The sequence below is a fragment of the Sus scrofa genome, chromosome 12 (genome assembly GCF_000003025.6).
Source record: "Sus scrofa isolate TJ Tabasco breed Duroc chromosome 12, Sscrofa11.1, whole genome shotgun sequence".
In the NCBI taxonomy this organism is placed as follows: domain Eukaryota; kingdom Metazoa; phylum Chordata; class Mammalia; order Artiodactyla; family Suidae; genus Sus; species Sus scrofa.
The window spans coordinates 34,342,609-35,496,041 of record NC_010454.4 but is presented as its reverse complement, the minus strand read 5'-3'; the positions used below and the strand labels follow the sequence as shown (position 1 = coordinate 35,496,041).

The 1,153,433-nt window shown below is 43.9% G+C and overlaps 26 protein-coding genes, 1 non-coding gene and 1 pseudogene across 53 annotated transcripts in view; 13 read left to right on the top strand and 15 right to left on the bottom strand.

Annotated features, from left to right (window-relative positions):
• GDPD1 (glycerophosphodiester phosphodiesterase domain containing 1) overlaps nt 1–14,848 on the bottom strand; it is a 46,395-nt gene extending 31,547 nt beyond the window's left edge. The window contains exon 1 of the mRNA XM_003358124.5: nt 14,558–14,848. Coding sequence (XP_003358172.4) covers nt 14,558–14,699 — 142 coding nt within the window. The 5' untranslated portion in view covers nt 14,700–14,848. The remainder of the gene's footprint in view (nt 1–14,557) is intronic.
• On the bottom strand, nt 21,388–27,094 carry SMG8 (SMG8, nonsense mediated mRNA decay factor). Its single transcript, XM_003358119.4, has 4 exons — nt 25,280–27,094; nt 24,539–24,684; nt 23,432–24,304; nt 21,388–21,887 (listed from the first exon to the last, which is right to left on the bottom strand). The coding sequence occupies exons 1-4, from the start codon at nt 27,042–27,044 to the stop codon at nt 21,690–21,692; spliced, it is 2,982 nt and encodes a 993-aa protein (XP_003358167.2). The 5' UTR covers nt 27,045–27,094; the 3' UTR covers nt 21,388–21,689.
• Nucleotides 33,084–62,348, bottom strand: PRR11 (proline rich 11). The gene is given in 11 exon segments (XM_005668999.3): nt 33,084–33,325; nt 38,534–38,630; nt 38,717–38,776; nt 39,926–39,962; nt 39,965–40,037; nt 40,655–40,753; nt 43,350–43,604; nt 47,150–47,272; nt 47,768–47,918; nt 50,396–50,528; nt 62,215–62,348. Coding segments are annotated over 10 exon segments (1,089 nt in total). The 5' UTR covers nt 50,524–50,528; nt 62,215–62,348; the 3' UTR covers nt 33,084–33,259.
• SKA2 (spindle and kinetochore associated complex subunit 2) lies at nt 62,748–99,477 on the top strand. Of its 4 annotated transcripts, none has more exons than XR_002337200.1 (6): nt 62,874–63,029; nt 64,010–64,245; nt 66,072–66,182; nt 82,277–82,363; nt 90,114–90,290; nt 96,687–99,477. XR_002337200.1 is itself a non-coding variant. In XM_003131674.5 (4 exons), the coding sequence occupies exons 1-4, from the start codon at nt 62,997–62,999 to the stop codon at nt 96,753–96,755; spliced, it is 366 nt and encodes a 121-aa protein (XP_003131722.2). In that variant the 5' UTR covers nt 62,748–62,996; the 3' UTR covers nt 96,756–99,477. The 4 variants fall into 4 exon arrangements, 1 of the variants encoding a protein (XP_003131722.2); XR_002337201.1 differs by having other exon boundaries at nt 62,875–63,029; nt 64,010–64,093; XR_001299902.2 differs by lacking the exon at nt 66,072–66,182 and having other exon boundaries at nt 62,875–63,029.
• On the top strand, nt 102,578–236,750 carry TRIM37 (tripartite motif containing 37). 9 transcript variants are annotated; one of them, XM_021067287.1, is made up of 25 exons: nt 102,624–103,062; nt 105,506–105,607; nt 114,982–115,022; nt 116,613–116,729; nt 120,310–120,397; nt 123,274–123,396; nt 125,237–125,360; nt 126,542–126,597; nt 134,241–134,365; nt 139,468–139,518; nt 140,637–140,718; nt 150,790–150,866; nt 165,251–165,430; nt 168,673–168,787; nt 170,250–170,468; nt 171,787–171,923; nt 179,112–179,197; nt 194,212–194,406; nt 197,882–198,190; nt 204,716–204,844; nt 205,493–205,682; nt 208,655–208,773; nt 218,758–218,868; nt 220,230–220,308; nt 235,628–236,750. In XM_021067287.1, exons 1-25 carry the CDS (start codon nt 103,042–103,044, stop codon nt 235,629–235,631), a joined length of 2,880 nt encoding a protein of 959 aa, XP_020922946.1. In that variant the 5' UTR covers nt 102,624–103,041; the 3' UTR covers nt 235,632–236,750. The 9 variants fall into 9 exon arrangements, with proteins under 9 accessions (XP_020922944.1, XP_020922947.1, XP_020922946.1 ...); XM_013981116.2 differs by having other exon boundaries at nt 126,542–126,609; XM_021067283.1 differs by lacking the exon at nt 235,628–236,750 and adding an exon at nt 231,736–233,191.
• Nucleotides 233,344–444,106, bottom strand: PPM1E (protein phosphatase, Mg2+/Mn2+ dependent 1E). The gene is made up of 7 exons (XM_021067290.1): nt 443,490–444,106; nt 261,093–261,211; nt 254,441–254,640; nt 247,217–247,405; nt 243,701–243,844; nt 243,390–243,483; nt 233,344–238,492 (listed from the first exon to the last, which is right to left on the bottom strand). Exons 1-7 carry the CDS (start codon nt 443,936–443,938, stop codon nt 237,435–237,437), a joined length of 2,253 nt encoding a protein of 750 aa, XP_020922949.1. The 5' UTR covers nt 443,939–444,106; the 3' UTR covers nt 233,344–237,434.
• On the bottom strand, nt 477,930–520,093 carry RAD51C (RAD51 paralog C). 6 transcript variants are annotated; one of them, XM_021067279.1, is made up of 9 exons: nt 519,856–520,093; nt 516,439–516,697; nt 514,973–515,139; nt 512,065–512,198; nt 497,103–497,234; nt 488,930–488,996; nt 487,551–487,611; nt 480,946–481,006; nt 477,930–479,066 (listed from the first exon to the last, which is right to left on the bottom strand). In XM_021067279.1, exons 1-9 carry the CDS (start codon nt 519,971–519,973, stop codon nt 478,950–478,952), a joined length of 1,116 nt encoding a protein of 371 aa, XP_020922938.1. In that variant the 5' UTR covers nt 519,974–520,093; the 3' UTR covers nt 477,930–478,949. The 6 variants fall into 6 exon arrangements, with proteins under 6 accessions (XP_020922938.1, XP_020922940.1, XP_005669031.1 ...); XM_021067281.1 differs by lacking the exon at nt 488,930–488,996 and having other exon boundaries at nt 478,760–479,066; nt 519,856–520,086; XM_005668974.3 differs by lacking the exons at nt 477,930–479,066; nt 480,946–481,006 and adding an exon at nt 483,383–483,429 and having other exon boundaries at nt 519,856–520,086.
• TEX14 (testis expressed 14, intercellular bridge forming factor) lies at nt 520,141–680,570 on the top strand. Its single transcript, XM_021067278.1, is given in 34 exon segments — nt 520,141–520,697; nt 584,968–585,104; nt 612,228–612,342; nt 616,112–616,277; nt 617,369–617,505; nt 619,772–619,853; nt 621,349–621,479; nt 622,489–622,602; nt 623,761–623,884; nt 625,151–625,329; nt 630,783–630,934; nt 632,091–632,303; nt 632,963–633,091; nt 634,705–635,627; nt 639,466–639,572; nt 643,193–643,309; nt 643,510–643,598; nt 645,241–645,522; nt 646,815–646,915; nt 649,852–649,971; nt 652,674–652,740; nt 655,871–655,952; nt 659,194–659,256; nt 660,124–660,251; nt 661,085–661,290; nt 662,748–662,844; nt 664,511–664,585; nt 668,641–668,718; nt 669,476–669,575; nt 674,775–674,830; nt 674,833–674,866; nt 677,393–677,502; nt 679,295–679,346; nt 680,200–680,570. Coding segments are annotated over 33 exon segments (4,602 nt in total). The 5' UTR covers nt 520,141–520,697; nt 584,968; the 3' UTR covers nt 680,237–680,570.
• On the top strand, nt 692,829–695,713 carry C12H17orf47 (chromosome 12 C17orf47 homolog). Its single transcript, XM_021066325.1, is given in 2 exon segments — nt 692,829–694,604; nt 694,607–695,713. Coding segments are annotated over 2 exon segments (1,626 nt in total). The 5' UTR covers nt 692,829–693,910; the 3' UTR covers nt 695,539–695,713.
• Nucleotides 710,866–723,266, top strand: SEPT4 (septin 4). 5 transcript variants are annotated; one of them, XM_003358117.4, is made up of 12 exons: nt 710,873–710,994; nt 715,988–716,281; nt 716,676–716,769; nt 717,227–717,313; nt 717,811–717,934; nt 721,408–721,542; nt 721,656–721,773; nt 721,863–721,964; nt 722,163–722,259; nt 722,350–722,512; nt 722,676–722,775; nt 723,046–723,266. In XM_003358117.4, the coding sequence occupies exons 1-12, from the start codon at nt 710,992–710,994 to the stop codon at nt 723,103–723,105; spliced, it is 1,377 nt and encodes a 458-aa protein (XP_003358165.1). In that variant the 5' UTR covers nt 710,873–710,991; the 3' UTR covers nt 723,106–723,266. The 5 variants fall into 5 exon arrangements, with proteins under 5 accessions (XP_005669039.1, XP_003358165.1, XP_020922936.1 ...); XM_021067277.1 differs by having other exon boundaries at nt 710,883–710,994; nt 715,988–716,031; XM_003131649.5 differs by lacking the exon at nt 710,873–710,994 and adding an exon at nt 711,275–713,855.
• MTMR4 (myotubularin related protein 4) lies at nt 724,727–750,810 on the top strand. 2 transcript variants are annotated; one of them, XM_005668984.3, is made up of 20 exons: nt 724,727–724,938; nt 725,928–725,987; nt 726,099–726,135; nt 729,849–729,938; nt 730,294–730,410; nt 730,917–730,999; nt 733,646–733,806; nt 733,918–734,014; nt 734,185–734,298; nt 735,094–735,290; nt 735,543–735,671; nt 736,718–736,829; nt 737,305–737,500; nt 737,740–737,925; nt 738,003–738,173; nt 738,325–738,479; nt 744,360–745,746; nt 747,869–747,979; nt 748,196–748,284; nt 748,498–750,810. In XM_005668984.3, exons 3-20 carry the CDS (start codon nt 726,133–726,135, stop codon nt 748,673–748,675), a joined length of 3,576 nt encoding a protein of 1,191 aa, XP_005669041.2. In that variant the 5' UTR covers nt 724,727–724,938; nt 725,928–725,987; nt 726,099–726,132; the 3' UTR covers nt 748,676–750,810. The 2 variants fall into 2 exon arrangements, with proteins under 2 accessions (XP_005669041.2, XP_020922934.1); XM_021067275.1 differs by lacking the exons at nt 724,727–724,938; nt 725,928–725,987; nt 726,099–726,135 and adding an exon at nt 728,174–728,393.
• HSF5 (heat shock transcription factor 5) lies at nt 751,506–799,811 on the top strand. The gene is made up of 6 exons (XM_003131648.3): nt 751,506–752,293; nt 758,224–758,598; nt 768,466–768,563; nt 771,164–771,685; nt 774,899–775,076; nt 796,474–799,811. The coding sequence occupies exons 1-6, from the start codon at nt 751,684–751,686 to the stop codon at nt 796,542–796,544; spliced, it is 1,854 nt and encodes a 617-aa protein (XP_003131696.1). The 5' UTR covers nt 751,506–751,683; the 3' UTR covers nt 796,545–799,811.
• Nucleotides 801,021–864,468, top strand: RNF43 (ring finger protein 43). Its single transcript, XM_021067274.1, is given in 13 exon segments — nt 801,021–802,159; nt 803,305–803,936; nt 847,159–847,281; nt 854,231–854,305; nt 854,418–854,549; nt 855,408–855,512; nt 857,474–857,635; nt 858,142–858,244; nt 858,958–859,896; nt 859,899–860,078; nt 860,081–860,122; nt 860,125–860,310; nt 863,001–864,468. Coding segments are annotated over 12 exon segments (2,340 nt in total). The 5' UTR covers nt 801,021–802,159; nt 803,305–803,687; the 3' UTR covers nt 863,045–864,468.
• On the top strand, nt 866,361–873,267 carry SUPT4H1 (SPT4 homolog, DSIF elongation factor subunit). Its single transcript, XM_003131646.4, has 5 exons — nt 866,361–866,518; nt 867,054–867,160; nt 871,467–871,522; nt 871,792–871,845; nt 872,278–873,267. The coding sequence occupies exons 1-5, from the start codon at nt 866,450–866,452 to the stop codon at nt 872,343–872,345; spliced, it is 354 nt and encodes a 117-aa protein (XP_003131694.1). The 5' UTR covers nt 866,361–866,449; the 3' UTR covers nt 872,346–873,267.
• On the top strand, nt 886,585–886,664 carry MIR142 (microRNA 142). The gene has a single exon (NR_038555.1). It is a non-coding gene; the product is annotated as a microRNA 142 (primary transcript).
• TSPOAP1 (TSPO associated protein 1) lies at nt 889,419–917,344 on the top strand. Of its 5 annotated transcripts, XM_021067273.1 has the most exons (32): nt 889,421–890,682; nt 891,495–891,602; nt 891,886–892,014; nt 892,621–892,800; nt 893,359–893,544; nt 894,731–894,808; nt 894,891–894,974; nt 895,201–895,290; nt 895,486–895,608; nt 895,870–895,974; nt 897,593–897,643; nt 898,063–898,083; nt 898,875–899,079; nt 899,674–899,846; nt 901,079–901,197; nt 901,462–901,571; nt 905,287–906,129; nt 906,293–906,444; nt 906,791–907,168; nt 907,252–907,491; nt 907,837–908,016; nt 908,601–909,479; nt 910,124–910,223; nt 910,314–910,468; nt 911,641–911,809; nt 912,188–912,259; nt 912,661–912,698; nt 912,859–912,960; nt 913,049–913,120; nt 913,323–913,433; nt 914,356–914,417; nt 916,134–917,344. In XM_021067273.1, exons 1-31 carry the CDS (start codon nt 890,353–890,355, stop codon nt 914,383–914,385), a joined length of 5,613 nt encoding a protein of 1,870 aa, XP_020922932.1. In that variant the 5' UTR covers nt 889,421–890,352; the 3' UTR covers nt 914,386–914,417; nt 916,134–917,344. The 5 variants fall into 5 exon arrangements, 1 of the variants encoding a protein (XP_020922932.1); XR_002337199.1 differs by lacking the exon at nt 912,661–912,698 and having other exon boundaries at nt 889,419–890,682; nt 908,601–909,589; XR_002337196.1 differs by lacking the exon at nt 912,661–912,698 and having other exon boundaries at nt 889,422–890,682.
• MPO (myeloperoxidase) lies at nt 925,951–939,011 on the top strand. The gene is given in 16 exon segments (XM_003131655.3): nt 925,951–925,971; nt 928,028–928,056; nt 928,214–928,291; nt 928,444–928,536; nt 928,862–929,037; nt 929,257–929,380; nt 929,479–929,608; nt 929,682–929,888; nt 930,911–930,980; nt 930,983–931,207; nt 931,210–931,227; nt 934,043–934,203; nt 935,436–935,691; nt 936,412–936,582; nt 937,315–937,552; nt 938,576–939,011. Coding segments are annotated over 16 exon segments (2,205 nt in total). The 3' UTR covers nt 938,784–939,011.
• LPO (lactoperoxidase) lies at nt 942,011–970,929 on the bottom strand. Its single transcript, XM_021067272.1, has 14 exons — nt 970,833–970,929; nt 969,519–969,608; nt 965,152–965,229; nt 963,280–963,367; nt 960,840–961,000; nt 959,297–959,414; nt 958,739–958,868; nt 957,797–958,003; nt 955,194–955,518; nt 952,708–952,868; nt 945,453–945,705; nt 944,427–944,600; nt 942,838–943,075; nt 942,011–942,640 (listed from the first exon to the last, which is right to left on the bottom strand). The coding sequence occupies exons 3-14, from the start codon at nt 965,225–965,227 to the stop codon at nt 942,433–942,435; spliced, it is 2,139 nt and encodes a 712-aa protein (XP_020922931.1). The 5' UTR covers nt 965,228–965,229; nt 969,519–969,608; nt 970,833–970,929; the 3' UTR covers nt 942,011–942,432.
• MKS1 (Meckel syndrome, type 1) lies at nt 983,851–996,903 on the top strand. The gene is given in 20 exon segments (XM_003131643.6): nt 983,851–983,963; nt 984,364–984,473; nt 985,590–985,660; nt 986,379–986,394; nt 986,397–986,533; nt 987,669–987,766; nt 987,965–988,093; nt 988,365–988,469; nt 988,908–989,016; nt 989,534–989,590; nt 991,429–991,471; nt 991,714–991,779; nt 993,823–993,893; nt 994,242–994,311; nt 994,409–994,516; nt 995,210–995,254; nt 995,257–995,342; nt 995,850–995,932; nt 996,015–996,112; nt 996,216–996,903. Coding segments are annotated over 20 exon segments (1,674 nt in total). The 5' UTR covers nt 983,851–983,883; the 3' UTR covers nt 996,308–996,903.
• On the bottom strand, nt 997,163–1,009,903 carry EPX (eosinophil peroxidase). Its single transcript, XM_003131642.3, is given in 14 exon segments — nt 997,163–997,600; nt 997,918–998,130; nt 998,697–998,934; nt 1,001,641–1,001,811; nt 1,002,259–1,002,514; nt 1,003,338–1,003,498; nt 1,005,525–1,005,767; nt 1,005,770–1,005,842; nt 1,006,977–1,007,183; nt 1,008,578–1,008,707; nt 1,008,802–1,008,919; nt 1,009,097–1,009,272; nt 1,009,522–1,009,615; nt 1,009,723–1,009,903. Coding segments are annotated over 13 exon segments (2,145 nt in total). The 5' UTR covers nt 1,009,799–1,009,903; the 3' UTR covers nt 997,163–997,600; nt 997,918–997,928.
• LOC100516933 (olfactory receptor 4D2-like) lies at nt 1,025,056–1,025,991 on the bottom strand. Its single transcript, XM_003131654.1, has one exon. The coding sequence runs from the start codon at nt 1,025,989–1,025,991 to the stop codon at nt 1,025,056–1,025,058; it is 936 nt and encodes a 311-aa protein (XP_003131702.1).
• Nucleotides 1,034,276–1,035,203, bottom strand: LOC100516756 (annotated as a pseudogene).
• LOC100625111 (olfactory receptor 4D2-like) lies at nt 1,040,550–1,041,485 on the bottom strand. The gene has a single exon (XM_003358121.2). It carries the CDS (start codon nt 1,041,483–1,041,485, stop codon nt 1,040,550–1,040,552), a length of 936 nt encoding a protein of 311 aa, XP_003358169.2.
• Nucleotides 1,052,097–1,053,032, bottom strand: LOC100516575 (olfactory receptor 4D2-like). The gene has a single exon (XM_021066324.1). It carries the CDS (start codon nt 1,053,030–1,053,032, stop codon nt 1,052,097–1,052,099), a length of 936 nt encoding a protein of 311 aa, XP_020921983.1.
• On the bottom strand, nt 1,064,049–1,064,984 carry LOC100738790 (olfactory receptor 4D2). The gene has a single exon (XM_003483042.2). It carries the CDS (start codon nt 1,064,982–1,064,984, stop codon nt 1,064,049–1,064,051), a length of 936 nt encoding a protein of 311 aa, XP_003483090.2.
• LOC100738832 (olfactory receptor 4D1) lies at nt 1,074,801–1,075,736 on the bottom strand. Its single transcript, XM_013981105.2, has one exon. It carries the CDS (start codon nt 1,075,734–1,075,736, stop codon nt 1,074,801–1,074,803), a length of 936 nt encoding a protein of 311 aa, XP_013836559.2.
• On the bottom strand, nt 1,087,375–1,088,310 carry LOC100513817 (olfactory receptor 4D2). Its single transcript, XM_021066323.1, has one exon. The coding sequence runs from the start codon at nt 1,088,308–1,088,310 to the stop codon at nt 1,087,375–1,087,377; it is 936 nt and encodes a 311-aa protein (XP_020921982.1).
• Nucleotides 1,139,564–1,147,706, bottom strand: DYNLL2 (dynein light chain LC8-type 2). Of its 2 annotated transcripts, none has more exons than XM_021067271.1 (3): nt 1,147,584–1,147,706; nt 1,143,566–1,143,704; nt 1,139,564–1,141,653 (listed from the first exon to the last, which is right to left on the bottom strand). In XM_021067271.1, the coding sequence occupies exons 2-3, from the start codon at nt 1,143,695–1,143,697 to the stop codon at nt 1,141,516–1,141,518; spliced, it is 270 nt and encodes an 89-aa protein (XP_020922930.1). In that variant the 5' UTR covers nt 1,143,698–1,143,704; nt 1,147,584–1,147,706; the 3' UTR covers nt 1,139,564–1,141,515. The 2 variants fall into 2 exon arrangements, with proteins under 2 accessions (XP_020922930.1, XP_003131683.1); XM_003131635.5 differs by lacking the exon at nt 1,147,584–1,147,706 and adding an exon at nt 1,146,488–1,146,753.

Sequence of the window (1,153,433 nt, the reverse complement as noted above, 5' to 3'; positions counted from 1 at the left end):
AATGACTTTTTTTTTTTGCCATTTCTTGGGCCGCTCCCGCGGCATATGGAGGTTCCCGGGCTAGGGGTCGAATCGGAGCTGTAGCCACTGGCCTACGCCAGAGCCACAGCAAATCGGGATCCGAGCCGCGTCTGCAACCTACACCACAGCTCACGGCAACGCCGGATCGTTAACCCACTGAGCAAGGGCAGGGACCAAACCCGCAACCTCATGGTTCCTAGTCGGATTCGTTAACCACTGCGCCACGACGGGATCTCCTTAAATGACCTTTAAAAGTCCAGTCAGTGTTTGTTTGAGTAAAAAACTATGGAAATATATTATATACAAATAATCAATATTCAAGATCACAGCATCCTAGAATATTACCAAAAAGAAAATAGTGTTAATATGGTTATTTCTAGGTTAGGATAAACTACTGACTGCCTGTTATCCCAAAAAGCAAGGAAGTTAATAGAACACAGAAGCCAGTTTGAAGGAGCTCTCACTGGCCAGACCTGAGATAAAGTTAATATCAAATGATGATAATAACAAACTTTAAACCATTGAACAAAATAGGATATTCTGGATCCACTTTAATAAATGGACTGAAAGTTTGATAAGGAATGGGGTGTTTAATTTCAAAGTAATTTCCTACAGAATACTTACTAATTACCAAGAGAAAAAGAGTAACTTCACCACTTTCACCAAGTAATCGAAGTCAACATCATTAGCTCCTCCCTGTGTCCTTTTACTTTCCTTGCTTTCTGGTACAATAAATCATCAGTAGTTTATAACTTAACAAATCAGTTAATAGCAGTTATCTCCGGGTGATTAGAATACATATGATTTTTCTTTCTTTCTTTTTTTCTTTTTTTTTTTTTTTTGCTTTTTAGGGCCACACCCGCGGCATATGGAGGTTCCCAGTCTAGAGGTCTAATCGGAGCTACAGCTGCCAGCAATGCAGGATCCAAGCCACATCCGTGACCTACACCACAGCTCACTGCAATGCCAGATCCCCGACCCACTGAGCGAGGCCAGGGATCGAACTCGCAACCTCATGGTTCCTGGTCAGATTCGTTTCTGCTGTGCATGATGGGAATGCCACAAATGATTTAACTGCATTCTTCTATACCTTACAAACCCTCTGTAATGACTATGCATTACTTTTAAAACAGAATCAAATTCTTAGGCCATATGCCTTGAATATTCTCTTCACAGCATCCCAATCTTCATCCCAGAATGAATTCCTGCACTCCTCCATGAAGCACTTTTCTTTGTCATCACTTCAAATTACAATGATTCTTTTTTGGTCATTTTTAAGGCCGCACCCGCAGCATATGGAGGTTTCCAGGCTAGCGGTCGAATCGGAGCTGTAGCTGCCAGCCTACACCACAGCCACAGAACTCCAGATCTGAGCCACGTCTACACCACAGCTCACGGCAACGCAAGATCCTTAACCCACTACATGAGGCCCGGGATTGAACCCGCTTCCTCATGGATGCTAGTTGGGTTTGTTAACAGCTGAGCCACAATGGGAACTCCTACAATGATTCTTATTACAGTCAAGAGTTAATGCCTTGGAGTTCCCATCATGGCTCAGCAGTAATAAACCCAACTAGTATCCATGAGGACTCGGGTTCGATCCCTGGCCTCACTCCGTGTGTTAAGGATTAGGTGATGCCATGAGCTGTGATGTAGGTCACAGATATGGGTCAGATCCCGAGTTGATGTGGCTGTGGCTTAGGTTGGCAGCTCCATTCAACGCTTAGCGTAGGAACTTCCATATACCATGGGTGTGACCCTAAAAAGCAAAAAATTACTTATTTGAAATTGACTTCTAAATTTAAAAAAATTATCTATATGAAGATGACAGCAGTAAATCCACTACATGTTAACATAACATTTTATGAAAAATAACTACCTACCAAAAACCTTAACGCTAAGCATGGCATTGTTTTACATTTTTGCAAATCTCTTTAATGCCTGGCTTAATAAAAGGCAGCTAGATTCTCATATCTGCTTCATACATACATATTAACCCTCACACAGATAGTTTGAAAAAAAATTCTTTTTTGAGGAGTTCCCCTCGTGGCGCAGTGGTTAAGGAATCCAACTAGGAACCATGAGGTTTTGGGTTCATGAGGTTTCGGGTTCGATACCTGGCCTTCGATACCAGTGTTGCCGTGAGCTGTGGTGTAGGTTGCAGACGTGGCTTGGATCCCTCATTGTTGTGGCTGTGGTGTAGGCCGGTGGCTACAGCTCCGATTCGACCCCTAGCCTGGGAACCTCCATGTGCCGCAGGAGGAGCCCAAGAAATGGCAAAAAGACAAATAAATAAATAAATAAATAAAGATTCTTCTTTGAAACTGCACCAAAATTCAATAAATGGCAGATTCTTAAAAGTTAGTCGCAATGTGGAGTTTGAACCATGTCAATGACTGTTTCACACATAAACACTGATTGGTCCACCTTGAAGTTTGACTGGACCTTTCACTCATGCATAGTTTTATAATATAATGAATTGGTTTTCAGAAAATATTGACTCACTGAATTATGCTGATCTTCTAAGTATCAACACATTTCATTATAAAATATTTTTTGTATAAAATATTTTTTTAAAATCACATTCATTAATACCTGATATCATCAGGAAAATCTTTAAGAACTGGAAAGCTACCAAGCTCACAGTGGGTGGTACAAGTTTTTCAAAAGTCTAATTCTTGCTTGAAAGCTCAAATTTAATCATTGGAACTGCTTTATTAGAAGGCAGCTAGATTATATTCCTTCTAATGACAGACTCACTTTATTAATTTTCACGAACATATCTGCCTAATACTTAAGTCTGAACAAGCAGTTTTTCACTCCATTTTTCAAGTAAAAATGGTGTTCTTTGGAAAAAATAAAGGTTAATTCAGCTCAGAATTCAAGCAATTGCATAAGTGCTTTTCCTCAAGACAACCATAATCATACTTTGGTATGCAGCAAAAGTGCTTTTTGTGTACTCCCAATTTTGTTACATAAATATTACAAGTTACCTGTATTCAAGGATTGAACTTTAATAAAATTATCAATTTTTACTAATACATCAAAGATTTTCTTTTTTCTTTTTCTTTTTTATTTTGGCCATGCCCATGACATTCATAAGTTCCTGGGGCCAGGGATCCAATCCACACCGCAGCAGTGACCTGAGCCACATCAGAGACAATGTCAGATCCTTAACCTCTAGGCCACCAGGAAACCCCCATCAAAGTTATTATGTGAAACCGGCTTGAAAAAAAAAAAAAAAAGTGAGTGCATGACTGTGAAAAATACAATGGCAACAAATACATTTGGTACCAGTATTTTCTTTTTTTTTTTCCCCTCTTTTTACAGCTGCACCCTAGGCATCTAGCAGTTCCCGGGCTAGGGATCTAATCAGAGCTGCAGCTGCCAGCCTACACCAGAGCCATAGCAATGCAGGAATGCAGAATCCAAGCCATGTCTGTGCCTAACCACAGCTCATGGCAACACCGGATCCTTAACCCACTGAGTGAGGCCAGGGATCGAACCCACATCCTCATGGATACTAGACGATTTGTTTCCTCTGAGCCACAATGGGAACTCCCCCTACCAGTATTTTTATTCATGCTAAAGCAACACTACTTTTACCCACTACTGCTTCTGAACCATCAGCACAAATGTTAACAAGGTAAAAATGTAGGTAATGTCTTATGAAATTTTTTTTTTTTTTTTTGTCTCTTTGTTGTTGTTGTTGTTGCTATTTCTTGGGCCGCTCCCTCGGCATATGGAGGTTCCCAGGCTAGGGGTCCAATCGGAGCTGTAGCCACCGGCCTATGCCAGAGCCACAGCAACACGGGATCCGAGCCGCGTCTGCAACCTACACCACAGCTCACGGCAACGCCGGATCGTTAACCCACTGAGCAAGGGCAGGGACCAAACCCGCAACCTCATGGTTCCTAGTCGGATTCGTTAACCACTGCGCCACGACGGGAACTCCTGAAAATTTTTTTGACCTTTTAGAACCATGAAAGGTCTCAGGGACTCCCAGGAGTCCACAGACCACACTTTGAAAACCACGGTCTTAAATCATCAATGATGACAAAAGTCAGAGAGGTGGTCACCTATGGGAATGGAGGAGGACAGACTGGGAAGGGAACCAAGGGAATCTTATGGGATTCTAGAAGTGTTCCATATCTTGATCTAAGTAATGACTACTTGGATGTATGCACACATTTTTTTTTTTTTTTGATTAAGAGTATCCAGGGAGTTCCCATCATGGCTCAGTGGTTAATGAATCCGACTAGGAACCATGAGGTTTCAGGTTTGATCTCTGGCCTTGCTCAGTGGGTTAAGGACCCCCCGTTGCAGTGGCTGTGGTGTAGGCCAGCGGCAATAGCTCTGATTAGACCCCTAGCCTGGGAACCTCCATATGCTGCAGGTGCGGCCCTAAAAGGACAAAAGACCAAATAAATAAATAAATAATAAAATTAGGAGTTTCCTGGTGGCCTAGTAGGTTAAGGATCTGGCATTGTCACTGCTGTGGCTTGGGTCACTGCTCTGGCTGGGGTTTGATCACTGGCCCAGGAATTTCTGCATGCCATAGTCAAAGCCAAAAAAAAAAAAAAATTAAGCTGTACACTTAAGGTCAGTGTTACTTCATGTATGCTATCCCTAAACTAAAAAACACTCTTAACCCTTCTTTATTCCCTCATATAGTCCTCACAATGGGAGCAGAAATGACATAGGAGAAAGAGCTGTTTGTCTGTAACTCAATCCTTCACAGTCCTCTTAATTTGGACTGCCCACCCTCAGAAGGAACAAAATTTCTGCTCATTTATGCAGAAAGTTTGCCAGGGCAGGCCCTGCCAATGCAAAGAAAAGGCCTCTGGTTTTAGTGTTAATTCAGAGGGGGCATTACAGAGTCCAAATTCAGCTCTATTAGTAATAAAGTAAATACTTTTATCTTTACTTTCTGATGCATACATTTTATTTCTAAGTTGGTTCCCAACTTGGGAAGAAAAAGTAAGCAGCATTATTTATTAGCTATCTCAAATTCCAATAACAAGGGCTTTGTAATACACATGTATTAGAATCTTCCACAAAAGTGTCAATAAATATTTATTAAGTTTGAAATGATATGAAATCCGTTTGAAAATACTCCAAGTGAGAAGAATGGGCAGGGATACAGATGAAACAAGACTGGGTATGAGTTGACAATTTTATCTGGGTAATAGGAGTCTTTTTTTTTTTTTCTTTTTTTTTTTCCTTAGGGCCGCACCCTCAGCATATGGAGGTTCCCAGGATAGGGGGGTCCAATTGGAGCTACAGCTGCCAGCCTACACCACAGCCACAGCAATGTCAGAGGCTTAACCCACCAAGTGAGGCCAGGGATCGAACCCCCAACCTCATGGTTCCTAGTTGGATTCATTTCTGCTGCACCATGATGGGAATTCCCGGGTAATGGAGTCTTTCCACTTTGGTAGATGCTTGAAATGTGCCGCATTATAAAGTTCAAAAGAGGAGTTCCGGTTGTGGCTCAGTGGTAATGAACCTGACTAGTATCCGTGAGGACCTGGGTTCCATCCTTGGCCTTGCTCAGTGGGTTAAGGATCCAGTGTTGCCACGAGCTGTGGTGTAGGTTGCAGATCCAGCTTGGATCCCAAGTTGCTTTGACTGTGGTGTACGCCGGCAGCTGCAGCTCTGATTCAACCTCTTGCCTGGGAACTTCTATATGCCATGAGTGTGGCCCTAAAAAGACCAAAAAAAAAAAAAGTTCAAAGATACTTACTGCTTAATCTTTTTGTTTTGAGGGAAAGGAGTTAGGAAAAATATAAACTAGAGATTCAGAACCCTGAAAAAACATTTCCCCATAGTTAATATAATTTTTGTTACTAATATTTACACTAAAGTTCTGTTGTCTTTTATGTCTGCTTTCCACATTTTTTTTTAGGGCCACACCTGCGGTGTATGAAGTTCTCAGGCTAGGGGTCAAATTGGAGCTACAGCTACCGGCTCTGCCACAGCCACAGCAACACCAGATCCGAGCCTCGTCTGTGGGCTACATCACCGCTCAAGGTAACACTGGATCCTTAAACCGCTGAGCAAGGCTAGGGATTGAACCCATGTCCTCATGAATACTAGTTGGGTTCATTACCACTGAGCCACAACGGGAACTCCCCACAATCATTTTAATTCATTTTAAACCTAATGGCTTAAGCATGCAAATATTATTACTTAAGATCTTTGATCTACTTTATAAGTTTATAAAATTAATAGCCAGTACAAAATAAGACATGAGAATTCCCTGGTGGCTCAGGAAGTTAAGGATCCAACTGTGGCTTGAGCTGCTGTTGTGGCATGGGTTTGACCCCAGCCAGGGAGCTTCTGTCTGCATGCCACAGGCACAGCCAAAAATTAATCAATCAATTAATTAAATCAAATGCTTAAAAGGTAGTCAAGATATTAATAATTAATAGAAGCTAGGAGTTCCTGTCGTGGCGCAGTGGTTAACGAATCCGACTAGGAACCATGAGGTTTCGGGTTCGATCCCTGGCCTTGCTCAGTGGGTTAAGGATTTGGCGTTGCCGTGAACTGTGGTGTATGTTGCAGATGTAGCTTGGATCCCAAGTTGCTGTGGCTCTGGTGTAGGCCAGTGGCTACAGCTCCGATTGGACCCCTAGCCTGGGAACCTCCATATGCCTCAGGAGCGGCCCTAGGAAAGGCAAAGAGACAAAAAATAATAAATAAATAAATAAATATATAAATAAAATTAATAGAAGCTAGATACTGTGCTTAGTATTTTATATATTATTTCATTAAAGTGTCCAGAACCACGGCAAGTACTACCATCTCCAGAAAAAAAATTGGGGTAAAGTCACGTAACCAACAAGGGGAACTAGTTCAAGCATAAGCAGTATGACTTCAGATCCTACCCTTTTTACCACAATATGCTGCAGTTTCTATGCTGCCATTCCTACGGCACTTTATTTCAATTTAACGGAGTCATAAGTTACTTGTTAGATTCATATGGTAAAAACCTGGAGAGTAACTAAGGGACTAATTTAAAAGCATGCCATTCCTCTCCAAGGATTTCTTTGGTGATAGCTCTTCTTTCATGAAATGATTTGAATTTCTTCTCTTTCCAATTATCATCATCTCATTCATAGAGCATGTTTGCCATTAAATTTTTCTTTTCCCTCAATAAGCAGCTTAAGGCCTGGCTTTGCAAATAACATTCTACATGTAAACAAGTTTAATTTTAGTTATGAAATGAATTATGAAATGTGGAAGAGAATGAGTATCATAGATTTTACATGCTGTCCTAACACAATTTGTTCATAATTTCTCTTCTTATGTCCCCCCGCCTCTCTCTTCACTAGTTTACATTTTTCACTTCTTTGAGAAAGCTTCACTTCCCAATACTACACAAAACTACACTTCCCAAATTTTTATTCTATGTTAATGTTTCCTCTTACATAGTGCTTCATAATTACTCTGTGATTGGTTAAATTCTGTTAGGATAGGAAAAGTAAAGGAAACATTCCTTTGCATCTTTAGATTTAAATGCTGTAAAGGAAAGAAATATCTCTTTAGTTGGCTTTTTACCCCCCAAATACTTTTGTAATTTTCTTTTTAGGGCCACACCTGTGGCACATGGAAGTTCTCAGGCTAGGGGTCAAATTAGAGCTGCAGCTGCCAGCATATACCACAGCCACAGCAACACAGGATCCTTAACCTACTGAGTGCAGCCAGGGATGGAGCCCACATCCTCTCAGACACTCTGGTGGGTTCTTAACCTGCTGAGCCACCACAGGAGCTCCCCAAATGTTTTATATACCAATAAACGTTCAATAAAATTGTAGAGTTGTTTTACAGTTATGCTCCAACCACCATTAACATCTTTTGTTTACATGCTATATGTATGCCTATGTGTGATGTTTACAAAACCAATGACAAAAATGACAACGTCCACCAGCCACAAAAGAACAACTTTCAGAGTTCCCGTTGTAGCGAAACAGGATTGGTAGTGTCTTGGGGGCGCTGGGACAAAGGTTCGATCCCTGGCCCGGCACAGCGGATTAGGGATCCCATTTTGCCACAGCTGTGGCTTGAAATGACAACTGCTACTTGGATCTGATCCCTGGCCCAGGAATTCCATGTGCCATTGGGTAGCCAAAAAAGAAGAAGAAAAAAAGAACAACTTTCAAAATTAGATATTTTCTGATATTGGAAAGATCGTTTATTGCAAATAAAATGTACCTTTTTTAGGGCCATACCTGCATCATATGGAAGTTCCCAGGCTAGGGATTGAATGTGACCACAGCCACAGCCACAGCAACTCGGGATCTGAACCATGTCTGCAACCCACACCACAGCTCTTGGGAATGCCAGATCCTTAACTCACACTGAGTGAGGCCATGGATTGAACCCAAGCCCTCATGGATACTAGTTGGGTTTGTTACCACTGAGCCACAATGGAAACTCCAATTAAAAAAAATTTTTTTAGTATTTGAAGATATAATCCTCTCTCAAAATGGAGTTATTCAGTAAATAAAGCAATAAAGTTCCTTCTTCATTTCTAAATCCATTCATTCAACATTTATACTGCAACTTGACAACAGTATATATGATTTCTATAAGAGCATAAAGAGCTTAGGAGTTGCCCTTGTGGCTCAGCAGGTTAAGAACCCAACTAGGATCCATGAAGAATAGGGTTTGATCCCTGGCCTTGTTTGGTAGGTTAAGGTTCTGGCACTGCCATGAGTTGTGATGTAGGTCACAGAGGAGGCTTGGATCCTTTGTTACTGTGGCTGTGGCTGTGGTGTAGGCCAGCAGCTGCAGTTCTGATTTGACCCCTAGCCTGGGTGCTTCCATATACCTCGGGTGTGGCCCAAAAAAGAAAAAAAAAAAAAAAGAGCATGAAGAGCTTATAAGGACTAGAGATGGTATATACAAAAGGACATTTCTCAGTATGGGACCCCAGGAATGCTGCAGAATTATTTCTATATTTCAAATATTAATGAAATGCTAGGACTGAATCCAAGCCACAGCTGTGAATTATGCCACAGCTGCTGCAGTGGATCTTTTGACCCACTGCACTGGGCAGTAATCAAACCTGTGCCTCCACAGCGACCTGAGCCACTGCAGTTTTGGAATTCTTAACCCAGCAGGAACCCCATAAAAATGATATTCAAAGTGTATATTAATACAAAGACAGCCTTTACCAATTAATCACCACATGTATACTCTTTTCAATGATAAGTGGGTTTTTATATATCTTGCCATAATTTCAAATTTTTCGGTAATGAAATTTAGTTTTTCAAACTTTGCATACAGTTTAAGTTACATGTATAGTTATTGCTGAAAATAAGTATGTACATTTTATTTTGCTTTATTAAGCAGGAAAATACTATTAATTAAATGACAAGTTACTCTCTTTTTTTTTTTTTTTTTTTGTCTTTTTAGGGCTGCCCCAGTGTCATATGGACGTTCCCAGGCTAGGGGTCAAATCAGAGATGTAGTTGCCAACCTAACCACAGCTCATGGCAACACCCAATCCTTAACCCACTGAGCGAGGCCAAGGTTTGAACCTTTGACCTCATGGATACTAGTCAGGTTCGTTACCACTGAGCCACGACAGCAACTCCCTAAATTACTCCAATGTTAATAAGATATCAGTAGGAATTAGCACGCCAGTTGGAAAAAAAAAAGTCTTCATTGACAAGTAAAGAAGACTTCCCTGAAAATATGAATGAGAAAGAAAGAAGAAAAGCTGAAGAGAAAGAATTAATACCCTGATGTGGAGCACAGGTTTCAGGGTGAAACTGCAAAATGGTATTCCCAGTGACACTCTTGAGACTCAAATTGATGCCTCAATTTCCTCCTTGAACAACCAATTCAATTATAAGACCAAGAAGTAGCCATTATGCATGAGCAACACTTATCCTCAAACTTATCACTTGCCAAACTGATCTGTGGCAGGATGCCTTGAGACCAAGGGAGAAAGATAAGGAGGGAAGGTGAGGGTCTGTTTGTTTGTTTTGTATTTTTAGGGCCATACCCACAGCATATGGAGGTTCCCAGCCTAGGGGTTGAATTGGAGCTGTAGCCGCTGGCCTATGCCACGGCCACAGCAACATCAGATCCAAGCTGCATCTGCTACCTGATACACCATAGCTCATCACAAGGCCAGATCCTTAACCCACTGAGCGAAGCTAGGGATCAAACCTGCATCCTCATGGATGCTAGTTGGGTTCGTTTCCACTGAGCCATGATGGGAACTCCAAGGTGAGGATTTTTTTTTTTTTTTTTTTTGTCTTTTTTTGCCATTTCTTGGGCTGCAACTGCAGCATATGGAGGTTCCCAGGCTAGGGGTTGAATTGGAGCTGTAGCCACCAGCCTATGCCAGAGCCACAGCAATGGCAGATCGAGCCACATCTGCAACCTACACCACAGCTCACGGCAATACCAGATCCTTAACACACTGAGCAAGGCCAGGGATCGAAACCCCATCCTCATGGTTCCTAGTTGGATTCGTTAACCGCTGTGCCATGACAGGAACTCCCAAGGTGAGGATTTTATCCGTTGGTGATTTTATAAAATTCTTCGACCACTGAAGCATAACAAACACATCTCTTTTTTGAAAAGCCTATTACTTAACTCAATTGGCCCACAGAGATAGATTAGGGAGTATTAAAGTAATTTCCCTGCTATCCTATCCCTAGTTAGTTCAGTGGGCATCTGAAATTAGTGTATTTACAGTATGACTCCAAATGTAGTAAAACATGTACTTAAAGGACATACTTCAAAATGTTAACAGACTTTATATCTGGATGGTGAGTTCTAGGAACTATTTTTTTTCTTTTTTTCTTTCCGAGTGAAACAAATCAACTTTTCTACAATGAACATGAGTCATTTATGAACACTGGAAGAATATTAATAAAGTTCATAATTTCATAGAGAAATTACAAAAAATAGCCTTTTGAGAGTATTGCTTGCTCTTGATCTAATCCAAAAGATCTAACTTTGGTCCTATTGGTATTTCATCAATATACTGTAGGTACCAAAAGCGTTGTTTGGTCAAAAAGATAAGGAAACCCCAGGGAAAGTATCTAGCACACAGTAGATAATTAGTTAGACAATAAGTTATTATTTTAAATGGATATTGGGATCTGTACTAGAGGCTAGAGAACCAAGCATTAATAATATCTGAAATCTGCCCTGGAGGAACCCACAGTCTAGTAAGGGAAGCAGGTATATTAATATATCCTATTACAATATAATGTAATACAATGTATGCTTTAAACAGGTAAGAACAAAGCAGGCCTACAGAATTTAATTTTTGAAACATGGAGAGTATTTTCTACTTTGAAGGACAATCAGTCTTAGCAAAAGGCACCAATGTTCATTGAAACTTTGAGTTTGTGGCGTGGTAAACTGGGGATCTGGCTTCTCTCTAGTGTAAGGAAAATAAAATGTAGAAACTTTTATGGTAAAGACGTTCCTTCTTGGAGTTCCCACTGTGCTACAGTGGGTTAATGATCTGACTTGTCTCTGTGGAGCCACCAGTTCAAGGTGGTGTTGTCACTGCTGCAGCTCAGGTTGCTCCTGCCTCGGGTGCAGCAAAAAACAAACAAATAAAAACTTTGAAAACATTAAGTGTAGGGTGATCTCATTTCTTCTTACTCAACTCAAAGTTTTCATTGCAAAATATGAACGTGACTCCCTGTATCCATGCTTATATTTCTAAACAATTTCCAAAGTCCTTTCTGTATACCTAATCCTCATAACAACCCAACAAAGAGCACAAGGTAAAAGGCCTTCATCTCGAGATAAGGAAACTAAAACTGAGGCTTAGTCCCAAGATTAGCTAATGGTAGGTCCAGAATCTGACTCAGGTGATAATGTTTTTATAGCAGATATAATATAGCACACACATTAAGAGTTTCAAGTTATAGCTCTTCCTCTCTTTCTCTGTCTTTTTTTTTTTTTTTTTTTTTTTTTGGGCTTTTTGCCTTTTCTAGGGCCGCTTCCCGCAGCATATGTAGGTTCCCAGGCTAGGGGTTGAATCGGAGCTGTAGCTGCCTGCTGTAGCTGCCTGCCTACGCCAGAGCCACAGCAAGGCGGGATCCGAGCCATGTCTGCAAACTACACCACAGCTCAGGGCAACGCCGGATCCTTAACCCACTGAGCAAGGCCAGGCAGGGATCGAACCCAAAACCTCATGGTTACTAGTCGGATTCGTTAACCACTGCGCCCTGCCGGGAACTTCTTACTGTCTGTGTCTTTATCTCTCCCTTTCCACTCCCAACCCCTCCTGTTTTCTGTATTTTCTCTGCACTTCTCTTCTCTCTTTAAATAATCACCTAATTGCCTCACTAAAAAAAAAAAAAAAATTCAAGTTACAGCCATTCAAGTGTGTATATACTTTATACACATATGATGATCAATATTTCAATCTTGGAAAGGTCATATATCTGGTTTACCTGAATGAATGTGGAGTTAGGGAAAAAAAGAATTAGCCTAAATGTCAGTGATATGCATGGAGAGATATGCACAAATAAGACAGATTGCTGTTATCAGTGCCCTAGAGAAAAAAGTAAGCAATGAGCTGACTTCTTGCTACTCTATTATTTTCCAGAAACTTCGTATCTTGAGCTACAAAGTGTTTTTTAGTAAACACATCCTCTATCACTCTGGATTCAACTGTATTACTTGGTGGCATCCTCAACAAAAGCTATTAAACCAACACAGGAACTTACTACAGGTAAACGGATTTCAAGTCTGCAGAGTTAACAAGATTATTTCTTCTAAAATAAAATCTAGATTACCCCTAAGGGTGGTTTAGATAGGTTTTTAGAGGATCTAGTTTTGTTTTTGTTTTCCTTCCTATCTCAAGAATAGGACTACAACCACTGAAAATCATTTCTATGGCAACAACTCAAACACTAAAATTTGGTTTTCGGCTTTAGCAGTTGAAGGCACATTAGTTGTCATACTCATCCTACAGTTTAATTTTGAATCTATTAAAATACAGATAAACCAAGTAAGAAATAGCATGGCATTTAGCTGGTGATAGATCCATTAAAACCACTGATGCTTTTCAAGAGTGGTAAACAGTGGAGTTCCCGTTGTGGTAGAGTGGAAACAATCCTACCAGGAACCATGAAGTTGCAGGTTCGATCCCTGGCCTCACTCAGTGGGTTAAGGATCCAGCACTGCCGTGAGCTGTGGTGTAGGCTGCAGACGTGCTTGGATCCCATGTTGCTGTGGCTGTGGTATAGGCCAGCGGCTACAGCTCCGATTTGACCCCTAGCCTAACCTCCACATGCCGTGGGTGTGGCCCTAAAAAGCTAAAAAAAAAAAAAAAAAAAAAAAAAAGTGGGAGACAGCATACAGCATACTCAAGTCATTCTTTAGTACTGTGTCTGATAAAACTAAACAGATTATAAAGAAAAATGCTAATGTACTTATATGATACGTAAAACCTTATTCTGACCAATTCTTATTAGAAAAGGAGTCATGTAACTAAATCAAGTTGTAGCCTGTAAACTAGAATTTACCATTTCAAGTATTAGACTGTAAATTCTAAGCAATTTTAACCTAGTAAGTCATCTTGAAAGAACAGCTAAAACTGATTGAAATAATTCAATTTCACAACATTTTATACAGCATGCTTAAAATGAAATAAAGACACATTATTACACAATAATGAAGAGGCAAAGATTTGGCCTACTGCTTGGGAAATTAGAGGGTACACTATCTAGGCTCCTTTTGGCAAGACACAGTTCCAAAAGAAACTTCTTTGTTTTCTTCAAACAATACTGTCCTGTCATAAACTAATTTTTCTTTTTCTTTTGAAAATCCAGGTGTCACTGCCGGGGTGCAAGGTAGGGTTGGGGAAAAAAAGAAAATAAAAACAGGTACGAGGTTCGGAGCCTGGGGAATCAGGACTTTCCAGTTCCTATCCCTGTCCAGCCCGAGCTCTAATTGTGACCTTGGGAAGTGACCCCGGATCAGGGACTCAGTTTCCCCTCTTCTCAACTACCATGCTTGGGGCGGAGGGGTGGAATTGAGACCGGCCCCCCCAAGGACTGCAGATGCCTGGGCAGCAGCAAGCTCCAGGTTCACGCAGTTCTCAGCCCTGGAAGCAGTTCGCCCCATCACTGGCTGTCTGGAAGCTATCTGCTCCCGGTTTCCCCCGGCGGGGTACCCCCGGCTCGGCCCGACGCTCCCACCTTTGTGCCTCGCTACTAGGAAGAGACCTTGTGATCATCTTCCATCCGCTCCATCTACCCTTCATTTTCACCCTGGTCCTTCCTCTTTGTGAGAACCCCTGACATCGCGGCACTCGAGAGATCCCTCTATTGGCTCTGTCTCAAGACTCCTTGCTTCCTTCAGACGTCTTCCCCTTCGCAGTGCCTTCACCTCCGGCGGAGCCCTCTACCCACACACGCCCATCCTTCCTCGAACTCTCACGTATCTCCACGCGCCTGCCTTTTGCGGAGGACCCTCAGCTCCAGCCTGAAAAAGAAGCCTCCCCCCACCTCCGCCATCGGGTTTTGGGGACCCCTCTCACCTCCGCGGTGAGAGATGTGTTTACTGAGGAATCGCTGCTTCTTTCTCTGGTGCAGCAAGGTCGGGTATTTGAGCAACAAGAAGGAGGTGACCAAGTACCCTCCCAGGGTAGAGAGAAGATAAAAAGCCGCGGAGGACGACATCTCAGCCACCGTGTGGGAAGTCTCCCACCTCCTGGCCCTCTGAACTCGGCTGAGACCGTCGCAACGGCTGCGGCGGCGGCGGTAGCTGCTCGAGGTCTGCTCGCCCCCAGCCGGTGCCGGTGGTGCAGCGCACTTGTCGGCGCCGGCTCACTACGCAGGCGCATCCGACCCCGGCAGCCGAGCAACAAAGGGGCTCCGGCACGCAAGCGCGCTCCGCTGCTGGGTAAGAGCCTGCGGAGGTCCCGAAGCGAGCGATTGTCATAGGACTCAGCATTGTGATAGGACTCTCAGCGCTCCAAAAGGAGGGGAAAGCTTGGAAACCTGCCGGTACCTCCGCTGTCACTCCGACAGGAAAGGCTATTCAAGGATCGCCTTCAGGAAGGCCTGACATAATTAGAAAGTCCAAATCAGAAAGGGAAGATACCAGGGCCCATCTTTAGCCCCTACTCGAGAAATTGCAAAGAACTGTTACCGATGGAGGACTTGGAGCTTACTAAAACATGTACCCATTCATTTGTTCAGCCAGGCGAGAACTTTCCCTTCTGTCACATATACCATAAAAGGTCCTAGTTTATCAGTCAGGTCTTTGAGGGACAGCTCCTTTCCTCTCTCATTTCACTGTGAAAATGCAAACCTCATGCCTTGTATAGGTACGCAGTCAAATATTTGTTGACTTACAGGTCCCTTTAAAATAAGGAAACGAGGGAGTTCCCGTCGTGGCGCAGAGGTTAGCGAGTCCGACTAGGAACCATGAGGTTGTGGGTTCGATCCCTGCCCTTGCTCAGTGAGTTAACAATCCGGTGAGCTGTGGCGTAGGTCGCAGACGCGGCTCAGATCCTGCGTTGCTGGGGCCCTGGCGTAGGCTGGCGGCTACAGCTCCGATTAGACCTCTAGCTTGGGAACCTCCATATGCCGCGGGAGCGGCCCAGGAAATGGCAAAAAGACAAAATAAATAAATAAATAAAATTAAAAAAAAAAAAAAAAAAAAGGAAACGTTAACAGACTTACAGGCTATCACGTAAAAGTCTTGCTAAGACTGGAAACTCATCCCTCACAAACCAAACTACTACAATTTAAGAGCCACATTTAAGTGCAAACGAATTATAGCCACAGGCTGAGGGTGAACATTTGACCAGAACTACGGGTCTCCTACAGAAATATAATGCAGAGTGACTGTTTAAATATCATATGATTCTAGGGAATTCCTGTCGTGGGTCACAGAACGGAATCTGACTAGAAACCATGAGGTTGGCAGGTTCGATTCCTGGTTCGTTAAGGATCCTGCGTTTCTGTGAGCTCTGTATAGGTCACACACTTGGCTCCGATCCTGCATTGCTGTGGCTGTGGTGTAGGCTGGCAGCTATAGCTCGGATTCGACCCCTAGCCTGGGAACCTCCATATGCCCTAGGTGTGGCCCTAAAAAGCTGGAAAAAAGAAAAAAAGAAGGAAAATCATGCAATTCTTGATTCTGGCCTAAAGCGAATTTCTTTCTTTTTTCCTCATCTGTAAAATTTATTTATTAATTTATTTTTTTACTAAGTGAGAGCTTCCAACTCTCACATTCTGTTAATGACTTATCAAAGATTCTCTAGGAGGATTAAATAAAATTTTGAGGATTCTTGAAAACAAGGGCCTTCATTAGATTTTAAAAGTAGCAGAAAGGAATTCCTGTCGTGGCTCAGTGGTAACGAACTCTGCTACTGTCCATGAGGATTCGGGTTTGATCCCTGGCCTTGCTCAGTGGGTTAATGATCCAGCATTGCTGTGGCTGTGGTGTAGGCCAGCAGCTGCAGCTCTGATTTGACTCCTAGCCTGGGAATTTTTTATTTTATTTTATTTTTTTGTCTTTTTGCTGTTTCTTGGGCCACTCCTGCAGCATATAGAGGTTCCCCGGCTAGGGGTCAAATCGGAGCTGTAGCTGCCAGCCTACGCCAGAGCCACAGCAACTCGGGATCTGAGCCACGTCTGCAACCTACACCACAGCTTACAGCAACACCAGATCCCTAACCCACTGAGCAAGGCCAGGGATCGAACCCACAACCTCATGGTTCCCAGTTGGATTCGTTAACCACTGAGCCATAATGGGAACTCCTAGCCTGGGAATTTTTTAAAAATTGCATCAATGTGATGAGAGATATCTTCCAAGATGAAGGCCATATTTTGAGGGAAATTTACAAGAGACCTCTAAATTTAATAGACATTATTTAAACTAAAAAAGGAAGTCAGCATAAGCAATCAATTATCGTAGGGGGAAAATGTTGAAAGAGTATCAGAAATCACTGGCCTGTTTCACTGTAAAGAGAAAACTGATATCCAAAGAGGTTAAGTAGTTTCCTCAAGCCTATGCACAATGTCACCAATTTTTATTCAAGGAATTGGAGAAGACAGTATTGATCTTCTGAAAAATGAAAGATTGGAAAATAGTCTTGCCCCCCCCCCCTTTTTGCTTTTTAGAGCTCATGGCAACAGTGGATCCTTAACCCACTGAGTGAGGCCAGGGAGTAAACCAGCATCCTCATGGATACTAGTCGGGCTCATTAACAAATTAATACACAGTGTTAAGACATAAAACAAATTATCTCCAGACATCAACCTAATGAGCTGCTGTGCCAACTTAGGCCAATAAACATTATTAAGAGTATTAAATTAGGAGTTTCTGTCATTGCTCAGTGGAAAACGAATCTGACTAGTAAACATGAGGACACATGCTTGATCCCTGGCCTCACTCAGTAAGTTAAGGATCTGGCATTGCTATGGCTGTGCTGCAGGCCAGCAGCTGCAGCTCCAATTAGACCCCTAGCCTGGGAACCTCTATATGCTGCAGGTGCATTCCTAAAAAAGCAAAAAAGAGTATTAAATTTAAAAACAATCAAACTATTAGCTGGCATTTGTGCAAAATTGTGCTGTTTTATATAAAGCATAGACTAAATAACAAAAACTAAACCCAGTTTTAAAAAGACCACAGAAAGATGCAAGAGGAAAGATACAAACCAAGTTAACAAACATGCTGTATGTCATAGTGCTTACCCACAGATACGTGTACAAGGCACTGTTTACCTGAGTATAAAAGGTAGGACTAAAACGAACAAAGACTCCTGAGCTATAAGATTTACAGGATACTTTAAAAAGTAAACTTAAGGAGTTCTCGTTATAGCCGCAGTGGTTAACGAATCCGACTAGGAAGCATGAGGTTTCAGGTTTGATCCCTGGCCTTGCTTAGTGGGTTAAGGATCCGGTGTTGCCATGAGCTGTGGTGTAGGTCACAGATGCTGCTCAGATCTCACGTTGCTGTGGCTGTGTATAGGCCAGCAGCTACAGCTCTGATTAGACCCCTAGCCTAGGATCCTCCATATGCCTCGAGTGCGGCCCTAGAAAAGACAAAAAAAAAAAAAAGTAAATTTAAGATAAATTGTAATTATTATCAAGAATTTATCTATGTGTCCCTCTAGTGGGAGATTTATGTATTCTCCTCAATCCTCATAACCACCCTTTGTGAGAAATAATACTTATTACCATTTTCAGGAAAATAACACTCAAGGATTAAATAAATTGTCAGGTTTCCTAAGTGGTGGAGTCAATTCTTTTTGGCTTGAATCTACTGGTATAGTACAATTTTATACATGAAAAAATATGTAACAAGAGAGGGAATAAAAATATATGATTCAGAAGCTCCCACTGTGGTGCAGTGGGATCGGCAGCATCTTGACAGCGCTGGGACCTGGGTACAATCCCTAGTGGGTTAAGGACCTGGTGTTGCCACAGCTGCAGCTTAGGTCATGACTACAGGTCCAATCTGATCCCTGGCCTGGGAGCTCCACATGCCACGGGGTGGCCAAAAAAGAAACACACACACATATATCTATCTATATCTGTATCTCTGTCTGTCTGTCTATCTATCTATCTATCTAGTTTCAATAGTTTTAGAAAGAATCAAGATTTATACTCTTGGAGTTCCCACTGTGGCACAATGGGATCGGTGCCATCTCTGCAGTGCCAGGATGAAGGTTTGATCCTTGGCCTGGCACAGTATATCCAGCAGTGCTACAGCTGCCTCATAGGTTAGTGCAGGGGAAAGTGACTCTAAATAAACCAACATGCAAAGTCATCTTAAAAAATTAGATACGGGTTAAGGACCCAGTGTTGTCCTGAGCTGTGGTGTAGGTTGAAGACGAGGCTTGGATCCTGAGTTGCTGAGGTTGTGGTGTAGGCCAGCAACTACAGCTCTGATTTGACCCCTAGCCTGGGAACCTCCATATGCCGCGGGTGTGGCACTAAAATAATCTTTTTGGGGCTGCACCTGCAGCATATGGAGGTTCCCAGGCTAGGGGTCTAATCAGAGCTACAGCTGCTGGCCTATACCACAGCCACAGCAATGACAGGTTTGAGCCACATCTGTAACCTACACCACAGTTCACAGCAAAACCAGATCCTTAACCCACTGAGTGAGGCCAGGGATCGAACCCACAACCTTAGGGTTCCTAATTGGATTTGTTTCCACTGTGTCACAACAGGAACTCCTAAAAAAAATTTTTTTTAATAAAAATAAAAAAATAGATACTTCATAAGATTTACCATACTAGTCCTATGAATAGTAGGCATGGAGTTCTCACTGTGGCGCAACAGGATTGGTGGCATCTTGAGAATGCTGGGAAGCAGGTTCAATCCCCAGCCCAGCACAGTGGGTCAAGGACCTGGCATTGCCACAATTGCAGCTTAGGTCAGGACTGTGGCTTGATCCAAGCTCTGGCTGGGAACTCCATGTGCTGTGAGTTGGCTAAAGAAGAAAAAAAAAGCACTCAAAAATAAAATATTATTTACTTCCTACAATTTTTATTTTATTTTATTTTGTCTTTTTAGGGTGGCACCCATGCAGCATATGGAAGTTCCCAGGCTAGGGGTCAAATCAGAGCTGTAGCCGCCAGCCTAGGCCAAAGCCACAGCAACTCAGGATCTGAGCTGCGTCTGCGACCTACACCACAGCTCATGGCAATGCTGGATCTTTAACCCACCGAGCAAGGCCAGAGATTGAACCAGCAACCTCATGGTTCCTAGTCGGATTTGTTAACCACTGAGTCACAATGGGAACTCCAAAACAAAACTATTAATACATGTCCTACAGAACAATCTAGCTATGTTTCCCAAATGCAACAGACAAGAACCACGCCTAATACAAAAGTAATTGTGATTTTTAAAACTAATATAAAGGAATAATAGATAAAAAGGAAAAGGATAAAAAAAAGGATGGAATGAAAGAAGAATATAATAATAATGTTCATATTGGTTCAGATTCTCCTCCTAATTAAACTACAATGGAATAGGTATAAAAATACACCTAATTAGAAGTTCCTGTTGTGGCTCATCAGGTTAAGAACCCAACTAAAAGAAGAAAAAAACACACCTAATTTATAGTTTTAAATTGGTTTCCAATTATGTGTTTCTCTCTATAGATTTTATTTCATTTTATTTTGGCCACAGCATATGGAGTTCCCAGGCCAGGGAACAGATCTAAGCTGTAATTGCTACTTACACTGCAGCTGTGGCAATGCTGGATCCTTTAATTCACTGTGCCTGGCTGGGGTTCAAATCTGCATCTTGGTGCTGCAGAAACACTTTGATCCCATTGCTCCACAACAGGAACTCCTCTCTTTAGATTTTATTTTTTTCTTTTTAAGGCCATACCTGTGGCATATGGAAGTCCCCAGGCTAGGGGTCAAATCGGAGCTGTGGCTGCTGACCTACACCACAGCCATAGCGTGCAGGATCCACGCTGTGTTTGTGATCTACCCCCAGCTTGCAGCAACTCTGGATTCTTAACCCATGGAGCAAGGCCTTGGATTGAACCTGGGTCCTCATGGATACTAGTTGGGTTCTTAACACTCTGAGCCACAATGGGACCTCCAAGAACTCCTGTCTATATATTTTAAAATTGAAACCTAAGTAACTGTTTTAAGCTGGCAGCAAGATGTGTTAAATAGATATTACATTTCATATACACTAAGACAAAAATCTCAATTTCTATTTGCTTAGCATTTCAAAACCAATGTGTCTAGGAAACTATAATCAATTACACTAGAATTTTGGTATATTAACTTATTCTGCATACTTAATTAGTAATATATCAGTGCCATCATGTTGATGCTGGTGAAAGTTAAAATGGATATGAATTGATAAAATTGGAATCACTTAGGAGTTCATATATATGGTATTTCAACAGTCCAAGAATAAAATGGTAAGAAGAAAACAATCTAACTCAGGTAGCAGAACTGTAAACCAAACAACGGACATTTTTTTTGCCATTACCAGATAACCTACTGGATCATCTTTTTTTTGTTTGTTTTAATGGCCACATCTGTCTAGGAAGTTCCCAGACTAGGGGTTAAATTGGAGCTGCAGCTGCCAGCCTACACCACAGCTGCAGCAACACCGATCCGGGCACAGTGGCACTGATTCCATTGTGTCACAGTGGAAACTCCAATGCCAGATCCTTTAACCCACTGAGTGAGGCCAGGGATGGAACCTGCATCCTCATGGCTACTACTCAGATTCTTAACCCCCTGAGGCACAACAGGAACTCCTGGATCATCTTGATTTCAAGATAATTTCAGGAGCACTATCTTAAGGAAAATCCCAGCTAAGACATCATATTAGCAAAAACAAAGCTCTGGCTCAACATCATATGACATTCGGCTATACCAGAAATACATTTTATTACGGACAATGAAACAGAAACAAGAGAAAACAGAGGTGTCAATCACATATTTTATGTCCTTTTCTAGAAGAAGTAATGTTTATTAGGAAGTTGTACCCCTATTTACAATAAATATCAACAATATCATGAAATAGTGGAACAATGACTGTCCAAATACTGAACTCCTGTAACAAAAACACATTTGGGGTTCAAGAAAACACAGTATCACGTACCAAAAAATATCCCTACACACCAAAACCAAAAACCAGCTCAAGTTTAGGACTGTATTAGCTGGAAAGCATTCATTGTGTTATTGCTTTAAGAACCCCACGGAGCACCTTGTAACTCATCAATTGCACGTTCTCCTTTGGAGGGAAACAAGGTCCTCTCTCAGTCACATAGGCATAAGGAAATCTCAAAACCCAGAGGCCATCAGATGGGAGAGTGATTTCTTGTTTTTCCGGGTAGAATACTGGACATGGTGGTGGGCCTGGTTGAACCTGGAAAACACAGGTTATGTAATCATTTTAACATTTTTTTTTTCCAGTAAGAAACACCTGAACGATAAATGCCTAAGCAAAGGATAAGTTCAAAGAGCACAAAACCACTCCAATCATATTTGATATTACATTAAGTAATCTCAAATATCATCCTGATTTACTACAGTTTTTTGGTTTTTTGTTCGTTTTTGTTTTTGTCTTTTTGAGGGCTGCACCTGTGGCATATGGAGATATGGAGGTTCCCAGGCTAGGGGGTCAAATCAGAGCTGCAGCTGCTGGCCTACACCACAGCCATAGCAATGTGGGATATGAAACGAATCTGTGACCCACACCACAGCTCACGGCAACACTGGATCCTTAACCCACTGAGCGAAGCCAGGGATTGAACCTGCATCCTCATGGATGCCAGTCAGATTTGGTTCCACTAAGCCATGATGAAACTCCCTCTACAGATTGTGTTTTTCTTTTTCTTTTTGGCTGCACCCCTGGCATGTGAAAGTTCCTGGGCCAGGGACTGAACCTGCACCACGGCAGAGACCCAAACCACTGCAGTCACAATGCTGGATCCTTAATCCACTGAGCCACTCTACAGATTTTGAACTTCAGGTTCTTCCTCTAACCAAATGATGTGAATTGATAATGTGACCTGATTAACACACCTCCAATTTATTTTTCAAGAAATAGAATATTAGGTATAAGAGGTAGTTAAAATTAAGAGTTCCCATTGTGGGTCACCAATGAACCCAGTTAGTATCCATGAGGATGTGGGTTCAATCCCTGGCCTTGTTCAGGGTCTCAACACTGGGTTAAGGATCCAGTGTTGGAGTTCCCGTCGTGGCGCAGTGGTTAACGAATCCGACTAGGAACCATGAGGTTGCGGGTTTGATCCCTGCCCTTGCTCAGTGGGTTAACGATCCGGCGTTGCCGTGAGCTGTGGTGTAGGTTGCAGGCGAGGCTCGGATCCCGCATTGCTGTGGCTCTGGCGTAGGCCAGTGGCTACAGCTCCGATTCAACCCCTAGCCTGGGAACCTCCATATGCTGCGGAGCGGCCCAAGAAATAGCAACAATAACAACAACAACAACAACAACAACAAAAAAAGACAAAAGGATCCAGTGTTGCCATGAGCCGAGGTGTGAGTCATAGATGTGGCTCAGATCCCGAGTTGCTGTGGCTGTGGCATAGGCCAGCAGCTGCAGCTTCAATTTGACCCCTAGCTTGGGAACTTCCATATGCCATGGGTGTGGCCCTAAAAAAAAAAAAAGACAAATAATAAAATAAAATAAAATTAAGATCTTTTTTTTTCTTTGGCCACACCCAAGGAAGTCCCCAGGCTAGTTCGTTTTTGTTTTTGTCAAAAACAAAACCCATGTCACAGTGGCAACCAAAGCCACTGCTGTGACCACACTGGATCCTAAACTAGCTGCACTACGAGGGAACTCCAAGACCCATTTAATTAGTTTGATACCCTGTTCTTTTTTCAAATAATCAAAACAAGCATCAGCACTTTTGTTTGTGTGAGGCCAAAAAGGGTTGTATTTCTTACCTGAGGCATGAGTATTATCTGCAAAGGAGCATCAGGAACCACAACAAAAAGCCTCATAAGTTGAGCATAATGTGGTTTTAGCCCTCTGCCCTGAGATGATGACAGGATATATAAGGGCATATCACTATTCAGGGCTTTTAAAGCTGATTCCTTGGGCCCACTTCCCATAACTTTCATTACTTTGTCAGGTCCCGAGCACATAAACCTCCGACCTCGAGAGTCTTCATATTCAAAGCCCACAAATGCTCGAGCTATGTCATCTCGCCGTCTCCCTCTTCCCATTACAACTGCACTTCTCTTTCCAGGAATAGCTTTATTTGGAGCAGGCCAAGAATTTGTGTCTAAGTCTCCTTCGTCTTCAGCTCTAGTCCTGATGACAATGTCCCAAGGCATAAGATAGTTTGTTCCTGGAATGAAGCCCTGTTGGTCCAAACCAGTATGAAAATTATAAGATTTAGCGGGACCTAGTTTAACCAAAGACCAGCTGGAGAATTTGGGTAGGAGACCTTTGGGGCAATTTGAATGTAACATGCCTGGGAGATATTCAACTGTGGATGCCTGTCGATCAACCAAGTTTGGTCTCTTCTCAGTTTTTACTTCTCCTGGACCATGAACTTCTGGATTGTCTCCTCCAGCTTGTGGATCAGCTGGATAAGTACCTAAACTATCTGTGGATTGGCCTAAACTCAAAGCTAAACTCAAGCTTGTGCTCTCGCCTTGGGTTTGAGGCTCCTTTTCTTTAAGTTTATCGGCATCTGCATCTGGAGGGGCAGGAGATGACTCGTTTTTGGCAGGAGCAGGATCTGGAGTACTTGGTTCAAATACTGGGAAATTGATATGATCCAGTTTTCCACAACATTTTTCTTCCAGAAGCTATGAAGGAAGGAAAAAAAAAAAAATCCTATGACCTTTTCATGGAAAACAACACATTTTTCACTCTAAAAAGCAAGCTCAACAGCTAATGGGTAAGCAAATAGATACATATAAAGAACACTGTAAGTCACATTTACTTTTCTAGATATTTTGCTTCTGAAAATATATTTTTTTACTCAGATGGTAGTTAGCAAAAGAGAGGGAAGAGAAAGAAGAAAAAAATGTGGAGCGTACCTGATAAAAGTCATAGTTAGCTGCCTTGATATCAAAGGGATCATCTCGAGGTGCTTGTTTCCTTCCACAGTTACACGCACCAGTGGATCGAGCTCGACTGTTGTGATATAGCACAGGAGGATTTCTATCAGCCTCTGGCTTTTCTCCTGGAAAATATAAGTCACTATTAATTTTAAACACACAATTCAGAGACAAATACTTGGCATACAACTGTATCTTACCCCCAAATTTCTCCAAATAGTTCTTTGGAAATGAAAGAAGAAGAAGAAGAAAAAAAAAAAAAAAACAACCCAAAACACCAAAAACACAAAAACTTGACCAAACACACCTAATAGAAGAAGCAGGCAAAAATACAGGAAATCATACACATTTCTTAATCTAAAGCTTTAGGGTTTCTAAGGAGATTTTATCATCATAGTGACTATATTCATTTTAGTTAAACAAAAACTCCAAGATAAAAATGTTAATATGAAATTCCTGAAACTTTGTTATTTATTTGATATTTAGTAGTCCTCATTTACTAACTCCCTAGGGCTCATTCTTAAAACACAAGAAAACAACTAGTAGTCATAAATGATTTTTCTTTTCACAGCAGCAGAACAAACTCAAATCTGATGTACCTAAATTTCTGTAGGGTTCTCTTTTTAAAATGTCAATACAGAGTGAACAAACTCTCTTAAAACAAGAATAAACACACAGTTCCAAGTTTTGCTCTCAAAATGCTGAGAAAATTTTAGCTACCTGATTTAGGTAGTGAATGAAATTTATGCACACAGTGTTGATCAGTTAAACTCCTCTCCTCACAGAGCTGATGGCCATTGCTCCAAAACTTGTAGCAGTCCTCATGCAACTGCATGGCATATTTGTGAAAGGCTGGACCCCTAGCATGTTGACTATACACTCGAAGAGCCTGGGCAAGCTGGTTCTTATGGACAGTCATTGTGTAGTTATGAGGCAAATTTGACTGGTAAGCACTATGGGCCATGGGTAAAGCTTTTTGGCACCGGTTCTCTGAGAATTTTGTGTCAATATCCAAAAACCCTTCCAAGACTTTAATACTGCTTAAAATTTTAGATGTTAGCTCCCCAGTGGGAGATCCCAGGTCCTCCTCTTTCCCATCAATAGCTACTTCATATAGTTTTGAAGCTGCTGAGATCCACTTCTGATAAGTAGGAAGTTCAAAATGGGAAGGCTGTGGGTTTCTGCCCACACTGTCATCAAAACCTTTCTTGCTTAGGACGAGCTCTACATGCTGCCATAGGAATTCCCGAAGAGTGAAATCCACTAGCTGCCCTGAAGAACTGGAACTGCTGGTGTCAATGTGGAAAGAAAGCTGTTGTCGGCTCTGCTGCCTCATCACCTGGTATCGCCTGGACCCAGAAAGGGGTGCAGGGACCAGCAAAGATTCAGGGTCCTTCACAGTACAATGACTTCTAAGTTGGTCCAGCAACATGCCTACTGGGTCCTCCTCCTGGCTTCCAGGCACTATATACACAAACGCTTGATTGGCAGGCACAGTAAAGAGACAGTTGATACTCTGATTAGTCAAGACACGACTCTTCCGGAAGATTCTATAGATCTGGTCCTCCAAGGCATGCTGCAGTCTCCTTTTGGGAGAATGCTTCTTGGGCTTGTCTGGATGAGCTGGGTCTTGGTTCCGAGGGGGTTCCACCTTGAGTGCTCCATTGAGTTGAAAGAGGAAAAGGAGTCTAGGTGGGCAAGGTCGGCAGTTTAGCTTCCAGTCTTTGCCAACTGGACAATCCTTAATGGCTGTTTTGAGGAGGGGCAGTACTTTCTGTCGCAGTCCATCTAGGGCTCTGAATACTCGATCATAAGTGATGTCAAAGGAACAAGTGGGATGGACCAGAAGCAGGATATGACAGACGGAGAAAAGGTAAAGTAGACTGAGGCACTGCAATTTCTCTTGATGCTTCCAGAACTCGTGCGCTTCTGCATGAGGTAAAGAGAGGCCGCCTCCCGCTTCTCCGCTCTGAAGGGCCCGGCAAGCCCGCAGAAGCTGGGAATTGTCACAGATGGAAGTAAGAAGAAGATACAGAACTTTGCTTTCCTGGTTGTAATAGGCTTGCAGGAGGCTGTAGTCTTGGGAACCTGGCTCAGTTCGATTCCCTTCCGCGGCAGCTACACCTCCCCGAACTGGATCCCCGGAACCGGCACCTGCCCCAGGGTCCCCGGCTCCACCAGCCTCCCCGACGGCCCCAGCCTCGGTCCTGATTCCAGGTCCCGAGTCTCCAGGATCTTCCTGGCGAAAGAGGGGAAAGACTTGTCGGTCGCAAACCGTGTTCACAAGTGAAAACTTCTCGGAATTCAGGCGCAGAGCCGTCTTGCCGAAGATTCCCACCACGCAGATCTCATCCTCCCGCCAAGGAGGCTCTGGTCCGCCAGCTGCGCTGCTACCGCCCTCGGTAGGGGACCCCTCGGGACTTTCAGCGCCTGTCCAGGCTGAAGCGCCCATCAGAAGCTCTCGCAAGCTGACAGGACCCGCCATGGTGCGGAGACTACTCTAGAGTTCTTCCGGTCCGCACCGTAAACGCAACCGGCTCTCGTCCGCGTTTGAAATCCGTCCTCTGCTTCTTCAGTTCTGCTTTCTACTTTCACTTTAGGTTCCGCCTGGCGCTTCAGCTGTCCTAGTTTTTCACCTAGGTTTTACCTAATCCTGCACCTCAGCTGGTTTAAAGTTTCCTTAACCATAAACTATAGGAGTTGAGATATCAGAAAAACATTTGGAAGCAGTTAGTTTTTGTTTGTTCTGGAAAAACAACACGTTTAATGAGCATTGAAAGTTACAAAATCATCTTAGTGAAAAGGAGAGAGTGTGTGACAATTCTAAAATGACAATAATTACGCGAAAGATAAGGCAGAAGTATGTTGTTTGGAAGAGGAATTATATTCATCTTACGCTAGATTTAATATTGTCAAAAACTTATAGAGCATCTGCAACAGGCCTCATTAACTGTCCTTCCTCAAAAGAGGAAGGTGAATGTTGACCGTATTTTACCAGGGTGTTTTGTTGTTGTTTGTTTTTTTCTTGCTTTAATCTTTTCCCTTTCCCCCCTCTTTTTGGCCGCACCCATGGCATATGGAAATTCCTGGGCCAGAGATGGAACCCAAACCAAAACTGTGGCAGTGGAGCTACCAGATCCTTAACCTACTGTGCCACTGTGGGATCTCCCCTGTTGTACACCTTAATCTTTTTCTATATCCTATTTTCTTTTTAACATACCACTACTCACCCACCCACTCATCTCACCTCTTTTTCTTCACTATAAGTAATGATTTATTTAAATATAGCGATTTACAATATTGTGTTAATTTCAGGTGTACAGCAAATGACTCAGGTATACATGTTTTTTTTTTCTGATTATTTTCCATTATTGGTTATTACAAGATACTGAATATAGTTCCCTGTGCTATACAGTAAATCCTTGTTATCTATCTTATATATGGTGGTGTGTATCGCTTAATCCCCATACTCCTAATTTATTCCTCCCCCTTTTTTCCCTTTGGTAATCGTAAGTTTGATTTATGTGTCTGTTTCTATTTTGTAAATAAATTCATTTTTGTTATGTTTTAGATTCCACATATAAGTGATACGGTATGTTTGTCTTCACTCAGTAGGATAGTCCATGTTGCTTTGAATGGCAATATTTCATTCTTCCTTTTTTTGATATACCCTCTTTTTTTCTATACCCTCTCCAACATGTATTATTTGTAGACTTTTTTTTTTTTCTTTTTTGTCTACCCTGCCTCATATGGAGTTCCTGGTCCAGGGATCATGTCCAAGTTGCAGCTGCAGGAACACTGGATCCTTTGACCCACTGTGCCAGGCTCAGGATTGAACCCTTACCTCCACAGTGACCTGAGCCAGTACAGTCAGGTTCTTAATGTGCTGTGCCACAGGGGGAACCCCTAGGCATACTTAATAACCTAGCAGTTCTATCCTAGATATACACACTAAAGTAACTCTTGCAAATGTACATGTTCAAGGAGTTCCCATGATGGCTCAGTGGAAATGAATCTGACTAGCATCCACGAGGACACAGGTTTGATCCCTGGCCTCCCTCAGTGGGTTAAGGATCCGGCGTTGCTGTGAACTGTGGTGTAGGTGCAGACGCAGCCTGAACCTGACATTGCTGTGGCTGTAGCTGTGGCTTAGGCCAGCAGCTGTAGCTCCGATTCGATCCCTAGGCCAGGAACCTCTATATGCTGTGGGTGCAGCCCTAAAAAGATAAAAAGAAAAACCAAAAAAACAAAAAAAAAAAACAAGCACATGTTCAAGAATGTTCATAATGGCATGCATGGGTCATAATAGCTCCAAAATAGAAACAATGCTAATGTCCATTGACAATAGTGAATTATTAACTATATTCATAAGTCAAAAATGTACTATCTAGGCCCTCATGGCCTAGTGAGTTAAGGCTCCACCACTGTCACTGCTGTGGCTCTGGTTACACTTGTAGAGCAGGTTGGATCCCTGGCTTGGGAACTCCTTCATGCTGTAAGTATAGCCCCCCCCCCAAAAAAAATTATCTGCAGCATTGCATAATAACATGGTTAAATCTTAAGTATAATGTAGATGGAAGCCAAAAACAAAAGAATATATAATGTATGATCCTATTTACAGAGTTCAAAAGCAAACAAAATAAACTATAGTATTTAAGGATGCATATTTAGAGGGGAAAAGCAAGCAGATCAGTAGTTATTTTTTTATTTATTTATTTTTTGTCTTTTGAGGGCCACACCTGAGGCATATGGAGATTCCCAGGCTAGGGGTCTAATCAGAGCTACAGCTGCCAGCCTACACCACAGCCACAGCAACTCCAGATCTGAGCCACATCTGCAAACTACACCACGGCTCATGGCAACGCCAGATCCTTAACCCACTGAATGAGGCCAGGGATCAAACCCGAAACCTCTTGTTTCCTAGTTGGATTCGTTTCCGCTGCGCCATGACAGGTACACCAGTAGTTACTTCTTGAGGAAAGAGATTATGATGAGGGGAAAAGGCAGGGCTTCTAAAGTCACAGAAATGTCCCTTTCTTGGTGGTTACATGAGTGTTTTATGATTTGTTAATTTATATATTTATATGTCTTATGTATTTTCCTGTATGTGCTATATTTCTAGTAAAAAGATATTAAAAAAGATAAAGACCAGAAGTTTTGTACTATTCTTTATTTGAAAACATAACCAGATGTACCCCAGATGTTTGTATTCTGTGGGTGACATTCAGTCTCAAACACTGGAAGCATACGATCAGCAACAATTTCATGAAACCACAGCAGTTACAACAATTTAATGAAACCATAGCAGTTGCAGGTACAATATAAAGCCTGTTATAAAAATTAGCAAAAGATGTAAGAGAGAACACATTTCAATACTGGTACAATGGTAATAGCAGCTTTACAAATGTTTATTTGATTTTTTACAGCTTTTTTTTTTTTTTCTTTTTACAGCCTACTGCATATATGGAGACTCTCAGGCTAGGAGTTGAATCAGAGCTGCAGCTGCAAACCTACAACACAGCCACAGCAACTCGGGATCCGAGCCATATCTGTGACCCACTCACTCTATAGCTTGCAGCAACACTAACCCACTGAGAGGCCAGAGATCAAACCCACATCCTCACAGAGACATTGTCAGGTCCTTAACCTGCTGATCCACAACAGGAACTCCTATTATGGAGTTCCTATAGCTTATTCATTTATTTATTTTTAGGTCCACACCTGAGGCATATACAAGTTCCCAGGCTAGGGGTCAGATTGGAGCTATAGCCGATGGCCTACACCACAGTCACAGCAACGCCTGATCCAAGCAGGGTCTGAAACCTACACCACAGCTCGCACCAACGCTGGATCCTTAATCCACTGAGCAAAGCTAGGAATCGAACCTGTGTCCCCATGGATGCTAGTCAGATTCGTTTCCGCTGAGCCATGACAGGAACTCCCCTTCTATAGCATTACAAAAAAAAAAAAAAAAAAAAAAGAACCTTTATCTCACGAGAATGATCAAATTGTTTAAATTATTTTTATTTATTTAAAAAATTTTTATGGCCAAGCCTGTGGCATATGGAAGTTCCTGGGCCAGGGATGAATCCAAGCTGCAGCTGCAACTTGCAGCTGCAGCAGTACAGGATCCTTTAACGAGCTATGCCAGGCTGGGGATAGAAACTAACACCTCCACAATGATCAGAGTCACTGCAGTCACTGCAGCTGCTGCAGTCAAATTCTTAACCCACTGCACCACAGTGGGAACGCCTCAAATCGTTTAAATTAAATTGATATAACACAGCAGTTTATTAATACTATAAACATTACAAATGTCCTTATAAAATATTTTGTTACAAGTACTTGCTTTAATCTGTGATCATTCTCTTTAATTTACATAATATAAACATAGCGGCAGGTTAAAAATTTTACTAGAAGCAGATATATTTCTTAACTTCATTATCTGTTTCATTTTCATCCATAAGTGTAATTATAAATGTGAGTCTCATAAAAACAAAACACTGTTCCCAGGTCTGTTTTTCGTTCTGGTGATTTGGCACAAGACTCTATTTTGGGTGAAAGAGAAGCCTGCCTGAAGCCATAGTAGTGTCTACTGATAAGCAGACATGATTGACAAACTAGAGGCTTCCAGAAATACCTGGCAACTTCGTAGGAGACTAACTGATAGGGTTGCCAAATAAAATATACCATGACCAGTTAAATTTTAATTTCAGATAAATAATTTTTTTAGTATAAATATGTCCCATGCAATATTTGATATATATTTATACTTTAAAAATTATTCATTGGAGTTCCCATTGTGGCGTATTGGAAATGAATCCGACTAATAACCATGAGGTTGAGGGTGCGATCCCTGGCCTTGCTCCGTGGGTTAAGGATCCGGCATTGCCATGAGCTGTGGTGTAGGTCACAGACGAGGCTCAGATCCTGTGTTGCTGTGGCTGTGATGTAGGCCAGCAGCTATAGCCCTGATTCAACCCCTAGTATGGGAACGTCCGTATGCCTCGGGTACAGCCCTAAAAAGCAAAAAAAAAAAAAAAAAAAAAAAAAATTCATTGTTTAGGAGTTCCCTTGTGAGACAGCAGGTTAAGGATTCTGTTGTCACTGCTATGGCTTAGGTCACTGCTGGGAAATGGGTTCAATCCCAGGCTTGGGAACTTCCACATGTCACAGGCACTGCCAAAAAAAAAAAAAAAAAAAAAAAAAAAAAAAATCATTGCGTAATGGGACATATTTATACCTAAAAGCTATTTGTTGTTTATCTGAAATTCAAATTTGATGGGGTGTCATATATTTATATTTGCTAAATCTGGCAACCCTGTACTAGCAGGAAAAAGCAAAATCCAGTGAGGTGTGCATGATAACTGCTATTGAATTGACAGGCTGCTGAGGACAGGAAGTCAGATCTTACAATGAAGCTGCCCTGGATTTCAGAGAAGCCTTGGTGGGCCACTGTGGAAAATACAAGGTTCATGTTGAGGTTGTCATGAAATATATATCAACTAACATGCAACTAACATGAATGTGGATAACAGATACCAAAGCAAGGAAGATCTCAGACTTCAGTAAGCCAGATATAACTACCTACCTAAGATGCTAGAAATGATATTCTAATTTTTAAGGTCACATTGGAGCTCTTGCTTCAAATCCTTCTGGAATAGTTAGATTTGGTTGGAGGATGATCTTCTTCTTCTTCTTGTTTGCTTTTTAGAGCCACACCTGGGGCATATGGAGGTTCCTAGGCTAGAGGTCAAATCAGAGCTACAGCTGTTGGCCTACACCACAGCCACAGCAACATAGGACCCGAGCCATGTCTGCAACCTACACCACAGCTCACGGCAACACCAGATCCTTAACCCACTGAGGGAGGCCAGGGATCGAACCCGAAACCTCATGGTTCCTAGTTGGATTCATTTCTGCTCTGCCATGATGGGAACTCCTGATCTTCCTTCTTAACTGCTTATCCTGAACAGAAATAAAACCTAGAGAGTCTTTCTTTTTGGGGGGGGGTTTTAAGGTTGTAGCGTTTAATGAGTGCATGAGCTTTACAAGCTGAGATGCTTCGCTTTTCAATTGCATGAGAATACCCAAGATGAATGGGCACTAAGTTATTTTCATAATGTCATAAGTGCACTTAGAGATTACAAATTAGGGTTATCTAGTTAAACTTGAACAACCTCCCCAACCTAAATTGAGTAATTCCAGGATAAACATAGCTTTTAGGATTGCGTTCTCTTAATGATCATGAAAACTAGAAAATATCCAAAATACTCACTTTGTACTACAGTATGTGTGGGCTCTATACATATTTTATTTTATGTTTGTCTTTTTGCTATTTCTTGGGCCGCTCCTGCGGCATGTGGAGATTCCCAGGCTAGGGGTCCAATCGGAGCTGTAGCCACTGGCCTATGCCAGAGCCACAGCAACGCAGGATCTGAGCCGTGTCTGCAACCTATACCACAGCTCACGGCAACGCCAGATCGTTAACCCACTGAGCAAGGGCAGGGACCGAACCCGCAACCTCATGGTTCCTAGTCGGATTCGTAACCACTGCGCCACAATGGGAACCCTATACATATTTTAATTCTTCAAATGAATTATATATTAATATAACTGTTTATATATACTACATAAGGATTGGGGTAATTTTATCTGTATGTTTTATGGATCATCACATGCAGTCAGGAAGAGGTGGCATCAGTTTTGTTCATCAGAGCTGCTTGAAAGTGGCAGAGTTTGAGTTGGGCTTCTAGGGTGAGCCAGCTATGAAAAAAAAACAAAAAACAACAAAGTCCCAATTATAACATGAATTATGTTCCTGTGACACTCAGCTTTCCTTCTTATTCACTAATAGGACCCAGATTTTATGTTTTTGTTTGTTTGTTTGTTTTGTTTTTTGTCTTTTTGCTATTTCTTGGGCCGCTCCGCGGCATATGGAGGTTCCAAGGCTAGGGGTCGAATTGGAGCTGTAGCTGCTGGCCTACGCCAGAGCCACAGCAACATGGGATCCGAGCCGTGTCTGCAACCTACACCACAGCTCACGGCAATGCTGGATCGTTAACTCACTGAGCAAGGGCAGGGACCGAACCCGCAACCTCATGGTTCCTAGTCGGATTCGTTACCACTGTGCCACCACGGGAACTCCAGGACCCAGATTTTATGAAAAGCAGCAATGCATCCAGATTCTAAGAACTACCTTTTCCAGATTCCCTGAAATAATAAGTTCCTGGATATCATCTGTTTAAAGAAATAAAGAAATGAAGGGTGTAATAACCTATATGGGAAAAGAACATGAAAAAGAATGGATATATGTTTGTGTATAACTGAATCACTTTGCTGTACACCTGAAAGTAACACAACACTGTAAATCAATTATACTTCAATATAAAGTAAAAATTAGGAGTTCCCCGGTGGCCTAGCAGTTAGGGATCTGGCATTGTCAATGCTGTGGCACAGGTTTGATCCCTCGATTGGGAACTTCTACATGTTTCAGGCTTATCAAAAAAACAAAATAAGGAGTTCCAGCTGTAGCATATTGGGATCAGCAGTGTCTTGGAAGCACTGAGATGCAGGTTCAATCCACAGCCTGGCACAGTGGGTTAAGGATCTGCTGTTGCTGCAGCTGTGGCTTAGGTTGCAATGCAGCTCGGATCTGATCCCTGGCCTGGGAACTCCATACACCATGGAGCAGCAAAAAAGGAAATAAATAGGGAGTTCCTGTCCTGGGTCAGTGGTAATGAACCTGATTAGCACCCATGAGGACTTAGGTTCGATCCCTGGCCTCGCTCAGTGGGATAAGGATCTGGCATTGCTGTGAGCTGTGGTGTAGGTCGAAGATAAGGCTTGGATCCCACATTGCTGTGGCTGTGGCATAGGCCAGCAGCTGTAGCGCCAATTTGACCCCAGCCTGGGAACTTCCATATACTGCGGCTCTAAAAGGATAAATAAATAAATAAATAACACAATTTAATTAAATAAGACATGAAGGGTAGCTTAGCTGGCACACTTTTTTGCCCTTTGCCCTTCTTATCTTGCCTACAATGTAGACGTGAGGCTTCAGGAGGTGTAAACATACTGTACCATAAGGATAAAAGTCACCCATAGAAGAACAGCGATGACATTTTGAAGTTGCTGTACCTGTTATGCACTGCCTATGCCCCAAGGCAATATGCAGTAAAGAAAAATAAGCTCCTACGTGCTTAACCCTCAGTGGTAGGATTTCTGTTACCTGTAGCCAAATGCAAAACCTAGTTAATATGGGCATTTCAGAGTTAATGGAAAAAAGGAAGCCAAAGGACTGGGAAAAGCTATTCCACGTCTAACCACAGTTTTATTAGAGATATCCTCCAGTAAGTGGATTTTGGGAAACACAACATATGGCAGAGGTTTCATCTGCGATTTTTGATGTTGTTGCTCAATACGTGAGTTTACTGTTCATCATATTTTTCTTTGTTTCATATTACCCACCCTACTATAGTAGTTTTGGGGTGTGGCAAGGACCAAAAGGATTCTAGAGCTCAACAGAGGAAAGGAAGGGGGACTAGTCCTTCACTGAGGTCTCTGCCCTCTGCCCCTGCCCTTCACAATTTCTGGTGTCACCAAGGAATGTGATCTGGGGGTAGACTCCCATCAGATGCTCCAAAAAGGAATCTGGCTACACTTCCAGAGAAGGCCACATAGTACCCAGGAGGACCAAGTTGATTGGTAAGGGGGAAACCTAGCTGTCCTGAAAAAGGCAGGGATTTTTTTTTTTTAACATAAAAAAAACTGTTTCATAATACTGTGTTTTGGGTGCAGAGCTTCAGATTCTTTCCCATTGGAGTTTCTGCTGTGGTCTAGTGGGTTAATGATCTGGCTTGTCTCTGCAGTATTAGTGCTTTGATCCCTGGCCTGGCACAGTGGGTTAAAGATCCAGCATAGTTGCAGCTGTGGCATAGGTTGAAAATGCGGCATGGACTCTATCCTTGGCCAGGGAACTTCCACATGCCACAGGGGCAGCCAAAAGTGGGGTGGGGTGGGATGGGGGTGTTCTTTTCCATCTTAGGTTAATACAGGGTATTGAGTATTAGTTCCATGTGCTATACAATAAATCCTTATTGTTTATCTCCTTTATATACAGTGGTGTGTATCTGATAATCCCCTCTCCCCGCTCTTCCCCTTTGATAACCATGTTTGTGGTCTATGCCTGAGTCTGCTTTGGTTTTTTAAATAAGTTGGTTTATATAATTTTTTAGTTTCCACATATAAGTGATATATAATATTTGTCTTCCTTGGCCTGACTTTGCTTAGTATGATAATCTCTAAGTCCTTCCATATTGCTGCAAATGGCATCATTTCATTCTTTCTCATAGCTTAGCAATATTCCATTGTGTGTGTGTGTGTGTGTGTGTGTGTGTGTGTGTGTGTGTGTACTACATCTTCTTTATCCAACGGTCTGTCTTTTTTTTTTTTTTTTTCTTCTCCTTTTTTTAGGGTGCGGCATATGGAAGCTCCCAGGCTAGGATAGAATGGGAGCTGCAGCTCCAGCCCTAAGCCACAGCTCATTGTAATGCCAGATCATGAACCCACTGAACAAGGCCAGGGATCGAACCCAAATCTTCAGGCATAGTAGTTGGGTTTGTTACTGCTGAGCCAGAATGGGCACTAAGGCACTAATTCTTAATGAGGGAATGAAAGGCGGAGTGTTAGGGTGGGAACAGTGTCTGCAGTGGAGTTTGTGGTGTGTCTCTTGGGCCAGAGGGACATGGAAATATAAGCTTCATAGCCAAAGAGGCCCACAGCCCTGTGCCCCAACACTCTAGCAGGGGTGGTAGAAGGATGGCTACCCCTCACAGATCTGAGGATAGAGGTGATTAGGAAGATAAGACATATAGGGTTTGGAAGAAACCACACAAGAGTCAGAGTTCCTACTGTGGTGAAATGGGGCAGGGGGTGTCTCTGGAGTGCTGGGATGCAAGTTCAATCCCTGGCCCAGCACAGTTGGGATTTGGGATCCAGTGCTGCTGCAGCTGGGGCATGGCTCACAGCTGTGGCTCGCATCTGATCCCTGGCCTAGGAACTCCATGTGCTGTGGGATGGCAAAAAAAAAAAAAGAAAGAAAGCAAAAAATAACCCCATCATCTCTCGAGAGTTCCATTGTGGATTAAGAATCCGACTAGTATCCACAAGGATGCGAGTTTAATCTCTGGCCTCCATCAGTGAGTTAAAGGATCCAGCATTTGCATGAACAGTGGTGTAGGTGGCAGACACGCTCGCATCTGGCGTTGCTGTGGCTGTGGCGTAGGCCAGGAGCTGCAGCTGCAATTGAACCCCTAGCTTGGGAACTTCTGTATGCTGCATGTGCGGCCTTAAGAAAAGCAATAGGGAAAAAAAAAAAAAAGAAATAACACAAGGGTAGCTGATGCACAGGATTTTGGTGTGTGGGTCATAAATGTAGGTGACAAAAAGGAAAGTTGCCAAAACTTTTTCCTATCAGCTCTGCATGATTTGACTTCTAGCTCCATTTTCCATCTCTTGTCTCTTGATTACAGCCACACTGGCTACTTTTCCTTTCTTTCTTTCTTTCTTTCTTTTTTTTTTTTTTTTGTCTTTTTGCCTTTTCTAGGGCTGCTTCCCACGGCATATGGAAGTTTCCAGGCTAGGGGTCGAATCGGAGCTGTGGACACTGGCCTACGCCAGAGCCACAGAAACACAGGATCCGAGCCGAGTCTGCAACCTACACCACAGCTCACGGCAACGCCAGATCCTTAACCCACTGAGCAAGGCCAAGGATGGAACCTGCAACCTCATGGTTCCTCGTCGGATTCGTTAACCACTGCGCCATGAAGGGAACTCAACACTGGCTACTTCTCAATTCCTCAGATAGGCCGTGGTCCTTCCCACCATAAGACCCTTGCAACGTGCTATTCTTTTTGGCTGGAGCTCTCCTCCCTGACATTGACGATGGTCTCACCCCATAGGTATCTTTCCTAGTTAATGCCTATTCATCCTTCAGGTCTTACCTCATCACTTCCAAACGGAATCCTTCTTGGACCATTCAGGATAGATCAAGTTCCTGAAAGGTTCCCATAGAACCTTGTCTCTTTCCTTCACAGAATGGACTTCAGTACAAAACTATACACATTTTGATCTATTTCCCCCACTAGACTGAAAACTCTAAGACAGTAGGTTGTGTCTGATTTGTTTGTTTGTTTTCTATTTTGGCTGCCCACAGCATATGGAGTTCCTGGGCCAGGAATCAGATCCAAGCCATAGATGCAACCTACACCACAGCTGTGGCAACACCTGATCCTTTAACCCATTGTGTCAGGCTGGGGATTGAACCTGAGTCCTGGTGCTACCGATCCCATTGAGCCACAGCGGGAACTCCTTGTGTCTGTTTTTACTTATCACTATATCACTGGTACTCCAGCACAACGCTTGGCGTGTAGGAGATATTTAATAATTACTTACTAATGAAATTAATAAAGCCAGACCTTCATTGCTAAAATGGGGATGATAATCGTAGCTATCTCATAGAATTCCAAATAAAATCAAATAAGTAAATAATCTAAATAAGAATGTGCTTCATAACGCATAAGGTGTCATTTTAAAATTACAATCATATTTCGGAGTTCCCGTCATGGTGCAGTGGAAACGAATCCAACTAGGAACCATAAGGTTGAGGATTCGATTCCTGGCCTCAATCAGTGGGTTAAGGATCTGGTGTTGCCGTGAGCTGTGGTGTAGGCTGCAGACGTGGCTTGGATCTGGCATTGCTGTGGCTCTGGCATAGGCTGGCAGCTGTAGCTGCGATTAGACCCCTAGCCTGGGAACCTCCATATGTTGCGGGTGCGGCCCTAAAAAGACAAAAGACAAAAAAAAATTAAAAATTACTATATATTTTAAGAAAAATGGTTTAGATTATAATTCTAAATAAATTAATTTGAGGAAAAGAAAGTACATTCTTTTTTTTTTTTCCTAAAGGCTTACCTGAAACTTTCTCTTCAAAGCCCGGGTCATTACTGGGGTCAGCCCAGTTCCTGTTTCCATATTTTCTTTATTGGTAAGTGGCGTTCCACCTGGGCTCCTGGAAAAGTATGGAAAATATTAAGAGCTGTGTTTTATGCCAAGTTTTAAATGGATTTAGTATATAAAGTTAGAAAAGTGGATTACCTCTCTACATCGACTTTTCTAAGTAGTTTCCGGAGATCTAACTGGCTTTTACCAGGAGTACTGATAAAATAAAGGCCAAAAAGTTAAAGCCTGCCACATGATTTCTATAGGCAGCATCCTAGAAAGCAGTTTGTTATATTTGTTACTATTTGTTATAACTGAATCACTCGTACAGTAGAAATTATCATATTGTAAATGAACTATACTTCGATAAAACAAAAAACAATAGAGGTAGATGCTGAAAGAAGCATAAGGTTATAAAATGATTCTAATAAGTAATAGTTTTTGACTTAGTAATCACACAAAGAATCCGTCTTAGGGAAAAATTCAACCATGCATACACCTGATAGACAAGGATGTTTATTAAGAGTTATAGAAATAGGAGTTCCCATTGTGGCTCAAGGGTAACAAACCCCACTAATATCCATGAGGATGAGGGTCTGATCCCTGACCTCCACCAGTGTGTTAAGGATCTGGTGGTGCAGGGAGCTGTGATGCAGGTTGCAGATGCAGCTTGGATCTTGCATTGCTGTGGCTGGCAGCTGCAGCTCCGATTTGACCCTTAGCCTGGGAACTTCCATGTGCTGCACATGCTGCCCTAAAAAGCAAAACAATAACAACAACAAAGAGAGTTATAAAAGTAAAAAATCATAAACAACCTAAATGTCTTAAAACAGGTTTTTATCTTTGACATTCACATATAAAAAATGTGTCTACTGAAGTCAAAATGATTCTTTAATTTTAAGTGAAATCGGGGAAAGTTTATAACATGTTTAAACGGGAAAAGCCACATCTGTATGTATGATATGATTGTACACAGGCACAGGTACACACACATCATTTCTTTTATTCAAAGACACACTAGTTTTCATATTGCATTATTTCCAAAATTGTGCTGCTTTGAAAATCCTTGATAATATTTTTCTCCAAAGCTGTTATTAAATCAATGGTGTATCTTATAACAAAGTCTCATGAAATGGAAATAGTAAAAAAAGCCTAGAATGATAAACCACCGTATGTTAAGTATTTACCACCAGTGATAGGATTATTTTGGATGAATTGTTTTCTTCTTTAAACAATTCTATAGATTTCAATTCTTTTACATGATCATATATAACTTTCATATGTAAGTTAGAAATAAAGTTAGAAATAAGCAAAAAAATCATTATTTTTAGCAGCAGTAGAGTATAATACTGTGCAGTTCCTTACATTAAGACATTTGTAACTCGAGTTGATAAAACTTTGACTTGGGTTTCAGGGTAACTCGTTGCAGGTCAGAGACAGTAACTAGCGGGTTCCGTGCCTTTGGTGATGGTACAAGCTTTAATCATAAAATGAGACATTAAAAACATTAAAAAATATCATCCAAAATGTAAACATCCTAAAACAATGAATATTTGAGGGCTGAATATATATAAGACATATTCACTCCATTTTTATTCTAAAGCTTCAAAGTATCTACCTCTTCATTCTAATGGTTGGTAGATAAAACTACCTAATTAAATAATTTTGGAATTTATACATTTTGCTAAGGAGATTCAAAACTACTCAAATAAAAATATCAAGTACTTAATTCAAAATGGCTTCTATATAAAAGACTTATGCTTATTTTCCATAAAGGGAAAACCAGGTCAAAAAAGACCGAGTTCCCATTGTGGCCCAGCAGAAAGTGAGTCCGACTAGTATCCATGAAGATGCAGGTTCAATCCCTGGCCTCACTCAGTGGGTTAAGGATCACTGCCATGAACTGTGGTGTAGGTTGCAGACACAGATTGGATCCCCTGTTGCTGTGGCTGTGGCACAGGCCAGCAGGTATAGCTCTGATTCAACCCCTAGCCCGGGAACTTCCATAGGCCACAGGTACGGCCCTAAAAGGCAAAAAACAAAATAAAATAAAATAAAAGCCAAAAGACCATAAATATGGTCAATGACAACTACCTTTCTATTTTCATCAAAACTCTGTGTCTTCTTTAATTTCACAGTCAGTAGGTCTTTAACTGTTATCTGCATGGGTCCATCTTTTCTTAATGCCCTAGCCTTAAAATACATGGAGAGGTTAGGATTCAAATTGGAACCAGGATATCTACTCAAATGCAAGTGAAAATCTAGTTTTTAAAAGACTCAAGAGTTAGGAGTTCCCGTCGTGGAACAGTGGTTAACGAATCTGACTAGGAACCGTGAGCTGCAGGTTCGATCCCTGGTCTTGCTCAGTGGGTTAAGGATCCGGCATTGCAGTGAGCTGTGGTGTCGGTCGCAGATACGGCTCAGATCCTGCATTGCTGTGGCTCTGGCGTAGGCCAGCGGCTATGGCTGATTTTCCCCTAGCCTGGGAACCTCCATATGCCTTGGGAGAAACCCAAGATATGTCAAAAAGGCAAAATAAATAAACAAATAAATAAATAAAATAAAAGACTCAAGAGTTAAAAATTAACTTTTATTTGCCCTAGGAGCCTGTCAAATTCTTTCTACTCAACCAAGAATGATCCTGTTTTCAATACACAAGGATCCTAAGGTTATTGAAAACTCCACTCTTGAGGAACAGTGGCTTAAGGATCTGGTGTTGTCACTGCTGTGGCAGGATTTGATCCCAGGTGTGGGAACTTACATATGCTCTGGGCGCCTCCCTCCCCATATTCTTCAAAATATAAGGCTTCGACAGGAGTTCCCCAATGGCCTAGTGGTAAAAGATCCCACGTTGTCACTGCTATGGCATGTTTTCCATCCTTGGTCACGGAAATTCCACATACTGTGGGTGAAGGGGAAAAAAAAAAAAAAAAAAGGGAATAGAGTTCCCCCCACTGTGGCATAATGAGATCAGTGGTGTCTATGGAGTGCCAGGACGCAGGTTTAATCCCCAGCCCAGCACAGTGGGTTAAGGATCCGGGGTTGTCACAGCTGAGGTGTAGATCATAACTGCAGCTTGGATCTGACCCCTGGCTGGAGTACTCCGTATGATGTGGGGCAGCCAAAAAAAAAAAGAAAAAAAAAAAAAAAGGAAAAAGAAGAAAAAAATATATGGCTTTGATAATAAGTAAGAAAGAGATAAGTTACTTCCTGCAACTATGTATTAGGAGTCAACATAAGACAGGGGTTGAAAGAGTACCTTAAATCAAAGTGGTTTTGTGAGTTCCCGCTGTGGCTCAGTGGTTAACGAACCCGACTAGTATCCATGAGGTTGTGGGTTTGATCCCTGGCCTTGCTCAGTGGGTTAAGGATCCAGCGTTGCCATGACCTGTGGTGTAGATCACAGACACGGCTCAGACCCCGCATTGCTGTAGCTCCGATTTGACCCTAACCTGGGAACTTCCATATGCCGCACATGTGGCCCTAAAAAGATCAAAAAAAAAAGTGAGGTTTTGCCCGAACTACCTAAAAACATGACTTGGTTCCTGTAGAGCAAGAATATATATTTGAAGGGTTACCCATTAGGGCAAATATAATCATAGACTCTGGATTTAATTCAGCCATTTTAAACTATATCTATCTGTAGTGAAAATTCAGCAGAGTTTAAATAGGGTCCTGCCTATCTTAGTGATTCACAAATATTCTGGTCCCCTTGGCAGATATGTGACTCTAATGGAGAATGATTTTCCAGCCTAATAGCATTATACTTTAGGATCTACCAGTTTTTTTTTTTTTTTTTTTTATTTCTGACTTCACTCATTAAGCCATCTTTGTTTTCCATTTGGTAAAAGTTTTACTGAGAAGTCAGCTGGAATCTCACACCCTGCTGGGTCTCACTCATTCATCCTTGGGGAAAAAAAAATCACTTTCATTTCCTTTTTTTTCGTCTTTTTAGGGTTGCACCTGCGGCATATGGAGATCTCCAGGCTATGGAGGGGTCCAGTCGGAGCTGTAGCCAGTAGCCTAAGCCAGAGCCACAGCAGCAAGGGATCCAAGCTGCGTCTGTGACCTACACCACAGCTCACGGCAAAGCCAGATCTTTAACCCACTGAGAGAAACCAGGGATCAAACCTGTGTCCTCATGGATACTAGTCGGGTTCGTTAACCACTGAGCCACAATGGGAACTCCCCCTTTCATTTCTAAATCCAACATTCGAAAAGTTCCCTTCTGGCACAGTGAGTTAAGTATCCAGTTTTGTCACTGCAGTGGCACGGGTTTGATCCCTGGTCTGAGAACTTCCACATGCTACAGGTATGGCCAAAAAAAAAATTCAACACTCATGAACTCCTAGGGACTGAGTTTTTTAAAATAATAAGTGACATAATTCAGATAAGGAATCAGAACAAAATGTATCCCTTCCTGTCAAAGACTTCAGCCCAGCTTTTTTTTTTTTTTTTTTTTTTTTTGATCTTTTTGTCTTTTCTAGGCCTGCATCTGTGGCATAGGGAGGTTCCCAGGCTAGGGGCCTCATCAGAGCTGTAGCCACCGGCCTACACCACAGACACAGCAACGCGAGATCCGAGCCGTCCTACACCTCAGCTCACGGCAACGCCGGATCCTTAACCCACCGAGCAAGGTCAGGGATCGAACTGCAACCTCACACTTCCTAGTCGGATTCGTTACCACCGAGCCACAACGGGAACTCCTCAGCCCAGCTTTAAACTGCCACTGGCTTTACACCTCCACCACATACTGACCAAAACACACCTCTTTTAGATTGTTTTTTACCTGAAGTGCTTTAGTGAGATCAGATTTTCTGAGCGGCAATGGTGCTCTCAGTGCAGGAGGCGGTGGCAAAGGAGGCGGCGGCGGTGGAGGCGGTGGAGGAGGGGGCAGATGGCTGGCTGGCTGTGGCGGTGAGGGAGGAAATTCAGCTCCGGAGTCTCCAGGGGTGTTTAGAGCACAGGCAGGCACATTTTTAAGTTTACCACGCATGGGACACATTTGACCACAGTTTGGAGAGGAAGAATTTTCTGAGATGGCCTAGAAGGAATCATCACATTTGGGAATGGAATAAGAGATTCATTCTGTTCTTATAGCTGAGAGTCATCAAAATCATAGCTACCATGCCTTGAATGCCTTCCCAGTATACCATGTGTGCCATAGTATTTTCTCACTTATCACAAGCTCATTCATTCATTCAATCAATCACTCATTCATGTTTGTTTTGTGCGTATTATATGTCAGGCACTCTGGGTGCAATGTCAGCCCCGTCTGTCACCTCAAGGAGCTGATGGTCTGGTGAAAAGATAAGACAGTAAACATACACAAATGCACTTAAAACGAAACAAAATAATATTTCCATGAAAGCCATGGGATGGAGGAGTTCCTGCTGTGGCTCAGCAATAACAAATCTGACTAGTATCCATGAGGATGCAGGTTCGATCCCTGGCCTTGCTCAGTGGGAGAAGGATCCGCGTTGCTGTGGCTGTGGTGTAGGTTGCAGATGCAGCTCTGCTTTGACCCCTAGTCTGAGAACTTTCATATGCCTAGAGTGCAGCCCTAAAAAACAACAACAAAGCCATGAAGTGTGCTGTGAGCATGAATAGCTAGAGGTCTGAGGAGTGATATTTAGCTATGATCTCAAGGATGAATTTAGGCTAACCAGATGAAGAAGGGAGATAAAGCTCAGGGAAGACAGTTCCTGGCAGAGGCAAAAATACTTAATGCAGCCAAGAATACAGTATATTTGCGGAAATGATAAAAGGCTCAAGGGACTGGAACATGACTTTTTTACTTTTTTTATTTTTTAGGGCTGCACCCGTGGCACATGGAGGTTCCCAGGCTAGGAGCTGAATTGGAGCTACAGTTGCCAGCGTACACCAGACACAGCAATGCGGGATCCGATCTGTGTCTGCGATCTACACACAGCTCACGGCAACACGGGATTCTTAACCCACTGAGTAGGCCAGGGATCAAACCTGCAACCTCATGGTTCCTAGTCAGATTCATTTCTGCTGCGCCAGACGGGAATTCCTGGAACATGACTGTTAATGGGCTGAATCGTATCCATTCCCACCACAACTCATTACGTTGAAGCTCTAAACCCCCCAGTACCTCAGAATGTGACTGTATTTGGAGATTAGGCCTTTAAAGAAGTGATTAAGTTAAAAGGAGCCATTATGGTAAGTTCCAATTCCAATCTGACTGGCGACCTTATAAAAGGAGGAAATTGAATAGCACAGAAGAGACACCAGGAATGTATGTGTGCAGAGGAAAGACCCTATGAGGACACAGGCAAGTTGAGGAGTTCCCTGGTGGCTCAGCAGGCTAAGGATTCAGTGTCATTGCTTTGGCTCAGGGTGCTGCTGTGGTAAGGGTTTTTTTTTGTTTTGTTTTGTTTTGTTTTTAATTTTCCCACTGTACAGCAAGGGGGTCAGGTTATCCTTACATGTATACATTGCAATTACAGTTTTTTCCCCCACCCTTTCTTCTGTTTGTGGCAAGGGTTTGATCCCTGGCCTTGGCCTGGGAACTCAACACAGGCCATGAGTAGAGCCCAAAAAAAAAAAAAAAAAAAAAAAAAAAAAAGAAGGCGAATGGAAGAGAGAGGCGAGAGGCTTTAGAATAAGCCAACCCCACGAATAAATTTCGGTTAGCCGCTGCAGTGACAAAATATCAGCTTAGTGGCTTAGAAGATGGAGTTTCCGCTGTGGGGCAATGGGATCACTGGCATCTTGGGAATACTTGGACTTGGATTCGATCCCTGGCCTGGCACAGTGGGTTAAGGATCCAGCATTGCCACAGCTGCAGCTTAGGTGGCAACTGCAGCTCCTATCTGATCCCTGGCTAGGGAACTCCCTATGCCGAGGGGTGGCCCAAAAAGAAAGAAAAAAGGAAGTTGGTGGCTTAGAAGAAACAAAATCGAGGAGTTCTCTTGTGGCCTAGTGGTTAAGGATTCAGCATTGTCACTGCTGTAGCAAGGGTTGGATCCCTGGCCCTGGAACTTCTGCATGCCTTGGGTGTGGCTGAAAACAACAACAAAAAACCCAAAATTCATTCTCTCACAGTCCTGAAGGTTAGAGGGCTGAAATCAAGGTGTCAGCAGGGCTGTACTTCCTCTCCAAGGCTCTAGGTAAGAAATCTGTTCCAGCTTCTAAACTCAACTGGCATTCCTTGGTTTAAGGCCCCATGACTCCAGCCTCTGCCTCTGTGGTCCCATTGCTCCTCCTCTTCTGTGTGCGTGTTCTGCTATGTGTCTTTTATAAGGACACTCATCACTGGATTGAGGGTCCACCCAGATAATGCAGCATGATCTCATCTCAAAATTCTTAACTTGATTATGTATCTGCCAAGACTCATTTTCCCGAATAAGGTAATATTTCCAGGGTCCAGGGATTAGGACTTGGACATATCTTTTTTTGGGGGGGAGGGTGAGCATAATTTAGCCCATTATAGATGGTATCTTTCTCATTTTGTAGATGAAGACACTGAGGTCCAGGTTGTGAGGTGACTTCCCTCTCCTCCTCTGGCTAGTTCATCTTGAGGTTCAAATTCTGGGAGGAGGGATATAATCCCAGAAGCATGTCTCCAAATCAATGAACGCAATGTTTCTTCTTTGGATTTTAGACACTGAGAATAGGGGTCTTGCTTAGTGAAGTCTGGAGAGGGTGGACATTTATATTTTTTCTCTGCTTGTATCAGATAAAAAGATATAAATCACTCTGTGTATTTAAAAGAGGGAACGTATGGGAGTTCCCATTGTGGCTCAGTGGTAATGAATCTGACTAGTATCCATGAGGACCCAGGTGCGATCCCTGGCCTCACTCAGTGGGTTAAGGATCCGGTATTGCCATGAACTGTGGTGTAGATTGCAGAATTGGCTCGGATCTGGTGTCGCTGAGCCTATGGTGTAGGCAGCAGCTATGGCTCTGATTTGACCCCTAGCCTGGGAACTTTCATATGCGTAGAGTGCGGCCCTAAAAAAAAAAAAAAGAAAAGCCAATCAATCAATTAATCAATCAATAAAAGAGGGAACACATGTAATAAGGGAAATTGGCTATACTGCTGATGGCAGAGCTGGAAAGCACACCAGGGACAGTGAGGCAGCCCAGAGATCAGCAGCAGCATAAAGCCATGAACATCGTGAGGCTGAAGGGACAAAGAGAAGGGTGGTGTAACCAGATCTCTGGAGTTGGGTTAAACCAGAGCATCAAGAAACATGGTGGATTTACCTAGGTGAGCTGGAGTTAGGAAGCCAACAACCATCACTGGAGGAATTGCCCAACACAGAGAATAAAGGGGAAAAATACCAATCTCCCTCCCTCTCATCTCTTTTTAGTGTTTCCCATTCATCAGCACACTGGGGGCCAGGTGACATGGAGCCCAGGAAAAGTAGCCTGCAGGGGTCAGCCCATCTGCAGCATAAAAGCTGCTGAAGTTTAAGGACTAGACCTGAGGGCAAACATGCCCAGGACTGGTACCAGCCTGCAGCCACTCCTAGTAAAAGCGCACTGGGATTCTGATGATGGATAATCCTTTCCTTCCTTATCTAATCCTGGGTTTGTTTTTCATTTGATAATACTAACCTTGAGGGCTTCCTGGAGCTTGCATAATTCACTTTCCAAAGTGCAAAACCGTTGTTTTAGACCATGAAGTTCTCGGTGGTAGGAACGGGAAGGAAAAATGGTATTTTTCAATACTTCTAAACTCTGAAATTGGAAATAAACAAGCCTGAATCCAAAGCGCAATATATGATAAGGACAAGAAAGTGGTTTGGTGTATGTTTTATAGATGTGAAGACAGACATGCTCACCTGATTTCATCTTATCTGAGCTTAGCCTGAGTGATGTGCTGACTTGGAGCACACACCCATGAATGCATAACCAAGTGTATAGAAAAAAAATGTAATGCTGGGAGTTCCCATCGTGGCACAGCAGAAATGAATCTGACTAGGAACCATGAAGTTGAGGGTTCAAAGCCTGGTCTCACTCAGTAGGTTACGGATCCAGTGTTGCTATGAACTATAGTGTAGGCTACAGACGCAGCTTGGATCTGGCATTGCTATGGCTGTGGTGTAGGCTGGCAGCTGTAGCTTCAATTAGACCACTAGCCTGGGAACCCCCATATGCCGAGAGTGCGGCCCTAAAAAGCGGAAAAACAAAAAAAACCACGTAATGCTGAAAACACATATGTCAAACTCATACCTGGGTCATGCAGTTCTGGCACCAGTTGTATATAGACCATACTCTATTTGTCCAAAGATTTATCACATCTTTGATATTGGGAAATCTGAAGTTCCAGGACAGTCTTAGCCAGTTTCTGCTAGCAGGTGTATCTGTTGAAGGAATAACCACTCTGTAGGAAAAACAAAATCAAACAAAGCAAAAACTCCTGAGTTGGAATAATAGCCTCTAATTAAATAAGAGGCGAGTTTGTTTTTTGAAATACAGTTGATTTACAATGTTGTGTTAATTTCTGATGTACAGCAAAGTGATCCAGTTATCATATATATGTGTGTATAACTTTAAATATTCTTTTCCATTGTGGTTTAATCACAGGATACCGACTATAGTTCTCTCTGCTATAAAGGAGGATCTTGTTTATCCAATTACATATAGTAGTTTGCATCTGAACAAGCTAGTTTTATAGCATGACTCAGGAACAGAGAGTCAGGAACTTGGAGTTCCCGTTGCACTGCAAAACGAATCTGACTAGGAACCATGAGGTTGAAGTTCCGATCCCTGGCCTTGCTCAGTGGGTTAAGGATCCAGTGTGCATGAGCTGTGGTGTAGGTCACAGATGTGGCTCAGATCTGGCGTTGCTGTGGCTCTGACGTAGGGCGGCAGCTGTAGCTCTGATTCAACCCCTAGCCTGGGAACCTCCATATGCCGCAGGTACAGCCCTAAAAGGACAAAAGACAAATAAATAAATAAAATAAGGAAAGAGACTTCTTAGAGTCAAATTCTTCATTAAATTCCAGAATTTTTGGATTCACATATGCAACAAATATTTTTTATTTTTAGTTTTTTTTTTGTCTTTTTTTCAGATTTTTTTTTTTTTTTTTTTTGGTCTTTTCTTTTTTAGAGCCACTCCTGTGACATATGGAGGTTCCCAGGCTTGGGGTCGAATCAGAGCTGTAGCCGCTGGCCTACGCCAGAGCCACAGCAACACGGGATCCAAGCTGCGTCTGCAACCTACACCATAGCTCATAGCAATGCTGGATCCTTAACCCACTGAGCGAGGCCAGGGATCGAACTCGCAACCTTATGGTTCCTAGTCAGATTTGTTAACCACTGAGCCACAACGGGAACTCCGACACTGGATAATTTTAAGCAGAGGAGCAATATGACAGGATTTCAGCATGCTCACTCTGGGTGTTGTGTTGAAGTACACTGCAGAGGGGGCAAGGACAGAGCAGAGAGACCACTTGGGGGCTTCTGGAGAAAGAGAAGTGTTAAGAATGATGGAGATCATGGTTACTCTGTTACTGCTTTTTTGGGGGGAGGGGGACACACCCATGGCAAGTAGAAGTTCCTGGGCTAGGATTTAACCCACGCCTCTGCAATGAAAACACCAGATCCTTCACCTGCTGAGCCACCAGGGAACTCCATGTTTACTGCTTTTGAGAGTCTGTTTGTTTTAAAACTGGTTTGTCCGTAAAGAGAGCTCTAACGGCGAAGTGCATCAAGTATGTTATTGTGAAACCTACTACCCTAGAGTTCTTGGAATTTTAGAGTCTTTTTTTTTCTTTTTCATGGCTATACCTGAGGCATACGGAAGTTCCCAGGCTAGGAGGTGAATTGGAGCTGCAGCTGTGGCCTATGGCACAGCCACAGCAACTTGGGGTACAAGCTGATTCTGTGAACTCTGCCTGTAGCAAGGCAGATCCAGGGATGGAACTCACATCCTCAGGACACTATGTCAGGTTTTTAACCCACTGAGCCACAATAGGAACTCCCTGGAGTCTCTTTTAATAACATTTAAATTCTGAGTCCCAGAGAATAAATGATGAAACTTTACCAAAACAATGTTTACTTTTTTTTTTTTCCTTTTTAGGGCTGCACTTGAGGTATATGGAGGTTCCCAGACTAGGGGTCCAATTGGAGCTACAGCTGCCAGCCTACACCAAAGCTACAGCAATGCCAGATCTGAGCCATGTCTGTGACTGACACCACACCTCACGGCAATGCTGGATCCTTAACCCACAGAGCAAGGCCAGGGATTGAACCCGCAACCTCATGGTTCCTAGTTGAATTCTCTTCCGCTGCGCCACAACAGGAACTCCCTAAAACAATGATTTAAGTTTTACCCATACCCTTCTTTCATCACTTAGTTGCCAAATTTATACAACTGAATTGACTAGGAAAGTAGAAAATAGTTACTGTGTACCTCCAGAAAAGTTCCTTGTGATTTTTACTTCATTTGAACTCTAAAACTATGGTGGCCACATAAAAATCAGGATGTTCAATTAAAATGTAATTTCAGATAAAGAATGAATAAATTTTTAGTATATTTCAAATGTTGCATAGGACAAAACAAAACAAAATCATTCTTTACCTGAAATTCAAATGTAACTGGGCATTCTGTATTTTTATTTGCTAAATCTGGTAACTTGTTCCTAAACTGATCAGAGAAGTCTCTTGTGGTGCAGAGGGTTAAGCCTCCAGTGTTGTCAGTGTAGTGGCTCAAGTTGCTGCTGTGGCACGGGTTCTGTCCCTGGCCTGGGAACTTCCACAGGCCATGAGTGCAGCCAAAAAAAAAAAAAAAAAAAAGTATAAACTGATCAGGATTTTAATATTAGTATATTTGGTATGTTGCACATTATGCCTTACCTTTCTGGTGAGGGTGGTGGAGGGGGAGGTGTAATTAGCTTAGACTGAACCCAAGAGGCTTCTTTTCTTTTGAATAATCTTTTTGCTTTGGCTTTTAGCTTTCTTCTTCGTTGCTTGAACTTGGGCATGATTTCTGTAAAAAAAAAAGTTTGTTTTATGTTTTTTATTGAAGAAAAATACGCATAGAAAATACATAAATTTTGACTGTATGTGAGTTCCCGTCATGGCTCAGTGGTTAACGAATCTGACTAGGAACCATGAGGTTGTGGGTTCGATCCCTGGCCTTGCTCAGTGGGTTAAGGATCCAGCGTTGCCCTGAGCTGTGGTGTAGGTTGCAGACGCAGCTCGGATCCCGCGTTGCAGTGGCTGTGGTGTAGGCTGGCGGCTGCAGCTCCGATTCAACCCCTAGCCTGGGAACCTCCATATGCCGCAGAAGCAGCCCTAGAAATGGAAAAAAAAAAAAAAAATTTTTTTTTGACTGTATATTTCAATGAATTATCAAAAAGTGAACACAATCTTGTCTCCACTACCTTGGTTAGGAAATAGGTCACCACCAGTGAAACTGAGCAGGACCCTGTGGGGCTCCTGGGCACAAGCCTTGCTCCCGCATTTCTTGTTTGTAGGAAATAGGCCTCAGTCAGCCTCCCTGACCTTCCTTTTGTTCCAAAGGGCAGGTTCAAACAGTTGCTAAACAGGGAAGAGAGAAGATGTAGAGACTAGGGAAGAGCAGTCAAGAAACAATAGCACAGGAGTTCCTGTCCTGGTTTAGAGGTTAATGAATCCGACTAGTATCCCTGAGGTCAAGGGTTTGATCCTTGGCCTCGTTCAGTGGGTTAAAGATCTGGCATTGCCGTGAGCTGTGGGTGGTGTAGGTCATAGAATGCGGCTTGGATCGCACATTGCTGTGGCTATGGTGTAGGCTGGCAACTACAGTTTCTATTTGACCCTTAGCCTGAGAACCTCCATATGCCACAGGTACAGCTCTAAAAAGACCAAAAAAAAAAAAAAAAAAAAAAAAAAGAAAAAGAAAAAGAAACAATAGTGCAGCCTTGGGGGAGTTTTTGCTGTGGTGCAACAGGATAGCTGGCGTCTCTGCAGCATCAGGACACAGGTTCGATCCCTGGCCCAGCACAGTGGGTTAAAGGACCCAGTGTTGCCTCCACTGCAGTGTAGGCTGCAATTGCGGCTAGGATCTGATCCCTGGCTCAGGGGAACTCCATACATAAGAGTTCACTGTGGGGCAGTGAAAAAAGAAAAAACAACCAACAAACAAAATAGTGCAGCCTTGGGGAGGGTACTGGTTCTTCCTCAAGGAATATACATAACAATATCTCTGAGTTCTTTTGCAGAACTAAAACCCACAACAAATACGAAACATTTTTCATTCCACAAAGGAGGACCACCAGAACCAGTCCTGGGCATGCTAAATGCCAGCTCTGAAGAAGAATGAAAGCTTGCATCTACCCTGATCCTTATCTGTGGCCCTATTTTCCCATCTCAAACTATAAAACCACTTCCTATGCTCTTTCAAGGGAGGGCACAGTCTTCAGGGCATTAGCCTGCTGTGGCCTCCTTTTCCTGGCGAAGCAATACAGCTATTTTTTTTTCTCCTTCACCCAAATCTTTGTCTCTGAGTTTCTATTCGGCACTGGGCGACAGAGGCCAAGTTTCGGTGACACCAGCTACCTAGAAGTCCCCTGAACTGGGGGAAACTTAAACTCGGATTTAAAGCATCTCTCTAGAGATCTCCACACTTTGGCTTTTGGCGTTATATTACTCTCTAATTTTGTTTTTGTTTTGCTTGTCTTTGCTTTTCTTCATTAAATCAAAGGAATTTCCCTTTCTTCTAAAGAAATCAAACAGGACCTTACAGGGCCTTCCCAGTACAGAAGCTCTTCCTGGTCCGCTTTCTCTTGTTTGTAGAAAAAAGACTTTAGTCTCCTAAGTCTTCTTCAAGTTCCAAAAAGCAGACTCAAGCAGTTACTAATTACAGAAGTGAGAGAATGCAGAAACAAAGGAAAAGCAGTCAAGCAAGAAAAGCAATGAGAGCTTAAACAATAGTCACAGGACTCCTAGTTTCTCCTCAAGGGATATGCCTAATGATCTGAGGCATCTCTTTGAGCTGTTCTGCAGAAGCTAAGAACCCCCAGCCATACACCCACCCAGGTGAAAGATGGTGACTATATGCTGACTACAAGCACTTGGACCCCCAGAATGGTTAGAACCGTAATCATAAGATTACGGTTAATCATAAGATTCAGATTCGCAACAGATCACCTTGTTACCTTAACACCAACCAAACAGAAGAAAGTCTACCGGCTGATTAAGCGTCCTGTGACCCTCACCCATTAATGTTGCCTTTAAAAACACTTGACTGGGAGTTCCCTTCGTAGCTCAGCAGTTAATGAACCCAACTAGGATTTATGAGGATTTGGGTTCAATTCCTGGCCTCACTTAGTGGGTTAAGGATCTGGCATTGCCGTGAGCTGTGGTATAGACCAGCAGCGGTAGCTCCAATTCAGCCCCTAGCTGGGGGAACTTCCATATGCCAGGGGTGTGGCCCTAAAAAGACCAAAAGAAAAAAAAAAAAAAAAAAAAAAGATACTCTCGCCTGGAGGTCCCGCTGTGGCTCAATGGTTAATGAATCCAACTAGCATCCATGAGGATGCAGGTTCAATCCCTGGCTTTGCTCAATGGGTTAAGGATCCAGCGTTGCTGTGAGCTATGCAGGCTGGGGCAAGCTGGGGCTTAGGTCACAGAGGCGGCCCAGATCTGATGTTGCCATGGCTGTGGCGTAGGCCGGCAGCTGCAGCTCCAATTCAACCCCTAGCCTGGGAATTGCCATATGCCGCAGGTGTGGCCCTAAAAAGAAGAAAAGAAAAAAAAAAACAAAACACCTTTGCCTGAAAGCCACTAAGAATTTTCTGTCTTGGGGTTCCCGTCGTGGTGCAGTGGTTAACGAATCCAATTAGGAACCATGAGGTTGCAGGTTTGATCCCTGGCCTTGCTCAGTGGGTTAAGGATCTGGCGATGCCGTGAGCTGTGATGTAGGTTGCAGACGCGGTTCGGATCACGAGTTGCTGTGGCCCTGGCGTAGGCCTGCGGCTACAGCTCCAATTCGACCCCTAGCCTGGAAACCTCCATATGCCACAGGTGGCCCTAGAAAAGGCAAAAAGACAAAAAAAAAGTTTCTGTCTTTTGAGCACCAGCTGCCCTTTCCCTTGGTTGATGCGCTACAATAAATGTACTTTCCTTCACCAGTGTCAGTTGATCTGTCTTGCTCTGAGTTGGGCAAGTGAACCTGAATTTGGCTAGAGTTGGGTTATGTCAGTTATTAAAAGGAAGTAAGTTTCTTTGCTGGTAACTTTTACTGAGCATCCATTATACAAGGTAGAGTTGGTAGTGAAAGAAACAAAACTAATTGCTCATTGAATGCTCATTTACTTTCAGGCACTTTCACATATAATTTTCAGTGAATCTTTATTACCATGCAAGATATTTTCCCTGAGGAAGAGGATTTTTATCACCCCACTACCACCTTTTTTGTGTGGGTGGGAGGCACACCTATGGCATACGGAAGTTCCCAGGTTTGGGGTCGAATAGCTGCCAGCCTACATGCCATAGCAACGAGGGATCTAAGCTGTGTCTGTGACCTACACTAAAGCACACGGCAATGCCAGATCCTTAACCCACTAATCAAGGCCAAGGATCGAACCGAAGTCCACATGGATACTAGTCAGGTTTGTTACTGCTGAGCCACAACAGGTACTCCTATTTGAGAGAATTTTAAACCTAACTAGTAGCGTTCCTGTTGTGGTGCAATGCTTGGTGTCTCTGCAGCACCAGGGCGCAGGTTCTGTCTCCAGCCAGCACAGTGGGTTGAAGGATCCAGCATTGCCACAGCTGGTTGCAACTGGCACTCTGATCTGATCCCTGGTGCTGGAACTCCATATGCTGTAGGGCAGCCAAACAACAACAACAAAAACACCTCATATATTTAGACTTTTTTTTTTTTTTGTCTTTTTGCTATTTCTTGGGCTGCTCCCGCAGCACATGGAGGTTCCCAGGCTAGGGGTCGAATCAGAGGGTAGCCACCGGCCTACACCAGAGCCACAGCAACTCGGGATCCGAGCCACGTCTGCAACCTACACCACAGCTCACGGCAACGCCGGATCGTTAACCCACTGAGCAAGGGCAAGGACCGAACCCGCCACCTCATGGTTCCTAGTCAGATTCGTTAACCACTGCGCCACGACGAGAACTCCTATATTTAGATTTTAATCCAGATCCTTTTCTGAAGAAAATTAAGTCAGAGCTGGTTTGATTGGAAGAAGGGCTTTGCTAGTTTTAGTTGTTGCCCCCTGAGGAACAAAGAGGTCCTTATTCAAGTAGCAGAACAAAAAAAATGGAGGCTGGGCCTCCTTCTCTTCAAACTTAAATTTGAATAGGAACCATCGGCCTTGAAAATACACTTTCATTCCACTTTTGTCCACCCAGTAACCTCGCAGCACTTGGTATGCAGCTCTAAGCTTGCTCAGCTCTCAGATTCCAAGGATTGAAGAACCTCCCTCAACCCCACCAAGGGTAGTAAAAAACTAAGAAATGTTTTAGTTCCCAGAGCGCTGGATTTACAGAGGGCACTCTTCCTGGCAATGGGTGACCCTTCTAGGAATAAGGGTTCTTGACAGCATCCAATTTAACTATTTGTCAGGTCTCAAATTAACAGTGTTTTTGAAATTGTTCTTAGAAGTTCTGGGAGCCATACCTCCAAATAGCTGCTTTCACATTTATTATATCATTTTTCCTTTCGGCTGAAATTATGATGGAAGGCTAAGCAGCGACTATGAAACACAAGGGATGTCTAAAGGATTGATTGCTTTTTTTTTTTTTTCTTTTTTAAAGCAAAACAAGCTTTTCTGCTGTGTCACAGTGGGCTAAGGATCCTGCGCTGTCACAGGTGTGGCATAGGTTGCAGCTGTGGCTCAGATTCCATCCCTGGCTAAGGAACTTCTCTTTGCTGGAGGCGGGGGCGCAGTGGGAGGTGAGGGTGGTGGTGGGGGGGGAAGGGTAGAGGCGGAGGCAAAACAAAAGTACTCTGAATGAAGATAACAAACTTGTAGTTGCCTTGAAAACAAGTTAAACTTCCTCAAATCCATGACCAAGACTATCTATCCAAGGCCCAGAGTTCACTGGTTGGGATCCCCAGAATCTGAGGTTTCCATGGTAAACTTCCCTTCCATGTCTGTCCCTTTACAGCCTCCCCCGCTTCCGTTCCTGTTCCCTCTCTCCCCTTGATGTCTTTTGTTAGGGAATCAAACTGACACAAACTCCTGCATCCCTTTTCCCTGTATTTACCAATCTCTCAGTTATGAAAGTAGACATTAGAAAGGAGCTGGACAGGAGTTCCCGTCGTGGCTCATTGGTTAATGAACTTGACTAGCATCCATAAAGATGCAGGTTCCATCCCTTGCCTTGCTCAGTGGGTTAAGGATCCAGAGTTGCCGTGAACTGTGGTGTAGGTTGCAGATGTGGCTCGGATCCTGTGTTGCTGTGGCTCTGGCGTAGGCCAGTGGCATTGGCTCCAATTCGACCCCTAGCCTGGGAACCTCCATATGCCGCAGGAGTGGCCCTAGAAAAGGCAAAAAGACCAAAACAAAAACAAAAACCAAAAAAGGGTAATGAATACACAAAACTTATCACTTCCTAAAGATTATGCTATTATGTATGCTTTTAAGGTTTTTGTTTTTATCTTATAGTGTTTTCTAATGAAAATGCTGTAGAATGGTGTATTACTGCTCACTGCTTCCTAGCTCCACATCTAGTGACTTCACATTGGAAACTTGAAATTAGTCACAATGGGACTACAATTATTATAAAACACTACAGGAAGCCCAAGTGGCCCAGGGTGTTAAGGCTCTGGTGTTGCTGCAGTTGTGGCATAGGCTGCACCTGCAGCAAGGGGTCAATCCCTGGTCCAGGATCTTCCAGATGCTGCAGGTGCAGCCAAAACAAAGAAAACAAAACAAACTACAAATTATGGCTTGATCTACTATTTTGGTGATTGTTTAGAAAATGATGTAAAAAATGTTAATAGTGCAGATTAAACTTTTTTTTTTTTTCCGGTCTTTTTCTAGGGCCGCTCCTGCGGCGTATAGAGGTTCCCAGGCTAAGGGTCAAATCAGAGCTGTAGCCGCCAGCCTAAGCTAGAGCCACAGCAGTGAGGGATCCCAGCCTCATCTGCAACCCACACCACAGGTCCCGGCAACGCCAGATCCTTAACCCACTGAGCAAGGCCAGGGATGGAACCCACAACCACATGGTTCCTGGTCAAGATTTGCTAACCACTGCGCCATGAAGGGAACTCCAGTGCAAATTAAACTTAAAAGTCTATTTTGTTTGTAGTCATTACATGAACAGCACAAAAAAATTGAGGAATATAGTATTCGACTATTTTTTTTTTTCTTTTTACGGCTGCTTTTTCTTTTTACCTTTGGTATATGGAAGTTCCCAGGCTAGGTGTCAAATAGGAGCTTCAGCTGCAGACCTGCAACACATTTGTAACTGAGGATCTAAGCCACATCTGTGACCTACCTACAGTGTAGCTTGTGGCAATACCAGATCTGTAACCCACTAAGCGAGGCCAGGGACTGAACCACATCCTCACAGAGACTACACTATGTCAGGTTCCTAACCCAAGGAGCCACAACAGGAAGTCCAATATTCCAGTATTTGAAAACTATTATTGGATCCATCAAAGAAGTTGCTTACTGAAGTCAAGTTCCAACATATATCTTCGTGTTTCACTTTTGTCTTACTCCACAGAGAAATGAAAACATCAACCAACATTCATATCAAGACTAAGCTTACACAGGAGTTCCCGTCGTGGCGCAGTGGTTAACAATCCAACTAGGAACCATGAGGTTGTGGGTTCGATCCCCAGCTTTGCTCAGTGGGTTAAGGATCCGGTGTTGCTGGAAGCTGTGATGTGGGTCGCAGACACAGGCCGGATCCCGAGTTGCTGTGGCTCTGACCTAAGCCAGCGTCTACAGTTTGGATTCGACCCCTAGCCTGGGAACCTCCATATGCCACAGGTGCGGCCCTAGAAAAGGGAAAAAAAAAGGAAAAAAAAAAAGGCTAAGCTTGCACATAAATTGCAACTACAGGTTGGTTACAAATATAAGAAGTCTATAAAAATCAATAGCATTCTGTGAGAATCAATTTGCTATGAAATTTATAGGAAAGAATATTGTATATTTATTGTTTATTATAATTTTATACCATTTTAGTATGTAGTATGAGTAAATTTGAGATAAAATTATGTATTTGTAATTATTAAACATTTATTACCACACTACTGCTCCGTTCCCTTCTGAAATATCATGAAAAAGGCAATAAAGCAATAAAAAAGGGCATAAATCCATAGGACAAAGAATAGAAATAGGAGTTCCCACTGTAGCACAGTGGGTTAAGAACCGACTGCAGGAGTTCCCGTCATGGATCAGCGGAAACGAAACTGACTATCATCCCTAGCCTGGGAACTTCCATATGCTGTGGGCTCCTCCCTAAAAAGAAAAACAAAACAAAACAAAAAACAAGGAATCTGACTGCAGCAGCTCAGGTGACTGCAGAGGCTGGAGTTCTAACCCCAGACCAGGCCAGTGGGCTAGAAGAGCAGGCGTTGCCACAGCTGCAGCACAGGTTACAGCTGCAGTTTGGATTCAATCCCTGGCCCCAGAACTTCCACCCACAGCCACTAAAAAAAGAGAGAGAGGAGTTCCCGTCGTGGCTCAGTGGTTAACAAATCCAACAAGGAACCATGAGGCTGTGGGTTCGATTCCTGGCCTCGCTCAGTGAGTTAAGGGTCTGGTGTTGCCATGAGCTGTGGTGTAGGTCGCAGACATGGCTCGGATCCCGAGTTGCTGTGGCTCTGGCGTAGGCCAGTGGCTACAGCTCCAATTAGACTCCTGGCCTGGGAACCTCCATATGCCTTAGGAGCGGCCCTAGAAAAAGGCAAAAAGAAAAAAAAAAAGAGAGAGAGTGGGAGTAGATACTAGATACTATCATAGATGATAGATATCAATTAAATAATGGAAAGCAGAAAGCAGTGATAACTGACTTGGCAGAGCAGACAAAAGCTGAGGCTTGATGACCTGGTGGTAGGGAAGCCAATAGGAAGCAAGACAATCCCAGAACTCTGAGAACATTTGGGACTTGGAAGCACCTAGTGCCTTTGAAGGATTGGAGTAGGATTTAATTGGATTTATTAAGTCTTTATAAGGTTTGGGCAGGCTGTTGACATCTGCCCTCCAGTCTTTGCAGCCTGGCAGTGGCCTGGCCTTCATTTCATGGACAGGTTTATTCGCTGGAGAAGTAGAACCTCAATGTGCTGAAGTCTGGTCCACCAAGCATGGCAGGGTCCTATCTGTGTCACTACGTAAAAGATAGGGGATGACCCTGAATTGAAAAGTGTGACTTGGAGTTCTCACTGTGGCGCAGTGGAAATGAATCCAACTAGGAAACATGAGGTTGCGGGTTCGATCCCTGGCCTCGCTCATTGGGTTAAGGATCTGGCATTGCCATGAGCTGTGATGTAGGTCCCAGACTCACTTGAACCCCGAGTTGCTGTAGCTGTGGCCTAGGCATGCTTATGCAGCTCAGGTTTCGACCCCTAGCCTGGGAACTTCTGTATGCCACAGGCATGGCTTTAAAAAGACCCCCCAAAAAAGTCTAAGAAAAATTTTGTATAAGAAATGAAATTATAGTAACACTGTATGTTCAGTGTACAGTAACATAAAACATTGTTTAACTAATAATTATGATACAGGTATACTGGGAAGATAGAAAGTGGAAATCAGCAGTTGTCTAAATTTATACAGTATTTAAGGTTGAAGGGAAATACAGAAATAGTATTATAAATTTTACTTAGAAACATGGAGGTAAATACCAGAAGCAGTTACAAAAGTGGATAATGTTACCTTTGCAAGTGGGAGTTGGAGTATGGAGAGATGATTCAGAGAACTACAATTTTTTGTTTGTTTCTTTTAAGTGTAATAAGTCTTGTAGTAGTATTTGAGAGTCTGCCTTTGGCATGTACCATTCGCTAGAAAAATAAGAGTACCACCATTCTGACACTGGGCCATCCCTTTCTAGCTCTTTCCTAGTGGCTGTTCCAGTGCCCATGCATTCAAATTCAACTTTCTAAAGAGTTACAGAAGTTCTCTGGTGGTCTAGTGGTCAGGATCTGGTGCTTTCACCACTGCAGCCTGGATTCAGTTGAACTCTGGTCTGGGAACTGAGATCCCACATCAAGGTGATGCAAGCTGAAGCCAAAAAAAAAAAAAAGAAAAAGAAAAGAAAAAAAATCTATTTTTTTATTTTTAATTTTTGCTTTTTAGGTCTATACCTGCAGTACATGGAAGCTCCCAGGCTAGGGGTCAAATCAGAGCTTCAGCTGCCAGCTCATGCCACAGCCACAGCAATGCCAGATCAGAGCTACATCTGTGATCTGTGCTGTAGCTTGTGGCAACGCTGGATCCTTAACCCACTGAGTGAGGCCAGGGATCGAACACATATCCTCATGGATGTTAGTTGGGTTCTTAACCTGCTGAGTCACCATGGGAACTCCTGAAAATTATTATTATTATATTATTTGCTTTTTAGGGCCGTGCATAATGTACATAAATATATAAAATACATATACATGAATAAAAGTTTTTAGTTTTTGGCTGAGCATTGTTGCAGACATCATACTTCACTCCTGAATATTTTATCTTTTGCTTTTTATTGTTGTATCTAAGGCACATGGAAGTTCTCAGTCTAGGGGTCGAGTGGAGCTATAGCTGCTGGCCACACCAGATCTGAGCCACGTCTGTGACCCATATCACAGTTCATGGCAGTGTGAGCAAGGCCAGGGATCAAACCCGAATCCTCATGGATACTAGTCAGCTTCTTATCATGCTGAGCCACAACAGGAACTCCCCCTCGATATTTTAAATTCATAGTCCGAACATGAACATGGACATTATTCCACAAAACCACAATCAGGAAATTTTACCTTTGAATATAGTTTCATATTCAAATTACATCAATAGTCTCAACAATATCCTTTAGAGCTGCTCCCTTTCCCTCTACACCTTGCATTTAACTGTAATGTCTCTTTGGTCTTTATAACTGTTCCCCAGCCTTTTTATACAAGTATTGGCCTTTTTTCATATTATTTATATTTTGGAAGAAATCCGGGTAGTTGTTTCTCAGTTTGGGTTGGTCTAAGTGTTCCTCCAATTATCTTCCTGCCTTCAGTCCAACTCCTTGCCAGTTCATTTTCTACCTTCACTGGATTCAGTCTCTCCTTTTTTTTTTTCGTTTTTGGCTGATCTGCAGGCATATGGGGCTAGGGATTGAATCTCAGCATAAGTTGCAATCTATGTAACAGCTGCAGCAACACCAGATCTTTAACTCACTGTGCCAGGCTGAGGATGGAGCCTGGGTCCCTGCCTCTGTGCCAGAGCAGGAACTCCTGGAGTCAGTCTTTTGTTTTGTTGTTTTTTTAGGGCCACACCCGCAGCATAAGGAAGTTCCCCAGGCAAGGGGTCCAATTGGAGCTACAGCTACTGGTCTATGCCACAGGCCACAGCCACAGCGACTACACAACAGTTTAAGGCAGCGCTGGATCCTTAACCTGCTGAGCAAGGCCAGGGATCCAATCCACCTCCTTATGGATACTAATGGGGGTCTGTTAGCTGCAGAGTCACGACGGGAACTCCCTGGAGATAGTCTTTTTTTTTTTTTTTTGGTCTTTTTGCTATTTCTTGGGCCGCTCCCGCGGCATATGGAGGTTCCCAGGCTAGGGGTCGAATTGGAGCTGTAGCCACCGGCCTACGCCAGAGCCACAGCAACGCGGGATCCGAGCCGCGTCTGCAACCTACACCACAGCTCACGGCAACGCCGGATCGTTAACCCACTGAGCAATGGCAGGGATCGAACCCGCAACCTCATCGTTCCTAGTCGGATTCGTTAACCACTGCGCCACCACGGGAACTCCAAGTCTTTTTTGTTGTTGTTGCTTTTTAGGGCTGCACCTGTGGCATATGGAGGTTCCCAGGCTAGGGGTCGAATCCGAGCTCCAGCTACCGGCCTACACCACAGCCACAACCACGAAGGATTCGATCTGCGCCTGCGACCTACATCACAGCTCAGGGCAATGCCGGATCCCTAACCCACTAACTGAGGCCAGGGATCGAACCTCTAACCTCATGGTTCCTAAGTCGGATTCGTTTCCGCTGCACTATAATGGGAACTCCCCATAGGGCTATTTCTGATATTTGCTTATATTTAATTTTACACTTTATGTTGTGCAGCATTGCTTTTTTAGTTCCCGTCTTGTTTCTCTAAAGAGATTGCAGCTCCCTAAAGCTTAGTCCAGCGCAGTACTAGGCACAAAGCAAACAGGGCATAATTTTAAAATTGCCACTCTCATAGAAACTCGAAAGATATTAAGACTATATCAAGGAACACAGTAGTTGGTTGGCTCTTCATCCCTGTCAAGAAATGTACTTTCTCAAACTTAAAGTGCAAAATAATCACAGGGGTTATTAAAAATTCATATTCTGATTCAGTAGGTCTGGGTGGAGCCAGATAATCTACATTTCTAACAAGCGCCCAAGTCATGCAGGTACTTTTGGGTTTGCAAACCACGTTTTGAACCGCAAGTAAAGGAATGGGCAAAAGGAAGGCAGATGCTTTACTCCAAAATATATTTTTGCAGAGCGTTAATTAAAAAGAAGTACGATTAGAGTGGACCCAGGCGGAGTACTTCTTACCCAAACTCAGAACACCTCCATCTCCCCTCCGAGTCCAGCCAAAGTCCCCACCTTAGTAAACCGTAAGAACACAAGCAGCAACAGGCCCAGCTATGGCAGATGCGAGCCCAGGTAACAAAAGAAGATCTCCCTGCACTTACTAGTCTAAGAGGCCAGGGGTTCGATGACGTCCCGGGAGTAGCCGCTCCCTCGCCATAAAGAAAAATTCAAAATTAAGACCTTATCGTGGAGGGACCAATCATAGCCTTTGTCTCTTCACCATTTGCTCTCTGCGTAGTGCAGGAGCGCAGCCTAGCTTCTGACTGGCTGAGGTTGCACCACGTTCTGGCCAATCAGAGCTGAGGCGCTTCTAGTATGAATAGGGGGAAGGCGGGAGCGAAGTGGAGGGGAAGCAGCCGAGGAAAGGTGTGTCACGTCCCCGTTGTCGCTTGTGGAAGCTTTTGTGTAATTGGTTGGCTCTTCTTCCAATTGCACCAATCGGAAGCTCTTCTCTGAGGAACTCTAACTGTGAAATTGAAAGTAGAGATGAGGATGCAGCCAATGGAAGAAAAAAAATGTATAGCAGCCAATCCTCCTGCGGCGTTTTGTGTCCTCGCCCAACAAGAAAATGTGTTTCATGCGTAGGGGCGTCTCCCAATCGCCAATGGGCGGGCACTGGTGAAGCGGAGGAACCAATGAGTGCGAGGTGTTGAGTGACAGCTGTCCAATAGGGACCCTCAGTGCTAGTACGGTTTACGGCTTAAGCGCCGCCGCCGTGGTCTGAGGAATGTCAACTATTCAACATGGAGGCGGAGGTCGATAAGCTTGAACTGATGGTGAGTGTAAAGTGAAGGAGATCTGCTGGGTAGTTCATTTTTCCCGGATGGCCTCCAAGGTGGAACGCAATTAGGAGTCGCCGGAAATCCTGGGTGGTGGAGGCTGGACTAGACTAGCTCCCTCCTCCTGCACCGAAGGGAGTCGCCACCGCCTGGTTTCTTTTAACCGCCACGGGGAAAGGCGTTACATCCGGGAAACTCGTGAGGGAAATGGCGGGAGATGCTGAGGGTGCGGGGCCTTTGGAATTCCTTGTTCCTTGACCTCATCTTTCCGCCTCTTAAGGAGCTGTGGCTGGTGCAGACAGCCTTCTGTGTATTTCCACCAAAAAGGCGTGATTGGAATGGTTCCTTTACACCCTAAGAAGGGGCGAGGTCGTTTGCACTCCGAGAAACGGGCATGGAGGGTGGGGTGGGAGTAAACCGAGAGGGGCGGAGAGAAATCCCTTTAGGACTGAACCGTCACATTCTCGGCAAGCTGAAAAAGTCTGAGATAGGATTCTAGACTTGTGTGCATAACTTCCTATCGGCCAAGGAAGCTCCTCGTTTCTCTTTGGCCCTTCGGTGAGGGAGAGAAGGGAATCTGAACCAGGAGCTCCTTTCCTGGAGCGCGGGCGGGACTGGGACGTGGACGGCACCCCTGCTCTGGAGTTGCCTAGTTTCATTCATTGTGAAAGTAGGGGGCGGGGGCGAGTAACTGGAAAGGACTCCTGCTGCTGCTTGGCCTGCAGGAGCGCGCCAAATTGCAGGCCGTCCTAGTTTCTCCTTTGGATCCTTGCCTTACTTGTTCTCTTTATTCTCTCCCTTCCATCCCTAAATTACCCACTTGGTCGCCCGCGCTTTTTTTCTTTTTAGTTCCCTTGTTCTGTCTTCAGTCTTTTCCCCTCCTGTATTACATGTGTTTGGATTGGGCTGACTTCCTTTAAAATGTGGAATTTGGAGGGCTCATCCATTATTGAATTCCTGTCCTTTTTTTGTTAAAGGAAAATAACAAGATTAAGTAAAGAAGCCATCTCCATCGCAGTCCTTTCCTCCTACCACTGCCATTCCCTGGCATTACTGCTCAGGTATCATTGTGCCTTTGCTGCTTCCTTCAAGATGAACCTTGGGTCTCTTAAATACCTGCAACACTTAAATACCTGCAACGTGTAGTGATCTTGGAAGAAACAGTATCATCGTCACACCCCATTCCCACCCCCAGAAAGTTTGAGACCTTGATGTATGTTAGTATTTTTTTTTCTAAGATATTAAATGAATTGTAGTGTTTTAGTGTCTCGCATATACAGAATCAACTTTCATTTGCTTTCAGTTGTTTCTGAAATTTTAATTTTCTTTTGCGGGGAGTGTGTGTGGAAATTGGAAAGGTAAGAAATGGCTGCAAAGAAGGCAGCTTTTCTGTTTCTTTTTTTTTTTTTTTTTTTTCTTGCCATTTCTTGAGCCGCACCCGCGGCATATGGAGATTCCTAGGCTAGGGGTCGAATCGGAGCTGTAGCCACCAGCCTACGCCAGAGCCACAGCAACTCGGAATCTGAGCTGCGTCTGCAACCTACACCACAGGTCCCGGCAACACCGGATCCCTAACCCACTGAGAAAAGCCAGGGATTGAACCCGCAACCTCATGGTTCCTAGTCAGATTCCTTAACCACTGAGCCACGACGGGAACTCCAGAAGGCAGCTTTTCAAACCTAACTTTTAGTTCAAAATTTTGTTATTCTTACCATTAACTGTCTTTCAGAAATGCAAACATGTTAAGTATTGTAGTTCGATTCTATCAACAGGCAAAGATGTTAATATGGTCTTGCCTTCTCCATTATTATTCCTCACTCCAGATGGGTATCTCTGACTAATTATAGGATGCTAAGTGATACTAATTATGCTCTTAACAGTATTTTTCCCCTTCAGGTTTTAATTTTGAGGTACTACTTAACCCTTTTCCGAATTTTGCATTAGAGTCAATATTCTCCCAGGATATTTTTTATGGCTTTTTTTTTCCCCCTGCTTTTTTTAGGGCCATACCTGCAGCATAAGGAGGTTCCCAGGCTAGGGGTCTAATCCGAGCTACAGCTAAGGGCCTAGGCCACAGCCACAGCCACAGCCACAGCCACTCCAGAACGGAGCTGCCTCTGCGACCTTCACCACAGCTCACAGCAATGCCGGCTTCTTATCTCATTGAGCAAGGCCAGGGATCAAACCTTCAACCTCATGGTTCTTAGTCGGATTCGTTTCTGCTGTGCCACAGTGGGAACCCTCCAGGATATTTTTTAGATTGAACACATTTTAAGGGGAAAACAAGTACATGTACCTCTTGGGAAAAAGTGGGTTTTAGAAAATTTTGAGGTAGCTAGTCTTAAACTTTTAGATAGTTGAATGATGGAGTAGTTTGGAAAAATGCTTTTCATGGAAGAAAGAATAAAGCAGGTTTTTCTTCACAAATTGCTTTTAAGTAACTTAGTCATAGCCTTTTTTTTTTTCTTCTTTTCCCTGTTCAAACTATGAGCTTATTATTAGTTTGTTTCCATAATCATTAGGGTTTAAAAATTGTGTTTGAACTGTTATTATAGTTTTATTATTACCATTTTATATTGATTGGATAGTATAAAGGACTGCATCTCTTCTTTAGATTTGCCATGTGAAAAAAATGTTATGTCTGTGAACTGGTTTATTTGCTAATATTCTAAAGGTAAATGATTTCCTGTGCATTCCTCTGATATATGGCTTTATATTACTTAAATAAAGGATTTGTTGAGGAACCAATGTTGAATATTTAATAAGTGAAATAGAATGCCTATTGTTTAACTTTGAAAAGAAAGTACTTATCTTAATTTTTAGACAAATATCCTGATCCTCTTATATTAAAAAATTTAATATTTTTTGCTTGTTTTAACTTCTGATTCAGGAAATTAAATATAGATTTTTAAATACTTGTCTTTAAACATGATCCTTGACTAGCAGAGTTGAAATATTCTAATATCTGAGTTATGTGGTCTAGTATTTGAGGTCAAGACATTTATGTTTCAGCTCTCTGAATTTGAGTTCATTTCTTAGTAGGGTCAATCCTACCAAGTAGCTGAAGTGGACATTTAAAGGAAGATTGGTGAAAATAATGGAAAGTGTTTTCGCATCAATCAACATTATTAATGGAGGAATAAGCTCATTGTAAGATAATCTTTGTTCTCTAACTTTTTTCCCTCCACTTATTGAGTGGTATTTGTCTAGTATCCTTCTTTTGTGATACCACTAGTGTCTGTGCACAAAAGGTAGTGCAATGTGATATATGATACTTCACTCTTTCTGAGCTGATATCTGACTTTAGAATGGTTTCTTACCAGTTTTAAGGTTACAATGTTAATTGGCTTGTATCCAAGGAAACCTGATTCTTAAATCTCAGAGTCTTCTCCTCCCATTAGTATTTTCTCCTTGATTTTTCTGCACTTGAAGGAAATGGAGATATTTCCTCCTGCATTTAAGATGTTTTAGGGGTTAACTGAAGTTTTTAAATCCCCTTTCATAGTATTCAGCTAGGTAGGACTAATGATGTCCTGTTGAAGCTACATTGATTTCATGGAAATCTGTAATCTCATGGGATAAGGTGGATGGTAAGTGCTTTTGGGATTGTGGTTTGGATTCCAGGGAGATAGACTGGGTTTATAAAAACTGGAAAACGTGGCGTTCCCGCTGCGATGCATTGGGTTAGATATCCTGCCTCTCTCTCTGGAGGTGCTGGTTCCATCCCTGGCCTGGCGCAGTGGGTTATGGATCCAGCCTTGCTCTGCTGTGCTGTAGGTCTCAGCTCCTACTTGGATTCAGTCCCTAGCCTGGGAACTTGGATATGCCATGGGTGTGGCTGAGGGAAAAAATAAAAAGGGAAATTCATTATTTTACTTTTCTTTTGTTTTCTTTGGTCATCTTACTCAAAAGCTTGTTTTATATGGCAGTTAATCAATTCGTTGTTATGGAGGAGCTAACCAACACATCGAGCAGAACAGAAATATTTTCACAACTTTGCCTTACTAGTAATTATAACCAATTTTGTTAATACCAGTCCTAAGGTATTAACGGTACCCGTTAATAACTTCTACAGCTTATGACGTATTTACAGAATTCCTTTTTATATCTATGCGTGTTTCAGTTTGAATGTTAATCATAGGTTAGTCATCAGAAAACAATACCACTTTGATCTTTAAAATCCTTTTTTTTTAACATCGATATTAATGTTCTTAGGTTTCAGATGTCTTCTGTCCAAAGTGACAACCCTTCTTTATATTCTTTGCACACTGAAGCTTCAACTGATGCAAGATGCATTTGTGCGTCTTTCCAAATACTGCTAACAAATGCTCTGACTTTATTGCACTACTGTACTTTACAGCTAGCAGTGCAATAGTATTGTCAAAGCATCTGAGAGCAGAATGTACACCAGAATTTTGATTCTTGCCTTACATCTTTCTTCAGTGTCTATGAGTAATTTACCACAATCTTTGTTGCTGAAAACGATATCATTTTATTACCAAAAGTGTATGTTTTTAGAAAGTAATAACTTGAAAAGAAGTTTTTAACTAATTAAGAATTCACTACTGTAATGCATTTTGAAACACACTGAGAGAATACATTTTATAAAGTTGTTATGGCTGGTATAAACAAGTAATACTTTGCAATTTGCTCCTTTCTGTTATAGATTTGGATAGATTCTGGCAGATCTTGGGTTTTATTTAATTGAGTTTGAAAATGAATTAGTAAGTGATGAAAGCAATCTGCTGTTTATTTCCTGTGGTAACCTGCCTCAAATCTTAATTAGTGTTAATTTTGTGATTATATAGTAAATGCTTGAATTTAAAAGTTAAGGATGTGTTTTTAGTTTATTTTTGTAATTGGGAGATACAATAAAATGTGAATGTATTACCTGTTTGTTTTTTGGCTATGCCCATGGCATATGGAAATTTCCAGGCCAGGGATCAAACTGGAGCCTTAGCAGCAACCTAAGCCACTGCAGTGACAGTGCCAGATTCTTAACCTGCTGCTTAACCAGGGAACACCTATCACTTGTCTTTTTGTAATCAGTTCGAGATATAATTTACATACAGTAAAATTCAACAATTCAAATTTTGTACAGTTTCATGTTTTGACACATTTGTGTCTGATAACTTAAAAAGTTCCCTTATGACCCTTTGTAGTAAACTTCCCAAACTCCCTCACAACCACTGATTTCTAGTTTTCCATTTTCTAGAATTTCATAAAAATGGAATCGTATACACAGTGCTTCCAGTCTTTTGTGTCTGACTTCTTGCACTTAGCATAATGCTTTTAAAATTCTCCTATGTTGGAGTTCCCATCGTGACTTAGTGGAAACTAATCTGACTAGTATCCATGAGGACACAGGTTTGATCCCTGGCCTCACTCAGTGGGTTAAGGATCTGGCATTGCTGTGAGCTGTAGCAGAGGTCAAAGATGCGGCTTGGATCTGGCATTGCTGTGGCTTTGTCACAGGCCGGCAGCTGTAGCTCTGATTTGACTCCTAGCATGGGAACTTCCATATGCTGTGGGTGCAGCCCTAAAAAGACAAAAAAAAAAAAAAAAAAAAAAAAAATTAAACTATGTTGTCGTAGGTATAAGTAAGTAGTTGGACCATTTTTATTGGTGAGTAGTAGTCCATTGTATAGAATATCAACAAATTGTTTATTCACCACATTGTGAGGTGTGGTGAATAACATTTCTGGAGTTAAGTAAATAAGTAAAGTTGTTATAAACATTGTAGTACAAGTCTTTATGTGGACTTTTTGTTTCTTTTGGGTAGTGTAATAAAAGTATGCTTGGCCATATAAAAAACTGCTAAAATCTTTTTCAAAGCTCTATGTTGGGGTTCTAGTTTTTCTAGATCCTCACCAACATTTGGTATTATTGTCACTCTCCTTCATTTTTGCTATCCTAATAGGTGTGTAGTGTATCTCATTATAGTTTCAATTTGCATTTCCTTAACAGCTAGTGATATTGAACATCTTTTCATGTGCTTATTCGAAAATTGGTATATCTTCTCTTTTTTTTTGTGTTTTTAGGGCCGCACCTGAGGCATGTGGAGGTTCCCAGGCTAGGGGTCTAATTGGAGCCGTAGCCACCATCCTACACCACAGCTCATGGCAATGCTGGATCCTTAACCCACTGATCAAGGCCAGGGATCAAACCCGCAATCTCATGGTTCCTAGTCGGATTTGTTAACCACTGAGCCATGATGAGAACTCCAAAAAATTGGTATATCTTCTTTAGTGAATATCTTTTGCCTATTTTCAAATTGAATCATTTGTCTTTTTATTGTTGCAACAGTCCTTTAATTTTATCTATTTCAGAGTGCTCTGGTTGCTTAGCATGTTAAGGCTCCTGCATTTTCACCACTGACTTGGGTAGCTGTTGTGATACACTTTCAGTCTGTGGCCAGGGAACTTCCACATACCACGGGTGTGGCAAAGAAAGAGCAAGAGAGAGAACATGAAACAAATGTGTGACTCTCATTTTTTTTTAAACAATTATCAATTTGCCTTCTCACTTTTTTTTTTTTTTTTTTGTCTTTTTAGGACCGCAGCCACAGCATATGGAAGTTCCCAGGCTAGGGGTTAAATAGGAGCTATGGCTGCCAGCCTACTACAGCCATAGCAACACCATATACAAGCCTCATCTGTAACCTACACCACATCTTGGGGAAAAGCCAGATCTGTTACCCACTGAGCAAAGCCAGGCATCAAACCTGCATCCTCATAGCCAGGGGTACTAGTTGGCTTTGTTACCACTGAGCCACGATGGGAACTCCTTACAATTTTTTGGTGAAGTCCAGTTTATACATTTTATTCTCCTATGGTTTATGCTTTCCATGTTCTATATCAAAAAAAAGATCTTTGCTTAATTCAAGGTCACAAATGTTTTCTTCCAGAAGAGTTATTATTTTAGTTTTTACATTTAGATTTCGGTCTGTTTTGAGCTAAATTTTGGTTAGTAGGCTTTGAAAGCATCTAGTGTAAGGCCTCACCCATTGCTCTTCTTTTTTTTTTTTTTTAAAGGGCCTCACCTGAGGCATATGGAGGTCCCCAGGTTAGGGGTCTAATCGGAGCTACAGCTGCCAGCCTACGCCACAGCCACAGCAACAGAGGATCTGAGCCTCATCTGTGACCTACACCACAGCTCAAGACAATGCCAGATCCTTAACCCAATGAGCAAGGCCAGGGATTAAACCTGCAACCTCATGTCTCCTAGTTGGATTCATTTCTGCTGTGCCACGACAGGAACTCCATTTTTAAAAATTTTTAAATTATTTTGCATTTCCAAAAATGTTTGTGTCAATTTCTACCAAAAAAAGTCCATTGGAATTTGATTGGGTTATGTTGAAAAAAACAGTTTGGGGAGAATCTCTATCTTTACAATATTGAGTCTTCTGATGCATGAACATTGTTTCCACTTAATAAGCCTTGTAAAATTTCTCTCAACAGTGTTTTGCCGTTTTCAGTTTATTAGGTCTTACTTAAAATTTTTTTATAACCTACTTAATATGGTTTCTGTTGGTGCTCTGTATCTTAAAAGTAGAGCAAGAACTGTTACAATATGTGTTCTAAATGCAGAAAAAAGTCAGCTATTTGTTAAGCAAATGTCCTGAAAAGATGGCTGGAAGGATAGATACCAGAGGGAAGAAAGATACCTGAGATGTTAGGAATGGATTCAAGGACATCTTTCGTGGGAATGAAGAACGTGCTTACTCATCATAAAACCGCTTTATTCCAGATTTTATATATACAGTCTCTTTCTGAGTTACCTCACCTGGCCTTAAGTGCGGCTGTTTTCCACCTCTTTGTCTTTTAATTTCTTACCATTCACTAGTGGGCTGTTAGTGCAGTGGATAGAATTTCCTGGATTTTTTTTTTTTTTGGCCACATGTGGAAGTTCCTGGGCCAGGGATCACACCTGCTCTGCAGTTGTAGCCTGTACCATAGCTGCAGAACACCAGATCCTTAACCTGATGCACTGCAGAGGAGCTTCCAAGAATTTTGTGTTTTTTAATAACAGAGGATATTACATGCGGAGAGACAAAGAGACAAAACTGCTTAATTTAAGTACCTCATTTCTTTTCTCTGAAGTTGTAAATTTATAATAATGTAACATTTCTTATGAGACTGACACTTACCCACTGTTCTAAGAGGGCTGCTGTAATATTTCCTTTAGGATATCACTGGAATGTCTATCCAGAGCTTGTACAACTATGAAGTTTTTTGGGTAGAAGATTATGTACTAATAAAGAAATGCATCGGTTGGTGAGGAGAGGGAATGTTTGTTCTGTCTTGAACTATGTTTTAGTGTGAGCACATCTTCAATTTTACTTTATTTTATTTTTCTTTTTAAGGCTACACTCATGGCATATGGAAGTTCGCAGGCTAGGTGTCAAATTGGAACTGCAGGTGCCAGACTACACCACAGCCACAGCAAGGTGGGATCCAAGCAAAGTCTGTGACCTACACCAGAGCTCACAGCATTGCCAGATCCTTAATCCCCTGAGTGAGGCCAGGGATCGAACCTACATCTTCATGGATACTAGTCGGGTTTGTTTCCAATGAGCCACAATGGAAACCCCACATCTTCATTTTTAGGAATAGGGTATAAAAAGCTATCTGTGGGTTCATTTAAAATCTGGGGGGGGGGGTAGAAGATAACTTTAAAAATGATTTCTCTCGTGTTTTTCTTCTTTTTATGGCTGCACCTGTGGCATATGGAAGTTCCCAGGCTAGGGGTTGAATCAGAGCTGCAGCTGAGACCTGTGCCATAGCCATGGCAACACCAGGTCTGAGCTGCATCTGTGACCTACGCCACATCCTGAGGCAAGCAGATCCTTAATCCAATGAGCAAAGCAAGGGATTGAACTCGCATCCTCAAGGAGACAACATTGGGTTCTTAATGCACTGATCCACAGTGGGAATTCAGGATTCCTCTCATTATAATAGCCTATTTATTATGAAGACTTTCAGAAGTCAAGATTAATAGAAGAAAATTATATCCTACTTTTCAGAACTAAATTTTGAGGAAAACAGATATCTTTAGTGACTTTAATCGCCTAGACTAGATTCAGGCTGACAGCACTACTGGCTTTACTAATTAGAAATCTTTCTTAGATATTTCTTTTATTTTTTTCTTTTTCTTTTTCTTTTTTTTCCTTTCCCTTCCTTCCTTCCTTCCTTCCTTCCTTCCTTCCTTCCTTCCTTCCTTCCTTCCTTTCTTTCTTTACTTTTTAGGGCCACACCCACAGCATATGGAAGTTCCCAGGCTAGGGGTCGAATTGAAGCCACAGCTGATGGCCTACACCACAGCCACAGCAACGAGGGATCTGAGCTGCGTCTTCAACCTGCGCCACATCTCACAGCAATGGTGGATCCTTAAACCACTGAGCGAGGCCGGGGATTGAACCCACGTCCTCATAGATCCTAGTTGAGTTCCTTAACTGTTGAGCCTTGAAAGGAGCTCCTTTTTTTCTTTTTTTTAAATTGGCCACACCTGCAGCACATAGAATGTCCTGGGGTAGATGCCACCTGCATCTTCACAGAGATAACGTCAGGTCCTTAACCCTCTGAGCCACAATGGGGACTCCTTTCCTAGATATTTCTGCTGAGAAATTTAATCTTCATTTTATTCCCTGAAGCTTAACTTCCAATTTTTTTTCATGAAGTCAAAAAAGCTTTAAAAGGGAAGGGAGAGTATCTACTGTTTGTGTACTCAGGCAATATGCTTAGCATTTGGGTCTCAAAAGCAATCACTTTTTTTTTGAATGACAGATTGTCTCTTGGAACTCACTGTACTTTCCAGTTTTCCTGCTCTATCTTTATGTGATCAGAGGTGCAGTTTCTTTTGTAATCTACTTTGCTACCTGTTGTTGATAGAAGCTACAATTCTCTTACAGGACATTAAAAATTTTTTTCATTAGCTAGTGGATCCTTGAGTTCTATCTTGTCAGAATAACATACACAGATACTTAGAATTGCCAAATATTAAGTGGGGATTAGTAGAACCTTGCCCTAATAATATCAGATATGCAGAGGTTGAAGTGATTTGAAATTAAATGATGAAACATCATTAATCTTATATGCTTTCTAGTATCTGTATAAGCAAGAATTATCAGACATATTCCTTCAAAGTATATTTTTTGTTTCAATTATGTGCATTCTTTTTTTGGGGAGGAATCTTTTTTTTTTTTTTGCTTTTTAGGGCCTCACCAGCGGCATATGGAGGTTCCTAGGCTAGGGGTTCAATTGGAGCTACAGCTGCCAGCCTACCCCACAGCCATGCCGGATCCAAGCCATGCCTGTGGCTACACCACAGCTCTCGGCAACGCCAGAGCCCTAATCCACTGAGGAAAGCCAGGGATCAAACAGGCAACCTCATGGTTCCTAGTCGGATTTGTTTGCTGCGATATGATGGGAACTCCTATGTGCATTATTTTAATTGTGTTCTGTAGCTTAGGAATGTAGCTGTTTTGTCATATTTGATGACATTCTAACTTTATACTCTGAAGACAGTTTATCATGAATATTTTATGTACAAATACAATATTATAACCCATTACACAATGTTATATATATAAAACGACATGGTATTTGAGAGTATGCTGTTTGCCAGGTACTATTAGAGATTAGTGATTTTTTTAAAAAATCAATTAAAAAAAGTATGGCTGAGGTGTAAAATGTGAAGCTTCAAGTGCAGAAAATGTTAATATCATTTTGTGAAGAATCATAGTAAGACACTAACATACTAATTGTAACTCCATACAATTAATTGGAATGAATTCTACAGGTTTTAGGAAACCCTATCTTTAAGTGAGGAGTAGCAGTACCCAGTGCAAGTATACTTTTTAAAAAAATGCTTCAAGTAGTTATTCTACATGTAATATGTATCCATTGTAATTTAATTAAAAGATATGCAAAATGAGAAAAAACCCTACAATTCCATGACTATTAGGACTGTTGTATATTTAATTTTTTTTTTTTTTTTTTTTTTTTTTTTTTTTTTTGTCTTTTTAGGACCACACCCACGGCATATGGAAGTTCCCAGGCTAGAAGTTGAATTGGAGCTGTAGCTGCTGGCCTACACCACAGCCATAGCAACTCAGAATTCGAGCTGAGTCTGTGACCTATATCACAGCTCACAAGAATGCTGGATCCTTGACCCACCGAATGAGGCGAGGAATCAAATCCACATCCTCATGCACACTATTCATTGCCACTTACCCATGACGGGAACACCTAGATTTTTTTTTTTTTTTTGGTAAGTATATCTTTAACTATTTTTTCTAAGCCAGGTTTATTCTATGTATTATGAAAGTCTGTTTCTATAGTCCATTATGTATCCATAGCACAGTTACCATAAATAGCCTAGGATCATGAAAATATATAAAAAAGTTAAATAAACTACATTAACTGATCAAATCAGTCTTTCATAGGCAGGTCTCATGTGTGCTACCCTCATAATTGTTCCATAAAACCCTGTAGATTAGGAAGTGATGAACCCGAAACTTCACTTTCTTCTGCTTTGATGTTATTTGCCTGAGATAACATGTCCAAAACCAGGTGTTGCTGCTTATTTGTTTCAGACAAGCATAGACATGTGTTTGTTTTATCTGGAAGAGATTGGATAATAGTCATCTCTAGCAGAAACACAAAAAAAAATTGTATGGAATTAGAGGTTGCCCTCAGTTTGTTAAGGGCTTGAAATATTTCTTCTTAATACAGGCTTTACAGGGTGGTTGGGTTCCCAGGCTGTTTGTTCTTCCAAATGAATGACTGTTCTTTAATGTTTCCTTTGTTCACTGAGCCTTAGGCTGTATATTAAAAACTAGGAATATGAAAGTGAAAAGACTAAAAAGATTTCAGCAAGAAACTTGAAATCAAGTGGGACATTACCATGCAAACAAATGATTATAAGACGAGAATGAAATAGTAAGCGGTAACTATGAACAAAATGAAATGAGAGTAGATAAAAGTGTTTGTAAATCTGGGAGTTTCTGTTGTGGCTGAGTGGTAATGGACCCAGCTAGTATCCATGAGGACAGGTTCCATCCCTGGCCTTGCTCTGTGGGTTAAGGATCTGGCCATGAGCTGAGTTGCCATGAGCTGTGGTATAGGTAGCAGGGAGGGCGCAGATCCCACATTGCTGTGGCTGTGGCATAGGCCGGCAGCTGCAGCTCCAATTCAACCCCCTAGCCTGGGAACTTACATATGCTGCAGGTGTGGGCCTAAAAAGGAAAAAAAAACAAAAAAACAAACAAAAAAAACTAGTGGTTAATGAACCTGACTAGTATCCATGAGGATGCAGTTTTGATCCCTGGCCTGGCTTGGTGGGTTAAGGATCTGGCATCGCTGTGGCTCCGGTGTAGGCCAGCAGCTACAGCTCTGATTCAACCCATACGCTGGCAAATTCCATATGTGTGGCCTAAAAAAGCCATGCCCCTCCCCCCAAAACAAAAAAAACCTAGTATGTCAGGATGTTATGTATTTATGAAATAATGTTTGTAGCATGCACTCTAAAACTCAAAAGTATTTCCTGAAGTCTTCTTTTTCCCATTTATATGGTATCTTAATTACAATTCCAGCGTGCTTCCACTGATGTCCAATTGACATAATGTAATTTGACTATCTTTGTTTCCCTTGGACTTTTTCCAACTAAGTTGTGTATTTACCACTAAGGATTGATATAAACCTTTTCCCTTTTATTTTATTACTGATTTAGAAGAAAACTGTGAATATAAGAATTTCTTCGGCTTTAAAAAAATGACTAGTTTCATTTTAATATTCTTTTTTTTTTTTTTTTTTTTTGTCTTTTTAGTGCTGCACCTGTGGCATATGGAAGTTACCAGGTTAGGGGTCTAATTTGGAGCTGTAGCTGCTGGCCTACACCATTGCCACAGCAATTCGGGATCCAGGCCACATCTGCGACCTACACTGTAGCTCCCAGCAATGCTGGATCCTTAACCCACTGATCGAGGCCAGGGATAGAACCCAGGTCCTCATGGATACCAGTCAGGTTTGTTACTGATGAGCCACGAGGGGAACTCCCTCATTTTAAATATTCTAATGTGCCTAAAAGTAAGATGTGTAGGTAAATTTAAACAGCAGCCTCACTGTTTACAAGGCTTCCAAGAAGCTAATTTATAACTGAGGATTGTGAATGAAGTTTATCAATATCATTTTGCTCTGTTTGTTAATCAGACATTAATGAGTTTTGGAGATTGTCATATTGGTCAGTGAGTTTTGTCCGTGAGTTTCCTACCGTGTAACTAAAAAGTTTCCTGTTTATCACCAGATCCTAGAACCCTATCGATATTGTCTCTGCTGTGTAAATAGCTCTGAGTAGTGCAATATTGCTTATAGGGTTTTGGTGTTTGGGAAGAACTATGGGCAAGTTGCAGATACTATGTAGCTGGAACTGAAGCAACAGTCATCTTTGGGAAGAATACAAACTGTAGAAGCTAGTTTTCCTCCCCCCCACCCCCCGTTTTATTTATTTTTTTCTGGCTGTGTCTGCAGCAAACAAAAATTCCCAGGCCAGGGATCGAACCCATGCCACAACAACTACCCAAGCCACAGCAGTGACAGTGTTCAAAGAAAGCTAGTTTTCAATATTAACATTCAGATCTGAAACTGAAATGTCAAATTTTGTCATATTAGAAAAAGGAAACACTTATCTTTTCTGAACTTCAACATCTTGGTAAATTAATCTTTGGCTTTTTTGTAGTATAATTAAATAATAGAATTTTAGTGTGGAAAGGGACTTAAGATTTCCAACTCTCTTGTTTACTAGGAGAGACTCAGAGAGATGGAAGATACTGGAGGCCACATAGCTAGTTAGTGATAGCAGCGCTAAAACTCCCACCCTGTATCTCAATCCTCTTATTTTCTTTTTTCTGTACCATACTATCAGGTTGTATTCAGAGGGAATTCTTTCATGGACTAACTGCAGAGGTATTAGATTTAAAGCTTACAAAAAATGTTCAAATTCAGTGTTAGGTAAAATTTCTATGTTTTCCCCCATCTATGGAATTCTTATTGGCTTTAAGGTCATGTATAACTATAGCCTAACTATATGAAAACAGAGTAATGAGAACAGAACTAGGGGGAAGTTGGAGCTCTCCTGTAACCCAGCGGGTTTAGGATCCAGCATTGTCACTGCAGCATCTTGAGCTGCTGTTGTGGCTGGTTTGATTTCTGGCCCAAGAACTTCCACATGCTGTGGGCACAGCCAACAAACAACAAATAAAATAACAACTAGAGGGAAGTCACTTGGACTGTTTCTTCATCTATAAAGTGAAAGGTTTAGATCAGAGGATCTTGATTGTTTTTCTGTTTGTCGACGATTGCATTGGCATCCTTTTTCCTTTTTTGTCCCCTGCTTATTCCATAGCCCAGTGACCTCACTAATAAGTAATTCTACCCCTGTGTATTATCACAAAATAGTCTGTTCATTTCTTCAAAGAGGATAACATACTATTCTCAAGCTGTTTTTCCTATCTTTTTTTTTTTTTTTTGTCTTTTGTCTTTTGTCTTTTGTCCTTTTTAGGGCCACACCCACAGCATATGGAGGTTCCCAGTCTAGGGGTCGAATTGGAGCTGTAGCTGTGGGCCTGCACCAGAGCCACAGCAACGCCAGATCCAAGCGGTGTCTGCGACCTACACAACAGCTCATGATAACGCCAGATCCTTAACCCACTGAGCGAGGCCAGGGATCGAACCTGAAACGTCGTGGTTCCTAGTGAGATTCGTTTCTGCTGCGCCACGACGGGAACTCCTGTTTTTCCTATCCTTTAAGAAAGTTTTAAAGTTGTGGTTAAATACACATAACAAAATTTACCCTTTTAACCATTTTAAATGTATGGAAGTATTAAGTACTTTCTCATCATTGTGCAGACATCAGCACATCTGTCTCCAGAAATTTATCTTTCAAACTGAAATGGCATACATTAGACAATAACTTCCTATTCCTTCCACCCCTTGTCTTTTAAAGTCTGTTTAAAATTCTTTTTGTGGGAGTTCCCATTGTGGCGCAGTGGAAACGAATCCAATTAGCATCCATAAGGATATGGGTTCGATCCCTAGCCTTGCTCAGTGGGTCAGGGATCCAGCATTGCTGTGGCTGTGGTGTAGGCTGGCAGCTGTAGCTCCAATTTGACCCCTAGCCTGGGAACTTCCATATGTTGAGGGTGTGGCCCTGAAAAGCAAAAAATAAAATTCTCTTCTAAATATTTTCCAAATAGGAGTGTGGGCATAATACTTAAAGGGGGGATGAAAATGAAAAAAATGCACAATTTGAAAGCATATAAATGTAGCTGTGGGGAGAAAGTGGTAAGTCCTGAATTTTATTTTTATTTATTTTTTTGCCTATACCCACAGCATACAGAAGTTCCCAGGCCAGGGATCGAAACCACCTATCAGCAGTGACCCCAGCTGCTACAGAGATAATGATGGATCCTTAACCTGTACTGCCATAGCATGAATTCCCTGAATTCTAGCATTTGCCAATTTTCCTGGTATATATATTTCTGTCCTAGCCAATTTCAAGCTACCAGCATGTTGTCATTGAAAATGGAGTTGGAAAGACATGCGATATAAGCACGTGATACATTTCTCCTATATAGGTATGATAGACCTCAAGAGCATAGATAAGAGTAAAATAATAGAAAGTTAAGGTTTTTGTGTATATACTTGTTTTTAACTATTTAATTGGAGTTCCTGTCGTGGCGCAGTGGTTAATGAATCTGACTAGGAACCATGAGGTTTCGGGTTCCATCCCTGGCTTTGCTCAGTGGGTTAAGGATCCGGCGTTGCCCTGAGCTGTGGTGTAGGTCGAAGAGGTGGCTTGGATCCCGAGTTGCTGTGGCTCTGGGGTAGGCCAGCGGCTACAGCTCCGATTAGACCCCGAGCCTGGGAACCTCCATATGCTGCAGGTGTGGCCCTAGAAAAGGCAAAAAAAAAAAAAAAAAAGTTAAAAAAAACCCAAAACAATTTATTTAATTGTAAATTTAATTAATTTTTAGCAATGCCCATGTTTAACAACTGGCTTGGAAAAATTCCTGAAAATGTAGCTGGCTCCACCGTACCATTGGTGGGAAACACTCGGTAGTCTTATTAAAATATAAATTAAAAGCTGGAACCACTTTTTTTGGGGTGTTGTTAGCACATTGTGGACTCCTGGGTATTTCATGAAGCAATAGCTGAAACCATTCTCTTGAGAAGACAGGTTTTTTTTTTTTTTCCTCTTTTGGCTGCCTTATGGCATGTGGAGTTCCCAGGGCAGGGATCAGATCCAAACCACAGTTGTGACCTTTACCACACTTGCAGCAGCGTTGGATTCTTCAACCCACTGTGCTGGGTCAAGAATCGAACCTGTCTCCAGGCTTCACAGATGCTGCCAATCCTGTTGAACCACAACGTGAACATTGTTAAATGGACTATTGGATTTTGTTCATTACATTTAAGGAGAATATCAAGTTCAAAAACATATAAGTTTAATGGAGTTCCTTCCCATTGTGGCTCAGTGGGTTAAGAACCCGACATAGTGTCCATGAGGATTTGGGTTCAATCCCTGGCCTCACTCAGTGGGTTAAGGATCCACTGTTGCCACAGGCTGTAGAGTAGGTCACAGATTTGGCTTGGATCTGGTGTTGACATGGCTGTGGCATTGGCCAGCAGCTGCAGTTCTAATTTGACCCCTAAGCCCTGGAACTTCCATATGCTGCAGCTGTGGCCCTATAAATAAGAATAAAAAATATATAAACTTAAGAATATCTGTTTCAGGAGTTCCCTGGTGGCACAGTGGGTTAAGGGTCTGGCATTGTCACTACTGTGGCAAAGGTTCAATCCCTGGCCCAGGAACTTCTGCAGGCTGTGGGTATGGCCAAAGGAAAAAAAAATCTGTTTCATAAACAAGTTAAGGACTGGAATAGAGACTATTTTAAGGTAATCCTTGAGCAAGAAAGCTCACAATCCTAAGAATTTTGTGCTTAAGTTGTAAAACTTACTTAAAATTATGCTTTTGAATGTTATGCAAGGCCTTGAATTATATATAAAGCTACCGGGAGTTCCTGTCTTGGCCCAGTGGTTAACAAACCCGATTAGTATCCATAAGGATGCAGGTTTGATCCCTGGCCTTGCTCAGTGGGTTAAGGATCTGGCGTTGCTACGAGCTGATGCAACTCAGATCCGAGTTGCCGTGGAACTTCCATGTGCCACGGGTGTGGCCCTAAAAAGCAAAATAAATAAATAAATACATAAATACATACATAGATACATAAATAGGGAGTTCCATTGTGATTCAGCAGGTTAGGAAGCTGACATAGCAACCATAAGGATGCAGGTTTGATTCCTGGCCTCATACAATAGATCAAGGATCTGGTGGTGTCGCAGCTGCAGTTCGGATTCAGTCCCTAGCTTGGGAACTTGCATATGCTATGGATGCAGCTATTAAAAAAAGCTTTTGTTGTTGTTGAAAATGTATTTAAAATGTTTTCCTAAAATGGAGGCATTTCATTTGTCTTAGACACTGGTTAGATTAGCTGCCTGATTAAATTTAATTAATAATTAGACCTCTTTAAACATACTAATAATGACTATAAAAGTACGTGTATATATTAATAAGTTCCTGTTGGCATGATTTCCCATATTAGAATATGCTCAGGGATTATCTTTTCCTTTATATAAAAAAAGTACACTAACCTATGTATCATGTGAATGGAGAGTATGGCAAGAGGGTAGGGAGAGGACAAATCAAACTAAGCAAAAACTTAAGCATTCAAGACCTGATTTGTTTTAACTATTGAAATGGGCTATAATTCTGCAGCTTTTTTTTTTTTTTGTCTTTTTAGGACCATACCCTTGGCACATGGAGGTTCCAAGGCTAGGGGTCCAATTGGAGCTACACCTGCCAGCCTACACCAGAGCCATAGCAACATCAGATCTGAGCCATGTCTTTGACCTACACCACAGCTCACAGCAATGCCAGATCCTTAACCCACTGAGCGAGGCCAGGGAGGCTAGGGATCAAACTGCAACCTCATGGTTCCTAGTCGGACTTGTTTCCACTGTGCCACAGCAGGGACTCCCAGGCTTCAAATTTTCAAGAACCAGTCTTCATCCATAGTTTAAGTTGATAGAAAGCGCCACCCTCCTCCCCAAAGCAGTCTCCTCAGTTGTGGGCTAAGAATGGGAGACCAACCCTGGGGAAGTCATATTTTGCCTTTCATCTTAAACTCAAAGGACCATGGTTGTTTTCCCTGATAAATTCAGGACAGTACATGCTTTAAGATCATGTAAAAGACGTAGAGGTCCCTCAAATTAAGAATAATTTATAGGAGTTCCCGTCGTGGCGCAGTGGTTAACGAATCCGACTAGGAACCATGAAGTTGCGGGTTCGATCCCTGCCCTTGCTTAGCGGATTAACGATCCGGCGTTGCTGTGATCTGTGGTGTAGGTTGCAGGCGTGGCTCAGATCCCACGTTGCTGTGGCCCTGGCGTAGGCTGGCGGCTACAGCTCCGATTAGACCCCTAGCCTGGGAACCTCCATATGCCGCGGGAGCGGCCCAAGAAATGGCAAAAAAAAAGAATGATTTATAGATTATATCCCATTCAGAGTTAAACCAATTTTAACTTTTCTGATTGATATCCTTTCAAACTTTTCTATGTTTTCTATACGTAAAAACATATTTTGCAGCCTGTGGCAGTTTTGCCCTTTATCTCCCTTAGGTGTTTCCTGCAAATAAAGGTCCCATGCAAGAACCTAGGTTAAATGAATTGGAGTTGAAATTCAGGCTTGTTATTCCTCCACCGTATGTGGCTTTTCTTGTATAATTTATGACTCTTTAAGCCCTCTAATTTTGTCGGTGTGGAACATATTTGTAGTTCTTTGGTCAATGGGATTGGAGATAATGGTAATAGAGTGAGTATCCCTGAAAATAGATATATTCTGCGTTTTAACTTGAAACCACATCTCCTACCAGAGGTAGAAAAACACTGGCTAACGTTAGTAACCTTAGGGAATTCTTGAAGTCATTGTTAGTTCTTAATAGAGCATGGGCATTCTAGATGTTGGAGGTTTTATATTTAATGGTACTACTCACATGTTTTCAAAATGAGTATATAAATGTCATTAAAATATTAAAAATATAAAGAAAATGAAGAATAGTTATAGTATCATGTTTACTGATACCGTTTTTTTTTTTTCGCAAAATAATCATTTTTGCTGATTTTTAGTTCCAGAAAGCTGACTCTGATCTGGATTACATTCAGTACAGGCTGGAATATGAAATCAAGACAAATTATCCTGATTCAGCAGGCAAGGTAATCTGCAAAATAAATGTCTTCTTAACAGAATATTTTATTAAGATTTTGATAGTATTTTTAATAGTAGTGGGTTATAATGATTACATTATTATTATTATTATTATTATTATTATTATGGTGGGGGGAGCTGCACTCGCCGCAAATGGAGGTTCCCAGGCTAGGGGTCTAATCGGAGCTGTAGCTGCTGGCCTACACCACGGCCACAGCAATGCCAGATCTGAGCCGTGTTTGTGACCTATACCACAGCTCACAGTAACGCCAGATCCTTAACCCACTCAGTGAGGCCAGGAATTGAATCTGCAACCTCATGGTTTCTAGTCGGATTTGTTTCCACTGTGCCACAAAGGGAACTCCAATGATTACATTATTAAATATTAAATTTATAGAATCTTTTTGCTTTGGAAGCTTTGTTGCAGGCTACTGGAGAGATTATACCCACAGTCAAGGAAATTTGTGTTTCCTCTTTTTTTTTAATTAAAAAAAAAAGGGATAATTAAGATTTATTGAGGAGTTCCCGTCTTGGCACAGCAGAAATGAATCTGATTAGGAACCATGAGGTTGCGGGTTCGATCCCTGGCCTTGCTCAGTAGGTTAAGGATCCAGCGTTATCATGAGCTGTTGTGTAGGTCACAGACATGGCTTGGATCTGGCATGGCTGTGGCGTAGGCTGACAGCAACAGCTCTGATTAGACCCCCTAGCCTGGGAACCTCCTTATGCCTGGGATGCGGCCCTAAAAAGAAAAAAGACAAAAAAAAAGAATTATTGAGATCAGGTTGTGATGATCATTGTTCAACTATAAATGTAAAAAAATTCATTGAGTAATTAAAAAAACATAAATAAATTTAATGTTAATTAAAAAAAAAAAAGAATTCTTGAGTCCAGAGATATAAACCACAGTGGAAGCCTCTGAAATTCTGAGAGAGAATATAGATACCTATAAATAAAAGGGGAGGAATCCTAGCAGTCATGATATTCTCAGCGGAAGATAATGGCATACTCTTAAATTTGTTTGTTTTGGCTGCACCTGTGGCATGCTTAAGTTCCTGGGCCAGGGATCGAACCTGCACCATAGCAGCAACCCAAGCTGCTTCAGTGACAACACTCACTGCACCAGAAGAGGACTCCTAAATTTGATTTTTGAACTGTGATTTTTGCATAAAATTCGGTACTTCATTATTCAAAGTTTAGGTTGATTAGGAAGATCGTCTGTTTATATGTCGTAAAATTACAACTACATGTATCCATGCTTATAGAGAGAAAAGCAAGCAATTTTTAGGCATTGTCTCATAACATTAACTTACCACTTAAATCATTAATGTTTATCCTTGCAGACAAGAAATATTGTACTGTTTCCCAAAAAATATACAATTAAAATTTGGGGGAGGTGACTCAGCGGTAAGGAACCTGGCTAGTATCCATGAGGCTGTGGCTTCAATCCCTGGCCCCGCTCAGTGGGTTAAGGATCCAGTGTTGCCATGAGCAGTGGTGTAAGCCACAGACACCGCTCTCATCCTGCTTGGCTGTGGCTGTGACATGCTTGGGCAGCTGTAGCTCTGATTTGACCTCTAGCCTGGAAATCTCCATAAGCCAAGGGTGCAGCCCTGAAAAGCAAAAATAAAAGGGGGGTGGTTGACATTACCATGAGCTGAGTTGTGGCTTGCAGATGTGGCTTGGATCTGACATTGCTGTGGCTGTGGCTGCCAGCTGCAGCTCCAATTGGACCCCTGGCCTGAGAGCTTCCATATGCCAAAGGATTGGCCCTAAAAAAAAAAAACAACAAAGAAAACTAGGGGGTGAGATTGGATGGAAGTGTAAATTAAAATAGCTTTTTTAATATAAAACTGGGAAAGCATTGTGAATGTTCAGTTTTTACTGTTTATTTTGTGGAATGTCAGGATTCTGTGAGATTGTAGTTTTAACTGTTTTAGCTCCTTAATTGACTTTGTCTTTGTCTTTCCCTTTTTTCTCTCTGACTGAAGACCAACCAACCAATTCTCTTCCAATTATATCACCTAATGACTGACCAAAGCTCTCTTCTGAGTCAATATCTTTTGATTACCTTGTGGAAGACATTTCATGTGGGGCATCCCCCATTCTTGACCTTACATCTCTCATCTTTGTTCTATTTCTAGTTGTTTTTCTCTCCTACATTTTTTTTTAATTTTTTTGTTTTAATTTAGTGTAATTTAATTTTTAAAATTGAAGTATAGTTGATTTACAGTGTCATGTTAGTTTCTGGTATACAGTATGGTGATTTAGTTATAAATTCTTTTTCCTTCTTTTTTTCTGTCTTTTTGCCTTTTCTAGGGCCGCTCCCACAGCATATGGAGGTTCCCAGGCTAGGGGTCTAATCGGAGCTGTAGCCACCTGCCTACACCACAGCCACAGCAACGCGAGATCCGAGCCACGTCTGCAATCTACACCACAGCTCATGGCAACGCTGGATCCTTAACCCACTGAGCAAGGTCAGGGATCGAACCCATAACCTCATAGTTCCTAGTCGGATTCGTTAACCACTGAGCCACGACGGGAACTCCCCTTATAGGTTATTGCAAAATATTAATATACTTTCTTGTGCTATACAGCAGGTCCTTGTTAATTATCAATTTTATATAAAGGAGTGTGAATATTAATCAAAAATTTCTAATTTATCCCTTTTCCTCCCGTTCCCCTTTGGTAACCATTAGTTTATGTTTGTATGTTTGTTTGTTTTTGCTCTTTAGGGCTGCACCTGTGGCATATGGCAGTTCCAAGGCTAGGGGTTGAATCAGAGTTACAACTGCTGACCTATGCCACAGACATAGCAACGCTGGATCCTAGCTGTGTCTAGACCTACACCACAGCTTATGGCAACAGCAGATCTTTAACCCACTGAGTAAGGCCAGGGATCGAACCTGCATCCTCGTGGATAGTAGTTGGATTTGTTTCCACTGTGCCATGATGGAAACTCCCCATAAATTTGTTTTCTATGTCTATGGGTCTATTCCTGTTTTATGAGTTCTTTTTTTTTTTTTTAAATTCCATATATTAGCGATATATGACATTTCTTTTACTCTGACTTAGTATGATAGTCTCTAGATCCGTCCATGTTGCTGCACGTGGCATTCTTTCATTCTTTTTATAGCTGAGTAATCCATTTGTATGTACATACCAAAACTTCCTTATCCATTCCTCTATTGATGGACATTTACGTTACTGTGATGTCTTGGCTATTGTGAGTAGTACTGCTATGAACATTAGGGTGCATGTATCTTTTCTCCAGATATATGCCCAGGAATGGGATTGCTAAATTATATGGCATTTCTATTTCAGTTTTTTTTTTTTTTTTTTTTTTTTTTTGTCTTTTTTAGGACCACACACATTGCATATGGAGGTTCCCAAGCTAGGGGTCGAATCGGAGCTGTAGCTGCTGGCCTACACCACAGCCATAGCAATGTCAGATCTGAGCCTTGTCTGTGACCTATACCACAGCTCAAGGCAAAGCCCGATCCTTAACCCACTGATCCAGGCCAGGGATTAAACCTGCCTCCTTATGGATACTAGTCGGGTTCGCTAACCACTGAGCCATGTCGGGAACTCCCTATTTCTAGTTTTTTAAAGATCCTCTATACTGTTTACCATAGTGGCCCGCACCAGATTACATTCCCGCCAACAGTGTAGGAGGGTTTCCTTTTCTCCACACCCTCTCCAGTGTTTATTTGTAGACTTTTTGATTACGGCCATTTTGACCTGGGTGAGGCGATGCCTCATTGCAGTTTTTTTTGTTTTGTTTTTTTTTTGTCTTTTGTCTTTGTTGTTGTTGTTGTTATTGTTGCTATTTCTTGGGCCGCTCCTGCGGCATATGGAGGTTCCCAGGCCAGGGGTTGAATCGGAGCTGTAGCCACCGGCCTACGCCAGAGCCACAGCAACGAGGGATCCGAGCCGCGTCTGCAGCCTACACCACAGCTCACGGCAACGCCGGATCGTTAACCCACTGAGCAAGGGCAGGGACTGAACTCGCAACCTCATGGTTCCTAGTCGGATTCGTTAACCACTGCGCCACGACGGGAACTCTCTCATTGCAGTTTTGATTTGCATTTCTTTAATAATTAGTGATGCGGTGCATCTTTGAATGTTAGCCATCTATTTGTCCTCTTTGGAAAAATGTCTAAGTCTCCTGCCCTTTTTTTATTTGTTGTTGTTGTTATTGAGTTATATGAGCTGTTTTTAGTTCTGGCTCCTGGAAATCCTAGATCAAGGTGCCAGTGTTGTCAGCTTGGGGCCCTCTCTGGGGTGCAGACTTTTGGTTGTATCCTCACATGGCAGAAGGAGAAGATCTCTGGGGCCTCTTTCTAAGCACTAATCCCATTCCTAATGGCTTTGCCTTCATCATCACATCTCAAAGGTCTCACTTCCTAATCCTATCACCTTGAGAGTTTAGGTTTCAAAAAATGAATTTTACCAGAACACATTAAGACTCTGGATTATAATTATATTATACTATGCAAATATTGCTTTAATCTAAGTTATATAATAAACTATGTTTGCTTTTCCTTTCTTACGTAATTTTTTTTTGGAGCTAAGTATTATTTTCTTTTTTTCCCTTCAATTTGCTTAGTTTTTCTATGTGTTTATTACTAGTCAGCTTTAGATTTTTCTTTTTCCCTTTGATTCTTTTTTTTTTTTTTTTTTTTTTAAGGGCTGCAGGTGCAGTCTTTGGAAGTTCCCACTCTAGGGGTCGAATGAGAGCTACAGCTGCCGGCCTACACCACAGCCACAGGAACATAAGATCTGACCTTCATCTGTGACCTAGATCACAGCTCATGGCAGTGCCGGATCCTTAACCCACTGAACTGGGCCAGGAATTGAACCCACATCATTGTGGATACTAGTTAAGTTCATTTCCACTGAGCCACAAAAGGAACTCTGTTCCTTAGACTTTTCTAACAGCACCATAAAACTCTTATCAACATTACCATACATGTCACATGATCCCTAAATTTCGTGTTCTTCCACATCCTTTTTTTTTTTTTTTTTGCTTTTTTATGGCTGCAGGTATGGCATATGGAAGTTACCAGGCTAGGGGTTGAATTGGCGCTACAGCTGCCAGCCTGCACCACAGCCATAGCAACATGGGATCCAAGGCACATCTTCGACCTACATCACAGCTCACGACAACACTGGATCCCCAACCCACTGAGCAAGGCCAGGGATCGAACCAAAGTCCTCATGGTAATGTGCGATCCAAGCTGTGTCAGCAAACTACACCATAGCTCATGGCAACGCTAGATCCTTAACCCACTTAGCAATGCCAGGTATCAAACCTGTATCCTCATGGATACTATTGAATTCATTTCTGTTGTGTTACTATGGGAACTCCACAAAGAAATCCTCTTGTGTGTCATTTCCCATTAGTGTGATGTTGGACCTCCTGGATCTATCCTCTATTTTTCTTACCTTGTCTTTCCTATTATCAGTTTTGTCTATTTTCCCCCTACTTTTTTTTCTTGTTTCTTTTTGTCTGGGCCTGGGACATGCAGAAATTCCCAGGCCAGGAATCAAACCTGTGTCACAGCTGTAACTAAAGCTACAGTAGTGAGAACACTGGATCCTTAACCCACTGAGCTACAAGGGAACTACTCCCTTTACATTTTGGGAACTTTTTAGGACTGTATTTTCCAATTTTTCTACTTACAATCTCTGAGAACATCTGGAAACATTATGAAAAATGAAGGGTTAGGTGTCATTGTTGTGTTTACTGAGTAGATATCCCAAAATGCACCTTAAAATGTACTCTTCCTCTATTTACCAGACTATACATTTGATGTCATCTATTATATTTCTTTGCGCCTATCAAACATACCACTAAGTTTTCTTAACTTTTTTCATGATGTCTCTCTTCTGTTCTTTTCCTACTTCTAATGTTCATGCCATAGGTCTTGATCACTCTCTGCAGAATTATTTTAAGTCTTTAAGTTAGATTTTCTGTTCGAATTCATTATAAAAAATTTAGGAAAAAGGAGTTCCCGTCGTCGCTCAGTGGTTAACAAATCCAACTAGGAACCATGAGGTTGCTGGTTCGATCCCTGACCTTGCTCAGTGGGTTAAGGATCTGGCGTTGCCACTGAGCTGTGGTGTAGGTCGAAGACGTGGCTCAGATCCCGCGTTGCTGTGGCTCTAGCCTAGGCTGGTGGCTACAGCTTTGATTCAACCCCCAGCCTGGGAACCTCCATATGCCACGGGAGTGGCCTTAGAAAAGACAAAAAAAGACAAATTAAAAAAAAAAATTTTTTTAGGAAAAAAATCTCGAAGGAAGAGGGAGAGTAGGGGGCCATGGACCCAGCCTCTGCCTATAGCCATGAGTTAGGTTCCTTGAAGAAGATATTTGAAGAGTGGAAAAATAACTAAGATAGTATAGTTTTATGGAAATCAACAGTTCATTTTAGGGGAGTTCCTGTTGTGGTTCAGCAGGCTAAGAATTCGACATAATGTTCATGAGGATGCAGGTTTGATCCCTGGCCTCAGTTAGTAGGTTAAGGATCCGGTGTTGCTGCAAGTTGGGTGCAGGTCACAGATGTGACTGGGATCAGGTGTTGCAATGGCTGTGGTGTGAGCTGCAGTTCTCATTCGACCTGGGAACTTCCATATGCTGCAGGTGTCGCCATAAAAAGAAAAACAAAACAAAACTCATTTTAGAAATAATAGAATAGGAAGGAAATAAGGAGAGGCAAGAAGAGGGGTATCAAAATTATATACCGTAGGGCAAGTATGCCTTTTTTTTTTTTTTTTTTAGGGTCGCACCTGTGGCATAGGGAGGTTCGCAGGCTAGGAGTCCAATCAGAGCTATAGCCAGAGCCACAGCAACTCGGAATCCCAGCCACATCTGTGATCTATACCACAGCTCACGGCAACTCCAGATCCTTAACCCAATGAGTGAGGCCAGGGATTGAACCCACCTCCTCGTGGATGCTAGCTGGGTTCGTTAACCACTGAGCCATGAAGGGAACTCCAAGTTTGACTTTTTTTTTAGTGCTGCAGGTGTATGGAAGTTCCCAGGCTAGAGGTCGAATTGGAACTACAGCTGCCAGCCTACATCACAGCCTCCAGCATCTTCAGCATCTGAGCCCCATCTTTGGACTATACTGCAGCTCATGGCAACACCAGATCCTTAACCCACCGGACTGAACCCATGTCCTCATGGATACTAGTTGTGTTCATTATTGCTGAGCCACAATGGGAACTCCTATATTTAAGAATTTCATGATAAATGATTTCAAGTTGTGTTGTTTTTCTTTTTTTTTTCTTGGTGGAAGTGCTGGGATTAAAGTTGTCTTCCTCTTTAAGAAGAAATCAAAGTAGTTCCTTTAATCACCTTCTGAATAACATTTAGAATTGTATTTTAGAAATGCTACATAATTAATTATTGTGAATATGGCATGTAATATTATGTATCTAATGTGACCTTATTTGCTATTTAATATTGCTATTGTGTGTGTATGCGTGTGTGTGTGTGTGTGTGTGTGTGTGTGTGTTCGTGTGTTGAGGAGGAGTTATTTCTGTTCCTTGCCTTTAAATTCCTTGATGATAGGATCTAGGTCTTTTCTCTTCTCCTCCCATCCTCTGTCACATAGTTGCATAATTAAATAAATTATACTCACAGTGTTCTATTAAATGGATCACAGAATGTGTTGTATACATTTTAAGTCTTAAAAGAAGCTTCATTTTTCCTTTCCACAATTTAATATCTATTTTTTTTTTCTGATATAGAAAAATCCAGTTACACTCTTAAAAGAATTGTCAGCAATAAAGTCTCGATATCACGGTTTGCATACACGCTTTAAACCAATTGCTGCTGAGCAGAAAGAGACCAAGAGCCGCATTTGTGCTACTTTCAATAAGACTATGACCTTGATACGAGAACTACAAAAGCAAACGGACCTGGAGGTAATGTTTCACTTGACCAATTAGATTTGTAGAATTTTAATTATGAATTTCACTTTGAAAGATAAATTGCCAGTAACTCTCATTTTGAAATTCAGTGGTCAGTTGGTAGGAGTGATATTTTCTTGATTTCCTGAAGTATAATAGCTCTTATTTCCTTTTTATTTTATTTTATTTTTCATCTTCTTAGGGCTGCACCTGCAGCAAATGGAAGTTCCCAGGCTAGCAGTCAAATTGGAGCTGCATCTGCTGGCCTATGCCACAGCAGTGCCAGATCCAAGCTTTGTCTGGGACCTATGCCATAGTTCATGGCATCGATGGATCCTTAAAACCACTGAGCAGGGCCAGGGATTGAACCCACATCCTCATGGATACTAGTCGGGTTCTTAACCCGATGAGCCACAAAAGGAACTTTTTTTTTTTTTTTTACGTTTTCCTTTCATTAAGTTGGGTTGATGAGCTTAGGTAAGTCCTACCTTTACTCTCTTCCTCCATTCTGCATTCCCTTCTCACTTCATGCAAGAATCCTTATAAGTGGGATCCTCTATCACTGATGTATAAAACTCGTTAGATGTGTTGGTGTAGAAAAAAGAATCTGACCTTCTGACCTAGGCACTGAGATCTTGAACAGCTAATTGAAGTGTTTTTTTGTTTGTTTGTTTTTTCTTTCTTTCTTTTTTTTTTTTTTTTTTTTTTTTTTGTTTTTTTATTTTCCCACTGTACAGCAAGGGGGTCAGGTTATCCTTACATGTATACATTACAATTACATTTTTCCCCCAGCCTTTCTTCTGTTGCAACATGAGTATCTAGACTAAGTTCTCAATGCTATTCAGCAGGATCTCCTTGTAATAATTGAAGTGTTTTATTTACTGTTAAGCTAAAGTCGGGGACTTTTGTAAGAAAAGATAGCCTAATGTAGATTGAATGATAAAGTAGAACTTAACTTATCTGGACGGATGTCTAATAGGTATGGTGCTAACTCCAATCAGTTAACTATTAAAAGCTGCTTAGAATGTTGTATTAAAGAGCTGTGTGTGGGTTTGGCAGAAAAGATAACTGCTATGAGATGCTGCTGTGGGCAGCATACATGGTATTTATGTGCAAAGTCTGAACTAAATTATGCCTTAAGATACTTGAATTATGGGTTTGTAAAAAGAGTAAATCTCAAAGGTTAAGGTTAATTTGATTATGAATGCTTTATTTTACCAATGGAGGAAAAGAGTATAAAGCCTAGTTACAATCATATAATGACATCTTAAATGTATCTCATATGCCACGGGAAAAGGAATAGTGGAGGAGGTGAGAGCAATTAAAAAGGGCACAGACGGTGTAGGGAGTAGGAATTTAAACAGTATCGGTGGTGTCACGTGCTAATAAATAAAATGGAAAAAAAGTTATGTATGTGATAAACATTTTATAAATAAAATCGTCACATGTGCTTCTATTGTATGTGATCAGAGCCTGACTATAGAAGCACATAAGGGGAGTTCCCGTCGTGGCGCAGTGGTTAACGAATCCGACTAGGAACCATGAGGTTGTGGGTTCGGTCCCTGCCCTTGCTCAGTGGGTTAATGATCCGGCGTTGCCGTGAGCTGTGGTGTAGGTCGCAGCACAGCTCGGATCCTGCGTTGCTGTGGCTCTGGCGTAGGCCGGCAGCTACAGTTCCAATTCAACCCCTAGCCTGGGAACCTCCATATGCCGCGGGAGCAGCCCAAGAAATAGCAACAACAACAACAACCAAAAAGGAAGCACATAAACTTGTTCCAAAGAAACAAAACTTTTTTAAAATTGTAATTGATTTACAATGTTGTACCAATTTCTGCTGTATAGCAAAGTGACTCAGTTATACATATATACACTTTTTTTAATATTACTTTCCATCAAGGTGTATTCCAGGATTGGATGTTATTCCCTGTGCTATACAATAGAAACTTATTGTCTATCCATTCTAAATATAATAGTTTGTATCTATTAACCCCAAACTCCCAGTCTGTCCCACTCCCTCCTCCTTGGAAACCACAAATCTGTTCTCTGTGTTTGTGACTCTGTATCTGCTTTGTAATTAGGTTCATTTCTGCCATATTTTAGATTCCACATATCAGTGATATCATATGCTATTTGTCCTCCTCTGACTTTCATCACTTAGTATGACTTTTTTTTTTTTGTCTTTTTAGGAACACACCTGCGGCACATGGAGGTTCCCAGGCTAGGGGTCCAATAGGAGCTACAGCTGACAGCGAACGCCAGAGCCACAGCAACGTGGGATCCGAGCCACGTCTGCGACCTACACCACAGCTCTCGGCAACACCAAATCCTTAACTCACTGAACAAGGCCAGGGATCAAACCCACAACCTCATGGTTCCTAGTTGGATTCGTTTCCGCTGCGCCACACTGGGAACTCCGAGAAAAACGATTTTTTGAACATTAGCTAAAAATTGTCTTCATTGGATACAATAAATAGATGTCATATTTCTCAGATTAAAAACTGGTACAGGAGTTCCTGTCATGGCACAGGGGAAACGAATCTGACTAGGAACCATGAGGTTGCAGGTTTGATCCCTGGCCTCAATCAGTGGGTTAAGGATCCGGCGTAGCCGTGAGCTGTGGTATAGGTCACAGACGTGGCTCAGAGCTGGTGTTGCTGTGGCGTAGGCCAGCAGCTGTAGCTCCAATTCGACCTATATCCTGGGAATCTACATATGCCATGGGTGTGGGGCCCCCCCCCAAAAAAAAAAAAATTGAAAACTGGTACAGAAAGAAGTTCTCGTCATGGCTCAGCAGGGGAACCAGACTAGTATCCATGAGGACGCAGGTTCCAACCCTGGCTTTGCTCAGTGTGTTAAAGGATTCCATGTTGCCAGGAGCTGCAGTATAGATAATAGACGTGGCTCAGATCTGGTGTTGCTGTGGCCATGCGGTAGGCTGGCAGCTGCAGCTCCAGTTAAACCCCTAGCCCAGGAACTTCCATGTGCCGCAGGTGTGGCCATAAAAAAAAAAGTGGTACAGAAAAATAGTTATGATGGTGATGGGGAAGTTAAAGCATTTGAATATCTATAAAGTTCTTCAATTTGTTAAAAGAAGTATCTGAAATGAGCAATAATTATATCAAAGGTTAAAAGCCTTAGCTTTTGCCTTAGGCACTTTCTCACTTTGGGTCAAGGAGACATGACAAACAAGGAGAAATGACTGAAAGATAGGTTATAAATCTTGAAAAAGGTGATCATATTTTAGGGTCAATGATGGTCAAGTTGGGAAATGTTGGATATAGAGGGTCTTGTACCTATTCTTCTAAAAGTGAGATAGTAGTAGAAAGTTCAGAGAAAATTTTTATGATTGAAATGTGAAAGAAAACAAAATGCCATCACAGAAAAACAGTTTTATGAGAGCAGAGTTTAAAGATTGTGTAAAGAAATTTCAAGTATAAAAAGAAGTATTTTATTTTGTTTTATTTTGTCTTTTTAGGGCTTCATCCACAGCATATGGAGGTTCCCAGGCTAGGGGTCTAATCGGAGCTGTAGCTACCAGCCTACAGCAATGCGGGATCCTTAACCCATTGATCGAGGCCAGGGATTGAACTCACAACCTCATGGATGCTAGTCAGATTGGTTTCCACTGAGCCATGACAGGAACTCCTAAGAAGATGTATTTTAGTTATAGGGAAAGAACTGTGAGGGTAGTTAAGAAAAGCCAAGGTCAATATTGAGTTGAGGATTCTGAAATTTTCTTTCTTTCTTCTTTTTTTGGCTGCACATGCAGCATATGGAAGTTTCTGGTCCAATGACTGAAACCTCACCACAGCACCCACCCAAGCTCCTCAAATGACAACACTGGATCCTTAATCCCCTGCAACACAGGAGAACACCTGAAATTTCCCAAAATGACTAAAGGGGCTTTTAAAATTATTTTGGAAACATGAAGAACAAGAAAGGGATGTCTGCTTAGGGCAAATGGTATTTTGTTTATAAACATCAGAAAATAAAACTGTTCAGTTATTACCTTGCTTTAATTTTTATCAAAGTAAGTTGTTTTTCATCTGGAAGGGTAGAAATACATATTTGAACTGCTAATATTAAAAAAGTCCTTGAATTGATAAAATTAAAAAGTAAGGCGATGAGAACAGAAAGGAGGTAGAAGGAAGGGAATACACATTACTTTCTTTATCTTTTTAGTTGCTATTGAGATATTGAGGTTTAGGGAGTTCCCATTGTGATTTAGAGGCTTAAGAACCTGACTAGTCTCTGTGAGGTGGGTGTTCGATCCTTTGCCCACTCAGTGGGTCAGGGATCTGGCATTGCTGCAGGCTGCAGCATAGTTTACAGATGTGGCTTGGATCCGAAGCTGCAGCTCTAATTAGACCCCTAACCCTGAAACTTACATATGTCATGGGTGTGGCCGTAAGCAAAAAAAAAAGAGAAGATATTGAGGTTTAAATATACTTAATTATAAAGGTGACTATCAAAAGGAAAAAAAATGACTAAACATTTTCCAAATAGAAAACAGCAACACAAACCCCCAAAACAAAAATGTAGCAATAAATAGAAAACTTAAGAGGTATTAAAGATGCAATGTGCAGTATTCCATCAATGCTCTGAAATATTTGTGTTAAAGAAGATACTTTTCTATACATTTTAGCCTAGTTAATTACTGGAAAAACTCTTTGAAGTTTTATTAAACAGATGGTCTGAAATCTCTTTAACAGTGGTCACAATGAGAACCATGGATTCATGGAGAACAGTCTTGCCAGAATAATACCTGTTTTTGATATGGAAGAGGGAAGTTCTGTAACTATTCAGGTTGCAGAAAGGCACGTGATTGATTTTCACTGTATTCCTGTGAACATTTTGTGCAAATGCTGGCTTGATTAGTCAAACTAGCTGGGCTGTCCCTTAGTCACATATGGCTATATAAAATAAAAGTAATTAAATAAAATTAAAAATTCACTTCTGTATCTGATGATTGGACAATGCCTATACAGAATATGTCCAGCATCATAGAAAGTTCAATTGGACATTGCCCTAGAGATTCTGATTCTGTAGCTGAGGTGTTCCAGATTTGACAGTCTCTCTAGAGATGACCTATATAGTTAGGCAGATTTGTAACTATTTGAGTGATGCTTCATGTCCTACCTCCTATTATTTCCCCATTAACCCTTTGTTTCAGCTAGCTCGTTGGCAAAAGTCACTTAAAACTTCCTTTTGTCTTCTCTGCTTTCCTTTGGTTTTGCTCCTACCTGCTTTTGTGGATTCAGTTTGCTGGCTGTTTTCTGGTTATCTGTTCTCCCTCCCTGCCTAACAGATAACTGACTTCCTTGAGATGTGTGCCATTACTCACAACCTCACGTCTGAGGTAAGGTTGGTCCTATCCTCAGCTTCAGGGGTGTGCCCGATTGGCAAGGGGAATGGATTTTCCTTAAACTAATATTGTTCAGGAATGGGTTTGTAACCCAAATGACACATGAGGAAGGAATGGCTGGAAGTCAGAAATTATGAAGAGTTTCCTCACTGCTGAGAGACCCCTGGGAAGAAGCTTTGTTTCTTCTAAACATTGTGTATAGATGTGATAGCTATCACTGCTAGAGCTACTTTCCTGTCAGCTTGAGGATAAAGCCACCATCAAAGATATGAGCTGTTAGATGGAAAAAACTGAGTAATTACATTGTCGAACTATTGCATAAACCAGCCCTGAGGTCTGCCCTTCTCTATTTATTTTCTGTTTTTTTTTTTTTTTTTTTTTTTAGGGTCACATCCGTGAGATATAAAAGTTCCCAGGCTAGGGGTCAAATTGGAGCTGCAGCTGCCAGCTTAGGCCACAGCCACAGTCACGCCAGATCCGAACTGTGTCTGCGACCTACACCACAGCTCACAGCAACGCCAGATCCTTAACCCATTGAGCGAGGCCAGGGATCAGACCCGCATCCTCATGTATACTAGTTGGGTTCATTACCACTGAGCCACAATGGGAACGCCTCTATTTATTGTTTAATGATAGTAAATTTCTTATTTATCCATTTTCAAATGTCTCTATTACTTGCAGACTGAAAAAAAGCATCTTAACTATCATTCAAAATGTAGCCTTATTCTTTACTTGTGTAGAAATTTTCGGACTATTTTTGTTTACAGTTCTTTTTCAAAAAACTTTTGGAATATGGTGTTCCAGTGTGACGTCTTTGCTTCTGTTAATTTACAGTCCTTAAATTGTTTGATTTCTTGGCCTTGTTTCTTCAGTTTAATTGTATCATATATATAGATAGTCAATATGTTTTTTCCCTTGCCTTCCTAAATTTGTGATGACATACTTAGTATGAACTTATGGAAACACTGGTATAACAAAGCAAAAGTTCATGAACTTAACAATCTTTAAAGCTTTTTGAAATAAAGATTTTGTCATTTGTTTTCTAGCTATTACCACTGACGGAAGAAGAGAAAACTGCGGCAGAGCAATTAAAAGCGCACATGTCAGATTTATGAAGAAATGGACTTGCAAAAGGAAACTCTAATGGTGAAGAGATCCCTTCCAGAGGGATCTAGGAAGATGTCTTGTTAGCATTTGATGACTACTGGTGGGGGGATGACAAAGAAGATTTGGCTTGGGTGATTGGTTAGTGATGCCTTCTGCAAAAAACAGGAATATAGGAAGGGCAGATACTATCAAAGTTCAGCCAAAAGGATGGGATGAAAATAAAAAGATTAAAAAATATATGCACACACACACACACACTTGTTATTTCAGGAAAGGAAGTCTCAACACCATTTTGTATTTATTTTTGTATAATCAGGATAACATAGATGTCCTAGCCTATTATAAAAGTATATTCATGTACTGTCAGTCAGTCAAATGAGACTGAACATGCTTTGGAAATTAAAGGATAGAAAAAATATTTGTATCATATATATGTATAGAATTTTATAATTAAAAATTCTGATTACAGAGGTGGTCACATTATTGATGAGATTGCTAATAAACAGTCTCCTGCCATACCTAACTTACATAATAAGCTGGCTTTTCTGTGACAGTTTCACCTTGTTTAATGTTTTTGCTTTTTTCTTTTTTTGCCTTTTTAGGGCCACACCGCAGCACAGGGAAGTTCCCAGGCTAGGGGTCAAATCAGTGTTGTAGCTGCCAGCCTACCCCACAGCCACAGCAGCAAGGGATCTGAGCCTCACCCGAGACCTACACCACTGCTCACAGCAACACCCATCCCTGACCCACTGAGCAAGGCCAGGGATTGAACCTACATCCTTATGGATACTAGTTGGGTTCATTACCACTGAGCTACAAGGGGAACTATTTGCCTGCTAATGTTGAGCAACATAAGCTCTGCTTTCAAATGCTGTTTTAGACTATCTATATTGTATTTCAACACTACTTTTGTTCTCTAGCCTGTATTACTTTGTTTATTCTATGTGAAAGCTAAGAAACTGAAATGAGGGCATTCCCACTGTGGCACAGTAGGTTAATGATTTGGCTTGTCTCTGTGGAGGTGACGCTTCGATCCCTAGTCTGGGCCAGGGGGTTAAGGATCCAGTGTTGCTGCAGGTGTGACATAGGTCACACCCCCTGCTTGGATTTGATCCCTGGCCTGGTAACTTTCATATGCTATGGGGGCAGCTGAAAAAGAAAAAATAAAAAAGGAACTGAAATGAGAGGACCACTGGCAACTACTACTTGCCAGGTGTCTGTGTGTGTGTGTATGTTTCCCTATTTATTAAAAAAAAAAAAAAAAAACTAACAGCAAGTAATAGGAAAGTAAATTATGGTTTAGCTTTAAACTAAGAGGTCAAGTTACCAGTAAATTATTACTATAAATGCTGAAGCTATGCTAAATAGGGAAGCAGATATTGCAGTTTTGTAGTTAAGATTGGGCTTTGGACTCATACCTGCGATGTAAATGCAGGCTTTAAATTCTAGCTGTATGACCCTGAGCAAATCACTTAACATGTGAGTGTCAGGATGGTTAGAAGCACAATGAGATGGTAGAGTATTAGGGTTTGATATTAGGTAATCCTTCAATAGATATTTCCATTTGTGTAATTAAAAACAGGGCATTGAAAAAATGATGAAAAGTCTATCTAATGTTAGGTTATAGAATTATACTTTTATTTTTTATTTTTTGCTTTTCAGGGCTACACCCATGGCATATGGAGGTTCCTAGGCTAGGGGGCGAATCGCAGCTACAGCTGCTGGCCATGGCCACAGCCACAGCAACCCTGGATCTGAGTCACATCTGCGAACTACATGGCTCATGGCATTGCTGGATCTCCAATCCACTGAGTGAGGCCAGGTATCCTCATGGATATTAGTTAGGTTCGTTTCTGCTTCGCCACAGTGGGAACTCTAGAATTATACTTTTCTATAATTAATAATTTTTATTATGTTATTAACAATCTTAAATAAATAGCTGACAAACAGTGTTGAGAGAACAGCTTTAGTTAAAATTAAGTTCTGGAATTCCTTTTGTGGCTCAGTGGATTAAGAATCCCATTAGTATCCATGAGGATGCAGGTTGGTTTTTTTTTCTGGTTTTTTTGTTTTTTAGGTCCTCACCCGCCGCATATGGGGGTTCCCAGGCTAGGGGTCCAATTGAAGCCACAGCTGCCTGCACACGCCACAGCCACCTGCACATGCCACAGCAACATGCGATCCCTAACCCACCGAGCAGGCCAGGGATCGAACCCACAATGTCACAGTTCCTAGTTGGATTCGTTTCCGCTGTGCCACAACAGGAACTCTGAGGATGCAGGTTTGATCCCTGGCCTCACTGGGTTAAGGATCCAGTGTTGCTGAGAGCCATGGCTAGGTCACAAATGCAGCCTGGATCTGGCATTGTAGCTCTGATTCGACCCCTACCCTGGGAACTTCCATATGACGTGGGTGTGGCCATTAAAAAAAAAAAAAAGAAAGAAAATTAAGAAGTCCTAACTCATCCCTGGTGTTAAAGTTGTTTTTCTTTCAATCGGGAAAACACTGAAATTGTACTGTTTGTTCTCTACGACTTCCTTCACAAGTTATCTTCTAAATGTTGGTTCTTCCTTTCACTCCTCTTAGGATTGTTTTCTTTGCACTCTTTTATATACTAATTTGTCTCCAAAGTTTGATTTATTGCCTTTTGGGGGATGATCCCCAAGTATAACTTACTCCAATAGACCTAGATCCATATTTCCAATAAAAACCTCTACCTGAATATTCCAACTGAACGTGTCCAGAATACTTACTGGTTTTGTTATTTTGTTAACAGCCACTATTCTGTTAGCTGGAAGTAAAATTTGCATCTTTTTTTTTTTTTGGCTGCACCAGTGGCATGCAGAAGTTCCCAGACTAGGGATCAAACCTGTGTCACAACAGTGGCAACACCAGTCCTTTTTTTTTTCTTTTAACATGCGGCATATTAATTAATTCAACTGGGCTAGCAGTTGAATTGGAGCTGTAGCTGAGGCCTATACCACAGCCATAGAAACATCAGAACTGAGCTGCAACTGTGATTTACCTATGCCTCACCTATAGCAATGTGGCATCCTTAACTCACTGAGTGAGGCCAGTGATTGAAACCCACATCCTCCCAGACAATGGCTGGTCCTTAGCACAGTGAGACACAGCTGTAACTCTGTAACACCAGATCCTTAATCCCTAGGCCACCAGGGAACTCCTAGACCTTTTTAAATTTCTCATCTGGATAACCATTTTCTCCTTTGTGACTAATAGTATTTTTATGTCTTAAGTTGTGACTGATACAAGTTAATTTTAATTATGTTGTGTTTTAAAGTACACCCTTAATTTTAAGAAATTAAAAATTAGGATTTCTTTGGTGGCCTAGCATTTAAGGACTTGGCATTGGCACTGTTGTGTCTCAGGTTCGATCCCTGGTCTGGGAACTTACGCATGCTCTGGGCTCAGACAAAAAAAAAATGTTTTTTAATTAAAAATCTAAGTATGCATATCTTCCAAGTAATTGCAATTTTCTTCAGCTGTTTCCACATATATACAAATTTTAAAACTTTTTTTTTTTTTTTTGCTTTTTAGGGCAGCACCCACAGCATACAAAAGTTCCCAGGCTAGGGATCAAATCAGAGCTACAGCTGCTGGCCTACACCATAGCTATAGCAACACCAGATCCAAACTGCTTCTGTGACCTATACCACAGCTTACCCCAACGCTGGATTCTTTAACCCACTGAGCAGGGCCAGGGATAGAACCTGAGTCCTCATGGATATTAGTTGGGTTCATTGCCACTGAGCCACAATGAGAAATCCAAATTTTAAAACATTTTTAAACAAAAATAGGGAGTTCCCATCATGGCACAGTGGAAACGAATCCAACTAGGAACCATGAGATTGCTGGTTTGATCCTTGGCCTTGCTCAGAGGGTTAAGAATCTGGTGTTGCTGTGGCTGTGGTGCAGGCCAGCAGCTGTAGCTCCAATTGGACCCTAGCCTGGGAACCTCCATATGCTGAGGGTGCAGCCCTTAAAAAAAAAATAGGCTAATACCATACATTATACTCTAGCTATAGTTTTTCTATTTTAAGTATATTTTCAATATCTTCATGGCATACATCTGCCACTGTTTTGAATAGCTATGTGTATGAATTTACTATAATATTTAACGGTTCCTCATTGACAAGCATTTAAGTTGTGTAATAGACATGTTGGGAGATTTTGGTGGGGGGCATAGGGCGAGGGCAAAAAAGGTCAGTCTTTCCTTAAGGAATTCCGATGGGGCAGACCACAGGTTTCCCCACTACACAGGGTGGTTTAGCATCCTGCCAACTAACTTCTTTTTTGTTCAAGTTAGCCAGAATCCGACTATCCTTGTAAGCAATGACCCCTAATTAATTGTGCAGGTTTTCCAATTTTTTTTCACTATTATGAACTATTGTGATCGTTAAAAATTTGGGGGCTCTTGGGCGAATATATGTAGTAAACAGGAACATATTTTAATATTTATCATACATTGTAATTTGTCTTGCTCCTTTTCTGCTTTACTGGGTTATAAAGACCATGTCTCATTACTCTTTGAAACCCAAGTTAGACAATTTTTTAAATTGAAGTTCACTCATCATAACATTAGCCATTATTAAGGAATTCTGGCCCACTGCATGCAGCGGCTATACATAGCATCTCAATTCCCAAGCCAGGGATTGAACCCCAGGTGCAAGCGGTGAAAGCCTGGCTATCTATCCACTAGACCACCAGGGAACTTCCCCATTAGCCATTATTAAAATGTATAATTGAGGTCATTTTAATTTTTTTTTATTTTTTGTCATTTCTAGGGCCACTCCTGCAGCATATGGAGGTTCCCAGGCTAGGGGTCTAATCAGAGCTGTAGCTGCCGGCTTATGCCAGAGCCACAGCAACGTGGGATCCGAGTCCCGTCTGCAACCTACACAACTCACTACAACGCCGGATCCTTAACTCACTGAGCAAGGCCAGGGATTGAACCCGCAACCTCATGGTTCCTAGTCGGGTTCATTAACCACTGAGCCACGACGGGAACTCCTAAGAAAATTGTTATTGCCCACTTGAAGGTCCAAATGCCTTGGTATTTTAAGAACTTCTTCCTAGATTATTGTTGATTCTCTTCAGGTGCATTCTAGTTGGGTTTAAGGGTAACAGGTGTTTGCAACAAACCGGAACGGAAAATTAAGAATTTCATGTAAACCTTCAATCCTTCTGCAATCTTTCAACACTTTTTACGGTAGAAAATAGTATAAAGCAGATGCTCTGGCACTTTCTGTAGTCTCGTGTCGACAGCTCACCTCAAGCCGAAAGCAATGCAGGGCGGGTGTGGTGTGGTGTGGGTCTGACAGCTACAGAGTCCGTGGTCCCGTCCCCCCACCCCAACAATGACTAGCACTAGGCTTCACAATATGGAGCTTTGCGTCGGTAGGTGGGACGGAAGTCTTAAAAATCTGAGAATCTGGGCTTGCTCCGGGAGAAAGAACCAGCAGTCCCGGTTTCCCAAAGTGCGGGCCACAGGCCACCTACAGCCAATCTCTGAGAGTAAGTTGATTTCGTGGAGCCCCACCTTAGGCTCACCGAATCTGAATACGTAGGGGTGTGGCTCCAGAGTCCGCCTTTTCCATAAACCCTCCAGGTGCTCCTGCTTTTGGCGCGCAAAAGTTTGCGTCCGGTAGAGCGCAGCCCCTCCCCTAAGGGGGGGCGGGCGCGGTCAAACGCCTTCCTCACCGCCGCCTGCTTTAGCTCCGGCCGCAGGCACCCAACCCTGCGGCAGCGAACGGCCAAATCTCGTGTGCGCCCCGCACCGCGGGAACTAGGCGCCCGCCTCTGGCCCGCTGCCTCAGTGCGGCGGCCTGCGCGCATGCGTAATGCGCGCGCCGCGCCTTTCCTCACACCGCGCCTTCCGCTACCCTGGTTACCGTTGGTGTTTGCGAATTCCCTGCAGCACCTTCTTCGCAGGAGACTAGCGCCGTTTCGATACGCGCGCGCCCGCGTCACGTGGGCCGAGGCTCCCTCGCGGTCGCTAGCGGGCTGCTGAGCCGGGAGGAAAGGAGCTGCAGCTACCACTCACCCTCCCGCTGCGTCCTAGGACGGGCGCGCGGATAAAAATGGCGAAGTGGGGGTAGCTGGAGCCGAACCCGAAGCGATGGGGCGCGCGAGTGGGGCGGTCGTCGGAGCCCCCTGACGTGGGCGCTTGGCTGTTCTCCGCGGCGATTTGACCTGGCGACCTCCGGCCGGCGCCTCATAGGTCAGACCACGGACTCCGCGGCTCGCCGAGGGCCCCGCCGAGAGCTGGAGGCAATGGATGAACAGAGCGTTGAGGTGAGGGCTTGGAGGAGGTGGTGGCTGGCTTTCTTCGCCACCCGCTGAGCGCTCTTTATTTGGGGCCCCTTGTCGTAGGGCACCCCCCACCCCGCCGCTGCCGCTGTGGAGAGGGCTGGCCCAGTGCGAAAGACACCGGGTTCGCTCTGCAGCCTCCAGGTGCCCTGTGCTCTGACCGTTCCCGCAGTCAGTCAGGTGGTGCCTATTCGGGCAATTTCAGGATGTCTTGGCACCGGAACTCATCCCCACAGGGTCCTTGTAAACTACAGCCTGTTCAGAGCAAAACTGCAAATTCATTGGATGAACGTGCCCTGGGACTCACCTCCAGTTCTTAAGAGTTTATGCGCGGATCCAAATCTCCCTCCGAGTGAATAATCATTCTCTCCCAGAGTTACAGCTGCCCTTCTTAGATTAGATGAGGATATACTCTTACTCTCCTGTTTGTAGTTTTCCAGTGCAATATACTTTTTATATCTGACTCTTGTATACTGTGATTTCAAATGCTTGGGATATTTACGTCAAGGCTAGGAGCATAAAAAGATGGCTTATTAGACATAATTATATAATTTCAAATTTTGAACATTCCAATTATTAAGATACTAAATCTTGGCTTCTTAGTAAGGGGCAACTATATTTCTGAGCACTCCAGTTCAAACTACTTCATCCAGTAGTCTTACTGTCCACCGCCCAGGGTCTGCATCTCAGTTTCTTTCTGGTCCTGCAGAGTCATGATTAGATTAATTTGCTCCATAATTCCTCATGTGAAAGTATTGTAAAGGTTTTGTTACCTTACCTTGGTTTTAGGAGAGTTTAATTCCTCTAGAATGGAGTGAAAATAAATGTGAATACTGGAGAAATAAACTTAAAATACGTAAAATAATCTACATCTAATTAAATCTGTTTTCTTGTCAGATACTTTCTAGATTGATTCACCTGAAGCTAGTAAAGATAATGCTGTTTCTTCTATTTATGTATTTTTTTTCTTTGCAAAGCCTTCTTAGAGCTAGCGCCAAAATTCTCAATGTGGGGCAGAATTTTAGGCTCAAATAAATAGCTAGTTGGTTGCAGCATTATGGCCTAAATTCAGATTTCTGGATTCTGAATTACATGGTTTCTCTCTCTCTCTCTCTCTCTCTCTTTTTTTTTTTTTTTTTTGTCTTTTTGCCTTTTCTGGGGCCGCTCCCACGGCATATGGAGGTTCCCAGGCTAGGGGTCTAATCGGAGCTGTAGCTGCTGGCCTGTGCCACAGCCACAGCAATGCCAGATCCTTAATCCACTGAGCAAGGCCAGGGATGGAACCCGAAACCTCATGATTCCTAGTTGGTTTCATTAACCACTGAGCCATGACAGGAATTCCTGGTTTCTCTTTGTATCAAAGTACACTGCCATTAATTATCTTTTTATACTTAAAAAATTTATAAAAGCAATCCATTCCCTTTGGGAAATTGCAAAGAAAATTCATAGTGTTCATTCAGTCATATAGTTTGCCCTTTTTTCCTCACTATTATGTATCATAAGGATTTTTTTTCTTTTTATGGCTGCACCTGCAGCATATGGAAATTCCCAGGCTAGGGGTCGAATCAGAGCTGCAGCTGAGGCCTAAACCACAGCCATGGCAACACCAGATCCAAGCTGCATCTGTGACCTGCACCGCAGCTTATGGCAACGCCGGATCCTTAACCCACTGGGTGAGGTCAGGGATTGAACCCTCACCCTCATGGAGACTACTTCAGTTCCTTAACCGACTGAGCCACAATGGGAACTCCATAAGGTTTTTTTTATCATTAAATAATTCAAAAATATTTCTAATGAATGTCACAATCTATGTTAACTGCTGTAATTTTAATATTTCAACATTTGGGCAGTAGCTAGATTCTTATAATTAATGTATCAGTGAAAATATTTGTGCATAAGTCTATGTTTGCATTTCATAATTTTTTTTTTTTTTTTTTGTCCTTTTTGCCATTTCTCCCATGGCACATGGACGTTCCCAGGCTAGGGGTCTAATCGGAGCTGTAACCACCAGCCTATACCAGAGCTACAGCAACACAGTATCCGAGCTGCATCTGCAACCTACACCACAGCTCAGGGCAACACCGGATCCTTAACCCACTGAGCGAGGCCAGGGATTGAACCCGCAACCTCATGATTCCTAATTGGATTCGTTAATCACTGAGCCAAGACAGGAACTCCTGCATTTCATAATTTTTTTCTTAGACTAGAACCATTGTGAAGCTTAGAAAAAAAGGAAGCATCTTTTCCCAAGAGATGTTCTAAAGTATCCTGGACCTTGACTAAACAAGTCCTGATATGGAATATAGTTAAAACTGAGATATTATCAACCCAAAATAAATGTAAATGTCTATTGAATTATTGCAAGCATGCTTTTACTCTTGATTCAGTAGCCTAATCTGATGATCCTTACATCTTACACTATTTACAGAGCATTGCTGAGGTTTTCCGATGTTTCATTTGTATGGAGAAATTGCGGGATGCACGCCTGTGTCCTCATTGCTCCAAGCTTTGTTGTTTCAGCTGTATCAGGGTAAGTTGTATCTCCTTTTATATGTATGCATTTAATATATGTGGGGTATATTGTAAAAATTAACCATTTGTGTTTTTAAAATTTTGCATTTTTATGCCCCTTTTGAAATATGTCTTAAATGAATGTTCCTTAATAGGGAGACCATTGACATATTGCTTAGTACTGTGGAAATGAATTATCATCAAGTGATAATTGCTATGAAGTGTCTGGAAACCAAAGCCCAGTGTGATTTTAGTCTATTTATGTTATTAAACCACTGCACATTTAATAAGTACTTAAAAAGTGCTTGCCTGCCTTATGTTTGGGGTTGAGGATACCAAGATAAATGATAGAAGTGCTTACCCTGCAGGAGCTTAAATCTAATTGAGCAAAAGGACTTAGTGTTTCTATTGAAGAATGTGTAGTGTCATAAAGGGGCACTGATAAATGCTGTGAGACTCAGGAGGAAGTGTTTATGCTTCTTTGTTAGGCTAGAGAAAAAGCTAGTAATGGGTTCAAAGGCAAAGAATAAAATATAGAATCTTTTAGTTAGAAGAGACCTTAGAGATGAATTGAATCTACTGGCTTTACAAATTGAATGTAGGTGAACCTCCAAAACAAAATTATGAGGAAGCCTAAGATGCAAAGCAGAAGAACTTATTTTGGTGGTATGTGGGGATTCTGTAGCATATCTGTGGGCCGCCATTGAAAACTGTCCTGCCACATTACTCTTAGTAGATTAGGTTCTTTACTGAGAGAGTCAAAGTCATCTAACACACTCTTTCTTTACCTCAGAATTTCTCTGTGGTTCCTTCTTCCTGCCTGAGGAAGATAAATATCCCTTTGTCACTATGACTATCTGTAATACTTTAATCATTTGCTTCCATTCACACAGTTAGCAAATGGTGGAGCTGGATTTGAACCCAGGAAGTCTGGTTCTAGATCCTGTGTTCTTTGTCACTATACCATGTGCAGAAGATCAGAATAAATTGAGAGCATTGTTTTCAAACAGTAGAATGTGGATAATAAGATCTGTTTCACAGGATGGTTATGGCATTAAATGAGATAAACTAAAAGTTAATTTAGAAGCTAAAATGGGAGTTACTGTCATGGCTCAGTGGTTAATGAACCTGAGTAGTATTCATGAAGACGCAGGTTTGATCCCTGGCCTCGCTCAGTTGGTTCAGGATTCGGCATTGCCGTGAGCTGTGGTGTAGGTCACAGACTCAGGTCAAATCTGGTGTGGCTATGGCCAGCAGTTGTAGCTCCGATTCAACTTCTAGCCTGGGAACCTCCATATGCCTCGAGTGCAGCCCTAAAAAGAGCAAAATAGAGAAGTTCCCAGGCTAGGGGTTGAATAGAGCTGTAACTGCTGGCCTACACCATAGTCACAGCAACTCGAGATTTAAGCTGTGTCTGCGATATGTACCATAGCTCATGGCAACGCCAGGTCTTTAACCCACTGAGCAGGGCTAGAGATTGAACCCTCATCCTCATGAATATTAGTTGGGTTCATTACCACTGAGCCACAATAGGAACTCCCTAGACTCAGTTTTTTGTTTTGTTTTAGTTTGGTTTTTTTGCTTTTGTTTGTATTTTGTCTAGACTTAGCTCTTTGGATGAAGGTCCAGTATACATATGAACTCTGGTTATTACCTTATATCTCATCGATTCTTCATTTCTTCACTTTTACCTCTTCCTCCTCCTGTTCCTTAAAAGCATTTCTTTCTTCTTTCTTTCTTTCCTTCCATTTTTCCTTTCTTTTTCCATGCCTGTGGCATGCAGACATTCCCAGGCCAGGGATCAAACCTATGCCACAGCAGTGACAACACCGAATCTGTAACCACTAGGCCACCAGGGAACTCCTAAAGCATTTATTTCTTAAATAGTGCTGCTTGCATTCTCTATTATGAAGTTTCTGGGAAATTTTCATTGACTTTGAGAAATTTGACTTATTTTGCAGTTTAGCTATCATCTATATGTGCATGGCTCCCAAACTGTTCCTTTAGCATTGACCTATAAATGTCTTATCTGATCGTCCAGATAAAATTCTTCCTATTATTTTTTTCAAATTGACTTTTTGAGTTTTTTTAAATTCTTTTTTGCCAGTCACTCAAACTTGAAACCTCTGGCACCAATGATTTTTAAGTCTTGTCAGTTATCTCCTAGTATCGGTTATAACTGTCCAACCTTTCTGTTCTTATTGTTATGATCCTAATAAATACAGACATTTATTATCTCATGCTTAATTAGAATTACCATCTAACTGATCTCCCTGTTTTGAGTTTATCTCTAGTCCATTTTGTATCCTGTTGCTTTGATGTTTTCCAGTAATGGCATTCTTTTTTCCTCCCAGAAGCTTCAGAGATTTATTGATTTTTATTTTAAAATTTTATTTATTTATTTATTTGGCTATACCTGAGGCATGCAGATGTTCTGAGGCCAGAGATTGAACTCATGCCACAGAGGTGACCCAGGCCACAGCATTGACACCAGGTCTTAACCCATTAAGTTACCAGGGAACTCCAGAAGCCTCAGAGATTTATTGCCTGAAGGATAGAGTACAAGAACATTAGTCTTATATTCAGATCATCTGGATGATCTGTTTTGTTTCTCCCCCTCCCCATTTTTCTTTTTGGCTGTGGCATGCAGCAGCTTGATGTGGGATCTCTAGTTCCCAGACTAGGGACTGAACCTGGCCTGTAGCAGTGAAAGAGCTGAGTCCTATCCAGTAGACCACCAGGGAACTCCCTGTATAGTTTGGTTCTAACATTTCTTTTTAGAGTTGTTTTGGTTCCTGAATGCATCATTTATTTGCTTGTTCATTCAATAAGTTTTAATTGTATGCCTACTTGAAGTTAGGTAGTAATTTCTGAAGGAATTGACTTATTTACTTGTTGGGATATAGGCAAGAAAGTAAATAGCTGTAAGATATTCTTCATAGCATAAAGAAAAATGAACCTAATTAAGAGTACAGAGTGGAGACTTTGCGAGGGCACAGGTGGGTTGGATTTAGATAGGATCCTCTGGGAAGGTCTCTGTAAGTAGATGACATTGGAGCAAATATCTAGGGAAAGAAAGTCCTAGGCAGAGACATCAAAAGGGGCAGAGGCCCTGAGAGAGAAATATGTTTAGTGTGTTGAGAAGTAACAAAGAAACCAATGTTGCTGGAGCAAAGTAGACAGAGAGGGAAAGGAAATGAGTTTGAAGATGCCGCTAGGAGCCTTGGATTTTATTTTAAGTGTGATAGTAGCCATTGAAAGCTTTTGAGTGACTTAAAGTAATTTTTGGAAAGCTCTCAGTCTGGATCCTGTGTGGAAAGTAGACTGCAGGGAGTTGGGGGAGAGAATGAAGAGAATGGTTACGATGTGCTTTATTGGTGAAAGATGAATGGTGTTTTAGACCAGAATGGTAACGGTGGAGGTGGTGGAAAATAGGGCAATTCTGGATGTATTTTGAAAGTAGAACCAGTGGATTTTCATACAGATGGGATGTGAAGAAAGTTTTTTTTGTTTTGTTTTGTTTTTTTTAATAGCATTTGGAGAGTTCCCATTGTGGCTCAGCAGAAACAAATCCGACTGTTATCCATGAGGACATGGGTTTTATCCTGGCCAAGGATCAGTGGGTTAAAGATTCAGTGTTGCCACGAGCTGTGGTGTAGGTCGCAGATGCAGCTCGGATCTCATGTTGCTGTGGTGTAGGCTGTCAGCTGCAGCTCCAATTTGACCAATCCCCTAGACCCAGAACTTCCATGTGTCGCAGGAGCGGCCCTAAAAAAAAAAAAAAGAAAAGGTTTTTTTTTTTTTTAATCTCAGATTTACATGTTTATTATACATCTAATTGGAGATGTTGACAGTTGGAAATAGAATCTGGATTTGTGGACGGGAACATTAGAGAGATTGAATTATTAGCATATAGATAGTATTCAAAGTCTGGGGACTAGATAAGATCACCAGCTTACCTCCTATGGGAAGAGATTTTGAGGTCTGAACGCTGGACCACTCAAAGGTTTAGATGTTAGGAAAAGCTATGAGTGAGGCATGACAGAATTCAAATGAAAAATGTTTCAGAAAGGAGTAGTTTAGCTATGTCATGTGGTTCTTAGCCTGGGAAGTGACCATTTGGATTTGAGAATGTAAGTTGTTGGCGACCATGATAAGTAGTCTAGTGGAACAGTGGGGGCAAAAACTTGATGTCAGAGAGTGGGAAGAGAAGGAGATAGCAAGTATGAGAACTGTCACAGGACTTCGTTGTAAAGGGAAGAAGTAGGGCATTGGGTTTAAGGGAGATGTTGAGAGTCATTTAGGAAAGGTTTATATCTTGCTGAACTGAACCAGCAGGGAGGGAATAATGAGACTGGAGAGATAGGGGATAATTAATAGAAGTAAAGTCTCTGAGAAGCTGAGCACTCCACCCAACCAAACTGTAGTATTTGAATGCCTTATTTGAGTGCCTCTTCTCTTCCATCCCTTTTCTGTTCATTTGTCCATAAAAACTGAACTGTCTTTGACAGTCCAGATACTTGTGTCATTTTAACCAACTAAGGACCAGACCCATGAAAAGGCTTATTTCCAAAGTCACCTAGTTGTTGGTAGCAGACTTACTGGACTCACTCCCAGGCTAGTGCTCTACCCATGACTCTGGTGCCTTAACACACCAAAAGGCAGGAATATTGGCTGTGTTTTCAGACCATCTTGTTGTTGTTTTTTTTTTCCTCAATGCCCGTTCCTGTTCTGTATTTTCTCCCCCTTTTTTTTTCCCCACAATTTTCTCATCACCCTCCTTTTTTTTTTTTTTTTTTTTTACTCTTGATTTTCAGCATTGGTAGTACGTTATGTTTGCCTATAGTTACTGACTTTGTTTTGTTTTTAATATTGCAGCCTTTTAAGATTAGGTATATTTGCCTAGCCACTTATGATGGAACATGATGGAGGATAATGTGAGAAAGAGTGTGTGTGTGTGTGTGCATGGTTGGATCACTTTATTGCACAGCAGAAATTGACAGAACATTGAAAATCAACCATAATAAAAAAAGTAAAATTAGGCATATTTGACATACAGTGAACTGCACATATTTGAAGTATACAGTTTGGTAAGTTTTTTTTGTTTGTTTGTTTTTGTTTTTTTTTGTCTTTTTTTGCTATTTCTTGGGCCGCTCCCTCGGCATATGGAGGTTCCCAGGCTAGGGGTCAAATCGGAGCTGCAGCCACCGGCCTACGCCAGAGCCACAGCAACGAGGGATCCGAGCCTCGTCTGCAACCTACACCACAGCTCACGGCAACGCTGGATCATTAACCCACTGAGCAAGGGCAGGGATCGAACCCGCAACCTCATGGTTCCTAGTCGGATTCGTTAACCACTGCGCCACGACGGGAACTCCCAGTTTGGTAAGTGTTGACAAAGGCATACACCCTGCAGTCAAGATAATACTAATCTCCCCAAAATTTCTTTGTGTCTCTCGGTAATCCCTTCCTCCACTTGTCTTGTTCCCAGGCAACCGAGGATCTGCTTCCTATCACTACGGATAAGTTTATGTTTTCTAGAATTGTATATTAGTGAAATCTTAGACGATGTACTCTTGGGTTAAGGATCCGTTGTTGCCCTGAGCTGTGGTGTAGGTCGCAGACGCGGCTTGGATCCTGCGTTGCTGTGGCTGTGGCATAGGCCTGTGGCTACAGCTCCGATTAGACCCCTAGCCTGGGAACCTCCATATACCCCAGGTGTGGCCGTAGAATAAAGGCAAAAAGACAAAAAAAAAAAAGAGTGTGTACTCTTAAGGGTCTGGCTTTTTTCACTCAGCAAAATTAATTTTGAGATTCATCTTTGTTGTATGTATCAATAGGATTCCCTTTTATTATTCCCTAATAGCATTCCATTGCATGCATATGCCGTAATTTATTTATCCATTTTCTTGTTGATTGCTTCTAGTTTTTGGCATTTACATAGAAAACTGCTATGAACATTGGTATACATGTCTTTGATGCACTTAAGCTTTCCTTTCTCTTGGGATTTTCTTTTATCTTTTATCTAGGAATGGAATGGCTAGATCATATGGTAGGTGTATGTTTAACAAATTGTCAAACTGTTCTCTAAAATAGTTGTATCATTTTACATTCTCACCAGCAAAGCATAAGAGAATTTCAGTTCTTCCATGTCAATGTTAACACTTAGTATGTCAGTCTTGGATTTTAGCTATTCTCATAGATAGTAGTAGCTCAGTTTTTCCCTTAAGATCATGAAAAAGACAAGGATATATACTTCTATTACTTTTGTGCATTATTATCTCCAACTGTGGTAACTACTGTTCCTTCTTTATGAATTTGACCCAAATTCTAAGTACCTCATATAAATGAAATCATGGAATATTTGTCCCTTTCTGTTTATTTCTGGGCGCTCTATTCTATTTTGTTGTCCTTATGCCAGTACCAAACTGTTTCGATTTACTGTGGTCTTGTAGTAAATTTTGAAATCAGGAAATGTGAGTCCTCTAACTTGATGAAAAGTTTTCAGTCCTTCACCATTGAGTGTGATGTTTGCTCTGGGTTTTTTCTTTTTTTGCTTTTTTTGCTTTTTAGGTCTGCACCTGTGGCATATGAAAATTCCCAGGCTAGGGGTCGAATCAGAGCTATAGCTGCTGGCCTACACCACAGCATCATGGGATCTGAGCTGCGTCTGTGACCTGCACCACAGCTCACGGCAACACCAGATCCTTAACCCACTCAGTGAGGCCAGGGATCAAACCCATGTCCTCATGGATACTAGTCAGTTTCGTTACCACTGAGCCTTAATGGAAACTCTGGAAATTTATGTTGAATGTGAGGGACTTGCTGCAAGGGTGTTTCTTTAATACTACTTGTGTATTAACAGTATCACTGGTTCTTAGTTTGATTTGGTTTGGTAGAAACATTGTTTTTTTCCTCAGAGTGTTAATAAAATTACCATATTGTTTTGTGATTAGATTAGACTATAGAATAAAAGGTAAAAATGCCACAAATATTAAGAGAAAGGAAAGACCACAAGGAAAGTTTTGTGAACATAATCAGTGGACATTGCCATGGAGGGACAGTATAAGCAAATACACAGATAAGATGCCAGGAGTGGTATATACTGCAGCCATAATCTGTTTTGACTGGAAGGGAGGGGCATATTAAAAAATACAGACTGGAGTTCCCGTCATGGCTCAGTGGAAACAAATCTGACTAGCATCTGTAAGGACACAGGTTCAATCCCTGGCCTCAATCAGTGGGTTAGGGATTTGTCGTGATGAGCTGTGGTGTAGGTTGCAGACACGGCTTGGATCTGGCATGGCTGTGGCGTAGGCCGGCAGCTACAGCTCCGATTCGACCCCTAGCCTGGGAACCTCCACATGTCAGGTGTGTGGCCCTAAAAAGACAAAAAATGCATACACACACATACATGTCACTCCTTATCATGGTGTCAGTCTTTGTAGAGTTTATAATTTAGCAGGGCAGGGGAGACCAACAAATAAGTCAGTACAATAAAATGTTATAGGTAAAATGAAAGGAGAAGTATAGGTTGCTGTATAGAGCATGGCAGTAGTACTTTAAATAGTCTGTAGGAGTTCCCTTGTGGCACAATGGGTGAAGGATCCAGTGTTGTCACTGCAGTGGCTCAAGTCTCTGCTGTGTGGCACGAGTCTGATCCCTGGCCCAAGAATTTCCACATGCCACGAGCGCTGCCAAAAAAAAGGTTTGTAGATAGGGAGAGCTTTTTGGAGGAAGTGATATGTAATCTGAAATTGAAAGGATGAGCCAGAATAACCTGGTTGAAGAGAGGTGTTGAAGAATATCCTGGGCAGAGAGGGGAAACATATTTAAAGACTTAATCTTTCTGGATTCCCTAGGGTGATGTAGAAGATAAAGCTAGAGAGGTGTGGGCTGAGTCCAGCCCTGGAGGAGTGCTGTGACTAGCAGAGCATTGTTTGAAGGAAGGAAACCTGACCTAAATCTTGCTTTGCCTGGGGACCAAAGAAATAATGTTCAAGGTTGTTAAGAATGGAATCTTTATCTATTTTCTTTCTCTTCCAGCTTTATTTTCTGTGCTATGAAGTACATTTCCCTCTGTTTAGTCTTCTATTGTTCTTTAAGCTTACCTTGAGAATTTTACTTATTTATTTATTTTTATTGTATGAGTGGTCTTCATTGTTTGCAGTGGAGGTGGGAGATGAAGGTCAGGTTTGGCTGCTTGGGTGGCTCCACAGACTTAGTCCCAGCCCTCCAAGAATTTTATTTTTGAGTTAAAAATTTGACTTTGGGTAAAAGTGTAAGTTCTTTTTTAGAAGTAGGAAGGGATGAACAAATAACATATTAGGAGTATGTAGCTTTTGGATTATATTCTTTTTTACCTCAGAACCTATTTAGAAGGCAGTTGAAACAAAATAGTTAATTGTGGAGCTATTGTTTTTGGAAAGGTATTCAGAAAATCTTAGCATCTCCCTGTATTCAGTATAAAACTGCTTCCTATCCAGTAATAATTGAAATGCTTTAATTGATAGAATTTGTGGTTTAGTAGACATGTTATTCTATTGTAAAAGCCTTTTTATAATTATGAGTAAACGAGGTTATATAGATGTTTATTGAACTGTGGAACTATTTAAGACAAAGTTTTGCTGTACTCCTTTTATTTATATCTTTAGGTGTATTTTTTTACTTTTTATTTTTTGCTTTTTAGGGCCGCACATGTGGCATACGGAAGTTCCCAGGCTAGGGGTCAAATCAGAGCTGCAGCTGTTGACTTACACCACAGCCATAGCAGCAGAGGATCTCAACCAAGTCTGCAATCTGCACTGCAGCTCATGGCAATGATAGGTCATTTAACTCCCTGAGAGGCTGGGGATTGAACCCATATCCTCATGGTTACTGGTTGGGTTCGTTATTGCTGAGCCACAACGGAAACTCTCAGGCATAATTTATATACCCATAATGTATATGCTTTACAGTTAGTTTGCTTTTCAAAATGGAATTTAGTGAACCTTAAGATTCCGCAGAGATTTTATGGTGTGTAGTTTAGAAGTAAATCATCATAGTGGCTTATTTTGGGGGGTGGGTGGCAGTGACAGTATCTTTATTAGTTTTGTGAAGGTCATTGACATCTTCCCTGTGAAGTAGTTCTAAGATCTAAGATCATTTTCTTTTCCTATGAGAGAATAGCTTCTTATAATTATTTTGGAATGAGTTCTGTCCCTTTGAAAATTTACCCCTGTCACAGTGATAATGAGAAGAAGAGAGATTGCTTGCTATTTCCATAAGTGTCTTTGTAATTAGTGTAGGCACTAGAGAGTTAAACTCATTAAATTTGGTATATAAGTATCCAGTATGTACAAATGAAAGTAATGGCGTTTTTGCAATCAAAATCTAATTTTCTTGCTTCCTTAGCGCTGGCTGACAGAGCAGAGAGCTCAGTGTCCTCATTGCCGGTAAGTGTTTTATCATGACTATTAATATTTTTTACTGTGATTATTTGCAAATTTGAAATAGAGTAAGGTGATGGGGTTAGAGTGTGCCCTAATATAAAGTTCTTTCTGCAATCTGTTAACATTTCTCCTCTTGTGAATACAGTTGAAAAGAAAATAAGCAGACTATCTAGATTTAAAAAATGCTGGAAGTTCCCTTGTGGTGCAGTGGGTCAAGGATCTGGCATTGTCACTGCAGTGGCTTGGGTTACTGCTGTGGCATGGGTTCAGTCCCTGGTCCAGGAACTTCCACATGCTGCAAGTGCAGCCAAAAGAAAAAAAAAAATTTTTAAGTTTTCTGTTTAAATAAAAAAAAAAAAAAAGATAGTAATAAAAAAAGCCTTCTGATCTTGATATTCCCCACCTGATCTTTTCATGAATTAACATTTTCAGAAGATATTGTTAGATTTTAGTATCTGTTCTAGACATTTTTCTATTTGTGTACTGATAGGTATTCATAAATAAATTTTTTCTTTTCACAAGCAAATGTTAATACTGTTTTGCTGTTTGCTTTTTTTCCCATGTGGTGCCTTTCTTGATGGTATGTACACATGACATTTAAAATCAATGTTGAATAATCTGTCAGACTATCCATTGATTTACTTATGCTCTAATTAAGAGATAGTTCTGTTGTTTCCATTTTTGGTTATTTCAAATAATGATGCCAGACTGTATTGAAGGAAAAATTTATTTTTTTATCATTTTACATTCCTAATAATAGATATTGAAAATACCTTTTCCTTCACATTCTTGCCAGCACTGGATATTACTAATCATTTTTTTGTCATATTGTTAGGTCAAAAATGCTATCTTGTTTTTAATATGATTTTTTAAAAAAATTTTTGAAACTGAGCATCTTTTGAAACATTTTTAGCTATTTATAATTTTTTTCTTAAACTACCTCTTAATACCTTATGCCCATTTTTCATGTATTCTCATTTTTCATATATATATGTGTGTATATATATATATATATTTTTTTTTTTTTTTTTTTTTGCTTTTTAGGGCTGCACTCACAGCATATGGAAATTCCCAGGCTAGGGGTCCAATAGGAGCTACACCTGCTGGCCTACGCCACAGCCACAGCAGTGCCGGGTCCGAGCTACATCTGTGACCTACACTATAGCTCACGAAATCCCAGATCCTTAACCCACTGAGCGAGGCCAGGGATTGAACCCGTGTCCTCATGGATTCTAGTCAGATTCTTTTCCAATGAGCCAAGACGAGAACTCCTGTTACTGTTTCGATAGTAATATGGTGTGCATATGGTTGTAAGCTCTATTTTGAGAAATGTGTGTTTTTTTTTTCTTGATGGATTAGTCACCCCCCTCCTTTTTTTTTTTTTTTTTACAGCTTTGAGATAGAATTTAAGAAATTGTAAGATATTTAAAATGTGTAACATGATTATTTGATGTATGTGTACGTTGTGAAAGGATTCTCCTCATTGAGTTAATTAATGTGTCCATCACCTCAATATTTACTTTTGAAATTTGTTTTTAGAAAATGATCTCAAATTCCTGAATGCAAATATTTGTATATATGTTTTCTCTCCAGTGCTCCACTCCAGCTACGAGAACTAGTAAACTGTCGCTGGGCAGAGGAAGTAACACAGCAGCTTGATACTCTTCAGCTCTGCAGTCTGACCAAACATGAAGAAAATGAAAAGGACAAGTATGTTGTCAGTTTCTTTGTTCAAGTGTTTCATAAATTTTGCCGCATGCTTTTTTGTTTTTCCTTTTTTAGGGCCACACTTTGGGCATATGGAAGTTCCAGGCTAGGGGGTGAATCAGAGCTACAGCTGCTGGCCTACACCACAGCCACAACAACATGGGATCCGAGCCACATCTGCAACCTACACCACAGCTCAGGGCATCACCAATTCTTAACCCACTGTGCAAGGCCAGGGGTCAAACCCACATCTCATGAATACTAATCAGGTTTGTTACTGCTGAGCCACAAGTGGAACTCCTTATCCATTTTTTTTTTTTTTTTTTTTTCTTCAGTTGATGGATTGTTGCCCCTGAGGCATATAGAAGTTTCCAGGCCAAGGATTGAATCCTAGCTACAGCTATGACGTAGGTAGGCAAAGCTGGATCTTGTGCCACAGCAGAAATTCCCTCATCCATGTTTTAGCATGTGTTAGAATTTGCTTCTTTTTTAAGGCTGATTAATATTTCATCATGTGTATGTATCATATTTTGTTTATCCATTCATCTGTTGATAGATATTTGGATTGATTCCACTTCTTGGCTGTTGTGAATAAAGCTTCTATGACCATGAGTGTTCATCTCTTCTAAACTTTGTTTCAGTTTTTGGGTGTTTATACTGAGAAGTGGTTTAGCTAGATTATATGGTAATTCTACTTTTAATATTTTGAGGACCCTCCATACTGTTTTCCATGGTGGTTTTACTGTTTACTAGCAGCAGTAATCAAGGGTTCCAGTTTCTCCACATTCTTGCCAACATTTGATGTTTTCTGGTTGTTATCATGACGGCCGTGCTAATCAGTGTGAGGTAATATTGTGGTTTTGATTTGCACTTAATCTGATGATGAGGATGTTGAGCATCTTTTCATATGCATGTTGGCCATTTGTGTATATTTGGAGAAATGTCTTATTGTATTTTGCCCACGTTTTAATTGTTTTTGTTTCAAAAGGTTTGTATTTATTTTTTGTTTGTTTGTTTTTGTCTTTTCCTAGGGCTGCACCCACTGCATTTGGAAGTTCCCAGGCTAGGGGTTTAATTGGAGTTGTAGCCGCCAGCCTACACCAGAGCCACAGCAGCTCGGGATCCAAGGTGCGTCTGTGACGTCCACCACAGCTCATGACAACACCAGATCCTTAACCCACTGAGCGAGGCCAGGGATTGAACCCTCAACCTCATGGTTCCTTGTTGGATTCGTTAACCACTGCACCACGACGGGAACTCCATGTACCACATCTTTATCCACTCCTGTCGATAGATATTTAGGTTGCTTCCATGTCTTGGCTATTGTAGGTGGTGCTGCATTGAACACTGGAGTACATGTATCTTTTTGAGTCATGGTTTTCTCTGGATAGATACCCAGGAGTGGGATTGATGGATTAAATGGTAATTGTACTTTTAGTTTTTTGAGGAATCTCCATAATGTTTTCCATGATGGTTGCACCATTTTACATTCCCACCAACAGTGTAATATGGTTGCCTTTTCTCCATACCCTCTCCAGCATTTCTTTGTAGACTTTTTGATGATGGCCATTCTGGCTGGTGTAAGGTGGTACCTCATAGTAGTTTCGATTTGTGTTTCTCTAATAATATGTGATATTGAACATCTTTTCATGTGTTTTTTGGCTATCTGTATGTCTTCTTTGGAGAATTATCTGTTTATACTTTCTGCCCATTTTTTGATGTTTTTTTTTTGGTCAGGATTTTTTTTAGTTGTAAGAGTTCTTTATTTTGGATATTAACTCATCAGATAGGATTTGCAACTATTTTTTTCCATTCCATAGATTGCCCTTTTACTCTGTTTATTGTGTCCTTTGACATATGGGAGTTTTTGTTTGTTTGTTTGTTTGTTTTTGGCTGCACCTGCTCCTGAGCCTGGGATTGAAATCTCACCACAGCAATGATAGCACTGGATCATTAACCTGCTGTGCCTTAGAAGTTGTTAAATTTTTTTTTTTTTTTTGTCTTTTTGCCATTTCTTGGGCCACTCCCGAGGCATATGGAGGTTCCCAGGCTAGGGGTCCAATCGGAGCTGTAGCTGCCAGCCTACGCCAGAGCCACAGCAACGCGGGATCCGAGCCGCGTCTGTGACCTATACCACAGCTCGTGGCAACGCCGGATCGTTAACCCACTGAGCAAGGGCAGGGATCGAACCTGCAACCTCATGGTTCCTAGTCAGATTCGTTAACCACTGCGCCACGACGGGAACTCCAGAAGTTGTTAATTTTGATGTAGTCCACTTTATGTGTTTTCAGTTTTGTTTGTGCTTTTGGTGTCATAACCAAGAAATCATTACCAAATCGAGTATCATGAAGCTTTTCCCCTGTATTTTAAGTGTTTTATAGTTTTAAGTTTTAGGTCTTATGTTTAGGTCTTTGATCCATTTTCAGTTAATTTTTGACTATGGGATAAATTAAAGATATCTGTTTACTTGGGCTGTTATAACAGGATATCATAGACTGGGTGGCATAAACAACAAAAATTTATTTTCTCACAGTTTTGGAGGCTGGTAGTATCAAGGTCAGAGTATTGTCAGGGTGGTTTCTAGTGAGGGCTCTCTCCTTGACTTAGGTGTGGCTTCTTTTCACTGTGTCATGTGGCCTTTTCTCTGGGTGTGCATACTCCTGCTGGCTCTTTCTCTTCTTATAAGGACACCAGTCCTGTTGGGTTAGGGCTCCACCCTTGTGATCTTACTTAATCTTCGTTATCTCCTTAAAGGCCTGAACTCGAAGTAGTTACATTATGGCTTCAACCTGGGAGTTTGGGGACACAGAGTTCAGTTCATACCCATGTCCAACTTAATCCTTTTGCAAGTGAATACTCAGTTTAAGGGAAAACTTAATTTGTAGTTGTTTAGGGAGTTCCCATGAACTGGCCTAGCTTGGTGGGTTAAGGACCTGGTGTTGACGTGAACTGTGGTGTAGGTCACAGACGCAGCTTGGATCCTGCGTTAACTGTGGTTGTGGCCCAGATCAGCAGCTGGAGCTCCAATTTGACCCCTAGCCCAGGAACTTAGATATGCTGCAGATGTGGGCCTAAAAATGGAAAAACAATAAAATAAAATAGAGTTTTTCATTTCTCATGAGGGTCTGGTATTAATATTGTGCAGTTAATCACATGGGTCTTAGTTATTGTTAACTTTGGCCACATGTAAAAAAGAGAATTTGTGTATGCATAGATGCTCACATGTAGGCATGGACATGTAGTCTGATTTGCCTAAAATGTAGTAATAGGATAGAATTTATCATCTATACAGATGCTCTGAAATGATGTTGTATTTATCCTTTAAAATGAAAGCAGTATGCATTTTCCATGGAATTGTATAGTCCTTATGGGTTAATGAAAACAATATTTTAAAAAAAATGTGTCCACATGCAGTTGTGCAACTTAATTCACAGAATCCATGGAAAACATTTTATATTTCCTGAGATATAGTCATGTAAAATTGGCTGACCTGTTTGCCAAAACTTAGCAGTTTGTTGTGGTAACTATATTCCAATTTTAATTTATTTAATTTATAACTGTACTTTTTTTCCATAATACATAGATGTGAAAATCACCATGAAAAACTTAGTGTATTTTGCTGGACTTGTAAGAAGTGTATTTGCCATCAGTGTGCGCTTTGGGGAGGAATGGTAAGCAGAATTAATTCAGCATATTTTTAGAGTCTAGAAAGCACTGGAATATTTGCTTTAGATAGAAAATAATGTCATTTTGCTCTGTTTATAGAATGAAAATTAAATGCATTTGCTTTGTAGCAGAAACTCTTATATTACACATTTTGTTATTCCAGAAAAACTTATGGGAGATTTTGATGTATCATGTATATCCCTTACATAAATACTTTAATTGAAAACCTGTAAAATGTATATTCATTTGTGAATCTTCTCTTTAGGCTCAAAGTCTTCTTTGATCTGATGTGCTGGTCATTTGGTCTGATATCCTGGTCATGATTTCCAATTTTGGTTTCTTGAAAGTGTGGTAATAAGTAGATATTTGTGAAACAGTACAGACATTTAGATCTTAAGATTTTTTTTTTAATCTAATCCAAAAATAGTTTTTTAAGGTAATTTAACTTTATCAAGTCTAAAACATTTAGTTTTTCTAGGGACAGCTTTTTATTTTATAGTTGTGTTTATTATTTAAGTAATAATTTGGGGTTTTTTGTTTTGTTTTTTGTTTTTGTTTTTGTTTTTGTTTTGTTTTTTTGCTTTTTTTATGGCCACACCCACGGCATATGGAAGTTCCCAGGCTGGGGTCAAATAGGAGCTGCAGCTGCTGGCTTACAGCAACACGGGATCCGAGCCATGTCTGCGACCAACATCACAGCTCATGGCAATGCCAGATCCTTAACCCACTGAGTGAGGCCAAGGATTGAACCTACGTTCTCATGGGTCCTTGTCGGTTTTGTTAAACGCTGAGCCATGAAGGGAACTCCTGTTTAATAATAATTAAATTCTTATAGTAATACAATTAGCATAAATGGATTTGAGAATAAATACAATAGATTTCTGGTAGGAAAGATTAGTTACAGTGCGAACAGAAGTGGGTAGACAAACAGAGGTTGCCTGTTAGCACTGAAAATTGATCATTCTTTGAGTGTTAGCATGTTTTAGGGAGAGGATGGCAGGCAAGTTGCTTGAGTAGAGCTCAATTCAGAGAGCTTTCTGTTAGAATTTGATTACTAATACACTGATTAGAAAAAATTAAGTTCTCACAATTTTCTACTTGAGTGGGTTTTGTAAAAGCAATGGAAATATTCTTTTCCATACTGCACGTGAACATATAAAAATCCATATCTTTTTTCTCTTAGAGACCATGGCTCAGTGCTTTGGTTGAACAAGACAGTTCTAATAAGAACTTACCTGTTAGAGGAATTTTCTTTTTCGTTCTTTTTTTTTTTAAGAGCTGCACCTGCAGCATATGGAAATTCCCAGGCTATGGAGTTCCCGTCGTGGCGCAGTGGTTAACGAATCCGACTAGGAACCATGAGGTTGCGGGTTCGGTCCCTGCCCTTGCTCAGTGGGTTAACGATCCGGCGTTGCCGTGAGCTGTGGTGTAGGTTGCAGACGCGGCTCGGATCCCGCGTTGCTGTGGCTCTGGCGTAGGCCGGTGGCTACAGCTCTGATTCAACCCCTAGCCTGGGAACCTCCATATGCCGCGGGAGCGGCCCAAGAAATAGCAACAACAACGACAAAAGACAAAAAGACAAAAAAAAAAAAAAAAAAAAAAAAGCCCAGGCTAGGGTTGATTGGAGCTCCAGCTGTTGGCCTACACCACAACCATAGCAATGCAGGATCTGAGCTGCATCTACCACCTACACTGCAGTTTTGGGGCAAAGCCAGATCCTTAACCCACTGAGTGAGGCAAGGGATCAAACCCACATCCTCATGGATATTGGGTTCTTAACCCACTGAGCCACAATGGGAACTCCCAGAACTTACTTATAATAGAAATTTAAGTTTTATTTACCAATCAAGAGTTGTGAATTTGTTTTTGGTTGGTAAATCCAAAAAATAGTTCTTTGAAAACAGCTGGATTTGTGAGGTTAATTGCATGGGTCATGTCTTCACAGAACTCTCTGTGGCATGAGGAATGGATGCATTGATTTTGCTAACATACTGTTGGTCTTTTCCTGAAGTACCTTTCTAATTTATTTATTTGTGCTAGAGACTGGGGGTTCAGTAATGAACAAGACAGGTATCAAAGAACTAGTTCCGTGTTTAATTGCTATTGTGATAAATACTAAGAATAAGTAGATAGTGTTTTTGTTTGTTTATTTTGCTTTAGGGCTGCAGGTATGGCATATGGAAGTTCCCAGGCTAGGGGTCCAGTTGGAGCTACAGTTGCCAGCCTACACCATAGCCACAGCAACGTGGGATCTGAGCTACCTCTGCGACCTACACCACAGCTCACAGCAACACCGATCCCCACCCACTGAGGGAGGCCAGGGATTGAACCTGAATCCTCATGCATACTAGTTGGATTCATTTCTACTGTGCCACAATGGGAACTCCAGTATATAATGTTGATAAGAGTGAATAACCATGAGACCTGACCCTGTAAGCCTGAGTTAAGCTCCAAAGGATGAGGAGTCAAGTGGGTGGAGAATTTGGAGAGAGTATATGGAAGAATTATTTTTGAATATTGAGTTGCTTTTGCAAAGGGCTGGTGAAAAGAAGTTTGAGGACATGGAAGAAGGCTAGTGCTGACCAAGAGAATAATGACAGATTTGGTTGTGTCCGATGGTTTGGGCCAGGGTTAAGGATTTTGGTTCTGTCTAATGAGTGAAGATTTCTTGGCAAGTAAACATTTTGCTAAAGTTTATTATCTGAAATCTTGAAGGATTTCCTACATGGGCCAAGCTCTGGCCTGTTGTAACAAAGACAGCCAAAAGATAAAATTTATTTGAAATTATTTACCAGTTTATTAGTATCCATTGTGTTAAGAAAGGATTGCAAATGCAGATGAGATACGAAAGTGTTCTAATACTGCTCATTAATTTAAATAGCATGGCGGACACACCTTTAAACCTTTGGCAGAAATTTACGAGCAGCATGTTACTAAAGTGAATGAAGAGGTAGCCAAACTTCGTCGGCGACTCATGGAACTGATCAGCTTAGTTCAAGAAGTGGTAAGACTGCTGCAAAAAGATCATTATCCCTTTTAGAGTCTATAATATATATTTTTTATAATGTAAATGAATCAGATGTTGAATTCAAGATTTGTATTTATAGTCATTCTCACCAACTTCAAACTAGCTGAGGAATTTGCATCTAACTCCCTTACCTGTTCTGAAGTAGGATTGCTTCTTCTTATGCTGAAATAGAGAATCAATGAGTTAATTAAGCCTGTTTGTTATAGAGTCAGTAATTGACTCTTAAACAGAATCAGTATTGACATTTGCACTCATCAAGTCAGGCATTCTTTAGACCCCCAGCTTTTGGGAGAGTTTTTGCTACCAAGGAATGGATTATTTTTAATGTCCTGAATTAAAACTACTCTGCAGAATTAAGAGAATAACACTATTCCTTAGCAACTGTATGGGTCAAATAGCTTTGGGGAGCTATTTACCACATTGAAGTACTAAATATATTTTTAGAATATATTTAAAGTTACCAGAATTGCAGTTATTAGTGAGGTTTGCAGACCATTCCTAACTTAAAATGTCTTTATTTTACTTCTATAGGAATCAGGATCAAAATCACCATTTAAAACATTCTTTTTTTTTAATTATTAAAAAAATTTTGGCTGCGCATGTGGCACATGAAACTTCCTGGACCAGGGAATTGAACCTGAGCTGCAGCTGCAACCTGCGCCACAGCTTCAGCAACACCAGATTCTTTAACCCACTATGCCTAGCTGGCGATGAAATTCTCATCTCTGTAGCGACCTAAGTTGCCACAGTTGGATTCTTTTTCTTTCTTTCTTTTTTTTTTTTTGCTTTTTAGGGCCACACCCATGGCATATGGAGGTTCTTAAGCTAGGGGACAAATCAGAGCTGCAGCCTCTGGCCTACACCACAGCCACAGCAGCTCACAGCAAGGCCAGATCCTTAACCCACTGAGTGAGGCCAGGGATTTAACCCGCAACATTATGGTTCCTCATGAGATTAGTTTCCACTTCGCCACAATGGGAACTCCAGCAATCGGATTCTTATCCCAGTGAGTCACAGTGGAAACATCCTGTAACATTCTTTATACAGGAAATAATGCTTTCCAGTTGCATATATGCTACACAAAATCATTTTGTAATATAAACAAGTTGGATGGCTTCTCTTTGGCCATTACTTTACTACTTTTCTTTCTATTATTTTCTTTTGGCAGCATTTAAATTTGGTCATGAGGGTGTTCTAGTTTGCGATTCTCAATCCTTTTGCTTATCATAATAGTAAGTATAGGAAAGATGGCTTTTTTTTTTTTTTTTTTCCCTAGGGCCACACCTGAAACATATGGAAGTTTTTAGTCCAGGGGTCGAATTGGAGCTGCACTGCCAACCTACACCACAGCCACAGCAATAGCAGATCCAAGCTACATCAGCCACCTAAGCTGCAGCTTGTGGCAATGTGGCAACCTTTTGATCAAGGCCAGGGATCAAACCTGCATCCTCATGGATACTAGTTGAATTCTTAACCTGCTGAGCCACCATGGGAACTCCTACTTTGTTAATTTTAAATAATTTTTTTCTGAGTGTCCTATGATATATGAGTAATTAAAAAGCATTATTGACTTAACAGTGCTTTTTTTTTTTTTTTTTCTTTGCCACACCCAAGACATATGGAATTTCCCAGGCCAGGGCTCAGACCCAAACCACAGCAGTGACGATGCCTGATCCTTAACCAGGGAACTTTGGCTTACAGTTTTTAAAGAGGAAAGCAACTGATTTTAAAATAATTGCGATGATTGCATTAACATGTATTTACTTCTGTTTTAAAAATTCCTCAATTACAACTTTTTTACCTGTTTTTTGTCTAGGAAAGAAATGTAGAAGCTGTAAGAAATGCAAAAGATGAGCGTGTTCGGGAAATCAGAAATGCAGTGGAGATGATGATTGCACGGTTAGACACACAGCTGAAGAATAAGCTTATAACATTGATGGGTGAGTGTGCTTCTATATACAGGGTGCTTTGAACCTCCTTGATGTTCAATCTTTGAAGAGTATAATAACTTTGGTGAGTTACTATAGGCTAGGAAAATACTGCTTTAGGAGTTCCCTAGTGGCTTAGCAGGTTAAGGATCTAGTGTGGTTACTGCTGTGGTGTGTTTGATCCCTGACCCAGGAATTTCTTCATGCTGAGAGTGCAGCCAAAAACAAACAAAAAAACAAAATTTATACCTGTTAAATATCCCTCTGTATTAATTAACATTACACCAAGTTGCTATCAGAGGATTTTCTTCCAGCTCTTTAAACTTTGTGATTTACGAAGAAAATTGTCTGATTTGGCATGCATGCCTATGTTGTTATTGCACTTTTTTTTTTTTTTTAAGACATGTAAAGCAGTTTCTTTTCTATGATAATTCCTTTATCCCCATGTGTTACCACCATCTTGAGACTGTTTTCGTCTTTGGTCACTCTCTCTTTTTTTTTGTTTTTTTTCATTTGCCTTTTTTTTTAGGGCAGCCCCTGTGGCATATGGAAGTTCCCAGGCTAGGGGTTGATTTGGAGCTGCAGCTGCTGGCCACAGCAACGCCAGATTCAAGCTGCATCTGTGATCTACACCACAGTTCAAAGCAACTCCAGATCCTTTAATCCACTGAGCAGGGCCAGGGATTGAACCCGAGTCCTCATGGATATCAGTCGGGTCCATTAGTGCTCAGCCACAATGGAAACTCCAAGAATATGCCTCTTGCTGACATTTAATATAAACATTTGGCCCACTTAATACATTCTTTTTAGGCTGCAGTTAAATTTTGGGGAGGAATTATTTCAGAATAGTTGAATGATTAAAAAATTTACTTTTCTACATCTTTATATTCCTTTAGATGAAGGAATGACATCAATTACATTACAAAATATGTTGTCATTGTGTATTTCTTAGAAGAATTTAATAGACCTACACTGCATTTTATCTAACAGTATAGTTAGGATTGGTTCTGAAATACTCTTGTCAAAGTTAATGTGATATATTCAACCTCTTCTGGCAGAATGTTTTAGGTAGCTGTAATGAAGAAGTATTGCATACTTGAAATTCCCTGTTAGTGCATGTGTTTAATGAAAGTTAATACCATTCTTGAACCAATAACAAACCTGAGTGTTGGACTTTTGCTGTTTTTAAATAGGTCAGAAGACATCTCTGACACAAGAAACAGAGCTGTTGGAATCCTTACTTCAGGAGGTAGAGCATCAGGTGATGAAATATTAAAAGAAATGAGATAAAAGTCTTTATCCATTTTTTTGTGGTGATGCTTTGAAAGTTTTTTGGGATTTCCTTCTTTGGCACAGTGAGTTAATGATCAACCTTGTCTCTGTGGAGGTGCTGGTTTGATTCCCAGTCCTGTGCAGTGGATTAAGGATCTGGAGTTGCTGTAGCTGTGGCATAGGTTGCAGCTACAGCTCATATTTGATCCCTGGCTGGGGAACTTCCGTATGCTACAGGGGCAGACAAAAAAGAAAAAAAAAAGTTTTTCTTTTTTCCCCCACAGAATATATTAGATCAAAAGATCAGGAGATCTTGTGTTATATTGGGTTTTTTATGAAATAGGAGTCAGCTGATTCTGTTCAAGGTTTCTCCATTATGTTCGGGATCTAGATACATTTAATAAGATTGCTTTTATGAAAATGGAATTATTTTTACTGAGAATAATAGCAATTTAAATCTATAAAAGATTAAAATCTTTTATCGTGACTTAAGTGGTGATTGTAAGATAGAATGTGATTGCTAATTGTTAAAGTGAGTCTTAGGATAAAATTAACATCTTTATTAAGGTTTTTTTTTTGGGTTTTTTTTTTGTTTGTTTTTTTTGTTTTGTTTTTTTGCTTTTTAGGGCCACACCTGCGGCATGTGGAAGTTCCCAGGCTAAGGATGGAATCGTGCATCCCTATGGATACTAGTGGGGTTTATACCCCACTGAGTCACAACCCGAACTCCGAAGGAAATTTTTATTACATATTAAATATCATTTATTGCTTTAGATGTTTGGAACACAGAGGTGGATAAAATAGCAAAAAAAAAAATCTGTCCGAAAAGAGTTTATAATTTAGATTGGGAGTAGCTTAGGGATAAAGTACATACTGGATGAAGAGATAAGATATGTAGTGTTTCATTTATTTGGTATGTTTATCTGTCTTGAATTTGGTGATTGGAATTCTCAAATTCCTTCATGATAGACACTGTCTTCTGTGATTGTTCTCTAAATTATCATCCTGAGAATTCCCTTCATTTCTTCTTAGTTTGAATTTCATGTTTCCTGATTGCCCCTTTCTGGCTCTTTATTGACATGTTTGTTTTGGTGTCATACTTCCTCAGTGGCTTTCATGAAAAGGTAATGAGAACAAATTTTTTATTTTTGTATGGTCACACCCACAGCATATAGATGTTCCTGGTCTAGGGATCGAATCAGAGCTACAGCTGCCAGCCTACATCATAGCCACAACAAAACCAGATCCAAGTTGCATTTGCGACCTGGGATGCGGCTTACAGCAACCCTGGATCTTTAACCCACTGAGTGAGGCCAGAAATCGAACCCGAATTCTCATGGATACTATTCATGTTCCTAACCCTCTGAGCCATAGCGGAAACTCCAGAATAAAATTTTTTTTATTTTTAGGGCCACACCTGCAGCATATGGAGGTTCCCAGGCTAGGGGTTGAATCAGAGCTGTAACCTCTGGCCTACGCCACAGCCATAGCAATGCCAGATCTTTAACCCACTGAACGAGGCCAAGGATTGAACCTGCAACCTCATGGTTGCTAGTCAGATTCGTTTCCGCTGCACCATGACGGGAACTCCTGATTAGCTTTTTAATAAATGCCAGCTGGTTTCCTGAAGAGATTGTACCATTTGTATTTCCGTCACTAGTCTGAGAATTCCAGGTTTTCCACATCCTTGCTAATAAGTGACATAGTCTACTTTTTATTTTAGCTGTTCTCATATAGGAGTTTGATAATTGATTATGGCTTTAATTTGCATTTTCCTTATAACTAAAGACACTAAGCATCCTTTCAACCTATTTGCCATCCATATATCTTCTTTTTTGTGGTGTCTGTTCATATCTTTTGCCCATCATATTGTTACCTTATCGAGTTTTCAGAGTTCTCTACATGAATACTGGATGTAAGTCCTTTATTAGGTGCTTTTGCAAAGATTGTCTTCACGTCTGTGGCTTGTCTTTTCATTCATTTAAAAGTATCTTTTGCAAGGACATTTGATGAAGGAGTTCCCATTGTGGTGCAGCGGAAACGAATCCCACTGGGAACCATGAGGTTGCGGGTTCGATCCCTGACCTCGCTCATTGGGTTAAGGATCCGGCATTGCCGTGAGCTGTGGTGTAGGTCACAGACACGGCTCAGATCCCGAGTTGCTGTGGCTCTGGCATAGGCTGGTGGCAACAGCTCCGATTAGACCCCTAGCCTGGGAACCTCCGTGTGCCTCGGGGTGCGGCCCTCAAAGGACAAAAAAAAATTTTTTTTTGATGAAGTCTAAGTTAACAATTTGTTCTTTTGGTGACACAGCGAAGAAATCTTGACCTACCTAAGGTGAAATCACAAAGATTTTCTTCTGTGTTTCCTTTCAGAAGGTTTGTAGTTTAGCTTTTATATTTAGGACTACTAACTACTTTGATCCATTTTTGTATGTGAGATATGTGGATCAAGGTAGTTTGTTTTGTTTTTGTTTTTTGCATGTGGCTATCCAGTTGTTCCAGCACCATTCATTGAAGACCAGTCTTTCTCCACTGAATTGTCTTTGTATCTTTTTCAAAAATTAATTGTCCTTTTGTACATTGTTCTATTGATTTATTTTATGCCACTACTGCATTTTTTTCTTTTTTTGTTGTTTTTGTTTTGGGCATGGGGGCACAGTCATGGCATATGGCAAGTTCCTGGGCCAGGGATTGAATATGAGCTGCAGCTGCAACTTATGCTGCAGCAGTGCCAGATCCTTAACCAGCTGTGCTGGGCTGGGGATCAAACCTGCATCTCTGCAGCAACCACAGCCACTGCAGTTGGATTCATAACCCATGGCACCACAGTGGGAACTCCTGCTCTTCCTTTTTTTAGAGTAATTTTTGGTTATTCTAGGTCCTTTGCATCTTGATATGAACTTCAGGGTTTTTTTTTTTGTTTTTTTTTTTTTTTTTTTTTTTGGTCTTTTGTCTTTTTAAGGCCACATTTGCGGCATATGGAGGTTCCCAGGCTAGGGTTCTAATCAGAGCTGTTACCACCAGCCTATGCCAAAGCCACAGCAATGCCAGATCCGAGCCTCATCTGCGACCTACACCACAGCTCACAGCAACGCTGGATCCTTAACTCACTGAGCGAGGCCAGGGATCAAACCCACAACCTCATGGTTCCTAGTCAGATTCGTTTCCGATGCGCCATGACGGGAACTCCCATATGAACTTTAGAATCAACTTGTTAGTTTCTACCAAAAGAAAATTTTGGGGGTTTGATTGGAAATGCTTTGGATCTATAGATCAATATTGAGTCTTCGTTTCACAAAGACTCCATTTATTTCAGTAGTGTTTTGTAAGCTTTCAGTGTATAAATTTTTCATATCTTTTTTCAGGTTTATTCAGTATTTCAGAATGTTATAAATGGTGTTTTTTAAAAATTTCCAATTTCTAACTTGTCTAGACAATTGATTTTTGCATTGATCTCTTATCCCGCAGTCTTGCTAAATTTATGTTTTAGTTCTAGGAGGTATTTTGTAGATTCCGTAGCTTGCCTAAAGATAATCACTATCTCTGACTAAGACAAATTTCTCGCTGATCTGGCTGCCTTTTATTTCTTTTTCTTGTCAGGTGTTAACTCCACAGATTTCCTGTGTAATGTTGATTTAAGATGGTGTAGCCCTGAGTGTATTGTAGATGGCCTTCATCAGGTTTGGGAATTCCTTTCTATTCCCATTAGATGGCGTTTTCATTAGGATTGAATGTTGGATTTTTTCAAGTGCTTTTCCTACATGTATTGAGATGATTATATATCATTTTCTTTTTTAGTTCTTAAATAAATTAACTTATTCTTTTTTTTTTTTTGGCCGCATTTGTGGCATGCAGAAGTTCTGGGGCCAAGAATCGAATCTGTGCCACAGCTGTGAGCAGAACCACAATGCTAGATCCTTAATCTACTGTGCCACCAAGTGAATTCCTATTAAACCAACTCATATCCTGGTATAAAAGCCTTGATTTCAACATTATTGCATCTAATTAATTAAAACTTTTAACATTTTCTTACATTTGTGCATCAGGGACATTAGACCGTAGTTTTCTTTTCTCAAAGTGTTTCTCTCTGACTTTGTTATCAGGATAGTGCTGGCTTTAAAGAATGGGTTTTTTTTGTTTGTTTGTTTGTTTGGTCTTTTTGCCTTTTCTAGGGCTGCTCCCAGGGCATATGGAGGTTCCCAGGCCAGGGGTCCAATCGGAGCTGTAGCTGCTGGGCCTGTGCCACAGCCACAGCAATGTGGGATCCAAGCCATGTCTGCGACCTATACCACAGGTCATGGCAATGCTGGATCTTTAACCCACTGAATGAGGCCAGAGATCGAACCTGCGTCCTCATGGATACTAATCAGATTCATTTCCACTGAGCCATAATAGGAGCTCCAACGTATGAGTTTTTTTTGTTTGTTTGTTTTTGTTTTTGCCTTTTTCCAGGGCCACACCTGCGGCATATGGAGGTTCCCAGGATAGGGGTCTAATCGGAGCTGTAGCTGCCAGTCTATGCCAGAGCCACAGCAATGCAGGATTTGAGCCGCATCTGCAGTTTATACCACAGCTCATGGCAACGCCGGATCTTTAACCCACTGAGCAAGGCCAGGGATCATACCTGCAACCTCATGGTTCCTAGTCGGATTCGGTAACCACTGAGCCACGATGGAAACTCCCATATGGGTTTTATTTATTTATTTATTTATTGTCTTTTTGCCATTTCTTGGGCCGCTTCCGCAGCATATGGAGGTTCCCAGGCTAGGGGTCCAATCGGAGCTGTAGCCGCCAGCTTACGCCAGAGCCACAGCAATGCAGGATCCGAGCCGCGTCTGCAACCTACACCACAGCTCACGGCAACGCCGGATCGTTAACCCACTGAGCAAGGGCAGGGATCGAACCCGCAACCTCATGGTTCCTAGTCGATTCGTTAGCCACTGCACCACGATGGGAACTCCCCATATGGGTTTTAAATTAATGTTCTCTTCAATTTTTTTGGAAGAAGTCATGTAGAACTGGTAATGCTTCTTCCTTAGATGTTTGATAGAATACACCAGTGAAACTATGGACCTTATTTTCTTTATGGAGTGTCTTTCAATTTTATTAATAGATTTAGGGCAGTTCATATCATCTATTCTTTTGTTTTTTGTTTTTTGTTTTTTTTTTGCTTTTTAGGATTGCATTTGGAGGTTACCAGGCTAGGGGTCGAATTGGAGCTATGGCTACTAACCTACACCACAGCCACAGCAACCCCAGATCTGAGCTGCATCTGTGGCCCACACCACAGCTTGTGGCAATGCCGGATCCTTAACCCACTGAACAAGGCCAGGGATCTAATGAGCATTCTCATGGATGTTAGTTTGGTTCTTAACCCCCCCCCCCCCACCAGCCAAAACGGGAATGAGATTAATGTAATGTGAATAACCAATCAGCATAAGAACAATATAAGAAAATAAAATTAAAGCCTCATCTTATTGGAAACATAAATGTAAAAATCTTAAAATGCTGGAAAGTCAAAATCAGTAGGATACTTAGTAAAACAAAAAAAGAAAGCAAGAGTTAATCAAAGGAATAAAAGCAATGTTTCATCATCAGAAGAATCTTTTGATTGTGATTAATAACCTTATAAATACTAGTGTTATGTATGATAATGATCATAAGGTATATAGAATTTAGTATATCCAATATCATACATCTAATTTTTTTTTGTCTTTTTTTTTTTTTTAGGTTCACACCTATGGCATATGGTGGTTCCCAGGCCAGGGGTTGAATCAGAGCTGTAGCTGCCCGCCTACACCACAGTCACAGCAACGCAGGGTCTGAGCCACATCTGTGACCTAGACCACAGCTCATGACAGTGCCAGATTTTTAACTCACTGAGTAAGGCCAGGGATTGAACTTGCATCCTCATGGATACTAGTCTGGTTCATTAACCACTGAGCCACAGCAGGAGCTCCTAGTGTTTTTTGTTTTCTTTTTTTTTTTTATTTTTGATTGCACCCAAGGCATGTAGAATTTACTGGGCCATGGATGGAACACAGCAATGACAACTCAGAATCCTTAACTGCTAGGCCACCAGGAAACTCCCATTATTGTGTATCTAATAAATGATATAGTTGAATTTTCAGTTTCAGGCAGCTATTTAGTTGCTGTTAAAAGATAAAGATTTAGTATATCATAAATGAGTGAGAATAAACTTAGGGAGTTTCTGTTAAGGACCCAGTGATGTCTCTCTGAGGATATGGGTTTCATCCCTATCCTCATTCAGTGGGTTAAGGATCCAGCATGGTCTCAAGCTGCAGTGTAGGTCTCACATTTGGCTTGGGTCTGGTGTGACTGTGCCTTAGGCCTCAGCTATAGCTCTGATTTGACCCCTGGCCTGGGAACTTCCATATCCCACAGGTGAGTCTGTTAAAAAAAACAGGGAGGGAGTAAATTTAGAAACCAACCCCCAACACAAAGTTTTCTTTTGGAGGAAATAAGGTCAAGGATGGATACACATAATATTCATTCAACAAATATTTGAATATAAGCTGTAAAATTTGATATTTATCCTATGCAAGTCATGTCATATATTATTCTTGGTGAGCTATAAGCAACTGTCTCTTAAAAGACATAAACACAGTTGTAGTGGGTTTTATGCATATCATTCATGTGTCAATAAATAGTGTATTAGTTTGGTAGGGCTTCCATAACAAAACACCACAGACAAGGAGGCTTAAACACGAGATATTTATTTTCTCATTGTTCTAGAGGCTAGTAAACCAAGATCAAGGCTTTGGTAGGTTGGTTTTCCCTGAGATCTCTGTCTCTGGCTTGCAGATGGCTGCCTTCTTTCTGTGTCCTCTGAAGGCCTTATCTTCAAATGTATTTACACTCTGAGATGCTGGGGGTTGGGACTGCAACATAGGAGTTTGGGATGGGAACATATTTCAGCCTGTAGTAGTTGTTTGCAAAGGTATGTTCCATACATCTTCATGATTGATAAAAGAAACCCAGCAAAGCAAGCAGCAGTAGATATTATTCCACTTTTACACTTTAATAGATTCTGGGCCATGTAATTAGTTTGTGACAGGACTAGGACTTCAAAGTGGTTGTCTTGAGTTCAAAAGTGACATGCTTTTAACTACCCTTTATTTTGCTCAAGTTGGATTTTTTTACTTTTTACCTTTCATATTACTTTATGTTTCCTAGATTAATACAGAGTAAGACCTTTTTCTGTTACATCTAAACATTCCTCTGTTTCCTGGAGTGCAATTTGAGAACGTTATTTGAAGGCTATTGATCTCTAGGGGTTTGTTCATTTATATACATAGTGGCTTCACTGTACCTGTCTAAAATATATTTGTAGTTGTTTAGAACTGGATTTATGCTAATATACAAGGAGAGAGAAATATGTTAAAATCTAATGTACTTACTCAATGACTTTACTGTTATAATGGAAATAAACCTAGATTATAGATTCATAACTCCCAAATCCACTTTGAAAGAATCATTCCCTTTTCATCTCTTTTTTTTCTATATATAACCAGAGTAATTTCCATTTTTCTTCTTTATTAAGGATTTTGAGGGCATAGTAATTTTGTTTATTCAGACAACTTTTTTCCTCACACAGTTGCGGTCTTGTAGTAAGAGTGAGTTGATATCTAAGAGCTCAGAGATCCTCATGATGTTTCAGCAAGTTCATCGAAAGCCCATGGCATCCTTCGTTACCACTCCTGTTCCACCAGACTTTACCAGGTATGGCACATTTTTCCCCCCTCATCTTCTTTTGAATATGTTGTGCAAATGCATGTACTTGTTTAAAAAGAATGCTATTGCTGACAACTAGAACTCAGGTAGTTCTTCCTGACCAATAAGATACAAGTCTTTCTTTGTGAATGAACAAACCAAATACAATATTCATGTTTGATTCAGGCATTGAATATTATTAAAAGGAGTGGGTAACTGCTGCTGTTAAGTAGATTTGAGTCAACTAAGGATGTTCATTAATACCCTTAGGCTGCCTCTTTGATAGCATGGTCAACCATTTCAGTTCTGAGGATACCTTTTCTGAATTCGATTTTTTTTCACCAGTGGAATGAAACATAAGTTGCTGGTTGTTTTTGTTTTGTAGGAATCAGGTTTTCCATGGCCTTTTAAAAAATATTTTTATTTTTTTACAATTTTATTGGAATATAGTTGGTTTACAATGTTGTGTTAGTTTCAGGTGTACAGTTACACATATATGTGTATTCCCATGTAGGTTATTATAGAATATTGAGTAGAGTTCCCTGTGCTTTTTTGGTTTTCTATTTTTTTGGGGCAGGGGGATCTGTGTAGGGCTGCACCCACAGCGTATGGAGGTTCCCAGGCTGGGGGTCAAATTGGAGCTTAGCCACTGGTCTACGCCACAGTAACTCCAGATCCAAACTGCATGTGCCACTTATACTACATAGCTCGTGGCAACACCGGATCCTTAACCCATGGAGTGAGGCTAGGGATTGAACCTGCATCCTCATGGATACTAGTCTCATTTGTTCCACTGTGCCATGACAGGAACTCCACGTGTTTTATATATAGTAGTATATATGTTAATCCCAAACTTCTAATTTATCCCTCCTCCAACATTTCCCCTTTGAGTAACCATGAGTTTGGTTTGTTTTTGAAATCTATGTCTGTTTCTGTTTTGTAAATAAGAAAATTGTATCATTTTTAAAAATTAGATTCCAAGTGATATTGTATGGTATATGTCTTTCTCTGTTTTACTTCACCTAATATGATATTCTCTCAGTATATCCATGTTGCTGCAAATGGCATTATTTCATTTTTATGGCTCAGTAATATTCCATTGTATATATGTACCACATCTTTTTTTTTTTTTTTTTTTTTGTCTTTTTGCCTTTTCTAGGGCCGCTCCCGCGGCATATGGAGGTTCCCAGGCTAGGGGTCCAATTAGAGCTGTAGCCACCAGCCTACACCAGAACCACGGCAACACAGGATCCGAGCTGTGTCTGCAACCTACGCCACAGCTCATGGCAATGCCGGATCCTTAACCCACTGAGCAAGACCAGGGATTGAACCCGAAACCTCATGGTTCCTAGTTGGGTTCGTTGACCACTGCGCCACAACGGGAACTCCAACCACATCTTCTTTATCCATTGCTCTGTTGGTGGACATTGAGGTTGTTTCCATGTTTTGGCTGTTGTGAGTAGTGCTATGATGAACATAGGGATGCATATATCTTTTGAATCATATATATGCCCAGGAGTGGGATTGCTAGATCATATGGTAGTTCTGTTTTTAGTTTTTTAAGGGATCTCCATACTGTTCTCTAGTGGTTGCACTAATCTACATTCCCACAAACAGTGTAGAAGGGTTCCATTTCTCCACACCCTCTGTAGCATTTATTGTTTCTAGACTTTTTGATGATGGCCATTCTCACCAGTGTGAGGTGATGCCACATGATAGTTTTTTTTTTTTTGTCTTTTTGCTATTTCTTTGGGCCGCTCCCGCGGCATATGGAGGTTCCCAGGCTAGGGGTCGAATCGGAGCTGTAGCCACTGGCCTATGCCACAGCCACAGCAACGTGGGATCTGAGCCGCGTCTGCAACCTACACCACAGCTCACGGCAACGCCGGATCGTTAACCCACTGAGCAAGGGCGGGGACCGAACCCGCAACCTCATGGTTCCTAGTCAGATTCGTTAACCACTGCGCCACAATGGGAACTACAACATTCTAGTTTTGATTTGCATTTCTCTAATAATTAGTGATGTTGACCATCTTTTCATGTGTTTTTTTGGTCATCTGTCTGTCGTCTTTGGAGAAATGTCTACTTAGATATTCTGCCCATTATTTGATATATGTATATATATATATATTTTTTTTTATGTTAGAGCTTCATGAGCTGATTTTATATTTTGGAGACTAATCCTTTGTCATCACTTCATTTACAAATATTTTCTCCCATTCTGTGGGTTGTCTTTTTGTTTTGTTTAGGATTTCCTTTGCTGTGCAAATCTTAAAGGTTTAATTATGTCCCATTTGTTTATTTTTGCTTTTATTTTCACAACTCTAGGAGGTGGATCTGAGAAGATACTGCTATGGTTTATGTCATAGTGTTGTGCCTATGTTTTCCTCTAAGAGTTTTATTGAATCCAGTGTTGTTGTTGCGTGTTTTTTTTTGTTTGTTTGTTTTTCCCCCGTCTTTTTGCATTTGCTAGGGCCGCTTCCCACAGCATATGGAGGTTCCCAGGCTAGGGGTTCACTTGGAGCTGTAGCCACTGGCCTTTGCCAGAGCCACAGCAACTCGGGATCCGAGCCACGTCTGTGGCCTACACCACAGTTCACGGCAACGCCAGATCCTTAACCCACTGAACAAGGCCAGGGATTGAACCCGCAACCCCATGGTTCCTAGTCGGATTCGTTAACCACTGCGCCACGACGGGTACCCCAATATCCAGTCTTATACTTAGGTCTTTAATCCATTTTGAGTTCATTTTTGTGTATGTTGTTAGGGAGTGTTCCCAGGCATTACTTGGCATTCATCCTGCAAATTGGAGTTTATGCGTATTGAGAACTAGGAGAGCATATCACAGGGAGAAGTTAGAGTAGACCTCAAAAGGCATGAGACTTCTTATCTGTTATCTGAAGGAATAGTAAGAATTAATCTACACAAAAATATCTAGGAATGAGGAAAGTAATAACCATCTAGAGGTATGATTGGGGTGCCTGACAATTGAACAATAGTTATACAGTTTACAGTTGTAAGGCAGATTATATCTACTTGTAAAAAAGATGAGAACTACGAGTTCCCGTTGTGGCTCAGTGGTTAATGAATCTAACTAGGAACCATGAGGTTGCAGGTTCGATCCCTGGCCTTGCTCAGTGAGTTAATGATCTGATGTTGCCATGAGCTGTGGTATAGGTTGCAGACGAGGCTCGGATCTGCTGTTGCTGTGGCTCTGGCGTAGGCCGGCAGCTACAGCTTCGATTCGACCCCTAGCCTGGGAGCCTCCATATGCTGCAGTTGCAGCCCAAGAAATGGCAAAAAAGACAAAAAAAAAAAAAAAAAAAAAGAAAGAAAAAGACATGAACTATGTAGCTGCCCATACTTACCATAACATAGAGACTGGTGGGAGTTCCCATCGTGGCTCAGTGGTTTAAGAACCTGACTGGTATCCATGAGGATGTGGGTTTGATCCATAGTTGCTGATGTGGCTTAGATCTGGTGTTGCCATGGCTGAGGTATAGGCTAGCAACTGCAGCTCTGATTTGACCTGTATCTTGGGAACTTCCATATGCCACAGGTATGGCCCTGAAAAGGAAAAAAAAATAAGACTGGTAGAGACTGCTGTATTTTTAATAATGCAAAGTGTACTGGCAAATTTTCTTCAGGTATGATCATGAAAATGCTATAGATGTATCTTTTTTTTTTTTTTTGAGCCATACCCACTGCATGTGAAAGCTCCTGGGCCAGGGATGAAACCCATGCCCAGGATAATGCCAGATCCTCAACCCATTTTACCACAAGGGAACTTTGCTGTAGATGAATCTTATACCTTATTTTTGTAATAACATGTTTTCATGAATTGAACTTTAGAAAAGATATCTGAAATGGCTTGCAGTTTATCTTGGTAAATTTATAATTTTATGTATTAGATGTATAACACTATTAACACACTGACTGTCTTTATCATAAATGTTTTTACTGTCTTTGACTTTTGAGGTGTTCTAGTGACAGTGCTAGAGACTATTCACATGATCTAAGTATAGTTAGCAGTACCATGGGCTGTCCCTTTACCTTTCTCCTATAATTGTAGTTTAGTTCTCTTGTGGAGCAAGCAAAGTTCCCTGAGGTAATCTTGGTTTATCAGGAAACTGTTAATAATGTTCATCCTATTTGAACCCTGTGTGATTAGGTATTCTTATCCTATAAAATTGTATAGATTTATTTGCTAGTAGATAGTCTCAAAATATTTAGAGTCTCTCAATATTCTTCATAATTTGTTCTGGAGAAGAAAGTTTTGGGATTTATTGTAATGTCTTTTCCTTTTGTTCTTTCTTATGATTTTTTAAAAACCTGTTTATGTACTTCATAGTTCAGCTTTCCAGCCTAAGCACCAATTTCTTTTCCTAATTCCATGTTTACTTTTAAATATCTCTTATGCTTATTTTTAATTAATTAATTTTTTGTCATACCTGCCATATGTGGAAGTTCCCAAGTTGTTGTACCAAAGCAGTGACCCAGGCCACACACTGACAGTGTTGGATCCTTAACCACTAGGCCACCAGGGAATTCCCTCTCATACTTATTTTGATAGTTATGCCTATATTGCCTTTTTTTTTTGTCTCTTTTTTTTTTGCCATTTTCTTGGGCTGCTCTTGCAGCACATGGAGATTCCCAGGCTAGGAGTCCAATTGGAGCTGTAGCCACCAGCCTACACCAGAGCCACAGCAACGCGGGATCCGAGCCGCATCTGCAACTTACACCACAGCTCACGGCAACGCCAGATCCTTAACCCACTGAGCAAGGGCAGGGACCGAACCCGCAACCTCATGGTTCCCAGTCAGATTCTTTAACCACTGCACCACGATGGGAACTCCTATATTGCCTTTTTTTTTAGAAAACCTAATAAATATTTGTTGAGTCTCCAGTTTAATTGCAAAGCTTTGATATCTGCTTTTGATGGTATTAGGAATTGATTTGACTTAATGTTTAATAAACTTTTAAAAATATTTCTTAGGGACTTAGTTTAATAAAATTTTCAAGATATTTCTGAGGGACTTTGCTTTTTAACTAAATGAAATGTTAAACCTGTATAATTTTGCCTTTTTCTTTCTTTCTTTTTTTTTTCCTAGTGAATTGGTACCATCTTATGATTCAGCTACTTTTGTTTTAGAGAATTTCAGGTAAGTTTTTGACAACTTTCAGGGTTTTTTTGTCTATGTACATAAAAGCCAGGAAGGTGCTGTTCCTGGGTAGGATACAGACTTAATGAACTTTGTCACTCAGTGTGTAGTCTTAGAAGAAACAAGTTTCTCATTAGAAACATAGAATTTATTTGTCTGGATTGTGTTATATCCTGAGGACAGATTGCTTCTCTAGTGTGGGGAATGGGAACGTGTGTTGGTTTTTTTGTTTGTTTTGTTTTTTTAAGAAGAGGATCCACTTAGCCTTTGCTAATATAATAAGGTGAGGTGATTGGGATGATAGAGATCGATGAGCTCTACTACACATTCTCACAAATAAGAGTGGTGGGAAGTCCATTTGGGTCTTTTTATCTCAGTGCAAAGTAAAAAATTGGATGAGAGGACATTATTGTAAGAAATTTGTAAGCTTTGTAACTTGCATGCTAATTTTGTTAGCTCCTACTGCTTTTTGTCCGAGATTTAAAGCTGAGATCTTAAAAGACAAAGGTCTGATGTGACTTGTCTTAAAAAGCAGCATGGGAATTGGGAACCAAGAATTTAAAATCTTGTCTTGGGAAGAGAAACTCCCAAGAGGTGATAACCATCAGACTGAGGCCAAACTGTAAGAATTTATACCACTCTACATTTAATTTGTTTTTTTCTTGTTGGATAATTTTGTGGCTAAAATATAAACTTTCTGATGATTTTCCCACATTTTGTTTTTTCCATATTAAAAAAGGCTAATTCTATAGGGATGTGAGGAAGAAACACGTTCTTTTTTTTTTTTTCCTTTAATGGTGCAAGATTGCTTGTTGTAATAAAATTCAAGAAATGTTTTTGTTTTTCTTAAATGAAAAAATTTTGGTGTTTTTTTTTTTAGCCTGAAACTGGAAAGATACTGCAGAATATTTCTGTATCATTAAAGTGTCTTTTTTAACTCTGAACATAATAAGTATATATAAATTTATACAATGGAATCTTGACTTCTTCAGTCACCTCCATTTACTGGTCCAGGACTTCAAATAAGTAACATGAATAAAGTGGTTGGGTTTTGGTTTTGCCTGTTGCTATTTCACAAGTTTTGATCTTAGGATTTGTTTGGTTTCCTTTTACTTTAGTACTTTGCGCCAGAGAGCAGATCCTGTTTATAGTCCACCTCTTCAAGTTTCAGGACTTTGTTGGAGGTTAAAAGTTTACCCAGTAAGTTTTTCAGTATTTTTTTTTTAACTCAGTGAATTTTATTGTATTTATAGTTGTATAGCCATCATCACAACCTACTTTTACAACACTTCATCCAAACCCCCAGCTCATCCCTCCCCCGAAAACTGTCTCCTTTGGAAACCAGTTTTTCAAAGTCTATGAGTCAGTTTCTGTTCTGCAAAGTAGTTCATTGTATCCTTTTTTCAGATTCCACATATAAGTAATAGCATATGACATTTGTGTCTGTCTACTTCACTTAGCGTGGTACTTTCTAGATCCATCCATGTTGCTGCAAGTGCCATTATTTCATTGCTTTTTATGGCTGAGTAATATTCCATTATGTATATGTACCACATCTTCTTTATCCACTCCTCTGTTTAGCTTGCTTCCATGTCTTGACTATTGTAGATAGTACTGAGATGAACATTGGAGTACATGTATCTTTTTGAGTCAGTTTTTTCTGGATAGATGCCCAGGAGTGGTATTGATCGATCATATGGTATTTCTGTTTTTAGTTTTTTGAGGAACCTCCATACCATTTTCCATAGTGCTTGCAACAGTGTACATTCTCACCAACAGTGTAAGAGGATTCCCTTTTCTCCACACCCTCTCCAGCATTTATTGTTTGTAGATTTTGATGATGGCTATTCCGGCTGGTATAAGGTACCTCATAGTAATTTTGATATGCATTTCTGTAATAATTACTGATGTTGAACATCTTTTCATGTGTTTTTGGCCATCTGTATGTCTTCTTTGGAGAATTGTCTCTTTAGATCTTCTGCCCATTTTTGATGGGGTTGTTTGTTTTTTTGGTATTGAGCTGTAGGAAGTGTTTATAAATTTTAGAGATTAATCCCTTGTCAGTTGCTTCATTTGCAAATATTTTCTCCCATTCTGTGGGTTGTCTTTTCATTTTGTTTAGGGTTTCCTTTGCTGTGCAAAAACTTTTAAGTTTAATTAGGTCCCATTTGTTTGTTTTTGTTTTTATTGTCATTGCTCTAGGAGGTGGATCTGAGAAGATACTGCTATGTTTATGTCAGAGTGTTGTGCCTATGTTTTCCTCTAAGAGTTTCATAGTATCCAGTCTTTTTGTTTGTTTGTTTTGTTTTTGGTCTTTCTAGGGCTACACCCATGGCATATGGAGGTTCCCAGGCTAGGGGTTGAATCAGTGCTATAGCTGCGGGCCTGTGCCACAGCCACAACCACACTGGATCCAACCCGCATCTATGTCCTACTCCACAACTCACAGCAGAGCTGGGATCCTAAACCCACTTAGTGAGGCCAGGGATCGAACCTATGTCCTCGTGGATACTAGTCAGATTCATTTCTCATGAGCCACAACAGGAACTCCAGTGTCCAGTCTTATATTTAGATCTTTAAAACATTTTGAGTTTATTTTTATGTACAGTGTTAGGGAATGTTCTAATTTCATTCTTTTACAAGTAGCTGTCTAGTTTTCCCAGTACCACTTACTGAAGGGACTGTCTTTTCTCCATTGTATTTTCTTGCCTCCTTTGTCATAGATTAGTTGACTATAGGAGTGTGGGTTTAATTCTGGACTTTCTATCCTGTTCCACTCATCAATATTTCTGCTTTTGTGGCAGTACCATACGGTTTAGGTGAATGTTGCTTTGTAGTATAGTCTAAAGTCAGGGAGCCTGATTGCTCCAGCTCATTTTTTCTTTCTCAGGATGGCTTTGGCTATTCTGAGTCTTTTGTGCTTCCAGACAAACTTTAAAATACTTTGTTTTAGGAGTTCCATCGTGGCTCAGTGGTTAACGAACCTGACTAGTATCCATGAGGACCCGAGTTTGATCCCTGGCCTCGCTCAGTGGGTTAGAGATCAGCGTTGCCATGGACTGTGGTGTAGGTTGCAGACTTGGCTTGGATCTGGCATTGCCATGGCTGTAGTGTAGGCCAGCAGCTACAGCTCTGATTAGACCCCTAGCCTGGGATTCCCTCCATATGCCAAAAAAGAAAAAGAAAAGATGTCTTTAAAAAAATTTTTTTTAAATAAAATATTTTGTTCTAGTTCTGTGAAAAATGCCATTTGTAATTTGACAGGGATTATGTTGAATCTGTAGATTGCCTTTGGTAGTATAGTCATCTTGACAATATTTGATGCTTCCAATCCAAGAGCATGGTATATCTTTTCATCTGTTCATGTCATTCTTTATTTCTTTCATCAGTATCTTACAGTTTTCAGAGTATAGGTCTTTTGTCTCTTTAGGTAGGTTTATTCCTAGTTATTGTTTCCCTAATTATTCTTTATGATTTTTCATTGTTAGTATATAGAAATGCAGTCGATTTCTATATATTAATTTTATATCCTGCAAGTTTACCAAATTCATTGATGAGCTCTAACAGTTATCTGGTGGCATCTTTAGGATTTTCCAGGTATAGTACCATGTATTATGCAATGATAATTTTACTTCTTCTTTTCCAGTTTGGATTCCTTTTTTTCTTTTTCTTCTCTGATTGCTATGGCTAGGACTTCCAAAACTATGTTGAATAATAGTGGCAGGAGCAGACATCCCTGTTTTATTCTTGATCTTGATGGGAATTCTTTTAGCTTTTCACCATTGAGAATGATGTTAGCTGTGGGTTTTGTCATGTGTGGCTTTTATTATGCTGAGGTAGGTTCCCCCTATGCCCACTTTGTGGAGGGTTTTACCAGAAAGGGGTGTTGGATTTTGTCAAAAAGTTTTTCTGAATCTATTGAGAGGATCTTAGGGTTTTTATTCTTCAGTGTGTTGATGTGGTGTATCACAGTGATTAGTTTTCGGATATAGAAAAATCTTTGCATCCCTGAGATAAATCCCACTTGATCATGGTTTACAGTGCTTTTAATGTACTGCTGGATTTGTTTGCTAGTATTTTTTTGAGGATATCTGCATCTATGTTCATCAGTGATATTGGCCTGTAATTTTCTTTTTGGGGGGTATCTTTGGTTTGGGTATGAGGGTGATGGTGGCCTCGTAGAATGAGTTTGGGAGTGTTCCTTCCTCTGTAATTTTTTTGGAATAATTTCATAAGGATAACTGTTAACTCTTCTCTAAATGTTTAATAGAATTTGCCTGTGAACCCATCTGGTCTTGGACTTCTGTTTGTTGGACATTTTTTTAAATCACCGTTTTAATTTTAGTATTTGTGATTGGTCTGTTCATCTTTTCTATTTCATCTTGGTTTAGCTTGGAAGATTGTACTTTTCTAAGAATTTGTCCATTTCTTCTAGGTTGTCTGTTTTATTGGCATATATAGTTCCTTGTAGTAGTCTCTTAGGATCCTTTGTATTTCTGTGATGTCCATTGTAACTTCTCCTGTTTCATTTCTAATTTTATTGATTTGAGTCCTCTCTCTTTTTTTCTTAATGAGTCTGGCTAAGGTTTTGTTTTTTTTTTTAATTTTATTTATTTTTGCTTTTTAGGGCCACACCTATGGCACATGGAGGTTCCTAGGCTAGGGGTAGAATTGGAGCTGCAGCTCTCAGCCTATACCACAGCCACAGCAATGCAGGATCCAAGCCACGTCTGTGACCTATACCACAGCTCACAGCAACACTGGATCCTTAACCCACTGAGCAAGGCCAGGGATCAAACCTGCGTCTTCATGGATGCTAGTCGGGTATGTCAACCTCTGAGCCACGACGGGGGCTCCTTGATATTTCTGTGATTTTCTTCATTTCTATTTCATTTATTTCTGCTCTGATCTTTATGATTTCCTGCCTTTTGCTAACTTTTGGTTTTTATCTGTTCTTCTTTCTCTAGTTGCTTTAGGTATGAAATTATGGTGTTTTTTTTTTTTTTTTGTTTGTGTGTTTTTTCTGTTTCTTGAGGTAGGCTTCTGTTGCTGTAAAGTTCCCTCTTGAAACTGAAACTGCTTTTTTGCTGCATCCCATAGGTTGTTGAGTCTTTGTTATTATTTACTTCTAGGTATTTTTATCTTTTTTTTTTTTTTCTTTTTCTAGGGCCACACCCATGGCACATGGAGGTTGCCAGGCTAGGGGTCCAATCAGAGCTGTAGCTGCCGGCCTATGCCAGAGCCACAGCACTGCGGGATCCAAGCCATGTCTGCAACCTACACCACAGCTCGTGGCAATGCCAGATCCTCAACCCACTGAGCAAGGTTAGGGATCAAACTTGTGTCCTCATGGATGCTGTTCAAATTTGTTTCCACTGAGTCGTGATGGTAACTCCTGATGTCAATTTTCTTAAATTTACTGAGGCTTGCTTTCTGGCCCAGAATGTGATCTATCCTAGAGGATGTTCTGTGTGCACTTGAGAAGAATGTTTATTCTGCTGCTTTTGGATGGAATGTTCTCTAGATATCTATCAAGTCCATCTAGTCTAGTGCATCATTTAAGGCCTAGTGTTTCCTTGTTGATTTTTGTCTGGATGATCTGTTCATTGCTGTAAGTGGGGTGTTAAAGTCCCCTGTTATTATTGTGTTATTGTCAGTTTCTCCTTTTAATGTTGTTAGCAGTTGCCTTATATATTGAGGTGATCCTGTGTTGGGTGCATATATATTTACAATTGTTATATCTTCTTGGATTGATCCGTTGATCCTTCTATAATATCCTTCTTTGTCTCTTAAAATATTTTTTATTTTAAGGTCTGTTCTGTCTGATATGAGTATTGCTACTCTACCTTTCTTTTGATTTCCGTTTGCATGGAATATTTGCTTCCATCCTCTCACTTTGAATTTGTTTGTGTCCCTAGAACTGAAGTTGACAGCATATGTACGAATCTTGTTTTCTATCCTTTCAGCCAGTCTGTGTCTTTTGGTTGGGGCATTTACATGTGAGGTAATTATTGATATGTATGTTCTTAACTGCCATTTTATTAACTGTTTCGGGTTTGTTTTTGTTGGCTTTTTTTCTTCCTCTCTCTTCTTTTGTGATTTGATGACTATCTTTAGTGTTGTAGCTGGATTCCTTTTTCTTATTTGTGTGTGTATCGTAGATTTTTGGTTTGCAGTTACAATGAAGTTTTTTTTTTTTTTTTTTTTTTTTTGTCTTTTGTCTTTTTTGTTGTTGTTGTTGTTGCTATTTCTTGGGCTGCTCCCGCGGCATATGGAGGTTCCCAGGCTAGGGGTTGAATCAGAGCTGTAGCCACCGGCCTACGCCAGAGCCACAGCAACGCGGGATCCGAGCCGCGTCTGCAACCTACACCACAGCTCACGGCAACGCCGGATCGTTAACCCACTGAGCAAGGGCAGGGACCGAACCCGCAACCTCATGGTTCCTAGTCGGATTCGTTAACCACTGCGCCACGACGGGAACTCCACAATGAAGTTTTGATATAGGAGTCTATATATATACATATATATATACACACAGGATTGTTTTAAGTTATTGATCTCTTAACTGTAAGTACATCCACAATATCCTGCATTTGTACCCTCTTCTCACGATTTCTGATTTTGGTAGCATATTTGTGTGTGGATGATTTTCTGCCTTTACTATATGTATGCCTTTACTGGAGAGCCTTGTCATTTGTAGTATTTTTGTTTCTAATTGTGGCTGTTTCTTTTCTGCCTAGAGAAGTTACTTTGGTATTTGTTGTAAAGCTTCTTTAGTGGTGCTGAACTCTTTTAGCTTTTGCTTGTCAATAAAGCTTTTGATTTCTCCTTCAGATCTGAATGAGAGTCTTGCTGGGTAGAGTAATCTTGGTTGGAGGTTTTCTTCCTTTCATCACCTTGAGTATATCATGCCACTCCCTTCTGTCCTGCAGAATTTCTGCTAAAAAATTAATCGGTAACCTTATTGAGGTTCTCTTGTATGCTATTTGTTTCTTTTCCCTAGCTGCTTTCAGTATTTTCTTTGTCTTTAATTTTGGTCTATTTGATTAATGTGTGTCTCTGGGTGTTCCTCCTTGAGTTTATTTTAAATGGTACTCGTGCTTCCTGGATTTGAGTGAGTGTTTCCTTTTCCATGTTAGGGAAGTTTTTGGCTATTATCTCTTGAAATATTTTCTCTGGCCCTTTCTCTTTTCTCCTTCTGGCACTCCTGTAATACTGATGTTGGTGCACTTAACATTGTCCCAGAGTTCTCTTAGACTGTCTTTATTCCTTTTCAATCTTTTTTCTCTTTTCTGTCCCACATCAGTGATTTCCACCAGTCTGTCTTCCACTTTGCTTATTTGTTGTTTGGCCTCCTGTATTCTGCTATTGGTTCCTTCTAGCAAATTTTTTATTTCAATTATTGTATTTTGCATCTCTGCTTGCTTACTCTTTAAATCTTCTATTTCATTGCTCAGCGTTTCTTTTAATTTATCAACCTTTGCCTCCAGTGTATTTCCAAAATCTTTAACCACTTTTACTATCATTAGTCTAAAGTCTGTTTCATGGAGGTTGGTAATCTACAGATCATTTAGCTGTTTTCTAGGTTTTTTTTTTAAATTCCCTTATCTGAGTCGTAATTCTCTGCCTTTTCATTTTGTATAGATTATTGGTGTGGTCTCCTTTTTGAATTGGCTACAGCTTCAATTTAGCCAGTGGTCTGGGAAATTACATATGCCGTGGGTGCGGCCCTAGAAACAAACAAACACAAATATCTCTTCAAGATCCTACTTCTGATTCTTTTGGATATATACCCAGAAATGGTATTGCTGCACCATATGGTAATCCTATTTTTAACTTTTTGAGGAGCCGTCTTGTTAACTACAATGGTTGGCACCATTTTACATTCCCCTAACAGTGCACAGTGGTTCCAGTTTCTCCATATCTCTGTCAATACTTTCTGTTTTGTTTCTTTGATAGTAGCCATCCTGATGAGTGTGAGGTAATTCATTGAGGTTTCTATTTGCATTTCTTTAGTGGTTAGTGTTGTTGAGTGTCTTTTCATATGATTTCTGACCATTGTGTATCTTGTTTAGACAAATGTATATTCAAGTCCTCTGCACTTCTTTTTTTTTTTTTTTTTGGTCATACTTGCAGCATGTGGAGATTCCTGTGCCAGGGATCAAACCTTTGTCAAAGCAATGACAACACTGTATTTTCAACTCACTGAGCCAGCAGGGAACTCCATCTCCCCCCCCACTTTTAAGCTTTTTACAGCCTCACCCATGGCATATGGAAGTTCCCAGGCTAGGGGTCGAATCGGAGCTACAGCTGCCGGCCTACACCACAGCCACAGCAATGCCAGAGCCAAGCTGCATCTTCAATCTATACCACAGCTCATGGCATTGCTGGATCCTTAACCCAGTGAGTGAGGCCAGGGATCAAACTTGCATCCTCATGGATCCTAGATGGGTTTGTTAACCACTGAGCCATGCAGGGAACTCCATTTTTCCCATTTTTTTCATCAAGCTTTTTGTTGTTGAGTTGTAGGAATTTATGTATTCTGGATATTGACCCATTATTATATATATGATTTACACATAATTTCTCCCGTTCTGTAAAATTTCTTTTTACTCTTTTGATTGTGTCCTTGTAATGCACAGAATTTTTAAATTTTGTTGTAGTCTAGTTTGTTTTTGCTTTTGGTTTCATTTCCAGGGAGTCCTTACTAATTCTGTGTCATGGAGTTATTTCACTGTTTTCTTTCTATGAGTTTTATGGTTTCAGACTTAGGTTTAGATGTTTTTGATATATTTTGAGGTTTGTTTGTTTATTTAGTTAGTTAGTTTTGGTCTTTTTAGGACTGCACCCACGGCATATGGAGGTTCCCAGGCTAGGGGTCAAATCGGAGCTACAGCTGCTGGCCTGCACCACAACCATAGCAACATCAGATTGAAGCTGCATCTGCAGTCTACACCACAGCTCACAGCAACACCAGATCCTTAACCCACCAAGTGAGGCCAGGGATCAAACCTGCAACCTTATAGTTCCTAGTGGAATTCGCTTCCACTGCATCACAATGGAAACTCCTTGAGTTAATTTTTGTATGATGTAGGGGTACAGCTTCATTTTTTTGCATGTGGATAGTGTGATATGGCAGTCAAAAATCTGGTACCTTGCTTCCTAAGATATTTCCTGTCTCTTGTCCCCTTCTCATCTGGATTTTTTCCTTCAGTTGTCTGTATTATTTCATTGCTGTTTATCTTTTATTTTCCTCCTAGCAGTTTCTTTGGACCTATTATAAAAGGACCTAGCTATTCACTTTTAAGCGTTTAGAGTAACTAGATTGCATTTATTTTTCAGACTTTTTTATATTAGGCCACCTCGTACTTAGTTGGTATTACATTGAGCAGCTCTTTCCAGTTTCAGCTGTCATATGTGACTCATGATGCTTTTCATTAACTAATTCTTACCCATTTTGCAGTTTTCCTTTTTTCTGGCCCATCAGCTATCCCATTGCTGCTTTCTCCTTTCTCCTGTACTGTTGCTATCATGTGGGTGTTTGTGGTCATAACTGTCATATCTTTACCTGTTTGTATTTTAGGGGTTGTGGTGATAACCTCTCATGTAGTATGGTTGTAAATGTTGTTTGTGAGCTTTTGGTTTTGCTGTTTTGTCTTTTTATTGTGTTTCATGTTTGGATTTAGAGAGTTGTAGAAACTATGCTGCCATTGGGGGTAGTCTTTCCAGAATCCTCTGCCTTTTGAAAATTCTTAAAGCTAGTATTTTGTTAAAGGTACAGCTGGCATGTAAATAATAGTAAAAAATTTTGTTCCTTAAAATTATGATAAAAATTAGGAAATTTCCAATAAAGTTCAAGAGTAAAAAAAGTTTATACCTTTTCATTAATTGATTTTATTCCAGGGAAATCATTTTAGGAACATAATTCAGAAAAAGGAAAAAAAAACCCCAGCTCTTTGAACAAGGATGTTGGTTGATTTTTTTTTTTTTTTTTTTTTTTTTGGTCTTTTTGCTGTTTCTTGGGCCGCTCTCGTGGCATATGGAGGTTCCCAGGCTAGGGGTCCAATCGGAGCTGTAGCCACCGGCCTACGCCAGAGCCACAGCAACGAGGAATCCGAGCCGTGTCTACAACCTACACCACAGCTCACGGCAACGCCAGATCGTTAACCCACTGAGCAAGGGCAGGGACCGAATCCGCAACCTCATGGTTCCTAGTCGGATTCGTTAACCACTGCGCCACGACGGGAACTCCCGTGTTGGTTGATTTTTAAAAATCAGTATACTTTATAATTTTTGTTCAGTAACACTCACTAATTTTAGCAAGTTTTGTACTGCATTATATATAGTTGTATAATCATCACAGTCATGACTTTCATCACCTCCAGAAGTTACTTAATTTACCCTTTTCAGGTAATCCTTTTTTCTCCCTTTCTCTGCAACGACTCATCTGTTTTTGTCACTGTATTTGTGCTTTTCAGAATTTCACATGCTGGGATCATACAACATGTCATCTTTTGTGTCTAGCTTTTTTGCTTAACTGATGATTTGTTTATTCATAGTATTCATTGAGTGATTACCATGTAAGCCTTGAAAACTGCATCAGGACCTTTTGGAATAAAGTTGCTTAGAAATGAAGGGATTGAAAAGTACATGTATCCACATGTAGACGGATCCCTCCCCTCAGCTGTCTCAGTCTACTTAGGGCAACGGATATTTATACATGTAGTTACAAGAGTTCTGTATGTGTTAAAATTCTTAACTTTTTTCATAGTTGTTGATATTTTCCTTAGTTTGCTTTCATATTTTCCTTGTAATTTTTTAACATTAGTGTAAATTGTTACAGATTCAAATATCTTGATCTTTTTATTATTTCTCATTGCTTTTAAGCTTAAAACTATATCCCAATCCAAATATCAGATAGTAATCTATTTTTTTGGTTTCATTGTGGCTTAAATTTTTATATTTAAATTGACCTGGAGTTTGTATGACTTTTTGCTTTTTAGGGCTGCACCTAAAAAGCTGCATATGGAGGTTCCCAGGCTAGGGGTGGAATCAGAGCTGTGGCTGCTGGCCTACACCACAGTCACAGCAACATGGGATCCAAGCCAAGTCTGCAACCTACACCACAGATCACGGCAACACCCGATCATTAATCCGCTGAGCGAGGCTAGGAATCGAACCTGCCACCTCATGGTTCCTAGTTGGATTCGTTTCCACTGCGCCACAATGGGAACTCCTGTATAACATTTTTTTCTTTTTTTTTTTTTTAAGGATGGAAATGGAGTTGTTCGTGGTTACTACTTATCTGTGTTTCTGGAACTCTCAGCTGGCTTGCCAGAAACTTCCAAGTAAGAAATGCAGTTAACTAACAAATGTTAATGTGTGTTTATATACATTTTAGCTTTTTCATTAACTCCTTTTGTTAATTACTATGTCTTTTTAAGATATATGCTAGTATGGAGTACATGGCATAGACTGCTGTTCTAAAATTATATGGTCTCGGGACTTTTTTATACTCTTAAATTTTATTGGGAACCCCAAAGAATGTTGAATATTTCGTTATGTGGTTGTTATCTATTGATATTTCCTTTTCTTTTTCTATTTTTTTTTTTTTTTTTTTTTTAAATCTTTCTAGGGCTGCACCCGTGGCATATGGAGGTTCCCAGGCTAGGGGTCAAATTGGAGCTGTAGCCACCAGCCTATGCCACAGCCACAGCAATGCCAGATCCAAGCTGTGTCTGCAACCTACACCACAGCTCACGGCAATGCTGGATCCTTAACACACTGAGCGAGGGCAGGGATCAAACCAGCAACCTCATGGTTCCTAGTTGAATTCCACAACGACGGGAACTCCATCTATTGATATTTTCTGAATTTAAAATTTTTATTAATTCACATTAAAGGATTAGTAAACCAGGAGTTCCAGTCATGGCTCAGTGGAAATGAATCTGACTAGGGACCACGAGGAGGCAGGTTCAATCCCCGGCCTCACTCAGTGGATTAAGGATCTGGCATTGCTGTGGCTGTGGTATAGGCCAGCAGCTACTGTAGCTCTGATTGGACCCCTCGCCTAGGAACCTCCATATGCCGCGGGTGTGGTCATAAAAAGCAAATAAAATAAAACTGTTTTGGTTGAAGTATATGTATAAAATCTGGCATCAGAGATTTTAGATTTCATATGTATGTGGTTGGGAAAAGTTTTTTTTGTTTGTTTGGTTTTTGTTTTTTTCCCTTTCATGTGGCATGCAGATGTTCCCAGGCTAGGGATTGAACGAACCTGTGCTGCAGTAGTAACCACGTTGGATCCTTAACCCACTAGGCCACCAGGGAACTCTGGGAAAAGATTTTTTAATGAGATACAATTCACATACTATAAAATATACCTTATAAGTAAATGTATAAATCAGTATATTTTAATGTATTCACTGAGTTCTCAACTATCACCAGTGTCTAATTTCAGAACATTTTCGTCACCCCATGTAGAAACCAAATACTCATTAGTAGTCACTGCCTCTTTCCCTCCCTACTTAGTCCCCAGCAGTCTCCCTGCTAGCAATCACTAATTTATCACTAATTTATTTTCTACTTTGAGAAACACCTCAAAAATCAGTTTTAGATAATTGCACATCATCTTTAATACGACACGAAAATTGAGAAAGTGATTGTTAAATATAATTTGCAATAAGATATCTGGAACCATATCAGTGAATTTTTTTTTTTTTTTTTTGTCTTTTTTTTGCTATTTCTTTGGGCCGCTTCCGTGGCATATGGAGGTTCCCAGGCTAGGGGTCTAATCAGAGCTGTAGTCACCGGCCTACGCCAGAGCCACGCAACGCAGGATCCACGCCGCGTCTGCAGCCTACACCACAGCTTACGGCAACGCCAGATTGTTAACCCACTGAGCAAGGGCAGGGACCGAACCTGCAACCTCACGGTTCCTAGTCGGATTCGTTAACTACTGCGCCACGACGGGAACTCACCATATCAGTGAATTTTATTTTACTTTGTTACATTAAAATCTGTTGGTTTGGTATGAGAAGTCTACTTCCAATTATGATGGAATAATGGGAAGACACTTTCTTCTGCAACAAAGAAAAAACAGTATTTCCTAGCCATTGGATATGAGGCAACAAATGAAAGCAGTTCCTGAGATACAAGACCCAGACAAATAAGCTCTACAATTGCCTCAGCTTACAATATTGAGAGAGTTTTCAGGCTATAACACAGGGAAACAGAACTGTAATAGAATCTGGCTGATCCCACCCTGCCTTGAGTTGAAGACATAATGCTGAGTGTTGAGAAAGCACAGCATACCTGGAGTGCAGTGGACAAAACCCTGGAGAAACACTGCACAAAGAACTCCAGAGATTTGTGGAGAGTTACCTTCAAGTATTTAATTTAATTTAATTCAATTTCAAGATGTGATGCATGTGAAGAAACATACCTAAGGTTGGGAAAGAGCCATTTGAAAGGATTAAAGGGAGTGATGCCTGCTGCTCATATAGGGCCAGTAACTGTGTCTGTTGCCAGCACTGTAATGGGAGAAATTTATAATCCATGGGGCACTGGGTTAAGTACTCAAGACATTTTTGCTTCAGTAATGGGAAACAGTTAGTCCTAGACTGGACATTGCCCCAGACCCATCTAACTAACGAAAGCATGACCTCAAAGGATCAAATTTTTCCCCAGTAACCTAAGTGCATCCCAGAGCAGAGCTCAAGAAAATTTACAAGATTATAAAAATAGGAGTTCCCATCATGGCTCAGTGGTTGACGAATCCGACTAGGAACCGTGAGGTTGCAGGTTCCATCCCTGGCCTTGCTTAGTGGGTTAAGGATCTGCCGTTGCCGTGAGCTGTGGTGTAGGTTGCAGACACGGCTCAGATCCTGAATTGCTGTGGCTCTGGCGTAGGCCAGTGGCTGCAGCTCTGATTGGACCCCTAGCCTGAGAACCTCCATGTGCTGTGGGAGCGGCCCTAGAAAAGGCAAAAAGACACACACACCAAAAAAAAAAAAAAAAAAGTTTACAAAAATATCCAGCATCCCACAAAGTTAACTTTACATTATCCGTTGTTCAGTCAAAAATTAATTGGCATTTAAAGAGGCAGGAAGATATAAAAAATGATGAGGGAGTTCCTGTCGGGGCGCAGCGGAATCAAATCCAACTAGGAACTGTGAGGTTGCGGATTTGATCCCTGGCCTCAGTGGGTTAAGGATCCGGTGTTGTCATGAGCTGTGGTGTAGGTCCCAGACGTGGCTCAGATCTGGCGTTGCTGTTGCTGTTGCTGTGGCGAAGGCCAGGGGCTCCAGCTCCAATTAGATCTCTAGCCTGGGAACCTTCATATGCTGCGGGTGCAGCCCTATAAAGACAAAAGACAAAGACAATAATAATAATGAGAAATTCCCATCATGGCTCAGTGGAAGTGAATCTGACAAGTATCCATGAGGACGCAGGATCGGATCCCTGGCCATCGCTCGGAGAAAAAGAAAAAAGACAAAAAGAAAAAAAATAAGAGTAATTAATTTGAATTCGAGCAAGAACTTTTTAAAAATTTTTATTTTATTGTTTTAAAATTTTAAAAACAAAAAATATGAGTTAGATCTGATAATTTCTGAATTAGAAATTAAATTTTAAAAATGCCCTAAAAATAGTCAACCTATTGCATATTAGCAAATAACATTTCTATGAATAATTACTTTCTCTAAAGCAAAGTAATGTTTGATGAGAAAACTTAAGTATTACATTTTTGGAAACCTTTGTGTGGTTTTAACAAAAGGCAACTGGATTTTCTGTTTTATCTTTTGCTTTTTGCTTTTTAGGGCTGCTCCTGTGGCATATGGAGTTTCCCAGGCTAGGGGTCAAATAGGAGCTACAGCTGCCGGCCTGCACCGTAGCAACATGGGACCCAAGCCGCGTCTACGACCTATACCACAGCTCATGGCAACGCTTGATCCTTAACCCACTGAACAAGGCCAGGGATCAAACATGCATCCTCATGGATACTAGTCGGGCTTGTTGAGCCACAATGGGAGCTTCCTGTGTGAATCTTTTAAGTGTGATTTTATAATAACATGCATTGGTCATCAGGAAAAGAATGGTTTACTAAATATGCAGTTGATACATTTCATTATGCAATATCAAATAATCACATTCATTGATATCATTTTCATAATAAAAAGGTTGCAGTATTTTTTTTCTTAAAGTATAGTTCACTTACAGTGTTTCATCAATTTCTGTTGTACAGCAAAGTGACCCAGTCACACCAGTTCCATGTGTTGTTCAGGAGGGCCGTGTTGCCCATCCATTCCAAATATAACAGTTTGCTTCCAAACTGCCCATCCATCCCACTCCCTTCCCTCTCCCCACTGGGAACCACTAGTCTGCTCTCCTTGGCCATGATCTGTTTCTGTTCTGTAGGTAGGATCATGTGTGTCATATTTTAGATTTCACAAATAAGTGATGCATGGTCTTTTTCTTTCTGGCTTACTTCACTTAGTATGAGAATCTCTCATTCAGTCCAATTGCTACAGATGGCATTAGTTTATCTTTTTATGGCTGAGTAGTATTCCGTTGTATGTATGTTACCACATCTTCCTAATCCATTCATCAGTCAGTGGACATTTAGGTTGTTTACATCTTTGGCCATTGTGAATAGCTCTGTGATGAACACAGGGGTGCATGTATCTTTTTCAATGAAAGTTTTGTCCAAATATATATGTCCAGGAGTAGGATTCCTCAATTATATGGTAGTTCTATATTTAGTTTTCTGAGGCACCTCCATACTGTTTTCCATAGAGGTTGAAAAGCTTGAAGTATTGAAAAGCTTTGAAACTCTTGTGGGCATATAAGTTTTCCAAAGTTAAGGTTTTTTTGCTTGAAAGTGTGTTTTATTATTGGCAACAAATACAGTCCTTTTCCTTAGTTGTTTTGGCCCAGAAAATGTCTACAACTAAATAACCATTGTTTGTCAGTTCTTTTTTTTTTTTTTTTTTTTTTGGTCTTTTTAGGGCTGCACCTATGTGGAAGTTCTCAGGCTAGGGGTCAAATCAGAGCTACAGCTGCCAGTCTTTGCCACAGCCACAGCAACGCAGGATCCAAGCTGCGTCTGAGACCTACACCACAGCTCACAGCAGTGCTGGATCTTTAACCCACTGAGTGAGGCCAGGAATCAAACCCGCTCCTCATGGTTAGTCGTCAGGTTTGTTACCGCTGAGCCACGAGGGGAATTCCTGTCGGTTGTTCTTTCAATTTGATGTTTCACAAAAAAGTGACTAATGAGCTTGGAACTCAGTTGAAAAAAGTGATTTTTCCAAGACAGCTATTTCAGTTACACATCACTATGCAATACATGTGCTGTTTGTGTATTTATCTCTCTCTCTTTTTTTTTCTCAGGGCTGCAGGTGCAGCATATGGAAGTTCCTAGGCTAGGAGTTGAATCGGAGCTACAGCTGCTGGCTTGCACCACAGCCACAGCAAGCCATGTCTGAACCATGTCTATGACCTACACCATAGTCCATGGCAGCGCCAGATCTTTAACTCACTGAGCAATGCCAGGGATCAGACCTGCATCCTCATAGATAGTAGTCAGGTTTGTTTTGGCTGAGCCGTGACTGGAACTCCTATGTTTCTCACTTGTGACGCCAAGAGTTGAAGTTTAATAACAGCACTTTTATTACTTCTTTTGATATTCTTGAGAGACATTGAAAAAAAATTTTTTCCCCATCTGAAAGTATGTGGCAGTGAATAATATAATAACTGGTACTCTTTAACTACCGTTGCTTTTGCATGATTAGTGCAAATGTCAAACACAGCGAAAAGGGCAAATAACAGCTTAGCATTATTATGAAGATGGTTTCAACATTTTGGATTACTGAAAGAATCATAGGGACTGACCCCAGTGGCATACAGCCTGCAATTTAACAGCCTTTGACATAGTCTTAAAAAAAAAAAAAAAAAAAAGACTTTGACATAGCCCAACCTCAATGCAGAATGTTCTTGCCACCACTGTTAAGTCAAACTATGAATAATGTTAGTTGTACAGAAAGGATTCTAGCCTTTGAATTGTAAATATGTTTTAATCATAGTTCTGTTCCAAATCTCCTGTGTGATCTGAAACAGTGGTCTCACTTGTATTGTTACTGTCTGCTGAACATGTACTCTGTGCTATGCACTGTGCCTTATATAACTCATTTTGCTTTATTACCACCTTGTGAGCTGTAAGTTCTATTATCGCTCCCATTCCACAGTTGGGAATACAATAGCTTAGTTAAGTTATTCACTCAAACTTAATCATTGTTAAACTGCAGTCTGTTTAACATAGATTTTCCTTTCTCTGGATTCTTTGTTCTTAACCATCGAGCTCTGTTTGATTTCCTGAAATCAGCCCTTGTAATTGGAAGGTGGTTATCTTGGGCAGAATTGTGAGAAGTTTAGTGATTAAAGATTTTGTTTCAAACCCTGTTGCTACCATTAATCTTTGTTCTTTTCTTGTCTCTTTCCTTCCTTCCTTCCTTCCTTCCTTCCTTCCTTCCTTCCTTCTTCTTCCTTTCTTCCTTCCTTTCTCCCCTCCTTTCTTTCTTCCTTTCTTCTTCTTTCTTCCTTCCTTCCTTCCTTTCTTTCTTCCTTTCTTTCTTCCTTCTTCCTTTCTTCCTTTTCTTTCTTCCTTCCTTCCATCCTTCCTTTCTTTCGTTTTTTGTTTTTAAGGCTGTGTCTGTGGCGCATGGAAGTTCCCAGGCTAGGGGTCAAATTGGAGCTACAGCTGCCAGGCACAGCCACAGCAACATGGCATCTGAGCCCCGTCTGCAACCTACACCACAGCTCACTGGATCCTTAACCCTGAGCGAGGCCACAGATCAAACCCTCATCCTCATGGATGACTAGTATCCATGAGGATACATTTCAGCTCCACCATGACAGGAACTCCCTTTTCTTATCTCTTACTTGATTTATTTCCTGACCTACAAACATACCTCAGAGATATTGCAGGTTTGGTTCCAGATCATTGCAGTAAAGTGAGTCACATGATTTTTTTTTTTTTTTTTTTTTTTTGCTTGCTTGATGCATATAAAAAGTTAGGTTTAGGGAGTTCCTGTCCTGGCGCAGTGGTTAACGAATCCGACTAGGAACCATGAGGTTGCGGGTTTGGTCCCTGCCCTTGCTCAGTGGGTTAACGATCCGGCGTTGCTGTGAGCCGTGGTGTAGGTTGCAGACGCAGCTTGGATCCCGAGTTGCTGTGGCTCTGGCGTAGGCTGGTGGCTACAGCTCCGGATTCGACCCCTAGCCTGGGAACCTCCATATGCCGTGGGAGCGGCCCAAGAAATAGCAAAAAGCCAAAAAGCCAAAAAAAAAAAAGGCTTATGCTATAATCTCTTAAGTGTGCAATAGCACTGTATCTAAAAAACAATGTATATGTCTTAATTAAAAAATACTTTATTGCTATAAAATGCTAACCATAACTGAGCCATCAGCCAGTTGTAATCTTTTTGCTGGTAGAGGGTCTTTCTTTATTTATTTATTTTTTTTTTTTTTTTTTTTTTTTGTTTTTTGTTATTGTTGCTATTTTGGCCTCCCGCATATGGAGTCAGCTGTGATACGAGAGCCACAGCAACGGGATCGAGCGGTTGCAACCTCGGCAAGGACATAACTGAGCGGGGAGGCACTCATGTTTGTCGATTGTAACGCCAGAATGTCTTCTTATGTGATGTACTTAGCGAGCCAAGTTTTTAGACAGCAGCAGTTGGACTTGTTCTTTCATGCATGATTTCTCTGTAGTGTGCAGTGCCATTTGATTGCATTTTACCCACAGTAGAACATTTCAAATTTGAAGTCAATCCTCTCAAACTCTGACTCTGCTTTATCAACTAAGTTTATCTAATATTTTAAATCTTTTGTTACCATTTCAATAGTCTTCACAGCATCTGTGAAGTAGATTCCATCTCAAGAATGGAAAAGATTCCATCTCATCTTTTTTTTTTCTTTCTCTTTTTTGCTTATCTGTAAGAAGCAGCAACTCCCCTTCTATTAAAGTTTTATCATGAGATTGCAGTAATTCAGTCACATCTTCAGACTCTACTTCTGATTCTAGAGCCTGAATCAGAAGTACTTTTGCTCTTTCTACTATATCTGCAGTTACTTCCTCCACTCAAGTCTCAAACCCCTCAAAGTCATCCATGAAAGTTGGAGTCAAGTTCTTCCAAAGTTCCTTTAAATGTTGATATTTTGACCTCTTTGCATAAATCGTAAATGGTCTTAATGGCATCTAGAAAGGTGAATCCTAGAGTTCATGCTGTAGCTCAGTGGGTTAAGAACCTGATGCAGTGTCAGGATGTGGGTTTAATCCCTGGCCTCGCCCAATGGGTTAAGGATCCTGGTGTTGTCACAAGCTGCAGTGTAGGTCGTAGACGCGGCTCTGATCCAGGGCTGGTGTGGCTGTGGCGTAGGCAGATAGAGCTGCAGCTTTGATTTGACCCCTAGCCTAGGAACTGCCATATGCTACAGGTGCAGCTATTAAAAAAAAAGTGAATCCTTTTCAGAAGGTTTTCAGTTTGCCCAGATCCATTAGAGGAATCACTGTCTATGGTACCTATAGCCTTATAAAATGTATTTCTTAAATAGTAGGACCTGAAAGTCAGGCTTACTCCTTGATCTGTGGACTGTAGAACAGATGTGTGTTAGTAGGCCTAAAATAGCATTAATGTTGTACATTTCCATCAGAGCTCTTGGGTGACTAGGTGCATTGTTGATCGGCAGTAAAAGTATTTTGCAAAAAACCTTTTTTTCCTGAGTAGTAAGTCTTAATAGTGGGCTTAAAATATTCAGTTAAGGAGTGGTCCAACAGGGTCAGTGGCATCTCTGCAGTGCCAGAATGCATGCTTGATCCTTGGCCAGGCACAGTGGATTAAAGGTTCTGGTGTCGCCACAGCTCTGGTGTAGGTCACAACTGCGGTTCTGATCTGATCCACGGCTGAGGAAGCTCATATCTCTTGGGGCAACCAAAAAAGAAAAAAAAATTCGCTTAATTGTAAGTAAAAAGATATGCTGTCATCAGGCCTTGTTCTCTTTATAGAGCACAGGCAGAGTAAATGTAACATGATTCTTAAGGGCCCTAGAATTTTCAGAAGAGTAGATGAGCGTTACCTTCAACTTAAAGTCACCAGCTGCGTTAGCTCCTGACAAGTGTCAGCCTGTCCGTTGACACTTTAAAGCCAGGCATTTATTTCTCCTAGATAACTTGCTGCAGCTTCTTTATCAGCATTTGCTTCTTCCCCTTGCACTTATATACTGTGGAGATGGTTTCTTTCTTTCAGTCTCAGGAACCAGCTGCTGCTAGCTTCGAATTTTTCTTCTGCTGCTTCCTCACCTCTCTCAGAATTCATAGCATTGAGAATTAGGGCCTTTCTATGGGTTCGGCTTTGGCTTAAGGGAATGTTGTAGCTGTTTTGGTCTTCTTTCTGGACCACCGAACTTTGTCTGTATCAGTAATAGCACTACTTAGCTTTCTTAATCGTGTGTTCACGATTTAATTTCCTTTAAGGGAGTTTTCCATTGTGGCACAGCGGAAACGGATCTAACTAGGAACTGTGAGGTTGTGGGTTTGAGCTCTGACCTCACTCAGTGGGTTAAGGATCCCACGTTGCCATGAGCTGTGGTGTGGGTGCAGATATGGCTCAGATCCGGCGTTGCTGTGTCTGTGGTGTAGTCCGGCAGCTGTAGCTCTGATTTGACACCTAGTCTGAGAACCTCCATTTGCCACAGGTGCGGCCCTAAAAAGCAAAAAAAATTTACACTAATTTCCTTTAAAGATTTTTTTCTTTGCATTCACAACTTCATTTACTGTTTGGCACAAGATGCCTAGCTTCTCGCCTCTTGGCTTTTGACATGCCTTACTCACTAACCTTAATCATTTCTGGCTTTGATTTAAAGTAAGAGATGTGCAACTCTTCCTTTCACTTGAATACTTAGAGGCCATTTTAGGGTTATTAATTGGCTTAATTTCAATATTATGTCTCAGGGAATATAGAGGCCTAATGAGAGGGGTAGAGATGTAAGGGAGGAGAGTATGGTGGAGCTGATGGTGAAGCAGTCAGAACACACAGAACATTCATCAGTTAAATTTACATCGCTTGTGGATGTGGTTTGTGGCACCCCAAAACAATTCCTTTTTTTTGTCTTTTTAGGCCACACCTGCAGTATTTGGGAGGTTCCCGGGTCAGGTGTCCAATTGGAGCTGTAGCTACCAGCATATACCACAGCCACAGCAATGTGAGATTAGAGATAAGTCTTCGACCTGCACCACAGCTCACGGCAACGACGGATCCTTAACCCACTGAGCGAGGCCAGGAATCAAAACCACATCCTCATGGATGCTAGTTGGGTTTGTTAACTGCTGAGCCGTGACGGGAACTCCATGAGACTTAAATTTTAAATTAATAATTATTAAATTTATTCAGGCTTTATTTTAGTTAAAATAAAAGAAAGGACTTTAAGTTGGAATGTTCGAATTTAAGGTTTTATTTTTGTTCATGATTAGGATTGAGAGGCTATGTAAATGAAATTGAATTAAATACTGTATTTAATAGAATCATAGGTGTTTATCTGTCATGATCTTAACTAATGCAGACGAAAGAATGATCTTTTTTCGAACATATGCTTTTTCATACAAAAAACTTTTTCCAAAACTTTTATATATTGATTTAAAATTTTTACCGCTCTTGACCCTGGATGTATTTAACCATCTACATTGATGTTTTTCTTCCCAGATTTTCGATATTCTTGGTTGTTTCCTCTATGAATTTTGAGTTTTAAACACTTTTTTTTTTTTACTTCTTTTTTTTTTTTTTTTTTTTTGTCTTTTTGTTGTTGTTGCTGCTATTTCTTGGGCCGCTCCCGCGGCATATGGAGGTTCCCAGGCTAGGGGTTGAATCCGGAGCTGTAGCCACCGGCCTACGCCAGAGCCACAGCAACACCAGATCCGAGCCTCGTCTGCAACCCACACCACAGCTCACGGCAACGCCGGATCGTTAACCCACTGAGCAAGGGCAGGGACCGAACCCGCAACCTCATGGTTCCTAGTCGGATTCGTTAACCACTTCGCCACGACGGGAACTCCACTTTTTTTTTTTTTTTTTTTTTAATTTTCTTTTTAGAGCTACACCTTCAGCATATATATGGAAGCTCCCAGGAGAGGAGTCAACTAAAGGAGTGAAGGGGGTGTTCCTGCTGTGCTGCAGTGGGTTAAGAATCCAACTGCAGCAGATCTGGTTGTTGCAGGAGGTGTGGGTTCAGTCCCTGGCCCGGGAACTTCTATATGCCTCGGGTGTGGCCAATTAAAAAATATAATAGGAGTTCCCGTCGTGGCGCAGTGGTTAACGAATCCGACTAGGAACCATGAGGTCGCGGGTTCGGTCCCTGCCCTTGCTCAGTGGGTTAACGATCCGGCGTTGCCGTGAGCTGTGGTGTAGGTTGCAGACGCGGCTCGGATCCTGCATTGCTGTGGCTCTGGCGTAGGCCGGTGGCTACAGCTCCGGATTCAACCCCTAGCCTGGGAACCTCCATATGCCACGGGAGCGGCCCAAGAAATAGCAAAAAGACAAAATAAAATAAAATAGAAGTAAAATTTGGGGTTTTTTTTTTAGATGAAACTCATATAGAATATAATTAACATTTTTTGGGGGACATACCTGCAGCATGTGGAAGTTCCCAGGCCAGGGATCAACCTGACCCACTGTAGTGACAGCACTGGATCCTTAACTTGCTGCACCATAAGAGAACTCCATAATTAACTATTTTAAAATACGCAATTCAGTGGAACTTAGTGCATTTCCAGTGTTATGCAATCAGTACCTCTCTCTTGTTTCATCACCCCAAAACACCTTGTACCCATTAGGTAAACACTCCTCACTTCTTCATTTCCCCCAGTCCTAGACACCTACAATGCTGCTTTCTCTGTGTATTCTGCTTTCTCTGCCTATTCTGGATATTTCATTGAAAGTTCTTACAATTTGGGATCTTTTGTATTTGGCTTCTGTTTACTTAATATATTGTTTTCAGGGTTCACCCACTATTGAATCTTACATCAGAACTTCATTCCTTTATATGACTGAATAGTATTTCATTGTCTGTATATATTTCAACATGTTTATCCACTCATCTGTTGGTGGACATATGGGTAGTTTCCATCTTTTAGCTATTATGAATAATCCTGCTATAAATATACAAGTTTCTCTATGGGCAAATGTTTTCTTTCCTTTTTTTTTTTTAAATGGCTGCACCTGTGACGTACAGACCTTTCCGGGCATATGAGGCACAGCTGTGACCTATGCTACAGCTATAGCAACGCCAGATCCTTTAACCCACTGCTGTGGGCTAGGGATCAAACCTGCACCCAAGCCATGGCAGTTGGATTCTTAACCCACTGTGCCACAGCAGGAACTCTGTGGGCATATATTTTCATTTCCTTTAAATATATACCTAGATGTGGAATTGCTATGTTTAATGTTTTGAGGAACTGTCAACCTGTTTTCCACAGTGGCTACACCATTCTGTGTTCCTACCAGCAAGAAGTGTTTTTCCACAGCCTTACCGACACCTAATTATTTCTCATATTTAGATTATATTTTATAGCCATCTTAGGGTGAGTATGAAGTGGGTATCTCATTGTGGTTTTGACCTAAAGTTCTTTAATGGCCAGTGAAATTGAACATCTTTTCATGTGTTTTTTGGCCATTTATATATCTTCTTAGAAGAAATGTCTATTCAAGTCATTTGCTCATATTTGAATTAAATTGCTGTCTTTTAGTTGTCAATTTAGAAGAATTCTTATTTTTTTCATTTTTGGCTGCCCTGTGGCATATGGAGTTCGCAGGCTAGGGATCACATCCAAGCTACAGTTGCGACGTAAGCCAGAGCTGCAGCAATGCCAGATCCTTAACCCACTGTACTGGGTTAAGGATGAAACCTGCATCTCAGCACTCCCGAGATGCTGCTGATCCCATTGCACCACCCTGGGAACTCCATTCTCTCTCTATTTTTTTGTAGTTAGCATTTTTATCAGATACATGATTTGAAAACTTTCTGCTATTGTGTGGGTTGTCTTTTTGCTTTCTCAATAATGTCCTCTAATGCACAAAATTTTTATTTTTATTTTTGTCTTTTTAGGGCGGCACCCGCAGCATATGGGAGTTCCCAGGCTAGGGATCTAATTTGGAGCTACAGCTGCCAACCTACACCACAGCCATAGCAGTGCTAGATCTGAGCACGTCTTCGACCTATACCACAGCTCACGGCATTGTGGGATCCTTAACCCACTGAGCGAGGCCAGGAATTGAACCAATGTCCTCATGGATACCAGTCAGATTTGTTTCCACTGAGCCACAACAGGAGCTCCAAAAATTATTAACTTTTATGAATTCCAAGTTACATATTTTTTCTTTTCTTTCTCATGCTTTTGGGTTCAGATCTGTGAGGTCATTGCCAAATTCAAATTCATGAATATTTATACCTAGTTTTAGCCCTTATGTTTGGGTCATTGATCCATTTTGAATTTTTGTATGTGAAATTTAAATTTATGTGAAATACATACATGAAATTTGCATGTAGCAGTCATTTTCTTAGCACTGTTTGTTGAAGAAAATTTTTTACCCTATTGAATCATCTTAAGACCCTTGTCAAAAATCAATTGCACATAGATTCTGGGGTTTATTTCTGGATGTTTAGTGGCACCGTTTGTACTATAGAGCTGTCCTACAACTGCCATGATACCTAAGACAGAATATTACAACTTTTGCATTAGTTCTTTGTGCCATCAATTCTGATAATTCACTGTGAGAGATACTAATATAACAATCATCTGGGAGTTCTCTGGTGGTTCAGTGGGTTAAGGACCTGGCATTGTCACTGCTGTGGTGCAGGTTCTGTTCCCGGCCCAGGAACTTCTGTATGCTGCAGAAGCAGTCAAAAAGAAAAAGAGAAAAAAAAAATCGTTTGATGTACTTAAATACAGTTGGTTCTTCAAACACAGGGGTTGGGAGCACCAACCCTGTGCACAGTTGTAAATGTGGTTATCTTTATTTTTGCAATTTTCCTTCTTCTTTCAATAACGGTCCTTTCTTAATAAAATGAGTTTGAAGATTTGAAAGTTTTATACTACATAAGATATGGAAATCTGAATATATTCGCTTTCCCATTGTATAGAAAATTTTATAGGCTTGAATTTCTGAATATGTAATTTATGATAACTTGAAAAAATATAGTAGGGCAGTCAAAATTTAGTATTTGTTTTATAAATGCATGGTGATATACCTCAAAAAATGTGGCAAGAGTATTTACATGTGAGGAAATACAACTAACGAATAAATGGAAAAATATATAGCGTTGCTAAAATGTATAGCTTAGAAAGTAGTATTTCATACAAAATTTTTTCACTTTTTAGGTGGTATTTTATACCTGGTATATTGGTAAACATTTTTTCCTTCTTTTTTTTAAAGTTTTATTGAACTATAGTAGATTTACAGTGTTGCAATAAGGAAAACATTTTTAAGAGGAAGAAAGGACCTAGTGCCAATCATGTTGTGGTAGACCTTTCATGATATTATTGTCACATTCCTTTCTGAAAGAAGTATAACTGTGCATATCTTTAAGTTTTTTTTTTAAGTTACTTAATGACCATAATGTTTTGATGTCTTTCATTCTCACTTTACTAACTGTAATATTAATAGTCTGTTTTCAATTTTAGGTATGAGTATCGTGTAGAGATGGTTCATCAGTCTTGCAATGATCCTACCAAAAATATTATTCGAGAATTTGCATCTGACTTTGAAGTTGGAGAATGCTGGGGTTATAATAGATTTTTCCGTTTGGACTTACTTGCAAATGAAGGTTACTTGAATCGACAAAATGATACAGTGATTTTAAGGTAAGAGGAAACATATTGGGGCTTCTATCACAGGGAATAATGTCATCGGAACTTTATAAAAGTCTTTTAACAAAGATGAATATTGAAATTCATACTATAACCTTGCCATGTTCACAACCATTTAATTCAGAAGTCCTGGGTAGTCAGTGAATAAGTTAATCAGATGCGTATTTGACATCTAGTTAGTAATCCCATAAAAAGTAAACTACTACTTCCAGTAAATGTGGTAATGTCTTATTTATCTGTTGACTTCCTAACAACCTCACTCACCGTTTGGAAATTGAAGAATAGTGAGGGATCACGTTTTTTTTTTTTTTTCTCACTATATATTTTATTTGGACGACTGCTTTTGCAAATATAATTTCACAAAAAGATTTTTAGTTTCTTTTAGATGGCAGCAAATTAAGAGAATAGAGAGGAAAGAAAACTAAGTGATGGCTGTTGGTGTGTTTTTTGCAAGAAAGGATAACATAAACAGTGATTATAAAACTACAATAGCCATATTTAATGTTGTGACCTTTATAACTCAGTTTTGGGGCATAATTGCATGAAGTTTTAATTTGATGATCAAAATGAGAGCTTGGAGTTCCTGTCGTGGCTCAGCAGAAATAAATCCAACTAGTATCTTGCTCAGTGGGTTAAGGATCCAGTGTTGTAAGCTGTGGTGTCGGTCACAGACGTGGCTCACATCTCCTCCCATTGCTGTGGTTATGGTGTAGGCCAGCAACTACAGCTCTGATTCAACCCCTGGCCTAGGACCCTCCATATGCCATGGGTGTGGCCATAAAAAGACAAAAAAAAAAAAAAAAAAAGCTTAAGCGTTTAAAAGACATAAATTCAAATATGTTTCGAACTGCATAGTTTCAGAGTTTTAGCAGTTTAGTAAGTTTCCATCAAATAATTTAAAAGCTTTTTTCCTTAAAAGATTTGTTACACTCCTAAATTTCACTTACTATGATCTCTTTGTTCTTGAGCATGCTGGATGAGTTACTGTTACATCATCCTTTACTATTATGTGTTTTTCATAAATTTTCTGTAAGAATAAAGTAAAAAATTGTTGCATTTTAAATGTAGAAAAACAATTCATGTTTTTGTCACCTCTTCTTTTTGGGGATTATTTTAGTATCATTTTATAACCATTTAGGTTTTCTTAGATTATTCACCAAAAGCAATAATTTGTGGCTGTTTCACTCTTTAACCAGAGAGGATTGCAGAATTATTCAAATACCAATTTTATTACCAGTCTACAAAACCATTTTTTATGGCCTTGGTCATCGAAGTCATAGTAATGTAGAATGTTTTTGGTGGCAGTTTGTGTGAGAGAGTTTCTTTTCTTTAATGCCGCTTAACCTCTATTTCTTTATTTTGACCATTCCTGTTTATAACAAAACTTTTACTTAGAGCCTTGACTATTAACAGAAACAAATTCTTGTGATATTTAATTATCATTAACTCAGTAACATTTTCTGAGTCTGCCTGGCACTGGGCCAATGTTAAGAAAGGAGAAGCCATGGTTTTTGTCTTCAGGAAACTCAAGATGAAATGGACAGATTAAAACCAGTTTATTATTGTACAAGGTAGTGCTGTAATAGTATAAATGAATCATCGTGGGATTCATGGAGAAGGGGCTTTTAATTATCTTATTATTCCTAGTATTTATTTAATGAGAGGTTGCTCAAAATTTAAACCTTAAGATTCTGATTGAAGTTTATATTTGTTTATTGGAAAGTTACTTAAGTCTTTTCTATAACTACATGTGAATAGATATTCTTCTTTCCTTAAAAGAGATAATTAAATAATTTTACCTGCTGATTGCCTTTGTTTTAATGGCACACATACTAAAAGTAATGTGCAGACTTGGCGAGTTTCAGTAGTGACTTAAACATACTTTTTAGAAAGGTTTCCTGATACCAATGTATGCTGTCTGGAAGTATCTGCTTAGAATGGTGGTTGAGTGAATCTTCTTAACCCTTTGATGCATGAGTATCCTTGACTAAAAATAGTTAACTTCTGCAGAGAGTTCTTAGATGGTCAGTAGATTCCTAGACTAGCTATAAAATTTCACGTAAGAGTGGCAAGACTAGAGGAGGGATTTGCAGGCCTCTTTTGCTAAGGCTGGACCTATGCAAGAAAGAAGGAAAGCACTAGCCATTTCCTTCCTGCATAGTATTTTATTTCCAGCTAATGATCAACATTATAGCTGAGCTAAATATCACAACAAGAATTTGTTTCTGTTAATATTCAAAGCTCTAAGTAAAAGTTTTGTTATAAACAGGAATGGTCAAGATTAGTGTGGCCTCCTGTGACTCTTTTTCTTTAGAAACATCTTTACACATTACTGTAATTTTTTTTCTCTGTAAGTGGAGTCATGTTTAGCTGTCTAACAAAGGTAGATTTTGTGTGTGTTTGCTTTAATAAATACTAGTTTTTGAATCTTGAGATCAAGATTTTATCTAGATCCATGTATATGCTTTAATATATATAAATACTTACTTTAATATATATGTTTTAATATATATAAATACTTGCTTTTTTTCCTAACTCTAGTTGAAATATGCCATATTGTTGTGTATGGAGACTTTTGATTATAAACTGCTCATCTGGAGAGGTTGGGAGTATAGGTTATTTAGAACATGTAACTCTCAGAGAGGCAGTAGAGCAATACTGGGTAGTTGGCCCTTTAAGTGAATTTTTTTTTTAACTGAGGAGTATGAAATAGGGGATCATGAGATGGAAGAGGGATTGAAAAAGAACAGTCCCTAAAACAAACTTTGACTCTTTTGCTAAGGTTGGACCTATGCAAGAAAGAAGGAAAACACTAGCCATTTCCTTCCTGTATAGTATGATTCTTTTATTCCCAGCTAATGATCAACATTATAGTTGAGCTAGATATACTGAATATGTTTTTTTCCTTTTTAATGATTTTTACTTCTTTCCATTATAGCTGGTTTACAGTGTTATATGTTTTAGTAGATTAGTTTGGGAGTTTAACCATGATGTATAGTGCTATTTTTTTTTTAAAGTACACTTTGAGTTTAGACAGCTGACTTATAAATGACTTTTCAGAACCATGTGTCATTATAATTTGTGGACTGCACATATAAGTGGAAAATACCAGGAGCTCTGAGTTTGTTTTGAATTTTGGCCTTATAGCAAACTCATATAAATTTATATTTGTAGATTTATCATAATAGATTTAAGGCTTATCTTACTGTTTGAATTACTTTTCATGTGCTTTTAAGGTTTCAGGTTCGTTCACCAACTTTCTTTCAAAAATGCCGGGACCAGCATTGGTATATTACTCAGTTGGAAGCTGCACAGACTAGCTATATCCAACAAATAAATAACCTTAAAGAGGTAAGCAAAAAACATATATTTTAGGTTTACTGTTTTATATTGTCTACATTTGTAATTAGATTTTGGATATTATTGCTATTTTTGATTTTGTAGAATAATCCAGTTGTCTCATTCTTTTTTTTTTTCTTTTTTTTCTTTTTTGTTTTTGGGCACAGCCTCAGCATACAGAAGTTCCTGGGCCAGAGGGTGAATCTGAGCCGTATCTGTGACCTACGATGCCAGATCTTTAACCTACTGTGCCACAGCAGAAACACCTTAGTTGTCTTGTTCTTTATTCTTATAACCTTTTGAGTCTCCAATTCCAGACTGTCTGTTCAGTAGCCACGTATGGCCGTTTAGACTTAATCAAATTAAAATTTTAGTTCCTTTCTGTTCCGGCCATGTTTCAGGTATTGGGAACTGCAGATATAGACCATTTCCATCATTGTATAAAATTGTATGTACTATGCTGCTTTACTTTGAGGTAAACTTTTTCTCTCAGTGACGTGGGTATTTCTCTTCGCCATGCTGTCTCAAATTGAGAGGATTCTAAGCTATAGAACAATTGAAAATTGCCCCATATTCAGTTCTCAGTATTGTTGAATTGAGTGCTGGGGATGATCACTTAATGACTTGTTTGTTTGTTGTTTGTTTGTTTGGCTTGTTAGGGCCACCCTTGCATATGGAAGTTCCCAGGCTGGGGGTTGAATTGGAACTACAGCTGCCAGCCCATAGCACAGCACATCTGTGTCTGCAACCTACATCACAGCTCATGACAATACCAGATCCCCCCACTGGCAAGGCCAGAGATTGAACCTGCATCTTCATGGATACTAGTCGGATTTGTTTCCACTGCACCACAGCAAGAACTCCCTGACTTTTTATTTTACAATGGTAAACTAAATTGCATAAGGAATATTTCTTCCTACCAATGGATATTGGAATTGGATGAGGATTTTGAAGGGTTGAGGTGGTTAATACATGAGGAAGGAAAAATTTCATATTAAGTGTACTATTACCAGAAATTTTCATGTTAAGAATACTATTTAAAACTGCCTTATTTATTCCACAGTTTGCTAATTGTGTATATAGCTTGGGCTAGAAAAGAAAAGATGAGAATACATTGTGCAATTTTTCTTTGTCATAGATTTTTCCATAAGCAAAAGTCAGAAAGATATGAGATGGTTCAAGAAATGGTTTTGGAGTTCTCATTGTAGACCAGCAGGTTAAGGACCTGACATAGTCTCTGTGAGGATTCAGGTTCAATCCCTGGTCTTGCTCAGTGGGTTGGGGATCTGGTGTTGCTGCAAGGTGTGGTGTAGGTGCAGCTGAACTTTGATAAGCCACAGATGCAGCCATAATGAGAGAAAAACAATGGTTTTATGACCATTTGGATACATGTAGTTATTTTCATTTGAAATAATTTACTGTACTAGTGAAGCACTGCTTAATACTCACATTTGTATAATTCTTGTTTTAATAGAGACTTACTATTGAGTTGTCTCGAACTCAGAAATCGAGAGATTTGTCACCACCAGATAATCATCTTAGTCCCCAAAATGATGAAACTCCTGAGACACGAGCTAAGAAGTCTGGATCATGTGCTGACATGCTTCTCCAGGATTGTTCTACTACAGCTTCTGTAAGAGAGGTCAAAGAGGATGAAGAAGATGAGGAGAAGATTCAAAATGAAGATTATCATGTAATAATTAGACCCGTTCTAGATTTGTTTTATGTTTGAAAAGAAAAATGATACAGTGATTTCTAACATAGACTATAGGGGGAATCAATGTGCTGAAAATCTTGTTCATTTATATTTTCATTGTTAGTGTATACCCTCTGTAAGTCAGAAGTTGTAGAATCAAAAGTGTTTCTAGATTCCAATAATTTATAGAAAACTGTATATTCTACAAAACAAACTTTGGTGTATATTCTAGAAACTGTACAAATTGTGGCTTTTAAAAAGATGTCCAGTTTCCATTCATTGAATCTAAAAGCACCTTGTCATTGCATATGTAGGTAGAATGATTTAGGATTTGGGAGATAGCCAGATTTTGTTCCAGCTAAACAGCTAGAATGAGAATTCAGAAAGTGGTTGTTACTGTTTAAGGTAAGAGGGTGATGGAGAAATAAGCCTTTTTTGTTACAGCTGTTATTTGTAAGATGGGAGGCTTGGGGTATATGTTAGGAGCCATGAGGGAGAGAGATTGAAGATGAGTTCCAGGGTTTTGATAAAACAAAGTGTTTAAGGAGATAATAGAGGTTTGAATGGAGCACTCAGGTGAAGCAGTTAACCTTTAATAGAGTTAAAAGAACGGAGGAGTTTGCAGCTAGAGCAGCTAAAAGTCGGGGGCATTTGTGCTTAATAGCCAATATATTTTTCTGAGTAGATAGGTGATGGGGTTTTATAATTACCTGGAGGATTATAAAGGTTAGGCAGCCTTGAGGAGTGGTGGTTTGAAATGTTACTCTTTGAAGAGCCTTACTGGAAGCTGATATGGACGGTATGAAACATTTCCATTCACATCGAGGGCCCAGCTGAAACTGGCAGAAGTTAATTACTAGTGGTTACTAGGCAATGTGGTTGAGTGATTTATCTCTGCAGGGCTCAGCAATCCAGGCACAGGAGCAGAGTTTCTGATGATTATATTATTCTTTGGTGCTTGGTCCATGGGCTGGCTGGGACAAACTGAGTGAAAACATTTGAAATAGAAATCTTGTTTCTGGAGTTTCCGTTGTGGCACAGTGGTTAACGAATCCAACTAGGAACCATGAGGTTGCGGGTTCGGTCCTTGCCCTTGCTCAGTGGGTTAACGATCTGGCATTGCCATGAGCGGTGGTGTAGGTTGCAGACGCGGCTCGGATCCTGTGTTGCTGTGGCTTTGGTGTAGGCCAGAGGCTACAGCTCCCATCTGACCCCTAGCCTGGGAACCTCCATATGCCACGGGAGTGGCCCAAGAAATAGCAAAAAGACAAAAGAAAAGAAAAGAAAGAAATCTTGTTTCTTTGCCTTAACCTAGCATGAGCTTTCGGATGGAGATCTGGATCTGGATCTTGTTGGTGAAGATGAAGTAAATCACCTTGATGGCAGCAGTTCCTCTGCCAGTTCCACAGCAACAAGTAACACAGAAGAAAATGATATTGATGAAGAAACTATGTGAGTGTCTTACATTTACTACTGCTATAAATCATCTAAGTGGGAATTATTAGAAGCATATTAATTAAGTTGGGCTTAAAAGTGAGGATATTGAGGTTTTTTGATCAACACTATCTTACCTAAACAAACGAACTTGAAGGAAAGAGTGAATTAGTTTCTTTCCTCTCATCTCTGAGTTCCAAACCGAGTTACAGTTTTAACTTTTTTTTGGCTGCATCCACGGCATAGGGAAGTTCCCAGGCCAGGGATTGAACCCAAGCCAATGCAGCAACAGTGCTGGATCCTTAACCTGCTCCACCACAAGGAAATTCCTAGTTTTAACTTTTAATTTTGTAGTTATTTCATATTTAAGAAAAGTTGGAAAATTATAACAGACAATTCCTATACTTCCTTTGCCCAGATTAATTCCCTAAATGTTAATGTTTTGCTTTGTTATATTTCTCTCTTTTTTCTCTCTATGTATAATTTTTTGAGTTTTTGGGTTTTTTGTCTTTTTAGAGCCACACCCACGGCATATGGAAGTTCCCAGGCTAGCGGTCGAATCAGAGCTGTGGCCACCAGCGTACACCACAGCCATAGTAAAGCATGATCTGAGCCAAGTCTGCAGCTGCCACGACTTCCGGATCCTTAACCTACTGAGTGAGGCCAGGGATCAAACCCTCATCCTCATGGATACTAGCCAGGTTCGTTACCACTGAGCCACAACAGGAACTCCTGAGATTTTGAGAGTGAATCCACTTCTCATTCTATACTTCATAGAATCAAGTGTTTCTTATGTAATGCTATGATCTGCGGCCTTGTAGTAATTTTGCCAGAGATATCCTTTGGTTTAGGATCCAATTCAGGATTACATGTTGTTTTTTAAGACTTTAGTTTGCTTCAGACTGGGTCATATAGTCTTTTTTTCTTTTTCTTTTTCTTTTTTTCATGACTTGCAACACTTTGGAGAAATACAGAGCAGTTATTTTGTAGGAAATCCCTCAATTTGAAATAGTCTGATGTTTCCTTACAATTAGATGGAGGTTGTATACTGTTGGGATAAGAGATAATACAGAAATGATTGTATAGGGAGTTCCTTTGTGGCTCAGCGGAAACGAATCTGACTAGTATCCATGAGGATGCAGGTTTGAACCCTGGCCTCGCTCAGTGGGTTAAGGATCCAGTGTTGCTGTGAGCTATGGTGTAGGTCAAAGATGAGGCTTGGATCTGGTGTTACATAGGCCAGCAGCTACAGCTCCAATTCGACCCCTGTCCTGGGAACTTCCACGTGCCGAGGGTGCAGCCCTAAAAAAAAATAAAATTAAAAAAGGAGGGAGTTCCCGTCATGGTGCAGTGGTTAACGAATCCGACTAGGAACCATGAGGTTGCGCGTTCGGTCCCTGCCCTTGCTCAGTGGGTTAACGATCCGGCGTTGCCGTGAGCTGTGGTGTAGGTCGCAGACGCGGCTCGGATCCTGCGTTGCTGTGGCTCTGGCGTAGGCCGGTGGCTACAGCTCCGATTCGACCCCTAGCCTGGGAACCTCCATATGCCGCGGGAGCGGCCGAAGAAATAGCTAAAAAGACCAAAAAAATAAATAAATAAAAATAAAAAATAAAAAAAGGAAATGATAATGTCGCCTTTTCAGTGCATCATATATGAAGAGAAGGTTGAGAACACATCTTGCATCTGTCCCATTACGGTCGATTGATTTAGATCACATGGTTAAGACGATGTCTGCCCGATCTCTAAAATGACTACTATTCCCTTTTGTAATAAGTATCTCATGGGACATATTTGGAGACTGTAAATAATCTTATTTCTCATTGTGCTTTTGTCCCCTAGTTTTACCTTCCATTGATGATCCTGCATGAAAAGGATTATAGTGTTGATTGCCAAACTGATTTTCTAATGCTGTTATTCCTTCTACATTTATTAATTGGAATTCTTCTCTAAGGAAGAGCTTTTCCATCTATGCCATTCTTTAATTAACTAATTGATTTCATTAGTGTAGGCTCCATGGAGTTTTGTATTTTTAAATAGTTTACTCCATTTACTATCATAAAATGTTGCTCAGATTTTCCTGGATTTGGCCAGTGGGAGCCTGTTAAAAACCCCTATGTCCTTTTGAGATGTGTTCATCATTTTTTAAGCCGTTTCTTATTTTCTGGTGGTACAAACCATTCTTTTTCTATCCCAGCCTTGGCACCAGCCATTTCACAAGAGTAAGGCAAGAGTTTTAAACCCCCTATTTGACTTAACCTTCATTAACCACAAATGAGCTCTTCCAAATAGACCTTTTTCAATTAATGTTTCCCCTTTAGCATTCATGGCAAACTGTCTAAAAGGGTTAGTTAAAATGTGAAGCATTTAAGTCAACAAATCAGAAATCATTATTGGTGATATTTTTAGATATATAAAATATAACTGATTGATTTGAATCGACATGGAAAAGTCTTTTAGATGGTGATTCTATATAGTGGACTCCTTGCTAATAGCTTAAATATCTGTTCTATCTGAATTAATAAGTCTTTTGACTGTTAGGTCTCTTGACGTTTTTCAAGGTAGTTTTTTACATAAAATTTGATTCACAGCCTTTCATTAGATTGACCTTTTAAAGCTTTTTCTGCTAGAAGGTATTTGATTATGCTCCCTTTATAAACATACATCTACAGTAATATCTTGATTCAAACTGTTGTATAATTCATAGAAACAGCACAATTAATACTGAGCTAATTTGAGCATTTAGGGAATTATAAATTGTTAGCTCTTACAAATTAAAATCAGTACTTCCTTTTTTATCTGGGTAATAAATAGGTATATGGTTGATTTGGATAATGATTAATAAACAGCTTTTAGTTAGCTGGAACACATTTATCAAATGGGCCTTTGTTTTCTCTTCCTCCACCTCAGTCTTTTCTATATTAGTAGTATATATTTTGTTGCTGTTTTTTTCTTTTTATTTTGAAGTAATTGTAAGTTCATTTGCAGTTATAAGAAAAAAATCCAAGATCCCATATACCCTTTACCCAGTTTTCCCCAGTAGTAACATCTTGTAAAAATTCAGCCATGTCTGCAACCTACACCATAGCTCACAGCAACGCCAGATTACCAACCCACCCACTGAGCGAGGCCCGAGGTCGAACCCACATCCTCATAGGATACTAGTTGGGTTCGTTATCACTGAGCCACAATGGGAACGCTGTAAACCAAATTTTTTTTATTAAAGTATAGTTGATTTATAATGTTGTGACAGTGTCTACTGTACAGCAAAGTGACCCAGTCATTCACATATGTATATATGCACACGCATTCTTTTTCTCATTATTTTCTGTTTTGTTTTATCATAGGAAATTGGATATAGTTTCCTGTACTGTACAGTAGGGCCTTATTGCTTATCCATTCTAAATATGATAATTTGCATCTACTAACCTCATACTCCCAGTAATTCCCACTCTCTCCTCCTCCCCCTTGGCAACCACATGTATGCCCCCCATGTCTGTGAGTCTGTTTCTGTTCTATAGATAAGATCATTTGTGCCATCTTTTAGATTCCACATATAGGTGATATCTTATGTGTTTGTATTTCTCTTTCTGACTTAGTATGATAAGCTCTAGTTGCTGCAAATGGTGTTTCGTTCTTTTTTATGGCTGAGTAGTATTCCATCGTGTGTATGTACCACATCTTCTTAATCTGTTCATCTGTCGGTGGGCAGTTAGGTTGTTTCCATGTCTTAGCTATTGTGAATAGTGCTGATGTGAACATACAAGTGCATATATTTTTTTGAAGTGTAGTTTTCTCTGGATGTATGCCCAGGAGTGGGATTGCTAGATCATATGGTAGTTCTATATTTAGTCTTCTGAGGAACCTCCATACTGTTTTCCATAGTGATTGTACCAGTTTACATTCCCACTAACAGTGTGGAAGTGTTCCCTTTCCTTGACACCCTCTCCAGTATTTATTATTTGTAGACTTATTAATGATAGCCATTCTGACCCATGTGGGGTGTTATCTCTTCGTAGTTTCGATTCACATTTCTCTAATAATTAGTGATGTTGAGAATTTTTTCATGTGCCTGCTGGCCATCTCTATGTCTTCTTTGGAGAAATGTCCATTTAGGTCTTGTCTCCATTTTTCGATTGGGTTGTTTGTTTTGTTTTTGGGTTATATGAGTTGTTTATGTATTTTGGAGATTAAGCTCTTGTCAGTTGCATCATTGGCAACTGTTTTCTCCCATTCTGTAGGGTGTTGTGTTTGTGGTTTCCTTTGATGTGCAAAAGCTTGTAAGTTTGATTAGGTCCCACTGGTTTATTTTTGTTTTTATTTCTATTGCTTTTGGAGACTGATCCAAGAAAACATTTGTACATGTTGGAGAACATATTGCCTATGTTCACTTCTAGGAGGTTTGAGTTTATTTTTGTTCATGGTGTGAAGGTGTATTCTAGTTTCATTGATTTAGATGCAGCTGTCCAGTTTTGCCCCCACCACCTGCTGAAGAGACTTTTTTTCCATTTAATATTCTTGCCTCCTTGTTGAAAATTAATTGATTGTAGGTGTCTGTGGACTTTTTTTTAACTGTTGAGCTTTTTAATTAATAGTAAAATAACATTTCTAAGGGCAGTTCAGTGGCATTAAGTATTCATATTGTTGTGGAGCCATTAATCACCACCATCTATTTCCAGAGCTTTTTTTTATCTTCCCAAACTAAACTCTGTACCCACTAAGCAATAAAGTCCCCATTCACCCTGGCAACTAGAGAGTTCTTTATATATTAGATACTAGTCCTTTGTTGGATTTGGATACTTGCTTTGCAAATACATTTTGTCTCTCTCTCTAGCTTGTCTTCTTTTTTTTTTTTTGATGTTTAATATAAAATTTATTCTTTAGCTTGTATGAAATTAAAATTTATTGATATATATGAATTCAATTGAATATTTTCCTCTATATATTTCAAATAGATATGCATGTTATAAATTAGCTTGTCTTCTTAATAAGATCTTTTTGCCAAGCAGAAGTTTTTAATCTTCCAACAGTGTTTTATAATTTTCGTAATATATGTCTTACATGCTCTTTGCTAAATTCGTTCCTGGGTATCTTATTCTTTTGCATGCTATTGTAAATGGAATTGAATTTTCTTTTTAATTTCTGTTGTAGATTGTTCTTTGCATGTATGTGAAAATAGTTGATTTTTGTACCCTGTAACCTTGCCAACTCATTTATTCTAATAGTTTTTTGATGGATTCTTTAGGTTTTTCATTTCTTCTACAAAAACACTTTTTTTCCAGTCTGATCCCTTACTTGCCTGAGTTCACTTTCTGGAATGTGGGAGTGGATATTCTTTCTTGTCTTGTTCCTGATCTTAGAGGGAAAGCACACCATTAAGTGTGATGTTAGTGGTGGTTTTCCATAGATGTTCCTTATCAACTTTGAGGATGTTCCCATCTCGTCCTAGTTTATTGAGTGTTTTTATTATGAAAGGGAATTGGATTTTGTCAAATCTCTTGCTGCATCTATTCAGATGATCATGTAGTTCCCCCCCCCACATTGGTATGTTGTATCACAGTTGATTTTCAGATTTTAAACCAACTTCGCATTCCTTGGATGAATTCTACTCTGCCATGGTGTGTAATTCTTTGTTTTGGTGGATTCCATTTTAGAGTATTTTCGTATGCTGTGTTTTGCACCATTTGCTGTGACTTTTTTTATAGCCTGTTTATTCCTCCAGGCAAAATCTCTGAGCTAGAGTTCTGAAGCTGGAGTGAGGGCAAAGGTGTGATTATTTCTCTCCCTTTAGAAGCTGAGCCAGTGGGGGTTGGCAGGTTGGGGGCTCTAGCCTCTGATCTTTTCAGCTTGTCTTCTCAGGTCTGGGACTTCTGCTTCATGAGTGAATTGGGGCAAGGGTGATCTTGGCCCCGGTATTCTCAGCATGCTGTGTCCAAGGTAGAGCCTTGGGACAGGGGAGAACAAGGGAATTCCTACCTCTTGGCCACATATATCTGATCTTAGCCTTAGCCCACACGTAGCTAGGAATGGGATGAGAAATGCTACGTCTTGCCCCTCCTGGTATATTCCTAGGTATATAGCCCTTCTATTGGGAGCTGTTGGAAATGGGGGCCCTATGTTCTTTGCTACGCCAGTTTGAAGTGGAATTTCTCTGTCATTGAAATGGAAGGGGGAGAAGTGGTCTTGGTTCAAGTACTATAGACTCACTCTTGTTGTAGATTTTAGTACATCTTCTGAGGAGGTGTTGTCATTGTTTGCTGTATGCGTTTAGAACCATCTCTATAGAGTCTTTATTTTCCTTTATAAAGCTGCACCTACGGTATATAGAATGGAACCACATCCTCATGGATACTAGTGGATTAAGGATCTGGCATTGCCCCAAGCTACGACATAGGTCTCAGATGCCGCTCGGATCCTGTGGTAGCTGTGGCTGTGACATCGGCTGGCAGCTGTAGCTCTGATTTCACCCTTAGCCTGGGAACTCGAATATGCCACAGGTGCAGGCTTAAAAAAGTAATTGTGTTTTGATAGATAACACCTTCTTTTCTGAAATAATATTTTAAGAAAATAGTCACATACAGTAATTTGAATATCTTTCTTAACCTTAAAATGTAGTGTTTTAAGCCTAATTTACTACCATTAAATTATGTATTCTTTGAAGCTATCATCTGTTTTGTTTATAATGGTTCTCAGATTTTCAGTTTTAGAAATTAAATGTGGCTAACCCCTTTTGGTATTTTAAAAAGACAGATTGCACATTAACACTACCCATACAGGAGTTTCTGTCGTGGCGCAGTGGTTAACGAATCCAGCTAGGAACCATGAGGTTGCGGGTTTGATCCCTGGCCTCGCTTAGTGGGTTAAGGATCCGGTGTTGCTGTGAACTGTGGTGTGGGTTGCAGACGTGGCTCAGATCCCGAGTTGCCGTGGCTGTGGTATAGGCCAGCAGCTACAGCTCTGATTAGACCCCTAGCCTGGGAACCTCCATATACTGCAGGTGCAGCCCTAAAAAAGGCAAAAAAAAAAAAAAAAGAAACTACCCATACATGTGATAATGACAAAAGTCTTTTCCCTCATTTTTGTATTTAGAAATATCTGATTAGATCACAGGAGAAAGCTCTGCACTGTTGTTATTAAAATTCATTAAGATGTGACAGATAATGTTATTTGTACTTTCTGTGTGGAATGATGAATTTTGTATATTCTTAGGTCTGGAGAAAATGATGTGGAATACAATAACATGGAATTGGAAGAGGGAGAACTCATGGAAGATGCAGCTGCAGCAGGACCTCCAGGTACAAAGGCCAACCCCTACAAGCCATTCTGCTTCTCTTTGTTCTTCACCAAATGTGTCATATTTTAATATGTGGCAGCCCTTGCTCTACATGGTTCATGGTGTAGGAGGGGCTATATTTTTATGGATGGATTAGGAGTATATCACTAATAGTATTTAAACTTTAATGATAGATAAGTGTTATTGTACTAGGCATTGTTCAGAAGCACTTTGTGTGTACTTTATCTCATTTACCTATAAAATCTTGGAGAAAGCTTTTAATATCTGTTTTTTATGCCTATAGAAACTTAAGTGTAAAGAAATTGAGCAACTTACTTTCTTATCCCTATAAATAAAGAAAAGGAATTAGAGTTTTAGGTTTAGTTGAATCCAAAGCTCATGGTCTTATCCACCGTTATATACTTACTATTTTTTTTTTTTTTTTATCTTTTGTCTTTTGTCTTTTCAAGGCCACACCCACGGCATACAGAGGTTCCCAGGCTAGGGGTCTAATCGGAGCTGCAGCCACTGGCCTACGCCAGAGCCACAGCAACACGGAATCTGAGCCACATCTGCGACCCACACCACAGCTCATGGCAATGCTGGATCCTTAACCCACTGAGCAAGGCCAGGGATCGAACCCACAACCTCATGGTTCCCATTCGGATTCGTTAACCACTGAGCCACGATGGGAACTCCTACTTACTATCTTTTTATCATATTTGTATATGTACCTTGACTATAATATAATCTGAAGAGAATCATTGAATCTTTGACTTATAAAAGGCTTTCTGAGAGCTCAATTTATATATGGAAAAAACCCAGATTTAGTCACCGAGATCACATAGGTGGTATAGCCAGACTAGAATGTTGCTTTATTTTTTTGGGCCCAGTTTTCTTGCCAGATTTCACTCTTTCTCCTAGGATGACCTTGCTTAAATAGTGAGTGTTTCTTTTGTGGTTTATTTATTTATTTATTTTTGTCTTTTTGCCTTTTTTAGGTCCACTTCCTGTAGCATATGAAGGTTCCCAGGCTAGGGGTCGAATTGGAGCTGTAGCCCCCAGCCTACGCCAGAGCCACAGCAACTCGGGATCCGAGCCATGTCTGCGACCTACACCACAGCTCACGGCAATGCCAGATCCTTAACCCACTGAGCGAGGCCAGGGATCGAACCCGCAACCTCATGGTTCCTAGTCGGATTCATTAACACTGCACCATGACGGGAACTCCTCTTTTGTGTTCTTAAAGCTGATTAACTAAGATTAATTAAGAAACTTGGCTAGAACAATTATCAGCTAGTTTTGTACTGCTTCTGCTTTACTGGTGCTGCCTTTGGTGTGAATGTTGGCATGTCCTGTAGCATTCATGGATAACTAAATCCTCTTAAATAGTGCTCCTCAGCGTTTCAGCTTCTACCTGTGCACTCTACTCCTATCTCTCACCTTTTTCCTAGGTGATCTGAATCATACCTGTATTTCAGTTCTGTGTATATATGATTACTCTTCAAATTCTATCTCTAGCCTTTATTTTTCTAACGACTTCCAGACCAATGTAGCATTCTGGTTTTGATGTCTCAGGCTTAGCATCTCCCAGACAGAAATCAGTATCTTTTCATCTGCAGGCCTGTTTGTAAGTAATGGCCACCATCTTGGTGATGATAGTGCTATACCTTCCTAACCTTTTCCTCTCCCTCAAACTCTGCCTTTAATATGTTAGGAAAATCTGTTGGTTCTACTTCCTAAATAGTGTGTGAATTCATTTGTTATTTCACATTCTATTGGCATTTCTGGTCCAGGCCACTGTCTTTCAAAACAGCCTCTCATGTGGGTTCCTTGTATCCATTATTATTCCCCTCCATTCTGTTTCCCTTCAAAATGAGGTGAGTATTTTCCCTTCAAAATAGTATCTGATCGTATCACGTCTCAAAACCCTTTAGTGGGAGTTCCCCAGTGGCTCAGCAGGTTAAGAACCTGGCATTGCCACTGCTGTGACTTGGGTCACTGATGTGAGTTATTGAATGTTAATTAGCTTGATTGTGGTGACCATTTCACAGTGTAGATTTGGAGTTCTCATGTGTAGCGGGTTAAGAGTCCAGCAATGCCACTGCTATGACTTGGGTCACTTCTGGCCTGGGAACTTCTGAAAGCCCCCCAAAAAAAACCCTTATTGCATTCCATTTACTTATAGGATGAAGTTCATACTCGTTAATATGGTACACAAGGCCCTTCATGTGCTGGCTTCTGTTCATTTTTTTTTTCTTCCAGCTTTACTGAGGTATATATTTTACCAATATGATGGTTTCATATAAATCTACATTGTGTTTTTGTTGTTATTTTTTTGGTTTTGGGGTTTTTTTTGGCTGCAGCTGTGATATGGACATTCTTGAGCCATGGTTTGAATTCATACCACATCAGCCACCCAAGCTGCTGCGATGACAATGCCAGATCCTTAACCCGCTGCACCACGAGAGAACTCTAAATCTGCATTGTGAAATGGTCACCACAATCAAGCTAATTAACATTCATTAACTCTCATAGTTACCTGTCTTTTTCTTTCCTCCTCCCCGCCTTACTCTCCCCTCTGACAACTACCTGTTTGTTTTCTGTACGTATGACTTTGTTTCTGTTTTGTTGTATTCATTCGTTTTGTTTTTTAGATTATTTGTGTAAGTGAAAATCATATGGTATTTGTCTTTCTGTTTTATTTCACTTAGCATAATACCTTCCAAGTCCATAATGTTGCAAATGACAGGATTTTATTCTTTTTTATGGCTGGGTAATGTGTGTGTGTGTATGTGTGTGTGTGTATCTCCCACATTTTCTTTATCCATTCATGTATCAGTGGATACTTAGGTTGCTTTCTCATCTTAGCTATTGAAAATAATGCTGTAATGAATGTTGGAGTGCATGTCCCTTTTCTTTTTTTTTTTTGTCTTTTTGCCTTTTCTAGGGCCGCTCCCTCAGCATATGGAGTTCCCAGGCTAGGGGTCTAATCAGAGCTGTAGCCACCGGCCTACACCAGAGCCACAGCAACTTGGGATCCCAACCACGTCTTCGAGCTACACCACAGCTCACGGCAACGCCGGATCCTTAACCCACCGAGCAAGGCCAGGGATCGAACCCACAACCTCATGGTTCCTAGTCGGATTCGTTAACCACTGAGCCATGACGGGAACTCTGCATGTACCTTTTCAAGTTAATGTATTTAATTTTTGGAAAAATACTCAGAATTGATTTGCTGGGTCGCTATGGTAGTTCTGTTTTTAATTTTTTGAGGAACCACTATACTGTTTTACGTAATGGCTTTACCAGTTTACTTTCCCACCAGTAGTGCATGGGGGTTATCTTTTCTCCACATCCTCACCCACACTTATTTATTCTTCCCTTTCTTCTAGAGGTTTACTTTCTTTTTCTTTTGTTTGTTTGTTTGTTTTGGCCATGTCTCTAGCATGCAGAAGTTCCCAGGTCAGGGATTGAACTCATGCCCATTGTCTAATCAAGTTGTTTGTTTTTACAATATTGAGTTATGCGAATTCTTTCTTTTTTTTCTTTCTTTTTTTTGCTATTTTAGGGCCACACTTGTGGCATATGGAAGTTCCCAGGCTAGGGGTTGAATCAGAGCTATAGCTGCAGCCCTACGCCACAGCCACAGCAACGTGGGATCTGAGCCGAGTGTGTGACCTACACCACAGCTCAAAGCAATGCCGGATCCCTGACCCACTGAATGAAGCCAGGGATTGAACCCTCATCCTCATGGGATCCTAGTTGGGTTTGTTAACTGTTGAGCCACAAAGGGAACTCCCAAGTTATATGAATTCTTTATATGTTTGACTGTTAGCCTCTCATCAGGTATATTGATGCAAATATCTAATATTAAGAGGCAAATATCTTCTCCCGCTCAGTAGCCCGCCTTGTCATTTTGTTTATAGTTCCCTTTGCTCTGCAAAAGCCTTTTGGTTTTATATAGCCCATTTTGTTTATTTTTGCTTCTGTTTCCCTTGCCTAGGGAGACATAGCCAAAAAAATATCCCTAAGACTGATGTCAAAGCGCATATTGCCTATTTTCTAAGAGTTTTATGGTTTTGGATCTTACATTTAAATCTTTAATCCATTTTTTATTTATTTTGGGGTATGTGACGGGAAAGTTGTCTGGTTTGATTCTTTTTGCATGTAACTGTCTAGTTTTACCCAATACCATTTATTGACGAGGCTGTCTTTTCCCCATTGTATCTTCTTGCCTCCTTTGTCATAGATGATTGACCATGTAAGCATGGGTTTATTTCTGGGCTCTCTGTTATGTTCCACTGATCAATGTGCCTGTTTTTGTGCCAGTATCATACTATTTTGATGACTGTAGCTTTGTAGAATAGTTTGAAATCAAGGAGCATGATACCTCCAACTATGTTCTTTCTAAGGATTGCTGTGGCTATTTTTTTCTGGGTGTTTCTATACAAATACTAGGATTCTTTGTTCTAGTTCTGTGAAAAATGCTCTTGGTGTTTTGATAGGGATTGCATTGAATCTGTAGATTACCTTGGGTAGTATAGTCATTTTAACAATATTAATTCTGCCATGAGCACAATATACCTCTCCATTTGTTTGTGTTGCTTTCAGTTTCTTTCATCAGTCTTAGAGTTTTCAGGGTATAAATTTTTTACCTCCTTGGTTAGATTTTTTTTTCCCCCCCAGCTACTTTATTCTTTTTGATGAAATTGTAAATGAGATTATTTTCTAATTTCTCCTTCTGATAGTTATTAGACCATAGAAATGTACTAGATTTTTGTTTTGTCCTGCAGCTTTACCACATTGATTGATGTGTTCTAGTAGTTTGATGGCACCTTTAGGATTTTCTATAAATAGTATCATGTAATCTGTAAACAGTGACAGATTTGCTTCTTCCTTCCCAATTTGGTTTCTTTTAATGGAGTTCCCTGTCGTGGTTCAGCAGAAATGAATTTGACTAGCATCCATGAGGACAAAGGTTGGCCTTCGTCCCTGGCCTCACTCAGTGGGTTAAGGATCAGGCGTTGTCCAGAGCTGTGGTGTAGGTTTCCGATGTGACTTAGATCCTGCATTGCTATGGCTGTGGTTTAGGCTGGTGGCTACAGCTCCAATTCGACCCTAGCCTGGGAACCGCCATGTGCCGCAGGTGCATCCCTACAAAGATAAAAAATAAAGTTTTTTCTTGTCTGATTGCCATCGCTAAGACTTCCAGTATTATGTTGAATGAAAGTGATGAGAGTATATTTGTCTTGTTCCTGATCATAAAGGAAATTCTTTCATTTTTTAAGTGTTGAGTATGATGTTAGCTGTGAGCTTTTTATTTTTGGCTTTATTATGTTGGGATATGTTTTATTTGATTATTTATTTATTATTTTTGGCCACACATGTGAAAGTTCCCAGGCCTGGGATTGAACCCAAGCCATAGCAATGCCAAATCCTTAACTGCTAGGCCACCAGGGAACACCAGTATGTTCCCTTTATACCCATTTTGTTTATAGTTTTTATTATAAATGGGTGTTGAAATTTGTCAGACGCTTTTTTTGCGTTTATTGAGATGATCAAAAGATTTTTATTCTGTAATTTGTTAATGTGTTTCACATCATTTTGCAGGTATTGAACCATCCTTTCATCCCTATGATAAATCCCACTTCATCATGGTGTATGATCCTTGTGATGTAATGTTGAATTCAGTTTTCTAATAGGTTGTTGAGAATTTTTGCTTCTGTGTCCATCAATGATATTGGTCTGTATTTTTTTTTTTTCTTCTGGTGTTTTTATCTGGTTTTGGTGTCAGGGTGATACTAGCCCTGTACAGTGAGTTTGGAAACATTCCTTCCTCTTCAATTTTTTTGAAATAGTTTGAGAAAGATAAGTGTTAGCTCTTTTTTAAATATTTGCCTGTGAAGCCCTATGGTCTTGGAGTTTTATTTGTTGGGAATTAAGTGTTTTTAATTACTGATTCAATTTCATTTACTAGTAATTGGCCTGTTCATAAGTTTCCTGTTTCTTCCTAGTTCAGTCTTGGGAGATTGTACATTTCCGATAGTTTATCCATTTCTTCTAGGTTGTCCATTTTATTGGACACAATTGTCTGTAGTCATTTCTTACAATTCTTTATATTTCTGTGGTGTCAGTTGTAACTGTTTCTTTCCTTCTACCAACTTTGGCTTTTGTTTTTTCTTTTCTTCCTCTCATTCTTTAGGTGGAAGATTATGTTGTTTATTTGCGCTATTTCTTGTTTCATGAGGTAGGCTTGTAATTGCTACTTTTGTCTTAGAATTGTTTTTGCTACATTCCATAAATTTTTGGATTATTCTGTTTCTGTTTTCATTTGTTTCCAGATTTTTTTTTTAATTTCCTCTTAGATTTCTTCACTTGTTTAGTAGCATGTTGTTTAGCCTCCATATGTTTGTATTTTTTGCAGTTTTTTTCTTGTAGTTGATTCTAGTCTCATATAATGTTGTGGTCAGAAAAGATGATTGATATAATTTCAGTCTTAAATTTATGGCTTGTTTTGTGACGTAGCATGTGATTTATCCTGGACAATAATATTCCCTATGCACTTGAAAAGAATGTGAACTCTGCTGCTTTTGGATAGAATACTCTATGTATTTAGATGCCCATGCCTATATCTAGATATCTCTATTAAATCCATCTGGTCTAATGAGTTGTTTAGAGCCAGTGTTTATTGATTTTCTGTCTGGATGATCTATCCATTGATGTAAGTGGGGTGTTAAAGTGCCCCACTATTATTGTGTTATTGTCAATTTTCTCTCTTTATGTATGTTAATATTTGTGTTATGTATTTCGGTGCTCCTATGTTGGGTGCATATTTATTTACAATTGTTATATCTTCTTGTTGAATTGATCTATTATGTGATGACTTTTGTCTGTCAAGATCTTTGTTTTAAAGCTTAATTTGTCTGATATGAGTACTGCTACCCCAGGTTTCTTTTCTTTTCCACTTCCATGTAATACCTTTTTCTATCCTCTTAACTTTGTGGGTGTCATTAGACCTGAAGTGAGTCTTACAGGTGCATACATATGAGTCTTGTTTTTGTATCCTTCAGCCACCCTTTGTCTTTTAATTGGTGCATTTAGTCTACTTACATTTAAAGTAATGATTGATAGTATGTACTTATTGCCATTTTGTTAATAGTTTACTGGTTTTTTAATTTCTTCTGTGTTCCTTTCTTTTTTCACTCTCTTCCCTTGTGATTTGATGACTGTCTTTAGTGTTAAGAGTTTGGATTTCTGGAGTTCCCGTCGTGGCGCAGTGGTTAACAAATCTGACTAGGAACCATGAAGGTTGCAGGTTCGGTCCCTGCCCTTGCTCAGTGGGTTAACGATCCGGTAGGTTGCAGACGCGGCTCGGATCCTGTGTTGCTGTGGCTCTGGTGTAGGCCGGTGGCTACAACTCCGATTCGACCCCTAGCCTGGGAACACCTCCATATGCCACGGGAGCGGCCCAAGAAATAGCAAAAAGACCAAAAAAAAAAAAAAAAAAAAGAGTTTGGATTTCTTTCTCCTTTTTGTGTCTGTATCTATTATGGCCTTTTAGTTTTTGGATATCATGAGTTGTGTGTGTATAAATACATATATATATATACACACACACACACATACACAATTATTTTAAGTTGCTGGTTTCTTAAGTTTGAACTTATTCTAAAACTATACATTTTTATTCCCCACTGCTCCATATTTATTGTTTTTATGTTACATTTTACATCTCTTGTTTTGTATATCTCTTAACTGCATATTTTGGACATAGGTGATTTTACTTTCCTCTTTTATCCTTCCTACTAGTTTCATAAGTGGTCAGTCTATTGCAGTTAAGATGTTAGTTTGTCCATTAAATAGGAGAAGAACTTTTCTTAGAAGCCTAGGTATATAGTAAAACAGTATTTATTAAATTTAAATTTTTAGACAGTTTTAAATAACAATATAGTGTAAAACAAATATTTAATGACTCCGGTGGCCTCATTCTTATTAGATTTGCTTTCAGTTTTTTCTCTTATTTATTTTTTTTAGTTGCAAGAGAATATAGGCTCAATAATATGTGCTGAAAAGTGTTTTAAATATCCTTCTAATATATAACATTAGCTAGTTGAATCAGCTGAATGCAAAAATCAATTCTATAATTGCCTGCCAGTGTGTGTGACTTAGGAAACATTGTAACAATACCTCTTTGAGAATTAAAAGGTTCGGGCAGTATGATAACCTTTGTAAAATGAAGGTTTGTTATTTATTTCAGTTTAAAGACTTTTAAGATTACTTTTTCAGCAAATGTTTAATGAATACCCACTGCCAGCCATTTTGTTGTTCACTGGGATTATAAAATGAATGAGCATCACTATTCCTAAATGAGAGTCCAGCACTAGTCATTGCAAAACTTTGTGATCATAAGTATAGACATAAGGTGACACCAAAATGGAAAGAACAGGTAATTAGAAATGGCTGGAAAAAAGCTTCAGAAAGAGAGTGGTGTGTGATTTTGCTCTTGAAAGATGACCTAAGAGTTCATTAGGCAAATAAGGAAATATGAGATTAAAGAGCAAAGGTGTTCTAGGCAGAGGTTACAGAATTGTCCTTTGTGAGAATTTCAGATAACTGAGAGTTGAGTTTATATGGAGGCAGGCCAATGTGAGCTTGGTAAGCAGATCAGGTAACAGAAAGTCGTATTTGCCAGGCTGAGTTTGGGCTTTATTCTGTGGAACCACTAAAAGGTGTTAAAAAAAGAATGTGATCAAATTTATCTATATAGTGGAAAATGAATTAAAGATGGATAGGTAAGATTAGTTAGAAAACAACCTCTATATTCCAGGAGGGAAATTTGGGGGACCTAAAAGTAAGGCAGTAGCAATATGCGTAGAGCAGAAACCTTTTGAATGATGTTAAATAGTTATAGCATATATAGCACTTGGGAGTCTTGCTGAATGGGTTGGAGTTGGTGGAGAGGTGGGAGTGATTCCTTAAGATTTCTAGGTTAGGGAGTTCTCATCGTGGCGCAGCAGAAATAAATCCGACTAGGAACCATGAGGTTGCGGGTTCAATCTCTGGCCTTGCTCAGAGGGTTAAGGATCCCGTGTTGCTATAGCTGTGGCTTAGGCCGGCAGCTGTAGCTCCTACTAGACCCCTAACCTGGGAACCTCCATATGCTGCAGGTTTGGCCCTAAAAAGGGGGGAAAAAAAAAAAAAAAGATTTCTAGGTTAGGCTGTGCCATTGCATAAGATAACAAGTTTAGAAACAGGAGATAATGTATTAAGTTTGCTCTGTGTTGATTTTGAGAGACCCATGGGATCCCCATGTATTGTTTTCAACTCATATCTAGCTGCTTAGAAGATCACAGGTGTGTGCAGTCTTGTCTAGTAATGTATATCGCTTTTTATTACAAGCATTATACTTTTTATTCATTAGGGTAAGTGAAGTAATTAAAAATAGTGTTCAAAAGATTCATCCATAATATATAAAGAACTTGTACAAATCAATAAGAAAAAGAAACCAGCATCCTTGGAAAAAAAGGCAAAAGGTGAGACTAGACACTTCACCAAGGAGGCTATCTAGATGACCAATACACATTTTTAAGTGTGCACAGACTCTTTCATCGGAGACATGCAAATTGTGATATGTATCAGTGTGGATCTCTTGAGTTTATTTACGCTACATGAAGTGTATTGAACTGAGTTTTTTGGATGTATAGATTAATGGATTTCATTACATATGGGAAAGTTTTATCCCACTTTTCTTTGAATAATATTCTTCCTCTCTAATTCCCATTATGTGTATGTTGGTATACTTGGTGGGGTTCCAAAGGTCTCTGAGACTGTTCATTTTTCTTCATTCTTTTTTCAGGAAATGACAGATAAAAACTACAGTATGATATCATTGCATACCCATTATAATGGCTAATACTTTTTAAACTGGCAATACTAAATGTTGAATGCATGTGGAGAGATGGAAACTCTCATACCCTGATGGTAGGAATGAAAGTTGATACCACTACTTTGGAAAATTGTTGGGCAATATGGGCTAAAGCTGAACATAGACATTCTATAGCTTTCCCAATTCCAAAAGAATGGGAGCTGGTGTTTGCCAGTAGAGTTTTGCAAGAATATTTAGAGCAGCATTGTTCTTTTTCACATTGTTTGGAGTTTTTTTCTGTATGTTTTTTTTTTTTTTTGTCTTTTTGCTATTTCTTGGGCTGCTCCCGCGGCATATGGAGTTTCCCAGGCTAGGGGTCTAATCGGAGCTGTAGCTGCCAGCCTATGCCAGAGCCACAGCAACGTGGGATCCGAGCCGCGTCTGCAACCTACACCACAGCTCATGGCAACGCCGGATCGTTAACCCACTGAGCAAGGGCAGGGACCGAACCCGCAACCTCATGGTTCCTAGTCGGATTCGTTAACCACTGCGCCACGACGGGAACTCCTGTATGTTTTTAATTTAAGAAAAATAATTGTAGTTTATAGTTAAAGGGTGTGAAAAACTGGAGAAAGTAGTTTGGGATTGGACTGTATAGGACCTTGAGTGTCATGCTAATGCATGCAGGCACTGTGACGAAGTCAAGAGCTCATATAGATCACTGTGACATTTTAGCAGGATTGATCTAGCTTGGCTCAAGAGAGGATCCATTTGCTTTTTTTGAGGGTTCCCCTCCCCATGTGAACTTCAAGAGCAGTTACCTGCTTATAAGTTCAGTAGGTTTTTTCCTAGTAGCCAAAAGCTAAAAGCAACCCAAATCCTTTCCTAATAGAATAAAGAAATAAATTGGACATATTCGTGTTTTGGGGTACTGCACAGGAATAATGAAAAATGAATAAACTATATATATAGAAATACAGATGAATCTCATGAATATAATGCTGAGAAAAAAACGAGATATAAAAGTTCAACTCTATCGTTACATTTATATAAAGTTCAAAAACAGGCAAAACTAATCTATGGTGTTTAACTCTGGATCAGAGTTACCTTTAGGGAGGAAGATTAGTGAGCAATTTTAGGAGACATGGAATTTTGGGCTGCTGTTAATTTCTAAACATTCACTAGGCTGTATACTTACATATGAGACAAACAGACACACGGAGATAGACACACACATACCCAGACAGATGGCAGTGTTACCTCTGAGAGAGGGGAACTGAACTAGTTGTTAAAATCTTTTTATATATATAATGATTTTTTTTTTTTTTTTTCTTTTTGCCGTTTCTAGGGCCACTCCCACAGCATATGGAGGTTCCCAGGCTAGAGGTCAAATCAGAGCTGTAGCCGCCAACCTACGCCAGAGCCACAGCAATGCAGGATCCGAGTCGGGTCTGCAACCTACACCACAGCTCACGGCAACACCGGATCCTTAACCCACTGAGCAAGGGCAGGGATCGAACCTGCAACCTCATGGTTCCTAGTTGGATTTGTTAACCACTGAGCCACGACAGGAACTCCCTATAATGTTTTTTTAATTTTTTTTCATTATAGCTGGTTTACAATGTTGTCAGTTTTCTGCTATACAGCATGGTGACGCAGTTACACATACATGTATAGACTCTTTTTTCTCACATTATCATGCTCCATCATAAGTGACTAGATATAGTTCCCAGTGCTACACAGCAAGATCTCATTGCTTATCCATCCCAAAGGCAATAGTCTGAGATGCTGAAACCTTTAATGCCTGTGAATGAATGTGATAGTGAATAGAAAATTCGGGAACTTGGTCGAGAGGAAGGAGCTGAGGGCGTGAAGCACAAAAGAAAGGAGTTTTTGCTCGTTGGTGAGAGTAGTGACCTGAGAGAGTGGTCAGAAAACAGGAGACAGTTAACAGTACTTTAATTACTGGGAGTCCATTTAACATGGGAGAAAGAGCATCTTCTACTTTCAAAGAAGAATCAAATATTGAGCCAGTAGGTACTCTCTGGGCTTACTGAGCTTACTGTACAGTCAGAACCACAGGGATCGGACTCCAGTAGTCTCATTCCGTACATCTGGAGGAGAGCCTGGAATCTGTTCTTTTTTTTTTTTTCTTTTTTTCTTTTTTTCTTTTTTTCTTTTTCTCTTTTTTGTCTTTTTAGGGCTGGCTTGTACCTTCATCATTTGGAGGTTCCCAGGCTAGGGGTCAAATCAGAGCTGTAGCTGCCAGTCTATGCCATAGTCACAACAATGCCAGATCTGAGCTGCGTCTGCAACCTGCTCCACAGCTCATGGCAACACCGGATCCCTAAACCACTGAGCGAGGCCAGGGATTGAACCCACATCCTCATGGATACTAGCCAGATTCATTAACCCCTGCGGCACAACAGGAACCCCTGGAGTCTGTAATGTTTTTTGTTTTGTTTGTTTGTTTGTTTTGGTCTGATGATACATATTTATTGTTTTGTGACCTGATTACAGTGTTTGTAAATGGAATCTGTAATTTTAAAAGTTCCTCCAACTGACTCATTAGCAGCCTGATTTGAGGACTCCTTAGTAAAGAAAAAGAGCTAAGAAATAGTTTCAAGGTAGAGGAGGAGTAGTTTTTCCCTTCTTATTTTTATTTTATTTTTTCTTTTTAGGGCCACATCTGTGGCATATGGAATTTCCCAGGCCGGGGGTTAAATCAGAGCTGCAGCTGCCAGCCTACAGGGCAACACCAGATCCTTAACCCACTGAGCAAGGCCAGGGATGGAACCCACATCTTCATGGATGCTAACAGGTTTTTTGGTTTTATTTATTTATTTATTTACATACTTATATTTTAGGGCCACACCTGCGGCATGTGGAGGTTCCTAGGCTAGGGGTGGAATTGGAGCTGTGGCCGCTGGCCTATGCCACAGCCACAGCAACATGAGATCCGAGCCGCTCCTGTGACCTTATACCACAGCTCATGGCAATGCTGGATCCTTAACCTACTGAGCAAGGCCAGGGATCGAACCATATCCTCACAGATGCTAGTTAGATTTGTTCCTGCTGAGCCACATTAGGAACGCCCAGGTTTGTTTGTTTGTTTTTCTTTTCTTCTCTAAGTGCCACATGTGCCAGGCTAGAGGTCAAATCGGAGCTACAGCTGCCCACTTACACCACAGCCACAGCAACGCCAAATCCCAGCCTTGTCTATGATCTACAGCACAGCTCACAGCAATGCCGGATCTTCAACCCACTGAGCAAGGCCAGGGATCGAACCTGCATCCTCATGGATACTAGTTGGATTCGTTTCCATTGCACCACAACTGGAACTCCAGTTTCTGCCTTTCTAAGTGGGAGTTGCAGTGGGGTTAAAAAGAAAAATTGGCAATGAGAGAGAATTCTTTGAAGAAGAAGAGAGTGAAGAAGTAAGAGAAGGTTACTTCAGACATGAAGATGTAAATATATATGAAAAGCAATAATTACATAATTGGCCTGAAGCTTTTGAATAACTAAACTGAGTTTTTTTAATTTATTTTTCTTTTCTGGATCTCTTTGGAAACACTCATGAATAGTCAGAATCTGATTATTTCATGATATTTTTATATTACCCACTTTAAAACTTTGCTGCATGTAACATCTTTTGATGTTGTGTTTCTTTAGAGTATATTTAAATAGCTTTATTTAAGAAGGTCATTTTAACACATTTCCACAACTAATACTTGTTAGGCATTGCACTATGCAGTAGAGGTAAGTCAGTGGTGTCCCTTGGCTTATGGAGCTTATTAGTGCAATATAGGTAATATAGATATTACATGGTTTACATTATGCATTAACCATGAACAAGTTCAGAGTAAAATCTTCAAATTGCACTTCAGTATTTAATGAAACTAGAAAAAAAGTCTGCCAAACCCTTATGACTTGAGCATTTTGCTGCCCAGAGACCTGGAGAAGGTTCTTATTTTGGTGTCTAATTTCTTGGGCTCTGTTTTCCTAGGGGATTTGACTTTCATCTAAGACCACTAGTTTATGAGTATATTCTCCTTTTCTTCACGCTCACCTTCCCTAATTTTTTTTTTTTTTTAGGGCTGCACTCGTGGTATATGGAGGTTCTCAGGCTAGGGGTTCAATCAGAGTTCCAGCTACTGGCCTACACCACAGCCACAGCAACACAGGATCTGAGCCTCGTCTGCGACCTACATCACAGCTCACGGCAACACCAGATCCTTAACCCATTGAGCAAGGCCAGGGATTGAACCTGCAACTTCATTGTTCCTAGTCAGATTCATTTCCGCTCTGCAACGACGGGAACTCCTCATCCTCCCTGATTTTATATTTTACCCGTCATCACCTTTTTTTTTTTTTTTTTTTTTTTTTTTTTTTTTTTTTTTTTTGTAGGGTTTGGGATGGGGTTGAAGATTGCTCCTGAATTTTGGGTGGTAAGATAGTAATGAGGCCAGTTCTCAGTCACTTGTTCTTTTTGTTTTGTTTTGTTTTTTGTCTTTTTGCCTTTTTTAGGGCCGCTCCCGCCGCATATGGAGGTTCCCAGGCTAGGAGTCAAATCAGAGCTGTAGCCGCAGCTATGGCAATACCAGATCCCTTAACCCACTGCCCTGGGCTGGGGATCGAACCTGCATCTCTAGTGACCCCAGCTACTGCAGTTGGATTCTTTTTGTTTGTTTTTGGCGTTTTAGGGCCATACCCGAGGCATATGGAGGTTCACAGGCTAGGGGTTGAATCAGAGCTGTAGCCACCAGCCTGCAGCACAGCAACGCAGGATCTGAGCCATGTCTGTGACCTACACCACAGCTCATGGCAGCGCCGGATCCTTAAACCACTGAGTGAGGCCAGGAATCGAACCTGCATTCTTATGGATACTAGTCAGATTCATTTCTGCTAAGCCATGACAGGGACTCTTGCTGTAGGATTCTTAAACCAGCTGCGCCACAGCAGGAACTCCACTCAGTCACTGTTCTTTGTACGCCTTTCTGGCACCATGGTTTCTTCTTTGTGCTTCTCATTGTAAACACCGGATCCTAAGAGATTGATCCATAGACAAGTATTCAAACAACACTGACAAGTTTACTTTTTCTTTTTAGTATACTTATTTTAGACCAATTACTTGTCTTTCATTTTCTACATCTCTTTCTCTTTTGCAGGTAGTAACCATGGCTATGTGGGTGCCAGTAGCAGAATGTCAAGAAGAGCACACTTATGCTCTGCTGCTACCAGTAGTTTATTAGACATTGATCCTTTAATTTTAATACACTTATTGGACCTTAAGGACCGGAGCAGTATGGAAAATCTGTGGGGCTTACAGCCTCGCCCACCTGCTTCACTTTTGCAGCCTGCAGGTAAAATATTATCAATAATTTACCTTTTTTTCTGTGGTTTTCCCGAAGAACTCTTAAATTTGAATCTAAATGTCTAAGTGGTAGAACATGGTATATTTTGGTAGCAAATTGATTTTTCGTTGTATTTTATAAAAATTTATCAAACTAATTTTTGGTTATTGTTCAAAGGTGTTTTGTGCAAAACTAATGTCAGCATGCCTGTAAGAAGGTTTTTGTGTAATTTGCCTTTTATTTTTATTTTTTTGTCTTTTTAGGGCCATACCCACGGCATATGGAAGTTCCCAGGATAAGGGTCCAGTCAGAGCTATAGCTGCTGGTTTACTCCACAGCCACAGCAATGTGGGATCTGAGCCATGTCTGCGACATACATCACAACACAAAAGCACTTGAACTCCACATAAGTCTTTAATACAGGAAAGCAAATATCTCCCAGCACAGACACTGGGATGGGGAGGAAGAGCCCCCCCTTTCAGTTGTTCTAATGGAGGTTTTTATTGCTTTAAGACAGGAGTACCAGTGTGGAGGTCCAGATAGTAGTTCTTTTTCGCACTGGCCTTGCCCAGTTTACTTGTATCATTCCTTGTCCAATACGGGTCTTAGAGGTGGATATGCTCAGTGAGTTTTAAGGTTGGTTTGTTCTTTTCCCTAGACTGGGAGTTGCCATTCCTCTCATTCCTTTCCTGTCCATTGAGGGATGGGTTAGAGATTGACAGATACACTCCCTGTAGTAAACAAGGCCAGTGGGGATGTTTTTCACTGGAACCCTTAAGTTACAGATATTAATTAATGACCATATCAAAGGAGATATCAAAGCCCATGTTCCTATACTAACTACCTGAATTATTATTCTGCCTCAGAGGCAGAAGATAAAGCCACTGAGAACTAAGGTGGAATCAGATAACGTAGGGTCTTGGGTGCCATGCTGATGCTTTTCCTCAGTGATTCTAAGCAGAATAATAACATCCGATTTGGATTTTAGAAAACTGCCCTGTCATCTTGGTGGACAGTGGGTTGGAGGGAAGCTATGGTGCAAAGTGCTTTCACAGACATTGACTTGTTTGAGGGTCACAACAGCCCTGTTATGTGTATATTATTGTCTTCGTTTTACAACTAAATAAATGGACTCAGAAGTTGGAAGACTTAAAGTTACAGCAGCTAAGTGTTAGATCTCAAAACAAATCCTGGATTTCTAAAATCTGTCCTAATATTCTATTGTGAATGCTCTCAGCTACAAGCAATAAATTGTTGCTACTGGTAATGGCTTAACTAATAATAGCAAAAGCACTTTGTTATGCATATTAAGTCTAGAGGTAAGTGATCCAGGTTCCTCAGGTATTTAAAGTAGGGCACAGAATGGTCTCCCTGTGATTCTTCTGGCTCATCTCTCATGGCAATAAGATGAAACCACAGCTTCAGGCATCATTTACTCACAGGAATGTGTCACTAGCAGGAAAGAAGGGACTGGGTGGGAAAAAGATCTAATCCTGTGACCCTGGAGATCAAAGTTATTAAGAGGACTGACTCTGGAGTGATTTCTCAGTTTGAATTCAAGCCCTTTTACTTATCAGCTATATTACCCAATGTAATAAAATCTCCTTATCAAGATAGAAAACCCCACACACCCTTAACTTTTGGCTGAAACTGTTGAGTCATGTGACACTCTAAATGGTCAAAGAAGAATGAGCTTAGACCAGTCCTGGACTCATACCTAGGGCCGAACAAAGGACAGACCCAGCTGTCTCTAGCACACTGCTGCTCATCTGGTACCTGGGACAATCTGGGTTCTTTTGAGCAGAAGTGAAGAGGGCTGTTGGATACACTGCAGCTCCTGCCTTTTCCCTCTTAGGGTAGTAGATTGTTGCAGTGCCTAAGCAGTTGACATTCCTGCTAGTAAAAACTTGTTCTTTGTCTAGTTAGGGTACCTGTGGCCCCCTCATAGGGGGTGAGGTTTGGGTAGGGAACTTGGTTTCTTTTGCTTTGAGTCAGTTATAATAATCTTTCCACAATACCTATTTCCTTTTCCCTTTCTCCAAAAGAAAGTGTATATTTTCCTTGCTCATTCCTCTCTTTTTAATATATGGGTGGGGGAAAGAAATGAAAAACAACTTTAACCACCTTCTCTTGAAAGAGAGAAAACATTTGTTAGTTTAATGGCTGCAAAATTCAGTTACAGGGAACTCCTTTTTTTTTTTTTTTTTTTTTTTGTCTTTTTTGTTGTTGTTGCTATTTCTTGGGCCGCTCCCGCGGCATATGGAGGTTCCCAGGCTAGGGGTCTAATCGGAGCTGTAGCCACCGGCCTACGCCAGAGCCACAGCAACACCAGATCCGAGCCGTGTCTGCAACCTACACCACAGCTCACGGCAACGCTGGATCGTTAACCCACTGAGCAAGGGCAGGGACCGAACCCGCAACCTCATGGTTCCTAGTCAGATTCGTTAACAATTCGTTAGCAACAGGAACTACTTTTTAAATGATACTCCATGGCACTTAATAGCTGTATCTACGTTGGATAGTAGTTTAGTAAATCAAGTTTTAAAATTGAGTTAGGAGTTCCCGTTGTGGTGCAGTGGTTAACGAATCTGACTAGGAACCATGAGGTTGCGGGTTCGATCCCTGGCCTTGCTCAGTGGGTTAACAATCCGGCGTTGCTGTGAGCTGTGGTGTAGGTTGCAGATGCGGCTCGGATCCTGCATTGCTGTGGCTCTGGCGTAGGCCGGGGGCTATAGCTCCGATTCGACCCCTAGCCTGGGAACCTCCATATGCCGCGGGAGCAGCCCAAAGAAATAGCAAAAAGACAAAAAAAAAAAAAAAAAAAGAAAAAGAAAATTGAGTTAGAATAGTATATATTTTTATACACTATGTATAGCATACTTGATTAACTATTTGGCTTCTAGGCTTATTTATGTTTTTTATGTGTTTTTTTCTTTTCAGTTGTGAACATAATGGAAATTTTGAGAAAAGTGGAGAAGTAAAAAGAAAGTGCAGTCAGGGCAGCTTTTAAAAATTTTAGAATTAGGAATTTCCATCGTGGCTCAGTGTTTAACAAACCCAACTAGGAACCATGAGGTTGCGGGTTTGATCCCTGGCCTTGCTCAGTGGATTAAGGGTCTGGCATTGCCGTGAACTGTGGTGTAGGTCACAGACACGGCTCGGATCCCGAGTTGCTGTGGCTGTGGTGTAGGCCGGCAGCTGCAGCTCCTATTCAACCCCTAGCCTGGGAACTTTCATATGCTGCAGGTGTGGCCCTGAAAAAAAAAGAAATAATAACTCATATTTAAGTGATTATAATGAGACTCAGACTTTATTCAACCTACAGTTAAAATCTATATTTTCATCAATGGAATTATTAAGGCATGCTTCTATTGTTGATAACCACTTAAAGCACCTTAGGTTATTTATATCTTAAACTTACAGTATAGAATGATTTCTTGAATGTTAGTGTATATTAACATGACTTGTCACTTTCTCTCTGAAGCATCATATTCTCGAAAAGATAAAGACCAAAGAAAGCAGCAGGCAATGTGGCGAGTTCCCTCTGATTTAAAGATGTTAAAAAGACTCAAAACTCAAATGGCTGAAGTTCGATGTATGAAAAGTGATGTAAAGAATACACTTTCAGAAATAAAAGGCAACAGTGCTGCTTCTGGAGACATGCCGGCAAGTCTTCTTTCTGCTGACCAGGCAGCTCTGGCTGCGTGTGGAACCGAAAACTCTAGCAGATTACAGGATTTGGGAATGGAGCTCTTGGCAAAGTCTTCAGTTGCCAATTGTTACATACGAAATTGTAAGTGAAAAAGATCTCATTAGTTTTGTTTCTCCACGTGTCGTTTGGGAAGCTAGAGGACAGAGTAAAAATATTTTAACATTTACCTTATAGTGAGTTAAGACTACAAATACATATAACCTTTTTCTCCCATCCAATACTGATTCTGTATTTTTTTACTATGTAATAGACCTAACATTTCTTTTTTTTTTTTTTTAACCTTTTTCTAGGGCCACTCCCACAGCATATGGAGGTTCCTAGGCTAGGGGTCTAATCAGAGCTGTAACCACCGGCCTACACCAGAGCCACAGCAACTCAAGATCAGAGCCGCTTCTGCAACCTACAGCTCACAGCAACGCCGGATCCCCAACCCACTGAGCATGGCCAGGGATTGAACCCGCAACCTCATGGTTCCTAGTCAGATTCATTAACCACTGTGCCACGACAGTAACTCCGACCTAACATTTCTTGATTGCTTATTCCATACTAGGCAACAAACAAGACAAAATCCTTAACCTCATGGATCTTGCATTTATGTATTCATGTTCATGTAATAGGAATCAGACATTAAAATACATAGACAAGTAAAGATAATTTCACTTGGTAAAAAGTACTGTGAAGGAAACCACAGAGGAGTGATGTGGGCAGAGCAGATGAGTGTGCTCTTCTACTGGGGTAGTCAGGGAAGCTCTGAGGAGGCAACATTTTAACTGAGGTTGAGAAGGTGGCAGCCATGCAGGGGGAACAGAACAGCAAATGTGAAGTCACGTATACAGGATTGGCTCTGCATGTTTGAAGGCTCAAAGGAAGACCAGTGTGGCCGAACATGGTGAACTAAGTATACGGGAGAATAAGTCAGAGAGGTATGCAGGCTCTGGATCAGGTAGAGTCTTAGACTTCAGTGAGGAGTTTGAATTTTATTCCGATTTTAGGAGGAAGTCTCTAGAGAATAAAAATCAGGGGGGTGTTTATGATCTAATTCGTCTTTTACAAAGGTTACTTTGCTTATTGTATGGAGAAGGATCTGAAAAGGGTTGAAAAGTGGGAGTTGTGAGACAGTTAACAACCTCTAACAATAGTTTACGTGAAATACGGTGACTTATTCTGGAGTTACTATACTGGGTAGGGGAACTTGCTCATAGTCTAGAAGCCTTTCTTGACAGAGGTTCCCACCTTTCTTAATTCTCCCAAAGATGGTATATAACTAGTACTATTGTAGATACAAAGGAAAGAAGTTAATCTATTATATACTGTGGATATTTTAGACCAGTAGGGCTCAGTTCTTTCCACAGCCCTTGTAACAAAGGTTTAGGGGAATTAAGAAACCAAGAATGATGCTTAAGTTTTTGGCCCAAGCAACTCAGTGACTGGTGATGTCATTAATTGAGATGCAGATCAAATAAGAAGCAGGTGTGGGGATTGTTGGGCCATATGGGTAGGAAGGCAAGAATTCTTTTTTTAAACTTGTTAGGTTTGAGATGCCTAGTAAAGTATCTCATAGGCAGTTGAATGCTGCTTAAATTTGAAGATTATGAAGTTAAAGCTGGGTATAAACGTTCAGGAGTCAACAGTATCATATGGTGTTTAAAGACAGGGTTCAAGGATGGAGGGAGTTTCGTGGAGAAGAGAAATTTTGACTCTGGGGCACTTAAGCATTTAAGGGCCTGGTAATGGAGAAGCCAGGAAAGGAAACTGAAAAGAGCAATCATTAAGATAGGAGGAAAAAATAGAGGGAATGAGATCTCAAGAAATTTTTTAAATGCGTCTCAAAAAGAAGTGGAGTGGTAATACCACTGAGAGGTGTCAAGATGAAGAGTGAGTGGCTCTTTTAAGAACCATTCCCCTGGAGGGGTATAGCAGAAGTGAATGTGGTGAGAATCTAGAGCATGTTTGCTCAGCTTCAAGAAATTTCACAATAAATTGGATGGTAACTAGAGGGGGTCAACACCCTCTTCAGTCAAGAAAGAGTTTATTTTCGTTTGCATTTTTTTCTGCCTTTTTTTTTTTTTTTTTTTTTAGGGCCGCACCTACAACATTATGGAAATTCCCAGGCTAGAGGTTGAATCAGAACTGTAGCTGCCGCCCTACACCACAGTCACAGCATCTCGAGATCCAAACCACATCTTCGACCTACACCACAGCTCATGGCAACGCCAGATCTTAATCCACTGAGTGGGGCCAGGGATTGAACCCTCATCCTCGTGGATTCTGGTCGGGTTCATTACTGCTGAGCCACAACGGGAACTCCCGTTTTCATTTTCTTAAACATATATTCTCTTTTCACCTGTGTTTGTGTGCGAGGGTGTGTGTGTGTGTGTGTGTGTGTGTGTTAAAATATACGTAACATAAATTTACCATTTTAACTATTTTTAACTGTGCAATTCAGTGGCATTTAAGTACATTCACACTGTTGTGCAGCCATCACCACTATTCATCTCTAGAACTTTTTCATCATCCCAAACTGAAATTTTATATTCATTGGACAGTAACTTGCCATCTCCCTCCCCCCGCCCCCCGGTAACCACTATTCTACTTTCTGTTTTCTATAAACTTGACTATTCTAAGTATCTTATATAAGTGGAATCATAAAATATTTGTCTTGTGTTTGACTTACTTCACTTTAGCACAATTTCTTCAAAGTTCACCCGTATGTAGCAAGTGTCAGAATCTCATTTCTTTTTAAGGGCTGAGTAAAATTCCCATGTATATGTGTATATATATATCACATAATTTTTATCCATTATGTGTTGATGGACATTTGGGTTGTTTCTACCTTTTTGCTGTGAATAATACGACTATGAACATGGATGTGCAAATATCTGTTAAAGTCTTTAATTTTGGGGGGCATACACCTAGAATGGGATTGCTGGTTCATATGGTAATTCTATGTTTTAAAGGTTTTTTTGTTGTTGTTGTTGCCTTGAGCTGTAGTGTAGGTCACAGACACAGCTCAGATCCCATGCTGTGGCTGTGGCGTAGGCCTGCAGCTGCAGCTTTGATTCAGCTCCTAGCCTGGGAACTTCCATATGCTACAGGTGCAGCCCTAAAAAAATTTAAAAAATAAATAAATAAAATATTAATGCTTGGTACTGATGGCAGTAATACCACAGAGATGAATAAGAGAGGGGATAATTGCCAAATACGTAGGATTCTCTTAAATAAAGATGACAATTTAATAGAAAAATGAGTGAAGATTGTGATTAGGCTGTTAATGTAAGAAGAAATACAAGGACAATAAATGTCTGAAAAGATACTCAACCATATCCAGTTGTCAAGGAAATGACTTTGGGGGGAGGGGCATCTTTTTAAAGCTGTACCTGGGGCATATGGAGGTTCCCAGGCTAGGGGTCGAATTGGAGCTATAGCTGCCAGCCTACACCATGGCTACAGTAGCGTGGGATCCCAGCTGCATCTTTGATCTACACTGTAGCTTGCAGCAAGCTCAGATCCTTAACCCACTGAGCAAGGTCGGGGATCAAACCCGCATCCTCATGGATACTAGTGGGATTTGTTACCACTGAGCCACAACGAGATCTCCTGGAAAATGACAATTTAAAACCAAAAGAAATAATGCTTTTTGGATGGACTTTTATAAAAAGCTTTTGTTACGTATTTCTGTTGTCACTTTTTTTTTTTCTGCTGAACATGAAGTTTTAAATATTTTATTTTTGACAACTGTATCGTATTCGGTTTGGGGGTTTAATATTATTTGGAAGGCCTTTTCAACTCCAAGTTTATAAAAGCAGCAATTTTCTTCTAGTTCTGTTTCTGTTTTTAAACGTTTTTTACATTTAGGTCATTATTCCATATATAATTTGATTTCTGTGATGGTGTATGAGGTAAGTTCAGTGATTTATCCTTTCATCCCACTCCCTCCACCCAAATGAAACATGTTTTTTAAAGGATTCAGTCTGTCCAATATTATGAAATTCGTCCTGTATTTTATAGGCCACATTCCTATATTTACACTGTTGTGTTTTAAAATTCTTTGATAGAGGTTGAACCAGGTGAAATTTGCCAATATGTGACCTTTTTTAACATAAAAAAACAAGTTTGGCATTGTTCAACCAAGTAGTTGAGCCATTGTAGTTTTATAGTTTATAAGACTGTGATATGTTTGCCTTCACTTTATTTTTGTTTTGAAAAATACACATGTACTCTTCCAGAAAAAAATTTGACTGGAATTGTGTTACATTTTAATGCATTAGTTAATCTTTTTACTTTATTTTTACAATTAAGACCTTTATTAACAGGTGCTTGGTGCTTGCAGTTTGTTGACTTTTTTGGAGAAATCAAGCTGTAAATTTTTATTACAATAATTAACATTTAGTTTGGGGAATTGACATCTTTTCAGTACCAAAGCATTCATGTGTATGAATGTGGTATTTCCATGTATTCAAATTATTTGTTATATACATATACTTTTTCAGAGCTTTAGTTTTCTTCATGTAAGTTCTGTATGTCTTGTTATATTTATTTTTAGATATATTGTAACTTAAGTTGCTGTGTGATGAGATCTTTTTTCCCCCTACAATATTTTTAAATTATTTGTCACTGACATACAGGAAGACTTTTTATATGTTTATTTTGTATTCAGCCCACTTACTGACTTTTTTTTTTTCCTTTGTCTTTTTAGGGCCGCACCTGTGGCACATGGAGGTTCCCAGGCTAGGGGTTGAATCGGAGCTGTAGCCACCGGCCTACGCCAGAGCCACAGCAACGCAGGATCTGAGCTGCGTCTGCAAACTACACCACAACTCATGGTAACACCGGTTCCTTAACCCAGTGAGCAAGGCCAGGGGTTGAACCCACAACCTCATGGTTCCTACCTAGTCAGATTCATTTCTGCCGTGCCATGATGGGAACTCCCTGACTTTCTTAATTCTAGGTTTTTTACTCAATTGTATTGAATTTTCTAAGTAGATATATCTGTCATCAGCAAATAACCTTAGGTTATCCACTCCTTTCTTGCTTATTTACTTTTCATATTGCTTTGTCTAGGCAGGGACCTCAGAACAATGTTAACTAGTAGCAATAATAGAATTTTTGTAAAGTTTTCAGCTCTATTTAGGAATTCTTCTCGTTTTATCTCATTAAGTTCAAATTTTGCTGTGTGTTTCAAAAGGTAGTTTTTATCAAGTTAAAGGTTCTGTTTCTAACAATAATGGTTAACATTTACTGTTTATAGTGTACCAGATATCCTGACTGTTCTAAGTCACTATGTAGGCATAAGTAAAATTGAGTTATAGTTTCATTATAATATTCTTCATCCATTTGAGTCTGATTTTATGCCAGTTTCATGGCATAAAATCAGAAGCTTTTGTCCCTTTTTGTGCTGTAAAATTATTTTAACACGTTATCTGCTCCTTAAAAGTTGAATGAAATTCACCCATAAAACTAGGAGTTCCCGTCATGACTCAGCAGTTACTGAACCTGACTAGCATCCGTGAGTACACAAGTTCAATTCCTGGCCTCGCTCAGTGGGTTAAGGATCTGGCGTTGCTGTGAGCTGTGGTGTAGGTTGCAGATGCAGCTTAGATCTGGTGATGCTGTGGCTGTGGTATATGCCCGCAGCTACAGCTCTGATTCGACCCCTAGCCTGGAAACCTCCATACGCCTCACGTTTGGCCCTAAAAGACACACACACGCAAACTATCTAGTAGTTCTTTCAGGCATGGAACCTTAACAGCTTTTTTCATTTTTATATATTTATTGGTCTCATATTTCTACTACCTTTTTTTTTGGTTGGGGGGCGGCACACCTGCAGCACGTGGAGGTTCCAGGCTTGGGGTCAAACTGGAGCAGTAATCACCAGCCTACACCACAGCTCATAGCAAGGCCAGGTCCTTAACTCACCGAGCAAGGCCAGGGGTCAAGCCCAAAACCTCATGGTTACTAGTCAGATTCGTTTCTGTTGCGCCAAAACAGGAACTCCTGATTTTCTTTTTAATCCAATAATATTTCATAGTTTATAAGTGTTTGAGTGGTTTTTGTTTTTTGTTGGATTTTTAGGGCTGTACCTGTGGCATATGGACGTTCCTAAGCTAGTGGCTGAATCGGAGTTGTAGCCATGGGCCTCTGCCACAGCCAGAGCCATACCAGATCTGAGTGGCGTCTGCAACCTACACCACAGCTCACGGCAACGCCAGATCCTTAACCCACTGAGTGAGGCCAGAGATCAAACCTGTGACCTCATGGATGTTAGTCTTGTTCATTACTGCTGACCCACAATAGGAACTCCAGGGTGGTTATTTTTTTGTTAATAATTTAATTTCATTGAAATTGGGTTTTGTGTCTGGTATGATTTTTATTTTGGAGTTCATTGTAAGTTAAAACTGCTCCACAAGCAGCAAAGTGGAAATGCTTTTGGCATTAACCCCCCCCCCAAAAAAAAAAACAGTTGGGGCCAGAGTGTTCTATTTGTTTTTGGACACAGTAGATGGAATTCCTTCCATGTATAAGATTAAACCTTTCTCTGACTGCCTAGATAATAAGTTTTGTGCTATTTTTTACCATAATCAGAAGTGTTTTAAAATGTCTTTTCAGCTGCAAATAAGAAGAGTAATTCACCCAAGCCAGCTCGGTCCAGTATAGCAGGTAGTCTATCACTTCGAAGAGCAGTAGACTCTGGGGAAAATAGCCGTTCTAAGGGAGACTGTCAAACTCTATCTGAAGGTAATTTTGGAGAGTTTAGAATATAATTTTAGTAGGTGGATGTCTGGTATTCTTGTAAGACAGCTTTAGAACTCTAAAAGCACCAAAAGCTGAAACTCAATTTGAAGCTCTTTCATCACACAATAGAACAGACCCATCAATAAGAAAATGCCATCATTAGATACCATATTCTGGACTCCTGAATTTTATTTCATTTCATTTCATTTATTTATTTATTTTTATTTATTTATTTTGTCTTTTTAGGGCTGTGCCCACAGCATTTGGAAATTCCCAGGCTAGGGGTTGAATTGGAGCTGCAGCTGCCAGCCTACACCACAACCCCAGCCATGCGGGATCCAAGCTATGTCTGCAAACTACACCACAGCTCATGACAATGCCAGATCCCTAACCCACTGAGCGAGGCCAGGGATCAAACCCGAATCTTTATGGTTACTAGTTGGGTTCATTAACTGCTGAGCCACAATAGGAACTCCAAGGACCGCTGAATTTTAAATAGCTGGCATCAAAAAGATGGGGATATATTTTAAAATTGTTTTTGAGTTTTCCTGCAGTTTAAAAATCTTTGTGTAATGAGATCTCCTAAAGTGGAAGCTAGAAAACTTTTTGTTTGTTTGCCTTCTTTCTGACTATCCCCTTCCTTTTCTGAAGGATCCCCAGTAAGCTCTCATTCTGGGAGCCGGCACAGTCCTCCCCGCGCTTTGACACATGGCAGTGTCAATGACATTCTGCCAAAATCTGAAGACCGGCAGTGTCAAGCTTTGGATTCGGATGCTATTGTGGTTGCAGTTTTCAATGGCTTACCTACTGTTGAGAAAAGGAGAAAAATGGTCACCTTGGGGTAAATTAAGTTCTTTTGTTTATGTAGTAGAATAATAGCTAAAAAGCTTTGTTTGGCACTTTATAAGACTGCTACCTAATGAGCAAAATAAATTTGCACTTTGTTAAGTTTTTAGCAGACAATTTGTTGTATTAAAAATGTAACCTTTGGAGTTCCCATTGTGGCTTGTGGTTAACAAACCCGACTAGCATCCATGAAGGCTCGGGTTCGATCCCTGGCCTTGCTCAGTGGGTTAAGTATCTGGCATTGCTGTGAGCTGTGGTGTAGGTCACAGGCATGGTGAGGATCCCACATTGCTGTGCCTGCAGTGTAGGCTGGTAGCTACAGTTCCAATTCAACAACTAGCCTTGAAACCTCCATATGGACTTAAAAAGACAAAAGACAAAAAATATGTAACTTTTAAGGAGTTCCCGTTGTGGCTCAGCAGATTAAGTACCCGACTAGTGTCCATGAGGACGTAGGTTCAATCCCTGGCTTTGCTCAATGGGTTAAGGATCCAGTGTTGTTGCAAGCTGTGGCATAGGTTGCAGATGTGGCTTGGATGTGGCTGTGGTATAGGCCAGCAGCTGCAGCTCTGGTTCTACCCTAGCCTGGGAATTTCCATGTGCTGCAGGTTTGGCCCTAAAAAAAAAAAAGTAACCTTAAAGTATCAGAGACCTTACTTTTTTTTTTTCTTAACAGAATGAGATAGTCCTGGTAGTTGTTTAAATATGTTAGAGCTCATTTTCACCGAATTAGGATAATAATATTGTATAACCTTGTGTGAACTATGCCTTTTGAGATTTTTGTTTTTTGTCAACTTTTTTTCCATTTCTCCCACGCTTTTCAAAGACATTCATGCTGGGTTGTATTATGTCCCTTAGGTCTTTTACATGAATTTCATGTGGAACAAAGCATTTCTAGCAATTTTAACACTGCTTTTCTGCTTTCATCTCATTTTTTTTTTTTCCTCTGTGAAGGTGTCCTCCAAAACTCTCATTTGGAATCTTCCCAAAAGATTTGCATATATGGTCATCGGTACCTTTATCTCTCTCCCAGGAAAGAAACTCAAATCCCAGCCACGTCAGTTAAACTTGCATCTATTCAAAAGAGAGTGATTGTGGAAAGTATTGTCTGTGAATGTGCTCAATTAATTAATATCCTTCTGATCTAGGTTACGGATATTAAATACATTTCTAATTTTAAACAATGGAATAGTTCTACCTTGGAGACTGAAAAGAACTTTCAATTAAATTTAGAGAAAGATTAATATCCCTTAAGTTTTTACTTAAAATTTTATAGAATTTTAAGATCTGGATAATTACCAAATCTACAAGGACAGATGGTGGCTTAGTTTTCTGTTTCAATTCAAGCTTGAGCAGTGGAAAGGTGTTATAATCATTAAAGATTGTCTTGTCCTCCCCGTTACCCAACCTGTTTGTTTGTTTGGTTGGTTTTTGCTTTTTAGGGCCGAATCTACAGCATATGGAAGTTCCCAGTCTAAGGGTTGAATTGAAGCTACAGCTGCTGGCCACAGTCACATCTGCAACCTACACCACAGCTCATTGCAACGCCGGATCATTAACCCACTGAGCAAGGCCAGGGATCGAACTTGTGTTTTCATGGGTTCTAGTCAGATTCATTACTACTGAGCCACAATGGGAACTCCCCAACCTGGATTTATACATGTTCCTTTCAAGGTGAAGCTGCAACTCACTTTTATGTTTTATTTTGGAGACTTAAATCTGCCGTTAGTCATAATGTTTAAATGTGTATGAATGTACACTTTGGTCTAAACTGTAAAATCCTTTATAAATGTGTAAAGCTCTTAGCTAAAACCCTCATTTTTAATAATGGTTAATTATATCATTAGTCTGGCTTATGTGATGTTTTCCAGCTGTGTCTTTTTTCCTTGCCTGATTTAAGTTAGTGTAAACAAAAATTTTAAATACTAACAACAAATCATTCAAAAAATAGAAGTTAAAAAAGAATATTAAGTTAAAATTCTCCATTTTGATTCCCATCTGCTTTTATTTCCAATCCCCTGCCCACATACATTCCTGCTGTTCTTAATTATTCTTCTTCTGGCCACAGCCATGGCATGTGACAGTTCCCAGGCCAGGGATTGAACCCACACCGTAGCAGTGACCTGAGCTGCCACAGGGCCAAGGCCATATCCTTAACCCATTGCACAACAAGGGAAATCGCTGTTCTTAATATTTTATACATGCTGTATCTCCTCAGTTTTTATGCATATTTTAAGTAACTGTGACCATATAGGTTTTTTAATACAAAAGGTGCACCTTGTTTTTTCACTTAGTGTATCTCAAGTCTTTCCATATTGATGAGAATATATTATTTAGGCCTTCTATTTACATTTTTTTTTTTTTTGTCTTTTTGTCTTTTTTGTTGTTGCTATTTCTTGGGCCGCTCCCGCGGCATATGGAGGTTCCCAGGCTAGGGGTTGAATCCGAGCTGTAGCCACCGGCCTACGCCAGAGCCACAGCAATGCAGGATCCGAGCCGCGTCTGCAACCTACACCACAGCTCACGGCAACACCGGATCGTTAACCCACTGAGCAAGGGCAGGGACCGAACCCGCAACCACTGCGGATTCGTTAACCACTGCGCCACGACGGGAACTCCTACATTTATTTTTAAACAGGAACTTTTACTGGGATGATTGTAGATTCATAAGCAGTTATAGGAAATAATAACTGTGTACCTTACCTAGTTTCCCCTAATGGGAGCATTTTGCAAAATGCTGATCCATCGTCATAACCAGGATATTGACATTTATGCAGTCTACCACTTTATAACCTTTCATTGTGAGTCTTCTAGTGAAAATTTTAAGAATTAAACTTGAATTTAGCATTAAACACCAGTGCCCTATACCTACTTAGTTTCCTTAGTTTCTGGACAAGAAGACAATCTAGATTATTATATCCCTGACTAGTTATACAAAAATATCAGGTTATTTTCTTTCTCTTTGAGGACTAATGCTAAAGGAGGTCGTCTGGAAGGAATGCAAATGACTGACTTGGAAAATAATTCTGAAACTGGGGAATTACAGCCTATACTACCCGAAGGAGCTTCATCTGCCCCAGAGGAAGGTAAGGAATGATAAAGCCATAATTGGGTGGGAGGCAGAATAATGATTTTTTTTTATTTTTTTTTTTTTTTTGGTGGTGGTGGGGAGTAGTGGGTATAATAAAAAATTACTGAGATATCTGTCTGACATGCTTGATCTGAAAACAGCCTTCAGTGTTCCACTAAGTTTGATTTACTAAGATGTTGAGCATGGGGGAAGGCAAAACGGGTAACTGACTACATAAAGGGACACTTATTAGAAGGGGCACTTGCAGGGGGAAAGATCTGTAGATACTTCATTTGCTCATTCATTAAATGTGTTATGCCACCTACAGGTAGACATTGCTTTTTGGCTATATATGAAAAGACAAAATTGGATATGTGCACTGTCTTATGGGAAAACCATACCCCCAAACAACTAATTAGAGTAGTAAATGTTAAGTACCTCATCTTTTAAAGATTAACTCATCTTTAATTAGTTGTGATTAATGTTCATGGATTGCTTGCTCTTAGAGAAGTATTCCAAAATTTAACTACTTAAAAAAAATCCTTTGTGTGGTAATCAACTTCTCTCTGCTAGTTTATTCTCAGTTACATTTCTGGTATTCTTCTACATGTTCTTCCAGGTTCATTATGCTTTATCTAAAAGCATAGAACACATTTTGTAATTTTGAGTTAATGGAAGCTGCTTGAAACAAGGCTGTGTATGTTGTCCTTGCTTGTCCTTTATTTGTTAGAAAAATACATCAACTTTATTAATGATATTTGACATTGAAGTTTTTTTCATTTCTCAGTGGAACTGTGCCACCTACCACCTCTGCACTCATTTAAATTTTCAACAATTGATGAATTGTAGCTCAGAGCATATATAACAGGTGCCAGCATCTACCTCTGGCTGCCCTGAGAATATGTGTGGGTGGTGGTGTGTTCAGGTTCTTTAGTTAAAGAACACTAAACATTTTGATCTTTCCTCTTTGTTGGTGCTCCTGTGGCAGGCATCATTATCTCGGTAGATGAGATTTAATGGAAAAGATATTTAAAATGAAATGTTGTTTTGTTGTTTTTTTAATTTTATTTTTTTGTCCACACCGTGGTCCACAGACATTCCTAGGCCAGGGATAAAACCTGAACTGCAGCATTGACCTGAGCTGCAACATTGACAACTCTGGGTCCTTACACACTGAGCCACAGAGGAACTGCTAAAGTGAAGTGTTGATTATTATAACATTAGGGGGAAAATATCATGATTGTTGATCTTTATAGAACTGACCTGTAGGGATTAGCTAGTTTCCATGTATTTGTACATGCTGATTATAAATTTTAGTGCCTTAAATTTTTGTAGCAAGTGCTGTAATTATAGGATCCTTTTATTTATGCAGCGTTTGTGTACTGCTTCTAATTTGCCTGGCATTGTTTTGATGCTGGTGATAAAGTAATTCCTGGACCTACTGCTTAATTTAGTGTTTTCTGCTTGACACCATTGACATTTTAGGTGAGGTGATTCTTTGTATTAGAGGGCTGCCCTGTGTATGGTAGAATGTTTAGAAGCATTCTTGGTTTTTAACCACTACCTACCAGTAGTACCACCTCTGAATTACAGTAACCAAAAATATTTCCAGATATTGCCAAATGTCCTCTGAGAGGCAAAATCATCCCCAGTTGAGAACCACTGGTTGAGTTGAATAACTCAGCTAGGGGTGCCAACTCCTTAAGGGTCAGGTGCCAGAGTTACAGATGGGACCAGGTTGTAGTTCTTGGGTACACTGGATATGCGTAGGCGATGGTGGGAGCTGGGCCGGGAGAGCAGTTGAAAAACCAGCCATCAGGGGAGTTCCCTTGTGTTGTAGTGGTTAGGACTTGGCACTTTAATTATGTAGCCTGGGTTCAGTTCCTGATCTGGGAACTGGGATCCCACATCAAGCCACTGGATGCTGCAGCCAAATGAAAAAATAAAGGAATTCCCTAATGGCTTATGGGATTAAGGATCTGGTATTGTCAGCTCATAGCAGTGGCTCAGATTCTGTCCTTGGCCTGTGAACTTCTGTGTGCCATGCGTGTGGCCAAAAATAAAAAGTAAAAGCAAGAAAGGAGAAAAAATAAACCACTGCTTAGGTATCAGAGGCCAGTTAATAGCCAATTTTAACTCATTCTATGAGACCACCATCACTCTGATACCAAAACCAAAGATGCCACAGAAAAACTTACAGACCAATTTCACTGATGAACATAGATGCAAAAATCCTCAACAAAATGCTAACAAACCAAATCCAACAATACATTAAAAGGATCGTACATCATGATCAAGTGGAATTTATCCCAGTAATGCAAGGATTCTTCAATAACTGCCTTCACCTCAAAAATTCACAACATGTCAGCAATTTTTTAGGTAAATAGCTAGTTAGCACTGCAAAAAGTTTTGACATTCGTTCCATTTCTTTTTCAAAGCTAATCATTAACAGCTTATTCTCAACTGGAAAAAGGCATTTTCCTGACTACATTTAGGACCGCTTATGCACTTTCAAGTGCGTGAACCTGAGATGTAGTACTAAGTGGTCAGTCTTTTCCTTATTTAAGGAGTGTTATGGTGATATAAAGACCTACATACAGGCCAATTTCACTGATGAACATAGATGAAAAATCCTCAACAAAATACTAGCAAACCAAATCCAACAGTACTTTAAAAGGATTGTACATCATGACCAAGTGGGATTTATCCCAGGTATTCAAGGATTCTTCAATATCCGCAAATCAATCACTGTGATATACCACATAACAAACTGAAGAATAAAAACCATATGATCCTCTCAATAGATGCAGAAAAAGCCTTTGACAAAATCCAACACTCATTTCTGATAAAAACACTTCAGAAAGTGGGCAAAGAGGGAACCTACCTCAACATTACCAGAAAACTAACAGCTCATCAATGAATTTGGCACAGTCACGGGATACAAAATTAATACACAGAGATAGACTGCATTTCTGTATACTAACAATGAAAGGTCAGAAAGAGAAATTAAATAAGCAATTCTGTTTACCATCACATCCAGAAGAACAAAATACCTAGGAGTAAGCCTACCTAAAGAGACAAAAGACCTGTATCCTGAAAACTATAAGACACTGATGAAAGAAATCAAAGATGACACAAATAGATGGAAAAACATACCATGCTGCTGGATTGGAAGAATCAGTATTGTCAAAATGACTGTGCTACCCAAGGCAATCTACAGATTGAATGCAACCCCTATCACATTACCAAGGACATTTTTCAAAAAACTAGAACAAAATATTTTAAAGTTTGGAAGCACAAAAGACCCAGAATAGCCAAAGACATCCTGAAAAAGAAAAATGGAGCTGGAGGAATCAGGCTCCCAGACTTAAGACTATACTACAAAGCAGCAGTCATCAAAACCGTATGGTACTGGCACAGAGACAGAAATATAGATCAGTGGGACAGATAGAAAGTCCAGAATTCAACCCATGCACCTACAGCTAACTAATCTATGACAAAGGAGGCAAGAATATACAATGAAGAAAAGACAGTCCATTCGATAAATGGTGCTGAGAAAACTGGACAGCCACATATAAAAGAATGAAATTAGAACACCCCGTAACACCATACACAAAAATAAACTCCAAATGGATTAAAGACTTAGATATAAGACCAGATACTATAAAACTCTTAGAGGAAAACATAGGCCAAACACTCTCCAACCTAAATTAGCAACATCTTCTCAGATCTACCTCCTAGAGTAATAACAGTAAAAACAAAAATAAACAAATGGGACTTAACTAAACTTGAAAGTTTCTGCACAGCAAAGGAAACCCTAAACAAAACAAAAAGACAACCCACAGAATGGGAGGAAATACTTGCAAATGAATCGACTGACAAGGAATTAATCTCCAAAATTCATAAACACCTTCTGCAGCTCAATACCAAAAAAACAACCCCATCAAAAAAAATGGGCAGAAGATCTAAGAAGACATACGGATGGCCAAAAAACACATGAAAAGATGTTCAACATCACTCATCATTAGAGAAATACAAATCAAAACCACCATGAGGTACCACCTTACACCAGCCAGAATGGCCATCATCAAAAAGTCTACAAACAATAAGTGCTGGAGAGGGCCTGGAGAAAAGGGAACCCTATTACACTGTTGGTGGGAATGTAAATTGGTGTGGAAAACAATATGGAGATTACTCAGAAAACTAAAAATAGCACTACCATTTGATCCAGCAATCCCACTCCTGGGCATCTACCCAGAGAAAACCGTGACTTGAAAAGACACATGTACTCCAATGTTCATTGCAGCACTATTTTCAATAGCCAAGACATGGAAACACTCTAAATGTCCATCGACAGAGGAGTGTCTAAAGAAGATATGGTACATATACACAGTGGAGTATTACTCAGCCATCAAAAGGAACAAAGTAACGGCATTTTTAGCAACATGGATGGACCTAGAAATTACCATGCTAAGTGAAGTCAGTCAGACAATGAGACACCAACATCAAATGCTATCACTGACATGTGGAATCTGAAAAAAGGACACAATGAACTTCTTTGCAGAACAGATACTCACAGACTTTGAAAAACTTAGGGTTTCCAAAGGAGACAGTTTGGGGGGTGGGGGGATGCCTTGGGGGTGTGGGATGGAAGTCCTATAAAATTGGGTCGTGATGATCATTGTACAACTATAAATGTAATAAATTCATTTAGTAATAAAATTATTTTAAAAAAACACCCAAACCTGCAACTCTGTAAGTTACAGTAAACAGGCTAATCAGTAGTGCTACCGAAGCCCATCCTTGGAATTTGTTGCTATCTAAACAACTTGTTTACCACTAGAGGCTGGGCACTGAGGAGACTAACTGATAAGGCTGAAAGAAGGGCGGAGATGGGCTGAAGGAGCTCTGTGCCTTTTGGAATTTGCTTTGATCATGAGAGGAAAATGGGGCCTTCCTTACTGCTGTGGGTATTATTCTGTTATCAGCAGGAGCAGATTCTCAAGAAACCTTTATTTTTTAGACCAGTAAGCCTTGGGAAAAAAGTTGAGCAGGGTCATGTTAGACCTATGCTTAGGACAAACAAGCCTCTTTATTCTTGTCTGTTTTTTTTTTGTTTGGATTTTTTTTTAGGGCTGCACCTGTGGCATATGAAAGTTCCCAGGCTAGGGGTCGAATTGGAGCCGTAGCTACCAGCCTACACCACAGCCACATCAACGCCAGATCCAAGCCAAGTCTGTGACCTACACAGCAGCTCACAGCAACGCTGGATCCTTAACCCATGAGAGGACAGGGATTGAACCCAAGTCCTCATGGTTACTAGTCCGGTTTGTTACCACTGAGCTACAACAGGAACTCAAGGCTCTTTATTCTTGAGCAGAGTGCCTAAAAGAAAATTTTCTGGGCGTTCCCATTGTCGCTTAGCAGGTTATGAATCTGACTAGTATCCATGAGGACACGAGTTCAGTCCCTGTCCTCGCTTACTGGGTTAGAGGATCCAGTGTTGCCATGAGCTGTGGTGTAGGTCACAGACTTGGCATGAATCTCACATTGCTGTGGCTGTGGCCTACGCCGGCAGCTGATTCGACCCCTATCCTGGGAACCTCCGTATGCTGCAAGTGTGGCCCTAAAAAGACAAAAAAATTAAAAAAAAATTTTTTTAATTTTCTCTGCTAGATCACTGTAAATTGGTGTCTCTCTCCTCTTGCTCCCTCACCACTGGCAATCTGTTTGAAGAAACTTTAAAATAAGACATTCTTTGGAGTTCCTGTTGTGGCTCAGTGGAAACAAATCTGACTAGTATCCATGAGGACGCAGGTTTGATCCCTGACCTTGCTCAGTGGGTTAAGGATCTGGCGTTGCCATGAACTGTGGTGTAGGTTGCAGACGCAGCTCAGATTGGACCCCTAACCTGGGAACCTCCATATTCCGTGCTTGTGGCCCTAAGAAGACTAAATAAATAAAATAAGACATTCTTTGTATTACAAGTTGGGAATGTGGGACAACTCAGGTGGTCCTTAACTGCAGTATAAGCCTTGGTAAGAGTTTTAAGTGTAACACATTATTCAATAATTACCCAACAATGTTCACAGCATTTTCCAGCATTTGAATATTCACTGTAGGGTACAATTCTTGTAAATACCAGAAACTAAACAAAAATTTTAAAAGATATATACTGAATAAAGAGCTTGAAAAATATGATAAGTATTTAAAGAATAACTTAAAATTTGGGGAATTTCTGGGAATTCCAGTCTTGTTTGTGAATCCTGGAGGTTAGTATATGTCAGGAATTCAGAAACACTAAGCACCAATAGTCAAATTTGTGCTATAATTTCAGTAACTCATGTGGGTTTTAGAATTTTTAGCAGCAATTCCATGAAAAGGCCACAAGGTGGAGGTGGAGCTTCATGTAAGAAGCTGGTTTAGGCTCTAAACTATGTCATAGCAGGAAAGTTTTTTTCACTCTTCAGAGGAAAGAGATTTCAGAAGCATCCATACATGTAGACTACATCTTCAAAGCATTTAAGGTAGAAATAATACTATTCAAACTCTCCTTGAAAAATAGAAAAGGAATAAGCCATCTGGTTCTACAGTTTTCTTTGTTGGTAGTTTATTAAAATATCTATTCGGGTTATCTATTTTTATCTGAATGAATCTGGGTAATTTGAAAAAAAATCAAAGAATTTGTCCATTTCGTCGGCGTTCTTGGTTTCATGAGCATAATTTTTATACTGTTCCTTATTATCCTTTTAATGTCTGTAGAATCTGTAGTAGTGTCCCCACTTTTATTACTGATACTGCTGTTTTTGTTTGCTCTTCTTTTTTTCTTGGTCTGCCTAGAAGCTTTTCAATTTTATTGACCTTTTCAAAGAACTGTTTCACTGATGTCTCTTTCTATTGTTTTCCTGCTAATTATATTTCTGCTCTTTATTTCCTTCCTTTTACTTGTTTATTCTTCTAGAAAGAAGAAAGTTTCTACTTTCTACTCTTCTAGAAAGTTTCTTAAAATAGACAATCAGATCGTTACTTTGAGGCCTTTTTTCTTCTAATATAAGCCTTTAATGCTATAAATTTCTTCTTAAGCACTGCTCTAGCCATATCTCAAAACCTTTTTTGGTGGGGGGTTCTTTTTAGGGCCCCACCCATGGCATATGGAGGTTCCCAGGCTAGGGGTCGAATCAGAGCTGTAGCCAATGGCCTACACCACAACTCACAGCAACGCCAGATCCTTAACCCACTGAGCAAGGCCAAGGATCAAATCCTAGTCCTCATGGATGCTAGTCAGGTTCGTTAACCGCTGAGCCATGACAGGAACTCCACATCGCAAAACTTTTAATATGTTGTATTTTCATTCAATGCAAAATGTTTTCCATTAATTCTGGAAAATTCTCAGCCATTTTCTCTTAATATATTGTCTCTCCTTTTCTATTTCTGTAGCTGTTTAGGTGACACAAGTTGAACCATTTCCTTTTATCCTCTTGTTTCTTAACCTCTTTTTTATAATGGTCATCTCATTTTTATTTAATACTCTGGTTAGTTTCCTTAGTTCTGTCTTAAGTTTTTTAGCCTTGCTTAAATTCATCTGTTAATAGTTTGAGCTATATCTTTCATTTCTAAAAAGTCTATTTAGTAATTTTTAAGAAATCTTTTTTGTTTACACATTAAACAGAATTATGTAGTCTCTTTCAAGTTTTTTTGTTTGTTTTGTTTTTTTTGTTTGTTTTTGACCGTGTCTGTGGCAAGTGAATGTTCCCGGGTCAGGGATTGAACCCACACCACGTTAGAGACCTGAGCTGCTATGGTGGCAATGCTGGATCCTTAACCCGCTGTCCCTCGAGGGAACCTTCTTCAAATTCATTTATTTTATTAAGAATTCATGATATTAGAGTTCCTGTCATGACTCAGTGGTAACAAACCCGACCAGTATCCATGAGGACACAGGTTCAATCCCTGGCCTTACTCAGTGGGTTTAGGATCTGGTATTGCTGTGAAGGTCACAGGTGAGGCTCAGATCTGGCATTGGTGTGCTGTGGCATCGGCTGGCAGCTGCAGCTCTGATTTGACCCCTAGCCTGGGAACCTCCATATGCTGCAGGTGAGGACCTAAAAAGACCAAAAAAAAAAAAAGAGTTCGTGATATCATCCTTCTGTTTGTATGTCTGCTGATTCTTACTTCAGGTGGGCTGGTTGCCTTGTTTATAAATTTTGATCAGAACATACTTTTTTGAGACTTCCTCTCCCCCTTGTGAGAATTCTTTTTTTTCCCTCCCTGTGATAATTCTTGCAACCTGGATTGTAGAAGCTTCCCCACCAGAGAGGTCATTGAGATATGTTTCAGGAGTGTTCATGAGCATTTTTATATCTGCTTAGTCTGTGGCAGATAATTTCATCATCTCTTTCCTCTTAGCATTGATGTTTGTTTCTTGTCTTTACCTGGTTTTTCGTATACTAAAGCAATTTTGGATTGTATCATGGACATTTTCAATATGATTTTTTGAGACTCTGGGTCTTATTTAAATCTGCCAATTTGTTGATGCTTTAGATTCTCGCTTACACCAATATGCTTTCCCTCTTTACTTTTCATAGTTCAAAGGGCTGCTTCATGCATTCTGTCCAGGTTTTATAGCTGCTTTCAGTGGGAAAGATATAGTGGAATGTGCTTACTCTGTCTTACCTAGAACCTACCCTCCAGAGGATTTTATGTTGGCGTTATTCCAATAACACTACCTTCTGACCAGTTTTACATTGCTTTCCTATAACTTGAACCTCAACTCTAAATCCCAATCCTGAATTAACCACACAGGCCTTAATTTGAATTCTGAGCTGAGCTGAGCTCAGAGACGAGATGGAATTCCTTGTTGTCTTCTTCCTGTACGGTAGATGGGATTTTTTAGTTTAATCTTTCAGCAAAAATTTTAGTTGTATGCAAGGAGTGCAATTTTAGTCTCAATTTCACTCCCCCACTAGTTTTCTTTATCCTTTTTTGTCTCTATTCCCTCTTTTAACAATCAACTGCACAGGAGTTCCTGTTGCAGCACAGTGGAAACGAATCTAACTAGGAACCATGAGGTTCTGGGTTTGATCCTTGGCCTTGCTCAGTGGGTTAAGGATCTGGCATTGCCATGAGCTGTGGTGTAGGTCACAGATGCGGCTCGGATCTGGTATTGCCGTAAGCTGTGGTCTAGGTCACAGACACGGCTTGGATCCCAAGTTGTTGTGGTGTAGGCTGGCGGCTAGAGCTCCGATTTGACCCCTAGCCTGGGAACCTCCATAGGCGGTGGGTGCAGCCCTAAAAAAGCAAAAAAAAAAGAAAATTAACTGCAGAAAACCAAAATTGGAGGCCCAAACAGGTTAATAACTCATTTGTCGCTAGAATTACTGAATTTTTATACACACATAGATATAAGTGTAAATGTGAATTTGTGTTTATGCATGTTTATATTTGTATGTGTCTTAGGCTAGAAACTATCTGCTTTGAATCAGAATTAAAAGAACTCCTGTTATAGAATTCCCGCTATGGCACATTGGGTTAAGAATCCAATTGCAGTGGCTTGGGTCACTGTGGAGGCATGTGTTCAGTCTCTGGCCAGGAAACTTCCATATGCTGTGGGTACAGCCATTAAAAAAAAAAAAAAAAAAAGAGGAAAGAAAGGAAAAAAAGAGCTCCTGTTATCTCTTATGACTCTAGAAAAAACCCTGTGTCCCTGTGTTTTCTTTGGAAAAAATATTCTAAATATAATGAAATTAAGAGTGGTTTCAAATTGTAACTTTTAAGGTACTGTGGAAGGGGCGCTTTTAATTTTTGAGAACAAAAAATAAACATTGCTCTAAATAAAGAAGACTGGGGTTTGTGTCGTTACTTTTTCTTTAGTTTTCATGGTGTCTTCTGTTATCTTGGCATCCAGTGTAAAATTCAGTAGGAGTCTCAGTTTAGGATGGGATCACCTTTTTCTTGCAGTGGTTTCTTGTCAGAAACATGCTCTCCCCTTCTTTCCTGCCAGGAATGAGTAGCGACAGTGATATTGAATGTGACACCGAGAATGAGGAGCAGGAAGAGCACACCAGCATGGGCGGATTTAGCGACTCTTTCATGGCACAGCCCCCAGATGAAGGTACAACACATGGTGTCATTTCACAGGGATTAATAAAACCATCTCTTCTGCTGTGGCTGCTTCCTTTGCTTCTGTTTCTGCTTCTGCTTTAGCTTTTTCTGCTTTGCTGCTTCTGCCTCTTTTTCTTTTTTAAATTATTGTCATTTGTGAGGTATCTTCTATGGGGTAAACCAAATGGCGAGTCCTGAAAAGATAACTTTTTCTGACCTCTTCGAAATGCATGCGGATTTTGGAATCATCAATTTTTATTCCCTCATTCTCCCAAAAAAAGTCTTAAGAAAAAACTCACTAAGAGGAACCCATTGTTACTGGGTTTTTTTTGTTTGTTTCAGATGTACAACAGGATATAATATACGTATCCCTTACAAATGATCACCACGATAAGCTAACATTCATCACCCATCACCCATTGTTAACATTTTATCCAGAGACCTTGACGATCAACCTGAGCGTTCCTCTATAAGAGTTCCTGGAATGACAGCATTGTCAGGCTTGGGTTAATTGTCAGCTTTATATTTTACATACTTCCCTGATATTCTAGTGTCTTTTTCATTATAGATCCAGGCATTTGATGATTGTTAGGAATTAAGATACTCTTAGTAATTTCCTCTGCTTGTAAATGAAGGAACCAGATTTGGAGCAAGATATTTTGAGTGCTGATATGTTTTACATTTGTAGTGATAGTTTCATGTGCAGTTTAATTGACTTTGAAATACATTTTATATTTACAAAATCAGTCTTCAGAGTGTACAGCATTGTCACTTCCTGTTCCCTTCTTCAGCTGCTCCCACAGTGTCCCCAGGAGGATAAAGTGAGGCAGTGCATTTCATCTTTTAATTGTGGGCACCTAGAACACATTTTGGTTTTTTCTCCATCATTTTCTCTTTTTTTTTTTCCCTTTTTATGTCTTTTGTGTCCATTGCAAAATGATCACCACAGTAAGTTAACATTCATCACCCATTGTTAATATTTTATCCAGAGACCTTAATGATCAATCATAAGGATTATATGGAGGTTCTGAGGCTAAGGGTTGAATCGGAGCTCTAGCCGCCGGCCTACACCACAGCCACAGCAACCCCGGATCCTTAACCCACAGAGCAAGGCCAGGGATTGAACCCACATCTCATAGATACCAGTCAGGTTTGTTAACCACTGACTCACGATGGGAACATCTCTCCTTCATTTCCCATTTGTGTTTGCTTACACTCGATTCAGATCAAAAATTCTCTCAAACAGATTTGTTCACAACCTACCACGTGTTTATCATTTAAGTAACGTACTTCGTGAGATCATTCAGAGATGTGGAAAAGCAAATACTGGTCTTTTAAAAATGTTATCTTTTAAAAATGTTTTTATCCTAGATACACATTCCAGTTTTCCTGATGGTGAACAAATAGGCCCTGAAGATCTCAGCTTCAATGCTGATGAAACCAGTGGAAGGTAATTTTCAAATCAAGAGAACTGACTTGGCAAGCTATCTTGACCCTGAAAGTTGCTGTAGTTGGTGCTCAGACTTGTCATCAGTCAGATAATCAGATTTGGTCTTCTTTTTTCCATCACCTTTTCTTGAAATAGTAATTCTGAAACTTTAGAAAGTAGCACAGTTCTAATATAAGAAATTAGTACACAGGAAAAAATTAACAGCGTGGGAAGAATTCTATGTAATGTAATGAAATAACAGTGTAGTCCTCAGTTAATTTAGTAAATTAGTATATTCATAAAAGGCAGTCTGTCCGCTACAACAGAAGGTCAGTTAACTGCCAGAAAATGTACGTAGAGACAGTGCATGCGCTCAGTAACCTTCTCAGCATCGGTGCCCTTCTGTCCTTGGCTAGACCTCAGTTGTGTTTAAATGACTGCCTTTATTTTTGGGTTTTAGTTGTAGTTTATAGTTTCCTTAGTGCTTGTAGGTTAGTAGGCAGAAATGTTAATTATGTGTAGATTTTGCCCTGTAGATACTTTATGTGAATAACTGAAGTAACACTAGACTGAATCTCCTCTTTGGAAAATGTTGACTGACTGAGGTTAATTTATTTATCTTGTTTGTCCAAGTGCAGGCACACTGATTATGGCACATCATCTCTCTTTTGTGTGACTTCTACGAATGTAGTTTTAAATGAATTAAGCTAATGTGGATTGGTTATGTTCCTAGTCACATGAACACATGTAAGATCATCTAAAATTATTTCATTTTTTCTGCTTCTTACTAAACAACACAGTGCAACAAGTATTTTAAAACCTCTTTTCTCCTTTATTTTCATTAGTTGGACAATGATTTCAGTGTCAGTACATTTAAGGATTCATGCCTATTGCACAGTGGCTTATACCAAACTGTGGTGTAAAGTTTATTTTCATACTCAGAATTAGTCCAAAATAATTGCCAAACGTTACCGTTGTGCTCCTGCATTTGTTTTTGAGCTGCTATACCGTTTGTGAAAATTACACTGAAAGTTGACTAAGAGACTGTTGAAAAGCATGAATACATGTGAGAGGCAGCTCATCTGCTTATCTTATACTTAATATTTTTCCCTTTTCCATGTCTAGTGTCTTGCCGAATGCTGTGATTCATGGTTTGCTTTTGTTCAAAACAGTTTGCACTTTTTGTTAATAAAATGAACTTGAGAAAATGTTATGCCTCTGCAATTTATTAAAAGTGAGACAGGAAGCCCTTATTTTGCTGTTCATATTGCCTGTTCTTGAGCTTCTAGTAAATGCACAGGGAAGTTAGAAGACTTATTTATAATCTCCATAATGGTTGCTTTTTCTTCTTTTTTTTTTTTTTTTTTTTTTTGTCTTTTTGACTTTTCCAGGTCACTCCCACAGCACATGGAGGTTCCCAGGCTAGGGGTCTAATCAGAGGTGTAGCCGCCGGCCTACGCTACAGCCATAGCAATGCGGGATCCGAGACACGTCTGTAACCTACACCACAGCTCACGGCAACGCTGGATCCTTAACCCACTGAGCAAGGCAGGGACCAAACCCGCAACCTCATGGTTCCTAGTCAGATTCGTTAACCACTGCGCCATGACGGGAACTCCCTGCTTTTTCTTCTTAAATTAGTTGGAAATATCTAAACAATATATGAGAAGTAAAAGTTAAGCATTTGTTTACTACCGTAATAGCATTTGCATGCTGTTGTATGGTGTAGGTGTTAGGTAGTTTATTGTACGTAGTCTAAGATGTCACTATTAAGTTCTTGTACACATTTCATTTTCTGTTAGATGGAAATGTATTCATGTACATTACATTTTGATGAGATATTTTAAATCCAGCTTTTTTTTTTTTTTTTTTTTTTTTTAGGGTGGCATATGGAGGTTCCCAGGCCTTGGAGTCTAGTTGGAGCTACAGCTGCCGGCCTACGCCACAGTTACAGCCACGCAGGATCTGAGCTGCATCTGCGACCTACACCACAGCTCACAGCAATGTCGGATCCTTAACCCACTGATCGAGGCCAGGGATGGAACTTGCAACCTCATGGTTCCCAGTCAGATTCGTTTCCACTGTGCCACGACAGGAACTCCCTAAATCCAGCTTTCTTTTATTTCTGTACCTACCTTTTAATAGGTAAAGCTAAAATATAAGGATTTTGCACCTTTAGTGTTGAGAGCAAGCCATTACAAGGATTGATTTTGTAGATTTTTTTTTTTTACAGTGAGGCTTATCAGTGTGATTGACTCTACTTTTGCCTAGCTGCTTCTTCCACTGTATTTGATATAGAACTGAGTGCTTTCTTATGTACCTTCGTAATTCTTATTTTCAAAATGGAAAACCACATGTGTTTAAAAACTACGAGAAGCTTGAGAATAGATTATTGATTTGGGGAAATTGTATGAGCTTTTAGCACAAGTGACTTAATCATGAGATTCTCTTGGGTCATTACTCAATACAAGTAGCATTTTGAAGTATCCTTCTGTCCTCTATGGGGGAGGGGAGGTAGCTGTTTTTCCTTTTAATCACAAATGTTCTTAACCTTTACTCTTATTTTTTGTGACCTTGGGTTTTTTTCTGTCAGTGAACTACCCAGACCCGGCATGGCATAGTGATGATGGTGCATTTTGGATCTCTCAAGTATTTTTCAGTCTTACACTCTCAAGTTATGTATAAAAGCAATTAGGAGTGCTGCCCTCATTTTAAATGAATTGAGAACTAGTTGAGACCCTTTTATATTGGAGGAATTTCAGATCACTATGTCCACAAAACTATTTTCTCTTTTTTTTTGGCCTCATCCTTGGCATGCAGAAGTTCCCAGGCCAGGGATCGAACCTGCACCACAGCAGAGCTGACGCTGGATCCTTAAGGATCCTGCTAGGCCACCAGGGAACTCAAGACATTGATTTCTTTATGCTTACACAAAAAATTGCAGGGAAAATTTATTTGAACTTAATTGGTATATTCTCATGCATTTTAGGAACTCAAGCCATGTGTACATATTCTGATTCCACATTGAGAATAAAGTCTATGGAGTTCATTGGTGGCCTAGTGGTTAAGGACTCAGTGTTGTCACAGTTGTGGCTTGGGTTGATCCCTGGCCCAGGAACTTCAGCATGGCCAAAAAAAAAAAAAAGGGAAGAAAGTCTCTCTCTTGAAAAGCAAAAATGTAAGGTTCTACAGAAACGTAACTGCCCTCCTGGCATAAAATTCTCTATTTTTATAATTGCGCTTGACAGCAGTTTTTATGAAAACAAAAACAAATGTATGTAGCTAAAGGATGTACTCAAAAGCAGTTCTCTGATGAAGAAAATGTCATGGCTGTTTTGTTGGGCTCCAGTTCACCTCAGGTATTATTGTTTGTGAATTATAAACTTGTTAGAAATATGTAGCAGATCTGGGAGTTCCCGTCGTGGCTCAGTGGTTAACAAATCTGACTAGGAACCATGAGGTTGCAGGTTCGATCCCTGGCCTTGCTCAGTGGGTTAAGGATCTGGTGTTGCCATGAGCTGTGGTGTAGGTTGAAGACGCAGCTTGGATCTGGCATTGCTGTGGCTCTGGTGTAGCTGTGGCTGTGGCTCCAATTCAGTCCCTAGCCTGGTAACCTCCATATGCCGTGGGAGCGGCCCAAGAAATAGCAAAAAGACCAAAAAAAAAAAAAAGAAAAGAAAAGAAAGAAATATGTAGCAGATATACACAGTCCACTGAGGAAAACCTCTGGGTTTCAGTTAATATCTGTCTACTGGTAGACAAACTTCTATTCTTGGGCTAAATCCCCACCACTGTTTGTTTTTGTAAATAAAGATTTATCAGAAAATAGCCCCATCCATGGGTCTTCCTTGGTGGCTCAGCAGGTTAAGGATCCAGTGTTGTCACTGCCATGGCTCTGATTCAATCCCTGGCCTGTAAACTTCTGCATGCTCCAGGTGTGGCCGAAAAAAAGAACATAGTTCCATTCACTCACTTACAGATGCTACAAAGGCAGAGTTGATTAGCTGTCAAAGAATCCTAATGGCACAGAGCCTCAAATATTTACTCTTAATCCTTTGCAGATAAAGTTTGTTGACTTCTGCTCTAACACTGATAGTAAATAGGAACTTTACTCTTTTTTTTTTTTTTAGATTTGAGAAAAGCCATGATTTTTAACGATTTTTTTTTTCTTTTTTTTGTCTTTTTGCTATTTCTTTGGGCTGCTCCCTCGGCATATGGAGGTTCCCAGGCTAGGGGTCCAATCGGAGCTGTAGCCACGGGCCTACGCCAGAGCCACAGCAACGTGGGGTCTGAGCCACGTCTGCAACCTACACCACAGCTCACGGCAACGCCGGATCGTTAACCCACTGAGCAAGGGCAGGGACCGAACCCCCGCAACCTCATGGTTCCTAGTCGGATTCGTTAACCACTGCTCCACGACGGGAACTCCTGAGAAAAGCCATGATTTCTAAATCAAAAAGATCAAATAGTTGGAGTTCCAGTTGTGGCGCAGCAGAAACAAATCTGACTAGGAACCATGAGGTTGCGGGTTTGATCCCTGGCCTCATTCAGTGGGCCAGAGATCCAGCATTGCTCTGAGCTATGGTGTATGTAGACCGAAGGCACGGCTTGGATCCTGTGTTGTGGCTGTGGCTATGGCTGGCAACTGTAGCTCCAGTTTGATACCCAGCCTGGGAACCTCCACATGCCTCAAGTGTGGCCCTAAAAAGCAAAAAAAAAAAAAAAAAAGATCAAATATTTGATTAGTTGTTTTGAGCTTAGTTTTGTGATGTGGGGTGTTAGGTAGATTCTATTTTATTCATTCCAGAATCACAGTAAGACTGAAAGACCAAAAGATTTCTTCGAAAGTGGAAGGACCTGTTAGCTTTTTTTTTTTCTCTCTCTCTCTTCCTTTTTATAGCAACATCTGTAGTATGTGGAAGTTCCTGGGCCAGGCATCAAATTGGAATTGCATCTGCTGGCATACGCCACAACCATGGCAACACCAGATCTGAGCTGCATCTGCAACCTACACCGCAGCTTGCAGCAATACAGGATCCCCAACCCACTGAGCGAGGCCAGGAATCCAACTCGCATCCTCAGAGACACAATATTGGGTTCCCAACCCCCTGAGCCACAATAGGAACTCCCCTATTAGCTTTCAATAGTGGGATCTTTGGAAAACACAATTCCTTCCGCAGTTTTCAGCCATGTTACATACTGAGTTTGCACCTGATTCCACAGTGCTGCCCGGAACCTTCATGTTTTCCCTCTTCCTTTAGGTAGTCTAATGCCAGGCCCTGGGCTCTGCTAGATTTTACGTAGCAGTGAGGGAGGAGAGGAGAAGATACCAGTTTTTTTTCCCTCTCCTCCTTGGTGGTTCATGATCTGGTCTGGAAGAGAGCTCTCCCCCGTTCTCCCAGTTGTGACTGAAACCACACAGTCTGTATAAGTCATGACTAGTGGACCCAGATTTCTACTTGGACTACTTTCTGGTACTTTCTATACCCTAACAGAGCCCCAATCATTTTTTCCCCCTTTAAACTTTTCCTCATTTTGCTGAAGTGCATAGTTTCTTTTAGTTTCATTATTTAGTGTTTTTGTTTGTTTTTGTCTTTCTAGGGCTGAACCTCTAGTGTATGGAGATTCGCAGGCTAGGGGTCCAGTCGGAGCTGTAGCTGCCAGCATACACCACAGCCACAGCCACAGCCACTGCAATGCAGGATCCAAGCCTCATCTGCGACCTACACTGCAGCTGAGGACAACGTGGGATCCTTAGCCCACTGAGCAAGGCCAGGGATCGAACCCGCAACCTCATGGTTCCTAGTCGGATTCGTTAATAACTGAACCACGATGGGAACTCCTACTTACTGTTTTTATCTCAAGTTAGGTGCTGGAAAATTCTCCATAATAACGTTTTCTCCTGGGCCTGGGGATGTAGTAGTAAGGCATCCATAAGGCCCAAGCATATTGTTTCTGGACAACTTGGACTATGTCGTTGAATCCTAAGTAAGCTTTGAAGTAGATGAACTATGTGTCATACTCGTTTGGCAGAGAAACATGAGGTTCAGGGAGTGAATTGCTCGTTAGGTAACTTTTTCCAGTTTGTCCCACTTGAGTCAAATCCAGCATTTTGATACCTACTAATTAAGAACCTAATTATTGTCTTATTTTTAAACTTATTTTGAAATTGTTTTAAAATGTATTTAACTGATGGCCATACCCATGGCATGCGAAAATTCCTGGGCCAGGGATTGAACCCAAGCCACAGCAGTGTTAACATTGAGCCTTACTACCAGGCCATCAGGGAACTCCATCGAAATGATTTTAGATTTATGAAAGAGGTGCAAAAATCTTGAGACCGTTCCCACACACCTTTCACCCAACTTCTACTTTTGTTAACATCTTACGTTGTAACCATAGAATTGTGACTAAGAAACTAGTCTTGTTTCAGAACAGTTAACTACAGAATTCATTCAGATTATCCCAGTTAATTTTACTCACATCCATTTTCTGTTCCAGGAGCCCGAGTTGCACTTAATTATCATGTTCCTTTAGTATTCCCCAGGCTGCGACAGCTCTCGGTCTCCCCTCATCATGAAACTGTCATGAACATGACCTCGACATGTTTGAAGAAGAGCATTTATCTTCTAGAATGTTCCTGTCTTTGGGGTTGTCTCATGTTTCCTCATAGCCGGTTGAAACTGCAGTGTTAGGAAGGTTTCCGCAGAGCTGATGTGCCCTTCTCGGTTCATCGTATCAGGGGCTCTATGATGCAGATAGTACTTGGTTAAGGCAGTGTCTGCCAGGATTCCCACTACTTACCATTTTTTCCATCTGTAATTACTGAGTATTGGAGGCAAATACTTTAGGATATGCAAATACTCTGTTTCTGCTTAAACTCTCAGGCACAAATTTTAGCACCCACTAGTGCATCTTGCCTATAGCAATTGTTACTATGGTGTTTTATGGTGACTTTCCATTTCCCTAATTTCTTCTACATTTATTACATTTCTGTAAGAAAGAAAGAGTTGCCTTTTCTTCCCCATTTAGCTTTTTTTTTTCTTTTTTTTTTTTCTTTTTTATTGTCACAGCATGCAGAAATTCCCAGGCCAGCGACTGAACCAGTGTGCCACAGTTATAACCAGAGCCACTGCGGTGACAATGCCAGATCTTCAACCTGCTGAGCCATGAGGGGACCTCCCCATTTAGCTTTTTTTTTTTTTTTTTTTTTTTAATTTTTAAATCAAATGTTCTGTCAATTTCTGCTATACAACAAAGTGGCCCAGGTCATACGCACACACACACACATTCCTTTTCCATTTCTTTTTATTCAGCTGCTTATTTGTATCTTTGGGTACTCGTGGATATTTATTGAATTATGATTCAGTACTGTCATTGTTTTTACAGTTGATTTTGATCCAGTTTTGGCTTTTGGAAGGTCTTTCAGGTTGGGTTCAATATCCTTTTGATATATTCTGTCCTCCTTTCTCCCACAAGATGCTCCAGGCTTCTCATATATTTTCCTTGCTTCTTGAGGGGGTGATGGTATTTAGAAACAAAGATTTGGGTGCTAATTTGCTATTACTAGAGTGTCACTGCTTCTGGTCCCTTTTTGTGGGTAGAATAGGAAATATATATATATTTACTCATGCATCATACATATTTAAATGTATCTCTGTGCATGTATATGTAAATACATAGTTTAAGGAGAAGAACCATGAGTCACGTCAAAGCACTTTTCCAAACTTATTTAGGTCCTAGGATTCAGAGGCATGTTAGTTTTTCTCTCCCCCGTTCTCTTCAGTGTAATTTTTTTTTTTTTTTTTTTTTTTTTTGTCTTGTCTTTTTAGGGCCAAACCCAAGGCATATGGAGGTTCCCAGGCTAGAGGGCCAATCAGAGCTACAAGTGCAGGCCTATACCACAGCCACAACAACACAGGATCCAAGCTGCGTCTGCGACCTACACCGCAGCAGACAACAACGCAGGATCCTTAACCCACTGAGCGAGGCCAGGGATCGAACCCCCAGCCTCATGGTTACTAGTTGGGTTAACCACTGAGCCATGACAGGAACTCCTTCTTCAGTGTGATTATGATTCATTTGTAATACAGTGAGATTCATCTGCTACAGTCTGCATTCTACCCTCCTCCATTCATCCTAGTTGATTTTTAAATTTACATATATTAAAATTTGGTCTTTGTGGTATATGCAGTTCTGTGGATTTTGACATATGTAGAGGCATTTATTCGCCACCATAATACTATACAGAACAGTTCAGTCACCCCCCAAGTTCCCTTGTGCTGGTCCTTTATAGGTAAATCCCCTACTCCCACCCACTACCCCTGGCAACCATGATCTGTTTTCTCCGTCCATTTAGTTTTTCCTTTTCCAGAGTGTCATGTAAATAGAATCACACAATATGTCACCTTTCACTTAGCAAAATGCAATCATGTTTTATCCACCTTGTGCAAATCAGAGCATTATTCCTCTTTACTGCTGAGTAGTATTTCACTGGGTGTTTTTGATTTATTCATTTGCTCATTGAAGGACATTTGGGTTATTTTTAGTTTCGGGTGATTATGAACCTTATAAACTTTGTGTGTAGTTTTGTGTGAACATAAGTTTTCATTCTCTAAGGTGATATGTGCCTTGGAGTGGATTGCTGGGTACATAATAAAGAATTTGGCTGGCCTTTATCCCTGGTTCCTGGTATGGAGCCCCTTTGGTCCTTGGGATTCCTGAGACAGAAGTGTCTCTGTTACTTAGGGGGGATATCCTGATAGTTTACGTTAATGACTCAGGCTAGGGACATGATAGCCTAAATAGTTCAGCCTCATTGCCAGTGAGTAAATCAGTGCTTATATAGTGAAACCTCACTAAAAACTCTGGACACGGAAGCTCAGCTGAGTTCCCTGGTTGTGTCATATATTGATGTTTTGGGACGGTGACATGCCCTGGTCACAAGGAAGCTTCGCATTGGAACCCTTATCTTCGTTAACAGTATTTTTCATTTCTAGCATATCATTTATTATAGTTTCCCTTTCTTTGCTGAAATCACCTATGTAATCTTACACATTGTCCATCATTTCTTCAATGTATTAAATTCTCTTAGCTCCAGAATCTTTGTCATATTAGACTCTGGTTCTGATGGTTACTGCACTCTGAACATTTTTTCATGTTTTCAGATGCCTCTCTATATTTTTTTGAAAGTGACACATTTTGTGTAGGCTAGTAGATAGTTCGATGAAGAGTTTTTAAGCCTAAAAATAGGCAGGGTTTTCCTGCTGCTTAGACCTTTAATACAGAGTTTAAAAAATCTAGTTAGGAGTTGTGGGGTGAGGGCGGGGTTTTATGTTTGTTTTGGGGGCTCTAACCACAGCATGTGGATGTTCCCAGCCCAGGAATCAAACCCGTGCCACAGTTGTGACCTGCGCCACTGCTGTAGCAACGCCTGATCTTTAACCTACTGCTCGAGTCGGGAACTTGCTCACTTGTGTTTGGTTTGAGGTTCCTCGTTGCTATGATTAACCTTAGTGGTTTTGAGTCCTTATAGCAATCCATTGCATTTCTGATTGGGGTCGGATTGCCGGAGCACTATCTCTTCTGACCCCTGAATTCAGGGCTTCTCTTTGTACTCTGTCTCAGAGAGTTGTTAAGTCTCTGCATGCTTTTGTTGCTTTCCTGTCCTCCTCCCAAAAGTGTCGTGTTATTTGAAGCAGGAGGCTGGGAAGGGACTGACTGACATTCTTGGATTCAGCTGTAGCTTTAGGCACTGTGTGTTTGAGTTTACTGTGTCTCCACTCGCTTGGAGGCCCAGTGATAATGTCTCCTTCCCAGGAGTTTCCTTCTCTATTCCCTTCCATCAGCCACAGTGACTTTTCACCAGTGCCATAAGGGTGGCAGCATTTGTGGCCTTTTCCCCCGTAGAATACTGCTTCTGTAGAGGAAATGGGGGGAAAGGGTCAGAGTTTCTTGACCGTTGTACATCCTACTGCTTGGTCTGCACCACATTCACCTTTTGTAGGGCTCTTATTAATCTTTTTTGTGAGCACCTGGTAGAGTTTGCAAGAGAGTGCAGACTCCACTAATTCTGCTGCCCCCAGCATTTCATGCTGTCCTGCCAGCTCACACTCTGCCTGCATCAATTCATTACTAACTCAAGCTAAACTATTTGTTCCAGTGTCTGCTTACAAGTACCCTATGAAAACTAGCGCTGATGGCTCCTCTCTCCAGGCAGGCACCTGCCCCTCTTTAGGTTTGGGCCAGTGGCAACCTCAGTTCTCTAATGGGTTTGAAGAAAGTCATAATTCGAAGTTAATCTGGCTTTTTTTTTTTTTTTTTTTGTCTTTTCTAGGGCCATACCCGCGGTGGCATACGGAGGTTCCCAGGCTAGGGGTCTAATCGGAGCTGTAGCCGCTGGCCTACACCCGAGCCACAGCAACTTGGGATCCGAACCGAGTCTGCGACCTACACCACAACTCACAGCAATGCCAGAATCTTAACCCACTGAGCGAGGCCAGGGATCGAACACACAACCTCATGGGTCCTAGTCCTAATCGGATTCAATTCCGCTGCACCAGACAGGAACTGCTCGCTTTTTTTTTCTTTTTTTTTTTTTTTTTTGGTAAGGGTGGAAGCTATTTCTCTCAGCTTTTACATTTCAGAGTTGGAGGCTGGCAAGTGCTTTGGTTTTAAAATATGTCTGTGTAAATGTTTTTTAATTAAAAACATAAGCACCATTGGCGTTCCCGTCAGGGCACAGAGGAAACGAATCCAACTAGGAATCATGAGGGTGCAGGTTCAATCTCTGGCCTCGCTCAGTGGGTTAAGATTCTGGCATTGCTGTGAGCTGTGGTGTAGGTCACAGACGTGGCTCGGATCCCTAGTTGCTGTGGCTGGGGTTGTAGGCCAGCGGCTACAGCTCCAATTAGACCCCCAGTCTGGGCATCTCCATATGTGGCAACTGTGGGCACCCCCCACAATAATAATAATAATGTAATCATTATAACCCACTACTATTAAAAATACTATCAAAATCTTAGACAAAAAGACCCTAAAAATGCACTATTAATTTTGGATTCACCATTCAGAAAGTAATGAGTCATTAAAATTTTCTATCCAAAAGAATTTTTATGTTTAATTATAAGGGTGATAAGATTATAAAGAGTTTGGAAAATAGGAAACTGAAAGAGCTGTGTGTGTATTCCATTTAGTCTCTTTAATAATAATTTTAGGTTTCCCTTCATTTATCTCTAGTTCTTACATTAACCAACACATGGCTTCAGTCTTACAGAAGTTTCATGTAAGTGTTAAAGAGCTGTGTCAGCAGGCTTGAGAACAAATGGTAACATCAGTCATTAGAGGGTTCTACGTAATATATCATGCCCATATACTTTATATGGGCTGCTCTGTTTCTAAAAACCCTTTTCTCCACTTGGTACATTTATGTGTTTTTTCCTGTTACAGAAAGTCTTCTCCTCCATTCCTGTTCTGCAGAGCCTCTGCCCAGCCAGAGCCCTTGCCTGAGTCCTGCAGGGCAGTTAAGTGTGTCCCCTTATGTGCATCTAGGAAAGCCGCCTCCGTAGGCCTCCCTCACGTTAGTTTCATTTGACTTGGTGACCCCACAGCCAATCGTATTTGGTTTAATTGTCCACCCTGAGTGCCCTCGTTCTAGGATCTCCCAGTTTAACAACTGGTAGGAACAACTTTTTCATCTTTGGTCAAATTTCAGTTACGTAGAAGGTGGTTTCTCCAGTTACGTATCATTCCTGACAATTTTTCACATTAATTTTTTCCCCTGGTCCTAAAGCAGGATAGAAACATCAGAACCTTGCACCATGAATCAAGGCACATCTCATCTGGAGGTTTCACAACTTAGGAGTCTGGGCAACACCTTGCAGACAAGGTGTCCTCAGCTGCCCCGGACAGAGCACTTTCCTGCTCATCACCCCTTAACAACTGTTTTGGTCTAGAGAAGAACTAGATTTGTTTGAAATGTAAATTTAAAAGGATCTTCCATAAGATTAATTCCTTGGTCAAGCAAAACTAGGTCTTCCTAAAGTACAACAGAAAAGTGTTCTTTACTAATTGCTGTCAAAATTACAGAGGACAAACGTGTAATGAAAAGAGGAAATGAACAATTAAACACCTTATTTCAGGTGATTATACTTGATAACTTGGTACTCTAGGTAAATTCCTGTTATGTTCAGTAAGTTCACTGTACTTAATGGCTCGCTTAATATGTTGCTGTGTGATGCCGCTTCAGAGAAATGTTCTTTTGAACTAAGAATACTATAGGGTTTTTTACTTATCAAAACCCTTTCATTTCCTGCTTTAGCAAACTCTTGCCAGTATGATTTTTCAGACCCTCACTTTTTTTCTCAATTATTTCCTTGGGTTCTGTATAAATCATACTAGGTACTGAATGAATTCAGGAGTTTTTGTTCTGTGAGATTTTCTCAGACTTAATGGTTGGTAGGGAGAGGAGAGTAACAGTGCAGTGTATTGGCTAGATTTACTTCATTTTCAGATTTAATGCCATTATTTCCTTAGATACAGATGTCTGGCTTTAACAGCTTCATTTCTTTCCCCACATTAACCTTTCTCCCTTTTTATCTCCTGGTACTCTCTTAAAAGCATACGTCCTGACAGAGTTTCAGCTACAACTTACCTGATTATCGTTATTTCCCTTCTTTCTTCCAGTTTGAAACTAAGAGGGGATAGACTAAGGGAAAGGGAAAAACTTAGGTTAGATACAGAGAACAAAGCAGTTGGGAGATTGAAGGGGTCAAGTACTTAGCCATTGGCAGGTCCTGTGCCTCTTCTATTTTAGAATAATAATTCCCTGCCCCGATATTAAACTTACGGAGAAAACATGTATGAGATGTGTCTCTTCTGGTTTTTCTGGGGAGGAAATAAGTTATAGCAGCACTTAGCAAACTTTCTTTTTAAAATAGTCTCACTTTATAGAAGGCTACCACCTTAGGATTTTATTTTCATTTCTGAGGGAATCTGCCTGAATCCCAGCACTAAATAACTTTCCTTTGAATAAAAAGACAGATGACGTGTAGTTTTAAATTGCTGGGTTTTATTAAGATATTGGCAAAATTTCAACATACTTCTTACCTGAATGAACAGTTTTAATTAATAAAATATGAAGGATCGCTATTACAACTGAACTCAAAAGTGAGCTGTAAAGAAGGTTTTTGTAAATTGATAAATTTACTTGGTAAGAAATGATTCATTTCATTCGCTCCACTCCATAGAGAATTCTTTGCAGAGAAATGTCATGAACAAGAGAACAAAGCCTGTCTCTCACCAAAGAGCACCTAGAGTGAGAATTAACAATGATGTACTTGTGGATTATTTTAATACATCAAAGTTTATTAGAGTATTTCCTTCTCCAGGACAATTGCTGTGTCAGTCTGGAGTTTCTTATTTCATATTTTCTAATAATACAATAAATAGTCTTCAAAATAGAAGATAAAATGCTGCTAGAGGAATTATATTTTAACACAGTACCTTTTTCTGGGAAGTAGTTATGTGGTAACACTGGTAGTACCTTATTTTGAAAAAAACAAAACATTTAATCTATTCACAGATCTGAAGAGTGGGTTTTTGTCCTTTAATATCACATGGATTTTAAAAGCTGAAAAAAGTAGGTTCTTGCTTTTGCTCTTTATGATCTAAAGAAAAACTGTCCTAAATTATGATATGACTAAAACTATAGTATCCCCTTTTATGGCCTTGCTTAGGTGAGAATGATCAATGAGTGAACAAGTTATATTTAAACATTAAAATAATAATTTAGGTCACTTTCTCGCAAAGTCTCAGTAAGCCTTTGATGGGGAAGGAAGTACTTGAACCACAGCAGTTGTATCTGTAAACACTGGACTTCTTTATGCATCATTTCATCTGCCCATTGATGTTGCACTTGTTACTGGCACAGTGTTCCAACAAAGGAGTGTGGTTGTCATGAAGATGCAATGACACTTTACTGCCACGTTGACATTGTACCACTATGAATGTGGTCAGAATCAGACTCAGTGTTGACATCGACATTGTTGACATTGTCCTTGGAAAAAGTGTTACTTTCAAGGATCCTCCTAGTTAAATGTAACAGTAACTTTATTCTCATTAATTCAAGGACAATGGATGGCACTTCTAGGTTAAAAAAAAGATATATACATGTATTTCCACCATCATTTTTAGTACAGACCTAAATGGGATTAATAGCCCCAGTGTTTGGTGCTGTAATGTTGCTTAACCTCATATATCCTTCAAAAGTACACATCCAGAAAGTGAACAAAGGAAACCTTTAAGTTAGGGACTGATTCTCTTTGAAACTCAGTGAATGTACAAGGAGTTTTTTGTATTGACTTCAGTTAGGGACTTGAAGTCTGTTTCCCTATCCAGTACTACCTTTCTTTTTTATATTTGTTTTACTATTTCCTATTCTAACAAAACTTTAGCAGGCAAACAAAATGATGCAGGTCATGTTAAATTGTAAAAGGGATACTGCCACTCTTAAGGACTGAGTGTAAAACTTCCACCACCACTAAATTACACAATGAATAAAAGTACAAAACACATAATTCACAGACTATACCTCAGCATTAACAGTTAATATATATTATATACTTTTATATCTGTCTAATATTTTTACAATCACCAGATACACCATCATTTTTAAATACAAGCTACAGAAATGTGTAGATACCATTAGTTAGAGGGGTACTTATTGCTTACGTCAGCAAGCAGCAAATAAGGGCACAGGATTTAAACTGAAGGGAACTACTTTCTATCACCAGTGGCATTAAGATATAACACTGCATTTCACAAAGCACTGCTTTTTTATCTAGTTTATAGAACCAAGAGCAGCATATATCAGACCAATAACCGCTACTTTAATATGTATTATAGAATTTTAAAGGACTTACCTTACAATTGGTACTTAACTACTCTATAAATATGCATGTTGTGAACAAATGAATAGCTGCTATTTTTTTTTTTTTTACAATATTGGCTTATAACTTGACCACACTAGAACTACTTTGCTTTATTTTCTAGAGGGCTACCAGTATGAGAAATGGAGTTAACACTGCTTATGTAGTCACACCTACAAAGTTCAGACCCTTAAAGATGGGGTCTGTGTTTGTCCCAATTTCACTCAACCATTTTTCCCCACTGAAAAAACCTATCAATCACTTTTACCTTCTTTCCTTTCACCCTCTTTATTCTGATCAAAATCATTAGCAATAGACAACTATAGAAAAATCTTAAAACTTTTTTAACTTGGCTAAGTGCTTTTTGGACTATATACCGATGTTCTGCTGCTTCTGTTTTCTTGTTTCCTTAGATAATCTGATTTGAAACTCACACTACACCTGATGGGTTGTTAACAAGATCTAGGCTTCGGAACATGACAGATGTGAGTGAGTCCATGGAATGAGGGTAAAGCAGCAGGATGGTGAAGAGGTTCTGGTACTATAGTCGGAGCCGTTTCCTCTTCCCTTTCAGCCATGTGTCCCAAGAAAAAAGAAGTGACTTCAGAATAAGGGAAAACATACTAAAAAATCTCTACTTATATCCCAATTTTAAAAAATAAAATCTGTAGATTAACAATCTGTTGCTAAAGTGAAGCTGTTTTTATTTATTTGATATAGCTACACTGGCAGACAAAAATATGTTACAGTCCTGTTTTTAAGAGTCCAAGAATTTTAATCCTTCATTATGAGTCTGGGAAACAAAGTAACTTGTATTAGTATTATGTAAAAACACGATAGGTCAGTGGACATTTCTCAGCAAGAGCATTTAGTGCCTCCTGGCAGGATGAGCATTGGCGTGGCTGCTCGGTGGCTGACGGGGGAGGGCAAAATGTCATGTGGAGACAGTCCTGATTCTCAGAGAAATCAGGCTGCTTCACTAAATGAATCTGTTTATTAGTTTATCTGCTGCCTTATTTGCAGATATGCTTCTGACTTGAAACTGCAGAAATGGCAAAAAGCAGACAATTTCAAAATATCAAATGTAAATAAATATTGAAATGAGAAATACATGTCTATTTCTGTGGTCTGAAGCTGTATGTAGTAAACAGACCTCAGTCTCAGTAATCTGCATTCTCCTTTGCACTTGGCCTCTGGGCTTACTTTTAGGCAGTACTTTAAGCCTCTCCCAGTTATTTCATTCCCTTGAGGGAAACAATCTTACAGAAGTTAAAACTAGTATTTTTTATTCTCCAAAACCACTTTTTTACTGTAGTATATGCCTTTGCTGTCTGTGAACTTAAAAAAAAAAAGGCAGAAAAAAATAGAAATACTACTTGATTTTTTTTCAAATGGCAACCTGATTATAGTGTATTTGTACCTGAAATCATCTCTGTTAAACAAGTTTTATTCCTGAGATGAAGGTACAGTGAAAAACACATTAGCATCATAGATTAAAACCAACTGACAGCGGTCTTCTAAAAAAGCAAATAATTCCATCAAAAGCACCATAACAGGTTATGAAACTCCCGAATAGCTACAGCCCTAGGAAATACTTTTTAATTCAAAAATTTATCAGTCTTTTATGTTACAGAAAAAATTAGTGGATTTGTTTGACTATATATACTGCCTCACAAGCTTGAGAATATGACATTTTTACACTAGTTTTCCACTTTCATTGTTACCATTTAAATCCCATATGGCTTTTAGTCTTTTACCCACCAAAAAGGGGGGGAGGGGTTTTCCCTCACAGTCCCCAGTCTTTTGAGAACATTCCTCAACTAGATCTAATTCTGCATTGTTTTCCAGAGATATATTAGGCACATCAGACCAGATTTCACCTGCACGGAGACTTCAACACTATATATCCTGACTGAAATAACTCACGAGCTTCCACTAGTGATGTGAAAGGGTGATGGGGTGGGGGTTGTATGTAGGTATGGAGACACATCACAGGGACCAGTTGTATAATTTTGCTAGTGAAACCGCCAATACTTTTTTTTATTAAATTGAAAACACAATTGTATTGAGTTTCCTAGAGATCTATTTACATTTAAGAATTGAGCCATCCATGGTTTCATAATGAAGCACACATATTTCAGAAATGTCTACCTTGTTTCTACTCTGATAATGATATTTTTATTGGGGGAGAGCTAGCTAGCCTACTTTAAAGAGAAAGTATTATATTTTAAAGCTCCAGGGAAGATCTGGATATGGAATATCATTCTTTTTGAGTTTCCTCATCATGTTTTCATTGTACCCTTTCCAACTACTTTGCCTCCATGGCAGAGAACTTCTTAACATCCTATTCCTCTTCCCACTTCGAATAAGTGAGGACAGGCTAGTGCCTGCTTTGTGGGAAGGCTCTCGAGCAGAAAGAAAAGAATGAAACTTTGGATTAAACCTGAATCCATGCCGCCTCTTTGAGTAGTGGTAGCGTAAATGAGACAATCTAGAAACTCTCTTTCCCAGGAATCTGAACTGTTCATTTTCCAATCTAGAACAAACAGGAGACAAACTCTCCATTCTGCATATCTGCTGCCCTGTTGAACCCAAATTAAAAGAAGAGAGAAACTCTCCAGCACCACTCCGTTCAGGCAATGATGATTGAACTGATTTTTTCTCCATTATTAGCTCATTAATAAGATTTGCTTTCTTTGGTGCACCAGGACCAAACATCTCAACTGGTGGCAAAAACTGGGCACTGTGAGGTTTGCTTGCTTCTATCTGTGTGAGATCTAGGTAGCCTGGGTCTTCCAGCACGTTGATTTGGGACCCTGGGCTCAGGCTAGTTCTATCAGTGAATGAATCCACGCGCCCATCATAGCCTAGATCGGCTGGTGCTGAACACTGGTGCTGAGGCCAAGGGCGTTTGCACTCTCCATGATTCTCCTTATCATCCCCACCATCTTCTTGCCCTCCTTGAAAAGAGTTCTCTGTCCAATCTGATTCCTCACTAACATTTACAGCTTTGTTCATGTCCCTCAGGAATACCACAATAACAGTGATGTTATCACTTGACCCAGCATCACGAGCTGATGCCACTAATTTGTGGGCAACCATGCTGCTGTCTCCATTATTCTCCTTCAAGTGGTCAGACACAACTTTCACTGCCTCATCAGGGTTCACGGTATCATAGAAGCCATCACAGGCCAGAATGAGGTAGTCTTCAGTTCCATCCAGAACAGTAGAAGCAGAATCTGCATCCCCACAGATATATGGCTTATGTTCAGCATCTCCTGTGAGAATTATAAAATAGGTCAGATGTAGGGTTATTTTGCATTAAGAATGTTTATGGCCAGCTCAAATGTCCTAGGCAAAGAAGGGCCTTTTAGTTGAAGGGAAAATGTCAGCAAAAACTCAGAGGCAACTGTTAGGAAGTAATTTGTAGTTGAATATTGAGTGCTTGGAGTGGCAGTACACTGGAGACCCTCGGGCCCAGCTACATACTGAGATAATTGATCATCTACAGTGCACTTTGGAACTTTCAGATCTAAACCACTTCCAGATCCACTGGTTGTTTACATTCACTGTTTTCTTAGTACCTGGAGAAAACCTTAGCAAAAGGATCCTACTCCTACTGAGTAACCTTTTACTGCTACAGTGGATATTCATTGAGTTCTTTACATTAAAAAAAAAAGGATGTTTCTGGATTAGGGTATCATAATTCATGCATACACAGTAGTTTAAAAAGATTTTTACAAGGTGCTTTAACATTCTTGAAGTAGTCATAGCTTTAGTGGTTAATGATGTGAGCAATGGAGTCACACTGCCTGGCTCTAGATTGCAGTACTTGTTACTTACAAACTCTCCTCAATTACTACCCTTTTTATTGTATTAAAACTGAACTTTTTGACTAGGGGAAGATGAAATGAACATAAGTATACTTAAATGATGTGGCCATGTTATCACTGTTTCTGGTATCTGTTATAGGTTCTACTAGGTAAGGTTCTCTCCAGCACTTTACATCCCTGTTTAATCCTCAAATAGGCCCTCTGCTTGAACCACTGTGGGCCATATGCCCTATCCAGCAGGTTGCATGATGGGATTCCCTGAACAGCAGTTACTTAATATTTAATTACCTGGGTTAGTTTATCTATAAGGTAGAAAACCAGTCTTTTTTTTGGGGGGGGGGCACACTGTGGCATATGGAGGTTCCCAGGCTAGGGGGTGAATTGGAGCTCTAGCCGCTGGCTTTTGCCACAGCCACAGCCACACAGGATCCAAGCCATGTCTGCAACCTATACCACAGCTCACAGTGATGCTGGATCCTTAACCCACAGAGCGAGGCCAGGGATCGAACCCGCATCCTCATGGATCCTAGTCAGGTTCGTTAACCACTGAGCCATGAAGGGAACTCCCGGAAACTAGTCTTTTTCATGTATTAGCCAGAACCACCTTCCTCAAGTAAGGGTTTTTGATTTCATCAACTTCACTTCTATACCATGACACCTCCCAATAGCCTATTAGAGCTAATTATAACAATCATGGGGATTGAGTGTATTCCACCAATCCACTTTACTGAATTTCTCATCCCTTATTCCACCTGACTGTATTATTATCATCATTATTTTCTGAATTCCAGCTCTAAAAATAAATGTGATCTGAGTCATACTGTTCCCAAAAACCTTGTTTTAGTGTTTCAATTAAAAGGCTACTGCAACTGTTAGTTTGGAACAGAACATACAAAGATTTTCATAGAGAAAATGCTGCCAAAATTCTGGCTTTTCACCTGCTCTACTGTTGGATGTCAAATTCATGACATTTCACCCCCAAATTTGGTAGGAGGGCATGATTATCCATTTCATAGTAGAAAAAGCAATATCCTTTTGTCTTCAATCTCCTTGCTCCATATGCTAGAAACATCATGTCACTGTCAGCTTTGGATCATAAATCTGGAGGGCTCATGGGGGGAAAACTGTTGAAAAGTTTTTTATTTTTAAAGTGTTAAGTGTCATTTCTAAGTAGAGTTGAACTCTGCTCAGGAGTCCTTTTTCTTGTCCCTATTTAGTCTCCTATTTAGTCCCCTATTTTATTCCATGAGCTTTCCAAATATTTATCACATTTTTCAATTCCTTCCAATGAAGTTATTGGTTGATAGTAGATAGCCTACTTTCCTACTGCAAAGAAAATTAAAATTATCAGGCCTGAATTCCCTCAATTCCTACCCACCCCCCTGATTTAAAAAAAAAAAACAAAAAACAAAAACAAAAAAAAACTTAAGTGAATCACCTGTATCCACAACTATTTTCTCAGAGCAAGATGTGCTCTTTTCCTTCTGAAAGCTAACCTGTGCTGCTGAACCTAGCCCTCTAGGGCTCTGGCTTCTCTGTCATCTTCAATTTATCTTCCACTTGCTTTCTTTTTCAATCCTAAAAACATGCTCATATCTAAAATCTCCTAAAAGCAAAAATAATAAAAAACAACCCTTTCCCAAATCAGCTTTTCCCTCGAGCTACATTATTTCCCTTCACCACCAAACTGCCCAGGAACCTAAATCTATACATGTTCCTTTGTTATTGCTCACTTTTCCTCACCGGAATGTTTTCTGGTTTTTCCATCTACTAGTCCTACATTCCTTTCAAATGTTACCAATTATTTTCCACTTTCAAAATTCTGTGACTTTTTTTTTAACCCAAATCTTACCTGACTTCTGCAGCACCTGACCCTGTTGACTACTTATTCCTAGAAACCCTCTTCCCCTAGCATCTGTGATACCCCATTTCTATGTCTCTGATCCATTCCTGACTTTCTTCACTGCCTCCTCCATTTAATAATAGCACCAAGGCAGGGTTCTAAGTGTGGTGCATGTATTATACCATTTAATACAAAAACACCCTGTGAGTTAGGTACTGTTACTACTCCTGCTTTACAAAGGAACAGATACAAAGAAGTCAATTTCCCAAGGCCCATAGCTGATAAAGTGGCAGAGCCAAGATGGGAATCCAGAAAGGACTTCATGTTATTCCACCGTAAGTAATGAGTCTCATCCTCGGTCTCTCTTCACACTACATATTCCCAGCAGTGTCATCCATGCTTATAGTTTCCATTTTTATATATACTTTATGTATCACTTTATATATATATATGTATACATGCCACTGCACAGGTTGCTAGTATTATTGCCAATGTGAGATGAATTCCCAAATCTCTACCTTCAACTCAGAACTCTCTGCTAAGCTCTAGATCTATATTTCCAACTGCTTGGAAATGATCTCTTCCAAGACATCCCACAGGTACCTAGACTATAAAACATGTCCAAAATGAACTCATTATCTGCCCTCCTCCCCACCCCCCAAACTGCTGCTGCTTTATTACCAGTGTTTTATCATCTTCTCAATCACACAGGTCAGAAACCTGGAAGTTAACTTTCCTCTTCCCCCATAAACTGTCATTTCTGTCTCATCAATTTTACTCTCTCCTCTGTATCCCTTTTTAGCTGTCCTTACCACTGTAACATTGTATCGACAGCCTCCTAAATGATCTCTCATCTGGGATTTCTACTCTAGGTCATCTAACATAATCATTATAATATTTATAAATACAAACCTGACCCATGTGCCCTCTGCTTAGTCACCTGGTAAAGTCCAGACTATCTAGCCTGGCATGTCAGCCCCTTTGCAATCTGGTGCCAATACGTATCTTTTGCCACTCCTACCCTCTGCCCTGGCCCCCTCTACTTGTCACTGTTCCCTTCTAGAGCACGTGTGTTTCCACTCCCCTTATACGTGGGCCTCTCTAAATTCTGTCCTGTGTCCAACTGAGCAGCACTTCCTCTCTGAAGTCAGCCTTGTTTTCTCGTAGATTGTCTCCTCTTCAAGGACATGCTTTCCCTGCTTTTCCCCTTGTGTCATATTTTTAGAAGCAAGAAAAGGCAAGTGTCCTCTAGTAAGCTGGTTCTATAACAAGCATTAAAGATACGGCTCAATACTCTGACAAAGACAGTAAGGTCAAAAGAAGCAGACTTTCGTTGGAGTTGTCAAAAATAATTCTGTATGAGGGTGTGTTTTAGCAATCAAAAATTTCCCCCTTTTGGCCTTATTCCAGAGTTCCTAATAACACCCTCAGACTAAGTTAAGGCCAACTCTCAATTTTTTAAGAGGTATTTGCAGAATCTTTGAGCTTCCTCTTTCTCTCTCAGGCTCCACTGTTCACATTTGGGCCACTTCACAGCTTGCCAGCACCTTCCCAAAGAGTGGGAGGGAAATCATATCAATGGTGAGACTGAATCAGTCCTTTGCGATTTTGTTAATGTTCTGGAATTTTCTGGCAATGATAAGCAAAATTTGGGGATGAGACGTCAATTCTATGTATCCACGTTATTCCTATGTCAAACTACTTCATTTATTTAGGAAACGGTGGCTGAGAACTGCACTATTAATGCACATCGCCCATGGAGACACAAACATTGATTTGTTCTTTTTTAAAAAAACAGAAAATGAAGCTAAGCCATGAAGCCTAAAACAATAAACCCAGGCACCAAAGTGAAACCAACAGAAATAGGACTACAGCTCAATTTTACTCTCTAAATTTTAGACAGTTTCACTGACTTTCCCCTTTTAAGAATTTAGGTCCCAGGGAAGCAAATCCTTTGAAACCCCAGGGTTATCTGACAAGTTACTATATACCACATATAATAATAAGTTATGTGTTCTGATTTTAATATAGTAAGAATTGTTTTCATCTAAAACACATTTTTCCTATGAATTTATTCTTTTATGTCATTTTATTTCAATTTATTGAAAAAATATGGATATAATAAGCAAGGTAAAATATTGGGCAGGGGGCTTCCATTTTGGAAAATACTGATTTAAGCTAAGTGCGACCCAAAATGGAATGAAAAAATGAGGATCACTGTGGTTTTAAGCAGATTTCTGTGCCAAAGATTAAAGGCTTCCGTTAAAAAAAAAAAAAAAATGGAAACCAGTAAGTTCTGCACTTCTTAATATAGCTTAATATAGTTCTCTTTTAATAATGGAATTTATGTAAATGAGTAGGGGAAGTAATTTAAAAAGAGGCATTATCCAAATGTTATTTTAAATATTAAGTTTTCTGAAAATCTTATTGTATCAGATTAATATAAGACAGTGTGCTGGAAGAGGACAGTTTGGAGAAACAAAAATTGGTTTTTCCTACCAATAGCTCTGGAGACCGACAGACTTCCGTTCACCCTCCAGGCACCAAACCAGACTACACAACCTCCAAGGGCTTCAATTCGCTGCTTTTCATCCTACACAGCAATACAATAGAAAAAAGCAAATAATTGGATTCAGGATTTATTCATCTACCTTAACAGTAAACAAAAGATATAATACTCATCAGCTTCCTGGAAAAGGTTCTCATTATTTTTCCTTTGGAAGATGAGTGTGGTTGCTGAGATAAATGAAAATTAATAATTAGAAAACTGCCTTTGTGGCATGTGTCCTAACAGAACAGACCATACTTACCTCTCTGTCAGGTTTGTGTGGCTTCATTAGTTCAACAGCTTGGCCCTTTCTCACAAGCATAACCTGGGAATCACCTACCCAGGCCACATGTAGCATGTTGCCTCTGATAAAAGTCACCACTCCTGTGGTCCCACATCGTAAGCTCTGAAAACAATTTAAATAAAACAAGAGTCAGTAAAAAACAAGTAGACATCAAATTCTCGTTGAGAAGCAATTTATAGGTTATACAGACTTTTCAGTTGGAAGCTAGACTACTAATAACTCTATTTCACAAACAGCAATTCCTCTTTTCTCAATGCATTTTTATGTGCATATATATATATTTTTTGTCTTTGCCATTTTAGGGCTGTACCCATGGCATATGGAGGTTTCCATGCTAGGGAGCCAATAGGAGCTGTAGCTGCCAGCCTACACCACAGCCACATCTGCGACCTACACCACAGCTCAAGGCAATACCGATCCTTGACCCGCTGAGTGAGGCCAGGGATCAAACCCGCAACCTCATGGTTCCTAGTTGGATTCGTTTCCACTGCGCCACGATGGGAACTCCACAAATATAGATCCATTTTATCTGTGACATACAAGGCAGGGATGATTATCAACTCCATTTTATACACCGGTAAGAAAACTAAGGCAGGTTATGTGACCTGCCCAAGGGCAGGTAACTGATTAGTACAGAACTGAAATTTTTTCCTCCTAGTCCAGGGCTAAACCACTATATCAAACCTTAGAATAAAGATTTCTATATTTTGATCTCTGTTTTGTTACTGACCTGCTGTATATTCAAGGAGAGAGTCCTAGCTCTACAAAATAACACACATAGCATCTGGATGCGACTCAACAAATGCTCCCATACTTTGGATTGTGAGAGAGGAACCAAAAGATGACATACATTCTCTGGAGTGCTATACTGCTTCTACCTTTAAAAAACAAAACCAGGAGTTCCCGTCGTGGCGCAGTGGTTAACGAATCTGACTAGGAACCATGAGGTTGCGGGTTCGGTCCCTGCCCTTGCTCAGTGGGTTAACGATCCGGCGTTGCCGTGAGCTGTGGTGTAGGTTGCAGACGCGGCTCGGATCCCGCGTTGCTGTGGCTCTGGCGTAGGCCGGTGGCTACAGCTCGGATTCGACCCCTAGCCTGGGAACCTCCATATGCCTCGGGAGCGGCCCAAGAAATGGCAAAAAGACAAAAAAAAAACCAAAACAAACAAACAAAAAAAAAACAAGTAGTTCTCATCGTGGCTCAGTGGTAATGAACCCAACTAGTATCCATGAGGACACGGGTTCAAACCCTGGCCCTGCTCAGTGGGTTAAGGATCCAGCATTGCTGTAAGCTATGGTGTAGGTCGAAGACATAACTTGGATCTGGTGTTGCTGTGGCTGTGGTGTAGGTTGGCAGCTGCAGCTCTGATTTGACCCCTAGCCTGGAAAGTTCCATCTTCTACAGGTGTGGCCAAAAAAGCCAAAACAAAACAAAAATATCCTACAATAATTTTCAGTGTCTTTGTTTTTGGAACATTGCATAAAAAACTAACAGCCTGGAGTTTCCCACAGCAACTCAGTACCACTGTACTTAATGCTCTCGAATCTCCTATACCAAAAAAATGACATCTCCGTTTGACATGAGTCACCACTAAATGAGCAGGACTTTCTGTTACTAAGGACTTGGCCTAAATTAGAACCAGTGCGTCAAGGGTGGTAGAAGGCCCCTTACATCCAATGAGAAAACAACTTCTCATTTTTCCTATATAGGGAAAGTTTGTTATAAATCCTCACCCACCAATAAAATGTCTTCCCACACAGAATGTTCAAAAACTCAGCCCCCTAGAACACATGATAAAGACACTTCAGTGCATATGCCCTGGAGAGAACAGGAGGCAGGGATGCTTCACAACAGGAATAGCTGCTGTCTTCCCAGCAGTTAGCAGCACATGGAAGCACAAGAAGGAGACTGCTGAGACAAACCTAAATTATTCAAGAGAATTGTTGGCAAGACTGAGAGACACTGGGATCACTGGCAAAGCAAATGAGGTGAATATGGTCAGAAAAAAAAGCCATGATTTTGAGGACACAGGAAAAGGGATAGAACAGCGGATAAAAAGACAAGGTGATTCTATTTAGTTTCATGTTGATTACAGATCACCTCTCAGGGGCCAGGTCTTGTCCTCAGTCAGAATGATGACAAGCAGCAGCTCCAAGCAGTGCCTACCCTCAAGAGACTGCCAAGGTCTGAAGTCAACGATTGCATTTTGTTTTCTAGCCCCACCTGCACTTGCAGACCTTAGTGGTTACTGTGGATTTGCGTATTAATCTAAACCTGGGGTGCAGGTGAGGAGACACAGAATATTTTCCTTGTTTAACACCAAATAGTTTGAATTACTGCTTCATTCACTCCAAACCACACTGCTGCACAGCATAACTATGAGATCAAAGAAAGGGATTAAATGATTACCCTGTTCTCTCCAAGTCCATTTCAGAAAGAATGTTTAAATCATAGGGCAGGAGTCTTACTTTCTGTGTACATATAATTCTTCAGTTACTTTTATTTTTATCTTTTTGCTTTTTAGGGCTGTACCTGCAGCATATTGGAGGTTCTCAGGCTAAGGGTCAAATCGGAGCTGAAGCCGCCACCCTACACCACAGCCACAGCAATGCAGGATCCAAGCCGCGTCTGCGACCTACACCACAGCTCATGGCAACACCGGATCCTTAACCCACTGAGCGAGGCCAGGGATTGAACCTGCATCTTCATGGCTACTAGTTGGGTTTGTTACCACTGAGCCACAATGGGAACTCCCTGCAATTACTTTTAAAAATTAAAAATTATTCTCTGTTGGTCCCTAGCTAGAAAGGAATATAAAGTAGCATAGTTAATTATGTACCAATGCCCAGAATGATAATTAGATGACAATTTTTACTCTTAGATCTTAATATAGAGCCCCTGCATTCATTCAGAGTAAAACCTTAGGTCTGCTTAACCTTAAGAAATTAGGATATGAGCTCTGACTTTTCTTCCTGTTAAAAGAAAATTAGTTCAAGGATCATCTAAGGATTCACTCTATCCAAACAAAATTTTCCTCAAGAGATATACAGCAAAATACTGCCAACCCATTTAGAACCAAATGTATGGGAGAAATCCCAGCTTCTGTTTCTTTTTTAGACCATTGTTTTAATCATCATATCCAGATTTTGTCAGCAGAAGTCTGCTGAGAGAGATGGTCCTGGTGTGAACCTGACAAGCAATGAGGGGTCAGATAAAACTCACCTGCCAAATCCAGCAATGGACTGGCTTTCTGGAAAATTATAGCTTGGGAGTTTCTATACAGTACATCATAGCATCCCACTATATGTACTCCTAAAGAGAGAATTAGAACTACAACAGAATCCAACACTGTGTGTCAAGAATATAGTTTAGTGGCTACCCCAAAAGAGAAAGTCCTAAATAACCCTTTAACCACAGAACAAGTTGACCTCAGACAGTGCACTGATGGCTGGAATTAATGAGAAAATGGCATACCTCCCTGGCCGCTTTCTGTACAAACCGCTCGTCAGTGACCCGGAAAGCCCGGCACAGGGCCTCAGCAGGATCATGGGGGAACATCTCCTGGCGTACTAAGTTAACGTGCAGGTGAACGGAGGCATAAATGGCAGCATCCACTCCCCCATGGCCATCAAACACTGCAAAATAAGCTTGTTCTTCCTGGTCCTGTCAATAGAAGCACAGGAACTGTTAAGGGAGAGTAGTATATCCTGACTCAAAGGAGCCAATCCCTTGAACTGTTGTCCATCCATCTCCACTGCATTTGTCACCCAGATAATGAGACTAAATGTCTCCCTTTTCTGTCATGCCTGATCAAGTGCTAAAATACCTGCAATATTAGGGCATCTGTGTTTACACACCAGAACACTGGAACACATCATGCCCAATTAGCTCAGGCTGAAGTGCCCTCTCTCACTGTGAAAGCTGTTGTCTTGTACCATGGAAACCACCCACATACATTTGCTTCAAAGTTGCTGTTACAAGTTGTGGGGAGAGGGAGGAAAGAGAAGATATGAGAAGAACTGAGCAAAAGGCCTTTTTGGACTGAGGATTTTTTTTCAAAAAAATAAAATTAGAAACTGAGAACAATAGGAAATAATTGGCCTTCCAAGCACAAGGCCAAATATGTTATATCGTTTAAAATACACAGCCAAAATGAAAGCATACACATACTTTTAAACTACAATATCTCCTTTATAAATCGTTCATGGTCGCATTGTATTCCCATCATAAACAGCACAAAGAGAAAGACATTAAGAATCTTGTCGCATAGGAGTTCCTACAGTGGCTCAGTGGAAATGAATCCGACTAGTATACATGAAGATGCACGTTAGATCCCTGACCCTGTACAGTAGGTTAAGGATCCGGCGTTGCCATGAGCTATGGTATAGGTTGCAGATGCGGCTTGGATCTAGTGATGCTGTGGCTGTGGTGTAGTGCGGCAGATGCAGCTCTGATTCGACCCCTAGATTGGGAACTTCCATATGCCATGGGTGTAGTCCTGAAAAGAAGAAAAGAAAAAAAAAAAAAAGAATCTTTTAGTATAGAGTGAGTTTCAGAATCCCAAAATCACAATCAGATTTTCAGAGGGACATAATGACCCTAACCCTAATGAAAAAGAGGCAATATTCAAAATGAAATTAGCTAGGAATTTCAATTTTATAGAATGGATTTTTTGGGTGGGTGGTAAAGACACTGATTAATTTTAAATGCTACGTTTACATTCACATTAAAAATTTCTAAGTTAACCATTAAAAGCATACAATGCATATACTCCACAATTCTACTTCTAGAAATTTGTAAGAATAGCTCCAAATTGGAAACATTACAAATGACTATTAGAAGAGATGGTTAAAATAATGATAAAAGAACACTACAAACAGAATTCAGAAAATACCACACAGCTGTTTAAAAAATGTAATCGATATATATGTTTTTCTTTGAAATAATCTCCAAGGTAAAAGCAAAAATGGTGCATGTGTTACTATTTATTGTTTAAAAAAAGGAGGAACAAAAAAAAAAGAATATGTACTTATATTGCATTTGTGTTTCCATATGATATCTCTGAAAGATATATAGGAAATTGCCAGTAGTAATTGTCTCTAAGTTAACTTTTGTAACTCTAGAGCATATGTATTCAAAGAAGAAGACTTACAGGAAACAAACAAACAAACAAAATAAATAAATAACCTCTAAATTGGTTACCCAAACTTGAACCACTTCAGATATCTATATGCCCTGTAACCACTTTACCTTGTCCCCTAATTCAAGATGTAGCTTCACATTTCCTTGCCCACCCACTGCTTGAAGCCCTAAGGCAACTGCCAGAGGAGAGTCTTCCAAACCTGTGATGTGTCTTGACAAAGGAAGCCTAATCACAGGATTACATTTAACCCATTAAGTATTTAGTTTTTCCTTTCTCTTCACCTCAAGTGTTTAAATTCTCAGCTCTAGCTCACTTAGGAGATCTGTAACTTAGTCCAGGCTCCTTTTAGGCAATACTGTGTAATGATTTTCATTTGAAAGCTTTGGATTCTTCCTTGGACTCTTTGAGAACTCAGTTGAGTCTAGGCTCTGTCATTCCAAGTAAATAAATATAAGTTAAATCATATAATTTTCTTGTGCTTGTTTTCTCATCTATTAGGTAGGAACCGAGTTGCTATCTCAGGGGGATTTGGAAGGACTACAAAAATACACTAAAACAACAAGTATACTTATGCTTTGAGAAAGTTCTTTTTAAAGGATATGCTACATTTACAAAGTGCCAAATATAAATGTCCATAGAGTAATGATAACACCTGAATATTATGAAACCTATATCTAATACAAATACTACAGCTCATTAATTTAGAAATTTAATCAACACCATCTATAATGCCATTGAAGATGACACTGATAAACAGAACCCTTTAAAAAATTTAATTGTAGAATTTCTACCTTGTACTAAAGAAGTACTCATTTTTCAATGAAGGGTCAAAATATATCCAAAGTATATAAATAACTCATACAACTCAATATATCTTAAAAAATAAACAGATATCCCAATCAGAAAATGAGCATAAGGCCTGAAGATGGTTTTCCAAAGAAGACATACAGATGACTAACAGGCATGTGGAAATAAGCTCAATATCACTAATTATTAGAGAAATGCAAATCAAAACAATGAGATGTCACTTCATACCTGTCAGAATGTTTGTCATCAGAAGGAACACAAATAACAAAAGTTGGGGAGAATGTGGAAAAAAGGGAACCCTAGCACACTGTCGATGGGAATATAAATTATTGGTGCAGCCACTATGGAAAACAATATGGAGGTTCCTCAAAAAACTACAAACAGAACTACCACATGATCCAGCAATTTCACTCCTGTGTAAATATCCAAAAAACAAAAACAAAAACACTAATTCAAGAAGATACATGCAGCCCGATGTTCATAGCAGCATTATTTACAACAGCCAAGACACAGAAACAGCCCAGTGTCCATCAATAAATGAAGGGATAAATATGTGATGTGTGTGTGTGTACAAGAAGACAATGGAATATTACTCAGCCAAAAAAAAAGAAATTCTGCCATTTACAGTATGGACCTAGAGAATATTATGCTTAGTGAAATAAGTCAGGGAAAGACAATTACTGTCTGATATCACTTATATGTGGAATCTAAAAAATAAAACAAACATGTATATAGCAAAATAGAAACAGACTCACAGATATAGAAAACAAACTATAGTCATCAGTAGGAAGGGACAAGGGATAAAATAGGGGTAGGGGCTGAAGAGATACAAATAACTATGTATAAAATAAATAATTAACAAGGATATATTGTATAGCACAGGGAATTATAACCATTATCTTATAATAACTTTTCATGGAATATAATCGATAAAAATACTGAATTGCTATGCTGTATATTTGAAACTAGTATTATAAATCAACTGTACTTCAATTTTTTAAAAAATGGGTAAAGAGATGCAGTGTACACACACACACACATACAGAGGATACTACTAAGCCATAAGAAAGAATTAAATTTCATTATTTACAACATGGATGGACCTGGAGGGTATTGAGCTTAGTGAAAAACTTAGAGAAAGAATAAATACCATGTGTTATCTCCTACAGGTAGAATCTAAAAAATAAAACAAATGAATGTAACAAATTGGAAACAGGCTCACAGATATAGAGAACTAGTGGTTACCAGCAGGGAGGGCGAAGGTGAGGGTAGAGGACTAAGAGACACAAATCAGTATGTAATAAAGTAAATAAGCTACTAGGATATACTGCAGAGCACAGGCAATACAGCCAGTATTTTTAAAATTTTAAATGGAGTATAATCTATAGAAATTTGAATCACTATGTTGTATATATACCTCAAACCAATATTGTAAATCAATATACCTCAGTAAAATTTATTTTAAATGAATAAATAGCAGTAAAATTTTTTAAAATGTGCTCATTTTTAAACAACCCATTTGGCAGGATAAGGGTAAAACTGAAAAATAGCATATCCAAGCAGTTTTGGTTTTTAGGGGCTGTTTTTGGCTGTACCCATGGCATATAGAAGTTCCCAGACCAGGGAGTGGTGAATCCAAGCTGCAGGTGCAGTAATGCCAGATTCTTAACCCACCACGCTGGGCCCAGGGATCAAACCTGTTGGCTCAACAATCTGAGCCACTGCAGAGACAACGCTGGGTCTTTAACCCATTGTGCCACAGTGGGAACTCCTCCAAGCAGTTTTTAAAAGATGAGTGAGGTGATATGGGATCATCACAAAGAGGAAGGGGACAATAATAGCTTTACAGAGGCATGAGAATATAACTTTAAACAGCGTGAGATTGATGAGATTCTTTGTTTTATTTTTTGCGTTTTTTTGGAGGAGATTCTTTTGTTTTATTTTTTGCATTTTTTTGGAGGAGATTCTTAACATCAGAGGAAACAAAGGAGCCAAGTGGATCTCTTTAAAAAAAATACTGATGTCTCCTCTATTATAATGATAACATATGTTTATGGAAGCACCCTAAATGTACATCAACAGAAGAATGGATAAAGAAGATGTGGTATATATATATATGCAATGGAATACATAAAAAAGAATGAAATAATGCCATGTGCAGCAACATGGATGGACCTAGAAATTATACTAAGTGAAGTAAGTCAGAAAGAGAAAGACAAATACCATAAGATATCACTCATACATGGAATCTAAAATATGACACAAATGAACTGATATTTATAAAACAGAACAGGGAGTTCCCATTGTGCCATAGCAGGTTAAGCACACTGTGCAGATGCAGGTTCGATCCCTGGCTTCGCTTAATGAGTTAAGGATCTGGAATTGCTGTAAACTGTGGCTTAGGTCGCAGATGAGGCTTGGATGCTGTGTTGCCATGGCTGTGGCGTAGGCCTCAGGGACAGCTCTGATTCGACCCCTAGCCTGGGAACTTCCATATGCTGCAAATGCGACAGTAAAAACAAAACAAACAAAACCAGAAACAGTCTTGCAGACATCAAAAACAAACTTATGGTTACCAAAGGGTAAGCGGGTGAGAAAAGGATCAATTAGGAGTTTGGGATTAGCAGATGGAAAAGAGATAAACAACAAGGTCCTACTGTACAACACAGGTAGCTGTATTGTGTATCACTTTGCTGTACGCCAGAAACTAACACAACACTGCACCATCACATACAATTTAAAAAAAGATAACGTATGTTTATTTGGACTAAGAAGTGTACAGAAGGAAACAGATATCTCCAAACCTATCACCCAGATAACCAGTCTTTTTTCTATACATATACATTTTTAATAAAATAAAATTAGTCAAAATGCACATAAAATCTTAAATCCTTTTTGTCATTTTCCATATTTTTAATTATTACTCAAAGACTATTTATTTATTTATTTATTGTCTTTAGGGCCGCACCCACGGCATATGGAGGTTCCCAGGCTAGGGGTCCAACTGGAGCTGTATCTGCCAGCCTATGCCACAGCCATAGCGACGCTAGATTTGAGCCACCTCTACAACCTATACCACAGCTCACAGCAACACCTGATCCTCAACCCATTGAGTGAGGCCAGGGATTGAACCCGCCTCCTTAGTCCTTATGGGTATTAGTCAGGTTCATTGCCACTGAGACACAAGGGAAACTCCTCGAAGACATTATTTTAAATGGATATGTACTATACATCTTATGAGCATATCATAGTTAGCTGCTACATACAATAACTTAGATCATCTCCAAGTTTTTATTATTGACAATGTTATATAAAACATTTATGTCAAGCAAAACATAAGGAATTTTCCACATTTGTTTCGTTATAAAAAATGAAATTATCAAACCAAAGGGATTGAAAAGACATAAAGGTCTAACTATGTGTTACCAAATTGCCCTCAAAGTCTGTTTCACTGTAGCAATGTGCTCCTTTCTGAGTTAGGTCTTTGGGTTGATTTCTGAGGCAAAATGAAATCTGAAAAAACAACCAGGGCTACAAACAGCAACGATGCCCTCAAACCTGAGCATAATCTCCAAGCTGGTGGAGTGATTTAAGGATTCTTTACCACACTAGGGCCCTTAGGGGTTACATTTGCATAGGTGTGGATTAGCTGATCTATCTTGTAACATAAGCACCAATTACCAGCCCACCACCACTGCTTATTAGACCTTGACAGTCAGCTAAAATTTAAAATTAGCTTTTAAATGAAGGAAATACTGTGCTTTGTATAAATCACTACATTGTAATTTTTAAGTTATGGACTTGAGCAAAGAAAAGAGGCAAGTGACAGGCATAGGAAACAAACCTACCTCTGTTTGCATTAACATCATAGAAAAAGAAGAGGAAGATAACAAGAAAATGGTTATTAAGTTGACAAGGCTCATATGATCCAATTTGTCAGTCACAGAGATTCATGAAAATTCCAGCTACTTTCTCAGAAATCAAGATTTAAAAAATAAAATCACACGAAATCAGAAAACTGTCTCAAGTCTCAAATTCATTCTTTAATGTTTGTGTTTTGTGTTTCTTCAGCAACACAGCAATGCAAGAACTTAAAACATTTGATGATTATACTATAGAAATAGCTTCCTTTAAAAAACAGCTTTATGGAGATACAACATTTTTCTTTTTTTTGTCTTTCTAGGGCCGCACTCGCGGCATATGGAGATTCCCAGGCTAGGGGTCTAATCGGAGCTGTAGCCACCAGTCTACGCCAGAGCCATAGCAAGGTGGGATCCCAGCTGAGTCTGCGACCTACACCACAGCTTATGGCAACACTGAGTGTGGCCAGGGATCGAACCTGCAACTCATGGTTCCTACTCAGATTCATTAACCACTGCGCCACGATGGGAACTGCCCAACACTTTTCTTTTTTGCATGTTTACTGAATGTCTCTGGAAGGTTACACAAGGGCTGGTAACTTTGTATGCCTCTGCGGAAGGGAACTGAAGTGTTTGAGACAGAAGGATAAGAGAGGGATTTTTATTTTCCAATTCCAAACCATGTGAGTGCATTACCTATTCAAAGTAACATAAATAGTTCCTTTCCTTTTATCTAATGGAAGCAAATTTGTGTCACTTTGCCCTTAGTCCTATTTCAACCTATCAGAGGTATTATTACAGTATATTAGAACTTCTCTTGTTAGAAAACAGGTCCGTGATGGTATTTTGTTTTTTAAATCTCATTGACACTGAAGAAGTGCCTTTTACCTCTAGGTTGAAGAGCATATTGAAGTCAGGAATGCAGACATGTTTGTCCTCCATCTTCCTGCGCATGTTTTTGATGGCATGGATTGATGTCTCATAGTAAAGCTGGGGTCTCCTGTGGAGAGGGAAGTCTTTCACCCAGCTGCAGCAAATCTCATGTAGCTTGCTGAAGACAGAACGGGCCAATTTCACTGTCTCAATCTCTGTGGAAGAAACAGAAACCCCCAATGAAGAGCCTTGTAAAACTGCTTTTCACTTGCCTGCTTGATAAAGACAGAAGTAGGTCACCTTAGTCAGGCTCCTCCTTAATAGAAGAAATTTCTCCTTCTTAAGAGAAATGAAATGTTGCTTCTGAAGAGAGGAAATGACAACCTATCTGGTAGAAAATCATCAGCCAGAAGCTGCCACTAAGATATCCTATACCATGAAGAGAAAACCTCTGACCAGGGCTGGATCTATTCCTAGGCTGGATTTCTTCCAGCCTGTGAAGTGCTTTGGCCACTGCTTGTTCAGAGCACTTTTGTTTGGCTGTCATGGTTATCATCTGGAGACTCGCACCTCCTATGCTTAAAAGAATGACTGAAATATGAACAGAGGTTATCCAACTAATTGGAATATGATAGGCTTATGAAAACAGATCATTTATTTACAAACTACAAGAATGAGATGAGTTTACTTTACCATCTGCCTTAGTCTCTTTCTTCCTAACCTCTTCCTTTACTTCCCTCCACTCCCCGATTTTTCTTTCCTGTAATTGATCATAATTCAGAATTAAATTATATATTTTTGTTACTTGTATCTTTTAATTAAAGTTTTAGCCAGTAATTTAAATAGTTTAGCCAAGAGCTTAACAAGTGAGTCTAAAAGGATTATATTTCTCTAAGGAAAAGTATTTAAATTCTAAGTGTGTAACCCTATATAAAAAAGGGGGATTCTTCACCCTAGCCTACTAAGTCGACTACTTGACCTATTGAGTGGAGTAAACTAGCTGGGTTCTGAGGCTCCCCCGCATCCCTCAATGGATGGAGAGATGTGTAAGCCTTTTAAGCAGCATTGAATGGTATTAAAGAGACTGTATCTTACATCATCTCCACTCAAATTGTCCTCTACTCAAGTTGCAGCTGTTGAAATAACCAAGGCAAGATAAGGTTTTCTCAGGCCAGTATGTTAGATGTTCCTCCTACATTCCAAGTTAAAAAATTAGAATTCTCCAAAAAAAAATTTTTTTTTACTTTACTAAATCAGATGTAGCTTGATAGCCTGAGAAAATGTGTGCCAGATGGGCAATGGCTGTGCATGCCTCTTCCAATCTAGAATACAAATCTCAAAGAAGTGAGACTATGTGTTCTAGAATGGCCTGGGAATTCAGATTCACATTTTTTTTATTCCTTTCCCTGCTGTTGCCTTAATCTGTAAATACAATTGCCTGTTTTCTTTCTTTCTTTACATTTATCTGTCTCCTTATTCAAAATTCTTTTTTAAATGACTATATTCATAAAGCTTATCTCAAGGTTTTTGTTGCCTTTTCTTTCTCATTAATATAGTACAGGGTGGCAGGGTTCCCCCTGTGGCACAACAGGATCAGTGGCATCTCTGGAGGCTGAGATGCTGGTTGAACCTCTAGCCGGCACAGTGGGTTAAAGGATCCGGCGTTGCCACAGCTGCAGTTCAGATCAGATCCCTGGTCCAGGAATTCCATATGCCGTAAGGCAGCCGAAAAAAGGAAGAAAAGAAATTAAGAGCACTGACATTAAAAAAAAAAAAAAAGTACAGGGTGGCAAACCATGTTTATGACTTTGTCCCCTTTGATAGTTTTATGTAACTGAAAATTAAAGTTACGACTGAAAGAAAAAAGAAGTTCAAAGAGCAAATACAACCTGAGGAAGTGTGTAAGAGGAAAAACTGAGGCCAGTAGACAACTCAATATTTTGATTGTGTTACTCTTATTACATAGACCTGTACTGTCCAATAAGGGAGCTTACTAGCTACACATGACTTTAATTAAAATTACACAAAATTTAAAATTCAGTTTTTGGTTACATTAACTATATTTCAAGTATTCAATAACTACATATGACCACTGGCTACCATATTGGACAATGAAGCCAGAGAACACTTCCATCACTGTGCTGTCTATAGGACAGCACAGGTGTAGACAGATTAAATTCGTCAAGGGAAACAATACCAGCTTCCTCTAATATTTAGTAAACCACTAGATCTGTCCCTACCCCTTCCCAGTAGTTTCTTCCCTTATGTTCCCATTACACTTTGTTCACACCATCTATTACAGCTCTCATCACATTTTGTAACAATGGATAACATTTATTGGGTATTTGCTACATTCTATTTGCTCTATTCCCTGTCTCTGGAACATTTCACAAACAGGTAATGCTATTCTCAATCCCAGGTCTATCTGACATACACTCATGCTCTACTTTTCCCAAATTAGACTGCAGATAGAGACTATGTCTTAGTTGTCCTTGGTTTGTCATGCATAGTACAGTACTTGGCACACAGCAGGAGCTCATTAGATATTTACTGAATAAATGAATATGCAAACTTACATAAATTAAATAACCACTAAAATATTAAAATATTTGTATGCTTCTTGACTGTTCATTCTGCTTCATTGATCTCTCCAACGGTTTCTACAATGGTGCCATTCTTTTAAAATTACTATAACTTTATAACATGCTTTAATATAAGGAAGACTAATTTCTTTATTATTATCTTTAAAGGATATCACTTGGGTAGGTTGACATGTTTATTATTCCAGATGAATTAATTACTTTGCCAAGTTTGAGGAGGGAAATCTGTTGTCATTGTGTTTGGTATCACTTTGAATTTACAGAGTAATTTGGGGAAAAATTGACTTCTTTTTCATATTAAGTCTTATCCAGGAAGAAGTTATATTGTTTCATTAATTTAAATCCTTTTTATGTTGCTCAACAGAGTTTGAACATAGGTCCTTCTTATTTCTTACTGAATTTATTCCTAGTTATTTTATTTATTTGCTATTCTGAGTCAGAACTTTGTTTATGTGTTATTTGCACCTAGCAAACATTCCTCTTTCTACCAGGAACATTTCCTTCTCTACCCTCAGTCCATGTACATCAAGGGGTAAAACACGTGATTCAGGTCTAGCCAATTAGAGATCACATCCCGCTGGGCATATTTATTGGTTCAGGAAAGAGAACCCAAGGTGACTAGAGTGAATCCTGTGATTTATGTAGAGCAACTGGGTTGAACATGGGCAGAAGAAGATCCGGTGCTCCTAGCAGTCATTTTGCCATCACATGGAGCCTGAAAATAAAATCAAAATGAAAGAGTACAGCTGAGAGTGGGAGAAATGTCAGGTCCTAATGACATCATGTGAATCTATCTGTGTAGCCCTTATCTTGAAGGGTAGCCAATAAATTCTTTTTGCTAAAGCTGGCAGTCACTTGCAACCAAAACATTCTTGAGTATATACCTTAAGCATACATGCTAGATTTTTGGTATGAGCTAAAAATTTTGCCCTACAATGCCCAAGGTGTTTATAACCGGCTCTACTTTAAGTATATTTTAAAAATTAGGAATGAATATTGAATTTAATAAAGTGCTTCTTTGGGCATCTTTAGCGATTATTCTTTTTTTCTTTTGACCTATGAATAAATAAATTATGCTAACAAAGCCCCAACAGTTTTGGTTTTTTTCACTGCTATTTCCCCAACACAGTGCTAAGCATATAGTAGGCCCGTAATACTCATCAAATGAATTAATTGTTGTACTCAATATACAAATATTTCACTTAAGATTTTTTACATTGATTACTAAGACTGACCTCTCATTTCTTATTTTGTCTTAGACAAATTTTAGCATCAGTGTTATGCCATGCAAATTTTCCTTCTTTCCTTTTATGCAATTGGATAATTCATTTTTTCTATGGGGTTTTTTTTTTTTTTTTTTGGCTGCACTTGTGGTATGAATCAAAACTGTGCCGCAATTGCAGCCCACATCACATCTGTGGAAACAGTGGATCCTTAACCTACTGAACCATGAGGGAACTTTTTTTTTTTTTTTGACAATTCATTTTAACAAGCAGTGGAATTACCTGTCTTGGACGGTTTGAAAATGTTCACCTGCGGAGTCATCTACTCCTTTTGTCCTTTTTGGCAATCTTCTCAATCTCTTTCTTCTGAGGTAATGGTTCGTTAATTTGAGTATTTATAGAAAGTACCCAAGTTATCAAATTCATTTACATAATATTTTCATAATTCTTTTAATTTCCTCTGTATTGGTGATCATTTTCACTTTGTTTTTAATTTTTACATTGGGAGGAGTTCCTGCTGTGGCACAGCAGGTTAAGGATCTGGCATTAACTCCAGCAGTCCGGGTTGCTGCTGTGGTGCAGGTTCAATACCTGGCCTGGGGAGCTTTCATATGGCATGGGCACAGCCAAAAAAAAGCAATCAACTTTTTACATTGGGATATTTCAAAGTGATTTTAGGTTGTCTGAACAGGAGTGGTATCTGCCAAAAGATAGGCAAGACTATAACAAACATTCTATTAGAGATGACATAAACATAAAAAGAACTTTAAGGATTTTTTTTCTTTAAGTCTGTTTTTAGAAACACCTAAGAGAGACAAAAGGCATTTCAATGGGGACTTCAGTGCCTTTAGGAAAATGACAGCAGGCCTATTCAGTATGCTCATTTTCCCCTCTGATGTATGGATGCACACAATATGCCCTGTAGAGATTCTCCTCAGTGTAGTTCACACTGAGTGATTTGGGTTAAATAGATTAAGGACTTGCAAATAGTTTAGAATTACAATATGTCATTCTGAATCACAGCAATGCCATGGAGACATTACTGGGTAATCTCTTGAAAGTATAAAATCAGAATGACCAATGATATCTACCAAAAGAAAAACCCTTCATTTCACTTTTTCCATCCTATGGGGGTTCAGAAAATTCTTCCAAAGCAGGCACATAGGGCAACACTTCAATCCTGCTACATTAGTGTTTTCCTTCTGCAGGAAGTGGTGTAAGAAAATCAATATATACATAATTGTTGCTTGAAATGGAAAAATAAAAAAGTGTGAAGAAAATCATCCAAAGTAGCAGTCCACCCCCTCACAGCTGTAAATTACTCATCAGTCGTTAATGTCACTGTACTGAACTGGAGCTGAGTCAGCCATCACCCAGGCTGCAGTGAAGCACAATTTAATCTCATCTCTTCATTACAGGGATTTTACTTTGTCAGTACAAGAGGGAAGACCAATGCTTTGTAGCGGGAATTCCATCCAACTTGACTCTGGAACAATTTGGTTCTGAGTGAATCAACTACTCTCAGTAAAAACAGCAGAGGAATTCCTTCCTTGCCAATTTTCTGTCAAAAATTATCTAAAGAGATAAAGGAAGAACAGGAATGTTTACTTTTATATCTGAAACCCAGCTACCCTTTTCATTAATATATGCTTTGCTCGCTGTTCACCATGTTTAAAGGTAAATGCTTAAAATAGAACAAATATAATGAAATATATTCCTCATCAGAGTTCCCATTGTGGCTCAGCAGAAATGAACCTGACTAGCATCCATGAGGATATGGGTTTGATCCCTGGCCTTGTTCAGCGGGTTAAGGATCTGCTGTTGCTGTGAGCTGTGGTATGGGTCGCAGATGCAGCTCAGATCTGGTGTTGCTGTGGCTGTGGTGTAGGCCAGAGGCTACAGCTCTGATTTGACCCCTAGCCTGGGATCTCCATATGCTTCAGGTGCGGCCCTAAAAAGATAAAACAAATTAAAAAATAAAATAAAATTCCTCAACAATTTTGAGTAGTCATTCCCTAATTTTTACAAAAATCAATATTTTTTAAGAGTCTGTCAAATAGGTATAATCCTAATACATTAATAAATATGTCTTCATTAATGAGTAAAGCCTGGAAAAAAGATGTACAACGATCCATGCAATTAAATCATGCTACATAGTTGTCATAAGGAGCTCTATTTATTTATTGCTAGATATAAAATTTATTATAATTAATGAGACATTTTCTTACAATGACTTCTTGAATTTTTTTGTATCTGATTTCTTACTTCTTAAGATAATATATATATATATATTTTTTTTTTTTGGCTACCCCACAGCATATGGAGTTCCCAAGCAAGGGATCAACTCTGAGCCTCAGAGTTGACATACCCCGGCACCTGTGGCAACACCAGATCCTTTAACCCACTGTGCCAGCCCAGGATTGAACCTGCATCCTAGTACTCTAGAGATATCCCTAATCCCGTTGTGCCACAGCGGGAACTCCAAAGAGAAGCTAAAATTTTTAAATAAGTTTTGCTCAAACTGTCCTTCCCCTCACTTATCTTCTGTTGTGTCTTTACATTTCTCACTTACTCTTTTCATTTATCTAGATATTATTTATGATAACATATTGTTATGATAATCTCTTGTTCCAATTACCTTCAGTTTCAAAATATGCCTGTATTTTTCCTTCTTTCATTGATTAGTTTGAAAAATATATTTTTTGCATTTTTTTTCTCTTGCTATCGCTATAGTATCAACCAGTGGGTAAACATAATTAGACACAGTATTCTGCAGACATTTTCTGTGGACCACTACATACAAGAAGATTTTAATATTTTAAAACAATGTATAAAAGTACTCACCCACAGTCCCTTCAGTGCCATCCATTTCCTTTGGAATATAATGTGCAGAGAGATCGCTCTGTAGGACTTCATCTGATGTAGCTCTGGCTAAAGCAGCAGCCAAAAAGGAAGGGCAGTTACTGCAAGAAAAAAATAAAAAGCTATTTCAGTAAGAATTGGGGAACATTAACTTTTTTTTTTTTTTATTGCATCCATAGCATGTGGAAATTCCCGGGCCAGAGGTGGAACCTGAACCACAGCTATGACAACCTGAACCACACCAGATCCTTAACCCACTGTACCCCAAGAGAATTTCCAGGAACATCACATTTAACATTATTAATAATTACTTATTATTAACATGTCTCAAAACAAAATTGTACCTTTAAACAATATTCAGTGCTTATTTGTTGAGAGTATATTATGTGCTAGGCACTCTGCCTTGGCATTGGATATATATTGGTAAATAACATAGACATGGCCCCTGGTCTGGTGGGGCTTACCATCTGATTAGGAGACAGATGGTAAACATAAGCAAACAAATAGGACATAAAGTTGGGATAAGTTTTATAAAGGAAACAAACAGGATAGAGAATAGTAAAGGAAAGTACCTACTTAGAATAGTCAGGAATACCATACCTTGAAGGATGAGAGAGACTTAATTATGTGGGTGTGGGAAGTTGGGAGAGAATATTCCAGGCAGAGAAAATAGCATGGGTACAGACCCTTTATGAGAGCATGGTATGTTTGAAGAATTAAAAGAAGCCCAGAGAAGATTAAGTAACAGGGGAAGTGGTGGGGAATAAGATCAGAGGAACAGGAAAAGGCCATTTACATGGATCTTTTAGACCATGGTAAGGAATCTGGATTTTACTCAAAGTGCAGTGGGAAGTCACTGAAGATCGTAAGCAAGAGTGTCATAACCGGGAGTTCCCGTCGTGGCTCAGTGGTTAAGGAATCCAACTAGGAACCATGGGGTTGCAGGTTCGATCCCTGGCCTTGCTCAGTGGGTTAAGGATCCGGCGTTGCTGTGAGCTGTGGTGTAGGTTGCAGACGCGGCTCGGATCCCAAGTTGCTGTGGCTCTGGCGTAGGCTCGTGCTACAGCTCCGATTAGACCCCTAGCCTGGGAACGTCCATATGCCATGGGAGAAATGGCAAAAAGGACAAAAAAAAAAAAAAAACAGTGTCATAACCAGATATATTAATGAAAATATTACTTTGACTGCTGTGTCAAAAGGAAATTGGAAGGGAGCAAGAAAGAAGGAGGGTGACCAGTAGGGAGATTGCTGTAATCCAGATAAGATGAAAATACGAAAGAAAATACAGAACTTGCTGATTATTGGATGCGAAGGTGAGAAAGAGAAAGAATTAAGGCTGAGTCCTGGGTTTTGGTCTGAGCAATTAGATGAATGGTGGTGTCATTCATCTAGACGGAAAAACCAGGAAAAGACAGGTTTGTGGAGAGAAAGGGTAAAGTAGAAAACAAGAGTTCATTTTAGCCATGTTAAGTTGGAAAAATCTGTGAGATATCCTAGTGAAAGTGTCAAATGGTTAATTAGATGTTTCAGAGTAGAGCTCAAAAGATGTTAGGACATTTGGAAGTCATGAATGTATGGATGGTATTTAAAACAATGGAAACAGAATAGATCACATAGAGAAAACAAAAAAGAAAATGGCTATGGACCAATGACTTCTATGAGCCTCGTTTTCCTGCTGCAGGGACAGGAAGATTACTTTACGCCTTACTATTGTATGCTGGGTAGTGCTGGGGAAGGGGGCAGATAATATGCCTCTTTAGTCCCCAAGTTTTCAAATACAATCAAATTATATTCAAGGAGTGGTCATCAAGGAATCTCAGCTGGACCTGAACTCACTGATATCCTGAACCTAAGCCTGGGCCTGATGCCATTAAGGGATGAAACTTTGAGGAGAGGTGATAAGTGTATTTTGCACGTAGGAAGGATGTAGATCGTGTGGCCAGAACAGACTGTGTTCACAGCAATATTTCTGGACCCACATGCTTCCCCCCCTCCCCGCTTTTTTTTTTTTTGCCACATCTGCACCATGTGAAAACTTTCCAGGCCAGGGATCAAACCTTCACCATGGCAGCGACCTGGCCCACTGCAGTGACAGTGCCAGATCCTTAACCCACTGTGACATAAGGGAACTCCTAGTCCACATCCTCTTTTTTTTTTTTTTTTTTTTTTTTTTAGGGCTGCACCTGCAGCATATGGAGGTTCTCCGGCTAGGGGTCGAATCAGAGCTACAGCTGCCAGCCTACACCACAGCCAAGCAACACCAGATCTGAGCCACGTCTGCCACCTACACCACAGCTCACGGCAACGCCGGATCCTTAACCCACTGAGTGAGGCCAGGGATCCAACCCGCAACTTCATGGTTCCTAGTTGGATTCGTTTCCATTGCGCCACAATGGGAACTCCCCACATGCTCTTTAAGAACCTTACCATTCCATATGCAGAGACAGAATCCATTTGCCATTTTTTAAATGTAAATGAGACTTTGACGGAAAAATAATGGCAAAAATGAGGCTTTGTGACTTGTGAGATTTGGTGATAAAAATACACACATGCAGTTCCCGTCGTGGCGCAGTGGTTAACGAATCCGACTAGGAACCATGAGGTTGCGGGTTCGATCCCTGCCCTTGCTCAGTGGGTTAACGATCCGGCGTTGCTGTGAGCTGTGGTGTAGGTCGCGGACGTGGCTTGGATCCTGCGTTGCGGTGGCTCTGGCGTAGGCTGGCGGCTACAGCTCCGATTAGACCCCTAGCCTGGGAACTTCCATATGCCGCGGGAGCGGCCCAAGAAATGGCAAAAAGACAAAAAAAAAAAAAAAAAAAAGACTACATACATGACTTCCCCCTGGCTTTTTCTCCTCTCTTCCTCCCCTTTCTCCTTTTCCTCCCCTTCCTCCTCATTCCCTTCCTGCTGGGACATGGACAGGCTCATGTGGGTGTCAGGTTAGGCTCCCAGTCAGTAAATATTAACAGGCCTTCAGATGATACCAGTACCAGAGTCTTTCAGCTGAGGCCTGAGACATCATGGAACAGAAGGTAAGCTGACCATGCTTTGCCCAGTCTGAATTCCTGGCCCAAACGAACTGTGAGCAAATATGTGACTATTTTATGCCACCAACTTCTGTGCTAATTTGTTATAATAATCAAAAACCCAACATTCTAAAGCTTGGTAGTAGTTAGGAAACCTATAAATACTGAAAAGAAATAGCAATATAGGAGTTCCCGTCGTGGCGCAGTGGTTAACGAATCCGACTAGGAACCATGAGGTTGCGGGTTCGGTCCCTGCCCTTGCTCAGTGGGTTAACGATCCGGCGTTGCCATGAGCTGTGGTGTAGGTTGCAGACGCGGCTCGGATCCCGTGTTGCTGTGGCTCTGGCGTAGGCTGGCAGCTACAGCTCCGATTCGACCCCTAGCCTGGGAACCTCCATATGCCGCAGGAGCGGCCCAAGAAATAGCAACAACAACAACAAAATACAAAAGACCAAAAAAAAAAAAAAAAAAAGAAAGAAATAGCAAGATAAGTGAAAGGAGAACCAAGAGAGTACAACATTTGAAGGAGGGAATGGTCAACTATGTTGATACTGCTGAGACGTGAAAGAAGATAAGGAGGAAATTTGATATTGAATTTAATATGTAAATCATCACTGACTGGATGCCAAGACATGTAACTATATAGGCCTTCAGATGATATCAGTACCAGTACTGGGTAAACATTTTGGGCAAACTGGGTAAACAGTTTTTTCTGCAAATAGTGCTGGAACAATTGATACCACACACAAAATAATCAAGAGAGCCTCTTACACCACACACAAATATGTACTCAAAATGGATCACAGAGCTAAATATAAGAACTAAAATTGGAGCTTCTGCTGTGGTACAATGGGATTGGCAGCATCTTGGAAGCACTGGGATGAAAGTTCAATCCCTAGCCCAACACAGTGGGTGAAGGATCCGGCGTTGCCACAGCTACAGTTTAGGTCGCCACTGTGGCTCAGATCTGATCCCTGGCTCGGGAACGCCATATGCCACAGGGCAGCCATAAATAAATAATGTTTAAAAAATAGAACTAAAACTATAAAAATCTTAAAACATAGGAGTAAAATCTCATGACCTTGGATTGTCTTTCTAAATATGACACCAAAAATACAAGCAACAACAAAAGAGAGTTAAATTGGACTCCATCAAAATTTAAAACTTTCATGCCACAAATCAAGAAACTGAAAACTCACAGAACAGTAGAAATATTTACAAATCGTGTATCTAACGAGGAGCTGCTATCCAGAATATATAAAGAACTTGTAATAATAATAAAAAGACAACCCGATTTTAAAATGGGCAAAGGATGTGAATAGGTCTTTCTCCAAATAAGAAATGCAAATGGCCAATAAGTACATGAAAAGTTTTCAACATCATTATTCATTAGGAAAAGGCCAATTAAAACCACATAGATATCATTTCAAACCCACAGGATGACTATAATAAAAAAGACAGATATTCTAGTCACTTATGATGGAGCATGATAATGTGAGAAAAAAGAATGTATACATGTATGTGTAACTGGGTCACTATGCTATAAAGTAGAAAAAAAATAATGTATTGGGAAAATTTTTTTAAGTTTTTAATTTTTAAAAATGACAAAAAGATATTAAAACAAGTGTTGGCAACTATGTGGAAACACTGGGAACTCATATATTTCTGACGGGAATGTAAAATGGAGCACTGCTCTGGCAGTCCTTAAAATTAGTTACTATATGGCCCTACAATTCCACTCAAAGGTATATATCCAAGAGAAATAAAAATATGCAACCACATGAAAACTTGTATATGAATGTTCATAACAATAGTATTCATAAGAGCTGAAAAGCAGAAACAACCAGATGTTCACAACTGATTATGGATAAATAAAAAGGCTGTATGGTCATATTCATACAATGGAATATTATTCAAAGCCAAAAAGAATAAAAGCACCAAGGTATGCTATAACATGGATGACACTTGAAAACATTATAGTAAGTGACATAAGCTGTTCACAAAATACCACGTATCATATGATTCCATTTATATAAAAATTTCCAAAACTGGCAAATCTACAGAAACAGTAAGAGTAGTGGTAGACTAGAGCTGAGACGTGGGGTGAGCAGGAACTTAACTGCTAATGCATAGGGGTTTCTTTTGGGGGTGATAAAAATGTTCTAAATCTTAGATTACAGTGATGGTTAAACAATTATGAATATACTAAAACCACTGAACTGTACACTTTAAATGGCTGTTTCATGGTATGTGATATATACCACAATAAATTTTTAAAAAATCATTGACTTTGTTAAGAACACTGAATAGTGGAAGTGAAAATCAGATTAGAATGGGTTAGTAAATGGGAGGCAAGGAGGTGTGGCAGTGAAAGGAAACAGGGTAGTAACTGAAAAGGGATGTGGGGGCAGGGGAAGTTTGTTATTTTAGAATGCTATAGAATCTGACTGTATGCTAAATGAAATAATCCAACAGAGAAAGACTGATAGATAACATGGGAGAGAGGGGATGACAAATGGATCAATGTTCTTGTGAAGGGAAGGAGGAGAGCCAATCTATGGAATTACTGACCTCTGACAGGATATGACATATTTCCTTAGTGGAAAAGGAAGAAAATGGGCACAGATCCAAGCAGGTTTCCAGATTTCTTAGTAGGAAAATAAGAGAATTCCCATCTAATGGGTTTTTTTTTCTTTTTTTTTTTTGTCTTTTTTGTCTTTTGTCTTTTTGTCTTTTGTTGTTGTTGTTGCTATTTCTTGGGCCGCTCCCGCGGCATATGGAGGTTCCCAGGCTAGGGGTTGAATCGGAGCTGTAGCCACCGGCCTACTCCAGAGCCACAGCAACGCAGGATCCAAGCTGCGTCTGCAACCTACACCACAGCTCACGGCAACGCCAGATCGTTAACCCACTGAGCAAGGGCAGGGACCGAACCCGCAACCTCATGGTTCCTAGTCGATTCGTTAACCACTGCGCCACGACGGGAACTCCCCATCTAATGGTTTGATTCAACAATAACTTATTGAGACTTTACAGTGTTGCACAGGCACTGTTCTAGTGCTTAGGATGTATACAACCAAAAAAGACAGAAAGCCTCCGTCTTTGGAGCTGACATTCTAGAGAATGGCTTCTCAGTGAAATATGAGATCATTGATAGATCAGTAGTTCTCAAGCATCAGAATCAACTAAACACAGATTTCTGGGCTCCATCCTCAGTTTCTGATTATTAAGCCTGAAGTACGGCCTAAGAATTTTCATTTCTAACATGTTTCCAAGTGATGGTTATGCTGCTAATCTAGGGACCATACTTTGAGAATAACAAGGTTAGATTATCAACTGAGTGGTGAGGATAGAAAGCATGTGGGGAGAAGGGATGAATAGAAAATAGATATGGGAGTTCCCATTGTGGCTCAGTGGAAATGAATCTGACTAGTATTCATGAGGACGCGGGTTTGATCCCTGGCCTTGCTCAGTGGGTTAATGATCTAGCATTGCCTTGGACTGTGGTGTAGGTCGCAGATGCAGCTAGGATCCCACGTTGCTGTGGCTGTGGCATAGGCCAGCAGCTACATCGAGGATTCAACCCCTAGCCTGGGAACCTCCATATGCTGCAGGTGCGATCCTAAGAAGACAAAAGAAAAAGAAAATAGATATGAAATAGTCATATCAGAGAGTGGTAAGAGTCAGATAGTGGTAAGAGAGTATTCAAAGTTTGAGACAATTTTTAAACTAATCCAGTCTTTCTGCTTGTATGATTTTTCTCTATGTTCACATGCTATAAAGAGAATTGTCTAGTTCAACAAGATGTGAAGTTCTGCAAGGTGAGTACTACAAAGGAGAGACATGGAAGTGAGCATCTTTTAAAGGATATGATCACAATGTTAGACCATGGACTCTAAATTGGCTAAAAAAAGAAAGAATAAGAGTTCCCGTCGTGGTGCAGTGCAAACGAATCCGACTAGGAACCATGAGGTTGCTGTTCGATCCCTGGCCTTGCTCAGTGGGTTAAGGATCTGGCGTTGCCGTGAGCTGTGGTGTGGGTCGCAGATGTGGCTCAGATCTGGCATTGCTGTGGCTGTGGTGTAGGCCAGCAGCAACAGCTTCGATTCGACCCCTAGCCTGGGAACCCCCATATGCTGCAGGTGTAGCTCTAAAAAGACAAAAGACAGAAAAGAAAAAAAAAAAAAGAAAGAATACATATGAGCTGCAAATCAATGTGGTATAAATGTAATTAAAGAATTGTAGTGGGAGAACTTGGGCATAACCTAAAAGGTCAAAATGTAATCTGAAAACAGGATACTTGCGTGTATGATTTTGGAGCTGGTGCAATTTCTATGATAACAAGGTTTATTTAGGTGGAACCAAGAAAGTGAGTTTAAAAATGATAATGTTTACACTCTAAGTCCTCAAGATAAAAAACAAATTCTCTTTATCATTCATCATTACTTTTCAAATTATAGATTATGATACATTAGTAATTAAATCAATTTATGAATTATGACCAGCATTTTTTAAAAAAAGGAAATAGAATAGGGTACATGCGGTAAGGCTAAGTATTTCAGATACATATGTAAGTATATACTGAAACTGATTATGAAAAAATTTTGAAAATTTTTTAACAATTATGAACAAAATAGCATTTCTTAAAATATAAATGCTTTATAAACAGTATGTACCATTTCTCTTTCATGCTAAGTTAACTGAATTGTTTGTTTTTTTTTTTGATGAGTCAAAAATCTTCCTTCATAGACCTAAACTCTTTGTCAACACTGCTTGTTTTTAACCTTTCTATCACACCTTACTTACTTTGATTAACTGGACACATCCAGATTATTTTGCCTAAGTGGACTTTTAGTACATAGTTATAACATTTGCTTGCTTCCTTTGCTGTTTTAAAATCTGAAAACCTTTATTGCAATCTTGTTCCCTAGAGTTCCTCCCAAAGAGGATGTCTTTGAGGTAATTATTAAACTATCTGGATCTAGGTTTACCAAAGGTAAGAATATGAAACCTTTAGCAAGAATCAGTAGTCTCATTAATGTGTCATCTGCAATACATTTTTAGTCACAGTTAATGTAATTTTTTACTTTTTGTCAGACAGAGTGAAAATATTTTAGTGAAGTAGGGAAGAGGATTAGCTGACTAATAGCTAGATATAAAACATCAAGCAAGACATCTCACCCACATCAGCTATTCCTACATGTCAAAAAGCTATAACACTTAACATGAATAAGTTCTTATCATTTTGACTCTGAAAGTGATTATTTCTGGAAAAAATCATAATTGCAAATATATTTTAAAACATAGTCACATTAGAGAATATCTGATCAACTCAAATAAAAGCTTATCATTAAAGCTTGTCATCCTTAAGAGAATTACCAAGAGTGACTAATATAATAATAAGGTAGCAAACTGCTTTCTTTCATTATTTCTCATACAATGCTTGAAAAAACTTGATACAGAAGGTTTCAAAGTTTTAAAGTTTGGCAAATGTATTACATTGCAAATATCAGAGAAGGGGCAAATAATCAAGGCAATCTGGAGAGCTGGAGTTAAAAATGTTATTATGTTGAGAACACTGCTGAAGTAGAAATTTTTTAACTTTTACAGTGTGTTTCATTTTGGGGAACTAGCTCTTTTAAAATCAAATTAATCTTGTTAGGCCCTTCAAATAGAGTCCAGAAGGCTCCTTTACTGTGTACATATATTAATAGATATTTCTGAAGTGCTTATCACTGTCTTACTATTGTCAAGCAGTTCACTTCCTGAGAACAAAAGGAAACGTGTTTTCATACATATCAATTTGTTATCTTGTTTGTTTTGGGAACCAAAGTATAGACTTTATATATTCAGAAATAAAAATAAAATCCTTGTCTAACTTATGTCCAAGTCATATATGAACTATAGGCATAAACACCTTTTGAATAATGTTGAAGTATCATTAATTAGGGTCTGGTTAGTACTGAGTTTTAAATCTAGTCACAAAAATAAAAAAAATTCCACTTCATTACAGCTATTTGTTAATGAGTATATGAATGCACATCTGGATTTCTATGTATACTGACTTTCTCAATATTATACATTTTGAAGCAGAAATCCAGCTCTATTAAGCTTCATAAACCGAACTCTATAAACAAAGCACAGGGTCTCTCTTTAAGCTAACAATAGAAGTTATTCAAACACACAAAATAAAACTCAGATTCATGAATGTTCTGACTGTTCTTCCCTGCTGCTCATATTAGGCTAGTACCATCTTTATACTCAGAATATTTATCTGGGTAGATCAATCTTGATACTTCAATTCTATTCCAGAAATAACCACAATCCACAACAAGCTTGGAGGAAGATTAAAAATTTTTTTTCTCTCTCTCTTTTTTTTTAGGGCTGTAACTGTAGCATATGGAAGTTACCGGGCTAGAGGTCAAATTGGAGCTGTAGCCGCTGGCCTATATCACAGCCACAGCAATGCAGGATCTGAACTGTGTCTGTGACCTACACCTCAGCTTACGGCAATGCCAGATCCTTAACCCACTGAGCAAGGTCAGGGATCGAACCCACGTCCTCATGGATACCAGTCCGACTGTTACCCCTGAGCCACAATGGGAACACACACAAGCTTGGAGGAAGATTTTGAATCACAAAAATACAACTGTATTCTAGTGACTTTCAACAGCTCAGTACCTATCAATGTTTATGCACATTATTTTATTTTAAATAAGGCTTTCCTCCAATTAGTCCTTTAAAAAGCCATACAGAGTATATAGAAGCAGTATTTAAGGATGAGGCAGATGTTAAACTATTGTTATGGACTAAGAGTTTAGGCTCCCCTGCCCCAATTCATATGCTGAAATTATAACCCCCAATGTAATGGTATTTGGAGGTGGAACTTTTGGGAGGTGATTAGGTTATGAGGGTGGAGCCCTCAGGAATGGGATTAGTGCCCTTATGAAAAAGAGACCCCAGAGAGCTCTCTTGCCCCATCTACCAGGTGAGCACACAAGGATAAGGGAATTATCTATAAGCCAGAAAGCATGCCCTCACTAGACACCAAATCTGCCAGTGCTTTGATCTTGGATTTCCTAGCCTCCAGAACTCTGAGAAATAAATTTGTTATTTATAAGCCTTCTAGTCTATGGTAATTGTTAAAGCAGCCCAAGCTGACTAAGATAATCATTTTGGAACTACCCAAATCATTATCATAATTAATAGATCAGCAAAGAGAAGCAAAACTTCAGTACCAAGTATGTTCATTTCTATACTCTAGATGAGCAATGATCTCTTTAGATTTCATAATGGGGCAAAGTCACAGGAGAATTTCTAGCACTACTTTCACCTACAGTGTTTTCAAGAATTTTGGGGGGAGTTCCGTCGTGGTGCAGTGGTTAACGAATCCGACTAGGAACGATGAGCTTGTAGGTTTGGCCCCTGGCCTTGCTCAGTGGGTTAAGGATCTGGCGTTGCCATGAGCTGTGGTGTAGGTTGCAGACGTGGCTCGGATCCTGAGTTGCTGTGGCTCTGGCGTAGGCCGGTGGCTACGCTCCAATGAAGAATAATTAGGGATTACTATTGACTATGAAGCCTGGACATAAACAGTTGCATACAAGGAAGACCTAAAATTTCTGCCAACTTATTTAACTGCTATTTGACTAATTTGTTGGAGACAGGCTATAGCAGAATTTATGAGGTTATAAAGCTGGGTTCTAAGTCCAGCTGGGTAACCTTAGAAAAAATGCTTACTCTGCATTTTAGTTCCTCAATGGAAAAATTAAGAAACTGAAATATAACTCTAAAGTCACTTGCAGATTTAAAATTTTATGATTCTATTCCAATAAGATTTTGAATTTCAAAAATTGGATAAGAGCAGTTTAAAGGTATAAATTAACACACTTCGGATCCAAACAAATGTTTTTACATACATCAACACAATGGAAAAAAAATTTATATATTTCTTTTTGTAAGCAGTTATAGGGATACCCTGCTTTATGTACTGTCTTCTCAAAAGTTAAATGCATATTTATTTTGATAAATGTGATCAATTCTTTTTTTTTTTTTCTTTTTGCCTTTTCTAGGGCCGCTCCCGTGGCATATGGAGGTTCCCAGGCTGGGGGTCTAATCAGAGCCATAGCCACCGGCCCACGCCAGAACCACAGCAACGCGGGATCTGAGCCTGAGCCTCATCTGCAACCTACACCACAGCTCACGGCAACGCCGGATCCACTGAGCAAGCCCAGGAATCGAACCCGCAACCTCATCGTTCCTAATCAGATTCGTTAACCACTGTACCATGATGGGAACTCCAAATGTGATCAATTCTTGCAGTGAATCTACCAGTTAAGAAAGAATCCTTCAGATTTTATACTCTTTGTTTTCTTAGAGAGACATATCTATACCATAAACATCATATAAAACAATACAATATGAAGCTTTACATTTCAAACAAGAGAATACTATTTCCTACTTCTTTAAAAATATTTATTTACAAGAGCTCCTTTCTCCACTATATAGGCTGATATGAGTCCAATCCAATTTTTCCATTAGAGAAAAGGAAAGGACCTAAGTTTGGAATTCAACATGAAAGCTGGCTTTCTCTAACACTATACATTGCCATCTTGGTATAAAGCAGAAACCAATAGATAAATAGATTATTCTAGCATAAAACATTTAATATGCATTCATTTTCAAATATCATGGGTGGATAGGTTTTGTTAGATGGACAGGTTAGTATTTTACTCAGCTCTTTTCCCTACATTCCTATGTCAGTATCTTCTACATGCATATTAAGACAACGCACATTTTAAGACTGCAAACTGAATTCTTGTTATAAACCAAGCCAGGAAGCATTTTCCTCACAATGCCAAACCTACACAAATCACTAAAGACATTATTAGATAAATTAGAGGTTTAAAAGTACATCCTTCCTGACACTGACAATGTGGGCGTCAGCAGAGCACCCACAGCTGTGTTTCAGCAGTCTTGGCATAGCATGCCTAAGGTAATAAAAATTCTTGAAGGTGGGAAGTTTCCATCAATTAACTCAGAAAGACTCGTCTGGAGCAGCCTCATCTCAGCCCACGTACTCTGATGATGCTATCTACTCAGAATGCCCTTGCTGGGGTGACAACATATAAATGTTAAATTTCTGATCATTCCCTCCCCTCAAATTAATCATATGTATTCTAAATCTAGAATAACACATTAAATTAAAATAAAGAAAGTAAATTATTCCATAGACTTGGTATTCTTTTTCTTAGTGGAACAAATGGAGTTAAAATCAGGGTTGAATGTTTTCCTCCTTAGGTTATTTTCTTCCTTTCTATAGCAACCTCTAGGAATACCACCTGGAGTCAGCTGACTGTAATGCCCACACATCACTGATTCTCTTAGTTAGCGTTTCCAAATATAAATAATGTTATCAAATGACTGGTTCCTGAAGTTCTGGGCTTAGGGTTCTTACAGCAGAAATCTCATTCCCTACAGTTGCTATCAGTATAATCTAAACAATTATTTGATTTTTCAGGTTGATATTCAAGCAAAACCAACAGTATCCGAAGTTTTCTGTGAATAGCAATCTAGATGTTACACATTTACCCAGGATAAAACTACCATTAGTGCTATAACACAACAAAAAGAAGAGAGCTTAGTAGCAAGTCTTTTTTGTCATTCCTCCATGACCAAAAGGAATTAAACTGCACAAGTTTACTGAAACTTGTCAACATCACCAATGAACCATCCTGTTGCTAACTCCTACAGTCTATTTTCAGGTCTGACTCGCTTAGGAGCATCTGACTGCAGCTATTCCCTCTACTTTGATAGACTTCCTTCTCCAGGTTTCCAGAACATCACAATCTCCCTATGTTATTCACAGGATTCTGTCTTCTCAATCTCCTTTGATGGTTCTTCCTGTACTTGGAATTCCTCTTACCATGTTCAAAGTAATTTCTTTTCCTTTTTGCATAGCCTTTACCAATTCTAGTATGCTATATACATTTCTTATTTATTATATTTATCATTTACTTTATAACTCCATTCTTCCTCCCACTAGACTGAAGATGTTTTTGTCTGCTTTTTGTCACTGATACCGAATGCTCAGACCAGTGCCTGGCACACACTGACCAGTAAATAATTAAATAAATAATTTGCTGAATAAATAAACGTATCTTTCTGATTTATATATGTTTAAGCCATTCCCAAACTCCTTAGAATAAATGATCCTTTAGAGGAGAAAATTAATACATTTATGAAAGAGTATTCCACATAACATGATGTTGGGTTCTTACAGGAAAGCTATAAAACTTGGGCTAACATTAGTAAATGGGTGATAACCACTGACAAACAGAAAGTATGGTCATATTTACACTTTTGTTGTCAACTCAAATAATTGGTTTATGCTGACACCTCATTTATAGGTGTCTTTAGTTCCTTTTACTATCGGATAACGTATTCAAAAATTTTAAACGTGGGAGTTCTAGAGTTCCTGCTGCAGTGCAGTGAGTAAAGAATCAGACCACAGCGGCTTGAGCTGTTGTGGAGGCATAGGTTCAATCCCCGGCCTGGCACAATGGGTTAAAGGATTTGATGTTGCCACACTGTGGTGTAAGTCGTAAGCAGTGGCCTAAGTTGTTGCTGCTGTGATGTGGGTTTGATCCCTGGCCTAGGAACTTCCATATGCTGTGGGCACTGTCCCCCCAAAATTAAATATGGCTTTTTTTTGGAGTGTTTTTTTTTTTTTTAGGGCTACACATGCAGCATATGGAAATTTGCAAGCTAGGGGTTGAATCAGAGCTGTAGCCATCAGCCTACGCCATGCCATAGCAATGCAGGATCCAAGCCGTATACATACACACACATACATATATGTATGTATGTATGTATATATGTATATACGCACACTTTAAAAAATATATTATTTTCCATTACGGTTTATTATAGAACTTTTTTTTTGGCCACATCTATGGCTTACAAAAGTTCCTGGGCCAGGGATCAAACTTGTGCCACAGCTGTAACCTGAGTCATAGCAGTGACAACAGATCCTTAACTCGCTAAGCCAAGAGGGAACTCCTCGATCACAGGATGTTAAATATAGTTCTCTGTGCTATGCAGTAGGATCTTGTTATTCAACCAATATTTTTAATCAACTGACTAGTTTTTTAAAGTAGGGGGTAGTTCCCATCGTGGCACAGCGGGAATGAACCCAACTAGTATCCACAAGAATGCAGGTTTGATCCCTGGCCTCACTCTGAGTTAAGCTCCAACATTGCTATGAGCTGAGGTGTAGGTCACAGTTCGCAGCTCAGATCCCATGCTGCTGTTATTGTGGCATAGCCTGGCAGCTACAGCTCCAATTCAACCTCTAGCCTGGGAACTTCTGTATGCCATGGGTGTGGCCCTCACATGACCAAAAAAAAAAACCCCACAGGTTTCCAAGTCCCACCTAGGCCACTCAGACAGTCATGCAGGGCCCCAGTCCCACGGACAAGTAGGCCAGCAACAGCCCAATGTGCCTCCCAGGCTGCACAGCCAACCACAGAGGAAGCCTACCCCACCCTTCAGTGGACTCACAGCCACTGCACCTGGCACAGCCTCACAGCCACCCAGGCTAAGGACCAACTCTGCCTTCCAGTACACCCATAGTAGTCAGCTCATCACAACAGAAGGGCCCATGTTGCCCACACAGGGAACACACTAGAGCATATAATTCTGGTGACCAGAGGGGCCCCAGAGGGCATCTCCTAAAAAAGGCTACTTCTCTAAGATCAGGAAATTTAATCGACCTGAAAATTGGGCAAAATGAGAAGACAGAGGAATATGTTGCAAACAAGGGAATAAGACAAAACCTCAGAAAACCAACTAAACATAGAGATAAGTCATCTACCCAATAAAGAGTTCAAGGTAATGATCATAAGGATGTTTACCAAATGTGAAAGAAGAGTGGATGAACACAGTAAGAATTTCAACAAAGAGTTAGAAAATATACAGAAGAACCAATTAGAGCTGAAGAATACAGTAACTGAAATTTTTAACTATACTGGTATATTATGATAATACAGAGGAATGGATGAACAATCTGGAAAACCGAGTAGCAGAAGTAACCTAAACTGTATAGAAGCAAGAAAAATGGATTTTTTAAAAAGCAGGATAGTTAAAGAAACCTCTGAGACAACATCAAGCTTAATACTAACATTCACATTACAGGGATCCCAGAAGGAAAGGGACAGAGAAATTATTTGAAGAAATGATAGCTGAAAACCTCCCTGACCTGAGAAAAGAAACAGACATCCAGGTCCAGGAAGCACAGAGAGTCCCAAACAGGAGGAACCCTAAGAGATTTACACCAAAACACATTACAGTGAAAATGGCAAAATTTAAAGGTAAAGAATCTTAAAAGCAGTAAGTGGAAGTTCCCATGTGCTGTAGCAGGTTAAGGATCTGGCATTGCCACAACTGGGTGCAGGCCACAACTGTGGTGCAGGTTCAATACCTGGCCCAGGAACTTCTAACACGCCATGCAGCCAAAAAAAAAAAAAAAAGAAAAGAAAGAAAACAAAAACAGTAAGAGAAAAGCAAATAGTGAGGTACAAGGGAATTCCATAAGACTATCAGCTGATTTTTCAGCAGACACATTACAAGCCAGAAAACAGTGACATGATATATTTGAAGTTATAAAAGGAAAGAACCTACAACCAAGAATACTCTACATAGCAAGGTTGTCATTCAGATGTGAAGAAGAAATACAAGGTTTTACAAAGGCTAAAAGAGTTCAGCACCATTAAACCAATTTTAAAAGAAATGTTAGAGACTTCTCTAAGTGCAAAAGAAGAAACCACAGATAGAAATATCAAAATTATGAAAAGGAAAACCTCACTGGTAAAGGCAAAAATACAGTTAAGGGAGATCTACCACTTATATAGCTAGCAGAAAGGTTAAAAGACAAAAATAGTAAAATCATCTATGTATACAATAAATGGTTAAGGGATATACAAAACAAAAAGATGTAAAATATTACATCAAATACATTAAATGTGGTGGGGGGAAGTAAAAATGCAGGGTGATTAGAATGCATCTGAATTCATTATCAACTCAAAATAATCACTCATACATGCACACACACATACTATTATACATGAACCTCATGATAACTATAAACCAAAACCCTGCAATACATACATATGAAAAAAACAGAAAGGAATCTAAACAAAAGTCATAAATCACAAGGGAAGAGAACAAAAGAATAAAAGAACAAAAAGGAACTACAGAAACAACCAGAAAACAATTAATAAAAGGGCAATAAGTACATGACTATCAATAATTATTTTAAATGTAAATTTAAAAAACCACTAAATGCTCCAATCAAAAGACAGAGAGTGGCTGAATGGATAACAAAACAAGATCCATTTATATATGCTGTATACAAGAGACTCACTTCAGGTCTAAAGAACACAAAGACAGGCCTAGGGCTATCTGGCCAAGTGGCAGGCAGCTGGGTGTTGCCATCTTGCCAAACAATGGGAGCCATGTGCCGGGTTCCCACCTCTTGCAGCCATGTTGCTCTGCACCCTCCCCTCGGGGTGGTCCTGTCTGGGATGGGCTCAGTGAAGCAAGGGCTTGAGCTTAGAAGTGGTCGAGCAGCCCAAGGCCCAAGATGGTGATCTGTGGTGCAGCTGCAAATTATTCCAAATGACAGGGCAAGGAGGGACAATGGTCTCCTTCTACAGGTTCTCCATAAAGGATTCAAAATGTCTGATCCAGTGATTAAAGGCTGTTCAAAAGAAAAACTGGTTCCCCACTAAGTATTCTTTTCTTAGTGAACATTTCACCAAAGACGGCTTCTCCAAGAGGCTGGAGATTGGGACTGAGTGTTCAAACTCACGGCCATGTCTTCCATCTTCCACCTGACTGACAATAGCCGAGCTAGCAACCATGGCTGCACCAGGAGAAAGCATACAAGAAAGGTCTTAGGGAGCCTGAGGTGACATGTGAGTGAAGCAGACAGGAACAGAGCTGCAGGGTCATCAATGTTTCCATGTGAAAACCCAACAGCCAAACCAGAGTCCTGCAAGTTGAAGCAACCTGAACCGTAGGGTATAATTGTACTGCGCTCCACTCAGGAAGCCATCAGTCAGAAACTCATGCAGCAGTCTCTGGAAGAACTCTAGAAGACCATCTGTCCATCTCAGCATTAGACTGCCAGGGAGAAGCAAGCACATCTGCTGTAGATGCTGGCAATATGAATATAACCTCCTGGGAGGCGGAGCAAGATGGCAGAGGAGTAAGAGGTCGCGCTCACCTTCTCCCACAAACACATCAAAAAAACACATCTCATGTAAAACTACTCGCACAGAACATCAACTGAATGCTGGCAGAAGAACTTAAACCTCCAAAAAGGGTAAGAAACTCTTGACATAACTGGGTAGAACAAAAGAAAAAAAGAGAGAGAAAAGGAATCAGGATGGGACTAGCATTCCTGAGAGGGAGCTGTGAAGGAGAAAAGGAACCCACATCCTGGGAAGCCACCTAACTGACGGAAAGATCAGCCGAGTTGGAGGGATCTCAAAGTTGCCGAGAAAAGCACAGCAGTTAGACTGAGAACAGCAATGCAGAGCGAGAGCCGCACAGATCATCTGAATGACACCTGGACACCACAGCCTGAGCCGCTCGGGTGGGGGCTGGGTGCCAAGACTTAGGCTCCAGTGGTCAGTCCCTGGGAGAGGGCTGGGTTGGCAGTGTGGAGACAGCCTAAGGGGCTAAGGTGCAATGTGCCACAGGTGTGGGAGCTGTATGTCATGGGCTGAGGAGGGGAACACCATGGCAGAGGGAACCCAGGAGAAGGTCCAGAACTGTAGGAGAGGCAAGGCGCCATTGTAGGGGAGGGCAAAAGGAGGAGGGGCGGACCACCATAGGAAACTCCCTGTGCCCTGGTGTGCGCGTGTGCCCGTGGGTTCCCAGAGAGTGGGGCAGCTCTGACACAGGCCATGAGTGGCAAGAAGCCACTTGCTATGCTATGAGGCGGGGGGAAACCAGGTGGCTCTGGCACAGGCTGCGTGGGGCGAGAAGCTCGTTTATGGGAGATTGGGCACTTCTTGCACAGGCTACCAGTGGCCAGGTACCTCTTGTGTGGGCTAAGGGCATCAGGGGGCTAAGTGTGATGTGATGCCTACCAAGCACCATATGCTTTCGCTCTCACTCCCCTGGGAACACACCCGCCCTATAGCTGATACTGCCAAATTCTCTAGGGCGTGCCCAGACACTTGGTCACTGTCCCTTCCCAAGACCCTACAACTAGGAGCAGCTGGTGCAGCACCTCCTGCATGGGCTAAGTGGGACAGAGTGCTTCCTGCATGGTCTGCAGGTGGCGGGGGCAAACCTCCACAGTTACCCCTGACTTCAGAGGTGGGCGTGGCCTGCTGCCACTGAGGATACCTGAACAAAAACAATCACCTGCAGTCCCAACCACCTCAGAGGGCACCAAGGAGAAGGACATTGTGATGGAACACCTCCTGTTGTTGCTCTCACTCCCCTGGGAGCATACCTGCCCTGCTGCTGCCACTGCCAAACACTCTGGGCAGTCCCCAGAAGATTGATCACTGTCCCTTCCCAGGAACCTACAACTAGGAGCAGCTTGTGCAGCACATCCTGAGGGGACTAAGTAGGATGAGGTGCTTCTTGCATGGTCTACCAGAGGCAGGAGCAAACCACTGCCGTTATCTATGGCTCCAGAGGTAGGAGTGGACCACGACCACTAGGGGTCTGTGAACAGGCACCACATGCAGCCCCAGTCACCTCAAGAGCACCATAGAGAAGGGCACTGTTGCACCCCCTTGGAACACACCAGCCCTGCTGCTGCCACTGGTGAATGCTCCAGGCAGTACCCACATGCCTGATCTCTGTCACTTCCCAGTATCCTGCAACTAGGAGCAGCCTGTGCAGCACCTCCTATGTGGGCTAAGTGAGACAGGTTGCTTCATGCATGGTCTACAGGTGGTGGGGGCAAACCACCACAATTATCACTGACTCCAGAGATGGGCATGGCCTGCTACCACCAGGGGTCCCTGAACAGGTACCACCTGCAGTTCCAATCACCTCAGAGGAGGGCACTGCAACCGAACACTAACTGTTGTTGCTCTCACTCCCCTGGGAACTCATGCACCCTGCTGCTACCATTGCCAAATGCTCTGGTCACCTTGTAGATCTGCCTAGAGCTCATTACCACTTCCCAGGGCCCTGCAACTAGGAGTAGCCTGTGCCACCTTCCTGCAGGTCCTTGCTGCTGTTGAGAGCCCAGCAACCACAGACTGTCTGCTGGCCCTACCCATTGCCTCCTTACTGAAAGCACACTGAGCATCCTGAAGATAATAGCCTGGTCACACCAAAGAAAGAGACAGCAAATATTCAAACTCCCACACGAAAAATAAATCGTAACCCACCCCCCCTCCAAAAAAAAATACAAAGGGGTGCTTTGGCATAGAAATAGCCTTAAAAGAATACAGTTTGGTTTCCCCAAACTCATAGAAAAAGAAAAACATAAGCAAGAGGAAGAAGTTCAGAAACCATTCCCAGTTAAAGGAATGGGAGAATTCACCTAAAGCAGTCAATAATGAAACAGACCTCTACAGTCTGACAGACATTGAGTTCAAAAGGGAGATAGTGAAAATACTGAAGGAATTAAGGCTCAATATCAAGGAATTAAGACAAGATACAAACAGTAATGCAGATTCCCTTAGAAAGGAACTAGAAAATATGAGGAAGAGCCAAGAAAAATTAGAAAATTCATTTGCAGAGATGCAAACTGAGCTCTTAAAGGCAATAAAGAGCAGAATGAATACTGCAGAGAGGAACGAATAGTGATGTGGAAGATAGAATAAAAGAAATCACCCAATCAGGACAGCAGACATATAACCAAATGAAAAAAACATGAAATATAAGAGATCTATGGGATAATATAAAGTGGGCCAATCTACGCATAATAAGAATTCCAGAAGGAAAAGAAAAAGAAAAGGGGATTGAAAATATATTTGAAGAAATTATCTCTGGAAACTTTCCAAATTAGAAGGATACTGGTTTCAAGATATGGGAAACACAGAGGGCCCCAAACAAGTTGAACCCAAAGAGACCCACATCAAGACATATTATAATAAAAATGGCAAAAGTTAATGATAAAGAGAGGATCCTAAAGGCAGCAAGAGAAAAGCAAAGTGTCACTTATAAGGGAACCCCCATAAGGCTATCAGCTGATTTCTCTACAGAAACTCTACAGGCCAGGAGGGAATGGCAAGAGATATTTAAAGCACTGAAAGGAAAAAATATGCAACCTAGAATACTCTATCCAGCAAGAATATCATTTAGAATAGAAGGGGAAATAAAAAATTTCTCCAACAACAAAAAAAGCTAAAAGAATACAGCAATACAAAACCCATTCTAAAAGAAATACTGAAAGGGCTTCTCTAAATTAAAAAAAAAAAAAAAAAGAGGAAGAACTAGGATGGAGGAAACCACAATCATAGAGCAGTCACTTAAATAAGCCAGCATACAGATCTAATCACGAAGATGTTTAAAATAAAACAACATTTTTAAAAGACATAAAAATCATAAAATGTGGTAAGGGAAGTAAGGAAATGAATATTCTTTTTTTTCTTTTTTAAAATTTTATTATGGTAATGAAGTGCTTGAACCTACAGGACTATCAGGCTAAAACACACAATAATAGGAAAGGGTTAACATACTTAAAAAACAGGGAAACCACAAATCAAAACTGAACATTACATTCACAAAAAAATGAAAAGTACTCAAGCAGAAAATAAATGGAAACCATCCCACCAAAAAAAAAAAAGGAAGAAAAGAGAAACATACAATCCACTGGAAAACAAGGTTTAAAATGGTAATAAATACATATCTATCAATAATCACCTTAAATGTCAATGGTCTGAATGCTCCAATCAAAAGACACAGAGTGGCAGATTGGATAAAAAAGCAAAAACCTTCAATCTGCTGTCTACAAGAGACTCACCTTAGAGCAAAGCTCACAGATAGACTGAAAGTGAGGGGATGCGAAAAGATATTCCATGTCAATGGACAAGACAGGAAAGCAGGAGTTGTGATACTCCTATTATACAAAATAGACTTTTAAAATGAAGGCCATAATGAAAGACAAAGGACACTAATTAATGGTTAAAGGATCCATTCAAAAAGAGGATATTACAATTGTCAACATATATGCCCTTAATATAGGAGCACCCAGATACCTACAACAAATACTAAAAGACATAAAAGGAGAAATTGACAGGAATGCAATCATAGTAGGGACTTTAACACCCCACTCACATCAATGGACAGATCCTCTAGACAGAAAATCAATAAGGCAACAGAGATCCTAAATGACACAATAGAAAAGTTAGACTTAATCGACATTTTAAGGACATTACATCCAAAAAAAAATCAGAATATACATTCTTCTCAAGTGCACATGGAACATTCTCAAGGATTGATCATATAGTGGGGCACAAAGCTAACCTCAACAAATTTAAGAGTACAGAAATTATTTTAAGTATCTTCTCTGGCCTCAATGGCATGAAACTAGAAATCACAGGAAAAGAAATGAGAAAAAACTTACTAGATGGAGACTAAACAACATGCTACTAAAAAAACCAACGGGTCAATGAGGAAATTAAGAAGGAAATTTAAAAAATACCTCGAGACAAATGATAATGAAGACACAACTACTCAAAATCTATGGGATGCCACAAAAGCAGTGCTCAGAGGGAAATTCATAGCAATATGGGCTTTCCTCAAAAAAGAAGAAAAATCTCAAGTTGACAACTTAACCCACCACCTAAATGAATTAGAAAAGAACAAACAAAACCTAAAATCAGCAGAAGGAAGGTAATCATAAAGATCAGAGAGGAAATCAATAAAACAGAGATTCAAAAAAACAGTAGAAAAAAAATCTTAAAACCAAGAGCTGGTTCTTTGAAAAGGTAAACAAAAATGACAAACCTCTGGCCAGACTCACCAAGAAGAGGAGAGAAAAAACCCAAATAAACAAAATAAGAAATGAAAAGGAGAAGTCACAACAGATACCACAGAAATACAAAAAACCATGAGAGAATACTGTGAACAATTGTATGCCAAAAAATTAGACAACCTAGAAGAAATGGACAACTTTTAGAGACTTACAGCCTGCCAAAACTGAATCAAGAAGAAATAGATCAAATGAACAGACTGATCACTAGAAATGAAATTGAATATGTCATAAAAATACTCCTGACAAATAAAAGTCCAGGACCCGATAGCTTCACAGGCAAATTCTATCAACCATTGAAAGAGGAACTTATACCCATCCTCCTTAAACTTTTTCAAAAGGTTGAAGAAGAAGGAACACTCCCAGAGACAGTCTATGATGCCACCATCATCCTAATTCCAAAACCAGACAAAGATATTACCAAAAAAGAAAACTATAGGCCAATATCTTTGATGAATATAGATGCAAGAATTCGCAATAAAATTTTAGCCAACCAAATCCAACAACATATAAAAGAGATCATATACCACAACCAGGATTCATTCCAGGTCCACAAGGATGGTTCAACATACACAAATCAATCAACATCATACACCACATTAACAAAAGAAAAGTAAAAAAACACATAATCATCTCAATAGATGCAGAAAAAGCATTTGACAAAGTCCAGCGTCCATTCATGATCAAAACTCTTACCAAAGTGGATATAGAGGGAACATACCTTAACATAATCAAAGCCATTTATGACAAGCCCACAGCAGATATAATACTCATGGACAAAAGCTGAAAGCCTTCACACTAAAATCTGGAATAAGACAAGGATGCCCACTCTCACCATTGTTATTCAACATAGTATTGGAAGTCCTAGACACAGCAATCAGACAAACAGAAGAAATAAAAGGCATCCAAAGAGGAAGAGAAGAGGTAAAATTGTCACTGTATGCAGATAACATGATACTATATATAGAAAATACTTATAGTATAGTATGAACTGATCAACAAATTCAGCAACATAGCAGTATTCAGAAATCAGTCCCATTTCTGTATACTAACAATGAAATATTAGAAAAGGAATACAAAAATACAATACCTTTTAAAATTGCACCCCAAAAAATCAAATACCTGGGAATAAACCTGACCAAGAAGGTGAAAGATTTATATGCCGAAAACTATAAAACATTAATCAAGGAAATTAAAGAAGATGCAAAGAAATGGAAAAATATTCCATGCTCCTGAGCTGGAAGAATTCAAATCGTAAAAATGGCCATACTAACGAAAGCAATCTACATATTCAATGAAATCCCTATCAAATTACCCTTGACATTTTTCACAGAACTACAACAAACAATCCAGAAATTTATATGGAACTGTAAAAGACCCACAAAGCAATCCTGAGGGAGAAAAAACAAGCAGGAGGCATAACTCTCCCAGACTTCAGGCAATATTACAAAGCCACAGTCATCAAGACAGTGTGGTACTGGTACCAAAACAGACATACAGACCAATGGAACAGAATAGAGAACCCAGAAATAAACCCTGACACTTAGTCAATTAATCTTTGACAAAGGAGGCAAGAACACAAAATGGAAAAAAAGACAGTCTTTTCAGCAAGTATTGCTGGGAAACCTTGACAACTGCAGGCAAATCAATGAAATTAGAACACACCCTTACACCATGCACAAAAATAAACTCAAAATGGCTGAAAGACTTAAATATAAGACAAGACACCATCAAACTCCTGGAAGAGAACATAGGCAAAACATTCTCTGACATCAACCTCATGAATATTTTCTCAGATCAGTCTCCCAAAGCAACAGAAACAAAAGCAAAAATAAACCAATGGAACCTAATCAAACTGACAAGCTTTTGCACAGCAAAGGAAACCAAAAAGAAAAACAAAAAGATAACTTACAGAATGGGAGAAAATAGTTTCAAATGATGCAACTGACAAGGGCTTAAACTCTAATACATACAAACAACTTATACCAATTCAACAGCAAAAAAGCCAACCACCCAACTGAAAAATGGGCAAAAGACCTGAATAGACATTTCTCCAAAGAAGATATACAGATGACCAACAAACACATCAAAAATGCTCAACATCCCTGATTATTAGAGAAATGCAAATCAAAACTACCATGAGATACCACATCACACCAGTCAGAATAGCCATCATTAATAAGTCTACAAATAACAAATGCTGGAGAGGGTGTGGAGAGAAGGGAACCCTCCTGCACTGCTGGTGGGAATGTAAATGGTACAACCACTATGGAAAACAGTATGGAGGTACCTTAGAAAATTATACATAGAACCACCATATGACCCAGAAATCCCACTCTTGGGCATATATCCTGACAAAACTTTCCTTGAAAAAGACACATGCACCTGCATGTTCACTGCAGCACTATTCACAGTAGTCAAGACATGGAATCAACCTAAATGTCCATCGACAGATGATTGGATTAGGAAGATGTGGTATATATACAGAATGGAATACTACTCAGCCATAAAAAAGAACAAAATAATGCCATGTGCAGCAACATGGATGGCACTAGAGACTCTCATACTAAGTGAAGTAAGTCAGAAAAAGACAAATACCATATGATATCACTTATATCTGGAATCTAATATAGAGCACAAATGAACCTTTCCACAGAAAAGAAACTCATGGACTTGGAGAAAAGACTTGTGGTTGCTAAGGGGGAAGGAGAGGGAGTGGGAGGGACAGGGAACTTGGGGTTAATATATGCAGACTACTGCCTTTGGAATGGATAGGCAATAAGATCCTGCTGTATAGCACTGGGAACTATGTCTAGTCACTTATGATGAAGCATGATAATGAGGAAAAAAAAGAATGTATACTTGTATGTGTAACTGGGTCACCATGCTATCAGTAGAAAATTGACAGAACACTGTAAACCAGCTATAATGAAAAAAAATCAAAAAATCAATAAATAAAATTTTTCTTAAAAAAAAAAAAATAGGAGTTCCCGTTGTGGCGCAGTGGTTAACGAGTCTGACTAGGAACCATGAGGTTGCGGGTTCGATCCCTGCCCTTGCTCAGTGGGTTAACGATCCGGCGTTGCCGTGAGCTGTGGTGTAGGTTGCAGACGTGGCTTGGATCCCACGTTGCTGTGGCTCTGGTGTAGGCTGGCAGCTACAGCTCCGATTCAACCCCTAGCCTGGGAACCTCCATATGCCATGGGAGCGGCCCAAGAAATAGCAAAAAAATAAAAATAAAAAATAAATAAAAAATAAAATAAAATAAAATAAAAAGAATATAACCTCCCCTGAGAGCAGCCTGGTAGAGAAGAGTGGCATTTCCATGGATAATCTCACCACCTGCCCCAGGATCTGAGGCATACAAATTTATTAGCTCATTCACTATTACAATTTCTTTTCCAAGCACCCTAGAAAGAGGTTGTCTGTTCCCTGAGAGCCTGTTGACCAAAAAAGGCTTAAGAGAGACACAGAGCCTGGCTGCAGCAGGACCAGCCTGGGGGTTGACAAAGGCTTGGCACAGAGCTCCCCCCCCCAAGTTTGTTATTTACAATAACACCTTAGCAGTATTCCCAGAGCCACTCTACCCATCTAACAGATGTCACCCTAAAGCCAGGCCTGGAAGCTGTGCTAAGTGAGCACATAACACCAGCCCCATGTTCATCAAAGAGATTATCCTGTGAGCTTTGGGGACCTGCAAACTCATCAATTCACTGCACTCCTACTATCTCTCCTCCTGGCAGAATAAGAACCAAGTGTGCTGTGGGAGAAGGTGGAGAAAAACAGGAAGCTGAAGACCCCGCAATGGCAGGTCAGCTGGTCAAAGAACAAGGTGTGCAAGCTATCAAAGTTGGAAAGGCTTCTCCTACCTGAGCAGCCTGCTGTCCCTTACTCCCAACCATACAGTCAATACCAGAGCTTTGAGGCTCCTACACTCCCTGGTTATTATGAGGTGGGGTTCTTGCTCTACGCTGATGGCCTTAGAGCACTTCTGTGGGTCGCATGCTTCCTGCTGTCTCTGCAGAGGCTCTGATAATATCTGTACCTTGTAAAAGACGAGCCCAGGTTGGCAAGCTTACTTCACTTACTCCAGGGTAAGAGCCACATGTGGCAATAGGGTTTAGCTAGTGAGAAAGTAGGCATTTCTATGCCATCTGGAAAAGCCCAAACTACTCAATGAATGGCTGACAGCTGGTTTTCCACTTAGATGTGGAAAGTCTCTTTGTATGGCATACCTCACACAAACATTAAGTTCTAATGAGTTATAATCCAAATATAAAATAAAAGACATAGTAAACTATTAAAAAATTATAGAAGACTTAAAATCATGGAGAGGTTTTCTTCATTCATGATCTAAAGAATATCCCTGAAGTTAAATCATTTTGAACAATAATAATTTCTTTTTAAAAACACACATAGACTGAAAGTGAGGGGACAGAAAAAATTATTCCATGCAAATGGAAACAAAAAGAAAGCTAGAGTGCAAATACTTACATTAAAAAATACTATAAAATAGGGAGTTCCCATTATGGCACAGTGGTTAACAAATCTGACTAGGAACGATGAATTTGCGGGTTCGATCCCTGGCCTTGCTCAGTGCGTTAAGGATGCGGCGTTGCTACGAGCTGTGGTGTAGGTTGAAGACGCGGCTTGGATCTGGCATTGCTGTGGCCCTTGTGTAGGCCGGCAGCTACAGCTCCGATTAGACCCCTAGCCTGGGAACCTCTATGTGTGGCCTAGAGAAAGACAAAAAAACAAAACAAAAAAAAAACCAACTATAAAATAGGAGTTCCCATTGTGGCTTAGCAAGTTAATAAAGTGACTAGTATCCATGAGGATGCAGGTTTGATCCCTGGCCTCACCAGTGGGTTAAAGATCCAGTGTTGCTGCAAGCTGCAGCATAGGCCGAAGATTCAGCTCAGATCTCGCACTGCTGTGTCTGTGGTGTAGGCTGGCAGCTGTGGCTCCAATTCAACCACTAGCCTGGAAACTTCCATATGCTGCAGGTGGGGCCCAAAAAAGAAAAAAAAAGAAGAAAAAATACTTTAAAACAAACAATAACAAAGACAGGAGTTCCTGTTGTGGCGCAGTGGTTAACGAATCCGACTAGGAACCATGAGGTTGCGGGTTCGGTCCCTGCCCTTGCTCAGTGGGTTAATGATCCGGCGTTGCCGTGAGCTGTGGTGTAGGTTGCAGACGCGGCTCGGATCCTGCGTTGCTGTGGCTCTGGCGTAGGCCGGTGGCTACAGCTCCGATTAGACCCCTAGCCTGGGAACCTCCATATGCCGCTGGAGCGGCCCAAGAAATAGCAACATCAACAACAAAGAAAAAAGACAAAAAAAAAAAAAAAAAACAAAGACAAAGAAGGACATTACATGATGATAAAGAGATCAATCTGACAAGAAGATATAGCAAGCATAAATATATATTCACCCAACATAGAAGCACCTAAACACATAAAGCAAAACTTAAAAACACTTAGGGAGAAACTAATGGAAATACAGTAATAGTAGTAAGCTTTAATACTCAACTTACATCAGTGGACATCCAGATGAAAATGAATAAGGAAACACTGGCCTTAAATGACACATCAGATCTAATGTATCTATTAGGAATTAATACACATAAACAGAACGTTTCAGACAAAAAGAGCAGAATACATATTCTTTATAAGTGTACATGAAACATTCTCCAGGATATATCACATTTTAGTCCACAAAACAAGTCTTAGTAAATTTAAGAAAAGTGAAATCATATCAAGCATCTTTTCTGACCACTCTGTGAGACTAGATATCAACTATAAGAAAAAAACTGCAAAAAATACCAATTTCTAGAATCTAAACAACATGCTATTAAACAACAAATAAGTCAATGGAGAAATCAGAGAGGAAAATTTTAAATACCTGGAAACAAATGAAAATGGAAACACAAACGATCCAAAATCTATGGGATACAACAAAAACAGTTCTAAGGGGGAAGTCTACCTTAGGAAAAAAGAAAAATCTCAAATAAGCAATCTAAATTTACATCTAAAGAAACAAGAAGAACAAAGAAAATCCAAAGCAATAGAATAAAAGAAATAATAAAGATCAGAGCAGAAGTAAATGAAATAGAGACTAAAAATAAAAATAGAAAATATAGATAAACTAAAAGCTGGTTCTTTAAAAAGATAAAGTTTGTAAATCTTAAACAAGACTCATCAAGAAAAAGAGGTCCCAAATAAAATCAGAAATGAAAAAGAAGTTACAAGTAACACCACAGAAATATAGAGGATCATAAGAGATTACTATGAACAATTACATGCCAGTAAGTTTGTAAACCTAGAAGAAATAAATAAATTCCTAGAAAAGTACAATCTGAAAGTCTGAAACACAAATACACAGAAAATATGAACAGGCTAATTACTAGTAACAAAACTGAATCAGTAACTTAAACTCCTGACAAGTGAAAGTCCAGGACCAGATGATTTCACAGGTGAATTCTAACAAATACTTGGAGTTAATACCTATCTTTCTCAAATTACTCAAAAAAATTTAAGAGGAAAAAGATGCTTCCAAACTCATTGCATGAGGCAAGCATTACTCTGACTAAAACCAAAGACATCACAAAAAAAAGAAAATGACAGGTCAGTATCACTGATGAACACAGAAGCAAAAATTCTCAAAAAAATACTAGCAAACTGAATTTAACAATACCTTAAGGGAGTTCCCATTGTGGCTCAACAGTAAGGAAAACACCAGTATCCATGAGGATGTGGGTTCAATTCCTGGCCTCACTCAGGGGTTAAGGATCCAACATTGCCACAAGCTATGGTCTAGGCCACAGATGAGGCTCAGATCCTGCATTGCTGTGGCTGTGGTATAAGCTAGCAGCTGCAGCTCTGATTCAACCCCTAGTCTGGGAACTTTCATATGCTGCACATGCAGCCCTTAAATAAATAAATAAATAAATACCAACAAAAAACAATGCATTAAAAGGACTGTATATCATGATCAAGTGGGATTTATCCTAGGGATGCAAGGATGGTTCAATGTCCACAAATCAATGTGATACACCATATTAACAAACTGAAGAATAAAAATCATATGATCATCTCAATGATGCATAAAAAGCTTTTGACAAAATTATCCATTTGCAATTAAAAAAAACTCTCATCAAAGTAGGTATAGTGAAAATAAACCTCAAAATTATAGAGGCCAAAAGTGACAAACTGACAGCCAACATCATAGCCAGCGATGAAAACCTAAAAACATTGCCCCTAAGATAGGGAACAAGACAAGGATGCTCACTATCCCAACTTTTATTCAACATAGTATTGGAAGTCCTAGCTGCAGAAATTAGACAAGGAAAAGAAATAAAAGGACTCCAAATTGGAACAAAATAAGTAAAAGTGTGGGAGTTCCTGTTGTGGCTTAGCGCATTACAAACCTAACTAGTATCCATGAGAATACAGGTTTGATCCCTGGCCTCACTCAGTGGGTTAAGGATCCGGTGTTGCCATGAGCTGTCGTGTAGATTGCAGACACAGCTCAAATACCATGTTGCTATTGCTGTGCCTATGGTATAAGCTGGTAGCTGCAGCTTCAATTTGACCCTTTGCCTGGAAACTTCCATATACAGCAGGTGTGGACCTAAAAAGCAAGAAGCAAAAAAAAAAAAAAAAAAGTAAAACTGTCATTTTGCAGATGATTTGATACTATATATAGAAAAATCCTAAAGACACTACCAAAATACTATTCAAATAAATGAATTCAGTTGCAAAATACAGTATTAATATACAGAAATTGTCACATTTCTATACACTAATAACAAATTATCAGAAAGAGAAATTAAGAAAACAACCCCATCTACAATTACATCAAAAAGAACAAAATACCCAAGAATAAAATATCTAAGAATAAATCTGACCAAGGAGGTAAAAGACTTGTACTCTGAAAACTATAAGGCATTAATCAAAGAAACTGAAGACAAAGCAAACAAATGGAAAGATAGACCATACTCATGGATAGGAAGGATTAATATTGTGTTTTTTGTTTTGTTTTTTGCTTTTTAGGGCCACACCTGCAGCATATAGAGGTTCCCAGGCTAGGGGGCAAATCAGAGCTGTAGCTGCTGGCCTACACCACAGCCACAGCAACACCAGATCAGAACCATGCCTGCAACCTACACCACAGCTCACAGCCATGCTGGATCCTTATTAATCCACTGAAGGAGTCCAGGGATCAAACCTGCAACCTCATGGTTCCTAGTCAGATTCATTTCCGCTGCACCACAACAGGAAGTCCAGGAAGGATTAATATTGTTAAAATGACCAAACCACCCAAAGCAATCTACAGGTTCAATGCAACCTCTTAAAGTACCAAGGGCATTTTTCACAGAACTAGAACAAATAATCTTAACATTTGTATGGAAAGACAAAAGACCCTGAATAGACAAAGTGATCTTGAGAAAGAAAAACGGAGCTGGAGGAATCAGGCTCCCTGGCTTCAGCCTATACTACGAGGCTATAGTCATCAAAATAGTATGGCACTGGCACAAAAACAGAAATACAGATGGAGCTCCCTGGTGTCATAGCACTTAAGCATTTGGCATTGTCACTGCTGTGGCTCTGGTTCAATCCCTGGCCTGGAAACTATCCCCCCCCCAAAAAAAAAACCCCAGAAATACAATCAGTGAAAGAGGATAGAAAGCCCAGAGATAAATCCACGCACCTACAATCAGTTGGTATTTATGACAAAGCAAGCAAGAATGGAGAAAAGACAATCTCTTGAGTAAGTGGTTCTGGGACAACTGGAGAGCTACACGTAAAAGAATGAAATCAGAACACTCTCACATCATACACAAATATACTCATAATGGGACTTCCCACTGGGGCTCAGAGGAAACAAACCGACTAGTATCCATGAGGATGCGGGTTTGATCCCTGGCCTCACTCAGTGGGTCAGGGATCCCGTGCTGCCATGAGCCATGGTGTAGGTCACAGACACACCTTGGATCCTGCATCACTGTGGCTGTGGCACAGGCCAGCAGCTGTAGCTCCAATCAGAACCCTAGCCTGGGACCTTCCAAATGCCGTGGGTGTGGCCCTAAAAAGAAAAAAAGAAAAACCAAAAACATCAAGATGGATCATAGACCTAAATGTAAGGCTGGATACTATAAAACTCCTAGAGGAAAACATAAGCAGAATACTTGTTGACATAAATTGCAATAATATCTGGAGTTCTCATCATGCTGCCCCAGAAAAGAATCTAACTAGGAACCATGAGTTTGCAGGTTCCATCCTTGGCCTTGTTCAGTGGGTTAAGGATCCAGCGTTGCTGTGAGATGTGGTGTAGGTTGCAGACGTGGCTCGGATCTGGCGTTGCTATGGCTATGGTGTAGGCCAGCAGCTGTAGCTCCAATCAGACCCCTAGCCTGGGAACCTCCATAAGCTGTGGGTGCAGCCGTAAGAAGCAAAAAAATAAAAATAAAAATTGCAAAAATATCTTTTTAATCCACCTCCTAGAGTAATGAAAATAAAAATAAAAAATTTTAAATGGGACCTAATTAAACTTAAATTTTTGCACAGAAAAAGACACCTAAAAATAATTTTAAATTAAAAGACAACTCACAGAATGGGAGAAAATCTTTGCACATATATATATACTTTTAAAAGTCAAACTGGGAGTTCCTATTGTGGCTCAGTGGTAGCAAAACTCACTAGTATCCATGAGGACATGGGTTCGATCCCTGGCCTCCCTAAGTGGTTAAGGATCCCACGTTGCCATGAACTATGGTGTAGGTCACACACAAGGCTTGGATCGGGCATGGCTGTGGCACAAGCCGGCAGCTGCAGCTCTAATTTGACCCCTAATCTGGGAACTTCCATATGCAGTGGCTGCAGCCCTAAAAAGACATTTAAAAAAAGAGCTTGGGCTTAACATATACACACTACTATATATAAAACAGATAGACAACAAGGACATATTCTACAGCACAGGGAACCTACTCAATATTCTGTAATAACCTATATGGGAAAAGAATCTGAAAAAGAATGCATATAAGTAGAACTGAATCACTTTGCTCTACATCTGAAAATAACACAACATTGTAAGTCACCTATGCTCCAATAAAATTTTTTTAAATGTTTGTTGCCTTTTCACCTGAAAAATAGTTTGACTAGATATAAAATTCTTGGCTCACACTTTTTGTCCTTGAAGACTTTATAGATCTTGCTCTACTGTCTTCTGACACTGAATTTTTCTGAGAAGAATTTTGAAGATAATTTGAATCTTCCTTTTTCTCATGTTTGTTATTTTACTCTGGAGTCATTTTTTAAAAGTTTGTAGTCCAATAACTTTACTAGATTGTGCCTTGATATTAACTGTTCTATGTGAATTTTTCCCAGCTCAGGATGTGCCACATCAATCTACAGAATTAAATCTGTATTTTTTTTTTCCTCCAAACTGATAGCATATGGAAGTTCCCAGGCTAGGGATCCAATCTGAGCCACAGCTGCAATGTACATTATAGCTACAGCAACACTGAATTCTTAACCCACTGTGCCTGGCCAGGGATCAAACCTGGTTCTGCTGCAGAGACAATACCACAATCCTTAGCCCACGATACCACAGTAGACACTCCAAAACTGCATGTTTCTGAGTAGTTTCCTTGAACAAAAAAAATCTGTAAATATTATATTCCATTATTTAAGTTTTTAAAATTTTTATTATTTTGTATTTTTGGCCATCCCACAGAATATGGAGTTCCCAGGCCATGGATCAGATCCGAGCCACAGGTGCAACCTAAGCTACAGGTGCAGCAATGCCAGATCTTTTATTGTATGCCAAGCTCGACTGGGGATTGAACCTCCATCCTGACACTGCAGAGACCCCACCATCCCATTGCACCACAGTGGAACTCCTTGTTTTATTTTTTAAGGACAGCAGTTATTCTCCTTTATCTGAATGTCACATATGACACTGGCTCTCTATTCCTTTTAGACATGTGGTTAATTTCCACTTCATTTTGTTCATTTTTCCTCAGTTTTACCCTCCATGTACTTTACCATGTTTTCCAGAAATATCTATTCTCCTCTGTGGTATTTGCTTCCAATATACCTTTCATTTCATTGACAATTTTCTCTTCCACTTATACCCAAGCTCTGTTAGCTAAGCTTCACCTGCTCTAACTCTTCCTTGACCTATTGCTGCATTGAATTGTAGTTTTATCAAAGCAATTGCAAGGTTAAGTTTTACAAATTATCATTTGAGATAATATATTTTACTACAACTGTCATTAGCTCTGTCATTACTCAGGAGTATTTTTCAACTGCCATTTATTTTTATTTCTGTTCACTTCAACTTTTTAACATTGTAATCTCTTTATATAAAATCCCTACTAGTTCATTTGTAGTCTATAAATGAAGTACATCTTCCTGGACCAGCCCTTCATGGTGGTCCGACATAGAGTCCATGAGGATACAGTTTCATTTTCTGGCCTCACTCAGTGGGTTTAGGATCTAGCATTGCTGCAAGCTGCTTCACAGATCACACTTGTGGCTTGGATCCGGTGCTGTTGCGGCTGTGGCTCTGATTCTCCCTAACCAACAGACTGGCAACCACAAAGCTGCTAATAATACAGGGTATCCTTCCTCACATTGCTTTTTTAAAAAAACACAGTGTTTCAAATTTCTCATTCAGCTTCTCCTCTCTTCCTTCTTGGTGCCAAACTAAGTATTGAGAAATTCCTGCTGGTAGCCTGTGAATCATTCCAAAATTGTTTATTTTTGCCCCTGGGAGCATACTATCTTTTTTTGGAGCATATATTCTACTGGCTTTCACTGAGATCTTCAGATGAAGACATTCTATCTCATCATTTTCTCAAACCCATTTGGCCTTTGTCACATGTGGTAATTATTACTCAATTTTGTGATTTTGGTGTTACAGATACTTCCTACTCGTATTGAAGATGGAGTCCGTATTTTTCTTTCTTGTTCATCCTCCATGTTTTTTCCTGGTGATTTATCAGAGAAGCAGACAATGTCATTGTTATTCTACTATTTTTAAATCTGTAATGAGCTCTTTTTTAAAACAAACAAACAAACAAACAAACAAGGGATTGAACTGCTTTTTAGAGAAGAGAGTGTGATAATTACTCTCATAATACAGAGGCACATGCATTAAGTCTATATTAATTCTTGAGTATGGCAAATAAGGCAAAATAATACTTTCTTGAAGGTGTGTGTATTCAATGAGTTGAATCAAATACATTCAACAATGAGGCATACTAAATTAGGAAAAGAAGCGATTCCAGGAGGAAAACTGATATGTGAGAAATCTGTAATTCTAAACTCTCATTCTATTCAACTTAATTTATGCTATGACCTTGTATTATGCATTATGCCCTCAGATTCTTCTCTGTAAACTTAGAATCTTTATTTGTTGCATGTATTTTGTATAGAACATAGAGATCTTAAGTATAAATTTGTAACAACTAATATTGAGAATTAACATCAAATCAACCAAAATTTATGAAGTGATTATAATTACTTTCCATTTTCCTTCCTGACCTCTAAATTATTCCAATACGCTCAAGGAAAACTAAAGTCAGGCAAAATCTGTAGCAGGTTGTAGATTCCTTCTTTCTAGTCTGTACAGTTAACATATGTGCAAAACCAACTGCATTCACCAGAATTTAAATAAATCACTGAGGAGGAAAGCTGTAATTTACTTTCCTACTTTATTTTAATCCACATGATTATAAAGAAGTTCCAACAGATAGTCTTGCAAACACTTGCTTCTTATAAATTGTGATCAAACAAAAAAATTCTCAGGACAGAAGTAGGGAGATATTTTCCTGATATTGAAAATAATGACAATTTATCTCATTTTTAAGACCTTCCAAATTTACCAGAACTTGAAATGATGAGTTGAGATTAGATAAATAAGCTAACTTCTCAATGACATATATAAAGAAAATAACATAAAGAAATACAGTAGTGTTTCATATTAGTTTTGAGAAAACTTACAACCAGCCAGAAACATAAGTAACTTTCAAAGGTTACTGCTTAAGTTGCTTCATTCTGTGGAGTAATAAATAAGAAAGCAACTGTGGTTTTTTTCGTTTTTGTTTTTTTAGCCACACCTTTTTGCACATAAAAGTTCCCAGGGCAGGAAGTGAAGCCCCCGTCCATAGCAGTGACCCAAGCTACAGCAGTAACATCATATCCTTTTTTTTTTTTCTTTGAAGTGTCCCCAATAATTTTATTATAAAAAAAAAACAAGACTTCCACTTAGAGGCTGCAGCCCCTGCCTCGGAGGCCCTGAGCACCTGTCATAGGGACTTGTCGTGTTTTGCCCAAATGGAAGCCAGAACCAGGGAAAGGGCCCCCGTCCTGACAAGCAAAAGGGTGCCTGAGGTACCCAGGGTAAAAACAGGAGGGACTCCCAGGCAATGCTGACCCACCAGGCCAAGAGGCTGCCCACCCCACATCCCCTGCCCTGTGCAGCCCACCCCGGGCTGGCTCCCTTATCACACCACACTCTTTTCCAGCCACTCTGCATTGCCTCCTATTCCCTGGCACGGAGTGGCTAGGTCCAAGCTGAGCCCCTGCTCAGGAGCCTAGTGTAACCAGAGCACCTGCTGGTGTCTCCCAGGTCCAGGGAGCAACTATACTGGGGGCAAGGTGGGGGTCTCTGTGGTGGGTGCATCTTGGGTGTGGAGCTGGGGCCTCCATTGGTCTGGGATTGGATGTAGCTAAGCTTGCGGGGGAGGTGGCTATTCCCCTGCCCCTGGCCCCAAACTAGCATGGCCATGATGAAGACCAGTAAGGCAGCCACCAGCACACTCCCCATAGCCAACGACAGGGTTCTCCCCAGCACGTGGGGTCTGCAGAGTATGGCACAGGAGCATAGCTGGCAGTGTGTTATGGTCACAGCCCAGCAGCCTGGTGGCCATGAAGATGGAAGGCCCAGTGGCAGGTGACGGAGCCAGCAGGCAGAGGTCAGAGTCGCCACTGGGGACCAGGTGCTTCAACAAAAAGTGGTGGCTGGAGGCTGGGATGATCAAGTGCATGAGGGTCTTATCCTTGCTGCTGCTGTACTAGATTTGGAACATCCACAGAGGGTCTGCTAGCTGCCCCAACCCCCAACCCGCAGCCCCCAGCTCACCAGTTCAAGGTGATGGTCACCTCCATCACCTGCATGGCTGCGGCTGACTCAGACTCTACTGTGCCATCACCTTCAGCAGCAGTGCAGGCTGAGGCTGTGAGTCCCAGACCCCTGGGCAGCCTCCTTGGTGCTGCTGTTCCCTCCATGGGGCAAGGCCAGCAGCCATAGTTCGACATGGCCTCATGAGCGAGGGATAATGTCAGATCCTTAAGCCACTGAAGCACCAGGGAAATCCCTGGAAGCAATTGCTTTTGAGAGTATTAAATGCTTTTCGCCTTCTTCGTATTCTATCATGAAAAATTTCAAATGCACGGAGGAGTTGAAAGAATTTTACAGTAAATGATCAGATACCCATTACCTAGATTCTTCCATTAATATTTTACTAACCATCTATCCACTGATCAATTCGTAAATCCATTTATTTTTATGCATTTTAAAGCAACATGTAGATATCAGTATACTTCCCTTTAAATAATTTAATATGCATGTTACTAAATATAATTCAACATTTGTTTATAGATTCTAGAAAAATTTACAATTAAATGCACAAATCTTATATGTATTTTTACTGACTTTCAACAGGTGCATGTACCTAGGTAACTCAAATTTCTATCAAGATATAGGATATTTCAACATCCATTTATGATAAAAAAAAACTCTTGCCAAAGTGGGTATAGAGAGAACATATCTCAACATAATAAAAGCTATTTATGACAAACCCACAAGAATGTAATACTCAACAGTGAAAAACTTAAAGTCTTCCCATTAAAATCTGGAAGAAGACAAGGATGCTCACTCTTACCACTTCTATTCAACATAGTATTAGAAGTCCTAGTCACAGAAATCAAGCAAGAAAAAGAAATGGAAGATTTCCAAATTGGAAGGAAGAGAAAAAATTGTCATTATATGCAAATAACATACTATCTATACAGAAAACTCTAAAAACTCCACACAGAAAATACTACAACTGATAAATGAATTCAGCAAGTTAGCAGGATACAAGATTAACATAGAGAAATCGGTTGCATTTCTTTTTTTTTTTTTTTTTGTCTTTTTTGCTATTTCTTGGGCCGCTCCTGTGGCATATGGAGATTCCCAGGCGAGGGGTCTAATCGGAGCTGTAGCCGCCAGCCTACGCCAGAGCCACAGCAACGCGGGATCCGAGCTGCGTCTGCAACCTACACCACAGCTCACAGCAATGCCGGATCGTTAACCCACTGAGCAAGGCAGGGACCGAACCCGCAACCTCATGGTTCCTAGTCGGATTTGTTAACCACTGCACCACGACAGGAACTCCCAGTTGCATTTCTTTACACTAACAGTGAAATACCAGAAAGGAAATATAAAAAAATATTATTTAAAAGTTGCATTGGAGTTCCCTGGTGGATCAGTGTGTTAAGGTTCTGGTGTTGCTACTGCTGCGGCTCAGGTCACTGTTGTGGTGCAGGTTTGATCTCTGGCCTAGGAACTTCCACATGGTGCAGGTACAGCCAAAATATAAAGAAATAAATTGATTTAATTAACTCTTATCAAAAATACTTAGGAATAAACCTGACATGAAAGACCTACAAAACATTAATAAAGGAAAATGATGATTCAAAGAAACGGAAAGATACCCCATACTCTTGATTGGAAGAATTGTTAAAATGGCCATACTACCTAAAGCAATCCACAGACTTAATACGATCTCTATCAAATTACCCATGACATTTTTCACAGAACTAGAACAAATGATCCTAAAATTTATATGGAACCATAAAAGACCCAGCCAGTATTGCCAAAGCGATCCTGAGGAAGAAAGAACAAAGCAGGAGGCATAACGCTCTCGGACTTCAGACAACATTACATAGCTACAACAATCAAAACAGTGTGGTACTGGCACAAAAATAGACATATGGGCCAGTGGAACAGAATAGAGAACCCAGAAATAAACCCACCCACCTACAGTCAATCTTCAACAAAGGTGGTAAGAATATATAATGGAGAAAATGGTACTAGGAAAGTTGGACAGCTGTCTGCAAATCAGTGAAGTTAGAACACATCCTCATACCACACACAAAATTCAAAATGGCTTAAAGATTTAAATATAAGATATGACATCATGAAACTCTTAGAAGAGAACAAAGGTAAAAAATTATTTGACACATATGATACCATTGTTTTCATAAGTCAGTCTCCCAAAGCAGTAGAAATGAAAGCATAAATAAACAAATGGGACCTAATAAAATTTATAAGCTTTTGTATAGAAAAGAAAACTATAAATGAAATGAAAAGGCAACCTACAGAATGGGAGAAAATATTTGCAAATAACAAACAAAGGGCTAACTTCAAAATTATACAAATAACACATACAACTCAATAACAAAAAACCCCCAAACAACCCAATTAAGAAATGGGCAGAAGATCTAAACAGATATTTCTCTGAAGAAGACATACAGATGGCCAACAGGCACATGAAAAGATACTCAACATTGCTAATTACTAGAGAAATGTAAATCAAAACTGAAATGACGTATCACCTCACTCCATTCAGAATGGTGATCATTAAAAAGTCTACAAATAATAAATGCTGGAGAGGGTGTGGAGAAAAGGGAACTCTCCTATACTGCTAGTGGGAATGTAAATTGGTACAGCCACTATGGAGAAAAGAATGGAGATTTCTCAAAAAACTAAAAATAAGAGTTCCTGCTGTGGCTCAGTGGTAACAAACCTGACTAGTATCCATGAGGATGCAGATTCGACCCCTATCCCTGTTCAGTGGGTTAAGGATACAGCATTGCTGTGAGTTGTGTTGTAGGTCAAAGACGAGGTTCAGGTCTGGTATTGCTGTGGCGTAGGCTGGCAGCTGCAGCTCCAATTCGATTCCTAGCCTGGGAACTTCCATAAGCCACAAGTGTGGCCCTAAAAATCGAACAAACGAAAAAACAAAAACAAAAACATAAAATAAAAATAAAGCTAACCATGTGATTCTGTAATCCCACTCTTGGGGATATATCCAGAGAAAAGTCTAATTTGAAAAGATAAATGCACCCCAATGTTCACTGCACCACTACTTACAATAGAAAAAACATGGAAGAATTTAAATGTCCATAAAGAGATGAATAAAGATGTTGTATGTATATACAATGGAATACTGCTCAGTCATAAAAGAAAATGAAATAATGCCATTTACAGCCACATGGATGGAACTAGAGATTATCATACTAAGTGAAGTCAGAGAAAGACAAATATCATATTATAATCCTTGTATGTAGAATCTAAAACATAAACTTACTATGAAACAGAACTAGAGTCACAGACATAGAGAAAAGACTTGTGGTTCCCAAGGGGGTGGGGGGGGTGATGGTGGGGGAGTGATGGATTGGGAGTTTGGGATTAGCAGATGCAAACTATTACACACTGAATGAATAAACAACAAGGTCCTACTATATAGCATAGGGAAATATATTTGAGAACCTGTGATAAACCATAATGAAAAAGAATATATGTATATGTACAACTGAATCACTTTGCTATACAATAGAAATTAACACAACAATGGAGTTCCCATTGTGGTGCAGTGGAAATGAAACCAACTAGTAACCATGAGGGTGTAGGTTCAATCCCTGGCCTCATTCAGTGGTTAAGGATCTGGCATTGCTGCAAGCTGCAGTGTATGTCACAGATGTGGCTTGAATCTGGTGTTGCTGTGGCTGTGGTATGGGCCGGCAGCTGTAGCTCTGATTTGACGCCTAGCCTGGGAACCTCCACATGACACGAGTGTGGCCCTAAAAAGCACAAAAAAAAAAGCAAAAAAGGAAGGAAGGAAGGAAGGAAGGAAGGAAAGAAGGAAGGAAGGAAGGAAGAAAGAAAGGAAGAAAGAAAGAAAGAGAAAGAAGGAAAGAAATACAACACTGTAAATCAACTGTACCTTAAAAAAATTTTTTTTTTTAAGGGCTGCACTTGTGGCCTATGGAAGCTTCCAGGCTAGGAGTCAAATTGAAGCTTCAGCTGCCAGCCTATGCTACAGCCACAGGGCCGTATCTGTGACATACACTGCAGTTTGCAGCAATGCCAGATCCTTAACCCACTGAGGCCAGGGATTGAACCCACATCCTCATGGATAATAGCTGGGTTCTTAATCTGCTAAGCCACCATGAGAGCTCCTAGAATGAATAATTTTAAAATATGTATGGAAAAATAAAAGACCCCCAATAGTCAAAACAATATTGAGAAAGAACAGAAGTGAAGAATCACACTCCCTTACTTCAAACTGTATTATGAAGCTATAGTAATCAAAACAGTATGCTACAATAACAAAAAAGACACATGTATCAATGGAACAGAATAGAGACCAGAAATGAGCTTACACACTAATAGTCAATGTATGATAAATGAGGCAAGACCATATAATGGAGAAAAGGTGGTCTCTTCAATAAGCAATGCTGGGAAATCTGGACAGTTGCATATAAAAGAATGAAATTAGAACATTCTCTATTTGTGGACTTATTAATGACGGCCATTCTGACTCGTGTGAGGTGGTACCTCATGGTAGTTTTGATTTGCATTTCTCTAATAATCAGTGGTGTTGAGCATTGTTTCAAGTGCTTGTTGGCCATCTGTATATCTTCCTTGGAGAAATGTCAGTTCAGGTTCTTTGCCCATTTTTCAATTGGGTTGTTGGCTTTTTTGCTGTTGAGTAGTATAAGTTATTTGTATATTGTAGAGATTAGGCCCTTGTCAGTTGCATCATTTGAAACTATTTTCTCCCATTCTATAAGTTGTCTTTTTCTTTTCTTTTTGGTTTCCTTTGCTGTGCAAAAGCTTGTCAGTTTGATTAGGTCCCATTAGTTTATTTTTGCTTTTATTTCTGTTGCTTTGGGAGACTGACCTGAGAAAACATTTGTAAGGTCGATGTCAGAGAATGTTTTGCCTATGTTCAGTCCACAAATAACAAATGCTGGAGGAGGTGTAGAGAAAAGGGAACCCTCCTGCACTGTTGGTGGGAATGTAAGCTGGTGCAACCATTATGGAGAACAAACAGTATAGAGGTATCTTAGAAACCTATACATAGAACTACCATATGACCCAGAAATCCCACTCTTGGGCATATATCTGGACAAAACTCTCCTTAAAAAAGACACATGCACCTGTATGTTCATTGCAGCACTATTCACAATAGCCAAGACATGGAATCAACCCAAATGTCCACTGATAGATGATTGGATTACGAAGATGTGGTATATATACACAATGGACTACTACTCAGCCACAGAAAAAGAACAAAATAATGCCATTTGCAGCAACACGGATGGGACTAGAGATTCTCATCCTGAGTGAAGTAAGTCAGAAAGAGAAAGACAAATACCATATGATATCACTTATATCTGGAATCTAATAATAAATGGCACAAATGAACCTATCTACAGAAAAGAAACAAACTCATTGACTTGGAGAACAGACCTGTGGTTGCCAAGGGGGAGGGGGTAGGAGTGGGAGGGACTGGGAGCTTTGGGTAAACAGATGCAGAATGTTGCCTTCAGGATGGATTAGCAATGGGATCCTGCTGTGTAGCACTGGGAACTCTATCTAGTCACTTATGATGGAACGCATAATGTGGGAAAAAAGAATGTATACATGTAAGTGTAACTGGGTCACCATGCTGTACAGGAGAAAAAATATGTATATATAAATAAATGATTAAAAAAACAGAAAAAAAAGAATTTCAACACACACACACACACACACACACACACACACACACACACACAGGAACATTCTCTTAACACCATATACACAAATAAACTCAGTGTATTAAACACCTAAATGTAGGACCAGAAACCATAAAACTCCTAGAAGAAAACATACACAGAACACTGTTTAACATAATTTGCCACAATATTTTTTTGACTCTATGTCCTAAAACAAAGGAAATAAAAGCAAAAAATAAACAAACAGGACCTAATTAAACTTAAAAGCTTCTGCACAGCAAAGGAAACTACTGACAAGATGAAAAGACAACCAACTAAATGGGAAAAAACACGTGCAAATGATATGGCTGATAAAGGGTTAATATCCAAACTATAAAAACAGCTCATACAGCTTAGTATGAAAAGAAAAAAAACAACCTGATTAAAAAGTGGGAAGAAGACCTGAATAGAATTTTTCCAAAGAGACATACAAATGGCCAACAAGCACATGAAAATATACCGAACATCCTTAACCATCAGAGAACCACAAATTAAAGTTACAATATCACCTCATACCTGTCAGAATAGCTATCATTGAAAAGAACACAAATAACAAATGTTGATAAGGATGTAGAGAATAGGGAACCCTTGTACACTGTTGTTGGGAACGTATATTGGTGCAGCCACTACGGAAACAACATGGAGGTTCATCAAAAAAACTAAAGATAGGCATTCCCATTGTGGTTACCAAAGGGAACAGGTCGGGGCGGGGCGGGGGGGGAATTAGTATATGCACACTGAGGTATATGGAAGGATTGGCCAACAGGGACCTTTTGCACAGCACAGAGAACTCTACCCCATATTCTGTGATAATCTATGAGGGAAAAGAATCTGAGAGAGAATGGATATGTGTATATGTATAACCAGGTTACTTTCTTGTACAGAAGAAATTATCACAGCCTTGTAAAGTCCCTGTCATACTGAATTCAAATAAATATTGAGTAGAATATAAATAAATAAAAGTATGTTGAAACTTTGTTCATTTAATAATAAAATATAAAGTGCTCATAAAAAATAAATAGGCTACAAGTATATATTGTACCAAAGAGGGAATATAGCCAATATTTTATAATAACTATTAATAGAGTATAACCTTTAAAAATTGTGAATCACTATGTTGAGCACCTGTAACTTTTATAATATTTTATATCAACTATAACTCAATAAAAAAGAACAAAATGTATAATAAACAAATAAACAATTTAAAAATATTACAGTTAATTCTGTTTGTGGACATGTGAACTATATTCAGTTTTTGGCTGTGATTAATAAAGTTGATATAAACACTGTATGAGTAATTTTGTAGACAAATGTTATCATTTCTCTTCAACTGGAATTTCTGAGTCATAGGCAGGTGTATGTTTAGCTTTTTAAGGAACTGTAGACCTTTTCCCAAAGTGACTGTACCATTTTTATATGACCACACTGACAATGTATAGAGTTGCAGCTATTCCACATCTTCACCAGCATTTGGTGTTGTCAGTCTTCTTATTTTGGCAATACTGGTGGGTGTGTAGTAGTATCTTGTTGTGATTTTAATTTGCAATCAAACCTTTTTTTAAAAAGTTGATATAATAATAGAAATTTATAATAAATAAAATAATAATCTTTCAAATGTCAAATAATCCTGATAACAATATGAGAATGATTCTACCTAAATTGTGCACTTTTCCATTGTAAGAAGCTTTTTTGTTTCTGGTTATATTTGCCAGAAAAAACAAATTTACTTTAAAAAAAAACAAATATATTGTTAAGTGACAATCTTTTATTACATCTGTTTTCATGAACATGATCACATAAATTTCACATTTCCAAGTGGTCAGAAAAACAAATGTCACATTAACTAATTAATACCTGATAAATATGACAATACCTTGATAGCCAATACTCTGATAATCTTAACTGTAAACAGAAATAGCTATTTATATCATGAATGAGTTCTAATGTGATAGAAAACAGAATAGGGGATACTATTTCATGAAAACAAATTGTTTCAGGTGGTCATATTAGGGAGAAATATGACCCAGAGAAGGAAAATATTTGATCATGGATTTTAGCAACAGCAATACGTGTCAAGAAATGTTTTATAACTGCAAATCTATATAAAACTATTAAACTAGTAGATTCATTATCAGAGAAGTAAAGAAAAAATTTACAGTAAAGGAAAAGTTACTCAGAGCAGGTGAAATGCAAAAGACATATTTTCATTAGCCTGATAAATATAACATATTTTATATGACTTTTTTATTTTTTTAAAACATACATAGATAGACTACTCCTAAAAATGTTTTCTACAGAGTTATATTTCATGGCAAGGCAATGAAAAAGACCCCAATACACCTTCAGGAATTTTCACTTTTGAATCTCTCAGCACATCAAGCAATACATAATAGCTAATAAAACAAAGAAAAACGTGAACCTCCTTATTTTACCTACCAAAAGAACTGGTATTAGTATTAGCAAATTTTTGTTTGCTTGTTTGCTTTTTAGGGCCGCACCCACAGCATATGGAGGTTCCCAGGCTAGGGATCTAATCAGAGCTACAGCTGCAGGCCCACACCACAGCCACAGCAACCCCAGATCTGAGTCATGCTTGCAACCTACACCACAGCTCATGGCAACGCTGGATCCTATACCCACTGAGTGAGGACAGAGATCCAACCCGCAACCTCATGGTTCCTAGTTAGATTTGTTTCCACTGCACCACTATGGGAATTCCAGTATTAACAAATATTAATGGGCTGAATTACGCCACCCCAAAATTAGTATGTTGAAGGCTTAACCTCTAGTACTTTATAATGTGACTGTTTTTGGAGACAGGGTCTTTAAAGATGTAATTAAGTTAAAATTAGGTTATGAAGGCAGGCCCAAACCAATATGACTTGTGTCCTTATAAGAAGAGGAAATTTGGGAGCTCATCAATGAATTCAGTGAAGTCACAGAATACAAAATTAATACACAGAGATCTCTTGTATTTCTATATACTAACAAGAAAAGGTCAGAAAAAGAAATTAAGGAAATAATCCCATTTACCACTGCATCAAAAAGAGTAATATACCTTGGAATAAACCTACGTAAGGAGGCAAAACACTCATATTCTGGAAGATGACACAAAGATAAAAAAAAATACTGTATTCTTGTATTAGAAGAATCAGTATTATTAAAATAACTATACTACTCAAGGCAATCTATGGATTCAGCACAACTTCTATCAAATTACCAAATCAATGGCATTTTTCATAGAATAAGAATAAAAAATTTTAAATCTATATAGAAATCCAAAATACCCCAAATACCCAAAGCAATCTTGAGAAAGAAAAATGTAACTGGAGGAATCAGGCTGCCTGACTTCAGACTATACAAAAGCTACAGTAATCAAAATGTATGGAAGGAACATAATCAAACTTACAAGCTTTTGCACAGCAAAGGAAACCATTTAAAAAAAAAAAGACAACCTACAGAATGGGAGAAAATATTTTCAAACAACGAAACTGACAAGGGCTTAGTCTCTAAAATATGCAAACAAATTACACAACTCATCAGCAAAAAACCAACAACCCAATTGAAAAATAGCAGAAGACCTGAATGGACATTTCTCCAAGGAAGATATTCATATGGCCAAGAGGCACATTAAAAATGCTCAACATCACTATAATTATTAGAGTAATGAAAATCAAAACTACTATGAGGTACCACATCACAACAATCAGAATGGCCATCATTAAAAAAGTCAACAAATAACAAATGCTGGAGTGGGTGTGGAGAAAAGGGTACCCTCCTACACTTTGGTAGGAATGTAAATTGGTACAATTTGGTAGGAATGTAAATTGGTACAACCACTATGGAAAACAGTATGGAGGTACCTCAGGAAACTAAATATAGAACTACCATATGAGCCAGGAATGCCACTTCTGGGCATATATCCAGACAAAACTTTCACTGAAAAATATACATATACCCCTATGTTCATTGCAGCACTATTTACAATAGCCAAGACATGAATACAACCTAAATGGCCACTGACAGGTGAAAGGATTAAAAAGATGTGGTATATATAACACATGGAATATTACTCAGCCATAAAAAAGAACAAAATAATGCCATGTGCAGCAACACGGATGGGACTAGAGACTCTCATACTAAGTGAAATCAGAAAGAGAAAAGCAAATACCATATGATATCACTTATATCTGGAATCTAAAAATAAATGGCACAAATGAACCTATCTACAGAAAAGAAACAAACTTGTTGACTTGGAGAACAGACTTGTGGTTGCCAAGGGGGTGGGGGAGGAAGTGGGCTGGACTGAGAGTCTGGGGTTAGCAGATGCAAACTATTGCATTTGGAGTGGATAAGAAATGAGAATGAGATCCAGGGAAATATACCTAGTCACTTGTGATGGAACATGATGGAGGATAATGTGAGAAAAATAATATGTGTACACACACACATGTATGACTGGGTCACTTTGCTGTACAGCAGAAATTGACAGAACATTGTAAATCAACTAGAATAGAAAAAATAAAATTTTTGTTGTTGTTGTCTTTTTGTGGTCTTTTTGCCATTTCTAGGGCCGCTTCCGCAGCATATGGAGGTTCCCAGGCTAGGGGTCTAATCGGAGCTGTAGCCACTGGCCTACGCCACAGCCACAGCAATGCGGGATCCGAGCCATGTCTGCAACCTACACTACAGCTCACGGCAACACCGGATCCTTAACCCACTGAGCAAGGCCAGGGATCGAACCTGCAACCTCATGGTTCCTAGTCGGATTTGTTAACCACTGAGCCACGATGGGAACTCTGAGAAAAAATAAAAATCTTTTTTAAAAAAGTATGGTACTGGCACAAAAACAGACACATAGTTCAATGGAACAGGATAGAAAGCTGAGAAACTCACACACCTATGGCCAATTAATGTACAACAAAGGAGTCAAGAATACACTATAGAGAAAAAACAGTCTCTTCAATAAGTGGTGCTGGGAAAACTGGAAAGTTACATGCAAAAGAATGAAATTACAACATTTTTAGAACATTATTTTTATACAAAAATAAATTCAAAATGGATTAAAGACCTAATAGAAGACCAGATACTATAAAACGCCTACAGGAAAACAAAGGTAAAACACTCTTTCATATTAACCACAGCAATATTTTTTTGATTCACTCAGAGTAATGGAAATAAAAACAAAATTGAACAAATGAGACCTAATTAAATGCACAGTAATGGAAACCATAAAATGAAAAGAGAACCCACAGAATGGGAGAAAATATTTGCAAATGATGTGACTGACAAGTGATTAATTTCCAAAATATACAAACAATCGATAAACTCAATAACAAAAAGCAAAAAACCCAATTGAAAAATGGGCAGAAGACCTAAATAGACATTTCTCTAAAGAAGACATGCAGATGGCCAAAACACACATGAAAAGATGTTCAACATCACTGATTATTAGAGAAATACAAATCAAAACTATAGTGAGGTACCACCTTATACTGGTCAGAATGGCTATCTTCAAAAAGTATGCAAATAATAAATGAGGGAGAGGGTATAGAGACAAAGGAACCCTCTACGCTGCTGGTGGGAATGTAAACTGGTACAGCCACTATGGAGAACAGTACAGAGGTTCCTCAAAAAACTAAAAATAGAACTACCATGTAATCCAGCAATCCCACTCCTGGGCATATAGCCAGAGAAAACTGTAAGATACATGCACCCCAATGTTCACTGCAGCACTGTTTAACAGTCAAGACATGAAAGCAACCTATCCATTCATCAACAGACAAATGGATAAAGAAAATGTGGAATATATATTACACACACACACACACACACACACACACACACACACACAGAGACAGGAATATTACTCAGCCATGATAAAGAATGAGATAATGCCACTGGCAGCAACATGAATGGACCTAGAGATTATCACACTAAGTGAAGTCAGGCAAATATCATATGAAATCACTTATATGTATAATCAAAAAAAAATATACAAATGAACTTATAAATCAGAAATAGACCACAGACATAGAAAACAAACGTACGGTTACCAAAGGGGAAAGGGAAAGAGGAATAAATTAAGAAGTTGGGATTGGAGTTCCCGTCATGGCGCAGTGGTTAACAAATCCAACTAGGAACCATGAGTTTGCGGGTTCCGATCCCTGGCCTTGCTCAGTGGGTTAACGATCCGGCATTGCCATGAGCGGTGGTGTAGGTTGCAGACGCGGCTCGGATCCCGTGTTGCTGTGGCTGTGGCTGTGGCTGGCAGCTACAGCTCCGATTAGACCCCTAGCCTGGGAACCTCCATATGCCCCGGGAACGGCCCTAGAAAAAGGCAAAAAGACAAAAAAAAAAAAAAAAAAAAAAAAAAAAAGAAGTTGGGATTAACATACACACACTACATAAAAAATAGGTAGTCAGTAAGGCTCTACTGTATAGCACAGGGAACTATTGAATATAATTCTGAATATTGGGGAAAGAATCTGAATTCAGAATGTTCTGAGTATTGGGAAAAAGAAAAAAAATGCATATACCTGAAACTAACATGACATTATAAATAAACTGTAAGTCAATTTTTTTAAAGTCAAAAAAATTTTTTAAAGAAGAGGAAATTTGGATACATACAGGTATAGAGGGAACAACATGTGAACAAATAGGAAGATGACCATCTGTAAGCCAAGAAGAAAAGTCTCAAATGAAACCAACCCTGCTGACACCCTGATCTTGGAATTTTAACTTGTAGAACTATGAGAAAATAATTTTCTGTTGATTAAGTCACCAAGTCTATAATACTTTGTTATAGTAGTGCCAGAAAACGAATACAGTAATACTAATGGTGCAGGATACTTTCATATTAAAATATGGTATTCATCAAACTTTTTTCTTTTAGTTCCAGACTAATTTCTTTAAGACCCTGGCCTTTGCTAATTTTAATGGCAGCTCTGGCAAGAAAACAATATGAAAATAAAAACTATTCAGATTTTAAAAAGTACTAACTTAGGATTCAAGAGAATAAGTCTCTTTGCTCATTTCTTTTCCTCCCTGCCTTCCCTTCTTTTTTTTCCCCTTTTTTTGGCAGCCCCATAGCTTATGGAGTTCCCTGACCAGGGATAGCAAATCGAAACCTCAGTTGCGACCTACACCCACTCTAAACCAAAGAGGGTTTAGAGACACTGCCGATCCCACTACACCAACTCTATCCATTGTGGCAATTCCACCTTTGCTCATTTCTGGTTTCTTTGTTGTGGCTGAGTTTCAGGAGTTCTTTATATGTTCTGGATAGTAATGCTGTATCAGATAAATATTTTTTCTTACACTCTGTGGGTAGCTTTTCCACTCTGTTGACAGTATATTTTAATGCACAAAATTTTTAATTGTCATAAAGTCCAAACTGTCTATTTTTTTCTTTTGTTGCCTATGCCATTGGTGTCATTTTCAACATATTACTGCAAAATCCAATGTTATAAAGCTTTTATACTCCAGATTTTCTTTTAGGAGTTTTAGGTCTCACATTTCAGTCTTTAATCCATTTTGAGTAAACTTTCACATATGATGTTAGGTAAGGGTCCGATATCATTCTTTTGCATGTGGATATCCAGTTTTCCTAGTACCATTTGTTGTAAAGATGTCCTTTCCCTACTGAATGGTCTTGGCACCCTTGCCAAAAATAATTTCACCATATACATGAGGGTTTAATTCTTGGCTCTCTATACTATTCCATTGGTCTTTATCTTTATGCAGTACCACATTGTTTTGATTATTGAAGCATTACAGTAAGTTTTAAAATCAGTACGTATGAGTCCTCTGATTTTATTTTCCCAAGTTCTTTTTTTTAAGCTACTTGGAATCCCTTGAGATTCCACATAAATTTTAGGGTAGGTTTTTCTATTTCTGCAAAAAAAAATATAATTCGGATTTTGATAGGAATTGCACTGAATCTGTTTTCCACTTTGGGTACATATCTTTTTTTTTTTTTTTTTTTCTGTCTTTTTGCCTTTTCTTGGGCCACTCCCGTGGCATATGGAGGTTCCCAGGCTAGGGGTCGAGTCGGAACTGTAGCCGCCGGCCTCCACCAGAGCCACAGCAACACGGGATCGGAGCCATGTCTGCAACCTACACCACAGCTCACGGCAACGCCGGACCCTTAACCCATTGAGTAAGGCCAGGGATTGAACCCACAACCTCATGGTTCCTAGTCGGACTCATTAACCACTGCGCCAGGATGGGAACTCCATGGGTATATATCTTAAAAATATTACATACTCCAATCTACAAACAAGGGATTTCTTCCCATTTATGTCTTCTTTAATTTCTTTCAGCAATGTTTTGTACTTCACTGTAAAAATCTTTCACCTCCTTGGTTAAATTAATTCTTAAGTATTTTACTCTTTTGGATGTTATTGTCAATGGAATTATTTTTGTAATTTCCTTTTCAGATTGTTCATGTTTAGAAATGCAACCATTTTTTTCCTGTGTTGACTTTGCATCCTGCTAACTGGCAGAATTTATTTATTAATTCTAACAGGGTTTTTTGGTGTGTGTGTGTGTGATTTTTAGGGTTTTCTACATATCATCTGCAAAAAGACCATGTTACTTGTACATTTTCAATTTGGATGTCTTTTCTTTTTCTTTCTTTCTTTTTTTTTTTTTTTTTTTTTTTTTTTGTTGCATTTTAGGGCTGCACCTGAGGCTTATGGAGGTTCCCAGGCTAGGGGCTGAATCAGAGCTGACGCTGCCAGCCTATGCCACAGCCACAGCAACTTGGGATCTGAGCCATGTCTGTGACCTACACCACAGCTCATGGCAAAGCTGAATTCTTAACCTACTGAGCGAGGCCAGGGATTGAACCCATGGATCCTAGTCAGGCTCATTAACCACTGAGCCATGAAGGGAACTCCCTATTTCTTTTTCTTATCTAATTGCTCTGACTAGAACATTCAGTACTATGTTGACCAGAAGTAGTGGAACTCCGCTCTTATTTATGGCTTAGTTAGAATGCCTGGGGTCCTTTTTTTTTCTTTGGATATGACGTTCCCAGACCAGGAATTAAACCTATGCTAATAGCAGTGACCATAGCCACAGCAGTGACAATTCCAGATCCTTAACATGCTTAGCACCAGGGAATTCCCCTGGAGTCTTAAAAATATCAATATCCCAGTTTACTTAGATAAAATTTTAGATCTCATGACTACAGCTTATAAAAAAGTATCTTTTCCTTTTTTTAATCAAGATTTAGATTTTGGATTCAAGAAGCAAAGAGTGGAGTTCCCATTGTGGCTCAGTGGTTAACGAACCCAACTAGCATCATGAGGATGCAGGTTCTATCCCTGGGCTCACTCAGTGGGTTAAGGATCCAGTGTTGCCATGAGCTGTGGTGTAGGTTGCAGACTCGACTTGGACCTCATGTTGCTATGGCTGTGTTGTAGGCCAGCAGCTATAGCTCCGATTAGACCCTTAGCCTGGGAACCTCCATATGCCTCAAGTGTGGCCCTTAAAAAAGACAAACAAAAAAAGCAACATGCATGCCTGAATCTAAATCTTTGAAAGTATCTAGATAAATATTTCTTACTCAGTTTTCTGGAAGGCTGCATTTTAAAATTATGTTTTGTTTATAAAATTTATAAAAAGCTATTTAAGGGAATTTATGTTAGGTTAAAAAGCACCAACATAAAATCAGATATTAAAGATTATGAGTCATAATGAGATAGTATAGCATTAAATCTAGCCTTAAATGAAAGAGGATTTTCTTCTACTTGACACAAATTCCAGTTATCTAAGTAATCTCTACCTGATAAAGGAATACGCCCTTAGGAATTCTACCAGTTAAATAGTTCAATTTCTGAAGGAACTATTTTTAAATAAGCCTTAAATATGCACCAAAACCCCAATACAGTTGGCAGCTTCAGAAATGCTTAATTACCCTTATTCTTTTTTAACCACCCAAAGAAACCAATCCAGTGACTACCATAGTACTTATTACCTGCTGTGAGCACAGTCAAATGGATTCCCCACTGTTAAATGCAGAAAATAAACTAGAGGAAAAGAAAAAAAGAAAAGACATGGGAATGCTGATGGGGAAGTAACAAAATACAGCAGCCAAGGGGGAAAAAAATGAGAACCTCAGCCTGGCTTTCGATACTGAGAAAGATCTGAGAAATTATTTTCAAGAATTATATGAAAAACATCTAGGAAAATACCTTTGTTCATAGTGGTATTATTTGACTTTGAAATGATCTAGTAAGGTCAATAAATGAAAACTGAAAAAACATAAAAAAAAGATAGTCGTAGAATTTTTTTTTTGCAGAAGAACATGTACAAAGCATGTGTTATTATCATAATGAGAAGAACTAATCAGGAGTAGACACTGTAGCAGGGCTCAAAATAATTTTGCTTTCCATCTATAGCTTCCCTTCTGAAGTCACCATAAAATAGGTTTTATGCTGTTTAAGTTAACCCAAGAGTAGTAGCATCAAGCTGAACCAATCTAATTGCAGAGAACTACTGTCTATTTTAAAATGGTTTTTGGAAAGATGTCTCAATAGAAATGCTGAATTATAACCTTAACCATAGCGACACCCCTTGGGCTTCACCTCAGGAAAAACTATCATAGAAGTAAATGAAGTGAAAGAAATAGAAGTAAATGAAGTGAAAGAAATAGAATGGATCCTCTACCTAGGGAAACAAATATAAACGAATAAGTAACAACAACAGCAACAACTATAATAATAATGACGATAAACTCTAGGTCTCATAAGAAAAAAAAAACTAACGCATCAGTTGTTCCCTTTAATTTCCAGTGAAGAGAGATAGACCTTATAGTTACTGAAGAAATCTGTTAGCTAGCTAATTAGCGCTATATCATATCATATATTTGTATGGTACTTTACATTTACAAAGGGTTTTCACATATGTTATCTTGGTTATCCCATGTCAAACTCTCTAAGGCAGGTACAATGGTATTAAAACATAAAGTCAAAAAATTGGACAGAAGCACTGAAGTTATCTAGTCAACCTTCAATTTGCAGGCAGGAATTCTTTGCATAGTAGCCATAACATCTAATTAATTAGCTTCTGTCATAATTTCCTTTCCTTTTTCTTTTCTTTGCTTTTCTTTTTTGACTGGGCCCAAGGCATACAGAAGTTCCCAGGTCAGGGATCAAACCCACACCACAGCAATGACAACTGCTGAATCCTTAACCTGTTAAGCCACCAGGTAACTCCATGTTATAATTTTTCTAGTGACAGGGAATTATCAAAGGCTTATGAAGAATGAATAAGGCTTAACTAAGTATTTATTAAAATAGAATCAGAAAAACTGGGTGACAGAAAATTCTACCTAGGAGTTCCTATTGTGGCTCAACAGAAACAAACCTGACTAGTATCCATGATGATGCGGGTTAGATTCCTAGCCTTGTTCAGTGGATGAAGTATCTGGTATTGCCATGATCTGTGGTGTAGGCCAGCAGCTGCAGCTCCAATTTGACCCCTAGCCTGGGGACTTCCATATGCTGCACCTGCAGCTCTAAATAACCAAAAAAATAAATAAAAATTAAAAAATAGAGGAGTTCCCGTCGTGGCGCAGTGGTTAACGAATCCGACTAGGAACCATGAGGTTGCGGGTTCGATCCCTGGCCTTGCTCAGTGAGTTAAGGATCCGGCGTTGCTGTGAGTTGTGGTGTAGGTTGCAGATGCAGCTCGGATCCTGCGTTGCTGTGGCTCTGGCATAGGCCGGTGGCTACGGCTCCGACTGGACCCCTAGCCTGGAAACCTCCATATGCCGCGCGGGACTGGCCCTAGAAAGGGTAAAAAGACAAAAAATAAAAATAAAAAAATAAAAAAATAGAAAATTCTACCTCTATTAACTATTTTCTGTTTACTGAGAATATACTATGTATCAGGCACTGTCTTTATGTATTTATTTCTCATTTAATCCTTACAACAACCTGTAAGGGACAGCTATTAACTGCTTAGTTGGAATATTTTGCTAGAAACTATTATTTACTCAATTTAATGGCCTTTAAAATCTATTAAAATGGAGCACCTCTGAGAATGCATGTTGAATAGCAGGCAAGGCTGAAGATATGATTCTTCCCCTTTTATACATGTGAAAAATGTGTTAAGTGAATTAGTCATATTTAGGAAGTAATGGGGCAGAACCTACACAAATCTTCAGTCTACTAGTCCAATATTAATACCATTTCATATTGCAAAGTCTACAAGCCACAATGCATCTTAATAGAGATAAACATTTAAAAGTCCCTTGAATTGATAACAAATATAAAAACTATTGGGGATATTAACAATGTTTAACACAGTCAACTCTGAGTTGAATGAGAGTTATAAAGATATGAAATTCAGGACTTTTCAAATTAACAAACTACTGACTGTATGTGATTCAATACAGTCTTTGGTCATTGCAACTACTGATAAACATACTTGTGGATTCCTACAAAAATAGGCACAAAAAAAACAAAGCCTGCCTCTTTCCTTTCATTCCCTCCCTCCTCCTCACTCTCTCATACACGAATACCACAAAATCACTATAACCTTTGATGCTAAGTAATAAATAACTGTGGAAGAAAAGGAGAAAACCTAGACAATTAATTTTGCCACAGGTTACGTGTACTTTCCTGTGAGTAGAATCTATGAAAAATCATCAAGTGGACAAAGCTTTCTCAAAAATCATATTAGGATCACACGTTATCTCTACATCAATACCTGTTCCACCCATCACACCATAGCAACATGACTTATTAGCTGTAATATTAACCTTGACCACTTGGTTAAGACAGTGTTTGCCAGGTTTCCCTATATATAATTTAATTTGGAAGTGAGCCAGCCTGTCATACAAGGATAGGGTTAACTCACCTCCTGGAAAAGGGCACTTCTCTTCTGTGTATTCTTCTAAAAGACATATAACCCCAGACTAGTCATTTAGAAAACATTATCAGATAAACTCAATTGACGAACATTCTATACAACACCTGGCCCGAGTTCCTTAAGACTGAAAAGGTCATAGCAAACAAGGAAAGACTGAGCAACTGTCAAAGACCAAAAGAGACTAAGGAGACATGATGGTTAAATGCAACATGGTATCCTGAATTGGGTCCTGAAATAGAAAAGGGACATTAGCAGAAAAATGATGAAATCCAAATTAAGTCTGGAGATTAGTTAAGAGCAATGCTGGCTTCTTAGTTTTGTCAATGGTAATAATGGTAATGTAAGAAATAAACATTAGGGGAAACTGAGTAAGTGGGTAAGAGGTAGACAGGAATATTAACAACTTCTTGTAAATCTAAAATTATTCAAAACAAAAAGTTTTTTTTTTTTTAATCTGTTTAGGAGTTCCCAGTGTTGCACAGTGGAAACGAACCAGACAGTGTCCATGAGAACTCAGGTTTAATCCCTGGCCTTGCTTAGTGGGTCAAGGATCTGGCGTTGCCGTGAGCTGCGATGTAGATCACAAATACAGCTCAGATCCCACATTGCTGTGGGTGTGGCAGAGGCCAACAGCTGTAGTTCCAATTCAATCCCCAGCCAGGAACTTCCTAAAAAGCAAAATTAATTAATTAAGTAAAAATAAAAATTAAAAAAACTGTTCAAGCCTACATACTTAAAAACTCATTCATTATTTTGCTGTCTCCTACAATTCTACTCTTTCTTCAATCCACTCCAGCCATTTCTCAACAATGGACTTACTTCTGACCCTTCGCTCCTTGCAGCATTTCCTCTGCCTGGAATGATCTTTCGGATATTCATATAGCTTATACCCTGACTTCCTTTAAGTCTCTGTTAAATGTAATGTTATTAAAGAGGATTTTCTCACCCAGTTGAATAAAAACCCCCCGCTCCTTGCCATTTTTCTTATTACTTATTTGTGAACATATTGTCTGTCCCCCAGGGCACAGTCAGTTTTGTTCACTGTTTTTATCTTCATCACCTAGAACAGTACCTAAAAACAGGTTTTAAAAAATTCTTCAGGGATATCTGCATCTTAACAAGAACAAAACCTTAAATCAAAGATACAAAACCTATGGTGTTGCAATTTTAGACATCAATATTAACCAGCAAGAGTATTTAAAAATGGAACAGCTTTCAAACCACCCCTTGAAATCCCGTGTACATTACTGCTTTACTTCATCTGTCCTCAGACCCACACTATCTTTAGTAGGAAAGGAAGTAGTTAAAGGTTATGGCTGTACCCACAGAATGTGAAAGTTCCCAAGCCAGGGACAGAATTCACACCACAGCAGCGATCTAAGCCACTGCTGTGTCAATGCCAGATCCTTAACACAGTGAGCCACAATATTGTACCCTATTCTCGTGGTACAATAAAAATTGAGGGAAGAAATGTAGAGAGACTTAATTAAACTAATATGATCAGAGCCAAAGCAGGAAATTAAAACTGCCTTTTTGAATATGTACATTATAGTGAGGACACATTCAAACAACTCTGGAACAGTGATATTTTTAAATATAAAGGGCTCATATATAAAACTAATTTCTCAGATTTGGTAGGAGCATGTTATTCAGACAATAATGGTGCCAAATTATATTCTTAAATTTCTTTAATTATATTAAAATTCATTCCTTAATTTTAGATTATAACTTGGATGATGACCAAAGCCTAAGAGTTAGCTTTAATTCAGATGGTCACATTAAAATTTACCTACTTCCAATGGATACTGTACAGCATCTGGCATGGTATCTCATCTGCACCTACAGCTAAGCATCACAAACTCAAAGTGTTCTTGCGTCAGCAAGCCAACTGCTTCCACTTTATCACATTCCTACCCTCTGCCAAACTGTATAAGCATTGGGCGAGGTTGCTAAAAATGAACTCAAATGGTTCTCAGAAGCCGAAAGTATTTTATTACAATTAAGATCTAAGATACAGTACAACTCAGGTGAATGTAAAGGTATCACGATAATTGGAATTACTAACAAAGATGTACCAGCCCCATGTTCCTGCTATAGGTTATTATAATGAGTGAAAAATGCCTGATGAGTCATTTATTTATTCAACTAATATTTAATAAGTGCCTGCAAAACATCATAGGGTGATCGCTTTTCATGCTGTGGGGCATAGTAAAATGCCCAGTGAACATCCTAAGTAGTTTATAGTCCATTAAATTAACTAAAACCGCATTCCATTTTACAGGTCTTTCTCATACAGTATTTAACTTGATTAAGCTTGGCAGATACAGAAATCTGAGTTGAAAAAAGTTAAGAGGTTAAGAATCTCAGAGGAGGTAGAAATTACTTCTAGTAAAGTAGTAATTTTTTTCTTACTGGGTAGCATTTTTGCACTTTGAATCTGATTTATAGGCTTCATCTTCAAAAGACTAAATTGTGATCCAAATCCAAAGAGTATTTCTCAAAAGCACACCACTATTCTTCTCCCATATTAGCTGCTTGTTTAGAAGAATTTATCAGCTCATACATTATGATTAAAGGCATTGGCTTTGGAGTTACCTCATGGTATATCAAGTTAAGGATCCAGCATTGTCACTGCTGTGGCTCTGGTTTGATCCCTAGCCTAGGAATTTCTGCATGTTGCAGCTGCAGCCAAAATAAAGAAACAAAATAAAATAAAATAAAATAAAATAAAAGCATTGGCTTTGAATCTGGATTAAAACCTGTGTTCTGAACCTTACTACCTATGTGACCTTGAATAAGTCACATTTAAACTCCTGAGCTTTTTATTCATCTGTAAAATGGGCCTACTACCTACCTTTCAGGGATTTTAAGAGAATTAAATGGCATAATTAACATATAATACTTAGTACAATGCCTAGATTATAGTAAATACTTAATAAATAATGATAACATTATTTCACTTAAAGAGTTTCTATGGTAGTAACTGTGGGATTTTACTCTCTATCAACCATTAACTTATCGGTACTAGCTAGTTAGCTCAGATGGTAAGAACATGGTCTTAATAAATTATTAACTCAACCTTTCTCATCCTCTATACTAGTTCGAGAAATGTTATTGAAGATCTGTTTTGCGCTCTGCCATTCCATCAATCTAACTTCTTCTAGACACTCCATCATAGCTTTTATCAAAAGATGTCATCTTCTAGCAGAAATAAATTAGATAGATACGAAGAAAACAATAGAAAAGATCAATGAAACTAAAAGGCAGTTCTTAGAAAAGATAAAAAAAGTTGATAAACCTTCTGCCAGATTCATCAAGAAAAAAAAGGGAGACAGCTCAGATCAAAAAAATTAGAAATGAAAAAGGAGAAATTACAAGTGACAACACAAAAATGCAAAGGATCATAAGAGACTACTCCAAGCAACTATATGCCAAAAGAGACAACCTAGAAGAAACGGATAAATTCTTAGAAAGGTACATTTTAAGACTGAACCAGAAAGAAATAGAAAACATGAAGACACCAATCACAAGTTTTAAAATTGAAACTGTGATTTAAAAACTTCCAAAAAACATGGAGTTTCCATTGTGGCACACTGAAAACTAATCCAACGAGGATCCATGAGGATGTGGGTTCAATCCCTGGCCTCACCAGTGGATGGGGATCTGTTGTTGCCATGAGCTGTGGTGTAGATTGCAGATGCAGCTTGGATCCCATGTTGCTGTGGTAGTGGTGCAGGCTGGCAGCTGTAGCTTCGATTAGACCCCTAGCCTGAGAACTTCCATATGCCCTGGGTGCGGCCCTAAAAATACAAAATAAAAACTTCCAAAAAGCAAAAGCTGAGGACCAGATGGCTTCAAAGGAAAATTCTATCAAACATTTAGAGAAAACTTAACACCTATCCTTCCAAAATTCTTCCCAAAAATTGCAGAGGAAGGAACACTCCCAAGCTCATTCTATGAGGACACCATTATCACCCTGATACTAAAACCAAAGACACCACAAAAGAGAAAATTACAGACCAATATCATTTGTGAATACAGATGCAAAAATCCTCAACAAAATATCAGCAAACCAAATCCAACAATACATTAAAAGGATCATACACCACGATCAAATGGGACTTATTCCAGGGACACAAGGATTCTTCAGTATATGTGAATCAATCAATGTGATATACCACATTAACAAACTGAAGAATGAAAACCATATGATCATCTCAATAGATACAGAAAAAGCTTCTGAGAAAATTCAACACCTATTCTTTTTCTTTTTTTTTTTTTTTTTTTTTGGTTACACCTGTGGTGTATAGAAGTTCCTGGGCCAGGAATCAAATCCAAGCTGTAGCTGTGACTTACACTGCAGCAACATCAGATCCTTAACCCACTGTGCCAGGCTGGTGATCAAACCTGCACTACTGCAGAGACAATGCCAGAGCCTTAACCCAATGAACCACAGCAGGAACTCCCTCAAGACCCATTTTTAATAAAAGCTCTACAGAAAGTCAGCATAGAGAGAACCTACCTCAATATAATAAAGACCATGTATAACAAACCCATAGCTTACATCACTCTCAATGGTGAAAAGCTGAGAGAATTTCCCCTAAGATCAGGAACAAGACAAGGATATCCATTCTTGCCACTTTTATTCAATACACTTTTGGAAGTCCTATCCACTGCAATCAAAGAAGAAAAAGAAATCAAAAGAATATTAATTGGAAAAGAAGAAGAAAAATTGTCACTGTTTGCAGATGATATTATATATATTATATATAGAAAATCCTAAAAATGATATCAGAAAACTACTAGAGCTCATCAATGAATTCAGTAAAGTTGCAGAACACAAAATTAATACACAGAAATCTTTCACATTTCTATACACTAACAACAGAATGATCAGAAAGGGAAATTAAGGAAATAATCCCATTTACCACTGCATCAAAAGAATAAAATACCTAGGAATAAACCTACCTAAGGAAGCAAAAGACATGTACTCTGAAAACTGTAAGACACTGATGAAAGAAATCAAAGATGACACAAACAAATGGAAAAATATACCATACTTTTGGATTGGAAGAACAATATTGTCAAAATGACTATACTTCCCATGGCAATCTATAGATCCAACACAATACCTACCAAATTACCAATTGCATTTTTTACAGAACTAGAACAAAAAAATTTTAATGTGTATGGAAATACAAAAGAGCCCATTAGCCAAAGCAATCTTGAGAAAAGAAAAAGAAGCTGAAGAAATCAGGCTACCTGACTTCAGACTATATTACAAAGCTACAATCATCAAAACAGCATGGCACTGGCACCAAAACAGACATAAACATCAGTGGAAAGGAACAGAAAGCCTAGAAATAAACTCATGCACCTATGGTCAATTAATCTATTACAACGGAGGAAAGAATATACAATGGAGAAAAGACAGTCTCTTCAATAAGTGGTGCTAAGAAAATGAAGAGAATGAAATTAGAACACTCTCTAACACCATACACAAAAATAAACTCAAAATGGACTAAAGACTTAAATGTAAACGAGATACCATAAAACACTTAGAGGAAAATGGAGGCAGAATATTCTCTGACGTAAGTCACAGCAATATCTTTTTGGAGCCACCTCCTAGAGTGATGAAAATAAAAACAAATGGGATCTAATTAACTTAAAAACTTTTGCACAGCAAAGGAAACCATAAAAAAATAAAAAGATAAACCACAGCATGGGAGAAAATATTTGCAAATCAAGTAACAAAGAATTTATCTCTAAAATATACAAACACCTCATGCAGCTCAGTACTGAAACAACAACTCAATCTAAACAGACATTTCTTCAGGGAAGATATAAAGATGGCCAAAAACATATGAAAAGATGCTCAATATCACTAATTATCAAAGAAACACAAATCAAAACTATGACGATGTTATCACCTTACTGCAGTCAGAATGGCCATTATCAAAAAGTCTACAAACAGTATATGCTGGAGAGAGTGCAGAGAAAAAGAAACTCTCCTTTACTGTTGGTGGGAATGTAGGTTAGTGCAACCACTGTGGAGAGCAGTGTGGAGGTTCCTTAAAAAACTGAAAATAGAACTACCATATGATCCAGCAATCCCACTCCTGGGCATATACACAGAGAAAACCATAATTCAAAAGGATACATGCACTCCAATGATCATTGCAGCACTATTTACAATAGCCTAGACATGGAAGCAACCTAAATGTCCCATCCACAGATGAACGGATAAATAAGAGGTATAAGCAGTGGAATATTAGCCATAAAAAAGAATGAAATAATGCATTGGCAGCAACATGGATGGAACTGGAGACTATCATACTAAGAGAAGTAAGTCAGAGACAAAGATAAATATCACATGAAATCACTATTATGTGGAATCTAATAAAAATGATACAAAAGAACTTATTCACAAAACAGAAATAGACTAGGATTTCTAAACCAAACTTAGTTACTGAAAAGGAAATGTTACGGGGAGGGATGGATTGGGATTATGGGATTGGCATATATACACTGCTATATACAAAACTGATGGGTACCAAGGAGCTACTGTATTACAAAGGGAGATCTATTCAATACTCTGTGATAGCCAATATGGGGAAAGAATCTGAAAAAGAATGGATATATGTGGAGTTTCTGCTGTGGCACAGTGGGTTAAGAATCTGATTGCAGTGGCTCAGGTCTCTGCAGAGGCACAGGTTCAATCCCCAGCCTGGCACATTAAAGGATCCATCATTGCTGCAGTTGTGGCATGGGTCACAGCTGCAGCTCAGATTTGATATCTGGCCCAGGAACTTCCACATGCTACAGGTGCAGCACTTAAAAAAAAAAAAAAAAGACTGGGTATATATGTATATGCATGTCTGATTCACTCTGCTGTATACCTGAAACTAACACAAACTTGTAAGTCAACTATCTATACTGCAGTAAAATTTATTTTTAAAAAAGCTGTAATTATCTTGTCTGTTTTGGTTTATTGTCCGGCTTCCTCTTTTAGAATACAAACTCAGTGAAAGCACAGACTTTATCTTTTTTACTCACTGCCTATCCGTAGTGCCCGGTAAATGGAACTAAAATATTTGCTGACTGGCTAAATGAATGAATAGGACACAGTCTCTTTTCTTGAGAATATTAGAGACTTTCTGGGAGGATATCCTAGTTATATAGATAATGTTAATCAAAATTAAGAAAGAAGTAATACTGTCACTGTTTGCAGATGACGTAACACTAGAGAAAATTCTAAAGACACAACCAAAATACTGTTAGAATAAATGAATTCAGTGAAGTTGTAGGATACAATACTAATGTAAAGCAATCTGCTGCATTTCTATATACTAATAACAAATTATCAGAAAGAGAAATTAAAAAAACAATCTCATTTAAAATTGCATCAAAAAGAATAAAATACCTAAGAATAAAATACCTAAAAATAAGTCTGACCAAAGAAGTAAAAGACTCTGAAAACTATGACACTGATCAAAGAAACTGAAGACCACTCAAATGGAAAGATATCCTGTGCTCATGGATTGGAAGGATTAATACTATTAAAATGACTATACAACCCAAAACAATCTACAGGTTCAATGCAATCTGAGCCACAAAGGAAACTCCAAAGGGGTCAGCCTTTGAGAGGAGGACAGAAGAAGACAGATGCAGATGAGCCTGAAGAACTGGTGTCTGCAAGGAGAGGAAATTTTCATTCAGTTGCTCCTATTTTCTCTATGATTTATGAGGTGAGCTGCAGTAAAGAAGGAGAGGGCATCAGGAAGTCTAAGCAGACAAAAAAAGTATGAAATAGAAAATATGGAGTGCAGAAGTGAACTTCCTAGAGAAAATTAGTTAATGACTACTCAGTTAGGGTTGCTGATCATGATTTTACAGTGAACCCATAGATCTAGTTATGTATTTTTCTTGAGTAATGCTCAATTGTTTACAAGGAGCCACAGAGAAAGTAGGGGCTAGGATTTTGCTAGGCGGATGGTATACAAAGAGAGAAAGGCGAAGGTATATACAAGACTGCATATTCAAGAGCATGATTATAAGGAAGAATGGTAAAATCTAGTTTGAATAAATTTGGGAGTAAAAATAAAAGAGAAGCAATGGAATGAAGATATTAATGAAATCAAAGAACTGTTACAGTAGAGTACTTGAACAAATGAATGTAGAAAATAGGAGGGCAATTTTGAGTAATTACAAGATTATTGGACAGAGACAACTAAGATAGAGTCAATGTTGAACTGGGGCTAAGAGGATCTTTGCTCACTGACAGTTACTTAAACTGCTTTCTTTCTTTTTTTGGGGGGGAGGGGACTTAATTTTTTTTTTTCTTTTTTGACAGTCCCTGGGCATATGGAGTTCCCAGCTGGGGATGAGATTCAAGGTGCAATTCAGCTTACACTGAAGCTGTGATAATGTTGGATCCTTAACCCACTCTGCACAGCCAGAGGATTAAACCTGGATCCCAGAGCGCTACAGTAGAAAAAAAAAATTTTTTTTTTCTCCTCTTTTTGGCCACACCCATGGCATATGCAAGCTTCCAGGTCAGGGATCAAATTGAGCCAGGGCTGCGACCTACACCACAGTTACAGTAATTCTTAACTCACTGCTCTGGGCTAGGGATCAAGTCAGCAGCTCTACAGAGAAAAGCTGCATTATTAACTCACTGTGCCACAGTAGGAATTCCTAAACTGCTGTTTCTTTTATGAGTGCCTGGAGGAAGGTAAATCCGTATGTTAAGCATAGTCAAGCAATTATATTCCTACAGAAGGAAATTTAGGTAGATCTGTAAATACACACTAGACCAGTTAATAACACATAACATATTAATAGTAGGCTAATACAAAAGGGAAATAAAGTCATCTAGTTGTATTTGAATTCAACTCACCTGTATGTCGTCTCTTTCTCATATTGTAATGATTAAAAGTTGATAATCACCCCTTCCAGTTTGAACACATAATAATAAAAACAAACTGAGTTATATATGATGTATCTCAAGAGCTGTAAGTTTAAGTGATCATTACTATTTGCTTCTTACTATGTTGCAAAGGTTGTTTGCTGGCTAGCAAGTTATTACAACTAATCCTATTTAAAAACAAGGGATTGGGGTTCCTGCCGTAGCTCAGCAGAAATGAATCTAACTAGTATTCATGAGGACACAGGTCCAATCCCTGGCCTCACTCAGTAGGTTAAGGATCTAGCATTGCCATGAGCTGTGGTATAGTCACAGATGTGCTCAGATCTGGTGTTGCTGTGGCTGTGATGTAGACAGGTAGCTATAGTTCTAATTTGACCCCCAGCCTAGGAACCTCCATATGCCAAGGGTACAGCCCTAAAAAGACAATAATAACAAAACAACAACAACAAAACACTACCATGAGGTATCACTTCACATTAGTTCGAACGTCCATCATCAAAAAGTCTATAAATAATAAATGCAGGAAAGGGTGTGGAGAAAAGGGAACCCTCTCACATTGCTGATGGGAATGTAAATTGGTGCTGCCACTATGGAGAACAGTACGGCAGTTCCTTAAAAAATTTTTTTTTAAATTTACCATATGATCTAGCAATCCCACTCCTGGCATATATCTGGAAAATATGAAAACTAATTTGAAAAGGTATATGCACCTCAGTGTTCACTACAGCACCATTTACAACAGCTGAGACATGGAAGCAACCTAAATGTCATCAACAGATGAATGGATAAAGAAGATGTGGTGTATATACAATGGAATACTACTCAGCCATAAAAAATAAAATAATGCCATTTGCAGCAACATGGACAGACCTAGAGATTATCATACTAAATAAAGTAAGTCAGACAGAGAAAGACAAATATCATAATCACTTATAAGTGGAATCTTTAAAAAAGATATGTATGTATTTCTGTACGTACAAAACAAATAGATTCACAGATATATAAAACAAACCTAGGGTAACCAAAGGGGAAAGATGGTAGGGGAGGGTTAAATTAGGAGTTTGGGATTAATATATGTACACTACTATTAAATCAACTATACTTCAATTCTTAAAAATTAAAAATAAAAATAAAATAGATAACCAACAAGAATCTAGTGTATTAGCACAGGGAAATATATAATAACTTATAAGGGAAAAGAATGTGAAAAAGAATATGTACATAAATATATACATAAATATGTTAAATATATATAACACTGAATTACTTTGCTGTATACCTGAAACTAACTAAGCACTGTAAATCAATTATACTTTGATTTTTAAAAATAGTAATAAACATAAAGGCACTAGGATTTTTGGCAATGCAAAATTTATGTTTACTTGATGAACAAGTGAGAAATTATCTCATTGCCAAATTATCTTACTGTATTTCAAGAATATAATTTTAATTAAAGTTTTGATTTATATAGGAAATTGGAAGGTTTCATCTCAGTTTAATCTTTTTTCAAAATGGAAATGTCTTGGTTTTATTACAAAATTATGAATATGCTCCTTATAAAAACCACTGAAAATACAAAGAATAAAATCTTTAGATGTTGGTATTCTATATAATATAATACACATAGGTAAGACATTAAAAATGTAAAATGAAGGACATAAACTTTTTTTTAATTTAGATGAGTACCAAGCTTTATTCTGTTCTCTAAGACTTTCTTTTTTTTTTTTTTTTTTTTTTGCTTTTTGGTGCTGCACCTGCAGCATATGGAAGTTCCCAGACTAGGGGTTGAATTGGAGCTGCAGCTGCTGGCCTAAGCCACGGTCACAGCCATGCAGGATTCCAGCCATGTCTGCAACCTACACCACAGCTCACACAACACCGGATTCTTAACCCACTGAATGAGGCCAGGGATCAAACCCGAATTCTTTTGTATACTAGTCAGGTTGGTAACCCACTGAGCCATAACAGGAACTCCCATCCCTAAGAAATTTTAATAGTGTCTTACTTTATCTAAATTACTAACCACTTTATCTAGTTTAAGCAGCATTATAACTACTGTCTCCCTTACCTTTCCACTAAACATAATCAGAAAAGTAGGCATACCATTTGTAAACATTAATTAATGAAGCAAAGACACTAAGGTTGCTTGCTTTCGATGAGTGAAGAGGCTAATTAGTAGACTTCTTGGCAGATTGTGACAATTGTACTAGCTTTTCCAGTGGCTGAAGTTTTTAAAAACTTCCTAGTTGTAACTGATTTTTATTGTATGACATTTGGCTGTACCTAGATACCTTTAGAATAAGCAGCCAAGGCTAGGGGAAAATGTATAATATTCAGAAGAAAACAAAAGAGAATAGGAAAGTCAAGTAGAAACCTTAGAGGGGTGTCACCTTGAGTTCAGTAGGAGATGGTAAAGGAGCTTGTTTCAAAATGTTAGAAAGGTATATACGTAATTTCCCCTGATCCACCAAGAGAGATGGTGCGGGATTCCCCTTGTGTTCATTTTCCTCTGAGGTTTTCTGTGCTATTGCTGCTTTCCACCAGTGTAGAAAGCAAAATAATGTTCTATTATTTTTAAAGTAAGTTTCTCTGTCAATTAACAACTATCTAAAGGCACTTCAAGAAGGTAAAAAGAACACTATTGATTTATTTCTGCTTGCTACTCAGTTAATGTGTAAAGGCAAAATAATCAGATCTCTTCCTAGTAATACCATTAATTATGAAAGAAGTCCATTGTTAGCTTTCACTGAAACTTACCTAATATAATATCATTTTTATTATCCTGAGTTGTTTTAAAAATTGCTCCTGAGTATCAAGAAATCATCTCTCTATATATAATTACATGTTGTTTCAAGATATTCCACAGCACCAAAGATACACTTGTATTTGTTTAGTTCTAGAATGCTACATCATTAAAGGGTATAAACTTTAAAGAAACTGTACTTCTTAGCTAACTGGAGAAAATGTAACAAATGCTATTCAAAATTATTCTCAAGTATTCACATAAATGTCGTTTTCATAGTGTAGGTTTATAATTATCTTGCTGTTTTAATAAAAATCATTCTTTTAACTGCTTTTCTTCAATGATTCCATCCTATTCAGTATAATACCATTACTTCAAATACTTAATAACACATTTGCCAGCAGTGGTTTGACAGAATTGAATTATGCATAATGAAAAGAAATAGATAATTAGGAATAAGATAATAAAATATCAAGGTAGCTCTTATTTGTGTATCATTATAGTGCTAGGAGATAGTTCCTTCATGCGATAACACTATAGGAAATGATGCTTACCTAAGAATTAAGGTAAATTTAATAAAATAGTAAAGGGAGGCAGTTTACCTTCTTCCCACTTTATATCCCCACTTTACATCCGTAAGGAAGTCTTCAGTGGGAAGATTTTTGGAACAGTAGGCAAAAGGCCCCCAAATACCTTAACTTATCCTATCTGGCCCATGCTAACTCTGCCTTCAACCTACCACTCCCATGAACACTTTGCTCCAGTCACATGGAACTACTTATACAGTAGAGGCAGCCATAAACTATGGGTTATTTTTTTTTTATGTTAACACAAACTCACATACACTATTCCTCAGCTTGAACCACCTTTCTTCTTCACAGAGTCAACGACCCTCAGTGGGCTTTAAAACTCATTTAAAACATTACCTTCTTCAGGAAATTTCTTTTGACTCCTTTCCTGCTACTTGTATTATCTTCACAGCATCTTTTCCGTTTATTACACTATAATTATTTACTCATATATTTTTCACTAGTCTGCAAGATTCTTAGAGATAAAAACATATTGTACTCAACTTTATTCTCTATCTCAGCTCTCAGAATTGTATAGGCCTCAATAATGAATGTTTTGTGTTCTTGCTCAAGTAAAAGTCATAATGATACTTATCAGATCTGGGTTTAAGACTCATTATAGATCTGTGGTACTTCATTCCTTAATTCTATTAAATTATATAATAATGATGTATTTTATTTGGGAGATATTATATTGCCTTTTAAATAACTGAAGAATAAAACCTATGTAATAGGATATTCTACTCTGGTAACAGGATGATTTTACAGCAAGAAAAGAGATATATAATATACAACTTGCTCATTTTATTAGTCATGTCTCAGTTATTCATAAGTGCGCAATAAAAAGTGAACAACTTAGAAACAGCCTTAGGCAGAAAGATGGGGTGCCATGTTATGTCTATGGGTATACATGTAAGAGTTTCAGGGTAATTTATTAAAATTTTAATTTACATTTTGTTCTCCATTTATTTCTCCCAACCCCATTCTAAAGAAGTAACTGGATCTTTGAACTCCATTTTTAATGGAAGATCTTTCCTGAAAAGAAAACAGAAGTGACTCATAGATAATCTGCCCTCTTTTATTTTTGGGAGTTTGATTTAAAGGCAAAGATTTTGAGAGCTGTCAGGGAGACTGGGGAAAGAGCCTCCCAAAGCCAATTTCCCCAGAATGGAAAAGGTTCAGCAATATCAGGCAGAGTGCAGACCTGAATCCTACTGCATAGCAGTGCTTCAAATAAAATGGTAAGACTACAGAGAAGAATGGCTAACATGGAGCACCCTGGGAGGCTATACTCTAGGTCCTGGGGACTCAGAATCAGAGAGGCTCACATGCACAAGCTCGGCTAAAAAGCAGTGATGTCATCTGACTTTAAGGAACACATGGGCTTTTTTTAAAATAAGGATATCAGTTGGGATTATGATAAACTGCAGACAACTGAGCCCATCCCAGTGTGTCTTCTTTTAAAAGGCTCTTAAATTCTTAAGTTGGGAAGGAGAAAGGAAGGAAAAAATGGAGCCTCATTCTTCTCCATGAGTTCCCATAATGACTTATATGAACCCTCTTATCACATTAGCAATTCAAAGTCAGATTTAATTTACCAGAAATAAAATAATCTTATATTTTTGAATATATGAATTTTTGGTATAAGCTATCTAACATGATAATATGAATCTAATATACTTTTGTACATATGTTTCTAATATACTTTTGTATACATTTTTGTTGTTTTCTAACTAAATAGGACAATATGAATCTGTTTCTAAAATACTTTTGTATACATTTTCATTGTTTGTTTTATATTACTGGTGCTTCACAACTACTATAGCAGAATGACTAAAATGGTTGCATTTTGAAAGTCTTAAAAGGTTTTTTTTTTTTTTTTGAAGCAAAACAATGATAGATTTATGGGCAGAAGTGATTATGGCTGTTAGTAAATAGTTCATCATCATAAGAAATATAATACTGCAAGATAAATTTATAATTTAGATTAAGGGATTATAAATAAAACATCTGAAGGAGTGGGAGGAAAAAAGCAATCTCATTAAGTGTTCCCTAGAAAGGCCTATACATAGAAACTGATGACATAAGTCCTTTCATCCCACATGCTAGACGAAGTGAATATTAAAAGTCAAACAAACAAACAAAAAACCACTGAAGGATTCATAACATCCTTAAATCTGCATGTAGTATATAAGGCTTATTAGCTGGTAAAGATAAGTACCAAATTCAGGGAAGTGGCTTCAATGGGAGGGAAAGGGCAAGCATAGGAATAAGGAAGGGTATGTAGGGGATTTTCAACTTAGATTTGTAATGCTTAGTTTAAAAAAAAATTTAAGTAAATATAGCCAAATATTAAATACAGGTTGTGGGTTTGTGTTTGCTTCATTATTTTTCCAATATTAAGTCTATATTTTTGGAAATTTCAAAATTAAAGTCTAGCATAAGCATGTATCATAATTTTTTCCTGAGTATGAACTTTCTTTTCTGCAGTTAGAATCAGGATAGTTTCATATAAAGATTAGTGCATTACTGTGCTCAGTAAGTCCTTGCTTGCATAGAACTTAAAATGTAATAATAAAAATCTGATTGTTTGGTTCATTTTAATTTCTTTCCAAATAAAGCAGCTTCAGCGAAATGAAAAAGAACCAATAAAAATAGAGGTAACAAGAGATGTTCACTGGTATAAAATGTGCACCTATTTCCACTTTAATATAGTCTGCAATTTTTTTGTGTCTCTTTTTAGGGCCGCACCTGTGGCATATGGAGGTTCCCAGGCTAGGGACTAAATCTGAGCCACTTGGCCACAGCTACGAGGGATCCGAACCACATCTGCGACCTATACCACAGCTCACAGCAATGCCGGGTCCTTAACCCACTGAGCCAGACCAGGGATCAAACCTGCATCCTCATGGATGCCAGTCAGATTTGTTTCCACTGAGCCATGATGGGAACTCCTGGTCTACAATTTTGAATTAAGACAGTCCCATATGCAGAGACCTAACTGAATCATTCAATTAAAATTTATTTAATTTCAACTTTGTGACAGACTCTGTTTTAAGTACAAAAGATACAGAAATGAGGAAGGCTCCCCGTTCTTAGAGAGCTCATAGTGGAAAGAATTCTGAAAAATATTAACATAAAATAAATGTTATGAAAAGGAATATACAAAGTGATATGAGATCACTCAATGAGTACTGAGGAAGGCTAATTCTGTCTGATAGAGCTGGTTTAGGTTTCAGAGATAGGGTAACACTTGAGATGGGACTTGAGTAATGAGTAGAGGTCAGTATTTAGAAAAGAAAGGAAAACGTTTCAGTTAGGAATGAAAAAAATATGTGTATACATTAGGTCTGCATTATTCAGAGAGTCTTCATTTGCAAACCCACTTACATACTCACTAAAATTTATCTGCAACCATGAAGTCAATACTATTTTAGTCATTCAAGACATACACAAAGTGACAAATTTGAGTTGCCTGAAGCACACATTCCCAGCAGAGGTCGAACAAGGAAATAAATGTACCATTCTGCCTTTTTGTTTTGGCTTTCATACTGTAAAAAAGTGTCCTTTTCACAGTCTATTTTGTGCCACATTTCCTCATTTTTGTGCTTTGTGTCGATGATTCTGCTGCTTAAGATGGTCTTCAAGCATAGTGCTGAAGTGCTAACTTGTGTTCCTAAGCACAAGAAGGCTGTGCTGTACCTTATGGAGAAAATACATGTATTTGGTTACCGGCATTCAGGCATAAGTTAAGTGCTGTTGGCAGTGAGTATGATGTTAATGAATCAACAATATATATAAAATAAGGTTTTTAAAAAGTAGAAACAGACAAAAAACATGGTTGTATTGATTGGTTGATGCAGATGTTGTGACCAGAGGCTCACAGGAACCTAACTCTGTATTTCCCCTAAGAAAAATGGTTCATGATTCACTAATTCAGTGTCTGTGGTGACACTGCAGAACATAACTTTTGTCAATAACTTTTGTCAATAATGAGAATTAACTGTGTGTGTGCATTTGCGTATATTCACTAGTTAACAAAATATTTCTTTGAATAAAATTTATAGGAACCACCAACTATTCTGATTATATATATACATATATATAGCATAGTATCTTGTCTTGACTAAGTAATGAATAATTAACTATAATGAAGATAACTGACAGCTTATTATGCATACTTACAGTCTTTGAAGACTTTAAATAGCATGGTATTATGAGGTATTTTGAAGTTTTTAGTAGGGGGCAAAAAAATCTTGCTTAAAGATAGCTAAAATACTTAAAACCATTTAAGAGATGGAATAGAAACTTCCAGAAGCAGATGTGACATAATTTTACTGATTTGGTTACTTCCATGGTATTATTGTGGATAATGGCAAAAGCAGTATTGCAAAAAGTGCAGTGGAAAAATTCTAAGATGATTTTTAATGGTTTCCTCAACAGAACTGAACTGTTACTTATCTAAGGTGACTCTAATGAGCAAAAAAACATAGATCTCATACACAAACTAACTCATGATAAAAAAGCAGCAGGTAATATCTTCAATAGTCATGTTGCTATAAGGTTAATCTTTACAGAAAAGTAGGACAAGAGGGTTGTACTATTTAATATTCTATGAAAACTTATTTAACATTTACATTTCCTGCAATAATTATTCCAATAGCTTTGAAGTACATAATTTAAAAATTCTCATTTCCTTTCATTAGAATACAGAAAATGAAGAACTAAAATGAACCTAAAAGAACACTTAGGTCATGACTGATAATAATGTCATGAATCCTATCTGATTAAAAGATTATATTTTAAGTTCATAATACCACCTTTTCCACCTTTGGTGAATGGCCTACATCTCTTAAAATATATTCAATAGTCCAACAATTAAGAGCTACATATTACACATTTTAAATATTCATCTGTAGGTTGGGAAGATAGTTTTCGGAAGCTGATGAGATTGACAATGCTAACAGATTAAAGTCTTCTGATAATTTCAAATTCTATTTTAAAATATAGAAAAGGGAAGATGAAAATCACTGTTTGAAGAGGTCAGAAGACAACAAGAAACTAACATTCCATAATGCAAGAAAAAAAAAGTACAAGCTTTCATTGTTGTATAGATAGTAAGTGTAAAGCCAGTCACTCATTTATAGATAGTGTTTAAATTTCTAGTCATAGCTCCCTTTTGAACTTCAGGTTCTAATATCCAACCACACATACTCAATGCTTCCACTTGTTAAAGTATCACAATCTTAATGTGCCCAAAATCAACTTCTTGATTTTCCCTTTAGCCTTGCTCTTCCTCAAGTCTTCACCTCAGTAAGTGGCAATTTCATTCCTCCAATTGCTGAAGCCAAAATCCCTGGACTTATTCTCGACTTTTCCTTTCTTATACACCACACAAACAAATCAGAACCTGACCAATTCTTAATGCATCCAAGATTATCTCCTTGGTCTAAGCCATCATCATTTCTCACTTGGTGTCAGCTTATAAACTGCTCTCCCTTTTTCTACCTCATTCCTTCATATTCCAGTTTCCACTCAGCATCTAGAATGATTCATTAAAAAATAGGTCATGTCCTTCTTCTGCTCAAAATCCTCTATTGTCTTCCCATCTCATTCAGGGAAAACTTCAAAATTCTGACCATGGCTTTTAAGGCACTATTTGATTTAATTCCCTGCCACCTCTTTGACCTTGTTGTCTTATACTTTCCTTCTTTTACTTCACTCTGAGTCACACAAATCTTTCTACTGTTCCTCAGACTTGCTAAGCATTCTCTCACTTCATTGTCACTGCACTTTTTGATTCCTATGCCTAGAAAGCTTTTCAACCAAATATCTATACCACTCACTCTTGTACTTATTGCAGGTATCTACTTAATCAGAGAGACCTTTCTTGATTATGCTATAAAAAAAAGCAAACTCCCTATGCACCTCTGCCTCATCATTCTCTAGTCTCATCCTGTCTTTATTTTTTTTTCATGGCACTTATCAAAATCACCTGCCCTACATCCTTTCCCACACATGCACAGCCTCCCTCACCCATCAGCTCATTTCATTCTCTCCAGATTTGCCTTTTCTGGACATTAATATAAACATAATCACAACAGTATACCCTTTGCATCTAGATTCTTTCACCTAGTATAATATTTTTGGAGTTCTTTCATGTTGAAGCCTGTATCAATAATTTATCCCTTTTTATTGCTAAATGGTATTCCACTGTATAGACATAGTACTTGCAACTGCTAAAGAGTATCTTATATATAGATATACCACATACTGTTTAGAGTTGCCAAGGTAGGACCTTATCTTTCTCATGTGTCAGAAAAGAGGACTCCTCAATGAATGCCAGGAATTAGAACTGGTAAGAGGAAGAAGGGGATGAGAAAGAATAGAATTTTGGTTGAGTAAAATCTGTTCCCAGCAAAGATAGAAAAGTCAAGCTCCAGTGAATTATCTGTAGATAAAAGAATCTGTTCTGGCTGTAGGAATTCAAATTCTTTCCACTGGATCCTATGCCCTGAGTTTGTTCATTACCACTTGGTTGTTACAAGAAGGGTGTGGTCATGGCAGTCACCCTCTAAATCTATAGGAAGAAAATTGGATCTTTTTTTCCAGGTGTGGTAGAGGTTGCCAATCAATTATATAATTAAGAAGCACAGCTAAAAGCAATTATAAAATATTTTTAGGAGTTCCCGTCGTGGCGCAGTGGTTAATGAATCCGACTAAGAACCATGAGGTTGCGGTTCGGTCCCTGCCCTTGCTCAGTGGGTTAACGATCCGGCGTTGCCGTGAGCTGTGGTGTAGGTTGCAGACGCGGCTCGGATCCCGCCTTGCTGTGGCTCTGGCGTAGGCCGGTGGCTACAGCTCCGATTGGACCCCTAGCCTGGGAACCTCCATATGCCGCGGGAGCGGCCCAAGAAATAGCAACAATAACAACAACAACAACAACAAAAAGACAAAAAAAAAATTTTTTTTAAATAACATTCATTTGATGACTTCTAGTTTAAAAATGGCAGATTAGGTATATGCATTTGTCCCTTCTCCTTATAAAATAATAGCAAAATAAAATGGTTAAAGCCACAAGGAAAAAGCAAACAAAAGAGTAGGTAAAACATTTCAGTAAATTTTTGGAAAAGGGAGAATAAATGGAGGAGTGGTATCTGATTTATCATAGTGAAAGAAGCTATAACCTCAGAAGGACACTGGTGAGAAGAGAGTCAATTCATTCCCAAATAACCTGGGAAAGACTCAGACCTTGAAGTATCAAGTGGGTGGCAGGGAGGTACAAGGTGAAAAAACAGGATGAAAATGTATTTATGTGAGGGTTGACTTCTCTCCCCACTCCCACAAATAGAATGTCAGCAGCTAAGTGCACATACTCCAGCCCTGATAAGAGAATGGAAGTTTATCCTCTAGAGAAATCGAAAAGGAGTGTTCTAGATTAGGAGTCACTGGGCAGGGTAGAGAGTACTGGTGAGATGGAATAAAAAGAAAGATTAATTGAAATACCAAATGGTAGGACTTTAATTCCTCTAATCATTCTTCTATGCCATCTCAACCCATGTGCATGCCCAAACACTTCTGTTTCATTGCCCAGACAAGAAATCCGTACAGTTGTTTTCTGGAGGAACTGAGCATTCCTAAAGAAAAGTCCTCCTCATAGTGACGTATGGCCATTTCTCCATTCTAATGTCCCCAAATGACAAGAGTCACAATGTCTTCTTATTCCTAAGAGGCTTTAAATCAGTTTAAAACAAATATATACAGACCACGAATAGTCATCAGATATGTAAAGAAATCATGAAAGATTAAAATAAGATATTAAAAGAGCTATTTTATATTTAAAATATGATTGCTGAAATAAAGCATAAAACAGAGGTTATGAAAATCCCCAGGAAAGCAGAACTAAACATAATATTGAAAAATGAGGAAGTTCCCATTGTGGCTCAGTGGTAACAAGTCCGTCTAGTATCCATGAGGATGCAGGTTCAATCCCTAGCCTCGCTTAGTGGGTTAAGGATACGGTGTTGCCGTGATTCTCAGTGTAGGTCACGGATGAAGCTCAGATCTCAGATAGCTGTGGTTGTGGGGTAGGCTGGCAGCTGTAGCTCCAATTTGACCTCCTAGCCTGGGGACCTCCATATGCCACAGGGATGTGGCTCTAAAAACCAAAGAAAAAAACAAATGAGAAAGAAAGAAAGAGAAAAGGATGAAAGAAAACATAGTTTAGGAACCAATCTAGGAGTTTCCATCATGGCTCAGTGGTTAACAAATCTGACTAGCATCCATGAGGACATAAATTCAATCCCTGACCTTGCTCAGTAGGTTAAGGATCTGTCATTGCTGTGAGCTGTGGTTGTAGGTCGAGGACACAGCTCGGATCCCATTTTGCTGTGGCTGTGGCGTAGGCCAGCAGCTACAGCTCCGATTTGACCTCTAGCCTTTGAACCTCCATATGCCGCAAGTATGGCCCTAAAAAGACCTGACAGACAGACAGACAGATAGACAGACAGACAGACACACACACACACACACACACACACACACACACACACACAAAAGAACCAATATAGGGAGATTTAGGAGACCCCTAGCCTGGGAACATGCCGCAAGTGCAGCCCTAAAAAAAAGCAATAAATAAATAAAGACAAAAAATAATAATTTCTCTCATCTGTAAAATTAGGAGCATAATAATCTCTACTTATTAGGCTGACTGGAGAATTAATTAATTAAAATGTTTACTTCAAGCAGTTAGAGCAATGTGTAGCATATCTACTATGCCCTTAAGTATTTGTTATTATTTTCTCCCTTTTCTTTTCTTTGTCCTCTTTTCCTGGAGTTCCTGTTAGTCAAAAGTTAAATCTCCCTAGATTGGTGGGTTTTTTTTTGCTTTTTAGGGCTACACTTGTGGCATATGACCCCAGGCTGGGGGTCTAATTGGAGCTATAGCTGCCCACCTATGCCAAAGCCGAAGCAACGCCAGGTCTGAGCTAAATTTGCAACCCACACCACAGCGCACAGCACCACCAGGTCCTTAACCCACTGAGCGAGGCCAGGGATCGAAACCATAACCTCATGGTTCCTAGTCAGATTCGTTTCTGCTGCACCAAGACGGGAACTCCCAGATGAGAAAAAGTATTAATGTAAAGGTTATTGTAATAGCTAGTATCAGACCAAGAGTTCAAATCCAAGCAGTCTGATGCTATAACTCATACATTCTCAACAACTATGTACTGCTGCCTCTCTACCAAAGAAATAAATATTATTATTGAGACTTCCAGGCTAAGAGGGCATATTAAACATGAACATTCAATTTACCTCCTCCAGAAACTCCACTAAAACAATAGTAAAGGGAATTTTTAAAAAAACACATAAGCCCAGAAGTTCATTATGGCACAGTGGGTTAAGGATCCAGTGTTGTAGCTGTAGCATAGGCCACAACTGCAGCACAGGTTCTATTCCTGCCCTGGGAACTTTCACATGCCATTGGTGTGGCCAAACAAACAAACAAAAAAATTAAAAACTCACAAAAAACTTAATCCCAAAGAGTGAGGCAGGAAAAAGAAAAACAATATTTTTTTGGATATCAGAGCATAGATGATAGAGTGGTAACCAATACAGCAGATGAGAGAAAGTCATCTTAAACAATGAGGAAAGCTGAGAACAAATTCAATATATACCACAGAACCCTCTAAACAGATAAGAACTGGCAACACTTAGGTACTCATAAGAACTGTAGGTAAGTGGGGAGTAGGATGGATAAAATAAGAAAAACTGGATGAAAACTGTTTAAGAAGCTGTTAGATTCCCAGACCCCTCTTCTCCATTCCACATCCTTGGTGACCACACCTCTCCCTAGTTTCCTAATCCTGTCACAATCTGCTGCTTATTCCCTGGAAAGGGTGAAACAAGGATCTCTTGATTTTTTTTTTTTTTCCAGTCTTTTTGCCTTTTTTCTAGGGCTGCTCCTGTGGCATATGGAGGTTCCCAGGCTAGGGGTCTAATCGGAGCTGTAGCCACCGGCCTATGCCAGAGCCACAGCAACGTGGGATCCGAGCCACATCTGCAACCTGCACCACAGCTCGTGGCAACTCTGGATCCTTAACCCACTGAGCAAGGCCAGGGACCGAACCTTGCAACCTCATAATTCCTAGTCAGATTCATTAACCACTGCACCACAATGGGAACTCCAAGGATATCCTGATTTGAGGACACCAGGCACAGCTGAGGGCATAAGTACCACAGTGAAAAACAACAGGATTAAATGACTTTATGCATAAGTGAATGCTGAATTCTAAGATTAGCGGTTCTCTTCCCCCATTCTATTCAGCTAAACAGATTAGAAAACTTTTCTTTGACAAATATAGGTTAGGGGCAGAAGTTTCTGTAACAAAAACCAGGTTATACTGGAATGAAACTCAAAACTGACAAGTCCTGTTCTTGTGTTTAGGACTCCCAACCTCACTGAAGGACAGACAGTTAAGATGACAAAGTAACTAAAGAAAGTCTATATATGGAAGATAGAGACCAAAGTCAATAAAAGAATACAAAGCAATTAGGTGGAAAGAAATCATATAAAGAAAACTTTAAGAAAAAAACATATTTCCAAAAGATACATAAAACAAATTAAACTTTAAAAGAAACATAAAGGGAGTTCCCTGGGAGTTTAGTGGTTAGGACTCAGGGCCTGCACCACTGCAGCCTGGGTTCAGTCTCTGGTCTGGAAAATGAGATCCCACATTAAGCCACTGCGTAACATGTACCCTCCACCCCCCCACAAAAGAACATAAAAAGCAGAAGGAGGAGTTTCTGACGTGGCTCAGTGGTTAACAAATCTGACTAGGAAACCTAAGGTTGTGGGTTCGATCCCTGCCCTTGCTCAGCGGGTTAAGGATCCAGCGCTGCCGTGAGCTGTGGTGTGGGTCACAGACTCGGCTCAGATCCTGCATTGCTGTGGCTCTGGCGTAGGCCAGCAGCTACAGCTCCAATTAGACCCCTAGCCTGGGAACCTCCATATGCCACAGGAGCAGCCCTAGAAAAGGCAAAAAGACAAAAAAAGAAAAAAAAAAAGCAGAAGGAAAATTTCAAAACCAATTTTATAAGGCCAGCATTACTTTGATACCAAAACCAGACACTATAAGAAAATTATAAGCCAATGTCCCTGATGAACACAGATGTAAAAATCCTCAACAAAAATATTAGCACACCAAATTCAGCAATACATTAAAAGGACTATATATCATAATCAAGTGGGATTTAATCCAGGGATTTAAAGGATGTTTTAGCATCCACAAATCAATCACTGCATTAACAAAATGAAGGATAAAAATCATATGACCATCTCGGACAGATGCAGAAAAAACATTTGCAAAGTCAATTCAACATCCATTTGCCATAAAAACTCTCAATAAAGTAGGTATAGAGGGGATATACTCAACATAATAAAGGCCATATATGACAAGCACATACTAATGGTGAAAATTGAAGACTTCCTCCTTAAAATCAGGAAAAAGACAAGGATGTCAGATTTTACTATTCTATTCAACGTAATACTGAAAATTTCAACCAATTAAGCAAGACAAAGACTAAAAGCATCCAAATTAGAAAAGAACAAATAAAATTATTTGTTTGCAGATGACATGCTCTTATATGCAGAAAACCCTAAAGACTTACTTATAAACTGTTAGAACTAATTAAGTTACAGGACACAAAATCAATATGCAAAAAATAAGTTACATTTCTATACACTAATTGCAAACTATCAGAACAAGAAACTAAGAAAGGACATGCTACAAACTACAAATACACCTACCACTGAACGAATAGCATTTTCAGTTCTTCCTAAGGGCAGAAACTAAACTTGAAGCAAAGCATTCATTTTATATTACAAACCATAGTGTTCCACATGCTGTCAGTTTAACAAAATGTAACAAAAGGTAACATGAGCTCTTTATCTTTTGAAGAGATGTAGAGTCACCTGTACTCCATGGAGTCATTCTCTTCAGATGAGGTATTTGTAAAATATCTCTCATTAACGACAGTACAGATGTGCTGACATCCTCAGGAGGTTTCACTAAGGTTCAAAACTCTCTGAATCCCATCTCAGGGTTCTCTTATTTTTATTTCCTTATTTATTTTTCTTTTTTGCCCTGCTTGCTTGCTCTTTCTTTCCTTTTTTGGCTGCCCAACAGATTATGGAGTTCCCAGGCCAGGGATCAGATTCGAACTGTAATTTTGCACCTACACCACAACTGCAACTACACCAGATCCTTTAAACCACTGGCCAGGCCAGGAATCAAACCTGTATCCTGGCACTGCAGAGACACCATCATTTCTGCTGCACCACAGCAGGAACTCCTAGGGGTCTTTCTCCATTTTTTGGTGTGTGTGTGTGCGCGCGCTTTTTAGGGCTGTATGTGCAGCATATGGAAGTTACCAGGCTAGGGGTCAATTCAGAGCTGCAGCTGCTGACCTTCACCATAGCCAAAGTAATGCCAGATCCGAGCTGCATCTGCAACCTACACCACAGCTCATGGCAATGCTGAATCCTTAACCCACTGAGCAAGCCAGGGATCGAACCAGCAACCTCATGGATGCTAGTCAGATTTGTTAACCGCTGAGCCATGATGAAACTCCCTGAGCTTTTTTTAATATAGATATTTACAAGATACTTGGAGAAATGACTATGATTTTAGCAAACAACTTTGTTCTGCCATTTGGGTCTCTAAATGGCAATACTTGAGACACTGGGACTTCCAAGTATAGTATACAGAGTCCCCCTTATCTACACAGGATATATTCTAAGACCACCCCAGTGGATGTGGAAAACCATGAGTACTGAATGCTAAACTGTTTTTCCTATACATTCATACCTATGATAAAGTTTAATTTACAAATTAGACACAGTAAGATTAATTAATAAAAATAGAGCAATTTTAATACACCATAATAAAAATTATTTAAGTATGGTCTATCTCAAAATACCTTATTGTACAATTTTTATTTTTTGTCTTTTTAGGGCCACACCCATGGCATATGGAAGTTCCCAGGCCAGGGGTCTAATCAGAGCTACAGCTGCACCACAGCCACAGCAACGCCAGATCTGAGCCACAATCTGTGACCTACACCATAGCTCACGGCAACGCCGGATTCTTAACCCACTGAGCGAGGCCAGGGATTGAACCCAAAGACTCATGGTTCCTAGTCAGATTCATTTCTGTTGCACCATGACAGGAACTCCCTTATTGTACAAAGTTAGTAAGCCTTTTGCTTCTTAACTAAGCATTGTATCAAGCACTGTAGCCATAACTTTTGCATTCTGAGATGCAATAGCAAAACTAGCATGAATTTCTTGATCTTAGCAAAACCAAGGATAAGGGGAGACTACTGTACATATTGCTCCTATCCATTTTAAAGCAAAGAAAACGAATTGCTTCTATAAGAGCCAAGCAAAGATGGAGTTCCCTCATGGCTTAGCAGGTTAAGGATCCAGCGTTGTCACTGCTTGGCTTTGGTTTGATCCCTGGTCCAAGGAACTTATGTATGCCACCGGTTCAGCCAAAAAAAGGCAAGCAAAGAAAGATCAAAGTAAATTTATGAAACCTAACTACAGGTTTAGCCAAGACCAAAAGAGGAAATCCTATGATTCACTTTTTAACGCATTCCTCAATGTATCAACTTAAACCATTTTTGTTTTATAAGGTTCTTTTCCCCAAAACTTGCTTTTTCTTTTCTAGTTCTCTTTTCTGCTGCAAATTAGACAGATTGATATTGATACAGACAGCATGTTACGTAACATAATATAGAGCCACTTGATTATTGAGCTACTTGGTGGAAAATGTTTTCTCAAGTTCATCATGCTATATTAGTTTACTAATCTAAAAGAAATCTGCAGAGCAGTCTTTTAGACCTTCTATTTTTTACATTTATAATTAGCTAAGTAGAGATAGGTTCTATTTTTTTAGAAATCATTTTATGAGGGAGTTCCCGTCGTGGCGCAGTGGTTAACGAATCCGACTAGAAACCATGAGGTTGCGAGTTCGGTCCCTGCCCTGCTCAGTGGGTTAAGGATCCAGCATTGCCGTGAGCTGAGGCATAGGTTGCAGACGCGGCTCAGATCCTGTGTTGCTGTGGCTCTGGCGTAGGCCAGAGGCTATAGCTCCAATTCAACCCCTAGCCTGGGAACCTCCATATGCCGTGGGAGCGGCCCAAAGAAATAGCAAAAAAAAAAAAAAAAAGAAAAGAAAAGAAATCATTTTATGAGTTAGACTCACCAAATTCATGACCGGTTCCCTCTCATGGAAAGATATAGAAATGAGACAAAAATGGGGTGGGGGAGAGGATAAAGGGTAACTTAGATTTTTCTATTCATGTTTTATTACCTGTATTTTTTTTTCTTTTTGTGGCTGCCTCGCAGAATATGGAGTTTCCCGGCCAGGGATCAAATCTCAGTCGCAGTTACAAACTGCACTGCAATGTCGGCAATGCCTGGATCCTTTAACCCACCATCAGGCTGGTGATCAAACCTGACTCCTGGCACTGCAGAGACACCACAGATCTCATTGTGCCACAGCAGGAACTTTTATTAAAAAATATAACTTTCGGGAGTTCCCGTCGTGGCGCAGTGGTTAACGAATCCGACTAGGAACCATGAAGTTGCGGGTTCGGTCCCTGCCCTTGCTCAGTGGGTTAACGATCCGGCGTTGCCGTGAGCTGTGGTGTAGGTTGCAGACGCGGCTCGGATCCCGCGTTGCTGTGGCTCTGGCGTAGGCTAGGGGCTACAGCTCCGATTCAACCCCTAGCCTGGGAACCTCCATGTGCCGTAGGAGCGGCCCAAGAAATGGCAAAAAGGCCAAAAAAAAAAAAAAATATATATATATATATATAAAACTTTCATATAAAATACTTAAATTTTGAAATTTCTCAAAATACAAATTTAAAAAGCTACGGGAAGTCAAATGTACTCCTTATATATAGGCTGTAAAGGAAATCATAATGTGCAGACCTTCCAATGTGGAAAGACCAAGTTACTTTCTCCTTCACATTTTTAAAAGTCCCAACTACTCAATAAATCACTGAGAGAATACTCAAAGGCTCTCTAGGATGGTTCTCACTAATTTAACTGGTATCTCTGAGGTCCAGAATCCACATCTATCTGAGCAATGACATCTTCATATAGACAGTTCACAGCACAAACACTTTGGCATAATTCAGTTTATACTCTCAGTCATAAAATATTATTTTCATCTGGGAAGATTTCTATTAGATCTTGATAGAACTCTCAAAGGTATATGAATATAATCAGTCATAAAATTATAAAACGTAAATATATTTGTTCTTCAGTAGTAAGAGACTGATTATACAAATAGACAATTACCAGATCATACACAACTCTGCCCCTGCAATCTCTTCAGCAACCAGCCTGGAAAGTCAAATCACAATCTAGCCTGGAAAGTCAAATCACAATCTCTGCATCAATCAGCCCAGAAGAGCTGGGATTTGGTCAATGATTACCAGCTTCTTTTTTTTTTTTTTTTTTTTTTGGCCTTCAGTCCACCAAATGTTTTCAACTCAGCCCCAACCAGAAAGACAAATATACTCCCCAAAGAAATTACCTAAGATGCCTGGCTTCTCCTTAGCCCACTTCAGCTTCCCCATGCCAATAACCTCTAATCAGAGCATATCTAAAGTCTTCTCTTTTTCACCATAACACATGCCCATTCCCATCTGAAACTGCCAAAATCAAGTGAAAGTGGTAAGTAACTTCCTTGTTACAGCAAACTTTGAATACACTGCCCATTCTCATTTTGTGTAGTCTTTATTTCCACAGTAGTGCAAAAATCAAGCAAAAAGAAAATTAACAGTATGAGCATTTTATTCTAATCCAATCAATATCACACTTCAATCTGGCTGTTTAAATTTTTTTAATTTTTTTTCCACTGTACAGCATGGGGACCAAGTTACACATACATGTATACATAATTTTTCCTCCCATTGTCATGTTTCAATGTATTGAGACATAGTTCTCAGTGCTACACAGCAGGATCTCATTGTAAATCCATCCCAAGAGCAATAGTTTGCATCTGTTAACTCCAAGCTCCCAATACCTCCCACTCCCTCCCCCTCCCCCTAGGCAACCACAAGTCTATTCTCCAAGTCCATGATTTTCTTTTCTGTGGAAAGGTTCATTTATGCCATATATTAGATTCCAGATATAAGTGATATCATAAGCTATTTTTCTTTTTCTGACTTATTTCTCTCAGTATGAGGGTCTCTAGTTCCATCCATGTTGCTGCAAATGGCATTATGTCATTCTTTTTTATGGCTTAATAGTATTCCATTGTGTATATATACCACATCTTCCTAATCCAATCATCTATTGATGGACATTTAGCTTGTTTCCATGTCGTGGCTATTGAGAATGCTGCTGCAATGAACATACGGGTGCTTGTATCTTTCTTTCTTTCTTTTTTTTTTTTTTTTTTGGCTTTTTAGGAATGCACTCTTGGCATATGGAGGTTCCCAGGCCAGGGGCTGAATTGGAACTACAGCTGCCAGCCTACACCACAGCTCACTGCAACACCAGATCCTTAACCCACTGAGCGAGGCCAGAGATCGAACCTGCGTCCTCATGGATACTAGCCAGATTTGTTTCCATTGCGCCAGGACAGGAACTCCAAGGTGCATCTCTCTTTTCTTTCTTTCTTTTTTTTTTTTTTTTTTTTTTTTTTTGGTCTTTTTGTCTTTTTGCCTTTTCAAGGGATGCTCCCTGGGCATATGGAGGTTCCCAGGCTAGGGGGTTGAATTGGAGCTACAGCTGCCAGCCACAGCAACGCCGGATCCTTAACCCACTGAGCGAGGCCAGGGATCGAACCCACAACCTCATGGTTCCTAGTCAGATTCGTTAACCACTGAGCCATGACAGGAGCTCCTGACTTCAATTTTTATTGATCTTTTTAAAAGTTTCACTAAAGAGCTTCAGAGTCGTACTTTAGGCATTCTCATATATAGTTTATACTTTGAATTTAAAGTCATTATTTTGAGAAAATATTCCTGTATTATTAAAAAATAAGTAGCCCCTTCAGAAAGAGGTTTATTTGAAATTCTACTTCTAAATCTAAGAGCAAAGTAATCTCAATAAAAATTTTTACTAAACATTCTAATAAAATTCACTGCCCTATCTGACAAACCCATTTTTCTCAGTTGCAGTCATTATCTTGATTGTGTCATCTAAGTGTTGAATATTGCTGAACGAAAGACCACAGCTTCAATGTGGGGATAGTAGTAGCTGCAGCTCCAATTCAACCCCTAGCCTGGGAACTTCCATATGCCACAGGTGTGGCAAAAGGGAGGGGAAGGAAGGGGAAATGAAGGGAGGGCAGGGGAGGGGAGGGGAAGGTAAGGAACCACTTTCTTTGCTCATCCATAGAAGCAACTCCTTATTTGCTAAAGTTTTATCATGAGACTTCAGCAAGTCAGATACATCTTCTATTTCTAGTTCTCTTGCTATCCCCACCACATCTGAAGTTGTTACTTTCTCTACTCAAGTTCTGAACCTCTCAAAGCCACCCACAAGGGTTGGAATCAAGTTCTTTCAAAGTCCTGCTCATGTTGATATTTCAGTCTCTTCCCATGAATCAGAAATGTTCTTAATAGTGTAAGAGAGAAAAATAAACTTGACTCCATAATGGATCTATTTCTTTAGCTCTAAACTTTGTGCCCTATTGCCTGTGCTTAGTCATGCTGGATCTGTATCTTTGGAAGGGAATGTTTCCTATAGTCTGGAATATACATAATAGCCCCTTCTTAAGGCTCTGCCTTCCAGGCTTGACCTTTAAAGGTATAACACTTTTCATATAGAGAGAAAAAACTGCAGAATAGAAAATAACATTAGTCTTGTTGGAGGGATAAAGGAACTCTGACCAGACCTACAAGGAGAGTTGCCAGAAAAAAGGTTTAACATTCTCTCTGGAGTCTGGCCAACACCAAGAAGGTTGCAACAACCAGCCACATCCCCACCACTTTTCATATAAAAGAAGCCTGAATTTTAACTCAAGTAAGATGGTTCTTTGGGACACCAGTGTGCCATCTTCTCTGTCTGCTGGCTTCCTGAATAAAGTTGCCATTCCTTGCCCCAATACCTTCTCTCTCTTTTTTCCTTTTTTGGCCAAACCTGCAGCATGCAGAAGTTCCTGGGCCAGAGATCAAACCTGTGCCACAGCAGCAATCCTAGCTGTTACAGTGAGAATGATGAATCCTTAACCCACTGAACCACAAGAGAACTGCCCAACTCCTTATCTCTTGATTACCAGCCTGTTGTGCAGCAAGCAGTATGAGCTTGGACTCGGTAACAATAGCATCTAGAATAGTGAATCCTTTCCAGAAAGTTTTTAATTTACTTTGCCCAGATCCAGCAGAGGAATCACTATCTATGGCAGTTATGCTTTTTTATGCTTTGTAAGACTTAAAGATCAAAATTACTCCTTGATCCATGGGCATGGGCGGCAGAATGGATTTGTGTCAGGAGGCATGATAAGAACATTAATTTTGTACATCTCCATTAGAGCTCTTGGGTGACTAGGTTTACTGTCAATGAGCAGAAATATTTTAAAAGGAATCTTTTATTTTTTTTTTTTCCTTCTGAGTGGTAGGTCCCAATAGTGGATTTAAAATATTCAGTACCCATGCTGTAAACAGATGTGCTGTCATCCAGGCTTTGTTGTTCTATTTATAGAGCACAGGCGGTATATATTTAGCATAGTTCTTAAGGGCCCTAGGATTTTCAGAATAGTAAATGAACATTGGCTTCAACTTTAGTCACCAAGCTGCATTAGCCCCTAACAAAAGATGATTGTGTCCTTTGAAGCTCTGAAGCCAGATATTAGCTTCTCCTCTTCAGCATGAAAGTTCTAGACGGTATCTTCTTCCAAATAGAAGCCTGTTCAAAGAACATTAAAAATCTGTGTTTTAGGGTAGCCACTTTAATTACCTTAGCTAGATCTCCTGGATAACTTGCTGCAGCTTCTGTCTCAGCACTTGTCATATCACCTTGCATTTTATGTTATGGAGATGGCTTCTTTCCTTAAACTTCATGAACCAACCTTTGCTAGCTTCCAACGTTTTCTTATGAGCTTCCTCGCCTCCCTCAGCCTTCACAGAATTGAAGAAAGTTAGGGTCTTACTCCAGATGAGGCTTTGGCCTGAAGGAATGTTGTGGCTGGTGTGATCTTCTATCTGAACCACTAAAATTTTCCCCCATCAGTAATAAGGCTGTTTTGCTTTCTTATCATGCATGTGCTCACTAAAGTAGCAAGAACTTTCCCTATGTATTCACAAACTGGATAATGGATGCCAGAGACCTAACTTTCGGCCTACATCAGCTTTTGACATGCATTTCCTCACTAAGCTTAACCATTTCTAGCTTTTGATTTAAAGTGAGAGATGCACAACTCTTCCTTTCACTCGAACACTTAGAGGGCATTGTAGGGTTAATAATTAGCCCGATTTCAATAGTCTCAGGGAACAGGGAGGCCTGAAGAGAGGAAGAGAGGTTGGGTAATGACCTGTTGTTGGTGGAGCAGTCACAACACACACATTAGGGGGGTGGTGATGGGGTGGCAGCCTTTGGAGTCCTGCTCAAGGATTTGGAGCATCCTTGAGATATGCTACCACATCCATCATTCCAGAGGGACTTGAAAGAGCTTCCCCATGGTTGCACAACTATAAATGTCATTAAAATTCATTGAGAAAAAAATCAATAAAATAAAAAGAACACACACATTTATCAATTAAGTTTGCCATCTTACATGGGCACATTCATGGCACCTTGAAACAACTACAAAAGTAACACAAAGATCACTGACCACCCTAACAAATATAATAATGAAAATGTTCAAAATACTGTAAAAATTACCAAAACGTGCCACAGAGACACGAAGTAGGCAAATGCTGTTGGAAAAATGGCGCTGATAGACTTGTTCAATGCACAGTTCCGCAAACCTTCAATTTTTAAAAAACAGGCATCTGTGAAGCACAATAAAGCAAAGCACAACAAAACAAGCTATGCCTGTATGAGAAGCCAGTCCAATAATATAATGAAAAATGAATACATTCAATAATATTACTTGAATAAAAGGTTAACAAAAAATTTAATCTTTTTTTTTTTTTTTTTTTGTCTTTTTGCCATTTTTTTGGGCTACTCCCGCGGCATATGGAGGTTCCCAGGCTATGGGTCTAATTGGAGCTGTAGCTGCCGGCCTACGCCACAGCCACAGCAGTGCCAGATCTGAGCTGCATCTGTGACCTACAACACAGCTCATAGCAATGCCAGATCCTTAACCCACTGAGCAAGGCCAGGGATCGAACCCACAACCTCATAGTTCTTAGTCGGATTCATTTCCACTGCACCACAACAGGAACTCCCCTCAATCTATTTTGATTAAAGACAAATATAAGACTAGATACTATAAAACTCCTGGAGAAAAATATAGGCAGAACACTATGACATAAATCACAGCAATACCTTTTTGGATCCGTTTTCTGCAGTAATGGAAATAAAAACAAAAATGAACAAATGGTACCCAAATAACTTAAAAACTTTACACAGCAATGGAAACCATAAACCAAAAAATCCATTATCTTCATACTGCTGGAAAACAGTACCACCGTTCATGCAGTTGCTCAAGCCATAAACCTGAGAATTCTTGATTCTGCTGTTTCTCTCACCCCCACATCCAATTCATCAGCAACTTTTGTTGATCCTATCTTCCAAATATGCCTTGAACCCATCCACTTCTTTCTATCCTCAATTACCACCATAGTCCAAATGACTGTTATCTGTTGCCTGACACATATTATTACTACAACAGCTTCTCAACTGTCCTCCCTAATTCAATTCTTACCCCGTTCCAGTCCCTTTCTCCATATAGCAGCCAGAGTTATCTTCTTAAAATGTAAATTAGATCATGTTACTTCCCAGCGTAAGAAAAAAATTCAAACTCCTTACAGGAGTCACAAAGGCCTTTACGAGGATCTGAGTTAACTCCTGCCTAACTTCTCCAAATTTCTATCTGGTTACCTTTTCCCTCATCTACAAGGCTTCAGCCCCTACTGTAGCTCTCCACTGCCTCATAGCTTTTACTTCTGTCTGGATCCCTGTACCCTAAACTCTTCATGTGGTTAGATCATTTTCAACTCCCTCAGGTCTAATCTTAAATATTTAATATTTGTGAGATGAATATAAGATGAGAATAAACTCCTTGGTCATTGCAGCTATAGAAACTTCCACTTAGGAAATAAAAAAAATATTATTTCCGGAGCTCCCATCCTGGCTCAGTGGTTAACGAATGCGACTAGGAACCATGAGGTTGCAGGTTCGATCCCTGGCCTTGCTCAGTGGGTTAAGGATCTGGTGTTGCCATGAGCTATGGTGTAGGTTGCAGACGCGGCTCGATCCCATGTTGCTGTGGCTCTGATGTAGGCTGGCGGCTACAGCTCCAATTCGACCCCTAGCCTGGGAACCTCCATATGCCACGGAAGTGGCCCAAGAAATGGCAAAAAGACAAAAATATAAATAATTTCCTACCAGCATTCAAATTAAAAAAGTGTTAAATAAAATCACTAATATAGTCCAGGTAATTTATTGGCCTTTACATTATATACAAGATCTCTATTAGGTCAAAAGGGAAGGAGACTAATATAGACTCTAAATAAATATTGTATCCTTACATACTTGGAAAATAATGGGTCAACTCTTTGTTTTCAGAGACATTTTCCTTATTTCAGCAGAATTAAAGGATTTGACCCAGAAAATTTTTCCAACTGACAAGAAATATCTTCTTACCTCATTGCTCTTTAGACTATACCCTTGCTCTAGAATAGAACAAATTTTCAATGTATCAGATATTTACATCATACAGACACATGAACTCAATTTTATATCTGAACTGTCTTATATTCAAAATCTCAACTCATAACTTTTCAGAACTGCCTTCCATAAAACTAAAAAAAAAAAAAAAGATCAATACATGCCATAATAATCATGTTTTTCAAAGGGTGTATATTACGAATTGTAAAATCAATTTGTTAGTTTTAAAAATACATAGTTAAGGAGTTCCCGTCGTGGCGCAGTGGTTAACGAATCCGACTAGGAACCATGAGGTTGCGGGTTCGGTCCCTGCCCCTTGCTCAGTGGGTTAACGATCCGGCGTTGCCGTGAGCTGTGGTGTAGGTTGCAGACGCGGCTCGGATCCCGCGTTGCTGTGGCTCTGGCGTAGGCCGGTGGCTACAGCTCCGATTCAACCCCTAGCCTGGGAACCTCCAAATGCTGCGGGAGCGGCCCAAGAAATAGCAACAACAACAAAAGACAAAAGACAAAAAATAAAAATAAAAATAAAAATACATAGTTAAAAAAATTAGTTTAAAAAAAATAAATGGAGTTCCTGCTGTGGCTCAGCAGTAACTAACCCAACTAGTATCCACGAGGATGCAGGTTCAATCCCTGGCCTTGCTCAGTGGGTTAAGGATCCGGCGTTGCCATGAGCTGTGGTGTAGGTCACAGACATGACTCAGATCTAGTGTTGCTGTGGCTGTGGAGGAGGCTGGCAGCTGAAGTTCCAATTCAACTGCTAGCCTGGGAACTTTCATATGCCACAGGTGCGACCCTAAAAAGTAAAAAATAAAAGTTAAAAAAAATGAATAGAAATATCAGAGTTTATCACCTTGAATTGTTTCATAAATCTTTTTATTGATAGGCAAGAAATAGATTTATTAAATGATTGTGAGAGATACAAACAGGCAAGCGAGGAGGTTCTCTCATAAATCTTCTTTTTTTTTTTTTTTTTTTTTGTCTTTTCTAGGGCCATACCCACGGCATATGAAGGTTCCCAGGCTAGAGGTCGAATTGGAACTGCAGCTGCTGGCTTACATCGCAGCCACAGCAACTTGGCATCTGAGCCACATCTGCGACCTAAACCACAGGTCATGGCAACGCCGATCCTTAACCCACTGAGAAAGGCCAGGGATCGAACCTTCGTCCTCATGGATGCAAGTCAGATTCGTTTCACTGAGCTACGATGGGAACTCCATCTCTCATAAATCTTTGATTTCAAGTTTTATTTGTGTGTATGAGTGCACAAGTGTCCTAAGTCACTTACTATAGGTTGAAGTTAAAAAAAGAGGAGTTCCTGTCATGGATCTGCAGAAACTAACCTGATTAGCATCCATGAAGACTCAGGTTCGATCCCTGGCCTCACACAGTGAGTTAAGGATCCCGTGTTGCCATAAGCTGTGGTGTAGGTCGCAGATGTGGCTTGGATCCTGTGTTGCTGTGGCTGTGGTGTAGGCTGGCAGCTGCAGCTCCAATTCAACAACAAAAAGATTAAAAGATTGCTATATATGTCTATATGAGCAATGATCAAGTCATGTCATTCACATGCCTAAAATTCTTCAGTGTCTTCCTAAATCAATTAAAATAAAATCTAACCCTATCATGTTCTATAAGGGCCTGATACAGCCTGAACCCTGCCTCTCTCTTCGCTCTTCATATATGCCACCTTACTCTTTATCCATTAATACTCTAATGACAGCAGTCTCTTTTCAGATCATCAAACATTTCAAGTCATTTTGTTCTCAGGATCTTTATGAGTGTTCTTTTCTCCTTTGTTATACTGTAATTCACTTTAAAATACTTTCATAAAAAGTGAGATGATTTGTTTAAAGCTCTTCTACTGCTTCTGATAAGGTTGCAGGTGAGATGGCATGTTAACAGGGAAGGTACTATGCTCCCATAAGGAATATTTAGAAATATCTATGTGGAGGTGTAATCTTTAATACTATAATACAACTGGGGGTGAGGGTGGGGAACTGTCACTGACATTTGTGGGCAGGGTTCAGAAATGCTAAATATCCTCTAACATATAAGACAGTTTTGCCTAATGAAAAAATTGCTCCATTCGAAATACATCAATAACACATTCTCCTCACCACCCATTATAAGAAACTGGACCCTTGATGTCAGGGAAGGTAGTTAATATTTGAAGCACCATAATTCAGAAATACTCATTCCAGGGTGTTTGAATGACATACATACATACATAACAAAAGCATAAAACCCTACCCTCTACATTTTAGAATTTTGTCTATTCACGTTTAATGTAATTACCAATATCGTTGGATTTATATTATTTTGCTTTCTGTTTTCTATATGTACTATAGTTTTTTAATTTCTCTATCCTTATTTTATGTTAAACAATTTTAGTACATAATTTTAATTTCTCTGACTTTTAAACTATAATTTTGAATTATTTTCTATCATTTTTTCTTAATTGATTGCTATAAGATTACAATACATATCTTATCACAATCTACTTAATCCTAATACTAATTTAATTCTGGTAAAATATAAGGACTTGGCCACAATACAGCTCTATTTTCTTTTTTTTCCTTTTCTTTTCCTCTGTTTATTTTTCAGGGCTGCACCTGCAGCATATGGAAGTTCCCAGGTTAGGGGTCAAATGAGAGCTACAGCTGCCAGCCTATGCAACAACCACAGCAATGCCAGACCTGAGCTTCATCTGTGATCTACACCACGACTCCTGGCAATGCCAGATCCTTGACCCACCGATCAAGGGCAGGGATCAAACACAAGTCCTCAAGGATACTAGTCCAGTTCATTTCTGATGCACCACAAAGGAAATGCCTCCATTTTCTTTCCCTTCTTTTGTCCTACTATTTTTTTGTTTGTTTGTTTGTTTGTTTTTTGCCATTTCTTGGGCCGCTCCCGCGGCATATGGAGGTTCCCAGGCTAGGGGTCTAATCGGAGCTGTAGCCACCGGCCTACACCAGAGCCACAGCAACATGGGATCCGAGCCGCGTCTGTGACCTACACCACAGCTCCTGGCAATGCTGGATCGTTAACCCACTGAGCAAGGGCAGGGATCAAACCCGCAACCTCATGGTTCCTAGTCAGATTCATTAACTACTGCGCCACGACAGGAACTCCTGTCCTACTATTATTATATATATAATAACTCTATACATTATAAGTCCAACAAATGGTAATATAATTACTGCTTTATATATTTTGAGAAATAAAGAGAAGAAGATATTCTATACAAGTAGAAATCCAAGGAAGGCTAGACTAGCAAAACTCATATCAGACAAAACAGATTTTAAAATAAAGAATGTTACAAGAGATAAAGAAGGGCACAACCTGGTGATCACAGAATCTATCCATGAAGAAGATAAAACAATTCTAATTATATATGCACCCAACATAGGAGCACCTCAAATATATAAGACAATTTCTAACAGCCATAAAAGGAGAAATCAACAATAACATAGTAAAAGTGGTATAATTTAACACCAAACTTACAGCAATGGCAGATCATCCAGATGGAAAATCAACAAGAAACACAGGTCTTAAATGAGGCATTAAATCAGATGGACTTAATAGATATTTATAGAACATTCCATCTGAAAGCAGCAGAATATATATCCTCAGGTGCTCATGAAACATTCTCTAGGATAGATCACATTCTGCACCACACATCAAGCCTTGGTAAATTTAAGAAAACTGAAATCATCTTTCTGACCACAACATGATATGACTAGAAATCAGCTACAACCTGCAGGAGTTCCTGTCGTGGCTCAATGATAATGAACCCGACTAGTATCTATGAGGACAGGGGTTTGATCCCTGGCCTTGCTCATTGGGTTCAGGATCTAGCATTGCCATGAGCTGTGGTGTAGGTCACAGATGCAGCTCTGATCCCATGTTGCTGTGGCAGGCAGCTACAGCTCTGATTCAATAACTGAGAACTTCCATATGCCAGAGGTGCAGCCTAAAGAGACAAGGAAGGAAGGAGGAAAGAAAGAATGAACGAACGAATCCGCAAAAAAAATGCAAACAAGAATTAATAATATGCTACTAAACACCCAACGGATCACTGAGGAAATCAAAGAGGAAATCAAAAATACCTAGAGATAATGACAATGAGGAAAACAAGATCTAAATCCTGTGGGATGCAGCAAAAGCAGTTCTAAGACTGAAGTTTAGAGCAATATAAGCCTACCTCAGGAAACTAAAAATCTCCAATAAACAACACCTAAAACAACTAGAGAAAGAAAAACAAACACAACCCAAAGTTAAGGAAAGAAATCATAAAGATGAGAGCAGAAATAAATGAAATAAAAATGAAGAAAACAATAGAAAACAGCAATGAAACTAAAAGTTGTTTCTTTGAAAAGATTAAATTGATAAACGTTTAGCCAGACTCATCAAGAAAAAAAAAGGGAGAGAGCTCAAATCAAAAAAAAATAGAAATAAAAAGAAGTTACATATATACATCACAGAAAATACAAAGGATCAAAGAGACATCTACAAGCAACTCTATGCCAACAAAATGGACAACCTAGAAAAACAGACAAAGTCTTAGAAAGGTACAATCTTCCAAGACTTAACCTGGAAGAAACAGGAAAGATGAACAGACCAATAACAAGTACTGAAATTGAAACTGATATTTTAAAACTTCCAACAAACAAAAGGCCAGGACCAGATGTCTTCCAGGTGAATTCTACCAAACATTTAGAGAAGACCTAACACCTATTCTTCTGAAATTATTCCAAAAAATCCCACAGGAAGGAACACTCCCAAATTCATTCTATGTGAGCACCATCACCTTAATAACCAAAAACAAAGATACTATAAAAAAAGAAAATTACAGACCACTATCACTGAGGAATACAGATGCAAAAATAATCAACAAAATACTAGCAAACTGAATCCAACAATACATTAAAAGGATCAAACACCATGATCAAGTGGGATTTACTCAAGGATGCAAGGATTTTTCAATATCCACAAGTCAATCAGGATGATACACCAATTAACAAATTGAGGAATAAAAATCCTAAGATCATCTTAATAGATGGAGAAAGAACCTTAGACAAAATCAAACACCCATTTATGATAACCCTCCAGAAGTACACAGAAGTAATCTACCTCAATGTAATAAAGGCCCTATATGACAAACTCACAGGTAGTATCATTCAGTGGTGAAAAGCAGAAAGAATTTCAGCTAAGATCAGGAACAAGACAAGGATGTCCACTCTTGCCATTTTTATTCAACAGTTTTAGAAGTCCTACCCATGGCCATCAGAGAAGAAAAAAAAATAAAAGGAATCCAAAGAGTTCCTATTGTGGCTCAGTGGGTTAAGGGCCTGGTATTTTCTCAATGATAATGCAGGTTTGATCCCTGCCCTCACTCAGTGGGTTAAGGATCCAGCACTGACACAAGCTGTGGCATAGGTGGCAGATGCAGTGCAGATCCAGTGTTGCAGTGGCTGTAGCACAGGCTGTAGCTGCAGCTCCAATTCAACACCTGGTCTGGAAACTTCCATATGCTGAAGGTATGGCTGTGAAAAGAGAAAAAAAGGAATCCAAATTGGAGAAGTGAAACTATCACTGTCTGCAGATGACAGTGGAGGACAGTATTGAGATTCCTTAAAAAACTAAATATAGAACTGCCACATGATCCAGCAAACCCACTCCTGGGCATACATTGGAGAAAACCATAAATTGAAAAGATATATGCACCCCCAACATTCATTGCAGCACCATTTACAATAGTCAAGATATGGAAGTAACCTAAGTGTCCATCAACAGATAGAGAAGATGTGGTACAAATACGCAATGAAATATTATTCAGCCATAAACAAGAATGAAATAATGCTATTTGCAGCAACATGAGATCATCATACCAAGTTAGGAAAGACAAACATCAGATGATCACTCATATGTCAAATCTACAAAAGGATACAAATTAACTCATTTGTAGAACAGAAACAGACTCAGTCTCTGAAAACAAACTTATGGATACCAAAGTGGACAGGAGGTGACACTGCGGTATATGGAATGGTTGGTCATCAAGGACCTGCTATACAGCACAGGTAACTCTACCCAATATTCTGTGATAATCTATATGGGAAAACAACCTGAAAACAAATGGATGTGTACACGTAAAACTGAATCACTTTGTTGTACAGCAGAAATTATCACATTGTAAGTCAACTATATTTAAATAAAACTTTTTAAAAACTTCTAGAGACAGGATTAAGATGGCGGAATAGGACTGGAGCTCAATTTCTCTCCTAAAAACAACAAAATTCACAACTAAAGACTGAGCGCTCTTCACCCAAATGGACCGGAAACCTTAAAAAAGATACCATACTCCAGAAGAAAAAGAGGAAGCCACATCAAGAAGTAGGAGGGACGATTTCACGATATAAACAACCCCATACCTCCCGGGTGGGAAGCTCCACAGACTGGAAACTAACTGATTCACAGAGACTCACCTACAGGATTAAGAGTTCTGAGCCACACATCAAACTCTCACGTGTGGGGATCTGGCACAGGGAGAAAGAGCCCCAGAGCATCTGGCACTGAAGGCCAGTGGGGCTTGTGAACAGGTGCTCCACGGGACTGGAGGAAACGGAGACCCCATTCTTAAAAGGTGCACACAGACTTTCACATGCACTGAGTCCCAGGGCAAAGCAAAGTCTCCAAGGGAATCTGGGTCAAACCTGACCGCAGTTCTTGGAGGACATCCTGGGAAAACAGGGGTGAACATGGCTTGTTGTGAGGGAAGGACATTGAAAGAAAAGCTCTCGGGAATATTCAGCAGCAGTGCCTTTCTCTGGAGGTGGCCATTTAGGGGAAAATCTGGCCCCATCTGTCAGTCAGCTGCTGAGAAGCCCCAGGGCAAACAGCAACCCAGGTGGGATCACAGCCCAGCCCCTCAGTAAACAGGCTACCTAAAGACGCCTCAGGCACACAGCTGCCTCTAATCCCATCCAGAGACTAAGCCCCACCCACCAGAGGGATTAGAATCGGCTCCACCTACCAGTGGGCAGGCATCTGCCCCTCCCATCAGGAAGCCTACACCAAGCCCCCATACTGACTTCAGCCACAGGGGGGCAGACATCAGAAGTAAGAGAGACTACAACTCTGTTATCTGTAAGAAGGTCACCACACTAAAAACCTATAAAAATGAAAAGGCAGAGGACTATAACTCAGATGAGGGAGAAAGGAAAAACCCCAGAAAACAGCTAAGTGAGGAGGAGATTCTTAGCCTCCAGGAAAAAGATTTTAGACTGTTGATGCTGAAGATGATGCAAGACATTGGAAATAAACTGGAGGCAAAGATGGATAACTTACAGGAAACACTGACCAAAGAGATACAAGATATACAACTTAAACTAGAAGAGATGCAAAATACAATAACTGAAATAAAAAATTCACTAGAAGCAGCTAACAGCAGAATACAGGAGGCAGAAGAAAGAATAAGCGAGGTGGAGGACAGATTAGTGGAAATTACGGATGCAGGACAGAAAAGAGAAAAAAGATTGAAAACAAATGAAGAGAGTCTCAGAGAACTCTGGGACGTTAAACACACTGACATCCATATTATAGGGGTGCCAGAAGGAGAAGAGAGAGAGAAGGAGATAGAAAAAATGTTCCAAGAGCCGAAAACTTCCCTAACATGGGGAAGGAATCACTCACTCAAATCCAGGAAGCACAACGAGTACCATATAAAATAAACCCAAGGAGGAACACCCTGAGGCACATACTAATCAAACTGACCAAAACTAAAGACAAAGAGAAAATCTTGAAAGCAGCTAGGGAAAAGAAACAAACAACATACAAGGGAACCCCGATAAGGTTATCAGCAGATTTTTCAACAGAAACTCTGCAGGCCAGAAGGGAGTGGCATGATATACTTAACGTGATGAAAGGAAAAATCCTCCAACCAAGATTACTCTACCCAGCAAGGCTCTCATTCAGATTTGAAGGAGAAATCAAAACCTTCACAGAAAAGCAAAAGCTGAGAGAATTCAGCAACACTAAACCAGCCTTACAACAAATACTAAAGGAACTTCTCTAGGCAGAAAAGAACAAGAGAAGAAGGAAAGAAAAAAGAGCAGCAAAAACAAAACCAAAATAATTAATAAAATGGCAATGAGAACATATATATCAATAATTACCTTAAATGTTAATGGACTAAATGCCCCAACCAAAAGACATAGACTTCCTGAATAGATACAAAAACAAGACCCATAAATATGCTGTCTTCAAGAGACCCACTTCACTTCTAGGGACACATAAAAATTGAAAGTGAGAGGATGCAAGAAATTATTTCATGAAAACGGGGATCAAAAGAAAGCTGGAGTAGCAATGCTCATATCAGACAAAATAGACTTTAAAATGTAGAATATTTTAAGGGACAAAGAAGGACATTACATAATGATCAAAGGATCAATCCAAGAAGAAGATATAACAACTTTAAATATCTACGCACCCAACACAGGTTTACCACAATATATAAGGCAACTGCTAACAACCTTGAAAGGAGAAATAGACAATAACACAATCATAGTGGGGGAGTTTAACACCCCACTTACAACAATGGACAGATCAACCAGACAGAAAATCAACAGGGAAACACAGGCCCTGAATGAAGCATTAAACCAGATGGACTTAATAGATATTTATAGGACATTTCATCCAAAAGCAACAGAATACACATTCTTCTCAAGTGCACATGGAACATTCTCTAAGATTGATCACATCCTGGGCTACAAGTCCAACCTTGGTAACTTTAAGAAAATTGAAATCATATCAAGCATCTTTTCTGACCACAACACTATACAACTAGAAATCAATAGCAAGAAAAAAACTGCAAAAAACACACACACATGGAGACTAAACAACATGCTACTTAACAACCAATGGATCACTGAAGAAATCAAAGAGGAAATTAAAAATTACCTAGAGGCAAATGACAACGAAGATATGACACCCCAAAACCTATGGGATGCAGCAAAAGCCGTTCTAAGAGGAAAGTTTATAGCAATACAAGCCCACCTCAGGAAACAAGAAAAAGCTGAAATAAACAAGCTAACTTTACATCTAAAGCAGCTCAAGAGAGAACAGACAAGACCTAAAGTTAGTAGAAGGAAAGAAATCATAAAGATCAGATCAGAAATCAATGAAATACAAACAAAGAAAACCATAGAAAAGATCAATGAAAGAAAAGCTGGTTCTTTGAAAAGATCAACAAAATTGATAAACCCTTAGCCAGACTTACCAAGCAAAAAAGAGAGAAGACTCAAATCAATAAAATTAGAAATGAAAAAGGAGAAGTAACAACGGACATCACAGAAATACAAAGGATCATAAGAGACTACTATATGCAACTATATGCCGATAAAATGGAAAACCTAGAAGAAATGGACAAATTCTTAGAAAAGTACAATCTTCCTAGACTAAACCAAGATGAAATAGAAAAGATGAATGGACCCGTCACAAGAACTGAAATTGAAACTGTGATTACAAAACTTCCAACAAACAAAAGTCCAGGACCAGATGGCTTCACAGGCGAATTCTATCAAACATTTAGAGAAGAGCTAACACCTCTCCTTCTGAAACTATTTCAAAAAGTTGCAGAGGAAGGGATACTCCCAAACTCATTCTATGAGGCCACCATCACCCTGGTACCAAAACCAGACAAAGATTCCACAAACAAAGAAAACACAGTGGCCAATCTCACTGGTGAACATTGATGCAAAAAAATCCTCAACAAAATACTAGCAAACCGCATCCAACAATACATTAAAAGGATTGTACATCACGATCAAGTGGGATTTATCCCAGGGATGCAAGGGTTCTTCAATATCCACAAATCCATCAATGTGATACACCACATTAACAAACTGAAGAATAAAAACCATATGATCCTCTCATTACACGTGGAAAAAGCCTTTGTCAAAATCCAACACCCATTTCTGATAAAAACCCTTCAGGAAGTGGGCATAACGGGAACCTACCTCAACATGATAAAGGCCATATACGACAAACCCACAGCGAACATCATTCTCAATGGTGAAAAGCTTGAAAGAATTCCTGCTGAGATCAGGAACAAGACAAGGATGTCCGCTCTCGCCACTACTCTTCAACATAGTTCTGGAAGTCCTAGCCACAGCAATCAGAGAAGTAAAGGAAATTAACGGAATCCAAGTTGGAAAGGAAGAAGTAAAACTATCCCTATTTGCAGATGACATGATACTATACCTAGAGAATCCTAAAGACTCTACCAGAAAACTGGCAAAGTCGCAGGATACAAAATCAATACACAGAAATTGACGGCATTTCTATAAACTAACAATGAAAGAGCAGAAAAAGAAATTAGGGAAGCAATCCCGTTTACCATCGCATCCAAAAGAATAAAATACCTAGGAGTAAACCTACCTAAAGAAACAAAAGCCCTGTACTCTGAAAACTACAAGCCACTGATGAAAGAAATCAAAGATGACACAAATAGATGGAAAGATATACCATGCTCGTGGAGTTCATATTATCAAAATGACTATACTACCTAAGGCAATCTACAGATTCAAGGCAATCCCTATCACATTACCAAGGACATTTTTCACAGAACTTGAACAAAATATTTTAAAGTTTGTTTGGAAGCACAAAAGACCCAGAATAGACAAAGACATCCTGAAAAAGGAAAATGGAGCTGGAGGAATCAGGCTCCTGGACTTCACACTATACTACAAAGCAACAGTCATCAAAACTGCATGGTACTGGCACAAAGACAGACATATAGATCAGTGGAACAGGAGAGAAAGCCCAGAATTCAACCCACGCACCTACAGCCAACTCATCTACGACAAAGGAGACAAGACTATACAATGGAGAAAGGACAGCTTGTTCAATAAGTGGTGCTGGGAAAACCGGACAGCCACATGGAAAAGAATGAAATTAGAACACTCCCTAACACCATGCACAAAAATAAACTCCAAATGGATTAAAGACCTAGATATAAGACCAGACACTATCAAACTCCTAGAGGAAAACACAGGGCCAAATACTCTCTGACATAAACGATGGCAACATCTTCTCAGATCCACCTCTCAGAGTATTGACGACAAAAACAAAAATAAACAAATGGGACCTACTCAAACGTCAAAGTTTCTGCACAGCAAAGGAAACCCTAAACAACACAAAAAGACAACCCACAGAATGGGAGAAAATCTTTGCAAGTGAATCGACTGACAAGGGATTACTCTCCAAAATTTACAAACACCTTCTGCAGCTCCATACCAAAAAAACAAACAACCCCATCCAAAAATGGGCAGAAGATCTAAACAGACAGTTCTCCAAAGAAGACATACAGATGGCCAAGAAACACATGAAAAGATGTTCAACATCACTCATTATTAGAGAGATGCACATCAAAACCACTCTGAGGTACCACCTTACACCAGCCAGAATGGCCATCATCCAAAAGTCTACAAATAAGAAGTGCTGGAGAGGGTGTGGAGAAAAAGGAACCCTGTTACACTGTTGGTGGGAGTGTAAATGGGTGCAACCACTGTGGAAAGCAGTATGGAGATGCTTCAGAAAACCAAACATAGAACTACCATTTGATCCAGCAATCCCACTCCTGGGCATCTACCCAGAGAAAACCATGACTCGCAAAAACACATGTACTCCGATGTTCACTGCAGCACTATTTACAATAGCCAAGACATGGAAACAACCTAAATGTCCATCGACAGAGGAGTGGATCAAGAAGATGTGGTACATATACACAATGGAATATTACTCAGCCACTAAAAAGAACAAAATACCAGCATTTTTTGCAACATGGATAGACCTAGAAACTATCATGCTAAGTGAAGTCAGCCATACAATGAGACACCAACATCCAATGCTTTCACTGACATGTGGAATCTGAAAAAAGGACAGACTGAACTTCTTTGCAGAACAGATGCTGACTCACGGACACTGAAAAACTTATGGTCTCCAGAGGAGACAGTTTGGGGGGTGGGGGGATGTGCCTGGGCTGTGGGATGGAAGTCCTGTGAAATCAGATTGTTAAGATCATTATACAACTACAGATGTGATAAATTCATTTGAATAATAAAAAATTTAAAATAAAATAAAAATAAAAATAAAAAACTTCTAAAAATGAAAAAGATATTATCTAACAGTTTCTGTGTGTCAGGAATTTGGGAATGCGTTAGCTCAATAGTTTTGACTCAGGTCTCTAATGTAACTGCTGTCAAAATGTTGACCAGGAGTTACAGTTATCAAGAGGCTTTGCTAGGGCTGGAGGCTCCAAGAATGTTCACTCATGCAGCTGTCAGTAGGAAGCCTCTGTTGACAGAGACCTCAACTCCTCTCCAGGATGGCCATTCAACAGGGCTGCTTGAGTGTTATCATGACATGGCAGCTGGCAGAACCCATGATCTAGTAAGACAGAAACCAAGGAGAAGCCACATCTTCTACAAAGTAGCCTCAGAAGTCATATGCTTCTACCATGTTCTATTAGTTATAAATGTCAACCACAATGAACTGCAAAAGAGGAAGAGGACTACATAAAGGCATAAGCATGGGAGATGGGGATCACTAGGGGACATCATAGTGGTTGGCTCTTCCAGGCAGAATTTCTTTTGTTTTATTTATGTTAAATATGTGTATTTTAAATTGTTTATTCACTGACATGTGCGACATTAACATGGTTCTGAAAGGCAAAGCTATACAAAAAGGCATCATCATATAAGTGTCACTCTACAGCATGTATTTTACTTTACCTCCTTTTCCTAGCACCTTCACCCCGTCATTTCTACCTGCGCTCTGTAGATTAACACTCTTATCAGTCTTAATTTTTGGTTTATCCTTCCTACATTTCTCTCTCCTCTTTCTTTTCCTCCTTCCCTTTTCTTTTTTTTTTCTGTCCCATCTCCTTCCTCCCTCCCTCCCTCTTCCTTTCTAAAAAAGTTAAAAAGAGATGAACACCATGTATTTTCTTTTTTACACAAAAGATATGATAGCATATCATATATACTTTCTGCACAATACTACTGCCATTATCACAACGTTGTACATCAACTATACTTCAATAAAACTTAAAAAAGACCAAGCACACTGTGGGGGGAAAAAAAGTGGCTTTTTTTTTTAAGTAATAATAAGGAATTAATGGTAAGTCCAGGTAGAATTTGTATAGATATCTTTTTTTTTTTTTTTTTTTTTTTTGGCTGAGTCCACAGAATGCGGAAATTCCTGGGCCAGAGATCAAACATGCACCATGGTAGCGACCTGTGCCACAGCAGTGACAACAGTAGGTCCTTAACCTGCTAGGCCACCAGGGAATTCCATCATCTTTATTTTATTTATTTATTTTTGGGGGGGCTGCACTCACAGTATATGGAGTTTCCCAGGCTAGGGGTCGAATCAGAGCTGTAGCTGCTGGCCTATACCACAGCCACTGCAACGTGGGATCAAAGCCATGTCTATGACCTACACTACAGCTCACACCAACATCGGATCCTTAACCCACTGAGAGAGGCCAGGGATCGAACTTGCATTCTCATGGATACTAGTCGGGTTCATTAACCACTGAGCCATGACAGGAACTCCTCCATCATCTTTACTTTAAAGTCTGTTTTGCCTGATATGGATATTACCACTCCAGCTTTGATTTCCATTTTCATGGAATACCTTTTCCCATCCCCTTTCAGTCTGTATGTGTCCCCAGAACTGAAGTGGGTCTCTTACAGACGGCATACATATGGGTCTTGTTCTGTATTCTTTTGTATTCATTCAGCCAGTCTCTCTTTTGGCTGGAGCATTTAATCCATTTACATTTAAGGTAATTATTGATATGTATGTTCTTATTGCCATTTTGTTAACTGTTTTGGATTTGTTTTTGTTGTTCCTTTTTTCTTCACTTCTTTTGTTTTCCTCTTGTGGTTTGATGACTCTTCAGTGTTGTTCTTGGATTGTTCTTCTCATTTATGTGTATATCTCTTGTAGATTTTTGGTTTGTGGTTACTGTGAGGTTTTGATACAGGAGTCTATACATATACCAGATTATTTTTTGGGGGGTGGGGTATTTTGTTTTGTTTTTTTTTGTCTTTTTTGGTTGTTGCTGTTGTTGTTGTTGCTATTTCTTGGGCCGCTCCCGCAGCATATGGAGGTTCCCAGGCTAGGGGTTGAATCGGAGCTGTAGCCACCAGCCTACGCCGGAGCCACAGCAACACGGGATCCGAGCCGCGTCTGCAACCTACACCACAGCTCACGGCAACGCCGGATCATTAACCCACTGAGCAAGGGCAGGGACCGAACCCGCAACCTCATGGTTCCTAGTCGGATTCGTTAACCACTGCGCCACGACGGGAACTCCCGTTTTTTCTTTTTAGGGCCACACCCAAGGCACATGGAGCTTCCCAGGCTAAGGGCTGAATCAGAGCTGTAGCAGCTGGCCTATGCCACAGCCACAGCAATGTGGGATCCAAGTTGCATCTGCAACCTACACCACAGCTCACAGAAACACCAGATCCTTAACCCACTGAGCAAGGCCAGGGATGGAACCTGTGTCCTCATGGATGACAGCTTCCTTTCCACTGAGCCATGACTGGAACTGCAAGATCTCTTAACTGCAGATGCATTTCCAGTATTCTGCATTTGTACCCTCCTTTTCTTATGATTGCTGGTTTTGCTATCATTTTTGTGTATGGATGATTTCCTACCTTTACTATATGTTTGCCTTTACTGGTGAGCCTTCCCATTTATAATTTTCTTGTTTCTAGTTGTGGCTTTTCTTTTCCACCTGGAAGTTCCTTCAGCAACTGCTGTAAAGCTGGTTTGGTGGTGCTGAATTCTCTTAGGTTTAACCTGTCTGTAAAGCTTTTGATTTCTCCTTGAAATCTGAATGAGCCTTGCTAGGTAGAGTACTCTTGAAGTGTTTTGCCTTTTATCACTTTAAATATATCATGCTACTTCCTTCTGGTCTGCAGAGTTTTTGCTGAAAAACCAGCAGATAACTTCATGGGGAATTCCTTTGTATGTTATTTATTGCTTTTCTCCAGATACTTTTAATATTTTCTCTTTAATTTTGCTCAGTTTGATTAATATGTGTCTCTGCCTGTTCCTCCTTGGGCTTATTAAACATGGTATTTGTTGTGCTTCCTGGATTTGAATGACTGATTCCTTTCCCATGTTAGTAAAGTTTTCAGATATTATCTCTTCAAATATTTTCTCCAGCCCTTTCTCTCTCTTCTCCTTCTGGTACCCCTCTAATCAGATGTTGGTGCATTTAATGTTGTCCCAGAGTTCTCCTAGACCATCCTCATTTCTTTTCATTCTTTTCTCTTTATTCTTTCCTACATCATGGATTTCCCCCATTCTGACTTCCACCTCCATTATTCATTCTTCTGCCTCCTATATTCTGCTATTGGTTCCTTTTATTGGATTTTTCATTTCAGTTATTATGTTTTTCATCATTGCTTCTTTATTCCTTAAGTCTTTTATTTCTTATTAAACATTTCTTGTAATTTATCAGTCTTGCTCCGCTACTACATGGTCGCACTGTTTATGGTAGAAGCCTAAAAGCATCTTGTTTCAGTTGGAACCAAGGTGACAGACAGATGGAGGAAAACTAGTGCTTAATAGCTAAATTGGGTGATCACAAAAAGAAATAGTAGAACAGGTATCTCAGGACTTCTGGAATTCTTGCAGGACCAGAGGAAGGGTGAAAAATTCCAGAAAATATATGATATTGGTCTTCTTGATAACTTGACAAAAAGAGCTCAAACCTATTTAATTTGATATTGAAAATAAAGATATTTGGCATTTTCTGCATTTAGAGTATCACAGCAATGGGAAATTATTAATGATCTTTCAGGAGAGATCTATTCAATCAGAGCCAACAGTTGTGATTAAACCTTCAGTGGCAAATAGAGCAGACTAAAAGAGGAAAAATCATAGGAAGAATTTACTATGTGGAGCTAAAATAAAAGAAGGGAAGGCAACAGAAGAGGAAGGGAAATAAATAATTCATTTTATGGACTATTAGTTGCTGTGCTAGTTACTTCCATACATATTAACTATTTAAATTACTATAACCAGCCTTTGTGGTATTATTATCCCTTTTCTTCAGATGAGAAAACTGAACTTAGGCCAAGTAACTTATTAAGTCACACAACTAGAAATTAACAGAATCAGTCTATAAACCTAGTTAGTTTGACTACAGGGGTTATTTACATTTTTACAATGTTGAATGTAAATAAGTGGTAGGGTATGAATGTGAGATATACAAGGAAAAATTGATATGACAAAGTAAACTATCAGAGAAGAAAAAAGTCAAATTTGACAGTCAAAGCTGGACTTGGGTGCCTAAGAATTTGGAGAAGGTATAGCTAAAGGGTAGGATGCAAATAAAATGACAGGAGATGTACAAGTAACAGCAGAAAATAGAAACTTTTCTTTGGGGAGCTTGGAAAACATTTTTGAGGGAAGACTACTATAGTATCAATAATATTTAAATAAAAGAATTTTCTGGATTTAGATATACCCCAGGTGAAGTTGGCATAAATATAAGGTATAAGTATATATACCTTATATTTATGCATAGGGTTAACTTGTTGAGAATCAGAGGGTTAACTTGGTGAGAATCAGCTCTGTGAAAAGGATCAAAAAAATGAAAGAATCCAGAGAAACAGCAAGGAAAATATTGAAGCATTTTTCCACAGTTTGACCATCACAAAAAATAAACTTGGAGTTCCCATCGTGGCGCAGTGGTTAACGAATCTGACTAGGAACCATGAGGTTGCAGGTTCGGTCCCTGGCCTTGCTCAGTGGGTTAATGATCTGGTGTTGCTGTAAGCTGTGGTGTAGGTTGCAGACACGGCTCGGATCCCGCGTTGCTGTAGCTCTGGCGTAGGCTGGTGGCTACGGCTCCGATTAGACCCCTAGCCTGGGAACCTCCATATGCCTCGGGAGTGGCCCAAGAAATAGCAAAAACAGACCAAAAAAAATAATAATAAAATAAATAAATAAACTTTAAACTTAGTAGACTTAGCGAAAAACTTGGTGCCAATAAAAGCTAGTTCAGTGGGTGTGGTAGAATAGTTCAGTGCATCTGAATAGGTCCTTGGGTATGGCACAACAAGCAAGGAAGAAACAGACCCTGAAAGATTAAGTCATTGCCCATGAAGAGAAAAGATATAGCTTCTGTCCATCTCTCTGATCTCCTCTCCTAACATTCTCTGCTTCATTTCCTGAACTGTCACACAAGTCTTATTTCTGACTCTTAAATACATCTAGTTTATTCCCTTTGCACCTTCGGTTCCTTCAGCTTAGAATGCTCTTCTTCCAAGTATTTACATAGCTGGCTCCTTAAATACCATCTCCATGGAAACAATTAATTTGACTAACATTTCCCTGTTAGTCAAATTAAAGTAGCTCTGCCCCCAGTAACTCTCTATTGCTTTGACTGACTTTGCTCAAAGCATGTACCACCACCCGTAATTATCTAATTTGTCAAAGTGTCTAATGTCTGCCCCCTCCCTAAAATGTAAGTTTCCTTGCAAATAGGGTCCATGCCTGTTTGTTCACTCTTATATCCCTAGTATCTAATAGGGTGTGATACACAGTAGCATTGAATTTTAAAAATATTTTCAGAATGAGTGAATGAAATACTGTGAAATTAAAGTAGTATTGAGCAATAAAAAGAATTATGCTGAAGGTTTTTGAATGCCTATGTTCCAAGCACTGGATTTTGTGCTGTCATACACATTATTCCATAAAAGCATTTAGAATCTTAACACATACATTCTACATCTAACATTACACTTTTCTTAAATATTTTTCTTTTTTTTTTTTTTGGTCTTTTTAGGGCCACACCCACAGCATATGGAGGTTCCCAGGCTAGGGATCCAATCGGAGCTATACCTGCTGGCCTATACTACAGCCACGGCAACACAGGATCCAAGCCTTGTCTGCAACCTACACTGCAGCTCACGACAACGCCGGATCCTTAACCCACTGAGTGAGGCCAGGGCTCAAACCCATGTCCTCACGAATGTTGGTCGGGTTTGTTAACTGCTGAGCCACAATGGGAACTTCCTATTCTTATATTTCTATACCATTTAATCTCACTCGTTTGATAACCTTGATGTATTTTATCATCTTTGTAAGTGGCCTTGAATACTTCACATAAGTGTGTAAATAATCTCATCTAGTAAAGATGTAATTATGTATCCAGATCTTTGAAATTAGAGCATTTCAGAGACTTGAAGTAAAAATAAAAGAAAATGCAAACAAAAACTTAATCACACACTGAGAAAGCAAAAGTTCTGAAGGTAAGAACTGGCCAATACTTAGGTAATCTGACAAAGCTTGAGGGGAAAGAATGAACCTTACACTGACTTCCTCTCTCCCAAGTCTCACTACACTATTTTTATATCTTACTAACTGAATATGAATATCCTTTATTTCAAAAGATTCTGTGTGTGTGTGTGTGATAAATCATCTTCAAGTTATTCTTTCAGTAGGACTAAAGTATCCTGGGATCAGACACAGGATATTAAGAGCAATTTAAATTCAACTGGAACAACTTACAATGAAGATTTTTTGTATTTGTTGAAGTATTTGTAGACATTTTCTAAAAATCTATATAGTGTTATTGTTAACAACCCAGAAGAAGCATTTTGTATAAATGTGCTTTGCCTGTCAATAGGATGTTTAAACAGCCTGCTGGAATATAAATATCAAATTATTTAGAAATGTATGCCATTCCTATATATTGCCTATAGGCATACAGTACCTATTTTTGTATCCTGTGTTTAAGGCGGAGAAAAATATTTCATGTCCTAGAAAGGTGGTTGAAATGGTAGGGCTATAGGTTGCCTAAATCTGCTGGCAATGCAATATTCTTGAAGAGCTTCAGACATCTTCTGAGACTTTTCTTCCATTTCTTTTGGGGCCAAGTAGTAATACTGACCACCCTGGGTGGGAAGTACAAACTGAAAGCTGGATTGAAAGCAAGTGACTGTGAAGAAGTCTCAGGTCTGCTAACACTTGGTCTCCTTATTGTCTTTACAATAAGGAATGAGGATTCTATGTTTTAGTTGAAATATGAGTTCAGGTGATAAGGTCAGGGTTTTCTCACAACCTTGCAATGTTTTGAATGCTACCTCTGACACTTCTAAATTACACAGAAAAGCATAGTACTGAGATATACCTATGAAATATATGACATATAGAGTCAAGTGTTTGCTAAAGTATATACTAAAATATTACAGTTTATTAAAAAATTTAAATTAGTATATATTAATTCCTGGCCCAGGAACTTCCATACCAATGGGTGTGACCAAAAACTCAAACAAACAAAAAACTAATGCAACAAAACCATAGTAGAGGAAAAAATTCTGATTCCATAGAGTTTCATTTGTGAATTGTCTAGTGTCTAACTGTAGATGCCAAAACTACTTATAAAAATCTTTATAAAATAGTTTATTTTAATATGAATGAATAGCACAGTATAAAATTTCCATAAGATGATGTTTCCTTAATTTGTTGTGTTACTATTGCCTTTACTCATTACATAAAAGCCATGACAGACATGATTAGGTAAAGGTGTCATAAATTAATATTTTCTTAACAAAAATCTTAGACATGCAGTTAAACAATAAATGTTCATGGCTGAAGTTTGCTACATAGGCTAACAAGAAACTAAATGAGCATGACAGTAACTAAATCTTAAGTATATGCCCAAACTGTTATTTCCATCTGTCTCCTAATGCAAGACTGCTCTAAGCTTTTTATATGTTTTATCCCATAACACTAAATGTAGACATAATTCTAGAAAATGAATGATGGTCATATAATCCCTTAACCAAAAACTCATGGGGTTACACTGTTAATGGAATTTCTAATCATTCGTCTACTAATCTTTAGGACTAATTTTTTTTTCTAAAATGACAATATACGGGAGTTCCTGTCATGGCGCAGCGGAAATGAATCTAAGAACCATGAGGTTGCGGGTTCAATCCCTAGCCTTTGCTCAGTGGGTTAAGGATCTGGCGTTGCCGTGAGTTGTGGTGTAGGTCACAGAAACAGCTCAGATCTGGATTGCTGTGGCTGTGGTGTAGGCTGGCAGCTGTAGCTCCAATTTGACCCCTAGCCTGAGAACCTGCATATGCCACAAGTTATAAAAAGACAAAAATAAATAATAAATAAAAATAAATAATAAATAAATAAATAAAATGACAATATGCAAAACTTAATTATTGAGTATTCAGGCAGACTAAGGGCTGTGACTGAATTGATGGTGTTTAAAGTAAAAAAATATATATGATTCCATTACTGTCAAATCCATCTGTCATTAAATTCTGTAATACAGACAATCTAGTACATACCTATTATACTTTAATGATGAATTTTTAAATTTAGGAATTGACTATATTTCAAAAACAATAATGGACAATAAAATAATGCTGAACACATTTTTAGAAAACAGTAAAGATTATAGGCAATGGAGGAATAACATATAATGTCTTTCACTGAAGTAAATCTGTCTTTACTGGGAATTTGTTTTCTAAACTAAATTTATTAGCATGATTCTTAACATATTTTACTATAATTTCAAAGTTATATATTTCCATTGCTAAAATATAAAAACCTAATGTTAAAATAACTTTAAAATGTTTGTTTTTTATAAAATAGAACATATATTAAACAAAAAAATTTAGATTTCAAATAATTTTCAGATTTAATGAATTCTTAAGCCAGATTATCACAGTTGCTCTAAAAATTTTAATACTTCTGAATATAAAAATTCTAAATATATTAATAAGCAAATCAACAGTGAAGCTCTAATACTTCAAATTCCTCATCTTTGTTCTAATTGCTACATAAGAATTAAAAAATACAGGAAATCAGAATTAAAATACATGAAACAACATGTAAACACTGCACTACTATGTACTACATGGTAGAGGTATAGGTGTTCAGTGGACAAAGATTAAATAAAGATAACTAATCTTAAATATGGTTGTGAGTCTCTCTTAGTGTTAGGCATAATGTAGGTACTCAGCAATTGTTCATGAAAAGAAGGAACCAGGAGGTCACAAGGAAAATCAATTTTAAAATCTACAATGCAGAGTTCCCATCATGGCTCAGTGGTTAACAAACCCGACTAACATCCATGAGGACACGGGTTCGATCCCTAGCCTCACTTTGTGGGTTAAGGATCTGGCATTGCCGTGAGCTGTGGTATAGATCAAAAAAGCGGCTCAGATCCCACATTGCTGTGGCTCTGGCACAGGCCGGTGGCTACAGCTTGGACTGGACCCCTAGCCTGGGAACCTCCATATGCCACAGGAAGTGGCCCTAGAAAAAGGCAAAAGACAAAAAAATTAATTAATTAAATTAAAAAGCTACAATGGTTATATTTACTAACCACAAAGAGAAAGAATCCACAGTGGAAAATCTGTCAAACACCATATTAAAAAAGTGATCTATATAAACATTACCAGAAATAAGACCTATCAAAATCATGAATCCTTTGACATGATACAATGAGAAGGAAAAATCGTTTCTGTGGCACTTTACCAAAACCACATAACCTCTTTCCAAACAGAAGAAAACAACAGATAATCTCAAACTGAGACAATTCTATAAAATAACTAATCATTACTCACCAAAACCTCAAAGTCATGAAAGACAAAGAAAGACTGAGCAGACTGGAAGAGACTAAGTAACAACCAAATGAATAAGAGATGTGTGATATGATCCCAGGACATAAAAGGACATTAGTGGAAAATCTGATGAAATTTGAATGAGTAACGAAGTTTCTTTAGTAATATTGCACTAGGGCTTATTTCTTGTTCTTGACAATTACACTAAGGTTGTATAAAAAATGTTCACATTAGAGGAAGTGAGCCAAGGGACATAAAGGAACATTATACTACTTCTGCAACTTTTCTATAACCCTAAAATTAGTTCAAAATAAATCTTTTTCCTTTTTCTTTTTATGGCTACACCTGCGGCATACGGTTTTTTCCTCAGAGTATGGCCCTACCAACACCTTGATTGCTGACTTCTATTCTACAAAACTGTGAGTGAATTACCACCCTTTGTTTATATAATCTGTTTTAGTAGCCATACGAAATGAACACAAATACCAATCAAGTGCTAGTAAGGACATGAAGCAGTAGGATCACTCATACACTGCTAATGGTAATGTGAAATAGTACCATCACCTGGAAAACTGTTTGGTGGTTCCTTAAACAAACACCACACAATTAAAAAAATCACACTCCTGGGTAATTACCCAAGAAAATTAGAACTTATGTACACAAAAAATCCTCTACATGAGCGTTCATCATAGATTTGTAATAGCAAAAAGGTAGAAAAACCACAAATATCCTTCAATGGGTGAATGGATAAATAAACTGTGGGATATCCCCACAATGGACTACCTAACATTCAGCAATAAAAAGGAATGAACTATTAAATATATGTAACAGTGTAGATGGATCTCAAGGGCATTGTGCTGAGTGAAAAAAAAAATCGCAAAAGGGAGTTCCTATTGTGGCTCAGCGGGTTAAGGACTTGACTCAGTCTCCATGAGGATGTGGGTTTGACCCCTAGCCTTGCTCAGTGGGTTAAGGTTCTGGCATTGCCACAAGTTGCAGTGTAGGTCACAGGTTGGCTTGGATCTGGCATTGCCATGGCTGTGGTGTAGACTTCAGCTGCAGCTCTGATTCCATCCCTAGCCTGGGAACTTCCATATGCCACAGAAGCAAGCATATGAAAGAAAAGAAAAATCCAAAAGGCCACATTGAACATATTTACATTCTTAAAATGACAAAATTACAGTGGTATAGAATAGATCAGGCTGCCAAGGTTAGGGGTGCGGTATGCTTATAACGGGAGAGAATGTGAGAGTTTCTTAAAAGTTTCCAGTCCATTTGGTTGAAGGTTGCTCAGCATTTGGTTGTAATTTTGTTGATGTGAGAGTTTCTTTGGGAGCTCTATAATCCAATTGTGGTGATGGTTATATGAATTTATAATGTAATAAAATTTCATAGAACTATACTTCAGAAGAAAATTTTTAAGAGTCAATGTTAAATTTGGCAAACTCCAAATAAGGTCTGAGGTTAGTTAATAAATAGTACTGTACTAATATTAGTTTTCTGGTTTTGATAATTATACTATGACTATATAGTTCTCTCTTTCAATATCTTAACAAAATGTATATATACAGATGCAAGTAGTGATAAATTTTAATCCATTTGTACTCATATATGAATTTGGCTTTGGGCTTTTTACTCCTGTTATTTGAATTTATTTGTTGGGAGAAATGTATGCTTCAGTGCCTTGACAAAGAAAGCAGACTTGTCTCATCTTTTCTGGTGACATCCAATCTATCAGTAACATATAGACAGTTTTTGTTACTGGGGGAAGCTGGGTGAAAAATATCTGTGAACTCTATACTATTTTTGCAATTTCTATGTGAGTTTAAATTATTTCAAAATAAAAGTTTTTAAATTATTTTTTATTTTTACTTTATTGTAACTCTCCACCCACAACCCAAAGTTGTGGTACAGTTATACTGCAGGATGGGGGAAGTGGTGGATTATTAAATCTTTACCTTCTAGAATAGGAAACAAAGATTTTAAAATTGAAAAAGCATGAAACAGCAATACAAACGTTCTTTGGAGACACAGAGGTAAATCCCAGAAGAAACAACTTAAAGATTTTGACTGGTTGCTTCAGTTGGATAAAGTATTAGTGTAAGATCATGGACTTAAAGCCCACTGCAGGTTTTGCCATATTCCATGGACTCAAAAAATGCACCCTCAATGCTAGGCGGCAGATTTAAATAAACATTCAACTCATTACAAAGAGAACCAATAAAAGTTTAAATGGGTCAGTACAAGGCATCACCACTACATCACCACAATCCTAAGCTTCCTTAAAAAAGTCATATAGACAGTAAGTTAGTAACAGAATTTTTGTACATTATGGAAAATAATTTATATTGACAAGCTGAAACTAATTTCTCCCTTGTAATCTAAAATGATAGATAGTAAGCAATAATTTTTAATCATATAATTGAATTAAATGTAACTTTAATGTACTCTCTTCCTTCAGTATAGCTTATCTTTGAAGTTCTGCTGAATTTCAGTTGCCATAACAACCTGAGTAAACCCTTTATTGCTGTGGATATCTGTAGCTATTTATAAATGCAACAGCTGGATCTGTCCAGCTAAATTCTTTTATAAGACATAAAGGCAGTTTTATTTGCTCTGAGTTAACATGAGAAAAATGTCAGGGACCATTAAAAGTAGAAAATTTAAAAATATATCAGAGTTCTCACTGTGGCTCAATGGGTTAGGAACTCAACACAGTGTTTGTGAGGATGCAGGTTTGATCCCTGGCCTTGCTCAGTGGGTTAAGGATCCACCATTGCCGAAAGCTGTGACACAGGTCACAGATGTGGCTCAAATCTAGCATTGCTGTGGCTGTGGTGTAGGCCTACAGCTGCAGCTCCAATTTTATCCCTAGCCAGAGACTTCCATATGCCACAGGTGTGGCAAAAAATTAAAAATGTACAATAAAATATACAGAAGTCAGAAATGCCTGCTTGCATTATTTCCTGAATATAAAATAAAGAAAAAGCTTTCTAAACTGTCCACCTTTTTCTGAATTTAAATATTGTTACTTTTTCCTTTTTCTTTTTTCTTTTTTTTTTTTTTGCCTTTCTAGGGCTGTACCCATGGCATATGGAAATTCCCAGGCGAGGAGTCAAATTGAAGCCGTAACTGCTGGCCTACACCACAGCCACAGAAACATGGGATCTGAGCTGTGGCTCTAGCCTACACCACAGCTCAGGACAACGCTGGATCCTTAACCCACTGAACAAGGCCAGGGATCAAACCCACATCCTCAAGGATAGTCTGGTTACTGCTGAACCACAAGGGGAACTCCTGCTTAGAAACTTTAAATGAATTTCTTTTCTCCACAGTTAAAAAAAAACAATACAGAAAGAAGTAAACATTGATATTTACATAAAACAGCACTTATGAGCAGCTAAGGCAAACTAAATTCATTAAGAAAAGTAAAACAGGAGCTCCCATCATGGCTTAGTGGTCAATGAACCTGACTAGTATCCATTAGGACACGGGTTTGATCCAGTCTTGCTCAGTGAGTTAAGGATCCAGCATTGCCATGAGCTGTGGTGCAGGTCGCAGATGAGGCTCAGACTCAGTGTTCCTGTGGCTGTGGCATGAGCCAGCAGCTACAGCTGCAATTTGACCCCTAGCCTGGGAACTTCCATATGCAGCACCTGCAGCCCTAAAAAGACAAAAAAAAAAAAGACAAAAAAAAAGAAAGAGAAAAAAAAAAAAGACTGCTACATTTAGGACAACTAATGGTTTTTACTCATAAGAAAAAAGTTTTAAATTATGTATAAATAAATTTATTGGCTGATAACTGTTACATATATTTTCTACCCTGGATTGAAGTTTTCATCTATGTGCTCATCTTTCAAATCATTTCCTCCAATGATAATGTGTATGTATGAAAAGTAAATACAGAAATCTTATACATCAGTATATTGGGAGATAGTCTATTACAATGTGTATGAAAATTAAATTTCTACCTTGTCTACATTTAATCTAACCTATGCTTAATTTTACAATAATGAAATGCATAAAAGTCAATTTCCTAAGGAAATAAAATTAAGAACAAAATAACAGGCGATCCAAAAAGCAGCAAAAATATTATCTCCAAATTACAAAGGTTAACAACAGATGTATAAGAACTATTCTATTATATTCAGTTGTTTTATTTTGATACATAACATAGCCAATTAGTAAATGAGGCCTGTTCCCTTTCACCTAAAACTTTTGGAGAACAATGTAATTACAATCCTGAGAAACCATTCCTGTGCCTGGAATTTCAAGTAAGCCTTCCTTTCATGCAAGTACTCAAGGGATTATTTTCCAGTTATTTCCCTTCCTGCCCCTTCCATCCTTGAACAACTAATCAGAGGTGCTTACATGGCAGAAAAATGTGCATTTAAGCTTCTCTTCAACTAGGCAGAATTTTCCTTGGGTGACAAAAATAAGGATAAGACTTTATTCTTATGTTTTACCCATACAATTTAAAAAGTTCTCCCATAAGCTATACTATCTGGTGTACAAGTAATGCTTTGACATAGGTTAAGAGAGAGATTATTCTCATTTTGAAAATCAGAAAAAAATCAGGCTAGAAGAGTTTTGCCCTAGGTCAAATCTGAGCGAGAATAATCTGAACGCAGCTAACCTGGCATACTCTTTTCACATTTTGCTGCCTCCCTATTTTAAGTGACAAGAAGGAGAGATTGACTTTGGCAGCCTATAGTTGTTACAGACCCTGAACAACAGAATCAATTATAATCTATATTGTTTGACAGCAAGTCCTAGCAGTATGGCAGACCTGTCTGATATCACAGCTTTATCAACCAAAAGCTTAAACTTATGCTTGTTATAATTAGAATTTCCCTTGGGGGGGGGCAAAAAAAGAAAGCAAATTGTATTACAGAGAAGAACCACCTACTAGACCCAAACTTTCACATTTTCTATTCATGGCCAATCAGTGTTTAGAATTCGAATTATCTTAATCAAAGAGCAAGTTACAAACGCCTGTCTAGTCAGCTACATCTTTAGGAATGTAAATACACTCTATTTTTAGGAAACACTTAGATCCTAGTATGAGGCCAGAAAAGAAGGGAAATAGAAAATTGTTCCAACTTTGACATTCTTCCTACCAGCTAACAATATGGCAAACACCTTTAAGTTGTTTTAACCCTAATTATCAGCTAAGTCCATAACAAAATCAGGAACAAGCTCTTATTCTTTGATTCACAGTTAAAAGGGGAAAGGCTGGGGAGAGAGGGAGGAGGGGAGAGGAGAGAGAGTCAGCAACTATTCTTTTAAGTAAACAACCAACCCACCACTGCCTATGTTTTATAAAGCCTATTTCTATTCACATATTTATCTCACTCAGTGCCTTGTTTCAGCACCTCCCTTCTATTCTATTTTCCACTTTTTTTTTTTTTTTTTTTTGCTTTTTTTGGACCACACGTGAAGCATACTGAAGTTCCCAGGCCAGGGGTCCAATCATAGCTAAAGCTGCCAGCCTGGGAAAAAAAAAAAAAAGTCAAAAGATAACAACTACTAGGATGTGGAGAAAAGGAAACCTTTGTGTACTATTTGTGTGAATGTAAATTGTTATAGCCATTACAGAACACAGGAAGATTCCTAAAAAAAAATTAAAAATACAACTACTATATGATCCAGCAATCCCACTTCTGGCTATACATCCAAAGGAAATAAAATCACTAACTTGAAGAGATATCTTCACTCCCCATGTTCACTGCAGCATTACTCACAGTAGCTAAGATATGGAAACAACCTAACTGTCTATGGACAGGTGAATGGAACATATGTATATACAATTAAATATTATTTAGACTTAAAAAAAGAAGGAAATCCTACCATGTGTGACAACATGGATGAATCTGGAGAATGTTATGCTAAGTGAAATAAGCCAGGAGACAGAAAGGCAAGTATAAAATCATCTCACTTATATGTGAAGTCTTTAAAAAAAAAAAGTCAATCTTAACGGTAACAGAGAATGGAATGGTAGTTACCAGAGACTATGAAGTAGGGGTAAAAAGATTTTTTCTTCTCTATAAAAATTTTTACTTTTTCCATTATAGCTGGTTTACATTGTTCTGCCAATTTTCTACTGCAAGGTGACCTAGTCACACATACGGAAAAAAGAAGATATTGATCAAAGGCTATAAGCTTTCTTTCAGTTATAAGATGGTGACTAAAGTTAATGATAATGTACTGTACACTTGAAATTTGTTAAGACAGTAAATCTCAAGTGTTTTTAATAGACACACACAAAATAATAATTATGGGAGGTGATGGATATATTAACTAATTTGATTGTGGTAATTATTTTATCATGCATACATATGTCAAAACATCAAGTGTATACCTTAAATATATATAATCTTTTATTTGTCAAAAACAGATATGTAAAAGGTTTTTTTTTGTTTGTCTGTTTGTTTTGCTTCTTAGGGCTGCACCCGCAGGCTAGGAGTCGAATTGGAGCTGTAGCCGCTGGCCTACACCACAGCCACAGCAACGCAGAATCCCAGCCGTGTCTGCGACCTACACCACAGCTCAAGGCAATGCTGGATCCTTAACCCACTGAGCGAAGGGAGGGATCGAACCTGCATCCTCATGGATACTAGTCAGATTCGTTAACCGCTGAGCCCCGATGGGAACTGCTATAAAGATTTTTTTAATTTTAAAAATAGTGATGCGTATTCAGTCTCCATTTTTATTCACTCTAACTTATTCAGATATTTTGTCAGCATTTTAAAGTTATGCATATACATGTTTTCTACTTATAGCCTAAGGTACATTCCTTTAAGACATTGATCATGTCTTATACAGTTGATTCCCAAGTAATGTGAAAAAGAAAAATAATATTTATCACACAATAAAATGGGTCCTGAACTTAATTTAGGAATTTATTTATTCCTCCCAGCAATCCAGTAAAGTGCCATCTATCTCCATTTTCCTGATAAGAAACTTGACATTTAAGGGAGTTCTCTTTGTGGCTCAGTGGTTAACCAACCCAATAGGATTCATGAGGATGGAGGTTCCATCCCTGGCCTTGTTCAGTGGGTTAAGGATCCGGCGTTGCTGTGAGCTGTGGTGTAAGTTGAAGACATGGTTCAGATCTGGTGTTACTGTGGCTGTGGTGTAGGCCAGAGGCTGTAGCTCTTCTTTGACACCTAGCTTGGGAACTTCCACATGCCATGGGTGCAGCCCTAAAAAGCAAAAAAAAAAAAGAAAGAAAGAAAGAAAGAAAGAAAGAAAAAGCAAAAAAAGAAACTTGATGTTTGAGAGGTTAAGTGCCTTGCTCAAGGTTACATAATTAGTAAATGGAGGCAAAATTCATTCCAAGACTGACACCAAAATTCACGACCTTTGTCACTGTGTTGTAATGTTTCTCATGTATTCAAGAAAAAACATGTAATTAGAAGTATGGTTATAGAAAATCAACAACCATAACAACAGTTATGGTACACGATCTCATTATTTTAGAGTTCCCATTGCGACACAGCAGAAACAAATCCAACTAGGAACCACGAGGTTGCGGGTTCAATCCCTGGCCTCGATCAGTGGGTTAAGGACCTGGTGTGGCCGTGAGCTATAGTATAGGTCGCAGATTCGGCTCGGATCCTGCATGACTGCGGCTGTGGCTTGGCACAGGCTGGCAGCTGTGGCGCCAATTCGACCCCTAGCCTGGAGTCTAGTCTCATATGCAGTGGGTGTGGCCCTAAAAAGCTTAAAAAAAAAAAGATTTCATTGTATTATTTGATAAGGATTTATAAAGAGAAAATAGATTGTTACAAATTTATTCACCAAATATTTATTGAACACTTAGTATGTACTGGGCCATTGCTAAAAGATCCTTGTCCTTTTGAAGCTCATATCAAAAGGTCTTTCCACAGAGAAAAAACTTTCTAGGAAGTTAGATAGAGGTAGTACAAAATGACAAACTATGAAGTGGGAATAGTAACCATCAGTGATAAATTTTACCCAGGATCTAGGTAATCTAATACCATTGGCTTGTATATGGGTTTCCAGTGTATGAGGTACCAAGAAGATAGTGAATTTGCGGCACATATTAAATAAAAGCTTACACTAATTAAAGCCTGTACATGGAAATAAGCAGTCCTCAAAAATTTATAATTAAAATCCAGTTATCTTTTTCCCTGTATCCCTACAATAATAAGTGGTTTGTGTTCATCTTTATGGTAAATTCATTAAGATACAAATAAAGATACATTTATCATCTGTTACTGCCAAAAAAAGTCACTAAAATGTGCTGCTGAGTAAAGATGTTCTGATTTAAATATGAATCTACTACTCCTTAGCTTGTGCGACCTTAGGCAACTTATTTAACCTCTCCCTATGCCTCATATTCTTCATCAGTAAAGATAATGAGTCCCTCCCTGATGGTTGTGCGGGGTGAATTAGATAATGTGTTTAAAGTGCTTAGCACAGAATCTGGGAAAGAGTAAGTACTTAAAAAAACTTAACTGCTACTAAATGCTGTCTCTTTTTTACCCCGTTTAATACTATTTACTTTTTAAGTAAGGTACCAATAATGGACTAGGTACAGGACAAAATTAACTTTTGTTGGAGTTCCCACCATGGCTCAATGGTAATGAACCCAACTAGCATCCATAAGGATGTGGGTTCGATCCCTGGCCCCACATAGTGGGTCAGGGATCTGGCACTGCCATGAGCTGTGGTGTAGGTTGCAGATGTGGCTCAGATCTGGTGTTGCTATGGCTGTGGTGGAGGCTGGCAGCTGCAGCTCTCATTCAACTCCTAGCCTGGGAACTTTCATATGCCGCAGGTGTGGCCCTAAAAAGACCAAAAAAAATTTTTAACTTTGAAAAAAAAATAAGAGTTTATTCCTCTTAGGAAACTCAAGTACTTTCTACAAGACAAGCAAAATTTAGTGTTTTATTATTATACAAGTTTCAGAATGCTTGGAAACCCTGAGTGTTAACTAGTTTGAGAAGTAGCATAATTTATTTGTTGTTTTGTTTTGTCTTTTTAGGGCCACACTCATGTAGCCCTAGAGTATCAGCAGTTAATACTTCAAATTTAGAGAAATGAAAAAGAGAAAGGTACTACAAAGACGAATCTAGAAATATTCCTGGCCCCTAAATGATAACACACTTATAAAACTCTAAGATATTTTCATATATTAAAATGAAACTAGTACATTTTCAAATTATCACACTCCTATTCCCAGTGCCTGCCATCTATTCAAATACTACTCCTTTTCTTTTTTTTTTTCTTTTTTTTTGTCTTTTTGCTATTTCTTTGGGCTGCTCCCGTGGCATATGGAGGTTTCCAGGCTAGGGATCGAATCGGAGCTGTAGCCTCCGGCCTACGCCAGAGCCACAGCAACACGGGATCCAAGCCGCGTCTGCAACCTATACCACAGCTCACCGCAACGCCGGATCGTTAACCCACTAAGCACGGGCAGGGACCAAACCCGCAACCTCATGGTTCCTAGTCAGACTGGTCAACCACTGCGCCACGACGGGAACTCCAAATACTGCTCCTTTTCTAGAATCAACTTAAATGCCACAATCTTGGTGACACATTCTCTGATTCGCTAATAAATCTTTTATTTATTTTTTTTTTTTTGTCTTTTTTGCCTTTTCTAGGGCCGAACCCTTGGCATGTGGAGGTTCCCAGGCTAGGGGTCTAATCAGAGCTGTAGCCGCCAGCCTAAGCCAGACCCACAGCAACATGGGATCCAAGCCGCATCTTCGACCTACACCACAGCTCACAGCAACGCCGGATCCTTAACCCACTGAGCGAGGCCAGGGATCGAACCCGCAACCTCATGGTTCCTAGTCGGATTCGTTAGCCACTGAGCTGTGACGGGAACTCCCTCTCTAATAAATCTTCATTGCTCTTTCCTATCTTCCCCATAGCATGTTACTTCAAATCTGTTTAACATTTGTTTCATTTTATTTTCTATTATTTACTGATTTATTTCTTCCACTGTATTTTATACTATTTGAGACTATTTCTTATTTATCATTATATCCACCTCAACCTCCCTCCCTGCCTAGAATGTCTATCAAAGTTTCTTGTACATAGTAAACATTCACATAATTGGACTCCGGACAGTGAATATCTCGTTAGGCTCTATATTCCAATCTGCTACTTATCATACCAAGCTAGGTTGCCTCCAGTACATCTGTCCACTGCTCGAAAAGGCAAAAGGAAAGCTAGAAAATTCTTCTAAGTGAAATATACACAGAATTTTCAATTTCTATAATGTTCAGTGTGATAGTCAATGTTTTAAAAATGAACCCTCTCAATAATTTTATTAAAGTTTCTTTAAAAGAGTAATGATTTCATCAGAAATCATTTACCAATAGAATGTATTCCCTCATTTAATCTTTAAACCAAATTGTTCACACTCAAATTCTCTCACAAATAAACACAATGTTCCAACTCAGGAGCTGGCAGCAGAATGTGTTCACAATGAGCAACCCCTACTATCCTGGCAAGAATTACAGGACTAGCTAATGACAACACAGTCTCCCATGTCTGTTTTCACTGAGATAAGAGATAATGTGGATATATCAAAAAGCAAATGGCCCAGAAAGATATCTTAGGATTTTTCCACAAATATGGAAGTCCCACTAAGTCAACTTAAATTGGGTTTTTCTCCACCATTTGCCGTTTTTCTACGACAGTAAGGGAAATGCTAGAGTATGAGGTTTTCATGAGAAATAGGCTAAAAAGATCCCACTGCACAAGCTAGTCAAGACAAAAGCATTCTGAATAAGCTGCAGATTTACATGGGCCTGATATTTGATATAAAGAAGATAGAGATAGATAAAAGAGAAGACGGTCTCTGCCATAAAAGAGATTGGGTTTTCTTTGGGGGAGAAAAAAAGAAACATACAAAATAACTTGAGAATAATAATGAATATCATATCTTAATGCTGGTGATTCAAATATTTTTCACACCTCACTGTTACATCACAGATTATTACGACTACTGGCAAAAAAAAAAAAAAAAAAACACACAAAACAAAACCCATTATTTGATCCTAAAGATTGAGCCACAGAAACTGAACGGAAGAGGAGATTATTTTGATTTTTCATGAACTGAACTTGCTTCTGAAAGAACTGCAGAAACTTGAAAAGTAAAACAATCTGTGCTATTTATGGTTAAAAACAAAACATATCCCTCAATCAATGTAAGAAAGTAAATAAATCACCTGAGGTGAGCAGACAACATCTGGCCAAAAAAAGAAAAAGAAAGTTTAATCTCCTTTTTTTTTTTTTTTTCTGTCTTTTTTTTTTGCCTTTTCTTGGGCCACTCCCGGGGCATATGGAGGTTCCCAGGCTAGGGGTCGAATCAGAGCTATAGCTGCCAGCCTACGCCAGAGCCACAGCAACATGGGATCCGAGCCGCATTTGCGACCTACACCACAGCTCACAGCAACGCCAGATCCTTACCCACTGAGCAAGGCCAGGGATTGAACCCGCAACCTCATGGTTCCTAGTGGGATTTGTTAACCACTGCGCCACAACGGGAACTCCTAATCTCCTATCATTTTCTTACAACAGAATGTAAAACTAATACCAAATATATATTTTGCTATGAATTCAGTATCATAAACATGTTGAACAGGCTAAATTAGAAATCTTCAGTGCAGCATAAAAAGGAAAAAAGAAACCTTCAGGAGTTTTCCTGTGGCAGGTTAAGGATCTGGAGTTGTCACTCCAGCAGCTTGGGCCACTGACGTGGCACAGGTTCAATCCAGGAGCAGCCAAAAAAAAAAAAAGAAGAAGAAGAAATCTTCATTCCTAGGGAATTTAGATAATAAAAAAATAAAAATAAAATGAGGAGTTCCCATTGTGACTCATCAGGTAAGAAACCTGACTAGTATGTGGGTTCGATCCCTGGCTTGGATCAGTAGGTTAAGAATCCGGCACTGCTGTGAACTGTGGTGTAGGTCAGACTCAGCTTGGACGCCAAGTTGCTGCGGCTATGGTGTAGGCTCCAGCTTCAGCTCCCATTCAACCCCTAGCCTGGGAACTTCCATATGCCACAGGTGTGGCCCTAAAAAGCAAAAAACAAATTAATAAAATATAAACTTAAAATAATAAATAAAATGGAATTCAGAGGCATTTGTCCTGCCTTTATCTTCAGTCCTTTTATCCTTTTAATGCCAAAGGAAGACAACGTTAAGAAATAAAAGATTACTTATTTCCTGGCCAAGCCGCTACAAAGACAATGCCAGATCTTTAACCTGTTGTACCACAGCTGGAACTTCTGGGAGTTCTTTTCTTTATCCATTACATGTGTTACAACTATCTTCTCCCAGTTTACACCGTGTTTTTGCATATTTTTATATTCTTTTTTTAAACTGGGATATAATTCAACTACTATAAATTGTACTCCTTTAAAGTACACAAAATTCAATGTTTTAGTATATTCAGAGTTCTGCAATCACTACTAATTTCAGAACATTTTCTCACTTTAACTGAATTAGTCAAAAAGCATATTTTTACTTAATATTAATCACTGTTTCAATATTACTTACATTTAAAGTACTATATTCAGTTCAACTCTGATGTTTATTTGTTGAGTGGTACATGTAAAGCACTCAGTAATATACAAGATATGTTTCTTACAAGAGCAGAAAGAAAGCTGAACAATCAAGTATGATCACTAAAACATTAAAAAAAAAAACTCATAGGAAATATCAAACAAATAGGAAAGTAGAGAGAGTAACATAGTAAACATGTATCCAAGTTCAACAATTAGCAACATAAAACATTTTCTAACACTGCTACAATTAGAAGCTACTAGCCTTCAGGGAGAGATTTAAAGACCTCCACTGAAGTCTTTTTAAATGCAACCATGACAAGTTACAAAGCAGAAAACATGGAATAATATGATTAGACTGTCCTGCAGTAACTACTTTCATATTCCTTCTACCTCATCTTTGTCTGACAAATGCTGAGCCCTCCTTGGAGGTAAGGAAAACAGAGGAAATTGAATTAGCAAAGGCAGAACTATTATTAGCACATGGAGGGGAGCAAAAGGCTGGAAACTCTCACAGGCAGTTTTTTCCCCATCATTTTTTGTTTTTGGTTTTTACCATTTATTAGTTTAAAAAGGGATCTAATTATTCCTTCAACTAAATCCCTATACTGCCAACAACTAACTTTTCACATCTACAGCCCCTTTTCAACATTGTTTACACATCTGATGATATTTTATCAGCAAAATGATGGTAATAAAGAACAAGGACTTTGGGGAGTTCTCTTGTGGCTCAGTGGGTTAAGGATCCAGCATCATCACAGCAGCGGCTTGGGTTGCTGGTTGCTGCTGTGGCAGGTTGGATCCCTGACATGGGAACTTCCACGTGCCAGAGGCAGAAGAAAAAAAAAAAAAAAAAAAAAGATTTTGAAGTCAACTGGTATGAATCTCAATTCTACTGCTACAAGCTACATGACTTTGCAAGTTATTTTAATCCCTGAAGCCTGTTTGCTTACCTGCAAAACTAAGATACTTTCTATTTTCAGAGGACTGTTACAGGAGTTAAATGAGATAGAATATAGCATTTGATGTTATTATAGTAAGTCTTATCAATTTACCTTTCCTCTAATACATATTCTATCAGTGGCACTTTCCTTGACCAATTTATATAAAAATTCTCCCTGCTTGGTATGAACAATTCATTTTGCTGTAACCATACATACATAAATGAAATAAACATCATCTTCGAATCATTAAGATAACTAGAATTATCTTTACATTTTCTGTATTTTATTAACAGAAAGCATATAAGCAAAACTGAAAATCACTAATTGAGCTACTTTAAAAAAGTAACCCAGCAACTCTTTTTGCCATTAGCTTTTACTTTTTCAAAAGTATAGTAGATTTACACTGTTGTGCTAATTTCTGCTGTATGGCAAAGTAACTTAGTTATATACATATATATACTTTTTTTTAAAAATATTCCTCTCCATTATGCTTTATCCCATGAGATTGGATATAGTCCCTGTGCTCCACAGTAGGACCTCACTGTCCAGCCATTCTAAATGTAACAGTTTGCACCTACTAACCCCAAACTCCCAGTCCATCCCTCCCCCTGCCACCACCTGCTCCCTGGCAACCACAAGACTATTCCCTATATCTATGAATCTGTTTCTGTATTGTAGGTAGGTTCATTTCTACCATTTTTTTAAATTCCACATGTAAGTGATATCATATGGTATTTATCTTTTTCTGATTTTCTTCACTCAATGTGAGAATCTCTAGTTGTATCCATGTTGCTGCAAATGGCATTACTTTGTTCTTTTTTGTGGCTGAGTAGTATTCCATTGTGTGTGTGTGTGTGTGTGTGTGTGTGTGTGTGTACATTTTCTTAATCCATTCATCTGTTGATGGACATTTAGGTTGTTTCTAAGCCATGGATATTGTGAATTGTGCTGCAGAGAACACTAGGGTGCATGCATCCTTTTGAATCGTTGTTTTGCCTGGGTATATGCCCAGGAGTGGGATTAACACAGCAACTCTCTTTAGTTTACTGCTAGTGAAAGTATGATGTATTTTAAATAATAATAAGCACTTGCCATATGTCAGGCAGTTGCTAGGTGCTCTGCATATAATTTGATCACTTGATGCTCACAATAACCCTGTAATTATTTCATAGATGAAGAACCTGAGGCTTAAAGAAGTTAGCTAACTGGTCCAATGCTACCTTGGCAGAGCTGGTCTAGGTCCATGTGATATTAGGCTCTTGTTCATGACTATTCATGATTATTTCATTGTAATGGCTCATTACTAATATTTTTTCTTGGTGGCTGTGGAAACACAAGGGAAACTCTGAGCAAACTAAGTTTTTTGGGTTTTTTGTTTGTTTTTGCTTTTTAGGGCCGAACCCACGACATATGGAGGCTCCCAGACTAAGGGTCAAATTGGTGCTTCAGCTGCCAGCCTATACCACAGCCACAGCAATGCTTCAGTGGTGGCTTTCTCAAAAATAAAAAAAAAAATACCTAGGGTACCATATAAGGCAAGACATCCCTGGTTTTCCTACTTTTCCTTGTTAACAATTTGTTAGAGCTTCAGAGATATAGGTGAACTGAATATTATTCTTACACAGCTTAATAAATGTTTTATACCACTTGACATCATGAAGTATCACTAGATTAAATGCATCCTTTTCAGAGAAATGGCATTTTTCTTACCTAGATGACTCCCTGTTGAAATTTATTTATGGTCAGTGAATGGTATTTCTAAACTCTAAAACTTGACACATGAACTGCTGCTTGTCAAAAACTATTATGTTTAGTACTTATGGGTTTTGAAACAAAAACCATATGGAAAATGGTCTTGATTTTAAAAGGTTTTTTTCTATTGAAAATTTATCCTGTTTGTTTTTTAAATTCTACCTTACTCTTATGCAAATAATAATTAGTAAGGACTAACTTTCCAATAGTTTTACATTTTTGTATAGTGTTTTCTTTATATACCTGCCAGAAAAGAGAAATTAACACTTATACTGGTAAGTATTTTGTTCATACTATACATTTTTTTTTAGCATTTTCCTTCATAAAACCATAATTTTGAATCCTATTGGCTTTTCTATATATGTGAAGACAACCCGGCATAAAATAAGGTAATGGAAAAGGAACAAAATATAATAGTATAAGTACCAAATATCTGAACTCAATTCATTCACTGAAGATCATAGTCAATACATTAAAAATTATCAGTTCTAACAACGAGGTCCTGCTGTGTACGTACAGTACAGGGAACTATATATAATTATTTGTGATGATGGAAGGTATGAGAAAAAGAATGTGTATGTACATGTACACATTTGCCTGGGTATATGTCCCTGAGTGGAATTAACACAGCAATTTATATATATATGACTAGGTCACTTTGCTGAATAGCAGAAATTGACAGAACACTGTATGTCAGCCATATTTTAATAAATTTTTTTTATTACCAATTCTTATCCTAAACATAAAATGACTCTTCCTTCATACCTTCTCTGTTGCATCTGCAGAATCCAAAACACACACATTATACAGAAAGCCAGATACTGTTTATTGAAGAGAACATAATATGGAAAAGAAAAATGAATTTTTTTTTTTTTTTTTTTTTTTTGTCTTTTCTAGGGCCGCTCCCGCGGCACATGGAGTTTCCCAGGCTAGGGGTCTAATTGGAGCTGTAGCCGCTGGCCTACGCCAGAACCACAGCAACGCGGGATCTGAGCCGTGTCTGCAACCTACACCACAGCTCATGGCAACGCTGGATCCTTAACCCACTGAGCAAGGCCAGGGATCGAACCCGCAACCTCATGGTTCTTAGTCGGATTCGTTAACCACTGCGCCATGACGGGAACTCCGAAAAATGAATCCTTTTTTAATACTTATTTTAGTTCAGATCTAAGCACCTTAATTTGTGCTTCTTCTTTAATGAATGAGGTCATGTGAGCCATACCTTTTATTTAACAAGTTGAACTTGTTTTGTATAAAAAGGCTACATCAAAAATCAGTATGTTAATATATTTAAGTAGAACAGTCTGAGCCTCACCCTAAAAATTACTAGAAGTGGTCTGGATCCTAATTTCAATAAATCATATACCTTTAGGTTACCTATTCTTATGTAAGTGCACTGATTTTATACAAACACAAGGATAACATATTTGCTTCCTTCATATTAAAAGAAAACAATATTTCCAGATCCTTAATGATCAGAAAATCAGAGTATAGTTTGTTTTCTGATACTTATAACACCACTAGTATGTTAACTTTCCTTCCACTCAGGCTAGTTTGGTAAAGTCACTTATTATTACAGAATATTTGAAATGAAATTATATCAGTACATACAAGTGGATCTGTGTATTTATATGAGGATAATGGCACCAATCAAGAGCAATATCATGAAGATTCTGTTAACAGGGTGATTTTTATTTTTATGGCTGCGTTCATAGCATATGGAAGTTCCTGAGCCAGGGACTAAATCCAAGCTGCAGCTGCAATCTATGCCACAGCTGCGGCAATGCAAGATCCTTAACCCACTGTGTCACAGTGGGAATGCCTAAAGGCCGTTCTTTGGACCAAAGGAAGCAGGAGATCTGGAACTTCAGGAAGAAGTGATGACCAAAGAAAATGATAACTATGTGGATAAATAAAAGACAAATTTCTCTCAGTTTCTTTAAATACTGCTGAAACCAAATTTTATGGAGTTCATAGTGTATGCATATATAATACATAGAACAACTATATCATAAAGGATGGAGTCAGACCTATACAATTGCTTAGATTTTATATTTAACACAAATTAGTCTTAAATAAACTATGAAAAGTTGAAGATACACATTGTAAGCCATAGATCAAATACTAAGTGATACAAAGAGATAAAGATTTTAAAAGCCAATAGATAATTAAAATTAAATTCTAAAGATAAATATTCAATTAATGCAAAGGAAGGCAAAAAGGAAGGAACAGAGAAAAAACAAGCAGAGGAAATACAAATAAAAATGTAAACTAGAAGATCTAAGCCCAAATATAAATAATTACATTATATGTAAATTGACTAAATGCTCCAAATAAAAAGGCAAGATAAATTAAAAGTTTTTTTCAAACTATAACTCTATTTTAAATTCTATATTTCCACTTTTCAGTATCCTTTTTTTTTTTTTTTTTTTTTTTTAAGGCCACACCTGTAGCATATGGAAGTTTCCAGACCAGGGGTTAAATCAGAGCTACAGCTGCCAGCCTACACCACAGCCACAGATAAAATGGATCTGAGCCTCACTAGCAACCTATGCCACAGCTAGTGGCAATATGGAATTTTAACCCACTGAGTGAGGCCAGCGATTGAACCTGCATCCTCACAGACACCATGTCTATGTCAGATTCTTAACTTGCTGAGCCACAATGAACAGAATAGATTTTTAAAAAGCAGGAGACAACTATAAGAGATGCAGGTAGATACAGATAAATGGATAGAAAAATATATGAAGCATAAAAAAATAAAAACATCAAATAAAATAACCTTCAAGGGAGAATATTATCAGAGAAAATAAGAATTTTCTGCCTAAATTAGAAAACAAGAAAATAAATGACTGCAAAGGTCAACTTTTAAAAGCTAGAAAAAGCAGAGTAAACACAGAATAATTAAAAGAGAATAAATAATAAAGACTTTCAATCATGAAGTAGGTAAGATAAATTAATAAAACCAAAAATTAGTTCTTTGAAATGATCTATGAAATTGGTAACACTCAACAAAATTCATAACATCCTAGCTAGATTAGTGAAGAAAATAAAATAGAACACCAGTGTGAGAAATGAAATAGGATATCATCCTAGATCCCACAGACTTAATGCGGGATAAAAAAGGATAAAAAAGTAATATTAGGAACAATTATATGCCAATAAGTTTAGATGAAATAAACTCCTTGAAAAGACCACCTATAAAACTTACATAAGATTAAATTGAAAATATGAATACATCTACATCTATTAAAGAAATTGAATTTGCTATCAAAAACCTCCACAAAGAAAACTTCAGGCCAAGATGGTTTTACTGGTAAATACTATGAAACACTTAAACAAAGAACATCAACATTATACAAACGCCTTGAGAAAATGGAAGAGAATATATTTCAACCTTTCATGAGGTCAATCAACATAACCCACTAATAAAACTAGACAAATTACAAAAAGGAGGAGGAGAAGGAAGAGAAGAAGGACGTAGGGTGGGGAGAGAGAGAGACTGAGATTGTGAAACAGAGAGAGGGAGGGGAAGGGAAAAATAAAAAATTACAGGCTGATATCCTTCAAGAAGAAAGATGCAAATATCTAAAACAAAACATTAGCAAATTGAGTCTAGCAGTACATAAAAGGATAATATATCATGATTAAGGGAAGTTTATTCTCAGAATGCAAGATTGGTTTAACATTTTTTTAAATGAATGTGATCCACTGTATTAACAGAATAAAATACAAAAAATAATCATTTAAACAGATACAGAAAAAACATTTGACAAAATTTGATATTCAATGCAACTGCATGCATATCCCTACCAGGAATATTGTAGAAATAAGACAACTTGATTCTAAAATTTATATGGAAATGCGAAAGACGTGGAGAAAAACCGAAAGAAATCTTTAAAAAGAAAAGCAAAGTTGGAGGACTTACATTACCTGATTTTAAGACTTAGTATGAAACTACAGAAATCAAGTCAGCATGGTCCTGTCATATGAGCAGACAAAGAGATCACAAAACAGTGAACACTGGTGAAAAAAAAAAACTTACTTATTCAATAAACTGAGTTTCAAGAAAGGCACCAAAGCAATCCAATGGGAAATGGACAATCTTTTCAGTAGTGTCAGAATAACTGGATATCCATATAAAAAAAGTGAACCTAAATCTCTATCTCACTCTGTACATAATTAATTTGTAATGGATCAAACACCTAAACTTAAAGCTTAAAACTACAAAGTTCCCGGAGTTCCCGTCGTGCCTCAGTGGTTAGTGAACCCGACTAGCATCCATGAGGATGTGGGTTCGATTCCCGGCCTCATTCAGTGGGTTAAGGATCTGGTGTTGCTGTAAGCTGTGGTATAGGTCACAGATGGGGCTCGGATCCCACGTTGCTGTGGCTGGGTGTAGGCTGGTAGCTACAGCTCCGATTGGACCCCTAGCCTGGGAACCTCCATATGCCATGGGTGTGGCCCTAAAAACACAAAAAGATCCAAAAAAAAAAAGCCACATAAAGTTTCTATAAGAAAACAGGAGAGAATATCTTTACATCTTTGGATAGGCAAAGGTTTCTTACAGCAGGAAAGCAACAACAATAAAAGAAAAAACTGACATTCATCAGATTTTTTAAATTCTGCTCACTCAAGACACCATTTTTAAGAAAAAGAACGAATAAGTCACGCAATAGAAGAAAATATTCGCAAAACGTATAAACAACAAACACTCTCATCCAGGATATATAAAGAACTCCAACTCAATAACAAAAAAGACAAGTCATTTTTAAAATGGGAAAAATAGAGAGTTCCCATCATGGCTCAGAGTAGCAAACCGGACTGGGATCCATAAGGATGTGGGTTCGATCCCTGGCCTCGCTCAGTGGGTTAAGGATCTAACATTGCTGTGAGCTGTGCTGTGGGTCGCAGACATGGCTCAGATCCTGTGTTGCTGGGGCTGTGGCATAGGCATGCAGCTGTAGCTCTGATTTGACCCCTGGTAATTTCCATATGCTGCGGGTATGCTCCCTAAAAAGCCAAAAGGGAGGGGCAAAATAGATGAACGAACACTTCACAAATCAGGTTATATAAATGGGTAATGAGCACATGAAAAGATCTTCAATATCAGGGAAATACAAATTAAAGCCATAGTGATACTATTAAATACCCACAGAATAGCCAAATTAAAAAGACTGACAACACCAAATGCTGGCCAAGAGATGATGCAACTGGAATTCTCATACATTTCTGGGGGCCACACAAAAGGGGACAATAACTTGGGACTATGTTAAGCAGTTTCTTGATCCAGCATTTCTATCCATGTATTTATATAAAAGAACTAAAAGCAAGCTTCCACAAAAAGTCTTGTACAAGAATGTTTGCAGTGGGGTATTCTTGTGGTGAAGTGGGTTAAGGATATGGCATGGTCACTGCAGTGGCTTGGATTGCTACCGTGGCTTGGGTTTGATCCCCAGCCCAGAAACTTTTACTCACAATAACAAAAAACTGTAAGTAGCTGAGATGTCCATCAATAAGAGAATAAACGAAAAAACTGAGATACATTCAAAGGAGTACTATTAAGTAATAAAAAGAAATAAACTAAAAATATGCAACAAAAATAGGGGAATTTCAAAAAAAAATTCCTTCCTGAAAGAAGTTTTACACAGAAGAGTATGTATTGTATGGTTCCATTTATAAGAGATTCTTTATTATCTTTTTTGGCCATGACTGCATGGCATGTGGAAGTTCCTAGGCCAGGGTTCAAACCTGTGCCACAGCGGCAACCCAAGCTGCTGCAGTGACAATGCCAGATCCTTAACCCTCTGCGCCACAAGAAAACTCCAAATGAGATTCTTGAATATTAAAAATTAATCTGTGGCAGAAAAATGAGTATTGGCTCCTCTGGGAACTGAGTGAAAAAGGGCTTAAAGGTAATTCCCAGTGTGGCATAGTGGAAACAAACCCAACTAGTATCCATTAGGATGCAGGTTTGATCCCTGGCCTTGCTCAGTGGGTCAAAGGACCCCGCATTGCCATGAGCTGTGGTATAGGCTGCAGACATTGCTTTGATATGGGATTGCTGTGGCTGTGGTGTAGGCTGCACCTATAGCTCCGATTAGACCCATAGCTTGGGAACTTCCATATGCTATGGGTGTTGCCTAAAAAAAAAAAGAAAAAAGAAAAAAGGGCATGAAGAGGAATTTCCACTGTTGCGCAACACTGGCTTCTTTGAAGCACGCAGGTCTGATTCCCTCCCCTGCCAACCCCGGCACAACTAGATTAAGGATCCAGCATTGCAACTGCAGCTTGGATCTGATCCCAAACTCCATATGTCCTAGGTGGTCAAAAAAAGGAGAAAAAAAGGGCATGAAGAAAATTTCTAGAATCAAAATAATGTTCTAATCCTGGTAGGGGTTTGAGTTATTAGATACATATATTTGTCAAAATTCATCGAATAATTCAATTAAAATTTATGTACTATATTGCATGCAGATTTTACTTTAAAAAGTACACAGGAAGTTCCCCTGTGGCACAGTGGGTTATTAAGGATCCAGTGTTGCCACAGCTGTGGAGCAATGCAGTTACAACCAGCATTGCTGGTTCAATCCCTGGCGCAGAAACTTCTATGTGTCACAGGTGCAGCTCCCACCCCCACCACCCAAAAAAGGAAACAAATATTGAAGTATAGTAATATTTGTTTATTTAGATATTTAGGAGCAAAGTCTGCAAATCACTTTAAATGCAACCAAAAAATAAGAAGGATAGAGGGTCATAAATGGATAAAACATGATAAAGCAAATATAGTAAGATATCAATTGTAGAATCAAAGTTAAGGGTGTTTACTGTTCAATTCCTTCTACTTTACTATTTGAAAATATTTATATAATGTTGGAGAAAAAACAAAAGTAAATAGTAGTTCTCTCATGGTGTAGCAGATTAAGGATCTAGCACTGCCACTGCCATGGCTCAGGTCATTACTGTGATGCAGGTTTGATCCCTGACCTAGGAACCACCACATGCCACCAGTGCGGCAAAAAAAAAAAAAAAAAAAAAAACAGGGTAAATTACATTGAATCAAAGATAAAGGTCAATGTCAAGTTAAAGTGCTACAGCAAATCGGAGTTCCCATCGTGGTTCGGTGGTTAATGTACCCGACTAGCAACCATGAGGACGAGGGTTCAATCTTTGGCCTTGCTCAGTGGGTTACAGATCTGGCATTGCCGTGAGTTGTGGTATAGGTTGCAGATGTGGCTCAGATCCCAAGGTGCTGTGGTTCTGGCACAGGCTGGAGGCTACAGCTCCCCTAGTCTGGGAACCTCCATAGGCCTCTGGTGCGGCCCTAAAAGACAAAAAGACCAAAAAAAAAAAAAAAAAAAGGTACAGCAAATCAAAAGATAAAGAATTGTTGAAAGTATTCAATCATTTAACATTTTACTTTCTAAACTTTAACACAAGCTAAATGACTATACTCAATTCAAAAGTGATCTTAGACTTGATTTTAGACTTATAAAAATATTCAGTTTAAATATAAAACTTCATACTCAAGAATAATCATGTTGAAAAATATCAACATTATGAACCCAAGTGGTGATAGTGAATATTTCAATTGTGATAATTTGAGGTATTATAACAAGGAAGAATATCTTAGATATATTTAAAGTATAGGGGAGTTCCCTGATGGCCTAGAAGTTAAGGACTCAGCACTGTCACTACTGTGGTTCGGGTTCAATTCCCGGCCCTGGAATTTCTATATGCAGTCACCAAAAAAAAAATTTTTAATGTAGTATATAGTTAGTTTATGATCAAGTATGAAATTCTACTTATTGATAATGGACAAAATATTAATAACTAGTAATTATAGAACTGTACAGATTTAACCAAATAAAATTGTTCTGTAACATAAAATTTACACTCCAGATCTTAGGTACAGTTTGCTTAACTTTTACTACTTTATAAAATTATAGAATTAAATATGTATTTTATAAAAGCATTTAAAATATGTGATGTTAGTGTATTATATGCGATAGTGTATCTTTATCTCTCTCCATATATATATGGTCTATCAGGTCACTACTGTGACGCAGGTTTGATCCCTGACCTAGGAACCACCACATGCCACCAGTGCAGCAAAAAAAAAAAAAAAAAAGTAAATTATATATATAAAGAGAGAGAGAAAACAAGGATTTAACTTTAAAAGATGAAAGGAGTTAAGAAATCAGGAAAGTTCAAGACAGGACAAAAATAAAAAGTTCAAATGGAATTTAAAAAAAGACAAAAGCATCTGCCAAGCCAATGTAATTATTAAACACCCACAAAAAGGTAGCAAAACGCATGCAAAGCAAAATAAAAGCTCAGAGAAGAGAAATATAATTAAATTGGAATCTTTGAGGAACTCTTCAGAGAGGAAACAGTCTTAAAGTGGCTCCCAAAAGATATATATAAGAGCAAAAAGGAGAGGGAAGGCTACTCAAGGGAAGGGGAAAGATGGCATGCCAAGAAAGACACAAAGGTGGGAGTAAGTATGGTGTGTGGGGAAGAAGCAGGCAAGGAAGCAGTGTTAGGTATAACCTAAGTAGAGTATTACTTCCTGGACCATACTAAAATGAAATTAGCAGACAGTTCATGTTGGGAATAATGGAAAACAAAATAGGTAAGTGCTACAGAGGATGAAAAACAGACTTCATCTAGCTTTAGTTTTCTCCCTATAAGCAGTAGGCCCCCTTCTGTGCTCCTTGACACCAGTCCCTTTCGTCATGGGCCTAACCTCATCTACGTATGTAAGGATATCTAACTGAAGCCCGAGAAATTAAGTTACCTGATAAATTGAGCTTACAGAATTAGATAAACTATAATGCTTATTGAATATCTGAAACAGGCAACAGTATCACATCAGGAGAAGGCAAAAAATAAAAATAAAATAAAAGCAAAGTACTATGCAAAAGGATCACATCTAGAAGTCATCTAAGTAGAAAAAATGAGAATAAGATGCCTTTTGTTCAGTCTGCAGTAGATGTCAAGTTAGCAAGAAAGGCACTACTGGATCATAGCTAATTCTTCTGATTAAACATCCCACACATTGAGACATTAGCCAGTGAATTTTGCAGAGTTCCTGGATTACCTCAAGACACATGATGAAAGTAATATAAATTTAACCTACTACTAGAGAAAAGAATGTAAGGAGAAAAACAATTGGAAGGTATAAAAATGAAGACCTGAACTAAGGTGGTTGCAATAAGAACAGAGAATCTAAGACACGTTTCAAAAAAATGACAGAATGAAAGTAGGGATGGATGAGAAGACTGTGAGCTTTTAGAAATTCTAAAGAGGAGTTCCCCATCGTGGCGCAGCAGAAACAATCCAACTAGGAACCATGGGGTTACGGATTCAATTCCTGGCCTTGCTCTGTGGGTTAAGGATCCGGCATTGCTATGAGCTGTGGTGTAGGTTGCAGACACAGCTCGGATCTGGCGTTGCTGTGGCTGTGGCATATGCCAGCAGCAACAGCTCTGATTAGACCCCTAGCCTGGGAACTCCCATATAACATGGGTGTAGCCCTCAAAAGTCCAAAAAAAAAAAAAAAAAAAAATTCTGAAGAGGTGCTTTTTTTTTTTTTTTTTTTTTTACTTTTTAGGACCACACCCACGGCATATGGAAGTTCCCAGGCTAGGGGTCTAATCAGAGCTGTTGCTGCCAGCCTACACCACAGCCACAGCAACATAGGATCCTTACGCTGAGCAAGCCCAGGGATCAAACTCATCCTCATGGATCCTAGTTGAGATCGTTAACCACTGAGCCATGAAGGGAACTCCCTTAAGAGGTGCAATCTGATGAGGATGCTCTGAAATGAAAAGTGATCATGTTTCCTAATGTATCTTTTGGAAATAGCTTGAGCTTTAGTGAAAGCATAAAGCTGTAGAAGTCTATCATCTAAAAGAAAGAAAAGGTCATTTAATTGCTTTTACTAAGCCATCTTTCAGTTCAAAACAGATGTATATTATGTTAGGTTTGATAGTTCATTTTGTAGTCTGTTATTATGAAAATTCTCAGTTTTGAGAATATGAAAGCAATATACCTGAAGCATCAGCCACCTCATTATTAGGATTAATTCAGCTGATTTGGTTGGTTAAGTAAGCTCTGATTCACTGGCCAAGAGCAAACTTACCAAAAATCATTTTACCTAAAGGCCAATTCACTGAATTCAGCTTTAAGTCTTTGCTTGATAGCATTTGTGCTCATAATAGCATCTAAAGTAATGTTCATTTGTTTGCCCTCAATCACCACTAATGTCACCAGAGACTTGAGAGCACAGAAAGGAAGACTAGGCCTAGTCTCCAAATTCTTCACTGATAAAGAATACATTTATTGCAATTATATTCCTGAATATTAAATTTTTTTCTCTGTCCTCCTTCTCAACAGTAGCAAGGAACTGGAATATGAAAACCAATCAACTAACTCTAGTTGAAAACAAACCAATATAAGTAATGGTATTTGGTGAAATGGATTTCTTCTGTTAAGAATATGTGCCCTTCTCTCTTGAAGCTACACCTGGATGAAAGCGTACTATTTCACCAGACTGAAGAGGCTCATTCATCTAAGGCATACAAATTACTCCAGTTGCCATTTTTTTCTTCTTTTTCCTTTTTTAAAATTTTATGGCCACACTCAAGTATATGGAAGTTCTTGGGCCAAGAACTGAATCCAAGCCACAGCTGCAACCTATGCTGCAGCTGTAGCAAAACCAGATCCTTAACCTACTGCACCGAGCCATGGGTCAAACCCGCACCTCCACAGCAACCCAAGCTACTGCAGTCAGATTGTTAACCCACAGTGCCATAGCAGGAACTCCTTAGTCACCATCTTAAGGAAAGACTCTCTTTTGGTGAAAATCAAGGAAAGAAACTTTATGTAGTTTGATATACTGAAAGACTGCAAAAATAGAAAGCCGGAACAAGAATTTCTATAAAGAACTGGCATTTTCATCCTTTAAAGAAAACTGTTACCTCTGGATGTAGCAGAGCCTTTTATTGTTTATTCCAGACTATTAGCATTTCAAAATTATTGTTTCTTTTCATATGTCATTTTATTTTTATAATTCTAATATATTCTTTTATTCCTATAATTCTTAATATTCAGGCTAGAGCAATAATTATGAGTTGCAGGTAATTATTTCAAATATCAAACACATTTAATAATTCTATAATTGAAATAACTACTCACAGATGAGCCACTAATAATTAAATGTACATAATATAGAACTTAGATGTCTTTTTTCTTTTTTCTTTTTTTTTTTTTTTTTGGTTGCAGCATGTAGTGGCTTGATGTGGGATCTTAGTTCTCAGACCAAGAATCAAACCCAGGCTGCAGCAGTGAAAGCGCTGCCACCAGGGAACTCCAAGGACTTCAATATCTCAATCAGAAATGCTTTGTATATTCTCCCCCAAACACTAAAATTCATACATACCTTTAAATATGAGGAAATTTTGATTTACATTTAAGTATTGAAGATTTCTAATTCATTTCCATTTTCTTTCTTTCTTTTTCCTTTTTTTTAAGGCTATACCTGTGGCATACAAAAGTTCCCAGGCTAGGGGTCAAATCAGAGCTACAACTGAGGCCTACATCACAGCCATGGAAACACTGGATCTGAGCCACATCAGCGACCTATGCTGAGCTGGATCTTTAACCCACTGAGCAAGGCCATGGATAGAACTCATAACCTCACAGAGACAACACTGGCTCCATAACCCCCTGAACCACAGTGGGAATGCTCCCATATTCCTTTTTATTGCACTGAGTCAAGAAACAATTTCTGTGTTAATTATGTATGCTCTCCCTTTGTAACAGCAAACACTACACTAATGGAAGAAATATAAAATGATTAGTTCATGGGCTCCAAGAATAACAAACTATTAAATCTATACAGAAAATTAGTGTTGATTTCCTTTTTTAAAAACAAATTTGGGGAGTTCCCGTCGTGGCTCAGTGGTTAACGAATCCAACTAGGAACCATGAGGTTGCGGGTTCAATCCCTGGCCTTGCTCAGTGGGTTAAGGATCCGGCGTTGCCGTGAGCTGTGGTGCAGGCGGCAGACTCGGGGTCCCGCGTTGCTGTGGCTCTGGCGTAGGCCAGCAGCTACAGCTCCAATTTGACCCCTAGCCTGGGAACCTCCATGTGCCACGGAAGCGGCCCTAGAAATGGCAACAAGACCACAAAATATAAATAAATAAATAAAATAAAAATAAATAAAAACAAATTTGGAGCCAGTAATGCATTTGTAGTTAACAAGTCATGTGTACTCAGAAAATTTATGCACAAAATACCTAATCTAATAGAGCCTGCGCTTGTAAGAATCCTGCCATTATAATTGTTTATATCCAACCTAGGACCCAGTCGGGTTTTGGTGCCACATAGCCTGTATGTCTTTTCTTTTTTTTTGGCCATGCCCACAGATAAGGTAATTCCTGGGCCAGTGATTAAACCCATGCCACAGCAGTAACCCAAGCAACTGCTGTGACAACACTGGATACTTAGCCTGCAGCACCATAAGAGAACTCCCTGTGTGTCATTTTTGCTATTTATTAGTTATACAACTTTGGATAAATTATCAAACTTTGGCCTTGAATACCTTATCTAATAGAATTTGTAGGAGAATTAAACACAACTACAGGAGTTCCTGTCATGGCGCAGTGGTTAACGAATCCGACTAGGAACCATGAGGTTGCGGGTTCGGTCCCTGGCCTTGCTCAGTGGGTTAACGATCCGGCGTTGCCGTGAGCTGTGGTGTAGGTTGCAGACACGGCTCGGATCCCGCGTTGCTGTGGCTCTGGTGTAGGCCGGTGGCTACAGCTCCGATTGGACCCCTAGCCTGGGAACCTCCATATGCCACAGGAGCGGCCCAAGAAATAGCAAAAAGGCAAAAAGGCAAAAAAAAAAAAAAAAAAAAAAAAAACACAACTACACACACACAAACTATATGTCACACTACCTGAACCACAGAGATTATCAGTTGCTACTGTTATATTAAATGAGGCAACAATAACAACACACATGACACAGAATTCCCTAAAATCAAAATTATATAATTAGTCTGTAGTTGGTTTTTAATATAGGTTTGGAAGAAATCCTTCCAGAAAATTATCTAAGGAAATTATGCTACAAGAGGCTAACAGGTTATACACAAAGATAATAGTTACAATGTTATTTAAATAACTAAAAAATCACAGTGAACCCAATACTTAAAATTAGGGATTTATTTATTAAATCATGTATAGCCTACAGAAAGAATATTTAGGCAACAATAAAAAATAATTTGGGAAGTTCCCGTCGTGGCGCAGTGGTTAACGAATCCGACTAGGAACCATGAGGTTGCGGGTTCGATCCCTGCCCTTGCTCAGTGGGTTAACGATCCGGCGTTGCCGTGAGCTGTGGTGTAGGAAATCTATAAGCAACACAGACAGTATGTATCATACACATACATTAAGTGCAAAAGTGTATAATTAGTATGATTGCAACTCTATAACATGTATATGTTCATAAGGTGAGAACTCCAAGGGGAATACACAAAATAGCGAAGTTGTGCGAGAGTGGTAGAAATACTTTATCTTCCATAGCTTTTTTTTTTTTTTTTTTTTTTTTTTTGGCTCAAAGTTCCTAGGCCAGGGACTGAATCCAAGCCACAGCTGTAGCAATGCCAGATCCTTATCCTACTGTGCCAGGCTGGGGATGAACCTCGCCATGGCAGAGACAACATTGGATCCTTAACCCACAGTGTCACAGCAGGAACTCCTTCCATGGCTTTTAAACTATCTTTTATTAAAAATAAAAGTTATACTACTGAAAAATTTGAGTGTTAAGACAACTCAAAGAGGAAAACAATAGTTTTTTCAATAAATGGTGCTAGGACAACTGGATATCCACATGTAAAAGAATGTGGACCCTTATCCCTGACATATACAAAAATTAATTCAAAATGGAACATAGAACAAAATGTAAGAGCTAAAGCTATAAAACCTTTAGGAGAAAACATAGGATTAAATCCTTGAGACCTTAAGTTAGGCAACACCAAAATCAAAGTGATAAAAGAAAAAATACAGGCATACCTCATTTTGCTGCACTTTGCTTTATGGCACTTCCCAGATATTGCTTGTTTTTACAAACTCAAAGTTTGTGGCAACCCCCTTGAGTCAAACAAATCTATCAGTGTCATTTTGCCAACAGCATTTGCTCATTTTGCATCACTGCGTCACATTTTGGAAGTTCTTGCAATATTTCGTTATTATTATGTTATGGTCTAGTACCAGCGATCTTTGATGTTACTATTGTAACTGTTTTGCAGTGCCATGAACCACCCCATAAAAGACAGGAAACAAAAGCTGTGGTTGTGCATGTTCTGAATGCTCTACCAAGTGGCTGGTCCCCTCTGTCTTCCCTCTCCTCAGGCCTCCTTATCCCCTGGAGATGTGAGAATACTGAAATTAGGCCAATTAATAACCCTGCAAAAGCCTCTAAAAACCCAGGGCCCTTAAGAATTATGCCAAATCTGCCCTGCCTATGCTCTATAAATGGAGCAACAAAGCCTGGATGACAACACACTTGTTTGCAACGTGGGTTACTGAATATTTTAAGCCCACTGTTGGGCCTACTGCTCAGGAAAAAAGACTCCTTTTAAAACATGGCTGCTCCTTGACAACGTACCTGGGTCACCCAATAACTCTGATGGAAAGGTACACTATTCATGTTATTTTCTTGTCTGCTAATGCACATCGTTGCTGCAGCCCATGGACCAAGGAGTATATTCTGACTTTCAAATCTTACTACTTAAAAAATACATTTTGGGAATTCCCGTCGTGGCGCAGTGGTTAACAAATCCAACTAGGAACCATGAGGTTGCGGGTTCGATCCCTAGTCTTGCTCAGGGGGTTAATGATCCGGCATTGCCGTGAGCTGTGGTGTAGGCTGCAGATGCGGCTCGGATCCCACGTTGCTGAGGCTCTGGCATAGGTCGGCGGCTACAGCTCCGATTAGACCCCTAGCCTGGGAACCTCCATATGCCGCCAATGAGGCCCTAGAAAAAGGCAAAAAGACAAAAAAAAAAAATAAAATAAAATAAAAAATACATTTTGTAAGGCTATAGTTGCCATAGTTAGTGATACCGCTGATGTATCTGGGCAAAGTAAGTTGAAAGCCTTCTGGGAGTTCCCTGGTGGCCTAGTGGTTAAGGATCAGGCATTGTCACTGCTGTGGCTTAGGACACTGCTGTTGCACAGCTTCTAACCCTAGCCTGAGAACTTCTGCCTGCCACAGGCGCAGCCCCCCCCCCAAAAAGGAGGGGGTGAGTTTAAAAGAAAAAGAAAGAAAACCTCCTAGAAAGGATTCACTACTCTAGATGCCATTAAGAACATTTGCAATTCATGGAAAGAGGTCAAAATATCAACACAGAAATTTGGAAGAACTTGACTCTAACCCCTGTGGATGACTCTGAGAGGTTTAAGGCATCAGTGGAGGAAGGAACTGCAGGTGTGGTGGAAAGAGCAAGAGAACTAGAATTATAAGGCTAGCCTGAAGATGTGACTGAATTACGAAACCTTATGATAAAATTTTAACAGATGGGGAATTACTTCTTATGGCTAAGTAAAGAGAGTGGCTTCTTAAGATGTAATCTGCAAGTGAAGATGCTATGAAAACTGTTGAAGTGATAACAAAGGATTTAGAATATGACATAAACTAAGTTGACAAAGCAGTGTCAGGGTTTGAGAGGATTGACTCCAAATTTGAAAGAAGTTCCACAATGTATAAAATGCTATCAACCAGCATTGCATGCTACAGAGAAATTGTTTGTAGAAGGAAGAGTCAATTTATTGATGCAATAAACTTCATAGTTGTCTTATTTTAAGAAACTGCCACAAAACTTCCAGGTTGGTGAACACATGGAGATTCAGGCAGAGCTACAGGCCTGGAGAGGGCATGTAAGCTCTGTGCCCCTTCCCCATATCTTGCTTGCCCTATGCATCTCTTCCATTGCATATTAATGTGTATCTATTATCATAACTGTTAATAAATTACTATAAGTAAATATTCTATGCTAGGAAAAAGAAGACAGCAATAATAACGACACAGAATAACATAGAATCACAGAGTTTCCAGTGGGGCTCAACAAGCAATCTTGCACCACTACCTTGCCCCACCCAAGAGCCTGCAGGCTCCAGTGCTGGGACGCTTCAGGCCAAACAACCAACAGGGTGGGAACACAGCCCCACCCATCAGCCAGTAGGCTACCTAAAGACTTCCTGAGCCCACACACACCTCTAGACATACCCTTAACACAGTTCTGACCACCAAAGGCCAAGATCCAGCTTCACTTACCAGTGAAGTTCAAGAAGTACAGCAAGTTCCATACAGGATTAACCCAAGGAGGAGCACACTGAGACACAGAGTAATCAAACTGACAAAAATTAAAGACAAAGAGAAAATATTAAAAGTAACAAGGGAAAAGCAAAAAGTAACATACAAGGGAATCCTGCTAAGACTATCACCTAATTTTTCAGCAGCAACTCTGCAGGCCAGAAGGCAATGGAATAATATATTTAAAGTGATGAAAACGGAAAACCTACAATCAGGAATACTTTACCCAGCAAGGCTCTTGTTCAGATTTGACAGAAACAAAACTTTACAGACAAGAAAAACCAAAAAGAATTCAGTGCCACCAAAGCAGCTTTACAACAAATACTAAAGGAACTTCTCTAAGTGGAAAAGAAAAGGCAACAACCAGAAACAAGAAAATTATGAATGGGAAAGCTCACTAAAGATAAAAGGTAGGAAATCATCTACATAAAAACATGATATCGAAACCAATAAGCATGAGAAGAATACAGTACAAATGCTGTATATTTAAAATGCATTTGAAATTAAGAGATCAGTAAGTTTTAACCCCCCCCCATATATATACAGACTGCTCTACCAAAATCTCATGGTAACTGCAAACAAAAAAAAAATCTATAATAGATATACACATATACACAAAAAAGGAATCCAAACATAAGATTAAAGATGGTCATTAAATTACAAGGGAAGAGGGAGTTCCCATCATGGCTCGGTGGAAACGAATCTGACTAGGAACCATGAGGTTGCGGGTTTGATCCCTTGCATCACTCAGTGGGTTAAGGATCCGGTGTTGCTGTGAGCTGGGTGTGGTGTAGGCTGCAGACGTGGCTTAGATCTGGCGTTGATGTAGCTGTGGCTGTGGTAGTAGGCCGGCAGCTGTAGCTCCGATTAGACCCCTAGCCTGGGAACCTCCATATGCCGCAAATGTGGCCCTAAAAACAAAACAAAACAAAACAAAAACAAAAACAAAAAACAGAGGGGAAGAGCATAAAAGAGGAAATGGGAGGAGCCTACAAAAACAAATCCAAAACAATTAACAAAATGGCAATACATACGTATCAATAAGGTCCTTGAATGTTATTGGATTAAAAGCTACAACCAAGAGTTCCCTTTGTGTCTCAGCAGTAACGAGCCCAACTAGTACCCATAAGGACATGGGTTTGATCCCTGGACTCACTCAGTGGGTTAAGGATCTGGCACTGCCACAAGCTATGGTATAGGTTGCAGACATGGCTCAGATTCTGCATTGTTGTGGCTGTGGTGCAGGCTGACAACTACAGCTTAGATTTTACCCATAGCCTGGGAACTTCTATATGCCATGGGTGCGGCCCTAAAAAGACTAAATAAATAAATAAATAAATGTCCCAACCAAAAGACACAGACTAGCTGAATGGATACAAAAACAAGAACCACATATATGGTGTCTATAAAAGACACGTCATATCTAGAGAGACACATACAGACTCAAAATGAAGGGACTGAAAAAAGTATTCACTTGCTGTGGCATAGGCCTGCAATTGCAGCTCCAATTTGACCCCTAACCCAGGAACTTCCATATGCTGCAGGTGTGGCTGTAAAAAGGCAAAATAAATAAATACAGACATTTAAAAAAATACTCTATGCAAATGGAAATAAAGTTGGAGTAGCCATACTAATATCAGAATAGATTTTAAAATAAAAAATGTTACAAGAGACAAAGAAGGATACTACATAATAATCAAAGGATTAATCCAAGAAAATATAACATTTGTAAATATATAAGCACCAACATAGGAGCACCTCAAAAGATAAGGCAAATGTTAACAGGCATAAAAGGAAAACTGACAGTAACATAGTAATAGTGAGGAACTTTAGCCCTCCACTTACATCAATGGACAGATAATCCAGAAAGAAAATCAATAAGGAACATAGGCCTTAAATGACACATTAAACCAGTTAGTCTTAAATGGTATATATTCCATCCGAAAGCAGCAGAACACACATTCTTTTTAAGTGCACATGGCTGGAGTGCCCATTGTGGCTCCTTGGGTTAATGAACCCAACGAATATCCATGAGGATGCAGGTTCAATCAGTGTGTTAAGGATCCAGCACTGCTGTAAGGGGTGGCATAGGTCATTAATGTGGCTCAGATCTGGCATTGCTATTGCTGTGACACAGCCTGGCAGGTGTAGCTCTGATTTGAGTACTAGCCTGGGAGCTTGCATATGCTGCAGGTGTGTCCCTTACAGGAAAAAAAAAAGGGGGGGGTACATGGAACATTCCCCAGGATAGATCACATGTTGGGCCACAAAGCCAGCCTCCATAAATTTAAAAAAACTGAAATCATATCAAGCATCTTTTCCGACCACAACACTCTGAATTAGAAATCAACTATAAGAAACAGACAAAAGACAAAAATATGTGGAGGCTAAACAATATTTTACTAAACAACCAATGCATCACTGAATAAATCAAAGAAATAAAAAACACTTAAAGACAAAATAAAAATGAAAACACAGTGATACAAAACCTATGGAATGCAGCAAAAAAAAATAGTCTAAAAAGAAGGTTTAAACAAGCCAATTGAAAAATGGGCAAAAGACCTGAAGAGACATTTCTCCAAAGGAGATATACAGATGGCCAACAAGCACATGAAAAAATGCTCAACATCATTAATTATTAGAGAAGTGAAAATCAAAACTACTATGAGGTACCACCTCACACCTGTCAGAATGGCCATCAATAACAAGCAAGTCAACAAATAACAAATGCTGCAGAGGGTGTGGAGAAAAGGGTACCTTCCTGCACTGTTGGTGGGAGTGTAAACTGGTACAACCACTATGGAAAACAGCATGGAGGGACCTCAGAAAACTAAAAACAGAACTACCATATGACCAAGGCATCCCACTCCTGGGCATATATGTGGACAAATCTTTCACTGAAAAAGATACATGCACCCCCATGTTCACTGAAGCTCTATTCACAACAGCCATGACATCGAAACAACCTAAATGTCCATCGACAGATGAATGGATTAAGAAGGTGTGGTTTACATAACACAATGGAATATGAATCAGCCATAAAAAAGAACAAAATAATACCATTTGCAGTATCACGGATGGAACCAGAGACTCTCATACTAAGTGAAGAAAGTCAGAAAGAGAAAGGCAAATACTGTATGATATCACTTATATCTGGAATCTAATATAAGGCACAAATGAACCTTTCCACAGAAAAGAAAGTCATGGACTTGGAGAACAGACTTGCGGCTGCCAAGAGGGAAGGGGAGAGTCTGGGGTTAGCAGATGCAAACTACTGCATTTGGAGTAGATAAGCAATGAGATCCTGCTGTATAGCACAGGGACCTACAGCTAGTCACTTATGATGGAACATGATGGAGGATAAGAAAAAGAATGCAGGAGTTAACGTTGTGGCGCAGTGGTTAACGAATCCGACTAGGAACCATGAGGTTGCGGGTTCGGTCCCTGCCCCTTGCTCAGTGGGTTAATGATCCGGCGTTGCCGTGAGCTGTGGTGTAGGCTGCAGACGCGTGGCTCGGATCTTGCGTTGCTGTGGCTCTGGCGTAGGCCAGTGGCTACAGCTCCGATTCAACCCCTAGCATGGGAACCTCCATATGCCGTGGGAGCGGCCCAAGAAATAGCAACAACAACAACAACAACAAAAAGACAAAAAGACAAAAAAAAAAAAAAGAAAGAAAAAGAATGCATATATATGTGTGTGTGTGTGAGAGAGAGAGATGGGGTCACTTTGCTGGACAGTAGAAATTAACAAAACATGGTAAATCAATTATAATGGAAAAAATTTAAATCATTAAAAAAATTAAAATGCAGAGAAAACAGAAAAAAAAGGTTTAAAGCAATAGAAGGTTACCTCAGGAAATAAGAAAAGCTCAATTAAATGATTTAAATAAATAAACAAAACAACTAAAGAAGAACAAACAAAAATCAAAATTAATGGAAGAAAAGAAATAAAGATCAGAGCAGAAATAAGTGAAATAAAAACTAACAAAAGAATAGAAAAGATCAATGAAACTAAAAGCTGCTTATCTGAAAAGATAAACAAAATTGATAAACCTTTAGCCAGACTCACAGAGGAAAAAAGGAGAAGGCCCAAATCAATTAATTAGAAGTGAAAAAGAAGGAGTTACAACTGACCACACAGAAATACAAAGGATCATGAGACTACTATGGACACCCATATGCCAATAAAATGTACAACCTAGAGGAAATGGACAAATTTCCTCTAGGACAAATTCTTAGAAAAGTACAATCTCCCACAACTGAACCAGGAAGGAATAAAAAATGTGACAGATAAATTACCATTACTGAAATTGAATCTGTGATTTTAAAAGTCTTAATAGAGAGTTCCCATTGTGGCCCAGTGGGTTAAAAACCCAACTAATATCCATGAGGATCTCTGGCTTCACCCAGAAGGTTAAGGATCTGGTGTTATCACAAGCTGCAGTGTAGGTCACAGATGTGGCTCAGCTCTGGTGTTGCTGTGGCTGTTGCATAAGCTGGCAGCTGCAGCTCAGATGCAACACCTAGCCTGGGAACTTCCATACACCCCAGGTGCAGCCCTTAAAAAAAAAAAAAAAAAAAAAAAAAAAAAAAGTTTCCAATAAACAGAAGTTCAGGACTGGATGGCTTCACAGTGAATTTTATCAAACATTCAGAGAAGAGTTAACACTTACCCTTCTGCAACTATTCCAAAAAACTGCAGAGGAAGGAACACCCCCAAATTAATTCTATGAGGCTACCATCACCCTAATACCAAAACCACACAAAGATACCACAAAAAAAGAAAATTACAGGCCAATATCTCTGATGAACAAAATGCAAAATCCTCAACAAAATACTAGCATTGAATGCAATACATTAAAGGATCATACTACAAAATCAACTGGGATTTACCCCAGGAATGCAAGTATTTTTCAATAGCCAAAAATCAATTAGTGTGATACATCACATAAACAAATTGAATAAAAACCATACGGTTATCTCAACAGATGCAGGGAAAGCTTTTGACAAAATTCAACATCCATTTTTTAAATTTATTTATTTATTTATTTGTCTTTTGTCTTTATGCGGCCACACCCGAGGCATATGGAGGTTCTCAGGCTAGGGGTCTAATCAGAGCTGTTGCTGCTGGCCTACGCCAGAGCCACAGCAACACCAGATCTGAGCCGTGTCTGCAACCTACACCACAGCTCATGGCAATGACGGATCCTTAGCCCACTGAGCGAGGCCAGGGACCAAACCTGCAACCTCATGGTTCCTAGTCAGATTCCTTTCTGCTGCCCCATGACGGGAACTCCAACATCCATTTATGATTTTAAAAAAAAACCCTCCAGAAAGTGAGAAGAGGGAACCTATCCCAACATAATAAATGCCATATATGAAACTAACAGCACCATACTCAATGGTGAAAAGCTGAAAAAGCTTCTGCTAAGATCAGAAACAAGACAAGGATGGCCACTCTCGCCTCTTTTATTCCACACCGTTTTCGAAGTCCTAGCCACAGCAATCAGAGAAGAAAATGAAATAAAAGGAATCCAAAGCAGAAAAGAAAACTGTCACTCTTTGCAGACAACATGATACTACACATAAAAAATCCTATTTATGCACCAGAAGACTATTAGAGTTCACTAATGAATTCAGTAAAGTTGCAGGATACAAAATTAATACTCAGAAATCTGTTGCATTTCTATACACTAACAATGAAAGATGAGGAAGAGAAATTATATGTAATAACCTCTATGGGAAAAAATTGATATATGTATATGTATAACTGATTTCACTTTGCTGTACACCTGAAACTAATACGACATTGTAAGTCAACTATAATTCAATAAAATTTTTTTAAAAAGGAAAAGAATATACCCCAAGAGCAAAAAAAAGAGATAGAGAGAGAGAGAAATTAAGAAAACAATCCCACTTAACATCACATCAAAAAGAATAAAATACCTAGGAGTAAACCTACCTAAGGAGAAGAAAGACCTATACTACAAAAACTAATTAAAGAGGATGGAAAGCTATTCTGTGTTCTTGGATCAAAAGAACCAATATTGTTAAAATGACTATGCTACCCAAGGCAATCTACATATTCGATTCAATTCTTACCAAATTACCAATGATTTTTTCACAGAACTAGAACAAAAAAAAAATTTAATTTCTATGGAAACACAAAAGACTCCAAATAGATTATACTACAAAACTACAGTCATCAAAACATATGGTACTGGGGAGTTCCCGAAGTGGCGCAATCCGACGAGGAACCATGAGGTTGTGGGTTCGATCCCTGGCCTCATTCAGTGGGTTAAGGATCTGGTGTTGCCGTGAGCTGTGGTGTAGGTCACAGATGTGGCTTGGATCTGGCGTTGCTGTGGCTGTGGTGCAGGCTGGCAGCAACAGCTCTGATTAGACCCCTAGCTGAGAACCTCCATAGGCCATGGGTGTGGCCCTCAAAAGACAAAAAACAAAACAAACATATGGTACCGGCCCAACAGAAATACAGATCAATGGAATAAGACAGAAAGCCCAGAAACAATCCTATGGTCAATTAATCTACAACTAAAGAGACAAGAATATATAGTGGAGAAAAAACAATCTCTTCAATAAGTAGTGTTGCGAAAACTGACAGCTACTTGTAAAGGAATGAAATCAGAACACTGTCTAACACAATATACTAAAATAAACTCAAAATGGAAAAAGACCTAAAGACCAGATACTATAAAACTCCTAAAGGAAAACATAAGTAGAACACTTTTGGATATAAATCACAGCAATATCTTTTTTGATCCACCTTCTAGAGTAACAGGAATGAAAAAGTAAATAAATAAACATATGGGGCCTAATTAAAAGCTTTTGGAGTTCCTGCTGTGGCACAATGGGATCAGTGGCATCTCTTGAGTGCTAGGATGCAGGTTCAATCCCCAGCCCACCATAATGGGTTAAGTATCTGGCACTGCCACAGCTGTAGTGTTGGTCACAACTGTTGCTCAGATCCGATCCCTGACCCAGGAATTCCATATGCCATGGGGCAGCAAAAAAAAAAAAAAAAAAACTTAAAACTTAAAAGCTTTTGCACAGCAAAAGAAACCATAAGCAAAATGAAAAGACAACCTATGGATTTTGAGAAAATATTCGCAAATGATGCAACCACTAAGGGATTAATCTCAAAAAATAAAAAGGAAAAAAGGGATTAATCTCCAAAATAAAACAGCTCATACAGATCAATAACAAAAAAAACCAAAACCACACAATCAAAAAATGGGCAGAAGATCTAAATAGGCATTTCTCCAAAGACGACATACCAATGACCAAAACACACATGAAAAGATGCTCAACATCACTAATTATTAGAGAAATGCATATCGAAACTACAATGAGCTATCACTTCACACCATTCAGAATAGCCATCATCAAAAAGTCTGCAAACAATGAATGCTGGAGAGGGTGTGGAGAAAAGGGAACATCCCTACACTGCTGGGAGGAATGTTAATTGGTGCAGCCAATACAGAGAGTCCTTAAAAAACTAAAGTTACTATGTGATCCAGTTTACAATCCAATAATCCCACTCCTGGCCATATATATGGAAAAACTCTCATTTGAAAAGATGCATGCATCCCAATGTTCACTGCAGCGCTATTTACAAAAAGAAGAACCTAAATGGTCACTGACAGAGGAATGGATAATGAAGATGAATATTACTCAGCCATAAGAAAGAATGAAATAAAGCCATTTGCAATAACATGGATGGACTTAGAGATTATCATACTAAGTGAAATAGAACATAGAAGGAAAAATATATGATATCACTTACATGTGGAAAAAAAGATACAAAGGAACTTATTTATCAAAACATAAATAGCCGCACAGACAGAGAAAACAAACTTATTGTTACCAGGGGAAGGGGAGAGGAGGTATAAATTAAGAGGTTGGGATTAACAGATACACACTATTACATATAAGATAGATAACCAACAAGGACCTATAGGGAACTATAGGTCCACAGGGAACTATACTCAAAATTTTGTAATAACCTATAAGGGAAAAGAATCTGAAAAATATTAAGTAGGTAGATATGTATTTATATTTCCATATATATAATTATATGTGTGTGTATATATACATAGTTACATATATATAGTTACGTGTAAATATATGTATGTATAACTGAGTCACCATGCTGTTCACCTGAAAAATACAATATCATAAATCAATTATATGTCAATCTAAAAAATTTAAAAAAAAAGAAAGAAATTGGGAGTTCCTATCATGGCGCAGAGGAAACGAATCTGACTAGGAACCATGAGGTTGCAGGTTCTATCCCTGGCCTTGCTCAGTGGGTTAAGGATCTGGCTTTGCTGTGAGCTGTGGTGTAGGTTGCAGACTCGGCTCGGATCTGGTGTTGCTGTGGCTGTGGCATAGGCCAGCAGCTACAGCTCTGGTTAGACCCCTAGCCTGGGAACCTCCATGTGCTGCGGGCGTGGCCCTTAAAAAGACAAAAGACAAAAAAAGAAAAAAAAAAAAGGAAATTGCTACAGCCACCCCAACCTTGACAACTACCAGCTAATCAGTCAGTAGCCATCAACATGGAGGCAAGATCCTACAGAAGCAAAAAGATTAACATTCACTGAAGGCTGATGTGATGGTTAGCAATATTTAGCAATAGAATATATATATATATATATATACTTTTTTTTTTTTGGTCTTTTTAGGGCCGCACCTGTGGCACATGGAGGTTCCCAGGCTAGAGGTGGAATTGGAGCTATAGCTGTTGGTCTGAGCCACAGCCACAGCCATGCCAGATCCAAGCCGCTTCTGCAACCTACACCACAGCTCCCAGCAACGCTGGATCCTTAACCCACTGAGCAAGGCCAGGGATCAAATCTGCGTCCTCATGGATATTAGTTAGATTTGTTTCTGCTGAGCCACAACAGGAATGCCTAGAGTAATTTTTAATTAAGGTATGTACATTGTTTTTTGAATATAATGCTATTGGATACTGAATGGAGTACACTATAGTGTAAATATATCTTTTACATGCAACTGGAAACTACAAAGTTCATATGACTTGTTTTACTGAAATATGCTTTATTGAAATGATCTGGAACAAAACCTGCAATATCTCCAAGGTATACCTGTATATAAATTGGCCTACATAAAATTTTAAAACTTTTGGAGTTCCTATAGTGGCGCAGCAGAAAAGAATCTGACTAGGAACCATGAGGTTGTGGGTGTGATCCCCGGCCTTGCTCAATGAGTTAAGGATCTGGCATTGCCGTGAGCTGTGGTGTAGGTCACAGACATGGCTCGGATCCTGCATTGCTGTGGCTGTAGCGTAGGCTGGCAGCTGTAGCTCCAACTGGACCCCTAGCCTGGGAACCTCTATGTGGCCCTGAAAAGCAAATAAATAAATAAAAATTTTTAAACTTTGATGCTATGATGAAACCATCAAGAAAGTAAAACACGGAGTTCCCATTGTGGTGCAGTGGAAACAAGTCCAACTAGGAATGATGATGTTGTAAGTTCGACCCTTGGCCTCACTCAGTGGATTAAGGATCTGGCGTTGCTCTGAGCTGTGGTGTTATGTAGGTTGCACACACCACTAGGATCCTGTGTTGTTGTGGCTGTGGTGTAGGCTGGCAGGAATAGCTCTGATTAGACCCCAGCCTGAGAAACTCCACATGCTGCAGGTGCAGCCCTATAAAGACAAAAGACAAAAAAAAAAAAAAAGTAAATGACTCACAGAATGTAAGAAAATATTCATAAACCCTATACATACGGTTTATCCAGCATATATAAAGAACTTTTAAATCTCAACAATAGACAAATAACCCAAGGAAAAAATAATAAAGGATTTGAGTTGATATTTCTCAAAAGAAGATATACAAATGGTTAATAGCATATGAAAAGATGCAAAACCCATACATTCAAAAATCATCTGGATTTTAATGCCCTCTATATCATCTTTAACTGGAATCAACCAACCTTGCTCAAACAATGCACACACAAACTACTGCCTTTCAAAGTAGCCTGTTATTTTCTAAGCACTAGAAAAGTACTTCTTTTGGTTTGAAAGTTGTCTTTCTATAATCTTTGGTCCCAGAGCTACTTTATGGCTCAGATTAAGTCTAATCTTTTTTCTTTTTTGGGGGGGAGTACACTTGTAGCACAGAGAGGTTCCCAGGCTAGGGGTCGAATCAGAGCTTTAGCAACAGTCCTACACCACAGCTCATAGCAACGCCGGATCCTTAACCCACTGAGTGAGGCCAGGGATCGAACCTGCGTCCTCATGGATGCTAGTCAGATTCATTTCCACTGAGCCACGACAGGAATGCCTAATTCTTTTTCTATAGCACAAATGCCTGACACTACCATCATCTGGACTCATGCCAGTTTCTTCAAATCTGGTAGCTAAATCTGGATATCTTCTAGGCCATGACCTAACAAATCCTTCTTTTTCAGAAAACTATAATAATCAAATTTTAGCAGGCAAATCACGCTGCTGATTAATATTAAGTTTACCAAAAAGGAAACTCCCTTCATTATGAATACTCCCATTAAGCTATTTATTTTTCTTCATCAATTCTTAACTGATTTTTTAGCTAAAATGCAGCTTTATACAATTAGTTACACTAAATTTCATTTTTTTTTTTTTCTTTTTGCCTTTTCTAAGCCCATGCCCGCAGCATATGGAGGTTTCCAGGCTAGGGGTCTAATCGGAGCTGTAGCCACGGGCCTACAACACAGCCACAGCAACGTGGGATCTGAGCTGCTCCTGCGATCTACACCACAGCTCATGGCAATGCTGGATCCTTAACCCACTAAGCAAGGCCAGGGATCAAACCTGCAACCTCATGGTTCCTAGTCAGATTCGTCAACCACTGAGCCACGATGGGAACTCCCTAAATTTCATTCTTTTCCCTATTTATTTTATTTATTTATTTAGTCTTTTTAGGGCCGCATCTGCAGCATATGGAGGTGTCCAGGGTAGGGGTGGAATCATAGCTATAGCCGCCAGCCTACACCACAGCAATGCAGGATCCGAGCTTCGTCTGCAACCTACACTACAGCTCACAGCAATGCTGGGTCCTTAACCCACTGAGCAAAGCCAGGGACTGAAACTGCAGCCTTGTGGATACTAGTTAGATTCCTTTCCGCTGAGCCACAACGGGAACTCCCTAAATTTCTTCTAAATTTCTTATTTAAACAATCTGTTAAGTCCTTGTTGCTACAGACTTACAAATATTTTCATTTCTTTCATAAAGGTCCATCATGCTTTGTGTCATTTCTGAATTTAATCAACATGCTGTCAATATTCTTACCTGTTGCTCAATAATTCCTAAAAGTTTAGCTTCCTCACCTCTAAGTTCTCACAGCATCCTCAGGTATAACTAGTTCAGATAATGAAACAAAGTCATACTGAGCAGTTAGATGCTTCCTTAAATAATTTCACCCCAATGGACTTTATCTTTCACTAGGTGATTTTTTTTGCTGTTACACCATAAAGATTGTTCTACTTGACAGAAAATATGGAAATAAGACACATTAATATTAAATAGGCATGTATCTTCTTTATTCTCATTTCTGAATATAATTGTAAGATTTTTAAATTATCTTTAACATATTACCCACATCTGCGATTTCTAGATTTTAGCTTTTCTGACACACTTAAATATTTGTGTTATTTTTACATATTCGTCATTTTAAATATTCTTTAAAACCCAAGCTAAGATCGTACCAAGTAGAGCCAAGTAGTTTTATTTGCTTTTGCCTTTTTAAAAAACTCACTGCTGGGAGTCTTGTTACTCAGCATGTTAAGGATCTGGCATTGTCACTGCAGCAGTTCAGGTTACTGATGTAGTGCAGGTTCAAACACTGGCCCAGGAATTTCCACATGCCACAGGTGCACCCAAAAAAGGGGGGGAAAAACCATTGCTATAATATGTAATTGTATAACTGCACAGTTATTTTTGTGTTTTTCCCAACTTTCCCAGTCTCAGGTCACAAGGTCATGACTATATATATTTTTGTTTACTTTTAATTTTTTTCATTTTTCTTTTTAGGGCTGCACTTGTGGCATAGGGAAGTTCCCAGGCTAGGGGTGAATTGGAGCTGGAGCTGCCAACCGACACCATAGCCACAGCCACACCAGATGTGAGCTGCATCTAAGACCTACATCAGAGCTTGCAGCAACGCTGGATCCTTAACCCACTGAGTGATGCCAGGGATCGAACCCACATCCTCATGGATACTAGTCGGGTTCTTAACCCACTGAGTCACAATAGGAATGCCTACATATATTTTTCTTCACCTTTTTAAAGTTTTCTTCCTACAGTCTAGACTATGTGACCACTTCTAGAACTCTCTACCGCAACTATATAATGATATATCATTATACAGTGATATATAACAAACTATATAATGATATGGTCACTTTGTCTCCAAAGGTTTCTTTCATTCCCACCCATAAAGCAATTCTTTATCAGAAATATAATACCCAGAATAGCAGTAACCTTCACTGCATCCTTTACCTCCCCCTATATTATTTTTACTAAACAAGGAACATTTTTGGTGATAAAAATGTAAAACACAGTATGTAGAAAAAATTAAACACATGAAATTTCTCCATCCAGAGAATATCACTTCTACTAATTTAGCGAAAATACTTTAAGATTTTTTTCTCATACAAACACATAAATATTTTCTCCTTACATTCTAAAAGAGAAAATGTCATCAACGATTTGTCAAATATCTAGTGTTATGCTTCAAATGAACTTGATTGTCCACGAAGCCTGCTGAGAAATCTGCACATTTGTTTAAATATTTTCCTATCCAAAAAAGTCTACCCATATTCCAACTGCTTATAAATCTTAGATTCATGCTCAAACCAACTATATTTATCATCAATTCAAGCATTTTAACAGAATCAGAACTCCCTTCAGAAATGCACTGGAGTTCCCGTCGTGGCGCAGTGGTTAACGAATCCGACTAGGAACCATGAGGTTGCGGGTTCGGTCCCTGCCCTTGCTCAGTGGGTTAACGATCCGGCGTTGCCGTGAGCTGTGGTGTAGGTTGCAGACGCGGCTCGGATCCCGCGTTGCTGTGGCTCTGGCGTAGGCCGGTGGCTACAGCTCCGATTCAACCCCTAGCCTGGGAACCTACATATGCCGTGGGAGCGGCCCAAGAAATAGCAACAATAACAACAACAACAACAAAAAAGACAAAAGACAAAAAAAAAAAAAAAAAAAGAAAAGAAATGCACTAATCTTCCTTATTATGAGTTGTTTAGTTATCAGAAGTAATCATTAGATATCTTTTTTTTTTTTTTTTTTTTTTTTTGCTTTTTAGGGTGCACCTGTGGCATATGTAAGTTTCTAAGCTAGGAGTCAAATCAGAGCTACAGCTGCCAGCCTAGCCACAGACACAGCAATCCAGGATCCAAGCTGCATCTGTGACCTACACCGCAGCTCAATGCTGGATCCTTTAACCCACTGAGTGAGGCCAGGGATCGAATCCACATTCTTGTGGATACTAGTAGGGTTCGTAACCCACTGAGCCACAACAGGAACTACTACAAATGTAATAGTATCAAATTAATTTTCCATGAATAAACAAAAAAAACTATAAATATAGAGGAAAATATAAGAAATAAGTCAAGGAGTTCCCATTGTGGCACAGCAGAAACGAATCCAACTAGGAACCATGAGGTTGCGTGTTCGATTCCTGGCCTCACTCAGTGGGTTAAGGATCTGGCGTTGCCGTGATCACAACGCAGCTCGGAACCTGAGTTGCTGTGGCTGTGGCGTAGGCTGATGGCTATAGCTCCAGCTGGACCCCTAGCCTGGGAACCTCCATATGCCACAGGTGCGGCCCTCAGAAGACAAAAAAAAAAAAAGTAAGAAGTAGAGAAGGTTTAACATAACACAATTCCCAGAAGCCATGAAGAAAAAGAATAGCTGATCTGATCAAGTAAAAAAACTTAAACTTCTATATAGAAAAAGATTCCATAGTAACATTTCAAAGATAATTTATAGACTAGGAGAACCCATTCGTAACATATAACACTCAAGAGGCTAATACATAAAAATGTCCTACAAATCAATAATAAAGATAAATTTTTAAAATCCACAAAGAATATAAACAAGCACTAGTAGAAGACATATAAATCACCAGTAAGCATATGGAAAAGATGCTAATCCAACGCATTCAAATTAAAAAGGTTTTTTTGGGGGGAGGGAGTGGGATGGACGAGGAATTTGTAGTTAATAGATGCAAACTATTGCCTTTGGAATGGATAAGCAATGAAAACCTGCTGTATAGCACTGGGAACTATATCTAGTCACTTACGATGGAGCATGATAATGTGAGAAAAATAATATATATATATATATGTATGTGTGACTGGGTCACCTTGTTGTACAGTAGAAAATTGACAGAAGAATGTAAACCTGCTGCGATGGAAAAAATAAAAATCACTTAAAAAAAAAGATTTTTGCTCATCAGACTGGCAAAAACTGAGGTTGAAAATATCCAATGTTTATACCACAGGGAAATATTTTCCCTCAAATACTATTAAAGGTACTACAAACTGATCAACTTTCTAAAGGGTAATTTCAAGAATTTTTTAAAAATTTAATGTGCATAGAAGTTCCCGTCGTGGCGCAGCAGAAACAAATCCAACTAGGAACCATGAGGTCGCAGGTTCAATCCCTGGCCTTGCTCAGAGGGTTAAGGATCTGGCATTGCCGTGAGCTGTGGTGTAGGTTGCAGACGCGACTTAGATCCTGTGTTGTTATGGCTGTGGCGCAGGCCAGCAGCTGTAGCTGCAATTAGAACCCCTAGCCTGGGAACCTCCTTATGCCATGGGTGTGGACCTAAAGAGCAAAATAAATAAATAAATATTAAAAATCATTGCAATTCTTACTTAAAATAAAAAAATTTAATGTGTATACCTTATATTCCAACAATCTGAATTCCTAGAATTCATTCTACAACAATATAAGCAGATGTGTGCAAAGATCTATGTACAAGAATGGCCACTACAGCATTCTTGGTTACATAAAAAAGCAACGCAAATCTTTATTAACAATAGAAAAGTTAGATTATGATCCACCTATAATGGAGTACTAGGCAGGAGACAAAAGAATAGGGTAACAACTTTTTTTGGAAAAGATATCCATGATATACATTTAAAGGCTCTAGATGGGATAGACCATAATGGAAAATAATTTTTTTAAAAGTATATATGTGTGTGTGTGTGCGCATGCACGTGTATTACAGATATATGACTGAGTCATTCTGCCGTACAGCAGAAGTGGGAACAATACTGTAAATTAGCTTATGATTTTTAAAAATGAACAGTAGCATATACACATATGACTTTAAGAAAAGGTGTTAGAATAACCTCATTTTTGTTTAGGAAAAAAATGTGTTTATAGATAGATATTGATAGTGAATAAATGCACAGAAAAATCTAAAAAGTCATTTGGCAATATATAAATGTATCAAATCAATACTTTGTACACCCTCAACTATAGAATATTATGTATCAATTATACCTCATTATACCTCAGTAAAGACAGAGGAAGAATTTACAAAATGACTAAATGTCCATACCCAGGACCAATGTAAGGCAAGTTATTAAACTCTACTGATGGCCATAAAAATAATTTTTTTTTTTTTTGTCTTTTTTTGTTGTTGTTGTTGTTGCTATTTCTTAGGCCGCTCCCGCGGCATATGGAGGTTCCCAAGCTAGGGGTTGAATCGGAGCTGTAGCCACCGGCCTACGCCAGAGCCACAGCAACGCGGGATCCGAGCCGCGTCTGCAACCTACACCACAGCTCACGGCAACACCGGATCGTTAACCCACTGAGCAAGGGCAGGGACCGAACCCGCAACCTCATGGTTCCTAGTCGGATTCATTAACCACTGCGCCACGACGGGAACTCCCATAAAAATAATTTTAATAATCTGACACTGTATCTCATCTTTGCATGGGGGGGAAGGAAAATATGAAAGGATATAAATCAAGGTAATAAAGAAGACTTTTACATTTTAACACTTTAGTGACAACTTCTTATAACCAGCATGAATTACTTCAGTAAATACACTCATATATACTTTTAAAAACATATACCTATTGGCAAAAAAAAAAAAATAGAAAGAACCAAATCTGTCCAATAAAAGGAGCAAACTGAATTACAGAATACTAATACAAGAGAACAATACTTTTCCAACTGCAAGCTACAACCCATTACTGAGACACAAAATCAGTATGGAGGAATATGACAAGTACATTTCAAAACAACAAAACACAGGAGCCCCTGCTGTGACACCATGGGAGCAGCAGTCTTGGGAGTGCTGGGAAATGGGTTCAATCCCGGGCCCCACACAGTGGTTTAAGAATCTGGTGTTGCCGCAATAGTGGCTTAGTTCCCAGCTCAGCTCAGATCTGATCCTTGGCCTGGGAGCTTCATATGCTGTGGAACAGCCAGGAAAAACAAACAAACAAACAAAAAATACAGAGTTCCTATTGTGGCTCAGCAGGTTAAGAACCTGACATAGTGTCCATGAGGATGCGGGTTTGATCCCTGCTGTCACTCAGTGGGTTAAGGATCCAACCGGTGACACGAGCTGCAGCGCAGGTCGCAGATGTGGGTTGGATCTGGCACTGCTGTGGTATAGGCCAGCAGCTGCAGCTCCAATTCAACTCCTAGTCTGGGAACTTCCATATGCTGCACCTGCAGCCCTCAAAGTAAAAATTAAAAAATACAAAAAAAAATCAGGATTCTTCACACTCAGTAACTACTGCTTTACAATTTTCAATATGATTAAATATTAATGTGTAGTCTTAATCACAAAGTAAAAATGTATTTACTACAATGAATTTTGAGCAAAACTGCACTTCAACCCTTAACATTATGTTTTCAGGGAATATTTAATAATTTAGAAAAGTGCTCCCTTGAAAGTTTAAGTTAAAAAGCAGGGCATACAGGCACTATAGAAAACAGTATGAAGGCACTTCAGAAAATGTATACCACATGACCAAGGAATCCCACTCCTGGGCATATATCCAGACAAAACTGTAATTCAAAAAGATACATGCACCCTTATGTTCACTGCAGCACCATTCACAATAGCCAAGACGTGGAAACAACCTAAATGAGCATCAATAGATGAATGGATTAAGAAGATGTGGTATATATACAGAATGGAATATTACTCAGCCATAAAAAAGAACAAAATAATGCCATTTGCAGTAACATGGATGGAACTAGAGACTCTCGTACTATGTGAAGTAAATCAGAAAGAGAAAGGCAAATACCATATGATATCACTTATATCTGGAATCTAATAATTAACAGCACAAATGAACCTATCTACAGAAAAGAAACAAATTCACAGACTTGGAGAACAGACCTGCGGTTGTAAAGGGGGAGAAGGAGGGAGTGGGATGGACGGGGAGTCTGGGGTTAGTAGATGCAAACTATTGTATTTAGAATAGATAAGCAATGAGATCCTGCTGTATACATAGCACAGGGTCCTATATCTAGTCACTTGTTATAGAACATGATGGAGGATAATGTGAGAAAAAGAATGTGTATGTGTGTGTGTGTGTGTGTGTGTGTGTGTGTGTGTGTGTGTGTGTATGACTGGATCACTTTGGTCTACAGCAGAAATTGACAGAACATTGTAAATCAACTATAATAGAATAAATAAAAATCTTACCAAAAAATTAAAACAAAAAATTACAAAGCAGGGCATAAAACTATATGCACATATTTGTAACTATGATCCCAATTTAGCTATTAATCTATTTGCATTAAAAAGGACTAGAGGAGTTCCCGCCGTGGCTCAGTGGTTAACAAATCCGACTAGGAACCATACAGTTTCAGGTTTAATCCCTGGCCTTGCTCAGTGGGTTAAGGATCTGGGGTTGCTGTGAGCTGTGGTGTAGGTCGAAGATGAAGCTCAGATCTGGTGTTGCTGCAGCTGTGGTGTAGGCCGGCATCTGTAGCTCCAATTAGACCCTTAGCCTGGTAACTTCCATATGCTTCAGGTATGGCACTAAAAAGCAAAAAAAAGAGGAAATGGGAGTTCCCATTGTGACACAGTGGGAATGAATCCAACTAGTATCCATGAGGATATGGGTTCGATCCCTAGCCTTGCTCGGTGGGTCAGCGATCCAGCGTTGCCATGAGCTGTGGTGCGGGTCACAGCCGCGGCTCAGATCCCGAGTTGTTATGGCTGTGCGTAGGCCAGCGGCTATGGCACAGGCCGGCAGCTGTAGCTCCCATTTGTCCCCTAGCCTGGGAACTTTCATATGCCACAAGTGAAAAGCAAAAAAAAAGGAAATGACACAGATCAAGGACAAATATTTCATTCATGTGTACCATAGAAGCAGCAATTTAATTCACCTTCTAAAGTTCCCTTGTGACGCAGAGGTTAAGGATCCAGCACTGCCATAGCTGTGGCATAGGCCACAACTGTGGCATGGGTTGATCCCTGGCCTGGGAACTTCCACATGACACAGACAAGGCCAAAAAAATAAAGACTAAAATTTCCAAAATACTGAACACTGATCTTTACTGACATAGAAAAATTGCATTGAAAATATTTTCCTGTTTGTTTTTTCCTCTATTTTCATATTATATGCTATGTATGAAATATTAATTACTTTTAACATTAAACACATCTGCAATTTATGTAAATTCAATTTTAGATTCTTACATTCTCCCTAATGCAATGAGTTCTCAAATTTTAGTGTACATCACAATTATTTAGTGTTTTTACTCAAAACAAGATTCCTGGAAACCACAGAAATTCTCATTGATTAGGTATAGTCAGGAACACAGCAACCTGGATTTTGAACAAAACATTCCAGATAATTCTAAAGTAGGTAATTCATATCTAACATTTTAAGAAACAATGCTCTAATTATTTAGTTTATGACATAGATGCTATGCTTTATTAAATATTTGCTCAGTGCCTTTTATGTACTAAGCTTAAAAGTGTTGTGGATCAAACATGAATTTTGCTTCAAGGAAGGTACGTACAGTTTAGGAGAGGAGATAAGACATGAATATAAATGACATAATAAAAATGAAGGAATTATCAGATGTCCTTTAAAAAAAGATACAGAAAAGATGCTGGGGAGTTTAGGAGAGGGAATAATCACTTTCAGCTGACCTCAGGGAAATTCTTCTACTAAAAGACAGCATTTGGAATTACTATTAAGGACTGTCTCTTTAGATTATAAAATAGAGAAAACAAATAATCATATCACTGAATGATAAACGTGTCTGGGAGTTCCCATTACGGCACAATGGAAACGAATCTGACTAGGAACCGTGAGGCTGTGGGTCGTTCCCTGGCCTCACTCAGTGGGCTAAGGATCTGGCATTGCCATGAGCTGTGGTGTAGGCCACAGACACAGCTCAGGTCCTGCATTGCTATGTCTGTGGCACAGGCCGGCAACTGTAGCTCTCATTTGACCCTTAGCCTAGGATCCTCCATGTGCCACAGGTGTGGCCCTAAAAAGCTTAAAAAAAAAAAAAAAAGTGATAAACATGTCTAATGACAAACATCACTCCTTTAAACCTTCAATATCAGAAAAACCACAAAAAAAAAAAAAAAAAAAAAAGGAGTTCCCGTCGTGGCACAGTGGTTAACGAATCCGACTAGGAACCATGAGGTTGCGGGTTCGGTCCCTGCCCTTGCTCAGTGGGTTGACGATCCGGCGTTGCCGTGAGCTGTGGTGTGGGTTGCAGACGCGGCTCGGATCCCACGTTGCTGTGGCTCTGGCGTAGGCCGGTGGCTACAGCTCCGATTCAACCCCTAGCCTGGGAACCTCCATATGCCGAGGGAGCGGCCCAAGAAATAGCAACAACAACAACAACAAAAAGACAAAAAAGACCAAAAAAAAAAAAAAGAAAAAAAAAAGAAAAACCATTCCCTACCTTCTAGATTTTATATACTGATTTATAATCTGGGTCCTTGTGTTGTCCTGTATATCCATCCAGTAGCTCGATATGCTTCTACCTCTCTAGACACATCCTTGAAAGGACCTGTTATAGTACTTTTAATACATTTATCCTCTGAAAGATAAGGTCACACAGTGGATACTGATACAGAGAAACATACTTATCCTTTAATAAATCTTTAGGAAGTAAATAGGTTTTAAGCATGATTGAAATGAGAACACTTCAGGAGACTTCAGTTCTAAAATTTTGACACAGATTGGCATCAGCATGATGAGAGAAATGATCAGGAGAGAGAGAAAGACACAAAGAGATACTTCACAATTTAGAAGCCACTGTTCTAAAAGCCAAATAAAACAAATTAGAGGACAGAAAAAAAGAGTGTAAAGTTCTTCTATTTCCTGATTATGTAGCATTTTGTTTAACACTTGGTGGCATTTCTATGACTTGAAGCTTTAAAAATTCCAGTATCTTCCTGGAGATGCAGTGAATATAATCTGCAGTGCCCAATACTGACTGAATAAATGATTTGGGAGTTATTTCTCTAGTCTTTTTTTGCAGGTTTATCCTCCTTTATTCAGAAAAATAAGGGTTACAAGTCCCAAATGGGCTATGCTTTCTCATCTCCATACCTTTACTCAAGGTAGTCTCTCTGTTGGAGTGCTTTTGAGCTCCATCCTCCTCTAGGCTAACTCCTATTTAGTCTTCTAACCTCAATTTAAGCATCCACTTCTAGAATCTAATGATTGACACTGGTACACCCACTTTAGTGTCCCTATAAAACCCTTTGCATCACTGTGTCTTAACTCTTATCAGTATACAGAGGCAACAAAATAACAAGCTTTGGAGTCAGACATACCTGAGTTCAAATTCTGATTCTATCACTTACTGCAAGACTTTGGATGAGCTACTATAATGTTGCTAAACATTAATTTCCTGATTTAAAAACAGAAAACAACAATGTAATGTGCTTACACAAGAGTAAATAATAATTTTTATTATACTCACATTGTACTGTACTTGCTGGTTAACTTGTCTGACTTCCCCTCTAAACCACACACTTTTTTTTTCTTTTGAGGACTGCACCTGTGGCTTATGGACGGTCCCGGGCCAGGGGCTGAATCAGAACTGCAGCTGCTGGCCTATGCTACAGCCATATATGCAATCTACACTGTAGCTCACAGCAATGCCAGATCCTTAACCCACTGAGCAAGGCCAGGGATTAAACCCAAATCCTCATGGACACTATGTTTTTAACCTAATGAGCTACAATGGAACTCCTAAACCACACAGTTCTTGAAGAAAGGAACTTTTTTCTTTTTGGCTCCACCTGTAGCATGTGGAAGTCCCCAGGCCAGGGATCAAGCCCAGGCCACAACAGCAACCCCAGTCACTGCAATAAAGTCAGATCTTTAATCCACTGCACCACAAGAGAACTCCAAGGAACATGTATTTTATTTCTGTATAAACAGCACTCACCACAGTGCTTGGCATATGGCAGACACTTAATGTTTTTTTGATGACTAAATAAATATTATTCCCATTACAGTAAAATTAATTTGCCACTTGAAATCCTTTCTGTAATTAGGTGGAAAACAAGTGAATAAGAAAATAAATGCCATTAACATCAGTTTCAAAAGAGGACACTGTTTTTAATTCTAATCATACTGTTTTTAGGATATACTGGTAATTATATATATTACGAAATACTAAATGATGCAGTATCTTGCTTGAACATATCTGATCATGTATGTTTCATGAACTGAATACCTATAATTTTTTCACAGGTAAAAAAAATTTACCAGGTCACACATAAGGCTATCTTTATTTAGACAACCGCTTGGAAAAGCTACAGAAAATAAATAGCTTTCTAAAATCAAGGAAATTCTTAGCACAGCAAAGCTTAATTAAAATCTCTTTTATAGTCCTTGGGAAATAAGAAGAAATTCAGTTTCATAGCTTGATAATTTTGGCCTATGTAGGAATATAAAAATTATTAATTACTTAATGTGCTATTTAATGAATTTTTCCATTATAATGTTTAATGAGTTGATTTGAGTATTTATAAAACCTCATTCAGAGAATGCTTTTATTTTATATTTGATTTTTAATATATTTTTATCTTTAATATATTACTACAAACTTACACTAAAAAGTGATATCACTTGTCTGATTTCCTCCTCCTTTCCTTGATAGACAGGAATAGTTTTACTTTAATATTATGTATATGTTGAACACAAACTGGATATTTTAATATATAAATTAGAATTCTGACTCTGAAGGACAAGCTTTACTTTGAGCCATTTTGAGTGCATTATGTAAAAGAATAATGATTTTACAATGATAATAATTCCAAAACTATGTTACAGCATAAGGACTCAATTATGGGGATACACTTCTAGAATATAAGTGATCCTTGATTTATGTTAATTTATAATCCACTGCTTATTAATGACCAGTATATATTTTATTAGCTTCTAAAAGGTCACATACTGAATATATATTAGTATAGATTGCAAACTAACTGAACAAATTCATTTCTCTTTTCTTTATAATCAATTTTTAAAACTTTTAAAGGATTTTTTTTCCAAGAGACACTATATTGAGTAGATGGCTATTATGAGGCATTGAAACTGTATACAGAGAAAGAAAAGATTACAGAGTAGAAGGACTCAAGCTTGCCTCCTCTCATGAATACACCAAAATCAAAACTAAATGCTCAACGACTATCAACAAAATAGACTGGAAACCTCCAAAAAAGATATCCTACACCAAAAAGACAAAGAAGAAGCCACAATGAGTGGTAAGAGGGGAGCTTTGGCAATATAATTCCATACCTAGCAGGTGGGCGACCTACAAACTAGAAAATAACTATACCAAAAGGCTCTCCTACAGAAGTGAGAAGTCCAAACCCTTTGTCAGGTTTCCCCTGCCTGGGGGTCTAGCATTGGGAAGAGGAGGCCCTAGAGCATTTAGCATTAAAAGCAGAGGGGATTGAGTACAGAAGGTCCACAGGACTGGGGAAAGACAGAATCCTCTCTTGAAGGGTGCACATAAGGTTTCACATGCACTAGATCCCAGGGCAAAACAGACACTCCATAAGACTCTGGGCCAGACCTACCTACAGGCCTTGGAGAGTCTTTTGAGAAAACAGGGGTTGGCTGCAGCTGCTTGTGGAGAGAAGATACTAGAGGTGGAGTTTCCAGGGGAAAATCATCAGCATAAGTTCCCCTGGAGGCTGCTATTTTGGAAAAATCTGGACCCGCCCCACAACAACATGCAAGCACAAGGGCTCAGAATCCCCAGGCTAAACAACTAGCAGAGTGGGAACACAGCCATATCTATCAGCAACAGACTGTCTAAAGTCATCCTTGGCACAGAGCCACCTTTAACCATACCCCTTGACATGTCTCTGCCCACCAGAGGGATGAGACCCAGCTCCACCTGCCAATGGGCAGGCACAGTCCCTCCCATCAGGAAGCCAGCACAAGCCCCTGGATCAACTTCATCCCCCAGGGGACAGTCACCAGAAGAAAAAGGAGCTACAAACCTGCAGCCTACAGAAAAGAGACCACAAACACAGATAGCGAAACAAAATGAAAAAGCAGAGAAATACAGTCCAGGCAAAAGAACAAGACAAAAGCCCAGAAGAACAACTAATTGAAGTGGAGACAGGCAACCTACCTGAAAGAGTATTCGGAGTAATGATAGCAAAGATGATCCAAGATCTCAGGAAAAAATGAAGACAAAGAATGATAAATTATAAGAAATATTTAACAAAGAGCTAGAAGATTTAAAGATTTAAACAAAGATAGATGAACAATACAAAAACTGAAGTGAAAAATACTAGAAGGAATCAAGAGCAAAATACATGAGGCAAAAGAACAAGTAAGTGAGATGGAAGACAGAACAAGTACATGATGGTGGAAATCACTGATACAAAATAGAATCAAGAGAAAAGAATAAAAAGAAAACAGTCTAAAAGACTGCAGGGACAACGTCAGGCTCACCAACATTCACTTTATATGGATCCCAGAAGGAGAAGAAAGAGAGAAAGGGCCAGAGAAAATATTCAAAGAGATAAAAGCAGAAAACTTTCCTGACATAGGAAAGGAAACACTCAAGTCTAGGAAACACAGAGTCCCATACAAAATAAACCCAAGGAGGAACACACCAAGACACACATTAATCAAACTGACAGGGCTCAAATTAAACACATTAATCAAAAATTAAAGACAGGGTGTTTAATTGGGGCAGGGCTCAAATTAAACACATTAATCAAAAATTAAAGACAAAGAGAAAATATTAAAAGCAACTAGGGAAAAGCAACAAATAACATACAAGGGAATCCCCATAAGGTTAGCAGCTGATTTTTCAGAGAAACTCTGCAGGCCAGAATGGAGAAACATAATATAGTTAAAGTGACGAAAGGGAAAACTCTACAACCAAGCATAGTCTACCCAGCAAAGTTCCTGTTCAGATTCAACAGAGAAATCAAAAGCTTCACAGACAAGCAGAGAGCTAAAAGGGTTCACAACCACCAAACCAGGTTGACTACAAATGCTAAAGGAACTTCTCTAGGCAGAAAAGACAAGACCACAAATAGAAACAAGAAAATTACAAACGAGAAGGCTCACCAGGGAGTGTCCACTGTGGCTCAGTGTAAATGAACCAGACTAGTATCCATGAGGATGCAGGTTTGATGCCTGGCCTTGATCAGTGGATTAAGGATCTGGCATTGCTGTGAGCTGTGGTGTAGGTTGCAGATGCAAGCTCAGATCCTGTGTTGCTATGGCTGTGTGGCTGTAGCTGTGGCATAAGCTGGCAGCTGCAGCTCTGATTGGTTCCCTTCCTGGAAACTTTCATATGCCCCAGGTGTGTCCCTAAAAAGAAAAAAAGAGAGAAAAAGAAAGCTCACCAATAACGGCAAACATATACTAAAGGTAGGAAATCATCCATACAGAAATATGACATCAAAACCAACAATCGTGAGGAGAGTATGACTGCAGGATATTGGAAAAGCATATAAAATCAAGAGACCAGCCACTTAAAACAATCTTGTATATACATAGACTGTTATATCCAAACCTCATGGTAACCACAAACCAAAAGTGTCTACAAAAAATACACACATAGAAAAGAAAAAGCAATCCAAAGAAAATACTAAAGATAGTCATCAAACAAGAGAAGACCTCAAAAGAGGAAGGGAAGAAAAAAGAACAACAAAAACAAATCCAAGGAATCCCCGTTGTGGCACAACAGGATGGGCAGTGTCTCTGCAGTAGCAGGATGCAGGTTCCATCCCCAGCCCAGCAGAGTGGGTTAAAGGATCTGATGTTGCCACAGTTGCAGAATAGGTTGCAACTGCAGCTTGGATCTGATCCCTGGCCAGGGAACTTGATATGCTGCAGGGTGGTCAAAAATGGAAGAAAAAAAAATCCAAAACAATCAACAAAATGGCAATGATAACATAATATCAATATTACCTTAAATGTTAATGGATTAAATGCTCCAACGAAAAGACATAGACTGGCTGAATGAATACAAAAAAAGAACAGTATCTATCCTATCTCCAAGAGATCCACCTCAGATCTAAGGACATATACAAACTGAAAATCAGAAGATAGAAAAAGATATTTCAGACAAACAGAAATCAAAACAAAGCTGGAGTAACAATACTCATATCAGACAAAATAGACTTTAAAGATGGTTATAAGAGACAGGAAGGATCCACTTGAGATCTAAGGACATATACAAACTGAAAATTAGAAGATAGGAAAAGATATTTCAAGCAAATGGAAATCAAAACAAAGCTAGAATAACAATACTCATATCAGACAAAATAGACTTTAAAGACAGTTATAAGAGACAGGAAGGACACTACATAATGATCAAAGGATCAATCCAAGAAGACGATATAACAATTGTAAATACATATGCACTCAACATAGGTGTACTTCAATAGATAAGGCAACTGCTAACAGCCATAAAAGGAGAAATTGACATAACACAATAACAGTGTAAGTGGAGGACTTTAACACCCCAATTATAGCAATGGACTGATCACCCAGACCGAAAATCAATAAGGAAACACAGGGCTTAAATGATGCATTAGACCAGATGGGCTTACTTGATATTTATAGAATGAACATTTCACCCAAAGCAGCAGAATACACATTCTTCTCAAGTGCAAATGGAACATTATCCAGGCTAGATCACAAGCTGGACACAAATTAAGTCTCGGTAAATTTAAGAAAACCGAAATCACATCAAGCATCTTTTCTAAATACAACACTGAAATTAGAAATCAACTACAGAAAAAAAACTGCAAAAGACAAAAACACTTGTACACTAAACAATATGCCACTAAGCAACCAATGTATCAATGAAGAAATTAAAGAGGAAATCAACAAATATCTAGACAAACGAAAAGAAAAACACAACAATACAAAACCTATGGGATGCAGCAAAAACAGTTCTAAGTGAGAAGTTCAAACAAAATCCAAAGTTAGTAGAAGGAAAGAAATCATAAAGATCAAAGAAGAAATAAATGAAATAGAGACAAGGAAAACAAAAGAAAAGATGAATGAAATTAAAAGCCTGTTCTCTGAAAGGATAAACAAAATTAATAAACCTTTAGCCACACTCATCAAGAATAAAAGGAAAAAATAAATAAAATTAAAAAAAGAAAAAAGGGACAGGGCTCAAATCAATAAAATTAGAAATGAAAAAGAAGAAGAAATAACTGACATTGCAGAAATAACAAAAGATCATAAGAAACTACTAAAAGCAACAATAGGACAATGAAATGGACAACCTAGAAGAAACAAATTCTGAGAAAGGTACAATCTTCCAAAACTGACCAAGGAAAAAATAGTAAATATGAACTGAACAACCACAAGTCCTAAAATTGAAACTGTGATTAAAAACCTCAAAACATACAAAAGTCCAGGATTGAATGGCTTCACAGGTGAATTTTATCAAACATTCAGAGAAGAGTTAACATCTACCCTTCTGAAACTATTGTTTCTATAGGGCCACCATCACCCTAATACCAAAACCAAAGATATTACCAAAAAAGAAAATTATACGCCAACATCTTTGATGACTATAGATGCAAAAATTCTCAACAAAATTTTAGCCAACTGAATCCAATAACATATAAAAAAGATCATACACCACAACCAAGAGGGATTCATCCCAGGTTCACAAGGATGGTTCGACACATGCAAATCAATCAACATCATATACCACATTAACAAAGAAAAGTCAAAAACCACATGATCCTCTCAATAGATACAGAAAAAGCATCTGACAAAGTCCAGCATCCATTCATGATAAAAACTCTTACTAAAGTGGGTATAGAAGAAACATACCTTAACATAATAAATGCCATTTATGACAAACCCACAGCAAATATAATACTCAATGGAGAAAAGCTGAAAGCTCTCCTGCTAAAATCTGGAACAAGACAAGGATGCCCACTCTTACCAATTTTTTCTTTTCTTTTTTTTTTTTTGTATTTTTAGGGCCACACCCGCAGCATATGGAGATGCCCAGCGAGGGATCAAATCAGAGCTGTAGCTGCTGGCCTACACCACAGTCACAGCAACTCCAGATCCCAGCCACATCTGTGACCTACACCACAGCTCACAGCAACATTGGATCCTTAACCCACTGAGCAAGGCCAGAGATTAAACCTGTGTCCTCATGGATCCTAGTCAGATTTGTTTCCACTGAGCCAGGATGGGAACTCTACTCTCACCACTTTTATTCAACATAATATTGGAAGTCCTAGCCACAGCAATCAGACAAAAGGAATAAATCATATCCAAATTGGAAGAGAAGAGGTAAAATTGTCATTGTACCCAGATGACATGATCCTATATATAGAAAACCCTAAGGATGCCACACAAAAACTACTCGAAATGATCAACAAATTCAGCAAAGTAGCAGGATACAAGATTAACATTCAGAAATCAGTCACATTTCTGTATACTAACAATGAAATATTAGAAAAGGAATACAAAAAATAATACTTTTTAAATTGCACCCCAAAAAATTAAATACCTAGGAATAAACCTGGCCAAGGAGGTGAAAGATTTATATGCTGAGAACTATAAAACATTAATCAAGGAAATTAGAGAGGATTCAAAGAAATGGAAAGCTATTCCATGCCCATGGGTTGGAAAAATTAATATCATAAAAATGGCCATACTGCCCAAAGTCATCTATAGACTCAATGCAATCCCTATCAACTACCCATGACATTTTTCACAGAACTACAACAAATAATCCAAAAATTTTTATGGAACCATAAAAAACTCAGAATTGCCTAAGTAATCCTGAGGAACAAAAACCAAGCAGAAGGTATAACTATCCCAGACTTCAGGCAATATTACAAAGCCACAGTCATCAAGACAGTGTGGTACTGGTACCAAAACAGACATACAGACCAATGGAACAGAATAGAGAACCCACAAATAAACCCAGACACCTACGTCAATTAACCTTCGACAAAGGAGGCAAGCATATAAAATGGGGGAAAAGACAGTCTTTTTATTAGCAGGTGGCGCTGGGAAAACTGGACAGCTGCACGTAAATCAATGAAACTGGAACACACCCTCACACCATGCACAAAAATAAACTCAAAACGGCTTAAAGACTTAAATATAGACAAGACACCATCATACTCCTAGAAGAGAACATAGACAAAATATTCTCTTGACATCAACCATACAAATATTTTCTTGGGTCAGTCTCCCAAGCAATAGAAATAAAAGCAAAAATAAAACAATGGGATCTGTTCAAACTGACAAGCTTGAACAGCACAGCAACGGAAACCATAAAAAAAAAAAAAAAAAAAAGACAACCTACAGAATGGGAGAAAACAGTTTCAAATGATGCAACTGACAGGGGCTTAATCTCTAAAATACAAACAACTTATACAACTCAACAGCAAAAAAACCAACAACCCAATTGAAAAATGGGCAAAAGACCTGAAGAGACATTTCTCCAAAGGAGATATACAGATGGCCAACAAGCACATGAAAAAATGCTCAACATCATTAATTATTAGAGAAGTGAAAATCAAAACTACTATGAGGTACCACCTCACACCTGTCAGAATGGCCATCAATAACAAGCAAGTCAACAAATAACAAATGCTGCAGAGGGTGTGGAGAAAAGGGTACCTTCCTGCACTGTTGGTGGGAGTGTAAACTGGTACAACCACTATGGAAAACAGCATGGAGGGACCTCAGAAAACTAAAAACAGAACTACCATATGACCAAGGCATCCCACTCCTGGGCATATATGTGGACAAATCTTTCACTGAAAAAGATACATGCACCCCCACGTTCACTGAAGCTCTATTCACAACAGCCATGACATCGAAACAACCTAAATGTCCATCGACAGATGAATGGATTAAGAAGGTGTGGTTTACATAACACAATGGAATATGAATCAGCCATAAAAAAGAACAAAATAATACCATTTGCAGTATCACGGATGGAACCAGAGACTCTCATACTAAGTGAAGAAAGTCAGAAAGAGAAAGGCAAATACTGTATGATATCACTTATATCTGGAATCTAATATAAGGCACAAATGAACCTTTCCACAGAAAAGAAAGTCATGGACTTGGAAAACAGACTTGTGGTTGCCAAGAGGGAAGGGGGAGAGAGTCTGGGGTTAGCAGATGCAAACTACTGCATTTGGAGTAGATAAGCAATGAGATCCTGCTGTATAGCACAGGGACCTACAGCTAGTCACTTATGATGGAACATGATGGAGGATAAGAAAAAGAATGCATATATATATATGTGTGTGTGTGTGAGAGAGAGAGACTGGGTCACTTTGCTGGACAGTAGAAATTAACAAAACATGGTAAATCAATTATAACGGAAAAAATTTAAATCATAAAATTTTTTTTAAAATGATTTTTTTTTTAACAACAAAAAAATAGACCTAATGGCCAAGTTGGAGAGAAGGGGGGAAGTTGCTTGGGCAAAGAGAACAAAAGTGTAGAGGCCCTGAGGCAGTACAGAGCATAGCAGGTTCTGAGAACTGTGATAGAAGCACAGTAAGTGAGCAAAGAAAAGCAGAGGCTGAGCAAGATCAGATCAGATTACTGTTGTATGGGAAACTGACTGAAGGGAGAGAAACATGGAACAAGAAATAGCAGTTAGGAGTACTGCTATAGCCAGCTAAGTGGTGATAGTAGCTTGGGCCAAAATGGAGGGAGTAGAGACAAAAAGAAATGAACCAAGTATTTTTTTTGGTCATGCATGCGGCATATGGAAGTTACAGACCAGGGACAGAATCTGCCACAGCAGCAACCCAGGCCTCTGTGGTGACAATGCCAGATCTTCTTTAATCTGCTGCACCACAAGAGAACTCCCGAGCAAAGTATTTTTATTTCATTTAGAAGTTAAAAGTCCTCTAAACAAAATAATTAAATGCTCTTCTACCCTGTTTCTCTACTATAGTATAAATTGTTAAAATGGTTCCCCAAAGCTGCCCCACTCTAATCACTAAAATCTGTGAGCACTACTGATACACCATCCCTATGATTGTGTTATATGGCAAGTTGACTTTAAGACAAGAAGATTGTCTTTGTGATCCTGATCTAATCATAGGAGCCCCTATAAATACAGAGCTATGACAGACAGCAGAAGCCAGAGACTTGAAGTTCTTTCACCACAGCCAGCAAGGAAATGGGGACTTCAGATCTAAAACAAGGACCTAGATTCCATTAACAACCTGAATGGGCTGGGAAGAGGAGTTTTCTCCTAACCTCCATATAAAGGTCCAGCCTACTCGAAACTTCTGACTTTGGCCTTGAGACCTTAAGCAGACAACCTACCCGAACATTTCCAGCCTTCTGATCTACAGAACTCTAAAAAATGGATGCTGTTTTACTAAGTTTCAGTAGCATATTACGTAGCATTAGAAAACTAATACCCCATAAACTGTGTGAGAAGAAATTACAATTCCATAATCATAATCTAAATTGTATTATTCTCCAGTCACAGAAATCTAGGAAAAACAAATTCAGCTTGCTATTTCTCCAAATGATAAAGATGAATTTGGTGATTGGAGTGAGCATCCATTTAAATACGACTTTGAAATTAAATGTCAGGTAATGTGTTAAAGAAAAGGTTTTATTATTAAGTCTAAATCTGCGCCATTCAATATGGTAACCACTAACCCAATGTGGCTACTAAATGTTTTAAATGTGATACCCCAATTGAAATGTACTTTAAGTATAAAATATACATAAGAAGATTTGGTATAAAAAAATGAAAAATATCTCAATATTTCAACAATGACGTTTAAACGGTAATATATTTGGATACACTGGGTTAAATGAATTATTAAACTAAATTCACTATGTCTTTCAATTTTTAAAATGTGGTTAATAGAAAAGTTTAAATTACATATGTGGCTCAATTATATTCCTATTGGACAGAACTAGTCTAGACTTTTACGCAAGTGTCCTCTTCCAAAATGTCCTAAATCAAGAGCACAGTCAGCTATAAGTATTTTCCTCTTCCCAACACAGTTCAGTGGCATTAACAGCACACAGCTATGTAAAAACACAAGCCAAGAAGTAATGCAAATCAAACATCAGTAAGAACATGGGGAAACCAGACCTCTCATACAGTGCTCTTGGTCAAAGTGATTTGTAAATACAAAGTAAAAGTGAATGTAACTTCAATCTGACAATTCCATTTCTAGGTATATACTGAAGAAATCCACGAACATATACACAAGGAGACATGTCCAAACTATAGAATTATTTGTAGACCAGAGACTGCAGCTCTCCACCAAGGTTTTATGGGGTTTTTCTCCAGAGTGTAGAGTTGTTTCTTAACTGCCATGCCAGTGACTACTATTCCCAGTCCTGTTTGCTGGGAAATGTGAGCCCTAGCTGGTGCTACATGACTTGAATTCTAATCAATGGAAAGTGAACAAAACTATATATACCACTTCTAAGGACTGGCCCCGGAAAGTCTCCAATACCATGCTCTACTCTTCTTATGTCTGCTGGATGGATATCGATGCCTAGAGCAACTTTGGAAACCACAGGGTAAAGATGACGAACTCTCTATTAACCTGAGTACCTCAATAACTCCACAGACGATATTAACCTGGGTACCTCCATAACTCCATAAAAGACAGCCTCTTCTCCACTGAAGGTACTCTGTGAATAAGAAATTAACTAACATTATGTTAAGCTTTTGATATTTCAGAATTTATGCACTACAGCAGCATTGTTTTTTGTTTTTGTTTTGTTTTTGTTTTTTTGGCCACACCCCACAGCATGTGGAAGTTCCTGGGCCAGGGATCAAACCTGCACCACAGCTGTAACCAGAGCCACAGAAGTGGTAACACTGGATCTTTAACCTGCTTAGCCACTAGGGAACTCCTAGAGTAGCTATTTATAACCATTACAGTGCATAACATGCAAAAACTAGAAATAATGAAACTGTCAGGAAATTGGATAAATAAATCATAGTACATTCATATAGAATGCTATATACTATCTGAAACGAAAAAATGATATCTATGTGTATCACTCTGAATAAATCTTTTGTAAAAACATTAATTTCAAGATAGCTCCTTACAAAAACAGCCCACCATGTACTGACACTATACAAATTTGTGCGTAGTAAAAACATAAAAATACAGGAGCTCCTACTGTGGCACAACAGGATCAGGGGCATCTTGGGAATGCTTGGACATGGGTTTGATCCCTGCCCAACACAGTGGATTAAGGATCAGGTGTTGCCACAGCTGCACTTTGCTCACGACTATGGCGGCTCAGATCTGATCCTAGCCCAGGAATTCAATATGCTGCAGGGTGGCCAAAAATGAAAAAAAAAAAAAAAAAAAAAAGAGAGCGAAAAATTAAAATAAAAATATAGACCAGAAGGATATATTCCCCCAACCCCCAGATTACCTCTGGGGAGAAAGAAAAGGGAACGGGTCCACAGAAGACAATGACAACAAAGTCTTCCATTTGAAATTTTTTTTTTCTTTTTTGGCCACCCAGAGGCATATGCAGTTCCTAGGCCAGGGATCAGATCCCAGTCACAGTCACAACCTATGTCACAGCTGGGGCAATGCCAGGATCCTTAACCATGCCTAGCTGGGGATCAATCCTGAATCCTAGCACTTCCCCTCATGGCTCAGCAGTATGAACCTGACTAGTATCCATGAGGACGAGAGTTTGATGCCTGGCCTTTCTCAGTGGGTTAAGGATCTGGCATTGCTGTGAACTATGGTGTAGGTTGCAGACATGGCTCAGATATGGCCATGCTGTGACTGTGCAGCTGTGACACTGCTGGCAGCTGCAGCTCCGACTGGACCCCTAGCATGGGAACTTCCATATGCCTCGGGTGTGGCACTAAAAAGGAAAAAAGAAAAGAAAAACCTGCATCTCAGCACCCCAGAGACAGCGCTAATCCCATTTCGCCATAGCGGGAACTCCTGAAATTTTTTTTAAATATATGAAATATTTTATTTCCTTAAGACAATCTTAATTATGATAATTTGTGGAAACTAGATGGTAGGTATATGGATTTTTTTTATTATACTGTTATTTTCTAAGTGTTTACAGTATTTCATAACACTAATAATCTTTGCCATCTATATCTGTTTAGAAATAAACTAGTAAAATCTTGTTAGAAGACATTTAAAAACTATGCATCAAAAGCCTTAAATGAGTGAATACCTTATTATAATCCAAACACTAAACACTATATAAAAATATACTCTAAGAAAACCAAAGGTTTGCTCAAAGGATGACCATCAGTATACTTAGAGCAACCAAAAACTGGTAACACCCTAAATTGTCCAACAGAATTGTCATTAAATTACTGTGTATTCATTTAAAAATTACATAAAATATAAATAATGGGAGTGGGGTGAGATGTGTGAAGATATAAATGAATCAAGATTGGCCACATATTAATCACTGCTGAGGTTAGGTGATGAGTACACTATTTTTTACATACTTCATAAACTTTCTATAATAAAAAGTTTTAAAATATAAGACCAAAATTTAGTAACTTAAATACTAAAAACAATATCTAATTTTTTTCCTTTTTACAGCCACACCTGAGGTATGTGGAAATTCCCCGGCTAGGAGCTGCAGCTGGGGTCTACACCATAGCCATGGCAACACCGGATTCTAGTCACACCTGTGACCTATACCACAGCTCACGTTCATGCCGGATCCCAGACCCACTGAGCGAGGACAGGAATTGAACTGGCATCCTCATGGATACTAGTCGGATTCATTTCCATGGTGTCACAACAGGAACTCCTGAAAATTATGTTTAAGAAGCTATTTATAATGAGATATGCATAAGAATGCAGTTATATGTCACTCTTTTTGATTTATAAGATTTTATAAACAAAGAGAACAGTCATAGTTTTCTGATTGAACCTGTACAATCAATCAAATGGTTTGAGGTAGAATATCCTTGGAAGACAACAAGGAATTTCAAATCAACAACCTTTATGCTTTTTTTTTTAGGGCTGCACCTGAGGCATACGGAAGTTTCCAGGCTAAGCGTTGAATCGGAGCTACACCAGAGCCACAGCAACACCAGATCTGAGCCGTGTCTTCCACCTACACCACAGCTCACAGCAACGCCAGATCCTTAACCCACTGAGCAACGCCAGGGATCGAACCTGCGTCCTCATGGTTCCCAGTCAGGTTCGTCAACCACTGAGCCACAAAGGGAACTCCTCGACAACTTTAAAAACCTGGATCACAAAGATTATTGGTTGCCTATGGCTGGGGTTTTGGGGGAGAATAGGAAGTGACTGCTAATGAGCATGGGGTGTTCTATTAAGAAAATAAAAAATGTTCTAAAATGGATTGTGGAGTTCCTGCTGTGGCCTGATGGGACTGGTGGTGTCTCTGCAGCAACAAGATGAAGGTTCAATCCCTGGCCCAGCACAGTGGGTTAAAGGATCCAGCACTGCCACAGGTGTGGCTTAGGTCACAACTGTGGTTCGGCTCTGATCCCTGGCCCAGGAACTCCATATGCGGCTAGGCAACCATAAAAGGAAGGAAAAAAAGAAAAAGTGTAGTAATGATTGTGCAGCTCTGAGAATAATTTTTTTTAAATAATTGTGAGAAAAAAAAGTGAGAGTGATCTCATGTGGATTCCTCCCTCTAACTTTGTAGTTGGACCCTAACTCCTTGCAAACACCTGCTTCAGGCAGACTTGGCTGTGCCTTTAACCTCACAGTATGGCTAACTACAGGTAAAGAGTAAAAATGTTTAAGCAGTGGGTGACAATTAGGCAATTTACATAATCTAGATTCTAGAGGAATCGCTTTGGCTCACTGGGGAGAATGTATTGAAGAAGAGTAAGACTGGCAAGAGGTGACAATGACAGTGGGAATGGTGAGGGACATAGTTATGAGATATTTATAAGGTGAAATTGATTGAATGTGAGGGTGAAAGGAGGAGGAATCAAGGATAAACCCACCAGAAAGAGAATCAGGTTTTGTCTTTTGTGGGGGAGACAGAGGAAGCTGGAAGATTAAATTCTGTTTTGGACAGTTTAATTTGAGAAGTCTTTAGACATCTAGATAGAGCCATTTCATTAGCAGTGAAAGCAGGGGTGGAGACAGAGTTGGGAGCCATTTGCATAACTACAAAAACCAAAGTCTTGGGAGAGATTGATGTTGACTACAGACAAATAAGCCAATCAGACTTCAAAAGCCAAGGACTAAACACCAGTTTTAAAAGGTTAGGCAGCATATTAAAAGCTCACAGAGAAGTGGCAGCCTGAGAGGTAGAAGAAAAACATGTAAAGTATGGCTTAACACTGAAAGGCTGGTGTTTATTTTCTTCTTTTTGCTACTTGTTACTACTTTTTGGTAAGAAAAAAGGTGTTTAAGTGAGTGGTATAGAAATTCCCATTGTGACTAAGTGGTAACAAACCCAACTACATGAGGACACAGGTTAAATTCCTGGCCTCGCTCAGTGGGTTAAATATCTGGTGTTGCCATGAGCTGTGGTGTAGGTCGCAGACTTGGCTCAGATCTCGAGTTGCTGTGGCTGTGGTGCAGGCTGGCAGCTTTAGCTCCAATTCCACCTGAGAACTTTCACATGCCGAGGGTGTGGCCCTAAAAAGACAATAGATAAATAAATAAATGGGGAGTTCCGGTCGTGGCGCAGTGGTTAACGAATCCGACTAGGAACCATGAGGTTGCGGGTTTGGTCCCTGCCCTTGCTCAGTGGTTAACGATCTGGCGTTGCCGTGAGCTGTGGTGTAGGTTGCAGACGCGGCTCGGATCCCGTGTTGCTGTGGCTCTGGCTAGGCCAGTGGCTACAGCTCCGATTTGACCCTAGCCTGGGAACCTCCATATGCCGGCGGGAACGGCCCAAGAAATAGCTAAAAAAAGACCCCCAAAAAATTAAATAATAAATGGTATAACTTGCACCCATGTATTTTCCCACGTGTGTGTGTGTGTGTGTGTGTGTGTGTGTGTAAACTTTGTGAGACAAAGTTTAATGGTTTTCTAACCTAGCTCAAGGTCATTAATGATTCACATAATTCAATGTAACAGAATTATTAGTGTCTATAAACAATGATTTTCTTTTCCAAGCCATTTTTAAAGTGCCCAGCCTCATTACTACTGTAAAGCATCTGGAAGTTCTTAACTTTGCCAGGCTGCTGGGATATCTGTCTCCCCCTTGAGAAGTCCAACCCAAACTAAATGAATTACTAAGGAAACAACTGCTCTAAAAATGTAATGACATAGCTCTAATAAAGACTTCAAGTATTCGTTTCTTCTGGGTTAATAGAAAGAGATATAGCTCCAGTAGCACACAGAGAAATAAAACATGGTACCGACCCGTGTAACACCTATCCAACATTATTTACATCTGCCATAAGATCAGTTGTAAATTTTATTTGCAAATTATTTCAAAGCTATAAATATCTCATCTCTGCCTTTTAAAAGAAATTTATTAACCTCAGAAATCTTAATATTATGTCATTAGAAAATATTTAATCTCTTGGAGGGCATTTTAGCTTAAAAAAGAAAGGCAAATCATTTTTATAATAATAGCTAAAGGTTCCAAATCATTAGAATTTTTTTACTGACAAGTAATAGACTAATTCAGTGAAACAGTTCTAAAGTATTGCAGGAATACTGATTCTTAAGGCTTAAGAAATTGAAACGAAATTAAGAGGTCCTTTAAAAAAATATTCACAGCCCACAACAGAGATCTTTCTCATTCAAGGGGATTTTTGCGATTTTCAAATATTTTTCTTTCAAAAATATGTTACACATTTTTATCTAGTAGAGAAATATCTAAGTACATAGTTCCTAGGTTGAAACCTAAAGGGAAAAAAAGCTATCCCAAATACCGTTCTGGAAAACTTTTAAGTTGCTAATTATAACTATATTTTGTCCATTTAAACCTTGATCCTTTACTTATCTAAGTAAATGCTTATCTCAAGCTAATCCTAAGCTTTGAGTTTGCCAAAATGAGGAATGATAAATATATCTGCTGTTCTTATTCTAAAAACTCTGAGAGAAGCAAAATACGGAGGAAAACATTCACTATATTTTTAAAAGTAAAATTTCAACCAATGCATATATAAAATAGTTCTGAGAAGATAAGCACCTTTATTTTCAGAGAACTTCGGTCTATTTAGCAGCTCATACTGCATATTTCTAAAATACTGACTGAAAAAACACACGAGAAACGCAGCATTATTTTCTTCTAACATTAGTTCCAACTGTGAAATTGGTAGATATGTATTTCAGGTAATTTCATTTAAGAATTTTAGCACCATTTGACAAGCATGACAGAATTTTTAAAGAGTATTAAGACGTCCCAAAATAAACAGAGGGTATTTGAGAAAATATTTTGGAAAAAAAAAATTCTTTACCCTCTCCAAATTAGAAATTCCAACATATTCCTGATCAGAATTATTTCGAAGTATTTCCTAGGAAATTTAAGAACCCAATATTTTGAGAATGTCAGAGAGTTCTGAGTTTAGAGATTATATTGAGAAATGTCTGGATCCTCAGTTTTCTCATTCATAAAACAAAGTGGATGGAAAAATAATCTCTATACAGTGTCTTCCAGTATTGATTCTTGTGGCTAAGTGATAGGACTTTCTTATAAATAATAAAATAAAAGCATTAAAAGTAAGCATTTAAACTGTGGAGGTTTTTTTAAAATCTGTTAAGAGCCTCAAAGATACTTCACATAAACAAGCCAGCCATTTTATATCTGAATAAAAACAGGTTAATAGTTTCTGAACAAAACACAGCATACATGTGAAATTTCTGATTTAAGGTGAAATAATATTTTCCAACTATATTTTTGCTAGTTTTACTTCAAATCTAAACTTCTGTGCTCAATTAGATGGCCATTTTATCATCTGAATACTTTTTCTAGTTTATACACATATAGAAAATTATACTGCTTCCTTTCTATGTGGAAAAACAATCTACTTGCCATCATCATTATATAAATTACATTTATTAAAAAAACTTCTTAAATGGCACATATTCATGGTTGTTCTAAACTAATGACTCTCTTTTTTTACTGGACCTGTGTTTCTTTAATTCTGCAACTGCATTTGTAAAGGTAAGAAATGTCAAAATAGAATTCGCCTGATGCCGAAATAAATTCTTCCACTTTGTTAAACATTTCCCTTTCATTTTAAGCAGAAAGTATTAAGTGTCTTTATATAGCATTAAAAAATTACATTTCATAAGCCCTTGATAGTTTCAAACACTAGGAAGAAATACTCTAAAATCTTAATATTGTTTATCTCTGGGTGGTGGTATTACATACCATTTTATTTTTTATATTCCCCCAAAAGCTTTGTTCTTCGCTAACCAGACAATACTTCAAAATTAAATTTTAAATAGCTCATAATGTGTGGGACATCAACGCAGCCCACTTCTATGGCAGCTAGTTAAAAAATGCTTCTTACCTAGCTTCTGTTTTAACAGGAAGAACGATTTGATCAGGTGTCTGTTAGGTTGGCTGAAGACAAAACATTCCTTTCCAGTCCCTTCTTTTAATTTAGGTTTTTGAGAAAAATCCAAGAAGTGAACTTAATTGCAGTGAATTTTGCAGTAGTAAACTTTTTGAGAGAGACAGGGAGTAACACCCTTCATTACAACCATCAGGAGAATGGCAAAAGACTCCCAAGGTTTCCCAGTGTTTTCAGAAACTTGTATTTTCCTCTGTCATTTCAGAACAATTCCATTTAGAAAGACTCGCAATTGTAAACCGTTTCTATTTCAAGCCCATAAAAATGAGAACTGGGATGAAAGGCAAAGCCTTGACCTTTCTATTTTAGACTTTCATCTGTGTAGCTAAGCCATCTGCTTTCTCTCCCCTACCCCATCTACTTAATGGACTGAAAATACTGCGCCTAATTGCAATTTATCAAACCAGCCAGAGTTTTCCACTTTAACGAATTACGACTCTGTTTCACCTGAAGGCTCGCACGTAAAATTTTGCTTAACCGTTGCTCCCTGTTCCATTCCTTCCTCCCTCAATTATGAGTTATCAAATATCTCTAAACTAAGATACTAGGCTTCCGTAAATTAAGCCATCCACACTTTCAACATTGGGCGCCAGACCGAAAATCTACTCCAGACTCTCCCCCTGTGGATCTAGGGCCGGTATTATTATCCTTGTTGCGGTTACGCAGGACGCACCTAGCAGCTCAGCCTAGAAAGGAATCTCTTCTCTCCGCCGCCAAACAACAAGGGACTCGGGCTGGGAAAAAGACAGACCCGGGTGGGAGGAAACCTCCAGAAGGAAGAACAGAGAGCTCTCAAGACTGGAAGGAAGCACCTTCCGAGGCACGAAGGGGAAAGGATGTGGGAAAGGAAGCGAGAAGTGAGCAGCGGTGGGGAAGCGGGAAGCAGGGGCCCGGGCCCGGCGGGAAGACGCGGGGGGCGGCTCCCGGGCCAGGCGGGAGGCGCGGGGGCCGCGGCGGGCGTGGGCAGCTCGCAGCCGACCGCCCGAGTCCGAGCAGCGGGGGCGCTTTCAACCGCGCCAGGCACGGGCGTAGGGGATAAAGAGCGCAAAAGGGACCAGTTCAAGGGGCCGAGGCAGCCGCGTCGAGACCGGCGGGGACAGCGGGCCCACCCCCAGCGGACCCCGCTACTTAACTATTTGTAGAGCTGCTGTAGGCACAGGTCCAGGCTCTCGCCCTCCACCTCCTCAAGGGTGATGCGCTCCGACAGCGGCCGCGGGAGCGGGGGCAGCGGCGGCAGCAGGGGCTGCGGTGGCGGCGGCACGGCCGACTGCCCCCGGGCCGCCGCCGCCTCCTCCTCGCCCTCCGCCGCCGCCAACGCCTCCTCTTCTACTGCCTCCTCGGGCTCGGGGTCTTGCTCCTGCTCTTGCTCCCCCTCCTCCGTCGCGGCTACGGTGGCTGCCCCCTCCCCGGATTCCTCGACCGAAGCCTCGGTCGCCTCAGCCGCTACCAGTTCGGACTCAGGCTCGGATTCGGGTTCTGGTTCCGGCTCGGGCTCTCCGCCGCCGCACGGTCCGCGAAACTCGCCTAGGAATAGCTCCAGGAAGCGCCGGTAAGTTTTCTCCTCAGGGCTGCAGCCGGCCATCGCTGCTCATGCTCCAGAGCCGACCGGGAAGTGGGTGGGGGGAAGCCCAGGAAGGGGAGGGGGCTGCTCGTGAGTCTCCGGCTCCCGCAAGGGCGGTTAACGGCCGCACCGGCACGAGCGATCAGCACTAGGTTGCCTGGAGAGGGCTCCCGCAGGCGTGCGCGCCGCCGAGCGCAGACGTGCGCGGCCCGGGGGCGGGGGCGGAGCGCGCCACCCCTCTTTGGTCTGGAGGGAAAGTTGGTCGCGGGCGCGCACGCGGGGTCCAGCGGCGGCCCACCCTCTAGCCCTACCGAGAGCTCAGCCCACGCTGCCTAGAGACTGTCGCCATGGCAACCGGCTCTAATTAAGCATTTCAGGGTCCCTCCCGTCGAGTCCATGGAGTCGAAAGGGCACTCCACTCGTCGGCTCTCCAACTCTGAATGTCCTCATTGTATGGATACCCTAGCCTCAAGTGGGTTAAGAGTGAAATAAGACTTCTCCAGTCTAGTTGTTGGTTCCCACCTGGATTGGATTTACCTCAGTTTTCCTTACCTGTCCTGCCTTGCCTTAGGATCCTCATCTGCTGAAAGATACCACAGTGCGAACACCTTTTGATACTGATGACACCAATTTAATAATTAGTTCGGTCGAGGGCATCCAACACCAAGTGAGTGGTAGGTTCCTTTGCCTATGTTCTCTCATTTGATTCTGTGAAGAAAGTGGTGGTATCCTCATTTATCAAAAAGGATTAAATAATTCTCTTTTTTCAAGGTGTCAAAGCTACTAGGCATGGCATTGGAATTAGAACTCTGGTTGTCAGCCTCCAAAGCCTTTTTAGACCCTTCTTCCTTTATTCTTCTCTGCTTCTGAAGATTCGGCAGTGTAAAACGTCATTAAAGCCCTCTTTTTAAAGGGCTTTATAGTTTAGGAGTCATTTTCACCCCTTCAATCCTTAGAATAGCGCCTCAAGGTAGGCGATATTACCATTATGATTCCATGTAGATAGGGATTTCATTGTATCTGTAGATTGCCTTGGGTAGTATAGTCATTTTGATAACATTGACTCTTGCAATCCAAGAGCATGGTATGTCTTTCCATCTGTTTGTGTCATCTTTGATTTCTTTCATTAGCATCTTATTATGACTCCATTTTATGGGTGAAAAAACTGAGCCTTAAAGATATTGTGACTTTGCTCAAGGTCACATGCGAGTGATGCAACAAGAACTAAATCCAGGTCTTTTCACTACAAACCCATCAATTTTCCAGCACTCCCCTCTTAGCGTCTGCATAATACATATATACTTTATTACATAATATGCATTTTTTGGTACATTTTGTTTGCTTTTTCCCCATCCCCCTGAGCCTATTTTCTTTCATAGATTGAAACTGAAACAACTTTAAATTATTCTAATTTTCTTACCAAACTACACACAAACCTATTATTTTCAAGCTTTACTGAGGGGGGTGGGAGAGGGAGAGGCCGTGTTGTTATACAGCTGTATAGATTACTGCATACTGCATCATTACTGCATACTGCCATGTCCATGGCAACATGTAATTGAGCAAAAACATAGTGATTCTCTCTCTACTTTGAAAAACATGTTCACAAAATATCCATCCCATTCTCTCCATTTATTGTTTCTGGGTTTCAGTTGGATTTAAGGTCTGAAATACCATTTCTAGTCAGTTATTAATGGCAGAAGAAGGAATCTCCCTGCCAACTGTTTTCATATAATACTGTATTCTAAATCCCTGACGTGATACTGTTATTTTAAGAAGTGGGCTGAGCTCACTAATGTACATTATGGCATCATATAAAATAGACATCCATTGTCTCTCCTAATTTGAGATTAAATAATACATGATAGAAAGTACATAGTGAGTAATGCACATGAGTCCTCTATAACTATTTTTCTCTCAAAGGTAAATGGACAGACCCAATAAATAAATGTTTCCAGACAAGCTAAATGTATTTATATGTTTTGTTTAAAGCATCACCAGTGTAGAGCAACTTCTTTATAAGATGCCAAGAAAGTCTTTAAACTCCTCATTTGTCTTTGTTTTCAGTCCACCTGTTCATTTCCATTTCAGAATGTCTAGAAAAGACTGACAAAACTTAGAAGGCTACAAACCTAAATGTCCACAATTTTACATTCCAACAACTATTTAATATCTCAGAACTTGACGTGATGAACTTGACATTTAGTTCAAGAGTACATAGCTGTCAACTGTAACAATTCATGTCAAGTTACACCTTCCTACTTTGTAATGTAGTTGCCTCCCTCATCAGGATGACATTTATTTGTGACATTAATTTATGACTCAACCCACGTATCAAAGGGAAGTGTTATATGTTGGGGAAACATTACTACTAAGAGTAAAAGAAAAAGCCTACACCTCCATATTACTATAAATGAGAGGTGTATTTGCTTATATTAATAAAGATATTCCTTTACAAAGGATCAGTATGGATCCTATTGCATCTATTTGACAGAGTAGCTTTGCCAGAAGGTTGCTGACAGCAGTGCTGGGATCTCAGAGCAGCTGTGTAGGATGATTTTGCCATTGTTAAGAAGTCTTTTTAGTCATTCTTCTGCACTGCTTTACTTTCCTTTTCAGTTCCTCTCCTCTTACAGTTCCCTAATTCCCTTTTTTGCTATTTTATTTTTTTGGCCTACCCATGGCATATGAAGTTCTCAGGCCAGGGACTGAACCCATGCCATGGCAGCAACCCGAACCGCTGCAGTGACGACGCTGGATCCTTAACCTGCTATGCCACAAAAGAACAACCTTGCTATCTATTTTAAAACATTGAGCTATAGAAAGCATATGTATCAAGTGTATTTAAATTTTTTAAGATTTTTTGAGATTTTTCATAAGAATTGTCTTAACCCTTAGCTTTTTGGAGGAGATGTACATGTCCTTTCATGGGTATTCATGATAATGATGACATTTGTAAGACTAAAGAACATTGTTGAGTTGGGCAGTTTATCATATGACCCAGCAATCCTTCTCCCAGATATCCATCCATGAGAAATGAAAACATGTCCACCAAACACATACACAGACACACATCATAAAAAACCTTGGATATAAATTTTTATAATAGTTTTATTTATAATGCTCAAACTTGGAAATAATCCAGATGTCCATCAATAGGTGAATGGACAAACAGTAAATGTATTCATACAATGGAGTACTTACTACACAATTAAAAAAATCAGGGAGGGAGTTCCCGTCGTGGCGCAGTGGTTAACGAATCCAACTAGGAACCATGAGGTTGCGGGTTCAATCCCGCCCTTGCTCAGTGGGTTAACGATCCAGTGTTGCCGTGAGCTGTGGTGTAGGTTGCAGATGTGGCTCAGATCCCGTGTTGCTGTGGCTCTGGCGTAGGCCGGTGGCTATAGCTCCGATTAGACCCCTAGCCTGGGAACCTCCATATGCTGCGGGAGCGGCCCAAGAAATGGCAAAAAAACAAACAAACAAACAAAAATCAGATAAACATAGCAACATGGATGAATCATAAAAACATGCTAATGAAAAAATCCAAAAGAATACATACCCTATGATTCCACTTATATGAAATTCTAGAATAATCTATAGTGACAGAAAGCAGATTACTGGTCGTCTAGGAATGAGGTGGGGTGGAAGATTCATGGCAAAGGAGTAACAGAACTTAGTGGGGTGATTAGAATGTTCTACATCTTAAGTTGTTATATAGATGTATTCATTTGTCAAAACTGATCAAAGTGTACATTTTATATGTGTATTGTGTGTATATTATGCCTCAATAAAGTTGATTTTAAAAGTTAAAAAGAATTGATTACTGTTTAGTCCTTTTTTTGTCTCACATCCATTCCTTCTCTTCCCTTGATCCCCTCTGTATTGTAGGGTTGCCAACCCTTTCAAACTGCATTCACTAGATTCCTTGACAACTGATTTCCAGCTGAGATTTAACCAGTGGGAGGCATCAGCAGGAAATTGGAAGGCAGAAGGAGAAAAGCCAGGATATTTCTACCCTGTCCCCTACTTCAGCCTTAATGCTTGCTGCATCTCCTTTATAGCTTTGCTCCCCCTAAACATGACTACTGGGATTCCAGCTTTTGCCTGTGACACCAGTCCTTGAGCTCTGAAACATCACCTTCTTCTATTTGTCCATCAGCCAAGAGACGGTTCCTAATCTTGCCTGTATATTTGTGTTCTCCCGAAATACCTGTGTTGAAATCCCAACCCCTAAGGTGATGGTATTAGGAATGGGGTCTTTGGGGTAATTAGGTTATGAGGGCACAGCCCTACTGAATCAAATTAGTGCCCTTAAAAATGAGGCCCAAGGAGTTCCCATTGTGGCCCAGTGAGTTAACTTGACTAGTATCCATAAGAATTTGGATTCCATCACTGGCCATACTCAATGGGTTAAGGATCCAGCCTTGACACAAGGGCAGCTACAGCTCCGATTCAGTCCTTAGCTTGGGAACTTCCATGTGCCACAGGTGCAGCTCTAAAACGAAAAAAAAAATGAGATCCAAGAGAGACCCGCTCCCTTTTTAACACATGAACACAGTAAAAAGACTGCTATCTATGAACCAGACACTGAATCTGCCAGAGCCCTAATCATGGACCTCCTAGCTTCCAGAAGTGTAAGAAATAGAAATTTCTGTTTATGAGCCACCCAGTTTATGATTTTGTGTGTGTGTGTGTCTTTTTAAGGCTGCACCTATGACAGATGTAAATTCCCAGGCTAGGGTCAAATTGGAGCTGCAGCTGCCAGCCTACACCACAGCCACAACAACAGCAATGCAGCATCCAAGCTTCATCTGCAACCTATACCACAGCTCACTGCAACGCCAGATCCTCAACTCAATGAGCAAGGCTAGGGATTAAACCCGCTTCCTCATGGATGTTAGGTTCATCACGGCTGAAACATGATGAGAACGTCCATGATATTTTTGTTATAGCAGGCCAAACAGTCTAAGACACTGCTTCACCTTCCTTTTGGTTTTTTTTTCTTTTTTCTTTCCTTTTTTTTCTTTTTCAGCCACAACCACAAGCACATGGAAATTCTGAGGCCAGGGAATGAATCCAAGCCTGAGCTGTGACCTACACCACAGGTGCAACACTGCCAGATCCTTAACCCACTGCAGCAGTCCTGGGATCAAACAGGTGCCTCTACAGAGACAAGCTGGATCTTTCACCCAGTTTTATCAAAAACCAATGGACATACAACACATAGAGTGAACCCTAATGTAGACTATGTACTTTAGTTAATAATAATGTATTAATATTAGCTCATCAGTTGAACAAATGTACCTCACTAATGTAAGGTTAATATTTGGGAAAACTGAGGAGGATATATATATATATGTATATATCTCTGATCTAGTGCCTAGGCAAATATTTAAGGCTAGGCCTATTTACTAATGTTAAACTGCAAATATATAAATGTGTAATTTCTCATTCATATTGTAAAAATTGAATGGAAGAATAACTAGTATATAAGTACTTTTTAAGATACTAATTTGATTGTGTTGCCAAACTGATTAGTAGGAAGCAAGAAATACCTGTCAGGAGTTCCCATCGTGGCACAGCGGAAACTAATACAACTAGGAACAATGAGGTTTCGGGTTCGATCCCTGGCCTCGCTCAGTGGGTTAAGGATCTGCTGTTGCCATGGACTGTGGTGTAGGTTACAGACTCGGCTCAGATCCTGAATTGCTGTGGCTCTGCCGTAGGCCAGCAGCTGTAGCTCTGATTCAACCCCTAGCCTGGGAACCTCCATATGCCACAAGTGCAGCATTAAAAAAAAGAAAGAAAGAAATACCTTTCAAGTGAAAAAAATGAGCACGTAACTGTTTTCAAATAAGAACATCATTTCTCCTCAAAATACTTTACCTAGGGGGTTCCCGTTGTGGCTCAGCAGGTTACAAAACCGACCAGTATTCATGAGGATGTGGGTTCGATACCTGGCCTTGCTCAGTGGGTTAAGGATCTGGTGTTGCTGTGAGCTGAGATGTAGCTCCAGTTGCTACGGCTGCAGTGTAGGCTGGCAGCTGCAGCTCCAATTCAACCCCTAGCCTGGGAACCTCCATATGCCACAGGTGTGGCCCTTAAAAGAAAAAAAAAAAACTTTACATCTTCCACATTCTAGATCAATATATAACTTTTAAATCATATCCATTTCCTGTCAAAAATATTAATGCTATATTAATTTTTATTCCTTTTCTCTTACTGGCTAATATGGTCATACTGCAGCAACAGTCCACAGCTGTCAAAATTAAAATTCACATCATGCAATAAGAGGCCCATATGCACAATTTTCATCAGTTTTAAAAAGCAAAGAAGTCCCCAAAACAGGTTTTAACTTTTCTTCTTAATGTTTTAACCATTAACGATAGTCTTTGTTTTTATCTTGCTTAATTCTTTGAGGAATCAAAATTTTTTTGAAATTATGACATGCTTATGAAATAGGAAGGAGGCAGGGGTTGATGGTAATTTCTGATGAAGATACTATAAATAGCTAAGATGTGAGTCCTTCTATAATAAATGGTTCTTCTAAAATGAATTGACTCCATTTTTAAAAATCCACTTCAGGAGTTCCCTGGTGGTTCAGCGGGTTAAGGATCTGGCAGTCACTGCTATGGCACGGGTTCAATCTATGGACGAGGAACTTCGGCGTGCTGCAGTCACAGCCAAAAAAAATATCCATTTCAATATTTCGCTACTAGTTTTCACTTTACAAAAACCAAAAAGCACTTTATGGTGGTAAAAATGTATCTTTATTATTATCATCTAATTTTTACTTCCCTTTTATATATTTACTTAGAATAAACACATGCTAAAAGTGACAGTGATATTGACCATGTTGTCATTTAGTCAGCAGATGTCCATTACCCACTTTGGAGCAGTCACCAAAAATTCCAACTGCTTTTTTAAAGGAAAAGGAAGCAGACAACTAAATTTGAAAACTCCTTACAAAGGTGTCTTCTGTGTCCAGACAGTACCAACCACTTTATTCTTCGCTAAGTGTGGAGCTGATGGAATTGAGCCACAATGACATTTGTGACTAGAAGGGAAGATGGAAATGATTCCATTAACCTAGAGTGCTGTAACATATGGTAATCCTAGGTGGTAGAATAGCTGGGTTGGACAAGGGTAAAGTAAGCCATGTGGCACAGACATTATCAATTACCACACATGGTAACCATGCTGACACAATGTATCTTCTCCAGAAAGAAAATGATTTGGGCATATGAATTGGTTTGCTGGCTTATGAAAAAATGATCTATAAATGACATATCTGGCACCAATACAGCACATGTGGTTTCCAATAACTCTGCAAGTTGAGGACTATTAAGATTTAAGATCCTCCGTATACTTAAATATAGTACTATGCATTACAGTTATTTATACAAAGGCAGTAAATTAAAATATCTATGCAAAATAAACTTGGGTCCTTCACATATAAACTTATTTTTCAAGTATCCTTTTTTGGCCACATCTACAGCATATGGAACTTCCCAGACCAGGGACAGAACCTGAGCTGTAGTTGCAACCTCCACAACAGCTGCGGCAATGCCAGATCTTTAACCCACTGCACCACAAGGAAATTTATCAAAAAAAAACTTACCTTTTTTTTTTTCTTTTTTGGCCACCCTGTGGCATATGGAGTTCCCAGGCCAGGGATGAGCTCTGAGCTGCAGTTGTGACCTACACCACAGCTGTGACAAAGAGGGACCCTTTAACCCACTATGTTGGGGCAGAGATTGAACCTGCATCCTGGTATTGCAGAGATACTGCTGATTCCATTGTACCACAGCTAGAACTCCCCCAAATATCTTTTTATAGTGTCACATAAAATCCTGGAATTTTGTATCTCTGGAAAAAATAATTTCATGGTTCTTTAAGGTATAAAGACTATGGGTATAGGAGTTCCCGTCACGGTTCAGCGATTAACGAATCCGACTAGGAACCATGAGGTTGCAGGTTCGATCCCTGTCCTTGCTCAGTGGGTTAAGGATCCGGCATTGCCGTGAACTGTGGTGTAGGTCGAAGACGTGACTCGGATCCCTCGTTGCTATGGCTCTGGCATAGGCTGGTAGCTACAGCTCTGATTAGACCCCTAGCCTGGGAACCTCCATAGGCCGCGGGAGCGGCCCTAGAAAAGACAAAAAAAAAAAAAAAAAGACTGGGTATAGTAAAAGTTCAAGATTGGAGTTCCCGTCGTGGCGCAGTGGTTAACGAATCCGACTAAGAACCATGAGGTTGCGGGTTCGGTCCCTGCCCTTGCTCAGTGGGTTAAGGATCCGGCGTCGCCGTGAGCTGTGGTGTAGGTCGAAGACGTGACTCAGATCCCGTGTTGCTGTGGCTCTGGCGTAGGCCGGTGGCTTTAGCTCCGATTAGACCCCTAGCCTGGAAACCTCCATATGCCGCGGAAGCGGCCCAAGAAATAGCAAAAAAAAGAAAGAAAAAAAAAGTTCAAGATTAGATCTAAACTGTACTGGGAGATGGAATTACAATTATTTGTTCCAAGTATTGACAAAAATATTGAATTTGAAAGAATCATGATGAAAACTGTCTTAAGAAATTTAGGGGAATTTCTGTTGTGGCTCAGCGGTAATGAAGCCGACTAGTATCCATGAGGATTCGGGTTCAATCCCTGGTCCCACTCAGTAGGTTAAGGATCCAGCTTTGCTGTGGCTATGGCTATGGCGTAGTCTAGCAGCTGCAGCTCTGATTCAACACCTTGCCTGGGAACTTCCATATGCCACAGGTGCAGCCCTAAAAATAAAAAAAAATAAAGATTTGATGTACAAATATTTTTTCAGAAGAAATACTGAATGCTGAAAGGTCACTAGGGCAATGGTAGATAATGAGAGTACAGAAAAGAATGGTGTCAGTGGTAATAAAGATGAACAGAAGAAACTAAGACACTCTATAGGAAGATCTGAAATTCTAAAACACTGTAGATACAACTTGTGAAGAGTCAGTAACCCACCCAGAGCAGCTCTTAGAAAGTGGTTATTTTAGCTATCACTGTGTAACAAACTACTGCAAAACTTAGTGCCTAAAGCAAAAACCACTAATTAGTGTATTTCACAGCTCCGTAAGTTGACTGGACTCAGGCGTTAGTTCTCATTTGCAGGTCTCATGAGGTTGCAGTCTTACGCAGTTGGTTAGGGATAAAATCATCTGAAGGCTCAATAGGGCTAGATGTCTGAGAGACTTAAATTCTACATTTTTCCATTGATATTGAAAAAGATTCAGTGGAAAAATGACTAACATGTATATCATTTTCAAGACATTAGTTTGAGGGAGTTCCCATTGTGGCTCAGTGGAAATGAGCCTGACTAGTATCCATGAAAGGATCCAGTGTTGCCACGAGCTGTGGTGTAGGTCACAGACTCGACTTGGATCTAGCATGGCTATGGCTGTGGAGTAGGCCAACAGCTATAGATCCAATTCAACCCCTAGTCTAGGAACTTCCATATGCCACAGTGGCAGCCAAAAAAAAAAAGATATTAATTTGATTGTGTTACCAAACTGGCAGTTGAGGTTGGCTGTTAACTGGGAGCTCAGCTGGGGCTGTCAACTATAATGACTCCAATATAATGTCTCCAATACAATGGCCTTAGGGTAATCAGATGTCTTACATAGTAACTAGGGTTCCAAGAGGGAGTGGTCCAGTGAATAAGACAGAAGGTACATAGGATTTCACGACCTGGTATCGTAAATCAATAGCATTACTTCCATGATACTCTACTGGTCAAAGCAGTAATAGGCCCATTCAGACTCAAGAAAAGGTGACATAATACACCCTACCTCCTGATGGAAGGAATGTCAAAGAATTCATCTTAAAACTACCATAGTGACATTCACCTGCATGAAGTTATGTAAAGTTTAGCAATTTGAACTTTGAGGCTCAGAAATTTGAGTGTTCCACAACCTAAGTGTCCACTGATAGATTAATGGATAAAGAAGCTATTGTGTATACACACACACACAGGAATATTATTCAGCCATAAAAAATGAGGAAATCCTGGCACTCCTGTCGTGGCGTAGCAGAAACAAATCTGACTAGGAATCATGAGGTTGCAGGTTTGATCCCTGGTCTCCCTCAGTGGGTTAAGTATCTGGTGTTGCCATGAGCTGTGGTGTAGGTCGCAGACGTGGCTCGGATCCTGCGTTGCTGTGGCTCTGGTACAGGCTGGCAGCTATAGCTTCGATTGAACCTCTAGCCTGGAACATCCATATGCCATGGGTATGGCCCTAAAAAGCAAAAAAAAAAAAGAAAATCCTGGAATTCTCGTGTGGCTCAGCAGTAACAAACTCAACTAGCATCCATGAGGATGTGGGTTCAATCCCTGGCCTCACTCAGTGGGTTACGAAGCTGGCATTATGAGCTGTGGTGGAGGTGGCAGACGTGGCTCAGATCCTGAATTGCTGTGGCTGTGGCTGTGGCTGGCATCTGCAGCTCCAATTTTACCCCTAGTCTGGGAACTTCCCTATGCCTTGGGTACAGTCCTGAAAAGACAAAAACAAAAAACAAAAAAACAAACAAAAAAAATCCCACACAACTAGTATCCATGAGGATTTGGGTTCTATCACCTGCCTCGCTCAGTGGATTAAGGATCCAGAGCTGCTGGAAACTGTGGCATAGGTCATGGATGTGGCTTGGATATGGTGTTGCCATGGCTATTGCGTAGGCCAGCAGCTGCAGCTCTGATTGGACCTCTAGCCTGGGAACTTCCATATGGTGCAGGTGTGGCTGTAAAAAAACAAAAACAAAAACAAAAACAAAATGGAGGAAATCCTGCCATTTGCAGACACATGGATAGGCTTCAAAGGCATTATGCTAAGTGAAATAAGTCATGCAGAGAAAAGTCAAACACTCTGGAGTTCCCATCGTGGCTTAACGAATCTGACTAGGAACCATGAGGTTGCTGGTTCGATCCCTGACCTTGCTCAGTAGGTTAAGGATCTGGCGTTGCCGTGAGCTGCGGTGTGGGTTGCAGACGCGGCTCGGATCCCGCATTGCTGTGGCTCTGGCTTAGGCTGGTGGCTACAGCTCCAATTAGACCGCTAGCCTGGGAACCTCCATATGCTGTGGGAGCGGCTCAAGAAAAGGCAAAAAGACAAAAAAAAAAAAAAAAAAGTACAAACTTCTCATTACAAGGAAATAAATACCAGCCATATAATGTACAATATGATGATGGTAGATAACACTGCTGTATGATATATATGAAAGTCAAGAGAGTAAATCCTAACAATACTCCTAACAAGGGAAAAGTTTTTTCCTTTTGCTTTCTGTTGTAAAGGTATCTATACAAGATGATGGATGCTAACTAATTATGGTAATCATTTTACAATATATGTAAGTCACACCATTAAGCTGTGCACTTTAATTTTTTTTTTTTTTGTATTTTTAGGGCCACACCCATGGCATACGGAGGTTCCTAGGCTAGGGGTTGAATCGGAGCTGTAGCTGCCAGCCTACACCACAGCCACAGTAATGCCAGATCCAAGCCATGTCTGTGGCCTACACCACAGCTCACGGCAACGCCAGATCCTTAAGCCACTGAAAGAGGCCAGGGATTGAAACTGCATCCTCATAGATACTAGTCAGATTCATTTCCACTGAGCCACAATGGAACTCCCCTGTGTACTTTAAGTTTATATAAAATTTAAATTTATATAACAATGTATATCAACTATATCTCAACAAAAATGGAAAATGAAGAAATTTGAGTGTTTCAAACTTAATTACATGGAGGTATATTAACTAACATTAACAAATCTTATAAGAAATTGATGTCCACAAATCACAATGACAATATATGAATTTACAATGAGAATTATTACTTATATTGAGACCAGACATTTGCATTGATCTGGCTCTAATCAAAGTACCTGCCTACAAGACCTCATAAATGAATTCAGTAAAGTCGCAGGATACAAAATTAATACATAGAAATCTCTTGCATTTCTATACACTAACACTGAAAGATCAGAAAGAGAATTTAATGAAACAATCCCATTTACCATCACATCAGAAAGAATAAAATACCTAGGAATAACCTACCTAAGGAAGCAAAAGACCTGTACTCTGAAAATTGTAAGATGCTGATGAAAGAAATCTAAAATGGCAGAAACAAATGGAAAGATATATCACGTTCTTGGATTAGAAGAATGAATATTGTTTTGTTGTTGTTGTTAGGGCCGCACTGAGGGATATGGAGGTTCCCAGGCTAGGGGTCCAACTGGAGCTGTAGTCACCAGCCTATGCCACAGCCACAGCAGTGCCAGATCCAAGCTCTGCCTGCGACCTAGACCACAGCTCACGGCAATGCCAGATCCTTAACCCACTGAGCAAAGCCAGGGATCGAACCGAATCCTCATGTATCCCAGTCAGGTTTGTTAACTGCTGAGCCATGATGGGAACCCCCAAAAAAAATTTTTTTAAATCTGTATGTAACACAAAAGAAATTGAATAGCTAAAGCAATCTTGAGAAAAAGAAAAAAAAAAAAAAAACATCGACAGAGGAGTGGATCAAGAAGATGTGGTACATATACACAATGGAATATTACGCAGCCATTAAAAAGAACGAAATACCGGCGTTCTTAGCAACATGGATGGACTTAGAAACTATCATGCTAAGTGAAGTCAGCCATACAATGAGACACCAACATGAAATGCTTTCACTGACATGTGGAATCTGAAAAAAGCATAGACTGAATTTCTTTGCAGAACAGATGCTAACTCACAGACATTGAAAAACTTATGGTCTCCAGAGGAGACAGTTTGGGGGGTGGGGGTATGTGCCTGGGCTGTGGGATGGAAATCCTGTGAAATCAGATTGTTAAGATCATTATACAACTACAGATGTGATAAATTCATTTGAGTAATAATAATAATAAAAAAAAACAGAACTGGAGAAATCAGGCTCCCTGACTTCAGGATGTACTACAAAGCTACAGTCATCAAAACTAAGACATACAGATCAATGGAAAAGGATAGGAAGCCCAGAAATAAACCCATGCACCTATGGTCAATTAATCTATGACAAAGGAGTCAAGAATATACCATGGAGAAAAAGATAGTCTCTTCAATAAGTGGTGCTGGGAAAACTGGACAACTACATGTAAGAGAATGAAATTAGAATATTCTCTAACACCATATACAGAAATAAACTCAAAATGGATTAAAAACTTGGAGTTCCCATCGTGGCTCAGCAGTAATGAACCTAACTAGCATCCATTAGGACTCAGGTTCGATCCCTGGCCCCATTCAGTGAGTTAAGGATCTAGTGTTGCTGTGAGGCTATGGAGTAGGTTGAAGATGTTGCTCAGGTCTGGCATTGCTGTGGCTGTGGCATAGGCTGGCAGTTGCTGCATTTCTGATTCAACCTCTATTCTGGGAACTTCCATATGCTGCACGTGAGGCCCTAAAAAAAAGAAAAAAGAAAAAAGAAAAAAAAAAGGGATTAAAGACCTAAATGTAAGAGCAGATACTATAAAACTCCTAGAGGAAAACATGGACAGAGCACTCTTTGACATATATCGCAGCAACATCTTTTTTGATCTGCTTCCTAGAGTAATGAAAATGAAAACAAAAATAAATGGGACCTAATTTAACTTAAAAGCTTTTGCAGAGTAAAGGAAACTATAATAAAAAAAAAACCAAAAAGACAACCCACAGAATGGGAGAAAATATTTGCAAATGAAGTGACAAACAGGGGATTAATCTCCAAAATATACAAACAACTTGTGTAGCTCAATATCAAAAAACAAAAACAAATACAAAAAACCCAATCAAAAAATGGGCAGAAGTTCTAAATAAACATTTCTCCAAAGACACACAGGTGGCCACTAGGCACATGAAAAGATGCTAATAGAGAAATGCAAATCAAAACTACAATGAAATTTCACCTCACAACTGGTCAGAATGGCCATCATCAGAAGTCTGCAAACAATTGTAGTTCCTGTTGTGGCTCAGTGGGTTAAGAACCCGACTAGTCTCTGTGAGGATGTGGGTTTGATTCCTGGCCTCACTCAATGGGTCAAGGATCCAGCGTTGCTGCACGCTGTGGTGTAGGTGGCAGATGCAGCTCAGAATCCTGCATTGCTGTGGCTGTGGCGTAGGCCAGCAGGCAGCTACAGATCTGATTCGACCCTAGCCAGGGAACCTCCGTATCGCACAGGTATATGGAAAAAAGAGAAGAAAAAAGTCTACAAACCATAAATGCTGGAGAAAGTGGAGAAAAGGGAACCCTATTACACTGTTGATGGGAATGTAAATTCCTACAACCACTATGTAGATCGGTGCAGAGGTTCCTTAAAAACTAAAAATAACTAAAAAATAGAGTTAACATATGATCTAGCAATCCTACTCCAGGGCACAGATCCTTAGAAAATTATAATTCAAAAAAATGTTCACTGCAGCACTATTTACAATAGCCAAGACATGGAAGCAATGTCTAAATGTCCACTGACAGATGATGGATAAAAAACATGTCGTATGCAGAGTTCCCACTGTGGTGCAACAGGATTGGTGGCATCTTGAGAATATTGGGATGCAGGTTCAATTACCATCCCGGTCCTGAGGCTCAGATCAGATCCCTGGCCTGGGAAGTCCACATGCTGTGGGGAGGCCAAAAAAAGAAAGAAAAAGAAACAGAAAACAAACGTGTGGTTACCGAAGGGGAAAGGTTGGGGGGAGGGGATAAATTAGGAGTTAGGGATTAACATATACACACTACTATATATAAAATAATCAACAAAGACCTACAGTTTAGCACAGGGAACTCTACTCACTATTCTCTTATAACCTATATGGGAAAAGAATCTGAAAAAGGACAGATGTGTGTGGGATTCCTGTTGTGGCTCAGTGGTAACGAACCCGACTAATATACATGAGAGTGTGGGTTCGATCCCTGGCCTTCTTCAGTGGGTTAACGATCTGGCAGTGTGATGAGCTGTGATGTAGGTCTCAGACACGGTTTGGATCCTGTGTTGCTGTGGCTGTGGTGCAGGCTGGCAGCTACAGATCTGATTCAACCCCTAACCTGGGAACCTCCATATGCCACAGGTGCGGGCTTAAAAAGACCAAAAATAAATAAATAAATAATTGCTCAAGAGGGCCTTCAGAATGAGGCAGGCTCGATTGACTAGTGGATGCACAAAATATGCTCAGGTGATTGGGTGGTAGATAGGGTGAGGCCTGCATTCAGGTTCAGACCACGGTCAGGAGTTTAAGGACCACCCTTCTGCTGATTTGAATAAGCACCATGACAGTCCTAGTTTGACCTTATAAGGGTCAAACACTCTTACCAGATACCAAGGAAGAGCTACTACTGGTGGTCTTTTCCCACTGCTACTCCCCCTGGATTATAAAAACTGAGGCCCACCTAATTCTGGGAGCAGAGGCTCCTTGCCTGCCAGCTTGCATCTCTCACAGCGTCTTATCTTAATAAATCTATTTCTTGCCTATCACTTTTTCTCTGGCTGAATTCATTCTGCATGGAGGCACAAAGAACCTGAACCTCAGTAAGTCCAGACTCCGGGTGAGTGATTCTAATCTAAAAACTGTGGGCTCAAGGAGTTCCCGTCATGGCGCAGTGGTTAACGAATCCTACTAGGAACCATGAGGTTGTGGGTTCGATCCCTGGCCTTGCTCAGTGGGTTAAGGATCCAGCATTGCCATGAGCTGTGGTGTAGGTCGCAGACGCAGCTCGGATCCCAAGTCGCTGTGGCTCTGGCGTAGGCGGTGGCTACAGCTCCGATTAGACCCCTAACCTGGGAACCTCCATGTGCCGCGGGAAAGGCCCCAGAAAAGGCACAAAGACAAAAAAATAAATAAATAAAATTTTAAAAAACCTGTGGGTTTGAAAAAAAAAAAAAAATAACAACTGTGGTTCAAGTCCCAGTCTGGGTTTAGGCTAGATTCAAGCTGTAAATGCCGCCAGTTTCATTTTGAGAAATTACCTCTTCTCATTGTATGTAGTTTTGGTATGCCTCCCAGCCTCCTCTTCCAGAAGCCAAAGATAATCCTACTGACTTGTTTCCCCAGATTCTATCACATCCTGGGGTCAGACACTGGCCTAAATTAGGTCAGTGGAATACTCTCTCCCTGACGTTAAATCTCGGGCAAGAAATAAGGATAGAGAAGGGTGATAATTTATTCATCTCAGTAGGCTCCTACCATGAGACCATTCCTATGGTCCCTGCTGTTTGAGGCTCTGGAACTAACCAACTAGGTTATACATTTCTAAGTTGGCTTCTTCTGCCTTCCTATTACTTCTGTAACATGCAATAATGTTAGCTACTATTAGTAAGAGGTTTGAAGATTTCATAGTTTAATTCTGAGAGAAAACTTATTTCTCTAATTTCCAAGTTCTTAGAGTACAACTTGCTGACACTTGAATGTACCTCTTATGGAATTAATAATTTGGCAAATGATTAGATATGCAGTCATTATGAGAGTAAGTCTTTGAGAAAGGTCCTGACATTAAGAGAAATGAATTAGAAAAAGAAAAGTAATTTGGGTAAAATAGATTTGGCTTTATATACGTCAAATATTTGATAAAACTATGATATTATTAATTTAAAACAGACTGCAGTGGGTTTGAAGCATGGGTGATAGCGCCTAATATTTTGATTTGGGACACAGAAAAGGATTAACATTATAAATGAAATGAGGAAGTAGGATAATCCTTTCCAGGTTAGAGAGAAAAGTGGACAAAGGGATTCTTTCACTACAAATAGAAGACAATTCTGGCTAATTTAAACATAAATGTTTTAATACTTACTAAATAAGTGAATTAAGAAAGCCCAAAACTCACAAAGAAAAATGCATTAGCTATAATACTACCATATTCCACTAATTGTCAAGTATAGCACTTTCCTTTAGAGTGTGGCTGATATAGGATAGAATATAATTGCCTTCTAAGATACACAACTTAAGGCCATAGTTAACATCCAAATAAATTCCAGATGGAGAGATTTAAACATAAAATAACACTTGTTGACAGTTCTATAAGAAAAAAACAAACAGGAGAATTTAATAATCATGGAGTAGAAAGGTCTAAATAAACCCAAACTAAATAAAAGTGAAAACAGATTATATAAAAATCTACTTTTTGTGAAGCAAAAAATAAGACAAACTGCAGAAAACGTTTGCCACATCACAAAGGCCTAATACCGTCATTTTTTTTTCTTGCTTTTTAGGGCTGCACCTGAAGCATATGGAGGTTCCCAGGCTAGGGGTCGAACTGGAGCTGCAGCTGCTGGCCTACGCCACAGCCACAGCAAGGCAAGATCTAAGCTGAGTCTTCGACCTACACCAGCTCACGGCAAAGCTGGATCCCTGACCTATCTGGCAAGGCCAGGGATCAAACCCACATCCTGATGGATACTAGTCAGATTTGTTTCCACTATACCACAATGGGAACTCCTAATAACCTCTTTGATATGTAAGGAATTCTCACTGATTAATAAGACCAACCACCCAATTAAAAAATGGACAAAAAAATAAGAACAGCTAGTTCATAGAAAAGGAAATATAATAACTCGTAAACAAATCAAGAAATGTTCAAGCTCAGTTATAAAAAGAGAAAGGCAAGAAAATGTTAATATCACACTGAGACGTCATTTTAAGAAATTTATCAAACTGAGAGCAGAAATTATCACAACCTTGTAAATCAACTATACTTCAATAAATTTTTTTTTTTTTTTTTTTTTTTTGTCTTTTTGGCTTTGTCAGGGCCGCTCCCGTGGCATATGGAGGTTCCCAGGCTAGGGGTCTAATCGGAGCTGTAGCCACCAGCCTTCAACACAGCCACAGCAAGCAGGATCCAAGCCGTGTCTGCAACCTACATCACAGCTCATGGCAACGCCAACTCCCTAACCCACTGAGCAAGGCCAGGGATGGAACCTGAAACCTCATGGTTCCTAGTTGGATTCATTAAACCACTGAGCCATGACGGGAACTCCTACTTCAATAAAACTTTTAAAAAATAAACAAAAAAAATTTTAAAAAAAAGAAAGAAATTTAGGATTTCCTGTGGTGGTTCAGAGGTAATAAACTCAGTTAGTATCCATGAGGACACGGGTTTGATCCCTGGCCTTGCTCAGTGGGTTAAGGATAGAGCATTACTTGGCTGTGATGTAAGCCAGCAGCTATAGCTCCAATTCTGCGCCTAACCTGGGAACTTCCATATGCCATGGGTGCTGTCCTAAAAAAAAAAAAAAGCAAAAGAATTTTTTTTGTCTTTTAGGGCCATACCTGTGGCATAAGGAGGCTCCCATCCTAGGGATCCAATCAGAGATGTAACTTGGGATCCAAGCCGCATCTGCGACCTACAGCTCACCACAACATTGGATCCTCAGTCGACTGAGTGAGGCCAGGGATCGAACCTGCCCCTCAATTTTTTTAAATGCACATATACTGACCAATTCCTTATATCCGCATAAAGAAATCTAATTTTTTACTTTGGCTTTGGTGTACAGTGGCTTAATGTGATCTCAGTTCCCATACCAGGGATTGAACATGGGCCACAGTGGTGAAAGCACCAAATCCTAACCACTAGACCACCAGGGAACTCCCCATGCAACTTTTTTTTTTTTTTTTGTCTTTGCCTTTTATTGAGCCACTCCCATGGCATATGGAGGTTCCCAGGCTAGGGGTCTAATCGGAGCTGCAGCCGCCGGCCTACGCCGGAGCCACAGCAAAATCCAAGCCACATCTGCAACCTACACCACAGCTCATGGCCACACCAGATGCTCAACCCACTGAGCAAGGCCAGGGATCGAACCCACAACCTCACGGCTCCCAGTCGGATCCACCAAACATTGCGCTATGATGGGAACTCTCCCAAGCAACTTTTTAATTGAGAAAATTCTATATGTACTAATACAAAAATGAGGTGCAGACCTGGGTGTTGAAGTCTGGGGTTACAATCTATATATTGAAGAAAATTATACTTTAGATACTTGGAATAGCTCTAGAAGGTGACACAAAAAACCTGGTAATGATAGCTGCTTCCTAAAAATAAACTGAGTGACTAAGGGATAGGGAGGAAAAAAGTCCTACTTTTTTTTTAGAGCCACACCTATGAAACCCGGCTAGCGATCAGAGCTGCAGCTTTCAGTCTGTGCTACAGCCACAGCCATGGCAGATCTGAACTGTATCTGCAACATATACTGCAGCTTGTGGCAACACCAGATCCTCAACCCACTGAACAAGGCTGGGGTCAAACCTACATCTTCAAAGACACTTGCCAGATTCTTAAACTATTTTTTTTTTTTTTTGTCTTTTGTCTTTTGTTGTTGTTATTTCTTGGGCCGCTCCCGCGGCATGTGGAGGTTCCCAGGCTAGGGGTTGAATCGGAGCTGTAGCCACCGGCCTACGCCAGAGGCACAGCAACGCAGGATCCGAGCCGCGTCTGCAACCTACACCACAGCTCACGGTAACGCTGGATCGTTAACCCACTGAGCAAGGGCAGGGATCGAACCCGCAACCTCATGGTTCCTAGTTGGATTCGTTAACCACTGCGCCACGACGGGAACTCCAGATTCTTAAACTATTGAGCCACAACAGGAACTCCAAGTAAACTTACTTTGCACTGAATTTCAAATCTTGTGCAAATATTATGTAGTGGGGGAAAAAAAAAGAAGGTTCCTGTTGTGGCTCAGCAGGTTAAGAACGAACCCGACTAATATTCATAAGGATGCATGTTTGATCCCTGGCCTCCCTCAGTGGGTTGAGGATCAGGTGTTGCTGTTGCTGTGGTGTAGGCCACAGCTGTAGCTCTGATTCAGCCCCTAGCCTGGGAACATCCATGCCACAGGTGCAGCCCTAAAAAAAAAAAGTTATAAAATAAAATAAAAAACAAAGACCAGAAAAACATTTTTCTTTTGAAGAACAAATAATAGCAATTATAGTTCCCATCATGAGACCAGGAGTTATACAAGCATTATGGTTTTCTCTTTGCTTTGGTTTATATGACAATATAAATTCTCTTTACTTTGCTACTTCACTTTTGTCTTTTATCTGTGCTAATTTTAAAATTTTTAAAGTAGATAGGATATAACTTCCATGAATTCTCAAGCCCTTCTGAATGAATACGACTTTTATATTCTCATAAAATAAGCTATACATAAAATCACTACCAGAGTAGTGGTGCAGTTTTAAAACTCACATCTTCCTACACATCATGAGAGTCAAATGGACAGTCAAAGCACAAAAAAGGGCTAAGTCAATGGTGAACTAAATCTGAAAACAGGCAAAGGAATATACTGTGGTCGAAAACACATGAAATCTTGTCAACATGTTTTATGCCAAAATCAGTTCTGAGGGAGCAAAATGTTCTGTAAATTTTAACAGTAAAAGTAAATTTAGGCACTGATGTTAACTAAAAATACATATTATGAACAGCCAGCCTCTCTTCTGCAACTCAATTTTTTTTCAATCAATAGAACATTTCAACATCATGTCTCAAAATTAAAATGCAATGTATTGGGATGGAAACCCTATAATTATTGATTATGAAAATTAAAAATGTGTAAATGTCATCCTCCCATATTTCCAGTAGTGCTCATTTAAAGTGAATTTTTAATAAATGCCTCTACAAAAACAGAAACCACAAAATTTAGATCAATTATTTTAGCAATCATTTAGTCCTATCTTGTTTTATAAAAAAAAGGAAAGGCATGAGAATATAAAGTGCTAAACCTGACATGGCTTATTATTGTCTCAGGTGGAATTAGGATGTATAGAGAACACAGCCCTATGTTCTCTCTACCACAGTCTACCGTAATTTTATCACTGGTAATGAGGTGTAAGCATTTTAAGTAAGCACATCATTAACAAGAAAAATAAAATACAGTAATTAGGGAGAAAATTTAAATGGCTGATATAAGAAATGACAATTAGTCTATTAGGCTTAAAATTTAAGCTACTAGGAATAGCCTGAAAATATTCCAAACACAAATCAACTGTCCCAAACAACAGAGTCAATAAGTGATTCAAGAAACAGACAATGTTACTCATATACATTCAGAAACCATTAAAACACTATGAGAGGAGTTCCTGTTGTGGCTCAGTGGTAACAAACCTGACTAGTATCCATGAGTATGTGGGTTCAATCCCTGGGCCTCAATCAGAGGGTTAAGGATCTGGCATTGCTGTGAGCTGTGCTGTAGGCTAGCAGCTGCAGCTCCAATTAGACCCCTAGCCCAGGAACTTCCATATGCCACAGGTTTGGCCATAAAAAAAAGCAAACAAAACTAACAAACAAAAAAACATTATTAGAAATAACCCAAATCAACTATAATAGAAAACATTAAAATCTTACAAAAAAAAAAAAAAAAAAAAACCCAGGAAGTTCCTGTCGTGGCTCAACAGTTAACGAACCCGACTAGCATCCATGTGGACTTGGGTTTGATCACTGGCCTTGCTCAGTGGGTTAAGGATCTGCCATTGCCGTTAGCTATGGTGTAGAGTGAAGATGAGGCTTGGATCCCACCTTGCTGTGGCTGTGGCGTAGGCCAGCGGCTATAGCTCTGGTTAGACCCCTAGCCTGGGAACCTCCATATGCCGAAGGTGCAGCCCTAAAAAGACAAAAAGCCCCCCCCAAAAGTCCATCAACAGATGAATGACTAAGCAAAATGTGGTATATTCATACTATGGGATATTACTCAGCCATAAAAAGACTGAAGTTCTTATAAAACATTAATATAGGAAATTAAAGATGATTCAAAGAAATGGAAAGATATCCCTTGCTCTTAGATTGGAAGAATTAATATTGTTAAAAATGGCCATAATAACCAAAGCAATCTGCAGATTTAATGTGATCCCCATCAAATTATCTATGACACTTTTCACAGAACTATAACAAATAATCAAAAATTTTACATGGAACCATAGAAGACCCAGAATTGCCAAAGCAATCCTAATGGAAAAAAAACAAAGTAGGAGACAAAACTCTCCCAGACTTAAGACAATATTACAAAGCTATAATAATCAAAATAGTATGCGATTGGCACAAAAACAGACATACTGATCAATGGAACAGAATAGAGAGACCAAAAATAAACCCAGACACCTACAGTCAATCTTCAACAAAGGAGGCAAGAATACCAAATGGAAAAAAGACAGTCTTAGAGTTCCCACTGTGGCTTAGCAGGTTAACAACCTGGGAGTGTCCATAAGGATGTGGGTTCAATTCTTGGACTCCCTCAGTGGGTTAAGAATCCGGCATTGCTGCAAGCTGCTGCAGTGCAGGTCACAGATGTGGTTTGAATCTGGCATTGCTGTGGCTGTGGAGCTGCATATGCTGCAGGTGCGGCAGAAAGAAAGAGAAAGGAAGAGAAAGGAAGAATAACAGTCTCTTCAGTAAGTGGTGCTGGCAAAATTGGACAGCTGCGGGTGAATCAATGAAACTAGAATGCACCCTCACACCATGCACAAAAATAAACTCAAAATGGCTTAAAAGGAGTTCCTGTTGTGGCTCAGTGGTTGGCGAATCCAACTAGGAACCATGAGGTTGCAGGTTCGATCCCTGGCCTTGCTTAGTGGGTTAAGGATCCGGCATTGCCGTGAGCTGTGGTGTAGATTGTAGACGCGGCTTGGATCCCAAGTTGCTGTGGCTCTGGTGTGGGCCAGCAGCTACTGCTACGATAGACCCCTAGCCTGGGAACCTCCATATGCCGTGGGAGCGGCCCTAGAAAAGGCAAAAAGACAAAAAAAAAAAAAAAAAAAGGCTTAAAAAATTAAATATAAGACACAACACCATAAAACTCCTAGAAGAAAACACAGGCAAAGCATTCTCTGATACAAATTGTACAAATGTGGAGTTCCTGCTGTGGCTCAGCGGTAATAAACTAACTAGTACCCATGAGGATGTGGGTTCAATCCCTGGCCTTGCTCAGCGGCTTAAGGATCTGGTGCTGCCGTGAGCTGTGGAGTGGGACAAAGACAAGGCTCAGATCCTGTGTTGCTATGGCTGTGGCATAGGTCAGCAGCTGCAGCTCCAATTCGACCCCTAGTCTGGAACTTCCACATGCCATAGGTGCGGCCCTAAACACACACACCACACACACACACACACCACACACACAATTGTACACATGTTATATTAGGTCAGTCTCCCAAGGCAACAGAAATAAAAACAAAAATAAACAAATGGGGCCTAATCAAACTTAACAGGCTTTTGCACAGCAAAGGAAACCATAAAAAAAAAAAAAAAAGACAAACTGTGGCATGGGAAAAAATAATTGCAAACAATGTAACCGACAAGAGCTCAATCTCCAAAATATACAAACAACTCATACAACTCAACAACAACAACAAAAAAAACCCAATTGAAAAAATGGGCAGAAGACCTAAGCAGCCATTTCTCCAAAGAAGACATACAGATGGCCAACAGACACATGAAAAAATGTTCAACATTACCAATTATTAGAGAATTGCAAATCAAAACTATGGTGAGGTACCATCTCACACCAGTCAGACTGGCCAGCATTAATAAATCTGCAAATAACAAATGCTGGAGAGAGTGTGAGGAAAAGGAAACCCTCCTATACTGTTGGTGTGAATTTAAATCGGTACAACCACTATGGAAAACAGTATAGAGGTACCTCAGAAAACTAAATATAGAACTACCATCCCTCTCCTGGATATATATCTGGACAAAACTATAATTCAAAAAGATACATGCAAGAGTTCCCACCATGGCTCAGTGGAAATGAATCTAACTAGTATCCATGAGCACGAAGGTTCGATCCCTGGCCTCACTCAGTGGGTTAAGGATTCAGCATTGCCATGAGCTTTGGTGTAGGTCATAGATGTGGCTCGGATCTGGCGTTGCTGTGGCTGTGGCTTAGGCCAGCGACTGCAGCTCCGATGCAACCCTGAGCCTGGGAACCTCCATATGCCAAAGGTGGGGCCCTAAAAAAAATACATGCACCCCTATATTCATTGCAGCACTAACAATAACCTAAGAAGCCATTTCTCCAAAGAAGACATACAGTGGCCAACAGACACATGAAAAAATGTTCAACATCACTAATTATTAGAGAATTGCAAATCAAAACCACAGTGAGATACCACCTCACAATATTCACAATAGCCAAGACATGGAAACAACCTAAATGTCCATCAACAGATGAAATGGATTAAGAAGATGTGATACATACATACAATGGAACACTACTTAGCCATGAAAAGGAATGAAATAATGTCATTTGCAGCAACATAGATTCAACTAGTGATTATCATACTAAGTGAAGTCAGAAAGAGAAAGACAAATACCACATGCTATCATTTATGTGTGGTATCTAAAATATGGCACAAATAGTCTAGCTACAAAGCAGAAACAGACTCACAAATATAGAGAACAGACTTGTGATTGCCAAGGGGTAGTGGGGAGGAATGGAATTGACTGGGAGTTTGGGATTAGTAGATGCAAACTATTGCATTGAGAATGGATGAACAATGAGGTCCTACTGTATAGCACAGGTAATTATATCCAATCTCTTGGGACAGAACATGATAGAATATGAGAAAAAGAATGTATAAATATGTATGACTGGGTCACTATGCTATACAGCAGAAATTGACACAACACTGTAAGTCAACTCAACTATAATTTTAAAAATAAAAGAAAAAAAAAGATGTGGTACCTATATAAACAGAATATACTCAGCCGTAAAAATGAATGAAATAATGCCACCAGCAGCAACATAGATGGAACTAGAGATTATCATACTAAGTGAAGTCAGAAAGAAAAAGAAAAATACCATATCGCTTATATGAGGAATCTAAAATATGGCACAAATAACCTAGCTACAAAACAGAAACAGACTCACAGATATAGAGAACAGACTTGTGGTTGCCAAATGGAAGTGGGAAGGGAGCAGGATAGACTGAGAGTTTGGGGTTAGTAAATGAATCTATTATATTTAGAATGGATAAGCAATGAGGTCCTACTGTATAGCACAGGGAACTACATCCAGTCTCCTAGGACAGATCATGATGGAAGATAATAAGAAAGGGAATGTGTGTATGATTAGGTCATTTTGCTGTGCAGCAGAAGTTGGCACAACATTGTAAATCAACTATCCTTTAATTTAAAAGTAAATAAATAAATTAAAAAATTTTTTTTCATTTTTAGTTGCCCCAAGGCATACGGAGTTCCCAGGGCAAGGATCAGATCTGAGCTGCAGTTGTCACCTAAGCTGCAGCTGCAGCAACGCCAGATCCTTAACCCACTGTGCCGGGCTGGGAATCAAACCTGTGTCCCAGCACTCCCAAGATGCCGCCAATCCCTCTGCACCACAGTGGGAACTCCAAGTACACAATTAAAAAAAAAAAAACTTTAATAAAGGACTGAAGTTCTTATACATGCTACAACATAGATGAACCTTGAAAACATTATGTATGCTAAGCTAAAAGAGCCAAATACAAAAGGGAAAACATTGTGTGATTCCACTTTTATGAAATATATATAATAAGCAAATTCACAGAAACAGATAGTTAGATTAGAGATTACCAGAAGCCAGGTGGAGGAGGGGAAGAAACAATGAAGAATTATTGCTTAATGGGTATAGAGTTTCTGTTTGGGGTGATGAAAAGTTTTGGATTTTTTTTTTTTTTTTTTTTTTGGTTTGCTTTTTAGGGCAGCACCCATGGCATAAGAAGGTTCCCAGGCTAGGGATCCAATCAGAGCTACAGCTGCCAGCCTACAACAGAGCCACAGCAACGCTGGATCCAAGCCTTGTCTTCGACCTACACCACAGCCCACGGCAATACCAGATCCTTAACACACTGAGCAAGACCAGGGATCAAGTCCGAAACCTCATGGTTCGTAGTTGGATTTGTTTCCACTGTGCCACAACGGGAATTCCTGGGGCGACGAAAAGTTTTAAAAATAGTGGTGATGGTCATACAACACAAAAATGCCACTGAATTGTACTTTTAAATGATTAAAATGACAAATTTTAAGTACTATGCATTTTATCCCAATTTTTAAAAGTAACAAAATAAAAGACCACTATTGGAATTCTCTTGTGGCACAGTGGGGTAAGGATCCGGCACTGTCACTACAGTGGCTCAGGTCAGTACTCTAGTGCAGGTTCAGTCTCTGGCCTGGGAAATTCCACAGGCTGGGGGCAAGTCCAAAAAAAAAAAGAAAGAAAGTTCAGAAACACCATCCTACCATCCTATGCATGATTGAACAGTTTTTTGTGGGTTTGCTTTTTTTTTTTTTTTTTGGTCTTTTCAGGGCCACACCCATGGCATATGGAGGTTCCCATGCTAGTGGTCCAATTGGAGCTGTAGCTGCTGGCCTACGCCACAGCCACAGCAGTGCAGGATCCGAGCTGCGTCTTCGACCTACACCACAGCTCACAGCAATGCCAGATTCTTAACCCACTGAGCAAAGCCAAGGATCCAACCCACCACCTCATGGTTCCTAGTCAGATTTGTTTTCGCTGTGGCACGACAGGAACTCCCAGAACAGTATTTTTATCTGACCATTTGAAAAAATTTATTCTAAATCTTATTTGAAATATTTATTCATGCAACAAGTAGTTGTTAAGTGTATACATATTAGGCATTGGATGGATGGTGGATGGATGAATAGATGGATTGCTGGATGAAAGGAGAAAAGCACACAGCCCAGCCTATCACATGTATTTTACAGAGCTGTTAGATCCAATTAAATGATGTAAAAGTGTTTCAGAATCATAAGGTACTATATAAATATAAGTATGTTTTAAGTTTTATATCCCCCAAATTGAAGCTAAAAGTCATAATACTCTGGGGAAAACACTTCAATAAGGGATAAAATGTTTGTAAAACCAATAAATAATGTTTTTTAAAAGTGCATGTTGGAAAAATCACAAACATTTTATTTTGCTTTGCAGATATTGTTTTTTTTTTTTAACTAAACTTTAGGTTCTTGACAACTCTTCATTGAGCAATTTTATTGTGCCTTTTCCCAACAGCATATGCTCACACTGTTTCTATGTGACATTTTGGAAATTCTCAGAATATTTCAAACTTCATTATTGTTATATTTGTTATATTGATCTGTGATTGCTGATCCTTGTTGTTACTATTGCAAAAATATTATGACCTATTGAAAGCTTCCAGTTTTTAACAATAAAGTATTTTTAATTAAGGTATGTACCCTGTTTTTTTTTTTTTTTTTCCTAAGGGCCATACTTAAAGCATATGGACGTTCCCAGGCTAGGGGTTGAACTGGAGCTACACCTGGCAGGCTATACCACAGCCACAGCAACACCAGATACAAGCCACCTCTGCAACCTACATGACAGCTCATGGCAATGCTGGATCCTTAACCCACTGAGTAAGGCCAGGAATCAAACCCGAATCCTCATGGATTCTAGTCGGGTTCATTACCACTGAGCCGCAACAGGAACTCCTGGTATGCACATTGCTTTCTTAGACATAATGCTATTCCACACTTAATAAACTATAGTATGGTATAAATAAAACTTCTCTATGTACTGGCAAACCAAAAAAATTTATGTGACTCACTTTATTTTGATATTTGCTTTGTTGCAGTGGTCTGGTACCAAACTTGCACTATTTATGAAGTACGCCTAAGAATAACATTCCTTAAAAAATAAAGCTTTCAAGGAGTTCCCATTGTGGCTCAGCGCTAACAAACCCTACTAGTATCCATAAGGACTCGGTTTCCATCCCTGGCCCTGCTCAGTGAGTTGAGGATACAGCATTGCCAAGAACTGCAGTGTAGGTCTCAGATGTGGCTCGGATCCAGCATTGCTGTGGCTGTGGTGTAGACTCCAGCTGCAGCTCTGATTCGACCCCTAAACTGGTAACCTCCATATGCTGCAGGCATGGCCCTAAAAAGACAAAAAAATTAAATTAAAAAAAATAAAGCTTTCAACAGGCTAAGGAACTATCCTTTCTTTTCTTTCAGTTTCATAAGTGGGAATGACCATCAATGAAAATTTTTAAATGGCAACAAATCTGTCCCAGTGCTGCGGTTTTTTTGTTTTGTTTTGTTTTTTGCCATTTCTAGGGTCGCTCCCGTGGCATATGAAGGTTCCCAGGCTAGGGGTCGATTGGAGCTGTAGCCACCCGCCTACTCCAGAGCCACAGCAATGTGGGATCCGAGCCGCGTCTGCAACCTACACCACAGCTCATGGCAATGCCAGATCCTTAACCCACTGAGCAAGGCCAGGGATCGAACCTGAAACCTCATGGTTCCTAGTCGGATTTGTTAACCACTGAGCCACGACGGGAACTCCTCAGCGCTTTTCAAACTTTAATATGTACCTGAATTACCCAAGGATTATTATTTCTTGAATCATATTGCTACATGATTGGCGGGGGTGAATAAAGGCTTCCTCGAAATGTTTATAATCTAATCTTTGAATGCTAACATGCCAAAGGGACTTCTGTAGATGTCATTAAATTAAATATGTGGAGATGGGGAGATTTTCTTGGATTATCCGTCTGGGCCCTAAAAGTCATCACAAGTATCCTTATAAAAGGGAGACAGGAGGAGACAGAGTGAGAAAAAAGCGATGGAAACACAGAAAGAAAAGGAAGAGACTAGAAGATGCTACACTGCTGCCTTTGAAGATGGGCTATGAGCCAAGGAATACAGGGAGCCTCTAGAAGCCAGCAAAAGCAAGGAAACAGATTTCTCATAGATCCCCTAGAAGGAATGCAGGCCTGCTGACACCTTGATTTTAGCCCTTTGAAACTGATTTCAGACTTGGGTTTTATTAAGCTACTAAATCTGTAGTAATTTATTACCACAGAAATAGGAAATTAATTCAAATCATAATTTCAATTTCTTTAAAAAGGAACTAAGAGTTCCTGCTGTGGCACAGTGGGTTAAGAATCCGAATGTATTAGTTCCCGTCGTGGCGCAGTGGTTAATGAATCCGACTAGGAATCTTGAGGTTTCGGGTTCGATCCCTGGCCTTGCTCAGTGGGTTAAGGATCCGGCATTGCCATGAGCTGTGGTGTAGGTCGCAGACGTGGCTCTGGTGTAGGCTGGTGGCTACAGCTCTGATTAGACCCCTAGCCTTTCCCATATGCCGCAGGAGTGGTCCTAGAAAAGGCAAAAAGAAAAAAAAAAAAAATCCGAATGCAGGAGTTCCTGTCGTGGCTCAGTGGAAACAAATCTGACTAGTATTACCGGGGAAGGCAGGTTCGATCCCTGGCCTCACTCAGTGGGTTAAGGATCTGGTATTGCTGTGAGCTGATGTAGGTCGCAGACTTGGCTTGGATCTGGTGTTGCTGTGGCTGTGTTGTAGGCCGGCAGCTACAGCTCCGATTCGACCCCTAGCCTGGGAACCTCCATGTGCTGAGAGTTTGGCCCTGAAAAGGCAAAAGAAAAAAAAAAAAAAAAAGAATCCAACTGCAGAGGCTCAGGTCATTGTAGAGATGCAAGTTCAATCCCAGCCCAGTGCAGTGGATTGAAAAGGATCCCAAGTTACCACAGTTTCTGTATAGGTCACAGCTATGGCTCAGATTCAATTCTTGGTCCAGGAAATTTCATATGCCATGGGTGCAGCCATAAAAAATAAATACATAAACAAATAATAAAAAGAAACATGCTTATTAGAAGTTTTTTTTTTTTGTGTGTGTGTGTGTGTCTTGCTATTTCTTTGGGCCGCTCCCGCAGCATATGGAGGTTCCCAGGTAGGGGTCTAATCGGAGCTGTAGCCACCAGCCTACGCCAGAGCCACAGCAACGCAGGATCCAAGCCGCGTCTGCAGCCTACACCACAGCTCACGGCAACGACAGATCGTTAACCCACTGAGCAAGGGCAGGGACCGAACCTGCAACCTCATGGTTCCTGGTCAGATTCGTTAACCACTGCACCACGACGGGAACTCCCTAGAAGTGTTGTTTATAACAAAAATACAGTAGTAATTAGGAATTCCTCTGTGGTTCAGCAGATTAAGGTTCCAACGTTGTCACTGCTGTGGCTCAGGTCACTGCTGTGGCATAGGTTTGATCCCTGGCCTAGGAATTTTCACATGCCTCCCAAAAAATAAATAAAAATAACTAAAACTCTAAAAAGAAATTTTAGAAGTATGCACTACCACTAATAACTCTCATAGAAAAAAAAATTTTTTTTGTCTTTTTTTTTTTGTCTTTTTGTCTTTTTTTTTGTTGTTGTTGTTGTTATTGTTGCTATTTCTTGGGCCGCTCCCGCGGCATATGGAGGTTCCCAGGCTAGGGGTTGAATCGGAGCTGTAGCCACCGGCCTACGCCAGAGCCACAGCAACGCGGGATCCGAGCCGCGTCTGCAACCTACACCACAGCTCACAGCAACGCCGGAGCCTTAACCCACTGAGCAAGGGCAGGGACCGAACCGCAACCTCATGGTTCCTAGTCGGATTCATTAACCACTGCGCCACGACGGGAACTCCAGAAAAATTTAACAATGTGGAACATGAGCACATATTAGGATTTTTAAGAAGCAGGTTAAAATATGATATAATTCTTAATTAATGTGTACACATTTTGTCTCCTATAGTGCTACAGACTGAATTATGTCTTCCCAAAATTCTTATGTTGAAGCTCTAATTTCCAATGTGACTAAATTTGGAGACAGTGCTTTCAGGAAGTAATTAAGGTTAAATCAGGTCATAAGAGCAGAGTCCTCATAATAGGATTAGCACCCTTATAAGAACAGACACCTGAAAGCTTGTTCACTCATGCTCTCAAATCTCTCACCATCATGAGAAGAGGCTGTGGAAGAGATCTCTCACACAGCAAAAACAAAACAAAACAAAAAAACCCATGCTAGCACCATGATCTTGGACTTCTAGCCTCTAGAATTGTGAGAAAAATAAACTTATTTTAAGCTACTCAATCTATGGTATTTTGTTATGGCAGCATGACCTACTACAGATTTTAGTATTGAGAAATGAGGTGTTGCTTTAGGGAGTACCTAAAAATGTGGAAGAAGTTTGGAACTGGGCAATGGGTAGAGGCTGGAAGAATCTGGAGGTTGTGCTAGAAATACAGATGTGTGTGTGTGTGTGTGTGTGTCTTTTTGCCTTCTCTAGGGCTGTTCCTGCAGCATATAGAGGTTCCCAGGCTGGGGATCTAATCAGAGCTGTAGCCGCCAGCCTACACCAGAGCCACAGCAATGTGGGATCCGAGCCACGGTCTGCGACACTCATGGCAACGCCAGATCCTTAACCCACTGAGCAAGGCCAGGGATCGAACCCGCAACCTCATGGTTCCTAGTCGGATTCGTCAACTAACCACTGAGCCATGACGGGAATTCCAAAATACTGATATTAAAGGTGATTCTGGTGAGATCTCAAATGGAAATGAAGAACTTGTTACTGGAAACTGGAGAAAAGGTAATCCTTATTATAAAGTAGCAAAGAGGAGTTCCCATCGTGGTGCAGTGGTTAATGAATCCGACTAGGAACCATGAGGTTACGGGTTCGATCCCTGCCCTTGCTCAGTGGGTTAACAATCTGGCATTGCCGTGAGCTGTGGTGTAGGTTGCAGACGCGGCTCGGATCCCGCGTTGCTGTGGCTCTGGCATAGGCTGGCGGCTACAGCTCCGATTAGACCCCTAGCCTGGGAAACTCCATATGCTGCAGGAGCGGCCCAAGAAATGGCAAAAAGACAAAAAAAATAAATAAATAAATTAGGTATCTTTTAAAAAAATAAAAAATAAAAAAAAATAAAGTAGCAAAGAATCTGGCTGAACTTGTTTTATGGAGGACAGAACTTCCAGGTAATGAAAACTGGCTATTTAACTGAGGTTTCTAAGCAAAGCACTGAAAGAGTGGCTTGGTTCCTCCTGACTGCTTATGAGAAAATGTAAAATGAGAGATATTAATTGAAGAAATTAAGCAAAAAGGAATCAGAATTTAAAGATTTGGAAAATTCTCAGCTTACCAAATTGCAAAAAATTAAGACATCATGTTCTGAAGAGGACATCAAGGGTGTGGCTAGATCATGACTCTTCAAAAATGCTTATGGGATTATATAAGAGCAGAAATGGTGCCAATTTGAATGAAGGGGACAGAGACAGGACAAAATGAAGGAAGGCTGATAGACTTCTTGGATACGACAGGCCTGGATACGGCTCTTTTGCTGCAGACACAGGCTATTCTTCAAGAGGGAAAAATGACCCTGAAAGCTTATCAGACGCCATCAGGGATCCTGCTTCATTTTCAATCAGAGTTGCCTCTGCCAGAATCTTGGGTGTGAGACTTCCCAGCAGAGCCTCAAGGGCAGAACCTTGAGAGCTGTGAGGTGATGCTGCCATCCCAGTGGACCTGGAAGGCAGAGTATCAAACCAAAAAGGATTCATGTCAAACCTTCAGATCAAGTGGAATTTGCTTTGCTAAATTTTGTACTGGCTTGGGACTCATCATTGCTTTCTTCCGATTTCTCCCTTTTAGAATGAGAATGTCTATCCTACCATTATCCCACCAATGTACTTTGGAAACTTTTAACTTGTCTGGTTTCACAGGTGGAGAAAAAAATTGCCTTGGAAAGAGCTGTACCTGGAATCTCACCTGTATCTGATTTAGAGGATATTTAAACGAGACTTTGTATTTTAGAGTGATGCTGGAATGAGTTAAGACTTTGGGGGCTGTTGGGATGGAATGAATGTACTTTGCATGTGAGAAGGACATGAATTTTGGGCAACCAAGGACAGTATGCTATGGACTGAACTGTGTCCTCTCAATATTTATATTTTGAAGCCCTACCTCCAATATGACTATATTTGGAGACAGGGCTTTTAGAAGGTAATTAAATGTTAAATGACGTTATAATGGTGGACTTCTCATAGAACTGGTGGCCTTACAAGACATGGAAGACAGATCTCTATGTATATTTACCTAGCAAGTCCTTGTGAGCACACAGCGAGAAGGTGGCTGTCCATAAGCAGGGAAGATAGCCCTCACCTGAACTAGTCCATGCTGGGACACTGATTTCAGACTTCTAACTTATAATTCCATGAGAAAATTCTGTTGCGTAAGTCTATGGTATTTTGTTATTGCAACCCAAGTAGATTGGTTTAAGTGTACATTATGTTTATAATTTTAAAAATACCTTTCAGTGAAAGCAACAATGTTGAACTTTTTATTTAAAAAGAGTTGCAAACAAAAAGAAATAAAAAGAAATATACTTGGCTTTGTCTGTATTTAGGGTCCTATAGTTCTTTTAACGTGATATAATGCTTTATAAAATGAGATCCTACAGTATCTTATGGCTGGTAACACTGATGTTTATCACTTAACAACTCCCTCTTAATGTTATGATTTGGATAGAATATAAAATGATGGGTAGGAGTTCCCACTGTGGTGCGTGAGTCAATGATCTGAATTTGTCTCTGTGGCATTGCAGGACAGATCCCTGGATCAGCGCAGAGGGTTAAGGATCTGGTGTTGCGCAGCAGACGCAGTTCAGATTCAATCCCTGGCCCAGGAACGTCCATATGCTGTGGGTGTAGCCAAAAGAGGGGAAGGAAATTTTTTTTTTTAATTATAGGTAATTTTTCACAATGACTGCAATAATTATAATAAAAACATATGCCTTAAAGCCCTCAAAAATAAGTATTTACAATTGGTCATCCTACACTAAAGTAGTCACTTGAAATTAGTCTTATATAATTAGGATGACCATATGCCTGATTTGCCTGAGACAGTCCTGATTTACGTCTACTGTCCTGGTATAAATGGTAGCAATGCCTATTTTAACTCTTAAAAAGTCCTAAGAGGAGTTCCTGCTGTAGCTCAATGGGACTGACAGCATCCTGGGAGTGCTGGGACACAGGTTGGATCCCTGGCCTGACATAGTATGTTAAGGATCCAGTGTTGCCACAACTGATCTCTGGCCTAGGACCTGGGATCTGATTCGTGGCCCAGGATCTGGGATCTTATTCCTGGCCCGGGAATTCCATATGCCATGGGGTAACCAAAAAAGGGAAAAAAGAAGAGTCCTAGCAAACTATGGTTAGCCAAATACAATCAAAAACAGAATTATTATATTTTTAAAACTGTACGAATTTAGTGTTCAGTTTGGGATAGGAAATACCAACTGTCACTAAAATCTGGAAAATACAGTTGTCACAGTATATAATATTCAATTACTTAAATGATTTTCTCCCACTGGGAGCCGAAGTAAGTTTGTAAATGAATTAAAAAGCACTTAAGAACCAGGTACCAAAACATTTTTAGATGATTTCTGAAACCACTCAAGAATCCAGATTTTTAATTTATTCAAGCAATGTTAAGATTACTCAAAGGAAAATGTCAACACACCTAGAACTGGATCACACCACGCTTCAAAAATATAGAAATAAATGACCGTGGGCTTATCAATTTGATATTCTGGAAGATAGATGTTTCAGTCAATGCTATAGATGGGATAACAATTCCAAAGTCCTTCCTTTGACATTATAAAATAACAAAAATAAATAAATAAATAAACAAACAACTTAGATTTGAGAATTGGGGTCACTAAAATCAGACTGGTCATCTAAAATTTGTATCATATCCATAAAGCGAATATAATGATATGGTGACTCATGGTGCTGACTTTTCTTTATAATAGAATGAGGTCATTTTCTAAGAATTACCAAAGCTACATTTAAAAGAATGTGAAAAAAGTCTTTTCTTCCCAGAAATGTCTAGGCAACTGGCAAAGGAAGGAGGAAAAAACAATCTGAATGGTGTATTCAGGTTGGCCACATAAGATCAGCTTACCTCATCTGCAAAATGCAATACCTGTATCATCTCTACTGAATGTTACTAAAAATGAAAACAGGGTTAAATATAACTGTAGAATACTGCTTTAGAAAAAAACTCAGAGAATTGATTTTATTTTTACCTAATACAGACCTGCTTCATTCACTCACCATTCACTTAATACAGACCAAATTCATTCACACCATAGTGTATTTATATTTCAAAGTAATGAGTCTACCTACTACTTGTATACATTGCATCTCTCACAGCATCAATACATGTGTATACTTTGAGGCTAGTCTTTGGATTCCTGTTCTTCCTCTGAGTCCCGTGACCGTTTCCGGGAATTCAATGAACCTTCTGTTTGTAATGAACATGCAGGAGCAACAACAGCATCTCTAAATCCCTGAGGCTGCAAGATGAAAAAATATACAAGTATGTTTTAAGAACATCTAAATTAAAAACTGGTCTTCCAAATATTCTAAAGTAATTGATAAAAGGGCTACTTTATTCTTGGGATAAAAGCTATCGGCCACTGTGAATGAAGAGGATAAACCTTATAGAGAGGTGTCCAAGTCAGAACTATACTATTTTTCAATCTAGAGTATTTTACATATTTACTTATACATACACAGAAATAATGCTGCATAAAAACATTTTCTCTAAAAGTCAGTCCTAACAAACTTCATGGTGACTCTACTGCAAGAGGTGAAAGGGAATAGTATGCACTAATTACTTAAGTACTTTAGAAAAATTTTCACAATTAAATGCTCTAAAATAAAGTTCTCTAATTAGGATACTTTAAATGCACCTGAGCAGTGCAAAGACTAAGTAGATTATTCAGTTTCAGAAACTATATTTCTATTTTTGTTCTTTAAAAATTAAACACCGGAGTTCCCGTCGTGGCGCAGTGGTTAATGAATCCGACTAGGAACCATGAGGTTGCGGGTTCGATCCCTGCCCTTGCTCAGTGGGTTAACGATCCGGCGTTGCCGTGAGCTGTGGTGTAGGTTGCAGACGCGGCTCGGATCCCGCGTTGCTGTGGCTCTGGCGTAGGCCGGTGGCTACAGCTCCGATTCAACCCCTAGCCTGGGAACCTCCATATGCCGCGGGAGCAGCCCAAGAAACAGCAACAATAACAACAACAACAACAACAACAACAAAAAAGACGAAAGACAAAAAAAAATAAATAAATAAATAAATAAATAAAAATTAAACACCAAGAATATATCTGATTCAACACTATTGATAAAAACATTATTTTAGCCAAAAATATATGTTCTATGATATAAAAGTACTGGATAATGAACATTGTAAAGTGGGATATATTTCACTTATATGTGGAATTTAAAAAATACGGGAGTTTCCATTGTGTCTCAGCAGTAATGAACCCAACTAGTATCCATGAGGATGTAGTTTCAATCCCTGGCCTCACTCAGTGGGCTAAGGATCTGGTGTTGCTGGAGCTGTGGTATAGGTTGCAGAAGAGGCTCAGATCTTGCATTGTTGTGGCTGTGCTGTAGGCGCCAGCTGCAACTCCAATTCAACCCCTAGCCTGGGACTTCCGTATGCCACAAGTGCAGCCCTAAAAAAGCAAACAAAACAAAAACGAACAACAAACTAGTGAATAAAACAAAAAGGAAGCTGACTCATAGATACAGAGAACAAATTAGTGATCACCAGTGGGGAGGGGGAGGGGGCAGTAATAATGGAAGGGATTAAGATGTACAAACTATTATGTACAAAATAAGCTACAAGGATATGGTGCACAACAGCAGCAATATGGCCAATATTTTATAGTTATTTAAATGGAGTATAACCTTCAAAAATTGTGAATCACTATACGGTACACTTGTAACTTACATAATATTATACATCAACTACACATCAATTTTTAAAAAAGAAAAAAAAAGTGCAATGTATTTGGTGGTTATGATAGATCTATAATTTATATAGATCAAAATGAGTAATGTTGGTATTTTTTCTTTTCTGGAAATCTTTAACAACTTTCACCTTAAAAATCTTTACCAACTTGACATTACACATGGCATGGAACACAGTACCCTACAAATAAGTATTTCCTCCATCTTTGAGAATAAATTTCAGTTCAATTGTTACTAAAGTATTCTGTATATACACTACTATCTGGGGGATAATGTTCTAAGCATCATAAGCTGTCCTCAAATATGCTTGCTGCCTACTGAAGTTAACAGAACCAATCTGTAAATGTTATCTTCAGATAATCACTGCCCACTAACACCAAAATCCCACTCTAATCAAATGATACTGACTGTGATTTGAAATAGTACTGTAGATTCCTTCTGGCTTGGTGATTTGTACAATGTTGCCAACCTGCTTAGAGAAAAAGAATAAATATACACAATTACATTACCTTAATTAGTTCAGATGACTGATTTCATAATTTAAATTTATAGTCTACTAATTCTATAATTTTGTTCTCTGAGAACACAGAAAGCAAAGAAATATAAGAAATACTCCCTTTAAAAAAAAAAATACTCCCTTTAGTTCCTGTCGTGGCGCAGCGGAAGCAAACTCGACTAGGAACCATGAGGTTGTGGGTTCAATCCCTGGCCTGGGTTAAGGATCCAGCATTGCCATGAGTTATGGTGTAGGTCACAGACGTGGCTCAGATCTGGCGTTGGCTGTGGCTGTGGCACAGGCTGGCAGCTGTAGCTCCAATTCGACCCCTAGCCTGGGAACCTCCACATGCTGTGGATGCGGCCCTAAAAAGCAAAACAACAACAAAAACTCCCTTTAAACAATATCTATTTGTATACATGTAATTAACTATTACATATGACAACAGAATTGTTTGCATAGATGAAATTTTAAAACCTAAAAGTCCAATGACTGATTCAAATAATTTCATACATGACAAGATACTATTTACACTTAATAGAGGGAAATATTTAATAAGAAAATACTAATAACATATGAAGCGTAAGTTATATCACATGACCCCATATGAGTAAGTTTGTATGTATATAGTATATACAAAAATTACTAGAAGACCATAATAAAAAAGTTAAGTTGTAAAGGTTACAAGATGAAGGTTGTTTTTAATTCAGTTATCTATATTTTTCAAATTTTCCTTAGTAATTGTGTATTTTTTGTGTGTTATAATAGAAGCACTAAGAAAATTTCTTGATATATAACTGAGGAACACATACACTAACATAAATAATCTAGGTAGACACATCCTTTCAAAATAACTATGTTCAGAAAAATCACTGTCATAAAAGGACAAGGCCTGCTTAGGTAGGATTTTATTACATACTCCACAAAGTAAATAATATGAAATGGAAAGCTGGGGAGCTCCCTAGTGGCCTAATGGTTAGGATTTGATGCTTTCACCACTGTGGCCCATGTTCAATGCCTGGTCTAGGAACGAAGATTCCCACATAAAGCTGCTATACACCATGGCCAAAAAACAAACAACCAAAAACCTTGAAAGGTGAAAGTAGTTGAGAAACAAAATTTTAAGCACTTATTAACTACACTCAAATACTACAACAGCAACAAATACAGCAGATCCTTGAACAATGTGGGGGTTAAAGGCACTGAACCCTGTGCAGTTCAAAATCTGAATACTCTGCCTAACAAACAAAGGAACTGATAAATTCCAAAAGGCAGGAAGCTGAAACAGTTTGGGTAGAATCAGGACTCAAAACCTTAGTTCTTTTAATTCTACATATTGTGATCCCTAATTGGATGCAAAATATTTCCCCACACTGTGAGTTCCCGAGTTGCTCAGTGGTTGACGAGCCCGACTAGCATCCATGAGGATGCAGGTTCGATCCCTTGCCTTGCTCAGTGGGTTAAAGATCCGGCGTTGCTGTGAGCTGTGGTGTAGGTCACAGACATGGCTCAGATCCAACGTTGCTGTGGCTGTGGCATAGGCCAGTGGCTGCAGCTCCAATTGGACCCCTAACTTGGGACCTCCATATGTCCTTGGGTGCGGCCCTAAAAAAAGCAAATAAATAAATAAATAAATTTTTACAATGCTTTAGGGTTGATAGTCTATCTTTTTAATGCAAAATAAAATAAAAAATAGAGGCATGGTGTATTTCTCCCACCTTATTTAAGAAAAAAATATACTTTTTGGTTCAATAAAACAAAATTAGGTAACCTTATAAAAAATTAGTATTTAAATCAACTTGTATCACGATAGGCTCAAAAAAGTACTCAGTACAACCAATTTCTCTGAGAAAATTATTAAAAAGTAAATAAGTTTTTAAGAAGCATTTACAGGGAGTTCCCATCATGGCTCACCACTAACGAACCCTACTAGTATCCATGAGGACGTGGGTTCAATTCCTGGCCTCGCTCAGTGGGTTAGGGATTCCACGTTGCCATGAGCTGTGGTGTAGGTCAATGACACAGCTTGGAACCTGTGTTGCTGTAGCATAGGCTGGAAGCTGCAGCTCCAATTTGACCCCTAGCCTGGGAACTTCCACATGCCTCAGGTTCAGCCCTAAAAAAAAAAAAAAAGAAGAAGAAGCAGCAGCATTTAACGTGTTTATTAAGAATCCTAAAGTCAAGAGTCCCTGTCATGGCTCAGTAGTTAACAAATCCAACTAGGAACCATGAGGTTGCGGGTTCAATCCCTGGCCTCGCTCAGTGGGTTGGGGATCCGGCATTGCCATGAGCTGTGGTGTAGGTCACAGACACGGCTCGGATCCCGAGTTGCTGTGGCTCTGGCGTAGGCTGGCAGCTATAGCTCTGATTAGACCCCTAGCCTGGCAGGTGAGGCCCTAGAAAAGACAAAAAAAAAAAAAAAAAACCCTAAAGTCAAATGGGCATTAAGTATTCAGGTTGAAAATCTTCCTCTAATTGCTAGATAAAGATAAAATTTTTTATTTCATGTCTACATCTCAAGAGATCTTTTTAAACAACAAACTAAACCAAAGAATCACTTGGCTCATGGCCCCAGCTGAGATGAAGCCTAACATATGGCTGAACTACATAGTTTAGGTCAGGAAGAAACAAGACAGAAGCACAATTTGTGCTCTAAAGCTGAGACACATACGAAACACTGTGTGGGGGTGTTGATATATTACTCCACTCTACCACCAGATCTTCTTGGCAAAGAGTGGTATAATTCTGAACAATCTTGGCCTCATTTTAATGAATATGCAAATTACAGGAAAACTCACACAACATACAGGACAGAGGGAAAAGTATTTCTTTTAAAAACTGCTGGAATGTTATTCCATTATTAGTCAAAGGGTAAAAATCAGTTGCTTCTGGTGAAGAATGGGGACTGGGCATGAGATGGGACACTTAAATTTAATTCTCAATATAAATTTGGCTAGTCAAGGTTCTTAGTTTTCTGTTCAAACTAGAAGTGTTCATTTTTATAATTATTTTCACCCAGCATGAATTTCTATTTCCATCCTTTCAAGATAAACTAAATTTTAAAACGCATACAAGATTTCATGCAACTTCAATAACTTAAAGATATCTATTTCGAACAATGAGGAACAAAACTATGTTGATTCTATTATGTGAGGTCAACTTATTCTAATAAAGTATGCACATTACTTATCATGTATCCATAGCCTAGGAAAAAAAAAACAATTTGGCAGTTCCCATCATGGTGCAGCAAAAACGAGTCCGACTAGGAACCATGAGGTTGCCGATTCAATCCCTGGCCTTGCCCAGTGGGTTAAGAATCTGGTGTTGCTGTGAGCTGCGGTGTAGGTCACAGATGCAGCTCAGATCCTGCATTGTTGTGGCTGTGGTATAGGACAGCAGCTGTAGCTCCAATTCGACCCCTAGCCAGGGAACCTCCATATGCCTCAGTTGTGGCCCTAAAAAGCAAAAAAGAAAAAAAAAAAGCAGCTTGGAGAAGATTTTTACCTGAAAAGGAAGATAAGAGCTATACCTTTAGATTTGTGGGCAGTCAATGCAATAACGTAATTACATTCTAGAAACAGCAATTGTAGGAGAAAATGAATGGATTCTACGATAAAGTCAACTTATAAAATGTGCATATTACTACCTATTTCATAGTTATTTGTAAAGTAAAATGAATATATATACACACACACACATACATAGCACTTAGCACAATAAAGACCAGTTAATAAATATTCAAAAAATGGTAGCTATAACAGAATATAATGGGGGATGATATGAGAAAACAAATGCATATATATACATATATATGTATGCCTGGGTCACTTTGCTGTATAGCAGAATTGGCATGACACTGTAAATCAACCATACCTAAATAAAAATAAAAAGATATTTTCTATTTTTCTCTAAAAAAAAAAAGATAGCTATCATTTGCTACTTAAGTTAATCTTTCTGGGTCTCGGTCTTCTCATTGTTAATGATAATAAGTATAGATTCTTCAAAGAGTTATCAAAGGACTCAGATATAGAGAACAAATTAGTGGTTACCAGTGGGGAAGGGGGGGCAATATTGGAGCAGGGGATTAAAGGTACAAAATATTATGTATAAAATAAGCTATAAGGATATACCATACAACAGTGAACACAGCTGATATTTTATAATTATTATCAATGCATAACCTTTAAAAATTGTGAATCACTATACTACACGCCTATAACATAATATTATACATAACTATATTTAAAGTTTAAAAGAGTCATTGAAGGGATTATATGAAACATTATATATAAGGTGCCCAATAAAACACTAGCAAAGTAAGCACGAACTAAAATGATAGTATGAGATATAGGAAAAAGTTTATAGAACAGTAGATTTTCTAGAGTTCCCGTTGTGGCTCAGGGGAAACAACACGAGTATGCAGGTTCCATCCTTGGCCTCGCTCAGTGGGTTAAGGATCCAGTGTTGCCGTGAGCTGTGGTGTAGGCTGCAGACTCAGCTCAGATATGACGTTGTTGTGGCTCTGGCATAGGCCGGCGGCTACAGCTCTGATTAGACCCCTAGACTGGGAACCTCCATATGCCTTGGGTGCAGCCTAGAAAAGGCAGAAAAGAAAAGAACAGAACAGTAGATTTTCTCTAGATCTGTCTATTCAATGTCAGTGCTCTATACCACTCTCTAATTTCTTGGGAAGGATTAGTAAGAAGCTGAAGTCACAAAATAGCTAACTCTTAAAAAAAAAAGGTATGATTTTCTGATCGCACGGCTACCTAACCAATGCTAACTTCTAGGATTTAACAAAGAAGGCAAACTTCTCCTTCTGATGAGTACATAAAAAGATGAAAGAAACATCTTTCTCTTTTTTTTTTTTTTTTTTTTTTTTTTTTTTTTTTTTTTTTGGTCTTTTTGCCTTTTCTAGGGCCGCTTCCTGTGGCATATGAAGGTTCCCAGGCTAGGGGTCTAATCGGAGCTGTAGCTGCTGGCCTACGCCACAGCCACAGCAACGCAGGATCCAAACCGAGTCTGCGACCTACACCACAGCTCACGGCAATGACGGATCCTTAACCCACTGAGCAAGGCCAGGGATCGAACCCGAAACCTCAAGATTCCTAGTTGGATTCATTAACCACTGAGCCACGACGGGAACGCCGAAAGAAACATCTTCCTGTGCTATTATTTTTTTCTTACTTCTTAGTTGTATTCTATTAGTATTTAATTCTAGAATAATAGTGGAAGACTACTATTATATACTAGCTCAAAGGGTAATTTCTAAGAACATTTATATAATGGGAAGCACTTTACAGAAACCTAAATCTCCAAAAATATAAGAATTTGTTCAAAAGACTCATCTGGAGAATTGTTGCCAAGTCTTTACAATAGGTTTTGTTGCTGGGAAAAGAACTGCTTTGTGAATCCAGTATACAATGACTTATTTATAGAATTGGGGGGATGGGAGTCAATTGTAAAGCACTATGTATTATTGGGGAAATAATTACCTGAGGTCTTTGGAAATGCCATCTTTAAGAGAGACACAAACTACGTGAACTAGTTACAAAAGAGGTATATAATTGTAATTGGTTCTGCTATAAGATCAGGGTCAATAAAATCTAACTTGGTCAGGAATGATATTTTTCAGTTTGTACAAGAATGAACAAATGGGATAAAGAAATAGACAATATTTCTGACCAGACCCAATAGGTATTTAAGCAATTCTTTTTTCCATCTTTTGCCCACAGGCTGTCTCAATTTCCCTACTTTACTGGAGCATTTCCAAACCAAGTTCTCTAGGATATACCAATTAATTTCAAAAGAGGCCAGCATAAACCTGACTTTTCTAGAAGTGCAGAATAAAAGACTCTACAGCTTTCAATTGCCTATTTTAAAGAAAATAAAAGCTAGTTTGTTCACTTGCTCAGCAGCTTTAAAAACAAATACAAAGGAAAAAAAAAAAAACAACCAAATACAAAGGTTTCTTACTGTCATAGTTTTATTTTCAAGAACAATACTTGTGAAAGGCAAGTAAGTAACTGGATAATAAAAGGTAGGAAAACATAAAAGAAAAAAAAATAGACACAATTTTATACAAGAAATATATTAAGAAACTAAGAAAAACCATTCTATTTTCCACATAAATTAGTCCTAAAGGTAACCTCAAAGTTCTCCTTTTGTCCTGATTTTACCCTTCTTTCAATCCCTTCCAGGAACACAGAGTACCCACCTCCCTCTGCATGGCTAATAAATGGTACTTGATTTCAAAGAGCTTTTAGAAAGTAGCATTCTTTGGCCGCCTACTCATTTCAGGTGCACCCCATCATTTAAATATTCCAAAGAATTTCCTATGTAGATAAATGTGCAGTATAACAACATGTTTCTATGTTTGCTTTAGGGGATGAAGGCAACAAAAGCTTTAGTTCCTGGGGCACTGTAGAACTCATCCACTGGCCTAGCTCTAAGAAACTGAGATGTGTGCAGCATATTAACCCAATATTCCGAGTTAATAACTTGTTTCTATACTGACCTTTGCCTTTGGTCCCAATGAAAGATAAGCCGTATTGTAGCAGCATGTCCCCAACTTTCCCCTGAGGGAAAAAGAACATGATAATTGACTAGGTTGAAAGTCTCTCAGAATGCCTCTGACCAGATAGTTTTACTCTACTTAATTTAACGTAAGGAAAGTATATTCAATTTCAAAAAACCTAGTACATGGGTAACATCCTAAGATTAATAGATTTTTACTTTACTTACCTGTGGATCATAATCATTAGCCTCTATTTGCTTTTAGAAACTTTATAGTGTAAGCCAACCTATTTGTTAACCCTCCTTATCATCAGACTTTTTAACGTATATCTGACTACCAGAAGAAAAGCAAAAACTCTGACAGAATATTCTTAAAGATTTCAGTAGAAATCAATCTTGAAACATTGTGTTTTTGTTTTTTGTTTCTTTTCTGCCACACCCACAGTGCGTGTAAGTTCCTGGACCAGGGATCAAACCCATGCCACAGCAGGGACCTGAGCCTCAACAGTGACAATGCTGGATCCTTAACCTGCTGAGCCACAAGGAAACTCCTCGAGCACTTTTTAACAAAACCATAAGTAAGGTTAGGAACAGTCATATAGTGTGGTATTTATTTGCTTATTTTTAGGGCCACATCTGCGGCATACGGAAATTCCCAGGCTGGGGTTGAATCAGAACTGCCGCTGCTAGCCTACACCACAGACGGCAACACCAATCTGGGCCAGATCCTTAACCCACTAAGTGAGGCCAGGGATCAAACCCATGTTCTCATGAATATTAGTTGGGTTCTTAACCTGTTGAGCCACAGTGGGAACTCCATGATTCGTTTTTAAAAGGATTTATTGGAGTTCGCATCGTGGCGCAGTGGTTAACGAATCTGACTATGGAACCATGAGGTGGCGGGTTTGATCCCTGACCTTGCTCAGTGGGTTAAAGATCCGGCACTGCCATGAGCTATGGTGTTCGTCGCAGATTCGGCTCGGATCCTGCGTTGCTGTGGCTCTGGCGTAGGCCGGCGTCTACAGCTCCGATTAGACCCCTAGCTGGGAACCTCCATATGCCGTGAGTGCGGCCATAGAAAAGACAAAAAAAAAAAGATTCACCCTTCCTCCTCAGACTGTGCTTTCTGAGGGCAAGAGTCATCTTATGAATATTTATATGCTAACACAAGAGATGCTGGAGAGTAGCTGCTCAATCAATGTTAAATAACTAAGTTTGAGTCAGTATCTAAGAGCACAATACTCTACACCAAGATTTATCAGTGAATAAGACAGATACAGTCTCTGCTTTCATGGAGCTCACAGTACTCAGCAAACATCAAATAAAAGAAGTAGAAAAAAATGTATTTAACTGAAAATGTTTCTCTGATAAATTGCCTACCCAATGCAGGAACCAGCAAGGCCTCATTTTTATCAATCTTTGTTGTCATCTGATTGGTTAAAATTACCTACAAAAACAAAATGTGGAAAAATGAGATGAGTATTCCCCCCAAAATTATCAAGCAGCTTTGTGATTTTAGTATTTTGAATATAATCTAATTTAAAGAAAGACAAACTTGGGTAATGAAAACTTTTCTGATACTTTTTTTTGATTTACCCATAAAAATGAGTAAAATTAGGAGTTCCTGCTGTGGCACAGTGAGTTAATGATCCAGCTTGTCTCTGTGAAGGCACCAGTGGGATTCCCTAGCCCAGTGCAGTGGGTTAAGGATGCAGTGTTGGCACTGCTGTGGCATAGGTCACAGATTCAGCTCGGATTCAATCCCTAGCCCTGGAACTTCCATATGCATATGTGGGTGCGGCCAAAAACAGAAAAAAAAGAAAAGACTAAAATTATCTGGAAACATGATATCTATCAAATGTATAACTTTTTTTATTTGTTTGTTTTGCTTTTTAGGGCTGCACCCTCAGCACATGGAGGTTCCCAGGCTAGGGATCAAATCAGAGCTACAGCTGCCGGCCTACACCACAGCCACAGCAATGTAGGATCTGAGCCGCATCTACAACCTACACTATAGCTCATGGCAATGCTGGATCCTTAACCCATTGAGCGAGGCCAGGGATTGAACATCCTCACGGATCCTAGTTGGGTTTGTTAATGGCTGAGCCACAAAAGGAACTCCTGTTAACATTTTTTTAACAGGCAAGAAAAAAGAACTCATTGTGAAAATGGAAGAATAAAAATACGGTAGGCATTCCCTTGTGGATCCAGTGTTGCCATTGCAGCTGTTCAGGTTGCTGCTACGGCATGGGATGGATCCTTGGCCTGGGAAGTTCCACATACCACAGGCATAGCCAAAAAATATACATAATTTTTCTATGTATTTTATATATATAATATATATCAACTAAAATGGAAAAAATAAAATCATTTAAAAATTTTTAATTATATATAGTAGATAATAGATAAAAGTCTATAAAGAGGCCACATGTAAAAACTTCATAAATGGTAAGTTCCCACTGTGGCTGGACAGGTTATGAACCCGACTAGTATCCACAAGGATGCAGATTAAATCCCTGGCCTCACTCAGTGGGTTAAGGGTCCAGTGTTGCTTTAAGCTGTGGTGTAGGTTGCAGATGCAGCTCAGATTTGATCCCTGGTCTAGGAACTTCCATATTCTGCAAGTGCAGCCCTAAAAAGAGCAAAAAACAAAACAAAACAAAACTTCATAAATGCAACCATCAGAAACATGGCAGTCTGTGTCTTTACCATTATTGCCTCTCTAGAATATATTTATTCAAAGGAATATAAAATCCTTAATAAATAAACAAATGTTTACATTTTTAGGAAAGAGACAAATACAGTATTACCATTTATGATTTTATAAGAAAAAAAAAGAAATTGAGGCAAAGAATTATAAGAGACCTAAAATCATAAAGAGAGCACAGTATAAGTAAAAGAACTAGGAAAAAATAAAACCCATTAACAGCTCAATGACCTCAAATTATGACTATCCTAGTCTGCTGGTAACAAAGATATAAGTTGCCTTACTCACAGATGGCCCTCAAGACTAAAAATATTGCTAATTTTTTGAATTAAATAGTGGCCTACAAAGATTCCATTATTTAGAAAGACAGTAATTTTAGGAGTTCCCGTCGTGGCGCGGTGGTTAAGGAATGCGACTAGGAACCATGAGGTTGCAGGTTTGATCCCTGGCCTTGCTCAGTGGGTTAAGGTTCCGGAGTTGCTGGAGCTATGGTATAGGTCGCTGATGCCTGCTCAGATCTTGCATTGCTGTGGCATAGGCCAGCGACTACAGCTCCTATTTGACCCCTGGCCTAGGAACCTCTACATGTCACCAGTGTGACCCCCAAAAAAGCAAAAATAAATAAATAACTAAAAGGGAAAAAGTCATCAATTTCTTAAGAAAACCAAAAAAGAAAAGGCTGTTTGGCTGTTCCTACCACAGTGGTCAAAGTCTAAAATTTTTGTTTGTCTACAGAGTAGAAACTATGAAATCTGTGATCCATCTAGATCTCAATTTGACACAAACTGGATGACACAACTTTCTTCTAGTTCCTCTCCCCTTAAGTGCCATAGTGGTTTTCCCATGGGTTACCTTACTCCAGCCATCTTAGAACAAGCTAAGCAGAAATTTAAATTGGTTATTAATTGAAATATGTGTACCTTGGATCCGCAGCATGTTGAATAATACTCTTTACTACACATACTGCCAAGTGCTTAATAATCTCAAGAAACTAGAATATTTACTTACACCAACACTTTTTGGTTAAAGGTGACTATCCAATTCTGCAGCCATTAGCCATATGTAGAATTAAAAAAAAATTAATTAAAACTAAAAATTCAGGGAGATCCCTGATGGCTCAGCAGTTGAGAATTTAGTGTTGTCACTGGGATGGCTCAGGTCACTGCTGTGGCAAAGCTTCAATCCTTGGCCCAGGAACTTCCTATGCGGTGGGCATGGCCAAAAAAACTCCAAAAAACTAGAAATTCAGTTCCTCTGCAGCACAGCATTGGCTACATTTCAAGCGGTCAACAGCCATGCAACTACCCTATCAGACTGAGAATTTTCATCTTTGTAGAAAGTTCTATCAGACAGCATTGGATTACAGAATATTTAGTTTATCCATTACACATCTACAGGAAATCATAAATGAACAAACTGGCTTACCAGCTGTTCAATATCCCAAAATGATAATTTTTATCGTTAGCAAATATTTATAAAATATTAACACTACTTGTGCAAAAATCTTGGTTTTACCATGATATAAAGGAATAAAAGAATGAGTCTTAATTTTTTATAATGATTTAAGAATGAGTCTTAAAATAATGAAGTAATAATCACTTTGAAATTATGAACTTCATGGCTTTAAAAATACTTCTGCTACCCAAATGTCCTTCAGTGGATGAATAGATAAACAAAATGTGGTATATCAATAACATGCAAAATTATTTAGTCATAAAAAGAAACGGATCTATGGAGTTCCCATCATGGCTCAGCAGTTAGCAAACCCGACTAGCATCCATGAGGATGGAGGTTCGATCCCTGGCCTCGCTCAGTGGGTTAGGGATCCGGCATTGCTGTGAGATGTGATGTAGGTCGCAGAGGCAGCTCGGATCTAATGTTGCAGTGGCTGTGGTGCAGGCCGGCGGCTACAGCTCTGATTGGACCCCTAGCCTGGGAACCTCCATATGCCACGGGTGCAGCCTTAAAAGACAAAAAAAAAAAAGAAAGAAAGAAATGGATCTATCTATGCTACAACATGGATGAATCTTGAAAACAGTATGCTAAGTGAAAGAAACTAGACATAAAAGACCACATATTGTTTTGTTTTGTTTTTATTTTTTTTATTTTTTTTTGTCTTTTTTTTGCTATTTCTTGGGCCGATCCTGCGGCATATGGAGGTTCCCAGGCTAGGGGTCTAATCGGAGCTGTAGCCACCGGCCTACGCCAGAGCCACAGCAACGCGGGATCCGAGCCGTGTCTGCAACCTACACCACAGCTCACGGCAACGCCGGATCGTTAACCCACTGAGCAAGGGCAGGGACTGAACCCACAACCTCATGATTCCTAGTCAGATTCGTTAACCACTGTGCCACGAAGGGAACTCCAAAAGACCACATATTGTATAATTCCATTTATATAAAATATCCAAAAGTGATAAATCTATAGAAACAGAAAGCAGACTAGTGGTTTTTAGGGGCTGAAGGGAGGGTGTAATGGGGAATGATGGTTAATGGGTAAAGGATTTCTTTTTGGGATGATGAAAATGTCCTAAAATTGGATAGTAATGATGATTGCAAAACTCTGTGAATATACTAAAAAGCAGTAAATCCGTACACTTTAAAAGGATGAATTTCATGATTATGTTAATTATACCTAATAAAACTATTAAAATATTTTCTGCTAATAATCAAATAAATGCATCACTAAAAGGACTCTCTCCTTTTAAATTAAAAAGTTTAAAAGATTCAGAGTTTGTAAAGATGTGGGGAAATAAGAATTCTCACTCACATTATACACATGAAACTATACAATTATAAATCAACTGTACCTCAAAAAAAAAGTCTATCTTCTATTACAGCCAAAAAAAAAGGGTATAATTGGAATCTAATCAAGAGGAAACAGGAGTTCCCATCGTGGCTCAGTGGTTAATGAACCTGACTAGTATCCATGAGGACGCAGGTTTGATCTCTGGCCTTGCTCAGTGGGTTAAGGATTTGGCACTGCTGTGAGCTGTGGTGTAAGTTGCAGATGCAGCTCAGATCCTGTGTTGCCGTGGCTGAGGTATAGGCCTTCGGCCACAGCTTCAATTGGAGCCCTAGCCTGGGAACCTCCATATATCACAGGTGTGGCCCTAAAAAGATTAAAAAAAAGGAAACATCACAGACCACAGACACCTCAAATTAAGGGATGTTCTCTAAAATTACTGAAGTGTATTCTTCAAAATACAGCAATGGCAAGAAAGCAAAGAAAGGCAACTAAAGAGATATTACAACTAAAAGCAACATGTGATTCCAGTTGGCAAAATGTACTGGGAAAATATTTGCTGTAAAGGACATTATTGGGATAATTGACAGAACTGGAATATATACCAAAGTGTTGTATCAAATAAAATGTCCTAAATCTGATAACTATACTGTGGATACATATGAGAACATTCTTGTTCTTAGGAAATATACACTGAAATATCAGATTAAAGGATATGATGTGTACAACTCTCTTCAAACAGTTGAGGAAAATACATAAACTATGTATGTGTGTGCACACTCGAGTATGCAGAAAGAGTGTGGGGAGGGGGATGAGAATGATACATTAAATCTTGGGAAAGGTTATATGGGTGTTCTTTATACTATTCAAATTAACAAAATAAATAAAATTTTATCTTTTCCCCACTGAAATTAAAAAAAAAGATTCCCATTCATTGGGGTAGAGAACACACTTTGGAATAATATTTCTAAAGATAATGTGAGGAGTTCCTGTCATGACTCAGTGGTTAATGAATCTGACTAGGAACCATGAGGTTATGGGTTCAATCCCTGGCCTTGCTCAGTAGGTTAAGGATCCGGTATTGCTGTGAGCTGTGGTGTAGGTCACAGACGAAGCTCGGATCCCACGTTGCTGTGGCTCTAGCGTAGGCCAGCAGCTACAGCTTCAATTAGACCCCTAACCTGGGGACCTCCATACGCCGAGGGAGCAGCCCAAGAAAAGGCAAAAAAAAAAAAAAGATAACTTGATAATATATGAGGTGGCACGTTCAACCTGTCCTTGCTTATGGTGTAGACTCGGATTCAGAGTTGCTGTGGCTATGGCATAGGCCGGTGGCTACAGCCCCGATTGGACCCATAGGCTGTGAACCTCCATATGCTGTGGGTGTGGCCCTGAAAAGACAAAAAAAAAAAAAAAAAAGAAATTTTAAAAATAAAAATAAAAAAAGAGATATCCCTTTGGCTTAACACTTTCAGAAATAACTGGACATATGGACAAAGAAGCACATATAAAGTTGTTGATGCCACTGTTTCACACAGTGAAAAAGCAAAGCCAACTTTAAAGCCAATCAATGGCAGTGGTTAACAGGCTATAGGAGTTCCCTGGTGGCCTAGTGGTTAAGGACTTGACATTGTCACTGCTGTGGCTTGGGTTTGATCCCTGGCCTGTGAACTTGCACATGCCATGGGTATGGCCAAATAAAAAAGTAAAAAAAAAAAAAATTTTAATAAAAAACAATGCTACAATCATACAATAGAATACTCTGCAGCTGTTAAGGTAAAGCATACTTAAAAAGCAGTATGTATCAGAAGATGTTCACAATATATTAAGTGCAAAACAAAAAATGCTTTGTGCAACAGCATAAACATGTTATAACTTAAAAATATGTTTATGTATGTATAGCATAAGTATGGAAAAATATATACTCCAAACTCAACAATCATCATCTCTGGATAATAGATAATATAACTGCTTACTTTCCATATTTTTGCCTGCTTAGAACTTTTATTACAGCAAGCTCATATAACTTAAAATTGTAAAATGTACTTATTAGCAAAGGTCATATTTGCTTCTAAAGATGCTAACTGGGAAATTAAAAATCAAGCAAAGGAGTTCCTGTCGTGGCTCAGTGGTTAACGAATCTGGCTAGGAACCGTGAGGTTTCGGGTTTGATCCCTGGCCTCTCTCAGTGGGTTAAGGATCCGTCATTGCCGTGAGCTGTGGTGTAGGTCGCAGACGTGGCTCGGATCCTGCATTGCTGTGGCTCTGGCATAGGCCAGCGGCTACAGCTCCGATTAGATCCCTAGCCTGGGAACCTCCATATGCTGCAGGAGTGGCCCTAGAAAAGGCAAAAAGACACACACACACAAAAAAAAATCAAGCAAAGAAGAATTTATAAAATAAGGAGAGGAAGTATGTCCTCAACCCATAAAGTCATATCTCCAGGAGTCACTATAAATGTTTTGGTCCTTTCATATGTTTTTCTTCATATATAAAAATATAAATACACATATATAATTTTTATTTTCCTCAAAAGTGGGATCACAGTGGAGTTCCCGTCATGGCTCAGTGGTTAACGAACCCGACTAGTATCCATGAGGACACAGGTATGATCCCTGACCTCACTCAGTGGGTTAAGGATACAGTGTTGCTGTGAGCTGTGGTGTAGGTCACAGATGTGGCTCGGATCCCAAGTTGCTGTTGGTAGGCCAGCAGCTACAGCTCCAACTGGACCCCTAGCCTGGGAACCTCCATAAGCCACAGGTACGGCCCTAAAAAGACAAAAAAAGAAAAAAAAAAAAAAAAAGTGGGATCACAATAAATCTATTATGTAACTTTAATTTTTTCACTTAATCATACATCTGTATACCTCTTGTTCCATGTTAGTACATGTACATTTACATTACTCTTCTTAAACACTGCATAATATTCCCTGTTGCTGTTTAGAATACTTTTTTAATCAGAAAAGATGAAGCTGCTCCTGTTAAAAAACAAAAACTTAAGGACCATGCAACCCATTAGTCTTGAGTGCCCCCTACTGGGAGCTCTTCACTGTTATTAACAGCACGCTAAATTACAAAATAATGACAAGTACTTCAGAGACAGGACACTATGCTTTTCAAGATATGGCAAAAAACAAAAAACTAAAAACTGAAAAAAAATGTATGTTTTAAAATTATTTTATTGAGGAATTCTTTTTCCTTTTTTTGTGCTTTTTAGGGTATCACCCACGGCATATGGAAGTTCCTAGGCTAGGGGTGGGATCAGAGCTGTAGCCACCAGCCTACACCACATCAACTAGTGATCAGAGTCTGAGACCTACACCACAGCCCATGGCAACGACAGATCCTTAAGCCACTGAGCTAGGCCAAGGATCCAACCTGCATACTCATGGATACTAGCCAGGTTCGTTACTGCTGTGCCACCATGAGAACTCCTTGAGGGGTTCTTTATTTACTGGTGATACTAAGGACTCTGATCAGGGTAAAGACAAGAAAACCAATGTAAGCAGTTTGACCTTCTCCCACATTCCTCCCCAAGTGTACATATGTCAGCGGTGAAATGTAATTACAGAGTAGAAGCAATGGAAACAGGCAGCAAAAAGTTTTTACATCAGCTTTTTTTATCTCTTTTACTTTTGAGCTTACCTCTCTCCTCACATTACAAATCTAGATGATAGCCTGACCTCTGAACAAGTTGTTTATACTGTGTAATTTTTCTATCCATCTGAGTCTGTAATTACGCACTATGTAATAATCAAAGACTCAAGAGTAAAATAAAAGTGAGGATTTTGGAAGATCTTACCTAAAACACATCAAGCGTATTAAAAGAAAATACTGCAATTACCAAAGGTGACATTTCTTTATCAAAGTCCATTTTTATAATATGACATCTTGATTATGCTTTTTATTTTTCAGGAAAACTGAGATACAACAATTATAACTGAGTTTAATTTTTTGATAGAAACCAAAACTACATTCAGAACTGTGTATCTATATTATTTGTCTTAAGTCAGGCAAATTCTATTTTTGCTATTTCTAGAATTAACATTTTATATAATCTTCACTTTATAATAAAACTCCATTAACTAATAATACTTACAGCTAATCTGTGATTATTTGCAAGGCTGATCATCTGCTGGGCTAGGCCATTTAGCAATCGAGTACGAAGGGATAGGTCATCTAGCTCATGACGAAAAGGAAACGCAATACCATCCACTATTACCAATCGAACCTAAATCCAAAAGAGATAATGATATTAAGTTTGGTATTTAAAATAAAATAATAAATGGCAACCAAAAAAGCAGAATCCATTACAAAAAAAAAACCTCAACCCTAAAATTCAGGGTTCTCATTCCAGCTCTCCAAAGGCTTTATATTGGAGAGTTATAAATACGTTCAATGCTTTCTACACTAATCACCAAAAGTTAAAATGTATTCCGGTTTGGTAATTTATCACCCTAAAAAAGTAATTCACAAAAAGAAAAAGGAGTAGTTACAATTTTCTTGTCATCTACCACTATGCACGGGCTTTACAGAGGTGCGCTAATGAAAAGCACTTTTTTTTTTGTCTTTAGGGCCACACCTGTGGCATATGGAGGTTCCCAGGCTAGGGGTTGAATTGGAGCTACAGCTGCCGTCCTACACCACAGCCACAGCAATACCAGATCCAAGCCACCTCTGAGACCTACACCACAGCTCATGGCAACGCCTAACCCACTGAGCAAGGCCAGGGATAGAACCCGCATCATCATGGATATTAGTTGAGTTCGTTTCTGCTGTGCCACGAAGAGAACTTCCAAAAACCTACTATTCTATAAAGTTTTTCCTATATCCCATACTATCATTTTAATGAGTGCTTGCTTCTGCTAGGTATTTAACTGGGTACCCTATACGTAACATTTCATATAATCCCTTCAGGAGTTCCCGTGTGGCACAGTGGTTAACGAATCCGACTAGGAACCATGAGGTTGCGGGTTCAGTCCCTGCCCTTGCTCAGTGGGTTAACGATCCAGCGTTGCCGTGAGCTGTGGTGTAGGTTGCAGACGCGGCTCAGATCCCGAGTTGCTGTGGCTCTGGTGTAGGCTGGCGGCTACAGCTCCGATTAGACCCCTAGCCTGGGAACCTCCATATGCCACGGGAATGGCCCAAAGAAATAGCAAAAAAAAAAAAAAAAAAAAAAGACAATCCCTTCAATAACTCTTATTTTTTAAATTTAAATATAATTAATGTACAATATTATATAAGTTATAGGTATGCAGTAAAGTGATTCACAATGGGAATTCCCAAATGTGATTTTTTTTAATAAAAATTTGGAACCCAAGAGAGGGTTAAACTCTTTATGTTCCAGAAATATTTTGTGTAGTATAATTACCTTCTTCCCAGAAACTCTCTCCTTTGTGCAATTATTAAAGAAGAAATTTGGGGTATATGGACCATGGGATAGCACCATTTGACATTCCTTGTATTCTTACTATTTGCTGACTAAGAGTAATTTATAAGAGATGTGAGATCTTTCCCATATTAAAGATCACAGATAAGTTGTTCTTGTGTAGAAAAATGAAAAAAGTGAGGATGTATCAAAATACTGTAATCAGCAAAATAACCATATTCTCAATTTTCATAGAATAAGGGTCAATAAAGACCCCATGAAGAAAAAAAGTAAGAACATAAAATTTTTGAGAAGCATTTAAGAACATACTTCCTGTCACAATCAGTCACAGGAAGTCTCTTTCATCTCTTAGGGTGAAGTCTTGAAGTAAACAAAATACAACAAAATTCTGTAATAGTCAACCTTATAGTCTACATTTTCAGAAAAACACAGAGAATAATTTATAACCAGAAATAGTGAAACATTCATTACATTCCACAACAAAAACAATCAAATCAGCAAGGAAACACAGTTCTGTTGTTTCATTTTCACCATACTTGTTAACATAAGCAAAAATATCAACCAGCATTAATATTAAAACAGTACTTGTGGGAGTTCCCATTGTGGCTCAGTGGAAACAAACCCAACTAGTATCCATGAGGATGCAGGTTTGATCCCTGGCCTTTCTCAGTGGGTTAAGGATCCGGTGTTACCATGAGCTGTGGTGCAGGCTGCAGATTTGGCTCAGATCCCATGCTGCTGTGGCTGTGGTACAGGTCCAGCAGCTGCAGCTCCAATTTGACCTTTATCCTGGGAAGTTCCATATGCTGTATGTATGGCCCTAAAAAGCAAAACAAAATGAAACAAAAAAAACCAATACTTGTGGAATTCTCACTGTGGCTCAATGGTAAAGAACCCAACTAAGTATCCATGAGGATGTGGGTTCGATTCCTGGTCTCACTCAGTGGGTTAAGGATCTGGTGTTGCTATGATTTGTGGTATAAATCACAGATGGAGCTCGGATCTGATGTTGCTATGGCATAGGCCAGCAGCTGCAGCTCCAATTCAACCCCTTGCCTGAGAACCTCCATATGCTGCAGGTATGGCCCCAAAAAGCAAAGCAAAAAAAAAAAAAAAAAAAAAAAGTACTTGTTCAGCAGTGATGCGAGCAACTTTGCTGACCTAGGAGCAGCAAAAAAAAAAAAAAAAAAAAAAAAAAGTACATATTCATCAGTGAAGGGAGCAACTTTGCTGACAGCTATTAAGTGCTTAACTAGTAGCTTTATTTTGCAAACTAATGGCACAGGTCAGATATGGATATATAGGTTTATCAAAATTCAAATCAATGAAAACTTCATATATTGGTGGTAGGAATGTAAGATGGTTTAGCAACTGTATAAAATGTGTATAAAAATGAAAAAAGTGAGGATGGATCAAGATACTGTAATGTAAAAAGTTAAACATAGAATTACCTTATGATCCAGCAATTTTACTCCTAGGTATATTCCCCAGCATTAAAAACTGGTACTAAAACAAATATGTGCACACACATAATCAGAGCAGCACAAATCACAACAGTCAAAAGATGAAATCGTGGCATTTCTGTTTTGAAGCAGTGGAAACGAATCTGACTAGGAACCCAGAGGTTGCAAGTTCGATCCCTGGCCTCACTCAGTGGGTTAAGGATCTAGTGCTGCCGTGAGCTGTGGTGTAGGTCACAGAGTAGGCTTGGATCTGGCGTTGCTATGGCTGTGGTGTAGGTCGGCAGCTGTAGCTCCGTTTCAACCCATAGCCTGGGAACCTCCATGTGCCATGGGTGCGGCCCTAAAAAAAAAAAGACAAAAAAAAAAAAAAAAAAGATGGAATCAGGGAGTTCCCTGGTAGTTGTTAGGATTCAGTGCTTTCACCTCTGCAGCCTGGGTTCAATCCCTGGTCTAGGAATGGAGATTCCATATCAAGTTTCTGCACACCGTGGACAAAAAAAAAAAAAAAAAAAAAGAATCAGTCTGAATGTCCATCAATAGAATGTTAGCCATACAAAGGTCTGAAGGACAAATGCTAAAAAGTGAATGAACACTGATCACACTGTAAGTGAAAAAAATAGACCAAAAAGGTTACATATCATATGATTCCATTTATATGCAATAACCAGAGTAGATAAAACCACAGAGAGGAGTTCCCGTCGTGGCGCAGTGGTTAACGAATCCGACTAGGAACCATGAGGTTGCGGGTTCGGTCCCTGCCCTTGCTCAGTGGGTTAACGATCCAGCGTTGCCGTGAGCTGTGGTGTAGGTTGCAGACGCGGCTCGGATCCCGCGTTGCTGTGGCTCTGGCGTAGGCCGGTGGCTACAGCTCCGATTGGACCCCTAGCCTGGGAACCTCCATATGCCGCGGGAGCGGCCCAAGAAATAGCAACAACAACAACAACAACACAACAACAACAAAGACAAAAAAAAGACAAAAAAAAGACAAAAAAAAAAAAAAACCACAGAGAAAAAAAACAAATTGGTAGTTTCTAAGGGCTTTGTAGGTAGGGAAGAAGGAGCAACTCCTTAATGGGTACAAGTTTCCTCTCAGAGTGACAAAAACATTTTGGAACTAGATACAGGTAATGGGGTCGTACAACATTGTAAAAGCACTAACTGCACTGAATTGTTTACTTCAAAAGGGTGAATTTTATTATGTGAATTTAACCTCAATTAAAAAAATCAAATAAATGGAAGTTTTCTATAAGACTCAACAGGCTATACAGAATTCACAATACAGAAGTACATTTTGGGAGTTCCTGTCGTGGAGCAGTGGTTAATGAATCCGACTAGGAACCATGAGGTTGCGGGTTCAATCCCTGGCCTTGCTCAGTGGGTTAAGGACCCAGCATTGCCGTGAGCTTGGTGTAGGTTGCAGACGTGGCTCAGATCCCACATTGCTGTGGCTCTGGTGTAGGCTGGCGGCTACAGCTCCTATTTGCCCCCTAGCCTGGGAACCTCCGTGTGCCACGGCAGCAGCCCTAGAAATGGCAAGAAGACAAAAAAAAAAAAAAAGTACATTTCATTACTTGTAAATTGTGTGCTATACACCCTAAGCAACTTTATAATAAACTTATGTATATATATATGCGCATTTTTTTTACCTGGAAAGCCAGTCATTAAACATTTACCAACACAGCAATGGAGAGGTAAGAAGAAACAGATCATAGATAAATTTATTGAGTGGTCCTCAAAGGCCAGAGGTGGTAGAATGATATATTCAAATTGCTAAAAGAAAAAAAAACTGTCAAGGTGAAGCCAGAACTGTATATCTAACAAAAGCATTCTTCAAATATGAAGCAGCAGGAGATCCCATTGTGGCTCAGTGGGTTATGAACCCCAATAGTATCCATGAGGATGTAGGTTCCATCCCTGGCCCCATTCAGTGAGTTAAGAATCTAGTGTTACTGTGAGCTATGGTGTAGGTCACAGACATGGCTTGGATCCTAAGTTGCTGGGGCTGTGGCATAGGCTGGCAGCTACAGCAAGCTGTAACTCTGATTTGACCCCTAGCCTGGGAACTTCCATATGCTGCAGGTTCAGCCCCAAAAAGCAAAAATAAATAAATAAATAAATGTAAAAAAAAATTATGCAGCAGAAATTAAGACACTCCTAGATAAACAACAGCAAAGTTAATCACTAATAGACCTATCATACAAGAAATGCTAAAAAGAGCCCTTCGGCTGAAATAAGACATTAGATAATACACAAATCCACACAAAGAATGTACAGCAATAAATGTAACTACATAGGTAAACCTAAAAAGTCATTAATGTATTTTCATTAATGTATTTTCAGTCTGTAACCCCTTATTTTCTTATATGATTTAAAAGACAATTATATAAAACAATATTTTTTTTGTCTTTTTATGGCCACACCTGCAGCATATGAAAGTTCCCAGGCTAGGGATCAAATTGGAGCTACAGCTGCTAGCCTACACCACAGCCACAGCCATGCCAGACCAGAACCTTACCTTGGACCTATACCACAGCCCATGGGAATGCCAGATCCTTAACCCACTGAGCAAGGCCAGGGATCAAACCCGAGTCCTCATGGATACTATCCGGGTTACTGCTGAGCCCCAACAGGAACTCCTAAAAGAATAATATAAACCTATGGTAATGGGCACAAAATGTATAAAGATGTAATATGTGACAATAACATAAAGGGGGATAAAAACAGCAATACAGCAGCAAGGTTTTCGTATATTAGTTCACATATATTAATTAGTTCAAACTACATTGTTAAGAATTAAGATGTTAATTATAATTCCCCAGGGCAACTAGGAAAATAACTAAAAAATTTATAGTAAAAGAAACAAGAAAGGATCCAAATGGTACACTAGAAAATATCTCAGAGGCGTTCCTGCTATGGTGCAGTGGAAATAAATATGACTAGTACCCATATTCAGGATGCAGGTTCAATCCCTGGGCTAAGCAGGTTGGGGATCAGGCACTGCTGTGAGCCGCAGTGTAGATCACAGATGTTGCTTGGATCCCACGTTGCTGTAGCTGTGGCATGGGCTAGCAGCTGCAGCTCCAATTTGACCCCTAGCCTGGGAACTTCCATATGCAGCAGATGTGGCCCTAAAAAGCAAAAAAAGAAAAAGAAAATGTCTAATAAAAAGAAGGTGGCAATAGAAAACTGAGGAACTAGGTATAAGCCATGGAGGGAAAAAAAATAGCAAAATGGTGGAAATGCCTTCTTATCAGCAAGCACAGTAAATGCATATGAATTAAACTCTCCAATTAAAAGCCAGAGATTGGCAGAATGTATTTTTAAAATGATCCAATTGGGCTTTTTACAAGAAACTCACTTTAGGGAGTTCTCTTTGTGGCTCAGCAGTTATTGAACTGGGCTAGGATTCACGAGGGTTTGATCCCTGGCCTCGCTCAGTGGGTTAAGAATCTGGCACTGCCATGAGCTGCAATGTAGGTCGCAGAAAAGGCTCAGATCCCAAATTGCTGTGGCTTTGGCGTAGGCCAGCAGCTGTGGCTCTGATTTGACCCCTAGCCTGGGAACTTCCATAGGGCAGGTGCGGCCCTAAAAACAAAAAAAAAAAAAAAAAAAGAAAAAAAGAAACTCACTTTAGGTTCCAAAGATACATATAAGTTAGAGGACGGAAAAAGCTATTTCCTGCGAACAGTAACCAAAGAGAATTGGAGTGGCCAAACCAATACCAGAAAAAGCGACTTAAAGACAGAAATTACTACAAGAAATAGAGGACAGTGTGTAATAAAAGGGTTAGTCTATCAGAAGATATAATAATTATCAGACTTATCAAGCAAAAAAGAGAGAAGACTCAAATCAATAAAATTAGAAATGAAAAAGGAGAAGTAACAACGGACATCACAGAAATACAAAGGATCATAAGAGACTACTATATGCAACTATATGCCGATAAAATGGAAAACCTAGAAGAAATGGACAAATTCTTAGAAAAGTACAATCTTCCTAGACTAAACCAAGATGAAATAGAAAAGATGAATGGACCCGTCACAAGAACTGAAATTGAAACTGTGATTACAAAACTTCCAACAAACAAAAGTCCAGGACCAGACGGCTTCACAGGCGAATTCTATTAAACATTTAGAGAAGAGCTAACACCTCTCCTTCTGAAACTATTTCAAAAAGTTGCAGAGGAAGGGATACTCCCAAACTCATTCTATGAGGCCACCATCACCCTGGTACCAAAACCAGACAAAGATTCCACAAACAAAGAAAACACAGCGGCCAATCTCACTGATGAACATTGATGCAAAAAATCCTCAACAAAATACTAGCAAACCGCATCCAACAATACATTAAAAGGATTGTACATCACGATCAAGTGGGATTTATCCCAGGGATGCAAGGGTTCTTCAATATCCACAAATCCATCAGTGTGATACACCACATTAACAAACTGAAGAATAAAAACCATATGATCCTCTCATTACACGTGGAAAAAGCCTTTGTCAAAATCCAACACCCATTTCTGATAAAAACCCTTCAGGAAGTGGGCATAACGGGAACCCACCTCAACATGATAAAGGCCATATACGACAAACCCACAGCGAACATCATTCTCAATGGTGAAAAGCTGAAAGAATTCCTGCTGAGATCCAGAACAAGACAAGGATGTCCGCTCTCGCCACTACTCTTCAACATAGTTCTGGAAGTCCTAGCCACAGCAATCAGAGAAGTAAAGGAAATTAACGGAATCCAAGTTGGAAAGGAAGAAGTAAAACTATCCCTATTTGCAGATGACATGATACTATACCTAGAGAATCCTAAAGACTCTACCAGAAAACTGGCAAAGTCGCAGGATACAAAATCAATACACAGAAATTGACGGCATTTCTATATACTAACAATGAAAGAGCAGAAAAGGAAATTAGGGAAGCAATCCCGTTTACCATCGCATCCAAAAGAATAAAATACCTAGGAGTAAACCTACCTAAAGAAACAAAAGCCTGTACCCTGAAAACTACAAGCCACTGATGAAAGAAATCAAAGATGACACAAATAGATGGAAAGATATACCATGCTCGTGGAGTTCATATTATCAAAATGACTATACTACCTAAGGCAATCTACAGATTCAAGGCAATCCCTATCACATTACCAAGGACATTTTTCACAGAACTTGAACAAAATATTTTAAAGTTTGTTTGGAAGCACAAAAGACCCAGAATAGACAAACACATCCTGAAAAAGGAAAATGGAGCTGGAGGAATCAGGCTCCCGGACTTCACACTATACTACAAAGCAACAGTCATCAAAACTGCATGGTACTGGCACAAAGACAGACATATAGATCAGTGGAACAGGAGAGAAAGCCCAGAATTCAACCCACGCACCTACAGCCAACTCATCTACGACAAAGGAGACAAGACTATACAATGGAGAAAGGACAGCTTGTTCAATAAGTGGTGCTGGGGAAACCGGACAGCCACATGGAAAAGAATGAAATTAGAACACTCCCTAACACCATGCACAAAAATAAACTCCAAATGGATTAAAGACCTAGATATAAGACCAGACACTATCAAACTCCTAGAGGAAAACACAGGGCCAAATACTCTCTGACATAAATGATGGCAACATCTTCTCAGATCCACCTCTCAGAGTATTGACGACAAAAACAAAAATAAACAAATGGGACCTACTCAAACGTCAAAGTTTCTGCACAGCAAAGGAAACCCTAAACAACACAAAAAGACAACCCACAGAATGGGAGAAAATCTTTGCAAGTGAATCGACTGACAAGGGATTACTCTCCAAAATTTACAAACACCTTCTGCAGCTCCATACCAAAAAAACAAACAACCCCATCCAAAAATGGGCAGAAGATCTAAACAGACAGTTCTCCAAAGAAGACATACAGACGGCCAAGAAACACATGAAAAGATGTTCAACATCACTCATTATTAGAGAGATGCACATCAAAACCACTCTGAGGTACCACCTTACACCAGCCAGAATGGCCATCATCCAAAAGTCTACAAACAAGAAGTGCTAGAGAGGGTGTGGAGAAAAAGGAACCCTGTTACACTGTTGGTGGGAGTGTAAATGGGTGCAACCACTGTGGAAAACAGTATGGAGATACCTCAGAAAACCAAACATAGAACTACCATTTGATCCAGCAATCCCACTCCTGGGCATCTACCCAGAGAAAACCACGACTCGCAAAGACACATGTACTCCGATGTTCACTGCAGCACTATTTACAATAGCCAAGACATGGAAACAACCTAAATGTCCATCGACAGAGGAGTGGATCAAGAAGATGTGGTACATATACACAATGGAATATTAGCCATTAAAAAGAACAAAATACCAGCATTTTTTGCAACATGGATAGACCTAGAACTATCATGCTAAGTGAAGTCAGCCGTACAATGAGACACCAACATCCAATGCTTTCACTGACATGTGGAATCTGAAAAAAGGACAGACTGAACTTCTTTGCAGAACAGATGCTGACTCACGGACAGTGAAAAACTTATGGTCTCCAGAGGAGACAGTTTGGGGGGTGGGGGGATGTGCCTGGGCTGTGGGATGGAAATCCTGTGAAATCAGATCATTATACAACTACAGATGTGATAAACTCATTTGAGTCATAAAAAGTAAAAAAAAGAAGATATAATAATTATAAATATACACAGACCTAACAATAGAGCTGTAAATTATATAAAGCAAAAACTGATAAAATTAAAGAAACAAGACAGTTCTACAGTAATAATTGGCAATTTCAACAACCAATATTCAATGATGGATATAACTGGCCAAAAGACAAACAAGAAAAGAGAAGGCTTAACACTAAACCAACTAGAACTAGCAGATTATATATACATAGAAAACTCCACTCAACAATAGTAAAATACACATTCTTCTCAAGTGTACATGGAACATCCTCTTGGATAGACCAGATGTCAGGTCACAAAATAAGTCTCAATAAATCTATAAAGATGGAATCACATAAAGTATCTTCTCCAACCAGAATGTAATAAACTTAGAAACCAACAGCAAAAGGACATTTGAAGAATTCACAAATATGTGGAAATTAGGAGTTTCCATCGTGGCTCAGTGGTTAACCAATCTGACTAGAAACCTTAAGGTTGCAGGTTTGATCCCTGGTCTCACTCAGCGGGCTGGGAATCCAGCATTGCTGTGAGCTGTGGTGTAGGTCGCAGACGCGGCTCAGATCCTGCATTGCTATGGCTCTGGCATAGGCTGGCAGCTGTAGCTCCAAATAGACCCCTAGCCTTGGAACCTCCATATGCCATAGGTACGGCTCTAGAAAAAGGCAAAAAGACAAAAAAAAAAAAGAAAGTGGAAATTAAACATCCCACTCTTGGGAGTTCCCATTGTGGCTCAGTGGGTTAAGAACCTGACGAGTATCCATGAGGATGTGGGTTTGGTCCCCGGCCTCACTCAGTGGGTTAAGGATCTGGTGCTGTCCCAAGCTGCAACATAGGTGACAGATGTGGCTAGGATCCGATGTTGCTGCGGCCATGGCACAGGCCTGTGGCTGTAGTTCCAATTCAACCCCCAGCCGGAGAACTTCTGTATGCTGTAGGTTCAGCCATAAAAAGAAAAAAAAAAGGCATTCAAATTGGAAAGTAAGATGTAAAATCTCTATTAACAGATGGCACATCTTACATATAAAAAAATTCTAAAGAATCCACCAAAAACTACTACACCTAATAAAACAATTGAGAAAAGTTGAAATGCTCAAAATCAACTTATAAAAATTATGCGTGGGAGTTTCCATTGTGGCGCAGCGGAAATGAATCCGTCTAAGAACCATGAGGATGCGGGTTTGATCCCTGGCCTCGCTCAGTGGGTTAAGGATCTGGCGTTGCTGTGGCTGTGGCACAGTCTGGTGGCTACAGCTTCAATTAGACCCCTAGCCTGGGAACCTCCATATGCTGCAGGTGTGGCCCTAAAAAGGAAAAAAAAAAAAAAAATCAGTTGTGGAGTTCTCCTGCAGCACAGCAGATTAAGGATCTGGCATCTCTACAGTAGCTTGGGTCACTGCAGTGGCTTGGATTCTATTCCTGGCCTGGGAACTTCCATATGCCATAAGTGTGGCTGAAAAAGCAAAATAAATAAATAAATAAATAAAATCAGTTCTATTTCTATTCCTAGCAATAATTCGAAAATGAAATTATAAAAAAAATCAAAAGAATCAAAAAGAATAAAATACTTAGGAATACTTTTACACTAACAGCTACAAAACACTGATGAAAGAAGTTAAAGACCTAATGAATAAAGGATAGTCTGTGTTCACAGATTAGAAGACTTAATATTGTTAAGAATGCAACATACTCAATCTACAGATTCAATGTAATTTCTGTCACAATCCCAACTGCATTTCTCCAGAATGGACAGCCTCCATTCACATGGATCAAATTCATTGCAAGGAGTCCTGAAGAGACAAAACAGTCTTGAAAAGAAACAACCAAGTTGGAGGACTCACGTGTCCCAATTTTAAAACATATTAAGGAGCTGCAGTAATCAAGATAGTGTGATACTGGCATAAAAATAGACACATCCATCAACAGAATACAGTCCAGAAATTAACCCACATATCTGTGCTCAACTGATTTCCAACAAAGATGCTAAGCCCATTCAATGGGGAAAGACAGTCTTTTCAACAAATGATGCTGGGACAGGTATCTACATGCTGAAGAATGAAGTTGGACACCTATCTCACAGTACCTATAAAAATTAACTCAAAACAGAGTTGTTGCTATGGCACAGTGGGTTTGATCCTTGGCCTGGCACAGTGGATTAAGGATCTGGTGTTGCTGTAACTGTAGCATTAGGTCGTAGCTGCGGCTCTGATTCAATCCCTGGCCCAAAACTTCCATATGCTACAGTGCAGGGAAAAACAAACAAACAAACAAAACACTCAAAATGGATCCAAGTCCCAAATAAAAGAGCTAAAGCTATACACTTGACGGGGTTCAGGACATGTTACCCCCAAATATGGCACCTTCATATACTGGGTACCTTAAGCTGAAGGAGTTTGAGTAAACGGCTGAAGCAAGAAGGTCATTTGACTACCCCATCCCTGTTCTTCTTACATAAAAAGAGATAAATTGCTGGTATGAAAGGTACTCTCCCTGTACCAGATGGAAGGAAGACTTCCTTATCAACAGAGAGAGGGAATTTAGGGCTGAGAAAGCTGTATAAACAAACCTTGTTAAACAAATCCCTATCTTTCAAGTTACCATACTTCTTCACAATTTTCCTTCTCCAGCCCAAACCTCTTAGTCTTGTCAATTCTTTACAAACTTACTGTTCCTTTGTCTAAAAGGTCTAAAAGCTTTGTCTAACAGCTTTCTGTACTGGTCACTTCTTTGGCTCTTTGCTTTCTTGTGCATGGCTCCCATGTACATGTAAAAATTCAATGAAATTTATGTGCTTTTCTCCTGTTATGCTCTTTGACAGTTTAATTTTCAAACCCAACCAGAGATCCTAAGAGAGTTGAGGAAAACTTTTTCCTCCCTATAAACTTTTTTTTTTTTTTTTTTTTTTTTTTTGACCATGTCCACAGCATGCAAAAGTTCCTGGGGCAGGGAGTCAACCCAAGCTATAGGAGTGACAACGCCCAATCCACCAGGGAACTCCCTTCCCTATAAACTCCTGATCATGCATTTGGCAATGGATTCTTACATGTGATACCAAAAATACGAGTAATAATCAATAGATAAATTGGACTTTATCAAAACTTAAAACTTTTGTGCATCAAAGGACACTATCAAGAAAGAGAAAAGAGGACACTAGCAGATTAAAGATCTGGTGTGGTCACTGCTGTGGCTTGGTCCCCGCTTGGTTTGATCCCTGGCCTGGGAACTTCTTTGTGCTGTGGGTGCAGCAGAAAAGAAAATTCACAGAATGGAGAAAAGGTATTTCTAGGAAAACAAAGTACTTTCGTAAAGACACATGGGCCCTTAGGAGAACAGACAAGAGATTTGATAGTTTTGTGACAATGTCTACCTTGGCGAAAAGTTCCATGTGAACTTGAGGAGAAGGTGTATTCTGCTGTTGCTGGATGAAGCAGTCCTGGCAACCACCACTTACTGTTACTTTCTGTCTCCAGTGAGTCTGACTACTCTTGATACCTTATATAAGTAGAATGATACAGTAGCATCTCAAAGTCCACCAATAGAGGATTGGTTACAGGTACCTACTTTTCCCCTCAATTTTTTTTATTGTGCTAAAATACACATAACATAAAATTTACCATCTTAATCATTTTTAAGTGTATGGCTTAGTGATATTAAATATGTTCATAATGTTGTGTTACCATCTCCAGAACAATATTTCATCTTATAAAGCTAGAACTGTATACTCATTAAACAATAACTCCCGTTCTCCTCTTCCTCCCAGGTCTTGGCAACCACTGCTTACTGCTACTTTCTGTCTCTAATGAGTTTGACTACTCTTGATACCTTACATAAATAGAATAATAAAGTATGTCTTTTTTGGTGACTGGCTCTTTTTTTTAGCTATGGTGTGCAGTGGCTTGATTTTAGGGGGATCTCAGACCAGGGACTGAACCTGAGCTGCAATAGGGAAAGCACCAAATTCTAACCACTAGACTACCAGGGAACTCCCAGGGCTGGCTTACTTAGCATAATGTCCTCAAGATTCGTCCATGTTGCAGCATTTGTGTCAGAATTTCTTTTTAAGGCTGAATAATATTCCATGGTATATACATATCAAATTTGCTTATCTATTCATCCATCAATGAACACTTGGGTTACTTCCATGTTTCAGCTACACAGTACAATGCTCCTATGAACACGAGTGTGCAAATATCTTAACACCCTGCCTTCGATTCTTTTGATTATAAATCCAGAAGGAGAACTGCTGGATCATACAGTAATTCAGTTTTTAATTTTCTGAGGTGCTGCCATACTGCTTTCTACAGCAACTGTACCATTTTACATTCCCAGTACCTTCTTAAAATAATATGCAGCTTGGAGTTCCCGTCGTGGCTCAGTGGTTAATGAATCCGACTAGGAACCATGAGGTTACAGGTTCGATCCCTGGCTTTGCTCAGTGGGTTAAGGATCCGGCGTTGCCATGAGCTGTAGTGTAGGTTGCAGACTTGGCTCGGGTCCTGCGTTGCTGTGGCTGTGGTGTAGGCCAGCGGCTACGGCTCCAATTAAACCCCTAGCGTGGGAACCTCCATATGCCGTGGGAGCGGCCCCAGAAAAGGCAAAAAGACAAATAATAATAATAATAATAATAATAATAATAATATGCAGCTGGAAAAAGAATAAGGTCTATCCATATTTGCTGATACAAATAGATACACAAAGCACTAAGCCAAAATGGAAAGTGCAAAATATTACAGTATAATTCCATTAAACATATTAAAAGTGGGGAAGATACTGAAATATGCTTAAAAATTGGGGGGGAACACACACACACACAAGCTCTTAATAGTGACAGAGATCAACTATGAGAAGAAGCAGTAGCAGAAGTTTTTTCTTCCTTCCTTCCTCCCTCCTTCTTTCCTTTCTTTCTCTCCCTCTCTCTCTTCTGGCATGCAGGAGTTCCCAGCTCACGGGAGTTCCCACTGTAGCTCAGCAATAACAAACCCTACTAGTATCCATGAGGATGCAGTTCAATACCTGTCCTTGGTTAATGGGTTAAGGACCCGACATTACCATGAGTTGTGGTATAGGTTGCAGATGCAGCCCAGATCTGGTGTTGCTGTGGCTGTGGCAGAGGCTGGTAGCTGCAGCTCTGATTTGACCCCTAGGCTGGGAACTTCCATAAGCCACAGGTGTGGCCCTAAAAAGACCAAAAAACAAAAAAAAAGTTCCCAAACTGAATCTAAACCACAGCAATGACAAGGACAAATCCTTAACCACACTAGGCCAACCACAGAACTCTCTATTTTTCATTTTATACCTTTCTATACAGTTTATTTGATAGGAGTTATTCCACCATTACTGGAGATAGAACCGCTTTCAACATTATTTCAATTTCTTACTTTGGTCATAACACACACATACAAAATATACGTAAATATAAATAAATCATAGGATAAGGAAGGAAGATATTTTAATTGGCTTATACCACTGTACTATTTTTCATGCTAATCAAACATGTCCAAACATGTTTGGTTAGTAATATTTCAGTTGTTTGAACCATACCTTTGAATGTTCTGAAAGGAAGTCTGGAAGGAGATAAACTTGTGCCAGTAGCTCTGTGTAGTCACGACAACGAAAATAGTAAATATGGGAGAGAATATTCTCAAGAGTGAAATCCTGCAAAGCTTTCGGCTGCTCTGAAAGAAACAACAAAACAATCTTAAAATTATTAGTTTTACCTGTCATTTCATAAAACTATCATTTCATAATTCCTGACCTCTTTTTTTTTAATGGCCACACCCATGGCACATGGAGGGTCCCAGGCCAGGGACTGAATCCCAGTCACAGCTTCAGCAACACCCTTTTTTTTTTTTTTTTTGCTTTTTAGGGCCGTTCTTGAGGCATATGGAAGTTCCCTGGCTAGGGGTAGAATCAGAGCTACAGCTGCCGGGCTATGCCACTGCTCACAGCACTGCCTGATCCTTAACCCACTAAGCAAGGCTAGGGATTGAACCTGCATCCTCATGGATACTACTTGGGCTTGTTACCGTTTAGCCACAATGGGAACTTCCAACGCTGGATCCATTAACCTGCTGCGCCAGGCTGGGGATCAAACCCATGTCTCAACAGCTACCAAAGCTGCTTCATTCGGGTTTTTAACCCCCTGCACCACAGTGGGAACTCTAATTCCCGACCTCTCATTTTCACCTTTTCCACTGTTTCCTTACATACTAAGCTAGCTAGAAATTGTTTATATACCTATATTAGTTTTTTTAATGTCTGACTTTTCATATTTCTAGCTATTGGCTTTAACTGAATAGAAATAACATAACGGGATTTCTTTCATATTTATGACTCGAAATTAAGAATTAAAAGAAAAACTGATCTAAAGATCATACTTTCCCTTAAATGCTATAGCATAATTTGATAACTAAGTAGAAACAAAGATATAAAATTAAATTCCCTCCTTAGACTGAATTAAAAAAAAAAAAAAACCAGATTGGTTTTATACATATTTCAGAAAGAAATCAGTGAAAAATCATTGCACTGAAACATGTACTTAGCGTGCCAGAAGCTGTAGCTCTAATTTGACGACCCCTAGCCTGGGAACTTCCACATGCGGTGGGTGTGGCCCTAAAAAGAAAAAAAAAAATCCAATAATGATCACATTCATTAAAGGGAATACAGTAGTTTCTATCATGGCACAGTGGAAACAAATTTGACTAGTTTCCTTGAGGATGCAGGTTTGATCCCTGGCCTCGCTCAAGGGGTTAAGGATTTTGGCGTTGTTGTGAGCTGTGGTGTAGGTTGCAGATGCAGCCTGGATCCCATGTTGCTGTGACTGTGGCACAGGCCTGCAGCTACAGCTTTGATTCAGCCCCTAGCCTGGGAACTTCCATATGCCCCAGATGCAGCCCTGAAAAGCAAAAAACAAAAAAACAAAAAAAAAGGAATACAACTTATGAAAAGCCTTGTTTTTTAAAATTTCTAGAGAAAAAATAAAAACTAAACATCTGAAAAATAAAATACAATAAAGCAAAATAAAACAGTCAAACTAGAAACTGTTCAATTTTATGAGTAATTGAAAGGACAAGAACTTGAGGGAGTTCCCATTGTGGCTCATCAGGTTAAGAATCTGACTAACATCCATGAGGATGTGAGTTCAATCCCTGTCCTCACTCAGTGGGTTAAAGGATCCAGCGGTGCCAGAAGCTATGGCAAAGGCCAAAAATTCAGCTTGGATCTGGTGCAGCTACAGCTCTGATTTGACCTCTAGCCTGGGAACTTCCATATGCCACAGGTGTGTGTGGGAGGAAGGAACCTGAATACAAACTACCTTAAAATAAAAATTTTTTCATCACTTTATTTCCACGTGACAAGAGTAAAAAAACTTCCCAACACTAACAATACAATCAACACAGTTATGAAGTACATTCCATACTACTGAGAGCCCCATAACGTCAATCAGCCTAATGTTCCAAACATTTCTAGACATAATTTTTTTCCTTTTGTCTTTTTAGGGCCCACTTGAGACATATTGAGGTTCTCAGGCTAGGGGTCGAATCAGAGCTGTAGCTGCTGGCCTAGGCTACAGCCACAGCAATGCAGGATCTGAGCCAAGTCTGCAACCTACACCACAGCTCACTGCAACACCAGATCCTTAACCCACTGAGCAAGGCCAGGGATCAAACCTGTGTCCTCATGGATACTAGTCTGGTTCGTTAATCACTGACCCACAACAGGAACTCGCTAAACATAATTTTTCTTTTCTTTTTTTTTTTTTTTTTTTGGTCTTTTTGTCTTTTGTTGTTGTTGCTATTTCTTGGGCCGCTCCCGCGGCATATGGAGGTTCCCAGGCTAGGGGTCCAATCGGAGCTGTAGCCACCAGTCTACGCCAGAGCCACAGCAACGCGGGATCCGAGCCGCGTCTGCAACCTACACCACAGCTCATGGCAACGCCGGATAGTTAACCCACTGAACAAGGGCAGGGACCGAACCCGCAACCTCATGGTTCCTAGTCGGATTCGTTAACCACTGCGCCACAACAGGAACTCCCTGGACATAATTTTTCAAAGCCACCATTGGTTTTTGGAAAAACCAGTGTGAAAGAAAATATGCACTGAATGTATTGAGTGCATTGAATGCACTGACATGACATTTATTTATATTAAGGGGTTCAACAACATTAGTTTATGCCTGGCAGGCCAGAGCATGACGACTTGAAGTCATTCATTGAAGTATACACAGGTTTTGCCCCAAAGCTCCTGCAGTTAAGAAGTGAGGGCCAAAAAAGGGGAAGAAAAGGCCAGCCCAGGTTGTGACATTTCTCATTTTGTAAGAGAAGTATAACAGTTTAATACTAGTACACTGTCAAGTCATTAAGCTTCATGTTCCAAACGCTCTCTTGATACGATGGATACAAATGCAAATTACTTTTATTATACAGAAAAAAGAGCACTTGCTAACTTACCTTCTTCCATATGTGTTCCTGCTATAAGGTGTAGGTGCTGAATGCAGGCAGTAGCAAGGTCTACTACTCTATTAACCATAAAACTCCCCTCTGTATCAATAAAAACTGCTTCACCTTCTACACCTCCAAAACATTCTGGTATCTGCACATCTACTGCCAGTTGCATACTGTCAAGAAAAAGTGAAATGACCAAAGTGTTATCATGATCATCTAAGACAGTGTTTTTCAAAGTCCAGATCACCACCCATTAGTTATCACTAAATATTTTATAGGTGCCAATACCCTCTAAAGGAAACAGTTGACTCCTCATGGCTCCAGACACATGTAAGTCAATTAATGCTTGGATTAGGGAAAGGGTGTACCTATAAAACCACAATTAAGGACTTTTAGTGGTTTGGAGGCTTCTGGGAATGGAATATGCTTTTGTTTGTTTTAATGGCCACATCATTAAAATATGGAAGTTCCACAGCCAGGAATTGAATCTAAGGCACAGCTGTGACCTAGTCGCAGCTATAGCAACACTGGGTCCTTTAACCCACTTCATGGGGCCAGGGATCAAAGCCTCACCTCCACTGACCAGAGCCACTGCAACTGGATTTTCAACCCATCGTGCTACAGTGGGAACTCCTGCAACCCATTTTTATTATACATAAATCTGCTTCCAAACATCTGGCTTTCAATTACATCCTCAGGAATTAATTCTATAATAAAGTATAAGATTGCCTATTTACCCTACTGACCATACTATACTGCTGCAAGAGAAACATTGTTTTCATCAGGATGTAAATAATTTAATGACAGTCAAAGGACGATTCAACAGCCACAGAATAAATAAGTAAACATTCCCTTAGTCCATTTTCAATGTTCAAGTATTTTCAGAACATCTATATTTGAAAGTATTTGGGAAAGTACAAATACAAGTTACGTAGCCTGGATTATCTGGTTAAATAAAGAAGATACATTAAAACTTTTTATTTACATTTTTAATAGAAAATAATTTTATCAATTTAACAAGATAGGGTGCTGAAATAAAGCAAATGTTAAGTTGATTTGTTTGATGCACCCATCCACATACACAAAATCAGGAGCACATGTACACCTTTTTTGGTCTCCTAACTATAAACCCACAACACAATACTCTGTTACTTATATAAAATAGTATTTACGTATTTAATTTTTTATTTTTAGGGCCACGCCACAGCACATGGAAGTCCCCCAGGCTAGGGGTTGAATTGGAGCTGTAGATGCCAGCCTACGCCACAGCCAGAGCACATGGGATCCGAGCCACGTCTGCCACCTACACCACAGCTCATGGTAATGCCAGACCCTCAACCCACTCAGCGAGGCCAGGGATTGAACCTGCTTCTTCATGGATACTAATTGGGTTTGTTACCCACTGAGCCATGACGGGAACTCCCATAAAATGTTATTAAGCCCACCCTGAAAAAGGGACCATTTTGTTTTACCATAATTGTGTTTTTCCAACACCTGGTGCACCACAAATTTCTGTTATTTTGGTTAAGGGTACTCCACCCCCGAGAATATTATCTAGTGCTGAACAGAAGGTAATTATGAAGCTCTGGGTATGTTCTTGCTCAAGAAGTTCCAGTGCTGTATACTTCTTGCCAGACTCAGCTGTACCAGAATATCTTGTTTTATTTGTGATACATTCTCTTCTTACAATCTGCAGAGTTTCTAAGGCTTCCTCTTTAGATATCCCAACTTCTGAAAGTAAGAAACAGAAACAAAAACACCTGATTTTAGAAATTTAAGACAGTCTTGGGGGGTGGGGGGATGTGCTTGGGTTGTGGGATGGAAATCCTGTGAAACTGGATTGTGATGATCATTATACAACTACAGATGAGAAAAAAAAATTTTTTTAATTAAAAAAAAAAGACAGTCTTAAAAAAAAAGTCTAACAGGCTACTGGGTTGTCTTCATTAACTTTAACTTTTAAGTAACAAGAGTGATGCCAAAAGTAGAGAAACATACGAATATAACATTCAATTAACTATTTAATTTTTCAAGTTAATAAAGGCATTTATGTTTTCTTAGTCTTCACATACTTAGAAGATTTATCTATTACCTCAGAAACAGAATTCAGAGACCTAAACCTCTAAAGCATTTTTGAGTACATATAAGAGAATCTCAGAAATAAAAATGTACTTTTTTTTCCTTTTGGTCCTTTTACTACCTCTATGGTCTTATGAAGCCATATATAACTTGCTCTCATAAGGTATACAAATTATTCCTTAGGAAAGAATGAATATATGGCCTCTGTAGTTGCCTAAAACAAGATACAAATTTTACAAGTGCATGTGTGTGTGTATTACTCATAATGAAAAATTTTTATGAAAACACTGGAATAATGGATCACTCCAAACTATTTAATAAAAATAATTATTTGGGAAGTTCCAGTTGTGGCTCAGTGGGTTAGGAACCCGACTCGTATCCATTAGGATGGGGGCTTGATTCCTGGCCTCACTCAGTGGGTTAAGGATCCGGCATTGCCTGGAGCTGCAATGCAGGTTGCAGATGTGGCTTGGATCTGGAGTTGCTGTGGCTGTAGCATAGGCCAGTAGCTGAAGCTCTGATTTGACCCCTAGCCTGGTAACTTCTAAATGCTGTGGATATAGCCCTAAAAACATACACAAAAAAGAAGAGATGCACAAATACTTTAAACAATATGCTTTTGCTTCTTCGACTACACAATTTCATTCCTTTCTAACAACATAGCCTGAGAAGTGAAATTGGAAGTTATAAAACAAGCTGCTTATGGGAGTTCCCATCGTGGCTCAGTGGTAATGAACCCAACTAGTATCCATGAGGATGAGGATTTGATCCCTGGCCTTGCTCAGTGGGTTAAAGATCCAGTGTTGGGAGTTCCCGTTGTGGCGCAGGAGTTAATGAATCATACTAGGAACCATGAGGTTGCAGGTTCGGTCCCTGCCCTTGCTCAGTGGGTTCACGATCCGGCGTTGCCATGAGCTGTGGTGTAGGTTGCAGACGCGGCTCAGATCCCGCGTTGCTGTGGCTCTGGCGTAGGCCGGTGGCTACAGCTCCGATTGGACCCCTAGCCTGGGAACCTCCATATGCCGCGGGAGCGGCCCAAGAAATAGCTAAAAAAAGACAAAAAAAAAAAAAAAGATCCAGTGTTGCCATGAGCTGTGGTATAGGTCATAGACTTGGCTTGGATCTGGTGGTGCTATAGGTTCCCCTAGTCTGGGAACCTCCATGTGCTACTAAGGAAATTAAAATTCCATCCAATTTAAGAGTCTTACCTCTTTTTTTTTTTCTTCTCTTTTTGTCATTTTAGGGCCACACAGCGGCATATGGAAGTTCCCAGGCTAGGGGTCTATACGCCAGCCTACGCCACAGCAATGCCAGATCCAAGCCATGTCTGTGACCTACACCACAGTTCATGGCAAGGCCAGATCCTTAACCCACTGAGCGAGGCCAGGGATCTAGCAGGCAACCTCTTGGTACCTAGTTGGATTCGTTTCTTCTGTGCAACAACGGAAACTCCAAGAGCCTTATTCTTGCATCAGATTACTTAGGTTTGTCATTCCATATTATTACTTACTATGCAGTCATTATGTGTGAGCAAGTCACTTTTTTATGCCCCAGACTTTTCTTCTACAAAGTGGGAATTAAACAGAATGCATTAAAAAACCTTGATAAAGGAGTTCCCGTCATGGCTCAGTGGTTAACGAACCCAACTAGTATCCATAAGGACATGGTTTCGATCCCTGGCCTCACTCAGTGGGTTAAGGATCTGGCGTTGCCATGAACTGTGGTGTAGGTCGCAGACGCGGCTGGGATCCCATGTGGCTGTGATCCCATGTGGCTGTGGCTGTGGTGTAGGCCGGCAGCAACAGCTCTGATTAGACCTCTAGCCTGGGAACCTCCATATGCCTTGGGAAGGGGCCCCAGAAAAGGCAAAAAGACGAAAAAAAAAAAACCTCAGTAGAACATCGAAATCATCAAATTGCTCAGTAATTGTTAGCATTTATTCATATTCTCTCATCTCTTTTTTGTAAAATCAAGCTGTCGAAAGAAAATGAGCCAATCACACTTTGGGGGATACAGTTTTTGGAGTAAGACTTAAGACAGACAATTAATATTGGGTCTACAACATTTGTTCTTAAGTGAAGAGCTGAAACCTCCTTATTTTCCATTGTTAAGGGCAATGACTTAAAACTCTGTTCTACCTTAATAACACAGTTCTGGGCACACTGTAGTGTAAGGTGCCTGCAGACTCCTTCATTTTTGTTTACCTCAGGAGGCAGCGGTTCCCACCAACACATAATCTACAGTGTTTTGGAATGTGAGGTTTAGGTTTTTTCCAATGAATTACACTGAGAAGCGACTATCTTCTTACTTATGCTTTCTCAAGCTCTGAGGATCCTACTCCCTTTCTCACTCTTAATTTTTCTAATTCTATCACGAATCCTACCTTTCTTGAATTTAATCCTGCTCTTTGGATTTTGGAACAGTGAATATTAGACAGCTTGTCTGAATTCCAAACCTGGCTCCATAACTTCCTAGCCCTCTGATTTCTTAGCCTCTAGAAGCATCGGTTCCTTTTCTATACAATGGACATAACAGCCCACGCTAAGAGGGTTCTTTTCAGTATAAATGAGAGAATCCTTAGAGCTTTCAGCAAGCACTGGCAGAGAAAGCAATTAGTGCACGTTTTCAAGACCGCAGTTCTATCCATTCAAACCACATTTAAGTGGAGTCAAGGAGCTGCTTCATAGTAAACGCGGCGGTGGGCGGCGGCAGCATCTGGCCGAGACAGAGCTGAAGCCTAGACAGAACGGAGATGGGAGGCGGTACCGACGGCAGCCAGACTGCCTTAGCTTGTTGTTGGGAGTCTTTACCTTTGCTGAGCTCGGAGGGTTTCACCTCTAGGAGTTCCTCAGCAGTCTGGAAACCTGCAGACACCAGTTTCACCCGCACCGCTGGGGACAGAGGGAAACTCAATAAATCCCGCTGCATTTCAAAGCTCAACACCTACGTGCGAGTTGCGCAGGCTCAGGGGGAGCGCAAACCCAGAGGCAGCGCAAGCCCAGAGCCAGCAAAGCCCGCGCACTCGCGCCGGCCGCGCCATGTGACGTCAGACGTAAGGCGGAAGGGGCGGGGTCCGCGGCCTGGCTGCACGCGGCCTTGAGCTTTGCAGCACTGCGGGAAAGTAGTACGTTTTCACACGTCGGTACGGTTTCCATCGTGCTTCTTCCAAATCCCAATTAAAGTTTGCACACCAAACGTACATCCTGACAGTAAAAACAGTAAAAAGATGGACGGAGATCGCAGGATACAAAGCCAGGCCCAGTGGGTTTTGCATTTCCTCACCTCTGCCCTGACCCTTTGGGTGGAGGCCTCAGGGTTGATAGTTGGAATGATCTCCCCACATGAGAGTTAAGCACATACTGGCATGTTACCGATTTGGGGTATGGAACAGTCGTATAAAGATTCATCTCCATCCCCATTGCATCCAGTGTCTTCGCTTTTCTGGCCGTCTGCCCCCCTTGCCAGCCCCCCTCGCCTTTCACGCCCTCCCTCGCCCTCGCGAGGGATTGTGGGCCAGACCCCCCACAGCCGCGGGGGCGCGCTCGGCGCCAAATCCCCGCACCCACCCACGTCTTCCCCGGAATCGAGTCTGGAGCGTGACGGTTTCTGAGGCCGTTATTTCTTCACGACCTGCCTAGAAGTAGCTGGAAAAGTAAGCAAGTAATGGCCCCGTAGTCGGCTTAGCATGGGCTCCCCAGGTCCTGGGCGGGAGGAGTTGGGCTACACAAGAACTCCTGTTCTGGTTGGGAAGGGACCGCTTCTAAAATAGAGGATTTTGAGGGAATTGAGAAACGGTTTGGAAGGTAGCTTACAAAGTCTTTCCTTGCCTAGGAGAATGTAATTTATTTAAGGGAGTAACTTCCCTATATTTTGGCGACAATTCTCGTCTTTTCTTCCTAGCTTAAAGAAACTCCCCAAATATTGCAAATTAGAGCCTTTTTAAGCACAGAAGATCTAAGGAAGGAAAAGTGTTGACCACTTTTGCAAACCGTACACATTTCCAAAGCTCACAGCCATGCCACGAGGGAAATAAGGACATGGAAGCTCAGAGCACAGTTTTCTTGAAGCCCGGATTAAAAGCTACTATGGGCGAGTGGAGTCTGGAGGATGACTTTTTTACTCCAAGCTAGCTACAAATTGTGAGGTAGCTCTTGGGATGGGACTGAGGGGAAAAATTCGAGAAGTGTTTGTCCCTCACTTGGTAGGGCAAGGAGAGTCTGGTAGGACTAGTCAAAATGTGGTTTATTTGGCACTCTGTCATTGCTTATCTTCTGGTATTGATCCTCATCTGGACATACAGAGAGGGCATTACATAAATGTCCACTGGGAGAATTCATGCTTAATGAGTGACCAGGGGTTTGGATGGAAAAAAGATGGTGTTAACATATTCAGGGATAATTCTTCAGGTACTCTGGTCAAACTCAATGGAATCAGTCGTGTTTAGGATTTTGCTGCATTGACAGTGGAGAGTTGAGAAACTAATCTGTTCTATCTGTGGCTATTCTGTTACATATTTTTAATATCTCATTCTGACCCTTGAGATGCTGTAGTAATTCTTTCATTGTTCTTAAAATTTCTTTAATGCAGTTTGCCCTATCTCAGGCTTTCAAACTGAGATACAGTTTTCTGAGGCCAGGCGCCAGGATCTAAACAAAGTTACGGGATTTTTATGAAAGGTGTACCTTCCTATACTGTCAGGTTTTTTCTCAAATACTTCTTAAGAAAGGGAAAAATGGAATGATGTAAGTGCTGAGCCATTTAAAACGTTTTCTATTAAGCAAGTACTAATATAGAGTAAAACACAAATATAAAAATAAGATTTTAAGGAGTTATCGTCGGGGCCCAGCGGAACTGAATCCACTTAGGAGCCACAAGGTTGCGTGTCCAATTCCTAGCCTCACTCAGTGGGTTAAGGGATCCAGCGTTGCTGTGAGCTGTGGTGTAGGTCGCAGATGCGGCTCCGATCTGTCGTTGCTGTGGCTCTGGTGTAGGCCGGTGGCTACAGCTCCGATTAGACCCCTAGCCTGGGAACCTACATATGCCGAGGGTGCAGCCCTAAAAAGCAAAAAAAAAAAGAAAAATTTGTGGAGCACCTACCTCTGCAGAGTTCAAATGCTCAGCAGAGTGCTAATGCTGTGAGCCTTTAAGGAAAAAACCCTTTCCCATTTTACTACCCTTTGGTAGTAAAGTGCCAAAGAAAAGTGCTTTCACGTTATTTTATTTTACTTATTTTTTTGCCACACCCACAGAATGTGGAAGTTCCTGAACCAGAGCTTGAACCCAGACCTCAGCAGGGGTTCCTATTTTATTTTATTTAACTTGATCCTTATGGTAAAGCTTGGGGTAGGGGGGCTCCATTTAAAATTAGCACATTGGGAGTTCCCGTCGTGGCGCAGTGGTTAACGAATCCGACTAGGAACCATGGGGTTGCGGGTTCGGTCCCTGCCCTTGGTCAGTGGGTTAACGATCCGGCGTTGCCGTGAGCTGTGGTGTAGGTTGCAGAGGCGGCTCAGATCCCGCGTTGCTGTGGCTCTGGCATAGGCCAGTGGCTACAGCTCTGATTTGACCCCTAGCCTGGGAACCTCCATATGCCGCGAGAGCGGCCCAAAGAAATAGCAAAAAGACAAAAAAACAAACAAACAAACAAACAAAAACAAAAAATTAGCACATTGTCCCAAATTCTGAGTTACTTATGAAACAAAAAGCATAATAAAAAAAACCCGCTAAGATAAAATTAGCTTATTGAAGGAGAGCCCTCCTGACTCAGCAGTCAAGGATCCAGTGTTGTCACTGCAGTGACTTGGGTCACTGCTCTGGCATGGTATCATTCCCTGGCCTGGGGACTTCCACATGCTGTGGGTGTGGCCAAAGAAATAATAAAATTAAATAAATAAGCAAATCAGCACATTGAAGATTGGATTACTTAAGCAAGATTAAATATTTAACCACTAGTTTTGTGCAGGATGAAAGGGTAAACAAAACAGTCTATACCTTTGTGGAGCCTATGATCAAACAAGATTATTATTTAGTATTTCTGATTTGTATTGCATTTCTGACTTATTGTTATCTAGATAAAATAAGGGTAGGAATGAGCTACCAATCTGACATCAAATCTATAATTAACTATTCAAATAAAGAGACATTTCCATGCTGACTGGGCTATTTTCTAGACATGTGGGAGAGAAATAAAGTGAGTATTTCTGTTATAGCTGAGAAGTTTACTTTCTTTTAGCCTAAGAACATAGAACTTTAAAAAACGATGACCTTGCGTGTTCAGGTGAATTTGGGAATAGGAAAGATAGATAGATGCGTGCTGTATGAACTATGAAAAAAACTCTGAATCAAGGCTTAGCTTTAGAGATGGTTGTGATAAAGCTGAAGGCCTCGAACGTGTATATTGGAATAGCAATATCAATTGCATAAGGCCTTGTACGTAATGGGAACTCAAAATATTTGTTGTCCATAGTTCTTGAAAGATTGTTCTCCCTTGAATTCTGTGATCCTGATATCCTTCCTATTTCCTTCGTATGCTTTTCTTTCTCCCTCACAACTTTATCCTCCATAACCTGGGCATGAAATGTTATAGTTCTTTTAAGGTCCCATAGCTGGTTTTCACTGACTACCCTGTTCTTTTTTTTTTTTTTTTTTTTTTTTTTTTTTTGCTATTTCTTGGGCCGCTCCCGAGGTATATGGAGGTTCCCAGGCTAGGGGTCTAATCAGAGCTGTAGCTGCCGGCCTACGCCAGAGCCACAGCAACGCAGGATCCGAGCCGCATCTGCAACCTACACAACAGCTCACAGCAACAGCTCACGGCAACACCGGATCTTAACCCACTGAGCAAGGGCAGGGACCGAACCTGCAACCTCATGGTTCCTAGTCGGATTCGTTAACCACTGCGCCACGACGGGAACTCCTGACTACCCTGTTCTGTTCTCTCCTCTGGGCTTCTCTCATTCTCTTTGTCTCTCTGCTATTTTATTAATATTCACAGTTCACTGACTATTTATGTGCTAATGACTTGTAAATTTATTTTTCCACCTCTGACCTGTTCTTTGACTTCCAAATGCAAGTATCTAATAGCATACAGAACGTTACTAAATCTCCACCTCAGCCTATCTTAACTAACTCATTATCTTCTGCCCATCTCAAAAACCATTGTCCTCTTCTTGCATTCCCTCCCTCTGTGAACTGAATATCCATTCTTGCATCTGCCCAAACCGGAAAGCTAGGAATCTTCCATACCTCCTCCTCTTTAACTCTCCGTGTTCAATATATCCACAAGCCCTATCAATTTGATCTCTAAATATCTTTTTTTTTTTTTTTTTTTTTTTTTTTTTTTTTTTGTCTTTCGCCTTTTCTAGGGCCACTCCCTTGGCATGTGGAGGTTCCCAGGCTGGGGGTCGAATCAGAGCTGTAACCACCGGCCTACGCCAGAGTCACAGCAACTCGGGATCCAAGCCACGTCTTCAACCTACACCACAGCTCACGGCAACGCCGGATCCTTAACCCACTGAGCAAGGGCAGGGACCGAACCCGCAACCTCATGGTTCCTAGTCAGATTCGTTAACCACTGCGCCACAATGGCAACTCCAATGATCTCTAAATATCTTGATTATGTTCATGTCTCCTTTTCTAGGACAAGCCATTACCCTTTCTCTTTTTGGTACTCCAGGAGCCTTTAGCTTGTCTCTCTGCGTCTTGTCTTCCCCTCCTGTCTAGTCCTTTCTCCCATGCTGCAGATAGGGTGTTCTTTCTAGAGTATATTTCAGCTCATGTAACTCTCTATTTCTCTTTTAGGTTAAAGACCATATTTCTTAATAAGACCTACAAAAAGCCATGTATTTTCAGACTCCTGTTTACATCTTGAGCTTCATCCTTTACCTCTCTCCCCTTACTCTTTACGTTCCAGCTTTAATTTCTTTTGTGTGCCAGACCTCATCCCGCAACAGAGGCTTTGTATATGCCTCTCTGCTTCACCCAGTTAACTACTATTCATCCTTCAAATCTCCGCATTCATTGATCCGTTTACCTCCAACACACTCCCTCAAAACCTGATCAAATCTCCCCTTTTAAGGCTCTCATAGCACTAGATGTCTTTGTGTGATCGTTTATCTAACATATTTCCCCCCAACCAGAATGAAAGTAGAGCAGGGACCATGTGGATTTTACTCACTATTGTTTTCCCTAGCCCAGTGTATGTCTTATAGGAGGTTTTCAATGTATATTTGTTAAAAGAATGGATGATTAGGTAATTGACTTGCTCCTCCCTATTTTTTTCTGTTTTGTAATCTTAAATGTGGTGGAAAGTACATACTTGTAGAAAACAAATAAAATAGTGAAAATATAGATTATAAAAGATCTTTTCTTTTTCATTTTATTTTATTATTTAAAAAATTTTTTTGGATTAGGAGTTCCTTGGAGTTCCCATTGTGGCTCAGTGGTAACTAACCCAACTAGTATCCATGAGGACTCGGGTTTGATCCCTGGTCTCACTCAGTGTGTTAAGGATCCGGCGTTGCCATGAACTGTGGTGTGGGTCCCAGGCTGCAGCCTGGATCTGTGTTGCTGTGGCTGTGGTGTAGGCAGGCAGCTGCAGCTCCGATTCAACCCCTAGCCTGGGAACTTTCATATGCTACAGGTGTGGCCCTTAACAAAATTAAAAAAAAATTTTTTTAAATAAACAATTAGTAGTTCCAAAGAGTTCCCCTTGTGGCTCAGTGGGGTAAGAACCCGACTAGTATCCATGAGGATGCAGGTTTGATCCCTGGCCTCTCTCAGTGGGTTAAGGATCCTGAGTTGACAAAAGCTGCTGGCATAGGTCTAAGATGCAGCTCTGATCCAGCATTGCTATGGCTAGACTGGCAGCTACAGCTTGGATTCAGCCCCTAGCCTGGAAACTCCTATATGCCACAGGTGCAGCCATAAATAAAAATTAATTAATTAAAATAAAAATAAAGAAAAGAAAATTAGGAGTTCCCGCTGTGGTGCAGTGGGTTAATGATCTGGCTTGTCTCTTTGGCATTCATTGCCAGTTCAGTCCCTGGCCTGGAGCAGTGGGTTAAGGATCCTCCTTTGCCACAGCTGTGGCTTAGGTCATAGCTCCCTGGCCTGGGAACTTACATATGCCACGAGTCTGGCCAAAAACAAGTAAATAAACAAATATTAGAATTAGTGTTTGTGCAACTTATCTTGGAAGTGAGGGTGATCATTGGCCATATATTTGAAAGGGAGCATATTTTGTGCTTGAAGCTTTGAACTGACGAAAAATTTAGCAGTACCTGGGCTGGATTTACTTTTTCTTTTTGGCCCTTCCCCGACCTTCAGAAATTCCTGGGCCAAGGAATTGAACCCCCTTCCACAGCATCGACCCAAGCCGCTGCAGTGATAAAGCCAGATCCTTAACCCGCTGTGGCCACAGGAGAACCCTGGACTGGATTTTCAAATGTAGTTTAGCCAAATTTCATCTTTTCAGACTTGTTCTTTCAGTTACTTGGATTTCCGGCTTAATGAACTGCGCTAGAATCACAGTGATGTAATTAGCTTCAAGCCCTTGAAGAAAGGAATTTATTTATCTTTATATCCATAGAGTGTCTTTGTCTTTAAGTTTCATTTAACTATGCCTGGAAAAGGACGTGCTGAATGAGATCAGCAAAAGGGGTGTGGAACATGTAGATGAGCGCAGTGACTGCTGGTCATGCTTATATTATGCCACTATTTCCTAATATTTTGGCAATACCTAGGTGTATAAAATATTGATGCATGGTAATGATAGATTGGAGACTTTTTTTACAGAAGTAGGGGGTCTGTAAGATGCTTCGCGAAAGTCATCCTATCTTTAAAGTGATTTGAGCCTGTAGGTGAGGTGCCAGGGAGCAGTAGCAACTCATACTTACCTGGCAGGGGAGATACCATGATCACGAAGGTGGTTTTCCCAGGGCGAGGCTTATCCATTGCACTCCGGATGTGCTGACCCCTGCGATTTCCCCAAATGTGGGAAACTCGACTGCATAATTTGTGGTAGTGGGGGACTGCGTTCGCGCTTTCCCCTGGACTGGTTGGTTCAAAGAAAGAACTTCTGTCTGTACTCTTACGTAGTTCATTTTTTCTTTATATTTTGCAGTTTCTTTTCTTATGAACTGTAATAGAGCTAGCTTTTTAGAAACTGGATACTCTCCTAAGGTACTGATTTTTAATTGCTGCTGTTAATGAATAACCACATGCTCTAGAAAATACTAAGTAACTTTTCGAGTTCCCATTGTGGCACAGTGGTTAATGAATCTGACTAGGAACTGTGAAGTTGCAGGTTCGATCCCTGTCCTTGCTCAGTGGGTTAAGGATCCAGCATTGCCCTGAGTTGTGGTGTAGGTCGCAGACGTGGCTCAGATCCCACATTGCTGTGACTCTGGCGTAGGCCGGGGCCTACAGCTCCGATTAGACCCCTAGCCTGGGAACCTCCATATGCCTCGGGAAGCAACCCTAGAAAAGAAAAAACTAAGTAACTTTTTTATTCCAGATAATGGTTTCTTGTGGTTTGTTCACTTTCTTCTGGAGGAGAATCTGCTTCTGCTCTTAGTCCCCTTGTAAGAGGTTGTCTATATATTTCCTGTCTGTGGTACATTTCTGTTTTCAAAGCCAGCAAGTTATCAGTTTGCTGGTAGTCAGCCTCCTCCTTATAGCGGACCCTGTAAATATGGTAGGCCCATCTGGATAATTCTGGGCTACCCAACCCCATCTCTTGCCCGCCCAATCTCAAAGCTTTGGTCACATGCATAAAAGGTTTTTTATTTTGTTATTATTTTGGTCGTTTGTCTTTTTTAAGGGGCCACACTCACGCCATATAGAGGTTCCCAGGCTAGGGGTATAATTGAATCTGTTGCTGCCAGCCTACACCAGAGCCACAGCAACGCCAGATGCAAGCCGCATCTGCGGCCTACACCATAGCTCACAGCAACACTGGATCCTTAACCCACTGAGCCAGGCCAAGGATTGAACCCGAAACCTCATGGTTCCTAGTCGGGTTCATTTCAGCTACGCCACGACGGGAACTCCAGAGTTTTTTTTTTGTTGTTTATTTTTTTTTGAGTTTTATTTCATATTCCAGTTTTTTGGGGTTTTTTTTAATTTAATTTTTTTTTTTTTTTTTTTGGTCTTTTTGCTATTTCTTTGGGCCGCTCCCACGGCATATGGAGGTTCCCAGGCTAGGGGTTGAATCGGAGCTGTAGCCACTGGCCTACGCCAGAGCCACAGCAACGCGGGATCCGAGCCTCGTCTGCGACCTACACAGACCTACACAGCTCACGACAACGCCAGATCCTTAACCCACAGAGCAAGCGCAGGGACCGAACCCGCAACCTCATGGTTCCTAGTCGGATTCGTTAACCACTGCGCCACGACGGGAACTCCAAATATTCCAGTTTTATTGATTTACATGCGGCTGTCCAGTTTTCCCAGCACCACTTGCTGAACAGACTATCTTTTCCCCCATTTGCCCCCTTTGTCGAAGGTTAGTTGACCATAGGTTCATTTCTGGGTTCTCTGTGTATGTCTGTTTTGGTACCAGTACCACACTGTCTTGATTACTGTAGCTTTGTAATATTGCCTGAAGTCAACTTCAGTCAATATTAGAGTTCCTGTTTGGTTTTTGTTCCTCAGAATTGCTTGCAATTCCTGGTCTTTATGGTTCCGTATAAATTTTTGGATTGTTTGTTGTAGTTCTGTGAAAAATGTCATGGGTAATTTAATGGGGATTGCATTGAATCTGTAGATTGGCCATTTTTACGAGATTAATTCTTCCAACCCAGGAGCATGAATATCCTTTTTTTTTTTTTTTTTTTTTTGCTTTTTAGTGCTGCACCCATAGCATGTGGAGGTTCCAGGCTAGGGGTCAGCCTACGCTTCAGCCAAAGCATCCCAGGATCTAAGTCCCGTCTGCGACCTACACCACAGCTCATGGCAACGCCAGATCCTTAACCCACTGAGCAAGCCCAGGGATCCAACCCCCAACCTCATGGTTCCTAGTCAGATTCGTTTCTGCAGCGCCGTGACAGGAACTCCATGGAATATTTTTCTGTTTCTTTGAATCCTCTTTAATTTCCTTGATTAATGATTTATAGTTCTCAGCATTTAAGTCTTTTCCCTCCTTGATCAGATTTATTCCTAAGTATTTCGTTTTTTTGGGTACGATTTTATGAGAGGTATTATATTTTTGTATTCCTTTTCTTTAATATTTCATTGTAAATATACAGAACTGCAAGTAATGTCTGAATGTTGATCAGTGAAACTGGAACACACCCTCACACCACGCACAAAATAAAGTCTGTGTGTGTGTGTGTGTGTGTGTGTGTGTGTGTGTGTGTGAGACAGAGAGAGAGAGTGGGTCACTTTGCTTACAGCAGAAATGGACAGCACACTGGAAACCAACTACAATGGAAAAAATAAAAATCATTTAGAAATATAAAAAGGAATTGTAAAAATACATTACTTTAATGTCTTTTGGAGTTCCTGTTGTGGGTCAGCAGTACCGGACCCAACTAGTATCCATGAGGACTCGGGTTGGATCCCTGGCCCCGCTCAGTGGGTTAAGGATCTGGTGGTGGTGGAGTGGTGAGCTGTGGTGTCAGTCTCAGCTGGGACCTGGCTTGGCTGTAGCTGCGTGGCAGGCCAGCAGCTGCAGCTCCAGTTCAGCCCCCAGACCTGGGAATTTGCATATGCCATGGGTGTGGCCCTGAAAAAGACAAAAGAGAAATTATTTAGTGTACTTTTATGTTTTTTTAACTCTTTGCCCGTGGTGTGCAGTGGCTTGATGTGGAATGTCAGTTCCCAGATGTGCTGACCCCTGGGATCTCTCCGGATGGGACGGAACCCAGGCTGCACTGGTGAAGGTGCTAAGTCCTAACCAGTAGATCACCAGGGAACTCCATAAAATCGTTTTGCCCCAAAGGGAGGTAACAGTCACAGGTTCCAGGGATTGGGGCGCGGACATGTTGGTGGGTTGGTAGTCAGCTACCGCATCAAGCAAGGCCGGGGACAGAGTTGTCGGGCGCTGCCGAGTGATGTCACTAGGCGATGCTTGGAGTATGTAGATGAGCGCAGTGGCTGCTGGTCCTGTTCCCTTTCTGCATACTGTGCTTACTTTTGGCAGGAGTTCCAGCGTCCAGCGTGTTTTCGCCAGGCTTTTGTGGTTTTGAGGCGTCGTTTGGGTGCAGGCGGTGGTGTAGCGGGTCCGTGACTGGAGTGACCGTCTGTGCGAAGTGTCTGGGGTCGGAGGGTGAGGAGGCAGGCGAGGCCGGCAACTCATACTTACCTGGCAGGGGAGATACCATGATCACGAAGGTGGTTTTCCCAGGGCGAGGCTTATCCATTGCACTCCGGATGTGCTGACCCCTGCGATTTCCCCAAATGTGGGAAACTCGACTGCATAATTTGTGGTAGTGGGGGACTGCGTTCGCGCTTTCCCCTGATGAAACTGTTTCAAAGAGTAGTTAAAGTTTGGTTTTGGTTGTAGGTTTTGGTTGTATCTTTTTATGGTAGGTGTTAACTGTGGTGGTTTTTCTCATGTTTTTTTTTTCTTATAATGCGGAAATCGGTGTAGTTCATATAAAGGTTTGCTTTTCAAATTTCCGCTTGAAGTTCTGGCTATATATTGCTGCTATTAACGGTTGAAATTTAAGTTCCTTTTTTATTCTGTGTGGTGGTTGGTTCACTTTCTTCTAGAGGAGAATCTGTTTCTGACCTTAGGGTTCCCCCTTTACTGAGGTTACCTCTCTGTATTTCTTGTCTGTGGTCTGTTTCTCAGTTTTCAAAGCCAGCAAGTTATCAGTTTGCTGATAATCTGCATCCTCCTTATACGGACCCTGTGAATATGTTAGGCCCATCTGGATAATTCTGGGATACCAAGTCCCTATTCCTCGCCCACCCAAATTCAAAGTTTGTCACATCCATAAGAGGTTTTTTATTTTATCTTATTATTTTTGTCTTTTCTTTTTAAAAGGGCCCCACTCATGCCCCATAGAGGTTCCCAGGCTAGGGGTCTAATCGGAGCTGTTGCTGCCAGCCTACGCCAGAGCCACAGCAACGCCAGATCCAAGCCACGTCTGTGAACTACACCACAGCTCACGGCAACACTGGATCCTCAACCCACTGAGCGAGGCCAGGCCAGGGATTGATCTCAGAACCTCATGGTTCCTAGTCTGAATCGTTTCTGCTACGCCATGACGGGAACTCCAGAGTTGTTTTTGTTTTGAATTTTATTTAATGTTCCAGTTTTATTGATTTACATGCGGCTGTCCAGTTTTCCCAGCACCACTTGCTGAACAGACTGTCTTTTTCCAAATCGAAGGTTAGTTGACCATAGGTTCATTTCTGGTTCTCTGTGTATGTCTGACTTGGTATAAGTACCACACTGTCTTGATTACTGAAGTCAACTTCAGTCAATATCGGAGTTCCTGTTTGGTTTTTGTTCCTCAGAATTGCTTTGGCAATTCCTGGTCTTTATGGTTCCGTATAAATTTTTGGATTGTTTGTTGTAGTTCTGTGCAAAATATCATGGGTAATTTAATGAGGATTTCATTGAATTTGTAAGTTGCTTTGGGCAGTATGGCCATTTTTACGAGATTAATTCTTCCAACCCAGGAGCATGAATATCCTTTTTTTTTTTTTTTTCTGCTTTTTAGTGCTGCACCCATAGCATGTGGAGGTTCCCAGGCTAGGGGTCAGCCTACGCCTCAGCCAAAGCATCCCAGGATCTAAGTCCCGTCTGCGACCTACACCACAGCTCATGGCAACGCCAGATCCTTAACCCACTGAGCAAGCCCAGGGATCGAACCCACAACCTCGTGGTTCCTAGTCGGATTCGTTTCTGCAGCGCCGTGACAGGAACTCCATGGAATATCTTTCTGTTTCTTTGAATCCTCTTTAATTTCCTTGATTAATGATTTATAATTCTCAGCATTTAAGTCTTTCCCCTCCTTGATCAGGTTTATTCCTAAGTATTTCGTTTTTTTGGGTACGATTTTATAAGAGGTATTATATTTTTGTATTCCTTTTCTAATATTTCATTGTAAATATACAGAACTGCAAGTAATGTCTGAATGTTGATCAGTGAAACTGGAACACACCCTCGGACCACGCACAAAAATAAACTCAAAATGGCTTAAAGACATAAACAGAAGACAGGACACCATCAAACTCCTAGAAGAGAACATAGGCAAAACATTCTCTGACATCAACCGTGCACATGTTTTCTTAGGTCTCCCAAGGCAACAAAAGTAAAAGCAAAAATAAACCAATGGGACCTGATCAAATTGACAAGATTTTGCACAGCCAAGGAAACCAAAAAAAAAAAAAAAAAAAAAAAAGCAACCTGTAGAAACGGAGGACAAAGTTTCAAACAATGCAACTGACAAGGGCTTAATCTTTAAAATATACAAACAGCGTACACAACCCACAGCAAAAAAACCAACAACCCAATTGAAAATGGGCAAAAGACCTGAATAGGCATTGCTCCAAGAAGATCTACAGGAGTTCCCGTCGTGGCTCAGGGGTTAACGAATCCGACTAGGAACCATGAGGTTGCTGGTTCGGTCCCTGCGCTTGCTCAGTGGGTTGACCATCCAGCGTTGCCGTGAGCTGTGGTGTAGGTCGCAGACGCGGCTTGGATCCCGTGTTGCTGTGGCTCTGGCGTAGGCCGGAGGCTACAGCTCCAATTCGATCCCTAGCCTGGGAACCTCCATATGCCGCGGGAGCGGCCCAAAGAAATAGCAAAAAGACAAAAAAAAAAAAAAAAAAAAAAAGAAGATCTACAGATGGCCAACAGGCACATGAAAAAAATCCTCAACAGCACTAATTATTAGAGAAATGAAAATCAAAACTGTGGAGGTACCATTTCACACCTGTCAGAATGGCCATCAAAAATTAACAAGTGAGTCAGCAGATAACAAAGGGTGTGGAGAAAAGGACTTCCTCCTATACTGTTGGTAGGAATGTGAATTGGTACAACCACTAAGGAAAACAGTTTGGTGAGACCTCAGGAAACTACATGTAGAACTACCATACCAGCAGTCTCATGCTTGGGCATATATGCGGACGAAACTTTCCTTGAAAAAGATAGATGCACCCTGGAGTTCCCAGCGTGGTGCAGCGGAAAGAAATCCGGCTAGTACCCATGAGGACGCAGGTTTAATCCCTGGGTTTGCTCAGTGGGTTAATAGGATCTGTCATTGCCTTGAGCTGTGGTGTAGGTTGCCTATGAGGCTCGGATCCAGCGTTGCTGTGGCTGTGGTGTAGGCTGGCAGCTGTAGTTCCAATTCAGCCCCTGGCCTGGGAACCTCCATATGCCAAGAGTGCATTCCTAAAAAGCCAAAAAAAAAAAAAAAGAGAGATACAAGCACCCGTATGTTCATTGCAGCAGCATTCTCAATAGCCACGACATGGAAACAACCTAAATGTCCATCAACAGATGAATGGATTAAGAAGATGTGGTACATATGCACAATGGAAGACTCTCATCCTAAAACACCCAAAGTAATGTCATTTCTAGCCACGTGGATGGAACTAGAGACTCTCATGCCAAGCGAAGTAAGTCAGAAAGAGAAAGGCAAATACCATACGATATCACTTGTATCTGGAACCTAATATACGGCGCAAATGAACCTTTCCACAGAAAAGAAACTCGTGGACTTGGAGAACACTCTTGTGGTTGCCAAGGGGAAGGAGGAGGGAGTGGGATGGACTGGGAATCTGGGGTTAGTGGATGCAAACTATTTCGTTTAGAGTGGATAAGCAGTGAGATCCTGCTGCATAGCACACAGAACTCTATCTGATCACCTGTGATGGAAAACAGTGGAGGGTAATGTGAGAAAAAGAATGTGTGTGTGTGTGTGTGTGTGTGTGTGTGAGAGAGACAGAGAGAGAGAGAGTGGGTCACTTTGCTTACAGCAGAAATGGACAGCACACTGGAAACCAACTACAATGGAAAAAATAAAAATCATTTAGAAATATAAAAAGGAATTGTAAAAATGCATTACTTTAATGTCTTTTTGGAGTTCCTGTTGTGGGTCAGCAGTACCGGACCCAACTAGTATCCATGAGGACTCGGGTTGGATCCCTGGCCCCGCTCAGTGGGTTAAGGATCTGGTGGTGGTGGAGTGGTGAGCTGTGGTGTCAGTCTCAGCTGGGACCTGGCTTGGCTGTAGCTGCGTGGCAGGCCAGCAGCTGCAGCTCCAGTTCAGCCCCCAGACCTGGGAATTTGCATGTGCCATGGGTGTGGCCCTGAAAAAGACAAAAGAGAAATTATTTAGTGTACTTTTATGTTTTTTTAACTCTTTGCCCGTGGTGTGCAGTGGCTTGATGTGGAATGTCAGTTCCCAGATGTGCTGACCCCTGGGATCTCTCCGGATGGGACGGAACCCAGGCTGCACTGGTGAAGGTGCTAAGTCCTAACCAGTAGATCACCAGGGAACTCCATAAAATCGTTTTGCCCCAAAGGGAGGTAACAGTCACAGGTTCCAGGGATTGGGGCGCGGACATGTTGGTGGGTTGGTAGTCAGCTACCGCATCAAGCAAGGCCGGGGACAGAGTCGTCGGGCGCTGCCGAGTGATGTCACTAGGCGATGCTTGGAGTATGTAGATGAGCGCAGTGGCTGCTGGTCCTGTTCCCTTTCTGCATACTGTGCTTACTTTTGGCAGGAGTTCCAGCGTCCAGCGTGTTTTCGCCAGGCTTTTGTGGTTTTGAGGCGTCGTTTGGGTGCAGGCGGTGGTGTAGCGGGTCCGTGACTGGAGTGACCGTCTGTGCGAAGTGTCTGGGGTCGGAGGGTGAGGAGGCAGGCGAGGCCGGCAACTCATACTTACCTGGCAGGGGAGATACCATGATCACGAAGGTGGTTTTCCCAGGGCGAGGCTTATCCATTGCACTCCGGATGTGCTGACCCCTGCGATTTCCCCAAATGTGGGAAACTCGACTGCATAATTTGTGGTAGTGGGGGACTGCGTTCGCGCTTTCCCTGATGAAACTGTTTCAAAGAGTAGTTAAAGTTTGGTTTTGGTTGTAGGTTTTGGTTGTATCTTTTTATGGTAGGTGTTAACTGTGGTGGTTTTTCTCATGTTTTTTTTTTCTTATAATGCGGAAATCGGTGTAGTTCATATAAAGGTTTGCTTTTCAAATTTCCGCTTGAAGTTCTGGCTATATATTGCTGCTATTAACGGTTGAAATTTAAGTTCCTTTTTTATTCTGTGTGGTGGTTGGTTCACTTTCTTCTAGAGGAGAATCTGTTTCTGACCTTAGGGTTCCCCCCTTTACTGAGGTTACCTCTCTGTATTTCTTGTCTGTGGTCTGTTTCTCAGTTTTCAAAGCCAGCAAGTTATCAGTTTGCTGATAATCTGCATCCTCCTTATACGGACCCTGTGAATATGTTAGGCCCATCTGGATAATTCTGGGATACCAAGTCCCTATTCCTCGCCCACCCAAATTCAAAGTTTGTCACATCCATAAGAGGTTTTTTATTTTATCTTATTATTTTTGTCTTTTCTTTTTAAAAGGGCCCCACTCATGCCCCATAGAGGTTCCCAGGCTAGGGGTCTAATCGGAGCTGTTGCTGCCAGCCTACGCCAGAGCCACAGCAACGCCAGATCCAAGCCACGTCTGTGAACTACACCACAGCTCACGGCAACACTGGATCCTCAACCCACTGAGCGAGGCCAGGCCAGGGATTGATCTCAGAACCTCATGGTTCCTAGTCTGAATCGTTTCTGCTACGCCATGACGGGAACTCCAGAGTTGTTTTTGTTTTGAATTTTATTTAATGTTCCAGTTTTATTGATTTACATGCGGCTGTCCAGTTTTCCCAGCACCACTTGCTGAACAGACTGTCTTTTTCCAAATCGAAGGTTAGTTGACCATAGGTTCATTTCTGGGTTCTCTGTGTATGTCTGACTTGGTATAAGTACACACTGTCTTGATTACTGAAGTCAACTTCAGTCAATATCGGAGTTCCTGTTGGTTTTTGTTCCTCAGAATTGCTTTGGCAATTCCTGGTCTTTATGGTTCCGTATAAATTTTTGGATTGTTTGTTGTAGTTCTGTGCAAAATATCATGGGTAATTTAATGAGGATTTCATTGAATTTGTAAGTTGCTTTGGGCAGTATGGCCATTTTTACGAGATTAATTCTTCCAACCCAGGAGCATGAATATCCTTTTTTTTTTTTTTTTCTGCTTTTTAGTGCTGCACCCATAGCATGTGGAGGTTCCCAGGCTAGGGGTCAGCCTACGCCTCAGCCAAAGCATCCCAGGATCTAAGTCCCGTCTGCGACCTACACCACAGCTCATGGCAACGCCAGATCCTTAACCCACTGAGCAAGCCCAGGGATCGAACCCACAACCTCGTGGTTCCTAGTCGGATTCGTTTCTGCAGCGCCGTGACAGGAACTCCATGGAATATCTTTCTGTTTCTTTGAATCCTCTTTAATTTCCTTGATTAATGATTTATAATTCTCAGCATTTAAGTCTTTCCCCTCCTTGATCAGGTTTATTCCTAAGTATTTCGTTTTTTTGGGTACGATTTTATAAGAGGTATTATATTTTTGTATTCCTTTTCTAATATTTCATTGTAAATATACAGAACTGCAAGTAATGTCTGAATGTTGATCAGTGAAACTGGAACACACCCTCGGACCACGCACAAAATAAACTCAAAATGGCTTAAAGACATAAACAGAAGACAGGACACCATCAAACTCCTAGAAGAGAACATAGGCAAAACATTCTCTGACATCAACCGTGCACATGTTTTCTTAGGTCTCCCAAGGCAACAAAAGTAAAAGCAAAAATAAACCAATGGGACCTGATCAAATTGACAAGATTTTGCACAGCCAAGGAAACCAAAAAAAAAAAAAAAAAAAAAAGCAACCTGTAGAAACGGAGGACAAAGTTTCAAACAATGCAACTGACAAGGGCTTAATCTTTAAAATATACAAACAGCGTACACAACCCACAGCAAAAAAACCAACAACCCAATTGAAAAATGGGCAAAAGACCTGAATAGGCATTGCTCCAAGAAGATCTACAGGAGTTCCCGTCGTGGCTCAGGGGTTAACGAATCCGACTAGGAACCATGAGGTTGCTGGTTCGGTCCTGCGCTTGCTCAGTGGGTTGACCATCCAGCGTTGCCGTGAGCTGTGGTGTAGGTCGCAGACGCGGCTTGGATCCCGTGTTGCTGTGGCTCTGGCGTAGGCCGGAGGCTACAGCTCCAATTCGATCCCTAGCCTGGGAACCTCCATATGCCGCGGGAGCGGCCCAAAGAAATAGCAAAAAGACAAAAAAAAAAAAAAAAAAAAAGAAGATCTACAGATGGCCAACAGGCACATGAAAAAATCCTCAACAGCACTAATTATTAGAGAAATGAAAATCAAAACTGTGGAGGTACCATTTCACACCTGTCAGAATGGCCATCAAAATTAACAAGTGAGTCAGCAGATAACAAAGGGTGTGGAGAAAAGGACTTCCTCCTATACTGTTGGTAGGAATGTGAATTGGTACAACCACTAAGGAAAACAGTTTGGTGAGACCTCAGGAAACTACATGTAGAACTACCATACCAGCAGTCTCATGCTTGGGCATATATGCGGACGAAACTTTCCTTGAAAAAGATAGATGCACCCTGGAGTTCCAGCGTGGTGCAGCGGAAAGAAATCCGGCTAGTACCCATGAGGACGCAGGTTTAATCCCTGGGTTTGCTCAGTGGGTTAATAGATCTGTCATTGCCTTGAGCTGTGGTGTAGGTTGCCTATGAGGCTCGGATCCAGCGTTGCTGTGGCTGTGGTGTAGGCTGGCAGCTGTAGTTCCAATTCAGCCCTGGCCTGGGAACTCCATATGCCAAGAGTGCATTCCTAAAAAGCCAAAAAAAAAAAAAAAGAGAGATACAAGCACCCGTATGTTCATTGCAGCAGCATTCTCAATAGCCACGACATGGAAACAACCTAAATGTCCATCAACAGATGAATGGATTAAGAAGATGTGGTACATATGCACAATGGAAGACTCTCATCCTAAAACACCCAAAGTAATGTCATTTCTAGCCACGTGGATGGAACTAGAGACTCTCATGCCAAGCGAAGTAAGTCAGAAAGAGAAAGGCAAATACCATACGATATCACTTGTATCTGGACCTAATATACGGCGCAAATGAACCTTTCCACAGAAAGAAACTCGTGGACTTGGAGAACACTCTTGTGGTTGCCAAGGGGAAGGAGGAGGGAGTGGGATGGACTGGGAATCTGGGGTTAGTGGATGCAAACTATTTCGTTTAGAGTGGATAAGCAGTGAGATCCTGCTGCATAGCACACAGAACTCTATCTGATCACCTGTGATGGAAAACAGTGGAGGGTAATGTGAGAAAAAGAATGTGTGTGTGTGTGTGTGTGTGTGTGTGTGAGAGAGACAGAGAGAGAGAGAGTGGGTCACTTTGCTTACAGCAGAAATGGACAGCACACTGGAAACCAACTACAATGGAAAAATAAAATCATTTAGAAATATAAAAGGAATTGTAAAAATGCATTACTTTAATGTCTTTTTGGAGTTCCTGTTGTGGGTCAGCAGTACCGGACCCAACTAGTATCCATGAGGACTCGGGTTGGATCCCTGGCCCGCTCAGTGGGTTAAGGATCTGGTGGTGGTGGAGTGGTGAGCTGTGGTGTCAGTCTCAGCTGGGACCTGGCTTGGCTGTAGCTGCGTGGCAGGCCAGCAGCTGCAGCTCCAGTTCAGCCCCCAGACCTGGGAATTTGCATGTGCCATGGGTGTGGCCCTGAAAAAGACAAAAGAGAAATTATTTAGTGTACTTTTATGTTTTTTTAACTCTTTGCCCGTGGTGTGCAGTGGCTTGATGTGGAATGTCAGTTCCCAGATGTGCTGACCCCTGGGATCTCTCCGGATGGGACGGAACCCAGGCTGCACTGGTGAAGGTGCTAAGTCCTAACCAGTAGATCACCAGGGAACTCCATAAAATCGTTTTGCCCCAAAGGGAGGTAACAGTCACAGGTTCCAGGGATTGGGGCGCGGACATGTTGGTGGGTTGGTAGTCAGCTACCGCATCAAGCAAGGCCGGGGACAGAGTCGTCGGGCGCTGCCGAGTGATGTCACTAGGCGATGCTTGGAGTATGTAGATGAGCGCAGTGGCTGCTGGTCCTGTTCCTTTCTGCATACTGTGCTTACTTTTGGCAGGAGTTCCAGCGTCCAGCGTGTTTTCGCCAGGCTTTTGTGGTTTTGAGGCGTCGTTTGGGTGCAGGCGGTGGTGTAGCGGGTCCGTGACTGGAGTGACCGTCTGTGCGAAGTGTCTGGGGTCGGAGGGTGAGGAGGCAGGCGAGGCCGGCAACTCATACTTACCTGGCAGGGGAGATACCATGATCACGAAGGTGGTTTTCCCAGGGCGAGGCTTATCCATTGCACTCCGGATGTGCTGACCCCTGCGATTTCCCCAAATGTGGGAAACTCGACTGCATAATTTGTGGTAGTGGGGGACTGCGTTCGCGCTTTCCCCTGATGAAACTGTTTCAAAGAGTAGTTAAAGTTTGGTTTGGTTGTAGGTTTTGGTTGTATCTTTTTATGGTAGGTGTTAACTGTGGTGGTTTTTCTCATGTTTTTTTTTCTTATAATGCGGAAATCGGTGTAGTTCATATAAAGGTTTGCTTTTCAAATTTCCGCTTGAAGTTCTGGCTATATATTGCTGCTATTAACGGTTGAAATTTAAGTTCCTTTTTTATTCTGTGTGGTGGTTGGTTCACTTTCTTCTAGAGGAGAATCTGTTTCTGACCTTAGGGTTCCCCCTTTACTGAGGTTACCTCTCTGTATTTCTTGTCTGTGGTCTGTTTCTCAGTTTTCAAAGCCAGCAAGTTATCAGTTTGCTGATAATCTGCATCCTCCTTATACGGACCCTGTGAATATGTTAGGCCCATCTGGATAATTCTGGGATACCAAGTCCCTATTCCTCGCCCACCCAAATTCAAAGTTTGTCACATCCATAAGAGGTTTTTTATTTTATCTTATTATTTTTGTCTTTTCTTTTTAAAAGGGCCCCACTCATGCCCATAGAGGTTCCCAGGCTAGGGGTCTAATCGGAGCTGTTGCTGCCAGCCTACGCCAGAGCCACAGCAACGCCAGATCCAAGCCACGTCTGTGAACTACACCACAGCTCACGGCAACACTGGATCCTCAACCCACTGAGCGAGGCCAGGCCAGGGATTGATCTCAGAACCTCATGGTTCCTAGTCTGAATCGTTTCTGCTACGCCATGACGGGAACTCCAGAGTTGTTTTTGTTTTGAATTTTATTTAATGTTCCAGTTTTATTGATTTACATGCGGCTGTCCAGTTTTCCCAGCACCACTTGCTGAACAGACTGTCTTTTTCCAAATCGAAGGTTAGTTGACCATAGGTTCATTTCTGGGTTCTCTGTGTATGTCTGACTTGGTATAAGTACCACACTGTCTTGATTACTGAAGTCAACTTCAGTCAATATCGGAGTTCCTGTTTGGTTTTTGTTCCTCAGAATTGCTTTGGCAATTCCTGGTCTTTATGGTTCCGTATAAATTTTGGATTGTTTGTTGTAGTTCTGTGCAAAATATCATGGGTAATTTAATGAGGATTTCATTGAATTTGTAAGTTGCTTTGGGCAGTATGGCCATTTTTACGAGATTAATTCTTCCAACCCAGGAGCATGAATATCCTTTTTTTTTTTTTTTTTCTGCTTTTTAGTGCTGCACCCATAGCATGTGGAGGTTCCCAGGCTAGGGGTCAGCCTACGCCTCAGCCAAAGCATCCCAGGATCTAAGTCCCGTCTGCGACCTACACCACAGCTCATGGCAACGCCAGATCCTTAACCCACTGAGCAAGCCCAGGGATCGAACCCACAACCTCGTGGTTCCTAGTCGGATTCGTTTCTGCAGCGCCGTGACAGGAACTCCATGGAATATCTTTCTGTTTCTTTGAATCCTCTTTAATTTCCTTGATTAATGATTTATAATTCTCAGCATTTAAGTCTTTCCCCTCCTTGATCAGGTTTATTCCTAAGTATTTCGTTTTTTTGGGTACGATTTTATAAGAGGTATTATATTTTTGTATTCCTTTTCTAATATTTCATTGTAAATATACAGAACTGCAAGTAATGTCTGAATGTTGATCAGTGAAACTGGAACACACCCTCGGACCACGCACAAAAATAAACTCAAAATGGCTTAAAGACATAAACAGAAGACAGGACACCATCAAACTCCTAGAAGAGAACATAGGCAAAACATTCTCTGACATCAACCGTGCACATGTTTTCTTAGGTCTCCCAAGGCAACAAAAGTAAAAGCAAAAATAAACCAATGGGACCTGATCAAATTGACAAGATTTTGCACAGCCAAGGAAACCAAAAAAAAAAAAAAAAAAAAAAGCAACCTGTAGAAACGGAGGACAAAGTTTCAAACAATGCAACTGACAAGGGCTTAATCTTTAAAATATACAAACAGCGTACACAACCCCACAGCAAAAAAACCAACAACCCAATTGAAAAATGGGCAAAAGACCTGAATAGGCATTGCTCCAAGAAGATCTACAGGAGTTCCCGTCGTGGCTCAGGGGTTAACGAATCCGACTAGGAACCATGAGGTTGCTGGTTCGGTCCCTGCGCTTGCTCAGTGGGTTGACCATCCAGCGTTGCCGTGAGCTGTGGTGTAGGTCGCAGACGCGGCTTGGATCCCGTGTTGCTGTGGCTCTGGCGTAGGCCGGAGGCTACAGCTCCAATTCGATCCCTAGCCTGGGAACCTCCATATGCCGCGGGAGCGGCCCAAAGAAATAGCAAAAAGACAAAAAAAAAAAAAAAAAAAAAAAGAAGATCTACAGATGGCCAACAGGCACATGAAAAAAATCCTCAACAGCACTAATTATTAGAGAAATGAAAATCAAAACTGTGGAGGTACCATTTCACACCTGTCAGAATGGCCATCAAAAATTAACAAGTGAGTCAGCAGATAACAAAGGGTGTGGAGAAAAGGACTTCCTCCTATACTGTTGGTAGGAATGTGAATTGGTACAACCACTAAGGAAAACAGTTTGGTGAGACCTCAGGAAACTACATGTAGAACTACCATACCAGCAGTCTCATGCTTGGGCATATATGCGGACGAAACTTTCCTTGAAAAAGATAGATGCACCCTGGAGTTCCCAGCGTGGTGCAGCGGAAAGAAATCCGGCTAGTACCCATGAGGACGCAGGTTTAATCCCTGGGTTTGCTCAGTGGGTTAATAGGATCTGTCATTGCCTTGAGCTGTGGTGTAGGTTGCCTATGAGGCTCGGATCCAGCGTTGCTGTGGCTGTGGTGTAGGCTGGCAGCTGTAGTTCCAATTCAGCCCCTGGCCTGGGAACCTCCATATGCCAAGAGTGCATTCCTAAAAAGCCAAAAAAAAAAAAAAAAGAGAGATACAAGCACCCGTATGTTCATTGCAGCAGCATTCTCAATAGCCACGACATGGAAACAACCTAAATGTCCATCAACAGATGAATGGATTAAGAAGATGTGGTACATATGCACAATGGAAGACTCTCATCCTAAAACACCCAAAGTAATGTCATTTCTAGCCACGTGGATGGAACTAGAGACTCTCATGCCAAGCGAAGTAAGTCAGAAAGAGAAAGGCAAATACCATACGATATCACTTGTATCTGGAACCTAATATACGGCGCAAATGAACCTTTCCACAGAAAAGAAACTCGTGGACTTGGAGAACACTCTTGTGGTTGCCAAGGGGAAGGAGGAGGGAGTGGGATGGACTGGGAATCTGGGGTTAGTGGATGCAAACTATTTCGTTTAGAGTGGATAAGCAGTGAGATCCTGCTGCATAGCACACAGAACTCTATCTGATCACCTGTGATGGAAAACAGTGGAGGGTAATGTGAGAAAAAGAATGTGTGTGTGTGTGTGTGTGTGTGTGTGTGAGAGAGACAGAGAGAGAGAGAGTGGGTCACTTTGCTTACAGCAGAAATGGACAGCACACTGGAAACCAACTACAATGGAAAAAATAAAAATCATTTAGAAATATAAAAAGGAATTGTAAAAATGCATTACTTTAATGTCTTTTTGGAGTTCCTGTTGTGGGTCAGCAGTACCGGACCCAACTAGTATCCATGAGGACTCGGGTTGGATCCCTGGCCCCGCTCAGTGGGTTAAGGATCTGGTGGTGGTGGAGTGGTGAGCTGTGGTGTCAGTCTCAGCTGGGACCTGGCTTGGCTGTAGCTGCGTGGCAGGCCAGCAGCTGCAGCTCCAGTTCAGCCCCCAGACCTGGGAATTTGCATGTGCCATGGGTGTGGCCCTGAAAAAGACAAAAGAGAAATTATTTAGTGTACTTTTATGTTTTTTTAACTCTTTGCCCGTGGTGTGCAGTGGCTTGATGTGGAATGTCAGTTCCCAGATGTGCTGACCCCTGGGATCTCTCCGGATGGGACGGAACCCAGGCTGCACTGGTGAAGGTGCTAAGTCCTAACCAGTAGATCACCAGGGAACTCCATAAAATCGTTTTGCCCCAAAGGGAGGTAACAGTCACAGGTTCCAGGGATTGGGGCGCGGACATGTTGGTGGGTTGGTAGTCAGCTACCGCATCAAGCAAGGCCGGGGACAGAGTCGTCGGGCGCTGCCGAGTGATGTCACTAGGCGATGCTTGGAGTATGTAGATGAGCGCAGTGGCTGCTGGTCCTGTTCCCTTTCTGCATACTGTGCTTACTTTTGGCAGGAGTTCCAGCGTCCAGCGTGTTTTCGCCAGGCTTTTGTGGTTTTGAGGCGTCGTTTGGGTGCAGGCGGTGGTGTAGCGGGTCCGTGACTGGAGTGACCGTCTGTGCGAAGTGTCTGGGGTCGGAGGGTGAGGAGGCAGGCGAGGCCGGCAACTCATACTTACCTGGCAGGGGAGATACCATGATCACGAAGGTGGTTTTCCCAGGGCGAGGCTTATCCATTGCACTCCGGATGTGCTGACCCCTGCGATTTCCCCAAATGTGGGAAACTCGACTGCATAATTTGTGGTAGTGGGGGACTGCGTTCGCGCTTTCCCCTGATGAAACTGTTTCAAAGAGTAGTTAAAGTTTGGTTTTGGTTGTAGGTTTTGGTTGTATCTTTTTATGGTAGGTGTTAACTGTGGTGGTTTTTCTCATGTTTTTTTTTTCTTATAATGCGGAAATCGGTGTAGTTCATATAAAGGTTTGCTTTTCAAATTTCCGCTTGAAGTTCTGGCTATATATTGCTGCTATTAACGGTTGAAATTTAAGTTCCTTTTTTATTCTGTGTGGTGGTTGGTTCACTTTCTTCTAGAGGAGAATCTGTTTCTGACCTTAGGGTTCCCCCCTTTACTGAGGTTACCTCTCTGTATTTCTTGTCTGTGGTCTGTTTCTCAGTTTTCAAAGCCAGCAAGTTATCAGTTTGCTGATAATCTGCATCCTCCTTATACGGACCCTGTGAATATGTTAGGCCCATCTGGATAATTCTGGGATACCAAGTCCCTATTCCTCGCCCACCCAAATTCAAAGTTTGTCACATCCATAAGAGGTTTTTTATTTTATCTTATTATTTTTGTCTTTTCTTTTTAAAAGGGCCCCACTCATGCCCCATAGAGGTTCCCAGGCTAGGGGTCTAATCGGAGCTGTTGCTGCCAGCCTACGCCAGAGCCACAGCAACGCCAGATCCAAGCCACGTCTGTGAACTACACCACAGCTCACGGCAACACTGGATCCTCAACCCACTGAGCGAGGCCAGGCCAGGGATTGATCTCAGAACCTCATGGTTCCTAGTCTGAATCGTTTCTGCTACGCCATGACGGGAACTCCAGAGTTGTTTTTGTTTTGAATTTTATTTAATGTTCCAGTTTTATTGATTTACATGCGGCTGTCCAGTTTTCCCAGCACCACTTGCTGAACAGACTGTCTTTTTCCAAATCGAAGGTTAGTTGACCATAGGTTCATTTCTGGGTTCTCTGTGTATGTCTGACTTGGTATAAGTACCACACTGTCTTGATTACTGAAGTCAACTTCAGTCAATATCGGAGTTCCTGTTTGGTTTTTGTTCCTCAGAATTGCTTTGGCAATTCCTGGTCTTTATGGTTCCGTATAAATTTTTGGATTGTTTGTTGTAGTTCTGTGCAAAATATCATGGGTAATTTAATGAGGATTTCATTGAATTTGTAAGTTGCTTTGGGCAGTATGGCCATTTTTACGAGATTAATTCTTCCAACCCAGGAGCATGAATATCCTTTTTTTTTTTTTTTTCTGCTTTTTAGTGCTGCACCCATAGCATGTGGAGGTTCCCAGGCTAGGGGTCAGCCTACGCCTCAGCCAAAGCATCCCAGGATCTAAGTCCCGTCTGCGACCTACACCACAGCTCATGGCAACGCCAGATCCTTAACCCACTGAGCAAGCCCAGGGATCGAACCCACAACCTCGTGGTTCCTAGTCGGATTCGTTTCTGCAGCGCCGTGACAGGAACTCCATGGAATATCTTTCTGTTTCTTTGAATCCTCTTTAATTTCCTTGATTAATGATTTATAATTCTCAGCATTTAAGTCTTTCCCCTCCTTGATCAGGTTTATTCCTAAGTATTTCGTTTTTTTGGGTACGATTTTATAAGAGGTATTATATTTTTGTATTCCTTTTCTAATATTTCATTGTAAATATACAGAACTGCAAGTAATGTCTGAATGTTGATCAGTGAAACTGGAACACACCCTCGGACCACGCACAAAAATAAACTCAAAATGGCTTAAAGACATAAACAGAAGACAGGACACCATCAAACTCCTAGAAGAGAACATAGGCAAAACATTCTCTGACATCAACCGTGCACATGTTTTCTTAGGTCTCCCAAGGCAACAAAAGTAAAAGCAAAAATAAACCAATGGGACCTGATCAAATTGACAAGATTTTGCACAGCCAAGGAAACCAAAAAAAAAAAAAAAAAAAAAAAAGCAACCTGTAGAAACGGAGGACAAAGTTTCAAACAATGCAACTGACAAGGGCTTAATCTTTAAAATATACAAACAGCGTACACAACCCCACAGCAAAAAAACCAACAACCCAATTGAAAAATGGGCAAAAGACCTGAATAGGCATTGCTCCAAGAAGATCTACAGGAGTTCCCGTCGTGGCTCAGGGGTTAACGAATCCGACTAGGAACCATGAGGTTGCTGGTTCGGTCCCTGCGCTTGCTCAGTGGGTTGACCATCCAGCGTTGCCGTGAGCTGTGGTGTAGGTCGCAGACGCGGCTTGGATCCCGTGTTGCTGTGGCTCTGGCGTAGGCCGGAGGCTACAGCTCCAATTCGATCCCTAGCCTGGGAACCTCCATATGCCGCGGGAGCGGCCCAAAGAAATAGCAAAAAGACAAAAAAAAAAAAAAAAAAAAAAAAAGAAGATCTACAGATGGCCAACAGGCACATGAAAAAAATCCTCAACAGCACTAATTATTAGAGAAATGAAAATCAAAACTGTGGAGGTACCATTTCACACCTGTCAGAATGGCCATCAAAAATTAACAAGTGAGTCAGCAGATAACAAAGGGTGTGGAGAAAAGGACTTCCTCCTATACTGTTGGTAGGAATGTGAATTGGTACAACCACTAAGGAAAACAGTTTGGTGAGACCTCAGGAAACTACATGTAGAACTACCATACCAGCAGTCTCATGCTTGGGCATATATGCGGACGAAACTTTCCTTGAAAAAGATAGATGCACCCTGGAGTTCCCAGCGTGGTGCAGCGGAAAGAAATCCGGCTAGTACCCATGAGGACGCAGGTTTAATCCCTGGGTTTGCTCAGTGGGTTAATAGGATCTGTCATTGCCTTGAGCTGTGGTGTAGGTTGCCTATGAGGCTCGGATCCAGCGTTGCTGTGGCTGTGGTGTAGGCTGGCAGCTGTAGTTCCAATTCAGCCCCTGGCCTGGGAACCTCCATATGCCAAGAGTGCATTCCTAAAAAGCCAAAAAAAAAAAAAAAAGAGAGATACAAGCACCCGTATGTTCATTGCAGCAGCATTCTCAATAGCCACGACATGGAAACAACCTAAATGTCCATCAACAGATGAATGGATTAAGAAGATGTGGTACATATGCACAATGGAAGACTCTCATCCTAAAACACCCAAAGTAATGTCATTTCTAGCCACGTGGATGGAACTAGAGACTCTCATGCCAAGCGAAGTAAGTCAGAAAGAGAAAGGCAAATACCATACGATATCACTTGTATCTGGAACCTAATATACGGCGCAAATGAACCTTTCCACAGAAAAGAAACTCGTGGACTTGGAGAACACTCTTGTGGTTGCCAAGGGGAAGGAGGAGGGAGTGGGATGGACTGGGAATCTGGGGTTAGTGGATGCAAACTATTTCGTTTAGAGTGGATAAGCAGTGAGATCCTGCTGCATAGCACACAGAACTCTATCTGATCACCTGTGATGGAAAACAGTGGAGGGTAATGTGAGAAAAAGAATGTGTGTGTGTGTGTGTGTGTGTGTGTGTGAGAGAGACAGAGAGAGAGAGAGTGGGTCACTTTGCTTACAGCAGAAATGGACAGCACACTGGAAACCAACTACAATGGAAAAAATAAAAATCATTTAGAAATATAAAAAGGAATTGTAAAAATGCATTACTTTAATGTCTTTTTGGAGTTCCTGTTGTGGGTCAGCAGTACCGGACCCAACTAGTATCCATGAGGACTCGGGTTGGATCCCTGGCCCCGCTCAGTGGGTTAAGGATCTGGTGGTGGTGGAGTGGTGAGCTGTGGTGTCAGTCTCAGCTGGGACCTGGCTTGGCTGTAGCTGCGTGGCAGGCCAGCAGCTGCAGCTCCAGTTCAGCCCCCAGACCTGGGAATTTGCATGTGCCATGGGTGTGGCCCTGAAAAAGACAAAAGAGAAATTATTTAGTGTACTTTTATGTTTTTTTAACTCTTTGCCCGTGGTGTGCAGTGGCTTGATGTGGAATGTCAGTTCCCAGATGTGCTGACCCCTGGGATCTCTCCGGATGGGACGGAACCCAGGCTGCACTGGTGAAGGTGCTAAGTCCTAACCAGTAGATCACCAGGGAACTCCATAAAATCGTTTTGCCCCAAAGGGAGGTAACAGTCACAGGTTCCAGGGATTGGGGCGCGGACATGTTGGTGGGTTGGTAGTCAGCTACCGCATCAAGCAAGGCCGGGGACAGAGTCGTCGGGCGCTGCCGAGTGATGTCACTAGGCGATGCTTGGAGTATGTAGATGAGCGCAGTGGCTGCTGGTCCTGTTCCCTTTCTGCATACTGTGCTTACTTTTGGCAGGAGTTCCAGCGTCCAGCGTGTTTTCGCCAGGCTTTTGTGGTTTTGAGGCGTCGTTTGGGTGCAGGCGGTGGTGTAGCGGGTCCGTGACTGGAGTGACCGTCTGTGCGAAGTGTCTGGGGTCGGAGGGTGAGGAGGCAGGCGAGGCCGGCAACTCATACTTACCTGGCAGGGGAGATACCATGATCACGAAGGTGGTTTTCCCAGGGCGAGGCTTATCCATTGCACTCCGGATGTGCTGACCCCTGCGATTTCCCCAAATGTGGGAAACTCGACTGCATAATTTGTGGTAGTGGGGGACTGCGTTCGCGCTTTCCCCTGATGAAACTGTTTCAAAGAGTAGTTAAAGTTTGGTTTTGGTTGTAGGTTTTGGTTGTATCTTTTTATGGTAGGTGTTAACTGTGGTGGTTTTTCTCATGTTTTTTTTTTCTTATAATGCGGAAATCGGTGTAGTTCATATAAAGGTTTGCTTTTCAAATTTCCGCTTGAAGTTCTGGCTATATATTGCTGCTATTAACGGTTGAAATTTAAGTTCCTTTTTTATTCTGTGTGGTGGTTGGTTCACTTTCTTCTAGAGGAGAATCTGTTTCTGACCTTAGGGTTCCCCCCTTTACTGAGGTTACCTCTCTGTATTTCTTGTCTGTGGTCTGTTTCTCAGTTTTCAAAGCCAGCAAGTTATCAGTTTGCTGATAATCTGCATCCTCCTTATACGGACCCTGTGAATATGTTAGGCCCATCTGGATAATTCTGGGATACCAAGTCCCTATTCCTCGCCCACCCAAATTCAAAGTTTGTCACATCCATAAGAGGTTTTTTATTTTATCTTATTATTTTTGTCTTTTCTTTTTAAAAGGGCCCCACTCATGCCCCATAGAGGTTCCCAGGCTAGGGGTCTAATCGGAGCTGTTGCTGCCAGCCTACGCCAGAGCCACAGCAACGCCAGATCCAAGCCACGTCTGTGAACTACACCACAGCTCACGGCAACACTGGATCCTCAACCCACTGAGCGAGGCCAGGCCAGGGATTGATCTCAGAACCTCATGGTTCCTAGTCTGAATCGTTTCTGCTACGCCATGACGGGAACTCCAGAGTTGTTTTTGTTTTGAATTTTATTTAATGTTCCAGTTTTATTGATTTACATGCGGCTGTCCAGTTTTCCCAGCACCACTTGCTGAACAGACTGTCTTTTTCCAAATCGAAGGTTAGTTGACCATAGGTTCATTTCTGGGTTCTCTGTGTATGTCTGACTTGGTATAAGTACCACACTGTCTTGATTACTGAAGTCAACTTCAGTCAATATCGGAGTTCCTGTTTGGTTTTTGTTCCTCAGAATTGCTTTGGCAATTCCTGGTCTTTATGGTTCCGTATAAATTTTTGGATTGTTTGTTGTAGTTCTGTGCAAAATATCATGGGTAATTTAATGAGGATTTCATTGAATTTGTAAGTTGCTTTGGGCAGTATGGCCATTTTTACGAGATTAATTCTTCCAACCCAGGAGCATGAATATCCTTTTTTTTTTTTTTTTTCTGCTTTTTAGTGCTGCACCCATAGCATGTGGAGGTTCCCAGGCTAGGGGTCAGCCTACGCCTCAGCCAAAGCATCCCAGGATCTAAGTCCCGTCTGCGACCTACACCACAGCTCATGGCAACGCCAGATCCTTAACCCACTGAGCAAGCCCAGGGATCGAACCCACAACCTCGTGGTTCCTAGTCGGATTCGTTTCTGCAGCGCCGTGACAGGAACTCCATGGAATATCTTTCTGTTTCTTTGAATCCTCTTTAATTTCCTTGATTAATGATTTATAATTCTCAGCATTTAAGTCTTTCCCCTCCTTGATCAGGTTTATTCCTAAGTATTTCGTTTTTTTGGGTACGATTTTATAAGAGGTATTATATTTTTGTATTCCTTTTCTAATATTTCATTGTAAATATACAGAACTGCAAGTAATGTCTGAATGTTGATCAGTGAAACTGGAACACACCCTCGGACCACGCACAAAAATAAACTCAAAATGGCTTAAAGACATAAACAGAAGACAGGACACCATCAAACTCCTAGAAGAGAACATAGGCAAAACATTCTCTGACATCAACCGTGCACATGTTTTCTTAGGTCTCCCAAGGCAACAAAAGTAAAAGCAAAAATAAACCAATGGGACCTGATCAAATTGACAAGATTTTGCACAGCCAAGGAAACCAAAAAAAAAAAAAAAAAAAAAAAAGCAACCTGTAGAAACGGAGGACAAAGTTTCAAACAATGCAACTGACAAGGGCTTAATCTTTAAAATATACAAACAGCGTACACAACCCCACAGCAAAAAAACCAACAACCCAATTGAAAAATGGGCAAAAGACCTGAATAGGCATTGCTCCAAGAAGATCTACAGGAGTTCCCGTCGTGGCTCAGGGGTTAACGAATCCGACTAGGAACCATGAGGTTGCTGGTTCGGTCCCTGCGCTTGCTCAGTGGGTTGACCATCCAGCGTTGCCGTGAGCTGTGGTGTAGGTCGCAGACGCGGCTTGGATCCCGTGTTGCTGTGGCTCTGGCGTAGGCCGGAGGCTACAGCTCCAATTCGATCCCTAGCCTGGGAACCTCCATATGCCGCGGGAGCGGCCCAAAGAAATAGCAAAAAGACAAAAAAAAAAAAAAAAAAAAAAAAGAAGATCTACAGATGGCCAACAGGCACATGAAAAAAATCCTCAACAGCACTAATTATTAGAGAAATGAAAATCAAAACTGTGGAGGTACCATTTCACACCTGTCAGAATGGCCATCAAAAATTAACAAGTGAGTCAGCAGATAACAAAGGGTGTGGAGAAAAGGACTTCCTCCTATACTGTTGGTAGGAATGTGAATTGGTACAACCACTAAGGAAAACAGTTTGGTGAGACCTCAGGAAACTACATGTAGAACTACCATACCAGCAGTCTCATGCTTGGGCATATATGCGGACGAAACTTTCCTTGAAAAAGATAGATGCACCCTGGAGTTCCCAGCGTGGTGCAGCGGAAAGAAATCCGGCTAGTACCCATGAGGACGCAGGTTTAATCCCTGGGTTTGCTCAGTGGGTTAATAGGATCTGTCATTGCCTTGAGCTGTGGTGTAGGTTGCCTATGAGGCTCGGATCCAGCGTTGCTGTGGCTGTGGTGTAGGCTGGCAGCTGTAGTTCCAATTCAGCCCCTGGCCTGGGAACCTCCATATGCCAAGAGTGCATTCCTAAAAAGCCAAAAAAAAAAAAAAAAAGAGAGATACAAGCACCCGTATGTTCATTGCAGCAGCATTCTCAATAGCCACGACATGGAAACAACCTAAATGTCCATCAACAGATGAATGGATTAAGAAGATGTGGTACATATGCACAATGGAAGACTCTCATCCTAAAACACCCAAAGTAATGTCATTTCTAGCCACGTGGATGGAACTAGAGACTCTCATGCCAAGCGAAGTAAGTCAGAAAGAGAAAGGCAAATACCATACGATATCACTTGTATCTGGAACCTAATATACGGCGCAAATGAACCTTTCCACAGAAAAGAAACTCGTGGACTTGGAGAACACTCTTGTGGTTGCCAAGGGGAAGGAGGAGGGAGTGGGATGGACTGGGAATCTGGGGTTAGTGGATGCAAACTATTTCGTTTAGAGTGGATAAGCAGTGAGATCCTGCTGCATAGCACACAGAACTCTATCTGATCACCTGTGATGGAAAACAGTGGAGGGTAATGTGAGAAAAAGAATGTGTGTGTGTGTGTGTGTGTGTGTGTGTGAGAGAGACAGAGAGAGAGAGAGTGGGTCACTTTGCTTACAGCAGAAATGGACAGCACACTGGAAACCAACTACAATGGAAAAAATAAAAATCATTTAGAAATATAAAAAGGAATTGTAAAAATGCATTACTTTAATGTCTTTTTGGAGTTCCTGTTGTGGGTCAGCAGTACCGGACCCAACTAGTATCCATGAGGACTCGGGTTGGATCCCTGGCCCCGCTCAGTGGGTTAAGGATCTGGTGGTGGTGGAGTGGTGAGCTGTGGTGTCAGTCTCAGCTGGGACCTGGCTTGGCTGTAGCTGCGTGGCAGGCCAGCAGCTGCAGCTCCAGTTCAGCCCCCAGACCTGGGAATTTGCATGTGCCATGGGTGTGGCCCTGAAAAAGACAAAAGAGAAATTATTTAGTGTACTTTTATGTTTTTTTAACTCTTTGCCCGTGGTGTGCAGTGGCTTGATGTGGAATGTCAGTTCCCAGATGTGCTGACCCCTGGGATCTCTCCGGATGGGACGGAACCCAGGCTGCACTGGTGAAGGTGCTAAGTCCTAACCAGTAGATCACCAGGGAACTCCATAAAATCGTTTTGCCCCAAAGGGAGGTAACAGTCACAGGTTCCAGGGATTGGGGCGCGGACATGTTGGTGGGTTGGTAGTCAGCTACCGCATCAAGCAAGGCCGGGGACAGAGTCGTCGGGCGCTGCCGAGTGATGTCACTAGGCGATGCTTGGAGTATGTAGATGAGCGCAGTGGCTGCTGGTCCTGTTCCCTTTCTGCATACTGTGCTTACTTTTGGCAGGAGTTCCAGCGTCCAGCGTGTTTTCGCCAGGCTTTTGTGGTTTTGAGGCGTCGTTTGGGTGCAGGCGGTGGTGTAGCGGGTCCGTGACTGGAGTGACCGTCTGTGCGAAGTGTCTGGGGTCGGAGGGTGAGGAGGCAGGCGAGGCCGGCAACTCATACTTACCTGGCAGGGGAGATACCATGATCACGAAGGTGGTTTTCCCAGGGCGAGGCTTATCCATTGCACTCCGGATGTGCTGACCCCTGCGATTTCCCCAAATGTGGGAAACTCGACTGCATAATTTGTGGTAGTGGGGGACTGCGTTCGCGCTTTCCCCTGATGAAACTGTTTCAAAGAGTAGTTAAAGTTTGGTTTTGGTTGTAGGTTTTGGTTGTATCTTTTTATGGTAGGTGTTAACTGTGGTGGTTTTTCTCATGTTTTTTTTTTCTTATAATGCGGAAATCGGTGTAGTTCATATAAAGGTTTGCTTTTCAAATTTCCGCTTGAAGTTCTGGCTATATATTGCTGCTATTAACGGTTGAAATTTAAGTTCCTTTTTTATTCTGTGTGGTGGTTGGTTCACTTTCTTCTAGAGGAGAATCTGTTTCTGACCTTAGGGTTCCCCCCTTTACTGAGGTTACCTCTCTGTATTTCTTGTCTGTGGTCTGTTTCTCAGTTTTCAAAGCCAGCAAGTTATCAGTTTGCTGATAATCTGCATCCTCCTTATACGGACCCTGTGAATATGTTAGGCCCATCTGGATAATTCTGGGATACCAAGTCCCTATTCCTCGCCCACCCAAATTCAAAGTTTGTCACATCCATAAGAGGTTTTTTATTTTATCTTATTATTTTTGTCTTTTCTTTTTAAAAGGGCCCCACTCATGCCCCATAGAGGTTCCCAGGCTAGGGGTCTAATCGGAGCTGTTGCTGCCAGCCTACGCCAGAGCCACAGCAACGCCAGATCCAAGCCACGTCTGTGAACTACACCACAGCTCACGGCAACACTGGATCCTCAACCCACTGAGCGAGGCCAGGCCAGGGATTGATCTCAGAACCTCATGGTTCCTAGTCTGAATCGTTTCTGCTACGCCATGACGGGAACTCCAGAGTTGTTTTTGTTTTGAATTTTATTTAATGTTCCAGTTTTATTGATTTACATGCGGCTGTCCAGTTTTCCCAGCACCACTTGCTGAACAGACTGTCTTTTTCCAAATCGAAGGTTAGTTGACCATAGGTTCATTTCTGGGTTCTCTGTGTATGTCTGACTTGGTATAAGTACCACACTGTCTTGATTACTGAAGTCAACTTCAGTCAATATCGGAGTTCCTGTTTGGTTTTTGTTCCTCAGAATTGCTTTGGCAATTCCTGGTCTTTATGGTTCCGTATAAATTTTTGGATTGTTTGTTGTAGTTCTGTGCAAAATATCATGGGTAATTTAATGAGGATTTCATTGAATTTGTAAGTTGCTTTGGGCAGTATGGCCATTTTTACGAGATTAATTCTTCCAACCCAGGAGCATGAATATCCTTTTTTTTTTTTTTTTCTGCTTTTTAGTGCTGCACCCATAGCATGTGGAGGTTCCCAGGCTAGGGGTCAGCCTACGCCTCAGCCAAAGCATCCCAGGATCTAAGTCCCGTCTGCGACCTACACCACAGCTCATGGCAACGCCAGATCCTTAACCCACTGAGCAAGCCCAGGGATCGAACCCACAACCTCGTGGTTCCTAGTCGGATTCGTTTCTGCAGCGCCGTGACAGGAACTCCATGGAATATCTTTCTGTTTCTTTGAATCCTCTTTAATTTCCTTGATTAATGATTTATAATTCTCAGCATTTAAGTCTTTCCCCTCCTTGATCAGGTTTATTCCTAAGTATTTCGTTTTTTTGGGTACGATTTTATAAGAGGTATTATATTTTTGTATTCCTTTTCTAATATTTCATTGTAAATATACAGAACTGCAAGTAATGTCTGAATGTTGATCAGTGAAACTGGAACACACCCTCGGACCACGCACAAAAATAAACTCAAAATGGCTTAAAGACATAAACAGAAGACAGGACACCATCAAACTCCTAGAAGAGAACATAGGCAAAACATTCTCTGACATCAACCGTGCACATGTTTTCTTAGGTCTCCCAAGGCAACAAAAGTAAAAGCAAAAATAAACCAATGGGACCTGATCAAATTGACAAGATTTTGCACAGCCAAGGAAACCAAAAAAAAAAAAAAAAAAAAAAAAGCAACCTGTAGAAACGGAGGACAAAGTTTCAAACAATGCAACTGACAAGGGCTTAATCTTTAAAATATACAAACAGCGTACACAACCCCACAGCAAAAAAACCAACAACCCAATTGAAAAATGGGCAAAAGACCTGAATAGGCATTGCTCCAAGAAGATCTACAGGAGTTCCCGTCGTGGCTCAGGGGTTAACGAATCCGACTAGGAACCATGAGGTTGCTGGTTCGGTCCCTGCGCTTGCTCAGTGGGTTGACCATCCAGCGTTGCCGTGAGCTGTGGTGTAGGTCGCAGACGCGGCTTGGATCCCGTGTTGCTGTGGCTCTGGCGTAGGCCGGAGGCTACAGCTCCAATTCGATCCCTAGCCTGGGAACCTCCATATGCCGCGGGAGCGGCCCAAAGAAATAGCAAAAAGACAAAAAAAAAAAAAAAAAAAAAAAGAAGATCTACAGATGGCCAACAGGCACATGAAAAAAATCCTCAACAGCACTAATTATTAGAGAAATGAAAATCAAAACTGTGGAGGTACCATTTCACACCTGTCAGAATGGCCATCAAAAATTAACAAGTGAGTCAGCAGATAACAAAGGGTGTGGAGAAAAGGACTTCCTCCTATACTGTTGGTAGGAATGTGAATTGGTACAACCACTAAGGAAAACAGTTTGGTGAGACCTCAGGAAACTACATGTAGAACTACCATACCAGCAGTCTCATGCTTGGGCATATATGCGGACGAAACTTTCCTTGAAAAAGATAGATGCACCCTGGAGTTCCCAGCGTGGTGCAGCGGAAAGAAATCCGGCTAGTACCCATGAGGACGCAGGTTTAATCCCTGGGTTTGCTCAGTGGGTTAATAGGATCTGTCATTGCCTTGAGCTGTGGTGTAGGTTGCCTATGAGGCTCGGATCCAGCGTTGCTGTGGCTGTGGTGTAGGCTGGCAGCTGTAGTTCCAATTCAGCCCCTGGCCTGGGAACCTCCATATGCCAAGAGTGCATTCCTAAAAAGCCAAAAAAAAAAAAAAAAGAGAGATACAAGCACCCGTATGTTCATTGCAGCAGCATTCTCAATAGCCACGACATGGAAACAACCTAAATGTCCATCAACAGATGAATGGATTAAGAAGATGTGGTACATATGCACAATGGAAGACTCTCATCCTAAAACACCCAAAGTAATGTCATTTCTAGCCACGTGGATGGAACTAGAGACTCTCATGCCAAGCGAAGTAAGTCAGAAAGAGAAAGGCAAATACCATACGATATCACTTGTATCTGGAACCTAATATACGGCGCAAATGAACCTTTCCACAGAAAAGAAACTCGTGGACTTGGAGAACACTCTTGTGGTTGCCAAGGGAAGGAGGAGGGAGTGGGATGGACTGGGAATCTGGGGTTAGTGGATGCAAACTATTTCGTTTAGAGTGGATAAGCAGTGAGATCCTGCTGCATAGCACACAGAACTCTATCTGATCACCTGTGATGGAAAACAGTGGAGGGTAATGTGAGAAAAAGAATGTGTGTGTGTGTGTGTGTGTGTGTGTGTGAGAGAGACAGAGAGAGAGAGAGTGGGTCACTTTGCTTACAGCAGAAATGGACAGCACACTGGAAACCAACTACAATGGAAAAAATAAAAATCATTTAGAAATATAAAAAGGAATTGTAAAAATGCATTACTTTAATGTCTTTTTGGAGTTCCTGTTGTGGGTCAGCAGTACCGGACCCAACTAGTATCCATGAGGACTCGGGTTGGATCCCTGGCCCCGCTCAGTGGGTTAAGGATCTGGTGGTGGTGGAGTGGTGAGCTGTGGTGTCAGTCTCAGCTGGGACCTGGCTTGGCTGTAGCTGCGTGGCAGGCCAGCAGCTGCAGCTCCAGTTCAGCCCCCAGACCTGGGAATTTGCATGTGCCATGGGTGTGGCCCTGAAAAAGACAAAAGAGAAATTATTTAGTGTACTTTTATGTTTTTTTAACTCTTTGCCCGTGGTGTGCAGTGGCTTGATGTGGAATGTCAGTTCCCAGATGTGCTGACCCCTGGGATCTCTCCGGATGGGACGGAACCCAGGCTGCACTGGTGAAGGTGCTAAGTCCTAACCAGTAGATCACCAGGGAACTCCATAAAATCGTTTTGCCCCAAAGGGAGGTAACAGTCACAGGTTCCAGGGATTGGGGCGCGGACATGTTGGTGGGTTGGTAGTCAGCTACCGCATCAAGCAAGGCCGGGGACAGAGTCGTCGGGCGCTGCCGAGTGATGTCACTAGGCGATGCTTGGAGTATGTAGATGAGCGCAGTGGCTGCTGGTCCTGTTCCCTTTCTGCATACTGTGCTTACTTTTGGCAGGAGTTCCAGCGTCCAGCGTGTTTTCGCCAGGCTTTTGTGGTTTTGAGGCGTCGTTTGGGTGCAGGCGGTGGTGTAGCGGGTCCGTGACTGGAGTGACCGTCTGTGCGAAGTGTCTGGGGTCGGAGGGTGAGGAGGCAGGCGAGGCCGGCAACTCATACTTACCTGGCAGGGGAGATACCATGATCACGAAGGTGGTTTTCCCAGGGCGAGGCTTATCCATTGCACTCCGGATGTGCTGACCCCTGCGATTTCCCCAAATGTGGGAAACTCGACTGCATAATTTGTGGTAGTGGGGGACTGCGTTCGCGCTTTCCCCTGATGAAACTGTTTCAAAGAGTAGTTAAAGTTTGGTTTTGGTTGTAGGTTTTGGTTGTATCTTTTTATGGTAGGTGTTAACTGTGGTGGTTTTTCTCATGTTTTTTTTTTCTTATAATGCGGAAATCGGTGTAGTTCATATAAAGGTTTGCTTTTCAAATTTCCGCTTGAAGTTCTGGCTATATATTGCTGCTATTAACGGTTGAAATTTAAGTTCCTTTTTTATTCTGTGTGGTGGTTGGTTCACTTTCTTCTAGAGGAGAATCTGTTTCTGACCTTAGGGTTCCCCCCTTTACTGAGGTTACCTCTCTGTATTTCTTGTCTGTGGTCTGTTTCTCAGTTTTCAAAGCCAGCAAGTTATCAGTTTGCTGATAATCTGCATCCTCCTTATACGGACCCTGTGAATATGTTAGGCCCATCTGGATAATTCTGGGATACCAAGTCCCTATTCCTCGCCCACCCAAATTCAAAGTTTGTCACATCCATAAGAGGTTTTTTATTTTATCTTATTATTTTTGTCTTTTCTTTTTAAAAGGGCCCCACTCATGCCCCATAGAGGTTCCCAGGCTAGGGGTCTAATCGGAGCTGTTGCTGCCAGCCTACGCCAGAGCCACAGCAACGCCAGATCCAAGCCACGTCTGTGAACTACACCACAGCTCACGGCAACACTGGATCCTCAACCCACTGAGCGAGGCCAGGCCAGGGATTGATCTCAGAACCTCATGGTTCCTAGTCTGAATCGTTTCTGCTACGCCATGACGGGAACTCCAGAGTTGTTTTTGTTTTGAATTTTATTTAATGTTCCAGTTTTATTGATTTACATGCGGCTGTCCAGTTTTCCCAGCACCACTTGCTGAACAGACTGTCTTTTTCCAAATCGAAGGTTAGTTGACCATAGGTTCATTTCTGGGTTCTCTGTGTATGTCTGACTTGGTATAAGTACCACACTGTCTTGATTACTGAAGTCAACTTCAGTCAATATCGGAGTTCCTGTTTGGTTTTTGTTCCTCAGAATTGCTTTGGCAATTCCTGGTCTTTATGGTTCCGTATAAATTTTTGGATTGTTTGTTGTAGTTCTGTGCAAAATATCATGGGTAATTTAATGAGGATTTCATTGAATTTGTAAGTTGCTTTGGGCAGTATGGCCATTTTTACGAGATTAATTCTTCCAACCCAGGAGCATGAATATCCTTTTTTTTTTTTTTTTCTGCTTTTTAGTGCTGCACCCATAGCATGTGGAGGTTCCCAGGCTAGGGGTCAGCCTACGCCTCAGCCAAAGCATCCCAGGATCTAAGTCCCGTCTGCGACCTACACCACAGCTCATGGCAACGCCAGATCCTTAACCCACTGAGCAAGCCCAGGGATCGAACCCACAACCTCGTGGTTCCTAGTCGGATTCGTTTCTGCAGCGCCGTGACAGGAACTCCATGGAATATCTTTCTGTTTCTTTGAATCCTCTTTAATTTCCTTGATTAATGATTTATAATTCTCAGCATTTAAGTCTTTCCCCTCCTTGATCAGGTTTATTCCTAAGTATTTCGTTTTTTTGGGTACGATTTTATAAGAGGTATTATATTTTTGTATTCCTTTTCTAATATTTCATTGTAAATATACAGAACTGCAAGTAATGTCTGAATGTTGATCAGTGAAACTGGAACACACCCTCGGACCACGCACAAAAATAAACTCAAAATGGCTTAAAGACATAAACAGAAGACAGGACACCATCAAACTCCTAGAAGAGAACATAGGCAAAACATTCTCTGACATCAACCGTGCACATGTTTTCTTAGGTCTCCCAAGGCAACAAAAGTAAAAGCAAAAATAAACCAATGGGACCTGATCAAATTGACAAGATTTTGCACAGCCAAGGAAACCAAAAAAAAAAAAAAAAAAAAAAAGCAACCTGTAGAAACGGAGGACAAAGTTTCAAACAATGCAACTGACAAGGGCTTAATCTTTAAAATATACAAACAGCGTACACAACCCCACAGCAAAAAAACCAACAACCCAATTGAAAAATGGGCAAAAGACCTGAATAGGCATTGCTCCAAGAAGATCTACAGGAGTTCCCGTCGTGGCTCAGGGGTTAACGAATCCGACTAGGAACCATGAGGTTGCTGGTTCGGTCCCTGCGCTTGCTCAGTGGGTTGACCATCCAGCGTTGCCGTGAGCTGTGGTGTAGGTCGCAGACGCGGCTTGGATCCCGTGTTGCTGTGGCTCTGGCGTAGGCCGGAGGCTACAGCTCCAATTCGATCCCTAGCCTGGGAACCTCCATATGCCGCGGGAGCGGCCCAAAGAAATAGCAAAAAGACAAAAAAAAAAAAAAAAAAAAAAAAGAAGATCTACAGATGGCCAACAGGCACATGAAAAAAATCCTCAACAGCACTAATTATTAGAGAAATGAAAATCAAAACTGTGGAGGTACCATTTCACACCTGTCAGAATGGCCATCAAAAATTAACAAGTGAGTCAGCAGATAACAAAGGGTGTGGAGAAAAGGACTTCCTCCTATACTGTTGGTAGGAATGTGAATTGGTACAACCACTAAGGAAAACAGTTTGGTGAGACCTCAGGAAACTACATGTAGAACTACCATACCAGCAGTCTCATGCTTGGGCATATATGCGGACGAAACTTTCCTTGAAAAAGATAGATGCACCCTGGAGTTCCCAGCGTGGTGCAGCGGAAAGAAATCCGGCTAGTACCCATGAGGACGCAGGTTTAATCCCTGGGTTTGCTCAGTGGGTTAATAGGATCTGTCATTGCCTTGAGCTGTGGTGTAGGTTGCCTATGAGGCTCGGATCCAGCGTTGCTGTGGCTGTGGTGTAGGCTGGCAGCTGTAGTTCCAATTCAGCCCCTGGCCTGGGAACCTCCATATGCCAAGAGTGCATTCCTAAAAAGCCAAAAAAAAAAAAAAAAGAGAGATACAAGCACCCGTATGTTCATTGCAGCAGCATTCTCAATAGCCACGACATGGAAACAACCTAAATGTCCATCAACAGATGAATGGATTAAGAAGATGTGGTACATATGCACAATGGAAGACTCTCATCCTAAAACACCCAAAGTAATGTCATTTCTAGCCACGTGGATGGAACTAGAGACTCTCATGCCAAGCGAAGTAAGTCAGAAAGAGAAAGGCAAATACCATACGATATCACTTGTATCTGGAACCTAATATACGGCGCAAATGAACCTTTCCACAGAAAAGAAACTCGTGGACTTGGAGAACACTCTTGTGGTTGCCAAGGGGAAGGAGGAGGGAGTGGGATGGACTGGGAATCTGGGGTTAGTGGATGCAAACTATTTCGTTTAGAGTGGATAAGCAGTGAGATCCTGCTGCATAGCACACAGAACTCTATCTGATCACCTGTGATGGAAAACAGTGGAGGGTAATGTGAGAAAAAGAATGTGTGTGTGTGTGTGTGTGTGTGTGTGTGAGAGAGACAGAGAGAGAGAGAGTGGGTCACTTTGCTTACAGCAGAAATGGACAGCACACTGGAAACCAACTACAATGGAAAAAATAAAAATCATTTAGAAATATAAAAAGGAATTGTAAAAATGCATTACTTTAATGTCTTTTTGGAGTTCCTGTTGTGGGTCAGCAGTACCGGACCCAACTAGTATCCATGAGGACTCGGGTTGGATCCCTGGCCCCGCTCAGTGGGTTAAGGATCTGGTGGTGGTGGAGTGGTGAGCTGTGGTGTCAGTCTCAGCTGGGACCTGGCTTGGCTGTAGCTGCGTGGCAGGCCAGCAGCTGCAGCTCCAGTTCAGCCCCCAGACCTGGGAATTTGCATGTGCCATGGGTGTGGCCCTGAAAAAGACAAAAGAGAAATTATTTAGTGTACTTTTATGTTTTTTTAACTCTTTGCCCGTGGTGTGCAGTGGCTTGATGTGGAATGTCAGTTCCCAGATGTGCTGACCCCTGGGATCTCTCCGGATGGGACGGAACCCAGGCTGCACTGGTGAAGGTGCTAAGTCCTAACCAGTAGATCACCAGGGAACTCCATAAAATCGTTTTGCCCCAAAGGGAGGTAACAGTCACAGGTTCCAGGGATTGGGGCGCGGACATGTTGGTGGGTTGGTAGTCAGCTACCGCATCAAGCAAGGCCGGGGACAGAGTCGTCGGGCGCTGCCGAGTGATGTCACTAGGCGATGCTTGGAGTATGTAGATGAGCGCAGTGGCTGCTGGTCCTGTTCCCTTTCTGCATACTGTGCTTACTTTTGGCAGGAGTTCCAGCGTCCAGCGTGTTTTCGCCAGGCTTTTGTGGTTTTGAGGCGTCGTTTGGGTGCAGGCGGTGGTGTAGCGGGTCCGTGACTGGAGTGACCGTCTGTGCGAAGTGTCTGGGGTCGGAGGGTGAGGAGGCAGGCGAGGCCGGCAACTCATACTTACCTGGCAGGGGAGATACCATGATCACGAAGGTGGTTTTCCCAGGGCGAGGCTTATCCATTGCACTCCGGATGTGCTGACCCCTGCGATTTCCCCAAATGTGGGAAACTCGACTGCATAATTTGTGGTAGTGGGGGACTGCGTTCGCGCTCTCCCCTGGCAATCTTGTCTTATAAAAAAAGCTTTGTGTTTATTTTGTTTTAGTCGTGTATACCTGTGTTGGAGTCTTTACGATGTAAATGTAGTTTTTGGCGTTTGCCTTAAGTCTGTTTTAAAATCTTCAGTATAGGCTATCTCATTTAGTGGTTATTCTTGCAGCATTTCTCAGATTCTTCTGTGGAACTTAAAGTAGTTTTAGTTTTAGTGAGGCATGATTCAAATCCCGCAGAACTCCCTACAGTTCCCAAGTCCACTTAAAGGGAGATTCGATTTTTTTGAAAAGAACCAGAGTTTGGTTGAGCCCAATCTCAAGAGTTAGAAAGCTGAAATGTTACTATTAAAAGCGGGACGACTAAATATTTTGAGTGCTTCTTGTAGAGAAACTCCAAAATCTTGGGAGCAAAAGACAGCCTGAAAAGCTGGAAGGGAATAGCACTCATTGGGAAGGGCAGATTATGATATACATATTTGAATAGAAACCAGCCTCTACTCCTTATAATCAGTCCTTTCTTACCACACACATCAGTTCCCTGCATAAGTCAGCTCTTAGGGGACCTGTGGGCAGTTTGATCCTTGGAGTAGCGCAATTTGAGAATAAAGGCATCTACTCTTGTAGGACCTGAGGGCTCTCTCTTATCTCTCAATGTGCAGTTTTATGGAATGCAGTTGCTGGTGTATGTTTTATTGAATTAAATTTCTTTAGCTGAAGTGGAGAAAAACTAGTTGGCACTTTGTGGGCAAAGTTACCAGAATATGAGTAGAAGGATGAAGACCAAAAGAAGCAAGGGACAGGGAAATGATCCTTCTCCTTTAGCTGGTAAAAGATAAAGGCTCAGCTGGTTCTCATCACTAGCTAGTGGTGACTGCTGACTTCTTAAAATGCAAAGATTGATATGGTTTGCCTACCTTTCTTTCTTCTTTCCTCCCCACTTCCTTCTTTTTGTAACAGCTTTATTGAGTTATAATTCATGTATATACAATCCACGCACTTAAAGTGTACAATTCAATGGTTTTTAGTATATCCACAAAGTTTTGCCATCATCACACTGAATTTTAGAACATTTTCATTATCCTAAAAAGAAACCATTTAACAGCCACCTCCCAAATTCTACTCCACCATTTCTTCCAGCCTACTTATCAGCGGTAGTGGGGTAGTGGGGGACTACATTCAGGCTCTCTCCTAATAATTTGTGTCTAAAAAGTAGTTGAGGGGAGTTCCCATCGTGGCTCAGTGGTTAATGAACCTGACTAGGAACCATGAGGTTGCGGGTTCTATCCCTGCCCTTGCTCAGTGGGTTAAGGATCCGGCGTTGCCGTGAGCTGTGGTGTAGGTTGCAGACGCAGTTCGGATCCCGAGTTGCTGTGGCTCTGGCGTGCACCGGGAGCTGCAGCTCCGATTAGACCCCTAGCCTGGGAACCTCCATATGCTTCGGGAGCGGCCCTAGAAAAGGCAAAAAGACAATAAATAAATAAATAAATAAATAAATAAAAATAAATAAAAGTAGTTGACCCAGTACGTTTTTGTGGCTAGTCTTTCCAAACTGAAAAGATCTGCCTTTCTATTTTTACCATTTCTTTCTCTTGAGTTTTTTTGTATTCCCCATCTCTGTTACAATAGTCTCCAAGGGGGCAGGGATTTTCTTGTTTTGTCTTTTTGTTCATTGGTGGATTCCCCAGCTCCACACATAGTGAAGGCTCAATAAGAGGTACTGTGATAATATCGTAGGATGTGTAGCCTGGTCTCACTTTTTCCTTAAAGTTAAAAAGTATATCAGAGTTCCCTTCGTGGCTCAGCGGTTAACAAACCCAGCTAGGATCCATGAGGATGTGGGTTCAATCCCTGGCCTCACTCAGTGGGTTGGGGATCCAGAATTGCCATGAGCTGTGGTGTAGCCCGGCAGCTGTAGCTTCGATTCGACTCCTAGTCTGGGAGCTTCCATATGCTGCAGGTGTGGCCCTAAAAAAGCAAAAAAAAAAAAAAAAAAAAAAAAAAAAAGTTAAAAGTATATCTTAAATATTTATGTTTAGGCTATCAATTTTAGACTATTATTATTATATTTTTTTAGGGCGGCACATGTGGCATATGGAAACTTCCAGGGATAGGAAATCAAAAAATTGAAGCAAAAAGATATGTGTTGGCAAAGAAGTTCTAGTTTTACTTTTATTTTTTGGCTTTTTTAGGGCCATACCCGCAGCATATGGAGGTTCCCAGGGTAGAGATCAAATCGAAGCTTCAGCTGCCAGCCTACACCACAGTCACAGCAACACGGGATCCTTAACCCACTGATCAAATCCAGGAATCAAACCCGCCACCCCATGGTTCCTCGTCGGATTCATTTCCCCTGTGCCAAGATGGGAACTCCAAGAAGTTCTAGTTTGAAAAGTTCAGGAGTTCCCATTGTGGCTCAGCAGAAAGGAATCTGTCTAACATCCAGGAGGGCAAAGGATCAATCCCTGGCCTCAATCAGTGGATTAAGGATCTGGCGTTGCCATGAGGCATTGCCATGAGCTGTGGCACATATGCGGCTCACATACACGGCTTGGATCTGGCATGGCTATGGCTGTGGCATAGACCAGTGGCTATAGCTCTGATTCAGCCCATAGCCCGGGAACCTTCGTATGTCTTGGGTGCAGCCCTAAAAAGACATAAAATAAAAGTAACTTATAGGAGTTCCCATCGTGGCGCAGTGGTTAACGAATCCGACTAGGAACCATGAGGTTGCGGGTTCGATCCCTGCCCTTGCTCAGTGGGTTAACGATCCGGCGGTGTAGGTTGCAGACGCGGCTCGGATCTTGCGTTGCTGTGGCTCTAGCGTAGGCCGGTGGCTACAGCTCCGATTGGACCCCTAGCCTGGGAACCTCCATATGCCGCGGAAGCGGCCCAAGAAATGGCAAAAAGATGAAAAAAAAAAAAAAAAAAAAGTAACTTATAGCCTTTGGGAGAACTGAAGAGTACAAAGGAAAAAAGTCATCTCAAATTCTGCGTTTTATAATGTTAATTTTTTTTTTTTTTTTTGCCTTTTTTTTTTTTTTTTTTTGCTATTTCTTGGGCCACTCCTGGGGCATATGGAGGTTCCCAGGCTAGGGGTCCAATCGGAGCTGCAGCCACCGGCCTACACCAGAGCCACAGCAACTCGGGATCCGAGCCACGTCTGCGACCTACACCACAGCTCACGGCAACGCCGGATCCTTAACCCACTGAGCATGGTCAGGGACCGAACCCGCAACCTCATGGTTCCTAGTCGGATTCGTTAACCACTGCGCCACAACGGGAACTCCATTATAATGTTAATTTTTTAAACTATTTTTGGCCACTCCGCTGAGCCACCAGGAAACGTCATACGGTGTTATAATTTTGAAAGGGTTAAAAATTAATATTCTTGGAGTAGTTCCCATCGTGGTTCAGCGGTAATGAACCCGACTAGGATACATGAGGACTTGGGGTTCGATCCTGGCCTTGCTCAGTGGGTTAAGGATCCAGCGTTGCCTCAGAGATGCAACTCAGATTCCGTGTTGCTGCGGCTATGGCATAGACCGGCAGCTGCAGCTCCAATTCGACCCCTAGCCTGGGAACTTCCACCTCCTGCAGGTGAGACCCTAAAAAGATAAAAAAATATTAAATTTAAGAAAAAGTAGGTGAGGAGTTCCCATCGTAGCGCAGTGGTTAACGAATCCGACTAGGAACCATGAGGTTGCGGGTTCGGTCCCTGCCCTTGCTCAGTGGGTTAACGATCCGGCGTTGCCGTGAGCTGTGGTGTAGGTCGCAGACGTGGCTCGGATCCCGCGTTGCTGTGGCCCTGGCGTAGGCCTGTGGCTACAGCTCCGATTCAACCCCTGGCCTGGGAACCTCCATATGCCACGGGAGCGGCCCAAGAAATAGCAACAACAACAACAAAAAGACAAAAGACAAAAAATTAAAAAAAAAAATAAATAAAAGTAGGTGAGATCAGTTTTTCAGGGAAAGAGCTGAGAAATACAACAGTCAAGGACTGGGTCGAGTTCCCATCGTGGTGCAGCAGAAACGAATCCGACTAGAAAGCATGAGGTTGCAAGTTAGATCCCTGGCCTCGCTCAGCGGGTTAAGGATCTGGCGTTGCCTTGAGCTGTGGTGTAGGTCACAGACGTGGCTAGCGTCTGACGTTGCTGTGGCTGTGGCGTAGGCCAGCGGCTACAGCTCTAATTTGACCCTTAGCCTGGGAACCTCCATGTGCCATAGGTGCAGCCCTAAAAAGCCAAAAACAAACAAAAACCCCACACCTATCTTCAGCTGCTGCTTTTTACCCTTTTATATATGGCTACCAAAACTTTTAAAATTAAATGTCGTTCACATTATATTCTACTGGACAAAATTTCTCCCTTATTTTGAAAAAGTTTCCAGGGGGTCTTGCTGTGTTACTTCTGTGATGTGAATGCCCTGCCTCCCCTCATCAACCTTGAAAATGCATATACTTTCTCTCTTATAAACCTGTCTTGCTCATTTCCGTCCAAACTGCCACTGAACCTGGGATGGACTTAAAGATTACTAGGTCCTATAGGCATGGTGCTCATAAGGTCCTTCATTGCAAATCAGAAGAAAAAAAATGAATTTTTATTTTATTTACTTTTTATGCATTTATTTATTTTGCTTTTTAGGGCCGCACCCACGGCATATGGAGGTTCCCAGGCTGGGGTCCAATAAGGGCTACCACTGCCAGCCTGCACCACAGCCACAAGCAGCATCAGATCCGAACCTTGTCTGTGACCTACACCACAGCTCACATGGCAACACCGGATCCTTAACCCGCTGAGCGAGGCCAGGGATCGAACCTGCAACCTCATAGTTCCTGGTCAGATTCGTTTGCGCTGTGCCATGACGGGAATTTTTAGATGGAAAAAAAATGTTGTATATAATAATGTCATTTTTTCATATATTTTTCACGTAGGAAGTGTCTGCAAAGGTAAAAGTATGTAGGATCCTTCAAAGTCATAATGTGGTCCTTAACCCTTTAATAGTGGTCATTACTCTTTTACTATAATTCTGGCAGGTCTGTTTCTCCTCCAGATTGTGATCTCATTTATTGCAGGCTGACTGATTACATTCAGTATCTCCAGTGCTGAGACTAGTTGCCCGAACCTTAAGTTTTTTTTTTATTATTATTAAAGTATGGTTAATTTACAGTGTTGTCACCCCTTAACTTTAAGTGGCTGTAAGTTACTGCATACATATGAGTAACAACTTTAGAACAGGTTTTTGTTTTGTTTTGTTTTTTCATCATTAGAAGGACTCATAGCAACTCAAGGATACTCTGAAAATATTGAAAATACTGGAGTTGGCAGTATGGTCATCAGAGGTAGAGTTCCCTCAGCAAAGCAAAAAGTGTCTTTGCATATAGTCCTAGAGGACTCAGCTGTGGCCAGCCCAGCATTCATGGATGGCATGGAAACAGCAAACCACCTGGAATGAAATTAGGAAGGTAATTCAATAATGAAATGATATTCTATAACTGAGGTGGGCTGGATAACACTTTGTGGAAGTGGTTGTCTAGCAAATGTCTAAGTAGAGTGACCGTGGTTTATATTGCAGAGCCCTGTGGGTGGGAAATTGCAGAGCCAGGACCAGTATGTGCCAGAAGTGAGCAGGTTGGGATTACTGAAAGGCAGCGTGTCTGTGCGGAATGTCTATAGAGTTCTTTTTTTTTTTTTTTTTTTTTTGGTTTTTTTTTTTTTTTTTTTTTTCCTATTTCTTTGGGCCGCTCCTGGGGCATATGGAGGTTCCCAGGCTAGGGGTCCAATCGGAGCTGTAGCTGCCAGCCTACACCAGAGCCACAGCAATGTGGAATCCGAGCCGCGTCTGCAACCTACACCACAGCTCACGGCAACGCCGGATCCTTAACCCACTGAGCAAGGGCAGGGACCGAACCCGCAACCTCATGGTTCCTAGTCGGATTCGTTAACCACTGCGCCACGAAGGGAACTCCCTAGAGTTCTTGATAGTAGGCATTTAGATTCAGTTGTGCCAGTGCTGTGGATCTCTTGACAGTCGTACTTGCTCTATAAACTTTTATAACAAAAGTTGGCTTATTTTATTTTATTTTTTGCCTTTTCTAGGGCCACTCCCACAGCATATGAAGGTTCCCAGGCTAGGGGTCGAATCAGAGCTGTGCCTACACCACAGCCACAGCAAAGCGGGATCCGAGCCGAGTCTGCAACCTACACCACAGCTCCCGGAAACGCCGGATCCCCAACCAAGGGCGCAACCTCATGGTTCCTAGTCGTATTCGCTAACCACTGTGCCACGACGGGAACTCCAAAAGTTGGCTTTTAAATATTACTGACCAGAGTTCCTGTCATGGCTCAGTGGAAACGAATCTGATTAGCATCCATGAGGAAGCAGGTTTGATCCCTGGCCTCTATCAGTGGGTTAAGGATCTGGCATTGCTGTGAGCTGTGGTATAAGCTGTCAGCTACAGCTCTGATTAGACTCCAGGCCTGGGACTATGCCGTGGGTGCGGCCCTAAAAAGCCAAAAAAAAAAAAAAAAAAAAAAAATACTGCCACCCCCTTTATATTTCCGAACCTCAACATTTCCTTGACTCCCTTGAGGCTAAGAAATGGGTGGAAGTTCAGAGTTGAGGTGAGACCCACAGACTGAGGGGCATGCCTGTGGGGACAGAACATCTTAGTTGGCAGGGGCCATGGTAAGAGATTGGTAGGTGTGCCAGTGCTGCCCTTCCCCAGGTATGTGCTGGGGGAGGGCTCTGCCTCTCAACCTCTGCTCATGTGGGGCCTTCGAGTTAGTTGGTCACTGAGTTGTTTTATTCTGTGTATGTACATAATTACTACATACATGTATGTATGTAATTATTACTATAATTGTCATTGTTCCTAGAGGGTAAATTCAAGCACAAATAACTAAAGTATGGTAAAATCACAACTCAAACCTAAGTCTATCTGATGCTAAAGCCTATTTTCAAAACTACAGACTGTGCCAAATTACTTTTTGTGGTTGTTTCACTAGGATTTGGATTTTACATTATGAAGAAAAAAGTCTAGGGAGTTACTTCCCGTTGTGGCTCAACAGGTTAAGAATCTGCCTATGGGAGTTCCCGTCGTGGCTCAGTGGTTAACGAATCCACCTAGTGTCCATGAGGATTCGGGTTGGATCCCTGGCCTCGCTCAGTGGGTTAAGGATCTGGCATCGCCCTGACCTGTGATGTAGGTCCCAGATGTGGATGGGATCCAGCACTGCTGTGGCTGTGGCATAGGCCGGCAGCTGTGGGGTAGCCATATGCCACAGGTACAGCCCTAAAAAGCAAAAAAGCAAAAAAAAAAAAAAAAGTCTAAAAATACCGAAAGTCTGTAACCTGTACCTCACAACCAGTAACACTGACCATTTTGGTGCATTTCCTTCCAGTAATTTTCCTTAAGTATATACATTTTCACAAAATTGCAGTTATGGTATACATACTATTTCATACTATTTTTTCCCTGGTTTTTTTGTTTTTGTTTTTGTTTTTGGCTGTGGTGTAAGGATTATTTTGAGCTAAAAGCACTTGAAAAACCACAAGGAAATAAGTAGTCTCACCTCCCTTTGTCTTTCTGAAAGCAGGAGATAAATCTCCCAAATGAAAGATGTTTCTCTAACCCAGGGGAAAGAAACATTGCCAGAGAAGAGGAGACAAAGCCAAGAGATTTCTGTACAAACAGGTCTTGCTAAAATAATTACTTTCTTTGGCCTCTCTGTATGTTACTTTTCCACAATTGTATTTCTTTGTTCAACCTAATATAAAAACATCTAATTTTCCACTTCTTTAGGTCTTCATTTCCTTAGAAAGACTCCTGTGTCAGATATATTGCTATTAAAAGAAAATGTGTATGGTTTTTTTTTTCTTTTTTCAATCTTTTTACGGTAGCACTCACGGCATATGGAAGTTCCCAGGCTAGGGGTGCAGTCGGAGCTGTAGCTGCCAGCCTGTGCCAGAGCCACAGCAACACCAGATCTGAGCTGCATCTGCAACCTACACCACAGCTCACGGCAACATTGGATCCTTAACCCACTGAGCGAGGCCAGGGATTGAACCCATGTTCTCATGGATCCTAGCCCAGTTCAATAACCGCTGAGCCACGAAGGGAACTCTAAAATGTATATGCTTTTATCTTGTTAAACTGCCTATGCCAATTTAATTTTTAGGCCAGCCTAGAGACCCTAGCAGAGTAGAGGTAGAGTTTTGCTTTCCGCACACCACCAAGCACTTGACTTTAGTTGCTGCAAAAGTTGTTTTGCCCAGAGTGCCTAGGCAGCAAGGGCAGGAAGGAAGATACAATGTGTCGCCTATTTTCCATTTTAGACAGAAAGAAGAGAGGAGCCCTCAGTTTGTTACTAAATCCAAGCCAGATGCTGCTTCCTTTTGCTTCTGGAACTGCAGAGACGTGAATCTTGTTGAAGTTGGATTTGGGTCCCTAACTACACGGGCCATCTGTCCAGGAGCAGAGTGGCCTGGGTAGGATGGAGGGGCTAAAGGCTGCATTTTACATGCAGTCTCCTGTTAGCTCTCACAGGAACTTTGTGCAGGCAGTATTCTTCCCACTTTACTCTTTTGGGAGACTGGGAGAAACTTGCCAGTATGACCTAGACTCAGAGTGGAGCAGTGACTTAAACCCATGTCCCTAGGGCCTCGTGCTACTGCTGCCTTCAGCTGCCCTGCCCTGCAGGACTCGTGGTAACAAATGTACGCTGGAATTTTTGTGCGTGCCGGCAAAGTCAGGGAATTTAAAAATCTTCCTAGCTACACCTGCCATAGATTGTCTTTTGGGTATTCATCAGGCATAGCTAGAGCAAATTTACCTCTTCTCTAAAAGCTGTGACGAGAGACAAGAGGTGGGGATATGTAGATGAGGAGTGCAACGCATGCCAGTTCGAGCTCATTCTTTTCGGGACAGAACTTTCCCAAAATGTCCGAAACGATGTATCCTGGTCAGTGTCCTATGAATAATCCTGCAGTTTCGAACCGTATGCTTAAAGAACTCGGAATATAATTGACCATACGTATATAGTGTGCTGAGGGTGAGGGTGAGGAGGCTAGGCGAGGCCGGCAACTCATACTTACCTGGCAGGGGAGATACCATGATCACGAAGGTGGTTTTCCCAGGGCGAGGCTTATCCATTGCACTCCGGATGTGCTGACCCCTGCGATTTCCCCAAATGTGGGAAACTCGACTGCATAATTTGTGGTAGTGGGGGACTGCGTTCGCGCTTTCCCCTGGTGTTGCTGGTACAAAAAAAAGTCTGTCGTTTGCTTTTTTTTTTTTTTTTCTCCAGTAGCTTTTTGTGTGTGAGTGTAATAAATGCGTTAGAATGAGAAGTCTTTTTTTTTATGTTTTGAGGTTGTGGGAGGAGTCCTTGCTAACGGATTTGATGATTTCTCCTGTGGCGCATCAGGTTACGGATTGCATTATCTTTCCCTGGTCTCGTTAGTTGGGTAGGAGATCCTTCTGTGTCCAGACCTGTGGTGTAGGTAGTAATCGCATCTTCGATCCCAATTGGCTGTAGTGCAGGCTGGGGTGCTGCAGCTGATGGATTTGACCCGTAGCCCGGGAACTATGGTGAACTGCACATGCAGCCGTTAAAGCAAAACATAATTTGTAATATCTGCTTCTTCCTTATAAGGGACCTGTGATTACATTAAACGCACTTGGGTAGTTCAGGATGCCCCCACCCCTTGCCCACCCAGTCGCAAAATCTTAATCACATTTGTAAAATCTGTCTGCCATACAGGGAGGTAAATTCCAGGAATTGGGGCGGGGACATGTTGGTGGGTCGTGTTGGTAGTCAGCTACCACATCAAGCAAGGCCGGGGATAGAGTCGTCGGGCGCTGCCGAGTGATGTCACTAGGCGATGCTTGGAGTATGTAGATGAGCGCAGTGGCTGCTGGTCCTGTTCCCTTTCTGCATACTGTGCTTACTTTTGGCAGGAGTTCCAGCGTCCAGCGTGTTTTCGCCAGGCTTTTGTGGTTTTGAGGCGTCGTTTGGGTGCAGGCGGTGGTGTAGCGGGTCCGTGACTGGAGTGACCGTCTGTGCGAAGTGTCTGGGGTCGGAGGGTGAGGAGGCAGGCGAGGCCGGCAACTCATACTTACCTGGCAGGGGAGATACCATGATCACGAAGGTGGTTTTCCCAGGGCGAGGCTTATCCATTGCACTCCGGATGTGCTGACCCCTGCGATTTCCCCAAATGTGGGAAACTCGACTGCATAATTTGTGGTAGTGGGGGACTGCGTTCGCGCTTTCCCCTGGTGTGGCAGGTTTAAGAAGAGATGAAACCGGTGGGCTGTCCTTAACTGCTTTGTCTTTGATTAAGTGAAATGCTGTGTGTGGATCTTTGTTGGTTTGTGTTCTGAAATGTACTGATGATATCGCCCTTTAATCCTTGAAAGCTTAACTAGTCTCCCCGAAGTATTGTACTGATTCATCATTACTGCTACTAACGAGTCACCACGGGTTTTAGGAAGAATATAACTGCTTTTTCTGGATGGCAGTCTTTTTTGCGGTTTTGCTACCAACCTTCTGGAGAAGAATCGGCTTATGGCCTTAGCCCCCCGCCCTTTTTTTTTTTTTTTTTGTTCTTTTTTTAGGGCTGCACCAGCGGCACGTGGAGGTTCCCAGGCTAGGGGTATACGCGCCAGAGACACGCCTGCAACCTACAACACAGCTCAGGGCAACGCCACAACCTTAACCCACTGAACAAGGCCAGGGATCAAGCCCACAACTTCATGGTTCCTAGTCAGATTCGTTTCTACCACCCGCCGATGGGAACTCCACCTCTAAAAATATCTATTGCCTTAAAATATAGTTTGTCTTGGGTTTTTTTTGAGTTTAATATTCCAGTTTTATTGATTTACATGCGGCTGTCCAGTTTCCCCAGCACTTACTTGCTGAACAGACTATCCTTTTCCCCATTTGCCCCCTTTGTCGAAGATTAGTTGACCATAGGTTCATTTCTGGGTTCTCTGTGTATGTCTGTTTTGGTACCAGTACCACACTGTCTTGATTACTGTAGCTTTGTAATGTTGCCTGAAGTCAACTTCAGTCAATATCAGAGTTCCTGCTTGTTTTTTTTTTGTTTTTTTTTTTGTCTTTTTTTGCTATTTCTTGGGCTACTCCCTTGGCATATGGAGGTTCCCAGGCCAGGGGTCGAATCGGAGCTGTAGCCCCTGGCCTACCCCAATGCCACAGCAACGGGGGATCCGAGCCGCGTCTGCAACCTACACCACAGCTCATGGCAACGCCGGATCGTTAACCCACTGAGCAAGGGCAAGGACCGAACCCGCAACCTCATGGTTCCTAGTCGGATTCGTTAACCACTGAGCCACGACGAGAACTCCCCCTGCTTGATTTTTGTTCCTCAGAATGGCTTTGGCAATTCTTGGTCTTTATGGTTCCATATAAATTTTTGGATTGTTTGTCGTAGTTCTGTGAAAAATGTCATGGGTAATTTAATAGGGACTGCATTGAATCTGTAGATTGCTTTGGGCAGTATGGCCATTTGTACGAGATTAATACTTCTAACCCAGGAGCATGAAATACCTTCTTTTTTTTTTTTTTTTTTTTTTTTTTTTTTTTTTTTGCTTTTTAGTGCTGCACCCATAGCATGTGGAGGTTCCCAGGCTAGGGATCAAATTGGAGCTACAGCTGCCAGCCTACACCTCAGCCACAGTATCACAGCATCTAAGCCCTGTCTGCAACCTACACCACAGCTCATGGCAACACTTGGATCCTTAACCCACTGAGCAAGCCCAGGGATCGAACCCACAACCTCATGGTTCCTAGTCGGATTCATTTCTGCAGCACCATGACGGGAACTCCATGGAATATCTTTCCGTTTCTTTGAATCCTCTTTAATTTCCTTGATTAATGATTTATAGTTCTCAGCATTTAAGTCTTTTCCCTCCTTGATCAGGTTTATTCCTAAGTATTTCGTTTTTGGGGGTACGATTTTATAAGAGGTATTACATTTTTGTATTCCTTTTCTAATATTTCATTGTAAATATACAGAACTGCAAGTAATGTCTGAATGTTGATCAGTGAAACTGGAACACACCCTCACACCACGCACAAAAATAGTGTGTGTGGAGTTCCCGTCGTGGCACAGTGGTTAACGAATCCGACTAGGAACCATGAGGTTGCAGGTTTGGTCCCTGCCCTTGCTCAGTGGGTCAAGGTTCTGGCGTTGCCGTGAGCTGTGGTGTAGGTTGCAGACGCGGCTCAGATCCCGCGTTGCTGTGGCTCTGGCGTAGGCTGGCAGCTACAGCTCCGATTCGACCCCTAGCCCGGGAACCTCCATATGCCGCAGGAGCGGCCCAAGAAATGGCAAAAAGACAAAAAAAAAAAAAAAAAAAAAAAAAAAAATCTGTGAGTGTGTGTGTGACAGAGAGAGAGAGACTGGGTCACTTTGCTTACAGCAGAAATGGACAGCACACTGGAAACCAACTACAATGGAAAAACTAAAAATCATTTAGAAATATAAAAAGGAATTGTAAAAATGCATTACTTTAATGTCTTTTTGGAGTTCCTGCTGTGGGTCAGCAGTACCGAACCCAACTAGAATCCATGAGGACTCGGGTTGGATCCCTGGCCCCGCTCAGTGGGTTAAGGATCTGGTGGTGGTGGAGTGGTGAGCTGTGGTGTCAGTCTCAGCTGGGACCTGGCTTGGCTGTAGCTGCGTGGCAGGCCAGCAGCTGCAGCTCCAGTTCAGCCCCCAGACCTGGGAATTTGCATATGCCATGGGTGTGGCCCTGAAAAAGACAAAAGAGAAATTATTTAGTGTACTTTTATGTTTTTTTAACTCTTTGCCCGTGGTGTGCAGTGGCTTGATGTGGGATGTCAGTTCCCAGATGTGCTGACCCCTGGGATCTCTCCGGATGGGACGGAACCCAGGCTGCACTGGTGAAGGTGCTAAGTCCTAACCAGTAGATCACCAGGGAACTCCATAAAATCGTTTTGCCCCAAAGGGAGGTAACAGTCACAGGTTCCAGGGATTGGGGCGCGGACATGTTGGTGGGTTGGTAGTCAGCTACCGCATCAAGCAAGGCCGGGGACAGAGTCGTCGGGCGCTGCCGAGTGATGTCACTATGTGATGCTTGGAGTATGTAGATGAGCGCAGTGGCTGCTGGTCCTGTTCCCTTTCTGCATACTGTGCTTACTTTTGGCAGGAGTTCCAGCGTCCAGCGTGTTTTCGCCAGGCTTTTGTAGCTTTGAGGCGTCGTTTGGGTGCAGGCGGTGGTGTAGCGGGTCCGTGACTGGAGTGACCGTCTGTGCGAAGTGTCTGGGGTCGGAGGGTGAGGAGGCAGGCGAGGCCGGCAACTCATACTTACCTGGCAGGGGAGATACCATGATCACGAAGGTGGTTTTCCCAGGGCGAGGCTTATCCATTGCACTCCGGATGTGCTGACCCCTGCGATTTCCCCAAATGTGGGAAACTCGACTGCATAATTTGTGGTAGTGGGGGACTGCGTTCGCGCTTTCCCCTGGTGTGTCTGGTTCAAAGATAGATGAATGTAGTGGGGTGGTTTTTCTGTGTTTAATAGCAGAGCTTTTAAGTGCCTTTGTTTTTCTGGACAATTCTTTCTTGTGGTCTGTTTTTGGCCTTATTTTGCTTTGTCTGTCTATATATTTCTTGTCTGTGGTCCATTTCTCAGTTTTAAAAGCCAGTAAGTTATCAGTTAGCTGGTAGTTATCCTCCTCCTTTATAGCAGAACCTGTAAATATGTTAGGTCCACCTGGATAATTCTGGGATACTCAACCTTCATCCCTTGCCAATCCAATTTCAAAGCTTTGGTCACATGCATAAAAGGTTTTTTATTTTGTTATTATTTTGGTCGTTTGTCTCTTTTAAAGGGTCATACTCGCGCCATATAGAGGTTCCCAGGCTAGGAACCTACTACTTTAGTCAGTATCAGAGTTCCTGCTTGGTTTTTGTTCCTCAGAATTGCTTTGGCAATTCCTGGTCTTTATGGTTCCGTATAAATTTTTGGATTGTTTGTTGTAGTTCTGTGAAAAATGTCATGGGTAATTTAATGGGGATTGCATTGAATCTGTAGATCTGGATCTGTTGCTGCCAGCCTACACCAGAGCCACAGCAACGCCAGATGCAAGCCGCATCTGCAGCCTACACCATAGCTCACGGCACACTGGGTCCGTAACCCACCGAGCCAGGCCAAGGATTGAACCCGCAACCTCATGGTTCCTAGTCGGATTTGTTTCCACTACGCCACGATGGGAACTCCAGGGTTGTTTCTTTTTGTTTTCAGTTTTATTTAATATTCCAGTTTTATTGACTTACATGCGGCTGTCCAGTTTTCCCAGCACCACTTGCTGAACAGACTATCTTTTCCCCCATTTGCCCCCTTTGTCGAAGGTTAGTTGACCATAGGTTCATTTCTGGGTTCTCCGTGTATGTCTGTTTTGGTACCAGTACCACAATGTCTTGATTACTGTAGCTTTGTAATATTGCCTGAAGTCTACTTTAGTCAATATCAGAGTTCCTGCTTGGTTTTTGTTCCTCAGAATTGCTTTGGCAATTCCTGGTCTTTATGGTTCCGTATAAATTTTTGGATTGTTTGTTGTAGTTCTGTGAAAAATGTCATGGGTAATTTAATGGGGATTGCATTGAATCTGTAGATTGGCCGTTTTTACGAGATTAATTTTTCTAACCCAGGAGCATGGAATATCTTTTTTTTTTTGCTTTTTAGTGCTGCACCCATAGCATGTGGAGATTCCCAGGCTAGGGGTCAGCCTACTCCTCAGCCAAAGCATCCCAGGATCTAAGTCCCGTCTGCGACCTACACCACAGCTCATGGCAACGCCGGATCCTTAACCACTGAGCAAGCCCAGTGATCGCACCCGCAACCTCGTGGTTCCTAGTCGGATTCGTTTCTGCAGCGCCATGACAGGAACTCCATGGAATATCTTTCCGTTTCTTTGAATCCTCTTTAATTTCCTTGATTAATGTTTTATAGTTCTCAGCATTTAAGTCTTTCCCCTCCTTGATCAGGTTTATTCCTAAGTATTTCGTTTTTTGGGGTGCGATTTATAAGAGGTATTGTATTTTCTAATATTTCATTGTTAATATACATATACGTCTGAATGTTGATCAGTGAAACTGGAACACACCCTCAGACCACGCACAAAAATAAACTCAAAATGGCTTAAAGACGTAAACATAAGACAGGACACCATCAAACTCCTAGAAGAGAACATAGGCAAAACATTCTCTACATCAACCGTGCACATGTTTTCTTAGGTCTCCCAAGGCAACAGAAGTAAAGCAAAAATAAACCAATGGGACCTAATCAAATTGATAAGATTTTGCACAGCAAAGGAAACCAAAAAAAAAAAAAAAAGGCAACCTGTAGAATGGGAGGACATAGTTTCAAACAATGCAACTGACAAGGGCTTAATCTTTAAAATATACAAACAGCGTACACAACCCCACAGCAAAAAAACCAACAACCCAATTGAAAAATGGGCAAAAGACCTAAATGGGCATTGCTCCAAAGAAGATCTACAGATGCCCAACAGGCATATGAAAAAAATCCTCAACAGCACTAATTATTAGAGAAATGCAAATCAAAACTAAGGAGGTACCACTTCACACCTGTCAGAATGGCCGTTAAAAATTAACAAGTGAGTCAGCAGAGGAGTTCCCATCGTGGCGCAGTGGTTAATGAATCCGACTGGGAATCATGAGTTTGCGATTCGATCCCTGCCCTTGCTGAAAGGGTTAAGTAAGGATCCGGCGTTGCTAATATGGCTCGGATCCCGAGTTGCTGTGGCTCTGGTATATAGGCCGGTGGCTACAGCTCCAATTGGACCCCTAGCCTGGGAACCTCCATATGCCGCGGGATTGGCCCTAGAAAAAAAGCAAAAAGACAAAAAAAAAAAAAAAAAAAAAACCAAAACAAAACAACAAGTGAGTCAGCAGATAACAAAGAGTTTGGAAAAAAGGGTATCCTCCTATACTGTTGGTGGGAATGTGAATTGGTACAACCACTATGGAAAACAGTATGGTGGGACCTCAGAAAACTACATGTAGAACTACCATATGACCCAGCAGTCTCATGCTTGGGCATATATGCAGACAAAACTCTCCTTGAAAAAGGTAGATGCACCCTGGAGTTCCCAGCGTGGTGCAGCGGAAACAAATCCTGCTAGTACCCATGAGGACGCAGGTTCGATCCCTGGCCTTTCTCAGTGGGTTAATAGGATCTGTCATTGCCTTGAGCTGTGGTGTAGGACGCCTATGAGGCTCGGGTCCAGCGTTGCTGTGGCTGTGGTGTAGGCTGGCAGCTGTAGTTCCAATTCAGCCCCTGGCCTGGGAACCTCCATATGCCCAGGGAGCATCCCTTGAAAAGGCAAAAAGAGGAGTTCCCGTCGTGGCGCAGTGGTTAACGAATCCGACTAGGAACCATGAGGTTGCGGGTTCGGTCCCTGCCCTTGCTCAGTGGGTTAACGATCCGGCGTTGCCGTGAGCTGTGGTGTAGGTTGCAGACGCGGCTCGGATCCCGCGTTGCTGTGGCTCTGGCGTAGGCCGGTGGCTATAGCTCCGATTGGACCCCTAGCCTGGGAACCTCCATATGCTGCGGGAGCGGCCCAAGAAATAACAAAAAGACAAAAAAAAAAAAAAAAAAAAAAAAGAAAAGGCAAAAAGACCAAAAAAAAGAAAGAAAGAAAGAAAGAAAGAAAAGAAAAGAGAGATGCACCTTGGAGTTCCTGTCCTGGCGCAATGGAAACAAATCTGGCTAGTATCCATGAGGACGCAGGTTCGATCCCTGGCCTCGCTCAGGGGGTTAAGGATCTGGCGTTGCAGTGAGCTGTGGTGTAGGCTGGCAGCTGTAGTTCCAATTCAGCCCCTGGCCTGGGAACCTCCATATGCCAAGAGTGCATTCCTAAAAAGCCAAAAAAAAGAAAAAAAAAGAGATACAAGCACCCGTATGTTCATTGCAGCAGCATTCTCAATAGCCACGACATGGAAACAACCTAAATGTCCATCAACAGATGAATGGATTAAGAAGATGTGGTACATATGCACAATGGAAGACTCTCATCCTAAAACACCCAAAGTAATGTCATTTCTAGCCACGTGGATGGAACTAGAGACTCTCATGCCAAGCGAAGTAAGTCAGAAAGAGAAAGGCAAATACCATACAATATCACTTGTATCTGGAACCTAATATACGGCGCAAATGAACCTTTCCACAGAAAAGAAACTCGTGGACTTGGAGAACACTCTTGTGGTTGCCAAGGGGAAGGAGGAGGGAGTGGGATGGACTGGGAATCTGGGGTTAGTGGATGCAAACTATTGCGTTTAGAGTGGATAAGTAGTGAGATCCTGCTGCATAGCACACAGAACTCTATCTGATTACCTGTGATGGAAAACAGTGGAGGGTAATGTGAGAAAAAGAATGTGTGTGTGTGTGTGTGTGTGTGAGAGAGACAGAAAGAGAGAGAGTGGGTCACTTTGCTTACAGCAGAAATGGACAGCACACTGGAAACCAACTACAATGGAAAAACTAAAAATCATTTAGAAATATAAAAAGGAATTGTAAAAATGCATTACTTTAATGTCTTTTTGGAGTTCCTGCTGTGGGTCAGCAGTACCGAACCCAGCTAGTATCCCTGAGGACTCGGGTTGGATCCCTGGCCCCGCTCAGTGGGTTAAGGATCTGGTGGTGGTGGAGTGGTGAGCTGTGGTGTCAGTCTCAGCTGGGACCTGGCTTGGCTGTAGCTGCGTGGCAGGCCAGCAGCTGCAGCTCCAGTTCAGCCCCCAGACCTGGGAATTTGCATGTGCCATGGGTGTGGCCCTGAAAAAGACAAAAGAGAAATTATTTAGTGTACTTCTATGTTTTTTTTTTTTTTTTTTTGTCTTTTTGCTATTTCTTGGGCCGCTCCCCCAGCATATGGAGGTTCTGAGGCTAGGGGTCGAATCGGAGCTGTAGCCACCAGCCTGCACCAGAGCCACAGCAACACGGGATCGGAGCCGCGTCTGCAACCTACACCACAGCTCATGGCAACGCTGGATCATTAACCCACTGAGCAAGCGCAGGGACCGAACCAGCAACCTCATGGTTCCTAGTTGGATTCGTTAACCACTGCGCCACGACGGGAACTCCACTTTTATGTTTTTTTAACTCTTTGCCCGTGGTGTGCAGTGGCTTGATGTGGGATGTCAGTTCCCAGATGTGCTGACCCCTGGGATCTCTCCGGATGGGACCGAACCCAGGCTGCACTGGTAAAAGTGCTAAGTCCTAATCAGTAGATCACCAGGGAACTCCATAAAATCGTTTTGCCCCAAAGGGAGGTAACAGTCACAGGTTCCAGGGATTGGGGCGCGGACATGTTGGTGGGTTGGTAGTCAGCTACCGCATCAAGCAAGGCCGGGGACAGAGTCGTCGGGCGCTGCCGAGTGATGTCACTAGGCGATGCTTGGAGTATGTAGATGAGCGCAGTGGCTGCTGGTCCTGTTCCCTTTCTGCATACTGTGCTTACTTTTGGCAGGAGTTCCAGCGTCCAGCGTGTTTTCGCCAGGCTTTTTTAGTTTTGAGGCGTCGTTTGGGTGCAGGCGGTGGTGTAGCGGGTCCGTGACTGGAGTGACCGTCTGTGCGAAGTGTCTGGGGTCGGAGGGTGAGGAGGCAGGCGAGGCCGGCAACTCATACTTACCTGGCAGGGGAGATACCATGATCACGAAGGTGGTTTTCCCAGGGCGAGGCTTATCCATTGCACTCCGGATGTGCTGACCCCTGCGATTTCCCCAAATGTGGGAAACTCGACTGCATAATTTGTGGTAGTGGGGGACTGCGTTCGCGCTTTCCCCTGGTATTTTGTGGTCTTACAAGTAGATATGTTTTGTTAAGTTTTTTTGTTTTTTTTCGTTTAACTAAGTTTTGGTGTGAGTTGTATTCTTAACGTGGTGTTTGTCATTGTAAACTGGCTTGTAATTGGGCTGTCCCTTTTGCTTTTGTTTGCCTCTGTGGGGGTGTGTTTTTCGTCTGCTCTGGAAACTTCCCCGTACAAAAAACCGTGATTTAACACTTTAAAAGTTAAAGTAGTGTTTTTTGTAACTTTCTGCTGTGAGCTGACTCTTAGGGACAGCCACAGCTCTGCTACCCAATTTGATTGATTCCTTAGGTAAGGTGGACAGCAGGGTAGAATTCATTGACAGATTTCTCACTTTGATGCTGAGGTAGTATAAAGTCAGCTAGATAACCTCGTCCAAGTCATTCAACGTGGAATCAGCCAGTTACACCATCCGGTCACTGAAAGACACCAAGACCCCGGTTGATGCTATGAAAGTGGGAGTAAATGAGATGAAGAAAGCATATACAAGCAAGTGAAAAGTGACCAGATTGAGGATCTAGAAGACCAGCTAAAGAATATGATGGAAGATACAAATGAAATCCAAGAAGCACGGAGTTGTAGTTATGGCAACCCAGAATTAGATGAAGATGACCTAGAAGCAGAGTTGGATGCACTGGTTTGATGAAGACAGTTCTTACTTGGATGAAGCAGCAGCTGCACCTGCAATTCCAGAAGCTGTTTCCATTGATACAAAGAATAAGGATGGAGTCATGGTGGATGAATTCGGATCGACACATATCCCTGCTTCGTAGACTTGCATCATTCAAGTACTTCGTGTGAAATAAACACATATTTTGGGACTAGGAAGTATTTATCTTTCGCAATTTGCCATAACAGATTTGTATTTCCTTCCTGTCTTTGAAGGGAATGAAGAGTTAATTACATTGCTTTTATTGTTTTGTTTTGTTTTCCATTAAGAGACTCATTGCTTGGAGGAAGGTTTCTTCATACTAAATTTTTTTTTTTTTTTTTTTGTCTTTTTAGGGCCACGCACACGGCATATGGAGGTTCCCAGGCTAGAGGTCGAATCAGAGCTGTAGCTGCTGCAACATCAGATCCGAGCCGAGTCTACAGTCTGAGTCTGCGATCTATACCACAACTCACAGCAATGCCGGATCCTTAACCCATCCTCATAAATACTAGTTGGATTTGTTTCTGCTGGGGCACGAAGGCTACTCCCTGAGTTTGGAATTTTTGAAGATAATTTTTTTTTTTTTTTTTTTTGCTGTGACCACAGTATGTGGAAGTTCCCCAGGATTGCTGTGAGAATGCTGGATCCTTAACCGCTAGGCCACCGGGGAACTTCTGGGGTTTTTAATTTATTTATATTACTTGAACATTTTATGTCAAAACATAATCATCATGTGTTTGTGTAAATGCAATTAAATAAAAAATTTAAAGAGATCAAAAGACATTAGGATGGCTATTATTTTATTTTTATTTTATTTTTTTAAGACAAATATTAGGAAGTCCCCTCTCTTGGCTTAGCAGGTTAAGGTATCCACTGTTGTCACTGATCTGGCTCATGTCACTGCTGTGGCATGGTTTCAGTCTCTAGCCCAGGAACTTCTCCATGCAGTGGGCATGGCCAAAAACAAAACCAAAAATTTCATATTGGTAGAAGGCCTGGAAAAATTGGAACCCTTTTGCAGTGCTAATGGTAATGTAAGATGGATGCTAGAATATAATATGGCTGTTCCTCAAAAAATTAAGCAATCTAGGAGTTCCCTGGAAACGAATCTGACTAGCCTCCATGAGGACGTTGGTTTGATCCCTAGCCTCACTCAGTGGGTTAATGATCCGGCATTGCCAAGAGCTTTGGTATAGGTCACAGAAGTGGCCCAAACCCCTCGTTGCTGTGGCTGTGGCGTAGGCCAGCAGCTGTAGCTCCAAGTGGACCCCTAGCCTGGGAACCTCCACATGCCATGGCTGTGGCGGTAAAAGACAGCAACCAAAAAAACCCACGAGAATTGAAAACAGGGATTCATAGCAGCATTATTCACAATAGCCAATGGTGAAATCAACCCATGTCTATCAGTGGAGGAATGGATAAACAAAATGGAGTACATACACACAATGGAAAATTATTCCGCCTTAAAAAGGAAAGAAATTCTGACATATGCTGCAACATGGATGAACCTTGAGAGCATACTGAAATAAGCAAGTGACAAAAAGACAAATACTGTATGTTTCCACCTACATGAAGCACCTAGAGTAGTCTTCAGAGACATAGAAAGTAAAATGGTGGTTGCCAGGGCCCGGGAGGAGGAGAAAATGCAGAGTTGATATCCAATTTGGAAAGATGAAAAAAATCCTTAAGGTAGGGATTCCCTTGGGACGCAGTAGGTGAAAGGTCCGACATTGTCACTGCTGTAACTCTGGTTGCTGCTGTGGTGTGAGTTTAATCCCTGGCCCAGGAACTTCCATATGTCATGGGTACAACCAAAAAGAAAAAAAAAAAAAAAAAGGAAGAAAGAAGTGGAGATTGGAGGGTGGTGATGGTCATACAACAGTGTGAATGTCCTCAGTGCCACTGAACGTCACACTTAACATTTGTTTAAAGGGGTAAATGTTATCTATGTAGAATTTACCACAATAAAATAAAGAAGGAATAAAGGCAATGGCACACAAAGGTGAACATTCCAGAATGACAGGGTCTGCAAACGCACACTGGATTTGTCCAGGTGTCAGAAGGTACTGGGGGCTTTGGCCAGCAGCCCACTGTCTGGGGTATGTGGGAGAAGAACACATTAGCAGGTCCTCAGTGCAGCCAGTCTAGCTGAATGGATGAGTGAAGTAGAGACAGTAAGTGTAGACTCCTTTTTCAAGAATGTTTTCTGCTTTCTTTTTTATAATTAATAAAACCAAAGCCATATGCATATTTATATGCCGTAACTAGCTATTATTAGTGTATTAGTTTGCTAGGACTGCCGTAACAAAATACCAGAGATGGGATGGATTATACTACAGAAATTAATTTTCTCAAGATTCTGGATGCCAGAAGTGCAACATCAAGATGCCAACAGGGTCAGGTTCTTCGAAGCTTCTTTCCTTGGTGTGCAGATGGCCACCTTCTTGCTGCTTATTCACATGGTTTATGCTCTATGCAAGCGCCCCTTGGGTCTCTTCCTCTTCTTATAAGGGAGTTCCCATGGTGGCTCAGAGGAAACGAATCTGACTAGGAACCATGAGGATGCGGGTTCAATCCCTGGCCTCGATCAGGGGGTTAAGATCTGGTGCTGGTGTTGCCGTGGCTGTTGTGTAGGCTGGTGGATACAGCTCCGGTTAGATCCCTAACCCAGGAACCTCCATATGTTGCAGGTGCGGCCCTAAAAAGACAAAAAGACAATATATATGTATGTGTATTGAGCTCTTCAATTTCACCAGTAACATTGAGAATAAACTTTAATTTTGTAGCATTTCAGTAATTGTACCCGTAATCCTGTTCCTTATAAATGAAAGTGCACAAGAAGTGAAAGAGGGAGTTCCCTTCATGGCTCAGAGGTTTATGAACCTGACTGGGAACCATGAGGATGTGGGTTTGATTGATCCCTAGCGTCGCTCAGAGGGTTAAGGATCCAGTGTTGCTGTGGTTGTGGTGTAGGCTGGCCGCTGTAGCTCCTATTGGACCCCTAGACGGGGAACTTCCACGTGCGGCCCTAAAAAGCAAAAAAAAAAAAAAAAAAAAGACGAAAGGAATCTAAGTTGTTTCTTTGCATTTCTGATTCAATTGGAATAAATGTAATGCCTCCTTTTGAAACAGGATGTCTCGGGCTGTTCATCTTCCAGTCCCATGTCCGGTTCAGCTTGGTTCGTTAAGAAATGACTCTTTGGAAGCACAGCTACATGAGTATGTCAAACAAGGGAACTACGTGAAAGTGAAGAAGATCCTGAAGAAAGGTAGGCCCTGTACTGAAATGGCAGATGCACCCTGATTCGCATTACTGAGTAGCGTTGGAAGACAAACCAGGTACATCATAAAACTATGAGTTCTTGGGGAAATTGGAGGTTTAAGCTTAGAGATAAGATACCTCCGCCAGTGCAGTCAATAGAGGTCTTAAATCACTGGACGCTGGCTTACCTCCTTAAGGCCTTCCAGCTGTTAGGCTCCTAAAGGTTTCTCATGGGACCCCAGCCACCCTCCTCCGCTTCTGCCTGATTCCCTTTTCCTTCAAATCTCTTCCACCCACTGAGTATTCTGAGGCCTGTCATGGAGTGAGAAGGTCAGATTTCACAGCTCTCCTCTTCTTTGATCCTTAGACTCACTTGGTGCTTTTGTTTTCAGGGTTTTTGCTTCTTGTTTTGTTTGTTTTGGTTTTTTGGTTTTTCTAGGTCGGCAGCTGCAGCTCTGATTCAGCCCCTAAACTGGGAACTTCCATGTGCTGTGCGTGCAGCCTAAAATGTGAAAAAAAAGTTATACTCCTTTTATAGTTCTTATAAACTATTGGCTATACTACTTTTGTTGTGTAATATACCCTTGTAGCTTATTTATTTATTTATTTATTTATTTTTGTCTTTTTGTCTTTTTGTTGTTGTTGTTGTTGTTGCTATTTCTTGGGCCGCTCCCGCGGCATATGGAGGTTCCCAGGCTAGGGGTCAAATCGGAGCTGTAGCCACCGGCCTACGCCAGAGTCACAGCAACGCGGGATCCGAGCCGTGTCTGCAACCTACACCACAGCTCACGGCAACGCCGGATCATTAACCCACTGAGCAAGGGCAGGGACCGAACCCGCAACCTCATGGTTCCTAGTCGGATTTGTTAACCACTGTGCCACGACAGGAACTCCCTTATTTATTTTTTTATTTCATTTTATTTTATCTTTTGGTTTTTCAAGGGATCAAAACTACATCCTTATGGATACTAGTCAGATTCATTTCTGCTAAGTCATGACAGGAACTCCTGTAGCTTATTTATTTTATACATTGTAGTTTGTATCTCTTAATCCCCACCCCTCTTCTGTCACTCCCCCTTTCCCTCTCTCTACTGGTAACCACTAGTTTGTTATATAAGTCTGTGACGCTGTTTCTTTTTTATTAGGTTCATTAGCTTGTTTTTTGTTGTTGTTGTTTTTTATATTTGGCCACACATACATCATGCAGAAGTGCCTGGGCCAAGGATCGAACCTGTGCCCCAGTATTGATGGTGCTAGACAGTGCTCGGCAACCAGGGAGCTCCTTGTTTTATTTTATTTATTTATTTATTTATTTATTTATTTTTGTTTTTTTGCTATTTCTTTGGGCCGCTCCCACGGCATATGGAGGTTCCCAGGCCAGGGGTCGAATCGGAGCTGTAGCCCCTGGCCTACGCCAATGCCACAGCAACGTGGGATCTGAGCCGCATCTGCAACCTACACCACAGCTCACGGCAGCGCTGGATCCTTAACCCACTGAGCAAGGGCAGGGACCGAACCCGCAACCTCATGGTTCCTAGTCGGATTCGTTAACCACTGCGCCACGATGGGAACCTCCCTTGTTTTATTTTTGATTCCACGTGTAAGTTTTATCATACAATACTTGTCTGTCTCTGTTTGACCTAATGCATCTTAAATTTTTGGCACTAAGCTAGAGCGGAGGATGGAGTTGATGGGTAAAACTGGATATGAATAGTACTTTGTATCTGGATTTTTTTTTTTTTTTTTTTTTTTTTGGTCTTTTTAGGGCCACGCTGCAGCATATGGAAGTTCCCAGGCTAGGGGTGGAATTTGAACTGTAGCTGTCGGCCTACACCACAGCCACAGCAGCACCAGATCCAACTCATGTCTGTGACCTGCACCACAGCTCATGGCAGCGCCAGATCCTTAACCCACTGAGCGAGGTCAGGGATTGAACCCACATCCTCATGGATACCAGTCAGGTTCGTTACCACTGAGCCACAACGGGAACTCCCTGTGTCTGGAAATTTTGTCTAAAGCCTCAGGGTGAAGATCAAGGGGTAATAAATTCCCCCACAGTCTAAAGCAGAGCTTCTTAGGAGATAGCCAAAATGATCCTTGGACCTTCAACTCCATCATTCACCTCAGGCCTGTCCAAGAGAGGTGATGGGGTAGTGACGGGAGTGTCAGTGGAAAAGATTCTTTAAAAGGCATTCACTTAGTACAACCACTATGGAGAACAGCATGGAGGTTCCTTAAGAAACTAAATGAAGAACTGTCATATGACCCAGCAGTCCCACTCCTGGGCATATATCCAGAGAAAACCATCATTTAAAAGGGCAGGAGGAGTTCCCGTCGTGGCGCAGTGGTTAACAAATCCGACTAGGAACCATGAGGTTGCGGGTTCGGTCCCTGCCCTTGCTCAGTGGGTTAACGATCCGGCGTTGCCGTGAGCTGTGATGTAGGTTGCAGATGCGGCTTGGATCCCGCGTTGCTGTGACTCTGGCGTAGGCCGGTGGCTACAGCTCCGATTCAACCCCTAGCCTGGGAACCTCCATATGCCTCGGGAGCGGCCCAAGAAATAGCAACAATGACAACAACAACAACAACAAAAATAAAATGTTTACGTGTATAAAAAAAAAAAAAAAAAAGGCAGGAGTTCTCTCACACACACATACACACAAAATCCAAACTGATACTCTGCCTTTTAATTGGAGTGTTTAATCCAGTAACACTTAATGTAAATAATGATATGGTTGGATTTAGCATTAACATTTTATTAGGTTATTTGCTTTCTGTTTGTTCTCTGTTTTTTGTTCTTTCTATTCTCTTTTCTGTCTTCTTTTGACTTAACCAAATATTTTTTTAGAATTCAATTTTAATTTAATTTAGCTATTGTTTTTTAGCTATACTCTCTAAATTTTTTTAATGGTTGCTCTAGTGATTATATATCTTTACTTTTTCAGTCTACTAAGAGTTAATATTGTATCAGAGCTCCCACTCTGGTGAAAAGCATTGGTGGCATCTTGGGAGCACTGGGATGTGGCTTCGATCCCTGCCCAGCACAGTGGGTTAAAGATCTGGCATTTACACAGCTGCTGCTTAGGTTGAGACTTTGGTGCGGATCTGATTCCTGGCCGGGGAGCTCCATATGCTGATGGGTGGCCAAAAATGGGGGAAAAAAAGTTAATATTGTATCACTTCGAATAAATTAAGCCTTATAATATATACAACCATGTAAACTCATTTCTTTCCTTCCCCTGTCCTTTATATTAAAGATGTCATCAGTTTTACATCTGCATGAGTTATGAATCCCATAATATAATTTTATAATTTTTACTTAAAACAGACAATATACTTTAAAGAAATTAAGAGGAAAAACTAATCTTTAGCATTTACCTATGTATTTACCATTTCTGGTGCTCTTCATTCTTTCAGGAAGGCTTTAGTTTCCTTCTTCAGCCTGAAGAATTACCTTTAACATTTCTTGTACTGTAGATCTTCTGAAAATAAATTTTTTCTTTTTTCTTTTTGCCTTTTTGCCATTTCTAGGGCTGCTTCCCATGGCATATGGAGGTTCCCAGGCTAGGGGTCAAATGGGAGCTGTAGCCTCTGGCCTACACCATAGCAACACCAGATCCAAGCCACATCTGTGACCCATACCACAGCTCATGGCAACGCCAGATCCTTAACCCACTGAAGGAGGCCGGGGATCAAACCTGGCCTCCTCCATTTCCACTGAGCCACGAAGGGAACGCCTAGATTTTTATTTCGAAATGGTTGCTCTGGCTGCAGAAGGCTGTGAGGTATGAGAAGGGGGAGAAAAGAGTAGGTAGGATGACTTGTTTTAAACTTGAACAAATGGGTTGAATGTGGTGTCTTTGAAAGAGGAATAGGTTTGGGAAGGAAGCTATTGTGAGAAATAACTCACCTGCCCAAACTCCAAGAATGGACTCAGAGACACGGAGTGCAGCCCAAGCGAGACTTAGTGGAGGTCTCACCAGATCGGGTGTCTGGTGGGCAGGTACACCCGGTGCCCCTACAACAAGCAATCACATTCCCCTGCCCGCAAGTCCCTCCCCCGGTTCCTCATTGGCTGAGAACTTTGGGGTGCAGAGTCTTCCCGGTTGTCATTTTCTCTTTTCTTCCCAGTTTAGGTGTCGGTTCTGGGGCGGCCTTTTGCTTCTCCCTTCTCGCTCATTAATTCCCTCTCTTGTGTTTTGAATTCACCAGTAGAGTGAGCCTGTGCGAAACCCTAGTCACTCCACCCTTCCTACCCAGGACTTCGCTGTGTGGCCCCAGGGTTGTTTGCTAAGGATTTTTCCAAATTCCTGGTTTACATAGACATTATCAAGGACTTTCCAGATTTGTGAGCCTTAACAGTTGTCAGTCAGCAACAAGTCATTATGCAGGCTATGCATGTAAGCTAGCTGGTGGTAGTTCCCCAGTCTTAAGTTAGCATTTACTCTTGAAAATGGACCGTTAAACATTAATATTTCTTACACTATTTTAAGTCGGTTTGGGTCACCTGAGTTTGAGACATCTGTAATTCAGCTAAGTGGAATGTCACATAGAAGCTGGATATATAAGCCAGCAGCTCAGAAGAGGTCTGACTGCAGATACATGTTATAAAAACAGGGATGATCAAGAGAAAGGGGGCCAAGGTCTGTGGCACAGCCAATTAAGGTGTCACTGCGGTAGCGCAGGTTGGATTTCTGGCCCAGGAACTTCCACTTGCCGTGGATGTAGCCAAAAATTATAATAACGGTGATAGTAAAAGAGAAAGGGGAGAGGGAGAAAATCGCCTTATTCCTCCTTCTTCAAGTCTTCCCTCATTAATTCCTCATGGATGTCGAGCAGGGGGCAGTTTTGACCCTACATGGCCCATCCAGGACTGTCATGGCACCATGGAGAAATTAATTCAGGCTTCAGAATAATGGGGCCTTTCACTTTGAAATGTCACCTTTCCCTAAATTATTATATTTTCGTGTGTGCAGAGTATGTCTTAGGGGTCATTAACTTGTTGACATCATGGGGCAGGATGGCCTTATTTTTCTCACTATTGTTTTATTGTCTTGAGGCATGACTCGTGTGTTCATTGCATGATTTCGTTGCATGAGTTGCTTGCTTTGGCTGTTAGGCAAGCCTGTCTGGCTTTGCCATTAAGCAGCTTTGCTTTGTTTCACCAGTGAAGCAAGTCCACATATTTTAGGATTTTCCCATTGCATTCTTGAGTGACCGTTAACATACCGTGATCTCCCAAAGCCCCCTCAGTTTCCCTCTTTATCTTCAGTCCCTTAGTGAGATTTCTTAGTGAACTGTTTGATTATCTTACTCTACCCCTGTCAAAGTGACTAAAAACAGTTACACACCCTCATGTGTAAGGTGTTTTCTTTTTTTTGTCGCATCTGTGGTATGTGGAAGTTCCTAGTCCAGGGATCGAACCCTAGTCACTGCAGTGTCAACACCAGATCCTTGACCCAGTAAGCCTCAAGGGAACTCCAAGGTGTGTTCTTTGAGAAGCCGGGACCAACTTTTGCCATAAGTAAATAGGTAGGCTTCCTCTAAGACTTGGAAGCCAGGAAGATGAGTCATTTAAGACTGAACTTTGAGGGATGGCATATTTAGTTCTTTCCTCTGGAAATGAATTTTTTGTGTGTGCGTGTGTGTGTCTTTTTGCCTTTTCTTGGGCCACTCCCTCGAATATGGAGTTTCCCAGGCTAGGGTTCTAATCAGAGCTGTAGCCTCCAGCCTACGCCGGAGCCACAGCAACGCGTGATCTGAGCCACATCTGCAGCTCACGGCAATGCCGGATCCTTAACCCACTGAGCAAGGCCAGGGATCGAACCCGCAACCTCATGGCTCCTAGTCGGATTCGTTAACCACTGAGTCACGATGGAAATGCCCCAGAAATGAATTTGATTGGAGACTAGACCTCCAGAGGGAGACACTCTGGTTTTCTTTCTTTCTTTCTTTTTTTTTTTTTCAATGAAAAGATACTAATAACCATCATCCGAGCCTTAGTGCAATAGTAACAAAAGTCAGTGATAACGGGTTGCTGTAACAAATACAACAATGAAAATGTCTGAAATATTGTGAGAATTACCAAAATGTGACAGAAGACACCAAGTGAACAAATGCTGTTGGAAAAATGACTTGCTCAAGACAGGGTTGCCCCCAAAAAGATGTTATCTGCAAAGTGCAATAAAATAAGCCTGTACTGTACACTGCCTTACTAGTTTCACAATAGAAGGAAGCAGTCTCCTCATGTACCACTTAAGACCGAAAGTTGTGCTCCCTGAATTACAGAATGAAAAGAATTCAAAGTAAACGTAATGGCTCTTATAAAGCAAAGCTTACAATTTACCATTTTAAATTAACAACCTATCCATAAAATACTTAACGTGGTGTTCTTTGGGGATTGTGAGCAAGAAAGGCTTAGCCCTGGCACCACAGAACATAAACATACTTGTAAGGCCAATTCCTTATGTGAGTTAGGCCTGTGCTCACTGCCCCTGTTATGATACAGAGACACCCCTCTCATCTCCTGGTTTCTTCATACTCGGAATCTCTTGGCATTTCTACTCTCCCCTCAGAGTGTGCCGTTATCCCATCTCCAGGACACACGCATTTCACAAGAAGGCTTGCTCTTCTGATGCCCTGGGAGAAGGGGCAAAAACCAATCTAGCAGGGACCTTACACGTTGATGGCTGATGGTCCAGGCCGGTTTAGTGAAGGAATGCTGGTAGACAATCAAACCTTTTCCCCAACCCCTGGGTGAAAACAGCTTTGCTTCCTCTAAGACTGTTCTTTAGCTTTTACCACTTACCTTTTGTGGCAAACGTGGCAAGGGCTTAAGTGGACCCTGACCATTGTTTTTACCCAGTAGCCCAGGTGATATGGTTGGGACTTCTGCTTACAGCTCAGGTGTTAAGAACCCAAGTTTCCTTCATACCCCCAGCTCCTTTACCTTAATCGCAGTGATATAGCAAAGGCATTTTTTCCGCCGCCCATCGATGTTGGTGTTGAGAGCTCGCAAAATGTGCTGGAACTTCTCAGGGATTACTAGAGACATGGCTGCGGCGCTGCAGCGGCGGCACATAGGCCTCCAGTGGAAGAGCCACACTGGTTTTCCAGAAGGAACCCCACCTCAATCCAATGCAGGCTGCACCCAGGACCACCTGCGGTTCCCTGAGGAACATCTGTGAGAACAGTGAAATAATCACACCCTTATCCTCCAGCTGTTGAGAAGATAAAGTGAGACAGGGGGTTAAAATGCCAATCGTGGAGAAGGCACTCGTAACCACTATGGGTACCTTTATTATTAAGCCAGATTAGACCGGTTCTTTTGTCTCTTTTCCTCTTCGCCTGACCTCTCTGGTTCAAGGCAAAGGAAACCGTATTCCTCCAAGTTTCTACAGGCCAGAGGCTATCCACACGGACCCACAGCCAGCAGAGCGTTCCCTCAGCCTACGGCGGGTCGAGGTCGCCGGATCTGGACCCAGCTGTCCCCGGGCGCGGTGGGCGGGGTAATAGCGTCGAGGGAGAGTCCTCTGCTCGCAGTGTGTGATTAGCTGCCTGGAAGCCATATGTTAACGAAGTCTGCTACTGCTTTGAAGAGTTTCTGAAAGAGTTAGGGGTAAAAAGCGAAACTGGTTTTGAACTTTGTCATTTCACCGAATAGTTTGGTATATGAAACAAAAAAAGTTTCTGGAAAGGGAAGTGAGCTGACAGAAATGTGACCATGAGTAAAAAGTGCACGGCTGTCCCAGACGCAGCCTCGGCTGGGTCTGTGTGGCTAAGACTATACTTTCAGGGATCATTTCTATAGTCTGTGACTGGAGAAGTTTCTCTGAACGTGTAGAGCACCCGAAACCACGAGGAAGAGACGCAGTGTTCTCTCCTGAGCGTGAAGCTGGCATTTGGTGTTGTCTGTGCAGCTGCCACTTGCCCTTGATGATCGTTCTCCTCTCTCTGGTTGAGAGAGGCAGAGGGAGTGAACACCGTCTGAGTGGTTTCATTTACAACCTGATGCGTTTAAAGGTAGTTTATGGCAATAATGAACTTTTGTAATACTGTGTTCTTCAATTCTTAAGACTTTTAGTATTTTGGGAGATTATTTTTGACTTGGGGTTCTGGTTCTTCGTCTTTTTTTTACTTAGTTTTAGTTTATGGGAGTAATTTCTCTTTTACTATTTACTTTACACTCCTAGGTTCTGTTTAGTCGTCTTGAATTTCCTGCATTAACTCTTAGGCTCATAGGTTCTATTAGTCAAATTTTGAATCTCCTGCACTAATCCTTGAAGTCATCTATGTTAATCTCACCTTTTCTTCCATCATTTTATACCACTCTAGGATATTTATTTGACTTTAGGTTACAACTTGTTATTTTTTCCTGGCTGAACCCCTAGCATATGGAAATTTCGCAGTCCAGGGGTCCAATCCCAGCCACAGCTGTGATCTCAAGATCCTTGACCTGTGCCACAGCAGGAACTCCCCAACTTTTTTATTCATCTCATCAAGGATATTTACTTGTCTTTGTGCTAATTATTTTAAGCTTTTGATTATGAATGTTTTAGATTGTAAGAATATTTGAGGAGTTCCCATCATGACGCAGTGGTTAAGGAATCCAACTAGGAGCCATGGGGTTTTGGGTTCGATCCCTGGCCTCGCTCAGTGGGTTAAGGATTCGGCATTGCCGTGAGCTGTGGTATAGATCACAGGCCCGGCTCAGATCCCAGCTGCTGTGGCTGTGGTGTAGGCTGGCAGCAACAGCTCCGATTGGACCCCTAGCCTGGGAACCTCCATATGCCATGGGAACGGCCCTAGAAAAGGCAAAAAGACAATCTTTCAGTTGTACACACAATGATTCCATATTCATACCTCTTGAAAAATGATCACCACACCAAGTCTAGTTTACATTTATCACTTTACATAGTTACACAAATTTTTTTTCTTTTTCTTTTTTTTTTTTTTTTTTGTCTATTTGTCTTTTGTTGTTGTTGCTATTTCTTGGGCCGCTCCCGCGGCATATGGAGGTTCCCAGGCTAGGGGTTGAATCGGAGCTGTAGCCACCGGCCTACGCCAGAGCCACAGCAACTCGGGATCCGAGCCGCGTCTGCAACCTACACCACAGCTCACGGCAACGCCGGATCGTTAACCCACTGAGCAAGGGCAGGGACCGAACCCGCAACCTCATGGTTCCTAGTCGGATTCGTTAACCACTGCGCCATGACGGGAACTCCCTCTTTTTTTTTTTTTTAGGGCCACACCCACGGTATATGGAGGGTCCCACCCTAGGTGTCCAATCAAAACTGTAGCTGCACTCTATGCCACAGCCACAGCAACGCTGGATCTGAGCCCCATCTGCGACCTGCACCACAACTCACAGCAACGCCGGATCCTTAACCCACCGAGCGACGCTGGGGATCGAACCCCCGTCTTCAAGGATGATAGTTGGGTTCGTTAACCGCTGAGCCACGACGGGAACTCCAATTTTTTTCTTGTTGTTGGAACTTTTAAGATTACTCTCTTGTTATCTTTTGAAGTGCAGCACAGTATTATTCATTATAGTTGCCATGCTGTACTTTCCTGTGACATTTATAACTAAACTTTGTACCTTTTGACTCCCTTCTCTGTTTTGCCTCCCCCACCCCCACTTCCACCCCAATACACATGGATTCTGAAGAAGTGAAAGGAGCCGAGAATCTGCTCATTTTCTAGGAGGCCAAGGGGTGGCATGGATGGTGAGGTGGGAGTCCTCAGGAAGGTTGGAGGAACAGAGAATGGAAAGATCTTAAATAACAAGGACTCAGACCAGAGACAAGGGGCCCTTGGATGAAGGTGCCTGGAAGGCACCTTATAACTGCAAGACATCACGAGCTGTTCTCGGACCTGGCCAGATTGCCCCAACACTGTCCTTTTCTCTCAGGGAATTTAATTCCGAGCACTAAGAGATTCTATTGGAAGTGGTTTGATGAGATGGACCTGATAGGCATATTAGTCATGTTACAGTGATGCAATTAAAAAATGTGGATGATTCAGAAACCCAGGTGTATGTCCCCATAGCACTGTGCTTTCTGGCATCCTGGAAGATGTAGGGCAGAAGCATTTTTTTGGTGTCTTTTTTAAAAAATTTATATTTTGCCTTTTTACAGCCGCACCCTTGGCATATGGAAGTTCTCAGGCTAGGGATCAGATCAGAGCTGTAGCTGCCGGCCTACACCACAGCCACAGCAATGCCAGATCCAAGCTGCAGGTGTGAACTGCACCACAGCTTGTGGGAACACCAGATCCTTAACCCACTGAGCGAGGCCACTGATTGAACCCACATCGTCATGGATACTAGTCAGGTTCTTAACCTCCTGAGCCACAAGGAGAACTCCGAGCAGAAGCATTTTGACAACAGAAAGTTAAGTGACTTAAACAGTTACGTTTCCCTTAGGTATAAAGTGTGCTCTTTGAGGAGAAGCTGGGACTAACTTTTGCCAGAAGTAAATGGGTAGGCTTCCTTTGAAACAGAGAAACCAGGAAGATCAGTCATTCAAGAGTGAACTTTGAGGAATTCCCTTTGTGGCTCAGCGGGTTAAGAACCCAACTAGTATCCTTGAGGATGAGGATTCAATCCCTGGCCTCACTCAGTGGGTTAAGATCCAGCGTTGCCATAAACTGTGGTTGTAGGTCCCAGATGTGGCCTTGTCTGGTCTTGCTGTGGCTGTGGTGTAGCCCGGCAGCTGTACCTTCGATTTGTCTCCTAGCCTGGGAACTTGCATGTGCCACACCTTCCACCCTTAAAAAGCCAGAAAGCCCCCCCCCCCCCAAAAAAAGTCAGAACGTGTGAGCAGGTAGTCCAGTCATGGTACAGAACCAAAAGGGGCTGTTTTCCAGGGCTGGTTCTAAGCCACCCAGTCCCCCTCCTTGCCTCAGTCCCAGTGACCTCTTCCCAGAGTTTGAAAAGGACAGCCTTGAATGTAACCTCTAAAATGTGCTAATCCCTGGAATCAGCGAGATAGTCAGTCACTAGCAAAGGCCAAGGCCCGCCCTTTCCTTTAGAGCTGGCAGAGGCGAGGCGGGATTTAGCAGATCAGTGGCCTGAATGCTTCGGGAAGTTGAAAGATGCAGGTTGTCATTGGCTGTCAGGCGGTAATATGGTAATTAGGTGTGGTTGTTTTCAAAACTGCTGTCTTCAGTTCTGGTTGAATGTTGAAAGGAGTGGGCAAGTGCTAGCGTTTGAGGGATTGTATCACATAAGCGATTTCTCGTTTTCCCAGCAGAGGCAGTAACGGGGGTGGGGTGGGGAGGGAGTGTCTCGCCCTCAGTGCAAAGTGGAGGGCTGGCCCGGACCCGGCCTCGGCTGGGCCTGTGTGGCTAAGACTATACTTTCAGGGATCATTTCTATAGTCTGTGACTGGAGAAGTTTCTCTGAACGTGTAGAGCACCCGAAACCACGAGGAGGAGACGCAGTGTTCTCTCCTGAGCGTGAAGCCGGCTCTTGGTGTTGCCTGTGCAGCTGCCACTTGCCCTTGATGATCGTTCTCCTCTCTCTGGTTGAGAGAGGCAGAGGGAGAGAACACCGTCTGAGTGGTTTTGTGATGTATCTTGTGTTGTCTGTGGTAGTGTTATTTTCCTTCCTGTGTTATGCTCAAGGTTAATCCTCTTGGCATCTAGGTTTGTGCAAAGTTCTTTGAATTTCTTGCTGTTTCTCTTTAGTTTCAGCCTGTATTTTATTTTGAGCTTTATAAGACAAGGAGTCTCTAGCTTTTTGTGTTTGGGGTGTTTTTCCTTTTCTCTTGATACTTGGAAAAGTGAGTTTTTTCATGTGTGTTTTTGAATCTTCTAAAATATTTCTTGGCTCAGCTGAGTTTTATTTTTGTGTCTTTTTAGGGCAGGAACCTCAGCATATGGAGGTTCTCAGGCTAGGGGTTAAGTCTGAGCTGTAGCTGCTGGCCTGCTACGCCACAGCAACATTGGATCCGAGCCTGGTGATCAAGCCCGTGTCCTCACTGTTGCGTGTCAGATTTGTTACTGCTGAGCCATGACGGGTACTTACATCATTTTTTATTACGGTAGAATATAGACTTTATTTTTATTTTGTTTTTGCCATATTTTTGTTTGTATTCTTAGCGTCGCGCCTGCGGACATGGACGTTCCCAAGCTAGGGGTAGAATCGGAGCTGTAGCTGCCGGCCTGTGATGGAGGCCTGGAAACAAACCCTCGTCTTCATGGATCCTGGTCGGGTTTGTTACCACGGAGCCACTACTAGAATTCCTTTTTTCGTCATATTTCTAATTATCCTGGATCCTGAACCCACTGTGCTGTCAGGGAATTTGGGTTATGCATACTTTAGGTTTCTAGAGTGTATGTTATGCTTCCATCTCCTCCATCTCTTACGGTTATTTCCTGTTTTGTGTGGCGTTGCTGTGGCTGCAGCTCGTATTCCACCCCTAGCCCGGGCACCTCCACATGCAGCAGGTGCAGCCCGAAAAAGAAAAAGGAAATGTAGGTCCCAAGATTAAAACAGGGGACTCCAGGGCTCCCACTGTGGTGCAACAGGATCGTCAGTGGAGCCACAGTTTAGGCTTAGGTCTTGACCGCGTCTCGGATCTGATCCCTGGCTGGGGAGCTCCATGTGCCATGGGGCGGCCAAAAGTGAAAAAACAAACACACGAAAAAACCCAGGCGATCCATGTAAAAGGTTTAATAGATAGGAGTTCCCTGGTGGCTTGGTGGGTTATGGATCCGGTTGTTCTTACATGTCACTGCTGTGGTGTGGGTTTGGTCCCTGGCCTGAGAACTTCTGAAGAAAAGAAGCAAAAGAAAAAAAAAAGAAAAAGAAAACCACAAAAACCAAACAAAAACGAGTTTGGTAGATGGGCTGGGATATGTTAAAGTACTTTAGAAATGGTAGTACTGTAGAAATTGTTTTGATTTTTTGGTTGCTTTTTATGGCTGCACCAGAGGCATGTGGAAGTTCCCTGGCCATGGAGTGAATCCCAGCCAGATGTTTTTAATCCACTGGGCTGACTGGGGATCAAACCTGCATCTCCACAGCAACCCAAGCTACTGCAGTCAGATTCTTAACCTACTGCACCAAGGCAGGGACCCCTTTTCTTTTTTTTTTCTTCCTCCTCGGTAAACAAGAGAAACCACATTTAAGTAATGGGTTTGTGTTGGTAGAGGGTGTAGCCACCTGGTAAGAAGTTTTTTTAAAAAAATAAAGTCTAGGAGTTCCCTAGTGGCTCATCAGGTTAAGGGACTGGCATTATCTCTGCTGTCTGTGGCTCAGGCCACTGCTGTGGTGTGGGTTCTGTTCCTGGCCTGGGGATTTCTGCATGCTGCAGGCTTGACCAAAAAGAAAAACAGAAAAAAAAATTGAAGTCAAAATCTACCTGCTGATATTTAAAAGATAGGACAAGAAGCTCCTGCTGTGGGACAATGGACTCCCAGGCATCTGTGGAGCTTTGGGATTCAGGTTTGATCCCCAGCCCCATGCAGTGGCTAAGGATCTGGTGTTGTGGCAGTTGTGGCATGGTTGTAACTGTGGCTTGGATCCGATCCCTGGCCGGGGAACTCCATCTGCCGAGGGGGGGGGGGGGGGCCAAAAAGATAATTAAAAAATAAAGATGATATAGTCTAAAGTTAAAAAATTTCAGCACAGGGAGTTCCCGTCGTGGCGCAGTGGTTAACGAATCCGACTAGGAACCATGAGGTTGCGGGTTCGGTCCCTGCCCTTGCTCAGTGGGTTAACGATCCGGCGTTGCCGTGAGCTGTGGTGTAGGTTGCAGACTCGGCTCGGATCCCGCGTTGCTGTGGCTCTGGCGTAGGCCGGTGGCTACAGCTCCGATTCAACCCCTAGCCTGGGAACCTCCATATGCCGCGGGAGCGGCCCAAGAAATAGCAACAACAACAACAACAAAAGACAAAAAAAAAAAAAAAAATTTTTCAGCACAAAAATGTACAAAATTACCTTTGAATCATCTTTCCTCCTCCAAAAACACCAAAATACCAGAAAACTACAATTTTTGTTACTTTACTCCTAATTTTTTTTTCTGCCGCTCCCCGGGCATTGAATTCGAGACAGGTCTTATACCATAGCAGCAGCGATACTGGATCTATAAACAAGTGGACTGGGCTGAAGATCAAACCACTGCTTCCACAGCAGGAACTCGGTACCACAGCAGGAACTCCCCTCAATTTTTTTTTTAATGGAGAGAATTGTTTCGAAATAAACCTTTTCGTTACACATTTAAAATTGGCCTGGATATGTTATTTGGGAAAAAAAAAATATTGCCCAAGTGAGCCCATTATACGCCCTTCTCATTCACACATGTTTGTAACCAGCAGAGTCTCAGAGTTCCCGTCGTGGCCCAGTGGTTAATGAACCCAACTAGTATCTATGACAACGAAGGTTTGATCCCTGGCCTTGCTCAATGGGTTAAGGATCCAGCGTTGCTGTGAGCTGTGGTGTAGGTCACAGACATGGCTTGGATCCCACCCACATTGCTGTGGCTGTGGTGTAGGCCAGCAGCTGTAGCCCTGATTAGACTCCTAGCCTGGAAGCTTCCATATGCTGCATATGCAGCCATCCCAAAAAAGAAAAAAAACAATTTGGGATCCTAGAAGGTTAAAATTAAAAAATAATCTCACCAACAGATACTGCACATCATATTTAAGAGTAGAAAACTAATTTGCTGTGCCCCAGCATGCTTTTGTCTTAAATTAGTCTGGACAGTGGTTTTAGAAACAGGAAAGTGGAGTTCTCCTTGTGGTTAAGAACTGGACTAGTATCCATGAGGATGCAGGTTTGATCCCTGGCCTTGATAAGGGGTTAAGGATCCAGCATTGCCGCAGCTGCACCAGGTCGCAGGTGCAGCTTGGATCTGGTATTGCTGTGGCTGTTGTGTAGGCCAGCTGATGCAGCTCCATTGGACCTGACAACCAGAAACTTCCCAGGTGCAACTCTGAAAAAAAAAAAAGCAGAAAGGCAAGAACTTCTTATTGTCCATCAGTCACAACAGGTTAACTAAGAACTTTAAGTCTTCCTTTCTTTTTTTTTTTTTGTCTTTTTGCTATTTCTTGGGCCGCTCCCGTGGCATATGGAGGTTCCCAGGCTAGGGGTTGAATTGGAGCTGTAGCCACCGGCCTATGCCAGAGCCACAGCAACACGGGATCCGAGCTGCGTCTGTAACCTACACCACAGTTCACGGCAACGCCAGGTCCTTAACCCACTGAGCAAGGGCAGGGACCGAACCCGCAACCTCATGGTTCCTAGTCGGATTCGTTAACCACTGCGCCACAACGAGAACTCCAAGTCTTCCTTTCTTAAAGATTAAAAAAAAAAAAAAAAGGAGTTCCCGTCGTGGCGCAGTGGTTGACGAATCCGACTAGGGACCATGAGGTTGAGGGTCGATCCCTGCCCTTGCTCAGTGGGTTAAGGAACTGGCATTGCCGTGAGCTGTGGTGTAGGTCGCAGACGCTGCTCGCATCCTGCGTTGCTGTGGCTCTGGCGTAGGCTGGCAGCTACAGCTCTGATTAGACCCCTAGCCTGGGAAACTGTATGCCGCGGGATCGGCCCAAGAAATGGCAAACAGACAAACAAACAAACAAACAAAAACCCCTCAAGAGTATTCAGGGAGTTCTGTTGTAGCTCAGTGGTAACAAACCCAACTAGTATCCATGAGGATTCAGGTTCCATCCCTGGCCTTGCTCACAGTGGGTTAAGGATCCGGCATTGCTGTGAGCTGTGGTGTAGGCCACAGACAGGGCTGGGATCCTGTGTTGCTGTGGCTGTGGTATAGGCCAGCAGCTGTAGCTTCAGTTCAACCCCTAGCCTGGGAATGTCCATATATCAGGGGTGCAGCCCTTAAAAAGAAAAAAAAAAAAAGGAGTATTTAGAATTTTTAAAGTTGTATATGAAATGACAGTGTAAACCTAGGGGGACCCCTCTGGAGCCTTCTGATGCTGATGATGCCAAGGTTGCAGGTTCTGTCCCAACATGGGAATCAAAATTGTACTTGCGCCAATTTTTGGGCCTGCTTCTTCACGCCCAGTAAAACTGGTCTATTGACTCAGGGTTGTGGTGAAGGAAAGGGCAGCGTGTATTTCAGGGCGCCAAGCAAGGATTCCAGGTAGCCAGTGCTTAAAAGGCCCTAACTCCTTGCTGGCCGCCCTGTGATAAATGCTGTACTTGCACAGCAACCCCGTGTCAGTAGATTGGCTTTATTGAGCTTGAACAAGTGAATCCAAGTTTGGTTCAGTAACAACAGTTTGAAAATCTTTTGTATGCTGTTTCTGAAATGAGAGGAATGTGGGAAAATGTCGCCATTGGTAAAAAGTGTGCAGCTGCCAGGGACCCAGCAGAGGTTGTGGGTTAAAGTCAAGACTGGTTTAGGAGTTATTTCTGTAGCTTCTGTGTAGAGTCCTCAACATCCACGAAAACAGCTCTTGGTATTGCTCCTGTAACTGCCATTTGCCATGGATGACTGTTTTCTTCCTCTGGAGGAATAAGGGGAGGGGATGCTGTCTGAGTGGCTTCTCCTGTTGTTGTGGCAGAATGTGTGTGAACATTTGCCACCCACGGGGCTGCCTTTCTGTATTTTCCTCTTTCATGTTTAGGTCGCACAGTACTTTTTAACCTGTGTAGTAGGTGTTTTATCCTGATCCACATTTGGTGTAAGCTGTGATTTTTCCCTGAAATGAGGGAGAATTTGTCTGATGCAGTTTGGTGGGGGTTTTTTGGTCGTTGTTTGTTTTGTTTTTTGCTTTTTATGGCCGCCAGTGTGGCATGGGGAAGTTCCCAGTCTAGGGGTCGAATCAGAGCTGTAGCCACTGCCCACAGCCACAGCAATGCCAGATCCAGGCTGCATCTTTGACCTACACACACCACAGCTCACGGCAACGCCAGATCCTTAACCCACTGAGTGAGGCCAGGGATTGAACCTGCATCCTCATGGCTACAAGTCAGATTCATCTCTGCTGAGCCACGATGGGAACTCCTCCCCTGTATTTGTTTTCTGACTGGATTTATGGGCCACATGATTTGTGCTTTTTCACATGTCAGTGTCAGGGCAGCTCAAAGATTATTGAAACAAAGTTATAGCTTCGTTTTTTCAACTCGCAAGTCATTGAAGTCACTATCTCCCCACAAATGTAGGCAGATGTCCCTTCCTGTCCTCTAGGGTGGTTTCTTTCTCTGTATCTCAGTCTAAGCTAAGGAAACAGAACATGCGACAGTCGGCCTAGGTTTAATAGGAGCTGAGCACAGAGGAGTGAAAGAAGCCAGAGTGTGGCCACAGCCTGGTGGCCAGAGAGCCAAGGGTAGTGGCAGCTATTGAAGGAGAGTGACTTCAGCAGCTGTGCATTTTAAGGTCACTCTAAATGCTACGTGGAGATTATATCTGTGGGGAGGGGTGAGGTGGCAAGTTTGAGGACCAGTTAGACATCTACTGCATTCATCTACTGGGGAGAAAATGGTCGTTGTTAACTTGAGAGTTAAGGTGTATTTGGGGCAGAATGAGGACTTAAGCCCCAGAGGCAGCACCTCAGTAACCCTGAGAGAACTGCTCCGAGGAGGCAAGGAGAGAACGGGGATGTATAGTTTACAACAAAGGGCAGGTAGTAGGAACAAAAGGTTACTGTTCTTGTACTGCCTTGAAGCATACATCTTATTTCATCAGTTCACTGTAGATAGGAGTGAGAATCGCTTTCAAGGATAATTGCAGGGTCTCATTGAGACCGGAAAGATGATACCCGAATCTGGGTTCTTGTTCACGGCAGTCGAAGAATGAACTCCGTGAACACACAGGCAGCAAGCAAGCAAAGTCTTTATTAAAGGAAAGCAGGAGTTCCCATTGTGGCTCAGTGGTTAACGAATCCGACTAGGAACCATGAGGTTTCGGGTTCGATCCCTGGCTTCGCTCAGTGGGTTAAGGACCTGGTGTTGCCGTGAGCTGTGGTGTAGGTCGCAGACGCGGCTTGGGTCTGCCATTGCTGTGGCTGTGGTATAGGCCGGTGGCTACAGCTCCGATTGGACCCCTAGCCTGGGAACCTCCATATGCTGTGGGTGCAGCCCTAGAAAAGACAAAAAGACCGAAAAAAAGGAAAGCAAACCACTCCCAGGGTTGCTGGGAGAGGGGAGAAGAGCCCCCTTCTTTATTGTCCTATAGGGATTTTATGCCTTAAAGATGAGGGGGGTTACCAACATGGGGTCCAGAAAGATGTGTTTTTTCCTCCTGTTGGCCTTGTTCAAGTACCTATATCAGTCCTTGTCCAGTAGGGTCTTGGGGTGGGAATGTCCTGTAAGTCTCATGGTTCTTTGCCCTTTTCTTCCCATAAACTGAGCCACAGGGGTTAGGGATTAATGTCCATCTGGGTGTAGGTACACTCGCTACAGTAGACAAGGCCTGTGGGATGTTACTCCCTGGAGCCCTTAAACCACGAATGTTAATCCATGGCCATACCAAAGAAGGCATCGAAGCCCGCGCTGCTACACTGACTACCTGAGTTAATATTCTGTCTCATTATGATGAACAAATGGATGGACAATAGTTCCATGTGTTCAGATGGGGAACTGGAGGGGGAAGTGAATTAGGTAGGCCAGTGGGGTGGGCACTGATGGTAGAGTTCAGTTAGGGCACATTTAGGAGAGATTTCTGACCTTTAGCAGAAAGATGGCAAAGGCGTTAGAACCCCCACAGTGCCAGGACCAGCTCAGCGAGCGGGGGTGTGAAAGACAGGTGCTGCAAAGCCGAAAGACGTGACATCATAATTAAAGACACAGGGACAAGATACAGATCAAAGGTGGACCGGGGGACTCAAGACCTCCTGGATCAAGAGTCCCGAATGTCAGTGCCTCACTACTTTTATTGTGCTCATTGGTTTTTTAAAAATGTGAGTGGGGGGAAAGGTTTCGGGGCATGGCCGCCTCCAATCACAAAGCAAGTTCTTTCTAACTTTAACCTTAAGCATAGGATTGTAATCCATAGGGCACGAAGAAGACTGGTGGCCGCTGTCTATGCATAGCCTCTCGAGAAAATACGGCTTGCCAGGGTCGACACTTTGTTCTCTGGGTTGATGCATGTCCTGCTTTTGCGTCCTTCTCGGCCCAGTTCCCATGGCTGATCACATGCCAGCTACATGCTGTCTTGCAGCCATTGGAGTGAGGGCTTCATGTTGGCGTCAGGGGATGATGGTGGACAGGTGTTTCCCCACATCACAGCAGACCAAGAAGGAGCAACCAGAGAGGTAGGCGGGAAACTGCACGAGCATGCGTGATGGCAGCCAAGCAGGACAGAGAAGAAGTGTGTGGAAAGCAGTGTGTGTTCCCGTTGTGGCTCAGTGGTTAAGGAACCTGGCTTAACCGGTTCAAACCCAAACGCGGGTTTAATCCCTGGCTCGCTCAGTGGGTTAAGGATCTGTTGTGGCTGTGGTATAGACCGGCAGGTACAGCTCAGATTGGACCCCTAGCCTGGGAACCTCCATATGCCGCAGGTGCGGCCCTAAAAAGACAGAAGACCAAAAAAAAAAAAAAAAAAAAAAAAAAAAAGGAAGAAAGCAAGCCGATTGAGAGATTAAGATGCAGACAGAAAAAGTATCCATGGGTCCTATGTAAACAGAAGCAGGTTAGGGGTGGACTGCTGGGTGGAGGGATGCGAAGGCTTGACACTTGGTGGAAAGAGCTCCCAGAGGGACTTGGGCTGTGATGGAGAGTAAAAGTGGGTACATCAACTGGGGAAACAGGAAGGTGTGGGACGCATTCAGGGTTTAACCAAGATGGAGAGCAGGTCTGACTGCACTTGGAAGAACTGAGTAGAACAGGAGAAACTGAGTCAGGGGAGAGCCGCTCCCAGCAGCAGGAGGCCTTTGAGGCAGGCAAAGAAAATGGGGAATTCTGATGTAGGTGGGTTCATCCAGGTGATGAGACCACAGTGAGGACTTTTCGACTGATGGCTTCTAGTTCTCTGCCAAGTATAAGGGAAGGTCATTGCTGAGGGAGGGTGGTGCGCAGGCCTAGGAGGGTTGAGAATAAAGAAGGAATTAACTAATAATCCTCGGGAGCAGGTGAGGAAGAGGCACCTCCTGAGAGTGTGTCCTTTCCACTTACTTCCCTGCTATGGAAGCTTTGGAATTGCTTCCTAGTCTGGAAGCACATCCCCGGATTGCAGTTAATTCCTCTTTCTTCCAGTCTGGCCATGTCTATGGTGGCCAAGCTTTCACTGTGAACTGTAAATTAGTTCTTGGTCTTCTTTAAAGCTTGGGACCTGTGAGAGAAGCTGTGTCTGCTCTGGAAATGACTCCTTGGTCTCTTATTTACTAGCTGTGGGTTCCTGGGAAGCTCCTTTACCCCAGTCTGTTCCTCTGTAAAGTAGTTAGTTGTAGTACTAGTACTGCTAGTACTGAGAGCATCAACACATGGGGTTGCTGTAAAGGATAAATTAGCAAGTGTAGTAGTTGAACCCTCTCTTTCCCCCATTGTGAAAAAGCTCCTCCTGGGAGTTCCCTTCGTGGCTCAGTGGTTAACGAATCCGACTAGGAACCATGAGGTTGTGGGTTTGATCCCTGCCCTTGCTCAGTGGGTTAAGGATCCAGCGTTGTCGTGAGTTGTGGTGTAGGTTGCAGACACAGCTAGGATCCCCCGTTGCTGTGGCTGTGGTGTAGGCCGGCGGCTACAGCTCTGATTCGAGCCCTAGTCTGGGAACCTCTGTATGCTGTGGGAGTGGCCCAAGAAATGGCAAAAAAAAAAAAAAAAAAAAAAAAAAAAAAAAAGAAAAAAAGAAAAAGTTCCTCCTTTAGAGGAGAAATCCGTGTCTCTTCCCAGTCTTCCAGGTACCGGCACCACCCACTGAGTTGTTCTAGGCACAAACCAACACCAAAGGCACAACCTTGGAAACCTCTTTCCCTGACACCCCTCCCCACCACTGCAGGATGTCCACCAGTGAGTCTTCTCAACTCAATTTCTACAACAGCCCACGTTTCTCCTTCTCCCTTGCTGTCCCCAAATGCAAGCTGCCATGCTATCTCCTATTGACACTTCCACGTGGCCTCAGAACTGGTCTCCACCGCTTCAGATCTCTAGATGGGTTCCCTTCACACTTAAAATCCAGATTCCCCAGGCCTGGGCCTTGCCTAGGACATCCTCAGATAATCTGGCTCCTGCCCGCAGCTCCCCTCTCCCTCGTACCCTTTGTTCTCTAGTTATCTTTCAGTTGCTGGGAAAACACAACCTCATTCCCTTCTTTGGGTCTTTGCATTAGTTGTTTTCTCTGCTTAAATGCAACCTCCAAAGAGAGGCCTTCCCCAAGCACCCAAGTCTAAAGTAGCCACCCAGTTCCTCTCTGTTTCAACACTTAAAAATCCTCCACATGTCTCATCACCTGATACTTTTGGGCATTTGTTGTCTTCTCTCTCCCTCACTAGAATGTAAGCTCTTTGTGAGAGTAGGGACCTTTGCTTACCTCTGTGTCTGTTTGCCCAGTACCTAGAATAATCTTCAGAAATTGGGATGATGGTTAAGGTAACACCCACAAGCTCTGTTAATTTACAGAGCACAGGCAAGTTACTTAGTATTTCTGTACCTTAGTTCTCCTATCCATAAAACCGAGATGATTATAATTATATTTATCTCAGCTAACAGACTTAGAAGGATGACTGATGCTTGGCAAGCTCACCATAAATAGGAGCTAGTATTGCTACTCTAGTTGACGCTCAAGTATTTGTTGAGGGAAGAGATGACGACAGATGCGCACCAACCAACTTCATTTAAAAAGCTCAGCAGTTCCCATTGTGGCTCAGCGGGTTAAGAACCCAACTAGTATCCTTGAGGATGAGGATTCAATCCCTGGCCTCACTCAGTGGGTTAAGATCCAGCGTTGCCATGAACTGTGGTTGTAGGTCCCAGATGTGGCCCTGTCTGGTCTTGCTGTGGCTGTGGTGTAGCCCGGCAGCTGTACCTTCGATTTGACTCCTAGCCTGGGAACTTGCATGTGCCACACCTTCTGCCCTTAAAAAGCCAGAAAGTCCCCCCCCCCCCCAAAAAAAAGTCAGAACGTGTGAGCAGGTAGTCCAGTCATGGTACAGAACCAAAAGGGGCTGTTTTCCAGGGCTGGTTCTAAGCCACCCAGTCCCCCTCCTTGCCTCAGTCCCAGTGACCTCTTCCCAGAGTTTGAAAAGGACAGCCTTGAATGTAACCTCTAAGATGTGCTAATCCCTGGAATCAGCGAGATAGTCAGTCACTAGCAAAGGCCAAGGCCCGCCCTTTCCTTTAGAGCTGGCAGAGGCGAGGCGGGATTTAGCAGATCAGTGGCCTGAATGCTTCCGGAAGTTGAAAGATGCAGGTTGTCATTGGCTGTCAGGCGGTAATATGGTAATTAGGTGTGGTTGTTTTAAAAACTGCTGTCTTCAGTTCTGGTTGAATGTTGAAAGGAGTGGGCAAGTGCTAGCGTTTGAGGGATTGTATCGCATAAGCGATTTCTCGTTTTCCCAGCAGAGGCAGTAACGGGGGGGGGTGGGGTGGGGAGGGAGTGTCTCGCCCTCAGTGCAAAGTGGAGGGCTGGCCCGGACCCGGCCTCGGCTGGGTCTGTGTGGCTAAGACTATACTTTCAGGGATCATTTCTATAGTCTGTGACTGGAGAAGTTTCTCTGAACGTGTAGAGCACCCGAAACCACGAGGAGGAGACGCAGTGTTCTCTCCTGAGTGTGAAGCCGGCTCTTGGTGTTGCCTGTGCAGCTGCCACTTGCCCTTGATGATCGTTCTCCTCTCTCTGGTTGAGAGAGGCAGAGGGAGAGAACACCATCTGAGTGGTTTTGTGATGTTTTTCGTGTTGGCAATGATAGTGAATTTTCTTTCCTTGTTTTCAGGCTTTGGTGGTGTTTGTTTTATATGGTGTCATCCTAAAACTAGCCACATCAGCGTTTTAGTTTTATGTAGTACTCTTTATTCTCCTGCTTGTTACTTCTTCTGTGTGGGTCTGTATTTTGTTTTGAAGTATAAGCTTGTCAGGGTTTTTTTTCCTTTTCCCTTAGTTTTTAGAAGTTATTTTTCAAGTCTTGTTTTGGATATTCTAAAGTAATCCTTGATGCACTGAAGTTATCTTTCAAAGATGTGTTCTGTAAAGTTGCCGTTCTGTTCTATCTTTATGAAAATGGTTTCAAGTACATATTCTGCAACTAGCATTTTTCATTATTTTCTGAAACTCACATGTTTATTTCAAAAACCATGAAGAGAACAAAGTCATTAGAAATCAATTTGTGCAGAATCAATTTGTGTGTCAGCAGAAGTTAATCAAGGCCTCTATAACTTTTTAATGCTTAAAATAGTGGATAATTTGATACCGTTAGTTTATAATTTTTCATACAGTTGTTCATTCAAGGAATATGGAGCAGAGGGAATTGATACAGGAGCAAAGGAACAGATAGAGGAGTATACAAATAGCAAATTTTAGTGTTTGTGTCTGAAGTATAGGGTATGTAGGAGATATTTTAGGAAGTAAAGACTGAAAGGGAAATTGGACCAAACTGACTATACAATGCCATAAACACCAAACTAAAGAGTTTCTACTATATAGGAGTTCCCATCGTGGCTAAGTGGAAAGAAATCCAATATCCATGCAAATGCAGGTTTGATCCCTGGCCTCGCTCAGTGGGTTAAGGATCCAGCATTGCAGCAAGCTTGGGTGTAGATTGCACGTTTGGCTCGCATCTGGCATTGCTGTGGTTGTGGTGTAGACCGGCAGCTGTATCTCCGATAGGACCCTAGTCTGCATATGCCCTGGGTGTGTCCCTAAAAAGACAATAAATAAATAAAAATAAAAACTTCTGCTATATACATAGCAATACCTGGAGTGCCACTGATCTTTGCATTCCTGAAAGCAATGTTACCTACACAAGATAGTTGTTTTTTTTTTTCTTTTTTGAGTGCCCAGGGGCATACAGAGTTAATACAGGATCAGATCCCAGTCGCAGTTTCCACCTACAGAGCAGCAGTGGCAACACTGGACCTTTAACCCATAAGATGATTATTTTTTAAGCTTAAATCCCACTATTGCTTTCAATAATGTTGGGATTTTTAATTTTTAGTATTTATAAAGTAATTTGCTAAACTGTTAGATACTTCAAATCCATCATTTTAGCTAATACCACTCATTAATTAATTGAATTCCCTAATGTTGCCTCTTTGGGATTTTTACTTCTCCTGTTTAATAGTACATCTAAGTGCTATAGATCTAATTTATTTCAATAACTGGTTAATATATTTTTATCCGTATGTACATAATTTATTCATCGGTGCCCCTACTAATGGAGATTAGGGTTTCTTTTTGTGCAGTTTTTGTCGCTAGAAACAATGATTTTTTTTCTTTTTCTGGCCGCACTCAAGTGGCATACAGAAGTTCCTGGGCCAGGGATGGAACCCGCGCCTCAGCAGCTACCCAGGACGCTGCAGTGACGATGCTTGATCCTTAACCCGCTGAGGCACAAGAGAATTCCAACACGATTTTTATTTACATAAAAATTCTTTGGGAAAAAAAAAAAATGCTTTGGCTTGGGTAAAAAATTTCGAACAATATTTGTTTTTGGTACTTCACCAGGATAAATAGCGCGTTCTGCAAATATCATAGGTTTTGGTTTTGGGTGGTTGCTTTTACCTTCCACTTTGGTCTTCTACACTCTACTCGTGAAAGACCTCTTGGTTTCCACGTGGAGGAAAGTCTTGACACCGGGACGCTGTAGTTCTCAGTCTTCCACGTTAGCCTGACGCTGCGGGACTGCCGCGCCAAACGGGGCGGAGTTGGAAAAGGTGGCATGTGATTGGCTGCTTAAAAAACGGTATGTTAATTAGAAGGCCAACTTGAAATGTCCTTCAAAACGCTAGAGTATTTAAAATGCTTTCTTGAGCTTTGATAATGGACGGGTGCCTTAGGAAGTATATGCCCGTATACAATTTGAAGGAATAGTGCCCTGAGAGAAATTCACCATCAGTATAATATGTATGCGTTTCGTACAGCTGGAAAAAATAGGCTTCTGTAGGGTAAGACTATACTTTCAGGGATCATTTCTATAGTTCGTGACTAGAGAAGTTTCTCTGAACGTGTAGAGCACCCGAAACCACGAGGAGGAGACGTAGCGTTTTCTCCTGAGCGTGAAGCCGGCTCTTGGTGTTGCTTCTGCAGCTGCCATTTGCCATTGATGATCGTTCTCGTTTTTCTTTTCGGAGGAACGAGAGGGAGAGAACGCGGTCTGAGTGGTTTCGGGTTTTTACTTTCTTATTGTTGAGAACGATAGACTGTTTTTGAGTTTTATTGTGTTTTTAGGCTCTGCTTTAGAGTTTGGGTGGTGCAAGTGTCCTGGTTGCGTGTTGTTTCGTTGTTAGTCTAGCTGTACTTGGAGGTTTTGAGTAGTTTTAGGTTTGTGTTTTGATTATTTTCTCAGGATGGAGGCTTGCCTAATGTATTTCAGCCCCTGTACTGTCATTCATTAACTTTTCCACATTTTGAGAGTTTTTTTTTTTTTGTCTTTTGTCTTTTTTGTTGTTGTGTTGTTGTTGCTATTTCTTGGGCCGCTCCCGCGGCATATGGAGGTTCCCAAGCTAGGGGATGAATCGGAGCTGTAGCCACCGGCCTACACCAGAGCCACAGCAACGCGGGATCCGAGCCGAGTCTGCAACCTACATCACAGCTCACGGCAACGCCGGATCGTTAACCCACTGAGCAAGGGCAGGGACCGAACTCCCAACCTCATGGTTCCTAGTCGGATTCGTTAACCACTGCGCCACGACGGGAACTCCTGCTTTTTTTTTTTTTTTTTTTTTTTTTTTTTTTTTTTTAAAGGTCCCGGAGTGGTAGAATGTTTTGGGGAAACCTTTCTCTATTTCTTTTTGCCTCCCTATGGCTGCACTTGTGACATATGGAATATCCTAGCCCAGGGGTCGAATCAGCCATAGCAACTCTGGCAACACTGGATCCTTAACCCACTGAATAAAGCCAAGAATCGATCCACATTCTCATGGATTTTTTTTGTTTGTTTTAGGAATGCACCTGTGGGACATGGAGGTTCCCACACTGGGGGTCAGATTGGAGTTGTAGCTGCTGGCTTACACCACAGCAACGCTGGATCCAAGTCGCATCTGCAACCTACACCACAGCTCACGGCAACGCCAGATCCTTAACCCGCTGAACGAAGCCAGAGATCGAACTTGCAACCTCAGTTGCTGTGAGCTGTGATGTAGGTCGCAGAAGCGGCTCCAATCCAGCATTGCTGCAGCTGTAGTGTAGGCCGGCAGCTGTAGCTCCGATTAGACCCCTAGCCTGGGAACTTCCATATGCCGCGGATGTGGCCCTAAAAAGACAAAAGACAATAAATAAATAATAAAATTGCAGTTTTAATACTCTAAGTACTATATAAAGGAATTACATTTTTTTTAGCCCTAATGTGAATTTCCCTAGTTTTATCTTAAGAAATTTCCTTGGGGAGTTCCTGTCGTAGCGCAGTGGTTAATGAATCCAACTAGGAACCATGAGGTTGCAGGTTTGATCCCTGGCTTTGCTCAGTGGCTTAAGGATCCGGCATTGCTTTGAGCTGTGGTGTAGTTCGCAAACGCGGCTCGGATCCCGCATTGCTGTGGCTCTGGCGTAGGCTGGTGGCTACATTCCGATTAGACCCCTAGCCTGGGAACCTCCATATGCTGAGGGAGTGGCCCTAGAAAAGGCAAAAAGACAAAAAAAAAAAAAAAAAAAAAAAAGAGTTTCCATCGTGGCTCTGGGATTAACGAGTCCGACTAAGAACCGGTTACGGGTTCGATCACTGGCCTTGCTCAGTGGGTTAAGAATCCGGCGTTGCCGTGAGCTGTGGTGTAGGTTGCAGATGTGGCTCGGATCCCCCGTTGCTGTGGCTCTGGTGTAGGCTGGTGGTTACAGCTCCGATTCAACCCCTAGCCTGGGAATCTCCATGTGCCGCAGAAGCGGCTCAAGAAATGGCAAAAAGACAAAAAAAAAAAAAAAAAAAATTTCCTTGGGAGTTCTGTGTTCAGATTAAGAATCCAACAGTGTCCATGAGGATGGGTTCAATCTCACACGTGCCATAGGTGGGGCTGCAAAAAGAAAAAAATTAAAAGAAAAAGAAATTTCTTTGTGTTTGCACTGATCCTGTATTTGTTTTGCAGGAATTTATGTTGATGCAGTTAATTCCCTGGGCCAGACAGCACTTTTCACTGCAGCATTATTAGGCCTTCCAAAATTAGTTGATGTCCTGGTGGATTATGGATCAGATCCAAATCAGTAAGTACAATAACTTTGCTATCTAGAAAATATGCTCTTAAGATGAATTTGGGCATTTGGAAATTAATTTGACAAGATATTAAAAGAACCTTGACTATTTTATGTCAACAAAAATACTTCTTTTTTTTGGCCACATGGGTAGCATGTGGAAGTTTCTGGGCCAGGGATCAAACTCACCCCCTCAGTCGTGGCCTGGGCACAGCTATGGCAACACCGGATTCTTAACCTGTTGCACCACAAGGGAACTTCCTCAAAGAAATAGATATGTATACTTAGGTTGGAATGTGCTTTCAACAGCTAATAAAAAGTTTTCTAAGCAATTTTACTAGGCCCTATGAAGTAGATGAAACTTATTACTACTCATTAATTTAATCATTTAACAAGTACCATGTATACATTTCTATTTTTTTTTTTTTTGCCTTTTTAGAGCTGCACCAGCGGCATATGGAGGTTCCCAGGCTAGGGGTCTAATTCAAGCTACAGCTGCCGGCCTACACCACAGCCACTTGTGATCTGAGCCAAGTCTGTGACCTACACCACAGCTCATGGCGATGCCGGATCCTTAACCCACTGAGTGAGGCCAGGGATCGGACCCAAAACCCCATGGTTCCTAGTCAGATTCGTTTCTGCTGCGCCCCGACGGGAACTCCCAACAAGTACCATGTATACATTTCCACCTCACATTATAATTTCTATGATTCGCTTAAGCACCCTCTCAACCAGGTTCTTCACCAATTAATATACTAGGCATCACTTTGTCAGGATTACTTTTACTTATTTATTTTTTTTGTCTTTTTAGGGCCACGCCCGCAGCATATGGAAAACATTATTCCTTTCTTCCTTAGCATTCATGAGAAATGAAAAATAATGTCTTCTTTCTCCCTACTCAGCTCTCTTAGTATTTATGGGAAGAATGATTAGAAGGCTGTAAAATCTTACACAATTTTCTTTTTTTTGCCTTTTTTTTTCAGGGCCACACCTGCAGCATATGGAAGTTCCCAGGCTAGGGGTTGGATTGGAGCTACAGCTGCTGGCCTACACCACAGCCACAGCAACGCCAGATCTGAGCCGTGTCTGTGATCTACACCACAGCTCACAGCAACCACAGCTTGATCCTTAACCCATTGAGCAAGGCCAGGGATTGAACCCACGTCCTCATGGATTCTAGTCAGGTTTGTTACCACTGAGGCACAACAGGAACTGTATTATACACATTTATTTTTATTATTTATTTATTTATTGTCTTTTCAGGGCCGAACTTGTGGCATATGGAAGTTCCCAGGCTAGGGGTCAAATTGGAGCTACAGCTGCTGGCCTGCGTCACAGCCACAGCCACAGCAATGCCAGACCCAAGCCACATCTGTGACCTAGATGACAGCTCACAGCAATGCCAGATCCTTAACGCACTGATCGAGGTAATGGTTCGAACCTTTGTCCTCATGGATTTAGTCAGTTTCATTACCATCGAGCCACAATGGAACTCCATCGTGCAAATTTGTTGTTAAAGCAAGGAGGATAGTACTGTTCCCATAGTGCCCTGTGCTGGACTGCTCATCAGACCCAGCAATAGGAGAGAGCTCACATTGAGATATCCCAGGGTTCCCAGATGCCTGGGTATAGGCTAGCCCCATTGGCATCACCTGGGGAACTTTGTATAAAGTACACATCCTTGGGCCCCATTCTTGCAGATTCTGATTCAATCTGCTGTGTAGTCTGAGACTCTGTATTTTTGACAAATACCTATTGACTTATTAACTAAATTATAGTATACCCATACATTGGAATACTATGCAGCTGTTGAAAAGAGTTGAGAATGGAGTTCCTATTGTGGCACAGTGGAAACGAATCCAGCTGGTGACCATGAGGTTGCAGGTTCGATCCCTGGCCTTACTTAGTGGGTTCAGTGGGCTTAGGTTGCAGGTGAGGCTCAGATGTTGCGTTGCTGTGGCTGGGGTGTAGCCCGGCAGCTCTAGTTCTGATTCAACCCCTAGCCTGAGACCTTATATATGCCTTGGGAGGGACCCTAAAAAGTAAAAAATAAAATAAAATAAAAATAAAAATAAAAAGAGTTGAGGTGGCTTGTATGTTTTTAGATGGAAATTTCTCTAAGATATATTGTTAAATGAAAAAAAATTTAAATGCATAACAGCTAATATAGCATATTCTTTTTTTTTTTTTTTTTTTGTCTTTTGTCTTTTGAGAGCTGCACCCACAGCATATGGAGGTTCCCAGGCTAGGGGTCTAATTGGAGCTACAGCTGCTGGCCTGCGCCAGAGCCACAGCAACGCCAGATCCGAGCCTTGTCTGCAGCCTACACCACAGTTCACGGCAACGCTGGATCCTTAACCCACTGATCGAGGCCAGGGATGGAACTCACAACCTCATGGTTACTAGTCGGGTTCGTTAACCACTGCGCCACAACGGGAACTCCCAGCATGTTCTTATTCCTACTTTTGGATATGCAGAGAACACTTCTAGAAGGATACAAACATTAGTAACAGTAGTTGCCTCTGGCAAGAGAATTCTGGGCTTGGGATTGGGAAACTCTTATCTTCTCCTCCATTTCCTCGTCCTCCGTTTTTATTTTATTTTGTCTCCTTCCCTTTCCCCTTCCTCTTCTCATTTGTGTTTCTTTTTCAAATAAAGAGAGCAAGCTCTCCAGCAGATTCTGACGTGCAACTGAATTAGGCTACCACAGCTACCTGTTGCCTCTCACTGTACCTTTAGGCTGTCCCTTCGAGTTTCTAGATAGTTTATTGGCTATGGTTGAATTTTTCTAAGTTGTAGATCCTTGACCAGCCTGCTGATGCCAAGGTTTGTGGGCTTCTACCATAGGACTGGGAGATGCTCTCTAGTTAGATTGTGTTTCACCAGCCTGACCACCAGACACCACAGACATGAAGAACTTGTTTCAGGAGTTCCCGTCGTGGCGCAGTGGTTAACGAATCCGACTAGGAACCATGAGGTTGTGGGTTCAGTCCCTGCCCTTGCTCAGTGGGTTAAGGATCCGGCGTTGCCGTGAGCTGTGGTGTAGGTTGCAGACTCGGCTCAGATCCCAGGTTGCTGTGGCTCTGGCATAGACTGGTGGCTACAGCTCTGATTCGATCCCTAGCCTGGGAACCTCTACATATGCCGCGGGAGCGGCCCAAAGAAATAGCAAAAAGACAAAAAAGAAAAAGAAAAAAAAAGAACTTGTTTCAGGGCAGCCGGTGTCAGGGGGGGCAGTGGGAAGAACACTGTATTTTTTTTTTTTTTTTTTTTTTTTGCTTTTTAGGGCCGCACTTGCGGCATATGGAGGTTCCCAGGCCAGGGGTCACATTGGAGCTACAGCTGCCGGCCTACCCCAGAGCCACAGCAATGCCAGATCTGAGCCTCATCTGCAGCCTACACCACAGCTCACGGCATCGCTGGGTCCTTAACCCACTGAGCGAGGCCAGGGATCGAACCCGTGTCCTCATGGATCCTAGTTGCTTCATTTCCGCTGTGCCACGATGGAAACTCCTGGATTTTGAACCAAATCCATAAATGGGTGTGAATCTTGGCTTTGCCCTTTTGTTTCCTCATCTATAAATTGAGAAATAACACTGCCTCAAAGAGTGGAGCCGAAGATGTGTATAAAGCTTCTGTTGGCCAGACAGCGGCCTCACCAAACGTGTTGTTAACAGTCCTCGTCGCCAGAGGCTGCCTTTGTGGAAAAGGAGCCCCATGTTGAAGGGGAGGACTCTTGGTGTGGACGTTCACTGTAGACCCCCCGGCCCCCCTCCCACAGCCGCTGCTTTGATGGGAGCACCCCTGTCCATGCCGCGGCCTTTTCAGGCAATCAGTGGATCCTCAGCAAACTGCTGGATGCAGGGGGCGATCTTCGACTCCACGATGAGAAGGGACGAAACCCACAGACCTGGGCTCTGGCAGCAGGGAAGGAGCACAGCACTGCGGTAAGGGGGGCCCCTCTGCAGCCACACCCAAGGCGGAGCACAGGCCTGGGAGGCAGGAAGCCCAGGGCATAGGCGGGTCCTGGGGACAGCTCTGGGCTTGTAGTGGCCTGGCCTTTGGCACTGGACACACAGACCCGGGTTGAGGCACGTTCACCAGCCGTAAAACGTCGGGCAGGTCTAGTGGACTTTTCCGGTCATCCCTTCAATGGGGACGGAGAACAGTTGTCGTTTGTCTGACCCTTAACTAGCGCTTATCATGCATCGGACGTTCTTAGTTAAATATGAACTCATTTAATCATTTTTTTTCTTTTGTCTTTTTGCCATTTCTAGGGCCGATCCCGCAGCACATGGAGGTTCCCAGGCTAGGGGTCCAATCGGAGCTGTATCTACAGGCCTACACCACAGCCACAGCAACTTGGGATCTAAGCCGCGTCTGCCACCTACACCACAGCTCACGGCAACACCGGATCCTTAACCCACTGAGCAAGGGCAGGGATCGAACCCGCAACCTCATGGTCCCTAGTCGGATTCGTTAACCACTGCGCCACGATGGGAACTCTCTTAACTCATTTAATCTTTACAACAACCCTCTCAGGACAATAACTGCCGTGTTATTGTCCCCATTTGACAGATGGGGACACTGGGGTGCACCGACAGGAGGTAACTTGTTTGCAGCCACACCCTGACAGAGCGTGTGATGTGTTTTAATGCCAGTAACCTAACAAATGTGAGGAATGAAGGGCCTGCACAGCACAGGGCGCGTGGGGGGAAGGGGGACGGGCAGAGTCCCCTCCCTCCGCTTCTCCTGCTCGTTAGCCATTTGGGCCTTGGACAGGTTGAAATACTCCTTCTGCCTCGGGTTTCTCCTCTGCTGAATGAGGGAGTTGGAGGAAATTAGTGCCAGATCATCTCCTAAAAATGGAGTCGTCTCATTGCACATCTTTAGGAAATCACTTGGACTCTTTCCTTTCCAGAGACTTCTCTGCCGGGGGCTCCTGGCTCCTCAGACGGTTCAGCTCAGACCGTTGCAGTCCCACCGAAGGAGGCCAGGGTGGCCGTTCGTCACTGACCGTCTGTGCCGTGTGTTGCAGGTGGTGGAGTTCATGCAGCGCTGTGCCGGGCACATGCAGGCCCTAATCCAGGGCTTCTCCCACGACCTCCTGAAGAAGGTTGACTCCCCTCAGCGGCTCATCTGCGGCCTGCCCCGGTTCGGGGGCCTCATGCAGGGGTGAGTGGGGTGTTCTGCCTCACGGCAGCCTTCCTGGGAGCAGCCCCACGGCATGGGCTGCCTCGGCCCCCTCCACATTGGTCCCTTCCCGCATCTGGCGCACCCAGAGGGGTGAGCTTGGAGAAGAGAGAGTGGCCACTGGAGGTTGTCAGTTGTCTGCCTGCTCGCAGGGATGTCTAGGGGAGATGAGCTCGGGGCTCCTGTGGGAAGCACCCTGTGATTCGCAGGGAAGGTGTCTTTAGGTCCGAGTACCCAGCAGAAACCCTTTCTCAGCAGAGCAGCCAGCCAGCTTTTTTTGGGGGGGTGGGCGGAGGTCATCTCTGAACTATGGAGAGCAAATTCCTGTATTACTAAGGTTGCATAAGACCACAGATGCTCAATGTAAGGTTTCTGGGCTGTTTCAAGCTGGTATAAGACTTGATGCCACCTGGGTGAGCCGCCTCCCCCGCCTGAATCGCAGCTACAGGAGGCGGGCTCCCTCCAGACCTCCCTCCGTGTTAGGGAAGTTACTTTATTATAAGTCCCCTGGGCTTTGTTGACTTAGGGTCGCTTCGTGGAGAATTCTTCCCACTTCGATTTTCTCTGACGGCATGGGCGACTAGACTGGTCACTCTCTTCACAGGCTCCCCCATCCCATTCTGTGCACATCGAGTCCTGGTTTTCCTCTCGTGACCTGGGTGGTTCTCAAGGGTGATGAGTTAACTGCTCTCCTTGCTGCCATTCTTGCCCATTTGGGTTTTTTATTTTATTTTATTTTTGTCTTTTTGTCTTTTCCATGGCCACACCTGTGGCATATGGAGGTTCCCAGGCTAGGGGTCTAATCAGAGCTGTAGCTGCCAGCCTACGCCAGAGCCACAGCAACGCAGGAACCGAGCCTCGTCTGTGACCTACACCACAGCTCACGGCAACGCCGGATCCTTAACCCACTGAGTGAGGCCAGGGATCAAACCCCAAACCTCATGGTTCCTAGTTGGATTCGTTAACCACTGAGCCATGACGGGAATTCCCATTTGGGTTCTTTACTCAGCATCCAGAATGACCTTTCCTAAAAATGGAAATCAAATTGTGCCACTCACGGGCGTTCCCATTTTGGTTCAGAGGAAACAAATCTGACTGGTATCCATGAGGACTCAGGTTCAATCCCTGGCCTCACTCAGTGGGTTGAGGATCCGACATTGCCATAAGCTGTGGTGTAGGTCGCAGGCATGGCTGGGATCTCGAGTTGCTGTGGCTGTGGTGTTGGCCGGTGATGGTCGCTCAGATTTGACCCCTAGCCTGGGAACCTCCATGTGCTTCAGGTGCAGCCCTAAAAACCAAAAAAAAAAAAAAAAAAAAAAAAAAAAAATTGTGTGATTCACTATTAAAGACCTTGTTAGGGTCTTCCCTGTGGCAGTCAGGATAAACTCCCAAATCCCTCTTTTGGCCTTGGAGCCCCTGCTTGGTCCAGCTCTTCCGTCTCTCACGCGTTCTTTCCCGCCAGCATTAGGATCTTGGCAGACCAGGTTCCTTGGAACAGGGCTGAGGCCTCGTCCCTGCTGCTGTTTTGTGACCTCAGGCCTGCAGTTTTCCCCTTTCTGACTCCATTTTTTCCATCTGTCAAATGAGAAAGTTGGACCAGATGGGCTTTATGATTCTTTCCAAAGTGAAGCATCTGTAGTTGTTATCAACTGGGGCATAATGAACCATCTCCTCAAACCTAGTGGCTTCAAACGGCAGTAAATATTTGTATCTCACACAATTTCTGGAGGTCAGGAATGATGGACTGGCCCAGCTGCGTGGTTCTGGCTCAGGACTTCTCATGAAGATGCAGTCAGGGTGCAGCGTGGGCTACAGTCATCTGGGGCTGGGGGATCCAGTTCCAAGACGGTTCATGCGCATCGCTGGCAAATTGGTGCTGGGTGTCAGGCCTGCCCATTGGGCGGCTGGCATGTCCTCGCAGCGTGGCAGGTGGCCTCCTCCAGAGCACGTGTTCCAACAGCCATCAGGGCAGAAGCCCCGGAGCTCAATCCACTCGGTCATTTCTGCAGTGTCCTGTTGGGTTTAACAGGTCAGCCCCCTCTGACCTGTGTGTGGCCACACAAGGGCATGAACAACAGGAGATGGGATCCTGGGGCCCCTCCGGGCGGGCTGTTACATCACCTGCAGTTCTGCTGTCAGGTAGTAAAGACAAAACCAACTACACATTCTGACAGCTTGGTTCAGCGTGGCCCTCTGGATATGAGTGGTTAATCCTGCCTTTTCTCCCTCTTCTTTTAAATGTTTCTAGAAACCCTAATGGCTCTCCTAACCGAATGATTAAAGCTGGAGTCGTTTCTGCCCAAAACATCTACAGCTTTGGCTTTGGAAAGGTAAGAGGTTGCCATGACAGCCAGTGTTTGCAGGACTGACGGAGGAGGCCCCCAGCGCTCGCTCCGCCCCAGGCCTCCCGACTTTGTCCGCTCCTCCTCCTTCCCTGTCCTCTCCGCAGTGTTTTTGTCCTCTTTCCTGTTTCTGCAGGACAAGCACGTCTTAGCGTTCCTGTCCTTACTGAAAAATGATGAAAACCCTGGAGAGTTCCCTGGAATGACTCTGGGCTAGATTTGGAGCATTTAGGAAATTACCTTTTAATTCCCAGCAGAGGCCCCAAACCTGTTCTCCTGAAGAGAGCTAAGACCCCGCACGTCTTAGCTGTGACTGACCTCGCCTCTCACCAGTTGATGAGCATTGTTGGAATGCCTTTCAGAAACAGAGTTTTTTTTTGTTTTGTTTTGTTTTTTAAAGGTTCTTCCCGTGTTTTTATTTTCTTTTTCAATTTTTTTTCAATTTTTTTTTCAATTTTTTTTTTTTTTTTAGTTTTCTGTCTTTTTAGGGCTGCACCCGCAGCATATGGAGGTTCCCAGGCTAGGGTTCGAATTGGAGCTACAGCTGCTGGCCTACACCACAGCCACAGAAACACAGGAGCCAAGCCGCATCTGTGACCTACACCACAGCTCACGGCAACGCCGGATCCTTAACCCACTGAGCAAGGCCAGGGATGGAACCTGCAACTTCATAGTTCCTAGTCGGATTCGCTAACCACTGAGCCACGACGGGAACTCCAGAAACTGAGATGATGATGATGATGATGATTTTTTGTCTTTTTTAGGGCCGCACGTGCAGGATATGCAGGTTCCCAGACTAGGGGTTGAATCAAAGCTGCAGCTGCCTGCCCACGCCACAGCCCCAGCCACTCTGGATCTTAGCTGCGTCTTCGACCTACACCACAGATCATAGCAATGCCGGATCCTTAACCCACCGAGTGAGGCCAGGGATCGAACCTAAGTCCTCTTGGATACTCATCGGGTTCGTTACAGCTGAGCCACAACCAAAACTCTCGAAACTGAGATTTTTACATTCAGAAATGTTTTGAGGGAAAATTGTATCTTTTGGGTCTTTGGTTCTTCCTTCAAAGAAAGGGACGGCTGGGAAATGTTGCTGGGGGGCTGGGTGATGTTTGCTGAGTCTGTCGGTTGTGCAGAGGCAGCCTTGGGTGGGGGAGAGAAATGTTGGCTTTGGCTGCACACAAGCCTGGCTTCTGTGGGGGCCTCAAGAGGTCCCCAAACCCCAGCCTGGGGCTCCTGGTAGCCATCTGAATGCTCTCCATGAGCCTCGATGTCCTCACTAGCAAAAGGGAAAGAGTTTACAACCTCGCAGGGTTTCTTGGAAGATTAAAGATAGTGGAAAGCATTGTGTCCCGTGCATAAGGGTATTCAGCAAATTGGTAAATAGCAGCTATCAACTTATTTTTAGCTGGCTGATGAGATTCTAGGGGCTTTTACTTGTTCGCTTTTCTCCCCCACATTTGAAGTTGTGCTTTGCTTTCAGTTTTATCTCACAGGGGGCACACAGCTGGCCTACCTAGGATCTCTTCCAGTAATTGGAGAAAAGGAAGTGATCCAAGCTGACGATGAGCCCACCTTCTCTTTCTTCAGTGGCCCCTACATGGTCATGACCAAGTAAGTGGCAGCTGGCCAGTGGGAGGTCGGATTTAGTCCCCCGGGAAAGATGGACTTTGTGTGACTTGCTTGTGTGTGTGAAGGATTTCTGTGCAAACACAAGGGCACACTGGAGAGCAGATGTCTAAGTCAGGGTTTCTCAAACTCGGACACATGGACATTTTTGTTATCCTTTGTCGCGGGGGCAGTCGCGTGCCTCGTGGGGTGTTTAGGAGTGCCCCTGGTCTCTGCTCACTGGACGCCAGCCGCAGCTCTGACGCCCGCACCGCCAGCCCCCTGCATGTGTGACTGTGACCCTTCCTGGTAGTAAAATGTGTACAGACATGGCCAGATGGGCCCCTGGTGTGAACCACTGCTCCGAAAGATGACTCTTGACAGTTTCAAGTTCTTTGCTCTCTTGCTGGCCTGACTGTCTGGCTTCTGACACAGATCAGTGGGTATCAAAGCCCCCCAGGCATCAGCTGATGGCTGTCACCAGCCCGAGGCAGCTGAGGCGGCAGTAGTAGGACTTGGCTTCGCCTGCAGGGTCCGGGGAAATGTCCTGGCCGGGGTCTCTTGGCTATTTCTTCCCCGCTTTTTTCCAAAAAGGCCTCTGCCGACTCACAAGGCTCTGTGTCCCCCGCAGATAGGCTTCGTGTTTTCCTGCCCATGCCACAGATTTGTCATCAGATCCCCTCTTCTTCTGTCCACTGCTGTGGCCTTCACCCGTGTCATCGCTGGCCCTCCCCAAGGCTGGCCGCCTAACGGGTCTCTCATTCTCCAGACCCCTGGCCCCGCCTTCCCCTTACTGCTGGTACCGTTGTCTTTCTAAGTAAAATACAAACCTGATCAAATCACTCCCTCCTGTAAATCCTTTAGTGATGTCCTGCCACCTGTACTAAGTTCCCTGGGGCGAGGACAGATTCTGCTTTACAGAATCTGTGTAGACACTGCTTCTCGGATCTCTGGCTGGAGCGTTCCTTGCCGAAGAAGCGGCTGCTCACTCCCCTCTGCTCCTCCTCCCCACCAGCCTGGTGTGGAATGGGAGCCGGGTCACTGTGAAGGAGCTGCAGCTCCCCTCCCGCCTGCCCTGCAGCAGGCTTCGGCTGGCCGACTTGGTGATTGCAGAGCAAGAGCACAGCAGGTGAGCAGAAAACCCAGGGCCTTCACGCCCGCCAGCCCGCCAAGCCCGGGTCTCTTTACAGACCAGGGTCAGGGCTGCGCAGGGCTGTCCCCGCAGCCTCAGTGCTTCCTCATCGTTGGTGGATTTGAGTTCCCCGGGCTGCCAAGAAAGGGAAAGGATTCATGAGTAGCCTGAGGGGTGGGGGGGATTGGGGGGCTCAATTCTGCCAGCTGATTGACTCCCCAAAACACGTCTCTGAGGTCCAGCTTTCAGGCCTGGTGGCCCGCCTCCTTTGGGGGCCTGTGCCCATCAGGACAGCCGTCCCGGGACATCTTGGGTAGAGCGTGGCTCTGCTTGAGATCCGTGTCTCTCCTGGGAGGACACGCCCATGGGTCTCGGTCCCTCACGTTCCCCGCAGCTGCTGCGCCAGGAGCTGCAGTCTCGGTTTCCTGCCGGTACTGCTGAGGCCTTGGCCTGGACTGTGGCTCACTGAGGTCTCTCCTGAGAAGGTCCGCCACCTCCTGTAAGGCCAAACCCTTCCTTCTGGGGAGATCAGCCTGAAGGGCCCCGAGGAGGCTGGAAGGGCTCTTAGCCAAGGCCTGGATTCTGATGGGAGACAGTCGGGTGTGTGACCCTGGGCGAGTTCCTGACATCTCCCTGCCCGACTTTGGTTTTATCGTCTTTTTTTTTTTTTTTTTTTTTGGTCTTTTTAGGGCCGCACCCCCAGCATATGGAGGTTCCCAGGCTAGGGGTCGGAACGGTAGCCACCAGCCTACATCACAGGTCACAGCAACACCGGATCTTTAACCCACTGAGCAAGGTCAAGGATCTAACCCATGTCCTCTTGGATGCTCGTCAGGTTTGCAAACCGCTGAGCTACGTCGGGAACTCCCTGGTTTCTTTAAGAGGAGTAGTGATAGCTTTCTTGCTGCTGGTTAGGATCCCAGTTGCCTTGCTCCGTAGCTCTTGGTGCCGTTGCCTGGATGACCCTGAGCCCTCAGGTGCTGATCAGTGCAAGGCCAAGGGTTCCACCCCATCCTGCTTTCTCAGAAAAACACTGTGTGCAAATAGTATTTGTTTGGAATGTGTTCAAGGGGGCCGAGAAGAAAGGCAAACCACCCATGTTTTCATCCGAGCCCCTTTCTCTCAGCCTCATCTGAAGCTTCTTTTCCCCTCCAGCAAGTTGCGGCATCCACATCTGCTGCAACTGATGGCCGTGTGCCTTTCCCCGGACCTAGAGAAGACCCGCCTCGTGTACGAGCGCATCACCATTGGCACGCTGTTCGGGGTCCTCCATGAGCGGGTACGTGGCTCTTTCCGTGGATTTTCCCCTCTGCCCTCCCCAGCCCTCCCTTCCTCCCTCTTCTTTCTCCCCCAGCGGTAGAGTTCCCATTTGTGCAGGCATGGAAGAGAAATCTCTTCATTCTTTCTTTGTCTTTTTGTATTTTCTAGGGCCACTCCCGAGGCATATGGAGATTCCCAGGCTAAGGGTCCAATCGGAGCTGTAGCTGCTGGCCTACACCACAGCCACAGTAACGCAGGATCTGAGCCGTGTCTGCAACCTACACCACAGCTCACAGCAACACCAGATCCTCAACCCACTGAGCAAGGCCAGGGATCGAACCCACAACCTCATGGTTCCAGTCGGATTCGTTAACCACTAAGCCATGACGGGAACTCCGAAATCTCTGCATTCTTTACCTGGGGGGAGGGGCTGTGTTGAAGGCTGATAAGCACGTTGGAACTAGCGTGATTTTATTATTGTTAGTCTTGCTTCTTTATTAGACATCTAAGAGCTCAGTAGACCTGGAAAACACAGCCACGCTTTTAGCTCCCTGTAATCAAACAGGCGCTGGCCTTATTTCCCTGTATTTTCACTGGTGCCCTGCAGGGCCTTTGCTGTAGAGGGAGGTTTATTTATGTGCAAGCCTTTATTCGTCCGCTCTCACTTTTCAGTTTTCCTGGGGAGATGTCCCTGGCCCACGGACAGCCTGGGAAATATGCTTTGGGCTGAGATGTGGCTTCAGAGACATCCTGAAAGATTTGTTTTTCTTCCTCCATGACTTTGTTCTAAAGCCCCTGGGCAGGAGTGAGAAGAGATTCTTCAGGAAGGGCCCTTCTTGGGGGCTGGTCACTCCTCCTGCCTGAGCACCCCGCGCCCCCGTTAGTGCTCTAGTTCCCTTTCCTCTCCTTGGGTGAGGTCCTTAACTTAAAATGCCACTTCTGGGAGTTCCCGTTGTGGCTCAGCAGTAATGAACCCAACTAGTATCCATGAGGATGTGGTTTCAATCCCTGGCCTTGGTCAGTGGGTCGGGGATCCAGCCTTGCTGTGAGCTGTGGTGTCGGTCGCAGATGCGGCTCGGATCCTGCGTTGCTGTGGCTGTGGTGTAGGCCAGCAGCTGTTGTTCCGATTCGACCCCTAGCCTGGGAACCTTCATATGCTGCGGGTGCAGCCCTCAAAAGACAAAAGACAAAAAAAGAAAAAAAAGAAAAAGACTCTGGAACAAAAAGCCCTCTGCAGCGTGGGGCCCAGTCCCCTTTGTTCTGACCTTTGCCCCCTTGCTTGCAGCGATCCCAGTTCCCTGTGCTGCACATGGAGGTGATCGTGCACCTGCTGCTCCAGGTCTCAGACGCCCTGAGATACCTGCATTCTCGGGGCTTTATCCACCGTTCCCTCAGCTCCTATGCCATCCACATCGTCTCCACAGGGGAAGTGAGGCTGACCAACCTGGAGTACATGGTGGAAAGGTGGGTGCACCTCCATCAGGACTTCCAAACAGGGTCTCCCTGGGGGTGCTTTGCTGGAGAGAGAGAATCTGGTCTGGGCAGGACTCCTCCCTGGTGGGCTGAACTGTCTATCAGGGAAGCAGGTTTCCCAAATGCCTCGCCCTGTCTGCCAAAGTTAGAGGGACTTTGGGGGAAGTTGTTTCTGTTCAGGACATTCTCATTTGATTTATTTATTCATTTATTTTTAATTTTTTGTTTGAGGTTCCCAGCCTAGGGGTCGAATTGGAACTACAGCTGCCAGCCTACACCACAGCTCACAGCAATGCTGGATCTAACCCACCGAGCGAGGGCAGGGATCGAACCTGCATCCTCATGGATGCTAGTCAGATTTGTTTCCGCTGAGCCACGACGGGAATTCTGGACATTCTCATTTTATTATTTATTTATTTATTTATTTATTTATTTATTTGTCTTTTTGCTATTTCTGGGGCCGCTCCCACGGTATATGGAGGTTCCCAGGCTAGGGGTCCAATTGGAGCTGTAGCCACCAGCCTACACCAGAGCCACAGCAACGCGGGATCCGAGCCGCGTCTGCAACCTACACCACAGCTCACGGCAACACTGGATCCTTAACTCACTGAGCGAGGTCAGGGACCAAACCCGCAACCTCATGGTTCCTAGTCGGATTTGTTAACCATTGCGCCATGACGGGAACTTCTGGACATTCTCATTTTAATAAACATTTAACAAGCATGAGCATATATTAGCCAGCATGTGTAAATTTTCAAAATTTTCAGTGATGTCATGCAGCGGAGGTGTTTCTGACTCATGTGTGTGGGTGTGGTGGTGGTGAGGGGACGTTCATTCACTGCGTTCCTCTGCTTTGTGGCTCCACCGTCCCCCAGGCTTCAGCCCCTCGCTGTGTCCTCCGCATCGCTGGTCAACGAGCAAGAGAAGGCATGGAGGGACCCATGGTGGGGTTTAGGGACCACCTGAAGTGAGTGTATCACTGCTTCCCACTTGGCAGTGGCCAGAGCCCAATCACCTCTTCTCTGCAGGGAGGCTGGGAAAGGCCCCATAGCTGTGTCCCCTGGAAGGAGAGAGACGTGAAGGCTGCTGGTGAGCCTTTTGACCATTAGGTCCTGCCTGTGTGGGCTGGGCTGGTTCAGGTGTCGGTGGATGGGCTTCATCTCCCATTTGGCAGGAGTCAGAGTCCTCCCTGCAGCTGAGGGCTGGCCCTGTCTCCTGCCTCCCGGCTGCCCCCTCGTGCTTCCTCACAGTCATCCACAGAGCTGAGCCTCAGGCCCAGGGCTGATCCTGAGCTGTTGTGGGGCGGCAGCCACAGGCAGACCCCAGCTTAGATCTGTTTACCTCCGCTTCCCCTTGTCCTCGCCCGCCACCCGGCACCGTCACCGGAGCTTTGTTTCTGAGCCTCTCAGCAGGTCTTTGCTTCTTACCTCTCTCACTACATGAAAAGCCCTGCAAGGGCAGGCGTTTCTGTTTTGCCTGCTGCCATATCTCAGACACCTGGAACAGGCCTCCACACGGCAGGAGCGCCGCGTGGTTTTTAAGTGAACGAAGTGGAAAGACTCACGTCCCCGGCCCTGTGGGCCGCTTGCTGTCTGCCTGGAGAGGGGAGCAGGGGCCAGGCCTTGTGGGCCTTGGGGAAGACTTTGAATTTAATCCTAAGAACACCATTTGAGCAGAATGATGTCCGGGCTTACTTACGGGTTAAGAAGATCCCCCTCGCTCCTGCATATGGGGAAGGGGCTGTGCTGGGACACGAGAGAAGCAGAGAAGCCGTTAGGGGGTGACCGGGGCAGTTTTCCACGTGGGAGCCGTGGAGGCCAGACCACAATTGCCCTCAGGTCTGGTTCTTCCTCAATGCCAGTGGCTCCCGTCGCCTGTAAGATTAAGTCCTGGCACTTTGCAGAGTGAGAAGCTTTCCTGGGTGGGCTCTGCCCACAGTGTCAACCTCTTGGCTCCTGGTCTGCCTGGCCACGTGAAGGCACTCTCAGTCCGTGCCATTTCCTGTTGCTGCTCCTCCTTGCGTCTGGAATACCACCCCCCTCCCCCGCCGCCACCACCGATGTTTATCCTTTTAAACTCAATCCCAATGCAGCCTCCCACCACACCCCACGAAGCCTACGCTGAAGTCCCCTCCCTGCATCCCTAAGCATATCTCACTGCCCTGCCGTCCAGTGTGTCTGCTCCACCAGATGGCGAGCTTGTTCACCTTCAGCCCCCAGCTCAGGGCCTGCCACACGGGAAGTGCTCAGGGAGCATTCGAGGTGAATGCATGAGTCTAGCTGAAGGGAAAACTTTGTCAGTTTGGCCATGGGTTCAGGAGCAGTCTAAAGGGTTTGGCCATTCAAAAGGGTGGCAACGGGCCCAAGTTGTTTGCCAGTGATGCAGCGCCATCTGTTGTTGACTTGGAGGTATAACAGTCTCTTTGACTTGAGTTCTCCAATAGAAATGTCAGTCCTGGAGTGAAATGGCGCTGTGGAGATGGCCAGGCCCACACCTGTCCCCTGGAGATGAGGGAACAGGCGCCCAGAGAGTTGAAGAGATGGTCTGAAGTTAGCCAGGTGTGGCTGGAATAAGTGGTAGAGGATGTCTCCTGGCTGTAGAGGCAGGATGGATTGGAGATTGAAGGTAGAAAGTCCAGCCAGGAGGCCACAGGGCAGGGCCTGGTGGTGACCAAGGAACCAAAATAGAAGGGAAAGATATGAGATGCCCCGAGAAACTGGAGTTCACACACTGGCTAGGTGAGGGGCTGCAAGGTAACTGGGCTGGAAGGTGTGACTTATTTTGAGCTTGTGGCCCTCAGAATGGAACTTTGGGCAGTAACGTTCATCAACAACATTTAACAGCTGACAACATGAGTCGATTATCCAAGAATCCAAAAGAGCTGTCAATTCCACATTTATTTTTGGTCATACTCGATTTGGACAGGTCCAGTTGTTTAATATCATCGTCAAGGGTAGTCTCTTGGTGTAAAAATGGTACAGCTGTTTCTCCTGTTGCTCAGCTCCTTCTTAATGGAATCTTTAGAGTTGGAATTGACCTTGCAAGTGGTATCACATAGCCGTAGCCAAATGTAATTTTAAGGATGTCAAACCTGAAGCCCAGAAAGAAACTACCCCAGAATCACAGCCAGGAAAGAAGCCCCCTTCCTGCACCCCACTAGCTTTAACAGAGAAGGAAGAGGGCTTGCAAGAGAAGAAGGTGAATGAAAGTAGAAGAGAAAGGATATAAATCCTGGTTTTAAGTGACTTGTCCCTTTAGGCAGCCTGCGAGGCCTGAGAAGGTCGACGAGTGTCTCCCTTGGACAGTCGCCCCGCAGTGCGAAGAGACAGACAGGTAGGCGAGGTCCTCAGAATGTGTCTCTGACAATAAAACACTCCGTGGCTTTTCCTGTGATACTCATATGATGTTTGCGTGTGTAGCCACACTGTTCACATGTCTCTAGCCACACCTGCCTGTTTAGCAGTACAACTAAAGGTTGTAAAAATACCAGCTGTCATATCTTCATGGCTTCCTGAACTCACTGCCATCTATCAAAATTTCTGTTGCAAGAAATATTACTTAGGCAAGTTTGGTCTAAGTCTGAGGAGTCCATCCCATCCTCTAAAAGCTTTCCTTGGCCAGCAACAAGAACTTCTGGTTACCTGCTTTTTATTTTACTTATTTATTTTGTCTTTTTGCCATTTCTTGGTCCACTTCTGCGGCATATGGAGGTTCCCAGGCTAGGGGTCCAATCAGAGCTGTAGCCGCCGGCCTTACACCGCAGCCACAGCAACATGGGATCTGAACCGCGTCTGCAACCTACACCACAGCTCATGGCAACGCCGGACCGTTAACCCACTGAGCAAGGCCAGGGACTGAACCCGCAACCTCATGGTTCCTTGTCGGATGTGTTAACCACTGTGCCACAACGGGAACTCCATCCTGCTTTTTAAAAACTTCATTCAAGCAGCAGTCACCCCATATTTGGCAGACACTTACCATGATGTCCATATCTATTCCTCACTCGCTTGGTGCTTTACAGCTCGTGGAGTGTTTCCATGGGCGTGATCTCATTTGATGCTCGTGACAGCTGTAGGCAGAGTCAGTGCTGCTTTCACCCTGACGGCTCTCCTTGGTCCAGGAGACATTTACAACACTCTGACTTAGTTCTCAAGGAGCCTGCTTGGGAAGTCGAGTTATTCAAGCAAATTCGTGAACCCTTTGGGTGCTTATTCCCAAGAGGGCAGAGCTCAGAAAAGAGGCAATCATGGGGAGTTGGAAGTCCCAGAAGGCTTTGATAAAGCAGGTGGGGCTTTGAGGGGACTCTTGAGAGAGTGAGTCCTAGGTTCATTTATTCAAAAATAAGCATTGGAGTTCCCTGGTGGTGCAGCAGGTTAAGGATCTGGCATCGTCACTGCTATGGCATGGGTTTCATCCCTGGCCTGGGAACTTCCACATGCCACGGCCATGTCCAAAAAAGAAAAAAAAAAGTAAGCATTGAGGCCTTGGTGTAAGGTTAGAGGTATAGTGATATAGGAGACCTACCCCCATGGAGCTGACTTTGGTGAAGGGGAGACAAATTATAAACAATAAATCAAAGAACAAGAAATTCAGATAAGTGCTCTGAAGCCAATAAAATGAGACTATTTCCTTTATTTATTTATTTTTAATTAATTAATTTTTTGGCCTCGCCCATGGCAGGCAGTAGTTCTGGGGACAGGAAGTGAACCCGCACCACAGCAGTGACCTGAGCCACTGCAGTAAGGACACCAGATCTTTAACCCACTGTGCCGCCAGAGGGAACTCCCTAAATGACGTTTCTTTAGATTAGGTGGCCAGGAAAGGCCTCTCTGAGGAGGTGATTTTTGAGCTGGTACTTTAGTTACAAGAACCATCCAGTTACTCGAGGATCTGTGGGCAGAGCACGCCACGCAGAAGAAGCCACCAGTGCAGAGACCTAAAGTAGTGACGTCCTTGGCCTGTTGGAGAAACTGAAAGAGGGCCTTGTGGCTTTAGAGGAGTGAGTGAGCAGGCGAGAGTGGCCAGATGAGGTGGGACTAGGGTGGGGATGGGGTGGGCAGGCCCAACTCATTGCAGGAGTTGGAACAGCAGGCAGTGTGGGTTTCTAGAAGCTCAGAAAGGCTGTCAGTCTTCAGAGGCCAATGTTTCAGCCATGTGTGGTGTGGTGATCACGATGGTCCTTTAAGAAATGAGCCCTTCAGAGTTCCCGTCGTGGCGCAGTGGAAGCAAATCCGACTAGGAACCACGAGGTTGTGGGTTCGATCCCTGGCCTCGCTCAGTGGGTTAAGGATCTGGCATTGCTGTGACTGTAGTGTAGGCTGGCAACTACAGCTCCAATTGGACCCCTAGCCTGTGAACCTCCGTATGCCCCACGGGTATGGCCTTCAAAAGACAAAAAGACAAAAACCAAAAACACAAGCCCTTCCTTGTGTTTGCTTCTGCAGCCAGGACAGAGGGGTACACAGGGACCTGACTCGAATACCCCTCCCCACCCAGCTGTACAACTGGGCTGCCCCGGAGGTGATCTTACAGAAGGCAGCTACAGTGAAGTCGGACATCTACAGCTTTTCTGTGATCATACAGGAGATTTTAACAGGTGGGTCAAAGCACACGGACGGTGACCAAGTCCCTGTTCTTAGGCTGGACCCCCCCCAACCAAAGGTTACTTAGTATGGTGAAAATACAGGACCCAGGGGAAAAAAAAGTCTTTTTAAAGGAAACCTCTTTGTGTTTATGGAAGATATAAGATGATCTCGCAGAAATTTTTCTCTCTTAAACTGTTCTTTAAGACTCAGCAGAGCCTGCCTATCAGCTTGTCAGTGGTTATGCGTCTAATCCAAGCCACATTTCTTATTTTATTTCATTTTACTTTATTTTATTTATTTTTTGTCATTTCTAGGGCCGCTCCCGCGGCATATGGAGGTTCCCAGGCTAGGGGTCTTATCAGAGCTGTAGCCGCTGGCCTTCGCCACAGCCACAACAACACGGGATCCGAACCTCGTCTGCAGCCTACACCACAGCTCACAGCAATGCCGGATCCTTAACCCACTGAGCAGGGCCAGGGATTGAATCTGCATCCTCATGGTTGCTAGTTGGATTTGTTTCCACTGAGCCATGATGAGAACTCCCCAAGCCACATTTTTAAACTGAAGATTGCCGTCAGTGCTTAGGGGTCCATATGATTTTGCTGCTTAAGAACTTGTAAATGAGGGGGAGAGACTGGCTTTTGAGAAATAAACCATGAAATCAGACACACCCAGGGTCCAGTGTATGGATAAGCAGTGTCGCTTAAAAGACACAGAAGCCCCTCCAAACATGTAGGACGCTAATGGGAAGGAAGTGGCCACATCCCTGAAGACAGAAGGACTTCTTCAGGAGAAGGACACACACACACACACATACCACATCCACCAAGGGGCTGAGAATCGGCCCCCACTTATCAGTGGCTACAGTCTCAGAGCCAGAGCCACCCTTCCATGACATGAATGCATTGGGCAAGTCAGTCTGACACCAAGAAACATCCCCTTGTGGTCCTCAGGTCTGCCAGCAGGGAGTCCATACCTGCTTGAGCCTGACACTGCTTTTTCCTGTCTTGGTGGCAGAGAATGCCCTGTTAAATGGGTCAAGTGGCCTTTCCTTTGTTATTGGGCATCAGGTAGTTTTTCTACAGAGAGACATGAATTTTAAAGAAGTTGAGCGGCTTGAGAAAGGTTAGCCAATTTCATCCGATTTCTTAATGTCTCTCCTTCCAGACAGCATACCCTGGGATGGCTTAGATGGCTCAGTTATTAAAGAAACCATTGTCTTGGGAAGTTGTTTAGAAGCAGATGTCAGGCTTCCGAAACCTTACTACGATATTGTTAAGTCAGGCATCCAGGTCAAGCAGAAAGACCGAACCATGAACCTTCAAGATATCCAGTATATTCTGAAGAATGACCTAAAGGTAAGCTCTCCAGGTGTTAGGAGTTTATCTCTGCTTAGCGCTCTCAGGGGAGCAGGGAGCTAGAGGCCAGGAAGAAGCCGGAGACCAAGTCGTAAGAAGTTTTGGAAATCCTCATTTCATGCCCCCCTTTCTGTGTTCCCGAGAAAAGCCTAACTGCCTGACTTGGTGAGGGCATGAGGAACTGCGGAGGGGAGCTGGGGAGGCCCGGACTTTGACGGGGTACTGTGTAGGCACACAGCATGATCCAAGGAACCGCTGCTATTGTTACTACTTTCTAAATATTGGTAATTACAATGCATTCATTTATTAGGACCACAGTCTTCTCAACAGGAGTAACAGGGAGTTTATTTGATATCTAGATATGTTTCTTTCTTTCTTTTTTTTGGTCTTTTTTTAGGGCCGCCCCCCAACGGCATATGGAGGTTCCCAGGCTAGGGGTCTAATCGGAGCTGTAGCCACCGACCTACACCACAGCTCACGGCAATACCAGATCATTAACCCACTGAGCAAGGTCAGGGATCAAACCTGCTGGTCCCCATGGATGCTAGTCGGGTTCATTAACTGCTGAGCCATGATGGGAACCCCCAGATATGTTTCTAAAACCCCAGTGAAATTCAGGTGATTGCAAACATGTCCTTGAAAACATTTCCCCTTGTTACAGGATATTATTGGGCCAGAGAGCTCAGCCAGCCGAGAGCCCCGGGGCACAGAGATATGAACTCCATCCTGACGTCAGTGTCTATCTAGGACTGACTGCAGAACATCCAAAAGAGACCCCCGACTTGGAAATAAAAGAGCTGAAGGAAACAGGTATGGCCTGAACCCACAGATTTTGAAACGAGTGTGTTCTGAGAGTCACTAACTGCGACTAATCGGGTCCTCCAAACTAACCCATGACTTACCCGGGGAAAGTAGATGCCTTAGAAGAAAATCAAGGTCCTTAATTTTTTTCTTTTTCTTTTTAGGGCGGCACGTGTGGCATATGGAAGTTCCCAAGCTAGGGGTGGAATTGGAGCTGCAGCTGCCGCCCTATGCCACAGCCACAGCCACACCAGATCCTCAACCCACTGAGCGAGGCCAAGGATCATCCAAACCCGAATCCTCATGGGTACTAGTCGGGTTCTCAACACTGAGCCACAGTGGGAACTCCAAGGTCCTTAAAATTATTAAGTTAAACTTTTTGGGCTTCATATACACCTTGATTGGATCCAACACTGTGCAGTAACAATTCTACTATGATTTAGGAATATATCTAATTGCTTCACAAATGAAAATGGTGATTTTTTAAAAAAAAATTTAAAACTATTATCTGCTCATTATAGAAAAATTGAAACCATACCAAGAAGGAAATTGCTTAACATTTTAATTCCTCAGAAATAATTTGCTAGCATTTTGGTGTTTGCTTCCAGCCTTTTCTCTTTCCTTTTTTTTTTTTTTTCGTTGTCCTTTTAGGTCCTCACCCATGGCATATGGAGGTTCCCAGGCTAGGGGTCAACTTGGAGCTGTAACTGCCAGTCTACAACACAGCTGCAGCAACATGTTATCTGAGCTTCGTCTGTGACCTACACCACAGCTCATGGCAATGACGGATCCTTAACCCACCGAGCGAGGCCAGGGATCAAACTTGTGTGCTCCTGGATTCGTTTCCTCTGAGCCAAAATGGGAACTCCTCCTTCCAACCTTTTTTCCAAAGCCTTACTGCATTTTAGTATACCTGGGAACTCAGGGCTGGAAAGGACCTTGCAGTCACCTGACATAACGCTGTCATATTCCAGATAGTTTCAGAGAGGTTGTGGCTTACTCAGGATTCCAGACTTTTCATACAGCTGGAACCCAGGCCTTCGGATTCTGGCCAGTGACAATTCTCTGACTCTGGACAGGGCTGGAGGTCTCCACAATGGCCCTCCAAGCTCTCATTACTTTGGCTCCTCCGTCCAATTCTCGAGCTGTGCACAATCGACCAGGGGTGGTGGGTAGTCAGACCTGGTGTTATTTGTTGAGGTATTATCTCTTCATGGTGCAGTGGCTTCTTGGGCAGTGACTCAGCTCCTTTTATCAGATGCTCACAAATAGCATAACTTTAACTGACGTGAATGTTCAAACACTTCTGTGTGTAAAGAGAGTATGAATTTTGTCTTAAGATCCAAGGGCTTGTAATTTGCCTGTCCTGACAGTTATGCTTGTTTTGAGCATACTCTAACTTAAGCTTAGAACATTTCTTCCAGGCTCTGATCCCTCCCCGACTTTCTCCCTCCACCCATGTCAAAATAGTTACCCTCTCACCCTCCGTGAGTGTCCCTGGTAGTCCCCCTCCCTGGAAAGGGAGCGGCAATATAAAAAGCTGCTTCCTGGTGCTTGTGCCACTCAAACAACAAGCCGAGGCTGCCATCACTTAGTCAGCTGCGTGTGGCTGTTCCCAACAGGTAATCAGCTTCATTCACCAAGGAGTCACTCTTCTCCCACCAAGAAAGCAACACCAGAGCCTCAGGTCCCAGATCCAGGTCCGGTGGCCCTGGGGACCCAGAACCAAGACGCTGCATCTCCTGCTTGCCCTGCGATGGAAGAGTCCAGGAGTCCCAGCCCAGATCAGATGAGCCTCTGCAGCTTTGAAATCAATGAAATCTACTCGGGCTGCCTGGACACGGATGAGGACAAAGAGGAAGAGCCCCCAGGAGCCAGTTCCTCTCCCGAGGGGTCCAGACCAAAGCAGATAGATGAACTGAAGTCCCTGGAGGAAGAGCTGGAAAAGATGGAGAGCGAGGCATGCTGTTTTTGTGACGAGGACGAAAACTCTTCGGAAGCGGACGCCGAGCTCTGCTTTGAGGACTGGGACGGCCAGAAGGGTTCGCTTTATTTGCCCTCCCTGCCGGAGCCAGCCAGAGGCACCAAGGGCAACGCGAGCAGCAGGTCCATGACCGAGGAGCACATCAGTAAGTGTGTGCTGAATCTAAAGATTTCACAGACCCTGATGCACCAGAATGCCGACCTGTTGGGGAAGATCCAACAGAAACTGGGTAAGATTGAGGTGATACAGAAGGAGCAGGAGGAGCGCTGGTCTTTGTGGGCTTCAAGAGAGTTTGTAAATGTCCATGACTTACCTTTAGCGGTGGGCCCCCCAGCTTCAAGCTATGTTCCCCCCCTTGTGCAGCTGCCAGGGGGCCAGCAGCCAGACACTGGGGGCAGCTGCCCGACCCGGGCAAGGTCTCCAAGAACAGCGAGAGACTTTCGAGGAGGACATTTTGGCAAGAGGTCCAAGAAAAGAAGCAGCTGTGGCTGGACCCCTTTCACCCCTTCCCCCCTCGTCACTGAAGAAGGCACTTGGGATCCATCAGACAAGGGCCATCAGGTAAGGCTGAGACATGGGGGCAGGGCAGCCTGAGCAGGATCTGGAGCCGGGTTCAGCAGCGCCCCTAACCTGCCTGCAAGGACGGACATCACCCCAGCCCTCTCATGGTGGGGTCCTCTTGGCTTTGGGGAATAAGGCCTCTAGGCTGGAACTCCAAGCTGGTTGCTCTTCGCCTCCTATGTCAAACCCAGCACACAGCCCACGTCCTTCTCTGTGAGGTCTGCACACCATGTTGAGCTGCTGTTTTATAGGTCACAATAATCAAGCATGGACAATTTTGTATTGTTCAGCTCACCAAATATGGTATCTTGGGAAGGTATTAATCTCCGTTCTAAACTACTTTTTTTTTTTTTTTAACAAAAAAAGTTCTCTTTTTAAAAATTTTTATTTATTGTCTTTTTAGGGCCCCACCCGGGGCATATGGAGGTTCCCAGGCTAGGGGTTCAATTGAGCTGCAGCCACCGGCCTGTGCCAGAGCCACAGCAACTCAGGATCCGAGCCATGTCTGCAATCCACACCACAGCTCACGGCAACGCATATCCTTAACCCGCTGAGCAAGGCCAGGGATCGAACCTGCAACCTCATGGTTCCTAGTCGGATTTGTTAACCACTGAGCCACGATGGGAACTCCTAAACTGCTTTTTAATTCACTCATTCACTTATTCATTGAACATTTATAGAGCCAGGGCCATTTATTAGAGCCCAGAAATCAATGATGAATGAGCCACAAGCTCTACCATGAGTAGCTCAGGCACCCATCGAGGGCAGAGGCACTTGGTGGTTAAAGAAGATGCTTCAGAGGGTGTAAGAAACGTGGGCTGAAGAGTTGAAGAGTGCTTCCTCCATGAGCGGCTGCTTTTTTTTTTTTTTTTTTGTCTTTTTGCTATTTTTTTGGGCCGCTTCTGCGGCATATGGAGGTTCCCAGGCTAGGGGTCGAATCGGAGCTGTAGCTGCCAGCCTACGCCGGAGCCACAGTAACACGGGATCCGAGCCGCGTCTGCAACCTACACCACAGCTCACGGCAACGCCGGATCGTTAACCCACTGAGCGAGGGCAGGGATTGAACCTGCAACCTCATGGTTTCTAGTCGGATTCATTAACCACCGTGCCACAACGGGAACTCCATTAAATGATTTTTATTTTTTCCATCGTAGCTGATTTTACAGTGTTCTGTCGGTTTCCTACTGTACAGCAAGGTGACCCGGTCACACATAAAAGTATTTGTTCTTTTTCTCACATTATCATGCTCCATCATAAGTGACCAGATATAGTCACTTATCCATTCCAAAGGCAATAGTTTGCATCTACTAACCCCAGATTCCCAGTCCATCCCACTCCCTCCATGGGCTTCTGGAGGACAGGTCATTCATTCTGTGTCCCCACACCTGGAAGGGGGCCTAGCACATAGAAGGTTCTTGATAGTGGTCGGTCATTGGGGGGAATGAATAAATGAATGAATTTGAACAGGTTCACACACAGAGCTCTGGCTGCCTCTTGAATCAGAATTTTATTTTATTTTTTTATTTTTCATTTTTTTGTCTTTTTAGGGTCACTCACATGGCGTATGGAGGTTCCCAGGCTAGGGGTCGAATTAGAGCTATAGCCACAGGCTTATACCACACACACAGCAACTTGGGATCCGAGCCAAGTCAGTGACCTACACTGCAGCTTGTGGCAATGCCGGATCCTTAACCCACTGAGCGGGGCCAGGTGTTGACACCTGGCCTCGTTAACCACTGAGCCACGATGGGAACTCCGTGGGTTTTCTTATTGTTTTAAAACCCACCACTTGCAGGAGTTCCCATTGTGGTGCAGTGGAAATGAATCCAACTGGGAACCATGAGGTTGCGGGTTTGATCCCTGGCCTAGCTCAGTGAGTTGAGGATCTGGTGTTGGCATGAGCTGTGATATAGGTCACAGATGTAGCTCGGATCCTGTGTTGCTTTGGCTGTGGTGTAGGCCAGTAGCTGCAGCTCTGATTTGACCCTTAGCCTGGGAATCTCCATATGCCATGGGTGCAGCCCTAAAAAGCATTAAAAAAAAAAAAGAAATAACTTTTGTTGTGTACTATACTTCAATGATCTATTGCTGTGTAACAGCAGCAATGAAACCCCAAACTTAGTGACTTAAAATAAGCGTTCTGTTATTTCTCACAATTTTGTGGGTGAGGAATATGACAGGGCTTTACCTGAGTGCTTCTTCCCTTCCCTATAGCACCGGCTGGGATCACCTGCATTCAGCTGGAGGCTGGGCTGGGCACAAAGGTCCAGGGAGGCTTCACTTCCCTGTCTGGTGCCTTGGGCTCCCCCAGGTGGCCTCTGTCTGCCCTCAGCTCCTTATCACTCACTAAATAGTCTCACCCAGGCGTCTCTGCAGCATGGCAGCTGGCTTCCCAAGTGAAGCTGAAGCTGCCAGGTCTCTTAAAAACTAGGGCAGTGTCACTTCTGCTGCTTTCTGTTGATCAAAGTCATGAAGCCAGCACAGATTTAAGGGGAGGGAAGTAGACTGCAGCTCTCAGATGGCAGTGCAGACAGAGAGGGAAGGCGCTGATGGCAGCCATTGTTGGAGACCACCTACTAATACATATGACTCGATACAGAACAGTTATACCACATCCCCAGTTTTTCTTTAAAAAGTCTGTCCTGAAAGTCTGTCCTGGGAGTTCCCATCGTGGCATAGCGGAAACGAATCCAACTAGGAACCATGAGGTTGCGGGTTCGATCCCTGACCTCGCTCATTGGGTTAAGGATCCGGCATTGCCGTGAGCTGTGGTGTAGGTCACAGACACGGCTCAGATCCCGAGTTGCTGTGGCTCTGGCGTAGGCCAGTGGCTACAGCTCTGATTGGACCCCTAGCCTGGGAATCTCCATATGCTGCGGGAGCGGCCCTAGAAAAGGCAAAAAGACAAAAAAAAAAGTCTATTCTGGCTTTCTAGCTTAATCAAGGAATAAGGCATTTTCACCTAAGTGAATTTTTCAGACAATTGAAATTCATTCTTTTACTATCTCAGTTATTAAATTTTTGATCACACCAAATAAAAACATTACAAACTTCCTGTTCTTCTAAATACCCTCTCGAATGTGTTCTAGCGTTTCCCTCGGTGACCATAACGTGTTTCTGAATGCGTTACTGTGCCGTTCCATGATACAGTGCTGCCCCCACCAAGGCCTCTGGAGCTCATACTCCACAGAGGTTATGATCATTTTCATGCACCTTCCCACTTTTAGGCATCTTGGTACCATCCCCAAATCTCAAATTTGTTTCCTTAATTTGCTATAGTTTAGGAAGTACAATTAGCGAAGTTTGTTAAAATTGGAGTAGGCAGATCCTGATGGCTTTTCTTTTGGAGAAAGGGCATAGGCTTTAATTTTGTTACTGTTTTTTAGGGCCGCACCTGCAGTATGTGGACGTTCCCAGGCTAGGGGTCGAATTGGAGCTACAGCTGCAGCCCTATGCCACAGTCACAGCAACACAGAATCCTTAACCCACTGAGCAAGGCCAGGGATTGAACCCAAGTCCTCATGGATACTAGTCAGATTCATTTCCACTGAGCCACGACGGGAACTCCTTTCTTTTTGGATTTTAGATGTCTGTTTTGCCTGCTCATTCTCCATTTGCAGCCCGTCTGGACTGAAGTCCTGGGGACCAACATTTCTATGTAAAGGCCTCCAGCTAAGGGATAAGTTCCTAGACATGAAACATGCAAAAGAAAATTGTCTTGGGAGGTCTGGTTAGTTCTATACATTTAGCAAGAATGGTTTTGAAAAACGATGTGAGAGAGTCAATGGAAGAGGAATTCTTTCATCAAAGCCCTGAAACACATCTATTGATTTTTAAGCTGCTGACTCTTTGTGGCCCTGGAACGCAGAGCACAGGTGAACAGTTTCAGCCCACTCACGGAGCCAAGGATGGTTTGGAAAGAAATGGGAGCCAAAATACCAGCAGGTGGGTTAACAGTCTGTTGTTATTTGTGTCTCCATGTCTTTAGACTCTCATGTGACTCTGAGGCCACTTCGTGATCTTCATATGTCTAGTGACAAAGAGATTGTGAGCAGTGAGGAATGGTAACACGGAAGCAGATCTTGGCAGGTCTCTCCCTTAAGTGAGCGAGAAGAGCAGTGTATTGGAAAGTTGCAGGAGGCATGAAAGGTGAAGTGGCTGGCAGGTTAACCAGACAGAGTTCATCAGTTGTCAAAAGCAAAGCATCCTGCCTTTCCAAAGCTGCCCAGATTGTTTTTCTTGTAAAAAGGTTGACGTTCCCACTGTGGCACAGCGGGTTAAGAACCTGACTGCAGCAGCTTGGGTTGCAGTGGAGGTGTGGGTTCAATCTCTGCCCAGTGCAATGGGTTAAAGGACCCAGCATTGTGGTTTGGATTCAACCCCCGGCCAGGAACTTCCATGTGCTGTGGGTGCAGCCATTTAAAAAAAAAAAAAAAGTGCCAAATATTTCATTTATTACCAGTGCTCCAGAAACCAAACTATGTGAAAACTAGTGTTGTTTAAATAAGCATTACTGGGAGAGTGCCTTTTGTGGCGCAGCAGAAATGAATCTGACTAGTATCCATGAGGTCGCAGGTTTGATTCTTGGCCTCACTCAGTGGGTTAAGGATCTGGCATTGCGGTGAGCTGTGGTGTAGGTGGCATTGCGGTGAGCTGTGGTGTAGGTTGCAGATGCAGCTTGGATAGCCAGTTGCTGTGGCTGTGATGTAGGCTGACAGCTACAGCTCTGATTTGACCCTTAGCCTGGGAGCCTCCATATGCCCGGGTGCGAGCCTTAAGAGACAGAGAAAAAAAAAAAAACGTCACTCCCATTGTGCCTCATCAGTAAAGAACCCAGCTAGTATCCATGAGGATGTGGGTTTGATCCCTGGCCTCACTCAGTGGGTCAGGGATCCAGCGTTGCCGTGAGCTGTGGTGTAGTTTGCAGACTCAGCTCAGATCCTGCCTGCTGTGGCTGTGGTATAGGCCAACAGCCGAAGCGCCAATTCGACCCCTAGCCTGGGAACTTGCATACGCTGCGGGTTCGACCCTAAAAAGTAAGTAAATAAATAATGTAATCATTACTGACCCAGGGGGGGCAGAAGGAGGAGATTGAACAATATCATTGTTACTTGTGGCCTCTGATTTGTAGCCAGAATAATGAAAGAATTGGTTTCAGCACAAATCACCAGAAGGAGAGCATATGTGTACACTGGGTTTTTTGGGTCTTTTTTTTGGCGGGGGCCATACCAAGGCATATGGAGGTTCCCAGGCTAAGGGTCAAATCACAGCTGCAGCTGCCAGCCTACACCACAGCTGTAGCCACGCGGGATCCTTAACCCACTGTGGGAGGCCAGGATCAAACCGTAGTCTTGATGCATACTAGTCAGATTCATTACTGCTGATCCACAGCAGGAACTCCTACACTGGGTTTTTAAGAACTTAGGTCAAACAGATTTTATTTCGCATAGGGGGAATTATTAAAGGAGCAATAAGTGTTTTTCAGGACAGAGTAGTGTATCAGTTTAGTGTCCTTTTCTGTGATTAAATGGCAGCATTAATCCACAACTTTGAGGTCAGTTCTCCTGGAGAACGATTTTGTTCCTACCCCCAGTGGTGACTGAGATGAATGGTAAGAGTTTGCTGTCCCTTTCATTTTGTTTAAATATGTACATCAAGAAAGACTCAAGGAAAAGGCCTGAACGTTTTAGATTAGTGTATTTCACCTTAACAAGGGAAATTATTGAAGAACCACCCAAGCGGCATCAGAGTTTAGCTCTCATGGCATTGACAGAAGCAGACAGGCTGATAGGATGGCCACTGGATGACAAAGCAAAAGCTGTAGATGTGGCCTCCCCTGTCCAGCTCCACCCTCTTCCCCTGGGGGGACACAACCAGACCAAATAAGTTTAACACTGCCACCAATCCATCTAGCCTTTTTGTATGCTTCAAAACGGTGGTAATTAGGAGTTCTTGTGGCGCAGTGGAAACGAATCTGACTGGGAACCATGAGACTGCAGGTTTGATCCCTGGCCTTGCTCAATGGGTTAATAAGGATCTGGAGTTGCTGTGAGCTGTGGTGTAGGTCACAGATGCAGCTCGGATCCCGCGTTGCTGTGGCTGTGGTGTAGGCCAGCAGCTGTGGCTCCGATTAGACCCCTAGCCTGGGAACCTCCATGTGCTGCGGGTGCGGCCCTAAAAAGCCCCAAAAACCCCCAAAACAAAAAACAAAGATTGTAATTATATACATGTAGGCAATTGTATATCCTGAATTTTCACTTTACATTAGAACATGAGTGTTAGAGTGCCTGTTGTGGCTCAGTGGATTAAAAACATGACTGGGACCCATGTGGATGCTGGTTCGATCCCCAGCCTTGCTCAGTGGGTCAAATGATCCAGTGTTGCTGTAAGCTGCAAAGTGTGCGGCCATGGATGCGACTCAGATCTGGTGTTGCTGTGCATGTGGTTTACGCCAGTGGCTATAGCTCTCATTTGACCCCTCATGTGGGAACCTCCGTATGCTGTGGGTGCAGCCCTAAAAAGACCAAAAAAAAAAAAAAAAAAAGACAAGAACATGGGTGTTATCCCTTGCTATTAAAAACATCCTGGAGGAGTTCCCTTTGTGGCTCAGTGGGTTAAGAACCCAGCTAAGATCCATGAGGATGTGGGTTTGCTCCCTGGCCTCACTCTCTGGGTTAAGGATCCAGCCACAAGCTGCATTGCCACAATGCTGCTTGGCTCTGGCATTGCTGTGGCTATGGCGTAGGCCAGTAGCTATAGCTCCGATTAGACCCCCTAGCCCGAGAACTTCCATATGCCACAGGTGCAGCCTTAAAAAAAAACCTGGAAACTTACTTTGAAATTATTGGATTTCCTCCATTTCTGGAAAGGATGACAGTGACATGTTAGTAAATTATTTTCTGCATTTTGTTGTGTCCTTGATAGATTCCCAGAAGCAGAGTTACTGGACCAGAGGCCAGGAACATTTCATTAGAAAGATTCTTGATAGCTGTTGCTAAATTGCTCTTTAAAGAAACTGATTAGATGTGACCTTTCTGATTCAGCACTCTCTGTACTCTGGTCCTGCAGGAGAGTAGGATATTCTGGATGAAAGGGAATTCATATATATGCCACAGATCACACATTTTTAAAGAGTTAGTTTAATAGATGATAAAATATGTATGATCATAGAATATTTAGAGGGACAAGAGACTCCTTTGTTGTGCAGATGAAGAAACCTTGGCCCAGAGAGACTTAAGTTCTCCAAAGTCAAACAGCTAGCTAGTGTCAGGTCATGGTCTGGAGCTCAGTGAAACCAGGCTGAAGATCTCTGAATGTTCTTCTCTATCCCTGGTGCCTTAAGACCGACCATCTTTACAAATGTTAGCTCTTGTGCAATTACTGGTATGCAGGTGGACCTGTTACCAGAGGATTCTGATCAGAGGGCAACAACATTTGCTGAACCATCGCTCATGTTCTGTGGCATTGTGTGAGGGCCGGAATTCTGTCTGGGGAAGCTGCATTTCAGTTGCGTCTTCTACCTGGAGATCTTCTAACCCAGTCCTTTCATTTCTTATCGGAGAAAGGCCTAGAGAGTCCAGTGCCCAGACCAAACTGACAGGGCCCGGAAGGGTACACCTCACCCTGCCAAGCCGCGCGCAGGGACCACCCGCATCAGCCAGCCCTGGCCAGGGCTCTATCAGGTAGAGCCTTGTGGGTTGAATGTTGGGGGGTTTGGTGCCCTCTCGTGGTGGGTAGGCGTCACTGCAACCCCAGGAATGGCTCCCAGAATAGGGGACAGTCCCCTCCTGGGCTTATTGGGCTGGGGGTTGTGTCAGTAGCTTGAGCAAACTGATGTGTTTATGTCTACTCACTCCCTCACTCCAAAATCTGTACAATTTAGGATCAGTATGGAATCTGTATCTTCTGGAATCCATAATGCAAATTCAAGAAATAATGAAGATGATGGAGAGATACACTTAAAATGGAAAAGTGAGTATAAAGTCACGGTTTTGTTGGACAAAGTGAAACTTAAAGTACCTTTCTAAGTTGGTTGTTATCTCTAAGTACACAGCCTCTATTGCATTGTCCTCCCACTTTCTCTCCTTCTGTTATATCATTCGATTTTAAAATCAAGACCTCTCTGGCGTTCCCGTCGTGGCGCAGAGGAAACAAATCTGACTGGTATCCATAAGGGCGCAGGTTCGATCCCTGGCCTCGCTTAGTGGGTTAAGGACCTCCGTATGCCGTGGGTGCGGCCCTAAAAAGACAAAAGACAACAAAATATCAAGACCTTTCTGTTTACAGACTGCAGAAGATAAGTGATTTTCTCATTTTCAGACTATATAGGAAATACTTCCATATATATATATTTCTATTTTGTAGCAATTGTAGCGAAAATGCGTAATATAGATATTTAATGTATAACATGATTAAGATAGAGAGCTTGCCATGCCACTTTCACATATCCTGTGGGCATTATCCTTTTGCATCAGGTTTTTTTTGGCACATACCCATGCACAAGTTCCTGGGCTAGGGATTGAACCCATGTCACAGTGTGACCCAAGCTATAGCAGTGACAACATCAGATCCTTCACCTGCTGAGCTACAAGATAACTCCCTTTTGTATCAGTTTTATTTTGTAAGCCTAAAAGGGTACAGTGGAAAAAAAAAGTATGTTTTTTTTTAAAATACTAATTCTAAGTGACATTGCAAAAGTCTGGAAAATGTGAATGAAAATACGTGAGCTCAGCATGGTCTAGAAAAGCTAGACAAACTAAAATAGAATTCTTTCCTTTAGTCTCTACAGACTAGGGACTTCAGATGTCCTTTTCTTGTAAAATAGTCACAGCAAGAAGGTCCATCTACAAGTTTTCTGCTGCCATCTGCTCTAGAATTCAGCAAAAGAGCTGTTACTAACTGAGATTCTGCCCTCCCCTGTCGTCAGTTATCTCCTCTGCTTCAAGCCAAACAGGGCAAGCTAAGGATGCTGCAATTCTAATAAAGCAATCATTGTGGCAGTATGAGCTATAAAATATGACGTAACTCTTTCAGAGTCTAAAGCTTTTGTTTCCAGAGTTCACAGTGCTGTTTTTTTTCTTTTTTTTTCTTTTTCCTTTTTAGGGCTGCGCCTGTGGCATATGGAAGTTCCCCAGCTAGGAGTGGAATCAGAGCTGCAGCTGCCAGCTTACACCACAGCCACAGCAACACCAGATCCTTTAACCCACTGACCAAGGACAGGGATTGAATCCGTATCGTCATGGATGCTAGTCGGGTTCTTAACGACTGAGCCACAAAGGGAACTCCCTCAGAGTGCTGTTTTATTTATTTATTTATTTACTTTTCTGTTTTTTTTTTAAGGCTGCACTTAACCCACTGGCATATGGAGGTTTCCAGGCTAGGGGTCAAATCGGAGCTGCAGCTGCCAGCCTACACCACAGCCACAGCAACACGGGATCCGAGCCTTGTCTGTGACTCACACCACAGCTCACGGCAGTACCGGATCCTTAACCTACCGAGCGGGGCCAGGGATCAAACCTGTGTCCTTATGGATACTAGTCAGGTTCGTTTCCACTGAGCTGTGACGGGAACGCCCCACAGTGCTGTTCTAAATGCTGTTTTCTTTTATATCCAGCGGAGGTGAAAGACATGGCAGAGAAAGCAGCTACTGGGCAGCTGGCGGTACCTCCTTGGCATCATCACAGTACTGACACTTTGGAGAATGAGCCTGAAGATGAGCCCAATCCACTGCTGCAGCCCCCCACTAGGGTCCTCGAGCATGTGGGCTGGTGGCGAGCTGTAGAGTATCCCAAGAAAAATGATGAGCCGGGAGGAAATGGCAAATGTGACAAAACAGACAACCGTGACCACAGTAGTGACCAGCATGGCAGACAGCCAGGGCCTCCAAGTTTCGCCAGTAAGTTCAGTTGGAGGAATCAGGGTAGGTGAGCTCTATCAAGTGGGCAGCTCTCAAAAATAGTAAACCCCCTAGAATATTTCCCTTGTTTGGTCTTCTCTCCTTTCCTGTCAGCCAGAGAATCCCGAACTCCAGGAGAAAGCAGCATAGCCTTCTAATCCCACTGTCCTTCCCACAGGTAAAAAAAAGTCCAGAAATTCATAGGTTCTTCTATCACTGGAGCAGAGTCCTTTGTCCAAAGAGAGTGAAATAATCTCCATGCACTGACCCTGGTCCTGGGCCTAGGCTGGCAAGGAATTGAGATTTTTCTTTCTTTCTTTTCTTTTTTTTTTTTTTGTCTTTTTAGGGCCACACCCGTGGCATATGGAGATTCCCAGGCTAGAGGTCCAGTCGGAGCTATAGCCTCTGGCCTACACCACAGCCACAGTAACGAAGGATCCGAGTCACGTCTGCGACCTACACCACAGCTCACGGCAACGCCAGATCCTTAACCACTGAGCAAGGCCAGGGATTGAAACCACATCTTCATGGATGCTAGTCAGATTCATTTCTGCTGAGCTACGATGGGAACTCCCTGAATTGAGCCTTTTACCTGAGGGTATTGGCAGAAGGTCACTCCCTACTGCCCACTTCTTTGCATTGCATGTTAAGCCAGAAAAATTCCACTGGCTCTTAGAGCATCTATGCCTGAGGAGCCTAGAGACGAATAACATTTACTATCCTCACTTTTATAAATTCGCAGGTTAGGACTGGGGGCTGTGTATTTCCACCTGGTAATTTGCTTGCAGCAGAGCATGGGATATCATTTCACAGTTGTTTGTAAGTCAAAGAAAGGTACATCTCAAGTTACCATTTATCTTAGGTAGGAAATCTATTGGCTTGGGGGTGGTGTTATTTTTATTTTTATTTTTTGTATTTAAAATCTATTCCTTATCAAGCATCATTCTTTTTTTGTTTTTATTTTATTTTTATTTTTTTTTTGGCTGCACCCGCAGTATGCGCAAGTTCCCAGGCCTGGGAGTAAATCTGAGGCACAGCAGTGACAGGGCTGGATCCCTTCCCTGCCACCGGGGAGCTCCAGGCATCACCCTTGAATGGATGGGGAAAAGGGTGGATGATCCAGGGCTACACGCTAGGGCCAGGCTAACCTAACAGTCTCCATGTCTGGACTGAACCTGACACATGAAACACGGTCACCCATGGCAGAATACGCATGCACCTTTTCTCTCCTGTCGCTTTTTGCCCGTTCTGTGCTATTAGCTGAATGACAATGATTCTGTTATAACCATTAGGTATCAGCCACCTGCTCTCCGGAAGAAATGAGCTGCCAGAGCATAGTGAAGTCTTTCAAGCAAATACTGAGGCATCTGTGGTTGTTGAGACGTCTTACAGCGTAAGTAATACAGCCTGGAGAGCCAGCTTGAACCCAAGGACCTGCTGAAGTAGAACTGAGTTGTTATGTATCGTATCGTTGAAATACTATCTGTAGTAGTTCTTTTGGGTTGGAGCATGTGCCCTCATGGCTCTGCCCTGAATGAAGAAGTCCTTCCTCCCTGCCTGAAACTTTTTGAGTTAGTTCAACTCAAAACATGTGTACATCAGAGCTTGGGGAAGACACAGACAGTGTTAAGATTCAGCTCTGGCCCTTGAGCTTTCTGTCTAGATCAATTCTTACTAAAGTACAGTGTGAGGTTAGTTACCAGAGCTTGTGACTGTGGCCAGATTGGAATAGGAAAAGCTGGGAGTTCCCATTGTGGCTCATTGGTAACAAACCCGACTAGTGTCCATGAGGATGCAGGTTTGATCCTTGGCCTCACTCAGTGAGTTAAGGATCCAGCGTTGCCATGAGCTGTGGTGTAGGTTGCAGATGCGGCTCGGATCTGGTGTTGCTGTGGCTGTGGCTGTGGTGTAGGCCGGCAGCTATAGCTCTGATTCGACCCCTAGCCTGGGAACCTCCATATGCCAAGGGTGCGGCCCTAAAAAAAAAGAAAGAGAGAGAGGAAAAGCAAGGGTTGTGATAAGAGCACCTTCACCTGGAATTTCATCTCAGACCCAAATTCACCTTTCAACTCAGTGCAAGGAATGTGTTCATGCCTGGAAACTATGTCTCAGCACGATCTCTGGGATTCAGTCACTTCCTAGCATTTGCATTGGGGTTGTAGCCTTGCTTCAGGGATTTAATGCGGTCTTCAGGCAGGCAGTTGGGCCATAGTCAGCAAGACAATGGAACCAGAATTTTTTAAATCATCACTGACATGGAATATAAACAGCAATTGAGAATGAGACAATGTAAAAATACAGTTGTGGAAAACAGTTGAGGTCTTTCAAAGAATATACTATTGTATTTAATCATAGCAGGCAAACCTCTCACAGGACCATTCATTCTCTCTCTCACTTGAGGGCTGAAAGGCCATGCCGCCGTAGGCCTACTGGCTTGGCTGGAGAAGCAGGTCTGTTGGGGAAATGGGGAAGGTAGGAGAGGCCAGGCTTGTCTGAGAAATTTCAGTTTGATGTGAGAGGTAAAGGAAAGCAGCTGCGAAGTGCACAGAAGAGGAAGAGTGGCAAAAGCAGTGTCCAAGGATTAAGCCACAAAACCTCTGCAAAGGGATGTGTGAGGGTGAGGAAAGGAACAGTTTGTCTGGCATGTGCTGAGAGGGCCCAAATGCAGAGAAATAGCAGAAAAGGAAGGGGTAGAGTGGAGATGCTGAAGAAACCACTGACTTTATTTTGTTTTTATTTATTTTTAAAAAATTTTATTCTTGGAGTTCCCGTCGTGGCGCAGTGGTTAACGAATCCGGCTAGGAACCATGAGGTTGCTGGTTCGATCCCTGGCCTTGCTCAGTGGGTTATGGATCCGGCATTGCTGTGAGCTGTGGTGTAGGTCACAGACGCGGCTCGGATACCATGTGGCTGTGGCTGTGGTGTAGGCCAGTGGCTACAGCTCCGACTCGACCCCTAGCCTGGGAACCTCCATATGCCGCAGGTGCGACCCTGGAAAAAAGACAAAAACACAGGAAAAAAAAATTTTTATTCTTATTTTTTGCTTTTTAGGGCCGCACCTGTGGCATATGGACGTTCCCAGGGTAGGGGTCTAATCAGAGCTACAGCTGTGCCTACACCACAGCCACAGCAACCCCAGATCTGAGCCGCTTCTGCAACCTACACCACAGCTCACGGCTACTCTGGATTCTCTCTTTTTTTTTTTGTCTTTTTGCTATTTCTTGGGCCGCTCCTGTGGCATATGGAGGTTCCCAGGCTAGGGGTCCAATCGGAGCTGTAGCCACCGGCCTACGCCAGAGCCACAGCAACGCAGGATCCGAGCCGTGTCTGCAGCCTACACCACAGCTCACGGCAACTCGGGATCCTTAACCCACTGAGCAAGGGCAGGGACCGAACCCGCAACCTCATGATTCCTAGTCGGATTCGTTAACCACTGCGCCACGACGGGAACTCCTACTCTGGATTCTTAACCCACTGAGTGAGGCCAGGGATTGAACCCACAACCTCATGGTTACTAGTTGGATTTGTTTCTGCTGAGCCACCATGGGAACTCCTATTTTATTTTTATTACTGAGACTGCATTGCTGTTTTAAAAATCATACTTCTGGGAGTACCCATCATGGCTCAGTGGTTAACAAATCCGACCAGGAACTATGAGGTTTCGGGTTCCATCCCTGGCATTGTTCAGTGGGCTAAGGATCTGGCGTTGCTGTGAGCTGTGGTGTAGGTCGAAGATGTGGCTCAGATCTGGCGTGGCTGTGGCTGTGGTGTAGGCCGGCAGCTGTAGCTCTGATTGGACCCCTAGCCTGAGAACCTCCATTTGCTGAGGGAGCAGCCCCAGAAAAGGCAAAAAGACAAAATAAATAAATAAATAAATAAAAATAAACATCATACTCCTTCTCTTGCCAATAAACTGGAGTACCTGAGGGAGTCCCAGTTCTGAGCAGCCTCAGCCTGGAGGACGCCGCCGACACATGGACTCTGTGTCTGCCCTAGAGGGTCAGGGTGTTGAAATTCAGTCCCCAGCTTGAGCTGTCTAGGGCCTTTCTCCTTACTGAGAATTTGAGAGCAAAAACGTCACCCAGCCTCCCTCCCACTGTCATTGTGCAGATGAGGATGCTGAGATTTAGGACTGTCATTTGTCACACACGCCTCACTGTGGGGAAGAAGGGCAGAGGCGGAGGTGCAAGCAGGCAGGGAGGGCTCAGAAAGTGTCACCCTGACTGCAGGGTAATTTTAGATGCCCCGAAGTTAGCTCTGCATCCAACTAAAAAGGGATTTGTTTACAATGAACACCAACTTAAAAGTGATTTTCTGCATTATTTATAGGATCACTCTGTGCAATCAACTTGTTCATCAGAGTCTTCTGAGGAGATAACAGATGAATTTTTAACTCCGGACCATGAATATTTTTACTCCCCAACTGCTCAAGAACTCTTGACCTTGGAGGTAAAAACTTACAGTTCAGAGTAGAGTACATTTTCAGCTTTCTCCATTGCCTTATTCCTTTACAGTTATTTCTATTAAGAAAAATACTTACACATAGAAGTACATAATGTCAATTTATCATTGTTTTCACATGTGTGAAAAAACACACATGGGAGTTCCTGTCGTAGCTCCGTGGTTAACAAAACCTGACTAGGATCCATGAGGATGCGCGTTCAATCCCTGGCCTCACTCAGTGGGTTGGGGATCTGGCATTTCTGTGGGCTGTGGTGTGGGTCACAGATACAGCTCGGATCCTGTGTTGCTGTGGCGTAGGCCAGTGGCTATAGCTCCGATTGAACCCCTAGCATGGGAACCTCCATATGCTGCAAGTGTGTCCCTAAAAAAGAAAAAAAGTGTGAAAATAAGGTTTTTGGTAATGAAGGTCATAAGCAGTGTTTCCTAAAATTGTGATTGCTACATTTGTATAGCACTTTGTACTCTTTTTCTTTTTGCTTTTTAGGGCTGTAGCCATGGCATGTGGAAGTTCCCAGGCTAAGGGCTCAATCGGAGCTGCAGCTGCCAGCCTACGCCACAAGCAGCAACATGGGATCCGAGCTGCATCTGTGACCTACACCACAGCTCATGGCAACACCAGAGCCTTAACCCATTGAGCGAGGCCAGGGATCGAACCTGCATCCTTATGGATACTAGTCAGGTTCATTACCACTGAGTCACAGTGGGAACTCCCCATGCTTTTTTTCAAAACACTTTCTTTCACATTGCCTAATTCACACATCCTTCCTGGGTGGATGCGAAGGCCGCCTGCTGTTATTCCTCTGTGTGAAGGACTGGCGATCACAGATGTAGGGAACTGGCCCTGGCCGTCAAGCTTCAGTGGTGGGAGAGCCAGGAATAGGGGCACAGGCTCAGCAGTGAACATGAGGCTGTCCAGGGCACGGGGCTTTCTCTGGGATTTGCCTAGCTTTTGCAAGAACCTATTTGTACAGAGTATCTTCATTTATAAAATGAAACTCATTGGATTCTCTTACTTGTATAGCATGTACCTAACTTCTCCCCTAACCGGGCCCCTTCGGGGTCTCTTTTACTAACACGGAAGGCGGAAGGCGGGGTGGAGGAAAGGGAGGATTGTCCATGTCAGTCACGACATTTGACTGACAAAGAGAATTCGTGATGTATCAAAAAGCATACCATTCCCTTGTCTGCACTTCTGAAAATTCAATTACAGTCATTTTCTTTTTTTAGTTTTAATTTTTAATTTTTTTGGCTTTTTAGGGCTGCGTCTTTAGGGTGGCATATGGAGGTTCCCAGGCTAGGGGCAGAATGGGAACTGCAGCTGCCGGCCTACACCACAGCCACAGCAACTTGAGATCCGAGCCTCGGCTCTGACCTACACCACAGCTCATGGCAATGCCGGATCCTTAACCCACTGAGTGAGGCCAGGTACTGAACTTGAGTCCTCATGGATACTAGTCAGATTTATTACCGCTGAGCCATGATGGGAACTCCAATTAGAGCCATTTTCCATTCTTAATCCTTTCAACATTCTTGATTTTACCATGGATTGGGACATAAAGAAAATATTAAATGAAAATATATCAAATAGGGAGTTCCCATTGTGGCTCAGTGGTAATGAACCCAACTAGTATCTATGAGGATGTGGGTTCAATCCCTGGCCTTGCTCAGTGGGTTAAGGATCTGGTGTTGCCGTGAGTTGTGGTGTAGGTTGCAGATGCAGCTCAGATCCTGCATTGCTGTGGCTGTGGTGTAGGCCAGCAGCTGCAGCTCAGATTCAACCCCTAGCCTTGGAACTTATGGATAGTGCAGTTGTGGCCCTAAAAAGAAAAAAAAATCGAGTACACATACATATATGTCCATACATGTCATATGTACATGTATATAAAAAGTATAACACAGAATAAAGTAGACACATGTTTAATGTACAGCTTGTGAACTTGCACACGCTGCACTCGCTCATGTAGCCAGCACCCAGATCAAGAAACAGGACGTTCCCAATCCCCCAAAAGCCCTCCTTGTGCCCCCTCCCACTCACTGCCACCCCTCACAGGAAGCAGTGTTCTGACTCTTCACTCCACAGAGTAGCTTTGCAGTCGAGGCCGTTTTTCCATCCTTCTTTGGCTGTTCTGATAAAGCTCCAGGAATCCAAACGTCTTTGTCGGAAGGTTAGGGTGAAGCGGGTATAATGATAGAAAGAAGGGCTAAATCACCCCATTCCTCCTGGCAGTGGGAGGTGGGGGAGGGCTTGTCATTGAGGAGGAGCATATAGTACACACAAGCTCTTAATGTCTGTGAAAGTTTGTTCTTTTTCTACAAAAGGTGCAGAAACCTTATGAATATTTTCAACTTTTTTTTTTTTTTTTTTTGCCTAAGGCCACTCCCTCAACATATGGAGCTTTCCAGGCTAGGGGTCGATTCGGAGCTGTAGTACCGGCCTACACCACAGCCACAGCAACACGGGATCCAAGCCACATCTTCACCCTATGCCACAGCTCATGGCAACGCTGGATCCTTAACCCACTGAACAAGGCCAGGGATCGAACCCGCAACTTCATGGTTTTGCTGAGCCACGACAGGAACGCCAAGATTTTCAAGGTGTAAGGACATCCAGAAATCCTCTCTCAACCCTTTGATGATATGTCTGCCTTCAGTGACCCTCTTTTCTCTGCTCTTTCATTCTCTTGCAGACCTCAGGTCCCATCGATGACGACTTGGAAGAAGTGCAAGACACTCGTGCCCAACCTCCAGCCTCTGGTATTAAGCCCTCAGGGCAGATTCCTTTGAGAATCACTTGTCTTAACTTTCTGTCAGATTACACCTGTTTAGAGCTGGAAAGGTCCTTAGAGATACCCTTCCAGGCCTTACAGTTTATAGGTAAGAAAATCTAGGCTCAGTGATTTCTCCTCCTTGGAAGGAATCTCCTGCCACTCACTAGCCTCATGACATCCACATCCTGTTACTTAATACCTCCTCTTGCATTCTTACAGCATTTGTTATTGTAGTTGCTTCTTTTTTTTTCCCTTGTAGTCCTTGCTAGATTCCATCCTCTTTTTTGGTATATAGCGGGTGTTCAGTTACCTTTGCTGAGCTGACCTGAGAGATTTACTCAAATCACACAGCTAGTTATTTGACACAGTGACAACCAGAACTAAGAGTCCATGTCCTTCTCCCCTCCCAAAAGGCAGTTTCACTATCATTTTCCTTTGCCTGCTTGACATCTTGGCAGAGTTAATAATTACCAACAGTATAGCCAACACATCCTTCCCTTGGGAGGCCTTGGGGTCCATATGACTTAGCAGCTGCTTCCTGTTACGTGGGAAGTTAACCTTGGATCAGTAGCCGGTGTGTGGCACAAGATCTAAGGGTACCCAGGGTTTTGATACAGACATTTACAAAATTGTACTCTCTGGTCTTTTAAAATATACAACCACCTATTTTATTTTATTTTATTTTATTTATTTTATTTTATTTTATTTTATTTTTTTTATGTTATGTTATGTTATTTTATTTTATTTATTTTTGTCTTTTTGCCATTTCTAGGGCCGCTTCCTGCGGCATATGGAGGTTCCCAGGCTAGGGGTCGAATCGGAGCTGTAGCCGCCAGCCTACGCCAGAGCCACAGCAACGCAGGATCCAAGCCGAGTCTGCAACCTACATCACAGCTCACGGCAACACCGGATCCTTAACCCACTGAGCGAGGCCAGGGATCAAACCCACAACCTCATGGTTCCTAGTCGGATTCCTTAACCACTGAGCCACAATGGGAACTCCTATAACCACCTATTTTAAAACCAGGGTTAGACACCTGCTGAGGCAAGTGGCTTGGTCCATGGTCTTGCCTCAGTCTGAACCCAGGCAGAGCAAGATTGGGTTCTGAACTTACTCCCTGCTTCCTGCCGTTGCACACTCCAGCTTCCATTTCTAACCTGATTCAGGTCCCTATCACAGTCAGAAGCATTGTGTGTGTGTGTGTGTGTGTGTGTGTGTGTTTGCTTTTTAGGGCCGTACCTGCAGTGCATATGGAGGTTCCCAGACTAGGAGTCGAATTGGAGCCACAGCTGCCAGCCTATGCCACAGCAGTGCCAAATCGGAGCCACATCTGTTACACACACCACAGCTCATGGCAACCCCGGATCCTTAACCCACTGAACGAGGCCAGGGGTCGAACCCCCAGTCTCATGGTTCCTAGTCGGATTCGTTTTCTGTTGCGCCACGATGGGAACTCCATAGTCGCAAGCATTTTAAGCTGTAAGCTTTTATATGAAGACTTAAATTCTCAGGACAGTATGTATTTAAAGTTTCCAGACCTGGGTCTCTGGCGGCTGATTCTCTCTGTGGATCCTGAACCATGATCACGTTGTGTGTGAGCCTGGCCTGTGCATGACCACTTCACTTGTGTCTGGAAGGGGGTTGCCTAGGATAGAGCAGTTATGGGGCAGGAAAGTCGGAAAACAGGGCTCCTTGGATACAGACATCGGAAGTACATATAGAAACCTGATTTCTGCTTGTCTCCTCCTTCAGCCCTTCTTCCCCCTTTTCCACTAGGGCTCTGATATATATCCTCTCTCTCCACAACAGGCCGTGCAACAGCGGTAACGGGGATGCATGCTGGGTTCCAAGCCCAGTTCTGCCACTTTTTTTTTCCTGCATGACCGTGGCAGGTCACTTCCCCTCAGTGCCCCACTTTCCCCTCATATAAAATAAAGCAGAAGGACAGACTCTAAAAATCTCTAAGTTCCCCTCCAGCTCTAAATTGATCTTGTTAGGAATTTGTGGAGTTCCTGTTGTAACTCAGTGGAAACGAATCTCACTAGCATCCATGAGGACACAGGTTCGATCCCTGGCCTCACTCAGTGGGTTAAGGATCCAGTGTTGCCATGAGCTATGGTGTAGGTCGAAGATGTGGCTCGGATCTGGCATTGCTGTGGCTGGGGCGTAGGCCAGTGACTACAGCTCTGATTCAACCCCTGGCCTGGGAACTTCCATATGCTGTGGGCGCGACCCTAAAAAGACCAAAAAAAAAGGGGGGGATTTGTTTATGCTTTCTAAGGCCTTGGCCTTTGTAAGAGGATGGCAAGAAGAACCTCACTGCTTCTGCATCAGTGGGGGTTCAAAGTGTCTTGGCTTCTGCTCAAGATGGCACTGTCATGGTGGGCCTCCCACTGCCTACCAGACTCCCTTCTGGACCTAAAGAGTGGCAGGGGGATCATGGGCATTTGCCAACAGGGCAGGCTGGTCTCTCTGCCTCCTTCTTTATAAACCACAGCAGTATAACGGTGGGAAAGGAAAGGGATACTGGCCCTGTGTGCCCAGAAGTCTGCGAAAGTATCTTCCCGAGAAGAGGGGAGGAGGAATTGCCCATGCTTCATGCCAGCGAGAGCAGAGACAGTTGAATTCGCTCCTTAGTACTCGCGACCCCACCCCCACTGTTGAAGGAGGGTTTGGTGGCCAAGAGACACAGTTAGCACTCTGGGAATGCCTAGCTAATGGTCTTTTCTGTTTGGAATCTTTCGTGAACAAACGGTTCTTGGTTTCAACGCCCCCTGGTGTCTGTTGACAGGAACCAGGTCAGTTCGCCTTCCTGAAAAGACAAAACAACATTTGTCTCCAGAAATAACCGTGCAGTTATAACAGAAAGGCCAGTAAATGGCTTGATTGTATTCGGAGTGTCAGAATATAGTTCTCCCCTCTGAGCAAGGAAAATAAACTTTCAGAGCAGAAATCTCTTCCGCAGTACTCTATCCAAACCCAGTTAGGAAGCACTTTGTTTGGTCCAGAAGATTATTTCTCATTCTGGACCAGACCAAGGAAAATTCTAGGGAATGAAAATTATAATCTGAGTTGGCAAAAAGTCACTAAAAATGCATTTACCTTGTTCTTTTAGATGAAGAAATGTTCCAAATGAGAAGAAGCCTTGGAAAGAATGCTGAAATTTTGACCAGGTCTCAATTCCAACCTATACAAAGGTATATGCTATTATTTTATTCACAGTTTTGGATTCCTGGAAGTATTGTTAAATGATGATAACGCCCTGTATTTGTTTGTCATCTTCGTATATAATGGCCACCATGTTATAACAATAAACTTTGAGCAGTTTCGCTTTGTCAGGACTTGTTCAGCAGAATCATGAGGAGTTGTGAAAAGGAGTCATTATCTGTATTCAGATCCTGACTCTGCTTTTCTAATTGCATGACCTTGGTCAGATTTCTCAACCCTTCTCCTCTAGTTCCCCAATTAAAGAATAGCGATAAGAGGAGTTCCTGTAGTGGCGCAGCGCAAGCAAATCTGACTAGTATCCCTGAGGACGAGGGTTCGATCCCTGGCCTCGCTCAGTGGGTCGGAGTCTGGCGTTGCCATGGGCTGTGGTGTATATCTCAGACTCGGCTGAGATCCTGAGTTGCTGTGGCTGTGACATAGGCTGGCAGCTGTAGCTCTGATTTGACTCCTAGCCTAGTAACTTCCATATGCTACGGGTGTGGCCCTAGAAAGCAAAAAAAAAAAAAAAAAAAAAAGGCAACGTGAGGGGTCCTTGTGTTGGAAATGTTCTGTATCTTGATCATTTCAATATTGATATCTTGGCTATGATATTGTTCTATAGATTTGCAAGATGTTACCATCAAGGGAAACTGGGTAAAGTGTATTTCTTAAAATTGCATGTTGGAATTCCCTGGTGGCTCAGTGGGTTAAGGATCTGGCATTGTCGCTGCCATGGCAAGGGTTCAATCCCTGGCCCAGGAACTTCTGTATGCCCCGAGTACAACCCAACACCTGCCCCCCCCATATACACACACTCTCTCTGCATGTTGAATATACATAGTTATCTCAAGATGAAAAGTTTAATTAAAAAACTAATAATAGATGCTGAGTGCCTGGTGCACAGTAACACTTTCCTTTCCCCTTTCTGGGCCTCAATCTCCTTTCTGTAGTAATTATAGCTAGTTTTCCTAAGTAGCTACCATATGCCAGGTACTCTGTTTTGTCAGATATAATTTATATAACAATTCTCTAATTATGCAAATATGAAAAGCAAAGTTTGTAAAGTTAAAGTATTTTTTCCTAAGGTTGCACAGTACTTATACCAGTCACAATAGGCTAAATTATGCTACGTAACAAACAACCCCCAGGTTTTAGTGACTTAAAACAATAAAAATTTATCTTGTACTCATGTTCCATGTCCATCATGTGTTGGTCAGGAATGTTCTGTACTATAACCGTCTATCAGAAATCCAGGCTGAGGGAGACTACATCTTTGTGCCTCCTTTCCTTTTTAATTTACTTTTTAATTTCAGATTTTTAACTTTGTTTCGTTTTGTTTGCCTTGCTGCAACCACAGTATATGGAAGTTCCTGGGCGAGGGCTTGAACCCATGCCACAGCAGTGACCCAAGCTGCCCCAATGTCAACAATGGATCCATAAGCCAATGTGCCACAAGAGAAGTCCTTTGATTTTTATTTTTTTTTTTTTGCTTTTTAGGGCTGAATCCATGGCATATGGAGGTTCCCAGGCTAGGGGTCGAATCACAGCTGTAGCCGCTGGCCTGTACCACAGCCATAGCAACTCAGCATCTGAGGTGTGTCTGTGACCAACACCACAGCTCGCAGCAACACCAGATCTTTAACCCACTGAGCAAGGCCAGGGATTGAACTTGTGCCCTCATGGATGCTAGTCAGATTTGGTTCACAACAGGAACTCAATATTCAATTTTAAATATTGGTTAAATTAGAAGCAGGTCAAGTTTGTCTTCAGAATTCTTTTTCTTTTCGTCCACACCCTCAACATATGGAAGTTCCTGGGCCTGGGTTCGAATGTGAGCCACAACTATGACCTATGCCACAGTTGTGGCAACACCGAATCCTTAACCCACAGCTCCAGACCAGGAATTAAACCCCCGCCTCCACAGTGACCTGAGCTACTGCAGTGAGATCCTTAACCTACCACACCAGAGTGGGAACTCCTTTTTAAAAAATATATTTCTTCTTGTAAAATCAGTATCCTAATAACTTAGCTAAGCTGATATAGCTGGTGGCACTGAGACACCCACCTGGTGCAAAGGCCCCTGGGCCCCGGCCACTCAGCCTTTTACTCAAAGGCTAAGAGGTGTTGGTTTCAAGGTTACATGTTGGAAGAGTCCCATCTTGACCACACTTTCTGGTAGAATTCAGTGTCCTTGGAAGGGAGCCTGAAACTTCATAGCCTGGCCCCAGGGGTGGGTGATGCTGTTGACGTGGGGGCATTGATGGTGTTCAGGCAGAAGCAGGAGGGGGCATGAACACGCTCCAGAGCATCACGGCGAGGCCAGTGAGCGTGACTGTGAAGCTTAGGAGCACCCGGAGGAGAGGACGAAAGAGATGAGGAAGAGGACAGAGCCTGTGGCCCACTTGTGCCATGAGTGGAGGGACACAGCTGGGACGCCATGAGGAGCTCCAAGCCAGGACAGCGACCACCAGAGCCAGGGTGACCATGCTGCAGGCCAGTGCCATGCCCCAGGCCAGCCCAGGCGTGTGGGCCTGACTCAGGTGTCTGAGGCAGTAGGGCCCAGTCTGGCTGGATGCGGTGCAGACGTGCCACAGCCCAAAGGGAGGTCCTCGTCCAGAAGCCAGTGGTCATCAGTGCAGCCAGCGGGGAGGGAGGAGAGGACCATGGCCAGGGAGGCACACACGATAATGAGGGTCCAGATGAAGGATTCCAGGAAGGACCAAGGACCAGCAGGGCCTCCTTTGGGCCAGCAGCCGAGGGCAGTCATGCTGCCCTGTTCCTCTCCATCTTCAGAGTTCATTTCTGGACATTTCTTTGGCACAAGCCTCTCTTGACCTCTCCTGATACTCAATCCCAGGAAACTCTCTCACGGTTGGTTAGGCCCCACGGCTGTGCCGGTGCTCCAGCCTCCATCCCCAGCAAAGTTCCTGAGCTCTGTTGATTTCCTCAGGAGCCTGCTCAGCCAGTAGCATCACTGGCTGATTTCAGATTGGGTGACCCTTGGAGAGGATGTATTCAGTCTCTGGAGAGGAAACGGAGGCCCAGACATGCCTGAGAATATGTTGCTAGTCAGTAGCAGAGCTAGGATCAGAACCCTCACTTTTCACTTCTGAGCTTATTAGCACCCTTCCCACTGCTTCTCACACTGGGCCAATAACTGGCCCCTTGTATCACGTTACTGCGCCCTGATGGTGGGGGATTTATGTAAGTTTCTCACTTTCTCTCTTGCAGTACTGAAGATAAACAAGAGGAGACATTAAAGGAGTCACCAAAGGAAATGAAAGAGAAAGACATGTATGGCCACCAAAGACTGTCTAAGAATTCTGTTCAAAGTCTTAATTTTAGGGGAATAAGGTTTCCTTGTTTGTAAGAGACTCTGTTTTTCCCATTTTTACATGCACATTTAATGTGAACCTGTTTCTTCTGTTGGTTGTCGTGATGATGTGATCTAAATTAACAGCATCTGGGAGTTCCCTGGTGGCTCAGCAAGTTAAGGACCTGGCATTTTCACTCCTGTGGCATGGGTTTGATCTCTGGCCCCGGGAAATTCTGCATGCTTCAGGCACAGCCAATAAAATAAATAAATAAATAGCATGTTACAATCAAGGAAATACAGTGATAACAATAATACAGGTTTAGGAGTTCCCGCCATGGCACAGCGGGATTGGTGGTGGCTTGTGAGCACTAGGATGCCGGTTTGATCCCCGGCCGGGCACAGTGGGTTAAGGATCCAGTGTTGCTGCAGCTTCAGCTTAGGTCGAGATTGCAGCTCAGATCTGATCCCTGGCCCATGGATCAAGCTCCATGTGCTGTGGAGCGACCAAAAATGAAAAAAAAAATATATATATATATGAGTTTATTCTTGAGGTAGAATAAATCTGTTTTCCTACATGAATATACTTTTCAGCTATGGAATTTATTTTTAGCTGCTGAGATATGTTTAAAGTTAGTATCTTTTCTTAAAGCTATCCTCTAATATTCTCTTTAAGATATCTTAAGTATATCATAGATATCTTAGGGTTATTCTAAGATATTCTTTGATTTTGGCTTCTTGCCAAATCAAGATTTTTGTCAGGAGCATCCTTTAAAAGTACCTCTTAGGAAAATAGTGTTTGAATTCCCTAAACACCTTCCAATTGCTCTGTGCTTTTCATCCTTCAGATCATTGACAGACATTCAGGACCTGTCTAGTATCTCCTGTGAACAAGACGGTTCTTTTAAGGAAGCCACGTGCAAAACACCCAAAACAAACCACGCACCCACTAGTGTCAGCACCCCACTCAGCCCAGGTAATCTCTTGCGGGGAGGACGTTCTGTGAGAGGACGAGGGGAAGCCAGGCTTCAGGAGCAGACTCATGGGTGTTTTCTGCCGGTGCAGAGGGCTTTCTTTAGGGCCAGAGCTGAAGGGGCCACGTAGCGGTGGTGGGGATGAAGCAGCTCTAGGAGATTTTTTACTTTAGCAGTGGAGACACGCAAATACAGAGTCTACATTGTACTCTGAGCACCACTGACTTCAGTGCAGATGCATTGGATTCTCTAGCGTTTGTAACTTAAAACAGTACCTTGTACTTAAGCATACATGGTTCTGAGTCCTACAGCTGCATACAGCCAGCATCAAATATCCTCTCTCAGAATTCCAGTCATGGCTCAGTGGAAATGAATCTGACTAGCATCCATGAGGATGGAGGTTCGATCCCTGGCCTCAATCTGTGGGTTAAGGATCCGGCATTGCCATGAGCTGTGGTGTAGGTCGAAGACCCGGCTCGGATCCTGAGTTGCTGTGGCTGTGGTGTAGGCCAGCAGCTACAGCTCTGATTTGACCCCTAGCCTGGCAACCTCCATATGCCTTGGGTGCAGCACTAAAAAGACAAAAAAAAAAAAAAAAAATCCTCTCTTGTGCCCTCTTGCCAGTATATTTGTGGTTCAAATAATCACCCATTATTTTGATGGCCAGGTTTAGGGACTATCATTTTTGAGGGGCTGTGTCTCAGATCAGTGGTTATTTCAGTTACTGATAATTTGGTGAATCCCTGCTACAGGTATAGAGTTTTTTAGTGGGGTTATTATTGTTTATAAATGATAGAAAGGATTCAGAAACTAACTGCCCTCTTTACCACAACAGGGTCAATTTCTTCGGCTGCTAGTCAGTATAAGGACTGTCTTGAAAGTATCACATTTCAGGTTAAAACAGGGTCTACCTCGTGCTGGAACAGTCAAGAATCTATTGAAACTTTGCCTGATAAATTCACAACTGTCCAAGAGAAAGCCAAGAGCCTAGATTCCCTTCTTACTTCCCCTGAAGCTCTCCTGTCAAGACAGACTAATCTCGTGAGTATACCAACTCTGCATTGCACACTCACAGAGTGGGTCCAAAGGCCTGAGGGATCCAAAAGCCCAGGGTTTCTCCAGATCCGTTTTACAAAGAAAGCAGGGAGTCAGCTGCATCCGCTCCAGACTTCCCTGGGGCTCCTCTCTGAGTCTGTATCGGAGAATGTATCCCAGTGCCGCTTTTTCCTCCAAGATCATTTTTGGCTGTTTCACTTTAGCCAGAGAGAAATGGCCTTTGCCATAGCTTATGATGCTACTTTCTTCTTCATTGTTCTCTCCCTCTCTCTCTTTCTTCCTTCCTTCTTTCCCTCCCTCCCTTCCTTCCTCTCCTCTTTCTCTCTCTCTTTCTTTTTCTTTCTTTCATTTACTTTTTAGGGCCTCACCCATGGCATATGGGGGTTCCCTGGCTAGGGGCTGAATCATAGCTACAGCTGCCAGCCTACGCCACAGCTCGCAGCAACACCAGATCCTTAACCCACTGAACGAGGCTAGGGATTGAACCCGCATCCTCGTGGATACTAGTCAGATTCGTTTCTGCTGCGCCACAACAGGACCTTCCAGTAAAAACTTTTAATGTATCTTCTTGCCTCCTTCCCCTACTCCTGCTGTTTGTTTGTTTTTTCCTTCTCATGCCCTCATATCTCATACGTGTAGTCTCTTCAAGAAAACATGTTCCGGAGTTCCCGTCATGGCTCAGTGGAAACGAATCTGACTAGTAACCATGAGGACGAAGGTTCAATCCCTGGCCTCGCTCAGTGGGTTAAGAATCCAGAGTGGCTGTGAGCTGTGGTGTAGGTCGCAGACGTGGCTCAGATCTGGCGTTGCTGTGGCTGTGGTGTAGGCCAGCAGCTATAGCTCCAATTGGACCCCTAGCCTGGGAACCTCCGTGTGCCACAGGTGCTGCCATAAAACAACAACAACAGCAAAAAAAAAAAAAAAAAAACAAAAGAAAAAAACAAGCTCGTTGGTATTACTCATTAAAAACCTGACCATTCTATAGGCAGATTGATTATTTGCTTTGGCCCCTCAGTGAAAAATTGCCTGTCATCTTCTTCAGGCATTTCACTCAAGAGGTCTCCCTCTGAAGTAGGGAAATAAAGATTGTTATGCTCTCATTCAACGCACTGTTAGTGGGGCAGGTTCTAAGTGCTGGGCACTATGCCAGGCCCTCTTCTAGGCATCCAAATGTGAGTAAGAAAGTCCCTACCCTGAAGGAGCTCACTGCCTAGTGAGTAAGACTGGCATGATGTAACACAGAAGAAGAAATGAGTGCTGTGGAGGCAAAGGCAGGGGGAGGGCTTCCAAGAGGAGGTAACATTTGAATGAGTTTGACTTAATCAGAAAACTGAATGGGTTCCACCATCAGTGACACCCAAGCTCCGACTTGGAAATGATGGAGCTGGACGGCCTTTGTATAACAGGACGTGTCCGTTACCATGTTTATGTCTTCCTTGTAGAAAAGATTGCCTGCATTTACTGGGGCTGGTTCCTCCAGCGTTGCCAAGGTGCCTGACACATCATCTCATGCCACCCAGAGAAGGAGCCTGCCAAAAGGTACCCTGTGTTGTTTTGTTTTGTTTTGTTTTTTGGCCACACCTGAGGCATGTGCATATTTCCCCGGCCAGGGATTTAGCTTGCATTCACAGCAGCGACTCAAACTGGTGCAGTGACAACACTAGATCCTTAACCCGCTGAGCCACAGGAGAACTCCAGAAAGATACCCTGAGTTTAAAATACAAGTTCCTAATGGTAAGCCAGTTTAAGGGAGACTTCTCGTCTTTGATGATATAGTGGATTCAAACAAAAATGCTATTTCCCCTCTGACTGTAGAAGTGAAACATACTCATTATAGAAAACTTGGAGAGTAAAGAAAAGCTTAAAAAAGAAACCACCACCATTCTTTCAGCTCTCATAGTATTTCAGTGCATATCTTTTTTATATTTCTAAAAATACACCAAAAATATGTTTTCGTTTTTGTTTTTTTTTGTCTTTTGTCTTTTTGAGGGCCGCACCTGAGGCATATGGAGGTTCCCAGGCTAGGGGTCTAATCGGAGCTATAGCTGCCGGCCTGTGCCTCAGCCACAGCAACACCAGACCTGAGTGCGTCTGCGACCTACACCACAGCTCACAGCCATGCCAGATCTTTAACCCACTGAGTGAGGCCAGGGATTGAACCCTCAACCTCATGGTTCCCAGTCAGATTCGTTTCCGCTTCGCCATGACAGGAACTTCAAAAAATATGTGTTTTTTAAACATAGTTGAGATCATATAGTATATTAGCTCCAGCCTGCTTTTTTCCTTTGATGATATATTTCAGGATTTCCACTTGTCAGTAAAAATTATTTGTAAATAAAGTGATGGCTGCATAATAGTCCATTCTACATATGTTGCTTAACCCTGCCCTTACGTTGAAGATTTATGTTGTTTTCCAGTTTTTGCTCCTTGTCCAAAAATTTTTTATCTGAATCACTTGCTTTTTCCTTAGGAAAGAGTCTTAGAAGACAGTTTCCAGGAGTTCCTATCGTGGTGCAGTGGTTAACAAATCTGGCTAGGAACCATGAGGTTGTGGGTTCGATCCCTGGCCTTGCTCAGTGAGTTAAGGATCTGGTGTTGCTGTGGCTGTGGCATAGGCCACAGCCTGGGAACCTCCATATGCTGCAGGAATCGGCCCTAGAAAAGGCAAAAAGACAAAAAAAAAAAACAAAAAAAACCCCACAGTTTCCAAATCAAAAGGGTATGAGAGTATTAACAGCTCTTGAGGCATAATTACCTTCACTCCATTAGTCTTACTGTCTTGTGTCTGGTACAGCTCTTAGAATTTCCCTTGGGGGAGGTAGGGATTTTGTGAACCATGCTGAGGGGTTTTGGTTAATGTTGTAATTGAGCCCTTAGGTGAAGGCCCAAAGTATGGTCTCTCCCCTCTATCCCCTGGACTGATAATCTCTAGAGAAAGACCTCCCACTTCGGGTTTTGTTCAGTTTGATGGGTCTAGTGCTTCCATGTCCCTCCGGCAGCCTTGGTCAAAATTGGACCCCCCCAGCATCTTAGTAAGAATTTGTACCTCACCAGGGTATCCATAGGGTATCCAGGGTATCCAGGCTCTCTCCCTGTCTAGCTTGTTTCATCATTGAGAAATCCTGAGTCAAATCCATGTGGAAGCCTAGCACATTAGCTCAGGTCCAGGAAGGTGTTAAGTCACTTTGCCTTTATCTTTTTTAAGAACTAGTAGAAGCCATCTCGCAGCATCACATTGATGAGCTACCACCACCGTCTCAGGAGCTGCTGGATGAAATTGGTAAGGGATGCTCAACACAGAAGATACTCCATGGCCCTGCTGGTCCCTGTCTCTGACCACCTGGGGTTCTTTGTCTCAGCTGTGATCACTCGTACACAAGGCCCCGTGAAGGTCTGATTAAATGTACAGAATTCAGGGTTCCAGTGAATGGGCCTCAGATTACGACTGAAGCATGGCCAGGATAATTAGCCTGTGTCTGTTGTTATTTTGTTACTTACAGGGTCTACAGTAATGATTCTAAGAGGAAATAACAGCATTCAGGTGGTTTATTATGATGAATTTCTTTTATTAAAGGAATTCTTATCCTTTTTTTGAGAGGGTTTTTTTGTTTCTGTTTTTGTCTTTTGTTTGTTTGTTTGGTGTTATGAGGGCTGCACCCGCAGCATATGGAGGTTCTCAGGCTAGGGGTCAAACCGGAGCTACAGCTGCCGGCCTACACCACAGCCACAGCCACAGGAACAGCAGATCCGAGCCACATCTGCGACCTACAGCACAGCTCATGGCCACACTGGATCCTTAACCCACTGAGCAAGGCCAGATATCGAACCTGGGTCCTCATGGATACCAGTCGGGTTCACAGTGGGAACTCCGAGAGTTATTTTTTAATTGATGCATAGTTGATTTATAATGTTGTGTTAATTTCGGCTGTACAGCAAAGTGATCGAGTTATATATCTGTCCTTTTTATTCTTTATTTTTAAACTTTTTATTAAAGTTATTATTTATTATTTTTCTTTTATTTTATGGTCGCACCCATGGCATATGGAAGTTCCTGGACTAGGGGTCGAATTGGAGCTGCCACTACCAGCCTGCATCACAGCCATAGCAACTCCAGATCCAAGCCACATCTGTGACCTCCAGCGCAGCTTGTGGCAATGCTCGATCCTTAACCCACTGAGCGAGGCTGGGGCCACATCCGCATGGACACCGTGTCAGGTTCTTAATCCACTGAGCCATGATGGGAACTCCTATACATCCTTTTTATATATATATGATTTATCTCAGGATATCGACGTTCGCTCCCTGTGCTCTACCACAGGCCCTTGTTTATCTCTTCCATATGTAACTGTCTGCATCTACTAACCCCAAACTCCCAGTCCCGCTTCCCCACCCACCCCCTCTCCCCCAAGTACCACAAATCTGTTCTCTGTCTGTGCAGATCTCCTTTTTTTTTTTTTTTTTTTTGTCTTTTTGTCTTTTTTTTTTGTTGTTGTTGTTGTTGCTATTTCTTGGGCCACTCCCGCGGCATATGGAGGTTCCCAGGCTAGGGGTTGAATCGGAGCTGTAGCCACCGGCCTACGCCAGAGCCACAGCACGCGGGATCTGAGCCTCGTCTGCAACCTACACCACAGCTCACGGCAACGCCGGATCGTTAACCCACTGAGCAAGGGCAGGGGACCGAACCCGCAACCTCATGGTTCCTAGTCGGATTTGTTAAACCACTGCGCCACGACGGGAACTCCCCCAGATCTCTTTTTGAACCGAAGTAGCCATTACTTGAGCCACACTGAAGTCTGGCAACTTGGGCCAAAACACCCTGTGCTTTCTGTTTTGCCCTTAGCAGGACTTTTTAAGAGTATTGACATTACGGCGAACCCCTTTCCCGAGGGCGGGAAGTCCTGGCACGGGACCTAATGAGCGCAGAATTTTCCAGAATTTTCCATTCACGCAGAGACTGAGAGATACCCACCCAGTTTTAGTTGCAGCTGATCAGCTGGCCCCACCCAGCTGAGCTGATGTGGGAGGTCAGTGGTGCTGATGTAGAATCTTCTGGGGCAGGTGCTTTGCTCCCTCAGGGAGGACCGACTGCTCTCAACTCGACAGCCTTGGCTGGCCAGCCCCTCCCTCTCAGAGGGCGCATCTCCTCAGACCTCTGATGGTCCAGTTTTTGGTATGGGGCCACGAGGGAGTTTCCTGAGGGGCACATCTTGGTTTTCAAGGTCTCTGAGGTTTTGTGTCTTACCAGGAAGAGGGACGTGAATGAGGCCTTACCTGGTCTGACTCAGCGGACAGATGCAGGCTAGGCTACCCAACCCCAGCCCTTGGCTGTTGGCCTTTCGGACTTGAGTGGAGCCAGTCGGAGCTACCAGAACCTTCCTTGGTTTCTTTTTCTGTAGTCATAGGCCCTTCTTGCCTGACCACACCCCTCCCCCAAAGTCCCAGGGTTGTGTGAGTCGCAGGGTTGTTGGGTCAGGCTCTCAGGGCTCCCACCCCTACAACAGCTTTCCTCCTCCGGAACCTCCAGGGAGTCCTTGCAGATCCCGCCTCTCCAGTTGCCCTCCTTAGTACGGTAATAGAACTGCTGCCTTTGAGAGTAGAGGTCACCCCCACGGGTCCTGCTCAGGTAGATTCTAAGTGCCATTTGGTTCTTGGTCACGGCTTAGGACAGCGCTGATGGGCTCCTTTGCAGTTTGACCGTAGTGATCTTTTCCTCTGGATCCTACTCTCCTCTCTGCTGTCGTGACCTGGACTCCCCCGTCTCAGCAGCGCCATCAGGCTTCTGCCTGGGCACCGGCCTCTTGGCTCTGCTCACTCCAGTGTGCTCTGCAGAAACCCTCCCTCTGTGGGAATTATCTGGGCCAGGTTTCTAGGTGATGTCTTGTACCTTGAGATGGGCCAGTAATTTTCCAGAAAGACAAAGGACAGAGGGCACCTGAGTCGTTTCTTCTAATAATGGATGCGCCCACCCGATTATCGTGCATCGTCACTCCATCTCCTCTCAGGGCTGCTTTGAGGAGTGACCTGTAGCTGACACCTGCTCTTTTGAAGGGCACACATCCAAAGCTTTAAGCTTCCAACCAGGGGCCTAAAGGGGAGGGTCCTTTAGCATCTTTTGGGATCAACAAGAGACTACTTTTAACAAGGATAAAAATGGATTTTGTTTTGTTTTAGGGCAGCATATGGAAGTTTCCAGACTAGGGGTAGAATCGGAACTTCAGCTGCCAGCCTAGCCACAGCCATAGCAACGCAAGATCTGAGCTGCATCTGCAACCTACACTGCATCTCATGGCAGTGCCGGATCCTTAACCCACTGAGCTGGGCCAGGGATCAAACCTGCAACCTCATGGCTATTAGTTGTGTTTGCTAGTGATGAGCCACAACAGGAGCTCCAAAAAATTGGATTTTTAAATTTCATGTGACATTAAATGATCCTATGGGGCCCCTTGATGGCCAGGCTCTACCAGGTAGGGCTTGCTTCCCGACCTGCTAGAAGGGAGAAACCTGTCCTGCAGACAATAGGGCCATGCCAGCCAGCCTGGGGTTCCCATCTATGCTGCCTTCCAGCTGTCTGCTCTGCTCTGGGAGGATTTTGAGGAAACTGAGCACCTAACATGTATGAAGCAGTGTATTGAGTTTAACAGGTCCGTAACTTGGTTTAGTGATCAGTTTCTCTAGGAAATGAAAATTATATTCTTTGCCTACTGTCTTCCCATAGACCAGGTAAAAAAGGTAAAATTTAGGCCCATAGAGATAGAGAAAAACCTGGACTGTTCTGAATTTACCAACTTTTAGAGAAACTGTCTAGAATAGAGATTAAGAGCAAAAACTTCAGAGCTAGACTGCCCGAATTCAAATCCCAGTTCCATCTTTTACTGTCTGTGTGGTCCTAGGCAAGTTCCTTAACTTTCTTTAAAGTAATTTCCTCTTCCATGAAACAGGAATGACAATAATGTGATCAATCTCATGGGATTGTTGTGAAAGTAACTTCTGCATATCAGTCTTGAGTTTGCAAACTAGAAATAGTACCTGCCACTTAGGACTCTGCAAGTGTCACCTATCATCACCATCATTTTTGTTTTTAGTGTTAAATGGGATTGGATGCCTAAAGCCTTGGTTCTCAAACTGTCTAAGGCATCAGAATCACCTGGAGGGCTTGTTAGCATGTCCCCACCCTCAGAGGTTCTGACTCAGTAAGTCTGAGATGAGGCCTGAGGGTTTGCCCATCTGGCAAGTTCTCAGGTTATGCTCAGGCTGCTGGTCTGAGGACCACTGCCCTAGAGAATGATGTGACATGTGAGGGAAGAAATAAATTGCCTTCTGCTTATGTTGTGACAGAGCTCTTGAAGCAGCAGCAGGCCTCATCCACAGTGATGGATGAGAACACAGCACATCATCCAGGCATCACGGCAAATGGTAAGCCACATCCCTAGATTTTTTCATCCAGTTTTGCTGGAACGGCCCATGGCAGCACAGTGCTACATCTGGGGGAGTTAGGACCTTGAGGTCAGGCACATTCTACCTCAGTTGTGACTCCACTTTTACTTTGGCATGACACACTTTAATGTCTCTGAGCCTCAGTTATCCTCATCTGGAAATTGGGGATGATAGCTTCTAGCTAACAATGTTCATGCACAGTGCCTGGTACCTTGTAAGATACTTAACAAATGTTAGTCTCCTTCCATTCATAGGACTGCTGGCAGGATGAAATGAGATAGCAAATGTAAAATGCCTGGCATCCATTGAAGGGTACTACCCTTCCCACCCGAATTCCTCCTCTGGCTCCAATCTGGAATCATCTAACAAGTGGGAACAGGGTGGTTCACCCAAAATAAATCTGAACCATTTGTTTTCAGGGTCTCTTGCCTCTTCCTCTTTTATGTGCCCTTTCTTCCCTCTGCTTCTTCTGTCTCTCTTGAGCCTTGGCCCAGGCGAGGTTTCCTGCAGCTTCGCCTGGCAGAGAGCTCCTGAGACCCCAGAAGCAGCTGCTGTGCATACAGGCACCCTGCAGGCTGCCACCTGGTGCCCTGCTCTTCTGGGAAAAGGGGAGCTCTTGCATTGCAGACTTCCGGCTCCGCTGATGAGCCTTAATTTTTACACTCCATTTTAAGGCAGATTTTCTTAGTTTTTGTTGTTGTGTTGTAATAAAGTTAAGTCTTTCAACTGTTTTTAGATCAAAGGCATCTAGAAGAACAAGAAACTAACAGTAAAAAAGAAGATAGCAGTATGCTTTGGACCAAAGAAACTCAGCATCTAGAAGAGGACACAGAGAGGTAAAAGAAAAAGCTGATTTTTAAAAAGAGTTTAAAAAATTGTTATGTTATTTGTATTAGTTTTTCTTCTGATATTGACAAATAAGATGGAAAAAAATGGTTCTTTTTTTCATACTGTCCTTATAGCCTCACTCTTAAAAGGTTTTTTGTTTTTGTTTTTTTTGGCTGAACTCATGGCATGTGGAAGTTCTCAGGCCAGGGAACAAACCTGTGCCACCACAGCAGTGACCTGAGCTGCTCCAGTGACAATGCTGGAATCTTACCCTGCTATGCCACAAGGAACTCCCCTAAAAGAATTAAAAAAAAATTTTTTTTAGGGCCACACCCATGGCACACATGGAAGTTCCAAGGCTAGGGGTCGAATCTAAGCTGCAGCTGCTGGCCCAAGCCACAGCCACAGCAATACCATATCCTAGCCAAGTCCGTGACCCACACTGCAGCTGATGGCAAAGGCCGGATCCTTAACCCACTGAGTGGGGCCAAGGATTGAACCCGAGTTTTCATGGATACTAGTTGGGTTCATTACCACTGAGCCACAATGGGAACTCCTTAAAAACCTTTTAATTGATAAAATATACATAACAAACTTTTTAAGTGTACACTTTAGTAGTGTGAAGTATATTCACATTATTGTACAATTGATCTCCAGAACCTTTTCATCTTGCAAGACTGAAACTATATGCCCATTAAACAACTCCCTACATCCCCCTCCCCTCAGTCCCCAGGAACCACAGTTCTACTCTGTTTCTCTGAGTTTAACTGTTTGGGTTTTTTTTTTTTTTTTTTTTTTTTTTTTGCTTTTTAGGGCCACACGTGAGGCATATGGAAGTTCCCAGGCTAGCGGTCGAATTGGAGCTGCAGCTTCCGGCCTACGCCAGAGCCACAGCAACTCAGGATCCAAGCCACGTCTGCAACCTACACCTCAGCTCACGGCAACGCTGGATACTTAACCCGCTGAGTGAGGCCGGGGATTGAACCCACGTCCTCATGAATACTAGTTCAGATTCGTTACCACTGAGCCACAGCGGGAACTCTGAGTCTGACTACTCTTGATACCTCATGTAAGTGAAATCATGCCATGTTTATTGTTTTGTCACTGACTCATTTCACTTAGCATAATGTCGTCAAGCTTCATCCGTATAGCATGTGTCAGAATTTCCTTTCATCTTAAAGCTGAATTCCATGTTGTGTGTGTGTGTGTGTATGTGTGTGTGTGTGGGTATGTTTTGTTTATCCATTCTTCTTTGGTGGACACTAGCTTGCTTCTACCTTTTGGTTTTTGTCAGTAATGCTGCATGAATGTGAGTGTACAGATATCTCTTCAAGACACCCTGCTTTTAGTTCTTTTGGATCTATACCCAGAAGTAGCATTGCTGATCATATGGTAAATCTATTTTTATTTTGGGGGAAAAATACCGTCCCGTTTTCCACAGCAGCTGCACCATTTTACATTCCCACGGACAGTGCCCAGGGTTCCATTTCCTCCACATCCTTGCCAGTAATTGTTATTTTCTGGGTTTTTTTTTTGATGGTAGCTATCATAATAGGTGTGGTGATTTCTCATTATGGTTTTGATTTGCATTTCCCTAATGATTAGTGATATTGAGCATCTTTTCATAAGCTTAAAAAATTTTTTTAATTATAGTTTATTCCTTTTCATAAGCTTGATGGCCAGTCGTATATCTTCTTTAGAGAAATATCCAAGTCCTCTGCCCATTTTTTTTAATGAGATTATTTGTTTTTTTTTCTTATCAGGTCGCTGTTTTTTTTTGTGTTTTTACAAAACCAAATTTTGTGAGGCAGACGTAGGTTTCAGTTTCTTTCTTTCTTTTCTTTCTTTTTTTTTTTTTTTTTTGTCTTTTTGTCTTTTTAGGGCCGCACCTGCAGCGTGTGGCGGTTCTCAGGCTAGGGGTCTAATTGGAGCTATAGCCTCCGGCTTACACTGCAGCCACAGCAGCATGGGATCCGAGCTGAGTCTGTGATCTACACCACAGCTCACGGCAGTGCTGGGTCCTTAACCCACTGAACGAGGCCAGGGATCAAACCCACATCCTCATGGATGCTGGTCAGGGTTGTTAACTGCTGAGCCACGACGGGAACTCTGGTGTCAGTTTCTTTCAAAACATTTTAGTTACAGGCGGTAGAAGAGAATTTTTAGATCTTTCCAGCCAAATAAGAGAAAACGGGGACAATCATCCAGACAATTCAGTTTACATCAGTCTTAACGACACAAGTTTGCCTCAAGAAACCCAATTCTGTTCTTGCCGTGGAATTCTCCTTTGACCTGTGTTGTAAGGTGTAAACCACCTCAGCTCACCTCCCAACTCCTCTTACTTTGTCCTAACTGTCACTCAGGGCCAGGACTGGGGGGAGGTGAGGGAGACACACTACTTGGGCACAAAATTGAGAGAGAAATAAAAAAACTCAGAAGTCAAGTCATAAGTACTATTCTGATGGCAGTACATATATTTTTGGCTATACCTATGGCATGTGGAAATTGCAGGGCCAGGGATTGAACTTACGCCACAGCAGTGACAACAGTGGCTCCTTTAACCACTAGGCCACCAGGAAACTTCCTTGATGCAGTGTTTTTAAAAAATCAATACTAATGCCAAAAAAAAAAAAAAATCAGTGATGAACACAATATTTAAATTTTAAAGAAAGATGCTGTGGCTGTGGCATAGGCCAGCGGCTATAGCTCCAGTTGTGCTCTTAGCCTGGGAAACTATGTTGTGGGTGTGGCCCTAAAAAGACCCCCCCCCAAAAAAAAAACATTTAAAGAAGGAGAGGGTCTGAATCTGCACTTGGACCATCTGCCTCATCCTGATCCTGGCCCAGCAGATCCTTAGGGAAGCCCTGCAGAATATTTTCAGCTGCAAATGTTAGAAAAGCCCACTATCGTGTTTAAATGAGTTTGCCTCTCACAATAAGAAACCCAGAGGGAGTTCCCATCATGGCTCAGTGGTTAACGACCCTAACTAGGAACCATGAGGTTGCGGGTTCAATTCCTGGCCTTGCTCAGTGGGTTAAGGATCCGCGTTGCCGTGAGCTGTGGTGAAGGTTGCAGATGCGGCTCGGATCCTGCGTTGCTGTGGCTGTGGTGTAGGCCAGCAGCTATGGCTCTGATTAGACCTCTAGCCTGGGAACCTCCATATGCCTCGGGTGCTGTCCTAAAAAGACAAACCCACAGGTTGGCAGGGCTTGGCTGGTATAGCAGCTCAGTGATGCCACCAGGGACTTAGGCGCTTTTGATCTTCCTGCTCTGCCAGCCATAGCATGGTGGCCTTTGTTTTGAGGCTTGTCTCCTCCTCCACACACCAAGCAGAAATAAGGGGGGGGGGGCAAAGCAGCAGTCTAGCCGACTCTGGGCCTTTTTAGCTGGAAAGCAAAAACTTTCCTTGAAGCCCTTCTCAGCAGAGGCCTGCTTACAACTCATTGGCCAGATGGGATGTATGCCCACCCTCAGTTGCCAGGGAGACTGGAAATGGAATTTTCAGCTTTCAGCTGCTATAGAGAAGAGACAGGTAAGGGGGGACAGCGTCATGAATGACTTTAGTTAGTGAATCCAGTTTCCGTCATCACATTCTTCAAGGGCCAAGCTGTTCTCCACAAGGAAAGAAAAGAGCGAGACCTGGAAGGGAAGGTCCAGGAAGAGAGGAGACTAGGGCTCTGGTGCCTGAGAGGAAGCGGGGAGAAGTTTTTTTTTCCTTGGAGGTTGGAGAAGAAAAGACAAAGAGGCAAAGGAAGAGGAAGATGAACTTTTCAAAGTTTTAGAAACCTTTTGTCTATAGTGTATGATGTAACTCCATTCATTCTATCTCCCCCAAACACCTTCGTTAAAAATCTATGCCATTATTTAAGGCAAAAGAAGAGTAGCTCAGGAGTTCCCATCGTAATACAGCAGAAACAAGTCTGACTAGCATCTGTGAGGACAAAGGTTCAATTCCCGGCCTCGCTCAGTGGGAGGATCTGGCATTGCCATGAGCTGTGGTATAGGTTGCAGATGAGGCTTGGATCTGATGTTGCTGTGTCCGTGGTGTAGGCAGGCAGCTGTAGCTCCGATTGGGCCTTTAGCCTGGGAACTTCCATATGTCATGAGTGTGGCCTTAAAGGAAAAAAAAAAAAAAAAAAGAGTAGCTCAAGAAAGCCGAATTAGGACTTCCTCTGGTGCTCAGGGGGTTAAGAACCTGACATAGTATCTGTGAGGATGCAGGTTTGATCCCTGGCCTTGCTCAACGGGTTAAGGATCTGCCGTTGCCATGAGCTATGGTGTAGGTCACAGACATGGCTCACATCCGGCGTGCCCTAAAAACCAAAAAAAAAAAAAAAAAGTTTAGCCTCTGTTATTGTCTCTTCCTTTTCCAAAAGGGCTGGCCGTGCTGGACACACATAGATGCCCACAGAGTTTCAGTCATCTCAGTTCTTAGCATCGAGCCAGAGCGGAAGATGTTTTTTCAGATGGCTGGGACTTTTCAGGCCTTCTAAAACACATTCTCTGCATCCCATAGCCTCAGAGGCAGTTCTTAATCTGAAAAACTTGTGAGAATGAGTGTGCATTTCTAGCCTCAGGTGGAAACTGATGTAATAACCGAGAGTTGAGACAAGCCTCGCATCGCACTTTGGGAGGTGGTGATATCATTGGTTTTGAGGCTGTTTGTCAAGAGGCCAGAGGAGGGTCTTGGTGCGTATTTCTTTTTCTTTTTCTTTTTTCTTTCTTTCTTTCTTTCTTTCTTTCTTTCTTTCTTTCTTTCTTTCTTTGGTCTTTTTGCCTTTTCTAGGGCCACTCCTGCGGCATATAGAGGTTCCCAGGCTAGGGGTCTAATCAGAGCTGTAGCCACAGGCCTATGCCAGAGCTAAGGAACGCCACATCTGAGCTGTGTCTGTGACCTACATCACAGCTCATGGCAACGCTGAATCCTTAACCCGCTGAGCAAGGCCAGGGATCGAACACGCAACCTCATGGTTCCTAGTCAGATTCATTAACCACTGAGCCACGACGGGAACTCCTTGGTGCACATTTAAATTGGAGCTCAGTGACCTCTACATCTCCAGGTACAGTCTCACTGGGTGCTCGTTCTCTCATCTGTGCAATAAAAGCACAGTTTGAAGGCCCTTTGCCAATGTAGGGTGCTGTGCCTCCTCGTCAGGGGGAAGGGACATGACTGCTGTCTCACCGTCTTCACTTTTGCCCTTGGACAGAGCCCACTCTACCCTTGATGAGGACCTGGAAAGATGGCTGCAGCCACCTGAGGACGCACGGAGCCACAGGATCTCCCCGAGGGCTCAGCAAGGTTCTTCTTCTCCATCAGGGGTCATTTTCTTTACTAGATTTTAGTTTAGTTTAGTTTATTTAAAAATAGCTTTCAATCTTTTAGAAAGTGCATCCACTCCTTGGGGAACGCCTGGTGATGGCATTACATTGCTGTAGACAAGCCAGCCCTGACTCCTGTCTGTCCCTCCTCCTCCAGCCACCCACAGTGCTCATAATACTGACGGGCAGATTGCTATCAGGACAGAGAGAGGCTCCAGAGATCGCTGCATCTCGGCCCTGTCACCTTCCATATTTTCATCCTTCACTTGAATTAAATCAGAAAAGGCATGCTTATCAAATTTTGAGATAACACAAATCTAGGGATGAATGCTACTGTGATGAGTGATAGACTGTGGGTGCAGAATGGTCTTGACAGGTGGAAATGGAAATGTTAGATTTCTCTAAATGACAGAGGTGAGCAGTTAGATCCACAAGCATAGAATGTGAGAGATCTGACCTAATGGAAAATGTTTTGATCAGAAACTCCTACTCATTGTAATTTAATTGAAGATGGAAAGTATGTCGTCTTTTTATTTATTTATTTATTTATTTATTTATTTATTTATTTTTGGCCACACCCTCAGCATGCAGAAGTTCCCAGCCTGGTGATCAAACTCTAGCCACAGCAGTGACAACAAATCTTTAATCCTAAGCCATCAAGGAACTCCATATGTATGTCTTATTTTTACACACCCAGGATTTAGCATGCATTTTGAGAGATGGTAAGAATTCAGCAATTTTTTTTTTCCCCCTTTGGCTTCCCTGCAGCACATGGAGTTCCCAGGGATCAGATCCCAGATGCAGTTATAACCTATGCCATAGCTGTGGCAGTGCCAAATCCTTTAACCCACCATGTCGGACAGGGGAATTGAACCCCCATTCTGGTGCTTCAGAGATGCGGCCAGCAATCCCATTGCACCGCAGCAGGAACACCAAGAAATGCTTCAAGAAGGCGTGGACAGCGCCTCCATGCGAGCTCAGTTTGTTGCAGTTTCTAAAATGCTCAATGCAGCACTAATGCTGAACAGACAGAAATGTACTGTCCAGATCAAGGTGATGCCTCAGGCTGGTTAGAGGACTCTTAGCACTCATTGTGGGGCTGCTTCTGGGGCATCCCATTTTGAAAGGGACAGTCACAAAGAGAAGAGTTAGGAGGACAGAAGTCTGGAAAGCTTGTCATCTGAGAACAGCTGAAGGCACTGGGGAGGCTCAGTCTGAGAAGAGCAGATGGAGGAGAGAATTTGATAGCTGCCTCCAAATACCTGAAATACTGTAAAGTGAAGAGAGTCAGCTTACTCTCTTCTGCCCCAAAGGACAGAGCTGCTGACTAGAAATTGCAGAGTAAGAGATTTTTATTCACAAGCTTTCTAATAGCCACAGCAGTCTGATAAAGAAAACAGCTGCCTTTACGCTTACTTTAACCACAGCTCCTCCCACCCAAGCTCAGGCTGGATGACTCCCTGGTCCAAGGCAGTTGGATGGTGGGAAATAACATCCTTCCACTCTAGAGCCTATGATTCTATTAGAGGTTAGGAGGAAGATATCCCTCCCACCCGCGCTGGCTTTATTTTCTCTCTCACTTTACGTATTGTTTTCTATATCCACCAAATGAAAACAGAAGGAAAATCCCTAAACCATGTCAGCTTTGTTCAGCCATCATCTGAGCACCGTCAGTGAACTGAGCACTGTGCTAGGGGCTAGTGGAGCAGGCAGAAGGGGTGTCTCTGTCCTTAAGGAGCTGCTGGTTGAGTGGAGGAGGTGGTTTTTGCTTATTAGTTTGACCAGTGTGGTCTTAGATGGTTGGATACTTAAATTTATTTTTTATTAGTATAATTTTGTCATTTGTCTTTTTTAGGGCCGCCCCTGCAGCATATGGAGGTTCCTAGGCTAGGGGTCCAGTCGGAGCTGTAGCCACCGGCCTACACCAGAGCCACAGCAACTCGGGATCCAAGCCGTGTCTGTGACCTACACCGTGGCTCACGGCAATGCTGGATCCTTAACCCACTGAGCAGTGAGGCCAGGGATCAAACCCAAAACCTCATGGTTCCTAGTCGGATTCGTTTCCACTGTGCCACGACGGGAACTCTGGATACTTCAATTTAGATATTTCACTTCACAGAAATGGGGATAAAGGGAAAAATCAATAGATGATTATAGAAAGGACATCAATTACAACATAAGTGAAATGCTCTTTTCTTTTGGGACAGTATAGCCTAGTGTTGAAAGCAGATGGCCTGGGTCGATCCCAGCTCTAGGAATTACCAGGCATGTAATTTAACTTTTTTGTGCCTCAGTTTTCTCATCGCTTAATGGGGTTGATAGTGGTAACGACCTTATATAGTTGTAGTGAGAATTAAATGAGTTAAGGTACTTTACAGCACTTGACCTGTTCCATAGCAGACACTCCAATAATGCTACTAGCTCTTATTTTACTTCCTTGGTAGTACTGTCCTGTTCCTCTGCCTTTGTGCACATGGTTTAATGACCAAAATACTTGTCATTGAAGGGAGACAAATACCAAAGATCAAGAAGTTGGTGAAAAGAAGAAAAAAGGGGAAGAAGGCATCAAGCCAGAGAGAAGGAAATCAGGGAGCTTTTTAGGGACTTCTGAAGAAGGTATGAATGAATGATCGTTTATAATGTTGCCTGAAGGGCTTTGACGAGCATCACAGTTATTACTATTATTATTATTATTATTATTTTTAACGGCCGCACCTGTGGCATATGGAAGTTCCCAGGCTCGGGGTTGAATTGAAGCTGCAACCACCAGCCTACGCCGCAGCCGCAGCCACGCCGGGTCTGAGCCGCATCTGTGACCTACACCACAGCTTATGGCAACACCGAATCAGTAACCCACTGAGCAAGGCCAGGGATCAAATCTGAGTCCCCATGGATGCTAAGCAGGTTCGTTTCCACTGAGCCGCCACAGCGGGAACTCTGTATCACAGTTTGTTTAGAAATGTTTCCCAGATGCTATACGTAATCCTGCTACACTTTTCCCCTGTAGTTCAGCCCAGACTTCTGTTAATTGCCAATTATGTCTTCATCACAGAAAACAGTAACAACATCCAATTCTGTTTCTAAAGCAGGCCTTCAGTAGTCTCATCATCCTTATTTTGTACATTGTCTGGAGAGATGTTTTGCTTCTAATGTGTCTTCAAGAGAGTTCTAAATTTAGCTCACAGGCTGCAGAATCCACAAAGACATCATAAATTGTGGAATTTAAATGGAATTTACAAGTAATGTGGAAGGTATAAATTAACCATAATCTCAGAACTCCTCTGATAGAGCTTTAAGGAGCAATTCACAAATGATGGCCACCCGTGTGTAAGTTCCTCCTACTCAGGAAGTTAGACACACTAACTCTTTCGGATCAGCTGGGATCCCTTTCATCCCTTCCGCAGTCCATTCTCATTTTCCTCCTTTTTCCCTGTGTCCTGCTTTGTGGCCCAGGCTGGTGACCCTTGTGAACTGCATCTGCTGGGCTTCCTGGCCAGCTGGCTTCCTCTCGGCCAGTGGGAGGTCCCAGCAAAAGATCAGAGTGCTGGAGAGCAGCTGGGGTATTACTTGCTGTGACTGTCTACCTCAGCATCTCGTCTCTATGTAGAAGTGGTGGCTCTCTACCAGGCAGCCTCTCCTTCCCAGTTCTAGCTCTCACTGGGCTCCAGTAACTGTCCTGCTGCACCTCTGTCCCCCAGCCCCTTCAGATTTACGAGTGGTAATGGCTTCCCACTGCTGCTAGTCCCTGGATGCCTTGCCATCCCTCGTTTGCTCCCTTAGCTCTGACCACACTTCTGTAAGTAGTCACTTCATTAAAGGGCCTGGGGGTGCATTCTGTTTCCTCCAAGACCCTGACTGGTAGCATTTAGCTAGTATTGAATTTACTGAGAACATAATACAGGGGCTTTGTGAAATCAGCATCAGTGGTGTCCATTGTTGTGGCAGAGAGCTGCAGAGTGTTAGGAGTATACTTGTGTTTTTAGTTTTTAGTTTTATATATTTTCTTTCTTTTTTAGGGCCGCACCTGTGGCATATGGAAGTTCCCAGGCTGGGGGTTGAATTGGAGCTGCAGCTGCCGGCCTTCGCCACAGCCACAATACAGATCTGAGCTGCATCTGTGACCTATACTGCAGCTCGCGGGAAGGCCAGATCCTTAACCCACTGAGCAAGGCCAGGGATTGAACCTGTATCCTCATGAATACTAGTTGGGTTCCTTACCGCTGAGCCACAGTGGGAACTACGAGTACCTGTGTTTTTAGATTTCTGTCTCTGCAGAGGAAAACAACTGATGGAGGTAAAATAGTCAGCCCGCCCTAAGCTAGAGAAGTTCTAATGTGACTCCTGAATCCTGGCACCCCTTGACCCAGAAAGTAATCAAGTTTTTTTCTTCCTCCTATATTTCATCAAGAAGAACTAAAACCCTGTTTTTGGAAGAGACTGGGTTGGTCTGAACCATCCAGGTAAGGAAATATCAGATGTTTGTAAGTCATAGGCCACTGCTTTGGGGTTTTTTTGGGTTTTTTTTGCCTTTTCTAGGGCCGCTCCTCGGCATATGGAGGTTCCGAGGCTAGGGGTCTAATCAGAGCTGTAGCCACCGGCCTACGCCACAACCACAGCAATGTGGGATCCGAGCCTTGTCTTCGACCTACACCACAGCTCACGGCAATGCCGAATCCTTAACCCACTGAGCAAGGCCGGGGATCAAACCTACAATCTCATGGTTCCTAGTCGGATTCGTTAACCACTGCTCCACAACAGGAACTCCGATAGGCCACTGTTTATAGACAACACAAGCAGACTTTAAACATTTACCAGTATCTAAATACACACCAATGACAAAGACTTGAATTCAGAGTTGCTCAGTTTTTAAAATGCTAATGTTTTTGTTGTTTTTATTTGTTTTGCCACCCAGGCCAAGGTTTGAACCCACCACAGCTATAACCAGAGCCAGAGCAGTGACAACACCAGATCCTTAACCTGCTGAGCCCATTAAGGAATTCCAAAATGCTAATGATTATAGTTAATTAAATATAAGGTGAGGCTCAGTGGTAATGAACCTGACTAGTATCCATGAGGACGCAGGTTCAATCCCTGGTCTTGCTCAGTGGGTTAAGGATCCGGTATTGCCGTGAGCTGTGGTGTAGGTCACAGACACAGCTCAGATCCCGAGTGGCTGTGGCTGTGGCTGTTGCGTAGGCCAGCAGCTTCAGCTCTGATTCAACCCCTAGGCTGGGAACTTCCATATGCCGCAGGTACGGCCCCCCTCCCCCAAAAAGCATACAAACCAACTCAAAACTCCCTTTTTTTGTTCAGGATAATCGTGCTGGATCAGAGTGACTTGTCGGACTGATGGAGAGTGGACCACAGATGGACTCCTGGCCTGTGTTCCAGCATCCCTGTCGTGAACTCCCTTCTTCCCTCATCTGCTCCAGTCACCCTTGGGCGGAGGCTCCATGGTTCACACTTTGTTTAGCTGCCACAATAGACAGAAACGGCTGTTGGCAGCACATTTAACCATTTGTTTCCAGTCATATTTCTGAAAAGTAAAAGGTACTTTTGATTTAAAGCTTTCTCATTGTGCCCAGAATGATGGTGGTGGTGGTGTTTTCTTTCTTTTTTTTTCGATAAAGATTTTCAAAAGCTTTAACTCCTGTTATATAATAAAACGTTTCCTTTTAATACCAGTTAGGTTTCAGCTGTAAGATATATTTTGGTGTTTTAGTTATTGGAAGAGGAACCAACCGCCACCCAAAGAGGTTTCAATTTCTGTTACAAGGTTTGACAGGTAATCAGCTATTTCTACCACCCAACACCAGCTGATGCCAGTCACCTGTGCCTTTTTTTGAGCTGTGCCTGTGGCATGCAGAACTTGCTGGGCCGGTGACTCTGTCAGATCCTTAACCCTAGGCCATCAGGGAACCATGTTTTTTAACAGAAATATTGCCTTCCTGGGAGTTCAGCAGCTGGATCGGCAGTGTCTTGGGAGCGCTGGGACACAGGTTCGATCCCAGGCCTGGCACAGCGGGTTAGGGATCTGGCATTGCTGCAGCTGTGGCTTGGGTTGCAATTGCAGCTTGGATCTGATCCCTGGCGGGGGAACTCCATGTCATGGGATGGCCAAAAAAAGAAAAACAAAGAAATATTTCTCTCCTATTTTGCCAGGATTGCCATATTCCCATTCCCGCTACACTTGACCTACATGATGAAAGTACAGGTAGGGATAAAAGACCAAGATATTTTGAACTCTTTAAGGTGAACAGACATCTTCTCAGTATATTCAGTTTGTACACCTCATATCCTTAGCCTCTTAGAAGAATGAAACTGGTCTGAAAAGAAAGATCACAGCATTTTCTCCAATGTAGCTTCTTGTGCACTGCCAGCCAGCTAACATTTATCTGTAAGTAAGTAGTAGGTCTTTTGCTTGTGGAAATGGAGTAGTTCCTGTTGTGGATAATCATATTCATATGGTTCTCAGCTCCCTCAGATTTTACCCTGCGCAAATAAAACAGGAAGGTACAGGTTTATTTGACCATTTTAAAGCAAGGAAGCAGGGGCTTGCCATTGTAACCAGAGGGAAACTGCAACAAATTGCTTTATAAATAATACTATGTGTAAGAAACTTTAAAGGATACAGAGACTAGTAATACGTGGTCCTTCCTCAAAAAACTCTTATTTGGGGAGTTCTCTGATGGCTCAGTGGGTCCAGCATTGTCACTGCCGTGGCTTGGGAACTTTTGCATGCCGTGGATGTGGCCAAAACAAAAAAAAACCCCAAATCTATTTGGTGAGACAAAACAAACATACATAAAAATGTAAGAACTAATAGACATATGATAAATTATAAGTTATGATATTACAGTGTTATCTACTGGTATTCATAAAAGCTATAAGTCCTAAGCAAATTGGCACTGATAATTTTTTTTTTTAGGGCCATCCAAGGCATATGGATCCCAGGCTAGGGGTCAAATTGGAGCTGTAGCTGCTGGCCTATGCCACAGCCACAGCAATGCCAGATCCAAGCCTCATCTGTGACCTACATACACCACAGCTCATGGCAACAGTGGATCCTTAACCCACTGAGCTAGGGCAGGGGTCAAACCTGCATCCTCATGGATGCTAGGAAGGTTTATTACAGCTGAGCCAAAATGGGAGCTCCTGGTTTATAATTATTTATTTATTTATTTATTTATTGCTTTTTAGGGCTGCACCCATGGCATATGGAAGTTCCCAGGCTAGGGGTCAAACTGGAGCTGCAGCTGCTGGCCTACACCACAGCCACAGCAGTGCAGGATCCGAGCCACATCTGCAACCTACACCGCAGCTCACTGCAACACTGGATCCTTAACCCACTGAGTGAGGCCAAGGATTGAACCCACATCCTCATGGATACTAATCGGGTTTGTTTCTGCTGAACCACGATGGGAACTCCCTGTAATGTTTTTGTTTACAGAGTAGAACTCTTCTGTCTGGCCAGTGACCATGTGATATTGGCCAATATTAACAATAATAACATTGGTAGATATTGTTTACTGGTTCTGGAGCACCTATTATGTCCCAGATACTGTGTATACTTGGTACTTTTCATGCACATGGCAGTCACACTGTATTTCTTTAGTATGCTTCTTTTCCTCCTCTCAGCAGCTACTACTTCCAACTTTTATTCTTTGCTTCCTGCAACAGATGACTTAACCTCCAACTTTACAGAGAAATTAGAAGCCATCCAATGAGAGCTAACTTCCCACCACCAAAACTACTAACAAGACTGCATCTCTCTCTGTGACTAGAATGATTGTGGGTAAAGCAGTCTACCCTCAACTAGAGGTGGACCTGTTCTCAATGTATTCTTTCTACTTTCCTCCCTGTTACACTGAAGGAGGTGTCTCTCTTCCTGTCCAAGGCCAGTCTCATCTTCCGTCTGCTCAGAGGTACCTTTTCAGGTTATCATCTCCCTTCTCAATAGCTTCAACCCCTTCTTTGTTAGCTTCTTTTCGTCGCTTGACACACTTGGATTTTTCCCACCCCTTAAAAGCATTTCCCGGACCCCACATCACTTTCCAGCCCCTGCCCCATTTCTTTCCTCCCACTGCAGTTAGAGTTCTTCAAAGAATTGACTACACCTGCTATCTTTAGTGCCTTACCTCCCACTCAACTCTTCAACCCACTATAGTTTTTTTTTTTTCTTTTTAGGGCGTACCCACGGCGTATGGAAGTTCTCAGGTTAGGAGTCAAGTCAGAGCTGCAGCTGCCAGCCTGCACCACAGCCACAGCAATATGGGATCAGAGGCACATCAGCAACCTACACCACAACTCTTGGCAACACCAGAGCCTTAACCCACTGATGGAGGCCAGGGATCAAACCCACATCCTCGTGAATACTAGTCAGGTTCTTAACCCACTGAGCCACAACGGGAACTCCCCACTATATTTTATTGTATTTTATTTTTTGTCTTTGTAAGGCCACACCCACATCATATGGAAGTTCCTAGGCTAGGGGTTGAGTTAGAGCTGTAGCTTCTGGGCTACACCACAGCCGCAGCAACACCAGTTCCTTAACCCACTGAGAGAGGCCATGGATTGAACCCTAGTCTTCATGGATACTATTTAGGTTCGTTACCACTGAGCTATTACAGGAACTCTAGGAACTCCCTGCTATAATCTGAATTCTACTCATTCCCTTCTCTAGCAGTCCCAAGATGACCAGTGACGCCCACATTCCTAAATCCCAGGGCCACTCTTTGGCCTCATTGTCCAGTTTGCTCTCTCAGACTATTCCCTGGGCTCCCGGGTGTTACAATTTGGTTTTCCTTCTGTCTTTTTGGCTACTCCATCTCAGCTTCCTTTGGGGTCCACCTCTACTTTTTCTTACTCCAAGTTTTCCTCCTAAGAGACTTTACTCACTCCCATTGCTTCACTTAGCCTCTGTGTGCTTACAGCTTCCAGATTTGTATTGCAACTCTAGGACCAAACCTCTCCTCTGAGCTCATGTATCTACCTGTATATTCAATGCCTTCATTTGGGTTTCTTTTAGGTGTCTTACAGGTAATACCCAAAACTAAACCCATGGTCTTAATCACATATCTCTTTTTTTTTTTTTTTTTCTGTCTTTTTGCCTTTTCTAGGGCTGCTCCCACAGCATATGGAAGTTCCCAGGCTAGGGGTCTAATCAGAGCTGTAGCCGCCAGCCTACGCCAGAGCCACAGCAACGCGGGATCCAAGCTGTGTCTGCGACCCACACCACAGCTCACAGCAACACCGGATCCTTAACCCACTGAGCAAGGCCAGGGATCAAACCCACAACTTCATGGTTCCTAGTCGGATTCATTAACCACTGAGCCACGACGGGAACTCCTTAATCACATACCTCCTTCATCCTCAAGCATTCCCCTTCCAACTAATGATGTTCACTCAGCCACTCAGTCATGACTCAGTCATTTCAGTCAGTCAGTCGTCTTTGACTCCTCCCATTCCTTTACTCCTTGCATCAAAATATCAATCATGGAGTTCCCGTCGTGGCGCAGTGATTAACGAATCCGACTAGGAACCATGAGGTTGCGGGTTCGGTCCCTGCCCTTGCTCAGTGGGTTAAGGGTCCGGTGTTGCCGTGAGCTGTGGTGTAGGTCGCAGACGCGGCTCGGATCCCGCGTTGCTGTGGCTCTGGCGTAGGCCGGTGGCTGCAGCTCCGATTGGACCCCTAGCCTGGGAACCTCCATATGCCGCGGGAGCGGCCCAAGAAATAGCCAAAAAAAAAAAAAAAAAAAAAAAAAAAAAAATCAATCATTAACACTTGTTTCAGGAGTTCCCGTTGTGGCTCAGTGGGTTAAGAATCCCACTAGTATCCATGGGGATTCCGGTTTGATCCCTGGCCTTGCTCAGTGGATTAAGGATCCAGCATTGCCATGATCTATGTTGTAGGTTGCAGATGCAGCTTGGGTCTGGCGTTGCTGTGGCTGTAGCCCAGGCCAGCAGCTGCAGTTCCATTTTGACCCCTAGCCTAGGAACTTCCGTATGCCACAGGTTCAGCTTAGAAGGCAGTGGGATGATACATATATTCAACATGCTAGAAGAGGATTTTCCCACTGTGGTGTGGTGGGTTAATGATCCAGGCTGTCTCTGTGGTGTTGCTGGTTTGATCCCATGACCGGTGCAGTGGATTAAGGATCTGGCATTGCTGCAGCTGTAGTGTAGCTTGCAGATGTGGCTCAGATTTGATCCCCAGACGGGGAATTCCATATGCCACAGGTGTGGTCAAAAAAAAGGAAAAAAAAAAGTGCTTGAAGAGTAAAACTGTCAACCAGGAGTTATCTGGCAAAACCGTCCTCCAAAAGTGAGGTAGAAATTCATTCCCAGATAAACAAAAGCTGAGAGAGTTTATAACCACCAGACCTGCCCTATAAGAAATGCTTAAGGGAGTCCTTTGAGGTGAAATGAAAGGATACTGGACAGTAACGCAAAGCTATATGGAGAGATAAAGATCTCAATGAGGGTAAACGTCCAGGAAATTTTACAATTATTTATAACTATTGTAACAATGGTTTGTGAATGGACTTTTTTGTTGTTGTTCTTTTGTCTTTTTAGGGCCTCACCTGCGACATATGTAGGTTCCCAGACTAGAGGTCTAATCGGAGCTGTAGCTGCCAGCCTACACCACAGCCACGGCAACGCCAGATCTGAGCCACGTCTGGGACCTACACCGCAGCTCAAGGCAATGCCAGATCCTTAACCCACTGAGCGAGGCCAGGGATTGAACCTGCAACCTCATGGTTCCTAGTCGGATTCATTTCCACCGCGCCAAGACGGGAACTCCACTTTTTGTTTTCTACATGATTTAAGAGACTAATGTTTAAAGGAAAAAAAAGAGCAGTTACTAGTGTAAATTCTAGTATTACTATAACTTTGGTTTGTAATTCCACACCTCTGCATAATTTTAGGGATTTATGCATTTAAAAGAATTATTAGGGGGTTTTTTGGCTCACAATGTATAGAGATACAATTTTGTGGTATCAACAACTGAAAGGAGTGGTGATGGAGCTACAAAGAAGCAGAGTTTTTGTATGTTACTGAAGTTAAGGTGGTGTAAATTCACATTAGAGTGATATACCTTTGGGATGCTAAATGTAATCCCCATGGTTACCACAAAGAAAATAAGCTATAGAAAATACACAAAAGGGAACGAGAAAGAAATCTAAACGTTCCACTACAGAAAATCCACTAGACACAAAAGAAGACAGTATAATGCAAGAAATTTGGGACAAAAAAAAAAAAACCTGTCAGGTTTATAGAAAACAGCTTAACAATAGAAGACCCTTCTTATCAGTAATTGTTTCAAATGTAGACAAATCAAACTCTAATCAAAAGAGAGTGACAGAATGGTTAAAAACACATGATCCAAGTGTATGTCATCTGCAAGAGACTCATTTGAGGAACAAAGACACATACAGGTTGAAAGTGAAAGGGTGGAAAATGATATTGCATGCAAATAGTCACCAAAAGAGAGCAGGGGTCACTATACTAACATCAGACAAAGTAGACTTTGTATCAAACTTTATGAGACAATGAAGGACATTACATATTAGTTAAAGATTCAATACAGAAAGAAGATATAACAATGATAAACAATGACCAACTATCAAAATGTATAAAGCAAAAACTGACAGAATTGTAGGGAGAAGTAGATAATTCTATAATAATAATTGGATTCAAAAACCCGCTCACAACAGTGGATAGAAAAACCAGAAAGAAGACTAGTAAGAAAATAGAGGACTTAAATGAGCCAACTAGATTTCATAGACATATACAAAACACTCTACCCAAAACAACAACAACAGAGTACATAGTCTAATCGGAGCTGTCGCCACTGGCCTACACCACAGCCACAGCAACACGGGATCCGAGCCAACCATGTTTGCAGCCTACACCACAGCTCATAGCAACGATGGATACTTAAGCCACTGAGCAGGGCCAGGGATCAAACCCGCAACCCCATGGTTCCCAGTCGGATTCCTTTCCACTGCACCACGATGGGAACTTCAGAAAATATAGTCTTTTTAAGTGTACATGGGGTAGATCTTATGTTAGGCAACGAATTAAGTCTAAATAGATTTTAAAAGATAGATATTATACGAAGTATCTTCTTTGACCACATCAGGATGGAGTGAGAAATCAATAACAAAAGGGAAACTGGAAACTTCACTAAATTATGGAAATTAAACAACACTTCTTTTAATTATAGTTGATTTACAATGTACTGTCAATTTCTGCTGTATAGCACAGTGACCCAGTCATGCCTATGTATACATTCTTTTTCTCATTCTCCATCATGTTCTATCACAAGTGATTAGATATAGGTCCCTGTGCTATACAGCAGGATCTCATTGCTTATCCCCTCCAAATGCAATAGTTTGCATCTACAAACCCCAAACTCCTGGTCCATCCCACTACCTCCCCTTCCCTCTTGGCAACCACAAGTCTTTTTTCCATGTCCATGAGTTTGTTTCTTTTCTATAGATAGGCACACTTGTGTCATATATTAGATTCCAGATATAAGTGATATCGTATGGTATTTGTCTTTCTCTCTCTGACTTACTTCACTTGGTATGAGAGTTTTTAGTTCCATCCATGTTGCTGCAAATGGCATTATTTTGTCCTTTTTTATGGCTGAATAGTATTCCATTGTGTATATGTATCACATCTTCTTAACCCATTCATCTGTCAATAGACATTTAGGTTGTTTCCATGTCTTGGCTATTGTGAATAGTGCTGCAATGAGCATAGGGATGCATGTATCTTTTTCAGTGAACGTTTTGTCCAGATATATGCCCAGGAGTGGGATTGCTGGATCATATGGTATATTTAGTTTTCTGAGGTACCTTCATACTGTTTTCCATAGTGGTTGTATCCGTTTCCATTCCTACCAACAGTGTAGGAGTGTTCCCTTTTTCCACACCCTTTCCAGCATTTGTTATTTGTTGACTTATTAATGATGGCCATTCTGACAGGTGTGAAGTGGCACCTTATTGTAGTTCTGATTTGCATTTCTCTAATAATTAGTGATGTTGAACATTTTTTCATGTGCTTATTGGCCGTCTATATGTCTCCTTTGGAGAAATGTCTATTCAGGTTTGTTTTTTCAATTGGTTTTTTTTTTTTTTTTTCCATTGAATTGTCTGAGTTGTTTGTATATTTTGGAGATTAAGCCTTTGTTGGTTGCATTGTTTGAAACTATTTTCTCCCTTTCCATATGTTGTCTTTTTAAACAACACACTTTTATTTGTTTATTTATGTATTTATTTATTTTGTCTTCTTAGGGCTGTACCTTTGGGATATGGAAGTTCCCAGGCTAGGGGCTGAATCGGAGCCGTAACTGCTGGCCTACACCAAAGCCACAGCAATGCAGGATCCAAAGTGCATCTGGGATCTATACCACAGCTTACAGCAACACTGGATCCTTAGTCCACTAAGTAAGGCCAGATTTCGAGCCTGTATCTTCATGAATGCCACCCAGATTTCCACTGAGCCATGACAGGAACTCCCCAGCAACACACTTTTAAACAACCAATGGACCAAAGATGCAATCACAGGGGACATTAGAAAACATCACGAGATGAATTAAAACAAAAACACAACGTACCAAAACTTATGGGACACAGCAAAAACTGTGCTAAATGGGAAGTTTATAGCTATGAATGTTTCTATTTTAAAAAGAGGGTAGCTCAGTGGGTTAAAAACCAGACATAGTGTCTCTGATAATGCAGGTTGGAACCCCGGCCTTGCTCAGTGGGTTAAGGATTGCCACAGCGTTGCTACAAGCTGTGGTGTCGTTTGCAGATGTGGCTTGGATCTGGTGTGGCTGTAACATAGGCTACAGCTGCAGCTCTGATTCAGCCGTAGCCCGGGAACTTCCATGTGCCACAGGTATGGCCATAAAAAGAAAAAAAAGCTTCAAGTTAACTACCTAATTTTATAACTTATGGAACTAGAAAAAGAACAAACTAAATCCAACGATAGCAGAAGGAAGGAAATAATAAAGATTAAAGAGGAGTTACCACCGTGGTGCAGTGGGTTAAAAATCTGACTGAGGCAGTTCAGGTTGCTGCAGAAGCACGTGTTCAATCTTCAGCCTGAGACAGTGGGTTAAAGGATCCAACATTGCCACACCTGTAGCTTGGGTCACAGCTGTGGCTAAGATTCAGTCCCTGGCTTGTGAACTTCCACGTCATGGGTGTGGCCATAAAAAAATGATTAGAGCAAAGATGCAGGTTAGATCCCTGGTCTTGCTCAGTGGGCTAAGGATCCAGTGTTGCTGCAAACTGCAGTGTAGGTCACAGATGCGGCTCAGATCCCGTGTTGCTATGGCAGCGGCCTAAGCCAGCAGCTGTAGCTCTGATTCAGCTGCTAGCCCGGGCACTTAGGTGTGTTGCAGGAGCGGCCCTAAAAAGAAAAAAAAGAAAATCAATGGGAAGAAGACCAGAATATCATTATAATTAACCATTAAATTAATTTCATTGTAACTCGAAGAAAAACTATTTAACAGAAGGGAAGCATAATAAAATGAAGCTTTAGGAGCTAGACACTGGGGATGCCCACCTAAAGCATTGTGGGTAATTGCCTGGCAGGTACACCCAGTGTGCTGTGGTGGGTGTTGCCCTTTGTGGATCATCATACTAAATAACTGCTTAATCCAATTCTGTGTTCACCAAGCAACTTTTGTTCATCTTGAAGTTGATCTGTAGGGAGAGAATGACCTGGCTTTCCAATCAGTTCAACAGTTGGGAATCTCAGAGTATGCTTTGTACGTTGCAATAGTAAGTTGCTATTCTGACTTATTATATATTGGGCTCTGTGCTGGGTTAATGAGAAATGCGATGCTAGAGAAATGGCTTCTACATAATCTTTTGATGCATAAGAAATCACCTCCAAAGCTTAGAGACTTAAAACAACAATAGCCATTTATTCTCTCCAACAGTTTCTGTGTGTCAGGAGTTTGGAATTGGCTCAGCTAGGCAGCTGTGGCTAAGGGTCTCTCACAAGGTTGCAGTAGGGTGCATTTCATGTTGGTTCACTCACATGACTAGCAAATTCGTCCTGGCCGTTGACTAGGGATCTCAGCCCCTTTCCACATGGGTCTCCCATTGAGTGTCCTCACCATAGGGCAGCTGGTTTCTCCCAGAGTGAGAAATCCAAGATACCAAGGCAAAAGTTACAGTGTCATGATGATCTAGTCTCAGCAATCACATACCGTCATTTCTGCTACATTCTACATGGGGAAAGCTCTGATTCAGAAGGAAGGGGCTACATAAAAGCATGAATACTAGAAAGTGAGGCTCATTGGGGACCTCTTGGAGTCTGGCTGCTCCAGAGCCCACAAACCAAGTGGCCATCCCTGACCTCACTACATGCCTTTCAGTCAAAATAAAAGTATGCTATAGCTTTATGTTTGTCATCACTTTTTTTTCTTTGTTTGTTTTTAAGGGCTGCACTCAACGGATATGGAGGTTCTCAGGCTAGGGGTCAAACTGGAGCTGCAGCTGCCAGACTACGCCACAGCCACAGCAACATGAGATCGGAGTTGTGTCCACAACCTACACCACAGCTCACAGCCACGCTGGATCTTTAACCCACTGAGGGAGGACAGGGATTGAACCTGCATCTTCATGGATCCTACTCATATTTGTTTCTGCTGAGCCGTGAGGGGATCTCCTGTCTTCACCTTTTCTTGCCAGCAGAGAGAGCAAGAAAAGTGAGAGTCACCCTCCAAGAATCCACCTGTGTCTCAGACTAACAGAGTTAAACTATTCATGACGAGGAGAATGTCCAGATTCTGTGTTGTGTTTTGCAACATTTTTGCTAAAATCACCCTTTATGTTTACGTGTACTGAAGTCAGACACTGAAAGGAAAATGTTTATTTCTCCAACATTAAGAAAATTTAAGAAATTAGGGCATTCTGGTCATGGCTCAGGGGATTAAGAACTGACTAGTATCCATGAGGATGAAGGTTCGATTCCTGGCCTTGCTCAGTGGATTAAAGGATCCAGCATTGCCATGAGCTGTGGTGTAGGTCGCAGACATGCCTTGGATCCTATGTTGCTATAGCTGTGGTGTAGGCCCGAAGCTACAGCTCCAGTTCGACCCCTAGCCCGGTAAATTCCATATGCTGCAGGCATGGCCCTAAAATGAAGGAAAAAAAAGATACAAAAAAATTGTTCAAACAATGGAGCTGATTTTAATAAGATCAGAAGAGTGAGAGCATATTTAATGTTACATGTTGATGAGGAAATTCAAATTATAAAGAGAAATAGAACCTCCTAGGCAACCAAATTAAGTAAACCATCATATTTAAAGTACAGTCTCACAAGAAAGCTTTGTTCAAATCAGCCAGTCTCAATTTTATGATGACAAGATATTGAATAAGTATAAATCAGTAAACCATCTTCGCTTCAACCTGGCTTACCTTCAGTGTCCTCCAGATAGCTGACCTGTAACTACTCTTCCACTTTTATCCTTTTCTATAAGACAAGATATAATGGTTAGCCAAATGCTATATATATATATTTTTTTTAATCAAAGGATTTTATTTGAGGAGTTCCTGTTGTGGTGCAGCATCCTTTGTCTCTTTACTCTTTTATTAAAAGAGACAAAGGCAGATGTGAATTATTATGGTTTCATCTTTCTTTTACTTTTTTTTTTTTTTTTTTTTTGTCTTTTTGCCATTTCTTGGGCCGCTCCCGTGGCATGTGGAGGTTCCCAGGCTAGGGGTCTGATCGGAGCTGTAGCCACCGGCCTACACCAGAGTCACAGCAACGCAGGATCCGAGCCGTGTCTGCAACCTACACCACAGCTCACGGCAACGCGGGATCGTTAACCCACTGAGCAAGGGCAGGGATCGAACCCGCAATCTCATGGTTCCTAGTCGGATTCGTTAACCACTGAGCCACGATGGGAACTCCCATTCTTTTACTTTTGCTATTACTACTACGGCGTATGGAGGTTCCCAGGCTAGGGGTTTAATGGGAGCTACAGCTGCTGGCCTACGCCACAGCCACAGCAACCCTGGATCCGAGCCGCGTCTGTGACCTACATCACAGCTCATGGCAATGCCGGATCCTTAACAAACACTGAGCGAGGCCAGGGATCAAACCTGCAACCTCTTGGTTCCTAGTCAGATTTGTTTCCCCTGCACCACAACAGGGACTCTCAGAGGAATTTGTAGATAATTAGGTAGTTTGAGTTCTATTCTACTTTTCAATAGTTTTTTCTTTTGTGCAGCTCTTTGATAAAATTTAACTTCTGAAAATGAGACATTTTCTTGATACTCTACTTTTATTTCATGTCTCATATCTGGTGTATTTGTGGGGAAAGCTAAAGATACCAAGCCAGATCCTCCAGAGCCAATCATCTTGCTCAGCACCTACTGTTTTCCTTCCCCATTATAAACAACCTTGTCTTCTGGAAGTGAAATGGGAAGTTTGCATTTTTCATTTCTTCTTGGTGGCATCACTTCAACCGTGGAAGCAGGGAACCGGCTGGTGGCCCAGAAGCCCCCTCGAAGCTCCTTCCCCAGTCTAGGGTGTAGGTGGAGAGCAGGGTGCAGAAGGGCTGCAAGAGAAGGCTAACCAGGCCCTTGGGGCCCCTTTGGGGCCCCTTTGCTAGGGAGCTGGTAGGCCCACGGGCCAGTATTTTATATTCTTCTTTTTTTTTTTTTTTTTTTTTTGGTCTTTTTAGAGCCTCACCTATGGCATATGGAAGTTCCCAAGCTAGGGGTCGAATCGGAGCTCTAGCTGCCAGCCTACACCACAGCCACAGCCACGCCAGATCTGAGCTGCATCTGCAGCCTACACCACAGCTCACAGCAACGCCGGATCCTTAACCCACTGAGCAAGGCCAGGGATTGAACCTGAAACCTACAGTTCCTAGTCTGATTCATTTCCACTTTGCCACGATGGGAACTCCGGTTTTTAAAAAAATTTAATTTCATGCCGATAAGGCTGAATATAAAGATTCAGAAACAATGAATCTGACCATCCTCTAACTGCCATGACCCTTCAGGGTCAATAGTGGAATCTTGGATGTGGTAGGGTCTGTGTCAGACAGTGGGAGAGAGAACCAGCACGTGAAAGGGAGAGAAAGATGACCTTGTCTCTCTCAGCCAAAATGGTTATCCAAGTGGGAAAGTCACTCTTCAGATCGAGAAAGAACTGGAGTCTAGCTGTTTAGGAGAACTAGGGGGAGGGATCGTGAAAAACAACACTGGTATTTACTGTGGGACATGCACCTACCAGGCAGTGGTTTCCAGGTGAAGAAACCAAGTCTCAGGCAAGTCAAGAAAATTGTCCAAAGTACACAGCCATTTGTGATTGAAACCAACGACTAACTCCAAATCTCTTCTGTAATCCTACACTCACTCCTGGGCCAAGAATGTGAGCCTTTATGATTTGAGCAACCTAGATTTTCACCCCAGGGTCAACCAAGCCCTGTGTGAAACCTGTAAAAAACCAGAGCTCTATATATTTTTTTCTTTTGGAGCTCTATCTTTTGGCCTGTGTACAGGGCAGTTCTAAACCAAATTGGGACAACTTTACACCTTATTAAAAAGGGGGGCTCACACAGTGTGATTGAGTAGCCTTGCCTTGGCAGGATATTCAGGCCGATTCCTTCTCTCTGGATGTGTGTCTGGGAATTCCTAGAATTTGGGGAGAGGAAGGGAGGATCTAGAGCCTTCCTTATACACCAGGGAAATCCTGGGTTTGCTAAGAACTCCGTCAAAGCTTTGTCAGTGCCCAAAGACAAATCCACACCCTCCTTGCAGTTACTGCTTGAGGTTCTCTGATGAGTTGTGGCGGTAGGCTAGGATATTAGACAGGGGGCTCCTTCCTTTGTGACATCACCAGGCAGGTAGCTAAGGGGACTATTTGAGACACTTGGAGAACAACAGCTGCTTTTGTGGGAATGCAAGAACGGCAGCTTTTAAAACCGAGGGTAGATGTTCAGGCTCCATTGGGACCCTCAATACAAGCCAGCCAGTAAAATATGGGATCTACCCACAGAGGCACCATCTATCATATGGTCAAGACAAATAAAGTTGGGTCCAAGGTCGCAGTTTCAGCACAGAAAGGGGCTGAGACTATGAACGCAAGCCCTCATCGGGGACAGGGGTATGTTCCTTCCTCCAGCCCGCGGAGTGGCGCAGCCTCCATCAACACTTCACCCCCTCGAAGATCAGAAGCTGGGCATCCCACCATCTTCTATTCAACACCAGACCACCCACGATCTAGCTCTACCCAAACTGGGCCTGGCCTCTCTGGAGCACCCAGCTCTCGGATGGAGACCCGGTCAAAATCTGAAGCATACCGCCACATCTCTCTTCCTCAAAAGATGCAGCAAGCCCAGGGGTCAGCTCCCTTTGATGTCCAGGTGCCACGGAACGTTAGTCCATCCAGAGAGGAATCGACTAGGAGAGGGGGTGAGAGCAAGCCAGGGCGTGATGCCAGCAATCGCTACTCCGTACTTTCAGATGCCAAATCGTCTCGCCGGTTGAGTTTTGTAGACCAGAAGGATAACTTGACAATTTTAGAAGATGACCCACCCTCCAAGGTCCAGTGTCCCCAAGGGGTTAGAGGTCGCCGTAGGAGTTTGGTTTACCCGAAGGATGCTGCAGTCCAAACCGAGCCCATTCAAAAGAGTTCCACTGCTGCTGGTACCAGATCTCCAAGAGACCCCCCAGTCCAGAATACAGCAGCAGCCGCAGCCATACAGACTATCGAACAACCCAGAGAAGAGTCCCTTGCCAAGAGTCGGAAATGAGCCGTCAAAACTCCATTTATACAGAACCCAAGGCCTTGCATAGAAATAGGAACTTGGAATCCTCCCTCACACTCTCCGTCCTTAAAGATTTCGATGGCGGGTTCAGAGTTTCTACGCGCCCGGAGCCTGAGTCTATCCACAGGCATTCTGCCTACCCCAAAACCAAACCCTCCCCAAAGGTCTTAATGTCATCAAAACTGGAGGCCAACGTGAAGTCCTCAATCCGAGGAGACACTGAGGCTGGCCGCAAGGTCACCATTTCCTCTGGGAGACAGACGGTGCAGTTGCCTTCCCATGTGACGTCTCGAGCAGTGTCTGAGAGCCCCCACAGATCGTCTGTGTCTGCCACTCCGGAGCCCACCTATAAGCTGCACACCAAAAAACCCTCAGGAAATGTCTTTAGGTCCCCACGATCCGCATCCACGTATTCAGAGCCCTCCGGAAAGCCCTCTGTCCATGCAGAACTGGAACTGACCCCTCGGCCCTTACCCCCTCGGTCCTTACCTAAGTATGGGCCTGACTGTTCATGGTGGGCCTTACTCAACCCTGAAATTGAAATGCCTCAAAGCTGGTCAACAACACCTGATTTCGAGCCTAAGTCCCCTTCTCCCCTAGACCCTTCACTGCCCTTTTTTGAAATGGACTCAAGCCCTTTCTGTGAGGATCTGATGTTTCCGAGAGGGAGGGCAAGTCCATCACCGCCACCAGCACCAGCAGCATCACCATCACCACCACCGCCGCCTCTGCCAAAAGAGTCTCCAAGCCGGGCACCATCAAGGGATGTGCCACAGGCCCCCAAGCATGCCTCCAAACAGCCCATTCAAAGGTTTAGTGCTTTCTTCTTGGGTATGTGAAGAAGCAGACTGCCCAGGTGCGGCCCTGATTTAGTGAGGTGGGGCATTGGGGTGGGCAAGAAAGACACCCTCAGAGCTGCCCTCCTGCAGTGCCAAAGTTAGACGCATCCTGGAGCCCATTGCCCCATTCCTTCCCCACCAGCTTCTCTGAGCTCCAAGCTAGTGACATCGATGACGATGCTTGGGCCAGCGTCAGGCACTGACTCTTCCAGGCAACGCTGCTTAACCTTTCAGTGGAAGGTAGTAGAGAGTGGTTCGCAGGGTGGGAGAGTGGAGATGAAGAACTGAGCTGAGGTGAAGGCTGGTGAGGGCTAGTAAAGCGAATAAAGTCCGCCCAAATACTCCGGCAACGAAGTGAAGAAGGTGGGACCTAAGTGTCCTGTGCCTTAGACGCCAAGAAGGGAGAGGCATCAACAGTGGTACGAAGGCAGCGGGGGCAAAGAGGGAGAGTGGGAAGGTGACCTTTAGCTCTCGGCTGGAGGCGCTTTTTGGAGAGCCTCAAGGGCTGAGGGCACCTCTGGGTGGAGAAATGTGGAGCCAGAACGGGAGACGTTAAGTGGTGGGGGTGGGGGGGGGTGCATCCCACAGAGCGGGGGCAAAAAAAAGCAGCAATCTCTGTTACTTTCAGATGTCTCTGAGGAAATGTACAATCGTGTCATCTGGTGGCTGAAAGGTCTGTGTTTTCCCTCCTGTGGGTCCATGGTCTGGGGTCGGGAGGCAGGGGGTCAAGCGGGAGGGTAGCCTCTGCATCTTTCAGGATGGCACATGCTGGGGTTTTGCCTAAAATTCTGTCATTAGAGTTGTTCCTTTGGGACCCGGAGCCCTTTTTTTTTTCATACTCCAGAGTCTCCTTTTAATGGGAAATAGTCACTTTTGGAATAGAGATCAATTTAAGCCCGTGACCTTTCCGATTAGCTGGTCTTGTCTACCATGTGATAAAAAGCAAACAAAAGCCCCACCAAGACAAACCACCTGCTTCACAGTGCTACTCAGGGCCGACTCCAAACTAATTCAGGTTGAGAGATCTCCCTGTGTATTTCTCTGCTTCCTCAGAACTCTCCTCCAGCCCCCATCCCAGGACCTGGGAGGTACTTACTGGCTGCTGCCCAAGTAGGATCTCCAGGGATATCTAGGCACATGCCTCGAGGACATCAGTGGGTCCTGCAGCCAACTCTAGAATCCCCAGAGCCTGGTAACCCCCTCTACTCACTTTGTACTCTTGACCTCTCCACTGGGAGGGAAGGTGGGGACCAGTCCTAATACAGAGCATCTTAGCAGCAAGGAATTCCTGCTTCAAGTGTTGTGGGTCCAAACATGCTCCAACCTTGTGAGCACAAGGGAGGTCAGGGCTCGGGAAGAGGATGTTTCTAGAGAGGAGAGAGCCCCAGGAATGCCATCCAATCCCCGCCAGCAGCCTTGCCCCTCAGGGGGAGCAAAGCTCCATAAAGGAGGTTTTTAGAGTATAGACTCTGGAGTTATATTACTGGATTTGAGTCCTGTGCCTGCTATTCTCTGACTGTGACCTTGGGTAAGCTATTTGACCTCTCCAGTCATTAGTTTCCCCATCTGTTAATGGCTTCCTCTTAAGGTTCTGGTGAGGACTCAGCAAGCTACTGCATGTAAAGCTCTTAGCATGGTGCCTGGCAACAGTGAGCACTCCGTAAATGCTAGCTGTTGTTATTTGGGCCACTTGCATTAGGAAGGAATTTGGACCAGGTTATGCCCAAGACCGCTGGACAGCTTCAGTAAAATTCTCTTTTTCCTCCCCTGTTGGCACTCTCTGAATTCCATTTGCCGCCCCTGGGAATGCCTGGCTTCTACTTTCTCCATTATGACAGATGAGGAGGTAAGAACGCCCCTGGGAAGTTACTTCCAGTCTTCCTATGCTCCCCCTTATCCAAGTCCCTCTCTTACCCTTTAATGGAAGCAGACGTGAAAGGAGACAGAACGGAGCTGCTGCCCATGGTTGGGCAGGTAGTTCACTGCACAAGTGCACCTGGCAGAGAGGGCAAGCAGGGATAGAAATCTAGCCTGTGTTCCACTTGCCAAGCTGTGCACCTATGGGGCTGCATCTCCCTAGAGGGGCATTTGCATAAAAGTATGAGAGCTAGTTGCAACACTGGAGAGAAAGGTTTGGCAAACAAATTCTGCCAGGTGCACTGTCGGAGGCAGTCTGGGATCCATAGGCTCCATCCCCACTTGGCTCGCCCCTCTCCAGCCTCAGGAACTCCAGAAAGGGGACGCTTTTCTGGGTTACACACTATTTGAGTCCTCAGCTTGGAAAGGCACAAGGTGAACCCTGCTCTTGGCAGCCCTGTGTCCTGAATTTGGCCAAGAGCGTCCTGATTTCACCATGCATTGTTCCCATAAGTACTCTCATTCTTCTTGGCCCATGTTTGTTAAAGATAGTCCAAGCTAGGAGTTCCCGTCGTAGCTCAGTGGTTAACAAACCCGACTAGTATCCATGAGGACACAGGTTCGATCCCTGGCCTCACTCAGTGGGTTGAGGATCCAGCGTTGCTGTGAGCTCAGGTATAGGTCTCAGACATGGCTCGGATCCAGGGTTACTGTGGCTGTGGTGTAGCTTCAGTTCCGATTTGACCCCTGGCCTGGGAGCCTCCATATGCCTCGGGTGCGGCCCTAAAAAGACAAAAGACAAAAAAAAAAAAAAAAAAAAAAAAAAAAAAGTCCAAGCTCTTCTGCCTTCATCATTTCTCTTGCCGTATCTCTCCAGCATGGCCTCTGATGGGTCCCATGCATAGACGAGCTCTGGATGGACAGTTGACTACAGATGGTAAACAGATGAGGTGGCGGGGGGGGGGTGGGCATTGTGTGTGAGGAGAACAGCCTGAGCTTGGATAACGGGACAGCTGCAGGGGAGGCGCCAGAAATGCAGCTGCCACTCCCTCTGCCATGGCTGCTTATCTAGTCCTGGGCCCTGAGCTCAGCTGTGGGTGTGAGCAGCTACTTTTAGAGATGATCTCGGTGAGAGACGGTAAATCCTTCTCTCCCTCCTGCCTTTCCTTCTTCCTTCCGTCCTTCCTCCTTTTCTCCCTTCCTTCCATAAACAGTTACTGTTCAGATGCTTAGCGCCCTGCAAGGCGCTGTTGGAGAAGACACTGAAGCCACACACATGCTTTGGCTTTGAGAAACTTACCATCTGGATGGGGAGATAACACAGGGACAGGAAACATTGAAACAACAATATGAAGTAGTCGGTGCTCAAATGTCCAAATAACTACAGTAGACTGAAGAAGTGCTCTTGGAGGATCTTAAGAGAGAGGGAGTCAGCAGGGGACTGGGGGGAGGTGGTCAGGCCACCCGCTCCTTCCCAAAGCCGGGGACATCCTAACAGCCAGCCTCTTGCTCACCCTTTAATGCAAGTCTATATCTTTGGGAAGGGGCTAGTATTTCCCCTCTTTCAGGAGATGATGCTCTTGCCAGAGAAATTTCCTCCCTGTTCTTCTCCACCCTCATGCCCTTTCCTTTTGCATCTTGTTTTAGTCTAGGAAGTCAAAAGCCTTGGCAGCGGGACGGTTCCTTCCCAAAATAGCTCTTGTGCTGTCTCGATAATTGCAGCTCTCCAGCGCTGTTCAGCAGCAGAGCTGCTCCCTAGAAGTGGGGAAGAGAAGACTCCCAGGCAGTGGGGCCCGCTGGTCTTCTCTGCATCTCTGGAAGCAGGTGGCATGGAGCTATGGAGGTGGCCTGGTGCTCTCCTCGCAGAGCGTGCAAGAGCCAGGCCTTCCTCAGACCGTCCCCTAGGCTGCACGGCCCACAGGCGGTCCCAGGGTGGAGACGCTGTGGTGCTGGTGTCCAGGGCCTCTGGCTCCTTTCATCTAGGAATGGTTGACTGCGGAGTCTGCTCCAGATTCCATTCCCAACAGAAATTCTCTGGTGGCCCAGCCATGGTGCCTGGCTGTGGACGGCAGCATGTTTGTTGTTGAGCTTCACAGGCCCTTTTGGGTCCACAGCTGGGGACAGAGCGTGACTGAGACCATCTCTGAGTGTCCGTCTCCTCCCAGGCAGACGCTCAAGACCCTTTGTCTAAGGAGCAGGATGGACAGATGCTTCTCATCCTAGGATTGGGACATTCGGGGCTAGAGTCTTCCCGGAGGAGGTTAAGCTGGACTGAGGGAACATTCCTGATGGGTGTGTGTGTGTGTGTGTGTGTGTGTGTGTGTGTGTGTGTGTGTGTCAGAACTAGCAGAAGCTCAACAGGAAGGTCCTGCGGGTGCCCTGTGGGGTCAGCGGGGGCTGGCTTCTCACACAGCCCTGGGGAATTCCCTGGAATAAAGCAGCTCTTGTTGGGCGGGGCTGCCCTGCCTCCAAGATCCTGTGTCCTCAAGGCACCCAACCCACTGGCCCATGGCTCTGATGCCTCAGGTTGTCAAGGGACAAGGTGGTTTACCCCCTGCTCTGTCTATCAATTATGCAAGAAACCAACTCTGGAAAATAGGCCAGGAACCAGAGGAGGCTGTGTCAGTGATACCTAAGTCAGACTTGAGTAGCTTTAGGGTGACATGTTGTTTGGCCCTGGGGGTGGAACAGTCAGTGCCCCCCCACCCCACGTTGGCTCCTGAGCCACAGGGAAGCTTTGTCAGGTGGACTAACTCAGTAAAGAGGAACCCAGAGCCGAAGAGCAGCGCAGGGATGCTCTGCATTCCTGGGGATGTTAATTGAACCCTAAGATAGGGGCTGTCTGGAAGGAACCCCAGAACCATCTTTTCATCCCCTCCTTTTCTCTTGCTTTGTACAGTGTCTCATAGTTGAGAGGAAAGGGGGTTGTTGAAAGGATGGAGCAGAGCTGTTAAAAATAGGGCAGGGCACCTTGGGAGGTTTTTCATAGCAGCTACCTCGCTGCTTTTCCTGTCAGATGGTACCTTAGGCAGCCAAGTCCAGAGCAGGATGGGAGGCAGATGAGCTCTGGCCCAGACTTGCTATTTTGGAGACAGGCTAGGTTGACCAACTCATCAGGGTTTGCCCAGGACATTCCTGACTTTAGAATTGGAGGTCCTGTGCCCTGGGAACTCCCTGAGTCCTGAGCAAACGGGGACAGGTGGTCACCATAGGCCAGGTGGTGTGGTGTGTCTCCACGAGAGCCTCTGGACGAACAAGGCAGGGGGCCAATGTCCTACCTCCACCAGGAGACCTGAGCTGATTCCTCCTTCCGCCTATAAAATGAGGGCAGGAAAAGGTGATGCCTTCCTTCTGGGCGTGATGGCAGATCTGAGACCAGATTCCCTTTGTTGTTTTTTTTTTTTTTTGTTCTGCCCAAATAGGGAAGAATGTGCCACATCCATTTTGGACTGTCTAGGGTATTTCCAGAAGCTACTTGTTTCCTTTCCTGGAACCATCTCCAGCATTGCATATTTCTGTCGGAGTAATTTGGTGGTGTTTGAAATGGTGGGTTTTTCAAGTAAGAAGAGAGACAGGGGCCGGAGTGGACTGGCGAGCCTTGGCTTCAGAGGGCAGGATGCATACTTGGATGAGGAAGCAAATCTGTAATGTAGAAGCCATCCTGACAGCTGTTCAGCCAGAGAGAGGCTGTCCCGAGTGACAGAAATGACCGTGTCCCTTCACCCTCCTCTGCTCAGCTGCCTTTGGCCCGGCAGCTGTGAGGGGAGAAGCGAAGACAGCTGCACCTTGGGGGCTGAAGAAAGCCTGGCAGGGGAACAGAATGCAAGGCAGTTCCTGAAGGAAGCGCAGACTCTGACCCTGGAGGTGGGAGGACTGGGTCAGCCTGTCAGTTCCTTGGCGCATCACCACAGGCAGAGTCATCCAGCTCCAGGGGTCTCAGCAGTGGCCATTTTGGGGAATTGGGTTCAGTAAGTTTGAAACCAAGACCTGTAGAGATAGAATGGTGTCTAGCTAGAGAAGCTGACTGCACAGTTGGTGGCAGCATGGTCATTCCACTGTCACTCTGTCCGACTGTCTGTCTATTTACTTATTTTTTTATCTTTTTTTTTTTTTTTTTTTAGGGCTGCACCCACGGCATAGGGAAGTCCCAGGCTAGGAGTCGAATTGGAGCTGTAGCCTATACCACAGCTCGAATCTGGCCTACACCGCAAAGAGGGATGCGAGCCATCTGCAACCTACACCACGGCTCACACCAGTGCCAGATCCTTAACCCACTGAGCGGGGCCAGGGATTGAAGCCGCATCCTCATGGATACTAGTCGGTTTGTTACCGCTGAGCCAAGATGGGAGATCCTTATCTATTAATTTTTACTGAAGCATAGTTGATATTTTTTTCTTTTTAGGGCCGTACTTGTGGCATATGGAAGTTCCCAGGCTAGGCTAGGGGTCGAATTGGAGCTGCAGCCACAGCAGAGCGGGATCCGAGCCATGTCTGTGACCTATGCCAGCTCACAGCAACGCCAAATCCTTACTTAACCCACTGAGTGAGGCCAGGGATCGAAACTGCATCCTCATGGATACTAGTCAGGTTTGTAACCCACTGAGCCACAATGGGAAGTCCCTGACCTATAGTTTATTTATAATGTCATGTTAGTTTGTTATACAGCACAGTGATTCAGTTACACACATATACGTATGTCATATTCAGTTATATATATATATATATTCTTTTTCACATTCTTTTCCCTTACAGGTTGTTACAAAATATTGAGTAGAGTTCCATATGCTATACAGTAGGTCTTTGTTGGCTATCTATTTTATATACAGTGCTGTGTACGTGTTCATTCCAACATCCTAATTTATCCCTCACCCCTTTCCCCCTTGGTAACCATAAGTTTGTTTTCTATGTCTATGTGTCTATTTCTGTTTTGTAAATAAGTTCATTTGTCTCCTTTTTTTTTAGATTCCACATGTAAGTGATATGTTTGTCTTTGTCTGACTTTACTTAGTATTATAATCTCTAGGTCCATCCATGTTGCTGTAAATGGCATTATTTCATTCTTTTTCATGGCTGAGTAATATTCCATTATATATGTCTGTACACACACACCACATCTTTATCTATTCATCTCTCAGTGACATTTAGGTTTCTTCCATATTGTAGCTGTTGCAACTGATGCTGCAATCAACATTGAGGTGCATGTACCTTTTCAAATTACGATTTTGTCTGGATATATGCCCAGGAGTGGGATTGTTGGATCATATAGTAACTCTATTTTTAGTTTTTTAAGGTATATTTCCATACTGTTCTCCATAGTGGCTGTAACACTTTACATTCCCACAAACAGTGTAGGAGGATTTCTTTTTCTCCATCTCTCCAGCATTTATTATTTGCAGACTTTGATGATGGCCCTTCTGATACATGTGAGGTGTCACCTCATTGTGGTTTGAATTGCCTTTCCCTAATTATTAGCAATGTTTAGCATTTTCCACGTGCTTGTTAGCCATCCATATATCTTCTGTGAAGAAATGTCTATTTAGGTTTTCTTTTTTTTATTAAGTTGGGTTTTTTTTTTTTTTATTGAGCTATATTGAGCTATATGAGCTGTTTGTATATTTTGGGAATTAAACCCTTGTTGGTCACATCATTTGCAAATATTTTCTCCCATTCTATAGGTTGTCTTTTCATTTTGTTTATGGTTTCCTTTGCTATGCAAAAAGCTTTTTTTTTTTTTTTTTTTTTTTTTGGCTATTTCTTGGGCCGCTCCCGCGGCATATGGAGGTTCCCAGGCTAGGGGTCTAATCGGAGCTGTAGCCGCCAGCCTACGCCAGAGCCACAGCAACGCGGGATCCGTGCCGCGTCTGCAACCTACACCACATCTCACAGCAACGCCGGATCGTTAACCACTGAGCAAGGGCAGGGACCGAACCCGCAACCTCATGGTTCCTAATCGGATTTGTTAACCACTGCACCACGACGGGAACTCCCAAAAAGCTTTTAAGCTTAATTATGTCCCATTTGTTCATTTTTATTTTTATGTCCATTGCTCTAGGAGATGGATCCAAAAAGATATTGCTGAGATTTATGTCTAAAAGTGTTCTGCCTGTTTTTCTCTTAGAGTTTTAGGTTTTACATTTAGATCTTTAATCCATTTTTGAGTTTATTTTTGTGTATGGTGTGAGAGAATGTTCTAATTTCATTCTTTTACATGTTCATTCTTTTACACGTTCAGTTTTCCCAGAACCGTTTACTGAATAGACTGTATTTTCTTTTTTTGCTTTTTAGGGCCTCACTTGTAGCATATGGAGGTTCCCAGGCTAGGTGTTGATTTGGAGCTGTAACCACCAGCCTGCACCACAGCCACAGCAACATCAGATCTGAGCCGCGCCTGCAACCTATACCACAGCTCACAGCAAAGCCGGATCCTTAACCCACTGAGCAAGGCCAGGGATCGAACCTGTGTCCTCATGGATGCTAGTCGAGTTTGCTAACCACTGAGCCATGAAGGGAACTCCTGTAACTTCTTTTTCATTTCTTTTTTTCTTTTTTTTTTTTTTGTCTTTTTTTTGCTATTTCTTGGGCCGCTCCTGCGGCATATGGAGGTTCCCAGGCTAGGGGTTGAATCGGAGCTGTAGCCACTGGCCTACACCAGAGCCACAGCAACTCGGGATCCGAGCCGCATCTGCAACCTACACCACAGCTCACGGCAACGCCGGATCCTTAACCCACTGAGCAAGGGCAGGGACCGAACCCACAACCTCATGGTTCCTAGTCGGATTCGTTAACCTCTGCGCCACCACGGGAACTCCTCTTTTTCATTTCTAATTTTACTGATTTGGGTCCTCTCCCCTCCCCCACTTTTTTGAGTGTGGCTAAATTTTTATTTATTTATTTATTTTTTAGGGTCACACCCTCGGTATATGGAAGTTTGCAGGCTAAGCATCGAATCTGAGCTGTAGCTGCCAGCCTACACCACAGCCACAGCAGTGCTAAATTCAAGCCATGTCTGTGACCTACACCACAGCCGACAGCAACACTGGATCCTTAACCCACTGAGTGAGGCTGGGAATTACCCACATCCTCATGGATACTAGTCAGGTTCATTAACTGCTGATCCACAATAGGAACTCCTGGCTAAAGGTTTATCTTTTCAAAGAACCAGGTTTTAGTTTACTTGATCTTTCCTATTGTTTTCTTAGTCTCTATTTCATTTATTTCTGCTTTGATCTTTATGATTTCTTCTCCCAACTTTGGGTTTTGTTTATTCTTTCTCTAGTTGCTTTAGGTGTAAGATTAGGTTGTTTATTTGAGATTATTTCCCAAGGTAATTATTATTATTGTTATTATTTCATCTTTTTTAGGGACACACCTGTGGCATGTGGAAGTTTGCAGGCTAGGGGTCGAGTTGGAGTTGTAGCTTCTGGCCTACGCCACAGCTACAGCAGTGCCAGAGCTGAACCATGTCTTCAGCCTATACCACAGCTCACAGCAATGCTGGATCCTTAACCCACTGAGCAAGGCCAGAGATCAAACCCATGTCCTCATGTATACTAGTTGGGTTCATTACCATTGTGCCACCACGGGAACTCCTCCTAAGGTAAACTTAGGTTGCTATAAACTTCCCTTTTAGAACTTTTTTTTTTTTTTTTTGGCTACACTCAGGGCATATAGACATTCCAGAGCCAGGGACTGAACCTGCACCACACAGCAGCCTGAGCCTCAGCAGTGACAATCCTGGATCTTTATTCCACTGAGCCACCAGGGAACGCCTAGAACTGCTTTTGCTGTGTCCCATAGGCTTTGGACCAACATGCTTTCATTTTCATTTGTCTTTTTTTTTTATTTCCTCTTTGGTTTCTTCAGTGATCCATTCATCCAGTGGTTGTTTAGTAGCATATTTTTTTAGCCTCCACATGTTTGTGGATTTTGCAGGGTTTTTTCTTGTAGTTTATTTCATAGTGTTGTGGTTGGAAAGATGTTTGATGTGATTTCAATTTTCTTAAATTTACTAAGGCTTGCTTTGTGGCCCAGGATGTGATCTATCCTGGAGAATGTTCCATGTGTACTTGAAAAGAATGTGTATTCTGTGGCTTTGTATAGAAAACTTTATAAGTATCAGTTAAGTCCATTTGGTCTAATGTGTCATGTATGGCCTATGCTTCCTTATTGGTTTTCTGTCTGGATGATTTTTTCATTGATGTGAGCGGGGTGTTAAAGTCCCCCACTATTATTGTGTTACTGTCAATTTCTCCTTTTATTTCTGTTAACATTTGCCTTCTATATTGAGTGTGTATATCTTTACTTTTTTTCCCTGCATCCACAGTATATGGAAGTTCCCAGGCCAGGGATCAAATCCAAGCCACAGTTGCAGCCTACACCACAGCTGCAGCAATGCTGGATCCTTAACTTACTGTGTTGGGTTGCTGATTGAAACTGTGTTGCCACAGCAACCCAAGCTACCTCAGTCAAATTCTTAACCTACTGTATCACAGCAGGAACTCCTATATTTACAATTTTTATATCTTCTTCTTGGATTGATCATTATGTAGTATCTGCCTTTGTCTCTTATAACAGTCTTTCCAATGTCACTTTAAGGCTTTTCTCCTATCCCTCTACACCCATTACACATGCCTTATTCTTTGGAGGGAAGGCATGTGACATAGTCACAGCTGACAGTTGCTGGTTTGGTGTTGACAGTTTTGGTATTATCTGAGATAATAACTACCATTCATTTTAGTGATTATACCAATGCCAAGTGTGTTGCCTTAGTGAATCTTCATAGATTTCTTCCTACTTCACAGATGAAAACACTGAGGCCCAGAGCTTGCTCATCAAAGCTAGGAGCATTTTGGAAGCATCTTGCCCCAGTGTTCATATGTGGTATATAAATCTTTTTTCTGTAGTCACACATTCCTGGAAGATAGCTTCATAATATTTCATCAGCACCTTTAGATATCAAGAATTGTGAGAGGAGGAGTTCCCGTCACGGCTCAGCAGAAACGAATCTGACTAGCATCTGTGAAGACACAGGTTTGATCCCTCACCTCACTCAGTGGGTTAAGGATCTGGCATTGCTGTGAACTGTAGTGTAGGTCACAGATGTAGTTTGGATCTGGTGTTGCTGTGGCTGTGGTGTAGGTCAGCAGCTAGAGCTCCTGTTCGACCCCCAGCCTGGGAACCTCCATATGCCATGGGTGTGGCCCTAAAAAAGACAGGAAAAAAAAAAGAAAAGGAATTGTGAGAGGAAAGGTTTTAGTGGTGGGTAACATCAGTGTGTGTGCATTTGAACTAAGAGACTGGGAGGTAGGTGTGAGCTGGTAAATGGTCAGAATGAAGGTCATTTTATGGGTCAGCAAAGCCTAGAGCCCAAGGCTTGTCTGTACTCCAGAATCAGAGTGGAAACTGATCAATGAACCCTTTCGGTCAATTCAGATTGATCAGACATCTCCTAGGGGCAGAGGCCAGGTCACCCAGGCAGACATCACATGACATGTGAGCTGAGCTGCAGTGAGTAGAGGTTAAAATAGAAAACATACTCCCTGTCCTTGAGGGGCTTGTGGTTAATTTGGAGAGCAAAGTATACAGATGGGTCACTTGAAAGGACAAACAAAGTGCAGTGCAATGAGTCAGCAAAACTTCTAGCATGGAGGCACTCGGAGGGTAAAGGCCAAGGGGAGAATTTTGACTCAGCATAATGAACACCTTGGTAACTTACCACCCAAAGATTGAAGGACATGTGTTAGGGTCAGTGAGTTTTTGACCACAGGAGATATTCAAGGGAGGGGATCTGTAGGGAGTCAGACACGCCAAGAGTAGTGGTATTAGGTGATGTGTAAGCCCTTCCATCCCTGAGCCTCCTGTGCCCTGCCCTGATGCAGAAAGGATGTTGGACAGGCCCTCTGGCTGGCTTCTATCACCCTGCCTGCTCTGGAACTGTCCCTTGCTGCAGTCATTCAGCAGGTGCCAGGAAACACCATGTTCCCTGACTTGCCACCCACATCTCATGCCTGCCCCAGGAACATGGGACACTGGAGAACAATAAGGGAAGGAGTGGGGCTTCGGGTATTTAGGTTTCTTGCCTCCGCACAGACCTTGCTGGACAGACTGTCTAAGGTTTCCTTGAAAGACACAACCCAGCGATAGCCCTTTGGCTCCACCAGGGCTCTCTGACTATATCATCACTGACTCATCACCTCTCCGGTGGGGGTATTATTAGCTCTTGTCCCACTTAAGGAAGTCTGCTACCGAGAGGCAAAAGTGGCCATGCTAGTCAGGCAGATCTGATTAATCACGAATACTGATTTCCTGTGGTAATCACGCTTTATTCTTGACTTTGAACCTGAGTCCTGGCTTGGCCCAAGTGCATCATCCTTGTTTGACATCTCCGTGCCACACACCCTTCACCTATGGGTAGGCAGAGAGGATCCAGTGGAGGGGGCCAGGAGGCTTTCCATACAGACCATGTCGGCCTGTGAGGGAACTCAGGACAGCAGGCTGGGGCTGTGGCTGCTGAGAAGAGTTTCCAGAAGAGTCACCCTCTGTGCAAGCCAAGTGTCAACGCTCCAGACATTTGGCTTGAATACCCCACTTCAGCAGTGCCCCGGAAATTGGACTCTAGTCAAGGACCCCAGTGCCTGGTGGGATGTTGAATTTCTTTTTTTTTTTTTTTTTTTGTCTTTTTGCTATTTCTTGGGCCGCTCCTGCGGCATATGGAGATTCCAAGGCTGGGGTCCAGTCGGAGCTGTAGCCACTGGACTACTCCAGAGCCACAGCAACGCGGGATCCGAGCCGCGTCTGCAACCTACACCACAGCTCACGGCAACGCCGGATCCTTAACCCACTGAGCAAGGGCAGGGACCGAACCCGCAACCTCATGGTTCCTAGTCGGATTCGTTAACCACTACGCCACGACGGGAACTCCGGATATTGAATTTCTAGAGAGCTTCAAGTACTGAGGGGCACTGAGGCAAGATTGGCCAGGCCACCTGCTGGCTGGAGGTGGAGATAGTGCTCAGTGGTCAGTGACTCACCCAAGGGCTGCTCTGTCTCAGCCCTGCTTCTGACCAAGTGTCAGACTCTACAGAGAGCTGGAGTTGAGGGTAGAATGGTCCCCTCTTTCACTGGGGTGGGGTGGGGAGCAGACAGAAACACAGGGAGAGGAAGAGACTTTCAGGCAGTGAGATAATTGCCGAAGCTGGCATGGGAGCTTATTCCCAGGCCAAGTTCTTTTGGAGACCCTTGAATTCCTGTAGGATTAGCATGTGGCGTTGTGTAGGAAGAGTGGCCCAACGTGTCTTGTATTTTGCCCAGCATGCTCATGCCTCGTGTTGGGCCTGAGACCATCAAGACCCTAAGATATTTGGCTTAGAGATGAGTTCCACAGTCCTTAGCCTCTCTTGGGGCCTCACTTGCTTCAAAGATGGCACCAACATGTCTTAGGAAACACAGTGCTCTCTGGAGCCTGGGCAGCAGGTGCCACAGCAGAGCTGTGACTGCAAGTGCAGCTGAGGATGAGCTAGCTGAGAGACATCTATGTCCACACTTGGACATCAGCCTGAAGTGGAGGAAGAGGGATTTTTGTTTGTTTGTTTGTTTCGTCTTTTTGCCTTTTCTAGGGCCGCTTCCCGCGGCATATGTAAGTTCCCAGGCTAGGGGTCTAATTAGAGCTGTAGCCGCCGGCCTACACCACAGCCAAGGCAACATGGGATCCGAGCCGCGTCTGCAACCTACACCACAGCTCACAGCAACGCCAGATCCTTAACCCACTGAGCGAGGCCAGGGATCGAACCTGCAACCTCATGGTTTCTAGTCGGATTCGTTAACCACTGCGCCACAAGGGGAACCCCGAGGAGGGATGTTATGACTGTGGAAAACAAGGCTTTGTGATGGGGCCTGTCTTCCTTGCTGTAGACTTTCTCCCCTGGGCCCAGCACCCCCAGGCCAGGCCTCACAGACTGATGATAGAAGAACCCGAGAGGTATTCTTATGTGTGTGTACATGGATACAAGTGGCTGCAGCTAGTTCCCAAGAGTAGGGCTTTGTTGTAGCCTTCTGACATTTGGGTCTGATGGCGGCAAGTCCTGCTGTTTGTGCAGACTCCCAATAGCCACTGGTTTCTCTCTAAAGAAACTCCTTTATGTCTTTGTTTTCCTGAATATTGTGTCAGATCTCCTGATCTAACCTGGGCCTTTTTCAAGAAACTCCTATATCTTCAGGGGTCGCTTCTCATAGGAATCAAGCTGCTGATCCCTAGCACAGTTTAATCCCTCATTTTCAGGTATGGAGGCAGGCCCAGAGAGGTGAAGTGAGGACACCCAGCTAGATGTTTTCCTCATCTTATAAGCTCATGAATGCCCCTGATTTCTTTAAGCAGTGATATTCTTCTGTCCTCTAGCCCATCAGTGCCAGATATTCAATAACATCGCCAATAGCAGCCCCATATTTTCTGAGCCTTATCTCACCTGCTGTACCCAGGCCCCCTCCTTCTGCTGAGTTTTGATGGGTCCCAACCAAGACTATTGGGTCATTAGATCAGACTGAAATACAGTAGGCAGGCCTCTGGCACTTCTACCAACAGAGGGGGCATGCCTGTTGCCTCGGTTTTGTCCAAAGCATATTCAAGCCAGTCAGTCTGGGCTGGGAGAAGACTCTTGGAAGTTAGTGTGGAGTATGCTTCTGGAAATTTCCACTGAAGCTTGACCAGCTCAGACCTGTATTAGCTCAGGAAATCCCCACCCGCTAAGTACGTACTTCCTTCGAGCTGCTGCTGACCTTTATGAGCCACTAATGCCTCTAAAGCCGCTGGAGCATCTGTCTCCACAGCATCTCACCTGCTTGCCCAGCATGGCCTCTCCTGAGGCCCTTCCACCTTCCACAGCCCAGGCCAGGCTCCACTGCACGGGAAAGGCCATTCAGCCTCTCCCCTTCCATTCTTCCAGCAGATGATCCCAGGATAATTTATGCAGCAAATCCGCGTTCCTCTTCCATCTAGGGTCCTGCAGGAAGGGAGCTTCCTCTCTCGGTTCTTCACCACCTGGGTGGAGGTGGAGATTGTCGTTCCATTTTAGGAGGTGAATAGACAATCGGTAACTTGGACATCAGCGGGGTTCAGTTCCTGCAAACCTTGTAGACTCTCCCTGGCAACTTCAACCCGTGGGGCAAAATCTCTCCTTCCAAAGGCTTCTCCCGGGGTTGCCAGGTGGGCCCTTCTTTTTTTGGGGGTGGGGGGGGACTGACTCAAGCCTCCAAGGTGCTGCGCTGCCGGTTCAGGCCACTCTTTAGGGTTTGAGTAGGGAAGAGCCAGGTGACGGACCCAGCCCCGTCCCGAGCGCCTCTTGGCAACCGTGCCGCGGGGGGTGGAGAGCCGCAAGGCCCACCTTCAGGCCGGCCGACCCCTGCTCGGCCTGAGCCTGTGCCCAGCTCCGCGGAGATGCAGGCCCCGCCCCGCCCCGCCCCTGCCGCCGGGCCCCGCCCCCGGCCGGTCCGCTCTCCCGGCGGCGGGCGGGGGCAGGCGGTGTGGCGAGGTCTGCACGCAGGTCCCGCAGCGGGTCGCTCGGGCGCTGTCCAGGCGGAGCCGGCCCGGCCCGGGCTGCAGCCATGGTAAGGCCGGCGGGCGCGGGGCTGAGCCGGGCGCGCGGGGCCCGCAGTTCCCGGGCGGCTTCGCCTAGACCCGCGGCGCCGCAGCCCTGGCTGTGCGGGGCGGGAGGCGCTGTCGCCCGCCGCAAGCACAGGCTGTCGCTGTTGGCGGTCGGCGCTGCGTCGCTGCTTCCAAGTTTCTGCTTCTGATCTGAGCGGACCCAGAGTGGGCTCCCGCTCCCCGGGTGCTGCCCGCGTTCTTGGATGAAGGGGTGGGTCCATGCTGGGTGGGGAGGAGGCGCCGGCCGGGACGCGCGCAGGTTGGGCTGGGGAGGACGCGTCAGGCAGGAGAGGAGGTGAGGGTCCCCGCCCTTGCCAGGGCCAGCTGTTACGTGAATGACCCTTCCTCACCCACCTACCCTGGGCTTAGGGACCAGCGCCAACTTCCTTTAGAAAACATACACAGAAGGCCCACAAACAACTGCTTGTCTCCCCAAGAAGAATGATGAGATGCTTGGGCCCACCTTTCCATAGCCTGGCCAGGGGCCACTCCTAGGCCCTTCCCACAGCACCCTCTGCCCAGGGACCTCTGACAGAGGGAAGCCCAACCACCAAACTACCCGATGGGATCAACTATCTCCCTCTGCCTCTGAGACAAGAACCATGGGGAATCTTCCTGCTGCATCCTACACCCCCCTCCCCCAAAACCAGGTTCCCTCTGCAGTGACGGAGGGTGGAGGGAACTCATTCCTGCCACCTGCCTGTGATGGGAGGAGAAACAATAACCCCAGCCAACCTCCCTGGAGACCCCCAGGTAGGAAGTTTCAATGTTTGGCTGTGAGGGTGCCAGCTCTTTTCCTGCCATCATTGCCAGAGCCTGCCACAAACACATTATGCTGGGTGTCAGGGCCTCTGGGTCCTATGCCAGTTTCTCCTCCCAGTCTGGAAGCCCCCCTGGCCTTTGCCCTCTGTACTGGGAGACATAGGCTTCTTACAGCAGGAGCAGACCCATGACTAGCTGTGGGGCAGGATCTTGGCTGTGGGCAGCCCCCAGAAGGGAACTCCATGGGCCCTGTTGAATCAGAAGCTTCCAGTTTTGCATAGACCAACCTTCTGGGCTCTTCTCTCTCAAGCTGTGTCCAGGCTGAGGCCCAAGTCTTGGCCAGGAAGTCTTGGTGACACTGTGACCATTCCCAAAGGGGGGTTCCTGGGAGAGGCCAAGTGGTGCCTGCCTTTATCCCTGTCCCCATCCTTCTCCCCACTGAGGATGGACGGACTAATTGTCCCAGGGATGGAAGCCTGGGGGAGCCCTGATTATTCCTAGTGCCAAGTGTCCTTGGTAAGGGGCCAAGAGGGGCTTTTTCTGCCACACACTAAGTTCGGTTCAGCTGAGGTCTTGGTGCTCTCGGCTTGGCTGAGGCCACCCTGTTCCTTTGTAATAAAAGACACCCTCTCACCACCAGAGTCCTCAGTCTCGGGCCCCTGTCCTGAAGCCAGCTCAGTACTTAGGCTGAAGGCAGCCCAGTCCTTAGGCTAACTGGCTCCTGCAGACTCCTCTATATGAAAGGGGATCAGGGACCCAGCCACTTCAGAGATCAGTGGGGAGATCTCCCCAGTCCAGGAGCCCCAGGGGATTCTAATTGGCATGCAAAAGGAAGACGGGCCCCTGTTAATAACCATCCTGTGACTTGAAATGTACCTTCTTTCCCCAGGTTCAAAGCAGCTTAGATTTTTGTCATCTGGGAGCACTTTTTTCCCCAGTCTTCCTGGGAGGCAAGGAAGGGCCATTCACAATTGAATATTAAGGCCCTGGAATTAAGATACTGTCCAAAATCACCAAGGGTGTTTCTAGCCAAACCAGAAACACTGGCCTCCTGACTCCTAGTCAAGTGCTGTATCTGCACACTGCCAGTCAAGTCCCTCCATTTGACTCTTGCCTAATTGGCAACTTTGAAGTCTCTGGGATGCCAGCCTCTCATTGACCTGAACTTATATCCTTAGAGACCAAGTGTTAGCAGCTCCCCTGTTGACCCTCTGGAAGTGATGGGGTGATGGAAGTGATACAGGTTCCCATGAGTCAGAGGTCAAGTGTCTGAGGATGGGAGGAGTCATTGTAGCAAAGGCCTCTCTATGGCTGGGGCTCTCTGCAGGGAAATCTAGGGGCAAATTTCGGAAGGCAGTGGGGTTCTGTGCTGGGAGAACACAAAGTGACACTGGGGAGAAAAGTGGGGCTATTGCTGTGAGAACATATACCCAGGGGATGATAGGACACCCCACCTTGCTTTAGCACTGCTTGAATTAAGGTGAAAGGGAGAGATGGGGATCCTTTGGGAATGGTGTCTCCCCGGTGGCTGGCCCATGTAATGATGGACCAGTCACCTTGGGGACAAGGTCTCAACCCTCTGACAAGGCCTTGGTGTCCTTGGGGGTTAACAGGAGAGGCCAAGCGGGTTGAGAGCCTGTGCTGCAGATAGACTTGGGAGGCTGGTGCTTTGCCCACCGGGGTAGCCGCGGGCAGGCGTCATGGGGCAGCCAATCAGAGGAGGAGGGGACTGCGGAGAAAACCAGTGCTCCCGCTGCAGCTGAGCTGTCCTTGCAGGGTGGGAGCCAAGGGAAGGGGGGAGGAAGGGGTGGGGAAGGACATTCCACAGGCTTTTTTGGCCCCTGACAGAGACAGGAGGGGGGTCAACACGAAAGGGAACGGAGCAAGTCAGGACGCCGGATTACAAGAGCATCCAGACCAGGCTGTTTCTGTGTGTAAGGAACTTTGCCTAAGAGATAAAATTAGACTAAAGCTTGCTGACAGGGAGTCTGAAGCGTGGGACATGGACCGTTCACTGGGATGGCAAGGCAGTTCTGTCCCCGAGGACAGGACTGAAGCTGGGGTAAGGTGCTCCTCTGGGAGGTGGGTGGCCCTGCCCTGTCTTCCCACTGCATTGGCTGGGATTGGGGCTCAAAGTCAGAAAATGATTTGGTCACTGGCGGAGCTGGGAGGGGCAGGGAAGGACAGACAAGAGGTGAGGACCTGGTGTCCTGACTCCTTGTCTAGAGCCCCTGTGGGCCCCTCCATCTGGCCGGCAGGCAGAGTGGTGCTGCGTTCCTGGCGGCTCTGCTGGAAGATGGTGGGGACTGGGGGTCTCCATCGGTGCCTTCCCTTCTCCCTGCCCTGTTGCCCCTCTGCCCAGTAGCCCTGGGGAAACCAGGTGGAGCCCAGTCCTCTCTCTCCCACCCTCAGCCTGACCCCCAGACAACTGCTGGGTCACTGTGGAGTTGTGCAGAGGGGCGGGATTTCCTGGAATTCCCCAGACTCTTTAGCTGCCAGAAAACAAGAACTGCTGCCCACCCCACTCCCCACCCCCAGCCCTGTCTCTTCCCTATTGCCATATAATTAATCATCCAAGCTGGGACACTTTTGACAGCGAAAAGGGGGCAATTTTGCTGGGATAACAGACATAAACTGGGATGTATGGTCACCCCACTGGACCCCACAGATATCGGGGATGAGAAAAGCCAGTTTCAGGGCTGTCTCTTCTGGCCACTTGGCCCCTATATCCTGGTTCCAGCTTCAGCTAAAGGGCCCCTTGTCCTGTCCAGGCAAGCCTTGGAGACTATGGCTATGAGCAGGTGTGGGGACTCGAAAGGCGCGACAGCCTGGAAGTAGCTCTAAGTGGGTCTTCCCTCCAGCCCGCCCATCTCAGTCCTTGCCCTCTGCCTCCACCGGGCAGGGCGCATGCCTGCATCCCTCAGCTCTTCCCTCTGTCAGAGGAGGACCTGCAGAAAGTCTGTGGCCATCTTATCTCCCCTCACCCTGGCTGGGACTCCACTCGGGTCTGGGGGAGCCCCCACTGGCTGGGCCAGTCTCCAGGGGGTGAGTCAGCCTGTGAAGCCGGCCCTTGTCCATTGTCTTGGGGTGGCACGTGGGTATTGTGAGGCAGAGCTGAGCCCAGCACCACCAGGCACTCCACAAACGGGGGCTGGCCTCCAAAGGAGAGAGAGAGAGGAAGCTTTAGGGCTTAGAGCTGAGGGGCCAGAGGAGGGGGACATGGCCTCCCTTGCTGGAGATGAGGTGGAACAGGTCTCCCCAGAGGAGCAAGCCACTCCCTGCCTATCACCCGTGTGGTTCACAGTTCAGGCCAGACCCCCTCCTGTGCTGCCTGATAAAGCCTAGCTCTAGGCACAGGGGGGCAAGGGCAGCCAGGGGTGGGGGGTGGGGGTACTTCTGTACACCCCTCACAGTGGGGGCTCTCAGCAGTGTCCTCCTCTCCTTGCTCGCCTGGTCCTTCCCCACTCTTCTTCACCCCCAACTCAGCACCCACTGGCAGTTTTACCCTTCTCATCACAGCTCAGCCTGGGGTGTGTCTTTAGGGTCTGGAATAAGGGGAGGGGGGTCAGGTCAGCTCTACTGGGCTCTGGGCAGTGAGCCCTGGGAGGCGAGCACATATGGTAGAATCTGCACCACCTCCCAGAGCTCAGTGACCCGAAGTGACAGGAGGCGGGGAGCCCCCTGCTGGCCCTTGATTTACCTGGGGCTGGCAGCTGCCTTCTCCCCCGCTCCTTCCTTCCTGCCCCTGCCCCATTCTGTCACTGCACTCTCCTCGAGTTCTGAGCCAGTCTCTTCACAGCTCTGCTGCTTCTCTCTGCACCCCCTCAGCCTGATTTCCTGGCTTTTGGGGTCACCCCCAGTTCTGGCTTGGAAGGGCAGCCTCAACAAGCACCCCTTGAGAGGGTGCACTGGGACTGGAGCTGCTCAGTTCCTAAGAGCAGTTGCTAGGGCGCTGGGGGCTGCCCTGGGCCGCTCCTGGCCCACTGGGGCCTTTCCTGGTGTCTTGGACCCTGGGATGGGGAGGCATGCGGGGGAGAGATGGTGGGCGCTTCTCCTGGCTTGGCTGCTGGTCTCGTTGCCTTCTAACCACAGGTGCTTTCCTCTCTCTCCCTCTCGCCTTCTCCTGCCTTCCTTCTCCTCCTCTTCCCCTCCGGCCAACCTGCCCCCCTTCATCACCCATCCCCCACCCCTCAGATCAAGCGCTTTCTGGAGGACTCGGATAACCCAGAACTGAACAAGTTCGTGAAGGATTTCCCAGGAAGCGAGAGCTACCACCAACCAGAGGCCAAGACCTGGGTGTCCAGGCCCCAAATCCTGGAGCCAAGGCCCCAGGCCTCGGACCTCTGCCAGGATGACCTGGAGTTCAGACCCCCTTCATGGCCCCAGCCCTCTGACAGCCAGCAGTTCTTCTCTGCCTCAGCCCCCCTCAGCCCCTCAGCCCGGCCCCGCAGCCCGTGGGGAAAGCTCGATCCCTATGACTCCTCTGAGGTAGAGCCCCCCCACTCTGCCCCGCCCTGCCTTTGCCTTTCACCGGGCTGGTGCAGGAAGACCCAGGGAGGGAGCAGAGAGAGCTCGAGTGTGTGTCTGCACGTGTGTGTATGCATGTGCCCACATGTGTGCATGCTGAGTTGGAGCCTCTCTCTGTGCGGTTGGCACCCCCCCTCCCCTCTGCTGTTGGCCCCTAGGTGCACTGGAAACTGGTGGTATCAGCAGGGACAGGAGCCCAGCTGGTGGCCCCAGAGGGGGCCTCGAAGGAGTCTGGCACTGTGCCTTTAGGGCTGGGCAAAGACCTGGGAGGCAAGAGGTGGGGAGAAGGCTGGTGTTGGGTCCTGGGCTAATTCCTGCCTCTACCCTGATGTTGTTCTGCCTTCCCGTCCACCAGGATGACAAGGAGTATGTGGGCTTTGCGACCCTCCCCAATCAAGTCCACCGAAAGTCCGTGAAGAAAGGCTTTGACTTTACCCTCATGGTGGCAGGTAGAGCAGTAGCAGGGCAGGGCTGGGCAGCAGGTGTTTCAGGCAGGGATTGTTTCCATGTGGGGAGGGCTTGTGGGCAGGGAAGGAGAGAGCAGCAGGTGGCTGTGCCTTTTTGCAAAACCGCCTGGAGCCACGGGTGACCAAAAGTATGTATAACGTTGGCAGGGAGGGGGTGGTGACGGGGTAAAGAACACTTGTCAGTTTTCTAGTATTTTCTAGTATTGCCTTTTTCTGTGTGACCCTGGGCAGTCTTTTATCCTCTCTGGGCCTCATTCAAATGAGAAGGCTGGACAAGCTCTTCTCTCTGTTTTCTCCCAGCTCTGTTGTGGTTTGGTTATTCTCTTCCCAATTATGTAAGCAACTAGCCCTCCCCCGCCGCCATGCACACCTTGGTCCAGTGGGATTGCCTCTTGGTTATAGATCTGATTTGGTGCCTCTGTCCTCTCTCTCCTGTCAGGAGAGTCTGGCCTGGGGAAATCCACTCTCATCAACAGCCTCTTCCTCACTGATCTATACCGGGACCGGAAACTCCTGAGTGCTGAAGGTGAGGAAAAGAGAGGAGCATGAAGACAGGCGAGCAGAGCTGACTTGGGAACTCACTCCAGAGTCTGGGGGCTGGAGCCTTCCCCAGCATGCAGGAAACCATGGCTTCCTAGGGAGACTGACAGCATCTCTCCGTAGGCCTGCCTAGCCTGGCAGCCCACCAGCCAGCTCCCTAAAGATTTGGGTGCTGAAGCAGGGCAGGGACCAGAATCCTGCTCTCTGAGTGAGTCTCTGACCCCCAAAGGATTCCAGGAATCCAAGAAAAGAGCTGGGAGCAGAGAAGAGGCTGGGGCCAGAGCCAACAGCCACCGGCATTTCCTGTGTTGGGAAATGTGCTCCTCGTTGGTTCCCAGAGAACAGGCCCCCAGGCAGCCTGGGGGCGGGGAGGGGGCAGTGTGGGTGAGACAGTCCGGGTAGCAGAGCTGGCTGCAGTGGGCGGTGTGTCCTGGCTGGGCAGGTCCTTGCCCCTTCCCTGGCCTCAGTTTTGTCCTTCTCCAGAACGGATCATGCAAACGGTGGAGATCACTAAGCATGCAGTGGACATAGAGGAGAAGGGCGTGAAGCTGCGGCTCACCATTGTGGACACACCAGGTTTTGGGGATGCCGTTAACAACACAGAGTGGTATGTCTGACCAAGCCCAGCCCCTGTCCCTACCCCCCACCCATCCCGTAGACGCACACAGGGGCACGGACACATCCACTGTCAGGAAGAAGGGGTTTGCGACCTCGAACGTGCCACTGCCGCTTATGGACAGCTGCTCCTCTGTAAAGGGAGAGGGAGAGGATTGGAGGAGATGCTCTCTAGTGTTCCTTTAACTCTGACCTATAATTCCAGAAGGGGGATGGGGACACAGATAGGAAGGAGAAACCTCACAAAAGTAAACACAGGCGTTCCTGTTGTGGCTCAGTGGTAATGAACCCCACTAGGATCCATGAGGATGAGGGTTTGATCCCTGGTCTCACTCACTGGGTTAAGGATCCAGTGTTGCCGAGAGCTGTGGTGTAGGTCGCAGACGCGGCTTGGATCTGGCGTTGCTGTGGCTGTGGCGTAGGCTGGCAGCTGTAGTGCCAATGTGACACCCAGCCTAGCCTGGGAACTTCTGTATGCCCTGGGTGCAGCCCTAAAAAGCAAAAAGAAAAAAAAAAAAAAAGAAAAATACAGCAAACATATGTGAAAACATATATGGAGTTCCTGTCGTGGCGCAGTGGTTAATGAATCCGACTAGGAACCATGAGGTTGCAGGTTCGGTCCCTGGCCTTGCTCAGTGGGTTAACGATCTGGCGTTGCCATGAGCTGGGGTGTAGGTTGCAGACGCGGCTCAGATCCCGCGTTGCTGTGGCTCTGGCGTAGGCTGGCGGCTACAGCTCCAATTCGACCCCTAGCCTGGGAACCTCCATATGCCACGGGAGCGGCCCAAAGAAATAGCAAAAAGACAAAAAAAACCAAAAAACAAAACAAAACAAAAAAACAACCAAAAAACATATAGCACAGGGCGTGATGTTTAGTAAGTGCTCAATAATTGTCACCCTCCCTCCTTCGTTCCTTTCACCAGCAATATTTTAGGTGCTATTGCAAGTTATTAAAGGAGTGAGAATGCATGGGGGGTGGTGAAGGGCAGAAGAGGCAAAGGGAAAGCACAGATGGAAGTTTGTTTGTTCCAGGCATCCTGGAAGCAACCTGCTTGTAGAAAAGGTAGCTTTGCCACCTGCTGCCCAAGCATCCCTTTTTTTCGGGAATCAGAAGGATGCTTAGATGGTGGTCAGACCTGAGTGAGTAGATGAAGACACAAATGGATGTAAAGACTAGAGAAAAGGTGGCGCCTTTGATGAGGAAGTTAGGCAGGGTGGTGCTAAGGGTCCTAGACTGAGAGTTCAGATCTTGGTTCGGTATTTAGTAACCCCCTGATCTTGAGCAAATGACCACGGTCCCATTTCTTCAACTGAAAAATTCTGGCCTTACCACCTCACCCAGTTGATCTGAAAATCAACCCAGAAAGATGCATGTGAATGTGTGCTGAAAACTGTAAAGTGGGATTCCCATTGTGGCTCAGCAGGTTAAGAATCTGACCAGTATCCATGAAGATGCAGGTTCTGGCCTTGCTCAGTGGGTTAAAGGATCTGGTGTGGCTGTGGCTGTGGCGTAGGCTGGCAGCTGCAGCTCCAGTTCAACCCCTAGCCTGGGAACCTCCACATGCCGTGGTCATGGCCTTAAAAAGCCAAAAACAAACAAACAAACAAACAAACAAAAACAAAAAACCAAAAAACCTGTAAAGGGCAGAGCTCTCTTGTGTTGTAGCTGGTTAAGGATCCAGAATTGTCACTGCAGTGGCTCAGGTGGCTGCTGTAGTGCAGGTTTGATCCCTGGCCTAGGAACTTCCATATGCTGTAGACGTGGCCAAAAAAACAAACAAACAAACAAACAAAAAAAACCTCCTGAAACTGTAAAGGGCTGCGTACATTACACCCATGAACTTTTTTTTTTTTTTTTGCTTTTTTAGGGCCACACTCATGGCATATGGAAGTTCCCAGGCTAGGGGTCAAATCAGAGCTGCAGCTGCTGGCCTACACCACAACCACAGCAACGTAGGATCTGAGCCGTATCTGTGACCTACACCGCAGCTCACGGCAATGGCGGATCCTTCACCCACTGAGCCAGGCCAGGGATCAAACCTGCATCCTTATGGATACTAGTAAGGTTCATGACCGCTGAGCCGCAATGGGAACTCCTACACTCATGAACTTTGAGATGATATTTGCAAGACGAGTGCAAAATAAAAGTGTGGGACCCTTGTTCAAAATGATTAAGAATTTCAAGATGGTCACAGCAGAGAATAAACCGGGTGTGGTGGGGCCCCTGTGTGACTTCACGGGTCCCACGCGCTGTACTGGACGATGGCCTCACAGACTGGTCATACCCTTACAGACCTTTCTGTGCTCTGCACGCCCCTAACATGCTTTACCATTACAACATGTGACTTGTGGCTCAGCACACTGCTTCATCTTCAACTGCATGATCTAACCCTTGAGGGGAAATCTGTTTCTTACATTCTTGCCACAGTCCTGTACTGTGGTCTCCATAAATATTCCTGCTGGATTGAGGTGGCCTCCGTGTCATCATCACCTTTCCTGATCTAGGACTATGTCTCAGCAAGCTGGGCTTGCCCTGAAACTTGAGCCCTGACCAGCCCCTGGTTCCTGCTTTAGCAAGTATCATGCCCTCCTTGAATCAATCTACTTACCTGCTCTTACCTCCTGTAATAGTAATGCTTTCACTTGCCTGGCACCTCACGGTTTGCAGTGCACCTCCACATGTACTCATTTAGTAAACCAGCAGGAACTTACTATTATTATTGTTATTATTTTTTGCTTTTTAGGGCCGCACCGGCAGCATATGGAAGTTCCCAGGCTAGGGCTTGAATTGGAGCTACAGCTGCTGGCCTACACCACAGCCACAGCAACTTGGGATTCGAGCTGTGTCTGAGACCTACACCACAGCTCATGGCAACGCTGGATCCTTAACCCACTGGGCGAGGTCAGGGATTAAACCCGTGTCCTCGTGGATACTAGTCGGGTTTATTACCACTGAGCCACAAAGGGAACTCCTATATTGTGTATATATAAACTCTGTGTGTGGTGAAGGGAAGGGGGAGCAGTGTCCATTGGAGTGGTCACAGGAGCCGTTGTGGAAGAGATGGTTCTTGGATATGGCTCTGAAGGATGGAGTGGGTTGGGAGAGGTGGAGGAGAGGATGGAACCACCCAAACAAAGGCTCTGAGGCTGAACTTTGAACCTGCCCTGGCCTCCCGTTGGTGTTTCCCTGCTGGCACCTGGCTGGTCTCAATGCTTTGTTTGGTCACCTGGGCTCTCTCCCTCTCATCAGACTAGTATTTGATGACCCCCTGCCTGTGTGCTCAGTCTGATTTTCTATGAGGATGCATGTCCCAGCCAGGTACCTCCCTGAAGATGTAGTAAAGCAAGTCCGGGAATAGCCAAGGCTTGAAAAGACTGCTCAGGGTGTGGGCTCCTCTGCAATCCTAGAGCTCACTAGGCAGCCCCCACTCCCACAGTTTTTCTGCTTGTCTGTCCCTGCCCCAGCTGGAAGCCTGTGGCAGAATACATCGACCAGCAGTTTGAGCAGTATTTCCGAGATGAAAGTGGCCTGAACCGCAAGAACATCCAAGACAACAGGGTGCACTGCTGCCTGTACTTCATCTCGCCCTTCGGCCACGGGTATGGTCCGAGCCTGAGGCTCCTGACACCACCGGGTGCTGCCAAGGGAACAGGCCAAGAGCACCAGGGGCAGGGCTGCCACTAGCAGGTGGTCACAGATTCCTGTTCCCCAGGCTCCGGCCACTGGATGTTGAATTTATGAAGGCCCTGCATCAGCGGGTCAACATCGTGCCTATCTTGGCAAAGGCGGACACACTGACACCTCCTGAAGTGGAGCGCAAGAAACGCAAAGTGAGGGAAGCTGGTGGGGGAGGGGAGCAGGTGGGCTTCTGGAACGGACGGGGTCCCCAGAACTGTGGGCCCCCTCATGTGTTTGCCAGATCCGGGAGGAGATTGAGCACTTTGGAATCAAGGTCTACCAGTTCCCAGACTGTGACTCTGATGAGGATGAGGACTTCAAATTACAGGACCAAGCCCTAAAGGTGGGGCCACCCCCAGGCCATCCCTTTCCCAGCTTGTTTCTTCTGGGCAGAAGAGGGAAGTAGAATTCTCTAAAGGGTAGGCTATTGGGGTGGAAGCGGATCCTGGCTTCCTAGAATGAAGCAGAGACGATGAAGATACAGGTGGAAGAGAACGGGTGAGAATGGGAGGTGTTGACAGGCACCACTAACTTCTTCCAGGAAAGCATCCCATTTGCCGTCATTGGCAGCAACACCGTGGTAGAGGCCAGAGGGCGGCGAGTTCGAGGCCGGCTCTACCCCTGGGGCATCGTGGAAGGTAAAGCACTGAGCTTGTGACCAGGTGTCTCCTTGCCCTCAGTGGTTCACCCCACCCATGCCCCTGGCTGACCCCAGCCTTGCTATACAGTGGAAAATCCAGGGCACTGCGACTTTGTGAAGCTGAGGACAATGCTGGTGCGTACTCACATGCAGGACCTGAAGGATGTGACACGGGAGACACATTATGAGAACTACCGGGCACAGTGCATCCAGAGCATGACCCGCCTGGTGGTGAAAGAACGGAATCGCAAGTATGGCCAGAGGCCAGGACAGAGTTGGCAAGGGTGGGGTCCCGAGGGCAGCCTTGGGTGAGACCAAGCCCTTCCTTTGTTCTTCTATAAGCTCTGGGCGCAATTCAAACAGGTGCTGGGGTCCCCCTCGCCTTACCAACCCCCCATTTTCCCTTTCCCTCAGCAAACTGACCCGAGAGAGTGGTACCGACTTCCCCATCCCTGCTGTTCCACCAGGGACAGATCCAGAAACGGAGAGGCTGATCCGAGAGAAAGATGAGGAGGTGAGAGTAGTATGAGGTGGTAGGGCTGGCCAGCCCGAGAGGACCCCTGCTTAAGCATAAACCTCAGTGTCTCTTGGTTTGGGGACAGGATGATCCCTGGCCCTGGTATATATCTGGATCCTGGATTGGTGGATTAGTGGTTCCACCCTGGGACTTCATTATACTCAGGGCCACCAAGGCCCTGGCTCAAGGGATTAGAGGTTTCAGGCACTTTCCTAACATGATAGGACTCTCTGAAAGGTCCCATTTTGATGCATGTGCCTGTTCCAGCTGCGGCGGATGCAGGAGATGCTGCACAAAATCCAAAGACAGATGAAGGAGACCCATTAGCTGGCTTTCAGCCTTGAATATTTAAATCACCGCCTCTTCCTCCTGCTATGCCGGCCCCTCCCAGCACCAGCTCTACTCAGGCCTCTGCAGCTACTGCCACTTGACCTTACATCCCTGCTGCCTCCCCAGAGACTCAGAAGAAATAAAGTTTAACAAATCTATAGGTGGCTTCTGGTGTTTCTGTCGATATCTTTCCATCTCCTGGAGACCAAGAAGATCCTAGGACCCGTTTTGAAAGACTGCCAGAGGAGGGTGCTGGTTTTGGCCTTTACTAGCCAAGGGAGGGTGGGGAGAACCTTCCCCTCCAGAGGCAGGGTTTAGTCACCACCATCTTCCTGATCATATCTATCATGCATCTATTATCTGGGGCCCTGCTCATCTTTCCCACATACAGTACTTCCACAGAAGTTTTGGATTTGATACCTTGAGAAAACACAGTATTAATAGCCTCCCAGCTTTGTATTTCCTGATTTGGGGAATGGGATATTCAGAATTGAGCTCTGCACTCTAGGAAGCCTAGGCCAGCGCACTGAACAAATGTTGGAACCCCTGTAATCACCAAACACTATAGTAAGTGCCAGGAATGGATAAAATACAATCATTGTCCTGGAATAATTCAGTATTTATTTACCAAATATTTATCAAGCATCTATCTGCTAGGTTGCAGATACTGTTTTAAATCTTCGAGTTAAAGCAGTGAACACACATAAGGTTCCAGTTTTCCTGGAAGTTGCTAAATGTAGTAAATGTCCCAATGTCCTATGAAAAGACACGTGAAGACATTTTGGCCCCAGGGCCTGGTATTAAAGCATTCAGGCCCATTTCCAAACTGAAGCTATCAGTTGAGAATCTGAGTCAACTGTTCACCATTTCTGTCGGGTTGGTGGTATCGCTGGGACACGGCGACCTCCAGCGGCCACCCTCCGCCCTGCTGCCTGTTCTGGCTCCCCGGGGTCTCCCAAGGCAAGGGGAGGAGCCAGAGAGAAGCGAGAGAGGAGCCAACTATTCTCCACAGCCTTTTCAGACCAGAAGGTCGCAGCTAAGCTAGTGGCAGTCTCATTCTCATCTCTCAAGTGAGAGATTTTTACTCAAAACTGATGGCATGTGATTCAGGTCACGGACACCAGGGTCGGTTCGCGGATGAAAAGTGAGGTCCTGGAGGAACACGTCAAGGTGTCCGGAAGAAGGGAAAACCTCCCCCAGCCAGTCGAAGACCGAGAAGGAGCCTCAGGCCCTCAGCCCTCTCTTAGCTTTCGGGGTTTTTCTCCCGCTTCTGGCTTTGGGACGGACGATCACAGTGAAATCAAACCAGAAATGGTGCCACCGGGATCTATTTGAAAAGTACACCAGAGGCGGGGTGATCACCGGAAGTGGCTGTGAGAACGCCCCGCCTTCAATTGCGCTACCAGTAGGCGACAGACCGCCCCCACTTCCGGCCCCTGGAGCCTTAACCAGCAGCCCCCCTTTTACTGCTCTCCCATTGGCTGCTGCAGGGACGCGCTGTGATTTCCCATTGGTCGCGTCTTCTCTTCGGCGCCGCGCCTCCTCCCTGCCAGTACAGTCTTGTCTTCCGGCATCCGATAGGCTCAAGACTGGGAGGGCGTCTGCCCCACTTGACCAATGAGCGGTGTGAAGAGTGAGGGCGGCTGCTGCGTGGTGGGGGGCAGGGCGGGACTTGGTGTGGCTATTGGCCAGGGCGGGCACAGACCAGAGATAGGATTGGTTGGGGAGAGGGGCACCGTGGTGGGGGGTCGGAGCTGCGCGGCCTCAGCAGCTGCGGGAGACGGAAGTGGTGAGAGCGCGGCTTCGGAGGGTCGGGCGGACGCCGCCTGGGTGAGTCACCGTGCCCCATACACTGCCAGTCTGGGAACCGCAACGACCGCGTCTTGCCCGGCCCCGCCCCGGCCCCACCGGCTTTCCTGAGACCCGCCTTCTGTCATTCGGGGCTCCGCCTCCGAGTCTTTAGGCTCCGCCCCTAGAACCTGGGCACCTGAGCTCCCCTGTCAGCCTGACCCGCCTCCCCCCGTGGCCAGATACCCTAGGTCCAGGAACCCTGGGTCTCCCAGGCCTAGTTCTCGTCTCTCTCTCCCTCCGTTTCCTTGAGGCTGCTTGCCAGTGGGCGGTGAGGCAGCACCTCTGGCTTGCCGCTTGCTGGCTCCCCCATGAGGAAGGGTGGGCTGTGATCAGGGAGGCGGGTAGGACCACAGATGGAGGCTTTTGTAGCCGCAGCCTTCGGCAAGGCACACTCCTAGACTGCCTCTGAGCTCGAATAGCAGGCATGGAGAAGTGTCATTCAAACCTGGGCCCGGCTCCCTAAGTGGGCCCAGACGGCTCAACCTGACATGTCTGTTGCTTGGGCCCATTTGACGCTCACTGACTCTGAGGCCTGCACTGGCCTGATTCTATCCCCATTGTGTGGACTCCTCCCACTAACCTGCACCCCACTTGGTGTCAAGTACACTCAGCAGAACATGTCCAGCCCTGCTGCCTTCTGATCACAGGTTGTGGTCCCCTCCCTCTTGTCCTCTGCTCTGGACTCTGCCCCAGTAAACAGGTCAGGTGGGTGCTACTCACAGACTCAGAGGCTGGCCGTGCGCTCCTCTGGTGGATTTATGTTTCCACCAGGGCCAGAAATGAGTCCTGGCTGTGCAGCCTCTGTCTCTTCAGAGTTGGCAGGTCTTTTGCTCTCCCACAAAGAACAGGGTTTGGAGTGTTTTACTTCTCCTTCTGGGTCCGGGAATCGGGATGCTTGAGTCCTGCTCCAGAACTTTGTTGCTGCCTTCATGCTCTGCAGAATCACTTGTTGCTTTCTCCCCGTGTAGCTCCCACTGCCTCTGTCTGGCATGGTGAGTTGTGGAGAGACTGGAATCACTGTGAAGAAGGTGAATAAGAGTTGTGGGGAAGTTCAGGAGCAGATGTGTGGTGATGGTTTGTTGATTCTATGGTGGTGTTAATGGTGCTCTTTACTCTTGTGTTTCTCTGGGTCTTTACAGTGAGAAAAGGCAGCCAGACCCTCACCACGGTAGAATGGTGAGTACCCTCTCTTTTCTCAGACGCTTGTGTTTTCTGTAATCCTTGTATCTTTCTCCATGAAGCTGACCCGCCCCTCCTGGACCTTGAGCTTCAGGCTACTCTGTTCAGCAACCAAACAGGTTCATCTGCCCTGGAGATAAATTAGGGTTTCTTTAGGTTGCAAAACGTCATCAGCCAATATACAGCACTGGTACCGGACGCCACTGAAAGTCTTTTTCTGCACGTGCTATGCCATGGTTTCCCCACACTGGCTCCCTGAGCCCTTCATAATGGCCAGAACTTCTCTTCTCTTGGGTCCTTGGTTGCAGCTCTCTGGCCTGGTCCAAAAAACCAGGCCTCCTTTATATCAAGATTCTTGTACTTCCTGATGGGTTCCTTGAATATTGTGGGTGCTTTATTGGGAGTGACTCCACTAAAACTGTGGGACTTCTCTGGCTCCAAATGTGCCGCTGTTTTGATAAGCCTCTGTAGGAACAGCTGATTGGATATATAGCAGGAGAGCACCCTCAAGGTGGCCAGAATATCACTATGGGTGTGGTGTGTGTGTGTGTGTGTGTGTGTGTGTGTGTTATAATGATCCCATAACATTTCCACTAACTATAACTTCCCTTCCCTCACCCCAAGTTCAAGGAACCCCTTAACCCTGGCGAGCTAGGAGGAGGAAACAGTGAGATGAGAAGGAGTGGAGAGCTGCAGGCCCTGGCCCAGATTAGGCCCTTGCTCTGGCTGTATCTCTTTAGTTCTTTCATGTGTCCTATGCTTAGGGACAGGTCAAGGAATTCAGTTACTGAGGGGACTCACTCTTTCCCTCCACAGACATGTGGGTGTGGTGTGTGCGGTACTGTTCTGGTCTCTTCTCAGAAAGCCTGCTGGTCCCCGGCCTCCACCATCAGATTGCCCCTCTCCTTTTCTCTCTTCTGTGATACCCTGAAAAGAGTCAGCCTGGTCTAATTTTGAGTCCTAGCACCACCACTTAGTACGTTAGGTGAACTGCAGACCTTCTCTTTAAGCCTGAAGTCTCACTTCTTGGGGTGGGGTGTGTGAATGGTTTTAATGAGATCATGTTTGAAATATGTCTGGCTCATGGAAAATATCAGATTGTCTTCTATTCCTCCCTTCCCCCAAGACCAAAACCAAAACCAAAACAAAAGCCCTGGTTTCTGAAAGTTACCAGGCACAGGGAGTGTGGGGTTCCGAATGGTTGCTTCTGTGACTTGGTGACATTTTGAGCCTTTTATCACTGCTCCTTATTCTTTGACCCTCTACCCACCTCCCTTCAGCCCCCTACCCTCGAGTTTTCGAGGTTTGTTTTTGCATAGCTTCTGTGGTCCATAGTTCCAGCTCTTACTCTTTCCCAGCCTCCAAGGACTTTCTTACCCAGAAGACAGAGGATGTGAAACAAGGGGAGAGGTGGAAATGAAGGAGTAGGGCTGGGCAGGGGCTTTGAAATAAAAAACCCAGAGAATTTCCCTTTCAGGAGTGTTGAATGACCAAACTGGCCTAGACCAGCGTCCATTTTAAGGGGCAAAAAGGGAATGGAATTAGTGAGGTCGGGGATTGGAGGACACTGGTGGACAGGGGAATGGTGAGTGGTGCTTTTGGAGGGAAAGGAGGAAGCCTTGAAGCTGGAGAGGGCCTGGGGTGGAGGGAGGTGAGCTCCATCTTGGGGGAAGTCAAAAGAGGGGAGGGCGTCGGGACGGATGTGTGAAAAGAGGGGTGTGGGGTGGCTCACGTGGGAAGATGGGAAATGAAAAGATGTAGGTGGTCTCGCCCTCCCTTCCCTCGTGGTGTGGAGAGGCCGTCGCCGGGCAGCCCAGATTCCTGGGAGCCCGGAGGAGTCCCGGGTAGGCGCCCTCGGCTGCGGAGGGGCTGGGGGTTTGGGGGGGAGGAGCCGGGGGCTGTGGGCGGGGCCTTGAGGGTCCGCCCCGCCCCCCGACTTCCCCGCGCGCGCGGCGCGGTCGGGGTGCTCCCTTAGCCCGGCTCCCCTCCCTTCGGCGCTCGTGCCGGAGGGCGGAGCTGGGCTCGCTCCATTGTGGAGACGAGGGGAGCGGCGCGCGGGAGGCGCGCGAGGCCCCGCCGCCCGCGCTCGCCTCCTGGCCGCCGCGGCTGCACCTGGCCGGCCCCGCAGCCGGGATGCGGCGGGCGCCCGGGACTGGCGGGCAGCGCAGCGGCTCCGGGGACATGTGCGCTGGCCCAGACCGCCCGTGACCATGAGCCTGACCGCCCGAGTCTCCTGCTCCATGCTCAGCTGCTTTGTAAGTGCGGCTCCGCCTGCCGGGGGGCCGGGGGACCCCAGTGTTTGCCGCACACGCAGCCCCGCCCAGGGCCAGCCTTTGAGATGCCGAATTTCAGCCCATCCCCCTTCCCAAGGCCCCTGGCGGGGGTGGGGATGTTATCTCTTTTCTTTCTTGGACTTGCTTGAATCTTTGCGTGCCGGGGGATTGTCGAAGGAAGGCGGGGAGGGAAATTCTGTGACCCATCTTGGCCCTGAAGCGGCTGCCCTTGACTGCAGATCTTCAGGCCCCGCCCTGCAGGGGTACATCCCTTTACCTCCGCCTCTCCATCTTGGTCCCACCCGCTGTCTCCTTGCTTGGGGATGTGGGCTGTGGCTAGTACACCGTCTGGGATGTTGGGGGGATGGTGGGGGAGCACAGGCTGTCTGAGCTGTTTCCCTGGCTCCAGTCCCCTCCCCCTTCCACCACTCCATCCCTCACCTGACACGCCAATCTTTTCTCCTTGACTGTCCCCCAAACAGCCTCCCTTCTCCATCTTCCCTGCCTCTGCAGGCCTCCGTACCTCTGCATCATTCCCAGCCCTCCCCTCCTCCCTCTCTGGCTAATTGCTCCTTCCCAGCTTCCCCCATCTGTCCCCTGTCCTCTCAGATGTTCCCATCCCTCCCCTCTTCATCCCCCCACCCCCACCCCACCACCGGGTCTGCTGGGCCTCTCTCTCTCTTTCTCTCTCTCCCTTGGCTGTCCTTGGGTCTTCTGGTTCCTCCCAGGCGCGTGGATCCCCTCTTCTCCCCTCCCTGGTGGTTGGGAAAGGAGTTACTTCTGTTTGCTGTGGGTATTCCTCAGGAATTCCCCTCAGATCCGCAGGCAGGGCAGGTTGGTGGCAGGTGGTGGTGGCTTGTTAGCAGTGTGGGCCTAACTGGAAGATAAGCTCAGCTCGAAAACACATTCTCTTTTGGAAAGCATCCATAAAGCTCCTCTAGACGCATGGGACTGAATTCCGAGACCCGCTCCCCTTTGTCTCCTTCACCCACCAGATTGAGGCTTCAGTGCAGTGGCCTTAGGGGCCTGTGTCCCTTCCTGTCTCTGTGACCAGCTGCACACCTGGTTCCTGTTCCTCAGGACAGCCCTTCCCGTTCCTGCTCCCGTCTTACCCTTCCATTCACCTTTCTTTTCCTTAGTTTTCTCTCCTTCTTCATTTGGGAAGTTTCGGCTGTACGGGAGGAGAGTCCTCTCTGAGGAGCACCAATTCCCAGGTGCTCTGTGGACCTTCTCTTCCCTCAGGCTGAAGACGCTTGGGATCGGGATCCCCTCCCCTCCACTTCCCCACCAAGCCAGGTCTCTCTTCCCTCCCCTGGCGACCAGAACCTTTATAAGTGTGTATGGGGTGTATGTGGGTTTATTGAGGGGAGGGGGGCAGAATGAGGCCTAAGGGGCCTGGTGGAGCCCAGTGACTCAGGGCTGAGGCCTTCCCCACAGGGTGAGGAGGGGCCCCCCAGCCTGGAGTACATCCAAGCCAAGGATCTGTTCCCCCCCAAGGAACTGGTGAAAGAGGAGGAGAATCTGCAGGTAAGGAAGAGTTGGGGGCCCAGGGTGGCTAGAGCTCTTTGCCTGGTTAAGAAAAACACTCTTCCTTCCCCTGGCCCCAGTATCTCCAAGGGGGTGGAGTGTGGGAGCTCTGGCTTCCTGCCCCTCAGTCTCTGGAGGGCGGGGAGTCTGTCTGTATGTGCATCGTGGAGCCTTTGGCCCCAGGGAAGGGAAGGCAGCTTTCCTGTATAGCTGTTGCCTGGTGCCCTGACCGGGGAGAGGACTCTGGTCCTGCCTTGGCCCAGCTTTTCCCGAGGGGGTCCTGCAGGTCAGGGGTTGGAGAGGGGAATGGAGGGTGGCTCACTTCTGGACTGAGGGTCCCTCCGCCTCTCGGCAGGTGCCCTTCACTGTGCTGCAGGGTGAGGGAGTGGAGTTTCTGGGCCGCGCAGCCGATGCCCTCATCGCCATCTCCAACTACCGGCTGCATATCAAGTTCAAGGACTCTGTCATCAACGTGAGTTGCTGTCTTGTTCTCCCACACCCAAGGCAGAATCCCTGTGAAATTCAAGGTGCGAGTGTGCCAATACTCTACCTGATCATGTCTCCGAAGAGCTGGGGTTCCCTTTTTTTTGTTACGAATCCTCTTCTATCTGCAGGTCTATCTTTCTGTGTCTCTCACTTATTTTTGTCCTCCCCCCTCTCTTTCCCTCACTCTGTTGCTGGGCCTTCTAAGAGGCAAGTGGCCTTGTTGGAGGAGTGCCACTCACCAGCTGTGTGACCTTGGTCACGTCACCCAGCTGAGGTGCGGTTTCCTTCTTAATAACATGGGGTGAGAACACCTGCCTTGTGGTTTCTTGTGATTCTTCATTGGGGTCCTGTATGTAGAGGACCCAGCACAGTTACCAGGCACCTAGCAGGCCCTCAGTAAGTCTGCTGACACACCAGCATCTGGGTGGGAGTGGGGACGAGGAGGGACGTGGAGCGTGGGGATCTGAGCGCCAGTCTGCCCTTCCCCTCAAGGTCCCCCTCCGGATGATTGACAGCGTGGAGAGCCGTGATATGTTCCAGTTGCACATCGCCTGCAAGGACTCCAAAGTGGTGAGGTGAGGACCCCGGGGCCTCACTCAGGTCCTCTGGCCCTGGTCAGGTCCACACTCTCTGCTGCAGGGTTTCGCTGGAGCAAGAAAGGGAAAATACTGCCTCACTTTCCCCATTTGGAAGAAACAGTGAAAACTATCTGGGTTTGGGGAGGGCAATTTTCTGACTCACAGTGTCTTGACCTAAAGAAATGGGGATAACCCTCGCAGGATTTTCATAAGGATTTTCTTCTTCTTTTTTTCTTTTTTTTTTTTTTTTGTCTTTTTAGGACCACACCTGCAGCATATGGAAGTGCCCAGGCTAGGGGTCGAATCGGAACCGCAGCTGCTGGCCTACACCACAGCCACAGCAACGTCAGATCCGAGCCGCATCTGCGATCTACACCACAGCTTGTGGCAACATCGGATCACTGAGCAAGGCTAGGGATCGAACCTGCATCCTCATGGATGCTAAGGCTGACACTTAACCCTAGGTTGATATCTGGCATAGAGGGCTCACATTATTGTTGGCTCATTTATTCATTGAACACAAATTCCTAGAGCACTCTATGCTAGACTGTTTGATACAACAGGGAACAAAAAGACAAAATTTTCTGCCCTCACAGAGTTTCTGTTCCAATGGGGAGATACCAGCAGTGAATCATTAGTGAGTAAGATGTTACATGATGGTAACGTAAAGGTAAAATTAAAGCAGGGAAAGGGGATGTGGAGTGCAGTGGGGTGAAGGATGTAGTATTAATCAAAGTGATCAGAGGAGTTCCTGTCATGGCGCAGTGGTTAACGTATCTGACTAGGAACCATGAGGTTGCGGGTTCGATCCCTGGCCTCACTCAGTGGGTTAAGGATCCAGCATTGCCATGAGCTGTGGTGTAGGTCACAGATGTGGCTTGGATCCCACGTGGCTGTGGCTGTGGCTGTGGTGTAGGCCGGCAGCAATTGCTCTGATTAGACCCCTAGCCTGGGAACTCCATATGCTGTGGGAGCGGCCCTAGAAAAGTCAAAAAGACCAAAAAAAAAAAAAAAAAAAAAAAAAATCAAAATGATCAGAAAAGGCTGCACTGAAACGGTGACATTTGAGTTAAGGCCTGAAGAAAGTGACCATGTGGGTATCTGGGAAAGAGTGTGCCAGACTGAGAGGACAGTGCATGCAAAGGCTCTGAGGTGGGTATGAAGCTGGCACAGGAGAAGAATGGCAAGGAGGCTAGTGTGGTTGTGTGGCGTGCACGTGGGTCAGGGTCATGGGATACAAGATGTGGGGGTGTCGGGCTGTTATAATGCCAGGCTTTTACTCTGAGGGAAGTGGGAAAATCACCAGAGCAAAAGTGTGACATGGTCTGATTAATGTTTTATAGAATCACTCTGGCTGCTGTATTGAGAACAGATGGAAGAGGGGTGGGGGCCAAAGCTCGAACCAAAGCTGGGGGGCCTTACCCAGATGAGAGGTCATTGGTGGCCAGTCCAGGTTGGTAGCTGTCAAAATGGTGAGAAGCTGGTCAGCTTTTTGGAGGTGGAGATGAACAGGATTTGCTGACAGATTGGATATGAGAGAGTGAGGAGTCTGGGATGACGCCAAGGCTTATTTAAAGGAAGCCCAGGTTAGAGCCTGCCGTGCACTCAGGTCTGTAGGCCTTCAGAACAAGAATCCACATTGCACTTCCCTTCAAGGAGGTTACAGTCTAGTTGCTGAAGGACGACTTAGCATGTGGCAAATGCTCTGGGAAAACTTAGTGTTTAATACTCCAAGCATTTTTTTTTTTTTAATTTTTTTATATATATTTTTTGGACATGCACATGGCACGTGGAAGTTCCCAGGCCAGGGGTCAAACCTGCCACAACAGCGACCTGAGGCACAGCAGTGACAACACCAGATCTTTAACCCACTGTACCATAAGGGAACTCCCTTGCAAGCATGTGAAGAATAACAGGAAGGGGTCTGTGGGATGGATTAGGCTGGGGAGGCCTCACGGAACTGAAGCTGTTTTCAGAGTTAGTAGGACATGGCTGGGCTGAGAGGAGACATTATTAAGCAGAAGTGAAAAACAGTAATTCCCTTTGTGGCTCAGAGGGTTAAGAACCTGATGTAGTGTTCATGCGGATGCAGGTTTGATCCCTGGCCTTGCTCAGTGGGTTAAGGATCTGGCCTTGCTGTGAGCTGTGGTGTAGGTCGCAGACTTGGCTTGGATCTGGCGTTGCCGTGGCTGTGGCGTAGGCTGGAAGCTGCAACTCTGATTTGACCCCTAGCCTGGGAACCTCTATATACCACAGATGTGGCCCTGAAAAGAAAGGGGGAAAAAAAAAAAAAAAACAATCAGGAATGACATGAGGAGAATTTTCCGCCCCAAACAAGATTAGTACCAGGCAGTCGAGGGTGATCATACAAGGAGTAGCAGACCTTCAGGCCACCTGCAGATTTGATAGGAGAAGCAGTAAGGCCCCATTACAGGGGATACATATGTCTCAAGGACAAGAGTTCTTGGGAAGAGAAGTGTCACAAAAATACCTTCCCTTGAGTGTTGGGCCAGTGTCCCTGGTCCTCCCTGGGGCCCCCATGTCTTTGCAGCTTCCTCTCCCCACAGCCTTCCGCTGGCTGGGTTTTTGACCCGCCTAGCCCCAGGGCACCCTTGCCTCACTTGGTGGCTTCTTGCCTGGCAGGTGCCACTTCTCCACTTTCAAGCAGTGCCAAGAGTGGCTCACGCGGCTAAGCCGGGCCACAGCGAGACCTGCCAAGCCTGAGGACCTCTTTGCCTTTGCCTACCATGCCTGGTGCCTGGGGCTGACCGAGGAGGACCAGCACACCCACCTGTGTCAGCCAGGTGAGGCCAGGCTGTTTTCTTGAGGAGACTTCCCCTTAGCTCCCGCTGCTCCCTCCTCCACCCCGGACCTAGTGCCCGTGGATGCTGACAGGCACGGGGGCTGTGTTGCAGGAGAGCATATACGATGTCGGCAGGAGGCTGAGCTGGCGAGGATGGGCTTTGACCTGCAGAACGTCTGGAGGGTCTCGCATATCAACAGCAACTACAAGTGAGAGGGCCCAGGGTGGGAAACCAAGACTGCGGTCCAGCCCCAGACTTCCTCCCCGTGTGGACAAAGCACGGTGGGCACAGCTCCCGGCCCTGTGACGGGGGAGGGCTCCCAGTCCCTCTTCCCACACCTTTAATCACGCTCGGTGACCCCATCCGGTCTCTTCTCAGATTGTGCCCCAGTTACCCCCAGAAGCTGCTGGTTCCCGTGTGGATCACAGATAAAGAGCTGGAGAATGTGGCTTCCTTCCGCTCCTGGAAACGCATCCCTGTGGTTGTGTATAGGTGAGCCAGTGGGGAACCGGGAGCTAGGGAGGTGTTTTTTATGTTTTTTAAGCAGTGAGGAGCATCAAAAACAGAGGTTTGTGGCTGTGTGGTTAACTAGGAGTTGACACTCTTTAGGGAAGTGACTATGAAATAATTTTCAAACAGAAACTGCTTTTTTTTTTTTTTTTTTTTTCTGCTAAGGACAAGGCTTTTGGGGGAATTTATTCACTTTTTTTTTTGAGGACATGTTTGTGTGGAAAATACCGCATTAGAACAGGAATTGGTAAACCGGTCTGTGAACCAAATCCGACCCGTAGCCTGTTTTATGTATAGCCTGTGAGCTCGGAATGGTTTTTACGTTGTTAAAGGGCTATGTAGAAAAAGAAAACACGCAGAGGGGAATGTGCGACAAAGACTGGCTGTGCCTCCTAAAGCCGAAAATGTATTGTCTGGTCCTTCACCAAAATATTTGTGAGGCAGGTAGTAGCCCCCAGGTTTGGAATTGTTTGTGCCCTGGGCTCAGGCTTGTTCTCCTGCTGGGTGTCTGTACCTGGAGCAGGTGCTGTGCAGATTTGATGAGTCAAGGTCACCGTGGGAGTACACAGCCCGTTTGAGAAATGTGTGTGACCGTGCTTTGTAAACTGTAAAGCCCTCTAGAGATATTAAGGGCTTTGGCTTGCTGTTGTCATGGCCTGGATGATCTGGTGGCCCCCATTGGCTCTGGAGATCTTGGTCTGGCCCCTTGGGGTCTCAGCAGTAGGCCTCCGGGGGCTGCGAATGCCAAGGGCACAATGGTTTCTTCTGTTTTGTCAGACACCTGCGCAACGGGGCTGCCATCGCCCGCTGCAGCCAGCCGGAGATCAGCTGGTGGGGCTGGCGCAATGCTGACGATGAGTATTTAGTCACGTCCATCGCTAAAGCCTGTGCCCTGGACCCAGGGACAAGGGCCACCGGGGGCTCCCTCAGCACTGGGAATAGTGATGCCAGCGAGGCATGTGACGCAGACTTCGGTAAGGTGTGGGTGGTGCTGCCCCCCTGGGGAGCAGGCCCCCACCTTGGCCTCCTGGGCTCCCGGGTGGTCCCCAGTGAGAGAAGGGGAAGAAGGCGACAGTGCACAGGGCGTCTGGGGTCCTCCCTTCTGGGAGGCAGGGGGTGTAAGGGGTCTCTAAATGTATGTTCTTTGTAAGGGGAGTGTCCCCAGGTAGGGTGGGCCTGGGCAGCTGGCTGACCCAGGGTCTTCTCCCTGCTCTGTATGAATACAGATTCCTCCCTGACCGCGTGCTCTGGGGTGGAGAGCACGGCCGCCCCGCAGAAGCTGCTCATCCTGGATGCCCGATCCTACACGGCGGCCGTGGCCAACCGGGCCAAGGGTGGAGGATGTGAATGCGAAGGTATCCTTTGCCCCTGGTGTCTGCAGCCAGCCTGTACTCTGGGGCTTTGGTGAGGCGTGGGCCGAGGGCAGCTTGTGGAGTGGAAAGAGCCAAAGAAACCTGCCCTGGGATCAGGACTCTGCCACCCAGTGGCTGTGATTGTGCTTAAGTAGCTTAATCTGTTTTATTTTCTCATTTGTAAAAAGGGGGTAAAATATGCCAAGTTGTTGGACTACTAGAGGTTACATGTTTAAAGTTATTGGCACAGAGCGGCTACTGTTGGTTGAGGATTGAGAATTTGCCATTATTAGTGTATTTGGCCATCGTTTGCCTTTTTTTTATTTTTTATTTTTTTATTTTTTTATTGCTGCACCTCAGGCATATGGAAGTTCCCGGGCCAGGGATTGAATCTGAGCTGCAGCTGTAGCAACACTGGATCCTTTAAGCCACTGTGCTGGGCCAGGGTTCAAACCGGCACCTCTGCATCGACCCAAGCCGCTGTAGTGGGATTTTTAACCATTGCGTCATGGTCAGAACTTCTGTCATTATTTTTATTTGTATGATTTTTTTTTTCTTTTCTTTTTAGGGCCACATCTGTGACATATGGAGGTTCCCAGGCTAGGGGTCAAATTGGAGTTGCACCTGCAGGCCTACACCACAGCCATACTGACGCCAGATCCTATGGCCTCAGCTCTCAGCAACGCCAGATTCTGAACCCACTGAGCAAGGGTGGGGATTGAACCTGCATCCTCGTGGACACTAGTCGGGTTCTGCTGAGCCACAAATGGGAACTCCTTGCTTGATTTTTTTTTTTTTTTTTTTTTCGTAATGCTTAAACTTTTGGTTTGGAATTATTCTTAGTTTTAAATTATTTTCATTTGTCATTCATATATTGTTACTGCTGTTAGTATATGGCATTTGAGCACCTGAATATAAAAGGGTCTTTAGATTCCAGAGTATATTTAGTTCCCATTCTGGAGTGTTTTGCTCTGCCAGGGAAGCTTTGCCCCCCGGGACCGCTCTTGTCTGGATGCCCGTTTCCAGGGCATGCTCTTTTATGTCCCCAGAGTACTACCCCAACTGTGAGGTCGTGTTCATGGGAATGGCCAACATCCACGCCATCCGGAACAGCTTCCAGTACCTGCGGGCAGTGTGCAGCCAGATGCCCGATCCCAGCAAGTAGGTGTTCCCTGCTCTGGTTCCATCTGTCCTCCAGCTTCATCCCTTCCCCAGGACCTCTTGTTCTGGGAGATGCGAAGCCTGGAGGCACAGGAGACCTGGGGGGACCTGGGTGCAGTGGGCCAGTTCCAAGAACACCTCTTATACTTAGCCAACGCTCTGGCATGGCCATGGGACACTGTGTTCCTTTCGTTTGGCTTAGTCGTCCTACTCAACACAGAGAACTGGGGAGAGGAAGCGGCTAAACGCGCGTGTGTGTGATGCTTCCTGGTTCCTCTTTTGATCCCGAGGGTCTCTTGTCCATCTCAGGTTCCGTCTTCCCTACCTGCTTGCTAGGTATCTCTTGGCAAGGTCAGGGGCTGGACCTCCTGGCTTCAGCTTTCACTGGGGACTTAGGGTGTGGCTCGTCGTGGCTGGTGGAGACTCTGTGGCCTCAGCGCCCTCAGTCACAGACTTGATCTCTGCTCTTGGGTAGCTGGTTGTCAGCACTGGAGAGCACCAAATGGCTGCAGCACCTGTCGGTGATGCTGAAGGCAGCTGTGCTCGTGGCTAACACAGTGGACCGGGAGGGCCGGCCCGTGCTGGTGCACTGCTCCGACGGCTGGGACCGGACACCGCAGATTGTGGCCCTGGCCAAGATACTCCTGGACCCGTATTACAGGACGTTGGAGGTATTGTGAGGGGTTGGGTGGGAAAGAGCAGGGGAAGAGGGGGGCGGTTGGGGAAGGCACAGGGTCCCCTCGATCTGTCGGGAAATCTTTCAGTAGAGGAAGGACAAGCGTGGCTTTGAATCCTCTTCTGGGCTGGGGCTGTTCTCTGCAGCTGCCAGCCCCCTGCTTCTGGTGTCTCTGGGGAGGAGCCCAGCAGCCTTTCAGAGAGGCCCTAGGCTTGACCCCTCTCCTCTTTGCAGGGCTTCCAAGTGTTAGTAGAATCCGACTGGCTGGATTTTGGGCACAAATTTGGAGACCGCTGTGGCCACCAGGAGAACGCAGAGGACCAGAACGAGCAGTGTCCCGTGTTCCTCCAGTGGCTCGATTCCGTCCACCAGCTGCTCAAGCAGTTCCCCTGCCTGTTCGAGTTTAACGAAGCCTTCCTGGTAAGTCCACGAGCCCGAGACCCGGGTGGGAACTGGCGGCCCAGGCCCCGGGCTGTGAGCTGGTCTTGGCCGTTCAGGTAAAGCTGGTGCAGCACACGTACTCCTGCCTCTACGGCACGTTCCTGGCCAACAACCCCTGTGAGCGAGAGAAGCGCAACATCTACAAGCGGACCTGCTCCGTGTGGGCCCTTCTGCGAGCCGGCAACAAGAACTTCCACAACTTCCTCTACACGCCGGGCTCAGAAATGGTGAGTCCAGACCCTGCTCCCGTAGGTGCCTTCTGGGGACCCGTGGGGAGGACAGGCTGAGTCTGCGGGACGAGCATAGGGCCCGAGGCTTAGGAATGAAGCGGGGACCTGAAACAGCTCACGGAACACGAGTGCGGGGCTGCTCCCCTAGGTCCTGCATCCCGTGTGTCATGTCCGGGCACTGCACCTCTGGACGGCTGTTTATTTGCCCGCGTCATCTCCGTGCACACTCGGGGAGGAGAGCGTGGACCTTTACCTTTCGCCGGTGGCTCAGAGCCAGGAGTTCTCTGGCCGCTCTCTGGACAGGTAAGAAAAGCCCTTCACGTTCTTTCCTCTCTCCACTAGGAAGGCAGCAACTGCTTTATGTCTTGCCCAAGGGCTGTTCTCTTCCTTTTAGAAGGTTTTGTTTTTTTGGCCGCACCCGAGGCATGTGGAAGTTTCTGGGCCAGGGGTGGAACCTGTGCCACAGCAGTGACCTGAGCTACAGCAGCGACAATGCCAGATCCTTAACAACTAGGCCACCAGGGAATTCCTATGAGATTTTTTTTTTTTTTTATTACTCAATGAGTTTATTACATTTATAGTTGTACAGTGATTATCACAATCCAATTTTATAGGATTTCCAACCCACAACCCCAGTGCATCCCTCCCACCCCCCAAACCGTCTCCTGTGGAAACCATAAGTTTTTCAAAGTCTGTGAGCCAGTATCTGTTCTGAAAGAAGTTCAGTCTGTCCTTTTTTCAGATTCCACATGTCAGTGAAAGCATTTGATGTTGGTGTCTCATTGTATGGCTGACTTCACTTAGCATGATCATTTCTAGGTCCATTCATGTTGCTAAAAATGCCGGTATTTCATTCCTTTTAATGGCTGAGTAATATTCCATTGCGTATATGTACCACATCTTCTTTATCCACTCCTCTGTCAATGGACTTCTAGGTTGTTTCCATGTCTCGGCTATTGAAAATAGTGCTGCAGTGAACACTGGAGTACATGTATCTTTGGGAGTCACGGTTTTCTTTAGATAGATGCAGGAGTGGGATTGCTGGATCAAATGGTAGTTCTATTTTTAGTTTTCTGAAGATTCTCCATACTGCTTTCCACAGTGGTTGCACCTATTTACAATTCCTCCAACAGTGTAATAGGGTTCCTTTTTCTCCACACCCTCTCCAGCACTTATTGTTAGTAGACTTTTTGATGATGGCCATTCTGGCTGGTGTAAGGTGTATGAAATATTTTAAAGCAACTTTTTTTTTTTTTTTTCTTTTTAGGGCCACACCTATGCCATATGGAGGTTCCCAGGCTAGGAGCAGAATTGGAGCTGTAGCTGCCAGCCTACACCGCAGCCACAGCAACGTGGGATCTGAATCGCATCTGAGACCTTTACCATAGCTCAAGCAGCACCAGATGCTTAACCCACTGAGCGAGGCCAGGGATGGAATCCACATCCTCATGGTTCCTAGTCAGATTTGTTTCTGCTGAGCTACAATGGGAACTCCCTTAAAGCAACTTCTTGAGTCAGTTGAAGGAAACACTTGGCCCAGAATTCACAGCTAGCTTGGAGCACACTCTATATGTTTTCAGGGTCCTCTCTTTTATTTTTTTTTTTGCTTTCTAGGGCCGCCCCCACGGCATATGGAGGTTCGTCCAGGCTAGGGGTCTAATTGGAGCTACAGCTTTGTGGCTATACCCAGGGAAAGAACAGAATAGAAAGGACCATTTCATGCCGGTTTGTGAAAATGTCTTGATTTGTGTTCAGTGACAGAAGGCAGGCGGAGCTTGTTGTCTTAGAAATAACCTTTGGTATGTCCAGCATTAACTTCCAGAAGCATCTGGCTCTGAGGGAAATGGGTTCCCAGAAATGGCCTGCATATTACTCCTTCAGATTTTTTTTTTTTTTTTTTTTTTTTTTTTTTTGTCTTTTTTGCTATTTCTTTGGGCCGCTCCCGCGGCATATGGAGGTTCCCAGGTTAGGGGTCGAATCGGAGCTGTAGCCGCCGGCCTACGCCAGAGCCACAGCAACGCGGGATCCGAGCTGTGTCTGCAACCTACACCACAGCTCACGGCAACGCCGGATCGTTAACCCACTTAGCAAGGGCAGGGACCGAACCCGCAACCTCATGGTTCCTGGTCGGATTCGTTAACCTCTGCACCACGACGGGAACTCCTCCCTCAGAATTTAAAGAGAGACATAAAAATTAAAATTATCTTCTGGCTGAGTATTTGGGAGGAAGTAGAACAGAGATCGGTTAACTTACAAGAATAATATCTGTTCTTTATTTTTTTTTTTTTAAAAGTCAAACAATGTAAGAGTAGAAAATGATAGTCCTCCCTCTTTGATCCTTGTCCTCACAAGTATCTACTGCTGACACTGGTGCGTGCCCTTCCAGATATTTATTTCTATATAGATATGTGCATGCTCTCACACTCTCATATAGAAACATTTTTTAAAATAACAAAAATAGAAGCCTATTTTGTGTACTGTCCGTCAAGTTTGCTTTCCCCAGGTCAGCACATATAAGGCTGCTTTGTTATTTATAGTGGCTGCATAATAGTCCAAAGTGAGAGGGTATCAAAATTTATATAACCAGTTTTTGATTGGTCATGTAGGTGATTTCCGCTTTTTATCATTCCAGGAATGCTTTAGGTTTTTTTTTTTTGCTTTTTAGGGCCACACCTTTGGCATATGGAGGTTCCCAGGCTGGAGGTGGGGGTCAAGTTGGAGCTACAGCTTCCAGCCTACACCACAGCCACAGCCACAGCAGTCCAGGATCTGAGCCCAGTCTGCGACCTACACCACAGCTCACGACAATGCCAGATCTTTAACCCACAGAGTGAGGCCAGGGATCGAACCCCCAACCTCATGGCTCCTAGTCAGATTTGTTTCTGCTGCGCCATGACGGGAACTCCTAGAGTGCTTTAGTTAACATCCTCATATGTGTATCTTTAAAAAAAGTTTTTAGTAAAATACACACAATATTTATCATCAAAACTTTTTTTTTTTTTTTGTCTTTTTAGGGGCGTACCTGTGGCATATGGAAGTTCCCAGGTGACGGATCTAATCTGAGCTACAGCTGCCGGCCTACACCACAGCCACAGCAATGCCTCGTCTGCGACCTACACCACAACTCACGGCAATGCTGGATCCTTAACCCACTGATCAAAGCCAGGGATTGAACCCGAAACCTCATGGTTCCTAATCAGATTCGTTTCCATTGAGCCACGATGGGAACTCCCTAAAACCATTTTTAAGTGAACAATTCAGTAGCGTTACTTTATATGTATACCTTTGCATTTGTGTTAATATTTCTGCCAGATAAATTCCAGAACTGAAAATGCTAGGTTCGGAGTTCCCTTTGTGGCTCAGTGGTAACGAACCCGACTAATATCCATGAGGATGAAGGTTTGATCCCTGGCCTCTCTCAGTGGGTTAAGGATCCGGTGTTGCCATGAGCTGTGATGTAGGTCGCAGGTGAGGCTCAGATCTGGCATTGCTGTGGTTGTGGAGTAGGCCAGCAGCTGCAGCTCTGATTGGACCCTAGCCTGGGAACTTCCATATGCTACAGGTGCAGCCCTAAAAAGAAAAAAAAAAAAGAAAAAGAAAGAAAGAAAGGAAGAAAATGCTGGGTTCAAAGGACATGCACATTTCAATTTTTTTTTTCCTTTTTTTTTTTAGGGCTGCACCTGTGGCATATAGAAGTTCCCAAATGGGAACTCCCTACATTTCAAAATTTGATCTTTGTTTACTGGTAGAATGTTTTTAAAATTAAAATATAACTTATATAATGAGTTGTATTAGAAAGGAATACAAAAAACCCAATCCCCTAAATTACTGGTTTTAAGGTCTTTGGAGCTGAATTCATTATCAGGGACCTATAAGTAGACTTCAGGGATTTTGTGACTTTTTTTTTTTCACCTTCCGCAGTCTATGCAGAATTTAGGTATTGGTTTATAACGTTGCTTTTCTAGGGAGAGGGCCCATAACTTTTTATCAGATTCTCAGTAAGTACTGTGACTCATTTTATAATCATTGCCTTAAATCAGTAATTTTTCAAATCAATAAATGTTTCTTAAATACCTACACATTGCCTGGTACTTTACTAGGTGTTATGGGCTATACCAAAGACACAGAAAACATTGATCCTATTTAAGATTCTCTTAAAAAGCTGTAAGATAAGACATAGGACAACTGGAGAACAATTCTAAGTCAGCATCTAAGTGAATAAGAAAGTGTCTGGTTCAGGGAAGTTCACTTGTGGCACAAGGGTTGAGGATCTGGTGCTGCCACAGCTATGGCTTGTGTTCTGTCCCTGGCCCAGGAACTTCAACATGTATTGCCAAAAAAAACCCATGTCTAGTTCAAAGCCATTAGAGAAATGAGAAGTAAGAAAAGGGTCATCTGGTGATTGTTTACTGAGAGAAGTTTTCATGGAAGCCAGGCAGGATCATGGCTTTTTTGTGTCTCTAGTATCTGGCTCAGGGCCTGGCACATAACAACCACTTTAGTAAATGCTTAAATGAACAATGAATGGAATAAAGGGAGTTGTGAGCTTGGTAACAAGGTTAGTGGAAAGGGATCCTAAGGAATTGGATACGTGAGATGATTTTTTTTCCCTTTTTAGGGCCGCAACCATGGCATATGGAGGTTCCCAGGCTAGGGGTTGAATCAGAGCTGCAGCTGCCAGCCCACACCACAGCCATAGCCACGCCAGATCTGAGCCATGTCTGTGACCTACACCGCAGTTTGGGGCAACAGTGGATCCTTAACCCACTGAGAGAGGCTAGGGATTGAACATGCATCCTTATGGATACTAGTTGGTGTCTTAACCTGCTGAGCCACAATGGGAACTCTCTATCTACGTCATTAATTAGACCTTTGGTGCACACAGGGTTTGGCTTTGAGGATGGCAGACTGTTGATGTTGTTGAGTCTGGATAAAGAGTACATTGGAATTCTTCATACTCTTCTACTTTTGTATATTTCAGAATTTCCATTATAAAAAGTAAAACAAAAAAGAAAAAAGTTAAAAAGTTGCCAGACTGAGTTTCAAGCTCTGGCTATGGGACTCCAGAAACTATAATCATCCCCATTTTTATCTTCCTGGAAGTTGATAGCACACAAACACACAAAAATCAAAACTGACCACAAAGATAAAATCAGACACAAAAATACGTTTCTTTATTTTATTTTTTTATTTTTTATGGCTGCACCCGCAGCACATGGAAGTTCCCGGGCCAGGGATTGAACTCGAGCCGTACCTGCAGCAATGCCAGATCCTTTAACTCACTGCGCATGGGGCCAGGGATCCAACCTGCATCCCAGTGCTCCAGAGACACTGCCGATCCCGTTACACCACAGCAGGAACTCCCCCAAATACTTTCAAATTAGTAAGTTTAAAAAAAAATCAGCCGTATTGTAACTCTGCTTTTGAGGGATCTCTCTGTCTGTTAGCCATGTGTTTTACATGAGTGCCTCTAGAATTGTGAGTGCTGTATACTGGGGAAGTTTCCATGGTGACTTGGGACTCCGAGGAGTATGTTGCCGCTAAGTGGCTGTAAAAAGCTCTGTTGGTTATTTCTGTGATGGAGGGAGAATGTGTAATAAGCAAAGTTCTGAAAATGAGGTGTCATGAGTGTAGTCTTAATAAATTTGTGCCTATATTTTGAATCCTTGGGGCATCTCGGCAAGGTAATTGATTGTCAGTTTTTAGAGGAGAGAAACCAGGAGTCTGCGAGGTTAAATAGCTTCCTTAGAGACACAGAGCTGACAGCTTCTTTCTGTCTTGCCACGTGTGGCAGAGGCAGCTGGACGTGAGCGGTGAGGCCGAGGTGTGGTCCTGGCTGAAATGGTAGATTTAGACGGCATGAGTGTAGAAGGCAGCTGATGCCAGGGCAACGGCTGAGGTCACCAGGGACTGAGTCGGGTGAAACTGAGGACAGAGCCCGGGTTCTTGAGGTCAGGGTTCATGGTCTACACTTTTGTAGAGAACATTGGTTATCTATAATCTTAAATGGTTGTGGGTTTTTTTTTGTAATTGCTGCCTTTTTTTTTTGTAATTGAAATGTTGTTATTTCTCGTGAACTCTGGCTTTGATTGCTCTGATGACCCTGGACATTGATGAGTCTGTATGTTGGAGTCTCCATCTGTATCCAAGTTCCTGACCTGGAGGTTTGTCCTGTCATTCCAGATTACCTAAAACGAGGTCCATGGATGATCTGCTTTCTGCCTGCGACACAAGCAGCCCCCTGACGCGCACATCCAGTGACCCCAACCTGAATAACCACTGTCAGGAGGCCAGGGTGGGCCTGGAGCCCTGGCCTAGCGATCCCGAGGGATCAGAGACAGCCTTCCTGGAACCTGGGGTAGGAGGTCCTCAGCAGACTGTAGGAGAAAAGGGCCTTCCTCCCTCTCTGCCCAGCAGCCAGAAAGACTACTTGAGCAATAAACCTTTCAAGAGTCCCAAAAGCTGTTCTCCAAGTTACCACCCGCTTAATGCCACAGCGCCCCAGGACCCGGAAAGCAGCGCCTCTGACCCTGAGATCAAAGTCCTGGAAGAGACTGAGGCGCCAGCTCCAGACCTTCCTGCCCGGGATGAGCTGGGTAGGACTTTAGCCGGCACAGAGGAGCCCCCCAGTCACAAAAAAGCAGCTCTCCGTGTGCTCTCTCAAGTCACTTCCAGCAAGTGTGATGGAACTTGTGATCTTCCCGAGTCTTCCCAGGTCACCCTCCCAGGTGCCCCCCCGCAGGCCCAGCCAGACTCTGTGCTCTCCAGACGCGCTCCACATCCCAGTCTGGGCACCCTCTGTGACCCACCCAGTGCTAGCTGCCAAACGCCTCTGGACCCAAGCTCTGACTTGCTCAACCAAGACCCCCTGGGGTCTGTGGCAAATATGTCTCACCAGGAACAGCCCGGTTCTGTGCCAGATCTGATTCCTGGGGAAGAAGACATAGGCAGACGAGGGAATAGTAGGAATGGGCAGTTAGCAGAAAACCCTCGCTTTGGGAAAGTGCCATTGGAATTGGCCCGGAAGCCAATTTCTCAGAGCCAGATCAGTGAGTTCTCTTTTTTAGGGTCCAACTGGGACAGCTTCCAAGGGATGGTGACTTCATTCCCGAGTGGGGAGACCACCCCTCGGCGGCTGCTCTCCTATGGCTGTTGCAGCAAGAGGTCGAGCAGTAAGCAGATGCGGGCAGCAGGGCCCTGCCTTGGGGGCCAGTGGGCTCAGAGAGAAGGGGTGAAGTCACCGGTCTGTTCTAGTCATTCCAGTGGACACTGTACTGGTCCAGGAGGAAGGAACAACAGGATGTGGTTGTCTGGCCACCCAAAGCAGGTCGCCAGCACAAAGCCTGTTCCCCTGAGCTGCCCTTCTCCAGTGCCTCCTCTCTACCTGGATGACGATGGACTCCCCTTTCCCACGGATGTGATCCAGCACAGATTACGGCAAATTGAAGCAGGGTACAAGCAAGAGGTGGAGCAGCTACGGCGACAGGTGCGTGAGCTTCAGATGAGGCTGGATATCCGTCACTGCTGTGCCCCTCCAGCAGAGCCCCCCATGGACTATGAGGATGATTTTGTAAGTACTCACCTCCTGTCACCCAGCCACTCATTTGGTCTGTCCGTCCAGCCATCCATCCATTCCACATCCGCTCATGGGGTGCGTGCAGTGCGCCACTGAGTTGGGGGGTTGGGCTGCTCTCGAGGAGCTCACAGTCTGTTGACAGAGGCAAGCAAACCATCAGGGTGCTGTTGTTTGGGGTTATGATTGAGGGGGGAGCATGAGGTGTTGAGGGCCCAGGGTGGAGTGAAAAGTCAGGGAAGGCTCTCCTGAGAAGATAATGCCTGGGCCAAATGCTGAAGAAGGTGTCACATGTAGCCACGTACACAGTGAAAAAGAAATCGCATTGACAGAAGGGTGGAGGCAACAGGTACTCCAGTGGTGTGGCTTGAATGAAGGGAGGTGTGTGTGTTGGCACACGTGTGTGCATGTGTGCACACTTGTGCTGGGACTGAGGGAGGGAGTGGGGAGTGCTGTGAGAGGTGGTATTGGGATGTGGAAAGGAATTAGAAAGTTGGCTTGAGTGCCCCTGTCGTGTTGATTCTACCTTCAAGGCAATAAGAGTTTTGGCTAGTGAGTCCATGACCAGATTTGCATTTAAGAATGCTACCCTAAGAGTTCCCTCTGTGGTGCAGGGGTTAAGAATTCAACTGCAGTGGCTCAGGTCACTGTGAAGGTGCGGGTTTGATCCCTGGCCAGGTACAGTGGGTTTAAGGATCTGGCATTGCATAGGTCACAGATGTGGCTCGGATCCCTGGCCCAGGAATTTCCATATGCCGCCACTGGTGCAGCCATTGAAAAAAAAAAAAAAGAATGCAGAGTTCCCGTCGTAGTGCAGCAGAGACGAATCCAACTAGGAACTGTGAGGTTGTGGGTTCGATCCCTGGCCTCGCTCAGTGGGTTAAGGATCCGGCGTTGCCGTGAGCTGTGGTGTGTAGGTCACAGACGCGGCTTGGATCCTGTGTTGCTGTGGCTGTGGTGTAGGCCAGCATCTCCAGCTCCAATTTGACCCCTAGCCTGGGTACATCCATATGCTGCAAGTGCAGCCCTCCAAAGACAAAAGACAAAAAAAAAAAAAAGGAATGCTACCCTAGTAGCAGTGTGTCCAATGGAGGAGCAGTTGAAACCCAGGTTGGGACATTTTGGAATAAGCCAGGTGAGAGGTGATGAGGACCATGTAGGTTTTGCTGTCTTGGACACCCTGGGTCCTAGCACAGCAAGCAGTCCTCAGGGAACTTCTAGAAATGGGCTCTAGGACAGTCCCACTTACCTACTGCCCACTTCTCTGCTGGGGGGATGGTCAGGGCTCATGGCTTCTATTTGAGGTGATGGTTTAGAACAGGAGTCAGGAGTTCCCGTCGTGGCACAGTGGTTAACGAATCCAACTAGGAACCAGGAGGTTGCGGGTTCGATCCCTGGCCTCACTCAGTGGGTTAAGGATCTGGTGTTGCCATGAGCTGTGGTGTAGGTCGCAGACACGGCTGGGATCCCGCATTACTGTGGCTGTGATGCAGGCTGGCAGCTACAGCTCTGATGGACCCCTAGCCTGGGAACCTCCGTATGTCGCGGGTGTGACTCTAAAACATCAACAACAACAACAACAAGGAACAGAAGTCAGCAAAGTTGTTTGGTAAAGGGCCCAATAGTAAATACTTGAGGCTTTCTGAGACATACAGTCTCTTTTGCAGTTACTGGGCTCTCCTGTTGTAGCACGGAAGCAGCCATAGGCAATATGTAAATGAACTGACTGTGGCTGTCTTCCAGTGAAACTTGACTTAACACAAACAGGCGATGGGCCAGACTTGGTCTGTGGGCCGTAGTTTGCGAACTCCTGGTTTAGAATATAACAGAAATATTCTTTCCATGCTGTGACCTAGGATGCTGGTTAAGAGCCTGAGTGTAAAACCAGAACACTAGGTCCAAATCCCAGGTTTACTACTTAACAGCTGTTAACAACTCTCTCAGTGGCTTAGTTGCCTTATTGGCAAAATGGGGATCATTCTAGCCTACATCATTAGATTGCCATCAGGGATCAAATAACTTCATGCATGTGATGCATTTGGAAGCAGTACCTGACGCACAGGAAACAAATGTCAGCAATGAGGAAGATGATGGTGATGCCTTTGCTTTTTTTCTTCAGACGTGTTTGAAGGAGTCAGATGGCAGTGATACAGAAGATTTTGGCTCTGATCACAGTGAAGATTGCCTTTCAGAAGCAAGCTGGGAACCTGTTGATAAGAAAGAGACTGAGGTACGTCCAGGCGGATTTGTGGCGGGTACCTATGCAAGCCAGTGAGTTCTCCTGTTTCTCAGAAATGAGTGACATACTCTGCCCTAGATGAGTCTCTGCGGGCAAGCAGTGGCCGCCCAGCCTTGTCATCTTCTTTCGGGCTGCTTTCCTTGCTGCAGCGTTGCTCTTCCACTCTGTTGACCAGGACCTGGAATTTTTCCTTGTGCCTTCTGTTAGGTGACTCGCTGGGTTCCAGACCATATGGCATCACATTGCTATAACTGTGACTGTGAATTCTGGTTGGCCAAACGCAGACACCATTGCAGGTAAGATGTTTTATGTGATTCACTGTGGCTCATAAAGGTACACAGATATGAACTAAATTGAATTAGTCTGAAAATGAAGACATCTTTCTAAGAACAATTTTTGTTTCCTCTTCCCTTTTCTTTTTATTCACTCATGTGAGGCCTTTGAGACTATCATTCATTCTCAGTATGTTGGCATTTCTGATGAACCCTCCCCTCTTTGTACTTTGGCAGAAACTGTGGGAATGTATTTTGTGCTGGCTGCTGCCACCTGAAGCTGCCCATTCCTGATCAACAACTCTATGACCCAGTTCTCGTCTGTAACTCATGTTACGAACATATCCAAGTATCGCGGGCCAGGGAACTCATGAGCCAGCATCTGAAGAAACCCATTGCCACAGCTTCCAGTTGAATGCCAGAGGAGGCGACCTGTCCAATTTCAGCAGGTTTGAAGGGAGGAGCTGCTTCAGGTGTAGTTTGGAAGGTTCCTTGGTGTGGCTCATGAAATCACAGAGCTCAAAGATATGGCCTTGAGAAATCCTCCTTGGTACCACGAGACTGGAGCAGAGAAATTCCAATTTGGCAGGAGGTCCTCCCCTGGTGAGACCCCCACCTTGGGGTAATAATGGTCCTGACCCAGACCCAGAGTCTGGGAGTGTCATGTTGAGTTGGCGACTCCAGTTTCTTTCTCCTGGGGTCACAAGACGATGATTTCATAGATACTGCCCGCTGATGCGTGCCCCCAACAGCAATAGAAAGGCATATGTATAACCAAACTCCAAGTGATAACCAGGTCCATCTCTCCTCCACCTTGAAAAAAGCAGATTATAGTACCTAAGATAGGAATTCCTCTCCTATTTGAAATGAACTATACCCTGTACCTCTGTGCTCTGTGTCCGTGCATGAAGGCTCAGTCTTTAGAGGCATTCCCTCTAGTTGCATTAGTTCTGTCTTTCTGTGGAGTTTGGTTTACAGACTGGTTCAGCAAGTAGAGGTTTTGCTGTTATTTTTCACTTGGCTCATCAGCCAGCATCGGTGAACATCCAGTTTAGGGGGACAGTTCTAGGGAGGGAGACTTTTCTGGGAGCAGAGGAAAACGTTGCTGATGGTCCGTGCTGGCATACATCAGTCCTTTTGAGCTGGGAAGGCAGTAGTCATCTTTACTCGGTGGCAGCTCTCGAGGTATGCACTGTGAAGAATGAGAAGGGAGAAGCAGAAATTATTCTTGTGAAATATTTGCTGATTGTGCCCCACCCTTTGCGCCTGACTTTTCCTAGTTGTCCTGGTGCTAACACAGGAGCTACACCTTGATCCTCTCCTGGCATGAAAATAAAACATTGGGGGTTTTGGGTTTTTTTTTTTTAATTGTCGTTCCATTGCCCACGTCCCTCATGTCGTCTTTCCCTTGGCTGCTGCCTCCTCTGGGTCACACTGCTTCTTATCCTGAACACTTGACACCTTGAGGGTAGAATTTAGCATTTGGTTTTTACCTCTTAGAATACGCTGTTTGGTATGTGAGGGTTTCAGTACAAATGCTGCTGTCTATTTCTGTGCACTTAACAATGGAACCCAAACGGAAGAGAGTAAAGCCTGGATACCAAAATTGGGAGAGAAAATGCGTCCATGTGGACCAAACATTGTTTTTTTGTTTCATTTTTTTCTTTTCCTTTCTTTTTTCATCTTAATCTATACCAGTGGCACTTAACCAAAAGATACACTGACATAGCCATGTACTGTGTTTGGGACAGATACAGTCTCCTTGACCTATAATAAAACCAGTAGGATTTCCTTTTACATTTTCCTTCATTCATTGGTATATAAAAGATAAATTCCACTTCGGCTTAGCCTGTTTTAAAACTATGGTAGCTAACTGCTACTTGTTCATGTTGTTTCCTAGAAAAAAAAAAAAATTGTTTTTCCTTTGAGAATAACTAGGATCTGCATGTGGAGCAAGAATTGTTACTTGTCCTGACCTTTCTTCAGCTCTACAGAGAAGCATCTGTGCTTTTATACTTGCCATGGATGTAACCTAAAAAGTTTTGGCGTATTTAGGTCAGTCTAGCAGAACTTTTTTTCATTTAAATGGAGTTGAATAATGGAGATTTTGTGTCTGGGAAATTCCTGAGATCACTGAAAAAGTAACAAACTCTTCCTTGTCTCTGATAGGTAAAATTCTTCTAAGCATTTTTCTCAATCTTTAAAATTTACTGCCAGTTGTGAGTGGCTTTTTAATTAACTTGACTTTCACTGCATTTCACTCTGCCCATTTTCAGGGGGGAGTCAGATTGGCAACATTTGAGGAGACTGTATTTGTCTACTTTGTGTGGCTGTTTTGAGGGACTGTCCCATCAGTGAACATACTGCATGGCCTTGGAGAGAGACTCTGGGCTCTCGGCTCAGATGTGTTCATCAAATACTCCTCTCAGAGCTCTTGTGGGTGTAAGTGACATGATGTGGCCAAAAATCCAAACTGTGCAGTTGCGTTGTGACAAACATGCAATGTGCTGTAAAAACTCAATACAATTTAAATAAAATCTCTATATTAGTGCTGCTTTGTTGGGTCTTTTTCTTCAGTTTAATTTCTAAGCAAATGTACTTTTCATTTTTGTCTCTGATCTTGAGAAAGGACTGAAACATTACAGTCCTTCTCCCATTTTTAAATGGCTCTCTCTTTTTATCAACACAGTTCCTGCTATACTCTTTATCAGATAGAGATTTACCCTTCGGGATCCTGTTTCCCATCTCATGTGAGGTTTATTTTTCTTTAATGCCTACAATTTCACCAGCTGGTTGATCTGGCACACGGGGATTGTACCTCTCTGCGCCTGTCCCTCCTTATAGGCACCTCCGTTCTCCTTCCACCCGAGTAAATGTCTTGAGTAAAATCCTGGCCGAAAAGAGTATATTTCAAAAAATATGCTACCATCTAAAAGGTGAATTTGTTTACTCAGCATGCTATACGACTATCACCATTTGGGCCCTTTGTGCTCGAAAACGGCTGGATCTGTGTTGTCCACCGCACACTTTCTGAATTCTGAAGCCCCACAGCCTCGCCGGCCGCGGGGAAAACCGGGCTGATGTCTTTGCAGGACGAAACAGTACCCGGCCGACCGCGGTTCCCAGCCGCGGCCCCTGGGTGCAGGCGCGAACGAGGCGCGCCTGCCGGTCGCTGCACGTGGCCGGCGGCGCGGCGCCCGGGGGGCGGGTCGGCTCGCGCGGCGCGGCGCCGCGCGGCTGGAATTCGAGGCCCCATTGGCCGCGCCGCCGGGCGCCGCAGGGCTCGTGCGCCAACGGTCCCCGGGGTCCGCGGCTGCCAGGCGCTGGCAGGAGGGGGCAGGGCGAAGCGAAGGCCGGGGGGGATCGAGAACGGGGTGGGAGAGCCAGGCTCGGCGGGGCGAGGCCCAGGGCCCGGGCGGGGCGATGGAGGAGGCGCTGCTCTCCACCCCCATCAACCCCAACAACTTCCCCGCCAAGCTGTGGCGGCTGGTGAACAGCCCCCGGTACCGCTCGATCCGCTGGGACGGCCGCGGCGAGGGGCTGCTCATCGACCAGCCGCTCTTCGAGGCCGAGCTGCTCAGCCCGCCCGGGGCGGGGGCCGGCGGCGCGGGCGGGGGCAGCGGCGTCGGGGGCTCCGGGGCCGAGCCCGAGCTCTTCAAAACCACCAACTTCACCAGCTTCATCCGCCAGCTCAACCTCTACGGCTTCCGCAAGGTGGTGCTGGGCGGGCCGGGCGCGGCGGGGCCCGGGCCGGGGCCGGGGGGCGGCGGGCCGGCGGGCGACGGGCCGCTCCACCACTTCCACAGCCCGCACTTCCGCCGCGACCAGCCGCAGCTGCTCGTGCACCTCAAGAGGCTGACCAGCGCCAACAAGGCCAAGCTGGCGGCTGGCCTGGAGGTGCCCTGCCGCCCGCCCAACCGCTTCCAGAGGCTCCTCATCACGTCGGCCTCCGCCTCGGCCTCGGCCTCCACCTCCCCGCTGCAGCACCAGGAGCCACCGCCGCCGCCCGCGGGGCCCCGGCCCGAGGCGCACGGTGAGTCCCGCCTGGCCTTCTCGACCCCTCGCCCCATGCAGGGCGCACGGCCGTCGTCGGGGGGCAACCGCCACTTCCGAGGGCACTTCCGCACCCTCACTATTTCGCTTCCCAGAAACAGACCATGGCACTGCCTTTATCCGCGCCCGAGCCGGTGCCCCTTCCCGCCAGCACCTCCTCTGGACACAGTCCGCGAGCATGGAGGCCCGTCCCTGTCCACTTGTGGCCAGAGGGACCCCCGGGTTAGGCCTGCTTTCTGTCTTCCTGGACCCCTCGGGGGCCCCAGACTTCCATAGCCATTTACCTTCTTTGTCCCATTCTGTTCACGGTGGACATCTAAGATAAGTAGGCCTTTGTTGATGCGCTGGGTCGGGAAGAAACACTGGAGGGGCTCCTTTGCTCTGATGAGAAGCAGAACAGAGTTCCTCTGCAGGATGAGAATGCAGGCAAGGTCAAGGTAGGAAGGAACGGAGCCACAGCCAAGAGAACTTAGAACAGTTATACCAACCAAGGGAAAGTGAGCATGGTGCCTTGAGTGGAAGTTTGTCCTTGACACATCTCAGAAATCTTGAAAGAAGTGTTCTGACAATAGTCGTGTTTTCGGTTCCAGAGTAATGTGTGGAACATTAGGCATTGTGTATATATCTTAAAAGCAAGAATATAATATATTGTTTAGCAGATCTTGTTCCTCTTAGAATGAAGAGGCTAAAGAGGACTTTGATCATAGCTCATTGGAGCCGATGTTTAACTGTTTTTTTCCTTCTCCTGGCAAGCGGACGTGGAAGTACCCAGGCCAGGATACTCAGCCACCGCAGAGAAGCAGGTGCAGTGACAACACAGGATCCTTAATCCTCTGGGCCATGAGAGAATTCTGAGCTGATGCTTATTTAGGGTGTTTGGTTAGACAAACAAAAGGCAGAAATGGTTTTCTTTACAACTGTCGAGTTTTGGTTACAAAGGGTTTTTGAAAGCTGACATTTCCAGCCTTTGAAATTTTCACTATTGGCTTCATTCAGTTTTGAAAAAACTTTGTATGTATAAGTCTGTATTTAATCAAAGTTCAAAAATTCTCTGCAATAGAAAATTATTTTATAAGCTTGATTTCTTTCTTTTTTTTTTTTTTTTTTTTTTTTTATATGATTATTTCGAATCAACTTAGCCTCTCCAGATCACGCAACCTATCCCTCTGCCCCACCACCCCCCCCCCACTAGCCACTGACCCACCCATTCTATCATCGTTCCCCCCACCCTATAAGCTTGATTTCTGATGCTCTTCCCCTCTCCCAGGAAGGTGAAGGTGGCAGTATTCCGTTTCATTGTTTAAAGAATTCATGATATGAACCAGCATACCAAGGGAGCAACAGGATATAATAATAGGAATTCACTCTTTACCTTGACATTTTCATCATGTTAACATGGATTTAACATAAAAGTCGGTTACTTCTCAGTTTTGGACAAATTTTAAATATACAAACTGGTGTTCCCATTGTGGCTCAGGTAATGAACCTGACTAGTATCCATGAGGACGCAGGTTCAGTCCCTGGCCCCACTCAGTGGGTTAAGGCTTGGCATTGCCATGAGCTGTGGTGTAGATCACAGATGTGGCTTGGATCTGGTGTTGCTGTGGCTGTGGCATTAAGCCAGCAACTATAGTGCAGATTCAGCCCCTAGCCTGGCAACTCCATATATTGCAGGTGCGGCCCTAAAAAGCAAAAAACAAAACAAAACAACAAAAAAAAGAACACTGTTCAATTTGACCTAGGCCCAGGGTTATGAATGAAGCAGTGTTCATTTGGAATTTAGAAGGTAAAGAATTAGGTTGTGCGTCTGTGGAGTTTAGAAGATAAGGGATTAGGTTAGAGTTCTAGTAACAGGTTGGAAAAATTGCAGTGGCGTAGGAATGTTCTAAAGGAATTCTAAGGGACTACTGAGCCACTTATTTCTATATGATGGTCATTGATTTTTAGTGGGGAATCAAATGGGAAAGGCAGTGGAGACAGTACCAGGGCATTCATTTGGCGGGATCTCTGATACGGATAATTGTTTTTCAGATTGTGTATCTGGTGAGCATAAAGAAGCAGACTGGAAAACATGTTCTTGGGAAAAATAGGATAACCACTTCAAAGAAAGACACATGCATACAATCCAACTCTTTTTTTATGATTTTTTGGCAAATTTTTTTATTCAAGTATAGTCAATTTACACTGTTGTGCCAACTTCTGCTGCACAGCAGAGTGACTTGCTTATACGGATCTATCCCAGGAGATTAGCTATGGTTCCCTGTGTTGTACAGTAGGACCTTGTTGAAACCAACTCTTGCTCACTTTTTTTCTCTTCTCTGATTTTCTTTTCCCCCACTTATCTTAAACCTGGCTGTATTCTAAGGATAGAGTCCATTTTCATTGAAGAAATACAGGGCCTATCTAGGATCAGATTTTCTTCACTTATAGTTCATTTGGTCAGCATCTTAAAGATTATTAAAATATATATATAATTCTTACTTAGATAATACATCAGTCCGAATGTTTGTTTTCATGTGCTTCCTGTTTTTTGTTTTTTTTAACCATTCTACCTGTTGGTATATGCAGAAGATATCTCAGGTGTGGATTGTCCACTCCGTAGGTTTGGTTCACTAGGGAATTGGGGGACTGGTTTGGGTGGAATGTAATTTTAAGTTCAAGGATACTGGCCCAATTTTGTTTTGCTTTAATTCCATGTTCTAAGTCCTTGGCACTTCAATTTTTTCCTCACCTAATTTTTACTCTGCTTGATTCTTGTCTTGGTTGTATGCCTGCGTACACTGTTACTTCTTTGATTCCATTTTTTCTGTGTTCTACTGCAGCTTACAGTTTGAAGGCGCTCTCTTTTTATATAGTAGAATCCTCTTTTTTAGGACCTAGTTCTCTTATCTAGATCCATTCTGCCAGCCCAGCCGTCTTGTTTACCTCTTGAAAATGTATGTGGTAAGAAATGTAAGGATAACACAGTTTTCCTTTTTTTTTTTGTTTGCCCACTATTGTTATTTTGTTTTTAATGGGAATTTATTTCACAGTATTTGTTAAAACTTTCTAAACTAAGTAACAAGTCTGGGCAGTAGATGATCTCTTTTTGCCTGGGGATAACAAGCTCTCAAGAAGTGAGTTTTGGGAAAGAGGCAAGTTCTTTCCTGGTGATTGATTAGCTCAGAGTCGCTTTTATAGAAGGAGTAGAATTTTTAAGGGCAGAAATTCAGCCTGTCTTACACTTCCAGGATTCTGGATTTAAACTTTGCCAAATATACCTTAGGTGTTCCAAAGACACGTAGGTGATGTTCTATGAAGCTGGTCGAAATAGAACCCTAGGAAGAATAAATAAGATCTGAACATGTTTTAGAACTTTATTTTTAAAAACAAATTGAAAGGAATGTTCTACTCCTAAGAGTGTCCTTGTGTTAGCAGCATCTAAAATATATATCACTCAGAATTTATCATAATAGAAGTAGAATTTATATTTTAATTCAGATCTAAACCAGAGTTTGAGTAATCAAGGGAGAAGATTCTTTAATTATCTGCTTAAATTATTGACAATCTAAAAATTCATCAAGGAGTTCCCATCGTGGCTCAGTGGTTAACAAATCTGACTAGGAACCATGAGGTTGCAGGTTCAATCCCTGGCCTCACTCAGTGGGTTAAGGATCCGGTGTTGCCGTGAGCTGTGTGTAGGTTGCAGACCCGGCTCGGATCCCAGCTGCTGTGGCTGTGGTGTAGGCCGGCAGCTACAGCTCCGGTTTGTCCCCTGGCCTGGGAACCTCCATATGCCTTGGCAGTGGCCCAAGAAATGGCAAAAAGACCAAAAAAAAAAAAAAAAATCAATAGCTTAACTCTAAAGAGGGTAGAAGGTTAGTAAGCTATTGTACACTGTAGTAATATGAAGTTTTAGCATCCCCAGGGAAAATCCCTTTAGATTTAGAACTCTTGATTTCCAGGCTCCAGAATTGTTTATGTATATATATATGTATATATGTTTATTTTTGACATGAATGCTTTATCCTTTTTAAATTTTAAGAGTTTATTTGAGCAAATAGCAACTCAATCAGGCAACACCAAACCAGAAGTGGTTAAAAGCACTCCCTAGTGCTTTAGTCTTTAGAGGAAATTAAACACTGTAGAAATACTAGAACAGGAGTTCCCGTCATGGCGCAGTGGTGAACGAATCCGACTAGGAACCATGAGGTTGCAGGTTCGGTCCCTGCCTTTGTTCAGTGGGTTAATGATCTGGCGTTGCCGTGAGCTGTGGTGTAGGTTGCAGACGCGGCTCGGATCCCTTGTTGCTGTGGCTCTGGCATAGGCCGGTGGTTACAGCTCTGATTGGACCCCTAGCCTGGGAACCTCCATATGCCGTGGGAACGGCCCAAAGAAATAGCAAAAAGACAAAAAAAAAAAAAAAAAAAAAAAAAAAGAAATACTAGAACAAAAGATGTTTAACATGTTCAGTAATTTTACAGTTTAAATAATTGGAAACCTAGGTATTTGAATGCCATTTTTACCAGATGAGTAGCACATAAATTACTTTCCCTCTGTTTTATAAATTAGTTCAATAAAACAAACTGAAAAGACTTTGTGAACCACATAATTGAGTACCTAAAGCCCTCTCTAGGAAATTATGCTAGCTTTATGTTCAAGAACCACAATCTTTAAAATAGTTTAGCTTGCAACATTTGTATTTTCCTTTTCCTCATTACGTAGCATTGCCCTTTCTCTCTCTTACTTCTCTCCATTTTTCCTTTTCACCTTTTTAGATAAGAAAAAGCAAATATAGGAATCTCTTGGCCTGGGTCTGTGAATGTTTAGCAAACTCTACAGGTGATTCAAATGTAAATCAATGTTTGGGAGCCAACAATACATAGGAATGGACATGACTAGAGACCCTCTGAAGAAAAAAAGACTGCAGAAAACTATTGCTTGGGCTAAGGAATGAAGAGTCAGAGTTTTCAAGCCTGGCTTTTCTACAAAGATTATTACTAATTTTTTTTTTAATTGAAAAGGAGCAAAGGTTATTAAATTTATTTTTGGTTTGTATTACAATTTGTATTTCTCCCATACTTACATCTTTTATGTTTGTGGTTGAGTGCTTACTTTCATGCCTGTTGTTAAGGTTCCTAACCAATTCGAAAGACTGAATGGGATTTCTAAAACTTCTAGGAAGTAGTTTAAAGCTTGGAAAAGTCCGAGTCAGTCAATTGAGGTGGAAGGTAAGATGACATTTAACATTTGATTTGATGTTAGAGTTTGGCCACTTTGTCTCTCATGACAGTCGTATTGAGAAACAAAATTTATTTGATTATTCTTTCAGCATTATATGTGTAACCTCATATTCTGGATTCTAAACTTGTTTTTACCAAGAAATTTCTGTTGTGTTAAAAATGCCGAGGAGTTCCCATTGTGGCTCAGCAGGTTACGAACCTAAGTATCCATGAGGACATGGGTTTGATCCCTGGCCTCGCTCAGTGGGTTAAGGATCCAGCGTTGCTGTGAACTGTGGTGTAGGTCACAGATGAGGCTCGGATCTGGCATTGCTGTGGCTGTGGCTGTGGCTTAGGCTGGTAGCTGCAGCTCCAGTTGGACCACCAGCCTGGGAACTTCCATATGCCACAGGTGCAGCCCTAAAAAAGCAAAAACAAAAAACAAAAATGAGAGAGGGAGAAAAGTCCCCTTGTGGGGCAGTAGGGCTAAGGATCCGGTGTTATCACCTCTGTGGCCCAGGTTGCTACTGTGGCCGGGGTTAGATCCCTGGCCCAGGAACTTCCACATGCTTCGGGTGCAGCCAAAAAAAAAAAAAAAAAAAAAAAAAAGACTGAGAATGCAGCATATTTGCAGGTGAAGAGTAGTGTATATTTTGTGATTTGAGGTTTAATGTCAAATTAGTAAACGTGCTCTTCTTCTTTTATGCAGGACCCGTGGCCGTAGGACAATTCCACCGGTCGTTCCGGCGAGATAGTTTGTCTCCTTACTCCTTCGTATCAACTTCATCCCACAACCACAGTACTTTCCCTCTGAAAGGTTTAGATCGGACCCCGATCCCTCCCAGAACGTGGCAGAACTCTCTTGGAATGCACCCAGGACAAGTGGAAACGTCTCCCACTTTTTCAGATAAAGGGGTTCCATTTCCTGTACTGCAGAGGTTTCCAACTGAGGTGACCTATACCCTGCAGCCCAGTGCCACATCCGTACACGTTCAGCAAGGTCCTCAAACTATGGTCAGCTCCTCCCAAAAATATAGTAACTACACACCCACAGCGCAGTACTCCCAAGCCTACTATCCAACAGGTATGAGAAATTCAAGTTCAGTGGCTTCTCTTAAGGTACTTTATAATGAGAATATATTTTTTATGCATTTTCTGTATGCCTAAACAAAAATAGGAATATGCACCTAAGAAGTGTCAAAGATTTCTCATTAGTACGTATTTTTTTCAGCAAAAACTTCATTGTGTTCTTAAAGGTTGTGAAAATTCTGTTGGTGCCTAAAGGTGTATGTTTTTAGTGAAACTTGTGTCTTCAGAATATTTCTAGCAATAAAATTAAGGCTTCGTACACTAGACCTTGGTATAACTCTGCTCTCAGTGCAGTAATTTTTGGGTTTTGTTGATGGCTTTTTAAAAAAATGCTTATGGACATATTGTGTATTTTATATTATTTAATTTTATAGGCGAGATTACCTCATAATGAAATCATTTTAGTATTTCAGTGATGATGTTTAATAAAAGTATACTCTCCATCTCTAAAAACGAAATCCTATTCTTTGAGTAAAATGGGATGGTGTGGTTTGGCAGCACCATTTCTGCAGTGTTAATTCCAGCCAGCAGGAAACTAGGAGTAGCAAAGAGCCTGACAATGACAGCTGACCTAGAGCTCAGCCAAGGGCATGGAAGACCTGCTAGTAGATCTCAAGTCACTAATTGGGAATCCTTATGATAGTGACCACAAATTTAGCTACTTGGGATGCGGGGCACCTTTTTTTGGGTGTGTGGGTGTGTGTGTGTACATTTTTGCAAAGTAATAGAATCACCATTTAATTCAAAACAATTTCATTGTTTTGCACAAGCACCATAGAAGTGGTGTGTGTTTTCATGTGGTGTGCTTTACACACAGTGATAAAGTGCGGCCATAGAAACAAGTCAAAGGTCAAGGCTTTTACAAAGGACCACAAAGAGAAGAAAGTGGGCATTCCTTTGCCCTACAAATTAAGACTCTAGGCATATTAATTTTCTCAGATAAGTGGATCAGGAAGGAATCTCTAGAAGTGTTTTGTTAGGCCAATTTTCCCAGGCAGGACAAAAACCAAAGGCTGAAATAAGTGGAAGGCATGCAAATTTGATAAAGGGGTTAAATACTTTGTTGCATTTTAAAAGTTGTACATTTGGGAACTGTTCATTTGTAACAGTACTCACTCTTTCCTAGCTGGTAACATCCAACCATCTTCTTCAGCTCTTTGTGTTCTATCTAAATATAGCCAATAAAACATATTTCTTTCTCAAAGCCCTTAAGTTTAATAATATTAAAATAATAAAACCAGAATTTAAATTAGATTAGGCTTTATAGATTTTTGGAGTTGCTACTGTTTTCGTGGATGGAGTTGAGAGCAAAAAGGGGAAGGAATTATGTGGAATAAGAAAGATGCAGCAGGAGTTCCCGTCGGGGCACAGTGGTGAATGAATCCGACTAGGAACCATGAGGTTGCGGGTTCGGTCCCTGCCCTTGCTCAATGGGTTAAGGGTCTGGCGTTGCCGTGAGCTGTGGTGTAGGTTGCAGACGCGGCTCGGATCCCGCGTTGCTGTGGCTCTGGCGTAGGCCGGTGGCTACAGCTCCGATTGGACCCCTAGCCTGGGAACCTCCATATGCCGCGGGAGCGGCCCAAAGAAATAGCAAAAAGACAAAAAAAAAAAAAAAAAAAAAAAAAAGAAAGAAAGATGCAGCACTTCTGGAATTCCCATCGTGGCACAGCGGAAATGAATCCAACTTGGTACCATAAGGTTTTGGGTTCAATCCCTGGCCTTGCTCAGTGGGTTAAGGATCTGGCGTTGCCATGAGCTGTGGTGTAGGTCACAGACACAGCTCAGATCCTGCTTTCTGTGGCTGTGGCATAGGCTGGCAGCTGTAGCTCTGATTTGACCCTGAGCCTGGGAACCTCCATATGCCTCGGGTGCAAACCTAAAAAAAAAAAAAAGAAAAAAAAGAATGATACAGCAGTTCTAATCATTTGCCTATTAGAGATTAAAAAAATTTTTTTTACCTTATTATGTAGAAAAAGCTTGAGGCCTCATTCTTTTTCCCAGATTTTTAGCTGCTGCTTTGAAGAACGAAAGTATCTGGGTGATCTTTAAAAATAGAAGGTGACTAATTTTGTGTTATAAGTTATATATCTTATATTTAGCAACAAGAGTGTCAGATTTTTATTGAGGAGCTAAACCCAGTATTTTAATAAACAAAAAAGGCATTTCTATCTAAACTGTAATTTTGACTGCATTCCAGATATGCATTTTATACACACACACACACACACACACACACACACACACACACAGAATCTGTGCCTTCTTACACCTGCTTTACATTTGATAGCCTATCAACTGGACAACACCCCTATCTTCCCTCCTTTTGCCAATCAGCATTTCTCTTTCTTTTCCTAACCTCCCTCCAAACCCCGGTCCTCAACTGAAGACAAGGCTCCTGGGGAGCTGAAATTTCGAAGGACTGCAACAGAGATATAGAAATGTGCCTGGGCTTCTAATTTGGAATTTTGTGGAAATTTTCCCATGGACATATTAGGTATAGTGGTTAGGTTCTCCGTTACTATTAGTCCTACAGTTAAGGTACAGGCAGTTATAGTCTGGCCTAGAAGCCGCACGAGCCTGTGTGATGATATTTCGATGGGAAAATATATTCCATGTTCCAAACAATCCTCTTGGAAACTCCTACTGCTAAATTTCATGAGACCCACTTATATATTATTTACTAGGAAGTATTACAAATAGTTAATATTATTCATTCATTGTAGAAATACTATTTGTTAAATTATTATGATTTAGGATATGTTATTTTGAAATATTTTGTTAGCTTAGATTTAAATTCATAAATTTATTAATTTAATCGTTAAATTGAAAATTGTCTCTTAAGAATTCAAGGTAAGGACTAGGAAAGGGACACATTAAAAGAACAAGTAAGTGCTGCTAATGCTTTGATAATGTACAGTGCATATGAACAACTAGACTCTCTTGTTATCTGAATTTTTGTTTTGTCCTTGTATTTATTTATTTATTTTTGCTTTTTGCATGTGAAGGTTCCCAGGCTAGGGGTCAAATCAGAGCTTTAGCTGCTGGCCTATACCACAGCCACAGCACCTCCAGATCCTTAACCCACTGAGCAAGGCCAGGGATCAAACGTGCATCCTCATAGTTGCTAGCCAGATTTGTTAACCGCTGAACCACGACGAGAACTCCTGTTTTGTCCTTTTAAATAGGGAAAATTTAAATAACTGAAGGTTCTGAGTTATGAGAAAAGGAAATCTCATAATTTCATGATGACTTTTAATATGTAGAGCAGCTCTGTGATATAATTTAGGCAAAACATTCTGAAGGACTATATACATAAAAGTGTTTGTTTGTTTGCTTGTTTTTGTTTTTTAGGGCTGCACTCACGGCACATGGAGGTTCCCAGGCTAGGAGTCCAGTTGAAACTTTAGCTGCTGGCCTACACCACAGCCACAGCAACACAGGATCTGAGCCACGTCTGCAACCTACAGCACAGCTCACAGCAATGCCGGATCCTACACCCACTGACCAAGGCCAGGAATTGAACTTGCGTTCTCATAAATGCTAGTCAGATTCATTAATAACCACTGAATTCATTAACCAAAAAGTTGTAGTGTTAAATACAAAGACCTGCTATGGAAAAGAAAGTGCCAGAGTTCCTGCTGCGGTACACCAGGATCGGCTGCTGTCTCTGCAGCCCCAGGATGCAGGTTCGATCCCTGGCCTGGCACAGTGGGTTAAAGGATCCGGCATTGCCACAGCTGCATCGTAGGTTGCAACTGCAGCTCACATCTGATCCCTGGCCAGGGAACTCCGTATGCCATGGGGTGGCAAAAAAAGGAAGAAAAAAAGTGCCCCAAATTACTGTACAGATAACTTAATTCCTCCAAATTTTAGACGAAGGAAGCAAAAAGTAGTGAGCATTTTAACCAGTACTTACTGAGTACCTGTTTATGAAGCGCTTTACAAATGACCTTCCCAAAGTAGAATGTTTTTCTCAGAGGCAGAATAATAATCACACTTAAATCTAGCTCTCTAAATCCTAATTAAGTAACTAATTTTGGAATAATGGTCATCCTTTCCAAGTAAACTATATGACTTGAGATTTGGTTCAACTTTTAGTAAAAAACAATACTCAACTTCATTTAAAAATTAGTTATATTGAAAATAAACTTGGATCAGGTCTTTAAATAGTATAAGCAGTATATTTTGAGTTTTGTAGTATTTCATAAATTGTTAATTTCTCTAGTAAAGTCAGATATTAAAACGAAAAAGCTGCTATCAGACAGACTCATAGACTCACCTGACTTATTTCTTATATTCCTCTCTTGAAGCTTCTGTTTTCTTTGCTCAGCTCATGTATATATTTTCATTCTAATCACTTTTTCAAAGACAAAATGTTGTAGATCCAGTATTAGTTGACTTTTTTTTAGTCTTGCCCTGTCTTGAATTCAGTTTTTTTCTTCTAGTGCTATTTTGTGTGCTCCTATAATTTAGTTTTCCTTTTTGATAAAAATCTTTATTTTAGACCTTTTAATTTTACTCATTCTCTACATATCTGTATATAACATAAGAATATATTTGTATTTATATAGAGAGTCCTGCATTCAGGAGCTGTTTTCCTTTGACTCATGTCATAATGGTGAATTGACTCAAAATCAACCTGCCTTCTTTTCCAAGTTAAATTTTAAGCTCAAAACAGTGATTTGCAATTTGTGGCTGCCCCTTGTCTCATATTTTAATTGACAGATCTTTTTATAGCAATCACTGTGACCAGGTACTCTTCTGAGTGCTTTCCAAATATTAATTCATTTAATCCTCACAACAACCTTATAAGATAGGGAATATAGTTATCCTCATTTTATAGATTAGAAACTGAAGCACAACTAGGCAGAGGCAAGGCTGAGGAACAAATCCAGGGAAACCGACTCAAGAGTTCATTCTTTTGGCCCCTGTGCTCTGCTGACTGCCTGCCTGTCATACAAAGAAGGACTTTTTGTTTTGTTTTGTCTTGTCTTTTTAGACAGACTTTGCTGGTATATCTCTTCCCCAAAGTTAGTTCCTTCCAGATAGGGTAGATGACAGAGACTGGTGGAGGGAATGACACTTCTGTGCTGCTGGTGGCAGTGGGACTGGCCCTGGGCTATTGACTCACCCTGCTCAAGCTGCTAGTGTGGGCCTAGCAGTTTGGGGCCTCTGAAGAGTGGGGCAGCTTCCAGTTCATTTCTGTATCCCTCTTCCCCTAGCATAGTGCTTGGCTATAATGGACCCTTGGTAAATAATTTAGTGAATGAATGAAATAATTCTAGTCTTAGCTTTGCAGTTAATTATCCGACGGACATTGTGACTTTCTTTGGATTGTTTCATGTCACTCAGCCTGAATTTCCCTTTCTGTAAAGTGGCAGTAATAGTTTGGATCAGGGATTGATTGAATTAATGTATATGAATAGACTATAAAACTTAAAATACTATTTATGTATAAAGGATAACATTTTAAAACCTATCTTTCAAATGAGCCTAGATATTAATAATTTAAAGGCTAAATAAAGAGATTTGTAAAAATATTTCCTTCCCCTGAAGGTACCTATGATATGTTTTTTGAAAAATATACTTGTATCATTATTTAAATTTTTTTCTGAACTGACTCTTGATCTCTGGCCTCACTCAGTGGGTTAAGGATCTGGTGTTGCCAGCATTACAGTGTAGGTTGCAGATGTGGCTCAGATCTGGGGTTGCTGTGACTGTGGCATAGGCCTGCAGCTGCAGCTCTGATTTGATTCCTAGCTTGGAAACTTCTCTATGCTACGTGTGGCCATAAAAAAATTTTTTAAAGTGCATTTAAATTTTGTGGACTTTAGACTTTTTTTTTTTTTTGTCTTTTTGCCTTTAGACTTTAGACTTCTGGATTCTATATGATGTACATAAACAAATATAGAATCTAGAGTTACAAGAGCTTTCTGATGCTAGGTAATCTGTATTGTTAGTTTCTCCAAAAAGACCTGATTTTGTTTTTATGGAAAGAGGGACTTGGCATTGATATACCAGGAAGTTTTGCCAGAAGAAACTAAGCAAAAACATAATTATATTTTCCTTTCTTTTTAATGAGGTGAAATATACATCACATAGAACTTATCATTTTAACCACTGTAAGTGTACAGTTCTGTGGCATTCAGTACACTCCCATTGTGGTATTAGCATCACCACCATCCATTTCCACAACTTTTTAATCTTCCCTTAGCTGAAACTCTGTGCCCATTAAACACTGACTTCACATTCTCCTCGCCCATCTTCTAGCAACCACCATTTGACTTTCTGTCTTGAAGACTTTGATAAATCTAGGAACCTCATATCAGAGCAATCATATTTTGTCCTTTAGTGATTGGCTTATTGCACTTATTTCAAGAGTCGCTGGTATCATGGCATGCATCAAAACTTCCTCACTTTTTAATGCTGAAGACTTCTCGTTAATTTTCACTCTGCAGGGACCGCATTTTGTTTACCCATGTATCTGTTGATAGATACTCGGTTGCTTCCACCTTTTGGCTGTTGTGGATAATGCTGCTGTGAACATGGTTGCACGCTAATCGGCTTTCACGTCTTTTGCGTATATGCCTAGAATACCATGTCTTTACCTCACCATAAGTGAGGAGATGTTGGGGTTCTAGTTGCTATAATACCATCTGGAAATGAAATTTACTATTAAGTTGTTTTTCATTTTGAGGATTTATATTGGGTATTTTCTCACTGTTGACACTGTACTATTCTGGAGTAGATTCAGATCCAAAACATTTTAATTGGAGATTTGAATTACCTCCATAGGATAAAGTATATGAACTTGTTTTCCTAACCTATTCAGTGGACATGAAAATTTTTGCCTTCAGATAAATATTTAGTAATCCTGGCTTGATTTTATTACTAGAATTATTTTTTAAAATGTCATCAACTCATATTTATCTGTATAGAATTCTGTTCATTATTTCCAGTTTTTTATTCTGTGTGCAGTTTAATGCCTTACGTGAATGCTGCCTTCAGGAAGATACTGGAAGATCTTTATGCAGATGAATGTGTCTTAGAACATAGCAATAAATTCAGTTTTATAAATGTTAGTACTTTCAAAAAGCTTTCATATGCACACTAGAATAATTTGTCATGTATTAAGCACACAGTTGCATTTTTATAGCTAGTTTTTCATATGTAGTAAACGTACTAACACCTTGCTTTGTTCTATTTTGTTGACTGTACAAAGTAGGACCGCACTGGTAAGGAAATAGCCATTGAGCAATATTTTTGGATTCTCTCTTCAAGTCCTTCCTTTCTTCATGCAGGTACCTTTCTACTTTCCATTTGTAACTGGACACTTTAAAGGACATTGGCTATTTTGCTGTTTTCTTAGAAACAAACCAGCTATTAACTATATATTAATACATTCTCAGTTGTATATTCTGTTGATCCAAGAAGTTTATTTAAAGCTCAGTTTAACAACTATTCAAAAGTGTAACCAGGAGTTCCCGTCGTGGCGCAGTGGTTAATGAATCTGACTGAGAACCACGAGGTTGAGGGTTTGGTCCCTGGCCTTGCTCAGTGGGTTAAGGATCCGGCATTGCCGTGAGCTGTGGTATAGGTTGCAGACGTGGCTCTGATCCCACGTTGCTATAGCTCTGGTGTAGGCCGGCGGCTACAGCTCAGGTTTAACCCCTAGCCTGGGAACCTCCATATGCCGCTGGAGCAGCCCAAGAAAAGGCAAAAAGATAAATAAATAAATAAATAAATAAATAAATAAATAAAGTGTAACCAGTGGAGTCCGATCACAGTAATATCAGAAAAATAAAACCAATACCTTTCCTTGGTTTATTTGTGACGAAACGCGTTTACAGTGCCCGGATGGGAGAAAGCCTGCAGCTCCTGACTGAGTCCTTTCCTGCCACTAGGGGGCTAAGTTTTCCTGCACTGTTAAAACTCTGGAAAAAGATCCCAATTTTTTTCACTTTCAGCAAACCCTGCAGGCTCTGCCTCAGTGTTTTGCTTTCTGGATTTAACTTATTTTCTGGGATATTTGTGTCTTCAGATATTCCGGGAAATTGTTAAAATTGTGTGATTCAGAAAACATCAACCCCTATATTTGTATTTGAACTAGAATTCTATCCATTATTTTAATTTTTTCCTTCCGTGTGCAAAATTTAATGCCTTAAAATGTGTGATGTAATAAGAAAATATTTATTTCTAGTATACCTTTATGAACTTATATGACATTTTAAAAATCAGTAGTTAATAATGGAGAAATACGGAAGCATTTCAATGAATTTTTACAATCTTTAGGCTAATTTACTTTCAAAGATTACAGAATGAGATTATTTAGTAATTGTATTAGCACAAAATATGAACAATATGGACCAAAAAAGAGACAGTTGCCACCTTATAATAAAGTCACCCTAAAAAATCTTCGGCAAGTGCAGTTATGGTAAAATTAAAATGTTACGTCTTAGGAAGAAAGAAAGATTAGGGAATAATGTAATACATTAAAGAGCACGTTACCTTGGTGTTTGTCTTTTTAGGGCTGCACCTGCAGTGTATGGAAGTTCCCAGGCTAGGGGTTGAATTGCAGCTGCAGCTGCCAGCCTACACCACAGCCACAGCAACGCTGGATCCTTAACCCACTAAGGGATCAAACCAGGATCAAACCCGTGTCTTCATGGATACTAGTTGGGTTCGTTACTGCTGAGCCGCAGTGGGAACCCCTACTTTGGTGTTTAAATGGTGCCTCTGTCACTACCAGCTTTGTGACTTTTGGTAAGTTGTTTGTTTGTTTTTTTAAACTTCTCTGAGCCTTTGTTTCCTTGTTTTGTAAAGTAATATTAATACCTCATTTAAGTGTTGTTTGGATTAAATGAGGCAATATATGTTAAAGGACTTAGGACTGTGCCTGGAACATGGTTGGTGCTTAATTAAATGTCATCATCCTCTGTTTAATTCCAAAGCGTGATGTTACAACCGATTCTCATTCATTTTGGAGAGTCTCTCTTTCTTTCTCTCTCTCTGTCTCTGGAAAAGAGGAGATTCAGACCTATTATTATGGCTGCATCTGTAAGTATAACTATAGCAGTACAAAGAGTTCAATCTTTTCATGGTATCCTAACCTTCAAGAGAAAGTTAGGAAAATGTATTTCCTTAGGTAAAATAATAGCATTGTTAGCTATCTGTTGATTGATTGCTTACTGTATCTCAGTACTATTCTTAGTGCTTCAGACATATTAACTATTCACTTCCACAGCAATATGTTAGGTAGGTACTATTGTCCCCATTCTAATAGGATGTAGAAACCGAGGCCCAAAGAAATTAACCCTGCTCAGGTTCATCCAGCTATTAAAATTTTGGAGCTGGGCTCCGAAGCAAGGCAGTCTAGCTTTAGGATCTGAATTCCTAATCGATGATTAAAACATTTTTTTCGTGAACTTCAGGGGATGTGTTGTATAATTAGTAGGAGTGTTTGGAGAGTATTTTATACTTATTTTATCCTTAAAAACACACTTTCCTCCAAATGTTTGTTAAAATGATTGAAATAATTATTTTAGAATTCCAAATATGTTCTGACATTTTCAATAAAAGGATATTGGTTCTTTCAGGAAGAATAAATGTTTGGTTAGAAAGACAACAAAATGTTTAGGTACTAAAGAAATTATAAAAGTAGACCTTTTTAAATGACTTTTAAAATGAGTTCATTGCCATTTGTTTTCAATGGCAGTGAACTCTAGTTGGACTAAATATGTTTTATTGCATCCGCAAAGGAAAGCTTTTGGAATTTTCTTTCCCAGTTGAAAGAGAGGAGTGCCTTGAATGCTGTAGAGGTTTATTTGGGTTGACGGCGTTTCTGTGTTTGAATTCGTTCCAGCTGTGCTGCAGTGCTGCTCTCCTTCTACCCACATGGACGCGCTCAGTAGCTGTGTCACTCCCACTGCCTCCTCCTATGCACACTGCAACTACTTCCAGGTGAGATTCTGGGAACGGTGGGCAAGGTCTGTGCATCAGGTCCAACTCCATACTATCAACCTGCAGAATTCCAAAGTGTCAGTTTTATCTTAATGATTAGCCAGAGGTAAGCTGTGGATTATGGCCTCAGTTTTTCTCAATTCTAAAACAAAAGGATTGATATAAATGATGTCTGAGGATTCTTCTAGGCCTGTTGTTAGGCACTAGCCACGTAGCTATTTAAATGTAAAAGAATTAAAATTAAATAAAATTGAAAATTCATTCCTCAGGCACACTAGCCACATTTTAAGTACTCAGTAGTTTTGTATGGCTAGTGGCTACCAAATTTTATAGCACAGATAGAGAACATTTCCATCATTGCTGAAAGTTAGTTGGGGGGAGTTTCCGTCGTGGCACAGTGGAAGTGAATTCCATTAGTATCCATGAGGATGTGGGTTTGATCCCTGCCCTCGCTCAGTGGGCCAGGGATCCCACGTTGTCATGAGCTATGGTATAGGTCATAGACGTGACTTGGATCCTGTGTTGCTGTGGCTGTGGTGTAGGCCAGAAGCTGTAGCTCTGATTTGACCCCTAGCCATATGCCACGGGTATGACCCTAAAAAGCAAAAAAAAAAGTTAGTTGGAACAGTGTTGTTCAATTAACTTTTAGTATGGGTAAAATTGAATACCAAGGCAAAATTAATACTGGATAAACTATAAAAGTATATAAATCACCAAATGACAGATCCTTCTAAGATGGTACAGATAATTATTTTTTGAAGGAGAAAGGAAAAATGATGTCAAAAATGAGAAATTTAAGTGGTGGTTTTTTCCAACACTTATGTTCTAAACACTGTACTTCAATTACATTCTCATTACTTATTAGGCAACAATTGCTTTGATTTAAGTGTTGCAGACTACTATTTCTAGGATAAGATTAAATTGTATGTTTTTATTTTTGTGCTGTAATTGCTTAAAGATTGGAATTACGAGCTTGCTTTTGATATCATGTAGTTGTGACAGCTTCTGTTCTTAAGAGACTATCTTACTAGTGGCATTCTAGTACTCAAAAATTTTTTTTCTTTCTTCCCCTTTTAAAATCTGTATGGGAAATCAAATTATAATCAGATTGTTGTTTGAAGAGTATAGATAGAATCAGAACAAGGGGACTTGGACATTTTTAATGGCAAATATCATCAAACTTTCTAGTCTAGCCAATTGATCTTCACTTAAGGACATATCTTTCTTACAGATTAGATGCTCTTGTCTGTTGATCCAGGCATTCCCTCCCCTGGATCATATTAAAGATACTCTGTTAGTGTTTATTCTTGATTATATTTGTTTTAAATAAATCATTCAAAACATCTTTAAAGACTTTTTGGGGAGTTCCTGTTTGGCTCAGTAGAAACAAATCCGACTAAGAACCATGAGGTTGCAGGTTCAATCCCTGGCCTTGCTCAGTGGGTTAAGGATCTGGCATTGCCATGAGCTGTGGTGTAGGTCGCAGACATGGCTCAGATCCCACATTGCTATGACTGTGGGCTAGGCCAGCAACTGTAGCTCCGATTGGACCCCTAGCCTGGGAACCTCCATATGCTGTGGTTTCAGCCCTAAAAGCGAAAAAAAAAAAAAAAAGACCTTTTCTTACTACAAAGACAATAGATGTTCATTGTGGGAGAACAGAGATAAATAGACATAAAATTTTTAAGTGGAGAAAAGGGAAGCATTTCAGATGCCATTCTGGAAATAAATGCAATTAAAAAAAAATTTTAGTTGATTTACAATGTTGTGCCAATTTCTGCCCTATGGCATAGTGACCCTGTCATACATACATATGCATTCTTTTTTTTGTATTCTATCATGTTCCATCTCAAGAGACTAAATATAATTCCCTGTGTTAGAGAGCAGGACCTCATTTCTTATCCATTCTACATGTAATAGTTTGCATCCACTAACCTCAAACTTCCAGTCTATCCCACTCCCTTCCCCTCCCCCTTGGCAACCACAAGTCTCTTCTCTGTGACTGTGAGTCTGCTTCTGTTTTGTTGATAGGTTCATTTGTGCCAGATTTTAGATTCCACATATGAGTGTATCATATGGTATTTGTCTTTCTCTTCTGACTTACTTCACTTAGTATAATAATCTCTAGTTGTATCCATGTTGCTGCAAATGGCTTTTTTTTTTTAATGGCTGAGTAGTATCTCATTGTATACATGTACCACATCTTCTTAATCCATTTATTTGTCGATGGACATTTAGCTTGTTTCCATGTCTTGGCTATTGTGAATAGTGCTGCAGTGAACACTGGGATGCACGTATCTTTTTGAATTACAGTTCTGTCCAGATATATGTCCAGGAGTGGGATTGCTAGGTCATCTGGTAGTTCTAAATTTAGTTTTCTGAGGAAGCTCTATACTGTTTTCCCTGGCAGCTGTTCCAACTTATTCCACCAAACAGCGTAGGGGGGTTCCCTTTTCTCCTTATTTGTAGGATCTGTAAGTTTTCCTAGTGAGCTTTAAGTTTAATTTGCTTATGTTTAGCATTCATCAGCCTAAATGTTGTTGCTTTTCTCCTTAATCTCATATGTGATTTTCTATCCACACTCTTTTCTCTTTTCCTAGAATCCTCCAATGCAGTCTTCCTATCCAGTTGAATTTCTGCCTTCTAGTTGGCCGTGCAGTGCTACTGATGAAAGTAAAAAGACAGAAGTAAACCTAGAGGCTGTATTTCAGATAGTGGATGAGTTGCATTCCTCCCCTAAATTGGAGATGGTAAAGGTGGAGCCTGTTGAGAATCAGTGCTCAACATCTCAGTCTAACAGAGGCCAACATATCCTAGCGAATTCAAGCAACAGCAATCCATCTTCCACAAGTCAGGCTAGCCAGCTGGAGCCACTTACTCCTGTAGGCTCAGATATTACGTCTTTTGTGGTTGGAACAGAACAAGCCATCACCTGCTCTCTGCCACAGTCACCTGAGTACATCTATACCATCCACACAGCTCAGCCTGTCGAGAATACTACAATGCAGGAATCTGCAGCCATCCAGCAAGCTCATGTCAAACTGAAGGAGCAGCTAAGTCATAATCTGTCTCCATCTTCAGTAGTATTTGTGCAGGAAGGGCTACCGTTCAGCGCACACCAGGTAAGAGGCAAAGAAAAAATCCTAATAAAGCTCAAAGGTGCTTCTTGCTGAAGACTGTTCTGGTGGAGGCTTTGTCCACATTTTATTTGGATTTAATAACAGTTCATTATGCTTTCCAGAAAGATCATGTCCCAGTGGTTCTGCACAAAATATTCAGAAAAAAGTAACCTTAACCCTTAGGCATCCTCTCACCATGTTATGGTCTGAAGTCAGCCATTATAGAGGCAGGCTGATTGAGCATCATGGCCTAAGACTTATTTTTTTTTCCAACTTTTTTAATAATGATTTTTATTTTTTCCATTATAGCTGATTTACGGTGTTCTGTCAGTTTTTTACTTCACAGCAAGATGACCCAGTCACACATACATGTATACATTCTTTTTTCTCACATTATCATGCTCCATCACAAGTGACCATAGTTCCCAGTGCTATATAGCAGGATCCCATTGTTTATCTAAGACTTATTTTCATGATAAAAGCGTCCCTTACGTTTTGCTTCCTAACTTAGTTTTTTTTTTTAATTCTTTTTTTTTTTTTTTTTTTTCTTTTCAGGGCTGCATCTCTGGCATATGGAGGTTCCAAGGCTAGGGGTCTCATCAGAGGTACAGCTGCCAGCCTAGGCCACAGCCACAGCAATGCAGGATCCGATCTGCATCTGCGAACTACACCACCACTCGTGGCAACTCTGGATCCTTAACCCACTGAGCGAAGCCAGGAGATCAAACCTGCAACCTCAAGTTTCCTAGTAGGATTCGTTTCTGCTGTGCCACAATGGGAACTCCTACTTCCTAACTTAATCTGGATGGTGTGCCTGGTTGATTAAATTCTGCACTGAGAAGTGGTTTACCTCATGGGTAATATAGATGTATTTCATAGATAATGGATTTTCTTAGCCATTTGTAACGTGGAGGTAAAGAGATGGCTAGAGGTATTTTCATACTTTTTTACAGCATTACTGAATTCTAATTTGACTTGAGAGCATATGTGTTATAATTTCCTTATTAATGTTATTCCTAAAGCAGAGTTCTGACTCTAGTTTGAGAGATACATTCTGAAGGTAGAGACTAATTCCATCATCACTGCCAATTTATGACCAGAAAAAGAATGAACTTTGATTTTTAAAAGTACATCCAGATTAATGTCACTTCTTGTGATTAGGTGTTTTTTTCCCTACTTAAAAATATTTTTTCTTTCTTTCTTTTTTTTTTTTTTTAAAGGAAGTTGGTGCTGATTTAACGCTTTTATTTCTAAATGTATTTTCTAAATCACACATCTTCTCAGGGTCTTTTACAATGAAGAGCGGCTGCTTTTTGGAAATGAGAACATAATTTGTTTGTTTGTTTATTGGCCATGCCTGCAGCATGCAGAAGTTCTCAGGCCAGGGATCAAAGCCACAGCAGTAACCTGAGCCGCAGCAGTGACAATGTCACCAAATCCTTACCTGCTAGACTACCTGGAAACTCCAAACATTTTTTTCTTGATCTTAGCCTAATATATATATGTGTGTGTGTGTGTGTGTGTGTGTATATGTGTGTGTGTGTGTGTGTGTGTATGATAATGGCCGCAACCTTGGCATATGAAAGTTGCCGGGCCAGGGATTGAGTTCAAGCCATAGCTGCTGCTAGGCTGGGGATCATACCCATGTCTCCACAGAGACCCGAGCTGCTGCAGTTGGATTCTTTTTTTTTTTTTTTTTTTCTTTTTAGGGCCACACCTGAGGCATAAGGAGGTTATCAGGCTAGGGGTCTAATCGGAGCTATAGCTGCTGGCCTACATCAACAGCTCATGGCAACACTGGATCCTTAACCCACTGAGTGAGGCCAGGGATCAAGCCCGCAACCTCATGGTTCCTAGTCAGATTTGTTTCCGCTGTGCCACTATAGGAATTCCTGCAGTTGGATTCTTAACCACTTTGTCACAGTGGGAACTCCCTATATTTTTTTCATTTTGGATTTTTTTTCTTTAATGGAACTGAAAATATCTTCGTTGTTGGAGATTCCTAAGATAACTTTTTGTCAGTTTTTTTAATGTATCTTTTTTAGCTCTAGCTTTAGATTCAAATGTCTTAAGGTTTCTATCAACTCATTGTCCTTCTTAAGCCTGATGTTGAGACTCAGTACACTATGTATTAAAATAATATTATAGGAGGTCTCCTTGTGGCTCAGCAGGTTAAGACCTCGACTAGTATCTGTGAGAATGCAGGTTTGATCCCTGGCCTTGCTCAGTGGGTTAAGGATCCAGCATTGCCATGAGCTGTGGTGTAGGTTGCAGATGTGGCTCACATCTGGTGTTGCTGTGACTATGGTGTAGGCTGTCACCTGCAGCTCTGATTCAACCCCTAGCCTGGGAACTTCCATATGCTGCAGGTGAGGCTGTAAAAAGAAAAAAAATATATTGTAAATTTAGTAAACCAAAAATAAGCCCATTGTCTTTCAAATATGCCTGTGGGAAGAACATGACATTTGTCTTTTTTCTTTCGTAGTCACAACCAAACTATTAGACTTCATACTTTAAAACTACATTCACAATAGCTTTTGAAAGCTATATTTTGAACTTCTAGCTCTATTTCATTATATAGTTTATTTTAAAATAAAATCATAAACAAACAGATTATTTCAGAAGTTGGTTAACTTGACAAAGGAATTTGACATTCCAAAGAAAACATAGAAACTCCAAGAGAGAAATTCATATATTATAAGCAAGGCAGATCTAGATGTTATAGGACCTGAAGCCTATCAAGTTTTGAGGGCCTCATTAAGACAAAGAATATAAAATTAGTAGAATAAAGTGTTCACAGACCTCTGAATCATCCAACAGGATCATGCCTATGGACATTGCAGTATCACCCGAGGGGAAATCTGATAGAAAGGATGCTAGAATGGGAAAGGATAAGAATTCTAACCAATTATAAATTCGTGTGTGTGTGTGAATTTTACCAAATAAAAAAATTCATGGAGAAGAAAGCCAAATCTTTCTCTGATCATAAGGTAAATGTTTTAGCTCCACAGACATTTCATTGCTTTGTGTTTGGGGAAATATATATCTTACTACCAAGTATTCAGATTAGCTTAAGCAAATCACATTCATAAGGATGAAAAGGCCTGCAGTCATACTTGTTGGGGTCACGTTTGAATACTAGAACTCCTCTGGTAAAATAACTTTTAGTAGATATTTTGGGGAAATTTGGAATAATGAATGGGTTTAATATTTTAGGTGGATGCCAGTATAAAATGCCAGACCAATCCACCTGAGAATATCTTGCCTTCAGAACAGACGGGATATCTTATTTCAGAAATGGGGCCTGCTAACAAGTCTAGTAAAGACACAGGTTTGTCCACTCCAGCCAGATACCGAGAGCGAAGAAGCAACTCACAGCAAGGAAAGTCCCCTGGTAAGGGTTATTGTGTTCTAGAATGCTAGCAGTAGAATCACAGTATAAAATTAATATGTGAATAACAGTTTTTCTGGTCTTCATTTATTATTCATAATTATACTTATCACATTGCCATTTAACATAATTAATTTTAACACTATATTTTTTCTTAATTATCCTTGTAAAGCATGTAAAAGTTATATTCCAGTATTGCTTATAAGAATATGAGCACTTTTTAAAATTTTTTTTTAATTTTTAGGGCCACACTCACGGCATATGGAAATTCCCAGGCTAAGGGCTGAATTGGAGCTACAGATGCTGGCCTACACCACAGCCACAGCAACAGCAACACAGAATCCAAGCCAAATCTGTGACCTACACCATAGCTCATGGCAACGCTGGATCCTTAACCCACTAAGCGAGGCCAGGGATCAAACCCGTAACCTCATGGTTCCTAGTTGGATTTGTTTCCGCTGCACCACCACAGGAACTCCAAGAATATGAGCTTTTGAAAAGAGAACATAGTAAGTAAAAGCAGAGAAATTTGGATTACTTAATTTGGAGAATGCAGAATGAAGGTTGATTTAATAACTGTTTCAAATGCCAAAGACTTTGTAATTAAAGAAATGCTTGTTTAGCAGAATATAGTACAAGAGAGAATGTGCTTAAAATTTTGGCAGGAAAAAATTAAATGACACTGAAAATGTTATCCTGAGCATATTATATCCTGAGTCTAAAGTATGGCTCTGTTATCAATGGGATTTTTTTGTATGTGTGATTTGTAGGAGCCCAGGGTTAGTGATTGTTTTAGATGTGCACACTTGGTGCTATTCTTTCTAGGGAAATGGGACAGAATCATTATTTTAAAGAAAATAGTGATATCTAATAAAATGTTTCTTATATGACCCAAAGTCTTCAGTGGACAATTTGAATATTCTCAAATCATGTATATGTTAGAGGCAAGCAATTCAGTGAATTAATCAGGTCGAACGGTCATTTTAACCTTTAAAAACTGGGAAAATGTTGGAAACTCTTGTGAGAATTTCTCCAAAAAGTAAAATAATAGTGATATGATTGAGATATTATTCAGAGCATAGGGTTCTTTCTGCGAAACACTTTTTAGACTAAAAACTATCTTGATCACTCATCTTATTCGTTAAATTCAGTTTACACAGTCCTTTTTGTTGAGTATGTGATCCAATCTTTGATTAAAGATGATTTCTTACCACTGAAGAGGTTCAAAGCAATGACATAGACTTTGAAGGCAATTTTAAAAAGGGCAATAATGAATATTTTATTGCATACTTATTTTTATGCCATAAAACAAACTTGATGAATGTGATATTGTCATCATCTTAAAGATCAGGAAAACTTAAGCTTGGGGAGGATAAATAACTTGCTCAGGATCACATTAGTTGAGCTAAGATTCTACTCACAGTCCCTCTGTTGACTCTGTCCTTTGATGCTCTCAAGTTTTTGAGTTTGATGTAGTCCCATTTGCCTATTTTTCCTTTTGTTGCCTATGCTTTTGGTGTCATATCCAAGAAATCATTGCTAAGTCCAGTGTCATGAGGTTCTTCCACTCTGTTTTCTGCCAGGGGAGTTTTATAGTTTTAAATCCATTTTGAGTTAATATTTATAGGTGGTATAAGAGTCTACCTTATTCTTTTGCATGTAGACATCCAGTTTTCCCAGGACTGTTTATTGAAGAGACCTTACCCCATTAAGTGATCTTGTCATCCTTGTCGAAGGTCATCTGACCGTATATGGGAGGGTTTATTTCTGGTCTCTTTACTCTAGTCCATTAGTCTGTTTTTCTGTTTTTATGCCAGTACCATATGACCTCTGATGAAGCATTCAATTTGCCATTGTAGCACAAAAGCAGCCACAGATAATACATAAACTAATGGTTGTGGCTGTGCTCCAGTAAAACTTGATTTACAAAAACAGGTGCTGGGCTCAGTTTGACCCAGACTGAGTTAGACTAACAGCATATTTCAGAATAGCAACAACGGAAGTGAGAATGGAGTAGAATTGCATTTTCAATATGCTAAAAAGAAATCTACAGTCCTGAAAATCTCTACCCAGCAAAGAGATCCTTCAATAATGAAGGCAAAAAAAAAAAAAAAAAAAAAAGTAAGTAAAGATAAAGAGAAGGTAAAAAAAAAAAAATAATAATGAAGGCAAAATGAAGCACAAAATCACAAGCATGTACCATAGCAAGTAAGCACTAAAGGACATTCTACAGGGTGGTTCTTCAGGCAGAAGGAAACAAGGAAACATAATTGTAGTTTCCGGGGTAATCACCAACACAATAGAAATAATCTCCCAATAAAAGGCAGGAAAGGAGGAAGAAAGGGGTGAAAAATAAGGAAGACAGAGAATACAAATAATAACATGGTTGACCCACATTCAATCAGTACAACTATTATATGTAAATGGTCTTAAAATCTCAAAGTCACAGATTTCTAGAATGGATAAAAGGGCAAACTCCTACTACAGGCTGGCTATAGGAGACCATAAATTGAACATAAGTGGATGGAAAAAGATGTAACAATGCAGACAGGAAGTATGAGAAGGCTGTATGGTTATTTTTAAATATCAGATAAAATAGACCTTAAGACAGAGAGTATTATAAGGAGGGCCACTTCATAATGAACAATTCTTCAGGGAGGTATATCAATTGTAAATGTGTTTTGTAAAGTAATAGAGCTTAAAAAATGCGTGAAGCGGGAATTCCCGTCGTGGCCCAGTGGTTAACGAATCTGACTAGGAACCATGAGGTTGCATGTTCAATCCCTGGCCTTGCTCAGTGGGTTAAGGATCCAGCGTTGCCTGTGAGCTGTGGTGTAGGTCGCAGCCGCGGCTGGATCCTGTGTTGCTGTGGCTCTGGTGAAGGCCAGCGGCTACAGCTCCGATTAGACTCCTAGCCTGGGAAATTCCATATGCCACAGGAGTGGCCCTAGAAAAGGCAAAAAGACAAAAAAAAAAAAAAAAAAAAAAAAAAAAGTGAAGCAAAAATTAACAAAAATTAAAAGGGGGAACAGACAATTCCTCAGTGTAGTAGGATATTTTAACAGTTCTATCTAAGCAATTGATATCAATAAAGACACAGAAGATCTGAACGACTTAACCACCTTCATCTGATTGGCATTTATAGAACACTGAGCATCTCAAAACTGCAGAACATGCATTGTTCTCAAGTTCACATAGTACAATTACCATGATAGGTCATATATGGGCCCATAAAACAAGTCTCAGTACATGTAAAAGAATAGAAGTCAGATAAAGTGTATTTTCTGAATATAACAGTTAAATTTCTAGGAGTACCCATCACGGCTCAGTGTTTAACGAATCTGACTAGGAACCATGAGGTTGCAGGTTCAATCCCTGGCCTTGCTCAGTGGGTTAAGGATCCGGTGTTGCCATGAGCTATGGTGTAGGTCGCAGATCCGGCTCGGATCCCAGCTGCTGTGGCTGTGGTGTAGGCCGGCAGCTACGGCTCCGTTCGTCCCCTGGCCTGGGAACCTCCATATGCCGCAGGAGCGGCCTAAGAAATCGCAAAAAATAAATAAATAAATGAAATAAAATAAAATAAAATCAATGACCTGAGTTTTTATCATAAGAAACTAGAAAAAGAAGAGGAAAGTAAACCCAAAGTAAATATTAAAAATAAGAATAGAAATCAATGATATAGAAAATAGTTGAGAAAATTAACAAATATAAATAAAACTGGCTCTTTGAAAAGAACAACAAGATTGACAAATCTCTAGCTAGACTAGAGATTCACCAAAGAGAATACAAATCATAACTATCAAGAATGAAAAAGAGATTGGGAGTTCTCACTGTGGCACAGTGGGTTAAGAATCCAACTGCAGCAGCTCAGATTTCTGGGAGGTGTGGGTTTGATCTCTGGCCCAGTGCACTGGGTTAAAGGGTCCGGCATTGCCACAACTGTGGAGTAGGTTGCAGCTGTGGCTTAGATTCAGTCCCTGGCCTGGGAACTTCCATGTGGTATGGGTGTGGCCATTAAAAGAAAGAAGAAAGAAAGAAAAAGAGATAATGAGGTTAACACCTCCAAATATGTGAATAGTAAGAGGATAATATGAGAATATTATGGGTAGTCTTATGTCAATGAATGTAACCACTTAAACAGAATAGACACATTTCTTGAAAAATACAGCTTGCCAAAATTCACACAAAAAGAACCAATGAATAGCCCTACGTCTATTAAAGAAATTGGTTATCAAACATTTCCCTCAAAAGAAGAAAGTTACAGACCAATAATCCTCATGAATATTGATGCAAAAATCATTAACAAAATATTAGTAAACTGAATCCAACAATATGTAAAAAAGGTTGATAGGGCAAGTAGCGTGTCTCAAGAATGCAAAGCTTGAGTGAATTTCAAATATTAATGATGTTATTCACCATATTAACAGAATAATGGAGAAAAAGTCTATGAGAATTTCTTTTCTTTTTTTTGGCTGCACTTACAACATATGAAAGTTCCTGGGCTAGGGGTTGAAGCGGAGCTGCAGCTTCAGGCCTTTTCCACAGCCACAGCAACACCAGATCAGAGCCGCATCTGCGACCTATGCCACAGCTTGTGGCAATGCCAGATCCTTGACCCACTATGGGAGGCCAGGGGTTGAACCCACTTCTTCAAGGACATTGTGTCAGGTTCTTAACCTGCTAAACCACAATGGAAACCCCTTCCCTTTTTTGGGGGGAGGGGGAGGCTGTACCCACAGCAAATGGATGTTCCTGGCATATGGGAGTTTCTAGGACAGGGATTGAATCTAAGCTGTAGCTACAACCTCCACCTCAGCTGTGGCAATGCCAGAGTCTTAACCCACTGCACCACAGTGGGAACTCCCTCTAAGACAATTTCAGTAGATGCAAGGAAAGCACTTGACAGACTTTCACACTCATTCATAATAAAAACTCTCCAAAAAGTAGGAATAGTAGAAAAATTTTTCAAAATTTTCTACTGATAAAGAGCATCTATAAAATATGTACAGCAAGGATCATGATAAGTAGTGAAATATTAACTGTTTACCCCAGAGATTGGGAATAAGGCAAGGATGCCCACTTTTACCACTTGTATTCAGTATTGCTCCAGTGGACAGACCTAGCCATTGCAGAAGGCAAGAAAAAGAAGTAAAAGGCATAAAGATTGGAAAGGAAGGAGTAAAACTGTATTTGTAGATGATATGGTTATTTATGTAAAGAAATCTAGGCAATCTACAAAATAACTACAAGAACAAATAAATGAATTTAGCAAGGTTATGTCCTTTTTAGCAGGGCATAAAGTTAATATACAAAAATCAGTTGTATTTTTATAAATTAGCACACAATTGGAAAATGAAATTAAGGAGTTCACATTGCAGCTCAGCAGATTAAGAACCTGATGTGGGTTCGATCCTGGCCTTGCTCTGTGGGTTAAGTATCTGTGCTATGGAAAACTGCAGCGTAGTTCACAGGTGCAGCTCAGATCTAGTGTTGCTGTGGCTGTGGCATAGGCTGGCAGCTGCAGCTCTGGCTCGACTCCTAGCCTGGGAATTTCCATATGCCACAGCAGATGCAGCCAAAAATGATCTGGCGTTGCTATGAGCTGTGGTGTAGGTCGCAGACGCGGCCCAGATCCTATGTTGCTGTGGCTGTGGCATAGGCTGGCAACTGTAGCTCTGATTTGACCCCTAGCCTGGGAACTTTCCTATACTGTAGGTGCGGCCCTAAAAAAACAAAAACAAAACCCTAAAAGAAAAATAAATTTTAGGAGACAACTAGAAATCTCTGTTACAGAAAGGACTAAGAGAAAATAATTACCACACAAAATATGAAGTCTTGTATTCATAATACATAAAAACTTTTTTGCCCATCTGATTGATAAAACTTAAACTATTGATGATATCCAGGTTTAATAAAGGTATAGGGAAAAAGAAACCTCCCAGACACTGTAATTGGCATATAAATTTGTGGAGCCTTTTGGAGGCAATTGGCATTATCTGCAAATAACTAAAAAGTTCCTGTGCTTTGATTCAGGAATTCCACTCCCAGGAATCTCTCCTATAGAGTTCAGTATAATGTGTTATTTATAATAGCAAATACTTGGAAAAAGCGTAAATGCCTGACAGTGGAGAACCAAACTCTGATACATTCATGCAACAAAGTACTATGCAAGTATTTAACAAAATAAAATAGGTTGATATGTAGTTACTTGGAAAGATAGAAAGTGTTTGTAATATGTTAAGTGGATGAAGCAAATTGCAGCACAATAAGTCTAAAAAGACCCCCTTTCTAGAATAAAAAAGAAAAATATATACTGTAAAATTATAGAAAAAATATGAAAGTATATGATAAAACTAATACATAGAACAGTGGTTACCTCTAGGAAAGTAGAATCGGAGGTATAGAGAGGTATTTTTTTACTTCTTAATTTGTGTATGAATATAAAACAGTGGTGGGACTATGGGACAATCTCCCTATTTGTATTTTTCTAGAGTTTTTTTTTTTTTTTTTTGTCTTTTTGTCTTTTTTTTTATTGTTGTTGTTGTTGCTATCTCTTGGGCCGCTTCTGCGGCATATGGAGGTTCCCAGGCTAGGGGTTGAATCAGAGCTGTAGCCACCGGCCTACGCCAGAGCCACAGCAATGCGAGATCCGAGCCGCGTCTGCAACCTACACCACAGCTCACGGCAACGCCGGATCGTTAACCCACTGAGCAAGGGCAGGGACCGAACCCGCGACCTCATGGTTCCTAGTCGGATTCGTTAACCACTGCGCCACGACGGGAACTCCTGTATTTTTCTAGAGTTTTAAAATAAAAAAAATTATAAATACTTTAAAGAATTCCTAGACAACGAATACAGAAGCCTCAAAATAATAAGAATGAGTAATTTAAAGAATGTTTTGAAAAAAATATTTATATTCCAGGTTAGTAACCTTTTGAGATTTATACATGACTGATTCAAGCTAACCTTATCCCATACCAAAAATGCTTTGCTGAGATTTCTGATAACTTCTGGGGTTTATAGTGGCTTTTGTTTTTGGCTTTCTACTTTTGCTCAATTCTGGATTCACCTGTTGCTCACCTCCTAAAGCTGTTCTCTCCCTCTCCCCCCCAGGGTGGCCCAGGTGCGGAACTTAGCCCCAGTCCTTTGATTTCACCCCTCCCCCAGCTTATATTAGGTATTTGGATGTATAACACAATTTTCTGAGCTAGAAAAGGTTTGCGTTTAAAATATTGCAAATAATTTACAACAGAATGTTAGCCATTCTTCTTTTTAAAGGCCTTTAGCCACTTTACCACTTTCTCACCTTTCCCGGTCACTGGTCAGTGAGGCCTCCTGCCGTGTTGTCTTCTTTCCTTCTGCTAACACCATACCTTCTCTTCTCTGATAGCTGTTTTTTTCCCCTCTTCTTTCACCAGGCCCTGAATTTTGTGTCTTAGGCAGGGAAGGTTAGGTATCTCTTCTATTTCCTAATATCCTTGACACTTCATTTTGCCCAGCCAAAACAACCTGTCAAGATATATTCCTCACTAAAGACAGTTACCTCCCAAGAGGAACTGTGGTGCCTGCTGTTAAAATAATAATTTCCTCTCTTCACTACGTACTGTGATTATAAGTATAACTGATAAAATAATTAGCACATTAATTATCTTTTTTAACTGTTCCTTTTTTTTTTTCTAATAAAGCTTTATCCTTTGGTCAGTGGTGTTGATAGGTGAGTCTTAATTGACCTTGGTTTCCTGCTGTGAAACAGAGGAGTTGTGAAATGTTGGCATTATTATGACATCTAATTACATTTTCATTTTATTAAGGGCAGGGAGCAAATGACTTATGCTTAAACTAGAACCTCCTTGCTAAAAGTTTTTGTACTGAAAGCCTAAGGAAAAATATAATTCATGAAGTTGCAAACTATTCTTCCTTGATAGGACTTAGCCTGGCTAACAGTTGGTTTATGAAAACATGGCTACATATAAAGTCTTAAGGCATTGAAAGACCTTAACCAAAGTCAGGGTAAGATTTATATACTCTTTTAGAAACATTATGGCATATAGGTCAATACTCAATAGGAACAAAGCTTTGTTACTAGGAAAAAAACTAAAATCTGAATTATGGGAGAAAAATCTTTGCAAACAATGCAACCAACAAGGGCTTAATCTCCCAAATATACTAACACTTCATACAGCTCAACAACAAAAAGACAAACAACCCAATTGAAAACTGGACAGAAGACCTAAATAGATATTTCTCCAAAGAAGACATATAGATAGCTGGTAGGCACATGAAAAGATGCTCAACTTCACTAATGTGAAATGCAAATCAAAACTACATCACTAATGAGAAATGCAAATCAAAACTACAATGAGGTGCCATCAGTAATAAGTCTATCAATAACAAATGCTGGAGAGGGTGTGAAGAAAAGGGAACCCTCCTGCACTACTGGTGGGAATGTAAATTGGTATAACCACTATGGAAAACAGTATGGAGGTGCCTCAGAAAACTAAATATTGAACTGCCATGTGATCCTGGGCATATATCTGGACGGAACTGTAATTCAAAAAGATAAATGCACCCCAGTGTTCACTGCAGCACTATTCACAATAGCCAAGACATGGAAACAACCTAAATGTCCATTGACAAATGAATGGAATAAGATTTTACACACACATACACACACACACACACACACACACACACAGAGTGGAGGACTACTCAGCCATAAAAAAGAATGAAATAATGCCATTTGCAGCAACATGGATACAACTAGAGAGTCTCATACTAAGTGGAGTAAGTCAGAAAGAGAAAAACAAGTACCCATATGATATCACTTATATGTGGAATCTAAAATCTAGCACAAATGAACTTATCTACAAAACAAAAGCAGACTCACAGAGAACAGACTTCTGGTTGCCAAGCGGGAGGAAGGAGGGAGTAAGATGGACTGGGAGGTTGAGGTTAATAGATGACTATTACATTTAGAATGGATAAGCAATGAAATCCTACTGTATAGCACAGGGAATTATATCTAATCTCTTGGGATAGACCATGATGGAAGATAGTATGAAAGAAAAGAATATATGTATATATGACTGGGTCACTTTGCTGTACAGTAGAAATTAGCACATTGTAATTCAACTATAAAAATTTTTTAAAAATTAAAAAATAAACACCTGGATTCTGCCATGTACTGTGGTAACCTCGGGCATATTTACTTTACTCATCTGCAGTTTCTTTATCTGTAAAATGAAGACAATAATGATTAAAAAAAAACATATAACTGGCTTTGGATGGTGCCTGGTACACAGTAAGTACGCAGTAGCAGCAAAATTTTCATGAAATTACTGCGTTTGTAATACTTATTATTGATGTTTATTCTTATTAAATACTTTTCAAGTGACTGGTCTCACTTGAAATTCATGAGGACTCCTAGTGTTGCCAGCAATCCTATAATATTTCTCTAAACAGTACATTCTCCATTTTCCAAAGCCACTCTATCATATCTTCTCTCTGCTCCAACTTTCCTCCTCTCTCCATTCTCAGCTATGACCTTGTTTCTTATTCTGCTGAGAAAATAGAAGCAACTAGAAGAGAACTTTCGTATTTTTCCACGAGCAAATCTATCAGTCTACCACTTGTGTAACCCTACACTCTGCCTTTCTTCCGGTTACAGTGGAAAAGTCCAATCCTTCTATTTATGTGCAGAATCCCCTTTTGTGTACTCACCGACTTAGCACTGAACAATCATCCCCCCTTATTCTTCAGTAATCACATTTCACCTTTTACGTTAGGTATTCCCATCAGCATACGAACATGCCAACATAGGCTCTATGTTAAAAGAAATTCCTCTCACCTTTCCTTCATTCATATTTTCATCTAGCTGCCACTACTCTGTTTTGCTTTTGCTTTTTAGGGCTGCACCTGAGGCTTATGGCAGTTCCCAGGCTAGGGGTCGAATCAGAGTGCAGCCGCTGGCCTACACCACTTGAAATTCATGAGGACTCCTAGTGTTGCCAGCAATCCTATAATATTTCTCTAAACAGTACATCCTAGTGGCATCACAGATTCTGAACTGTGTCTGCGACCTACACCACAGTTCACGGCAACACCGGATCCTTAACCCATGGAGTGAGGCCAGGGATCGAACCCTCGTCCTCATGGATACTAGTTGGATTCGTTTGCACTGCACCACAGTGGTAACTCCACTGTTCTATTTTTCTGATCCCTTTAGAGAAAAGTTCCTTGAAAGCATATCCTTATCTCCACAGGTTTTCCAATCAGGTTTTCATTCTTGCTACTCAACTGAAACTGCCCTCGTGAAGGTTTCCATTTACTACCACGTTGCCACATCCAGGGATTTTACTGTATCTCAGCAGCATTTGAACAGACTACCTACTTCAACCTTCTTGAAATTCTTCACTTGGCTTCTGGAACATTACTCTTTCCTGGTTTTCCTTCAACCTCACTGGCCACTCTGTAGTTTCTTTCACTGAATCTTCTTTATCTTCTGACTTCTAAATATTGATGAGTCCTAGAGCTCAATTCTTCTGTTTTCTTCTCTCTCTATTCAGTTCCTGGGTTATCTCAATAACTCCCATTGTTTTTATCTCAATGTCTTTACAGGGATTCCTCCTAAATTTACACCTTAAATTTCAATCTTCTCTGAGCTCTCAATGTGCTTACTTTCTTTCCCAAGGTACGTCTTTGTTTGGATATCCAGTAGGGTCCCAAATGCATTTTAACTCCACCCTTCCCCCATTTTTACTTATTTCAGGAACTAGTACTTCTAGTCACCTCTAGTCAATGAAAAATCTTGGCGTCTTCCTTGACTCTCTTCTCTCACATTCCACATCCAACCCCAAATCCTGTCAGCTCCATCTCAGTGTAGACCCAGAAGCTGATCATTTCTCATCATCTTCACAGGGTAGCACCATGGTCCAAGCCACTGTATCTCTTGCCTAGATCTTTAGATCTTTCTGCTTTCACCACGTGTCCCTACAGTTTTTTTCTCCATGCAGCAGAGTGAGTCTTTTAAATCATTTCCCTGTTTAAATTTTTTCCAGTGGTTTTCTATCACATTTAGAATAAAATCTAAAAATCCTTGCTATGATGTGGCTCCTGGCAACTGCTCTGACTCCTGTCACCTTCACTCTTCCTCATGCATTCCAGCCATAGCGGCCTCTTCACTGTTCTTTGAACGCACCAAGCATGGTCCTGCCTTCACACTTGCTTATCTCTTTGTTCTAAATGTTCTTCACCCAGGTATTCACATGGCTTGCTCTTTCATTTCATTTATTTCTACTCAAATGCCAGCTCATCATAGGAGCCTTCTTGACCATGGTGTCGGAATAGCACCCTATTCCCCTTGTCCTGCCTTCTTTCAGTCCCTATTTATTTTTCTTCTATAGTGTTTATCACTACTTGGCATTTTATATTATTTTTCCCCTTCCAGAAGGTTAGTTCCATGAAGGCAAGGATTTTGTTTTGTTTATTGCTGTGTCTCCAGCACCTGCAATAGTACCTGTGGCATTCAGTGTTTGTTGAATGAATGAATTGCCTTTTCTACTCCATTAGATACACTGCTATCTTACTAATACACTTTTTAAAAAAATCCTTGGGAAAAAGCAATCTTTGAAAGAATTGTGGTAAAATAACATGAAGTTTACCATCGTCACCATTTCAAAGTGTTTAGTTCAGTGGCATTAAGTGTGTTCACATTGTTCTGCTGCCATCACCAGCTTCCATCTCCTGAACTCTTTTCATCTTGCAAAACTGAAACTGCCCGTTAAACAATTCCTATTCCTCTCCTCCCCCCAGCCCCTGGAAAATCACTATTTTACTTTGTATCTCTGTGAACAATCTTCACTTAGCTACCAAAAGATAAGTTTTGAACATTTGGGGAGTCCGATCACCCCACAGGTTGCTTTTAATGAGTGCTTCTTAACAGCTACTCTGGCGTTGATACAGCGCTAGGTACAATACACAAGTACTGTCTTCTGCTGGAACTAAGAGCTGCATATGTCTTACTAAGGTAACCATCTTATATCTCATTATTATGCTCTAACATTGAAATATGTTTGGTTATGAGTTTTATTTTTATAGCTGCTTTCTCCTTTTTTTTTTTTTGGTCCAATCATGTCAAACTGATAGGAAAGTATACATTTTTAGATGAAATTCATACAACATGAAGTTTAACCATTTTAAAGTAAACAATTCAGTGGCATTTAGGACATTCACTGTGTTGGTGCAACCCTTGCCTCTATCTTGTTCCAAAACATTTGCATCACTCCAAAAGAAACCCCTTATTTATTAAGCGGTTGCTCCCCGTCTCTTCCGTCCCCAAGCCCTTGGCAACCACCAATCTCTGTTCTGTCTCTATGGATTTACCTATTCTGGCTATTTCATATAAATGAAAGCATGTAATATGTGACCTTTGTGTCATTTATCTCACTTTACATAAAGTTTTCAAGGTTCATCCACAAGGTAGAATGTATATCAGAACTTCGTACCTTTTTTTTTTTTTTTTCATCTTTTTTTGCCTTTTCTAGGGCCGCACCTGTAGCATATGGAGGTTCCCAGGCTAGGAGTCGAATCGGAGCTGTAGCTGCCAAGCCTACGCCAGAGCCACAGCAACACGGGATCCGAGCTGCGTCTGCAACCTACACCACAGCTCACGGCAACGCCGGATCCTTAACCCATTAAGAAAGGCCAGGGATCAAACCCAAAACCTCATGGTTCCTAGTTGGATTCATCAACCACTGAGCCATGACAGGAACTCCATAATTTCATGCCTTTTTATGGCTAAATAATATTACATTGTATGTATATATGACAATATTTTATCCATTCATCTACGGATGGGCATTTGGGCCGTTTCTACCTTTTGGCCATTGTGAATTGTGCTGCTCTTAGCATACATGTACATGTATTTAGTTATCTGTTTTCAGTTCTTTTGGGGATATGCCTAGATTTGCTGGGTCATACGGTAATTCAGTGCATAACTGTTGAGGAACTGCCAAACTCTTTTCCATAATAGCTAAACCATTTTACCTTCCCACCAGCAATATACAAGGGCCCCCATTTCTCCACAGCCTTGCTAGCCCTTGTTATTTTCCACTTTCTCTTATTACCATAGTCATCTTAGTGGGGTAAAGTGGTATCTATCTTATTGTGGTTTCGAGTGCATTCCTCACGTTGAGTATCTTTTCATCTGCTTATTGGCCATTTGTAGATCTTCTTTGGAGAAAAGATAATTTTTTTGACAACTATAATAATAGTATTCTATTTGATGAAATAGTCTCCTATTTGGTTAAATTTCTCTTGATTAAAGCCCTAGTGTGTGCTGCAAGAGCAGGAGTTGGTAAACTATGGCCTATGGACCATGTCTAGCTTACTGCCTGTTTTTACATGGCCTGCAAGCTAAGCAGGCAGCTAAACTAAGTAAATGTTTTTACAGTTTAAATGGTTGGGAGAGGCATCAAAAGAAGAGCATTTTGTGACATATGAAAATAATATGAAATTCAAATTTCAGCATTCATAAATAAAGTTCCCTTGGAACACACAGCCACACCCATTAATTTATGTATTGTCTGTGATTGCTTACATCAGCAGAGTTGAGCAGTTGCAATAGAAGCCATGTGGCCCACAAAACCTAAAATAGTTACTATTTGGCTCTTTACAGAAAAAGTTTGCCTATTATTTGTTTACTCCATTCGGCTGCCATAACAAAAATGCAGTAAACTATGTGGCTTATAAATAACAGAAATTTTCTCTAGCAGTTTTGGAGGCTGGAAAGTCCAAGATCAAGGTGTGAACAGATTCAGTGTCTGGTGAGAGTCTGTGAGCCAGCTGTCTCTTGCTGTGTCCTCACAAGTCAGAAGGGACAAGGGAGCTCTCTGGGGTCTCTTTTATTTTTTAAACTCAATGAGTTTTATTATATTTATAGTTGTACAACCATCATCACAACCTAATTTTACATTTCCATCCCAACCCCCCAGCTCATCTCTCCCTCCTCAACCTGTCTCCTTTGGTAACTAAGTTTTTCAAAGTCTGTGAATCAGTCTCTGTCCTATAAATATGTTCATTGTATCCTTTTTTTTGGATTCCATGTATAATTTATAGTATATGACAGTCATGTGTCACTGTCTGACTAACTTCACTTAGCATGATAATTTCTAGGTCCATCCACGTTGCTGCAAATACTGTTATTCATTCTTTTTTATGGCTGAGGAATATTCCATTGTGTATTATGTACCACATCTTCTGTCAATGGACATTTAAGTTGTTTCCATTTCTTGGCTATTGTATATAGTGCCACAATGAACACTGGGGACATGTATTTTTTTGAGTCATGGTTTTCTCTGGATAGATGCCTGGGAGTGGGATTGCCGGATCATATAGTAGTTCTATTTTTAGTTTTTTGAATAATCCCCATACTGTTTTTCCATAGTGGTTGCACCAATTTACATTCCCACTAACAGTGTAATAGGGTTCCCTTTTCTCCACACCCTCTCTAGCATTTATTATTTGTAGACTTTTTTTTGGGGGGGGGTAAACTTTGGTGATGGTCATTCTGGCTGGTGTAAGGTAGTGCCTCATAGTAGTTTTGATTTGCATTTCTCTGATAATTAGTGATGTTGAACATCTTTTCATGTATTTTTTTTTTCGGCCATCTGTACATCTTCTTTGGAGAGTTCTTTGTTTAGATCTTTTGTCCATTTCTGATGGGGTTGTTTGTGTTTTTTTTGGTATTGAGCTGCAGAAGGTGTTTATATATTTTGGAGATTAATCCCTTGTCAGTTGCTTCATTTGCAAATATTTTCTCCTATTCTGTGGGTTGTCTTTTTGTTTTGTTTAGGGTTTCCTTTGCTGTGCAAAAAAATTTTATGTAAGTTTAATTCGGTCCCATTTGTTTACTTTTGTTTTTATTGTCATTACTCTAGGAGGTGGATCTGAGAAGATATGCTGTGGTTTATGTTGGAGAGTGTTTGGCCTGTGTTTTCCTCTAAGAGTCTTATAGTATCCACTGTTATATTTAGGTCTTTAATCCATTTTGAGTTTGTTTTTGTGTATGGTGTTAGGGAGTATTCTGATTTCATTCTTTTATAAGAAGCTGTCCAGTTTTCCCAGTACCACTTACTAAAAGGAATGTCTTTTCTCCATTGTATTTTCTTGCCTCCTTTATCATAGATTGGTTGACGGCACATGTGTGAATTTGACTCTGGGCTTTCTACCCTGTTCCACTGATGTTTCTGGTTTTGTGCCAGTAACATGCTGTTTTGATGATTGTAGCTTTGTAGTATAGTGTGAAGTCAGGGCACCTGATTCCTCCAGTTCCATTTTTCTTTCTCAGGATGGCTTTGGCTATTCTGAGTCTTTTGTGCTTCCAAACAAACTTTAAAATATTTTGTTCTAGTTCTGTGAAAAATGCCCTTGGTAATTTGATAGGGATTGCATTGACTCTGTAGATTGCCTTAGGTAGTGTAGTCATTTTGTTAATATTGATTCTTCCAGTCCAAGAACATGGTATATCTTTCCATCTGTTTGTGTCATCTTTGATTTTTCTCCTCAGCGACTTACAGTTTTCAGGGTGCAGGTCTTTTGTCTTTTTAGGTAAGTTTATTCCTAGGTATTTTATTCTTTTTGATGCAATGGTAAATGGGATTGTTTCCTTAATTTCTCTTTCTGATCTTTCATTGTTAGCATATAGAAATGCAGTTGATTTCTGTGTATTAATTTTGTATCCTGCAATTTTAGCAAATTCATTGATGAGCTCTAACAGTTTTCTGGTAGCCTCTTTAGGATTTTCTAGGTATAGTATCATGTCATCTTCAAAAAGTGATAGTTTTACTTATTCCTTTCCAATTTGGATTCATTTTATGTCTTCTCTGATTGCTATGGCTAGGACTTGCAAAACTATTTTGAATAGTAGTGACAAGATCGGATGTCCTTGTCTTGTTCCTGGTCTCAGCAGGAATTCCTCCAGCTTTTCACCATTGAGAATGATGTTAACTGTGGGTTTGTCGTATGTGGCCTTTATTGTTGAGGTAGGTTCCCTCTAGGCCCACTTTCTTGAGGGTTTTTTTTTTTTAATCAGAAATGGGTGTTGGATTTTGTCAAAAGCTTTTTCTGTATCTATTGAGATGATCATATGGCTTTTATTCTTCAGTCTGTTAATGTGGTGTATCATACTTATTGATTGGTGGATATTGAAAAATCCTTGCATCTCTGGGATAAATCCCACTTGATCATGGTATATGATCCTTTTAATGTACTGCAGGATTTGGTTTGCTAGTATTTTGTTGAGGATTTTTGCATCTATGTTCATCACTGATATTGGCCTGTAATTTTCTTTTTTGGGGGTATCAGCATTGCTATGGGCTGTGGTGTAGGTTGCAGATGTGGCTTGGATCTGGCATTGCTATGGCTGTGGTGTAGGCCAGTGGCTATAGCTCTGATTAGACCCCTAGCCTGGGAACCTTCATATACCACAGGTGCATCCCTTAAAAAAAAAAAAAAAAAAGAGAGTTGTCATTCTTAGTTTCTAATTTTTTCACAGCCCTGATCATTGATGGCTAGAGAAGCCCTTGCGAGTTAGGAGGGGTCCCTGGTTTGTTCCTGGGTGTCAGCACATACACACACATGCACACACACACAAAGAATCAGTAGATATTTGTGGGAAGCCTCAAAATGGAGTAGTAACCAGTTTAGTTCTTAAGGATGACTGAATATTTTTTATTTTGATATATATTCTAAGATTAAAATATTCATGATAGGAACCAAATGTAAAATATCTAAAATAGCATTCAAATTTCAACTATCCACTATCATTAGGAGTATCTTCCCCAATAAATTTCCAACTCTCAAATTATTTATGGTAAAAATGAAAGAATTTCTTGAAATCACCTCTAAAGTACTCCTTTGGCCCCAAATTCTGAAGAACTATGATTCTAACATTAACTATTGAAATGTCATTATGTTGCTCAATATCCCATTAAACAGGAGCATCTTGTACTCCAGAACTTATCAGTGCCCTTCAGAAACTGAATTATTTTGAAACTTTGTTTCCTCTGTTTAAGTATGGCATCTTCTCACATTTTAAGCTTTCTTTGAATTTTTTTTCAAGTGAGAGACTTCAAGTCAATAGGTATCCAGACTGTACTGATTTCGGTAGAGGGGTATTTTGTTAGAAGGTTGTTACTCACAGTCATTGCCATGCTGTGTGTAGGACTTTTGAGCAAATGCTGACTTAAGAAAATACTTTTCAAATAAGAAACATCAAGAGGTGCAAAAAACTAGACTCAAGGGAATTCCTGTTGTGGTGCAGTGGAAATGAATCTATGACTAGTATCCATGAGGATGTGGGTTTGATGCCTGGCCTTGCTTAGCCGTTAAGGATACGGTGTTGCCATGAACTGTGGTGTAAGTCGCAGACTTGGCTCAGATCCTGAGTTGCTGTGGCTGTGGTGTAGTTCAGCAGCTATAGCTCCAATTCAACCCCTAGCCTTGGAACTTTCAGATGCTGTGGAATGCAGCCCTAAAAAGCAAAAAAAAAAAAAAAAAAAAAAAAATTAGGCATTAGGCTCAGTAGTCCTTCTCCAAGTTCTACAGTGATATTACCCTAAATCCAGTACACCCAGATATTAAGTCTTATTGTGAAAGCTCCTCTCTCTTATGTTCTGGTGGGTTATAGTTAAGGGAAACTGAATGTTTAATAGCAAAGTTCAATCCATGCCTGGAGAAGGGACTTCCTATTTTATAGCTATTGGATTATACAGTAATAGTCATAAACCCTAGATAGTTCTCTCAGTAGGAATTAACATTCCCAAACAAGTAGATGCAATGCTCTTGTCCCTCAAGGCCTTTCAGCTCTCACATCAACTCAGCTGCTCCGATTCCCAAACACTTACCTTCTCTGATGTGTTATACAAGGTTCTCTTCTGAATGAAATCATATAAACCTGTAGTAGTATCAGGCTACTCTCTGTCCTTTTGCATTTTTATTAGTCTCTATACTCCAATTGTTTGATTGGCAGTTTTGTTTATGAAAAAAAAAAGCTCACTTTAATAAAATTATCATATTTAGATGCTTGTTATTGGAAGCTGTGTGCCAAATGCTATTTTAAAGCCTGTTCATATGAAACTGTTCCCAGAAAATGCAGAGGAAGGAACACTTCCAAACTCATTCTATGAGGTCACCATCATCCTGATACCAAAACCAGACAAAGATACTACAAAAAAAGAAAATTACAGGGCAATATCACTGATGAACATAGATACAAAAATCTTCAACAAAATACTAGCAAATCAGCTGCCACAACACATTTAAAAGATCAGACACCACGATCAAGTGGGATTTATCTTTAGGGATGCAAGAATTTTTCAATATCTGCAAATAAATGTGATACATCACATTAACACATTGAAGAATAAAAATCACGTGAGCATCTCAATAGATGCAAAAAAAAGTTTTAATAACATTCAATATCCATTTATGATCAAAAACTCTTCAGAAAGGGAGCATAGAGGAAACATACCTCAACATAATAAAGGACAAACTCACAGCAAACATCATACTCAAGAGTGAAAAGCTGGAAGCTTTTCCTTTAAGATCAGGAATAAGTCAAGGATGCATACTCCTGCCACTCTATTCAACACAGTTTTGGAGGTCCTAGCCACAACAATCAGAGAAGAAAAAGATATAAAAGGATTCCAAATTAGAAAAGAAGAAGTAAAACTGTCACTGTTTGTAGATGACATAGAAAATCCTAAAGGTACTACCAGAAAACTACTAAAGCTCATCAATGAATTCAGTAAAGTTGTGCGATACAAAATTAATACACAGAAATCTCTCTCATGTCTATACAGTAACAATGGAAGACTGGAAAGAGAAATGAAAGAAACAATCCCATTTACCATCACATCAAAAAGAGTAACATATCTAGGAATAAACCTACCTAAGGAGGCAAGAAATTTATATTCTGAAAACTGTAAGACACTAATGAAAGAAATTGAAGACCTCACAAAAGATGGAAGGATCTACTGTGTTTTTGGATTGGAAGAATCAATATTGTTAAAATAACTACACTACCCAAGGCAATCTGCAGATTCAGTGTAATCTCTATATCAAATCACCAACGGTATTTTTCATAGAACTAGAGAAAAAATTTTTAAAAATTTGTATGAAAATACCAAATACTCTGAATAACCAAAGCAGCCTTGTGAAAGAAGAGTGAAGCTGGAGGAATCAGGTTCTCTGGCTTCAGACTATACTACAAAGCTATAGTTATCAGAACAGTATAGTACTGGCACAAAACTACATGTAGATCAATGCAACAGGATAGAAAGCCTAGAAATAAACTCATGCACTTATAGTCAATTAATCTGTGACAGAGAAGGTGAGGATATGCAAAGGAGAAAAGACAGTCTCTTCACTAAGTGGTGCTGGGAAAACTGGACAGCTAAATGTAAAAGAAAGAAATTAGAACCTCTCTAATATCATATACAAAACTCAGGGAGTTCCTGTTGTAGTGCAATGGGTTAGGGATCAGACTGCAGCAGCTTGGGTCGCTGTGGAGGTGCAGGTTTGATCCCTGGCTTGGCATAATGAGTTTAAAGGATTTGGCATTGCTGCAGCTGTGGTGTAGGTCACTCCCTGACCCAAGAACTTCCATGTGCTGTGGGTGCGGCCATTAAAAAACAAGAGCAACAATAACAACTCAAAATGGATTAACACCTTTATGTAAGATGGATACTGTAAGCATCTAGAGGAAAACATAGGCAGAACCTTCTTTGACATAAATCGCAACAGTATTTTTTTGGATCCATCTCTGAATTTCTAAAATGTATAAATAGCTCATACAACTTAATATCAAAAACAAAAACAAACAACCCAATCAACAGATGGGCAGAAGGACTTCCTGTTGTGGCTCAGGAGGATAAGGACCCCACATTGTCTCTGTAAGGATGTGGGTTCAATCCCTGGCCTTGCTCAGTGGGTTAAGGATCTGGCATTGCCGCAACCTGAGGAATAGGTTGCAAATGTGGCTCAGATCCACTGTTGCCCTGGCTGTGGCATAGGCTGCAGCTGCAGCTCCAATTTGACCCCTGGACTGGGAATTTCCATATACTGCAGCCGTGAGAAAGAAAAAGGGGTGAGGGGGGCAGAAGACCTAAATAGACATTTCTCCAAAGAAGACAGGCAGATGGCCAAAAAGCACATGGAAAGATGCTCAACATTGCTAATTATTAGAGAAATGCAAATCAACACTACAATGAGTTATCACCTCACACCAGTCAGAATGGTCATCCTCAAAAAGACTACAAACACTAAATGCTAGAGAGGGTATGGAGAGAAGGGAATCCATACACTTTTGGTGGGAATGTAAATTAGTAGACCACTGTGAAGAACAGTATGGAGGTTCCTTAAAAAACTAAAAATAGAACCACCATATAATCCAGCAATCCCACTCCTGGCCATCTATCCAGAGAAAACCATAATTTGAAAAGATACATGCACCCCAGTGTTCATTGCAGCATTGTTTACAATAGCCAAGACGTGGAAGCAACCTAAATGTCCATCAACAGATGAATAGATGAAAAAGATGTGGTAACAGTGGAATATTACTCAGCCATAAAAAAGAAATAATGTCATTTGCAGCAACATGGATGGACCTGGAAATTATCATAAGTAAGGCAGACAGAGCAAGGCAAATATCATATCACTTATATATGGAATCTAAAAAAGTGATACACGTGAACTTATTTACGAAAGATAAGGACTCAGAGACTTGGAAAACAAATTTATGGTTACAAAGGGGAAAGGTAGTGGGGGAGGAATAGGTAGTGGGGTTTGGGATTAACATATACCAACTACTATATAAAAAAATAGTCAACAAGGGCCTACTCTGTATATATAGCCCAGGGAACTCAAAATTCTTTTTTTTTTTTTTTTTTTTTTTTTTTTTTTTGCTTTTTAGGGCCACACCTGCGGCATATGGAAGTTCCCAGGTTAGGGCTTGAATCGGAGCTACACCACAGCCATAGCAATGCAAGGTCCAAGCTGCATCTGTGACCTGTACCATAGCTCACAGCAATGCCGGATCCTTAACACACTGAGCAAGGCCGGGAATCAAATCCACATCCTCATGGATCCTAGTTGGGTTCGTTCCTGTTGAGCCACGATGGGAACTCATTATTCTATAATCATGTATATGGGAAAAAAATATGAAAAAGAATGGGTATATGCATATGTTTAACTGATTCACTTTGCTGTACACCTGAAAATAACACGACATTATAAATGAACTATACCCCAATATAAAATAAAAATTAAATTAAAAAACTTGTCTATCACACTCTACAATTTGAGAGACTAAGAGTGAGTAAACAATCTCTTTTCTTTCTAGATCTTCATCTGCTTGTGGATGTGGCCTGCAAGCAGGAGCACTTTCCAAAGGAGGAAGAATTAAAAGAGTGAGGAATGGATGACATATGTGACATTGTGCACTAGCTGTAGCTGGAGGCAGACTAGCCTTGCACATGACACACTCTTGGGATTTTTTTCAGTTCTGTTAAGGAAAAAAAAAAGAATTTTTGTTTTGTTAATTGAGAATTTCATTAATTGAGAATTGGGAATTTGGTATTTACTACAGCTGTTTGGTTCAGATTATTTACCTTGACAAACTACTAAACATCTAGCAGCGTTTTTTTTTTTGTTTGTTTGTTTGTTTTTCTTTGCTGCCTAGATCCCTTTCAAATGAAAAGTCCTGGCCTTCTGTTACAGTCAAGAAACATCTAAAACAGCTGCATCTATGGTACTGGAGAATAGTCGTGTGGGTGTGCTGACTTGTCATCTTGCCGCTTTCAAACTGAAGTCAGCACAACTCCAGTGAGGAGTTCAGTCTGTCTGCTTCAAGTCGCAGTGTGATCCTTTTAGAGAAGATGGTGTGAGAAACAAAGGCATGTGAGGTCACCAAGATCACAGGTCTAAATGGGTCAGGAATTCCAGGGAAGAAACTCTGGGAAGGAGCTAATTTTCTAAGTGATTAACCAGGAAACGCTCTTACTTCCTAACCCAGCATTCTGTTTCAAGAACAAGGCATCCGGACTCGGACCATCCATCACACTCAACAGCCCCTGATTCTTTTATATTAATGGGAGCATTCTTCTATTTTCGTATCTTTCTTTAATTTTAATGATATATTATCATAAATGGTAAGCTTTTGTTAATATATCACTTATTTGATATATCTTCTAAAGAAAAATATTTAACTTGTTTAACGTAATTGTATTTATAAATGCTGGTAGATTAAAAGTTTTAAAGCTTTAAATTTGTATTAATATGGCAGGAGAGAAGGATAAAGGATGCGTATGTAGCATTTTTTATTTTGAAGGGGAAATATACAATGTGTGAAAGAAGCATTAAGAGATTAACACAGTTTTCTTATTTTAGATTTTTACATTCAGTAAGTATAAATTCTCATCTATAAACGATATTGAGTGCAAATTTGGGGAGAAACTAATTAGTAGTCATCTACCAGGAAGTTATGTATGCCATACCTCTGATGTTTTTAATAATTTACATATGGTTTAAGCTTCTGAGAGAATTTTGGATAGTGGGATAGACTATAACATTTTTATCTTATCCCCTCTTTAGGATCCTACATTCAAGTAGTAGGACTGTGGGACTGGTTTTTAGGAGAGGTATCTTGGATGTCCAGTTTCTGTGGTTGAGTCCTCACTTGCTCATCCAATGACAGAAAGAACTTTCTGATTTAAAGTTTTTTTAAATTGACTAGAACTTTCCTATTGGATTCTGCCTCAGTTTTCCTAATAAGCACTGCAGAAACAAAAGGAAAGCCTAGGAATGTGAAACTAATGAAAAAGGAAAGGCACTTAGTGATAGGACATATGTACTATTCTGGTGAGGGTGGGTGTAATAATTCATTTCTTAAATTGCATTGTGCCTTCTCAATGATGTCAGGCCTGAGAAGTATTACAGAGATAGTATTTTTTTTGGAAAAGGATGAGCTCTGTGTTGGTCTGCAGTGGCTCAGTTTAGATATGAAAATAGGTTCTGGTCCATTTGATTAAACTAGTTGATGTCCATGTGATGAGCATTTATTCATCTTTATTAGCAAGATTTAAAAGATAACAGATTATCAAGATTCCTACATCTTTTGGTCAGACTGTGTATTTTGGCAGAGTGCTTGAAGAGGAGACACAGTTTCTAAATGAAGGAACTTTGCCTTTTCTCTGTCATATTGAAAAGCTGATATACTATGTAGGTGATATTCCTTTCCTTAGATATGCCTTTCTTGGCTTTGTATATGTTGAAAGAGACAAGACCTTTCGAAGAACATGTGTCAAGCAGGAACCTTGGCATGGATTTGGTTTCAGTCATTTTAAGGCTTAATTAATGAAATGCCTTTATCAGCTTTCCAAACTTTTTTTTTTTTTTTAATATATGAATACAACAGACCAAGGAGCTGGATCTCCTGCTATACTCACATGCCTGCTACCTATCAACTAAAGCTATCATTACTGACTTGGGCAAAGTGGCAAAAGATAAAATAAAATCTTTGTGTGAATTAGCCAGTAGGGTCTGACACATGCTAACAAGGTTCCTGACTAGCGCCTCGGTATTTGAGCACCTTAAGCACGATAAATTCCAATCAGTCAACAATAAAGTGAGTGTTTCAACTAGACTTGTTGTCTTGCTTGTTTTTACTGTCTGATTAGTGATCAATAGAAACCTCAGTCATTAGGACTATTAATCATAATAGTAGCGTTCCAAAGAGAATGTGCTCTGTTTTTCAAAGAATCTGACTTAAAAAAAAAAAAGTCCTGAGCTTTTTAATTTGCACTTGAATAGAGAGTGAGTCCTTAAAATACCATTAAGGATAAGGACAATTCTTGGACATGTTTATAGAAACCTAGTTTTTTGGAAAAGGATCGAGGTCTTGGGTAACTTTAGTCAATCCAGATGCAAAGGTAGATCCGAAGGGTGATCTGTCTCCTGTGTAAGGTTAGGTGGTAAACATCGGTGAGATGAGCATCTTATGTAGCGATGGCATCTTTGTGATGTCTCTGTAGAAGCTGTGGTCTGTCAATCTGCCAGAGGATAATTTCTCTTGTTTATCAAATCTGGTGACTTTGTTTGTCAATACTGTGTAAATAAACACCATATATGAGTGAACTAAGCTCTACAGAGCTATTTGATTGGATCCTGAGTAGCTCAAGGTATCCAGACTCATGATAATGTATTATCATCATCCTCAGATCTCAGAGTTTCTTCAAGAGAGGGCAACCACATCTGTATTTTCTTCCTTTCAACTAAGTGTCTGCATTAACTCTTAGGTTTGGGTGTCTTTATTCCTTTGCAAGTGTCAAGCAGGAATAGGTGAGGCAATGTCAATTAGTAGGTTACTTTTTGTTTAAAGATATTTTTACATTAATCCAGATACATGATTATGTGTATTTTGCATTATTTATGCTGTGCTCTTATGTGGCTTATATAAAATAAAAATATAAAACCATAGCAGACCTTGAAAATTTTTCTCCAGAAGAATTAGATCTATTCCTGTTCTTTAGGAAAGGAGCTATAAAAGGTCTATACTTGCATTATGTTCTTAAGGTCTAACCAATAAAGAAAAAGTGCTAAATTAAGAATTTACTTTAGAATTTATCTCTCTGCTCTAGGTGCTATTAGGCCTAAAATGCCAAAACTATCCCCATAAACCATCTTCAAAAATTTCTTTTATTAATTTGTTTTGATTGAAGTATAGTTGATTTTAATGTGTTAATTTCTGGTATGCAGCAAAGTGATATATTTGTGTGTGTGTGTGTGTGTGTGTATGTATTTTAAGGTTTTTTTCCATTATAGTTTAATACAAGATACTGAATATAGTTCCCTGTGCTATACAATAGGACTTCTTTATCCATTCATCTGTCAGTGGCCATTTCGTCTGCTTCTGTGTCTTGGCTGTTGTAAATGGTGCTGCTATGAACATTGAGGTACATGTACCTTTTTGAATTAGACCATAAACCCTCTTCAGGGAAAAAATTCTCAAGGCGAATAGGTCACTCATACTTTCTGCTTTCAGAGGCATTATGTCATTTCATCTTTATTTATTTATTTTGTCTTTTTAGGGCTGCACCCATGGCATATGGAGGTTCCCAGGCTGGGGGTCAAATCAGAGCTGTAGCTTCAATCTACATAGCTGACGGCAATGCTGGATACTTAACTCACTGAGGGAGGCCGGGGATCAAACCTGTGTCCTCATGGTTGCTAATGAGATTCGTTAACCACTGAGCCACCGTAGGAACGCCTGTCATTTCATCTTTACATTAGGCCTACAATACAATTATTATTCTCCACATTTTAAAGGTAATCAATTTGTACAGTTCTTTTGTACAAATTAAAAATTATTTTAAATTTTCTCTTATGTGCTTCTTACCACAATTTTAACTGTGCTTTTTTACCGCAATAAGCTCGTGACATCAATCTTAATCGTTTTTAAGTGTAGTGTTAACTACATTCGCATTGTTGTTCATTTGTACAATTTGGAAAGATTATTGGCAGCAGATCACAAATAAAATGTCTGGCCACAATCACATGTAATTTGGTAAATTTGAAAATTCAGATTTTAAAAACGTATTTATTACTTTATATATTGGAAACTTTTGCATTATTTCTAATGTTCGTGAATGTGGTAATTAGCCAAAAATTACTTTTCTTTTTGCCTGTAGTCTTCTTGTTAATATATTTTACCCCTTTGTATTTATGGCATAGACTTACTTGCAGTCTCATTGAAGGTCCAAGTCTAACCCATAGTATTATTTCACCTCTCAAGGATGTGAGGAGAAAATAACAGATTCCAGACCTCTGACATCACCTAATCTAAAAGCTTGGTACTGGCACAGTTTAGAAAAGAGCTACCGAATTTAAATTTGTAAGGGCTGAAGAAAAGCTATGCATAAAATGGACAGAGTTCTTGCCAGAGTAGCAGACATAAGACAGCAATAAATCAGTAAGAACTATAGCACAAGATCACTTTATTCTGGCTTTGGGCATTTATCCACACTAAAACCCGGAAAGAGCAGAAGTCCCCTTGAACTTATATTTATCAAACCTTGTGTCCATTGTTTTATCTTCTGGGTTTTCTTTTCTTTTTTTTTTTTTTTCCTTCTCTTTAGTTCCTCGTACCGCCAGCTAAGTCTCTTGGGTGCAGAATCTGCTTATGTATCTGTTGGAGGGGCCCTGATTTTCCCGTGGTAGCCTGCTTCCTCAGGGAAAGGTGCTGAGGGTTGAACTAGATGCAGTTTGGCTGTGGCTCAATAGAGGGAGTAGAGGAGCTGAGAGGAAAGCGAGCGCGCAGGAACGTGTCTGGTTAAGTAAGTGTGCGTGCACCGTGCCCCAGCCATCCAGGAGGAGGCGGGGCGGGCTGGGGGTGGCTGCCTCTAGCTGCTCCACCCTCACTTTGTGTCAGCAGGTAGAGAGCGTGATTGCAGTCCCAGGGGAGGGAGTCAGAGCTAGAACACCAATTACAAACCACAGGCTTCCTCCTCTAGGGAGTTGATCCAGAATTGTCTTTCTGGAAGGGAAGCACTCGAATCCTTCCGAACTTTCCAAGTCTATCCATGATACAAAGATATTGCCTTCTCCCTCTGGGATTTTCTGTGTTCCTGGTAGTGAATTGTTGCTGATGTATTTGCTACTTTGCTTCTTTTCTCTTTCAAGATTTGATCATTTTTATATGCTGTTCGGGGAGAAAAAGGACTTTTGTTAGAAAGGAGATTTCAGAAATGGTTTTGGATCCTCCATAAGTGTTTTTAGAGTTCTTGGGGACAGTAGCTCTAACCTTGGAGTAAGTTTCTGCCTTTGACCTGCATGGATTATTTTTTCAGGCTGCGGAATTTCTCGGCAACTACCTGCAGTGTGGGGCACTTGGTTTGGTTGCAGAGTGAGAAGGTGGAAGAATGAGCTGTACTTGGTTAAGCAGTTGAAACCTTATTTTGAGCAGGATCTATAAAAGCATAATTGAATTTGTTTCACCCCCGTGGATTCCAGTGGGCCCGACAGCGCAACAGGTTTGCAGATTTCTTTTGAAATTCTTTTTTTCCCTCCCCTCCCTCTGCCTCAGCAAAAGAAAAAGCATCTGTATAACAGGTTCATGTTCAGTTGCTTGGCTTTTCAGCACTTATTCTGAAGACTTAATAAGATTTTTTAACTTGACCTCTGAGCACAGTGGGCTTTGTGGTTGAAGTGCATTTATATTTACTTAAGGGTGCACATTTTGAAATTTTAGAATAAGATTTTGTTTGTACAAAGACCCAAATTCTCAAGTGTGCCTAGAAATAGCACAGATCTACTCTACTCAGGTTTATTTTTACTTTTTCAGGGTGTTCTACTTAAGCGCCTGTAGACTGATCACCTCCCTACTCCCCTATCTTTTATTCCCCACCCCCTCAAGGAATTTGAAAACGTGTTAGGAATAGCCCTTTGTTTTACTTATGGACCTAGAAAATTACAGATTATAAGATCTGGATAATAAAGTCGTTTGCAAAAGCATCTCATGGGAAATCAAGGTGCTTGGCATTCTCAAGCAGGAGAATAAAAGCCGGAATCCCTAAGAGAGAAAGGAAAATAAAGACAGAAATATGAATTTCAACTGGGAAAAATAATTGGAAAGCTAAGCTGTTCAAATATTCTTCTAATTATGAAAGTTGGAAAAGGTTGTGATGCTCAGGTTTATCCAGTGAATATATGAAGATGTATAAATTACCACCTAATTTATAGGCAAATTTAAATAGAATATTTTAAAAAATCATAGTATATTTAAGTTCCTGAAAAGTATTAGAAGTTCAGTGGGCCTGAAACTTTGGCTATACTGAAATACAGTTGAATGTTGAAACTTTTATAAGTACATGTAGTAGCATCTTTGGACATCTCTCAAGGTGTAGCCTGAAATATTGTCACCTCTCCTTTCCCATTTAACAAAAAAAATTCTCTTGTGATCTTTAGTCTTTTACCATTGACAAAAATTCTCCTGTCATCTATAGTCTTTTACCATTGACAAATTTTACCATTGACAAACCTTTGGTCTTTTACTATTTGACAAAAAACTTAAAAAGACCACTCTTCATTTTCTGAGCTGGAGTTTTTCACTCTTACCTTTGATGCATGGCCTTAGTCGTTTACTTTGCCTTGTTTTGTTCATTAACATTGGGTTTAGTGGCTCCAGAATTTGATGCATATGGAAGACCAGCACCAACAGATTTGACATAATAAAAATTCAAGATGTGACCGTCAACCTCAAGCAAAGTTGGAAATTCCAAAGAGAAGTGGTGATGCCTGTACTAAACAGTGAAGATGGGAGAAAATGACATACCTGAAGCAGAAGTAGGCTGAAAATACCTTCTTCCCTGCCAGATCAGGAATGCCACCTGTTCTTGGGAATATGCTTTAGAGAAAGGAAGGGCCAAAACAACAACCCGGCTTTCTGAAACTGAAGCATACATTTCTTTTCCTCCGTTTGTCTGGATCTGAGAACCTGCATTTGGTCTTAGCTAGTGGAAGCAGTATGTCTGGCCGAAGTGCATTGCTGCAGCTGGTAGCATGAGTGGTGGCCACCAGCTACAGCTGGCTGCCCTCTGGCCCTGGCTGCTGATGGCTACCCTGCAGGCAGGCTTTGGACGCCCAGGACTGGTCCTGGCAGCGGTGGAGTCTGAAAGATCAGCCGAGCAGAAAGCTATTATCAGAGTGATCCCCTTGAAAATGGACCCCTCAGGAAAACTGAATCTCACTTTGGAAGGTGTGTTTGCTGGTGTTGCTGAAATAACTCCAGCAGAAGGAAAATTAATGCAGGTAAGGATGACTTTATTATTTTTCACTTTCCATCTGTTTGAAATACACCTTTCTTCTTTTGTCTCCCAAACCAAATTCTCTACAAGGGATTCTGCTGCTTAACTTTCTATTCGTTGCATCTTATTAGGCATATTACCTTATTGGCCTTCTAAAGCAAATTCTTATTTTATACTTGAGGAGAAACATAGAAATCCTATATAAGATCATCTGTTTGTTTATCTTTAATTCTGGTATTACATTGCCTTATTGGTATTACATTGTATTACATCATCAGACCATTCTTTGCAAGTGATATATTCTGGACACTACTTTTTTAGAGAGTAGATGAACTGTATGGGCTTGTGTTTAATTGACTCAAGGATTGTACTTTATATCCTGTTTAGATTTGAAGTGAGCACTAAGGAAGCTGATGTTAATGGTCAGTAGCACTCTGAAATTCTAGAATGCCCTTGGAGCATATTTGATCACTGTGTCACTTTTAAAATTCAGTCATGCTTGAATGCTACGGCTGGCCTTATACCACGTGTGGCACCCTATTGCTCAGCCCAAAATGGAGAGGACTGGATTACAAAATGGACACAAGGTGTAAACCTGGCTCCCGATCCCTTTGGTCTTGTCTATACATATTTTTATTATTTTCAAAAAACTTTAAATGTAACATCCCTTTTTTTTATGGACGCACAGAAATTGTCAGACACAGTTTCTTCAGCTTTCAGGTTGTGCATTTTGCCTATAACTCATTCATAGCCTATTCTTTATGTGCTTAATTTATGAACTGACCGAGGCCGTAGCATTTCATAGCTGAATTGCTCATTCCCCATGGCGAAGATAGAGCCTGGAGGGCTCTACCTTTTTAATGTGGCATTCTCCTGTCTTATCCCATAAAATTCTTTTGCTTATTGATTAAAATTCACTTTATAAAAGGACTCTCCTTGCTGTAGTTCTTGGACACAGGTGAAAATGTTGTTAAATATGATTGATCCTAGCAAGCTCAGATTTTTATTTTGTGACATGAGCAGAACCAAAATGTATGAATTTAAGTTTAAAAATTTTGTCCACTCAGAGAAAAAAAAGGTGAGGAAATTTAGCAAATTATAGAACTCTCTTTTCCAAACACAGATTTTTACGTATATGACCTAGTGGTTCTTCATGGTCACTTCTTCGGCAATATTTTGAAGCTGAGCTAAGTGAAGTGGAAGAAAAATTGGGTGCAAAGGAAGGCTCTGTTATTTTGAAAAATAAACAGGCAAAAAGAATATGTCTGGAAAAAATAGTGTAAGAATTTTTGCATAAGAGTCTGTTTACTTAATTTGAACTCGAGGATAGAATTAGGAATATTTGAAAGTTGAAACTATAAATCATTTTGAATATAACAATTGGAAAGGAAACTTCCTTCCTGACCTTGGCTAGTTAATTCCCTGGAGCATGAGGTATGGGCTCCGTTTTAATTTTTGCCCTAAATGATTTCACTATAGAGCCGTATTTTGGTATCTCCGAGGTCTTTGGGAGCCATACTAAGCTTTGTGCCTTCTTAATGTCCTGTGGCAACATGTTCAATGGGTTAATTATATGCTGCAGAAAATCATGTCCTCCTTTAACTTAAATTTGTTGTCTTCTATTGTCATAAAGCTCTACATAAAGTTTTTGTGTTTTCATTAAAGGAAAATGTATATAAGGTATATAAGAGACACTAGCTGGCATTTGCTTTGCCAGTCTTGTCAGTCTTTATCATATCTTCTCTTATTTTGCTTTTTCTCATTCTATTAAGTGTTGCTTAATCCTTTTTTAAAAATACTGTTAACTTTGAGTCTATCGGTGTACTTTAAGTATTGAGTCTTTACTTTGTGAAGACGGGATCTAATTGTATCTGTTATTTAGCAAGGCCTTCAAGTTTGGGTCATTGGCAATTTTCAGCCTTTCTTCACCTTTCCTGTCCATACAGCTTCTTCTAGGTCATTAATAAATTAGTGTGCTAGCCTAGTATTAATCTCTGGAGACTTTCAGTATCAGTCCTGGCTTGTTATCTATTTATCAATGTTTAATCCACAGTAATTCCTAAATCTTCTTAATAACCTCTTAGGAGAGACGTTATTTAAAAGGAAAAAAAAAAAAAACAACCTTTTGAATGATATGCATCAGTTCTCTTTTATCCACTATTTGATTAACTCTTTCAAAGAAGTCTAGCATGTTAGGGACACATGGTTTGCACTTCTAGAATCCATGCTGTTTGTTCCTTATCAGATTACATTGCAACTCAGGTTTACTCAACTGTGGTTAACCAAGCCTTCCACTCAACTGAAGTTCTGTTTAAATGTCCTAGAGCTTATACATTGCTGCATTTTAGCTTTCTGTACTCAATGTTACAAACCTAAAGGCAATCCTCTCTGTTGGCTTTGAGGAATTTTGGATAATTTTTTGTATCCTTCTACCTATGAATTATTCTAGCTGCCTGTTAAGTTTGATTATCTTCAAAGATCCGGTCAGGTCTTGGTAAAATTGGGCATGCTATGCATTGGGAAATGTAATGTTAGAGCGATGATTTAAAAAAAAATAATAAAAACGTTGCGGTTTCTGGAATTTCCAAGGAAATTTGACATTTCTTTACATTTCTGGAATTTCCAAGGAAAACTGACATTTCTTTACATTTTGCTCACTTATTTGGGGGTATGTACCTTTTCATAAAGACCAACTGGATTTTCTGGATTAACTGGATTTTCATCGATATTGCAATTTCAGTTTCCCTTAGACAAAGAGAGACCTCCTCTGACAGTGTACCCCAGTTTGCTTAATAATAAAGTAGAACGCAGAACCATCTCTAAAATAATTTTGCTTGTTGCAACTTCATCTCATGGCCGTGTGTACAAGACCAGGCACTGGTGAATTTTTGTCCCAATTCTTATTCCTCACTCTTTGTGCTTAGGCTTCTCTTTACCAACAGTCATATCCATTTTATAAGATATGTTCAGAGTCTTAAGTTATAATATTCTTTTTAAAGTACTAGAAGAAAGTCAAAATAGACGAGGAAATGTTGCCTTTGCTGTATTCCTGTCATTTCTCATGTCTTCTCTTTTCCATTTCATAACAACCCATCTTAGCCCTGACCAAATTATCTTGCTTTCCTTCCTGTTTTGTCCAAGAGCTGCGTCTTTGCATTGCCATATCATTTCAGATCCCTGTGCAGGTTTGCCATTGTCTTTATAAAGTGTCTGCTTCTTTGGTTTCCCCTACGTTTGCCAAAGTCCTGCCTCTCCCTCTCCTCTGATTTCCTTCTACTTTTAAAATCTTTGTTTTCCATTTCATTTTTATATTTAGCATAACCTTCCACCACTATTCTGCCTCAGTATTTCCCTAACCAGCCATCAGAAATCCATGTCCAAAAAAATTTTGTAACTGTGAGTCATGATAGATGTTGACTAAGCTTATTGTGATGATCATTTCACAATATGTATATGAATCAAATCATGTTGCACACCTAAAACTAATATACAGTGTTACATGTCAGTTATATCTCAATTAAAAAAAAAAGAGAATGTGGAAGACCAAAAAGAAAAAAGAAAAACCCTCATGTCAAGGAAACTTTCCTGATCTCCTAGTTACTTGGCAGTGACTAATAAAGAGGACTAAATGATAGTGATTATATATTATTCTTAATATTTTGACTTTTCATTAAAGATATTCTTTTTCTCCTGGTTTATACCATTGAAGATGGAAAATGTGCTGGAGCTTCTGCATTGTCTAATTGTCTGGTTTTCTGGTTTATCTCTTATCAAACGTTTACTTATATTATTTCTACGTAATATTGTTGCTGCCACTTCTGAAAACGATTACAGTCCTGTTTTCTTTCCCAATTCTTGCTCCTTATTAATATATGTTGCTTATAGAGGGGACAACTCAAAATTAACTTTCTTTCTTCTCAAAGCAAAAGAGCAAGAGGATCTTAGTGTGGCACAAGAGAGGTCACTGATTTTTTTAACTGTCACACTCTTCCTGCTCAGCTGGTTGTCCTGGATTTTCTCAGACTCCAGGTTAAAGTTATGATCAAGATTAGAATGTACTGCCCTGAGGCTTCAGGCCTACAGTGGGAGCTGTGGTCATTTAGCATCTGGCCAGTAGCTGTTGCATGTTGCCTCCGCTGGCCCCTTCATTTGCCTATTAGTCAACGTGAAGTTATCCCATCTTTGCCTTTTTAATTTATTTGTAGTCAGGGCTTGAAGTGGATTATTTGGGGAGGAAAAGGAAAACTTTATACTTAAGGTTTTTGGAAAGCCAGAGAGACAATGTTAAATAGCAAACTATAGTTGATAAACTGACTAAACTGGACTAAAGGGACTTGACTTTTAGCTCTGCCTCTGCCAAAAGTAGTTGGGTGATTTAGGAAAAATTAGGTTTTCACCTTTCTGTAAAACCGAACTTGTGCTGTGTACTTGACATGTATTAGCTCACTGAATCCTCATAATACTTTCATGAGAGAAATACAGTCATTTTTTTTTTTTTTATGATTAGGGCAGATGTTTTTAAACCTTTTTTAAATTGAAGAATAATGTATTAAATTATCTAAGTTACAGTTATGCAATATAGTTATTCACAGTTTTTTGAAGGTTACATTCCATTTATAGTTATTATAAAATATTGGCTGCATTCCCTGTGTTGCACACTGCATCCTTGTAGCTTATTTTATTCACAGCAGTTTGTACCTCTTACTCCCCACCTCTGCAGTGCTCCACCCCTTCCCCTTTGGTTGTCACTAGTTTGTTCTCTATAACTGTGAGTCTGCTTCTTTAGTGTTACATTCACTAGTTTGTTGCAATTTTTCAGATTCCACATACTGTAGGTAAGAAAACGGAGGCTCCAAGCTCTTTGCCAAGGTCATATAGATAGTTGGTGGCATAGCTGGAACTTGAACCCCAGAGCTCATGCTTTTCCAGCTCTAAAAGTCTATATACCTAAGAATGCCTCAGATGAACAAAACACCAGTAACAGGCTTTGTATAAATGAATTTATTTCCAGAATAGAAAGGAATGAAAATGATGAGACTTTTCTCAGAGATTTTAGCCAAAGAATATCTTGCCAACTTCTACTAATCTCTGAATTTCTTCTATTTTGCTTTTGTGTTTGATTTACAAAGATATTTGCAAATCCAAATGTTTGTTTACTCAGTATCTCTCTTTTAGTGTAACCATTTTCATTACCTTTCTCTTCATTTTTTTTTTTAAACCAGTCTGTGGTAAGTCCTCTAATACAGGAACCTGAAATAATAAACTTTGAAATAGCATGCATCTAACTGTCATTGCTCAAATTAGAGTTCTTTGGAAGCAGAGATATCAAAGATTTTGTGATTTTGCTTTTAAAGGCCAGCCTTTAAAAGAAGTACAGATATTTAACTCTTAGTTATTTATGTTAATGGGGGTGCAGAAAATTCAGTTCGTTTATAACTGACTTTGGGATGTAGTTAGGTGGTGTTCCCTCAGATGTGCACACCAGCACAGGTGCTTGCCTCCTACGATTCCAGCTCAGAGCCTCCTTGACTTGGCTTTGTTGTGAGAGGCAGGGCACCCAGATGAAAGAAGGAAGCTGCAGACTATTTTTAATGATAATTTTTTCAAGTTAAGAAGTTATCTCATTTATGTAAAAGCACCCATCAGACAGATGGGTATATATAATAGTTTCATACTTCATGTGGAAATCTGGTAAAAATAGAAATTCAAATTTCTAAATCTCTATGGTTAATAGGAGGTAATAAATGAGCTGTGCCCTTGGTTATTGCCCCTCATGAGCTATTTCGTGTCCTTCTAGCTGATGTAGGGGTGGGCATTTCCTTGGTTTTTGTGGCAAGCTGGGTGTGTGTGCATGTGTGTGTGTTATAATTTTCTTTGTCTAAAAATTAGCCATAGTTAGCTTTTTATACAGTTTTAAAGATCTCTCTGGGGCTCATGGTTTTGTTTTTGTCTGTAATGAAAAGCCTTTACATTTTATTCACCGGAAAGTGTTTATTGACCTTATTTGTGCTTTTCTTCCCCGTCTTACTCCCTTCAAATTACGAAGTACAGTAGAGGAAAAAAGGAGTTATAAATGAGAAACATGCTATTATAAATGAGCAACATGCTATTATCAGTTCTGGTCAGGAACCAGAATTGATAGCAGAGTATTGTCAGAAAAGTGTGTGATGATGATGTTCCCTCGAATTTATATCGCGGTTCTGTTCCAAAAGGCGTAAAATGATTCACAGATACTTGCAAGCCAACTAAGAACAGGTGATACTCAACTCCATTTTATAGAAAAGGAAACCTAATGGGAGAGAGAAAAGCAAGTTAATTATCTTAGGACAGAATTGCACAATCTGCTTTGCAGGAGATAGGCGAGTAATGCAATTTTTAAGTCATCCAAGGATGTGGATTTCTCAGGGAAATCCTAAAAAGCTAAAATATTGTCAATGACTGAGATAGCCTTTATTTGGACCTATGCTGCTCAGTGTGATAATTCAGTCAAAAGAGCCATTGGGGAAGCAGTTGGCCAAGTCTAGGTCTCAAAAAGCCCTGTGAGCTAACATTCTGACCTGCATTCATTGTTCTTTTGAGAATTGTTATTCGAGTACCAGCCAGAGTCTTTACAATGACCTGTAAGGCCCTGTGGGTTCTGGCCTGACACCCACACCTTCTACCCCCGACCCCTCCACTCTAGTCACTCTGACCTCCTTGTCTTTCAGTTCAACCAAACCTAGTTCTACTTACTAGTTCCCCTTATCCCCCCAGGTCTTTTCTCCTCTTAGTCCCTCAAAGGTCAACCCCAAGTGTCAAATATACCTTCTCAATGAGGCCTTCCTAGACTGTCTTGTTCTGGGGACTCTTCCTTTGGCCCCAGGGCTCATATTCGCCCCTCAGTTGAATATGGACTCTGTGAAAGTAAGGATTTTTGCCTTAGTTCAGAGCTGTGTTTTGGAGAATAGAGCCTTGATATACTTAGATGGTGCCTTTGACAGAGTAGGTACTCAGTAATATTTATTGAATGCATATAAGGAAAATTATGGTGGTGCTGAGTGACGGTGATAGGTTGGAAATGACTCCAGGATGAAACCGAGTTACCATATTTTTAGTATATGGTGAAATCAGTTATTTTAAGGGCTTTGGGTTTGATAGAGCATGCTGGCAGCATAGTGTTCCCTGGTTGTTATTTTCAAAGTGTAAACCTGGCTTTAACCGATGTGGTTGAGATGCTCCTTTACACAGCAGTTGTTTAGTTTTTAATAACTAGCCCAATCCCTGCTTTTTAGGAAATTCTGATTTTCCAAGAAAATGAGACCGAAGTCCTTATGTTTTATGCCTACTACTAACTTGTATTTCCTAAAAAAAGGATTATAGATTTCTGTTCTTTCTTCCCCCTAAACTATTTTCTACAGTCTTAGGAATTACCCACTCTTAAAAAGAAATCTTTTACATGATTCTGATTTCATGTCCTTTCGTTTTTATATCTTCTATGTAGAATCCTAGTGGTTATCTCGCTTTAAAATTCTTGTTGCCAAATTTTTTAAAATTTGTGAAGAACGTTATTGGACTTGTACTGGCATTAGGTCCCTATTCAGTTTTCCATACCTGGGGTAAAATACGGTTTGGGCTAGGAGGACAGAAGGACAAGCTATTCAATTTGTAAAATGTAATCATTAAACTTCAAGCTAGAGAAAACACCTAATCCACTCATTGCATTCTACAGATGAAGAAACAGACGCGGAGAGATTCATGGTTTGCCAGTCAAAGAACTGCCACCACTGCCATATCTTACTGGTTGGCATTTTTAGCAAAGCCTTATTTATTTATGTTAAGCTTTTCTGGGTCGTTGCAGGAAGATTAAAAAGCAAAGGTTGGCAGAGATGTTCCCCTGAACATTCCATGAAGAAGATATTATGGAGTGCCGTAGGGTCTCTTTCCTCTTTGATCCCTAGTCAGCTAAAAGGCATACTTTAAAACAAGTGGACAAACAAAAAAATAACCTTGCCACAACGCAGCGTTACCTTATGTGGTGCGTATGTCATTTCCTCTGCCATAGACTCCCTGCACCACGTGGCCTTTTGTGCTGGGTTGTCTTCTGAAAGCAGCAGAGGCCCTTTGTGAAGTCCAGGCCAAGATCCTTACTGAGGTCCTCTCCATGTCTTATAATGTGGGTCTCCGGCTGTGCACCAAGTGCTGTGGCAGGTCCTGGGGAAATACAAAGAAGAGCACCCTCGCCTAGTCCAGCCGAGGAGACACAGCCGTGGAAAGCAGTTATGTGCTGAATGCCAAGCAAGAGGTGCAGGCATACATGCATTAGAATGCCAGTTTTCCTTGTCTCATTCAAACCACTGGTAATTATGTCTCCAAGTCCCTGGTGATTGAAGAAAAAAATAAACAAAACCCATACAATTTTAACCCAGGCAACTTCAAGTAGCTTAAAACTAGGGGCAGCGACAACCAAAGGAGTCATATATATCTACTAATTTTCACTTTTATCAGTTAAGTATAAATTATTGTATTGCCTATATAAATATTCCTATATATGTAATACTCATCAGTAGCATTAGAAGTCCAATAACTAAACACCTCGGCTTTCTTTTCTAATTACAAACTGGCATTCTAAAACGTACAAGAGGGAGTTCCCGTCGTGGCGCAGTGGTTAACGAATCCGACTAGGAACCATGAGGTCGCGGGTTCGGTCCCTGCCCTTGCTCAGTGGGTTAACGATCCGGCGTTGCCGTGAGCTGTGGTGTAGGTTGCAGACGAGGCTCGGATCCCGCGTTGCTGTGGCTCTGGCGTAGGCCGGTGGCTACAGCTCCGATTCAACCCCTAGCCTGGGAACCTCCATATGCCGCGGAAGCGGCCCAAGAGATAGCAACAACAACAACAAAAAGACAAAAGACAAAAAAAAAATAAATAATAAAACGTACGAGAATTTTTCCTGAGAAATTGCAGTAGTAAAACAAAATTTAGTTTTAAACAGAATTCAACACTTTGGGTGTTAGGTTTGAATTGATAATCGCACGAGCGCAGTTTTAATTTCTCACAAACAACATAAAGAAATAAATGCTAAGCAGATGTAGAAGGTGAAAAGTATTTAAAAAAAAAAAAAAAAAAAGGAAAAAGGAGTTCTTGCTGTGGCTGTGCAGGTTGAGAACCCGACATAGAATCTGTGAGGATGCAGGTTCGATCCCTGGCCTTGCTCGGTGGGTTGAGGATCCAGCCTTGCTGTGGCTGTGGTGTAGGCCCGCAGCTGCAGCTCTGATTTGATCCCCTGGCCTGGGAACCTCCATGTGCCGAGAGTGCAGCCATGTAAAAAAAAAGGGGGGTGGGGTGGAGAAAAGAAGATGAAAAGTATTTGAATATCAGCTGTACTCAGAAAATTTGTTTCCATACCAAAGTTGTTATTGTTATTATTATCGACTTTATACCAATTATTGTCTGTTATCCCCACTCTCTAAAATGGGAATGGTCCTTAGAGATTACTTGAAATGAATTGTTTCCCTTTGGATATACGCAAAGTCCGTAGGTGCCTCATGTCCATTTAAAAGGTAAAGGCGAGTCACGTAACTTTTCATCTGTTGGGGAAGAGTTGGTGGGGCAAATAAATCATCTTTAAGTTCCTTTCCAGTTTTTGGAGTTTATATTTATTTTAGAAATAGACTGTTTCATACTAAAGGGGCATGTAACTTGCTTATTTCTTTCTTTTCCCTGAGATAAAATTTGATAGGTCGTAGAGAAAATCTGGCCAAATTCCTGAAAGTCCCACAACAAATGAGTAGCAAAACCAAGCAGCAGGCTCAGTTGCACTCCTTAGTCCTCTGGTCGTACTATCTTTACATTCAGTTAACACACACAAAAAGGAATTTTTTTCTCTGGAATTTTATATTTTAAAATATCCGTAGAGTGGATTGAGGACCCTTTAAATCCTTCATTAGAGCCATACCAGTGACCAAACCACACTGCCTTCAATCACAAACCCACATTCTAGTGAACCTGAACCTTTGGAAAGGCTTGAAAACACTAGAGGGAACCTAGAGCCATAGCAGTAAGAGGAGGAGGATGACTCTGATCCTAAAATAATTTGTGAAGTTGAAGTATTAGAGAAAAGCTGAACAATTACACTAGAAATAAGATTTCCAAATAGCTGGTAGGTATTGGTGTATGGGGCTGGGAGACTGAGCTCTAGTATGCAAGCATCTGGAGGCATCTGGGAGGAGTGGAAATGGGGCCATCTGATTAGTGACTGTGCCTTGTTATTAAACCGTGACTTTCTGCATTGTGTATCCCCAGAGTTGGAAAACTTCCGTTGGCAAAAAAAGAGAAGGGCTGCCGTGCTGTTGCTGAGGGCCATACTGTAGACACAAAAGCGCCTTCTTAGAGGCCTGCAGCAGAGGCAGCTTGTACAGGCAGGCCCGTTCCTCTCAAAGACTGGGAATCAGATTCTTTCCCCAGGGGGTTTCCAACTAGTTTGCACTTCAGAAAAATCTTTTCTTTCTCCTGCTGTTCACGCCCTGCAAAGAATTTTCTTCCAACCAAAGAAATTGTTTTATAATCAAAGATCCTTGTCCTTAGTTGTTGGACATCAAAGAACGTTTGGAGGAGACTGGGGGATTATGTGAGTGCCTTGAATTTATTTTGAATGCAAACTTGCAACATTAGCAAGTCCCCCAAAGAATATACTCATTTCAGAGCTGGGAGAGAGCCTAATATAACTGAGTCTCTGTTTTTCCTTGGCTGGATGTAAGATACAAAGGGGTTGAGTAGCTCCATCTGGACTTAACTCCTGTGTGTTTGGTTCTTGAGGTTCTTACCAAGGGAAGAGGTACTCTCCCTCCACCTGCCCTTTTAAAACCTGGTATTAGAGACCATCAGGGTCTGTTGATAAACTTGAAACAAACAGACCAAAAAACCCTCTCTTTCTTAACCTTCAGTACTTCAACTCTCGGGAACCCGGGGCTTCTCCCAGGCCAGTCGCTGATATCACCACTGTTGGGAGCCACATTCCCTGCATTCCCCACTGTCTCCGAGGTGTTGATGATGTCATTTTCTCCCACAAAGGAAAACTTCAGCACCCCGAGGGCCTGAACTCAGGCCTTGGCAGGTAAATGAAGGAGGAGCTGACTTTTGGATGTCAACGGTCTGGTTGAGTCAGGCAGAAAGAGGCACAGCCAGGCTGAGGACCAGCGTCACGATCTCATCGCTGGAACCCAACGAGGGAGAATTTATCACTGAGGGAGAATTAAGACTGTAACTTTAAGAAATTCTTTTCTGGGTAAGAGCAGGGATTCACTTGATATTTTGGTTCTTGCACCTCGGGACACTTGTAGGGCATTGTTCTCAGATTGTGACGCCTTCTTAAATATCCTTCTCTGAATCCATGAATTTTTTTCAAGGTTTTCAGGAACCCATTTATAGATTATCTAGCTTTCCTTCCTAGGACAGATTAACAGCAACAAAAACAAGAATTAGGAAAAATAAAGTGACGGACAGGGCAGATTTCGGCAGACTTATGCCCTGGGCAAAGTACATTCTTGTTAACTTTCATCTTGGCTCTGTGGTTATGAACAGAAAAGAAAATGTGCTCTAGAAGACTTCCAATCTCCTTCTAGCCCTTCATCGCAACCGCAAAGTAGTGGTTGGAAATAGAATTCCAGTAACACCAAGAATGCTCACGATTTCGGTAGTGGCAGCTACAGTGCCCCCATAAGGTTTCTTTGAGCGCTTGTCCTCGGAGACTTCTTGCGGTGTCCTTGTTGTGGTCAGGAGCCTACATCATCAATCACCAAGGCTCGCCCTGAAGACGAACCTGGAAAAAATGTCAGTTATCCTTGCCACCAGAAACAGTCCTTTATATTTAACTCTGTTCTGAACTAACGTGCTATAGTTTCGATTTTTCTTTCTTTTTTTTTTTTTTTTTAAGAGAAAGACAGTCTCTTTGATGGACTCATCCACTGACCATTCTCACAAAACTTTAAATGCACTAGTTTGTACTGGGAAATATAATCAGGACGTGTGGGGTAGGCAGGATTTGCCAAAGGTTTTTAGTCCACTCGGTAGTACTATCTTGCCTGTGTTACTCCTATGCAAATATTAGATTGTAATTTGGGGTTTTTTTAGTCACTAAGAGTGTATGGGTAAAAGTCACTGAAATGTAAACGTGTCCCTTTAGTTTATGCAGGGAATAGGGAATTGAACTGTAAAGGCAGAGCCCACCCTGCAACTGACCTTTTGTTTTTGTAGGCTCATTTCTCCTGAGTTGATAGATGCTAGAACCAAATTAATGTTGGGATAAAATGCCCTAGTTTTTCAAGCAATATCAATCGTCAAGGTACGGAACAGGATTCGGCATCTTGTGTCCATTTTTATTGTTTTGTTTTCTAAAGGGAAGTTGGAAATTGGAGCCTGTCTGGCAGGATTCCATGCTTCTACCAAACCACCTGTCCTGGCAGAGACAATGGAATCAAAAGTCAAGTTCTTTATGACTGCACCTGCCTTGTAAGTGCTGCCAGAAGATGTGATTTTTCTCCTGGTGCCAACTTCTACCCAGAAACTAGAGTAGTTGGCACCCAAACAGTGGGTGCACACACCCCCAAACTTGGATGTTCCCATATCAGGAGGACTAGTACCAGTTCTCCCGCCGACTTCCAAGGTAGTCTTTTTGTATTGCAGCCAGTGATTATTTTACTGTTTACCAAATGGAGGAGATGTAACTTTCTGGCTCACTTGGTTTTCAAGATTTTGTGAGGATCTATGAATGCTGATGAATCGTTTGGTAATCTACCATTTGGAAATTGTCTTGTGCAGTTACCTAATAAGCATGAAGGTGAGTATGATCTACCCAAAAGAGATCAGGAATGTCCCTCCCAAGTCATAACACCAGGGAGCTTTTCCAGGGGTGAGAAGCCACCATTGTCCCTGCTTCTTTTTCCTTTTCCGTAGGGTAAGTTACCCTGTGGGCCACCCGTTGAATACTGTCTTATGAAGCAGTTGTTGTGAAAGTTTGAAAGCTAACTTCCTGGATGCGGATGTGTCTCCTTTTGAATTATTAAAGTATTTCTTGGGTTCCCTTAGGGTAGAGTTACTTCATTATCTTCTAACTTTATATGTAACTGGCGGCCTTCTGGACTAAGCATGTAATTTCTGTCACCAATCAAATAATTGAAGATAAGATGCCCATCAAATAGGGCTCTTTGCACGGTCCCACATATAATGATAAAGTATGATAAGGCATACAGTGCATTCTAAAATGAGTGGCAGCATCCTAGAGTGAACAGTGCTCTCAGTAGTCCTGTGTTTTACTCTCAGTCTGATCCTTCTTAGCTTTTTGACCTTAAGGAAAATTGCTTAACCTCTCGGAGCCTGTGTCCTCATGAGTAAAAGGGAGATAATAGTAATAAATAGTCTGCCTACCTGAAATGAAATAATGTATGAGACTTATCTTTGAAAATTGCAGATGTGAGATAGGATTATTATTAACCGTAATTAGGCTCGAGCTCTTTCTTACTCACCTAATTGCTGTAAGAAACATTCAGTGTGCGGGTTATTGATTTAGGCTCAGTTAACCTATTTGAGTTCAATTTGGCCTTATCCTAAAATAACTAAGCAAGACTATTTGTATTTTTTAGTGTAGCTAAGAAGACAAAGCTTTAGATTAAAAATTTGGTGGGCCAAAGAGCTGACTAACCATAATATAGTAACAGGTCGCCTTGGTGGCCTAGAGAATGACTAAGAATGTAGAGGTTCCAGGGTGGGGGCTCAAGTTCTGTAACTGCCTCGCTTGTGCCATGGTGAATCACGTGCCCTCCCTGGGCCTTTGCACAGCCTAAGCCCGTTCGTTTCCTTCCATGGTCAATGAGGTCATCACTAACACAACACAAAACAGCTGCTTCCCAAGTTTCTACTTCTCAGAGTCGGAGGGATCCCAGGGCCAGATGACATGTTCCTTTTTGAAATGTTAGCGTATTCTTTAAATTGCTGCTACCCTGAAACAATTGCTCTGAATGCTGAAGGTTCAGCTTCCCCTCCAGCTTTGCAGCCGTCTTCCAAGGGCTCGAAGGAAAGGAGTTCAGGATTATGAAGGGAACTAATTCACCCCATTCATTATACTCGTCCTGTGCTGGTCCCAACACGTAGTTCTTTGAAGCTCAGCAGATAGGGTTCTACAGCTGGCTTGGAAATTATCCCACACGTCCCCGAGACTCCCGGTTCCCCACCTGGTAAGTACTAGATCCAGCTCAGCGTAAGGGCTTTCACTCATAGCACCTATCAAATATTTGTGGCCTGGAAATCGTTTTCAGGTGCAGATCAGCCTTCGAGCCATCTCAAAGACTAATATTTTGCAGTCTGGAAAATCTGTATTCCACTACTGTAGCTTTACCAATTTGAAGCCTCCCCTTAAAATAGGTAAATAATGGGATAAAGGTAATTATGGGGTTTTTCATCTTTTCTACTTACCTGTTCCCTACACATAGCTTATAACTCTTTTAGAAACAAACTCAATTACCATTATTATCTTTTCAACACTTGCATGGTATTATAATCCATTTCAATCACAGTGTGACACAGTGGGAGTCGGGAGGCAAGTGTGTACGGGGGATGATGGAGAGAGGCAAATGTTCTCCCTTCCCTTGGTTTGGAGAAGCGTCTTCTCTGAAGGTACTTCTTGGGGAACGCTGTTTTCTTCTGGAGGCCTGATAAAGATTAGCGAGAGATGTCTGCAAAGCATTTGAAGCTCTTTGAAATAAAGGCATGGATAAACATTTAGTATCACTGTTATTATCATTAGAAAGGAAAGCCCAGCATGTGATGTTTTGGGTCACTTCCAGCGGTCTTGTTTGATGCTCTTAGTTCCTTTTTTGACCTTTACCTCTTGATATCTTTATACATTTATTGAGGCTGTTGGGCAAAGTCTTGAGATCCGAAGCAATATGGTGTTAAGAATGAACAACTGCTGGCCTCCATTTTTTATGGGTGGAATGTCTGAAAATGTGTTTAAAATAAATAGTTGAGGTTTCTGTCTTTGGTGACCTGTTGTTCAAGTCGGGCAGTGTTGGTGACAAAGTTAATTTAATATCTGATCGTCTGAGCTTTTGTTTCTAATTCTATTCCCTACCTTGGAACCAGAGTTTTAAAGGAAATTTTTTATTAAATGGAAGAAATACCAAATTAACTAGGATTTTTTTTCTGTACTTTGCTTATGTTAGAGATAAATTAAAAGAAAGAAGCAGATATGAAGAATCTAAAAGACAAATAAGAACTTCCATAAATCAGTACTTCTTTTTAAAATTACTATTTTTTTTTTTTTATTTTTTGGCCTCACCCATAGCATGCACAAGTTCCCGGGCCAGGGACTGAACTTGTGCCACAGCAGCGATCCGAGCCACTGCAGTGACAACACTACATCCTTAACCTGGCGAGCCACATGGGAACTCCTAGAAGTACTTCTTAGGGACAGTGTTAAGTTCCAATTTCCTGACTTCAGAATGTAAATTATTTCATGCTAAAAATGACCTTAATGATATCCTTGTAGTGTTACAAGATAGCAGAGATACCAAATAAAGGCTAAATTATGTATTTAAGCAGTAAAGTGCACCAATACATTTTAGAAAGGATCTCAACAGTATAGATTGAATTTAAAGCATTTCCTTCTGGTCCTTGGAAAGCTAAATAAATCACAAACTTTTATTTTGTGGCTTCTGTATTTAAGGACTTGTGCTAATCAAAATATCCTATTCCCTAATTGGCAGTTGTATTTGAGAATTGAGTAGAAGTATCACCTTTTTTTTTTTTTTTTTTTTTTTTTTGTAATGCTGCTGGTCTTTCTTTTTAAGTTCATGAGGTTACTGTGTTTTTTGTTAAAAAAAATGGGGGGGCACATTCTTCATAACCCTAATTAATAAATTGCTTACTTATTTTAGATTTTAAATGGTTATCCTACAATCAAGTTTGCTTATACATACACATATATTTTTCCCCTCGAGTTTTTCAGTTGAGTTTTTTTTTTTTCCAATTTCAGCATCTCTTTGTAGACACCCAGATTTTCAAATGTCTAATATTAAATGCCACTAAATAAATGTAAAGTAGGAAAAAAATTGAATTTTTCCATCAGGGCAAAAGAAACTCAACAGATTCTATGAGAAATTGAATTTGAAGAAGGTGTATATCATGTTAACCACTAATAGAAAATTATTTGAAATTAACCTAATGTTGAACTTTATGTAAAAGCAGTCACCCTGAGACTACTGAGGTAATGTACGTATTTGTATGATATACACACAAAGGATTGAAAATGAGTGTTTAGATTAGAATGAGTGATATATAGAACACACACACACACACATATATATATATATTCTAAATACTTATTGTCAAGCTTTTAAGGAAAACTACTTCCTTTCTAAGCAAACCTTGGATCAGTCTCTGAAAATAGCTGCCTTTGGAGATGCTGAAGCCAAATTACTTATCTGGCCTTTGAAATTCTGCCTGTTGAGAGAATGATCACAAGCAAAATGGTAACTTTCGGACCAGTCCCCCACTGTATTCTTTTCCCTGAAGCCCCTCTTCCACTTAGAATTTTAGTTCATATCACTTAGCAGGAAACAGTCAGGTCTACCCTCTGCACTAACTGATGTCCTCATCTCTGTTTCAGCCTTGTCTCAAATGCAGCACGTCAGAGCTCAGGTTCTTCTCTTTCGTGTTAAGTTCTGCTCTCATCTCTCCTCAGTTGTGTTGGCTGTCTCTCTCCTTAAGAATTTTAACCTATGTGAGGGTCCTTCTGTTCTGTTTCTCTCATTTTCATTTTGGGGACACTAAAAAATCTATGCCTACTGTCAGACCAGATGTCTCTTCTCACTATGAAAAGTTATCACTTTTGTATCCTCTGTATTATGTTGGCTTAGTCAGTTGGGATTTTTGTTTTGTTTTGTTTTGTTTTTAGGGCCACACTCACAGCATATGGAGTTTCCCAGGCTAGGGGTTGAATCAGAGCTGTAGCCAACTGGCCTACACCACAGCCACAGCAACCCCAGATCCTTAACCCACTGAGCGAGGCCAGGGATCGAACGTGCATCCTCCTGGATACTAGTCAGGTTCATTTCCGCTGAGCCACGATGGGAACTCCTCAGTTGGGATTTTGAGGACCAGATCTATACCATGGACTATACCAGGTTCACTGTACATGTTCAGTACATGTCATAAAATAGCCATTATTTGTTGAATAAGTTGGTATATCACTGCCATTGTTCATCTGGAGACAGTTTTCTGCAGGCTGCATTAACAGGCAACTGCATGCCAGATTACATGCTGACAGCTGTGTCTTCCCATCAGAAAAAGATCCTTTTTCCCTCCCTATCAAATGAAAGCTTAGATTTTAGCGAAAATTACAAAATACAGAAAATGAAAGAGAAGAACTGAAATCACAGCATCTGCGGTTTTCTCTATCCTTAATGGTAAGGCAGCTTCCTAGAGGATTTCAGCGTAACATGTTGATGAAATGTTCAAAGTCGTCCCTTTGCAGTTTGTTTGGAAAGTAGTTTCTAAGCAGCAGTTCCTGCATCATCTAGAAAACTTTTAGCCAGAGAAACCGCATTTCTTTCTCAAGCTGCAAAACAGTCTATTTTTTTTTTTTGAGTTTAACACTTGATCTTTATGGTGAGACACTAAGTTACATGATTGTCCTTACAAAAGAATGTTTCTCAGATTTTTGGGTTTTATAGCTTTCTGATGTCATTGCCATGGTAGGTTTACTTCTCAGGGAGCTGTGACTATCTATACAGGTTCACGCATACACTGTAATACACTATGCCTCAAAAGAAGAAATAATATCGTAGCTGTTACAATGATAGTAGGTTTGGATGCATCTTACTGTAGATCCAGACCTCTGAAATAATTGTTTGTTTTTGTTGTTTTGTTTGGTTTTTGTCCTTTTAGGGCTGCTCCCACAGCATATGGAGGTTCCCAGGCTAGGGGTCAAATAGGAGCTGTAGCCACCGGCCTATGCCACAGCCACAGCAACACAGGATCTGAGCCACATCTGCAACCTACACCACAGCTCATGGCAACACCGGATCTTTAACCCACTGAACAAGGCCAGGGATTGAACCTGCGTCCTCATGGATGCTAGTCAGATTCATTTCCACTGAGCCACGATAGGAGCTCCGAGTGTTTTTAAAGCGAGGGAACCTACCATCACGTTATATTGCCTCACATTGACAGTATCCTTTCCGTGATGTTTGGCTGGGTAGATCCTGCTCTGACAGGTCATTTGGCTCCCTCAGAGCCATTGCCTTATATTTTCACCCAAAGGAATTTCAGATCCTATTTAATACTTGCTAGTTTTACTAGATGCTGAAGGCAGAGAGGTTGTAGTAGTAGTCTCGTGAAGAAGGAAATCTGTGCTTCTTATCTATTTTCCATATATTGTCAATCTGTCCAAACAAACCTACTAAATGGAAAACTGATAAGGAATGGTGTTTTCCTCTTGATATACTTGCCTGCCCAGCACCGTGCCCCACTTTGGAGAACCCTGTGTTGGAGTTTCAGCTCTCCAGATAAGGGTGGAATATCTCTAAAACAGATGAACCACTGAGCTTCCACAGATTTTGAAAACCCTGCAGGTGAGAGGAGTGGGGAGGGTGGAAGGGGGCCATTTCCTCCCACCCCAAAGGGTCCTAAAGTTCAAAGATACAGCCGGTGCTCCCTGGAGCCAGTGCTTGTGGAGCCGTCCAGTTACTGCAGAGGTAACTCTTGCATTGCAGCCTTCCTGTTGTTATCCTCTAAAGCAAGGTAGCTTGCTCCCTTCCCTGCAGTGCATCTCAAGTCCTTCTATCCTTTTTTGGCCTTTTGTACTTCTCGTGAATTAATCTCTTATACCACGCCGTCTTGTTTGTGCATACTTCAAAACTGCAAAAGAACTCTCAGTTCTTGCTCACTTGGTTTCTTCTGTTGCCTTAATGACGTTTGAGATGATTTCTCCCCATTTGTAGCATATCCAGTGAATTTCCTTTCTTCATTCTAGCTGATATCAAGTCATTGATAACTACCAATATAGAGAGGAGAGACATGTACTCTTCTCTCTTTGAGGCTATTTTCTAGAAGTTTGGGGCCAGATTCTCAGGGATTATCTGGAATTTCTTTATCAAGCTCACAGTCAATTGAGAGGATTTGCTTTTATAGTTTTACCTCTCGTACTTACTACTGACTCATAGTCTTTCTACTATTTCAGTGCAAGCAAGATTTTGATTTGTGTATTAAAAGTCTAATTGAATTTTAGTCTTTCCCTAGGGGAGAAGGGTGTTCCCCAGTAAGTAGGAGTCTAGAGAATGTTGGAAGTGCTTCTCTGAAGCAACCCAACAATGTCCAGTTGTGTTTCTCTTCAAGGCATGGGTGCAAGTAAATGCACCCAGTGGTGGTCTGTTGTAGAAAAGATAAACCATTACAGTGAATCTCAAAGATCAAATCAGGCAGTTTCCTGACTACACTGTAATCAAAATAGTAATGTCAAGTTCATCTCTACCTCAAGATAGATAGTCCGAAGACTAGTCTTTGAACGTGAAGGCCTGTCCTCCACTGCACAGGGCGGGTCACTAACTGCTCCATAGCAACATTACCAGCAATTTCACACAGGAGAAGAAAGCAACCATGTCCAGTGAAAGCTCCAAAGGAAATTCAAAGAAACACAGTGTGATAATGATTCTATTACACATATACATGTAATATTGTCATAATATTATACATGGATAAAAGAGCATGAATTGCACCCACCGTCCACATATCTTCTTATGAGATCATTTTGCGGTGTTCTATGACATGTGTTCCCTCAACATCAGACTAAGTATGGAAATGAAAAAACCGTGTAAAATCCCTCCTTAGATTTTTGAAGACAGATACTCAGATAGTCCCCTTAGAGAGTTGCAGTAATGATAATAGTTTTGGACTGAATATGCAACTGGCTTACATACTGACTTTAGATTCGTAGGTCTTCGTTGCCATTTATTCTACTTTCAAATGTACTCAAAGGCCAGTAGGCACTTAACAAAGAAACAGTAAAAGCTCTGTCTTCCTTTGGAGCCCACATGTTCCCTGGCTTGAGGGCTCTTTAATATTTGCTCCTCCCCACCGCCCGCCCCGCCGCCAAAGCTTCTCTGGCATTATTGGTGCTAAGTCTATCTCTCTATCATGAGTTAGCTGGTTTCCCATTATATCTCATGATTAATACTCATATGTATTTGCGTGAAAAACATTTTGATACTGTCCAAACGGATGCCATTCTGTCTTTATGAAGGGTCACCCTAATGAAGAAGATCACCCTTGGCTCCCCGACTTTATTTCCTACCATTCTGAAGTCTCTCATTCTAGCCCAGTCTTGAGGTTGCTCCCAGAAAAAACAATTTACTTTCTTCCCTCCTCTGTCTGCTCCCGCGTAATAATACATCCAGCCTTGCAGATGTACTATCTTAGAGGCTTCTGTATCACGTGGTCATACAGATTTCTGCTTCATCTCAAGGTCCTGTTTCCCTCCCCCCATTATGCTGTAGCTGTCACCTGTGAAGACTCTTCCTGCACCTCCTAAACGACTTAGAAAAGAATCTGGTTCTCCTGGCCCCAGGGCTGACCTTGACCCTCTCCCCGGTCCTGAGCAGTCCGGGAAACACAGCCCCCTCTGCACCTACCTCACGCCTGATACTCTAACCTTCTTGCTGTGGCCTCAGGAGAGAGAGAGCGCGAGCACATTCTGAACACTCCTCCTTTTGTGTCGGCATCTCTGTGAGGTGATTTGGAAGGACTCCAGCCAGCCATGGAAGGGCTCTTTGATAATATCTGATGGGTGGGTAACAAATTCAGGCACCTGGCCAAGACACACATTGCCTCTAATCGTTAACTCCGTCTGTAAACAGTTCAAACGGCACTGAGAGGCCGTCAGTTATTATATTAGAAGAAGCCTTTCATCTCTCTTGCTTAGAAGCCAGGCGTCCAGCATTGGCCCCCACTGTGGCCACTGGAGCCACAGTGCTCTGTGCACAGCCACCAAGGCCTAAGACATGCGGGGATGTACAATGGAACCTGCTCCAAATGACCGCCTTTCAGACTTGCCCCATTGGGGCAATAACTAAATCATTCATGCCCTTTTGTTCTGCACCTGGCTGATGCTGGAAGGAAAGAAAAAAGTGTGTGTGGGGCGTGGGGGGGAGAAACGACCCTTGGCCAGGAATAAATAGTGGGGAAGCAATTATATCATCTGGGATGGGAAATTTCATTTCTCAGCTCAGTCTTCCTGCTCACATTCAGGTTTTGAAAGCTTTACAACCTAACCATTCACCTTTTTCTTTTGCCCCTTTACTCCAAATTGATTTTAAGTTAGGTCTTCAGCACACTTCATGCCTCTAATTAGCTTTAAAGTATTACTAGATCCTAAGTGCAAGACACAATGCTGAGCCCAAAGGAACATAAAATTACAGACATTCCTGCCCTCAAGGTGCTTACTAATTGAGACTTTGAGATAATACTAGGTATGTACTGAGATAAGTACCACCATGAGCGTTTCTAAGTGCCATATACGGGGTACGAGTGTTTCTGCTGGAGTGTACAGTGTGGCCAAGGGTGATCCGGCAAACTCCTTTCCAATTCTGTGAGAAAAGTTTTTTTCAGTACTTTTAAAAAATTGACTTCTTTCCCTTCATGTTTCTCATCCCTTTTCTCTTGCCTTTTTCATCAAACTGCTAATTTTGCTAGGCGCATATGGAAGGTTCTGGGTGTTTGGTAAGTGAAACCCTTAAGCCTCTTTTAGAATTATTCTGATAAGTAGAATTCTACAGAGGTGGAGTTATGAGGCCTGTCTTCCCATTAGTGTCCCGGTGCCAGAAGATGGTGCAGGAAAACCAAGCACAACTTATTCCAAGCATCTTCATTGCAGAAGACCCTTTATTGGTGAAAACATTTTAAGATGTTCCAATTAGTTTTAAGGCTACTATTGCTGAAGCAGTTTGTTTCATATACCACCGGAGAAAAAATTAGATTAGACCATAGGTTTTCTATGTATTTATTTATTTTTGCTTTGTAGGGCCACACCCACGGCATATGGATGTTCCCAGGCTAGGGGTCCTATCAGTGCCACAGCTGCCGGCCTATGCCACAGCCACAGCAATGCTGGATCCAAGCCCTGTCTGCGACTTACACCACAGCTCACAGCAAGGCCAGATCCCCAACCACTGAGCCAGGCTAGGGATCAAACCCGCATCCTCATGGACACTCGTTGCATTTGTTTCTGCTGCGCCACAACAGGAACTCCCTGGTTTTAAATAAGTGAAATAAAATCCTGTCCTCAGCATAATGAAGGTGAGTGCCAAAGCCCCACAGGATGCCCCTGACACCAGAATCCCAAGTGGCTAGATTTTTTCCCTCCGTAAAACAGTATCTTAATACTTACCCCACTTACTTCAACTGAAGGAAGATGCTAACACCCTAAGACATTCTTCCAGAAAAAAGGAGCCTTGAGGGGTGGGAGAGGGCTGCCTTGTCTGATTAACTTGACTGAGTCCTCATGACTTCTTAGTTAGAAACTTCCAGTCTCATGCCTCTTATTTTCTTGGTTTCATTTTCCATTTTGCTCAGCTTTCTGGCTCACCTCCTCATCTCCTTTTCATATTTGGATTTGGAGTTTGCCTGTGTCTTTCCATCCAAGTTTCCTGTGCTGATTCTGAGTGTAGCTTTGGAAGAGCCTGGATAAAATGAAAGAGAGGCCATGGCTTGAGGCTGTGTAGTCTTGTACTCCATCCTGTGCTCTGCTTCTGGTTACCTGTCTGCCAAGGAGAGCGCTCCAGTGAATCCTTTCTTTTACTTAGGATGACAGTACTTTCCCCTACTTCATAGAAAAAAAGTAGCTAAATCTTTAAGAAAAAAAAAAAAAGAAATTAAATCCTTTAGAAGAAAATAGGTACTAGAGCAAACAAATCAAGTTTCTTTACCATTTGCTCAGCATTGTTACTTGTTCATGGTAAACAGAATGATAGTTTGAAAGGATGTTATTAAATCACACTTATACAGTGGAATTGTAGGAAAGCAGAATTTGTAAGGCACTTATACAAGGAAGCTATCTGATCCACTCAATTCAGGGCCCTGATTACCTTTGAGGTCATCTGCAGGTTTAATATGATGGAGAAAAATAGAGGAAACCCCTGCTCTACTACCTGAACATAGCCTGTCTTTTGGAAAATGACCAGGCTTCAATTCTGGTTCCCCACCCTCATTACTTTCTGTATATGTGCTAGAGAGGAAACTGCCGACAGTTACTTTGATCCCTCTAGATCAATGGTTCACAAAAACATGTGTATCAGAATCAGTTTTAGAAAGCTTATTAGGAGTTCCCGTAGTGGCTCAGTGGTTAACAAATCCGACTAGGAACCATGAGGCTGCCGGTTCGATCCCTGGCCTCACTCAGTGGGTTAAGGATCTGGCGTTGCCATGAGCTGCGGTGTAGGTCGCAGATGCAGCTTGGATCTAGCGTTGCTGTTGCTGTGGCTGTGGCGTAGGTCGGCAGCTATAGTTCTGTTTCCACTCCTAGCCTGGGAACCTCTATATGTGGTGGGTGCGGCCCTAAAAAAAAAAAAAAAAAAAAAAAAAAACCACATTCCCAGGTGATGTCGATACTGCTGAGTCTTACCACATTTTGGGGACCACATTTTGAGATCCAGCGCTTGTGGTTGCTGCCTATAAGCATGATGACATTACAGGGCCAGAGCTCCAACTTGTGTTGAAGGGACTATGGCCTTACTGTCTAAAAGTGGACACTCAGCTAGAAGAGATTTTTGTCCTCCTTGCAGAGATCAAGTGGAGGCTAGGTCATCTTCCTACAGTCACCTGGCAAATGGCTTACTAACTCTTTTAAGCAGCAGGTAGCAGGTAGGAGCTTGCTTTTGGAAAAGCTATAGCTGGGCCACAGAACCATTCATATGACAGGGAGAATAAAACCAATGCTTTTGATTAGTTTCTGTGTCATTCTCCAGAAGATTCCAAGGTTGCCTTGCCTTTCAGAATTCTCATTTTTCTTCTTTCCACTTCCCTGAACTACAGAACCTCCTAAGTTGTACATCAGATCATTTTAAAAGCTAAGTGATTGAGTCTCACTCTAGTGTAGCAGCCTACACAGCGTCTTGCCTTCTGGATTTACTGTGGTAGGACCAACTCAAGTGAACCAACAACCACAGACTCGACTCTTAATAGAATTCATTTATGCAGCCATTTTAACCTTAAGTGTTTCCATGCTTTCAGTGTAACATTTGATACGTTACCTCAGTAGTACTATATCTGAAAGTGTAAACAGTGATGGGCAAAATTGTATCTCCAGCTCATCTTTTCATTCAAACTCCAATTCTTATTTCAAATTGCCAATAGGACTTAAATGTTCACCTCTAATTTAGTGTTCCCGAGACTGCTGCTTCAAATTTCCCTGCTCAAAATTAACTTCTTTTCGGAGTTCCCGTCATGGCTCAGTGGTTAACGAATCCAACTAGGAACCATGGGTTGTGGGATCGATCCCTGCCCTTGCTCAGTGGGTTGAGGATCCAGCGTTGCCATGAGCTGTGGTGTAGGTTGCAGACGCGGCTTGGATCCCGAGTTGCTGTGGCTGCAGTGTAGGCCGGTGGCCACAGCTCGGATTGGACCCCTGGCCTGGGAACCTCCATGTGCCACGGGAAGCGGCCCTAGAAAAGGCAAAAAGACAAAAAAAAAAAAAAAAAAAAATTAACATCTTTCCCAATATTCCTCTTTTGGTTGATGCAATATTTTCCCCTCAATTCTCCAGGTTTAGAAACTTTAACTCTTTCATCTCTAAAGTTCAGCCTGTCAGCAAGTACTTTCAACATTTCCTTCCTAATTGCTTTTTAATGTTACCACCAGAGTTCAAGCTCTCATCATGCCAGTAATAGATTTCTGGAGCGGCTCTCTCGTTGGTTTTTCCTACTGCCAGTTTTCATTCCACTGTGGATTTTACTCTGATACTAAATTGTTCTGCTTAAAATACTGTTTTGATCAAGAGCTCCACTTGCTTCAGAATTTAGAAACCCTTTTCATGGAGGGCCAGCAAGGTCTGTTATCTTATCATTCACAATTAGACACAACCTCAGCTCTCCAAACTATCTCTGCAGATCTCTTTCTAGTCATACAAGTCATGTACCTTGACGACTTGAAGAAAGAACCCTACTTTCCCTCAGGAGTTCCCTGGTAGCACAGCGGGTTGAGGATCTGACGTTGTCACTGCTGTGGCTCATGTTGCAGCTGTGGCATGGGTTCAGACCCTGGCTGGGGAACCCGTATATCATGGGCATAGCCAAAACAAAAACAAACAAACAAAAAAACCAACCCTACTTCTTTTCCCTTCACTTGGGCCCTTGTTTTTTTCTCAAGGCCATAGCTGGGAAGTTCCCCAGATCCATTTGACAGATGCCCGTGGACCAGATCCTGTTTATCTTACTTGTGTGGTTATTTTTCTCCTATTCGAATCCTGTCTACCTTAAGGGCTAGATTAAGGTCTGTCTCCTCCACGAAGCCCACAGGACTTCTTGGCTGTACCACACCACGTGACCCTTGATAATAAATCATCCTGTACCACCACTGAGTTTGCATGTACATGTCATGTGTCATTTCCCCAGTAAAACTGTAACGCCTGGGAAGGACCTAACATAATTTTGGGAGGCAGATAGGTGTGTATCAAATACTTGCCAACCAAGAGGCCACATTTTAGGCCCATTCTGAAGTGCCCATGGGTAAAAGCTCCATGCATACCTACCAGCACCTGTCTAGCTTCCTACTCCATAATAACACCAAGTGACTCTCTCTCTCTTGGCAAGGAACATTGGGGAACTATTATTGATTTTCCCTGTTATAAAGGGTTTGGGGGGAAATTGTAGCAGCTGCTATTTTAGGGAAAAAGATGGTTTCAGAAACAGGTCTAACAATGACCAGGCTGAGAATAAACTTAGTGACAGATAGCAACTCCACTAGTTAGGTATTTGGCTAGGAAGGGAGCTCAGCTTCTGAAGCATTTCAGGTAGGTGTGGGCTTAGCAATGCTAAGTAGCAATGCTGCTCCTTTCTGAAGCAAGCCTTCCTAAAGGCAAAAGCATGGCCTGACGGCTGGGTGATTACTCCTGCATAGCAAGTGCTCATTTATAGGCATCTGCACAGAGGTACCCATCCGAACAAACACTAAGAAGCAGCAAAGGAAAGTGCCCAGGACCTCAGTGTAGTCACTATGTCAACAGCAATATCAGATAAGGTGGTTTTTATGGAGGGGGGTGTGGTGGAGGAAGAGTTGATACACCTGTGGTTGGTGATTCAGACCTCGGTGCCACATTATATGGCACCATGAAGCTACCTTATGTTCTAGCCATCCCGTGGTGGCTGATGTCATATAATTACCCATTTGCTAACTGGGCCAAGAGGAAATGGACTGGATGAAAGCCAGAGTAAGGTATAGTTACCTCTTAGCTGAGCCCCATTCAGAACCTATGAAGCCAAATTGCTTTTGGGGACTCCTTTCTGTACCAGTGAATCGATTGTCATTGTCAACCTAAGAGTGGTTGATTTGTAGAGGTATCCTGCCTTTTTGCTTGCCTCTTCCTAAGTCAAATGTGTCCTCATCCAAGTGTATTCAAATGAGCCCCTGTGGTTCACACAAGTTGCCATATTATGGTATCTCAAGCAGGAGCAGGGTCCAGACAATTCCTCTTGGCTGAACTGGGACTGAACTTAATCTTTGACTGACTCAGCTTCTCTGTTAAAGTTGTTTGAAGTTCTGATATCCTGCCAGAGATTGTCTCTAAAGAGTTCTCAGTGTGAAGAATGAATCACACATGAATGGAATCTCGGGAGACGAAAAGCTCAGGCTTTCCGAATTAATTCAGCACACGGTAATCGGTAATTGATTGCCTGTCGTGTCAGGGCACCGCGTTATGCGTGATATTGAGAAACCCCTGACCTCCATGGTGAAGATAAGAACATAAAGCAGAAGGGGAAAAGTGCCTTAAAAAATACAAATGAGTTGATTGGCATATTTCAGATGAAGGAGAGATTCTTCATGAAAGAGGTGGCGTAGGGAACTGGCCCTTGAAGGATAAGTAGGATTTTTTTTTTTTTTTTTTTTTAAGTGGCAGGATGGGAGTAAGAGGCATTCCAAGAGAATGTTAGAGCACAGTGAGTAATACCGTTTGTACAAGTAGTGTGATACGTTTAGGGGAGAAGTGGAGATAAAGCTGAAAACGGGGAAGGAAAGAGAAAGGAATTAGTACCTTTGGAGCGCCTACTGGGTGCAGGAATGGCTGGTACTTTAAGTGTGTTATTTCATTTAATCTCTACAATGACCTTCTTGGGTGAGTGGTGCCCACCCACATTTTTTTAACCGTAAGGAAACCAAGACTCAAGAGGTTGGGCCACCTCTCAAAGTCACACACATCTTGTGATAGAGTTGAAATGTGAAACCAAGGTGTCTGATTCCAAAGCCAGTGCAGAGCCCTGATTTGATAGGTTAAGGAGTTTGAGTTGAATTCAGAAGGCAGTGGAGAGTCATTGCTGGTATTTGAATGGGATAATGATATGATCAGCGCTGTCTTTAGGAGCTTGTCCTTGCAGAGATATTTGGAGAGATTTAGTGTGTGGGGAGACTGGAGACTAGTTGGAAGTCTGTTGTAATTGCTCAGACTCCAGAGATATAGAGAAGGAAGGTTTCCTAAGATGAATTTAAGTGATGGGATACAGTGAGGAAGAATCATAATGACTCCGAGTTGCTCAGCCTGGATCTCTAGGAAGCTATTGGTGCCAGTAACAAAAATGGGTTAAGTTAAAAGGGGTTATTGGTTTAGGGTGGAGCACAGGGTGAAGGTGGTACATAGGTTTGGTATATTTGAGTTTGAGGTACCAGTTAAAGACGACAAAGAAATAATGCCCAGTAGGCCTTTTGAAAGTGCAAGAGAATTTGACTTTAGAGACAAATTTGGAATTATCATTGACGATAAGAGTGCCAGAGAGAGATGACAGAAATCAGAGAATGTATCCTTCTATTTATTTATTTATTTATTTTTAGGGCCACACCTGCAGCATATGGAAGGTTGCAGGCTAGGGGTCGCATCAGAGCTACAGCTGCCAGCCTACGCCACAGCCACAGCAATGTGGGATCGGAGCTGCATCAGCAACCTACACCACAGCTCACGGCAATGCGGGATCCTAACCCACTGAGCGAGGCCAGGGATTGAACCCACAACCTCATGGTTGCTAGTTGGATTTGTTTCCACTGCACCAGGACTGGAACTCCATATATCCTTATATTTAAATGAGGGGAAGAAAAAGGAAGAAGCAACAAATGAGGGGCAATCAGAGAAGTGGAAGGACTAAATTGCATTATGTCCCAAACAGCAGGTGAAGAGTGGCAAGAATGGGTATTCAGCAGATGAGAAGGAACCTAGGGCTGCGTGTTGTACTTCAGCATCTGTCCCTTTTCTTAGGAAATAACCGGCACCACTAAAGTTCAGATGTGTCTCCTCCCCCCCCCCCCCCGCTTTCAACTCTGTTATGGAAGAAATTAGGCAGTCGAGAACTGTCTATTAAAGATGTGTTTGGTCATCCCATTTTTAATTTAAGCTAGTGCACACTGTCAATCTTTGTGCGAGCAAAAGAAAGTGAAACATTTCAAGTCTTGCCCTAAATCATTGGAGGTTTTGTTTCCAAGAGGGCTCTTCTAATTTTGGTACTTCTGGAGTTCACATCGTGGCTCAGTGGTTAAGGAATCCGACTAGGAACCATGAGGTTGCGGGTTCGATCCCTGGCCTCGCTCAGTGGGTTAAGGATCCGGCATTGCCATGAGCTGTGGTGTAGGTTGCAGACCCTGGCTCGGATCCCGCGTTGTTGTGGCTGTGGCATAGGCCAGCGGCTACAGGTCTGATTAGACCCCTAGCCTGGGAACCTCCATATGCTGCGGGAGTGGCCCTAGGAAAGACAAAAAAAAAAAAAAAAAAATTTTGGTGCTTCTGTTCTTTTACTCTGCGATTCTTCCTGTGGGCCCTCAAGTCTCCTTTCAGTATATTTAGTACATGAAGTCCACATTCAGCATTCGGGAGTCCTGGTTGCAGGCCCAGTATGCATTGCGTTGTCTCTTCCAAGGAATTTGTGCACTTTGCTAACATAAAATGCAACATCAAAGCTGAAGAATGGTCTTAATTTAGGGCGAAGGGTTCCATTAGCAGAGTTAAAAAGGACAAAGGGTAATGTTGCCTTGTACCCTGATAACAGTGTACAAGTCAAAAGTGCAGCTATTGATCCTTACTGCACGGTGAACTCTCAACCCAGGAATTTGGCTCCCTCCCTAACTCTCTAAGTACTTCCTTCACCCACAAAGTCTGATGATGGCACCTCCCAAATTTCCTGACAAATGCAAACAGGAACTTCTATTCAGCAGAGCTAACCTGATAACTGAGAAGATTTCTCTTCCTTTTATCAGCCTGTTGATTATCTTTTGGTATCTTTTACCATCTGTGCTTATTAGCAAGAAAGCTAAAGAGGTTTGGGCAGTTAGGAAGTAACAAAGGACTCAGAGTTCACAAAGGACAGGTTAAGGGCTGTGTGGAATATTTGAACACACAACCACCTCTGGCGTGAGGTAGACCACCTCCATCCTCGGGGCCAGAATAGGCTGGGATCTGACCAGGCTGCTGGGAAGGCTGAAGCAAAGGAAGGGTGACGATACCAAAGCGTTCCTCAACCGAAGTCTTTACACTCTGGGCTTCAGGAAGTTCCTGGGTGGTGCAGGGTTAAGGATCCTGCATTGCTGCAGCTGTGCCATGGGTTCGATCCCTGGCCCAGGAACTTCCACCTGCCATGGGTGCAGCCCCCCCGCCCAAATAAATAAGTAAACTCTGGGCTTCAGACACATCAACTTTATAGGGTATAAAGAAGATAGAAAGGAAATATAATTCATCTCTCATTCTATTTTATAAAGGTAAGGGAAAAGACCCACTCTGAAAAAATATGGAATACTGTTGGGAGTAAATCAACTCTGAATTTTTCCATGCAGATCACTGGTCCAAGTCCTCATAAAATCTTGGTAGGGGCTGAAGTTCACCCGAGACACCCAGCCAACACGATGGCCTAAAGCCAGTGGTGGGCAAGAGTTTCTTTGAATTTATAGGGATGATGGGTAAGTGAAATTGTTTTACAAGTCTGTAAATGGCTCCTGCCCAGGAGGAGCCCCCACCACCCATCAGATCTATGAGATAGACTAAAGGACAAGAGAGTGACAGGAGAGTACTTCCAAGAGTGACCTAGCAAGAGTAGGCTGGTCTACCCATTTGTTCCATGGTCTCCGGTATGTCTGTGCCGTGCTCCATGGATTTTCAATCCCAGTGTGTTGTTTCGCAAAGGGCCTTAGGACTCTTGTGCATGAGCAGGTGTCTGCATGACCGTCAGGTTTTAGTCTCGAGATCAGGAACTATTCCCTTTTTTTGGCAGAGAAATGCATTGAGTATTATGCTTGACTCTGCACATTGATACTGAGGCAAGACAATGAAGTATCTGGGGATGGGTGCTTAAGCAGGAAGTTATTCCTGAAAGAAGTGAATTTTGTTCAGGGTTATGGAGAAGGTTTAGGCATCATATAAAAGGGAAGGAGGAGAACTCTTCTTTGCTAAGAGGTCAAAATACTACAAAGCTGACTCAAACTTATAGGAATATAAAGATTTCTGAAGAGAAAGCCGAAATCTGAAAATAACCATATCCTGATCAGATGACAAGGCAACCACCAAACGTATCTAAACCCTGTTTATTAAAACAGAAAATTCAACATACTTTTTTTTTTCTCAACCTCTGCCATACACCTGCCATTGTGCTAAGGGATGAGTAAGACCCAGTCCCTGACTTGAAGGTGCGCAGGAGCTACTTGACGTGAAGGAGGAAAGGACTAGTGTTTTGTTGAACATCTATTAAGAACCAGGCCTTCTGCTGGAGGAAATGGGTAGGAGAGTGGGTCAGAAACCCTGTGGAGGGTGGAACACTGCTACGACTAACTGTGAGAGGTAAGCGTCACTTGGGAATTTGAGAATCTGTCACTTTAGGAGACTATATGGGAGAAAGCATTTCATCTGGGGGACTGGAGCCTGGTGAGAGGACCGAAGAAGGACCCAGTATGGGGAGCCTAGGAGGTCAAGGGCAAAAAGGGGTGGGGAACTGGAGGGCTTAGAGCTTGGAGTCTTTGGCTCACAGGGGGAAGGAAGATGCCCCCCCTTTTTTTCTCTAGAGCTGAGGAAATAGGGGAAAGGTTCATGGGAAGAGACAGTAAAAGGAGTGTAGCAGCGAGCCACCTACTCTCCCATCTTTTCCATTTCCTGTAAAAGATTTAAGAGCAAAAGCAGTGATTTTTTTTTTTTTTTTTTTGGCTTCGTTCTCTTTAACACCTAGAACTCTGCCATAAGCGGCCACTTAGGTATCTTCCTTTTTAGTTCCTAGGAGCTCCAGAGATGCTGCTCTTAGGAATGACTAAAATATTCTGAGGATGGAAATACCAACTGGCCCCAGTGCCAAAATATCCAGGCACCGTCCGCAGAGACCCAGTGAAATGCTGAGCCCGAATGGCAGTCCCTCCTAGGCTCTCGCAACACATGTCTTCCTTTTTCTTTTATCCCCTGCCTAGAAGACTGCATGGTGGGTCGGAATAAAAATCCACCCTCTTGTTGCATCCAGGCCGCTGCCAGCAGTCTGTTTGCCTTGTTCTTTGCTGGCAAATCATTAAACACTCCCCCTAAAGCAGGCCTCTTCCCCAGGGCCACCCCATGGACGGGGGTTCAGAGCTGTGGTCAAAGGGCTGTCAGCAGTCAGCCTGGAGCCCTTGGGCTGCCTCCAACACAAGCCTCTCCTGACTATTGCCTCTTCTGAACAGAAGCCTCCTTGGCCTGATCTCAAACCCCAATGGCTTCTGAGGAGAGACTGGGCATCTATGTTGGCTGTGGCTTGAAATCATTTTGTCTTCCTCCTGATGTCATTTCTAAGCACCGCTGCCCCTGTCTTCCCTCCATTGTTTCTCCATGGAAGCACAGGCCCATGCCCCGTGTCTTTTCCTCTTTGCCATGTAAATGGAATAGTGTATGTTCCTGCCCAGGAGCTGGGGATTGGGATCAGTCAGGCAAACTCCATAGCTTCACCCCGTCCCCACTCACATTGTGACAGTTAAATCCTGAGCATAGACTTGGTTGAGCTGGCCCCTTTAGATGCCATATCTGCCCTCAAAGGGCTTCTAAGACAGCGGTGTGGAGCAGAGTTTGCAGGGCAGCCTCTGAGCAGGAGACTGAGCCCAAAAGACATGGAGTGTGTGTGTGGTGTGTGTGAAGCAACCAGATTAATTTAGCCATTTCACACTCTTGCACTGAAATCACCACACTTAGCAATGCTTGAGTAGCTCTGCTGGTAACCCTGATACACTTCTGGCACATTTAAATAAATAATCTGACTTCCTCAAGCGTCATTTCTTTGGTCATTTTCACAAGGATTGTCTGGTTTTAGTCTTGGGCCTTTTCAGCATTAAAATCTTCATCTAAATAATTACTTAAAGACAAGCACTCCTCGCTTATGGCAGGTTTCTCAGTTCCTACCGTCTCTGGCATGAGTTTGGCTAGAATGAGAATAGCCGAGTAATAAAGCAGACTGTGTCACGGCTGCTTGCAAATAGCACAGTGGGTTAAGTGAGTAAACTTACCTCTTTGTGCTAGGAGTTAGGGTCGTTTCTGGGAAGAACCCTGTCCAAAGCTTCCTTAGATCCTTATCCTGGAAACGTGAGGGACAGTATTGCTCCTGCGACACTGCCACCCATGTTAAGACCTCAACCTTGCTGTGGGGGACCTCTTTGAACAAGACCCGGCTAAATAGGGATCTCAAATGATGCCTCCTATGGGATGGAGGTGAGTGGGGATGGCAGAATCTCCCCGTGACAGTGGTCACCCTCTGAGTGGCAGAACTCAGCTGACATTTCGGGACTTCTTGGTAGGATTCTTAGCAGTTTGAGGCAGGTGAATTCCCCACCTGATGGAGGATAAGTGTCCCAATCACATGACTTGGGTCTTGACCTTCGTGGGCCTCAGAGCCTTGGCGTTCTATTTTATAGCCTTCCTTCCAAAGCTCACTGGTGCAAATAACATGGTATTTGATGGGCTCCCTCTCCCTGGCTCCTAACCTCATGCGTAGCTGGAGGGGATTCTGGACTGAGTCAGGACAAACCCTGTTTCTATATGGGAATATAATGGACAAAAACTCTACCTCTTGGGTGGTTGAGATTTTTCTCCTCTCTGTCTGGTTACTGCTCAATAAGGTTCTCCTCTGATTTCTTTTTATCTCAAAAGCAACTAAGATAGTTAGCTCCTCCTTCTTTCTCCGCCTGCTCTTCTTCCTGCTCATGACTCTGCCTATGACCCTGTGAGAGCATGGGGTCAAGAAAGCCACACCATGGGGCCATCGTAGGCTTAAGAGGTCCAGTTACATCAAGGGGCTTGGACATGATCTGAGACAAGGAGAGACGAATTTTTAACTTGAAGAATGAAGGCTCTACTGCGGGGCAAGGCAGTGAGGGAGATGACAGCCTGGGTCTGAGCTCCCGTGCCCTCCAATTTCAGGACACACCTTTCTCATCCGAGACCACATGGACTATTCACTGGGAGAGCATGTCCGAGTAGCGTCTGGGTCTGGGTGCCTTGTTGTGGCTAGAAGAGATGAGATAAGCCCAAGGGGAGAAAAAGGAAGCTGAAGGTGCTGAGCAGAGAGAGCCTGGGCCCAGGGGGGGAAAGGAGCAGATGGACCTGGCTCCTGTCTTGTAGCTGAGAATGACTCAAGTTTGAAAATTCTAGAAATGTGGGTCCTGAAGTCCTCTGTCCACATCATAGTACTTGGCTGATGGTGGTTGTGCCAAATGATACTTCCCAGCACATAGACCTGGAGGAGGTGTGGCCAAGTAGTCAGGGACCTCAAGGGTGGTACCTCCGATAGGACGGGTTGAATTTAGGAGACCTCAGCCTCCTTTACCAACCTCCCCATGTAACCATGACCCATCTGTAATGTGAGGCTCACGTTCCTCCTCTGCGTAGAGCAAGTTTTGAAGATCCATCCTCTATAGGTCTAGACCAGCTGTTAGTGATTCCTCTTTTATAACATGTATGGCAGCTGGATGCAAATTGAGTTTAATTCATTCTTTCACCAAATACGAAGAGCTCAATCAGCAAAGCCCCAGACTGGACCATTAGTGGGCTCAGCTCCTCCCTTAGTTACCTGCCTTCTCTTGGAGGCTGGTGCATCCTTTCAGCTCTTCTCTTGTCAGCCTGCTTCCTCACCAGCACCTCTGCCCCCAAGAAGGTTTTCTGGATCAAGTAAGAAATACTAGAGGCCTCGGCCATCCATCCTCTCTCTGCTTGTCCCTTTCAATCAAGGTCATGCTGCCCTCATCCCACCAATCTTGGGTAGTTCAAAAAACCTACACAATTAAGCAGGAATATATTTTCCTTGTAAATGTAATAGCATTTTAACAAAGCAGATACAGGGAAGATCCTCTCAACAATTCCCTAGCCTCCCAATTTAATTTATTAGGAAGCTTAGCCATCCCAGAGAGGTAGAGATGCAGGCTAAGGTATGGATGGGAATGAGGCCTCAAAGTTGCACATCCAAGCCTAAACAATTGCCATTAAGGTCTAACCTGCAGAGGAGTTCCCGTCGTGGCGCAGCGGAAACGAATCTGACTAGGAACCATGAGGTTGCAAGTTCGATCCCTGGCCTTGCTCAATGGTTAAGGATCCGGCGTTGTGGTGAGTTGTGGTGTAGGTTGCAGACGTTGCTCGGATCTGGTGTGGCTGTGGTTGTGGCATAGGCCGGCAGCTACAGCTCCAATTTGACCCCTAGCCTGGGAACCTCCATAGGGAGGTTCTGCGGGTGCAGTCCTGAAAAGCAAAAAAAAAAAAAAAAAAAAAAAAAAAGATCTAATCTGCAAATGTGAGCATTGACCTCTTTAAGTAAAGGGCAAGATGACCAAACTGGGCCTCAGAGACTATTCTGGTGCTGGGAGCCAGAAATAGCATGCCAATCGGTTTTTTCCCAGCCCCCTCCAGCTGCAGGAGCTTGACTTTATGATGCTGGTGTGTCCTACCGCCTGAGATAAAAGTCAGGTGGTTCCAAGTTCAGGTCATGGAGGTTGCACAGGAGAGGGTGATTATAAAATCTGAAAAGAGGAAATGGGGAGAAGGTGCCTTTGATGCCTGGCCAATTTTCCTGATTACAAAGGCAAAATTGTAGCAGGCAGTAAAGTTACCTGTCCAAGGCCTGGGTGAAGGTCTGTATGTGGAATCAGAGAACTAGGAGATTATTGCGGCAGAACTGGGTGGGGAGGAGGGTGGCTGGGAACCAGGAGACAGTAAAGAATTGCTCGCAAAAGCACACGCCCCAAGAGGAGGAGATGCCACGGATAAAGTGAGACCAGCATTAGGTTCGGGGCTCAGTTGAGCCCTGGAATGCCCTTTGTGAGGAGGTAATGAGATCACATGGCCGCCTCATGGGAAGGAGGCGGGCTGAGAACTGGAAGAGCTTGTTCAGTGGGGTTTGGAGGGCTGAACACAGGAGGGAAGTGACCGTGGATAATGAGCTGTCCCGGTCTGTGCCCCTTGGCACGCTGGCATTCAGAGGCACTGTGATGATCGCCAGGGAAGAAGTGAGAGGGCTCTGTCCCTTCCAGGAATAAGGAGGGACTTTATTATTGCAGATGTGATCACGAGAACAACTACTGTGTAACGAACACTTACTGAGCTTGTCAGGCTCCATGCTAGGCACTCGAGGTCCCTTATCCCCAGGCTTCACAATAATCCGGAGGCCTTTAAATCCATTCTTAAGATGAGGAATATGGGGCTCAGCAAAGCTATGTAACAACCTGCCCCAGATCACATAGGTAAATGGGGGGGGGGCAGGGGGGGCGGTACTGGAAACTTAGGTCTGTTTGTTTGAGGAGGGAAGGCAAAAATCAGAACAAATAAGTTTAAGGAGAAGGACAGAGACATAGAGAACAGACTCGAGAGTATGAAACACATACCTCTAAAGACCTACATCTTTTTAAATTCATTTTATTTAATTAAGGAGGTTATTTAATTAATGGAGGTTTTAATTTTATTTAATTAATGGAGGTTCCCAGGCTAGGGGTCCAATCAGAGCTGTAGCCACTGGTCTACACCACAGCCACAGCAACACGGGATCCGAGCCACGTCTGCAACCTACACCACAGCTCAGGGCAATGCCGGATCCCTAACCCACTGAGCAAGGCCAGGGATTGAACCCACAACCTCATGGTTCCTAGTCGGATTCATTAACCACTGCGCCATGACAGGAACTCCATCTTTTTTTTTTTTTTTTAAATGGTCACACTTATGGCATATGGACGTTCTTAGGCCAGGGACTGAATCTAAGCCACACCTGTGGCAATACTGGATCCTTAACCTGCTGCTCCACAGTGGGAACTCCAAGCCCTATGTCTTTATCTTAGGTGTTTAGAATGTGTGTGCAAAGCTGAGTTCTCAGCCAGAGTGGCCTGGACCCTAAGGGCAAGTCCTCTTAATTTGCTTCTCACAGAAGCATCTGGGACTGGGGGCAGGTCGGGTCACATCTCCCGATCTTCCAAGAAGATGCAAATAACTGATCCTTATGCCCACCAAGTTTCCAGTGCCCCCACCCCCATCCCCACCCTACTCTGCCCAAGTCCTCCAAGCCCACTTCTCTTGGCCCTCCCCAGGTGTCACTGAGGACAGGTGGCCAATGTAGAAATCTGTGTTTGCATCTTTATTAGTAGGAGAACTTGCATCCCAAGCAAGCAGATGTATTTAGATGTTTTCTTCTCAGGAGCCCTCTTCCCAGCTGAAAATTCCCTGGAGGAGGAGGACGCCACGGCCCCTGTGTTACACTGCCCTGCTAGGGATGAACAGCACCCTGGTCGAATGGCCTTCTCTTGGCTTCTGTTTTTAATCTGGTGATGCGTCCTTGAGAAACTCACTGTAAAAGGCTCGAACCAGACAAGAGTGTGGTGAGCATGGGTGTCATGCCACAGATAGGACTATACCAGAAAGACCCTGCTGCTGTCTTTTCTTTTTTGGCTGTTATTTGTGGCATATGGAAGTCCCGGGCCAGGGACCGAACCCATACCACAGCAACGATCCAGTTGCTGCAATGACCGTGCTGGATCCTTAATCTTGCTGAGCCACAAGAGAACGCCTGTGTTCTTTTTATCCAAGTAAACCTGACTTCAAGGTCCTATCCCACTAGGTGGATAGAAATTTCTTTTCATGGGAACTCCCCTCATAGAGCAGCCAAGACTGAGCTACCTTAGTCTCGTTCACACTGGTCACCACAAACATGCCTAATGTCCAAGCGCAAGTGTTCCCTTGAAACTCAGGTGGGCAAAGCAACGTTGCCAGGGTCCAGCCCTTGGGGTCCACCCCTCCTGGAGCGCAGACTGTAGAATCCCACAACTGGACGCATCTCCCGCACCCCTCCCCGCTCAGGATTCCAGGGGCTCGGATGACCTGCCGCCCCCACCCCAGCCCCCACTGACACACTCCTTTCTGCCTTCAGGACACTCACATTCCCGCCAAGACAGGTCTTTAGCAACATTTGCTTTTGGCAAATGCCCCTGAATCAAGGAAGTAGAAGGTGAGCTTCTCGGAATGGGAGGAGAGCAAAGACAGGAACAACATATAAGTAGCTTTCGTTCTTTTTTTTTTTTCCTTCCACAATAGCACGAGAGAAAACTCAATATCTCCACATATTATCCTATGATCGAAGTACTCAAAGCAAAGCACCAAAGTCTCTCTTTACCGGCTCTTTCATTCCTCTCCTCAAACTACCATTATCAGGATGTTGGTGTGCATGGTGTTGTCTCCATAGGTAACTCTCAGTTAACTGGTTGCAGACATTCAACATTTAATTTAAAAACCTGAAGTTCCCGTCGTGGCTCAGTGGTTAACGAATTCAACTAGGAACCATGAGGTTGCGGGTTCGATCCCTGGCCTTGCTAGGTGGGTTAGGGATCTGGCGTTGCCATGAGCTGTGGTGTAGGTCGCAGACGCAGCTCAGATCCCGCTTTGCTGTGGCTGTGGTGTAGGCGGCAGCAACAGCTCCAATTCGACCCCTAGCCTGGGAACCTCCATATGCTGCAGGAGCAGCCCTAGAAAAGACAAGAAAAAAAATTTTTAAATCTCTGTAGCAGGCACGGGGTAGAGGGGTCAGTCACAGCCTGGGGGAGACAGATGTCTGCAGACAACTAAGATACCCTGGGGTGAGTCTGGGGCTGTGGAAATGCTGCGCACTCTGGGGGTCTGGAGGAGCAATTTCTTCCCTCTCCTGATGGAGCAGCAAGCGCCAAAAGCGTTTGGGGACACGGAACGAGTTATTTCTGGAGCATGGGTTACCAGCAGGGAGGGGTATCAAGAGGGATGGTAAGCGTGAGGCCGGCCTGAGGGCCTGAGCTGGAGCAGGCAGAGCCTTGGAAGCTGTGTTTAAAAGTGCAGGCTTATGGAGTTCCCGTCGTGGCACAGTGGTTAACGAATCCAACTAGGAATCATGAGGTTGCGGGTTCGATCCCTGGCCTTGCTCAATGGGTTAGGATCCGGCGTTGCCATGAGCTGTGGTGTAGGTTGCAGACGCAGCTCAGATCCTGAGTCGCTGTGGCTCTGGTATGGGTTGGCAGCTACAGCTCCGATTGGACCCCTAGCCTGGGAACCTCCATATGCCGCGGGAGCGGCCCAATAAATGGCAAAAAGACAAAATAAATAAATAAATAAATAAATAAATAAATAAATAAATAAAATAAAAGTGCAGGCTTAGAGCTCTGAGGAGCCCTTTCTGAGCCTAAAGAGGAGGAGTGACACGCCCTGTGGCCTCAGTAGAGAGCCCCGAGTGGGGTGAGCTCATCAAGTGGCAGAGCATCGACGGCGGCGTGTGGTAGAGTGGCTGCGCTGGGAACAGCAAAGGGACAAGTCAGAGACGTGTCCAGGAGCCAGACTTGTTAGGATTTGGGGCTTGGTGAGTGGTGGTGGCGGCGGGGGGTGAATTGAGGTTGGAGGAGACGAGGAAGACGACGTCTGACTGGGTAACAGGTGGAGAGCCGTTCTAGTCCCTCGGAGCGGGAACACGGGAGGAGCAGCTTTGAGGGATAAAATGATTCGTTCCGTGTGGAACACGCTGAGTTTGAGGGGTCTCGTTTAAGCTTCTTCAGGCAGAAACATCCAGGTCCCGCCTGGGGTCTGGAACGCAAGAGAGGGCTGGGCTGCACATTTGGAATTAACCACCTCTGTGTGGGAGTGGGTCACCCAGGGGGACCGTGGAGAGTGAGAGGAGGGTGGAGGACAGAGTCCTGGACGTCACCACCAATGTCTCGGGGACTTGTCCTTGGGCCCGGGTGCTCTAGGAATGTGTAATTAGGAAGGCCTATTTTCTTAGTCTTGAATTGGGGGAAGTTTATCATGTTTCCAAAGTCAAATGGAGTGTGTTCTTAATTTTTTCTTTTTTTTACTTTATCCTACATCTTTCCATTTCTTCTGTGTCATCCTGGGGATGCTACTTAACTATTCATTGCCTCAGTGTCCTCATTTTTTTTTTTTTTGTCTTTTTAGGGCTGCACCCTCAGCATATGGAGGTTCCCAGGCTAGGGGTGGAATCAGAGCTACAGCTGCCGGCCTACACCACAGCCACAGCAACACAGGATCCGAGCTGCGTCTGTGACCTACGCCACAGCTCACCGCAATGCCGGATCCTTAACCCACTTGAGCGAGGCCAAGGATTAAACCCACATCCTTATGGATACTAGTCAGATGCGTTTCTGCTGAGCCGTGATGGGAACGCCAGTTTCCTCATTTTTAAAATGGAGCAGTTACAGGGTTGCTCGAGGATAAAAAGAGTTCCTGCACCAAAGTGCTTAGAACAATCACTGCCCCCCTGCCCCGTATTTGCTCCATAATTGTAAAGGGTCATCATCATATTTGCATGGCAATGTCAAGGTGACTATATGGTTCATTTGGATTCACTGACTCCAGAGGGTGGAGTCAGACAGAGCTAGGTTCTACTCTTGTGTGACCTTAATTTCTCTGAGCCTCAAGCTTCTCTCTCTTCTTTAAGTGGGAATGATCACACCTACCTCACAGTGAGATACCATCTACAGGCTCTGGCATGCCAAAGGTATTTACTCATGGTTAACTTCCTCCCCTTCCTTCTTCCATGGTTGTTCGTTCGGGACTGGGGAAGTCTGGGGACTCTGACCGCATGTGTGTTCCTCCTTCTCAGCATCCTCTTGCCATGTAGCTCTGCAGGTTCCCCTTGCAGAGGCCCGGGTAGGGGCAGCAGGGTGGTTAAAAATTTGCAAATCTGGGAGTGCCTGTTGTGGCTCAGCAGAAACAAACCCGACTAGGATCCCTGAGGATGCGGGTTCAATCCCTGACCTCACTCAGTGCGTTAAGGAGCTGGTGTTGCCGTGAGCTGTGTTGCTGTGGCTGTGGTGTAGACTGGCAGCTACAGCTCCCATTCAACCCCTAGCCTGGGTACTTGCATATGCTTCGGGTGCGGCCCTACAAAGCAAAGATAAAATAAAAATTTACAAATCCTTTTCTAAAGACTGCTCTTCTCCAAGGGACTCTCCCCTCTGGCTGGTGAGATGCATCCTGAGAAAGCTGGGCCAGGGGCAGGGAGGGGAGAAAGCGAAGCTGTAGGCGTCTGAGGCGCTGCGTGTTGTTCCTGAAGGAAGGGATCACGTCCTTCCTTCCCCTGGACCAGCTGACCTGGGACTCCTCGCTGCACCGCCCGTCCTCTTGCCACCAAGGAGATCCTTCTCAAATGCAAATCTGTGGTCCCTGCTCTCGCTGGCCTTTCCAGCCTCCGCTCCAGCCTTCCCTCCGGGCCAGACCTAACTGCCTGCCGTCTCTCTAACCCCATTTCTGTGCCCCCACCTCCGCATAGGCTGCTTCCTCTGCCAGGAGAGGACCCTCCCCCTTGCCGCCGTCCACTGGGTGAACACATACCTTTTCAGTTCCCAAGGAAGCACTGAAGTCCCTCTGTCCTCCCTGCACAGGATTTGTAGTCGCCCTCCTCCCCCCTCCCACAGGCCCCTGAACGAACACCCAGCATCATAACATCATAATACAGGGGATTCCCCCTGTGGCTCAGCAGAAATGAACCCAACTAGGATCCATGAGGATGCAGGTTCAATCCCTGACCTCACGCAGTAGATTAAGGATCCAGTGTTGCTGTGAGCTGTGGTGTAGGCCAGCGACTGCAGCTCTGATTTGACCCCTAGCCTGGGAACTTCCACATGCCACACGTGCAGCCCTAAAAATCGAGGAAAAAAAAAAAAAGCCATCACAATATAGTGTTTGCCTGCTTGTCTCCTGAGCTTCTTTAAGGCAAGGAGCCTGTCTTAGTCACTGTCAAGTCCTCAAGGCCACGTACCGGGCCGGCACCAAGGGGGCCTTCAGGTTGGTGGAATGAAGAAGTGATAGGGCAGATGGACAGACTGATGGAGCTTGTGGAGACGGGGGCTCCAGCTTCAAACCCATGCCCTGGGGGTTGGGGGCACCTATAACCTTCCTCCCACACTAAACTGGATCACGACCAGACTAATAGCCCTTAATTTCTGGGAGCAAGAATGGAACTCCCTGCCACCTCAACACCCCCTGCCCACAGATTTGTATTTACAACGATACAATTCAAAGCCAGATAGTGCATGTTTATTGAGACCCTCCAAGGCCCAAGGGACTTCTGTGACACGGTGAGAGGAATCAAAAAGTGACTGTGCTTTTATTTTTATTATTTTTTTATTTCTATTTTTTGTCTTTTCATGACTGCACCCACGGCATATGGATGTTTCTAGGCTAGGGTTCAAATAGGAGCTGCAGCTGCTGGCCTATGCCACAGCCACAGCAACGTAGGATCTGAGTCACATCTGTGACCTACACTGTAGCTCATGGCAACGCTGGATCCTTAACCCACTGAGCGAGGCCAGGGATTGAACCCACATCGTCATAGATACTAGTCAGGTTTGTAACCCGCTGAGCCACAACGGGAACTCCTGACTGTGCTTTTAAATCCATCATTGACTTTATCAGCTTCATCCCCATCTTCAGAAATTCCAAATTCCCTCTGGTTCCTCTGATGGTTCTTTCTGGAAGGCCTTTGGACTCAGCAGCAGTAGAGAGGGCGTCTTGGACAGCTCCCTAGTAAACATCCCTTTCTGGTCAGGACACATTGGGTTTCCCCTGGGTGGGAAAGCCCGACCTGCAGGATCATCCTTGGCCAAATAAGTCACACCGTGTTCTCCCAGCACTCTGGGAAAATTAGGTTCAAGTGGGAATTAAAATCAGCCTGAAGGAGAAGCGAGTGTACAGAGGGCAGTATCGTCCCTTGGATGAGGGGCTCCTCTGGGCTCTGTTGGCACATGTTGGGCCCACTTTCCCCTTAGTCGTGGCTCAGCGCTGGCCGGGCTGGAGGCTCAGGGTCTTGGACTGGACCTGCCATCCCTCAGAGCAGATGAGCTGAGCTGGCCCCACCCCTCTGCATCATCCCTGGGGAATCAAGTCTTATCTGTCAGCCACGCCTCATCCCCAAAGAGTTCTTCTCCTTGTCAGCACCCTGCTGAATCCCAGGATGGGCAGAGGGGGGTGTTGAGAGGAGCAAGACAGCACCAAGCGAGAAGACCCAAGAGAGATGGGAATCGCCATGGCAACTGCCGCCTGGCGACATCCCGAGAAGGCAGGAGGCACCTGTGGTACCCAGCACTGCCCTTGGGGAGCAAGGAGGGAAGGCAAGATCCTGAAAGCACTGATATGGGCTCTCAGCCTGGGATTTGGGGAGCAGAATCAGGAGGTGAGTGAGGCTGGGGCCAGGAGAAGAGCCCTTTGCTGCTGACCAGTTTGGAAAAGCGGGGCTCGGGGGTTGTTGGAACTGCTTTGTGGCAGGTTCTTCCTCTAGGGCCCCTTTTGGACACCCCTCATTCCTATCCACCCCCGCCTCCATGTATCCTTGGCCCTAACGCCCCAGAAATGACAACTGGTGGTCCCTAGCTTACAGTGAGGCCACCTGAAGGCCCTTGTGGCACCAGGAGACCTGCCAGGCACCTGCATAGAACAGCGGGGAAGGGCTTGGTTCTCACAGCTACGCCTTCTGCTCCCTAGAGCCTCCCTAACCTGCTTCTCTCTCTCTCTCTTTCTGCAGTCCCACCCCCTGTACCTGTGCAACGCCAGCGATGATGACAATCTGGAGCCTGGATTCATCAGCATCGTCAAGCTGGAGAGTCCCCAGCGGGCCCCCCGCCCCTGCCTGTCACTGGCCAGCAAGGTACAGTCACACTTGACCCCCCCACACTCACCCAGCCCCGGGCTGTGAAAGGCCCCCATGGTCTTTGTCTGCTTGTTTTCTTTCTTTCTTTCTTTTTTTTTTTTGCCTTTTTCTAGGGCCACTCTTGCGGCATATGGAGGTTCCCAGGCTAGGGGTCGAATCGGAGCTGTAGCCACTGGCCTACACCAGAGCCACAGCAACGTAGGATCCGAGCCTTGTCTGCAACCTACACCACAGCTCACAGCAACACTGGATCCTTAACCCACTGAGCAAGGCCAGGGATCCAACCCGCAACCTCATGGTTCCTAGTCGGATTTGTTAACCACTGCACCACGATGGGAACTCCTGTCTGCTTGTTTTCTGAGTGGTGTGCCCAGTTCTGGTTTTTCTCACCCATGACTAGTCTGAGAGATGTGGAAACGGAGGCTTCCTTTCCCCACCAGCCATGTACCAGCAGATCTTTCGGCTGTCCTCGAGGGCCTGTGCCGCACCCCAGCTTCTTCCCCATCACCTGGAAACTCCTACCCCTCTTGCCCTGCCCAGTATCAGAGCAGAGGGTGGAGGGGGGTGGTCAGTGGAGGACTTTTCCATCTTTTAGAAATATGTACTGAGAACTATGCAAGAAGAGCAGAAACAGAAGTCATCACCCCTACCCTTAGAACCCTCTTCCTCTGCGACTGCAGACCAGCGGCCCCACACTTCCACAGGGCACCATTGGCTGGAGGTGGCAGCAGCTGCCACCTTTCCACCATCGCGGAATCTCTGATTTGCCATGCGCCCCATGGGCCTGCTTCCTCATAGGTCCTGTAAATGTTTGCATTCATGACTCCTGCTTTAACATTAGTTACTATTTTCTTTGTGCTTACCATGTACCAGGGGACATGGGGTAGATACTTTTTATACATTAAGTCTCATTTACTTTTCACAATGATCAGGAAAACTAGACCCTATTATTCTCTATTTGAGGTACAAGACAAGGGAAGGTCAGAAATCTTAAGTACCCCGCCAGGCGACACAGCTAGGAGGGGACAGCGCTGAGATTTGAACCGAGCCTCGTCCTGTTCTCAAACCTGGGCTCTCCCTCTCTCTCTGCTCCCATTCTGGCTGGGAAAGCTGACATAGGTGAAAAGATTCTCATGGTGACCTAGGCCAGAGTAGAGCTAGATTGTGGGTGGCACAGCCAGCCAGACTTGGGGGTGAAAGAAGAGGGTGACCGGCCCACCCTGCGTGCCTGCTCCTTGTACTTGGGCTCAGGGCCCCCTGGGGATTTCCTGATCCTCCCGAGGGCTCTTTCCTGAGCCCCGAGTCTCAGGGAAACAGCCTGGTTCCCCCAGGGGGCAGGGATGCGGTCAGGACACTGATGCGGTGCCCACAGTTTAGGTGAAGAATTCTCTCAGCCTGGCTGTACTGAGGGAGGAGGGGGGACCCGGGGAGGTGAGGGGGGGGCAGGACACACCCGAGGGGCTGGAGAGTGTGGCGTCTCTGCAAGTCTGTGAGGGTCCCCGTGGCAGCAGAATTTGCTTGGGCTGAAGCTACCCCGCTCTGGCTCCCCCATTTCCCTTGCTTGACACGATTTGGACAAATGTCATTGGCGTCTTCCTTTGGTGGATGACTGCTGGGGGTTAGGGCGTGTGAGTGTGGGTGTGAGTAGCCAGGTGGGGAAGGAGGGTTCAGAGCAGCTCTGCTGTCCCTCTGGAGCCGTGCATGATGTCACGTGCACGTGGACGCCCGGCAGCCATCCGCATGTGTCCACCCAGCAGGTTTTCTCGCCCCCAGAAGACCACGCTCCCGTAGGAGAAATGAGCCATGTGCACAGACACTGGCTGACAGGAGCCTGTGGGCAGTGCTCTTCGAGGTACAGAATCAGCGGTGGCTCCACCGCTATAAAATGGGACTTTTCCTCCCCCCCGCCCCCCGCCAGTGATGAAGAGAACGTCTGTCAATACCAGTGCCTGAGTTAAGCCAAACCCCAAACCAAAAAACTGTTAGGAGTTCAGAAGACGCGCCCTGGCCGCTGTCCTGTGACCTCTTTTCTTTCTGTGGTCACTGCCCGAGCTCCCTCCCCGCCACACCTTGTCCCCTCCCCGCATCCCTCTGTGGGAACTGCTCTGGCCTGGAGCGCTCCTCCTTTGACCTGACCAAGTAGCTCCCCCGTGGGATCCCCGGGCCCAAAGGAGGTCTGTGAAGGTAGCAGTGTGGATCTCCCAGCTGCCTCCAACGCTGGAGACGTCCCGCAGGCCCAACTAAACCATATATGTCTTTTTGCTTTTGGATGGCATTCTAACAGTTCAACATATTAATACAAGTTATCACATAGGATGGAGTTCCCGTCGTGGCTCAGTGGTAACGAGTCCAACTGGTGTCCGTGAGGACATGAGTTTGATCCTTGGCCTCGCTCAGTGGGTTAAGGATCCGGCATTACCATGAGCTGTGGTGTAGGTTGCAGATGCGGCTCAGATCTGGTGTTGCTGTGGCTGTGGTGCAGGCCGGCAGCTGTATGTAGCTCCAATTTGACCCCTAGCCTGGGAACTTCCCTATGCAGCGGTGCAACCCTAAAAAGCTAAAAAAAAAAAAAAAAAAAAAACCAAAAATGAAAACAAGTTATTCCATAAGAAAATGAACTCTGTGTCACCGGTGCAGTCAGTTTGGTGAAACATATTAAAGAATATGGCTCTTTGGGTATTCCTGTCGTGGCTCAGTGGTTAACGAATCCAACTAGGAACCACGAGGTTGCGGGTTGGATCCCTGGCCTTGCTCAGTGGGTTAGGGATTTGGCGTTGCTGTGAGCTGTGGTGTATGTCGCAGACGTGGCTTGGATCCCATGTTGCTGTGGCTCTGGTGTAGGCGGGAAGTTATAGCTCCGATTGGACCCCTAGCCTGGGAACCTCCATATGCCGTGGGTGCGGCCCTAGAAAAAGACACAAAGACCAAATAAATAAATAAATAAATAAACAAATAAGAATATGGCTCATGGGAGGCGTAGGGGAAAGGTGGGTCTTTGGTGATGAAATCTGAAAACCACTGCCCTCAGTCAGCCTGTCGACCAGCTGACAGGGTCAACAGTGGTGCCGCAGAGCAGGGGCTCTTGATCCAGACAGCCCTGGGTCTGGAGCCTGGCGTCTCCACTGCCCTGAGTGTGACCTGGACATTTCAGCTCAGCTCTCTGAGTCTGTTTCCTCATCTGTAAAAGAGGAACATTACCAAGGCTTGCATCATAGAGTCGAGATGAGGGTTGAGGAGACGGGGCAGATGGAGGCTCTCGGCCGTGTATGCCGAGCACACAGCAGTCACTCAGTAAACAATTGCAGTTATGGCTCTTGTCCTTGTCGTTGGCATCACAGCCTGTGCTTTCAAAGTCAACAAGGTTGGTCTTTTTCGTTTACTGTCGCCTCTCTCGATCTTCTCTGAAACCCTCACCATAATTCTTTTGGACTCTTTCATTCTTGCCAGCACCATCTCCTTCCTCCCCCGACCCAGCCGCCCAGATGGGTTTCCGTTTCTGTATTGGCTGTTTCACAGCCATCTTTGTGATTACCCGGGCCCTTATCACCTCGTGCCTGGACTGGAGCAGTGGCCTTTGCCTGGTGGAAGGAGCTGGCTCTGGAGGCAAAAATGGGCATAAGCCCTGCCTCTCAGACCCTAGAGGCCACTCCCTGTTAACCAGCTAGTCGGAAGGCCAAAGTTTGGGGTGGGAATTCTGCCTCCGCTGCCGTGTGATCCTGGGCAAGTTGTTCGGTCTCTCCGAGCCTCGGTTTCCTCAATTCAAAAGTGGGGCTGATGACAGTCTTTATAGAGTTGTTGTAGGGAGTCAATGAAATCACCTATGCAAAGCACCTAGTGATAGCGGCTCTAATAATAACTAACACTTAAGGAACACCTACTGTGTGCACCATTATAAGGCTTTACATGGATTAACTTATTTGGTCTCTAAACAGCCCTGTGAAGTAGGTCTTATTAGAACCCCTAGTATACAGAAAGGAAAATGAAGGCACAGAGCAATTGGGTGACTTGCCCAAAGTCACAGTTGAGAGCAGATTTAGGACTCAGACCTAAGCAGTCTGGGCAGAGGGAGTCTCAGGAAAGGCTGTACCCCTTCTTCTTCCTCCTACCCTTGCTTTCAAGCCCAGATGATCCCACCTCTTCTACTGAAACTTCCCTAACTGGCTCGGCCCATCTAGCTCCCTAGGAACGGAACGCTCTCCCTCCCGGCGCACTGCCAGGGTCCTGCCCATGCTTTTCACACCAGGTTTCACAGAGGTGCCTTGGTTGGGGCAGGAGGGGGGGGGCAAGCAAGAAAGGAGGGGGAGCCAAGTGTCCTTCTTATCCCCATTCCCACCCTCGACCTCAGTTCACTTTTATCTGTTTTGTATTGTAGATTTGTGTCAGCTTGTGTGCATGCATGTGTGTGTGGGGGGGGAAGGGGTGACACAGGAATGGAGGGAAGGGCTTTCGGCATCGAGAAAAAGTTTGGAAATGACTGGTCTCCTTCATTCACTTGTACTCTAAAATGTTGTTATCAGCACTGTAATTTTGTGTATGGGCCTTGTCTCCACAGCTAGATTATGAGCTGTTCTGGAGGGCTTGGCCTTCCCTGGCTCAGTGCCCTGGGCACAGTGGGTGCTCAGCCAATCTCCAATGAGGAGGAGATACACAGCGGCTGTCACTGTGTCTGCAGAGGAAAACCTAAGGCTCAGGGAAGAGCAGAGCGGAGTGCAGAGGCCCTGGGATGCACTGGCTTCCTGCAGCCGGCCTGGTGCTCTCAGAGGGCTGGCTGACTCTCTGGGTTGTCTTTCAAAAGCCCGTTCTTCCAGTCTGGAGGACCTGCCATCCTCTCCGGTTCCCAGATTCTAGTCTCTGAAGAAGTGCTTCTTCTCCTCCATGCCTCTTGTTGGGGTGCAGGTGGCCTGGAGGGCAGCGTGGAGGGCCCGGGGGCTGGGCAGCCATCTGGCCCCACCTCTTGCTTTTTGATTCCTAGAACTCTGGACCCAGGCACCCACTGCCTGAGAGTCCTGTTGGTTTCCCCTGTTGGCCAACCCTCTTTCTTTGATCGCTTTTACAACTTTGTAATTATGGGCTGTAATGGGCTGGGGTGTTTGAACGTCAGGGTAATTACTTTCCACTGTTCCTACCCCAGTCCTTCAAAGAGAGAGGGGTGGGGGAGTAAGAACGTCTCCAGAGAAGAGAGTCTGGGCCCTGCCCTTCTGCTCTTTCCAGGCCGGCCTGGGTCCAGGGCCTCCCTCTGGGGATGAGAAACATGAGACCCTGGTGGCACTGTGTTCTGTGCCTCCCGGGGTGACCTCCCCACCCCTTGGCCAAGTCCAGGACTGTGACTTTAGCCATGGGAGTCCTTCTCCTTTTCCCCTGGGGCTGCTCCCCTGCCCTGCTTTGGAGGTCTCGGGAGATTGGAGAGCTTTCTTTTTTCCTTATCTACCCAGGGGCAGGGTAGACTTTCTGGGGGTAAGTGGGCTCCAGGAGGTTGAAGCCCGTGACCTCTCCATTTCTGCCGCGATTCCATTCTGGAGTCTGTGAATTTCCAGGCGAAGAGCCTGGCGAGCCTGGGCCTGGGCTGGGCCTGGGTGCTGGGAGAGGGCCTGGCCCAGATCCTCAGGGAAGGAGGAGGGAAGAGGGGGGTTACCCTCCTGAACGAAACAGGCCCCACCACCCTGCCGGGGCTCCCCTGCCTGAGGCTGCCTGTTCTGAGGGGCCCCCTGCCCCCTGCCGCTCCCTGGGCAGCGGGGAGCAGGGAGCGGGAGCAGGAGCCGCTCCCCTGGCCTGCCTGGCAGGAGACCTGCCCCAACAGGCTCTCCCCGGGAAGGGAAGCAGAGATCAAAGCGCTGGGAGTGTGAGTCAGGCCGGCACTGGCTCCTCTTCCTGCCACCACTACTTGCAGGAGGATTAACTCCTTCAGTGCCTGCAGGAAGGCCCCAAAGACTCGGCAGGCCCCCAAGGGCCTGAGGTCCCAGCCTGCTGCCTCTGCTCGGTGAGCCTCTGCCCTAGGGAGGGGGCTGGATGGAGAGCGTCCGCGCTGGCGGCGGTGTGGCGGGGAGGCCGAGCGGCGGCTGGAGAAGGTCTGTCTGTTGGTCCTTTGCCCTCGTGCCTCCACCGCACCCTCGGCTCTTATCTCTCTTCTCTTACCCCACACCCAGAGCCCCTGGATTGCGGCTGCTTGTTCTCTTTCTGGCTCTGCTCTGCCTGGTTGACTGGAATCTCTCGGAGCCTGGGCGCGCACGCACGCGCGTGCCCATGTGCATAGTTGCGGCCTTGTGGGGACAGCCCCGGGGTCCCTCCCATCCCTTGGGGGAGGCGGTGAAGGATAAGGCCCTGGACAGGGGCTCCATTAAGTCCTTGAAGTGGAGCCAGAGAGAGAGTTGGCAAATCAAAGTGGGGCAGGGAGAGAGAGCTGGGGAGGTGGGCTGAGCCTGGGACTGTGGTAGATGCCTTGAGTGGGAGCCGCGTCCCAGGCTCACGGACCTTGGCCTGAGCCGGGGTGGGAGTCGGGGGTGGCGGGATGATCAGGCAGGGCTGGACCCTGGAAAGCCCAGCTGGGTTCTGAAGGGGCGCTCTCCCTCTCTGCTTCCCTCTCTGTACTGGGGACGGGTCACCCCCTCCCCACGCCCTGGGGGCTGCCGATCAGTCCTCACTCTCTGTTCTCACACTTCTAATTGAAGGCAGACGGGGCTCCGGACAGCAGGGGCTGGGTCTTATTTGTCCTTAGGCCTAGAGCCTGGTCCACCACCTGCGAAGGGTTTGCTCCATTACAAAAGGAATGGGGTCCTTGAAGCAGGACCTTGGTGAGCTCAGGGCGGGCCAGGGGAGCTTAATCCCACTGACCCCTTGCTCGTGGTGTATGTGTGAGTGTGCAGAGATGTGGCGTGTGCAAAAGCCTCCCAAGGGAGGGATGGGCTGTGTCCTCTGACCCCCGTTGGACCTCCGCTGTGTGTCTCTGCAGGCCCGGATGGCAGGTGAGCGAGGAGCCAGCGCTGTCCTCTTTGACATCACAGAGGATCGAGCCGCTGCGGAGCAGGTACCTGGGGACATGGGGTGTTTGAGGAGGGGGCTGGACAGAGGAAGAGAAAGATACCAGGGGAGGAGAAGTCAGGACCCAGCCGCCCTTGGGGGCACTTTCCTTCCTGCAGCTGCAGCAGCCCCTGGGCCTGACGTGGCCAGTGGTGTTGATCTGGGGCAACGATGCTGAGAAGCTGATGGAGTTTGTGTACAAGAACAGAAAGGCCCACGTGAGGATAGAGCTGAAGGAGCCCCCAACCTGGGTAAGCCCCTCAGTTCTCCAGCCCCAGCACCTGCTCTCACCCCCGCCTTTTGCCGAGGCAGCTCCCACTGAAAGCCCTAGACTCCTGGAGCCAAAGAGACCTTAGAAGTCCTCTAGTCCAACTCGCTGTGCCCGCTGTGCTCGTCTAGGCAAGTTTCTTCCCCTCTCTGGGCCTCATCTACAGCATGAACAGTTGTAGAGTCGTTTTTGTTGTTGTTGTTTGCTTTTTCCTTTTTATTTTAGGGCCGCTCCCATGGCATACGGAAGTTCCCAGGCTAGGGGTTGAATCAGAGCTATAGCTGCCAGCCTACACCACAGCCACAGCAATGAGGATCCAAGCCGAGTCTGCGATCTACACCACAGCTCTAGGCAACACTGGATCCTCAACCCACTGAGCAAGGCCAGGGATCGAACCTCCGTCCTCATGGATACTAGTCGGGTTCTTTACCACTGAGACACAGTGGGAATTCTAAAGTCATTTTTCAGCACAGTGGTTTCCTGGCATAGAGTAGCAGAGCCAGACTGAAGCCTTGGTCCCCTGGCCCCTGGCTGGTGTTTCTCCTGGACTTAGCCAGCTGCTCACTGGGCCGCCCCCACCTTGCAGGGGGTCACTTTCCCCGTTATCCCAAGGTCTTCAGGTGGTACCTCTCAGGGCTGACATCTGGAGGACCCTCCCCTGTGAGTGCCTGGGGACAGGGCCCACCTAACTCCCCGGCAGGTTCCTCTCCACCGCGTCCCCTTTTCTGAAAGGCTCCAGGGGCCCCCTGTTCTCCGTGTGTCCTGGGCTGCTGTGCTTCTCCCAGGGTGCCCCTGCTCCTTCCAGAAGTATGACCCTTTCCCTCTCTGCTCGCGCCCCCAGCCAGATTATGATGTGTGGATCCTCCTGACGGTGGTGGGCACCATCTTTGTGGTCGTCCTGGCCTCGGTGCTGCGCATCCGGTGCCGCCCCCGCCACAGCAGGCCGGTGAGCTGGGTGGGCTCCCTGGGGAGGTGGGCGAGGGTACGTGTGGGGGATGGTGGGGAGCAGGAAGGCAAAAGTGAAGAAGGAAAGAGCCTGCATGCCCATGAAGTAGTTTATACCAAAAGGCCCCGGCAAATGACTGTTCATTTCTAGCAGCCTCTCTCTGTGGGTGCCCTCGTTTGTTCATTCATTAGACAAACAGGGTGAGCTCCTGTTATGTGCCAGGCACTGGTCCAGGTTTGGGGGATAGCATAGTGAGCAAAAAGGCAAAAGGTCCCTCCCCTGAGAAGCTTTCATTCTATGGGAAAGAGACAGACAATAAAAAAATTAATAAGTAAAATATATAATTATGTATTTATTTATTTGTTTTCTGCTTTTTAGGGCTGCAGGTGCGGCATATGGAAGCTTCCAGGCTGGGGGTTGAATCAGAGCTACAGCTGCTAGGCTACACCACCGCCACAGCAATGCAAGATACAAGCCATGTCTGTGACCTACACTGCAGCTCATGGCAATGCCAGATCCTTAACCCACTGAGCAAGGCTAGGGATCAAACCCACATCCTTACAGATACTAGTTGGATTTGTTTCTGCTGGGCCACAATGGGAACTCCCTATAATCCTTTAGATGGTGGTATATGCCAGGGAGAAAAATAAAGCAGAAACGGGGAGAAAGCGCAAAGGGGACAGGGTTAATTTTTTGTTGTTGTGTTGGTCTTTTTAGGGCTGCACATACAGCATATGGAGGTTCCCAGGCTAGAGGTCAAATCAGAGCCACAGCCACAGCAACTCCAGATCCGAGCTGCATCTGTGATCTGCTCCACAGCTCATGGCAACACCAGATCTTTAACTCACTGAGCGAGACCAGGGATCGAACCTCCATCCTCATGTATAATAGTCGGGTTCCTTACCACTGAGCCACAACAGGAACTCCATGACAGGGAACATTTTTTAAAGCAAGGCCAAGGCAGGCTTCATTGAGAGGCTGACATTTCAGGAATGACCCTCAATGGGTGAGGGGGTCATGTGTGTAGATACCTGGGGACAAGGTGATTGAGGCGAGAAAACAGAAAGTGCCAGGTCCTTGAGGCAGATGTGTGCCCTGTGTTTCTGAGGAACAGCAAGGCCGTGTGGCTGGAATCCAGGGAGTAAGAGGACAGAGCAGGAGGCAAGGACAGAGAGTTCATGGGGGCATAGGCCTGTGTAGGCGGTTGTCAGGTGTTTTTTTTCCCTGCTCTGGGTGAACTTGGAGCCATTGGAGGGCTTTGAGGAGAAGCAGAGCCATGATCTGACTTAGGTTCTAACAACGATCACTCTTGCCGCTGGGATGAGACCAGAGTAGTACAGGGAGGCAAGGCTGGAAGCAGAGATTGGCTCAGAGGCAATGACAGGAATCCAGGTGACAGAGGTGGTAGCTTGGATTAGGGAGGTAGCAGTGAACGTAGGGAGAATTAGTTAGAATCTCGGTATACTCTGGAGGCAAAGCCAACAGGTTTCCGGATGGATGGATCATGGGGTGTGAGAGAGGAGTCGAGAATGGCACCAAGATGCTTGGCCTGAGCAACGAAAAGAACGGAGTTGCCATTTCCCGAGGTGGGGAAGACTTGGGGTGGGGGTGGGGGGCAGGTGTTGGTTGGGTGGTCCGTGGGGTTAGGAGTTCGGTGTGGGGCCTGTCAAGTTGGAGGTGCCTGTTAACTATCCAAGTTGAGATGTCCAGCAGACAGCAATCAGTTACTCTCACGGTCCTCGAGGAATGGGAAGGTTAGCAGTGTGAGTGGGGGATGGGGTGGGAGGGCTTGGCTGGCTTGGCAGCGCCATGTGTGAACCCCAAGGATACAGACTCCCAGGGGCGGTCACATGGCCCCGTGATCTAACCGGGTGACTGAGAACCACGTTCAAGCTGGAGTCCAGGGGAACTTGGAGGGAAGGGGAGCCCTTGCCCCATTCTGGTCCCATCCCTCTTCCCAGGATCCCCTTCAGCAGAGAACAGCCTGGGCCATCAGCCAGCTGGCTACCAGGAGGTACCGGGCCAGCTGCAGGAGGGCCCGGGCTGAGTGGCCAGACGCAGGAAGCAGCTGCAGCTCAGCCCCTGTGTGCGCCATCTGCCTTGAGGAGTTCTCAGAGGGCCAGGTGAGGCCAAACTGTGCTTCCCCGTCATGACCAGACTGGGGAGGGAGGCTGGAGGGTGCGGAGGAGGCCCTTATGGCTGGTGTGGGTGTTCAGGCTGCATCCACGTCCTGTGTATCCTGCGTGGATGACCCCAAGGTTCGCTTTTTTTCCTGGTCTTCCAGGAAGAGAGAACTACTGTCTGTCGAGCGTGTACCATGTGCCAGGCTCTGCCAAGGGTGATTTGGAGGCATTGTCTCATTTTAGCCTCATGACAGTGAGGGGGCGGGTGGATTAGCCTCATTTTACAGCAGAAAACTGTCTGTTAAGAAACTTGCCCAAGGTCATGCAGCTAAGTGGCAAGATCCAGGTCTACTTGATACCCAAGCCCAAACCTTTTCTGTTGTACTGTGAGGTCTTTGAAAGCAGGTGATGGCAATAAAGAGGCCAGTGGGAGTCGGGGACACCCTCCTTCCTGGCCACTGCTGTGGCTGCAGGCACCTTTGGTTCAGAGCCTTTGTTTTCTCCAGGAGCTACGGGTCATTTCCTGCCTCCACGAGTTCCATCGCACATGTGTGGACCCCTGGCTGCATCAGCATCGCACTTGCCCCCTCTGCATGTTCAACATCGTAGGTAGGAGGTGGGCCACAGACTCCCCTGTGTGCAGGCAGATGGGTCTAGAAGGGGCAGGATGGCCTTGATTGTTCTTTAAGATGAGCACTGCTCGAGGGGCCCTCATTTGAGGGGGGCGGCCGTTCCATAGCAAACTTTTTTTTTTTTTCCGTCTGCACCTATGGCATGTGGAAGTTCCTGGGCCAGGGACTGAACCTGCACCACAGCAGTGGCAATGCCAGATCCTTCACTGCTAAGGCCATCAGGGAACTCCCTAGACATGTTTATTATGAATGTCCATGACGACTTTGTTGATTCTAAATCTGGGTGATTTGTATATTTATTATTGCGGTTTTCCAGCAATGAAGTATTCTATTCTAACAAAAATAGGATATTACGACACTTTTCCAAAAGAGGAAAGCGAGTTAGAAAGCCTCTTTCTAATCCTCCAAGGGTGCAGTATGGGGTGATGATGTCCCTGGGTGAAAGTCCCACACGGGCTGATGGGAGGATCAGGGCCTGCCATGTCAGGGGACAACCGAGGAGACAAGTGCCTGGAAGAGCCTGGGCAACCCAGGGCGCAGGCAGGTTAGGAAGGTCCCTGGTCCCTCAAACTCTTGATGGGGCCTGCGGGCTATGCAGGCTTAACAGGTTTGCTACAGCCGCTGGCTTCTGAATGTACCCTCCTTAGGTCTGTGGAGTCAAACCCCTGTGCTCTTGGTTCTTTCTTCCAGAGGGAGATTCACTTTCTCAGCCCCTGGGACCCTCTCGATCTTACCAGGAACCAGGCCGGAGACTCCACCTCATTCGCCAGCATCCCGGCCACGCCCACTACCACCTGCCTGCTGCCTACCTGTTGGGCCCCTCCCGGAGTGCAGTGGCTCGGCCCACGCGGCCTGGTTCCTTCCTCCCATCCCAGGAGCCCAGCGGGGGCCCTCGGCACCACCGCCCCCCGAGAGCTGCACATCCCCGGGCTCCAGGCGACCAGCAGCGCCTGGCCGCGGCCCAGCACCCCTATGCACAGGGCTGGGGGCTGAGCCGCCTGCGATGCGCTTCGCAGCACCCCACTGCTTGCCCGCCACCCCCGCGCCGGCCTAGGCCTCACGACAGCAGCGGCTCTGGAGAAAGCTACTGCACAGAGCGCAGCGGCTACCTGGCAGACGGACCGGCCAGCGACTCCAGTTCGGGGCCCTGCCATGGCTCTTCGAGTGACTCCGTGGTCAACTGCACGGACGTCAGCCTGCAGGGCATCCACGGCAGCAGCTCTACCTTCCGCAGCTCCCTGAGCAGTGACTTTGACCCCCTGGTTTACTGCAGCCCCCAAGGAGGGACCCAGGGCGAGGAGACTCAGCCTGGCGTGACCTCTCGGCCCCGTTCTTTGGACTCCGTGGTGCCCACAGGAGAAACCCAGGTTTCCAGCCATGTCCACTACCATCGCCACCGGCACCACCACTACAAAAAGCGTTTCCAGTGGCACAGCAGGAAGTCTGGCCCAGAAACCGGAGTCCCCCGGTCCAGGCCTGCCATTCCTCGGACACAGCTCCAGTCAGAGCCGCCTTCACCTGACCAGGAAACAGCCAGATCCAACCCAGCGGCTCCTTCAGGGCAGCTCCCCAACGCACAACGGCCCAGGGCCCTCACCGAGCCAGCCCCTGCACCAGCCGATGCCTCCAGCCCACCCCCAGTCCCGGCAGCCTCTTCCACTTGCAGAAATCCAGCCTCCCTGTCCGACACCCACAGAGGAGACGGCGGGGGGGTCCCTCAGAGCCCATCCCAGCCTCTCGACCCCAGGACGTGACTGCACCCCCAGCCTGCCAGATTCTCCCCCATTATGGTCCTAGCCTGGCATACCCTTGGTCCCAGAGGGCCACCCACTGATCTTCGGACCTCCGGGCCTGGACGAAGGCTGCTACCAGAAACCCCAGGCCCTAGTTACCCCAGCTCACGGCCAGTGTGGTTGTGTCTGACTCCACGCCAGCCCCTAGGACCACACCCATCTGGGGAGGGGCCTTCTGAATGGAGTTCTGGCCCCCCAGAGGGCAGGCCGTGCCCTTACCCACACTGCCAGGTGCTGCCAGCCCAGCCTGGTGAGTTTTAAGGGGAAACGGGTCTGGTGGGGTGAGGAGACTAGAGCTGGATATTGCAGAACGGGTGAAGTCACCCAAGAGGTTGATGGACGCTGAGAAGGGTACAGCAGAGGTGACATTCAAATTACTGAACAGCCGGCATAGAGTAGGATGCTGGCCAGGCTACTTCAGCCCTGCCAGCTGTTCCTCCTTTAGTTGCCAGATCCTGGGGAGGTCTCAGCTGAGGTCCTAGTGTGGCTGAGACACGGGAAAGCACTTGGGCCAGTTTGGGGCGGCAGCTTGAACACGAGTGTCAGTACTTTAAAAATTGGTACAGCTGTACCAGTGCATATAGCCCAACATTAGCTGTAAATACAAAGAAGGCCAAGAAGTGTTCCTTGCTCTCGAGGACCATGTGGACAAATAGTTGCTGAAAACCATAATCCCAGGCCACATGAGATCTTGGAAGAGAAAGAATGACAAATAGCCATAATTCTGGGCTATTGAGAAGAACTCTGTGAATGATGGGGGGCAAAAAAAAGGAGGAGCGAGATCCCAGGTGGTTCCCAGCAGCCACGTGGGTCCTTACGTTTTCCCCTTTCCCCTGGGTTAAAAGAACAACTAGGACTTCCCTTCCATGCACCTTTGTTAATAAGACCAACCTCATTTTCTTGGGGACTCAGTGCACCCCTTTTATTGTACTTCAGCCAATGGTGATCATGGAAATCTTCAACTTTAACTTGTTATTTATTTGCTCAAGTCTTTCTCTTTCTCTTCCCGATCCCCCACCTCCCACTTTTCCCCACCTTCTCCCACTGTGTGGATGACACAGCTCTTTGCCTATAGCCATTGCTAGGAGGGCCCCTCTGTCCCCTCTGAGAGATAAGACTCAGGAATCCCACAGGCAGGACCTGAGAGCCGCAATCACCATTCATTCCTTTCTTCCATTCTTTCTGCGTTCTATGCTTGCTGTGTGCTAAGCTGGGCTCTGAGGACATGGACCTTGTCAACCAGGAGACCCAGGTCTTTGGAGAGATGGGTATGCAAAGTGTTATAGCATGGAAAAGAATTGCTTCCACAGGGCCACATACTGCAGACTTTAGCCAGGTGTTTGGTGGTTCCATTTGGATCCTGTTGCGTGAGTACTTTCAGTGCAGCCAGGGCCAGAGCACCACCTCCCTCTCTCCCAAACTCATAACTAGTTTCACTGCCCCCCCCCTTTCCCCTGCTGATCCAATCCAATCCATGCCAGGTCCTGGTAACCGTATCTCTGCCAGGTTTACTTCCGTTTCCTCCAGTACTGATGGCCACTGCCCATGACTTGGGTGCAGCCCAGAGATGGAGGCAGGAGCCTCCCAGCTCCTCCCTTCCCTCTCACAGGACCATGAAGGCTGGGAAGTGCACATCAGCTGTGTCCTGCAGAGCCGTGTAGCCCCGTGACCCTGCTCTCCTACCCGTCCATACTGCTGCTGGGTGATCCTCCTCAAATAAACTGTCCAGAAGTCTCCAAATGTTTTGTTCAGAGTAAAGAAAAATCCAAACTGGTTTGGCATTCAAGGCTCTAATACCAGCTGGCTCTCATCTCCCTTCCCAACCTCATTTTCCATTCTTCCCCCGTCCCATGCTTTAGCCAAACTAGGTAAACACTTCCTGCAGTTTCTGCAGCCCAGAATATTCTGCTGCCTTCCTATTACCATAAGTCTACTTCTCCCCTGTTCCTGCAGGACCAGCACCTTGATCTCCACTTTCAGGAAGCCCTTCTTCTTTTTCTTCTTTTTTTATTTTTTTATTTTTTTTGTCTTTGCTAGGGCCGCACCCGAGGCATTTGGAGGTTCCCAGGCTAGGGGTCCAATCAGAGCTGTAGCCACTGGCCTACACCACAGTCACAGCAACTCAGGATCTGAGCTGCATCTGCCACCCACACCACAGCTTACGGCAATGCCAGGTCCTTAACCTACTGAGCAAGGGCAGGGATCGAACCCACAACCTCATGGTTCCCAGTCGGATTTGTTAACCACTGAGCCATGACGGGAACTCTTCAGGGAGCCCTTCTCATTGCTCCACTCAGACATCGTTTCTCCCCTGCCTCAATTCATCTCTTATGACCCCAGCCCTGCCCGCCTGGCTTAATTGCCACTTAAGTGCACACCTTCTCTCCTACAAGGTTGTCAGGTCCCTGCTGAGTCTGTGGTCTTCTCTTTGGCACATGGTATCAAGCCAGGTCCACAAGTGCTTAGCAAATATTTATTGGGTGAATGAGTGGTTAACTATTGGTAACACACTGGTTGCTATATTGCTATATATGCGTCTCTTTCTCTTGGTTTGTTTTTCTCTCCCCTGTGTTCCAACTGGGGCCCCTCTCAGCTTTCAATCTTTTTTTTTTTTTTTTGGTCGCACCCACAGCACATGGAAGTTCCCCAGCCAGGGATCTAAGCTGAGCCACAGCTGTAATGCTTGATCCTTAACCCTGTGCACTGAGCTGGGGACCAAACCTGTGCCTCTGTAGTGACCCAGGCTGCTGTGAGCAGATCCTTAACCCATTGTGCCACAGCGGGAACTCCTCAGCTTTCAATCTCATCACCCATTCTGGACCCATTCCCTGCTCCTGCCTCTCTCTAGTTCCCTCCCAGCCATACTCTCTTAGAGGTGGAACAAGCAGGAGGCTGGCCGGACCCTCCCTGACTTCTTTCCTCCTCTCTCTCTGAATGCAGGCTCAGAAGAGGAGCTTGAGGAGCTGTGTGAACAGGCCGTGTGAGATGTTCAGGCCTCACTCCAACCAAGAGTGTGCTCCGGATGCCTCGGGGCCCTACCTGCCAGAGTCCGGCTCCTGAGAGAAGAAAGGACCTCAGAAAACACCGCTCTTTTATGCCGGACTTCCTGGCACCCCTGGCACAGGAGTGGTGATGGTGGGTGGCAGGAGGTGTTGTTTCCTGCTCCCCGCTCCAGACCTTGTCTGCAGAACCCTCTGCAGTGCCGCACGTCTGTGTCCAGCCTGGCAACCAGCTAGCACTTGTGTGGGCTGGCTTCCTTGCAGGCCGGTTTTGGGTTTTGAGAGCAGGAAGCTAGGTGTGGGCAGATGGGTGTCATAAAGGCGGTGCTCCTTCCCAGCCCCAGTAGGTTTCCCTCATCCCAAGCCTCCTGTTCACACCAGCCAGTGGGTCCAGCTGAATGCATGGGCCCTTCTCACCACCTTCCCTGGGAGAGTCCTGCCCACCAGCTCTGGCTCCTCCTCGGTGAGGCTGCTGCATAAGCAGCAATGCTGGTTCTTACCATTTTCCTTCTTAGCAAAAAGATAGGGAGCCCAGGGGAGCCCGACCCCAAAGGGGGGCTTTTCAGCTTCTCCAGAAAGGGCCTGCCCTGGTGCCTAAAGGAGGATATTTCCCCCTCCTTGTCCTCACTTGTCAGATCCTTTGTATTAAGTGAGAGAGAAGGCTCTGTGGATTCTGCACCTGAGGGGGTAGAGCAACTTGAAGAACCTGGGTGGAAGCCTCTGAGCGTCAGACTCCCTTGTCACTCCAGCAGCCCTAGTTCCTGGGGGATAGGGGTGGGGATGGTGGGAAGGGAATAACTCTGGACTTTATGTAGAAAGAGGGAGCAAGGAGTGAAGGTAGAAAGGGCAGAATTATTGCCGAACAAGGAATTTTTCTCTGAGAGCAGGGATAGGGAACAGAGGAGAACAAAGGAGAGGTAATATGGGACCCTTGGGATTAGAGGGCCCAGAGGCCCAGCTTCCCAGTATAAGCCACGCAGGCCCGGGACACCCAGGAAGAAGTGGAGCTGGAGCAGGAAGTCTGCCCTGGGCAGCTGGTTACCGAGTGGGCACGGGCTGAGGGGCCTCCTTGGGGTGACATTCACCCCAAGGCAGTTGGAGCATTGCTGGCCCCTCAGGCATTATCCCATTTGGAATGTGAATGTGGGAGCCAAGTGGGCACAGGACCCCACCTGGGAATCTTCTTCCCCCAAAGTCAGGGGGGAACTAGCACCTAGGTACCCACGTGGGTATTTATATCTGGATAGAAAGATGCTTGAATCAGGCACTATGTTGAGAAATGTATTTATTTGCTAATATATTTATCCTTAAATGCGGTCTGGTCTTGTGGTTTTGTTCTGTCATGACTGTCACTGAGGGTAACAGCTCCGTCCTTTATATGGGAGAAATAAATTATGTTTGGTATCAGAGGCTAGGCTCTGATTTATGAAAGGACCGAGGAGACTGCTGGGCTTGGCCCTAAGAACTGGCTTGTAAGCCCCTAAACCATGGTCTAGTGAACTCAGGGAAAGAGAAAGCATGACTGGATTCTCACTGCGGTTCCGTTTGTTACCTGTATTGTCATTGTCCTCATTTCAAACTCTCACTGATGACGCTTCACTGACTTTCTCTGTGACTCTGGGCAAATACTCTGTGCCTCACTTTTCCCACCCCTGAAATGGACCCACCTCACAGAGTGAAGTGTGTTCCAAAGTAGAAAGTGTGCAGTGATGGAGAACACCCTAACCCATCAGAGCCCATCGGAACAGGCATGGACGGGCACTGGCAGCACACTGGCCTTGAAGAAGCTCAGTTTCAATTTAGGAGGCCTGGCTGGGAAGATAGACCAGCAGGGCCTGAAACTATCTATCTATTTATTTTTTGTTTTTTTGCCTTTTCTAGGGTCGCTCCTGCGGCATATGGAGGTTCCCAGGCTAGGGGTCTAATCAGAGCTGTAGCCACCGGCCTACACCACAGCCCAGCAACGTGGGATCCGAGCCATGTCTGCGACCTACACCACAGCTCAGGGCAATGCTGGATCCTCGACTCACTGAGCAAGGCCAGGGATCAAACCCCCAACCTCATGGTTCCTAGTCCCATTCGTTAACCACTGCACCACTAAGGGAACTCCTGAAATTATCTATTTATATCCCAAAGCTCCAGTTCACATAAACACAAATGACTGTCCTCTGCCTACACATAGGACTAATGTGAGGATCAAGGGAGCTGGTGCTATGTCGGTAGGAAGAGTTCCACAGGGCCTGGACAGGCCTTTGCTCGCCTCCTGCCTCCTGCCAAAGTGCATTTTCCCTTTCCACTTCTCTGGGAAAGGCTTGGTTTTGTCTCATGCCCAGTTTTTTGGTTTTTCCTGTTTTTTTTTTGTTTTTTTTTTTTTTTTTTTTTTGCTTTTTGGGTCCACCCTCGCCATAGGTTCCCAGGCTAGGGGTCAAATCACAGCTACAGCTGCTGGCCTACACCACTGCCATAGCCACACCAGATCCAAGCTGCGTCTGCGACCTACACCACAGTTCACAGCAACGCAGGATCCTTAACCCACTGAGCAAAGCCAGGGATCGAACCCACAACCTCATGGTTCCTAGTCAGATTCGTTTCTGCTATGCCACGACTGGAACTTCTCTTGCCCAGTTTTGAATCTGAAAGCTTCTTATAAAGTGAAATGAGGGAAAAAAAAAAAAAAAAAAATCTCCTACAGATGATCTGAAGGAAAGGAACTATATAAAAGCTAAAAGATGCACAAAGCATAAATTATCAGCTGGGCCGAGGAAACGTACCAAGAGTTTTTAGAAATAATTGAATATGCATTTTCCGGGTGACAGCTCGCAGACCAGCATTCCCGTGGACGCAAATGGAAACCCAATCACGCTCTGATTGTTAGGAAGGAGCGGGGCGGTCTCTGGATTTCTTTTCGTCTCTGCAGAGATAATCCCAGAGGGAGACAGTGGCCCTACACTTTTAAGAGGGAAGACAAAAAAGAATCTCTGCTGTCATCTGGGATCCTCCAGGGAACCCGCGGGGCGGTGCCAGCCGCCCAGGTCAAATGGCCCGCGCGCCAGGATACCACCCGGGCCGCGGGGAGCCCCCGCGCAGGCGCCAACCGTGCCGCCCCTCCTCCTCGGGCTCCGCCCACAGGCCCAACGGCCGCTGGGCCTCGCCCCGCGCTCCGGCCCAGGTGGCGGGGGCGCGCGCCGGTCCAGGTGACTCTCCGCCGGCCCCGCCTCTAGACGGGAGAAACCATCTCCTGAGGCGGGGGGTGGGGCGGGGCCCGCGGCCTCCCACGCCGGAAGAGGAAGTCTGAGGAACCGGAAGTGCGTGTATTCTGGGCAAATCGCTGTTTACTTCCTGCGAGCGGCAGCTGTGGCTCATTCCGTCGCTGTTCTTCCTTGGAAGAGGATGGCTCTGGAGACAGTGCCGAAGGACCTGCGGCATCTGCGCGCTTGTTTGCTGTGTTCGCTGGTCAAGGTCTGGCGGGGACCTGGTTGTATGGGCGATGGGGGACCAAGCTGGGAGAAAGGGTAGGACAGGGCTCGGGGGGCGGTGAAGAGAAAAGATCCAGGCAGGGGACGTGGGAAGTAGGCCATCGCTTACGTGGATAGGAAGCCAGGCAGGTCGTGCAGCCATGGTCGCGGGCGGTCTCATAAGCCTTTGCAACTTTAGCTCTCAGTACAGGCCTGACCCTTTACAGACGTTCAGTGAACTTCTATTGGAGTTGAAGGACGCCGGCTAAGAGTCAGAGGAGGGTGGGAATTTCCAGCTGAGAGAATAGTGGGAGAAGGTGCCCGACCCCGAGGATACTAGGGAGAGGAATGGGTAAAACGCAGTTGGGAACAAAAGGAGTGTGAGAGTGGAAAAGGGCTATAGGAATGGTGGACGGGGGACTTGATGAGACAGAGCCAACGTAGGGAGCCTCGTGCTTGACCAGGTAGACTTATGAGAAAGCTACTTTTTCTTTTGGCCTTGTTCATGCTCCCCTCTCTCCTTTTTATCTCTCTCCCAGACTATAGACCAGTTTGAATATGATGGTTGTGACAATTGTGATGCATACCTTCAGATGAAAGGTAACCGAGAGATGGTATATGACTGCACCAGCTCTTCCTTTGATGGGTAAGTCCCTTTAGATTACTGCATTATCTCTACCCCATCAAGTAATTGTGGCCAAACTCTTGAGACCTTAATCCTAGTTGGTCTCAAAGTTATTTTGAGACACATGTCTTTGCTATCCAGAACCGTAGCTACTAGACGTGTGTGGCGTTGAGCACTTGAAATGTGGCTAGTCTGGGAGTTCCCGTTGTGGCTCAGTGTGTTGAGAATCCAACTAGTATCCACGAGGATTTGGGTTCGACCCACTTACCCTCGCTCAGTCGGTTAAAGAATCCAGCGTTGCCGCAAGTTGCAGCTTAGGTTGCAGAAAGTGGCTCGGATCTGGTGTTGCTAAGGCTGTGGTATAGTCTGGCAGCTGCAACTCTGATTCAGCCCCTATCCTGGGACCTTCCATATGCTGTGAGTATGGCCCTAAAAAAGAAAAGAAAAAAAGAAAAAAGAAAAAAAAATGTAGCTAGTCCAAATTGAGATATGCTTTACCTGTGATGTAATACTGGATTTCAAAGACTCAGCACAAGAAAAAAAAGTAAAATAATCTTGATTTTTGCATGTGTGTTAGTTACATGCCAAAATAATAATTTGAATATATTGGGTTAAATGAAATTAATTTCATTAATGAAGTTAATTTCACTTTTTCGTCATTACTCCTTTAACGTAGCTACAGAAAATTTAAAATGATTTGTGTGGCTTTCATTATTTTTCCACGGGATAGTTCTTCACTAGACTGTCAGCTCATTATTTGTAGGGACTGTATTTTGTGCACTGAGACATGGCATACAGGACCTGAAAGGTAGTAGGTGCTTAATAAATGTTGACTGCATGAAGAGCCTTTGTGAAAATGAAAGGGTAAATTTTGGCCCCAAAGTTGATGCCTTTAGATATCTTTAAGAGGCGCTTTAGAAAGGTTTTCCCTTGGTGAGATTGTCCCGTGGGGAAAAGGCAGTGAGAGAAATGTACGTTTCAGTTTTCCTTCCCTAAGGTAGGAGCCAGTATTCTTTGGGGGTTAAGAAAGTACTATTAAATTTCTTTCAGTCTCTAGGCTAATTAAGGATTTACATACAGACTGGCCCCAAACCAATACTTGCTAAAGTTCCTTCAAGGTGAGCCAACTTTATTCCTCCTTTGTTTGCCTTTAAGGAAGAGCAAAGGATTGGGCAGAGAAGGTGTCGTCGTGGAACTTTGTACACATGCCTGTGCACACGCAGATACTCCAGTCCTTTGTTCATTTGTTAGAGCCGTACAAATGAATGTACGCCAACAAATGAATGAAGAGACGCCCATCTGTGGCTGCTGTGAGAGACAGCAGGAGTTACCCATGGAGATTCTTTTTTTTTTTTTTTTTTTTTGTCTTTTTGTTGTTGTTGTTGTTGCTATTTCTTGGGCCGCTCCTGCGGCACATGGAGGTTCCCAGGCTAGGGGTTGAATCGGAGCTGTAGCCACCGGCCTACGCCAGAGCCACAGCAACTCGGGATCCGAGCCGCGTCTGCAACCTACACCACAGCTCACGGCAACGCCGGATCGTTAACCCACTGAGCAAGGGCAGGGACAGAACCCGCAACCTCATGGTTCCTAGTCGGATTCGTTAACCACTGCACCACGACGGGAACTCCGAGATTCTTAATAGTAAGAGAGACAGTGAAGTTTTACATGTTAGGGTTTTTTGTTTTTTTGTTTTAATCATAGTCAAATTCACGTTAAAAATTTTTTTTATAATTTTTAAGTGTAGAATTCAATGGTATTAAATATGTTCATGCTTTTCGTGTGACTTGTCACCACCATCCATCTCCAGAACATTTTTCCTCTTCTCATTTCCTCCTCCCCCCAGCCTGTGGCCACCACCATTTTACTTTCTCTGTAAATTTGATTACATCATGCAGTATTTGTCTTTTTGTGGTGGGTTCATTTCATGTAACATAATGCCTTCAAGGTTTATCCATGTTGTAGCAGGTGTCAGACTTTCCTTTTTAAGCTTAATAATATTCCGTTTTACACCAAGTTTTATTTACATGTCCATCTGTTGACGGACATTTGGACTGCTTCCACCTTTTAAACAATGCTGCCATGACCATGGGTTTGCAAATACCTGTTCAAGTCCCTGCTTTTACTTCTCTGACATATATATTTGGAAGTGGAATTGCTGGATTATTCTGTGTTCGATCTTTAGAGGAACTGCTGTACTGTTTTTTATAGCAGCACCATTTTACCTTCCCACCAGCAGTGCACAGGGTTCCGATTTCTCCACATCCTTGCCAGCACTTGTTACTTTCTGTTTTTTTGCCTTTGTTAATAGCTGCCCCATTGGGTGTGAGGCGTGTCTCATTGTGGTTTTGATTTACATTTCTCTAATGATTAGTGATGCTGAGCATTTTTCCGTATGTTTATTGGCCATTTGTATATCTTCTTTGGAAAAATATCTCTTTAAGACCTTTGCCTGTTTTTTTTGTTGTTGGTGGTGGTGGTGGTGGGTTTTTTTCTTTTTTCTTTTTCCTGTCTTTTTAGGGCCGCACCCAGGGCATATGGAGGTTTCCAGGCTAGGGGTCTAATCGGACCTGTAGCTGCTGGCCTACACCACAGCCGCAGCAACACGGGATCCAAGCCAGGTCTACGCCCTACACCACAGCTGGATTCTTAACCCACTGAGCAAGGCCAGGGATCGAACCCACATCCTCATGGATATTAGTCAAGTTTGTTAACCGCTGAGCCACGACAGGAACTCCTGCCCATTTTTGAATCAGCCTTTTGGGTTTTGTTGTTGAGTTGTAGGAATTATGTACCTATTCCGGTGCATATTAGGATTTGAAGAATGAGTGTATCAAAGGCTAAAGAAGATTAGATTGACAAACTCAGCCAGAAGCAGGGGAGGTAGCATGAATCAGGCTTTTAAGGAAAGAAGTACAGGATTTTTGAGGCAGTTGAGATGAGAGAAAGATAGAAAAAGCATTCTAAGCAAAGGGACCTGAGCAACGGCACGGGGTCAGAAAATCAGCGTATGTTTTGGAGAATGATGGAACTTTGTTTAGGTCAAATTACAAAGTCGGATGATAGGTACTATATGGCTGGAACAGTAGCTGTGGAGGACAGAGGAGATCTACTTTGGTCAGGAGATTGGCCTGCTTATGGGCCTGCCTACCCCAGATCAGTGTGCCAGGCCAGGGCAGGTATTACCCTACGTGCCACACCTGGAGCTGGGGTCAGTTCCACTCAAATCACATGGCTGAGAACAGAGGGTTTGGGTGGGGAGGGTAGCTTCCCAAATAAAAATCCAAGATTGTTACCAAGAGAAGAGAGAATGGATACTGAGGAGACAGCAAATAGCAGTGCCTGGTCTGGATATGTCACAGTGGGCAGTCAGTAAGCATTCGACTGGGGAATGACAAATGATCTCTGGCCTCTGAAAGCACCTGATGCTTACCTGTCCTGCTCAGTAGCAGGCTTCTGGCCCTTGGGTAGCCTGTTGCCTGTGCTCTGGGATTAGAGCTACCTTGGGAAGAACTATTTGGATAATCAGGAGAGCTGATATTTATTTAGCACCTGCTCTGTGCTGGGTGTTTTTTATGTATTAGCTCAACCTTACGATGAAGTTCTGAGGGAGATCACCGTATGCGTGTCAGGCTGCAGAGCTCTGCTTTTCACTTGTTTCTAGTAAGAGGACCCACGGTGTTGACTCGCCCTCGCCTTTGCCCTAGGCCTGTCCCTCAGTGGTCGTGTTGGTTGTAATTAGCAATGCCATCTAGCTCCAAAGCTGTCCCATTTCCCAGGGAATCTGAGCCAGGGATGCTTTTGAACCTGACAAGGTGGTCTTTGGGGGATGGTAACTGACCTGAGACTGGTAGGCCAGGGACATAAGTGCAAAGGACCTTTTTTAGTCCTAGCTCTGAGTCAGTCCTGTCCCAGCCTTAGAACTCAGTTTCCCCTGCTTTCTTTTTGCTTTCTTTTTTTTTTTTGGTCTTTTTAGGGCTGCACTTGCAGTATATGGAGGTTCCCAGGCTAGGGGTTGAATCGGAGCTACAGCTGCCGTGTCTGCAACCTACACCACAGTTCATGGCAACGCCAGATCCTTAACTCACAAGCAAGGCAGTCAAGGATCGAACCCGCAACCTCCTGGTTCCTCGTCAGATTTGTTTCCGCTGTGCCACAACGGGAACTCCTCCCCTCCTTTCTAGTAGAGACTCAATACTTGGCTTTTCCCTAGGTTTCCTCTCCCAGGACTCTTGTGCTGGCTGGGAACAGAGTAAAGGGGGCAGGTCCTCGGTCTCTCAGTTCTCTGGTAGCGGCAGCTCAGGCTGACTCTGTCTCTTTCTCCTCCTAGAATCATTGCAATGATGAGTCCAGAGGACAGCTGGGTCTCCAAGTGGCAGCGAGTCAGTAAGTGTCTCCCTTTCTCTTGATCCTCGCCTAGTTGTGCTGTCATGTCCAGGGGTGGGAGTCTTCAGTCAGCGGGTAAGTGGCCCCAGAGCGAGAGAGATGGGGTTGGAGGAAAGCCAGGGAAAGTGTCCTGTGCCCTGTCATTTAACACTCACAGCCAAAAGACGTGATTGTTCTTCTCTTGGAGTTGCACCCTTTCTTTCATTTTAAGATTTCCCTTTGGCCTTTAGTCGTAGCTCACTCTTACTGCAATCTTTCTTCTTTTTCAGGTAACTTTAAGCCGGGGGTATATGCAGTGTCAGTCACAGGTCGCCTTCCCCAAGGTAATAATAATCACAGAACAGCCAGTGCCCCTTCCTGTGCCAAGCTCTGTGCAAGCTTTTTCTGTGAATTAACACCAGTCCTCCCAACTCTATGAGGGAACCAAAGTGCAGAGAAGTTAACTAACCCCCCCAAGGGCACCCAGCTAGGGAGGAGCCAGAATTCAGACCCAAGCATTCTGGCTCTGGAACCCTTGCTTTCCGCACCTGCAGTGTCTCTCTTTTTCTTCTTGTTCTTAGCAAGTCTTTGCCCAGAACTTGCCTGGATCTTCAAGGGTAACAAGCCAGCCAGGCAGTTCTGTGGATGAGCAGTCTGGGAACTCCAGTTTACTTAGCGCACACCGCCCCCTCCCCTCGCCGGGTGGTAGCCCAGGGAACCTTTCTTTTCTTCTGGGGTCTTCTTCCCTCACAGAGCTGTTTCTCCTCCTGCTGCAGGAATCGTGCGGGAGCTGAAAAGTCGAGGAGTGGCCTACAAATCCAGAGACACAGCTATAAAGACCTAGCGAGATGCACAGCCTCCAGCATCTTTGTTCCTGCCTCTGCCTCTGCCCCTGCTTATTTTTTGTTGTGGAACTAAATGGGCAGAACTGCAAATACGTCCCACCCTCCGAGTCTGAGACTCAGGCTGTTGAGGGAGCAGCACAGTGTGTCCATGGGCCGTTTTACCTTCTCTGGTGGACTGCGGCAAGGATGGGAGCAGTTTGGGCTGGTGGAGTGACAGAGACTGAATTCAGTGGGGACTAGGATACTGGTTTTCCTACCCACCACTCAGAGCTGTGCCCTTGCTCTTGCCCTTGGGCAGGACTCTGGGTCAAACGCAAATAAACATGAACCCCGTAGGGCTATTCTTAAGGCTGTAACAAATGCCTCCTCTCCCTCTTCCTTTTTCTTAGCTGGGCACAGTCAAAACTCATTGCCCAGTAAGCATCTTCCCAGATCAGCAGAGGCCCTGCAGGCCGCTCCCTGCAGCCTTCCCAGTGTGCTTCCTTGGGTCTCAGGAGGTCTGCTGTCCGAGTCTAGGCAGCCCTCAGCCTGGTAGTCCTGGTGTGTCTGCTGGTTGTAACTTTCCCTTCTCTAGATCTGGCTCAGTGGGTGTCCCTCAAAGAAATCCTGGGCCGCCTTCCTGTTCTTTGCCCCTTGACCACATTTAGAACCTTTTTTCCGTCTTTGTTGTTTTTTTTTTTTTTTTTTACTGTCCTTCCTACACCTTAGGTCCACCAGTGGCACCCATGATCTCCCTCTCCCCTGCTTTCCTGCGTTTCCCTAATGGAGACCCTCAGGTTGCCGATGGGTCTTGGTCTGGCTCCTCTATCCCTCCGCAGGAGGTGGGCTCTCCTCTCTCTGACCTAGCGGGGGGCCTTGAGTGATGTCCAGTTAGTGGCCAAGGTGAGTGACTTGTTTTGGAATTAAATTTTTTACCGTTAAGTTCTCATTTACTTAAATCCCGCCCCCCCAAGATCATTACGTATGCCCATATTTATTTCCCTAAGTTCCTTTGTTCCCCATCTGCAGAACAGAAGTGATTGCGTTCCGTTTACCTCTGGATTTTTGTGATTATCAAAATGCAGCCACATGAAAATTTTCTAACTGAAGTTTTAGAGAAGGTAGAAACTCTCCTTTTATTAGCCATTCTTCAATACATCCCATCTGTCTACAGGAAACAAAAAAGTGGGGAGATGCTTTGACCCGCTCCAGGCAGTGAGCTCTGACTCAGGCGCAGAGAGCTTTGTGTCTCTCAGCCACCTGGTGTTGCTAGTGAGTCAGTGTCGCTTGTTACCTGCGACTGGAGGGAGGGAGAGGTGCTGACTCCAGGGCGCTCCCCCATCCCTGTCCTCTGGTGGGAAGGAAGCTGGGTCTGGCCCAGGCTGCTCAAGTCACCCCCCGCCCCCCTAGTTCTCAAAGCAGAACCCTTTTCTCTGAGGCCGTCCAGCTCAGGGAGGGGTCTCTCCACCCCAGTTCCAGCTGCGTTTTCCAAGGACGTCCCCAAAGCCCCGCACCCCGACGGGGGCTCCAGGGCTGGTGGTTTCTGTCGTCCTATTGCCAGTCTGACGGAGCCTGGGGCAGCAGCCCCGCCAGGCTGGAGCTCACGTCCTGGAGGGGAGACGTGGGTTTTTAGCAAGAGTGCCCGGGCCACGCAGCCTCCACCCAACTTTCACTGGCTCTTTCGCAAAAAGCCCCTTGGAAATCCCCAGCCGCCGTCCTGCGTGTCAGACCCGGACGTGGCCGCTCGGTGAGAATGGAAACAGTGGGGGGCGGGGGGACCCGAGCTGCTGCGCGCAAATAACCACACGCACGCCGCCTCGGCCCTACGCCGCCGAGCGGGGCCCTAACTGTCAGCCGGGCAGGAAGCGAAAGACACCGGCGCTGGGGGGGAGGGGCGGCCAGGGGCCGGGACCGGATTTCACAGGCCTGGGTGCCGCCCGCGGGCCCTGCCCCGGGAGCGGCTTCTGCATTCGCTTTCTTGCTTTCTCAGGTCCTCGAACACACTCAGCGGCCCAGACAGGCGATGAGGTGCTAGAGTCCCACCCCCTGTGGGGAACCCAAAGACGGCTTGGGACAGGGGGCCGGTGGTTCACTCCCTGGGAGTGAGCGGCGCTGTGTGGAAGAGGAGGTTTCAGGTGCTGGCCGTCTGGTCTGTGCTTGAGGGCTCTGCCCCGCCCGGGGCCTGTTAGAGGGTCAGCTCCATTCTGCCTGCGGAGGTCCCACTGCTGCGGAAGGCTTGGTCTCTTGCTCAGTAGTTTGGTTTCTCTCCTTTAGAAAGACAAGGCTCCTCCCCAGTTGAGCAAGGACAGACTCAAGTCATATCAGAAATAGCGACCAGGCCACCTTCCCCTTGGCTGCCTTCGCATTCTCCCCTCCCTACCCACCGGAGTCTGTGCGGGTTAGGGTCTCTCCAGAAGGAAGGGGCCGAGTGGCAGCGCATCGCTGAAGGCAGCCTCCAGCCCCAAACTGGGATTGGTAGCTGATGGAACAAGGGTACGAACATTCTGGTCTTGTCAGGAGCAGTTTTCCCAAGAGTAATCAGGAGGAAGGGCTGGTGAGGGCTTACACTCAGGCTGGGCTCTTCAGCTTTGGGGACAGGCCTCACTCTGGCACAGCCATTACCTTCTCATTCCCAGCCTGTCTGCAACCTCCCCTCACTCCTCGAGTCGAATGGACCAGGAACATCTCACTTTGTCTGGAAGTCTGGTTCCTATTCTGTATCAGTGAAGCCTTTCATTTCAACAGCATTTTACAAGTTGGCAAAAGGGCTTTCACATCCATTATCTTCTTTGATCCACACAAGACCGTTGTGACATGTTTAACATCCTTCTGTCATGATGAAGAGACTGAGGCTCAAAGAGTTCAAGTGGCTGGGCCATGATCAAGTCGTGGAGCCTTAGCTCAAGAAATGCATGGCCTGCACTCACTTTAGGGCTGTGTTCTGACATAGTTCGCAAACAGAGTAGCTTTGCTCCCCTCCTGATTTTTCCACAGAACTACACATTGAGCACTGCCAACCACCCTACTGCTACCACCTACATCTCAGTCCTCAGACCTAAAATTAGCCAGAGGCGGGGAGGCGGTGTGGGGAGATGGCCGGGGGAGGAGATCCCTGGGATTGACTCAGATCCCTGTGCAGAGCACCGGGAATTGTCTCGTCTTCCAGTTCCCGCCTGGCTGCATCTTTGGTTCCATCCCATTAGCTCTTGTGGATCTGCTGGCTGGTGCCAGACCCTCTCCAACCTCTCCTGCTTTTTTTCTACTCGCCACCTCCCACCTGCAGCCCAATTATGACACCTTCATACTCCACTGGAATGAAGGGCCCTCCCAGCCCTGCTGCCTCCACCACCCACCAGCCCTGACCTTTCTAAGTCACTTTAACTTCTCTAAAACAAAGTTTCCTCTTTAGGTGATGCAGTTGACAAAACTCTGGTGTTAAGTGGCAGAATAGTGGTCACTTGTGAAAGGTGGGGTGGAGGAGGGCGTGACGATCCCTGAGGTGCTGGTCTGCTTTTTGACCTGGATGCTGGTAACGCGGATTGATTCACTTTCTGGAAATTTCCTGAGTTGGACACTCATGATTTGTTCGCTTTTCTCTTGGTACATGATAATTGAAATAAAAAGTTTGCTTTTAGGATAGTTGAGAATCAAATACAGTAATTTGGGTAAAAGCAATTTGAGAACGGTAAACTACCAAGTCTAACCCAAGGGATGGTCATTATATTACCTCTAGATAGGTTCTGGGTGAGAATGTCATTCTAGCGCGTTATTGGGCAGTCAATAATCAATGTATCTATCACGTGCAGCTGTATCAAAACATTTTCCTTCAAGCACCATGGCTTATCTTAATCTTTCTGTTTTTTCATTTTTTTATGACCTAAGTTTTGTTTGTTGTTAATACTTTTCGATTTGGATATGAGATTGTGAATGTGATTTAATCTCTGTTTGGCTTGAAGTTGTTATAAAACCTCCATTTTTGTATCATGTGGTGAAATGAGTCTGGGACTAATTATTTTTCTGTCTCTTGGATTCATGTCAGCCTGTCCACTGCCCTTTCTGCTGCTCCTGTGTGGCTGTCCCCCTCCGGGCTTCTTTGAGCTGTGAGAACAGCCAGCCACGCTGGTAAAAATTGCTGTTGGGGAGTTCCCATCGTGGTGCAGTGGTTAACAAATCCGACTAAGAACCATGAAGTTGTGGGTTTGATCCCTGGCCTTGCTCAGTGGGTTAAGGATCCAGCGTTGCCGAGAGCTGTGGTGTAGATTGCAGACATGGCTTGGATCCCACGTTGCTGTGGTTCCGGCGTAGGCCGGGGTCTACCGCTCTGATTAGACCCCTAGCCTGGGAACCTCCATATGCTGCAGGAAGCAGCCCTAGAAAAGGGAAAAAGAAGACCAAAAAAAAGTTGCTGCTGGGTGAGCCAGTGAGGCTTGGACTGAGGAAGAGAGCACACGGGCTTTCTGCCTGGGCCTTGGAGCTCAGATGCCTTCACCACTGGGAAAGGAGGTCCAGGGAGTCAGGGCGGTGGAAGGACGGAGGGCAGACCATGCAGAGAACGTGAGGGCTGGGAGAGCCATGACTTAGGCCACCTCTTCACTTCATGGGTCAGAAGACCGAGCCCCAGTGTGGTTGAGGTCAGCCCGTCCTCAAGAGGGGGTCACTGCTACTTTGTCTTCCACGACCTGGCGGCTCAGTGCCTTTTCTATAGATGCCTGTGTTTCTCTCCGCTTTTAGACCCCAGGAAGCTGGAACTGAGTGCAGAGAAACTCTGCCCTGGGCTGCTGGCACCTAGATGCCAGATCCTCCGAGAAATACGATAGAAAACATCTATCCTCTTGACCTTGGCCTTCCTGGTCTCAACATCCCCCCTGCCCCCACCGCCCCAGTGGAGGGCAGGCATTGCAGACGGAGGACTTGAAGCCTGGCTTTCTTGGGGTCCGTTCCTCAGCAGAGGGAGGCCTGTGCCTGTTAGACGTCGGGGAGGCTGATTGCGAGACCTCTGAGCAGCTTTCTGCTTGTGTGCTCTCCTCCCTCCAAACTGAGCTCCTGTGCTCCAGAGAGAATTTGAGGGAGGACAAGGAACAGCTGCAGACGTCAGGGTGGGGAGACTCCAGCTTCTCTCCAAAATGGAGTCCTCATTCCTTCTTCCCCAAACTCAGCAACTGCTACCCTTTCCAACCCCTCCCCCCATCCCGGAAAATACCTGGAAGGAAGTGAATGCTCTGGGGCCACTAGCCGGAAGAGGGGGTTTAACTGTCACCCCGTCCCTTGGGGGCTTGAGTAGCAGAGGGCAGAGGGGAAAATGCAAATCCATGCTTGGGAGAGAGAAGCACCGCACTGCAAGGAGGAGGGTGGCAGCCATCGCCCAGTCTTCCTCCCAGGCTTGTGGTCCCAGCAGGGGCTGGGGCGCCCTGCGGCAAGGGGGTGATCAGGGGCAGGGAGAAGCCAGCGGCCACCCTCCACCCTGTGCAGGCAGCTGCGGTGGTGGCAGTGGCACTTTCTCTGGGCAGCTGAATAGACTCACTTCCTCAGCCCTGCACCCCCGGGGAGCAGAGAGATGAGGGCGGGGTCTGGAGCTCTGTAGAGCCAGGCCCAAAGATGAGATGGAGGAGGTGACAGGGTTGGTGAATGAACCTGAGGAGCGGGTGCCTGTGGTGTCTGCAGCCGGGGGGACTAAGCTTAGGCTGGAAGGACCCCTCTGGCCTCTGCACCTCCCCTCCAGCGTTAGAGACGCTGGATGGTAGCCAGAACTGGGAACAGGCGCCATCCTTGCAAAAGGGATCTTTCCAGCGCCTGGGAGGCAGGAGCATAAGGAAGAAGCATCAGCCCTTGGGCTAGTGTAACAACAACAATCTATCAGTATGGCCATTACCAGGTTCAAAACTGGCCTCCTCCGCTATTGCATTTGATCCTCAGGACCGTCCTGTGAGGCATTCTTTCCCTTTCACAGATGAGAAAACTGAGTTTCAGTTATATCATCGGCCCAAGATCAGCGGTCAGGCAAGGCTACACTGGTGTTTCAGCCCAGCCGTCTCTTTGGCAGCCCTTCAGTCCTGCGGTAGCAGATGGGGGTCTAGGGCCCGTAGCTGGGGCAGGGTTGAGGGTCCTTCTCTTGATCCCCTGAACCCCTGACTGCAGGTGGGGCTGCTGGGGGCAGGGAGTGGGGTGGGGGTGCAGGTCTACCTACTGCACCGCGAAGGTCTTTGGGGATGAAGCCTCAGCAACTCCCTGTGCTCACCCACCCTTGGGGCCTTCCTGGGGGGCCCCAGACCCTGTCCCCACTCCTGTTTGGCCCCAGGATTCTCACCAACACCCCCCACCCCCACCCCAGCCGCAGCCCCATGACGCAGCTGCCTGCACCCCATTGGCCGGCCTGGGAGCATTTGCCCTTATTTGGCCAGGCTGCTCCAGGCCGCCTCCACCCCGGCCCAGCCCCCGCAGGCCGGTCTCTCTCACTTCGTCTTTTTGAGGTTTGGCTCTGGGGCCCTGGCGGGGTCGCTTCAAACACACTTTCTGGTTGAGTCACTTTTTAACGGCTCCAGTGTTGTGAGCTGCTGCGGCTGCTGCAGCAGGAGAGGCTCCCAGCCTCAGGCCACCTCCCCCACCAGACCGCTTAATAGGTCGGAGGGAAGCAGCCGGGGTGGTCACTTGCTGTTGGAGAGATTCGGCCGATCCCTGGGTGACCCATTTAGACCCCTCTGTTCCCCGCTTCCACAAGCCTGGAGGCTGGAAGTCTGCCCTGAGTTCCTCCCACGGGTGTTTCCAGCCTCCTTCCCCACTGGGCTTGCAAAGAGTCAAGCTGCCTCTCCCCTGAGTGTATCCACTCTGAGGTCAGCCAGACCCAGTTCTCTGGGGGACTGGGAGTCCTCAGGGAATCAGAAATGGGTTGCACACAGTCGCCGGATTTTCAGGAAGGTGAAACTTAGCCTCGCTGAGTTTCCGGTTCCTCATCTCTGAAATGGGGATACCATCGTTTACATCACTGGGTCAGCGTGATGATCAAATGAGGTTCAGGTTGTTTTATAAAGTTTCTCTAAACGCCTGGGCTGCTGTCCTTCCCCCCAGCTCGGTGTGTAGAACGCGCAGGTGAATGAAGAAACTGAGCCCACAACAGTTCACGGGGCAGTCCCTACAGAGAGCTGTTCTTTTCACCCCTCGCCGTCTGCTTTTCCAGTTGCCCCCAGGATGTGTGGACTCTTGAGCAGGGCAAGATGATGGCAAGAGGAGTTCCTGTCGTGGCGCAGTGATTAACAAATCCGACTAGGAACCATGAGGTTGCGGCTTTGATCCCTGGCCTTGCTCAGTGGGTTAAGGATCCAGAGTTGCCGAGAGCTGTGGTGTAGGTCACAGATGCAGCTCGGATCCCACGTTGCTGTGGTTCTGGCGTAGTCTGGCGGCTACAGCTCTGATTCGACCCCTAGCCTGGGAACCTCCATATGCCGCGGGAGAGGCCCAAGAAATGACAAAAAGACAGAAAAAAAAAAAAAAAAAAGATGATGGCAAGAGGGAATAGGTAGATGGAAGAGTCCCCAGCCCTTGGCCAATGTTCCCAGCCAAGGTGGAGGCAGCCGGCTACTCCAGGTCCCTTCCCAGCCACCTGCCTCCTCCGAGCTAGGGGAGGTCTGCCCTTGAGCCCGCTGGGGAAATCCATGGGCTGCTTAGTGACTGGGCAGGTCTTGGAACATGGGGCTTGCTGCATCCTCCTCCAAGGTCCTTGGGCCTCCTTGCTCTTGGGGACTTCCTAGAATACAAACAGGTCCTTTGGAACCTGTGTGAACCTCCTCTTCAATTTTCTAGATGAAGATAAAAAGGCTGGCAGCTGGGGATGGATTCGGTGACTAAACCAAGGTTACATGGAGATAGAGTGGGGACTGGCCTCCTGGTCTCCTACCTCCTAGCTTTGCCCTTGGGGTCCCTTTGCTGGGGGTAGGTAGTTAAGGCTCAGAGATCACAGTGGGTTCCAGGCAGGGATGACTTGCCTGGCTTATTCTTGGGAGGCACACACACACACACACACACACACGCACACACACACGCACACACACACACAGACACGGATTTATTTGCATCGGTTAAAACTGGAGCAGGTGCAGCTCTACAAGTTAAACCAGGCACCTCTGTGTGGAGGGAGCCAGGAGGGAGTTTTCTCTCGTGTCCTTCCTGTGTCCCTAGGAGATCTCTGTGGAGGACGCTTCTGGTTTCATGGCCATTCCCACAGCAGTGGTCAGGGTGGCCTTCCTTCTCACACCCACACCTCCTTTGCTACCCAATCCCTTTTACCGCTTTCCAGATGTTGTGGACAAAACCCTGAACTTGGCCCTCACTGGCTTTGTGATCTCAGGCTGCCTTCTGACTCTCTCTGGTCTTGCAGCTCAGTTCCTGACTCAGGCCAGTTTGCTGCCTGACCTTGCTGCTTGAATGGCCTTGGATCCTCTGATCCAGAGAGCTGGCCTCCCAGGGTGCACTGCAGCTGCCTCTCCCCAGAGTAGTGCCAGAGAGCATGAAATTAAACTTGGAGAATGTCTGGGTGCAGGCAGAGTGCACCCACTCTCCTTGTCTGGAGGCCCTTCAGCACTCCTGGTGCCCCCTGCCTGGGCCCTGGGATGATTCAGGGCCTTCTTAGGTGCTGAGATGACCTCTGCTGGGGAAATAGGCTGTCATGTTCTCTCTTAGCACCTGCTTCCCTTGGTCGCCCCCACCCCGCCATGGGTGGGTGGCAAAAGAGCCTAACATTTGGGACTACTATTCCAGTTGGCTTTAGCCCCATTGTGCAGAGCTGGGGGCTCAGGTTCCCTCCTTAGTGGCCAGGCCTGTCTCCCAGCCTTGCTCCCCGGAGGGCGGGCGCTCTGCCTCTGACTTCCTGTTTGTGCGAGGTGGGCCCTGAGGCTTCTCACTGGTTGTCTCTGCTCCAGGCAGGTTATCTGGGCTGCCATCTTCGCCTGCCTGCCAAGTAAGGGCTCCAGGCCTGTGCAGCTGGAGGGGAAGCTTGGTTTTCTTCTCATCTTCCTGAGCAGGCAAGGCCCTCGCCCTGCTCCCAGGCTCTGGCCTGCTCTCCCTTGCAGGTGTTAGGGCTTCAAAAGACCATTTGGTTCAAACGACCATTTGCAATGTATGTATATATGTGTGATGACGAGGTCACCTTCCTGTACAGTAAAAAATGGACAGAACCCTGTAAACCAGCTATGATGGAAAAAAAAAATCATTAAAAAAAAAGACCATTTGCTCCCCGTTTCTCCTCCTGGCCCCATCAGCTCCTACCCTCTCTGTCTCCTCTCCTTCCAAACCCTCTTTTCCAGCTGAGCTCACTTCCTCCAGGAAGCCTGCTCTGATGGGCCCCCTGTGATTCTGAGGCTGCCATTGCAGCATCCGCCTGTCCGGTCATGGGCCCCTCAGCCCCACCCAGGACCAATATACTCCCGTTGCTATAGTTTTGTAAGATGTTGGGATGTGTGATGGTACATGCATGTGGCACACGGATGTGGTACGTGCGTGTGTCTACTTCACCCCTCAGATTCAGGGCTTGCTCAAGGAAGAGCCCCAAGTCCCCACGTCCCCAAGCTTCCACACCTGCTTTAGGTACAAACTGCTCACTCACACTGACACACACACACGAAGGAAGCTCCCACACCCTGCGTGTGTCGCTGTGTCTTGCCTGTCAGACTGGGGGGCCCTGAAGACAGGGCTGTGTCCTTATTTTCCTTAGGGTCACCTCTGCCTGCTCCCAGCCTCAGCCTGGACACAGAGATGCTGTCCCCAAGGTCAGTGAGTGGGGTGGGGTGAGGGATTGGGAGCCTGGAGCCCTCCAGCAGCCCAGCCCCAGCAGTCCCAGCTGTGGAAGGCTGTTCCCACCTGTTTTTTTTTTTTTTTTTTTTTGTTTTGTGTGTGTGTGTGTGTGTGTGTGTGTTTAGGGCTGCGCCTGCAGCATATGGAGGTTCCCAGGCTAGGGGTCTAATTGGAGCTACAGCTGCCGGCCTACACCACAGCCACAGCAATGTGGGATCCGAGCCACGTCTGTGACCTACACCACAGCTCTTGGCAATGTCGGATCCTTAACCCACTGAGCAAGGCCAGGGATCAAACCCGCAACCTCATGGTTCCTAGTCGGATTCATTAACCACTGTGCCACGACGGGAACTCCCCCACCTGTTTCTGATGCCCATGGCCACCCCTTCCTTCTTAGCTTGCTGTCTCCTTCCTCTCCCCTTTTGCTGCCTCCGAGCAGAAATCTGAGCCCTGGACGGAGAGGGTCAGGACGGAAAAGGAGATTTTCTAGCAGAGTCCAAGTGAGCCCAGGCTGCTCACTGGGAGCCTGGCTGAGCCCTGACCTGCCACCGAGGGGCGGAGGTTGAAGAATCACCTTGAACTCCTCTCTCCTTCACAAAGAGGGGCCTCCTGGCTCAACCGCCCCCTTGCTCAGCCACTGGCCTTCAGAAAGGTTTAACGTCTCTCATCCTGCTCTGCAGCTCCCCCTCCTCCCCCAGTCACCCTCCCAAGCACTGGCCTCAGGTTCCCAAGCGAGACTTCCTGGGTGTTTCGGGGGGGGGTGGAGGCGGGTGTGTCCAGGGTGTGCCGTGGGCCTTCCTTAGAGTGTGTCCATCGGCCTGAGCCCGGGTGTCACCCACAGTGTGTCCGTGGGTTCTGGGCTTGCAGTGCCTCTCAGGATGGGGACTGTGAATCATGTGGTTCTTCAAGCCGTGTGTGCGTGTATGTACGTGTGGGTGTATATATATGCATGTATTTATATGTATGTATGTGTGTATAGCTGTGTGCATGTGTACATAGGTGTGTGTATGTATGTACGTGAATATGTGTATTTATGTGTGTATGTGATATGTATGTATGCATGTGTGCATGTGTATATGTGTATGCGTGTAGGCATGTGTGTATGTGATACGTGTGTATGTATATGTGCAGGGGTGCATGTGTGTACATGCATGTGTATACGTGTGAATGTATGTGCACCTGTATGTGTGTGCATGTGAGTGTATGTTTATGTGTGTATGCGTGTGTATGTGCATATATGCACATGCGTGCATGTATATATATGTGTGTGCATGTGTGTATGCGTATGTGGATATGTATATGTGTATGCATATGTATGCATGTGTGGATGAGTGTGTGTATGTATGTTTGTGTACGTGTGTGTGTGTGTGTGCACGCACATGCACAAGGCACCCACCACTCTGCCCTCTTTCCCCTGTTGCTCAGTCATTCAGGCCACACCTGTGGGTCGTGCAGCCCCAAGCGGGGCTTCCAGCCCCATGTTCCTGTTCCACTCACCGGGTGGCTCTTCCTGTCTCTGTATCCTGATCAGACCCTGCACCTTTCTCGTTCTTGATTTTGTCTCTGGTGTCCCTGTTCTCTTGGTTTGAGGCCCAGCAGGGCTGGGGGAGGAGTCCAGGGTACTGGGCCCTGAGGCCCCTCTGTTCTACCCCTTGTCCCCTCCAGCCTCAGGGTGGGAACCAGAGAAAGCCTGAGCCTGACACTAGAGGCTCTGCAGATGGAGAGGCCGGGCCTCAGTCTCTCCTCTTCTAAAAAAAAAAAAAATCAGCAGCAGTCTTGGCCTAGGGCCTTGAGGACAAAGGAAAAGCAGCGTCTGTGTCACAGAGGGAAGGAGAGAGGCCAGGCTGGGGACTGCTGAGGGACAAGGGCATCTCTCGGAAGGCCTGACTTGCTGCAGGTCACATACTTGGGGAGCCTGTGGCCGAGCTGGCCCCGAAGCCAGGCACCCTGTCTCCCACCTGTGACTCTCCTTTGCTGGGACAAAAGCCCTCTGAAGTGATGACTACAGGGGTACTTTAGACAGAAGGTCGGGGAGACGCTCATAGAGGAGGGGCCCGGCAGGGTGGGGGTCCGGGAACCCAGGTTACTGCACGACTTTGATATTCTTATCCACTTATCGCCTGGGGCAGCCACTTCCCCTCCACCCAGGGTCTGAAGCAGTGGTCTGTTAAAGGGGTACTGTCCCATTTCTGGGCAGCTGGCCTTCCTCCGCCCTGTCTCTTCAGGCCCTGCAGGTGAAGGACTCTGTTCCCCCTTTCTCTGTCCCATTTAGGGGCCTGGAGATGGATAAAAATTTTCCAGGTGGACGGTTGCCCATTCTGAAGGAAAGGATGCAGGACGATCCTCCTCCCGCTGCCTCCCCCAAGGCCAGTCCTCTTCTGGGCCCCTGCACCTGCGCATTGCCGCAGGTCTGCATGGGCCTGACAGAAGAGGGGACCCAGAGAAGAGGCCCATGGCCTTCTGGGTGATTCTCATCCCCTCCTACGTGTTGGCCCCCTCCTTACCCCTGCGGCCCAATCCATTCCTCTTTATTCCAGAGCCAAGCCCACTCAGAGCTTGGAGAAACTTAGGGAAAACCTTTGACCCAGACCCAGCTCACCCCAGCCGCCCCCCTGCCCCCCGAACCCCACACCCTGTCCCCCCCAACCCCCAGCCAGGGGCCCTGGGATGGGCAGCTTCCTGCCTTCCCCATGGGGAAAGCGGGGGTGGCACGCAGGTGGGTGGGCCCCCTGCCCACATCCGGTGGCTGCTAGAATCTCTCCTCGTTCCCTCCAGTCCTCCAAGCCCGGTGGCAGCCATGCCCGGCCTGAAACCCTAAGTCCTCACCCCTGCCCTCCTATCTGACAACCCCGAGGGAAGCACAAACACCCACTCGAGTGCCAACGGTCCCCCCTGGCCTGAGTGTGACCCCCCCCCCACAGTGCTGAGGGCACAGGCCTGGGCTCCTGCAGGCTGGTGCTGGGGGAAGGGTGCTTAGGGGGTGCTGCGGGCAACGGACTACCTGGAGGGTATTGTGATGTGCTGGCCCAGACCCGCATCATATATCTGTACCTCTGTGGCCTCTCTGGGCCACACCTTTAGGGGAACCACAGCCTGGTCGGAATGCCACTGCTGTCCTGAAGGGAAGGGAGTTTTCTGGGCTAGGGTCTGTGCAGGTGGGGCTCAGAGAAAAGGGCCCTTTCTGGTGCAAGAATTCAGGACTCGGTTTGGGGCACTCACAGAAGGCCCTGACAGGGAGACCTTATCTCCTGGGCCGACTCGGAGTCTCAAACTATTCCTGGAGCTGGTGCCATGGGGGAAGGGCAGGCCTAGGGTCCCGGAAGCCACCTGCCCAGGGCGTGTGCGATGGTCTCTTCAGCCCCCCTCCCGCCAGTCCCCAGCCATGTCTCTGGTTTCCTGTCAGTCTGTCCTCCCCAGGGAGGGGAGGGGCGGCTAATCTGCACCGCGGTGTGGGGGCGGGCTCCAAGACCGTTGGGCGCCCTGCGATCTGGCCCACGTGGCCTCGGGGTTATAAGCCCTGCCCGCCCTGAAGGGAACCCCACTTGGGAGCCTGGAGCACAGGGCTTGGTGAGCCCCTCAGCCCTGCAACATCAGGTAAGGGTCCGAACCTCCACTTCAGCCCCAACTGGGGCTCCTTGACTCTGGGCCTTAAGGGGTGATGAGGAGCCTGGGCGGCAGTTCCCCTGGGGTGGAGACCCTCTGGGGATGGGCTTCAGAAGCTTGGGTGCCAAGGCTTCCTGGCAAAGCTCTAGGCAAAGAGGTGGCCAGACCTTCATCTCTCTGATCTTCATGGTGGGCCAGCTCTTCGAAATGTCGGGTCTTGACTTCCCTCTAGACCCTTCCCTCTAGGAGGGTGAAACTGCTTCCCCTGCAGTGAAGAAAGAGGGCTCCAGGCTTCCAGGACCGGGGAGCAGGGAGGGTGGGGATGGCGGAGGGTGGGCAGGGGCTGAAAAATCGGGACTCGACGTCGGCGAGAGGTGCTAAGCCTCTCCCTCCAGCCAACATGGCCACCCTCTCTGCCAAGATAGGCTTGGGCTCTGGCTGGGGAGCCGCTGGGGCGGGTGGCCAGGGAGTTTGCGGCCTTGGGCTGCTGGGGACCCAGGCCTTAGGTCTGACCCTGGAGGGTGGGCAGGGGGGCGGGAAGGGGTTACCCAGGGGGTCAGAACTGGGGACTAGGGTGAGGCCCTCCTGGGTGGCTGTGGTCTCTACCTGAGTGTCCCCCAAAGTGGGGGATGGGGTGGAGCCCGAGGGGGAAGGGAAGAGGGAACCAAAGAGGAAGTGGGGGGAGGGAGGTAGAGGAGGCAAGGTCTGGCGCCATGCTGAGTCACGGCCCGCAGGGCTCAGGGCGGGCCCTCGGGGGGCCCCAGGGCAGGGTCCTGGGCTCTCAGGCCGCTGCGGGAGGGCTGGGGGCCCCTCGAAGCAGGAGTCCGGAGGAGGAGCGGGCGGCCTGAAGAGACCCCGCAGACGGACAGACAGACAGTGCAGTCACCCATAAAGTAGAAAGCACTACTAACAGCACTGGAGGGTGTAGTGTTTCCTACTTTATGGATGAGTGTACTGTGGGCTTCGGAGACCGCGCCGCCGCCGCCCGCCACCGAAGTCCTCCGCGCGCTCGGGACCCCGTGTCACAGGTGAGCCCCTCCGGCGCCCTCCCCACCCCGCCCAGACCCCTGAGAGGCCGCCACGGGCCCCCCCCCACCACCACCACGGCCTGTCCCTCCTGGTTCCGGCCAGTGGGGGAGATGCCACCTCCGCTCCTGCGCTGCCCCGAGGGCTGGCAGGGAGGACCTCTGGACGTGATGCCCCTCGGGAGAGGCCCCGGGCGGGTGCAGCCGCGAGCAGACAGAGGCCCAGATGAGGAAAGGCCGGAAAGGAGGGGAGGCAGAGGGGACTGTGGGGGCGTGCCAGGGACCCCAACACTAATAAACAATGGACTCTGCTTCTCTTTTGTCTGAGACTCTGTTGCCGGGATGTGGGGATGTGGGTGGGGGATGTGGGGTGGGGGGTGATGGAGGTGGTGGGCGCACAACCGGGTTTGGCTCTGCCCATGAGACCAGAGGAGGGCTCTGGGCCCCGCTGGGCCGCGGCCTGTGGAGGGAGGATGGGCCTGGGTGAGGACTTCCCTGCAACGGAGGAAAGCGGCCAGGACCCCAAGGGGCAGGGCTCTGAGGGGCCCTCTCACCTTTCACCCTAGCACCGGCCCTGCCCTGCCCGCCCCCTGCTTTTCACACTCTCAAACGGAAGGCTGCCTACCTCCAGTTCTAATCTAAGAAAGTCTGGGGGGGGTCCTTGGTAGTTTAAGAACTGGGCACAAAGACACCGTGGCTTACACAAAAAGCATCTTATACATAGACAAGGGCACAGATGCCAATATGTAAAGCACACACCAGTGCATGTGCATGTGCACACAGGGATTATATATATATAATATGCATATGTACAGTAGTATATATACATGTGACATGGCTGGCATGTCGCAATGACACACAGTGATATCCACACGCTTGGGACATACATATTCAGTAGTACACACAGACAATGATATAAGCACACACGATGTGTGTCACAGAAGAGCATACACATACACACATGGTGACATTTATAAAATAAACACATTGGATCCATACGCAAACACATATAGTGACACATTCAAACATGATAAATATACAATAGAGACATGGTGAAATTATATATCTATCTGGATATATAGATATAAATAAAACCATGTATATCATTACATATTTTCATGACTATGAGACTGTGCCATCATATACTGTATAATGTCATATAATGGCATCCATATACATTTATCATGACACTTGTGTTGTAATTTATACACTCACAACCATTGCCTCACATACACATCACAGCACACGGACACTGTGGCAAGTAGCTATCTCTGCAACGGTGTATATATGGAAACATGCATACCTACATACCCAGTGAGACCCCCAAACATATAATAGAAAACACACACATGTATGTACATACATAAAATAATACTATGCCCCCACATACATAGAGATGAACAGATGTCTATTCTGTGTATGTGTGCTATACATATACATGCATGTAATGGCTTATGTGCATATACCCTGTCCTTAACATCAGTGAGGGAGTTCCCCCTGTGTCTTAGCAGTAACAAACCCGGCTAGTATCCATGCGGAAGTGGGTTCGATCCCTGGCCTCCCTCAGTGGGTTAAGGATCCGGCATTGCTGTGAGCTGTGGTGGAGGTGGCCAGATGTGGCTCTGATCCTGTGTTGCTGTGGCTGTGGCGTAAGTCGGCAGCTGTAGCTCTGATTTGACCCCTAGTCTGGGAATTTCCATATGCCGCCAAGGGCGGCCCTAAAAAGCAAAAAAACCAAAAACCCAAAAAACCCCAAAAGCCAAAAAACATCAGCGACACACATCATGTAGTGGTGTACATATTGATCTGCACATTGATTTAGGGAACGAGGATGTCACGTCTCCTCATGCGCCCTCCTCCCTGCCCCCAACAGTTGGGTCAGCTCTGGCCCAGTTGGAGCACACTGTGGCCTGGTGGTGGTGCTATTCCTCAGGACTGCCACACGGGGGCCCCTGACCTTAGCGGAGACTGGCTTCGGTCTCAGGTACAGAGGCCTCTGGGAGGCCCTTTCCAACATTCATGTCCCTGGGGACTCCATCTAGGCCTCTGCCCCTACATACAGGCTGACTTAAGGTGGGGGAGTTCCACGTCCTTGTCCCCAAGTGCCATTTTCCCATAGCAAAAGGTCTAAGTATAGACAGAAGGTGAGCTCTCTGATAGTTTGGGACAAAGCCAGCCCACCACGCCATGTGGCCTTCCCTGCTGGCTGGAGAAGGTTGACCCCCAAAAGCAACCTGCCAGGAGGAAGCAGAAGCAATTCTCTCAGCCTATTTCCACCTCTGGCTCTTTGCTTCTCTCTCCTTGTTTTCATGATCTTGATTTCTCTCTCTCTTTGTTTCATCTCAAATCCCATCTTTTTTATTCCTGCCATTCACCATGGCTGGATCTCTATCTATCTGTCATACCACCTTCTGTCTCTGTCTCTATCTGGCTTGAGATAAGACTGATGTGGGGCTGTGTGTCTGCAGCCCCCTGCCTCTGTACCCCGGGAGATGTGGAGGTGTATGTGGGAGGGGAGGGGTGGGGGTGGGGTGTCACATGTTGGGGGCATTGGGCCGAGATCCCGCAAGGAACCTGCTCTTCCTTCTGTCCCGACCCTGCCTGCCGGTCCAGCCCACCAGTCCAGCGCCATCACCATGGAAACGAGCAGCCGACTTCCTATTGGTGGGCGGGAGGGGAGGGGGAGGGGAGGGGAGGACTGGCTCTCCCCTGCTCACCCCCCTATTCTGAGGCTCAGCCCTCCTCCGCGCCCACCATCTCGGGGCTCCGGGACTGTAAGGGACCCCTGCAGTCCCCAGAGCTGAGGCCAGAAGGGACAGAGACTATGAGGCAAGCAGCCCACCGACCCAGGCCTCCTTAGGACCAGCCCAGCCACCCAGCAAGCTGGCGAGCAGCAGCGGAGAGAGGAGTAGGAGATAAAGGACCACAGCCGACCTTTGGGGACCATCCCCGGCAGCTCCTGTGGACCCTAGCCAGGCTGAGGGCTCCTGATAGATGGCCAGACTCACAGACGCTGATGGACACACAATGACAGCGATGATGCACACAGCAGCATTGAGATACTCAGATACAACCAGTGACAGCATCACCCACTGCCACAGCCCTGCAATATAGACACCCCCCCACACACACACAGAAACAACTGGTAACTCCGAAACAGGCACAGACAGTGACACGCAGAACCACTACCCCCAACACAAGCGGGGGCATCCATCTGCCAAACACACACACACACACACACACACACACACACGGCAGCACTGACCGGCACAGACAGACCTGGAGACACACGGACACCCTCACCCGGGCACTGCTGTTGGTGGCCTTTGCACATCCTCCCCACCCCCACGGGGACACCCTTGCTCCTCCACACACTCACACACACACGCAGCCACAGCAACAGCAAACACAGCTCGCATACCCCAGCTCCGGCTCTGGCAGCCCAGACTCCTGCAGCCTCCTTTGTGGATGAGGAAGAACTCAGCCAGCCTCGGATGGATGTTCGGTGAAGCCCAGAGCTCAGAAAAGAAAGGCTCTGGCCTGGCAGGACCCTCGCCAGCCCCTCCACCCGGCTGGGTGATGTCCCCTGGCCTGGGTCCTGGGGCCCCTTGGCAGAACCATGGAGCAACTGACACCCCTCCCGCGGCCGGGGGACCCCAGAAACATGGAGCCATGGGCACTGCCCGCCTGGCAGAGCTGGACTCCAGGCCAGGGGGGCGAACCCGGAGGTGCATCCCCAAGCATGGCCGATACTCCGGCAGCTCTGCATGTGGGAGAACTGAGGCCTGAGGAGAGCCCTGAGCCTGAGGGAGCCCGAAGCCCTGGGGCTGTGGGGGGCATTGAGCCCAGAAGAACAGAAACTGGGCTGCCTAGCTCGGGGCCTGGAGCCTTGGGGTCCAGACCCAGCTGCCAGAGGCTGGAGGACGAGGAGCTGGAGGCTTCCCCTAAGGTAAGGGAAGTGGACGGTGGGGGTCTGCGCACTGGGGGCTCTCACCATGCCCTCCAGCTTGGCCATGATTTGCAACTTCGCTGTCTACCTCTCTTCTCCTGTCTCTGTCTGTGGGTCCATCTCTGTGCCTGTCTGTCCTCCCTCCTTTGGGCAGGAATCTCAGTGGCTCCATTTTTTTTTTTTTTTTTTTGGCCATCTGTCTGTCCTTCTGCCTCTCTGCTTCTCTACCTCGAATCCTCTGCCTTCCCCCTCCCTCTGTGAATCTCTGACAGTCTGTCTGTCTGTCTGTGTCTGTCCGTCTTCTCGACAAGTCTCTGTCCTTGGGGGCTGCAGGATCCTGGGGGTGGGCAGAGGTATATGGTGGAATCAGAGTCCAGAAGAAGAAGCAGATTCAGGGGAGGGGGCTCAGCTGAGCCAGGGAGGACAAGGTTTGGGGTGGGTATGAGTGGCTCCTGTAGATGATGGAGGGACCAGGACTTTGGGGGACTCAGGTGGCCATGAGGAGCCTGGAGGGGTGAGGATGGGAGCTCGAGCTGGCCTTTCCCAAGAAGGGAAGGAGGGCAGGGATGGAAAACACGGGGGACTAGCAGAGGGTCCCAGAGTTGCGGGGTGCCAGTGTCAACAGGGAGGACGAAACGGCCCCTTCTCCTGGGCCTCTCGTGCTCCCCTCTGAAGGCCTGGGACGTGAGGGAGAACCTTGCAGTCTCCAGGTCTCCTTGGGCTGTGGAGAGGGAACCGCATCCCTATGAGGCTCTGATCCCCATGGGGTCGGGGGGGGGAATTCCCGAGGCTCCTGTCCTTTCCCATGCCAGGGCAAGCTGAAAATGGGCTTTGGGGACCAGCCCAACCTGGAGCTGCTGAGGGCAGTGGGGGAGCTGCAGCAGCGCTGTGCCATCCTTAAGGAGGAGAACCAGATGCTGGTGAGGCTTGGAAAGTGACTCCTGGGTCGTGGTTGGAGCTGGGAGGGAAGCCGACTCAGACATCCCAGCCTTCGCCATTCCATGAACATCCCTCCAAGTGGCAGCTACACGGGGCCAACATGACCCCCAGACCCAGAGAGGGTGAAGCCCTACCTAGAGTGGCTGAGGACCTCACTGTGAGCCCAGGACTGAGCTGTTAGGATCGGGTCTGGGCAGTGGGGGGCGGGGGGCGGGGGTAGTGTGTGCTTCCCATATGCCCCAATTCTGGCTGACCCCTTGTCAGAGGAAGAGCAGCTTCCCCGAGACAGAGGAGAAGGTGCGGAGGCTGAAGCGGAAGAACGCCGAGCTGGCGGTCATTGCCAAGCGCCTGGAGGAGAGAGCCCGGAAGCTGCAGGAGACTAACCTGAGGGTGGTGAGGATGGGAGGCCACTGATGGAGGCTGGGCGACCAGGGAAGAGGGGCACCAGGGCTGGGCCTGAGGGAGCAGGGCTTGGAAGCCAAGGACTCTGAGCACGTAGGACTCTTGGCACCTAGGAAAGCAGGATTCCAGGGGCTGAGGTGCAGCAAGGGCAAACGCCAGCCAGACTAGGAGGCTGAGGGTTTCTGGAACTAACAGGAGGGAGGGAAGGGCTGGGCGGGGAGTTCCTGAGCAGGCAGGGAGCAGGATTCTGGATTACCACGTGTTGGTGCTGGCTGCAGCCTCCCGCTGAGCTCATCTCTGGGTGCAGAGCTGGTGGGGGGCAGGGATGAAGACCCATCACCGTGGCAGCCCTCAATTAGCAGCATCCTTTGGGCTGAAACTAGGATGGGGAGTTAACTCTTTCACTCCTGCTCCGGGATTGCTGGGATGGGGTCAAGTGAGGCTGAGAGTAGAGCCAGGGTAGATCCAGACACAGGGTGGAAGCTGAAGGCCACACTTCTAGGCTTTCGTTCTAACCCCTCCTTTGGGAGGAGCTGAGAAGTGGGAGAAGTGTCCCAGCCCTCAGATGACCATTGGCCTTACCCCTCCTCTGGCCAGGTGAGTGCTCCCATGCCCAGTCCAGGGGCCAGCTTGGAGTTATGCCGGAAGGCCCTGGCCCGTCAACGAGCCCGGGACCTCAGTGAGACAGCCAGCGCCCTGCTGGCCAAGGACAAGCAGATTGCTGCCTTGCAGCGGGAGTGCAGGGAGCTGCAGGCCAGGCTCACGCTGGTCGGCAAGGTGCGAGGAGGTCCCGGTCACCCCTTCCAGCTCAGCCCTACACAGGGCCGCCTGCTTGGCAGTGTGGGATGTGGACGAGATGTTAATGAGATGCAAATGAAGCGAGAAGGCGGAGGTTGCTGGGGAGTAGGTTCCCCTGGCAACGGCCCAGGTGGGAGCGGGGAGAAGGAGCCTGAACCGAAGGGGGTGGAGCCATGAGTCCCAGACCTGGGAATTTCTGGGCTCCTGGCTTCAGGCTGCCTGCCGGTAGGTCTGGCTGTACGAATCCACACATAGCTCACGCTGGTGTGAAGAGATGTTCACAAGGCATTTAGCACAGTGCCGGGCACACCGTGAGTGCCCAGTAAACGAGTTCCTGGGAATGTTTGCACACAGGCTAGCGGAAGCATGTGGCTGTGTACGCATGCACCTATGACCAGGCATGTATGCATGGGAGGGTGTGCACGTTCCCGCTCCCCAAAGCCCCTCTACCCAGGCGGAAGGCGGCCTCTGCTGGGGATGGCGTGGGGCGGCGGGCAGGGTTTAGGCCCGACTCCTCTCCTTGTCCCTCGACTCTAGGAGGGCCCCCAGTGGCTCCACGTGCGGGACTTCGACCGGCTGCTGCGCGAATCCCAGCGGGAGGTGCTGCGGCTGCAGAGGCAAATCGCCCTCCGCAACCAGAGGGAGCCTCCCCCACCGCCCCGGCCCCCGGGCCCCGCAGCCCCGGCCAGAGGAGGGGCGCCCGCCCCCGGGGCCCCGGGAGAGGTGAGCACCGGCGCAAGGGCAGGTGTATGGAGATGGGGGTGGGAGCGGCTCGGGGATCACCGCCTGCACCGCGCTCAGAGCCCTGAGGACGCAGCGGTGGCGTGGGCACTGCGAGGGCTGGGGGACTGTCCCCATCCGGCCAGTCGTACCTGCACTGCGCCCAGGGGGCTCGGGGTCCACCCTCCGCAGCCCCGCAGCCCGCGGGCCGGTCCGGCCGCCCCCGCCGCGCCGCCAGTGGTACGGCCCGGCAGCAAATCCCCGGTTGCCCTGGCAGCCGCCCGGGGCCCAGCCCGCGCCTCCGCCTCGCGCCGCCGCCGCCGCCGCCGCAGCGCGGGGACGCCCCCTTCAGCGCCCGCCTGGTCCGCCAGGCCAGGCCCGGCCACCCAGGGGCGGCGGTGTCCACCCCGTCTGCAGGTATGGGCGACCCTCACTGGGCGCTGGGCTTAGGTGGTCCCTGGCCCGAGGGCTAGGGACCCGGCTCCGGACCGCCAGAACTTAGAGGTCTGGCTTCTCTCCATCCTCTGTACTGGGCAGCACCTAGATCCACCTCCTTCTGGGCAGAGGGGAAGGGGAAGAGACTTCCTAGCCACCAGGCCTCAGGGTGTGGGGTACCTCTTGCTCAGATTTCACCCTTCTGCCCGGCCCAGGGAGGGAGATGCATCGGCCTTCAAGACCTCTCCACCTCTAGAGTTTGCACGGATAACTGGGACGCGTTCCAGTGGGCTTGGGGGAAGCTGGGAGGAGGCTCTGACGGGTCTTTAGGCTCTAGGCCAAGCCCAGATTTGGTGGATCCATAACCCTTAGCTCTGGGGACACTGCATCCCTGGGGGCCCAGGCAGCCTCTTAGTTCTCTGCCAGTCACTGAAGGACACCCGGGACAGTTATTGAGTGCAGGGCAGGCCTGGTAGCTAAAAAGGGAAAGCTTTGGCCTGGATAAGGGACCCATCTCCCAGGGCACACATGGGTCTCAGGATCTCAAAGCACTGTGTCTGCAGGACACAGGGGTGCAGCCTCTGCACTTCCGCATCCGTGGGAGGTGATGGCATGGGGTGGGCAAACAGTCCCCCCCCCGGGGGGGGGGGTGGGCAGGGATCTCTTTGCTGACTGTGAGACAGGCTGGGCTGGGGGCAGGCTGCCCTGAGGCCCTGTTCTCAGGTGCCAGCCCCCTGCCCCTGGGCATTTCCAGGCCACGCCCCAGGAGGATGTGGAAAACCCACCCTTGGTCCTAGGGGAGCCAGAGAAACAGCAGAGGGTGCAGCAGCTGGTAAGTCCCAGGTCAAGGGCTGGAGCAGATCCGTTGTGGGTGGCTGCCTTCCCACAAGAGGGGCTCCATGCTGACCCCACAGGAATCGGAGCTCAGCAAGAAGCGGAAGAAATGCGAGAGCCTAGAGCTGGAAGCCCGGAAAAAGCAGAGGCGATGTGAGGAGCTGGTGAGCTCTGGAGGGGCTCGCAGAGGCCTGCTCCTCCTGCCCTGGGGCTTGGCAGCCAAGTGGTGGGCTCCCCCTTAGCCCTGCCTCCCTGTGCCCTCCCTCCCTTTCTGCAGGGGCCTCCTTTCCTGGCTACTGCAGGTTCCAGGTGGGGGAGGGCGGGGTCCTCTGTGTGGGGAGGAGGAGTCGGGGCGCTGGGACCCTCCCCAGAGCTCCTCTGGTCTCTCAGGAACTGCAGCTGAGGGAAGCCCGGAATGAGAATGCCCGCCTTGTGGAGGAGAACTCTCGGCTCAGTGGGAGAGCCACGGAGAAGGAGCAGGTAGCGGCTCTGCCCAGGTCCTGCTAGGGCCTGGTCCCCAAGCAAGGGGCTTTCTCCCCCTTCCCCCGGCCCCGCACCACTTCCCTGGGCTAGAGGATGAGGCAGACTCTCCCCTCGCCCCTGCTGCCGCCACAGTGAGGATGCTGGGGGGACCAGGCTCACACACTCAGCTCCCTGCCACTCCCCCCTCTCCAGGTGGAGTGGGAGAATGCGGAGTTGAGGGGGCAGCTCCTGGGGGTGACACAGGAGAGGGACTCGGCCCTTCTCAAGAGCCAGGGCCTGCAGAGCAAGCTGGAGAGCCTGGAGCAGGTGCTGAAGGTGAGGCGGCCGTGTGTACGTGGGGGGAAGGTGTTGGTTCCTGGCACAGGGAGAAAGCCCAACCGTGGAGTCCACCCTTGACGGGGCACTGGGTCCTAAGGCCAAGTCCTGGTGCCGCTGGCCCCTTTCCGTCTCTAGCCTCAGTTTCCTTTTTAGCAGAGAATATCCAGAGCCTATGGGGTCTGAGACTCCCTCACCTTAGATCTTCCATAGAAACAGTAGAGCAGGGCTCCGGCCTTCATGCAGGCTCTTGCATTTCAGCACATGCGGGAGGTGGCCCAGCGGCGGCAGCAGCTGGAGGTGGAGCATGAGCAGGCTCGCCTCAGCCTGCAGGAGAAACAGGAGGAGGTCCGGAGGCTGCAGCAGGTGGGGGCAGGGTCTCAGGGGTGGGTAGGGGGGCAGAGTGGGGGAGGGGTGGTAGGCTGCCAGACCCCAGCTTGATCCTCACTCATCCAGCGGGCACTTACGGAGACCCCACTGTGTGCCAGGCACTAGAGGGCCCCTGAGGGGCAAAGACCAGGTCCATCAGCAAATACACAATCCATGAGTGAGACGATCCCAGTCAGTGATGAACGCAGTGGGCAAAGTGAACAGGGTGCCGTGACGCTGCGTGGTTGGGATGGAGCGAGGGGCCTCTTTAGAGAGGTCGGCAAGGAAAGCCTCTGATACCTCGAGGGCCAGAAAGAGCCAGCTCATCAGCACTCTGATCAGTGAGGCCCCCCCCGTAGGATGAGGATGGACAGAATGGCAGGGGTGGACAAGAGCCGGATCACAGGAGGCCTTCAAGGTCATGGGAAGAGTTTGGATACTCTGCTCTCTGAGTGGTTAGAAGCTGTTGAAAGGTCCCGAGCAGAGAGGTGCATGATCTGATGCATCATTTCAGGGGATCTCATGGGCAGCACTGTGGAGAATGGAGAAAGGAGTGGGCGTGGAACAGGGCAGTCAGGTGTCAAGTGGCTGCAGGGGTCCAGGTGCGAGAGGGCATCTGGACTAGGGTGGGGACAACACAGGTGGAAACAAGTGGACAGATTCGAAATATATCTTGGGGACGAGTCGACAGGACTCGCTCTGAGGTTACAGCTGAGGCCCTGGTCTTTCGCCCGTTGGCTGATGAAATGGTGGGCGGGGCTTTTCACTCTCCCAGAGTCAGGGATGAAGGGCAGCCGATCTGCAAGGCAGGGCATCCTGAGTTCTGAGTTCTGTTTTGGCCAAGGTTGGGTTGTGTGTTAAAAGTGGAGCTGTCCATCCACAGCTGGATTCATGAGTCGAGAGTCATGGGGAAGGGGGTCTTGGAGATTGCTTTTGGAGTATTCAGTGTGTCTGGCTGTGTGACCAGATGGGACCCTTTGGGAGAGAGTAAAAGCAGGCCCAGCTCTGTGGCACCCTAACATACAGAAGGGTCGGATGATGGGCAGGCAACGAGAGAGAGAGAGAGACAGACAGACAGACAGAGTTCCCATGCTGGCTCAGCAGTAACGAACCCAACTGGGATCCATGAGGTTGCGGGTTCGATCCCTGGCCTTGCTCAGTGGGTTAAGGATCCGGTGTGGCCGTGAGCTGTGGTGTAGGTTGCAGACGCGGCTGGGATCCCGCGTTGCTGTGGCTCTGGTGCAGACCGGCAGCTGTAGCTCTGATTTGACCCCTAGCCTGGGAACTTCCATATGCTGCAGGTGTGGTCCTAAAAAGCAAAAAAAAAAAAAAAAAAACCAAAACCAAACAAACAGAGAGAGAGAGAGATAGGAGGGAAACCAGAGGGAGGAGGTCCCAGGATGAGAGAAGCAGTTAGTTTCAGGCCCTTCTCCTTGACCTTGTCGCCTTCTGGCCCAAGGGGGCGGAGCCCTCAGCCCCCTCCGGCCCCCGCCCTCCTCCCCTCCCCTCCTCCTCTTTCTTCTCTCCCTTCTTCCTGCCCTCCTCCCTTCCGCCAGGCTCTATCCCACCCCCATCCCTCGTCCTTCTCCAGCATTTTGCCTCCTCCCACCTGTAGGCCCAGGCAGAAGCCAAGAGGGAACATGAAGGGGCTGTGCAGCTGCTGGAGGTAGGGTCCCTGGAGGCGGCCGCAGCTCTGCCAGCGTGGGGGGAAGGCCGAGAGGTCAGAGAGAGATGGCACGGGCTGCGTGGGCGTGGGCGGTGTGGGCTTGAAAGAAAGGCCCTTACATGCTCTAGAGCTGGGGGGACCCCCTCCACCACTGGCCTATTTCTTAGGCAAGGGCACAGCTAGGTCTCGTGGCAGCAATTGCCCCCCCCCCACCCCCTGACCTCCGCCACCCACCTTTAGAGGCTGCCTTTGTCCAGAATTATCCTCCCTTTTAGCACCTGCTTAACTAGTGCAGGGAGCTGACGGGCTGGTGGGCTGTCCGCCTGGTCCCCCCCCTCCCACCCTCCCTCCCATTCTGGGAAACGACCCGCAGGGTAAGGGTTGTAACTTTCCCTCTGTGCTTTCCTTTCCTGCCACAGTCTACCCTGGATTCCATGCAGGTACAGCCTCCTGATCCCTCGCCTCCCTGGGGGGGTCCCCTCCCCAGCACCTCTCCAGGCTGGCTGAGCGGCACCTCCTCCCTCAGGTCCAAGTGGTTCCGACTCTCATGTCCAACGACAGGGGGGGTGTGATTGGCAGCAGACCTGAGATGCCATAGCTGGGCTGGGACTCCCACAGGACGTGGGGGCCGTCCCCGCCTCCCAGACCTGCCACTGTACCTGGCAGGCACAAGGCCTTCTCGCCTCTGAAACCTAGTCGCTCAGCCCATGAGGAAGCTCAGCACCAGTCTAAGCTATGATCCCCTCGATGGGGCCTCTCCTGATACCTGAGAAAAATTCTTGAGAATTGGCTCACTCCTGTCGCCAAGATGTCCCTAGCTCCAGTGTGGGATCTCTCTGGGGACTTCTCTGAGGGCAGGGATTTGGGTCAGTGACTGTGGGAGGTTGACAAGCCGAGGAGCCGAGAAAGCTCCTGAAGTGTTATTGTAGTGGGGGTGGGGGTGACCCCTTCTCCCCTAGAAAGCAGCCACCAGCAGGAAGTGCCACTGCCTGGGGCCTGACCCTGTGCTGCATGAGGCAGGGTTGGGAGTGAAGAAGCCCCACAGCTCCAGGTCTTTATCTGCCAGCCACACACACTTCAGGGCCATGGGGCAGCCAGGCTGAGGACTGGTGCCCAGGCCTAGAGCTGGGCAGATGTGATCTGAAGCCTAGCGTCGGGTGGTGGGGAGATGGCATGGGCTGGATCGGGCAGCTTTGCTGGGCTTGGGGGCTCATGGTGGGTCTTGGCCCAGGTCCGGGTTCGAGAGCTGGAGGAGCAGTGCCGTAGCCAGACTGAGCGCTTCAGCCTCCTGGCGCAGGAGCTCCAGGCCTTCCGCCTGCACCCGGGGCCCTTGGATCTGCTCACTTCTGCCCTGGGCTGCAATACTCTTGGGGACCGCCCGCCGCCCCCCTGCTGCTGCTCCACCCCCCAGCCCTGCCGGGGGTCCGGCCTCAAAGGTAAGGTGGAACCTAGTGACATCAGCCTGGAATCCCCAGGCTTGGGGCTTTTGTACAGAGCACAGTGTAGGGTCAGCAAAGGCGAGTAGGTGACCCAGAGCCACACAGCAAGTTAGAGCCAGGTCTGGCTCGAACCAGGCTCCGGTGGGGAAAAGACGAGCCCATGGGAGCGGCTCTCCCAGAGTCTGGCCCAGGCATCTCGGGCTGCTCTTCGCCCCGCTCCAACAAGATGTCTGTGGTCACGGCGGGAGGTGGGCACGAGGAGTCGGTAGCGGGCAGGATGGGCTGGTGAAGAGCCATCAGTCAGATGTGGTGGTCCCGGCTCCACTCACTTAACAGTTGATGCTGCCGCTAGATCCCCGAGGGCCGTGTGTCCTAAGTGGTGCGTCCGAGCACCTCATCGAGCTGCTCTGAGGATCCTGTGAGATAATACATGTAAATCACCTCCACCTCCACTTAGTAAGTTTCCCGTGTTTCCCTTCTTGGAAGGAAACTTGGCCACGGAGGGCCTGACCTCTAGATCCAGGAGGACCCTTGGTCCCTGGTCCTTCCTCAGGCCACAGCCCTCAAGCCCACCTGTCATCTTCTCTTTAGACTTTGACCTCCCGCCAGGCTCCCCAGGGCACTGCACCCCAAAGTCTTCCGAGTCTGCCCCTGCCACTCTTGCTGGGGTCCCCCGAAGGACGGCCAAGAAGGCAGAATCTCTCTCCAACTCCTCTCGCTCCGAGTCCATCCACAACAGCCCCAAGTCATGCCCTACGCCTGAGGTCAGTGCCGGGGCGGGACCTGGGGTCTGGTTCTGCCTCGGGGAAGGCGGGGCAGCGAGGCGGGGGGCACTCTTCTGGAGTCCCCAGGAGTTGGCTGTGCACTGGCTCCTGTTGAGGGGGGTCCCAAGTGGGGCCAGGCCCAGGGAGAGAGGGGTCTGTGGATTCCTCTGGGTGGACAGGGGGTACAGGAGGGGCCGTCCCTGCTCTCCAGGGCCTGCCTGCAAGCCCTCCCTCGGGGCTGCCCGGCCCCACCCCTCTGGGGCCCAGAGAGGCCCCGGAGTCCTGGGCTGGATGGAGGGAGACACTTTGGCGCCAGGATCCACATAATGAGGCCGTTCATGAGAGTGTCTGTAGCCGAAGCAGGTGGTGTGAGAAGGAGCACAGGTTCCGGGATTCAGATCCCAGCTTTGTCTTACACAAACCGCTGACTCTTTCTGAGCTTCGGTTTCCTCGTCTGGATTTTGAGCTAATAAACCTGCTTCGTTAAGGTTGTTGTGAGGATTACATAAAAAAATAGGACAGTTCCCCCTACCCCCCCCCCCGCCAATTGTGGGACACACAGTAGATGCTTAACATATGGCTGCTATTATTATTACCAAGTTCTTTGGTATCATTCACAACTTTTCTGATCACTTCCTCCCTCTCTCAACCTCCCAAACCCCAGACAGTGGGAGGGGGGAAGGCAGGCAGATCAGGGGCAACTCTGCTGTCCAAGGTTGTAGAAAGTGGTAGAACCCAGCCCAGTCCTGGTGTCTACTGCCCCCTTGTGGGATAGCACGGTGGTGCCGGCTTTGGATGCTCCTGTTTGCACCCTCTGTGTGCTCCACACAGGGACTTAGCCCCTTCTGCCTCCTCGCCTCCAGCTCTTTACTGACAGAGCACTTTGCTGCATTTTTATCTTAAGGAGGCAAACTGTCATTGGACACCCATGCCCCCCTGGTATGGCTGGCCCCCTGTCATGGGGAAAGTGGTCTTATTTACTGGGCTGGTATAGTAGAGGCCAGGCCCAGGGAGGGATCCGGACTATCTCCACTCCCTCCACCCAGGGCATCCCCGGTCGGCCAGGCCCTGCTGGCTCAGGTGCTGATTTAGAAAACATCGGGGCTCCTGGCCGCTGGCTTTATCCAGCATGTGCTCAACTTCTCCGAATAACGGGTCCTCCTGTGTCTGGCCCTGGCTTTGCTATTGGCCCTGAGTCCTGGGGAGGACTGGCCCTTTCTGTCTGCCCCCAGGTGGACACAGCCAGTGAGGTGGAGGAGCTGGAGGCAGACGGAGTCTCCCTGCTCCCAGCAGCACTGCCCGAGGGCAGCGGGGGAGGAGCCAGGATCCAGGTCTTCCTAGCGCGCTACAGGTGGGCCCCTCACCCCTGCTCCCTATGCCCTGGGCATCTGGCTTGTATGGGAGGGAGGGGCCAGGTGCAGAGATGGTGGGCTGGGGCAGGGATCCAGGTTGGACGTGTCGCCTTAACCTCATCGGTAGGTGGGCGCAGTGAGTCCTCCGTTTGGCTAAAGGTGGACGACCACCTCTCCATAGAGGGCAAGGGCGCCGGGGGAGGGGAGACAGGATTCGGAGGCAGGATGTCACCGTCTTCCTCCTCTGTGCCATCCCCCCCCAGCTACAACCCCTTCGAGGGCCCCAATGAGAACCCAGAGGCAGAGCTTCCACTTACCGCTGGCGAGTACATCTATATCTATGGTAACATGGACGAGGATGGCTTCTTTGAAGGTAGGAGGGTTCATTCTGTCCGTTCCCCTTTGTTTTTCTTTTTTAGGGCCTCCCCCACGGCATATGGAAGTTCCCAGGCTAGGGGTCGAATCGGGGCTACATCTGCCGGCCTACGCCACAGCCACAGCAACGTGGGATCCGAGTTGCGTCTGCGACCTGCACCACAGCTCAAGGCAACACCAGATCCTTAACCCACTGAGCAATGCCAGGGATCAAACACGTGTCCTCATGGATGCTAGTCGGGTTCGCTAACTGCTGAGCCACAGCGGGAACTCTGGCTTTTTTTCTTTTAATGAAAAAAATCAGAACACCAACGCCTTTTTGGGGGAGGGGGGGCAGTCAAAACATAAGTATTAACTAACGACACGTGACTAGAATGTGAACTATGCCACTTAGGGTAGATTGAAAGGCATGAAGATACCTGGGGGTAGGATGCCCTGTTCCTATTCCTCATGATACTTTAGCTAAGTGACACCTCATCCCTGTCTGGTCCTGCCTGGGCTGCCCTCAGTGGCACGTTCTTCAGGAACCTGAGACTGACCCTGGCCCAGGCCCCAGCACCAGCCTTTCAGGGCTGTAGATCTGCTTAGCATGATGGTTCCTACTGCCAGCATTGCACCCCTCGGAGAGACTGCTTATGCTAATTTCCTCGGACTGCCTAACAACTTCCCACCAACTGGGTGGCTCAAAACCACAGAGACGGAGTTCCCGTCGTGGCGCAGTGGTTAACGAATCCGACTAGGAGCCATGAGGTTGCGGGTTCGATCCCTGCCCTTCCTCAGTGGTTAACGATCCGGCGTTGCCGTGAGCTGTGGTGTAGGTTGCAGATGCGGCTCGGATCCCGAGTTGCTGTGGCTCTTGTGTAGGCCGGTGGCTACAGCTCCGACTGGACCCCTAGCCTGGGAACCTCCATATGCCGCGGGAGCGGCCCAAAGAAATAGCAAAAAGACAAAAAACAAAACAAAACAAACAAACAAAAAAACCACAGAAACGTCCTCTCCCAGTTCTGGAGGCCGGAAGTCTGTAGTCAAGGGGTTGGCAGGGCCACACTCCCTGGGGAGGCTCCAGGGGCAATGCCGTTCCTTGTCCCTTTCAGTCCTGGCAGCTCCAGGTGTTCCTTGCTTGTGGCCGCATCACCCCAACCCCTACATCTGTAGTCACATTGCTTCCCCCTCCCCCCTTGGTGTTTCTCCCTGTGTGTCTCTTCTAAGGACACTTGTCATTGGATTTAGGACCCACCCCGATAATCCAGGATGATCTCATCTCAAGCTTCTTAACTTAATTGCACCTGCAAAGATGCTTTTCCCAAATAAAGTCATACTCACAGGGTCCAGGGTTTAGGATGTGGACGTATGTTGGGGAGGGAAGCTTTTAACCCACTGCAGTGCTTATATTATCTAGTTTATTGAATGTCTCTTTTGTTTCTTCTTCGAGTTTCCCCCCTCCCCTTTTTTTCCTTCCTATAAGCAGAGAGAGAGGCTGCTGGGGAAACTCATGCCCTCTTGCAGCCCAGGCCTGTCTTTACCCACCTTCTGCCCTAAGGCCTGGTCGTTGCTCCCCCTTTCTCCCAATAAAGTACACCTGCTGCCAGCTTAGCTGTTCCTTGGGAATCATTTTCCTTGTCCCAGTTAGCTGTGATGTGACAGGCTGTGTGTCCCATTTCTTTGTTCCTTGACACTCACAAACAACAACAAATTTCTTCCCCTCTTTTTAGGGCCTCACCCACAGCATATGGAAGTTCCCAGGCTAGGAGTCAAATCAGAACATATGGAAATTCCCAGGCTAGGGGTCAGATCAGAGCCATAGCCACCAGTCTATGCCATAGCCACACCAGAACCAAGCCACGTCTGCGACCTACACCACAGCTCACGGCAATGCCGGATCCTTAACCCACTGAGTGAGGCCACGGATCAAACCCCCATCCTCATGGATACTAGTCGGGTTCATTACCACTGAGCCACAATGGGAACTCCAACAAATGTTTTATAATACTCTTATTGGAATTCCCATCGTGGCTCAGTGGTTAACAATCCGACTAGGAACCATGAGGTTGCAGGTTCGATCCCTGGCCTTGTTCAGTGGGTTAAGGATCCGGCGTTGCCCTGAGCTGCGGCGTAGGTTGCAGACACGGCTTGGATCCTTCATTGCTGTGGCTGTGGTGTAGGCCAATGGCTACAGCTCCAATTAGACCCCCAGCCTGGGAACCTCCGTGTGCCGGGGTGGGCCCTAGAAAAGTCCCCCCCAAAAAAATTACTCTTATTGCCACCTGTTGGGGGGACTGGCACAAGGTAACAGAACTTAGCTTTGGTCTCTGTCTGGACTGTCTGTCATGCTCCTAGATCCAGGTATGTCGTGGGTTGCCCTCCCTTTAGAACCACAGGGGACTCTTTTTCTCAGGCAGGTACATCTTTTGTTGCTAAAGATTCCTTCCCTTACCTTGACCGGAGGAGACTTCCCTCTTCCTTTGAGGGTGTCTGTTTTCTATACAGGGAAGTCGAGGGGCGCCTCTGTCCTTACTCCTCAGGCCTGTGTAATGAGACAGTTTTCAAACATCCAGAAAAATTAAAGAAGAGTACAACAAACACCTATGTACTGGCCACATAGATTCAACAATTGTTAACATCTTGCCATAGTTGTTTTTTCCATAGGTAGGTTAAAAGAGAGAAGCAAGAAAAAATTTTTTCTTTTTGACTTTTTAGGGCTGCATCTGCAGCATATGGACGTTCCCAGGCTAGGGGTCGAATTGGAGCTGCAGCTGCTGGCCTACACCACAGCCACGGCAACGCGGGATCCGAGCCGCATCTGCAACCTACACCGTAGCTCATGGCAAGACCAGATCCTTAACCCACTGAGCAAGGCCAGGGATCGAACCCTCATCCGCATGGATACTAGTCAGGTTTGTAACCGCTGAGCCACGATGGGAACTCCAATAAATGAATTTAAAAGCAAGTTGTAGACAAATATTTTACCCAGACATAAAATATCTGGGTGTTTATGCAACACCTGAGAAAAACGAACATTTTCTTACATCCTTGCAACATCCGCATCACCTGGGACCTTGTCAGAAATGTAAAATCTTAGCTCCACTCATGCCGAGCCGAGTTAGAACCTGCATTTTAGAAAATCTCCAGGTGATTCACCTGCATATTAAAATTTAAGACCTATAGGAGTTCCCATTGTGGCTCAGTGGTTAATGAATCCGACTAGGAACCATGAGGTTGTGGGTTCGATCCCTAGCCTTGCTCAGTGGGTTAAGGATCTGGCGTTGCCGTGAGCTGTGGTGTAGGTCGAAGATGCGGCTCGGATCCTGCATTGCTGTGGCTCTGGCGTAGGCCAGCAGCTATAGCTTAGATTGGACCCCTAGCCTGGGAACCTCCATATGCTGTGGGAAGCAGCCCTAGAAAAGGCAAAAAGACAAATAAATAAATAAATGAAATAAAATAAAATTTAAGACCTATAGAACCACATTTATTTAAGAACCGCATATGTTGAAGTCCTATAGAACCACAATACTGTTATCACACCTATGAAAATTAATGATCACTCCCTAATCCAGATCTTGACTGCTCTTGCCTTTCAAAAGCGCTGACAGGTTAATGTCGAGCTGAACCAAAGGCTTATGGTCACCTGCTAACCATGGCTGAAACGCATTTATTGGACTGGTTTCTCTCTCCCTCCTCTCTGCCTGCCCCTCCCCTGCCCCTCCCTCTGCCAGGGGAGCTCATGGACGGCCGGAGGGGCCTGGTCCCTTCCAATTTTGTAGAGCGTGTGTCCGACGACGACCTCCTGACCGCCCTCCCTCCAGAGCTGGCCGATCTGTCCCACAGCTCAGGCCCCGAACTCAGTTTCCTGAGCGGCGGCGGGGGTGGCAGCAGCAGCAGCAGCGGTGGCGGGGACCAGAGCAGCGGGGGCCGCAGCCAGCCCAGACCAGAGGAAGAGGCTGCAGGGGACGAGCTCAGTCTGAGCCCCCCGCCCGAGGGCCTGGGGGAGCCCCCTGCGGTGCCTTACCCCCGCTGCCTGGCCATCCTTAAGCAGCTGGCCCACAGCGTGGTGCTGGCCTGGGAGCCACCTCCTGAGCACGTGGCGCTGCGAGGCTACCACGTCTGTGTGAATGGGGAGCTGCGGCAGGCCCTGGGGCCCGGGGCGCCCCCCACGGCTGTGCTTGACAACCTGGACCCGCGGGCGGGGCCGTTCCGTGTCTCTGTGCAGGCCCTGACCAGTCGGGGCCGCTCGGACCCTCTGCGCTGTTGCTTGGTGTTGGGGGCCCGGGCCGGGGTGGTCCCTAGCCAGCTGCGAGTCCATCGCCTGACAGCCACATCTGCTGAGATCACCTGGGTGCCCGGCAATAGCAACTTGGCCCATGCCATCTACCTCAATGGGGAAGAGTGTCCCTCTGCCCGCCCCAGCACCTACTGGGCCACCTTCTGCCACCTGCGGCCTGGTACACTCTATCAGGTCCGAGTGGAGGCTCAGCTCCCACCTCGAGGGTCCTGGGAACCCGGCTGGGAGAGGCCAGAGCAGCGGACTGCCACTTTGCAGTTCACCACACTCCCAGCAGGTAAGTGGCCCTGGGGGCACCTGGAGTGTGTAACACCCAGAAGGTCAGGCCGGATGGCGAGTGGGGGGAGGGGGGGCTGTTGCTGCTTGCATTTTTAGGGAAAAGGCAAAGTGGGCTGTTATCTCAGGCAACGCATTAATGGGTCTTGTGCCCCTTTCCCCAGGCCCACCCGACGCCCCCCTGGATGTACAGATTGAGCCGGGGCCCTCCCCGGGAATCTTGATCATCAGCTGGCTCCCGGTAACAATCGATGCGGCTGGTACCTCCAACGGCGTGCGGGTCACCGGCTATGCCATTTATGCTGATGGGCAGAAGGTACGGCCTGGGGACTCTGCCCACCCGTATCCTGGAGGCAGGACAGGGGGGTCTCTTCTCGCCACGCTCAGAGGCCTAGTCTCCCTAGCTGGGCACAGAGCTGCCTGGCCCCTGGCATTTGGGTAGCAGATTGGTTAAGGGGATGGGCTTTGATAGCAGGGGCCTGGGATTCGAAAACCGTTGCACCCCTGAAGCCACGTGGCCAAGAGGCTTCGATGAGCTAAGGGCATGCCCAGAGCTCAGCCCAGCACCTGGTATCATGCCAGTCGCCCTTGATGTTGTGGCATCCTGGCTCTTGGTCATCTCAGCCTCCCTTTCCTGTCCTGTGTCCCCCTCCACCCTGCAGGTCATGGAGGTGGCCTCCCCCACAGCAGGCAGCGTGCTGGTGGAGTTGTCCCAGCTGCAGCTGCTGCAGGAGTGCCGCGAGGTGGCCGTGCGCACCATGTCAGCCCACGGCGAGTCGGCCGACTCCATCCCAGCTCCCATCGCCCCGGCCCTGGCGAGGGCCTGCTTGCCAGCCAGGGTCTCCTGCCCCTCACCCAGGCCGGGCCCGGAGGCCAGATCACCTCTTGCTTCAGCCTCCCCGGGGCCTGCAGACCCCAGCTCTCCCCTCCGGTGCCCTGCTCCCCATGGAACTCAAGACCCCCCCGGGGGCCCCCCAGCAAGCCCTTCCAGAGAGACACCAAAAGGAACCCAAGAGGAGCCCCCAGCACCTGGCTCCCAGGTACCCTGCTGGGGGCGGGGAACAGGTGGAGGTGGGGAGAGGGGGCTGAGGCTGGGGGCCTGCCTCAGTGCCTGCCATTCCAGGAGGAAGCTGGGCCCGCTGTGCTGGGTGCCTCAGGCGACGGGCAAGCCGGCGAGCCAACCTTGGGAGAGCGAGTTCCTGGCCCTGCAGCCTCCTCCCTGGTCAAGGAGGAGGCTGAGCGGACCGCAGGAGAGGCCCGCCCGGCACCCGGCGGCACCCAGAATTCACTGGCCCAGAGGCTGCCCGGTGCTGAGGTCTGCCGCGGAGGAGACCCGGGGTCCGGGCTGAGGCCCAGGGTTGAGGTACGGGGCTGGGGACACCCTGGGCCACCTCCAGGAATCGAGGTCCTCCTCCCTGCCTCAGCTCCCCCAAATTGGGTGGCTTCCTCTGCTCATTCAGTGCTCTGCTCTGGCTCTGGTCTGTGCTGTGTCTCTGGCTGCTTCCTTGTCACTTTATCTTCCCAATTTCTTTCCTTTGGGGCTACCATCCTTCTCTGTCCCCACCCCGCATTATGCAACCTCCCTCACCCCCTCCACATGGGCATGACCCTCACCCTCTGCCAAGGGAACCCGTGCATTCTGGCCGTGGCTGATCCTGCCACCTCTCCCTGACCTCCCCTCTCTCCTCCTTGGTCTCCCCTCTTGCAGCGGGAGGACCCAGCAGAGCTCGGGGTGCGTCTGGGGAACTCCCTTGTGGACCACGGCCGTACCTCAGATCTGTCAGACATCCAGGAGGAAGAGGAGGAGGAAGAAGAGGAGCTGGGCGTCAGGACTTGCTCCTTCCAGAAGCAGGTTGCTGGCAACAAGTGCAGGGAGAATGCAGCCAAGGTAACGGGGTGAGGAGGGGCCGGTGGGCCCTAGACCTCAGGTTCTGGGGGCCTCTACCCCACATGTCAGCAGCTAACTCCAGCTGCCACCGAGTGCCAGCAATCCTCTAGGCATGTGGCCTGGGCCCTGTGTTGAGCAGCGGATAGAAAGTGGCTCAGGCTTGGCCTCTACCTTCCTGGAAAGAAAGGGGAAGACGAGGCACTCTTTTCTGTCGCTTCTGTTCAAACCCACCAAACACAGCACCCTGGGCATCAGAGAGCCTCGTATGGGGAGCTTCCGTGGAGGGTGTGGGAGGCCTCCTTGCTCTTCTAGGCACCGCCTGCTCCCTGATGCTTCTGCCCCTCAGGGGCTCCCCGAATCCATGCAGCCTGATCTTGGGTGTGTTCCCTGATTCTTCTTCAGGCTCTGCCCTGGACATGCTGTGCGGCTTTGGGCCAGCCTCCCTCTCTGGTCCTTCCTCTTGGAGGGAAACTGAGGAAGGGCTATGGGTTACCTGAAAGCCCTGCCCTCCTTTGAGGGCAAAGGTCGCAACTCTGTCCTTTTCCCACGGACCTCTCTTCCCTGCCGCCCTCCCCCCTCCCCAGCCCCAGCCTGACCCCTTCTGTGAGGCTGACAGCGACGAGGAGATCTTGGAGCAGATCCTGGAGCTGCCCCTCCAGCAGTTCTGCGGCAAGAAGCTCTTCAGCATCCCTGAGGAGGAGGAGGAGGAGGAGGAGGACGAGGAGGAGGAGGCGGAGGAGGAGGAGGACGAGGAGGAGGAGGAGAAGGAGAGGCCAGGGGCAGGCTGTTCTTCTCGAGACCCCGGCCCGCCGGAGCCTGCATTGCTGGCGCTGGGCTGTGACAGCAGTCGGCCCCGAGGATCTGGCCTGTGTCCCTTGTCTCCGGAGCCCCCCAGGGCTGGGGACCGCCTGGAGGACCTGCCTGGACTAGCTGGTGGAAGCAACTGGAGAAAAGGAAGTGGGTCCCCTGAGAAGCCCGCGAACCGCAGGCGGTCCCCAGATCCCCGTGAACATTGCAGCCGACTTCTCAGCAATGGCGGGTCCCAGGCCTCTGGACGACCGGGCCCAGCTCGGGAGAGGGGCGGCCCTCCTGTGGGCGAGGGCAGCAGGGCTGGACCAGAGGCAGGTGGGAGAGGGCGCTCGGCCCCTTCGAGGAGGTGCCCCCGTGGCCGGGCCCCGGAATCAGGCCTGGCCAGCTGCCTCTCCCCCAAGTGCTTGGAAATCAGCATTGAATATGACTCTGAGGACGAGCAGGAGACGGGCGGCGGGGGCATCAGCAGCACCAGCTCCTGCTACCTCGGAGATGGGGAGGCCTGGGGCACAGCGCCCCCGGGAAGGCCCAGGGGGCCTCAGAAGGCCAATTCAGGGCCCAACCCCTACCCACGCCTCCCAGCCTGGGACAAAGGGGAGCCAGAGCGGAGAGGCCGCAGTGCAACAGGCAGAGCCAAGGAGTCACCTTCCCGGGTCCGTGCCCTCTCCCCGCCCTGGGCAGCTTCCTGCCTGCTGCCGCCTGGTGGCCCTGCTTGCTGCCCACCAGCTGCTCCCATTCCACGCTGCCGCCTCCATCAGCAGAGGTGGGGCTGGGCCTCTGGGCTCCCTCACCTGCCTCTTCCCACCCACATTCCACTGCTTTGCTGCTTCTGCCAGTTGAAACCGGGATGCACAGTGTTCTGTGGCCATGAGTCGCCAATTGCCGCCCGCCAGCCCCCCGCCTTTGGGCAGGATGGCCTTTCCTCCGCTTAGCTAGTTACATCTTCAGGACACTGACTGTCATGTCCAGCATCACTCCACCCCGACGCTGGGAAGAGGCCCTCCTCTCATGCTCCTCGGCCAAGTCTAAGATCTAACCTTAGTCCCTCTACTGCCCTCATCTAAGGTGGCTGGAGCCGGGGCCTCCCTTCCTGTGCTTCCTCCTCCCATGGGGGTGTCTGATGTCTCCAGTGAGGTTGGGCCACAGCTCCAGGAGAGGAATGTGTGTCCCTGCTCCGCTGTGCCGCTTACGCTGATGGGGCAGAGCTGGGGGTGCGCTTGCAGGGTCCTGCCCCTGCCGAGGTGCCCGCCAGAGGAATGGTGTGTCACTCCTGCCATCTGTGGCCTTCTCTTTGCAGGCAGCAGAGAGCGGGGAGTCCAGAGGGCAGGACGGCTCTGGGCGGAGGGGCCCCCCATGGAGTGGGGGCCGGGCCCCCAGACCAGGCTCCACAGAGCTGGGTAAGCCCCTGATGCCGGGGTCCTGGGCTAGGCTGAGGGGGCTTTCCTGCCCCCTTGGCCAGAGCTCATTGCCCCTGGTCTCTCCCACAGCACCTCTGAGGAGCCCTCCAGAAGAAGCGCTGGCTTACCAGGACCTACCCGTCAGGCTCTTCGTGGCTCTGTTTGACTATGACCCCGTGTCAATGTCTCCCAACCCCGATGCTGGGGAAGAGGAGCTGCCCTTCCAGGAGGGCCAGATCCTCAAGGTGGCTGCCTCCCTGTTGGGGCCTCCTTCTTTTTTGTTGTTGTTGTTTGTTTCTGCCTTTTCTAGGGCCGCTCCTGTGGCATATGGAGGTTCCCAGGCTAGGGGTCAAATCGGAGCTATAGCCACCGGCCTACACCACAGCCACAGCAATGTGGGATCCAAGCTGTGTCTGCAACCTACACCACAGCTCAGGGCAACGCCGGATCCTTAACCCACTGAGCAAGGCAGGGATCAACCCGCAACCTCATGGTTCCTAGTCGGATTTGTTAACCACTGCGCCATGACAGGAACTCCTGGGGCCTCCTTCTTCTCTTCTTTCCCACAGTGGAGGTATCCTAGCCACCCATGGGTGAGACCATAGCTTCTAGAGCCAGATGATGTGGGTTGGGCCTGACTCTGCCCCTTCTAGCAGGTAACCTTGAATAGATGATCTGAATTCTCTGACGTCATGGATAAAATAGAGATAATGTTAGTGTCCCAGGGTTGTTTTCAAAATTAAATGATTCAATACCCGTAGCGCGCTGAAACTGCCTGGCACAAAGCACAGCATGATAACTGCTGCTGTTAACATTATGGGAGTTCCCGTTGTGGCTCAGCGGGTTAAGAACCTGTCTAGTATCCATGAAGATGTGGGTTCAGTCCCTGGCCTTGTTCAGTGGGTTAAGGATCTGGCATTGCCACAAGCTGCAGCACAGGTCACAGATGCAGCTCAGACCTGGCGTGGCTGTGGCTATGGCGTAGGCCGGCAGCTGCAGCTCGGATTTGACCCCTGGCCCATGAACTTCCATATGCTGCATGTGTGGCCCGAAAAAGAAAAACAAACAAACAAACAAAACCCAACCGGAAAAAAAAAAATACAGTTTTTATCATGCCACCAGTAAAAGGCAAAACATTGAAGGCTTTTGGCTATTGCCCTGAGCTCAGGGAGCCCTAGCTTGGGGTGGCCTGGGGGAATGGATGCGTCGATCGTGGATAAAGATCATGTGGAAAATGGAAAGGGCCGTTTTTCTCATCTCTCAGATCCTCATTCTCGGCCGTTTCCTCCTATGTCCTGTCCCGCAAAATGTCGAGCATTCTTCTCTGGTCCCAAGTATAGTGCTGGGGGCCTGCGCCTGGGGCGTAGGGAGCAAGCTGAACTGGCCTCCTGAGACCGCTGGTCCTCCTCACCCCCAGGTGTTTGGGGACAAGGATGCCGATGGCTTCTATCGGGGTGAAGGTGGCGGCCGGACGGGCTACATCCCCTGCAACATGGTGGCCGAGGTGGCTGTGGACAGTCCTGCAGGGAGACAGCAGCTGCTCCAGCGGGGTTACTTGTCCCCAGATGCTCTCCTTGAGGGTTCAGGTATGACCTGCTCCTGTCCCTCACCTCCCACCACCCCAGGCCACCTCAACCCCAACCCCCACCCCCAAAGCAATTTGTATGTCTGGAGAGTCTGAGGCGTGTCATTGATCCAGAGCCTGGCAGAGCCACTGGGGCCTTCAGAGACCCGGGCTGGTGCAGCCAGAGCAGTGAGCCTGCCACACGGAGTGGGGGTCTGCTGCAGAGGGCACGGGCTGTGTATTTTGGATCCTGGAGGTCGGGGGTGGGAGAAGAATTCCCCTTTAGAGATTTCAGCACGGAAACCCTGGTGCAGCCCAGGGAGGGGACTCTGGAGTCACTGTCCCATCTCTCTCCCCCGCTTGGGTGGCTCTGTAACATCTGCTTGCCTTTCTGGACCAGGGAACGGTACCTTTGTGTACACCACAGCCCGCACAGCTGGGCCTCCCCCCAAGCCTCGCCGCTCCAAGAAAGGTGAGTGAGACTTTCTCCCTCAGGGGCCTGTGAGGTTGCGAGGTGGGTGCTGGGCTCTCTGGGGAGGCGCGTGTGAGTCTTGAGCAGGTGAAGGGAGTTGGATCTTCACCCACAGCCACCCCTCCGTGGGGAGCTTCATTCTAACGGGGGTGCGTTCTAAGTGGTTTGCTGGGACCTCTGTTCCTAAAAGTCCCTGACTATAAATGCTGTGCAACCTGGAGCAAGTCATCCACCCTTTCTGGGCCTTGGTTCGCTGTGAAAACCAAAGGGCTGGGCTGATGTGCTCTCTGAATGTCCTTCTCCTGCATCCCTTGTGGGAGGCTGAGCATCCTGCCTGCCCTGCACTGTTCCTCCGCCCCCCACCCAAGAGGGCGGGGCTTACAGGCAGATTCTCTGGGCAGCGGAGTCGGAAGGCCTTGCTCAGCCTTGTGCAGGGGAGGTTGGGGGGTAGCCCCGCTGGCTGCCCCCCCAGGGGGGCTACAGCTAGTGTAGAGGTGATGAGTGGGGGTCAGCAGGCCTCCAGTGTGGAGGATAGCAGGGGCCGGGGGAGAGGGGTGTCCAGAGAGAAAGTCCTGAGTCTTCTGCCCCTCCCCCTCCAGCCCCCCCCAGCTGGTCTCCTCTGCCGCCTGAAAGCTCCCCGCTCCATGGTGGCTGCATTTGACTACAACCCCCGGGAGAGCTCCCCCAACATGGACGTGGAGGTGAGGACCCGCTCAGAGAGCCCAGTTGGGAAGGGGGCAGGTGGCAGGGCCTCCCCAAGCTGACACCTGCCTCTTGGTCTCTCCTTAGGCAGAGCTGCCCTTCCGGGCGGGCGACGTCATCACTGTGTTTGGGGACATGGACGATGATGGTTTCTACTATGTGAGAACTTGGGGTGGGGGTGGGCCCAAGAGGGCTCTCCCTGAGCTGGGGAGGGGGCATAAGCGAGGGTTCCTGATGGGAGCCTGGAGGAATGGACCATGACAGTGACATTGAGCCCAGGCTATTCCACCCAGGCTTCAGGGTCAAGGGGGGGGGGCTGAGGGCTCTCCCGGTCTCAGTCTCACCAGCATCTCCTCCCCAGGGGGAACTGAATGGACAGCAGGGCCTGGTTCCATCCAACTTCCTGGAGGGCCCGGGGCCTGAGACGGGAGGCTCAGACAGGGAGCCCGGGACACTCCAGGCCGAGGGTCAGGTCAGTGAGGCCCTGGGCTCCCAGCTCAGCAGTTTGGTCTCTATGCCACTGGTGTGGTGGGGGGGACAGGATGGCGTTGCAGGAGGGGTGCAGTGGGCTGGGATCCAGGTATGCCCTGTGCCCAGGGTGGAGCTGCGAGCTACTGCCAGGGGGAGCCCAGCCAGGGTGGCTCTGCGAGCTACTGCCGGGGGGAGCCCAGCCAGGGTGGCTCTGTCCCTGTTCCCCCCACCCCCCAGTGGGGTGAGGCCGAGGCCTTGATCCCCAGCTCATCTGACCCAGCTGACCACACCCCAGGCCAGTGCAGCTGAGGGGTGAGGCCAGTGCAGCTGAGCTGTGGGAAAGGACCCTGAGCCTCCCACCCCTCTAGCAGCCCTCCCCCCTGCTGCATCTCCCTGTCTCCCAGGTGCCTTTTAAAGCCAAATGCCCAGGAGTTCCCATCATGGCTCAGCGGAAATGAATCCAGCTGGGACCCATGAGGTTGCGGGTTCGATCCCTGGCCTTGCTCAGTAGGTTAAGGATCTGGCGTTGCCATGAGCTGTGGTGTAGGTCGCAGACGCGGCTCGGATCTGGTGTGGCTATGGCTGTGGCTGTGGTGTAGGCTGGCAGCCACAGCTCTGATTCACCCCCTAGCCTGGGAACCTCCATATGCTGCGAGTGCGTCCTTAAAAAAAAAAAAAAAAAAAAAAAAAAATGCCAGATGCCCAGCAAGCAGAGCTTCCTGAGTGGGTGGAGTACATTTAAGCTCCAGGCCCCCAGGACAGGGAGAGGGCGAGGGGGCCAGGCCCCCGCTGGGCCTCCTTCTGCAGTTGTTCCAAAGGCAGGGGCTGTGCAAAGCAGGACCAGCCCTTGTGACCTGGTGACTGGGTGGAGAGCGCGCCGTCTGTCCATAACCCCTCTCCTCTCTTTGTTCCCTGTTCTTCAGAGAACGAGGAGGAGAAGAGTCCAGTGCTAGATGGAGATAGATATATGTAGAGAGAGCGACATGTAAGTGGGGACTGACCCCCCTATGTCCATGTCACCTGACTCCTTGTGTCCCTGTAATCAGACAGTGCTCCTTTGTCTCGGACACTGAGCTGACCCGGCTTTTCCACCTTCTTCCAGGGGACAGAGGAGGGAGATTAGTCCTTCCCCTTGCCTCACTCTGGGCAGTGCCAGCTGCCACAGGAGTACATGTCATCTTAGTGTATAATGTTCCATATTAGATGATTCCTCCTATTCTATAGCACGTGCTGCTTATAGAATATTATGTGACATCTGTATTATGGCTCATCAGTGTATTATGATACTATATGCCTATAGTGTTATAATATCGTGATTATTATTGGTGACAGAAGGATGACTCTGCAGCGCCACCAGTAATAATAGCCTCCCTCACCATCGTCCCCTGTATCATGACCTGTTAAGGGATCAGATGCATGGTTTGGCGTCCAACTCTCCATTTTCTCTGCTGGGGGGAATGAAAGGGGTGGCTTAAATCGTTGGAATCCATAGATCACCCCAAACCACTCATCTCTGGGGCTCAGAGATAATGTTTCCCCAGCAACCCCATCCTCCAGGGAGCCCTGGGAGAGAATAAGAAGGGCCTGGGACCTTCCAGCCCCCACCCCGGCCAGCTGTCAGCCTTGGCTGGTTGGCAGGGACTCCTGGTGCCAGCAGACCTCTTTGAGGGCAGGCTGTGCCCCATCACCAGGGCTTTAGGTGGGGGTGGGCCCCAGGCTGGGCACCCAGCACCTGCCTCTGGTCTGGGCTCTGGGACTGGCTCTGCCAGCATGCCACCAGGCTCTGGTGGAAGCAGGGGCTTGAGGAAGGGAGTGGGAGGTGAGGGGTGGAGAACACACAGGCTGGCAAGACCTGACTGGGCTCTACCAGGCACAGGAGGTCACAGAGGGCATGTGGGAATTCAGTGGAGCGGGGGACTTCCTGGTGGCTCCCTTGTTTGCCCAGCCCCTGTTCTTAGGCCATGAATAGCATGGTCTGGGTGGGTCCATGGCAGAGGGAGCCGCTCCTGGTGGCAAATAGGACTAGGAGGTGATTCAGCAAGGCACTAGGGGTGGGGGGCGACCTCCAGAGCTTGTGGTGGGGGCTGAGTGCTGGCTGATGGTGAGTCCCCTCTGGTCTCCAGGGCCTCTCAGGGGCCATTCAAGGAAGAATCCCAATCTCTTCCCTGTGGGGTGGGCACTAGCTCTGCCCCCCTGAAGGCCCTGGGGCCCAGCATCATGGCGCACTCCTCCCGTCTCTGAGGTGGTGCAGGAACCACCTTCCCTGGAGCATAGGGCTCCATCCAGTGTCCCTGTCCTTGCTCTCCCTTTGTTTGGGAGAAGATGACACAGGGGAGTCAGAGCACCCATCCTGAGGATCAAGGCCAAGGGCTCGTGAGCTCTGTCAGCCCAACGTCCTGTATGGAGACCCGAACGTGAGGGGGCGGGGCTTGCCCTGGTCCAAGCGAACAGAAGCAGAACTGAGACTCCGTGTCTGTCCCTTAGGACTCCCATCTCAGTGCTCCATCAGTTTCATCGCCCGTTCACCTCTCTGAGCTCTGTGTGGGGCCCTGGCCGGGTGGTGAGCTCTGGTTCTGGATAGTGGTTCTGTGACCCGGGGTGGGGGGGGTGGGCTGCAGGCTCCTGACGTGGTGGGGGCAAAGGAGTCAGATTGGGGTGAGAGGGTGGGCCCTGACCTTGCCCCTTTTATCTCACATTCCAGGACGGGGCGGGCTCAATACAAGGGCCCCCGGCGGCAACCCCAGGCTGGCCCTGTGCTCCTGGCCCTGGCCGCTTCCCCAGGATTGAACTAGGGGTGCTACAGGGCCCGAGCAAGAAGATGTGGGGTCTCCTCTCCAAGGGGAAGCAGCTCCTCAGGAAACTGGGCTCTGAGAAGAAGGAGTGATGCTGCGGGCCTCCCCCCCGACCCCTGGCAGGCAGAGGGGGCCCCAGGCCCTGGGTGCACTGTCCTGGCCGCATGGGGCAGGCCCTGGACGCTTGTCTCCCAAGTGAGCCCTGTGGCCCTTGGATGGGAATCAGACTCGGTGAAAGTTACAGCTGGATGAGCCCTTAAGGATGGATCCTCTGGGCGCGCATCTCCCTCTTACAGGAGGGGCACCTGAGCCCCAGCCCGAGGGAGGGCGTCGGCCCCTGCGGGGCTGAGCATCTCTGACCCAGAGCCAGGCCTGGACGTGGGACTCGTGACTCCTGGTTCACCTACCTCCGCTGGCATCCACCACGCTCTGCTAGTCCCTTCGTGGCCTCCACGCACCTGGCCCGGGGATCCCGGGGAGAAAGGGACCTGCTCCCCTCGGACGGCATCGGCCATCCCGATCATGTCTTCCCTCCCCGAAGGAAAGTTTGCACTGGATTCTGCTGCGTCCCCCACCCCCGAGGGGGCCGGGGGCAGAGCCGTGTATATATGTACATACTCAGTGCCTCCGCCCAGCTTCCTCCATCTCGCTCCCACCGCAAGGCCCGGGAAGGAGAAAGGCCATGCCAAAGCGGGCCTGACCCCGCCCCATAGTGCTCCCCCCACCTGCCAGGCGCCCCCCTGGCCTGAGACCCGAGACCCCGGGGGGCCAGCGGGCAGACAGCAGGAGTTGGGTTTGCCTTATTTTGCTCATCGATTCAACTTCTCTTTTGCATCGTTTTCCCTTAGACCAGGGGCTGGGGAAGAGGACAGATTTATGCAGCTATTTTCATACATTCCCTGTTCAGAGCGGGGTGGGGGGCTTCTCCCCCGCCCCCCCTTCCCCTCGCCCCTTCACCACCCCCCCTCAGGCTGGGTGAGTGTCTCTGCATGTTTCGTTGGCTGTGGTGGGAGATTGTTTGACGGAAGCCTGCCCCCCACTTTGATCTCCAGGCGTGTGGAATGGTGGGGGCATTTGTTTAAAAAGACATTTTATTATAATAAAGTCTATTTTCACAAAACCCATGCTGCGCTCTACCTGGGATGAAGGACTCCTTGAGGGGTGGGTCACAGTGGGCTTTGGACGCCACTTTATTTATTTATTTATTTATTGGTCTTTTTAGGGCTGCACCTGCGGCTTATGGAGGTTCCGGCCTACACCGCAGCCACAGCAATGTGGGATCTGTGCCCCGTCAGCAATCTACACTACAGCTCATGACAACACCGGATCCTTAACCCACTGAACGAGGCCAGGGATTGAACCCGCATCCTCATGGATACTAGTCAGGCTCCTTAACTGCTGAGCCACAGTGGGAACTCCTGGGCTCTACTTTAGAACCCAGAAGTTAACATCTGCAAAGTTAATGAACAAGAAGACCCGGCAGCTCTGGAACGCTTTTCCTGGGGAGAAGGCCTGGCAGCTTCCCCAGGTCCTGGTGGCAGGGCCAGGTGTTTGGAGTTGGGGCAGGGTCCTGGAGGGAGAAAGAGACCTGGGGAGGGGGACGGGGAGAGCATCCGTTTCAGGGTGGTGGACGGAACGCATGCTGCAATCTTGGTTCCCCTGGACCCAATTCATAGGAATAGGAGAGGTCATAAAAAACAAATAAACATCATATACAGTTCCATTTGAAGAAGGGGGACCCCCCAATAGACGAGAAATAATAGGAATCCAGAAAAGGCAGGAAACAGATGGAAGATCACACTCAGAAATCTCAAAGCAGGGCACATGCGGGAGAGTTCTGCGGGGAGCTCTGTGCCCAGAGGTGGCACAAACAGCAGAAGGATGACAGGGGCTCTGTCAGCAAGTGAGCCAGGGTTCCATGTGGGGAGCCACGGGGTCGATGGCTGCACATTCTCCTCCTCTCCACGGGCCAAGGGGCAAAAGCCAGGACGGACGCCTTTAGATGAGAACAGTGGGCGTGGCACCTTGGTTCAGAGACCCAGTGGTACTTAATTATTATTATTATTTTTTTGTCTTTTCTAGGGCCGCACCCATGGCACGTGGAGGTTCCCAGGGTAGGGGTCTAATCAGAGCTGTAGCCGCGAGCCTATGCCAGAGCCACAGCAATGCCAGATCTGAGCCATGTCTGTGACCTACACAACAGCTCATGGCAACGCCGTATCCCAACCCTCTGAGCGAGGCCAGGGATCAAATCCGCAACCCCATTGTTCCCAGGCAGATTCGTTAACCACTGAGCCACAACGGGAACTCCACCAGTGCTACTTTAAATGGCTGGCAACACCTGGCGAAACAAAAAGCATTGCTGCCCAGGTGAAGAGCATCAAGGGGCAGCACATGGTGTCCCCTCCCTCTCTCTCTGAGACCCTCCAAGTCAGCAGCAGGACCCACCCGGCTCTTTTGCAGGGACTCTCAACTGCTAAGGCAAAGAGACAAGACTCAACAAACAGGTGGATTCAGGAAGAATTGACTGTGAACAATGATGACATATAAACAAAGTATTTCTCTCTATTTATTTACGTCTGTGATTTCTCTTAGCCATGTTTTGTAGCTTTCAGTATAGATCTCAAGAATCTTTTGTCATATTTACCCCTGATGATTTCATATTTTTGATATTATCATAAGTAGTTATTTATGATAGCATCTTTTCTGGGCCACACCTAAGTCACATGGAGGTTCCCAGGCTAGAGGTCCAATCGGAGCTGTAGCTGCTGACCTACACCAGAGCCACAGCGACTCCAGATCCAAGCCGCATCTGTGACCCACACCACAGCTCATGGCAACGCTAGATCCTTAACCCACTGGGCACTGAGCAAGGCCAGGGATTGAACCTGCAACCTCCTGGTTCCTAGTCAGATTCGTTAACCACTGAGCCACAACAAGAACGCCAAGAGGGGCACTGATTTTAAAGTAAAAGCCTTCTCCTGCTCAACCCTTTCAGTTCCATTCCGCCACGTAACTACTGTTCATAGGCTTCTGTGCCTGCTTCTAGGATTTTCTCTGCACATTTAAATACGTGTATGCATGCATGTGGCATGTATGTGTCTGTGTGTTCTGCATGAATTGCACTATGCTGTATAGAATGTTTTGTAACTAGCTCTTTTCCTTCAGCATATCTTTCAAGATTGCTGCATATAGATCTCCCTCGGTTATTTTAAAGGCTGCATCAAACACCATGATGTGGCTGTACCGCAACATGGCAAAAAATTGGACCGACCATTGGCGTGTTTCTAGTCTCTTTGTTGTTGCGCATGAGGCTGAAATGAACACGCTTGTGCAGATATCTTTCTGTTTTCCTAAGAAGGCCTCTGAAGGATAAATTCCTGCCTGAAAGTAGAATTGCTGAGTCAGAGTGAGTGTACATTTTGGATTTTGACCGACGTCACCAAATTGCCATGTCATGGCCTGGAGCCAGACGACATTTATTTTTTGGAACTGCTGACTGGTGCTGGTTTTATCAGTCCTTTTAAATTTTAACTAACTAATCTGAGTGGTAAAGATGCTGTTGAATTCTTTTACTTTGAGTTTCGTGCTTCTTATTTTTAGTGTTATTTTGGAGAACTGTGTCTCATGGAAGCTTACCACCTGTCCCACCCTGACCACCAGTAACCATATGTAAAAAGGGGGTTAACTGAGTAACCATTAGACATTTGCAGAGTCACATAAATTTACCTTTACCATACTACTACTTAACTTCACTTTTACCAGCTTACCGTAAACAAATTTGGGAACCAGTGTGTACACAGTATAAAACAAAAGCATAGGAATTCCCACTGTGGCACAGCGGAAACGAATCCAACTAATATCCATGAGGATGCAGGTTGGATCCCTGGCCTCACTCAGTGGGTTAAGGATCCGGCATTGCCATGAGCTGTGGTGGAGTTCAAAGATGCGGCTCAGATCCCACATTGCTGTGGCTGTGGTGTAGGCCAGCAGCTGTAGCTCTGATTCAACCCCTAGCCTGGGAACTTTCATATGCTGCAGGTGCGGCCTTTAAAAAAAAAAGTTTAAAATGCATGAAATCTATGACCTACATCTCAATCTTGATCCTGGAGAACACTCATGTGTGTGCACAAAGAGGATCTTGTTGCACTGTTTTTAACAGTGAAACATGGAAAAATGTCAACTTCCATCAAGAGGAAAGGTCACATAATGGAGGTATAGCTTAATTAAAGAGTATTAGGGAGTTCCCGTTGTGGCGCAGCAAAACACATCCGACTAGGAACCATGAGGACGCAGGTTCGATCCCTGGCCTCACTTAGTGCGTTAAGGATCCGCGTTGCCATGAGCTGTGGTGTAAGTTGCAGACGCGGCTCGGATCTGGCATTGCTGTGGCTGTGGCTGTGGCTGGCAGCTACAGCTCCGATTTGACCCGTAGCCTGGGAACCTCCATATGCCGCAGGTGCAGCCCTAAAAAGACAACGAAACAAAACAAAACAAAATACACTTTAAAGAGAGAGAATACAAGGTCTTTGGGGCTGGGTGCAACTGGGGTGTCTAGGAGTCCTCGGCCCTGCCCCCTCTCCAGCTTCCATAAGCCTCCCTCACTCCAACCACATGCAGTCCCACAGGAAATCTGGCTGTAATCCCAACTGAACTGTTTCCTAAAAGCGTGTAGAAAGAACAAGCTGTTTTGCAAGCAGTAGCAGAGCGAGCCCGTTACCCCACAGACAGTTGGACTTCACTCCAGGAGTGGAGCAGGGGAAGGTGAGAAGGAGGGCAGCGTGTGGGGGTGGGGAACTCCCTCCAAGGACCCTAGTGTGGAGAGGTAGCAGTTCCAGCAGTGCCCTCCAGAGGCCACCCCTAGGATGGGGCGCTAGGGGGTCACTTGGGGGAACAAGGCTTCTCTGAAACAATATCTCCTCAGGCAGACATACTCTTCTTTTGGTTACTCTGCCTGCTGAGAAGCCCTTTGAGCCTCAAAGACACCTGGGCCAGACGAATAAGGCCTAGATGGGAAATGCACAGAAGGACAGAAGGGGCTGCCATGCGGGGATCCCGTTTGAGGCACAGTAACGGGTTGGAAACATCATAAAGTCACAGAGCATCTCAAACCTCTGCACACAAGGGTAGGCCCCCAGCCCTAACACTGACCAAAGGCAGGTGGTTTGGGGATTATACATCTAGAGAATTCTCCCTGCCCCATGTAGGTAGAGGGGGCCGGGCATTTTAACATCATTTTTTGTTTGTTTGTTTGTTTGTTTGTTTTTGTCTTTTTGCCTTTTTTAGGGCCGCTTCCCATGGCATATGGAGGTTCCCAGGCTAGGGGTTGAATTGGAGCTGTAGCCACTGGCCTACACCACAGCCACAGCAACGCGGGATCCTTAACCCACTGAGCAAGGCCATGGATCGAACCCGCCACCTCATGGTTCCTAGTCGGATTCGTCAACCACTGCGCCACGACGGGAACTCTATTTTAACATCGTTTTCGAAAAGGCTTTAATTTTTCAAATATTCATTCATTACCACCAGAGAGAAATCACTGCAATGCCTCCTGCCTGGCACTCGGCCTATCCCCTGAGTACACCTTCCGCTCGGCTGCCCAGGCGAGCTTTCTAAAGTGAACTCTGACCGTGTGCTTCACAGCCTTTCGGCTCCCTGGAGCCTTCAGGACAAGGCTTCTCAGGAGGTCAGGAAGAGGGTTGTGTCCTGGGCCTCTGCCTGCCCTGTCAGCCTCAGGCTGCCCCACCCTCTCCCCCAGGTTAGAACTGTCTGGATGAAGCCCACCTGTGCCAAGGCTTGTGCCATGTCATCCTCTGGGCCTGGAATGCTCTTCCTCCCCGTGTCCAACTGTCCAGCTTCTAAACATTCTACAAGACAGTCTTAAGCTCCAAGTGTTCAAGAAAGCTTTCTTTTCTTTTCTTTAAAAACGATGTTTATTCTATATACATAAGTGATGCGTTTTCTTCTTCTTTCTTCTTTCTTTTTTTTTTTTTTGTCTTTTGTCTTTTTTAGGGCCGCACCTGCGGCATATGGAGGTTCCCAGGCTAGGGATCTAATCAGAGCTGTAGCCACTGGCCTACACCACAGCTCATGGCAACGCCGAATCCTTAACCCACTGATTGAGGCCAGGGATCAAACCCAAACCTCATGGTTCCTAGTCGTATTTGTTTCTGCTGTTCCGTGATGGGAACTCCAAGTGATGCGTTTCCTTTTAGCTCTCTCTTTTTTTGCTTTTTAGGGCTACACCTACAGCATATGGAAGTTCCCATGCTAGGGGTCCAATCGGAGCTGCAGCTGCTGGCCCACGCCACAGCCACAGCAATGGGATCCGAGCCGCATCTGCAATCTACACTGAAGCTCATGGCAATGCCAGATCCTTAACCCACTGAGCGAGGCCAGGGAGCGAACCTGCGTCCTCATGGATACTACATTAGATTCATAACCCACTGAGCCACAACAGGAACTCCTGCTTTTTCTTTTTTTAAAAAAATTTGCTGACATAAAATTGACCTACAATGTTGTGTTAGTTTCAGGTGTGCAGTAAAGTGAATCAGTTATACATATACCTGTACCCATTCCTTTTCAGATTCTTTTCCCAGACAGGTCACCACAGAGTACTGAGTAGAGTTTCCTGTGCTAGACAGCAGGTCCTTGTTATTTATATATTTATTTTTTATTAAAAAATTTTTTTTGCCATTTCTTGGGCCGCTGCTTCGGCATATGGAGGTTCCCAGGCTAGGGGTTGAATCGGAGCTGTAGCTTCCAGCCTACGCCAGAGCCACAGCAACGAGGGATCCGAGCTGCGTCTTTGACCTACACCACAGCTCACAGCAACACCAGATCCTTAACCCACTGAGCAAGGCCAGGGATCGAACCCTCAACCTCATGGTTCTTAGTTGGATTCGTTAACCACTGAGCCACGACGGGAACTCCAGTTATCTATTTTATATATGGTAGTGTGTATATGTTAATCCAAACCCCTAATTTATTCCTCGCCCCTACCTACCTTTGGTAACCATAAGTTTGTTTTCCAAACCCCTGAGTCTCTCTTTTGTAAATAAGTTCATTTGTATCATTTTTTAAGATTCCAAATATAAGTGATGTCATATGATATATGTCTTTGTCTTCTTTACTATGATAATCTCTAGGTCTATTAATTTCTTTTTTGGGGGGGCTTTTTAGGGCTACACCTGCGGCATATGGAATTTCCTAGGCTGGGGTCAAATCTGAGCTGCAGCTTCCGGCCTATGCCACAGCTATAGCAACGCCAGATCCAAGCGGCATCTGCCACCTACACTCCAGCTTGTGACAATGCCACATCCTTAACTCACTGAGACCAGGGATCGAACCCACATCCTCTAGGACACGATGTCAGGTTCTTAATCCCCTGAGCCATAATAAGAACTCCGATTTTCAGTTTTTTTAAGGCAACTCCGTACTGTTCTTCATAGTGGTTGTACTACCACCAAGAGCATAGGAGGGTTCCCTTTGCTCCACACCCTCTCCAGCATTTACTGTTGGCAGACTTTTTGATGATGACTATTCTGACTGGTGTGAGGTGACACCTCATTGGAGTTTCGATTTGCAGTTCTCTAATAATTATCAACACGGAACATCTTTTCATGTGCTTTGGGGCCACCTGTCTGTCTTCTATGGAGAAATGACCATAATTTTTTGATCAGGTTGTTTGTTTTTCATATAAAGCTGTATGAGATGTTTGTATGTTTTTGAGATTAATCCCTTGTCAGTTGCTTCATTTGCAAAGATTTTCTCCCATTCTGTGAGTTGTCTTTTTTTTTAATTGTTTCCTTTGCTGTGCAAAAGCTTTAAATTTAATTATGTCCCATTTGTTTATTGTTGTTTTTATTTCCATTACTATAGGAGGTGGGTCCAAAAAGATATTGCTGTGGTTTATGTCAGAGAGTGTTTTGCCTCTGTTTTCCTCTAAGAGTTTTATAGTATCCAGTCTTATATTTAGGTCTTTAATCCAGTTTGAGTTTATTTTTGTGTATGGTATAAGAGAATATTCTAATTTCATTCTTTTACATGTAGCTATCCAGTTTTCCCCCACCACTTATTGAATAAACTGTCTTTTTCCACTGTATATTCTTGCCTCCTTTGTCATAAATTAATTGACCATATGTGTATGAGTTTATCTCTGGGCTTTCTATCCTGTTTCATTGATCTATATTTCTGTTTCTGTGCCAGTATCATACTGTTTTAATTACTGTAGCTCTACAGTATAGTCTGAAGTCAGGGAGCCTGATTCCTCCAGCTCTGTTTTTCTTTCTCAGGATTGCTTTAGCTATTAGGGATCTTCTTGTGTTTCCATACAAATTTAAAATTTTTTGGTTCCAGTTCTGTGAAAAATGCCATTGGTAATTTAATAGTGATTGCATTGCATCTGTAGATTGCCTTGGATGGTATAGTCATTTTGACAATATTGATTCTTCCAACTCAAGAGCATGGTATATCTTTCCATCTGTTTGTATCATCTTTGACTTCCTTTATCAGTGTCTTACAGTTCTCAGAGTATAGATCTTTTGTCTCTTTAGGTAGGTTTATTCCTAGATGTTTTACTCTCTTTCATCCAATGCTAAGTGGTATTTCCTTAATTTCTCTTTCTGGTCTTTCATTGTTAGTGTACAGAAATGCAAGAGATTTCTGTGTATTAATTTTGTATCCTGCAACTTTACCAAATTCATTGAACTCTAGTAGTTTTCTGGTAGCATCTTTAGGATTTTCTATGTATAGTATCATATTATCTGCAAACAGTGACAGTTTTACTTTTTTTCCAATCTAGAATCCTTTTATATCTTTTTCTTCTCTGATTTATGTAGCTGGGACTTCCAAAACTATGTTGAAAAAAAGTGGTGAGAGTGGACATCCTTGTCTTATTCCTTTTTTTTTTTTTTTTTTGTCTTTTTGACTTTTTTTAGGGCTGCTCCCGTGGCATATGGAGGTTCCCAGGCTAGGGGTCTAATCAGAGCTGTAGGTGCTGGCCTACCCCAGAGCCACAGCAATGTGGGATCTGAGCCGAGTCTGCAACCTACACCACAGCTCATGGCAATGCCGGATCCTTAACCCACTGAGCAAGGGCAGGGATTGAACCCTCAACCTCATGGTTCCTAGTTGGATTCGTTAACCACTGAGCCATGATGGGAACTCCTTTTTATTATTATTATTACTATTATTATTATTCCTGATCTTAGCTTTTCACCACTGAGAATGATGTTAGCTGTGGGTCTGTCACATATGGCCTTTATTATGTCGAGGTAGGCTCCCTCTATGCCCACTAAGAAAGCCTTCTTTGATATTCCCAAAGAACCCTGAACAAGGTTTTTGGATGCCATTGATCTGCATCCCCCTGTGTTCACTGAGGACAAGATCTTTGCTCAGTGAGTGCACCCAATGGCCAGCACAGTGCCTGGCATGTGCAAGGGCTCAGTACATACTCGTTGAATAAATGCCTGAGAGAAAGTCAGGAGTACGTGTGCAGAGGCCATAGGGTAAAAAGCACTTCTGAGTTTCTAAGTCAAGAGACCCACCAGCCAGATGACTCTGAACTGTGCCACACTGCTGACCTAGGCAAAGTCATTTCCTTCCCTGACCTCGGTCTTTTCTCATCTGTGCTATGAGGAGCTTGCATTACATGTCTCTTCCCTCTTGGGTTCTGATAATTCCCTTAAAAGAGTAAAGGGACACTAGTTGTCAGAGTTGGTGAGGATGGGGAACAGGTACTCCTGTGTATGGCAGATGGGTGGGTGACAGCCTTAAAAATGTGAATACGCCGATATGCAGCAATTTTACTTCTAGGACTTCTTGCCTAAGGAAATAGTTGAAGATGCAGCGAGAGATTTAACTTCACAGATGATGATCCTAGTCCTGCTCATAACAGTGAAAACAGAAAATACCCTTATAAGGGAGGATTAGCGAATAAATCATAGTACTTCCTACAAAATAATAGGCAGATATAAAAATGAAATACATCTAGCTTTCTTGACACAGAGAGCTGTCCAAGCTAATTTTAAGTAGTAAAAGTAGATTGTAAAACAGTATTTTAAGTATGTTCTTATCATCATTTAAAATACATATTATATCTATATAGAAGATATCAAATAAGAAAATGGGGTTATTGGTGAGTGGTGGGATAATGGGAAATGAATGTCCTCCTTGCTTCTTATTTATGTAAAAGATGACAAACAAGGGAAGAAAAAAGTTACCCATAACCTCACCTGATTGTAGATATTTTATTTACTTATCCTCTAACATTTCATGAACGGAAAGATATTACTTACTGGATTTTAAAAAAGTATTTTGGAGTTCCCGTCGTGGCGCAGTGGTTAACGAACCCGACTAGGAACCATGAGGTTGCGGGTTCGGTCCCTGCCCTTGCTCAGTGGGTTAACGATCCAGCGTTGCCGTGAGCTGTGGTGTAGGTTGCAGACGTGGCTCAGATCCCGCGTTGCTGTGGCTCTGGCGTAGGCTGGTGGCTACAGCTCCGATTCGACCCCTAGTCTGGGAACCTCCATATGCCGCGAGAGCGGCCCAAGAAAATGGCAAAAAGACAAAAAAAAAAAAAAAAGTATTTTCAAAAGCCTATAAAATTCTGGAACTTGATTCACAAAGAACCACTTGTTCAAGTTCACCCAGAGCAAGTCACTGGCAGAGCAAGGCTGGAAGGATGGCCCCTGGGCTCCGCTTGCTGGCAGGCGACAGGATCCCTGGGCACACCGGCATCTCCCTTGTTCCTTGACCAAGATGTGGTCTGGGCGTAGAAGGCAAGAGTGAGTGGCAGGAGGGTGGCCAGAGGTAGGCGGTGCGGTTAGACCACAGGACATGGGGGCCACGCTTGGCATGTGCCCAGCCTGACCCGGGTACAGGGAGATGGGCAAACACAGACATTAGTCACAGGGTACTTTTCCTGCAGGAGAATGACAGTCCCTTTGCCAGGCTTTCTCAGGGCTTCTTCTTCTTCTGTTTCAAGAGTTGAACGCAAATCCTTTGAACCACACGGATCTCGTCCCCAGGAGGCCCTGGGCTGTGCCACCCAACTAACTGACCACCAACCACAACTGGCTCTGCTCTCTCCTGGTTCCTGAAATTTGGGAGCAGATGGTGGGGGTGTTGGAGACAGCCCCCCTACCAAAGCCAAGACGAAAGAGGATGGGGAGAAGGCCAGAGGAAGTGACCTTGATCCTCAGCCCGTAGCCGCCAGGGTCCTCTTTCCTGTGAAGCCCAACGGTCTCCAGCCAGATTTCCTGTCCCTCTAGGCCTCGCCAAGAACAGGGTGGAGGTTAAGGGGGTGGGGTGGGGGAGGGGTTGGCCGCAGGGGACAGGTTACTGTGGGAGTGAGGGAAGGAGCCCGAGGCCCATCGGGCCACCTCCCTCCAGGTCTCCCTTTCACCTCCTGTTTCTCATAATTTCTTAGGCCGCTGGTGCCTAACTTTCATCCCTTTCAAAGGAACCCTGGATACTCAGTTTAATCGGCGTTTTGGAGTGTGTGTGCTGTGTGTGTTGGGGGGGTTGGTTGTCTGCACCCCTTGGGGCTAGGCCTGGTCTAGGCACACAGTGGGGAGCTGAGAAACTCTGGACTGGGGGTGCTACGTTCAAAGGCTGGAAATGGCTCTGGTCGCTCCTCCCCTGCCCGTTTCTCCCGTATCAGGGAGCCCTTTCTGTGCACCCCAGAGCCGGGGGTGGGGAGGAGAGGGAGTTCGGTCTCCAGGGGCGGGTCCCATCTGCCCCGCCCCTCCCCCAGCTTAGAGGACATAAAAGCCCAGATTCGGCTAAGCGGTGATGCCAGCGCCAGGTGGAGCACCGGCAACTTTGGAGGTGAGGTCCCAGACTCCGTCTGTAGGCAGAACTCACAGAGGGGGAACTGGGGTGTGAAGGCGGGAGTGAGGGGCCTGGGAGGAGAGGGATGTGGGACTCTTTTCTCCCAAATGCACAATGGGCTTTGGACCTTACTGGGCTTGGGGTCTGGTTGCAGGCATGAAGCTGCTCCTGGCCCTGGCAGGGCTACTGGCCTTCCTGGTCTTGCTCCAGCCCTCCGAGGTTGCTGCTCTAGGTAACAGTCCAGAAAGAAGCGAACAGGTGGTGGGTTGGCGGGGGGGGGGGTTGGTTCTGAGTCCCTGGGATCCCTTTCCTCACTGTAAGGGCTCTGGGGCTTGATGGGGGCTTCGGGCCCGTTCCTGATCACGTGACCTCTGTCCTGGGCAGCTGCCCAGGTCACGTGGAGACCTCAGTGGTGCTGACCTGCATGGAGGAGGCCAAGCGACTAGTGGACAAAGCCTACAAGGAGCAGAGGGAAAGGTGGGGTGCGAGCACTGCCTGCTTGGGGCAAGGGTGCCCCAGGCTGTTCAGAGAAGGAACAGGGAGCAGGGAATTTGTGGGTGGGGGTAGGGTCCTCTGTCCATCTTTCAGTTTTTGTATCTCTGGGCATAAGAACATCTTTAAAATCATGGTTCCCATGGTCTTGAGTCTGGATACCCAGGACCTGTGCTATGTAGAAAAAGAAACTGCTTCTTGACTGCGGATCTGTCTACACGGTCCTTCGAGTCCAACCCCTAAGCTGGGCATCCGCTGAGGGTCTCTGCCTCTCTTCCTCTGGCCCTTGATGCCTTCTTCTTCCAAGCAGCATCAAGCAGCGGCTTCGCAGTGGCTCGGCCAGCCCCATGGAACTCCTGTCCTACTTCAAGCAGCCAGTGGCAGCTACCAGGACAGCTGTTCGGGCTGCTGACTACCTGCACGTGGCCCTAGGCCTGCTGGAGAGGAAGCTGCGGTCCCTGTGGCCAGGCCCCTTCAATGTCACAGGTACCCTTTTCTCTCCAACCCCAGCTCCTTGCTTCCCTAGGGACCCCTTCTAGTGACCGCAGCCACCTCCCAGCGCTTCCCCCAAACCTTCCTTCTGAGGAGCCTCGGGAGCATCTCTTCCACGTCTTAAGACTACACTTCCCCAACCAAGGCTCCCCAGCCGAGGATAGAAAATGGGGGCTCAGCTCCCACCCACCCCCCTACTTTCATGGCCCGCAGATGTGCTGACACCTGTCCAGATGAATCTGCTGTCCAAGACTAGCGGCTGCGCCTACCAGGACCTGGGGGTGAGATGCCCAGAGAAGGACAAGTACCGAACCATCACCGGGCAGTGCAACAACAGGTGCAGCCACTGGGGGCGGCTCCTCGGCAGGTAGGGGTGAGGCTGGGGTGGGGAGCTCCCTGGCCACGTTGTGTCAGCGCCCTGTTCTCCCTTTGCAGGCGCAGTCCCACACTGGGGGCCTCCAATCGCGCCTTTGTGCGCTGGCTGCCGGCCGAATACGAGGATGGCCATTCCTTGCCCTTCGGCTGGACGCCAGGGGTCAAGCGCAATGGCTTCCCGGTGCCCCTGGTGAGCACGCTGGTCTGCAGAGCGGGCGAGGCCCAGGCAAGGCCGCAGCCCCTGATGCCCCATGTCCCCGCAGGCTCGCGCCGTCTCCAACGCCATCGTGCGCTTCCCCACAGAGCAGCTGACCCCCGACCAGGAGCGCTCGCTCTTATTCATGCAGTGGGGCCAGCTGCTGGACCATGACCTTGACTTTACCCCTGAGCCTGCCGCCCGAGTTGCTTTCCTCACTGGCATCAACTGTGAGACCAGCTGCCTGCAGCAGCCACCCTGCTTCCCGCTCAAGGTGCTCCCTCCCCACCCCACCCCCAGCCTTCCCGGTCATTGTTCAGGAAGGGGTCACCTCCCTCCGTGCCCAGCATTCCTTCTCCAGCTCCTGAATGACGCTGGCCCTCACCGTCCGCCCCCAGCCCCTCTGGGCTGAGGACCTCCCCACGGTCCCCAAAAGCTCTGTGTGCAGGTGTCAGGTACCCAGCCCTCACCCCAGCACACAGAGTCTGGGTTGTGGGTTGGAGTAGGGCTGAGAATGGATGGGTCGGTTGAGGCACATGCAGAGTAGAAGGAGAATCGGAGGGAGAGAGAGCCAGGGGCCAGAGTGAGAGTCAGGAAAGGGACAGGGAAGAGACAGAGGCAGGAGAGGAAAGAAAAAGGAAGAGGAGGCTGATGGAGAGTGTGGACCAGATCCAGAGAACCGAGGAGGAAGGAGCAGACACAGAAGAGAGAGGAGCTCCAACTGTGGCGCAGTGGGTTAAGAACCTGACTGCAGTGGCTCAGGTTGCTGTGGGGGCGCCGTTTTGATTCCCTGCCCAGTGCACTGGGTTAAAGCATCTGGTGTTGCCTCAGTGCTGGCCGTAGGTCAAAGCTACAGCTGGGATTTGATCCCTGGCCTGGGAATTTCATATGCCGCAGGTGTGGCAAAAAAAAAAAAAAAAAAAGAAGAAGAAAAAAGAGAAGAGGAAGGAGGTTTGGGGGAAGAGTCAGAGGACCAGCCAGCCCACCTCCAGGAGGCCCCGCATCCCCAACGCCAGCACTCCTAGTCATCACCCCTCCAGCTCAGAGGCCCTCTGTTGGTGGAACTCAGGCTGATCCCTTTGGGGGCCTTGAGAGGCCTCACTGCGGGCTGAGGGGGTGGAGGAACTCCCTTTCAGTGTCTGGGTCGCTCCGTCTGGTCCTGGGCTCCAGGAGGCTTCTGAGGTAGGATCAAGGCCTTCAGGAGGATGAACGGGGGGGGGGGGGGGAAGAGCCACTCCTGACCTCGGTCCCTGCCCTTGATGAGCCCCGCCCCCCTCCGGCCCCTCTGTGCTGCAGATCCCGCCCAACGACCCCCGCATCAAGAACCAACGTGACTGCATCCCCTTCTTCCGCTCCTGCCCGGCCTGCCCAAAAGCAACATCACCATCCGAAACCAGATCAATGCGCTCACCTCCTTCGTGGACGCCAGCATGGTGTACGGCAGCGAGGATCCCTTGGCCATGAAACTGCGCAACCTGACCAACCAGCTGGGGCTGCTGGCTGTCAACATCCACTTCCGAGACAACGGCCGGGCCCTGCTGCCCTTCGACAACATGCACGATGACCCCTGCCTCCTCACCAACCGCTCCGCCAACATCCCTGCTTCCTGGCAGGTCAGTGGTGGTGTGGGGGGGGGGGGGGGGCGGGAAAGGGGCGCGGGGACCTGGGCTGATGCAGGAGCACCTGTTTGCGAGGCCCTTGTGGGTTTGCATTTATAAATTGTCCTCGCCAACGTCAGGGTATTAATTCAGTTGTCTTGGTAACAAGTTGGATGGAACCACAAAGGCAAAACAAAAACACAGCCAAAAGCCTCAAAGCCAATAGAAACAAAACCCCCAAAACTAAGAAGGAGATTCAGGGATGGCCAAGGAGTCTTTATCCGTCTGTCTCTGTCACCCTTGCTCTGTCACCCTTTCCCTTTGGACTCTGGGAGAGAGGAAAGTTGAGTCCTTTAGGGACAAGGAACTGAAGGGATGGAGAGCCACATGGCACCCTCTCCCTCTAGAACCATAGTATCCAACATGGTAGCCACTAGTCACACCTGGCTATTTGCATGTCCATTTAAGTTCATTTCAATGAACTTAAATAACAATCTTGGTTCCTCCACTGCGCTAGGCACATTTCAAGTGCTCAGTAGCCTCACAGGCTTCCATATAGGACAGCTCAGATGGAGAACATTTTCATCCGTGCAGAAAGTTCTGTTGGGCTGAGCTGCTTCAGACTACCGCCTATCCACCTTGATTCTCTGTAAAATGAGAGGGTGGGATTTTCGATTTTTTTTTTTCTTTCCTTTTTAGGGCCAGACCCACGGCATACGGAGGTTCACAGGCTAGGGGTTGAATCGGAGCTGTAGCCATCGGCCTACACCACAGCCACAGCCATGCAGGATCCAAGCTGTGTCTGTAACCTTCACCACAACTCAGGGCAATGCCAGATCCTTAAGCCACTGAGCGAAGCCAGGGATGGAACCTGCATCCTCATGATCCTAGTTGGGTTCATTAACCACTGAGCCACGAAGGGAACTCCAGGGATGTTCGATTTAAATAACTGGCAGGCCTGGGGATATGGCTGGGGCAGTGATGGTGGTCGTACCCAGAGATTTTCCAATGCTTTTATTTTTTTAATTTAAAAAATTTTTATTATAGTTGATTTACAACGTTCTGTCAATTTCAGCTGTACAGCAATGTGACCCAGTCATATATATATATATATGTATTTACATATAGATTCTTTTTTCTAACATCATCCAATGCTTTTTTAAATGTAACCCCAATAGTGGGTCTGAGGCCCTTCTCTCTGGCCTCCAGCCTTTCTTTCTGGTGGCTCCTGATGGCTCTTAGTGGCTGGGCCCTGGGGAGGAGACTCAAAGTCAGTGCCCATGGAAAGAAGAATCCAGGTTGGCAGCAGCGTGGACTTTTCTGGGCTAATAGGGGAAGAGCAGCACTCCTCGGGCTCCACGCGGTGTTGAGCCACATGTCCCCAGCCTGGACGATCATGACCTCTGTCAGGTCATGGGGAGGAAAAGCTACTCAGAGAATTTTCTCCTCACCAGCGAGGGCTGAACCCATTGTCCTGCAGAAATGGGCATGGTGCTGACCCTCTGGTCCTTCCAGAGAGGGTTTTAGGGGAAGATTAGAGAGATCAGAGGGTCTCATTTGATTCTTTTTTCTTTTTTTTTTGCCTTTTTTTTTTTTTTTCTTTTCTAGGGCCAAACCCGTGGCATATGGAGGTTCCCAGGCTAGGGGTTGAATCGGAGCTGTAGCCACCAGCCTACAACAGAGCCACAGCAACGCGGGATCCAAGCCGCATCTGCGACCTACACCACATCTCATGGCAACGCCAGATTCTTAACCCACTGAGCAAAGCTAGGGATCGAACTTTCAACCTCATGGTTCCTAGTTGGATTCGTTAACTACTGAGCCATGATGGGAACTCCTCATTTGATTCTTTTGAACAGTCTCAGGTGCAGCCTTTGAACATCCTGTGCCCTGGTGCCGCCCCCAGCAGGCTGCACAATTAGCATGTTGTGTAGGATGGCAACCCTGGTCCGTTAGTAGTGGCTTTCTAGAGTCGTGTGTTGAGAAGGATTCTGAGGTTTAGCATCCAGGTTTAGCAAGAGAGAGGGCTGTGATCATTCGCTGTGTCCGACCTGGGCAGGAAAACAGGCCAACATGCATGCTACTTTTTGGTTCTCCGTGAATCAGGAGAAGAAGTCAACCAGGCAGTGTTCATGGATCTCCTACTTTGTACCAGGCACTGTGTTAAACTCCATGCATCTGTGTGTCTGTCAGGTGGGGGATCAGATACAAAAAGGCACGACCGGAGTTCCTGTTGTGGCGCAGTGGTTAACGAATCCGACTAGGAACCATGAGGTTGCGGGTTCGGTCCCTGCCCTTGCTCAGTGGGTTAACGATCCGGCGTTGCCGTGAGCTGTGGTGTAGGTTGCAGACGTGGCTCGGATCCCGCGTTGCTGTGGCTCTGGCGTAGGCCGGTGGCTACAGCTCCGATTCGACCCCTAGTCTGGGAACCTCCATATGCCGCGGGAGCGGCCCAAGAAATAGCAACAACAACAACAAAAGACAAAAGACCAAAAAAAAAAAAAAAGGCACGACCCGTGGTCCTTGTCCTCAAGGTGCTCCCAGTCTCAGCTATGGGGAGGTGACAAGTCCCGTGTCAGATCTGAGGCCTCGTGAACGAGCATCTCTGACCAGCAGTGCTGCTAAAGAGAGGAAGAGCTGTGGTGGTGGACCAGGGTACCAAGGGGGGCCTCCGAGAGGAGGCGTAAACTGGGCAAGGCCTGGAAAGAGGGGTGGAGAGGACAGCTGGGCAAGGGGCATTTCAGGCCTTGGCTCAGGAGGGCATTTCAATGGAGCAGGACCTTTCTGGGGGCGAGGTCTTGGGAATGACAGTAGCTTTTGCTTCCCCAAGGGGACAGCCGCGCCAGTGAGATGCCTGGGCTCACCTCCTTGCACACACTCCTTTTGCGGGAGCACAACAGGCTGGCCACACAGCTCAAGCGCCTGAACCCCAGGTGGGATGGGGAGAGGCTCTACCAGGAAGCCAGGAAGATTGTGGGAGCCATGGTCCAGGTAGGGAGTCCCGTGCAAACGTGCCTCTGCCGCGTCCTAGCTGTGCAGATCGACCCTCGGCTTCTTCATCCACGATGCTCTAAGGTTTGAAGGGCACATATGAAAACTCCTGGCAGATGCTAAGTGATCTGCCAGATCCCCTCCTTCCCAGGCGTGCTCTCCTGCTCAGGAAATGCTTCTCCTCTCCTCCATCTCACTGTCACTCTTGGCTCCTTTATCCACTCCCCTCTTCTTTATGACTCTCTCACAGCTCTCCCACTCTCCTTATCCTGTTTACCTCTGGTTCCCTCTCCCTATTTTTTCCTGTCTTTTTAGGGCTGCCCCTGTGGCACATGGAGCTTCTTAGGCTAGGGGTTGAATCCGAGCTGTAGCTGCCAGCCCATGGCACAGCCACACAACACCAGATCCGAGCCTTGTCTGCAACCTACCCCACAGCTCACAGCAACGCTGGATCCTTAACCCACTGAGGGAGGCCAGGGATCAAACCTGTGTCCTCATGGTTATGAGTCAGATTCGTTTCCACTGAGCCATGGCAGGAACTCCCCCTCTCCCTATTTTGGATGCTGCAGCATCCCCATCCTCTCCCAAAGGTACACACACACCCCTTGTTAATTAATACTCCTTGACTCTGGAGGGGAAAGAGTTGCTCAGAATTTAAGTGTGATTCATCGAAACCTCAGAGGAGATTCCAGTCTAGATGGAGGTTGTTCCATCTCTTCTCTCTTCACCGGGAGAAATCAGCTAAGGTGGTTCTTTTCCTTCCTGCCTTCCCTCCTTCTAGAGACAATATATTGACCCTAATCGTGAGCCAGGCACTTGCTGGGCACTGAGTAATTTCAAGAGACAGGAGACACAATCCTTGCCCTCTAGGAGCTCATAGTAACTTAGTAGGAGAAATGAGACATTAGCTACTTAAGGGCAAGGGAGCTAAGACAAAGACTAACAAAGCTCTGCTATTTAAGCCCCTGAGGCAGAGGGACACATAATTACCCTTTATTTATATGTGAGGAACTGGGGCTCAGAGAGGTTAATAACTGGCCTGAGGTCACACAGCCCTCAACCCGTAGAGCTCTCTTTCTGCCACTCCGAGCCACTTTGTGAGACCCAGCTCCAGTGCTGTGGGAGGCACATCTCTGGCCGCAGATGGGGAAGGGCTCCCTCAAGTCAAGAGCAGGCAGACTGTCTGCAGGGAGGGGTGAGTGGAGAGGCCACTCGGAGTGACTTTTCTTTAGATCATCACTTACCGGGACTACTTGCCCCTGGTGCTGGGGCCAGAGGCCATGAAGAAGTACCTGCCCAAGTACCGCTGCTACAATGACTCGGTGGACCCTCGCATCGCCAACGTTTTCACCAACGCCTTCCGCTACGGCCACACCCTCATCCAACCCTTCACCTTCCGCCTGGACAGTCGGTACCGGCCCATGCAGCCCAACCCCCGTGTTCCGCTCAGCAAGGCTTTTTTTGCCACCTGGAGGGTAGTGCTGGAAGGTGAGTGGGACCTAGGCCAGGGGTGAGTGGGCTGGCAGTGAGGGTGGGGTGGGCATGGGCCTGGTCAGAGGGAGCTGGAGTGGAACAAATCCTTTCCCTCCAGCACTGGGGATCTGATCCGACTTTCCAGCCTCAGTTCACCTGGCTCTGCTCGCACATCTAATAAAAAAGAGTGGGGAGTTCCCATCGTGGTGCAGCGGGAGCGAATCCGGCTAGGAACCATGAGGTTGCAGGTTCAATCCCTGGCCTCGCTTAGTGGGTTAAGGATCTGGACTTGGTGTAGGTTGCAGATGAGGCTTGGATCCCGCGTTGCTGTGGTTGTGGCTGTGGCTTAGGCCAGCAGCTGTAGCTCTGATTGGACCCCTAGCCTGGAACCTCCATATGCTGCAGGTGTGGCCCTAAAAAGCAAAAAAGCAAAAGAAAAAAAAATGGGGTGGAGATGGCTTATAAGGAGCCTGCTCCTTCTTGTGTGTTGTGACTCTCAGCGACCCAAGAGGCCAGGGGCTGGGAGCACCTGAGCCTTGCAGGTCTGAAAGGCATTATCCCCTGAGATGCCCCAGTGAGCACCTGCCCTCCTGGGGCCACCTTGGCACCAGGAGATGCATGTGCCCATTGCTCTTCTGCAGTCCCCCCGGTTCCACCAGGGACCCGTCCCTGACTCCAGTCCTAGCTCTGCTGCTGAGCCAGGTCCTTCCCCCACCCTTGCTCCTCTTGCCCCAGGTGGCATCGACCCCCTCCTCCGGGGCCTCATGGCCACCCCCGCCAAGCTGAATCGCCAGAACCAAATCGTGGTAGATGAGATTCGGGAGCGGTTGTTTGAGCAGGTCATGAGGATCGGGCTGGACCTGCCTGCTCTCAACATGCAGCGCAGCCGGGACCACGGCCTCCCAGGTGAGGGGGCTGCAGGAGTCCCCCGCCCCCACCTCCCGCTCCTGCCCTCTCCTCCCCCCTTACCTGTCCCTGAGCCCATCTGCTCCAACTCCTCCGGCCGTCTTCGTGTGGCTGTGACCCTCCAACTTGGAGCATCGTCATCATAACAACAAGCCCCCCCCCCCTCCATCGGAAAATCTGTCTCCATCCAGTTTCATGTGGCTTCATTTTACACGAATTCGGAGGGAAGCGCTTATGGTCACTTCCGTGTTCCTGATGAGGAAACTGAGCTTGGAGAAACTCAGAACCTGCCCAGGTTCTCCAGCCAAGTCAATGACAGAGCTGGAACTGGAACCCAGAGCAGCCTCATCAAGGCCCGGGCCTGTTTTATGGGACAGCCGGTGTCGCTGATCCTTGGAGATAGATACCTGCACCCATCCTGGGTCTGGGATCTCCAGAGGAGGCAATGAGGTGCTCCTATCTTTGGACCCAACAGGAGATGCGGCAATTTAGGATCTACCTTAGTGTGTGTGCGTGTGTCGGGGGTGGGGGGGGGAGCGGGGAGAGGGGGCAAGGGGAAGACAGGGAGGGTCCTGGAGCTAAGGGTTCAGGGTTCCCTGGGCATTTATAACCCGGTGACAGGGCTTCTGGCCCCTCCTGTCCCTCACATACCTCTGGCCATGGCCCCTCTGTGTTGGGAAGGTGGGCTTACTAGGACCCAGCGACAGCCACCTCCCCCCAACCTGCACACAGGGTACAAAGCCTGGAGGCGCTTCTGCGGGCTCCCAGAGCCCAGCACGGTGGGCGAGCTGGGCACGGTGCTAAAGAACCTGGACCTGGCGAGGAAGCTGATGGCCCAGTACGGCACGCCCGCCAACATTGACATCTGGATGGGCGGTGTGGCCGAGCCCTTGAACAGGAAAGGCCGCGTGGGCCCGCTCCTCGCCTGCCTCATCGGGACCCAGTTCAGGAAGCTCCGCGACGGCGATCGGTGAGGAGCGCGGCTGCGCGGCTGCGGGCCTGTCCCCGGACCTCTGGGGACCCCAGCTTCCTCCTGCAAAGTGAAGGGCTCGGAGGAGTCTGTGCTGCTCCATTGTGTTCTGGGGCGGCTCACGGTCATCCTGAATGTGGGAGGTGGTGCGACAAGGAGGGGCCTGGACTCCTGGTTGTGAAGGTCGGAGGAGAGAAAATGCCACTCTCGGTCACTTCTCCAGGTCCCAGCTGCAGCCACGGCTCCGCCAGTCTCTATCGAAAGGTCCCATCCCTGCTTTTGCACTGTTTGTCCCGCAGTCATTTCACTGCAGGCCTGACATTTGGCACATCCAGTTGTCACCTGGTCTGAATTGAGCCTCTGAGAAAATTCTAAAAATGTGTCCCTCTCTGGGTGGACAAATTACAAACCACCCCTGGGAGTTCCTGTCATGGCTCAGTGGTTGACGAATCTGACTAGGAACCATGAGGTTGTGGGTTCAATCCCTGGCCTTGCTTAGTGGGTTAAGGATCCGGCGTTGCCGTGAGCTGTGGTGTAGGTTGCAGATGCGGCTTGGATCCTGCGTTGCTGTGGCTCTGGCGTAGGCCGGTGGCTACAGCTCCGATTCGACCCCTAGCCTGGGAACCTCTATATGCCGTGGGAGCAAGAAATGGCAAAAAGACAACAAAACAAAACAAAAACACCCCCAAGGGGAACCATCGCCCCTCAGGGATGTCACCCTGGCCCAGGGCTCGAGGCCTCACGAGTGAGTGTGGGCCTGGCTCCCCATCTATCATTAGCGGTGCCTGGATGCTGCTGGGGTAGGGGTGGGGGAATGGGGGGCGGGCACCTGGGTGGCCGTGACTGGGGCTTTACGTGTTTTGAAAGCCCCCAGGCTGCCCCCGGGGAGGCCTGGTGCTCTCCCATGCTTTAGGGCTGGGTCTGCTGTGCTCCTCTGGCATCCAGGAGCAGCTCACGCCTGTGGATGCCCTCCCAGCCCAGACTGGTAGCCTCAGGGGCAATGGCTGTGGGTTTCCCGTGCAGGTTTTGGTGGCAGAACAAGGGCGTGTTCAGCAAGCAGCAGCAGCAGGCCCTGGCCAAGATCTCCTTGTCCCGCATCATCTGCGACAACACGGGCATCACCGTCGTGTCCAAGAAAAACATCTTCATGTCCAACAGGTTCCCTCGGGACTTTGTCAACTGCAGTACACTCCCTGCCTTGAACTTGACTTCCTGGAGGGTCAGGGACTAGAGGCTGGGTGGGGGGGGGGGTGCGGCGGCGAGGTGAAGGCTGGGCATACTTGGGCTGGCCCGTTGGAACAACAGACATCTCCCTTCTGTACGTGAGTCCATCCCTGTCCTGGGTGTCAGCCAAAAAAATGACCCAGACCTTCATTTGTACATGCGTGTGCGTGCGTATGTGTGTGTGCGCACGTGTGTGTGCATGCATGCACGCAATAAATACAATACATATACATTGCATTTCCTGTGTTTGTGTTGCCTATGAACATGCGTTGTGCCTTGTGTGCTGTGTCTATGTGTCATTCATGTGAGAGTGTGTTTGCTGGTTACGTCTTAAGTACATGGAAAGCAGAGAGTGGATTGGTGAGGAACGCTGGCTCAGCAGCCAGACTGCTTGGGTTCAGATCCTGCCTCTGCAGTTTACCAGCTGAGTGACCTTGAACGAATGGCTCAACCTTGCTGGCCTGAGTTTTCTTTGGTTTGGTTTTGTTTTTGCGTTTTAGGGCCATGCCTGCAGCATGTGGACGTTCCCAGGCTAGGGGTCGAATCGGAGCTACAGCTGCTGGCCTACACCACAGCCACAGCAACTCGGGATCCGAGCTGCATCTACGACCTACACCACAGCTCATGGCCACGCCAGATTCCCCCACCCACTGAGCAAGGCCAGGGTTCAACCCACATCCTCATGGATCCTAGTTGGATTCGTTTCCACTGAGCCATGAGGGGAACTCCCTGAGTTTTCTTCTTTGTAAATAACAGCAGTCGTGGCTCCTTGGAGGGTCCATTTGCATCTTCTAGTACTTTGTTCACGGAGCACTTACTCCCTGCCTGGCACTGTGCTAGGTCCTGGAAACATACTGAATCATCAGTGCTTCTGCCCTCACGGAACTTACACCTCAGTGGTGTCCTGGTTAGCCGCGGTGACCCAGCGACCCTCGGAGGAACGGCTATGAGCAGTTGGGCTGTGTGTGGTGGTTTAATGGCTCGGGTGAGCCAGCCTCAGTCCATGGCTCCCCCTTTTCTGCCTCATTCTGCTCTTTTGCTTATTCACAGGAGCCTGCCTGGAGAGGAACGGGGGCCCACTGGCCCTTTGTACCACTTGTTTATACCTGATGATTGTGATAATAAAGCATCTCTGATGGAGAGCTTTGATCTGTCTGTATCTGCAGTGGGGCTGAACCCTCAGCATGAGGCTTACTTTGGGCTCTAACCTTGCATCAGGGTGGGCTGGGGCTCGGGGACCTTTGTGTTCTGAACTGGGGGTCAGGGCATCCAGGGGTCCCTCCTTCCATACATGGAAGGCAGTCAGTGCTCAGGAGCCTAGGGTCCGGGCCAAACTGAGCAGACCCTGACCTTCCCCAGAGAAGAGGAACTGTGGTCCCCAAGGCTTTATGTTCAGGCGTTGCTCTGGGAATTTTTTTTTTTTTTTTTGCTTTTTAGGGCCCACCTGCAAGCAGATTGGAAGTTCCCAGGCTGGGGTCAAATCTGAGCTGCAGCTGCGGCCTGACACCACAACCATGGCAACGCCAGATCCACATCTGTGACCTACCCCACAGCTTGCCATAACACTAGGTCCTGAACCCACGGAGCGAGCCCAGGGATCGAACTGCACGTCCTTATGGATACGAGTCCGGTTCGTTTTCCCTGAGCCACAATGGGAATTCCCACTCTGGGAAATATCTGCTACATGTTCACGCTCTGTCAGGCCTGTGCCAGGTGCTGGGAAGGAGAGGAGACACGTGCTTTCCTGCAGGAAAGGAAAAGCAGAGGGGCGATGGGAAGGTGGTTCCCTCCCCAGATGATGGGCACCTCTGGATCTGCATCCCTGCAGCTGGCACAGCTGTTCAGAGGCCCTTGGGACAGGCCACTCCTTCTCACTCTCAGCTTCACGTGGCCAAGTTCGCAGAGACAGCAGATGGCCAGGCTGAGGGAGGGGAAGGAGCTATTTTGCGAAGAATAAATATTCACCTGGAATTTGAGCCCTCTATCTGACTGGTAGGTCCCCTGCCCTGCTCCCTGCCTTCCTCCCCTATTCGGGGAGGGGTACTCACAGCTGAGTCTGAACCGTGCAGGATGCTGGGGCTCACGTACCCATAGGAGCCCCGGCAGCACAAGCAGGATAAACACTCCTCAGCTCCCTTTCACTGCTGACCATCACGGTGTTCAGTGAGGTTAAGGGACTCATCCAAGGCCTTAAGGAAGAGGGGGCCAGAGCCAGGGCTGCCGCCCAGATCCTCTGCCTCCTGGGCTTTTCCTACAGGATGGCTGAGGGCCTCCCACCCCTGTCCCGCCAGTCAGGGCATCTGGAGGCTCTGGCTGGGCTGACCTTGCCCAGGAGGGTCATTTGAAAAGAACTCATAAAAGTGTACTGGGCAGCAGCAGTAGGGATAGTCCCATTTTTTTTTTTTTTTTTTTTTTGGTCTTTTCGTCTTTTCCAGGGCCACACCTGCGGCATATGGAGGTTCCCAGGCTAGGGGTGGAAGTAGAGCCATAGCTGCCAGCCTACGTCGGAGAGCAGTGGGGATATTCTGGAGCTGCCCATCAGGGGCCTCACAGGCTCCAAGAACTGGCCTTGAAAGAAAGGGTACTCCCTGGAGGACCTCTGGAAAAGAAGTTAGCTTTAGCTCTGGGGGAATCCAGGCTTGGCTTTCCCTCCCTCTTTGACACCTCTGACTGCTCCCAGTGCTCTCTTGCCACTCCACGGCCATGGCTTCTTTTCTCAGGAGCTCTTGCCTCTTCTTCTTTTTTTTTTTTTTTCTTTCTTCTTTTTAGGGCCGCACCCATGGCATATGGAAGTTCCCAGGCTAGGTGTCAAATCCAAGCTGCAGCTGCTGGCTGACGCCACAGCCATGGCAACGCCAGATCCACATCTGTGACCTATGCTGCAGCATGCAGTAACACCAGGTCCTGAACCCACTGAGCAAGGCCAGGGATCAAACCCGCATCCTCCTGGACCCTATGTCAGGTTCTTAACCCATGGAGCCACAACGGGAACTCCTTTTTTTTTGAGAGCGCTTTGAAATCCCACCGAACCGTACCCTCTCACCCCACAGACCCACGCACGAGACCTCTCAGTGGTGAGACACGTCTGAATGGTAAACATCTAGGTACTAGATTTGGCAGTGATTCCAAGGCCTGCCTTCCAGCGGGGAACAAGGTCATTGCCAGCATCAGCAGTCAATCACCAGATGTTTACTGAGCTGGGGGCCACGGCACACTCTTGGAAGCTGGCTGAGGGCCTTGGCTCAAGGATTTTATCATCTAGTTCCAGGGGAGGAGAGATAAGGGTGTGAAGGCCTCGGCCTCAGCCAAGACTTGTTCAGGGGAGAGAATGGGTGACACCCCGCAAGCTGGACAGGAAGGCCTCTCAGAGGGTCTGAGTCTTGACAGAACAGAGGACTTCTGCAGGCAGAGAAGATGGGGGTGGAAGCAGTGGGATTTGGCTGGAAGAGCTGAGAGGTCAAGGTGGCTGGTGGGGGGCTTGAGTGAGATATGCATCTTGCGGGGTGTAGAGAGAACTGGGAAAGAAGGCCTGGGACTGGGTATGGAGCTCTCAGGGGCCGGGTCGCTGAACTTGCTTGAAATGGCATCACGGACCAAAGGGAGGTTTACTGCACACACCGGGGGTGTGTGGGGGGGAGTGGCATGGTGTCCAGCCCCTAATCCTCCACTGAGGCCCAGGGCGAGAGGTCCAGCTTATCAATGGCTGAGCAATCCACGAAGCCGTGGGGGTAGCTGTTGGCCTGGAAGGGGTGCAGTGGGACCTTGGTGATGTGGGTGTTGTCACAGACGAGGCGTGAGAAGGACATTTTCTGCAGAGCATTCCGCTGCTTCTCTGTGAAGACGCCAGGGTTCTCCCACCAGAACCTGCAGCGACAGAAGCAGGGTCTCTACACAGCCCAGCTCTGGCTCCCTCCCCACTCTGCCCATGCATTGGAAGGAGATTCACTAGGAACAGGCTAAGGTCTGGAGTGAGTCCTCAGGCAGGACATCAGAACGCCCACCGCCGAGAAGGGTCTCCCCCGCCTCCCTGCCAGCCCCCTCCCCGCTGAGGTCTCACTTGCCTGTCCCCATCGCGGATCTGCTGGAACTGCCTCCCCAGGAGACAGGCCAGGAGAGGCCCCACCCTGCCCCTTTCCACCAGGGGCTCGGCAGTGCCCCCTATCCAGATGTCGATGTTGTCAGGGGTCCCGTAGAGATCCAGTAACTTCTTAGCCAGCTTCTCGTTCTTTAGCACAGCACGTAGCTCCTCCAACGTCTGGGGCTGTGAGAGGTCACAGAAGCCTCTCCAGGAGTTGTATCCTAGGGCAGAGAGGTTGCAGCTGTCTGATCCAGGGCCAGACGGTCCCCGCTGGGGACTCGCCCACTCCAGCTCCATCAGCCCCAGAAAGTCTGCATTCACAGCCTTTGGGATGAGGAAGGCGGTCAGCCATCCTTTTGCTCTGTGGCACTGAAGCCTTGAGGGGCCCGTGGGTTATATGGTACTCACTATGGGGTCAGGCACTGGTCTCAGCCCTGCACAAATACGTAATCGGAAGAACAGAGACGTTAAGGAATGTGCCTAAGGTTGCATAGCGAGAAATGGCATAGCTGGGATTTGAACACAGGCAGTCTGGCTCTTAAGCACTACATTCAGGAAGGTCTGGTAGCCATTGCTTTCCTGCTTTTAGGCCCCTCTGAATATTTTCTGGGCTTTAAAACTGGTTTTACAAGGCACGGGCTGATCTTCATTCATTTCAGGAGCTCCAAGAGAGTGCCACATATGTTCTCGGGTCTCTGCATCAGGGAGATTGGAAGATTCTGTTTTTCACAGATGAGAAAAGGCAATTTTAAAAATAGACATCTTGGGGACTTTCTGTCTCGGCTCAGTGGCGAACAAACCCGACTAGTATCCATGAGGATGCAGGTTCCATCCCTGGCCTTGCTCAGTGGCTTAAGGACCTGGTGTTGCCATGGGCTGTGGTGTAGATTGCAGACACGGCTCGGATCCTGTGTTGCTGTGGCTGTGGTGTAGGCCAGCAGCTATAGCTCCAAATTGACCCCTAGCCTGGGAACCTCCATATGCCGCAGGTGCAGCCCTAAAAGACAAAAAAGACCAAAAAAAATATATATAAATAAAAATAGACATCTTGGGAATTTCCATCGTGGCTCAGTGGTAAATGAACCCGACTAGTATCCATGAGGACACAGGTTCGATCCCTGGCCTCACTCAGTGGCTTAAGGATCCAGCATTGCCATGAGCTGTGGTGTAGGTTGCAGACGTGGCTTGGATCGGTTGCTGTGGTTGTGGCATAGACCGGCAGCTGCAGCTCTGATTCAACTCCTAGCCTGGGAATTTCCATATGTGGTGGGTGCAGCCCTAAAAAGACAAAAAACAAAACAAAATAAACCACATCTTTGGAGTTTCCTGGTGGCCTAGTGGTTTGAGGGTCCGGCACTGTCACTGCTGTGGTTCTGGTCACTGCTGTGGCACGTGTTCGATTCCTGGCCCGGGAATTTCTCCACATCATGGGTAGAGACAAAAAAAAAAAAAATTCCTTTGCTTTCTGTTTTAGAATTGATCAGCTCCTCAGGGCTGTGGAAAAAGAGTCCCTAGGAATTCCTGGAAGCAGCTGAAAGAACCCCAGGCCTGGCTGACCCCAGGCCCACTCACCAGGCATCCCATGGTCCCGGCCACGCTGTATGTTGATGGCAGCCAGGTCAAAGCCATGGATCTTGTGAGTGGGCTGGAAAAGCTTGTTGCGCAGCTCGCCCGTCATCATTTTATCCTGATTCATAAGCTTGGACTTCTTGGCCAGCAGGCCCCGCACCAGAGGGTCAATTCCACCTGCAAGGGAGACCAGAGGCCATGCTGGGGACAACTTCCACTGCTGGCCGCGCCCTCCACCAGACATTCTTTCTCAGATGCAAGAAGGCTGGCTGAACCTCTGGGCTGCAAGCAGGAAGAGAACAGCACAGTGCATCCTGCAGGGGGTGCTGGGGTCTGGGGACCAGTCCAGACCGCCTGCCTGAGGGGTGGAAGCGAGGCACCCCAGGGGTGACGCCATGAACATAAGCTTCAGGGTTTTTTTCCTAAGCTCTAGCTCAGAGAGTTGGCTTCTTCTCCTCCACATGTTTCCCCGAGGAACGGTGCAGCATGGGAAGAGATGGCAGAAATCTTTAGAAAAATGCCCCAACTTGTCAGACCATAAGTAAAGTCAGTTTCAAAACAGCCCAGCCCAAGATAAAGGAGAGCTGGGTCCCACCTTTGGCACTTAATGGAGATGGGAAAGCTGCAGAGGAGAGCGGAAGAGAGCCATTTATTTACCAGACCCAGGAATTCTCTCTGCAAGGATCAGAGAAGCCTGAGGCAGGGAAAGGAAACAGGAAAACTTGGTACCTTAAAGCCAGAGGAGGAAAGAAAGAAAAATAACCACTATTTAGTAACCACCTCCTATGCCTCAAGAACCATTGCAGACTAAGCTCTGTACATATATTTTAATTTTTTTTGTACATCCTAGTGAGACAGGTATTGTTATTGTCTCCATGATACACATGAAGAGATGGAGGCTCTGTGAAGCGAATTCACTTGCCCAGGGCCACACAGGAAGTGCCTGGAGTCTGACTCCCAAGCCAGGTCTTTTAGAAGCAGGTTGCAGAGTGAGAGAGCCAGGTGACAGTGCTTCTGGAAAGGACATACCATCTTTAACTATCCTCCAGGTGTTGAAGAAGAGGGTGTGCAGGGGGAGCTCTGCTTCCGGACCCCATGGCTGGTAATTCTCATCCAGGCGGGACATGGTGGCGGGGACCTCCAAGTGGCCAAAGCGGAAGGCGAAGGTGAAGACATTGGAAATTCGGGGATCCACAGATTGGTTATAGCCTTGGTATGGAGGGATCCACTTCTCCATCTCATCACCCAGCACAATGGGTAGGTAGTCCCGAAAGGTGATGATCTGGAAGGGAAAACAAGTCATGAGAAAAGGGTGAGGGTGAGGAGACTCAAACCTCTGCAGAGTGAGGTAGGAGCCAAAAGCAGTCAGAAATCAAGGACGGCAAATGGATAGCACATGTGTTCAATTCTTGTTCCTATGACCCTGGCAGACATTACTAATTGATCGATGTGATAGATTGATCCATTTTTTGGCCACGCCTGTAGCATGTGAAAGTTCCTGGGCCAGGGACTGAGCTTGTACCACAGCAGTGACCTGAGTCACAACAGTGATAACGCTGGATCCTTAGTTCCTATGCCACCAGGGAACGTTGATCATGCATACTTTCTGCTGAATTTGCATGATTTGTCTCAACCTAGGCTCTACTAATCAATCTCTCGAAATTGGCACTTGAGACGTAGTACTCTCTTTGCCATCTTTGCTTCAAGTTTATAACCTAAGCTAAGGTGACACCTTGTGTGCTCCAAGTTTATGACCTTGAAGCTAAAGTGATACCTTGTAAGTCACTTTAACCTAACAAAGTCATACTCTTAAACTTTTCCCCATAGGCCAGGGCAAGAGGAATGAAGGGCCACAGAAATGATTCACAGGATGACCAAAGGGAATTCATTCAATCTCTAGTTCTGAAGAAATACTGCACCATGGAGAGATTAGTTTCTCGTTTTGTTTTCCTCAAAGCCAATGAACTAACATAGATTGAGAACATTTTGAAAAAAATAAAAATCATGCCACTACATAATACAATAATTGTATTCATTGTTTATTATTTCTAATCTTTGTCTATAGGATATCTGAACATAGTCTTTTTTTGGGGGGGGGTCTTTTTTGGGCCACACCCAAAGCAGGCTAGGAAGTTCCCAGTCTTGGAAGTTCCCAGGCTAGCAGTCGAATTGGAGCTGTAGCTGCCAGCCTTCACCATAGCCATAGCAACATGGGATCTGAGCCGCATCTACAACCTACACCACAGCTTACGGCAGCGCTGGATCCTTAACCCACTGAGTGTGGCCAGGGATCGAACCCTCATCCTCATGGATACTAGTCAGGTTTGTTTACTCCTGAGCCATGATGGGAACTACTGAACAGAGCTGTAATCCTAGAGAACACATAAGTGACATGCATTCTGCTTTTTCACTTAAAACATTTCTCACGCTTCTACCTAGCTCACAATTATTAGGTAATTAATCGTGTATAACACTCTCTTGCATGCATGGGTTCCTCTCTCACGGTTGAATTAGGTTGCTGCCCATTTCATCAGCAGCCTAGACTCTGGGGATATCATCCTTGGAGCCGGCAGTCTGCCCCTCAGGCTGTGAGGGGCAGTGGGAGACAGACCCCTGCCTCTGGCCACAGTGGACTGGCCCAGCTGTGGCATCAGAGTAAGCTGGTTAGTCAGAGTCTCTCTCTCAGGAACTTCGATTTCAGATGCAGCTATTTTAGACTGTTTCTGATGGCGCTTGATCTGAGGGGACAGATGGGGTGATATGGGTTGTCATTTTCTACCATGTGCAGAAAAGCACAGAAAACCCATCTGCGGAGAGAGAGCGTGGAGACGTGAACAGCAGAGCAGAGCGGGAGGGAGAGTCAGCGTGAGAGTACCTGCCCTAATTCCAGACGGTTTTCAGTCTCTGGCTCTAACCCTGGCTGAGGTCCAACTATCTTCCCTGCCCTGAAGTTCCAGGAAAAACCCTTACCAGCTTTGTCTGATACATGGATAGAGCGAACCAATACTGAACATCTGAACTAGGCTGAGTGGGTTTCTTTTTCTTGGAGTCCAAGAGGTCTTAGTATGGATGGAATTGTGTTTCCCTCTAATTCGCATCTTGAGGCTCTAACCCTCTAATGTGACTGTATTGGGAGACAGGACCTGAAAAGAGGTAATGAGGTTAAATGATGTCGTATGGTGGAGCCCGAATCCAATAAGACCAGTGTCCTTGCCAGAAGATAGAGATGCATGCCTGGGGAAAGACCGTATGAGGACACAGGGGGAAGGCGGCCAAGCCAAGGAGAAAGGCTTCAGGAGAAATCAAACCTGCTAAGTCCTTAATTTTGGATTTTCAGCCTTCAGAACTGGGAGAAAATTTCTTTCTTCCTCCCTTCTCCCTCCCTCACTTTTTTCTTTTCTTTCTTTCTCTTTCCCTTTTTCTTTCTTTCTTTCTTTCTTTCTTTCTTTCTTTCTTTCTTTCTTTCTTTCTTTCTTTTCCTTCTTTCCTTCCTTCTTTCCTTCTTTCTCTCTCTCTTTTCTTTCTTTCTCTCTTTCTTTTCTTTCTCTCTTTCTTCTATCTTTCATTCTCTCTTTCATTCTTTCTCTTCTTTCCTCTCTCATTCTCTTTCTCTCTCTCTCTCTCTCTTTTTTTTTTTTTTTTTGTATTTTTAGAGCTGCACCCAGGGTATATGGAGGTTCTCAGACTAGGGGTCAAATTGGAGCTGTAGCCACCAGCCTATGCCACGGCCATGGCAACGCCAGATCCGAACCGCATCTGTGACCTACACCACAGCTCACGGCAGTGCTGGATCCTTAACCCACTGAGCGTGGCCAGGGATGGACCTGCGTCCTCATGGATGCTAGACAGATTCATTTCCACTGAGCCACAATGGGAACTCCCAGAAAAAATAAATTTCTGTTGTGTAAGCCACCCAGTCTGCATCACTCTGTTATGGCGGTTCATGCAGACTCATACAAGCCTCAATTCAGAAGTCTTAAGTAGATATTTTTTTATCCTTTGGATGATTTCTTATGAACTCTCCAGCAGCAAGATCTATGGGCCTAAAATTTTTAAAATACCTGTTGAATTCTGGAGCTCTTGAGAAGAAATAAATGGAAATAGATCCCTTTGATGGTTAAAAATATGGGCACGGGGCTTCTGGTTCCAATACAAGATGAAGTAGACTATTTTTCCTTAGTCTTCCTCACTAAATATAACTAAACACCCTGGAAAGTATTCAATGGACAACAATAAATAGACTCTGAAAGCTGGAAAGAAAGTGGACTGGCTACGAATCTTAGGACTTGAGGGATGACAAAATGTTGAGTTCCCACATATCAACCCGGACCCTCCAACAGGAATAGACAAAAGAAGCTAAGACAAGCCTTCTCTCTCATTCTCCAGAGAATGGGTCAGTGGAAGTTCAGCAGAGACCTAGCAAAGAGCCCCCATACCCACATCACAATCCAAGCCATCAGCCATCCCAGCCCTTGACCTGCAACCCAGGCTGGTGAAGGGTCTGATTTGCCTGCGGTAGTGGCAGCCGTGAAGCCCTGTGTCTCTCTGTTCTTCACTCAGCAGCATAGAGAATCAGGTGCAGGGGCTTCTGATCCTCTAGAGGGTTGCTTAGCAACAGAAGGCAGCCAGGAAAATACCTTCCTGCCCTGCCGACAAAGTCAGGAGTGGGAACCCCAGAAGCACCAGAAGAGCGAAGCAGACCTGAACAGCATTGCAAGGCCCCAAGAGACTAAACGGTCATTGGAGCTAAAGTCCAAAAAAGTATGCCAGAACCTAAATGCCAAACCCAAGTAGGAGAATGATGTGCTTAAATAGGAGAGTTAAATAAGTTCCAATGTCTCTGAACGTAATAACTAAAATGTCTAGGACGTAGTTTAAAATCATCTATATGCTGATAAAATTTATATTAAAAAATAATGGATGAAGAAAACTCTCTAAATATAAAGGATAACAGAAGATTGAGACCTTCAGAAAGGAAAGAAGAACAACATAACAGGTAACAAACACTCCACCCAAAAATAGCAGAATACAAATACTTTTTAAGGACCTATGGAATGGGAGTTCCCTTGTGGCTCAGCAGGTTAAGGGTCTAGCATTGTCACTGCAGTGGCTCTGGTTACTGTTGTGGCATGGTTCTACCCTAGCCCTGGGAATTTCTGCATGCCATGGTGCAGCCAAAAAAAAAAAATGCCTACAGAACACTTAGCTAGATAACCATACCAGGCTTATAAAATAAACCTTAGCAAATTTATGGTGTTCCTGTCAGGGCGCAGCGGAAACGAATCTGACTAGGAACCATGAGATTGAGTGTTCCATCCCTGGCCTCGCTCAGTGGGTTAAGGATCCAGAGTTGCTGTGGCTATGGTGTAGACCAACAGTTGTAGCTCCAATTTGACCCCTAGCCTGGGAACCTCCATATGCTGTGGGTGTGGCCCTAAAAAAAGCAAGCAAACAAACAAACAAACAAAAAACACGAATAAAAACGACGCTGTTAAGAGAATGAAAAGACAAAGTAGGCACTGATAGAAAATATTTAAAGTCACATACCTGACAAAGAACTTGTATCTAGATATATAAAGAACTCTCAAAACTCAACATTAAAAGACAAAATCCTATTTGAAAATAGACAAATATATGAACAGGTGTTTTAGTGAAGAGGCTATCCAGATGGTTAAAAAGCACATGAAGGAGTTCCTATCTTGGCGCAGTGGTTAACGAATCCGACTAGGAACCATGAGGTTGCGGGTTCGGTCCCTGCCCTTGCTCAGTGGGTTAACGATCCGGCGTTGCCGTGAGCTGTGGTGTAGGTTGCAGACGCGGCTCGGAACCCGTGTTGCTGTGGCTCTGGTGTAGGCCGGTGGCTACAGCTCCAATTAGACCCCTAGCCTGGGAATCTCCATATGCTGCGGGAGTGGCCCAAGAAATAGCAAAAAGACAAAAAAAAAAAAAAAAAAAAAAAAAGCACATGAAAAGGTGTCCAATAGGATCAGCCATCCGAGAAATGGAAATTAAACCCACAATGCAACATCGCTACATACCTAACAGAAAGAGTGAAAAAAAAATTAGTGATGACACCAAATAATGACAAGGATGCAGGAAAAACTGGATGATTCATACACTGCTGGTGAGAATGTAAAAATGATAGAGGCACTCTCGAAAAGCAGTTTCTTTCAAAACTAAAAACGGACCTTCCATATGACCTAGCAATTGTCCTCTTGGGTATATATCCCAGAGAAATATCTTATTTTCAGGCAGATACTTATGCATGAATGCTCACAGCAACTTTATTCATAACAGCCCCCCCCCCCCAAAACAATCCACACGCCCTTCAATAGGTGAAGAGTCAAAGCATGGACTCTCCCTCCACAACAAGAAGGGTGAAGGGTGGATATATGCAACGACTTGGATGAACCTCAAGGAAATCATGCTGAATGTAAACAGCCAATTTCAACAGAAGACAGGCTGCATGACTTCATGTACATAACATTCACGAAATAGCATAACTGTACAGATGGAGAACAGATTAGTGGTTGCCAGGGGTTAGGGATGTGGGAAGGGGGAGGGTGGATGGGGCACAAAAAAGTAGCACAAGAGAGTCTTGTGGCCACGATGGTCCAGTTAGGTATCTTTTTTTTGCAGCCCGCGGCATATGGAGGTTCCCAGGCTAGGGGTCGAATCAGAGCTGTAGCCACCGGCCCACGCCAGAGCCACAGCAACGCGGGATCCGAGCCTCGTCTGCAACCTACACCACAGCTCACGGCAACCCCGGATCGTTAACCCACTGAGGAAGGGCAGGGACCGAACCCGCAACCTCATGGTTCCTAGTCGGATTCGTTAACCACTGCGCCACGACGGGAACTCCCAGTTAGGTATCTTTATTGTGGTGGTGGTTACATGAAACACCATGTGACACAAGTGCAGGAGCCGTACACACCCCCACAGCACCCCCTACAGGCCTGCACACCACATACACCACGGATGAAATTTGAATAAAATCTAGGGTTCGCATCAATGTTATCTTCTGGCTTTTTTTTTCCTTTTCTTTTTCTTTTCTTTTTTTTTTTTTTTTTTTTTTTTTGGTCTTTTTGTCTTTTTAAGGCTGTACCCACGGCATATGGAGCTTCCCTGGCTAGGGGTCCAATCGGAGCTGTAGCCCCTGGCCTATGCCCCAGCCACGGCAACGTGGGATCCGAGCCACGACTGCGACCTACACCACAGCTCACAACAACACCAGATCCTTAACCCACTGATCGAGGCCAGGGATCGAACTCGTGTCCTTGTGGATGCTAGTCGGGTTTGTTAACCACTGAGCCATAATGGGAATGCCATCTTTTGTCTTTTGATATTGTGCCATAGCTATGCCAAATGTTAGCACCAGTGGAGATTAAGAGCATGTACCTTTTTTGTACAACTTCCTAAGCATTTATGATTTTTTTTTCCCGTCTCTTTGCCATTTCTTGGGCTGCTCCACGGCATATGGAGGTTCCCAGGTTAGGGGTTGAAGTGGAGCTGTAGCTGCCGTCCTACGCCAGAGTCGCAGCAATGTGGGATCCGAGCCGCGTCTGCAGCCTACACCACAGCTCATGGCAACGCCAGATCCTTAACGCACTGAGCAAGGCCAGGGATCGAACCCGCAACCTCATGGTTCTTAGTTGGATTCGTTAACCACTGAGCCACGACGGGAACTCCTTTTTTTTTTTGGCCATTCTCTTGGCACACAGAATTTCCAGGCCCAGGGGTCAAACCGGAGCCACAGCAGTGACAACCCAAATCCTTAATCGCTAGGCCACTAGGGAACTCCTACAATTATTTTTAAATCATACGGTTAAAAAATATGTGTATGGGTAATACCCACACATCAGCCTTTCCAAGTCTCTTCTAGTGAGTCAATCAGTCACTCCGCAGTAGAAACTGACTGTGCCTGTGACAGGGGGCTTAGGTTTTGAGAATTTGAAGAGAAAATTATCCAATCAAAACAACCAAATAACTGTGATGTGAGAGTCCCAGGAGGGATGGAGCCCGTGATGCCAGGGACGGCACCTGGGCAGGGACGCTGAGTGACCCACATAAATGATTCTCCACCACTCGGCATCCAGGGACTCCTTTAGGGACAGGGAAGCCGAAGAAACAAAAGGGAGGGTTTAAAAGAGAGACGATGGGGAAAGGCAGCAGAGGAGAGGAAAGAGGAAACGGGGGTGTGTGTGTGGATTGGCGACAGTGAGCAGAGGGCAGGGCCAGGAGTGGAAGCTGGTGGCGGAGGCGGCAGCGCTCCTGGGCCTCTTACCTGTATGAAGGCTCCCAGGATTTTCCGGGCTTCCTGGTAGAGCTTCTCTCCATCCCACTGAGGGTTGAGTCTCTTTAGTTCTCTGGCCAGCCGGTTGTGCTCTCGGAGAAGGAGGGTGTGGGAAGTGGCCAGCAGGATCTGCTCTGAGGCTCGGGAATCTCCTGAAAGCCCCAAAGGCAAGAAGGTGGGTTCCCCTGGGCAGCCCCAGACCCCAGTAACACAAAGATAAACAATGGTGCCCCAGAGGGCCCCTCCCCTGGGCCCCTCCTTCCTGTTAATTTAAAGGCGGTCAGGTGGAAAGAGATGGGGGTTGGGATTCAGAGATGTGAATCCCAGCTCCACACACACTTTTGGGCTGTGTGAGTTTGGACGTGTCACTTAACATTTCTAAGCCTCCGTTTTGTTTTTTGTTTTTGTCTTTTTTAGGGCCGTGCCTGCGGCATATGGAGGTTCCCAGGCTAGGGGTTGAATCGGAGCTGTAGCCGCTGGCCTACACCGCAACCACAGCAGCACCAGATCCAAACCGCATCTGCGACCTACACCACAGCCCATGCAACGCTGGATCCTTCATCCACTGAGCAGGCCAGGGATCGAACCCGCAATGTCATGGTTCCTAGTCGGATTCGTTTCCGCTGCGCCATGATGGGAACTCCTAAGCCTCAGTCTTTACATCTGTGAAAATGAGGATAATAAGGTTGATTCCACAAGACTGTGGTAAAGAACACAAGTGACACTAAAAAGTAAAAAAAAAAAAATTTTTTTGGTCGAGCCGGTGGCAGGCGGAACTTCCAGAGTTAGGGATCACCTCACCCCCCACCCCACCCCATCCCACCCGCCGCCCCCGCCACAGCAGGGACCAGAGCCACTTCAGTGAGAATGCTGGATCCTTAACCTGTGGTGCCACAAGGGAACTCTGAAAAAGTACAATTATGCTAATTAAATCCCAACTGCCTTCCAAGATGAGACCTACAAATAAATGAAGGGCTTTTTATTGTGTGGAGCAACTTTGAAGGTTTCAGGAATGCAAGTTTTGGGGGGGCGGGCAGAGCCCCAAGCGGCAAATTCTTCTGTGTGATAAAGAGAGAAGAATCTAGAGGTGGAGGTCATTGGGAGGAGGGGATCTGAGAGACGGTAAAAACCAGGTGTTTCACTAGAGGACTTCTTCTTGTGTCCTCTAGTCTTCAGGAAAGTGTTTTTCTGTTTTGTTTTTTGTTTTTTTAGGGCCGCACCAGAAGCATATGGAGGTTCCCAGGCTAGGGGTTGAATCAGAGCTGCCAACCTACATCACGGCCACAGCAACGCAGGATCTGAGCCACGTCTATGACCTACACCACAGCTCAAGACCATGCCGGATCCTTAACCCACTGAGCGAAGCCAGAGATCAAACCCACATCCTCATGGATGCTAGTCGGATTCATTTCCGCTGAGCCACAACGAGACCTCCCAGGAAAGTCTGTTAAATTCACAAATGCTTGGTCGTAGTGGATATTTTTATGGAAAATGGGAAGGGCTCAGTTTTGCATCTGGATTGATGGGGATACGTGTGGACACAGAACCAAAGAGCTCTGGGCCTTCTGCTGCATCTGGGTGGGCAGGGCGTTGGTCCTGGGGGAGTGGATTTTGGAAGAGAGAAGGCTGCCCAAAGGCAAAGGCAGAGAGGACCAGGAGGGCATGGCCCCTGGAAGGAGGAGAAGTGGGGGGCTCTAGTTGTGCACAGGCTGCATTAAGTGGGGGCTCTGTGCCAAGTTTATAAAAAGCCTTAAAAATATACATTCCAGAGTTCCCGTCGTGGCTCAGTGGTTAACGAATCCGACTAGGAACCATGAGGTGGCGGGTTCGATCCCTGGCCTTGCTCAGTGGGTTAAGGATCTGGCATTGCCACAAGCTATGGTGTAGGTCACAGATGGGGCTCAGGCCTGGTGTTGCTGTGGCTGTGGTATAGACCCACAGCTGTAGCTCCGATTCGACCCCTGGGAAGTTCCATATGCTATAGGTGCAGTCATAAAAAAGAATAATAAAAAAAAGATCCTGTTGTAGAAAAATATTTAATGGCGTGATATATTAAAAGAGATTGAGTTAAAAAGCATTACGTCTCGTATGACCCCAATGATATAAAACAATGTAGAACTATATCTATGATAGAAAAAAATCCTGGAGGGATAGGCATTAAAATGAGAACAATGATTATATGGGGGTTGGGGGTGGATTTTGTGGATTTTCTTATTTTCTTTGGACTTTTTTTTTTTTTTTTTACAGTGAACATATGTTCTTAGATTCTGTAGTCTGTATTATTCATCTGGCCCTTCTGCCAGTCCTGGACCAGTGCCTGTGGCAGTGGTGACTGGGTATGTGTTTTTCTAGAAGACTGGTGAGAAGAAGCACGGTAAAACCATCAGCCTCGAGAAGTTTTTCTGGCTTCCTTCTGCTCGCAGTCTCCAGGATAGGCCCCTTGCCCTTGAGCCTCTCTGTTCCCAGCCTAGACTCACCTGCCAGGAAGCAGGGCACGCGGGCGGTGGTGTTGATGAACTCGCAGGGGCTCGGCTTCTTGCTGTCAAAGGGTGGGTAGGCCAGCCCGTGGTCCCAGGCCTCCTGGTTGACGGCCAGGAGGCCCAGGGGGCTGCTGAGGTCACGGAGGCGCCTGGCCAGGCTGGGCTCAGGGCCGTACACTAAGCTGGCATCCAGGAAGGAGGTCAGAGCGTTGATCTGCTCTCGGGCCAAGGACTGGTAAGGCGGAGAGGGGCAGACAAACCCAGCTCGGAAGAAAGGCATGCATTTCCCTTGCGTCCTCACCTTCTCGTCATTGCGCGGGAACTGCAGAGAGATGGGGGCGGGGGGAGCGGTGGGTGACTGGGCAGAGGTGGTACAGCTGGCAACCTCTCCCAGGGCAGGTCTGGATGCAGCTGGCAAAGATGCTGACGGTGCCCTCCTGGGACCCTGGGACCAGATACCAGCTCCAGATGCCTCCTGCTGACACTACACATCCTGGGCCCCAAATACCCTGAAGTTCGTGGAAAAGGGCTGAGGGGAGTCATTCAATCCTTCACCACAGAAGCTCCAAAGTTTTGGCTGAGAGGGAATCCTGAGATTCCAGGGCAGGGAAGCAGGGCTTGAGGCAGGAAAGGGCTTGTTATTAATTCCTGCTCACAATGGCTACCATTTAATCATTTATTTTGGGAGCTCCCATCGTGGCTCAGCCAAAACGAACCTGACTAGGATCCATGAGGATGCAGTTTGATCCCTGACCTCGCTCAGTGGGTTAAGGATCTGGTGGGGCTGTGAGCCGTGGTGTAGGTCCCAGACGCGGCTCAGATCTGGCATTGCTGGGGCTGTGGTGTAGGCTGGCAGGTGTAGCTCCGATTCGACGCCTAGCCTTGGCAACCTCCACATGCTGTGGGTGTGGCCCTTAAAAGACAAAAAAACAAAAAAAAAAAAAAACAAAAAAAAACACTAGATAATGGTTAGAAAAGTGAGGTCGTCCTCTAAATAGTACAGGATAGATCTGCCAGAAGTATGTTGAGTGAGAAAAGCATGCTGAACAACATATATAATGTGATATCCTTTATGGAAAAAACCACGGGGTGGCCCTAAAAAAAAGCAATCAATCAATCAATAAAATTACTTATTTTGGACCCACCATGTGCTGGCTTCTGTCTACTTTATCTCACTTTGGTCCTCCTAAAACCTTGGAGGAGAGAGAATTCTGTCCCACCTTACACATGGGCTAATCGAGGCTCAGAAAGGTGAAGTAATTTACCCAAGAACATGAAGACTGCAAGGGAAAGATGTTGGATTCAGACCTAAATTGACCTGACGGAGTTCCCGTCGTGGCGCAGTGGTTAACGAATCCGACTAGGAACCATGAGGTTGTGGTTTGATCTCTGGCCTTGCTCAGGGGTTAAGGATCCGGCGTTGCCGTGAGCTGTGGTGTAGGTTGCAGATGCAGCTGGATCCCAGTTGCTGTGGCTCTGGCGTGGGTTGGTGGCTACAGCTCCGATTGGACCCCTAGCCTGGGAACCTCCATATGCCGCGGGAGCGGCCCTAGAAAAGGCAAAAAGACAAAAAATGAAAAAAATAAAATAAAATAAAATAAATTGACCTGACTCCACAGCTCGGTTCTTTATACCACCACACACAGCCTTGATTTGACTGAGTGAATAAATCACTCTCTACCTGTAAAATCCATGAATAAGAAAAAAAAAAAGGTGCACCACGGCAAGTCCTGTTCCCTTCCGGATGGAAATGCCCACAACTCCCCGCTGCTCATTCCGACTCATCCATCAGAGTTCAGCTCTGGGAGGAGCCTCCCTGGACCTCATGATGACTTAGAGCAGCCATCCAGAACGTTTACGGTGGATAAAATAAATCTCCTGGAGATTCTGATGAAATACAGACTCTTTCCCAGGGTTTGGGATGAGGCTTGAGACTTCACATTTCAAAGAAGACCTCAGGTGATGCCAGGGCCCCTGGGCCAGGGAGGTAGGCAGTCCTCCCCAGAGCGTCCCAATTTTGCCATTAGTGGTTATTTGTCTGTGTCCCACACAGGCTCTTTGTTCTTGAGGGAAGGGACAGTGTCTTGCTCAACTTTGACTCCCCAGTGCTTGGTGTCCTGCCTGGCACGGAGTAGGTAAGGAATGTCTATTTACTAAATAGATAGGTGAGCAAATGAACAGATGTGTGAGGCTTGGGAAGCTGTCAGATCAGCATCAAGAGAGCGACCCAGGAGTTCTCATTGTGGCTCAGTGGTTAACGAATCTGACTTGGAACCATGAGGTTGAGGGTTCGATTCCTGGCCTTGCTCAGTGGGTTAAGGATCAGCGTTGCCATGAACTGTGGTGTAGGTCACAGACACGGCTCGATCCCGTGTTGCTGTGGCTCTGGCATAGGCTGGCGGCTACAGCTCCGATTGGACCCCTAGCCTGGGAACCTCCATATGCGGCGGAAGTGGCTCTAGAAATGTCAAAAAGACAAAAAAAAAAAAAAAAAAAAAAAAAAAGAGATTGACCCAGAGGTCTTGGCTGACGGGCTGGGAATGGCTGTAACACTGGGGAGGTAAGGGCTTTGTCAGGGACCCGAGGCTGCAGGGACCTACCATGATGGGAAAACAGTTGTCTCCCTGGATACAGTACTCATCGCACTGTGCTTTGGAGTACTCGCTGCTCCCCAGCTCTGTGTCGGGGGCAAAGTCCAGGTCGTGGTCCACCACTTGACCCCACTGCATGAAGAGCAGAGACCTGTTTTGGTCCAGAACATCCTCCTCATTCAGGTAGCCGGCAATCTTGTTGGATACCTCACGGGCCTGCAGTTGGAGGCAGGAAGACAGGGAGGAACAGGAGCGCTGAGGATTCAGTCAACTGCAGTTTACTGAGTACCTACGATGTCGCAGGTACACTTCATGCTCATGACAAGCTTCTGATGTGGGTGGCATGACCCCCATTTTGTCCCCAAGGTAACTGAGTCCTAGAGAGGGGAGGTCCACTTGCCAAGGTCCTCCAGCAACAAAGGGCCAGGTCTGTACGACGTCAGGGCTTCAAGGCCAGTGCCCTTTCCCCTCAGGGAGGGAGAAAAAGACTGGCTGTCCCTGAAGTAAGTGCCACGGAGGTGCCAAGTGTCTGGGACTAGGAGAAGGTCTCTGGGGAGGGCCTGCCAACTCAGATGAGGCCAACAGATAGGACCTTTAGGGAAACAACAGCTGATGCACTCCAGGGGCTGGGGAAGCGCAAGCTCGAGCACGATGGGTCAGGGAAGCCATCTGCCTGGGAGACCCCAGGGTACTTGGCCTGTGGCAGCTGGGGAGTGACCATCACGTGACTGGGCGCCGGGAACCGGGCTCTGCTGCCCCCGTGTGGCACTTTGGGGAACAACACCAGGCAGCAAACCCAAATCTCCATTTCTCTCCGGATGCGGTTCCACCGCGCACCTTCTGTCCTCCCACCCATTTCTTCTTCTTCTCGTTTCCTTCTTCCTTTCTCCAGTGACTCCCATCCTTCACCTGCCTGCTCCGGGCTCGCCCTTGCCCCACCCCAGTCCTCACCAGCGGGACAGGGAAGCCGTTCCGCGTCTTCCCCGGCGTCCAGCCGAAGGGCAGGGAGAGCCCATCCTCATACTCTGCCGGCAGCCAGCGCGCCAGCGCCCTGTTGGCGGCGCCCAGAGCTGGGTTCCTCCTAAAACAGCAAGACCGACTCTCAGCCTCCTTGGCAGCTCCGCTCCGGGGTCTGCTTCTCCTCAAACCCTAGGGGCTTCCCCTAGGGAAGGACTGGGAGCCTCTGCCTCAGAGCAAGGGGACGCCGAGGAGGTGCCTGTCAAATGTGGGGTGTGCGGACTACTCCCACCTCCGAAGGCGCGGGGCTCCTCTGCCCTGGGGAAGGTGCTGCAATGGGAAACAGTGGTCCCTTTAAAGATGGGGGAGTTAGAGGGGTTCCAAGAGAACAGATTCTGGTGGGACGCTGGTCTGGGAAGGTAAGGCAGTGGCAGTTCTGCGGGCAGTGCCCCAGTGGGAAGCCCCTGGCTGGCTGGGCAGGTGGGCGGGGCTCGTGAGTGGGGTGCGGTGATTGGGCGAACCTGCCCCCTACACCCACTCGTGGCCACTCACCTGTTATTACAGTCTCCCGTGATGGTGCGGTAAGGACTGTTCTCATCACATTTCACCATAGGAACTGGTGCATCACAGCCTACCTCCCAAGAAAGCGCAGTCAGGTCCAGGCTGGGGTCTGAAAGAAAAGGGACACCAAAGGGGCTGAGTTCTTTCTCTATTCTGAAGCCACGAGGGGAGGTTCTTTTTTTTTTTTTTTTTTAATTTTTTATTTATTTATTTTTTCACCAGGCCCAGGACATGTGGAAGTTTCCGGGACCAGGGATTGAACCTGCACCATAGCAGTGACAATGCTGGATCCTTAACTGCTAGGCCTCCAGGGAACTCCAGGAGGTTCATTTTTTTCCTTCTTCTTTTTAGGGCCACACCCATGGGCATATGGAATTCTCAGGCCAGAGCTCAAATTGGAGATACAGCTCCTGGGCTATGCCACAGCCACGGCAATGCCAGATCTGAGCTGCAGCTGTGACTTACACTGTAGCTTGTGAACGCTGGCTCCTTAACCCACTGGATCCTTAACCCACTGAGCAAGGCCAGGGATCAAACCTGAGTCTTCATGGATCCTAGTGTGGCTCATTACTGCTGAGCCACAACAGGAATTCCGGGAAAGATTTTTAAGTGAGGGGGCGCCATGGTCTTGGGAGGAGTGACATAGTGGGGAGCTTTAAGCATCAGAGGCTTCCCACAGAATAGAGAGATCAGCCAATGCCCTAATGCCACCTCTGCTCCATCCTGGGGCCTGCAGGGAAAGGGAGGCAAGGGGAATCCAGCTCTGGGGGCTTCTTCAGAGGCCTCATCTGCAGAAGTTGGCACCAGCTGAGGATCAAGCCCCAGCATGTTTTGAGTCTCAGAGTCCAAAATGCTCCCTCCTTCTCCCTCTTTTGTCCTGGTTTCCTTCTTTAGGAACTTTGAAATCTGCTCAAGTCCTAGGCCAGGTATCTCTACCCACTTGATGTTTTCCCAGGGAGAAGCTGCAACTTCTTCCTCTGGTCACGACCTGTTGCCTTCCTCCACAACCCTCCATGAGCTGTGACATTTGGTCTGGGGTGGGGTGGAGGGGTGGGGGAGGTGGCGGTCAATCCATCAGCACATTGTTTCAGCTCCACAGTACCCAGGACATTTCATCACCTGTGACAAAATCCCAGTAAATCCCTCCTGACACCGGTGGCTTAAATGTCCCCTTCATAGGAGGAAGTGGTGACACTGTGGTTTGGGACAGGGAACCTGTGTTTATTGACTTTAGTCCTTCCTCTGGGCAGAGGCCTTGCAGATGATGTTATAACAAAGGGCATGAATGTGATGTCCCCTCATGGGGAGTTGGAACTGTCCCTTTCTCTGAGAAAAAAAAAAAAAGAAATGAAACCAAAAGGAGCATTGGCTGGGCTGTGCCTTCAGCCCCTCCTTGCTCTGCAGGTTTATGAGTCTGAGGGAAAGAGAGGAGGAGACGCTCAATAGGAAACGCAGCTTTTGGGGGCTTCCGCTTCTCCTGTGGGGGGATGGCCCCTTCCTGCGATCGGTGGGCATCCGAGTGGGTTTTCTGTACCTGTGACGTTGGTCTGGGTGGCTTTCTGCCGCAGTCTCTTTAAGGACTCCTCCCACACCTGCCCGTTGCGGATGGCCGTGCGGGTCCGGCCCTTGGCATGCTTGAGATATTCGGAGAGTTGTCGGGTGGTGGGCGCCTCAGTGCTCATGGCAGTCTTTAGCCTGCAGGGGAGAGCAACGGGGGTGTGATGACCGTGCCAGGGCTCTGACCCAGTAGGAGGGGGTGGGGTGCCCTGGGTAGGGAGGAGCCACGGGGGTGGGGGCAGCACGCAGGAAACCACCACTTCTGTACCCTGGGGCTCCTTCCTCAGCTCTCCTCTGATGCCCCTGGAAAAATCTCCTCTGGGAGGGGAAAGCTGCAGTGTGCCCGTGTTACCTCTGCTTCTGAGGGAAGGTAGGCAGATGGAGAGGACGACTTTCTGAAAGAGGATCAGAGGGTGGCAGCTGTGCTGGCTGCTTCTGAATCTGTTGGGGAACCTTAAATATACCTAAGTCCCAGGAGGTACTGATTCAGATCTAGGAACCCCCCGACTCTGGAGCTGGTCTCTCATTGAGCCTCGTGGACCAAGAATTTTAGAAACAACATGCCTTTGGGCCTCCAGTTCTCCCCCTGAAAGCTTCCTGAACTACATCTGGTCCTAGGGTTAGTGTGTCTTTTTTTTTTTTTTTTTTTTTTTTGTCTTTTAGGGCCGCACCCGTGGCATATGGAAGTTCCCAGGCTAATAGTCAAATCAGAGCTATATCCTCCGGCCTACATGCAGCCACAGCAATACTAGATCCTAGCCACGTCTCCGACCTACACCACAGCTCACCGCTATGCCAGATCCTTAACCCACTGAGTGAGTCCAGGGAGCAAACCTGCGTCCTCATGGATACTAGTCAGATCCATTTCTGCTGAGCCACGATGGGAACTCTTGAGCTGATCTTTACGGCTCTCAGACTCAGAGATTCTGGAAGTGGCTCAAAAGGAAAATAAGCCGTTTGACTGCCTTTGGTTGCTGTTGCAAGGGGCATCATGGCCCAGCGGCCCAGCCTGTTGCGGGTCCAGTGTGGTAACCACCAACCACATGTGGCTATGTACATGGAGATTTAAAGTGAAATACAGTTGAAAATTCAGTTCCCGCGTGACAGTGGCCATATTTCAGTGCTCAGCAGGCACATGTAATTGGTGGCTCCTGTATCGGACCTTGAGTTTGAGCCCTGGTCTTGCCAGGATTGGTTAACAGCTGTGGGAGTTCCCATCATGTTTCAGCAGAAACGAATCCGACTAGCATACATGAGGACACAGGTTCGATCCCTGGCCTCGCTCAGTGGGTTAAGGATCCGGCATTGTGGTGAGCTGTGGTGTAAGTCACAGACGCGGCTTGGATCCTGTGTTGCTGTGGTTGTGGCTGTGGTGTAGGCCGGTCACTGTAGCTCCAATTTGGCCCCTAGCCTGAGAACCTCCATATGCTGCGATTGCAGCCCTAAAAAGACAAAAGACGAAAAAGAAAAGGAGACCAGGCTGCTCTCTGATTGAAGGGCTTCCTTGGCTCACCCTGCCTCGTGCTCCCATGAAATGATTATTTTTGTTTGTCTGCCTCTCTAGCCCCAGTATGGGCTTCCCAAGGGCAGGAACCCAGCCTGCATTGCTTATTTCAGGAAGCCCAGCTCCTACACATGTTGGGAGGGTGGCTGACTCTGCCGGTGCCTGTGCTGGACAGGTTTCCCAAGGGCCTTTTTTTAGGGTTGGCGTGCTTGGCCCCCCAGCTGCCCTGGGTGCAGCTGCTGAGGGCTCACACCCATCGCTTTCTTGGGCAGTTGCCTCTGAATTGCCCAGTGGGACTGCCTGGCTGGAGGAGCCCGTGAGTCACACTATGTGCTAATCCTCCCCTTGCCCAGCCTGCAGCAGGTCTGGCTGTTGTCAAGGAAACCTCTAGCAGGTGTAAGCTCTGCTCTCCTGCTCAACGTAGGACAGGCTCTGAGGTGCAGCCTAACCTCCAGATCTCCCTGTGGGGTGAGCTGAGGCCAGACCCTAAAGTGCACCCCCACGTAATGCCTATCTGGCCTTGCCGCCCCCTCACACTGCCACAGCTTTCCTGAGAGTGTGTCCCCAGAAGTCCCCTGCAGGAGAATCCAGGTCTCAGGTTCTGCTTCCAGGGAACCTGACCTCAAATGAAGAACCTCTACCAACCGGCTTTCCAAGGCTCTATAACGCATGACCCAACGAATCGCTCTGGCACGTGGAAGAAAGTGCTTATGGGATCTGATGAGACATCCTCTTCAAGGTAACTTAGAGGCTGAGGAGTTTAGGAGCTGTGGGCTGTTGCTCCTTCTTGCCCCATGCTCGCGGGTGGGAGTGGAAGGGCAGGGTGTATCATCGTTCTGGGTCATTGGCTTGTCAGGACGGGCTTAGATTTGCCTGTTGTGAACAGGAAGTTGTGTGTGCGTGTCTCACCCACCTGGTCCGGGAATCCAGGAAGGCCTTGTTGACCTGGACCTTGGCCTGATTCACAGCATCAGAGATGGCAGCAGTGCTGGGGGTCTGTGCTTGGAGGGGAAAGAGCAAGAAGCAGGGTATCAGACACCCTTCTTTGGAGAGGCCCTTTGCTCTGTCTCCCTCTTTCTGTGCCATTACCCCCACCCTTCAAAGCTGAGCAGGCAGATCAAGATCAGGAAACATTCACTGGGAGGAAAAGCCTGGAACGGGAAGAATACGCTCTGATCCTCAAGAAGAGGTCAATAATCCTGGCGTATGGTCATCCTCGGTATCCACGGGGGATTGGTTTCAGGACCCCTGTCCCCAGGAGGCTCAAGTCTTTTATATACATTGTGTAGTATTTGTATATAACCTATGAACATCATCCTGGATACTTTATTTTTTTTCTTTTCTTTTTTTTTTTTCTTTTCCCACTGTACAGCAAGGGGGTCAGGTTATCCTTACATGTATACATTACAATTACGTTTTTTCCCCCAAATCCTGGATACTTTAAATTATCCCTAGGTTACTTCTAACACTTAATGCAATGGAAATATCATGTAAACAGTTGGCAGGAGTGAGGGGGTTTTTTGAGGTAGGAGAGATTTCTGGAATCTTCTTCCTTTCCTTCCCTTTCTTTTTATGGCTGCAGTGGTGGCACATCAAAGTTCCTGGGCCAGGGATTGAATCCAAGCTGTAAATGCAACCTATGCCGCAGCCATGGCAACACTGGATTCTTTAACCCACTGCACTGAGCGGGGGATCAGACCTGAGCCGCTGCAGTTGGTTTCTTAACCCACTGCGCCACAGCGGGAACCCCACTGGAATCTTTTTACAAAATATTTTCAATCCCCTCTTGATGGAATCTGCTGATGCTGAACCTAGAGATACAGACGGCTGCCTGGACCAGTGATCGGATTAAGAAGGTGTGTAACCACTCAGGTTGGCTCTGGATACTGCGCCGTGGGGATTTTTTGTTTGGCTTGGTTTGGTCTAGTTCTTGGTGAGGCTGGCCCGTAAGCAAGTCCCATGATCACCAGGAGCCTGAAGTAAGGAAGGGGAGGAAGTAGAATAGAGGTGGGATTCCTTCGTCCTGGAGCAGGGGGTGGGCAGGGGGTGGTCTCTGAACAAGGAGAGTGTAGTGGCTTCATGCTCCTCTGAAACGCATGTCCAACTGGAACCTTAGAATGTGACCTCATTTGGAAATAGGGTCTTTGCAGAGGTAGCTAATTACAATGTAGCCATAGAGGGGTAGGATTAGAGTGGGCTGGTAATCTGGTGGTCTTATGACAAGAGGAGAAGACAGGAGTTCCCATCGTGGCTCAGTGGTTAACAAACCCGACTAGCAACCATGAGGACGTGGGTTCCATCCCTGGCCTCGCTCTGTGGGTTAAGGATCCAGTGTGGCCATGAGCTGTGGTGTAGGTCACAGATGCAGCTTGAATCCTACATGGCTGTGGCTATGGTGTAGGCTGGCAGCTACAGTTCTGATTCAGCCCCTAGCCTCCATATGCCTTGGGTGTGGCCCTAAAAATACAAAAACAAAAAACAAACAAACGAAAAAACCACAACGAGAGGAGAAGACGGACACAGAAAAGAAGGCCACGAGAAGATGGAGGCAGAGACCGAAGTGATGCAGCTGTAAGCCAAGGATGGCTGGGAGCCACTGAGGCTGGGAGAAGCGAGGAAGGATTCTCCACTAGAGCCTCCAGGGAAGCGTGACCCTGCCAACACCTTCATTTTGGACTTCTAGCCTCCCGAACGGTAGGAGACTATATTTCCACTGTCTTACCCCACCCAGGTTGTAGTCATTTGTTACAGCAGCCCCAGGAGGCCAGTGCACGGTGGCACTTACCTTTTGTAGCTGATGCTGCAGCCTGGAACAAGGCCAGGGAGGCCAGGAGGACTGGGAGAGGGAGAAAGACCTGCATCGCTGAAACGAGACCAGGGATCGCAGTGTGAGCCTTGTAGCGTCACCGCAAGTGGGACCGAATCACAGAAAGAGGATGGCAAAGCAGCAAAAGCCCAGAGAACACCCTAACGTGGGAACAGAGGAAGGGGAACCACAGCGACTAACTAAACAGCCACCATGTGTGCAGGCCCATGGCAGGTTCTGGGAAATGGAACGAGGCAGCGGTGGAAGGATAGAACTCGGATCTTGGGATCAGGAGGTCCTAAGCTGCCGTTTTGCAATTGCTCTTATTACCTCTGTGACTTGGGCAGTTACTTAACATCTCTGAGCCCCTGGCTTGATGCATGCGGGAGTTGGATCAAGTGATCCAGGATGTCTGAATCTGTTCTGACAACCTGTGGCCCAAGATCCTGTACCTGTCTTGTCACCGGTGACAAATGCTGTTACCAAACCTGGAACATGTCTCTGGAGTTGCCCTTCCTCCTTCCCTTCAGGGTGTAGTGTTTCCTGAAAGCCACCCTCTTCTGGCCCAGCACCAGGGGAGTGGGCCCCAGAAACACACGCTCAGTGCAGCACCCTGCCTCAAGGAGCCAACTGGATAGGAACACACGAATGAAAGTTGGGACAAAACTCGGAGCTCCCCAGAGCTCATCGCTGGGTCCCAGGTGGCTTGGAGAGATTCCCAGTCTGAGGTGAACCCCTTCATCCTGAGCTCTAACTCTGGATCTAGATCACCAGAGTAAAATCGGGCAGCTTTGATGTTTGATAAGGATTCGGGGCTCAGAGGGTTCATTAGGTTTGATGGAGTAGATCCAAAATATCATTTGGTTCTTGCTTTTCTAGGGCCACACCCATAACATATGGAAGTTCCCAGGCAGTGCCAGACCTGAGCCCTGTCTGCAACCTCCACCATAGCTCACGGCAATGCTGGATCCTTAACCCGCTGAGCAAGGCCAGGAATTGAACCTGCATCCTTATGGATACCAGTCAGGTTCCTTACCACTGAGCCACAGTGGAAACTCCCAAATTATCTTTTTAAAAATTCTTTCCCCCCCTTTTTTTGGCCACACCCATGGTATGTGGAAGTTCCCCAGGGCAGGGAATGAACACGTGCCACACCAGTGACCCAAGCTGTGGCAGTGACAATGACAGATCCTACACCCACTGCACTGCAAGAGAACTCCCCAAAATGTCTTTTGAGGCGTTCCAGTCATGGCTCAGTGGTTAACGCACCCGACTAGTGTCCATGAGGACGCAGGTTCCATCCCTGGCCTTGCTCAATGAGTTAAGGATCTGGCATTGCCATGAGCTGTGGTGTAGGTCGCAGATGCAGCTTAGATCCTGCGTTGCTGTGGCTGTGCGTAGGCCAGCAGCTGTAGCTCCGATTACACCCCTAGCCTGGGAACCTCCATATGTCATGGGTATGCCCTAAAAAGACAAAAAGACAAAAAAAAAAAAAGAGAGGCCCCCCGCAGGGTGCAGACAGGACGATTGATGAACATCCAGGTTAAATTCTTCACGAGAGGGCACAGGTCCTCCCTACAGTGTGCGTTCACGGGTTCGACTCCAGAAACCTCCTCAGATTGGATGCTCCTTCATAACTCTTGAAGTTCCCTAAGAAAAAGTCGAGGTTCTGGAGCTTGCCTGAGAGACCAGCCAGGTGGTCTTTCACTCTCCAGAAAATCTCCAGAAAAGGAGAACTGAATATCTGAACCAGGTCATTCTGGCCTTCCTCAGACTCCCTTGGTCTTTCTCTCTGACTTTTGATGATGCCTCTACTAATTTTTATTTATTGGATGTACTTTTTGTAAGCGAACATTGAGCAAAAAAAGCAAAGTATGGATAACTACCTGTCTAGCCAATATTCTTCCTAGCACTTTTTTTTTTTTCTCAAGAAGGAATCTCAAAGAGCCTGACTCCTCAGTGGGCTCTTGTCCTCACACCTCTATGGCCCCGAGTAGAAACACAATCCATCTCTTTGTGATTTGAGGGACCACTGAGTCGGTAGAAAGTTACCCTTTCAAGCAAAGATGATGGTTTTGGAGTAAAGAGCATCACTGATATTATTTTATTTATTTTTTTATTTTTCATTTTTGGCTATGTCTGCACACATCACGCCAAGCCACAGGCGTGACAGTGCCAGAGCCTTAACCTACTGAGCCACCAGGGAACTCCACTCATTGATATTATTATTGTTTTTTTTCTTAGGCCTGCATATGGAAGTTCCCAGGCTAGGGGGTCGAATCGCTCAGGGTCTGGGCAGCCTCTGCGACCTACACCACAGCTCACAGCAACACTAGACCTTAACCACTGAGAGAGGTCAGGGATCGAACCCACATCCTCGTGGATACTAGTCGGGTTCGTAATGCACTGAGCCACAATGGGAATTCCATTGATATGATTTTAAATGGTGGTAAAAACACATGACATAAAACTTACTGTCTTCCCCACACAGTCCAGTAGTGATCAGTATATTCACTATGATATACAACCAGCTTCTAAATGATTTCATCTTGCAAATTGAAATTCTGTACCCACTGAATACCAAGTCTCCATTGCCTTCTTCTCAGCCTCTGGCAATCACCATGTGATTGATTTTTTTTTTTTAAAGAGAGCTGATGGGCACACATGTATTTGTTATGTTATTCTTTCAGTGTCTCATGTGTTTCATGATAAATCAAAAACAAAAAGGGAAAGCTTAGTCTATAAAAAAGGCATCCTCTGAGATAGACTGAGGAGAGAAATGTCATAGTTGAAGAAATAAAAGTTGAGGAGTTCCTGTCATGGTGCAGTGGTTGACGAATCCGACTAGGAACCATGAGGTTGTGGGTTCAATCCCTGGCCTCGCTCAGTGGGTGAAGGATCCCGAGTTGCCATGAGCTGTGGTGTAGGTTGCAGATGTGGCTCGGATCCTGTGTTGCTGTGGCTCTGGCGTAGGCTGGTGGCCACAGCTCTGATTAGACCCTTAGCCTGGGAACTTCCATATGCCGGGGGAGTGGCCCAAGAAATGGCAAAAGACAAAAAAAAAAAAAAAAAAAAAAAAGGAAATAAAAGTTGAGACATCTGAATAGGGAAAAGTCCTTAGATGCTCATTTCTCCTCTTTTTTCCTTGGAACCCTCTTCATGCTCCTCTCACTGAAAAGTGATGGCGGGGGGGAACCTCAAGGCCAAAGCTGAATTATTTTGCACACCTCAGCCATCCTTCCTGGTGTGTGTGCAGTGGAACCAAACAAACACAAGTTCATGGCACTGGGAAAGGGGTGTGACAGGCTTTCCCCACCTTAATGTGCCTACGAATCACCTGGGAGCCTCATTAAATGCAGATTCTAACCCAGAGGGTCATAGAAGGGGGCTGAGGGCCTGTAGGCCCAACCCCTCAGGTGGTGCTGATGCGGCTGGTCTATGGACCACACTGGGGACCACGACCTCCCAGAGTCTGGCTCTCAGACTTGCTGAGAAGTCACCGGCGGCAGAAAAGCGTTTCCGTAAACAGTGAGCGCTCTGTGGAGGGTGTTGAGATGAGCCAGAAAGAAACCAGCAAACTCCCCATCACCCTCAAGAAGGTTCTCTTTGATCTTTTGAGTAGTTCCAGCATCAAGTGGAAACATGAAGAAGAGAGAGCTCTTATCAGGCTCTCTATAGCAGAAAAAATCCACTTTAGCCATGGGATTTGGGATACCCAACTACATAAAAAACATTATGATTCAACCACTCCATCCTCCCAAGATAAAGCCCATCTAAATATCGCTGCAATTCATGAATCCGATTGAGACTCAAGTATCCACAGGACACGGCAGCCACCTGGGACTAGATATTCAGGGCTAACTAGATGTTCAGGTCTGCTGTGGAGAGCATGAGATACTTCCAGCAAGATGAAGAGCTGAGAGCCCTGGCTTAGGGAACCCTTTAAAACACTGCAAAATTTCCACTCTAGAGTTCATATCACACCGTATCCATCTCAAGAATACCATACAGGGCATCGCTCTGTTACTATGTCCCCCCAACTTTCCGTGTGACCTGGATGCATCCATCCTGGATGGATGACAGGTCTCCAGTCCTGCCATCCCTAAGAATTGATTCTATGACTCGGTTTTCAGACTCTGAAAAGCCCCCTCGCCCCACAATGGATCCAATCACATGCTCCTGTCCACCTAACAAGGATGACCTGCCAGAGGGGCAGCCAAATCTGGCACCAGAAAATGCCTGGTGAAGATAAGTCCAAATCCAGTACCAAGCTTTCTAGAAGCCTTTAGGACATTACATTATCACCTTTGCAGAAACCAGGAAAGATTCAGGTTAATGGGTCTTACCTGCCAAGCGCCTTGGGCTTCTGTGGCAACCAGGGGAAATCCTGTGCTTGGAGGAGCTGGTCTTTTATACCGTCTATCAAGACTGTGTTTCTGGGAAAGGCCAAGAGGGGAAGATTTTGAGGGACTGATGTGGCTTGGAGGAGACACTCAGGTTCAGCGGGAAACACCCTGTGACTCTAGGCAGATGCACGAGGAAACAGCGGGATGGCAGGAACGGATCATCTTTTATACCTTCTACCAAGAATTAATTTTAGGGAAAGGCCCAGAAGGAAAGATTTTGAGGAACTGATGTGGCTTGGAGAAGACGCTCAAGTTCAGCGGGAAACACCCCATGACTCTACGCAGATGCACGAGGAAACTAGAATGCCAGGGATTGGTCTGTACAATATCACTGATCCTGGATGAAGCAAATTCTCTTCTTCTCATTTTCCAGGTTAAATAGCATTTTCCTGCTGCAGTCATGGGAGACAAAACTCCAGTCTATGGGCTGGCGTGTCCCTTGTATGCCTTTCATGAATAGCTTTTTTTTTTCTTTTTTCTTTTTCTTTCTTTCTTTTTTTTTGGGGGGGGGATACCCATGGCATGTGGAAGTTCCCTGACCAAGGATGGAACCCGTGTAGTAGCAACCCCAGCAGGTGCAGTGACAAGGCCAGAACCTTAACCTGCTGCACCACAGGGTAACTCCAGGGACCTGGATAACTCTCCAAATTAGGAACAATTAAATGACATTCTTCCCCATTCACTAATTCACTGCCCTTTGAGCCCCCCTTACCTTTCACTCAATCATTGTGGAAGCCGATAGATTCATCTTTGGGATTTAAAATGATTTTCAAATTTTTTTCGTGGGGGGGGCAGTCAAGATTTCAGACTACGGCTCTTTATTTTGGCCACCAGAGAAGTGAGAAGAGTCCCGGACTTATCATCAAGGATGTAAATTAAACCCCTGCCTCTGTCATTGTATGGCTCCAGACAAGCCACTTCACCTTCTGGGGCATCATACACTCTAGTGGCAAAACCGATAGTTGGTTGAGCTGATTACTAGGATTTTATAACTTCGTACCTTCTAGCCATTGAAAAAACACCAATATCCAGGCATGTATTGATTGAAAGCCCAAATATGTTCTATGCCATCAAGCTCATAGATCCATACACAAGGCAACAGGAAGGTTCAAAGAAAACGAAACTTCATGAAAGTGTATTTTGCAGACAGTCACGTTAAAACATACGCCTCTTTATAAAATTATACTTTGGGTTGAAAATACTCCGGAGGACTGTCAGAAATTCATCATCCCCGAACCAAGCCCCTGAATTTACCTTCCAAAAAGTGATTCTCCTTTTCTCCAGCTGATGGAAGGTGGTTAGCAGCTGCTTCTCCGGCAATGAATCCAGGCAAATGAACTGGCTATCTCAAAAGAGGGCAGCAATCCAGGAGAGGTGATGAACTTCAGGCTCTTCTTGTTTGCTTGGAAAGGCATTTCTGCTTCTCGGCCAAGTTTGTCCCTGAACTTTGAAGCAAGCATGCTTCTCCAGGCACTTCACTTTTTTTTTTTTTTTTTTTTTTTTTGGCTTCCCAGGGCCACACCTGCGGCATATGAAAATTCCCAGGCTAGGGGTCAAATGGGAGCTATAGCTGCCGGCCTACGCCATAGTCACAGCAACACAGGATCCGAGACGTGTCTGCGACTTACACCATAGCTCACAGCAATGCTGGATCGCTGACTCACTGACCAAGGCCAGGGATCGAACCTGTGTCCTCATGGATACTAGTTGGGTTCGTTTCTGCTGCACCAGCAGGGGAACTCCCAAGGCGCTTACTTCTGAGCTTCGTACTTTATGAGTTAATGAAGCTGTGTCTTTCAATGGATCTTGATCTAGTTGTTTCTGAATGATTTTAAGACTGAACTCCCTTCTGGAAGACCGGAGAGCACTGTCTGCTCGCTGCCTATATACAGTGAGCTGCTGGAGTCAGGGTGATAGCAAAAGGCAGGTCTGACTGTCCCTGGGTCTTGATGCTGTTATGAGACGATGTGATATGTCTCAAGGCTGGAATGGGCAGGGATGGCACACCATCAGCTCCAGACTGGGATGGCCCTTCCTTTGTTCTGGGCGTGAAGGGTATAGTGGACATGGAACAGTCCTATGGCTAATTTGTATTCTCAGAGCTTTGCTGGCCTGTGATGACATGTCATCATGGACGTACCTCAGTCTCATTCAATCTCTTTAACACAATGAGATGTTTCTTCCTTAAGGAATTGGCTGGAGAAATGGAGATTGGAAGATAGGAAGTTCAGTAGAAAGCTAAAAAGGCTTCTCATATAGCACAGAGTCCAAGATGTTTCATCTTTAAGCTTTTATACATTTATTTATTTATTTGCTCTTTAGGGCTGCACTTGCGGCATATGGAGGTCCTCAGGCTAGGCGGGCAAGTCAGAGCAACAGCTGCTGGCCTACGCCACAGCCACAGCAATGTGGGATCCAAACCATGTGTGTGACCTACACCATAGCTCATGGCAACGCCGGATCACTGACCCACTGAGCGAGGACAGGGATCGAACCGACATCCTTAGGGAAACTTAACCCACTGAGCCACAACGGGAACTCCGCCAAGATATTTTAGTAATAGCAGCAACAGGAGGAAATAAATACCTAGTGATGATGAAGTCTATCATTGGTACATGGCAGCACACACAACACACACACACACACACACACACACACACACACACACTTTGCAAGAATTCAGTTTACAAATGAGGCTGACCTTGGATATAGCTGTTTCTCCTCCTCTATCTCCAGAAGTAGAGTTCTGCCTGCTGTACATGTGTTGCATGTTGATCAAGGGACATTCATGGCCAATGAGTGACTAAGGGACCGCCCTGCATGCAGTGAGCATAGCTCTCACGCTGGGTCCTGGCCTTCCGGCCCATCTCCACCATTTCAGATGGTATCTTCCTTGGAAGCCCAGCCAGTCCCTTCCTCAGCTGTCTGTTTTCACCTACCTCCCCCTGCTTGGCTGTGGTTCAGCAATAGGCACACTGTTTATTTTTCTTTTCTGGCTAACAGGCATTTCCTCTTGGTCGTTCTCAGAACACCAAACAAATGGACTTCCTGTCCCCAGTATGTCCTCCTTATGCCAATATTTAACGTCTCTGAGCTGCATCCTGTGCTCACCCCAGAGACGGGAGGGGTCCAGGTGCGCTGGCCTAAGCCATCCTGGCCCTGCGAGTGGTAAGGGGATGACAGCCTTTCTCTGAGTGTTGTCCCTGGTAGCACAGGCCCGTGGGAGGGACGGGGACAATGCCAGGCAGCCCCCTTCAGGGACAACAGGGATTTGTGGAAGAGAAAAATATCTGGAAGGGTTTGTGTGTCTCCCTCAGGAGACAGAAGAGGCCTCTGTCTTCTCTAAGTATTTTTAATTTTTATTTATTTATTTAATTTCTTTTCGTTGTCTTTTTGTCTCTTCCAGGGCCGCAGCCATGGCATATGGAGGTTCCCAGGCTCCGTTCCCATCAGAGCTGTAGCCTCCAGCCTATGCCAGAGCCATAGCCAGACCAGATCTGAGCCTCGTCTGCGACCTACACCGCAGCTCATGGCAACGCTGGATCCTTAACCCACTGAGCGAGGCCAGGGATCGAACCTGAAACCTCATGGTCAGATTCATTAACCACTGAGCCACAACAGGAACTCCTCTAAGTATTTTTTAGTAAGGGTTCATTGGATGTTTAGTGGCATAACATCAGTGTCCCAGTTATCAGTTATCAGTTATCAGTGAGTTTTTCCAGTTAGGCACAGAATGCTGGGAACAGAAGGGCTAGGTCTTGTTCAGGGCTCCTTGGAACCTCTTTGGGGCGGGGTGAGGGGCCAGATTCCTGAGAACCTCCTGCAGGAGTGGGCAGAAGGTTGTTCCTTCTCCCCATTATTATTATTATTATTATTATTATTATTTTGTCTTTTTGCTATGTCTTTGGGCCGCTCCCGCGGCATATGGAGGTTCCCAGGATAGGGGTCCAATCGGAGCTGTAGCCCCCGGCCTACACCAGAGCCACAGCAACGCAGGATCCGAGCCGCGTCTGCAACCTACACCACAGCTCACGGCAACGCCGGATCGTTAACCCACTGAGCAAGGGCAGGGACCGAACCCACAACCTCATGGTTCCTAGTCAGATTCGTTAACCACTGCGCCACGACGGGAACTCCCCCTTCTCCCCATTAATCAAAAACCCTCTTTTCAGTCAAGGCCATTCTCCTATTTTCCATCATGGTTCCATCTCTTGTTCCTTTCTTTCATCTCCCTCTTAGATGTTCACTGAGCTCCTGGTATTATGTGCTTCTTGTTTTTTCCTTTTCTTGCTCCCAATCCTCCTTCTTCCTAATTAGCTTATAAATGATGCATTTTGATCAGTTTGCTTCTAATGCAAAAGGTGTCAGATCTGTTCCTTGCCTTGGCAGAATCTTGTAGGGATAGAATTAGGAAAAGTGACAGATTTTAGGGCTCAGCCAAGACGATTTGACCTAAAAATAGATCCAGAGATTGTCAGGGTAGAGATGGGGAGATAAACCAATTATCATACAGGTCACGAATAAACTCAGGATTTTAAACAAAAGACAACCTTGTTTTTCCTTTTCTTTTCTTTTTACGGCCACACCCACAGCATATGGGCGTTCCTGGGCTAGGGAGCTGTAGCTGCCAGCCTACACCACAGCCACAGGAACGCCAGATCCAAGCCGTGTCTGTGACCTACACCACAGCTCCTGGCAAAGCCAGATCCTTAAACCCACTGAGCGAGGCCAGGGATCAAACCTGAGTTCTCATGGATCCTAGTCTGATTCCCTACTATTGAGCCACAATGGGAACTCCTTAAATCTTTTTCTCTCTTTTCTTCTCTTCCCCTGCCTTCCTTCCTCCCACCTCCATCAATTCCTACCCCTTTGTCCTTCATAAATCTCTGCATCTGTCACTTCCCTGCTTTCCCCGCATCCCGATTCTGCCCTGACTCTCACCTCGGGTTTGCTCCAAGATCACATCCTTCTCGCTGGTCTCCCAGCTGCCAATCTGCTCCATCCCCACCCTCCTCTACACAAAAGTTTTCCCTCCCTACCACCTACGAGACAAAATCTCAAGTTTCAGCCAGTGTCCTAGCCTGCCTACCATCCCATCTCTCCCAGTCCATCTCACATCACTGCTCGGCCCCAGCTCTTTTTTGTAGCCAACTAACCTACTCTTTCTCCCAACATACCATGCACATTCCTGCTCCGTGCCTTTCCCTCTGCCATCCTCCAGGCCTGGCTTGCTCTCTCCCTTCTTTTTTTTTTTTTTGTCTTTTTGCCATTTCTTGGGCTGCTCCCGCGGCATATGGAGGTTCCCAGGCTAGGGGTCCAATCGGAGCTGTAGCCACCGGCCTACACCAGAGTCACAGCAACGCGGGATCTGAGCCACATCTGCCACCTACACCACAGCTCACGGTGACGCCAGATCCTTAACCCACTAAGCAAGGCCAGGGATCGAACCCGCTGCAACCTCATGGTTCCTAGTTGGATTCATTAACCACTGAGCCACGATGGGAACTCCTACTCTCTTCTTGTCCAACCAATATCTCAAGCCCTCCTTCTCCACCGAAGCATCCCGGTCTGCCAAGCCCCAGGGAACACTGTGTGTTGCTTCTCTTTTTCTCTCCTTTGCTTTTCCTATTCATTATCTCTCTATGCAATTTTCCTGTTGCCCAAATTAGATCATAAAGGCCTCAAGAGCTCTAAAATGCTTTGGGAAATCAGTGATATTTGTTTTGATGCTAAAGATGATGACCTTAGTGTCAAAATGACCTTGGCTTAACTTAGTCATTCAAGTCCAAGGTCTCGGCTGTCGGTTCCAAAGCCATTTCTGAAAACCATTTCTGGCTTGACTGAAACTCTGTGGCTATTCAAAGTGTAGCTAGGGGTATAGTTCCTGGATTGTTCTCCTCTCTTTCATTTTCTCCACCTTGGAGCCCCCCCCCTCGCCTATCCTAAGCCGTCTAGAAACAGAGAGAGCCAGGAGATTGGGAGGAAGATATTTTGACAGCTGGGTGAAAACAGCAGCCCCTTTTGCAACCTGCAGGTGGAACTTCAATACCTGTTTCCCAGATGGTGAAGCTTCTTTCAGAAGCAACAGAACCCACCCCCAGTCTTGTGAAGTTCCATCCTTTGGTCTCTTTGCCAGATGGAGGCTGGAGTTCCACATGGCACCTGTGGAAGAAACCCCGCTCTCCTGCTCACTGGCCCAGCCCTCGTGGGTGGTGCCCACTGGGTGCCAGCAGGCGCGTCCTCTGGGTCTTAAACTATAAATGATTGAGATCTCACTATTTCTTCCTGGGACTCCACCCAGGTGATTTGGGTGTGTGCAAGAACACAAGCTCTTGAAAATCGTGGTGGAGGCCAGAAGGGGGTGATGTGTTCCAGTGGACCTGCTGTCAAGGAATCCCTTCTGCTCTCCTGGAACCTGGGGTGGGGGAGTTCAGTGGTTATTTTCTTCTCACTCTTCTCACAGCCCTAAGAAGGGGGCAGAGGCCAGGGATGGGGAGTGAGAGAGGCCTTATCATCCTGCTTTCTCGTTCTTCTCTTAAGAAATATGGGGTTTCTGGAGTTCCCATTGTGGCTTAGCAGTTAACGAATCTGACAGGAACCATGAGGTTGCGGGTTCAGTCCCTGGCCTTGCTCAGTGGGTTAAGGATCTGGCATTGCTGTGGCTGTGGCATAGGCCAGCAGCTACAGCTCCAATTAGACCTCTAGCCTGGGAACCTCCACATGCCACTGGTGCAACCTGAAAAAGACAAAAAAGGAAAAAGAAATATGGTGTTTTCAAGAGTGCTCTAGAATGCCCTGCTCTGCAAACAACAGAATGTGGGCAATACTTTTTATTTTTTATTCAAGTATAGTTGATTTACAATGTTGGGTCAATTTCTGCTGTACAGCAAATTGACCCAAACATACATATGTATACACATTTTTTTCTCATGTTATCTTCTATCATGTTCTATCACAGGAGATTGGATATAGTTCCCTGTGTTATACAGCAGGACCTCATTGCTTATCCCTTCTAAATATACCATCCCTTCCACTCCCGCCCCCCTCCCCCTTGGCAACCACAAGTCTGCTCTCCATGTCTGTGAGTCTATTTCTGTTCTGTAGATATGTTCATTTGTGCCATATTTTATATTCCACATATAAGGATCTCATACAGTATTGGTCTTTCTCTTTCTGACTTTCTTCACTCAGTATGAGAATCTCTAGCTGCATCCATGTTGCAGCAAATGGCATTATTTTGGTCTTTTTTATGGCTGAGTAGCCTTGCATTGTGTATATGTATGTACCACATCTTCCTCATCCATTCATCTGTCAATGGACATTCAGGTTGTTTCCATATCTTGGCTATCGTGCTGCAATGAACATAGGGGTGCGTGTGTTTTTAAGTTTTATTGAAGTATAGTTGATTTACAATGTTGTGATCATGTCTGCTGTATGACAAGGTGATTCAGTTATTGCATGTATCTTTTTGAATTGCAGTTTTGTCCAGATATATGCCCAGGAGTGGGATTGCTGGATCACATGGTCGTTCCATATTTGGTTTTCTGAGGAACCTCCATACGCTCAGGCAATGCTTTTTTTTTTTTGTCTTTTGTCCTTTTTAGGGCTGCACCTGTGGTTCGAAAGCTCATGGTTCCTCGTTGGATTCGTTTCCACTGAGCCACGATGGGAACTCCCGGCAATCCTTTTTAAACATGGCTTCTGGAATTCGTGGTGCAGCAGAAACGAATCTGAATAGTATCCATGAGGATGTGGGTTCGATCCCTGGCCTCGCTCAGTGGGTTAAGGATCCAGCATTGCTGTGAGCTGTGGTGTAGGTTGCAAACTGGGCTCGAAGCTTGCATTGCTGTGGCTCTGGGTAGGCCGGCGGCTGCAGCTCTGTTTCAGTTCCTAGCCTGGGAATTTCCATATGCCAAGAGTGTGGCCCTAAAAAGCAAAATAAATAAATAAATAAATAAATAAAAAAATAAACATGGCTTCTTTTTTTTTTTTTTTTTTTTTTTTTTGCTGGGCCTGCGTTCCCATGCCAGGGATGGAATCCCCCACTACAGCTGCAACCAGAGCCACAGCAGTGACAATACTGGATCCTTAACCCTCTGAACCACCAGGAAACTCCTAAACATGGCTTCCGATATACCTTTAAAAAAAAAGAGGAGTGGACCGGGTACTCCTGCAGGAAACTGAGATTCTACAATTTCTCTGCTGTCTCACATTTAAAAAATAAAATATTTATTTTTAGAACAGCTTTAGATTCACAGTATTAGTGAAGATAGTTCAGAAAATCCCCGCATACCCACACCCAGTTGCCAGGTACATCCCTGTGATACATGTATGTGCGAAATACATACATCTCACAATTAATGAACCAGTATTGCTAGATTACTTTATCAACTAAAAGTTTGAGATCTCACATTTTAACTTAAAAAGTCACCCTTCTGCATGCAACTCCAAACTTTATCTTTGTTTTACTCTACGAAAATCTTAAATTTACTTTCTATCGAGCTGAAATGGACCCTGCAAAGAATATGAGCCTACTTTGACCAGTGTTCTGTGCTCTCTGGTTTACCCTGCTGCCCCGGGGAGGGGTCCAGCCAGCTTGGGCAGCTTGAGTCACAGACCGTGGGCTTGGAGGGAGCTCAGAAAATCTCCCTGGGTCTGGACAACCTGGCTCAGTTAGCTGTGTGACCCCAGACTGTCACTCGGTCTCTGAGCCTCAGTGTCCTTGTTTAGAAACCATAGCACCAGCCTGTGTCACGGGGTGCCGGGAGGGCCACCTGAGACCAGGTATGCAGATGTGGGAAGCATGATTCACAGACGAGTGATGAGAATGGAGATGAGCTCTTAGTCATAGGAGGTGAGCTGCTGCTGCAGCATGAACTTGTTCTTAAACATCGCAAGGACGGCTCACAGCCTCCCGTGAGTCTCTAGTTGCCGAGGAGGCCAGAGCCTGACACCGAGACCCATGTTCTCCTTGTCCGGTTGCATTTCACAGGCTGAGGAAGAAGGCGGGAGGAATGGAGAGTTTCTTTTTGGCTTCTGCTGCTGGACTTCCCATCTCTTCTGGTGATGTGGGGATCCCTCCCATCATGGGGTGCTTCCGATGACAAGAAAGTGAGAGGGGTTATGGGGACCATGGGTTCTACCTTAACCCCCTCCCCAGTCTAGCCAGCTCTAGTTTTCCATTTGGGGGGCTGTGGATGTGAAAAAAGCTTTCTCCAGGCATTCCCGCTGTGGCTCAGTGGCTAAAGAATCCGACTAGGAACCATGAGGTTGTGGGTTTGATCCTGGCCTTGCTCAGTGGGTTAAGGATCCGGCGTTGCCGTGAGCTGTGGTGTAGGTTGCAGATGTGGCTCAGATCCTGCGTTGCTGTGGCTCTGGTGTAGGCTTGACAGCTACGGCTCCAATTAGACCCCTAGCCTGGGAACCTCCATATGCTGTGGGTGCAGTCCTAGAAAAGGCAACAAGACAAAAAAAAAAAAAAAAAAAAAAAGCTTACTCCAGCATGAGGACAGCAGCTGGCCCACACAGGATTTCTGCTCTTAAACTTGCCCGCCCAGCCTAGCTGCTGCCACCCCTCAGAAGTCCCCAAGGGCCCTGCTCAGGGAGTGATGCCTGTCTCCTGCGATACAGCCTCGCAGGGTTTCCTGGCCTCACATCTGAAAACAAGCCTGCAGTGCTGATAGTTACCCAGGTTTCTCTTTTCCCTTCTGGTTGCAGACTTCAAGGTTTTTTGTTTGTTTTGTTTTGCTTGGCTTTTTAGGGCCGCACCCATGGCATATGGAAGTTCCCAGGCTAGGGATTGAATCAGAGCTGTGGCTGCCAGCCTACACCGCAGTCACAGCAACACAGGATCCAAGCCACGTCTGCAACCTACACTGCATCTCACAGCAACGCTGGATCCTTAATCCACTTAGCAGGGTCAGTGATCAAACCCATATCCTCAAGGACACTAGTCGGGTTTGTTACTGCTAAGCATGATGGGAACTCCTGGTTGCAGACTTTAGGAAGCTCTTCTTAATCCAAGTACCTGGGCCTCCTGGGTCTGGGTCCTCACTCTTAGCCTCCCCTGTCAAAGCCTTGAATTTCCCTCTTGATCCCAGCCCAGCACCCAGGGCACTGCTCCTCCTGATTATTCAATTCAGTTCAGTACAATTCAAATAATTCTGCACTGAGCAACTGTTTGGGTGACCTGAGGACACACAATAGATTGAGCCTGGTTCTGCATCTTAGAAGACTCACTGGTTAATAGGGAAGAAAGATATATCAAAAGATAATTGTTCATATATTTTTTTGTGTGTGTCTTTTTAGGTCCACACCTGCGGCACATGGAATTTCCGAGGTTAGGGGTTAAATCGGAGCTTCAACTGCTGGCCTACACCACAGCAACAGCAATGCAGGGTCCGAGCTGCATCTGCGACCTACACCACAGCTCACGGCAACGCTGGATCCTTAATTCACTGAGCGAGGCCAGGGATTGAACCTGCATCTTCATGGATACCAGTCAGGTTCATTACCCCTGAGCCATGACGGGAACTTCAAGATAAGCTTCGATCATTCCTGTGTGTGAGATATTTTCAAAGTTCACATAACTCTAGCTTTCCTTGGCTATTTTTGTCTTTTGAAAAACTCTCCAGGAAACCCAAGGTGGAAGTTCTTCATAAGTTGCATCACCATGGGTGGCTGGAACTCAAAAAAATCATTAACTGAGCTATTTTGAGAGCACCTTGAGAGCCTACTCTGCAAAGGGATGGAAAATGCCAAATTCCCAAGAAAGGGAGTCAGTGTAAATCTAAGACTCTATTTAAATAACAAGGAAGCGTTTTGACCCTGTGCTAGTTACAACATGTACAGAGTAGGAGAATTGCTGTCAGCCTGCATCTGCCCCATTCCATTTTGTATTTGCCAGATTCATGAGAAAAAGAAGCTTAGAGATTGAAATACCTGTAGGAAGCTCTGGTTCAGGGTTTCCCAAAGGTTGCATCTGAGTCGGTGGAAAACTTGTTTTATTTTAAAACAGGTATCCAGGCCCTGTTCCTCATCTACAGAATTCAAATCTCTGGTGTTGGAGCTGAAGAAATGTCAATGCTAAGAAATCTCATGGGGCGTTCCCGTTGTGGCTCAGTGGTCATCGAATCTGATTAGGAACCATGAGGTTGCAGGTTCGATCCCTGGCCTTGCGCAGTGGGTTAAGGATCCAGTGTTGCCGTGAGCTGTGGTGTAGGTCGCAGACGAGGCTCGGATCCCGCACTGCTGTGGCTCTGGGGTAGGACAGCAGCTACAGTTCCAATTTGACCCCTATCCTGGAACCTCCATGTGCCGCGGGAGTGGCCCTAGAAATGGCAAAAAGACAAAAAGAAAAAAAAGAAAAAAAGAAATCTCCGGTGAATCTGACATTCAGGCAGTTTTGGAAACTGTTAACCTAGATGAACTTCTTACCCATGGTAGGATTCCACACTCTATCCTTTCTACTCAAAGTGTGGTCCAAGGACTGCAGCATCAGAATCCTCAGGGAGCTGTTTAGAAATACACAATCCCAGGGCCCACTCCAGACCTGCCAGCCAGAATCTGCATTTCACAAGATTCCCAGGCACCCCTATTCACATTAAAGGTGTAGAAGCACCATCTGTCTCATCCTTGACAGATGATCATGGAGTCACTGCTTAAAACCCCTGGATTTGAGTTCCCACTGTGGTGCAATGGGATCAGTGGAATCTCTGGAGTGCAGGGATACAGGTTCCATCCCCCACCAAGCACAGTGGGTTAAGGATCTGGTATTGCTGCAGCTGCAGCATAGGTTGCAACTGCGGCTCAGATCTGATCCCTGGCTTGGGGACTCCATATGCCACGCGGGCAGCCAAAAAAGAAAAAAAAAGAAGAAGAAGAAAGAAAGCAAGAAAAAAACTCCTGGGGAGTTCCTGTTGTGACTCCGTGGAAACGAATCCGACTAGTATCCATGAGCATGCAGGATCGATCCCTGGTCCCGCTCAGTGGGTTAAGGATATGGCACTGCTGCAAGCTCTGGCATAGGTCACAAATGCGGCTTGGATCCAGCATTGCTGTGGCTGTGGCATAGGCTGGCAGCTGCAGCTCTGATTCTGGGAGCTTCCATATGCCACACGTGTGTTATAAAAAGGAAAACAAACCCATAAATAATTATGGAACCCTGCTCACTGACCCCAAGTTTAAGAATCCTGATTTATACCAGGAAACACAGAGAAAACCTAAAAAACACTAGTTCACCCATATAAAAATAATTCAATTAGAGTTACTTATACAAATAACATATATTTCCATACCATGAGGTACAGTACCTATTTTGCTTATAATTATGTGAGATTGTCTTCAGTATAAGTTTGATTTAATTATAAAACTGAACTGTGGGTGCAAGCTCCACCTTTATCACATGTGTTCAGGTGGCACAATGTTGTCTCTTCACAACTTTAAAAGAAAAAATTAGAATGACCATTTTTTTTTTGGTCTTTTTTTGCTATTTCTTGGGCCGCTCCCATGGCATATGGAGGTTCCCAGGATAGGGGTCCAATCAGAGCTACAGCTGCCCACCTACGCCACAGCCACAGCAACGCAGGATCCGAGCCGCGTCTGCCACCTACACCACAGCTCACGGCAATGCCGGATCCTTAACCCACTGAGTGAGGCCAGGGATCGAACCTACAACCTCATGGTTCCTCGTTGGATTTGCTAACCACTGCGCCACGACGGGAACTCCCTAGAATGACCATTTTTAAGAGCTGATGTTCTTCCTTCAGGGTTTCATCTGTTGAATAATTATCTCCTAGGTCGGAAATTGTGTGCTCTTACAGAATAAACTGGTTGGTAAGAGGCTGTTAGGCAGAGCGGAAGGAAGGTGTTCAGGCTTCAAAAGACACACTTGGGCTGGAACCTCAGCTCCTTCATCACTTAGTAGAGTTCAGCCTTTAAGACCCCACCTTCATTAATTAAATGGGAATAACAAATAACTACTTAAAAGGTTCCTAGGAGGATTAGGGACAAACAAAGCACCTAGGCTATATTGAATCTTAAAGAAATAGGGCTATTGCTACAGCCCGTCCTGGGTGTTAGACAACAGCAGCTTTGTTGCTAATGGCTCCCACTCCCATGTAATCAAACTGGCAGGAGAATCTTGAGTTCAGGGGACAACTGCCTACTCTGTTGGGGGAGTAGCAAGAGTCAAATGGTGGTAACTGTTGACAGCCCCAAGGTGCCAGGGAGCCAGATGTGAGGTTATCGTGTGTTTTGCCTTTGACAGTCCAATGGAGTATGTCTTCAGAATGGCCTTTTGTTGGCTTTTCCTGAGGTCAGCACAGTTTCTAAGATGGCTTGAAAATATCCGGGAAGAGGAGTTCCCGTTGTGGTGCAATGGTTAATGAATCTGACTAGGAACCATGAGGTTGCGGGTTCGATCCCTGCCCTTGCTCAGTGGGTTAAGGATCTGGCGTTGCCGTGAGCTGTGGTGTAAGTTGCAGACGCAGCTCGGATCCCGAGTTGCTGTGGCTCTGGCGCAAGCCAGTGGCTGCAGCTCCGATTCGACCCCTATCCTGGGAACCTCCATATGCCTCGGGAGTGGCCCAAGAAATTGCAAAAAGACCAAAAAAAAAAAAAAAAAAAAAAAATATATATATATATATACACACATCCGGAAAGAACACATGGAAGAGGAAAACCAGTATAACAATATCTTCTCCTTGCTTGCTGTGAGCTTCCTTGTTTTTTCTTTCTCTGGTTCAGCGAATGCCAATACAAGGATTAATAAATCTTCTGACACACTTTTGTTTTCTTCCAAGAATGTTATTTCCACGTCTGAGTAACTGTCATCACCTCCCCTGACTCCTCTGAGAAGAATAGGTACATTCTGTGAGTCACAGCCATCGATTTTCAGACCAAAGTTTCCTAGCACTCACTGGAAGGCCATGTGGTGCGGTGGGACGAGCAGCAGCTGAGAACTCAGGACACTTCATTTTGATCCCTAACACCATTTCTGTCTGAATCTATATAAAAGGGGCCGAGAGCGCTGCCTTAGTTTCCTCACTTGTAAAGTGCATCAGGTCCAGGCCTTGGGGGTGAGCGAGCTTCGGTTTGCACACACAAGTGGTGACCCTGCAGGACCCCAGTCTGAATGCACATTGGAGGTCCGCTGGTGCCTCCCTGGACCGAGGCTGCCTAGCAGCCCAGGGAATTGCGGGCTGCGGGCGCAACACCTCCCTAGCCGCTGGAACCCAGCGTCTCCGTTACCAAGGCAACTGGGGCGGTGCGCTTTCCGGCGCAGTCGTGGCGCGGCGCAGCTGTCATGGCGGACACCGTCTGGAGCACCGACACGGGCGAGGCAGTGTATCGCTCCCGGGACCCCGTGCGCAACCTCCGCCTCCGGTAGTCGCATCGCCTCAGAGCTCCATGCTTTTATGCTCTCAGATGATTGGAGCCTGAACTACTACACTTCTCTTTTGCTGAAGCCCCCCCCCCCCAACTTCCCTTTGCAATCCTGACCAGTGTCACCCCGGTCTCTCCGCGTCTCCCTCGCTCCCCGGAACCCTTTTCACTTACAGCTTCAAGACCTACGCTTCAGGACCCTCCCAAATCCTGGGAGCCCTGTGTATCCAATGCACTCTCTCGTTCTCACTCCTCTTTAGGACCCCCGTGCCCCACTCCCCTTCCCTCTGTTGCTTGCACCCCGCCACATCTCTTGTGTTTTGTTTCTCCATCTTTGCCCCGTATCATCTCCTGGCTTGTGTCTTGTAATGTGTATTTTGGGCTTCCCTTTTCCTGGCAGAGTCCACCTGCAAAGAATCACATCAAGCAATTACCTCCGTTACCAGCCTGCAGCCCAGCCCGGAAAGGACCTCATAGACTTGGCCACTTTTAGGCCTCAGCCAACAGCCAGTGGGTATCTGGTGGTGATGTTGCCCTTTGGGGATCGGGGGAAGGGCCTAGAGCTGAGGTTACCTCTTTGAGACAGAGTAGACCCAGGTCTGTAGTCTTTGAAAAGGCTTAGAGATGTTGGGTTTCATGTTCAAAGTCACAGGGCTGCTAAATGATTGAAGCCAGGATTTGATCCCAGGCACTTTTAACTACTACGTAGTATTGTATAAAAATTGAATAAGACATGATTCCTACCACCGAGATGCTGATCTGAATTGTGGTCAAATGTAGTGAAATAGCACATACCAGACTTTAGATAGGTTATAAACTTGTCTGTCAACCTAACTACCACTTGTGGCATTTGTTTTTTTCTAAGAGAAAATATGCTCCAAACTTGAAACATACATATAAACACTTTTAAAAACACAATTAAAAAATTAAGGTCTGCTTGGAAAATGTACGTATTAACCTCATCTGGGCTCTTGCAGTTTTCCTTATCTGGGAAGCCAGAAAAGTGAGGAAGAGAGAACAGTGTGTTTGTGTTAGGTCACTGGTCTGTCTGTTTTTGTTGTTTCTGTTCAAAATGTTCCTGGGCAAGAGGGTGAGCTGGTGGGTTGTGAAACTTGTGTCTCTGAAATAGGCATAGTCAGCCAGGAGTGGACCTGTTAGATTTGGTTCTTTTTTTAAAAAAATAAAAATCAGCTTTTCATCTTTCCTTTTCTTTCCTGCTATTTAGTCTCTTAAGGTTACAGTGTTTGGGAGTCTAGATATATGGCTTCATGAATAGTAAAGATAAAAATGCCACCGTCCCTTTCTAGCAAATGTAGACAATTGGGATTGAAGAAGAGCTATTCAACTTGTATCTAAATTTCAGCTCTTGACACTGGATTAGATTAAATAATTCCCGGAAGACATGACGTCCTTTTATTCGAATTAGTGATAAAGACTTTTTGGGTCCTCATCTGTACATATCCACAGCCTCTCTAGAGTGCGTCCAGATGAGTGCTTAATAAATCAGTGAACTCTAGGTGGTTTTGTGGCAGATATAAGAGCAGGGACTTTGGTTATCACCCTTCACAGGGCAAGAAGTGGTGCTGGTTTGGCTCAAGCATTTGACTCACTCTGTTGTCTTTGAAGGTGGGCATCGCCCGGATGAAGATGAAGAGGAGGAGGTCGTGATTGGGTGGCAAGAGAAGCTCTTCAGCCAGGTGAGCCAGTGTCCCTTGTCTGCTCAGTCTGCCTGCACCCAGCTGGTAGCAGGGCAGGAGTTTTGATGCATATCACCAAACGGATTTCCAGAAGGGCGATAGCAGTTTATTTATTTTTGTCTTTTTAGGGTCGCACCCATGGCATATGCAGGTTCCCAGGCTTGGGATCAAATTGGAGCTGCAGCTGCCAGCCTACACCACAGCCACAGCAACATGGGATCTGAGCCACGTCTGCAGCCTGTACCACGTCTCACGGCAACACCGGATCCCGAACCCACTGATCGAGGCCAGGGCTTGAACCTGCGTCCTCATGGATACTAGTCAGATTCTTTCTTTTCTGCTGAGCCACAGTGGGAATTACTGGTAGCAGTTTATATACTTCCCACTGTAGTGTTTACAAGGTCAATGTAATGTAGTGCCAACTGCTACCCAGTTTTATGATCCTGGGTAAGACACTTCACCTCCGGGCCATTCCCTGAAACAGCAGAATTACTGTTGGGGTATGTAATTCTGTAACAGCAGAATTGAATTAGGCGATCACTCTGATTCCTTTTAACGCTAACATTCTTGGACTCCCCTGTCTCACATTAGTGTAGAAAAATGAGAGTTGGCTGTGAAAACGTGTGACGTTGCATCAGCTCTGCAGAACTGATTTGACCAGTTATAGGAGTGAAATCGGACATATTCTCAGTAGACCTCTCTTTCCTTGTGACCTCAGTTTGAAGTCGATCTGTACCAAATGAAGCAGCCTGTCAGAGCCCTTTGGATCATCAGTACCGGCAAGAGATTCTGAAGCTGGAGGGTTCGGATGGCAGGAAGAACCGACGGATCTTCACCTACACTGACTCTGATAGATACACCAATCTGGAGGAGGTATTGTTCTTTCTCAAGTCTCCCCGCTCCGTTCCCCTTGGCCTCCCCTAGTTTTCCGGCCTTGCTGTGTGTTAATTCAGAAGCCTGTTAAGGGAGGCAGAGAGCCCATCTAGGCCCTGCTGGGTGCTGCAGGCAGCCAGGCTGGAGAACGTAGGTACGGTCTGTGGCTGCGCTCTCTTCTCTACCTGCTGGGAGGGGTGAGGAGGGGGGAGCAGCGTCTCTCATGATAGACTTGCAGCTTGCAAACTGGGAGAAGCAGCCCCTGGACTGGACTTCTTCCATGCACCATAAGACCAGACAGGTGGGTGGAGTCTGAATGTAGGTAAAATTCAATATGGGATTGGAGTTCCCGTTGTGGCGCAACAGAAATGAATCTGACTAGTATCCATGCGGATTCAGGTTCGCTCCCTAGCCGTGCTCAGTGGGTTGGGGATCCGGCATTACCGTGAGCTGTGGTGTAGGCTGCAGATGTGGCTTGGATCCCAGGTTGCTGTGGCTGTGGTGTAGTCTGGCAGCTGTAGCTCTGATTTGACCCCTAGCCTGGGAACTTCCTTATGCCATGGGTGTGGCCCTAAAACCCAAAAGAAAAAAATTCAGTATGGGATTCAACCAAAACCGAATATTCGGTTTGAAGAGGAATTCCTTAAGCGTGGGGAATGGCTTATGTCCGCAGTTTGTCTAGGACAGCATAAGGAATTTGGGTTGTCTGTTTTGGTAAAGAAAAGAAAATTACAGTCAGTGTTCAGCTACCCATGGGAGAGTTTTCCCCAGAATACTTGTGTGACATTTGGCATCTTCCAGCCACCTAGTTAATGTCAGCCTCTAGCAGGCAGACTCACCCAGCTTTTTGTTGGGATGTGCTTAGAAATTGCAGACTCATTTTGAGATTCGCATCAGTAAACTCATTTCTTGAGAATGATGAGCCGCTGCCATCTCAGGGAAAACCGAGGTTGGTTGTGTCTTCTTTGGTTTGTCCGTGCCTCCGCTGCCCTCCATCCGCACGTGTGACCGTGTGGTGGCTGTGCCTCTAGGTTCAGGTCCTGTGTGAGGTTTCAGAAGGAAGACGCTCCTCCAGGTGCTTGGTCCCATGTGGCCCTGAGCAGATGGCTTACACAGGGCTGCTCTGTCTTCCCAGCACTGTCAGAAAATGACCACCGCAGCCAGTGAGGTGCCATCATTCTTGGTCGAGCGAATGGCCAATGTCAGGCGGCGACGTCAGGACAGACGAGGGATGTGAGTGCCAGTGGCGGCGGGGGGGGAACGCTAGGGGAGCCTGTGTGGTCCTCCCATGCCAGTGTTCTCGGTTCCCCCCGCCAACCCGAGCATCCCGTTCTGCAGCGGGCCTCCACCTGCATGTGTTCCCCCCCACACACCTCCTTCAGGCTCTTTGGGGGGTGCCAGGGAAGTGACCCTTCCTGTGGTGTCTCCCAGGGAGGGTGGCATCCTTAAGTCACGAATCGTCACCTGGGAACCCTCAGAAGAGTTCGTCAGGAACAGCCACGTCATCAACACCCCTCTTCAGACAATGTACATCATGGCAGACCTGGGGCCCTACGGCAAGTGAGCGAAGCTTCTCACCGCCCCACCCCCAGCCCCCCATCCTCCGCTTCTCTCACGAACCATCGCCGGCCTGTTAAGAGTCAGCCCAGCTGACTGGGTGGGAGGGAGGGCTTTTTTTCTTCACTGTTTTCTTTGGAAGAAAGTATCTCACCAGGACCAGTCTCACTGCGGCCTCTGTCTTCTCCCCTGGCGTGGGCCGGATCCCTCTTGCTCTTTCCCTGGAGGTGGGGCCAGTGCCCTTGAACCCTGGTGTTGATGCTCTGGTCTCTAGGCTTGGCTACAAGAAGCATGAACATGTCCTCTGCACTCTGAAGGTGGACAGCAATGGTGTCATCACAGTAAAACCCGACTTCACCGGCCTCAAAGGACCCTACAGGTGAGGAGAGAAAGGGGACAGTGGCGACGGGCCTGCCTTTCCAAGGCTTCACTTCTTGCCTGTGGCTGACGAGAGTCTCAGAAAGCCCTTCATCGGCTCTAGCTTTTAAATTCCCAGCCCAGGGTCATGTTCTCGTCCAGGCCTTAGACCCGTGGGACCCCGGGCATCCCGCTCTCTGCAAATGTTCAGCTACCCTCCTTTGAAAGTGATAACCGCAGCCGTGCAGTCAAGTAAAAATCATTCTCGGTGCCGCTGCGTGTAGGGGCCAATCCAGACAGGGTGACATGGCCCAGCCAGGGTCCCTCTTTCTTCCGGGCCGATGGTTCCTCATGTTCCATCTCCGAATAACAAGCGGAAATCAGCTCCTCCCTAGGCCGGGCCTCGAGGGCCCATCTTGTCTTTTCCGAGTTAGTCCCTTTGGTGGCTCTGACCTTCCAGAATCGAAACAGAGGGGGACAAGCAGGAGCTGTGGACGTATACGCTGGACAACGTGTCCTCCCTGGCCCAGCCCGAGGAGGAGGAGCGGGAGCAGCGCGTGTTCAAGGACGTAAGTGCTGGTGCCTCCCGGGACCCGCCTGCTGGGCGCGGAGGCCACGCTGAGCTTGGGGTCAGCAGCCGTGAGGTCTGGCTCTTCGTGGCCTCTCCTGACTCAGCAGCACCGAGGACGCATCAGACACCGGCTTTGGGTCCCGTTATCAGATCATCCTAAGACCATTGAGCGTGCTCTGTGCTAGGCCCTTCTGATAGTTATTTCGCTTAGATGACACCACAGCCCTTTGAGGGGAATCCTTTTCTTAGCACTGCTATAAATGAGGAAACGGAGATGGAGAAGCTCAGCAGTCTGCCCCAAGGTCATGTACGCACGAGTGCCAGGCTGGCGCCAGCCCGGCAGCCTCCACGGCCTCCGTGCCGCCCTGGCAGGTTTCGGTGGACGGGGATTCTGAGGCCTCTGGCTCTCTGGGCCTTGCCCATTCCTGCTGCTGCTCTCCCCTCCCGTTCGCATCCGAACGCTGGGCGGGCTGGGGCGGTGGCATCTGGAATTGTGGCGCCATTTGTTTCCTCAGCTCTACGGCCGCCACAAGGAGTATCTCAGCAGCCTCGTGGGCACGGATTTTGAGATGGTGAGTAGCTGGGTCTCCTGCGCACCACACGGCCAGGGTCCTCTAGCCAGAGCATCCTGACTGTAGCTCAGTAGCAGTCCTCTCTTCAGGGACCCTGAGACACGCTCTTCCACGTGAAAAGTAAACGGTAGCACATAGAGTATCGTCCTTCTTGTGTTTTTATTTATTTATTTATTTATTTTGTCTTTTTGCCATTTCTAGGGCCACTCCCGCGGCATATGGAGTTCCCAGGCTAGGGGTCGAATTGGAGCTGTAGCCACCGGCCTACACCAGAGCCACAGCAACGCAGGATCCGAGCTGCGTCTGCAGCCTATACCACAGCTCACGGCAACGCCAGATCCCTAACCCACTGAGCAAGGCCAGGGATCGAACCCGCAACCTCATGGTTCCTAGTCAGATTCATTAACCACTGAGCCACGACGGGAAAGCCTGTTGTGTTTTTAAAACATTGCATATTGACGTAGAACCATTAATGCATAGAAAAGGTCTCCAAGGGCACACACGCTGCAGGTGGCTTTCTCTGGGGGGAGAGGGATTGGGAGACGGGAGGGGGCTAAGGGTGGGGAGAGGGGTATGTCAGGAATGATTACTTTTTATTTTCTCACCTTAGGTAGTTTTGAATTTTTGTCAATGGTAATGCATTCATTTTTAGTCTTAGTTTAAATAAATGTAGAAATGAGAAATGTCTTCTTTACTCTTCATGTGGATATTTTTCCTAAGTGCCCCATAGAGAGGGAGGTGGTATCCTTTCTGTTCTTCAAATAGTGCAGCGCTTAGAAAAAGCAAAACAAAGCAGTTAAAGTCTATTATTCTGTGGTTCGATTCTTTGTCTTTTCTTATTCCAGGAGTTGCACTTCTGGGTCTGCAAACAAAAGCAGAATTACCCAGTAGTCCGCCTCTTGCTCTCTAAAAAATTGACTTTTGTTATTTTTGTATCGCATTAGCAAGAGATGGTCAGGGTTAAACAAAGGTAGATAAGATAGCCACACAAATCCTTAAAAAAGGAAACTGTTGGAGTTCCTGTCATGGCTCAGCGGAAATGAATCTAACATCCATGAGGACACAAGTTCAATCCCTGGCCTCACTCGGTGGGTTAAGGATCTGGCATTGCTGTGAGCTGTGGTGTAGGCTACAGACACGGCTCGGATCCTGCGTGGCTGTGGTGTAGGTCAGCAGCTACAGTTCTGATTCGACCCCTAGGCTGGAAGCTTCCATGTGCCATGGGTGTGGCTCTAAAAAAAAAAAAAAGAAAAAAAAAAAGACACTGTCTTCTTCCTAGACCTTAGCCCTCTAGAGGGAGCAGGCATCTCTGGCTTCTCCCTGGATGCCAAAGGGCAGCTCTGGATGCTTTTGTTCCTTTTTTTTTTCTTTTTAGGACTGTACCCTTGGCATATGGAAGCTCCCAGGCTAGGGGTTGAATGGGAGCTGCAGCCGCCGGCCTGAGGCAGCAACACCAGATCCAAGCCACATCTGTGACCTATAGTGCAGCTCACGGCAATGCTGGATCCTTAACCCACTGAGCGAGGCCGGGATTGAACCTCACGGATACTAGTCAGATTTGTTACCCCTGAGCCACAAGGGGAATTCCTTCTGGATGCTTCTTTTGGTCATTCTTATAAACTCCCCACACTTTCTTGCCCTCCCCACCATTTAAATTAGTTACTTTCCCCCTATGTTACACATTTAGCAATGAAGAAACAGTGGCCGGTGGGGAGGACGCCTCATAGTCACACACCAGGATCTGACGTCCAGCGTCAGGCCCTCTGGGGATTTGCGGACGGGCTGGGGGCTCCCTCAGGCCTCCTCCTGATCTGTCCCCCCGCTTCTCTCTGTCTTAGACCGTCCCAGGTGCCCTCCGGCTCTTTGTAAATGGAGAGGTAGGTAAGTGTCCTGCCAGACAGAAACCCCTCGAGGCTTGGCCAGTGCCAGCTAGAGCTGCGGTGTAGTGCTGCCCACCCCAGTGGAGGCCTCAGGTTGTCCGCGGCGCTTGAGTCTTTCCTGGAAACACGGAGAGCGCCTGGCCCTCGAGGGGCTTGCCTCCCCAAGTGGGTAGGCCCTTCAGGACGGGGTCGGGTGCAAAGGGCGGTGGGAGAATAAGCTGAAACCATTGCCTGTTTTCTTAGTTTCAGCCCAAGGCTACGAGTCTGACAATCTCTATGTCCACTTCTTTCTGGAATTGCCAACTACCAGTAAGTAGTATTCCCAAGTCTCTCTCTTTACACCCCCCTGGCAGTTTTCCAGAGGCCTCTGGTCAGGCTCCTTCCCCACTCCTCCACGGACATTGTCACGGTTCTTTCCAAGGTCAGAGCTCACGTCCAAGATGGGAAATCCTGCCTCGGCCTTCCCCCACCTTGGCCTCTCCGAAGCCTTTGCTCACTTGCCTCACCACATGCTTCTCCGTGGCTTCTGGGTCCACACTCCTCTCTTCTCTCTCAGGGGCGGCTCTTCGGCCTCCTTGGCTGTTTCTGCACCGTCTGTTGATGCGCAGCTATCAGAGCCTCCAAGGCTGGGCCGGGCCTTCTCTTATTCTCTCTCTTTCTCTCTCCAGTCTTCCTAGGTGGTCACACCCCTCCCGTGGCTTCAGTACTGTTTGTAGGTCTCAGACTCCCAGTTGCTCTCTCTAGCCTCTGTTTCTTCCCTGAACTTCATTTATTTTTTTTATTTTATTTTAATTTTCTTATTTTATTTTATTTTATTTTATTTTAATTTTATTTTATTTTATGTCTTTTTGCCTTTTCTAGGGCCCCTTCCCATGGCACATGGAGGTTCTCAGGCCAGGGGTCTAATCAGAGCTGTAGCCACTGGCCTACACCACAGCCACAGCAACTTAGGATCCGAGCCACATCTGCAACCTACACCACAGCTCATGGCAATGCCGGATCCTTAACCCACTGAGCAGGTCAGGGATCGAACCCGCAACCTCTTGGTTCCTAGTCAGATTCGTTAACCACTGTGCCACAATGGGAACTCCTCTCCCCTGAACTTCAGACTCACATCCAGTTACCTCTCTGTCATTTCTGCTTAATATGACCAAAGCATCTTTTTTTTTTTTTTTCTTTTCTTTTTTCTTTTTCCTTGGTCATGCCTGTAGCATGCCGAAGTTCCCAGGCCAGGAATCAAACTCACACCACAGCTGTAACCAGAGCCACAAGGGAACTCTCAACCAAAAGCATTTTTGATTCCCCCCTCGCTTCAAACCCGCCCTCATGGTTTTCTCCATCTTAGCAGAATGGCAATGACGTGCACTTCGTTGCTGATGCCAGAAACCTAAGAGACACCCTCGATTCCTCACTTTCTCTGGCTTCCTACAGCCGTTTGTCCTGTCCGAATTCCTGTCCGTTCTCCAGAGATGTTCTGGATCAGGGGTTCCTGTCGTGGCACAGCGGAAACAAATCCGACTAGAACCGTGAGGTTTCGGGGTTGATCCCTGGCCTCACGCAGTGGGTTAAGGATCTGGCGTTGTCATGAGCTGTGGTATAGGTTGCAGATGCAGCTCTGATCCTGTGTTGCTGTGGCTGTGGTGTCGGCCGGCAGCTGTAGCTCTGATTTGACCCCTAGCCTGGAAACCTCCATGTGCCGCAGGTGCGGCCCTAAAAAGCAAAAAAAAAAAAAAAGTAAACCAGTTGTGTCTCTCTTGAACTTAAACCTCCAACAGCTTCCCTCCCCGCTTAGACCAACTCCAGCCTCCATTCCCTGAATGGAGCCTGTGTCTCCCTCACTGCGTTCTAGTCATACTTTCTGTTCTTGAGCAAGTCAAGTTCATTTCTACCTGAGGTCCTTTTCAAGGCCATTTCCTCCATCTGAAAGCTTTTGGGGTGTATCTTTGCATGGCTGGTTCTGCTGAGTTTGGGTCTCAGCCTAAGTGTCACTTCTGAGTGCTGTGCCCTCCCCGCCGGTCTCAGTGAGCCTCCAAGTGACTCAGTCCCTTCACCTTGTTTATTTTTGGTTTAGCATTTATCACGCCTGATAGTCTCTTGTTGGTTGGTTGATTGTCTGTGTCCCCCCACCCCCCATATGGAATGTTGGCCCCCTGAGAGACAGGATGGAGGAGCTTGTCTTTCTGGTCACCAAGATGTCCCTAAGGATCGGTCATTACACACAGCAGACACACAGGGAATGACTGAGTGTGGGCACGCGTGAACGAATGGATAAAGGAACTTAGTGTCTTTCTCGGACAAAGTTCCTTGCCTTCCTGCCAGGTTAACTTACCATCTGTGGTCTCTGGCTTTCAGACTGGTCCAGCCCTGCCTTCCAGCAGCTCTCAGGAGTAACACAGACCTGTGCCACCAAGTCCCTGGGGATGGTATGACAATGAGAGGGGCGCCTGGAGGGAGCAGGACTCCCCCCACAGATGGCATCTGAAGACGATCAGGCTGACGGCCTGGGGAGGATTCCGGAGTTGGGTCTGGCCTTGGCCGGGGCTCTGCAGGGCTGCCCGGTCCAAGGGCCCTCTCATCCCTTCTCAGAATGGTAGCAGCTTGGACTTGGGTGGCCCTTTGTCTCTCAGCCCCTTATTTCCTACCTGGGGTGAGAGTTTTTCTTTTTCCCTTGTGAAGGTGACCTGGTCATCGGCCACAGGGAAAACCAATTCCCCGCGAGGCCTTGGCCACCCCATGGCACTGAGGATAGAATAAGATGCCTCTTTTTTTAGGATCAAGTGGCCCACTTCTCCTACCCATTCACATTTGAGGCCTCCTTCCTCCACGAGGATGAGTCTGCTGGTGAGTGGTCCCGCTGATCTGGGGCCTTGGGTCTCCTCCGACGGCCCCGTCCTGGTGAGGGCCCCTGTGACCTGGCCGCTTCTCCCCCTTCCCGCAGAGGCTCTCCCGGCATGGCCTGTGCTCTACTGCGAGGTCCTCTCCCTGGACTTCTGGCAGAGGTACCGCGTGGAAGGCTATGGGGCCGTGGTGCTGCCTGCCACCCCAGGTGATCTCTCGTCCCTGCCCTTTGTGTGGCCCACCTGCCCCAGCTCCTTAGGAGCAAGACTAACACTTCAGAAGGTTCCACCACTTCCAGTGCGAAGTAGGGCTGGTTGGGAACTAGAAGCACTTAACTCGCAAGATTCCTTGTTCCTTTTGAAGATGTTTCCCCGCCTTCACTGGAGATGGTGGGTGAAATGACAGCTAACCGGGAAGGTGAGCAGCTCTGGTCTCTGCTCGGGGCTCCTCTGATGTGACTCCCGGCCTCTAGGGAGAAGCCTCGGGAGAAGCCGCGTGGCGACATGGGCTCCTGGCAGATGTGTGTTGAGCGGATCGTGTCCCTTTAGAAATAACTGCCGCTCTTCTCGGTCGTGTGCCAGGCGTCGTGCTAAGTGTTTCTCATCTAATTCTCCCCGCCACTCTGTGAGGCGCAGATTTTGTTCTTTCCATTTTGCCAGTTGAGGAAAATGGGGCTCAGAGAGGTGGAGACCCTTGTTGTGGTGCCCAGGTAGAGCGGAAATCTGCACTTCTGTCTGATTAATTGCCCGCCGGCCCCTTCAGCCACCGCGGTGACCCTCACCACAGGTTGAGCTGCCACCAGGCCACAAGTTTTAGTGGCGGGGCCCGTGTGGCTGCTGGGGAGGCAGCGAGGGGCCAGGCGCGCTTCCGGCCCCGGCCCCATCCTCCTCTTCCTGCCCAGGCTCCCACACCCTGACGCTCTCCACGTGGAGGCCCCTGGAGCTCGGCACGTGGCCGAGCTCAGGAGGTTTTTCATTGGCGGCTCGCTGGAGCTGGAGGACCTCTCCTACGTGCGGATCCCAGGAACCTTCAAGGTGACCTTTGTCTCTGGGGGACCTGAGGCTGGGATCTTTTGTCCCTGTTTCTTCTGGAAAAGGCGGGATCTAGGCTAAGGCCCCTTCCTTGTTCACTGCTTGCTTATTGCTTAGCCCATTCCCTCCGGTGGCCTAAGCGGGGCGTCTCGGCCGCATCTCGAGCCAGGAACCTAGGCGAGCTCTGGAAAATAGGACCCTTAGAGGCTTTCCCGGGTCCCCATCAGAATAACCAGCTCCTCTGTCCAGCCCATTCCTGAAACCTCAGGAATCAGAGGATCAGCAGGCCGCTTAGAAGACTGTTGATTCGCAAATGAGGCTGGCATGTCCCCTGGTTAATGGCTGGAAACCCAGTGTTATTCCTTGGGGTGATGCAGTCTGGGTGCTAGGGGGGACGTTTCCCCAATAGAACTGTTCTCCCCAAGAATGAGACTAAGAATGGGAAGGAAGCCAGCATGGTGCCTGGGGTCTAGAACCCAGCAGAAACCTGATGTTCCCTGGATGCCGCAGGGGGAGCGTCTGAGCCGCTTCGGCCTCCGCACCGAGACCACAGGCAGCGTCACCTTCCGCCTGCACTGTCTGCACCAGTCCAGGTGAGCGGTCCTGGCCCTCTGCCCTGGGGCTCCTGCCTCGAGGCTGGAGAGCCGCCGTGGCCACGTGGCAGTTTCCCTGCAGGGCCTTCATGGAGTCAAGTTCCCTGCGGAAGAGGATGCGGAGTGTGCTGGACCGTCTGGAGGGATTCAGCCAGCAGAGTTCCATCCACAATGTGCTGGGTAGGCGCCCTTCCCCGCAGCTGGCCACCCGCATCCACGTGGGCCACGTTCCCCCCCCCATGCTGTGGCTGCCGACTGACTCCGGTGTCTGCTTCCCTTGCAGAGGCCTTCCGACGAGCCCGGCGCCGCATGCGGGAGGCCCGAGAAAGCCTCCCCCACGACCTAGTCAGCCCCTCGGGAACCACAGTCTCCTAGCTCGCTGCAGCCCTGGCCCCCCTGCCGTACACGAGGACAAGATGCACGAGAGCCGAGGCCTGGGTCTCCCGCCTCTTCGTCTTCCTGATTAGAAACCACACTGACCTGCGAAGAACCAGACGAGCTGAGAGTCCCGGGCCGGGTGGTAACCAAGCTGAAGGCCCTGTGGCCCCAGGAAGGGTGCCCTCTTGGTATGTCAGCCACTGCAAGGGACCATCACAACCAGGCAGGCTTTTTGATTTGCGGCCAGTCTGGGGGTAGCCCTGCGTGAGTTCTGTCCCTGACACAGCCTCCCTCCTAGCCTGTCTCAGCCTCCCTGGTGGAGCTGCAGGACCTCCTGCCACAAGCCTGCTTCACACATGGAGGCCTGAGGAAGAAGGCGGGTGAGGCAGAGCTTACATTCCCGGCCTGGAGTCCAGGCTCCTCTTTGCAGGGCCGTCTCCCCCGGGACTGGGGCTTGTTGCATTTGAGATAGAACTTATTTCTGGAGCAAATGAAGGCTGAAGGCACCGCCCAGTCCTTTCTGGTAGCTGGCTGGTACCTTTTGTTGTGTGTGTGTGTCGGGGGGGTGGTACATAAAACCTTTTTATTCTGACTGATGTTCTGTTGGCTGGTTTTTCTGCTCTGGTCGCTGGCAGGGTGGAGGTATTCTTAATGTCGGGCCCCTAACACTGCTACCCTCCCCCTTCGCCGTCTTTTCCTACTCCAGAATGTTTCCTTTGATTGTCTAAACTCAGCCCCCAGGAAAGTCTTGGGGGTTAGTGCCAGCTGCACCTTAGCAGCGCTCCTTTTCAGCGTCTGCAGCAAAGCATGGGACTGGGTCGCGCCCTCCCCAGCCCAACATAGAAACCAGGCTTCTGCCCTCAGCGGTGCTTTATTGGTAGAAGCAGAGTGTGCCGCCCAGCCTGCAGACTCCAGAGAAAGGCTGTGGGGTGGCTGGAGGCTGGGACTCTGTGGCTTCCCAGTTTTAGGCAGGGTCAGGGACAGGCTGGGAAATAGACGAACATGGCTGGAAACCCTCCAGATGACTCTTGCCTGAGCCTCAAGGCTTGGCTCACCAGCCCTTGTACCTGGAGCTGATTTGTGACCTGCTCCATAAGAGGCTCCCAGGACACGGCAGGAGGGTTTACAGCTGCTGCTGGGAGCCCCGGCCATCGCTCCCAGCCAGAGAGCCAGCTCTGAGCCATAGCCAGCAAAGGCATCAGCAGGAAGCAGTTGCTCTGGGGGGAGAAGGTAGCCTTGTGGTCTTCCCCAGGATCCCTTGTCCCAAGGTTGGAGGCCGAAGATGGACTCCTGTGGAAACAGCACAAACAGGCAAGTGAACTTGCTGGACATCCAGAAATGGAGCTGTCTTTAGGGTGTCAATGACAAAGCTGAGGCCAGTTGGGTACTTCCTAATCCCCACCCCCACCCCCGAAGTCCCGGGCCCTGAGATTAACCATCAGCCAGAAACTACGTGTTCTGGGAAGCTACTGGGAAAGGCTCCCTGGTCCCTAGAGACAAATTCAGTTGTTTCTGACTCAAGGCTGAGGATTCAGCTGTCCTGTCCAGGGGAGGGTATGAGTTCCTGACCGAGCCCCAGGATGTTGAAGGACTCCCCCGCCCCTTACCTTCAGAAGCCTCATGTGCCTCTCCAGGCCGACAGTTTCAGACTGGGGATGCGGCTACAGGGCACAAAGCCCTGGGGATAGATTTTGGCCTTGAAGATGTCCCTCGGAACGGTGGTGATCCCAGTATTGTCACACACAATTCGAGACAAGGAAATGTGGCTCAGGGCTTTGCGCTGTCTCTTGGTGAAAACGCCATATTTCTGCCACCAGAACCTAGCAAGACAGTGGACGCATGGGTGAAGGTTGGGGGCCAGGGGATGAACAGGCATGAGCAGCTGCTGTGTGCCAGGGACTTGACGTGCATTATTTCAGTTCTCCAAAATCTCCGCAAAGTCAGTATGACCCCGTTTTATAAAGGAAGAAACGGGTTCAGCAGTCAAATTCACTGCTTGGTGTTCAATGCACCATCATTTAAGTAACCAGGACTGGATCTGAACCCAGGTAAGTGCCAAATCCAAATAAGGAGTCAGGTCTTAAGCTACAAGTTTATTGGAGGGACACCAGATTTAGTCTTTTTGGCCCATGTTTTCTGGGATCCTCAAGCCTGGAACAGCAAGGCTGAGAAGTCGGTCTCCTAAATTAAAGGTGCCTCCAGCTCAGGGGAGTGGCCTCGCTCCCTCTGACCAAGCTCCCCAGGGAGGAGCTTCCTGGTCTCAGCTCCTCTGAACGTGAAACCGATGAAGCCAAACAGAGTGCTTTTTCTCATTGCTGAGGCTTGAAATTCTAGTGTTTCTCTGCGCTGCCTCTGGGGCTGGTTCCTCAGGGGGAGGGTCACGTACCTGTCTCCATTTCGGACTCTTCGAAACTGCTTCTCAAAAAGACAGGCCAGAAGAGGCCCCACTCGGGCCCCCCGCAACAGAGGCTCTGCAACGGCCCCCACCCAGATGTCAATGTTGTCAGGTGTCCCATACAGATTCAGGAACTTCCTCGCCAAAGCCTGGTTTTTCAGCACCCGGCTAAGCTGGGCCAAATTCCGGGGCTGGGAGAGCCCACAGAAGCGCCTCCAAGCATTGTACCCTGTAGGGAGAGGGGACAGAAGCAGTTTAGTCTTACCTGTGTGGGTTCCTATTAGCTTCTGCTCTCCACAATGTCTCCTGAGAGAGTTCTGTGGTCAGGCAATATTGGGCAGAAGACAGCCCTCGCTGGCAGAAAAGGCCTCGAACCTTCCAAAGGCTAAACCACTGTGCATGCAACCGAGGAGTGTGTTCTAATGGAAGAAGCTGTTGTAACCCAACACTCACAACCACAGTGACATTGTTGTGGTCTTAAGCAGGCACCAATAAGACAGTACCCAAAACATGAAAGCCTCTGGGATTTGTTGAATGAATGAATGAGTGAACAAACCAAGAAATGAAGAGCATGGATAAAATTTATCTACTCGGAACAGCAAGGCTGAGAAGTCGATGGTTCCATTGATATGAAAGGTTCAGAACAGGCAAATATGTAGGCACAAAGATTAGTAATTATCAGGGGCTGAGGGAGGGATGGGGAGTGGCTGTCATTGCCAGGTTTCTTCTGTGAGGGATGAAAATGCTGATGTGAGATGTGATGCACAACTCTATAATAAAAATCATTGAAGTATATACTTGTACATGGGTGAATTTGATGATATGTTCATTATATCTCAATAAAGCTGTTAAAATTTTTTTTTCACTTGCAAAGACCAGCCATAATGATTTCTCAGCTATCAGGGTCACAGGGTCAAGTCACATGCTATGGTGGGAACCATCAAGATAGGAGATCGAGAGCTTTGCCGTGACCCAAAGACACCTCGGCCCCACGTTCTCCATTGAACTACTGCTCCCAAACGCCATCCCTCAGCTGAAAAGGAAAACCGTATATCGTTTCACCATTGCTAAGCCCTGCTGTGTGACTCTCTCAGGATCCTCTCACTTTTTTGAGGTACTTTGTAAGAATCCCCATGTTATCAATGGATATTTGCTGAGCTTGAGCAACTGTGACTTTTCCAAGTTCATCCCACTATTGAGTGGAGTTCAAACCAGACCTTCCAATTCCCAATTTGGAGTTGGACTTAGGAAGGGATTGGAGGAGACTGAAAGAGCTAGGATGAAGAAAAGATTTCTGGGACAGCTGGAAGCGAACAGAAACTCTCTGTGCCACAACTGGGGTGGCCAGCAATCTCAGATCTCCAGCAGGGGGCGCCCACAACCCTTTAGCTGTTAGGAGCACCCAAGCCCAGGGAAGGAAAAGAAACTCAGGTTCTCGAGAACACAGACTTCTAACCATTAGAAACCCCAGGGAGAAACTCAGGCTCTCGAGTGCCTGCTGTGTCTCCCAGGTGCTGTGTTAGGTGCAGTACGAACTGCCTGCCCTTCCTTACCCACAGCTGAAGATTTGCAGACGCAGATGAGGCTTTAGGGTGTATTTGGACAGAGATGTAGGAGAAGGCGAAAGTGAGAGATGAACAAGAATGTAGCCAAAGTCTTCCCCTAACAACACGGATTAAACAAGGGATGAAAAGGAGAAATTTTGATCTTTTTTTTTTTTTTGTTGTTGTTGTTGTTGTTGTTGTTGTTGTTGCTATTTCTTGGGCCGCTCCCGCGGCATATGGAGGTTCCCACGCTAGGGGTTGAATCGGAGCTGTAGCCACCGGCCCACGCCAGAGCCACAGCAACGCGGGATCCGAGCCGCGTCTGCAACCTACACCACAGCTCACGGCAACGCCGGATCGTTAACCCACTGAGCAAGGGCAGGGACCGAACCCGCGACCTCATGGTTCCTAGTCGGATTCGTTAACCACTGCGCCACGACGGGAACTCCAGAAATTTTGATCTTGATTCGAATTTTACTACTTCCTTGTTATGTGGGCTTGGGCCAATTACTAGGCGTCTCTGAGTTTCTTTCCTCATCTCTAGAAATGGCTGTCACGGCTGCTTCTCAAGGTCCTTGGGTGGACTGAAAGAGTTAATATCCATTAAAGTTCCTGGCAAAGTGCCTCATTTTTCTTCTTTCCTGGGATAAAGTCTTTTTTTGTCCTCACCAAACAACCAAAGCTGTCTTTTATTCCACCTGTTCCCTGCCTCTTTTAGGCTCTTCACTTTTCCCCACTTAGTTAGAGACAGGAGCCAGTTTCTATATCCTTGGAACTTCATCCCTGGATCTTATCTTTTTCATTTTTTAGGGCTGCACTCGCTCCATATGAAAGTTCCCAAGCTAGGAGTCGAATCAGAGCTGTAGCTGCAGCCACAGCAACTGGGGATTCGAGCCATGTCTGCAACCTACACCACAGCGCACAGCAACACGGTATCCTTAACCCACTGAGCAAGGCCAGAGATTGAACCTGCGTCCTCATGGATACGAGTCGGGTTCGTTACTGCTGAGCCACAACAGGAGCTCCCATCCCTGGCTGTTGCCAGGCTGGTGGGAAATGGAACAGCTCTTCCCTGCCTTTTAAAGCTACTAGTTTTCTCTACTTGGAAAGTCCTGATTTCCTTTGTTCAGCCCGTGTGTCGCAGTCCTGATCCTGTTGTGACCCTAATGCTAGAGACCCTATGGTGAATCAAGACATGGCAGGACAACAAAAACGAGTGTGCGGGATGCTCTGTCGCATCAGCCGCAGCCTTGTGTGCCTCTGAACCACACAGCCCATCCCGTACGGTCCCAATCAGAAAAGAGGCGCTGAGGGCTCTCTCAGAAACACCCCCTCCCACCAGCAGCCCTCACTGGGTGGAGCCTGGGAGGAGGGTCGGGCGGCCCCCTCACCTGGGAGGCCATGGTCCCGGCTGCGTTGCATGTTGAGAGCCGCCAGATCCAGTCCGATCCTTTTCACTTGCTGAAACAGCCGTTCCCGCAGCTCATCCACTAATATGGAATCTTGACGGTTCAGCTTGGCAGGGGTGGCCATGAGGCCTCGGAGGATGGGGTCGATGCCACCTGGCGGTGGGGAAGAGGAACAGCACGGGTTGGACCAGCCTCATGGAAGCCCCTTGGGTCAGTACCAGATGCCAGCCTGGGCAGGGCAGAGCTGGACAAGCCAGCCCCTCACATTCTATCTATATGGTTTGTATCAGCAAACACTGGCCTGGGGGGACAGGAAGAGCGCTGGGGCCAGCAGGAAAAGAAATCACCCCACTTCTTTAAGAAGGAGGGGAAGGCCAGCTCTTTTCAGGACCGCAGCCACCAGTCTGCTCCCGTTTTAGAAAGCTTCTGATCCCAGAGGGTATGGGAGGCCCATGACTGAGGGTCTTGGTGGCACCTGCCTTGTTTTCACTGTCCCAGGGAGGTGATTAGCAGTGGCCTGAGCAGGTGCCTGGTCTTCCGCCACTAAGAGGGGCTCCACTCCCATTCCCATTCCCATCTGCCTCTGGAAAACCTGGTCACCTTCGTGCACTATTCGCCAGCTGGCGAAGAAGGCAGAGCTGAGAGGGACCCACGAGTTGGGTGCCGAGGCCCGGTACTGGCTGTCCAGGCGGAACATGAAGGGCAGGAGCGTGGTGTGGCCGAAGCGGAAGGCCAGGGTGAAGACGTTGGCCACACTGGGGTCTGTCTTGGAGGAATACCCCTTGTAGGGCCCCAGGGTTTTCCTGGCCCTGGCCTTGCCCAGAACCAGGGGCAGAAAGTCCCGGTAGGTGATGATCTAGAAGAAAAGAAGGAGAAACAATACCTTAGCGGCTGCTCACCCTACTCCCTTGCTTTCCAACAGATCTTCGCTTTTCGAAGGGCTGCTCACACATAATTCTTTTTTTTTTTTTTTCTTTTTAGGCATATGCAGGTTCCGAGGCTAGGGGTCCAATCAGAACTACAGCTCCTGGCCTATACCACAGCCACAGCAATTCAGGATCCGAGCCACGTCTGCAACCTTCACCACAGCTCATGGCAACGCTGGATCCTTAACCCACTGAACGAGGCCAGGGACGGAACCCATAACCTCATAGTTCCTAGTTGGATTCATTTCTGCTGCACCATGATGGGAACTCCCTCTTTTTTTTTTTTTTTTTTTTTTTTAAATGCTGTTTAGGGCCACACCCATGGCGTATTGAAGTTCCCAAGCTAGGGGTTAAATTGGAGCTGCAGCTGCCTGTCTACACTACAGCAATGCTGGATCCAAGCCACATCTATAACCTACACTGCAGCTTGTGGCTGGATCCTTAACCCAGTGAGCAAGGCCAAGGATGGAACCCACATCCTCGTAGATACTAGCCGAGTTCTTACCTGCTGAGCCACAACAGGGACTCCTCGGACATACTAATTCTTTACTGGCCTCATGTCAAATGTGGTAACATTAATTTCCCATTGTCTGATGGAGACACTGGATTCCAGAGAGGCTGGGTGACATGGGCAGGGCACAGAGGGAGTTTGGGGCAGAATTGGGGGTACAGGAACATCCCCAAGTACCCAGACCTGGCTGACTCGAGGCACAAATTGCCTTCTAAGGGCTGCTGGAACCCAGGGCCCCCTACCTGGACCATGGCCCCCACGATCTTCCGAGCCTCCTGGTACAGCTTGTCTCCGTTCCACCGGGGATTCAGGCGTCTCAGTTCAGTTGCCAACCGGTTGTGCTCTCGCACAAAGAGGGTGTGCATGGCTGTCAGTTGGGGGGTTTCAGAGACCCGGGTATCACCTTGAAAACCCCAAGTTCAGAGTCACTAGAGTACTTTCCAGAGAAATGTCTTTCTGCTAAGGCCAACAGAGCTCTGGGACTAGAATTTTGGGATTTTGTGACCTGTGCCAAATTCCTGGCCCTCACTGGCCCTCCATCTCCTTAGGAGATGTGCTGTGAGCCTCCTGTGACCAACACAATGGGCCAGAAGGGGCAAGACAGGGGACCCTCCAGTCCCTAAGTTCCCCAAGTGGATTTGGACCAGGTGGGAAAGCACAGGGCAGCTGCTGGTCTTGGGCAGGAAAGTCTTTGCCTAATGATTCTGCTCTGCAGGATGAGCACATCCACAGCTGGTGGAAGGACCTGGGCGACTCTAGGAACCTTGCCTTCAGGACCAAGTCCACCTGTCTTATGGGTGGCACATCCTCTCAGCACATCCTCTGCCCCTCAGCACATCCTCTTCCAGCACATGGACCTTTCATCAGCTTGGTGTCACGCGGCTCTCCCCAGGGACCCCCAGGGAAGGAGACAGAAGGATGGTTGAGCAGAGACTGTTCCCATAGCTGGACCTTCTCCTAGAGGCCAGGAAGGGAAAGAATGTTCCCGAAGGTGGCTTACGTGTAGTCATTGGCTGACTTTGAACCAAGCCCTTGGGTACATGATCTTATTCCATGTACTCTTTAAATAGACCTCTTGCCAAGGACACTGCTCTTGCTGGGAGCAAAGAACCATGGAATCCTTAGGAAAGGGGCTGGAGCCAACTTCCCAAGAAGGTGGTGGAGTGAAGTGGAAAGAGCTCCGACCTGGCCACTACCCTGACTGGTGTCCCCAGGGGGTACTTTGCCATCTGACACTCTGCTCTGGAGCACATTGATTGTCTTCCCCGAGTTTCTCTTCAACAAAACAAGGGTGATAACAATGCCTTCCCTTCAGGGCTGCTGGAAGGATTATGGATGGCACATTTAAATATCTTAAATAATGAGAAACAATGACCATCATTATTATAACCAGCACGGAGGTGGCAGGGGAGACCCCTGGGACAGTGTAAATTATGCATCATCTGGAAGAAAGTACCAGGCGAACATCTAGTAACAATGGGAGAAAACTAAGCGCCTAAGGGAATTTAGCCCAGAGAAGAAAAAAATCAGGTGGAAGTAAAAGCTACTTTCAGGTAACTAAAGAGGCTATTATTGTGTGAAAAAGAGAGAGCTTTTTCTCAGAGGTTCCAGAAACATGATGAAGAGCAACAGATGGACATTGGAGCAAAGGCGGGGGGGGGGCGGCTTGGAGTTCCCATGTGGCTCAGATCCATGCAGAGGTACGGGTTCCATCCCTGGCCAGGTACAGTGGGTTAAAGGATCTGGCATTTGTCGCAACTCCTATGGAAGTGGCTCCAGAGTGGCTCTGACTCAATCCCTGGCCTGGGGAACTTCCATATGCTGTGGGAGTGGCCATTAAAAAAAAAAAAAAAAGAGTTCCCATTGTGGTTCAGCAGAAACAAAACTGACTAGTATCCATGAGGATGTAGGTTCGATCCCTGGCCATGCTCAGTGGGTCAGGGATCTGGTGTTTTGGGGAGTGGTGGTGTAGATTGATGATGCGGCTCGGATCCCGCATGGCTGTAGCATAGGCCTGCGGCTACAGCTCTGATTTGACCCTGAACCTGGGAACTTCCATATGCCACGGGTGCAGCCCTAAAAAACAAAGGAACAAATAAATAAATAAGTAAATAAATAAATGAGAGGGGCCTGACAGTCAGCGCCACTCCAGATGGAGTGCAGCTCTGTATATGCAGCAAGCCCCTCATCGCGGGGGAAAGTCAAGCAGGTCTGGCCACACCTGAAGCGTTTGCAAAGGGAATCCTTCCATTGTACTTATTCTGCGACGAATATGCATAGACCTGTGTGCCTAACATTGAGCTCCAGAGCCATACACCCCAACCGACTCCCACCGGGCTGTCCAACCCAGAACCCAGGGACTTGCTGTTTGCTGGGGTGACAACACCTTCCGCTGTCCTACCCACCCATCCACCCCACCCGGGTCTGACCTGCCAGGAAGCAGGGGATGCGCGCGGAGCGGTTGGTGAGGAGGCAGGGGTCTTCGTGCAGGTTGTTGAAGGGCAGCAGGGTCCGGCCGTTGTCCTGGAAGCGCTGGTTGACGGCCAGCAGCCCCAGGTGGTTGGTCCGGTTGCGGAGGCGCAGGGAGAGGGCGACCTCGCTGCCATACACCATGCTGGCGTCCAAGAAAGAGGTGAGCGCATTGATCTGGTCGCGGATTTTGTTCTTGTTTTGGGGCATGATGGTGCTGAGCGGAAGAAGGGGATGCAGTCACGCTGGTTCCTGATGCGAGGGTCGTTGGGTGGGATCTGAGGTGGAAGAAGTGCCCGGTGATGCTGGGGCCCCTCAAGAGCAAGCTCACTCCTCTTCCCCCACCTGCTTCCGAAGCTTGCTCTAAACTCCCTTCTTCCAGGAAGCCCTCCTTGACTCATCCAGACTCCCGCTGCTCACCAGGGCATCTGAGCCTCCTTGGCCCTTTCTGTAATAGGGTCTTGAAAGGTTAGAAATGGGTGGGTCCTTAGACCTCTTCGGCCTGTGACCCTCCACACATGAGGCTCAGAGAGGGGAAGTGACAACTTCATAGTGGGAGAGGAGGAATTAGAGCTTAGTTCCCTGGCATATAATCCTGTGGTCCTTTCATTCCATTCGATTTGACAGACATCTCCTAAGCCCCTTTCTGTGCTTGGTGCTTTGGAGACAGTGAAGGCTACCGACCCTCAGGACAGGCAGCAGGAAGCTGGCAACTCAGTGGAAAGAGACGCCAACATGGAGTGACTCTAAATCAAAGTGGCATTTGTGGTGCTTGGTCAAAAAGTCAAAAGCTAAAGGTGTGATAGGAAGATAAGGGAAGCTCCTAGAGTAGCTTGAGGAAGGAGCCAGCCAGGAGATCTCATGTGTCATGCTTTGAGGAGGTCACCCTACACTGTAAGGGCGAGGGAATATTTGAGTGTGTGCACGGAGGGTCCCCTCCGTCCCCAGCAGAGGCTCTGCTCCCTGGAGTCCGTCTTTTCTTCCCTAGCATCCCACACCATCCTTGTCTCGGCATGAAGGAGCCCCTTGTGCTTACAATGCGATTCCAGAAATTGGTGAGAACCGCAGGGCCCTCGGACCATCTCAGGAAGGAGCGAAGAGCAAGAGCTGAGAGACCCTAAAGGCTTCCACAAGCAGCAGCCCAGAGGCTTCCCCTGTTGGAACTGGACCCCGAACTGGTCCAGGCCAGTCTCCACGGCTTTGCCTTCTGTGAAGCCCGCACTGAACCTCCGGGCAGGTTGCCCTTCCCCCCACCTTCCAAACACACCCAGAAGCAGAAAGCTTCTCGTCTCTCTGTTACTCTGGCTTCACCACCTTCTTCAAGGCAGAGGCTCTAGGCTTCCAGACGCCCAGCTCCAGCTCTAGGCCAGGGGTGGACGCCACATCAGGGGGGCCCTGATGAGGGGAGGTACCTTGATGGGGAAGCAGGGGGGCAGCTGGGCACAGGTCTTCTCACAGTCGACACCTGTGGTGAAGGACACCCTGGCTAGGGACTCAGGGGAAAAGGTCACGTCGTGGTCGATGAACTGGCCCCAATGCGTGAACATGAGGGACCGGCCCCAGTCGGAGGTCAGCTTCTCGCTGGGGAAGCGCACGATCTGGTTGGAGACAGCCCGCACCTGGTGGGGAGAGAGGCCAGCGTAGGGTGTGGGCTCCTGACCCCGCAAGGTGCCAGAGCCAATCCAGCACTCAGGGGTGTGACAAGCTGCCCCAGCTGGAGCAAACACAGTCTCTCCTCCTCTCCTGCCCTCCCCTTTCCTGTTTTTTTTTGTTTTGTTTTGTTTTGTTTTTGTTTTTGTTTTAAGGGCCGCACCCGTGGCATATGGAGGTTCCCAGGCTAGGGGTCGAATCGGAGCTGTTGCTGCTGGCCTACACCACAGCCACAGCAATGCCAGATCTGAGCTGCATCTTTGACCTACACCACAGCTCCCAGCAACACCGGATCCTTAACCCACTGGGCGAGGCCAGGGATTGAACCTGCATCCTCATGGATACTAGACAGGTTAGTTACCTCTGAGCCATGACGGGAACTCCCTCCCCTTTCCCGTTTCGTCCCACCTCCTGTGAGGCTGTCATTCCTACAGGGATGGTCTCTAGCCTCGCTCCTGAAGATTCCAGGGGTAAAGAGAGAGGGAGGGGCTGGGTTGGCTGCCTCAGACACCACCAGCTTTTCCAGAGGTTTAAATAGATCAAATTGAACGGATCGATTTACAGGCTGGAAAATTACATGATGGAACTGATTGATAAATGCAAGGATTGGTTGCTAGGGAAGCGATAGTAAATACATAGAGAATTAGATGGAAAGATCAATGGAAGAAAAATTAATAATGAGAGGTTGACAGATGAGTAGATGATAGGTTGTCATGGGAATAAACAATTGGTAAATTGGTAAATGTGAAGTAGTTTAGGTCAATAATTGCTCTTTGGAGTTCCCGTCGTGGCGCAGTGGTTAGGGAATCTGACTGGGAACCATGAGGTTGCGGGTTCGATTCCTGGCCTTGCTCAGTGGGTTAAGGACCCGGCGTTGCCGTGAGCTCTGGTGTAGGTCGCAGATGCGGCTCGGATCTCGCGTTGCTGTGGCTGTGGCATAGGCCAGTGGCTACAGCTCCGATTCGACCCCTAGCCTGGGACCCTCCATATGCCGCTGGAGCGGCCCTAGAAATGGCAAAAAGACAAAATAATAATGATAATAATTGCTTTTTACATTTAGCAAGGTACTTTGACACTCTTTCAGAAGAAAACGACGCTGTAATGGCCAGCATTCCCATATAACATCCCACATGGATGTTTATATCAAGGACTCTATTTAATGGTCACAACAGCAGTGGGACGTGGGTTTTACTGCTGTTTTATGGCTGAGGGAACTCAGACTCAGCTGCAGCATCTGTCCCAAGTCCCCGGCCAGCCCGTGGTAGATCCTGGATGCGAGCCTGTCCGGCTGCCTCTGGGCTGCGCTTTGACTCCCAGCATTTGGCGGAGATGGAGCATCCTCCAGACCCGCCCCCTGACTCACCAGGGGGAGGAGGAAGCCGTGGCGCTTCTTGCCGGGGGTCCAGCCGAAGGGGAGTGACAGCCCGTCCTCATACTCGGCTGGCAGCCAGCGAGCCAGGGCCCGGTTGGCGGCCCCCAGCCAGGGTTTCTTCCTGTGGCAGGGGGCGGTGGGCTGCGGTCAGCAGGGTTGGGAAGGAGGGGAGGGGACAGGGCATCCCCAGGTCAGATGCTGCCCCGGGTACTCACTTGTTGTTGCATCTCCCGGTGATGGTTCGGTACTTGTCACTGCACTTCTCGACTTTGTCCTGGAGAGCACAGCCGCTGGCCTGGGACAGCAGCCACAGCTGGGGTTTTGTTAGCACCTCTGGAGGGGGGTGGGCAGGGGCAGGGGTCTAGCTCCTTGAGCTGGTCTGCTCTGTACCCGCCCCCCCAATCCCTTTCCCCTATCCACTTCCAACATCCCGAGGCTGGGTACCCTGAACCCCCGTCCCCGCTTCTTTCCACTCCCAGGGCCCTGGGGGCCCAATGGGGAGCACAGTACCGGTGACGTTGAAGGATCTGGACCCCTGGAGCTGTAACTTCTCCTCCAGCAGCCCCAAGGCCACGTGCATATAATCAGCAGACCGAATGACTGTCCTGGTGGCTGCCACCGGTTGTTTGAAGTAGGACAGAAGGTCCATGGGGCTGGCCGAGCCACTGCGAAGGTGCTGCTTGATGCTGCCCAGAAGAGGGGGAGTGAAGGCTGGAGAGAGGAAGCAGACCCACCCAGCAGACCCCCCACCTGTGGACAGTCAAGACAGTGCAAACAGACAGAAGGATGGACGGAAGGAAGGCTCTCTACTGACATGGCCCTGCCCCAAGTTGCCCAGGGGCAGGTGATGGGCGAGATCACATCTTGGCTGGAGTCCATCCCCCGCGTCAGTCCTCCCAGGCCCATGCGGGCCCCAGACCCAGGTCCCGGCCTACCTCCTCTCTGTCTGATTGTAGGCAGCATCTACCAGCAACTTGGCCTCAGTTATGCAGCCCTGAAGGACTGAGGTCTCCACAGTCCTGGGCGAAGCTGTTTGGAAGGAATGGGACTCAGAGTCCAGGGCAGCCACAGGTTCCCCCAGACCCAAGTGCTACCCCTCCATTGCCCTCCTCCTTGGCTGTCCAAGGGGCTCTTACCTGGGGCGGTGCCCTCACAGGACCAGGCCAGGATGAGTGTGGCCAGGGCCCCCTCCAGGGCCAGGAGCAGCTTCATCTCTGCAGTGAGACCCCAGCCACTGTTGCGGGGGCTGGTCCTCGGATCCCTTCTCACCCGGAGGACTCTGAGCTGACCTTTCACCTCCTCCTGCTCTTCTGTGAAAGTGGCTGGGAAGGGACTTTTCTAGCCTGTCCTGGGGGAGGGAGGGGAGCTCTGGACCTCAGAAGCCCAGCGTCATGGGGGTGGAGCTCTGGGACTTCCCTCTCATTTTGGGGGGGTGGGGGTGTCATGAGACTGAAACACCCCACCCCAACCTTCACCCGCATGGGGACGTCCTGTCCTCTCTGCGATCACATTCACTGGTGCATTTCTCCCAGGGTCCAGACCAGCGTCTGGAACATGGGGGTCGCTCAGGGAATATTTGCTGGATGACTGAGGAGTCGTGTAAACCTCCGACCAGGATGGCCACCGGTCCTGCCACTAACTAGTGTGGACTTGGGCAAGTCATTTCCCCTCCTGGGCCTCTGTTTCCACCTGCCTAAGGTGGGACTTGGGCTAGATGCTTGGAAAGCCTTCCCCCCTCTCCCAACACACAGAAGCTGCTGTGTCTCCCCACACCCAGCACAAGGCCTGGTATTCAGTAGGTGCTCAATAAGTGGATTGAGGGGATGAATGATGTGGGATCAATGATAAGCCCCCTTCCCCATCCCTACCAGCTCTTTCCAAGATGCAGGTGATGACAGAGGCAGGGCCTCACCATGAAAATTAAGGGGCTACCTCGGGGGCCATGTGGGGACCCAGTGAAATGTCACAGAGAAGCACCCTGTGGAGGGATGGCAGCGGGCCTCCCTACCAGCTAAGCACCCATCTCGGGCTTAGCACGTCTCTGTGTGATTCTTCAGTTCGTGTCCATAACGGGTTTGCAAGTGGGAACTGTCAATTCTGACTTCCTCTGGGCTTGGTTAGCACAAGCTTCCTTAGGGGAGGGCTCAGACTGACCAGGCTTTGAACCCAGCTCTGCCATGGCTTGCACCACCTTGGCTGAGCCTTCATTTCCACATCTGAAGGGTAGAAAGCCCCCAGGTGGTTCCCCAGGCCCCAGGGCCCCGGCCTTCACACCCCTGGCCTTTCCTCCTGGTTTCTTCCGCTGGTGGAGCCAGGCTTGTCCTATGCTCCTGCTGCCTCCCAGTCTGTGTGGACAGTCTGCACCCATCTCTCAGCCCCAGAATCACCCCCGCTGCACCCTGCAGCCTGTCTGTCTCCACCCCTTCTTCAGGTGGACGTGACCACCCTTCCTCAGAGCAGACTCTGTGCCTGCTGAGTGTCCCGTCTCCTGCCTTCTGTCCCCCGTGCCCTGCCTAACTCAGCCCCAGGGCGCTGGGCAGCCTCCCCCCACACCAGCAGCACCGCCTGACAGTTACTCTTGAAACAGCCTGTTCAGTAACCCCTTTCACAAGCCCCCTCTGAGGCCCCAGCCTGCTGATCTTATCTCCTTATCTTCAGCAGGGGCCCCTCTCCTGGCAGGGATTCAGAGGGCCTGTCATGCTGAAGTCCTTGCGAGCCCACGGAGTTCCTTGCAATCGACCCCCTGTGTGACTTAGGTCGATCCTGCCACACTCCCTGGAACTCCTTTTCCAAACTTGTGAGACTGGGACGGTGACCCCTCGGGAGGGAGAGAGATTGCAAGAGTTGTCGAGTGCCCCTCCCAGGCCCCCAGGGGGCCATCTGTCCCCAGAAGCTTGGAAGCTGGGGTGGGGCGGGCATGTGTAACCAAGGTTGCTCTCCTTCCAGACTCCCTGCTGCCCACCCAAAGGGACCTCAGACTGAGCTCTGCTCTTCCACCCCCAGGACTCTCATTCTTCTGCAACAGCAAGGGGCGCAAGGGTTTTTCTACACCCGTGGGCTGCTGGGAATTCCTGGGACCAGCTTGAGACAGAAGCGGGGGTGCTAAGCCCAGCGCTGCTGTGTGGGCCCATCCCTGGGGGGTTTGGGCCCCTGACCACTGCAGGTGGAGGAGAGGAAAGCAGGTAGAAAGAAGCCGCCCAGGGGCCCTGCACGAGCAGCCTATGGGGTCTGGTTCTGGGGGCTGCAGGGCTGGACTGGCGGGGCCAGGCTCAGGCGAGGAAAGAGCCGGTTCTCCCGCTCTCCCGAGGGACCCTTCCTGTCCGTCCCAACCACCTCAATCCTCCGCAAACAAACCACCCTCCACCCCCATCTGCTCCCAGGCCTCTGCTGATTCTGCAGGAAGGTCCCCCGCCCCCAGGAGCCACTTAGCACCCAGGAGCTTGTTGAGAGCGGTGGAGAGGGGTGACTGAGAGCCGGCCTGGGCCCCAGTCCCAGCCCTTGTCCACCTGCTGTAACAGCGGCTCCGCCCCGGAGCCAGGCCCCCTCACTGTCAAAGGAAGGGATCTGCCCTGTTTACAAAGTGGTTCTGGGAGTAAATGTGTGAAATGCTACCGGGGCCTGGCACGCGGCAGGGCTGGACGGTGTGTGCACGACGAGCCTCGTTGTCTTGTCCTATTGCTGCTCCCTTACTGAGCTTACTCCAGCAATTTCCATCAGGCCGAAGGGTGGGGGGCATTGGGGGCATTGAAGGCAAGAGCTCTGTAGACCATCCAGGCCTGGGTGCCTGGGAGGCAGGATGGCAGGAGGGACGGTAGGGAGGCCTCCAAAGTCAGGTGCCTTCAGACCCTGGTCTCTGTGCGAGAGTGCTCTCGTGTGGGGAGTGGGCATGGTAGCTGCCGGGCTGGGGACACTGGAAATGGAGTGGCTGGACAGGGATGGAGGGAGAAGCCAGTCCAGTCTGGGCACCTGCCCCCTCTCTGGAGATGACCTCCTCTTGGGGGAAGGCCTGGGCATGCGGGGCCATCACCAGGTCACATCGTGGTCAGTTTTGCTTTTTTGGGGGGTGGGGGGTGGCCGCACTTACAGTATATGGAAGTTCTCAGGCTAGGGGTCGAATCCCGAGCTGCAGCCACAGCAATGCGGGATCCCAGCTGCATCTGCGACCTACACCACAGCTCACAGCAACCCTGGATCCTTAACCCACTGAGGGAGGCCAGGGATCGAACCTGAGTCCTCCCGGATACTAGTCGGGTTGGTTACTGCCGAGCCACATCGGGAACTCCCTCAGTGGTCAGTTTTGACATCTGCTTTTTTCCTGTGGTCAGGGTCACCCACACCCAGAGACCAGAAGAGGGATGTAGGCAAGGACCACAGGCCCCTCAGATGCCCCCATGGGCTTTTCATGATGCCCAAGGGCACTTCACTGCAGAGATTTTCCTTGGGGCCTATGGTGACCCAGAGCATCCGATATGGGAGCAGATTCATTTTTGATGCCTGCTCCTCTAGACAACAAAATTATTTTCAGGAATATTCATTCAATGAAGCAAGTAATAATGACGGCTAAAAAGGAAGTGCGTGGAAGTTCTGTTTTATTAAACTTGGACATAATCGTCCCAGTAAAGAAATAAAAATAAGAGACTATGATATAGGAGTTCCCGTTGTGGCGCAGTGGTTAACGAATCTGACTAGGAACCATGAGGTTGCCAGGTACGATCCCTGGCCTCGCTCAGTGGGTTAAGGATCTGGCATTGCCATGAGCTGTGGTGTAGGCTGCAGACGCGGCTCAGATCCCCAGTTGCTGTGGCTCTAGTGTAGGCTGGAGACTACAGCTCCAATTAGACCCCTAGCCTGGGAACCTCCATATGCCGTGGGAAGTGGCCCTAGAAAAGGCAAAAAGGCAAAAAGGCAAAAAAAAAAAAAAAAAAAAGATACTATGATACATAAAGGAAAAGAGTAGTAGATGAGTAGTTTAAACAAAGGGAGAACCCTACCAACATTTTTAATATAATACTTAATATATCATTACAGTCTCTGTTTTCTTGATTCGTTTTTTTAGTATTTGTTCAGCTTTTGTTTCGGCCCCACCTGTGGCATATGGAGGTTCCCAGGCCAGGGATCAAGTCTGAGACCTACCTGTGGCCTATGCCAGATTCCTAAGCCATGGCGCCCAGGCTGGGCATCTAACAAGCCACCACAGAGACCAGTCGGATCATCAGTCCACTGGGCCACAGAGGGAACTCCTGCTTTTAAGTTTTAAAAATAAACAAGTAAATACCCACTTATATGTATTTAACACACCCGTCTTATATGTATTTAACACACACTCTATACAGGTAAATCCTTAGATGATCAACTGAATTTTTCTGGATTCATCTGTAGTTATTTGGATTTGTCACCATTTGCCTTGATTGAATCTTTGGGGGAAAGGTATCCGGGACAGCTGTTGAAAGCATCTATTTTCAGAGCTCCCACTATAAATCTGGCCAACAGAAGAGGTGGAGGCCCTGGTGCTAATACAAGAGGTCGATGTGGTTGTATTTTCATAAACAATGGCAGAACTTCAGTGCATTGACATTTTCCTGGTTGTTTTTGGTTTTTTTGTTTTTTGTTGTTTTTGTTTTTTCCAGCCCTTGTTTCTTTTTGCTTTAATTTAAAAGGTTTGTCTTTGGGAGTTCCCATCATGGCTCAGCAGTAATGAATCTGACCAGTATTTACGTGTTCAATCCCTGGTCTTGCCCAGTGGGTTAAGGATCCGGCATTGCTGTGAGCTGTGGTGTAGGTCGCAGTCATGGCTCGGATCCCACGTTGCTGTGGCTGTGGTGTAGGCAGGCAGCTACAGCTCCGATTCGACCCCTAGCCTGGGAACCTCCATGTGCAGCAAGTGCAGCCCTCAAAAGATAGAAAGGCAAAAAAACAAAACAAAACAAAACAAAAAAACAAAACAAAAAACCCTTATGGGACATTTCCACCCCTAAGACTCCTATTGAACAAGGACTGATATAGGTACCTGGGCAAGGCCAATGGAAGAAACCTACATCTTTCTGGACCCCACGTTGGTACCACCCTATCTTTAAGGGATAAAAATCCCTGTAGGACAATAGAGAGGGAGACTCTTCTCCCCACTTCTGGCAGCCCTGGGAGCTATTTGCTTTCCTGTAGTAATGACTTTGCTCGCTTGCTTTTTGCCTGTGTGTTTGTGAAGTTCATTCTTTGGCTGCGCGAGCAAGAACCCAAATTCTGATCACATCTTGCTGGCATCAACCTCACCTGCCACAGGTTTGGGGGCAGGAGGTGCCTCTGTTCAGGGGTGTTCAGGGATGTTGCTCTACCTGGGCCAGCCCAGTCCTGGGTCCAAGGACCCTCTTGCAGGCCTGGCCCTGCCAGGCTGATGCTTAGACCCTGGACCCCAAGGGGGCCTTCCCACCCTGGCATCTTTCAGCTGCAATACCCAATAGCCTGACTTCCTGCCCTCCCCTGGTCATCTCGAAACCTCAAGCTTCTGCAACCACTTTCACAAGAACCATCCGCCAGCCACGGAGGAGCTGCTGGCTCTAGGCCTGATTGGATCTCTTTATCTGCTCTGCTCCAACGGCCCCTGCGGAGACAGTTGCAGCCATCAGGGCTCAGGGCCTGGGGGCCCACACCTGTTCCCAGGGGTTCTTGGGAATGGGGCCCTTGGCTCTGTTCTCTTAACAGAAACACTGAGGGAGAAGGGGCTTGGCTCAAATGACAGTGGCTGCACTGTGTGCCAGAGGCCAGGGCAGGCCAGGGCAGGCCATGGGAGGCCAGGGGAGTGTGTATGTGTGTGCCTGTGTGCACGTGTGCTCCCGAGCTGAGGGCTCTCCTGAGAGAGACCGCTCTGACTGTTTGTTCAAAGCCAGGAAAACCTCTCTGTGGGGCCTAGGGTGAGCTGGCCAGGGAGCACCATGCCACCCTGGCCACTTAACCTCTTTGATCACCTGGTCACATCAGCAAAGGGTGGGAATGCTCAGGAGACAGGAGTGGCCTCTGGTGAGCACTTGAGATGTGCGGGTCCAGGCTGGGGATGGGGGCCACTGAGGACCAGCGCCTGTGCCTTCGCCTCCCTCCTGCCTGGGGCTTACCTCCTCCAACAGACTGGGAACTCCCAGGGGCAGGGATGGGGGCAGTGGAGAAGGACAGGGGGCTTGGCTACAAGGCAGCTTTGAATGAGCAACTAATGAGTGAGAGGGCTCAGTGGGGTGTATGACCCCTGGGCACTGCCCCTCGTGGGGTAACAGGCCTGAAGGTGCGGGTCCCAGCTGGGGGCTGCGACTGGCTCGGGGTGATCCTTCACCCTTGTTTACCAGCCTGTGCTCTGTGCTTTATTGCGCTCACCCGAGTTCTCACAACACCCCTATATGGCAGGTGCTGCATCCTGGAACCTCAGGTTTGTTGTTGGGACATAGAGAAAATAATGGGTGACAACCTTGGAGCCAAGAAGGGATCTCAACCTAGGTGTGACTCAGGGCTGCTTCCTTCTACCCCAGGCTCCCAGGGGCGTGAGGTGACACCCACCGCCCCTCCCCCCCCCCACGCACATGCACACGCGCGCGCGCACACACACACACACACACACACACACTCACACACATGCCTGAGAGGGCCACCCCTTGGATGGGACTGGAGGACAGTCTGACAGGCCGCCCTGGCTGCTCCGATTCCCTCCATCACTGGGGGGTGGGGGTGGGGGGGCTGCATCAGTGAAGGGGATGGAAGCCTGCCTGGGGCAGAAGGAGCACGGAAAAGGGCAGGGGTGGGGTCCCAGAGCCTGAGAGGGACGGCTGCACCCCCACCCTTCACCCCCTTGACCTTCACAGTCTCTCCACCAGAAGAAAGGGCTTGCATGCATCCATTTTTGCCTCCTGGCATCTCACTCAGTTCTTACAGAAAGAATGACTGTCTGAAGGCTGTAGGAACTTAGATGCCCTGGTTTTTGTTTTTTGGGGTTTTTTTCCCTTTCTCTAAGGCTTCACCCGCAACATATGGAGGTTCCCAGGCTTGGGGTCCAATCGGAGCTATAGCTGCCAGCCTACGCCAGAGCCACAGCAACGCGGGATCTGAGCTGCGTCTGAAACCTACACCACAGCTCACAGCAATGCCAGATCCTTAACCCGCTGAGTGAGGCCAGGGATCAAACCCAAAACCTCATGGTTCCTAGTCGGATTCCTTAACCACTGCGCCATGACAGGAACTCCCTAGACACCCTGTTGAATGCAATAGTCTCTTGTCTGGGGCACTCACAATTTAGAAGTTTCAAAAATGCAAACAAGGACCTGAAAGACTGCGAGTTTTATCAGCAGCCCCAACCCCAGCCTCTACTCACCAGCAGAGTGGTGAGCATGGGTGTCAGTGGTCCTAGCCCCTTGGAGTGGCTGGAGCCAGCATCCAGTGTCAAGGACAGCAAGTCCACCAGGCAGGGTCCTTTGTGCTGAGTGAGGGCTGAGCTCTCTCCATGTCTCTCTTTTTCTCCACGTTTCCTGTCCTAACCCCCCTGTTCAGTCTTCTGAGATGGTCACAGGAGGGAGTGAGGCCCCTCTCTGCTCTGCTTCGTTGTCCCTGGAAGGCCCATTAGGTAGCCACGAAGGCATGATTTGATGCCACCTGTGGCTCCCAGAGTGGACGGTCCTGGATCTGCCACTTGTGCTGGGCTCTAGGCAAGGGCAGGTTTAATTTTTTGTGTGTCCATCGAGGCAGCGCTGATGGTTCTGAATAGAATCAAGAACGCAGGATTATCCCCGAAGCGATGGAGCAGCCAGGCACCAACACTGCCCCCCATGCCTATCCCTGACACCACCCAATTACTGAAGACTTATTGGCTTAGTGGATACTGTCTGCAAGGACTAATGTAGGATGTACAATCTTTTATTTGGCTGGTTATGCTTTCCACAAATATTTATGGAGAGCCTTCAGGTTCTAGGGCCTGTGCTGGGTGCTAGGGTTAGGTGGACAAAAACAGACATCTAACCGAGGAGATATGTGAAACAAACATGCCTCTGAGGGGCTGAGGGAGGAGAAAGTTCTAGGTAAATCCATATACATGCAAAAGTGTACTCTTACCCCTCAGTGTTAGGAGACTTGCCCAAGGTAACAGCGGATTAGTGCAGGCACTTGAACTTGAACCCAAGTCAAGTTCATAACCCGCTCCACTGGGTTTGACCTCTATAACCATCCTCTGCCTAGCAGCCAACATGGCCTTTTTAAAATATAAATATGGAGTTTTCCCATCATGGCTCAGCAGTTAACGAATCTGACTAGCATCCATGAGGATGCAGGTTTGATCCTTGGCCTTGCTCAGCGGGTTAAGGATCTGGCATTGCCATGAGCTATGGTGTACGTTGCAGACACAGCTCAGATCCTGCATGGCTGTGGCTGTGGTGTAGACCAGCAGCCACAGCTCTGATTTGACACCTAGCCTGGGAACCTCCATATGCCACGAGTTGTGGCCCTAAGAAGCAAAAAATAAAATATAAAATAAAATAAAATAAAATAAAAATTTTATCATGCCACTACTCCCTCCTATACCCAAGCCCTCCAAAGACTTTCATTGCACTTCAAATCACATTCAAACTCTTTCATGATCTGGTTTCTACCCACATCAGTGGTAATTTAAAGGTATGCCCACAAATTCTTTGACACTCCTCATTCAAAAGACGGAGTCTAGGAGTTCCCATTGTGGCTCAGCAGGTTAAGGACCTGACATAGTATCCATGAAGATGTGGGTTCGATCTCTGGCCTCGCTCAGTGGGTTAAAGATAGTGGGTTAAAGATCTGGCATTGCTGCAAGCTGCCACTTGGATTCCTTATTGCTGAGGCTGTGGTGTAGGCTGGCAGCTGCAGCTCCAATTGGACCCCTGGCCTGGGGACTTCCATATGCCAAAGGTGTGGCTATAAAAAGAAAAAAAAAAAAAGATGGAGTCTAATTCCCCTCACTTCTGTCTCATAGAATGTGTAGAAGTGATGCTATGTGACTTCTGAGGTTACATATAAGAAAGAATTCAGCTCCCACCAGCGTTCTCTCTTAGGGCACTTGTCCCTGGAAGCTACCTTATTGTGTGGAAACCTGGGCCACATGGAAGTGACAGGGATGGAGTAGGATAGTTACACAAGTGGTTGTAGAAGCCCCAAGAAGGGACCATAGATAGGAAGACCAAGGGGAATTTGGGAAATATCACTGTAAGTTAATAACTGCTCAAGAAAGCCATCAGAACGAGGCAGGCTTTGCCTCGTGGAGGCCCATTGATATGCCTCAAGTCATTGGGTGGGAGGTGGGGTGAGGCCTCTATTCAGGTTCAGACCAAGGGCAGGGGTTTAAGGACCACCCTTCTGCTGATTTGAATGAGCGCCGCGATGGTTCTAGTTTGACTTTATAGGGTCAAATTCTCTCTTACCAGATACAAAGGAGGAGCTAGAGGAAGAGGTGGTTCCCCGCCCCCGGCACCCCCATTCCCCTTGGATTATAAAAAATTAGCCCACCTAATCTTCAGGGCAGAGGGTCCTTGCCTGCCAGCTTGCATCTCTCACAATCGTCTTATCATAACAAATCTATTTCTTGTCTATTGCTTCGTCTTTCACAGAATTCCTTCTGTGCTGAGGCACAAAGAACTGAACCTCAGTAAGTCCAGACATTGGATGAGTAATTCTACTTTTTTCTTTCTTTCTTTTTTTTTTTTTTTTTTTTTTTTTTTTGTCTTTTTGCCTCTTCTAGGGCTGCACCTGCGGCATATGGAGGTTCCCAGGCTAGGGATCAGAGCTGTAGCAGCCAGCCTACACCAGAGCCACAGCAACACGGGATCTGAGCTGCGTCTGCAACCTACACCACAGCTCACGGCAATGCCAGATCCTTAACCCACTGAGCAAGGCCAGGGATCGAACCCGCAACCTCATGGTTCCTAGTCGGATTTGTTAACCACTGAGCCACGATGGGAACTCCAAGTGATTCTAATTTAAAAACTGTGGGTTCAAGTCCCAATTTGGGTTTAGGCTGGGCTCAAGTCATAAATGCTGTCAGTTTCAGAAAGACTAGTGAAGAGCCTCAACTAGGCACCCAGACAACACCAACTTCCACGGCCAGACTGGCTGTAAGGGAAATTGCAAGTGATTCCATCCCTGGCCTTGAGTCTTCCCACTGAGGCTCAAGATATCTGGAAACAGAGATGAATGGTTTTCCACCATGTGCTGTCAGAATTCCTGGTCCATGGAACCCGTGAGAGATGATACACGATTACTTTGTTTTCAGGTGTTAGGTTTGGGGTTGATGAGTTAGGCAGTAGTAGATAACTAGTACAACAGCTCAGATCTCACCTCCTACCAGGATTCTTTTTGTTCATCACACTCCAGCTACGCTGTCCTCTTTTCTCTTTCCTTTGGGCACCAAGATCATTCTTACCTCAGGACCTTTGCACTTGCTATTTCTTCTTTCTGGAATGCTTGCCCATCACCGGGGTCTTTGTCTGACTATCTTCTTCTTGTCATCCAGGACTTGGCTCAGGTGTCTCTTCCTCAGAGATTGCTTCTCCAATCCACCCCCTTTTTTTAGGGCCACACTTGTGGCTTATGGAAGTTCCCAGGCTAAGGTTGAATTGGAACTGCAGCCACAGCAACGCCAGATCTGAATCGCATCTGTCACCTATACCACAGCTCACAGCAATGCCGGATCCTTTAATTCACTGAGTGAGGCCAGGGATTGAACCCGCATACTCATGGATACTAGTTGGGTTCGTAGCCCACAGAGCCACAGTGGGAATTCCCTAAACACGTTTTATTTTTTAATTTTGTCCTTTGAGGGCCACACCCAGAGCCACAGCAACGCCAGATCCGAGCCGCGTCTGCGACCTACACCACAGCTCACAGCAACGCCGGATCCTTAACGCACTGAGCAAGGCCAGGGATCGAACCCACAACCTCCTGGTTCCTAGTTGGATTCGTTAACCACTGAGCCACGACAGGAACTCCTTAAATTTATTTTTTATTGTTATTTCCCCCAACACACTTTTTTTTTTTCCACTGTACAGCATGGGGACCCAATTACACATACATGTATTCATAATTTTTTCACCCATTGTCGTGCTGCATTGTATCTAGACATAGTTCTCAGTGCTGCACAGCAGAATCTCATTGTAAATCCATTCCAAAAGCAATAGTTTGCGTCCATTAACCCCAAGCTCCCAATCCCTCCCACTCCCTGGGCAACCACACATCTATTCTCCAAGTCCATGATTTTCTTTTCTGTGGAAAGGTTCACTTGTGCTGTATATTAGATACCGGATATGAATGATTTTCTTGCTTTTTAAGCCTGCGCCCACGGCATATGGAGGCTCCCAGGCTAGGGGTCTAATCGGAGCTGTAGCTGCCAGCCTACACCAGAGACACAGCAACGCAGGATCCAAGCCATGTCTGCGACCTACACCACAGCTCACGGCAACACTGGATCCTTAACCCACTGATCGAGGCCAGGGATTGAACCTGCAACCTCATGGTTCCTAGTCGGATTTGTTTCCGCTGCACCATGATGGAAACTCCTCCTCCATAGCTTTTATTCCGTGAAATTATTTGTTTATTTGTCCATTTCTTACTTGTCTGTCGCCTTCCTCTTTGTAGCACCTCCTGTCTGGTGTTGGCGTGGGAAGGATGAGAGGGGAAAACGACGAGCCCTTCCCTCATGAGAGCTCCCGGGGCAAAGCAGCAGGCCTCTGGGTCATCTTGGCTTCTCTGTCCATTTACGCTGCGGGCCACGCCCAAGGCCCGTGGCCCCATGTCCATCGGGAGAGCCGGGCAGAGGTTCTCTGGGCACGTTCCCTGCCGTGGGAGACAGACTCCAGCTCAGCCTCCTCCCTGCCCAAGCCTTCACCTCCGTGGCCACCTCACAGCCCTGCTGCCTTCCTGACGCCTGTGCAGAATCTGAGAGGCCATGGGATCCCCGCTTTCAGCCGCTTATACTCCTCCTTCCCTCATTCTAATTTCCCCCCAATTTCTCAGCAGCCCATCTGTCTGTCTATCTGTCTGCCTCTCTCCCCGCACCCCTCCCCCCCCCCGCCCCACGCACATGGTAATTATATTTACACTTTTTCTTTTCTAGGTCTGCACCGTCAGCATATGGAGGTTCCCAGGCTAGAGGTCGAATCCGAGCTGTAGCTGCCGGCCAACACCACAGCCACAGCAACACAGAATCCGAGCCATGTCTGTGACCTACACCACAGCTCATGGTAATGCCAGATCCTTAATCCACTGAGCGAGGCCAGGGATAGAACCCGCAACCTCATGGATACTAGCTGGGTTTGTTACTGTTGAGCCACAACGGGAGCTCCCTATTTATACTTTTTTTCTGGACACACCTGCAGCATGCAGAATTTTCCCGGGCCAGGGATCAAACCCGCACCACAGCAGCAACCCTAGCTGCTGCAATGATAACACCAGGTCCTTAACCCACTGCACCACAGAAGAACTCCACACATGGTAATTATCAATAGCACTTTAGACAGTTTTATTGTTACTGTTATTTATTTATTTATTTATTTTTGTCTTTTTAGAGCTGCACCAGCAGCATATGGAGTTTCCCAGGCTAGGGGTCGAATAGGAGCTGTTGCTGCCGGCTTACTCCAGAGTCACAGCAACGCCAGATCTGAGCCTCGTCTTCGACCTACACCAGCTCACGGCGATGCCAGATCCTTAACCCACTGAGCGAGATAAGGGATCGAACTTGCAACCTCATGGTTTCTAGTCGGATTTGTTTCCACTGCGCCACGAAGGGAACTCCTATTGTTACTTTTAAATTCTGCAAAGGAAGAGAAAACCCTAATGGCCTGTACAGGCACGCTCCGCCCTGTCCTTGGTACATCCCTGTGTCAGTGTGAGTAGGAGACATGGCCATGGGTAGAGATCCAGGCAGGCATCGTTGCCCTTGGGTGCCCCGGCTGTTCCTCTCCTGCTTTTAGCTCCCTCTCCATTCCAGCTCCCTCAGAAGCTGCCGATGGCTCCTCCTGCGTTAGTCACTGCTACAGCCACCTGTGTCCTCTCAGGACACTTTGCCTCCTCAAGCTCCTGTCCTTTCGTTCCTTGGTTCTGCGAAAACAAATCCAGGAACTTTCCCTAAGAACCTAGAGATAAAGAGAACAAAGGAGAACAGAAAGAATGAACAGTAGACACTTAATAAATACTTATTTAATGAATGAAGAAAAGCATGAATGTCTAGACATAACTAATGACAGGTTTCTTGGATGGTGCCATTTAAGAGGTGTGCTGCTGGAGTTCCCATCGTGGCTCAACCTCCATATGCCACGGGTGTGATTATAAAAAGCAGAAAAAAAAAAAAGTGTCCATTGAATACATATGAGGAAATGAGTGGATCGTCCTCGTCCAACTAGCATCCGTGAGGATGTGGGTTCGATCCCTGGCCTCACTCAGTGGGTTAAGGATCTGGTGTTGCTGTGAGCTGTGGTGTGGGTCACAGATCCGGCTCAGATCTGGCATTGCTGTGGCTGTAGCGTAGGCTGGCAGCTACAGCTCTGATTCCACCCATAGCCTGGGAACATCTACATGCTGTGGGTGTGGCCCTAAAAAGACCCCAAAAATAAAAAAGACATGTGCTGCTTATTCCCTTCATGCCAGCCACTGTAGGGGGAGCGTGTCCACCACACAGGGACAATTCTATTCTCTTCTGGGGACAATCCGCACCCACCCTCCTTGCTGAAGGGATGGGCTGGGATGGCCACGCTTAGGTCCCATGACCGGCACATGCCTCAGCCATACGGGATACGTGGTCCGACCTCGGCCAATCAGATTATTCTCGCGGAACTTTGGGATTTGAATCCAGAGACGCTGAGCTAGCTGACTGGGGAAGGAGAATGAAAAGGTCCGGTTTGGGGACCTGGCTTCCATTCGAGCCATGTGCAAAGTCACGGCACAGGCAGAGGAGGGACCAGCTATGTCAGTCCTGACACTTGTTTAATCCCCATAATACCTGATTTCACCTTATTTCAGGAAGAGCGTTCCATCCTTAAAAGAAACACCTTCTGTTTGTTGAAACTTGTTGGGTTTGCAGCCCCCTGTAACTCTTACCATAACTATTGCTTCTCATCCACTCTGCCTTAAAACCTGACCCCAAAGCCCCAGTTTGATAGTAATGAAGAGACAAGACCAGGAGTTCCCGTCGTGGCTCAGTGGTTAGCGAATCCGACTAGGAACCATGAGGTTGCCGGTTCGATCCCTGGCCTTGCTCAGTGGGTTAAGGATCCAGCGTTGCTGTGAGCTGTGGTGTAGGTGGCAGATGTGGATCAGATCTGGCATTGCTGTGGCTGTGGTGTGGGATGGCAGCCACTGCTCCAATTTGACCCCTAGCCTGGGAACCTCCATATGCCATGGGTGTGATTATAAAAAGCAAAAAAAAAAAAAAAAAAAAAAAAAAAGAGTGTCCTATGAATAAATATGAGGAAATGAGTGGATCTTCCCTTTCCCGTCTGTAAGAAGTGTGGAGTCTGAAAACGGGGGTGGGAGTGGGGGTGGGAGAGCAGCAGCAAGTAGTCAGAGTCACGCACACATGGCCCTGAATTTATGTCACTTGCTAGTCTTGGTTTCACCCTTGGGCATGTCCCAAGGCCCCTCTGGTGTTCAGCCCCCACCCCCTCCATGTCTCCCTCCCTGCACTGGGGGCTATCTGTCCTACTTTCAAAACACTAGTCGACTGATGAAAGAATAAATGTCACAAATAATAACAATCACAACAGTCCTTGCATAGCTTCTGTGGTTTACAAAATATTCTCACACATTTCATTTTTTTGTGTTTGTCCATGCCCATGGCATGCGGAAGTTCCCAGAGCCAGGGATTGAACCAAGTCCCAGTAGTGACAAGGCCAAATCCATAACCCTCTGGTCGCCAGGGAACTCCTTCTTATGCATTTCTTATTTGAATTTTCTAATAAAAGTGAGATTATTGAGAGAGATTGTTTTAGTTAGTTTAGGGAGGAAGAATCCCTGAATCCAAGAGAGGCCAGATGGCTCATCCAAGGTTACTAGTTTGCTAAGTAAGGGGTCAAGGGCTGCCACTTTACATCTAATTCTCCAAGTTCTGCACTCTGTCTATCAGTCTGTACCAAGGATAATAGGGTTATTGGGAAAAGAGGTCAAAATACAGAAAACAGAACTGCTCTTCTGAAGAAATGCTGACATCCTCAGAGGAAACTGTCCACCAAAGGCAGAAAGGAGGGTTCCACTTGTTTCCAAGAAACATATCTTGCTGTCCTCAGAGTGTTCAAATCAACCTACACAAAAAGACACACACACACACACACACACTAAGGATGTTTTCCCTTTTTCCTAAAAATCTGAGTTGCTTAATTTCAAAGTTATGAACGTCTAACCTCATCACACATCCAGGAGCTGGGAAGAAGGCAGATGGAGCAGCTCTCTCTCCACATTACAAATGGAAAACAAAGCCAAAGAGTGACTCACCACAGTCACTCCCTTTTCCAAAGCACCCAGCGCCTCGCTCGTCTCTTCACGGCTGCCTGCATCTCCTGGTTCCTCAGGGTGTAGATCAGGGGGTTGAACATGGGGGTCATGACTGTTTGGCTGATGGACACAGCCTTGTCCATGGGGAAGGAGGTGAAGGGCCGGGCATAGAGGTAAATGCTTGGAATAAAGACCATGGACACCACAACGATGTGGGTGGTGCAGGTGGAAGCTGCCTTCCTCCTCGCCTGCCCCGAGTGGGCCCTCAGCATCACCAGGATGGCGGAGTAGGAGATAAGGAGGAGGAGGAACCAGATGAGGACCAGCATCCCACTGTTGCAGATGATAAGGAACTCCAGGAGGGAGGTGTCTGTGCAGGCGAGTCTCAGCACTTGGGGAATGTCACAGTAGAAGTTGTCTAGAACGTTGGGACCACAGAAAGGCAGTGGGAGCATCAGAGCCAGTTGGGAGATGGAATGGACAAAGCCTCCCACCCAGCTAGCCACCACCAGCCCCACGCAGAGCTGAGTGTTCATGATGATGACATAGTGGAGGGGCCGGGAGATGGCAACCAGGCGGTCATAGGCCATCACTGAGAGGAAGAAGATCGTGGCACCTCCCAGAAAGTGGAAGAAGAAGATCTGGGCCAGGCAGCCCTGGTAGGAGATGGTCTTCTTCTCAGACAGCAAGTCCACCAGCATCTTTGGTGCAATGACGGACGAGAAACAGAGCTCTATCAGAGCCAGATTTCGGAGCAGGAAATACATGGCCGTGTGGAGCCGAGCATCAGAGGTTATCGTGACCATGATGAGGAGGTTTCCCATGACAGTGGTGGTGTAGACAAACAGGAACACGGGAAACAAGAAAAACTGGAACTCCTGAGACGGTGAGAGCCCCAGGAAGACAAATTCTGATACCCACGTGAGGTTGCCTGGTTCCATGATGTTGTCTCCATACCCCTGAAGAAAACAGACCACGGACAGTGATGTATCAGGGCTTATGGGCTCAACTTGAGTTGTCCAGGTCTAGGTGATGGGTGTTCGTGTGCAGATCATAACACCAGGTGCTGAATAAATGGCTTTGTCTCTGGAGAGTATACTAGTTGGTGCTGGAATATACATTCACGAGGTACCCTAGAGCCATCCAGAGACACATGCACCCTGCCTTTCAAAGATTCAGTGCCATATAGGGGTGGGAAGGCACTTGGCATCCAATGGACCTGCAGTCAAATTTCAGAGCTTCTATTTCCTTGAGATTTGGCCTTGAGCTTCTTACTTAATCTCTCTGAATCTCAGGTTCCTCATCTCTAAGAAAAAATGTTTCCTTTATCGACATTGTCTAGGGGATTAAATAAGGTAACACACCAGGTTCCTGAAACAGTGCCTGAAATATAAATGAGAACTGACTCCTCCTACTCTGAAGACACCCTCCCTTCATCCTCTCTGACATTTGCGTACAAATCACTTTTCACGGAACAGTTAACACATCATTATGTTAATGAACTTTTCACACGTTTACATTGTTTCTTCGCAATTTAACCACAGTATGAGACAGCCAAAGGTCTTTTTTCCTTTTTTTTTTTTTTTCCTTTTTTGGCTGCCTTGAGGCATATGGATTTCCAGCAACACTGGATCCTTAAACCCACTGTGCCGGGCCAGGGATCGAACCTGCGTCCTGAAGCTGCAGAGGTGCCACCCACAGTGGGAACTCCCAGATATAGGTCTTGATTCACAATTTATTTGTGCCCTGCAGTGCCCAGCCTTACTCATAGTCAGTACTTAATACATACCTGGTGTTAACGGCTGCAAAGCTATTGTGCATGCAGGTCCATGCAGCAGAGCCTCTGGACACAGCTGGACATCTGCAACATTCTGGTTCTTTCCAACCCCCAGGGTAGGTGGCCCCTTACTGGGTGAGGCTGCCCAGATCATATGTGGAGACAAGAGGCAGAGGGGGAATGATTTCACTAGTGAAGAAATCGATGATGAATATATTGTTGGATGGAAACTTAGGGTACTTCTGAAAGGACAGCAATTTTGGAAGATGATACTGAATCCAAGGGTAGAAGAGAAGCAAAAATGTTCAAGGAGAAGAAACGGAAATGGATGAAGAATTAAAGGGAGGAGGGAAGGTACAAGGAAGGAAAACCCAAGAATAGGATGAATGAAGGAAGGGGAATGGAGAGGTGCTGGGGCAGGGGAATGGGACTAAGGGGACAGGACAAAACAGTGAGAGAGGGGACAGGTGAGGATCTAGGACCCTCTCCACTCTCCCTGGCTCATGGCATCTCCCACCCTCTCCCACCTGACATCCCATAAACCATCATCTATCACAAACCGCTCCCTTCTTATATTTCACGTCCTTTTTTAAAAAATTTTTTATTTTTTGGTCTTTTCAGGGCTGCGTTCGTGGCATATGGAGGTTCCCAGGCTAACAGTTGAATTGGAGCTGTAGCCACTGGCCGATGCCGCAGCCACAGCAATGCCAGATCTGAGCTGTGTCTGTGACCTGCACCACAGCTCACGGCAACGCCGGATCCTTAACCCACGGAGCAAGGCCAGGGATCAAACCTGTGTCCTCATGGATACTAGCCAGATTTGTTTCCATTGAGCCATGATGGGAACTGCATATTTCACTTCCATTTGATTTCACTGCAGTCCACCTTCTACACAGCTGTCCAGGAGACCTCTCTCTGAATGTTGATCTCTCTCATACTCTTGTAGTGATGCTCACTGGAGCCCCTTAGGAGCCACAACAAGTACTTTGTGCATGAAGTCAAGGTGGAAATGTCTACTTACACAGGTGCATGCAGCCCAGCATGTCCTACAGGGCTGTGAAACCTCATCTCCATCTGCCCTTCTAATCAGTCAGTACCTCTGCCTCCGATGGACTTGAATGGACTAAAGTCTTAAACATGCCACATATTTATTATTTCTGCGTTTGTTTCCTGGAATTCTCTCACCGTCTACTCATCTTTAGCAAAGGCTCACTCAAACATCACCGTCTCTGTCGCTCTTGTCACCATTTCTCCCATGCCAAACAGATGCCTCCGGGCTCTTACAACGTTTTAAACATATCTCTGTGATAGGTTTATCATCACTGGTGTTTTCAGCGTCTCCCCTCAGTCAACCACATTGTAATTTCAATATCTTTGTAAACCCAGAACTTGAAATAGCAACTCTGACACAGCATAATCAGCAAATATTGTCAAGTTAATATATTAAGTAGGAAAGTGATTATGTGGATTGAATCTGAGCTGCAGCTGTGGCACTATGAATTCTTTAACCCACCACACTGAGCCAGGGATTGAACCCGGGTCTCTGGGGCGACTCGAGCCACTGCAGTCAGATTCTTAACCCCCTGGGCCACAGTGGGAACTCTGATGTGGTGATTTTTTTAAAAGTGAATTGACTTATCCTCTGTTGCCTACCTCACAAGGCCAGTTCTATACCTGGTTGCTAAACTTACTGGGTTTTACAAGTAACCTGAAACAGCTATGTTAACAGCACAGCCCCGCCCCCACCTAAATTTCCTCCTGAGGCTCTCTTCCAACTTTAGACTTAGTGCCAGCAAATCTATGTCACTTGTTTCGTTGCTCCATCTAACAGGTGTTTTTAAGACCCTGATGACCAGTGACCTATCAGCAGGTGGAGAAACCCTCAGGCTCTCACCTTCCTTCAGTCCCGAATGCAGAAGAGAGTTCAGGTCCACATCTTCCTGGGGGGTCCTCTCCATGCAGCCTCTCTGCCCATAACTCACACACCTGACTCATGGGCATGACCACAGGGAAGAAGGGCTATCCTCAGGGAGAAATTATTGGACTGGGCACAGGAAGCAGGGATGGAACGACTCCCACTGGGCGCCAGGAAACAATGGGATTTGTTAAAAAAAGTTTCTAAGCCTCGGGAGTTCCCTGGTGGTCTAGTGGTTAGTACTTGGTGCTTTCACCACTGTGGCCCAGGTTCAATCTCTGGTCTGGGAACTGAGATCCCATATCAACCACAGCCAAAAAAAAAAAAAAAAAAGGTTCTCTGTCTCTGAAAACCACTTACTATCTGACCATGCTCCCCAAAGGCCATCTGCAGATTAAATGCAATCCCTATCAAAATACCAATGGCATTTGTCACAGAACTAGAACAAACAATTTAAAAATTGGCATGGGAGTTCCCTTTGTGGCACAGCGGAAACGAACCCGACTAGGAACCATCAGGTTGTGGGTTCGATCCCTGGCCTTGCTCAGTGGGTTAAGGATCCGGTGTTGCTGTGAGCTGTGGTATAGGTCTCAGATGCAGCTCGGATCTCACATTGCTGTGGCTGTGGCGTAGGCTGACAGCTGTAGCTCTGATTCAACCCCTAGCCTGGGAAATTCCACATGCTGCAGGTGTGGCCCTAAAAAGACAAATAAATAAAAAAATAGGAGTTCCCGTCGTGGCGCAGTGGTTAACGAACCCAACTAGGAACCATGAGGTTGTGGGTTCGATCCCTGGCCTTGCTCAGTGGGTTAACGATCCGGCGTTGCCGTGAGCTGTGGTGTAGGTTGCAGACGCGGCTCAGATCCCACGTTGCTGTGGCTCTGGCGTAGGCTGGCAGCTACAGCTCCGATTAGACCCCTAGCCTGGGAACCTCCATATGCCATGGGAGCGGCCCAAGAAATGGCAAAAAGGCAAAAAATAAAAAAAAATAATAAATAAATAAATAAAAATAAAAAAAATAAAAATTTTCATGGAATCACAAAAGACTCCCAATAGCCAAAACAATCTTAAGAATAGAAGGATGGGGAGTTGCTTCTGTGGCACAGTGGGTTAAGAACCTGACCGCAGTTGGAATGGCTGCAGAGGTGAGGGTTTAAACTCCAGCCTGGTGCAGTGGTTAAAGGATCCTGCATTGCTGCAGCTGCTGCACAGGTCTCAGTGTGGCTTTGATTCAGTCACTGGCCCAGGAACTTCCATATGCTGCAGGTATGGCTATAAAAATTGACTAACTAGGAGTTCCCATCATGGCTCAGTGGTTAACGTATCCAACTGAGAACCATGAGGTTGCGGGTTTGATCCCTGGCCTCGCTCACTGGGTTAAGGATCTGGCACTGCGAGTGCTGTGGTGTAAATCGCAGACGTGGCTCGGATCCCGCGTTGCTGTGGCTGTGGTGTAGGCCGGTGGCTACAGCTCTGATTAGATCCCTAGCCTGGGAACCTCCATATGCCCCAGGTGCGGCCCTAGAAAAGGCAAAAAGACAAAAAAAAAAAAAAAAATTAACTAAATAAAATAAAGTAAAATTAAAGAATGAAGGATAAGGCTAGAGAAATTATGCTCCCTGACTTCAGATAGTACTACAAAGCTACAGTAATCAAACTAGAATCATACTGGCACAAAAACAGACACAAAGATGAATGCAACAGGACAGGCAGCCAGAAATAAACCCCTGCACTTATGATCAATCAGCCTACAACAAAAGAGGCAAGAATATACCATGGAGAAAAGATATTCTCTTCAATAACTGGTGCTGGGAAAACTGGAGAGATCAAATAAAATGAGGGAATTAGGAGTGTCCGTTGTAGCGCAGTGCTTAACGAATCTGACTAGGAACCACGAGGTTGCAGGTTCGATCCCTGGCCTTGCTCAGTGGGCTAAGGATCCGGTGTTGCCGTGAGCTGTGGTGTAGTTCGCAGACACGGCTTGGATCCCATGTTGCTGTGGCTCTGGTGTAGGCTGGCGGCTACAGCTCCGATTAGACCCCTAGCCTGGAAACCTTCATATGCCGAGGCAGCGGCCCAAGAAATGGCAAAAAGACAATTTAAAAAAAAAAAAAAGGAGGGAATTAGAACATTCTCTAACACCATGTACAACATCAACTCAAAATAAATTAAAGACCTAATTGTACAACCAGATACAACAACATGGGCCAAACACTCTTTCACATAAATTGCCATAATATTTTGGGGAGATCTGTCTCCTGAAGTAAGGGGGGGAAAAGCAAAAACAAACAAATGGGACCTAATTAAACTTAACAGTTTTTATACAGCAAAGGAAACCATTGATGAAACAGAAAGAGAATCTACTGAATGACAGACAATATTTCCTAATGATAGGACAGATAAAGGGGTCAATAGCCAACATATATAAACAGCTCATACAACTCCACATCAATAAAACAAACAACCCAATTAAAAATGGGCAGAATTTTAAAATAATCTGTTTGAGTTCTGTGAAAAATGTCCTTGGTAATTTGATAGGGGTTGCCTTGAATCTGCAGATTGCCTTGGGTAGTGTAGTCATTTTGATAATATTGACTCTTCCAATCCAAGAGCATGGTATGTCTTTCCATCTGTTTGTGTCATCTTTGATTTCTTTCATCAGTGTCTTATAGTTTTCAGCGTACAGGTCTTTTGTCTCTTTAGGTAGGTTTACTCCTAGGTATTTTATTCTTTTGGATGCGATGGTAAACGGGATTGCTTCCCTAATTTCTCTTTCTGATCTTTCATTGTTAGTGTATAGAAGTGCTGTTGATTTCTGTGTATTAATTTTGTATCCTGTGACTTTGCCAAATTCATGGATGAGCTCTAACAGTTTTCTGGTAGAGTCTTTAGCATTCTCTAGGGATAGTATCATGTCATCTGCAAATAGTGATAGTTTTACTTCTTCCTTTCCAATTTGGACTCTTTATTTTTTCTACTTCTCTGATTGCTGTGGCTAGGACTTCCAAAACTATGTTGAATAGTAGTTGCGAGAACTGACAGACAATTCTCCAAGGAAGACATACAGATGGCCAAAAAACACATGAAAAGATGTTCAGCATCACTCATTAGAGAAATGCAAATCAAAACCACTATGAGGTACCACTTTACACCAGCCAGAGTGGCCATCATCCAAAAGTTTACAAACAATAAGTGCTAGAGAGGGTGTGGAGAAAAAGAAACCCTATTACACTGTTGGTGGGAGTGTAAATTAGTGCAGCCACTGTGGAAAACAGTATGCAGATGCCTCAGAAAACTGAAAATAGAACGACCATTTGATCCAGCAATCCCACTCCTGGGCATCTATCCAGAGAAAACCACGACTCTCAAAGACACATGTACTCTGGTGTTCATTGCAGCACTATTTTCAATGCCCAGACATGGAAACAACCTAAATGTCCATCGACAGAGGAGTGGATCAAGAAGAGGTGGTGCATGTACACAATGGAATATTACTCAGCCATTAAAATGAATGAAACACTGGCATTTTTAGCAACATGGATGGACCTAAAAATTAACATGCTAAGTGAAGGCAGTCGTACAATGAGACACCAACATCAATGCTATCACTTACATGTGGAATCTGAAAAATGGACACAATGAACTTCTTTGCAGAGCAGATACTGACTCACAGACTTTGAAAAACTTATGGTTTCCAAAATGAGAGAGGTTGAGGGGTGGGGGGATGTGCTGGGGGTTTGGAATGGAAATGCTATAAAATTGGGTTGTGATGATCATTGTACAACTATAAATGTAATAAATTTATTGAATAATATTTAAAAATCAAGTCTTTTAATACAAAAAATATTAAAATTAAAAACTATGTAGAAAAATATCTTTCTACCTTCTGGTTAAGAAAAAAAAATAATTGCATCTCAATAAGAGGTAATACTAAAGATAATTGACAAAAATGACTATATTAAATTAATACCAAAAATAGAGAAGCAAACAACAAACTGGGAGAATGTATTTTAATAAATAAAACTGACAGTAGATCAGTAACCTAACTATATAAAACTCCTACATTAACTAGAAAAAGTCAATAGAAGAGCAAACAAAAGGCAGTCAAGGAAACCTGAATACAATAAAAATATGGAAAGAAATGTTAGAGAAATGCAAATCAAGACTACAACGAAATACCATTTTAACCTGCGTAAGTGGCAAAAATTAAGAAGTGTGACAGTAACAACTGTTGGAAGGAAGTGGATCAATGGGAACATTTAAGTGCTGCTGATAAACATGCAATTTGATACAACAACGTGGGAAAACAACCTGGCATTATTTGCAAGTCTTTGACTAGTTCATGAGCCAGCCTTTCCACTTCAAGGCATATGACCCATAAGTCCTTAATATAACAATATGAGACAAGGATAAGCAAATTCAAAAGATCACTGTTTGAACAACCCACATAAGCTTATGTTCCCAATGGAATATTACACAGCAGTGTAAATGTGTGAACCACAGACAACCAGAGTAATATGTCGCTTGAAGAAACATAATGTTGAATGAAAAAAGCAAATCCTAGATTATTATCTACAGTCAGTTATTTTTATAAAGCTCAATAGCAAAATTAAATAATATACGGAGTCTGTAAAAATGTGATGAAACTGTTTTTATAAGCAATGGAATGATAAACACCAAATTCAAGAAGGTGGCTTCCTCTGGGGAGAAGTGATGTGCTGGAGAGGACCTGTAGGTAGCTTTAAGTTATTGGTACTTTCTGGTTCTCGAATTGAGTGGCATGTACATGTGTGGTCATATGTAATAATATAATGCTTTATAATTTACAGGAAAATTATGTCATTTACAAACATTACATGATGTTCGGTTTGTCCTAATTACTATACTATATTGAGATGTAAAGCAAAAAATCAGAATATTCCTGATAATTTCAAATTTGAAAATAAAATAAGTAAACTACAGTTAAATGGTTCACTCAAAGGTTTCTCACAATTTAGGGGGTCTGGTTCTTATTTAAAACATGGGAGGTTCGGGGTCAGATGTTAATTTTAGTGAGTTTGTGAGGAAGCAGTCACAAAGCCGAAAGAGGCCAGGTGGCCTATCCAAGGTCATCCGTGTGGTAAGTTAGGGTTTCTAATTTGACACTTAAGACTCTGAATCCTGTGCGGTTTCCTGCCATCCAGACTCACACCAAAATGAGGTACAGGGGAAAAGAGGTCAAAATACAGAAAACAGAACTACGCTTCTGGGGAAATGCTGTCATGCTAAGAAGAAACTGTCCATTGAGAAGGAAGAAAGGAGGTGTGGCTTTCCAGAATGTTTCCATGACAACACATGATATGGCCAAGGGAGTGTTCCAAATTATCCATCAGACAACAACAACAACAACAACAAAAATTTATTTTTTTCTAAAAACTTGAGTTGCTTCGTTTCAATACTCATTCACTTCTATGCTGACCCTCAAAACATATCCACAAGCTACAAAGAGGGCAGATGCAGCTGCTCTTTCCACTTTATAAATGGAGAAAACCGTCTACGAGAAGTTACTCACCCATTGTCGCTTCCTTTTACAAGCCAGCCAGCACCTCCCTAATCTCTTTACTGCTGCCTGCATCTCAGGGCGTAGATCAGGGGCTTGAGCAAGGGGGTCATGGCCGTGTGGCTGATGGACACAGCCTTGTCCATGGGGAAGGAGGTGAAGGACCTGGCATAGAGGTGGATGCTTGGAATGAAGACCATGGTCACCACGACGATGTGGGTGGTGCAGGTGGAAGCTGCCTTCCTCCTCGCCTGCCCCAAGTGGGCCCTCAGCATCACCAGGATGGCGGAGTAGGAGACAAGGAGGAGGAGGAACCAGATGAGGACCAGCACCCCACTGTTGCAGATGATAAGGAACTCCAGGAGGGAGGTGTCAGTGCAGGCAAGTCTCAGCACTTGGGGAACATTAGAAGTTGCCTAGGACTTTGGGACCACAGAAAGGCAAGGGTAGCTTCATACCTAGCTGGGAAATGGAATGAATGAAGCCTCCCACGCAGCTAGGCAACACCAGCCCCATGAAGACCTGAGTGTTTACAACAGTGACAAAATGCAGGGCCTGGGAGAGGACATAGACCAACACTGAGAGGGAGAAAACCATGGACCCTCCCAGAAAGTGGAAGAAGCAGACCTAGGCCTTCCAGCCCTGGTAGGAGAGGATCTTCCTCTCAAAGAGGAAGATCACCAGCATCTTTGGGGCAATGACTGAAGAGAAACAAAGCTCTACCTCCGCCAGATTTCAGAGCAAAAATTATATGGGTATGTGGAGCTGAGAATCAGAGGTCACTGTGACGATGCTGGAGGTTTCCCATGACAGTGGTGCAGACAGGCAGGAACACCAGAAACAAGGAAAGCTGGACCTCCCGAGTCTGTGGGAGCCCCCGGAAGTCAGACTCTGATGCCCATGTGAGGTTCTCTGGTTCCATGGTGTCTTCCCCACACACCTAAAGGAAACGGACCACAGACAGGGATGCAGGAAGTTACTACTTGTCTTTCTTGTGCTCAAAGCAGGTGTTCCAGTCCAGGTGATGGACATCCTCATGAGAGCATATCTTAAAGTCATCCAGAGACACATGCAACCTGCCTTTCAAAGATTCACTGTAATATAGTAGTTGGAAGATAATTTAGAATCCAACAGAAGCAGAGTCAAACTTCAGAGCTTCTCTTCCTTGAGATTTAAGTAATTGAGTCAATTACTTCATCTGAGTCTCAGATTCCACATCTCTAAGAATAATGTTTCCTTTATTATAGGGGGGAGTTCCTGTCGTGGCTCAGTGGTTAACAATCCGACTAGGAACCATGAGGTTGTGGGTTTGATCTCTGGCCTTGCTCAGTGGGTTAAGGATCCGGTGTTGCGGTGAGCTGTGGTGTAGGTTGCAGATGCGGCTCGGATTCTGAGTTGCTGTAGCTCTGGCGTAGGCCGGTGGCCACAGATTGGATTCGACCCCTAGCCTGGGAACCTCCATATGCTGCAACTGCGGCCCTAGAAAAGGAAAAAGACCAAAAAAAAAAAAAAGAAAGAAAGAAAATAAATTGTCTAAGGGATTAAATAATACATAAGCTTCCTCAAAGAACTGGAATAGTAAATGGTCATCACTGCACTCCCCTACTCTAAAGACATCCACCTTCTTCCATTCTCCACTACATTTTTGTACCAATCATTTTTCATGCAACAGTGAACACATCATCATGTTAATGAACTTTTCATGTGTCTATGCGTTTCCTCCATAACTTAACTCTAAGCTCCCTGAGGCATACATATGGACCCTTTCATTGATTTGTGCCCATCCTTGCTCAGGTCAATACAAAAAAAGCATGTGGAGTTGACTGTGGGTGGATGAACAGCTGCAGGAAGTGCCCCCTTCCTCGCTGATGTAGGGTCCCTTACTGGGTAAGGAAACAGGACAACAGGACATCTTAGTGTGTGTGCTGAGACAAGAGAAGCGGGAGAGAGATAGATTAAGAAATGGTTGATGGAAAAAAAAAAGGGGGGGGAGTTCCCGTCGTGGCGCAGTGGTTAACGAATCCGACTAGGAACCATGAGGTTGCGAGTTCGATCCCTGCCCTTGCTCAGTGGGTTAACGATCTGGCGTTGACGTGAGCTGTGGTGTAGGTTGCTGACACGGCTCGGATCCTGCGTTGCTGTGGCTCTGGCGTAGGCTGGCAGCTACAGCTCCGATTCGACCCCTAGCCGGGGAACCTCCCATATGCCGCAGGAGTGGCCCAAGAAATGGAAAAAAGACAAAAAAAAAAAAAAAGAAAAGAAAAGAAAAGAAAAAGAAATGGTTGATGGAAAATAAAGGGTGGGGGGGGGGGTTCTCATCTTGGTGCAGTGGAGACAAATCCGACTAGGAACCATGAGGTTGCAGGTTCCATCCCTGGCCTTGCTCAGTGGGTTAACGATCTGGCGTTGCCGTGAGCTGTGGTGTAGGTTGCTGACACGGCTCGGATCCTGCGTTGCTGTGGCTCTGGCGTAGGCTGGCAGCTACAGCTCCGATTCGACCCCTAGCCGGGGAACCTCCCATATGCCGCAGGAGTGGCCCAAGAAATGGAAAAAAGACAAAAAAAAAAAAAAGAAAAGAAAAGAAAAGAAAAAGAAATGGTTGATGGAAAATAAAGGGTGGGGGGGGGTTCTCATCTTGGTGCAGTGGAGACAAATCCGACTAGGAACCCTGGGGTTGCAGGTTCCATCCCTGGCCTTGCTCAGTGGGTTAAGGATCTGGCGTTGCCATGAGCTGTGGTGTAGGTTGCAGACGCAGCTCAGATCTGGAGTTGCTGTGGCTGTGGTGTAGGGGGGCAGCAACAGCTCCAATTAGAGCCCTAGCCTGGGAACCTCCATATGCTGCAGGTGCGGCCCAAGAAAGAAAGAAAGAAAGAAAGAAAGAAAGAAAGAAAGAAAGAAAGAAAGAAAGAAAGAAAGAAAGAAAGAAAGAAAGAAAGAAAGAAAAAGAAAGAAATGGATGATGGATATTGTATGAAGAGGGCCAGGAGAGGACTTTTGAAAGGAACAAGAATTTCAGAAGATGTTACAGAATTCAAGGATAGCAGACAAAGGAAGGTGTGAAAACAGGAGAAATAAAACAGAGGAATACAAAAGGGCAGATTAAGAGGAAGGGAAAGGAAGGAAGGAGAATGGAGAAGGGGACAAGCCAAAATGGGAATGGGAACAAAGATGAAGCATATGAGAGGGTGACAGGGGAAGCTGAAGTGGCCTCCACACCCTCTGCCTTCTCTCAGTCGCTGCTTCCACCTGCCTCCTGCAATCTCTTGTCTCTGAGAGGTCATTTGGATCTCCTCCCTCTGCTTCCACTCTAGTCCATCTTCTATATCACAGTCCATGAGACCTTTCTAAACTTATATGTGATCACCTTCCTCTATCATTATAGTCTTTCGATGATGGAGAGCCCACAGCTTAAAACTCAAACTCTCAGAAGCTGCCTCACATGCTTTTTGTGGATTAATTCATGGTTGAAATTCACGCCTGCTAATGTGCACACCACTCCCTCTCCGTACACCATACCAAGCCCTAAAATGAAGACTCTGTCTACCTTCCTCATCGGTATCACCGTTCCCCAGAAACCTACTGTCGATCAAGGAACTCATAGACCCTCGCACATGCCATATACTTAGTTATTTCTCTAGCTTTGGAAATGAATTCCATTTCCTGAAATACATTCCACTTCCTTCGCAACCTAAGAGTCCTCGGATGTCACTTTTCTCTGACACCTCCATTTCTCCCATGCAGAGATAATCCCTCATTTCTTTGGATTCCAATAACATTTCATAAATATTTCCATTACTCATATATTTTTTGTTGTCTCTTTTAACGAGATCACAAATCCAATAGCTTATAACCCTAGCTCCTGTAACAGCAACTCTAAATTAACAATTGCCCAAGAAAAGTTTGCTAACATAAAGTATTATCGTAATCGCATGGTCTTGTTCAATGTGACCATTGGTGTTAGCGTTCCGCGCTCAGCAGCCTCCCTCTAAATTGCAGGGCCAATTTGTCCCTTGAATGCTAAAAGCCCAGTTTTTCACACGCACCTTGTAGAATCTGGTTTTCAACACCTCTTTTCCATTGCATCATTTTTTAAGGCTCTCCTCCCATTTAAAAATTACTACCATCAAGGCTGTCACTTGTTTTTTTCCTCTATCCACCCCCTAGTAAGTGTTTCTGGATGCTTCCGACAGCTGCTCTATCTACAGGGGAGGAAACCCTGGTCCCTCACCTTCCTTCAGCCCAGAGTGGGAGCGAGCCTTCAGGTCTTCCATCTTCTCAGACATCCTTTCTCTGCAGCTTCGGTTTCCCAGCCCCTGCCCATACATCACCTACACAGCCATGGGTGTGACCCTGGGGGAGAGCGAATATCCTTGGGCAGAAACCCCTGGACTGGACCCTGGAATCTCTGGGAGCCAGAACACTGCCCTCTGTAGGCTCCTCAGCCATTCTACAGCTGCCTCCTCCTCCTCCTCCTCACAGCCATGGCAGCCAAATGATAGGAAGATTTGGTCAGGAACGTAGAACAGGTTGCAGACAATCCAAGGAGTGTTTGAGAGGAAAAGGAACAAATCCGAGGGGCAGTATCTTTATGGAAAATATTTAGAAACTGTTAAGAGGGAGAACTCCTTCAAAAGATGACAGTGGGGAATGAGGCAGAGAGGCATGGAGCAGAAAAGCCTCTGACTGTTCCAGAGTTGAGAGGAAAAGGTTGACCATTCATCACACATGCTCATCCACAGATGAGGAATCTCTAAGGTGTCCCTTGAGGTCGTGGGAGACACTGACTTTCAAACCCACCCCTGTCTCCTGCCTCTGAACTTGGAGTCAGAGGAACCAAGCTCCTGGCCAAGCTCTGCCCCTCACCTGCTGGTCATCATTGAGCAAGTCAGTTCTCTCTGAGTTTTCTCATTTGTAAAACTGTTTAATATAATAATAGCATAACCACTGTCAGTTTGCTGAGAATGAGGTGAAAGTGTGAAAGTGCCGAACAATGCCTGACACAAGAGCAGGTGCATAGAAATATGAGTTGCTTTGCATGCAGCTGTCCAGGTTTCCCAGCAATGCTTGCTGAATAGACAACTTACAGAATGGGAGAAAATAGTTTCAAATGATGCAACCAACAAGGGCTTGATCTCTAGAATATATAAACAACTTATACAACCCAACAGCAAAAAAGCCAATCAATCAATGGAAAAATGGGCAAAAGACCTGAATAGACATTTCTCCAAAGAAGATATACAGATGGCCTACAAACACATGAAAAAATGCTCAACATCGCTGATTATAAGAGAAATGCAAATCAAAACTACCATGAGATACCACCTCACGCTAGTCAGAATGGCCATCATTAATAAATCCACAAATAGAAAGTGCTGGAGGGGCTGTGGAGAAAAGGGAACCCTCCTGCACTGTTGGTGGGAATGTAAACTGGTACAGCCACTATGGAGAACAGTTTGGAGATATCTCAGAAATCTATACATAGAACTTCCATATGACCTTGCAATCCCACTCTTGGGCATATATCCGGACAAAACTCTACTTAAAAGAGACACATGCACCTGCATGTTCATTGCAGCACTATTCACAATAGCCAGGACATGGGAACAACCCAAATGTCCATCAACAGATGATTGGATTCGGAAGATGTGGTATATATACACAATGGAATACTACTCAGCCATAAAAAAGAATGACATAATGCCATTTGCAGCAACATGGATGGAACTAGAGAATCTCATACTGAGTAGAATGAGCCAGAAAGACAAAGACAAATACCATATGATATCACTTATAACTGGAATCTAATATCCAGCACAAATGAACATCTCCTCAGAAAAGAAAATCATGGACTTGGAGAAAAGACTTGTGGCTGCCTGATGGGAGGGGGAGGGAGTGGGAGGGATCGGGAGCTTGGGCTTCTCAGACACAACTTAGAGTAGATTTACAAGGAGATCCTGCTGAATAGCATTGAGAACTTTGTCTAGATACTCATGTTGCAATAGAACAAAGGGTGGGGAAAAAAATGTAATTGTAATGTATACATGTAAGGATAACTTGATCCCCTTGCAGTACAGTGGGAAAATAAAATAAAATAAAATAATAAAATAAAATAAAATTAAGAAAAAAGAAATACGAGTTGAATCTCAACTGTCACACTCCATAGTGACTTTCCTCCAATTCTTACACAGAAAAAACAAATTCAGAGGGAAGATGTGTTACTTTTTTTTCATCACAATTAAGGATGTGTTATTTAAAGTCAACTTAAAGTTCATTCCCTGCTGCCAATGACTAGGTGCTTGACTAATCTCTTCATGGCTGCCTGCATCTCCTGGTTCCTCAGGGTGTAGATCATGGGGTTGAGCATAGGGGTCATGACCGTGTGGCTGATGGACACAGCCTTGTCCATGGGGAAGGAGGTGAAGGGCCGGGCATAGAGGTAAATGCTTGGGATGAAGCCCATAGACACCACGATGATGTGGGTGGTGCAGGTGGAAGCTGCCTTCCTCCTCGCCTGCCCCGAGTGGGACCTCAGCATCACCAGGATGACGGAGTAGGAGATAAGGAGGAGGAGGAACCAGATGAGGACCAGCACCCCACTGTTGCAGATGATAAGGAACTCCAGGAGGGAGGTGTCTGTGCAGGCGAGTCTCAGCACTTGGGGAATGTCACAGTAGAAGTTGTCTAGAACGTTGGGACCACAGAAAGGCAGCGGGAGCATCAGAGCCATTTGTGAAATGGAATGAATGAAGCCTCCCACCCAGCTAGCCACCACCAGTCCCACACAGAGCTGAGTGTTCATGATGGTGACATAGTGGAGGGGCCGGGAGATGGCAACCAGGCGGTCATAGGCCATCACTGAGAGAAAGAAGACAATCCCACCTCCCACGAAATGGAAGAAGAAGATCTGAGCCATGCAGCCCTGGTAGGAGATGGTCTTCTTCTCAGACAGCAAGTCCACCAGCATCTTTGGGCTAATTACTGAGGATACCGAGAGGTCCAAGAGAGCCAGGTTTCGGAGCAGGAAGTACATGGGTGTGTGGAGACGAGAATCAGAGGTCACTGAGACCATGATGAGGAGGTTTCCCAACACGGTGGTGGTGTAGACAAACAGGACCACCAGGAACAAGAGGAGCTGGAGCTCCCGAGTCTGTGAGAGTCCCAGGAAGACAAATTCTGATACCCATGTGAGGTTCCCTGATTCCATGCCGTCTTCCCCATACACCTAAAGGAAACAGACCACAGACAGGGATGCATGAAGTCACCTCCTGCCCTTTCTGTACTCAAGGGCTCAACTCAGTTGTCCAAGTGAGATGATGGGCATCCTCAGGCACAGATCATAATACCAAGTACTAAGTGAACACCTTGTCTCTGGAGGGTTTACTAGCTGGTGTGGGAATATGCATTCATGAGATATCTGAAAGCCGTCCAGAAACACATGCAACCTGCCTTTCAAAGATTCAGTGTGGGAAGACCCAGAGACTCCATCAGAACCAGAGTCCGATTTCAGAGCTTCCCTTTCCCGGAGATGTAAACTTGAGCGAGTTAGTTAATCTGAGTCTCAGATTCCACATCTGAGGAAAATGCTTTCTTTATAGAAAGTGCCTGAGGGATTAAATAACACATAAAATTCCTAGGACAGTCCTGGAAAAAATAAATGCTAATCACTTCTCAGTAGAGTATCTTACCCTAAAGATATTTTCCCTTCTTCTAGTCTCTACTAATTTTTGTACCAATCACACTTCCTTTTCAAAAAACTATTCTTAAAGTTAATGAAAATTAGCACAATTTTAAAGGTTACTTTGCATTTGCAGTTATTCGAAAATATTGACTCTTGCACGCAATCATTTTCAGGCATCAGTTAAAGTATCATAAAGCTAATGAACGTTTCACACGTCTAGGTTGTTCTTCTGCGATTCACACATAACTTGCTACAGACACAGGTCTTGAATCACAATTTATTTGTGCCCTGCAGTGCCCAGCCTTGATAGTCCATACTTAATAAATACAGCTATAGTCAGTACTTAATCAGTACCTGGTATTAACTGCTGGGTGGGTGAAAAGCTACTGCATGTTCAAGTCCATGCAGAAGAGCTTCTGGACAAAACTGCACACCTGGGACCTTCCATTTCCTCCCATCACCCAGGGAAGAAGGCCCCTTCCTGGGTGAGGCTCCCAAGATCATACATGGAGACAAGAGGCAGAGAGTAACTATTTCGTTAGTGAAGAAAAAGCTGATGAATATATTGTTCGAAGGAGACGCAGGGCTCTTCTGAAAGGACAGCAGTCTTAGAAGCTGATATTGATTCCATAGATAGAAGAGGGAAAAAATGATCAAGGAGAAGAAATGGAAATCGATGAAGAATGAAAGGGAGGAAGGGAATTAGAGGAGCGAAAGAGAGGATGAGAATGAGTGACGGAAGGAGAGATGGAAAGATAGTGGGGCAGGGAAAGGGACCAAAGGTGAGAGGACACGAGGGTGAGAGAGGGTGACAGGTGAGGATTTAGGACCCTCCCCACTGTCCCTGCCTCGTGTCACCTCCCACCCTCCATCCTCGATGAGAGATCCCTCCCTTTTTATTTTTCATTTCAATTTGCTTTCACTGCAGTCCACCTTCTCCACAGCTGTCCAGGAGACCTCTCAATGCTGATCTGATCATGCTCCCCTCTCACTCCTAACTTCTAGTGATGCTCCCGAGGGCTTCTTAGGAGCCGCAAGTACTTTGTGAATTGAGTCAGGGTAGAAAAGCTTACTTCCACATGTGTGTGCAACTCAGCATGCCATTCAGGGCTGTGAAACATAACCTCCACCTGTCCTTCTAATCCGTATTTCTGCCTCGGATGAACCGCCAGCTCTTTAATGGACGACAGTATTAAACACGCCACATTTATTCCTTTCCATGATAGTTTCCTGGGATTCTCGCGATGTCGTCTAACCTTAGAAAAGTTCTCAAGTGTCATCCTCTCTGTCCGTCCTGTCACCATTTCTCCCATTGCCGAACAAACTCCCCATTTCGCAGGGTTCTCACGACACTGAAAACATACCTTTGCCATAGGCTTATCATCATGGGCTTTTTTAAGCTTCTCCCCTCACCAACCAACAGTGTAGTTTCAACATCTTCGTAGCCCCAGAACGTGCAACAGAAACTCTGACATGACACATGCTCAGTAAATGTTGTCGGTTTAATGTGTTAAAGTTGGTAACTGATTATATGCAGATTTTTAATGTGATTTTACATATCTTCTGTTCCCTATCTCACAAAGCCAGTTTTATGCATGGTTGTTAAAATGACTCAATTTACGTGCAACCTGAAGCAGTTGTTTCAACAGCACATCACCCCCAAACGACTTCCTGAGGCTCCTCCAACAAGAGACTTAATACCATCAACTCTATGTCACTCATTTATTCTCCCCGTCCCAACAGGAATTTTTTCTTTTTCTTTTTTTTTTTCTGTTTGCTTTTTGCCATCTCTTGGGCCGCTTCCGAGGCATATGGAGGTTCCCAGGCTAGGGGTCGAATCGGAGCTGTAGCCACCGGCCTACACCAGAGCCACAGCAACGCCAGGATCCGAGCCGAGTCTGCGACCCACACCACAGCTCACGGCAATGATGGATCCTTAACCCACTGAGCAAGGCCAGGGATAGAACCTGCAACCCCATGGTTCCTAGTCAGATTCGTTAACCACTGAGCCATGACGGGAACTCCACCCAACAGGAATTTTCAAGGACCTGATGACCACTGACTTACCAGGACGTGTGGAAACTTCAGGCTCTCATCGTCTTCAGCCTCCAATGGGAGTAGAGGGTTCAGGTCTTCCATTTTCCCGGGGTGTGGGGCTGCTCTCCATGCAGGCTCACAGCTGCCTGGCACTGCCCATAGCTCACGCCCCTGACTCATGGGCATGACTCTGGGGAGGAACAGGTATCTTCAGGGAGAAATGATTGGACTGGGCTCAGGAAGCAGAGCTGGAAGGATTCCCCCGGGGAAAAGGGAACAATGGGAGTTGTTAAGAAGTTTCTAAGTCTCTCAAACACACTTACAATTTGAAAGGTCGCCTGAGGGCAAAAACAGAGGATCAACACAAAAATAAAAAACAAACTCTAAACCTCCACCTACACGCAAGTGCAAAATGAAAGAAATCCCGACCAGGACATTGAAAATTCAGAGATTCCTGACATGTATCAAGAGACCAAGATCAGAAAGGGCAGATGCTCAAAATTTCTAGTACTTTTGGAAGGATTAGTTTTATAGACCAGTAGTTCACACATTTGAGCATGTATCAAAATCACCAGGAGGGGATGTTAAAACTCAGAAACAGTCATGCAGAATTTCAGCTTTTTAGGTCTTGGGCGGAGCCTGAGAGTTCGCATTTCTAACAAGTTTTTAGGTAACGCTAATGCTGTTTGTCTGGGGCCACAGTTTGAGACCCACTGACTTTGAGTTTCCCTGCTCTCTGTCAGCACAATGGACAGTTCTTTCTCACAGCAATCAAGAGAACTGGTTTGATAGCTTACTTTAAAAAAATTAATGGATCTTTCCTTGGACAACACAGCAAGGTGGAGAAATGTTTGTGTTCTACATTGGAAATAAACCTTGTAAACGCTGTCGTTTCTTTTGTCAACCAGATTCCAAGATTTGTTCCCCATTCATATCCAATTCTATTGCACCATTTATAACATTCTATACTCTTTACATATGAATTATTACTCATTAAGGTCTTTCCTTTCATACAAGGACTAACACATTTACTGCAGATATTTTCTTCTTATGATGAACTGATCAGAATTGGAATTAACAGGAGGTTTTTTATATGATTTTTCTTTTTTCCATTATAGTTGATTTACTGTGTTCTGTCAATTTCTACTGTACAGCAAAGTGACCTAGTCATACATATATATGACGTATTCTTTTTCTCACACTATCCTCCATCATATCCCATCACAAGTGACTAGATATAGTTCGCTGTGTTATACAGGAGAATTTCATTGTTTCTCCACTCCAGATGCAATAGTTTGCATCTATTAACCCCAAACTCCCAGTCCATCCCACTCCCTCCCCATCCTCCTTGGCAACCACAAGTCTGTTCTCCAAGTCCAAGAGTTTCTTTTCTGTGGAAGGGTTCATTTGTGCCATATATTAGATTCCAGATATAAGTGATATCATAGGGTATTTGTCTTTCTCTTTCTGACTTACTTCACTTTGTATGGCTCTAGTTCCATCTACGTTGCTGCAAATGGCATTATTTGGTTCTTTTTTTATGGCTGAATAGTATTCCCTTGTGTATATATATCACGTCTTCTGTCGATGGACGTTTAGATTGTTTCCATGTCTTGGCTATTGTGAATACTGCTGCAATGAACATAACGGTGCATGTATCTTTTTAATGAAAGTTTTATCTGGATATATGCCCGGGAGTGGGATTGCTGGGTCATATGGTAGTTCTATATTTAGTTTTCTGAAGTACCTCTATACTGTCTTCCATAGTGGTTGTACCAATTTACATTCCCACCAAACGCGTAGGAGGGTACCCTTTTCTCCACACCTTCCTCAGCGTTTGTTCTTGTTGACTTGTTAACGATGGCCATTCTGACAGGTATGAGGTGGTACCTCATGGTAGTTTTGATTTGCATTTCTCTAATAATTGGTGGTATCGAGCATTTTTCCATGTGTTTGTTGACCATCTGTATATCTTCTTTGGAGAAAAGTCTATTCAGGTCTTTTGCCCATTTCTCAGTTGGGTTGTTGGCTTTTTTGCTGTTGAGTTGTATAAGTTGTTTGCATATTTTAGAGATTAAGCCCTTATCAGCTGCATCATTTGAAACTATTTTCTCCCATTCCATAGGTTGTCTTTTTGGGTTTTTTTAATGGTTTCTTTGCTATGCAAAATCTTGTCAATTTGATTAGGTCCCATTGGTTTATTTTTGCTTTTATTTTTGTTTTTTTTCTTTTTTTTACCTTTTGTTTATTTGTTTTATTACTTAATGAATTTTATTACATTTATAAGTGTACAACAATCATCACAACCAAATTTTATAGCATGTACATCCCAAACCCTCAGTACATCCCCCCACCCCACAAACTGGCTCCGGAGCTGTAGCCGCTGGCCTTCGCCAGAGCCAAAGCCAGCCAGGACCCAAACCGCATCTGCAACCTACACCACAGCTCACGGCAATGCCAGATCCTTAACCCACTGAGCAAGGCCAGGGATTGACCCCGCAACTTCATGGTTCCTAGTTGGATTCGTTAACCACTGAGCCACGATGGGAACTCCTGGAAACCATAAGTTTTTCAAAGTCTGTGAGTCAGTATCTGTTCTGCAAAGAAGTTCAGTCTGTCCTTTTTTCAGATTCCACATGTACGTGATAGCATTTGATGTTGGTGTCTCATTGTATGGCTGACTTCACTTAGCATGTTAATTTCTAGGTCCATCCATGTTGCTAAAATTGCTGGTATTTCATTCCTTTTAATGGCTGAGTAATATTCCATTGTGTATATGTACCACCTCTTCTTGATCCATTCCTCTGTTGATGGACATTTAGGGTGTTTCCATGTCTGGGCATTGAAAATAGTGCTGCAATGAACATCGGAATGCATATGTCTTTGTGAGTCGTGGTTTTCTCTGGATAGATGCCCAGGAGTGGGATTACTGGATCAAATGGTAGTTCTATTTTTAGTTTTCTGAGGCATCTCCATACTGTTTCCACAGTGGTTGCACCCATTTACACTCCCACCAACAGTGTAACGGGGTTCCTTTTTCTCCACACCCTCTCTAGCACTTATTGTTTGTAGACCTTTTGATGATGGCCATTCTGACTGGTGTAAGCTGATACCTCATAGTGGTTTTGATTTGCATTTCTCTAATAATGAGTGATGCTGAACATTTTTTCATGTGTTTTTTGGCCATCCACATGTCTTCTTTGGAAAGTTGTCTGTTTAGATCTTCTGCCCAGTTTTTGATAGGGTTGTTTCTTTGTTTGTTTGTTTTTTTGGTATTGAGCTATAGGAGATGTTTATAAATTTTGGAGATTAACCCCTTGCCAGTTGCTTCATTTGCCAATATTTTCTCCAATTCTGTGGGTTGTCTTTTCATTTCGTTTAGGATTTCCTTTGCTGTGCAGAAGCTTTTAAGTTTAATTAAAACTGCCTTGGGAGACTGACCTAAGAAAACATGTGTACAGTTGATGTCAGAGACTGGTTTGCCTATGTTCTGTTCTAGCAGTTTGATGGTGTCTTGTCTTACATTTAAGTCTTTAAGCCATTTCAAGTTTATTTTTGTGCTTGGCATGAGGATGTGTGTCAGTTTCATTGATTTACATCCAGCTGCCCAGTTTTCCCAGCACTACTTGCTAAAAAGACCATCTTTTTCCCATTTTATGTTCTTGCCTTGTTTGTGGAAGATTAATTGACCGTAGGTCTCTGGGTTTATTTCTGGGATCTCTATCTTGCTCCATTGGTCTCTATGTCTGTTTTGGTACCAGTACCACACTGTCTTACTCTCTCTCTCTACTAAATTTTTGTACCAACGATTTTTCATGCAACAGTGAACACATCATCATGTTATTGAACTTTTCATGTGTCTATGTTTTTCCTCCATAACTTAACTCTAAGCTCCCTGAGGCATACATATGGACCCTTGCATTGATTTGTGCCCTGCAGTGCCCATCCTTGCTCATAGTCAATACACAAAAAGCATGTGGTGTTGACTGTGGGTGGATGAACAGCTGCAGGAAGTGCCCCCTCCCTCACTGATGTAGGTGGTCCCTTACTGGGTGAGGAAACAGGGCATCTTAGCGTCTGTGCTGAGACAAGAGAAGCAGGAGAGACATTGGATTAAGAAATGGGTGAAGGATGTTGTATGAAGAGGGCCAGGAGAGGTCTTTTGAAAGGAACAAGAATTCCAGAAGATGTTACAGAATTCAAGGATAGCAGACAAAGGAAGGTGTTGAAATAAGAGAAATAGAATAGACAAAGGAATACCAAAGGGCAGATTAAGAGGACGGGAGAGGAATGGAGAAGGGAAAAAGCCAAAGTGGGAATGGGAACAACAATGAAGAGTAAGGAGAGTGAGAGATAGAGGGTGACAAGTGAAGGTGAAGTGGCTTCCACACCCCCGCCTTCTCTCAGTCGCTGCTTCCACCTGCCTCCTGCAATCTCTTGTCTCTTAGAGGTCATTTGAATCTCCTCCTTCTGCTTCTATCTACTTCCACTCTAGCCACCTTCTACATCACTGTCTTATAGACCTTCTTCCATCATTATAAACCTTTAAAGTTGATGGAGAGCCCACAGTTTAAAACTCAAACTCTCAGAAGCTGCCTCACATGCTTTTTGTGGATTAATTCATGGTTGAAATACAGGCCTGCTAATGTGCACACCACTCCCTCTCTGTACACCATACCAAGCCCTAAAATGAAGACTCTGTCTACCTTCCTCATCGGTATCACCGTTCCCCAGAAACCTACTGTCGATCAAGGAACTCATAGACCCTCGCACATGCCATATACTTAGTTATTTCTCTAGCTTTGGAAATGAATTCCATTTCCTGAAATACATTCCACTTCCTTCGCAACCTAAAAGTCCTCGGATGTCACTTTTCTCTGACACCTCCATTTCTCCCATGCAGAGATAATCCCTCATTTCTCTGGATTCCAATAACATTTTATAAATATTTCCATTACTCATATATTTTTTGTTGTCTCTTTTAACAAAATGGCAAATTCAATAGCTTATAACCCTAGCTCCTGTAACAGCAACTCTAAATTAACAATTGCTCAAGAAAAGTTTGCTAACTTAGTGTATTAGTAATAATTGTGTGATCTTTTTTTTTTATTTTCCCACTCTACAGCAAGGGGATCAAGTTATCCTTACATTTATACATTACAATTACATTTTTCCCCCACCCTTTGTTCTGTTGCAACATGAGTATCTAGACAAAGTTCTCAGTGCTATTCAGCAGGATCTCCTTGTAAATCTATTCTAAGTTGTGTCTGAGAAGCCCAAGCTCCCAATCCCTCCCACCACCCCCCCATCAGGCAGCCACATGTCTCTTCTCCAAGTCCATGATTTTCTTTTCTGAGGAGATGTTCATTTGTGCTGGATATTAGATTCCAGTTATAAGTGATATCATATGGTATTTGTCTTTGTCTTTCTGCCTCATTCTACTCAGTATGAGATTCTCTAGTTCCATCCATGTTGCTGCAAATGGCATTATGTCATTCTTTTTTATGGCTGAGTAGTATTCCATTGTGTATATATACCACATCTTCCAAATCCAATCCGCAGGGGCTGTCCCTGCATAGGTCTGCTTGCCCTTTGGAGGAGCTACACCCCTGCAGAGCAGCACCAAATACCACCAGCCCCCGAGAAAAGGCCTGCAGCCCAGAAAAGCTAGAACAAGCCTAGCCAGGCCATGAAAAGATCTGCCTAATTCTCAGATGGTCTCTCTGAGTTGGGCTGCCCTGGGGAGGAGCCTCTTGGGTTTTCAGCGTCCCTGCTAGCCACCCAAGCCCTCAGGGGGTGCCGAGCTCTAGCGGATCAGCTGCGTAGGACTTCCAGCTCCAGGCAGGACCCCCTGCAGCCCAGAAAAGCTGCAACAAGCCTGGCTGGACATGAAAAGATCTCAGACGGTCTTTCTGAGTTGGGCTGTGTGATCTTATTCAATGTGACCATGTGGAGAATTTTGTGTTGTATTTCCTTATTTCCTCTCAGCAGCCACCCTCTCAATCACTGGGCCAATTTGTCACTTGGCTGCTAAAAGTCCTGTTTTACACATGCAACTAGAGGAATCAACACCTCCTTTTCTCTGTATTACTTTCTGAGGCTCTCTTCACAATGAAGAATTACTACTATCAAGTCTAGATCAACTGTTGATTATCTCCACTCTCCAGCAACGGTTTCTGGATGCTTCCGACAGCTGCTCTATCTACAGGGGAGGAAACCCTGGTCCCTCACCTTCCTTCAGCCCAGAGTGGGAGTGAGCCTTCAGGTCTTCCATCTTCTCAGACATCATTTCTCTGCAGCTTCGGTTTCCCAGCCCCTGCCCATACATCACCTACACAGCCATGGGTGTGACCCTGGGGGAGAGCGAATATCCTTGGGCAGAAACTCCTGGACTGGACCCAGGAATCTCTGGGAGCCAGAACACTGCCCTCTGTAGGCTCCTCAGCCATTCTACAGCCGCCTCCTCCTCCTCCTCCTCACAGCCATGGCAGCCAAATGATAGAAGGATTTGGTCAGGAATGTAGAACAGGTTGCAGACAATCCAAGGAGTGTTTGAGAGGAAAAGGAACAAATCCGAGGGGCAGTATCTTTATGGAAAATATTTAGAAACTGTTAAGAGGGAGAACTCCTTCAAAAGATGACAGTGGGGAATGAGGCAGAGAGGCAGGGAGCAGAAAAGCCTCTGACTGTTCCAGAGTTGAGAGGAAAAGGTTGACCATTCATCACACATGCTCATCCACAGATGAGGAATCTCTAAGGTGTCCCTTGAGGTCGTCGGAGACACTGACTTTCAAACCCACCCCTGTCTCCTGCCTCTGAACTTGGAGTCAGAGGAACCAAGCTCCTGGCCAAGCTCTGCCCCTCACCTGCTGGTCATCATTGAGCAAGTCAGTTCTCTCTGAGTTTTCTCATTTGTAAAGCTGTTTAATATAATAATAGCATAACCACTGTCAGTTTGCTGAGAATGAGGTGAAAGTGTGAAAGTGCTGAACAATACCTGACACAAGAGCAGGTGCATAGAAATACGAGTTGAATCTCAACTGTCACACTCCATAGTGACTTTCCTCCAATTCTTACACAGAAAAACAAAAGTTCAGAGGGAAGATGTATTATTTAAACTCAACTTAACCTTACCACCAGCCAGAATGGCCATCATCCAAAAGTCTACAAACAATAAGTGCTAGAGAGGGTGTGGAGAAAAAGGAACCCTGTTACACTGTTGGTGGGAGTGTAAATGGGTGTAACCACTGTGGAAACAGTATGGAAATACCTCAGAAAACTAAAAATAGAACTACCATTTGATCGAGCAATCCCACTCCTGGGCATCTATCCAGAGAAAACCACGACTCACAAAGACACATGTACTCTGATGTTCATTGCAGCGCTATTTTCAATGCCCAGACATGGAAACACCCTAAATGTCCATCAACAGAGGAATGGATCAAGAAGAGGTGGTACATATACACAATGGAATATTACTCAGCCATTAAAAGGAACAAAATACCGGCATTTTTAGCAACATGGATGGACCTAGAAACTATCATGCTAAGTGAAGTCAGGCATACAATGAGACACCAACATCAAATGCTTTCACATACATGTGGAATCTGAAAAAAGGACAGACTGAACTTCTTTGCAGAACAGATGCTGACTCACAGACATTGAAAAACTTATGGTCTCCGGAGGAGATAGTTTGGGGGATAGGGGTATGTGCTTGGGCTGTGGGATGGAAATCCTGTGAAATTGGATTGTTATGATCATTATACAACTACAGATATGATAAATTCATTTGAGTAATACAAATATAAAAAGTAAAAAGTAAATTCAAATTATTCAAGTTCCCGTCGTTAGTGGCTCAGTGGTTAATGAAACTGACTAGTATCCATGAGGACATGGATACTAGTCTTGCTCAGTGGATTAAAGATCCGGCATTGCTGTGAGCTGTGGTGTAGGTCACAGACATGGGTCAGATCCTGTGTTGTTGTGGTTGTGGCGTAGGCCAGGGGCTACAGCTCCAATTCAACCCCTAGCCTGGGAACTACCTCATGCCACAGGTGTGTCCCCCCCAAAAGAAAAAGATAAAGTCAACTTATTTCAAGTTCACTCCCTGATGCCAATGATTAGGCGCTTGCCTAATCTCTTCATGGCTGCCTGCATCTCCTGGTTCCTCAGGGTGTAGGTCAGGGGGTTGAGCATGGGGGTCACGACCGTGTGGCTGATGGACACAGCCTTGTCCATGGGGAAAGAGGTGAAGGGTCGGGCATAGAGGTAAATGCTTGGGATGAAGACCATGGTCACCACGACGATGTGGGTGGTGCAGGTGGAAGCTGCCTTCCTCCTCGCCTGCCCCGAGTGGGCCCTCAGCATCACCAGGATGACGGAGTAGGAGATAAGGAGGAGGAGGAACCAGATGAGGACAAGCATCCCACTGTTGGAGATCATGAGGAACTCCAGGAGGGAGGTGTCTGTGCAGGCGAGTCTCAGCACTTGGGGAATGTCACAGTAGAAGTTGTCTAGAACGTTGGGACCACAGAAAGGCAGCGGGAGCATCAGAACCAGCTGGACAATGGAGTGGAGAAAGCCTCCTACCCAAGCAGCCACCACCAGTCCCACACAGAGCTGAGTGTTCATGATGGTGACATAGTGGAGGGGCCGGGAGATGGCTACGTAGCGGTCATAGGCCATCACTGAGAGAAAGAAGACAATCCCACCTCCCACGAAATGGAAGAAGAAGATCTGAGCCATGCAGCCCTGGTAGGAGATGGTCTTCTTCTCAGACAGCAAGTCCACCAGCATCTTTGGGCTAATTACTGAGGATACCGAGAGGTCCAAGAGAGCCAGGTTTCGGAGCAGGAAGTACATGGGTGTGTGGAGACGAGAATCAGAGGTCACTGAGACCATGATGAGGAGGTTTCCCAACACGGTGGTGGTGTAGACAAACAGGACCACCAGGAACAAGAGGAGCTGGAGCTCCCGAGTCTGTGAGAGTCCCAGGAAGACAAATTCTGATACCCATGTGAGGTTCCCTGATTCCATGCCGTCTTCCCCATACACCTAAAGGAAACAGACCACAGACAGGGATGCATGAAGTCACCTCCTGCCCTTTCTGTACTCAAGGGCTCAACTCAGTTGTCCAAGTGAGACGATGGGCATCCTCAGGCACAGATCATAATACCAAGTACTAAGTGAACACCTTGTCTCTGGAGGGTTTACTAGCTGGTGTGGGAATATGCGTTCATGAGATATCTGAAAGCCGTCCAGAAACACATGCAACCTGCCTTTCAAAGATTCAGTGTGGGAAGACCCAGAGACTCCATCAGAACCAGAGTCCGATTTCAGAGCTTCCCTTTCCCGGAGATGTAAACTTGAGCGAGTTAGTTAATCTGAGTCTCAGATTCCACATCTGAGGAAAATGCTTTCTTTATGGAAATTGCCTAAGAAAAGGTTCATTTGTGCCGTCTATTGGATTCCAGATATAAGTGATATCATATGGTACTTGTCTTTCTCTTTCTGACTCACTCAGTATGAGAGTGTCTAGTTCCATCCATGTTGCTGCCAATGGCACTATTTTGTTCTTCTTTATGGCTGAGTAGTATTCCTTTGTATATATATGATATCATTTATATCTGGAATCTGATATATGGCATAAACGAACCTTTCCACAGAAAAGGAAATCATGGACTTGGAGAATAGACTTGTGTTTGCCAAGGGGGAGGGGGAGGGAGCGGGGTGGATTGGGAGCTTGGGATTAATAGATGAAATCTATTGCTTTTGGAATGGATTAGCAATGAGCTCTGGAAACTATGTCTAGTCACTTATGGAGCAGGATAATGTGAGAAAAAGAATGTATACATGTATGTGTAACTGGGTCACCATGCTGTACAGTAGGAAAAAAAATTGTATTGGGGAAATAACAATTAAAAAGAAAAAGAACCCCCCCACCAAAAAAAGAAATTGCCTAAGTGATTAACTAATACATAAAATTCCTAGGACAGTCCTGGAATAATAAATGCTAATCACTTCTCAATAAAGTATCTTACTCTAAAGATATTTTCCCTTCTTCTAGTCTCTACTACATTTTTGGACCAATTGTATTTCCTTTCCAAAAACTATTTTAAAAGTTTAAAAAACTGGTACAGCCACTATGGAGAACAGTTTGGAGATAACTTAGAAATCTATATGTAGAACTTCCATATGACCCTGCAATCACACTCTTGGGCATATATCCAGACAAAACTCTACTTAAAAGAGACACATGCACCCGCATATTCATTGCAGCACTATTCACAATAGCCAAGACATGGAAACAACCTAAATGTCCATTGACAGATGATTGGATTCGGAAGATGTGGTATATATACACAATGGAATACTACTCAGCCATAAAAAAGAACAACATAATACCATTTATAGCAACATGGGTGGAACTAGAGACTCTCATACTGAGTGAAATGAGCCAGAAAGACAAAGACAAATACCATATGATATCACTTACAACTGGAATCTAATATCTAGCACAATGAACATTTCCTGAGAAAAGAAAATCATGGACCTGGAGAATAGACTTGTGGCCGCCCGGTAGGAGAGGGAGGCAGTGGGAGGAATCAGGAGCTTGGGGTTATGGATACAACTTGGAATGGATTTACAATGAGATCCTGCTGAGTAGCATTGAGAACTATGTCTAGATACTTATATTGTAACAGAACAAAGGGTGGAAAAAAATGTATACATGTAAGTGTATCTTGTACCCAAGCTGTACAGCGGAAAAATAAATGAAGTAATTTTTTAAAATAAATAAAAATAAATAAAATTTGAAACCAAAAAAAAAATTAATACAGTTGTAAAGGTTACTTTCTAGTTATAGTTATTGGAAAATATTGGCTATTGCACCTGTCATTGTCATGCAACAGTTAACACATCATAAAGTTAATGAACATTTCATATGTCTATATTGTTCCTCCACAATTCACTCATAATGTGCTACAGACACAGGTCTTGAATCCCAATTTATTAGCACCCTGCAGTGCCCAGCCTTCGTAGTCATTGCTTGATAAATACAGCCATAGTCAGCACTGAATCGGTACCTGGTGTTAACTGCTGGGTGGGTGAAAAGCTATTGCATGTGCAGGTGCATGCAGGGCAGGCTCTAGACACAGATGAACACCTGGAACTGTCCATTTTTCCCCATTCCCCGGGGTAGGTGGCCCTTACTGGGTGAGGCTCCCCAGATCATATGTGGAGACAAGAGGTAGAGGGGTACTTCTTTCATCAGTGAAGAAACAGATGATGAATATGCTCCTTGAAGGTGATTTGGGCCCTTCTGAAAGGGCATCAATTTTAGAAGCTGATATTGATTTCATAGATAGAGGAGAAATAAACATGTTGAAGGAGAAGAAATGGAAATAGATGAAGAATTAAAGGGAGGAAGGGAATTACAGGAGGGAAATAGAGAATGAGAATGAGTGAAGGAAGGGGAGATGGAAAGATAATGGGGCAGGGAATGGGACCAAAGGCGAAAGGACAAAACGGTGAGAGAGGGTGACAGGTGAGGATTTAGGACCCTCCTCACTGTCCCTGCCTCGTGTCACCTCCCACCCTCTCCCACCTGACCTCCCACAATCCACCATCGATCAGAGATCCCTCCCGTCTTATATTTCACTTCCATGTGCTTTGGCTCCAATCCACCTTCTACACAGACGGCTCTAGACACTGATCTGACCACGTTCTCTTGTAATGATACTCATACTCTTGCGATGATGCTCACTAGAGCTTCTGTGGAGCCACCACAAGTATTTTGTGGATCAAGTCAGGGTAGAAATGCCTACTTACACGTGTGCAGGCAACTCAGCATGTCATACAGGTTATAAAATGTCACCCCATCTGCCTTTTGAATCTCTGCCTCAGATGAACCACTAGCTCTTCAGTGCACTCCAGTCTAAATATGCCACTTTTTTTTTTTTTGGTCCTTTGTTTTTTCAGGGCCACACCCACGGCATATGGAGGTTCCCAGGCTAGGGATCAAATGGGAGCTGTAGCCACCGGCCTGCACCACAACCCCAGCAACGTCAGATCTGAGCCGTGTCTGCGATCTACACCACAGTTCACTGCAATGCTGGATCCTTAACCCACGGAGTGAGACCAGGGATGGAAACTGTGTCCTCATGGATGGTGTTCAGATTCGTTTCCACTGAGCCACGACGGGAACTCTGAACATGCCACATTTATTTATTTCCACGTTTGTGTCCTGGAATTCTCTCACCATCTTCTCAGCCTTAGAAAAGGCTCACTCAGGAGTTCCCGTCGTGGCTCAGTGGTTAATTAGCCCAACTAGTATCCACGAGGACACAAGTTTGATCCCTGGCCTTGCTCAGTGGGTTGGGGATCTGGTGATGCAGTGAGCTCTGGTATAGGTCACAGATGTGGCTTGGATCCTGCCTTGCTGTGGCTGTGGTGTAGGCCAGCAGCTACAGCTCTGATTTGACCCGTAGCCTGGGAACCTCCATATGTCACAGGTGTGGCCCTAAAGACAAAAAATAAAAAATTAAAAAAAAAATTTTTGTAAAGGCTCACTCAGGAGTTCCCATCTTGGTGCAACGGAAATGAATCCGACTAGGAATCATGAGGTTGCCGGTTTGATTCCTGGCCTCATGCAGTTGGTTAAGGACCTCGCTTTGCCAGGAGCTGTGGTGTAGGTCACAGACGTGACTTAGATCTGGCATCGCTGTGGCTGTGGTGCAGGCGAGCAGCAACAGCTCCGATTCAACCCCTAGCCTGGGAACGTCTATATGCCTCGGGTGCTGCCCTAAAAAAGACAAAAGACAAAAAATAAAAAAAATTTCATTCCAATATCACCATTCTTGTCCCTTCCGTCACCATTTCTCCCATGCCAAACAAATTCCCCATTTGGCAGGGTTCTTACAACATTGAAAACATACCTTTGCTATAGGCTTATCATCATTGGTTTTTTCAGCCTCTCCCCTCAGCCACCTACATTGTAGTTTCAATATCTTGTAGCCCCAGAACTTGCAACAGAAACTCTGACATAACACATGCTCAGTAAGTGTTATCAAACTACTGCGGAGATTTTTAACACGTTTTTACATGTCTTCTGTTCCCTATCTCACAAAGCCAGTTTTATGCATGGTTGTTAAAATGACTCAATTTACATGCAACCTGAAGCAGTTGTTTCAACAGCACATCACCCCCAAACGACTTCCTGAGGCTCCTCCAACAAGAGACTTAATACCATCAACTCTATGTCACTCATTTATTCTCCCCGTCCCAACAGGAATTTTCAAGGACCTGATGACCACTGACTTACCAGGACGTGTGGAAACTTCAGGCTCTCATCGTCTTCAGCCTCCAATGGGAGTAGAGGGTTCAGGTCTTCCATTTTCCCGGGGTGTGGGGCTGCTCTCCATGCAGGCTCACAGCTGCCTGGCACTGCCCATAGCTCACGCCCCTGACTCATGGGCATGACTCTGGGGAGGAACAGGTATCTTCAGGGAGAAATGATTGGACTGGGCTCAGGAAGCAGAGCTGGAAGGATTCCCCCGGGGAAAAGGGAACAATGGGAGTTGTTAAGAAGTTTCTAAGTCTCTCAAACACACTTACTATTTGAAAGATCAACTTGAGGGTAAAAAACAAACACGCAACCCCCGCATGCACACAAGCACAAAGTGGGGGAAAAAAGAAAAAACCAACCAAGGACACTGAAAATTTAGAGATTTATGACATATATCAAGAAACCAAGATTAGGAGTTCTGTGGCCCAGCAGAAACGAACCTGACTAGCATCCATGAGGACTCAGGTTCAATCCCTGACCTTGCTTAGTGGGTTAAGGATCCGGTATTGCCGTGAGCTGTGGTGTATGTAGGTCACAGATGTGGCTCAGATCTGATGTCGCTGTGGCTACAGGTCTGATTCAACCCCTAGCCTGAGAACCTCCACATGCTGAGGGTGCAGCCCTAAAAAGATGAAAGAAAGAAAGAAAGATCAGAAAAGACAGAGACAGAGACTCAAAATTTCTGATATTATTGGAAGGACCAAGTTTCATAGATCAGTGGTTCATACACCTGAGCATACATCAAAACCACCAGGAAAGGCTGTTGAAATTCAGAAAGCCCCACGCAGAAGTTTCCCTTTAGCAGGTCTGGGTGGAGGCTGAGAATTCACATTTCTAACAAGTTTTCAGGTGATGCTGAGTGCTTATCTGGGGCCACAGTTTGAGAACCACTGACTTTGAGGTTCTCTGCTCTCTGTCAACACAATGGACAATTCTCTCTCATAGCATGAAGACAACTGCTTTGATAGCTTACAAAATAAAAATTAATTGATCATGGAGTTCCCATTGTGGCTCAGCAGGTAATGGACCCAGCTCCTAACCGTGAGAATGTGGTTTCAATCCCTGGCCTCGCTCCGTGGGTTAAGGATCCAGAGTTGCCATGAGCTGTGGTGTAGGTCAGAGATGGGACTCGGATCCCGAGTTGCTATGGCTCTGATTTGACCACTAGCCTGGGAACCTCCATATGCCTTGTGTGTGGCCCTAAAAAGCAAAAAAAAGAAAAAAAAAAGACAGAAAAAGAAAGAAAGAAAGAAAGAAAGAAAAAGAAAAACCATGGAGTCAAAGCCAATGAGCCAATGAGGACCTTCAGCTCAGTGATAGCAAGACACTGTTTTCAGTCAGTCTGTGATGCCCTTGGCCTCTCCAAGAGAAGCCCTGTGCTTCAATGGTGGTGTGTGTCCGCACAATCTCATTCAGGGACTGGAGGTGAGGAAACCGGTGGGGGGCAGTTTCCTGCTGCTCCTTCATCTCTTGCTTCTACTCATGGAGGAGAAATCTTTCCCAGAAGCTCCCAGGCTAACACCCTGTTAGCCTATTTGTTGTAATTTTTCTTTCCGGAATCACAGGAATACTTGAGCACCCCCAGCTTCTAAGGATTCTCGGAAAGTGAACCCTTATGATAGGGGAGAAGCAAGGTGGAAGTGGTTGGGAATGGCTTTGGGGAGACACCCAAGGACAGGCTAGCTTCTTCTTTTTTTTTTTTTTTTTTTTTGGTCTTTTTTGCCTTTTCTAGGGCCGCCACCAGCGGTGTATGGAGGTTCCCAGACTAGGGGTCCAATCAGAGCTGTAGCCACTGGCCTACGCCAGAGCCACAGCAACACGGGATCCAAGCCACGTCTGCAACCTACACCACAGCTCACGGCAATGCCGGATCCTTAACCCACTGAGCAAGGCCAGGGATCGAACCCGAAACCTCATAGTTCCCAGTCAGATTCATTAACCACTGAGCCACGACGGGAACTCCTGGGTGTTTCCTTTTGGAGCCCACTTTGAGAAGGTTAAAGCATAGTGAGAAGGGCCCAGTGTGGGAACAAAACCTCAAATGGATGAGAAGGGTGTCTTCACAGAGGTGCAGTCTGTCGTCAAGTGTTGCAAGCTGCAGGGTGAGGAGAGTTTCTGCATGGGGGATATTCTGAGGGGGGGGTGTTGGATCATGAGTAGGGGAAGGAAAGGGGCTGAGCAGGAGATGGGATAGAGTCCCCTGTGCTGTACCCTAGGACCTTGTTGTTTATCCTTTCTAAATGCAACAGTTTGCATCTACTAACCTCAAACTCTCAGTCCACCCCACTCCCTCCCCCTTTCCCCTCGGCAAATGCAAATCTGTTCTCTGTGTGTGAGTTTACTTCTGTTTTGTAGATAGGTTCATTTGTGCTGGTCGATGGACAGATGAATGGATTAAGATGTAGTAAATAGGAGTTCCCGTCTTGGCGCAGTAGTTAACGAATCCGACTAGGAACCATGAGGTTGCGGGTTCAATCCCTGGCCTTGCTCAGCCAGTTAAGGATCCTGCGTTGCCGTGAGCTGTGGTGTAGGTCGCAGACCCGGCTCGGATCCCGCGTTGCTGTGGCTCTGGCGTAGGCTGGCAGCTATAGCTCCGATCCGACCCCTAGCCTGGGAACCTCCATATGCCGTGGGAGCGGCCCAAGAAATGGCAAAAAAAAAAAAAAGATGTAGTATATAATGATGGGATACCATCCAGCCATAAATTGGAAGTTTGATAAGGAACCAGATATTAATATGGTCTCAAAGTACCTCCCCACAAAAGATTTACTCATTCCCAAGGAAAAACTTAGGAGAGAAGCCTGACAAACACTTCCTAGTCAACTTTCAAAAGTGATGGGACATTAGTAATGGGACTTAGCAAAATTGTTCACACCTCGTAGGCTGAAATAAGAGCACAGTGTGACTTCTGGGAGATTCCTGGTAAAGTGAAAAAGGTGCATCACCAGGGAGTTCCCATCCTGGCGCAGTGGTCCATGAATCTGACTAGGAACCACGAGGTTGTGGGTTCGATCCCTGCCCTTGCTCAGTGGATTAAGGAGCTGGCGTTGCTGTGAGCTGTGGTGTAGGTCACAGACACGGCTCGGATCTGACATTGCTGTGGCTCTGGCTTAGGCCAGTGGCTACAGCTCCGATTCGACCCCTAGCCTGGGAACCTCCATATGCCGTGGGAAGGGGCCCTAGAAAAGGCAAAAGACAAAAAAAAAAAAAAAAAAAAAAAAAAAAAGCATCACTAGAATCTAATCATTATGAAAGATCAGACAAATCCAAATGAAGGACATTCTACAAAAGAATTGGCCTATAGTCTTTGAAGAAGATAATCAAAACGAAGGCGAAATTCTTTCAGATAAAGGAGTCTAAAGAGACAAGACAGGAGTTACTTGATGGTCCAGCCTTGTCACTCCTGTGGCTTAGGTTTGATCCCCGGCCCAGGAATTTCTGGATGCCATGAGCATGGCCAAAGGAAAAAAAAAGAGAGAGAGGACAACTAAATTAACACTTGATTTTGAACCAGATTCTCCTTCTATAAGACTTTATTGGGACATTTGGCAAAACTTGAGTAGAGGTTAAAAATTAGATTTAACAATGTATTTTTAGTGTATCAATTTTACAGACTGCATGGCTGTATTGGAGAAAAATGTCTTTGTAAAAATGAACACAAATATTAAGGAGTGGTGGGCAACAGTTTGGCAACGTCCCCTCAAAACCTCACGGGGGAAAAAAGGTCCTTTATGCTATACTTGCTAATTTTCTTTAAGTTTGAGATTTTTTTAAATGTTAAAAAATGTTTTCAAAGTTAATTTTTTGAGGAGTTCCCGTCGTGGCTCAGTGGTTATCGAATCCGACTAGGAACCATGAGGTTGCGGGTTCGGTCCCTGCCCTAGCTCAGTGGGTTAACGATCCGGCGTTGCCGTGAGCTGTGGTGTAGGTTGCAGACACGGCTCGGATCCTGCGTTGCTGTGGCTCTGGTGTAGGCCGGTAGCTACAGCTCCGATTCAACCCCTAGCCTGGGAACCTCCATATGCCGTGGGAGCGGCCCAAGAAATAGCAACAACAACAACAACAAAAAAAAGACAAAAGACAAAGTTAATTTTTTGAGTTAAAAGAACTTCATAGCAAATAACAAATGTTGGAGGGAGTATGGAGAAAAGGGAACCCTCCTACACTGTTAATGGGAATGTAAATTTGTGCAGCCACTACGAAAAACTGTATGGAGGTTCCCCAAAAAACTAAAAGTAGAGTTAGCGTTATGATCCAGCAATCCAGCTCCTGGGGATATATCCAGACAAAAATGTAGTTTGAAAAGATACACGCACCTCTATGTTCCTAGTAGCACTACTTACAATAGCCAAGACATGGAAATAATCTAAATATCTATTGACAGATGAATGGATTAAGAAGATTTGGTTTGTATATACAAAATATATTACTCAGCTATGAAAAAGAATGAAATAATGCCATCTGCAGCAACATGGATGAACCCACAGATTATCATACTAAGTGAAGTCATAAAGAAAATGCCATATGATATTATTTACATGTAGAATTAAAAACGAGACAGAAATGAACACACCTATGAAACAGAAACAGATTCACAAATATAGAAAACAGACTTGTGATTGTCAAGGGGGAGTTGGTTGGCGGCAGGAAAAATTGGGAGTTTGGAAAGAGCAGATGCAAACTGGATGGATAAACAAGGTCCTACTGCATAGCACAGGGAACTCTATTCAATATCTATTCAATATCCTTTGATAAACTATAATGAAAAGGAATATGAAAAAGAATATATATGCTTAACAGTCACTTTGCTGTACAGAAGAAATTAACACAACATTGTAAATCAACAATACTTCCATAATTTTTTAAATATGGAAAGAAATTTTAGAGAAATGCAAATCAAGACTACAGTGAAATACCATTTTTTACCCATTTAACTGGCAAATATGAAGTCGGACAACATCGACTTTTAGGAGGATGTGAATCAGTGGAAACACATAAGCACAGCTAATGAACATGCAATTTGGTACAACAGCTTTGGGAAAACAATTTCGCACCATTTTGTAAAGGTAAATCTTTGAAGATCTCATGACTCAGTAATTCCATGTCAAGGTTTATCACCCAGAGGTCCTCAACATAAAAACTGAAGACAAGTAGAAGAATATTCAGGAGACACTGTTTGCAAGAGCAAAAACTGAGAATAACCCAAATAAACTTATGCTCACAATGGAATATTATACAGCAGTGAAAATGAAGGAACTACAGCCAAACAGAATAACGTGTGGCATTTAGGAGCATAACATAGAGTGAAAAAAATGAGTCCAAGATTATTATGTACAGTTGGATATTTTATAAGACTCAAAAAAACAAAACAAAACAATATACTGAGTATGTAAAAGTGTGATGAAACTGTTTATAAGCAATAGAATGATAAACACCAAATTCAAGAAAGTGGTTCCATCTGGGGAGAAGTGAAGGATGTGATGGAGAGGACCATTATACCCATAGGTAGTTGAAAGTTATTGGTAATTCCTATTCTTTTGTTTTCCTTTTTTTTTTTTTTTTTTTTTTTTGTCTTTTTAGGGCCCCACCCACAGCATAAGGAGGATCCCAGGCCAGGGGTTGAATTGGAGCTGCAACAGCTGGCCTACGCCACAGCCACAGTAACTCGGGATCTGAGCCAGGTCTGTGATCTATACCGCAGTTCACAGCAACACCGGATCCTCAACCCACTGAGTGAGGCCATCCTGCATCCTCAGGGATGCTACTTAGATTCGCTTCCGCTGATCCGTGACGGGAACCCCATTACTGGTAACTTCTGATTCTTGAACCGAATAGCATGTTTTTACATGCAGTTTATACTCTTTTGCTTGTAATAATTATTATACTATGTTAAAATGTAAAGTGAAAAAAATCGGAATATTCATGGAAATTTCAAAATTGAAAATAAAATATTGTCGTAGAGTTCACTCAATGTTTTCTCACAATTTTTTAGATTTGAACCTTATAAAAAACCTGGAAAGTTCGGGGTCAGATATCAACTTCAGTGCATTTGTTGAGGAGGAAGTTATGGGGTCATGTAAAGCCGGGTGTCTCATCCAAGGTCATCTGTTTGGTAAGTGATAGGTTAGAGTCTCTGATTTAAGGCTTCGCAATCCAGACTCATACAAAAATTGGGTAATTGTAAAACAAACAAACAAACAAACCAACAAACAAAAAAACCCAGGACTTCTCTTCTGGGGAAATGCCATCATCTTAAGAGGAAACTACCCACCAAGAAGGCAGAAAGGAACATATCACTTTCAAGAATGTTTCCATGACAATACATAATATTGTCCCTGAAGTGTTCAAATCATCCACCACACACACAAAAAAGAGGTTTTGTTTTTGCTTTTGTTTTTGTTTTTTTTTTTGACTGCACCTGTGGCATGTGGGAGTTCCTAGGCCAGGGAATCAAACCAGCGCCACCATAGCGACCCAAGTCTCTGCAGTGACAACACTGGATACTTAACCCACTGAGCCACCCAGGAACTTCCAAGATATTTTCCTTTTTTTTTCTTTCTAAAAATCTAAGTTGCTTAGTTTTAATACTCATTTACTCGTAGGACGACCCTCAAAACATTCACAAGCTGCAAAGAGGGCAGAAACAATAGCTCTCTCTCCACCTTATAAATGAAAAACAAAGCCAAAGGGAAGTGACCCCATCACTGTCACTCCCTTTTAAAAAGCACCCAGTGTCTCCCAAGCCTCTTCACGGCTGCCTGCATCTCCTGGTTCCTCAGGGTGTAGATCAAGGGGTTGAGCATGGGGGTCAAGACTGTGTGGCTGATGGACACGGCCTTGTCCATGGGGAAGGAGGTGAAGGGCCGGGCATAGAGGTAAATGCTTGGAATAAAGACCATAGACACCACGACGATGTGGGTGGTGCAGGTGGAAGCTGCCTTCCTCCTCGCCTGCCCCGAGTGGGCCCCCAGCATCACCAGGATGACGGAGTAGGAGATAAGGAGGAAGAGGAACCAGATGAGGACCAGCATCCCACTGTTGGAAATCATGAGGAACTCCAGGACAGAAGTGTCAGTGCAGGCGAGTCTCAGCACTTGGGGAACATCACAGTAGAAGTTGTCTAGGACATTGGGACCACAGAAGGGCAGTGGGAGCATCAGAGCCAGTTGGGAGATGGAATGGACAAAACCTCCCACCCAGCTAGCCACCACCAGCCCCACACAGAGCTGAGTGTTCATGATGATGACATAGTGGAGGGGCCGGGAGATGGCAACCAGGCGGTCATAGGCCATCACTGAGAGGAAGAAGACCATGGCACCTCCCAGAAAGTGGAAGAAGAAGAGCTGGGCCATGCACCCCTCATAGGAGATGGTCTTCTTCTCAGACAGCAAGTCCACCAGCATCTTTGGAGCAGTGACTGAGGAGAAACAGAGGTCCAAGAGAGCCAGGTTTCGGAGCAGAAAGTACATGGGTGTGTGGAGACGAGAATCAGAGGTCACTGTGACCGTGATGAGGAGGTTTCCTATGACAGCGGTGGTGTAGACAAACAGGACCACCAGAAACAAGAAAAGCTGGAGCTCCCGAGTCTGTGAGAGTCCCAGGAAGACAAATTCTGATACCCATGTGAGGTTGCCTGGTTCCATGGTGTCTTCCCCATACACCTAAAGAAAACACACCACAGACAGAGACATATTAGAGCTCAGGGGCTCCGAGTTGTCCAGGTCTAGGTGATGGGCTTCATCTATAGATCATAATAGCTGAATAAATGGTCTTGTCTCTGGAGAGTGTACAAGTTGGTGCTGGAATAAACATTCATGAGATATCTTAAAGCCATCCAGGGACACATGGAACCTGTCTTTCAAAGATTCAGTGCCATATAGTGATGAGAATACATTTAGAATCCAACAGAACAAGTGTCAAATTTCAGAGCTTTTATTTCCTTGAAATTTGACTTTGGTAAGTTACTTAATCTCTCTAAGTCTAACTCTACAGACAATAACTTTTAAAATGATTGTATGTCTAGGGGATTAAACAAGATACCACATAAGTTCCTACAATAGTACCTGGCAAAATAAACGCTCATCACTCTCCTGGATGTGGTCTCCTGCTCTAAAGACAACCTCCTTTGGACAGTCTCTAATACATTTTGGTATCAACCATTTTTTCATGCCACTGTTAACACACTATAATGTTAATGAACTTTTCATGGGTCTATGTTTTCCCTCCATAATTGAACTCTAAGCTCCCAGAGATATCAATATAGATCCTTTCATTTATTGGTGCCCCACAGAGCCCATCTTTGCTGATAGTCAATGTGCAAAAAGCACTCAAAAAGTGGTCTTGATGCTGGGTGGGTGAATAGCTATAGGGAGGGCCTCCCCTCACTTGTGGAGGTGGCCCTTTACCGGCTGAGGTCACAGGACGTATATGGTGTGTGTGCTGAGACAAGAGAAGGAGGAGAGAGAATCTCCAGATTAAGAAATGGGTGATGGGAGTTCCCTTCGTGGCTCAGTCATTAACGAATCCAATTAGGACCCATGAGAATTCGGGTTTGATCCCCGGCCTCGCTCAGTAGGTTGGGGATCCAGCGTTACCATGAGTTGTGGTGTAGGTCACAGATGCAGCTCAGGTTCCGTGTTGCTGTGGCTGTGGCATAGGCCGGCACCTGCAGCTCCAATTTGACCCCTAGCCTGGGAACCTCCATATGCCATGGGTGCGGCACTTAAAAAAGAAAGAAAAAACATGGGTGATGGATATTGTACGAAGGGGACCAGAAGAACTCTTCTGAAAGGAATAAGAATTTGAGAAGGTGTTATTGAATACAAGGGTAGAAGACAAAGGAAGGTGTTGACATGAGAAATGGACAAAGGAATAAAGAGGGGAGATTAACAAGAAGGAAGAGAAAGGAATATAGCAAGTGAAGGAAGGGGAACGGGAAGCTGATGGGGTGGGAGAGGGAATGGAAACAAAGGTGAAGACGAGCAGGGAGAATGAGAGACGGAGGGTGACCGTGAGGGTCAAGTGGCCTCTGCACCCCCTGCCTTGTCTCAATCTCTCCCCACCCCGAGACACCTGCAACCTATAGTCTATTAAAGGTCATTTGAATCTCATCCTTCTGCTTCCATCTGCTGCCACTCGAGTCCATCTTCTCCATCAGCGTCAGTGAGTCTTTTCTAAACTTTGATCTGATCATCTTCCTCCCACCTTATAATCTTCTAATAACGATGGAGGGCCCTCAGCCTAGAACCCAAATTCTTAGAAGCTGCCTAACATGCCCTGTGGATTAATTCAGGGCTGGAAACCATGCTTACCTGGGTGCACGCCACTCCCTCTCAGGACGTCTTACCAAGCTCTGAAATGATGCCTCCGTCTACCTTCCTCATCAGTACCCCTTTACCCAGGAACTGATCACTGTTCATGGCATGGGCTCTCGCATGTGCCATAGGCTTGGTTATTTCTGCAGCTTTGGAAATGATTTCCACTTCCTGAAATACCTCCCACTTCCTTCTCAACCTAGAAGTCCTCAGATATCCCCTTCTCTGCAACGCCCCCATTTCTCCCATGCAGAGGTAATCCCTCATTTCTCTGGGTCCTAAGTAACATTTGATAAACACACCCCATATGCATTTATCATATTTTTCTATGGTCTCTCTTAACTACATTGTAAATTCAATAACTTTCGTAGCCCCAGCACCTGTAGTAACAAGTCTGATTAGCAGTTGCTCCAAAAAAAGTGTGCTGACCTAGTGTATTCGTAATAATTGTTCAGTTCGACCATGTGGAGAATTTGGGGTTGCCTTTCCTTATCTTTTGCTCTCAGCATCCTCCCTCTAAATCACAGGGCCAATTTGTCACTTGGTTGTTAAAAGCCCAGTTTTGCAAATGCAACTTGTGGCACCTGTTGTCAACACCTCCTTTTCTTTGCATCACTTTCTGAGGCTCTCCTCGCATTTAAAAATTACTACCATCAAGGCTGTCACTTGTTTATTTACTCTATCTACCCTCTAGTAAGTGTTTCTGGAAGCTTCCGACAGCTGCTCTATCTACAGGGGAGGAAACCCTGGTATCTCACCTTCCTTCAGCCCAGAGTGGGAGCGAGCCTTCACGTCTTCCATCTTCGGAGATCCTTTTTCTGCAGCTTCAGCTTCCCAGCCACTGCCCATACATCACCTACACAGCCATGGGTGTGACCCTGGGGGAGAGGGAATATCCTTGGGCAGAAACTCCTGGACTTGGCTCAGGAAGCAGGGCTGGGCTGATTACCGCTGAGGGCCAGGGACCAATGGGAGTTGTTTAAAAGTTTCTAAATGTCTCAAAAAACACACACTCTTTGAGAGCTATTCTTCAGGGGCCAAAAGGACCAAAGATAATTAATACACTTTTCTTTTTTTTGTCTTTTGTCCATTTAGGCCTGCACATGCAGCATATTGGAGGTTCCCAGGCTAGGGATCTAATTAATCGGAGCTGCAGCTGCCGGCCTGCACCACAGCCACAGCAACGTGTGATCAGAGCCACGTCTGTGACCTACACCACAGCTCACGGCAACGCTGGATCCTTAACCCACTGAGTGACGCCAGAGATCGAACCCGCAACCTCATGGTTCCTAGTCGGATTTGTTAACCACTGAGCCACGACAGGAACTCCAATTAATACACTTTGTAAATCTGTAGGATGTCAGATTCTCAGGCCAAGATCCAAAAGGGCAAGGGCAGATTCTCTGGGAGTTTTAGAGAACCCATATCTTAGACCAGTGATTCTCACCCTTGAGACAGTAACCTGAAGAGTGTGTTAAAAAACAAATGAGGAGTTCCCATCGTGGCTCAGCATCCATGAGGACACAGGTTCCATCCCTGCCTTGCTCAGTGGGTTAAAGATCTGGTGTTGCCGTGAGCTGTGGTGTAGCTCGCAGATGCAGCTCCAATCCCACGTTGCTGTGGCTGTGATATAGGCCAGCAGCTGTAGCTCTGACTGGACCCCTAGCCTGGGAACTTCCATGTGCTGTGAGTGCGGCCCTAAAAAGACCAAAAAAAAAAAAAAAAAAAAAAAAAAGTGTGGCACATCCCTGAACTTTCGCTTCAGTTGCTCAATGTTAAGGCCGAGAATTTGCATTTGTAACAAGTTCTCAGATAATGTTGATGATCTCGCTCTGAGGACCACACTTTGAGAATCACTGACTTGCCTTCAACACAAGGGACAGTTCTCTCTCTCCTGCGAGCTCCTGCAGATAACTGGTTTGATTTCTTTCCTCCTTTTCCTCCTCCTCCTTCTCTTTATTTTTTTCCTTCCACTTTTAAGCCCGACTGATTTTCACTTAGGGAAAATCATAGGTGGGAAAATGTCTGTAGACCACAATGGAAAAGTACCGCCCTGTGAGCATTGTCCTTTATTTTGTGCCAGAGACCCAATATCGAGTCCCCACCTATACCCAAGTCTGCACAATCATCTATAAAATGCCAACTTTCTTTGCAAGTGTGTTTTTACTACCTCTAATACAAGCATTGGTACAGGAAATCCATATATTTCTTATTATGAGAAATTGATCAACACTGGAATTAACTGGCCTTCATCTTGATTTGCTGTAAAAACTGATTTCTTAGACAGAGTTCTCTGATGGGCATAGGATTTCCAGGTTGGTCTTAATTCTGCCACTGCACATGTTTATTCTTGGCAAAATAAAATATCCACCTCTGGAAGATAAGAATACATTGTGGGAGTTCCCATCATGGCTCAGTGGTTAACAAACCCGACTAGTATCCATGAGGATGATGGTTCGATCCCTGGCCTCGATCAGTGGGTTAAGGATCCGGTGTTGCCGTGGGTTGAGGTGGAGGTCGCAGACACAGCTCGAGGATCTGGCATTGCTGTGGCTGTGGTGTAGGCCAGCGGCTACAGCACTGACTCATCGCCTAGTCTGGGAACCTCCGTATGCCATGAGTGCGGCCCTAAAAAGCAAGAAACAAAACAAACAAACAAACAAACAAACAAAACCATTGTGAAGCTCTTCCAGATACAAGAGATGTAGATGACAGAAAACACTTATCCTCACTATTAACTTAAAGCCGTTCTAATATGGGCCACTTAGAAAATGACCCTGGATGGATTTTGGGGAAGGGGACAGGACTAGTCCTTCTCACTGACCATCATATGGGTGATTTTGAGTTCTGATTTAGTTTTAAAGAAGAAAAACTTGATATGTCCCATTTTATATAGTTCTCTTATCAGGGCACGTGCAGGTGTGTGTGAAATGTCCACCAAACCTCACCTGTTCTCTGCATTCACTTGTCAACATAATGCTTTACAAGCCCAGAATGGAACAATTATGCGAAAGTCCCAGTCATGGACACTGAGCTAAGAAAATTATTTCCCTGTGTAGCACATATCTAAAAAGATAAATATTTTCAGAGTGACCTTCAAACAGATAAATGGATGCAGACCATAGAGAGAGAACTTCACTTACATCCTCAATGAAGGACCCCAGCATCACTGACAATTACTAGTTTTTCCCGGGATGGTCAGTTTTATGTGTCAGCTTGACTAGTCTATGGGTCCCAGTGATTCAAACATGTATCTGTGTGCTTCTGCATAGGCATGTGCATGTAATTGATTCTTTTTTTTTTTTTTTGTCTTTTTACCTTTTCTAGGACCGCTCCCGTGGCATATGGAAGTTCCCAGCCTACACCAGAGGCACAGCAATACAGGATCCGAGCCACGTCTGCAACCTACACCACAGTTCATGGCAGCACCAGATCCTTAACCCACTGAGCAAGGCCAGGGACTGAATCCACAACCTCATGGTTCCTAGTGGGATTCATTAACCACTGCGCCACGAAGGGAACTCCTGCATGTAATTGATTCTATATAAGCAGTTGATTTTAGGTAAGGAAGATAATCTGGATATGTCTGATTCAATTATTGAAAAGGCCTTAAGAACAGAACTGACAAAAAAAAAAAAAAAAGGAGTTCCCGTCGTGGCGCAGTGGTTAACGAATCCGACTAGGAACCATGAGGTTGCGGGTTCAGTCCCTGCCCTTGCTCAGTGGGTTAACGATCTGGCGTTGCCGTGAGCTGTGGTGTAGGTTGCAGATGTGGCTCGGATCCCGCGTGGCTGTGGCTCTGGTGTAGGCCGGTGGCTATGGCTCCGATTCGACCCCTAGCCTGGGAACCTCCATATGCCCCGGAAGCGACCCAAAGAAATAGCAAAAAAAAAAAAAAAAAAAAGAAGAGAACTGAGGTTTCCTTGAAGTAGTTGAAATTCTGGACTGCATGCAGCTTCATGCCTGAGAGTTCCAGGCGGCCCCTCTCCTGATACCTGCCATACAGGTTTCATACTTACCTTGCCAGTCCCACAATTATGTAAACCAGTTCCTTGCAATAAATAGTCCCCCCTCCTTGGCATGTGGATTATTTTGAGATGAAACAAGGCCCAAAAGATTCAGGAAGAAACATTGACCTTCCTATTTAGCTGCCTAAAGAATATAGATAAGGAACCCCTTCCCATGGAGTTCCCATCGTGGCTCAGTGGTTAACGAACCCGACTAGCATCCATGAGAGTGCAGGTTCAATCCCCGACTTCGCTCAGTGGGTTAAGGATCCAGCATTGCCATGAGCTCTGGTGTAAGTCGCAGATGAGGCTCAGCTCCCACGTTGCTGTGGCTGTGGTGTAGGCTGGCGGCTATAGCTCTGATTTCACTCCTAGACTGGGAACCTCCATATGCTACAGGTGCGGCCCTAAAGAGACAAAAAAAAAAAAAAAAAAAAAAAGCAACAACAACAACAACCACCCTTCCCAGAATGGTGCTATGGCTAGAGACATCTGCAGAGAATGGGGGCTAGGTCTGTAGGGCAATGGGGCGGGGCAGGGTGGGGGGAATGAGCACAGGACCTAGAGATCGAGTGTCCACTCTGTGTCCCACTGTCTCCACATGGCCCAGCAATGATTTATGTACAAAGCATTTGCTTTTCCACCTCCATGTCCATTGCTTTCCTCCTCTTGGAGCCCCAAATCCCTAATTCCAACCCCTTTCTTCTTCAGGTGAAGATGGTATTGAAGGCGAAGATTCCAGCCGTCTTGGTGAGTTCCCCAGTGTGCCTGGGTCTCTCCCATGTATACGAGTTCTCAAGCCTTGTTTGATTTCCTCCTGTTAATCTGTCTCTTGTCAATTTCATTCTTTTTTTAATTTTCTTTTATGTATATATACATTTTCTCCTACTGTACAGCATGGTTACCCAGTTATGCTTACATATATACATTCTTTTTTTGCACATTACATGTTCCCTCATAAGGGACCTGACAGAGTTCATTCTCGGACCAGCCAGAAGAACCCAGAATGTGGAGGAAGTTTTCTTCCTCCCCCACATTTCCATTTCATACCGGTCCTGTTCCCGTGGTGGAACCCTGACTGGTAGACCACATATGAAGTCTTGGGCATGGTTTCCTGCAGTCTTTCTCTCCTTACACTTAAAATCAGCCCTGGAGTTCCTGTTGTGGTGCAGTGGTTAACGAATCCAACTAGGAACCATGAGGTGGCGGGTTCGATCCCTGGCCTTGCTCAGTGGGTTAAGGATCCAGTGTTGCTGTGAGCTGTGGTGTAGGTTGCAGACGCAGCTCAGATCTGGCGTTGCTGTGGCTCTGGTGTAGGCTGGCAACCACAGCTCCGATTGGACCCCTAGCCTGGGAACCTCCATATGCCACGGGAGTGGCCCTAGAAAAGGCAAAAGCCAAAAATAAATAAATAAATAAAATAAAATCAGCCTTGAGCTTGATTAATGGCAAGATCAAGGGATTAAGGGGGCTGAGAATAAATGAAGTATTCTCAGGACCATAATTAAGCTACTATTACTGGAATGATTTAGAGCCTTCCCGCAACAACTTGAAGAAAACTGCTTTTGCTAATCATATAAATAACACAAAAATAGTCACAAAATAACTAAAAAGCCTTACTTCACCTAATTGTTCAGATCCAGTGGAACCAGACGCCTATCTTTGCTTTATTTTATTTTATTTTATTTTATTTTATTTTATTTTATTTTATTTTATTTTTTGTCTTTTGGGGGCTGCACCCATGGCATATGGAGGTTCCCAGGCTAGGGGCTGAATCGGAGCTATAGCCACCAGCCTACACCACAGCCACAGCAACGTCTGTGACCTACACCACAGCTCATGGCAATGCTGGATCCTTAACCCACCGAGCAAGGCCAGGGATTGAAACTTCGTCCTCTTGGATACTAGTTGGTTTTGTTAATCACTGAGCCACAACAGGAACACCTTGGTTTAATTTTAATACTGATGGGAAGTTAAAAAAAAAAAAAAACAGTGATTGAGATGTGTGAAGGAACACTTACTATGTACCAAGTGCTGTGCTGAGGGATTTACATTTACCTCATTGATCCACCCACCCTGTGAGATGGATGTTATGTTAATTTTACAGCTAAAAAAGTTGAGGTTCACCGATATGCAAAAGGAACACAACCAAGAGAAATGAGATCTGGTATCTGAGTCCCATGGCTTCAAAGCCTGCCATTGGCCCACTATACTATTCAAGAAGGCATCAAAGCATGGGAAACGTGTTTAATTTAAGCCATTTATGAACCCCTTATTTTTAATGTTTCCTCTAAAACCTTTATAGTGGAAGACATTCCACAAACCCATTTGGGGTTGAGTTAAATTCATATCAGGAACACAGCAGAGCTTCCACGAGAGGTGTCTTAAAGGTATAAACTCTCATCAATATGACGGTGTTCTTTGAGGCTTCTCTTTAGGATGATCGGGTCAATTGTTTTGTCAGAAGATCCACGGATGCCAATTTGGGGAGATGGCCCGGATCGTTTGTCTGGGGCTGTGCAGTATCTCTAAATAAGATCCTTCAGATGTTCTGTAAGGACTTAGTGATTGGAGCTCTGCCTGCGGGTGGGGAAGAGCACTAGGAGTGGGACTTGTCCTCTGGCCTGGATCTGCGCTACAGAGTATCTGCTTCACCTGGGGATTCACTGGTGAAGCCTCCCTTAGCTTATTCGTGTTACCTGTCAGCCTCTCTAAGCATTTGATTTTATGACCCTGTCCATGACAAACTTTGCTCATGGTCATGATTTCTGACTCAAGCCAGTCACGTCTCTACCATCCTGCTATGAGGGCCTGTACCCCTGTGGCAGACACCGCTGATTGCCATTTCCAATTCCCTTCTTTCTGGCTGAAACAGCCAGCCATGCACTTTCCATTCCCTTTTGCAGACCGGGGTGACCATATGACCCAGTTTCTGGTCAACAAGTCATAGGAGAATTCTGCTTGAATGGTTCTAGGAAAACTTTTCTCCCCCATTAAAAGGGAAAAAGCACATACATGCCTCTCTTCTTCCTTCTTGCTGAATTATTTGAATAGAAATATATGATGACTGGAGCTTTGGCAGCCCTATTGCCATCATGAGGGGAAAGGCAAAGCATTATAGAGCAGCCAACCCAGAGCCCTAAAATGTTGGAATTGCTGATTTAACCAACTCTGTGATTGCCTATCTTCTCATCCTTTTTTTTTTTTTTTTTTTTTTTTTTTTTGCTTTTTAGGGCCACACTCATGGCATGTGGAGGTTTCCAAGCTAGGGGTCAAATCGGATCTGTAACTGCTGGTCTATACCTCAACCTCAGAAACATAGGATCCAATCTGAGTCTGCAACCTACACCACAGCTCATGGCAACGCTGGATCCTTAACCCACTGAGCAAGGCCAGGGATCAAACCTGCATCCTCATGGATGCTAGTCGGATTTGTTAACCATTGAGCCACAACGGGAACTCCTATCCTCTCATCTTTTGAGTGAGATAATTTCCTCATTGTTTAAGCCACTGGAATTTGGTTATGCTACTACTTGCAACCAAAAACATCCTTATGGATATACATTTCAAAGAAGATGCTCCTTGTTTTCTAAAAGCTTCACATCCTCTCTGCATCTGTGTGTCATATGGTGAGCATCATGTTTTAGGAGTTCCATTGTCATATGAGAGTAAATATAGAAGAGGTGGCCAGGATGGTGGAATCAGGAAACTTGTCACAATGAGAACAACTTAAGGAATACAGATGCTGCAGCTGGAAAAGAGACAAATGGGAGGATGAGAAAAGTATTGTCAGATTTAAAGGACTTTGGTGTGAAAGGGGAAAACAGTGTTCTGACGACACTCAGATCAAACAGGACACTAAGTTCATTTACTCTCCTTTCATCTCCAGAGACCCACCATGAATGGGGAGAAATGTGTGAAATGGGGCAGAAGGTAGAAGAGAAGAGGGGACCCAGAGCTGCCAGGATGGCTTGAAGAGCCCATAACTTGTTTTCTGGATGGGATAGTTGTTGGGAGGGAAGAGGTAACAAAAAAGCTTTTGTATTATCTACTTAACTCTGGATCAACATTATACATTGCCCAAGATTTTTACAAAGCATGCATACCTCAAAGGAGATGGGATCCACTTATTTCAAGATCACTCCCTGTTGCAAAGGACTAGGCGCTTGCCTAATCTCTTCATGGCTGCCTGCATCTCTTGGTTCCTCAGGGTGTAGATCATAGGGTTTAGCATAGGGGTCATGACGGTGTAGCTGATGGACACAGCCTTGTCCATAGGGAAAGAGGTGAAAGGCCGGGCATAGATGTAGATACAGGGAATGAAGATCATAGACACAACAATGATGTGGGTGGTACAAGTGGAAGCTGCCTTCCTCCTCGCCTGCCCCGAGTGGGCCCTCAGCATCACCAGGATGGCGGAGTAGGAGATAAGGAGGAGGAGGAACCAGATGAGGACCAGCATCCCACTGTTGGAGATCATGAGGAACTCCAGGAGGGAGGTGTCTGTGCAGGCGAGTTTCAGCACTTGGGGAATGTCACAGTAGAAGTTGTCTAGAATGTTGGGACCACAGAAAGGCAGCGGGAGCATCAGAACCAGCTGAACAATGGAGTGGAGAAAGCCCCCTACCCAAGCAGCCACCACCAGCCCCACACAGAGCTGAGTGTTCATGATGGTGACATAGTGGAGGGGCCGGGAGATGGCTATGTAGCGATCATAGGCCATCACTGAGAGGAAGAAGACAGTCCCACCTCCCAAGAGGTGGAAGAAGAAGATCTGAGTCATGCAGCTCTGGTAGGATATGGTCTTGGGGTCATGCAAGAAGTCCACCAGCATCTTTGGGGAAGTGACTGTGGAATAGCAGAGGTCTATGACAGCCAGATTTCGGAGCAGAAAATACATGGGTGTGTGGAGATGGGTGTCAAAAGTTATGGTGACCATGATGAGGAGGTTTCCTAATACGGTGGTGGTGTAGACAAACAAGAACACCAGAAACAAGAGGAGCTGGAGCTCCCGAGTCTGTGAGAGTCCCAGGAAGACAAATTCTGATACCCAAGTGAGGTTGCCTGGTTCCATGCTGTCTTCCCCATACACCTAAAGAAAACAGACCACAGACAGAGATGTATGAGGTCACCACTAGCCTTTTTGGTGCACATGGGTTCAAAAATGAGCTGTCCAAGTCCAGAAGATTGATGTCCTTATATGCAGGTCATAATACCAGGTGCTGATATAAACAGTCTTATCTTGGAAGGTCACTAGTTGTGTAACCGAAGATGACCTTATGGAATCTTCTCAGAACAGACACCCTCCCTAATGTTCTCCCCTTGCTTCTTGTCTGTAAAAAAACTGTAGCTTCCCAGGCCTTCTGCAAGTTTAAAAGAATAAGTTTAATCAGAGAAGTGAAAAAAAAGGTGGAAAGAAAACAGTCAAGCAAGACAAAATTATACTTTAGTCATAAAGTCAAAGTCTTTTTGTTCCTCATCCAGGTCTATAGATAATATTCTGAGCCATCTCCTTGAGCAGTTTTGCAGATACCCATGCTCCTTTTCTTCTAAGGGGGAGAAATTAACAGCATGCTGCCCACAAGCATTTGGACCCCAGACTGGTTGGAACCATAAGGCTGATGATATTGACTCCTGATTACCTCACCACCAACCAATCAGAAGTGGATATTCTCTCTTCATAGATCACACAACCTACAATCCCTCCATCATCCTGTCTTTTAAAATCTTTTCCTGCGCCCCTTCAGGCAATTTGTGCCTTTTAAGCACTAGCTACATGGACTGCTTGCTTGGACCCCTATAATAAACACTGTACTTATTTCACCACAACCTGGTTTCAGTAGATTCATTTTACTGTGTCCATGTAAGTGGAACCAAGTTTGGTTTGGTAACATTTAGTGCCAAAATACACATTCAGGAGATATTGTAAAGCCATCCAGAGACATAAGCAAACTGCCTTTCAAAGATTCACTGTAATATAGTGGCGGCAATACACTTAGAATCCAACAGAACCAGAGTCAAATTTCAGAGCTTCTGTTTCCTTGAGATTTGACTTTAAGTTATTTAATTTGAGTCTCAGGTTCTGCATCTGTAAGAAAAATATTTCCCTTACAGAAATTGCCTGAAGTACTAGATAACATATAAGGTTCCAAAAAGGGTGCCTGGAATAATAAATGATAACTGACTCCTCTGTGTAGTCTCTGACTCTGAAGACATCCATCCTTTGTCCAGTTTCTATGACATTTTTGTACAAATTACTTTCCATGCAACAGCTAATACATCATAATGTTAATGAACTTTTCATGTGTCTCTGTTTTCCTCCACAATTCAACCATAATGTGCTACATATATATATATATATATCCACAATTTATTTGTGCCCTGCAGTGCCCAGCCTTACTCATAGTCAATACTTAATAAATACCTGGTGTTGACTACCAAAAAGCTATTGTGCATGCAGGTCCATGCAGCAGAGCCTCTGGACACAGCTGAACATCTGAGACATTCTGTTTCTTTCCAACTCCCAGGTAAGTGAGGCTCCCCAGATCGTATGTGGAGACAAGAGGCAAAGGAGTAACTGTTTCATTAGTGAAGAAATAGATGATGCATATATTGTTTGAAGGAGACGTAGGGTTCTTCTGAAGGACAGCCATTTTAGAAGATGATATTGAACCCAAGGGTAGAAGAGGAAAAAAATGGTGAAGGAAGAGAAATGGAAAGAATTAAAGAGAGGAAGGGAATCATAAGGAAGGAAAATGGGGACTAGGATGCGTGAAGGAAGAAAGATGGTGGGGAGGGCGAGGGAATGGGAACAAAGGTGAAGAAGGACAAGAGTGAGAGAGGGGGACAGGTGAGGGTTTAGTGCCCACCCCACTCTCCCTGCCTCAGGTTATCTCCCACCCTCTTGCACCTGATCTCCCACAATCCATTGTCTATCAGAAATCACCCCCCCCTTTTTTTTAAAGGAAGTTCCCAGGCTGGGGATCAAATCTGAGCCACTGCTGTGACCTACAGCTCCCACTCCTCAACACAGGATCCTTTTAACTCACTGGGCTGGGCTGGGGATTGAACCCACACCTCCTCAGCAACCCAAGCCCACCACAGTTGGATTTTCAACCCACTGGGCCATGGCAGCAACTCTAGATCACTCCCTTCTTTCTTTTCACTTCCATTTGCTTTTGCTCCCATCCACCTTCTACACAGCTGTCCAGGAGAATTCTCTGAGTGCTGATCTGATCATGTTCCCCTCTCACCCATACTCTCGTAGTGATGCTCATTAGAGCCCCTTAGGAGCCTCATCTACTTTGTAGATGAAGTCAGGATAGAAATGCCCACTTACACATGTGCATGCAACTCAGCATGTCACACAGGGCTGTAAAACCTAACCTCCATCTGCCCTTCTAATCAGTATCTCTGCCTCTGAGGAACCACCAGTTCTTTAATGGACTACATTCTTGACCATGCCACACATTTATTTACTTCCATGTTTGTTTCCTGGAATTCTGTTCACCATTCTCTCAATCTTAGAAAAGGCTCGCTCAAATATCACCCTTTCTGTCCCTCCTGTCACCATTTCTCCCAAGCCAAACCAATTCCCCCTTACTCAGCATTCTTACAACATTTCAAACATACCTCTGCTCCAAGTTTATCATCGTTGGTTTTTTTCAGCTTCTCCCCTCAACCACCTACATTGTGATTTCAGTATCTTTGTAGCCCCAGAACTTGGAACAGCAACTCTGACGCAGCATGCTCAGCCATTGTTGTCAAATTAATGTGTTAAGAAGGAAATTGATGATGTAGAGATTTTGAAAGTGACTTTACCTCTCTTCTGTTCCCTAGCTCACAAGGCCAGTTCTATGCTCGGTTGCTGATATTACTGGGGTTTACATGCAAACAGAAACAATTGTTTAAAGAGCACATAACCCCCAAATTTCTTCTAGAGGCTCTCCTCCAACAATAGATTTAATACCAGCAAATCTATGTCACTTGTTTATTCTCCCCAGCAAATCTATGTCCCTTGTTTATTCTCCCCATCCCCAAACATGCATTTTCAAGACCCTGATGACCACTGACCTATCAGCAGGTGGGGAAACCCTCAGGCTCTCACCTTCCTTCAGTCCCGAATGGGAGTAGAGGGTTCAGGTCTACATCTTCCTGGGGTGTGGGGGTCCTCTCCATGCAGGCTCACAGCTTCATGGTCTCTGCCCATAACTTATGCACCTGACTCATGGGCTTGACCCTGGGGAAGAGGGGATATCTTCAGGGAGAAATGCTTGGACTGGGCTCAGGAAGCAGAGCTGGAATGATTCCTGCCGGGGATAAAGGAGCAATGGGAATTGTTTAAAAGTCTCTCTCTCTTTTTTTTTTTTTTTTTTTTTTTTTTTTTTTGCTTTTTAGGGCTTGCACCTGCGGCATATGGAAGTTCCTAGGCTAGGGGCCAAATCGGAGCTGGAGCTGCCAGCCTATGCCACAGCCATTAGCAACATAGATCTGAGCCATGTCTTCAACTTATACCACAGCTCATGGCAACACCAGATCCTTAGTCCACTGATTGAGGCCAGGGAATGACACGTCCTCATTACTAATCCACGTGCTCATGGATACTAATAAGGTTCGTTTCCATTAGGCCGTGACAGGAACTCTGTAAAAAGTTTCTAATTCTCACAAAAACACTATTTGAAATGTTGTCTTGAGGGCAAAAAAAGAAGAACAAACAATAATTAAAAACAACAACAATCAGGAAGTTCCCTTGTGGCACAACAGGTTAAGGATCCAGTATTGCCACAGCAGTGGCACAGGCTACCACTGCAGCATGGGTTTGATCCCTGGCCCGGGAACTTCCGCGTGCCATGTTGCACAAGTCCAAAACAACAACAATGAAGAACTCACACCCACCCACCAAGGCCATTGAAAATTGTACAGATTCATGACACGTGGATTAGGAGACCAAGCTTAGAAAGGGCAGAGACGCTTAAAATTTCTGGGATTTTTGGAGAGACTCATTTCATAGACCAGCGATTCGAATCACCAGGAGGGGATGTTAAAACTCAGAAAAAATCGGGCAGAATTGTTACTTTAGGTCTTGGGTGGGGCCTGAGGATTCACATTTCTAACAAGTTTTCAGGTGATGCTGATGCTGCTTATCTGGCACCCCAGTTTGAGAACCACTGACTTCTGAATTTGAGTTTCCCTGCTCTCTGTCAGCACAGTGGACTGTTGTTTCTCACAGCATCAAGACAATTGGTTTGATTGATTACATTTTTTTTTTTAGAAAAAAAAAGAATCTGTATTTTCTTACTTTCCTTCCCCACATCGTATGATTTTGATGTCTTTTTTTTTTTTTTAAACATCTTCATGTTTAGATCTGTATGCTGGCTTATCTAAGGGATTGCTTTCCTTTTTTTTTTTTTTTTAATACAATGTTGCCAATTTCTGCTGTACAGCAAACTAACCCAGGTGTACATATCCTTACATTCTTTTTCTCTTATTATCTTATATCAGGTCTTTCCCCAGAGATTGGATATAGTTCTCCGTGCTAGACAGCAGGACCTCATTGCTTAGTCATTCTAAATATAATAATTTGCATTTGCTTGCACCAAGTCCATCCCACTTTCTCCCCACTCCCCCTTGGCAACCAGAAGGCTGTCCTCTATGTGTCTGGAAATCTGTTTCTGTCCTGTAGATAGGTTCATTTGTGCCATATTTTAAATTCAACATATGTGATATATGGTATTTGTCTTTCTCTTTCTGACTGACTTCACTTAGTATGAGAATCTCTAGTTGCATCCATGTTGCTGCAAACACATTATTTAATTCTTTTTTATGGCTGAGTAGTACTCTGCTGTAATACTTGTTTAAAAAGTAATTGATCCTAACTTGGACAACATCATAGGTGGGGAAATATTTGTATAGTACATTGGAAACAAACCCTGTAAACTCTGTCTTTTATTTTGTCAACCAGATCCCAAGGGAGAATCCCCATCTATATCCAATTCTATTCTACCATCTATAACATTCTAGTACACTTTATATATTAATTACCTAAGATCTCTTTAAGATCTTTCCTTTCATACAAGGAATAGTATAGGTAGTGGAGATATTTTTTTTATGATGATGAACTGTTCAGAATTGGGATTAACTAGCTTTATAATCTCAGTGTACAATAAAAACTGTGATCCTAGATAGACTTTTTCTTTATTTCTTCTTTTTTTCTTTTTTTGCTTTTTAGAGCCGCAAGTGCAGCATATGGAAGTTTCCAGGCTAGGGGTTCTATCGGAGCTACAGCAGCCAGGCTACGCCACAGCCACAGCAGCATGGGACCTGAGCCACGTCTGTGACCTACACCACAGCTCACAGAAATTCCAGATCCTTGACCCACTGAGTGAGGGCAGGGATCGAACCCACATCCTCATGGATACTAGTTGGATTTGTTTCCACCGAACCACAACAAGAACTCCCAACTTTTCTGTTCTACATGAGATTTCAATGTGGTCTGAATGGTTTTGTAACAAATTTTTTTTTTTTTTGTCTTTTGTTGTTGTTATTGTTGCTATTTCTTGGGCTGCTCCCACGGCATATGGAGGTTCCCAGACTAGGGGTTGAATCGGAGCTGGAGCCACCAGCCTACGCCAGAGCCACAGCAACGCGGGATGCGAGCCAAGTCTGCAACCTACACCACAGCTCACGGCAACGCCGGATCGTTAACCCACTGAGCAAGGGCAGGGACCGAACCCGCAACCTCATGGTTCCTAGTCGGATTCGTTAACCACTGCGCCACGACGGGAACTCCTGTTTTGTAACAAATATTTATACCTAGAAAAACATAATATCTCTGGTTTATTTTTTTTAAACTATGTGGTACAAATGTTTTCTTAGATCGGTCTCCCAAGGCAATCGAAATAAAAACAAAAATAAACAAATGAGATCTAATCAAACTTACAAGTTTTTGTACAGCAAAGGAAACCATTTCTTAAAAAAGACAACTTATGGGATGGGAGAAAATAGTTGCAAATAATGCAACCGACGAGGGCTTAATCTCCAGAACATACTGACAACTCATACAACTCAACAACGAAAAAACAAACAACCCAATTGAAAAATGGGCAGAAGGGAGTTCCCGTCGTGGCGCAGTGGTTAACGAATCCGACTAGGAACCATGAGGTTGCGGGTTCAGTCCCTGCCCTTGCTCGGTGGGTTAACCATCCAGCATTGCTGTGAGCTGTGGTGTAGGCTGCAGACTCGGCTCGGATCCCATGTTGCTGTGGCTCTGGCGTAGGCCGGTGGCTACAGCTCCGATTAGACCCCCGGCCTGGGAACCTCCATATGCCGTGGGAGAGGCCCAAGAAATAGCAAAAAGACACCAAAAAAAAAAAAAAATTGGGCAGAAGACCTAAATAGACATTTCTCCAAAGAAGACATATGGATGGCCAGCAGGCACACGAAAAGATGCTCAACATCACTAATTATTAGGGAAATGAAAATCAAAACTACAATGAAGTACTACCTCATACAGGCCAGAATGGCCACCATGAGTAAAGGTACAAATAACACATTCTGGAGAGGGTGTGGAGAAAAGGGAACCCTCCTACGCTGTTGGTGTGAATGTAAATTGGTACAACCACTATGGACATTTCTCAGAAAATTGAGTATAGAACTACCACATGATCTAAGCAAACCCACTCCTGGGCATATATCCAGACAAAACCATAATTCAAAAAGATGCATGCAGCCCTATGTCCACTGCAGCACTATTCACAATAGCCAAGGCATAGAATCAACCTAAATGTCCATTGACAGATGAATGGATTAAGAAGGTGCGGTACCTATAGACAATGGAAGAGACTATTTGGCCACAAAAAAGAACAAAATAATGCCATTTGCAGCTACATAGATGCCACTACAGATTCTCACACTAAGTGAAGTAAATCACAAAAAGGACAGGCGTTCCCATTGCCGCTCAGTGGTAACAAGCCTGACTACTATCTATGAGGATGTGGGTTTGATCCCTGACCTTGCTCAGTGGGTTAAGGATCCGATGTTGCTGTGAGGTGTGGTGTAGGTAGCAGACTCAGCTTGGATACCGCATTGCTGTGGCTGTGGCATAGGCCGATGGCGGCAGCTCCAATTCCACCCCTAGCTTGAAAACTTCCATTTGTCCCAGGAGCAGCCCTAAGAAAGAAAGAAAGGGGAGGAAGGAAGGGAGGGAGGGAAAGACAAATATCTTATGATATCACTTATATGTGGAATCTAAAATATGACAGAAACAGATTCACAGACATGGAGAAGAGACTTTTGGCTGCCAAGGGAGAGAGAGAGTGGGATGGACAGTGAATCTGGGATTAGTAGATGCAAACTATTACCTTTAGAATGGATAAGCAATGAGGTCCTGCTCTGTAGCACAGGGAACTGCATTCAACCTCTTGAGACAGACCAAGATGGAGAATAATATGGGAAGGGGAATGAATATATATGTATGCCTGGGTCACTTTGCTTTACAGCAGAAATTGGCACAATATTGTAAATCAGTTACACTTTAATTAAAAGTAATACAATATAGGAAAAAAAATCTATGCGATGCTTTTTTTTCCTCCATAAACAAGAGCTTCTTCTTCCCATATTTAGAGCTTCTGTTTGTTTTACACTCCAGCTTCTTGTTAAAATCTCCTGAGTTGTTACTAGGGAAGTGATCAAGCTCCTTGACTGTCAGATGGCGCTATCTGTAACATTATTCATGGTAACTATTTACATTACCTGGATTAATTCCTTATGATTCTGATTCAGTTCTCAATAAGAAAGCCCTTGTATCTTCTAGTTTATGTATTTCTCATCCGAAAGCACATAAATGGCTATAAAATGTGGTAGGAAACCACCTCTTAACCCCCAGCTTGATTCCTCAGAGCGAAATTGTGGATAATTTATCTGTTTTTAAAATGTGGCTTATTGATTTGAAGTTATGGTATTAGGTCCATTGGGAAAGTTCAATAAAAACAAAAAAAGGAAACTGAAACCTCCATTAAGTTGAGTCGGGCAACCAGAAGAAGAAACTCTCTCGTACCCTGACAATAGCAGAGACCAACAAGAAGAAAGACTCATCTTCTCCTTCAAAGGTTGGAGGTGAGGACATCGGTGGGGGGGCAACTTCCTTCTCCTCCTGCATCTCTCGCCTCTATTCATGGAGGAGAAATCTTTCCCAGAAGCTCCCAGGCTAACACTCTGTTTGGTGTAATTTTCATTCCTGGATCTCATAAACACATGAGTACTCCTAGCTTCCAAGGGTTCTGGGAAAGTGAACCATTATGATAGGGGACAAGCAAGGTGGAAGCAGTTGGGAATGGCTTTGGGGAGACACCCAAGGACAGGCTAGCTTCTTATGAAGTCTGCAAAGAAGAGTGAACATAAATCAGCTATACTTTATTTTTTTTAATTATTTTTAAAATGTGACATTGAACAAAAGAAGATTGCACATGATGGGCCAGAGGCAAGAGAAAGTTAACAATGATGCCAAGTCTGTCTTATACGGGAACGCTCTTCTGACAGTGGAGGTTACAAACTGTAACTCAAAGGTGAGTAATGAAAATAAGAGAGGGTGGTCAGGGAGTTCCCGTCGTGGCTCAGTGGTTAACGAATCCAACTAAGAACCCTGAGGTTGTGAGTTCGATCCCTGGCCTTGCTCAGTGGGTTAAGGATCCGACGTTGCCATGAGCTGTGGTGTAGATCGCAGATGTGGCTGGGATTCCGCGTTGCTGTGGCTCTGGTGTAGGCCAGTGGCTACGACTCTGATTCAACCCCTGGCCTGGGAACCTCCATATGCCTCGGAAGAGGCCCAAAAGATGGCAAAAAAGAAAAAAAAAAAAAAAGGAGATGGTAGTCAGCTGGAACTTTCTCTAAGGAGACCTGAGACTCATCCCTCTCCCCACCCCAGGACAAAATTTGAGCATCTAAGCCAAAGGCAGGATATCAAGATTTTTCTTTGCAGAAACAACTCCAGAAACACAGGACCTCCAAGTATTGGCACTTGGGGGTCCTCCAATAAAGAGCTGATTTCCATGTCAACCCCTAAGGTAAAGTCTAAAGGAGTTCATAGAGGTAGAATTCATATTTTACTGCCTTGCTCGTCAATGTAGATGGCCAAGTACACTGGGAGTTTAAGCAAGGTCACTGCACAAAAGAGCACAACAGAAGAAGTAGAAAAATGAATGAGAAGAAAGCAAAAATGGCATAGGAAAAGGAGAGAAGTTTCTATAATTAGCAATCCGAGAGAAGCAAGAATGTCTTTCTGTTCTCTGGGTAAAATGCAATTTTTAAAAATTATTTCTTGGTGTTCCCATTGTGACATATGGGTTAAGGGTCTGACTGTAGTGTCTGGGTTTTCTGCAGAGGCTTGGGTCTGGTCCCCAGCCCAGCACAGTGGGTTAAGAATCTGGCGTTGCTGCAGTTGTGGTGTAGGCAGCAGCTGCAGCTAGGATTTGATCCCTGGCCTGGGAACTTCCATATGCTGCACGTGCAGCAAAACAAACAAACAAAACAAATCTATATCTCAATAAAAGCTGGTAAAAATATAAAAGACCGACATACTTGACCTCATAAAAACTAACATGAAAAAGCAAAGACAAAAAACAAACTAAAAGTATTGTAATAAATAGAACTAACAATATATCAGCAACCAAATTATATATAAACTCTTACACTACTAGAAAAAGTCAGTAGAAAAGGAAACAAAAAATTTCTTGGGAGGAGTTCCCATTGTGGATCAGCAGGTTAAGAACCCAGCTGGTATCCATGAGGATACAGGTTCGATCCCTGGCCTCCCTCAATAGGTAGGGGATCTGGCATTGCCATGAGCATGGTGTAGGTTGTAGACGGTGGCTTGGCTTTGCTGTGGCTGTGGTGTAGGCTAGTGGCTACAGCTCTGATTGGACCCTTAGACTGGGAATCTCCATATGCTGTGGGTGTGGCCCTCAAAAGACAAAAAATTAACAAAAAATAAAAATAAAAACAAATTGTTAATAAATCCAAAAAAAAGATATTCATGGGAAATTCAATGCAATAAAAATACTGAAATGTTAGAGAAATGCAAATCGAGCCCACAGTGAAATACCATTTTTTATCCACTTAACTGGCAAAAACAAACTGGTCTGACAATAACTGTTAGCAGGATGTGAATCAATGGAAACACTTAGGCACTGCTAATGAGCATGTAATTTGGTACAACAGCCTTGGAAGACAATTTGGCACCATTTTGTAAAGGCCAATCTTTGAAGATCTCATGACTAAGCAATTCCACATCAGGGTATACGACCCATAGTTCCTCAACATAAAAACAGAAGACAAGAGTTCCCTTTGTGGTGTAGCAGAAACAAATCCAATTAGTATCCATGATGACTCGGGTTTAGTGCCTGGCCTCGCTCAGTGGGTCGGGGATCCAGCATTGCCTGAGCTATGGTGTAGGTCGCAGACAAAGCTCGGATCTCCCGTTGCTGTGGCTGTAGCTCCGATTTGACCCCTAACCTGGGAACTTCAATATGCCAAGGGTTCGGCCCTAAAAAGCAAAAAAACAAAACACGAAAAACACAAAAAACGAAGACAAGTAGAAGAATATTCAGTAGATCATTGTTTGCAAGAGCAAAAACTGGGGACAACACAAATAAGCTTATGCTCACAATGGAATATTATACAGCAGTGAAAATGAATTAATTACAGCCAAACTGAATAATATGTAGTGTTTAGGAGCATAACATTGAGTGAAAAAAATCAAATCCCAGATTATTGTGTATAGTCAAGTATTTTTAGAAAGCTCAAAAAAGCAAAATAAAACAATATACTGAGTCTGCAAAAATGTGTTAAAACTGTTTTTATAAGCAATGGAATGATAAACACCAGATTCAAGAAGGAGGTTTCATCTGGAGAGAAGTGATGTGATAGAGAGGACCTATGCAGGTCTGTAAGTTATTGGTAATTTCTTGTTCTTGAATTGAGTGGCATGTACATGAGTGGTCATACATGATAATATAATGTTTTATATTTTACATGCATTTTACACATCATGTATTGGTTGTAATAATATTATACTATACTGAAATGTAAAGCAAAAAAATCTGAATATTCATGACAATTACAAACTTGAAAATAAGTAAAATACAGTTAAATGCTTCACCTAATGTTTTCTCACAATTTTGAGGGGTTTGATTCTTACAAAAAACCGGGGAGGTTTGGGGTCAGATATTCATTTTAGTGAGATTTTTGAGGAAGTCATGAGGCCAAGAGAGGCCAGGTGGTTCATCCAAGGTCATTGTTTTAGTAAATGATAGGTTGGGGTCTCTATTTTAAGGCTTAAGACTCTGCCTTCCAGACTCACACCAAAATGGGGTGCTGAGAAAAGAGGTCAAAATACAGAAAGCAGAACTTCTCCTCTGGGGAAATGCTGTCATCCTAAGAGGAAACTGTCCATCCAGAAGGAAGAAAAGAGGTATGGCTTTTGGAAGGTCTCCATGACAACACACCTTGTCCTCACTGGAGTGTTCAAATCATCCATCACACAGAAAAGATATTTTCCTTTTTTCTAAAAATCTGAGGAAGTGGTTGGGTTTCAATACTCATTCATTCCTACAATGACCCTCAGAACATATCCACAAGGTATGAAGAGAGAAGATATGGCAGCTCTCTTTCCACATGCATATGGAAAACAAAGCCAAAGAGAAGTGATCCCATCACTGTCACTCCCTCTTAAAAAGCACCCAGTGTCTCCCGAGCCTCTTCACGGCTGCCTGCATCTCCTGGTTCCTCAGGGTGTAGATCAGGGGGTTGAACATGGGGGTCATGACCGTGTGGCTGATGGACACAGCCTTGTCCATGGGGAAGGAGGTGAAGGGCCGGGCATAGAGGTAAATGCTTGGGATAAAGACCATGGACACCACGATGATGTGGGTGGTGCAGGTGGAAGCTGCCTTCCTCCTCGCCTGCCCCGAGTGGGACCTCAGCATCACCAGGATGGCGGAGTAGGAGACAAGGAGGAGGAGGAACCAGATGACATCCAGCATCCCACTGTTGCAGATCATGAGGAACTCCAGGACAGAAGTGTCAGTGCAGGCAAGTCTCAGCACTTGGGGAACATCACAGTAGAAGTTGTCTAGGACATTGGGACCACAGAAGGGCAGTGGGAGCATCAGAGCCAGTTGGGAGATGGAATGGACAAAACCTACCATCCAGGCTGTCACCACCAGCCCCACGCAGAGCTGAGTGTTCATGATGGTGACATAGTGGAGGGGCCGGGAGATGGCAACCAGGCGGTCATAGGCCATCACTGAGAGGAAGAAGACCATGGCACCTCCCAGAAAGTGGAAGAAGAAGAGCTGGGCCATGCACCCCTCATAGGAGATGGTCTTCTTCTCAGACAGCAAGTCCACCAGCATCTTTGGAGCAGTGACTGAGGAGAAACAGAGGTCCAAGAGAGCCAGGTTTCGGAGCAGAAAATACATGGGTGTGTGGAGCCGAGACTCAGAGGTCACTGTGACTGTGATGAGGAGGTTTCCTATGACAGCGGTGGTGTAGACAAACAGGAACACCAGAAACAAGAGGAGCTGGAGCTCCCGAGTCTGTGAGAGTCCCAGGAAGACAAATTCTGATACCCATGTGAGGTTGCCTGGTTCCATGGTGTCTTCCCCATACACCTAAAGAAAACAGACCCCCGGAAAGACACATTAGAGCTCAGGGGCTCCAACTGAGTTGTCCAGGTCTAGGTGATGGACATTCATGTGTCAATTATAACACCAGGTATTGATTAAATGGCCTTGTCTCTGGAGAGTGTACAAGTTGGTGCTGGAATAAACATTCATGAGATATCTTAAAGCCATCCAGAGATGCATGCAGCCTGCCTTGCAAAGATTCAGTGCAATATAGTGATGGGAAAACCCTTAGAATCCAACAGAACCAGAGTCAAATTTCAGAGCTTTTATTTCCTTGAGATGTGACCTCGCGTAAGTTACTTAATCTGAGTTTCAAGTTCCACATCTCTAAGAAAAATATCTCCTTTATAGAAATTGCCTAGAGTATCAAACAAGATAACACATACATTTCCGAGAACAGTGTCTGGAATTATATCACTCTCCTCTGTAGTCTCCTCTTCTAAAGACATTCTCCTTTCTCCAGTCTCTGCTATATTTCTACTAATCCTTTTTCAGGCAACAGTTACAACATCATAATGTGAAGGAACTTTTCATGTGTCTATGGTTCCCCTCCATAGTTCAACTCTAAGCTCCCAGAGGTAAAAATATGGATCTTATAATTTATGTGTGCCCTTGCTCAGCGTCAATACACACAAAGCATGGGGTTGTCACACTGGGTGGGTGAACAGCTGCAGGGAGTGCCTCCCCTCACTGATGTAGGTGTCCCTTTACAGAATATGGATGGTGTGAGTGCTGAGACAAGAGGAGATGGGAAGAAAGAGTCTCTGGATGAAGATGTGGGTGATGGATTTGTGTGAAGGCGATCTGAAGAGCTCTTCTGAAAGGAATAAGAATTTTAGAAGGTGTTCTTGAATACAAGGAGAGAAGACAAAGGAAGATGGTGACATGAGAAATGGGCAGAGGAATAGAGAGGGGAGATTAAGAGGAACGGAGAGGAGGAATAGAGCAAGGGCAGAAAGAGGCGTGGAAAGCTGGTTGGGTGGAAGAGAGAATGGGAACAAAGGTGCAGAAGGACGTGGCGAGTGAGAGAGAAAGGGTGACAGTGAGGGTTAAGTGGCCTCTGCACCCCCTGCCTTGTCTCAATCTCCCCCCCACCCTGTGACATCTGCAACCTATAGTCTATTAAAGGTCATTTGAATCTCATCCTTCTGCTTCCATCTGCTGCCACTAGAATCCATCTTCTCCATCAGCGTCAGTGAGTCTTTTCTAAACTTTGATCTGATCATCTTCCTCCCACCTTATAATCTTCTAATAACAATGGAGGGCCCTCAGCCTAGAACCCAAATTCTTAGAAGCTGCCTAACATTCCCTGTGGATTAATTCAGGGCTGGAAACCATGCTTACCTGGATGCATGCCACTCCCTCTCAGGACGTCTTACCAAGCTCTGAAATGATGCCTCCGTCTACCTTCCTCATCAGTATCCCTTTATCCAGGAACTGATCACTGTTCATGGCATGGGCTCTCGCATGTGCCATAGGCTTGGTTATTTCTGTAGCTTTGGAAATGATTTCCACTTCCTGAAATACCTCCCACTCCCTTCTCAACCTAGAAGTCCTCAGATATCCCCTTCTCTGTGACTCCCCCATTTCTCCCATGCAGAGGTAATCCCTCATTTCTCTGGGTTCCAAGAACATTTTATAAGTACCTCTGTTACGGCATTTGTCATGATTTCTGTTGTACTTTTTACCTAGATTTCAAATTCAATAACATCACCTGTAAAATGCTAGCATTCTTTATGTGTGAATTCTTATACCGCTAGCACCTATAATAAGTCTGATTTAGCAGTTTCTCAAAAGAAGTTTGCTCTCAGAGTGTATTAGTAGGTTATTTTTCAATGTGACGATGTGGAGACTTTTGTGGTGTATTTCCGCCCTGTAAATCACAGGGCCATTTTGTCACTTGGTCGTTAAAAGCCTGGTTTTGCGCATACAACTTGTGGAATCTGTTTGCAACACCCCCTTTCCCCTGCATTACTTTCTGATGCTGTCCTCAAATGTAAGGATTACTATCATCAAGTCTATGTCACTTGTTTATTCTCCCCCCAGCCCCCACCAGGCAATTCTGGAAGCCTCCAATAGCTGCTCTACCTACAGGGGAGGAAACCCTGGTCCCTCACCTTCCTTCAGCCCAGAGTGGGAGGGAGACTTCAGGTCTTCCATCTTCTCAGAGATCCTTTTTCTGCAGCTTCGGCTTCCCAGCCACTGCCCATACATCACCTACACAGCCATGGGTGTGACCCTAGGGGAGAGGGAATGTCCTTGGGGAGAAACTACTGGACTTGGCTCAGGAAGCAGGGCTGGGCTGATTCCTGCTGGGGGCCAGGGACCAATGGGAGTTGTTAAAAAGTTGCCAAATGTCTCAAAAGCAAATCCTCTTTGAGAGCTATTCATTGGGGGCCAAAAGGACCAAGAATGATACAATTTTATAGATTTGTAGGATTTAGGATTCTCAGGCCAAGATCCCAAAGGAGAGGCTCTCTGGGAGTTTGAGAAAAACCCATTTCTTAGCGTGATTCTCACGCTTGAGATAATAACCTGGAGAGCTTGTTAAAAGGAGTTCTTTTTTTTTTTTTTCCCCAGGAAATATGGTTCTTTCTTTCTTTTTTTTAATTACTCAAATGAATTTATCACATCTGTCGTTGTATAATGATCATAACAATCCAATTTCACAGGATTTCCATCCCACAGCCCAAGCACATACCCCACCCCCCAAACTGTCTCCTCTGGAGACCATAAGTTTTTCAATGTCGGTGAAAAACTGCATCTGTCCTGCAAAGAAGTTCAGTCTGTCCTTTTTTCAGATTCCACATGTCAGTGAAAGCATTGGATGTTGGTGTCTCTAAAAGGAGTTCTTGTCATGGCTCAGTGGTCACAAAACCGACTAGTATTCATGAGGGTTTGATCCCTGGCCTTGCTCAGTGGGTTAAGGCTCTGGCATTGTTGTGGCTGTGCTGCAGGCCAACAGCTACAGCTCCAATGCGACCCCTAGCCTGGGAACCGCTATATGACACGGGTATGGCCCTAAAAAGATCAAAAAAAAAAAAAAAATCAGTGTGCCCCAACCCCAGATTTTCCATTCATTTGGTCATGGTTAGGGTGCAATTTGCATTTGTGACAAGTTCTCAGATGAGGCCGATCCTCTTGTTCTGGGGACCACACTTGGAGAACCTTGGACTTGCTCATCAGCCTGAGGACGGTTCTCTCTCTCTTGCAATATTTGAGAAAACTGGTTTAATGTCTTTCCTTCTCCTTCTCCTCCTTCTCCTTCTTCTCTTTGTCCTCCTCCTTTTCCTTTTAGGTCTAACTTATCTTCGCTTTGGGAAAGTCATAGGTGGGGAAATGTTTGTAGGTTACAATGGGAATGTTTTGCCTGTAAACTTTGTTCTTTATTTTGCCAACCAGAGACCCAATATTGATTCTCCATCTATACCCAGGTCTATCACATCTGTAAAATGCCAGCACTCTTTATGTGTGGATTCTTACTACCTCTAATACAAAGATTAGTAAGGAAACCCATATATTTTCTCTTTATGAGGAATTGTTCATACTGGAATTAACATTGATATGCTGTAAAAACTGATGTCTTAGACAGAGTGCTCTAATCTGCAAAGGATTTTCAGTTGGTCTGAATCCTTTCATTGCAAATGTTTTTACTTGGCAAAATAAAATATCTGCCTGTTGCAGAGAAGACTATAATGTGAAGCTCTCCCACGTACAAGAGATGTAAATTTTAAAAAATACATTTAAAAAATTGAAGTGGAGTCCCCGTCGTGGTGCAGTGGTTAACGTATCCGTCTAGGAACCATGAGGTTGAGGGTTCATTCCCTGCCTTCACTCAGTGGGTTAAGGATCCGGCAGTGCCGTGAGCTGTGGTGTAGGTCGCAGATGCAGCTCGGATCCCCCGTTGCTGTGGCTCTGGCGTAGGCCAGCAGCTACAGCTCCGATTAGACCCCTAGCCTGGGAACCTCCATATGCTGCGGGAGCAGCCCAAGAAATGGCAAAAAGACAAAAGAAAAAAAATATGTATATATAGTGGCAATTTGTTATTTTTATTGAAGTACAGTTGATTTACAATGTTGTGACAATTTCTACTGTACAGCAAAATGACTCAGTCATGTGTATATATGCATTCTTTTTTAAATATTATTTTCTGTCATGGTCTATCCCAGGAGATTGGATATATTTCTCTATGTTATGTAGTAGGATGTTGTTCATTCATTATTTTGGCAATTTATGTCAAAGAGTGTTCTGCCTATGTTTTCTTCTAGGATTTTTGTAACATCCACTTGTACACTTAGGTCTGTAATCCATTTTGAGTTTATTTTCATATACGGCATTAGAGAATATTCTAATTTTATTTTTCTGCATGTATTTGTCCAGTTTTCCCAGCACCATTTATTAAAGAGATGTCTTTTCTCCATTGTACATTCCTGCCTTCTTTGTTTTAGGTTAATTGACCATAAGTTTGTGGGTCCTCTATTCCTTTCCACTGATCTATGTGTCTGTTTTCATGCCAGTACCATATTGTTTTGATTACTGTAGCTTTGTAGCTTAATCTGAGGTCAGGAAGTATTATCCCTCTAGCTCTGTTCTTCTGTCTCAGGACTGTTTTTGCTATTCGAGATCTTTTGTGTTTCCAGACAAATTTTTTAAGTACTTGTTCTAGTTCTGTGAAAAATGCCATTGGCTTTTTGATAGGGATTTCATTGAGTCTGTAGATGGCCTTCAACTTCCAACTTTGTGGCTAGCAATGTAACTACTCAGCATTGCTTCTACAGTGGCTGTGGCTCAACCCCTGTAGATGGCTTTGGTTAGTATAGTCATTTTAATGACTCAATACTGAGTCTTCCAGTCCAAGAACACAGTATATCATTCATCTTTTTCTATTATCTCCAATTTCTTTCATAGTGTCTTATACTTTTCTGAATACAGGTCTTTTACCTTCTTAGGTAGGTTTATTCCTAGGTATTTCATTCTTTTTGATGTGATGGTAATTGGGGTTGTTTCCCTAATTTCTCTTCCTAATAGTTTGTAATTAGTGAATAGTAATGCAATGGATTTCTGTATATTAATTTTGTATCCTGCACTTTTACCAGATTCGTTGATAAGCTCTTATAGTTTTCTGGTAGAATCTTTTTTTGTGGGGAGTGGGGTCTGGTAGAATCTTTAGGAGGATTTTCGATGTACAGTATTATGTATCTGCAAACAGTGACACTTTTACTTCTTTCCAATTTCCTTTCCTTTTCTTTTTTTTTAATCCATTCTCTGTGGCTAGGACTTCCAAATTTATGCTGAATAAAAGTAGCGAGAGTGGGCATTCTTTTATTGTTCCTATCTTAGAGGAAATGCTTTCAGCTTTTCACCATTGAGTATGTGAGTTGCGGGGGGGGAAAAACACTTATTCTGGAGATGGGTTTAAGATGGCAGAGTAGAAACACCAAAATTACAACCAATTGCTGAACAACAATTAACAAAATCAACAGGAAACTACCAAAAAAAAAAAAATCCTACACCCAAAGACAAAGAAGCCATGTCAAGACAGTAGGAGGGGCACTTTCGAGATAAAAGCAATCCAAACGCCAGATGGGCAATCCACAGACTGGAAAATAACCATTTTGTAGAGGCTCTCCCACAGGAGTAAGAGTTCAAAGTCCCATGTCAGGTTTCCATGCCTGGGGGTCTGGCACTGGGAGGAGGAGCCCCCAGAGCATTTGGCATTGAAGATCAGTGGGGCTTGAGCACAGGAACTCCATAGGACTGGGGGAAACAAAGACTCCACTCTTGGAGGGTGCACTCAGGTGTTTATGTGCACTGGGTCCCAAGGCAAAGCAGAGTCTTCATAAAAATCGAGGTCACACCTACCTGCGGGTTCTGGAGGATACCCTGAGAAAATAAGGGGTGGCTGTGGCTTGCTATGGGAGAAGGACATTGGAGGCAGAGGTTTGGGGACTAATCATTGGTGTGACTCCCTGGGAGGTGGCCATTTTGGAAAAGTCTGGCCCCACCCACTAGGGCTGAGAAGTCTTAGGCCAAACAGCAAAGGGGGGGAACACAGCCCCACCCATCAGCAAACAGGCTGCCTAAAGTCCTCCTAGGCACACAGCTGCCTCTAATCACACCCAAAGACAAAGTCCTACCCACAAGAGGAGTAAGAATCAGCTCCACCTACCAGTGGGCCAGAACTAGACACTCCCATTAGGAAGCCTGCAACAGGCCCCAGTTCCAACTTCACCCACAAGGAGGCAGACACCAGATGCAAAAGAAGCTACAACCCTATAGCCTGCAAAAAGGAGACCACACAAGAATCTATACAAAATGAAAAGGCATTCCCAGATGAAGGAACAGGAAAAAAAAAAAAAAAAAGAACTAAATGATCTGGAGATTAGAAATCTCCATGAAAAAGACTTTAAAGTAATGATAGTAAGATGATTTAAGATCTTGGAAAAAACTGGAGGCAAAGACTGATAAATTACAAGAAATATTGAACATAGAAAGAGAAGATTTAAAGATTAAGTAAGCGTAGATGCAAAATACAATAACTGAAATAAAAAATTCACTAGAAGGAACAAATAGCAGAATACAGAAGGCAGAAGAATGAATAAACCAGGTGGAAGACAGACTGAAATCATACTAAGCATCTTTCCTGACCAAAATGCTATAAGACTAAAAATCAACAACAAGAAAAAAACTGTAAAAAATAGGAAAAAAAACCACAAACATGTAGGGACTAAACAACACGCTACTAAACAACGAATGGATCATGGAAGAAATCAAAGAGGAAATTTAAAAATACCTAGAAGCAAATGACAACAAAGACACAACAATCCAAAATCTATGGGATGCAGCAAAAGCAGTTCTAAGAGGGACGTTCATAGCAAGACGAGCCTACCTTAGGAAACAAGAAAAATCTCAAGTAAGCAATCTGACTTTACACCTAAAGCAACTAGAGAAAGAAGAACAAACAAAACCCAAAGCTAGCAGAAGGAAAGAAATCATGAAGATCAGAGCAGAAATGAATGAAATAGAAATGAAGAAAACCATAGAAGACTGACAACTGGTTCTTTGAAAAGATCAACAAAATTGATAAGCCCTTGGCCAGACTCATCAAGAAAAAGGAGAGAGGACTCAAATCACTAAAATTTGAAGTGAAAAAGGAGAAGTTACAACAGACATTACAAAAATACAAAGGATCATAAGAGCCTACTACAAGCAACTATATTCCAATAAAATGGACAACCTTGAAGAGATGGACAAGTTCTTAGAAAGTTACAATCTTCCAAGACTAAACCAGGAAGAAATAGAAAAGACGAACAGCCCAATCACAAGTACTGAAATTGAAAGTGTGATTTTAAAACTTCCAACCAACAAAAGTCCAGGACCAGATGGCTTCACAGGTGAATTCTATCAAAATTTTAGAGAAGCATTAACACCTATCCTTATGAAACTATTCCAAAAAATTACAGAGGAAGGAACACTTCCAAACTCATTCTATGAGACCACCATCACCCTGATACCAAAACCAGATGATACCACACAAAAAAGAGAGACTTATAGGCCAATATCACTGATGAATGTAGATGCAAAATCTTCAACAAAATACTAGCAAACCAAATCCAGCGATACTATAAAGGATCATACACCATGATCAAGTGAGATTTATCCCAAGGATGCAAGAATTTTTCAATATCCACAAATCAATCAGTGTGATAACCACATTAACAAACTGAAGAATAAAAACCATATGATCCTCTCAATAAATGCAGAAAAAGCTTTTGAAAAATTCAACATCTATTTTTGATAAAAAAAAAAAACTATCCAAAAAATGGGCATAGAGGGAACCTACCTCAGCATAATAAAAATATACGACAAACCCACAGCTAACATCATTCTCAATGGTAAAAAGCTGAAAGAATTCCCAGTCAGATCAGGAACAAGACAAAGATGTCCACTCTCACCTTCCATTCAACGTAGTTTTGGAAGTCCTAGCCACAGCAAACAGAGAAGAAAAAGAAATAAAAAGAATCCAAGCTGGAAGGAAAAAGTAAAACTATTACTGTTTTCAGATGACATGATACTAGTCCTAAAGACGCTAGCAGAAAACTGTTAAAAAGAGTTCATCAATGAATTTGGTAACATTGCAGGATACAAAATTATACACAGAAATTGATTGCGTTTCTATACACTACCAATGAAAGATCAGAAAGAGAAATTACAGAAAAAAATTTCATTTACTGTCTCATCAAAAAGAATAAGATGTCTAGGAATAAACCTACCTAAAGAGACAAAAGCGGACTCTGTGGCTCAGTGATAGCAAACTTGACTAGAATCCATGAGGATGCAGGTTCGATCCCTGGCCATGTGCTGTGAGCCGTGGTGTAGGTCTCAGACACGGCTCAGATCCTGCATTGCTGTGGCTGTGGCAGAGGTTGGCCGCTACAGCTCCAATTGGACCCCTAGCCTGGGAACCTTCATATGCCGAGGGTGTAGCCCTAAAAAAAAAAAAAAAAGACAAAAATAAACAAACAAACAAATGGGACCTAATTAAACTTAAAAGTTTTTGCATAGCAAAGGAAATCATAAGTAAAATGAAAAGACAACGTACAGAATGGGAGAAAATATTCGCAAATGAAGTAATTGACAAGGCTTTCAGAGGTTGTCTCTGTTCATGAAATCAGACTTATTGTTATCTCAATCTTTTAAAATCTGCCTTATTCAAGATTGAGGATATGTGACCAAGTTTCATTTTTTTTTTCCCCAAAAAGTGATTTGGCCACTTTCACCCCAAGATTTCTATCACTTATACCCTGGATCATGCTTGCTCACAGTCCAGATTTAAATACAGAGTGTTACAGCTCTGTACTTTTTTCTTTTGTTCCTTTTTTGTCTCTTTTTTTCTTAAATGCACCTTCCCCTTCTACCCCACCCCATTACCTTCCCTCCAACCAAGTCCTTCCAACCCCACAACAGACAGGGAAGGAGATAGAAACCACAGCATCCAGCGATTCCGGATGAAATTCTCATGGAAGGACTCAAATTATTTGTGGTGTGACCAGCTGAGCATTGGACCAGGGGCTGGAAAACCTGAATTCTTGCCATGATTTTGCCACAGATAAGCCATGTACCCTCGAACAGGACCTAGAGTCATGGAATTTTGAAGCTCTCATAGAACTTAAAGCTTCAGAAGCCTTAAGAGGTCATCTAATCCAACTTTCTACTTTCACTGAGGGCTGGAAACATGATATAAGCTGCTCCAGGTCACACCACTGGCTAATGGCATAGATGAGTCTTACCCCCAGGACCATGGTACCAATGCCCTTTCTATCACCCCTTGGTTGTCTCCGTTCTTCAAGGGCACAGGGGGCACAGTAAGGATTGCAGATGAGAACAAATGAGCTAATGCCACTGGAGGAATATGGAAAATAGAAAATCATACTCAGATGAGTGCTTATTGACTTCGCTGACAATCCCCACTGGAAACTGACTCAGTACTGTGCCCCAGCGGAAGGTCAGAACCCAAGGGAGGTCTTAGCTGGCTCGTCCACTTCTCCTGGGGCCTAAACTTTTAATGGAAACCCTGGGCAGAGATCCATGGCTGCTGCCAGCTAATAAGGCTCCCTGGAACCACTTTAAAAGTTTTGTTTGAAAATGCCTGTAGTAAATACCCAGATATTAACAACAAACCTGTGAAGGGATATGGGGTTGTGGTTGCCACCGCTTCCTTTCTCAATTTACAAATTGATTGCAATGCGATTTTTGCTTTGGCCTATCCTACCTGGTCTATTGAGGGCATTCAGCAAACTTTTGGTATGTTCGGTTATCAATAATTTGAAGTGAAATTTCTTAAGGAGTTAAAATGCAGTGGGAAGCGGTCCTGAGTACACCTGTGTGCTCAATGTTGGGAATACAAAAATAAGACATACATTCTGCTCTCAAAGACCCCACAGGTTGATGGGGAAAACAGACCCAGAAACACATAAATGCACTTCAAAGAGGACATGGCCGTCTAGGGCTGAGCAACTAACCCTGCCTGGGAGAGAGGGGAAGGTTGCCCAAAGGAAGTGACATTTGAACATAGGGGAAGTTTATGCATGCAGGCAGAAGTGTGTTTCTGGCTGAGAGCACAGAGACCCATAGATGTCATGGCACAGCGTAGCCTCCTGGAACCCCGAGGGCCTTAGCAAGACTGGAGTATAGAAGTGGTAGATGGGGGAGTTCCCGTCGTGGCGCAGTGGTTAACGAATCCGGCTAGGAACCATGAGGTTGTGGGTTCGATCCCTGGCCTCGCTCAGTGGGTTAAGGATCCAGCGTTGCCATGAGCTGTGGTGTGGGTCACAGACGCGGCTCGGATCCCATGTTGCTGTGGCTGTGGTGTAGGTCAGCGGCTACAGCTCCGATTAGACCCCTAGCCTGGGAACCTCCGTATGCCTCGGGAGCGGCTCAAGAAAAGACAAAAAAAAAGTGGTAGACGATGAGGGTAGAGAGAAGACAGGTACCAGACTCTAGAGAGTGATGAGGGACCAGGTTAATGAATGTAGCTTTTATTCTGTGGGACATGAGAAGCCAATGGAGGAAGTTAGGCAGAAGAATGACCTCCAGATGAAGGCCTCTGTGGCCTCAGGAAGGAGGAGAGATGGGAGAGTTGAGAGGATGGACATAGCAGGTGAGGCTCCTCTGTCTACTCATAAGCCTTCTTGAGTTCCCATTGGGGCTTGGCAGGTTAAGAACCCGACTAGTATCCATGAGGATGGGGGTTCCATCTCTGGCCTCGCTCAGTGGGTTAAGGATTTAATGCTGCCGTGAGCTGTGGTGTAGGTCGAAGACATGGCTGGGATACCGTGTCACTGTGGCTGTGGTGTAGACCAGCAGCCATAGCTCTGGTTCGACCTCTAGCCTGGGACCTTCCATATGTCGCAGGTGCTACCCTAAAATAAATAAATAATGAATATAATAAACCTTCTTGTTTCAGAAAAGACTTAATGAAGGTGGTTAAGCGCATATAATTTCCCTGTGTCTGCAACTCAACCCATCTCAGCTTCGAAATCATGAAAGATGTGAGTAAGGTGAAGAGAAGAGAGGAGAAAGGGAAAAGGAGATGGGAACTGAGAAAAGAAGGAGGTTGGCATTCCTGTCGTGGCGCAGAGGAAAGGATTCCGACTTGGAACCAGGGGTTGTGGGTTTGGTCCCTGCCCTCGTTCAGTGGGTTAAGGATCTGGCGTGGCTGTGAGCTGTGGTGTAGGTCACAGACATGGCTCGGATCTGGCGTTCCTGTGGCTGTGGTGTAGGCCAGCAGCTGTAGCTCTGATTCGACCCCTAGCCTGGGAACCTCCATATGCCTCGGGGCAGGGCGCGGCCCTAAAAAGACAAAAAAAAAAAAGAAAAGAAAAGAAAAGAAGGAGGATAATAAAAGTAAATAAGAAAAATCAGGGTGTGAAAGCCAATGAGCTAACAGGGACCCACATCTGGGTCTATGTCAAAAGTGTTCTACCCATGTTTTTCTCTAGAAGTTTTGTAGTATCCAGGCTATGTTTAGGTCCTTGGTCCAGTTTGAGTTTATTTTATTTTATTTTAGTCTTTTGTCTTTTTAGGGACGCATCCTTGACGTATGGAGGTTCCCAGGCTAGGGGTCAAATTGGAGCTGTAGTGGCCAGCCTCTGCCACAGCCACAGCAATGCAGCAATGCCCTTGGCCTCTCCCTCATGATGCCTCATGTGGTATCTGTCCTCACAGTCTCATTCAAAGGCTAGAGGTGAGGAAAGGGGAGTGGGATGTGATTTTCTCTTTCCAAATCTCTTGTCTTTAATGACGGGAGAGAAACCTCCTCCCTAAACCCCCCAATGAACACCCCTATGTCTGATTGGTCAATACGAGGTTGATCACTTGGCGATGCCTAACCACCAAGCGGTGTGGGAACAACCTGAATTTTTCAGCTACTTTGGTGGGAGGGAGGCAAGGGAGAGGGATTTGGAATGGAAATGCTGGGTAGGCAATTTGCAGGGTCTGCCATGTTGTTGTAAAGTACCTGTAATGAACATGAAGAGCCAAGAGCAAGACAATCTTGAGAATGACACAAAGTCTATCTTGGACAGAAAAATTCTGTACTTGCTCGTTCCTGTTGTGGCGCAGTGGTTAACGAATCCGACTAGGAACCATGAGGTTGTGGGTTCGGTCCCTGCCCTCGCTCAGTGGGTTAAGGACTCGGTGTTGCTGTGAGCTGTGGTGAAGGTTGCAGACACGGCTGTGGCTCTGGCGTCAGCCAGTGGCTACAGCTCCAATTCGACCCCTAGCCTGGGAACCTCCATATGCTGCAGGAGCAGCCCTAGAAAAGGCAAAAAGACAAAAAGACAAAAAAAAAAAAAGAAAAGAAAAGAAAAGAAAAGAAAGAAAGAAAAATTCTGTACAATACCAGAAAAATTCTATACAGTACAATACAAGGAGTTTGAGTCACAAACTCAAATGCAGGTAATATAAATGAGAGGATGTAGGTGGAAACTTCCCCAACTAGAAGAGGACTTAGTTTCACCTCTCTTCTTCTTCTTCTTTTTTTTTTTTTTTCCTGGCTTTTTAGGGCTGCACCTATGGCATATAGAAGTTCCTAGGTTAGGGGTCAAATTGGAGCTGCAGCTGTAGGCCTATGCCACAGCCACTGCAATGCCAGATCCGAGCTACATCTGTGACCTCTGCTACAGCTTGTGGCAATGCCGGATCCTTAACCCACCAAGAGAGGCCAGGATTTGAACCTACATCCTCACGGGTAATAGGTGGGTTCTTAACCTGCTGAGCGACAATGGCAACTCCCTCATCTCTCTTCTTTTTTTTTTTTTTTTTTTTTTTTTGTCTTTTTGCCATTTCTTGGGCTGCTCCCATGGCATATGGAGGTTCCCAGACTAGGGGTCCAATCAGAGCTGTAGCCACCGTACTATGCCAGAGCCACAGCAACACAGGATCTGAGCCGTGTCTTCGACCTATACCACAGTCCACGGCAACACCGAATCCTTAACCCACTGAGCAAGGCCAGGGATCGAACCTGCAACCTCATGGTTCCTAGTCGGATTTGTTAACTACTGCGCCACGACGGGAACTCCTCATCTCTCTTCCTAACCCAGTGTGAAACCTTAGCATCTAATGTAAAGTCAAGAAACCAAGATGTCTCTTTGAAGAAAAAAAAAAGCCTCAGAAAAAATAGGTCTTGGAGTTCCCAGGTGGCTCAGTGGTTTAAGGATCTGGTGTTGTTACTGCCATGGTGTGGATTCAATCCCTGGCCCTGGAGCTTCCACATGTCACAGGTGTGGGGGAAAAATGAAATACAAGCCTTAACATATGGCACGTGGAAGTCCTTCTGTGAATTACTGATTTCCTACCTGGTTTCCTAAAGTAAAATATATCAGTATAAAAGCCCTGCCTAGGAGTTCCCATCATGGTACAGTGGAAACAAATCCAACTAGGAACCACGAGGTTGTGGGTTTGATCCCTGGCCTTGCTCAGAAGGTTAAGGATCCAGCGTTGCTATGAGCTGTGATGTAGGTCACCGACTTGGCTTGGATCTGGTGTTGCTGTGGCTGTGGTGCAGGCTGGCAGCTGTAGCTCCGATTCAACCTCTAGCCTGGGAACCTCCATATGCTGCAGGTGTGGCCCTAAAAGGCAAAAAAAAAAAAAAAAAAAAAGCCCTGTCTATACATAGAGGACTCATTCAACACTTTAGTGTCTTACACTTAAATGGGTATAGACAATCAAGTATCAATAGGCATCATTTAAGAATGTCTTCCAAGATGAAAGAGTAAAAACAAAATAACAGAAAAATTATGGAAAGAAAACAAAAATGATTCAGGGAACATACGAAACTTTTAAAAAAAATCCTTTAGTTCACATCATCAGTATCTTCCGAAGGCAAGAAGATATAATGTCTCTAAGTAAGTATAGGGGAAAATAGAAAATAAGAACTCCTAAAATTCAAGTGTATCTACAAATGTAAAAACATCAAAAGAGGGATTAGATGATAAAGTTGAAATTACTTAAAACAACTGTGGCAAACAACTAGAGAGAAAACACAAGAAATTAATTTACTAAGAATTCCCAAAGAATGGCAATTACCGCGGTGAAAAACTATCAAAGAAATAATACAAGAAATTTCTGAAAGATAGTCTCTTCAATAAGTGGTATCAGGAAAACTGGACAGCTACATATAAAAGACTGAAATTGGAACACTCTCTAATACCATACACAAAAATAAACTCAAAATGGATTAAGAACCTAAATGTAAGACCAGACACTATAAAACTCCTAGAGGAGAACACAGGCAGAACACTCTTGGACATAAATCGAAGCGATATGTTTTTTGATCCACCTTCTAAAGTAATGAAAATAAAAACAAAAACAAACAAATGGGACCTGGAGTTCTCGGGATTGGCGATGCCTCTGCAGCACGACGAGACAGGTTCGATCCCTGGCCGTGCACAGTGAGTTAAAGGGTCAGTGTTGCCACAGCTGCAGCATAGGTCACAACTGCAGCTCAGATCTGATCCCTAGGGCCAAGGATGTCGCGAGGTGGAAAAAAAAAAAAAGAGAGAGAGAGAGAAACAACAAAATAACCCCAAATGGGACCTAATTAAATTTTAAATCTTTTGCGTAGCAAAGGAAACCATAAACAAAATGAAAAGACAACCCACAGAATGGGAGAAAATCTTTGCAAATGAAGTGACCAACAAGAAGTTAGTCTCCAAAATATACAAACATCTCATGTAGCTTTATATATATGTGTGTGTATATATATATATATATATATATATATATATACACACACACACACAACCCAATAAAAAATGGGCAGAAGATGGGAGTTCCCGTTGTGGCTCAGCAGAAACGAATCCGACTAGCATCATGAGGATGCAGGTTCGACCCCTGGTTTACTTATTGGGTTGGGGATCCAGCATTGCCATGAGCTGTCCTGTAGGTTTCAGATGCAGCTCGGATCCCGAGTTGCTCTGGCTGTGGTGTAGGCCAGTGGATACAGCTCTGATTCAGTCCCTAGCCTGGGAACTTCAATATGCCACAGGTGTGGCCCTAAAAAGAAAAAAAAAAAATTGAAAGAAAGAAAAATAAAATGGTCGGAAGATCTAAACAGACATTTCTCCAAGGAAGACAGACAGATGTCCAAAAAACACATGAAAAGATGCTCAACATCACTAATTATTAGAGAAATGCAAATCAAAACTACAATAAGGTATCATCTCACTCCAGTCAGAATGGCAATCATCAGAAAATCTACAAACAATAAATGCTGGAGAGGGTGTGGAGAAAAGGGAACCCTCCTAAACTGTTGGTGGGAATGTAAATTGGTACAACCACTATGGAGAGCAGTATGGAGGTTCCTTGAAAAATTAAATATAGAACAACCACATAGGAGTTCCTGCTGTGGCACGTTGTGTTAAGAACTGACCATGGTGGCTTGGGTTGCTGTGGAGGCACAGATTCAATCCCCTGCCTGGTGCGGTGGGTTGAAGGGTCCTGCATTGCTGCAGCTGCAGTGCAAGTCACAGCTGAGTCTCAGATTCAGTCTCTGGCCTGGGAAATTCCATTTGACATGTGTGAAGCCATTAAAAAAAGGGGAGGGAGTTTCACTTCATTGCTCAGTGAGTTAAGAATCCGAGTAGTATCCATGAGGATGGGGGTTTGATCCCTGGCCTGGCTCAGTGGGATAAGGATCTGGTGTTAGCACAAGCTGTGGCATGGGTCACGGATGCAGCTCAGACCCCAGTATTGCTGTGGTTGCAGTGTAGGCTGGCAGCTGAAGCTCCTATGTAAAGTCTAGCCCAGGAACTTCCATACACTGCAGGGGCAGCCTTTAAAAAAAAAAAAAAAAAAAAAAAGAGTAGGAGGAAGGGGAGGAGGGGGAGGAGGGGGAGAAGAAAAAGGGGGAGGGGAGGGGAGGGGGAAGAGGAGAAAAGAACTATATGATCCAGCAATCCCATTCCTGGGCATATACCCAGAGAAAACCGTAATTCAAAAAGATGCATGCACCCCTAAGTTCATCACAATACTATTCGCAATAGCCAAGACATGGAAGCAACCTAAGTGTCCATCAACAGAGGAATGGATAAAGATGTGGTACATACATGCAATAGAGTATTACTCAGCCATAAAAAGAATGAAAATCATGTCATTGACAGTGACATGTATGGACCTAGAGATTACCATACTGAGTGAAGTAAGTCAAACAGAGAAAGACAAATATCATTTGATATCACTTGTTCATGGAATCTAATAAATATGATTTACCACTTATTTATAAAACAGAAACAAACTCCCAGATTGCAAACCCAATCCTATGGTCGCCATAGAGGAAACGGTGGGGCAGGGTAAGGGGAGGAATTAGGAGAATGGTAATAATTTATACACACTACCGTATAAAATAGATAATTAACAAGAACCTACTGTATAGCACAGGGAAATCTACTCAATAGTTTGTAATAACCTGTATGGGAAAAAAGAATGGAGATTTTATAGATAAATAGACGGACAGATAGATAGATAGCTGATTCACTTTGCAGTACATCTGAAACTAATACAACATTCCAATAAAATTTTTTGAATTCCAATAAAAATTTAAAAAATAACAATGTTCCAATGATGTATATGAATAAAACAGCTTCTTTTGTACAGAATGCAAAAAAAATCCCAAAGATTAAAAAAGTCCACCAAATATAAGCAGAAGAAATAAAACCCATATCAAACACCTCATTGTAAAATTTCAAAACACTAGGGACAAAAAGGGGTCATAAGAACCTCCAGAGATAAGGAATGGGTCACCCATAAAGGAACAAGAAGCAGGAGTCTCCGCTGTGACTCAGCAGAAATGAATCTGACTAGCATCCATGAGGTTGCAAGTTCGCTTCCTGGCCTTGCTCAGTGGGTTAAGGATTTGGCATTGCCATGAGCTGTGGTGTAGGTTGCCAACATGGCTTGGATCTGGCATTGCTGTGGCTGTGGGATAGGCCAGCAGCTACAGATCTGATTCAACCCCTAGCCTGGGAACCTCCATATTCCATAGGGTGCGGCCCTAAACAAAAACAAAAAGACAAAAAAAACCAAAAAAACAAAAAACTGCATCTGAGAACTACTGACCTACACCAATAACAATTGGACCTATTTGGCAATGCCAGATCCTTAACCCACTGCGCCACAGCAGGAACTCTGGCAGCATTTTTTATATGATATAAAAAAATGATTTATCTTAGAATCAAAATGTAGATTTGATGAAATATGTATTTCTGAGTCCTAGAGCTAGATGGTTTGTTGCTCTCATCTATAAACTTTTCTATATGGCTTAACTTTAAAATGAATATATAATAAGGAATATTACATATTACATGTAATAGTATATACTTTAATGACATGTCATTTATATTTTATGTATATTACAAAGTTTAATATAGTATATGATGTGTACTAACCATATGTAATTCACATTATAAATATACATATTACATAATTAATATGCAATTGACATGTAAATTTCCATATGGCTTAATTTTTTTCTTTTTTTTTCTTTTTACAGCAGCGCCTGTGGCATATAGAGGTACTCGGTGTGGAAGTCGAATTGGAGCTGCAGCTACAGGCCTACACCACGACCACAACAACACCAGATCTGAGCCATATCTTTGACCTACATTGCAGCTTGCAGCAATGCTGATCTCTAACCCCCGAGTGAGGCTAGGGATGCATCCTCACGGACATTGTGTTGGGTTCTTTTTTTTTAATTCAATGAATTTTATTATATTTGTAGTTGTACATCCATCATCACAACCCAATTTTACAGCATTTCCATCCCAACCCCCAACCCATTCCCCCCCCAACTTGTCTCCTTTTGTTACCATGTTTTTCAAAGTCTGTGAGTCACTTTCTGATCTACAAATAAGTTCTTTGTATCCTTTCTTTTTGATTCCACATATAAGTGATAACATATGACATTTGTGTCTCACTGCCTAACTTCACTTAATATGATAATTTCTATGTCCATGTTGCTGCAAATGCCATTATTCCTTTCCTTTTTATGGCTGAGTAATATTCCATTATATATATGTACCACATCTTCTTTATCTATGCCTCTGTCAATGGACATTTAGCTTGGCTCCATGTCTTGGCTATTGTACATAGCGCTGCAATGAACAGTGGGGTGCATGTATCTTTTCAAGTCATGGTTTTCTCTGGATAGATGCCCAGAAGTAGGATTGCTGGATCAAATAACAATTCTGCTTTTAGTTTTTTTAGGAATATCAAATGGCCATTATCAAAAAGACCATAAATAACCATGGTGAGGATGTGTAATAAAGGGAACACTCATGTCTTCTGTATTGGTAGTAAGGTTGAAAATTGGTGAAGCCACTTATGGAAAACAGCATGGTTCCTCAAAAAACTGAAATAGAACTGCCATATGATCCAACACTTTACCTCTGTGTATTTACTCAAAACAAAAACAGCAATTGGAAAATATATATGCACTCCAATGTTCATTGCAGCATTATTTTACAACAGCCAAGATATGGAAGCAACTTAAGTGTCCATCAAGAGATGAATGGATAATGTAGATGTGGTAAATATACACACTGGAATAATACTCAGCCACCAAAAAAGGAAAATTTGCCATTTGCAACAATATGGATGGATTCTAGAAGATGTTACACCATGTGAAATGTCAGGTGGACAAAAACCCCATGCTTGAACTTATATGTGGAATCTAAAAAGTAAAACAAACAGGAGTTCTAGTCATGGTGCAGCAGAAACAAATCCGACCAGGAACCATGAGGTTTCACATTTGATCCCTGGCCTTACTCAGTGGGTTAAGGATCCAGCGTTGCTCTGAGTTGAGGTGTAGTTCACAGACCTGGCTCGAATCTGATGTTGCGGAGGCTGTGGTGTAGGCCAGTAACTGTAGCTCCAATTTGACCCCTAGCCTGGGAACCTCCATATGCCACGGGTATGGCCCTAAAAAGCAAAAAATAAAAATAAAAAATAAAACAAAATGGAACAAAAACAGAATCATAGATACAGAGAATAAATACCTGGTTGCCAGAAAGGAGGGGGTACATGTGAAATACATATAGAGGAGTAAGGGGTATAAATTTCCAGTTATATAATAAATAAATACAGAGCTATAATACATATCTAGAGAATAAGCTCCATAATTACTTTTTATAGGGTCAAATGGTCTTTTTTTTTTTTTAATATACTTTTTTTTTTTTTTGTCTTTTTGCCTTTTCTAGGGCCGCTCCCGCGGCACATGGAGATTCCCAGGCTAGGTGTCCAATCGGAGCCGTAGCCACCTGCCTGCACCAGAGCCACAGCAACTCGGGATCCAAGCTGAGTCGGCAAACTACACCACAGTTCATGGCAACACCAAATCCTTAACCCACTGAGCAAGGCCAGGGATCAAACCCGCGATCTCATGGTTCCTAGTCGGATTCGTTAACCACTGCGCCACGACGAGAACTCCTAGGGTCAAATGGTCTTAACCATGGTGATCATTTCATAACGTGTGCAAATATCAAATCACTATGTAGTACACCTGCAACTAACATAATATTGTCAACTATATTTCAATTTTTAAAAAGAAAAATTCTATTAGGTATGCATTAAAAACTCTTAGATAAATAGTTGTGGGGTTTTTTTGTCCTGCAGCAACTTAGAAGAACTGGCAGTCATTTGTAATATTGTTGTGAAGTCAGCACTGATTTGGGTAGTAATTATTCTGAATTTCAGAAAGATTCTTAAAATGTGACGCCCATACTAACATGAAACAATATTAATCCAGTGGTGTTCAAAAAGCGAAATGTAGAAGAGCAATGCATGGATCTATTTTGAGACATATAATGCCTTCAACATTGCACAAGTCAATTTTTAAAATCTTAAGAAGTGCAAGTTTTATCAAAAGCACCTACACTGGAAACTCGAGGGTCAAGTGATTTTTTTTTCCTTTTTTAACTTAATTTTCTTTACTGGCATTATATATCTGAAGTTGAAGAAAAGAACAGTTTTACTCTGTGTTTCTTCTCAAGCCCTTATGAGTGTTTTGTTTCATGACTATTATGAAAATAAAGTTGTCATCCAGAGGAGGAGGTGTCAAAAAATGATCCAGTCCAGGTGTCATGTATGCAAGATGGATATTGATTCAGTGGAAAGCGGTGATAATTATTATATCTGGAGTTTGAGAAGAGGTTGAGTGTATGCAGATATGTTAGGATGAGAGTCCAGGTAATTATCTAGAGACCCAACTGCCTCAACAGCAGGAAGTCAGTGCTTTGGGCTGTGAATATGTGAATGTGCAAAGGAGAGCACTCTAGGAAATAGGGATTTGGAGCAGTGAGATTTGGACAGGTGCGGGCTTGAAGCAGAGAAATGATTCACTTCATTTCACTTCTACACTTCATTTAGAGCCAAGTGGTAAAATTTGACTTTTCTTTTCTTTCTTTCTTTCTTTTTTTTTTTTTTTTTTTTTTAAGGCTGCACCAGCGACATATGGAATAGAGGTCAAGTCAGAGCTATAGCTGCCGGCCTACACCACAGCCACAGCAACGCAGGATCGGAGCTGCATCTGCGATCTATACCACAGCTTATGGCAACGCCAGATCCTTCACCCACTGAGCGAGGCCAGGGATCAAACACGAAACCTCATGGTTCCTAGTCGGATTCGTTTCCGCTGCGCCATGACGGGAACTCCAAAATTTGACTTTTTAACTATGTGCATATATTACTTTGAAAAAAAACGATAGAATCAAAAGGACTTAAGAATGGAGAAGATAGTGTGGAAAAGACCAGCCCTTATTATTACTATTTGTCTTATTTCACGTTTACGAAAGCAGTCAGCTTTAGACACATTTGATTAGATAATGTGGAAGTTATGATTACAAAACATAGTATAAGTAATATAAACCCTGATGAAAGGAAAAGCAACAGAATTGACAAATTGGGAGACTGATAAAGGGAGGAGGACGTATAATGCACTAAACCACCTTAGCTTTTATAGCAGGGAATCAATCAACGCTGTTTAAAACTGAAAGGTGAGGTTTGAAAAATCAATGACTCTAACCTCCTTATGGTTTTATCATTTTTCTTTATCCTTGGGGGCATCTTTTAGTAATTAATAGCTCCTGTGAAGGAAAAAAAATATTTCAAGTACAACATTTTAGACATAGAGGCAGTCTTGCACACTGATTTAGGACATGAATGGTAAAGACAGACTCATTGCTTTGACTGCCAGCTTTGCTAGTTGCAAGCTGTGTGATCTTGAGCATTTATATAACCTCTCTGAACTTTCATCTTCCATATCTGTAAACTGGGATAAGGATACCTAACTCAAAGACTTGTTATGAGATGTAGTGGATACGTAATTCACTCAGAACAGTGGAAAAAAACAAACTACAACATTTTCTTCAGATCTTCTTTAATTTCTCTTGTGTTGAATTTGATTAAAATTAAGACCATATTTTGATAAAATAGTAGGGACCAACTTTTAAAATATCGTTTCTGGAGTTCCCATCATGGCGCAGTGGTTAACGAATCCGACTAGGAACCATGAGGTTTCAGGTTCGATCCCTGGCCTTGCTCAATGGGTTAAGGATCCAGCATTTCTGTGAGTTGTGGTGTAGGTCGCAGACGCGGCTCAGATCCCACGCTGCTATGGCTCTGGTGTAGGCTGGTGGCTGCAGCTCCAATTAGACCCCTAGCCTGGGAACCTCCACATGCCGCGGGAATGGACCTAGAAAAGGCAAAAAGACAAAAAAAAAAAAAATTTCTGTCTGACCTTATCTAAAACTTTCACTTATCTACTCATTCTTCTTTCAGTATGTAAGCATAGAAAGATATTTTAAATCATGTTTACCAGAGTTTCTGTTTTCGTCTGTTCTAAAATTCAGATTTATTTTTTCACATATAAGCTCCCATTGTGGCTGCTGGACAGGTGCCAGAAGCAAAGTATTTGTCATTGCTGACACCTTCTGGTAAGATAAAGAAAGTGCCAACATCAAAATGCATAGCTGGATATCAGTGCTTTGGAAGAAAAGTCCAGAGACGATAGCTGAGCACTCTTTTAAGAAATGATGCGTGGATAAAGTATATCCAAGTGGATTTATTCTAGGGGGAAAAAGAGAAAAATGCTGTATGGGAGTTCCTTGTGGTTCAGTGGGTTAAGGATACAGTGTTGCTACTGCAGTGGTTTAGGTCACTGCTATGGCATAGGTTCAGTCCCTAGCCTGGGAACTTCCACATGTCACAGGCGTAGTCAAAAAAAAAAAAAAAAAAGAAGAAGAAGAAGAAGAAAGAAATGCTGCATTACCTATATTATTTATAAACAAAAGACAAACATGAACATGCACACAAACACACGACTTGGAGTCAAAAGTGATTCAAAAGTGTTGAACTCTAGGAGTTCCCATCGTGGCTCAGTAGTTAATGAATCTGACTAGGAACCATGAGGCTGCAGGTTCGGTCCCTGGCCTTGCTCAGTGGGTTAAGAATCTGGCATTGCCATGAGCTGTGGTGTAGATCGCAGACGCGTCTCGAATCCCACATTGCTGTGGCTCTGGCATAGGCTGGTGGCTACAGCTCCGATTAGACCCCTAGCCTTGGAATCTCCATATGCTGCAGGAGCGGCCCTAGAAAAGGCAAAAAGACAAAAAAAAAAAAAAAAAAAGGAAGTGTTGAACTCTAAATATGAAGACAGTTTAGGAATATATTCCCCAATTTATTTCACATGTATTTTCCTTTTCATGTTTGAAGAATAATACAAAACATATGTTTAAATAAGTCTAAAAGAGTTCTTTCAATAAAAACTCCAAGCGATAAAAAGCATGTGTATGGTTTAATCAGCAGCACTTCCTTCCCCCAACCCCACCACGTTGTTGGCCACACCCAAGTCACACGGAAGCTCCTGACTTAGGGACGAATCTGAAGTGCATCAGGAGGAGTTCCTGCTGTGGCACAGCGGAAACGAATCCGACTAGGAACCATGAGGTTGCAGGTTCAATCCCTGGCCTTGCTCAGTGGGTTTAGGATCCTGTATTGTCGTGAGCTGTGATGTAGGCTGCAGATGTTGCTCTGTCTCTGGCCAGCGGCTACAGCTCTGATTTGACCCCTAGCCTGGGGACCTCCATATGCTGCAGGTGCAGCCCTAAAAAAAGACAAAAAGACAAAAAAAAAAAAAGGAAATGAACTGCATCTGAGAGCTACTGACCTATACTACGTCTTTGGCAATGCCAGATCCTTAACCCACTGCGCCATAGCAGGAACTCTGGCAGCACTTTTTATATGATATAAAAAAAATGATTTGTCTTAGAATCAAAACCTAGATTTGATGAAATGTAGTATTTCTGAGTCCTAGAGCTATATGGTTTGTTGCTATCATCTATAAACTTTTCTATATGGTTTAACTTTAAAATGAATATATAATAAGGAATATTACATATTACATGTAATAGTATATACTTTAATGACACGTCATTTATATATATATATATATATATATATATATTTTTTTTTTTTTGTCTTTTTGCTATTTCTTGGGCCGCTCCCGCGGCATATGGAGGTTCCCAGGCTAGGGGTCCAATCAGAGCTGTAGCCACTGGCCTATGCCAGAGCCACAGCAACGCGGGATCCAAGCCGGGTCTGCAACCTACACCACAGCTCACGGCAACGCCAGATCCTTAACCCACTGAGCAAGGGCAGGGATCGAACCTGCAACCTCATGGTTCCTAGTCGGATTCGTTAACCACTGTGCCACGATGGGAACTCCTCATTTATATTTTATGTATATTACAAAGTTTAATATAGTATATGATGTGTACTAACCATATGTAATTCACATTATAAATATACATATTACATAATTAATATGCAATTGACATGTAAATTTCCATATGGCTTAATTTTTTTCTTTTTACAGCAGCACCTGTGGCATATAGAGGTTCCCGGGGTAGGGGTCGAATTGGAGCTGCAGCTACAGGCCTACACCACGACCACAACAACACCAGATCTGAGCCATATCTTTGACCTACATTGCAAATGGCAGAAATGCTGATCTCTAACCCCCGAGTGAGGCTAGGGATGCATCCTCACGGACATTGTGCTGGGTTCTTTTTTTTTAATTCAATGAATTTTATTATATTTGTAGTTGTACATCCATCATCACAACCCAATTTTACAACATTTCCATCCCAACACCCCAACCCATCCCCCTGCAACTTGTCTCCTTTTGTTACCATGTTTTTCAAAGTCTGTGAGTCACTTTCTGATCTACAAATAAGTTCTTTGTATCCTTTCTTTTTGATTCCACATATAAGTGATAGCATATGACATTTGTGTCTCACTGCCTAACTTCACTTAATATGATAATTTCTATGTCCATGTTGCTGCAAATGCCATTATTCCTTTCCTTTTTATGGCTGAGTAATATTCCATTGTGTATATGTACCACATCTTCTTTATCTATGCCTCTGTCAATGGACATTTGGCTTGGCTCCATGTCTTGGCTATTGTACATAGCGCTGCAATGAACAGTGGGGTGCATGTATCTTTTCAAGTCATGGTTTTCCCTGGATAGATGCCCAGAAGTGGGATTGCTGGATCAAATGATAATTCTAGTTTTAGTTTTTTGAGGAATCTCCATATTGTTTTCCATAGTGGTTGCACCAATTAACATTCCCACTAACAGTGCAAGAGTGTTCCCTTTTCTCCATACCCTCTCCAGCATTCATTGTTCGTAGACTTTTTGATGATGGCCATTCTGGCCGGTGTAAGGTAGTACCTCAGAGTAGTTTCAATCTGCATTTCTCTAATAATGAGTGATGTTGAACATCTCTTCATGTGTTTTCTGGCCATCGGTATGTCTTCTCTGGAGAATTATCTGTTTAGATCTCCTGCCCATTTTTTTGATGGGGTTGTTTGTTTTTTGGTATTGAGCTTCAGGAGGTGTTTATATATATTTTGGAGATTAATCCCTTGTCAGTCACTTCATTTACAAATATTTTCACCCCATTCTATGGGTTGCCTTTTTATTTTGTTTAGGGTTTCCTTTGCTGTGTGAAAACTTTTAAGTTTAATTAGGTCCATTTTGTTTATTTTTGGGTCTGTTTGTTTGTTTTGTCTTTTTGCCTTTTCTAGGGCCACTTCCATGGCATATGGAGGTTCCCAGGCTAGGAGCTGTAGCCGCCAGCCTATGCCAGAGCCACAGCAATGCAGGATCCAAGCTGTGTATGCAACCTACACCACAGCTCACGGCAATGCCAGATCCTTAACCCACTGAGCAAGGCCAGGGATCGAACCTGCAACCTCATGGTTCCTAGTTGGATTCGTTAACCACTGAGCCACCACAGGAACTCCAGTTTATTTTTGTTTTTATCATCAGGTGGATCTGAGAGGATATTTCTGTGGTTTATGTCAGAGAGTATTTGGCCTGTGTTTTCCTCTAAGAGTTTTATAGTATCAGGTCTTATATTCAGGTCTTTAATCCATTTTGAGTTTATTTTAGTGTATGGTGTTAAGGCATGTCAGGTTCTTAACCAATTGAGCTACAATGAGAATTTCTGGCTTAATTTTACAATGAGTATGAGATAAGAAAATAAACTATGGGCTCTTTATCGTATAATAAATGATATTTTTTCACTTGAATCATCTTGATATTGCTCTTCCAGTCTTATCCATACTCACTCACATTTGCTTAGGTTGATGTACAGATTTCTCCATATTCTTCAGTTTTTCAGTATTTTGGACTGTGCGGGTCTAAGGTGATTTCTTTCATAGTAGAAACACATGTTTCAAAACCAAAACTTTCTGACACTAAAGACTGTGCCTTTCTAACAGCCTCTATCTTCTCCCTCTTTCTCTCTCTTCTTTCCCCACCTTCTCATTCCTTACCTATTTCAAGATCTCTGAGACATGCTCCACAGGAGTCATTAGTGCCCCTGGATTAGGAGAATCAGTCGCATCCTCAACAGCAACGATGGCGTTCAGGACCACGGACAGTAGCATGCAGCCACAGGCGCCCAAACTCCCAACCCTCACCCTGCAAGTTCCTCCAGAAGGATCACTCAAGGCTGACAGTGCATACCTTGCAGGTCAAAAATCATGTCTTATTCCAAATCAGGCTTCGAAAATGCTCCTGAGCAAGATATCATATAGTAGCTTTTTAAGGAACAGCAAGAGCTCAGTGTAACTGAGGTAGCTACGAGTGGAAGAACATGGTAAGAGATTAATTCAGTGAAGTCATGTTGATTATTTACATGTGAATTTACAGACCAGCTCAGAACTACACGGAAGAATGTAAAAGTATTAAAAAGTACACAGTCAAGTTTCTCTTATCCATATCCTCTAGCCAGTCAGTTCCTTTCCTGATAGGCAACAAACGTCATTGGTGTTTTGCATATCCTGTGTATATGTAAGCAAATGCATACATTTAAATAATAATTTCCTCTTATAGAAATATTAATTGCTATGCATTATTCTTTACTGTGCCCTGGTCCCTTCACAATGTATCTGAAAATCTTCCTAAATACTTTGTTTATGGCTACATATATGGGGAGGAGTTCCTGTAACTTGTCTAACCAGCCTCCTACCAATGGATATTTATATTTTCAATCTTTTGATGTAATAAAAAAAAAACAATGCCTTTGGACATAAGGCTGAGGTGCAGAGTAAATGCAACTAAGATTTAAATTATGTCTTTATTTACAAGCTAAGTAACATTGGGCCAGCTGTTTGGGCTCTCCCTGCCTCTCTTTCTTCACCTGCAAAAATGAGGATTACAGCACCGTCATGACATCCTTTGGGGAAGATTCAAAGGAGAAAATGTACGGAAAGTGCTTAGCGCAGTATCTGGCTCCAGAGAGTAGTAATACTGAGACTCCTCACCAAGTATTCAGTACTTACTATGTACTACGCTCTGTGCTGGGCATTCTCAAGTTATCTCCTTCCACCCTCAGCACAACCCTAAGAGGTCGAGACCACTGTCTTCCACATTTACGGAAGAGTAACAGAGAAGGTAACCAATACGCCTCTCAGCTCAGGTCCAAGCAGAACAGGATTCAAACTCAGGGTTTCCTGACATCAGAGCCCTGTTCTGAACCATTACATCCATCCGCCGGTGCTCAACAAATGCAGCTCTTATCATCACAGCTATCAGCCTCATCCACCAACACCACCATCAACACCGCCATGGCCATCATGACTCTCACTTACTTTCGGCCTCCGGATGTCTCAGTTAGCCTGTGCCTTTGCCTGCAGGCTCCCAAGCTGGTGCAAGTTCTTCCAGAAACAATTGGTTTTTGCCAATCTCAGGTCATCACTTCCCCTGGTCTCAGCTTCCTGTGCATACATGCGCAAGCGTGCATACACACACACACACACACACACACACACACACACACACACACACACACTCAAGCAGCTCCAGGAATCTCTGTTCCCATACAGCATCTCTTTGGGGTGATCCACATTTCATGATTGCATTTAACCAACTTCACCAGCAGAGGCAGCTGGGCCAAGGGCAGTGGAATTGGGAGGTGAATGGGGAAGGTGGGGTTGTGGCACATCCCCTCCGCCATCCATCCGGCACCTCCAGGAATAAGCAGATAGAGGAAAAGAAAAAAATAATCAGCAGCCCTCAAATGACTGTCTACCAGACGACAAGAGGTGTGCTTTCTGTGAGTTACTTTTAATCCTCAAGGTGGTGCTGGTAACTCCATTTTTCAAATAAGGAGATGGAAATTCAAAAGAGGTAAAGTGAGTTGCCCAAAGCCAAAGCTAGTGAGTACCTGATCCAAGATTCTTCTTTTTTTTCTGTCTTTTTGTCTTTTCTAGGGCCACTCCCGCGGCATATGGAGGTGCCCAGGCTAGGGGTCCAGTCGGAGCTACAGCCACCAGCCTATGCCAGAGCCACAGCAACGAGGGATCTGAGCCGAGTCTGCAACCTACACCACAGCTAACGGCACCGGCGGGTCCTTAACCCACTGAGCAAGGCCAGGGATCGAACCCTCAACCTCATGGTTCCTAGTTGGATTCGTTAACCACTGCAACACTATGGGAACTCCCTGATCCAAGATTCTAACCCAGGCCTATGGAGATGGACTATGTTTGCATTCTGGGGAAATAATCAGTGTGTCACCATCCCCAGATCCAGAGAACCAGGGTCAGCCAGAGATGGGAAATTCCCTCAAAGTGGTCTCCGTCTTCTTAGACCCCTCCCTCCAGGTCTTCTCTGAGGTTGGGGTGCCAGGAAACACATCGAAGCTGTCTCTCCACCCTCCTTAAATATCCCAAACCTGCTTCCTCCATTGTTTCTTCAGGACAGTTTAGGTTATGCTGCTGGAACTAAGAAACCCCAAATCTCATGGTCAGCATGGGAGGGTGAGCACATCTGCCCATTGTCGTTACTCAGGAATCCAGGCTCATGAGGCTTCATTCATCTTGATCGCAGCCCGTGGGCAGAGGATGTGGCAACTCAAGCACTGGCTCTTATAGCTTCCACCTGGAAGAATTCCTGTTGTGGCTCAGCGGGTTAAGAACCTGACTAGTATCCATGAGGATGTAGGTTTGATCCCTGGCCTCACTCAGGGGATTAAGGATCTGGCTTTGCCGCAAGCTATGATGTAGGTCACAGATGTGGCTTGGATCCTGCAATGCTGTAGCTCTGGCATAGGCCACCTGTTGCGGCTCTGATTCGACCCCTAACCTGGGAACATCCATATGCCACAGGTGCAGCCCAAAAAGTTAAAAAAAAAAAAAGAAAAAAAAGATTAAAAAAACAACAACAACCTTCCACCTGGAAGGGGCATATGTCACTTTCACTTGCATTTCATTAACCAAAGCTAGTCTCATGGGCCACCTACCTCAAAGTAAGCCTGGGGAAAGGACAGAAATGTTTGATGGCTAGCACTGTGGGTACCCCAGGCAGAGGCAATGCTTTCCTGGTCCGCCCACCCCTCTGCCACCCCACTGGTCCATTCACAGGGCCTTTTTTGCGCTCTCTTCCCCTCCCCAAGGTCACAAGGGTCATATGACCTTGCTTCAGAGTCCACAAGATTTTTTTTTCAGCCACTGGAGCGCCATCTGCTTTGTCAGGGCATCAGTCATGGCCTGGAATTGCAGGGGTTCCTGGGAAAGGCTCTCGGTGCTTATCGCCGGGCTGAGAGCACCACATAAAGACAGAGGAGTCTCCCAATCCCCTCCCAGGGCCTGGGCTTACTCCTGCAGCATTAGCTGCTTTTGTCACTCTAAGGCCAGATTTAAGCCCAAACTGGAAACCATGGCAGTGGACAAGTGGTCCCAGAGGCAATGCCCCTCGGAGTGTAACTCAAGGAAGAGCTAGGAATCTACCAAATGGGGAGACAACAGGGGGTCTCCTGTGGCCTCTGCCTCAACGCCCTCCCTTCTTCTGGCCCTGAACCAGTCATACCTGCAGTCAGAGAAGTTATCCCCTGAGGACTAGGATCTGAGGAACAGCAAATCACACCCTTTTAATCCCTAAATATAGTATCTCCTCTTCTTAACTGCCTCTGCTCCCCGAGGTTTCTACCACTGAAGATCATCTTTGGAGTTCCCCTCATGGCTCAGCAGTTAACGAACCCGACTAGCATCCATGAGGATGCGGGTTCGATCCTTGGCCTTGCTCAGTGGGTTAAGGATCCGGCATTGCTGTGAGCTGTGGTGCAGGTTGCAGACGCGGCTTGGCTCCTGAGTTACTCTGGCTGTGGTGTAGGCTGGCAGCCTCAGCTCCGATTCGACCCCTCGCCTGGGAACCTCCAGTTAAAAAAATAAATAAAGACCCCCAAAAAAGATCAATCTAAGGCTTCCAAGATTCCAAAAAAATATCATCTAGGAAAGGGAAAACACCACGTCATCTTCTTATCCCAGCCAAGATCCTCTTGATTTCCAGGAACAGGAACTCATCTAACCTATCTTGGACAGAAAAGAGAAATTTACCGTGAGGACACGGGTCTATCTCACAGAACTCGATGGAGGGGTCCCCAGGAATGGAGAGTCAGGTGGTTTGTCTCTCAGACTGTCTGCCTCTGGGGCCCTTTACTAAACACCAGTTGGGTACCAAGTACTACAGAAGGTTCTGTGATTTTAGCCCAACACAAATGAGGCAAGATCTGTTCCCCCGGGAGGCTACAGCCTGAATGGAATGATCAGACGTGACACACAAACTAGAGCAAAGGTGGGAGGCGTTAGAAGGACGTGGACATTGGCTGTGCAGAGATGGAGAAGGACAATCCAGGGGCTGGGCCCAGGGCTTGCAGGGGCAAAGCCATGAGGCCCTTGGCTAAGTTATGGAGACAGTGAACATGGGTGATGAGAAATAGGCTGGGAAAATAGTTTAGGATGAGATCATGGAGCGCTTGGGTGCCAGGAAAATAAATTTAGCTTTTATCTAGGGGAAAAAAAAAGAAAAAAAAAAGAAGAAGAATCTGCTGAAGGTCTGATTGACAGCAGAGTCATAGGACCAGATATGGGCCCATCTGTCTTTGACCAGAGGGGAGGATGGGGACAAAGGAGGCTTTTGGAAAAAGCACAGAGAGGAAGGGACTGACCAACCAACTGAGAAGCAAGCTGAGTGCGAACAGAGGTCAACAGCAATTGCGAGACGCCCTTCTGAGTGTTCATCAGCCCACAGGGCCTGAGAGGAAGGGCCCAGGGCAGGCCCTTCTGTTTGTGGAGGGAGGGTGGGAATGTCAAGAAAGAGGCAGAGCATGGGCAGCTCCATGGGGCACAGGGACCCGGGTGGGGATGAACAGTTGCTGGTGTTGAACACAGATGCACCTGGCCAGAATTTCATACACACGCGCACACACGCACACACCCCATCAAGCACATGATGCAGTGACTATAGGAAGAGCTCTGAGTGAGGCAGACCCAGGTTCAAGTCCTGGCTCTGCCTTTGACCAGTTGTGAGATCATAGGCAACTCTCTCAATGTCTCTGAACCTCAGTTTTTTCTGTTTTTTGGTTTATTGTCTATTTGTCTTTTCTAGGGCTACACCCACAGCATATGGAGGTTCCTAGGCTAGGAGTCAAATCGGAGCTATAGCCACTGGCCTATGCCACAGTCACAGCCACAGCAACACGGGATCCAATCCTCGTCTGCAACCTACACCACAGCTCACGGCAGCACCGGATCCTTAACCCACTGAGTGAGGCCAGGGATCAAACCCGAAACCTCATCGTTCCTAGTTGGATTTGTTAACCACTGAGCCATGACGGGAACTCCATAAACCTCAGTTTTCTCATCTGTAAAAGGTCGGTAATAAGCTCTACCTCCTGGTTTGTTGTAAGGATCGACATAAATTAATAACAGCTCTTGATAGACTAGTGCTGAGACATGGTACCCAGTCTTTCCTTCCTATGTTTATGCCCTTGCAATGTGATCTTGTAGCTCCTCTCAAAGGATGGAGTCTATTTCTTAACTCCTTGAATCTGCATTCATGACTTGCTTTGGCCAAAGGGACAATAGCAAAAGCGATGCTAGAATAGACTTGAATCGTGGGAGTTTGCTCTCTTGTGCTCTTGGAAGCCAGACACCATGTGAACAAGGCCAGGCTGGCCTTTTGGATGATGAGACACAGGGAGCTCAGTGGCCCCCATCCCTCCAGTCAACAGTGGCAAATGCCTGGGAAGCAGAACCACTAGCTGACACTCAGCTGACTGCTGGCACATGGGTTAGCCCAGCAGAACTGCCCAGCCCAAACTGCCAACCTGGCAAATCATGAGCAAATAAATGGTTGTTTTAAGCCACGACAGTTTGGGTGGTTTGCTATGCAGCAAAATCTAATTGATAGACGTATGTTCCCGTCCAAGATAAAGCAACAGGGATCAAGTTTATCTTCCCGTCTGAAACAATGAAAATAACGAAGCAATGGAGTTCCCCTTGTGGCTCAGTGGATACAAATCTGACTGGTATCCATGAGGGCGCAGGTTTGATTCCTGACCTCATTGCCATGAGCTGTGGTGTAGGTTACAGATGCGGCTCAGATCTGGCATTGCTGTGGCTGTGGCGGAGGCCGGAGGCCACAGCTCCGATTCAACCCCTAGCCTGGGAACCTCCACATGCCACATGTGCGGGCCTAAAAATGCAAAAAAGAAAACAAAATAACCAAGCAAGACTCTGGACATGGGGTAGGGACTAAAGGACGGTGATACCCCAGAGACAAGAAAACAAATGATGGGAGCCCTAAGATCACCTTAGCTTATTGCTTAGGAAAAGTGTCCAGTGCAGAATGAGGGGACCCAGATGGAGCCGGGGGAACTCCTGAGCGGAGGAGACAGAACTAAGAGTCAAAGGGTGGGAGGGGGGGCGGTGCCAAGGTGGGTAGATTCTCAGGACAGAGTGCCAGAGAGGAGAGCGCTGCACAGAGAGAACCCAACAGGTGTGCAGAGACTCCCCACCTCCCACCCCCGCAAGGAGTCAGCAAGGGACTTAGCCCAGGCATCTGAGAAAAATACTTTAGGGCAAGTAGGGGTGGGGGTGGAGGGGAGACCCACCTGAAAGGATGAGGGGATGGTGGGCACTCACACAGAGCTGGAAATGGGGGCTGCTCCCACTAGCCAGACTGTAAAACTCATTCTATGGGGCATTGAGTACAACACTCAAGAAGGTCCTGGCGCAATCTGCAGGAGAATTAGTCCTAGACAGAACGCGCCTCCGTCTGCCAAATAAAAGCCAAATTTCAAATGATCAGACTCTTTCTACGTAGCTTCACTGCATCCCAGAAAATCTAACTGGTACAAGAGCTAAAATTGATGGAGTGTTTACTATGTTCCAGCAACTTTACGTATATGTAAATATTTCGCATGTATTACTCCATTTATACTATTTATTTATAAAAGCCCGTTCAAGCAGCTGCAGTTATTATCCCCACTGTACAGATGATGAAGTCTAAGATAACACATATGAAGTACCTGCACATAACATGTTCAACAGGGTATTTCTCTCAACGCCTCACCCCCCACTCCCTGCCCGCAACCATCAAGAAGCAAACAGGAGTTCCCTTTGTGGCTCAGTGGAAACAAATCTGACTAGCATCCATGAGGACGTAGGTTCAATCCCTGGCCTTGCTCAGTGGGTTAAGGATCCAACATTGCCGTGAACTGTGGTGTAGGTCGCAGACACAGCTCAGATCTGACGTTGCTGTGGCTGTGGTGTAGGCCAACAGCTACAGCTCCAGTTCAACCCCTAGCCTGGGAACCTCCATATGCCGCTAATAATAAGCAAACAATTTTCCCAAATGGCACAACTACCTAAAAGAGAGTATGGCTTTTAAAGGCCAAATACTTAAGCTCTCAGGAGGAAAGTGTTCTCTGGCCAGGGTCCCAGGGGAAGTCCTGAATGAAGGCTTAGGGGTGCTAGCTCCAGTCTGGATATTGCTACTGTCTTGCAAGGTGACCTTGTGGTGTCCACACACAGGTGGTGTGTGCACACACAAGAACACACACACACACAGGCTCTCTCTCATGCACCTCTCTAGAGGTTTCTTGCAGGCTCCTCTCCCAACAGTGTGCAGCATTACTGCCTTAGGCCAGAAGATGGCGCTGCTTCTCCATGGGTGTCCAACAGTACTTTGCGCACAGAGCGTGCTGGGCACAGACTGAATTGCGAGGATTACCTTCTTTTCCAGAACATTACACTCAAATCACAACCACCCAACAAAAATTTTAAATTAGAACAGAAGTGGGATATTTCCAGAAAGAAACTAAATATTCCCGCAAAGTGTCAAGCACCATACCAGCTACCTTACCCTTTTGTAAAAAACCAGGCATGTTGATGCTCAGAAATGATAAAAGAAGTCGTTTCTCAGAGACTGGAAAATTTACGGTTTCCGAATGAGACAGGTTGGGGGTGGGGGGATGAACTGAGGGTTTGGGATGGATGTGTTATACGATTTGGTTGTGATGATTGTTGTACAACTATAAATGTAATAAAATTCATTGAATAATTTAAAAAAACAAAAACAAAAAACAGAACAACCAGGACAAATGTGGTTAAAAGAAAACAGACTTTCCATATTAAAAAAATACATGAATAAAAGTAAGAAGTCATTTCTTAGTAAATGTTGCTTTGATTTCCAATTCCTTGTAGCCGTCACAGCAGAGGGCATTGGGCTGAGGATGGATGGATGGATGGATTGATTGATTGTTACTGCAGATAGAGAACCAAGGGCTAAGCTAGCACAGCAGGACCAAAGTGCGCATTCGGTCAAACACTGCAATTTCTAGATGTAAGATGAGCCCAGAGAGAGACGGAAAGATAACTATGTGCCTGGCATAAAGCAGGTTCTCACCAAACAGCTGCTAAATGTCATCCCCACTTAACAGATGGAAAAACTGAGGCTGCCACAAGGGACCTGGTCAAGGCACAAGGTGACTTTGAAGCTCATGGAGCCCTGTCCCTAAGAATAATAGTTTGACAACTACTTCTGTTGTTCTTGGTAAGTTGACATGCACTTTCGTATGCACTCTTTCATTTATTTTAATCATCATGAGGAGTAAGTAGTATTATTTCTATTTTGCAGATGAGGAAACTGAGGCTTAACAAGCTTGTCTGCCCAAATACACACAACTGCTGAGGGGCAGATCAGAAGATAAATGTCCACAGCCTGAGTCTGCCCCTCTTCCCTCTTTATCAGTGCTCTTCTCTATTTTTTTTTTTTTGTCTTTTTTTTTTTTTTAGGGCCACACCCACGGCACATGGAGGTTCCCAGGCTAGGGGTTGAATCGGAGCTGTAGCCGCCAGCCTACCCCACAGCCACAGCAACGTAGGATCTGAGCCACATCTGCGACCTACATCACAGCTCACGGCAACGTTGGATCCTTAACCCATTGAGCGAGGCCAGGGATCAAACACGCAACCTCATGGTTCCTAGTTGGATTCGTTTCTGCTGCCCCAAGACAGGAACTCCCGTGTTTTTCTTTTTCAACCACACCCGAAGCATATGGAAGTTCATGGGCCAGGGGTAGAACCCGAGCTGCAGCTGTGACCACGCCCAGATGCAGCAATGGGCCAGACCCTTAACCCACTGTGCTGGGGATGAAATCACACTGCCTCAGAGACAATGCCAGATCCTTAACCCACTGCACCACAGCAGGAACTCCCATCAGTGATTTTCTTTTTTTAGAGCCACACCAGCAAAGTTACCAGGCTAGGGGTTAAATTGGAGCTGCAGCTGCCAGCATATGCCAGCTACATCAGATCCAAGCCACGTCTATAACCTACACTGCAACTTGGGTCAACGTCAGATCCTTAACCCACTAAGCAAGGCCAAGGATCGAACCCACATCTTTCACTAAACTGCTGAGCCACAATGGAACTCCTTTTTTTTCCCCTCCCATCAGTGCATTTTTGTAAAGATTTTTATTTTTTCTAGTATAGTTGATTTACAATGTTCTGTCACTTCTGCTCTATAGCAGAGTGACCCGGGCATACATATGTTATATACATTCTTTTTCTCACATAATGAACTCCATCATGTTCCATCACAAGTGCCACCAGTGCATTTTTTTTTTTTTTTTTTTTTTTTTGTCTTTTTGCTATTTCTTGGGCCGCTCCCGCGGCATATGGAGGTTCCCAGGCTAGGGGTCGAATCGGAGCCACCAGCCTACACCAGAGACACAGCAACGCGGGATCCGAGCCGCATCTGCAACCTACACCACAGCTCACGGCCACGCCCGATCGTTAACCCACTGAGCAAGGGCAGGGATCGAACCCACAACCTCATGGTTCCTAGTCGGATTCGTTAACCACTGCGCCACGACGGGCACTCCCACCACCAGTGCCTTTTTAACTCAAGTGTCCTCGGGGTACAGGAATTCACTAGAACAATTTTTCCCTTTGTGTTTTAACTTTTGCCAGCTTTACTGATATATCATTGGCATGTTTTATATGCTCAGGTTAAAGGGGCAAAATGTGGTGATTGGAAACATCAGGAAATGTTTGCATACGTTTAGTTAACACAATAATGTTAAACACATCTTTCACCTCGCACAATTATCCGTTTGTTGTTGATGTTGTCATGGTGAGATAACATTAAAGCTCTACCGTCAGAGCAACTTTCAAGCATACAACCCGGTATTGTCAGCGGAGTCACCGAGCTGTGCCTTAAACCTGCAGACCTTACTCATCTTAGGACTGAAAATTTGAACCCTCTGACCACCATCTCCCTACTCCCAGCCCCTCCCCCCTGGCAACCTCCATTCTACTTTGTTTCTGTGAGTTTGGTATTTTTAGAGTCTGCAGATAAGGGAGCCCATTCAGCATTTATTTTTCTCTGTCTGACTTATTTCTCTCAGCATAATGCCCTCACGGCCCACCTATACTGTCACAAAGATGACTCTTTTTTTTCTTTAACGAATGGCCACTTGAAAACGAAGAACTGCGTCCCAATTTCAGTGTCCTTGTTTGTATTTTCCAGTGGCTTTGGCTACTTTAATTATTCAGAGCCAACAAGAGAAAAAAAAAAAAAACACAGAGAGAGAGCCACCTGATACCTGCATGATGCACTCATACCACGTGGAAATCAGATGACCCCAAGACGCGTAGCTAGAAGGGAAGATTTATAGGACTTCAAATCAAGGCAAGTCAGGGAAGGAGGGAGTGATCTGCCTGACACACCCAAGGACAGCATGCCAGGTGAACCTGAGTTGTGGCTGTGAGCACTTGTTCCTGGTGGGACGTGTGACTTAGATACAGAAGGGGAAATAATTGCATTAATGTCATTTATTTGGGGTTTTTTTGTTTGTTTTTTCTTTTTTTTTTTTTTTTTTTTTTTTTTTTTTTTTTGTCTTTTTCTAGGGCCACACCTGTGGCATATGGATGTTCCCTGGCAAGGGGTCGAATTGGAGCTGTAGCCACCAGCCTACACCGGAGCCACAGCCATGCGTGATCCAAGCTGCATCTGCGACCTACACCACAGCTCACGGCAACGCTGGATCCTTAACCCACCGAGCAAGGCCAAGGATCGAACCTGAAACCTCATGGTTCCTAGTCGGATTCGTTAACCACTGAGCCACGATGGAAACTCCTTCTTTTTTTGCTTTTTATGGCTCTACCTGCAGCATATGTAAGTTTCCAGGCTAGGAGTAGAAATGGAGCTATGGCTGCCAGCCACAGGCACAGCCACGCCAAACCCGAGCCAAATCTGTGACCAACACCAAAGTCTGCAACCTATACCACAGCTCACGGCAACGCCAGATCCTTAACCCACTGAGCAAGGCCGGGGATCAAACCTGAGTCCTCATGGATGCTAGTCAGATTTGTTAACCGCTGAGCCATGACGGGACTCCTGTGCATAGATTTTTGACTATGCAGAGGTTGGTAGCCCAAATTCCACTGCTGTTCAAGGGTCAACTAATAGATGAATAGGTTTTGGGGATTTAGTGGACAGCATAGTGATTATAGTCAAAAATACTACATTAACAACTTCAAATTTGCTAAGAGACTAGGCCCTATTCTCAGCATGAAAAAGAAATGATAATTATGTGACATGATAGAGATATTAGCTAACACTAAAGGAGTAATCATATGGCACATGCAAATGTATCAAATCTACACACCGTATGCCTGAAACTTACACAACGCATAATTTTTTCTTTTTTTTTTTTTTTTTTTTTTGGTCTTTTTGCCTTTTCTAGGGCCGCTCCCACGGCATATGGAGGTTCCCAGGCTAGGGGTCTAATTGGAGCTGTAGCCGCCGGCCTACACCAGAGCCACAGCAACGCAGGATCAGAGCCATGTCTGTGACCTACACCACAGCTCATGGCAACGCTGGATCCTTAACCCATTGAGCAAGGCCAGGGGTCGAACCTGCAACCTCATGGTTCTTCATCAGATTCGTTAACCACTGTGCTACAACAGGAACTCCTATACAACTTTTACAATTTATATTATAAATCATAGTCAAGTTTAAAAACAGGAAGGGGAGTTCCCGTTGTGGTGCAGTGGTTAACGAATCCGACGAGGAACCATGAGGTCGTGGGTTCGATCCCTGTCCTTGCTCAGTGGGTTAAGGATCCGGCGTTGCCGTGAGCTGTGGTGTAGGTTGCAGACGCGGCTCGGATCCCGCGTTGCTGTGGCTCTGGTGTAGGCCGGCGGCTACAGTTCCAATTAGACCCCTAGCCTGGGAACCTCCATATGCTATTTCTTTGGGAGCGGCCCAAAGAAATAGCAAAAAAAAAAAAAAAAAAAAATTTAAAAAAAAGAAAAGCAAGACACGGCTAGGCGCAGCTTACAAGAAAGCTGCTTAAATATAAAAACACAAATTGGTTAAAAGTAAAAGGGTGGGAAAAAGATATACCATACCATACTAATCAAAAGGAAGCTGAAGATGCAATCAATTTCAGAGTAAAGAATATTACCAGGGATAAAGAGGGTCACTTCATAATAATAAAGAAATAAAGAAATCAACTCATCAAAGGGTGTAAAAATCCCACATGTTCATGAGGAGCTTCAAAATAGATGAAGCAAAAAAAAATTACTAGACATTCAAGAGAAAATGACAACGCCATAATTATAGATGGAAATTTCAAACACTCCTCTTTCAATAATTTAGAGAACAAGTAGACCGAAAACAGTAATAATACAGAAGACTGTCGACTGCATTGGCCCAACTGACTTTTATAAAACATCCCACCAACAGCAGTAGAATATGCATGGTTTTTAATACATATTTACCATGGGCCAGAAAACAAGTCTAAATAAATTTAAAAGGATTCAAATCATACAAAGCATATTCTTTAACTACCATGGAATTAAATGAGAAATCATTCACAGAAAGACAACTGGAAATCTCCCAGTATTTGGAAACTAAATAATTACTCTTAAATAATCCATGGGTCAATGAAAAAATTTTTAAAAAAGAAATAATAATTTTAAAGAATGAAAATGAAAATACAACATGTCAAAATTTATGAGATGCAGGGAGTTCCCTTAGTGGCTCAGTGGTTAACAAACCCAGCTAGGATACATGAGGACGTGGGTTCGATCCCTGGCCTCGCTCAGTGGGTTAAGGATCCAGCGTTGCCATGAGCTGTGGTGTAGATTGCAGACGCAACTCGCTTCCCATGTTGCTGTGGCTGTGGCATAGGCGCTGATTAGACCGCTAGCTTGGGAACTTCCATATGCCACACATGCCCTAAAAAGCAAAACAAAACAAACAAAAATAAATAAAACAAAATATCACTATTACAATAGCACAGAAAAAAGAAACACTTAGATATAAACTGACAAAATACATGCAGCATCTGTATGATGCAAATTACAAAGCTCTTATGAGAAAAAGTCAAAGACCAAAAAAGACAGAGAGAAATGCCATGTTCATGCAGTAGAAAACCCAAAATTGTAAAGATATCGGTTGTCTCCAAATTGATCTATAAACTCGATGCAGTCCAAACAAAAGTCCTAGGAAGAATATTTTGTAAATATTGATAACGTGATTCTTAAATTTATAGGCAAAGGCAAAGAGACTAGAATAACCAAATTATTTTGAAAATGAATAACCTTGGGAGTTCCCATCCTGGTGCAACAGAAATGAATCCAACTAGGAACCATGAGATTGTGGGTTCGATCTCTGGCCTCACTCAGTGGGTTAAGGATCTGTTGTTACCATGAGCTGTGGTGTAAGTTGCAGAGGCGCCTCGGATCTGCTGCAGCTGTAGCTCTGATTGGACCCCTAGCCTGGGAACATCCATATGCTGCAGGTGCAGCCCTAAAAAGACAAAAAGACAAAAAAAAAAAAAAAAAAGAATAACCTTGGAGGATTTACATTACCCAAGTTCATGACTTACTAAAAGCTACAGTATGATGCTGGCAAACAGATGGACAGGGAGACTGATGGGACAGAACACAAAGTCCCGAAATAAAGACATGGCCAACTGAGTCTTTACAAAGGTGCAAAGGCAATTTAGTGAAGAATGGAGAGTCTTTTTAAAAATGAAGAGAAGGAGACCCTGTGGTGGCAAAGTGATAACAAACCCAACTAGTATCCATGAGGACATGGGTTCAGTCCCTAGCCTCGCTCAGTGGGTTAACGATCTGGCATTGCCATGAGCTGTAGGGTAGCTCACAGATGCAGCTCGGATCTGGCATTGCTGTGGCTATGGTGTAGGCTGCCCGCTACAGCTCTGATTCAACTCCTAGACTGGGAACTTCCATTCGCCATGAGTGCAAGCCCTAAAAAGACAAAAAAATTGGAAAAAAGAAAGGAGAAAAAAATAATGATGAAATAACTGGAAGGGACAATAACATGCAAAAGGCGGGGTGAACAGGAGGGAGGAAGAGAAATAAACCACAATCTATACCTCATACCATATACAAAAATTAATTCCAAATGGATTACCGATCTATATGTAAAACTAAAACTTTTAGGAAAAAAATAGGAGAAAAACCCTGTTACCTTGGGTTATGCAGTATCCTTAGATACACCAAAAGCACTAAAATAAAAAGACTTATCAAAACCGTTTAGGAGTTCCCTGGTGGCTCAGAGAGTTAAGGATCCAGCGTTGTCACTGAAGCAGCTTGGGTCCCTGCTGTGGTGCGGGTTCCATCCCTGGCCCAACTGGGAACTTCCATGTACCATGGTGTGGCCAAAAAGAACAAAAAGTTTTAAATGTTTTCTCTGTAAAAGATAAGAGAATGAAAATACAAGTCATAGATTAAGAGAAAATATTTGCAAATCATAAATTTTATAATAGACTTGTATCTAGAACATATAAGGAATTTTTAAACTCAACAATGAGAAAACAAACAGCCCAAAAAAAGATGAACAAAGATATGCAGGTAGAAAATAGGCACATGAAAAGATGCTCAACATCATTCGTCATTTGGGAAATGTAAATTAAAATCACAATGAGGGGGAGTTCCCATCGTGGCTCAGTGGTTAACGAATCCGACTAGGAACCATGAGGTTGCGGGTTTGATCCCTGGCCTTGCTCTGTGGGTTAACAATCTGGTGTTGCCGTGAGCTGTGGTGTAGGGGGCAGATGCAGCTCGATCTGGTACTGCTGTGGCTGGGGTATAAGCCAGTGGCTACAGCTACAGTTCCTAGCCTGGGAACCGTCTTTTTTTTTTTTTTTTTTTTTTTTTGTCTTTTGTATTTTGAGGACTGCACCCGCGGCATATGGAGGTTCCCGGACTAGGGGTCTAATCGGAGCTATAGCTGTGAGCCTACACAAGAGCCACAGCAACACCAGATCCGAGCTGCATCTGCAACCTACACCACAGCTCATGACAACGCTGGATCCTTAACCCACTGAGCGAGGCCAGGGATCAAACCGCAACCTCATGGTTCCTAGTCAGATTTGTTAACCACTGAGCCACGACAGGAATGGGAACTTTCATACGCTGAGGGTTCAGCCCTAAAAAGACAAAAAATAAAAAATTAAATTAAATCACAATGAGATATTATTATATACCTATTTGAAAAGGCAAACTTAAAAAAGGAAAACTGACACTAGCTAGAGTTGACAAGATGGGGAGCGAAGTCCTACATTGCTGGTAGGACTATAAAATGGTGTGGCCACTCTGGAAAATGGTTTGGCAGTTTAAAGTAAACAAATGCTTACCATCAAAACCAACAATTCCACTCTTCTTCATCCAAATGAAATAAAAATCAACATCGACACAAAACCTGTACGCAAACGTTTATAGCAGCCATCACCAAAATGGAGATCCAAATGTCTCTCAACTGGGGAATGGATAAATACACCTTTATGTAGTCATACACTGGAATATTACTAAACAATGAAAAATAATAAACGATGGGTGTTCCCTGGTGGCTCAGAGGGTTAAGGATCTGGTGTTATCACTGTTGTGGCATGGGTTTAATCCCTGGCCCAGGAACTATCTCATGCCACAGTAGCAGCCAAAAAAAAAAAAAAAAAAAAAAAAAAAAAAAAAAGATTTATATACAGCTGCACATAAATCAATGAATCTAGAACACACCGACATACCATGCACAAAAATAAACTCAAAATGGCTTAAAGACAGAAACATAAGACAATACACCATAAACCTCCTCGAAGAGAACATAGGCAAAACATTTTCTGATATCAACCATACAAATGTTTTCTTGTGTCAGTCTTCCGAAGCAATAGAAATAAAAACAAAAATAAACCAGTGGGACCTAATCAAATTTACAAGTTTTGCACAGCAAAGGAATCCATTTAAAAAAATGAAAGACAACCTACAGAATGGGAGGAACTAGTTGCAAGATGCAAGTGACAAAGATTTAATCTCTAAAATATACAAATAACTCATCAACTCAACAGCGGAAAAAACAAACAACCCAGTTGAAAAATGGGCAGATGCCCTAAATAGACATTTCTCCAAAGATGCAAGTTAGACCTTGACATTTGGCTGAATCTTTTCTTTCTTTCTTTTTTTTCTTTTTTTCTTTTTTTTTTTTTTTTTTTTGGTCTTTTTAGGGCTGAACCGGTAACATATGAAAGTTCCCAGGCTAGGAGTCTAATCAGAGCTACAGCTGCCGGCCACAGCCACAGCCACAGCAACACCAGATCCAAGCCACGTCTGCAACCTACACCACAGCTCAAGGCAAACTCTGGGTCCTTAACCCACTGAGCAAGGCCAGGGGTTGAACCCACAACCTCATGGTTCCTGGTCAGATTGTTTCCTCTGCGCCACGACGGGAACTCCAATTCTGTTTTTATAATTCTGGAAAATGCAAACTAATCCATAAGTGACAAGAAGCAGGTCTGTGGTTGTCTGATGATGAGGGCTGGAAGGCAGGCAAGGAAGGGACAGAAAGGGATTATAAGGAGTTATGAGGGAGTCCTGGTTGGGGTGGCTCAGTGTTTAAGGAATCCGACTAGGAACCATGAAGCTGCAGGTTTGATCCTTGACCTTACTCAGAATCAGTTCTTTTCTGGTCTGATGAAGTGGCCTAAATGCCCTTAGTCCCTGCTCCTGCCGCTTTACCTCTTCTCTCCTCGTCTGCCCTATGGCCTTAGGGAAAGCTCCCTATGACCAGCAGACTGAGGGAGAAAAAGCTCAGAACTGGTTTGCTAATGGTTCTGCACAATTTGCAGGCACCACCCAAAGTGACTAGCTACAGCATAGTGCATTCCCTTGCTAGTACTTCCCTGAAGACAGTGGCAAAGGCAACTCTCCCCAGTGGGCAGAACTCTTAGAAGGGCAACTGGTTGCTCACTTTGCTTGGAAAAGAAATGGCCAGAGGCATCAGTTTGATGCATGAGCTGAGGCAGTGGTTTGGCTAGATAGCCAGGGACCTAGAAGGAACATGATTGGAAAGGAATCTAGGGCATAGGCCTCTCTGAATGGGCAAAGAAGGTGTATTTTTGTGTCCCATGTGGATGCTTATGAAAGGGTGGCCTCCCCAGAGGAGGATTTTAGTTAAGCAAGAGGACAGGGCAAACTGTTCTGTGGATACCAGCCACCCTGTCATTACCCATTGGCTGATAAACAAAGTAGCCAGGTGGCAGGGATGGAGGCTATGCATGGGCTCAGCAACATGGACTTCCACTCACTCAGGCCTAGCTGGCTACAGCCACTGCCGAGTGCCCAATCTGCCGACCCTGAGACCCGGCATCATTCCCTGGGGTGAGCAGCCAGCTACCTTGTGGCAGGTTGATTGCATTGGACAGTTTCCATCATGGAAGGGACAGTGTTTTGTTCTTACTGGAACAGACACTTACTCTGGATATGGATTTGCTGTCCCTGCATGTAATGCTTCTGCCAGAACTACCATCTGTGGACTTTCAGAATGCCTTATCCACCGTCATGGTATTCCACGACCACAAGCATTGCATTGTATTTTTTTTTTTCCCCTTGGCTTTTTAGGGCCTCACCCTCTGCATACAGAAGTTCCCAGGCTAGGGGTCGAATCTGAGCAACAGCTGCTGGTCCTCATCACAGCCATAGCAATACCAGATCCAAGCTGCATCTGCAACTTACACCACAGCTCACAGCAATGCCGGATCCTTAACCCACTGAGAGAGACCAGGGATCGAACCCACATCCTGATGGATACCAGTCAGCTTCGTTTCTGCTGAGCCACAAATGGTAACTCCAGCATTGCTTCTAATCAAGGAGCTCACTTCACAGCTAATGAAGTGCAGCCATGTTCATGGAACTTGCTGATCTTACTATGCTCCCTACCTTTCTATGTAGTTGCTTGATAGAAAGTTGAAGCAATGTCCTTCAGGAGACTGAGGGTACGCTAAATCAACATTCCATATATGCTGCTATTTCTCCCACAACTAGGATTCATGGTTCCAGGAATCAAGGAGTGGAAAGGGAAGGGCAGCATTCCTTATTAACCCTAGTGATCCACTGGAAAAACTGCGTTTCTGTGTCTGTAACCTTATGCTGTCTGATCTCAAAGTCTTCATTCCAAAGGGAGGAATGCTTCCACCTGAAAAACACATTGATTGCATTGATTGTAAGTTAAGACTGCCACCTCGGGGAGTTCAGAGGAAGCAAATCTAACTAGTATCCATGAGGATGCAAGTTCGATCCCTGGCCTTGCAGAGTGGGTTAAGGATCCGGCGTTGCTGTGAGCCGTGGAGTAGGACGAAGGTGTGGCTCGGATCTAGTGTTGCTGTGGCTGTGGCATAGGCTGGCGGCTACAGCTGATTCAACCTCTAGCCTGGGAACCTCCGCGTGCCACGAGAGAAAAAAAAAGGGTGCCACCTCCACTTCGGACTCCTCATCCTGCTGAATCAACAGACAATGATGGGATGATTGAGTCTGACTACCAAGGGAAAAATGGCCACTACCCCCTATTAGAAGTAAGGAAAAGTGTGTCTGGAATATAGATCCCTTAGGACATCTCTTGGTGCTGCCATATCCTGTGACTAAAACCAATGGAAAACTATAACAACCCAATTCAGGCAAGACTTGTAATGGCACAGACCCTTCCAGAATGGAGGTCTGGGGGCATCCCACCAGGAAAAGAACCACACCCAGCCCTGACCACAACAGACATATGGAATGGGTAGTAGAAGGTCCACCTGAGCAACTGCAGAAATGAGGACAGTAAGCATTATGAGTGTCTATTCCTTATTTTATTATGTTTCTTTGTGTGTGTGGTTTTTCCTTCCCTCTCTTATCCTCTTGTCATCTGATATAAAAGGTATTGATAAAAGCTAATTTTACTTGCACTGTTAAAGTTTCAGGATTATCAAGGAGAGGGATGATCATCCAAGGACTTTGCCTCCTCTTCTGGGGAAAGGGTCAGCACATTATCATTTGTACACAGGATAACTGTATCCTGTTAGGTGGAAGTATGACTTTTCTTTTTTTCTTTCCTTTTTTGTCTTTTTGCCTTTTCTAGGGCCGCTTCCTGCGGCATATGGATGTTCCGAGGCTAGGGGTCGAATCGGAGCTGGAGCCACCGGCCTACGCCAGAGTCACAGCAACTCAGGATCTGAGCCGCTTCTGCAACCTACACCACAGCTCATGGCAACGCCAGATCCTTAACCCACTGAGCAAGGCCAGGGATTGAACCTGCAACGTGATGGTTCCTAGTCGGATTAGCTAACCACTGAGCCACGAAGGGAACTCCTATTTATTTTATTTGGAGATTAAGCATGGCTTAAGAAGGTGTGTATCAGTGCCAGGTTGACCAGATATGGACGGTGACAATCAGTTTTCTGTGTTAAATTGGCTAGGCTCTAGTACCTAGATATTCAACCAAACACTAATCTAGGTGTTGCTGTGAAGGTATTTTGTGGATGTGACAACATCTACAGTCAGTTCACTTTATGTAAAGGAAAGGTCCTGGATACTCTGGGTGGACCTCTCCAGCTTCCAGGCTTGCCTATCTGGCCCTACAATGGCAAAAGCCAATTCCTTGCAATAAATTTAGACGGATAGAGGGAATTCCCTGTGGTCTTGTGGTTAGGACTTGGCACTTTCACTGCCACAGCCTGGGGTCAATCCCTGGTCTGGGAATTGAGATCTCACATCAAGCTGCTACAGGTCACAGACAAAAAAAAAAAAAGATGGCTAGATAGATAAGAGATGGAAAGGTAGGTATCTAGGTAGGTATCCAGAGGTTGCAGTCATCTCTCTGGCGGAGCTGACTGGTACACAAACCACCTAAGAAAATCTGGCATCCCTTGAGAGTCAGAGCTTGTTTTTGATCCAAAAGGGATCACCTAGGAGTTCCCATGTGGTTCAGGGGGTTAAGGATTGGCATTGTCACTGCTGTGGCTCAGGTCACTGCTATGGTGCAAGTTCTGGTCCAGGAACTTCCACATGCCAAGAGCATGGCCAAAAAAAAAAAAAAAATCCCATCAAAAAAACAAACCAAAAAATCAGGCATGCCCCCCAAAACTCCTAGGCAAATTCCAGGAGTTCAAAGATTATTCTCATGAAGGAGTCAATTGCACAGTCAGGGCAATACTCCTAGAAGAGTGTTCCATCTTTCAGAGTATGCCTTCAGATATTTTCATGTTTATTAAATTATCTTAATGCTACACAGACACTTTAAAATATGCTCTCTATCAACTGCCTCTGAAAGGAACACAAAATCTCCTAACATTAATTGCTTCCAAGGAGGGGAGACCAGTGGCTCGGGGACAAGAGTAGGAGGGAGAATTTTCACTTTTTGTACTTTTGGAATGTTGAATCATATGACTCTCTCATCTAGATTAGGAGTTGGCAGACTGCAGTCCATAGGCCACATCTAGCCCACTGCCTATTTAAAATTTTGCTGGAACACATCCATGCTCATTTGTTTACATACTGCGTACAACTGCTTTCATGCCACAATGGCAGGGTTCAGTAGTCGGAACAACTACATGTACTGCATACACGATGTCATATGGCCCACAAAGCCTAAAATATTTACTTTTTGATCCTTTACAGAAAAAATTTGCCATATCAATTTAGATTTTAAAAAATAGAAAAGTAAACTGACCTTAAGAAAATAAAAGGAGTTCCCATCGTGGCTCAGTGGTTAACGAATCCGACTAGGAACCATGAGGTTGCGGGTTCGATCCCTGGCCTCACTCATTGAATTAAGGATCTGGCACTGGTGTGAGCTGTGGTGTAGGTTGAAGACGCGGCTTGGATCTGGCGTTTCTGTGGCTGTGGCGTAGGCCAGTGGCTACGGCTTGGATTAGACCCCTAGCCTGGGAACCTCCATATGCTGCCGGTGTGGCCCTAGAAAAGACAAAAAAGAAAAAAAAAAAAGAAAAGAAAAGACGCCAAGAGAACTGAGAACATAGGTCCACATGAAAACTTATACACGTGGATTCATAGCAGCACTATCCACAATAAGCAGAGTGGACCAGTCCCAAAGTCACTCAACTGATGCATAAACAAAATGTGATATACCCACACAATGGAACATTACTTGGCCAGAAAAAGGAATGAAGTACTGATAAATACCACAACACATGAACTTTGAAAACATTATGCTAAGTGAAAGAAGACAAACACAAAAGGCCACATATTACATGATTCCACTGATATGAAATGTCCACACTAGGCAAATTTACACTGACAAAAAATAGCTTAGTGGGAGTTCCTATCCTGGCTCAGTGGAAATGAATCTGACTAGTATCCATGAGGATGCAGGTTTGATCCCTGGCCTCCATCAGTGGGTTAAGGATCTGGTGATGCCATGAGCTGTGGTGTAGGTCACAGACGCAGCTCAGATCTAGCATTGCTGTGGTTGTGGTGTAGGCCAGTGGCTACAGTTCTGATTCAACCCCTAGCCTGGGAACCTCCATATGCTGCAGGTATGGCCCTAAAAAGACAAAAAAAAAAAAAAAGATTCGTGGTTTACAGGGCTAGGGGGAAGGGTAAATGAGGAGTGACTGCAAAGGGGTACAAGGTTTCTCTGGGGATTGATGAAAATGTTCTGGAATTAGATAGTGGTGATCGTTGCACAAGTCTTTGAATATACTAAAAATCAAGCTGTGTGCCACTACCGAGCACTGGACATTCCAGAGTTCAGTAGGGGGCTTAGCACCTAGTGACTAGTTGCCTCCACTGCCTCAAACCAGAACCAGACTGACCAAGAAATCAGGAGACCAAGTTCTATATCCCAACTGTCCCAAGCATCCATGTCACCTTAAGTGAGTTTCTTTCTCTGTCTGGTAATTTCCTTCTCTATAATATCAACAGAATTGCACAACAAGGGAGAAGGCCAGTGCAACAAGATGTGAGAGGGGATTTGAGGGACCTGACTTCCCAGAATCTTTTATTCTTTCCCCAAGATTTATTGTCATTGATCTTAATAATCATGGTCCAAAGGGCCAAAGCACTTTCGCATACATGTCATTTGACCCACATAACCACCCTTTGGGGTAGCGAAGTATTATCCCCATTTCACAGATGAAGAGCATGAATCTCAGAGGTCAAACGACTTGCCCCAGTTCATACAGTGGTTAAGTGTTGGAGCTGGGACTCAACCCACACCACCAGGCTGTTTTTGCCTGTTTCGCCTCTCTCTCTAAAGCGCAAGCCAGCAATGCCCAACAGCCTCCCCACAAACGCCGCACATCTTTTTTCGGACCAAAGCAAGGAAATAGAGGCACGAGGACAAGGGTCCGCCTTGACCTTTGCTATATTGGCACAGCAGACATCTGTGCTTAGGAACATGCATGTACACTGGTGGGACGCCAAGCCTACTGTGTCACAGACATTCATACAGCTACACTTGACCTCTTCAACAGGTGATAGGTCACTCCCTGTTACCAAAGTGGTCAGGAGGCCTTTAGTTCAGGGGAGGCAGCTCTAAGGCCAGAAGACTCATTACTCCTCTCGCAAAACCTTGAGGAAGGGGCAGCTCCTCAATGCTCAGTAGATGAGAGTAGTGAGAAAAGAGGGACTGGAAATGCTCCTCAATGCCTGCTCAAGTGGAGCCCAGGAAAGGGAATATCAGCATTCACTCCTCCTAAGCCCAGAGCTGGGCCTGAGTCCACTGCTGTCACACCCCGGTCAGCCCTTATAAACAGTGCCTGGGCACTAGTAACACTCCCAGCTTTGTAGGCTTTGGCACATCACTCACCCTGATTGTTTACCCAAAAATGTGACCTGTGACTGCTGGGACTAGCTTACAGAGATACTAGGAGGTGTCAGTGACATTAACTGAAATACTTTAAAAATGAAATGTACTTCAGGAACACACTCATTCTTCCTTAACTGGCAAAGGAAGAGGGCTGAGGCATGAGCACACCAGGGGAGTGACCCACGCACTCCTTTCCAGGGCTTGGTGAGAGGGAGTCAAACCAAAGGCAGTAATCTCTTCCGGGAAGGCCAGCTGCCCATGCTTGTTTGCCTTCTTTTTTCATTTGACCAATTCACTTTTATCAAGCATTTCCTATAAGACAGGGTGCTTGAAGATATAGCAGAGAAGAGAAAATGACCCTGCTCTTGCGGAGCCTCTACTCTACTCTGGGAGATGAGGAAGTAAACAAATCTCAAACATTGGCAGATGCTGTGCTGAATTAAACTGGGTACGGTGAACAGCGATGGGAGTAGTGCTGCTTCACTTAGGATGTTGGGAGTCCCCTCTGATGAGTGGATGTTTGAGCAAAACCTAAAGGAAGTTAGGGGATAGTTTAGGAGACAGCCACACCTTCAGTCTAGGTTAAAAGACTCGAGTTCTGGGGAGAGACAGTGTGTCCACCGCAACAATTTACTACCATGCTGGTTTGGTTTGCCCCTTAGATTCGTTCTCCACTCCTCTTTCCTGCTATGCTCCCTGGGAGAAGGGGAGCTGACACCTGCAGTTGGCATCCTTGGGTCAGCCTTGCCATCTGCCTGTTAGGTTCACACAAAACCCAGGCCCCAGAAGACTGGAGAACAGGATGGAAGAGAGGTGGGATATTAAGGCCCCTTCTTCCTCTGCAGGCAGTTCTGACGGTGGCAATCTTCTGTGGTGTGATTTCCACCTGCCTCCACTGCCCCTTCTGCAGTCCATGCTCCTCTGTTGCCCCTCCTGGGCCCCATGTGGTGGGGGCTCCTCCTCTCTGGAAGCCTTGTAGCTTTAACCTTCTAGATAAACACCGTGTACCTACCTGTGCAGAAACATGTTGTCCACAGATGCCACCTGGACTGCCTCTCCCATCACAACAGGAGTTTTACCCCTAAAGACACCCATCACAAAATGTGGCCTGTGGCCACCACACTCTCTACCCCCAAAACTCCAGTTCTGACAAATTATTCATACCAACAAAGGTTGAGGCTTCTCCCCTAGATCCAGCCCAACTTCCTTTGTGAAGGACACGGGATCTACCTCCCTCCAGCATCAATGGCTCGTTTGCCCAGTTTATTTCCTTGACAGTATTTATCACTCACTATTGGCTTTTCAAAGTGTATGTCTGCTCCGCCCACTGGAATGTAGTATGCACTATGAAAGAACAGAACTTCCCTGTTTTGTTCTACACCAACAGCATCCCAGGCCCCAGCATAAAAACTCGAATGTTGGGAGTTCCCGTCTTGGCTCTGCAGTTAATGAATCTGACTAGCAGCTGTGAGGATGAAGGTTTGATCCCTGGGCTTGCTCAGTGGGTTAAGGATCTGGTGCTACTGTGGCTGTGCTGTAGGGGGCAGCTGTAGTTACAATTAGACCCCCAGCCTGGGAACCTCCATATGCCATGGGTGTGACCCTAAAAAGCAAAGAAACAAATGTTTTTCAGTGAGTAACTAACAGAAATACCTCTGCTCCCTCAAACCCTCCACAAGGGTTGTAGCCATAAGCCCAAACCTCAGTGGCTTAGGGTCAGGGTGGGCAGATCCTCTCAGATGTGTCTCCAGATACTCTAGACTTCTCCAGGTGTATGGGGGCAGGAGCTCCAACTGGGACAACCAGAATAACCCAGGAGTCAGAGACTCATTCAAGTTCTACTTAAAGAGCTTCCACTTTCTGAAGACCTCCAGTTTCTGCCAGAAACTGGGACCTGGAACTGGAAACTGGGACACAGCATCTATTCTACGGAAGACTGTGGCTCACTGAGCCATCTCCACCAATGACCCAGGAACTCTTGTGGGAGAGTGCTGCTGGTTCGTTTTCCCCCACTTAAGGGGCCCACCTAGGCCCTACAACTAAGATCTGATTCAGGCCAATCAGTACCTCTCTGCACAGTACCTCTTTAGCCCCCACTCTACCCCACCCTGGATACCTACCCAACCCATGTGCGACACCACTGCCACCATGCCATTCCCTTTACCCCCCCGCCCCAAGAAACCGAAACAGCTCAGGAGTGCATCAATCGACCTTTAATGTCCAAAAGAGGCGTGGATGCAGAGCATAGGAGATGTGGTGGGGTCTCAACCCCTGCTCCAGAAATGAGGGAGAGATGAACACAAACCAGACATTTCCAACTGGCCACATAAGTCTGGGAGGGCAGGGGGAAACATAGATTTGGACATTCATTAAAAAAGTAAAACCAAAAATCAAGCAGTCTTGTGCCCACCAAAAAGATCTGATATAGGGAACTCACTCACCATCCCAGTCCCCACCCTCCCCTGTCAGCATCAAAAAGAAAGCTCAGCACACACTAAAGGCTTGGGGAGGGGGCATTCTCCTGCCTCCCCACCAATCCCAAGGATGGAGGAAAAAAAAAAATGAGCTGGATCCCTAATCCCCTCCCTCCCCCACCCCCCCACAGCATCAACCCTACACAGAAGAGTTTTTAATGAGATTTCTAAGAATCAACAGCTCAACCAGCAATGACGCCCCCACCACCCCATCCCTGTTTGATCCACAGACAAGATTTCCCAGCGCTCCTCCTGGAATCTCCTCCCACTAGCAGCCCTGCTCTATCCCGATTCCTGGCTTCATCACTAAGACTGACCTCCTCCAAAGTTCCCCCAAAGCCCCTCAACAGCCTTTTATCACTTCCATCCCTGCCCCCCAAGAGAGGCTGCCACCACTCACAAAGTCACTTTCCCTCTCCACTGAGACCCAGCTCCAGGGTGGATGGCAGCATGGCCACTCATCCTAGACTATTCTCCTAAAGCCTTCCTGGGAGCAGACGGCCCCAGGGCAAACGGTGTCTAGGCCAGATGGTTAGGGAGGAAGTGGTGATACTCATCTTCACCCCCAAAACAGACACCCTCAGAGTTTTTTTTACATAAAGGCCCCCACACAGAACTAACTGTGCACCCTATCTACCCATACACCCTAGAGATTCCAGTCCTACCCCTCCCTCCCCTCTACCCCAAACCAAGAGACACACACACACTCTCACACACATGTACACAGAGGAGAATTATGGGAGACATTGATTTGGTTTGATTGCTAAGACCTAACTAAGGAACTAGTCACCAGAAATTCCCTTGCCAGCCTACTAACAGGGGCTGCTCTAAGAGAACTTCAGAGGAATGAGAAAACCGAGGGCTAAGCAGGGAGCAGACAGAAGGAGAGAAGAATGAAAAGAAAAGAAAAGAAAAAAAAAAAAGTCAAGCTAATCCTACCCTCGACATCCTCCTAGCATGAGCTCTGGCAGGAAGAATAAAAGAAGGTAATCCACAAAGACACAGCCCTTACTTAGAAACTCTCCTGACAAAGACAGCAAGACAAGTCTGCTCCCCACTCCCACACACCACAGACAAACACGTCTCAGGGCCCCTTAAAGAATCCAGCCCCCGCCCCACCCTCTGCCCCAAGCCGTGGAATCACAGTTCAGTGGAATATTCTCCCTGGTACTAAAATCAATCCCCCTATCCTCCTTTCACTCCCTCCCTCCTTGCCAATCCTAACACTGTCCCCCGGCAGCCTCCCTGGCCCTCCCAAAGCAGCATCCACCACCGGGAAGAGGCAGCTGCACGGTTTTAGTTCCACCTCCAGAAACCTATTTCTTTTCCCCAGCCCTCCTAGTCTTATAGGCTTTGTTGAGGGCTTTTTATTATGTATAGGGAGAGAAAGAGAAAGGGGAAGGGTGGGAGAGATTTCCTAGTGCAATAAACCAAAAAAATTTTTTAAGTCTTGAAAAATAAACATAAAGCAGCCTTCTTCCCCAGGCAACTAAACAGAAAGAAGTTTGGTTTTGTTTACTGCGACATACACATGAAATCGAGTATACAGTCCATGCAGTAGCACAGCCATTGGAGAGGACATCCTGATGCTGGCCCCAGTGCAAAACAGTCCCAGCAACGCCGCCTGCTTGCCATCGCTGCCGCCGCCACAGACACCTTCACTGCGGCTACCTAGCCTGACTTGAAGAGGAGGATTGCAACTTGACCCAAGTAAAAATAGATGAAGTGCTTTGTCTCGTGTGTAACATAGCTGCCAAAATTTCGGCCCACGATACAATGCCAGGTAGGGTTATATTTCTTGTCAAATTCCTAAAAGAAGAATAAAAAAAAAAAGAGAAGAAAGGTGATTAGGACAGCTGGAAGATGAGAAACCAGAATGACTAATTTAGTTGTTGCTTCACCCCACCCCACCCCCTGGCCTCAGTTCTCTGAACCTCAGTAGCTCAGGTTCTATGGCTGGCTAGGACACTCCTTCCCTCATGAATAATGTACCACCACAAAGGCTCCATTATTTCTCTCTAGCACTTTACACCTGATTATTTCTCTTCATTCTAGCCCACCCTGTGATTCTTCAGCAAGGGAATCAGAAAAGCCAGTGGAATAAAAGACCACTCCAGTGTCACAAAGCATGAGTAAAACAGAGGAGCAAGCCTCCCTGACTGCCGCCCACCACCTCTCACATTCCTAAACCAGCATTCCCAAACACCAAAAACCAGCGACCTAGAGCGAAGCATGGGACCAAACATCAGGAGTACCAGGAAGTAATTCTGGGTCAACATTAAAGGCCCTCCAGTGTGTCAGGTTCTATGTGGACTGTAAGCTCCAGAACAAAGACCTCAGCCATGAGATCAAGGCAATTCCCTCATTTCTCTCAGGGGTACATGTTCAGCATCAAAGCCAACTAGGAAATCCTTGCCACCTAATCAGATAGGCAGTTCCCTGCCACCCTGTGGACACAACAGGAAACAGATGGCTCAGTTCTAGTTGCATTCTGCCATGATCATGAACAGACAGCAGCCCTCCACCATGGGCCCAGCAATGCTGCCAAACCTAGGGCTCTGTCCCCCAGGTGCTCAACCTACGATGTTTTTAGCCTCGTCACAGCTCCCACACTACATGACTCCAAAAGGTATTAGGAAACAGTGGAAAGGTCATGGGTCACCAAATCAAGCTTTATTCCTGACTAAAGGCTCTGTGTAACATAGGAGAGCACTACAGTCACTTCCTTGGGTCTCATTTTCCCATCAGCAAAACAAGAAAGCAGAACCAGATATAATCTAAGGACTCTTCTGGCTCTGGGAGTCCATAATTCCAGATTTCTTCCTGAACAGGACAGAAAAGCCATCACTCAACAAGGAACCAGAACCCCTAACAGCCCCGCTGACTCTGCACCCCTTTGATCTGCACACAGAAAAAGTCTCTCAGGACTCGTTCCCCTTTCTCATCCCCTGCATCTGGGTAGGAAAGTTCTGTAAAACTCACGGACACCCTACCACCTGCGTGCACCAAAATGCCATGACTCTTTGGCAACATTGGGATACCAAAAGTGAGACTATGAAAGACTGGGACTATGCCACCAATGGACATGGATCCTGACTGGGAATCAGGGACTCTGGGTACCACCTCTCACTTCTGGCTCAGCTGCTTCCTTACCACGTTAACTATATCCATTCACCCATTCATTCAGGAACTAAGCCTACTGTCCCAATACTGCTCATTTAAAAAATACATACATATACTCAAGCCTACCCTTTCTTAAGACGGTAAGGAGGAGGTAATGGAGTACAAGAATCCTTTTTAAGAGAAAGAAAACCTCCTACATAATGATGATTACTATAGGGATATCCTGCTTTAAAATGATGCAACTTCCTAAAAATTTATATATGATTTTTTCCATTCAAACATCCTTGATCTCATTTTAAATAGTTTTGAATTGGGACAGTTATATTTAATCCTGAAGCTTCACTCTGATGTTCTATAGTCATACAGTTATCTGTAAACACACACACACACTCCAACAGAGTTCCTGTTAACAGCTCTTAAAGTGAATGATTTAGTAAATAAGAATCACTCCCTGAGCTGTCTGCTTTGCCAGTTCTTAGGGTTCTGTTTGCATGGAATATACCTAATGTCCTGTGTCCCCAACTCCAGCCCTCCCTGGGACACAGCTCAGCTCTCCACCCCTACCCCTGGACCAGCAGCCACAGCTCTCCTACCACACCTTCTTGATATAGGCAGCAATGTCCTTCTCTATGTTGTACTTCTCCATAGCCTGCGTGGCACAGTCAACGGCATCTTGTTGCATGTCCTCAGACATGTCTGCGTTCTTGATCACTGCCTTCCGGTCAGACATCGTGACACTGCAGAAGAAGCAGAGAGATGAGGTTGCAACCCCATACTCTGGGCATGAACTGTAGCAGATGGGTGTGGGGCCTCCTTGGGGGAGGCAAACACAGAAGGTTAGGGCAGCAGAAAACACAGACATGAGGCATTAGAAGAGGGAACTCCTAAGATTTTAGCAGAGACATGATCACCTAGCCTGAGAAACAAAAGGTAAATAATAAGACATAATAAACCATCAATTTTTACCACATATAAAATGAGGCTTTTCCAACTCTAAATTTAACTATTTCCATTATTTTTTAATAGCACCAATAGCCAAGATATTACAATGTACCATCGATCAGTTGTGTCCTTGAGCAAGTTACTTAACCTTTGTGCTATCGTTCCACCATCTTAAAATGGGGACTTCAGAGTTAACCCACGGGTAAACCAGGTGGTTTTAACACTTGAACATAATAAGCCCTTGATTTAATGACCATTATTACATCACTGGTATCACAGTGGAAAGATGAATCAGGCTTGCCTTCTGGTCCTGTGAACTCTTGTGGTTTTGGATAAATCACTTCATCTTTTTGCATTTGATTATTTCCATTTTAGCAACAAGGATAGTTCTCTATCAGAGGTTGTTAGGATAAGGATTAAAGTTATATGAGAACATTGCAAGCAAGGACAATCTATATACAGTGGTCTATCACATTAGTCAGATTCAGCCTGACACCTGCTTTTGTAAATAGATTTATAGAAACACACTCCAATGGCAGAGTTGAGCAGTTACAAGAAACTATATGACCTTTAAAACCTAAAACATTATCTGGCCCTTCACAGAAATATTGCCAAACTCTAGGTTACCAATGCCCAGTGGTGACAGAGACAACAAAAGGTGAAGAATTCTTATTTTAACAGCACTGTTTTGTATCCCTGCCATCTAAGCCATGGCATTCATCCTATAGCAACCAGAGTTCCAGGGCGGACCCTTGCAGGGTCCCTTCTTAGGATGACAGAAATTCCAAAAGGACTGGCCAGGACCTGCCTGGCAGTCTATAACAAGTGAGGTGCTATGCAGGAGCAGAGGAGATGAACTGCAAAATTCTATCCTCTGTCCTTGACCAGAGTCCCATCCCAAAGAGCAGTAGCAATCCGCCCCACTTCCTTACACACAACTACTCTCCAAATTGCCCAGCAGACAAAAGATGCTGTCATTCCAGCCCTGTCTGATACAAGCTACACATGGACCTGTCTGCTCAAGGACAGGAATGCTATCATTCCAGACCACCTTGATCTGAGTTCCCATTAGCCTATGGGCTGAAAAAAGCAGAATTCATGACTACTTCTTCGGCCTGCACCAGATGTGAAAAACGTAGGCATACCAAGCAGCCCTTCAGTGCATCTGGGGCACCTTTGTCCCGCATCGTCAAATTAAGGAGGGCCGGTTCCACTTCAGTAAAGGCTGGCAGGGCAAAAGGTTAATGTCCCAGCAACCTCTGCTTCCACACTCCGGAGAGGAAAAGTCAGAGCCTTAAGAGGAGTCCATGAGCATCAGCTGGGGTTGAGGAAAAGATCAGGAGAACCCTGTTCAAGGCCTACCTATTCCAGCTGGGGAAAATCAACATCTTCATTTTAAAAAGCAATGTTGAAGTAACACAGCAACTTCAAAGGGTCTGAGCAAAGGCCGAGGGAGTGGCGCAGAATGTTCTATTACAAGGCTCCTTAAGTGTCAAGAAAACGAGTGTCACCTGGTGGCCTATCCTAGGTTACCACTCAGAAGGGGGCACTGTTTACAAATGGGTTGGGTGGGGGTGGGGCTTGGTTAAAACTGTATGAAATCAGCCCCCGGCAAGCTCACCTGCTCCACTGCCTCATTTCGCCCCCCCCCCCGCCCCAAAGTCCAAAGGAACAACTTTGTCACAGTAATTAGAAGCCACCTTACCCTCCAGAAGAGCCTGCAGTTACATAATGTTGGTCTTGTGACTACAATGCCACAATTCTTCACCCCCGGCCCCCAGGCGTTTGAGTGTTGAGGCCGAGCCCCAGCCTCCCCTGTCCAAGGTGCCGGTGAGGAAAGGACAGGGAGGGGCCGGTGTAGCCCCTCCTCCCTGAGAGAAAAATAAAAGCCAGGAACCTGGGCCTCCAGATTGAAGGATGACCAGAGGGCCCCAGGCCAGCTGCCTCAGTCACGAGCCAAGGGCTCCTCTGAAAGGCGAAGAGAGCACTCCAGGACAGCTCCCCTTCCTCCATCCCCGGCCCTGCGACAAAAAGGCCGAGCCTCCGAACGACACCGCCCGCCCTCCCCAGCCCCCAACGCACAAACGCCTGTATTACCAAGCCTTCGGATCCCCAAGGGGCCGCCTCCCTCCACCACCCCATCCTCCAGAGGGCTGCGGTCCCGAAGGCCAGCACCAGGGCCCAGAGAAAGCATCCTCCCCCCCCCCCGCGCCCCGGCCCCCACCTCCGCCCTGCCGGCCGGCCGCCCTCCCCCGCCTGGCCTGGAGCAGCGCCGGAGTGACTGGCGTCCTCCCTGCAGGAAGGACGCCCCAGAGGGTGGCGGCAGCGGCGGGAGGAGCCGCGTCACGCCCGAGTCCGCTCCACCGCTCTCCCCCGGCCCCGACACCAGGGGCCTCCGCGCGGCGCAGGGAGACTCCCGGGGGACTGGGGGGGGGGCACACCTCCGCAGCCCGGGGCCCCGGCCGCGCCCCCAGGGTCGCGAGGGCACAGGGTGGTGCAGCCCTGGGCGGGAGAGGTGCCGGCGGCGTCACGCCGAAACCCGCCCGGCTCCGGGCCGCCGCCCCCACCCACCGCTCACCTTCACGGGGCGAGTCCGCACCAGGCCCCGGGGGAGCAGCGATGGCCTGAGGCAGGGCGCGGGCAGGGCGGTGTACCCTCGGCTCCTCCGGCAGCAGCCGCCGCCGCCGCCGCCGCGGTCTCCGGCTCCCGCAGGCCCGGGCCGAGCGCCGCCGTCCGCCCTCGAGCTTTCCCGGCCGCCCGCGCTCCGCCTCGCGCCCGCTTGCCCGCCCGCTGGCCCCGCTCCGCGTTGACGCTTCACAGCTCCGCTCCGCTCTGCCGCTGAGCTCGCCCGACGCGCGGCCCCCCCTGAAATAGCGCCCCGCCCCCGCCCCCCCGCCGCGCGCGCCGCCGTCCGCGCTCCCCATTGGCTGCGCCCGCCCGGCCCCGCACTGCGGGCTTCTCCCCGCGCCGCTCTCGCCCCACATCTTGTTTCCTCCCACAATGCCTCGGGGCGGAGGGAGGGGGGTGGGGAGGGGGAGCGGGAAAGGGGTGGGGGAGGGAGACTTGGCCTTAAGGAGAAAAAAAAGAATACAAGACCCCCCCTACACCCGGGGCTGGAGAGGCCAGGCCTAAAAAGGCATAAAGAGGCGAAGTTCAGAGAGAGGGAAAGAGAGGGAGGGGCGTAAAGACCCCAATCCGAGGGAGAATAAAGGGAAGAGAGGGGAATGGAGAGTTCCCTCTCCATTCCTTCCCAAAACCGTGGGAAGGAAAGAACTGCCAGGCCTGCCAGTCTTACCGAGAGGTGAAGCCGTAAAGAGCCCCAGGGCTCCCCTCCCCTCACTTTCTGGGAAGGCCCCTTCCCCATCCTGCTCAGCCTTTGTTCCAGAGCCTCAAGGCCGCAGGACCCAAGTTCCCATCTGGGGCCCCAGCTGCTATTTATCTTTGAGAGCAAAGGAGGCAAGCCCTAAGCGCAGTTGTGAGAAGGGAGATTTGTCTTTGGCCCACAGGCCCCTGGAAGAGAGATGAGAGTAGCCATTTCTGGTCAGTCGGCCCCTACCAGTCTGGTTAGGCAAGACTGAAGCGTGTGGAAACAACCCTTTTGGTTTGCAGAGGTGCAAACCAAAGCACGCTCAGCTGCCAGGGGCCTTAAAATTCACCCCATCCATATTCCTCACCTTGTAAAGGACAGAAACAAGGAACAGAGAGGGCAGAGCTTTTGCCAGGTCACCAAAGGTCTGGCCTGGACTTGGCTTCTAGGCTGAAAAGTGGCCCTTTTAGGCAGCAGCCCCTCTGATGGCTGGAACAGGCTGTTTGTGGGAGTGTGTATAAAGGCCTGGGCACACTGGGGGCGGGGGATGCCTGCCCTCGGCTCCACCCCACCCCACCCACCTCCAGAGAAGAACAGGAAACAGCTGCTCTTTTCTTCCCCTGTGTTTCACAACAGTGTCTACCTAAAGGAATGGTGAGCGTCTTTATTGAGAGCCAAGCACTTGGGCCACACAGTGAGGATTCAGAAGCTTCTGATCATTCCTATCAGTTTCCCTTCGTGGTGGGGAAGTCAGACTTGTTCTGGCCCTGGCCTGCTCTGATTTGGAGCTTCGTAATTTAGTGTTCATTATGTGCTGGGGGAAAAATCTGGAAAATGATTCCTTCCCACTTCTGCTTTCTCAGCCTACTCTATCATCTTGCAGCCTCAATCAGGAGATTTCAAAAGAAATAGGCAAAGCCTGAGGGGCCCTCTCAACCAAGGGTATTCTGATGTCAGCCTCTTGTGAATGAATGGGGGGCGGGGCACACATGGGGAGAAGAAAGCTGCCTCTTAAAGGAGTTAGTGAGGTGCCCGCAATTACACAGCTGGTCAAGGGCAGTATTTGATTCCAGGCTATCTGTCCCAGTGTCTACACTTTTAGCCTTTCCACTGCCCTCCCCCTGACCGAGAGAATGTAAACCAGGGGTTGGGTGCAGTTCCTGTCGTGGCTCAGTGGTTAACGAATCCGACTAGGAACCATGAGGTTGCGGGTTCGGTCCCTGGCTTGCTCAATGGGTTAAAGATCTGGCATTGCCGTGAGCTGTGGTGTAGGTCACAGACGCTGTTTGGATCCCACATTGCTGTAGCCCTGGCCTAGGCCAGCAGCTACAGCTCCGATTAGACCCCTAGCCTGGGAACCTCCATATGTTGCAGGAACGGCCTAGAAAAGACAAAAAATAAATAAATAAACTATATCACCATTTCCTAAGCTTATCTGACTCCAAAGACCTTTCTTATCCAACTATTAACATCTCCAGGAGTTCATGTCGTGGCTCAGTGGTTAACGAACACAACTAGCATCCATGAGGACGCGGGTTTGATCCCTGGCCTTACTCAATGGGTCAAGGATCCGGCGTTGCCATCAGCTGTGGTGTAGGTCGCAGATGCAGCTCGGATCCTGCGTTGCTATGGCTCTGATGTAGGCTGCCAGCCATAGCTCCGATTGGACCCCTAGCCTGGGAACCTCCATATGCTGAGAGTGCGGCCGTGAAAAAGACAAAAAGACCAAAAAATAAAATAAAATAAAATAAAGCATATCTAGGAACTACTACTCCATGGGACACAGTTTGGGAAACGTGTGCTATGTTAATGACTGCTATTTAAGTAAGCTGCTTACTGTTAAGGATAATTACTACGCAACACAATAACATATAATTAAGTTCTACTTAACTTGGTGGACATTTCTTTTTGATGCTGCTATATGTTCGTGATTGCCCAGTTTTCTGTAAGAGAGCCATGTCTTAAGATTTCAAAATCAACTTGGGCGCATATGGAGGTTCCCAGGCTAGGGGTCCAGTCGGAGCCACAGACAGAGCCACAGCCACGCAGGATCCAAGCCGCATCTGCAACCTACACCACAGCTCTCGGCAATGCCGGATCCTTAACCCACTGAGTGAGGTCAGGTGTCAAACCTGCGTCCTCATAGATGCTAGGTTAAAAAAAACAAATAATAATATCTGCTTTATAGAGTTATGAGAAAAATGCATGAAAAACTCTTGGCACAATGCCCAGTCCATTTAAGTGATTAATAAATGTTAGCTATCATCAACATCTCTCTTCCAGGTTTGTTTCCCTTTCCCGTCTTTCTCATCTCAGGTCACAGCCCCCTTATCCACCCAGGTGCGGAGTCAGAAACCTGCCAGCCCCCCTGTGTCTCTCCCTCCCCTACCACACCTCCATCATCACTCAACTTCCTGCTTTCTTTTTTTTTTTTTTTTTTTTTTTTGTCTTTTTGCCTTTTCTAGGGCCACTCCTGCGGCATATGGAGGTTCCCAGACTAGGGATCCAGTCGGAGCTGTAGCCACTGGCCTACGCCAGAGCCACAGCAATGTGGGATCTGAGTCAGGTCTGCGACCCACACCACAGCTCACAGCCACACCAGATCCTTAACCCACTGAGCAAGGCCAGGGATCGAACCTGCAACCTCATGTTCCTAGTCATATTCGCTAACCACTGAGCCACGATGGGAACTCCAACTTCCTGGCTTTCTGTAGCCCCTGCCCTCTCGTTAGGACTGCCTGCTCATGAATACTCTGCCTGCATCTGGCACTCAGCATCACTTCCAGCTGGTTCCCAGCCCCCGTTCTTGGCTGCTCCTACCCAACATGGACCCTGCAGTGATCTATCTAAAATGCAAATCTCCCAGGCACTTCCCTCGTTCCTGCTCAGAAAAAAGACCATGCTCTTTCCCATAATAACCCATCTCTTCTTCCCCTACCCCTCTGCAACCACACACGCTGGTGCTGGGCCTTCCTGCCTCATCTCCTCACACTTCCCATCTCCCTCTTCAGGCTCTAGTAACACCATCCGCTGTTGCCTGTGGTTTCCCCCACACCCAGATTCCACACCTTTATTCCTGTGGTTCTCTTGCCTGTGAGGCATGTGGCTTTCTTTCCTGCCTAACGTTTTGTCTTCTACGGAGCCTTCCCTGAATCCCCCTCCTCTGTGTTTCTCCGTGGAACATCCAGGGCTTTTCACTGATCTCATTCTTTTTTTTGGCCACCTGTGCAGCATGCAGAATTTCCCAGGCTTGGAGTTCCTGTTGTGGCGCAGCAGAAACGAATCCAACTAGGAACTGTGAGGTTGCGGGTTCGATCCTTGGCCTTGCTCAGCGGGTCGAGGATCCAGCGTTGCTGTGAGCTGTGGTGTAGGTGGCAGACCCAGCTCGGATCTGGCGTTGTTGTGGCTGTGGTGTAGGCCAGCGACTACCGGTCTGATGAGACCCCTAGCCTGGGAACCTCCATATGCCACAGATGCGGCCCTAAAAAAAAGCAAAAAAAAAAAGAAAAGAATTCCCCAGGCTTGGGATCAGGGTTCAGCCCATGCCACAGCAGTGACCCAAGCCACAGCAGGAATAACCTTGGATCCTTAACCACGTGGCCGCCAGGGAACTGTCACTGACCACGTTCTGTTAGACTTGTCTGTCATGTTTGTTGTTCCGGGCAGGCAGGGATCACATTATTTATGTGGGGGCTGCAGGAGCTGACACGGTTCTTGGAACATGGGAAATTCTCTGTATTAGTTAAAGTGATCATGCCCATCAATGGCTGAAAAATCCAGCTTGGAAGGACACACTTCATCCCTTCTCCACTCAGAAAACCTTGTCCGGGCTCTTCCATCTCTTTCCCTAGAACCAGCAATGCAATCTGTTTACACTGGGCCTTCCTGCCCAGTGCAAGTTGCTAGTTAAGGTAAATCATTATCAGCCCTGGGGAAAGTCCAAGCCTGATTTCTGAATTGCTTTCCTCCTCATACCCTCTGGCTTTGGGGCTGATATCCTTAGACCTTACATTTCCCACCCCAGCTGACCGAGTCATCTAGAGAAAAGAGACCATGGCAGTGACAGAGGTCATCCCACCAGACCCTTTAGCTGTTGACCCTTTAGCCTTGAGAGCTCCAGGAGGATGGAGAAGGGTGGGAACACACACACAGACACTCCGATTGCCACGCAAACCCTGGTGCCAGTCCCTTCTGCCAAGCCCCACTAGGAAAACCTAAGGAAGAAACAATGTGACCAGAACTACTGGAATTTGCCCCAATTCCTTGCTAATTTCTTGGGTCACTTTGCAAGACATACTTCCCTAGGCAACCATTTACCAAACCCCAAATATTGCCCCTCCCCCTCCCCCTCCTCCCCAATCCCCTGAAACTTAGAGGAGCCAGCCAAGGTCACCCACATGACTGGGAGCTGGTGAGGTGAGCACTGGACTGGGAGTCAAAGGAGAAGTCCTAAGCCCAGTTTGTCTCTGGTCAAATCATTTCTCTAAGGTTCTTATCAGCCCCAAAGTCTATGATTCTCGGATTTCAATACCCCATTCCAAAGAACACATTCCCTGTGGATGGAATGAATTTCTCAGGCTGGGAGCCTCTATCTCAGGCCATGTTTAAATGCCCTTTTTCTGAGTTTCCATTGTGGCTCAGCGGGTTCTTTCTCTTGTCCACACAGTCCTAATCCAAAGAGCTGTTCTCTACACTCAACCACTCAGCAAAGTTGGGATAAAATTTTTGTTCATCTTTTATTCCCTCAACTAACATAGCAACTTGACATAGTTAAGATTTAATGACTCTTTATGGAGTTCCTGTTGTGTCTCAGCAGAAATGAAAAGGACTAGTATTCATGAGGATGCAGGTTTGATCCCTGGCCTTGCTCAGTGGGTTAAGGATCCAGTGTTGCCGTGAGCTGTGATGTAGGTTGCAGACGCGGCTCAGATCCCATGTTGCTGTGGCTCTGGAGTGGGCTGGTGACTACAGCTCTGTTTAGACGCCTAGACTTGGAACCTCCATATGCCACGGGTGAGGGCCTAAAAAGGACAAAAAGACCAAAAAAAAAAAAAAAAAGATTTAATGACTCTTTAGCGCTTCAGTTAAAATTTAAGGGAGGGAGTCCCTGTCATGGCTCAGTGGAAACGAATCTGACTAGCATCCATGAGGATGCCAGTTCAGTTCCTGGCCTTGCTCAGTGGGTTAAGGATACGGTGTTGCCATGAGCTTGTGGTGTAGGTTGTAGATGCGGCTTGGATCTGGCATTGTTGTGGTATAGGCCAGCAGCTGTAGCTCCAATTCGACCCCTAGCCTGGGAACTTTGATAGGCCACAGGTGTGGCCCTAAAAAGACAGAAAGATAAAATAAAATAAAATAAAATAAAATAAAATAAAAAATAAAATAAAATAAAATAAAAAATAAAAAAATAAAACAAAGCAAATGGTTACCAAGAAGGAAACAAAGAGAAGATGGAAGCAGTGGTTTCTGGGTCATGACAACTTATAATTTAGGAGTCTTCCTCCTTCATTGTCTGGACAATTCTAAGGAATCGTGCCCCCTGACATGGGAGAACCAAGGATATGGAACGTATCAGCCCTTGGACATCCAACTTAGGGTTCTGGGGTGCAAGAAACACAGGAAGAACAAAACAGGACCTGAATAGCTCCCCCTGACTCCAGGGAGCAGGAGCCATGGAATAGTTTCCCCAGGGCACCCCGGTGTGGCACATCACTGGCTCTTTCCTCGAGTCACCCTACTTCCAATGCGAATTCCCAAAGAAGGGCATCTGAAAGGACAAATTGGGTCGTGAGACCACCTTTGGGTCATGGAAATGAAGGACAGCCTGACAGAAGGAAAAGCCACACGCAGTCACATGAAGCAGGAAAAAGGGTACTAGGCAGGCAAAACCCACAGAGAACCTCAAGGGCGGGAGCCGAGGTTATAGAGGGAGATCCTTGTCCCCACTGCCATAAAAACCTGCGCTGTGCTCCCTCATGCTCAGTCCCTTCGAGGGTGCGGGAAATGTTGAAATGAGCTCTAAAAAATGAGGTCGCACAAGTTTGCCTCCCTTTTTGAGGACAATTTTGGAAGCAAACCCTGTCTTGTCAGGCAGAATGTGGTATATCCAGTTGGCAAAACTTTTTTAAAAATATCTCACTAGGAAATGGAGACCCACCTTACGTCTCAATGTAATAAGGTAATTGTGTGTGTGTGTGTGTGTGTGTGTGTATACACA

Coding starts and splice junctions, on each gene's coding strand:
- SMG8 (XM_003358119.4), bottom strand. CDS start 27,044: ATGGCGGGTCCTGTCAGCTTGCGAGAGCTTCTGATGGGCGCTTCAGCC. Junction 24,685..25,279: donor TCATTCACTACCTAAATCAG/GTAGCTAAAATT, acceptor TATATTTTCCAG/GAGAAAAGCCAGAGGCTGAT. Junction 21,888..23,431: donor AGATAATACTCATGCCTCAG/GTAAGAAATACA, acceptor TGTGTTTTCCAG/GTTCAACCAGGCCCACCACC.
- SKA2 (XM_003131674.5), top strand. CDS start 62,997: ATGGAGGCGGAGGTCGATAAGCTTGAACTGATG. Junction 63,030..82,276: donor TCGATAAGCTTGAACTGATG/GTGAGTGTAAAG, acceptor GCTGATTTTTAG/TTCCAGAAAGCTGACTCTGA. Junction 90,291..96,686: donor AAAAGCAAACGGACCTGGAG/GTAATGTTTCAC, acceptor TTTGTTTTCTAG/CTATTACCACTGACGGAAGA.
- TRIM37 (XM_021067282.1), top strand. CDS start 103,042: ATGGATGAACAGAGCGTTGAG. Junction 205,683..208,654: donor AGAAAAATGGTCACCTTGGG/GTAAATTAAGTT, acceptor TTTCTCTTTGAG/GACTAATGCTAAAGGAGGTC. Junction 220,309..231,735: donor GCTGATGAAACCAGTGGAAG/GTAATTTTCAAA, acceptor TTCCTGTTACAG/AAAGTCTTCTCCTCCATTCC.
- PPM1E (XM_021067290.1), bottom strand. CDS start 443,938: ATGGCCGGCTGCAGCCCTGAGGAGAAAACTTACCGGCGCTTCCTGGAG. Junction 254,641..261,092: donor TGGCACTGAAGGGACTGTGG/GTGAGTACTTTT, acceptor TTTCTTCCACAG/AGATTGAGACAGTGAAATTG. Junction 238,493..243,389: donor GTCGGTCTCCAGAGCTATTG/GTAGGAAAAACC, acceptor TAATTCTCACAG/GAGATGCTGAACATAAGCCA.
- RAD51C (XM_021067279.1), bottom strand. CDS start 519,973: ATGCAGCGGGATTTATTGAGTTTCCCTCTGTCCCCAGCGGTGCGGGTG. Junction 481,007..487,550: donor CATTGGGACCAAAGGCAAAG/GTCAGTATAGAA, acceptor TTCTCTAAGCAG/GTTGGCAACATTGTACAAAT. Junction 479,067..480,945: donor CAGTACTATTTCAAATCACA/GTCAGTATCATT, acceptor TTCATCTTGCAG/CCTCAGGGATTTAGAGATGC.
- SEPT4 (XM_003131649.5), top strand. CDS start 713,796: ATGGACCGTTCACTGGGATGGCAAGGCAGTTCTGTCCCCGAGGACAGG. Junction 716,282..716,675: donor ATCCCTATGACTCCTCTGAG/GTAGAGCCCCCC, acceptor CCCGTCCACCAG/GATGACAAGGAGTATGTGGG. Junction 722,513..722,675: donor GTGAAAGAACGGAATCGCAA/GTATGGCCAGAG, acceptor CCTTTCCCTCAG/CAAACTGACCCGAGAGAGTG.
- MTMR4 (XM_021067275.1), top strand. CDS start 728,349: ATGAGCCTGACCGCCCGAGTCTCCTGCTCCATGCTCAGCTGCTTT. Junction 729,939..730,293: donor AAGAGGAGGAGAATCTGCAG/GTAAGGAAGAGT, acceptor GCCTCTCGGCAG/GTGCCCTTCACTGTGCTGCA. Junction 738,480..744,359: donor TCTGGCCGCTCTCTGGACAG/GTAAGAAAAGCC, acceptor CTGTCATTCCAG/ATTACCTAAAACGAGGTCCA.
- HSF5 (XM_003131648.3), top strand. CDS start 751,684: ATGGAGGAGGCGCTGCTCTCCACCCCCATCAACCCCAACAACTTCCCC. Junction 752,294..758,223: donor GCCCCGGCCCGAGGCGCACG/GTGAGTCCCGCC, acceptor TCTTTTATGCAG/GACCCGTGGCCGTAGGACAA. Junction 771,686..774,898: donor TACCGTTCAGCGCACACCAG/GTAAGAGGCAAA, acceptor TTAATATTTTAG/GTGGATGCCAGTATAAAATG.
- SUPT4H1 (XM_003131646.4), top strand. CDS start 866,450: ATGGCTCTGGAGACAGTGCCGAAGGACCTGCGGCATCTGCGCGCTTGT. Junction 867,161..871,466: donor ACCAGCTCTTCCTTTGATGG/GTAAGTCCCTTT, acceptor TTCTCCTCCTAG/AATCATTGCAATGATGAGTC. Junction 871,846..872,277: donor CACAGGTCGCCTTCCCCAAG/GTAATAATAATC, acceptor CTCCTGCTGCAG/GAATCGTGCGGGAGCTGAAA.
- TSPOAP1 (XM_021067273.1), top strand. CDS start 890,353: ATGGAGCAACTGACACCCCTCCCGCGGCCGGGGGACCCCAGAAACATG. Junction 892,015..892,620: donor AGGAGACTAACCTGAGGGTG/GTGAGGATGGGA, acceptor TCCTCTGGCCAG/GTGAGTGCTCCCATGCCCAG. Junction 913,121..913,322: donor ACGATGATGGTTTCTACTAT/GTGAGAACTTGG, acceptor TCTCCTCCCCAG/GGGGAACTGAATGGACAGCA.
- LPO (XM_021067272.1), bottom strand. CDS start 965,227: ATGCAGGTCTTTCTCCCTCTCCCAGTCCTCCTGGCCTCCCTGGCCTTG. Junction 958,869..959,296: donor ACGGGAGACTGTAATAACAG/GTGAGTGGCCAC, acceptor TTGCTGTTTTAG/GAGGAACCCAGCTCTGGGCG. Junction 958,004..958,738: donor ACGGCTTCCCTGTCCCGCTG/GTGAGGACTGGG, acceptor CTCCAACTGCAG/GCCCGTGAGGTATCCAACAA.
- LOC100516933 (XM_003131654.1), bottom strand. CDS start 1,025,991: ATGGAACCAGGCAACCTCACGTGGGTATCAGAATTTGTCTTCCTGGGG.
- LOC100625111 (XM_003358121.2), bottom strand. CDS start 1,041,485: ATGGAATCAGGGAACCTCACATGGGTATCAGAATTTGTCTTCCTGGGA.
- LOC100516575 (XM_021066324.1), bottom strand. CDS start 1,053,032: ATGGAATCAGGGAACCTCACATGGGTATCAGAATTTGTCTTCCTGGGA.
- LOC100738790 (XM_003483042.2), bottom strand. CDS start 1,064,984: ATGGAACCAGGCAACCTCACATGGGTATCAGAATTTGTCTTCCTGGGA.
- LOC100738832 (XM_013981105.2), bottom strand. CDS start 1,075,736: ATGGAACCAGGCAACCTCACTTGGGTATCAGAATTTGTCTTCCTGGGA.
- LOC100513817 (XM_021066323.1), bottom strand. CDS start 1,088,310: ATGGAACCAGGCAACCTCACATGGGTATCAGAATTTGTCTTCCTGGGA.
- DYNLL2 (XM_021067271.1), bottom strand. CDS start 1,143,697: ATGTCTGACCGGAAGGCAGTGATCAAGAACGCAGACATGTCTGAGGAC. Junction 1,141,654..1,143,565: donor TTGCTGCCTATATCAAGAAG/GTGTGGTAGGAG, acceptor TTCTTCTTTTAG/GAATTTGACAAGAAATATAA.